General features: G+C 42.2%; 3 protein-coding genes and 4 long non-coding RNA genes across 20 annotated transcripts; 5 read left to right on the top strand and 2 right to left on the bottom strand.

Annotated features, from left to right (window-relative positions):
- Positions 1 to 30,177: 30,177 nt before the first annotated feature.
- LOC110341029 lies at positions 30,178 to 43,219 on the top strand. Of its 2 annotated transcripts, XR_002382907.2 has the most exons (3): positions 30,178 to 30,544; positions 39,136 to 39,242; positions 42,972 to 43,219. It is a non-coding gene; the product is annotated as an uncharacterized LOC110341029 (long non-coding RNA). The 2 variants fall into 2 exon arrangements; XR_005875623.1 differs by lacking the exon at positions 39,136 to 39,242.
- A 40,114-nt stretch (positions 43,220 to 83,333) lies between these two features.
- On the top strand, positions 83,334 to 96,128 carry LOC110341037. Of its 3 annotated transcripts, XR_005869678.1 has the most exons (5): positions 83,334 to 83,352; positions 84,232 to 84,328; positions 86,614 to 86,809; positions 94,462 to 94,566; positions 95,344 to 96,128. It is a non-coding gene; the product is annotated as an uncharacterized LOC110341037 (long non-coding RNA). The 3 variants fall into 3 exon arrangements; XR_005869662.1 differs by lacking the exon at positions 83,334 to 83,352 and having other exon boundaries at positions 84,197 to 84,328; positions 94,375 to 94,566; XR_005869648.1 differs by lacking the exon at positions 83,334 to 83,352 and having other exon boundaries at positions 84,199 to 84,328.
- Positions 96,129 to 187,393: 91,265 nt separating this feature from the next.
- LOC121138759 lies at positions 187,394 to 189,438 on the bottom strand. The gene is made up of 2 exons (XR_005875620.1): positions 188,908 to 189,438; positions 187,394 to 188,218 (listed from the first exon to the last, which is right to left on the bottom strand). It is a non-coding gene; the product is annotated as an uncharacterized LOC121138759 (long non-coding RNA).
- A 219,223-nt stretch (positions 189,439 to 408,661) lies between these two features.
- Positions 408,662 to 455,522, bottom strand: Lacc1 (laccase domain containing 1). 4 transcript variants are annotated; one of them, XM_040728096.1, is made up of 7 exons: positions 454,961 to 455,522; positions 454,171 to 454,385; positions 453,284 to 453,449; positions 450,348 to 450,573; positions 449,137 to 449,297; positions 447,392 to 447,424; positions 408,662 to 408,678 (listed from the first exon to the last, which is right to left on the bottom strand). In XM_040728096.1, the coding sequence occupies exons 1-5, from the start codon at positions 455,520 to 455,522 to the stop codon at positions 449,138 to 449,140; spliced, it is 1,329 nt and encodes a 442-aa protein (XP_040584030.1). In that variant the 3' UTR covers positions 408,662 to 408,678; positions 447,392 to 447,424; position 449,137. The 4 variants fall into 4 exon arrangements, with proteins under 4 accessions (XP_040584030.1, XP_021083338.1, XP_012969539.1 ...); XM_021227679.2 differs by lacking the exon at positions 408,662 to 408,678 and having other exon boundaries at positions 446,640 to 447,424; XM_013114085.3 differs by lacking the exon at positions 408,662 to 408,678 and having other exon boundaries at positions 446,640 to 447,424; positions 454,171 to 454,349.
- Positions 454,209 to 455,186, top strand: LOC110341036. Its single transcript, XR_002382919.2, has 2 exons — positions 454,209 to 454,298; positions 454,732 to 455,186. It is a non-coding gene; the product is annotated as an uncharacterized LOC110341036 (long non-coding RNA).
- Positions 455,523 to 456,695: 1,173 nt separating the features above from the next.
- Ccdc122 (coiled-coil domain containing 122) lies at positions 456,696 to 512,841 on the top strand. 4 transcript variants are annotated; one of them, XM_021227677.2, is made up of 6 exons: positions 456,704 to 456,954; positions 473,955 to 474,048; positions 474,905 to 475,005; positions 487,841 to 488,239; positions 489,046 to 489,162; positions 511,872 to 512,841. In XM_021227677.2, exons 2-6 carry the CDS (start codon positions 474,003 to 474,005, stop codon positions 512,067 to 512,069), a joined length of 861 nt encoding a protein of 286 aa, XP_021083336.1. In that variant the 5' UTR covers positions 456,704 to 456,954; positions 473,955 to 474,002; the 3' UTR covers positions 512,070 to 512,841. The 4 variants fall into 4 exon arrangements, with proteins under 4 accessions (XP_040584273.1, XP_040584234.1, XP_021083336.1 ...); XM_005070943.4 differs by having other exon boundaries at positions 456,705 to 456,954; positions 474,902 to 475,005; XM_040728339.1 differs by lacking the exons at positions 487,841 to 488,239; positions 489,046 to 489,162 and having other exon boundaries at positions 456,696 to 456,954.
- A 44,972-nt stretch (positions 512,842 to 557,813) lies between these two features.
- Enox1 (ecto-NOX disulfide-thiol exchanger 1) lies at positions 557,814 to 1,115,750 on the top strand. 5 transcript variants are annotated; one of them, XR_005881833.1, is made up of 19 exons: positions 557,814 to 558,095; positions 676,000 to 676,065; positions 780,863 to 780,969; positions 852,991 to 853,132; positions 917,887 to 918,033; positions 918,993 to 919,130; positions 978,116 to 978,289; positions 979,420 to 979,626; positions 982,797 to 983,030; positions 992,312 to 992,524; positions 1,012,620 to 1,012,726; positions 1,016,700 to 1,016,817; positions 1,036,934 to 1,037,118; positions 1,063,199 to 1,063,306; positions 1,068,023 to 1,068,079; positions 1,095,892 to 1,095,994; positions 1,102,426 to 1,102,511; positions 1,114,802 to 1,115,077; positions 1,115,466 to 1,115,750. XR_005881833.1 is itself a non-coding variant. In XM_040758146.1 (19 exons), exons 6-19 carry the CDS (start codon positions 917,961 to 917,963, stop codon positions 1,114,931 to 1,114,933), a joined length of 1,935 nt encoding a protein of 644 aa, XP_040614080.1. In that variant the 5' UTR covers positions 557,814 to 558,095; positions 676,000 to 676,065; positions 726,186 to 726,283; positions 780,863 to 780,969; positions 852,991 to 853,132; positions 917,887 to 917,960; the 3' UTR covers positions 1,114,934 to 1,115,750. The 5 variants fall into 5 exon arrangements, 4 of the variants coding, with proteins under 4 accessions (XP_040614080.1, XP_012969545.1, XP_012969546.1 ...); XM_040758146.1 differs by adding an exon at positions 726,186 to 726,283 and having other exon boundaries at positions 1,114,802 to 1,115,750; XM_013114091.3 differs by having other exon boundaries at positions 1,114,802 to 1,115,750.
- Positions 1,115,751 to 1,153,433: the final 37,683 nt, after the last annotated feature.

Below are 1,153,433 nucleotides of genomic sequence, written 5' to 3'. Positions count from 1 at the left end.
AGCAACACTAAATGCTCCAAGATGTTTCCAGAGGCCCAAGTAACCACTGGCATTCTCATAAATGGACTGTTTTTAAGGAAGCCATGGCTTGGAACTTTGCAAAGAAAGTGGCGTCCTTACAGTTAAGCAGTTAACTGCCAACCCTGGAGCCTCCCAAAGGGCACTCTGTGACTCTCCATCAGGCTCCTTTGCAAGGCCACCAACTAAAACTGGGACTGATGGGGCTTCTAAACACAGCTGGCATATTTTAATGCAAAGCTATAACCAGGGCAAATATTTGCTCGTGGGGTGACTGTGCAGAATACTTGAAGCCGAGGTTGTTGTCACAAGCTGCCTCTAAACGTTTTGCTAGCTTCAGAGTTTCGGTTCAACTGTCATGTTTTCAGCTGTGTAGCAAATAGTGAGGCCAGCACTCCACAGCTTGATCCTCAAGCATGCTCACTCTTCCTGGGGATGGATTTGAGAAGGGTGGTTGGGCTGTGTTAGACTTGAATTCACTGAGTGTAAAGGGAACCCCTCCTTTGTTTAAGCACCTCCTCTTTCTTTTGGAAAATGACAGGTGGTTTTGTTATTTTTTGTTATTTTTTTCTTCTGTATTATAAAATCTGTAACTGTGTGTTTGGTCTAAATAGTTATGAAAATTAGCCTGAAAATTTGTCCTTCCTTGTTGTTTTTGTCTTCCCACATGGAGCTTCCAGTACAGAAAATCAAGGAGGTGAATATATTATCCCAAAGCCTTCTGCTGTAAAACTCTGACCCTGTGAGGGCCCAGCTCTGACTGTGCTAGAGGGCACAGCTGTTTCTTTTTATGTCACAAATCTTTGCATTTTTGAGTTTTGAATTTTAAAAGGTGATATCCTAGGAAAAAGAAAAGGCTCCCCCAGTTTTCCACTCTGGCTGCCCCACTCATAACCTCAGAAGAACCTGTCATTCTTCATTACTCATGTATGACTTGAATGACAGATGTTTATGTCTCTCCCTGCCTGAAATTGCCACGCTCAAGTGCTCGCTCCTCCAAGTTCCCTATTGGCAATAACACCAGTATTAGTAAGAACCCTCCATGACTACCTGCTTAACAACAGGACCCCAAACCTTCCAGGATTATCTTCCTACTCCACCCAACCGTCTTTTAAAAAATATTCCCACTTTTCCCACTCCAGGGCTTCGAAGAGGGACCAGGATCATGAACTGCTCCAGATGTTTTCTGTGTCTCCTGCTCTGTCTGAGATGGTCACCTTTTCAACTCTGTTCCCCCACCTCATTTCTGAGGATCGAGCACCATGTTTGTATTTCAGTGCCTGCTCTACGGTCACCAGTCGCAGAAGGCTTCCCTAGTCACCCCAGTTCACAGGGGTCACTCTCTATCTCAGATTTACAGAGGATTAATATCCAGGACATACAATGAACTATTTTCTCCCAAAGCAAGGAAACAAACAACTCAAGCAAAAACGTAATAAGGGATGAAACAGAGTATTCAAATGAAGTTATATAAGTGGCCAATAACAATATTAAAAAATATTCAACATCCTTGGTCACAGGGGAATTAAAATTGCTTCTCACCCTAATCAGAATGGCTAGCATCAAGAAAACAAAATGACAGCAAATGCTGGCAAGGATATGGAGAAAGAGAAGCCTTATCTGCTGTTGGTAGGTGTGTGATTTTGGCAGCCAATGTGAATATCAGTGTGGGGGTGTATTAAGAAACCAAAAATAGAATTATCAAGTGACCCAGCTATACCACTCGGGTAAATACCAAAACAACTCATATCCTACCTCAGAAATACTTGCAAATTGGTGTCTATTGCTCCTTTATTCATAATACCAAAGAAATGAAATTGGTCTAGATACCCATCAACATGAAGGAGAGTTAGAGGGGTACAGATAAGGAAGATGAAGGCAGCCTCATTGATATGGTGCCTGCTTGTTTTGGGAAGACATTTACAAGGGAAAATACTAGGAAGGCAGTGGATGGGAGGGGTGGTGTTTGTTGGAGGTGGGCAGTATTCAAACAGGACCAATAGGGGAAAGGGAAGCTCCAGGTGTTTTTAAAATACCTCAGTCAGATTCTGTCTAGCTGCCCTCCCCACGAGCCTGGTGGGGGTCTACCATTCAGTGTCTAACTCCACTAGGAATAAAGAGGGTAGTGGATCCTGTTCCTTCCCAAAGGGGATGGAAGCGTTGATCTCTCAAGGTTAAACAGAGTCGATCTCTCAAAGTCAAATATAGGTATCTTGGAGAACTAGGGTGGAGGCTTATGCCACCTCTCCTAAGCCCAAGAGACACTGAGAACCAGATCCCCAGGAGCCACTTAACTTCCCAGGAAGAAAGGAAGGAAGGAAGGAAGGAAGGAAGGAAGGAAGGGAAGGGGGCAGATTCCCCACCATGTAGGCCTGGGAAATGTCCTTAGGGCTGGTCACTGCCTTGCTCTTGGCACTTGAGCTGTGGGTAGCTGAAGTATAGGCGCCTGGCAGTAGGCTGTCTAGGGGAAGGGAAGTCTCCTTCTACATTCTGTTTCTTAATCCATTCTAACACAGAGGCCACCGGAAGGAGTCTTGAAGCTTTCCAGTGCAGAGAAAAGAAATGATACTAAATTTCCTTCTGCTCAAGGTGGGGAGTGCCTTAGATGCAAATGGCAGTGGCCGGGAGTGAGGCAAAGAGAACCTTCTGTCTTTGTGTAGCAAGCCGCAGGACTCTGGAGGTCCCCAGTGGAAGAAAATGGCAAGGGTACTGACTGTGGACTCTGCAGTAGGAGGCTTGCTTCAGCACGAGGCTCTGGCTTCCATCCCCAGCGCTGCAGTAGTCAATCCATAGGGACAACTGAGAGGACCCTCTAAAGGAGGCTTCAGAGTTTTCCCAGCCATGTGTCTCTAGCCTTAAGAGGCCAGACCTAGGAAGCTCATGGGAGTTTCTAGCTGCCCAGAGCCAGGTGTTATCCAAGCTGCTGCTAGTAACAGCTAGGGGCAAAGGAGGGATCGGTTTGCCTTGGCTGGAGGCTGGAGAGGAGAGCTCTGCTGGGTCTCAATGGCTGCTCTTTCTTTCTGCATCTCTGTTTTGTCCTATTTCTTCCTCTCTGTATTCAAGGGGGCATAATAAAGAAACGGCCGACAGGACCTCTCCATGATACTGGCTAAGGTTTTTATTGTAGGTGTGTGTGTGTGTGTGTGTGTGTCAGAGAGAGAGAGAGACAGAGAGAGAGAGAGACAGAGACAGACAGAGACAGAGAGACAGAGAGAGAGACAGACAGAGAGAGACAGAGAGACAGAGACAGACAGAGACAGAGAGACAGAGACAGAGACAGAGACACACAGAGAGAGAGAGAGAGAGAGAGAGAGAGAGAGAGAGAGAGAGAGAGAGAGAGAGCACACATAATAAACCAGAGCTGAGAGTAGTGAGAATAGCTGCGTTATGGTGAGGACCTGTAGCAGGGAAAGGGAACCCGTGAGCTGGGGGAGTTTAGGGTAGAAGAGGAGTTGAGAAGGATCAGGATGCTAGGGTGCACTTTGAAATGTATAACAGGTACTTGTGATACTGAGGAAGCCTGGAGACCAGCATAGGCTTTAATAATACTAATAGGTGCCACAGGTAGCCATGTGTCCCTTCTGCCAGAGGTAAGGGAAATGACCTCTTTTGGCAGAAGGGAACTGGTTTCACAAGTTCCTGGCTTTTATCTGACCCCCAGAAACACTGTAGTCCAGCTTTAGCTCATATAATGTCCTTTCTGGATATATGAACTGCCCTTTTGGAGTCTGGGGAATTGGAGTTTCCTTTGGATCTGACACTCAGTGCCTACTTTTGTTTCTGTTCCATTGTACCTGGGACACCCCTGTGTTTGCGTCCACTCTGCAGTTGCTCTGGCGTAAGCTGGCCTAGGAAAAAAAGCATCCTACATTCTCTACACTGTGGGCAAATTACTCACTCTGAGTGCTTCTCACACTGCTTACAAAGTATAAAGCTGAGGCAAAAGGGAACATTCACTCCGGAAGCTCTCTGATTGTGGGACCTTCCACAGGCAAGATAAGATTAGGGATTCATTAAGGTCACCAGCTGTTAAAGAGTCTCATTGGTCAGAGAAAATATTGTGAACAGGCATCCCTTCTCAGTGGTCACTAATTAGGAAGGAGAGGATAACAGGGGTCCACTCCCATGTCTGTAAAAAGACCTCCAGAGGACTGTATGTGTGTGTGTGTGTGGGGGGGGATCTGCAAGGTTCCAATTTATCTTGTCTGGATGAGGAGTTATCAACAAAGACTCCCTGCACAGGTGCCTAAACATAAGCTGGAGTATAAAAAAGTGGCCTGTGGTAGGAATATAAATCCCTTAATTACCTAATGGGTAAGCCAACAGGGTGGCAAGTCTCCACAGTGTGAGCAGATCCTGGCAGTAGAGGCTATGGTGGGTTTCACAATTTCTTCTAAGCGTTGTAAAAAAAAAGCAATTTTAGGGCAGCCCCTCGAAGCAACAGAGGAGTGAATTAGATGTAGCATAAACCACTCATGCCTGGAAGGTCAGGAGAACAAGAAAGGGTTAAGTGACAGGGCTCTGAGGTGGGAATGCAGTGTTCTGAGCCCCCAGGGTGATCCTGGAGGACAGAGGATGGTGTTACCTACTGGTGGCCAAGAGTATCCTCAAAGGCCAGGCTGTGGTGGTGCACTGTCTTTAATCCCAGCATTCAGGAGTCAGAGGTGGACTCTGTGAATTCAAGGCTAGTCTGGTCTACAGGTTGAGTTCCAGGACAGGCTCCAAAGCTACAGAGAAACACTGTCTTGAAAAAATACAAAAACCCAAAGAGTGCCCTCAAAGATACTGTAGACCCTCCTGTTCTGACGATCCTTGAGACTATGGCCACTTGTCCTTCTAATTGGGTGCCCTCTGCTCCACTGGGATAGTTTTAGGCCTGTCCCTGTTGAGGAGTCACCCTCTCTGTGACTGCTTTCTGCTTTAAAGCTCTGGTCTTGTGGCTGGACAGTGAGATACAACAGGGGAGTTAGATATGAATAGCAAATTTCTGTTGAAACACGGACACAGTCATGGGCAAATAGCAGTGGCCTGTGTGCAGGCCCAGATCAAGCCTACAGCCTTTCTGAGTCTGAAAGGACCTGTGAACTGCATGCAACCTGTTTCAGCTGGGTGACACCAGACTCAGGGCCAAGTCACTGGAATGAGGCTTACATAAATAACCAGGAGTCATCTCTCCAATAAGTGTCCAGCTCACTTCTCTGGGGACTGTAAAGAGAAACCTTCCCGCCAGCCTGGTTCCAGAGTCGCATCAGTCCCAAATAAACACACAGGAGGCTATATTAATTATGAAGCTGTTGGCCTTGCTTGTTTCTTACTGGCTAGCTCTGACTTAAGTATTTATCCCATAATTGTTAATCTAAGTATTTCTCTTACTGGAGAACTTTCCGGGCTTCTTATCCCTATGGCAGTTACATCTTGACTCCCTGTGTTTCTCCTTCCCAGAGTCCTCCTGGACTCCTAGTCCCACCTATCTTGGTTCCCTATTGGCCAAAGTGCTTTATTGACATATACGCAGGACTTCCCCAACAGGGGACCAGACAGGAATGTGATGGGCACCAGAGGCAGACTTGTGAGGGAGAGCCAACCCTGCCTGTCAGCTGTGACTGTTCAGGGGCTAGGAATTCTGATTGTTTCTCTGGGATTTCTGCAAAGAGCACTAGGTGAACTTCTGTATGGACCCCAGAATGAGGCAGACGATGAATTCTGGACTTCTTAGAGAGAAGCTACCCATGATGAACATTGGCTCCCCAGCTCTCCCTAGCAGGCCCTCCGCCATTTGTACAATGGGCTAATGGATAGAGCCTACTTGCCTCCTACATTTGCCTCTGGCTCCAGCTCTGTAGACTCCGAGTGAGTTACATATCACTGGAAATGTCTTATCCTCGAAGTTTGGGGTCATGTGAGGCTGGAGAAGAGCTGTATCCATCACAGAGTATGTGCTCAGTGAACTCGGTACATGGGGCTTCTGGAGCCTCTCAGTGATTGTGTGGTCTAAGTATCGTATTGAGACATAGAAAGTGGTTCTATGACAAGATGAGCATTCAAACACCTTGGATACAAATAGAGCTACAACTTACCTGAGGCCCTGTGGAAGGGCAGGATAGCTCTAAGAATGCCTAAAGGAGCAAATCATGATGGCGGGGCACTAAGCTGTGGGCAGCTATGGAAACCCCACTCCTTAGTCCTCCAGTCTCTTCCTGCTTCTTGTCTATCACTGCCCCCAGTGCTCAAGCCAATGGATGATAAGACTCATCTGGACAGGTAGAATGCATCAGGACAAATCTATACTGGTTACAAGGACAGCTGTCTCAGGACCAGCCCATGCCACTGGACCCCACAGCAAGTCTCCCAATCTGTGTGAAGCACTAGATTCAGTTTGATGGAAGAACCAACGATATGTGTAAAGTGTCCTGTGATACCTGAGCACACTGGGAAGCTGCCTCTGGAGATCAGGGTTGGCCCAAACTTTAGACCCAAACATGTTTGTCTCAGTGTCCCCTAGAGACCCCTTTTGAGTTCAGCTGGCTCAGTGACTCTATGACTGTGAGAAAGAAGAACAATAAAACAGTCAAAGAGTGAAGTCACTGTGACCTATTTCTCATGATATAAAACTCTGCGACTTACATTTATTTGAAACCAAAGCACAAATATGGCAGACCATTCTATGTACCCTATAAAGAATGTATTGTTTTCTTCCTGGGGTTTCACTTGGGAACTTACCCAGTCTCATTGTTTAACAGTCTGTACAAAGGTACTATTATGTATGTGCAGATCTCCCTGGAGGGGGGGACTGAAGACTGAAGTTGGAGAGACATAGGAGACAAGGAAAGCAAGACCAGGTACTCTGAGATGACAACTTCTCGTCCCCAGAAGATACTGTGAGAGGAGATGACCGGATGGGTTGGGTATCTAAACAGGAGTAAGAGGAGAAGGGTGAAGACCCAGAGGCCCTATAAAATACCAAAACCAGAGTCCAGTCAGCAAACTTCCAGCCTTAAGGCCCCCCCATCCTGAAGGTCAGCTGCTGCTTCTTCGTATTCAATGTGTTTGTACAACCCAGTAACAAACTAGGTGATCCCCCAGATGACCAGCACCCCAGTTACAAATGGCTGAGAACATGGTATGAAGTCACAATGGAATTTTATCTATAAAGAAAAATGAAGCTATATGAGAATTGTATGAAAGTGAATGAAATTTGTAGGAAGGTGGATGAAATGGGAAAATATTAAGTGAGATAACTCAAGTTTAGAAAAGCATATGCAGATTGTAGCCTCTTTTATATATGTACATGGGCTCAGGAAGCTACAAAGGGGGCTGTGGAAGGGAAGAAAGAAGGCTCGTTAAGGAGTGTGAGTGTGTGGTGTGTGTGAGTGTGGTGTGTGTGTGAGTGTGTGTGGTGTGTGAGTGTGTGTGAGTGTGTGTGTGTGCGTGTGTGTGGTGTGCGTGCACGCCTGTGTCATAAAATGTGTGTGATACAAAAGAGAGAAAAGTAGGGATAGGGGGATGCAAAACGGTGGATGGGAAAGCTGTAGGGATATCTGATACTTGATAATCTAGTCGCAAAATGAAAATTTACAGGAGTTTGAACATAGGTACCCTATGTGGGTGCATAAAGTTGCTCTCAAAAGGTCTAAAAACTATTAAATAAAAATTCCAGTGCTATCATGGGTTATTTCCTGAGTTGTTGGTCATGGAAGCTGCTGAGGTCCCCAAAACAATATAAGCATTGTTATTTCTTGCTGTTCATTGGTCACCAGAGTCAGATGGTAAGAGTCACTGCTGATAAAAACACATGCCTTTGTCACTGGAAATAGAAAAATCAAGCTGGAAAGGAAGCTTCCTCCATTCTGGCTAGACCTTCTAGGACTGGAAGGTGTTATGCAGGCCGCTGGGAGGACTGTCATTACTTCTCACTATACATCCTGTTTTACTGTTGATCATGTAAGCAACGATACTGACCATCCAGGCAAGGCGAGCCTACTGGTCCAATAGCAGCAAGTCTGTTATGGGAAGGTAACTAACCTTTCTGATGGATGTGGTACCCACTCCACAGGAGCGGGGAGTCATGTCTGGTACCCAAGTCAAGAGTCTGTGACTAGGGAGGCTGTAGTCTTTACCTGGGAAGTTACTGCTGTTGTTTTGCTAAAGTAGCAGAATTTACCCATTAAGTTGCCTTCTGGGTAACTTATTTATGCTCATAGACCTGTGCTGCTGTCCGCTTTGGTCAGAGAGGGTTCTTTTGGCAGTGGTCAGTGGTAACTGAAGAGACTCCTGATTGGTTAAAGTGCCAAGAATGAATGACTGACATGCTCAGCCATCTGTGTCACACACCACCCCAACACTTAAGGAACATTTAGAAGAAGGGACGGGAAGAATGTAAGACCCTGAGGATGTAAAGAGGCGGGTACAGCTGTGACATTCTTGACACTGAAACTGCTAGGACAAGATTGGGCCCATCAGTGTCCTGTCATGAAGGGGAGAGGACCATGCTGTCCCAATTCTCCTTCAGAGTGGTGCCTGCGCCACAAGCAAGTCTAATGTATCCGGGGAAATCCTGGAGATTTAAATGAAAGACAAGACATCCGTCTGTTTGTGCTAGGAGAGTGTGTGTGTGTGTCTGTGTGTGTGTGAGTGTGTGTCGTGTGTGTGAGTGTATGTGTCTGTGTGTGAGTGTGTGTCTGTGTGTGTGTGTGAGTGTGTGTGTCTGTGTGTGTGAGTGTGTGTGAGTGTGTTTATTGCAAGGAGGGAGCAGCCTTATATACAGACTTACAGCACAATGGAGAAATCCAGGTGTAAGAGCTCGTGTTTTCATAATTAGAGGTTGATTCCAGTGGGGCAAGGCCGGGGCTGTAAGCCAGGACTAGAAAACAGGATGCACCTGTGGTTATTGGCTGACCAGAGACTTACAGAGACCCTGTGAGGGCCGGGGTCCAACACTTCAGGATCGAGACCTAGTCAGTGTCTGATGTAGAAGGAAGAAATGTTTCCTTTGGTGTAGCCACTGGAAAGGTGTTCATGTTCCTGTAAACAACCTCAACCCATGTCCCCTGAGGCTACAGTAAAACCATTGTGACAAACACACAAGACATTAAAGTAGAGGAGAGTCAGTTGTGAGGAGGAAGGAAATCAGAGCTGATATGGGGCACAAGGAAGAGGGAATATGGTCAAGATACACTGTATACATGTATAGAAATGTCATAACGTACAACATATATTAATAAATTCATAAAAGAAACAAAATCTCACACCCCAGCCAGAGTTGCAGAATGGGAGTGTATCTTTTTTTTTTTCTTTTTTTGGTGCTGGGCTTTGGGTTTAGGTTTTGCACATACTAGCGATTTATAACTGGGAGGTACTTATTTTTGATGTTTTTATTTTGAGTCAGTCTCACTAAAGCTGTAGCCCAGGCCAGCCTCGAACTTGTGACCCTTGCACCTCAGCTCTTGAGTGGCTGGAACCACAGGCCTGTACCACCAGGCATGGTCCAGAGTCTGCATTTTGAACAGTATCTCAGATGGTTCCTGAGTCTGAGTCTGTGAGAAGCAGCCCCCTACCTACCGGCAGCTCTTGAGCTGACTGTGCTGGGTTATTTCAGGTCTTCTTAGGTTAATCAGCTTTCTGTAACAAATAAGGGAGGCTATTGGCTTGTACAGACCGAAGGTTTGTGAGGTTTTGGTTTACAGCTGAACCTGCCCCTTTCACTCACGAGGCAAGGCGGTACAGTGCGTCAGAGAGCAGGTAAAGGAGAGAAGTTTCTCTTCTCGTGGCAAGGACACAGAAAGTGAGAAGACTGGGATCCCACAATTCTCTTCTAGACTATGGCCCCAGTACCCCGAAGGCCATCTACTGGGCCCACTGCTTGAAGTTCATCACTTCCCAATAGTTCTATACCCGGGACACAACGAGGCTTTAACATGGGCTTGGAAGACATCCTTTTAAACTAGTGCTCTGCAAAGGTTGAGCCCGTAAACCGTCACTTTGTCTTCCCAGAGCACCAAACACAGTGTTTTATGGATAGCAATGAATACATTCCTCTTGGTTGGTGGTCATTGTATGCTTTTACAGATTTGAGAGGGAGAGGCCTTCAAATGCCCGAAAGAGAAATGTGCTCAGGCAGGCAGGCAGGCAGGCAGGCAGACACACACACACACACACACACACACACACACACACACACACACACACACACACACACACACACACGACAGCATAGCCAGGCAGCAGCTGATCAGTGTGTCACAGCCTGTGCTCAGGCAGGCAGGCAGGCAGGCAGGCAGGCAGGCAGACACACACACACACACACACACACACACACACACACACACGACAGCATAGCCAGGCAGCAGCTGATCAGTGTGTCACAGCCTGTGCTCAGGCAGGCAGGCAGGCAGGCAGGCAGGCAGGCAGGCAGGCAGACACACACACACACACACACACACACACACACACACACACACACACACACACACACGACAGCATAGCCAGGCAGCAGCTGATCAGTGTGTCACAGCCTGTGCTCAGGCAGGCAGGCAGGCAGGCAGGCAGACACACACACACACACACACACACACACACACACACACACACACACACACGACAGCATAGCCAGGCAGCAGCTGATCAGTGTGTCACAGCCTGTGCTGCGGACCCTCGGCTGAGCGTTTAACTGGTCCAGCACTGTTGCTCGTACCCACCAGGGACTGTCTCAACACATCCTCATGGGGCTTGACTTGGTTCTCTTCCTCTTTGAGAACTGTCTTCATCCCTTGTTTAAAGTCTCTTTGTGTCTTTCCAATCCTGCTTTAATGGCTACTGTAACTCTTAGGCATCTTCCTTTGCAGGCCACAGGACACTTTGCAGACCAGGATGCCAGCCCTCAAATCTCCCTGGGAAATCTGTTGCCTTGTGAGCACAGGCCAGGGGAGTGGCTTTATGAGGAGCTCAGCCCCAGATTCATTCAGTTTCAAAGTAATTTCAGTTCCTTCTAACTTCGCTGGCCCATACCTTAGGATTGTTACAGAAGAAACTCCCCTAACCTTGTTTCCAGGGGTCAGCTTGGCACAGGGTGACAGCTGGAAAAGGACAGCACTGACACTTGAGCCTCCTCACTGTGGGTGGCCTGGGAAGTTGGTCAGGGCCTGGAGGAGATTTTCCCATCAGCCACCACTGAGGGTTGTGCTCCTGGCCATTGCTTTACAGGCAAGAACCTGGCTGGAGGTCAGGAGACAGCCACATTCTAGGCTGTGCCGAATGAGATGAAAGGAAGGAATAGTAATTAGGAAGGCTGGTTTTGCTCAGTGACTTTGAGAAAGTACTTAGTAACATAGATCAGTGGTATCTATGTCCAGTAATGCTCACTGTCCTACCTCAGTGTGAAAGTCAAAGATTCTTGGAGACCAAAAATGCTTGTTATCAGCAAAGAGAATGTCACTGTCATGGAAATGATAGAACTAGACCTTCAGAACCCAATCATCCTCTGGACACCCTCGAGGTACTAATCAGTGTTCCTTAAGTAAAGAATTGCAGAGCGTCCACTAGAGATCAAAATTTTAATCCTGCAGCTGCTGATTTGTGCTTACCCAAGCTTTATTATTGTGAGTGAAGTGCTCTGCTCTTGCTTTAGTACAGACTCATCCCTAGGTATCATCATGTAATGTCACACAGGAATCCTGACCCACGTCACTGCTGTCACTACTGCCCATGCTTGGATGAAACCTACATCACAGGTCCTGCAGACAGCCCCTGTCCCTGACCTCATACTGGACAGCACAGTCTTATGACGTGCACATACCCTTGACGCTAAACAGCATGCTGCGGAAAACCTCGCTCACCCGCCTTCCTCCAAGCTTTCCAGCCTAGGCTTCCAGATGCTTCTGTCATCAGCTGTTTGCAGGCAGCCCTGCAATGTTTCAGTTTCGCACACCACCAGGTGCATTTGTCTCGGGCTGTGTTCTGTTTCAACTAGCCGGGAGAAGGCCTGAGTAAATTTGTGTGTCTGTATTCACAGAGACAGTTATGCAATCAGGCAGGTCACATTCTGCTGCCTATACGGGAATCCCCAAGGAACACGGGCAGGCTGTGAGTCATTGCTCTTTACTGGTATGTACAGTCCGGCCAAGAGCAGTGTCTTGGCCTGGAGGCAGGTGCAGAGCACATGTTTTGTTTTTTAAATTGCATGTGTTTTATGGTAAATACTGTTTTACCTTCCTGATTTTATGTAACACTTTATGTTTTCCAGGCCTCTTTCAGCTGTTACCTCTCTTCATCTTCTAAATAGCCCTGCAGAATAAACAGTTATCATCTCCATCCGATGTGTGAAGAAATAAACTTCAAGTTCATTTAATGTGATGCTTGGCAAACGTTAGTAATGAATACCTTTGAGCGATTATGACAGAGCCCAAGTCTGGACTTTGAATTATTTTTTATTACAGGGCTACATCCAAGTGCACAAATACGGAAGAGAGCTGTACATTCCATGCACTCATATCTGTTACACCATCAGGAAAATATTTACCAGTTAAATGCAAACAAGAGAGCATTGAACCCGACAGCATCCACTTCAAGTGTGTGGTGATGTTTTGCGGAAACTAGGTTGCTTGTACCGGGCTTAGTTGTAGAGCAAGGCATCTATCGTTCATGTCACTTGCCAACATGACTCCTGGGTACATGGAAGTCACCGCATCTTGTCACAGTCATCATTCTTCCATTTTAACTCAGCCTGCTTTTAAACCACAGAAAGACCAACCAGATGAAAGGTCTAAGTCAAATGCCATGTTGAGAAGTTATAAAAACAACCAGATGATAAACTCTTGATGGTGTGGTTTCCACAATGATTTCTGGGATGACTTTTTGGAGACTGGTGCAAATTAAAGAAGGATCTAATCAGTGTATGCACTCTGAGGTTCCATTGCCCTGAACTGTGGCTCTCTTTGATGCTTCCACACTCTTAATGTGATGATTCATTTTATTGTCAATTTGACTGGGGCGAAGAATCCCCAGAGAGACATTAAAATTATTTGGATGCGTCCCTGATGGTACTTCTGCGGGAGATCACCGTTTGGGTCCATGGAGAGAGCAGAGCAGATGGCCCTCTTCAAGGTGGGCGGGCATCACTCGGTTTGTCTAAGTCCTGGGCAGAACGAAATGGCAGAGGAAGAAGCAGTTTTTCTGTCTGTTTGAGCCGAGACACCCATCCTTGAGACCCAGGACCAACTTCTTCCTCCTGCTTTCCGCCCTGATAACACCCTCACCCTTCTGTTGGGTTTTATGGCTCTTCAGCTTCCAACAACAGATTTGGGGGCCTCGGGGACTCTGTTAGTGAGTTGCTATGATAAATCTGTCATAAAATTTCTATCATCTGTCTGTCTATCTATCCATCCATCCATCCATCCATCCATCCATCCATCCATCCATCCATCTATCTATCTATCTATCTATCTATCTATCTATCTATCTATCTATCATCTACCACTACCTGTTTTCTATTGGTTGGTTTGACCCACACAGCTGTCATATTTCTCCATTTGGACTAATTTTATTAGCAAGCATTTCTAATGCCCTTCCATGTTTCTGTAAATGTGTTTATCCCTTAGGACTCAAATGCTTCCCTTCTGGTCTGAATAGTACCCCCCTCCCCCAACACCCATAGCCTATTCTTCTGTTTCACTCTGTTCAGGATTGCACCAGTTAGTAGTTGCATGTCTGTTTTCCACACCGGATGAACAGGGAACTTTCATAATCATTGTGACTAAGATGGATGACTTGTCTTGGTTCTAGGAGAATGCAAAGTGGGAGGGCATCATAGAATGTGTGTTTGAACTCACCAGAGACCAGTCTCTCTGTTAAAGTTCTGGCTCTCTGACATGCTCGAAGATTTTTCAGCATTAACTGGTTGACACAATGTGTTTTAAGTGTTCAAAGCTTCTGAAGTGTTAGAACTTGCCTGATTCAATTCATTTCATGCAAATCGCTTAACTTTGTAGTAAAGGAAATTGAATCTCAGAGAAATTAAACAACTTGCCCAAGTAAAGTTTTGCAGCATCAATTTATTTTAATATGAAGGTATTGGCAGTGCCAATAATCAGTTCCAGGCTCCCAGAATGCCCTCTTCTGATCAGATCATGTCCCAGATCATGTTTCAGGCCCCCAGAATGCCCTCTTCTGATCAGATCATGTCCCATCCTCACTTCTCTGACACCCAGAGAAGCCCACATCTCAAAGAGCCCGGGTTCAATTGTTCTTCCAAGGTCTGCAAGACTGATGTGCGCCGCTTGCTATTCTCCAGTATTTATTTCCTTAACAAACTCTACATCATGAAAAAACGTAGTCTTGGGTCCTATTTAACAGATGCATGGTGACTCCTCATAAACCCACAGCACAAGGCAGTGATGGTGTGAACCAAAAGTGAGAAGAGCACAGGCTGATGGAGGGGCTGCTCACACTATACTTTCCCATGTCAGAGCAGGGGCTGGCAAAGCATATGGTTTGGGGGCCAAATATGATGTCGTTGTTGTCAGACACCTCTAATTGTCTATTTACCTGCTGTGCGTGACCGTCTTTATGCTAATATTGTTGCTCAATTGGATTAAAGACCCTGCTGTCCCCAATGTCTATCATATTTATCATGTGGACTTCAACTTCAAACATTTCTAGGCTCTTGAACTTGATGTGTTTCTTAACCTGGGGTTTGCAATGATCTCTAGACAGACTTTGGGAATTCCATTGGAATGTTTCCGTGTTGTGTTTTCATATCTGTAATAATCAGGGCTTTAAAAACTAGCGTGAGTGTGCTCTATACTCCTTGAATAGCTACCCAGCATTGGGTATAGCGCCTTTGTTGTACTGCCTCTCCATGCATCTGGGTAATGGGCATGTTAGAAATGTGAGATGGGAAAAGAGAGACCTCACAAGAAGCTGAACCAAGTCCCTTTAGAGCACCAGAGGCCCTGTTAACCACCTTACTTGTGACTCTGAGGCATGTCAGGTATGTTTAGCACTGGAGAAAAATACAGGGGCCTTTTCTACTCCCAAGGGATTCATCTTGGCATAGCTAAACCCATTTCCCCTACTCTAAGGGAGAAGGGGGCAGATATTTTGCTGGATGGGAGACTGACTCAAGCCATGAAACTTCCAGTGAGGTAGTTTTCTTAGTTGTTCCCCAATTCATGCCTTAGTTTTCCATGAAGCAGTCAGTGGGCTATTTTATCTGGAAAAAGTGATTTCTCCATGCGCAAACTGCAGAAGGCCTCTCGAAGAGCATGTGAAGCTGGGCTTCCCCATCCATTTGAGTCATCTATGCACTATATGGGGGGTCCATATAGATCCAGTTTATTTCAAGGAGGGAGAAGGGAGATAAAACCAGACAGGCATATAAAAGTCTGGGGCCCATGAGGAATAAAAGTGACTGCCTTTAAAGAGGGAGCTTTGGGGAGAAGAAAGAAGAACTTGAGTTATAAAACTTGAAACCCATGGCAAGGCAATTGAAACACTGACTTCCCCAAAGTACAAAGGTTCACATGTTTCAAACCAACCACACATTTGGAAAAACTGCCATTTAGCCTTGTGCAGCTAAGATAACATCTCCAGTTACAAACTGGAGTGTTCCTTTGGGGAAGAATTATTTAGCAGGAGATAAAAGCACCCAGTAATTTTTTTCTTATGGAAACAATGTACAGAAAGCAAAAGAGGTACATGTAAAATGTTCAGGGCTACAGTTGTCATCTTTAAGATGAAAAAAATAAGATACCCATGTGTATTAAAAATACCAGGCCTTAAGCCTGATGTGTGGTCGTTCATTTCATTAATCCCTCCACTCCATTCAAGAAGCAGAGACAAAGGGATACCTATGACTTTGAGGATAGCCTGGTCTACATATCAAGTTCTAGGTTAGCCTGGGCTACATAGTAAGATCCTAGTTTTTTTTTTTAATTCTAGGACAATGGTTTGTAAATTATATTTTAGTCTTATACAACTATTAAAGCAAATAATTATATAAAGAACATGTATATATTTATATTAATTTAAATTATATTTAAGATGAACATGTTTGTTTAGATATTGCATGCTAGTGGTAGTGTGAAGGGAAAATAGTTTTATAGGAAGTATGGTTATGTTATTTGGCTTTCTGCCACTTATAAATGCCCGAGGAAAATTAGCTTAAGAGGAGGAATGGTTTGTTGGGGCCCATGGCTTCAATTTATAGTCACCTGGCTTGTCTGTTTTGGGCCTGTGGTAGCATAGTACTCATGGGAGGGGCTCATGGTGGCTGCAGTAGGAGAGGCAGTTCTAATAATACTCCTTTTAGTGACACCCTACCATGTCCCAGCTCCTAAAGATTCCATCACTTCCCAATAGCTGCAAAGTCTACAACTAAGCCTTCGACAGATGGACCTTTGGGAAACACTTCTGAAAATAGCAGAGACGTTATGAGTAACATTTAAATGCTTCCTCTAATGTTTTCTTGAAATGAACGAGGACAGCTAACTAATTAAAGATGTTTAACTGGACAGAGTGGGGGTGGGGGTGGGGGGAAGAGGCAGAGAGAGAGAGAGGGAGAGGGAGAGAGAGAGAGAGAGAGAGAGAGAGAGAGAGAGAGAGAGAGAGAGCGCTCATGGGTAGAGTGCTTGCCTAGCAAGTGATTGCTAATACTTCCAAATGAAAACAATTAAATAAACAAAGGCACAAAAAATACCAAAGTTGACAGGAGCAAAAATCAAGGAAAAATAGCATATTCTATGCTATTTTGTCTGTGAACTCTGAGTCACCAAGTATCTCCACTGCCTCAAAGTGTCTTGTCTTGGAAGTCCTATGTGGCAGGTGCTATCACTGGCCCCATTTCTCAGATGAGGTATTAAGAAGGGAAAAAATTTACTCATGATCTCACAGCTAATTAATGGCAAAGCAAGGAATGTATCCAAGCTGTGACTGAGGACCACTGAGACGGTTACTTGGCAACCAGGCAGAACAGTATGCCCTGTAGAGACATCCTCTCCCATCAGAGACTCAGGGGATGCAGAGGTGTTTGGTAATTACACAGACTTGAGTTTGGATTCTGCCTTTTTGTTGCATAACCCAGAATGCTTTTGATGAAGGGAAACTAGAATTTGACTTTTGGTACTGTAGACTTAGGAAATCTACTGTCTCCCAAGCATCTCACAGCATACAAAGTCAAGAAGTCGAGTGTGGATCCCTTAGTAATGTCTTTCAAGACCATGGTCAGCCATCATGCCTCTTCTCTTTGCCCCTTTCTTTTGCCTTGACATTCTATCTATCTGTCTGTCTGTCTGTCTGTCTATCCATACATCCATCTATCTATCCATCCATACATTCATACATCCATCTTTCATGTGTGTGTGCATGCATATATGTATGTGGTCTTGTACATGTGTGTGGAGGCCAGAGGTTAACATTTGATGTCTACTTCTATCATTCTCTACATTCTCTTTTCAGACCGTCTTTCACTGAATGTGGAACTCATGTATTTGGCTAGGCTGGCAAGCCAAGGAGCAACCTAGATCTACCTCCCTGGTGCTGCCACATCTGGTTTTTACGTTGGTGCTCCAAACTCCAGTCCCTATGTTTACACAATAGGCACTTTACTGACTGAGTCGTTTTCTCCAGTTCTTGACACTGTCACTTTGGGCATAGGTTACAATGCATCATTGCTAGAAGATGGAGAATGATCTCTGTCTGGAATGCTTTCAGAAGAGGGAAACTTTAAAAGCTGTGTAGAGCAAATGTGTCACAGAGACATTACCGAACATGTTTCTCCTGGGACCGCGGTAGTTTGATCGCTTCACATAAGCATCGTGTTTATGGACATCAGAGAGGCCACCACCATGCTTTTCTTGTGGTACCTAATACGTGTATGAGTGATCAGACATGCACTGGGGCATGAGCAACCTACCAAAGAGGACTCTCCTTCCGCAACCATCAATTGCCAAATAGCTCCTCAGATAGGAACAATAAGGCTTTTGAAAATAGCGAAATTCAGGCACCTAAACAATTGGGGTTCTTTACTCCCACAAGACAGAAAGAATACGTATCAAGGACTAAATGTTTGGGCCCTGATCCACATGATCATGTCCTGACCCCTTCATTCCCACTGTGGCTGTTTTTGTGCATGGAGCCTCTGAGGAAGTAATTAAGGTTAACTGAGCCAAATCCTATGGGATTAGTATCCCTTTAAGAAGACATGCCAACAAGTTTTTCCTCTATCATGTGGGAATGTAGCCATGAGTCTTTGGTAGTCAGGGAGTGGAATGTGATGATTTGTGTGAGAAATGCCTTCTATAGACTCATATGTTTAAAATTGGTCTCCTGTATAGTGGTGCTATTTGGGGAGGTTATAGAACCTTTAGGAGGCACAGTCTTATTGGAGGAAACACATCATGGGTAGGGGCAGGCTTAAAAGTTTATGGTCAGAGACAGGTGGATCTCTGTGACTTCGAGGCCAACCTAGTCTACACCAGTGAGTTCCAGGGCAGCCTCCAAAATTACAGAGACACCCTGTCACAAAAAAAAAAAAAAAACAAAAAAAAACTATGGCTTTTTTCCTACTTCCTGTTTGTTCCCTCTGCTTTCTGCATATGGTTGAAGATGTGAGGATTTTGTTTCCTCTTCTGGCTGCCTCCTGCCACGCTTCCCCTGTCTGTCCCCTCTCTCGTCTCTTCCTCTGGAACAGCAACCCCCAGGAAGTTGTTTTTGGTTGTGGTGTTTAACACAGCAACGCATACTGTTACAATATCCCAGCTTGACTGATAACAATAGTTTCTTAGGTTTCTCTACAGCTAGTCCCCAGGAGGAATTTCAGGCACAATTTGTGTTAATAGTAGTCAGATGTCTCTCGTGGGCTTTGTCCGTTCCCCTAATGTCTGCAACACATTCATGTGAGCAATGGAATGACACCTGGAGGTCAGCACCAGGAGCTGTGGGAAGGGAGAAGCAAACTGGCGTCCGGGGATGGCTTTCCTGATTACAGAACAACTGCTCCCCTCCCTCCCTCCATCCTTCCTGCTTCTCCTCTGCTCTCAGCATCGTGCTGATCCAACCACCGCTGTAACTCATTACCGCCAAATCCATCTAAGGTATCACAGGAATTATGGATGTATTTCCTGACTTGAGTGGAAGAGCATGAGCCCTAATTTGCAGACTAAATCCTGGGGTATTTTGCCAGTGTGTATATGAATACAGAGATGGGGCTTTTTGGGCCATCCTTTGGTTGAATGTCATTGCAGTGCACTACGTCAGTTCCCTGGCCAATTCTTGCTTAATTCTCCCCTCCAGTCCTTACCTATTTATTTCAGTTGGAAATCCCTGAAAAGGTAATACAATTATTTAATATTGAGCCAAATGAGTCTAACGTACAAGAATGTAGCAGCGGAGTAATAAATCACTTGTGACTGTTGCTTGTTGAGGACCAAAAATACAACACTTGGAATGTTTTATAAGCAACATATTACTAAAAAGTCGTTCACCCAAATAGAATTCTCCTTATTTCTTGTCTCTTAAAGCAGCTGCTACATTTTCAAATCATTGTAGCCATAACACACATGCACTTAGGAAGGGTAACAGGCTGTGGACATTCCTAAATATAATGTTCTTTATTTCAATTGTTTGCTTCGGATTTCCAAGATGATAGTTTCCTATTTTTTGTTAAAGATTTTGGGGTCTTGTTTTGACATTCCTAGATTTCAAAGCTGGTATGTTAGAGGGTGAAGCTCATATAACCTATGAACTAGTCTCTGCCACTGCTTTCCTACGGGACTCTGAGAAATGAAAAGGATGATACTGCTTTGCAGACTTAGGTAACCTTAGGTGTGCATCCTGCTGATAATGACATAACAAAACCTATAATATGTTGGCAGGATTTAGTTGCATCAATTTATAAGCAAATCTCAAGTTCATAGACTCCTTTTGAGTCTTTCGAGGAAGCTTAACACTTGTAGTCACGGTGTGGTAAGGGGGAGGGTTGCATGGGGGTTGTTTTTACAAACCAATGGTCTGAGGGGCTCTTGGGCCACTTTCCTCATGAAGGCCAGTGATGCCTGCCTCCCACCTCTCCTTCAGTTTACTTCTTAGAAATGCTTTTACCCATGGTGCCATGTTACCCTCACAGAGACCACATGCAATGACTACATAGTTTTCCATGGATTGTTATAAAACAATTACCAAACCATCGCCCCAGCACTTGTCAGTTAGGCTGTTCTCAACTTAGGTGAAAGGACACAGTTATTTTAGGTTTCCACAGTGAGATGAGAAGATCTACGGTGTGATCATCAGCATATGCGTTTCAGTGGAGTGATACAAGGTAAGTGTTGTCATGCATGACAATGAACATTTCTGTTACTTATGTGTCAACGTGATGGTTTAATGTTGTCATGCATGACAATGAGCATTTCTGTCACTTATGTGTATGTGATGGTTTAGTGCTGTTAATTTGGGCTTTGACCATGCCTATGTTGAACACTGTATATTTACTTAGAATTCAAAATTGCCTCTCAAGTGGTATTAATTGTTCATGCCATCTTCTGCATTTCTTTGAGGAGGTTACCTTAAGTTTGGGAGTCAGGAGTTCGAATCCCAACTATATCACTTACTACTGTGTGACCTTGAATAGGTTGCTAAGCCTCCCTGGCCTCAGGTTCTCTTCTATGAAATGAAGGAAAACAAAGTGTCACTCGGAAGTACTGAGCACACACAGAAAAAATGATCCCATTAGTTTTTAGCCACATCCTCCGGCTTTGGCTTATTAGTTGTTTTTTTTTTTTTTTACGGAAGCATTATCCTTTCTCCAACGATTGCCTGCTGTTCTCAAGTGTCTGGGTGGTGCCAGCACCTTCATCTCCATCCTTTCTCTACCAGCCTCCATTTAAGACAGGGTCTTCAATGAGTCCCACAGCCTCAAAATTCTATGTCTTAGGAGTTCATACCTCATCTCCTTGACAAGTTTCACTCAGCAAACTCCTAGTCATTTTTCAAAACAGAGCTCCCAAGAGTTTCTTCATCTTTCAAGTACACTATCCTCCATTATCTCTGGGTGTATCTGTATGGTGACATTCATTGCAATGTTTTATATTGTCTATTTACTGATAACCTCCCTCTAATAGAATGTGAGTAAGAATTATTATTATTATTATTATTATTATTTTGGTTTTATCGCTTCACTGTAGTGCGTTGCAGGGCATGTGGGAGGTTCTTGATAAATATTTGGTAAACGAATGAATCAATACCTGAATTACTCATCAGGCAAGGATCCACATGGCTTGAAACGTCACTTTTACAAGACAAATATTTACCACCACTGGGCTAGAATAGGCATAGAACAGTGTTGTGGGAGGAGGTGTCTCGTGTCTCCAGTGAGACTCTGGAGGCGTAGGCTGTGGAATTCCCAAATATACATGGTGCTGAATGACTTCCCAACCTCAAAGGACAGGGTTGCTAGAGGCTAACATGCTCAGCAGCATTCGGGAAGCATTCTGCAGACAAGCCCCAAAGAGGAATCCCTAAATTATATGGGCAGTGTCCACATTGGAGGAAGTGATTAATCTCCCAAGAGGAGTGTTTGGAAAGTGATTGCATTGGCTCTGATGATTAAACTGTGATGTCATTGTCTGAAAAAAATGAAAAATAGATACATGTTGTAGCACATCCCTAGGCACTAAAATTACACAGGTCAGGGAGTGTCTAACTTAGGCAGGGCTTGGAGTAACTAAAGGCTGAATTTCATGATAGACAGGAATCAGCATGAGAGATGGGAGGGACCAGTGACTTTTTGCCCTGGGTCTCCTCTACTAGGGTCTGACTTCCTAAACGTGTTTCCAGAACCTGTTCAAACAATACCACCGTTTGGGGATGAAGGTCCTAACACACGAGGCTGGGAAGGGCATTTCATAATGTCCAGGTGAGGTGCTCTGCCCAGCAAAGGGAAACTTACAGAGATGAAGAACAGCTGTGAACCCCCCCAAAACCTCAGCAGTCAGAACAGGGGAGTACCGCATGGTGAAGAGGGATCTGGAAGAACACGTCTACCATGTGTGGCTGTAGTAGACATGCTCTCTTCGTCCCGCCCACATGTGCCCCATCCTTTGGAAGACTTGGTTCCTCTCCAGGGAGCGGTCTTTAGTCTCATCAGCGTGGGGGAGCCCTCTCCTCAGATGGTGCAGACACACCATCTCATCATACCTGATGAGAGACAGGTTTCATTTATCTTTGTTTTCCATGGCACCTCATGTGGCGGCTAGTCCATAGGGGTTCCTAGCAAATGTACACCGATTGTCCAAAGATGAAAGGCTTTAACTGCAAATACACTCGTTTTCTGTATTGTCTGCCAAGCTTTGTTACATTATCAGACAGTAGCTCTGCAATGACTTTATGAGTCTTTTTTTTTCTCCAAGAACCAAGATAACCTTTTCTGTGTCCCTTTGTGTGCTGCTAGCAAAAGGTTCCCGCAGTAAAGTAATTGTAGCGACTCCAGGAGGCTTTGGGCTGCCCAGTGTCCAACTTCCCAGATCAGTGTTGGGCCTGTGAATTTAGGAGTAGAGTGATGTATTTGACGTGCTTATGAATACGCGCATCTGCCGTGCTGTGGCCTGCAGCCAGGCTGCAATTCTGAGCCTGCCTTCTGGACCGTGCTTTTGAGAAGCCCCTTGCAGGAAAGCCTGCCAATTGCTTACAGTAGAGCAGGGTAGCAAGATGTCATGGAAGTTGCTTTGTGGAGCCTTCTTTTGTCCTTAAAAGTGTCCTGATACTGTTTCTGCTTGAGTACTGAAGGAGGGTTCAGAATAGGCTTCCTGAGGGCTTAAAAAGTCCACACGGCACTGTGGTCTGTGGTCTGCAAGCCTTGGCTTGTGGACATTTGGATCCAAAGTGAAGAGTGGTGGGGTCATAACGGAGCTTGTCTTCTGGCCAAGGACAGCATTTTCTGAGTTCTTTTGAAAGAATATCTAGGACAGCATGTGTCACATCATGCTTGGCCACCTGATACATCCTGGTCAGGCTGGATTCATGCCTGACCCTGTGTATTTTCATCAAACCTGGTCTCCTTGAAAATGTTAGTAGTGAATTGAGGGGACAGCCCTTGTTGCTGATGTGGTGATAGTAAACCTTTATAATCACCATCTGAGACAGGCAGAGGGTCCCACTGTGCAACTTAATGGAATGAGTTTCTCCACTTGAGGATTTGTGTGAAGTCAGGTGTTTTCTCTGAGCTAAGCTACTTGCTGGTCGGAGACAACAGATATTAAGCATGGGCAACCAGGGTGCCCACTGAAGACCAGAGCCGCTCATGATGCTGGCCACAATTAAGTTTGGAGATTCTGGGAAGGTCACGATTAACGCCCTTTCTGTGTAGTTGGTCCCTGACTCTTCATTCCAGTTCATACAGGATGCAATCAGCCAACAGCCAGAGTCTGCCGATGGCACCTACGTTTCTCTCTCCTTTGTCCTCGGAGGGTGACAGCTTCTTGTTTTCCTCAGGTGTCAGCAACCCTCAATTTGTCTGAAGTCTGAATAAACTAAGGCAATGTTTGAGATTTCTCCATTTTCTGAAAATTCCTGTTTTGGCTCTATCTGCATTTCTTGATTTATGCTCGTTAATTTCTGACTTGGCTAGCTTGGATTCCCATGGACATATGATCTTTATGAATAAAACATTCAAGGGCCAAATGTTTTCCTGTGAAAACTCCATGTGACACCACTGAAGGCTGACATAAAGCACGGAGCTGGGCAGGTGCCCCTTGGCCTGAAGATCTGGAAACAGCTGTGGTGTGGTGGCAGAAAGCCTCAGATCTATAGTCTATAGGCTTGCTTCAAAGACTTAGTATTCTCTCCCATTAGTTAGATCCTTGACCAAACGCATGGCTTTCCCTTCATTTCTTTATAAGATGACATATTGTGTACTGTTTGCACTCATAATTTTGCTGTCGTTATCTGATAGAGGATTATGCAGCCCTGTCCCACAGTGCCAGGCATGGCTGTGTGAATTTTGGCATCTCTCACTGTTGGGGAAAGATTGTATCCCTGCCCTATTAACGCCAGGCTTGGCTTTGAGATTTGCTTTGGCTGGCAAAAATGAGTTCAGGGAATTGTGCCACCATTGTTAAGGCACCTCAGGAGTCATAATGTGGCCTGCTGTCCCTTGTTCCCTTTATCATTGGGTCTTGGAGTGAAGGAGCATTTTCAGCAGGGCTGCAGCTGAGATGTAAACCTTTGACGAGGTAAACCCTGAAATGTTGAGGTTGTCTGTTATTGCAGCAGCATTTAGCTTAAACTGACCCATACAATTGACAATGATATGGTCTACCTGATGGGCTTTTTCTGTGAGAAGTGAACTTAAATGTGTATCCACAACATGCCAGACACTCTACAGAACACACAGTTGTATAAGTCAAGGATCCTTGTCCTCCAAAGAGCTAGCATAGAAAGAGACATAATTTTCTTTAAAAAATGATGTCAACAAGATTCAATTTCTTCCAGAAAGCACTGAACAAACAATTAAAAGAGCAAAACTGGGCCGTGGCGTGGGTGCTGGGCAGCTGGATGAGTGATTCCCCTTTTGCACCTAAGCCTTAAGATCAGAATGTGTTATCAAGCCTGGGGATGCGCCCTGACATTGGGGGAGGGAGACACAGAGCCTGTGCTGGATCTCCAACACCACATAAGCTGGGAGTGGTGGTGCTCACCTATGATCCCAGCACCCTGGAGGCAGAGGCCAGAGGATCAGAAGAGTTTGAGGCCTACCTGGTCTACCTGAGACCCTGTCTCAAAACAAAAACAAAATCATCTTCAAGCCCTTGGACTCACGTTTTATTTCAGTTGTTCTGGCTGTTTAAAAGTGTGCAGATAGTGAAAGAATAAGTTACTTAAGAACAGGAGTGTGTGCTGTGTGGCGCAACGCCACCTGACAGGCAGTGTGATGTGTTCTGTGATACCCGGCTGATCTAAACTTGAGAGTGGGGCTACCTGATAACATGTGGAGATGCACGATGCCCTTGCTCTAATCCAGGGTAACTCAGTCAAAACGAGCCCCATCACAGACCTCCTTAGGGATGGGGAGGGGAGGAGGCAGGACATCTTGGGGACCTGGAAAGGCTCCAGGCTGTGTTTCTCCCCAGTCCCTCCCCTCTGTCTCTCACCAAGAGTCATGCAGGGTCCTCTCTTGAAGCTGTATTTGCTGGCACCCTCTGGCACCTTCTCCTCCAGTCTCTTCTGGTTCTGGCTTGCCCCGTTCTGGCTTGCCCCTGAGCTGAGCTGGCCCTTCTCTACACGATTGTTATGGTTCATTTTATGTGTCAACTTTACTGAACCAGGGTTGATCAAACTGACGGTCCAAATGCTATTCCGGGAGCTTCTTCAGGATGTTTTGTGTGAGCACTATAGTTTAGAATGGGAATGTCTCCCAAGGGCAGATGCAGTAAAGGTTTGGTCTCCAGCCTCTTGGAGGTAGTGTCAAATTCTCAGAAGGTGGGACCTAGGAAGAGGGAAAAGTCACTGGGGGACGTCCTTGGGAGGGGACATGGGGACGCAGGCTCTTCTAATCTCCTTCTTTGCCTTTCAGTTGCCAAGTTGAATATGCTTCCTTTGCCATGTGCTTCTGCCATGACATGCTCTGCTACCACAGGCCCAAACCAGCAGGGCCGAATGACTGTAGACTAAACCCATGACATAGAATAAACCTCTGCTCCTTTTGGTGTGTGTGTGTGTGTGTGTGTGTATTTGTGTGTATGTGTGTGTATGTATGTATGTATGTGTGTGTAAGTATGTGTGTGTATGTATGCGTGCACCCATGCACGTGTGCACGTATTCACTGGGATATTATCCCAATCAATTGAAACCCTGAATAGAACAAAAAGGCTGTCCCTTCTCCTGCTAAAACCTGGCAGCCCCTTAAATTACAGACACTGCTCTAGCCTCAGTTCTCTTGGGCTTCCAGCATTCTGCCTGTGACTCTCAAGACTTGTAGGCTCTATAATTGCATGAGCAAGCCCCGCTTCAGCCTCAACACACACTCTATCCCTTTGTTTCTTGGGAGCCATCACAGAAGCAGTAGCTGTATGGCTTCAGGCTTGTGGTATTTTCCAGGTTTGAACACCTGACCTGTGGGAGAGCAACTCAGACTTGTTCTGGCCACGTGACTCTGGGTGAATCAGGGCTGGGTAGAGACCTTCTGGCCTGTAGCATAGGATTCCCCCCACACACACACACTCACAAAGCAAGGAAGGAGCTTGAAGCTGTAGGGTGAGAAGCAGATGATCAGCGTCCCTCCTGGTCGTAGTCAGGGTTCTATTGCTGCGATGGGACACCATGGCCAAAAGCCTTGAGAAGGAAACGGTTTATTCAGCTTACATTTCCACAGCCTGGTTCCTCATCAAAGGAAGTCAGACAGGAACTCATGCGGGGCAGGAACCTGGAGGCAGGAGCTGATGCAGAGGCCATGGAAGGATGCTGCTTGCTGGCTTGTCATGGCTTGCACATAGAACTGCTTTCTTACAGAGCCCATGATCACCCGCCCAGAGATGGCCCCACCCACTGTGGTTCTCCTCCATCCATCACTAATTAAGAAAATGCTCTATGGCTTGCTGGCAGCCTGATCTATGGAGGCCTTTTCTTAATTGAGGTCCCTCTCCTAGGATGACTGTAGGTTGTGTCCAGCTGTTTTAAAACTAGCTGGTATTCTTCTCCTAGTTGCTACAATTCACCATTCCTCTGCTCATTTAGGAAGAGGGCTTTGAACTTGCGAGACTGCTGTGGGGTTTCTATCTCCCGTGCTGTTTCTTGATAAATAACCAGAATAAGGTCCCCTCTGACCTTTCCATGTTATGATTTTGAAAGGCCAGTGATGGGTACCATGATGAGCTTATTTTTGCAAATGTTTCAAAGCACATTTACGAGAAACATGGTATTGTGTCACTATCACCTTCCCTGGGGCCAGGAGTGAGTAAAATGAGGGTTCAATGTGTGACACTGGGCCTCCATTTTCTCTTCTGTAAAATGGGTCCATGTCCCATGTGTCCTGCGTGCTAGAGATACAGGGAGGTGGTGTAGAAAAGCCCTAGACCGTTTAGATGGATGTAAACGTCAAGGCTGTTCACACATCCCAGGATGCCATGACACTTGTCTAACCCTTCGTTGCTAAGATTCTTATCTCTTGAAGAGGGACTCGGGATGATGTTATTATCGCTGTGTGCGTAAATAGCGATTCTCACAGCCTTACAGTGTGCCCTGCTCTGACCTGTCCTCCACAAGGCAGTTTGTTTTCTTAGCTGGGAAGGTCAGGATCCTCTGCCTCACCCCGCTCTCCTTTTAAGGCTTCTCTTTGTTTCTCCTGGGGCCCCTCGCGGGACCCCTTGTTCTTCTTCCCTTATAAGGAAGTGGCCAGCCAGCTGCTTTTCTCAGGGCAGTTTCACCAAGGGCAGGCAGGCAAACCTCCGAGACAAACAGTTAGAAGTTATAGATCTGACCGAGCATCGAGCCCTACAACAGGAGAAACGCCCAGCACACGCGCATGCAGCCCTGTTGCCTGGAGTTTTTAGTGGGTGTGGAGTCTGGCAGCGCGCAGCCTGGGGTGCCCAGCAAACAGCTTTTGATCTAACGCCATACTGAGTTTTGAACTCAGGCTACAGTGCCTTTAATCACCGTTGGCTCTGATTTCCCAGGTTAATTTCCTGACATCTAAGGAGCTTTGTGTAGTGCGTGTAACTTCCTGCCTTTTATGTCAGAGCCTGTGAACCGACGAATCAGGGATCCAGCCAAGATAGCTGCGGGTGGGGGCCAGGCTGGGAGACTCTGTCCTGCTGTGATTTTAGCCACGCACTTTCCCTCTGATAAAAGCACAATAGAAGGCTGCTCACAGAAGATGCCAGGGTGCAGCGAAGGGAGACAGGGGTTGTCCGGTGTGTGGGTGGCAGAAACTCCAGAGACATTCTCTGCTGGTTTTGTGACTTTGGGAGTGTCTGAGCAATGAGTGAGGGGCAGGGTCCTTCATCCTGATCCCAGCTCCGTCCGCTAGCTGCCTCCCAAGCACCCCTGGGCCCAAGCGAAGGTCTCCATTTCTTCAGGCCTGCATTTGTATCCGCTTCTGTGGCTGACAGCTCCATTTTATCAGTGTTTGCTCAGCTGTTTACCCTTTGTGTGGGTAAGAGGCTCCAGAAGCTTCCAGACAGCTGGGCTGTGCCTCTCTTTGCCTTAGTGGCCAAAGCCGGCAGGCACCTTAAATGAATGCTTTCCATTGTGGCAGATGTTGTGACCCTCACACCTCTTGGCAGGGTGGCAGCTAGGTACGCGCTTAACACCCACACCACAAGGAGGGAGGAGGCCAGCTGATCTCGTTTGCTGAGTAAGAGCCGAATTCCCTACTTCTAGAGAGGTTAGGGAGGTCCTCCAAATGCATAGGGAGGTTTAGTCTCCTTGGAAAGAGGCCTCAGGAGGCCATCTCGTGTCAGCCCCTGAGTGCCTGGGTCCCTCTCGGCAATTTTGCTTCCTTTTATCCAGCCACGGAGAGTCCTGTGGTCAGGGCACATGAACAGGCGCTCAAGCCGGAACGCCTGTGAATGAGTTCCAGAACCAGTGCCCCGGCACCTTCTACAGAAGCTGGGGTGGAATTAGGGAGACAAAGGCTGTTTCTTGTCTCCCGTCTCCCCCCATGGGGGGTGTCTCCCACCCTCTCATATGTGTTCTGGTGTGCATGTGGTCGTGTGTGCATGCCACAGTGTGCATGTGGTTGTCATGTGTGAATGCCACAGTGTACATGTGACGGTCGTGTGTGCATGTCACGGTGTGCATGTGGTCGTGTGTGCATGCCATGGTGTACATGTGACGGTCATGTGTGCATGCCACGGTGTGCATGTGGTACTTGTGTGTGCATGCCACGGTCTGCATGTGGTCGTGTGTGCATGCCATGGTGTGCATGTGACGGTCATGTGTGCATGCCACGGTGTACATGTGACGGTCATGTGTGCATGCCATGGTGTGCATGTGGTGCTCCTGTGTGCATGCCACGGTGTGCATGTGGTCGTGTGTGCATGCCATGGTGTGCATGTGGTCGTGTGTGCATGCCACAGTGTACATGTGACGGTCATGTGTGCATGCCATGGTGTGCATGTGGTCGTGTGTGCATGCCACGGTGTGCATGTGGTGCTCGTGTGTGCATGCCACGGTGTGCATGTGACGGTCATGTGTGCATGCCACGGTGTGCATGTGGTACTTGTGTGTGCATGCCACGGTCTGCATGTGACGGTGGTATGTGCATGCCACGGTGTGCATGTAGCAGTCAGGGGACAACCTCAGAATTTGGTCCCTGATTTTTACCTTGTTCAAAATGGAGTCTTTTGACGCAGGCTAACTGTCCTGTGAGCTTCCGGGGGTCATCCTGTCTTCATCTTGAACACTGGGGTTACAAACGTGTGCTGTTTTACGTGTATTTTAGGATCTGAATTCAGGTTCTCACATTTACCACATACTTTATCCAGTCGAGCCATCTCTCCAGCTCTGGTCTTGTTCTTCTAAATTGGCTCCTTCTTGTCTAGGTTACTGACTGCTTCAAAGTTCCCCAGAGTGGCTTTGTGTGCCACCCCCTTCCCCAGACTTCTCCAGGATTTCCCATCTGAATGACAAGGGATACTTGTTGCTATCACTGGTGCTTGGGCAACCTTGTTGAGTTCTGAGGCATCTCCACTAGACATAGTTGGTTCCTGCCCAACCCAACATCCACTAGGCTTTTGGGCATGTCATCCCTGTCCAGCCCAGCTGTTCCCAGAGGCTGTTTAGGGGATACATAGTGTATGGGTCTGGTTTGGATGGAACCCAGGATTATCCCTCAGGAAATTTTGCTTGGAAAAAAAAAACTATCTTTCCAGCAATTGAAAACAAACAAATTCAACAAATTCTTGCAATTCTTAGAAGCAAAACAACCCCAGACAAAACAACCTCTTTGTTTAGGAACCCCTACTGGCTCTAGAGACTGTCCTCTGTCCCTGTCCCTGTCCCTTTGTTTAGGTCCCCACCATTCTCAGTCCCTTTATCTGGACAGGGAGCACACACACACACACACACACACACACACACACACACACACACACACACACACGCCCTGCTTCAGTTGCTTGACCTGGCGCCTTCTGCTTGGCAGGCAGCACAGATGAATCATGGGAAGATGGGAGGGATACTAAGCATACATTGACTGGTACTCCAGATGCCAGTTTGGGAAGGGCAAGAGGCCACATGGGAGCTTGGTGGAGCAATGCAGCAGGTATAGTAGGGGGTGTCGTCGTGACAAAATAGGCAAAAAGACCCAGGGCTCCTGACCCTGGCTGGCTCCCTAGTGAGCTTCCTGAGGCTGCGACCCCTGTCCTAGGTTAGAGCAGAAACAAGGAGCCCAGGGAATGAGGAAGAAAGGAAGCAGTGTGAAATGGTCTTCGTCTGAGAAATGCTGATGGTCGGAGGCTGGTTCCAGAACCTTCTTAAGACAGTTACAGTCCTGAAGCAGAGGTTTCCCAGGATGGGAAGAAAGGTTTTCTTATCAGCAGCAAGGGTAGGTAATGCTATGATTTCTAATTTAACACCTTTTTATTCTTTCCCATTTTCACTGCCTCCCCAGTGTGTTCACAGGAATAAAGAGAATTCATGTGATTGCCTTAAAGGGAAAGTGCTTTCTACTCAAGAGTGACTTTATGTGTTCATATGAGCTCTGTCTCCTCTGGCTGGAAGAGCCTTATTCACAGGGCTAAATAAAACATTTATTTGAAATAGTAGCAATTTCAAAGGGCTGGAGCAGTATTAAAAGCCTGTGTTGGGGAAACGTTAGGTGGGGGAAAGCTTTAGCTTCTGTCTTGTTCTTTTCGTTTGTACCGTAATGGGGTTCTACAAGCACACTTACGGGTCATTTTTCTCGTGCAGCCTGCAGTACAGTTGCTGGCCGTGGTGTGCCGGTGAATAATTAATAATCATCTTTTGGGGTCTGGGCCTGTGAGCAACCCTAATCTGTAGTGTAAGCCAGTCTTCACGGTCAAATATGCCTTGTCATGGCTACTTGCGACAGATGCTGGCAGAGTCTGGGAAGACTCTCAGTAGGTCCTCATTGGTCGGCCCATTGTTAAGCCAAGGCAGATATAAACAATATTTGTATTAACGAATTATACTATTACCTAATAATAAAGTTCAGTAAAATGATTGTGAAGGGATGAGTTCTGGAGAGATGCTGAGCGGTTAGGAGCACAAAGTGCTCTTGCAGAGGACCAAGCTCATTTCCTGTATCCAGGTTGATTGGAAGCTCATAACTGCCTCTTAGGTCTGGTTCCTGGGGGCCCAGAATCCTTTTCTGGACTCTGTGGATACCTGTGTTCACACATGTGTATATGCACACACACACACACACACACACACACACACACACACACAATTAAAAATAAGTCTTAAATGAATTCTGAGAATTTATTTTTAGAAATGTAATTTTGGAAATTGTGGAGGCTTATTACTTAGTGATGACTGAGTTTTAACAAGTGACTTAGAAAACGAGTGATCTGTCCCTGTTCAGCTGTACTAACTGACCTTATCGGACCATGCCACTGTTAGAGGTGCTGACCTTGGTGTGGCCTTGACTCTTCAGAAGCTTTGGTTCATCTTGTCAGGCACAGATGGGGCATTTCTATCTGGCCGTCATAAAGTAAACAGTGATGGAAGCCATTTCCTCCTTTCTCTGCCTCAGCCTTTCTGTCTTTATTTAAGTCAGGAAGCTGACATTACCTTTGCACCTGATCTCGGGTTTTCCCAGCAACTGTTGTTGGCCAAGTCTTCCTTTGTAACATGGATTGCAATTTGTTCCCAAACTTGGCTGCATGTTGGAGGGTGAGATCATCTGGAGAGCTTTTAAACAAACACCAGCATACATATACCTTTGGCTGGTCTGGCACTCACTGTTTAGATGAGGTTGGCCTGGAACTCATGCTTGCCCCTGCCTTCCAAGTGCTGGTGTTAAAGGTGCTACCCCACTTGGACCTGGGCATCTAGTGTGCAGCCTGGGCTGAGCATCGCTCTTCTTATCTCATTAATCCAGTCCGCTAGAGTATCAGAGTGAAATATATATGGGCTTGGAAATCCAACAGAATGGGCTGTGAACCTTGGTTTTCCCACATGGAGGCGTGTCCTTAAACTCTCTGAGGTTCTCCTTGACTCACTATAAAATCAGAACAGTAAGTTCTTTCATTTGTAGCTGTGTGTAAATGCCTTCATCCTGCACATGACTTAATAAAAGCCATAGATCCCCCACTCCATCTCTTGGTGGTCACCTCGTTGATCTTGTCTGTCATTTCTCCTTGGCCTATGTGTATCGAGTTTTACTACTAAATGGACCTCTCTCCAGCATCAGATCTATGTTCAGATACGTTGGCCGGCTCCCAGGTCATTAAATGAAAACCCAGTCTGCTCTGCCCCTTCCGTGCAGTCTCAAGGGTCTCTCCTTCCGCCAGTGAGAATGCTTCTGTCTGCCACCAGGCTGGAGTTTCCGTCACAGCTGTCAGTCCATCTGAGGGGTTGGCTCTCCTGCCTGTCCCACTGTTAGCCTTTCAGAAAGCCCTCCCTACTCCTCTCGGGCTGTGGTAAACCCAATGCTCATCAGCCCTCACAACGTCTCGAAGTCCTTTTCCTACCCCCACTCAGGGCTATCTCCTTTGCCCAGCTTATTTGTAGCTTAATGTAGTCGTGTCCCCTCAGTACCTTTAGACATTTACATTTCAGATTTTCAGACAGAAGCCTTTTAGATGACAGACAGGGACTTCACTGTTCTCACAGCCAAGGCTGTCCCTGGGATGTGGCCAATGCGTGGCTAATTATACAAAGTGACAATCAGCCCTACAGCTTGAAGCTGCTCAGATTGGAGGGCAGGGAGGGGGGCTAAGTAGCTCTGAGGTCTCTGGGCATTCTTTCAGGTGAGACAAGACTTTCATAGAGCACCTTGTTCCCACCTCTACTTCTTAAATCTGCCAAGGTGACAACAACCACACTCAGTGTCACCGCAGCTTCCCTGGGCATTCGTGTGAGGATTCTTAGCCTTGAATGTTCACTGCAGGTGCTCTTCCCAGGACCTGGTCTGACCCAGGAACTCAGGAGGTATGGAAAAGGGTAAGGGGCTAATGGTCCACGCTGCTCAGTGTGTGGTCTTTCACCACCATTGATCCCTGAGAACCAAGCAGGGCAGGGAAAGGTCCCAAACTAGCATTGGCATTCACTGGTCTTAAAGAACAGTACCTAAGACCAACCTCAGTAACAGAAGCATCTTAAGCATGCAGCAATTGATTAAAAATGGTGTCTATCCCAGCACTAGAGGGGCAGAGGCAGACGGATCTCTGTGAGTTCTGATCTACAGAGCAAGTTCCAGGATAGGCTCCAAAGCAATACAGAGAAACCCTGTCTCAAACCCCACCCCCAAAATGGTATCTAAATGAAACCAACTTTCATTAGGCCATTTAGAATCCCCCCAGTGATTGAAAACAGTTTAGAAGAGCAAGGCTTGATGTCTCAGGCTCCTGCCTTTTGCCTACTTGGGTTGTCTACTCTTCAGCTAAGTTATCACCGTCATCTCTGAGTCAATTAGCCAAGTTAGGAATCTTAGGGTCACCCTTGACTACATACCTCATTCTTCAAATCTAATTAGCCACTCATTTCTGAAGACCTCTTCCCTGGTTCCCTGTTAGTATTTGGTCTTGAATGTCCCGCAAAGGCTCATATGCCTTAGACTTGGTCTCTAGATGGCGATGCTGTCGGGGTGTGGTGAAACATCAGGAGGAGGGCCTGCCAGGAGTAGGTTATTGTCGATGATGTCCTTGCAAAGTATTTTGGGGCCCTGGTTAATGCCTCATTGCTTCTTTGCTTCCTGGCTGCCACGAGTTGAACGGCTTCGCTCCACAGCATGTACTCCACCATGATTTCTTTGTTCTTTTTGACCTTACCACTGGCTCAACCAGAAAGAGCCAATGATCACAGACCGAAGAGTTGGCAACTCTAAGCCAAAATAAAGATTCCTTTCTTTAGGAAGGCTTTCTTGGAGAGTTTGTCACAAAAATAAAGTCTTCATCTACTTTGGGCTTCCATTATCTTTTATTTGTCCCTCGATACAAACTTTTGACCTTCTGTCTTATGGCAAGTTTTGCCTGTTGCCTGATGGGTCTTTCTAAAACCTGCCAGCGATAGCTATGCTTGGCGCCCTCAGTTGCTTTTCCCTTACCCAAAGAATTTACTGTAGACCGTATAGTGTGCTTTCATATCTGACCACAACCTAGAGTACCAGACTCACATTGGCTCTATTCCCACTGTACCTCAGACCCCACAAACATCTCAGGGGATTCCATGTCTCTGTGTGTTTGTATACATCATCCTCATCCTTTTTTTTTTCATGAGCATCCTGGTAAGATACAATTTATCCTGACTCCCTCTGGCAAAATGAATTATATCCTCTTTGTGTTCCCTCAGCCATCAGTACAAACCTTATTCAGCACTTGGCTGTGTTATTTTAATTATCTGTTTTCACATCTGCCCTGTTCAACTGTGCTTTAGTCATCTGGTGTTCCCCAGTTGCATCATCCGGAGAGCAGAGCTCCGCCCTAGATGCTGGTGGAATGAACGGGTGTGTTTCCTGTCTGGTGCTGCACATTCCTCTCTTGTTCTCTGTAAGAGTTATGTCAACAGATGAAATGAAACAAGCCTAGATTAGACAACAACCTCTATGAACATCTCAAGAGTGCCCATTGTCTGCCCAGCAAAACACACGTCTCAGCTCCCAGGAGGCGGGGCATACTGAAGTGAGCTGTAGAGTAGCCTCATTCTCCAGAGGTTTGTGTTTGGAAAACCCTGCTGATTTAACTCCAATGTTAGTCACCCATAAAATGCAGCCAGGAATCTCTCTGGGGCTGGCTCAAGTTGCAGAACATGTGCAGACTGTTTCCTAGGCTGTGCTTTGTTAAAATAGCAGTTCCCAGTTTGCCTCAGGTGTTCAGCTCATGGTTCACTGGGTATTTTAGGAAAATACGAGCAAGCATTCCAAGCCTTTTCTCTGCTCTCACAGTGTGTGAGCTTGTTTGTGCCCACGGCTCCCATGCTGCAGAGGACGTATTGCTGAGAGTGGCTTTTCCATCTCCTGGTTCTCTCCCAAAAGAACCATTTTGTTTTCTAAAGCTTCCTGTGGATCCAAGGGCCTGCAAAGCACCTGTCTCCAGGGAGCAGGAGTTGGTGTCAAGAGACTTGGTGTCCCTGATAGAGCTGGAGCCCTAGGCCCACGTTAGGGAGGAAGCCAACGTTGACAATTACCCAGGAGGCCATAGGTCTATCCAGATTGTCAGAACAAACAAAGGAGTAAACAAAGGACTTTTCCCTCCCAGCATAGGGTGGGGAAGGACTTGAAATTCAATTCTAAGTTTTATGTTATTCTAGCCTATTGTCAGCATTTGCCCCTGAGTATGGACTTGAAGGTTTCTCACTGTGGTCAGACTTTGCCAGACATGACAATGAAGGCCACTGACGGCCTGCAGCCTCAGACACTGGATGGTTGTATCTTGGGCCTCGGCTGCAGCAGAAGAAACTGTTAAAACAAAGGCAGGTGAGGGGCGTGGATGATGCAGTGGAAAATGCTTTTCTTTCAAAGAGGGACATCTAGGCAAGTTGCCATTCTCTGCGCCAGGGATATGCAGACTGGCGGTGGTGTTGACAAGGCAGAGGGGGAAACTGGAAAGACTTGATAGTCAAGTGACAAAGTAGTGACAGAGAGGAGGTTACTTCTGAGAGCTCTAGCAAGGGTGAGAACAGTGGGTCACAACCATGAAAGTCTTGTCTCCAACTCCGTGTCATCAAATAAGAACCTCAAGGGGTCTCTGTGAGGACAGAGCTACTTGGTGTCTGCCTAGGCAAACAGCATTTCCTTGTCAGAATCAAGAGACAAGAGTGCCTTCTAAGAAAATAGGTGTGCTTAGAGATTGGGCTACATCACTCAATTAATAACTTTTATTTTGTGGGGAAATGTTCTGTAGCAATGGTGAGCTGTGGTGTTCAGAAAGCAGGGACTGGGCAGCACAGGGTTCACTGGATCTAGCCCCTCTTGGTTGCTTCTGTGTACATCATCTAGAAAGCTTTGCTTCTGGATTCCAAAGTGGGGATTGTCAAGGCTCTGCTGGCTGCACCCTGGGATGGAGGCAGAAGTTCACAGAGGGCATAGACTTGGCCACACAACCAGATCACAGAGCCAAGGCAAATGTTCACATAGCAGAATACGGGCAGTCACACCTCTGGATCCTCACAGAATTCCCAGATATCTCACTTGATCTTCACTGCACACACTCACTCACTCACTCACCACTCACTCAGAGATTAAATGCCTACTAAGCAACATTTACCAATTCCGGTGATGGGAATCAGGACCATAATAAGGCAGGCTCTGGCTTTAAAGATGCTTCGAGCCAAGTAAGGGGACTAGACAAGAATATTCACATTCCCATTGATACTGATAGATAGGAGTGAATCCAATTACAAGGAGGCAATGGTGGGGCTCAGTTCTAGTGAGACCCAGTCTGTATGGGGATACCAATGCACGTCTATTAGCATGGCTGAGATGGGAAAACTTCACCATAGTGAGTGCAGGGAAGGGTAGAAGAAGGCAGGTTCGCACATACTGTGGTGCGAAAGTTCAACATCACTTCTGTTTTAGAGACTGACTGGGCTTGGATTTAAATCGCCTTAACCACGTGACCCAGCAATCCTGTTATTGAATCCAGTGGGAACAGATCTGGATTTTTAAAGCACACCAGAGCAGCATTGAGAGTGATAGAGGGTCTGTGTGTTCACTCCTCACAAACGTTCATTCTCATTGTTGAGAATAGTCTATCAAGTTGAACTATGACGTGGGAGTCATTTTTTCCCATCGAAGGAGTTGGGTTGATGGGAGATGTCCTTCTGTATGCTGTGAATATGTGTTTCTCTTTTTGGTTGATGAATAAAGCTGTTTCAGCCAATGGACAGGCAGGATTTAGCCTGGCAGGAGATCCAAACAGGGATAGAGAAAGGGAGTAGGCAGAGTCAAGGAGATGCCATGTAGCTGCCCAGGAAGCAAGAGACCTAGGCATCACCGGTAATCTAAGACCACATGGGGATGCACAAATTCATGGAAATGGGTTAATAATTAAGAGAGAGCTAGCCAACAAGAAGCCTGAGCCATCGGTCAAACAATTTATAATTATCATAAGCCTCTGTGTGTTTATTCGGGATTAAACGGCTGTGTGACCAGGGATAGAAACTGAGTACATTAGGTCTTTTTAGGTATTTTGTTAATGGGTAGAATTCTTAATGAACCTCATGCATCTAACAGTTTCGTTTCTGCTGCATGAGCTCCTAGGGTCAAGATCACTGAGCTCTTAAGTACTTTTGTGCTTTGCCTGATGTTTGTTTTATTCATTGGCAGTAAGTAAGTTATTAGCTGCTTTTCAAAGACCAGAGAATAGAAGATCAAATTGGTGAACTAGCTAACTTGGTAGGGTAGGGAACAGGTGAGGTTGGTAGCTACAGTTAGCGTGCCTCACCTGACCCTTTTCAGATCTAGCCACTCCTGTTCTGTTGCTTGTTCTGTTCACATCTTCCTCCTCTGGTCTTGTTCTCACCTAGAACATTATCTTGAAAACTCCCACTGTGTCAGAGGCACTGCTAACTGCTGGGATATAGAATATAGAAACACAAAGCCCCTCTTGGCAAAGGGAGCTCTGGGTGTTGGGAACCCCCTGAACTCTTTCTGTCTTGTAGTCACGGAGAACATCTCAAGTGAAAAGATTGAATCAAAAAAGAGAAGAAAAGAAGTGTGTCAAAGCTAGGATTTCATCAATAACTGTGACTCGACCTCCAGGACCATGCTGAGAGGCAGGGAGGAAATGTTTGGCTGGGCCGGCTGTGTAGGCAGAGGTCTGGAGTTAAGTAACCAGCACAGTGGGGGACAACCACAGATTCAGTGCCTAGCAAGGAAGGAATACAGAGGGCTCAGCAGGGAAAATGACAGGCGGGAACAATCGCTTCAAGAGTGAATGGAGGAATTTGGAAGTGAGTTCATTTTGTTAGGAAGGACTCATCCTTTCAAGTTCTTTTTATGCCATTGGCATAGTTTAAGGCCCTGGGAGAAAGAATGAGAGGAAAAAACACTTTGGGGGATGTTCAACTAAGGTACTGAAAAACAAACAAACAAATAAGCTGTCATCTACCAGAACAAGAGAGGTGGACTGTGGCCTATCAAGGAGGTCCAGGTCCTCTCAGTGCCCCTCACTCTATCCTGACACCCATCCCTCCTACCCTCTCCCCAAAGCCTCAGATACCTCACTAGCACTGTGGTGTCCTTTCAGGCCCCCCAGAGGGAGGTTCAACCTGTACCCACAAAACCCTGCAGGTTCTGACCAGGTTAGTAAGATGAGCAAAGAGGGTTGCTGGGGGCACTGTGGGTGGGGACCATCTCAGCAGACGATTGTCATGGGGATGGAGGCAAATGGTGCCCACAGGACTGGACATTACAGGTCTAAGAGGACAGTGAAACATTTTTTATTAGACATTTCACTGTGAGGCTGGGGGAGCCCGGTCAGTAATGTGCTTTCAAAACAAGTATAAGGACCTGTGTTCAAGTCACGGAGCCTACGTTAAAAAAAAAAAAAGTCAGGTGATGTGGGTGGTGTGTGCTTTTGGACTCATCGGTGGGTTAGGGGCTACAGAAGGGATAGCTATGGGGGAAGTTCTTATTGAAAGACAGTAGTGACTGATCCACAAGCACTTGGTGGTTCTCAAGTTCAGTGTTAATGTCCCATGCTAATTTGAATGGCAGCCACTAGCCACATGTGGGTAAATTTATTAAAATGAAAGTGCAAAAAAATATTAGAAGCTTATTTGTACTAGGCACATGCCACGTGATCAGAAGTGACACTGGGCTGGGAGCTGCAGTATTAGACTGTACAGATGTGAAACACTCAGTCATTCTAGAAAGTTCTGTTGGACAGTGCTAGGGGACTACCAGCCTCCCCAGGAAACAGATCCACAAGTTAGAGCACTGAGGTCCATCCCATGCGGCTCTGGGGTCTTGAGATAATGCTTTAATTTGTCTGGGTCTTGTTTATTCAGGAACAAGATGCAGACAATGACATGTGACACATGATTCCCTTAAGAATGAAAAGAAGAAGCAGTCAGTGGTGGCACCCACCTTTAATTTCAGCACTCACAAGGCAGAGGTAGGTGGATATATGTGAGTTCAAAGCCAGTTTGTTATACAAAGTGAGTACCAGGACAGGCTCCAAAAGCTACACAAAGAAACCCTGACTGGAACAAAACAAAACAAACAAACAAACAAAAAACAAAAGAATTGAAAGAAGATAAACTACAGTAACCCTTGGAGGGTGTCCTTAGGGGACTAATTCCAGAACCCCCTCCCCAGGACACTAGAACCTACAAATGCTCAGGTCCCTCATAGAAAGTGCAGCAGTATTCATATACAACCCAGGCACATTCTCCCATGTAGTTTAAGTGATCTCTAAATTTCTGTATAGCCCGATATGATGAAAATTCTCTGCAGTTAATTTATTATTCTCTATTGTTCATGGGATGAAAGAGCTCTGTGTATCTTCAATACAGACACTTTCCTCCCCAAATGTTTTCAATGTAAGGTTGATTGAATGCCCAATTGTAGAGCCCGTGGACAAGGAGGGGCTTGAGTGTATATTGTTATTATTATTATAGGAATCTAGATCTACTGTTTAACATGTATAGCAGCATAATAAATGCTCAGTAAATGAACACATAGATGAAGTAGAAGGAGGACAAACCAATAAGCAGATTATATCTGGTGAGTAGGTAGACCCCTGAACCTTGCACATGGTAGATCATGCTCCATCACTGAGCTGTACCCCCACCCCCTTTTTCACTTTTCATTTTGAAATCGTTTCTCAGGATGTTATACAGGCAGAACTTGAACTTGTGATCTTCCTGTAGTCTCTGTAGGAGTTTGGATGACAGGTGTGTGCAATCAGGCCTTGGCTCCCAATGAGCAGCTCCTGGTGAGCTAGTCTGCTATTGGCTGGTCTTCAGACTTTCTCATTGGTGTATGTTAATGAACAAGGAGGCTTACCAGAAAATAAGACAGATCATAACTCATGGAGGTATAATATTCTGGTTTTTGAAAATATACTTTTAATTTATCCTTTGAGAATTTCATATCTCTATATGATATAATTTGATTATATCCCCTTCTCAGGACTCACTCCAACTCCTCCCCTATCATTAAATCTCCTTCCCAAGTTCATGTCTTCATTTTTTAACCCAGAGTCTGGCTGACAATACATACATGGATGTAAGTTCATCTACCAGAGTGATGTCCTCTTTTTAGGCATCTCCTAAAGGTTCTGTAAGCCTATTTCATCTCATAAATAGCATACAAAGTTAGCGCCTTTATATTACAGAATTGTCCAAAGCCTCACTGCTTTGTGTAGCTGTTAGTTGCGTATCTGTGATCCAACCCTCAAGTCTATACCGTTCCTGTGATGCTAAGCTACCTTCACCATTAGGGAGGCGCATTCACTGTGTAGGCTGACATTGCCCACACTTTAGTACAGTGGTGTGTTATCTCTAATCTTTGGGAGGACTCTGGACTTGGTCCAAACGTGTCTGCATTTAGCTTTATTTTTGGCTTGTCTGATTCTTCACAGTATCATGTATACAAGGAACCCACAGCAATTCACCATCAGGTGTCTTGAATATGCAACAATGAGCCCCACCTGCACACCCCCCCCCCACATATCTGGAAATGCTGGCATCTAAGAGACAGTCTTGAGATCTGAGGTGTAATCATGACATATTGGGGTGTGTGTGTGTGTGTGTGTGTGTGTGTGTGTGTGTATTACTCTGTTTTATGCTTCAAGCGTGTAATGAACAGCAGGTTTATAGTTCTGGAGGCAAGGGGATCTCAGAGTGAGAAGTTTCATCTGGTTTTGCTGCTTCATCTCATGGTGGAAAGCAGAAGACAGAGAGAGGGTAGATTCTTTATTTTTCTTAATATATTTTTATTTAAATTAGAAACAAGCTTGCTTCACATGTGGATCCCAGCTCCCTCTCCCATCTCTCCTCCCTTGCCCCTCTATCAGTCCCGCCAATCCCCACACCATTCCCCAGGGAGGGTGAGGCCCTCCATGAGGGATCTCTAGAGTCTGTCACTTCATCTGGGTCAGGGCCTAGGCCCTCCCCCATGTGTCCAGGCTGAGAGAGGTTCCCTCCATATGGAATGGGCTCCAAAGTTCATTTGTACGCCATGGTAAACACTGCTCTACTACCCAAGGCTCCAGAGATTGCCGAGGCCTCCTCACTGACACCCATGCTGGCCTCCCAGCCATCAGTCTGGGGTCCAGGAGCTCCCCCTTGTCAGGTCCACTTTCTCTGATAGTCTTGACCCCTTGGCTCATCACTCCTCCATCTCTGTCACTGGGTTCCAGGAGTTCAGTTCAGTGTTTAGCTGTGGGTATCTGCCTCTGCTTCTATCAGTTACTGGATGTAGGTTCTAGGATGGCATGTAAGGTAGTGTCAATCTCATCATCAGGGAGGGGCAATTAAGGTAGTCTCTCCACTATTGCTTAGTTTGCCAGTTAGTGTCATCCTTGTAGATCTCTGGAAATCCCACCAGTGTTAGCTGTCTCTTCAAACCTATAATGACTCCTCTATTATAGTATCTCTCATCCTGCTCTCCCCCATTCTTCCCCCCACTCAACCTTACTGCTCCCCATATCTTCCTCTCCTCTCCTCTTCTCCCCATCTCTTTTTCCAGGTTCCCTCTCCCCTTTCCCCATGCTCCCAATCTGCTCATGAGATCTTGGTTCATTCCCCTTCTCTGGGGTATCTTGCATATCTCTCTTGGGAACCTCCCTGTTTCCCAGACTCACTGGCAGTGGAATTGTAGGGTGGCACTCCCCTGATCCATGTCAATAATCCATATATGAGTGAGTACATATCATGTTTGTCTTTTTGTGACTGGGTTACCTCACTCAGGATGGTTTCTTCTAGGGCTATCCATTTGCCTGCAAATTTCAAGATTCCATTGCTTTTTTCCACTGAGTAGTACTCCATTGTGTAAATGTACCACATTTTTTCTCTATCAACTCTTCAGTTGAGGGGCATCTAGGTTGCTTCCAGGATCTGGCTATTACAAATAGTGCTGCTATGAACATAGTGGAACAGACATCCTTGTTGTATGAATGGGCATCTTTTGGGTATATGCCTAAGAGTGGAATTGCTGGGTCTTGTGGTAGGCTGAGTCCCATTTTCCTGAGGAATCTCCATACTGATTTCCAAAGTGGCTGTACAAGTTTGCACTTCCACCAGCAACGGAGGAGTGTTCCCCTTTCTCCACATGGGAGGGTGAATTCTTACAGTTAAATCACTCTTGACAATGAGCCCATTCCTGTGATAATGCAGTTATAGAGCCCTCATGAATAATTCCTTGTAGGTATTTTTCTTCCAGTCTCTAGTAACTTGTGATGTGGTATTGAAGACTTAACGACTTTCACATTAATGCAGAGCACCAAACCACGGAGGGCAGAGCATGAGTGCTAGGTGGCATGTCTGAAACCACTTGCTCTGCTCTTTTCATCTGCTGTCAGAACAGAACAGAAAAGCAGAGCACAATGTGAACCCACACATGAGGACGAGCTTGCAGAAAAGAAACAAAATGCTGAGGGGTGGTTATCTTGACAAGCGTCAAATGTGTCCTTCATGGGCGGTGATGTTTCCTAGGCCTTTGTGGGAAAAAATGGAAGAATAATGCTGTTTTATCAATAGCTGTGTCTGTAGGGGCAGAAAATACTTTTCTGAAAATTCTAATTCAAATACATATTGATGGATTCATATACCTAACAGAAGCCGATCCCTGGCTGACTTTCAGGATTCGCTTTCTAATATACACCTCCTTTTTCTTACAGGAAGCAAACCATGAGAATGTCTGAATTTATAACCCAAGCGTTTGGTGCTACGCATGCTGGAGTTACTCATTAATAAATACTTCAGGAAGTATTTACACCAAGGATGACGAGTCTGCCATACTTAATGGAGAGAAAGGCATTTTACGTTTTCACAGTCCAAGAGTGGGTGATGCAGTTCATTATGTATTAGAGGTCTCTCAGCTCACATTTGGTTTGCAAAATAATAAAATGTACCTTTCTCTCTTAAACTCAGCTTACTTGAGAAATCTTTTTTGCAACCCACACACAGGAGAAGGGAAGAAATGCATATTTGTGGTAGGCAAATTTCCAAACTATGTTCCCATCAGGTGAATTGCAAATTGGACAATTCTTACTCAGTCAGGAAGAGAAATTGGGATGCGAAGGTTCGCTTCTCCCACTGGGCTATGGAGTAAAGGCTTAGGACTGAGGACAGAGTCTCACCAGGATGTAGGGATGGAGGCTCTGGGAGCCTCCTGTGCTATATATAACTGAGGGCATCTGAATTGATTTCTTCTGAATTCACACTTCTTGGATCAGTCGTGCCCAGGAAATCCTGTATGGCAGGATGCAAATGCTAAGTAAACTCAAGCCAAAGGAAGCAGTTGAGGCAGAACAGGGGAAGGGAAAGCCGTTCCCAGATAAATGAGATCATGAGTTGATGAGGCAAAGCAGGATGGGCTCATTGTTCCAGGTGACATGCGCCATCGAAGATGTCGCTGCATGCTGGACTTTAGGGAGGGGAATAGAAACTTAAAGGGGCACAAGCACCAAGTAGTAATGTCTGCCTACCAGACATGGCTTCAGATGCCAAAAATGCTGCAAGAATACAGGTTTCTTTGTGGGTGGATTTGCTAAGCAAGACATTTAAGGCAGGAGTCATTTTCCATGGTATGGTGGTATGGTACTGAGTTATGAACCTCCAACAAATGTGTCTAACTAAAGTCCTATTCTCTGTGAACCTGGAGACCCCACTTTATTTGGGATAAATATCATAGCAAATGTAATTAAGTCAGGCAACCCGGGGAGCCACCCAGGTGGGCTTTCATCTATCCCTAGGCCTGCAGAGGAGATGCTTCTATGGTTAAGAGAAGCAGACATGATGCATCCACATATCCAAGGGACACTGAGTGTTACCACAGCAAGAAGAGCAAGGAGAAGAATCTTTCTTAGGATGTGAGTGAACTTAGGCCTTCAAAGACCATGCAATTTTCTTTTTAAAACTTTCTTTTCATTTTATGTGTATAACTATTTGCCTACATGTCAGCATGTGTACCATGTGCATGCCTGGTCCCCTGAAGTTAGAGCTACAGGTGGTTGTGAGTCATCATGTGGGTATTAGGAACTGAACCCAAGTCCTCTGCAAGAGCATCCAGCGCTCCTCACATTATGAGGTTGTCTGTCTTCCCAGCCATTTTTCTTGTTAACTTTTTGGTTGGTGGCTTTCTGTTATGGCAGTGATAACACTAATACAGGGGTTGGGGAAGAGTTGTGGGGTTTTATTATGCAGACTGGCCTGTCTTTGACTAATTGGTTTCTCCTCTTCCTAATCTTCTGCATATCATTCTGCATCTTTTAACTCTGGCTTGTGCATCTGTACAGTTGCACAGAGAGTGAGAGGAGACAAGGAGTGAAGACATGAGCAGGAAGCCAGGCTGTGGATGTCAGATCTCAGATACTCAGTCATGACAGCTAATGCTCTTGCAGCAGTGACTCTCACCCTTGTCCCAAACCACCTGCACGGAACTTACACACGCCATTGTTCTTGTTGGGAAACTGTTCTCTCTCAGTCCCAAACCCACCCTAGTAGACTCTGCTAGGGGCCTTTGGGTGTCGAGGCAGAAGAATAGACTTGCCCTTTGTGCTCCCTTGCTGTCCTGGGAGCATAACGAAATAGGTCTTTGACGCTGGGAGTAGTATTGGTTTAGTAGCAGCATACCTGCTTCACTGAACCAGCAGTAGGAGGGTCATATCCTCTCCTTTGATTCTGAGTCTCAGCTCCAAGCACTGCCAAGCTTCTAAGGTCTGAGGTCTTCATGTGCCTGCTCAGCCCTAGAGCTGGTGACCCCATCCTACAGTTAGCAGCTTTTGTTACCTACTCATCTCTCAATAGTTCCAGGATTCGTGTAACTACTTCCCCATGTCTATTTAAATCACCAGTAGGGTTTCCGCTTTCTGATTGTACCCCGGCATATATGATATTTTCTGTGGGTTGCTTGGTGCCCCTCCCTCCCCCACCCACCCTCCCTCCCTCTTTCTCTCCCTCCCTCCCTCCCTCCCTCTCTCTCTCTCTCTCTCTCTCTCTCTCTCTCTCTCTCTCTCTCTGTGAATGTAATGGTTGGTACAGTCTAATAAAGCATTAAATAAAAAAGAAAAACCCATAAAGATTTGTATTCTGGCTCCTTACTTTCTAGTCGAAAAGTCTTGGTCAAAATACTTGGCTTCTTTGAGACTCCAATTTTCTTATTTGTGAAATGAGATTACTAATGTTTATCTTGTAGTTGAATGAGGTAATGTCTAAGAAGTGCCTGGCACCCAATGGGTTTTCGAGAGATGGCTATTATGCTATGTGTGTCAGAAATGTAACTTTGAATCTGTGTTTCACTCAAGAGGGACTTGTAGGCTTCTCTGAGCAGGCCTGCCCTCTGGTTCAGCTTCCTTGGTTCATTTAGGGTGTTTATTTTAGCCAAGAAGACTGCAGTTCTGCTCTCCTTACTGGCATTGGTTCAGGCTGGCATGAGAATGTTGAAGGGAGAGTGAAGAATGCAAAAGCAGTGGGTTTTAAATTTTACAATGAATCATGGTGCAAAACGAGACTATCATTAGAGACCACCACTGGGCCACCCGACAGCATGTGCTCACCACTGGCCGTTTGGCAAACTTCCACATGTCCATGTGCTCCTCATTCATTCTAGAAGAGGTGATGATGGCATCTACTGAGGTTGAGGAATGTGAATTAAAGTTCAACAAGTAATATCTGACTGGGATGGTTTGTTTAAGACTTAATCAGATTTTATTTGAAGTCATTCCCACATTTAAAGACTTCTCAACATCAACGGATATGATCTGTCAGTCAACAAACATATTCTCTAGGTGTATGTTGTCCAAACACAAATGTAATACCTGTGAATATGCCCTTTTACAGTTGCAGAATTCTCTAGTTTACAAAAAGATCCCTGAGTTGGCTTTGTACCCCTAGAGAGTATATATTAGAGTCTAATAAAGATGAGCTCCCCTGTTCTCTCTTCCCACTGAGTCCCTGACACAGTGTCCTGATGCTACCTACTATTGCTTGCATCAGGCTTGGTCTGTTCTGCATAGTTACAATTAGTTTTTCATCTTGACCACCCAAGTGTAGCATCTCAGGACCCTTCTCCTTCTCCTTCTCATTCTCATTCTCCTTCTTCTTCACCTCCTACTTCTCCTTCTCCTCCTTCTCCTCCTCCTCCTCCTCCTCCTCCTCCTCCTCCTCCTCCTCCTCCTTCTTTTTTGGTTAACTGGGCTTGCCTCAAACTCACAGAGATCTGCCTCTGCCTCCCTACTGCTGGGATTAAAGGTGTGAGCCACCACTGCCCAGGTAGGACCCTTCATTCCTTATATCTCTATCTGTACTTGATATTGTCTGGGTTGAACATTATCAGCCTCAAGCCACAAAGAATAGGATTGACTGTTGTAGGTCTTGCAAGAGGACCGAGTAGCTATCTTTAGGGAGGAATTCTGGAGTTCTCTGTATTCTCCTTAGGGATTCTTACTTTCAGATTTGTACTAATATTATCTTTTCCCACCTTTTGTCAATTGGTGAACATATGCTATATATACACTGTATAATGAATGAAACATATGTGTATATTTTATAAAATCTATGTACTGTATAAAGCATATCATACAATAAAAGAATTCTGCTATTTTACAAGCGCAGTGGACCATGTGATCTCAGTTATGTGTTTGTTTTCAGGGAAACTGTCTGTTGACTCGGTGACCTTCACTCTCCCTCCTATCCATGTCTGTTTCATGTATCCTTTTGCATTAGTATTTTTCCCCTGAAGAGAGATGGTGTGAGAATAGAATTTAAAATTACAACAATGTTTAGATTCTCAACTTTTCATTTAAAATATTTTAATTTTCAAAAATCTGTAAAAGCAGTATATGATACACCTTTGACTTTGAATTATCAATACTTTCTTTTTCACAATATATACATACACATATGTATGTGTACATATACATACATATATACATGTGTGTCTATGACCTAGCTAGTTTTATGTCAACTCAACACAAACGAGAGTCAGTTGGAAAGAAGAAACCTCAATTGAGAAAATACCGCCACTAGACTGGCCCAGGAGGAAGCCTGTAATACATTTTCTTGATTGATGATTAGTGTGGGAGGGACCAGCTCGCTGTGGATGGTCCACCCTGGGCTTGTGGTCCTGGAGGCTATAGTAAGGCAGACTGAGTAAGCCCTGAGGATAAGGCTAGCAAGCAGAACTTCTCCATGGTTTGTGATCAAACTCTTTTTCTCTCCTTTAGTTAGAGAATGGGTCTTCAGATATTTTGTGGCTTTCCATGACATTAAGATCTTTTTTCAAAAGCTCTGTCCTTTTTTTCCACAGCCCAGTGACCCTTGAATGTTGGCCTTCTTTTCTTATCTCGCTAAGGATTACATTACCCAGCTAATTATTAAGATTTTTGAAGGGTCTGGCCAGTTACATAAATCCTCATTGTGGGTGTTTCTGATCGTCTCCTCTCACTTGGATTCAACCTCAACATTTGAGGAAGGTTTATTTGTGAACCCTCTGAGGGTTGGGACAGAACTTGAAGAGCCATGTGATAAAGAATCTGATGTAACTGTCCAGACTTCTCAGCCATGAGTAGTCATACCATAGAGCAAGTGGATGGTGGAGCTGGCTGGCTCCAGAGCTTCTAGACTGGCAGGTGACGGGGTTCATAGCGACAGAGCCACCCTGGAAGAGTGGTCTAGAGAAACTGTTAAGGATTTGGAAAAGTGTAGCAAGGAGCACGGGGGTGTGCGGCACCTGGCAGTAAGTAGCAGCTTCCTTGACGTTGACTTACCCTCAACGTTCGAGAGACTCCTGTGGAAGTTTCAGAGATGCTAGGTGTTCTTGTTTCAACCCTATGGCTGTGATCAAGCACTCTGAACAAAAGCAGCTTATGGAGAGGTGTTTATTTCAGCTTACAGGTTACAGTCCACTTTTGAGGGAAGTCAGGGTAGAGCTCAAGCAGAAACAACAGAGCAGAAAATATGGAGGAACACTGCATTTCATCTCCTCTCAGGCTTACCCTTAACTCCTTTTCTTACACATTCCAGGATCACCTGTCCAGGGAATGGGGCTGCTCACAGTGGGCTGAACCCTCCTATATCAAACAAGAAGCAAAACAATCCCCCAAAGACATATTCACAGGCCAAGTGACTTACAGAGTCCTTCAACTGAGACACTTCTCAGGTGACTCTAGACCACCTCAAGTCGACAGTTAAAGCTCAATAGGGCACTTGAGAAGAACTTTGCTGGATAAAAGTGGGAGGGTCTCACCAGTTCTCCCTTTAGATGCAGTGGAGCCCAGGACTCTTCTTGCTGGTATCCTCCAGGGTGGAGGTCACTGTATAAATGATTTTGTTTCACTGGTAAACTCCTTTGTGGAGTTATTCACAGAACCCAACAGTTATGTGAATGTTAGGCTTTACAGTCTAGGAAATGGATGAATAACTGAAAAAAAGGGAAGACATTGAGATTTCATTTTCCTGATTGACGTGATGACCATTGGCAGGAGGATGAAAGTCAGGGAAGTGTTGAATTCTTTCAAGCTTGGAGGAAGAAGTTAAGAAATTTATGGTGTGAGAATGTAAGTTAAACCTATTTTTAGCAGGATTTTATTACTGGAAGTTCATGATAGAACAGGAAAGGCAGGTACTTGATTTCCTCCTAGAGAGATTTCCTGCTGTTGACATTTCCATCCCTTATTTTGAGACGTGTGTAGGAGGTCGGGGGCCCCCTTCTGTGCCCCCAATTGAAGTGCAGGTCACGCCTGCCAGTATCTTTCCCAACTTTGCTCCTGAAGCTCTTATGCTTGCAGGGGATGGGAGGAAATGAAAGTGGGATTTGCTTGGGAATACAGAGGGTCTCCTTGCAGCTGCTCTGTAGAGCAGGCTCCTCTCAGAGCAGGAGGTGAAGCTGATACAAGCTTGGCTTCTGGACTCAAGAGTCATTTGATCTGCTTAAAGATCAAAAGCGATCCTAGCCATGCTGCAGGCCAGGCAGAATGGAGCTGGTAGCTAGGTTTAATCATCTGCTCACTCCTTAGACAGAATCCTACCTGGCAGGCATGAGAATTGTGAGCAATGTTTCAGAGAAGGAAATTCTTTTCTTTAAGCTGGGTTTCAAACAAGCAATGATGTACTCCACTTGTAAAGAGTTTTATCATTGGCAAAACATTTTTGTAACTCGGGTTTACTCTTCATATTTGCTGCACATATGGGCAAAGGAAGGGACAGCTCATGTGAGTCCGTCTTTAAAGAGTTGATTCTGCCATCCCCACCCTCCAGCCTCCCATGAGCCTTCAGCTGGCAGCAGGGATGGGTGGAGGGGGCTTTCCCAAGTGACCCAAAACAAGGGAGCTGTTTCTGGAGTTCTGCCTTTTGTGAAAACACATTGGCTTCAGTGAATAGAGCTACTCACTTCCTTTTGTTATGAAGTCGCCGGGAGAAACAAATATGACCAGGGAGATTTCTTTCCTCTAACCAGTAGGAAGTAGAGTCGTGATACATGCATGGAGCATCTGTATGGCCCCAACTTTGGGAGAATGGTTTCCAGAAGGTCAGCAGGCTCTTCACCCACCATCAGGCAGTGCGTGCACATGTATGTGTGTGCATATGTGCCAGTGTGCATATTTGGGTGCATGTCAATTTGGGCGGCTGATAGATGGTGGCATTTTGAATACTTCTCCATAAAAGGCACGGCACATTTCAATGTGTCACTCTTAGAGAAGACTTCTCCCGGGAATGACAGCCTCCACCTACAACTGCAGCTAACTTTGGGTCGCCTTTCTCAGTCACAAGAGACGCAGCTTCTGCTTTAGCACTTGTAAAATTGATGAGGGGAGAAGCTTCCAGCATGGCACACCCAAGGGGCATGCTGGATGGTTCCACACTGCCATCGGACTGGTGCCAATGACTAAGAGTGATCCTAAAGACCCGCTCACCTCTTCTCCATTGGAGCGGAGCCAAGCACTGTTGTTTGTGAACATTTATGTGTTCCCGTGGGGCACTCTGTAGTGCAGCCCATTAAAATGTCACCCCCGTGCAGCTTTGTGTCCATGCCTGGAACAGAAGGTGCATGAAATTACGCACCAGAGGAAAAGAAGTGCCACCAAATCCTAAAGGCAATTTCTCCCAGGCTTAAGTGGGGATTTAACAAATCTAGAAAACAGGATAGAACCCAAACAATTCAGAAAAAATCCATTAAATATGCCCATGTTCACAGCAGCTTCATTTATAATTACCCAAATAGGGGAGTGACTAAAGTCTTTGGCAGAAAACGGGTGGGGGTGGGGGGAACGTGTGTGAGATATTGAGCCAATGGGATAATCTTCAGGGCTGGGTGTCCTGCGGCCTAGTTTTGGACTAGTATATAAGCACTTGTTGGATAGGTCTCTTTCAAGGACCAGTGGAATTTGGGACAGTGCAAGATACTGCTGGGACCACATGACCTGCATGCTCTAATCTCTCTCATAATGCTGATGATTCTCTTGGTGGTCTTTATTGTTACTTTTCCAGTCACCCATGGGACAGATGTGATAATTCTAGGAAACTCCATTTTTCTCAATATTTTCCCCTAAAATTCTTTGGGAGCTGATGCTTCTCAGGTTTCTTGCCTGGGGATTCCAGATGTCACTTCAGACCCCCAGGAGCTGTTCTAATTCAGCACTGACAGGTTAGGAGGAAGATGACCCCTATTTCTGTTAATATGTTTTGAATGAGATTGTTGTTCTTGAAAATATGTGCTTACCTTTTAGTTTACTAAAGGCAGGATGTACCTGTCCCGATATTTGGCCAAGCTAGCAAAATGATAAGGGCTGTTTTTGGTTTAAAGATATTTTGATACAAAAGTTGGGAAACAACAGATTTGACAAATTTATTTTTGCTGGAGGTTAATGTTGGAGGATGAGAAAACTTATTAGTGTGGAAAAGCATGCTTGTTTTTGATGTATAAATGAAGACTGCTGGAGGTATTTGGGGCTGGCCTCTTATGTGAAACTCATCTGGTGGTGGGACAGTTCATTTTTTAGTATTCACGTGCTTTCCTCGTCTCAGGACCTGAATCCAGGCTGTGGCCACACTTCAGCTTTCATAAGAAAAGCAATTCTGACCCCTTACAACATGGCTGAACCGTGAAGACAAACTATACTAAGTGGGGTGAGTCAGTCACAGAAGAGTGAATTGTGTACGGTCCTGGTGATGTGGGGGCCCCTTAGGACAGACAAACTCTACAACGGAGAGCAAGAAGCAAAGGCTGAGGCTGGGGTGTCAGGGAGCAAGGAGCATTCATATGTATTGAGTAAGTGCTCAGGCTCTACAGGATGAAAAGGGTCCAGACAGCGGTTGCACACCAGTGTGCAATATGCTTACTGTTACCATGGACGGGAAAAGTGCCTGAGACATGTATGTCTATTTACTATAGATATAATGTGAGAAATCAAAATAAGACAGACTAGTTCTAAAACAATTCACTAACGAATGGCTTCGTTCACTTAGTATCTTAGGATTCCTGGGATCACAGCCAAGTGTGGTCACCAGAGCAAGGTTAGGGTCGAGGGAGATTGGCTGGTAGCAGAGGTGGGCCATATTTTTTTACCTGGGCTCCCTTAGAAGCCTCCATCATGGGCCATAGAAGAAAGTTTGTTGTGCAAGTGCCTTCTTCTATGCAGTCAAGACTGATAGTGTAGGAGCTGCACCCTATGTCTCCCTTTAGGAACAGACCATGAGAGGCTGGACAGATCGGAGGAAGCTACCTGGGTAGGTATCTGACCTAACTGAATGTTTGTTTCTCTGTGACATGTTGTAATCTTATAGTAGCCTCCTCTTTGTAATAGAAATAAAATCATAGGTTTGATTTAATAGAACAAGCAGATGATCAAGTTAGCAGTACTATGAGACACAGTTACAGCACCCACATTTATGATCATAGTCACTCTAGGGCACATGACACCATGAAGCTTGGCATGAATGGAGGTGTTGCAGCAAATTAAATTGAGGAAAGTGGTGGGAGAATTGAGTCATTCCACACGCACAGCAGCGTAGGCAAGGCACACTCAGAAAAGACAGTGTCGTACGCAACAGTATGCTCCAAGTTAGCTTCAGCAAGAGGATGTACAGGGAGTTACTCATTGCATGTGGTTCTGAACTTTGAAGTGTTGTTTCTGTAGAATTGTGAGTGTGTGTTCTGTCTTCTAGGTCCTGTCAGAGCCATCAGGATGGAGAGGACGTGCCTACGTGTGTGCTGGTATGTTTCTAAGTATGGGATCTCCCTAGATGAGGCCATAGCACTGTGTCTCTGTGAGCAGACCTGGAGATCTTGGAGTCAGACCGTGTGAGACAAATACAAGTACTCAGAATGACTGAACTTGCATTGAGGGTTTTTGTCTTTGGCTTTCAGCATAAGCTCATGGACGTCTGCAGATATGAAAAGTGGTCTGCTTATATTGATGAAGTAATTGTCATGCCAGCTTCCGAGCCTCTTCCTCAGGTGTGTCTGACCTTCTTCTCTGCTTCACAGAAGGGTCCTCCTGTCCCCTCTCATCACTTCTAGGGTTGGCTGTTTCTTTTGTTTAGGAGGCTTGTCTCAAGTACAGAAACTTCTAGGTGTGACATCAACAAATACTCAGTTTTAATTGCTTGTTTTGTTGTGTTGTAAAGGCTTTCTCTTTGTAACTGTGGTTGTCCTAGAATTCACTCTGTAGACTAGGCTGGCCTCGATTCACAGAGATCTGCCTGCCTCTGCCTCCTGAGTGCTGGGATTGAAGGTGTGCACCACCATGCCCAGCGAGTTTATTTTATACACAATACTGGTCCAAGCAGATGGCAGTTTGCTTTCTATTCGTGTGATAAAGTCCATGAAAAAGCAAGCTGGAGAGGAGAGGGTTTATTTGGCTCACATGTCCTGATCAAAGTCCATTATTGAAGGTCAGGGAAGGAACCAAAGGCAGAAACTGAAGCAAAACCGTGCAGGGATACGGCTTACTGGCTTGCTCAGTCTGCTGTCTTGTATACCCCAGGACCGCCTGCTCAGGGATGGCATGACCCACAGTGGAATGGGTCCTTCAGCAACAACCATTAACCAAGAAAAAAAGAAAACCCACAGAAACGTCCACAGGCCAATCTGTGGAGGCAGTTTCTCAGCTGAGATTTCCCTCTTCAGCAGATACATCGAGGCGTGTGTCAGTTGACATGAACTAACCAGGACAAGCATGACATCGGAAATCATTTGGTCAACTGCTGTTTTCTGATCTTGTCTATGCCTCCAAGACTTGCTTTGCATATCTGTTTGTTTTCACAACCCTCCTTGTGTCAGCTGTTGTATTCCCTGCCGTAGTTGTTGCCATGGGGATCTTGCCTAAGTCAGGGAAGGGGTTCTTGGGAGCTCTTTGAACAGGAACTCACTTGCTGAGAAGAAGGAGTGTTGAAAGCCATGACTACACAGGTCATAGGCCCTAGGGGAGCACCTTCCACTGTTAATCTGGTAAGTGGGTACAGCATTAAGCTGACTTCTAATGACTTAGCATTCTACCTGTAGATTTCAGAGTACTTATCAGTCCTCCTCAGAGAAGCAGGAATGCAGAACTGGTCATGGTGCAGGGAGTAAGAGACTGTGTGGTGCTCATCTTTAAATCGCATACCTGCTTAAGTAATAGGTAGTCTCCAAATCCCTATCATATGCCCACCCACTGCAGAGGAAGGGTGGAAACAGTGGAAGGCCAGAGGCAGGGGACGACTATAAGGACATAGGGTTTTCCAGACACTGCAGGGCACATATGAACTCATACACATGACCTGTGCAAACCTAAGCCAGGTGGGGGTGGGGGATGAGCGTGAAGTCTCATGCCAGCCAAGGAGCTATTGGCAATTGATAGCTGCCAGCACAGGGAGAGTCAGTTGTCTTCAAAGTGTGGTCTCTGGTAGGCTGACCATTCTCTAGTGGATGACCACACATCCAAGAATACAAAGCAGCACTGATTGGATTGGATTTTCTTTTTTAGAGGTTATAAGAGGTAGGGGTGGAACTGGAACTAGGGGAGAGGGTGAATGTGATCAAAAATAAATTGTATGAAATTCTAAAAGCATTATTTTTTTTAAATGAAAAGAAAAAGAGGCTAACTTGAGGTAGAAATTTGGGAGCTCAGACACTTCCTTGGGGAAGGCGGTGCATTTCTACAGGACATAGGAAGTGAGAGCTATTTTTGGCTAGCTTACTGTGCCCTGTGTCATGGAAGCAGGATGCTCTCTTGGTATTTGCTCAATTGGTAAATATTTACTTGATATCCTCTGGAAGATGACAACTACTCCAAAATATATCATTTGTCCTTCGTGAACTTTTGGTCTTATCTCAAAAGACATGTACATCTACATAGACTGCCCTGCATTGAGAGAGACATGTCCTACTTTGTCATTCAAATAGCACAATCCATGGAAAAGCTCTCTGTGGGTAAAGGGGAGACACCCAAAACTATAGGAAGAGGTTGTGTCGTTAACTCTATCTTCTCTAACCTCAGCATGTGAGAGGCTGAAGCAGGAGGGATTCTGTGAGTTCGAGGCCAACCTAGATTACTCATGAATTCCAGGTTAGTCTGGGCTATAGAATGAGATCCCTTCTCTTGTCAGTCAGCTGACATAAATCCTTATTGCCTTTCCCCACAAAACACCACCGCTACCACCACCGCCTGTCACAAAACCAAGCTAAACAAACAAACAAGCCTTTTGGGGTAGGGGATAGTGTACTTAAATTCTACACTATCCTGTCGATCGATTCCCACAGCCACTTATGAAATAACACTCTGAGGCTTAATATTAAATATAGTTGTTTGGTCAATGGCTTAGACATAGTAGTGGCTAACACTCTCCTTTAAATTAACCCATTTCTATTACTCTGTGTATTGTCACGAGGCTGTGGCTTACCGGTAATGCTCTGGCATGTTACTCCTTTGGAGACTTCATGGCATCTCCCTGACTCCACCATCCTTCTCTCTGTATCTTTGTTTGGATTTCCCGCCTAGCTATATTCTGCCTGGCCATTGGCAAAAATAGCTTTACTCAATAACCAATAAAAGCAACAAATATTTGAAGCGTACAGAAGGACATCAGAATAGAGACACAGTTTAGTCAGCAATAAAGTGCTCGCTGTGCACCCACAAGAACATGAGTTTAATCCCCAGAATGTAAGTCAGATAACAGACATGGCTGTAAGTTCAGTGCTATACACACAGAAACTAGGGGTCCTTAGAGGTCATAGGCCAGGCGGCCAAACTGAATCCATGAGGTCCAGTTTCAATGAAAGACTCCTTAATAAAAAAGGGCAGATGGCAATTGAGGAAGAGACCCAACGTCAGTCTTTGGCTTCCTCATACATGTGTATATATACTCAATGCACACTTATACAAACTTGTTCATACAACACACAACACACATACACACACACACAAACACACACTACTGTCAGAGGAATTCTCTATAGGGGGATGGGAAGTCACATTTTTATGAATTTTAACCCTAGGGGCCCAACTACATTCTCATAATGAATACTAGGGGACAAAAGTCTCTTCATGTTTCTATCAGAAGGAAAAAACATACTGAAAAAGCCAGTGCTGTCTGCTCTTATGAACTAGGTCTGCCCCCAGGGCTTTATTGGGTAATATAAGCTGAGGGATGGGAATTCCAAGAATGAATAGGAAAATGCTACAGATAAAGAACCCTGAGCAGAGATGAGGAATGTTGTTTCTGGTGGGCTGGTGAGACCAATTTGATGATTTTTACATAGACTGAATGTGGCTCAGAAAAGAATTAAGCGTGATGATATCCCAAGAAAAGCCCCCAGAAGCAAAAAGCAAAGACAAACACCCAAATGGAGATCCGATGGGGCAAGTATAAAGGTGCAACAAGAGACCGAATCATGTAGTACATGGCTCACTTCTTTCACTTAGCGCGGCATTATTTCTTAGCAACTGCAGAACAGCAGAAATCTGATGTCCTGAGCTTCCAAAAGGACAGTGAGTTAGCAGGAAAGCAAAAGAAAAGAAGAAAACTAATAAGAGTATTTGGGGATCTTTGAAAAGCAAAGCCAGTAATGTTTCACTTGAAGACACGTTCTTTCTGGGATCACAGCTTACTTTCTAGAAAAGCATTTCTCTTATTCGAAGGGAATCCTTTTGTTTGGGTCAGGGGGCAGTTGATTAGGAATCCATGGCTATAGTTCATGTGCGTGTCTCCCTGTCGTCGACCCCTGGGTTTGCTCCTGGGTGCTGCCAGCCTCTTTATGAGTCTGCTCTCTGACAACTGTTCTCTAGAACAGAAGAACTGTACGCAACAGAGCCATGCCAAGAACTGTGTTCCCTGAAAGAAATTTGTTCTGCAAATTCAATGACAGAGAAGCCTATGTCCATTTTCTGGCATTACTGGGCAGAGAAGTTGTGTTTTGAAAGGTCTGGTCTCTTTCTTCATGAGTTTTAGTGGAATGTGTTGAGTGCCTGTGTCAGCCAGTATGAGTAGCCTGGGTCCTTGCAATACAGCTCTCTCAGGGTTTAATAGAGCTTGAGACAGGATGTTATAGGACTAGTGGACGTTTTGGGTGTGATCTAGTAATTACCCATCCTTTCCTGGGTGGAGATTTGATTTAAGATTAATTTGGGAATGGCATGGTTAGTTTGCGTCATCTTAGGCTGCAATACTAAAATAGAAATTGGATAGGCAATGGTTGACTCACTGTGATAAACTTGTCACTTAATGCTGCTGACTTCGAGGATGGGTTTAATCAATACTTTTATAAGGTACAAGTCGGAGAGGTTTTTCTGTCTTGTTATCTCTGCTGATGTGTGTGTCATGATACACCTTTAAAAACAGGTTATTTTAGGAGCCTGCTGTGCATGACTTTGCCTTCTTATTCTCTTTCCTTCTTTCTTGCACTTACTTTTTTCAAAATGTAAATTACAAATATTGCCTAAATAATTTAAGTGAATTTAGGATGTGGTTTGGGGTTGTCCTTCAGTGGTATTATAACGTGCTGATAAGAACGGGTGAGCTGGGGCATTTGTCTGAGGTGATAGGTGAATGTAAGCCCTGAGGTAATAGATGACTGTGAACCCTGACGTAATACGTGAATGTGTGTCCTAGTGCCCACAGATGCTGGACGGGTGAAATGAAACTTCTACTCACTGGAAGGTCAACTTCTAATCCTAATGGCTATGAGCCAGAATCCATTCCAGGGTCAACTTCTAATCCTAATAGCTATGATCCAGAATCCATTCAGGGGGCCACTTCTGAGAGATGTTTCCACCGTGTGAGTTTGGAATGACAAGGTCAGGAGCATGGCAGTGTAGCAGCTGAGGCAGAAGCATACCTGCCATTAGGGGTTGGGAGGTCCCAGACACTGCCTGCTTGGGCGGTGGAAAGAGGTAGTGCAGTCTAGGGACACTGGTTGGAGTCTGGGGCTCAGCTGCTTACTAGCTGTGGATTGCTTGGAATGAAATCAAAGTCTCTGACCATGTGTGCTTGTGTGCCTGCTTGTGTGTGTGTGTGTGTGTGTGTGTGTGTGTATGTATGTAATGAATATAGTGGTTGGGGAATAGAGCTCATTTGGGAAAGTGCTGGCCTACTATGCAGGAGGTCCGGTTCAGATACTAGCTCTATAGAAACTGGGTGTGACAGCGCATGCCTGTAATTCCAACACTTGGGAGGTGGAGGCAGGTGGATTGGGAGTTCAAAGCCATCGTTGGCTACAAAGCAAGTTTGAGGATAGTCTGGGATACATAGACCCTGACTCAAAAAGGAAGAAAGAGAAGAGAAAGCAAGGATGGAATGGAGGGAGGGAGGGGAAGAGAGAGGGTAGGAGAGAGGGTAGGGGGAGAGACAGAGACAGACAGAGAGAGAGAGAGAGAGAGAGAGAGAGAGAGAGAGAGAGAGAGAGAGAGAGAGAGAGAGAGAAAGAACAAATATGGTAGTATCTACATTATGGAAGTTGGAAGTTATGGTAAGATTAAATGTGCATAAGACATTCAGGCATGAGTTTCAGACTGAAGTTTTATTACTACTTTTGAGAAGACAATGTTTAATGTATGTATGATGTGACCTATTTGAGGATGCCTGGGCAGTTTACCTAGAAGTCTTGCTTCATTCATTCATTCATTCATTCATTCATTCTTCCATTGATCCCTTTATGTGTGCAGTGCCAACAAATAAGCATGTGTACCACTCTGGGCAGTTATTGGTGAGTCGGAGTCTGTCCTGCTCTTGCCACTCTGGTGGCACTGACGGACACAAATTACAGTTGGAATCTAGGTGAGCAAGCCCCGCACTGGGAAACACACAGTCCTCTGGTAGCATTTGGAGAGGAGTGGAGAAAGGAGAGACCAGGATGACAAAGAGGAAGCCTGGGACAGATGGGGGTTCTGACAGTGGTCTAAGGTGTGTGTATGTGGTGGTGGTGGTGATGTATCACCTGTAGTTATTTTGGTTGGCCTGAAGTGTTGAGATAGGTGGAAACAACAGAGTTAATTCTGACCTTTCGATATGGCAAGATAATGATTCTCCTGTACCTCCCCAATGAGATTCCATGCCTCCAATATTGATCCCTGAACTTTCTTCACCAAAAATGGTCCAAGGGGGCATTTATCACATTTAGAACTGGAGATTGCAATACCTTCGTCCACAGAGATATGTTGAAAGGTAGCATAACATAGAATAATGCCATGCCACCCACTGCACTCTATTTAAACATGTCAAATGTAGAAAAAGAGAACAAGGACTTTGGTTTTTTTTCTGATAATGCAGAGCACTGTGTGGGTCTGCAGGGCACTGTGTATGTCTGCAGGGCACCGTGTATGTCTACAGAGCACTGTGTGTTGTCTGCAGAGCACTGTGTGGGTCTGCAGAGCACTGTGTGTGTCTGCAGAGCACTGAGTGTGTCTGCAGAGCACTGAGTGTGTCTGCAGAGCACTGTGTGGGTCTGAAGAGCACTGTGTGTGTTTCTGCAGAGCACTGTGTGTGTCTGCAGAGCACTGTGTATGTCTGTAGAGCACTGTGTGTGTCTGCAGAGCACTGTGTGGGTCTGCAGAGCACTGTGTGTGTCTGCAGAGCACTGAGTGTGTCTGCAGAGCACTGAGTGTGTCTGCAGAGCACTGTGTGGGTCTGAAGAGCACTGAGTGTGTTTCTGCAGAGCACTGTGTGTGTTTGCAGAGCCAGCCATCCGAATCCGATCAGAGCTTTATGCTGGCTTTGCTTGTGTTTGGATTTGAATCTGAGTGTTTTGCTGGGCAAGGCTGTCTACACATTGTTTCCATGGCACCATCACTCCCTGCTGTTTAATATCTGGCTCCTGTCCTCTCACTGATGTTACCTACTTGGCCCAGGGAGCCACTGGACTTGGAAACCTTTTCTCCAGGCAGCAGAGGTTAGAGATCCGGTCATTGTTTCCGACTGATTCATCATCAGCCTGACGTTAATTCACATAGTCAGGCATGGTAATTTCGAGGGAGCTTCTCAACTTCCACTAACGAGGCCTTTTAAGTTCTCTCTTCTTCAAACCCCCTCCTCTTCTTTTATCTTGCCCTCTCAGCACTTTGATAGCACAATTCAATCAAATTCCCTATGTAAAAAGCATATGGGATGCAGGAGTCATCAAAGTACAGGGCTAGCAGGAGGCGATGGGAGATGGATAAGTAAGGAGGTCGATTCTGTTGGGTGGGTTGGATGCCCTGATGGGGCGGGGTCTAAGGGAGAGTCGGAGGGAAACATTTTGGCTGTGCTGGGGCATCAAGAAGAAAGCAAGAGTTAGACAAAGGCAGGTGCACTGTGGGAAAAACGAAAGCCAAGGCTCGCATTCGGCACGCTGCCTTTAGGCTCTCACATGATTCAGGACACAGCTGGAGCCAGCGCTAGAGAAGCTCCAGCTGTGAGGAGGATCCTGCCCTCACCGCCCCGGTTCCTGGCGTGCAGAGTGATACTTGGCACCCCTTGGCAGCGTGCCAAGTTGAACCAGGCACGAAGTGCTACCCTGGAGGATATCGGCATCTTTCAAAGTTTTACTCAGAGAACGGAGTCCCTGTAGAAGGGAGGGCTGAGTCAGTCCTGGCAGGAAAAGCGAGTACACACACAGAGCAAACCCAAAATAGCTCCTGGGGGCTGACCAGGAGGAAATTAGATAACTGGTCTGTGTGGGCGATGCTCTCAGGAGACCAGTAAAGTGGTCCCTTCTGGAGGCCAGGGATGACTGTTATCGGGGTGTGGGGGGATGAGAGGATGGAGGGGTGGTGCTGGTTATCTACGAGGACACTATTTCTAAAAATGCAAAACGCAAAGCATTCTGTAGTGGGTGCTAATCCATGGGTGGGAGGCAAGAAGATTATTGACACCACTATTTGAAATAGTGTCCAACATCTTTGGAAATCACAAGCCGGCGGCAGTTTTCTGGTCTGTCTTCCTGAGTGAGGAGAAATCCCGTCACTCTCCCTGTGTCACTGTCTCGTAGGCTGTGGTATCCGGTTAAGAAAACACCTCAGAAAGGGGTGTCTGCGGTCTTGGTCCCAGACCCGTCTGTCTGTCTGGTTTGGATCTTTGAGTGGCAGGCCACCTGTTTAAGAATTTACAGGGCCAGATGCCACATAAACATGTTCCTTTCACCATCAGGTCTTTTTTAGGAACCTGATTCAGGGAAACGATGATGCCAGCCGTTCACACAGCTCCAGAAGTTCAGCATCCCCAAGGGCACTCAGTTGCGGAGCCTCTCTTTCCACTTCTTAAAGCCGCAGGGAGAGCCTTCCCAGATTGAGCCACAGCCTCTTCTGGGGCAGGGTTTCCATTGTGAGTAAACAGGAGAGAGGGTTTCACAAGCTTCTGGGAAGCCCTGGGACCTCACGCTCGTCATCTGCAACTAAATTTGGCCTTTTCGTTTTCCTTGCACAGTATACAATGGCAACCGTGGCACAAATTCTGGGATGGATTTAGATAAACAATTAGGTTGCTGAGGATGTTTACCTGCTGTGGGTTCAAGAATCACCAAGGGTTGTAGGGGTGACTGAGGACAAATTCAATTAAGGCGTTAAGAATAGAGAAAACCAGCAGTGTGGCTGAGCGCTTTCATTTGCCTCAGGCACATTTGTAATTTTCATTACGCTCGATAAACTGCAGCAGGTGAGAGTGTATTGGCCTTCTGAGCTTTTCCATGGTGTGGACACTGACTTCCGCGTCTGGGTAACTTTCTGAGATGCTTCCGTATTGCTTTTGGAAGCCATGGAGGATCCCCATCACCTCCTCCTAGGAGGTAGAGTGAATCTCTCCAAAGCTCTGCTGCACACCTGTACCCAGCATGAGCGGCTTCCTTCCAGCAGGGCATAAGCCTGCTTTCCTCTGTCTGGTGTTTGGTCCCCTTAAAAGTCATTTCTCACTCACTTATGTGTTGGGGCAAAAAAGTGCCTGGGACATAGCAGGTATGTATTGAATGCTAAGCAGCCATTCTATGGGGTGATGACAACAGGATAAAACGTAAGTCTCACAGAAAGACATGCAGCAGGCTGGTGCAGGAGCAGTTTAAGAATTCCCAGGGGTATGTCGCTTTGGGCAAAGCATCAGTTTGACCGTTTGTTCCACTGATGTGGTAATACTGCTTTCCTTCTAGATTTGGCGAGGAGTCAAGTGTTGCCTTAGTTATGAGAGTACTTTTCCAGTTAGGATGTTCCTTGCTCAGAGCAAAGCAACTACTGTGTCCAGGCCAGGACCCTGGCCAGCCACACCCCATGGTTCTCACGTTCTTTCTGATTGACCTTGAGCAAGGTGATTGCTTAGCCTGTCAAAGGAAACTTTTTTCCCCCATTTCTCAGAGCCATTGTGAGGGTCAGAAGCGCAACATCCATGAACATGGTTTCAAGTTTATTCATGTCTATGGGCTGGTGCCGTGATTCTCTTAGATAAGGAGAGAATGGATTTATCTAGGTTCCTCCTGGTGCCTGTGTTCTGTGTTGCCCTTTTCCATGCTCAGACCACCAAACCACGAGCGTGTGTACATGCATGTTGTAGTGTGGGGTGCCAGCAGCTGTGTTCCCAACCCTTGCTAAGCAATAACTCTCTGTCTGTCTGTCTCTGTCTCTGTCTCTCTCTTTCTCTTTCTCTCTGTCTCTCTCTGTGTCTGTCTGTCTGTCTGTCTCTCTGTCTCTCTCTCTCTCTCACTGTGTGTGTGTGTGTGTGTGTGTGTGTGTGTGTGTGTGTGTGTGTGTGATTCTTGGCAGTTTCTGAGAGGATAGGATGGGGGAAGAAAGTAAGGAGTACCTGCCCTGAAATCCCACCTTTTGGTGTGTTTCATCCAAGTTTCCAAACACACACACACACACACACACACACACATCCTTCTGGCTTATCTGTAGCCAGGCTGGTCACAGGGAATGTATGTCGTTCTTAAATTCATGATAAGGTTTCACAGCAAATCAGTTCAAAGTTCAAGTTCTGACCCATGCACTGAAAATAGTCTTTAAAGGATGGTTAAGACCTAAATATCAGAAGCTGTTGTAGAAACAGTAAGGAGTACACACTTAGAGCAGGTCTTTCTGAGCAGGGCTCCAGTTGTTGAGGAAGTAAGGCCAAACTGAGATCTCATGGAGTTAAAAAGCCTTTGTATAGCAAAGGAAGTGGTCAATCAAGTGAAGAGACAGCCTGCAGAATGGGGGAAGAAAACCTTTGCCAGCTAAATATCTGATAGATGGCTAGCAACTAGAATACACAACAAGCCAAGCGAAACATCAAGAGAGCAGAATGCTCAATCAAAAGTGGGCTGTGACATTTACCAGAGAGCCCAAAAGAAGAACCGCAAATGCTTAGAAATATTCAATATCCGTAGGCATCAAGAAAATAAAGCTTAAACCAGTTGGAGATTCCCCAACTCCAGTCAGACGGCTGCTCTGTCTTTTCCTGATACTAGGTCTTTTGGATTAGGAACCCTTGGAGGGGGGTATGTATGGAGAACAGCTATAGGGTGCCTGGTGGAAGTTGAAGGGAGGGGTAACTTAAGCCTGTGAGGCTGGTAGAAACTGGGGTCCACTTATAGTAACCCTTTGTGTGCCTCGTCCTTACTCTACAGGAACCCCGAGGGGCCTGATGATTGGCAGTCAGCAGTGAGGCTGGGGGAGGGGAGGGCAGCAGGAGCCAGCTCTGAGGAAATCCTACCTCTGTGGGATAGTTTACTTACCTGACTAGGAACAAGACTTAGAAATATTTGTGGAGAATTTCCAGAAAGCCAGAAGCCCAGGGAGTGGTGTTCTTGGCTACAAGGATAATCAGATTCCTCTCCTCAAGGCTCTGACTGGGAGACAGCAGACACTAGGGAGGGCCTGTAGAGACTGTGTGAGCTCCCTGCATGACCCCATGGTCAGGGGCTTCTGCAGATACTGAAACTGGAGGTTAGAACCATTGCTCAGAGGTAATTAATGACATAAACGTGATATTTCTTGGACTTTGTAAACTTCCCTTACTTTGTTAGCAAAATGTATTTAGAAATGAAAATTCCAGAGGGGCTCTGAGGCCACTGCACATAAGCAGCCACTCTTATGACTGTAGGGGCTTGAAGAGTTGGCCACGGGTGGGAGCAAGAGGAAAGCAGGAAACTAATTTTCAGAAGTGAGGGTGGTGGGGTATGACGGAGACTGAGACTCCCTGTGCCAGGTGCTGGAAGTGTCTCTCTTGTGTCCTCCTACCGATAGTCCCCTCAAGGTCACAAAGCTCATAAGAGATAAAGCCAGGGGTGATCTAGGCAGCCAGAGTTCTTGCTTGTGGCCCCTTCCGTTTCCGCCGGCAGATCTTGACTCACAACTCATGGGCTAGGAGTGGTGTCAGGTGGCATAGAAGAGTCCTTTATAGTTACTAGCAGGCGATGTGCTTTTATTTTTATGTTTTTGTAGACATAATCCCATGTATCTCAAGAAGCTCTCACACTTACTTGCTGAAGGCAATGCTGAACTCCTGATCATCCTGTTCCCACTCCCCAAGTGCTGGGGTTACAGTTTTAGGCAGTGGTGGAATCGAACCCAGGGCTAGGTATATGCTAGGCAAGCACTTCAGCACCTGGGCTCCACTCCCAGCCCCAGGTGTTTTTATTTTTAAGGATGAATTTGCACAAGCCTCTTCTTTGGCAACAGAAGGATGGGGTGTGGCAGGATGAAATGCCAAAAACATCTTTGCTTTTTGGCAAGAGCGTTCTGGCAGGCGGATGTGACAGAGTAGCTGGTTTCAGCTGGTTTGCTCCATTTAAATGAAATTTGACTAGGGATTTGGAGAGCATTATTGCATTGTTGGGCAATTCCTGCGTGGAAGTAGACAGGGCTTAGTGTTTGTTTATAGGTAAATGCCTCGCAAAGATCGCCACAGGTGAGGGCTTAGCCGAGGCAGCATAGTGGCATTAAGATATGGACGCACACACATACGCACATGGGCTTTAGTCTTCTTACTGGGATTTTCCCGAACGTTGCTTTGGGCTTGAAGATCACATTTCTCATGTGTTTTCAACTCAGGTAGCAGAGGGTTGGTGCAAAACAGATATATCCATGCTCTCTGAGTTTTAGTTTTATCCCCACATGGAGAGACTGACGTCTGAGGGATCAGAAAGTCTGGAGACTAACCAATTCCTCCCTCCCTCCCTCTCTCCCATTCATTTGGGTTTCTGACCCTCCCTCTCTTACTCCCCCTTCCCTCTCATTCATTTGGGTATCCATCCCTCTCCATGTATTATATTATCCATTCTCTATATTCTCTCTGACTCTTCTACTCCTGTTCTTGCCAAGGGATTGAGGACTCTCAGTGGCTCCTTCTTGAAACATAGAATACCTGTCCTTTCATGTTCCCATCTTCACTGACCTTGGCCTGGATGGTGCCCTCTTTTGTGTGACATAGAGTAGCTACCTTCCATTTTCAGGTTCTGAGTTACATGACAGCTTAGACAATCAACATTTGAATGGATGTGTCTGTGTTGGGAACCCTTGCCCATGGCTCCAAACCTGGGGACATGGAAGGCTGTGCTGGCCGTAGCTGCCATACCCCATTGTCTCCTGGGCAATTTGGCCTCTTGTCTGGAGCCAGCAGCCCCAGGGTGTCACTGCATCAAGCCACAAAGTCATGGAAGTTTTTCCACTGGAGCCAACCCAGTTGCTCTGGCAGGATTGAAACAGCCAAACTCAGGCACCTTCTCAAAACATAAGCACTTCATGACTTTTTCAGGGCCTAGGCAGCAAATCTATCACAAGAACAGTTTAGCTGTGCCAGGTGTGGTGGCACACGCCTTTAATCCCAGAACCTGGGAGGCAGAGGCTGGTGACATCCAGAGCTACACAGGGAAAACCTGTCTTGAAAAACAAAAGCTGGCAAGCAAACAACAATAACAACAAAACCCCAACAACACACACACACACACACATACAGGGGGGATGGGGGGCAGGGGGTGGGGGGGGCAGGGGGGGCGGCGGGGGGGTGGGGGAGATTCAGCTTTTGTCCTTGACTTACAGCTGCCTATGTCTGTGTGCCATCATGGTACCCTTCCCATCTCTCAATGGAAGGAGACGAACCACATCATATAAAGTGGTGCTTCCAAGGTTTTGTTGGAGCCCAAGGAGTCCAACGTCCCATGCTTTACCTTCTTTGGCCATTGTATGTACTCATATTCATCCCCCTCCCTGTCCTTGGTCTGTAGCCCAGGCTGATTTAGAACTCACTATGTAGATAAAGCAGAACAGTCCTCCTGTCTTCCTGCCTTTGCTTCCAGAACACGTGCATAACAAGTCTGAGATACATACTAGGGTCTCTTGTATCTTTTAATCTGGGGAGTTTGGGTGATTTTCATGTCATATAAGATCACTGACTATACTTGTACAAACTAAGATGGCCATAAAATTACTAGGAAATACGATCTATAGGACTAGTGTCAAATATATTAATCCAGCAAAAATACTTTATACTTTACATAATTTTATTTTATTCGTTCTGTCTATGTATATGTCTTAATTAGGGTTTCTATTGCTGTGATTAAACACCATGATTGAAAACAAGTTGGGGAGGAGAGGGTTTATGTGGGTTACATTTACACATCACAGTCCACTGACGGAAGTCAGGACAGGAGCTTAAAGAGGTCAGGAACCTGGAGGCAGCAGCTGATGCAGAGATCTTAGAGGGTACTGCTTACTGGCTTGCTCTCCATGGCTTATTCAGCCTGCTTCCTTATAGAACCCAGGACCACCAGCCCCGGGTGGCCCCACCCACAATGTGTTGGGTCCTCCTCTATCAATCACTAGTAAAGAAAATTCCCTACATCCAGATCTAATGGAGACATTGTCTCAACTGAGGTCCTCTCCTTTCAGACAACTCTAGCTTATATCGTGCTGACATAAACTAGCCGGCACATTGTATTTGTGTGTGACATGTATATTCATATGTGCATTGGTACACATACGTATGTGTGTGTGCAGGTCAAACAAAGGCTGACATCAGGTGTCTTCTTGATCTCTCTTCACTTACCGAGGCAGGGCATTTCATAGAGCCGGGATGCTGGGATTCACACTCTTGTCCTACACTTTCCTGGTAAGCATTTTATCCACAGTCATCTCCCCAGTTCCCTTTGTTCCTTCTTAATTTACTTCCTGCTCAAAGTCCTTTATTCAACACATGTCTACTGAAGTAGCTGGAATCTAAACCAGTTTACCGTCTGTCGTGACTTCGCAGCCTTTGGGCTAAGGTCAAGAGTGCTCTCATTTGGGCCAGTCTGTTTCTTAGCAGCCGGATTGTTTACTCCTCTCCCACCTGTCACTCTTTCTCCTTTATTCCCACCTCACTGTGCTCACTCAGGACTTACCGTACATCTTATCCTAGCAGTTACCTGGGTATCCTAGCAGAGCTCCTGGGCCGCTTCCTTCTTGACTTTCATAATTCCTCCTGGGATGGGATGCCCTCCACCCCTTCTGAGCATGTGGCATGTGATAGGCTCTTAATAAAAATGCACTAGCGGAACGGACAAATGCCATGACTCTTAAAGGTGTTTATAAACCACATTCTTGTTGAGGATTGGCCAAGAAAAGGGAAACAAGCAGAGTAGTTTAATGTGGATTTGGTTTTGAGGGTTGTGGCTGAACAGAGAGAGAGGCTGAAAGACAAAATATCAGATGTAGAAAATGCTAACTTTTAAATGTTTAAAAAAATTTAAATCTTGTCCAATTTTTCCGGGGAGAAAAGAAAAAAAGTGCTGTTCTCAGAGAACCACACTGTTTATTTTGTCTCCAGGGCAACGGAGTCAATACTCACTCAGAGAGGAGGAGAGAAATGGAGACAGTCCTACAGAGTGGCTTCTGAGTTCTGACTAAGTCACTTAAGACATAAAACAAATGCGGTTTTCCTAAACAGAAGAGTAGCTACCAAAGCCAAAACCAAAGGAAATTAAGTCGGTTATCTGATCGAAATCAATCATGTTGGAGCCTAAGAAGACAGTGCAATGTTGAGGATTTCTGTGAGTGTTCAACCCAGTTGATGGTTGCTGCAGGGAGACTTATCCAGTAAGAATGGTGTGCAAGAACCGACTCCTAGCTGGGCAGTGGTGGTGCATGCCTTCAATCCTACACTCGGGAGGTAGAGGCAAGAAGATCTCTGAGTTCAAGGCCAGCCTGGTCTACAAAGTGAATTCTAGCTAGGGCTACCCAGTGAAACCCTGTCTTGAAAAACAAAACAAAACAACAAAAAAAAAAACAAAACACAACAAAAAAAGGAGCCGTTTCCTACAGCTGACTGTGAAAGTCAGCCCCATGTGGTGGTGTGTGAAGGAATATGGCCACATGACTCTCATTTCATTTCCATCAGGAGCCGATTTCAGGTCTGCTTTTTAGTGTGGTTGGTTGTTTCCTAATTCTAGCATTCTGTGCTTCAGTTCATTGCCATGGAGACCAGCGTTTGAGCAGTTCTTCTGAACAGGCTTTGGTGAGTGGGTAGAATAGGACCCTGGTAAGTATCCACTTGAGTCCATGACAGCTTCTGAAGTGGAATGTTGGATGACTGCTTGGGCAATAGCCATAGCTGGTTGTCACAGGCTTCCTGAGGCTGGCCTTTCTTCATTCATCACTCTCTTTTCATCTGTTCCAAAGTTATTTGTTCAGTGCCTGATGATGCATGCTCATAATGAGTGCGGATAATAGTACACCAGATGGCTTTCAAGGTTCTCCTGTAGAGTCTGGACTCCTCATCCTTTTCAGGATACTCTCCACACAGACCACAGCAGTTGCCTGTGCTTGCAGCGGTTGTGTGTTTAGGATGAGGGAGGTCTGAGCTTCTCCCTCACGTCTTTGGCACTGATTGTGAGAGCTCCACCTGCCGTGGCCCCTCTCAACATCTCTATCTGCACACACAGCTACAGCATCAAGCCTTTGGAAAATAGGACCCTAGAATGTATGGGGTAGTGAATGGTACAAGTCTAGAGCGAAGGAGTATATGAGAGCCAATAGAACGTAACTCTTCCCTCAAAATCCATGTGTTTTAGTGCCACTCTCAGGAGAGAATCTGAACGGTAGTGTGAAACAGAGAATTGGACCTGGAGGCAAGTGATAGCATCCAATATAAGAACAGCACCCAGGAGGCAGTAGTGTGGGGCTTAGGACCCCACAGGACACTTGAGGCCAAATACACAACGCCTGACATCTGAAGTCCATACCTGTTAGTAAAAAATACTTTTTTTTAAACTCACAAATGACCCCAAAATGTCTCTAAGGAAAACAAAAAACACAGATGTTCATTCTTCGACTTTTTAAAGAGTTTTGTCACATAGCCCCACTGTAAAATGGAAAATATACCATTCTGAATGTATGAGTAGAGGTCAGTATGGTGTTTTGTGCCTGTGACCCCAGCCTTGGGGAGGCTGAGGCACAGGAATGTGGAGTCCAAGGACATCTAAGCTACATAACAAAACCCATCTCACTTTTTTAGAAAATTAAAAGGCAATTACAGCTAATACACCTACCCTACCCTACCAGGTCGCTTAGCAACCTGGTTCGCTGTAGAGTTGGCTTTTGCCTTCTGATTACATGGCCGACTGGAAGTTGGGATGTGCTGTGACATTCCTTTGTCATGAGAGGGTACTGTCCATAGTTAGCTTGGGAAAAGATCTAACTAAAACTTGCCATATGCTTTTTTTTTATGAATATGGATCATGCTCACGTGAGGAAAAATGATAAGTCAAGTTAGAAGTCAGGGTTGGTCTGTGCATATATGACATATGCACACACATTACTCTTTGACAGCTTGTACACATGTACAGTACACTCTGGTCATACACATCTCTATCTATACTCTGCCACTAAGTACCCATTTCACTTCCGTGTCTCTTTGCTTTGTAGCTCAGAGGGTTTAACCATGATCCCTCCAAGGGAGCATGAACAACTCACTTCACCATTGAAGACAATGAATTCCTCCCCCCCCCCAGCAGTAGCCCTTGACATGACCTGAACATGCCATGCTGTCCATCTCCTATCCGTGACAAGAATGTTTACACATGTATTTTTTGTAATGGTTTTATTTAAATTAAAAACATGATGCTTCACATGTCAATCCCAGCTCCTTCTCCTATTTCTCCTTCCTTGTCCCTCCACCAGCCCCCCAGCCTCCCACCCAATTCCCACATCATTCCCCAGGGAGGGTGAGGCCCTCCTTGGGGGGATCTCCAAAGTCTGTAATTTCATCCAGGGAAGTACCTAGGCCATTCCATATGTGTCCAGGCTGAGAGAGCATCCCTCAATTTGGAATGGGCTCCCAAAGAACATTCATAAACCATACACATGTATTTTTAATGTGGTGAAATGTATAGAGGCTTGACTTAATTTGAGACAGAATAAACAGTGTTGATTTTTAATGTAATTATTAATGTTGCTCCCAGTAAGCGCTAGTGAGGCAGCCTCCTCCTAGCCTGCCTGAAGCTCAGTTCGCAAAGACAGAAGTGTTGGAGGAACCAAGACCCGGTGTGGCTCTGGAGGGTCCAAGGGGTCTTGTTGAATTGGTAACACAGTTCATACCATCTTTATGGAAGATTAAGTTATGGGAAGCACCAGTTTTATTATCATACTAGTAAAATTAAGATCATCATACACTGTCCTGGTTAGTTTTTTTGTCGACTTGACACAAACTAGAGTTATTTGGCAATAAAAGGACTCTTAACTGAGGAAATGCCTCCGTCAGATTGGCTTAAAAGCAAGTCTGCCACGCATTTTTTGATTGGTGATTAATAGGGGAGGGCTCAACCCACTATGGGTGGGGCCATCCCTGGGTTGGTGGTCCATGGCCTCTGCTTCAATTCCTGCCTCCAGGTTCCCGCCTGGAGTTCCTGCCCTGAATTCTCTCAGTGATAGACTGCCATGCAAGGGAAACAAACCCTTTCTTCCCCAGATTGATTTTGGTCATGATGTTTTATCACAGCAATAGAAACCATAACTAAAACATAAGCAGATTCCACAGAAACGTCACCAGAGTGGAAGAATCTTCACTGTATTTTTTCATAGTTTTGTGTGTGTGTTTGCTTTTTTTTTAAAGAGTCTTAATTTGTTTTTCTAGTTTCAACTCTGTCATAATTTTCTGTCTCTCTGTGTTTTTGGTGGGATAAGTCTATAAAAATGTATGTGATAGTGAAAGTGTAAAACCCTAAGGGAAACTCCATGATGGCTTTTGTCTAACTGTAAAGAAGTTCAGCGAAATAGAAAAACAGAGTTTGCACTGATCAAGTGTTTATTTGAGTGACTGGTCAGCTTAATCTAGCTGTGTGATGTTTACTTGTGAGTTAATTACAATGAAGTGATTTTTTTTTAATTACAAAACTAAGTGCCCTAGAGAGAACTAAGAAAACAAGTTACACAAGTGTAGCATGTGGTGTGTGTGTGTGTATAAAACTATGTCGGCCAGGATAGCCTTGAACTCCCAGCCGTGATCACAGGCATGCACTACCATGCTCAGCTTGGGTGACTTTTAAGTAAATATTGGTCTTAGAACTCATTCTGTATTGGCATCTTGCAAGAGCCTGCTTATATGTGAAAACCTTCCCCTGTGGGGAAAGAGCTATGAAAACTTTGTTTTCATGTTTGGGCATGGATTGGTTAGCTTGGACGCCATAATAAAATATCATACTCTGGGTGGCTTAAACAATAGAAATTCATTTTCTCGTTGCTATGGAGTTTGGCAGTCCAAAATAATGCACCAGCAAAACTGGTTTCTGGTAAGAGCCCACCTTCTGCTTGCAGATGGCTTCCTGTCTGTGCTTTCACTTACTAGGCAGGGAGCTCTCACCAGCTGTGTGAGATTCCTTCCTGTAAGGGCACTTAGCCCACTGTGAGCCTCCCACCCTTATGACCTTATCTAACCAAACTTCCAGAGGCTTCATCTTTAGACACCATCCCATGGATGGTTAGAGCATCAATGTCTGGATTTGGGATGGCGACAATTGAGTCTGTATTCTGACCCATCGTTCCCTGCTTTCTATAGCTCCTACCTCTGAGAGTCACGCTGGAGTCCCAGCATGGTATTTTCTCTCTTTGGAGAGCTGAGTAAGTTCCAGTGGGATATTCAGGAAGAGTCTTAGCCAAGTTTACAAAGGGCAGTGTTAACGACTATGCTAGACTGGGTATTGGGAACCTCAACATAAGTCCACACGGTTCTAAGAAGTTCAAAAATATTCTGATGTTTACTTTTCACAATAACCCTAGAGAATGGTCTTCTCTTCTTCTTTTCACAGATGTAGTACAGAGACACTGTGCCACAGCTAATTGTCAAACCAGGGTATCTGTGGCCTTGGTCCCAGAACCATTACTGGTGGGACAGATGATATATAACCAGGAGATCGAGGTAGCACTTCTGGACAGGGTGTTGTGGAATACACTTTCCCTCCCAGGTCAGGACGGAGGCCAGCATATGGGGCTGTTTTGTGTAAAGCTATAACTGCAATAGATACATGGGTGTTTTCCAAACTTACAACAGGCATAGACTTGAAGCTTCTACTTCCCTCACTGTTAAATAGTGAACCACACAGTCCTGTTCTTGGCCTAACCCCATTTCCTGCTTTTCAGTTGGATAAAGATCAAGGCTCTCTTGATTTAGGATTACAGGATCAAGGGACAAGACAAGGCCTGTTCAGTCATCAGAAGCTTTCCAGGGACACTGTGAGGGACCACCTGGGGAAGGGTGCCATGTCGGTATCAAGAGCTCTAGAAGATTCTGCGGAGCAAGGAGCACCTTTCTGTCTGAATTTCTGCTCAGGTTACCAAGAAAGTCCAGAATGCTGGCTGTTCTACAGTCCAGTACGCTGTCATGCCCTGGTGGCATTTCTATCTGACACTGACACCAGCTGTTGCTACAGTGCTCATCTGTGCCTGTTTCTGGTTGTGTGGCTGGAAGGGCGAGGGAGGTAGAGTGGGGAGATTATGACTACCCTCCATGAGCAGAATGGAGATGGGGTGTTCTGCAGAGAATTCAGCCTTGTCAGTAGGTTCCTTTGTTACCTTTTCAGGCACCAGCTTCCTCCTGTCACATGCATGTCCACGGGGCGTTAAGGAAGCTAGCTGTTTTCCTCAGGTGCTGTGGGTTGTGTTATCTTCCTGGAAGGCATGCATGCCTCAAGATGCCATCTTTTTACTTCTGACCACATGTCACCACAAACCTTTCCACTCTGAGGGCCAGTGTGTCAGGACAAAAGTCCCCACCTGGTGTTTCAGGATAGTGGCAGTTATAGCAGGGAGTAGAGGTTTGCAGAAATGGATGAGAACGACAAAAACATAAAAGAATCTCCTGAAGAAAAAAATAATTGAAGTTTTGTCTCATTGGAGAACTTTTTTCTTTCTTTTTTTTATTCTTCTTGGTTTTGTTTATTTGTTTGTTTTTGTTTTTCAAGACACTGTTTCTCTGTGACTTTGGAGGCTGTCCTGGAACTAGCTCTTGTATACCGGACTGGTCTCAAACTCACAGAGATCCACCTGCCTCTGCCTCTCGAGTGCTGGGATCAGAGGCGTGTGCCACCAACAACCGGCTTTTTTTTTTTTTCAAATTGCTTTTTATGTCACAGTTCAAAAGTGACACCTCAACACAGAATCATCACCTCCTGGAAAGATTGTAACAAGTGGCAATGGGCATGGCATGATCGGGAGACAATAGACAATGACCACTAGCATACTAAAAGAGAGAGAGGTGCTACGGGCTCATTTCACATAATCGCATCTCAGAACATGGTTTACTACGGTCAGTACTCTTTTGACAGACCTGCCCAAGGGACGGACTGTGACCAGTAGCCCAAGAGTAAACATTCTCCTTTTCTCGGCCATCTTAGGCTTCAGAGTTGGTTTTCTGACTCGCTCTACTGTGACAAGGCAGCTAATACACGTGCCATTGCTCGTGTAGCTTTGGTGGCAGAGAAATAGGTTAAGCATGACCAACAGACAGAACAGACCGTGTGAGGAGAAGTGAGTTCAGCTGACAGAGGAAGAAGGCTGGAACGTTGCCCATGGAGATAAGAACACAGATTTAATTTCCTATCCATTTCAACTTCAGGAGGAAGAAGTTGCCTTGGCAGCTGGATGGCCCGTCCTGCAGAAATCTCTATTTTTATTTTTACTGGGACTCTCCTCCGCTCCCTCCTGCAGCCTGCCTTCTTGCATGGGTGCTCTGTTGAGGGAACCTGAAGGGTCTCATTCATTCCTAAGGCTACAGAGGGAGTGCAGATTGCATTGGTGAAAAGTGCCTCTGTGTGGTGAGCAGGAAACCCCAGGCAGGGGCAGAGGAGGCTTCTCGCTGTCACAGGCTTCTCTTTCTTGCATCCTAGGTTAGTAAATGATGACCTCCAGCAAAATCATAGCCTGTTCTCACAAATGGTTCTTGTTTTTTTCTGAAACAGGATCTTCTATATAGCCCAAGCTGGTCCTGAACTTATGATCCTGTATCAACCTCCTAAGACTTAGGATTGCAAGTGTGTACCACCATATCACAAAAATATTTATTTGTTTATTTATTTGTTTGTTTATTGTAATACCGGAAATCAAATCCAAGGTCTTGCATGTGCTAGGTAAGCCCTCTCCCACTCAGTGACAGTCTCAGGTCAGATGACTTTTATTAACCAATAAGAAATCTGGTTTTGCCTCCTTGACACAGAGTGATGTAAAAACAACCAGTTAATGGGCTGGAGAGATGGCTCAGCAGTTAAGAGCATTGACCACTCTTCCAGTGGCTTCAACTCCCAGCACCCAAATGGCAGTTCACAATTGTCTGTGACTCCAGTTTCAGGGGACCTGAAACTTCCCATGGCAAAACACTAATGCACATTAAAAAGAAAAGAAAAGAAAAGAACCTGCTAAGATTCAACCTAAATAGGGTTGGCTCTTAGCAGGTCCCATTTCTGGTGTGTTCAGGCACCACTCACGGTGGATGCCGCCTCCTGCAGCATTCTCCTGTGGGCACAGGCATCCGCTCGCCCCTTCTTTCCCGACTATCCTAAAACAGTGTGACTGCTATGTAAGTTGTGCCAGGTGGGTGAGCTGAGTCAGGGATCCCACCAGTCCTCCAGTCACAGAGCAGGAAAGCCCGGGAATAAACACCGATGTTCCAGTTGATTATACGCTAGAAAGAAGGAGCAGCTTTTAATTACGGCAGGTCACTTGTCAGGTTAGCACAGCTGGTCTCACGGTGTCCAGCCAGGCTGCCGATGTGCCGTCTCTCTCGCCTCCTTTTGGCCCTCAGTCTCCTTTTCTCCAGATCTCACCACTGGTTGCATCTCTCCCATTGGTTAAATCTCGCCAGTTCTCGTTTCGAGTCGGTAAACATGTGTGGCTCTCTGTGTAGGTGTGTGTGTGTGTGTGTGTGTGTGTGTGTGTGTGTGTGAAAGGTGGTTTGTTTTGTCCCGTCTATAGTAGGCATGACAACTCAGGATAAGAATAGCACAAACAGTTTTCCTTAACAGGCAGGGTGGGGAGCGTAGTGGGCATAAAAATGATTCAGGCTACTTGGTGCCTTTAAATAGCTTATCATTAGTGGTGTGGTCATGGTTGGGGAGGCTCCAAAAAGGGGAAGAAGAAGAAATGTTGTGTAACCAGCTAACCTTGGAAACATCTGGTAGAGTGAGGTACAGGTTGTGTTATGAGATACTTTTATTTTGTTTTATGAGATGGAGAAACTTTTATTTTGAAGAGGATGTTTGGGTAGCTAAAGCTCATTTTCTTTTCTCTGGTGGTGCCTCTTGCTTCCCTCAGGACTAAGATGCTTGACTGGGTTAGGGAACCCAGAGTTGAGTTTATCGCTTGCTGAAGTTTTGGGTGATGGGCTCCAGCGTTCGCAGGATGACTTGGTGACCATTCCTGTGCTTCCTTGCCGTCTCAGCATTGCCATATCTTTACCATATCTGTGGAACCGCTTCTCACGGGAGAACTCTCAACTTCCAGAGGCAAAGACAGAAGGTCCTGTCTTCATCACATATTAGACCTTTATTTTTAAGAAACTAAATTCTTTCAGTTTCTTTTTCTGAACAGCTTTGCTTTCGTTGCTTCAGGCAGCTGAGACAAAATACCTCAGGCTGGGTAGCTGACAAAAAGAAGAATTTATTTCTGGGAAGGAGGCTGTAAAGTCCATAGGAAAGGCAATGGCAGTCAGTGTCTCCTGAGGCCGCTTTCCTAGCTCCCAGGTTGCTTGGTTGCTGGGCCCTCACTGTTGCAATTTAAGAAAATCAGCTTGTGTGAGAGAAGCATGTGACAGGGTTCAGGCAGAGGGTTTTTTATTAGGGATCATAAAAGGGGAACGGGAAGGGGAACAGATTGGCCTCCAGAGACAGGAGCAGCAGGAGAGAGGAAAGGGGGAGAGAGAGGAAAGAGAAGGGAGAGAGAGGGAGAGTGGAGAGAGAGGAACAGACAGAGAATGGGAGAGAGAGAGAGACAGAGACAGAGACAGAGAGAGACACACAGAGAGAGAGAAGGATGGGAGGTAGACAAGGCTCTTTTAAAAGGGAACACCGGGAATGTGCACAGTGGTGCTCTTAGTGGCTGCAGCTGAGGACATGTCCTGTTGGAACCCCAAGATGCCTGAATACTAACACTCACATCATGCATGGAAAGGAGAAAGCATTGGTCCCCCTCTCCATGGATTTATAAGGGCATCAGTCGCTTTCCTGAGGCCCACCTCCTGACAACATCCCCTGGATGGGTAGGTTGCAACATGTGCTTTGGGGATGGTGCATATATTCAATGCCATCAGTGTTTAGCGAGTGGAATGCCTCCATGTTCAGCGCAGACACATCATTACTGATTACAGGTGAGATTCTGTGGGAAAGGACTGGGGGTGGCAATTGGGTTAACCAATAGTATCGATGGTGACATCTTCTAGCACTCGTCAGGAAGGACATTTGTCTCATTTTGGTGACCAAACTTCATCCCCATCCCCTCTCCAGGAGTGACTCTTGCTGCCTTTGGCCTTACATAAGCTCCCTACCAGGATTTTTTCTTCAACTGTGGTTTTCTTGATACAACCCTGCTGCCTCCACATAGGTCTTCACATAAGACTTCAGATCAGATAGATCTAGGTTCAAGTCCTACCTCTGATGTATCTCTCAATAGCCTTGTGGCCTTGGGAAAGTTACTTAACCTTCTCAACGCTCATAACTTGTTTGTCATTGAGTCACTATGAGGACTACAGAGTGACTACAATGTACCTAGCCTGAATGCCTGACCCCAGGAAGATGTTCAATAAGTAGTTGCTTTTACTCATTGGCATTTATCTGGCAGGTATATGATGAAATTATTTATAGGATCTTACAGACTGACAACTCAGCAACTAACACCCACATTAGCACTAGTTCCTTAACAGCTCAAGACATGAAAGAGAAAGTAAATGTCTGAGATGTCAGAGACAGTGAGAGGCAGAGCTAAGCCTTAATCTCATTGCTGACCATATAAGCATTATGCTAGTCTCCCTCCTCCACGTTGTTTCCTTCAGTGGACTTGTGTCCAGTGACAAACTTTCCCATCAAGCAACAGACCTTACGAGGACAGACTGCGGAGTTAAGAGCAAGCTGTGTGGTGGTGGGCAATGGTGTGTTGGAAGGAGTAAGGGTCATGTACCGCCTAAGATGGCAGGACAGGTCACCAGCAGAATGGAGGACTGCTGTACCCAGTACTTCAGGCTGGGTTCTCTGTGATCCCAGTCACCCAGACTTGCCTGCAGTTCCACGTCTGAAGCAAGGGGAAGCACCCAGACCCTGGCAACCCTGGCATCAGAAGCCACATGCTTCCCATGACATCCTTGAGAAGCAGCTTATGCTTCGGGTGAGAACCACTGCCAGTCTGAAAAAATCAGTGTTTGAACCTAGCAGTGCACAACAAGGCTGAGCAGTACTGCGTGGAGGACGCGGCCACCTCTCTTTGCTTTGGTCTGGGCAGGTTGTAGTGAATGATTCCAACTGATGGGTGGGAGGCAGCATCAAAAGTTGGGGGATCCCACCAGAGCTCAGGGACTCAGAAAATCAAGGAGAGGCAAGAAGAAGAAAGCCAACACCTGATCTGCTGGCTCTCCTGAGTTTTGCTGACTTCTCTTTGATGGTTGAATAGTGACATTTCACCTGGGGCCTCAGGTCCAGACACCAGTACTGAAAATAACACCCTCCATGAGAAGAAGCAGACAAATTACAGACCATGCTGGAAAAGTCTGGAGGACATATTTTTCATTTTAATTTGATTGTCTTTTTTTTTAATTGGATGACATAAGAGCCATGGGGGCAGGATGGATGGTGGTAGGCTAGGAGCATGCAGGTGTTTCAATATTGTTTCTGAACTGCTAAACTTCTCCTTCCTCTTTGTTTTTCTGTTGTTGCCTTTGGGTTTTGCCAATAGCATAAAGTTAGGTGTTGCAGAAGGACTCTCTCCATACCAAGTGAAGTATGAGCAGACCCAAAATGGGTCAGAGTGCCATCAGATACAGAGTATCACAGACTGTCTTTTGCTCAAGAAAGGAGTATTTTTCTGATGTTCTATGGGAGGCTTCTGTTTCCATCTCATGGGCAGAATGGGGTCAGCTGCCATTGCTTAGCTGGAAATGAGGAACCATTAAGTTGTAGCCTCTGTAATTGGAGGCAGGAGTGAGAAGAGGGTGGGACCTAGATGTTTGGGGTCAATTAACGTTGGTCTCAGATATACCCTGAATTCCAAGGAGCAGTACCATGGGTGCAGGCCAGGTGAAGCCTCATGCAATTAGATTACACTATACAGACACATCAACATGGCAGTAAGGGAGATGACCTTGACTTCTCAACCTGATGGGACTCTGTGCTAACTCCTTGGCCCATCAGTGGAGTAACAGTAGTCTGTTTCTAAGAGCGTGTAGGTGTGACCACTTGGAGAAAATACGAAAACTTCCTAAAATACAAGACATTTTCTACTGCCCCCCAGATATTCTCTGGAGGAATTTACTGCTCCTTAATAACCAGGCAAAGCTAGCTTGACGTTGGAGGCCTGTAATCATACTTCCTGGGAGGCTGAGGCAGGAGGATGTCAAGCTCAAGGCCTGCCTGGGCAATTTAGTGAGACATTGTCTCAAAATAAAAAGTAAAAAGAGAGTTTGGGATGCCATAGCTTAATGACAGAGTGCTTGCCAGCACATATGGGGTCCTAGGTTCAATACCCAGTACTGCAAATCAAAGAATCCAGTAAAATTAACTTGAGGCCCAGGAATTAGTTCTCCCAGGGTTGCTCCAGGGTGCTCTCTCAGAAGGGTTTGTGCTGGCAGGGTCACTGCATGAGACATAGCTGTGCAGTGACAGCTGGCCCAGATCTGCCTCCCAAGGCCTTGCTTTCTCTTACCACCAACCTCCTGAAGATTCAGGTATGTGCATTTTACTTAGGAAGGAGCCCAGGCCGAGCCACTGACATCAAAGTCAGGGGAAGTCCAAGGAGGAGAAGGAGCTGAATGCTGGGTTGTCCCCGCCAGAGCACCCCAGCATTGTCTCTTTAAGTTGCCTTTTCCCCTTCTGGGCAGGCTTGGTTTGTATTACGCAGACTTTGCCTGGGCCATTGTTTGTGTAGGGCTGGGTTCCCAGAGCAGGGTGGGCGGTTGATGGATTTGTTAAATAAGAGTGGGAAAGGACAAACTGGAATCAGGAAACCACTACTCGAGTCTCTGTAGACTTTAGAGAAGGCTCAAAGAGTGGGAAGCTGAACGACTCCATGGAACAGGTTTTAAAAGTCGTTTTTCTCTTGAATCGAATCTTTCACTTTCTCATGTGAATTTTTTTTTTGTATTATCATCTTGATGGAGAGCATAGATTTCAGTGTAGATGTCTGGTCACCTGCTATGCCCAGAGGGATTTTGCTGAATAATTATAATGTTCATTTAAATACTTTTCCTAGACCTCTGCTGTGTTCTGCTAAGATCCTGTCCCCTTACCAGGGTTCTTTGTGGAGTGGATGTGTTGCAAATTCAAAGTCTTTATGGAAAGGGAAATCCTAGATCACAAAGGCAACAAATTAGGTGGCTAATTTTCTCTCTTTACTACAGAGGACCCTCTTGGGGTTTGACAGAGCATTTCAGGTCTCTTACATAATAAAACATGGCATTGTCAATATTCAGATGTGTCAATGACACTCGTCAAGACTCTGGTGTACAATTTCCCTCAATGTGTACAGGATATCCTGTCTGGTTTTAGCCTCAGGACAGGTCCTGAGCTTGGAAGATGGTGACGTTACATAGAGACAGTGTCACTGGGAAGCCACTTGTCCACGACATTTCTTTGTTGATGAGTCAGACTACGTAGCAAATCTATCCACTGTTCCCTCAGGCCCTGGTAGATTTTAGTTGTTATGGTGTTGTCATGTTTGTTTGTTTGCTTTTTTTCTCATGGGAAAGAATGACAAAGAATGGCTATGGGGACACGTGTGCCTTTACCTGTGTCACTCTTTGCTTCTGCTGTGGTGCAACACAGTGGAGAGATTTGGTAGCTCACTGTCCTCTGGTTGAAGCAAAGGGAGGCAAAGAGAAGTCAAGCTTGGCCACAAGGATGTTGGGGAGATCCATTTGAGATGTTCAAGGCCATGTGTGAAGAGTGCAGTGGATTTCTGGAAAATTGCTCTGTGTGTCTTCTAGACGGGTACATTAACAACCCTTTCTTCAAAGAGTTTTTAAACAGTAGCCACCACAGGGTGGCACACATCAATGTCGGAGTGACAGTATTCCCTTAAAAGGAGCAGAGACTCGCCGTGTAGATGAAGAAACTGGACTTTGAGAAGACATTTCCTTCCACTGAAAATCAAGAGTGGAGAAAACAAACTAAGTCACCTAACCACTCTACTATGTCTTACTGATGTTCTCCTGTCCCCCTCACCCCAGGGGCTAGGTGGAGGGGAGCATTGGAGGTGGTGACCTAACCTGCCTGATTATCTTGAAATCTGCAGTTCCCTGTGGCCTAAGCCACCCGATTACAGTCTCGGAGTGAGTCTGCCTGTTCTCGTGTCTTTCCATCCACGCGGAAGCAGTCCTTATTCTACAGAGCCATGTTTGAGTCTTTGCATACCCACTCTGTCTGGACTCTGCTCCCTGTGTCCTCCTCTAGACGTTCCTGGTTGTTCATTTCTTCCTAGCAGTCCACTTTATCGTATTCCAGTCCCTCCTAACTCACATCCTAACTCACATCCTAATCACAACATCTCACCAGTGTTTCTGTCTCCCCAGTTCAGTGCAAGGACAGCAAACTGGGACTTTTCTGTCCCATAGATTTGTGCTTATGCATGATGCTGGTGACAGGTTTGTCAAATCAACTGGCCATACTATTCTCAAAGTTGAGAACAGGCCAGAGGCTTGATACCTCCCACAGAAACCTGTATGAATTCATTCATTCCACTGAGTCTCTCATGGGAGCTGCGGGGTGCTCGAAGAAACAAACCCAGAGTGTAGTGAGGAGAGCAGAGGCTGCCAGAATTGATATTTAGACTTTTGATACTGACCACCATCATGGACTAGGCCCTTTCTGCCTACCGCCTCCATCAAGTTCTATACCAGCGCTAGGCATTATCCATCCTTGTTTTACATTCGAGGAACTGAGGCAAAGGGAGATTACAGACTTGGTTTTAATATCCCAGGACAGCATACAATGGCAAAACTAGTTTTGGATCTTGGTCAGTTAAAGGCTAATGATGGCGTCTTTGACTATTGAGTCATACAGCTTTTGAATACCTTTGCCATGGCATGTATTTAAGTGGTATAATGATGGCAGGGAGATCAGAGGGCTGGAGAGGGGTTCAACTTGAATGGAATTGATTTTATTCTAAGTTTAGAGAAGTGCAATCAAAGATTTTCTAAAGGACAGCATCCCTCAATCTATTAGATGATTGAGAACAGTAGACTCCAAATGGATGAGGATTCCCCTAAGAATCTCATACTGGAGGGGAAAGTACAGCTGTGTCAGAGATTTCACACAGCTTTAACAACTTGTCAGACCAAACTACAAGATGAGATGGAGGTCTACACAATAATGGGTCAATGATGAAAAGGACCACCCCTTGACCTAGACTGCTTAGGTATGAATATCCTTGGCCCTCTATTTAAGTGTTAATCTCACTTCAGGATTCCAAAGACAGACTATGGGGTTGTGACCCAAGTCTGGATCCCCAAATTATGACCACTAGACTGAATGCCTTCCATCCTTCCCAAGTGGCAACAGCAGCAGTGACAGCAGCAGTAGGAGCATAGAGCAGCAGTGTGGGGAGGGTGTTTTTATAGCAGGGAGGCTTGGGGAATTCCAAGCCTATAGGTTTGTGATTGGCTTCTCCCCCTTCCCCCCCCAATGCCCTCCCAGGGAATTCCCAAGTTTATAGGCTTGGGATTGGCTGCCGCCCCCCCCCTCCTGGGGTGAGGGGAATTCCAAGTTACAGGTTTAGGATTGGCTGCCCCCTCTGGGCTAAGGTCAGGAAAGGGTCAATGTACATCTCTAGGCTAGGGAGTTACTTTCCTAGGCTTAAGATCTATAGGGAGTCCTACCTCTAGACTAGAGGTTACTACTTTCATACTCAAGGATTGGTTGGTTTTCCCTGCTCAGGGATTGGTTGGTTTTGTGTCAGGGCAGAGATGGCTCTGATTTTAGGGCCAAACTGTGTTTCTTTCTCTGGTCCATGTTAGCTTTTAGGTGCTAGTTTTAGGACCAGAGCATATTTCTTTAACTGGCTCTGACTCTAGGGGCAAAGTGTGTTCTTTTGGCTCTGGTTTCACAGTCAGGGTGTTTTTCTCTGGCTCTGGGTTCAGGGATAAAGTGTTTCTTTCACTGGCTCAGGTCCCAAATCCAGGATGTGTTTCTTTCACTGGCTTAGGGCTTAGAGTGGGGATGCTCTGGGATTGTGTTAGGTTATGGATCTTAGATCTGCTGGGGCCTGGGTCTCTCAGAGGCGTCACTGGATCTCCCTGGGTGGCCATATTGAAGAACACCCTTCCTGCTCTCCACTATTAATCTCCTTTAGTTGGCTTATTGAGGCTGGGCGACTGAATCTGACTTAGGGCACAGGCTACAACTTCAAGTTCAGTCATAGTAGAACTCTTAACTGGAGTCAGGACTGGAGGCTTGCACTGGTGCTGAATGCGTAGATAATATATTTAGAAAGCCATCCCTGGGCCTCCTGGAAGCTGGAACCCGTAGCATCACTGTTGAAAGGCAGATACGATGGGCACACACACGAGAGCCCATCTACCTACAGTTCCTTGATCTATGGTTGGAGATCGGGAGAGTTGAGAGGCAAATGAAAAGTCCTGAGTGGGGGCCTGGCAAGGTAGAGTGCAATGACTGCGAAAGAACTCCAGCAAGAGCTGGATCCTGGCGCCAGAGACTCAGCCCCTGCCTCATGTCTGCCTAGAGAGCTGGGCATGAGCCTGCGTTAGGAGAGGAAAGGCTTCCAGCTGTTCTCTATCAGCCCAAGGCAGTGGTCGGAGCCTGAGATCTGTCTGGACTTTGCAACCCTGGAAGGCTATGCTGCTTGCAGCAGACCAAAGGGCTGCCAGGAGGCCCCAGAAATGCCTGAGAACAAAGAGGCAGTAAACACAGGCCGAACCCTTTTACCAACTGGCTGTGTCCCAAACCAAAATGAGAAATGAATTGCTGGGGTAAGCAAGACTCTCTCTCTCTCTCTCTCTCTCTCTCTCTCTCTCTCTCTCTCTCTCTCTCTCTCTCTCTCTCTCTCTCTCTCTGTGTGTGTGTGTGTGTGTGTGTGTGTGTGTGTGTGTGTATGCGTGCCCATCCATCTGTGTCCTAAGTTGTTAGGAAAGAAAACCCTGTTTTAAATAGGAATGTTTAGTTTGGACCATTGAAAGCTGTGGACAAATGAATATAATAGCAAATTTGGTTTCTACAAATTTGTCTACTAAAACATTGTTCTGATGAGGCTGGGAAGTATTGGCACCCTAAGTTTTATACATGAAGCCAAAGGTTGCTGAGGTCGAGAGTGTGTTTTCTGAAGAGGGAAGGTCATGCTCAGTTTAAGCAGTGGCCTCTTTGGCTGTCATCTTTGCAAAGTATCGCTGATGAAACAGGCTCCTGGGAGTGGGTGGGTACTTTCTCTAACTTTTAAATAACACAGTTTCTTTGCCCTTATGGGGCAAAGAAAGAAGCTGATGTTTAGAATCAGAACACAAGTCTCTCAGAGGGGATCTGGTCTTTTAACCCAAACCACGCTGCATTAGCTGCTTTTTCTATGTGAAATACAAATGACCAGGCCAGTTGAATGTTCATCAATGGGATGTGCAAATGACTTCTTAATTATTCACATTTTTCTTCAATATTGAGCCTTGAACTTAGGGCTTTGTGTATGTTAGATGAGCACTTTACTACTGTGGTGGTTTGTAAGAAAATAACTCCCAAAGGGAGTAGCACTATTAGGGGGTGTGGCCTTGGAGGAAGTATGTCACAGAGAGGGTGGGCTTTGAGGTCCCCTTTGCTTAAGTTACATGCAGTATGACACTCAGACTCCTTCCTGTTGCCTGCAGATCAAGATGTAGCTCTTTCAGCTCCTTCTCCAGCACCATGTCTGACTGCAGGCCATCATGTCCCACCACGATGTTCATGAACTAAACCTCCGAAAGGGTAAGCAACCCTAATTAAATGTTTTCCTTTATAAGAGTTGCTGAAAGCTCGGTATCTCTTCACAGCAATAGAAATCCAAACTAAGACAACTACTAAGGTGTGTTTTGGGCCTATTTATTTATTTATTTATTTTTATACATTCACTTAAAATTTATTTATTCTTTCACAGTTTTATGTAATGTCCTTTCGTTGTGTTCTCCTCCTCATCTCTCTTAACCTCTGTCCCTCCTGATGAGCCACTCCTTCCCAGGAAGTTTTCTTCTGACTATATTATCTAGAGAGAGAGAGAGAGAGCGTGCATGCGTGTACACGCACACATTCACACACCTAAGTTTAATTAAGGATGCTTTCGTGAGCATGTGTGAGGGGTTATTTACTTGAGAAAGAGCAACTCACCAATGGATGTGATTCCTCCTCCTCCAGCAACCATTAATGACCCACAGGTTCTAGGGGGCACCCATGCCTTCCACTTGTCCATGTGCTGATGGATCCAGTGTGAGTTCATGGTGCAAACCCCCGTCATGTCCAAAAGGACAGTGTTGCATCATGCTCTTTCCCATCTGTTGCCTCCCACATTCTTTATGTTACATGCTCTTCTGTGTCCCCTGAGCATGGAATGTAGGTGTTCCGTTTAAGCCTAAGCTTTCTGTAGTTACATAGTCTCATCAATTCAGTCTGTATCAATAGTTACAGGATACCTGCAAGCAGTAGCTGTTCTGATCAAAGCTGAAAGCAGCCTTAATCTATGGGTCTAAATGTCAATATTTAGTTGGCAATTGGGCTGTATGTCTACTTTACAAAACAACAGTAGTTCCCTCCTCCCTCAGGGTTTATGTCCTCCCAAATCATGGGCTTTTAACTAGGATACCAGGACCAGACATGAAATCCCTTCTGTGGAGCAGGCCTCAATCAAAGGCATTTGGTTACCTCCATAACAATCATCCCACCGTTGCATCAGTGGGAACATTTCATTCCATCTTATATTTATTTATTTATTCATTTATCTATTTATTTTTATCTTGAGACAAGGTCTCATGACATTGCTTAGGGTGGCCTTGAACTCACTTGATAAACTAGGCAGGCACTGAACTTGCAACCTTTCTGTCTTAACCTCCCTAAAGCTTGGCTTACAGGTCCGCACCAACTAACCTAGATAATGTTTTGGTTTAATTGAATTTCAGCTGAGTGTGGTTCTCAAGAAGAATATCCAGCTGGCGAGGGATAGAGCCAATTTCTATATCTTCAGTGCTTTTATTTTTCTTATTGTTCACTATGGCAAGATAAATATGATGCCATAGACCCCACCCCTCAGACTTCGTAAACTCATGTATATACTTTAAACATGAACACCTCACCTATGTTGCTACTTGCGGTTTTCTACTTTTTGGACTGAAGTCAGGCCATGCATATGTGGTTTTTGATTGAGCTGGTGTTTTGGGAGGAGGCTCAGTGTGTGAGGGCTTTCCCATGCAGTATGAGCTTGAGGGATAGCGTAAGTCACAGCCTGAGGATGTTGGCAGGGCAGTTCACCATCTGGGAAGTTCTCTGGCCTTCTTCCATGAAGGGCTTGCTTCAGAGGTTCAGTGGGATCTTTACGAGATTGCAATGCCTGTCTTGAGGGAACAAGCTTAACCAGAACAAGGGCCCAGCAGAATACACTGTTTTGGTATCACAGGTGAGGCTGAACTCCACAGTCAACTCCACATAAAATAACACCATCTACATAATTTTCCTTTCTTTCTTTCTAAAGGTTTATTTTTAACGATATGTATGTGTCTGTCTGTCTTCTGTCCCTGTGTGGGTAGAGTACAAGTGCATGGGTGCCAGAAGAGTCAGATGCCCTAGGGGCTGGAGTTCTGAGAGGTTTTGAGCCACCACGTCATTGTTGGGAACAGAACCCTGGTCCTCTGGAAGAGCAGTCAGTGCTCTCTGCTGTTGAGCCATCTCTCCAGCCCCATAACTGCTCTCAAGAAAACTGTTCAAGTGAAGAAAGAAACAGCAGCCACCAAATGTCTTTCTATGTTTTTACTCATATGGCCATTCCCATGGACTAGCCTTCAGGTTTATCTGTTAAAAGGCAGAATATCCATGGTGCACCACAAGAATATAAAAAAGCAAGAGAGTTGTGAAACTCGGGCCATCTGACACTCACTAGCACTGGTTTTTAAAAATAAGATGAAGGTGACAGTCTTCAAACTCTATACTTTTCAAGATGGGGACGGGTGGTGCAAAGAAGGAAAGCTATTTGCTTCAACTTACACACTGGATTGTTTGTTCTTCAACAGCTATGCTGCAGCTGTTACATCTGGGTGTTGTTCTGAACATTTGGGGTACAGCAAGAGCAAAACTATGGCAGATCCCTGTGTTCATGGAGCTCACATGAGGGCTAACTGCTGAACTACAAATGCCAGGCTTAGCTTCTAAAGCTGCAGGCTGGAAAAGCCACACCTCGAAGCATTGGCCAAGGCCAGGTTTGTTATGGTAAGTTCTGTAGAACCCTGTGAGTTCCATAGGAATTGGTGCTTAAATCTCTCTTGTTCCACCCCTATTTCATCTATGTATGGGGGTGTCTGAGAACCAGGAGCTTTTTACTGAAGACAATGAATCTATCTGCCCTTTGTTATTAAATTCTTATGCCTTCTGGAGCAAAAATTATCCCTGTTTCCGTGGGGACCAGGCTCTCAGTGCACGTGGTCTGCTTCAGTGCTATGCACATTGCAGATGGGAAGCCCTGTGTTTTCGATTCATGCAGTACAGTTTGAGCTATATTCAACAGAGGACAGGAACTGTGGAGAGACTCTCCAAGCAAAGGTTTCTCTTTGGTGTTCTCTGTGGGCACCACTTAAAATCAAACACCATGCAAAGCCGCCTTTCTTTGTTCTTGGCCCTTCAAAGAACTGGCTTATTTAAATGCCTCCCAAACAATGAGTGGATCAGTGAAAAGATCCCAAGACCAGGACTTAGGAAAACTGGTTTTGGATCTTGACTCTGTGGATAAGTAGCTGGTGTCTGCTGGAGTCTTGGTGCGCAGAGTCTCTCTATCTCTGTCTTAAGTAAGAAGATAAACTCTCAATTCCCAAATCGCAGATGGCCTGAGTTTGGGAATTCACTGGGACAGAAATATTGATAGTTTGTAACCTATGATATAGTTCTGTCTAGTAAAGAACTGTATGAACAGCCAAAAATGGAATCAACTCCAACTTTTTGTGGTGTGCTTAGGGGGTGAATAGAAGAAGAGACATCCACGATTGTTATTGTTGCACTGTTATCAATCATTTACCAAGCTCTTGGAATAACCAGGCACTGCTAAAGTGCTTTGTTGTGCTACGTCCTCTGTCCCCCCAGCAACACGGTGATTTGGTTCTTTCTGTTCTCAACAATAAACCCATGGTAACAGAAGGCAATTTAGCTCACCCAGGCTCACAGGCTTAACAGGTGACAGAACAGAATCAAAACTGGGTCTGTATGGTTTCAAAAATCTATGTTTTAGAATCTGTTGATTTCAATGTCAAATGGGCACATGGTATGTGTGTGCGAGCACATACACACCTGCAGTTGTTGCTGTCTTGGGGTGAGAACATCTTGTCCATCTGTCCATCTTCCATCCCCTTTATTTCTGCAGTAGGAAGGTCTGTTCATTTCCCAGAGGATACCAGAGTCTGTCAAGAATCCAGAGCTCAGCTGGGTGTTGTTAGTGTACGCCTTTAATCCCAGCACTCAGGAGGCAGAGGCAGGCGGATCTCTGTGAGTTCAAGGCCAGCCTGGTCTACAGAGTGAGTTTCAGGACAGCCTCTAAAACAATACAGATAAACCCTGTCTCTAAAACAAAAAAACAAAAAAACAAACAAACAAAAAAAAAACAATCCAGAGCTCATACAAAGCCCCTCCTTGTCAGTCCTGCCTCAGCCCAGCCAAGGTGTGAGAGCAGCTAGGCACTTTGCAGAAAGGCAGGCTAACATGCAGGCCAGGTCAGAATTGCAGCTGAGTTTGTCTGACCTAAGGGCCTCCATAATTAGACCCTGATGATTTGTGTATAAGAACCAAGGGGGATTGATCCCCAGAGGGAAATAGACAGGTGCAACTTCCAGAACTTTTGTGACCCTTAACTCCAGTTGCCAGATGTCTCTTAATACTAATTTTTTTAAAGGCAATTTCATTCAGGATTCCAATCTCAGGGTTGGAATTTTCAGCCCTGGTGAGGAGGAGCACACAGTGAGACCCAGGAGATGTTGATTTCAAATGAATTCATCTTGCTTTCTGTTCACATTAACAAAGCTGCCATTGATGGGCACCGAGGGCATGAAAACCCAGAGCACATAAACCGGAAGAAGAAAATGAATCAGAAGATCGTGGCTTTGGGGACACATTGGCTGAGTCCTCTGTGTGCTCCCAGGACTTCATTCCACACCAGTAGCGCTGTCCTGTGCAGGACTGTGCTGATAACTCACGTGCAGACATCACTTCTGCTGGCAGACAACCTTCCAATCTCCCGAGTCCTTTTACAGCAAGTGCCCATGCGTTCATGTGTGTACCATAGTCTAGTGGCCAGAATTCTTTGTTACAGCAGATCTAACAGACCTGAGTGGCGTGCGTGCGTGCGTGCGTGCGTGCGTGCGTGCGTGTGTGTGTGTGTGTGTGTGTGTGTGTGTGTGTGTGTGTACTCTGCAGGCCCTGGGTCACACACTTGCCCGCTTGCTGTCCACACTGATTGCTATCAGGACAGTTTTACTGCAGACCTACTTTCTAAAAGATCATATACCTTTTCCCGTTACCATGGGTTTATTGTTGAGAACAGAAAGAACCAAATCACCGTGTTGCCGGGGGGACAGAGGACGTAGCACAACCAGATGCTGTTGTTTGCCCATGTTGCTGGGTATGCTAAACAACTATATAGCCCTCGGGTTCTCCATATCACCCTCCATTGCTATGGCTTAAGCCTCAGTGAGCCCCGCAGACCCCTCTGAACCGCGCAGTCTGTACCGAGGGGAACTGAGAGATGATGCTTTTGTTCCAGCCCTGAGCACCTGGCTGAGGTCCCAGGAACCTATACCAGAAACCAGCGAGTGTGACCTCTCTAGTCTCCGTCTCAGTCACTGAAAAGTATTAAAGTAGGCATGTTATTTGAGAAGTGTTGAGTTGGAGAAGACAAAGGGACCCTCTGACTCCAGGAGTGTGTAGTCTTTGTTGCTATAAGGCTAAGAAGCTCAGGGAACTGCCATCAAGGCAGATGTTGGGGGGGGGTGGGAGACCTCCGGGTGCATTGGAAGGGCTCCCCCCTACAGTTCCATCTCCCAGTGAATGCGGTTTATACCTGAAGGACACAAATCTGGGATTCGCTAAATAAAACCACCAGAAACCAAGGTCAAAAGGACTGAGGCTGAGAAGAGCAATACAAGTAAGTGCCTTGGAATCCCTCCTGGTGAGCAATGGCAAGACTCAGGGAAGCCCCCCCCCCCCATGGTGGCTCTGGTTGAATCACATACAGTAGAACAACGGGGCTGTTTCTCTGGAGTCATTTGTCAAGCTGACATGCCTGACCAGGGTTATTTAGGGCTTTCCAAAGATGTTCCCCTCCCTCCCCCCCTTCAGGAAGCACCTGCACAGAGTTGCGCTATGATTTTGCTCAATAGCACTTTGAGATCCCTTAAGGCCATCAATTACCTTTCTGTCCCCGCTGGAAAGGACTTTGGCTGAGGTAAATCAAGGGACACTGGGAGAGAAGGATGAAGAGGAAGAAGATGGGGCCTGCCCTTGGTATCTAAGCCTGGACACCATTGGGAGGTGGCTCTCCATTGATTTCTGTGAGAGTCTTTCAGGCAAGTGCTGTCTGCATCCTTGGCTACCTGGACCTGGATAAAACTGGATTGATGAGGTTCTGGGACAGGAGGTCCTGTGGTTCTCAACCTTCCTAATGCTGTGACCCTTGAATACAGTCCCCCAGGTTGTAGAGACCCTAACCATAAGATTATTTTCGTTGTTGCTTCCTAACTGTAATTTTTCTACTGCTATAAATCATAACGTAAATATCTGATATGGGGCCTTCTAAGGGGTCGTGACTCACAGGTTGAGAACTGCTGCACTACAGGAAAAGCAAGCCTGTCAGATGTGTGTGACTGGAGTAAATCTGGTCTTACGATTCACGTGACTTGAGGGAGAAGGAAGTCTGGAAAGGAATCTGAAGAAAAAGCATTGACATAGCTGGACTTGGAGAGGGCACTCGGGGGTGTTGAGTCTAAGGAGGGCTAGGGAGGAACCAAGAATCAGCCCTGGGTATGGGGAGACTGGGCTGCAGCTGTTCATCGCTGGCCCCTCCCACTGACAGCGCAGTGAGGGTCAGAATGGTGTCTCCGGTTTTGCTTTCTGTGTGCTGAGTTACCGTGCTGTGTCTCTTCACGAGTGGTAGGTTTGTTTCCTAGAGATCTGTATGAAAGAAAGCGACACCTTCCCACTTGGAGAGGTTCATGCGACTCCTCTAAGTTTACATTGCCCCAAACTCCAGCTCAATCTTTGTATCTACTGCTTCTAAGTGGACGTTCGTCTCTGGCTCTTTGGATCCACTCTGTATATGGAGGTCCACTCACCTCCCTTAAATTCCTCTTGAGCTGTGACTGTATTCTACTCAGAAAACAGTGAAATGTGTGCTAGTCATCTTTCATTTGATATAATAAACACCAGAGATAATTATTAATTTATAGGGATGAATGGTCTAAGACCCTCCCTCCACGTCCCACCAGTTAAACACTCCTCTTCCTGGGGTTGCTCCACCCTGGGGACCAAACCTAGTGCATAGGGTACACATGAGAGCAACACCTATCCATTCCTTTGCCCACCGAGCGCCTGTGATACTCCTGCCATGCCACTGAGCTTTGGGAAAACACTATGGCACAAAATACAGCAGGGCCTCCAGGAGCTCATTCAGGCTTTGTCTCTTTGTATTGGAATCTTAAGGACCCCCATCATGTGGCTTCTTTATGCCCCTAGGATATCAGGACATACAAAACTTTCTCTCCCATCCTCCTCTTGCATTGGTATGCCCATAGCACTCCAGCTTTTCATCTTCTCACGAGTTCCTCAAGAGACCATGTAGATCCCATGTAGAGTCCATGTAGATCCCATGTAGAGTCCATGTAGATCCCATGTAGAGCCAATGCAGAGTCCATGTAGATCCCATGTAGAGGCCATGTGGAGCCCATTTCTCCTCTGAGGCCAACCCAAGTCCTCTTCCTTTAGGATAATTATGGTGGCCACTTGGGGCTTATAATTCTCTAGCAGCTGGGCTCCCCAGTGCTCCTCAGGTGGCACTGCAAGGCTTCTGAGAAGAGATAGAGAGCACCTGGGAGTTTCTGGAATCTTCCCCAGGGCTCCTGTTCCTGCATTCAATTGGACAGGCCCTGAGGCACCTGTACTTCAGTGGACCCTCCCTGCCTAGTCAGCGTTCTGTTCTGAGTGGTGTGCCAACAGCTCAGGGCCAGCTAGATCTGCCACGACACTTGGTACCGGCAAGAAAAGGGAGTGGCCGTTACATTGCAGACCTCAAGGGAGAGAGGCTTGGGGACCGTTTTATAAGGGGGTCTTGTTTTACTGGTATGGAAACCAATGCACACAAAGCCACAGAGCATAGTGACATGAGACCCAGATCTGTTCTCCTTGTGCACACCGCTGTTTCTCCACAGCCCAGTCTCTGGAATCATCAAGAGCTTCCAAGATGAAGCACAAAGTGGGTTTGTTTCCTGTTGTGACGGCAGCAACAACCCGTCCTTCCTACCAACACACAAATTTATCGGATCAGTCAACACAAATGTGCCATCTTATAGTCTGTAGATTACAAGCCCAACATGGGTTGCACTGAACTAAAGTCAAAGCTGGAATTATAGGGGAGAAACAATATCCTTGTCGTTTCTGTCTTTTAGAGACTTCCTGCCTCTCTTGGCTCATGGCCTCTTTTTCCGTCTTCAAAACTTGCAATGCTAGAGTAAGTCCTTCTCATGAGGTGTCACTTCGCCTCGCTTCTCTTCCCCTCTAAGGATCTGATTACATTGCCCTCCCCAAAGTGATGCGTGGCACTCTCCCATTCTAAGTCATTTTAATGGTGGCCTTAACTTCTCTGGGATGTAACTCCATATTCACAGGGAGTGGAGTACTTTTTGGGAGTGGTGGTGGGCATGATTTTCCCTACCTCTGGGATGGAAAGCAAACAATTCTCTCTCTGTCTGTCTCTGTCTGTATGCATTTCTATGTCTGTCTTTCTCTAATTCTTTGTGATCTGAAAATTTTGCTCTAAAGATTTTCTAGATGGTTGTATTTCTCCCATGCTTCTCCTATGGGCTGTGAGTTAGGGAATCTGACAAAGATTCAGAGGAAAGGAATGGTAATGCTGACAAACACAGACAAGGAGACACCATGTGACACAATGAGATGAAGACCAAGGACAGAGTCCTAGTTTCTAAAGACTGGGAATTCCTAGCCCACACAGGGTGACTGACACTAAACACCTCAATGGGGCCCTGCATCGGAAGCTCTGCTGGCCACTAAACCGGTTCCTAAGAGTGAGGGGAGGTTCAGTGCTCTACCTCAGGCTAGGGTGACCACAGACCCATTACCTCACAGAATCTAGATCAGTGGTTCAATCTGTGGGACACGACCTCTTTGGGGGTCAAATGACCCTTTCACAGGGTCACCTAAGACAACCAGAAACACAGATGTTTGTGCTCTGATTCATAACAGTAGCAACATTACAGTTATGAAGTGGCAATGAAAATAATTTTATGGTTGGGGTCACCACAACATGAGGAACTGCATTAAGGGGTCACAGCATTTGGAAGGTTGAGAATCACTTCGTAGGTGGATCTTAGGTGTTTTCTTCTTTTTCCTCATGCAGTGAATGACCCATAGACCTTTGAACACCTGCCATCCCTCTTTCTTGTTCAGTTCTGGTTGGAGGTAGGAAATTATTTAGGTTCCTCTGTATTTCTATCTCTCTAAGTCTATGGGTTTTTTTTCTGCAAAAATCCAGATTTCATCTGTAGTTTTTAATGATATTTGGCAATGGTAAGAAAATCAGACAAACCCTTATTTTGGTCCTTTCTAGGATGGCGGGACAGTGACTGTCGCTGTACCTTTGTGGGGGTATGTGAGATCCAGGTCACATGTACATGTGGCCCCCTCTGATGGAACAAAGAGGGTGGGGAAGGAACTGCCTGTTGTGACTCAGTGGTCTTTGCAGGTCCCCTTCTCAGGTGTTGTAATGGCTGTTGTTGAATTACATTTAAATAGGCCTGGGGGTGGGGAATGACACAGGAAGGTAAACTGCGTAGCTAACTCACTCTTCCCTTAGGGGCTGACGGGGGTGGGAGTGGGGAAGTGGGGACAGGTAGAAGTCACAGGCTATAGGGAGATAAGTGTGTTGGTGACTGAGGAACTCTGGCCAGCCTGGCAAACATGGCTTGGCAGGCTCGCCCTTCTTCCCCAGTAACTGTCTTGCTAAAACTATTACATTGCATCTCTAAAGCTGCCAGCAAGGTCTACACCCTTACTTAATCACTTCTTCCTGAGGCTGACTACCAAGGTCCAGCTATCAAAGCACTGCAGTCCAGCCTTCAGAAGCCCCCTTTGGCTCACCTAATTAACATGCCCAAATAAAATTAAACACCTCATCCTAACATGGTGTTTCCCCTTTTCCCTTTATAAACCACCATTTGCCTGTGGGTCACATCTGTCTCCTCTCTATCCAGAGGCAGTCCATGGTCCTCAGGAACTAACACCCCTTTCCCTCTCCCTTGCTCCCGTCCCTTTTCCCTTGTCCTCTATCTCCTGTGTTTGTCTCTTATCCCCTGCCCTCTGTGCGGAGAACTCGGCCGTGGGGGTCCTGAGCCTATGCTTGTCCTTTCAGTGATCACATCCTCACCTCGTGGTAGGACACGGTCTGGGAAAATGACCACAGGCAGAAGTGAGGAGGAGTGTGGGCAGCGCACCCTAGAGTTGTAGCATCTCTATCTGCTACCGGTTCTCCTGGTTTTGTCTCAGGAACAAATACATTTCAATTTTAGGTTTTCTTTGATTCAAGATGTGCTTTTTCCATTTGCAACTCCTAAGTCCTGGACAACTTTTATTCTTGGCTTTCCTGTTTTCTCAAGACTCTGAAAGGCAAACTGAAGATGATGAACGATTAGAACAGAGTCCACCCCGTCCGTGATGGTTTTGGAGGACAACTGGCAAAAAGACAGTGAGAACTAACCCAGGTGAGATATCCCGGAGGTGTCTTCATGAGCACCCTGTGGTTCTGTGTGTTTCCTCTCTCGCCCCTTGGATTCCATCTTAGTTCAAATGGATCATGGCTCCAACCCACACAGACTAACGCTAACCCTGGAAACCCCAGGGAGTGTGCTTCTGTTCTGTGATATATATGGCGTATATCCCAAGCACAGATCAGACATTTAGAGAGTGTTTAACAGACAAACTTGGTTTCCTTGAAATATTTTTACATTTATTTACTCATTTGTGTGTGGGGAGGTGAGGCACACACTTGATGGCATGCTTGCAGAGTCAGGGGACCATTTGCTGGAGTTGGTCACCACTCTCCTTCTACAATGTGAATTCCAGGGAACGAACTAAGATCTTCAGGCATGGTCCCAAGTGCCTTTGCCCACTGAGCCATCTCCCTGGCAACAGAGAGGAAGGAGAAAGGACTAGAGAAGGGGTAGAGAGGCAAGAAAGGTAGACAAAGAATGAGCGAGACAGACACAGTTTCATCGGTTAAATGCTGATTAGATATGGCTTACATGTAAGACTATACTAGCTTCAACTTGTCATCCGGAAGCAAGCAAGAAGAAACCTTATTGTGATGACAGATGCTAAGAGTTAGGTGTGTCTGGCTTTAGAAAAAACTCCTAGGTAGACAGGCAAGCAGAAAAGCCAATGGGCAATTACTCATATGGGCTGTTGAGGGAGGAACAAGGAAGGTTGGACCCACATTTTAACCAGAAGTTAAATGAAAGCATATGGAAACTGTTTTTCAGATTCTCGTGTAAAGCTGGGAACAGCACACAAAGAGGCCGTGGTGTCTCCCTCAGAGGGAGCCTGTGAAGAAAAGCTAAGCTCGCCTTGTGGTTGTGGGGCCAGGTTTGTTTGTTCGCCTCTACCAAGCTGCAGCCACATCTGCTTTCCACTAACGTGGGGGAAGCGAGCTGTCCCCTTGGACCTCTGAACATCTTAACGTGATGCCTGTGGCCCTCACATTGTTTCCTGGAGGAGTTAGTGTTTGTGTGTTCCTTTCCCGAAGAAAGGGTTTAGTATGTTTCTTTATTTCTGCAAAATTCAATTGAACAAAACTGTCCGTGGCTTTTCTCAAACTTTGAAACTGTCCCAGATTTGGACACAGTGTTTATTTGTGCTGTTGTGAGACAGGATGGATCTGAAAGGCCAAAAGACACCTGAACTTTTGACTCTACTCTTAGGCTCAGGCAGCCGAGTGTGCATTGTTCTATCTTAAAAATGGAAAACAAGGAACTATTCATATCTTGTTTTCAGAGCCTTTCCCCCTCTTGGAGACTGTGCCCCCACCAAGTGCCTCCAAACACCCCAGGAAACCACCGCATCATTGTGAAAAGACTAATCGCCACACACCACTTGGTTTTCCTTCCTGGACGTCATGGGCCAGAACCCTGTGGTTCCCACGTTGTTTCTGTCATCGCTCCCCAGGAGTGTTAGCTGTTATGCTGAGCCCGGGTGGGACAGCCTGTCTCAACTCCAGCCCTTATGTAAGTGGCTGTGGAAGAACTGGCAATAACTAAACATTTTTCTAGTCCTTGTTTTCTCTGTAGCCTTGAAAACTTTTTCTCAGGCTTCTTCAACAGGACAGCGAAGTCCCTTCTTAGAAACAAGACTCATGCTGTAGGTCTAGATTCTAAAATCAGAACAAAGGAAGCTGAGATGATCAAAGATTCCAAGTTGTTGAGAGCTCAGGTTTGTAGGCAACTTCTTTTACAAGCCTGTGTTTCAAAAGGCCAGACCACATAACCACACTATAGGTAACCACAGAAAAATTGCCTGGCCATTGTAGGACCATAGGTAAAGGGTCATCAGACCATAGGAAGAACAGGGGCTAACCTGGGAATGGAGAAGCGATGTCAAGGTTCCCAGTACCAAAATTAGACTCAATGTATGGAAAAAGTACATTTGTATGTACGAGTGCCATGTAACCATATACTTGTAGAAACCACGTTTCTTTGAGCTATTCCATCTTGGGAACTCGAAGGAAGAATGATTTATGATATCTGTCTCAAACTATTCTGCTTTTAACTCCCATGACAAAATTTAGTGGCGAGCTAACTACAGTTCCTCCCATCTGAGGGAAGCATCCGGTGGGTGTCTCACAGGGAGGCTAAAATGGATGGGGGAACTCCTGGGAACCATCGCTGCTGTTCCCTAGCAGTCACCGTGAATTCTGCCTGGCCCTTCTCTCTAATTCCTGCAATCATGTCCCCCGTGAGGGGTCAGCAGAAGGCCCTTTTTGCTGTCGGGTCTTGCAGTAGCTACAGTGGTAGACTAACTCCCTGCTTTGAAGGCCAGGCTAGCTGAAATCATCTCACAAGGAGCTACTAAGTGGGTTCATTGCTTAGGAGGCAGGAGTGAGAAGTGCTCTTTAATACTAGCATTAGGGAGACAGAGGCAGGAGGATTTCTTTGAGTTCCAGGCCAGCCTGGTCTACATAGTGAGTTTCAAGACAACCAGGGCTATATAGCCTGTCTCAAAGAAAAACCCAAAAAACAAAACACCATACATATACGTGTGTGCATGTGCACGCGCGCACACACACACACACACAATTTTTTAAAGCTGAGAAGCATTCATAGTTTCCTTTGGGTACCCACAAATCTCTCAAGATCCCTGAGAGAGGACTTCATTTTGGAAATGTTGCTCTGGGTCTAAGAAATCTATGTGTCTTGTCATTTGTCTTAGTTAGGGTTTCTATTGCTGTGAAGAGATATGACCATGCAACTCTTATAAAGGAAAATATGTATTTAGGTGGCTTACAGTTTAGAGGTCTAGTCCATTATCATCATGGAGGGAAGCATGGCATCATGCAGCAGACACGGTGAGAGTTCTGCATCTTGTGCAGGCAATGGGAAATGAACTGTCTCATTGGACATGGCTTGAGCATGTATGAGACCTCACATCCTGCCTCCACAGTGACGCACTCACTTCCTCCAACAAGGCCACACCTCCTAATAGCGCCACTCCCTTTGGGGGCCATTTTCTTTCAATCCACCACAACACTGTTTTCATAACAAGGAAGAGAGAGCCACCTGGGAGGAGCGCAGTTGGCGTGGTCACTCATAGCTACATGAGTTATAGGGGTATGTTAGTCAGCTTTCGTTCATATAACAAAACTCCCCAGTTGATCAGCTTTCGAAGAGGAAAGGCTTCCTTCACCACACAGTTGTGGAAGTTTTGAGTTCACAGTAGGAAATCTGTGACAAGGCAGCTCATTTTGGCAGAGGACTCATTGTGGAGTAAGCTGCTTACTTCAAGACAAGCTGGCCAAAGAGAAAGAAAAGACCAGCTCCCCAGGGGCCCTTTGAGCACAGGAGCCATACCACCTTAGACTTTTCATTAAGCCCCATTTTCTGAAGATTCCACTGTATCACAATAGTGCTGCAGTCTGGAGACAAGCCTTTGGTATGGAGGGGACAACACGAAGGTTATTCATTTAGTGGGCACTTATCAATATCATAGTAGGGCTCAGTGCCAAAAAAAAAGAAAAAAGAAAAAAGGGCTTGTTGAGAAATTAAGCATTTATGGGTGATAGTAATTGAGTAGCAGAGAAGTGAGTAGCCTACATAACCACAGAAGTCTTTTGCTCACCATGCCACTATGACAATTACAATGTTCGTATAAAGTCATTTTGAGAGTGGAGTGTCCAGACCATGACACTGAAGGCTGTGCGATATAGTGAAGGAAAGAGAGATGCTACCTGGCTGAGGCTAACGAGGCAGGTGTTCCTTGTAAGCAAGCACTACCTAGAGGGTCACTTTGAATAACAGGCGTTTTCCCAAGTACTTTCCATAGGTGAAATCGTTTCATACACACACGGGACCATAAACACCACTAATCTCCACAATGGCAATACAAAGCAGGTACTCATTCCTCACAGCTTTTTAAAGCGAGGAAACCAAGGGATGGTGGAGTTTAAGGAAATGGTGATTTAGAGTCTGGCTCCCAGCTTTCTGATAAAGACCCTTTATTTTCCCAGTCTATGTGGAGCTCACTGCATTATGAGGGAGTGAATTATGCTCAGCTTACAGACAGTTGATTTATTGACTATAAAACATTCATTCCTCCACAGTGTTAGACTCTACCATCCTGGTAACTAAGCAAGCTACTTATTTCCAGTAATCCAGGGCACCTCTTTTGGGTATTGAGGCGCCTGCAGTGACTAAATAAGAATCAGGAGGCTGATCTGAGAACATGGAATCAAAACAAGGCTAATTGCAAAATCTCAGGGGAGATGTGGACTAGACAGAGTCATTATCTGGGAAATCATTCTTGTGTTTAAAGCATGTCTTGTTGGTAGTGTGCTTTTGGCTGCTGAACACAGCACCTTTTTCCATACAAAGGACGTTTTTCCTCTGTTGTTGATGTCTCTTCGTCAACTCATGGCAGGTACATAACCACCAAATAGCTTGCCCTCCCCCACTTTAAAAACGTGTGTGTGAGTGAGTGTGTGCACACGTGAATGTGAGCACACCACAGTGCACAGGTAGAGGTTTGAGGACAATTCTCAAGAGTAAGTTCTCTCTTTGCATCCTGTGGGTTCTGAGGATGCAAAACCTAAGTCACCAGGCTTGGTAGGAAACTCCTTTACCTGCTGAGTCATCTGGCCAGCTTTTGCCCTTTTCTTTACGTGACTGCACTCCGGTATGGGATACAATTCCAAGCATTGTCATCCTAGCAACATCTTATTTACAAACGACTTCTGAGAATGCCCCACCCACCAGGGCCTCCTGGTCTCTATTGCAGAAACCAAGCTGAATCCAGGTCGTCATACCTGCCCCTTAACTCAGCATCTGTTGTAGCCCCAAGGCTTAAAATGAGATGATGTTCCATGACACATTTAGGAAAAAGATACCTAACTGGTCCATGGGAGGTAAACAAACTCCCTAGAATTAAGCAGCATTAAGCAATTAGAAACTGCGCTTGGGCCGGCTTCCAGTGGGACCCAGGAAGAAAGCACAGAATAAATAGCTCACATCATGAGCGAATTAGTTGGTCTGTATGTGAAGCCCTCCCTCATCGAGTTATCTTCTTCCTGCCCAAAGTCAGGATGATTCATCAAAACACCTTCTACAGATGCAAACAGACGCCACTGGAGGTGATCTTGAATCTTTGGCAACACCTAACAGCAGCACAGCAGGACTGATGAGGACGTCAGCTAACATTTCATTTCTTTTTTCATGATGTAAGGGTCAAGTATTGTGCTAAGTGGCGGGGAACATTAGTTTTTAGTGTCTTCTGAGATTTTTATTTTACTGGAAGGAAATGGATTTGGGACCTACAATGGTTATAGAGGTAAAAGGCTTCTTACATTCTAGAGTCAAAGCACTCAGAGTTGGCTCTGATCACATCCTGAGCCCAGGTGGAAGGGATGGTCCCACGTGGTCAGAATGGGCAGGTCACTGATGGGGCAGGCACACGTGAACCTGAAGCCATGGGAGTCAGAGATGGAGGGGCAAAGAAAGGGGTCCTCAGAGGACCAGGACAGAATGTCCTGTTAGGGTTAGGTCCACCTGGGTAAAACACTGTTAAGGGAGTGGACACAATACCACAGTCACCTTTTCCTAGCTAGATTTTAACTCTCTGTGTGTGCGTGTGCACATGCATACGTGTGTGTTTGTGTGTGTGTGTGCATGTGAGGTGAGCCTCCCCCCCCCATACTGGCAGAAGCAAGAGAGGTGCAACATAGCGTACCCAGTGTCTAAACACATGCACGATCAAGCCTTGGGCGTAACCATGCTTGCAAATCTCAGCTTTCACCCTACGTTAATTCAGACTAACCAGTTTCACTTCTTTCTCCTCTTCCATGGGACTCAAGGGATTGTCCGCGTAAGAGAAACAGTCAGTCTGAATTAGGCACCATCGTGAGCTCCATCGTCTTTAAATCTCTGGTTTCTCAAGGGAAACTAAGGAGTAAGTAGAGAGAGGGTAGGGGGCCAGGTCTCAAGGCAGAGGTCGGAGGACAAAAAGACGTTTGCAGACTGAGAAACAGCAACGGGGAAAGGGGGCAGCTCTCTTCCCTGCGATGCTATTATCCTAGGGTGGCACTCTTCCACAAGCTCAAATAGGAAGTAAACAATATTTCAAGGGTTCCAGTAAGAAACCGATGACAGCCTTGGAGAACACAGCTGCAGCCACTTTCTGGGATTAGGCTGTGCTCCTGTCTTTGGCCTTGGCTTCCTCCCATCTACAGTGTTATTTGATCCCTGCAGCTTTCTTTCCACTGGATTCAAGTACAAGCTTGCAGCCTTCTCATCATCCAGCAAGTAAACAAACCTCCGGTGACAAAGGAAAACACGGGCAGGTGTAGTGTTTCAAGGCTGGCCTGCGGTGGGGATTTCCCAGTTTGTTACGACAGCCAGCCACCCTGCTCTCCCCCCCCCCCCCCCCCCCCCCCAGGTCGAGAGGACCAGGGAAAAGGTTGAAAAGCATCCAGTCAGGCCTAGAGAATTTCAGTTTCAACACCTCCTCGGCCAGCAGCTGCTTAATCATACTGGTTACCTTCAACACAAAGGTCATGGGCTGAAGTAAATGATTATCTGTTGGCTGCTTCACTTCATGGTTACAACTTTACTTAGCACCTGGAGGAAAAGCTCTGTGAGTTAACTCAGGTCTTCCGTCCATCCAACACAGGGGGTGGAGTAGGAGGGACCCTGAGCTGCAGTGGGGAGGGGCATATTTTGGGGTAGAGCAAGGGGAGTGTTGGGGGGGTCCGCTAGTTGCATAGCAACAGTCTCAGGATTGGTGCACCTCCCGGCTTGGGCAACCTGTTCTGGTTGATTGGTCAGCTGCAGCTGCAAAAAAGGTTGCTATGCCTAGAGGCCATCCCAGGGCAGTTGCTACACCCTGCATTCCATTATTATCAGTAAAGCACATCCAGAGCCCACCAGCTAACTTCTGATTGGTTCCTTGCCACATGGAGGGTATCTGGCAGTTGCTTCCTAGTGATTAGGTTGGAGGCTCAGCATATCCTGCTGAGTCAGGGACTAACATCTTGCTGGGTCTTTTCTGCAGTCTGTCATGGCTGCCAAAGCAGGGGGCTGGGTGAGCGGCTGGGCCCTTCAGTGTAACTTGTCTTGCCCAAGTCCCAGGCCCCCTAAAGGTAGACACAGGGCTTCTAGAAAGATCTTCTTTTTACACCATGCTAATAGTACTCTGGCACAACTTGCCGGGTCACCCTCAAGAGTGACTGACCTAGGAATATCACGTGAGCCCCCTGAAGATGTCAGCTTGCTCCCTGAGGAGATAGCTTGGTCAAGAGTCACTCTTAAGAGGAGGCCTTGTAGCCTGTGATCTCAGCTGTGGAGAAGGCTAAAGTAGGAGGATTACAAATTCAGGAACTTCTTGAAATATAGAGAAAGTTTGATGCCAATCTAGGCAACTTTGTGAAACCTCGCCTCACCTCAAAAAAAAAAAAATAAAAACAAAAAACAAAACAAAAACCAAGGACCAAATAATAGCAGCAAAGCAAATCTCAGTGGTAGAGCACTTCCCTGTTATATTCAAGACCGTAGGTTCAGTCTCCAGCGCAGCAGAAACAGAATAATCAGCAATACACTCAGGGCTTCCCTCCTTAGGGGCAGGGGGAAAAGAATAGCACCAACTGTGATCTGTAGCCCATGCAATAATTCAGTCCCTTCATTTTCATCACGAGCAAGTGCTAAGAATCTAATTTGTTGGGCATATTTTTAGGCAGGGATGACGAGGATGGGGGATTGGTTGACAGAAATGTCTAATGTAGTCTGATAGTTTCTTCCCCTATTTCCTTTTTCTGTGTGGAACTTACACATCTACTATACCCTCCCTAGTAACCAAAACACACATCATGCTATTATCGTCTTATCACCATAGTGAATTATTTAAAATAATTAACTCACAATGAGAAAACCCTGGTTTTGGCTCGCCATTTTGGATGTTTTACTCTGGCATCAATTCATCCAGTTGCCTTAGTCCCTGAGTAAGGCAACATACCAAGTGCCAGCCTGTGACAGAACAGAACAATAACAAAGGACAAAACAAAGAAATGATCATGGGTGAGGTCTCCTTCCACCCCCATCCGTCTCCTTCAAGGACATGCTCCCACTGACCTAAAGACCGGCTAGCTCCCACCTCCTAAATGGTCTCCTGTTTCCTCATCTGGGGATCAAGTTTAGCACATGGGCCTTTGGGGTCATTCAAGATCTAAGCTATAGCATACACCATATAAACTCATATCCAGGACCTGGCCCAGTTACCCAGTACAGAGGCCTCATTTAGAAAAGTTAAATGTTTTTAATCAGAATAAAGAATGAAATCAAAACAAAAAATTTAAAACACTGGCAAGTACTGCATATATCACAGATGCATGACACATTCTTTGATTAGCTATCTATCATACATTATTATAATATTTTCCATATACTGCTTTGAACACTTAATCTTTGCTAGTCTCTTTATTACATAATTTTAAGGAGAAAAATAGAAAGGCGGCATAGTCTTTCACTAATATGTCATAACAGACTTCTTTTTAGGTTTAAATAGTTGAGATGAGCAAACCTGTGTACCACAGCAGGACATGCCATTTAGAAAACTCCTATAGGTATGTGGCCTAAAGATTCAGAATTTCCTAACTGACTGGACAGCCAGGATGATGGAGATTCTGGCTTATACTTGTTCATAGTTGCCAAGGGAGGAACTCCCACAAATGGAGCCCCTACCACTGCAGTAACCTCAAGTCTCGATGGCCCTTCCTTTCCCTCACGTTTCCAGGGCCGGATTCTCCACAGCACACACACACAGTGGTAGACTTCCGTCTGTGGGCCTCCTTACCACGGTGTGGCATGAGCTGGCACTTAAGTTCCAGAGTATTTCTAGAAGCAATTCCTATGAATAGCAGTAACTTATCTATGTACAGAGGTGACTGGAAGCCAACTAAATATGTCGCTTTCAACCCAAGCTAAATATTCCTCCAACTCAATTTCACTTCATCGATGTTCCAAAATACTGTGGAAAGTCTCCACATAGGGGGCTTGAAAGCGCAGTAACGGGGAATTGAGAATGGAAGAAAGTCTTAGCCCGTTGCAGTCAGACTCTGGTCTTGCAAAGTGTTGCAAAGCTCATGTGGCTACGACCTCTCCAGCTTACTCTTCATTGGGAGGTAGGTTCTTGGACTATCTGTGGGTACCAAGCCTATGATGCTCAAGACTCTTCCTAGGTAAAATGACACAGCATCTGAGTATAACCAACGCAGTCCTCACCCACACTTTAAAGTCTCTTGATTACTTTCCACACCGGACACAGCACCTACACATCCCTTCCTTTCTGTGGATTTGTCATAGTACCCGGCATACAGCAAATTCAAGTTTTGCTTTTCGATTCAGTTCAACTTTCAGCATTTGGTTTCTTAATGTGAGGTTGCAGACCGTGGCCAGCTGGATACACCTTCAAGCTGAGATGGTGCTTCACTGTTCTTGGTGGGAAGGAACGGGGACAGTAATCTACAAAAGATAATGGAGACAGATGAATGAGGGGATCAAAGTCAAGGCTGCTGTCAGTCCCGCTCATGTCAAGGGCATCCCTCTCCCTGAGACTGGGCCTCAGGAAACAGCCAGGCAGCCAGCCCAAGACGAAAGAGATGAGAAGAGTAGTTTTCATGTTTGTGAGGGGTTTTAAAAGTGAAGTAGTTTTGTCTCTGAGTGGAAACCAGAAGCCAGAGCAGGCATGGCAGAGGAGGAGAATGAGAAGGAAGGTAAGCCGTGATGAGAGAAGGATAGGGACACCACACAGGGAATTTCTCAGTCAGACCTCCAGGTCTACCCTTTGCCGGTGCAGTTCTGTGTGATGCTCCCGACAGAAGAGAAGGTCAGAGGTCAGTGGTACACACAAAACACAGGCTTCTAAAGCAGCCCAGCCATGTGCCCTTCCTGGAGAGCATGCATTGCTGAATCTGGGGGTTGTCAGTTTGTTTCCAAGGGGCCTCTGTGTTTATCTCTTTTTGTTTTTCTGGCTGAATAAACAGGTTGGTAGAGATGGGGCGCTGCATGTGGACTGGGTGAGCCATTTGTGTCCTTTATGATACGCTGAGCAGGGGCAAGGTTTCATGCTCCTCTTCCTCCTCCTCTGGGGCTCTGCTGTTCTGTCCACCCATTAATTCCATGGCTGTGTATAGAATGGGTTATTGATAGCCCCTGCGTGCCACATTGCCTTAGAGCACAGGACACACTGAGTAAAGGACAAGATGGCCATGTCTCCTGTCTTCCTGGGGCTTCCATTCTAGCTGATGAGGCAAATGGCAAACGAGAAGACAAAGGATAACATATGCTCGCCAGAGGGTGACTCACATTGCGGAGGACATGAAATCAGGGAATGGAGGGGACATGGAGGGGCATCAATTTGAAGAATGTGATTTCCTTTGAGAAAAGTTCACTGGGCCTTCCCTGCAGGGGATGACACAGATGTCAAGCATCTGGACAAGAGAAAAATGTAGATTCCCTGACACTAAGAGAAACTGGCATGTTTGAGGGTCAGGCAGCACCTCAGCATCTCCAGTTAAGAGAGGAGGTGGAGAGCAGCAGGAGACAGACCCTGGAGAGGATGACTGACTGGGGCAAGGTGGCTGACTCTGATACCCCTTAGCTCTTTTCATAGTAACACCTCAAAGTACTGAAGGGATAGAGAGAAGGGGACCACGCTGAAACCAAACCAAAACAAGCTGGTGTCAGTATGAGTCCAAGGGGTTACGGGAAGAGTGGAAGGCATCTCAGGCCTCAAGGAGCTATGAGATGAATGGCTTCCATGTGATCTAAACTGCCCAGAGGGTAGACTGGCCCCAGCTATGAAGAAAGAACCACCACAGAAGTAAAGAGCGCTTTGCTTAGCCTGAGGGAGTAGACTGGAGTGTGCTCAGTGAGGCAGCAGAGAGGCCAGCGAGAAGGTCATTGCAGTAGTTCAGGCCAGAGATGCTAGCACATGGCCATGCCTGCAGGGACCTGTCTTGGAGACAGACCTGGGATGACCTGCCGAACACTCCAGTGATGGTGTAGCAAGGTGGAAAGGAAGTGGCATTGTCAATTGCTGAAGCAGGGACTGAAGAGGGAAACAGCATTTTCCTAGAAAGATCAGAATTTCTGTTTGATTGTTATATTTACAATACCAAGTGGTGTGTTGAGTCATACAGAAACACTCGACAGGAGGAATCTGAACTCCAGGGAGGACACCAGGGCCATGGGTGTGTAGTATCAATTTTACTAGCTCAACCAGTGGTTCAACAATGCTGTGATCAGCCAGACAAATGCACTCTTCAAATGTTACCCATGACACTGTGGAAAGATGGACGTCTTGCTTCACCCCAAAGTAGATGTTGGCATCGACAACTCACCAGGACTCAATTCTTAGTCTCCTGTGTTTAGGTGCTCACATCTTGCTGTTCTCTGTTTGGATATCTAGATGCAGAAGACAACGAACGCTTTGGGCAGTGTTTCTCAATCTTGGTGTTCATGATACACTGGAGCAGAAAATTCTTTATTGTGGGGAGGCTGTCTCATGCATTGTGGGATACTTAGCTTCAGTCTATCCTCAACCTGCTAGATGCCAAGAGTGGAAAATTATCTCCAGATGATGTTCAATGCCTCCCAGGATACCAAAGCACTCCCAGTTGAGAGTCACCACACTAGGATGGCAAGTCCACCTTTAGATTCCTGAATCACCACATGGAGGACACCCGTCATATCCTGTCAAGAAAGCCTACATTATACTGTCAAGTGACTGATAAATAAAAGCTCACTGTGTTCAGCTGTTGACATCGAGGGGCTTCTCAGTTTTTCTTAAATTCCCTAGAACATTTGCATAACTGAGTGTGGGGTCGTGGAATAATTTGACAAGTAAAAGATTTCTGAATAACCAGAAACTAAACGCATCCCAATGAGTCCCAGATGTTCCTGGCAGCACTCACCCATGTTGTGTCCCGTGTCTTCACCGCAACCTTTGTTCTGAACACAGGACATGCACACTTTGTACTCCCTGTATCACACAAGGCCAATAGATACTGCCCGAACCACCTTGGCTGAGTTTTCAGACTACTGTGTGTTATGATTTTTGAGGTTTTAACTCTTATTTCAAAGTTTTCTGGTCTTATAAAAATAGCATGGCTTAATCATGAAAACAAAGCCTTTATTTCCCTTCTATCATCGCCCAGCATGTGAGTATCAAATTAATGTGTTTTTGGATTGTACTGTGCTAAATTGTTTGCCTTTAAAAGCTATTTGAGCTGCTAAAGTTTCATAAAAACTATTAGATGACAGAGAGTCTGGGAAACAGGAAAGAACCTAAGAGATATGCATAGTACCCAAGAGAAGAGGAATGAGGCAAGATCCTCTGAACAGATGGGGAACATGGCGAGGGGTGGGGGGAGAGGGAGCTGGGAAATAGAGAGGGGGAGAAGAGGAAGAGAGAGTAGGTCATGGGGGAACAGGAAGGTTGAGTGGGGGGGTAGAATAGGAGGAAGAAGGAATCATAGGTTAGAAGACAGATCAGGCACCATTGTGACCTCTAGTGATCTAAAGGGATGACACCAATTGGCAAGCTAAGCAATAGTGTAGAGACCACCTCAAATGACCATTCCTGATAGTGAACTTGATGTCTATAACCATCCTGGAGCCTTCATCCAGTGACTGATGGAAGCAGAGGCAAACACCCACAGTTAAATACTGAACAGAACCCAAGGAACCCAGTGACAGAGAGAGAGGAGCGATGAGCAAATTGGCAAAGAATGGGCTGGCAAAACCAGCAGAGACAGCTGATCCGAACAGGGGGAGAGCTCTTGGACCCCAGACCGACAGCTGGGAGGCCAGCATGGGACCAATCCAGACCCTCTGAATGTGAGAGTCAGTGAGGAGGCCTGGGCAACCTATGGGATCCTGAGCAGTGGATCAGTGTTTATCCCTGGAATACTAACAGACATCGTGTGTCCATAACACAAAGAGGGATGCTCTCTCTGCCTGGACTATTAGGGAAGTGCCTGGACCCTACCCTGAGTGAAATGACAGACTCTAGATATCCCCTACATGGAAGGAATTGGCAATAGGGTGGGAGGCTGGGGGGGGGAGTGCGGGAGGAGGGGAGGGAGAGGGAACTGGGATTGACATGTAAAACAAGTTATTTAAAATTAAAATAACAAAAAAAGATAAGCAAAAAAACCCTATTAGATGAATTCTGGTTTGGAATTAGGACAGAACTTTCCAATTTCTGAAATGACTCTAATCATATCGCTACCATTTTATACTATGTATTTTTATGAAGTTTCACTCTCAATAGTGATGATTGTAAAATCAAAATATTGATCAACTATGAAAAGTTTTGAAGATACTCAATGTCCTGAACTGTTGAAAATTCAGCCAAGAGTAGTTCTTTATATGAAAATTAAACAAGCACATCTCTCATTTGTAAACAATTTTGCTTTCACTTAAAATTATTGGACACACACATATAAGCAATTGGAAGTCTTGCATATATGTATATATATGTGTGTACATATGCATATATACATATATATTCATATATTGTATGTGTGCCATGCAAACCCATATGGAGGTCAAAGGACAACTTGCAGGGGTCAGTCACTTCTCTGCTTGTTCCATGTAGGTTCCAGATTACTGAATTCAGGTAGTCAGGCTTGACTGAAAGTTCCTTCACTGAACTACCTTACCAGTTCCAAAACTGCTTTCATACTAAACAAATGGTAAACACACACACACACACACACACACACACACACACACACACACACACACACACATATATAATGCATATGCATACATATATAACAAGTGTTTCAAATAAAGTTTTTATGCTTTACTATCATTAATATTTTATCTGCATGCCTATTTTATCTATCTGTATACCCAGGGCCATATGAAAATGTTTTGTGTGGAAGGGGCAACAGTTAGGAAAGGTTTAAGAGGCCCTGCTCTGAGCACTCACTGCAGTTAACACCATAAGTAAAAACCCAATAAACCTAGAGTCTGCCACCTTCTTGTCCTTTCAGCCACTAATTAGCTGCAGAACCCTAGAAAAATCATTCTGAATCTCGGAGCCTTAGTATTTTCCTTATGTGAAAATAGGATCACATCGGACTAGATGCAAGACTTGCGATTGTTTAAGGCGCCTAGAAAGAAGTGCATTGGGAACAAGGACATGGATAAGCCTCAAGGAACAATGCCTGCTGACACTGTGAGCTATTCTGATGTCCTCAGGGAACAATGCCTGCTGACACTGTGAGCTATTCTGATGTCCACAGCACCACTACAGTTCACAGGTGTCAAATTGGGAAAGAAATAATGCCAACTCTGGGGAGGCTGAGGCAGGAGGACTTAGAGTGCAAGGCTAGTCTGGCTTCTATAGTCTCTCTCTCTGTCTCTCTCTCTCTCTGTCTCTCTCTCTGTGTCTCTCTCTCTGTGTGTGTGTGTGTGTCTCTCTCTCTGTCTCTCTGTCTCTCTCTGTGTGTGTGTGTCTCTGTCTCTCTGTCTCTGTCGCTGTCTCTGTTTCTGTCTCTGTTTCTGTCTCTGTCTCTCTCTCTCTCTGTCTCTCTCTCTGTCTCTCTCTCTCTCTCTCTCTCTCTCTCTCTCTCTCTCTCTCTCTCTCTCTCTCTCTCTGTGTCTCTCTCACTCTATAATCCCAAGAGGTGGAGGCAAGAGGGTGCCTCGAGTTCAAGGCCAGCCGGGGCTACCTAGCAAGACCCTTTCTCAAAAAAAAATTAAAAAGAAAGAAAGTTAAAAAATACAGGAAAGAAAGAGAAAACCAGAAAGTCTGAACTAAATTCGTTCTTATGGCAATTACCATGAACAGCATTCATAAACCCCGTTTCTGCTTAGAAATGTTTTTCTAGTAAAAAGGAAACCTAATACTGCATTTTGGATCCAAAGCAAACCCCGGTTCTGGACTCCAGGGCTTCTGACAGGCTGAGACCATAAATGTGGCAAGAGGAAGATCTGCTTTTTCAGGGAATTCTGGAGGGAGGAAGCCTGTCGTTATTTCCAGCACTTTCCAAGGGCTGGTTCTATATAAACACAAGGTTTTATTCCACTTGCCTTCCATAATTAGAAAGAAAACACATTATGAAACTTTAAAATAATATGACTCTGAATCCCAGGTAATTGCTGCCACAGGCATTCGCCAGAGCACAGAGGGCACGTTTGAGGGGTCATCTGCTTCCCTGAGCCCATCTCTCTTTTCCTTACTTCACAAAAAGCCCAAATCCCAAATCTACATGCCACTTGGCTCCCTAGCAGTGGAGAAACCATTCTCTGTCAGGGCAACCCAATTTCTAGAACCTTCCATGGAAAGTTTCACTGGAGGCAAGATCTAACAGAGAAAATGAGATGGTGAAGTTCAGTCTCCAGCAAATCTTCCCACAGGTCTTGCTGGAAGCTTCACTTGCAAGCGCTCTGGTGGGTCTACTCATTACCTGGACACTGGGTACTGGAGTTGGGGAGCTGCTTTGATAGGTATCTGAATGCAGGGTCCTCCCTGCAGGTAGAGCAGGGGAAGGGCCGGTCCAGCTGGCCTCTTCCTGGAGGCTGAGCTGGATGGTGAGCGTTGACGATTCAGACCCTCCCCCCATTAGTTACCAGGGAGAAAAAAAACCACACTGAGTCGAGAGTCTGTCGAAGCAGGATCTCGATTAATTCCAACACTCAGGAACTTATATAGGACTGAGGTAGGGGATGGGAATCTTGGGATAGGGTAAGGTGACATGAGGAGTTAAGGGCCAATAGTATTCCACCAAGCAGGCAGGTAGCTAGGCAGGGGGCAATCTTGCATCAGATCTGGCTGAGTCAACCTCATGTGGAGGTTACAGGTTAGAGACAGGTGGCCAAACTCTAGCCAGGCTCAGGAGGTTACACTGGGCCTCACATCTGAGCCCAAAACTCAAGTCAGGCGCAGGAGCTTATACTGGGCCTCGCATCCAAGCCTTTCTTAGGCCCAACATCTGAAGAGTTACGTTTTGTTTCTCAAGGTACCCATAACTCCTGAGACTGCAGTTGTGTGGACCTCAATTACCTGTGAAATCTCTTTGGGCAAGTTAAAGCAAGTGTCAAGGAAACATTACCATATTACCCTGATATTTCTGTAGGAGCTAGCATTTCATGCCTCAGTGGATACGAAGAAGCATTCTGGGAAGGCAAGAAAGAGAGTGTGGAAGTGGTTTGATGAAAAGGGGACCCACACGGTAGGATGTTTCTTGTTCCTTAAATGATAGACTGGAACAACATCATCTTTACTGCCCTTCCTAAAAACTCCCAGCTTTTAAACTAGTTAATATCAATAACCGTGATTGCACCAATGAAAATAACATCCACATTGAACACTTGATGATCTTTTTGGAAGATTACATTTATCATTTCCTATCGTAAATAAGTAGATATATGCTTAAAGGTCAAGTACAAATGGTGTAACCGCGGCCAAGACACCCTTGTTCCTGTAAATAGCTCCTCCCCTGGCTCCTTTAAGTACCCTATGAAGCTCACTGGGTCACATGTGCTCACGGAAGCCATGGAAATTTAGTGGGGACTAGTTGGAAGAGGAAGGAACTCAATGGGAGTGAGAGAAGGAGAAGAAAGTGTCCTAGATGGGTTAAATGTAATCGAAACACGCATGTGACAATATCATAGAGGAATCTATTATTTATAATTAATAAATGCTAATAAAATGTTTTAAAATGACCAAACACCCCATGTAACATGACATTGCTAGGACTTGAACTTGAGTCAGTTAGAATGGAGTCCATGCTTCTGGTCATTATGCTGTGCCGCCTTCATGGCGCCCTTGAGGTGTCTGAAGAAGACATGTTGTCAGAGCTTACTGCGCCGAGGTACCTCTGATGGGGTTGCTTTCTTCTTTTGTTGGTACCTTTGGTTTTAAGAAAGGATGTTTTTTTTTGTAGCATCTAGTGTACTACATTTAAAATACCATAAAATCATTCCCTTCTTTGGTTTATAGTGTTCCCTATCTTACTGCCCCCAACTCCTCCTTCTTTTGGCAACAAATTCACTTTGCCTAGAAACATGCCGCATGATAGACCTTGGCCCAGATGCAGTGGTTGGCTGACACATCGGCAAATGACTCAACTAAGCCAGTCCGAGTTCTCCACGTTTCCAGCTGAAGGTGGCAAGGAAGTGTATTTAGTTCCATGAGCAATAAATCACCTTTTAAATTTTATGTGCATTTATTGGCTTCAGTTACTTCAGGTTGGATTTCAGAAAGAATCAAGGCTGACACAAATCGTCTCCCAATTCTTCCCAATTTCTGTTCCACTGTGGGCACCAGTGCACTTCAGCTACAAGAGGACTTGATTTTCTACCAGTGAAGACCAAGAAGCTCACTTCAGAGCAAACAAAACAGTGAGATAAAGCTGGGAAGGGTGCCGGCAAGGCAACATCCTCAGAGTTGGTAGATGGGAACAGAGCCCCAAGGAAAGCTACAGTCTTCTTGCTCGACATATTTGTTTAAATATGGTAAGAGATTTTCTCAAGGAGGAGTTGCTGTAGAAGATGCTGCCCTGCCCAGATGGAGGAGAGTCCAGAGGATTAAGGAGTCTTACTTTAGACTTTACAAGATGTTTCCCCTTGGGCATGCTCATTTGCATATACTTTCCATATCAGTTTGTATGTTTTTCTAGAGGACCTTTCTTCTTGGTGTACACTGTGCCACCACACTAGGGACCTATAAGAAATGTCAGCTTGTTTTTCTAAGTGGGGGTTTGTGTTCAACACAAAAATTGAGCTACAAGTAAATCATGTTCTGATCTTGAAGGATAAAATAAACACCAAGCAAATGCAAAGCTATGTTTTGCCAGAGCCAAGTAGAACATGATGTTCAGAAGCTTCCAGTGAGTTCCAAAATTAGAAGAGATTTTGGCCAAATGCATACTCAGGTCCCATTAGGAGTCTTATCTCTTGAAGTCCTGCCTTAACTTGCTCCAGTAGCTCCCAGGAGGCCAAAGGGCCTTTCTCCATGTGTTTTGGTGCTGCCCCAGGATTGCCGAATTTTCCTCTGCTGTTGGCATAGCTGTGCCCCAGTTAGGATGGAAACAGAGCGTCAAAAACGCAGTCAGTGATCTCAGACTTGGAGGCCCACTTCCAGCAGCATTTCTTCTAGGAAGCCCGGATGTTTGCCACTGCATTTGCCCTGTGGGTAGTCAGCATAGCCTGGCTTCACAGCGGTTACCCTCAGAGACATTTGGTTGGGTAGTGCCGGATGGTACTTTTTGGTTGATCCACATGGGTACTAGGAAAGGCTCCCTGGACTAAGCCTTCTATAAAATGTGCTGTTGCTGATTAGAAGCCGTCTTTGGCAGGTGCTCTGGTTCAAGTGTGAATAGGGGGCTTCCATCAGGTCGTTGCTAAGGGCATCCATATGGTTGGTGGCCAGCCAATCAAGAATATGTGACTACTTGCTGAGTTACCTCCTGGGGTCCAGGCTGCCAAACTCAAACAACTCGGATTTGAATTTCCCTGCATTCCTCTGTCCCCCTCCCCCTCCCCCTCCCCCCTTTTAGTTTCACTTTTTTTCTATGTGCGTCCCACATGCTGAGGCTTCATCTTATCTCCCTCCCCTCATAAATTAGAATATAGACACCAGAGCTAGCCAGTGTCATCTTTATAGAGTGCATGCATTCTGACCTCTCAATTTTGGCTCATTCCAGTTTTCCCTTTGGAATGCTTCTCCCCACTCCTCACATACCATCCATTTCTCAAGCCCATCTCAAATCTTGGGTCCTCTGTAAAACATCATCCTGTCAAGGATTTCAGTCTGTTTTGGTTGTTTGTCTTTCTTATCGCAATCTCTAGCACCCCAGAATGAATACTACATTAATATTAATTCTTCCATCCCCTTCATCTATAACCCATGATACCAACAGAGTATCTTGCAGCCAGGAGCATACTTCAGAGTTTTTTCTCTATTTTTGTCTTTCTTGAGATTTGAGTAACAGATACTTGACATTAAACTCGAAGTTTACTATTATTGTTTAACAAATGGTATACAAAATTTATACATGCTAATAATTAGAGAATCTTATTGAGTAACTTGAATAATACTGGGATAGATCCTAAGTATTCTTATCACACTCAAGAAAGATAATGATATGAGGCAATGGAATATATTAATTAGCCTGGTTTCGAATGTGGGCTTATGTCAAAACACCACACAGCTTGAGCACATAGTGTTTATTTTTCTTTCTTTTCTTGTGTATGTGTATGTCTGTATGTGTGTACACAGGTGCACATGCCTTTGAAGACAAAATGCTAAGGTCACTGAGTGTCTTTCCCTATTGTTCATTACAAACCTGGTCTCTCACTGAACCTGGGACTCACTGATTGACTAGACTGTCTGCCAGTGATCCTGCTGTATCTGCCTCCCAGTGCTGGGATTATAGTCACCTGCTGTCATGCCTGGCTTTTTATAAGTGTCCTTGAGGTTTAAACTTAGGTTCTCAAGTGTTTACTGACTGAGGCCTCTCCTTGCCCCTAGTGTGCACAAATTTTTGTTTGTTTTTTATACCTCAATAGATGTGGAAGAAAGGCATAACTAGATGAAGGGGAGTTCACACTCACAGATCTGGCAACCTGTTACAAATCATATTTTTCCGTCCTGCCTGCCTGCTCCAAAATAACAATACAGAGACTTCTTATTAATTGTGAAAGCTCAGCGTTAGTGTAAGCTTGTTTCTAACTAGCTCCTATAACTTAAAATTAACCTATTTCTGGTAATTTCCATGTTGTCGTGTGACTCACGGCTTTTACCTCTCCTCCTGCATGTCCTTTTCCTCTGCATCTGGTTGGCAACTCCCACCTTTCTCCCCCAGCCCCCAGTCCTCTCTGTCCCCAGAAGTCCTGCCTAACATCTTCCTGCCTAGCTATTGGCCATTCATCTCTTTATTAAATGATCACAGTGACACAGTATAAATCTTCACACAGCCTAAAGAATATTCTGTAACAGCAACCATGTGTTCAGATGCCATGAAATCTTCATGACAGTGGGAAAGGCAAAGATTTCATAAGTAGCATATTAAATTATTGAACATAGTTGTAGTTAATATTCAGTGTCGATTCAACTGGACTGAGAGATGTCCAGAAGGTTAGCAAAGGGAACTCCTGGGAATGTCTGTGAGGGCATTTCTGGAGAAGGTAAACCAAGAGGTCAACACTTCCCTTGAATGTGGGTGGTGCCATCCCATGTGTGGATGTCTGCCAGAGCCGGTACTTTTCCTATTTGCTGCATGGCCCTCTCAAGATGGGAATTTTGCATAACTATCCTTCTACAGTGTGGGTCTCCCCACAGGCATAGAAGCAACAACCAGCCTTCCACAAGCTGACAGCCAAGAAGAAATCCTTCCTTCCTTAAGCTGTTTGTCTTGGGTATTTGTCAAACTAACACAAACATAAAAATTGAAAAAGTGGATCACTGAAAATGAGAATTGCCGTTTATGAAAGAAATGGAGTCATGCACTGTGAGAAGCCATCAAAAAGCATACGTTACTAAAAGGACCTACAAGTAATTTTGTAAAGATAGTCTAGCAATTCATAAGAAAAAGATTGATCGTTCAGAGAAAATGTGAGAAGACTTGTAGAGGTAGTTTCCAAAAAACTCTGGGTGGCCAGGAAGCACAGGAAGAGATGCCCTGCCTTCATCACTCATCAGCAACATGCAAATGCTGAGTGTCTAACATGCAGCAACCAGAATGACTAAGAAACAAAGCACAGTCTGGACCAAGCGCTGCTACAGAGGACATTGTGTGGAGGTCATGTTAGAGGTGCAGTGGTATACCCGTGTTTTCACTCTCTTGAGCAGTGCAGCATATGGGGACTAGTACTTGACCACTAGGTAAATGTAAACTGTACATGTTTATCAAAAGGCACAGAGGAAAAGCATCCATGGTGACACTACATGCAGTTTCCACAAAGCAGAAAGAATCCAAATGTTCAACCACAGGTGGCTTAATAAAGGAGTTCTATCTGTTCATTGCAACTAGAATGAACAAGATACTGTTTGATGCAACAACTTGGATAAATCCCTAGGATGTAGCATTTATTGAGTGAAGGAAGCTGGGCACAAAGACTATATATTATTATGAAAGACCTCGGCATCAAAGCGCCGGGCACTGAACCGAACCCTCTGCCCAAGAACCGGGGCCAGACCACTGGCTGCAAATGCAAGAGGTGATTTATTGAGTACACAGGCACCTGCGGATGCTGCTGCAACTCGGGTGCAGAGCATACCGGGCTTTCAGGGAGTACAATATTTATAGAGCTTCAATGGTTACATAAGTAACAGGCATTTCATCGGCTCATCTTGGGGGCAAGGGTAGTTCCCACGGACTAAGTTTCCTGGTATTACTTTATGAAAGACCCCGGCACGCTTCAGCAATTATTATCCGGGTCCTATGACTACTATGGTGATCAGACACAACTGGGGGCAAGGGTAGTTGCCAAGGACTAGGTGTCCTGGTATTGCCATATGAAAGTTCCCAGCATGCTTCAGCAATTATTATCCGGGTCCCATGATTGCTATAGTGATCAGACACAATTGGGGGCCAGGGTAGGGGTCTTTCAATTACAGATGGATGTGAGCCACCATGTGGTTTTGGGAATTGAACTCAGCACCTACTGGAAGAGCAGCCAGTGCTCCCAACTCCTGAGCCATGTCTCCAGCCCTAACAAAGACTATATATTATTGAATCCCTTAAATGTCAAATGAAAGCAAAATGAATTCATGGTAGCCTATGAGAGTCATAGAGGTTGGACAGCCACCAGGGAGGGTAAGGCAAATCCATCCTTAACCTGAGTGGCAGTTACAAATGTTTGTTGTTTTTATGATAGTGCATTGAATTTTACACATTATAGTCAATATGCCTTTTATGCAAATATGAAGCTTTATGCTTAAAAATGAAAGGTACCATCCTGGGGAGATGAAAGAGTCATAGAAATTGTTTTCTTCTCTGCTTTACATCATGAGCTTGAGAGACTGAAACAAGGGAAGTTTGGTGACCATGTAGATTCATAAATAAGTTATGAAACCTCATATTGACCTTGGAAACACAGTGCTGGTTTGAGCTCCTTGGCATGGCCTGTTCAGCAAAGCAACTCACAAAAATGCCTTGTAGATGGTGCTTAGCTTTGAAGAAGGAAAACGTCTTAATAACACTTCCATCGTGACCTCTAAACTGTAGCTCATCTCCGTCCTTAGGGTTCATTTCATAAATCTCTGGGTGGTGTCTCACTGAGCTTGCATTTTAATCCTGTTTATTCTCTCTTATTCCACAGTTGCCTCCTTCTAAGGGTAAAGCAGCCCTGTGATGCTTAGTGAGTATCCAAGATGGGTTCAAGGTTAGTTACATAAATTGGATTAAATGACAAGATTTAGGAAAATGGGTAGACAGCTCCAGCTGGATTGGCTTTTGATTCTACCCTCTATAAGTGGGGTAGAAGACCACCATATCAACCCAAACCCACCATAATGCCTCAGTTTCCACAAATCCATCTTAGTGCTTTATTCCCATTAAAATCCACCCTAGTGCCACCATTCTCACCAAACCCAGGTGATGCCTAGGCCTCTTTGGCTTGCGGGATCCCAGACTTGAGTTGCTGAGATAATCAAATTGGCTTAGGACAGTCCGGTAAGAAGGTTTTAGAACACTGAAGATGGTCTGGAAAGCATGCCCTCTTGTTTTTGTGTAAATTGTATCTATTATACACAAAGAAGATGATTTGGACCCAGATTTAGAATCTGAGGGTCTGAATTTTGAGTGTTTTTATTTAAGAGCTCAATGTCACTGGGGCCTGGATGGTGCTGGAAGCACCTACCTGCTTACCCCAGAATTATTGTTAGGATTCATTCACGCCTGCATTCATCCAGCTTTCAACATGAAAATCTCTTCAAAAAAAACTTGAACTGTGGGTCACTCTGCTGACTCTGAGGATGAAAACTATTGACTCACAGTCAGTTGGTAAGAAAGACGCATGGACAAATATCTGCTGTATCTCGCTGTCTTTTCTCACCCGGCAGACTTCTCAGATAGTTTCCTTTGTTTAGGTTTTTGTTGCTGTTTGTTTTTGAGACAGAGTCTTAGGCAGTCTAGGCTATCCTCAAATTCACTGTGTGCGGAAGGCTGACCTCGAAGTTAAATCTCTTCCCATCTGTGCCTCTGGAGTGCTGGCATTCCAAGCATAACCATGATACCTGGTTTATAGGGTGCTAGGAATCCAATTCAGGGCTTCATGCATGGTAGGTCACCTTTTTACCAACTGAGTCATGTGTAGTCACTGGATATTTTTCATAATCTCTTTCCCCAGACCATGGGCATTTTTAAAGGGATTTCATTTTTAATTGTGCATATGTCTATATCTGTGTGTAGGTATACACATGTGAGCACACTGTGGAGGCTGGGAGCTTTAGATCCTCTTGGAGCTGGAGTTATAGGCAAGTGTGAACTATCTGAGTGAGTGTGTGTGAATGTGTGAGTGTGTGTGAGTGTGAATGTGTAAATGTGTGTGTGAGTGTGAATGTGTAAATGTGTGTGTGAGTGTGAATGTGTGTGAGTGTATGTGTGAGTGTGTGTGAGTGTGAATGTGAATGCATGAGTGTGTGTTAGTGTGTGTGCGTGTGTGTGTGTGTGTGTGTGTGTGCTGGGGACCAGGCACTGGTCATCAGAAGGAGCAGCAAGTGCTCTTAACTGTTGAGCCTTCTCCCTAGCCTGCCATCCAGGAAATTCTAATAATTAAGACACTTTGTTTATATACTGTATGCACCTCTGTATTTTATAAGAAAAAGAATAGAAGTCCCCCTCCCCTTTCCTAGAGCCATTTCTGTCTCCCTCGGGGGAAGTATCCCTCGTTGAGAATGAATAAATCAAGACAGAATAGGGCATCGAGGACCCTAGTGAGCTCACTTGGTCTCAGCATGGAAAGTGGCTATGATAGGGAAGGGAAGAAGGATGCAGGAGAAAAGCAGGATGCTGTGGTCACTAAGGAGGAGTCAGAACTGTCAGCACCACGGGAAGAGGCTAAAGGGAAGCATGCCTGCACTGGGGTGTGTGTGCAAGGAGGGGTGAGCAGTCACCCACGGCCTTGGGTGCGAAACTGAAGAGAGCAGACTTAACCTTAAAGACTATAGATAGTTACTTATAATAGAATTTATAGTTAGATAAGTTAGGTTTTCTAGATATACAGAAATATATTTGACATAAACAGTCTTCAAACCTTTCAAAGACCTTCAGAACATGGCATTTAAAATGGTTTAGGGTTTGTCTTGACAATGAGAAATGTCTGCTCCTGGCAGCACCAATTACATCTGAGAGGAAGATGGGCATCGAAAAACTCGTTATAAACTTTGCTTTCAACATGGCAAGATTAGCCATTTGGGCAAGAAACTGCTCTTGCCTAGATTGTTTGACTGTTGTTGTATCATCTGGACATGCAGGACCCACAGGAAAGTGACTACTGAACTCAGTCTTACAGGGTTCCTGCTTCATGGAAGAGTCTACGAGACTTTCTGCAGGACAAAGAAAAATGACTGACAGAATGCCAACGCAGATGGACAGTTTGAAATTTCCTGCTTTGCTGAGAAGTGTTCCAGACACACTGTGGCCTATGGGCTGAAGATGGATAAGATGGATGCCCCAACGTTACAGAGGAACTTCGGGTGACTGTCTAGGCAGTAAGATGTCTCTGTCAATCCTAGTGTTTATATATTATCCTTCTGTGGTCTTTGATGGAGTTGAAGACAGATAGTTATAATTATAGTTTTCCTTAGTTATGATAAAAGATAAGCTACATATAGGACTTTGGACTCACAAGGATGGGATGGATGATATTTTCTTTAAATCTTGATAAAATATTGTAACTATGTTCTTACTTGATAACTGTTCTGTTATATACAATTTGACTATGTTAAAGTTAAGACCTTTCTTTTTGTTTAAACAGAAAAGAGGAGATGTTGGGGGAAGTCCTGTGCATTTGTCAATAAAGTACTGTTGAGCCTATAGGGAACCAAGATAGGAGGGACTAGGAGTCCAGGAGGATTCTGGGAAGAAGAAACACAAGAGAGTTCGAGATGTAACCGCATGGGGTAGGAAGCCGGGAACTATTCTCTGGTAAGAGACATACTTAGATGAACAATTATGGGGTAATTACTTAAAGCAGAGCTAGCCAGTAAGAGACAAGCAAGGCCAACAGCTTCATAATGAATATAGCCTCTTGTGTGTTTATTTGGGATTGAAGCGGCTCTGGAACCAGGCTGGCGGGAAGGCTCCTCTCAAGGAAAGCTTCTCTTAACAGCCCACTTACATCAACTGTGTTCCAGTCACCTGCAAGCCGCCATCATATTAGGAATGCAAATAAAGAAGTGCCCACAATGGCAGGGTTTCCTAATGAGCTAGGAAGGACACATAGGAGGGGGAAGAGATACCATGAGCAAAACCAAAATCAAACCAAAGGTCGCTCATTTTAGAGAAGTATAATTATTACTTAGTAGACATGAAGTGGGTGGATGCCATTGATGGTGACATGGCGATGTCCCCTCCTGTTCTAAACCAGGCTCTGGATAGTTACCATGTGGCTAGTCAGCAGAGCTTACCCCAGATGAGCCCCCTGTACTGAGTCCTTGCTTGGTTCTTAAGTATACAAAATAGCTAGAGACTATGTCAACAGACACAAGATTGTTCTTGAATTGCTCATTAAAAATATAAGATGGGCGGCAGAGCATACAATTGACAATGATTTCTAATTGTGTGGTAAAAATTGCACATAATTGAACAGAGTCGGTCGTCTGTATCCATGGGCTTCAACCAACCACAAACCAAAAATATTCAGGAAAAAAGATTATGTCTGTCTTGAACATGTGCAGACTTTTCTTTGTCATAATCCAAACAGTACAACGTAATAGCATTCATGGAGAATTTTCATCATGTTATATATTGTAAGTACTCTAGAGGTGACTTAAAGATGTGTATAAGTCCTATGCACACACTGTGCCATTATCCACAAGGAACTTGAGTATGCAGGGTTGGTTTCTGAGGGACTTGAGGAACAAATACAAGGGATGGTCAATGGTAGTCAGCACCCGCTGGGCCTTTTGCTATCTGTCATAGGCCCTTGTCTGAGCTCATGACTCATAGTGACAATTCTTACATTTGTATCCTCAGCTCTGTCTCCTCTCCTGTGTTCAGGAGTTCAAATGTCCACTGAGTCTCCACCTGGCTACCCAAGGGACATGGAAACCCCTTTGGTGGTGCCCAGCAAAACTGCATTTCACTTCCTACCTCGGCACTGTGCAAACCAGAATCTAAGTGCCTGGGACTCCTCCCAACTTCTCCACACACACACACAAACCCATAAACTACCAGGATCCCAGTGATTCTGTTTCTAAATAATCTCTTGAATTTATTGACTTCCCCCTTCATCTTCTACTCTGTCTTGATTTCTAATGCATAGCCATAATGTAACTGTTCCCCAAACAGGCTTTTCAGGTCCAGTCATGGTCCGCCCTGATCCTGGCACTCCATCCAGACACTCTTCCTGAGTCCTACAGTACTCTTCCATTACTTAACACCGCCTAGTAATTCTCCATCGCACTGTTCCAAGATACTGGTTTCAAGGCTGCTCTTGACTTGCCTAACCATGTCTCTTATTCTTACACTTCTCCAGGCACAATAAGTCTCTGCGAGTTTGTACTGGTGTCTTTACACACACTATTTTCAGAAACAATTCTATTCCACCACCCTCTTTGCCTCATCTAGTTTAAATGATGTCTTCTCCAAGACTTCCCCCAATCACTCAGTGTAGGCTTCATTGTTCTTGCAGTAAGTGGGTATCTAAGTGAGTGAAACAGTGGTTCCTACAAAAGATACACTCCCAGTCTAAATCCTGAAGACTGTGAATGTTACTTTAGTTCAAAACAGTGTGTGCATAGGTGTGATACTTAGCATGTGTGGAGATGAGAGCATCTTGTATTGGACGAGTGGTCCCTAGATACAGTGACAAGTGTCTTATGAAACACTTATGGAGGAGAGTCACATAGAAGGGAAAGAACAGCAAGGGGGATGACGATGAAGACAGCAGAAACGCCACAAGTACCAGCAGCTGGAAGAACAAGCAGGGACTCTCCCCAAAAGCCAGGAGGAGTTTGGTCCTGGTAGTGTCTGGACTTCTGTTTCTCAATTGCTAGAGGATAAATTTCTGCTCTTGTCTGTCACCAAGCCTGTGGCTATTTGTTACAGTTGACACTCTCCTTAATTCTACGAAGCCTTTGTCTCATTGTCTTAAAGCTCCTCATGTCTGCACTATCAGCTTCAGTGAGTGTCATTCATGAGGGTAAGGCATGTACAGTGTTGTTCCTACACTGACTCCATACCTGGCACAGACTAACCGTAATTACTTGGTGGAAGATGAAGTAGTTTTAGCTGAGATGCATGGGACCATATTTATGGAAGAGCTGGGTTTGAGCTGGTCTGATAAAGTGGGCAGGGTTGGGTAACTTTGAAAGGGAAAGTAACTCTTCCCAGCTACTGGAGACACAGCAGAACTGGTAGTGAGATCAAGGATGCTCTGTGAGGTCAGCCTGACTGCACATGTTAGAGGGCTCTGCGTTGTCATGAAGCTGCTGCCCTCTCATGGGTAGCCTAGACCTGGGGCTTCTGAGAAGCCCACGAGAGCATATAAACAAAATCCAGCTAAGGTTAGGAGCAATTACAACTTCTTGAGTCAGAGGATGAGTGAGACCCATTCCACACTTCCTGCCCCCACTAAGAAATAGCAAATAAGGAGAGATTCTTGGTTCAAAGATCATTAGAGATTTTAAGATGCAGTGACAGAGCCCTGAACCAAGTGAAGGACCCTTTCAAAGGGGGGTCCTCTGTGACTTCGTAGACCTCACACCAGAAGCTCATTGACCATGGAGATTTAGTAAAGATGACTATGGAGTTGCTGTGTAAAAAGTGATGGATAGTTAGTGGACACAGTAGAGGGACAAGATGGGAACTGACTGCAATAATCCTTGAAGGCAGACCTATGGGAAGGCAGGGCCAAGACAGTCATGAGTGTATAGCATGAAATAAAGCAAGACTAACTGGTAATGCAGTCTCGGATTCAGGGATGTTTCTGGGGCTTTCCAGAGTTCCCAGAATAGAGGAAACATCAGAGGCCTGGAGGAATCCTACAACACTTGTCTCCCATTAACATGCTGAGAGCCACAGCAAGCAGAAATAACTAGATTTCTACAGATGTGGATGTAAACAAGCACTTGACTCAACAAAGGGACCACATCTGGGGATCAGGTCATTGCTCTGCAAACTCATAAACTCAGTGAAGGAGATGGGTGGAAAGGCAATGGGAGAGAGCACAGCCTCCAATGCGTCTGGTTCCCCCCACAGAGATGTGAATGTATAAATATGAGTATTGACGGGGACCATCTCAAGCGTCAGTCTGTCCAAAGGTCTCAGTCATGGAAAGCTGCAGCCCATCGTGGCCATGTGAGAACACATAGGTACACAGAGTATCATATTTGTAGATGTAAACCAAAAGTCCAACATTTTGACATCTCTCCTAATTTTGCAATGATAAGCACTAAATAGACATTTTAAAAAATTCTACAAACCAAGCAAACATGACTATTGAGACTTGATGGCAGCTTCCATACAGCATCCAGAGGGCAGAGCAGAGACTGGATCCAAATCCTGTCTCCACTATGGTCCTCAGGTTGGGCCCTGCATGGCCTCCATGTGATGTAGATAATTTCAGTCAGTCTTTCAGGGGGGTGGTAAGGACTCTGTGATGTCGTTTAGACAACATACTGAAGTCATTGCCTGCCATAGAAAAGCTAGAGTGTTTGCTTCTGCTCTTAGACATCCACTATCAGCTAGCTTTTTACTGTGTACTTTGTGTATTTCATTTATTGAGAAGCAGACTTGGTGACACTTTCTGAGTCATTTCCCAAAGGCTGGCCAGGATTGAGGGTTCAGCATTGTAAAGTCATTTGCTTCAAATGAGCCTCCAAGTATGTGCAGCAATTCAAAATCTCATTATTTCCATCTTCAAAGGTGTTGCTTTTTATACAATTTCCCTTGCCTTGCAAGGGCTCAAGTGTTTCCTTTTGGAAGCTCCTAGAAAGAATGTTCTAGAAAAGGATTATTTTAGAGAAAAACTTAACATAGAAAACAATTCCAAAAAGGAAAAAGGAGTTCCCTGATGCTGTCAAGTTCACATGTACATGGATGTGCGTGCACACCTATGTCTGCTCAAGACAAATAGAGAAAAGTTGCCAGCACATACTTTTTGTCCCGTGGATTGCTGAAGAATGGTGCTCACACATGTTTCTCTTTGTTTCTCCAATTCCACATGACAATTACCGAATTCCTATTCTGTATCACGGGTGAAGAAGCAAAAATACAATGAACAGGACAGTAGGCACACGCCCTAAAGCAAGGGATTAACAGGAGGACCCCAGTGCCTTTCCTGAGTAGACTGCCTGGGTCTACTCAGGGATGGTGACAGATGTCAGAGACAAGCATCAGGCTCCAGGGCCTCTGTGCCCTGGGAAGCAATTAGGCTCTCATTCAGCAGCTGAGCTTCTCGCATGTATCTCCTAAGTCTTGCAAACTGACTATCTCTCTCTTCTCCTTGAGGGTATCAGACTAAGTTGTCAGCTTAGGATCTTGCAGTAGTCACTATTTCCTTTGTTAAAAACAAGGAAAGGGAAGGCCTGGGAGATGGCTTAGTGGGTAAAACACCTGCCTTCTAAGTGTGAGAGCATGAGTTCAGGTCCCCAGAACCTAAGTAGCAGCCAGGAGTTGTAGCTTATCTATAATTCTATAATTCTAGCATTCCTAAATGAGATCTGGGAGGCAGAAGCAGGAGAGTCCCCAAAGTTCACAGCCAGCTAGCCCAGAGTGACAGACCCTGTCTCAAACAATGTGGCAGGTGAGGACTGAGACCAGGGTTCCCTCTGATCTTCATATGCTCACCAAAGCATGCACATAAAGACATGAACACACACACACACACACACACACACACACACACACACACACACACACACGCGCGCGCGCACGCGCACACACGATTTTTAATGAAAAGGAAATGAAAACATTTATTATTATTATTATTGTAGTGTTGCAAAGTCTAAAATGAGCAGGAATTATAGCTTGTCCTGGAACACATTTTACAGCACCCGAATTGTGAGTGGAACTGGGGGTGGGCTGTGAGGGACACAGCTGGGCAGGCCAAAATGATGGGATTCATGGTAGGCAGCTTTGTTTGACTCCTTTGGCTCTAGCCAAGCCAGTAGGGCTGAGAGCACGATGTTCCCAGGAGCAGTCTTGACAATGGCATGCTTTATTTTTCTCCCAGAACTGAAAATGGCTTCTCAGCCTGCAAAGGGAAGCTTTCTACTGGGCCTGAGGGATGGGAGGGCAATCTTGTCCCCCAGCATTTGGCAGAACAGCTCAAATGGAAATGCCACCTGGCAAGGATGTACGCCTAAACAGTCCACATTTTATTTGGGAGGGATGGAATGTCTGTCTGTCTTCTCAGGGGTACATTTTTCAGCTCTGATGTTCCTTGTTCCCGATCACCATAATGAAACTGAAGATAGCTTCTGCCCAAGGGCCCCCATACCTGAGGAATTTCTGTTATTTGTGGCACAAACTAACCAAACTTGACCTAAACCAGCTGATATTCTTAGGCCTTGGGCTCCTGGAAGACTAGATGGTCTGTTTTGCCTTCGGATTGCCTGGATCCTTTCAGGTCAGTAATGGTAATGATTTCAACTGACTGCAAATCTCTTGCACGGAAATAAATGGTTGGGACAAAAGCAAATGAGGGTTCCCTGGGTCAGCTTTAGGGGCCAGTGAAAGGCTTCAGTAAGCTCAGCCCTGGTCAAAGTTGTGCTCAAATGCTACCAAGAAACTAAAGAAGAGACGCCTGCCCACTTTGAACTTGGAATCTAGAGCATGAGCAAAGGGCACAGAGCCAGATTCATGAGCTGAAAGATAGCACAGCCTCTAAGATGTGAGTCACGCAAGTCCATCTCCAAGTCAATGGGTTGAACTCAAATCATATCTGCCAATAGAAATTGTACTACAAGGCTGAGCAGGTTTCGCTGCTGGCAAATCACGACTCTTTTGCCTCTTTAGACAGCTTGGGTTTTGTCTACCTTATAGCACCTTGTTTCTAGGGACAAATGTGCTGATCCCTGTGGTTGCCATAGCAAACCCCAGTGGCTCCCTGGCACCGTCTTCCTGGAAGGATTGTGTTCATTTCTCTCTTATATGGCCTACTTTCATAAGAGTTCCTGTGGAGATGAGGAGATGGCCGTGGGTGGGTGGAGTGAGTGTGAGATGTGTTTGGTGAAGAGGGCAAGATAGGGGGCTCTCCAAGGCATTCTGGGAGAGGTTCATGTTTATAAAGGAACTTCTTAGCTGTCATTAGTTATGGGGTCTTGACAATGTCTTGGGTGAGTTTCTTAGTCAACAGGGACTTCTTGAAGCCCAGTTCCCTCATCTGGGACTTTGCTATTTTACAATAGTAAATGATGTTTCCCTCTGGGGATTGCTGTTGAAGTTAAGAAGACAAGACTCAGGGTTCCCAGTCACATCAGGCAGAGAGAGCCAAACGTACAAATGCACAGGAGGCAAACTATGCATGTTAAACCCCAAGAGAGCATTGTGGGGCTGTTTATGTGTGAGGAAATTCGGGGCTATACAATGGTTACCTCGGTCAGCTCTGGGAAACTTCCATGCCCATGATGCCCCCTACCCAGGGGTTACCCCTTAGAATAGCTAGGTTCCTTGGGGCTTCCTGATGGTTTCATTTTCACCAGGACTTCCTTGCAGGGTCATGGCTCTTTCCACTTCTGTTCCTGGTGGTAGAGGTGTGCTTAGTTCCAGCCTTCTCAGATCCAGGATGTGGAAATACAGATACAGGACACTCAGTTACCTTCCCAGCTCAAAGCTCAAATGAACAAGAAGTAACTTTGTAGTGCATCTGAGATTTTTATATATCAAAAAATAAATTTATATATTAAAATTATATATATCCATTTTATACGTTAAAACACCTGAAATTACATTTTTATTTGTGTCCTGTATTGTATGTGATAAGCCTCCTCTTGTCATGCCAGCATCTATGGGGATTAAAGGGAGAATTCAGCAGGATGGTCCCCACTGCCGTCTTGGGAAAGAGAAGTTAACTATGTTCTTTACAGCTGGACTAACTCACACAAACCAACAAAGATGACACAGGAATTCTGTTTCTCTCCACTTAATTGGATCTTGGGACCAGGGACACCAAGATTGGTACCCTGGACTGAACCTCAAGGGAAAGGAAAGAGAAACTTCTGGGAAGAGTTTGGAAGGAGGTGATGTTAGGAGAAATTTCAATAATTTATTTCTTAATCATTTGTAGTAGAGAAAAAAATCAATGATGCCTGAAAGGATGGAAACAGATCCAAACACACAAGTTGGCATTAGTCACAGAGTCAGCAAAAATCTCTTATAAAGAATTAAATTAGCCAAACTTAAGAAATGGTCAGTAGTGGGCTGGAGAGATGGCTCAGCCGTTAAAGGCTAGGCTCACAACCAAAAATATAAGAAATGGTCAGTAGTATAAGGGATGGATTATTCTTTACCTCTCAGAACAAATGGGAAAGAAAATAGGGCTAGTGAGAAGGTTCAGAGGGTAAAGGGGCTTGCTGCCAAGCCTAAAAACCCGAGCTGGAGCCCCAGAACCCATATGGTAGAAGAGAATCGACTACACAAACACATGCTAAGTAAATAAACACCTTAAAAGATGGATAACTTGTGAATGCTTAAAAATAAATATAAACGAAACAAAATCAAAGCAGACATAGAAACAAAAAATCTGAAAAGCTTATAAAGACATATATGTATATACATCTATATAATTCGTTTTTGATGGGTTAAATTAAGAAACAAGGCTAAATCGTTAAATAATAATGATAGTTATTATTATTATTATTATTTTGTTCAGACCTCACAGAGTTGGCTGGGTTATTCCACGTCTAGGAAGGCTTCGCTGACCTTCAGCTCTTGGCATGCACATGTTGAGATGTCCCCTCGCATCTGATGTCAGAGTTTGTCTGAGTGGCCTTTGTAGTATTATAGAAATGGAATGCTAGATCACCTCTGAGATTTTGGTCATAAAAGATACTGTGGAGGCTGGAGGTGTGCTCAGCAGTTATGAGCTCTGCTGTCCTTCCAGAGGACCCAACTTTGGTTCCCAGCACACACGTTAGATGGCTCCCAATGTCCTGTAACTCCAGCTCCAAGGGATCTAACGTTCTCTTCCAGTATCTGTGGGTATTGCATTTATACAAATAAACCCAAAAGACACAGACATGTAATTTTAAAATGAAACTTAAAAAAAAGACACTGTGATTTCTACTTTTGGTCCATGTTCATGGGTCTCTGTCTCTGTTGGGGTCCTCAGTATGGAGGAAATCATCACCTTGAACAGCTGATCCATAGTGCTGCCATACTCAATATCCATGCAGAGATGTCAGTTTTGACACCAAAGACACCCTGTATAGAAGAGGAAATTGATTAATCGCAAATGAAAAGCTTCACTCTTTTTAAAGACACTCTTGAGGCAAAGAGAAGAATTGCATAGTGATAAAAACTATTTAGAAAGCACATTTGAAAAGGGACTGATAGCTCATATCTGAACTGTATACAACTCTAAAGCTATCAAAAATAGACAAAAAGCTAAGAGGGCATTGAACCAAGGAGAATGTACAAACAACAAGAAACATGGACAAAGGTGTCCACTTCAGCAGCCACTAGAGGAATGAAAATTTGAGCCCATCGAGACATCATTACACACCTCTCCATGTAGTAAAATAAATAAAAACTCATGACAATATCCAAGGGCAAATGGTTAAGCAAACCGTGCTACACCCAGGCCACAAAACTGTGCTCAGTAATAAAGAGAAAAAGCTAACAGTTCAGGTGGCAGCCTGCATGAGTCTCCAGTACTACACAGAGGGGACGAAACCCAACAAAACAAAATGAAACAAAAAAAACAGAGCAAAATGATGTCAAATCCCAAATTTCATACCGTGCAATTTCATTTCCACAACGTCGTCTTGAAATGACAAATGCACAGAAATTGAGGCCCGGTTAGTGGTTTCCATGGTTGCAGATTTGGGGAGAAACACGACGAGAGAGTGTGGCCATGGAAGAGCAGCACCGGGGATCCCATCAATGATTGGCTGTGACAGTCTGTACCTTCGCAGGATGCTGTCGTTCGAGGCAAGTAGGCAAAAGGTCACGTGAATCTGTCTGTATTATTTCTTACAATGCATGCAAACACAATTTACATAAAGTTTAATTATGTAAAATGTAATTATGTAAAGTTTAATTCAGATACCCTGAATAAATTTTAAAACAAGTTACTAAAATTTTTACATTTATTTATGTATTATGTGTGTGTGGGGATGGGAATGGTGGGTGTATCTACCTGTACCACAGTGTGCAGGTGGCTGTTAGAGGCACTTGTAGGAGCTAGAGCTGTCCTTCTACCACAGGGGTCCTGGGAAAGAAAAATCAAAGCAGACCTTCGAATTTGGTGGCCAATGCCTTTACCTGTTGAACCATCTTGTAGACCCTGTTTTACTTATCTTTTAATTAAAATTAAAAGGTGGACCTGGCAGCATATACTTATAATCTTAGCACTTGTGTGGTTGAGGCAGGAGAATTGCTAGTGTAAGGATTCAGGCATTATGCTGGCCTGCCCCTGTCACCTGGCAGAATGCACTCAGGCAGTACTCTGGTCAGCCCACGGTTCCATGAGTGCTGGTCTGCAAGCAGGTGCAAAGGACCCCTTTAAAAGACAGACCCCGCCCACTTATGCTCTCTTACTCTCTGGTCTTTCCTCTCCTTTTGCCCCCTGCTCTCTCGTCCTTTGCCCCCCTCTCTTTCTCCCTTCCTCTCTCCGCTTCCTCTCCCTCTCCCCGCTTTAATAAACTCCGTGGTTAATGTAGCTCTTGGTTCTTGTCTATCGCGCTAGAAACTTAAGCAACATTTTTGTGCACATGACTTAGCAGGTTTTCCTGGGATTTGCTCCTGCTTATGACAGTGTGAGATATGCCGGGCCCTGCAACCTTCAACTCGGTCACTTTTCCAACTAAGGATGTCTGGATTCTTCCATCCACCACGGCCGTGTCTGGTAAGCCCGCCCCTTCCTGTCTACCTCTGCCCATGCTCCCATGAGTTAGGACTCAGACTCACATCAAAACTGTGGTCTTTGGCCTTTTTGGCCTGGTCAAAAATCCCAGTACTGGGTGATCACGTATCTGTTGGACTCCAGGAGCCCTGGCCCCTGATTTGCGCTCGACAGACCACAAAATCAGTCCGTGCCTTTCGCTTCTCATCCTCCCTTAGCCTCTGGGAGGCTGGAGACTACAGGCTTTGGATCTCCTCTACCTCTCTCATGGAAGCCGGGTCCCTATATCAAACCATGCGCCCGTTTATTGTCACCCTACATTCTACCAGTGATCCGTAGTTGAGAGCGTGGCCTCTGCTCATTTTCACGTGTCCATCTCCCTCCTCTTCCTGGCATGCTAAAACTCTCCTGCCTGCTACAGTGGTGTCCTGCAGCTTCCCATCATGGCTAAGCCTGCCTCAGGGCAGGAACCTCCTTCCACCGGGTGTTTCGCTAGACCCCTTATGCTCCTATTGGAAATGTGTCTCTCTCTCCTGTCTGTCCTATCTCTGCTGCCCTTCTCCTGTTTCTTCTCAGTACAGATGCCAGCGGCTCACAGCGGCTCACAGTGGCCTGGCCTGAGGCAGGGTCTGCTCAGGATGCTCTGAGAGCTTTTTGGTTTTCATTTTTTTCCCCACGAATGAGGTTTTCGGGTTCTGTACCTTTGCACCGCTCATACAGACTAGTGCGTTCATTCCTCAGACCCACGAGGGGGTCTCTCGGGTTTTGTACCCCAGCTCTGTCCAGGTTTCTCAGACCTACGGTAGTCTTTTTTTTTTTTTTTTTGCCCCACCTCCCCGCTCTCCCTCCTCTTTAATAAGCTCAATGGTTAGTGTATCTCTTGGTTAGTGTTCCATCGCGCCGAAAACTTAAGCAAAAGAACAACAGCTAGTTCTAGATCAGCCTGGGCTACACAAATAATAAACCCCTAACATTGGGAAAATCTATTTAACATATATTGCAAAGGATGAACTATACTATAATCATTGAGAGAAAGACAGACAACTCAGTAGATAAATGAATGAAAGCTGCTTATAAATCCGTCTTAAGCTAAGAAATGCAAATATCAGTGTAGTTATACTAACGGTGTGACTCCATTTTTATCCTCAGTTTAGCATCTTATAAACGAAATACACTCAAAACTTGTTGGTTCATCAATAAGACACATATCCTATCTTTCTCAATGTGTTTTTTATTAGAAGATGCTGAGATGGTAGGGCAGTGAAGGAAACTCGTGTTTCCTAAGCCTCTCCTATATACCAAACATGAATAGCATACTTTATGCTTTACACTTCACTCAACAGTAAAGAAACAAATGGAGGGCTCATATCCTTCCAAGTATACTGTCTCCTCTCCCTCCCCTCGTCTCTCCTGCCTCCCTCTTCCTTTCTCACCCCAGGGACTTAACCTGGAGCCTCACACTTGCTAAGCAAGTGTTCTACCAATTATATATCTTCAGGCTTCTCTTTTACATTCTGAGACAGGGTCTCACTGTCTCGTTCCCACGAGGCTTGAACTCATGCTGAAACCCAGGCTGGAGAGCTTGTGTTTGTCCTGCTTCTGCCTCTGAAGAAGCTGGGGTTACACGTTTGCCCCACCAGGCCTGGCTCACATATTTCTCATATTATGGGCTATTTCTTTTTCTTAAGGACAAAAGCACACTAGGCAGAAGTGACTAAACAGGCTTGACCTGAAACGCAGAGGTTGTTTTAGGAATCCTTGAGAATCTGATGAACAAGGAGACAGAGCTTCAGGGTGCATAGCCAGCACAGGAGGTACTCACTTGTGTGCCAGAATCTGCAGAGGGGTAGCCTGCATCACCATGTTGTCCACGAGATCATTTCTTAGGAAAGATGAAGCGTGGAGGGCCCGGAAAGGCTATTATGGAGTGGTATGCGGGCTCTACTCTCCTCCATGAGCAAAGCCTAAGAGGTCTGCAGAGATGCCCACTGCCAATCCTTAGGAATCCTGCCTCTTCCTTCTCAGGAGACTCCATCCTGGAAGCCCTCAGAGATGTCTCCCCCAGCTCAAGCCCTTCACATACATGCTGCTCTTAGGACTGAGGTGTGTTCACCCTGAAAAGCAGGTCAACTTTAATGCCTGTTTTTGATGCTTCTATGCCAATAAATGCCTGTGTGTTTGGTGGTCAGTTTAATATTTTTTAGGTAACAGAGGGAGGGTACTAATGATTCCTTGTGACTCCACAGTCACCAGAAAACCCTGAAATTTCTGATATTTTCTGGGTGCCCATATTTGGTTAAGCTAAAAGACAATGCTCTCTCTGTCTCTCCCTCAGACTAGAGCCTCTCTTTAGAGAGTTTTGTTTTTGTTGACGTCTTCCAATTGCTTAGTACAGCGCTGGTAAAAAAAAAAAAAGTACATACAGGAAATAGGTGTGTGGAGTGACTTCACACACCTAAAACTTTTGAGGTTTAAATCCTGGCTCTTGCATTCCTTGGGAGACCTGGAAAACTATACCTTACATTTTGTCTCTGTGAAAATGGGAATAGAAACAACTGCCCACTGCTTTGAGCAGATTAAGTTGATAAGGTGTGGTGGGTTAAGACTGGTATTTGATTATCTCTTTTGTTAGCCATGCCATGACTTCCTGGTGAATGGTTACTACAACCTCACCTCTCTCGGTCAACATGATTTAGGAGACTACAAAAACAAAGTTTGCTAGGAAGGTTTTCTGGAAAGTTCTATTTATAGAGACACACCTAAATGTTCAAAGACAATAACTATAAATAGCTTCCTTTGCATGTGAAGGTGAGACCTGGGCTGGTACCACCGTGACCTTTCCCCCTCCTGTCGGCCTTCATACTCCTATTTGTTCTGTGACAATACAAGTCATACCACATGCAAAGTATTTGATGCAAACTGAATCCAGGAAACTGCTTGGTTGGCCAGCTGGACCATGCACTTCCTTTTATCTGTCTTCGGTGGATGTTAGTTACTCCCACTGAGAAGGTGTAAGATCTGGTTATGTAAATGAATAGCAGTACTACAGCAGTCTGGTAGTTGCACAAGAGCTCAGTTCAGGAGAGATATAATTGTCCAATCATTTCTGTAAATCTCCCTCTCCCACTTCAAGGAATGTATCTGTCAACGAAGCACCCTGCACTCCATGCTAAGCCAGGCCTGGCAGGGGTAGAGACACACACAGCCAGTTTCTGCCTCTGGATTTGGCTGCTTGACATCATCTGGCTGAACCCTTTGGAGGCGTCTAGGATGCAGCCCGTTCCTCACGGTCCTGCCTTCTTGCCACATTCTGACCTCACCACCGGGAGAGTTTTGACAATTGGTAGGCGCTCTTCTTTGTTACTTTGAGCCTTTCTCACTGCCTCAGACCCCCTGTTTTACAAGCTCTGCTCAGTGAGTTCCAAGAGCTAAGGCTGGCAAGAGAACAGACTACGTTTCAACTCTGGAAAATAGTGAGCTTTGCCTCCCAGACTTGGCCTTGACAGTTGTTCTGTGGTTAGGCTAGTATGTAGTACTTCTGTGGTTTGCAATACTACACGGGTTTCCACATGCATGACAGAGGCCTTAGCATAGGTAGCTGGATCCTCACGGGGTGGTATGCATATCTGTGTGCATACACACATTCACAAGTACCTTCTCCTTCCCAGAGTTTCTAAATATCCTGAAAGAACCCAGCTCAGGGAGAGGGGTAGGAGGTGGCCCACCTTATTCTCCCACCATGTTTGCTTCCCACTGGTTTTGAAGAACTGGGTCTCCTACCCTGGTATTTACCCCCTTACCCAATTTTGCTTCCCACTGGTTTTGAAGAACTGGGTCTCCCACCCTGGTATTTACCCCCTTACCCCATTTTGCTTCCCACTGGTTTTGAAGAACTGGGTCTCACACCCTGGTATTTACCCCCTTACCCAATTTTGGTTCCCGTCTTGTCCTCTTACACTCGGGAAGGTTTTTCTCTGAGGCTGCAGGCTGAGTGTACAAGTGTGTATTCAATGTAACCAGTCACTCGCTCAAAAACAACCTGGCAGGCCACACTGAGAGTCTACTCAGTCAGCCTTAGGAGACAAAGATGATAGGAGTCATAGGGAGAGAACATTCCAGACTACACTCTGAGAGTCCATCATATTCCCAGGATTGAAGCCTTTATGTCATTAGTTGCTTCCCTCTAGAGACGTTGCCTCTGAGACCCTTAAGTGTGAGGGGGATGCTTCCACTTATTCTTGACATGATCCAAATGATCAGGCAGCTCCCCGGATGTGATTTGTATCAAGCACTTTGTACTTGGCATGGCTTGTATTGTCACAGAACACGTAGGAATATGAAGTCCCTCCGGAAGGGGAAAGGTCCACAGGGGTGATGATGCAGGTCTTATCCACATATGCAAAGGAAGCTATTTATAATTGCTGTCTTTGGCTATCCAAGTGTGTCTCTATAAATAGAACTTTCCGGAAAAATCTTGCAAAAAAATTTTTAGCAGTCTCCTAAATGGCACTGACTGACAGAGAGAGGGGGGTTTGTATTAACCTTTTACCAGGAAGTCAAGGCATGGCTGATACATGAGGCAAGTGAGGTGTTGATGGGGTTGATGAGGTGAACACCTTATCAGACAGCAGGATACATGCTGTCTGGGTATTACATGGGCTCTTTCACCAATCACCTGTTTCCTCCCCCACTCACAGTGAGTCGCTTTGGCAAAGAGACTGGATAATTCAGGTAAGACATGTTTGTATTCTGGTTGCTAAGGAGATGGGGAACCTGTTTGCTTAGCTCAAAGCATGGGCATATTTGGGAAGCACGTTGCTCTTTAGATCTGGGACCATCACCAAGTCTCTGCATTTCTGCCCTAAAGGCGTGGCGAGTCTCTCTGTGGCACATTCCATCTTCTCATAGCTCTATCACTCTTCTCACCTGCAAAAGCGCTGACCTAAAAATGAAACCTCTGAGGTGAGCAAACCCAGGAGAGATGTCCAGTGTTGGCTAGCCCCAGGACCTCAGACAGTGCCAAGCAAAGAGAGACTTCACAGCTCAGTCCTCGTACTGGAACTGTGAAATGAGTAGAGACTTCCCTGCCCAGGGGACTAGCTAGTCCCAAGGACAAGTGATCTATGGAGAGAAAAATGGCTGTAGAAGGGTGGTGTGAACAGAGCTTAGGATCCTGAGAACATGCTAGCCCTGAGAGTAAAAAAACAAAACAAAACAAAAAAATAAAAACTGAAGCATAGATGTTGGTTTCATAAGAGGCCCATTGGTGGCTACTTATGTCCAAGAGTGAAAAAATGCAAACGTTGGGCCTGGGTGGGAGAGTAAATAAGATGTGATGAAACATATCAATAACATGCATTAGAGCCAGGTTCTGGATGTGCCTGGCAGGATGGAAGGGCAGTAGGTGACTCTTGGCGACTGCTCTGCTTTTTCTGGGAGTATACTTTATGCAGCCCGTTTGCCTTTGTCAGTAAAATAAATTGCTATAGAGACACAATCAAGTGTAGGTACTGGGAACCCAAAATCCAGTCCTCATGTTTGCATGGCAAGCATGATACCAACTATGTGTGAATGTTCCCCAGGCTCCTGAGCCTTCGACACAAATGAGACTGACCATGTCTGTTTGCTTAGCTGTGTCTCCTGATCCACGCAGCTTCAGTCCTTTTCTGTCATCCGGCCCACAGTCATATTTCTGAGACTCCCTAGGCTGCATTTCTTTAAGTTCTGTGACCACTTCAACTGTTCACCTGAGGGAAACAGTGCCGATGTCAGCAATCTGCTCTTTTATGGGTCCAACAGAGTTGGTCAGATGAGGAAAAACTGATAAATCAAATTTAAAGCAATATGTAACATTTTCTCTTTAGAATACACATGTATCGAAAAAATGGAGAGGAGTCCACAAAAACTACACCAGGTCCTCACTAGACTATCATCTGGAGAAGGCACACTGTCTTATCGTTTCTCTCTCTCTCTCTCTCTCTCTCTCTCTCTCTCTCTCTCTCTCTCTCTCTCTCTCTCTCTGTCTCTCTCTCTCTCTGTCTCTCTCTCTCTCTGTATGTGTGTGTGTGTGGTGTTCCTGTGAGTGTGTGCATATATGTATAGAGGTCAGAGGTCAATGTTGGGTATCTTTCTTGTGTTATTTCCACTTTATGTGTTGAGACAGGGTCTCTCCCTGGACCTAAATCTCACCCAGTATCTTGAGTGACTGACCAGCAAGGCTCAGTGCTCTTCCTCTCTCCCCTCTCCAGTGCTAGGAATGCAAACAAGCACAGAAAGAAGAAGGTCCCCCAGAGGAATGGCACTATTAGGAGGTGTGGCCTTGTTGCAGGAAATGCATCATTGTGAGGGTGGGCTTTCAGGTCTCTTGTGCTCAAGCTTCCCTCAGTGTGACAGTTGACTTCCTGTTGCCTACAAGATGTAGCAGTCTCGGCTCCAGAACCATGTCTGCCTGTGCACAGCCATGCTCTCCACCATGATGATAATGGGCTGAACCTCTGAAACTGTAAGTGAGCCACCCCAGTTAAATGTTTTCCTTATAAGAGTTGTCATGGTCATGGTGTTTCTTCATAGCAATGAAAATCCACACTAAGACAGAGTCCAAGCTGAGGTCTTCACAATTGCATGGCAAGTATTTCATCAACTGGACCATCTCCCTAGACTCCCATCTTTCCTTTTTGTCTGGTATCTTTTATCCTATTGCTCCTTATAGTTCAGGTGAGGAGAAAATGTTCAGAGAAATGATATTTTGCAGATGGATGGACCAATAAGGAGAGATAAATGTAGACTATTCTGATTGCATAAATGAGGTGTTGCCTAAAAGATGGAGATAAGCAGGCTAGGCAAAGAGAAAGCCCAGGGGTGAGGTTACTCTAGATGCAGACGAAGACATCCCACATGCTTCCATAGTGACCCGGGCTTTAGGCTAGGCCACTTGCCACAGTTACAGAACCTTGGAATTGCTGCTTCAGTCCTCCTGATAATTCATGGGCTTCACAAACTGATGCTTTAAGATCTGTCTTCCCAGAACCCAACTCAGCTCCTGAAAGATGCAGGCGTTCAAAACACAGGGCAGCTTGCTCAAAATCTGGAGGCAATACTGGGCCAATTGCGAGGCAGAATCAGCAAATAAAACAGCCTGGCCTAAAATGATGGGTGTTTGTGGGGACATGAGTCTTATAAGAGACAGTGATATCCTTACAGGCTTGAGCACGTAATGGTTGCTGAACAGCGAGTCAGAAGCCCAGGGAAGCCCTGGCTGGCTTGAAACTTAGTGCTGAGAGGTCTTTGACAGGGAGCAGGAAAGAAGGAAGGAGGCTGTGGTCTAAATGACTCACTCAGAAGGTGTTATGGGTAGACAGCCTGAGATAGACGACAGAGAGACTGAAGGAGCATTTATGAAAATAAACTACATGACCATAAACCAAGAGTGGTCTCTGTGAAAGCGTTGGGAAGGGGATTCATTTGTTTGTTGTTCTGTTCTTTCATTTATAAGTCTGTAGGAGCTTTATTTAGCATTGGGTTGTGAAAATGCCTGTGCTAAGTTCCATTCTCTGTTAGCTGTATGACACCAGTCAGAGTGACCATGTAACGTAATTTAATTTAGATATTGATATAAATTTAATATAAATATAAACTTCAGCTCACATCTGCGTGTGTTCATGTTCCAGTCCTCTCTGTGTGCTTCCTGGAAATGTATTTAACTTCCCGATACGCCAGTCTTTTCACTGGCTAATAACCGGCTGGTCTCCCAGAGTTATTTTGAGAACTGTACCCAGCTAACAAAAGCTAGCTCTTGTAGGACAGAGATTTGTTCAGCACCTGCTTGTGTAGTGAGTCATGAGAGATTAGGACAGAAGGCCAATCAATTCTCAGCTGCCAGAATCCCAAAGACAACTTAGGAAAGGCTGAGGGGTTTGTAAACTATGCTGTGCCATGTATTGTGGACTGCTGGAAGGATGACACTAGAGCCATGACATCCAGACATGAAGGGCATTTGGGAAGCTCAGGGGAAACACCATAAAAGGAATGGATTCTAAAAGAGGTAGAAGTTCAGATGAGAAAGACAGAGTGTAATGACACAACTCCCGTACAGGTGACAGTGGTGGCTGCTTGGCAAGACCTGGACCCCCCATGTCTTCCAAAGCTCAGGCCATATTTTTTTTATGGCATCTCCACAGGCAGTCTGTAAGTTACCAGATCCTAGAGAGGTGGGAGACCAGGAGTATTTCCAACCACAAACCATCATGCGTTCTAAACACTCTGGATGACCCCACCTGGTGGGTTCCACTTTCACTCAGGAGAAGCCCCCTGTCACAAAGTACAGCTGTCTGCCCCCAGAGTCAGCCTCAGGGAGGAACTGGTGAACCATAAAGAAGACAAGATTGCAGCTAGGATCAGTCCTGCCACTACCTCCTCAACTCAGGTACAACTCTCCTCAAAGATAAACTAAAGGACTCCGACTTCAAATCCTAAATGACACATAGACTCAGGTTTTAGGGTAAAGTCCTGTGACACCAGGGCATTCACACATGCATAGGGAAGTATGGAGAGCACATGGACACCCTACATAATTCCATCGCCTGATATGAAATGTTACAAGCACACAGTCTCATATACACCTGGTGACTAGGTCAGCGTTGACTTCTTCCAAGTCTTAGTTTGAACTTGGTTGTATAACCAAGCCACTAAGACAGATGTTCTTCCCAGACTGCCAATAGACTAGAAGACATAGACACAGACGACACTTCCTGTTTCCCTCTCGTGCCTCTCCTTCTTTGTTTCCTAGCTGACGGATTTTCTAGATTCACAAATTGAGATGGTGAATGGAATGTGAAGAACTACTCCAGCCAACCATATAAACTGATACGTGGACTATTTTGGTTGATCAGCAGACACAGGGGTTTTGCACAAAATATATGTACATATAGATGCAAGATGATCTCAGTCTAATTTTGGTGGGAGAAATAAAAGCAAAAGCCATCAACTGAAGAAGAAGATGGGTTGAAAGAGAAGACAAATTTTAGACAACACAGTAAAAGCTGTAGTCTATGGGTCTGGGAGAGAATTGCTTGCCTTTTTTTTTTTTTTAATCAGGGCCTGGGCTATGTTCTTATGGTCCTCATTTTAGAAAACTTTTTCCTTTCTTGCTAAACATAATCTTCTGGGTGCTCATCACATACTGTATAATCCAGCAGATTTGTCAGTACATTCCTGAGAAGCAGAGTGTGGACTGAGGTAAAGAAACAGACAAGAAAGAGAAAATAGAGTCAGGAGGGCTTCCAGTAAATACTGTGATCAGCCCCAAGTTTATTGCTCCAAGTTCTTATATACCCTAATCAAAAGGGGGAAGGCAAAAGACTTCCTTACTATGATACAAAGAACAAACAAATGTAATTACCTCTTCAAAACCCGAAACATCAAGTAACCACACCCTAAACCAAATATCCTGTTGTTTAAGTAAAACATCCATTAACTACACCTTAGGCCAAATATCCTGTTGTCTAGGCAAGACATACAATGGCCACACCTTAGGCCAAACATCCTGTGGTTTAACCTTGAAGGAGCAATAATAGGCTCAAACTTTTTGACCTTATGTCAAGATGGAATGGAGCCATTTCTGTGGGCCTCCACAACATACCAGTTTGGTATCTGCTAACTGCAGAGCAGGACACTTAACCCATGACAGTTAGGCAAAACATCCTACTGTAAGATCGCCTTCGTTGTCACAAAGCCCAGATACCCATTTTGGACCCCAGGACCAGAAGGCACCATCCTAAGCTTAAGCAGCCTCCCATGGGTCTCTTTCCCTACAGTCACCATGCTTCTATGTGTTCAGGAAGTACCTGTCTCCTCCATCCCACATGTCACCAGCCCAAGAGAGCAGTGACTGCTGGCTATTCCTGGTGCTCAGAGCATGTCGTATGTCCCACCCCTGTCTCAAGGAGCAGGTAGGTCTTCAGTACACATTAAGTAAAGGAATGCATGTGTGAATCAAGGAACAATTAGTAGAAGAAAATAAACTCTTCCCTACCACTGGAGTTATGAACTAATCATAAAATAGCAACGGAAGGCAGCTTATGCAAACACCACTTCACTCCTCCCTTTTAATTCTTTCTTTTTGCTTCTTTTCGGCCACGTGTGTCACTGTTTACTCCTTCTACCTCTCCCTTGGGTATTAACATCAACAACAGCAGCCAAGCACACATCGAATGTCCTGACACCATAGGCAGCAGTGTCTCTGGGAGCCGCACGGGAGCAACCCATGTCCTCTGCCGTGCACATGCAGTTTTATGTAATAGGAACATGTCGGTTGGCAGGGTCTCAACTTGGAAAGCAGAGCCATGCCTTGTTGTGGCTTCGAATTCAGACCAGTTTTTCTTAAACTTTGAAGATAACAAGGCCTTTAAACAGAGCCAGTCAAAGGGAGACTGAGTGCTGCAAGAACATTGGGTGGGCCGTGGTACCGTTTAGAGTCTCTGTAATTGCTCCACTGGAGAGTCACATTTGCACAACTCAATTGTATGGTGTCCGACTGAGCGAGTTAGCAAAATAAAGACAGATGGCAGATTAACTCAACCCGCCCACCAGATGATGGCAGCCAACATGGAGGACTCAGAAAAGGCTTCCATGGAGGACTCAGAAAAGGCTTCCTGTCTTTGTTAGATGCCACCTAGTGACGCACCAGAGTACTGCAGTCTGCGTACAGCATCCACTCAGGACCTAGAAAAAGAGACTAAGGGGAGGGGGAGAGGGAGAGGGAGAGGGAGAGGGCAGGTTGGAGAAGTTTTACAGTCTGGTATTTACTTAGAAATGATGATTAAACCCTGTCTGTGTGTTGTAGACTTAGAGAAAAAGGACTGTGGTGTTGTGTGAATGTGTGTGTGTGTGTGAGTGTATTGTGTGCAGGTGTGCATGCATGTGTGTATGTATGTGTTATGCTAGAATAGAATCTAAGCCCTTGTATACGTTAAAAAAGAGGGACTCGGAGATAGGTAGAAGACTTCAGACAGCTTACAGGACTTAACCCCAGGATGGCAAATAATGTCTTCCCAAGCACCAGCTCCAATAGAATGTGATTCTCTGGACAGTGAGGGATTGTGAACTGGCCACTATGGCTCAGAAATGGGATCCTGTGGTCACTGCAGGTTGTTGGCCATGGCTTCAGAAGGGGGGAGAGGTAGTATATGATTGTTCTTGAACAACATACATTAGGCTGTAAATTTGTTAATTTATTTGATATTGGATATGCAGTGAAAGATGTTTCTGTACTCCTCACAGATGTAAGCTGAAATGTAAAATGAAACATATATAAGTCACATTTTTTCTACCTAAAGGAGAGGTTGAAAAGCAATTTCTGTTTTGCTGAGCAAGGTTTTCCTTGTGTTTATAGTGCTCCCGCAGGAGGCACTGTTTGGCTGGATATTCACAACACTATCATAATAATTTAGGCCTTGGAGTTCTGCAATATGTGCCAAGAAGTTGGTGACGAGACCATGACTATCCCTAACTACAGACTTGACTAAAGTATGGTCATTTTCCTTTTCCTCGTTTGGAAATAGTGTTGTGAGTACTCAATCATATGTCAGAAACTGACCCAGTACAATGCATGAGACTGAGCCCTGGTCTCCCTGGGCTTATAGTCTCCTGGGAGAAAAACACATGGTGAACATGATACTCAACACACACAGGATAACACACACCAGGTGATAAGCACCAGGACCACGTTAGCAGAGGAAGGGGAGGGGGAGAAGGGCCTGACCCAGTGGAGGACAGAGCTGGGGGAGGACCGGAAGAAAGCTCCATCGAGGACAGGTGCCGCATGGTGTCTCTGAGCAGAGAGTGGGCTCACCAGGCTTGAGATGAAACAAAAGCACTCCTTGGAAGCTCATCCACCACTGTGTATTCTCGATGGATTTAAGAAACCCAGACGGACAGACCCAAGGAGACTACAGTTGGTGATGTCTCCGGGAGGCCAGACCCTATCCCAGGATCAGCGGACACAAAGAGGTCAGTGATTAATCTTGGTGTCAACTTGATTAGGTCTAGATGAACCTGTGATGTTAGTAAAATACACCTCTGAGTGTGTCTATGGGGTTCTTACAAGGAGGGTTAAGTAAGGGGAAGACCGTTCCTGGATGAACGACCATACCTAGACTGGGGAATGTAAAGGGGGAGAAGGAGACAGCCAGTCCAGGGAGGATGCTCTCTTTCTGTGCTTCCTGACCACCATGATGTGAACTACTCTGCCATGGCCATGCTCTGTCCTTCTGATGGACTGACACCTCTGAAATCATGAGCCCAAATCACCCAAAATTCGTGGAGTTCAGATCTCTAGTTAGAACCATACTTCAGGCATTAAGAATAGGAGAAATGACAGGCTTAGCTTATTAATAAGACAGAGTCACTCAGATTAGATTATAGTGGATGGAGTGGAACCTCCACTGGTTCAGGTCAGAGTGTGTCTGGTCCAAAGCGTGTGCACAGTGATGGAGCTAGATTCTACAAACAGCTCTATAAAATGGGTTCTGTGAACAGTCTAGAGCTAAAACCTCTCAGTGCTGATGATTGTGTCTGGAGTGTGAGGACTGAAGGTGTCAGGGCTAGTTCTTCAGTCCTGTGATGAGTCAGAGGGCCTATGACAGCAGACATGTGTGGGCTGGGGAGAGAGGCGGGGCCAGGTATGCAGAAGATTTTTTTAACCCCAAAGCTTCAGGCATAACGGGCTTCCAGTAATCCCTTCCTTTCTGACGTAATAACCTGCCCTACCCACTTCCAACCCAAGGAAACACCGAATCTGAGTCACCAACATGAAAGGCTGACGCACCATGGGTAGGGCAGGCCTGGTTGGGAGGTTTGGGCCTTACACAGGCATCACAAGTACCTCCGCTGTAGCGCCTCGGCATCCGTACTCAGTGTCTGGGTCCAGGAACACGAGAACTGCCCCACAGTCACCCACAGGGCTTCCTTCTCTTGGACTCACCCTCTTTTATGAGATTCTTTGTTCCTTCAGGAGCTTTCCCAGTTGTCCCTCCTGACCTTCCCACTTTGCGGCATCCATAGCAACCACCTGAAGCATCTGAGTGGTACTGTGACCAGACGCATCCCTTCTGCATACCTCTTGTTCTGAAAGTTACCCTGCCTTGTTTCCCATCGGACAGTAACTCATCTGTAGGCAGACCACACCTTCTTAGCTGATGAATACTGAGCAGAAGTAGATCTTACCTGACCTCCTCTAACGAAAGGGGCTGTACTCTCCAAAATAGCTGTCTTGTGTGTTGAATAGAACCATGCTTCAAGCCAAACACCTGCCACCTTCATGAACAGTCTGTCTGCTTGCAGAAGATCACGGCTGGCTTTGTTGACTGTTGAGGATCCCTCCTAGAAGGAGGGGTGGGGACCCTCACCTGGGCATCCAGTTATTTCTCCAAACCTGTCATATGCAAATCATTTCCTAATTGTACTGTTCCAGAGGTATGGAGTGCATAGGCTGGGGAGGACTAGGGGAAGGAGACCCCTTCTATGCGGCTGTGGGGAAGCCATCATCCATTGGGGTTGACAACTTTCCAGGGCAGTTACTCTGAGGTCACCCATGCTCAGTAAGTATGCTTGAAAAATTCAGGTCCCTCGGGGAACTTTGGTGTAATTAGACTCTGGCTTCCACTGGGGTCTTAGAGAGAGGGCCTGACATTGCCCAGGTCTCTCCAGGGGGAAGAAGGCTTGTGACACCTTGTGAGCATCAGAAATTTGAACATAAAGTCAATTGTCCTCCCCTGCTTAGCGGATTCTTCTAGCAGAGCCTGCGAGATAGAGCTTGGGTAGATTATCTTGGAACTTTGTGAAGACAATTAAAAATAAATAATTTGAAATAACTGAGGCCATACTCAAAAACACACTGTGTTCATTTAACCCAAAGTCCATTTTATCTGCTCACAATGATGAATAACACCTACTTATACCTATAGCATGGGGTCATGGTGAGTAGTGGAAGGGAACAGACTCGGGTATCAGAGAAAATTCTGCTCTTGGGCTCTTACTCTGACATCCAGAGTATCTTATAGGGCTTTGCCATCCTCATCTGTAAACCAGAGGCAAATGGGGGTGCTGGTAAAAGATTGACCTATGATACGCAAGTATCTGGTGCAGGACATGCACAATGAGAGACACTTGGCTGTAATATCCAGGACTGGTGACTGGTGCATTCCCCCTGTTTTGATGTGTGGTGCCAGAACTGAAGTGTTCCCACCGTCCTTCCTATCTAGTCATGTTCGTTTGTTACCATTCTGATTATGTGACGTTCACTGACCCTTAACTGTGCCTTCCATCCGACCTGATGGACTCATCACTTCTTAGCCTAAGTATAAATTCTAAAGACCTCTCTGTATTTTGTTAGCTGTTGGTGGAAGGTGCCCTGCAGGCTGATAAGGGAGAAAAGACATGAATGGTTTTATCCAGTGCTGGACCATGTATGCTGCAATACTGACCTCCCAGGCAGGAGGTGCTCACAGTGTTGTCTTCCCTGGTCAAAAGCCGATAGCTGGGGAGGTCCTAGGCCCTAGGACAGAACTTGCTGTTGTATTTTGCTAAGCGTTCATGCTGTCAAGTTGTCTTCTATACCCATAAACCTGGACTGTTCTCCACCTTGGTCAGAGAAGATTTGTTTTGCTTTTGTTTTTTGTAAGGGGCCACAGTCAACAGAGAACCAGAGACTGAATGAGAGCTCACGAGAGCTCGCCCATAAACATCTATACCAACCTTCCCTGGTGTTGCTGAGGCCCAGGAAACATCACAGAAGGGGGGGGTGGAGAGTGTAAGAGCTAGAGAGTGGGCAGGAGTGCCGAGAAAAGCTGTCTTCTGGACAAGACATGGCTGTCGCCCTCAGGAACTCATAGCAGGTGTGGTTACCTGCACAAGACCCGCCCTCACAAACTCAAGCCAGCCACAACTCTGGCAGAGATGGGTGGCTGAAGTGCAGGCCCACCTCTTACCGAGGAGCAGTTGGTAGTTGCTGGAGGAGGGAGAGTCACTCTCTTTTGAGGATATAGGCACTGGTGAGATTCCCGTGCTTCAGTGGATGGCCCCCAAACCTAAAAATCCCCTAAGCACACAGGGCAGCACCAACTAGACTTAGTAGATCATTTTCTTTTTAAAGGAAAAAGATGGGAGGGCATGTGGTGACGAAAATATGGAGGAAGATGAGTGGGGAGATGGGCAGGAGATATGATCGTATGTTGTTGTATACATGTATGGAATTCTCAAGAAAATTGAAAGGAAATGTCGAGTCTTAAAGTACAGATTGTTTTTGTGCACCCAGTCTGAGCTACTGCTGTTTCCATTTGCTGCTCTCTGAGGCTGCATAAAAACTGAAGGAGAGGCGTGCTTGCAGCTTTCCCAGGGCTCCCTGGGAGTACTCTGTCACGAAGCAGAGCCTGCCGATGTTCCTTCTCCCAGCGTTCAATAAGCCTCCCTGCCGTTCCACAGGAGACACGTTTTCTGTTTGAAATATTGTGCTGCTCAGAGTCAGACTGCCGTTAGGCCCTGACTTACCATCAATTATTCATGCTAGCTGCAGACGCTGCTGTTAAACTTGAACAGGCGGCCTTGCCTCACAACTGTTCAGCCGTTCCTTACCCATTTATAGCCGTGGTGGTGGTGGTGAACAGAAGAGCGTGTGTGCTGTGGGCAGTGCTTCCACGTCTACTAGCATCTTTCATATGGTCATTGTAGTGTTCAAAGACGCTTTCAGAACCTTTCAAGGCAAAGGTCTGTAAGAATATACTAAATCAGACTGGGAGGATGGTTGAGTTAGTAAAATGTTTGCTTTGCCAGCATGAAGAACTGAGTTCTGATCTCCAGGACCCACACAGAAAGTCAGGCATGGTTATATATACCTATAATCCCGGCACTGGGAGGTGGCCGTTGGAGGATCCTGGGAGGGGGTTGGGGGGACTCACTGGCCAGCCAGTGTAACCAATTTGCAGGCTCTAAATTTGGTGAGAGACCCTGCCTCAAAAAGTAAGGTGGAGATAAACAGACACCAGATGTTAACACCTGGTTTTTATACCTACATCGGTTCAAATGCACACACACACACACACACACACACACACACACACACAGAGGAACATGCACACACACAAGCACACAGATGCATCAAAAATAAAAATAAAATTTAAATATATGCATCTTAAACCAAAGAAAGAAGCAAAAAAAAAAATCAAACAATATACTCTCTACTGTAGTTGTATACAACAGTGCTGCACCCTTGGGATTTCTTAGTGTATAGGTTTCCTTCCCTTTTTTTACATGGATACAACCAAAAAGGTTCCCAGTGTGATATGGAGGTAACCAAAGTAAAAAAAGATACAGCAACATCCATCACAGGAGAGGCAGTTTGCTTGGTGGGTGGCTGTAAAAGGAAAGGGCCTGTGTGGAGAAGAAGGGAGGGGCTTACAGTGTCTGAATTGTGCCTCCCTTTCCTAAATTTTGAAATCCTAACCCAAAATATCTCAGAACGTGACTGCATTTGGCGATAAAGCTTTCCAGAGGTAACTGAGTTAAAATGAGATCAGTAGGGTGGTTTCTAATCCAGAAAGACTGGTGTCCTTACAGGAATCATTTAGGACACAAATTCATAGCAAGCAGGCATGAGGAGAAACTGGGAGAAGGTAGGTCTAAGAAGGCAACAGGCCAACTGCTCTCTTAGTCTCAGAGCAGTGAGAGCGTCTCCTGTTTGTAGCACCTGCTCCTGATGCCTATGCACACAGTAGTGAGTGAGTGTTTAAGAAACAAAATCTCTAAATCATGGAGAAAATAATTGCATATCTCTAAAATATTCCATACATGTATGGCTATGTCTGTGTGTGTGTGTGCGCACGCGAGTGCGTGAGTGTGTGGGTACGTACGTACATACATACATAATTTTTAGGTGCTCCGCGCTTCTCCCCTAGTGACTCACATTTAGGTTGTCCAGCTTCTTGGGGCCTGTGTCACTCAGAATTGTACTCCAGAACCCCTCTCTCAGAGGGAAGAGGCATGAGTTAGGTAATGCTCAAGTTTGCCTTCCCAGGCATTCTTAACATCCTGTAAAAGACAGGAAGCCACACAAGCCTGGGGAGGGGATCAGAAGTGGCCTGACTTTCCTTAGAATGTGTGCAGACTGGACTGTATTAAACAGAATTCCTGATGTTTGATTGACTTTCCTTAGAATGTGTGCAGACTGGATTGTATTAAACAGAATTCCTGCTGTTTGATTGCACACTTGGCTGAATTTTTGCAAGTGTGTTCAGTCATGTAAACACCATTGCCATCAGGATGCAAAACATTTCTTAAACTTCCCTACATTTTTTTTTTTGCAGTTAATTTCCCTCTTCCATCAAACTCTTGGCAAGCGCTGATAAAATTTTAACCCCCGCAGTCAGATCATACATGGATTCAGACAACCTTTCATGTCTGGTGGTTTTCAGGTTTTTGAGGTCCGTGTTTTGATTCTAAAACTCCTGAGTTTTTATATTTAAGGCTGACATATATGCTGTACACATTAAACTGACCAACATATCCATGCTTGCTTTAATACTGGGATATAATTAAAGCTTGTGTGTGAATTTATCCAGCTAAGTTACTTAAATACAACCTAATAATTGGATAAAATGAATATTAATGACAGTATATCATTCTTCAAACTCAAATATGTTGCCACTTGTTGCAAAGGTATTGGTTGGAAGACACGTCCAAGAAAGGTCATTCTTAGGGCTGGACGGATGACTCAGCTGTTAAGAACCCAGGGTACTCTTGCAGAGGATCCTAGCTTGGTTCCTAGCACCCACCAAGCCAGACAGCTCACAACTACTCCCAACTACATCCCTAAGGGAGCTGACAGTTTCTGAACTATTTGGGCACCTGCATATACATTTTCACAGCCATACCAAATAATTTAAAACATAAATATTAAAGATCAAAGAGACTTTGACCATGTACTGAGAAGTGTGGTAAGAAAATAACTAGCAGAAGCCTTATCACCTGGACAGAGACTGGGGATTGCTTTCTTGGTAACCAGAACACAGCAACATTGCATGCCAAGTCAGTGGAAGCATTTATTTGTATGTGTGGGTGTGCATGCTTAGGATTGTGTGTGCAAGTGGAAGCCATAGGTCAACATCGGGTGTTGTTCCTAGGGCTCCAGCTACCTTGTTTTATTTTTTAAGCAGAGTCCCTCACTCGTCTTGAAGCTTGCCAATTAGGCTAGGCTGAATGATCAGTGTACCCTAGAGATTCACGTTTCTGTGCCTCCCCAGTGTTGGGATTACAAACACGTGCTACCACACTGGCTTGGTTTGGTTTTTATTACACTGAGTACTGAACTCAGATCTGCATGCCTGTGTTGAAAGCACTTTGCCAACAGCACTCTCCCTGGGTACATTCAGACATGCTGACCTCTAAGGTTGAGCAGGTTGTGGAGCAGGGCACTATGAATAGTGAGTAGTAGCAGTAGTGACAGTGACCATTGACGTTCAGTTTGAAGTGACACCATTACTGGTTGGTTTTTTCCTCTGGGCCATGACTCATTTTAGAATAGGGTTAATATCTGTTGCTCTACTGCTAACCAAACAATAACAACAACAACAACAACAAAAAGCTCTGCGTGAACAGTGTGCTTCCCCTAAGACCAGACTATGGATGAGATGAACAGAAAAGGATTGAAGTAGCGGAGGGGACCACCTGGCCATTCCCTCCCTTACTTACTAGGTCTTTTAAACATTGTGGCCTCTTCTGGGCCCCTCTCTTGACCCATCTCTTATCGCTTTGCTGGAGACAGACAAAGTCATTCCTTTCTCAGTCCTTGGACCTCCTATAACAATATAGTTATCAGATTATGACAGTTGGCTTTTTACGTGACCTTTGCTATACTTTCATCTACATGAAGACAAACAGTGACTTATCTCTGTATACCTGCATCCTGGTGTAAAGCAAACTATCAAGAAAGACATGCCAAATGTATTTGGCTCCTGCAATCCACAATACGCCACATGTTACAGATCTACCCAATCAGAAGAGCCAAGACCTAGGCAGTGCAGGAAAAGCTGGCCTCATGTTCCTATCAGTCTGCCAAGCTTGCAACCCAGATTCCCTCAGAGTCTATTTGCCTGGTCCAACTGTAAACACCATTCCCGCTCTGACCCAGATCCACTGCCTCCTCTTGTTCCCGCTTAGCAGGGTCTCCAGTTTGGCCTCATCTGTGAAACATGATGTGTGCCTAAGGCAAGCCTGGTGAAGAGCCAGGCAGGGCAAACTGGCGCTGCCAAGTCCCAGGGTGACATCCAATTCTCCTGGCTACTCTTCTGGGCTTACTGGGAGGAAGAAGAATACACATTTGGATGAGTGCAGGGTTGAATATCTAAAGCGTAGCTCACAGCGAGTCTTGCAAGGATGCAGGTAAAGACACGGTGCAGGAAAGAGCCCAGGAAGGAGCAGGGAGACTGCTTACGATGGCTTGCTGCCCCTCTAGTTGTGTCTATTCATCTAGTGTAATGGACAAGACTGGCAGAAGTGCTCCAGGAAAGGGAAAAGTAGGAAAGGGGTGTGCGGGTAGGGTCTAGATAGGTAAGAAGATGCATATGTATGCACTGTTGTAGTTTAAGAAAAGTGGCATGAGAAAAATGCCATGCAACAGGGCTCAAGCACAGGGGCTCTTTATTAGAGGAAGGGATCATAAAAAAGGGGGAGGGGAACGGGAGGACAGGCCTCTGGGGACAGAAGCAGCAAAAGAGAGGAAAGAGGGGCAGAGAGAGAGAGAAGGTTGGGAGGTGGGCAGGGCGTTTTAAAAGGGAACATAGTGAATATGCACAGGTGGTGCTCTTAGTGGCCGCAACTGAGAGCGTATCCTGTCAGAACCCCAAGGACAGGCCTGTACAGATGCTGAATATTAACATGCATTATAAAGTATTATATATATATATATTTATCTATCCAATGAAGATCCTATTGCCTCCTGAGAATGGATTGAACAGTTGACCCCAAATGAGGTGGCCATACCTTAATCCTTGGCACCTGTGCATGTGAATTTATTTGTAAACAGTGTCTTTGATGGAGCAATAAAATCAAAGGTATTTAAAGTATTTAGAATTTACAATGGATTTTAAATCCAGGGACAGGTGTCCTTGTAAGAAAAAGGCAAAATGAGATTTTGGATAGACATACAAAGGCAAGAGGCCATGGGAAGACAGAGCCCGAGAGAAGTCAGACTGTCTCAAGCCACCGAGGTTGGAAGAGAGGAACGAGCGTGCTCTTTTGGAGTCTTCAGAGGGGGCTGGACACACCAAGAGAATACATTGCTGTGTTTGCCGTCACCATGCTTGTGGTACTTGTCATAGTAGTTCCAGAAAAGTAATGTACCCCTTTGATGATTTTTCAGAGAGCTGGGTGTGTAATGGACTATTTGGGTCCCCGAAGAAGATCATCAGAACCTTAGGGAATGAAGGTCATGTTACTGGGGTTGTTAGTCTCAGAGCCCAGGCCCTGAAAGCCCAACTAAGTCAGGCTTGACCGTCCATCATCAATAGACTAAAGAAAGAGACAAGTAATTGGAAAGTCAGAGAAAGGAAATGCTTTGGTATAGCCACATTGGGAAGAGTAGTAAATAAGCAGGGGTGAGGACCTCAAGTCTATCCTCACAGCCCTGACACAAGGTTCAGGGTTAAATAGAGGGCCATAACTAAGCAGTCACGGTCAAGGTGTGGTCCAGCTCATCATTGATTCAGCGCTGCCTCAGCTTCAGTGTCTCCTAGGAATTATCTGATGAGTTAGTCAGCACCGTGTAAAACCTTTGTCTGGGAGCTACCCCTCCCCCATTGTGCCCAGTCTGGCTGGCATCAGGACTTTCCCCCTCTCCAGCATGAGACTCCTGGGGAAATCCCAACTCCTCCGAGTCCATTGTTGCAGTGCTCTTATAGCTGGAGTGGGGATGGGCACAAGTGCATCCCTTTAGAATCTCCATTCCTGCCAGTGCAATGGAAGATACAAGGAAAGTGGCTGGTCCTGAGTCATGTAGAAAAAGCTCTTGTTCTTCCAAAGTGGTCAGCAGGAACAAATCCTCGCAGTTTCTATTATTCAGTTAACTTCACCCCACGGACATATCTGCCATTCCCTGGAGAAGAAATGTACTAGAAGAGACGAACACAGGAAAACTCACAGAGCATTCCATGGGTGCAATACTGTATCAAGAGGCTTTCCATAGATCCACTCTCTTCAGAAGTCAAGGCCCAGGGTGATTTGATAAACCTACATGTGGTGCTTACTGTAGGCCAGCTCTGTTGTAATAATCTTTACAACCAGCTCATTAATCATCGTAATAACCCAGGGAGCAGGAGTTATTCAGTGATTACAAATAAGAGCACCGAGGCACGCTCAAAGTCACATAGTCAGGAAAAGTTCTGCCCCCGACATCTCCATAGCATTAGGCTGAAGCAGTGAGCTGCCGGGCTCACTCCATAAGCTATACTCAAACAAGAGACAGAATTGCATTATGAGCAGCAGCGATCCCGCAGGAATCCTGACCAGCGCCGACTCTTTTGTTTCAGACTGTCCTGGTGTTTCACCAGCAGACTTGACGCCTCCACATTGCCTATGCCCTCTTGAGTACAACAGTCAATAGCGTAGAGTCTTAGCCTCTTCCTTATCAGCCTCACGTCTGGATATTGCAGGGCAGCCCTGGCCACCCTCTTCCTTGACCCCTTCCCCATGCTGTCCACCTATGTTTGCTTGGTTATATAGCCAGGTTTATTATGACTATCAATATTTGCCAAACACTTATTGTATGCTTTTCAGTGTCTCTAATCAGACCACACATGGCGTCTAATTTAGAATGATAGGTAATAACATGATAACAACCCTCATTTTAAAGGCATTTTTTTGTATTCCATTCATTATGTAATCTTACCAACACCTGCTACTCTATGAGAAGACAAGGGGTCGTTGCTGTGGTTTGTACATGGCACAGACGTTGAAACTTGATACTGAATTTAACAGCGTTGAAAGGTAGTAGACTCTGTAAGAGGTAGGTTGGGAACTGTAACCTCATAAATAGGAGAATGCCTATTTTGAGAGGCTGAGTCAGGTCTCTTAGATTAGGGCTCTCCAGAGTGCTTTCCCAAGGCTTGAGCAAGTTTTATAAAGCAAGATTACCTCTGGAATGTCCACGTCCTTGTGCATGCTCCTCTGCTTTGCCAGTGGCAACATGAGGCCCACACCATAAGCCATGTAGACATTGATGCTTGGGGTCCCATACTTTCCAGCTTCCTGAACTGTGAGCCAGTAAACATACTAATAGTCATTGGATTTCTCTGTCTAGCATTTTCTCAACAATACAATGGGGAAATACAAACACTTTGAAAACATGTATAGCTTGGTTCTGAACATAGTTTGTATCACCAAGAACATCCTGTGGTTTTGGGAAAGTTACTTAGCTTCCCTATGCCTCCGTTTTCCCAATTATAAAACAAGGATGAAAATACCTCTCCCTTACAAGACTCCAGTGGGAATTAGAAAATGCATGAAAAGAATTTGACACATGGACAAGCAAATAGTATGGACACTACAAGGAAGACCACAGAAGATGTTGGGAGAGGCACTGAACTCCCCTGTGAGTCTCAGGCATTCATTCTTCTGACTCCAGAGAAGCTCTCGTTAAAGATAGCTTGCTAGGAAGAGGAACACAAACTCCTTAATGGGCTTAGATGTTTGCTGTCACCAAAGGGGGCTCAGCTCCTAAGAGACTATTCTCTATAGAAGCCACCAATAAAGTCATAGTGTGTACATCTCAGCATCGTCATGACACAAGCAGAAGGAAGATGCTGGATGATAACTCAGATCAGCCCTGAGCAGATGTTGATAGGAATATTTGATTAGTAGCTAGTAATAAATAAATTAATTAAGTTGTGGGAACACCAGACCTTGAGCAGAGACCCACTTCCCCTTCTGCCTGGGAGTAGGCAGCTGTAAGACAATGTTTACTAAAAACATGTTTACTAAAAACAATACAATGCCCGGGGCAATAAGTTCCTGGAAAAGGCCTGCCCACAGAAACCACCCTGACCTCCACCTTGTCCAAAGACTAACCGCCTCTTCTGCCACGCCCAGATCAGTTTTTGGTGTCAGGGCAGAACCAGCCAGGGTAGAGGAGAGAGCAGAAGCTTTTCTGGAGGGAGCCTTTCTTAGGAAGTTTTCTTGAACCTTATTGGGGCCTGCTTAAAGTTTTCTTTACATCGTTGAACAAGTCTCTGTGTTGTCAATCCCCTACACCCTCCGCACGTTCTCAGACACAGGCTGCGCGGCAGACGCGACATTAAGTCACTTATCGTTTATTGTCAAATATTTTATTTCTTACTTGGTGGTGGTTCTTAACAATCCATGGAGTCTGGGTCAAAAAATGATCTTTTTTTATGCCATAACTGCAAACTGAACAACTAATTTGTGAAATATGAAACTATCGCTAATGTTTTATCTCAAATTCCAAATTATATGATAAATATATCATATAATAATATCTATTACATTATTTGACTTGGATATGGGATTATTGAGGCAAATCAACATTATGATAAGTTGTTATGACATTTCTATATACATTCATTATCAATTTTTAATGACTGAAATAATAAAAATCAGTTTATCATTGAAATTCTGGTTAGTGGACTTGCGTGCATCTCAGTGGCAGTGGTGCAGCACAAATCCTTGGGCTTAGTCTCTGCAATTAACAAGAAGTCTACTACACACACATTTTTTGTTTTCACTTTTGTTATTCCAAGACCCTTGTCATTTAAGTGGTCTTCATGCATTACAAATATGCAGAAATGACAGCTATCAGAGAGTGACAGATAAAGACAGCTTTTAATCTATGTGTATCTGGGATTATGTGATATGATGAACATGAATATATCCACATTTTTATTAATTAACCTTATTGGGTATAAATAAAGAATTGTTATGAAATTGGCAATTGAGTAGAGCTTCTCACAGGCATGTCATGGAACTCACCGGTTAGATCTGGACTGAATAGACAGATAATTAAATTCAAATAAAATTGCATACATTAGTTGCAGATTTGATAGATATTGAAAGTTGCATCTATTCCGCTAAATGGAAATATTAAACTGACTCCTAGTGACTTACTGTTATGCCCATAGATTAGTGCATTTCTCTGTTATCAGAGAAGCTTCAATTTGCAGTAGATAGCGATTAACCCATGAGTGGCCAAGGTTCAGAGAGAAAACGCCTACGGAATTCTCAACCCTAAGTAGAACATCTACACCACACCTCCTCCTCCCAAGGCTCAGGATTGTGTGGAAGAGAGGGTGCAAAGACTGCAGGAACCAGGGGAGGTGGATGAACACAAGGAAACAGCGTCCTAGGAACACAACCGGGCAGTTGCCCAAGTGAACTCATAGTGGTCACAACAGCACGCACAAGCCCTGTGCAAGTTCAAGCCCGAGCACATCCCAGCATTTGGGAGGGAAGTTGGACATGAACTAGCTGAGGGGCTGTTGGTAACTGATGGCTGCAGGAAGAGGAAGAGTCAGTTTCCTTAATGAGTGGCGCCTCTGGTAGGTGGACTGCCCCAGTGGAGGCCACACATCCAACGATATATGGCATCACAAATTGGACTGGATGGGAAACAAAACAAACAGAGTTGGGTGGGTAGGGAGTGGTGGGTCTGGAAGAAGTTTGGGGAGAGGGTAAATATGGTTATTACATTAAATTCTCAAAGATTAATAGGAAGGAAACTGCATACGAACTATGCTCTCCCTCTTGAGCTCCAGGCTGCTGGGACATAGGGCACTGCCACTCTCTTCTTATTGCCGTGCTCCTAACCCCTTCATTGCTGCTCATTTCCCCCTCCCTCTGCTGATCCCAGTGCACACATCTTGTATTTTAATTTTCTTGTTTGCTTTGAGGTGCTAGGCATCTAATTCAGGTCCTCACACACGCCAGGCAAGTGTTCTACCACAGGGCTATGTCCCCCGCCAGGTAGGAGGTGATTTCCTTCATTGTCCCAGGGAGTATTTCCATCATTTCCTACCCAGGAATCACTGTTGGCTTTCCAGTTTCAAGCACCCCTTCCTCTGTAAATATATGCGGTGTTCAGACTTCTCCACCCTTACCGGAATCTTTCTAGAAACCTCTGCCCATCAGTCTCTCAGCATTTCCCTGGTCAGGAGCAGAAAGAAGGCATAACAATGGCATCTACAGATGGAAACCTTAAAGCAAAGTGAAGTAGTGGTTTCCTGGCCAAGGAAACTGACGTCCATACAAAATTATGTGACCCAGTTTGTGTTATGGGGTTGCGGTATTTTTCCTTCTGCTGGAAGGAAGAATACAGTGGAGTGGGGGAGACAGCTGTGTGTTTAAACTTCTCAGTTGTTCACCCTAGTTGAGAGTCTACCGTCAGTGCCGGAGTGAGGAAATAGAGGGCCATAGCAAAACCACACAGCAGGAAGGGACTATGGCAGATCTGTGTGACAAATCTCTGGGTTCGGAACTACCTTCAGAGATCAGGGGCAAAGAACAGAGCAAAGGGTCGCAGGGGACCATGACACTGCCCCACCAACAACTCTCCACGTGGCTTATGGCTCACCTCTGCACTTCACGTGGTTCAAGTTTTGGCAAATTGAGCTGATGGTTTATTTGTTTATTTATTTGTTTTTGGTGAGGCAGGTGGGAAGTGATTGTGGTCTTGGTCTCACAATCTTGTCTCAGCCTCCTGAGTAATGAAGGATTTTACTTCTTTGTTGTGTTTAGAGACCCAGCCCAGGGCCTCACATGGTCAGCAAGCTCTTCATTGAACTATGTTTCCAGGCTGTGAGTTGTCATTTCAGAATTCTCTCTCTCTCTCTCCCTCCCTCTCTCTCTCTCTCTCTCTCTCTCTCTCTCTCTCTCTCTCTCTCTCTCTCTCTCTCTCTCTCTCTCTCTCTCTCTCTCTCTGTCAGAGTGTAACTTGTAAGAATCAGATATCTCCTTCCATCTTGTAAGCCACAGGGACAGAACTCAGGTCTTTGGGTTTACTGGCAGATGATACCTGCTGAGCCATCTGGTTTACCCTGCATTGACATTTTAAACTTTTTCCAATAACAAAAAGATAGGGATGCAAAGGATATAAAGAGGACACTGAATACTATTGGAAATCCCCCTTCCTCCCACCAAACATTGCTTTGTTGAGAATGCCACATTTACTTCTTAGGGGAAATACATATTTTGAGACTTAGGAAATTACACCAATTACACCATCATTTCATCAATGTGAGGCATACTTGAGAGTATAAAAACTGGTGAAAGAGATTGTGGCATTGGCTTCATCCCCACCCTTCCTCACCAGACAATCAGGAGACAGGGACCATTGGCAATGGCCTCACTCTCCAGCTCTTCTCATTGGCTGGCTCGCAGTTCACCTCATCTCCTTAGCAGAATGACTGCACTGTGGGATCTGACAGTTGCAACATCTAATTTGCCTCAAAAGCTCTTCCTTGCTTCTGGGGAGTTCCACTCTACCTCCTTTAGTTGGGTGTCTCTCCACAACTTTAATTACTAGTCTTCTACAGGCAAGCAGGGAGATGGCCTCCTAAGCCATGACTCCATCCATACAGTGATGAATGAACAATCCAGTTCTTCACAGCCAACTCCCCAAACAAGCATCAAACCTCAAAGTATGAGTAAAACATGGTGTGTCTCCCCTGTTTTGCTCTGTTTGCAGTATTGTCCATTCATCTGAAGCCTGAGTAAAACTTTCTCTGATGCCTTCTGGCTCACAAGGCATTTACTTAATCTCCTGTAGACAGACTGTACTTGTGGAAGAGGCATCATCAGGGTTGCTTAGCAACAAAATATGGTTTATTAGGAACAAGTTTCTGTGGGGATGGCTCCCTCTTTTTCCCCCCTAAGGATCCATGTCTTTGAATTGATTGACTTGCTAGCTAAATTACAACACAGGATTTTCTTTTAATGCTTGTTGAAGAATTGGGAAGGGAAGGAGGCAGGACTTACTGACAGAGTATAGACAGGGCACTTATAAACAACCAGGGGACCATGTTTCTTCTGTCACAGATTCTTTAATTAGGAAGCCTGAGGCTCAGCTTGACTCTGCATCCTTTGCCCTGAAAAGTTTCAGGATGCCTTCCATCAGGACACAGGATATGCTCAGAGGAAGAGGAAGGGAGTTGGCCCAGTCAAGTAAAGTGCCTGCAGCCCAAGCATGAGGACTGAGTTTCATCCCCCGTACCCATGTAAAGAGCTAAGCATAGCAGCACACACCTGTAATCACTCTGGGGAGGCAGATTCAGGAGGATCCCTGGGGATTATTGGTCAACCAACCTAATTGAACAGGTGAGTTCCAGGCTCAGTGAGAAGTCATCACTCAAAAAAACCATCACTCAAAAACTGATACGAAGCACCTTAGAATGACACCTGATGTTGACCTCTGGCCTCTACATTCAAGCACATGCACTCAGATCCCCACATGTGAACACATACACACATACAATACAGGATGTAGACTTGAACTATTAGCTAGGGACTTTACATCTCATAGAGTCTAATCAACTCAGGAAGACGAGTGTTGAAATTATCACCTAGCGACTCAAGGTATCATAGATTCAATGGTCACTTAATTAACACATCTAGACTAGTACTTATGCTCATGGGATTATGAAGACAAGACAAAGAACAGAGCTACTTGTGTAAGGGAGAAAGGATTGACATTTACCAAATGATTTTATGTGATAGTCATTGTTTTCAAGCACTTTTTGCACGCAAAGTAAGTATGATTGCTTTAACTATCCATAAAGATGAGAAGCCAAAACACACCAGAAATAATGCTGTCTAAAAATAGCCAGGACTGGATTTGAATCTTGGCATCTAACACACCCAATCTGCTACACTTGTCTAGGTTCTCAGTCCCACACAGCCATGACCATTAGGGAATCACGGCCCCTGAGAATATCCTTTTGCAAAAGGAGAAAGCTTAGCTAAAATTTGTATTGAGAAATTTCTGGGTTTTAAATTGGTGCCAATGGGCAGAGTGCAGTGGAGGATGGCTTTCGTCAGTAAGTCATTATTTAACTTGTAATTTGGTCCATGTGGGACTGGATATAGGACATAAAAATGTAAGTAGGAACATACACCAGGTCCACTTTGGGAAGTGACACTTGAGGAAACTTTACAATATTGGGTTCTAGGCTTTGCCAATTTTATCAAAAGCCTAGGGATAATGTATAGTAGCATCTAGACCTGAAAATTCAGGCCAGAATACCACAATCATAAAGATTCTTCAGCCAACTGTATTGTAATACATGGTCAGTGGGCCACCTGTGGGCTGTGATGTTGACCCTCTCAGTCCTCAGAGAGCCAAGCTGTGTCTTGGCCCAAAGTAGCAACTTCTGTGGGATGGTTAAACTCATGTGGTCTATTTTATGTAATAAGGATTGTTATGACTTACCTTAATCTTTCTTCTTTGTCTTCAGCAACAGTGGCTTTAACGTCATTGTGTGTGTGTGTTCACGAGCATGGTGTGACATAAATATGGAGATCAGAGGATAGCACGAATGTGGAGGTTAGAAAACAAGTTGTGGGAGTGTTTTCTCCTTCCACCACATGGGTGGTGGGGATCAAACTCAGGTCATCTGCTATGGTGGCATCCATGTTTTTACATGAATCCTTTGACAGAAAGGCTATTTTTGTCCTGGTCTTCACATCTTATTCATAGGTCTTTTTATTAAAGGCAAATTGCTTCATTCTATTCCAAATATTTCCTGATTTCTAATTTCAGATTTGATGTTATTTTGGTTTCAATGCATGTGATCCATGGTTTGTTATTTGTGTGGAAAGGCCTTTAGGAAAGGGGCCTGAAATTCACTAGAGTGATCAACTTACCTGACTGCCTAGGAAATTTCTAATTATAGCATCTAAAGTCCCACTTACCAGTAATCTCAGGGCCTGGTCAAACCAGGATGGTTGTCACAAAAGGTCTAGTATAGGCGAGAGAAAGTGTTATGTACCAAATGAAAAACTCTTCTTCACATGAGTAGGTTATATAGAGAACAATAGAACAGGGGAGACCTTTGGTTTCATGTGTGTAAGTAAATATGAAGGCAAGAAATGGGAGGGTTTCCACATAAGATTATCTGGATGCTTTTAACTAGCTAAATGTGAGATAATCTGGGGGAAAAGAGGTGAGTGGCTGGGGGAGACCTGTCACCCCAAAATAAACCAACAACAATAACAAAAAACCCCAACACAAATCCCAGCTCCCTGTTGAACATATTCCTCTAACAAAACTTGACAACAGCTTCTAGTAGGTACATTTATGCTTCACATAACTGCAATCTGTCATCCCTGGGAGAATGAAAATTAATACAAACAAAATTAATACAAACAATACAAGGTTAATTATATTTTTTTCTCAAGACTAAAGAGTGAATTCCAAAATTGTAATTCAGTAAGTGGTGACACTGTGATCACTTGAGACTCTGGTTCTGTCACAATCCTTCTTTAATAACCACACTTTCCTCAACTGTCTACCATTATCCTGTTCTCCACCCCCACATCATGAACAACACACTTAGCTTAAATAACAGTGAGGGAAATGTGGCTATAATTGAGGGGAAATGTGTATTTGGGTTCTCTTGACCAAGAGAACACTATCTATCTATCTATCTATCTATCTATCTATCTATCTATCTATCTATCTAAGAATTTATCTATATATCTATCTCTATCAATGTATCTATTGATATCATCTATATGTATCTATCTATCCATCTATCTATCTATTATCTATATATCTATTTATCATCTATCTACTATTTATTTATAATCCATCTCCTTAATTATCTGTCCCTTTATATCTGCCTGTCAATTAATTGCTTAACCAACTGATATAACCAACTGATTGGTATATGAGTATAGACATACAAGAGATTCATTCTGGGAATTGGCTAATGTGATTGTGAAGATTAAAAAAATCCCACACACCATCTTCAAGCTAGAAAGCCAGGACACTGCTGGTGTAATTCAGTCTAAAGCCAAAGGTGAGAATCTGGCTGCTTCTGGTACATGCACTAATGTCCAAAGGCCTGAGAGGTGTGATGTCCAAAAGAAAGCGGACATCAGAAGGGTAGAATTTGAAATGCTGCGAGGCTGTAGGCGGAAGTAAGGACAAGGCTATAAAACTAAGCAGACGCCCTTCCTGGTCCTTCCTCCTCTGGCTCTCCATCTTCAAAGGGAAGGGTTGAGACTATGCAAGCTTGATGGTTCTTCATGAACTGTAAAATCCCAGACCTTTCTTGGGATTGGACAGGAAGAGAAATGGTTACAGATCAGTGTTGTAGGTCTTTGATATAGAAAGCCTAGGAATTGGCCAGAGATCACCACAAGATCTAGGCTTATGATTCAGAAGAATCAGACACTATCCTCAAAGTTTTCAACAAAGAAGTCTCACTTCTCACACCAGGAGCAAACTCACCATACACCTTTATAATTTTAAAACACTGTCACACAAAATGAGCTTGGGGACTTGGAAGTGCTTATCTTAGTGTTTGCTGGAGCCTCACAGAATGAGGCTGCAGAAAGCACAGTTTTGATTGCTCCTGATTGTGGGACAGTTTTGAGTTTCCAAGAAGGTAAGGTCACAGGGTGGAGTCTTAGATTCTGTTTTCATGAGTCACCACAATTTCCCTCTCTCTCGTTTTAAAATTATTATTATTTTTAGAATTCCATGCATGAGTACTATATTTAGGTTGTGTGTACCCATATTTTTCTACCAGTTTCCCTTGTGTCCTCCCTTTCAAATTAATGTAGTGTGTAGTGTGTGTGTGTGTGTATGTGTGTGTGTGTGTGTGTGTCACACAATGTAAACTGTTCAGTCCATTCAGAGTTTCTCATATGCTCATGTGTTTAGGGCTGACCAATTAGGGTTAGGCAAACTGTCAGGGGGCTTGTCCCTCAACAGCTATTCATTACCTACAATTTTTATCTAGGGTTGGGGCTCTCATAAGATTTCCCTCATCCACACTGGCATGTCAACTGGTGTCATTTTGCTGGTCTTGTTTAGGCAACCATATCAAACATAACTTTTCAGTGGGGTCTTATTACTGAGCAGATGTCAGGCATGGGAGAACTGGGTTGGGAGGATTAGTAACCCAGCATGGGCTCATCCTATAGAGTTGTAGCTGTGGTTTGCCTGGGGTAGAGAGGTATTCCTTACCACCATCAGGAAGCTGTCACTCTAAGTAAGAGGTGGCCTGCTCCATTTGTAAGCGGATTCTCCTACAGCTGGATCCCAATCATGTTTCTTACTGAAGGTGCAATGCCATTTGATGATCTGGGGGGCCGGGATGGGAATAGTTCCAGCATCTATGAAGACTATCAAACATTGCCAGATGAAGCTGGGTACTATCGTACTGTATTTTTTGTTGTTGTTTAGTTTTTTCCACATAGATTTTATTATTCCAAAAATCAACTTGTTAGAGAGTATAGTCTTACATGTTTGCTTTAGTCAAGGACTTTTTTATTAGTGATAGGGATGCAGTTTTATTGTTTCTTGCTAAGACAGATTGTAAGACCAATTTTTGGATTAGGAGAAGATCAAACATTGAAGAACCCTCTAGGCCAATTTCTCTGATCTTTTTAATATTGTAACTGAAGGACCTTACTCGGAACTCATTTTAACATGGGGCCTTGGCCATCCTCTGCCACTAGGGAGCCTATGGTATCTCCCAGAAGCATCTGCTCCTGAGAGTCAAGGTGAAACACCACCCTTCTGGTCCTAATGGAACTCAGAATAGATGGTCACAGTCCGTAGATCACCCTGACTTGACATACCACTACATAGCTTGAGAGAGCTGGTGGCGGGAATAACTCCTCCACACAGTGCCGCGTTTCTGACATTCCTGCTCACTCTCCAAGCTGGGCTCTACTTTTCTGTGTGCTAGCAAGACTAAGATCAAAAGATCATCCACTATTTTGTCTCATAGCCCTTCTTTCAGATGAAACTCATCACTGGAGTTTCCATTGACCAAAGACTGAGAGAAGATTGGAGACAAATGGTTATTACCAACAGGGTATCCCAGGCTCCCTTCCCTCTCCACTGTGACAGCCACACCACCCACACCTGAGCAGGAAGAATCAGCACCCAGCAATCACTTGTAGATGCTCCCTCTGACTGTGGGGTGACATGAACACCCAGCATAGGGGTATCACTTATTTAGTAAAGGGATTTCATTCATCGTTACCTCTGGTGTGTTAGCTGTTGCCCAGAGCCCAAAGGTGAGTATTACATGTGGGAAGCTCCAGATCTGCTCTACCCTCGGAGCCTGGTCTTAGATTGACCTGCATGAAGAGTGAGGCACTCCAAGGACCTCTGTCAGCACTCTCCAGATGAATACTACACATGGGAGGGGTCAGGGTGTGGGGTCGTGTGCTGACTCTGTCATCTTGGGCTCCAGCCAGAGTGGTTTCCTAACAGGAGAGAGCTAAACTGTGAGCACGTTGCTAGGCTGTGGCTATTTATTTTTGTAAATGAGCCCATGCTTAATTTAGAAAGCTGCTTTTGCTTTTGCTTTCTTCTTTCCAGCATCATCTGGCTGTCTGGCACTGTCAAAGAATCACATTTCTGACCCAACGAGAGCTTGTGGGTGGATGGGGGCAGGAAAGGGGTTGGCAGAAGATGGATGGCAGTTAGGCTGCTTCGCTTCACAGGGAGACAGAGACACGTGGCCATGCCACTAGTGCCTTATTCTGCTTCTGCATGTGAGTTTCATTTGTGACACCTACATAGTCCTTGCTTAGAATAGCAGGATAGAAAGCAGCCCTGGCGCTCGTCTCTTTCTGTGAGCTACATCCCAGCACAGAGCAGAACAGAAGGGTGTGCAAAAGAGGATCCAAGTCAGGTGCCAGCACAGGTGACAGCAATATCCTCCGTTCTTTGGAGGCAGCAATTTTAATAGGACCTATTTACTGCTGCTATTTGGATATGCAAGTATTTAGACTTGGGCCCAACATTTAGTGGATAAATGTCCAGTTTTTTGTTTTTGTTTTTGTTTTTAGTAAATGAATAAAACGGATATTTACAATCCATGTATGACCCTTTCCAAAGCCTGATCTTCAACGGTTGTTCAGGCATCAAGGTGTGTATAGTTCAGGGACAGGTGAGGAAATGGGGTGGTAGAATTTCAAAATCAGAGGCTATCAAGAGCCAGGCGATGGTTAAAATAATATAAGCACAAGGACTACTGTGACTGTTGGGTTCAGAAGGTGTCAGGCCCGTGGGAGACCTGGAGCCTATAAAGTAAAAAAATGGCCAGCCAAGTCGCCGCAGGTGAGAGGAGGGACAGACAGAGAGGTGACAGCGTGGTTACGCAAGACGCAGTGAGTATGTGTTTTGGCTTCACCTGTTCTAAGTTCACTGCATCAAAACATCTTGTCACAAAAGCTTTCTAGAATGAAGCAAGAAAACCAACCATTTAGGATTCAGAACTAATGTTTTTGGCACTCCTAGTGTGTCTGACTCAGAAATCGCTGCACATTTCACTTCAGGGCTTATTAGAGCCTCAGTTTCCCCATAAAAACACCCTTCCCATTTTCCAATCTCTTGTTCTTCCAAGTAACATGGCCAGGGATGAGCCAGCAGTTTGTAAACCGCCCCAGGCCACCCAGAGAAAGATGCTTGCGTGAATGGAGGGCATTGGAATAGATGAGTCCTCTCTGACTCAAGGATTGCGACGCTGAGCCAGGGTGGCCGTGCCTGCCTGTGATTCATGCAGTGTTGCATTTGGCTGGAGCAGCTGTGTGCCCTGAGTTTGTGCGAGCAACTGCAGAGCCTAAGTAAGTAACTTTAAGCAAGTGCCATGGATCCAGGGGCTTTGGGGGAGTAGAACTGAAGAGACTAAGGAACCTGGTATTTCAAACTGTGATCTGGAGTTTTACCATTCAAGGAACAGTGGCAGCATGGTTGTGGGCAATTATTGATGTCCTTTGCTAGGGAAGAAACTCTAATTATTCTGCTTTTTGTAAATCTTGATGTCAAAGTCTCTGGGAGGCAGTTTCAGTGTAGTTAAAGGTGGAGCCAGGAGAATATTTTTTTCGCCAATCTCTGCACTTTCCACACTAGCTGTTCACAAAGGGAGAGCTTTTGTCGCAGAAGATAAAGCCCCACTGACTTGGGTGAATCCTTCAAGATTCAAGCAGGATGGAAGCAAGTTGGGGCTTAGGCCTCCAGAAGCCCACCATGACCCCCACTGGGCAGAGCCAGTCTTGGCAGTCCTGGAATGGTGTCAAAGTCCTCCACTTGAGACCTCCAATCATCCCTATTTTTAAGAACCAAAGCACCTCCTCCCTGGTACATTTAATCTTTGTTCCTGGCACCGGTCCCTTTCTTTGTTGTTTCCATGTCCTTGCCTTTTGAAGTTCTTCTGGATTCTCTCCTCAGGCATCCTGTTTGGATCCCCCTCCCCCGGGTTGACGCATGAGAGCCAAGAACAGCCCTGTTCCTGCAGGAGACTAGCACTTGGCTCAGAAGAGAGAGTGAGCGGGTAGTGGTTTCTCTCCCTGACTGTTCTTTGGGTTTATGTGGGGATTTATTATTCTGAGAACAGTTTGGTATCTCCCTCAAACCTCTCCCCTATCAACAATGTCTTTATGTCCAAGGGAGTCACTTTGCCTTTATTGTATCTAACTAGGTGAAGATAAGATCTTTTTCTTCTGGATCTGTGCAGAAAGGGCTAGGTACCCCCAAGGACCTTGGCTGGGTCCACAGCGAGCATCACAATGAGTGTTGTTATCATTGTGACAAACTTGAGCATCATCTCCAGTGTCTTCCTGTCCTGTAGACCTTGAGTCTGCTCTAGATCAGGCAGTTTCTGAACTCTTGAGTCTGCTCTAGATCAGGCAGTTTCTGAACTCTTGAGTCTGCTCCAGATCACGCAGTTTCTGAACTCTTGAGTCTGTTCCAGATCAGGCAGTTTCTGAACTCTTGGGCACTGAGTTATCCTTCAACTCTCCCTAGTCTCAACTGAGCTTGCACGCTTTGCTAGAGAGGGATGGCCAACCATTTGGATCTCTGAAGACATCAATGACACACACTAGCCACATGGCTGTTGCCTTTGTCATTCCCCATGGAATGACAAAGTGACCTGGTCCCCCACACTCAGTCTGACCAGACCTATGTTAACAAAGGTCTAGTGTTTCAGACCGGAGGATGTCCTGTAGATAGGATGATGGACAGGATAACCCAGTGTCACACAAAACTCAACAAAGATCAGTGAGAGAGGAAAGGGATGTGTTAAAGTAACCAGAAAGACTCCTGTCTTAGGTCCTGAAACTAAGACCATGACTGGACAGGAGAAGGCTCTGTGAGGAACAGCCCTTAGGGGTCCAATCCTTCTGGGTACACAAATAGGCTCCTCTCAGTCTTCATAGAGGGGGGTAACTTTCTGGAAGGTTCATTAGCTTTCTTAGCACCAACTAAGCAAACTGCTGCAGGCTTGAGACAAGACACTTCTAAGTCCCGAATTCTGCTGCACAGCTTACTATCACCCTTTGTTACTCTCGCTGGAGGCTTACACTTGAGGGAATGCAATTCCCAAGTCCTTCTTGCTGGGCAGAGCAGGGAGCTGGCAAGGATTTATAGTGGAGTGGTTAGGCACCTGGAGGCTGTTTCTACTTGTTCCTGTGGCAAGGCAAAGTTGCCTTGCCCAGGAAATCACGTTGGGGCTCAAGGCTTAAGGCTGTAGCTGGGGGAGAGATGTGTCTGAATTGTGCATATACAACCGTGCTCACACACATGCCAAGGCACAGGAGAGGGAGGAGCTGTCATAGCCACGATGGCTGTGACAGGTTGGGTAGGGCTGATCTCTCTGGATATCTTGAGCAGTTTCATGGATACTCTGCATCCAGTTAGCCAGCGCTCTCTGGCCTGAATAGGAGTTTGCTGATCCCTTTCACACAGGGCATACCCAAGGTTAACCTGTGCCGATGAGGCAATCCGCAGAGGCAACGGTACAGGTGAAGTGTATTAAGCTTTCCTCATGGCCAGTGCCCTACAGGTGGGTTTGACTGGATTTTTAAGAGGGTCTCCTGTGCGGGTGAGCCTCAATGGCTTTCTTTGACATGCCTTTTCTCAGCTTTGCTATCTTATCTTGCTTTCATCTTCACTCACTGTGTTTCTTGAGATCATTCCCTAAAAGATACGCATTTACCCCCACCCCCACCACCCAAGTCCCATTTTAACATCAAAACTAAGAGAAAGGTCGTATCCCTGTTTTCCTGTGCACGCCGCCTTATAGCCCTATCTTTGAGATCTCACGGGCTAAATGTCTCTTGCTGCGTCAGTGGGGTAGTTCTCCAGAACCCCAGAAGGTGGAGGCAGTGCTCACTGGGGTGCGATCAGCCTGCTTGTGTTCCTGTCAGTTCCCCTGGCTCCTAGCAGCCTGCAGATTGGATTTATAACAGCAGACACAAGAATGCGAACTTGGGTTTCTAGCATTTTGTAACCTGCCTCCCACAAACCAAAAGGCCGCCCTCCCGCTCCCCTTCCTCCCTGTCTTGTTCTTGGCATTTATGCACCGAGAGTATTCAGCTGATTTTGCACTTCCGACACCTCCCTCTTGTACTGGCTCCTTGTCCTCTAGATCTGAGAATCCCAGTAGTGTGCTCCACCCAGAGGCCAGTGGGGCTTCCTTTCAGGGGCCACTCTTCCCGCCTTAACTTTGAGTGCCTTTGCTTCTTTCTCTTCCTCAGCTGCTCCAATGTGAGCAGCTGCCAGTCAGTCACCACCGTGGAGCAGGACTGTGGGGAGCCGGGCTGAGGTGTTCCTGCACTCATTCAGTTCTCTGTGAGACAGTGTGCGAGAGAAGCCAGGCCTCTCTTCTCGGCTCTTACTGTGGAATCTCGCCAAAGCTGAAGGCCTTGTTAGTTTTTCTGCTTAAGTATAAAAAGCAACGCTATCTCTGTTGGTCCTTTCTTGATTACCTCCCAGGCCTGAGGTGTTGGTGCCGTCCCCTGACTTCAGAGAGTCTGGTGTGGAGTGCAGCACTCAGCACTCCAGGGCAGGTCAGTTCTGTCCACGCTGGGGCTTGAATTCCAGCCACCACAGGGGAGGCAAAGCTTTCTAGAGTGGCGGATGCTAAGCAGTGCCTGGAACTGCTTGCAGGGAAAGAGAAAGTCAGCAGGAGGGAGAGGAAGCAAAGCAAGGGTGGGGTTGGGTGAGAAGGAAAAGGCACAAACGGAGGATAATTACCCAGAGGAGGGGCTATGGGCCACCTACAAGTCTTTGAGAGGCACCAAAGCCATTTGTCACTCATCGTGTTTGAACTGGAGGCAGAATTGCTGTCTGAAGTTCGGTGTGTGACCTGGTGCTTGGGGATTGTGTGGGTGATGCCCTGTCTCCTTAGGGTTCCCTGACTGAGGGAGAGGGGAGGGATCTTTCATCTTGGAAGCACTTGTCTGGTTCCTAGTCTTTGTTCTCTGCCGTGCACTAGCTGGGGGCAAAACCTTTCATTTCTTTGAGCAGAGCCAGTACCAGAGACCTTTACTGGATGCACAGGTGCCTGGATGTTCAAAGTCCCACAGAAAGCCCTTAAGCAGCAAGAGTTCTTGCCTAAGAGGGGGAGTTCACTTTTATGATGAATTTTAATTTGGTTATGTCACTTTTAAGCCATACACTGGTACAGAGAGCCCAGGGGTTGGGAGAGATCATCACAGAATATAAACAAACAGTCAAGCCTACAGTCCCAGAAGAATCCAGCCTGTAGGAAGAACAACCATTCTACATCCAGGCCCAAGGATGGGAGGGGCTGGAGGCTGGGAGGGCTCCCAAGCACTTGCCTCTCAAAGCACCAGGCCAGAAAGGGTTCTGGTGCTTTTATAGCAGGCACCATCCCACAGCAAGATGCTCTGGGACCAAGAGGTTTGAAAAAGCTTGAACCAGAGGAGATAAACGGCCATCACATCCCTGGATCCTGTGCCTCCCCCCCACCGTGGCTCCCTGGGGAACATGCTTGTGGCATCTGTAGGTTTTCTTCACAAAGGTCTAGAGACAGAAAACAGGTACTTGGCACCTAATAAATTATCGGCTCAGCCACCACTTCTGTTGGCAGCCTTCTGACACTTCTCCTTCCCAGTTGGAGACAATAATTATCCTCTAATTGAACAGATGTGTTGCTTAGACAACAGCAATGAAAAACTGCCGCCTGTTGTTTGTTCTGAACTCTGATGTGAGTTGCATTATGCCTCGGTTGTACCAGAGTCCATTCTGAAGATCAAGCCTGGCCACATCCACCCCCTCAATGCAAACACTGCAACATCTCAGACCACCCCTTTAATGCAAGCCTGGCCACATCCCATCCAATCTCCCCAGTGAAGCAGAGATTTTGGAGGCCTGGGATGGGGCCTCAAAGCGTGTTCTTTGCTTTTCTCCTGACCCAACAACTGCCTCTGCCCTTGGGATGGTCTAATTAGTCTTTCCCCAAACAGAGACTTGCACTGGGGTCCCCAAATATCTAACAGCACTTCTCAGCAGCACATGGAAGATGACTTCAGGAAGGAGTGAGTGGATCGAAGGCTCTATCACTAGACAAGTGAGTTTCTCTGTGGTTAAAACCAGCCTTTGACCCCAGATGTCATTGTCTCCCTTTCAAAGCACAGACTGGAGCAGCGGATGGCTGTCTTAAATCATCAACGTAATATCACAGCACCCATGGTGTGTTCATTGCTTGGTACTGCATGCTATGCTGCCTTTGAGCATCTTAATTCTGCAACTTCAGGATGGGTACCAGGTTTGTGTGCAAGATGCGGTACATGCATGGAGCTATGGGGTAGGGCGTAGGGCACAGTCCTGAGTCCATTTCCAGATGGTGCCAAATGAGGAACTTGTGAGCACAATAGCTCTGTGTGAGCTAGAGGTCAGGTTTGGAGATAGCAGTTTGGCTCACTTATTCAACTGTATTTGCTTCAGTCCTACTAAGTGACAAGTACCAATCACACACGGATTTTAATTCGTATTGCATTTTATTGATTTATTTATTATCCCTCCTGTAGGAAGTGTGTGTGTGTCTGTGTGGGGGGGGGAAGGAAGGAGAGATGTTTTTAAAAGAAAAGGCCATTATGATCAGTTTTAAGTAGTTAACACCGATAAGAATTAACATGCTAATATACAAAGGTATGACCATACATTGATCTCTGGAAAACAGGATATTGGAAAACATCAGAAGCCTGAGGGACTCAGCCTAGGAAGTGGGACCACATCTGAGTTGTGTCTGGAGGGGTCTGGGAGATTTGGAATGTTTGCTGAATGTTTCTGGTTTGAGGCTGGAAGGACATGGAACAAAGTGTAAACTGGTTTTATGTGGTCAAAAAAAATACAGAGGGAGACATAGGGAGGTGCTGTGACAGGAGAGAGGTGTCAGGGTGAGTACTTTGAGGTTCTGAGTATCCTGTAAACACTTTAAGGATTTTACATCAAAGGGCTTAGGTGAAGAGAAGGTGTGAAAAGTCAGCAGGGAATACTTGTGGAGCTGGAGAAGACTCCAGAAGTTAGTTCCATGTTTCTGTTCCCAATTTCTCCCATTGGTGAGCTTCATGCCCTACTGTAAAACTTAATTCTTCCAGCCTCTTATGTGTGTGGTTCCTGTCTAGTTCTTGGCTTCTGAGTTCCATCCTGCCTGGGATGCCAGGTTGCATACCCTCAGTGTTCTTGGTTGGGAATGAGGGTCAACAGGCTGAGTCCAGTTGGTGGAAGTTTTGCATTACAGACTAGAGACAACCTGACGTCCCTCTTTTGTTCACTGAAGTTTTCTATTTTCGAGTAGCTCAATCCTCACCTGAAGGTGGAATGGGTTGGATGAGGACATGGACTGCTCCCCACTTTTCTCCATCAAAGGTATTAAAAGCCCAGGCATTGAGGGCTAACCTGCCTATGAATCCAGAGTTGTTAGATACCTTCTGTTTCCACACCTCATAATTATTACAAGCTGTGTTCAAGAAAGTCTGAGAGTGAGCAAAAGTCCCCTTCAGTCTTTTCTACTCACATCAATTCCTGTCTACATGCTACTGTAAGGATGAATGTCTACATTCTACTGTAAGGATGAATGTCTACATTCTACTGTAAGGATGAATGTCTACATGCTACTGTAAGGATGAATATTTCTTCAGCCACCTGCACAGCCTGTTGCACACCAGTCACCTGGACTCCCAGCAACCCATAGAGGGACACAAACAAGAAAAGGGCTTTTCTCTGGAATGTTCTCCAGCTAATAAATCTCCAGCCATCTGAGGAGGCAGCGTCTCCCTTGGAGATGGTAAATGCATTTGCTGAAACCAAGCGAGCCTGCATTTCTCTGAGAATGATGATCATTTCTCAAAGATGACATAATCTGAATAAAAAACTTAATAGACTCAATTATGTACCTTCTGCAGAGGGGTTCTCTGAGATGTCCGATTGCACATCTTCTCATGTCCTTGGGTGGGGACATGAGGCAGCAGTCATCACACTGGCTACTAGAGAGTCATGGGGACCAGGACTCAGCCTCTGTGCTGGTTAGTTTTCTTCAACTTGACACAAAGTAGAGTCATTCAGGGAGAAGGAACTGTCATTGAGTAATTGTCTCCATCAGATTGGTCTGTGGGCATGTCTTTGTGGCATTTTCTTTTTCTTTCTTTTTTTATGAAACATCCTCTTACTGTGTAACTCTCATGGGTGTAAATCTCACTATGTAGACTAGGCTAGCCTCAAACTAATGGAGATAGACCTACCTCTGTTTCTCTCCTGAGTGCTGGGACTAAAGGTGTGTCCCACCATGCCCGGTTCATTTTCTTAACTGTCACTTCATGTAAAAGGACCCAGTGTGCTGGGGGCAGTGCCATCCTTAGGCAGGTGGATCTGGGCTGCATAAATAAAGTAGCTGAGCTGGGCCGGCGTTGGTGGCGCACGCCTTTAATCCCAGCATTTGGGAGGCAGAGGCAGGCGGATCTCTGTGAGTTCGAGGCCAGCCTGGTCTACAGAGCCAGCTCCAGGCCAGGCTCCAAAAGCTGCACAGAGAAACCCTGCCTCAAAAACCAAAACAACAACAACAAAAAGTAGCAGAGCGAACCAGAGGAAGGAAGCCAGTAAGCAGTGTCCTCCAGGGCCTCGGCCTCTTTCCTGTCTCCAGGGTCCTGCCACCGCTTCCCCAGATGATGCACCCTAATTTCTTGAGTTGTTATTGGCTACAGTGTTTTGTCACAGCAACAGAAAGCAAAGTAGTAGATCGACCTCTGACTTTGTAAAGCTTACACTCTACAACAGGTTGATAAAACCAGATTAGTTACAGTAGGATCGAGAACCCAAGGTTAGCCTTCTTCCCACCCGTACACAGATTTAAAAAGGAAACAAAAACAAAGCAAAGCTTAGGTGAAATCAAAGTCAGGTAGCTTCTGGTTATAGACTCCTGGACGAGTTTAATGAAGTGATGACCTTTTCTCTTGTTGTAGCTGGTGCTGTAAGTGTAAGTTTTGTCTGTCTGCTAACATATTAGTTAGTTGCATAAGAAGCAAAGTTCACAGTGAGTCCCTTTGTCACTCAGAGTCTCCCAGATAGACAGAGCCAAGAGGTGACAGGCATATCTACAGCTGTGTCTGTCTATATCTACTATGTCTATCTATATCTATATAGATATAAATATATATATGAACCGGGATAGACTTGTCTATCTTTATCTATATATCTATATATTGATATCTTTACATACATATATATATATAGATATAGATGTTTTAAGAAAGATGAGAGGTTTATTTCAAGAAGCTAGCTTGGCTGACTGTGGGGGTGGCTAGCAAGTCTGAAACAAGGCAGGCTAGCTGTAAAGTCTGAAGCTGGAGCTGGTACCACATGATAGGATGCTTCCCTTCCCCATGGATACCTCAGTGCTGCTCCTGGAGCTTTTGTTTCACTGGCTGAGGGAGGTCCACCCAGGTTACTGAGGATAATCTTGCTTCGAGTCAAGCGATAAGTGATGTCTCCCAAGTAGATAGAGCTTGTTAGAAAAAGCTATCACAGCTTGCAAGCTGACACAAAACTGATGACCACAGTCCTGACAAAAGTGTAGCTGTGAGCCTGGTGGTTCACAGTCTGGACTAGGAATCCTAGGATGTGGGCACTACAAGGCGATTTAGTGATCACTTAGTTCCGTCTTCACCATGCACAGACAGGGACCTGAAGGCTGGGTTTGTGGCCTCCGCCCTGTGGGATAGTCTATGTGAGTGACTGAAGAGGGCTTTGATATGGATATGGGGTGTAGATTATTTATTAACAGGGACTGATGATCAAAGTGTATAAGTAGGTGCATATTTTTAATTAAGTCTCATATACATGAAATTTTGATATATTCATAGGGTCAAAAACATTAGGAGACTTTATTGAACAAATGCACGGAACTCAGGCCAAAGGGATATAGAGTGTCCTAGGACTGTTGATATAGAAATACAGTGATTTCTGAGCTTCCTCACCCATCCAAAGGAAACAATAATATATTACCTTTCTCTCAGTGTATCCTAAGGAATGGATGAACAAATGCACATGCACAGACAAGATTGAGCGTGGCACTTGGCAGATGTTGTGTATTTAATAAATAGCAATTGCGCTAATAAACATTTCACACTCTCCAACTCTGTAGATGTTACAGTTGCCATGCCCAAAGCACTTTCATTCTACATTTTATTTAGGGTATGTGTGTACATGTGCATGTGTGTGCACACATGTGTGCAAGCACCTGCACGTGCCACAGTGTATGCGTGCAGGTCATAGGATGACTTGCAGACACCAGTTCCCTCCTTTCACCATGTTAGTCCTGAAAATGAAGCAACCGCAAGTGTGTCTACCTACTGAGCTGTCTCATTGGCCCCTACTCAGAGTCCTTTTGCCAGTTAAGTACCATCCCTTAGCTCTTGGTGCTGAGCGCAAATAGCTTGTCCAGTTTCGCAGAGATTGCCCACCATTGCAATGAGGATTGTGTTCTCTAGGAAGCTATGGTTCCTGGCTCTGTGGATAGCTCATAGCTACTGCCCCACCCACGTGGGGAGACAAAAAACCAGCCTCGCTCCCGTAATCTGAGAGCATCACTACAGCTTGTGGTGGTGGGCTGCAGCTATCTCCACTGGCCACACCACACTGCTCTTTCTCTTGAGACTATGTCCTTGATAAACCTCTTGAGTAAGAGTCCCTGTCTCAGGTTCTGCCTCAGACAGAGCCTGGCGTAGACACAATGGCCTGGAGAGAGCTCTTCTTCTTGGTGTGAGCAATAATGAGTCCTTTTGCTCAATACGGCTCTGTTATTCAGACACAGAACATATTTTTCATGTGCCATCTTCAGCATCAGGAAGGCAAAAGTGTTGGATCTGTAGCTGTTAACACATGCCTGGCTCCTCCAAAGCAAACCTCTCCCATGTTGTCTAATTCTTCCTGGCCAAGTGCATTCAACCTGGCTTGGTTTAGTCTCTAAACCAAGCCATCACACTTTTAATAATCAAGGCTTGGATTCCATGAAACCATTCTTTCATCCATTCATCCTGCAGTACAGAATGTGGTGCTTACAGCCTATACTGGACACATAGGATATTGTTATACACAGACAGGGCACAGTACCTGCCCTTCATAAACAGCTGAGAGGGCGAAAGAACAAGAAAACAGACGATTGAAGTTTGTGATCTATGCTGTCATAAGATGCTATGAGAACGTGGAGGCGAGGCCCCTGGATCACAATAGAGGTCAAAATAACTTGTTCTTCAATGTGCCTGACCTGAACAGGGATAAAAAGAATACACATCCCCTAGCACACTATAAAACAGAGCCATTGATTCCAGCAACCGGGGGTTACAATGCAGAAAGTCGTGTAGGTTTAAGCACAAAGAATGGTTGCTTAGTGATGGGCAGAAGAAAGAGGGAGAAACGCAAAGGATGGTGCTGTGCTATTGATGCTGTAGCTTTCTCCCACTCACAAGCTCGCTTCCTGGGGCCGAAAGAAGGAACAACTGAATTCGGTGGTGATTGGCTGGAGACTGGCTAGTTCAGCAGCAATCACAACTGAGTTCTCCCACAGCCCTTTTCACCTAAATGTATAGATGGTAGTTCACAAGCATGGCCGGGGTGCCACAGGCTCCCTACATAGTTGTTGCTTATTCCTCCAGGGCCATGCATTGATCTACTCCTGCAAGACATGCGGAGGTTATATCTCAGCACGAGTTCAGGAATGCTAATTGGTCCATGATGCTATTAGTGTAGTTGGTGCTAATGGGGAAATAATTACCACCCTGTGCCTCTCTGAGTATTTTCATTGCCCTCTTGTGGTTATGGACTACTTGACTACAGATCATAATGACTTAATACATGAGGGCTATTATTGCTTTGACTAAACAGTGGGGAGAGGTAGGAAAGGAGGAGGTATTTGAGAGAGGCTGGGGCCTGAGGAATACTTTATTTTTCTTGAGATTTATTTTTTCTTAGTAAAGGGGGTGCCCTGGTATAAGAGTGTGAAATCCTAAAAGCGTGCGTGAGCTGGAAATTCAAGAAACCAGTTATCTTAGGGGATCAGTCAGTTCTGTTGTGTGATTACATGGGAAGTTCTGAAAAATAAAGGCAAGTTCCTGTTCTCTGGTACCAACCACTTCCTGGCATTTGAATCCCTGGGGCCAGTCCAGATTCCTGCATCCCACATACAAGGCCCTGCCTCCATCACTCTCAGAGCCCTCAGCTGCATCTCTCTCTCTCAGCATCTCTTTGTGTTGCCTCCTCTCTGGTCCTGAGCATGCTCTGTGCACGTGTCTTGCTCATCTGAGTCACAGCCTTTCTAGCTTCCCCTACGCCATTCTCAGAGCACTCTGACCCATTGATCATGTGGGCTCCTGGTTCACACTTCTGCATACAGGCAGAACATGACAAACCCCTGAAGCACCTGAGACACAGGCTGGCTTAACACACTTAGTCTCACAGCTAAGAAGGTACCAGCCATATGTGTCCTTCCATAGATCGGCTGGTACTGCACGGCTGCTGGTGTGAGATTTCATTACATTGAAGCTTCATCCAATGGACTTAATAGAGTAAAGGAGAAAGGGACTTTCAAATGTGGGGTTCATTTCCTTTTTAGCCCCTGCCCAAGTCAGCTTAATTTCGTATCTCCCGAGCTTCCACTCTGTTCATACAGCGTTGGCTAAACGAACATGAAACATGGCATGGTCTCAGACTTTGAGATCCCCAAAAGCCTTTGACAAATGCCTTTCTGCAGCTGTCACAAGTATGTGATCATACTAAAAAGTGAACGTTTTAGAGCATCCCTTTCCTTCCCGCTGTCACCCACCCCTTGGCTAACTGTTGCTTACCTTACCATCATCATCCCTTTCATGGACTAAGTAAGACTGTATGTGATCTTTGTCACCCACCCCAGCCCTCCTGGGCCTCTTTTCTGTTCTCCCGAGGCCCTCCCCATAGTCTGCCATCACTTTCACTCTTCTGTGATGCAGGGAGGCGTGGCTTCAATCCCATCTACCTCTAGCATGGTTGCTGATGGCAGTCTTTTGTTGCTGTTATTTTAGTGAATGAGTAACTAAGAGTTTTAAACTGGAAACCTTGTAAGACTTTTGGTTGGTTGATTTTGTTATCTGCCCACCCACCTGCCCGCCGTCCATCCATCCATTCATGTAGCTAAGGCTTGGTTTTGAACTTGTGGTCCTCCTTCCTTTGTTGCAATCCCTGTTTACAGATGCACATCTCCATGTCCAGTAGTCCTTAAACCTTTAGTTGTGTTCTTGTGGGATTTCCTATACTGTCCATGTCTCATGGCACCAACACTTTGTCTCTTGTGAGCGTCCCATTCTTCAGCCATAGAGACCTTGCTCCAGCTAAGAAAATAGTGTCCCTGGCTTTGAACCTCTTGCCTTTCCTGTCTAGGTCTGCTCTATCATCCATTAAAAATGTTTTGTTTGTTTTCTGCTTTGTTTTGTTTTTATACAACAACTCAGATATCCCTCTGTGCTCGAGACTGCATTTCCTCTGATCACTCATCTTAGCACATTGGTCAAGCACTTGGAGTCTGTCCACCCCCCGCAGTGCTAGTCTCACTGGTCCAGTGTTACTCTTTGCTCCCTACCAGCTCCAGAGGAGCAGAAAGACCTGGTGGGTTCAAAGGAGCAGAGTAAGGGATGAGAACATAGGACTGCAATCCACAGACCCTTCCTCCCACATAACATTAGTCAAACTCACCCTTCACTCAGATCCCTCCTCACATTCCCTATTCCTCAGAGCTACATGGAAAAGCAGAAAAAAGCAGAAGGCAGAGGGAGGAATGAAGTCTAAGGAACGATCTATTTCCTCTTAGGCAATTGTGGGAACCATTCATTACTTGTAGAAGTTAGGCATCAGGGCTGCTACAGGTATTGAGGCATGCTACCTTGTGGGTGTTCTTACACGGCGCCCAGGGACAGTTTTGCCTACAGCCTTATTCTGTATCTATTAGCCCCCTCCTTGTGTGTGAGAAGGAAATCCCTGAGCTTTAACCTTCAGTTAAAGTCCTCGGTCTCCTCTGGTAGACCCGCTGACTCCGTGACACCTGTTGACTGAGGGGCAGAAGTCCCCAGCCCCTGCACTCTTGTGACTGTGAGGTAATTGGATATTATCACTTTCTCAGAATGTCTTCACAGTCATCATGAGGAGGTGAGCCATGCTCCTCCTGGGAGCTGTCTGGGTGGTGAGATAAGATGAGCAACTGCATTGCATTCCAGGCCCATCATTCAATCACTCTCCCGAAGTGGACAGCTCCATGGAGTCTCTGAGGGGAGTGACGGCCCAAAGCACTCAGCTCAAACAGAATTCCATGCATAGCACCCATGACCCGTGCTTCCAATAATCTGTCTGGGTATGTGGTGTGTCTATAGTTTAGGACTTCACTTCCTGCTTCTGTTTTCATCATAAAAACAAGGCACAGGCATCTTGTAGGTGATGGTGCAAACATCATTACTAAATAACTCTTGCACGAGGCACCCTTTTGCTATGGTAGAAAGCATATATTGTTGTGTGACACTTTATTAGCTAGATTGCCTGGAGCTACATCTCCTCTCACACATTTTTTGTTTGTTTTTGTTTTTCGAGACAGGGTTTACCTGTGACTGTGGATGCTGTCATGGAACTCGCTCTGTAGGCCAGGCTGGCCTTGAACTCACAGAAATCCTCCTGCCTCTGCCTCCTGAGTGCTGGGATTAAAGGCATGCACCACCATTGCTTGACCCTCTCATACATTTTTTTTTTGAAAAAGGGAAGCGTTTTTTCTTGGAGAGACTTCTCCTGAGAGACTTCTCTCTCCTAAGCGGACTTGGAGTCTCCTCCTAAGCTGACTTGAGAAACATAAAGTTTTTCTTAAAGCAACCGACCGGTCTCTGTGTCATCTATCCCGACCACCTCGCTACATTCTCGGATGCAGGCCGCACAGCAGGTGTGACACTCTGTATTGTTTTGGAGGCTATCCTGGAACTCACTCTGTAGACCAGACTGGCCTCGAACTCACAGAGATCCTCCTGCCTCTGCCTCCTGAGTGCTGGGATTAACCGGGGTCTTTCAAGGCGTGTGCCACCAATGCCCGGTCCTCTCACGCATTTTTATCTATTTAAATCTTAGATAGGTTATTTAGCCTCTTTGTGCCTCAGTCTACCGATCTTTGAAATGGGGTAACACATTAGGATGTATCACACTGTGGAGATTAAATGACTGTATTTCACTTGGAATAGTTTCTATCACATTATTGACACTACTTGTTTGTAGGCCGCCATAGAGAGGGGTGTCTATTATTGCCATAGCTCTCATTCATGTAGTGTTTCTCCTGTGTGAGAACTTATCGAACCCTGGTGTATCTCCCCGGGCTCCACTGAGTATTTACATCTTTGCAAATCATTAGTTTGGCAGAGTCCCACACCAGAAATCAGAAGACCCCAGGGAATCCGCAACTATGTATAGAGCAACTCCAGTGAGAACTAGGAATCGGAACTAGGGAAGGAGGGTAAGGCTTGGTAGGGAGAAACCCAGAAGGTGGGGCGTGGGGAAGAATGGCAGGAGACCCTGAGAAGACCCTTGCTTTCTCTCTGCTGCCTCCGTCTCTCAGGACTTCATCTCTAGCTGTTGTGAGCAGAGTCAGACGTGTTGCTGCAAAGGCTCATTCATCACTGCGTGTGTGTGTGTGTGGGTGGGTGTGTGTATTCTGATCAGTAATCTACCTCATATGGAAAAAGCAAGTGTGAGTACCCTGGAGTCCACGAACCCTGTGGAGAAATGCTGATTGTACTGTCCACATGTTGCCTCTGGCCTTTTCATTTGTGAAACAGGTCCTGTTTTTCCACATCTTTACCTTTTCCAGGTACTTCTAAGATACATCCAACATTGCATGGTGAAGCATTTGCAAATAAAAGACACTATTAATGTTCCTTATGCTGGCATGCACATGGTGAATTAGCTTTCAAATCGTATCCTGGGCTGTGCAGAACCTCCATTTTCTATGCCGCATGTAACCCCCTGAGGTTAATTTTATAAGGTACAGGTTTAAAACACCCCCCATATTTACTTTTTATGACTGGATCTGCAGTCATCCTTGTAATCCTTGCCCACCTCTCACCAAGTTTCTTAGCCAGGAGCTGTGGAGAGAGAGAACGTGCCAGCTACGGGTTCTGTCTGTAAGGAAACCTTAAAAAATGAGTGCCCACAATGGAACAGGAACACCATGTAAATCATCAGCACATGGGGGCAGGTATCGTGGGCCTGCGCTCACTCTGTGTACTTAATTGTCTCGTTTTTAGTGTTCTTTTCCAACCTGGAGTGTCTCTCTTCCTCCCTTCATGCCTGGTGGTGGTGTGTGTGTGTGTGTGTGTGTGTGTGCCTCTGTGTGTGTGTGTGTGTGTGTGTGTGGCCTGTGTGTGTGTGCCTGTGTGTGTGTGTGTGGTGTGTGTGTGTGTCTGTCTGTCTGTCTGTCTGTCTGTCTGTGTGTGTGTCTGTGTGCGCGCACTTTTCAAAGATAACAATAAGATAAAACAATGTAGGTTAACTAAATTAATAAGTGACTCTTGGATTTACAGATGGCCACCAGAAGGATAAGGTTCTTTTTTAATCAACAGAGCAAACTGTGCAAACTGTGAAATTAGTAGGGCGGCCAATAATGTCCCCATTCTCCAAATGCCCAGAACAAGGTTCAGAAGGCTTTGTGGTTTGAGTTGAAGACACCATGTCAGAGTGGCAAAAGCAGCCTTTACTGTTAAGGGTATTTTCCCCCACAAAATAATTCTTGAAGCAAGAAAGACTTAATCACCATGCTTTAGACTGAGAACAAACCTTGAGGGAAAAAGAACATCCACTGGTTCTCCTTCGCCTCCTCCTCCCCCCGGCAGTGATGTCAGAGCCAGTTCGTGCAAGCTAATTTTACCAGCAGCTCGGGAAAGTGGTCCTTGTTAGGACCTTGGTCAGAAAGCAGAAGACACTGGGAGACTTCAGTCTGCTTTTGCAGGCATTTAACAGCTCGCTCAGTGCCCTGCTGATGGGAGGAGTCTGTTTCCATGGCAAGGGAGGAAGTGGAAGAAAGACCATGCCTCCTCAGTCATTTCTCCAGCTGCAGGAGGCAATTCAGAAGGCAAAGGCAATTGGTTTGATCAGCATGCAGCTGCAGGCGAGCTCTGGGAGACAAGATGAGTGAGAAATGTGCTCAGGCAAATGTCCTTGAATTCTGGACCTGACCCCACTCCCAGCTTATGACTTGGATTTCTCCATGTAGGCAGTGAAACTAGACCTCCCAGGTTTCTTCTGGGCTCTGAAACTTGTTTTGTAATGGTTATTTGTAGCTATCCTCATTTAATGAAATGGAGGTAATAATTAACACAGCCCTTGTAGGATGTTCTGAGAATAAAATGAGTCAGTTTAGGTGCATACCCTTGGGTCAGTGTTCTAGCTTCTATGTACTCTTGTCACTATCATCGTTACCCATCATTTCTCTGGAATGGGGAGGTGTATGTATTTTTTTTAATTGAGTATTTTAAGAAAGGAAAAAGAGTGTCCAAAAGATGCCTAATAGAATATGCTTTTCCTCTTCATTTTCTATTACTAACTTTCTGGAAATCAAGATTTCATAGGTTCAGAATGATATGCATACATACATACATACATACATACATACATACATACATACATAATACATACATACATACATTTTTTTCCCAAAGAAAAATCTGAAGTGTTTCCACTTATCCCAACTCTTAACCTTACAACCCATGGGGACCCTTACTTTCAGGAATTTTCCTGTAGACTAATGGGTATTTTTGTTTTGTGAGGATAGCCAGGCCAGTGGGAGATCGGGCGGCGCAGTGGCATGCATATTAGTTACTTTATTTGTTTGTTTGTTTTGTTTTATTGAAACAGGCTTTCTCTGTGTAGCTTTGTAGACCAGGCTGGCCTCGAACTCCAACTCACAGAGAGCCACCTGCCTCTACCTCCCCAGTGCTGGGGTTAAAGGTGTGCACCACCACCCAGCCATTAGTTCCTTTTCTATTGTTGTGATAAGACACCATGATCAAAGCAACTTATAAACCGAGGAATTCATCTTGGGCTTACAGTTTCAGAGGTTTAGAGTCCATGATGGTGGACAGTAGGCAGCAGCAGGCAGTTTGAACAGCAGCTAATGTTGAACCAGGTGGGGAGAGACAACCCGAAATGGTAACCTCAAAGCCCCTCAGAAACCCTGCAGTGACACACTTCTTCCACCAGGGTCATCCGTCTCCATCCTCCCCAAGAGCAAACAACCACCAACTGGGCACCAAGTATTACACTTATGGGGAACACCTCATTTAAACAATCACAATGTGATGTAAACTTCATTCCTGTCTCCAAGGAGAGTGAGATTGAAACCAACCTAGCTTTTATAGTCTAGATATACAGATGACCTGTTCAGAAGTCCCAGGTGATACTATCAGGATGGTATTTTTGCGGCCACAAAGCTCTTGCAACTTAGAGTTTAATCATATCTTGTTGCAACCACCTTTTGTCAATAATCTGTGTGGTCATGTTTCCAGGCCCATGCACGTAAGTGTAACTCGTTTTTATAGCTGCGTACTGAACAGCTCCATGTTTTTAAGAAACACTTTTTGTTACTGGAAATGCAGATGGTTTCCTGTGAGCTTTTGTAAATGATGAGGCAACACATCACAATAGAGACCTTTTCAGATTTCCCTCCATACAGCATGGTTTTCTTCCCTCTTAGGATAGAATTCCTCAACGTGTAATAGTTGGGCTGTACTGTGAACATCTTGGTAATTTCAAGAAATGTTCCTGAAGTTGTTGAAATAGTTCATTGTAACGTGTAGTTTTCCCTGCCTGCCTCCTGGGCCCTGCTGAGTTGTCTGAACCTGCCAAATAACACACAGGACACTATATTAATTATAAGCTGTTGGCCATTTGTTATTGTTTCTCATTGGCTAGCTCTGCCTTAATTATTGACCCATAATCACCAATATATATTTTTATAAGGATTTATCTTTCTGAGAATGCAGACTTGTGTCCCCTCTTCCCGGGAATGACATGGCGATGGCTCAGTTCACGACATTTCCCAGAATCCTCCTAGACTCCTAGTCCCACCTATCTTGCTTCCCTATTGGCCAACAGTGCTTTATTGACATATGCACAGGACGTCCCCATCAGTTCATCACTGCCTTTCACCCGTTTTCCCTGGGCATATTATATATACCGTGAGAAGCAGGCAAGCTGACCTAGAGCATCTTCAAGTGGACGTAGTTCTGAGCACAAGACGATGATGAGTCATGGTTGGTGAAGTGGTTCCGATGCTGTGGGTGAGCTAAACCTTGTTAGACAACGTGTGACTGCCTTTTTCTTAGCATCACTGTGTCGTTAATGCTGAATTAATCGCTTACCACTGTAAGTGATCTTCAGCATCACACCCTCCACCATGCTCACACTTACTTCTGTATGAGCCCTGCTTGGGGGAGAGGGAATGCAATGCGTCTTAAAACCTGCAAGGCTAGGTCCGGGTAACTGTGGGTGTGGGAACTGGTGCCATCTGAAGCAAAGACACAAGAGAGATGTCAGGGAGCAGGATAGAACCTCTGTCCCTTTTTTCCTACTCTTCTTCGCCCACAGCCATTTGCAGCGTAATAGCTGCTACTTCCATCATACCCCCTATAATCTCCTGCTGTCCCATCTATCTCTGTGTTGTCACACTTCTTCAGCTGTGTCATAATTCCCAATAAGTAGTACACAATGCATGTCCCATCCCCAAAAAGCTGGCCCCAAATAAATGGCTTTGGAGGGCTTACTAATAAATCTGAGGCACTCTGAATGGATTCTACAAACATTCAAAGTCCCCGGAACCCAGTGTGACTGTTCATCTCTAGATCTATCTATCTCTCAAATGCAGGAAGAAGATAAACAGCATTGTGAAAATGCAGATGAGGTTGGCTTTTGTGACCTGATGTTTCCCATGAAGAGAGGAATGCATTTGTTGGGATAGGAGGCTCAGACAAACCACCAGCAGCAGAATTATAGGGTTCGTCTTCAGCAGGCATCACTTACCAGTTTATTACCATGGAGACAAAGCCCTGTCTGTCCTCTGCATTTCCAAGTGGTTTATTAACCTTTGACTACTCATAGAGATTGGTACATCTTCTCCACCAACTAAAAGCCACTTGAAGGAAGGAGGAGGAGGAAGAGGGGGAGGCAGTCATTCACTTTTTCTTACTGATTCAGACCAAGGTTCTCTACAGCAGGAAGTAGTAAAATATGGTTTCTAGGATTTGGGTCTGTGGGGTGAATCCCAACAAGTGATTTCACTGTCCTGTGCCTCAGTTTCTTCTTTTGTGAAATGAGCTAATTGTTTGTATCACATTTTAAAAAGTAGTGCTGAAAAGCAAGAGATAACCAAAATGGGAGAGGCTGTATGGACCGTAAGGGAAAGTTAAATGAAGACGGCTGAACTGACAATCTCAAAGCATTTCTGCTAAAATCAAGAGCAAGGCAAGGTTGTCCACCCTCTCCATACCTGTTTAATATAATAATAATAATAATAATAATAATAATAATAATAAGACAACTAAAGGAGATCAATGGGATACAAATAGAAAAAAGGGGTCAAAGTATCTTTAGATAGTATTATATAGTAGTATATACAATTATATGATAGATTATATAATAGATTATCCAACAGTATATATAGGAGACCCTAAAAATCCCACCAGGAAATCTACACAGCTGAAAAACACATTCAGCAAAGTAGCAGAATACAAAATCAGTAGCCTTCCTATATACAAATGACAAACTGAGAAAGAAAGACCTCACAGATACACTAGATCAGATAGAAGAGAAAGCAGGGAATAGACTATGCAGGATCTTTCTGAGTAGAACACCATTAGCACAGGCACTAAGATCAACTAACAAATGGGACCTCATGAAACGGAAAAGCTACTATATGGCAAAGGTGTCTACTATTAGGACAAGGTGGTAACCTAAAAAAATAGGAAAAGAGTTTACCAACTACACATCCAATAGAGATCTAATATCCAAAATATATAAAGAACTATAAAAAAAACCCTGAACATCAAGAAAACAAATAACCCAGTTTAAAAATTGGGTACAGATCTAAACAAAGTTCTCAAAAGAGGAAAATCAAATGGTTTTAAAGAACTTAGCTCCTTAGTCATCCAGGGAATGTAAATCAAAACTACTCTGAGATTTTTTTGAACACCAGTCAGAATGGCCAAGATCAATACAACAAATGGCAGCTCACGTTGGTGAGAACAGGGACTAAGGGGATACTCATCCATTGCTGGTGAGTTTAAACTTGCACAACCACTGTGGAAATCAGCATGTTAGTTCCTCAGGAAAAACTACCTCAAGACCCAGGCAGACCACTCTTGGACACAAACCCAAAGGATGCCTTATCCTACTACAGAGACACTTGCTCAATCGTGTTCATTGCTGCTCTATACATAACAGCCAGGAATTGGAAACAGCCTAGATGTCCATCAATGGACCAAATGAAGCTTCCAGTGCCAGGAATGGGTTTCATCCAATCAAGCTGTTAACCAAAGGAGCCCTATAGGACCCCCCAAACAACCCAGGCTGGTCCAAGGCTATTGTTTACTCTCTACAAACTGACACTAAGGTCCTATTGCTGAAGACAATACCTATACAACTGATTGAACATGGAACTGATTGAACATGGAACTGATTGAACATGGAAGAATTAAGCTGGGCCTTCACAGTAATGGAAGGTACTCTGCATGCTACCAAAGGAAAAAGGTAAACACCAATTCAGCTAGAAACCCTTTGATCTATAATGGTGACCTGCCTGTAAGATGAGGTAGTGCAGCAGTTCTCAACCTGCGGGTCATGACTCCCTTGGGGTCAAAAGACCCTCTCTTAAGGGTCACCTAAGACCATCAGCAAACACAGATATTTACAATACGGTCCACAATAGTACACTCATGAAGATGCAATGAAAATAATTTTATGCTTTGGGGCCAACACAGTGTGAGGAACAGTATTAAAAGGTCACAGCATCAGGAAGGTTGAGAATGACTGTCTTAGTGCAATAGTGACAGAAAGTTTATGGTAGTAACCAATCAGTATCTGATTGGACTTAAGGCCCACTCTGTGATATGGCACTCATTCCTGACACTGCTTGGGTGGGCAAGAACCTGAGACCAGATATGCCATCTACCTAGGTGAAAAACAGATACCACTGTTCTGCTAAAGGAACATAGCCACATAATAACTCTTAATGACATCCTGCTATACTCATAGATCAGTGTCTTGCTCAGCCTTCATCAGAGAAGCTTCCTCCTGCAGCAGATGGGAACAAATACAGAGACTCAGAGCTGGACAATGTGCAGAGAGCGAGAGACCTAGCTAATGGGGTGTCTCCATCAAATCCCGACCCCGGGCTAAGGGAACCAAGTGGAAAAGGAGGCAGAGAGATTGTAAGAGCCAGAGGGGATGGAGGACACCAAGGAAACGAGGCCTTCAACACACAGCAGCACCAATGCACATAAGAACTCACAGAGACTAGTGAGGCAGCGCGCACAGGGCCTGCATGGGTTCACACCAGATGAGAGGAGGCATGGACACATGCTCCTATCTCTAACCTGAAAGCTCTCTCCAACTGATGCCCACTCACAAATGAGAGCTTGGTTCTCTCTAATCGATACACACCACTCTAAAGACCAGGCCTCCCCATGCCCAGCAGTAAATGGACAACACAAAACAAACTTCACAGCATCTTTGGGGGCTCTTTGTCCCATAAGGTTTCTTCAGTTTTGTGTTTTTAAAGGATTCCTATGTGTGTGAACATTTGTGTCTCTGTACCTGTATGTGTTTCTTGGGCTTTTGCTTTTTTTTTTTCTGTCTTTTTGTTTTGTCCTATTTTAATTTGTTTTTGTTTTATTCTTATTTTGTTCTTTAGATTCCCTTTCCCCCGCCCCAAGGAGAGACAGACAGGGTGTGGATTCTGACAGGAGGGGAACTGGGTAGGATCTGGGCAGAGTTTGGGAAGGGGAAACATTGTATGAAAAACAAATTATTTTCAATAAAAGAAAAACCCTGTTGGGCTGCTGAAATATATATTGAAATCCTCCTCCAATTTCCCAGGGACCCTGAAGAAGGGGCAGAAAGTGACAGCACCAGAGTCAGTGGATGACTACAGGGGGACAGTGTCTTCTGGACACAGCGGGGCAGCTGCACCTCCACAGCGGTTGTGACAAAGAGCACAAGGCCTATGCAAGTCACAGCAGGTCCAAATCCCAGCACGAAGAAGGAGACAGGAGCACGGAGAGGGAGGCGGGAGCACGGAGAGGGAGGCGGGAGCACGGAGAGGGAGGCGGGAGCACGGAGAGGGAGGCGGGAGCACAGAGAGGGAGGCGGGAGCACGGAGGGGGAGGCGGGAGCACGGAGAGGGAGGCGGGAGCACGGAGAGGGAGGCGGGAGCACAGAGAGGGAGGCGGGAGCACGGAGAGGGAGGCGGGAGCACGGAGAGGGAGTCGGGAGCACCGAGGGGGAGGCAGGAGCACGGAGGGGGAGGCGGGAGCACGGAGGGGGAGGTGGGCATGGCACGGAGAGGGAGGCGGGAGCACGGAGGGGGAGGCGGGAGCACGGAGAGGGAGGCGGGAGCACGGAAGGGGAGGCGGGAGCACGGAGAGGGAGGCGGGAGCACGGAGGGGGAGGCGGGAGCACGGAGGGGGAGGCGGGAGCACGGAGGGGGAGGCGGGAGCACGGAGAGGGAGGTGGGAGCACAGAGGGGGAGGCGGGAGCACGGAGAGGGAGGCGGGAGCACGGAAAGGGGGTGGGAGCAACTCTGCACGTGGCCTGGGGAGGGAATGGCGTATATTGATTGAGGCTGTGGAAGACTCGGGCAGGGCGTCCTCTATTTGGCTGCAGGAAGCCCTCATACCTGCTGCTAAGGCTTTCCAGGTACAGCCAGTTGAGGGAGGAGCACCCACATCCTGTAGGTAACCCCTCACCTATGCCCTGTCAGGAAGTCCAATAAATTCCTCGGTTCCCCAGAGAAAACTCCTGTGGAATCAATCGGCGCAATGGACGCAGTGTAATATTTCTCTCATGGGTGTTGTTTGTGTTTGTGCAACCCCAGTTTCCACCCTTTCCCAGCCTCTTGGCCACACTGTATACTTCAAATACACGGCAACTAGCAGTGCTTGTTCTACGCCTGAACTGTGGGCCTTGAAGTATTAACCTGTGGACTAGTTCTCAACAAACTGCCACAGCCTTGACACCTGCAAACAGCAGAACTGTCACACATTCCCAGAGGCCAGAAGTCTGGTGATAGTGGATGGTGTCAACCAAGCTCCCTGCAGAGGCTCAGGAAGAATGTGCTCCCACCCAGATTCTGGAAGCTGTCAGGATTCTTGGTGTTCCTTTGATTGTGTCTGCAGTCCATCCACCGTTTGCCTCTGACCCCAAACTGAAGACTTCTCCGGTGTGTCCCATGCTCCTTCAGTGATCTTTTGAGGTATTCAGGCCCCTCCCAGGCAATTCCAGATGACCCCTTTATCTCAGGATCCTTAATGTAGCCAAATCTTCAGAAATTTTTACCACATAAACCGTCAGGCAGAGATTCCAGAGATTCCGAACTGATTTCTTTGAGGTATCACTCAGCCTACCATGACCCCTTATGAGGTGACAGACTACCCTGGCTTTCCAGGGGTACCTCCTCCTTTCCCAGCTGAAGAGAAGAGAAAAGGAAGGCAAACAACTGTGATTTCATTTAGAATGCCTAGAGTCAAAGGGAGGATTCAGCATCTTGTTTCTTAGACCACTTGCAACAGCAACAACAAAACCAACCTGGTTAGTCAAGAATTATGTTGAGGACACCCATGAACTGAGATTTTCTACATAATTACACACACACACACACACACACACACACACACACACCCCACAAATCCAATTGTGGAGGGGTGACATACAACATAAGGGTCCTCTGGATTAAAAGTTGATTAGTCTGTGTTTAGTTGCAGTACCAAAATACCTGAAGCCAGATCATCTGTAGGGAGAAGAGGTTTATTTAGTTCTGGAGTCCCAAGAGCTTGGAAGCAAGTTCTGCATGGCTTTGGTGAGGTACCCAAAGTGTATACCTCCCTGATGGTGAGTACTGGAGGGCAGACAGGAGGAGGGACTGGCCTGATTTTTACAACAACCACCTCCCCAGAACTAACTGGGGTCTCGGGAGGTCTGAATTCCTTCTGGAGGCAATGTCCCAAACATCTAATCTACACCATGATGCTTCACCTCCTGAAGGCTCCATTGCTGTTACATTCACAGCATCACACTGAGGCCCAGGCTGCTATTGTATGAGCTGAGACGAGGACAGACTACGTCAAATGATAGCAGACAGAAAGTGAATATTAGAAAGAAAAGAGAACACAGTAAATCATTTGTCCAAGCTTGCCATAGAAGACATGAAGATGAAAATTCCTGGGACCCGTCTGTGTATTTGTCCACAGGGTAAGTGGTTAGGAACCCCAATTCCCAAGTGCTTTTAATGGGATGGACAACATGATTGGCATTGCTGTCCTGGACCAGGGTCGGTGAACTTACCCCATGTAAACTGAAGTAACACAATTTGTTTCTCTTTAAAAAAAAAAAAAAAGACTTCATATAGAATGTACCAATCTCAGGATCACAGAAATGTAGTCCTGTGTTTACTTTGACATTTTCAGCCTTCATCTTGACAAGGGTTTTTCCTCAGATCTTAGGTCCTCTCGGGATGGAGAAGAGTCTGACAACGGGGCTGGTGACATCAAGCTGTGACACAGTGTTCCCTGCCCAGCCCACCGTGTGGTGATCTCCTTCTCTTCCGTGTGGCTAGGAGAGAAAGTGTGTTTAATAGAGGAGTTGGAGGGTGGTGCAGTGGTTAAGAGCACTTAACTGCTCTTCTGGGGATCTGGGGTTCAGTTCCCAGCACCCACATCTAGTGGCTCACGACTCCCTGTAACCCTAGTTCCAGGGAACCTGACTTCTTGTCTCTCTGACACCTACACATGTGTGGTGCACATAAACTCACAGACATACACAAGAATAAAACCTGGAGAGTCCCAGTCTCTGGGTTCTCAATGCTTCCTGCATAGTTTGGAAGGGCTAAAAGAATTTCTTCTAGAAATTGCCATCTTGAATAAGAAAGTGTAAAGCCTGTCTGCATTCTCTTCCCTTTCCTTGTGCCTCTGTCCTCCGCACGTGCCCCACCTCAGAACTTATACAGATACCAAACTAAACAGTTGTTCATTAGCTGAGACCATAAACGATCTCAGAGGATGCATAACCGTCGATGGTGGAATTTTGGATGCTGTGACAGGAAACAGGAAGTGCAATGTGGGGTTGTGGGGTCTGTCCTTAAGCTTTGAGGCACTTGTCCAATGACTCAGAGACCACACCCGCCCACTCAGCCCACTCACAGGGCCGCTGCTGGGTAGGCTGACCATGCCAGCCTGCATACACTTCCTCCTCAGCTAGAAGTGAGAGGCTAGGGAGGACATCTCAGTCGCTATAATGCCTACCTAGGAGGTGCAGGAAGGCCGGGGCAGAATGAACCAGCCCCTGTGCTGGAGAGATGGCTCGGTGCTTAAAAGCCCTTCTTCGTTTGGCAGAGGACCTGGCCTCAGATGCCAGCACCCATACCAGCTCCAGGGATGAGTGTCTTCTCAACTCCAAGGGTGCTCGCGATCACATGCATATACCTGAACAGACAGATACACAAGATTAAAAATAAAATAAGGTCTTAAATGAACTAGCACCGGCAGACCTCACTGCTGATCCTCACTCAGGATCCACTGTGGAATTGTGTTAGGGAAGAAGTCTCTACTCACAGTCAGAAATGAATCACTGGCTGGCAAGGTACTCATCAACTAAAGGAGCTTCCCACAAAGCTGACAACCTGAGTTTGATCCCTGGGACTCGGATGATGGAAGGAGACTGCAGACTCCTGACCTCCACACGCAGGCTATGTATGGTGCAGGCGCTTGCGCACACAGACACACACACCATTATACACATGACACCACACACACACGACACACATACACACAGGTCACTACACACACCACACACACACACACATTATACATTCATGACACCACACACACACACCATTATACACACATGACACACACACACACCACACACACACAGGTCACTACACACAACTACACATACACACACACCACTATACATATACATGACACTATGCATACACAGGACACTAGACACACACCACACACACATGACACACACATACATTATACACACATGATACCACACACATACAACATCCACATATGACACTACACACACATTCACACATACAGTAATACACACATATTCACACACAGGACCCAATAGAATGTAAAATATAAAAACGAGGGCTGTAGAGATGGCTCAGAGGTTAGAAGCACTGACTGCCCTTCCAGAGGTCCTGAGTTCAATTCCCAGCAACCACATGGTGGCTCACAGCCATCTGTAATGAGATCTGGTGTCCTCTTCTGGTGTTCAGACATAATGGAAGCAAGATGTTGTGTTCACAATAAATAAATCTTTAAAAAATATAAAAACGAATCCCCCATTTTTAATGCATGTACTTTACTTATATAGAAATACCAAGAAAAAGATTGCGAGCATATTTCTAATAATGTATATCAGAAACAATGGCAGCATGATATGACAATGCTTCAGTGGAAGACAGACAGAACTCTGGGGAGGCAAAGCCTTGGAATGATTGCATGCTTATGTGTAACTAGTTAGAACCATCTTTGAGGCATCCATTCAGGAAGAGAATTCTGAGGTCGTGTGTATTGAAATAGGGAAAAAGTGGCATATCTATGTTTTTACTAACTTCTAAAAGAAAACTCATTTCCCCCCCCCCACTATGGCTATACACAGCAGGCCACAGAAGTATTAGCAGTGTCTGTGGCTGCCATGAAGAAAGGAGAATATTTGACCATTATTCTCGAAGGATTAAGCCCACATTGCTACCATAGCATTAATCTCTTTTGTGCTCACAGTTTGCAGAGCAAATATGAGTGTGCTTATTTCCTCTGTAATTCTATGCATCTTGTTTGGCACATTTGAAAACAGTGAGAAGGAATCTACAGGATTCAGCAGGTCAAGGCCTCCTAGATGGAGATGGCCTGTTTCTGCTGGGGCTACCCAGAAAGCCTTCCTCCTGAGACAGTGTGACACTTAGAGACAATGAGTGTGCTTCCATTGGTAATTCATCAGTTTCTTGAACATAGTCACCACAGATGAGCCCCCTGGATGAAGCCCCGGAAACTGAACGTGTGAAGCCCATGTTCAAAGTGACATTTCTCTGTGTGCCAGCATGAGTCAGGGAGGTGCTGAAAGTACTCTAGAGACAGGGGACTTGAAACATGGAGACTAATAATAGAATTCCTCCCACCTCAAGGCTTCAGTTCCTCCTACAGCCTTCCTGGTCACATGCAGGGTATCCTGAGAGGCTGAGCCTGGCTGTGAGACAGACAGTTGGAGAAGCTCAGCTTAGCCCCATGTGTTCTGAAGCTGTGACAGTGTCCTGAGCACAGCATGAGGGAGCAGAGGTGATCTGCCTGAATTCTTTCTGGAAAAAAAGACTCATGCCATTTGCCACCTACCCCACGGTTTATGTTAATCCTGAGAGTGTTGCCTTGCTGTTTCACAAGCAGTTATCAAGCTTTGTTAACAGCACAGGGTCAAATCCACCAGCTGTTGAGGGAATCCTACAGACCCATAGTCTCTGCTCTCACATTCACGAGTCTCCTTTTCCACTGACTACTGAGTTAGCTTCATGCTGCAAATTGCATATGGTTTCCTAATGCGGTATATCATTGGATTACATGGTACCTTCACATTTTTAGAGCCGGAAGAACAATTTTTGCTTCCCACGGGGTTTTAGCAATTTATTAGCCCTTGAATTCCAAATCCATGCTTGGTGTGACTTTTGGTAGGAGTGAGTATGTTGAGAATGATGAAGCAAGACAGCTATTCATGTCACCCAAACTAGGTATGACCCAAAAGCCCACCAAGAGAAGATGAAGTGGAATGATATGATTTGTAATACATTCTACAAGGGTGTCCTGTATCGCGATGCATCTGAACTGTTGCTCTCCGCATGGACCAATCTCACAAACAGAAGACAATAACCAGAGAGAAGAGAATAACTGCTGAATGGTTCCATTTATGCAGAGTTCAGCCACAGGTAAAGCAGGCTTCACTGTTAGAGGTCAGAGCTGTGACGACTTGGGAATATGAGCAGTGGCTGGAACAAGACAAGAGAGGGTTTGGGGTATAAGCAAGGACTCTGCTGCGTGATTTGGATGCTGGTTACATGCAGGTTTGTGTGTGTGTGTGTGTGTGTGTGTGTGTGTGTGTGTGTGTGAAAATTTATAGAGCTGCACATTTTGAATTTGTGTATTTTTTCTGTGTCTATGCTATATGTGAAACAAAAATCTAGGACTAAAAGTTAAGACCTAGACATGGTAGGTAGCTCAGTCAGGTTCTCTTTGAAGCAAGAGGACCTGAGTTTGATTCCCAGAACACACGTTTTTAAGAAGTTGGGCATGGTGGTGTGTGTTTGCAATGCCTGCACCGAGGAGGAAGAGAGACAGAAGTAGGTAGATCCCTAGGCTTTTTCTGTCAGCCAGCCTAGTCTAGGTGAGTTGTAGGCCAGTCAAAGACCTTGTGGCAAAAGATAAAAGGAAAGAAAATGGATGATTCTTGAGGAATGAAACCCAGGATTGTTCCTCTGACAGACAGATGCTCGCACGCACGCATACACCACACACACCCTGAGCGTGCGAAAGAAATGTGGCTTTTGCTTTTGATGAGTAATGCAGAGTACACATGTTCCTGGGGGCGCTGGTAATATCTGAAAACAGTGTCATGACATCAGAAATTTTTAATTGGGATTTGTTTTCCTAATAAGGAGTCACCAGAAAATAACCTATCCTGCCTCCTTTCTCTGATTGGGTTATAGTCCTTTTTGCTTGATTTTTTAAAATATAAATGGAAGATATTCTTAAACCAACTAGGATCCATTCTGATGACTTGTTTAAGTGACCATAACTAGAGAGCAATGCTGTGGCCTGCCCTACAGAGAGCTTCTCTCTGTCAGTCAGGGTGACCAGGCTCTGCTTTGATAAGGGCATCAGCTAACCCTCTACATTTGCCTGCACTATGTGCTCAGCGTGGGGCCAAGCCCGCAGAGCCTCCTTCTAATTGGCCAGCCCACAGAGAACCCTTGTCTCCTAATTGGTAGCTCCTCGTGGGAGCCATTTTCTAAGCAGGGCTAAGCAGAGCTGTGATATGGCTTCCAGGGCCCTCCCTCCGTTCCTGGAACCATCTGCTGGGGCTGTTAAAGGGAGCACTACCCCTCCCTCCTTCTCTTTCGCCACCTTTGCATAGAAAACTTGTGGGACACCCTTTCTTCGTTTTCTTTCTGCCTTTCTGCCCACCCACCGCCCAGCACAGTGCAGATCAGCTCTTTGCTGGTGATGTAAAAAACAAGAAGCATGTTAAGGAGCTGCTGAAGCTAGGTTCCTACCACAATACCCTGTGTCTACAACAACGAAGGCACGGCGGGTTCTCCATGGCTCTTTTGGGATTTCACGTTTCAACTATCCCTGGCGTAGGATCTTCATTCTGCTTCTTAGTGTGCTACCCTGGAAATACATCAGGTGTTGTTAGAGCCCACACCTGAATCTGGCAGGCTGCCTCCTAAAGCCTTTGGCAAGTTATTTCCCCATCGTTCCAGGAAGTTCTTAACCATAAAATGGGACCGATAGCATCTCCCTTGTAAGGGACTAGGGAGGGTTATATAAACAAAATGAATGTTGCTTGGAGAACGGTGTTTGTAGATAGTACCTCATATTAATTTACTCACCCAATAAACATCCCATTAGCTCGGAACAGATACCAGAAACCAGGACTGCTACAGAGATGCACAAAAGAGTTCCCACTCTCACCTCTGGTAGTGGATCAGTATTCATTCCTCCTACACAATGGACTTTGGGAGCCCATTCCACATAGAGGGATGCTCTCTCAGCCTGGACACACAGGGGGGAGGGGGAGCCTAGGCCACTCTCCAAATGATATGACAGACTTTGAAGATTCCCCCATGGAAGGTCTCACCCTCCTTGGGGAGCAGAAAGGGGGTGGGATATGAGGTTGGTGGGGGACAGGGGAGGAGGGGGAGGGAGAGAAAACTGGGATTGACATGTAAAACAAGCTTGTTTCTAATTTAAATTTAAAAAATCCGTAAAAAAAAAAAAAAGAGTTCCCACTCTCAGTGCAGACTCTCATGGGAAAGTTCTTATCACCACTAAATGCGAAAGAGCTGTCATAGTAATTTAAAGAGAAGTACATGCAGGTCTCTCCATGGACTTACCATGTGGTTATTTCAGCAGCCCGCTCCGTCTTTGTAGGAATGTGATTCTTTTATTAGTATCTATACATATTAACCACAGTGCATGTGGCTGTTAAACTTTACCTATTGTAATTCTCTATGCAAAGAGTGGTCTGCTATAAAATTATAGCTATATCTATTCATGGAGATAATTACTTCTGGGACACAGGGTTTGAGATAGCCTTTCAAGTTTCCTCTTTGAAGGTTTCTATGATGTTTGGATTCTCTAGCACTAGGGATCACTTCAGGAGCATTACCATAGTCAGGTTTGATGAACTAGAATTGTGAAAGTGAACACAAAATGGAAAAACAGGGAATGCCAGAGTTGGAGGGGGAAGTTGGGAGACTGGGGAGTACAGTAAATCTTACAAGGATCAAAACGTAAGAATGTCCCCTTCCACTTGCAGATAATGACAGGCCCAAGTGGGTCTCCAGGTGAGTGCTGTGGCACTCTTGAGGAAAAACAGATCCTTGGCTGTAGTCTAAGTTACCCAAAAAAGACAAAGGGTAATAGATGCCAAGTTCATTTTATGGTATCGATACAATCAGAAGCACACAATGTTAAAAGAGAACGAAAATTATAAGCAGCTTCCCTTACCCAAGTAAATGTGCAAAAAAGCTTTTAAAATATTAACTAATTAAATCTAGCAATCTAACATCATTCGAGATTCTGCCAACACAATTCAGAGCATTAGTAAATTAACTTTTTAAACTCATGCTAACTTCAGTTAATGCAGAAAAAGTATTTGATGTATTCTTTGCTTATTTATGACTAAAAAAATGGCAAACCTTTTAGCAAGTGAGTTGAAAGCTTTGCTTCCCTTAATCTCCTTCAATGGAAGATGTTATATTCCATCTCCTTCTGTAAACATCCTTGGTGGAGAAACCTAGAGTGCATTCTTCTTAAGATGGAGAACAAGGCAGGAATTCTCACCTTCATAATGCTGATGACAATTACCACAAATTCTGAAGTACTGGAAGAACAGAGAGGAAATAAGATGCTCGGAGAACAAATAAGCTATCAGGTTTTGTACATATTATGCCCACGGATCCAGAATAAATGGTTAACAGACATGTATAAGAGAACTTTGAACATCCAATAGCTGTAAAACATGAAAATGCAATATGCCATTCTTGATGACAATAACAAATTAAAATGTCTGGCATTTGGGAGCTGGAGAGATGGCTCAGAGGTTAAGAGCACTGACTGCTCTTCCAGGGGTCCTGAGTTCAATTCCCAGCAACCACGTGGTGGATCACAACCATCTATAAGATCTGGTGCCCTCTTCTGACAGGTAGGTAGAACACTGTCTTTGTGATAAATAAATCTTTAAAAAAAAAAAAAAGAAAAGTCTGGCATTTAACTCAACCAAGACCACAAGAGGAGTTGGGTATAGCTGTAAATCCAGGACTCAAATGATAGAGGCAAGAGATTCTCGAAAGGAATACCAGTTAGGCTAGTATAGACAAACACTGTCAAAACCACAGGGGTATTCACTTAAAATGATGATCTCTAGTTTCACCCACTACTCTTTCTTTCAATGATGAAATAATGACGGGGCAGGGGCAGGAATATGGTTCACTGTGTAGAGCTGCTTGCTCATAGTGCAGCTCTGATAGCCTGAGTTTGATCCCAGGAGCCTTCAGTGGAAGGAACAAACTGACTCTGCTTTTTTTTTTCCTCTCACCTACATATGTGTGCTGTGGCATGTGCTCCCCTAATAGATATCACACATGCACACTGGTAATAATTGCCTTTCGGGAGTTTTATTAGCATTGAATAAAAGCATGTAGGTTAAGCGTGAGACATAGTAGGTGTGTTATGTACAGGACGAGCCTCAGAGACAACTGCCACCCTCTTCATGAGTTCACCTGTGCCTCTCCAGATAGATCATCACAGCTGGAGTTGATGACTGTTGGCGATCCCTCAAGGAAGGGGGAGGGGGGCAAGGAAGGTCATGGGATACTCACCTGAGTATCCTGCAGCATCTCCCAACCAGCTGCTTGCAATTCTTCCCTAATTACACCTGGTCTTGAGGGAGGGGCTGAGGTTTAAGCCTAGGTTGGAAGGCCATCTGTCTGCCATCAGGGGTCTGTGTCCCTGCAGGTGCAGACTCTGCAGTGTAGCTGCTTTTGGCCACTCTTTGCCCTTGACACTAGCCCAATAAACTCATTGGTTCCCCAGAGAGAATTCTGGCGAAACTTTACTTTGGTTTGTAGTTGGGCCTTCCCCAAGGGAAGGGATTTCAGTAACCCTTGACTTAGCTGGTATTATGTGACAAAACTGAGCATGCATTTGGGAAGAGAAATGTTGGGGAATGAGACAAGCAGCTGAAGCTATGGTTTTGAAGGTGGGACATCTGCAGAGTAAATATTGACATGGCTTTCAGTCCCCATGTGACATGTTCTGTGTATGCCTTTTGGGGATAGTGGCAGTGGCATGGGTAGTAAGATGTTTTACTAAGATGGATATATACATACATACATACATACATACGAGACAGAGAGAGAGAGAGAGAGAGAGAGAGAGAGAGAGAGAGAGAGAGAGAGAGAGAGAGAGAGAGAGAGATAGGGGCATCCCAGGGTAACAGTTTTCTATGAAGCATGATCATGACGAGGTACAACTCCTTGATGAGTTCAGTCAGTCTACTGTGGGAATACAAAGCATCCCTGGGAAGAGCTGAAGGCCTAAAGCAGATATTGCAGTCTCTGAGACAAGAATAGTGATGGACAATCAGCTGCAGAGGTTGCCTGATCATTGCTAGGGGTAACAACAAATACTTCTGAGGCTAAGATGGTTGCCCAGAATGAGATGGTGTTTAAGGAAAGAATGGCAACAGAAAAATGATATGTGGCTAGCACCCTCTGTGTTAGTCTCTGAATTGACAGAAAAACTGAGGAAAAGGGAGAATGAGATTGAGGTGTTTGTGGGGACACCAGACTTTGAGCAGAGACCCACTTCCCCATCGGCCTGGGAGTAGGCAGCTGTAAGACAATGTTTACTAAAAATAATACAATGCCCGGGGCAATAAGTTCCTGGGAAAGGTTTGCCCACAGGAACCGCCCTGACCTCGACCTTGTCCAAAGACTAACCGCCTCTTCTGACACACCCAGATCAGTTTTTGGAGTCAGGGCAGAACCAGCCAGGGTAGGGGAGAGAGCAGAAGCTTCTCTGGAGGGAGGCCTTTCTTGGGAAGTTTTCTTGAATTTTTTGGGGGCCTGCTTAAAGTTTTCTTTACATCGTTGAACAAGTCTCTGTGTTGTCAATCCCCGACACCCTCCGCAAGTTCTCGGACACAGGCTGCGCAGCTGATGCAGCAGGTGTTGGCTTGCTGCTTCTCATAGCTGGGGTACTGGAGGATAACAACATAAATCCAATCTGTATTAAGAAGCCCTTCCTGGTTCATAGCACTAAGTGCCCACATGAAGAAACTGGAGGATAGTTATACTAGAGAATTAACAGCACAGCTGAAATCTCTAGAACACAAACAAGCAAACTCCCCCAGGAGAAGTAGACACCAGGAAATAATCAAATTGAGGGCTGAAATCAATAAAGTAGAAACTAGGAAAACAATGCAAAGAATCAATGCAATGAAGAGTTGGTTATTTGAGAAAATCAACAAGATAGACAAACCTTTGTCCAAACTTACCAAACAGCAGAGTGTGAACATGCAAATTAACAAAATCAGAAGTGAAAAGGGGGACATAACAACGGACTCTGAGGAAATTCAGAGAATCATCAGGTCATACTTTGAAAACCTGTACTTCACAAAATTTGAAAATTTAAAGGAAATGGACAGCTTTCTGGATAGCTATGATTTGCCAAAATTAAATCAAGAACAGATAAGCAATTTAAATAGACCTATAACCCCTATGGAAATAGAAGCAGTCATTAAAATTCTCCCAACCAAAAAAAGCCCAGGTCCAGATGGCCTCAGTGAAGAATTCTACCAGAAATTCAAAGAAAAGCTTATACCAATTCTTCTCAAAATATTCCACGCAATAGAAGCAGAAGGGTCTTTGCCAAACTCTTTCTACCAGGCTTCAATAACCTTGATCCCCAAGCTACACAAAGACAGAGAACTTCAGACTAATATCCCTCATGAACATTGATGCAAAAATACTCAATAAAATACTGGCAAATCGGATCCAAGAACACATCAAAACAATCATTCACCATGATCAAGTAGGTTTCATCCCAGGGATGCAGGGATGGTTCAACATACGAAAATCCATCAATGTAATCCACCATATAAAAAAGCTGAAAAACAAATATCACATGATGATCTCACTAGATGCAGGAAAAGCCTTTGACAAAATCCAACACCCCTTCATGATAAAGGTCTTGGAGAGATCTGTGATAACAGGAACATACCTAACATAATAAAAGCTATATACAGCAAACCAACAGCCAACATCAAACTAAATGGACAGAAACTCAATGCAATTTGGCTAAAATCAGGAACAAGACAAGGCTGTCCACTCTCTCCATACCTTTTCAATATTGTACTTGAAGTTCTAGTCAGAGCCATACCACAACAAAAGTAGATCAAGGGGATACAAATTGGAAAGGAAGAGGTCAAACTTTCACTATTTGCAGATGATATGATAGTTTACATAAATGACCCAAAAAACTCTACCAGGGAACTCTTACAGCTCATTAACACCTTCAGCAAAGTAGCAGGTTACAAGATCAATTCAAGAAAATCAGTAGCCCTACTATATACAGACCATAAAAGGGCTAAGAAAGAAATCAGTGAAACATCACCCTTTACAATTGCCACAAACAACATAAAATACCTTGGGGTAATCCTAACCAAATAAGTGAAAGACCTGTATCGCAAGAACATTGAGTCTTTAAATAAAGAAATTAAAGAAGCCCTCAGAAAATGGAAAGATCCCCCATGCTCTTGGATAGGTAGGATCAATGTAGTAAAAATGGCAATCCTGCCAAAAGCAATCTACAGATTCAATGCAGTCCCCATTAAAATAGCAGCACAATTCTTCACAGACCTTGAAAGAACAATAATCAATTTCGTATGGAAAAACAAAATACCCAGGATAGCCAAAACAACCCTGTACAATAAAGGAACGTCAGGAGGCATCACCATCCCTGACTTCAAGCTCTATTATAGAGCTATAGTCCTGAAAACAGCTTGGTATTGGCACAAAAAATGGACAGTAGACCAATGGAATCGAATTGGAAACCCTGATATTAACCCACACATGTATGAACATCTGATCTTCGTCAAAGAAGCTAAAAATATACAATGGAAAAAAGAAAGCATCTTTAATAAATGGTGCTGGCATAACTGGAGGCTGGCATGTAGAAGAATGCCGATTGATCCATGTCTATCGCCTTGTACAAAACTTAAGTCCAAATGGATCAAAGACCTCAACATAAATCCAGCCACACTGAACCTCTTAGAAGAAAAAGTGGGTGGTACTCTTGAACGAATTGGTACAGGAATCAGCTTCCTGAACATAACACCAGTAGCACAGACAGTGAGATCAACAATTAATAAATGGGACCTCATGAAACTGAGAAGCTTCTGTAAGGCAAAGGACACAATCAGGAAGACAAAAAGGCAGCACACAGAATGGGAAAAGATTTTCACTAACCCCACATCTGACAGAGGGCTGATCTCCAAAATTTACAAAGAACTCAGGAAGCAAGTCTCTAAAACACCAAAGGATCCAATTAAAAGGTGGGCTACAGAACTAAATAGAGAATTTTCAATAGAGGAGTCTAAAATGGCTGAGAGGCACTTGAGAATGGGCTCAACATCCTTAGCTATCTGGGAAATGCAAATCAAAACAACTCTGAGATACCATCTCCCGTCAGAATTGCTAAAATCAAAAACACCAATGACAATTTATGCTGGAGAGGATGTGGTGAAAGGGGAACACTCCTCCACTGCTGGTGGGAGTGCCAAGTTCTACAGCCACTTTGGAAATCAGTACGGAGATTCCTCAGATAATTGGGAATAAACCTACCACAAGACCCAGCAATTCTACTCTTAGGCATATATCCAAAAGATGACCATTCATATAACAAGGATGTTTGTTCCACTATGTTCATAGCAGCATTATTTGTAATAGCCAGAACTTGGAAGCATCCTAGATGCCCCTCAAGCAAAGAGTAGATAGAGAAAATGTGGTACATTTACACAATGGAGTACTATTCAGCAGAAAAAAACTATGGAATCCTGAAATTTGCAGGCAAATGGATGGCACTAGAAGAAACCATCCTGAGTGAGGTAACGCAGTCACAAAAAGAGAAACATATATAGATTTTAGACATAGATCTGGGGAGTGCCAGCCTACAGTCCCATGGCCAGAGAGTCTGGGAAACAGAATCTTCATTCAGTGGCTGGTGGAAGCAGAGGCAGACTCGCACGGCTAAGCACTGAGATGAACTCAAGAAATCCAGTGACAGAGAGGGAGGACTGATGACCAAAGGAGTTAAGACTGGGCTGGTTTAACCCCCAGAAACAGCTGACCTGACAAGGGTTAGCTCTTGAAACCCAGACTGATGCCTGGGAATCCAGCATGGGACTGATGAAGACCCCCTGAATGTGGGTGTCAGTGAGGAGGCCTAGGTAATCTATTGAGCCTTGGGCAGTAGATCAGTATTTATCCTGGGTATACAAATGGACTTTGGACTCCCATCCAACAATGAGAGATGCACTCTCACCCTGGACTCCTGGGGGAGGGTCTAGGCCCTGCCCTGGATGAAATGACAGACTGTGGACACCCCCATGGAGGGCCTCACCCTCCCTGGGGAAATGAGGGGATATTGGGGGGGTTAGTGGGAGGGCACAGGAGGAGGGGAGGGACACGGAGAGGGACCTGGAAATGACATGTGAAGCAACCTTGTTTCTAATTTAAATTTAAAAATTATATATATATATATGTATATGTATATAAGAAGCCCTTCCTGTGGCATTAGAAGAAACCATCCTGAGTGAGGTAACCTAGTCACAAAAAGGCAAACATGGTAAGCACTCACTCATATATGGATTTGAGACATGGGTCAGGGGAGTGCCGGTCTACAATCCCACTGCCAGAGAGTCTGGGAAACAGGGAGGACCCTAGGAGAGATATCTATGATACCCCCAGAGAAGGGGAATGGGACAGGATCTGCTGAGCAGATTGGGAGCATTGGGGGACGGGAGCGGGAACTGTGAAAAGAGAGGGGGAGAAGAGAGGGGAGGGGAGGACAAAGGAGACAGGAAGGTTGAGTTGGGGGAAGGACAAAGGAGAACAGGATGAGAGATACTGTAATAGAGGGAGTCATTATAGGTTTGAGGGGCCATCTGGTGCTAGGATGATTTCCAGAGATCTACAAGGATGACACTAACTGACAAACTAAGCAATAGTGGAGAGGCTACCTTAAAAGCCCTTCCCCAATAATGAGATTGGTGACTGCCTTATATGCCATCCTAGAGCCTTCATCCAATGATTGATGGAAGTAGAAGCCCACACCCACAGCAAAACAGTGAACTTAACTCCTGGAACCCAGTTGCAGAGAGGGAGGAGTGATGACCAAGGGGTCAAGACCAGGCTGGTGAAAACCACAGGAACAGCTGACCTGAACAAGGGGGAGCTTATGGACACCAGACTGATGGCTGAGAGGCCAGCATGGGACTTATACAGATCCCCTAAGTTTGGTGTCAGTGAGGAGGCCTTGGCAATCTATGGGGCCTCGGGTAACAATATTTATTCCTGGTGTACAAATGGGCTTTGGGAACCTATTCCACATGGAGGGATGCTCTCTCATCCTGGACACATGGAGGAAGGCCTACATTCTGTCCTGGATGAAATGACAGACTCTGGAGAATCCCCATGGACGGCCTCACCCTCCCTGGGGAGGGAAGTGGGGATTGGGTGGGGAGCTGGGGGTGTTGGAGGGGAGTGGGGGAGGAGGGGATGGAGAGGGAGCTCGGATTGACATGTGAAGCAATCTAGTTTCTAATTTAAATAAAGAAAGGGACAAAAAAAGAAGCCCTTCCTGGAACTCAATGGACTGGATCCCACAGGAGGAGCTAGGTGGCAAAGAGGAGTGGACAGAAGACACTCAGATATACTTTTTAATAAAGGAAGATCCAGGCTCCAGAAACCAGACAGACATCCTGCTAATGGTCTGATAAAGGAGCCCATGGTACCAAACATATTCAGTACCAGGGTGCTGGCACTGGGGACAGGTCTTAAACAAGTGATGAAGGAATCTCTCTTGGCTTGCGAGGCAATGGGACGCAAGGGGAAATGGGATCAGTCTGAAGCAGAGAAACTGAGCAATATAACCACACATCCACCCTTGAGACACAGAATTACATACCTTGAGACTTTACAGGGAACCAGCCCCTGATAGACAGGCTTTTATGAGCCATAAGAGGTATTGTCCATCACCAATAAAGATACCTGAAAAGTTTCTGCACCCCAATAAGCCTCTCTGCTGATGCAGCAATCCAAATCAGACCAAATCAAACCGAGACCTGAAAACCACGAATCTGTTTTCTGGGGAACAGTTTAAATACCCTGTGGCAGTGGTCTTGAGCATCTCTGGGGGGGTCATCATTTGGTGGGCTTACTGAGATACAGCAGGGTTTGGAGAGAGATAGGGTAGGGGGCTTGGGTGGAACTTCCTCCTTCACAATGCTAATAGATATTAGGAGCTGGAGGACCATAGAGGAGGGACAGGGATTATGGAGGGAACTAGGTGTGAGGAAATCTATACTGATACCCAGTTCACTGGGCTGGATTCAACTGTGTTCACTAGAGACTTAATAACTGGATTATCAAGGATCCGGAGACTGCCATGGAGCTCTAGTGGCTTTGCTGGGCCCTTTGATGGGGAGGATGTTTATGAAGGATGAAAAGCTTTGGAGGATCTATGTGACGTAGACCAGCATGGAAAAAGTATGTCCGTGAAATGGGAGAGCAGCCTAGAGGAGACAAGAGAAAGAAGAAGCAGATGAGATCTCTCTTCGTTGCTCAAAGGCAAACACGCAAGATTTGTGTTGAGCCCGAGTTCCAAAGTTTTGTTTATTTATTTTTCATTCAAAAAAAAAAAAAAGGACACAGTCAAGTTCTGTGCTAAGAAGCTTCTGGGAAGCCTTGAAGCCAGAAGAGAAGTTCACAAAAGAAAGGAATGATAAAATGATACAGGTGCGGAAGACCACGCCCGTTCCAGGAACAATGCCCCCAGACTAAGCGCGTTCTTTTCTCTCCAGCAAGAGCTTGTGCTAGGGGTGATGTTCGCATAGCCAGAGCCTACTCCAGAGGCCACGTGTGGTGTGTAGAGAGGCAGCAGCTACAGGGGTAGCCACACTGCCACCCCGGAGCCTCTCCAGCCCGAGCGGAAGATGCAGCAGAGGAGAGCTGGACAAGGCTGAGCAGCAGGAGCCAGCCCCACCTAGTTCATCAGGGGTGGGGAAATGCAGGGCGGACCCATGGGAGAGCTGTAGGAAATGGAAGTGGAATGACCCAGAGTGAATGACTGAGGGCTGTGGAGTGTCAACTTAAGTTAGAGCTTCCCATCTATGCTACTGTACCCAACACTGATTTGTGAAGGAAACAACTCTTAACAATGGGAGAAATCCTCCCATTTATCTGTGTTACACTTTGTTTTTGTTTGACTTTAGTATTTCCTTAGCAGTGAACTTCTGCAATCACCTGACATTTGCTTGGGGCGATGGCATCTGACTTTCAGAGTGCTCCAACCAAGGTTATCTGGGTAATCCTGCTATTAGTTTATGGGAGGGTGGCGTAAGATTTTGGGTCATTGTCCTGCCCATCCTCTGCAAACTGTTATCTAGACAACCTAAAGTTAACTTTTGAGTGGTTTGTGGATTCTGAAGCACACAGGAGAGACATGTGAGTTCACCCTAAAGAGCAAACATGGGACATTAGTTCAACACGGGTTCAAAGGTCAAAGGTTGGGAGCTTTATGGGACTGTTGGGCGAGGCACAAATGATACTTCACCAAGGTGATTGGGGAAAGTCTGAGCCTGTAAGTGCTGGAGAGTGAACAAGGGTGGAAACAGACTCCCTAGAAGCCACAAGGCTAAGAAAATGTCAGCACTAGGGCTGGGGCACCTCCCTAGGAGTTGTTGGTCACAGATGCCTTAGGGGCCCCTAAAACAATAAAGTCTACTGTTACCGCTGTCGCTCACCGAGTCATACTGCTCTCTTTGGAATCCACTGAGAATGAAGGTGAGGAGAAAGAGACCAGCAACAACATTTTATAAGCTATGGCAACCACATTGTCAGGCTAGACAAATACTAGGAATGCTATCACAATATGATAGTGTCACATTTCTCTTTCCTACCTAATGTCCTTGTGACAGAGGATGTCTACTTCTGGTGTGTGTGGGGGTACTCACGTGACTTTTCCTGGGTCTACTATAAGTCTTTGAAATAATTATATCGGGGATATTGTTACAAGTTGTTCACTTTTCAATTTTCTCTCACAGGATACCATTCTAAAGTATTTTATTTTATCAGATTTATTTATTTAATTATTTTTGGTTTTTACGAGACAGGGTTTCTCTGTATTGTTTCGGAGGCTATCGGTCCAGCCTGGCCTCGAACTCACAGAGATCCGCCTGCCTCTGCCTCCCGAGTGCTGGGATTAAAGGCGTGCGCCACCACCGCCCGGCTCTGATTTATTTTTAAAGCAGACAAAAACTGCTTGCAAAATGCTCTATGTTGAATTAGGAAGTCAAAACCTTCACAGCAACTTCAGTTTACTGGGGTTCACTTTTAAAGAAATGCCAGGCAATTCAGGATCATGGTACTCAGTGTAGATTCTACCCAGGCTCCTGGACTAACACCTCATGACTAGTTGTCCTCTTATTTTCCCATAGGATGACCCATGTCCTCAAATCACAAGGAGCATGGAGAAAATGAGGATGGGAAATGTGGCCTTAATTCATTACACACTCAGGACATGAAAAAATGAGCAGGGAGGCTTACCACTAGCAAAGAATCCTTCATCACCGAACTCTTCTCCTTCAGTCCTTCCTGCTCTGACACTGTGGCTATCTGTAGAGCAGCAGGGACTTTGGTCCTGTCATGTGCATCTCGGGTCAGAGGGGAAAGCACAAAGCGCCAATGTGTGATTCCAGGCCTGAAAGGAACCAAGTGTCCCCTAAACAACACTCGAGATTTTTTTTTTAAATGAAGGCATGAAACTGACCTTCTTTTGAAATGAGTTCTACAGGGTAAACAAGGAGAGGTCTTGTTTTCTCTTCATCCTGGAAAAATAACATTTTTCGTTTTCCAGCTCAGTACAGTTGACTGAGTTGGAAAGGAGTCTTATTTTCTCTGGAAAGATTTATTTGCCCAACAGTTGTGTTTTTGTATGTGTGTATGTGTTGGCAAGAGCCAATAGATTTTCCAGAACAAGGCTTGTCTTGTTCACAGTGTAGAGGGACCTAAGAACCGGCGAGGGGAATTGACGTGGGGGAAGCCTGTTGCAGACTTCACATTTTGCATGAATTCTGAGGCAGGTTGTGTTTTCCTGGGGACTGAAAGGTGAGCATTGTGGGTCTGAAGCTGAGCAGTGCTAGCTGACGCCTCCGCTGGCAGCTTCACACACCTGCGTTTTTCATTCTTGGGACACTTGTCCATCCAGATCTATGGGGGAGTGTCTGTATTTCTGTCCCAAATGGAGAAGTTCATTCCCTTCAAAGCTGAGTGTAGGATTTCCTTCTTTACCTACAAGCACACTTCTTTTTGCTCTCTAGGGTCATGGTTCCATTTTAGCTGGGTTAGAAAAAGACTTAAAGGGGTCCCCATGCTTCCCAATTTCCTGCCTCCTTCTCAATTCAACTTGTCAAAGGACGTGAGAGAGTTTGAAATAAATATTTCCCTGCTTGACATAAAACAGCTTTTACTACTTTCCATTTCTCGCCGTGTTCTAGGCATTCCTATAATAAAAGCTAAAACTCAGCGCTTTGTGATACAGAGTTCCATGAACATTTCTTTGAAGTTGAGCAACCCTGTTTCTTGTCAACTTAACCTATCAATTTTAACATAATAAACCAAAGATATCTTTAAGATGAAATTCCCTTCCTTTGTTTTTCTCGTTCCAAGTCATTGCTCGCTAGGTTCAACCGACAGCTTGACTGGCTTTTGGACCTGAGTGGCGTGTCACTCAGCTGGTCTTGGCTTTGCCAGGTGAGCTGGCCAACATAAAGTGAAGGTGTTTGTCCGTTGAGCAGGAACGTTAGAACTTTTACCACATTTTCCACAGCTCATTGTCTGTTTTTAAAGGAAGCACAGAGCAACAGAAAACAGAAGAATCTGGGAATTCTTCTTTGTAGATGTTGGCTGCCAGCCTCTTGGTGCATTTAATTTAGTAAAAATCCTACATGATTAAATGAGGGGAAATGTAATTTTTCTTTGGCAGCCTGGTTTCCATAAGGGGAGCCTGGCTAATGGTGTCTCCTCTAAACTGGTGCTGGAAGACTTGACAGCACCTCTCCCTCACCCTATCTGCAGGCTCCTGCTGTGTGCATTCTTGGGTCTGGCAGCACTGAGGCCTAAACCAACAGCATTGAGACATCTTCCTGTTTGTCCTAAGGCATGTTGAGCTGCTCCAGATTCATTTCTAATGTGCACCAAAGCCCATGTAGTTCATGGAATTGCAAACTGCACTGATTTCTTTTGTGTTCTGCATTCCTCTACTTAAAAAGCTATTTGGGACTGAGTTGGGGCTAAATGGATTCACACTTCCTTTATCAAGCACAGCAAGTTCCAGAAGAATCTAGGAATCTTTGTGAAAGAGCCCCCAGGACAGAGTTTGGTCTCCCCCACCTACCGTGTGTGTGTGTGTGTGTGTGTGTGTGTGTGTGTGTGTGTGTGTGTGTGTGTGTGTAAATCTATTGCTTGAGACTGAATCCAGGACCTTATGCATACTGGCATACTGAACATGTTTTTATTTTTATTTTTTTGATTTTATGAGACAGGGTTTCTCTGTATTGTTTTGGAGGCTGTCAGTCCAGCCCGGCCTCGAACTCACAGAGATCAGCCTGCCTCTGCCTCCTGAGTGCTGGGATTAAAGGCGTGCGCCACCACCGCCCAGCTGAACGTGTTTTTAAACCTTGAGTTGCTTTCCCAGTCCTTTCTTAGTCTAGTCTTCAAATATCTACTATATCCTTGATGCTGAACAGATATTAATTGGAAATGGTGATCACAAGGTAAAAGAATAAAAGAATAGAAAAAAGAAAGAAAAACAAAACTTAGCTTGTACACAGGCAAACGAAACAAAACAAAACCCCAGAGGTTGCTGTCCAGTAGACCGGGACCTAATTTCCAGTTTCCATTGGATCTCTGCATTATTTCTGAAGGGCTCCCAGCCCACTTGAGCTCCAGGTTTGTCCCCACCATGATGTCTTCCGGCAGCGCTGACTATTCTGTGTCCTCTCTTACCTCACTCAGCATCCTTTCTTACCGAGCCCCAAGGTGCTAAGCAGTTCCCAGGTAACCACTCTACATGCAGTTGGGGAAAATGTAACCAAACCGATCATTCCCGAGAAGCAGGCAGTATCTGAGACGAAGTGCTGGTGAAGGGTGAGTGAGTCTTGTACTCTGGGTTTCCGAATGAAAGACCAGATGCAAGAGGGAAAATGAATGTGGAAAGAACTTCCTACTCAGTTGTCAAGGCAGGCTACTCTTAGAGAGGTGCAATTCATCCTGCTCCTGAATAATGCTAATGCAACACAATGGGGCAAAAATGGACCACAGATAAGCAGGTAGCTTCATAGAATTTCTCTAGCTTTATATGAGCAGCTGAGGAGCAGGGACCCAGGACAGCCATGGGTTTTGAAGTGTTGCTCCTCATCAGAAAGTGACAGCGTTCTTTTTCATATTGAGGATCTGAGTGAATGGGCACTGGAGTGGGATGCCATATGTTATAGGACCCAGTTGAGGGCGAACGTAATTGTATGACATCATCATCATAATTTGTTGATGTTGCTGTGACATGAGTCTCCGGTAAAGGACATAAAATACATATTAGTTAAAATACATTACATGTGAGACTGTGTGTGTGCCTGCAAACGAAGAGGAGTAGATTTCTGGCATTCACATGCATGTGTTAGAGAAAGTTTACAGGAAACCATGGAGCATGGTTATGATTCCACATGAAGTCATTATTTTAGTAGAAAGAACTAGAGCTTAGGCAGCACATCAGAAGGCATGCCTGCCTTCTCCATGTGGCATTCAGGGAACAAAGGGGGTCTCAGGTACACTCAGACGGGAGTATAGTACAAGTTTACACTAAAACATTTTGTATTTCTCTGACATCTTGGTTAAGAGAATCAACAAGAAGAAAGCCCTTTTATCTGATCTTGTTTGGATCTAGCATTAATACCCAGACAAACAGACCAAAGCAAAGCAAGCTGGCGATGTCTGCCTGGTGCTCTGACTGTATTGAGAGTCTTCTAACACACAAAACATGTGTGTATCACAGCTGTACAGAATCACCCAGCTTCACTGACCTGACCCCATGTACATGCAAGTGACATTCTGCAAAGTCCTTACTTCTCTCTGACTCAGTTTCCTTTTGTGTGAAATGGAGAGGGTCGAAGCTCCTAACTCAGGAGGTCCTTGAGAAAATGGGTTTGATGTGCAGAGAGCACTGAGTGTGACATGTTAGTGTATGAACTATGAATCTACTGTAGCTGAGGAGGGGAGGAGGCCCTGTGCTAGAGAGTCTATACGCATCATCCAACAATTCATTTAAACTGGCTAATTTACATAGATACCCAATAAGTAACTTTGGATTAAGCCTACTAATCCCATTAAACCTATCTTCTCAACTGAAGTCCATGAAAATCTATTAGTTTGCCTAAGGTCACACAACTGAGCAGAAGCCAATGTCTTTGAGGGTCACTACTTCAGTAAGTTTGCATAACTACCTTGGAAGGACTGGTGAGAGCCCACACAGGAAATAGTAAAATCTCTCAGATCATATTCAAATCAGAATGGAAAACCAAACAGCAAAGCATCCTGCAAAGTACATTAGCTCACTGTTCCCCACCCTGTTTTAAATGGCGAAGTGTGACATGAAATAAAATGGTTACAGCTAACCTCCAAGAATGAATGTCCATGGGGTAAGTGAGGGGCCTCAGACAGCATGTCAACAGAAGCCCTTACTCTACAATGTCTGCACTGTTCCTGTCAGAATTTTTCTAGAACAGTTCTACAAGCCATTTAGCTAACACATCAAGTATTAGCCATATTCACATTTACTTGAGTGAGAAGTGATTTTTCTCCTTAGAGCTCTTCCAAAGCCATAGTTCCTTGTTTTCCTGTGAGACAGTTTGGCAAGCCTGGCCTGCTGGAAGTTGACTCTCACACCTCATTATTGATCACAGTTCTTGGAGTGCTCGGGGAGGTGGGAGGTAATCCTTTGTTGAATGCCTCTAGTGTAGGAGCTTGATCCTCATTTGGAGATGAAGATAGGGGTGCAGATGGGTCAGTTAGGTACATATGTTCTCCATCCTGCTACCTGGGTCACCAACCTTCAAACCTAGGGCTGTTTGACTCCAAAGTCCACCTTTCCCTGAGCTGATTGAAGACAGATCAGATTAAATCAGCTTGAAGGCCAGGGTGATTTGCTACAAGACTCCAACTATTCATTTACACCTTTGTCAAAGAAGGTTGAAGCTCAGGCTCATCCAAGTAGTTGCTAGACAGATGAATTAAAGCACAAACAAGGCCCAAGGCAGAACAGATCCTGCAAGAAGATCCGCCATTTCTGGCTGATTCAGTGAACGCTTAAGCTACTCAAGGACATTTGCAGACCTTAATCTTTTAAACCACCCATCCTCCCGATGTTCACTTATGCAACAAAGGGCACACATTGTTCTCACACATGCTAGCCTCCCCTGGGTGTACTCTGGGCTATGACAAATCAGATCCATCAGTACTCCCTCTATCTCCCACTTCCAAAGTCCTGTCAGAATGCACGTAGGTCATGGGAGGTTACCAGAGCCATAGCCTGAAGTCCTCACTTACTCGTGTGAAACAGCACAGTGTCTGCCACCGTCATCCTTATCCGCAGTACAGTACTGTCCTCCCATATCTACACGAACCCTTTGTAAGACACCAGAGAGTCAGGAGCCCAGATGAGGCAGGCATCGGGACAGATTCCCATGCACAGCTTCAGAACTGTACTTTCATTTTGCGATTCTGTCCTGTATTTTTCGATGCTCCTTTCTGAACTCTGTGTTTCTCCCTAGAACAATCTCACCTCGGGTTATCTACACCTCCCCTCTGAGGACCTCCTTTGCCCTACACCCCACTCCACCTTGAGCTCAGACAGTCATGGCTGTCTTCCCAGAGGGATATCTGTCAAATAATGGTCTCCCTGACTCTTTCTTCTTTATTATCTTTGCATTTGAGAACTGCTGGGTGCCTCTCCCCCAGATACAGCTTATGACAACAAAATTATAAACAGCTACTGCCCCCCAGTGCAAGCCCTTTATCCATGCCTTTAATGGACTTAGTTTTCTGATCTCAATGAACATTCCAACCTTCTGTTCTACGTGTTCATGCTCCAGACAAGAAATAACAATGATGGGTACTTGCAACAGCTTCTGCTTACCCACTTTCATCTTTGGAAAATACTTTTTATTCTTTGGGAATTTTATATGTATGCAATGCATCTTGATCATATTTATCCACCACTCTTCCCAAGTCCACCTCACCCCCAACCCATTTCAACCTTGTGCCCCACCCCCTTTTATAGCCCATTGACTCCAGTTCTCGTTGTCCATATACTCACCGGTAATGGAACCATCCTCAGGAACATGGCCAAAACGTACCAGGGGTCACATCCTAAAAGAAACTTAATATCTCTACCTCAGATGCCATCGACTATCATTAGTTCCTCATTTAGTGGTGGAGCTTTCAAAACCCTTCACCATCCATACTGGAATGTTGGTTGACTTGACTTCCCACAAATCTATCGTAGGCAACCTCAGATGATGTACACCCATGACTGCAGTGGTCCTCTCCTGCTATTCAAAAGACACTGTTTTGGACCAATCCTCTCCAACCTCTGGCTCTTATAATATTTCTGCCTCTTCTCTGATGATGCCTGAGCCTTGGTGTGTGTGTGTGATATAGATGTCCCATTGTGGTTGAACACTCCACATACATTTATTCTGTGTGCTTTGAGCAGCTGCGAGTTTCTACATTAACCATTGGTCACTGCATAAAGAAACTGTTCTGATGAGGTCTGAGAACTGTACTAATTTATGGATATAGAGGCACTAATTTAAAGACTAGTTTGATACTATCTCTATATAACAAAATAATAAATATTTGCCCTTGGGGTTTATGAGTTACCCAATTGTGGGTTCTTAGCTATATTTAGAGTACGAGACTTGTGTATCCTCCTGTGGAGCAGACCTCTCGTCCACCCAGAAAGTGATTGGTTACCTCCATATCATTCATGCCACTATTGTACCCATGGCCAGTCTTGCCACACCAGTCATTGATGTAGCACAGAGCACTCACAGCTGGGCAGGACTATTGATATCTCCCTGAGCAATCTGTATAGCACCTCTGGCACTGTGAAAGCTAGCCAGCATGGAGGAAGATTCCTGGTTCATAAAATCATATTGCAGAGTTTCCCACCAGTCAAGTTCCTAAGTATCTTTCTATAAGTTCCCTCTTAGATCTTTTCAGCTTACAGTAGAGTTATAACTGATAAAAAATTAATCGAATACTGCTGCTACTCTACTCATTCACAAGAGTAGTTTGGATGACATATCTTATAGCCTAGTAAAAGATAAAATTCAAAATTCAACTATGGTTACTGTTGAATGTGTGTTGCTCTCGCACTATTGTAAAGTCAGAAGGCATTAAGTGAAAACATTGTAAAAAGGAGACTATCGTCTCCTTGGCATCTGGAATTATGTATCTCTGTAACAGTCTCTTGTGAACTGATCATCTTGATTATGATGTCATTGATGGTGATGAAGTAAAAAGAGGGATTAAAGGAGGAGAAAAAGATAACTTGAAATGGTTTTTGTTTCTCTTGTCATTTTAGTTTGATGACACTGAATGCTATAAAAAATCTTCTTTGTAGTCATCTGAAATATGGTTCCTTGAAACTCAGCCCCGTAAGCAGCTATTGAATGACTGCTATCACAAATTGCATGCTTTGAGGCACAGAGTATTGGCCAGTCTAGCTATGACCCATGTGCTTCCCTTCCCTACTATTTCCCCAGGAGTCTTCTTTGTCTCACATTCCCAGAACATAAAGGTTTCTCTGAGCACATTCACTCTTCACTGCTTCTTTGGCTTTCTCCAGTTCCATGTTGAGCATTGCTCAGTAGGCTAATTCCTGAAAAGCATCCTCTGAGATAAATTCATCTCTAGGCTATAACACACATGGGGTGGGGGTGTATATAGGGCCATTGAGAGATTTATTGGTTTTATGATAATTATGTATAGCAGCCCTCTTGGGGAGTCAGAGGCAGGAAAGCTTGTTCTTCCATTCACACAAGGAATTATAGTTAAGCCTTGGGATTCAATCTTCAAATATTTGACAATTACTACCCCATCTCTCATAAATCTTCTCTGGAAAGATTTAGTTTCTTTGGAAAAAAAGAGTGTAGTTAGGGAACTGGTAAAGGATCTCGGTTAAAATACAGGAGATGGGCTTCAAAGGGCCTTACTTAGAGGATTTGTTTATGTCTTTAAGATGGAGTAGATAATGTGACAGCTCATTAATACGGGCATGGACAAAGTTGTAATAGTCACAACATCTGGAGTACATCAGTGTTTTAGTATAATTCTGTATACTGGTATAGACATTAACCTGTGTTTGACATCATAAGTAACTATGCGTAGTTACTCTCTTTCACACACAGAACAACCAAATCCACCCATGTCTTTACTAATATCTCTGCTCCAATTCTTATTTGCTCTCTCCTGGACCTTGCAATGGCTTCTTACTTGGATTCCTTGTCTCCTATCACTCCATTCCTCCAAGTCAAAGCCCATGACGCAGTGAGGGGGCAATTATGCAAAAATTGCATATTTGGTCATGTTTCTGACCCCAGAGTCCTATTCTCTTAAAGCTTCAGTCCTCTTCCTCCTCCTTAAAGATTCTTCTAGTCTCTACAGAGTTGATCACACATGCCCACTTTTTACCTATTTCTCATGCATATCTTTGACCTAGTACTTGGGACACTTTAAACCTCTTCTCCACCTCCAAGCAATCCTAAAATTGCATTCCCAAGTGCTGACTATGCTGCCCAGCACCTAGTGTGAGTCTAGTGCATTGCTTTAGGAAACAGTATAGAATAAAGTTCAGCTTCCCTGGTATGATATTCTTGAAGGCTTCTGTAGTCTTGGCTGCCCTAGGTCTCCAATAAGAACTGTCTGTCATGGCCAAGTTTTTCTGGCAAACCACAAGGCAGATCTATGTAGCACCTGCTCAGATGCAAATTAGGCCTTGTCAGCTCAGATGCAAACGAAGCCTTGTCAGCTAGTGAGAGCTACAGGTTAGAAAAAAAAAAGAGGGGGGGGGGCTGGAGAGATGGCTCAGAGGTTAAGAGACTGACTGCTCTTCCAGAGGTCTTGAGTTCAATTCCCAGCAACCACATGGTGGCTGACAACCATCTACAATTCAATCTGGTGTATATGTAATTAATAAATAAAATCTTAAAAAAAAAAGGGAAGGAAGCGTTTTTTCTTGGGGAGTTCTCCTCCTAAGCTGACTTGGGAAGCATAAAGTTTTCTTAAAGCAACCGACCGGTCTCTGTGTCAACTATCCCGACCACCTCGCTACATTCTCGGATGCAGGCTACACAGCAGGTGCGACAGATCTATATTTTGGTAAGCCTTGGGTTTTCTAATCTCAATGTCACTGGCTACCTGGGTATCACATCCTTTTTCTCTACTTGGTGAATCCTATTTAATGTTTGGAGAAAGGCAAATATTCTCCCTCTATGGACCTGCCCGCACTTTGGTTACAGTTGTTTGATTTTTCTCTGACAATATTAATCAAGTAAATATTTCATTACCATGGCAGCCTTTTGGGATGGGGACTTGTAAAGAGATGTTAAGAGAATTTTGTAGAGTGAAAATAATCTTACTATCTATCACAAGGGTCTTGTTAGCACACAACCTCATTCAAGAGCACAAAAGCCTCCATCCCAAAGAATGGGTAGCTGTCTCCATGATTAAGAGTAGCCGTTGCTCTCGCAGAGGACCTGGTTCTCAGAACCCACATGGTGGCTCACAAACATCTGTAACTCCACTTCTGAGGGATCCAACACCCTCTTCTGCCCTCTAAGGGCACCAGACACACACACGGTACACATACATGCAGACAAAACACACATTAAGTAAAAATAAACAAATCTTAGGTCGGAATCCCAAGTGGTGTTAGAGAGTAGAAGAAAGACATTGTTTGGTTAGAAGGTGATCAGATCACAGTCTTTCCTTCTCACCTTCCTGGGAAGAAGCATGGAGCTTCGAAGGGTCTAGTTCAAGATCCCTACAGGGATTTCTTACAAGTACAAAACGTTTCCTCTCACCTCTTGGGAGGGCTGGACCAGGTATGGAGCTACCCTAGTCCTGGGGACTAGTGTCCTCCGGCTTTTATCCATGCGTGCCTTCCAGATGCTTTACATGGGTCCAGTTATGAAAGTGGTGAGAAGCAGTGACTTCTGTGGACCCGGTGCAGATGTGCACAAACAAGGTGTGCTTGCTAATGATCAGGAAACGGCTCCATTTAGAACTGACAGTGCATCTGAGGGAGCAGCAGGAAAAGCAGGAATGTGAAGTCAGCAGAGTTATTGCTAGACCATCCCTAAAGTCTGTGTGCCTAGGAGCAAAGTCACTCAAACTTTCTGGGTCAGTTTCTTTGGGTTATTGGGGCTTTCTTTCTTCTCCCTCCCTCCCTCTCTCCCTCCCTCCCTCCCTCCCTCCCTCCCTCCCTCCCTCCCTCTCTTTCTCCCTTTTTAAAAAGTTGGGTTTAAAAAGTTTAAAAAGAGGCAAAAGCAGCCTCTCCTGTGTAGGGAGCAGGGATGGGGGGTGGGGCGGTGTGGGTGTGGGATTGGAGAAGCTGCTGGAGCTCCTGGGAGAGAACTCTGCCACTGTCAAGTGTCTGGAGAATGTCTGGAAGTCACTGGGCTAAGTGACATCCACACTCATACTTTCAGAGCTCATATACTCTCAGTCTGTGACAAGCTGTTTCTCATCACTTTCAGAAAAGCAAGGAAATTAGTACATTTGAAGCTGTTCCTATTTTTAAAACAGGCCATTTCTTTTCTTGCCTGGTAACTTGATCGTTTGATTTTCTGAGGAAGTGTAGAGGTCTAGGGGGTTGGGAGAGTAAAAGCTTTAACGATGTGGGAGTAAAATTCATCCTGTTAAAAGCCAAGGCCACTGAGCTAAAAGACAAGGAACCTGGCTTTGAGAGAAACGTGGTATCTTATATTTCTCTTGAAGGTGATTTATTCTTCTACTTCCAAGCTAATGGTGTGACTGTGAGCAATCTTAGAAAAATACAACCTGTAGACTGTGTACTATTTATTTACTCAGCAAATAATTGCTTGTGGTACCCATGACACAACTGTCCAGGCTAGACTTTATTTTCTATGAATGAAACAATGCCTATTAATTTTATAGTATTACATTTTTTTGAGACAGGGTATCACTGTGTAACCCTAGCTGGTCTGTAATTCACTATGGAGTTCCTGCTGGCCTTAAACTTATAATCCTCCTGCTTCTGTCTCCTGAGTGCTGAGTCTCTTCTCAACTCTCCCTTTGTGGTTGTTTGAATGTAACTGACTCCCAAAAGCTCATAAGGCACTATTAGGCTGCGTGGTTGTGTTTGAGGATGTGTGTCGCTGTGTGACTGGGCTTTGATGTGTCCTATGCTCAAGCTACACTAGTACAGTTCACTTCCTGTTGCCAGTGGATCAAGATGTAGAATTCTCAGCTCCTTCTGCAGCACCATGCTGGCCTGCACGTCACCATGCCCCACCATGATGAAAATGTACTGAACCTCTGAACCGAAAGCCAGCCCAAGTAAACGTTTTCCTTTATAAGTGCTGCTGTAGTCATGGTGTCTCTTCACGGCAATAGAAACCCTAACTAAGACAGCACTGCAACATCTCCCTGTTACCCCCAACACCTTGCTCCTCTGATCTGGCTTGGTATAGATTCATGAACGATTCCGCTTGTTCAAAACAGACAACTGTGTCAAAATAACCTCCTGAAGTCTGTCTCTGGAGAAAGCCTGATCAATGGAAGGTAATTCACAGTAAGCAAAGGAGTTGCGACACAAACCCTGGCTCAGACGCAAACCCTGCAGCACAGCCCAGGCTCTCCCTTGGAGATTACATTTTAGAAGACTCTCAATTCACGTTTTCTTTTCCTGATTTTGTGCAACCGTCTTCCAGCAGTTTGGTGTGTTTTGTCATTAGTCTGCATCATCACCACTGCTGTTCAAGCCAGAGGCCAGTCCTTGAGACAAAACTGTACTTGGTGAATGAAGACACCTGTGGGCACAACCCTACTCCTCCATCGTTTACAGTGTGATTTGTTTAGCTGTTTGCCCACACTGCGTATGAAAGAGGGCCTTGTTATATAAGGTGGTCGTAAAATGGATCTGCCCCTGCAAGGTCTCCTCCTGGGCCACAGGAAGAAGTTGAGGGTGTGTTCTACAGAACACACACTTTCATCAATAACCGGTATGCCTCCTTCATTTACAGCCTGTGGAATCCCTTCACTTACTCTAACTGAGTGATACCTCTTCCATCATGGAAAACCTTGGGTTCTGGAGTCTTCTTGCTATTAATCTCCAGCTGGAGCATGATTTTAGTACAAGGCCCCGTTTAAATGCAACATTTTCCAAAGTCTCCATTGACCCACCCACCCACAAGTACACTCTCTTTCCTCTTTTCACCTATGGGCTCTAGCCACGATCTCTCTTATGCTTTGCTTTGCAATTCAGTGATGTGCATAGGGGAATTAGTGCTTCCACTGCAGGTTGACCATCCCAAGACAGAAAAACAAAACAAAACAATAAAAAACAACAACAACATTAAAAATCCCACCCACCAGAAGCTTGAATTATTTTAAAGCCTGAAACTTTTCTAGTGCTCATGGGAAAAACAGAAAACTGCGCACAGTTGAATGAACTTTAGAATCCAACTCAGTTACGGCTCACATCTGTGTTCTGCTGCTTCTTTGTAAAGTGCCTGAAACTTCGTTTCTGCAAGGTGCCTGGAAATCTGGGCGTCTGGGGTTTAGCAATGTGCTTGTGGCAACAAATTATCATGCAGGTGCTTACACCTTTCTAGAGTGTTCTTAATTCAGTCTCCCCTTGCCAGGCCAGGATCCCACCCTTAGTGAGCATCTCTACCCCCCATGTGTAAGCCACACAGTTTTCCCATATCTTATTTACCCTATAGAAGAATTTAGATGGAGTAGGTGTTGTTGGGCCCATTTTGAAGAATGAAAAGCAAAACAAAACAAACAAAAAAACTGGAAGAGTTTCTAATGTACCAGGGTCACAAGAATAACAAGGGCTGAGGCTAAAGTAGGTCCAGGTCTCTTGTTTCCAGGATCATTACATTGCAAACAGCTTCCTGCCTATGGCCACAGTACCCATCTTAGATAGGAAATTCTGCATTGTTTTTCTCCAAGAGATGCAGAAGACTTGCTAATCTGACTCAAGGTGTCATGTGTTTAATTTCTAAGGCAAAATGCAATCTGTTCAAAGAGGTTGCAGACGTGACTTCAATGAAGAGAGGGGACAAGCACCCCCTGACTAGTGTCCAGAAGCCATGGTACCTCCTCCCAAATGGTGCATTTATTAGGGACATTGCTCTTTAAACAATCCCCGTGATTTCCAAGGAGGAGTACTCGGGAATTGGTTGTAGAGCCCAGTGAGAGACTCTACAAGGCGACTGCATGTGAAAACAATGTGATCTTTTGAAAAGGAAAAGGTAAAATGCACCGAAATACCCATGTCCAAATTCAGTGTGCGGTCATTCAGGCACGAGTGTGTGTGTGTGTGTGTGTGTGTGTGTGTGTGTGTGTGTGTGTGTGTGTGTGTACAGACCTGTGTGCATTATGGTTGGGGAACTTGTGTAATGGAAATTTAAAAATACAGAAAACTGTATCCTAATTAATCAGGTTTAATCCTTATTTTGAGAAACAAGCAAAAAACAAAACAAAACAAAACAAAACAAAAAAACACAGAAAAACAAAAACCAAAGAAGTCGTGGTTAGAAGGGTAGCAGATACAATGATTTAAATTAAGAACAGTATCAGTAAGTGAAGTAGAACAGTTAAGCCCACTGTTTAAGCAGTAAGCCATTACGCTTAAAGTTAGTTGCTCAAGCTGAGCCTGAGTTTAGCTCAGTTTTATTAACTTATAACAATGGCCTATTTGATACTTTGAACACTTAAAAACAAGCCACTCTGGTATGTTTAATTTTTCACCGCTAATCTGTAAAATGGGCACAGTACTAGTAAGTATGCTTAGAAACAGTATGGAGCTTGTATAAGAAGCACCCAAAACATCCTAAAAGAACACTATTTTCAAAGGTAGGAAATGCCTGTAGCATTTTTAAACCCCTTGTCATAGAACGATCTATTTCTCAGGACAAAAGCTGAGAAAGACTTCATCTCAACAGAATTGTTGCCATGTTCAGATATAGAATAATTTTATACCTGGAAGACAGTATATCCCTGCCCAGAAGGCTAGTGTGGAATAGCGGAGACGTTGTTGGCATCTGGATCCACTAGCCAAGAGAACATGCAGTTGCGCAATTGCTATCAGTCCCAATCACAGAGCTGTTCCGGAACAGTGCCGTTCCAAGTCAGAGAGGGTGGGAAGGCACAGAGCCCGGGTTCTTACGGAAGCTGAACACTACGCCATCCGTAAGAAAAGATCTTCGTATTTGCTCCCAGCCACCATTAGTTTGTCACTGATAATTTAATAATCTCCTCAGAAATAATTGGTGGAAGTGAGAAGTCAAGTCCCACCCTGCCATGCTGAGGCGTTAGCAATGACCCCACCTCCTGGGAGGGCACAGTAAATAAAGCCTGCTGCGTGCCTCCAGCCTATACTCTTCTCCCTCGGAATGCCTTCATTTCCTAAACTTTTAAGTTGCCTTATCCACAAAATAAGGGTGATGACACTATGTGCCCTACAGGGTTGTTACAGCGGATGCACACTGAAGGTGCTCTGGAATTAGCAAATATTCTGCTCCTTCTGAATTATTTATTCACTTCCTCAATAGACTAGCTTAAAAAATATTGCCAGTGAAATGGGCATTTCGTATTGACAAAGTATTTAACAATATACTCCATACGTTACAGGGATTTGACTCATTATGGTGGACTTTCCTATGAATTACTATGTGAAGAGGCACAGATCTGCTTCTCCATGGCTAATAGTCACCTCTCGGCTAGTGCCATGGCTTTAAACTTGGCTTTGCTAAGTAGTTTTGGGTTCGTTTTAAATGCATTTGTCACCTTAGTGTAAAGAATACTGACTCATGGCACATGGGTGTGGTCCCTCTGTCTTGAATCTCAAAGCCTGCTGAGTCAGTGAGTGACACCAAAGACAGAAGTGTTTGCTTCAGAAACTCCCAGCCTGGGGACTCAGGAGTCACAAGCTGGCAGGTAGAGAAAGGAAAGTCTTCCCAAGGGGAGATGCATGGAAGCTGAAAACCAAAGGCCTCTAAGAGGCAGCTACACTGCAGAACAGTATCTTAGGCTTGTGGGAAAATGTGGTCCCCAGAAACCCAGAGGAAGGAGAGACAGAGGCATCCTTCCCTGTGTAGCAGCAAGATGGGCTGGAAAGACAAGCTACTAGGTCACACTCAGGCTGGGAGACCTCATTAAAAGGTGACGGGAAATTACCAAAGGGTTTAATGGGTTTAAGGGTTTACCATTAATGGTAAAATGGTGAAATGACCTGATGTGATGTCAGAAGGACCATTCCAACTACTTTGGATAGATCTTGGTAGCAGGTGATGGCTGCTGGTCCTTCGACTGTTGTCTCCTAATGTTTCTGACCCCTCTTTGGGAAGTTTGGAGTCAAGAGGTGTATAGGTTTGAGAGATGTTTAAAAGCCTGCCTTGGAGCCTCCCACATCACAATATATAGATGTACTAACCAATAGGGGCCCCTCCAGCTATCAGCATTGGAAGCCCAGTATGGGGAAGGAAGGGCGTGACTACTTGAAGTGGAGTTCAGGAGCCGTCTACTGCTCTAGTTATTACTCATTGCCTGGGATCCTGTATGCCTCCTCGCTCCCCTTTCACCTTAATTAAACTTCTTGTACAGCCCAAGCCAGTCCCTGTTATAAAAACAAGAAGCAAACTAAGACAGCTATAAAGAGCAATTCACCCAAATTCATGACTCTCTCCTTGGTACCAAGGGCATTATCTCTAAGGCCTAAGCCACCAGACACAATAGCTCAGGCCTGCTTGTTAGCTGACCTACTGGGACCAGCTATGACTCGACTGGCTGTTTACTGCAGAGCAAAGGTAACCTGGTATGCAAAAGTTGACAGCTGCCTCCCCTGAGACTGACAGTCCTGGAAATGAAGGCACCGGGTTTCAACTGGAAATGTTTCTGTTGGCACAGACGCAGGTTGCATAAAGTGTACGCAGCAGAGGTCATGCCCCAAGGACGTGAGGGAGCACAGACACATGTAAGGAACTGGAGTCCTCAGTAGCGGCTGTTGCTGGTCACTCTCCGTACTGTTCCACTGAGCAGCTTCCAGACAGCTGTCATCACTGTGATACGCGGTGTGGGTATCTCAACCCAGTAATCTCAGAGGAAGATTAAGATAACATAACACTAACAAGGATATCAGCATCATTCTGTTTGGCTCTTGATTTCTGTGTGAAGAGGCACAAGAGTTTCAGATTTTGAAAGCAGAGCGCCTTCCAGATTGTATGGTTGTCTCCGGACATGTGCCAAATACACGTTTTAGAGTAAGCCTATAGTCACTTGGGGAGTTTAAAAGGCTGGTGCCTAGACTCACTCTTCAAGGACTGTCAATTAATTGATTTCTGGGTGGGGCCCAGGAATGAGCCTTTGAAGTCAGGCCACTTGGTGCAGCTCGGGTGGATGCCCGCATCTTTCAGCCTTACAACAGCACTGCAAGGTGACGATTTTTGCCTTCATTGCTCAATTGTGGAAAACAGGGCTAGAGAGAGCAAACGGCCCACACAAAAGCAAGAGCAAGAGCTTCAGCCTTCAGTCTGTGTGGTCACTGATCTCAGCTCCTACCGCAGGGTGTGTTCTCCAGGGAAGGGTAAAAGGAAGATCTCACGGAAGGGGAGCCCAGGGTAGCAGCACTCCATGGGGACCTGGGAACTGTGCGCAGGGGGTTTCATCACCACCCCAAACAGCTGTGCAGGGTGGAGGTGACCTGAACATGAGGGCTCCCCACAGAGAACAGCGCAAGTGAGAGAATACCATGTTCCAGCGGTGGCAACAGACCAGACAGACACTTGGCTGCAAGCTGAGCAGAGCAGGGACAGGCGGCTCCTTGCAGACTGGATTGCCTTCGGGGCTGTCACGCTGCTGTGAGGAGGTGGGTTTCCTCCTGCAGAGTCTCCCTTCTCTCCCTGTGCCGTGTCAGCTCCGCACTGGCACAGATTTCCCAGGCCACATCTAAACCGTGCCTCTGAAGTAACTCAAGGTCACTCAAGTGGGCACATTATGGAATGCGAGACACTATCCTAAGAGTCCCTGTACACTAACCATGAGCACCTTGAGACATAACTGTCTGAAATAAATGTTACTGAGTGTGAGTCCTTCCTGGTGGCTGGGACCCACCGGCTCTCAGCCTGAAGCATGGGCACACATCCAGGAGGCAGCCAGATCTGAAATTTCCCACTGCAAAGGCGAAGGTGCATTTCCCAAGGTGTTTCTGGTACCATTACTGTAAATAGCCATGAAAGGATGCATTTCTGAGGCCTGAGGGGATGCGGGAAGGTTCTAGAAAGGAGGATGGAGGTACCTGATCCTCTCAGTCCTCCAGATGGAAACTCTACTGTTTTAAGCTCTTCAAGAAGTTTTAGATAAGTCACACTCATCTATCTTTATACTCATCCTTAGTAAAAGCCTGTACCGTGAGTGGCTGTTCTTGCAGAGGACCTGGGTTTGGTTCCCAGTACTCAGATGATTCTTCACAACCACCTGTAACTCCAACTTCAGGAGATCCAACTCTTCCTTCGGGCCTCAGTGGGTTCGAGGCATGAGCATGGTGTGCATATATGCATGCGAAACACTCATGCATGTAAAATTAAGTAACTTTTAAAGTTTGCAGTGCAGGATGATTCTTGAAGCTCCTCACTTGGAAGTTCACAGGTTAGCAGTAGGGAAGTTGCCTGAAGGGTAAGCATACTAAAGGGAAAAAGTGTATTACAGTGGGGACCCAGGCAGGGCCCTGAGGCCATCAGGACCCGGGAGGTTTGCTTTCCTGTAAGGGTTGTTTCTTTCTTTCTTTCTTTCTTTTTTAAAAAGATTTATTTATTTGTTTGTGTATACAGTGTTCTGCCTGCAAGTATTCCTGCAGGCTAGAAGACAGCACCTGATCTCATTACAGATGGTTGTGAGCCACCATGTAGTTTCTGGGAATTGAACTCAGGACCTCTGGAAGACCAGCCAGTGCTCTTAAGCGCTGAGTCATCTCTCCAACCCCTAACTTGAGACTTACCAACTACCTTGTAGGAGTTATAGGGGTGGAGAGTGGGGGAAATGATTTTTTTTTAAGTGAACGGACAGTGTCAGCCAAGGAACAGTAAGCGAGTCTGTCCTTGCCTCCATAAAGGGGTGTTCCCTGTCGAAAGGTCACCCTGGCTGAACTCCAAAACCTCTTCAGAGACTTAGACTTCCTTCTGGACATTCAGGACAAAGGGCTCAATCTACGTGGACTGAGTTTCTAACTCAGCTATCCCCATCCCCCACCCCTGCCAGCAGAGACATCCAGTTCCAGAGGCCTGCCAATTTTTCCCAAGAAGGCACGAGCCAGGAAGAGGCAGCTGCAGAGTGGGAGGCTCTCGGTGTCAGAACCCAAAAACAGGAGTCAAATGAGGTGACCGATGCACAAAGCGTCTCATAAAGGTGTCTCCCCACCCCCACCCGAGTAAGCACAATGTTTCATAGCTTTAGGTATCGTGACCGGACAAACAAACGGATTCTTGAGCAGGCAGGCAGCTGGGTTTCTGCCCTCAGCCACTTAGCGTCTTGGACCACTGACTGCAGATCTCTGGGCATCATCATTGTGTGTGTGTGTGTGTGTGTGTGTGTGTGTACATACATACATATGTGTGTGTATATATCTGTATATACATATATATGAATGAACTGAAGAGATCCCGGAATCTTTGACAGCAATGATTAGATTAGGTGAGATACAAGCAGAAGCATTCTAATGAAGTTCCAGAAGGAACTTCAGCAGAGGGTGCTGGACTTGCAGCCATTTTGAAAACTGGCATTTCCTGAAAGACTCTATTATCAAGGCTGTCACCCATGTGGGCCCGTTAGCAAAGGAGGCCCTCCATCACCCTTCTTAGACTTGTCTGTGATGAGTGGGCCTCAGTGCTGGGTGGAGGAGCCACAGGCTGAGCCAATCTAAACCCACCACTCAAAACTGCTGCGTCTCTCACTCACGCTGTGTTTGAACCACTGGTCCACAAATCAGTTCTCTATCGTGATCCAGTTGGGGACCATGGTGACATCTCTTCTTTCACAATTTCTATGAGGAGCAGAAACGCAGGGGATAAATAGAGTAAATAGATGAGTGAGTGAATGAATGAATAAGCAAACAAACAAACTACCAGCATGACCTACTGTGTAGCTTCTGCTCATTTTCTAATTTGGGGAGTCGCCCTGACCCTCCCTCATCTTTCCACGTGTTTCTAGAACTATGAAAACCCAACTTCTCATCCCTAACAGGTGGCATTTCTTTTCTCCTTAACCCCATTGCCATACTGGGTCAATTTTTGTAAAGCTTTTGAAATAGGCTTTGACAAGGGTTCAAGAAACAATGTCTTCCTGCCATGAGGACTGGTTGGTAGGGCTGGAAGTCGCTGCTCTGGACACTCACTGAGGTGGCAAAGGGAAACTATCTCCACCAGGACGCAGAAGCTACCTCTTTCATCTCACTGGAGCCCCACTCTGTTGGATGACAGGAGTCATCCAAAGGTCCAGGGTCTTGTCAGGTGCCCCCCCACTTCATTCCTGCGTGTCCGTGGAAGTAGAAAACTGGGGTATTAGCTCTCCCTGGTCATGTTTCCATCCCCTCATGAGTCCAGTTACTCATGAAGGCACAGCCTTCACATCTGCTCTCCTCCCCCAAAGTTGCCTCTCTGAGCATGGAGCTGGGCTTCCACCAAATGAGCCTTTCAGTGAGCACTATTCTACCACACCGTTCCTTTCCAACCCCAGATATCCCAGCACACCACCTCCAGACCCCTCCAGGCCGAAGTTTACAGGCATATCTCTCCTTAGCTTACACCACATGTGGCTAGAGAAGCTGCTGTTCACTGCCAGGAGCAAAGGTGACAGAGGCAGGGAGGTATCCCAATTCCATTTCTATCCCCTCCTTTTCTGACAGTTAGTGATCTGACAATAAACCCAGTGCTGTCTCCTCACCATGCCACCCCTCACCATGCCACCCCTCACCATGATACTCCTCACCATGACACCCCTCACCATGACACCCTCACCATGACACTCCTCACCATGACATCCTCACCATGCCACCCCTCACCATGACACTCCTCACCATGCCACCCCTCACCATGACACCCTCACCATGACACTCCTCACCATGACACCCTCACCATGACACCCTCACCATGACACTCCTCACCATGACACCCCTCATCATGACATGACACCCCTCACCATGACACCCTCACCATGACACCCCTCACCATGACACTCCTCACCATGACACCCCTCACCATGACACCCTCACCATGCCATCCCTCACCATGCCATCCCTCACCATGCCATCCCTCACCATGCCATCCTCACCATAACACCCTCACCATGACACCCCTCACCATGCCATCCTCACCATAACACCCTCACCATGACACCCCTCACCATGACATCCTCACCATGTCATCCTCACCATGACATCCCTCACCATGCCACCCCTCACCATGACACCCCTCAACATGCCACCCCTCACCATGACATCCTCACCATGACATCCTCACCATGTGATCCCTCACCATGACATCCTCACCATGACATCCTCACCATGACATCCTCACCATGACATCCTCACCATGACATCCTCACCATGACACCCTCACCATGACATCCCTCACCATGCGATCCCTCACCATAACCCCTCACCATGTCATCCCTCACCATGTCATCCCTCACCATAACATCCCTCACCATAACACCCCTCACCATAACACCCCTCACCATGCCATCCCTCACCATGCCATCCCTCATCATGTGATCCCCTCACTTATTTTTGGAACAACATTCTAAGTATACCTCTTTCTGCCCATGCTGAATGTGTTTCCTGCACAAGCCAAGTCCCAGCAGCTGTCACGACTACGCCCTTTGTTTGCTGAGTGAAGTCACATCAGTTTTGGAACTACCTTACATTCTCCGTAAAGATCCTCTTTGATAGTGTGGGGTGCAGCAGGCATTCCAGCTAAGTCCCTTATAACGGTTCTCAAATAGATGTTCAGATGGAATCTAATTTTATTGTCTCCTGTCACTTTTAAGTGGGTTTTAAAAATGCTCATTGGGTTTAAGGAACAAAAAACACATTTAAACACCCATGGTCTACCATGTAATACTATTAGGAAAGAATCCAAGAAAAGGCGAGGTCACAGATGTCTGAAGACAAATCCCTTGTGCCCCATTCTGCAGCTGCCATTTGGAGCAAGGTCATATCTGCTCATACCAGGATCATTGTAACAATGTTGGACTCATTCTTTACCCTCCAGTCTCTCTCCCGTGGTCCATGCTGCCACAAATAGCTCAGTCGTCAGGTGATATGCCAGCTCAAAGTCCTCCATTAGCTTCTCATTTGTGATATGGTACATTCCATACTCCACCACCAGATAGTCAGTGGGCCTTACTATCCGACTCCTCCTCAGTTTCCAGACACAATTACGTAGTGTCTCATTGTCCACCCTTGATAATCCTGGGATGTCTTCACTTTGTCCCAGAGTTAAGACTCCCTCTGGATTCCCTCTCTCAACAACCATTCTCTTACTCCTTGATGTCTGTTCAAATACACATTCTCTTAGATATGCTCCTGTCTGTCCTTGGTAAGCACTCATTTTGTGCTCTATTTTCCTGTACCCATAAGTGGACAGAGATTAATAAAACAACCCCTGGAAAGATGGCACCCTGTCACTACGTTTCCTTTGGCTTTTTGCTAGTACATTTACCCAGCTGCTCTGCTTCAGCAAATTTTTTTTTCTTTTCTTCACAAGCCAGGGAATGACTTGCTACTACTCCTGAGATAATGTCCACTGCAATAATCCATCTTAAGATAGTTTTTATCTCTTACAATGAATGTACACCTATCCTCCAAACACACTTTCTGAGTAGGCAAGCAGAGAGTGACCCATTGAAATGACTGCATACATCTACTGTGTTTCTTGTGGACGCATTTGGATATGTTCACATTCATCTACAAAGCCACTCTGGAAAGGTTCGCTTCCTAACTTGCAAACGAGGGAACTGAGGCTCAGCGAGGGTTAATGACTTTCCGTGAGACAGTCTGATGCTAGATACGCTGCCAAAGAGGGAAAAATGTCACAGGATGGTGCTTGTTAGAATGGACTTCACAGATCCAGCGGCTGCAGGCCAGACCTTGGCTGGGTGTGCAGAAGGGAAGCACACTACGTGTGAGCAGCATTCCAAAGACATCAGATGCAAAGTGACAATGTGAGCATTTACACGTCCAGAGATGGTCCTGATTTCCCTTTCAAAGGCAGCATTACAGTTAATTGCCAAGACTTGAGCATGCAAACTCAGAAATGTGCTGGACTGGTCAAGGTTCAGGGAGCAGTAAACTTCGTGGCAGACGGTAAAACCAGAATTAACGCTGGCCAAGAAGCAGAGGCTCGATGTTTCAACTGCAGGTCAGAAGAGGTCTCCTAGAACAAGGTAGCTGAAACTTGGCAGACACACACTCCAGATGGTTCCCCACAGGGGCGCAGAAATGAAGGCGCCCATGTGGGTTCATCCATAGTAATAAATATGGGCACATGGGAAACCCTGTTCTTTCTGCTCAGATTTGCTGTACATCTACAGATTTTCTGAAATGTAATTTTAGATAAAATAAACGGGAACTATGAATAGATGAGCCTATGTGTCAAAGCAAAGCAGTCCCCTGTACATAAGGTGTCCGTGTGGTGGGGAGGTGTGGTAGGGGGTTTCACTCTCTAAGTAGGGTAGAATAGACAGCCATGCTCAGCTAACAAGTTTCACTATCTTTACTTTCCAGTTCACTCCTTAATGAAATGAACACCTCAAGCCTTAAAGATCAAGAAATGGAATATGAAAAAAGAAGAGAGAAATGAACAGAGGGAACTGGAGGGTACTTTAATTGCATGCATAGTTTTTAAAAAGAGCTGGTGGTTGCACACACACACAGTTTTCAAAAGCATGAAGTCTAGATGGCTGGAGGAGACTTACAAAGCATTGGTTACTTGCTTCTCTCTACTTGTCTTCTCTGTGACATGACTAATACCTACCACATATGGCTTTGACAAGGATGAGATTGTCTTTTTTTAAAGATTTATTTATTATGTGTGCAGTATTGTGCCTGCATGTATGCCTACAGACCAGAAGAGGGCACCAGATCTCATTACAGATGGTTGTAAGCCCTCATTTGGTTGCTGGGAATTGAACTCAGGGCCTCTGGAAGAGCAGCCAGTGTTCTAAACCACTTAACCATTTCTCCAGCCCCGAGGATGAGATTGTATAGTGGATACAAAATGCCTACACCAAGAGCCCATATCCATCCATTAAGATTTCTTACTGGATGTCTAATATGGGTTAAATACCAAGAACTCACTGGTGAGCAAAACAGACCTCTGCAGCTCATTGGGCCTATAATTTCATAAAGACAGATGCCAAACAAAGAAATAGAAAAAATTAATAACTAGAGATTTGTATAAAGAGTGCTGTGCAAACATGCCAGGAGCTCTGAATAAATAATAGTACTTATCCAAATAAATATGTCTTTACAACTATGATCACCTGATTTTTACATCAAACTACCCTTGCACCAAGGACACAATGAAAAATGGAAAATACATTTTAGATAAATCCATTTGAAGAAACACAAAAGCTATGCATGCTACAAGGGCTTTGGTAGACATAATTCTAGAGAGGAGGTAGATACGCAAGAATAAGTAAAAATGTAGCTCTATTTTTCCCCTTGAAGCCCATCATGGAAAGAGAAAAGGACACAACTGGAATCCATGGCATGACAAGAGGAAGGAACACTGAGAAATAATGCCTTGCTTCCAAATTGGCTGCTAAGAGGGTAACACTAAGAGGATAACACTATACCATAAAGGCAAATGGGGTGTGGATCAGCAGTCATAAAAGTTCAAAGGTCTCAGGTTCAGCTGGATTAAGGTGGCTTGCTTAGCTTAGCTGCCTGACATTATCTTTCAAATGAATGACAGCATTATTCAGAGCCTCATACAACCCAACATTTGACAAGAAAAAAAGACATTAATTTACCAAGAGGTGGATGCTACCTAACATGTCAAATAACCAAATATCATTTTAAGATTATAGAAACAGATCCATAGCAATGTAAACAACACATGTATGACAGTTTGATTTAAATAAGAATGATCCTACAGGCTCATAGACGTGAATGCTTGGTCATCGGGCAGTGGCACTATTTGAGAGGGATTAGGTGGGGTGGGCTTTGGGCTTTCAAACATCCAAGCCAGTCCCAGTCTCCCTCACTTTTTGCTGTCTGCAGATCTGGATGTAGAACTCTCAGCTCCTTCTCCAGCACCATGTCTGCCTATGCTCTCTGCCATGATGACAATGGACCAAGCCTCTGAACTGTAAGCCAGCCCCAGTTAAATGCTTTGCTTTATAAGATTTGCCAGGCACATGGTGTCTCCTCACAGCAATAAAACACTGACTAATACTGGAGTTGCCAGGCACAGAGTTCAAGTACTTATTACATACAAGATGGAGAATTCCAGTGGAAAATTGTAACCCACAAAAATAAAAAGGAGGAAAGAATTCCAGAACTAAAGTATACAACAAATGAAAGTTAAAATTCAATAAATGAGTTAGCACAGAGCTGACAAGAAAATTAATGAATGAATCAGATATAAGTGAACAGAAACACTAGACTTTATTAAAAAAATCATAGAAATACGATAGGAGAGGATGGTATATTGGCGACATTATAAATGTCTACATTTCAACAAAGTGTTTTTTCATTGTATGGGAATTATATATATAGTACAATAAATATTAGATGTCATTAAGTTGTATACACAATTCCACAAGGAAGAGGAAAAGTAAATGGGCCAAAGCAATATTGGAAGAGATTTTTCCAAAACTGATAAAAGACACTGGGCTACAGATCACACACTCTGTAAATCAAGGACAAGTAAGTACAAATAAATTTCCAGAAGGCTCGCCATAATAAAAGAATTAATGAAAATGAAAACAAAAGGCAGAACCAAACCTGGTGGCACTTGCCTGTTTTCCCATTAATTAGAAGGCCGAGGAGGAAATCAAGAATTTGGGACCAGCAAGAGCCCGGCCCTCTAAATACAGCACAAAGGCATTAGTGAGAGCAACTCAGGGAGGAATGCACATTCACCTAAGAGAATTAGAGATCCCACATCACATTTCCTAGAAAAGTTGCAGACATCAAGGATAATGACATGGCATTCTAATATAAAAACATTCCTGCACACTGGGACCTATAAAGATGCCCTTCAGTAGTAAATATAATATGTGCTATTTTCAATTTATGAATAAAATAAAACACAGATATAGAAACTATCTGAAACAAATATGTGGTTACATTGTTTGAGGTGGTTCTCAACCTTCCCAAGACTGTGACCCCTTCATACAGTCCCTCATGTTGTGGTGACCGCCACCATAACTTTATTTTCATTGCTACTTCACAGCTATAATTTTGCTACTGTTATAAACTGTAATGATATACAGATGGTCTTAGGTGACTCCTGTGAAAATGTTGTTTGACCACCAAAGGGGTGGCTGCCCACAGGTTGAGAACCAGTGTTTTAAGGCAAATACAATAAAACTACCAAAAAGAAGTAGTGTTTCCAACTGCCTTGTTTGCTATCTTGATTATATTGCAGTTCCCTTGACAAGCAACCTTGGCCCACTTATGGTGCTCTGACTGTAATCTCTTTCATGGGTTTATAGTTTTGCTACTCAAAATATTCCAGGCCTTCTAGTTCAAGAAACAGGACCCCAAGGCTGCTTGACCAGGAAGCAGATTTCTATACTGTCCAGTAGACCTCCAGCAGAGGTCTACACCTGAAAGCTAGAGAACTTCAAATGTCACAAGGTGGAGGCTTTTACACATTTTTGGCTCCTTTGTCTCCTACATATGGCTAAATAGATTCTGATTGGGCGTTTTAATATACCTAGGCAGTGATGGCTTCAATGAAAAGGAAAGGGAGGGGCCTAGGAGAGAGAGAGAGGATCTGTCCCCATATCCACACAAGGCCTGCCTACTATATATACACAGACACAGACATTGACAACCCCATGGCTGTCTCCGCTTTTCTTTCTCTAATCCTCCAGGACCCCAGGGATCCCCTCCTCTTCTTACCACACACATCCCTCCAGGCCCTGTAATGTAGCCTACTGAAAATATGTTGACATGCGAAGTTAAGTCCTTTCAATCTACTGCAGCTTTCTCTATCCATCTTTTCTGTAGGCCTTATCTGTTGAAGATCTTTGGCTATTTGATCTATAGAATTCCCAAAGTCTGGACCATCTTTTTTGTTTGTTTGTTTGTTTGTTTTTGAGACATGGTTTCTCAGTGTAACCCTAGCTGTCCTGGAACTCACTCTGTAGACCAGGCTAAGCTAGAACTCACAAAGATTCACTTGCTTCTGCCTTCCAGGTGCTGGGATTAAAGGTGCATACCACCACTGCCCGGCAGCCTGGACCATCTTAATTTCATACTCACGACACAATTCAGCAAGTCCACTCTTCTGTGTTTTTAAAATTACCAGCTGTATTGAGAACCGTGGACAATCATGTGTTCTGGGAGAATCTGTAATCAGTATGCATGAAGTGAAACTCACCAGGAAGGTCTGCAGGCAGAAGGAAGGCAATGGCAAATAATAGTAAAAAGCAACAAGACACAACAAAAAATATGGGAAAGAATAAACTTCAATGGAAGGATAAATGTGTAAGTAGCTCTAAATTAATATTGATGGCTGAATCAACACTAATCTGGCTTTGTATAGACACAGCATTAAAATACATGATGGTAGCAATATGAAGTCAGAAAGAAGGTTGATAAAGTCAAGATGTTCGAGTATCCTTTTATTATACCAGCATTGACAAAAGTTCTAATTTATATTATCCTGTAGTAAGTCCGAGATGTACATTGATTATAAAATTGTCAGGGCATGAAATTGATTAATCAAAAGGGCAAAAATTGTTAACGCCATCAATTTTTGAATCATTTTAGTGTGTATAAACACATTTTAAAATTTAAGATTGTCAGGCTATATTAAAAGATCACAAGATACAGCAATACGATACAATATCACCAAGAAAACAGCACTTGTAAGAGAAGATCATATATTCAAGAATAAAGAAATAATGAAAGCACAAGACCATACATGTCCAACCAAAGGAAAGTTGCCATGCGTACAGAAGCATCGATGTGATAGCTGTCAGCCCTTGAGGATGACAACATACCTTAAATTAGTATTGTTTGATGATGTAAACATAAAAAATATGTATGTATTATATATGTATGCACATAATTGTAGAAGAAACAGGCAGATCCCCAATCCAAGGGGAAACATTTATCACAAAAACGAGTAGCCAGAAAATAAAAAAATGTAATAGCAAAGTCAGATGAGGTATCTGGCTGTACTGGACTTTTATTGAAAGGCACAAATATTAACTAAGCAAATGAGTTATTTCTGAAGGAAAAGAAAACAGCTTTCTGACAGTGACCGTGATCCATGACCTAGGCATAGGGAACCAAGAGAGGCTTTTCCTAAGGATGCATGTGGTTAACTAGGAGTGGAAGAGAAGGGGACATATGGACCAAAGAGCATTGGGACATCAGGAGTCACAGCATTGACACATGTGCCATGGTATGAAAGAGCTGATTGCAGAATTGGAAAGGGGTCCAAGGGATGGTAGTACAGTGTAGGGAGGAAAGTAGCTCACAACGGTTGGAGAACTGAGCAAGACCAGGTCCAGATTATGGAAGCCATGTGAAAGGTCTTGGACTTTGTCCAGAGAGCTTTGGAAAACCAGCAAAAAGTAATAAAGCAAATTTATATTGCCAGACTTATGCTTGGGATTGTTCTCACTGTAGCATGGGAACTTACTATAGAATGTCAGAGTCAAACAGAGAAGGTAAAGAACCATTAGGAGTGGGTCTTCAATGTCCTTCAAAGGTGAAGTGCTGAACCCCTGCCATAGGCCGGTGGAAGGTCAGGTCATTGGAGTGTGCCCTTAAAGGACATATGGGGGGGGGCTCATCTCTTGCTTTCTGTTTGCTTCCTGGTCACCATGATGTAAGTGACTTTCTTCTGACACATATTTTGTCGAGAAATACTTCCTTGTTGCAGGTGTCAAATAACCAGGCTAAACACTGAAACAACAAGCCCCCAAACAAGCCTTTCCTACTCTACACTGATTTCTCTCCAGTGTTTTCTCACAGCAATTCATACAACAGCTACAATGGTTAATCTTGATTGTCAACTTGGTGAGATTTAGAGTCACCATGGAAACTATTCTAGATGAGCTGAATGAGAGGACCCACTCTAAATGGAGATGATTGTGGGCAGATTAAGAAAGTATACAAATGCCCGAATAAAAGAATGACAGATATTTATTTGGGAAAACGCACACAATGAAGGTAAATAGCCACTGTAGTCTTCTGCCCATGGAATCTCAGAATGCTGCAATGCAGGATTCTCAGACCACCACCCAAGAGAGAGTGAGAGTGACCCCTCCTCTTCCTTACAAGGGATCACATCCTCACACAGAAGCCTTACCCTAAGACTCTGAAACTATTGGTGGAAATGAATCCCTACTACAGATGATAGTTTTCTGTGTTCTGGGGTCCCTGGTTGAATTAAACAGAGAAAGCAAGCTGAATACAGACATTCATTGTTCTCTGCTTCCTGACTGTGCATGCAATGCGAACAGACTCCCTTCCTTCTGCCTCCATGCCTTCCACACTGTTATGGACAGTACATTCAAAACTGTGAGCCCAAAACAAACCCTTTAGCTTATACAATAAGCCAGAGGTGTTTATCAGTGCTTAGAGATGACGGTCAATGCAGTGGTGCCGGACTAGATAAAGGTCACATTTAACATGTATTCAAAGTACACAGAAGATGTGAAACCATTGGAACTTGGTGACGGATTGATTCTATACGTGACTGGATGCAAGAAAGTCACCAAGGAAGTCTTCCCAGTTCCTTCTTTGTACAGCTGACTCTGTGATGTCTTTCTCCGAGACAGGAAACAGACCACATTTGGGAGGAAAATAAAAACTTCATTTGTAAGCATGCTGAGGTGCCATTTCTCCGGGAGAGAGTAAGTGGGACATCTTTTCAGTGCTCTCCGTTTACTGACTTTCTCCTTGTGGCCTTCGGCTTGTTTCATCTGCGTCTTTGACCCTCTGTGTGCTAACATTTCAAAATTGCAACCGTAAGCCCTGACTGTGGACATTTGTCATGTCATCAAAATCAAAATATTGATGCGTGCCTAAACCAAGTCTTCCCAGGGTGTAATGCAAACAGGAGAGAAGGTGGAAAAATGTGTTGACATTCCCGGGAGTGTTTGCAGGAAGCTGGACACTGATCCCAGCCAGAGTCCAAATGTGTCAGGAAGTTTCCTGGCTCAGGTTTTCAGAGGCCATCTGAGGTGGCAGAATTACTTTTCTGGACAATGCTGCAAACGAATGGGCAGCCAAGCCCAGGAAAATGGTCCCGAGTACACAGCTTGTTTCAGAGACACACTCATGAGCCTTCATTCATTGGACACGGAAGCTGTCAGGGACATGAATTGGGTGTCACACGAAAAGAAAGACCCATCATATATATATATATATATACATATATATATGAAATCCTATTAGGAGCAGAGATGCCAATTTGCCTTCCCCAGGGTAGCTGAAACTCTGTTGGCAAGTGATTTAAAACACAGTGGCAATGACAGTCTGTGAAAAGGCAATTCACATCCAGGGAAATAATATTCATGACAATTTGTCTGTTTCTAGGGCTACAGACCAACACCCTTGAGGCCTTTACCTCTGGACACATTGTCTCTCCCTTTCTGTCTGCCACTCTTTCAAGACTTAAGACTTACCGATGTTGAGGTCTGATTAGAAATTTGTCAACAGTTTCAGACTTGGATGAGGAATGTAAGATTCTTTGTGTTAAATGAATATTCTTTAAGTTGAATGGTTTTCACACACATAACTCACTTTTGGGAGAGAGCCTGAATTCTGAGATCATGTCCCAGTCTTAGTGTGAGCAGACCTGGAGATTCTTCAGGTGGAGAGCTTAGGAAAAGATGAAATGGAATCAAATCCTGAGTGGGATTGTTTCATTTCTTGGTTTTGAATGTATATTTTAACTCTGCCACAGGCATTTTGCTACATATATGTGATAATACTTCTCTTTATTCATCCCATTATCCCTCCATCATCCCTGCCTTTCTTGCTGGTCTCCTTGTGCTCTCTAAGTAGACCTCTATTGCCCTTGCCATTCTTCCTTAATTGCTCTCCCTTCTCTTTTATGGTCTGTAATGTTCACTTGGTCTTTGAGTATGGCTTATTTCACTTAACAGTGGTCACTAGTTCCATCCATTTTCCTGAAAATGCCATGATTTCAGTTTCCTTTATGGCTGCATACAATTCTAATATATATATATATATAATTCTAATATATATATGTATGTATGTGTGTATACATAAATATATATATGTATAACATATGTATATATGTATTATATATGCATATATATTACATTTTATTTGCCTATTCATTTGTTTATGGACACAGTTAATATTAGTTCAGTCTTCTTGTCACAAGTCTGTTTGAGTTACTAATATAGCTTCTTGATTTAATTTTGGCAGGTTGGGTGTCTAAGAATCCAGGATCATTTAATGTTTTTAAAACATCCCCTAAAGATGCTCCAGATGTCATTAGTATCTGATGCAGCATTCCCTTCCTACCTCTTGTTTTATTAAATTGGGCCTTCTCTCTCTCTTTCATTTGGTTAGTTGGCCAGAGGTTTTTCAATCTTGTTGTTTTCCTCCAAAGAACAAGCATTTTATTCGATTGACCCTATACAATTGTCCTTTTAGTCTCTATTTCATTCATTTATGCCCCAATCTTAATTTTAAAAAAGATTATTTACTTTTATTTTATGTGTATGGGTGTTTTACTTGCATATATTTTTGTATACCATATTCATGGTACCCATATTCCTGTCCATATGTGAATATATGTTTCTCTTATTGATTGATGGATATAGCTGTTTTGGCCAATGGACAGGCATGATGTAGCCAGGCAGGAATTATGGGGGGCCGGGAGGAGGCTACCAGACTAGGAGGATTCTGGGAAGAGGAACACAGAGAGTGAGTCACAAGGAGATGCCATGTAGCTACCAGGAAGATAGGACACCCGGGCATTCTCTGGTAAGCCAAGGCCATATGGAGATACATGGATTAAAAGAGCTATTCAATAAGACACCTGGGCCATCGGCCAAACAGTTTATAATTAATATAAGCTTCTGTATGCTTATTTAGGACTAAATGTCTGTGGGTCTGGGTAGGAAAGAAACTTCCGTCAACAGCCCATAGAGGCCAGAAGAGAGTGTTGGATCCCCTGGAACTGGAGCTAATGTTGTTTATGAGCTGCCATGTTGGTGCTGAGAATTGAGCCTGGGTTCTCTGGAAGAGCATCAAGTGCTCCTAACTGCTGAGCCATCTCTCCATCCCTTCTTTTCATCTACTTCTTTTGTGTTTGGCTTGTCCTTTTTTAAAAAATCTTGAGTTTTCTTCCTTCCCTTCCTCCCTTCTTCTCTCCCTGTGTGTCTCTCAGTCTCTGCCTCTCTGCACTCATGACTACAAATGTCCCTCTTAGCAATCAATACCTTAGCATTGTTCCAAGAGATCTTCTAAATTTTGCTTCTACTTTCATTTGTTTCTAGAAACTCCATGGTCTCTCCAGTGACTCTCTGGTTATTCAAAAGTGTGTTATTGTTCTGCCTTCAATTATTTGTGTAGTTTCTATTACTTGTCTTGTTGTTGATTTTGAGTTTTCTTCCTATATGCTCTTATAAAATATAGTAAAGTATTTTAATTCCTTCGTATTTGTTAAGACTTGCTTTTTGACCTAGAATGTGGTTTGTTTCAGAGAGTATGCCAAGGGTTTGCTACTCTTCCTCCACTGTATGTAGTATTCTGTTAAGTGTCTCCCATGGTGCTGGCTTTTGGTGGTCATAAAATGTTGGTGTTTGTGCTTATCTTGACATGTTCTTCTTTCCCCATCAATTTTATAAGATAGCTTTACTGCATGTAGCAACTTTGGTTGACAATTATTTACTTTCAGGGTTTGAAATATATTATTTCATGCTTTCCTGACTTTTAAGGATGCTGACGAGAGATATGATTTATTCCGATGTGTTTACTGTTTTAGTTGAGTTGGTGTCTTTCCCTTGCAGCTTTATAGTTTTAACATCCTGAGTAATATATCACAGAGACCTTCTCCTCTAGTCATGTCTATTCTAGATCCTAAAAGCCTCTTGTGACGATATTCATTTTTTTCTCAGACTGGAAAATTTTCTGCTGTTGTCTTTACTCCATATTCCATATCTCCCTTCTATCTCACAGATGCTTAGGTTTGATCTCTTGATTTTATTTCAGAGTTCTTATAAACTGTGTCCATGCTCACTTACTATTTTTTCCTTATTGCTGTTTGAATGTAGTGTTTTATCACCCTTATGCTCCATCCTTGATATCCTTTCTTTGGCCTGGCCCAGTCTGGTGATGATGTTTGTTGGGTTCACTGACAGTTTAGTTTCCAAAATTTCCATTCTATTTTCCTTTCAAATCTCAATTTCCTTGCTGAAATTTTCTTTCATGTTATTGATTTTTTTAAAGATCTCTATTGCTTCTCTTTTTTTTTTCATTGGTGTTTCTGGCATTTTTTATGTCACTGATGTGTCTATCTCCAAGCTTTGATTTGAATTCATTCTCTTGCTTGTGTCATCATTGTGGTCAGTGATCATTTTTACTTTGAAATCTTCATGCAGCTTTTAATCTATTTCAATGTAAAAGAATTTAGCAGTTGGGGAATCTTTTGGAGGAGTCAAGTTACCTTGCTTTTTCATGTTACTTGTGTTTGTATGATGCAATTTGTGAATGTGTTCGTTTTTGACCTGTCCCAGTTTTATTTGCAGATATTATCAACAGCCTATTCTTGAGGGCTCAGTGTTCAGTGAGTCAGAGGTGAGACAGGAAATACTGTTGCAGCAGCATTGCACCATACAAAATTCATTTTAAAACAGTTGGTGCCCACTAATATATCATTGGTGGCCACATACTAGGAAATGGCAATGCTATTAAATATGCAGTGACACTAAATACTATTTAGAGTAAATGATGACATGGCAACTGAGGGAGATAAGGAGTAAGGAATGAAAAGGTAGAGGAGAAGGAAGAGTAAAAAATGAAAGGAAATAGGAGAAGAGGAATGGTGAAGAGTGTTAGAGAGGGAAGGGAAAACAGTAAGAGAATAGAGGGGAAAGGAATGGTTTCTCAATAATGAGAAAATCTGGAAACAAAATTAGGTAGATGTAAGACGAGCAATAAAATGTGAAAAAAAAATCAACTGTTTCTTAATAGATTAAAAGCAATACACTGAAACTTAAAAATGTAATGGGGCTGGAGAGATGGCTTAGCAGTTGAGTCCCGTAAAAGTCTAGCACTCAGCCGGGAGTTGGTGGTTTATGCCTTTAATCCCAGCACTCAGGAGGCAGAGACAGGTGGATCCCTGTGAGTTCGAAGCCAGCCTGGTCTCCAGAGCATGTTCCAGGACAGCCTCCAAGACAATACAGAGAAACCCTGTCTCGAAAAACAAACAACAACAACAACAAAAAAAAAAAGTGTAGCACTCATAACTGCCTGTAACCTCAACACAAAGGACTCTGGTGCCCTCTTCTGGACTCCACAGGCACCCACATCCACAGATACACACACACACACACACACACACACAGATTCACACATATACTAAATTAAATAAATCTTTTTTAAAGTATCAAAACTCAGAATATAATAGAAAAACGGAAAAGGGGACAAAAAATAGTGGGGACAAAGACAACGAATAAACATTACCCAGCAATTGAAAAGTTCATAGCCAAAAGTAGATGAAAATATGAAGAAAGAAAAACCATAGAAGATTTTAAAAAATGCAATGATATGAGAACACTAGTGAAAGTGTAGTGAAAAGAAACAGCACCAGGAGTAAATGCAGAGAGAGGTGGGGGCAATCAGCTCTGTTTCTTTCTGGATCCTTGAGACTTAGATATGTACAGGTGGGTGTGGTCGTGTGGACTTGTGGGCTCGTTCCTTTCCAGCTTTCCTGGGCTGTTGGCTGGTGTTGAACCTACATTGAACAAGTGTCTGGTGTCTGGTAGAGCCAGCTTTACTTTGTTACCATTTGGGGGGGCGTGTAACAGGGAAGCTAGCTGGTCACACTTAACCTGTGCAGCCTGTGTGCTGAGCAAGGTCTCTAACCCTCCAGAGCTCACCTGCCTTGGGTATCCTGGATGGCTAAATTATAACTAGAGATTATCTCCCCTGTGTGTTCCAAGTTGGAAGAGGAGGGCACTGCAATCTGTCCATGTGGACCTGCCTTTGCTCCTGAGTATTGATCTTGCTAGATGGAGGCTGCTGTGGAAGTCAAATGTCCCACTGTGGCTCCAGCAGGAACGGCAGATGGGTGACTCCAAAGGTTGACCCATCCTGTGACCTCACACTCCAAAGCAAGCAAACTCAGAGTCCCTCTCGGTTGATGAGGTCTGTCCCTGGACACTGTGGGTGGAACTGTCTTTCCTGGTGTGTTTCATTGTCAGACCAAACCTCCTGCAGGCTGAGGTGTTTGTTTGTTTACTTGTTTTGTTTTGTTTCTAGCACCTGGCCCTCTTGCTCTCCACAGCTATCTCCCTAGGCTCTGGCTACTTAGGGGCTATGACAGATTAAACTGCAGTTCCCTGACTTATGGTTGTTTCCTGGTCTCAGGTCCCCATGGTAACTCAAGACTTTAAAAGATGTGGACTTATCTTATTCATACAAGTGTTTCATCTACATGTAGGCATGTGTACCGTGTATGTGCCTGGTGCTGGTAGAGGTCATAAGAAGGCAATGGATCACCTGAAACTGGAGTTAGAGATGGTTGCGAGGCACCAAGTGGGTGCTGGCAACCACACCTAGATCCTCTGCAAGTACAGTAAGTGCTCTCAACTGCTAGGCCATCTCTCCAGCTTCTGGTACCTCAACTTTAAACAACATACTCTCTCTTAAGATGGTGAGGGGCCACTGTCCTCTGACTCATATACAACGAGAGAAATAGGATTTCTATTCATAACTGACCTGCCCACCAGAGAAGGTGCTGTCTTACCTAACCTGCTTCAGGATTTGAGGCTGGTGAGGGCTGTGGGTTAGTCATTTCCACTTAGGACGCCCTGGCTTACATTTTGGTTGAGAATTCTTGTCTCCCACTACCAGGAGGCAGATTGTTGCATCACTAGCTTTTCCAGTTTCTCTCTTCAGAACTGAGTATGTTGTTCTTATGCTGACATGTCTCCTCAGCCAGGCCATATGGAGGTAGCATGCTGCCATATCACCTGCAAGCCCTGGACAGGAGACAGACAACTTAGGGTTGGTTCTGATGGGATGCTCTTCAGACAAATCTAAAGAGTACAGAGGAACACAGATAACAAGTTCCTGACCACTCACATGAGGAACGAGCTTGGAAACAACCCTAAGTCACAGGTTTGTCTTTGTTTTATTTCCTCTGAACAAGTTCTTGCTTGTTTTTCCATGTGGCCCCAAATAACCCATTGAGACATGTGGCCCAAGACTACCTTCTAACAATTTATCACATTGTTGCTTATATTTCGCTGGATGAAATAAGTGACCTAGCCAGGCGGTGGTGGCGCATGAGTTTAATCCCAGCACTCGGGAGGCAGAGGCAGGTGGATCTCTGTGAGTTCGAGGCCGGGCTGGACCAACAGCCTCCAAAACAATACAGAGAAACCCTGTCTCGTAAAACCAAAAAAAAATTAAAATAAAATAAGTGACCTAGAGTTCATGACTAGTAGAACCCTATCTCCACTCCAACCCCAACTCACTAAGCAATGTTTTCTACATGTTCTCGCACTGACATATATGCCAGAGACCTTAATACAAAGCTGGAACTGAACCAGTGGCCTTGATTTCAATTCCCAGATTCATTTGACACAATCATTTGGTGCAATAACCTCTGTTTTCCCATCTGTAGAATGAATTCAATGCTGGCAACAGTGTTCTTAATGCAAAGCAGCTTTAAGTGAATTGCTGAAGGCTGTGAGACATGTCTTTGTAGATTATTATTATATCATGGAAAATTTTTACCAAGCTATGAGCTGCCCAAGGCATTGCTGGTAATTTATTATTAATGATTTCTAAAAACTCCAGCCCCGCAGGAAGCTTCAGACATCATTACTGTATTACATTTTACTTTTGGTTAATGGACAGCTATATTTCACTGTCATTTTCATGACTAGCAGGATAGTACAGATGAACAATTTCTACAAATATAGGACAGGAGATGACACATTTCAGGTTCTGACACCTAACTAATTAGATGTTAAAATTCAACATTGTTACAACCAAGTTTCTTGAACACATCCAGTGTCCCCTGTGTGTCCTTGTCACAAGAGCTCTCCCAACATCCAACTCTCAGAAGCAAAGATCAGGAAACAGTGGACTTTCATGCTTAAAAAAATGAAACCAGAATCAACCATGTGCTTTTTATGTCCCTGAGAAGAAAAATATCACAATAGATGTTCAGATAAAGGCTGGTCATGACGGGACACACCTCTAACCTAGCAACTGGGAGGCAGGGGCAGTAGGATCTCTGTGAGTTCAAGGCCAGACCAAGCAACATGATGAGATATATCCTGAAAAAAACAAACAAAACCACCATCACCACCACCACCACTACCACTACCACCACCACCACCAACAACAACAACAACAAAACCATAGTGGAACTATAGATGCTGGTCAGTTAAGAGCTGTAGATGCTTGTCAGTTAAGAGAATTACTGCCTTTTAACAGAGGACCTGAGTTTGATTCTAAGAACTCAGACCTGGCAGATCATGACCACATGTAATTCTAGCTCCTGAGGTTTTAAAGGCCTCTTTTAGCCTCCATGGTCACATGCACTCACATGCACACATATCCCCAACACAAATATACATATTAAAAAACAACAAAAATAAATTTTCTTTCTTTCTTTTTTTTTTTTTTTTTGGTTTTTCGAGACAGGGTTTCTCTGTAGCTTTGGAGACTGTCCTGGAACTCACTTTGTAGACCAGGCTGGCCTTGAACTCACAGAGATCCGCCTGCCTCTGCCTCCCAAGTGCTGGGATTAAAGGCGTGCGCCACCAACGCCCGGTTACAAAAATAAATTCTTAAAAAGCTCAGGTAATAGTGGGGCATCTCTTTATGTGAGAACAACACCCTTAAGGATTAAGATGAGGAAGATCTTTTGATAGAATCAGAGGAGTCTTTTCCTCTGGAAGGTTTTAATAAGAAGAAATTGTGTCTCAGAGATGTTGCCTCACAATTCTTAGATGTCAGAACCACGTGTTGGCCAGTGCTCTACAGTAATCTAGACCAAGCCCAGTTATACATGTAGATGCCCCTTGACGTGTGATTGGGTTAACTCCCATTTTTAATTGGAAATACTCTAAGTTGAAATTCATCTAATATGCCTGGCCGAACATCATAGCTTGGCACAGGATGGAAGTACGGAGTTAGCAGTTTGCCCTCACCATTGCATGGCTGACTGCAAGCCAAAGCTTTCTGCCTCTGCCAAACACAAGAGAATGTCAACATTCTATTGATCGTTGCTAGCCCTGGTGAAGACTGAAACTCAAAATCCAGAAGACGATTTTTACTGTGTACACAAAACTCTAGTACCATTACAGGATAAGAAACTTAGAAGTCACACCCTGGTATAAGTAAGGGATTGTCTGTGCTACAGAGGCAAAAAAAAAAAAAATCCTGTAACACCAAATGTTGCAAATAGAAGCCACCCCCGGTCCCTTCCTCTCCCCCCCACCCCTCGCCTGCCTCAATCACAAGGTAGCATCCTACATCTCTAGCTTGTAAGTCTCCCTCTTCCTATTCTAGCCACCCATAGCAAGCGTATTTGTGCCCTGGGATTGATCATACGTAAGAGAGTAGCAGCAGGAATGTGCACATTGTGGGTTTGTCTCGCTCTGGTCTCACCTCTTTTTCATGTCTGCTCTTGGCCTGGCTGAGGTCGAGAACAAAGCACATTTCCAAAGGCTGAAGAGTCCCATGATAACAGTTCTTTACAAACAAGGTGCAGTGGTAAGATGGAGAAGGTAAAGGAAGGCGAGCATCAGCATAAGGCACTGTTCATTATTTACCTGCTTACAGCTAGTGAATTGCATACTTTGTTTTGATGTCTTCTGGCCTCACTGGGTTTTCCTTTGTGCAGGCCAAGCACGCACAACAAACAGTTTTCCATCCAATTACAGAAGGCTGTGCCTGTTTCCTGACCAGCAGGCTCCTTGCTCGTGTGGTAACAATCAGCGGGAGCGAAGACTTCAGGGCTTTTTTTTCTTGTCTGCTCTCATTTTTCCAAGGCTGCCCTTTGTTGTTTGGTTATTCGATGCCAGGAAACAGCTCTAGATGCATCATATTTTCCACCCATTCATCAATTTCGACCCAAAGAAGTATCCTGTGTGCAGACACAGAAAGGGAAGGTCTTTTGCCTTGTCTTACAAAAGAAGCCAGTGTTTAGACTTGGAGTCTGTTCTAGACCATTGAAAGGACAAGAAGCAATATACTCGCCGTTAGACACCATGAAGGCCTGGCTAGAGACACAACTTAATCAGTGCCAATAAAAGGGTATTGTAGTGTCTGCTGTATGTGGTATGGTCCCTTTCCCTCCCCTCCTCCCATGCCCTCCCACGAACCCCTCCAATATCCCCTCACACTCCCTGGGGGTGTCCATAGTCTGTCATTTCATCCAGGGCAGGGCCTAGGCCCTCTCCCTAGAGTCCAGGGTGAGAGTGCAGCTCTCATTGTTGGATGGATGCCCAAAGTCCATTTGTATGCCTGGGATAAATACTGATCTACTACCCAAGGCTCAAAAGATTACCTAGGCCTCCTCACTGACACTCACATTCAGGGGGTCTTCATCAGTCCCATGCTGGATTCCCAGCCATCAGTCTGGGACTCAAGAGCTAACCCTTGTCAGGTCAACTGTTTCTGGGGGTTAAACAAGCCCAGTCTTCATCCCTTTGGTCATCAGTCCTCCCTCTCTGCCACTGGATTCCTTGAGTTCAGCTCAGTGCTTAGCCGTGGGAGTCTGCCTCTGCTTCCATCAGCCACTGAATGAAGGTTCTGTTTCCCAGACTCTCTGGCCATGGGATTGTAGGCTGGCACTCCCCAGATCTATGTCTAAAATCCATATATGAGAGAGTACATGCAATGTTTCTCTTTTTGTGACTGGCTTACCTCACTCAGGATGGTTTCTTCTAGTGTCATCCATTTGCCTGCAAATTTCAGGGTTCCATTGTTTATTTCTGCTGAATAGTACTCCACTGTGTAAATGTACCACATTTTCTCTATCCACTCATTGGTTGAGGGGCATCTAGGTTGCTTCCAAGTTCTGTCTATTACAAAAAATGCTGCTATGAACATAGTGGAACAGACATCCTTGTTGTATGAATGGGCATCTTTTGGATATATGCCTAAGAGTGGAGTTGCTGGGTATATGGTAGGTTTATTCCCATTTATCTGAGGAATCTCCATACTGATTTCTAAAGTGGTTGTACAAGTTAGCCTCCCACCAGCAATGTAGGAGTGTTCCCCGTTTACCACATCCTCTCCAGCATAAATTGTCATTGGTATTTTTGATTTTAGCCATTCTGACAGGAGTAAGATGGTATCTCAGAGTTGTTTTGATTTGCATTTCCCGGATGTCTAAGGATGTTGAGCACTTTTTCAAGTGCCTCTCAACCATTTTAGACTCCTCTATTGAGGATTCTCTATTTAGTTCTGTAGCCCATTTTTAATTGGATCCTTTGGTGTTTTAGAGACTTGCTTCCTGAGTTCTTTGTAAATTTTGGAGATCAGCCCTCTGTCAGATGTGGGGTTAGTGAAAATCTTTTCCCATTCTGTGTGCTGCCTTTTTGTCTTGCTGACTGTGTCCTTTGCCTTACAGAAGCTTCTCAGTTTCAGAAGGTGCCATTTATTAATTGTTGATCTCACTGTCTGTGCTACTGGTGTTATGTTCAGGAATCTGTCACCTGTACCAATTCGTTCAAGGGTACCACCCACTTTCTCTTCTAAGAGGTTCAGTGTGACTGGATCTTTGATCCATTTGGACTTAAGTTTTGTGCATGGCAATAGACATGGATCGATCTGAATTCTTCTATATGCGAGCATCCAGTTATGCCATCACCATTTGTTAAAGATGCTTTCTTTTATCCATTGTATATTTTTAGCTTCTTTGACGAAGATCAGATGTTCATACATGAATGGGTTAATATCAGGGTGTTCAATTAGATTCCATTGGTCTACCTGTCCATTTTTGTGCCATTCCAAACTGTTTTCAGGACTACAGCTCTATAATACAGCTTGAGGTCAGGGATGATGATGCCTCCAGATGTTGCTTTGTTTGAATAAGGTTGTTTTGCCTATCCTGGGTCTTTTTTTCATACAAAATTATTGTTCTTTCAAGGTCTGTGAAGAATTGTGCTGCTATTTGGGGATTGCATTGAATCTGTAGATTGCTTTTGGCAGGATTGCCATTTTTACTACATTGATCCTATCTATCAAAGAGCATGGGAGATCTTTCTATTTTCTGAGGGCTTCTTTAATTTCTTTCTTAAAGACTCAATGTTCTTGCAATACAGGTCTTTCACTTATTTGGTTAGCATTACCCCAAGGTATTTTATGTTGTTTGTGGCAATTGTAAAGGGTGATGTTTCTCTGATTTCTTTCTCAGCCTTTTTATCATCTGTATATAGTAGGGCTACTGATTTTCTTGAATTGATCTTGTAGCCTGCCACTTTGCTGAAGGTGTTAATCAGCTGTAAGAGTTCCCTGATAGAGTTCTTTGGGTCATTTATGTAAACTATCATATCATCTGCAAATAGTGAAGGTTTGACCTCTTCCTTTCCAATTTGTATCCCCTTGATCTCCTTTTGTTGTCGTATGGCAATAGCTAGAACTTCAAGTACAATATTGAAAAGGTATGGAGAGAGTGGACAACCTTGTCTTGTTCCTAATTTTAGCCAAATTGCATTGAGTTTCTGTCCATTTAGTTTGATATTGGCTGTTGGTTTGCTGTATATAGCTTTTATTATGTTAGGTATGTTCCTGTTATCCCAGATCTCTCCAAGACCTTTATCATGAAGGGGTGTTGGATTTTGTCAAAGGCTTTTTCTGCATCTAGTGAGATCATCATGTGATGTTTGCTTTTCAGCTTTTTTATATGGTGGATTACATTGATGAAATTTCATATGTTTAACCATCCATGTATCCCTGGGATGAAACCTACTTGATCGTGGTGAATGATTGTTTTGATGTGTTCTTGGATCCGATTTGCCAGTATTTTATTGAGTATTTTTGCATCAATGTTCATGAGGGATATTGGTCTGAAGTTCTCTTTCTTAGTTGTATCTTTGTGTGGCTTGGGGATGAAGGTTATTGAAGCCTCATAGAAAGAATTTGGCAAAGACCCTTCTGCTTCTATTGCATAGAATACTTTGAGAAGAATTGGTATAAGCTTTTCTTTGCATTTCTGGTAGAATTCTGCACTGAGGCCATCTGGACCTGGGCTTTTTTTAATTGGGAGAATTTTGATGGCTGCTTCTATTTCCATAGGGGTTGTAGGTCTATTTAAATTGCTTATTTGTTATTGATTTAATTTTGGCAAATGATAGCTATCCAGAAAATTGTCCATTTCTTTTAAATTTTCAAATTTTGTGGAGTACAGGTTTTCAAAGTATGACCTGATGATTCTCTGAATTTCCTCAGAGTCTGTTGTCATGTCCCCTTTTTCATTCCTGATTTTGTTAATTTTCATATTCACACTCTGCTGTTTGGTAAGTTTGGACAAAGGTTTGTCTATCTTGTTGATTTTCTTAAAGAACCAACTCTTCATTGCACTGATTTCCTAGTTTCTATTTTATTGATTTCAGCTCTCAGTTTGATTATTTCCTGACATCTACTCCTCCTGGAGGAGTTTGCTTGTTTGTGTTCTAGAGCTTTCAGCTGTGCTGTTAGTTATCTAGTATAACTATCCTCCAGTTTCTTCAAGTGGGCACTTAGTGCTATGAACTTCACCCGTAACACTGTTTTCAAAGTGTCCCATAGGTTTGGGTATGTTGTGTCTTCATTCCCATTGAATTCTAGGAAGTCTTTACTTTCTTTTTTATTTCTTCTTTGACCCAGGAATGGTGCATTATTCAATTTCCATGTGTTTGTAGGGTTTCTGCAATTTGTATTGTTGTTGAATTCTAATTTTAATGCATGGTGGTCTGAGAAGATGCATGGAGTTATTCCAATTTTTTTGTACCTGTTGAGGTTTGATATGTTGCCAAGTATGTGGTCTATTTTTGAGAAGGTTCCATGTGGTGGTGAGAAGAAGGTATATTCTTTTTTATGTGGATGGAATGTTCTATAGATGTCTGTTAATCCCAATTGGGCCATAACTTCTATTAGACCCTTTGCTTCTTTGTTAAGTTTCTGTATGGTATTCCTGTCTAGTGGTGAAAGTGGGGTGTTGAAGTCTCCCACTATAAGTGTGTGAGGCTTTATATGTGATTTGCATTTTAGTAATGGTTTTTTTCGAACTTGGATACCTTTGTATTTGGGGCATAGATGTTCAGAATTAAAACTTCATCTTGGTGGATTTCTCCTGTGATGAGTATGTAATAACCTCCTTTATCTCTTTTGATTGATTTTATTTTAAAGTTTAATTTGTTAGATATTAGGATCGCTACCCCTGCTTGTTTCTTGTATCCATTTGATTGGAAAATCTTTTCCCAACCTTTAACTCTGAGGTAATGTCTGTCTTTGAGGGTGAGGTGTGTTTCTTATATGCAGCAGAAGGATGGGTTCTGTCTTCGAATCCATTCTATTATCCTGTGTCTATTTATGGGAGAGTTAAGACCATTAATATTGAGAGATATTAATGACCATTGATTGCTCATTCTTCTTTGATTTGGAATGGTTGTTGTTGGTAGAATTATGTGTGGAATTCCACCCCTTTTTTCTTTTGGCTGTTGTTAAAGTGGGATTATCTAAAGCCTATGTTTTTCTGGTTGTAGTTAACTTCCTTGGGTTGGAGTTTTTGTTCCAGAACTTTCTGTAGAGATGGGTTAGTAGATATGTATTGCTTGAATCTAGTTTTGTCATGCAATATCTTGTTTTCTCCACCTATTGTGATTGAGAGCTTTGCTGGGTATAGTAGTCTGGGCTGGCATCCATGGTCACTTAGTGTTGGTAGAATATCTATCCTGGACCTTCTGGCTTTCAGAGTTTTCATGGAGAAGTCAAGTGTAATTCTGATAGGTTTGCCTTTATATGTTACTTGACCTTTTTTCCTTAGCTGCTCTTAATAATCCTTCTTTATTCTGTATATTTGGGGTCTTGATTATTATGTAGCAAGGGGACTTTTTTGTGGTCCACTCTATTTGGTGTTCTGTAAGCTTCTTGTACCTTTATTGGCATGTCTTTCTTTAGGTTTGGGAAAGTTTCCTTCTATGATTTTGTTGAATATGTTTTCTGCCTCTTTGAGGTGGTTTTCCTCACCTTCTTCTGTACCTATTAATCTTAGGTTTGGTCTTTTCATGATGTCCCATATTTCCTGGATGTTTTGTGTTAGGGATTTGTTGGACTTAAGATTTTCTTTGGTTGATGAATCAATTTCTCCTAGTGTATCTGCAACACCTGAGATTCTCTCTTCCATCTCTTGTATTCTGTTGGTTATGCTTGCATCTGTAGTATCTGACCATTTGCACAGCTTTTCTATTTCCAGCCTTCCTTCAGATTGTATTTTTTTTATTGTCTCTATTTCAGTTTTCAACCCTCGCACTGTTTGAATTGTTTCTTGCAGTTTTGGGTTTATCTTTTCATCCATTTGTTGCTTTTTATGAATTTTTGGTTTGTTTTTTCTTCCATTTCTTGCATTTTTTGATTTGTCTTTTCTTCCATTTCTTTGAGGGATTTCCCATATCCTCTTTTATGGCCTCTATCATTTTCATGAAGTTGTTTTTAAGGTCATTCTCTTCTGCTTCATTTGCATTGGAATGTTGGAGTATTGCTGGTGTGGAGTCTCTAGAATCTGGCAGTGTCATATTTGTTTTTCTGTTGCTAAGTGTGTTTTTGTATTTTCTCTTTCCCATCTCTTCTTCTAGTGGGTGCAGAAAGAGCCCCTTACTGGTCTGGTGGTTAGGGGACCAGAGTAACCTTTTGGTGGGTGCAAGCAAGTCCAATACTCTGGTAGTTCTCCTCTTCCTGGTCCTAGTCCTGGTCCCATGGGTAGAGAAGAAGCCCAGGAATATGGAGTGCGTAGTCTCCCACCTGGTCCCCTGGTCCCTTTGGTGGAAGAGAAGACCTGGGATCTGGGGTGCGTGGCTCTGCCGGGATTGGAGGCTCTGTGGCAGTCAGTAGGCAGTCCCTAGGCACTGGAAGGCATGCCCGGATGCTGGGCCTTGTTTACCTGGATCCGCTAGTTCCCTGGTCTCGTTGGTGGAAAAGAAGCCCTGGAATCTGGGGTGCATGTCTCCTGTTATGTACTTTAATAAGGCAGCTGTAATAATTAATACAGAGAGGATTAAAGCATAAAGAGCAAAAGGTGGGGCTGGAGAGATGGCTCAGAGGTTAAGAGCACTGACTGCTCTTCCAGAGGTCCTGAGTTCAGTTCCCAGAACCCACATGGGGGCTCACAACCATCTGTAATGAGATCCAGTGCCCTCTTCTGGCCTGCAGGCACACATGCATACAGGAAACTGTATACATAATAAATAAAGAAAAATAAAAAAAATAAAAAAGAGCAAAAGGTGTTTTAGAAAAGGTTTCTTGGACCATCAGAGTGTTGAATTTTAAGATGAGTAGACATTCCAGCCTCAGTAGATACCATGGGCAGAACCTCAGAAATGAAATAAGGTTTGGTTTAACGTGCTCTGTCTTGGCGTCTATAAAATGTATGCAGGAAGTAGCAGAGGAAAAGCAAAGCCTGGTCTTCTTGGCCAAACCCAGAAAATAGAGTATTGGTATGCTTCACATAGAAACTTTTCAATTAAACCAACTCCCTGTAGCTCACTAAAGTCCATCTCAATCAAATTTGATGACAGTACTTTCGAACTGTAATAAATGGCTATAAATAAACAATCTAATTTGTGATGCAAGCAACATGAAATATAATTAACCTAGTATATTTTCATTATAATATTCTGTCACACGTAGAGTGAAGGTTATTAAAATGGCCATTATTTAGAGGAGGCAGAAGTTGCTGTATTACTGGCTTTTGTTCTGCTTGCATTCTGAAACAATTGTCTATCTTCTATACGGAAATTAATATAAAACTCAATTAAACAAAGTAAGATGTTGCAGTTTGCAGTTCTTTGGTGCTGTATTATAGGGCCTGGAAGACATTATACACAAGGGGAATCTAAGGAGAATATCAACCAAGGACCCACTCATGAAATCCTCTTACTATCCACTCAGCATCAGATTTGTGCAAATCCTTCAATCATTAGGGAATTTTCCTTTGTTAAGCAATAAATCGTGACTAAGAGAAGCAGACTCTCACATATGTAAATGAAGCAATATTCAGGTTAAAGAAATGCCATTGCAGTTGTCTTGATGTATTAGTTATTTTTCCTGTTGCTGTGACAAAAACACCACAGCCAAGGCAGCTCATAGAAGAAAGATTATTCGGGGTGAGACTCCAGAGAGATAAGAGCCCATCCCAGCAGAAAAGTGTGGTGGTAAAACAGCCGCTGAGAGCACACCTCTTGAAGGGCACGCTGGGAGCAGAGAGGAAGGCTTGAAATCCCCTGCCCTCCGCTGTGAAGGACTTCCTCCTGCAAGGCCACGCCCCCTAAATCTATCCAACAATGGGAGTTGAGCATTCAGACATTGGAGGCATCTGAACTCCTCACTCAAACCACACACTCACTTTATAGTCAAAATTAAGGTTTTTTTTTTTCCCCTGAACGAACAAAATTTGCAAGTGATGTTGGAAGATCATCTTGTGGTTTATTTAAAAGGTAGAGCCAACAACACCAGCTTTGCTTGTGCAGAGATTGATGGTTTTCAATTCAGGTTTTCTAAAAGGGGAAAGTAACAGCCACTCTTTACAACGGCGAATGTCAATCGGGTGTGGAAATCAACATCAGTCACCGGACACCGAAGAGGCTCTGTGCTCCAGGGACTGAGTTTGAGGATGTCACATTAATTCTTACAGGGAGTTAAAATCAAGAACATTCAGCAACTCTGAAAACACTGCAGCACATGGTCAAACTCAGTTTGTTTTTCTGTTTGTTTGGCTTTCTAATTTGTTCATTTTGGGTTCTGAGATAATAGTCTCACTATATATCCCAGGCAGTGCTGGAACTCACTATTATAATCAATCCAGCTTGAACTCTCAACAATGCTCCTGTCTCAACTTCCCACATATTAGGGTTTACAGGAGTGGGCCTAGCTCTGGTTTGGGTGTTTTTGTTGTTGTTTATTTGAGGCAGTGTATTACTATGTAGACCAGGCTAGCCTCAAATTCATAAAATCTTCAGTGGCAAGAATTCCTTGAGACTCCACCCTTATCTCTAACATAATATGTCCGTTCAAATATTTTCACTGTTCACTTTTTTGTAAATTTATATTATCTACTTGGATTTATATAATGTGCACGTATTATGTCCAAATATAATAATCTTTGAAAGATGGAAAGTAGGTAAATAAATAGTAAGTTTATAATGAATATTGTCTAGATGGAAAAGAACCCATTTCCCTATAATCACTAAATATGCTTTTGTATCAGTCAGGCTATGCTGTGTAACGAAACACCCAAAAGTTAGTAATTAAGACAACTCTCACTTGCTACTTCACGATTCTTTGAGTGAAAAACAGTCTGGGGTCCATCCATCAGCTACGAGTCCCTGTTCCTCTCCAGCATTTGACATCACCAGTTGTATTTCAGCTACCCTTGTATGCACTACCTTCTGATTATTGCTTGAATTTATGTCAGCTTATTCCCAAAGCTGACTATGTAGCACTGGTAGTGATCCTTCATTCGAAGCATGAGCACAGCCAAGCCCCACACATTCAGTCTGGGAGAATAATATATAAAAGGTGTGGCTATCTAGAAGGATTTAAGCAGTCATTCTGGAGACCATCTACCACAAATTTTGTTTTGTCTTATTTTACTTTCTTTGTAAATTTTTTAAAGGCTTACTTTTGTCCTTTATGATGCTGTTTCAAGTGCTAATTGTAACCAAACAGGAAGAACTCAGTGTCACTATCCTAAGTGACTCTCCTGCTAAATAAGAGCTTACAGATCTGGCTGGCAGTTGTTCACTGAGTTTGGGTTCTTCTTTTTTCAGACCTGCTCAGAATTATATGAAGATATTATTTTTACTGAAATTTGGGTATTAAATTTTCACCTTCTCTGGCATCAATCCATTTTTTCTCAAAAATAATTTGCAAAGTTTTGTACTTTCTAAATTTAGAAAATAGATATAAAATTCACTAGAATCTGTCAGACTTTTTTTTAGTATATTTATAAGTCCCTAGTTTTCAGAGTAGTTCTGGTAAGAGAGTTTTAGTTGGTTGTTTATATTGTTTTCAGCATCTCGATCACATAACAAAGAAGTGTTTTCAAATATCTTTAAAAATAACTCCCTCTGCATAGTACATGTGTATTTCAAAAGTAACTTATTTTACTCAACATTTAAAAAAACACATGTCTGAATTTTAAATGTCACCCGGCTTACTATCAGTCTTTTGTGTTGGTAAAAATGATAAGCAATTTTGTGACATTTGGTGTTTTTATTAAAAGAAAACAATTAGCAGCTGTTTAAAATTCCTTGGCAAAGATAACCAGAGAACTTCTGCATACTGTGAAAGAGTTCCATGGTCTCACACACAGGCATGAGTAAGCTGGAAAATGCTGGACCATGCAGAACATAGTCTGGTCCTGAAAGGGGTAACTACTTGTATTCGCCCTTTGTAGAACTTGTGGTCCATGGGTTACTCAAGCCTCTGACTCTTGGACCAAGTGTTCATCAGGGTTTTCACAGTTATCTATTGTTTAAGATAAATGAGCCAACGTCTGCTGTTCTCACCTCCAGGAATACGCAGCTTTGGAAAACATTGTACCACATACTCACCCACGTTAAGATAAAAGGGGAATGGATCTTTGAAGGAGGCTCTCTTGCTTCTAGAGTACAGTGGTTTCCTCAGCCTCAGAGGATTTGAGACTGGTGCCATATTTGACTAGGAATACACTTCATCTGTGTCATAATGCTCAAGGAGTTATTTCTCAGATTTATTATTTTAGAGAATTTTTTAATTGCATGTATGTGTCTAGGTCTGGGTATATGCACATGAGTGCAATTGCCCACAGAAACCTGAAGAGGGCGCCCGGATATCCCGGAACTGTCTTATAAAGATATATATATATATATATATATATATATATATATATATATATATATATATATGCAGATGTGAGCAGTTTGATGCAGGTGCTCGGAATCCAACTCAAATTCCCTACAAGAGACGCTCATGCCCTTAACCCCTAAGCCATCTGTCCAGTCCCCCAGGTTTACTTTGTACCTATACATTGGCTATTATTAATTTGTAATCTATAGTAATGGCAATAATACTTTGGCCGCGGTAGTTAGCTTTCAGAACGAGCCTGTGGTCAGGGTCATTTTGGATGCCACAGAAGTAGAACACTAATATCACTTACTTCTTTTGTGTCATCGTGAGCCCCATGGAGCCATCTCCTAAGTCTTGAGTGGGCTGGGGCATAGAATGTGGCAATCAGAAAGATGAGACCCGTCTTCCAATTGCCTGTTCCAATATCTGTGGAGACTACCTGAAAGTGTTTATCTCCCCTCTGTGGAGACGAGACTCAGGAGTACGGAGTGGGGCTGTGGCAGCTCTTCACTCAGGGCCCAGATGAAGCAAAAAGTAGGACTTCTTGGACACAGCACCGCCCTGTGTGCTGTAAGACAGTTAGCGGTTGCATCTCTGACCTCAACTACACAACATACGGCTTCTCCCAGCTATAATTGCCAAATGCCTCCCACCCCTCACCCCTCACCCACTAGCAACCACTGACCAGACAAGAGGCTCAAGGGAAGGCGTAGATTCATTACTGCTTCTTTCTCTACATCTGGGGTGGTCTGGATTTTTAGGGATTTTCCATGTGAAATTTTTTCCTATCCCTTCCAAGACACCAGTTCTCTCTTTCTCTCTTCCTGTTGTCTTCATTTCACCGACTCCACCACACTCCCGGCCCCATCAGCATCTTTACTTTCCATATGTCCCTGGATGTAATTGCCAATCCTGTAAAGATAATGACCTCCAGGCCCATTCCTGCCTCGCTGATTTTACCACCTTCATTGCGTAACTCAATCAAAGTTTTCCTCCCTTCTGTTTCTGCTGGTGTGCGTGGGTAGAATTTCTTTGTCAGTGTTGATGGACCTCAGGCTGGCATGGAGCAGAGAGAGGGATCCAACCACCTCTCCCAATCTTCGTGCTGCTGCTGCTGCTGCTGCTGCTGCTGATGATGATGATGATGATGATGATGATGAAGATGCTGATGATGATGCTGCTGCTGCTGCTGATGATGATGATGATGATGCTGGCCAGAGCCTCCTTTATCTTTTGCTTGGCTTGCTGCACCAGAGTACTCTCTGCTCCTACCTTTGCAGCTAATCCTCCATTAGCATCTCAGAGGCTAGGCTGGCCCTTTCTAAACATCAAGAGCAGGCCATTCTTTGCTCAAGACCTTTAAAGACCTCCTCAGTTTTGCTCACAATCTGGTCCTTATGTTTGCCTCTGGTCTCAGTTCCTGCTCTTTCAGCCCCCAAAGACCCCTTGGGGTTCCTCGACACAGCAGGTGTGCAGCTTACGTTCTTTGCCCAGATCCCTGGTACACGCACACCTGCTCTGTCCTCTGGTAGACTCTGGAGTGGCCCCCTTCTCACCTTCCGGCCTTCACCAACCTGAGCTGCCCCAAGAGACTGTCCTGCACATCGCGGCAGACATCACTCAGCACTTCCTGTTCCCTGCCACAGCCTCCCCAGGACACCTAATTCACTCTCCCTTTATATCTCGCATTGCTTACAGATAGCCTGCAGTTACTACTTTCAATTCTATGCTATGGCATAAACCAGCTAGCTCGGTACTTAGAGCATGATGTAGTACAGTTTGGATGTGGTTTGTTCCCCATAAAAATAAATTCGGTGGCTACTGTAACCCTTCACACAGTTGAGATCTTTGAAAGACAATCCATGAAGGCATTAATCATTCATTTCATATCTCTATATCTCTGGCAAATGGACGATTCATTTATGGACACTCAGGCTTTGCGCGCTCTCTCTCTCTCTCTCTCTCTCTCTCTCTCTATTCTCTCTCTCTCTCTCTCTCTCTCTCTCTCTCTCTCTGGGGCACATTTGCTCTGGCATGCTGGTCCACTCTAGCACACTTATCCTGTTCCTCTCCACACTAATGTGCAGCTTGAATTCATGCTCTTAAATCCAACTTCCAGAACTAGAAACTACACACACCATCGTTTCCTATAAATAATGTAGTTTGTGCTATTCGGTTATAACAGCAAGATACACGAGATTAGTACATCATGTATTTATTAAATTTTGTCTTAGACTTTTTCATTCACAACTATATTCAGTGTCTGAAATGTTACCTAGTGCCATAGCAAGTATTCCAAAGGTATTTTTCAATGGCTCAGCAGGTGAAGGCTGATTTCTGGTTCCATGGAAAGCAGTAAGTGGCTCTCCCTCACAGATCTTAACTTGGTCTCTTTTACCATGTTCTAGGCATGGAACTATTGGTAATTAGGGCCAGATAAATCTTTGTTACATTACATATGCAGCATATATTTTTCCTAGGAGCATGTTTTAATCTCTGTACACATGTGGGCACATGCAAAAGCATTTTCCCCCTCCCTACTACAGTATGCAGGGCTCAAACTTTTCTAGAATCTACATGAGAAAGTTGGAAGTCCCATCCACTCTCCAGACGTAGATATGAAAATTTCTTTGTTCTCATCCTATATATATTAGACTTGATTGGGTTCCAGGTGAAAATTATAACACAAATAGTCTTTCCTAATGATTTCCACTAAAAATTTCTCTGTTTTTCTTTTCAGGATTTAAATTAAATGGAAAGCACAGTAAAATGTATTAATTCTATCAAGTAAGTATTTAATATTTCTGTCAGGAGATAAAGCTTGCCTAATTATTACTTATGTAGAAATAATTAACTTATTAGAAATATTAGAATTCAAATAAATTGTCAAAATATTTGCACAAGAAAGGCATTTTCAAATATACTTGACTCTCTTTGAATTACCGATTTCACTCTCTACCTGTGGGTAAGGAATTAATTTAATGTTCCTGTACTTCTAGATCTGGAGTTTCATACCAAATGGTTGTTTAATAGATACTAACTGACTGAAACAATAATTTTATATGCTAAAAAATAATTTGTATGCTAAAATCACTTATGTAATAAAGTTGCCAATGAACATTTGCTTGACAAGTTTGTTAGATTTTACTATTGCATTCATCTGAAAGTAGTGAAAATGCTTATCTTTAAAAATATTCTCTAACCTTGAAACTGTTTGGCAGAATACTTAAGAAACTTAAAGTGGTCATAAGCACTAACTTAATAATTACACTTCTGGTGTTCAACCATAAGATTGCAATAATAATCATTTACTGTAACTTAGAACAGCAAAATGTTTTAGGTAACCTATGATGACCAACCATAGGAGGTAGAGGAGAAGCCCCCCACAGCTGTGGACAAAGTATTAAGCAGATAGTTAAGATTATATTTCAAACCTTTGCTAACATAGAATATCTTAGAATACATTATAAATGGAACCAGCTCAAAACATATAGGTAGACAATTACTGGGAATAACTTGATGTTGCCAGCAGCTACATCTCAGAGACTGTACAGGTACATCTGTGGATGCTACAGCTCGGACACTTTCTTCTTCGGATGTTCTTGTCTCTCCGTGTTTGCTTGTAGTGTTTTCACAGCATATTTTCCACACTGCCACCACCTCTTGCTTGGAGCATGGCAGCAGCTGTTCATCAATCACCCCACTTTCTCACCTAAATGGCAACCACCGTGATCTTAAGTACGTAGACTCCTTCTTAGTAAATTGACTTCCAGTTGCAAATAATGGTAAGACCCCTAAATCTTGAATTGGTTGGCACTAGCCACCATAACATGTTTGATCTGATTTTCAACATAGGTTCTGTGTTTGTTAGGTACATTAAATTCAGCATTTCCCACTTCTTCTGAAACTACCTTCTGGAAAAAAATGAATGGCATAAACTGTATTTATGTTCTGCAATTCACTAAATTTCACTTAAATCATTAACTATGAGTTACATTTCAGCAACTTTTACTAACAGGTCATGGGTGAATTTGCCTTCTCTTAATGTAATGTAGTGCAAATAAAATCACAGGAACATGCTGATAGTAACACCCTCTGATGGAAGGGAATTGGATGAATGACAAAATGAATTCAAGGTAAGCAGTACTTTCCACACCGATGAGGCTTGTGTGGGTGGCAAGGCCCCTATTTGTGTGCGAGATGAAATCAATTGCTCTAGGTGAGAAAAATTTCATAACATTTATTGAGTTAATTGTCTGGTCAGTCATTAATACTTGTTATCTTATTTAAAAGTGGAAGTGTTAGTAGATCTGCAACATAAAACAGGAAATATTGTCAAATATTCATAGCGAACCAAATCTGAAATAAAGCTTAACTTCGACTTAATTTCAGCTCAGCAGGTCTTCTGGGTGGAAAAGTCAAGGTGCTGGCTATGTAATGTCTAGTACAAAGTAGCACAAGCCACCTTGGTAATATTAAGTTTCTAATAGACACACATAAAATGTTCAAGTGTATAAGTAATGGGTAAAAAAATCTACTTTAATAACCTAGTTTATTCCCCCATATCTAAAACATCACAATTTTGAAATATACCCAATAGGAAATTCATTAACGGTATGGTTTACACTTTTTCTTTGTACCATAGTCTAAATCCAGTATACATTTTCCATTTATAGTGAATCTCAGTTCAAATTAGCCTCATCTGAAGCAATCATTAGCCTTGTAAGCCATACAGGTGGGCGTGGCACTGACCAGCATAGGCCTTGATAACAAGAGCAGGGAACAATCAAGTAAAAGCTCAAGATCGAGTCTCCCAGCTCATTGGACAACTTGCTAAGTGTTTTTTGGAGGGATCAGCTGTCTTTAGAGTTTGCAGCACCAGAGCTGAGAAGTCTGGCTTAGAACTGCCTGGGGCAGTTTGTTCAGCTGGTCAAGTCAGTCAGGGGACCAGCCTAGTTGCACATGGATGAACATTGGTAGGATTCATCCTATTCATCCAAATGACAGTCCAATGCACAGCTTTTTTATCGCTTCATCAGCTCTGCTGATGTTTAATTAGGATGGTCATAAAATCCATTTTATAAGCCAGGACACTTTTGAGAGAGAAAAAGGAACTGTTCATAATAAACCCGGGACGACAGGCATAATATAGGCCTGTCTTCTACTGGCCAGTCAAGACATATGACCACACTGCTTTTAGTATTTCCCTCTCAGATAACTTGGATTACTGCCAGTGGGCTCATGAATCTCCAGGATGTATGTAACTCAGTGAAGAACCAATTTCTACAAGGCCATTTGGACAAGGCCCACAATTCCTCCTCAGATTCTAGACCAGTTTTCAACTTGTGGGTTACAACTTCTTTGGGGGTCACATATCAGATATCCTGCATATCAGATATTTACATTATGATTTGTAAGAATAGCAAATTACAGTTATGAAGTAGCAACAAAATAATTTTATGGTTGGGGTTACCACAACATGAAAAACTTTATTAAGGGGGACAGCATTAGGAAGGTTGGGAACCACTGTTCTAGATTCGTTCCAAAAGGCTACATCAGAAAAGGCTCTTTCTCCCAAGTCTAGGAACATTGTTGTTTTTGGTGCAATTTGCAAGCTTCCTGCTTTGTGATTTTTTCCATTCCGGGTCTTGTTTAAATTGGGTGTTTAATGACACATGACTGGTGTCAGCTAAATGCAATTGCTTCATGGCAGGGTCTCCAAGGAAAGTGGAGGACCAATAAACAAGGCTGTGTGGGGCCAAGATCAGCAGATGTCTTACCCCTATGTCCTTTCTATGTCCCCCTCTTCCCTTCCTCCTATGTAAAAAGAGTAGAGCAACCATTAGTAACAGCATGGGAAATGTCTCACTGGAAGTGAGGAACAGGAGGCTCAAAGTCATCCTCAACTCAGAGCATGAGGAAGAATGCAGGCATGGAAAATTGGAGGCTTGACAACTAATTTATTTTATTTAGCTCTTTAATATTTTTCAGTAGACATATCCCCCCGCCCTGCGCAAGATCAAATGGTTTTTACTTTTGCTGTTTTCCAGCTGAGCAAGGTGAAAGTCTTGTGGAGGAAATGGAAGGAAACTGAAAGTAAAGGCAAGGGAAAAGTCTCAGCTGGGGTTCTGTTGTCCCTTGTGTAAAGGCAGTGGAATTTTACAGGGGGGGGCACTGGATCACCACATGGGGCTCTATGTCATGTAGAGACTACAGTCAGAAATTAGCTTGTTTACTATTCATTTTTAGTTCAGTCATAATTCCTTTGTTTTCCATTTCTTACATTTTTCTAAAATATTCAAGTATCCTTATTTGTTATTGTAATACTCCCATTAGTATGAGTGATTTAGGAATCTATATATTATGCTTATTACCATCATTAATACAGTTCCCAGACAATACAAGGGCCTTAGAACATCTCAACTCCATCTGTTCATTAGAGCCCTGAGCTATTGTAGGTATATTTAAAGTCTACATGTATTTTATGTTTCATACTATTTTCACATTATGATTTTATTATAGTCAATATGTTTGCACACATGCTTATCTTTTCCAGAACTATTTGCTTTCTGATTTCATATAAAACATTATCTTTGCTTCTTGAAATATTTAAATATACTATTGTACAGTTTTGTGGGTAGTTAATTTTTTTTGTTTGTTTCCGTGAAAAACATCTTTCTGGTGCTTTGATATTTGAAGAATATTCTGAGCAAATACAGAATTCTATGTTGGCATTTATTTTGCTCCAGCACTTTATATTATTTTACTCCAATACCGTGTTATTTTTATTATTGCTTCTTTGACAATTTCACAATGTACATATTGTATGCTGATGACTCTCATCCCCCACCCTCTCATAACTTTCTTCCACTTCTGTTTATCTGTCCCCTTCCCTACAAACGTCTTTCTCATATTCCTGCTTGTGTTGTGATCCACTGAGTTTAAATAGGACAGTCTGTGGAACCCTGGATTTGGAGCTGTCCATTGTAGCCTGGTGGACTTGGCGTTGGATACAGAACTGAAGACAGAGATTTCCTCTTTGCATAATCTATCAGTGGCCAATAGGTCTGTAGGAAGAGATAGGGCACCATGAGCCCTTTCTCCATTGTGACCTGTGGATAAGCAGCCTTGTGCAAATAACCGAAGCTCCCATGACTCCTTGATTACACTGGCTGTATTACATCTGGCAGTTGGTAACCCGTCTCCCATCTTCTGGTCTTCAGTTCTTCTGGATCCCTCTTCCACAGTGTTCCCTGAGCCACAGTGGTAAAATGTATTGTTTAGGGCAGGTCCTCAACAGTCTCTTATTCTCATTGGGTAGCTGTCAGTCTCCTCACTCACCGAGGCTCATTGAATCAAAGAGGCTCTTCTGATTAAAGCTCTTGTCAGTACAGCTATACACAGACACTTAGGAGGAAGGTTGATGCTGTCAATTTAGTTAAACAGCAGCTTTCCCCTTGGACCTACAACTTCTCCAGACATCGCTGCTGAAAAAAGGATGAACTGCTTCATGGATTTGCATGTCATTGTCATCCTTTAGCAGGGGTAATCTAATGTAGTTATCATTTCAGAGTTAGGAGCTGTGCTCCCGGAGGATGCATACTCAGGGTTTTTTGTTTTCTTCTTTGTTTTGTTTCTTTTATTTGTCTTGTTTTGGTTTTTGCTGCCACTATTTATGTTGAGAAGTAATAAATTCTGTTATAGTTACTTTGAAAGTAATGGATTTTTTTTCTTCTAGTTGCTTTTCAATTAATGTGTTTATCTTTGAACTGTGTACTGCCTTTTTTTTTTTTTGGTATTGCCCCTTCATTAAGTTTTTAGAGTTTCTCAAATATGTGAGTTGCTCTGTATCACTGGATTTTGGAAATTCTCAGTCTAACTCTGTTCTTGTATTTTCTCACCTCCATATTTCTGTGCTTCCGACTGCGACCATTGCTTTGATTTCAGACACTCTTCTGCTTTCTCTGCTTTATCCTGAAGTTCCTTTCATCCTGCTTGCATTCCAGTTCATGAATTCTCCCCACTGCTGTTTGAGCATTGATTGAACTCTTCTGTTATTAATCTAAGATGTTCTATTATTCAATTCTAAAATTCCATTACAGATGCTAGAGAGCTGGCTCTGTGACTAAGAGCACATACTGCTTTTGCGGAGGAATGGAGCTCTGTTCTAGACACCCACATCATGTGGCTCAAGATCACCTGTCATTCCAACTCCAGGGGCACCTGACACCTTCAGTCTCTGAGGGCACCTGGACTCATGTGTACACACCTACACACAGACATACACACACATGATTTTTACTCATTAGCTTCTATCACATTCTTTAAAGAGTCTAGTATCCTGGTGAAATTCAGCTTGCCCTCACTTGGCATCATGAGGGCTTTTTAGGATAACCCCAATATAAAGTTACCTGCATACTTATTTTTATTACTTTCTTTTCATTTCTTGATTTTCAATTATTTGGTCCTATCTTCAGGCATGCCTAGTAATTTCCAATAGAGTAAGGGTTAGCATCTGTGTAAAACTGTAGTGGACCTGATGATAAAGGATCGGGTTTCCTTTTCATTGGTAACTAGATTAGGAACCTGTGATCATCAGTCCCTGAGAAATATGCATTTCAGTTTACTTCTACATAGTCTGTGGTTCTTCCACGATATTGACTTGGGGAGTAGATTGCTCACTATTCTCTCTCTTATCTGCCTGGAGTTTGAGCAACAGTTACATCTCTGAACATCATGATGGCAACGAAAGTTGACTAACTTCTGTGTCCTTCTGTCTATCTGCTCATACTCCCACCCTGTACATTTTAGCAGTAACAAAATGTCTCAAGGGGGAAAGCACCAGATGATGTCAACTTCCTCCCTATATTCTCTTTCTTCAAGATATTACCCTGCCTCTTTTCTACCTGCATTGTCCTTTTAGTCTTCAAATTACTAAATCTTTGTATTTGTCTAGATTTCATGGGGGGTGTTTAAATCAGAGAGTGAGCTGACTTGATGAAAAGCTACTCGGTTTCACGGGGAAGTAGGTGAACTGCTTTTACATTCATTTTAATTATAAATACAATGTTCATAAAATATATTTAAGGATCAAATCATCGTTGTACTTAGACCAAGTAAAACACGAATCTGAAATTAGTACTCCTATGACTTGGCAACCATATTTTAAATAAATGACGACAGTGTATCCATGTGAGAAATCAAGTAACAGGAACAAACCAAAGGATCATGTTACCAGTAAGGTATTAGTGAAACCAACAAGAAAAGTCCTGGAGAGAAAGTGCTGCAATGTCAGTGTAGGCAGGCAGAGGAGAAGTAGATCCATTTTCAGAGGTCGTTCACTTTTAGAAAGATAAAATACTCAAAGAAGCCCATTGAGGCAGAAAACCTACGTGTGTATGTACATATGTATATGTAAATACATATATGCACATATGTGTGTGTATATTCATACACACACACACACACAATTGGTTCATGATCTCAGAGCATGCATCCTACACTTGCAAGAAAAACATGGTGAAATGTGGCTTTGGTAGATGATGTGTGAGGTGACTTGTTTACATCTTGGTAGATCAGGAACCACAGAGGCCTGAACTGGAAGCAGGATAGAGTTATAATCCATGACCCACCTCCTCCAGCTAGGCCAGACTTCCCAAAGACTCCAAACACTCCAAGGTGGCAGCACCAGATGGGAGACAAGTGTTTTGAACCCACAGGCCTACATGGGGGCATTTTACATCCAAATCGGAACAGAAACACTGGTGGCAAGTGCCTTTCTATGCTCAATATGTAAGGGCAGTTTTGTGGAATATTCACTGGGTTGTCAGTTTACAGAAAATTACTAAATTATCCTGCCACAACAAACTCATTGGTAAGGAATGTAGCAGTTCACAGAGCAAGTGTAGGGAAGAAATCCCAAGGAGGACTGGGCCATAGTGACTAGAGCTCTGTCACTTCTAAATGGTGTGTTCCTAGTGATGTGGGGGAAAGCCTTGCTTCATTTATAAAGCGAGAATAATAAGACCAATTTTGTAATGCTGTCCCACAGATTAGGAACCACTTAGCAACATGACGGGCATGAATGCATAATCAGTGGATAGCTGGTCTTTTGTCATTTCTTTCTCAAAACTTCCAGGATAATAAGGTATTTCTAGTTATTGTATATTATACAATAATCCACATAGGAGATATTTTTCCTCATTCTTTCTGAATAAACTTTCAATCTTTTATATTAGAAGATTCATGTGAAACCAACAGTAAGATAGTGAGTCCATTAAAATTCATAATAGCTACATCTGAGTTATTAGTAATTTCTCGTGGGGGAATGAAACAATTAAAAGCTGTGAGGCTGAGGAAAAAATCAAATTAAACACAGGGAAGTCTTCATGAGTATGATCTGTGTTTCACATACATTTGAATAATGAGATGGGTGTAGGCTTAGTACTTAGTCATCAATGATTAGCAGAAGCACAATTTCCCGAGTGGCAGAGTGACCTGGGTGTTGATCAGAGCACTGTTTCTTACACTGCACCTTTAATTTTTTTTTGAGAACATTTGCTTTGTAAATTCACCATGAAACGGTATCTGCTTCCTATTTCAGATCTTTAGCTTGCCCTTCTACTTCGTGTGTCTCCCACTCTACTTTGCCCCCTCATCTTCCATCATGAAGTCTGGAAAAGCCCCCACACTCTCACCATCTGTCTCTCCTAGAACACGAAAAATAAAAAGTTCAAACTTCAAGCTGAAGATCAGAAGAGCAAAGCAGCTGGCCACTAGCTCTTACTCTATCTCAGAATGAAAGGTGATCCGGGCTTCACCAAACCTCAGACTGCTGCCTCTCCTCAGCGTGGCTGGAGAATCCCGAGACTTCAATGTCTTCCTATCTTCAATGTGGCTGGAGAATGAGTGCCAGCTCTGAGACCTTGCTCCTGCCTTGTATTCTTCCCTAATGTTGGGATTAAAGGCATGTGATCCCAGGTGCTGGGATCAAAGGCATGAGCTCTGTTACTCTTCACTCTTGTAGAGGCCATGGTGGCCTTGAACTAACAGAGATCGGTCTATCTCTGAATCCTGAGTCCTGGGATTAAAGGTGTGTAGCACTACTGCCTGCCTGATCCCTGTAGCTTGAGGCTGGATTTGCTTTCTGAATCCTCAGGCAAGTTTTAATAAATCATAGATAATGTATCACCATGCTCTCTTTGTGGAGGAATCTGAGATTTCTACAGTTGTATCCCTGTCCTTTTGCCACGAATTCTTCCATAAGCTTACTCCAATCTTACTCCAATCAGGATATGTGCACATCACTCCTCTCAAGTTGTCCTTATGAAGGGTACCAAATACACTTCTTGACTTGAGATCCTTGGCTTACTGAGTAGGAGCTGTGCAAGTAATAACCACTACTCATTGGAGGACCTTTTTTTGACTGAATATGGAGACTTTGGTTGCCTGGATTCCTCAGATTTCAAAGGCCAGCACTCTGTAGTCTCTTTCATGGTCATCCTCCCTCCCTGATTCTGAGTCTGAGAGTAATGCTCACACTCCTCACATCTATATTCACCACCTAATGGTCTCACACAATAGTTTTCCTTGACATTTGCATATTTCTTCATGTCTAATAAGCTATGATAGATATGAATTATGGAGTCTGAAAGATACCCAGGTTCAAGTCCTTAGTCCCTGTAAGCAAATGTTACTGTGCATATAAGAAAAACTTCTGTCAACTTAAGTTTAGGATCTTAAGATGTCCAAGACAATCAAGTGGACACCAAACCAAATCCAAGATGGTGCTGAATGAAGAAGGCAAAGAGTTATTTGACAGAGAAAATATGATAGCTGAGGTTAGATACTGTGTGTTACTAGCTGTGGAGGTGGAGGATGGATCCATGGGTCAAAGGTGTAAGACTTGCCGTGTTGAGAGCTGGAAAAAGCAAGGGACTAAAACCTCTAAATGGAGTAGGCTTCCATCACTGAGACCATATGGACACTGACTTCCAAATCATAAGGGAATTTATGTGGTTTAAACTAACAACCATGTGGCAATTTGTTGCATAGAACATTGGTAAGTGTACATTTTCTTCATACTTTAGCATCTCTGTAATTAGGATGTACTTAACAATCACAACCTCTCAGAATTTGTCAGCCAGATGGAAGGTGTGATCTGGTAGTTTGTTACCTGTGCCTTCTTGGAACTGCAGGTTATGTCTGGTACAGCGAATGCACGATGCAGTCCCTGACACTTCAGCAAATGTTGCATTTAAAAACATTGCATGAGGGTTCTAGGTGTTTTTTTCAAAAACCTGTCATTGGTGTTGTTCGCTGAGATCATAAATTACAATCTCATAGAGTGAGTATCAACAACTTGAAGCAGATCCTGGAGAAAATAGGGCAGCATTTTTCTTTTTCTAAAGAGTGTATCACCACTGTCTTGATGGTTGCTAACCAGAGCAACATAGACAAAGTGATTTTCTTTATGGATGACCTCAGCTGTCCCCTTCTAACCATAACCCACTTGGACCACCATGCCTAAAGCAGCATGCTTCATGCAGGAGGCTCAGTGACTGCATTGTGATGACTCATGTTGGTCTGTAGTCTTCACTGCCTGGCTTTATTTCCTTTTTTATGAGTGTGTTTATTATCCGTTCCCATCCAAAACAGAAGTCCAGGGGACTGTAGAGTTTGCCTCATTTATTATTGAAACCTAAGTGCCACAAACAGGGAATAATGCATGATAAAAAACTAATCACTGATCAAGAATACTGAATGGAAGGATGAGATTGAGTTTGGTGGTGAACCCTGGACTTGTTAACTTTTTCTTAATTAACAGACTGATTCTCTTCCAACAGTGTTAAGTTTCCAGAGAAGGAGGTGGAAAGGACAGAGAGTTCCCACCTTCTCCCTGTCCTCCTCCTAGATCCCTCCATCATTAGCATTTTGTATTGGTGGGGTGTGTTTCTTACCATGGGTGAATTGCTGTTAATATGTTTATCTCATAGAGTTCACACTTTACATTGGTTTTTTATTATTTGTGTTTTATGGAAGTATAACATGTGTCCATTATTGCAGAACCACATAGAATGGTTTCATGGCTTTAAATCCTGTCTTCACTTATTCACACACACACACACACACACACACACACACACACACACACACACACACACTTCAAAGCATTGCTTTAATTCTTATGCAAATAGGTGACTGGGCTTTCCCTCAAGCAAACAAAGCCTGGGCTCCAAGTTTCCAGTGTTCTGGACACACTGAGTACATGTCCAAAGTTCTGACTTTCCAAAACAATTAAGGAGCAGCAGAACAGGAGGGAGGGAGGGAGGGAGGGAGGAAGGGAGGGAAAGGGGGAGGGAAAGAGGGAGGGAAAGAGGGAGGGAGGGAGGTAGAGAGAAAGGGAGGGAAAGGGGGAGGGGAGAGGAAGGGGAGGGGGAAATGAGGGAGGGAGGGAGGGAAACTATTTCACCCAATGTTCCATCTTGTACTGCTTTCAGAAAGACTGCTTGGTGCCTAATTATCACTCAGCTGTGGTCTCAGTACTGCTGTCTGAAAGCTGTGATTAATACAGGGACTCACTGGGAAACTGTTTCTCAATAGATTCATTTCCTCTTTCTAGGATTCTCCCCATTCCCACTGTTCTCTCTTCTCATCTTCATTTTATAACAGGTTTGGCACTGCTGAGGTTTTTTTTTTTTTATGTCAGCTTTTATGCAATCCCATTTTAATTAAGAAATGGCCAAAGACGAATTAATGTTTTCCAGTCAGTCCTGGGGGAAGGCTGTGCTTGAGGGGATCCAAATGGCAGTGGCTTGGGTTCTGGTATGTGAGTGTGGCAGGGGAATATCAGAGTTGCTGAAGGGCCAGTGTCTTTAAGTGCCTCACCTCTGTACTTCCTGTGAAGGTAATAGAAGCATGGGCAGTGGGAGCAAACTTCTGCAGCCTTGACCTGGGCTCCTGGAGGTTCCCTCTTCTCCAGATAGGATCCCTAGATCATTTGCATTGACTTTCAGTACTGGAGAATCTCTTTGAAGAGACCAGTTAGTTAAAACTGTCTCCAAATTCAGGGTCCTCTCACAGCTGAAGGCGACCATGGACTCTAGAAAGGGTATGGTTTGAGTTTTATGAATAATCTGAGTTCATAAGGGTACTTCCCCCTCCCCCAAATGATTGCCATTTTCCAAACACGTTATTCTGTCTTGTTATCCTCCTTCATCCTCTGACCTGTCTCCTCTGTGGTCCAGCTGGTTTATTCTCTCAATCTTTTTAAATATAAGACTTCCCTGTCACACTCTTCAACACTGCCCGAGTGACGGGCCCTTCTGAAAGTCAAGCAGTTCATCCAGGACTCTGTGGTCCATGACAAGGTGCTCTGGGGTTGAAAGAACAAACTAAGAGCTTTTAGACTCAGCAGCAAAAGCTCTGGCTGGAGGGTGAGCTGGGTTTGCTGTTGGCTACTCCAGCTTGTCTGGACAACCATTGGAACCTGCCCAATAGCAGGAATTTCACAAGGTCAGGCTCTCCTGGGAAATAATTAGTCCTATGGAAGTGGTTCCTGGAAAGACCTGACCTCTCCTGCCCCCGGCCTCCACACATGTTCCACACATGTTCCACACATGTTCTGCCTGCAGCTCTTCTTCTCCCTTTCCACCAAGCTAATTGCATTTGTGTTTCAGAGTCGAATTTTAAATGTTTCTTCCGAAGAAAGACTGCCAAGACTGTCAATCCTCCTGCTTCTTCCTTCCCAAGTCCTGGATTTCTCATCATTCTCACAGCATCATAGGTCTTTGTGTCTACCATGACTTCGGGGACGTAAATGTCATGAGGCTAAGGTCCTGCTCTCTCCTGCTTACTCTACTTTAGGTTCGGTTCCTACAGATAGTGGGAACTCAAACGTATTTAAAGTAGTAAAGGATCATGTATGCTCTGCTTTGATGGGTGTCTGGTAATCCACCTTAATATGTTAAATGGATGATTTCATCCTCAAAAAGTCCATTTTCCATTCTCCTGCTGTTATATACATACCATTGTCCTTTCAGCTGTCCAGCCAGGTCCTGGCGGTTACTCTTGATCCTTCTTCTCCCTTACACACCTCCACATCCAGTCTAACAACAAATTCTGCCTGTGCATCAATGCATCTTCTGTTTACTTTTCAATTTTTTCTTTTGTTGAAAATTAATTTTTCATACAGCATATTCTGATTATGGTTTCCTCTCCCTCAACTCCTCGCAGTCCCTCCTGACTTTCCTCCCCACCCAGGTCCAAATCTTTTAGAACAGGCATCTGAGGAATAATAATAAGATAAAACACTGAAACCAAACCAAAACCAAACAAAAAACAAAGCTAGAATAAGACAAAACAAACAGTTGAAAAGGAGTCAAAGAGAAAGAGCCAGAAATTCATATAGATGCAGAGACACACTTGTTCCCACACATAGGAATACCATAATAACATAAAACTGGGAGCTATAACATATACACAGGGGTCCTGTAAGGTAGAAAGAAAGCCTGACAGTATATTGTGAGACAAGAACCTCCGAAGATGCCACTAATGTGTGTGTGTGTGTGTGTGCGTGCGTGCGTGCGTGCGTGCGTGCGTGCGTGCGTGCGTGTGTGTGTGTGTGTGTGTGTGTGTGTGTGTGTGTGTGTGTTGACCATCTACTGCTGGGCATTGGACCTGCCCTTAAGAGTGGTTCATTTTCTACTAAAACTCCATTAGAGGACTAATATTAATTTGTAATTGGAGTTACCATCTGGGTTTTGATCCTCTGGTTACCGCTCCCACCCCCCATCCATCCATAACTATCTATTCCTTTTACCCTTCCTACAGAGTTACCTTCCCCTTGTCTCCTCGTACTGTATACCTAGCCTCGGTGGTTCTACAAATAGTAGCTTGCTTATCAATGACTTAACAGCTAACATCCACGTAGGAGTGAATACATACCACATTTATCTTTTCAGGTCTGGGATACCTTACTCAGGGTGATTTTTCATAGCTCCATTCTGTTTACCTACAAATTTCATGATTTAATTTTGTTTTAACAGCTAAGTAATAATACTCCTTGTATAGATATACCACATTTTCTCTATCCATTTGTCTGCTGGAGGACATATAAGTACTTTCCAATTTCTGGCTATTATGAAGAGGGAAGTAACAAATATTGTTGAGCAAGTGTCTCTGAGATAGGATGAATCATTCTTTGGGTGTATCCTCAGGGTGGTATAGATGGGCTTTTTTTTTTTTTTTTTTTTTTTTTTTGGTTTTTACGAGACAGGGTTTCTCTGTATTGTTTCGGAGGCTATCGGTCCAGCCTGGCCTCGAACGCACAGAGATCCGCCTGCCTCTGCCTCCCGAGTGCTGGGATTAAAGGCGTGCGCCACCACCGCCCGGCTAGATGGGCTTTAAGGTAGGTCTGTTCCCAGCTTCCTAAGGAACTGCCACATTGATTTTCATAGTGGCTGTACATGTTTACACTCCCACTAGCAGTGAATTAGTGTTCCCCTTACTCCACATCTTCCCAGCATGAGCTGTCATTTGTTCTATTGATCTTACTTATTATGACTGATGTAAGATACAAGTCTCAAAGTAGTTTTGATTGCATTTCTCTGATGACTAAGGATGTTGAATGTTTTTGTTTTTGTTTTTTTTCAGTGCGTCTTCCTCTTTTGAAAATTCTCTGTTTAGATCTGCACTCCACTTTCTAACCTGCTTGTTGGTTTCCTTGATGTTTATTTTTTTAAGTTCTTTATTGGATGCATAGTTGGTAAAAAGCTGCTGGTTTGTCTAAATGATGGTGTTCTTCATCATAAGAAGCTTTTTGCTTTCATAAGGTCTGATTTATTAGTTGTTGATTTTAATCTCTGTGCTTCTGGTGTTCTGTTAAGAAAGTCTTCTCCTGTGCCAATGCATTCAAGGCTATGCTCTACTTTCTCTTCTATCAGATTCTGTGTTTGGTTGGATTTTGAGGGTTTTGATCCATTTGGAATTAGATTTTCGAAGGGTGATAGATATGGATTGATTTGGATTTTTCTACATGAGTTTGACCAGCACAATTTTTTCAATTTGTTGAAGATGCTGTCTTTTTGTCCAGTGTGTATATATTGAGAAATTTATCCATTTCTTTTAGATTTTCCAATACAGTGAGCACAGGCTTTTGAAGTATGTCCTACTCAATCTCTGGTCTTCCTCAGTGTTATGTCCTTCTTTTCATATCTAGTTCTGTTAATTTGGATCTTCTCTCTCTGCCTTTTAGCTAATTTGGATAAGGGTTTGTCAATCTTATTTTCTCAAAGAATGAACTTTGTTTCATTGGTTCTTTGTATTATTATTGTTTGTTTCTATTTTATTGATTTCAACCATGAGTTTGATTAATTATTAGATTACTGCTGTCTACCCCTTTTGGGTGTGATGCCTTCTTTTTGTTAGCTGGGCTGTTAAGCTCCAAATACGAGAATTTTCAATAAATTTTATGTAGGCACCAACCCTACAAGCCTGGCCTCTTAGAATTCCCTTACACCATATCCTTGGGCATGTTGTGTTTCATTTTCATTGAATTCTAAAGTTTTTAATTTATTTCTTAATTTCTGTCCTGAACTTTAGTTGTTGTTGTTTTGTTTTGATTGTTTTTGTTGTTCGTTTTTTCAAGTGGCTGTCCTGGAACTTGCTCTGTACATCAGGCTGGCCTCAAACCCTCAGTTCTGCCTATCTTTGCCTCCCAAGTGCTGGGATTAAAGGTGTGCACCACCACTGTCCAGCTTCCTGACTTAGTTTTCATTCAGTAAGGAGTTGTTCAGTTTCCATGAGTTTGTTAGATTTCTGTTGTTGTTGATACCCATCTTTTATTCACAGGATATGATTTCAATTTGTTTCTCATATCCGTTGAGATTTGCTTTGTGAACAAGTTTCCATGAGCTGCTGAGTAGAAGCATATTCTTTTTTATTTGGGTGAAATGTTCTGTAAACATTTGTTAAGTTCATTTGCTTATGACATCTGTTAGCTATTTAATTTTTGTCTATATGACCTGTTTATTGGCAAGAGTAGGGAAATGAAGTCTCCCAGTATCACTGTATGGGGGTCAATACGTGATTTAGGCTGTAATAGTACTTCTTTGATGGGCTTGGGTGCCCTTGTGTTTGGTGCATAGATATTAAGAATTACAACATCCTCTTGGTGAATTTTTCCTTTGATGAGTGTAGTATCCTTCTCTATCTCTTCTGATTAGTTTTTGTTTAACATCAATTTTTGTTTGATATTTAAATGGCTACAGTAGCCTCCTCTTTAGGTTAATTTGCTTGGAGTATCTTTTCTAATCAGTTTGCTCTATGGTTAACACCTTGATATTACGGTGTGTTTCTTGGAAGCAGCACATGGATGGTACAGTTTTTACATTCATTGTTAGTCTGTGTCATTTTATTGGGCAATTGAGACCATTGATCTTGAAAGCTATTAATGAGCAGTGGTACTGGCTAGTTTTACGTGAACTTGACAAGAGCTAAAGTCATCTGAGAGGAGGGAGTCCCAATTAAGAAAATGCCTCAGTAACATCCAGCTGTAGGGCATTGTCTTCGGGATTAACAGAGGAGGGACCAGCACGTTGTGGGTGGTGCCATCTCTGGGCTGCTAGTTCTATAAGAAAGCAGACTGAACAAGCCATGAGGAGTAAACCAGTAAGTTGCGCTCTTCCATGGCTTTTGCCTCCAGGTTCCTGCCCTGTTTGTTCCTGTCCTGACTTCCTTCTATGATGAACAATGGCATGGAAGAGAAAACCAAATAAACCCTTTTCTCCCCAAGTTGCTTTTGGTTGTGGTGTTTCATCACATCAATAGTAACACTAAGACAAATTGGTACCAGGATAATGGCGTGTCATTGTGACAGACCTGGCCATGTTGTTTTGGGGAGGATTGCGGTAGGACTTTGGAGCTTTCGACTAGAAAAGCCGTTGAGTGTGCAAAACTTGTGAGCTGACCTACAGAAGCCTGGAGGATAATGGAGGCAATGCAGACTGGGGAGGACTGGCTTCTGAAGGTGCAGTCACTTAAAGGCTCCAGCAGGTCTGGTTGCTGTTTTGAGAATCTGTGGTTCTGGTTAGTTGGGACAGGACCAGCTATGATTAAGAAGAGAGCAGAACCAGAACCACTGAAGTAAATCTTTGCTTTCCTGGAACAATTGATGATCTTCAGCTGGGGCTAAGAAATTAGCAGTGACTGAGAAGAGACCAGCCTCAATGAGGTGGTGTTTCCTCAGATTCAGCACTCAGAAGCTGTGCTCCAGAGGTGGCCAAGGTTGTATCTCATATTTGCATCTGAACTTGGTAGTGTGAGAGTCACCTGGGGCGCTGGTTTTGAAGGCATGAAGGGGTCACAAGGAGCAGCTGAGACTTGGCACTGTGTGGTGGGGCTAGCTTCCCTGAAGAGAGCGCAGGAGAGGCTATTGGTGAAAGTAAAGCCCAGTTTTATAAGAGACCCCAGAATTTTGGAGATTCCAGTGCCATAGGAAGACCACCAAGAACTGCAGCAGCTGTGGAATGGAGGCTGCCAGAGCTTGAAAGACAAGCTGTGTATGCTGCAGAGGGCAGAACCAGAGAAGTGAGCCAAGCCCTTTGGAGAAGCCTGGAAGAGCATGTGTGAATCCCAGATAGTGGACATTGAGTGATTTCCACTGTTTGAGTTTGGTTTTGCATTGACTTGATTGTAACTGTTTTGACTTTACAAGTGCTCATAGTTGAGAGACTGAATTTTTAAGGAGACTTTAGGTTTCAAAAGAGACTTTGGATTTTTAAAGAGGTTGAATTTTAAAATGGTTATTGTTCGTACTCAAGCATCTGTATTGGCCTGTCCTTAGGGTTCTGCAGGATACACTGTCAGCTGCAGCCACTAAGAACACAACTTGTGCACGATCACTACATTCCCTTTTAAAAGGGCCCTGCCCACCCCCCATTTTTCTCTATTTTTGTCTCTCTGCTTTTCTTCCTGTCTGTCTCTCCTTCTCCCTCCCTCCCTTTCTCCTTCCCCCCACCTCTCCTCTTACACTGTTGCCAGCCCCAGAGGCTGGTCTCCTCTGCCCTCCCCCTTTTCCCATTCACTCCCCCCCAATAAAACCCCTCCACCTCAGCTCTGTTTCAGGGCGCCATTCTCTCGTTGCTCTGCCTTTTAAAATTAGAGCAGTTAGCCTCTTCAGGTTGATGTTGTCCTTCTAGCACCTTGTGTAGGGCTGTATTTGTAGATAGTTACTATTTGTATTTGGTTTTATCATGGAATATCTTTCTTCATCTATCATGATTGAAAGTTTTACCAGGTATAGTAGTCAGTTCTGGCATCTGTAGTCTCTTAGAGTTTATAGAACGTCTGTGTGTCCAGGTTCTTCTGGCTTTTAGAGTCTCCATTGAAAAGTCAGGTGTTAGCCAGGCATGGTAGCACACATCTTTAACCCCAGCATTTGGGAAGTAGAGGCAAGAGGACCTTTGTGAGTTTGAGGCCAGCTGGGTTCCAGGACTATTGCATAGAGGAGTAATCACACACACACACACACACACACACACACACACACACACACACACACACACACACACATATATATATATCATACAAAAAAAGAAAAAAGAAAAATTCAGATGTAAATAGGTCTGCCTTTGTATGTTACTTGGTCATTTCCCCTTGTAGCTTTTACTATTCTTTCTTTGTTTTGTGCATTTACTGTTTTGATTATTGTGTCAAGGGACTTTGGTGGCTGAAATAAAGGGATCAGGTGGTGAAGGAGGCTATAGAAGAAGAGCTGCATGGTCTGCTGGAGATGAGGGCAGAGTGGAAGGGGATGCGACAGCAGGTGGCCTGCTATAGAGCTGGGCGTGAGGCTGGGGGTGGCACTGGATTTGGAGGAGAGGAGACAGAATGAAGATTGCCTTCCTCCCTCCCTGGCCAGCATCTCAATTTACTTTTAAATTTAACATTTTGATGATTTTACATACATATGAAATATGTTGTGAAGATACTCACTCTACTGTTAAGAGAAGCTTTTTCTTTGCTAGCTGCTTTGGTTTATCACCTGCCAGTCGCCTGGGCTCTGCCTCGATGTAGTCCCCAAATAAACACACAAGACGCTGTATTAATTATGAAGCTGTTGGCCTTGCTTGTTTCTAACTGGCTAGCTCTGACTTAAGTAATTACCCCATAATTGTTAATCTAAGTATGTCTCTTACCGGAGAATAGTTCCAGGCTTCCTACCCCAATGGCGGTTACATCTCGACTCCTTGTCTTTCTCCTTCCCAGAATCCTCCTGGACTCCTAGTCCCTCCTATCTTGGTTCCCTATAGGCTCAACAGTACTTTATTGACAAATGCACAGGACTTCCCCCAACAATCTACCTTCTTAACTTTCAGCCCTGTCCCTCTACACAGACCCCCTCCTACTCTCATGGCTCTCTCTCTGTCTCTCTCTCTGTCTCTCTCCCTGTCTCTCTGTCTCTCTCCCTGTCTCTCTGTCTCTCTCTGTCTCTGTCTCTCTGTCTCTCTCTCTCTCTCTCTGTGTGTGTGTGTGTGTGTCTTCTGCAGGTAGCCATGGCTGCTATGTAGTCACGATTACCTTGACCATGCCATTTCCAGAAGGCAGGGTTTCACAAGACCACTCTATCCCCCAGCTCTTACAATCTGACTGCCCTCTTTTCTGTGATGTTTGCACAGACCTTGGGATGAGTTAGATGTCCCATTTAGGGCTGAGCACCCAGCAGTAATCCACTCTCAGCATTTTGATGTGTTGTGAGTCTCTGTAAAACCATAACCCCTGGAAAAAGAAGCCCCATGGCCAGCGTGGATGGCAGTGCTGGTCTTTGTTCTAGCAACGTGTCCCCTGGGTGGCTATAGCTAATTTACGAAATGTTCCATTCCCTTCTTGGTTCTCTTTCATTTGTTTTACACAAGCAGCATGAAGAAGGACTTTACAAAGTTGAGAGGAAACAATACTATTCTTCTGCTCTTGAATGTCTTTTCAGTCACAGCCCACAGTCAGAGCCTGATGGTTCTGATCCCATCCCCTCCTGTTCTGCCTCTGCTTCAGTCACCTCAGCTAGTGTTAGGGCAAGGAAAGCCCTACGCCTTTTCTTTTTCCAGCCTATCCTCTTTGCCTGTAAGACTCCTCATCTAGCTCCTTAGAGGGATGCTTCCTTCTTGTTCTTCCCATTTAATTTATTGATTAACTGGTTGAATGACTATAGGGCTGAGAATTAAGCCTAGGACCTTGTGTGCTAGGCAAATGGTCTTTCAAGGAGCTATAATTCTAGCCTGCAACCTCAATTTGAAAACACTTCCAGAAGGAAGCTACCTACCAGCCACTCCCTGCTAACCACAACTAATGACAGCACCTTGACCATTTCCTTCTTAGCATCCATAAGTGTAATTCTGCATTCGCTAATTTGTCTTTTTGTTACTTTCAGTTCTTTCACTGTAATGTAAGCTCCATTATGCTTCCTCTGTGTGTGTGTGTGGGCGGGGCTGTTTCTCATGTGTAGAGTGTACTATATGGGCATACATGGATGGGTATGAATGGGTGAGTAGGTGCTCACACAGAGGACAGAGTATGTCATCAATACTGTTATCAGCGCCCCATTATTTCCCTTGACACAGAGTCTTTCTCTGAACTTGAAGCTAGGCTGTGGCCAACAGACCCCAGCAATCCTCTTATTTCCAATCACTAGAGGTGTGTACAGCCAAATTCATTTTTAATGTGGGTGCTGGGATCTGAACTCAGGCCCTCATGCTTGTGTAATAAGCAATCTTATCCACCGAGACATCTTTCCAGCTCCCGTGCTATGTACAATAAGCCTATTTTAATATCAGCACATAACATGTTCCATAAACATGGGTAATCAGATGACTGAATATGATTCAGGGGACACTGGAGTACAGGTGAAGTGAAAGGGTGTTCAGTCTTTTTCACACCTGGCTTGAAATTACTCAAACACCAGTTCCCTCTGCCTTGGTCAACACAGATTGATGTGGACACTGCCACCAGGAATCGGTCTGGTGGGCATGGAGGTCAAGCTCTCACCCCAGTCTCCACCAAAGCAGATACAGCCTTGGTAGTTGGCACAGGCTGTGGTCCCATCCTGGCAAAGAAGGGAGATGTCTGAAACTTTGGGTGCCACATGGGAGAATTTGAAGGTTCTAAAGATTCTGTGAAGTGAGGATAGAGGCAGGGCTAAAATCATTCGTCTTGGGAGAGTTGTGGCTGGGGCCATGAGGGCTTTGTCTATGTCTTTCAAGCCTTTGCTCTGCCTTGGGGACCTCTCTGAGTTAGCTTTTGACATTCACTACATTTAGAACAGTCATGGCAATCAGTCAACAGTGGCAGGTGACACTGGGAGGCCAACAAAGCTCCGGCTCCACTGGTGGCAGTGGCCACAGTTTTATGAAGTCACTTTGGAAGTGCATTAAAAAGTGGATACAAAGGGGCTTGAGCCCATCCAGCTGCTGCAGAAACCCTTCAGGTATTTATGTCAATGACGACATCAACAGCCTTAATGTGTCGCAGGTGGCTGCCTTCTGGGTTTTTTTTTTAAAGCATTCTCACAAGGCAATCCAATTTAAGTATACATTTGGGGCAAATTCTAATCCTTTGTGGCTCTATGGGGGATGCAAATTCATTAGTGAGAAGGCACAGGGTTCTCCGAAAGAAAGAATTGTCGGCTAGTTAAGAAGTCAACCTAATGGTCCATGAGTCCTACATCCTGTTTCTGCTCTGTTTGTCCTCGGATTACTTCTTTCCATGGGAGTCCTGGATGATGGGAACAGGCGCACAGAGAGCCTCATGTGCCAGTCTTGTCTGAAACCCAGCCTCATCAGGTTCATAGCCTCAGTCCTTGAATCAGTGCAAGTTTGATTTCAGGGGAGCTGTTTCCCAGGCTTAAGCAGCAGTAAGATGTTTCTGGCACATTCCTTTCATCTCTGCATACACTCCCACGAGCCTTACCTTTGTCCTTCAGTTTAGCATTACACACAGCCCCTTCCAACGTAACACCCATAGCGTAGTGTCCCTCTCTGTTTTGAAACTTTGATGTCTTGTGTCTTTTCAAGAATATTTATCTTTTTTTCTTTTTAAGTTGGTAAACCTCATTCCAGCCTTCATCTCGTACTGGAACCCTGCACCCATGAGTCAGGAACCTTGTTCCAGACTCTGTTCTTTTTCTGGACATTGCCATTGTTTCTCAGGGTAAATCTTAGCCTTCCTGTCTGCCTGCCTAGCTTTCTGTTGTCTGGCCACAAGAGCCAGTCAGGGACTAGAATCTTAGTTTTGAGCCTCAAACTGGGAGGTGAAACCCAGCTATTTGTCTTTAAAAAATGCAGATTCGATTTCCTGCTGGCCTCAGCATCTGAGTTTCATTTTGTTCTCAATCTTCATTGCATCCCTCCCCCTCTGCATGTGAGAGAGATGAGTGTATCGGCATGTATAGAGCATACATACCAGAGCTTTTGACCCCTCCTGTGTGTGTGTGACTGGGGCCAAAGGAAGACATTGGGTTTTCCCCCGTAGAACTCTGTGCCTTATTCCCACAAGACAATCTCTCAGTGAATCTGCAGCACACTGCTTTTCAGCTAGGCTGGAAGCTTGCAGGCGCTAATGAGCTTGTCTCTACTCCCTTCCACTCTCTGTGCTGTGTGACAAGTACACATGGCCATACTTGGCTTTGCATATTTCAGTGCTAAGGGTCTAGCTCAGGTCCCCAGACTTGTTTGGCAAATGCTTCTTACCGCCCAGCCATCTTCCCCGGCCCTGCGCTATCTTCCTGGTTCCTAATTTCCGTGTCACGTGGCTTTGAGCTCTCCATCTCGACCATCCGTGTGCTTGCTGACTCTCCCCCCCCACCTGTGCCTGGTTTCCACACCTGGAGACGGTGCTCTGTTTACAGACAGTGCTCTCAGCTCATTGTTGAATCTTTGCCTTTGCTCTCTTTCCTGGCCTCATTCCTCCCAGCACGCTTTTTTTTCAGACTCTCTGGATGTCCTTTTAGGCACCTGGTAAAATTAGGCGATTCTGTGACCTTTGGAAGCTCACAAATTGTATTAGTTACTCTTCTGTTGCTCTGATAAAAGGGCGTTACCAAGGAAACATATAGAAGAAGGCTTCATAAGGATGAGTCCATAATGACATCACCAAAAGTGTCTGGCATGGTGGCGGGAGCAGGAAACAGGAGGCAGATAGAGAAGTAGGCATAGGACAAGGCTGTATACTCTCAAAGCCCACAACACCCAGGGGCAAACATCGTCCCCCAAGCCTCCCTAATAGTACCCTAATCAGAGACCGAGTGTTCAAATGCCTGAACCTATGGGGGAACGTTTCTCATTCTAACCACTGCACAGATCTCAATCCGTTGAAGTGATCTAGACTGAAATTCAGAATTATTATCAGAGGGCCATAAGAAGCAGCAAAGTCCAAGGAAAATAGTTGTGTTCTGGTCAAACTAATTGAGAGGAGTGACCCAAATAAAACCCTTCATATATAGGTCTAAAAACCGTTTTCCAAGTTATTAGAACCATCTCATCCTATTGTATGAAATAGGAATCTCTTCAGCAACATCCACAACTAGGATAGCCTAACTACTTTGTCCGGTCTTTGGAACTCCATTTGCAAAGATCCAACACATCTCAAGTGTCCCACTGGCCCCTGGCTGGTTAGATTGTTAGACAGTTGTTCAATGGACTGGTTTTTCTTTGTTCCTATTCAAGTCCAAATTATACTTAAGAATTTATTTCTCTCTCGTGTTAATAAGAGACACTTTTAGAGGTCCATGAAATAGTTCGTGAAATTGAATATCATGACCTGATTCCCCATTCAGTAGAAGTCACATGTATGAAAACCGATTTTCCTCAGAAGAGAGATGGGGTAGAGTTAGATACTTACAAGAACTCTGAATCCTCAAGTATCCCATGTTCTCCGGGGAATCTTTAGAAGTAGTGAAGGTGGTTCTAGTTCTTAAATGGCTGAAGATGCGTTGGTTGTGGGCAGAACTAAGCAACATCAGGTCAGGAGCCAGGCTCTCAGGGCCGGCCTGACGAGCAGGATGGTTAAAGCTGGACTGGAGGGTAGAAGGAGAATCGAGTGAGGGATCTGCCTGCCAGGTGAGGGGTACTTGTGAAACCTGTGATCAGAACCAGGCCGAAGCAGCAGAATGTGAGGTGGAAACTGAAGAAACAATTGGCCAACATGAAGGTAATGCTGCTTAAGATTTCCCAGTGTGTTGGTAGTAGGATTGTCTGTTTGGAAGGTCAAAGGTCATCTGAGGAGGTGTCAGTTCTAGATGCCCAGCATCTACTAGGATGAGCCAATCAACAGGGGTAATGCACCCTCACATCATGTTTAGGCATGGGTTTGAAAGACATGGGTTCCAATTTCACTACTTATTTGGATGTGTTTGGAGGGAAAAGGTCACCCTCTCAGAGTCCGGATTTTCCATTTTTTTTTAGAAACAAGCTTGCTTCACATGTCAATCCCAGCTCCCTCCCCCCCCCACTAGACCTCCCAGTCCCCCACCCAATCTCCACTCCCATCCCCAGGGAGGGTGAGGCTGATTTTCCTTTTTAAGAAACAACAGAACACAGTTAATGAAGGCAGAGGATGAGTTTAGGTGTCTTTGAGCATGGGGCAGGCTTGCTACAGCAGTTACAGCTTCCTAAAACAAGGAGGTCTTAGAAGCCCAAGAGGAAAATTTAGCAATTTGCTCCTCACCAGATGTCAGCTGCCTAGGGAGGGCAGGGCAGCGAGAGGCTGCGCTTTCCTGTGTAGATCTGCTCAAGGGTTTTGTGTCATGTTTTGTCAGCTGCTAATAATGGAAGTTCCTGCCAAATATGAATTAATAATAACACTAAGTCTAAACTTTTCCTGGCTGCCTTTTAGCAGTAAGCCACGGGGCCTAATGGCATGTCCTTTTCTACAGTTTGCCTTTGTGACTCCAGGTCAATATATCATACAGCTCTATAGGTCTCCTAGGCTTCCCCTGACCCACCATATGTTACCATGGAAGAAAGATTGCTATTTTTTTAATGCCTTTTGTTTATAGAACAGTTTTAGATTTACAAAACACAGTTCAGTGGGTAATCATAGGCAGCGACCCCCACTGCTGGTCCTTCATAGTATGTTAGTATTTGTGAATCAGGATGCATTATTAGTGGAAGTTCTTATTTTATTTAGATTTGCTTAATTTTCCCCTTAAGTTCCTATCCTATTCCATAATCCCATCTAGGGTCACAAACTGTCACACTCCTTCGGTTATGCCCTCTTAGGCTCCTCTTAGGTGTGACAGAGTCTCACTGGTATGGTTTGATTGTGATATGTCCCCACAAGCTCGTGTTTGAACACTTGGTCCCCAGCTGGGGATGCTGTTTGGGGATGCTGTTTGGGGATGCTGTTTGGGGATGCTGTTTGGGGATGCTGTTTGGGGATGCTGTGGGATCCCAGGGAGGTAGAACCTAGCTGGCAGACAGCTTGAGGGTTCACCTATGGTCCCATGCACTGCTTCCTGCCCACCCCTGGGATGCAACCATCCACTGTAAACTCTGACCGCCATCAACTGACCAACGCCAGCCTCCATGCTTTCCTGGTCTCAACACACCCTCTAAGTTTGTGAACCAACACAAACTTCTCCCTTAAGTTGTATTGGTCAGGACTTTGTCACTAATACTCTAAATTTCCTGACGTATTTCATAGGATGTGCCTTTTCTGGAACGTGCCTGATGCTTTCCTGGTTGTCTGTGGATGTGGGTTTCAGAGAAGAGTGCAGTTGTGAGGGGCCATTCCCACTGTGGCTTATCAAGGTTCATGCAGTAGCATGTTTAGTCGCTGTTGGTAATCTGGTCACTTGTGTGAGCCAGTGCTTTCAGCGAGGTGGGTTTCTTCACAGCAAAGGTGTCCTTTCTACCTTCTTCCTTCTGCCCTTTCTTTCCCATTAAGGATCCATTTACAGTTATTATATATTTTAGATTGCCATCCAATCCTACTCCAATTTTTGTTCGAATTGTTCCATCTTTGGGCATTGGTTGCTCTTTCCGCTGGCTCCCACGTCCCTTTGTAGCATCTCCCTGTGATGCTTAATTTTGGTTGGCAGCCCGATTGGATGAAGAAACACTAGGCCTTGGTAGTCCTCATGCTTGGGTGTGTCAATGACAGGCTTTGGGATTAGCTGAGGAGGAAGAGACATTGGATTTGGGAGATACTGTCCTATAAACTTGGACCCTGCATGGAGCAAAAGGGAGAAAGGAGCACCAGCATTTTCTTGTCTCAGCTTCTTGATCTGCTGAGATGTGAGGAAGCAGCCTCCTGTGGCCACAGGCAGGAGGTGGCCCAACTGTTTGCATATTTTCCCCATCACAAGGAAGTATGAGCCCAAATACACCATCCTTGAAGTTGTGCCAGACATTCTGTCCCAGTGATGAGGAAAACAGCTAATATACTCCTTTGTTGTGGGCTTTTGCTTTTGTCTTGGGGACACTTCTTTGCTTTCTTATATTATTGCAGAGGCCATAGGGAGAGGACTCAGTGGATATAGTGCTTGCTGTTTAAGTCTGAAAATCTGAGTTTGGATCTTCAGAACCCACACCAAAGAAGCTGTCTGTGGGGCCAATGAAATTGCTGAGTAAGTAAAGGCATTTGCCACCAAGCCCGACAACTGATCTCAGTTCAGTCTCTGGATCCTACATGGTGGAGGAAGAGAACCAACCCCAGCAAGTTGTTCTCGGACTGCCACGCCTACACCATGGTCTGCAAACACCCACCCGCCCACATGCATGACAAATACATGTAAAAATGAAAAGTTGTGAGTGGCAGTGTGTACCTGTAACACCAGTTCTAGAGGGAAGGCAGAGGTTGAGACAGGCAGATCTCAGGCTATCTCTGGCTAGCGAGCATAGGCAAAAATAGAAAGCTCCAAGTTCAGTGAGAGACCCTGTCTTAAGCACATGAATACCTGTACACACATATGTACAGCAAATATACACAACAAACATCACAACACACACACACACACACACACACACACACACACACACACAGAGAGAGAGAGAGAGAGAGAGAGAGAGAGATAGAGAGAGAGAGATTGAAAGAATAATTCCTGCCCTAATCTGAGAACCAGCCGTTTCCCTGGGAGCCTGTGGTCCTTTGTCGGAGAACAATGATGATCTAAGATCTGAGCATCAGGCTTGCTTGTTGCAAGGTTGTCAGGGCCTCTGAACTCTTCGGCTGTCAGAGCAAGAAAATATGCACTTATATGCTTGGCCATGTGCTAACACATACTCATTAATCCTTTGATACATAGCTGTATCATGTACATTAAGCTATGTATGAAAGAATTCTGATGTTTCCAATCCTAATTTATTACCATTTTTATTATTTTAGACTCCTCCCCTTAGGCTTTTGTACTGTAATGAGAAAACTACCTTTTGCCACCTGCAATCAACTTAATTCCTTGCCCAAGTCTAATATGTGTGTATAGTGACTTCAGAAATAGTCACCCCCAGTCAAGTTCTTTAAAATTGTTTCCTCTTGCCTTTCTTACTCTCCATCCACTTCCTAAATTACTGTGAATGGCAACCCATCTCTTGGCGGGGTTGTTTCACCCATCTTTATCTTACAGTTCACATTCCTCTGTTGTATTTTTACCTCCTACATAAGCTTCCCCCCAAAATAATTATATTAAAGTAAATTTTATTCGTTGTGCTGTTCAAAAGGTTCAGTGAGTTTTACCAAGAGAATAGGTCTATATACCCACAATCTAGGGTGATATTATGTCATTAACCTAAAACACCCAGTGCTTTACATATTCAGGTACAAACCTTAACATTCTGATCCTTTCATTGTCAGTACAGTTTTGTCTTCTCCAGACTATGATGTAATTAGGATCGCACAGCATGTAGCTCTTTCAGAGCGGCTTAGTCTTGGTTTTGTTTTCTACATTAAGTATGTATTTAAGAGTCCTCTATGTCTTTTCTTTTGGCCTTCATCGCACATTCCTCATTGCAGCTGGATGACGCCCAGCTGTGCCGATTTACCACTGTCGATCCATTCCTCCTCCGAAGGATATCATGGCTCTATTCTGTTTGATGCTATCATAGAAAAAGCTACTGTGAACATTAAAAAAATTCAGTTTCACACTTCTCTGTGGACTGGAGAAGCCCACTTTAACCCTTTGTAGTCAGCCCTGCTCCCCTGCTGAGCCCTGGCCAATTTTGACATTCTTGGAATTTTATGTAAATGTAATCCTCACAGCCTTGTGTGTGTGACTTTTTTCACTTAGCTTTTTATGCGGTCCATCCATGTTGTTTCATGGGTGGTTTCTTTCGGCTGCTGTTTGGCATGCTATAAGAACTTGGCACCAATCTTGCCTTCAACTGTTGTTGCTGTTAATGTGTATGTGCATGGGGGGGGGCTGCTAATGGCAGTGGTAATGGTTGCCTATGTGTCCCCAACTAGGTCCCTTGAAAAAGTCCAATACTGTCTGTTCAGGCCAAGAAACAATATGTTCCTTTGGGATATGGATTAGTACCATCATCCATCATTTTCAACAGTTTCTAGGAGGGAAGTCCAAACTAATGATGAAATCTAGAAAGAACTAGAGTTAAATGACAATAAAATACTTATGTCAATGTGTATTAGTATAATTGTACAACTAACTACACACACACACACACACACACACACACACACACACACACACACACACAGTTGCTTCTGTCCCTGTGTTCATATGGATGGAACTTCATTGCCCTCAGTCAAATTGGCAATTCCTTCTTTAGCCTCAAGGGCCTCACTGGGTAAGGAGCCCCTCAAGGGAACCAGGCTGCCTTGCATCAGTAAAGAGTTTAAAAGCTATGCTGCCTGCTGTGCCCTGGACCACGAGAGAGGAACACACAAAGGGAAAACTGAACTTCAATCATCAAGTTTGTAAATGCCACGAATGAAACAGTGTTACTTCATTTTAACACTTTCCTGGAGACACTATCCTCTTCTGAGTCTTCAGAGGGATTTAATGTTGATCTTTTAGAAATGTTCTTTTCTTCTGAAAAGCAAAATTTGTCATGGAAACAGAAGCAAATGTAAAATTGTGTGGGCATTAACAGTTCCCCAGACTAGTTAGAACTTTCAGATTCTGTCCTTGTTTTTCAGTGGCGGTGATGATGGAGGCAGGAGGGCGGGAACAAGGGTGGAGGGGATGTTTAGGGCATTATCTAGAAGGGAGTTGTCCAAATTTCAACCCGCAATCTGTATTTCAGTGTGCTTGTGCCTCAGGGAGACAGACTAAAAGTAGAATACAGACAAGTGTCTGCATAATACATAATATCTACATACATGTGCACTAATAACCGTACACACAAATTTTCATTGGGATTACATTTGAATAATCTTAATTGAGGCTTATTCTCTCATTCAGTGCTAATAAGGTTTGAAAGTGGTTCGTTGCCACCCAAATTCCTGTTGAAATTTAACTGTGGCTGTTACAAGCTAGGAATTGGGGACAGGAATAAAAGGTAACTCAGCTAACTGAAGCCAGTATCAGAAGCCAGACCAATGCTGACACTATGCAGCCAGACCGTGAGCCAAAACCAAGTACCTTTACTTCAAGATGCATCTGCCTTAGTTTACCATCATAACAACAGAAAAAAGGGCTAATGCTGGAGAAATCGTAATTATTGTGGGCCCCAAGGTGTTGTTTTATTGTCCCCTCCACCTTCCATGGACCACACCCTTCTGCAGGGCTCAGTTGCTGGCCATTCTGAGCAATTCAACTGGACCGGGGAGACAGAGAGAGCTGGCGTTTCTCCAAAGCAGTTGTCTCTTCTCTTCCCCACTTTCGGTCCACTTTTCAGTCAAGCAAAAAGTATTGACTTTTACTCTAATTCCCCAAACTGGACTGGAAAACATGATTATAAATGTCTTTCCCTTTCTCAAGATTTATCTACAAAAGTCAGAAGTTAAATCGGCCTCCTCAGGGGGGAACCAAGACCTCGTAACCCTCTGTAGGATAATAAAATAGATTAGATGGGAGATAGTTCCGATTAGTATCTTAATTTTGCCGATGAGAAGCTTGAGCCCTGAGCAGTTGGGAGGTTCTCAGTCTCGCAGCTGGCCCGTGCCCAGCTGGGGCATGGATTCGTTCCCCGGTCTCTCAGGCCGACATTCTTTCTACTCTGCTGTGCTTCCTTCTTGAGGAACAGCAGCAGAACCCCGTAGTGCGAAAGTAGCGCCTACATCTGCTACTTACGTTTCTTAAGAGTTAGATTATGGACACAAATAACGTCACTCGTTATTTATTTAAGACCACACTCATTTTAGACAACATGAAACTGAGGAGCCAGCTAATGCTTAGTGCTTCTTACAGGGCGAGGCCTCTCAATACAGGCATCTGAAGGAGGAATGGCACTCACGAGAAACGAGCAGCCTCGTTCAATCCCTTCCCTCAGTGGGCATGGCTGCTCCACTTACATCAGGCACAGGGCCACAGGATCTACGCAGGCCCTCCCCGCTTCCCCACTGAAAAATCCAAACACCAAACACCAAAGGAAAGCAAACAAGGTGGTAACCAGCGCTGAACTCTGCTCAGTCAAACCGAGAAGCGAATCAATTTAGCATCTGACAGCGGTCCCTGCCTGCATGCTGCTTCGTTTTAGTCTAGTCTCTTCAGACTTCTCGGTGGCTCTTCATTCCTACCCAAGGAAGCTGCTTTAGTCTCCGGAACCCTGGGATCCCTGTCTCCCTTTTTAAGGTCCCTCGGTCCTGTGCATTGTTACTCAGTGCACAGGACTGAACTCCAGGGATGGATCCAGGCTTCATTTCACAGTCGAATCCCCCTTGCTTTCTGGGGATGCTGAGCGAGGACCACCTTGGCCAGGAGTCAGGACCTAGCCATATCAGAGTCTGGCTGCTTCTTCGGAAACGCAGAGTGAACATACAGGGATTTTAGCAGAGGGCCTGTTGCAGCCGTTAATTGGAAATGATGAAGTGTTTTCAAGATGAGCAACTCAGATTACAGGTTTATGATTGGACGAGAAATGAATCATTTATTTTAGGCTTGGACCGTAAAGAGAAGCAAAATAAAAGCTTGGATGATTTGTTTTTTTCCAGTTTTCCATGGTTCTCTTTACATCAGCAAAGGAGAGAGGGAGGGCACAATGGGGTTTTTAACGAGAGTGGCAATCCAACGCTATTTCCCCCTCTTCGTTGTTACATTTTCCTAGCTGCATCACTTCCATTTTATGACTCACTCAGACAATTTACTGTGTTTAAAATTACTCCGCATTCTTCCTGCAACGCTTAGGTCAACTATACATGCTATGTATACAGTGGGAAATTCTTCCTCACAGATCTGGAGAATGCTATGGACTTTGTATTTGTGTCCTCGTTGCCATGGCGACTAGGAAAGGTTAAAGCCAGGGCCTCAAATAATGGAGTGGCTGTGCAAATAAGATATCATGGCTCTATGTGCGCCTCAAGACATGCATTAGAGCGTCTTACAACCATCGTCATAAAATTCACTTTCCATTTCTATCATGTGGGTTATTGCCTGATATACATACTTGCAAAACAGCCCCTCTCCACTTAACTCCTTTCTCTGTAAATTACTGCCTCGTGGCCATTCCTCTCCAATGCTAGTCTCTGCGAATCCAGGAGAAAGGTTATCACAGATGAACAAGACACACTGATGACGATATCAACAAAGCGGGCTATATTCTTGAACCTATCCCCTTTAAAGCCACATACATGAAAATAATAACACATTCCCCTTTGTTTGTTTAAGAACTTGCTAAGTAAACTTGGGCAACACGTAACACTGACGTGTTAAACATTTACCAGCAGCAGTAACAGGCAGACCCTCCTTTTTGTTGGCTGATGGTCCCAGTTCCCACCCAGCTCAACAGTTCCTTATCCGCCTCCACTGTCCCTTGAGTTGAACTTAAGGACTGGTCCTCAACAGTGACTTTGGAAAGGGGTAGAGAATGCCAGGCCTAGGCCGCCGCAGCAATGGAGAAAACAGAATGTTCCCCACCCTCGTCTTTCCTATGTCTATTTTCAGATTCAAAAGTAGGCTGGCTAGAAAGCCTTCATCAAACTTGCCTGACCCCTCTGCCCACTACACAGGGGCAACAGAGTAAGTCCGGGGCAATAATCCGGGGCTGAACTCTCAACTTCCAGCCCAGTGCCGAAGTCTTCCACAGTCTGTTTTATTTTTTTCAAGATATTTTCATGTAGACACATAATGGACATTAAGACATAAGACTGCTTTTCAGAGTTTATGTCCTGCCTTCAATATAATCTCATAGTTAACATATTAGTGAATCCAAACTGTTTCAGCCGGTATCCTGGCCCCTCTTCTGCCATCTGGTGGAGAAATGAAAAAGCAGTGTGATTAAATAATAGACCAAGTAGTTTTTGGTTTTTTGTTTGTTACTTTATGGAAACCATAAGTGCATCTACCAGCCAGTGTTTAGGGGGCATTATATATCAAACAGTGCTCATCCGGGCACACCATAAAAACGTCACACTCTACAGAATGCTCAAATGCAGTCTTTCCCCAGGAAGACTATTAAATGTTATGGAATTGAAAGCTTTTTGACTGAGGCAACGGAACAGTCAGTAAAATGCCTGTCTCGAAATGAGGGACCTGAGTTTAATCCTTAGAACCCATTAAAAATCAAGCTGGCCATAGTGGCTTAGAAGCTTAGCACAGACAAGTGTCTCCCTGAAGCTCAATGACAAGCCAGCCTAGCATACTTGGTGTGCTCCAGGCCAGAAAGACATCCTGTATCTAAAATCAAAACAACAACAACAAAACCCACCTTTTAAAAGTGTAAGGTGGATGGTGCCTGGGTAACAACTCTCTGTGTTGTCCTCTGATCTTCACATACAACCCTGCATGCTTGTATGTCTGCACACACATAAACACATAAAGCAGAAGGAGACAAGGCTTCCTACACCAGAGCTACGAGAGAGCCACTTTTATTTATTTTAGTGGTGGGCTAATGGCACTATGCATCCAGAATACAGATGCTTTTCTAAGCAATGAGAGAGAGAGAGAGAGAGAGAGAGAGAGAGAGAGAGAGAGAGAGAGAGAGAGAGAACAAGGGGAGAGAATATTTTGCCTTAAGATGAAAAAATTGAGCATGTTAGTATTTCTTCAACCATTTTAGTCTCTCTCTTTCTCTTCCTCCCTCCCCCTCCCTCCCTCTCCCCCTCCCTCTCTTTCTCATTGAACCCAGTACCTTGGACATGCTAGGCAAGCATTCCACCGTTATGAATAATCTCTTTATGAGAAAATTATCCCTGTGTGCAGCTACACTTTTATCAAACTTATTATCATGTGATAGGTAATAGCCAAACTGTTACCCTTTGAGGAAAGTGGTAGCCTTCTCAAGTGATCTTGAATAAGCCTGATGAATTGTCCCATGGGAAACCAAATCTGAATTCCCATCTTCTTCACAAACTCATAAAAAAGAAACAGTCAGAAGTCACCTAGGAGCACCATGGTTGTTGCTAACGATCCCGTATATTCCATGTGAGTGTCCTGTATACACAGGGAGTCTGGTTGAAAGCTCTCCAGGACTGAGGACATGCTGTTTATGTTGAGAGTAGCCCGTAACTCTTGGTTTGGGCCGCTGCCACATGCTCTTAGATTTTACAGGGACATTGAAATCAGATGAAGGTACATCATGGAATTCCAGGATCATTACACATAGGGTAGTAAAAGGGAGAAAAGGTATTGGTGATATAATGGGTGCATTCCAGTGTGGCCCTTGAAATTCCACCCCTGCTTCCTGACTCCTCCACTTAGCATCCACTTGGCCGTAGTAAGGGTGAGCGTGTAGCCAGAAATAACCATCTTTGCCATTGCTGATTATAATAATCAATGGGGGACATCTTGACTACCTTGATATGGGATGCTTTTCCAAACAACATGAAAGTTTCTGTTGACCAAAAATAGACTTTAAAATTATACCTTCTAGGCTTTGCAGTGGTTTCTCAATGCCAATTTCCTCACCCCCTCCCCTCCACACCCTCCCCTCATGTTCTCATCCACTGGAGCGATGTGAAAATTCAATGCATTTTCATGCTTGACTCAAAAAAACCTGTTTATTTCTTTTGTTTTGTTTTGTTTTTCGTTTGTTTCAGTGTTTCAGTTTTTGGTGTTTGTATTTGCAGGATTTTTATTGTTTGTTTGCTTGTTTGGTTGGTTTTGGAGTGTGCACGGAGGCCTCATGTAGCATCTGCCCATAAATGGTATGCTTTGATCCTTCAGGATCAAAGTCACTGGTGATCGCCTGGAGCCAGTAGGCATTGCTTAATATTGTATGAAACTGTTTTTTTAATTGAAGTTGCTACATATAGTCATTGAGATAGTCCTACATAATGGCATGTCACTTGAAAGAAAAAGTATTAAAAAAGAGCTTGAACGCACACATTGGGAGACAGGATCCCAAACTTTGTTTTCTAAAGGAAACAAAGTATCCTGTCCCTGCTTACAGTTTTAACAACTTAAAATGTCAAAACCATGCCTTAGGAGTTTGTTCAGTAACCATTTGATTGAGTATTGAACCTGCTGCAAGCGCCTATTGAGTTTGCTGTAAACAATGGGTACATGAAGGGACCGGGGGTCACAGCAGATGATACAGGGCATCTGACCTCTAGTGTCAGGCGCCTTGATTATGGTGGTGATAGACACAGGAGGAACTAATGTCTGGATAGCATGGTCTCAAGGAGGACAGTATGATATACTTAAAAATACCTCTGAAATTTTGGGGTACATCTTGTAGATTTATGAATGTGGGATGGTTAATCTTGATTGCCAGTTTGATCAGTTTTAAGATCAGGGATGATGTGAACCTTTGAGTGTGTCTAGGAGGGCATTTGCAGGGAGAGTTAGCTGAGTCAGAAAGACTCAGCCCGAATGGAGAAGCACCGTTCCACCAGCATGAGGCAGGGTTGTTTGTAAAGGAGAAGGCCAGTCGGGTACTAGAATTCACCAAATGAAATCGAGGCTACTTCAGAAAAAAAAATCTTTACCAATCAACTGGCCAAAGCAAAAAAAACTTGAACAAGGGCGTGTGGTGGCTAATTGTCAACTTTACATAATGTAGAATCACCTAAGAATAGAGACTCAATGAGGGACTGGCTAGATCAGGCTTGCCTGTCAGTTGTCTGTGGGAAGTTTCTTTGGTTACATGTTCAGTGGTATAGAAAGACCAAGACCACTGTGGGTAGCACCATTCCCTAGGAAGGGATTTCTTGGCTTATATAAGACCAGAGAAATCTGGCTGAGGACTAGCCTTGAATTCACTCATTTCTCTCTGCTCATGACGGTGGATGTGACGTGTCCAGCTGCTTCAGGTTCCTGCTATGTTGAGTTCCCCACAAAAATGTACTGTAACCTAGGATTATAAGTTAATATGACCCGTTTCTCCTCTAGGTTGCTTTTTTATCAGATAAGATGCAGATGATCCTTGGGATGCTTGCTGTAAATTGTGGGTATTTCAGGAAGTGAATTATGGGAAATATCAACTGTGTTCAAAAATTCCAACTGGATATTCCATTAGTGGCTAGATGCCAATAATTTTAAATAATATGTTGAGCATGGTGGTGCATACCTGTGACTCCTAGTGTTCCAGGGCTGAGTCATGGGATCTGTGAGTTGTGGTTAGGAGCCAGTCCTACATGACTGAGTTCCAGATCAACCTTGGCTATGGAATGAGACTTTCTCTCAAATCTCACCCTCTAAACATCTTTCTTTTTTTATTTACGAGTGTGTTCTTGCTCATGCTTTCCTGTTTGGCTGTATGTTCACCATGTGCTTGCAATATCTGCAGAGGCCAGAACATGCTCTGTCCTCTAGAGATGGAGCTACAAGCAGTAAGAGAACTGAACCCAGGTCCTCTATGAGTACCAAGTACTCTTAGCCAGTGAACCACCTCTCCAGGTCCTCCCAAAATATTTTAAAGCACTCATTCCCCTCAAATGGCTGATATCTTATCAAGTAGAATCATTGCCATATTAAACCAAGTACCTGAATGTCATTGAGGTTGAAATTTCTCACCCATGCCATTGCATCTTTCTTTCCAATTCCTGAGTAGTTTTGTTAACATTTCTGAGACCACTCTCTGCATCTTCTATGGACTCAGCTCAGAGTCAGTATTGTTTTCTGGTTTCTGATACAGGAATCAGTAAAGTAAAACAAAACAACACAACAACAACAACAACAAAAAGACTAATGCATACTTTCCAAGAAAGAAGAATGCCAAACCACTGGTATATGGTTTCAAACAGATGGATCTATCTATACATTACAATGCAATAGCTCAAACAACATTAGTAAGGCTTTCTCCTCTAACTTTCATTTCTCTCTATACATTGGCTTAATGATCAGAGAGCTCTCCCTACTTAGGAAGGAAGGTAACCTCTGGAAACTAAAAAGCTATAGCTTTTCACTTTGGAAAAAAATGAACCTTGGATCCATCCGACTGGAGCTGAACTTCATTAGAGAAGCATGATGCTGCTTGCAAATGTGCTCATCTGGACCATTCACACATGAACTAGGAATAGAGCTGGACCAATCACACATGAACCAGGGATAGAGGATTGCAACGGTATGGGTTGGCATCATATGTGTGGATGACTCAGTCTCTAGGAGAAGACTGATTCTCTTTCAAGAAACGTAAACACTTACATGCTGGACAGAAACTAGTCAGCATTCTCTGTGGTCACACTCCTTCATTAACTCCCTCACGGCCCCATCTCTCCTGCTGCCTTATCATGCTCCTACCGTAAGGATAGTTTCCCTCTATATCAATTACACTTTTCTTTCCCTACTTAAGATCCTATGTTTCTCCCATTGGGCCACAAAAACGACTTCCAGTCAGTCTGCCCCATTTCATTCCCCACCCCAGATTCCTTCTCTCTCTTCTTACAAGATAACTGGACAGGGATGGAGAGATGGCTCAGATGTTAGGAGCACTGGTTGCTCTTCCAGAGGTCCTGAGTTCAATTCCCAGCAACCACATGGTGGTTCACAGGCATCTGTAATGAGATCTGGTGCCCTCTCCTGGTGTACATGCAGGCAGAATACTGTATACATAATAAATGAATGAATGAATAAATAAATAAATAAATCTTTAAAAAAAAGATAACTGGATGGAAGCAGAGACAGATACCCACAGTTAAACACTGACCTGAATTCCTGGAACCCAGGGACAGAGGTGGAGGAGTGATGAGCAAAGTGGTCAAGACCGTGCTGGTAAAACCCACAAAGACAGATAACCGGACGGGGGGGGGGGCTCTTGAATCCCAGACTGATGGTTGAGAGGCCAACAGGGGACTGATCCAGACTCCATGAATGTAGTGTCAGTGAGGAGGCCTCAGAAATCTCTGGGGCCTTGGGTAGTAGATCAGTGTTTACCATGGCATACGAATGAACTTTGGGAGCCCATTCCACATGGAGGGATGCGCTCTCAGCCTGGACACATGGGGAAGGGCCTAGGTCCTGCCCTGGATGAAATGACAGACTCTGGAGATTCCCCATGGAGGGCCTCACCCTCCCTGGGGAATGATGTGGGGATTGGGCAGGGGGAACCTGGTGGAGGGATAAGGGAGGAGGGAAGGGAGAGGGAGCTGGCATTGACAAGGTGAAGCATGCATGTTTCTAATTTAAATAAAAACATATATTGAGAAAAAAATTTTAAAAAGATAACTGGACAAAACTCCAGCCATCCTGAACTGTGGCTTCCCAAGCATATACGATCATCACATGCTTCCAGACTATATTACACTGATCCTTTCTCCTCTCTCCTTCCCTCCCCCCCATCAGGTCCCTGATATCCACCATCTCAACAGAAGATAAAAAGGAGAAAAGAATAAGAAAAACATATCCTCAGTGCCTGCCCCAGATAATAAATACACTTTGAAAAGCAATTTCTGAATGAATGCTCCTGTCCCTTGCTCCCCAGTTTGATCCCTAAATCAATCTGTGATTCATGGTGAGAATTCCAGGCTTTGTCACAGCTGAATAAGATTCATGCAAGGAACGTGGAAGAGGGGGACGAAAGGTCACCTTCTTTGGTGCCATCTGACCACACCAATGAGAGATGGGCCCCAGGTGTGTGTGAAGCATCCGGCATAGCAATGCGCTGTGGCTGGCAGGCTCTGGCTTCTTTCCAGCTGGGCAGCCAAGTGGAGCAAGACAACTGAATAGGGAACTTGGAAAGGTGACCCGATTCTCTGCCGAGGACATTTGCAGTCTAGGTCCGAGTGCATTTTAATTATACCCGGACACAGGAGCCCTCACTCAGACACAACTGAAGTCCCCAGTGGACTGTCGTGGCCACTATAAAGATTTGTCTGAGCCTCTGGTTGTCTCAAGAGCCTGACATCACACTGATCATTAAGCAAAAAGAGCCAAGGAGCAGCTGGACGTTACCATGGCAACCGCTCGGGTTGCTGCTGGAGCTTGGTAACAAGAGCGTTTTATTATGGGTCATTAAGGGCAAAAGGCTTCATTTACATTATTTCCTGTAAAATCCCCATTATTTCAGGTGTTACACTCCATCTCTCCCTCCATGGCTCAATTAGAAAAAGAATATCAGAAACGTGCATTGTCGGATGCAGCAACCGTGTAACAGGCTTTAGGTAAATGAAACCGCACAGTGTTCGCTAGAAGAGAAAAGTGTTTCACCGCAGGGATGTGGGGGGAATAAGGAACTCGGTGTTCTCTGAAGGCAGAGGACTCCAGCTCTGTGAGGTGGAGCCGTTCTTTTCACTCTTGTTCCCCTTGGCTGAGTCATGCCTTTGCCTTTCGGCTGACACTGATAAGAACGCTGTCATCTGCTAAGAGTGGCTAATCTGGCTTTCCTGCTCCTTAGCATCATCCGATGCATCTCAGGTGTGTTATGTCCCAGAGCAGCCAAATGCAAGGCATGGGAGCTTCTGTGAGCATTTAGGCACCAAAGCTTTGCAAGGGCATGAGTGGTTTTCTTGTAAATTCACCCTTGCAGGTAGAGAAATCAGACAATCAACACCAGCTAGTGTCTTACTGGTGTCAGCATCCCGCACCACCCAGAAAGGGTAAATATTGACTGCGAAGGATATTTAAGAAGGAGACCAAGAAATTCATCCATCTCTCATGGCTCTACCCACTGCCTATAATAAAGGTTTACATTATAATCAATAACACAAAGGCCAGGTAATAAAGCCCAAGCTTCCAAGTCCATCTGACCTAACAAGAGTATTTTATCCTTTCTCAATGTTCACATGCCCCCTCATGATCGACAAGTTTCCTAGGTGTTTTGTTCCTCAGGATGACAGCTGAGAACTAGAGATAAGCAGGCCATGGCCTAACTTCTTAAACTTCTAGAGCTAATTTAGTACGATTTGGAGACTGTGGAATGGTGCCATTTGCAGGAAGCCCATTGCCTAACACAGCGGATCAATGGCTACACCGCTGAATCAGTTCCCAGTGTCAGTGGCATCGGTACCTATCCACGAGGACAGGTGACTTAAGCAGAGCAGTAGCGAGCCAGTAGTGATGGCCAGTGCTTTGTTTAGAAAGAAAATGCTGCAGAATTGCAATATTGGGCTCTTGGTCAATCAAATGAAAATCTGTCTTGGCCGACTAGTGGCCAGAATTACTGAAACATCTAGACTTTTCTCTGTCAAACCCTCGTCCTTTAATAGGAGAGAGGTGAATTAAGGCAATCTGGACAAGGTTCTTGGTTTCATGCTGTGACAGAGGGACAGAAAGACAAGGACAGTTTAGACTCCAGGAGCTGATCTCACGCACCATTGTTGCCCACAAGATACATGGCAGGTCATGACAGGTTCTTGTACATTTGCTTGTCTTGTCCCAGCAAAGGAGACCAGGGTAAATTTGACTCAGAGACCAAGGCTATGCCAGAATAATAAAAGGTGAGTGTGTCTTTAACTGGTGTGTTTATGATGCAATCAGCTCTAGCTAGAAGAGTTGCAGTTACGGTTTATGTGTGTCAAACACCCCCCCCCTTTAAGGGTTATTCCAAGACAGAAAGTCCCCTGGTTTAGGAGGCAAAGCTTCCAGATGTCTAACTGAATGCACGTATAGCTAATTAGAGTTGAGGGGACAAAGCCCTGAGGACTGGGGTTTCTTGGGAAATCCCCAACAGCAGGATTAAAAGATGGAACTTGATCATAAGTGATGGTCCTAAATCATTCCCCTTCAGTGTTCTTGTGTATATATTTAACTCTCAGGTTTCACAAATAAAGGGCCATTTCTCTTGGTTAAAAACAACTAAGTACAAATGATAGTTACACATGAAATTAATACCATGCAACCCATATCCTAAAGTTTGTTATCTAGTACACACTAAGATCATTGGTATTTTAGCAGAGGGTCTGAGATCAAATGTGTATGTTTAAATATTATGAACAAAACATATAGAGGAATAATTCTATTTCAGACACAGTGGCAGCTGATAAGGAAAGAAAAAAGGAGACCTGAAAGAGGCCCCACTGAATAAAATGAAAGTAAATGTTACTTCTCAATGAGCCTTTCCACTGTAAAATGGCAACATTATTACAGTGATGTGAATTGTTAAAAATAACAATGAATTAATATTACAATGGCTTTTGCAAAATGAGCTAATTTAACCAACCTCTTGGTCATAGCCTACATGAACTAGAGACAGAACTGCTTGTGGCCCTGTCTTGAAGACTGCCCTTTTTGACGGTGCTTTCTTTGTTAATGCTGAGGAACAGCATTCATTTTCCCAGCTCTTTCTCTCTTTGTTTCCTGACTCGTCTAAACGTCTGCAAATGGCAGTTCTCTTTCAGCACAGGGCCTACAAAAATGCTGTTAGAAAACGAAGAGTTCACTGTTTCCATCTTTTGGAACTGACACTGAGACACAAACGATTCTTTGCTGCTGTTTCTCTTTTAAAACAAGGAGCCATAGGCTGGAAAGATGGCTCAGAGGTTAAGAGCACTGACTATTCTTCCAGAGGTCATGAGTTCAATTCCCAGCAAGGTGGCTCACAGTCATCTATAACGAAATCTGGTGTCCTTTTCTAGTGTGCAGGCTTACATGCAGGCAGAACACTGTATACATAACAAATAAATCTTTAAAACAAGGAGGCAGTTCAACTGGCAAACACTTGATGTGAGAGTGTGAGGTCCTGAGCTTGAACTCCTAGACCCAAGTAAATAACTTGGTGCAGCACCATTTATAATCCCATTCTGCTGTGGTGAGATGGAGGCAGGGATGAGAGAATCGGAAGAAGCTCGTGGGCCAGCAAGCCTGGTGTTACACAGACAGGAACAACAGAGACCCCATCTCAAAGGAGGTAGAAGGTGAGAACCAAAGCTTGAGATTGTCCTCTGACCTGCACATGCATGGCTTATAAACATGCATGCACGAGTGCCAGCACAAATATTTGCACACACTTGTGCACAAGTGCACACACACATGCGCGCACACACACTGTAACAAGCATCATACATGCATGCATATATACTATATACACATGCATACATACTATACACACATGCACAAAATAAATAATAGTAGTAAAAGAAGTCATGTCCACTTGGAAGAGTAAATTTATATGACCACAGAAGCTTCATTTGACATTTTTTTCTGCACTGCCTTACCTCAAAACTTCTGATTACATACCTCTGGTTAATACATGTGACTGAATAGTGTGTCCAGACACATTATGCTTCCCTAGTAAAGGGGAAAGATCCTTTATTATTAGCCTGGAGTACATGGTGAGAAGTGTCAGCAGTGCTCTCTTTATGAGAAATCTTTACAGGATAATCGAGAACCTGTTATAGTCAGGCCTGGGAAGATGTTAAGCACAGCATTGTCCAGAGATGATTGACAGAGGGATCTGTAGTTAAAACTCCATAGGCCATCACTGCAGAGGAGCAAATTACATTGCTCTCAGAACCTGAGTCCTGGGCCTCCAGACATCTAAAGCAGCATTTTGCAACCTGTGAGTCAAGACCCCTTTAGGGGAGGCTGAACAACCCTTTCATATCAGATATCCTGCATATTAGACATTTACATTATGATTCATAACAGCAGCAAAATTACAGTTATGAAATAGCAATGAAATAATTTTATGGCTGGGGTCACAGCAACATTAGGAACTGTATTAAATGGTTGCAACATTGGGAAGGCTGGGAACCACTGGCCAATGGATTTTCCTCAGCATCTTAGCTGGGCAGTAAGAAGCTAACACACTGTCTGCAGAGCCCAGTGGGGAAAGCTAAGTGAGTGTACTGGATGTGGTGTTAAAACAATAAACTATGCATTCTCTCCCTCTTCTTTTTCCTCATCCCTCTGTATCCCTCCCTCCCCTTCCTCATTTTTTGTTCCTCCTCCTCCTCCTGCTCCTCCTCCTCCTTCCCTTCCTCCTGCTCCTCCTCCTCCTCCTTCTCCTCCTCCTTCTCCTCCAGGCAAAAACTCCATGACTCAGCCTCAGCACTCATTTAATTTTCCTGGAAAGCAGCATTGGGCTGATCATACTCATTAGTGAAAGCAGCATGCCTCTGAGGTTTCTCTCCCTATTTTTCCACTTAATGTCCATCTCGAGTCTCATTCTTGCCCCTTCTCTAGTGTTTATAAAGTTTGCCTTATCTCTCCGAGTCTACCATGTGGACATGTCATGATTCATCAGTTTTGTCCCTTGAAGTGTATACTCAAGAAAAGTCCATAAAGATTCTCAGGGAACGCTACATGTGTTTGCTCATTGCAGGATGTGTGGGGAGTAATGAGGTGATGGAAGCCATCTGCGTCTGTTAAGTGAGCAGATACATAAATGATGACTCTTGTACCTAGCAGGGTATTGTGTACTGAGGGACGTTAATGAAATCACTATATATAGTAGCAAAAAATGTGGGAAACAAGATCTGGAGTGACATTAATGAAATCACTATATATAGTAGCAAAAAAATGTGGGAAACAAATCTGGATCATAATGCCATTTCTGCAAAACTTTGAAATCATAGACTTAAGGCAATGTTAAATATTTCTCAGGATGTATTTTCAGCTCTCATTTTTAGTGGAAAGATGTATACAGTTGATTAAAAATGGGAGGACAAGAAGGGGTAGGGTGTAACAGGAAAGACAGAGTTGTCTGTAGGACTGGAGGTTTATTAATAGCTCCATGGTAGAGTACTTGCTTTACATATTCAGTGCCTTGAGCTTAGTCCTAAATCACCCAATCAATAAAAAACAAACCTATAAAAGGGTTTTCTGCGAGTACTGTGTATTAACCATGTACTGACATAATGTCTACTATTCTGCAAACACAACAACCTGTAAGGTAGATGTTGTCATTTTCCCTGATGGTTGAAGCAAATGAGGCTCAGAAAGGTGGCATGTGTCCCCTAAAAGCTCAGTGCTGGAAAGTAACAGCCAGCTTAGAAATATAGTAAGTCTGGACCAAGTTATGAAATCGTCCATCTCTGAGGAGTACACTTATCTATCCAGTCATCACTAATTGGGAGTTTTCTCATAGCCGGTCTTCTCTGTTACAGTTCTATTCAGTGCTCAGCTGTTAAACGTCTTTGCTTCCTGGGTAACTGGAATCCAGGTAAGACTGATGGTATCAGATACATTCTGCTTCCTAGAAATGCGTGCCTTTGTATCTGGCTTGAACTTTAGTATTTCATTAGTTTGGTTGGCATGGGTCAATGTCTAAGCAACAAATAAACCTAGATGCACTGCCAAGATTTCATTTGTGGACATGTAACAGTGAGAAAATGGTTGTACATATGGTGGCTTCTTTGATACTTCTACCTCTGAAAACCCAATCGGTTGCATGGACTGCTCTCAATAGATAACTATGATTACAAGAGAATGTGTTTCTTTATAGAAAGTACTGCATGACCTTCGAAGTACTAAACATACTAATTAGAAATAACTATCAATTAAAATTCCTTCCTAGAAATTTATGAGATGTGCCAGTTTAATAGAGAACACATTAACAATCATAAAATCTTTTGGGTATGAATAAAGACTTTTTTAAAGGAAGGGTTTATAGAGCCAGGTCACACTCATGCCAGTGACTTAGCTCTTTCTCTATAATCGTGTAATGAAAACATCTTTAAAAACAATTTTATTTTATTTTTTACTTAATTTGTTTGTATACATGTCTATGTTGGGGGCATGGCACATGAGTGAAGACCAGAGGAGGTCATTGGATCACCTGGGGCTGGAGTTCCAGGCAGCTGTGGGTTGTCCGGTATGGGTGCTGGAAACCAAACTCAAGTCTTTTGCAGGAAGAGTTAACACACTCCACTGCAGAGTTATCTCTTTAGCCCCCATCTTTTAAGAATTATAGCAAGGATGGCAAAGATCTGCTAGAGACAAGCAAGGAGAAAATTGAGCAGAATCACTCTGTTGGAATCATTGGATGAGAAAAGTAATTGATGCTTTTATTTTATGATCTAGAGGGGAGAGAGAAACAGAATTCAATTAAAAGCTATGATAACAGTGTTAGTGACTGATAATATTATATGAATCCTTAAACACTAGGAAAGGGGTCTCTGGTGGGATGGGAGATGAGATACAATCTCTCAAAAATAGACAAGGAATTAAATCGTAAGGGAAGAGGGCACTTTCAATACTTTTTCTCTAAGAAATTGACTGGTGCCTATTACAAAAAAATTGCTATTTCAACCAAAATGAAGCTGGTTAAAGCATTCTGCATGGATTCTGCATGCAAGTATAATTTCTTCATGTTTGGGAATTATAAATACTCTAAAAATTTCATTAAAGTCATGCATTACTCTTTTTAAAACTGTTACATTTGGTACATAAGTCAGGGAGTTTATCCATCCAAAGCCTAAGAATAAGATAAGAAGGATCAACTTGGTACCCATCCATTCACATTGTCCTTGACTCATATAAAAATTATTCAACAAACATCTGCATGTTTTTCTTTTTTGAAGGAGTTCATATATTAGTTAGCCACCAAGCATCCTACCTGAAGGATGTTCGATTTTGATGTGATTAGATTTTGTTTAGTGAATAAGAGCGACCATTGAATTATACATATTGCAGACATAGTAATGATGTTTCCAGGAACTAGTGCCAATGGACACCAGCATATCTGATTACAAGAAGTCTCGGGGTGCCTCGTGCTGTGGAAGGTGGACAATATTAATCAGCTGCTACAGCGGTGGAGGGAAGCTGTGAGCTCATCAGCATTCCTCAGGTTCAGAAAAGGGTAAATCCAAAGAATGCTCCAGTACTGTAGTTGACACTCAGCTATAATATTCTTGTCTAACCCCATGACAGGTACATCATTAAGGTTTAATGCAATCATGTCTTGGCAGCAAATAGGACTCTTATTTCCCAGGTGTACCGAATCAAATTGAGAACATTTATTAAGTGATACGATCAGTTCCTTGTACCTTGGGATGGTCTAATGAGAAGCATTTATCCATTACAAAAAGCATTAAGATTTCAAAGCTATTCACCTGAAGGTTTCTGAGTGTATCACCCAGCCCAGAGTACAATGGAGACCTGAGACCAGCTGTGACTTTATTTATCTAGCTCAGTGGCTCATAATAAAGGATATTACTCTTCTACTGAGGAATTTTTAGGTGCCATGTGCAGATATTATTGTAAGTGTAAACTGAAAGATAAGGAGAAATAGAAGCATATTGTGAGGGAGCCAGAATAGGAAGCCAGCCTGGATGTGATGCATGGTTCTGTCTCCTGATAACCATGCCATTGTCAGAGTCTCCCTGGGCTTCACCTTCCTCATGTTTAAAAAGAAGATGAGGTATTTATCTCTTAGATGTTGTCTCAGTTTTCATGAGCCATTACAGTAAAGTGTGTTTAGTGTGTTTTTCCATTTTTCCAAATATACCTACATCTCATTTTCATATTTTTGTATACTATGTATATAAATTGAAAATTCAAATATTACTACAAAATCCCAACAATAAAAAATAAAACACTATCAGTTTACTCATCCATTTCTCTTCCTTATAGATAACCATTTTCTTTTTTGTTGTTGTTTATTTTGTCTTTTATCTTAATTTTCATAATATGCTTGTATGATTTTGTGTGATAATTTAATTGTTTTTTTCCCTTGTGGCTGAATACCTGACTTGGGGAAATGAGTATTTCCTGGCTTCATAGCTGTGTAGTGTTCGGTCCATAGTCACCTGGCTGCATGCTTCAGCTCATCCTGGCAAGGGCAGGGCGTGGCAGAGACGATTCTTCACTCTGGGCCAGGCAGAAGGCAAAGGGGGAAGTACAGGAAGGGACCAGAGACTTGACCTTCTTTCATCACCTGTCAATAATGCCATAGGACTATGAATGTATCAAGGGGTTGATCTTCCATCCAGGCAGAGCCCCCATGATGAAATTGTCTCTTGAAATGCTACCATAGACATACCAGAGCTGTACTTTCGCAATCCTTACATTTTTCATATTTACTAATTTTTGAGTATGAATGTTTTGCCTGCATATACATGTATGTGCATTACACATGTGCCTGGTGCCAGATTCCCTGGAGGTCAAAAGGGGTGCCAGATTCCCTGGAACTGGAGTTACTGATGATTATGAACTCATCGGTGTATGAGGTTTTTTGCAAGCAAACCTGTATTTTCTAGACTACTCAGTCATCTCTTCAGCCCCCATAGGTGTTCCTTAATCTAACTAAACAGCAAATATTAGCCATAGATGTTTAGATATTGTATACTGAGTTCACAAATTGGAAGGTAACAACTAATGCTCTTATACCACCCTACACACACACACACACACACACACACACACACACACAGAGGCACACTTTACCTCCATCCATCATTCCAGCACAACTTTCATCACAACTTGCAATTAAATAAATGCTCATTGTTTGCATTATTATAGCAATGAAAATGTTTGGCATAGAGTCATATAGTATACTATGATAATATTCCTTTCTTAGGCAACTTTGCCTCCCTCACATACTATTTTCATATTTTGTGTTTAGTTTTGTTTCTTCTTATTTTTCTGCATCTCCATCTTATCAAATATCTCCTCCACAAATGATGTGACAGACTTTGATGATCCCAGGCCTCACCCTCCCTGGGGAGTGGATGGGGATGGAATGGGGATGGAATGGGGGGGTTGGTTGGGGCCATGGGAGGACGGGAGAGAGAGGGAACTGGGATTGGTGTGTAAAATAAGATTGTTTTCAATTTAAATAAAAATGTATATAAAACACCACCAACAAAACACCAAATGTCTCCTGCCGTCCGGCAGTGCAGAGTTAGGTCAACTCCAGTTTATTCTCTCACGACTTTACTCCAGGTCCCATCCTTCTTGCTGCACCATCACCTTGTCTTTGGCTTTTTAAGAATTTCCCCTCAACAGGCTACTGATTTCCATTGTTCTTTCGCCTGCGGGGTTCCAATTTTCCGAATTCCCACTTTTCTTGAATGTCCATTTGTTCCCCATCTTAGTAAATTTTCTTGCTGCATCCTAAGAAATTGTGTATGGAGGATTTCTTTTTCAGATTATCTTCTGAAATGGCCTCATTCTTGAGAGTTCGACTCTCTATAGGAATCTCAGCGTGAAGTTATTTTTTGTGGAAGAGATACTTTCCATTGCCTTCCAACCTTCACTAGTGTTCTTAAAAGAACGGATTCTATCTGAATATGGACTGACAATGTGTGGCCAAGTCTTCCCTCTCAGAAGCCTATGCTACGCTTTATTGTCCATAAACACCATGGCATTTCTGGATGTCATGAACTTTGTTGTCTTCGAGGATGCTGCTGGCATTTGAAGGACCCTTTCATTTGAAGTCTTACTCTTCCTTTGAGAACACCCTTTTGTATTATTCCCATAGTTGTTTCCTGCTTTCTATTACATTCTCTGAAATCATCTCAGCAGTTCTTCTGTTTTCATTCCTGCTCCCACACTTAGGAGAACCTAGATTCTGCAAAGTTAGGTGACTGTAACAGGACAGCCACAGCCCTGAGTGTTCTCCGGAGCTCCAAGGAGCCAGATCCTGCCCACGGCTTATATAGCCAGGTGGAGAAGGAGTCCTTACTTCATCCTCTTTTTTTCCTTTCCACTCTCCCTTCTTTTCCTTTTTCTCTTTTCTTCCTCTGTCTTCCTCATCTGCACACCTCTCCGTCTGTCCACTCTTTCCCCCATAGGCTTACCAGCCATGTAAGATCCAACTATAGGCTTAGAATCCTGCAGAGAGGTTGGGTTGTTCCATAGTGCCTCTCTCTGTGGTACTATCTTGCTTGTACAAATAAAACCTGTCTGAAGGTCAGAGAATGGAGCTGACCATTAGCTAACCATAAAGGTCTGGAGGTGTGTACAGAGAGACGGGAAATGAGATAGCAGATGTAAGCAGGGAGAAGCAGGAAGTCACTCTCTTTGCTGAGACGGTAAGGAGGTAAAGTGTGGCGGTGGCTTGTTCCTTCTATATCTGACTCCGGGTTTTTATTACTTAGACTAATTAAGAGCTCCGTTCACAACTCTCCTGGCTGGAGCTCAGCTCTGCCAGCTGTGGCTTTGCTGTTCTTCCATCACACACAAACTGAGAAGATCTGAACTCTAAGGCCACAATCTCTTGAGCATTTTATCTAAACATTATGCAATATAAATTCTACTGAGAGGGCAGACTTGATTTTTCATTTAATAATTATTGATTTTATTTTATTTTAATGATGGGTATATTATGTGTATCTCTGTGTGAGTTTGTGCCCATGGAGGCCAGAAGTGGGTCCCCTGGAGCTGGAGTCATGTCAATTGTGAGATGCCTGCTATGGATGCTAGAAACTGAACACTGGACTTCTGGAATAGCAACAAGTGCTCTTAAACATCGAGCCACCCCTCGAACTCCTTTATATTGCATTTGCCTTAACAAAGTCATTAGAAAAGCCAGGTAAAAACAAGGGGCATCACATGGACCCCAGACTGGTGATTGGGGGGCCAGAATGGGACTGATCCAAACACCCTCTCACCGAACCTGGGTGACAGAGAGGAGGCCTTGGCAATCTGTGGGACCTAGGAGAGTGGAGCAATATTTATTCCTGGCATACCGAGGGACTCAGGGAGCCCATGCCATGTGGAGGGATGCTCTCTCAGCCTGGACACATGGGGAAGAACCTGGGCCATTCCCGGGATGATGTGACAGACTCTGAAAATCCCTCATGGAGACCCTTGCCCTTCTTGGGGAGTGGAGGGAGATGGAGTGGGGGTGACGGGTTGGGAGGATTGGGGGTGAGGAGAAGGGGAGGGAGAGGGAACTGAAAGTGACATACATAAAAAGTTAAATAAAAATAGGGAAAAAAATAAGAAAGAAAGAAAAGCCAGGTAAAACGAGTCAGAAAATGCTTACAGCTAGCATCACTGCCCAGTAAGTGTTTGTCACTTTTTACATATGCCATCTTGTGCCTTGTTGGGTTCTCATCGCCACAGCTCTAAGAATCAGATACTCTTGTAAGCCCCTTTATGGATGTGATGATGTGGAGAAATTATTGCCTTTACTTACGGAGACAAAAGAACTCACAATTCTGTCTGGTTCCCAGGTCCATACTGGTAACTAACCCTGGGGTGCTTTCTACAATCGTCTCCATGGTTTCCATACAATATTTCATCTCCTTTCAAATCTAGAGATTTTCAGGGGGCGGGGCAAAGCTCTGCCAGAGCTCATTCTGTACCCTGAAGAGGGGACAAGGGTGGGGGAGATGTGTGCCAGCTTTTCCCAGTGTTTCCAGGGTAGCTTCCCTCTTTTGGGGTACTCTCTGAAAGGTCAGCCTGATGATTGTATCCAGCAGGCATCTTAGGGGTCACATAAACAGAAGTATTTTCATCGGTCCTCCTAAGCTGCTTCCCAGTTATCATGACTGATATTTTCAGCTGAAAATGTAGTTTGGCCAAGGAAATGGTACTAAGCAAAGCATTCTTGCTTTCTCTCCAATATAGCTCAGCCATTATATATCACAGTAAAAAAGATTGTATTCTAAATTGAGAAATGTATTGTTCCGCTTGCCAGAATTTCTGTAGGCATTTTGTATGGGGCGAGGGGAGGCGGGGGTGGGGGGGGTGGGGGGTAGGGGTGGGGGAGGGGGTGGGGGTAGGATTGACTACAGTTTAGCTGCATTTTCAAAAACTTTCTTCCAAGTGATCTCAATTCCTTGATTTATTTCAATTTGAAAAAGAAAATCAGTTTTATGACAGATTACAAGAGCTGTGTTTTGGCCAGCGCAATTTACAATTCATGCTCATTTTCGTGAAGGCAGTTTTTCAAAAGCTGTTCCTATCATCTTGCAGACTGATGTGTTATTCTTTGACTGACGACCCAATTTTCAGCTTTATTTTCAACATCTTTGGGATTTTTTTTCTATTGCATTAAAGTATAATGAGCCATACATCAGATATTATAAACTGTGTTCTTCCCTCCAAAGCAAGTTAAGTCAATTACCTGTTTCACAGCAAGCGAGAGCCTTTGAAAACACTCCCTTGTTGTCCCCATGGCGGGGCACATATTTCTATCTGTGTCTCTTAGGGTCAGGTCGGAGGCAGTTTGGAATCAAGACTGCCATCAGGACTCCACAGTATGTTATAGAAGAAAGAAAGTCAAGTCAAGAAGGTCCCAATGTAACTGTGGAACTGTACCTTTCCTCTTGCTACCCCTGCCAGGCCCCAACAGACACATATCTCAGACACTCAGAGTGTGGTCCTATTTAGAAACGTGGTCATTGAAGATGTAATCATTTGGGTTGGGTGAGGGCATACCTGGCAAGCAGAGGCCCACATCCAATGGCTGGTCTCCCACAGGAAGAAAGGCCAGGATGCAGGGGAACAGCTTACGACAACAGAGGAAGAGACTAAGGCAAGGTAGGCCCAAAGACAGGGAGGATTTTCATCTGGAATCTTCAGGAGGGGTAGTTGATTTTAGAACTCGTGTTCACAGAGGTTGGAGAAGATAGATTTATGTTAAGTCACTCAGTTTGGGGCAGTTTGTTACAGCAGCCCTAGCAAGCTAATACATGTCCTAATGTTACTAAAGGAAAGAGAGTCCATTCAACTGTCCAAACACTCAGAAGTTCTGCAGAAAGGAGTTGGATTTTTTTGTTTGTTTGTTTTTGTTTTTCAAGACAGGTTTTCTCTGGGTAGCCTTGGCTTGCATTGTAGACAAGGCTGGCTTTGAACTCAAAGAAATCCTCCTCCTACTGGCTTCCAAGTGCTGGGATTAATGGTGTGCACTACCATTGGCTGGCTAAGGAATTTTACCTGATGAACTGTGGGCAGTGATAAGCAGTGGGTCAGAGGGACTAGTGTACAGTCATCAGAGATGAACCAACTCACTTCCAGCTACTAGAGCTTTGAGGAATATGCAGGCTTGTTGTGCTTGGTAGAGGCTGTGCACAGCGGAGCTTCAGGTTAAAGAATAGTCTTCAGAAGAAGAGTAAGGGGGACGTATCCCAGCACACCGTTAATATTCTCAGTTATTCCAGAGAATGGAAACACTCAACTGTCGCACCTGCTGTGTGGCCTGCATCCGAGAATGTAGTGAGGTGGTCGGGATAGATGACACAGAGACCGGTCGGTTGCTTTAAGAAAACTTTATGCTTCCCAAGTCAGCTTAGGAGGAGACCCCAGTCCGCTTAGCAGAGCTCTCAGGAGAAATCTCAGGAGAAGTCTCTCTAAGAAAAAGGAGCTTTCCTTTTTAAGGACTCCTGTCATTCATCTACATACCATTCTTTCCACTTCTCACCCTCCTGGCTGGTGGTTTAATCTCCGGCCCCAGAATCGGGGAGACACCACAGGGGGCAGGGACAGGAAGAGGCATCTAGCCGTAGGAGGTGTGAAAGGCATGGTATTTCAGTGAGGCAGCCCTTATCTGAGCCCTATCAAGCTTTAAAGCACTGAATTGTTTTCAGTAAACATTACATAGATGCCTGCTCCCAGGCCGAAGGGGAAGTGGGTTTCTGCTCAAGGTCTGGTGTCCCCACACTCAACCTCTGCATCTAACCAGTTTTGGTGATATATTATTTATGATTTATTAAAGCTTGCCTGAAAGCAAAGTCAGTCACAAGTCATAGAAGCCAGGCACACACCTTAAATCCCAGCAGCCAGAAGCTATAGGTGGTGGTGGTACATACCTTTAATCTTAAGACTCAGGATTGAGAGGTAGACGGATCTCTGTGAGTTCAAGGCCACCCAGATCTACACAAGATTGATTTGGTCCTAAAGAGAAACAGCACACACAAAGATGATCTTAGCATCTGGGGTCACATGCCTTTAATCCCAGAACTAGGAAGGTATATAAGACAGGAGCAAAGTCTCAATATCAGACATTCATTCTCTAGCCACGCTGAGGAGAGACAGCAGGATCAGCCCTTTCAGCCTGAGGTAAAGGTAAAAGTTAGTGACCAGCTACTTTGCTTTTCTGATCTTCAGCTTGAAGTTTGAACCCCAATATCTGTTTCTGGGTATTTTATTTATCCTGCAAATATAGTGATTTTGAAAATTCTTCAATGACAGTGATAGACATATTTTTGAGTAGAACTAGAAAGGCATTCAGTATGAGTTATAGGAAGGTGTTCATTGGGGGAATTCAAACTCAAGAGATGAACCAAGATCCCACTCTGCCTTGAGGAACACCGTATTACACTGGGAAACACCTGGGCCTGTGGCATCCTTCAGACTCATTTTTATTCTGGTTCGATTACTATCTGGTGTTTGACTGTTACGTTTTCATGAAATGCTATAGACTGTGGTGGTCTCATTTTAAAACACTGATTAAAATGCTCACCTTATAAAGCAGTTGTAAATATCAGCTTAGGAAGTTGTTGAGATGGCTCAGCCGTTTCGAGCATATGCTTCTATTTTTGGATAGCTGAGTTCTTGAGTTCCTAGCACCTACACCAGGCAGCTCATGACTTCCTGTAGCTTAGTTCCAGGGGATCAAGTGCTGCTTGTGACCTCCATGGAACCCTCATGGATGTGCACATACTAACATGCAGATACACACACATGAATAAACATTTTTAAATCTTTTTAAAAATAGAGCAACTTAGATAAAATATGCAAAGTACTTAGTGTATACTAAACATTATGAAGTACTCATAAAATGTTAGTTCTGTCTTTTTCACGCTGGTTTCCAGGGAATTAAACAGTAACTGCTCCCTGCCTGTTGCCACATTTATAGCCTTAAAAAAATCAGGCAAGATATGATTTCCTAAGAGCCTGAAAGTCTGTTTTTGCTCATTGTTATGGTTTGAATTTTACTCATGAGATGTCCCTCACGGGTTCATGCCGAAGCTGGTGGTACTGTTCGGGGAAATGAGGGGAACTTGGCAGGGAAGCCTCCTTGGAGGAAGGAGGTCACTGGGGGAGCCTGGGATGGCTTGTAACTGGTCTCCAGTTGACTATTCTCTTTCTGCTTTCACCAACATGACCGTCTACCTCACCAACAGGAATAGAATCATCCAGCTAAGAACTATGGATAGAAACTTCTGGAACCCTGAGCTCATATAGGTCTTTCTCCTCTTAAGTTGTTTTATATTGGTTATTGTTAAATTGTCAACTTTAATATTTATAAGTGATCTTTCTAAACACACGAGGTTCACTAAGTAGGGGACCCCACACTCTGCTACTGTGAGAAGTGGTATTGCCTGCCACGTGACAGCACAGATCTGGCTCCTGGGGCTGTTTTCAGCTCCTTTTCTAAGGAGTTCTAATGTTGGCCAGTGGGAAATAATAAATGTCTTGCCTTACACATAGCTTGACTGGCTGTAGACATGGGTAGAATGATGAAAAGGCTATTAAAATTTTTCCTGTAGTTCTGCAAACCCAAAAATGCTTTCTAAGCTAATATCTCTTCATACAGAGTTTAAACTCCTCAAGGCTGTTAGAAAGTATGGCTTCTGGATAGGACTTAAACTGGAACCCAAAGGTGACAGTGGCTACCAAGCGTGGTGTTTCTCTGTACCATCTCCTGCACAGTACACTGTCCTCTTCTTCCCCCTCCTTTCTTAAAACTGATAAAAATGGCCCAAAGACTTGTTTTAGAATTTTTTGTTTTTTCCCAAGAAAAATAAGTTCTCTTCTGATTCTTCAAAAATTCTGTCATATTAAAATATCCCAACAAGTTTGGTATAGAAAGAACATACTAAAGCTTTGTCTGACAAACCCAGTCAATATGATATTGCACAGGGAAGAGTTGACCTTGCTTCTTCTGGGGTATGGAACAAGCCCAGGATGTCCGTGTCATAACTGAGTTAGAAGTCTTAGCTGAAGCAGTCAGACAAGAGGAAGAATGGGCATCCAAGTTCAAAGAAGTATTCAGATTATCCATGTTTGCAGATTAAATGACCTCTGTATAGAAAAAATCCAGACATTCCATGAAAAGAACTGTAAAAGCTAATAAATTCAGTGAAGTTATAGGATACAAAATAAATCTACAGGGAATGGTAGCATTTTTATATAAAGAATTATTAGAAAGGGATTAAGAAAGTAATTCCATTATCAACAGCTACAAAAAGCCCAAAATAAAAAAGATTTATTTGAAATTGTGTGTGTGTGTGTCTTTGTGTGTGTGTGTCTGTGTGTGTGTGTGTCTGTGTGTCTGTGTGTGTGTGAATGCAGGTGCCTTTGGAGACCAGAAGTGCCAGATCCCAAAGAGCTGGTGTTGCAGGTGGTTGTGAGCTACCTGATTTGGCTACTGGGAACTGAGCTCTGGCCCTCTAGAAGAGCTGTATCTACTACTAACCACTGACCTTCAGACCCATGCCCAAAATATTTAAGGACAAATTTAACTAGGGAACTAAAAGTTTTTATAGTTAAAATTATAAAACACATTGAAAGAAATTACAGAGAACACACACACATTCACAGACAAACACACTCCCTTGTGCATGCTTCAGAAGAATCCCTGTTGTTAAAATACCACTGAAGTGATCTACAAATTCAACACAGTGATCATCAGACTATTAATGACTTTCTTATCAGAAATAGAAAAATCAATACTAAAACTCATATGGAGTCACAAAAGCCCCAGACTAGCTAAAATGACTGTCTTTGTTTCCTTTTCTGCTGCTATAATAAACACTCTGATAAACCGATGTAATGATTTGTAGGCCCTGGGTGGAGTGGTGAGTGTTTCCTGGAAGAACAACAATGTTCCATTCCTCAAGCTTCCTTAGTTCCCAAGCAGGACCGGAAGGAGGGGCACTCTTGCCTCTCACCGGCCCCATCCTTTCCTTTGCTCCTCCACTGAGGGACAGGAGGGAAGGTCCTGATGCAGCACCTCGGCAGAACCACGCACACTTGCCTGCATGCATCTGTTCCTCCATCAACAGCCTGTGCCACACACATCCATCTTTCTCTCAACTCTTTTGATTAGTCTTCCCATGCTGAGCCTGTCCTTGCCTGATCCCTGCAGGTCATGATGACCTCCCAAGGCATGAAGTTCTAATTCAGTGTGAATGATAGGTTAGACCGACCACACATTTAATGCCACATTTTCTAGTTATTTTCTAAAGAAAACTAAGGCTCTGGTCTTTATCTCTGTGTGTCTCTGTCTTATTTCTCACTTGAGTTCAAACTCGGGGTGCAGGGGGTGTTTGTAATTAGCCTCTCTCATAACCAGAAAGAATCAGAGCAGTTTTGGAAACATAAAAATATGGGTTTGAATCCCAATATCTTTGATTATGAGATATATATATATATATATATATATATATATATATATATATATATATTTGATTCCCTTTCTCAAGTTCTCTGAGCTCTGGTTTTCTCAACTTCAAAGTGAGAATAATAATAACCACTCAACACAATTTCTCTAACAGTTAAATGTGATAAAACTTAAATCATCTTACATCCAGTAAGTACTCAGCAACTGTCAGCTTTCTCTCCTCTTTCTTATTTCTCACAATCCAAATGTATGGATTATTTTTTCAAAGCAATATATCTTTCCAATTTAGAGGTCACATGGACGCTGTCTTGGATTGTGACAAGGTGGAGCTTCTTGAAAGCAGAGACTCCATAAGATGGACCCGTGGAGATTTCTGTTTGGTTCCCAGCTCAAAGCTTACCCTTAGCAATGTTAACAATGGTAGGGAACCATACTGGTCCCAGTTGACATTTTGGCCTTTCTCTTCCATATAAATGATAGTGATGTGCTCCCTATGTAGAGAGGGCTTACTCAATGTTGAGTTTTCTGTGTCCTCTTCAAAAAGTTTGAGTTTTTGTCTTGGCCTCAGATTAAGGAAAAGAGAAATGAGGAAAACCAGTCCAGGCATCCTCTCGGATCCTTTGCTTTTTACACTCTGAGCCAATAAAGAAGAGTTATGAAGAGAAAGGTCACACTAGCAGGTGACTTCCATGCCTTCAGTATGTTCATAACCAACCATTCAAAAGTCTGTGTTTGTTTTCCAAACTCAAGTCTGTTCTTTAGGAAGAGACACAAACGTGTGGCCTGTCCTTCCCTCTGTTAGCTTAGAGCTTGAAAAGGCAGACTAGAACAGAAACAAGGAACAGGCATGCATTCCAGAATTTTACCTGCCTGTGGTTACACACTTAGTGTTGAAGGTCACTAATTGAATATTAACCTATGCTAAGATTTGGTTAAGTGTCTTTCAAAGATCTCTGTATTAAAGTCTTGGTATCCAGCCAGGTATACTGTTACAAGATAGTTGTGTGTTGAGAGGTGGAACCTAGTGGCATGAAGACAGACTATTGGTGTGTGTGTGTGTGTGTGTGTGTGTGTGTGTGTGTGTGTGTGTGTAGATGGGGGGATGCCCTCACAGAGGACTACAGGACCCCGAGTTGTTGTTACCCTCTGGCTCTCCTGAGATGAATGGTTGTTCTGCCATGTGTTTCTACTAGACTGTATTGTGCTGCCACAGGTCCAAAGCAATGGGGCCAGTTCATCATGGACTGCATTGTCTAAAACTGTGAGTCAACATAAACCTTTTAAATTTTATTTAGCTCAAGTATCTGTTATAGTAACAGAAAGGTGACTAATTACAATCTAATGACACAAGGGATTATTTATATTTGCCAAAAGTTTTAAATTGCCACCAGGATTGGGGATTTGAAATAAAGATGCAATTTCTACTTTTTCAATAGAGACATAAGCTCTGGGAATTCCCAATGTATATTGTTTTATGTGTGATTTATCTTATTCAGTCAAAGAAAGTTCAACATTAGTAATGGAAAGTAATATGATACTACAAGAAGGTTATCTAACACATAGTTAACAAATACCTTCAAGATTGTTGATTGAAAGCCTCACAATGGTGGCTCATGCATTTAATCCCAGCACTCAGGAGGCAGAGGCAGGCAGATCTCTGTGAGTTCGAGGTCAGCCTGGTCTGCAAAGCTACACAGAGAAACCCTGTCTCAAAAAAATGCTGATTGAATCAACTCGCTAGAAAAAGAAATACATATATTTTAATGCCATTTAATGTAACATGCCTTAGCCTGCCAGAATCACACACAAAAACATAGAAAATGTAAATTTGCATAATATTGAAAAGTATTCTTTTGTTGTTTTGTAAAGTTAAGTCTATCCAAGGTTTCAATAGCACGAAAGCTTTTCAGTAGCACTTCTGATATCTCATTCACACAATGGAAAACCTATGTGCTTTCAGCTGCCACAGAAGTCAGCCACTTTGCCAACATCATTAGGGTCTATCTTGCTTATACTTAACAGGAAAATGACTTGATCTCTACCTAGCACTTTGTGATAAAGACAATAAAATGAAAGGTGCTACCTGAGGATGGTAATTTTGTCAGTGATCAAGGAATGGTCTTAAGGATGCCTCAATTGGGATTTTTGGCAAGTATGATATATACTTATGTTATATTTTTATTCAAAAGTCAAATTAATTGAAAAACAATCAAGTCATTGCACCTTAGTCACTTGTTCATATTCTTATAACTCCTCCTGGAATAGTGGTAACAAGTAGAACTTAATAACTACTTGATTGTTGTCAATCATGTACATCATCATTAAGATACTGTCCAGGTACTTCTCTTGGCTTTCTCACCTTTGACATAAAGGCATCCCGTCACTGAGAAGATCGTAGGAGGTACTGAGAGGTTGATAGGAAAGAGATTTCAGTATTGTGGGATGAAATAAATGTTTGCACAATCCAATGTCTTGAAAATTTAAACATTCAAAGTCTTACATAGTAGTCATGGATTATGCAAAGTACCCTGGTTTGCTTTCTTTGGTAACCAGAGTCTCTGAGAGGAGATTATGAGATTGTTGGATAGACTAGCCAGACGCTAATTTATGAAACTCTCGGAGTTTCTAGTCAGAGGTATTACCAGTCTGCCCATACACCTCCTGCCCTAGTTGGGTTCTGGGATGTATACCAACTGACTAATGTCTTGCAACAGCAGAGGAGCTATTGAGTTTCCATCAGCATCTTAGTTTGCATGATTCCACCTTTCCCAAAAAACTTAGAGATGAGGCAACTTCCTTCTTGAGCTAAACTCTCCATCCAGTCAGCCGAAACATCTTATTTCTTGTTCCTCATTCCTTGTACCCACAACTCAGTGATGCAGAACTTAGGAGATTTTAGTGACAGGGACAACCTGGCTACAAAAATACTAACTTGTGTGTTCTAAAGAAATTAAGACTGTTTAGTTATATATTGATTCCCCTCCCCAATCCTTTGTAGTAACTAAAAATAAGTTTCATATTTTCAGCCATCGTACCTCAAACTTTATCGTGTCCAGTGTATCAAAGTCATTTGGAGAATTCATTAAAATACACTTGGCTCGATCCCTGGAGTGTGTGACTCAGTAGGTTTGGGTTGGGTTCCAAGAAGCTGCATCTCTAATAGATTTCAAGATATTGCCCTGGGAATCCCAGCTGATGTTAAGGTTCAGATACCTGTGAGGTGGGGCCGGGGTTACAAGCACAGGCTGGTTTGTCTGGAACTTTCACAGTTTTAGGACTGAAAATCCCATATTCTAAGAATAATTCCAGTATGGGCAAACACTGAACATTGAACACTCTTTGTGAGACTAAATGTTTCTACTTTCAGCAGAAATTCTGTCACCCTAATATTTCTGAAAAATATTTTGAAGCTGTACTATGACTTTATGTTTAGATTATCAATGGTATTTTAGGACCAGTAGGCTTTAAGCATAAATGTCTTGTGGTATCTGGATTAGCATCCTAGGTTAGCATCATGTGTTAGCCTCCTGGGTTAGCATCCTAAGTTAGCATCCTGGGTTAGCAGGGCTGAATATTATCTGATATCCTGAAGCACTGCATGGCACTGTTGGCAGTTTGCATGGCCCCTACCACACTCCATCTTATTAAGAATTACAGTTAGTATAATGGGAAAAGTAAACCCACAGAATTTATTGGTGACACAGTAGATACTCCTGCCCTTAGCATTTGAGTTCACAGCAGCCTTATATAAAATTTGCATTCTGTCTGAAAGCTCTAAGTGAGTGTTTGCTGGCCCTGGGGCTTAACAGTTGTCTCTGTGAACAAATACAGTCCAGGCTAGTTTATGAATGATGACAATTTAAAGTCACTAATTCCAAAATGGTGATGTGTATCACCATGTAAACACAAGTATCTACTGTAAGTTATAGGATAAATTGGAAGAAGATATAGTTATGTTCTTGAAAATAAAATGAAGTTATTGAAAACAATTTCACAGTTATATTAAATTGTTTCACATGAATAAGAGGCAATTTGACATAGAATTGGAGGAATTTGTTCAGCTATAATGTGATCTCTTTACCATATTTCAACAATTATCAGTCATAACTCGCTGCAAGAAGTCTGTCTGCCTTTGTCTACTGCAGCTATTCTGACTTACCATGTGCTCTTTTTAATTGCAGGCAATTCCCAGGTCTTAATCCTTTTGACAGATCAGCCAGTTCCTGGGAATGATGTTGCCTCTGCTGCTTCTCCCTACGGATAAGCTGCTAAAGGTGTTCAGTGCCAGGAATGGTGTGCGTCCCTTTTTGAAGGAGACCTGTTCACTTATGCCTTGGAAGCTTCAGACTAATATTTCCATGGATTGTAATTTTCCTTGTGAAGGCCAGAGCACAGAGAGGAATGAGTCCTCATCAAAGTACATCTCTTTTCTCCTGAGCCTCTGACTATTGACAATTTCTTTCTCTCCCGGAAAATTACCCTTCCAATTCACCAATTCACCAGACTTATTCAATGCTTCCTCCACACTCCCCTAAACCATGGTTTGTGGCAAGTATTGAACTGACTCTTTTATTCTTTTTTTTTTGGTTTTTCGAAACAGGGTTTCTGTATGGTTTTGGAGGCTGTCCTGGAACTAGCTCTTGTAGACCAGGCTGGTCTTGAACTCACAGAGAGCCTCTGCCTCCCGAGTGCTGGGATTAAAGGTGTGCACCGCCAACGCCCGGCTGAAGTGACTCTTTACTCAGTGTCAGTTTATGACTCAAAGGGACATTGTTCTTGTTTCCATGACTTTGAATATATTTGGAAGCAGTCAAAATAACGGGAAGGGCTTGCTCTAGTCATTGCCCTGCAGGATGTTTTCAATTCTTAGGACCCTCACATTCGGGTGAAGGTCACAGCCCTTAAAATCTCAGTCACCTTCCTTTTCTGATTTCTGCTTAACACAATTACTGAAATTTCTAACCATTGAAATGTTAATTAAGGCAAAAAGTCTTGAAGGTTCCTATGAGTGATAGAGAACTTACAGTCCCGCACATGCACCATGGGTGCTCACCTGAAGTGGGTTAGACACACTTGTGTGTCAGAAGACCCAAGACAAGGGCAGGGAGGTAGCTTGGTCTCTAAAGTGCTTGTATGAAAGTAGGGGATCTGATTTAGATCCAAGGAATCAAGATTCAAAACAAATGAAAAACAGGCATGGTGGCACACTTGTAATCCCCAAACTGGGGAAGTAGAGAGGAGGGTCCCTGGGGCTTGCTGGCTGGCTGGCTCTGCTAACCAAATAGACAAGCTCTGGTCAATGAAAGGCTTCATCTCAATAAACAAAGTGGATGAATTCTTAGGAACATCTGAAGTTGTCTTCTGGCTTCTACATGCATACATGTGTGCATGCATGCTCATGAGTTCAAGGATGAGTGTGTGTGTGTGTGTGTGTGTGAAGAGTAGGGGGAAAATAAAGTCTAAGAAGAGAAAAACAAAGTACTTTGACCCAGGATCAAAGTTCTCAGAGCATTAAGGGCATTACAAATGACTCATGCCACTCCAGAAACCTGCAGCCTACTGGTTCCTAAGAGGCTCATCCATGACCGGTATATGGTTTGGGCCCTGGACCTGACTTTGTTAACATCCAAAAAGTAAAGATCTGAACTAGTAACTGAATGACTTGCTTCTCAAATATTGTATAAGGGAAAGATGAAGCTATACATGTGGTCATAACCTGACGTTCATAAGGGAGGTCCATGTTGGTGAAAGTTCTGAGAATGAGAAAGTGATTAGGCCAGACAGTTGCTGGCAGGGAAGGCAGATATGTCAATGTCTTAAACAAACAGAAAAATCTCATTGTTTCAGACCCACAAATAACAATCAAGGTTGCTTGAACTCAAAAACAGGCGAAGAGAACTTGTTTACTTTTACTTTCTCTTTTAATAATCAATTATGAAGAATTGCTAACTGAAAACAGATTGAGCATGAATGTTCAACATCATTAAAAATATAGTTTTACTTAGTATGTGTCTCAGAGATGAAGTCTTTCCTAGCCACATTTTGCATTTCAAATGAAGACAGGTGTAGAAGTTGAGGAAAACAACAGTAGATTTGTGTGTGTGTGTGTGTGTGTGTGTGTGTGCGTGTTCATTCTGAAGCAAAACGTTTTTTGTTACTTGCTGCTATGCTCAATTCTGACCCACTACACTGTTTTAAACTCTAAGTTGAACCAGAAAGATGTTGCTGGTGGTTTCTTCCTCTATAGGGCGTAGACCAGGAAAGCCCCTGCCAGGTCTTTGGTCTCCCTGGGTCATTTCCCAACCACACAGCAGGCCCTGAGGAGGGACACAGGGATACAGAATACTTTGACATCTTTGTTGTCTAGAGCATCAAGGACATAGAACTCCACTTGAGGTTTTGTTTGGCAAGTTTCAAGGAATATGATATTTTAACGAATGACCCACCCAATGTCATTCAAATAAGATTCTCAGAAATGAATCTGCCAACTGGATTTTCAAGGTGTCTCAGATCTTCCCTGACCTATTTTCCTGAGCCACGGCTCTTTCCAGTAAACAGAAATTACTGTTGGAAGTTGTTTATGTCACTCTCACAGGCACCATGGAAGAACAGTAATTGGATAAGGATGCTAGTCTGTGTTTGTGCAATCACTATCATAACTGTATTACATTTTCCAGGTTGAATAGCTGAAGGTTACCCAGAAGCAAAGGGAAGAAGAATTTGAACCAAAACACAGATGAGAGAACTAGACTGATGGATGTTTTGAGTTTCCAATGTTATTCACAAAGTTTAAGATTATTTAATTTGGCCTCAAGTAAAATTTGTCTTTCACAATCTTGCCACAAATATTCGCTAAGCAAATTAAGAGTGAAGTAGAATGACACAATACAGTTTAAACAAGTAAAAAAAAAAGAATGAGGTATAACTATTTCCTTTTTGTGCTTTATTTCTGTAGCTCTTGACATAAGAGAGAATATATGATTTTACTTAGCAGTAGAGACTTGACTTATTTTTTTCTTTAGTGTGCATACACATAGTGAGTGATGGGCCTTTCTTTCATAACAGCGAGAACATGAAAGACGCTATAGAGGAAGATTCCTACTGACTGACTAAAGTTCTTATTATCATCTCACCTTTCAATCTGAAATTTCTAGTTCTGTATTTTTAAATCAACTGTTGTTATAATCAATCGTACTGGTGTAATTATATTATGAGTGTAAGTAATTCAATGAAACAAAGCATCCAATCTAATGGGACTAGGAAAGACTTTATTATGACATCTCATGTTCTTGAATCACCAGCACTAAATTAAATGGCATTTTCTCTATATTAGATAAACGTTCTTCTTCTTGGTCTAGTTGATATAATTTCTTTTATTGAAAGCCAAAAAAGCAAGGCACAATTGTTTCTCATCCTCAGTCACAAGACATTTCAATTTCAAGGCCCTAGGTAAGAGCCATGTTAGATGGGCCAGAAACTTGACTCAAGATCCCAAGCAGCTTGTTAGGGACAGACAGCCCCTGGTGTCCTCAAGTGCCTCACTTGTCTCCAACTGTTAGGATTAGGGTAAGGGTTTTCTTACATCTGATCCAACCAAGACATCAGGAACAAGCATCACTTAAGCGTAGAAAACTACAATTATTGTCCAAATTGGTACATTTTGGAGAGCGAAAAATACTTAAATGTATGCCAAAAAACAAAAAAAAAACAAAAAACAGTGCCGCCCAAGGCTGTTCCACAGCATCATCACCCCCACCCAGGAACCCAGGAGCCACAAAGCTTTCATATTAAAAACCTGGAGTCAAGGGAATCATTTACCAGCGTCTGCATTCCACCAGTCATACACAGCGAAGGTCGACGGCTGGAAGAGAACTTTGTACAAGACCCACAGCAAGTTACTGGCAGAATTAGGAGCTGGACTAGGATTTCCTGTTCCCAGACAAGTGTTTTTCTAATGTGCCACCTGTTTGTGTAGCGTTTTATTCTCCTCAAGGCATGATTACAGCCTCGAGGAGCCTCAAGGTGCCCCCGGGCCACATCATCCGGGAATGTAAACTAAAAGCCTGAACAATAACAAATGGTACTTTCCCGACAATTCTCTACCTGTGATTTCAGAAACTGTAGTTTTTACTTGAGATTCCAGTGGTAGAGTTCCCGGGTATCTCTTGGGGTTAGCTGGTGTTTGTTTCCTTGTTCATTTCACGGGACAGCTACACACACAATAGCTAGAGATCCAGACATGGTGAGGCTCACATCTCGTGCCAGTACCTTGACTTTGAGCAGTGTCTGGTCTTTTAAACCTAAAGCCCCTCTAGGCCTATATGGGTGTGAAGAGGTTTCGAATTAATTTATGGAACTGTGCCTTTTGGGTGAACTAATAGTCAGTCCCTGGTTTTGGAAGTAGTTATGCTCCATATTGTCAATACAAATACTGAATTATCCAGTCCTGAACCATCACTTCTTGGGATCTATGAGATTAGCTCCTGTGACCCTGGGGTCACAATTTTGCCAGTTAGTAATAGAACCATACTATATGTGGTATATAAAATATCTTAATGTATTCCTGATTTACTAACAGGGAACTCATGGCCAAGAGCTCCTCAACACATGCTGAAGGAAACTCCAACGCCGTTCTCTGTGAGGCAACCCACAGCCTTCTTATACTAGGCAGCCTTGTGGCAATGGAATTCATATAATGAAACCATCCATGAAAAACAAACAATGCAAAGCCTATGGCTAACCAGACTGCCCCAATAACCCTCATTACTGAGATCTGAATTAAGAGAGAAAAATATGTCACCCATTCTACCCTAGCTGGGAATACCTGTATATCTCAGGACTCAGTTTTTTCTGTGGTCTTGTTTTTAGCATTAACGACAACTAATATGCTACCGAGTATTGATCTGGAGTAGTTAAAAATAAGCTTTAGGAAGTATGCAGATTCTGAATCTGGAAATGTGAGGATGGACTGTTACCAGGGTGTCCAGTTTCTCCTGGGGGACTTGTCTCATTAATGGGGGGATTTCGTCCAGCACTCTGAGGAAACCAGAGATGGATAGACCTTCATGAGTTCTAGGCCAATTTGGTCTACATGGTGAGTTCCAGGCCGGCCAGGGCTACACAATGAGGCCCTGTCTCGAATAAAACTAAATAAATAAAAGGGGAGACGGACTCTGAAGGAAGCTCCCAGGAAATCTGGTTAGAGTTTGAGAGAGAAACAACACAGCTAACACTGTAAAAATCCCAGCAGCTGCTGGGAGGGGGGTCTGGAGAAGAGGAAGGTTGATGTCAAGCCTTCTGTTGGAGTCCAAGAAAGCAGGTAGGCTCAGCTATGGAAGTCAGTGGGAGGTTACACAGAAGTGAAGGGAACTTCAGAGAAAGGCTGAGAAGACCCAGGGTATTAATGCTTCCAGACACTATCCAAAGAAAAGGAGACAGAAAGACGGAAAAAGAAAAAGTTACACCTCTTTTGAATCAGAACTTATTAAAGCAGTCTAGCTTAGTGGGAAGGGGTGGGCTCCCAAGGAAGGGTTGCAATGTCTAGAGTCATGCAAAGACACCATTTATTAAGGAAAAGCATTCCCAAGAATAAGACAGTTCTCAGTAGTGAACTGAAGAAAATGCCAAAATCTGGCCTTTTGTATATCAGAGCCTCCCCCACCCCACTGTGTATGCTTGGTTCATGAGATGAAGCCTGGGTAAGGAAGGACTTTTAGCCTTTCCCTAAAAACTAGCCTCTTTCCTATGTTCATCTTAGTGCTCTAGTGTCTGGTCCTTCTGTCACAATACTATACATAAAGTGTTTGAAATGGCCTTTGAATTGGATATATATATATATTGTGTGTATGTATGCATACATATACATATATGTGTGCTATATAACATGTGTATGTATATATGTGTATATACATATAATACTTATCTATGTGTGTGTATAATATATATTATGAAAAATATTATGAAAAAGAGGGCTCAGAATGATTTTTATCATGAAACTTCCAGGTAAATTATTAGCCAATCTTCTTGGTTATAGTTAAGTCTCCTGCCAAGACCTAAGACTTAAGCAGGACACTTTTCACTACTTTTGGAGCCCCTTGGGCTACCTATGCTGATGTCAACACCAAAGGACATTTTCTTCAAGACAAGTAGGCTGGTCTAGTACACTGACTAAGTCTCATATCCTGAGAAGGAAGAGGCTTCCAGATCTTTCAGTAACTGGCTTCTACCCAGCCATCCTCAAAATTCTCAGTGCTGTCTCTGTGTCTGCCTCTCTGTCTCTCACACGCACATGTGCTCACACACGACCAATTGTTTGGGCAAGTATCTGTGGCTCTAACAGAGGCCTCTTCCTGCTGGTAGTCCCATTTCTCCACATTTTATCATCACGAGGCAGTCTCGTTACGAATGGCAGGGCATAACACAACAGAATGAATTAATGACCCGTCGGGAAGCAAATTCCACACATACTCCAATGCTTTGCTGTTGCTAGCCCAAAAGATTCGCCATCATTGACTTTCATTTTCTGTTGTCCCCAGGTCCCTCCTTTAGCTCCTTTGGTGGCTTGCGTGTCTTCCTTTCCCTGGAGTGTGTTCTAGAAATGGATTTGATCCCACCCTTGGCTGACCTCTGGGTATCCTCTTCCCCTCTGCTCTCTGACTTCTTGCTTTCTGGCTTGTCTCAGGTTCCAGCTGTTCTCTCCCCCAGCAAGTGCCCTTCCTTCCGGCAGAGTAGGCCTTTCTATAATTGAGCTTGTTGTTAGGCTGTGGCTGTCTTAAATTCCACACAGCCTCCTCCCTTTGCCCTTTCTTCCCCCACAGCCCTGAGACTGTGGTGTTTTCTCTGGGACAGGCCCAGCCTGTGGCCTCTCCACAGTAAGGGGTTATCTTCATCCTGTTGTCCCTTCCTGTGCCCTTGCTTTAACTCAGATTCCTACTCCCCTTCCTCTCTTATCTCTATCTGGCAGCCCCCCCCCGGCACCTTTGACTCCTCTGACTTACAGGTTTGGACTTGACTACAATAATGTCCCCTTAGAACAGGGTGCAGGGTGGACAGAGCACTGTGTCCTCCCTTTCGGAAGAGTGTGTCCTTGCATGACTTTGGATTCACTGCAGGTCACATCCTGCCCTCTTAAGTTGCAGCTCCATGCAGTCCATTAGGATTTCCCAGACATTGTCTTCCTATGGTAAACACACGATGCCCTTTCTTCCGGTTCTAGACTTCTAAGCATTATGCGAAAACATAGGTTTGTTCTCTGATGTAGGCACTACAGTCTGTTATTTCTGTACTTCCTCTACAACGCCCCACCCCTGCCCTTTCTACCTCTGTATCTGTTGCCAGAGGGTCTTCCTAAAGCACCAGGCTGCTGGTCTTGCTTCAGGTACCATTTTCCTTTCCTTCTCAGGACTGCAAAGCATTGTTCATTCTTTCCCTTGGCAAAAGCATTACTTGTCTCTTCAAATCACTACTCTTCTGGGCACTGAAGACAAGATCCTAGAACAAATATCTTTGCCCTCATAAAGGGCATTTGCTATTGAAACCTGGCCATAGACACCAAACAATGCACATAATACAATATGCAAAGTATTAACAAGCAATTACTAACGAACTGTATGCAAATTAATAAATCAAGTAGTGTTCATATGGGTGTTATCAATAAAGGTACAAGCTAAAAATGGAAGAGAGTAGGAGAAGGGGGACGAGGGGGTGTGAAACAGCGGGGCTCCTTGGGGTCGGAAAGGAGCTCAGGTGACTTCAGTGCGAAGGTAGCAACTAAGCAGAAGCTTGAAGAGGTCAGAGAGGAAACCAGAACACATGGGTACACTAGGGCATACTAGGTAAAGGGACAGCTGACTCCAAGATCTGAAGGGCAGCCCGTTACACAGTTCATGGCATAGGAGACCAGCGCCTCGGGGGCAGTTGCATGGAGGGTTGGAGGGATGAGAAAGCTATGGCCCCAGGTTATCTATAGTCACATAACTGTTTATCACACTGCTCTGTGACTTCCGTAAGTACGCTCTGAGATACATGCCCTCACTTCCTTCCTTTGTTTCCTCTCTATCTGGTTTAGTACTTCCCAGACTCATCTTCCCCATCTTGCTCCTCCCCCTCACCATCACTCACTTTGAGCCACACCTGCTCCCTTGGGTTCTACTATACGCCTAAGTCCCAAAAGTGTTTCCAAGCCACCACTGCCTCATTCCTGTCCCTGAGCTGGTGTTTTACCAACATCTCACACTTAGGCAACATAACAGCTTTCCTCAGTACATCCAGTAATTCCTGGGTTGTTTCCCACTTACACCAGTGGAGGCTTGGTCACTTCCGGGTCATGGGCCTGACACATTAGGATGCATCCCCCATGGCCATAGGATTTCTCTTTCACTTAATAAAGTTCACGGTGAAGGACAATTGGTCCCAGCTCCCTTCTCCAGAACCAACCTGCCAATCCCATTGTTTATTATAGTCATCTAATGTCACTAGTATACTTGCTTAGATCAGTTTCTAAACAGGACTGTAGGTGTAACTGCAGTTTGCCAGGACACTTTTAGAACTTTATCATCATACTAGCCTTACCTAAGTTCTGTATTTTCAAAAGAAGTCTACAAAAAGCATGAACTAATTTTGCTTGATATTAAAACCCCCTTGAAAGCTTATGACAGAGGGCAATTCCCAGGTACAGAATACCAGACAAGGTAAATGTAGTTCTGTAAAAGTAAACAGAGCCCAACAGGATAAGATTCCGGTTATAAGCCCTTCTTTTGGTGCCAGGAAGTTGTGGTTCGGCCCTTTGCCAGGTCTTCCCTGGCATCTGCCTTTCACTTTGATGAGTTTGCAGCTCTTGCCTGGTGCTGTAACTCAGCCCCTTATCACAGATCCGCCCAGAAAAGAATTCAAGTGATGAGGGGAACCGTGAAGCAATGGATCAGATGCCTCCCACCTATGCTTCTACATGTGCGACTATAACATGGCTTCTACAACCATGCAACTCTTGCCAGTTTCTACTGCTTCAGACTCTGTCTCTGTCTCTGTCTCTCTATGACTCTCTCTGTCTCTCTCTCTCTGTGTCTCTCTGTCTCTCTGTCTCTCTCTGTCTCTCTGTCTCTCTCTCTCTCTCCACCTAAGAAGCTGTTGTATAACCTGCAATGTACTCATTCGGAAATGGAAACAGCCACTCCATCTTGACAAAAGCGCTCTATTTTCCCCTCTCAGAGGCACCCTAGAGAACAGAATAACTTCTCCATTCCCATTCCACTTTGCACAACTGTTCACTCTTTCTCCTTTGGGGAGAAGGTCAACTCTAGGGAGAAGCTTTGCTCACTGTGTGAACAAAGTTCTGGCTCTGGCACTGGGCCAGATGCAAAACCAGCATCAGAACAAGATGGTAGCCACAGGGTTCTCATATGAGAGCTGATGACGGCTAATGGGATAAGGGAGCCTGCAGCCCTGTCACATGTATGGACGGGCTTGCTTGTAAGGACCGGTCACTTGGCAGGTGCATCAAAGGAGACCATGTAACACTGGGGTTTAGGTAAAGGATGATGATAGTCCTGAGGTTCTAATCTGGAGAGGAGAGAGATAGGAAGGAAGGAGGAAAGAGGAGATTTGAATGGAAAGAAGGCTAGCATGGCTTCTTCTCTGAGGCTGCTGGCTAGCACACAAGGGCCTCACACTAGCTTTTCACAACTCACTGTCTTGTCCAGCCTTTTCTGTATCGGTGAGATAAAGAACTGATGTTGTCATTAACATGGATGAAACATTCTTACAGTACTTGGGCTCATCAAAAAAGACCTGTGTGTGTGTGTGTGTGTGTGTGTGTGTGTCTGTGTGTGTGTGTGTCTGTGTTTATGTGTCTGTGTATAGCATACATGTTGAGTTAGGATTTACAGGTTGAGATATCTTCAGAATTTTGTTAGGGGTTCTGATGTTGAATTTTGGTGCTACCAAGCTGCAGTGTGTGCTTTGTGCCAGCTTGAAGCATTTCTCTCATATCTACATGTGAGGCCTAAGATGTAGAAAAGGTATGAACTCCCAGCTCAGGGAGTTCTCAAGGCCTCATCCTCTTTCATAGGCTACCCAGATCCTTCCTAATACTTCACAATCTGACCCATCATGTGTGGTCCATACAGGATTGGTGGCTGGATTCTGAGCAGGTTTGTGACCCAGGATTGCTACATCTGATGGGTAGGATTTCAGGCTTCAGTGTTCTCCTTCTGTGAGTAGGAAGGGGCCCAAGGTACCACCAGGATGAAGACTGTGTTGTCTTAGTGTAATGGATCTACAACGGGCTATATAGTAACGGGATACCCAAGAAGAAAAGGAGCTTGTAGGTTGCTATGGCTTGTGTTAATGGCTTAGCCCCAGCATGGAAATACTGGGAAGTAGTGAGACCTTTAGGAAGTGTCTGACTTAGGGTACACCAAAAAAGAGGAGACTGGAACAGCTGGCCCATCCTGTTCTGTTTCATCCTGACCATGAAGTACATGTCTCTTTCCCTGCAAGCTTTATACATCATGTGTTCTCATACCTAACTAACTTAAGCCTTCAAAACTATGAGCCCAAATAATGCTTTCTCTGGGGGAGTTGATTTGCCTCTGGTATTTATTACAAAACAGGCCAACAGAAAACATAGAGCAACAGAAGCTCATCCAGATCCAAGGAGTACACTTTAAATTGAGACCATTGTCATGATAAGGCACTTCAGACATCCTCTGTTGGCCTGATGTGTGGCCAGTGATGACTAAGACAAGCAAACCCACATCAACCTGTTAATAGAAAACAGTGACCAGCGAATTAAATAGAAGAAAGAAATCTAATTCAAATGAGCAACATAGCTGTATTACATTGTAGGTCTTATCTAAAAAAAATCATCCTGTCAATTAAGCTAACTCTTAAAAACTCATTGTGTCCATTGACACACCCTGGAGAGATACATTTGGACTTTCAGTTTGCCATTTCTAGCACTGGGTATCCTGGGGTTAGTTTATGCTGAATTCATTGACTCTTTTACTTTTTAATTGCGTTCATCTTGTAAAGGAGGATAATGATGGGAATACTACAAAGGAAAAGTTTCAGGAAATAGTATGGTATTTGACATTTCCCAAAGCATCTTTTGGTTTATTGGTAACTTAGACTAGAGGGTGAAGGGTAGGCACACAGATATGCTTAGGAATCCAGACATACCAGGTGCCCACTGGGCCTTGGAGACGGAAGTGTGTGCTCAACTCCTACAGACCTGAGACTGTGCAGTCAAGCTCTTTTTTACATAAAAGCTTAAGCCTCCTATGCACCGCATTATGCCAGGAAAACGTCAGGAATTGAGCCTGACTCACTCCTAAGCTCTATTTTCAGTAGACTATCAGATGCTCTTTGGCACTTGTCATGATGTCTAGGCCTCCTGGCCAGAGTTCCAGTCACTTGCTGATCATTAATAGAGCAGACGATACAGCACTTATTAACGAGGTCCTGTTGGAGGCTATGGATTAGTGGCAGAGTGTTCACACTCTTTTCTCAATGATGATCAAAGTGCAGTGGCTGAGGACTGTGACCAAACACGGCTCCTACCCACATCTTTCCAATCTTTTCGCCCTTCTAGAGACAGTGTGATTGTATCGCAGAGCTTTCTCGTCTGGCACCCCTACGTCAGTGTAATTTACAAAAGGTAGAATTTTTGAAGACCAAGACAGCTTTTAAAGGAGTCTTTGTTAAAATATAACAAAGGTGGGCTTCTTCCAGTGATGTGTCTTTGCTTGTGATCTAAACTTGCTTCCTGAGGCCCAGGCTTTGATCACATCGCTAGAAACCCGCTTCTGTGTTTTTCATCACGGCACCACCTATATGGCTGGATACCAGAACTTGGGGACCAAGGAGTGACCAGGAAGGGGGCCAGGCTCAGAACCCCATAGGATGCTAGGCAGGGCTTATCTCTGACAGTCCCTGTGTCTGAGCTTAGTTTAGTGTGCTGGGCTATCTGTCCTTTGTGTATCTACTGAGGCAGGGCTTAGCTCTGACAGTCCCTGTGTCTGAACTTAGTTTAGTGTGCTGGGCTGTCTGTCCTTTGTGTATCTACTGAGTCAGGGCTTAGCTCTGACAGTCCCTGTGTCTGAACTTAGTTTAGTGTGCTGGGCTGTCTGTCCTTTGTGTATCTGCTGAGGTTGTGTTCTGTTTACTTGGTGGATTAAGACATTCTCTTGTTGGCTCACAAGCGGTTCTAGGTCACAGCAAAGCATACCTGCTGACTGCCAGGCAATGTTACTCATCCCAGGCTGACCAGCCAGGGCTGTAACCACAGTCTGAGAAATCTGCCCTGAGTCTGAAGCAATTCAGTTTACCTTGGTACATTTTCACAATCAGTGGAAAATACAGAGACCGACTCCCAGCTGCTTAGGAAATTCAAACTACAGACCCAAACACCAAATCTGGTTCTCGCTAAAAGTGTTTGCCTCAGATTTTCCATAGTCTTCCTTGTTTCAACAAAAGGCTGAGGCTTAGGTTCTCAGTCCATCATAGCTTTATAAGTGGAGTCACAAAAAAAAAAGTGACAATAGGTAGCACCAGTCATCCAAACATGCTCATCTTGGTGCAAATCGTTCCATTTGTAACATTGTCAAACATTGTACACAAATATTTAGATGGTTAAACAGTCACTTCTTTAAAAGACCACACATCTAGCATGAAGACAGTAGGACAAGCCATGGTTCATGTGGTAGGAAACTATGTGTTTGTTTTTACATTGTAGATTTGAAGCACAGTTAACTGTATAGCCAAGACTCCGTCACACACAAAGGAAAGAGGCAAGGCAAGGAGGAAGAGGAGAGTGTTGGAGGATGGACACCTTGGGAAAACGGAAGAGGGAGTGTAGACAGCAGGACTTTTGACTCTGGGGTCACAGGCCCAGACCAAGCCTGGGCGCCCTTGCGCATGATGAGGAGCCTAGGTGTCTGCTGAGAAATAGTTCACTCGCTCACTTGGCTGATGTTGGTAAGTGCTCAGAGAATTTGAAGATCACGAGGACCAGGGTGAGAGGAATGATGAGCAAACAGAGGCCTGTGCCCTCTGCTCAGTCCAGGAAATTGCTTGCCAGTTAACCACAACCTTATAGATGCTCTTAATTAACATTCTTGGTTATACCTCTCCTTAGTTTGAAACATAACGCTCCTGAGGATTCCCGGCTTTACGCTTTCTATCTTCTTAGCAGTACCCTCTTCCTCCAATTCTCAGGTGCACTTCCTAGAGGAGTAGACTCCCAGTCAATGCTCCTCTGCTCAGGTCACTTCCAGCCCACTGAGACCAGGCCTTGACACTACACCGCATCCTGGAGACTCATTGGTGAAAGCCACCACATGACTTCTTAAATGCTAGATCTACTAGATTCTTTCGTGCTTTCTGCTTGTATCTGCCACAATATGTAACAGCAGTTAATGGGCCCTTGTTTGATATGCTCTTAAACACTTCAAACCAAGTCCCCTTCTTTCCCCCTCAATGTCCCTTCTTTTGTGTGCTACTGGCTTACTAGAACCTCCTTTAAAATGTCTCTGTGTCTTTCAAGACTTGGATCAAAGTCTGATGCTACCACATTCACTCTCTCAAATTATCTACCTATCTCTCCGGAAGTGGATTACACTGAAGAACACTTACCCATGAAAACCCTTTCTCTCCTAGGCTTCTTTTAAGGCCCTGAATCTCATGTACATGAGGTCATAGGTCCTTGTGAAACTGTCATGGGTCACCTATTTTAATTGTGATGGGTTATGTCTCTTTCTACTCTGATCAGTCCCAATTCCCCTTTGCTTATATGTCCTCCTGTTGGTTTTGGTAGCTGAGAGCATTTGGAGGGCTCAGATCAGGCAAGTGATGTTGGAAGAACACTTGAGTAGGGTTTATAGAATATGCTTGTGAAGTCTATTAGCATTCCAGTGTGTTAGCCAGCATTTGCTTACTGGTCTCCAGTGATAAGCCTCTGGGCCTGCACTCTGGTCACCTTGCATGAAGAACTCAGGAGAGGAGTATGACAGCCCAGGTCAGTAAGAACGGCCTCTTAGGCCTGGCTCGGGAATTATGAGGAAAGTTAGGTGAGCAAGGTTTGACCTGTAGTGAAGGTTTTCACTTTTTAAGTATATGGGATGGTGAGGAAGTCATCTGGTCCATCACATCCGGCTAAAATGATTAACAATGCAAAAAACAACCTCTACGGGCTGTACTAGAGCAAAGACTGCATTCTGTTCCCATCCTTTCTTAATAGAAAGTGACATTAAGCCCAGGGCTAGGCCCATCACTGCTCTATCATGGATGGCAAGGGACCTATTGGGCTGCACCCTTACTGAGAAGTTATCGGCTGCCAGAGGGAAAATGTGTCTTTCCTCGGTGGTGTAGCCACTGGTAAATTGCCCTTGCTCAAGTAAATAACTCCCCACCCATGTTCACGAAGGCGACCAGTTTTGTTTTTTGTTCTTTTTAAACCACATAAAAGTAGGAGGGAAGCTTACTGGGAAGAGGGGGTTGGGCAAGAGGGGGAGAGATAGAATTATAGGGGACAGAAATATGATAAAAATACCCTGTGTGTGTGTATGCACACACACAATGGTGAAAGAAAAAGTAAAATTATAAAAACTTAAATAAAATATAAAAAGAAAAAGACATAAAGAGGTAAACAGGTGCTCAGAGAATATAGTCATTAAACATGGTGTAAAAAGGTAATGGTTTGCTACCCAGCTACTTAATAGAAGCACCTCTGTTGTTTCTATTTTGTCTTGAATTTTGTGATGATTGAGATAGTTAGTTGTCAGGTTTTAAATTTTGAAACCTTTTGTAATTATCTTATGACAAAACTCCTCTCTCATCTTTAAATTTATATTTGTGCTTTTATAGTGTTTTTCTGTGAGCTTGAATGTCTGGCTTGAAAAACATGGGTCCTCTCTTTCCCAGACTCCCCTGCAAGCCTCCATCGCACCTCCCACTATAACCTCAGCCCTGAGGCTCAGTGCACACTGAATAAGTGTCTGTCTGGTGGCGAAGGTATCCTCTCTAACCCTTACAGTGCCACAGCGAGAGGTTATTTTATTTTGAAGAAGCTGGAGGGTAAGAACTAAAGGGACCAGGCATCCCAGAGAACCAGTGTCAGTCAGAGACAGGGCACACCTAAGGTATCTCCTCTCACTGTGTGCTGCAACACAGTGTTTGACTTGAGGCTCACACCTCTGCTCACTGTGTGTTGCTAACCCTAACCCCCCCACGCACACACTGTATGCTGCTACACAGTGGTTCACTTGCAGCTTATGGTCTCCACCATTCTGAACAACTGGGAAACACACAGGATGGAAAGGAAGGGGCCCTAAGTTGCTCCCAGAGTATCGGGCCCAGCAAAATGGGAACCATCAGTGTAAATCATGAGCCCTCTAAACGGTAGGCTCTCCAATTACTTTATCTGTAGAGACTAGCTAGCTGTGAGGGTCAGATTCGGGTCTTTGACTCTCATCTTCAGACATCATCAGCTCCTTTACTTCCTACTGTAGGCCTTGCTATTTCAGGTGAGCAATTCTCTTCAGAGGTAGGTGACTCTAGCCTCTCAATGAGGCCGAAGAGAATGTGGCCATGCCAGGACCCTCCCATTTCTAGCTCTCTCTCTTGCTCATCTTTTGGAGACAGTGTTCCCTGAGGCACTCCAGGCATACCCTCCCTAGCAGAGTCTGTTTTCCTTTCCAAACCATGGTTAACACACTTGGCAACCCTGAGTTTTATGACTGAAACCTTGTCATTTCACTTTATCCTGGCCTCCACCCTCATTCAGGGTCTCTATTTCTTCAATGACAGATGTTTTTGCCTCTTGACTTTTCTAATCATAGCAAAGAAATCCTATTCCTTCATCCTATGTTAGGTGTTCATCTGGTATTGTCACAATTCTCTTGATTTTGTGAACACCTCCACCCCAAACAGATATCACAAGACAGTTCCCTGGGAAATTCTCACAGGTCTCTGGAAAGTGGTTCAATCTGCTTGTTCCCATCCTCCAATCCTGTCAGTTGACACAAGTATAAAAAAAAAACCTGAGCAAAAACCTATATTTATGTCTATAGTAGGTAATTAAAGCTTGTGTTTCCTAGCTTTGTATGGTGAAGAAGGGAAGAAGGATAGATTGACAGATAGATTGATAGATAGATAAATAGATTCAGAAGTCAAGGAGAAGGCTTAGATGAGCCACTTTATGAAGTCAATGAAAGTAAACTGAAGACAGTGAGGATTCATCAATGAAAAGAGATGGGGGGGGGTCTACGGCCATACCACCCTGAATGTGCCCATCTCGTTTGATCTCGGAAAAGAGATGGGGACCCCTTTACTCAAAGTGATCAGGACCAGGCTGGACAAAGCCACAGAAACAGCTGACCTGAACAAGGGGGAGCTCATAGACCCCAGACTAATATCTGGGAAAAATGCATAGGACTGATTCTGACCTCCTGAACATGGGTGTCAGTTAGGAGGCCTGGGCAATCTATGGGGCCTCTGGTAGTGGATCAGCATTTATCCCTAGCATACGAATGGACTTTGGGAGTCCATTCTACATAGAGGGATACTTTCTCAGCCTAGACACACAGGGGAGGGCCTAGGTCTTGCTCCAAATGGCACAACAGTCTTTGAAGATTCCCCATAGAAGGCCTCATCCTCCCTGGGGAGCAGAAAGGGGATGGGATAGGGGGTGCGTGGGGGGCAGGGGAGGAGGGGAGGGAGAAGGAACTGGGATTGACATGTAAAACAAGCTTGTTTCTAATTTAAATTAAAAATTTTAAGAAAAGAAAAGGGAGGAACTAACAGAAGAAAGCACAATTCTCAATGGTCTACATGAAAGAAAACGTGGAAAACAAAGTTGTAATTTGACTTCTCAAAGAAATCAAGAAATAAACTAAAACTTTGAAGTGAAGGACCGATGCTTGAAACAGTAGTCTAAAAAATGTAATTCAAAGCCTTGTGCCCTAGCAACAAGAGAAACGTTAGCCTGTTCGAGAAAAAGGGGCAACGGAACTGAGGACGACACGTGGGAACCTTAGAGGCCAATGTGGAACCCAGTAAGGAAAAACTCTCATCAAAACAGCAGATGTGGCAGGCAAGTTTCCTCCAGAGTTTCCTATAAAAAAAAAGTAATTTGCTAGCTCTACTTATGTGCAAATTTTTGACACTTGATATTTAATAGAACTGTTAAATTAAAATAGAAATGCATTGGAACAAAACTGTATGAAGTTAAAAAAACTTAAATTTATGTGAGATTTATTCGGTGGCTGACATCAATGGAAATTCAAGTGTGAAGACGTAGAACAATACATCTCAGAAGCAGTGATATTTTGTTCTTTTTGTGAATAAATTTTATACGACTCCAAGTGCCAGCAACTCATAATTATGGACCCTCCAGAATCATTGATTCACACTAATTAATAACAGCTCCAACTTGGACTTCTTCGCAGTTCCCCTGAAAGGCTGTTGTGGGTGCTTCCTGAGAGAGAACTGTAGTCGAGCTGGCTGTGTCTACCTTGTCAGAGGGCCTGACACTCTGCCACCATTATACAAGGAAGCAAAAAGGTTTTCTCTGCTAATGCTGGCACAATTTATGCTCAAAGAAAAGAATGTTCCAGGGGAGTGGCAACCCAAGAGAGGACAAAACTTGAAAATCAAAATTTAGGGGTGGCATCCTGCACACACTCAGTGTGCCTTCTTGTCATCGGAATGATTTCCTTATTCAAAGTCTAGGCTCAGAGTACATCACTGACAAATGAACGGCGTGGGTCATATACATCTTGATATCTTGGTGTACTCAAAGTGTTATAATGGAGCCCATGGTGGGTAAGGGAGGAGAAGGGGGAGGAGAGGGAGAGGGAGAGGGAGGGAGGGAGGGAGGGAGGGAGGGAGGGAGGGAGGGAGGGAGGGAGGGAGGGAGGGAAAAGTCCTGTCTGCCCCTCAGAGGAACAACAGGAAAGAAGGTGAAATGGGTAGAGTTTTTTTCTTTTAAAGGGTCCTTTGCACCGCCGCTGTGGCAGCCATGGAATTCTGGGCTGACCAGGGCACTGCCTGAGTGCATTTTGCCAGGTGAGGGGGGGGGGTGCAGCCTAATGCCTGAATTCTTACATAAGGGCCACTGACAATATCCCCCTTCCTACCACTAACCAGGATCGCAGCGTTACAGGGACTCGATGTCAGCTGTTAATTAAACGTGCTGAGCAACGCTTCTTCCTGTGAGTCACGAAGCTCCCACAGATACAATTCTAAGCACTAGAGGAACACAAAGAGATAAAAACCAAAATGGCACGTTCTCTTCTATCCTAGATCATCTGGGCATCAGAAAGGCCTTCCAAGTTCCACTGTCAGCATCCCGTGGCAGACAGATCCAGGCTGTACCAGGAAGCTAAACTTTTCCGGTTGTCTCAAAGAAATCCAGTTCTGTTCTGCCTGACCCCAGCCTTTGTTCGCCCTATGTTGGCGTATTTCCCTAGAAGAGGAGACACAAATTACATGGTTTCTGAAGCCTTGCCTCGGAATGGGATCCAAGCTTATATAAAGGATAATGTTTCCTGGGAAGGCAATGAATAGCCCCACTGTATTCACAGGAAGACACTTAGGTATTCCCAGTGTGCTTAGCCAGCCACGCCCCCAAATAACTCAAGCAAAGAGGCACACCATAAAGGCTTCCCATCAGAATTGCTTTGGAGAAATTGTTTGGCAAGGATTGAAGTATTTCCAGTTAGGGGCCGATTCTCATACTGCAGAGCCGGCAGCATTTGACTGAGAAGCGTTTAACAAACTCAGCCCATACTTCTTTAGCTGTGGTGTCGGATGGAGACCATGACCCAGATTCTAGCCAAGTGCTCCCGTCAGAGCCATCTGGTTCAAAGGCGGTACACAGATGCAGTCCCCACAAAATGTACATATATTAAGAATGGTTTTCATTGAATAATTTCAGCCAGAGTACTTGAATCTGAAGATGTATCATCATCATCATCATCATTATCATCAAACAATGATAATAATAGTAAAAAGAGTTACTTTCGTGGCCTTACAATGTTGATATTTTAATTCAATGTCCCAGTAAAATTCCATTTATAGAGGCAATACTTAGGACTGAATCACCGGAGTTTTTAAAATTAAGTTTAAGTCAACATACAAAGTAATGGGTTTCATTGTGGAGTTTCCATGCCTATTTGATTCTTCTCTCCCTCCTACTGTCTTTATCTGCCCTCCTGCACCCCCTTACCAGTCACCTCCTTCCCGTTCAATAATCTCCCTCTGCTTTCAAGTCACAAGTTCTCCATTATGTTTCATATTTCACCCAAGCCCCCTTTAAGATCTGTATTCATGGTCCCCTTCCTAGTTCTATGCATGCATGAGCAAACATGTGCATTTTAAAACATGACCCCAGAATTCTTTGAGACTTTTAAGGAGAAGCTCTCTCTTAAGTCTGTACTTTATGACTTCTTGACAAATCAGATCAGAGAGACATCATGCTACTCATCCTTTAGGTAGTTGACATTGACTTCCTCTGTTGGGACGTGAGGCCCATGCTATAAGGAAAACATGTGGAAAGGAAGCCAAATCCTGAGGTCTTACTCCATGACTCCTCAGTGGATGGCACCCATCTGTCAGACATGTTAATATACCATCATAAAAGTGCATCTACAAGCCCCAAACCATTGCTCAGTGGACCTTCATGTTGAGCAGATGAGTTGATCTAGGCGAACCTGACAAGACTGCAGACTAATAAGGAAAGTAATTCATTATTTTAAGTTTTAAGTGTCTAACTGTAGAGTGGTTATCATACATTACATAACCAGCACAATTGGCCACAAGACATCCTCAGGCCACCTAACGATTAAACACGATTACTCCTTAATTCAGTACCAGCTTTGCAATCCAAGGGAAGAGACTGAGTTTAAAAGAGGCAACAAACGTACAGCACAGTTTGGCATTTTGCAGCAGAATGAAATCAATATCCTGACAAGCTTAAAATTCAATATGATTATTAATAAAAACTGAACACTGGTGGCCAATTCAAATGGTAATGTTCTCACCAGCAATGAGCTGTGTTGATGTTACCTTTGACATTTGCCTTTATTTGCATTTCTCTCTCCATGGGCTGGTTTTATGGCTTAATGTCTTTAGAACATTAGAGTACATGAAATGATTGTGACACATAATCATAAAGGTGTCCAGCCTGGGATGGAATGAGTCAACACAAGGCCACCCGAGTGAATAAAGCACTAGAAGACCCAGCATTGCTATTGCAGTGCTTTTCAAGTCCTTATGACAAAGATCCACAGATTTAACTGTTCAGCAAACAAGTGATGAACTTCAATAACACACCAAGCACCTGCGAGTAGCCAAACAAAAAACAAGCGAAACAGTGGATGCTGCAAACACCAAGCATCTCGGTGCATTTTGTAGAGCTGTGACAGAATACCTGTGTCTGGATGATTTATAAAGAACTGAGCTTTATTTCTCCAAGTTCTATAGGCTGGGATTCTCTAGAAATTGGGGCACCAGCAAGTTGGACTGATGAGAGCTACAGCTGTCACAGAAGAGGAACACTGCCTGTCACGGTAGAAGAGAGGGATGCTAGGAGGCAGCATGAAGCCTCTTTGATAAAGAGGCTCTCAACATGAAGGGAGGCCTCGTGGCACAGCCTCCCCTTGAAGTCCTATCTCTTACCATTGTCACCTTTGGTGACTTCTGTATATTGGAGGGAATGCATTCAGATGCTAGCTACTTCTGAAGTAAGACCCTTTTCCCTTTCCTTCTCAGGTGGGCTCAAATACCTTCCATTTTCAACTACGAAGCATTTCTGTCTGTGTACTCAGAGAAACTAGGTTCATGGACCATAAGCCATTCCACTATCCATCTCCCCTGGGCAGAAGCTGCCTACAAATGCCCACACACTTGTAGAGACTGAGAAGGCTAAGTTCCCTGATGAGGGCAAAATACAAACACATCATTTAACCAGTGTGGAGGCATCTCTTATTTTGAGGCTGCTTGTTTGGAGTTCATCTTTTTTTTTTGTCAGATCTACCAGAACCTCACCTACTTACATTTTTAACTAATTTTTATTTAAATTAAAAGCAATTAATTTTATATAACATTCCCAGTTCCCTCTCCCTCCTGTCCTTCCATTCCCCCCACCATCTCTCCATTCCACCTTCCTTCTACTCCTCAGAGAGTATGAAACTTCCCATGAAGGATCATCAAAGTCTGACACATCACTTGGAGCAGAACCAAGGTGCTTCCCCCTGTATCTAGGCTGAGAGAGTAATCCTCCATAGGGAATGGGCTCCAAAGGCCCATTCATTCCCCTGGGATAAATACTGGTTCCACTGCCAGTGGCCTCATAGACTGCTCAAGTCCCCCAACTGACACTCACATCCAGGGGGCCCAGTTTGGTCTTATACAGGTTCTCTGTCAGTTTGGAGTCCGTGAGCTTCCACTTGCTTAGGTCAGCTGTTTCTGTGGGTTTCCCCAGATGGTCTTGACCCTTTTGCTCATCATTCCTCCCTCTCTACAACTGGATTCCAGGAGTTCAGCTCAATGCTTTGCTGTGAATTTCTGCTTCTGTTTCCATCAGCTACTGGATGAAGGCTCTATGCCCCACAACTGAAGAATGGATAAAGAAAATATGGTACATTTACACAATGGAGTACTACTCAGTGGAAAACAAAACAAAGCAAAAACAATTACATCTTGAAATTACCAGGCAAATGGATGGAACTAGAAGAAACCATCCTAAGTGAGGTAACCCAGGCACAGAAAGACAAACATAGTATGTACTCACTCATAAGTAGATATTAGACATAGAGCAAAGGATAACCAGCCTACAATCCACAACTCCAGAGAAGTTAGGAAACCAGGAGGACCCTAAGAGAGACATACATGAACCCCCGAGAATGGGAAAGGGACAAGATCTCCTGAGTAAACTGGGAGCATGGGAGGAGCGGGGAGGGAGGTAGGAGAATGAGGAGGGGAGAAGGGGAGGGGGAGGAGAACATGAGGAATCAGGAAGGTTCAGTTGGGGGAAGAATAGAGAAGGAGAGCAAGGAACGAGATTCCTTGATAGAGAGAGTTGTTTTGGGCTTCATGAGAAACCTGGCACTAGGGAAATGCTCAGGAATCCACAAAGATGACCCCAACTAAGAATCTAAGCAATAGTGGAGAGGCTACCTTAAGTGTCCTTTCCTGGGGTTCATCCCTTTTGTCTAGTGACAGCATTCAGATTCTACTCATAGGGAAGTCCTACTGTGCTGACATGTTTGCTGATGTCCAACATGTTCCCCTCTGTCCTTCGTGACTGTGGCAATGGGTTTAGAGCTAGGAAGGAGACATATGTTAGGAACATGTGAGCATTCCTTGTAACTCCTATGAGTTAAAACTTCTCTTTCACCAGAGACTGAAAGACTGGGGCAAATCTGGAGCTTCTGGGGCAACTGTGAGTGGAATGCGTGGTCATGAGTGATTATGGTGAAAAGCAAGGCAGAGCAGAGACTGGGAAAGACTACCGAGGTACTGTGGGAGAGGGCAGGTCATAGGAGTTAAGACTTTCCCTCTCGTGCCATTTGAATGGAGTTTTGTCATTCCTGGCTAATCTATTGGATGGCCCTCCATTGGGTTGAGAGTCCATGGAAGAGCTTTATGTGAAAGAGGAGCTCAGGAAGAACCCAAGTTGGGGGCCTCCCTGATGACGGTGTTCGCAGAAGTCTTCAGTAGAAGGGCTCTAATGCTCTACCACCCTCCAGAGCGAGTAAGGAGTAATGGAGACCAGTGGCATATGGAAACTGTCGGAAATGCTCTTCCCTTGCGCCTAGGGTTGGTTTATACCTGTGCATAAGCTGAACGTATCACCTAATAAGAACCAAAGCAATTGAAGGTTCTTAGTGGATACCTAGCCACTATTGCATTCAGCCTTCACTACCAAGCACGGGCTTCACCATTACTCCTGGGAGAGATGGCAGGACTGAAGCCTGAAGTCTGAAGAGACATGATTTGGACCTACTTACCAGACTCTAGATTTAGAGTTCCCTTCACTACCCACCCCAACTGGAGAAAGGGTGGGTGTTTTTTCAAAGTCCTGGGTGTGGTGGTGCACACCTTTAACCCAAGCACCTGGGAGGGAGAGGAGGGTGGATCTCTGTGAGTTTGAGGCCTGCCTGGTCTACCGAGTAAGTTCCAGGTAGCCAGAGCTACACAGTGAGACCCTGTCTCACAGAAGGAAGTGCTGTGGGATAGATAACCCTTCCGTATGCTGTGAACATATGTTGCTCTCATTGGTTCATAATAAAAGCTGATTTGTCCTATTGTAAGGCAGAATATAGCTAGGTGGGAAAGCCAAACTGAATAGAGGGAGAAAGAGGGGTGGAGTCAAGAGAGATGCCAGCCAGCTACTGGAGGAACAAGATGTATTAGAGCACAGGTAAAGTCATGAGACACACGGCAAAGCATAGGTTAATGGAAATGGGTTAATTTAGAAGTAAAAGCTAGTTAGTAATAAGCCTGAGCTGGTCAGCCAAGCATTTTGTAATTAATCCTAAGCATCTGAGTGATTATTCAGAAGCAGCTGCAGGATGGAGGTGGGACAGAGAAACCTGTGTTTACAAGGAAGGATAAAATAGACAATAGGAAAGAATACGCTACCCAGATCTTCTGTAAATCTGTGTCAGCTCAACATATAGGAAGTAAAATTTTCCCTCTCACGATGGAAGATTGACAAAGTCCTCTTTTGTATCTCAGTAAGACAACCAGGTAGATTTAAAAATTGTTAGATTTTGTGTGTGTGTTTCTCAGTATAGAAACTCTTTCCCTCTTGAGGTAAGGTGGCCTAGAAGAGAGACAGGTACTATCAGAGGAATTTTTAAAAAGCTCATGAGTTCTCTCTTATAGTCTAGTTAGGAATTTGTGCAGGCCAAAAAAATTTGAGAGGCCATGTTTGTCAAAAGAAATGAGGTGCCATGCTGCATCAACTTTGCCCCATTAAAGCAAGACGGTGCCCATGAAGATGCAATCGTGGTTTACAGAGCAAAATGCCTGGGAACCGGAGTAAGGGTTCGTGTGATATCCTGGAGGTGGAGGAAGGGCAGACTGGGAGGGAGATAGTGGACGGTCAGAGCCTGAGATCCCTGGACAGGCTGACAGCGTTGCTTAGACACAGGGCTCCTGCCTGCCTGCCTGCTCGTGGAGAATGGGGCCAAGCAGGAAAAGGATCTCTGTGTCATTTCTGTGAGTCAGTAAGTTGAGAGTATAGGTCCTGAAAGATGGAGACAGAGCAAGGGACAGCACAAATAATCTTGTAGGAACTACTGGGTCAGGAACATGCCGTAGATGTGAAAAGATCCAGAGCAATTTAAATGTCAGGAAAACCCGAGAGCAAGGGTGCTAGCATAGAGAGGTCCTGGACCAGGACAAGCCAAGGGAGAAAAATAACGAGGCCATCAGATGCCGGAAACAACAGGAAGCAAGCTCAGCGACCTCCAGTAGCATCAGCTAGACCTCACTGAGGGTCCAGCCCCAAGCTAATGTCTCATCTCCACATGCCCGGAGACTAGGAGTCATTCTTCCATTACCCAAACGCCACCTGTGAGAATTTTAAGAAAGAACAATTTAAATCTCAAGCAATTATCCCAAAGCTGTGATTTAACTAAGTATTCAGACATATTGAACAAAAATCAGTATGTGGGGAGCTCCCACCCATTAACTGATACTAAGAAATTTATATCCGCTCATCCACTATCTACACTAAAGCCCTACTTAAGTATTTGTGTTTGCCGTATTCTTCTTATCATAGAGAGATTTGGTATCTTTCTTTGGAATTTTGTTCTCCAGGCCTTACTAATGTTCACCTAGAGAATAGATTGGATATGTAGATCACTAAAATTTATATTCAGATCCACAGTCCCACTGAGTTAAAATCCCTAAGCAGGGTCTGGGAATGTACTTCAGATGCCTCTTGTGATCTAGTCAGCAAGCAAGACTCCAGTCTCCCCGGTGAGCATCAACAGCTGAGTCTAATCACAGGAGACTTCTATGTTACATGTTGAGCCTGGCAGGCCAGCACAGGCAGTGTCAGCAGCTACCATAGCAACACACTCTTGCACATTTTCATCTGCACTTCTGCCCAGTTGTATTTCTGCTTTCCTAAATGCATAGGGTCTAGGTGCTATCACCTCCTGATCATGACCACACAGGACCAAACTAAAACCTAGCAATTTGGTTAAACTTGTTAAGTAAGCCATTTATTCTCTGTCATACAGACAGAAAAATAAGACTCCATTGCATGGATAAGTCCACACTTGGACATGGCTGTTGGGATCGGGTGAGAGACCTAGAGCTACTGAATAGAAAAAGCTAATTTTCCCCTTCTGGTAAGACAAGCCTTGTTCTTTCTCTACCCAACTGCGAATAGGGACATGCATATCCATGCCTATCTGGACGTTAATCTTTTGGCAAAAGCCACAACTCATCTTGAAAATGTCAATCACTATTCCAAGCAGGGCAAAAGCCTATGTTCATATACAAGCTAGAACCCGGGGAAAATATCAGAGCACAGTAGCCAGAACAATTGTAACTTCCGGTAAAGAAAGAAGATGGCAACCCAAAGTGCATGGCTCAGAGCAAGCCCCGGACTGAAGAATCTGAGGTGCCACAGACACAGGGCAGTCAGGGCGGGTCCAGAAGGGTGACAGAAGGAGGAGAGTATAGTGGACACCGGATGGTTCGTAGCAAGGACGCTGCACACAGACTGTGTGTTGGGGAAGTCCTGTTATTTGCCTGTGCATTTGTCAATAAAGTACTGTCTGGCCAATAGAAAACCTAGATAGGAGGGACTAGGAGTCGAGGAGGATTCTGGGAAGGGGAAACACAAGGGAGTCAACATGTGACACCATGGGGGTAGGACGCCGGGAACTATTCTCCGGTAAGAAACATACTTAGATTAACAATTATGGGGTAATTACTTAAGGCAGAGCTAGCCAGTAAGGGACAAGCAAGGCCAACAGCTTCATAATTAATATAGCCTCCTGTGTGTTTATTTGGGACTAATGCGGCTCTGGAACCAGGCTGGCGTGGCAGAGCCCAGGCGACTGGCGGGGGATAAACCAAAGCGGCTAGCAAAAGAAAAAGCTTCTCTTAACAGAATGGTGTCAGGAGTGGGATCATGAATTTCCACGCAAAATAACAAAAGCTTTAAAGGAATTTTAGAAACAGAAGAACAGAGAGAAGCACAGATTATTGGTAGCAGCATTTTTCTCAGGTGTGCTCTGTTTTGCTATCGACAAGCCGAGATTCACGTGGCTCGTTTACCGGAGTCTTCCTGACTCAGCATAAAAAGAAAAAAAAACAACAGCAAGGGTGTTTTAAGAGACTCTGCTAACGATTGAAAGGTGTGTACGTACAGCTGGAAGTGGCAGCATTTGCTGGATGTCAGCATGGACTGAGGCGGTAAACTGGAGTCACGCTTACGCCCGCCATCTTGAAACGGCAGTTTAAAACAGCCGGGGTTTTACAGTTAAGACATGTGGCCAGAAAAACATAAAGATTTACAGTAAAGTCAGACTTGGATGAAGAAAATCTCTAAAGGTTTACAGTGTGTTTAAAAATATACGTGAGATTGAGAGAGAAAATGAAACGACAAAGTGGTAAATAAATACAAAAGCTGGCTGTGGTGGCGCACGCCAGTAGGATTACTCCAGAGGCAGAGACAGGCGGATTTCCAAAGAGAAAGCCTGTCTCAGAGAAAAATAAATGAAAGTGAAAGAAATAAATAATAGATAAATAAATAAGCCACGTAAAGATGGAAAATACACAGAGAGTCTGGATACTGTACGCTATTATGTTTTTCAGTTTTTTGATTGCTAAGGAAGGAACAGCTGCTAAAGTACACTTGATTATAAATGCTGCTGAATTAATCCAACTTCTATCTTTTGAAAATGCCTTGACTTCAAAATTTAAGTGTAAGGATATGTTACTTGGAAAAGGAGTTTTTATTTATGTTTCTACAGAAAATGAAAAACTAAGGATTCCTTCCAGGCTTCTGTGGTTTGACGAACCAAGACCCCGGAAGCAGTGGACCAGGTGTTCCAACAATCGAAACAGCGAAGATGATGCAGTCTTACAGACCCCGAAAATATGGACTTATACAGATTTCTGAGTTTTGTCATGATCCCCATGGTATGAACAGCGCCCCCTTCCAGCAGGAAGCAGTTTGGAATGAGCGACGACCCAATTCCCATCTTGTTTATAAATCTTTGTTTTCATTTAAATGGGATTGTTTATAATTGGCTAGTGATCACAGCCAATCTTTTTTAATGGTAAAAAGGGGAATTATGGTATGGGTATTGTTTTTCATCTATTGAGACAAAATCAAGGTCAATTTTGTGATGCTTATATTTCTCCTCTTGATTAAGTATTGTGCTTATACTGATCTTTTACAACGTAATGCATAATTGAATACAGACTATAGATAGTTACTTATAATAGAATTTATAGTTACATAAGTTAGGTTTTCTAGATATACAGAAATATATTTGAGATGGACAGTCTTCAAACCTCTCAAAGACCTTCAGAACATGGCATTTAAAATGGTTTAGGGTTTTTCTTGACAATGTCTGCTCCTGGCAGCACCAATTACGTCTGAGAGGAAGATGGGCATCGAAGAAACTCGTTATGGAGTTTGCTTTCAACATGGCAAGATTAGCCATTTGGGCAAGAAACTGCTCTTGCCTAGATTGTTTGACTGTTGTTGTATCATCTGGACATGCAGGACCCACAGGAAAGTGACTACTGAACTCAGTCTTACAGGGTTCCTGCTTGATGAAGAGTCTACGAGACTTTCTGCAGGACAAAGAAAAATGACTGACAGACTGCCAACGTAGATGGACAGTTTGAAATTTCCTGCTTTGCTGAGAAGTGTTCCAGACACATTGTGGCCTATGGGCTGAAGATGGATGCCCCAACGTTACAGAGGAACTTCGGGTGACTGTCCAGGCAGTAAGATGTCTCTGTCAATCCTAGTGTTTATATATTATCCTTCTGTGGTCTTTGATGGAGTTGAAGACAGATAGTTATAATTATAGTTTTCCTTAGTTATGATAAAAGATAAGCTACATATAGACTTTGGACTCACAAGGATGGGATGGATGATATTTTCTTTAAATCTTGCTAAAATATTGTAACTATGTTCTTACTTGATAACTGTTCTGTCATATACAATTTGACTATGTTAAAATTAAGACCTTTCTTTTGTTTAAACAGAAAAGAGGAGATGTTGGGGAAGTCCTGTTATTTCCCTGTGCATTTGTCAATAAAGTACTGTCTGGCCAATAGAAAACCTAGATAGGAGGGACTAGGAGTCGAGGAGGATTCTGGGAAGGGGAAACACAAGAGAGTCAACATGTGACACCATGGGGGTAGGACGCCGGGAACTATTCTCTGGTAAGAAACATACTTAGATTAACAATTATGGGGTAATTACTTAAGGCAGAGCTAGCCAGTAAGGGACAAGCAAGGCCAACAACTTCATAATTAATATAGCCTCCTGTGTGTTTATTTGGGACTAATGCGGCTCTGGAACCAGGCTGGCGTGGCAGAGCCCAGGCGACTGGCGGGGGATAAACCAAAGCGGCTAGCAAAAGAAAAAGCTTCTCTTAACAACTGTGGAATTGGGGGACAGGGGTTGAGTAGGGCGTGCTCCTCGCTCTCCCACGGCAGTAGCTTCTAAGCTGCATAAGAAGGGGCCCATGTGTAATGTAGGCCGGCAGGATACCAGGAGCTAACCACTGCACTGCTACCTGAGGACCAGTGTTCCGTAAATGAAGTATTTGAGCTCAATTCTTGGATCATTCGTGTGGTTTCTTTTATATATATATTTTTGCCTTTTATTTCATCACTTTCCAAGAAAGATTTGAGGTGAATTCGAGGCCGGAAGTTCTAAGAGGGGATTTGTCTTCAGGTCAGAGAAGATGGTGAGAACTGATGCTTAGAATCAAGGTGAATGGGCACAGTAGGAGCTGAGGAGAAGGAAATGGAGTGGGGCCTTGAGGCTGGGGACAGGAAGGCAATCAGGAGGCGAGTCTTCCTGTCCTGAGGGAAAGTGAAATGGGCGCAGGTATCATGAGTGGACGTGAAAAGTGGACCCCCCACCAGAGTCACTTTAGAGGCAAAACCTTAAAGCCTGGCTTGGGGAAACAAAGGAGAAGCCCTTCCTGGTCACTCTGGGCAAACAAGGAAAAAATCCATCCTGGTCACTCTGCTGTTTTAGTTTTGGTGCGGACTACTTGAAGCGTCACCTATCGAGATGGACAATACGAGGTGACAGTGGCAAAGAAGTCACAGAGAACCAGTTTGCTCGGAGATCACACATGAAGGTCACAGCAGGCTAACAGCTAAGCTTCTAGCGGTGTTGAGAATTGAGCTCCCACACTGCGCACCTTGTTGACGCCGTTGTGCTATAAGAAGCTCCAGCAGGGCCTTTGGATTTATTTTTTGTCATGAGTCTTGGCTTGGCAGAGGGGAGGCACTGGAGCAAGACAGAGGGTCAGAGGAGTCCGTTCCGGAAGAAAGCGGCTTCTCAGGGTGATTGCCTTCTTGCCCAACTCAAAACTGAGTCATGGGTTGAATCTGGGACACAATTACTTCACCGCCTTTTCTAATCACACACTGAAGGATTTCAAGCCTGGAGCTAAGTCTCTGAACCTGGCTCTGCTGCTCCCTGGGGTTGAGCTTAAGCTCCCAGGCCCGAGAAGTAGGGCAGTGGGCCCAGGGTAGAGGCTGGCAGTACCAGCATTGCCTCTTCCCTCTAGAGAGGGACAGGAAAGGGGGACAAGGCATTGGGAAAACATGCACAGAGCATCTAATTACTGTGATACAGAGTCAGTTGAAGGGGCATGGGAAGACATCCAGTCTCCCCATCCCTGAGAGCATTAAGCAGCGAAGAGACTTGTCCTGGAAATTTAGGGCACTGTGGGCAGCACAGACAAAACTGCAGCCCAAAGAAGGCATGGGAACAAACTGACCACACCTCAGCCTAACCAGTGGGCGTAAATGGCTTCAGAGACATTCAGAAGTATTTTCTAAAAGGAACCTGTAAGGCCAGTGGTGAGAGAATCAGTTCCTAATTAGCTTCCCCAAGATCTAACCTATCTGATCTTCCAGTTCCTCCAAAGCCTGACAGTGTAGATTGCCAAGGCTGTGACAATGGAACCCTGTTCTCTGTTCTCTCAATGTATTTGAACTCACTGGTAAAATCTCAGCGGACAACAGGAAGAGTGCCCCACAAAATGCTACTTCTGTCAAAGGCTTCAGCAGGGCCTCTGGATTTATTGGGAGGTCATAAGTCCGGGCATGACAGAGGGTTGGCTGAGGAAAAATGGAGCCACTGGTGCAAGACATATCATCAGAGGAGAGTCTTCTCTCAGGAAAAAGCGGGGCATCTCCGGGTGAGTGAGTACACTCTTGCCCAATTCAAAACACAGTCATGGGTTGAATGTGTGGGACACAATTACATCACCACTTTTGCTACACATCAAAGAATTCAAAGCCTGGAGAAAAATCACAGGAAAGAATGAAAATAAGGAAGGTAGAAAGGGCCTAACCAGCAGGAAGACGGCTTGATTCAGGATGAGGGGCGCTTTAAGGGAAAGACACAGCAGTACAGACGACCTGTGGTCTTCCCAAGAAAGCAGGAATCAGTGTGGGGAGGGGTGGGGAGGGCCTGATCAAATAGGCTTCTCTCTGCCCCCACACCATCACTGTCAGTCTAAAACGTCACTTGGTTTTAATGAGACAGGCCAGAGGAACATTTAAAATAGCTAACAAATAAAATATGGCTATGTCTAACCAGTCACAGTGGATATGGGAAGGAGCCCAGCTCTACAGACCGTTAGGTAATGGCGTCCACAGTCTGGGCAGGGAACACTGAGTTCAGTGTAGGAAATGCTAGCACAGATGGGTAGGGTGTTAAGGGTGTGGAGTGACTCATGGGTGTAACTGACATGAATCATAGGTGGCTGGAAGCATGTATGACGGGGGACAGGAAGTGTTGAGGATGGTGGCAAAGCTGTGAGTCTTCATTCTAGAGACAATGATGGTACTCTTATCCGAAATGAGTAATTTGGGGAAGGATCAGGTTGGTAAGGAGCAAATAAAGGATTCAACAGAGGTATTTGAATTTGATGAGCAAGCAGAAAACAATGGAGATTTCCAAAGTCTCTTGGCATTGAAGGGCGAGCTTCGGAGAGAAGTCAGAGTGCGGAGAATTGGGTCAGGTAGCTTCAGGTTCTCTCTGCCAAGAAGAGACAGCCTGGTGGCTGGACTGGAAGCTTAATGCGCTCCTCTTCTTCACTAAGGTGTTTTGATCATTCTTGGCTCTTGGAGGAGGAGGGAGAGGCACAGTGTGGCACCTGGACCATATAGCTGAGCTGCACCCAGCAAAGTTAAGGAGGACAGGAGCAAAGTAGACTACCTGGGATTTTCCTTGCCCACCAGAGAACTATGCTGTTTAAACCCTCTAAAGCCTAATTACAAATTAGCTCTGATAAAATGTTACATAATATAAAAATGTAAATAAAACAGCCTCAGCTACCACTAGGACATTCAAGGGAAGTTGGAGCCTAACTAAAGAAACTTGATATTTTTGAGCAGAAAACATTTTTTTCCTCTAAGAACACAAGAGAATATTGATCCAAAATTGATATTGTTGTGGTTATTGATGTCACAAACCTGAGCTCATCAAATAACATGTTCTTATGTCTTTTATTCATTGAACTTGCTTATTAGTAGATTTACGTCCTTGGGTACAGGTTTAATACATTATTTCTTCTTTCCAAAGGAGAACATTAATTTTACTTTTAATTGTTTAAAGATTTTTATTCTTAGCAACTTATGAAAAATTGTAAAAATATAGAGTTCTAACACTCCTGCCACCATGAAAACTTTTTTATTAGTTCACATCTTATTTAAATTTAAATAAGCCATAAAATTTATTTCATTCAACCAAAAAGAAAAATGACAGCAATATTTTGTGTTATTTCTAGGTAAACTAAGAAGATACAATTTTGTAGGTTTCTTCTGTTTTCCTTTTGTTGTTCTTGACAGTTTCTCTGGGTAGCCAGAACTCACTCTGTAGACCAGGCTAGCCTCAAACTCAGAGATTCACCTGCCTCTGCATCCCAAGGGTTGGGATTAAAAGTGTGAGTCACCACACCCAGATTTATGTCTTTCTTATAACTCAAAATGAGGGCTGGGTGGTGGTGGCACATGCCTTTAATCCCAGAACTCGGGAGGCAGAGGCAGGCCAATCTCTGTGAATTCAAGACCAGCCTGGTCTACAAGAACTAGTTCCAGGACAGCCTCCAAAGCCACAGAGAAACCCTGTCTTGAAAAACAAAAACAAAAACGAACAAAAAACCTAAAACAAACAAACAAAAAAAACAAAAACCTCAAGATGAGGTAGTTGGCTTCTGTTTGTTTCTTTACGGAAATAAGAAAATAGGTCCATTTGCTACCTGTATTGATAGTGTCTGGCTTTGTCTTGAGCATTAAGGAAATGTTCAATAATTATTTACTGCAAAGCTTATGAACATATAAACTTAAGAGATAAATGTAAACAGCAAAAACCAGACATGGATCAAGAGCGGCAAAGTCTTTGCTGAAAGCTTATCTCCTTCTCGTTCATTAGCTAGAGACAAAGACTGCATTCAAATCTCTGCCTAACTCTTGAACCATTTCCCAAGTGAGAACTTAGCTTGTGTAAAAGCACCACCCCAGCCATTCTACTTCACCAAAGGTAACTATATCAAGTGAAGTGAGATCATCTCCTTCTCCTGATGTACTTACATTTCAAGTAGAAAAGGAAAATCCAGCAGTAACCCACCCTGTGGTCAGACTCCCTCCGTGTGAATCCCAGTGACCCATCTTGGTTTTCTGCAGCTACTGCAACAAATTAACCCAGAAGCTGGTGGCTTGAAACAGCAGAGCCTTTCCTTACTGTCCCTACCTCCCAGTGGCTGCAGATGATTCTAGGCTTTTGGAGGTATTACATTGTCTCCATGAGACTCTCTTCCCCTTATGTGTCATTTCTCTCATGAGTATGATGTCATTAACTCCAGGTCCTCAACTTAATACACAATGACCATTTCCTAAATACAGCCACATCACAAAAAACAGGAGTTGGACTTGGATATTTCCTTTTCTGATAGGACAAAACTCAACCCACCATGGGTGCCATTACCAGTTATGTGATGTTGAACTATTATGATACCTCTTAATGTCCTTCTTTCCTCATATAGACAAGAAGGAATTAGATATAATGGGAAAATAGTATAGAGTTAATATCAGCTAATTCTATAAATACATGACTAATGCAAAAGTCATTTGCCTTAGAACTTGAGACACAAGTATAAGCTGTTATTATTTGCATGGTATAGTTTCTGAAAAAAGCAAAACACCCATGTCAAAGTCAATACTACTCTTACACTATTCCATGTTCCTATGGTATGTGTTTTCCATTTTAAGTTTTGCAGTGTGTCTATTTCACTTCAAGTCAAAAATCCTTAAGAATTGTATAAAGATTTCAAGTGCTGTGCTACATCTATATTTTTTAACTGAAGAAACTGAGATACTGTGAGGTTAAGGCCTATAGTTCATTGCTGGGCTAGAACCTAAACTCTAGTAGTTTGACTGTGAGTACACAACTCATTATGGTCCATACCTTACCCAAGCAAGCTAATTTGTGTTTTCAAGAAAAAATAGCTTTCTATAGCCAACATTTATGTAGCTATCAACAGAAAACTTTGATAAATACTTTGACTAAAATATACCCACGACAGATTATATAAAGAGATGAAAGAAATGGGGATGGAAGAAACAAGATCAATTAGAAAAGTGAGAAAAGAAAATAAATGTATTAAATACATGAATATGATTAAAATGTAATCTTTATAGCTTAATTTCCTTCCAAGTTCTTGATATATACTTTTTTCTTAATATATACTTAATATTTGAGTGTGTTTTGTCCTAACAAGTTGCCAGACAGCTTTTTCCTTTTTAATTCCCTCCTTCTTCCCTTCCTTCTTGTTCACTTCCTTCCTTCCTCTCTCCCTCTCCCTCCCTCTCTCCTTCCATCAGTCTCTCCCTCTTCCTCCCTCCCTCCCTCCTTCTCTCTCTCCCTCCCTCCCTCCCTTCCTTCTTGTTGAGACATATTCATACATCTCAGACTAGTCCCAAACTTACTGTGTAGGTGAGAATGACTGTTAAGTTCTGACCATATTACTTCCACTTCCTGAGAGCTGTGATGGTGAACACACACCCTCACACTGGTTTGCAGGCAACTTCTTAGACCAATCGCTTCAATTGCTCTCCCTGGTCCTCTCCTGTTGTGATAAGTTAAGAAAACAAGCAAATGTCCAGGGGAGCTGTTGCTCATCTGTGATGATTAATCTTGGTTTTCCAAGTGACACACATGGGACAAAGGAATCTCAGTTAGGGACTTGCATCCATCAGATTGCCTTGTCTACAAGTCTGTGAGGGCATTTTATTGATTGCTAATTAATACAAGAGAGCATTAATGAAGTGTCGTACCTGGACAGGTAGACCTGAGTGATAAGAGAAAGACAGTTGGATGTGAGTCTGGGCCCAAGCCAGTAGGCAGCATCCCTGCCTGGTCTCTACTTCAGTTCATGTCCTGACTTTCCTCAATGATGGATTGTATCTAACCTGTAAGCCAAATAACTCTTTCCTCTCTGGCGTGCTTTAAGTCATGGTGTTTATCACAGCAATATAAACAAACTAGGACATCAGCTAGGCATCCTTATCAGTAACATGTTATAGTTACTTTCTTGTCAAAAAAAAAGTCAGCTAAGGGAGGAAATAATTTATTGAGATTAGGAATTTCCAAGGTAGGTTGGCTCTGTCACTGTTTGCTTGTATTGAAGCAAAAATTCTGAGAAAAACCATGGGAGAGAAATCTTCCTGCTCAAAGGCAGCCAGCAAGCAGATAGAGTAAGAAGTGGGTCCTAGTGTTAAGGGACACCCTCCCACCAGGGCCTGCCTCCTAAATGACCCATTGCCTTGTGAGCCCATCAACAGATCAAACCAATGATGAAGTGAACCCCTTTGTGATTCAGCCCCCACTCAGAGGCCCAACAATAGGCAGCCAAGCCTTTAAAACAGGAGTCTTTTTGTTGAATCAAACTGTAACACAGCACAACATCCAACACCTCAGAGAAAAAGGGTACAGATAGGTAGGAACCAAGTGAAGAAGAAGAAAAACAAAACAAGAGAAAGAATCCTGTTGCTAAGCCTTTTCCTACTGTAGTGACGTCAGACATATTGTACCTGGTCTCAACTTCATGGCGACATCTAAAAGAGAGTATTCATTTTAGGGGGAAACTGGACATGTATTGGATGGCAAGTGCATGAGAGAGGAATTCTGGAGTTGTCATCTACATCAGCCTGTCTACAGGCCTTCAGTTCCCCCGGAAGCTCTTGTCAGAGGACAGAGTTGCTCCGTGAATGAGAAATGAAGAAGAGTTTAGAGGGAGTAGGGGTGAAATAATTGAGCAAAAACACATCCCTATACATTTTATTCTCAAAACATGGGACAAGAATAATTAAGGGATGAAATGTGAGTAAATACAGGCATTCCGAGCTCCTTTGGAAATTAGATTCCTGCTGTTTGAAGTCATTTTAATAATCTTGTGGTCTATTCTATAATGTATTTTTCAATTGCTCTCAGAAATCCCAGGGCACAAATACAATCCAATCATTCAGCAAAGTTCCCTAAACAATGGAGAATAGCAATAAAATAGAAGCTGGCAGAATCTAGCTGTAATTTACGTCAAGGTGATTCTTTGACCTTCTATGGCATTTGCCTTGAAGAGACTGGCCTCTGGGTGAGGATTAATAAAATCCCACAACTGTAAGGAGGGCCAAAATTCCAGATGAGTACAATTAAACCCTGTTATTAAGCACTTCTTTATTCACGGCTGGGTTATACCTGGGTCGGATGATGTCTCTCAGTTGTTGAGAATGTAGAAAATGTCTTTCCCCCTGTAACCCTGAATGCTCACAACACAAGGTTCTTCTTTGTCCATGAAGACTGATTGAGTGTTTGCCTCTCCCCCATTCATGCCTCTCAGTTCTCAAGTCCCAGGTGAGGTCTATATAATCCTCCAACCCTCCGTGTAAAGTGTTACAGAATTTGACAGAATGATACTGTAATTCAGCTCCCAGCCCCAACTGAGTCTCATTCCTCCAGTCTCTCTTCAGTCAAAGAACTGAACAAAATGTTCCCTGGCCTGTGGGAGCTGCTTCAACCAGGCATTAAAAGAGTAGCTTTTCTGCCTTCAGTACAGGATTTTACTCTGTGTTATTCTTAGAGACTCTATTTGTTTAGAGATGGAATTCCTTTTTAAGTGTATCTTGAGGTCTGCATGACATGTGTCCTTGAAGAAGTGGTCTTGACTCAGAGTCCAAAGCAGGAAATGGGCAAATGTCTGTCAGACGATATTACCAGGGCTTTGACCCACCAAGGCATTTGAACTGGCGCTTTCGATAGAATAGCTAGGGAAAGCAGCCCTGTGCCCTTTCTTTCCTCAAGCAGTTCGTCAAGCAGTCATGTCTCAGTTCCTCTCTGCCAACTTACGTCCGACCCCCCAACTCACCCACCAGATTCCATTCATATCATCCACTATGTGCAGAACTTACGCCTCTCAACTTCATGGTACGTCTAAAAGCTTCCCTACCCTCTCTACCAACCTGGAATAGGCACGAAGCACAAATTAAGTCAAAGGCACAGCGGTATGCAAATCAGAATCAAATCACATGGCTTCTGACATGGCTTCAAACAAGCTCGGACTGAGCCAGCTGAACGCAAAGAGACTGAAATTATATTTTACATGAATCTATTTAGTGTAAGAGTGTGTGTGCACACACACGTCTGCAGACACAGAGTGTGGAAGTCAGAGGACAGCTTGCAAGAGTTAGTTCTCCCCTTCCACCGTGAGCTTCTGGGGATCAAACTCAAATCATTAGGTTTGGTGGCTGCCTTTATCCACTGAGCCATGCATATGGAGATTTGGACAGGAGCATTCCAGAAAGGCTTCATAGAGTCAGAAACTTCAGGGGACGTTTTCAATGTGAAAAATTGAAGGAGCGGAGATCCTGGCTGCACAAGGAAAGGGCCCACGAGGGGCAGGAAAAGCTCCTCAGAATGACATAAGCCCAAGAACAGGACCTGTCCTCACAGGATGCAACTTCTTTGCTTGGCTGAAGGAGCTGTGATTCCAAAGTTTGAGCTTTACCCAAAGGCGTTCCTGAAATTTGAAGAGCAAATTTATCCTCATAAGGGGAACTTACTTGGTTGCCTTCGGTGTTACATATTACAGGCCCTCAGACAGTCCCTGTGATTCAATTGATAGTATTTGTACATCTCCAATCTCTAAAGACCAACATGTTAATAACTGTTCTATTTCTCACATGAGGAAGGAGCCATAGAGTGACACTGTAGAAGCCACAAGGACGTAGACAATGCCTACATGTGGCTTCATTGGCAGGAACAGAGCAAGTCAGAAAACGGCGCCCCCATGGGAGAGGGCTGACATTTGAAGGTCATGCATGAGAAGGAGCTGTGTGCTATACACAGCTGCTGCACCTGCTCCTGAGGATGCCAGCCGCTCCATCCCCAGAGCACAGATCCATTCTTCAGGGTGAACCCAGGGAGCTCCTCAGACAGATGCATAGAGGAACCCCTCTTCACCATTGCATTCACGGGGACCTCCCAGAAACACAGCGAGCTCTGAAGATCACGGTGAGGATGAGGTCAGCCAAAGTCTACATGGAGCTAGAATTCTCCAAATTTGCTGCCTATGTCACCACAATCCTGCTGTTCACAGAGATCTAAGCTACCAGAGCAGAAAGCCCCAGTCACATCCAACCCAGGGAGCCTCTTTCTGGGGATCTGGTCCACTGAACTGGCCTTCTCTCATTACCAGCTGCCCGGGAATTTAAAGGCTTTGCCAGAGGGCTTCATCTCATATGTCCTTTCTTATTTCCTAGGGCATAAAAATGCTGGGCCGAATTCACTAACAGTAAATCCATGTGTGTGTTCTCCTGGGTCATTTTCACCCAGACCGAAAACAGAGCAACACCAGTAAATTAATTTAACTTTTTCATTAATCCCATGAGTACTTTTGAGTTTTACCCTTCACAAGAAATTGTTAGTTTTATTGGAGTGGATCCACGTGTGTGGGGGGAGGATGGAGGGGTAAGCTGAAGTTGCCTCTTTAGATGCCATGCCTCTTTCCCTTACCCTGGGATTCCATCATCTGAAAATGGGAGGCTCAAACCCCAGGTGATGGAGAGGAGAGTTGAGAGAAGTCAGTTTCAAGCCCCTTTTGGTGTCACCTTCTTGCTCTAGACACAGCTTGGTCCAGAAAGCAATTGGAACTAAATACCATGAGCTGAGTTTTCTCCGGGACTGTCTCTTCCAAGTGTACACACACACACACACACACACACACACACACACACACACACACACACACACACACACACACACACACATACTTCAGATATATGTGTATATATGTATGTTATAGATAATCATATGATACTATAAACAGTTGGACTGATTAAAAAATTGCTAAAGGAGGTAAAAATACTTGTCCTTTATCAAAGTATTAATTAAACAAAACAGAGGACTCAGGAAATGCACCCATTTTTGCCTTTTGTTCTTTTTTAAAGGAAGGGAGAGCACACCACTCTCCGTTTTAAAGACAATAAATCAAACCTGAGCAGATAATCCGCGCCCTTTAAAAGACAGTGCTAAACAAAAAGAAAACACAGATCTCCTTTGAAACGTGGTTTGCAGGAATTTCTCATCTTCCCGGTGGGAAAGGCATGCTGTTTTTTGCATGGTCCACAGCAACACAAAATTGAATGTTCATTTCTACACAGCATGTGGTGCTACACGAAAATGACCACACAAAGTAAAACAAATTGTGTCGATAGACATAAAACTAACCTGCACTGAGAGAGGGAGAGAGAGAGAGAGACAGAGACAGAGAGAGAGAGAGACAGAGAGACAGAGAGACAGAGAGAGACAGAGAGAGAGGGAGAGAGGGGAGAGTACATCTCTGAAGATACTGAAATGAATAAACCTAACAAATCGTATTAAAATGCTTTGTTGGCGAGAGGAACTCAAGAAAGAAGAAAAAATTGGCAATGCAAGTTAATTGTTGTCACTTGATGCTTCCTTTTTCCTTTGCTCAGAAAGTAATTAAGATGATACCAAGAAAGGCTGCTTCAACTGTTCACTGAAATCTGTTACCATGTCATCAAGTTCTTTCCATGCAAAGCCAGCGCTAGCCCCTCCCTGAAGTTCTCTGCTGCTTAGCTTATGCCAGCAGCCATTCCACTGGGTGCTGCTGGGATGGTTTTTTTGTTTTGTTTTGTTTTGTTTTGTTTTGTTTTGTCCAGCCTGGCAAAGCTACTGGGCGGCATACTTCTCACAGGGAGGCTTGACAGACATTGAGGACTCATGAGCCATCAGTGTGATAGGCTGTGCCGAGCTAGGCTTCAGCGCCTGTAGCAGCAATGATTGGGGCTCAAGCATTCCAGCCACACTGGTATCAAGGAAAAGAATTTGTGCTGATCTGCCAGGTGTTACTCTGCACACTTGTGCATGCCCGCCTTTTAAAATTTAAATTAGAAACAAGCTTGTTTCACATGTCAATCCCAGCTCCCACTCCTTCCCCTCCTCCCCTGCCCCCCCACCAACACCCTATTCCACCCCTTTTATGCTCTCCATGGGGGATCTTCAAAGTCTGTCATATCATTTGGAGCAGGGCCTAGGCCCTTCCCCGTGTGTCTAGGCTGAGTGAGTATCCCTCTGTGTGTAATGGACTCCCAAAATCCATTCATGTACTAGGGATAAATACTGATCCACTACCAGAGGCCCCATAGATTAACCAGGTCAGTTGTTTCTGTTGGTTTCTCCAACCTGGTCTTGACCCCTTTGCTCATCACTCCTCCCTCTGCAACTGGATTCTAGGAGTTCAGCTCAGTGTTTAGATGTGGGTGTCTGCTTCTGCTTCCATCAGCTACTAGATGAAGGCTCTAGGATGGCATTTAAGGTAGTCATCAATCTAACTATCAGAGAAGGGCATTTAAGGTAGCCTCTCAATTGTTGCTTAGATTGTTAGTTGGGGGTCAACCTTGTGGATCTCTGGACATTTCCCTAGTGCCAGACTTCTCTTTAAACCTATAAATGGCTCCCTCTATTATGGTATCTCTTTTCCTGCTCTCCTCTATTCTTCCCCCAACTCAATCTTCCTGCTGCCTCATGTCCTCCTCTCCCCATCTCTTCTCCCCTTCTCTTTCTCTTAACTCCCTCTCCCCTCCCCCCAAGCTCCCAATTAGCTCTGGAGCTCTTGTCTCTTTTCCCTTCTCTGGGTAACCTTCTTGTTTCCTAGCTTCTCTGGTGTTGTGTATTGTAGACTGGTAATCCTTTGCTCAATGTCTAAAATCCATATATGAGTGAGTACATACACTGTCTTTTTGTTACTGGGTTACCTCACTCAGGATAGTTTCTTCTAGTTCCATCCATTTGTCTGAGAATTTCAAGATTCCATTGTTTTTTTTTTTCTGCTGTGTAGTGCTCCATTGTGTAAATGTACCACATTTTCTCCGTCCAATCTTCAGTTGAGGGGCATCTAGGTTGCTTCCAGGTTCTGGCACGCTTTTGCCTGATGAAAAGGAAATGTTCCAGGCATGTGATCTAGAGGACGACACGGCACTAACCCTGACTTGGTTTATGTGCAACTCTGTGTGTGTGTGTGTGTGTGTGTGTGTGTGTGTGTGTGTGTGAGAGAGAGAGAGAGAGAGAGAGAGAGAGAGAGAGAGAGAGTGTGTCATTGTGTATCTCTCTCTCCCTCTCTCTGCCCCTGCCACATATACCATACACAGGCATGTGAGCACAAAGCAGACTTAGAAACTATTTATTTTAAGTATCCTTATTAACTTTTAAACATTCATTGCCTAGGGAGCCATCTTGCTGGCTTATATTTTTCTTATTTAAAAAATTCTTCAGAAAACAGAGAGACTGCTGTCATCCTTACCCAGGACCCTGACACCCTGACATCTTCTTCCTTTGGTTGCCAGCACAGAAATGAAATCTGTCTTCTGGACCCAGACTCCAAGATGAATACATTCCCATTCCTCAAAGGGTGTTGGGAGAAATATTTGAAAAACAACAATGTTTTTTCTTCAAGGTTTAAGTTCCATGCTTAGGAAGAAACACCACAAATGAGGGTTAACTGGTAGACCCCGGGAAATTGCTGCCTCCTGCCACGTTGGTTTCAGATTTTTATTCCTACAAAAATCTCCTGGATCATACAGCACGGAAGAACAGAGTTGAGGTGCAATCAAAATTTTAACAATGTGCTGAAAGAATTAATGTTCAGTGAAGCTGTTTTTCTGGCTGTCTTAAAAACTTGTTTCCACTGCAGTTCCATGAGATGGAAAACAAACCGATCCCCAGTGTTGACTGTCAGGGGAAAAATTATCACTGACTGAAGAGACTATCATGGGAAAAAAATACCATCTGCCCTGCCCAGATGTTAACCACTGGAAGCAAAGTCTGCAATGTGACCTCTCTCTTCCCTGTTGTTTTAGGAGCAAAGATACTGCAGGAAAGCGAGTGTGGCCACTAGCAGAATGCAGTTGTCACATCCAGGGGGTCCTTTGATGGATAAGAAACAGTCCTGTGTCTTCTAAGTACACCTTCAAATAGGCTCAAGGCAGAAATAGAATAACAGCAGCCAGCAATAATTTAGAGGCAAATGCTGTGGAGAGGTCCCATGGGAGTGAGGAGGTCTGCAGAAGGACTTGGCTGGGTGAGAAAGTGGGGAGTGGATGTGCTACTTACAGAACTTCTGGAATGTTACCTAGAACAAGGTCAACATCCTTTAGCAGGAGAGCCAGACCAGGCAGATACAGGGTACATCAGCGTTTGTAAGGCATCCTGCTCTCTGTACATGAACCCTTTAGACAGTCAGTGAAGTTTATAGAGGGCAGAATAATGCTTGCACAGGGGCAGAGGTAAGAGAATCCCAGGAAGCTCTGAGGATAGTTCACTGGAGTGTGCATTGGCACAGACGAGAGAGAGGTCCTGCCCCACTAAGGCAGAGGGCAAGAACTCGGGAGCCGTGCCCTCTGCCTCCACACCTGTGTCTTGCCATGGTCGGCCCCCACATAAGTAAGTACACTTTTAAAGGCAAGGAAGAAGGAAGTAGTCCATTTCTGACCTAAACAAGAGTAATATGCCTGGCATAGTGATGCACAGTTTAGTCCCAGCACCCAGGAGGCAGGGGCAGGTGGATCTCTGTGAGTTTGAGGCCACCCTGGTCTACAGAGTAAATTCCAGGACAGCCAGAGCTGTATAGTGAGACCCTGTCTTGTGGGGGGGAAAGAGTAAGATATTACTTTGCTTTATTTTTAAAAAATTCTTTGAGAATCGTATATGTGCATACAATGTGTTTTTTATCATACATTCTTCTAACTCCTCCCAGATATATCCTACAGCACCCCCAAACCTACTCACTCCATTCTTCATCCTTTTTTATTTTCTTTTTCTTTTTCTTTTTTTTTGAGACAGAGTTTCTCTGTGGCTTTAGAGGCTGTCTTGGACCTAGCTAGCTCTTGTAGACCAGGCTGGTCTCAAACGCACAGAGATCCCTCTGCCTCTGCCTCTCTGCCTCTCTGCCTCTCTGCCTCTCTGCCTCTGCCTCTGCCTCTGCCTCTGCCTCTGCCTCTCCTCTGCCTCTGCCTCTCTGCCTCTCTGCCTCTCTGCCTCTCTGCCTCTCTGCCTCTCTGCCTCTCTGCCTCTCTGCCTCTCTGCCTCTCTGCCTCTCTGCCTCTCTGCCTCTCTGCCTCTCTGCCTCTCTGCCTCTCTGCCTCTCTGCCTCTGCCTCTGCCTCTTGAGTGCTGGGATCAAAGGCGTGTGCCACCACTGCCTAGCTTCTTCATCCTTTTTTAATAACCCAATTTGTGCTGTCTATATTGCATGGATGTGGGGCCATCAACAAGTACAATCATAATTTGTAGTTTTAAACCATGCTAACTTTAGCAATTTTTATAGCAGCAATAGAAAAGCTGTTTATATCTCAGAAAGTGTATAAAACATAAATGAAATTGTGGCACCACAGTGGAAAACAGCTAAGCTGAAATACAGTTACCCGATTTTTTCTTTTATTGGAAATTTTTTTTCTCATACAATATATCCTGATTACAATTTCCCCTACCTCTGCTTCTCCAAGTTCCTCCTCACCTCACCTCCTATTCAGATCCACCCCCTTTCTGTTTCTCATCATAAAACAAACAAGCATCTAAGGAATAATGTTAAAATATCATAAACAAACGAACTGGAATAGTACAAAACAATTCCCCAAGAACCGGCACAGAAAACACACAGATGCAGAGACCCACTCGTTCATACATTTAGGAATCTGATAAGAATCCAAGACCACAATCCATAATATATACACAAAACCTTTAGGATGAAATAGATAAATAAATATGTTGAAATACGATAATATAAAAGTAAACATTTTTAAAGGCCCTGACACAACTTTATGAGACAAGGGACCTCCAAATATGCCATTGAGTTCCTTTTCTGTCAACCGTCAACCTACCCATAAAAGTAGTCTATTTCCCCAGTAAGACTTCCTTGGAGAAAACTACTTCTTCATTTGCAAATAGTTATCATTTGGAGATAGCTTCTGGGTTAGGGATGGGGGCTTGTGTCTGCTTCTCTTTTCAGCTGTAGGACCCCGTCTGGTGTAGACCCATGCAGACTCTGTACAAGCTGCCTCGGTTTCTGTAAAATTGTCCTGCTATGTTTAGAAGACCTTGTTTCCTTGGTGTCCTCAATTCCCTCTGGCTCTTTTACTCTTTCTGCCTCCTCTTCTACAGGGTTTCCTGAACCATGAAAGGAAGGATTTGATAGAGATATCTCATTTAGAACTGGGTGTTCCAAAGTCTCTTACTCTCTGCACATTGTCTGGCTGTGAGACTCTGTATTTGTTCCATCTTCTGTAGTAGGAAGCTTCTCTGATGATGGCTGAGCAAGGCATTGATCTACGACTACAGCAAAATGTCATTAGAAGTCATTTTATTGCTACATCCCTTTTGTAGAACAGCAGGATTTTGTTTTCCCCTAGGTCACTGGGATATCTAGTCTGACTTTCTTGGTCCCCCAAGCAGTGTCAGGTATTGTTTGGTTACTCCCACATGCTTTGTGTCACCATTGTACTACTGTATCTTGCAGGCAGGACACCATTGTACAATGAAGAGCTTGTAGTTGGGTCGATTGTTCACATCTCTCCTTTGATAGAGTACATTCCTGTGTCAAGAACACTGACCAGTCAGGAGTTGGTGGCATGCAGCTTTAATCCCAGCACTCAGGAGGCAGAGGCAGGAGGATCTCAGTGAGTTAGAGGCCAGCCTGGTCTACAGAGTGAGCTCCAGGACAGCCTCCAAAACAATACAGAGAAACCCTGTCTCGGAAAACAAAAAACAAAAAAACAACAAAAAAGAACACTGACCAGTAGGGTTGAAGGCTCTAGGTAGGTACCCAGTTGACTTGTTCATGCTCAATGAGTTGTGTAGCTGTTATTTTCAGCAAAAGAGCATTACTGCCAGTTTATAAAGAGTGACCTATAGACTTTGTAACAGTTTGGGTGACTTGTCTATTGGTGAGAGTAGGAATGGAAGTCTCTGACTATCAGTGAATGATGGTCAATATGTGATTTAAGCTGTAGTAGTATTTCTTTTATGAACTTGGGTGCCCTTGTGTTTAGTGATTAGATGTTAACATTTGTAATGTCTTCTTGGTGAATTTTTTTCCTTTGATGAGTTTGTAGTGTTCTTCCCTATCTCTGCTGATGTTTTAGTTTGTAATCTGTTTTGTATTAAAATAGCTATACTGCCTTGCTTCTTAAATCCTTTACTTAGAATACCTTTTTTCAATTCTTTTACCCTGAAGTGATGTTACTCTTGTTGTTAAGGTGTGTATCTTGGATGTAGCAGATGGATGGATCCTGTTTTCAAATCAATTTATAAGTCTATGCCTTTTTACTGGGGAACTGAGAGCATTGATGTTGAGAGAGATCATGAGGTGAAAGTGAGCTAATTTTGTGCTAATCTTAGCCAAAAGGAACAAAGCATGCTTTTAAGTGTCTACAATCATCGTGGGACAAATAGATATGGTTACAAAGCATATCCTAATATATTATATATATATATATCAAAATTATATAAATAAATGAAAAATCATCTTCCTGAACATCCATAGATATATGTGCCTACAAGACAGAGATGAAATCATGAAGTTATATATATGCATTACATAAAGATGCATGGTAACAGGGAGATATCATAGCCGTTATTGTAGAAGTGAAATTATAGATGAGAGTAACAGGTTTTAAAGCCAGTGGCCCTGTAGATCTTGCCTGGATGGAATTACCCTCCATCAGAGTCACTCCTCTGGTGGGTTGACATCTGAATTATCAGTTGCTATAAGCTGCAATTTTGTCATGGCCCACAATAGCTCATGATAAACAATCCCCCTTTTGATTTGCTGGTCTGAGATCATTTATTCCTTGTGTTTTCTTGGTTGTGGTTAACCTGTTCAGGATGAAGGTTTCCTTCTAACACTTTCTGTATGGCTGAATTTGTAGTTAGGTGTTGCTTAAATTGACTTTTGTCATCTGATCAAAATTTTTGCTGGGTATAGTGGTCTGGGCTGGCATTTTTGGTCTCCTAAAATTTGTGGCCCTTCTGGCTTTTAGAATATTCATTAAGAGGTCATGTGTTATTCAGTAGGCCTGCCTTCATATGTTACTTGGTCTTTCCTCTTGCAGCTTTAAATATTCTTTCTTTGTTCTGTATATTTAGTGTTTTGATTATTATGTGCCAAGTGGACTTTCTTTTCCAGTCCAGTCCATTTGGTGTTCTGTATGCTTCATGTATGTCCCTTGACAGACATTTCTTCTTTAGGTTGGGAAAATTTTCTTCTATGATTTTGTTGAAAATGTTTTCTGTGCCTTTGACCCAGGTTTCTTCTCCTTTCTCTATTCCAATTATTCTTAGGTTTGGTGTTTTCATAGTGTACCAGATTTCCTCGATTCTTTATGCCAGAAGGTTTTAGATTAAGCATTTTCTTTGACCAATATACTAATTTCTTCTATCTTGTCTTCAATGCCTGAGAGTCTCTCTTCCATCTCTTGTATTCTGCTGGTGAGGCTTGCTTCTGAGATTCCTGTGTGAGTTCTTAAATTTTCCATTTCGAGATTTTCCTAAGTTTGAATCTTTATTGGTTCTATTTCCATTTTCAGGTCTTGAATGGTTTTGCTTTTTTCTTTCCACTGTTTTTGTTTTCATACATTTCTTAATGAATTTATTAATTTCCTTTTAAAGGACCTTTACCATATTCATAGAGGCAATGAATGTTAGGTTCCTTGTCTTGCGCTTCAGTTTTGTTGCAATATTCGTGGCTGCTGTAGTAGTATTGTTGGGCTCTAGCAGAGACGTACTGCCATGTCTGTTACTGACTGTTTATATGCTGGTGTCTAGGCATCTAGATTTGAACACAATAATTGGTAGAATTTTTAAAGTCATGATAGTAATACCCAATACTTTGACTTACGTGGAAGAGTGGTTACATGAAGTTACGGTTTCTAATCATGATGATCATGCATACTGTTAATGTTATTATAGTGTGTTGCTTATATTCACAATCAAAGGAAATGCCAAATTCCCAACAAGTAAAAATGAAGATGCAATGTTTCTCCTTCAAGTTCATGGAGTACTAAATTCTATCTATGGATCTACTAGGGCTCAGACCCAAGTTGAAACCCTTCCCTTTTGGGGTGAGCTTGGGTGTAGCTAAAGCACTTGATTTGGGCAGCATCCCAAAAGGACTAAACCTGGGAAATAGCAGTTCAAGAAGAGTAACCCCAGCAGGACAGACCCAGAGAAAAGAGCAGCTGAGGCTCATCGGAAAACTTGAGCCACAAGTATGGAGATGTGCTAAGCCCAGGCCCAGGACAGTGCAGGTCCAGCAGCTGGCATTTGCTAGCAGCCTCCACAGAAGGGAGATCATAGAGTACTGACAATTTCATTGTCCCACAAAGTTACTTGTTTAAAACTCAGCTCCTCTTATAAAATCAATAACCACTTCTCTGACATCTAATGCATACATTAGTTCGTGTATTATTGAATTTTATACACATAGACTTTCTAGCATGGGCCATTTTGTGTCTGGCTTCTTTGTTTAGTATAACATTACTGACATTTGCCCATTGTCGGCAAATGTATTGGTGCTTGTTCCTTTTTATTGATAAATAGGATCCCACTTGCTGATTTGTTTACATATTCTTGTGTTGATGTGTATGTGTCATACTGGGACTATTTTAGGCTGCTATAAAAATGGAGTTGTCTCGGTCTCATGGTGGATTCATATCTTTATTTCTTTCACGTATGGATATAGAAAGCACATGCTTTCGTAGGCAGGCTTACCCAACACTGTGAGAAGCTGCCAGCAAGTGCTCCAAGGCTGTCATGACATCTCCTGTCTTCTGTGCCCATGCACAGGAGTGCAGGTGTTTTACATCCTTGCCTATGTTTGGCATTATCATTTTGTTAATTTGCATCGCTCTAACAAAAATTGATGTTGAGTACCATCTAAATTTCAAGTGCTATCTTTTTTTTTATTTTGACCACTATAATGCATATGGACTGTCATCTCACTGTGGTTTTAATTTGTATCTCTCTGATAAAAACTGATGTTCAGTATCATTAAATGTCATTGCCATTGCCTTTTTTATGTTCTCAGTATTTGAGGGAAGAAAATCTGGCTTCCTCGCAGATATTTTTGGATCAACTCAGCAAAGGTCCTGGAATTCAATTTCTAAGAATAAGGTTGTTATGTCATTTTCTGTATGGTTGCCATCCTCTTAATGGGCATCTTCTCAGCCAAAATTGAATTTGGAAAGGGGGTGTAATAAGTTCTTCAGTACTTGAATGAGTCTATTTCTCTTTGCTAGCTCTACAGAAAAGTCTGATTTAAGTCATGAGAGTTTCTTTTTTTGCTAGCATAGGAATAAAGAACTTTTATATTGTTCTGCATTGTAACTATGAGGGAGACTGTTTTCCTTTCCTCCCTACTCTTTGAATTAATCAAAAACAACACAAAATATTAGGAAAAAGTAACATATTGATGTCCACTTTTCTTGAAAGTCCATTGGTTGTCCTGAATCCCTAGGGCTGCATCCTAGGCACAGGATCTTACATCACCCTCCATCGTCTATGTGTAGGGTTAGTAGGAGCTAAGCAGGACTGCTCCTTTATTCTGAGGACACTCTGACTTCAACTCAGTACCCTCCATGCCCATTACCCAGCTCAAATCACATAAATTCTTGGTCTTCTGGATACCTACTATCAGATCTGTCTGTGAGAGCTGAGAGTCCTACAACAGGGTTTGGGTGGGATTTTTTTAATAGCTTTACTGAGGAAGACTTCAAAAACCATACAATTTACCCCTTTAAATGGTACAGTGCAGTGCATTTATAGATATTCATAGACATATGTGCCAGCAGGCAGTCTGTTCTAGAACAACTTCAAAAATAACCTCATACCTTGGGGTCTAGTATCTTCCATTTCCTATACCTTCTTTCTGTCTATGACTTTCCTCTTCTGGACATCACCTATACAATGACACAGACAATGTGTTCTGTTGTGACTAGCTCCTTTCACTTAATCTGATGGTTTCAACGCTCATCCTTTGTTTGGATACATCAGTACTTCATTCTTTTCATGACTGAATCATGCCTTAATATAATAATGTACCGTGTATTATTTTCCTTTTGTTGCTGGACTACACTTGACTGCTTGCTCCTTGGGGTTACTGTCCAGAGAATTCTAGTAGTCAGATAGATGATAATTATAGGTGAGGCTTCTTACAAACCAAAGCAGAACAACACGCTCAAGGGTGAGAGCTGGTGATGGCCAATGGGACTATTGTGGAGGAAAACTCTCTCCTGGTGAGAACGAACAATGGCCAGGTAAACCGTCGAGCCCACCTACATTTGTAGTCTGACCTTATACTGTTTCTTTTTCTTCTGTTTTCCAATTCAAAATTGCTATTCTTTATTTACAGCACCATAAAGGACATGAACACTCCTACCTGAAGGGAACAATATAACTTTCTCCATTCAACAGTGCCAGAGACACCAGAGGGCAGCCATCTTGGGGCTCAATTCTATTTCTTAAAGTCCCCAAAACAGACAGCTTTCCTGAAGTTTTTTTTCTTTTCAGGTGATTTACAGGTACATTCTTTTGAATGATAATTATATAGCAGAAAAGACTAAAAATAATTAAATGAAGAATGAAAAAGAGCTTATAAAATAGCCATGCTCTACCAAGAGGAAATGGGCTTTCCTTATTGGGCCTCAACAAAGTCATGTTATCTGAATATCCCACTGTTTGTTTGACAGGGAGCAACCCTCTCCCTTGGTATCATAAACTTTAAAGTAGGTTTCCTCCTTCCTTTATCCATCACAGTTTTCACTTGTAAAATCACAGGGACATGTGAGATGGGAAGGAACTGTTAGAGCAAGAACATATCTGCCTGTAAAGAACCCTTGCCAAGTGTGAGTCTTCTGCCCATTGCCCTGAAGAATCCTTCAGGTCATACCTATTGAAAAGTGAGTAGTACCTTATTTTGAGACAAACAATCTTTACTTCATTTTCTCAAGACCAGACTTAAAGAAAACTATCTCCTCCTCCAGTCTTTGTCTCTTCCCCGACTTGTTTTCTGTAGAGCTGGTGGGCAGTAGGACCTCCAAGTAACAACATAATCCCACAGATTCAGTTCTTGGCTTTGCAAGCTGCTGTCATGAGTGGGAGGCCCATTTTCAATGACCTTCATGCCTGCTAACATCTGACTTAGCTACCTAGCATCTTTAATCTTTGATAGACATTAAGATTGTTAACATTTACTTTCTGGCTATTATAAGTAATGCTGTCATCTACATTTATGTCCAGGTTTGGTGTGGACATGTTTTAATTTCTCTTGGGCATAGACTAACAGTAGAATTCATAGCTCATATAGCAATCTTATGATTAATTGTGAAGATCATTATACATTATACCACCAACAGAAGAGAATAACAGTTTTTCTGCATCATATCAATACTGGCTACAATCTGAATCTTTATTCTAGCCATCTTAAAAGGCTACACTCCTAAACCTCCGCTGAGGTTTTCATTTGCATGGTGGCTAATTATGTCAACCATCTTTCTGTTCACTTTTAGTCAATTGTGCAGCTTTGATAATGATAATTTTCCTGTATTGGGAGTTGAACAGAGGCCTCATGCATGTAAGGCAAGTGATTTACCACGCAATTATATCTCCAGTACCAACTGTACATCTCTTTTGAAGAAATATCTATTTGTATTTCCATTTCCCCCATTTTTATTGTGGTAAAATACAAATACTAGCATAATATGTTCCATTTTAGCCATACTTAAGTATACAGTTTTGTGGTATCAGATAAGTTTATAATATAAAACTATCACCAGTATTCACCTCCATAACTCTTTTGTCTTTTAAACTGATTCTATACTAACTGTAAGCCATTATTTTACTGCTCCATGATCTATAACACACTAAATACTTCACGTGAGTAGAATCATATAGCACCTGTATTTTTATGATTGGCCAGTTTCACTTATCATAGTATCTACCCATGTCTAACATGTTGAAGAATTTTTTTCCTTTCTAAGGCAAATCAATATTCCATCATATGTATGTATCAGATTTTTCTCCATTTGGGGGGATTCTTCCGTGTTCTATCTATTGAGAAGTAATGTTGCTATGAACATGTAGTATAAACCACCTCTTCAAGACTCTACTTTCAGTTCTTTGGAACATACAGGAAAAAGTAGAATTACTGGCTCATATATGAATTCTATTTCCAAGTTTTTAAAATAAATGCTATATTGTTTCCATAACAAATATACCACTTATATCCCTACCAGCTGTGCACAGGGTTCTAACATCTTCCTCACACTTCAAACTTTTGGTTTAGGTGTATGTGTGTGAATTAGTAGCTCATTGTAGTTCTAATTTGTATTTCCCTAATGATTGATAATGCTGGCTATTTTATACTTATTGTGCACTTGTGGGTGTTCTCTGGAGAAAATGTCTATTCAAGTCCTCTGCCCATTTTAGCATGATTTTTATTGTTGAACTTGAAAAGTCCCCTAAATATCCTGCATATTAATCTTTTCTCAGACATTATTTGCAAGTATTTCCTCCCACTCTGTGGGTTGCCTTGTTACTTTGTTGACAGCTTCATTTAATGTGCAAATTTAAATTTTTTTCTTGAGGTTTGATTTGTATAATTTTTCCCCTTTTGTTACTGGGGCCTTTAATGTCATACTTAAAAACACATTGTCAAGAGTAGTGTTGTGAATGCTTAGGCCTATGTTTTCTTCTAAGATTTTTATTAGGTCAAAGTCTTTAACCCACTTTGAATAAATTTGTGATTGTAAAGTCCAACTTCATTGTTTTCTTCTTCAGTGTGTGTGTGTGTGTGTGTGTGTGTGTGTGTGTGTGTGTGTACCTAGCTTTCCTAGTATAGTTTTTGAAAGGTAATGTTCCCCCCTCCATTAAATTATCTTAGACTCCTTGTCAAAATTGATCATATACTCTAGGCCTCTATGCTAGTCATTATTCTCTGTCACTTATGCCAACACCATACTGTTTTGATTACTCCAGCTTTGTAGGAAGTTTTGAAGTTAGAAAGCGAGACCCTTCCAGCTTTGTTCTTTTTCAAGTGTGTTTTGTCTACTTAGCGTCCCTTGGAATTCCATGTATGATGCTTTTTAACCACATTCTGCCCAATTTAAAACTATGGGCAATAAAACTTAGGTCAAAGACCTTGTTTATGTTCATGTCTAAATCTCTGGTCATAGCTGCTAGATAATGTGTTCCCTGACAGCAAATCAGGGATAATTAAAAGCAGGCATTTCTTTATATGAAATGGAATGCTCCTGTACTGGGAGGAAATAGAAAGTTGTGGAGCCACCAGTAACACCCCATGCTCTGGGCTATCTGCCTTGAAGAACTGTCAGATGACAGACACATGGAAACTGAACAGATTTAACATTATCTTAGACTTCTCTTGTCAACACAACATCAGTGAGGCTCACTGAATGTCCTCAGACTTAGCTCATAGGTAACCATTATAGGAACCGGTGGCTAAAGAATTACCCCAGAGCCTCTCATCAGTATCCATCTCAAGCCAGAAGTCTCAGCCTACTTCTGAGGGGCCCATTCTTATCTTCAGGACCTGAGATGCTCCCAAACTATTCTCAAGCTTGATATATTTAGATGAAGTCAACAAGGGTGAATGTTAAAAAACTCTTTTGTCTAAAATAGCAGTAAGCCTCATATTGGAAGTGGAGACCTTCAAGAAAACAGAATTTAAAACGTGCACTTAGGACTTAAATGATATGCCTTTGATGGTACCAAAATTCATTCCTGAAACCAAACCATTATTTTGTGTGACTGTTTTGTAACAAATCACAAACTTCCCATGGACAGACTATCCTATTCATCATGTGTCCTTAGCACTTTGCCCACTTTCAAAATATATAGTGGAGTTCAAGAAATTGATGTTCAGTAGATAGATAAAAGGTTGCCTACTTAGTTTATTTTGTTTTGTGGTAACAGATTACTTGAGACTAGGTAGTTTATAAGAAAGGAGGTTTATTTGGAATCAGTGTTCTAGAGCCTGGAAATCCAAGAACATGCGTCAACATCTATTTGGCCTCATACCGCTTTAAGTCATGGTGGAAAGAGGAAGGGCCAGCGGGTACATGCCATGGAGACAAACAGGGCATTGTCTTGCATTGCAGTCAGGCACAAGTCACTGAAGAAGACCGTAATTCATTTGTGAGGGCTCTGCTTCTGCTCACCTAGCCTGTCTTTCTAACAGGGCCAGAAGCATCAGCAGAAGTCATGGTCGGGAAAACCCAACCTGAGCACCAGCTTTCCCGTGGCACACTGGCTGTACATGCAGAAAAATCCAAGGAGCTCAAAAACACACACACTGTTTCTGAACTATAAAAATAATGCAGTGAACTATTACAAAGCCACTGGTGTGCGGCAATGGGAGGAGCTAGGGTGTTAAGACTCTTGGGTCCTCTTTGCAAGAGCAAGGAGAAATGGGATGCATCAGTAGAATATATCTTGCTCCATGTTCTTTGCTGGTACAACCTAGTCTTTGGGGGGAAGTAGATCGCCTTTTGTAGAACTCCCTGAAATGAAGGTTTACTTGGAGGCCGATCACAGCCCTGCCCATGTCCTACCAGGAAAGGGGCAGGCATAGCAGTGCTGAGTCCGCACAGCCATCAAGGGCCTATAAGACCCAGCGGAGAGCTCTCTAGGTGCTTTGCTGGCGGTGAAGCCCTAGAACACTCCCCAACCAACCTCAGTGTATGTTTCTGACACACAAACTAGTCACCTCTCTTGGTAATGCCACATTGCTTAAGAGGCATGTTCCGATTCCCACTGACGTGACAAAGAAGCAGTTAGGCTTCCTGGACCTAAATGCTAAACATCTTGTTAATGGTGCCATGGTCTTCCTATTGTTGCTCGTTTTGTTATTATTATTATTATCATTTTAGCGAGCATGGAAACAATGGGTTTCACGGGAACAATTTCTTACATATGTTTATCATTGTGCTATGTTCATATTCACCCCACACACACCCTCCCCTCTCATCCCTTCCTTTGCCATTTTGTTTTCATGTGGAACACATGTAAAAGTGAATGTTCACTTTTATATTCTGGATACATAGGAAAACATGGTACCTTGCCTCTTTGTTCATTTCCTCTCTCCCTTTAGACCTCTTCCTCTACCTTCATAATTCATGTTTTACACACACACACACATACACACACACACACACAGTCTTTCTGAATATGGCTTAATTTGCTTAACATAATGATCACCAGTTTCATCTATTTTCCTACAGATGATATTTCTTTGTGTGTATATATCACATTTCTATTAGCCACTCAAGTGTTGATGGCCATCTAGGCCATTTCCATATAATGGCTAATGTGAATAAGCGTGGTCACTCAAGTGTCAATGTACTGTGATGTAGATTCTTTGGGGCTCATTTCTAGGAATGGCATAGTGGATTATATAGCAGATCTTTTTTTAGTTTTCTAAGGAACCTCAATACAATTTTTCATAGTGGTTGTACCAGCTTACAATTCCACCAGCAGTAATAGTTTATCTCCCTCCACGTCTTCCCAGAATTTATCTTCTTGATGTAGCTATTCTAAGATAGGCACATTTTCCTGATTGGTAAGAATGCTGAGTAATTTTTCAGATACTTACTAACCATTTATATTTTTTCTCTTGAGAACTCTCTGATTGGCTCAGTTGCCCATTTACTGATTGGATGGTTTGGGGGATGTTTTGATGCTTAAGATTTTGAATCCTATTATGTACTCTATTTCCCTTCTTTATAAGCTGGAGGCCTTCACTCACCACTCACTTTTGAAGTCTGTGGGCTGCTGAGGTTTTTCTTTTCTCTGATTATTCTCTACTTGGGACACCCCAGAGTGACTAATGCTCTCACTTGGGGCAGGGAGATTCTCCCAAACGTGTTGAGAAGGGGAAGTATAGACAGCATTATAATAATGACGTTATGTCATATAGTTTTGTGTCTGTAAGTTATAAGACAGTCTATAATTTGCTGCTCATGAACATTAAGATTTATTAACACAAATGACCAAAGAGTTGGATTTTTGTGCCATTCATGATTCATTGCAGGGGTAGAAAAGACAACTGTCTGCATTTTGCCAGAAAAGATATTTACTATAAGAGAACTTGTTTCACACATCCCCCGGAAAGCAGGAAAGAACATGAGTCAGAAAGTACTAAGGTAACTGAGGTACAGGATGGTAAGGAGGACACTGTCAGTGACCTCTGCTGCTGTCCACATGAAATGAGAACCAAGGGAAGCCATGGGTGAAGTCCGGTTCACCATCCAAGGCCATAGCAACAGGAAAATACATTTTCTCTAGTCAACCTTCCAAATCACACATAAAAGATCCCCTGGCTGGAAAACTTAAGCCAGTGTGCTACAGAAAGAAAATGTCACTTAGGATTTCTCTCCTATAATCTGGGAAAGAATAGTGAAAGGAACCAAAAGAATATGGCTCTGAGATAAAAGCAAACAGTTGGGCAAATGCTTAGACAGTTTTCAATTAGGGCGGTGGTTTTCAACCTTCCTAATGCTGGGTGAGCGAGCCTTTAATGTGGTTCCTTGTGTTGTGGTGACCCCCAGCCAATCTAATTACTTAATTGCCACTTCATAACTGTAATTTTGGTACTGTTTGAATCATTATGTAAATAGCTGATATGCAGGATATTTCGTATGTGACCCTTGTGGGGGTCTTAACCCACAGGTTGAGAACTGCTGAGTTAGGGGAAGAGAATTAGCTTTGCCCATCTCTGATCTACTGTCTCCTACTTTCAGGGTAATTTCCAACAGGAATCCTGCAGTGCCCTCCCTAAGTATATCTAACTTTCAAAACCAAAAGCCCCTCTTACATTGCAGATTACACAGGCAGCCTCTGCAGACACACACAGCAGAATCGCCTGAGGGTCCCAAAGATTAGTGCTATGTGAAACTCATCATGGGATCTCAGACGGGAAAACCCCACACCCCTTCACAGAAATAACTACCAGTGACAGCAGAAGCTGTTTCTTTACCTACCTAGGCTTCTTGTCTTGGAAGCTGCCCTAACTTCCCAGGGGAATTAGAGGCAGCATGAGTTTTGCCTGCTTGCTTTGTGTGCATCTAAATATCCCGATAACCTAATCTCTAGAGAGAGACTTGTAACCAGGCAACGGAAGTCATGCTCCAATTGTGGAGTCCTCTATCCACTGTGGCTGTGATGGGTTTCTTCAAAAGGAGATCACTAAAGTGGAGATGCAGCAACTGCACTCTGCTCTGTGTGCCTACAGACAGCTAACGGACCCATCCCCTCCCAGGTGCTTAGAAACTGTGACATAAGTACTTCAAACAAAAATCTAAAACAACACATTTCACCTGAGAGTAAGATTTAAAGCAAAACAGTAACTCTCCCCCTCCCAAGCAGAAATGAGGGAATGGGAAGGGGGATATTGCTTGTCTGGTGACAGTTTATTTTAGGCCTGATGCTTTCTCCATTTATAATTTAGTGCCACTTGTGTTTTCAGAAACACTGCCAAGTCAGATGGGTTTCTCAGGCAGGGACTCAATCTACACTGTTAAACACAGCTGTTCTGGTGCCTGAAGTCCTTAAGAGTCCAGCAGGACCTGAGCTAGTAAAATAAACTCAGAGAGGACCGTCTGGATCTGTGTTTCTACAGGCAAACCGAGCATAAATGAGCATAGAGTCAACAGTCCTCCCAGGCCAAGGTCACAGGCAGCCCAGGGACACAGACTTTGGAAGATCCCCATCTGTAGTACAGCTGCTGTGAGCAAACAGTTCAGATTTGGACATTCTGGCCTTTAATCTTTTTTTTTAATGAGGGAAAGTGATCTTGATTAGCACGGTCCATGTCAGCACTTTTTGTTATAAATACTTCATTTGGGAGGGATTTGGCCATCAGGCTATGGATGATTAAATTGCACTCAAACGCAGGGTCACCTCTCCACTGCCTCCATCCACACTTCTGTTACCTTAAACACAGAACCTGATTTTCCAGACGAAAGGAGCAGCTTCCTCTCCAGTGCCAAGTATTTTATTCAGGTCATCTTGTAGCAATAGCATGCAGGCCAGTACTGTTCAAATGGGTCCAACTGGAATCAGTGTCTTTGGCCTGTTGGAACCACCCTCCCCTCTGGGCCACATGGGTTCCTGTGTGGCCTAGCAGGCATACTGTCATCTGGCTCTTCAGGCCCATAGTTCCTTCTAGGGCAGCCAGGATTCTCAGTTCTCATACTGAGGTCATTGTCTCTCGATTTTGCCGGATTGTACCTTCTTCAGATGGATATTCTAGGTATGTTGTCAAAATCATGGTAATTGAACCAAGTAATGACAAATAATAAGAATCTGATTGTGTGGGTGTGGGGTTTCTGTGCATGGTGTTAGCAGCATAGAACAGCATGACTTTTTGTTCCAACCATGTACTAAAACTTAGAATGTATATATTCAGTGAGCTCATTACATAAATATTCAAAGAAAGAAAGATATTCAGAACAATAGAAACAAACAAAATGCCCACCAATGGGGATTAATTTTTTTAAGGAGGTATTCATAAAGGAGAATCAGTGTATCTACAGAAGCAATTGTGCATTGTACTTGTTGGTTTGAGAGATGGTCCATGACACGTTGCTTGACAAAGGAAATGACACAGCCTTGGTACTGAGATGCTCCAATTTATATGTAAATTAAATAAATCACAGATACCACTGTGGTCTAATTTCAGTAGCATCACAGACAGCCCAACAAGCAAAGGTTAGCAAAAAGCAATTTCAATCCTTGCTCTCAGTTTTCAGAAGACACAAGAGAAGGAATGTGTGATTCCTAACCCATGGCAGCATACCTCAAAATGTCCTATGTTCCATCTGCATCATCATCATAATAGGTTCTGATGGTTGTCTCTCTGACATCCTTTTCTCTCAGCCAAAACTTCACTATCATTCCCAGAAGAGTCAGTGCCCTGTTTCCTCTCTCTTCCCTCTTCCATGGGCTCTTTCCTCACTGGACCACCGGAAGATACGCACGTGAAAGACATGTTACATGAACAAGAGTTCTTTGCCATTTTGGAGAAGAAGCCCAGGTTGTCTATGCATACACTCCACCAAGACGCCCTCTTCTTCCCTTGTAGCAACTACAAAGTTACTAATTAAACTCTGTCCTAGAGACACACAGAGATGCCAGCAAGGACATTGACAACACCCTCGACAATATTCATCTCAGTTAGAATTTCCCTGTGAATTTTGCTCTCGCCTTTCTGCTGCTTTCTAGCTTCTGCATCATTTATAAACATGGTTTGCTTTGTTTGCACTAGGAATTGAAACATCAATTCATCAAAGTGGACAAAGAAAGGTCACAATGATGTCACAGGAAACAATGTATGTGAAAAATAAAACACAGCTTCAGCATTTTGTCTGTGGGCATGTATGTATGTATTTATGTAAATACAGTCAAACTGTCTCTTCCTGTTTTCAACATCAATCAGCCCCACTAATTTTGGAATGCTTTTAATTCCTCCTACATGTCAAGTTCTTAAGTTGAATATTTCCATATATTACTTAATTTATTTTACCACCAGCCAACACTGTTTAATTTATGAGTGCACTGGGTATAACATCACTGATCAATTGCAAGAAATGTTAAACATAATGAACTAAAGTTTGATCCTTATTCATCCCCCCCCCATCCATCATTTTCTTGAGTCACTCTAGCAAGTAGGAACTTAGCATGTGTATATTTATATCCATTTCAATCTCTCCACACTAGTGGTCTCAACCTGTGGGGTGTGACCACTTCGGGGATCAAATGACCCTTTCACAGGGTTCGCTGGAGACACAGATGTTGCGGAAGTCCTGTTATTTGCCTGTTATTTGTCAATAAAGTACTGTTGAGCCTATAGGAATCTAGATAGGTGGGGCTAGGAGTCCAGGAGGATTCTGGGAAGGAGAAACACAAGAGAGTCGAGATGTAACGCCATTGGGGTAGGAAGCCCGGAAACCTCTCCGGTAAGAGACATACTTAGATTAACAATTATGGGGTAATTACTTAAGTCAGAGCTAGTCAGTAAGAAACAAGCAAAGGCCAACAGCTTCATAATTAATACAGCGTCTTGTGTGTTTATTTGGGGACTACAATGTGGCAGAGCCCAGGCGGCTGGCGGGAGATAAACCAAAGCGGCTAGCAAAGAAAAAGCTTCTCTTAACACACAGATACTTATATTACGATTCATAACAGTAGCAAAATTACAGTTACGATGTAGCAACAAAAATAATTTTATGGTTGAGGATCACCAGGACATGAGGAACTGTACCGTTGCTCCACACCAACATCTCCGGTGTCCCTCCCCCCAAATATATAGCTGCTTCTTATTTTCCTTATATGATTTGTGAGGCAGGCAAATTTCCCTTGAAGAAGATCCTGCTAGAGCAGTCCAACTTCTGACTCATCAGCTCAGGGAATTCTGCAGGGACGTTTGCAACACATCTCTGTTGAGGTCTAAAACGGGGCTTCAGTAGCCAATGCCAGGCAACGGGCACTCCTTGTTCCCTAGAAAGGAGCTTGTTAATCAGATTCCATCCACTAACATGTCCACAAATGTCAAATGGCACCCTAGTTCATGGCTGTAATTCTCTCCTGAGAGTTCCAGGAAGCAGAATTTGTCATCTGACAACTATACTTACACATCAACATTCCTTCAGGATTGGAATTAAATAGCCATGTCCATTCTGGTCGTGGGCTTAAAGATTTCTTTGTGACGAGAAAAGAAATAGCTACTCCTTAAAACTCCAAATGGCCTTGAACTCTTGGAGAAGTGATCGGAAGTAGGCTTTAGTGGGCAAGCTGCAGAACAGGCATCAGAGGGAAGAGCTTAAAAAAGGAGAAGTCACTGACCATTCTCCATGGCAGGAAGGGATGCCACAGTCCAGGGATAGTATATAAATAAATATTTAGCAGCATTTCAATAACCACAGCAGGGCACCTGTTTCTTTCTTAGTCTAGTGAACCTTGCCTTGTCTTTTTATCCTTTAATGAAGAGACTTTGTGTGCCAATAATGGGCAGATGAGCCTGTTGAACAGGGGCTTACGTTTGACAGGATCCTCCATTTCTCAAGTTCTCACCTGACTTGGGAGGCAGTGCTTTGTTTCCTTGTAAGGAAGAAGACCAACTTGCTGAGAATTCCAGGTTCCTTTACCCTGGAGACTGAGCTCAGTAGAGTTACCATTTTCCCCACGGTCCCTCCCTTACTTCTCCCCAGATGACTCCTCTCTGTGGATGTAATCTTACAGGGAACCTCTCCATCACTTCCCTGACTCCTCTCTGTGGATGTAATCTTACAGGGAACCTCTCCATCACTTCCCTGACTCCTCTCTGTGGATGTAATCTTACAGGGAACCTCTCCATCACTTCCCTGTCACAGTGATGGCTCTTCGTTTACACTGTGGTTCTCCATTTACTTTCCAATGCTACTCAAGAATCTAACATGACAAGGGCCACAGAACCGAGACTTTTTTGTTAACCATTATTTTTCTTATGCTTCACACAGTGTTTGATCTTCATTAGTGCTCAATAAATACTTCCTGTTGAAAGATGACTGACTGAGGTAGTTATCTTTAGAGTAATCCCAATAAAGATGCCAAAGCAAAGAGGATAACAAAATGTCCAGAGCAAAGGTATCATGAAGGCAGAAAAGGATGGGACCAGTAAACCCTTCCTGACTTTGATTTAGAAATAGAGAATGGGCCTTACCAGAAGTTCAGAAGTGGGGGCTCCTTGCTGCTTAGTTGCTCATGGGTGTCAGGGTGTAATACAAAAGTTGTCATTGAGGGTGGTATAGGTTATGCTTAGTGGCTCTGTTTGCATAGTTGTTATGCTGTGATTGTCATTGGAACTGGTCTTGACCCATTCTTCCAGAAATGTTTGTCCGGAGATATATAATGATAGGAAAAAATGACAATAATGTTCACAATAAGAGCCTCTCATGAAGTGAACCTTAACCCAGCAAAGGTTAGGAGGACTGCAGAGGTCAAGGAAGAAAGTCAGATCAGAGTTCCATGAAGCACCCCTGCACTGTTCTGTAACAGCACATGGCTAAAAACAGGGCATGTTCTAGAGTCAAATCAATATAGAAACAGTGCTCAGCCTTCTTGCCTGTCTATTCTGCTGCTGGGGAGAATAGTTAGTTATCTTACCCCACATCATCTGCTTCAAATTCAGTGGCTGCAACCCCATCCCATGAACATAGCCATTTCCACCTGAACCCAGTAGGGAGATAGCACCCTGAAAGTCACCAGAAGGAGAAATTTATTTCTTTATGACTCAGAGGGCCGGCTTTGGTTGCCAGGAAGCCAGTGCCAAAGAGGACAATCATAAAACCCCTCAAACAGCAACTCCCAGAGTATATCCAGACACCTGTTAAGCAGCAGGGAACCCTGTCTCTGAATTTACAGTAATGCCAGGCTCTACAGGGAACTGCTATTTCTTTTGACACAGTTTCTTGCCTATGACTCAGAAGCAGACACAGTTCCCACCTTGGGAACTTAATGGAGGCCAGGTCACATGAGGGAGATGACATCAGAGCTGAAAGGAGAGACTAAGAGTCTGAACTGTCTGTTTCATAGCCATAGAAGGTCTTGGGTACCACTGCCAAGATGCTTGCACTGCAGGTTATTTTCAGCTAACACTAGTTACAGTAAGAGTCTTTTATATGAACAGAGGCCAAATACCCAGCCCACAAACCCACTCGACTTCACCAGTGCAACCTCTAGTTACCAGGTCATTCTTCAGCTTAAAAAGCACAAAATTAAAAACACCCTTTTCACTACTGGCTCATACCCTACTGTGAGCCCTTGAATTTAAGTTAATAAAACCAATTTTTCTTATTTTATGTATAAAATAATTGGTACTTGGAAATTCAAACTGTATACATGGTACAAAGGAAAAACATTATGTGCCTCTGTGGTATATCCACCTCTTTCCCACCAGAAGTAAAATGTTAATGATTGAAACACTGTCTTACAAAATGCTTTCTATGTGTAAGTGACCATATTTTGGACTTTGCAAGCAATGAATGTATGCATTTTTAAAAATTACATGGAAAAAGACATGGAGGGACAAACAAATAAAAAGGCATTATTTCAATGAATTGTGAGATCCTTGAAACAGAAGAGAAAACCCTATTACTTGGTAAATCCCCAGGACCTAGCACAATTGGATGATAGGTGCTCACTGCATGCTCTTTAAACAACTGAAGGATTGAGGAAATGGGGAAATGCTATTGATGATAATAGTTGTTGGAGCTTTTCTTGTCCTGTCAGGTCCTGCCACCCTTCTTAACTCCAAATAAGCACACAGAGATTATATCAATCATAAAACTATTGGTTGATGACTAGGGCTTCTTACTGGCTAGCTCTGTCTTAATTATTAACCCATTTCTATTAACCTATGTATTTCCATGTGGTCTTGGCTTACTGGATAATGCCTGGACCTGTAACTCCTTTGATGGCTACATATCAACTGTTTTGGGCAGACTTTCTCCTCCTACCTCTCCCAGAATTCTCCTCGACTCCTAGTCTGGTAGCCCACCTATCCTTTCTGCCTGACTACCAGCCAAACAGTGTTTTATTCATTAACCAATAAGAGAAACATATATCCAGAAATCATGCCCCATTGTATTATAGTTGTTTTCATAGTTTTAATAGAAGCCCAAAATACACACCACACACACATACACACACACACACACCTTAACACCAGTGACATTTGTTGAACATGTGCTAAACACTTCTAGTCCCTATGGCCAGGTCTCAAGGCAAGTACATAAACAATAACAGTAAGTCGAGAAAGTGCCCCACAAGCATCAGAAAAGAAGTGACATGAAATCAAAGGAGGCCTGGGGGCATTTCTACAGAGTAGTATAAGCTTAAAATTAGGCAATGGGGGAGGGTATAAAAGACATTTAGTTTATAGCATATACCAATTGCCATGGCCAATTTTAAGCTACCAATATTTGTACTAATCGTCTATTTTCAGCCGATAGAAACCTTTCCCAGCTTGCTCTTCAGTCTTCCAGTCACCCCGACTTCCCAGCAAGGTGTTCTTTAAGAGGTTTAAGCAAGTGAAGGTCGGGAGAGCCCGAGGGTGGCATTTAGACCTAAGAACACAGGAAACTGCGCATGCTCCATTTGATCTCAAGAACTCATTCCCTTCCCACAGTCCTCTTTGCCTCTTGCGTTATGTAAACTGCTACAATAGGGTTGATCCAGCTGTGTCGACCGAGTCCGAAGGTGCTAGGAAACAAGGAAGCAAATGCAGCTGTATATTGTTAATTAAATTAAGGCTCCGTCTCACCATAGGCTTCTACGTGTTAGATGTTGGATTACCACAGGAACATGGGGCCTGTAGCTGGGAGATGAGTCAAACTGTATCCTACAAGGTACGGTTATCATTTTCTTCGGAGCCAGGAAACAGAGTGCAGCAGCTGTGCCATGGAAGGAATCATTTCCAGATGTTGGCTTTCCTGAAGGTAAAAAAAATAAATAAATACATGATTCTAGAAGTGGGACTTCATGATCAGAGTATTATTTTCAGCATGGCTATTTGACCTTGGATTTCAGTGTTCATCATAAATAATGAACTAGCCCCTCCCCCTCACACACTCCTAGAAAATCATATTTACCACTTTGAGACTTTGAAATACATTTTTCTAAGGGGAGATTTCAAACTACAATATCCTCATTTATCAGACCCAGACTTGTAAAACACTGTGATGTCTTACTTTTACATTAAAAATAAACATGAAAACTAGTTTGTTGGGAGAGGACCCTTGGAGAATTCAATAGAGCTTTTGATGCTAAAAATAAAGGAAGGGTGGGAACTGTGGAGACAAAATTTAACTCAGCCCAGATGAAAGAAAACAGCATTTTCATTCTTTAGACATATCAATGTGCATTTATTTTATTCTTCCTATGGAACATTTCCAAACAGGGCCAGCTGCTTAGACACAACAGCAGAAGAGTCTCACGGTGCAATATGTGTATAAGAGTCATGTTTGCCAGTGGTTTTCAGCTTCTTTCACTTCTCTGTGTATGTGTGTGAGTATGTATGTGCAGTGTCAATATGTGCATGCATGTATGTGCAGGTCTCAATATGTGCAAGTGTGTATGTGCGGTGTCAATATGGATGAGTGTGTATGTGCAAGTCTCAATATGGGTGAGCGTGTACATGTAGTGTCAATATGTGATAGCATGTATGTGCACTGTCAGCGGAGGGAACCTCATTCCCTGGAGGTGGAGTCACTGGTAGTTCTGAGCTGAGGAGTGTGAGTCCTCTTCAAGAGCAACACACACGTGCTATTAATCAGGGACACAGCCCCTGCACAAGGGACTGAATGTTCTCCTGTTGTCATGAAACCCTTCACATTTTTTAATAAGTTGGGGTGAAGATATGTGTGTACATATATGTTCCTGTATATTGAGGTGTGTGTGTGTGTGTGTGTATGAGAGAGAGAGAGAGAGAGAGAGAGAGAGAGAGAGAGAGAGAAAGAGATGACTCATCTCACCTCCTCCTTCTGATCCTTCCTGTGGTTACTACTGTCTTCTCATCTCTGCCAGAGCAGAATTTAGGAACGGTTGCTATAGGGTTAATGTGTCCCATAACATTTGAGGTCTAGACACAGTGATTATCCCACAGTGGCCTCCCCGTACCACAATGCACCAGGCAGATGAGCCGCATGTTAATAGTTCATATGATGAGCTACATATGAAGGGATATACCAATTTCAGAAAACATACCAATTTCGAAAGGCTTCCTTGGCAGTTCCATTCATTTTTCCCCAGTTAATGGCCATTATTAGCCAGGCATAACCTACTTAAGACACCACCTGAGAAAGTCTGATAGAAGATGCAAGAAGGGGAAGAAATACTATCAACATAGTGATGTAATCAAGGAATAAAAATGCACAGCAGTGTCTCGGAGAGAAATGTGGTTACTTTTGGGGAACTTGGGAGAGGCCAGAACCTTATTTACCCCTGATGGTGAAGAACAAACGGTTCTTTGTCACATGTGAGGGTGGGTGGTGGCTTGGAAAGAGAAGCAAGTGCAAGGGGTGGCAGGAAAATCAGAAATGCATGCTGGGGGAGCTTCCCAAGGGTGTGCGCTGTTTGTCTTCAAATTGGAAAGAGACAAAGAAGAGGGATGGAGGGAGGGAGGGGGAGAGGGAGGGAGGGGGAGAGGGAGAGAGGCGGAGAGGGAGGGAGGGAGGGAGGGAGGGGGAAAGGATCCAAAAGGAACTATGGCCTGTGCTGGTGTGAACAGTGAGATTTTTATACAATAGGGTTATAAAATGCTGGAGACCTTGCAGAACGTCTGTGGTCTTTAGGATAAGATCCCAAGTTTGTCTCTGGCCCAGAGTTTCTCTCCTCCCTGGTCCCTCTTTTGTGTTCTAGCATCTCCTTAGCCTTTGTTCCTTAAAAAAATTGACACTCTTGATTCTGCATATCCTTAGTAGAGTAAAGTCAGTAACGAGACTACAGGCTTCCTATATCCTTCTAGGCCTTTCCAAGCTCTTTTGTTTCTGAGCAGCGCCAAGCCCTATTGGAAGCCCATCATGCTCAGATCTGTGAGATCATGCTGCTCTCTCGATAGCCACTCATATCTCCACTAACGGAGCCTGCCTTGGTAGCATTAAACTGCCAGAGCAATTATGACAGGATGCATTCATTTTCAAGCCCATCGTGTTTATAATTCTGCAGGTCAGATGCCCAACCCAGGGAACACTGGGCTGGTCAAGGGGTCATGGGGGCTGTGCTCCTCCCTGGAGGCTCTGCCCTTTGACTTTCCCTATTTCCAAAAGCTGCCCTCCTTCCCCAGCCCACGGCCCTGCTCCTGCATTTCTGAAGCAGATCTGGTGGACTGAGTCCCTCTTAACATGGCCAAATCTCTGGTTCCCTGTGGTTTTAATGACAGCCCTGCTCCTTTAAAAGATATTTTGAAGCCAGGCGTTGGTGGTGCATGCCTTTAATCCCAGCACTTGGGAGGCAGAGGCAGGCGAATCTCTGTGAGTTCGAGGCCAGCCTGGTCTACCGAGCAAGTTCCAGGATAGCCTCTAAAACAATACAGAGAAACTATGTTTCGAAAACAAACAAACAGACAAAAAAAGGTATTTTGATTTTGAAGTCAGCCCTTTAAAAACTGAAATTTTCAACTTCTTATTTGCAAAGTTTAAGGACCCTTTGTTTTTCACAGGCAATGAATCTAATATTATACCATGTGTGTAAATAAAATCAGCATAGAAGCTACTTAGTAAAGACACAGGCATATAGACACAAAACAACTTCTAAAGTATGAAGCTTAATAATTTCTAAGTGCTGACTTAAGGTTGTCATTATGCACACACAATTAATTGCATAATCAAACACTTAATTACATTAATAGTCCCAAGCTTTATTAACTGTCAGCTCAGAAAACGAAATCCAGTGACATTTAGACAATAATGCTTTATTATGCTGTTTTCATATATATACATCATCATGCCTTGATTGTATTCATCCTCACTACTCTGCCCCCCCAAACCATCTTGCTCCAAGTAGCCCATCTCTTCTGCCTTTCCAGTGCAGACATTTACATAACAGGGTCCTGCTGTTTGGCTGGTATTGCTATTACACAGGATGGATGTGTGAGCCACCCCAAACCTCCTCGTGAGACAGCAGCCAGCAAAGGCCTTCCATCACTCCATGACACTCCTGAGAGTATATGTGCAGTGGCAGGGAGGGACAGACCTTGTGTACATTTCTCTCTGCCTTGACTCGGGCAGTCTTGTCACAATTCATGCCCTGCCTGTTTTCCTGATTCCACTTCAGAGAGAGGTTCCTGTGGGATCTCAGGCATCTGTGCCCATGGCAGTCTCTCGTGTTCATTTGTCAGTCCCTAGCCTTGTCACCTACCCATGACGTAGGGAAGATGGTTCAGAAAGAGGAGATGAAAATCAGTGAAGACTGGAACGATCTTGACTGCAAATTTGATTGAGTTGAGAAGCCCCCAGGAGGCTAGTAAAGTACATGCCTGAGTGTAAGCTTAGGATGATGTAAGCTAGAGGTGATGTCAGCTGTGCGGGGAAGATCGGTCCTGAATAGGCTGGGGGTCCAGAAGGACTAGAAGCCAAAAGAGAGAAAGCCTAACACTGCAACCTCTCTATCTCTCCCTCCCTCCCTCCCTCCCTCCCTCCCTTCCTCCCTCCCTCTGGATCTGTTCCTCCCTCCTTCCTCCCCTCTCTCTTTCCCTCCCACCCTCCCTCCCTCCCCATTCCTTCCCCCCTCCCTTCCTTTACCTCCCTCTCCCCTCTCCCCTCTCCCTCCCTAATCCCTCTCCCTGGCCTCTTCCCTATTCTCTATACAGTGAGAAACCCTACTCAAATGCCCTCCCTGCTATGACAAACTGAAGCCACAAGTCAAAATAAATCTTTCCTCTCTTAGGTCGTTTTGCTTACATATTTTGCCACAGGAAACAAAACCCGACTAACATCCAGAGTAAACAAATAATGAATTTCCCCTAAACTCATGAGCACATCAGTGCCCTCCTGGGTTAAATACAAGTGAAACTCAAAAGGAAGCATGTGTTTCTTGAATTCTAAGTGTGGAAACCGGAGCTGTACCGCTGGTGCCTAGTTTCCCAGACAACAGTGGAGTCACGCATCATCACAGTGCGCAGAAGGAGTAATGTCTGTTGCTGATCCCACTCAGGGCTTATTCTTGTGTGGCTTTCAATAGCCTTCACCCCTCTGCTCACATGGTGGCTTTTTTCAGTCATGATAGATCTGTTCCATTGCTAAGGGAACCTAGCCCTGTTACTCTTCTCTAAGTAATCTGTGATTGTCACCAAAGGGAGGGCAAGGGTGGTACCCTAGCATTTAAAGATGGTGATGAAGGAAGGATAAGTTATCCCAGATTGTATCCTAGAGTCTAGCACATTCTCCAACCAGTTGCAATGGGTGTAATCTGGAGCATAGCTGGAAGGGCATGAAACTGTTCTTTGTAAGGAAAAATGGCAGCGTGCAGGGAGGGAGGCGGAGATTCAGAAAGGGCCAGGCAGGATGATCATCAAGGACTAAGAGAGAGGCAATCAAGGTCACAGACTTGGGAGAAGAAGCACACATTGGTGATATTGAGGTGGGGGTGCAGCTCAGTTAATAACGTTTGCCAGTGTGCACTGTGCCCTGGTTCAGCCCCCAGCATCCCATACACTGGATGTGGTGGCATAGACCTAGAACCTCATCTCCTAAGAGGAGAGTGAGTAGTCATCCCTGATTACTTAGTGAGACGGAGGCCAGCTTGGGCCATGTGATACCTGTTTTGTGTGTTTTATGTTGTCCTTTCCTCAAGTGAGCTAGGTTTGCAAAAAATCCTTAAATGATATGGTGCCCACTGAAGCAGCTTGTAGAGGCTGTCTTCTCATGACAACAACAAGAATGAGGAGGATGAGGAGGAACTCCAAGCTCTCATAAAACAATTGAAGATGACCAAGATCAGAAAAAAGGAAAAGAAAAGGGAAAGCCTTTTTAATTGAATTTGCCAATGAGCAAGCTGCCGCTAATCAGGCTGCAGGAAATCAACATTGGGATAGGGATATGCTACTTGGACAAGGTAGATTTGCAAACATGCAGACAGGATATCCAGTACAGGTGTTTGAACAAGTAAATCAGATAGCCATTGAGACTTAAAAATCATTGCCAAATAAAGGAGAAGTGAGTGGCAATCTTACCAAGATCTTGCAAGGCCCTATGGAACCTTTTTCAGACTTTGTAGCAAGGCTAGTGGAAGCTGCTGGAAGGATTTTTGGGGACCCAGATGCAGCCATGCCTCTTATTAAACAGCTAGTCTTTGAACAATATACCAAGGAATGCCGTCCTGTAGAAGCGCCTAGCAGTATGATTTTAATCAGACAGAAAAGAGATTTTGGTATCTCAACAGCCATAGTAACAGCCATCACCGTTGCTACTGTGAGTGCCACTGTTTCCGTGGTTGGCCTTGTCAGGCACGGTGCAGACTGCAAATGTTCTAAATAATCTCTCTGCCAGTGTTGCTAATACATTAGACCTCCAAGCTTCCCTTAATTCGCAGGTCAAAGGAGGTCTTATGATCATTAATCAGCGCATAGATTCAGTGCAAAAACAGATTGATACTCTGTAACAGTTAGCCCAACTGGGATGTGAATGGAGAATGGCTGGACTATGTGTTACATCGGTACAATATCAAAATTTCACTCACGCGGCGAACCTGTCTAAAAGATTATCTCAGTTTCTATTACAGAATTTGACATCTGAGTTTGAAGATACCATGAGGGAACTCCAGATGGCTATTGTGCATGTGAACTCCACTCGAGTAGACCTGTCCCTTGCTAGCGGCCTGACTTCCTGGTTAAATTCCCCCATGGACCATCTAAAGGAATGGGCGGGCTTGGGGTTGCTTACAGGCCTTTTGGTACTGGTCTCCCTGGTTTGCCTATGGTGTATTTGCAAGATTAGAGTCACACAAAAGCGTGATACAGCCATGATCACCCAAGCCTTTACGGCCATAGAGGCAGGACAGTCCCCCCAGGCCTGGTTGGCCGTTATTAAGAACTAAAATTCCTCTCCGACTGGGGTGCAAGGCTAAGCACTGCACGAGGGTTTGCTTGTAAGCAGTTAAGCTACCCTCGGAAGACAAGCCCAATTACATAAAGGTTGTACCTGAGATCCTTCACCTGGGAAAATAGGTACAGGATGGGTCTGGGTCACCGCAGGCGTAGTCTGTGGGTGTCACCAGCACATTATCCCAGGTCTGCACACCAGGGATCGGGCCTCTATCTTCACCCATTCTGTCTCTAATTAAAGAAGGGGGAACTGTGGAGAGCTGCGACATGCCGCACATTAAAGATGGTGCGGGCTTTTGCCTACCACCCTCCCGATGGTGAGCGCTCTCGGAGTAAACAACTCCTTATTTGGTCAAGGCTGGATATCAGGCTTGCTTCCTTGTATGTGGACCTATCTGCTGTCGCCACATGGCTTACAGGGGTTGGCCGCCCAAGGGCCTCTTTAAGCTGTGGGCTGGCACTCCCTGGGGTCAGAAGACTGTTTCAAGGTTCCTGAATAAACCGCTTGGAAAAGAGTTCCCGAGTGGCATCTTCCTTGCTGGTCGAGGCAGTCGCGGCAGCCAGGTATGACCCTAGTGCTAGGTTCTTACCCACAACCACAGAAAGAAATGGCTTCTAGAAAAATTTCATACGAGGTTCATCAGCAGCAGTTTAAACATCTTTTAATAGTACAGACACTAAACTCAATGTGGCTAAAGTTACAGAGGGGTTGTACTGGAAAAGTTTAGAAGTATCAAAAAGGAACACAAAGTCAGAAAATGCTCAAATTCTGACTATATTCCCCACTGCTTCTTATCACTTACAAAGTTGTCCATAGATTGGGGAAGATTTGAGGGAACTTCTAGAGTTGTCTTCTGAATTTCCACTTCAGTCAGCCTAAAACTATGTTTTCATCTGTTAATCTGTTTGGACTTGAACAAGAACTCTACTATTGATGGGGTGGCTTAAGTCACAGATATTTACTTCTCACAGTTCTGGAGACAGCAAGTTTGGACCTGTATCCTGGTCTGTGCATCGCCATTTTACATGGTTTCTTTGTGTGGTGGAGAGCAGAAAGAGTTGCCCTTTCCATGGCAGTGATCCCATCTCCAGGGCTCCACCCTCATCTCATTTCTCCACACAGACCCCGCCCCCTGGCACCATCACATGCAGGGTTAGGATGCTCAACCTATTAACCTGTTTTCTTTTCTCTCCAGGGAGCTTTAGGCACTTAAAGTAACATAAGCATCTTACTCTGCTTTGTGCTTCAACATTTATTCTCTCTCTACCCTAACTAAAATGCTACTTTGTGAACAAAAATCAAACACCAAGTCTCCTTAAAATCAAATGCACTTTTCTGACCTTGGCACTGTAAGATCTGGGCTTTCTTTTTTGTTTGTTTGTTTTGTTTTAAACTAATTTATTTATTTTTATTGTATGTACATTGGTGTTTTGCCTGCATGTGTATCTGTGTAAGGACACCAGATCCCCTGGAACAGGAGTTACAGACAATTTGTGAGTGCTGGGAATTGAACTCAGGTCCTCTGGAAGAGCAGCCAGTGCTCTCAACCACTGAGCCATCTCTGCAGCCCTGATCTAGGCTTTCTATACCCCCCTAGCACCAAGGAATAATGTCACCTTGCTCATAATCATCCAGTCACCTTCACTCCTGTCAGTGTCTTAAAAGTACCTGCTTGAAAAAAGAAAGAAAGAGAAAAAAGGAAGAAAACTTATAAGTCAGCAATGTGTACTTCCAGGGAAGCCCCTGCTGAAGGTGGGGTCTTGCAGAAGCCTGTGGGAAGTGCAGGCAAGCCTGTCAATGGGGGAAGTTCTATCCTGAGACAGGAACCCAAATGACAGCAGATCAACACCTGTTATTCTACTGTCAAAATACGAGAAAAAGAAGCAGGCCTTACTCCCCTGCTGTGAGTGCCATGGGACTGCCATGATCACTCAAGGGTGATTGCAAGGCAGGCTCCAGGCTCCTGGCAGTAAACAGAATGCCATGGTTAATCATGGAAGTTGGATGTAAACACCACTGGTTTGGAACCTGGCTTCCTGGCTTGCTTCTTAGGCAACTCACCGAGTCTTTCTAAGCCTCAGTTCTCCACACTGTAAATGGTAGCAATATTTGATGCTAATGTTTAAATTAAAAAATGCCTATAAAGCCGTCCCTTAGAACAAGCATGCAAGCACTGAGAAATTCAGAGAGTAACCAGAAGCCCCAAGCTTCTCGGCTCTAGTTTTGTTTCCTCAAAGACCCCATCCAGCAGGAACGCGCCATCTTCCAAGTGATTGTAATTTTGTTAGACTTCGCAAGAAGCCTTGAGGCACCTGCTGCCCTGCTCAGTCTAGGAAGGCAGTGTTCAGCAGAAACACCTGTCATGATGTATGTCCTCATGCTCCATCCTAGTCTTCTCAAGCAGAAAGCTGGGGCCCAGGACAGGCATGGACATTTAAGACAGTCTCCCTCGATGATTCCTAACTCACAGACATTGAGAGCACAAAACTTCCTCTCGGAAGAAAACACTGACAGGAGGAACAAAAAGTGAAAACCTAGAATTGTGTTCCCTAATGTGACAGTTTCCACTTAGCTTTGCATCATTCAAAGGGAGTGGGAGTGGGGAGGCTTTCTCTGAATCATAAGCAACATATTAGGATCTTTTTAAAGGGAATGCAGTAGAGCAAAGGTCAAGAGTTGCTAGAATGTTCATTTCAAAGCTCTGGGAAAGCTGTTCTTCCCCATTTTGGAGGTCCCCACTGGGCCTGAAAGCTGAATATTGCATATCCCTGCGATTATTCTAGGCAGAGATGTCTCCTGCCAATCAGAAACATGAGGTGGGCTTCCCACTCCTGTCTTATACCAACGCACCCCAACACCACACTTCACCACTCTCGCCCCCTATCCCTAATAGAGTCTGGTTTCCTTTTGGCTTTCATATGGTTACTAATCCATCTGAAAAATGACAGTGACCAGCCATTTCCCATTTTAAGTTTTGCTATGTTTGTTGTCTTATTTATTATGTGTTCTAGATGCCGTGGCACTTGACCCATCTGAATCTGGCATTTCTCTGTCCTGTCTACACTCGATGAAGGGTTCACCTTCCTGGCATATTGCTCTGTCACTTCTCTGCTGAAGGTGAGAATTAAAATTCTTTTTACAAGACTAAGTTTTAAAGCCTTCAATTTAAATTCAGCTTACCTTTCTAGGTCTCTTTCTCCTGCTGTTTTCAAAGCCCCATTCTTTAGCTAGGGTTCTTACCATCAGCAGTTGCTCTATTTCCCAAAGAATTTTAGTATGACTTATCCATAACTGCCTCTAAAGTAGTTCTTATATTGTATGGCAGTGTGACGCCTGCCCCTCGAGCAAGTCTAATGTATCAGGCGAAAGCCTGGACATTTAAATGAAAGGCAAGACATCCAGCCATTTGTGCTAAGAGAATGTGTTCGTGTGTGTGTGTGTGTGTGTGTGTGTGTGTGCGTGTGTGTGTGTGTGTGTGTGTGTGTGTTTGCAAGTAGGGAGCAGCCTTATATACAGACTTCCAGCACAGTAGAGAAACCCCAGGTGTAAGAGTTTATGTTTTCATAATTAGAGGTTGATGCCAGTGGGGCAAGGCCGGGGCTGTAAGCCAGGACTAGAAAACAGGATGCATCTGTGGTTATTGGCTAAGAAGAGACTTACAGAGACCCTGTGGGGGCTGGGGTTCAACATGGCATCATTCAAAATTTACGTTATCTTTTATGTCATTATGTTTATTTAATGTATGAGTGTATTAGTCAGGGCTCTCTAGAGGAAGAAACTGATAGGATGAATGTATGTGGCTTACAGGCTGTGGTCCAACTACAGCTAGTACAACAATGGTTGTCTATCAATGGAAAGTCCAAGATTCTAGTAGCTGTTCAGTCTATTAGGCTAGACTGGTCTTCAGTATACACTGGAATCCCAAAGAAGTAGGCTCGAATTCCATGTAGGGATGAACTAGCCAGTGGGAGTAAAGACAAGGTGACAAAGAGTAAAAGCTCCCTTCTAAACATGTCCTTAACATGGCTGTCACCAGAAGGCATGGCCCAGATTTAAGGTGGGTCTTCCTCCCTCAAAATATCAGAGTTAAAGTGGGCCTTCCAACTTCAATGATTTAATTATGAAAAATCCCTCACAGATACACCCAGCTTACTGGGTTGGTTCTCTCCTTCCACAGCTTTGAGACCTGGAGATTGAACTTAGGTCCTCAGACTCGGAGACGGGCACCATCACACTGAATCATCTCACCAGACCAACTGCCAGTTCTTCAGTTCATTTTATCTCCAAGATCTTGAGAAGGTAGTAACATTTTTGTTCATCCTATAAGACCCCAGGCAAAGCCTGGCACATTGTATGCAGTGTTTATTCTTCCGATTTGGTTTTATAATGAGTCATAATCTCTTCCATGGTTTCTCAAGGCCTTTTCTTTGTAAGGACACTTTTAGATGTGGGCTCTTAAGAAACTTTGCTTTTTTTCATGTATGACTTGAGGGAACTGGGTTTGGGGAAAATATTTTTAATATAAAATTGAAGTGGATTTGTCCTCTATTATGTTAAGATAAATAAATGAAATTTTCTCAGAGTTCCAGCTTATGTTTTTATTGCATTGTGGTCAGATGGATACACGGTGTGATTTTAGTCTGTTTAAATTTATAAAGATTCCTTGTGTTCCCAGGATGTGGTCTATTTTGGAAAAGCTTCCACAGGCTGCTGAGCAGAATGTGTATCTTTGATGTTTGGATGGAACATCTGTAGATATCTGTTAAGTCCTTTTGATGTGTGTATGAGGTAGTTAATTGTGGTGTTTCTCTATTTAGTTTTTGTATAGATGACCTGTCTATTGGAGAAGTGGGATGTTGAAATTACCTACTATTTTTTTTACACATGGAGTCTATATATTGGGGGGAGAAGGGTTCGTCAAAGGTGGGCTGGCTAGGGTGGGTTAGGGTAGCAGTTTGTCAGCCCTTGAGAAACCCAACTTGAACCTAAGGCCTTATCTGCTTCAAAGCCAAAAGTCTTCCTCAACCTTAATCATGCCTTAGCCCCGACCCTCACTACCACCTGCACTGGGGTCAATGAAGTTCACACCCATGATGCCTGCTGCTTCTTCTGCCCACTGTTCCTCTCAACAGAAGTTGGGATGCTGGGTTCTAGGGTTGCAGGAGTCCTTTGTGATGGGGAAAGACCCTCTCTGGAGGCTCGTTCTCAGCGATGCCTGGGGTGGGGGCATCTGTGCCTTGGCTGCCATCCTCCAACACAATGGTGAACTGCCTAGCTTGGCAATCATCCCCATAGGAGTCCAGAATCCTCATGAGGAACCTGTGCTCCTGCTCGAGTCTCCAAGCCCGTTCAAGATTCACTCACTTACCCCTCTCTCTGTTCCAGCTCCCTTTCTCCAATCAGGAGACAGACACCTCCAAAATCATCTGCTATCAAGGGATGGTTTTTAATCTTTAATTCCAGTACTAAAGCTTTTATGGACCTGGGCACCCCTGAGTTTGGTGCATGTATGTTAGGATAGTAACATCATCTTGATGAACTGTTCCCTTGTTTAGAACAAAGTGTTCCTCTTTAATCTCTTCTGATTAGCTTTAGTTTGAAGTCTTTTTTTTTCAGATACTAGGAAAGCAATGCCTGCTTACTTCCTGATCCCATTTGATTGGAGTACTTTTGTCCATTCTTTTACATTCAAGCAGTGCTTATCTTTAAAACTAGGATGTACGATGTACTTCTTGTCGGCAGTAGATAGATGGATTTTTTTTTCTTGCTCCATTCAGTGAGTCTGTCTTTTGATTGGAGAACTGAGGCCCTTTATATTCCAAGTTATTGAAATATAAATGATTATTGAAATGTGTGTGTTAGTTGTGGTCATTGTTTTGTTGATTTTTGGTGATGATGTTTGTGTTCTCAGTAGTGTGTGTGTGTGTATAAAATATGTTTATATATATGTGTATATATATGTGTGTTTTGCTTCCTATTTCTTTCCACAGTCTCGATACTGTACTCATTCTTCTCTTTAGCCCTAGCTATTGCTTCCTCCATAGATTTAATTTGTTAGATATAAATTTTTTAGAGTTCTTATGTAGTGAAAATTTTTTCTTTCACCTTCAATTGTGGCAAGTATATATTATTTTACTTTGGTTGTCCGTCTTTTTAGGATTTTGAATGCTTTGTTCCAAGCTCTTCTGACTTTCAAAGTTTCTAATGAGAAATCAACTGTTATCCTAATACATTTCCCTTTATATGTTACTTGCATTTTTCTCTAGCAGCTTTTGAAATTATATTTACATGCAACATTCCTTACGAGTAAAACAAAGGGCAGAAGAGATAACTCAGCAGTTAAGAGCACATATTGTTCTTCTAGAGTGCTCAAGTTCAATTTTTAGCACCCACATCATGTGGTTCACAACCACCTGTAACTCCAGTTCTAAGGGACCTGACACCTTTGTACCCTAGCATAGACTAATACAAATACACATAATCATGACTAAAATTAAAATGAATATTTTCAAGTAAAATTAAATAAAAATGTTTAAAGTTCTAGCTATAACTGAATGGTACAAAATGCAAAACTGGAACTGTTTTGAAAGTGAATATGACAATGTAAACTATCCATAATTATCAGTAGATGATGCAGGTAATTTTATGAAGCATTGTGACTAAGACAGTTTCGTTCTGACATGAATTAAAGAGAAACAGAACTAAAACAAAATGTTATGAAGAAAAATATCCATACATAAATGTTCATTTGATTTATATCATTTTAATTTAGGGAGAAAGCATTAGACATTTCAGTAAATGTTTCTGAACTAATTCAATGTGTATTTGGAGAGGAAAGTGAACCTTGAACCCTATATGATACTATAAACCAAAATTAATTAAACATAGATTATAAATTCAAAAGTAAAACTTTTAGAAGAATGTATTCTAGAAGAACTCCTAGTGGTAATATATTTATATGTTTAGGATATAAAAAGGTCTAAACAGTATAAAAGCACTAATATAAAACAAAAGTGGCAAGATAAAACAAAATTCAGAACATCTCTTAACCAAAGGATGCCATTAAAAAGATGAAAAGGGGCAGCGTGGTGATGGTACATGCCTTTAATCCTAGCACTCTCTGTGAGTTTGAGGCCAGTCTGGTCTACAGACTGAGTTCCAAGACAGCCAGGGCTGTTACAGAGAAATCCTGTCTCAATAAACCAAAAAGAAAAAAAAACCATAACAAACAAACAGTGAAAAGGGGCCAGCAAGATAGGATGGCTTAGCGTGTTAAAGGTGCTTGCTGACAAACTTGGTAACCTGAGTTCAATCCCCAGAACCCACATGGCAGGAGAGAACTGACTCATACAGGTTGTCCTTTGACCTCCTCACACAGACTGTGTTTCTGGATAGCCATGAATGAATGAATGAATACTAAAATTAAAAAGCGAAAAGGTGTCTCACAGTATCTGACAGCTCTTACGTTTAGGATGTGTAAAGAGCTCCCACATCATGAAAGAACAGAGCCCAGTTTGGGTAGCTTGCTAGAGGACTGACTCGGTAGCTTACAAACTTTCCTACCTGTTATGTACTTGGACAGCTCACCTGTCTTCACCCATAATGACTACAATATAAGATGAGCAACAGTAAAAGCAGCTGACTTTGTGGGGCAGCTGTAACTCTCCCGTATTGATCGTGGTGATTAATTGTGTAACCACTTTGGGAAAATGTTCGGTGTGTGCTATCACACAGCATTTCTTTTTTTTTTTTTTTTTTTTTTTTTGGTTTTACAAGACAGGATTTCTCTGTATTGTTTTGGAGGCTGTCAGTCCAGCCTGGCCTCGAACTCACATAGATCCACCTGCCTCTGCCTCCCAAGTGCTGGGATTAAAGGCGTGCGCCACCACCGCCCGGCGAGCATTTCTAATCCTTAGCAAATATAAAAGATAAATTGTCATTTTGTGTGCCAAAATGTTTGTTGCAGATGTGTTAATTAAAGGCAAAACATTGGAAATACCAGCAATAACATGGATAAACAAACAATGGTCTTTTCATGCAATAAGACACCGTATGCCATTTTAGAAGAGAATGAGCTGCTATTATATTAAAAATGTAGATGAATTTCACAGATATTATATGTGTGTGTGTTATTTGTAGGTAGTTTACTCATCTTTGCATTACTGTCATAAAAAGTCAGAGACAAAAACCTAACAATAAGAAAGGGTCTATTCTGACTTAACATTTCATTGGCTTAAGCCCATGATTGTTTGGTCCCAAGATTTTGAGTCTATGGTGGCACTATGCATCATGAGAATAGCATAGTAAGAGAGGCCTGTTTATCTCATGGTGGCCAGAAGCAAAGAGACAAAGACAGATATGGATAAGAGAGGGGCTGGAGTTCCAAGAGCTCCTTCCAAGACAACACACAACTGACTTGAGTTCCTTCAAGTAGGCCCAACCTTCTAAAATTTGATCACCTTCCAGCAATAGCACAGGCTGGCAACCAAGTCTTCAAGTGGGCATTTGGGGGACTCTTATCCAAACTATAACATCAAACAAATCAATGTGAAGTGTTGGAAATCAGAGTGGTCACCTCTGAGAACTGAGGTATTGGCCACAATGGAGCAAAAGAAATTCTGTACCACAAATAGCTGGCCTATGAATACACAGGCATGTGCATTAGTGAGAATTCTGTACACCGTGCGCTCAAAATTCATGCAGTCTCCTTTTCTATTTTTCCTTTTAATGAAAATAGATTCTTTTCTCATGCAATATATTCTGATTATAGTTTCCCCTCCCTGTGCTCCTCCCAGTCTACCCACCTACCCAAATCCACTCCCTTTCTGTCTCACACTAGAAAAGAACAGACTTCTAAGAGATAACAACCAAACATGACAAAATAAAATATAATAGATGAATCAAAAGATTCATATCAAAATTGCATAAGACAACCCTACAAGAAGAAAAGAGTCCCAAGAGCAGGCACATGATGAAGGGTGTCCTTATGTATATGTTTTTCTTATTGGTTGATGAATAAAGCATTGATTGTCCAGTAGCCAGGCAGGAAGTATAGGCAGGGCTACCAGATGAGGAGAATGCTGGAGAAAAGAAGACAGAGAGAAACCTGACAGAAAGAGACGCCATGCTGCTGGAGGGTAACATACAGGATTATGAATAAGCCACAGCCTCATGGCAATACAGAGTTTCATAGAAATGTATTAATAAGAGAGAGATAGCCAGTAAGAAGCCTAAGCCATTGGACAAACAGTTTATAAATTAATATAAGTCTTTGTGTGTTTATTTGAGGCTAATCAGCTGTGGGACCAGGTGGAACAGAAACTCTGACAACAGGCACAAGAATCGGAGACCCACTCATTCTCACACTCAGGAATCCCATAAAAATACTAAGCTAAAAGCTATAATAAATATGTAGAGGACCTGGTGTAGACCCACGAAGGCCCTGTGCTTTGCTGTCTCATCTGTGTGAGTCCTTATGTGTCTTGCTTAGTCGATTCAGATGACCTTCTTCTCCCAGTGTCCTCCATCCCCTCTGGCTCTTACACTTTTTTTTCCTCCTCTTCTATGGGGTCCCCTGAGCTCTGAAGAGGGACTTGATGGAGACAACACATTTAGACTCCCTCTCCAGGTACTGGCTGGCTGGGGGGTCTCTGCATCTGTTCCTATCTGCTGCCAGAGGAAGCTTTTCTGATGATGACTGGATAAGACATTGATCTATGAGTATAGCAGAATATTAGGAGTCACTTTATTGTTTTTTTTTATAGAATAGTAGTATTTGGATTTAACTTATGTCTCTGGGCCATCTAATCTCTGGTTCTTGGTAATCCATGTAGTAGTGGATGAGTTCCACCTTGTAGAGGGGGCCTTAAATCAAGTCAGACATTGGTTGGTTGCTTCGACAAGTACTGTGTTGCTACTGCCGTAGGATATTATGAAGACAGGACAGTTTGTAGGTCAAAGGCTTTGTGGCTTGGTCAGTGTTTAAGTTTCTCTTTTGGTTGCCTGCAGAGTGCCTCCCCATACCAAAGACATTAGAACATAGCGGTGAAGGTTGCATGTAGGCACCAGCTCTACTTCTCTGAGTTCAGTAACTTGTGTGGGTGTTGTCCTCAGCTATGAGCCCCCATGGTCAGTTTGCAGAGAGCAACTCATTGACTTACCAATAGCCTGGGTTGTTTAGGGAGTTCCTCTGGCCAACAACTCAATTGAATGCACAGACCCAGTATAGGAAGCCTCTTTTGGTGACAAGAGATGGCCAGCCGAGACTCAGTATCCCCCATTATTAGGAGACCTAAATAGGATCACCTTCATATATTCAGGAAGTTTCCACTGCACCAGGTTTTCATACCATCCCTCAAATGCCCCTCAATTCCAGCTTTCTCTCCCCAAATTCCCTCTCTCTCCACTATCTCCCTCCAACACCTGATCTTTCCATTCCTGTCCCCACCAACCCCAAGTCTACCCACAAAATCTATTCTATTTATCCCTCCCAGGGAGATTTATGTGTCTACCCTAGATCCTTCCACTGTAGCCAAACTCTCTGGGTCTACAGATTGTAGTTTGGTTATCATTTACTTAGTGTCCAATCTCCACATATAATCGAATATATACTATATCTTTCTTGGTCTGGGTTACCTTACTCAGGATGATTTTTCCTAGTTCCATCAATTTGTCTGCAAATTTCATCGTGTCATTTTTGACAGCTGAGAAATATTCCATTGTATAAATGTACCACATTTTCTTTATCCATCCTTCTATTGAGGGATCCTATTACGAATAAAGCTTCTATGATCATATATGAGCAAGTGTTCTTGTGATAGGATGGAGCATCTTTTGGGTGTATACCCAAGTGTATGATGGCTGGATATTGAAGTAGATTGATTTCCAAACTTGTGAGGAAACACCACACTGAATTCCACAATGACTTCACAAGTTTGCACTTCGACCAGAAATGTGTTCCCTTACTCCACATCCTCTCCAGCATGAGCTGTTACTTGTGGTATAGATCTTAGCCATTCTGACAGGTATAAAGATGGAATATCAAAGCCATTTTGATTTGCATCTCCCTGATGGCTAAGGATATTGAACATTTATTTAAGTGTTTCTCAGACATTTCAGATTCCTCTATTGACAATTTTCTGTTCAGATATCTATCCCATTTTTAAAATTGAATTATTTGGTGGAGTTGATATCTAGTTTCTTGTGTTCATATATTTTGGAGATTAGTCCTCTATCTAATGTGTTAATGGTGAAAATTTTATCCTAGATTGTAGGCTGCTACCTTGTCTGAATGATGATGTTTTTTCCTTACAGAAGCTTTTCATTTTCATGAAGTCTCATTTATTAATTGTTGATCTTGGTGCCTGTTCTATTGGTGTTCTGTTCAGGAAGTCTTCAACCATGCCAATGTGTTCAATGCTATTCCCTGCTTTCTCCTCTACCGTGTTTAGTGTGTCTAGTTTTATGTTGGGGTCTTTGATCCTCTAGGATTTCAGCTTTGTGCAGTGTGATAAATATAGACCTGTTTCCATTCTTCTACATGCAGACATCCAGTTTGACCAGTACCACTTGCTGATGATGCTGTCTTTCTTCTATTGTGTATTTCTGACTTCTTTTTCTAAAAAGTCAGTGTCCATATGTATGTGGATTTATGTCTGGGTCTTCAGTTCAATTCCACTTGTCAATGTGTCTGTTTTCTATACCAATACCATGCTGTTTTTATTACTACAGCTCTATAGTACAACTTAAAATCAGGAATAGTAAGACCTCCAGCAGGTCTTTTATTGTTTAAGAATTTTTTTTAGCTATCGTGGGTATTTTGGTTTTCCACATAAAGTTTAGACTTGTCTTTTCAAGGTCTATGAAGAATTGTGTTGAAAGTTTGGGGGAATTGCAATGAATCTATTTCATTTGGTAAGGGTAGCCATTTTTACTATGTTAATCCTATCAATCCACGAGCCTGATATTTTCTTCAGTTTATTTTTTCTAAGACATAAAGATTTTTATCATACTACTCTTTCACTTGCTTGACTAGAGTTGCCCCAAAATATTTCATATTATTGGATACTGTTATGAAAGGTGTTTCCCAGATTTCCTCCTCAGTCCATTTGTCATGTGTATATAGAGGGCTACTGATTTTTGTGAGTTAATTTTGTGTTCAGCTACTTTGCTGAAAATGTTTATCAGCTGTAAGAGTTCTCTCATGGAATTTTTAGGGTCACTTATATATACTACCATAAAAACAGAAACTAAAGGCATGCTTGGGAGCATCCTCCTCTCTCCTTCATATTCTTTTGCTTCCCTCTGAGAGCATTAGCATTCTTTACAGCTTTTACACCACAGTATGGTCTGTTCACTCTTTAGAAGCCAGACTGAGAGCACGATCAGAGATCAGATCAGTGCTGACACTCCTCTGGAGTCACAGAAAACCTCCTCTGCTGATTTCAGGAAACTGGGTTTGATCTGCTTGTCTCAGACAGATATACAGACACACCAGCCTTTACCAGCCCTTGGGCAAGTGCATGCTCTTGGGGAAAGCATATAGAAGTCTGTGCTGTAGTCTTATTTCACATTCTCAATCTTCTTCTCCAAGAGATAACAAATTTATGAGCTTTTAATTTTTTATCTGCTTGCCTATTTTTTCATATAGATCTGATTTTTTTCTGGTTCTTCCTTTTCCTCTCAGGTTTTATACCCTGGCAGTGGTCATTCATTCATTTCTTAGACCTATGGTGGTTACACATCTCTTCACCTCACTTATGGAGAAAAAAGGCCACTTCTGCCGGCAGATGGAAATGTGCCTATGGAGGCTGCCATCTTGGCTATCTTAACCATGGGCCTAGCTTGAAAACATGTTTACTGAGGCAGCCATGTTTACCTCATGACCTAGCTATAAGCACACCCACTCAGTCCAGCCAGCTTCTGCTGACAAAGCCTGCTGATAAATACAATTCATTTACTTTTTGTCTCTTTTGAGCTTTTATTTTTGTCTCTAATTTTTAGCTTTCACTGGCCCTGTTGTGCATGGTTTGTTTATGGAATACAGTTCCTTCCCAGGGTCCCCTGTTCTATCTACAGCAAATCTGCCAGCTACCCCAGATATGGCAACACCCCAACTTTCTCAAGTCTCCCAAAGATGGTCGACGCCCCAGGTGAGCAGAAAGCAGTCTTGAGAATCTCCAACGCCCTTATTCCCTGACTTGCCATGCCCAACAACCCACCTTTTAATGATCACAAGAGGTGGGAATTGTAGGAACTCGGCAGTATACTAACTCCACCCCTTAACTACCCACAGCCGTGGCTGCATCACCACCACGTCACTCATCACGGGACTCAGTGCGCATGTGCAGCTTCCCCTTTTTTAAGCTAAGCAGCCACCCCCTCACTCTCTCACTCTCTCTTACTTCTTACTTTCTCTCTTGTATCTTCTCTCTCTCTCTCTCTCTCTCTCTCTCTCTCTCTCTGCTCTGCACGGGTTGGCTATCTCTCACCCCCCCCCCCTTTCCTTTCCTATCTACCAATAAAACTCCACGTGGGACCATTGACTCATAGTTCGTGTTTCGTTACTGGGTAAACTTAGACATTTCAACAACATCCACCATGAGAGGATCCTTAAAAATGGGTTCTCTGCCCTAAAAATGTCCTGTACACTATTTACTTGCTTTATTCCCCTCTCCAGGCCACACCAAGCAATTAGGAACCTTAGATCTTTCTACTGTAGTCTTTTCAGAATGTCATGTAGTTAGAATTATCACACAGTATGTGTCTTTATACTTCTTTTATTTGCAGTATGAACTAAGTTTTCTACAAACATTTCATGACTTTATAGCTCCTTTTCTTTTACCACTGAATATGTCATTGTTTGCTTTTCCATTAGTCCATTGAAAAACATCTTGGTTGTTTTTTAGCTTAAACACTTACCTGTAAAACCTAGTAGAGAGAAAAAAGTTCTTTCTCTTTTAGGTTCACTGAATCATCTGTAAATTAAACTAAAAGATGAAGTAAAAAGAAAAAAGTTCAGATGCTCCCCAACTTAAGGCAGATTATTTCCAAACAAATATGTCATAAATTGAAAATATATTAATTTGAAAATGCACTTAATATCAATATCATAGTTAAGTCCAGCTTAGAGCACTTAGAATGAGACAGTGTCAGTAATATAAAGTCTATTTTATGATGACATGAACTTCTCATGTGCTTTATAGGATACTGAAATGAAAGTGAAAACTGGGGGGTGCTATAAATAGTTTTCGTCATTAATATGCATTGAAAGTACCCTGGGCATGCAGAATGCTGAAAGCTTGAATTCAAAGTACTTGATGGACAATGGGGTGTTATAGGAACAGAATCATCTGTTTCTGACTGGGAGCTGGACGTCACTCCTATAACCCAGCACCTGGAGGGTACCACACTGCATGTGCCCAGCCTGGAAGAGGTCAAAACTAAAACTGTTGTTTCTACTGAATGTAACTGGAACTTGGGGGTCTCTTCTGCTAAAAGCATTTACTCATCACCTGAGCCTGCAGATGCTCAGTGCTTGATTAAAAGCAAGATAAAATCTTGACATCTCAGCTCTTTTTGCTCTCTTTCTGCTCTTCCGGCTTTTCTCTCTCTTTTCTTTCTGCTCCTGTCTCCCTCTGTGTCTCTGTGACTCTTTACCTCTTTCCCTTTCTAATAAAACTTCTTACTCAAGCTCTGTCTGCCTGGTGTTTTTGTCCCCCATCTGGGTCACCCTCACCGGCCATGGAATCTGCCATGGTCCCCCACACAGAACTCTCTTCCAGCTTTATCCTACCATTTGAAGCAAAAGGACAACATTTTGGTAAATGTGACTCAGCAGGTTTTCCTGGCATTTGCTCCTGCCTGTGGCAGTCTGAGATATGCCGGGACCCTGTAACCTTCAACTCAGTCACTTTTCCAACTAAGAATCTCTGGATTCTTCCATCCACCACTGTCATATCTGAGAGACAGGCCAACTGCTGGCATCAGCCCATTTCCTCCAAAGAAGACTGGACACTGAAGAAACTCTACCCACAAAAGTAGCAACACTAGCCACTCACCAATCCTGCCTTTCACCTCAACTGCTGCATAGGACTCTGCACCATGAACAAGAGGACAGTGGAATCGACTTTCTCCATGTTGCTTGGGCCAACGGTAGGCAAATCTTCCTAAAGCTCCTAATCCACAGATTTCATGCTATCAGCAGAAGGCAGGTGTCCTTAAGGTCTCTGCCCTCAACAACTATAGAGGACCCTGGAGGTGGCTGTCCATGTGGCCAGATAGTAAGTCTCTCTAATTCTCTAATAATTAATTCATGTAAAATTTTACCCTTCTCAAGAACTCTGATGCAGTTTGACGGCTGTTGGTTTCAGTATAACTTCTTATCAATCCTTTGTGTAAAAAAGTTTTAAGGTATAACAAACCTATTAAAGGTGTAAAAATGCAAGTTATCAGATTTCTTTCTCACTATGATACTGTTCATAATCTTAACATTAATCAATAAAGTTCTGATAAACCACTAATCCAACTCTGACAGAGTACTAAACACCATATTATGTCACTATGCGATCATACCTGTAACTACCAGCTCAAGATTAAGGTGTCTTCATTGTTCTAAAGATATCTGTCAGTTTTAAAAGTGTTAATGCTTTCAGCCAAATCGTTTCTGACATGACTATACTGCTAATATGTCTAAAATTTATGTTTTCTCAAACTCAAAGGATTCTTGTAAGTTCCAGGGAACTGAATTGGACCCACCCAAACAGGTCAGATTCACTACAGATATTATTCAACCTTTCCCTGGTTCCAGGACTCCCTTCGCTCATCTTGGGACCACCCTCAGGAACCCCTCACTCATCTTACAATCCTCCCCTCAAGTGCCAGGACCTAAGAATTTTTTTCCTTTGAACAAACTTAACTTTGTTCTCTGCTCTGCCAAATCTTACCAGGTCTAAAAAGGTAGCAGAGTTCCATACAGCCTGGACTGTGATGAAACAACGAGCTACCCCAGGATGTGGCAGTAGCCCAGCTTTCTCAGGTCCCCCAAAGATAGTCAATGCCCCCCAGATCAACAGGAAGTAGTCTTGAGAACTCCACATCCTTATTCCCTAATCTGCCATGGCTAACTCCTCACCTTTTAAATAATAAGTAAAGGTGGGAATGTAAGGATTCTGGTGTTATGCTGGCCTGCCCCTGTCACCTGGCAGAATATACTCAGGCAGTACTCTGGCCAGCCCAGGTTTCCATGACTACTAGTCTGCAAGCAGGTGCAAAGGACCCACTTTAAAAGACTCTTGCTCTTTTGCTTTCTTTCTGGCTCTCCTCTCTTTCTGCTGCTGTCTCCCTCTTCTCTTCTGTCCTCCATCTGTGTCTCTATGTCTCTTTACCTCTTTTCTCTTTCCTTTCCCCTCCCTACTCTTTCTAATAAAACTTCTCACTCAAAAAAGAAAACAAAACAAAAACTTGGTATCTCTGCCTTCATTTTACAGCTGTCTCCTTTTTTACTTCAAGCTAAGGGTCCAATTCCTATCCAGTTCCACACATAGACATGTTAATCGCTTAAAGAGTGTTCATCTAGGGCTGGGGAGATGGCTCAGCAGGTAAAAGTGCTTGCTGCACTGAGTTGGGATCTCCAGAACCCATATTAAAGCTAGACATAGGAGCACAGGTGTCTGTAACCCCAGCAAGCCAATGGCAGGCAGAGATGAGAGAATTTGCAGAACCCTAGAGCAAGCTAACCTGGAAAAGACCTTGTCTCAAATAAGGAGAAAAGGCAAGGACAGACCTCCACATGTGTGCACCCTTTCCCATACATGTGAACACACACACACACACACACACACACACACACACACACACACGTTCATCTGAAACAGATAATCTTCCCTCTTCAATACTAACTACATTAAAATAAGAGTAACTAAGAGTTTTCATGATGTATACAGATTTTAAATAACTGAGAGATTAGCAACCACAAGCTTTTATCATGTACTATTTTCTGATCATTGAAACAGCATTTACAAATCTCCGTTCATTTTCTCAAGCCTGGGGAGGGTACAGTCACTGCCTCAATCACTCCTGTGTCTGTCCTCTTTCCTGTTCTTAAGTCATTACCATCCCAGATAGCCTCAAGTTTCACTAGCAGGGAGCCCTGTAGGTAATTGCCTTACCTGAACCTGGCAGGACTGTAAAGACTGATTACCCGACCACAGTTGACTAAGACTGCTTGACTCTGTATATGTCTTGCATTAACTCCCTCTCCGTTTTTAATCCCCTATAGCCCCGTGGGTATTTCCAGAGCTAAGGGTGCTCATTCCTAGGTCCTTCCCACTATGGCCAAATTGAATAAATTCTTTTGTTATTTTTCTGATTAGACTCTCAAGATGGTGGGTGACTAGCCTGGTCTACCAGAAGTCCCAGAAGTAAGATCTCTGATGTCTCTGATGTAGTGCTGATGCAAACAGGAGACAGAAGCTGGTCAGATGGTTTTAGGGTAGGGGGATCCTGAAAGTAAACAGTATTTTATTTGCTAAGAGCCCAAACCCCTTGCCCTGTCCTTGCTGAAAGTCAGAGTTGCTAGCGATGTTCAAGCCAAACATCTTCAGTTCTACTTTAGCCAAGGCTAGGTAGGGATGCCAAAATGAAAGAATGTTTTTTTTTCTTTTCCATTATCCCTCTTTTGCTAAATGAGGAGCCCTTCCCAGTATCTATGCATGAGGACACAAGTAAAACAGATAAGAAGTGTATGGTCACCTGAGCTTGGGTCTACTAGGCTGACCAGCTAGTCTTCCCATGACTCAGTTTCTGCCACAAATCCTATAAAAGTCCATAGATTAAAAAGCTCAATAGCACCCATTTGGGGGACCCACTAGTGTTACCCCGGTACTCTGCTTTCTTTCTCCTTAACTCCTACCTCTGTGTCTGAAGTAAAACTCATTTTTAAACCCATTCTCCCACTACCTACGGATTTCATCCTTTGCATTTTTGAGGCCACTGACTTCAGTGTTAATTTTGTGTGGCCATGTATCTGGCACTCTAACTCCTTAATTACAGCCCACCTAAAGTGAGAGAGAAGGCCTCCAGCCAACTGAAAAATAGCCTGCTTTTCCCAGTTCAGTAACAGTGCGCATCACATTCTAAGTCAACCCTGGTGAGAAAAGGGCAGGATTTTGCGTGCATATGCAGGACTTCACAGAAAAAAAAAAGTCAGTAAAAAAACCAAAGAGAGAGAGTTAAACTGGGGCTTATATGCCTTTATTTAACATGTGGCAATGTGACAAAACAAAAGAAGGCGTTTGGCTTCTGGGAGCAGTAAATTATGGAAAGGTAAATATGTGGGGTGAACATAATTGAAGATGAGTATTACTTTGGTAAAGTCTGTTCCTGCAGACTCGTCTGGGTGCTAACTCTGTCTCCTGTGATAAAGGTTTCTCTCCCCTTGCCTGGCACAAGTGGAGTACAGCAGGCTCACTCACGGGAAGCAAAGCCTGCTGCTGAGAAAAACACTTAGTTCAAAGCAGTATACTTGGGGGTGGCGTGTTTTAATTCCCTTCAGCAGCTGTAAACGTTTGTGTGCAAGTAATTATGAGGACGTAATTTCAATTCATTTTACTTAATACCTGGGGGCACAATTTATGGATCATGTATTAAGATTGTTTTTAATTTTGCCATAGAATAATCTTTTTCACATGCTAAAAATAAAGGAACAAGACACCTCTTCAAGATAACAACATGTTGGAAACAGCTTTTATTCTGTTGTTACTTTCACTCACTGGCAAGGCTCATAGTTTCCAAGGTTTTAACACTTTGTCCTTTACATGTTCCTCATGAAGAAGCCTCTGGATTCTTTTAACAATGACTCTGCATCAAGTAGACCTGGTCATAACAGAACCAAAAAGCTTCCACAGAGTTCTGTCTGGTATTGGGCTAATAAGCCTTGAATTAAAGGCACCTCAAGTCGGGATATGAGGTCTGCTTTCCGTGATTTCTCTGCAGTCACTTCACTGCAGCTAACCTCCCATCTCCTCATCTTTCCATGAAGCAAAAGAGTGATAACAGGGCTGGATGAAGGATAGGCATCGAAGGGTGAGCTTGAGAAGCTGCTGTGTGCAAAGGATGCCCACCAGAACCTGGCACAGAGGAAAAAGTAGACAGAAGTCGACTTTCCACCTATGATCAAAACTACATAATTATTACATTATACTTCCTTTCCTATTCCAATGGACACCACAAGGGGGGCAGATACCTATTCCAAAGGACCAAGAAATCTCTACCAAAAAATACTAAAATTCCTGACAAGTCTTGAAAAGACTTCCGACAGTCAATGCCAACTTGTGGTAGTTATTAGGTGTGGGATGGAAATAACCCTTGCTTGCCACTCTCTTGATGACTTTACTCCATTAATGTATCATGGTCTATGGAACCTTAGGCTTTTAAATGGGATTCCATAAGTTGACATAAAGGAATTAGCATCAAGACAAATTTTAATCAATTCAAAGGTTGACACATATATGTCCATTCACCAACTGCAGGGAGTGCCCGCCTCCCTACCACACAGGAGATACTTCCCATGACATAGCCTAATTCTTCCAAGGATTGTCCTCAGAATTTACTCTCTTTACATTGCAGTGGCATGTGAGATGTGTAAGGACCACAGGCTTCAGTGGAAGGGCACACTGTTGGAGCCTTGTGAAAATGAGACTTTTTTATGGGTAAACGTATAAAAATAATTTCCCCTGGAAATGCATCTTCAGCTATATTAGTTCTTCCTGCCACCGGGAGTATCCAACCAAAGCAAAGTGGCTTCACAGTGAGCAACAGTGCTGAGGTTGGCTGATCATGCCTAGGACCTGTCAGGTGGTTTATAGATAGCCTTGCACTTTAGTTTCAAAATAAATGATCCGTCCTTCTTGCTTCACTAGATGATTACAAGGGGATTAATAGGCATTTACATGGACTAATATTATGACCTTCTGCCAGCCATAGGTGCAATATTCTTTCTTCAGGAAAATTGGCCCTCTTAATTCTCAGACTTTTATTTCCATTATTAATACAAGAAAGACAACTCTCATCTCAAAAAGGCTGAAGTTTAGTTTGGAGCCAAATATGAGTGATCACAACCTGGAGAACACAGATTTAGTTCATCCCAAATTCTATGTCTCGATAAGCTAACAGTTTCACGATACTTTTACAGTGATGGAACAAAGAAAGTCAGAAGTAAAAATTATGTTGGTTTGGTTTTGTTTTGAGAAATGTGGCTCTTGGTGGTTAAATCACGGTGCTATAGAATCCCCAGCCAAAAGCTACCAAGGCACCTCAAACTAGTGAATTTGTTGTCTCATTCCCAAAAGAATAAAGAAACATAGACAGAGAATATGTAGGTTTATTAAGGAAGCTAAGCAGGGTTAGAAAACTTTGACCAATGTAACTTCAGAAGTAAAAATCATGACCATGGTTACTATTAAGACAATGCAATTCTCTCTTGTCCAAGCCTACACAAGGGTATAGCCTACTATTTTTCCCAAGTGCATCTCTTTTATTAGGCCTATGCTTTAACATATATTCAAATGTTTTCTTAATAAACCTCAGCTTGCTCTATGCTAACTCATCCCGAAATGCTTTCACCTGAGTAGCGGTCTCCAGACAGGAGAAAGAAGGAAAGGCTGCTGTGGCCAGGACCTGTGCCTTCTCTGCCAGCCCCTGTGTTCACTGACATCCTGACAGTTGCCATCACCTCATTTTAAGACAAGAAATTAAAGAAATATTTTCTCCTCCCTACAGGAATGCTTGCCCAATGCTTTCACAGTCTGCATTTTATAATTTGCTCTACTGCAGGAGCTGTGTATGTTACAACAGAGCTTGGAATTCTTAAGTGATGGGTCCTGACAAATTTGTGAATTCCAGAAATTCTGGATGCTGTTATGGCACACAATTTCCCCCATAAAATGCAGTGGAGTATGCCTAAAAACTGTAATTGACCCCCAAAGACCTTTATAATTCTATAAATAGAGCAACAGACTCATTTATATAGCCAATAACACAAATTCTGTCTGGAAATTTTATTGAAACAGTTTGTGAATTGCCTTTTCTTATGGAGCATGTGGCAAATGCATTTGTACCATAGATCCAAGACCCTGCCAATGTGACATTCCCTCTCCATAATTTATCTCAAACTTGTACTATTCTATATAGATCTATTTTTCTAAGTTTTTTTTTTACTTTTTCTTTCCTTCTATGTAAGTTCTATTTACTGCTTGATTTCAAATATTTTTCCCTATTAATTCTTTTGCTTACTGGGAGTATTTTGCACAAGATACAGTTTATGTTTCACAAAAGGTGCAAGAATGGAAAGGCGAGCTGAGAGCCATGAAATCAGGCTGAGCTTGGGATGCTGAATGGTCTCCAGCATGGATAAGTAACTCACGCTATGAAGCAGCCATTTCTCAGTGTGGTGCTGCACAGTGTCCAGGCTACTTCATCACGTGGCTCATTAGAGTCACCCAGAAGTTATCAGAACCATACATGGGGATGCGCTGAAGCCTATAGTGTTATGAGGAGTTTAGAGATCCCAATATAGTCTGCAAACAGGCTTTCTGAGAATGGGATGATGGGAAGCAAGATAAACATCCCTGCTGTGAATGAGGATCTGGATTGTTTGCTCTCTGCTTTAAGAGCTATGACATCAGTTAATTCTCCCAGTCACCTCTGTCAGGGGTGGGGTGTCACTCTAACCCGAGGCCTTGCACACGACAATCATGTGCTTTGCTGCTGAACTCCATGAGCACCCCCTCTCCAGGTAGTTTTGCAAGAAGGTGTGTTGCTATCCTTATGAGAAAGCAAGGCTCAAGAGGAAGCGCACATGTTCACCATTACACAGCCAATAACTGTCAGGGAAACAAATCAGAGCTGCCTAACCCAGTGACACCCATCTTTCTTCCTGTCTGTCCATCTGTCCAAACATCCTTCCCTAACTAAAGATCAGAATATGCAGGTGAAAGAAGGCTCAGGCATGTCTGCCATTTACTTTTCGGGTGCCGTCTAGACTAGAGAATAGTAGAAGAGAAGTGGGCTAAGGATGGGAAGAAGTAGGGGGTGTGGAGTAGAGGAAACAGCTTTAGGAGTAGTTTGCCGGCATCCAGAAGGAGTGGTCTCATGGGGCAGGGGAAGCGGGAGGGATACACCTGGGTTATTATATTTGAGTGACACAACCTTCTCCACAGGCCCCTGAACTGAAACTTGGGCCACATGTCCTGCATTTGGAGCCAGGATAGGTTAGACACTAAGAGAGTTCACCTTTGTTAAGACAACGCATGGAACAATGGCATACTTAGGGATAGATTCTATCTTTAGCCTGGAGAAAGCTGCAAAACTGAGCTGAAATCCTTTTGGGCCCTCTGCAACTTTTAAGATGCAGTGGAAAATAAAGAGCAACTATGATTTTTGGTGGCTGGAGTTTCTGGAGCATACCAAGAGGCTGTGGCTTAGATCCCCAGGGCTTAGCACATTAAACTCGCTGGAGTCTGCGTTCTGGCCTCCCCTATATTTACTCTATTTTACTCCAATTTCAAATTACATTTTAACAAAAACAAAAGAACAATTATGCTCTTTTAGCTCATCTTTATGTTATGTGAAAAATGAGATGCCAGTTTTTACCAAAAGCCAAGAGAAACTGAGGCGAATTTTCTCTAGTTGCCTAAAAGAATTTCACATATAAGTAAGGTTAATATTTTATGTTTTCAAATGTCTACACATGTATAGGCAGTTAAAAATATATTAGAGGTCGAGCATGTTGGCATGGTCTCTGATTCCAGTACTTAGGAGGCAGAGGTAGGAGAACTGAGCTCCAGGCAAGCCTGGGGCTATGTAGAGAAACCCTATTTCAGAACAGACAGACAGATAGAAACAAAAACAAAAAGACCTAAAGGTCTGGCGTGAAGGTCAGGGGCAGAGCACTGTCTTGGCATGGCCAATGCCCTGGATTTGATTTCACAACCACATGCCAATGAAAAGAAAACATTATTTCAGATGCCACTTTGCACATACAAGTGTGTACGATAGAGAGGAAAGTATTCTACAAAGGCATCATTATTGTTTAAGTCAATTGCTAGGCCCCAGGCATGATTGCTTTTAGGCGGAACATAGGAAAATGTAAGCAAGAACTATTTGTGAAAATAGCTAGTGCCAAAATCAAACCAAAAACTGTAGGAATGCAGAGTCCAGGAGAGTGTTATGTGTAAACACAAAAGTCTGAAACAGTCAACCAGCCTAAAGGAACAGACCTTGGTTCACTTGCAAGGTCCACTGTGGGGTTTCCTCATCTACCTTGTTCTCCTTTCTTTGGCTCCTATGTGTACCTAAATAAAAAACATTGTTTACTCAGAAGGGTGTGTCTACCACATGGAGTAGGCCCAGTTTATTGACTTCAGGAAGGAACCAAGTATTGAAGTTGGCTGTAGACCTAGTAGTCTGCATTACCTTTGAGACCTAGCATCGTTTGCTTAGGGAGCAGAACTGCCTCAGGCTAGAGGAGAGGAGCTTGCTTTCTTCCTCTCTGTCTGAAATTTAATGAGGGTTGAGAAGACTGGGAATTCGCGCCCGCCCGACACAGAACTTGTTACGCTCAGTGTTAAAGAACCCTGAAGCAGCAGCCTGTCCCCATGAGGCTCTTCCCTGTCTGTTGTCTGATGCTCCTTAGAAATGAAAAGTACCATGTTTGGCAGTTACATAAATACTGTGCAGGAGTTGCTACTATAATTACTAACAAATGTTGAGTGTGTTTTATATACCATATACATTTAGAATTTCATTTTGTATGCATTTATACATCATATGCGTTTAGAATTTTAATGTCCGTCAGATGCTTTCTCTTCCTTGAAAGGCAGATCATTCAACAGCTCTGGTAATGCAGCATGACATTCTGGAGGGTCTGGGGAGAAGCTGTGTTTTTGGTACCCAGCCTGCTAGAAGCAGGCTCAGAACAGAGCCTGCCCTGTTTTGGTTTTAGCTCACTGCATCCAAGAAAAATGTATTTCAGGGTCAGGGTGTCTATGGTGTCTCAGAGTCCTCTTGAGTTATTTCACTGACAAAAAGCATGTTTTCATCTATCTACCTCACTGAGATGACCAAGAAAAAGGAGAGGCCAGAAGGTATTCTACTCCATGTGAATTATTAAAGCGAGTCTTCAGCAACTATAAATCCAGATAATGGATGACAACCCCAGAAACAGAGGAATACAACCTAAAGTGTACAGCCCATTGGGAAACAAGAAAGAATGAAAATCGCATCCAGATCTGAGAGTCAGAGGGTTCCCACTTCGATTCAGAATGCAGGTTTTGAGTCTGTCTTCACTATTATCCATCCCAGTTACAATCAAACACTTGTGGGTGGTTTCTCTTGTCATCTTACCTGGCTAAGGTCAGAGTCATGCAAAGTGGCTTAGATGAGGGGCCTCGGAGGAGCATCTGTGGGGGCACGCGGTGCAGACAGATAGACCTGGTACACGGTGGGTAGAAGACCTGGAAACAAGCATCTAAAGGAAAACCAACTGAGGCTGAAATAAAGGGCACGGAGTACTGTGGCAGAGCTCACGCAAGTCCCTTCTCCCCACCGCCAGTTCTGACATCACCAATCACTTGACAAGCCCTTGCAGAGACCTTGAAGTAACTTCTCCATTCTTTTCAAAATCGATCCTCTTGGGTTGGAGCTTAGAATGCTCCAGCCAGGAAGTGGATACAAGTAAACATCTTTACTATGGTTTTGAGCAAAACTTTTGTTCCGTTGGGTTATGGTTATTTTTAGCCATCATATAATAGGAGATGCCAGAGAGTCTCTGAATATTAATGATGTGATTGGCTTCCAGGAGTACTACCCACCCCATGAATTTGCCAGCTCCAAGTGCTCTTGTGTTTGTGCCCAGCGCTGCCTTAGAGGCATGGGCCAGTTGGCTCTCCAAGCCTCAACAACCCTGCATCTTTAGTCCCTCAGAGTGAATACCTGCTAAAACTATGCAACCTCAGTACATCACTTATCTGCTGTGGGACAGGCCTTGCCTTAGTCTATCAATATTATGATGTCAGTGGGCGTTATGGCTCCAGAGATATCTGCATAGGCTTCTTATTCTGTCTTCTCCTAGAATGAGACTCGTGAAATTTTAAACAGCTTCCTGTAAGTCCAGCTCTAGAGCCACCCATAAAGAATGCTTTCCAAGGAGCTGCCCCACAATAGAGATAAGGGGGTACAATTGTACAGAGTAGTCACAAGAGCCGCTCTGGATGCTGACACTCGACGGTTTTGCTCAATTCTGTTCACATCTTTGGTTCCTGCCTTGGGCTTTGACTGTGAGCTTTGCTAACTGTGACCTTTGCCTTTGGCTCCTTTGGGGGTTCTTGTCTCTTGGCATCTACGTGGCCTCAATAACTGAACTTCCCACAGTGACCAAAGGTCCCTGGTCAGAGTTACTATGTACGTCCCCTTTAGGTGTCCCGTTCTCTTGCTCTCCCTTCTCCCCTTCTCCCACCCCTTCCTCGGTACTGTACTGAGATCCTGAGGCCATGCCAAAATCCATGGTGGGTGCTGGCGCTGTCCTGGGATGTGGAGAAGACAAGACATCTTGTATTCTAATGTTCTTTCCCTACCGTATAACACACACACACACACACACACACACACACACACACACACACACACACACGCACACACACACAGTAAAGCCATCCTTTTGGATTGCAAAGGTGTATCGAACAAATTAAGGTCTGTAAAGTGTGTGTGGATGGTGGTAGAAAGCAGCCATGCAGAAGATTGCTAAGCTATTGCCTTGGCAACACCTCCACATAGGGAAGAAAGCTAACAGAAGCTGCAATTAGAAAGCAAGGAGGCCGGTTTTGTTTTTAGCAAGCTCTGCACTTCCAGGTACCTCTTATTCCCTTTAGCTTGGCTACTGTGAACAACTGTCAGTGGTCCATGACCACCCAGTTTCATCAACACATCTCTCTGTCTTTTACTGACAGTGTCAATGTCACACATTTTTCTCTCCAGCCACACCACATACTTCCAGAGTCGTTTCTTTTTACACTTTTGGATTTTCTACAATTATCATTTTTTTTACATTCTATAGAGAAAATTTCAATAGAACTCTTGATGGAATTGATAGACTTTAGCTGCAGAAGATCAAGATGTGGAAGTAATTTGGATGATGGGTAGGTGTTTGTGTACCTGTTTTCAAACATCTGAGGGGTTTCATGGAGCTTAGTTGAGATATCCATCTGGTGCTTCTACCCACCATCTGGGTCTAAACTTAGTTGGTTTATTTTGAAAAGTAGCTACACTTTGCAGTAGATGCTGAGTTCATGGATATTTTTTGACGTCACTCTTTATTCTCACCTGTCACCTTTACATAGTGTTATCTCTCCTTTAATGAAATTGAAACAACAGCAGCATAATACCTAGCCCCCATTGATTTCCCTCTCTTAGAATTTCAGAATGAGGATGCTGAGTCTGAGTTTATAAAAGGAAAAGGAGAGACAAAGACAAATGTCCCCAGGCCTCTTGAAGAAATGACACTAGAAGGTCAGAGCCCCAACTAATCACATCTTAGCTCTCTCTTCCTAAGAGGATTGCCTTTTGTGAGCTTGATATTTTGGCTTTCTTCGGAGTAGGTGGTTTGTCATGCCTCTCTGGCCCAGAAGGTGCTGATTATCAGTTAAAATTCTAAACTCAGCACCTTTGATCTTTCTTTTCCAAGGCATTTCTCACCATATGTTGTTAAAAGCTAACAACACTATTCATGGCTGGTGTGGTCATGTCACTTCTATTTTGTGTTGGAGAAGGTGTTCGGTGGCCACATGAGATGGGTATGTCAGCATCCTCTCTTCAGATCCTCAGTACTATTACAAAACAAAGTGATTGATAATGCTCACTGAATAACTGGATTCTGACTTCTTTGTAAGAACAATTTTCTGTTTTATAGGCTATTTTTTAAATCTCTTTTAACTCAGTCACTACTGAACCACTTTATTTCCAACCATATCTACAATAATTTTTCATTACAATTTTTATTACAAATGTGGTTCCATCTTCCAGTATAAATACCACTGAAAGTCTCAGAGACTTTAATAATAATTATATAATAATAATAATAGTATAGTGTCTGGCTAGTGCAGACACTAATTCTTAGAAAATGTCAATATCCAATCCACCAGAAATATAGTACTCACACGTGCCCTTGCTTTGGAAAAGGAGTGGTGAAATCCCACAGCCATTCTCTCATTTCTGGCTTCCAGGTTTATTTGCTGAAAATAAGAATAACCATTTCACTTCCTGTTTTTTAGTCACAATAAATAAAAATATTTTCTCTTCTTATATAGGCAAGAGTTTTAATATGAATGTGTTCTTGGAGCAAATAGAGGTATCATCTGATTGTAACGGTCAAACTGTGAAAATTAGAAGAACATGGGTTGTGATTGTGCTGAGAGACTTGGAGACTTCTCCTTCCATGTCATTGGCAGTGCTACTCAGCTCCCAGGAAGTGGTATATGCAAACTGCTGCCAAATCCCAGCTATTCCACCAAAGAGCAATTATATCAAATTCTGTACACTGACTCTGCTTTAAACTGGAGTTGGAGATTTTAAAAAATCGTTGTATTTTTACATAGGCAAACCCATACAGAACTCCTGTCAATTCATCTTATAAACAAGAGCAGGTCATTGTGACATGCTAGGACCAAACTAGGGACTGACTAAAAAGAAGGGATGACTAGAGACAAAAGAAGAAAAGAAGCAATGGAAGGAAGGTGGGGGAGGGGCTGGGGAGGAGGACTCGTGTAGGTATCCATAACCTCAGATAGTTCTCCAAGTGAGACAAGTCCCTGTGAATCTGGCCCTGACACACATGCTACTGTTCTCCACACTCAGCTCCATCACTCCCACAAATGCTTGTGCACAAAGGAAAAGCTAACTTGCCTTGTTTTCTTAGGAAAAATATGGGGCTCACTCAATGGTAAAGGCACCTGTTGCTAAGCCTGATAACTTGGTTTGGTACCCAAGACTCATATAGTGGAAAGAACTCCCACAGTTGCCCTCCAGCAGAGAGACTGTCCCTCACACAACACAAACATTATTTAAAAACATCGCATGAAGTTCAATTCATCACGTTTTAAGTAAACAATACACAGTATCGATTCATAATCCTATACAACATACATTCTATTTAATTATTCTTCAGCCAAAAGTGTAACCCACTCATGAAAGAAAGGGCAGAGAGGAAGGAATAAAAGAAAGTAAAAAGGTAAGAGAAGAGGAAAAGACAGTCGTGGAAGTAAAATACTAAAAGGCAGCCAAATGTACTAACAATAAAAAGAAATAATTGTGAAAAGTACTAAAAAGCAACTTTAACTGTGAATGAAGCCTGAACTGGTTTCCTTCTGACTCTTTTATTGTGTGTCATTAGTTTTATGACAATTTGACACAAGCTTTAGTCATCTAAGAGGAGGGACTCTTAAAAGAGAAAATGCCTCCATAAAATCAGGCTGAAGACAAGTCTGCAGGGCATTTTCTTAATTAGTGATTGATGGAGGAGGACCCAGGCCATAGTGGGTGGTGCTACCCCTGGGTTGGTGGTCCTGAGTCCTATAAGAAAGCAGACTGAGCAAGCCACAAGGAGCAAGCCCGTAAGCAGCGCTCCTTCATGGCCTCTGCATCAGCTCCTGCCTCCAGGCTTTTGTCCAGGTTAAGTTCCTGTCCTGACTCTCATGATGAACTTCAGTGAGAAAGTGTAAGCCAAATAAACCCTTTCCTCTTACGGTTGCTTTTGGTCATGATGTTTTGTCATAGCAACAGCAACCCTAACTAAGACACTGAATCAGCAATGGCTTTAAACTTTAAATGTTGAACACAGCCAGGCATGGTGGCACACACCTTTAGTCTCAGAACTCAGGAGAGAGAAAGATGGATTTCTGTGAGTTTGAGGCCATCCTGGTCTTGAAAAAAAACAAACAAAAAAGTTAATGTTCCATAATATTTTGGTTTAAGTTTTAAAATATAGTCTTTTAAAAATTTTCAAATTCTGACAAATCTTGTTTAACAAAATACACTCACTGCTTCTTGCACCACTTTGAAAGGCTTTGTCTTAATGTTCTGTTGCTGTGAAGAGACACCGTGGCCATGGCAACTCTTACAAAGGAAAAATTCAATTGGGGATGACTTACAGTTCAGAAGTTTAGTCCTTTATTGCATTTTGGGAAGCATGGCAACATTCAGACAGACGTGGTGCTACATCAGGATCCACAGGGAGCAGAAACAGAGAGAGACGCTGGGTCTGGTTTAAGCACTTAAAACCTCAAAGCCTACCCCAGGCAACTCACTTCCTTCAATAAAACCACTCTTGCTCTAACAAGGCCACACCTCCTAATCCTTGTCAAGTACCACCATTCCCTAATGAACAGGCATTCAAATATGTGAGCCTATGGGGGGCATTCTTATTCCAACCACCACAGGCTTGCAGGTTCAAAATCTAGATGGAGGTGGGCAATACTTCGCAGTTTAAAAGTTCTTTTTACTAGTAAACGAGTCTTTAGTTTATATTCAAGAGTGCATCAGCTGTCACTCTATAAACAAAAGAAGACGGAAAAAAACCTACTTTCTCAGGGCTTTTTAATTAAGTCCAGTAAAAGTCTTCCTGTTTGTTGAGGGAGGGCAAAACTGTAAAATGGTCTCTGAAACCTCATTGGTTTCTACAAAATGTTAAATCAAATGAGTGGACCTAAGGAACATTACTGAATATTGTAGCCTATCCTATCCACTGAAATAACTAAAGCAATCCTACTTGAAAGGTTTGAAATGATCAAACAAAATTCATAGCCAAAGTTCTGTTCTTCATTAAGATCGTGTAGAGTGATTGCTTCCAATGCTCTGGCTGCTTAAAATTTCATCACTTAAAAGGTCAAATTCTAGCTCTTACTTTTAATGAAATTATGTCCATGTTGTATAAGAAGCTACTGTAATATGATTGTGATGCAGAGATTTAAGATACTGATTCCTAACTCTGCTGGCATGGTACCCTGAGCAACCCTTAACAAAGTAGGGTTAACCAGCACAGGATTGGACGCAACACCGATTGGTAATCTTTTTCCTGGGTTAATGTTTCTCACTACAGTTCAGTATCAATTCCCCTTAAAGAGAATGTTTAATCTCATTATACTGCTTCTTGTTCTAATAAAAGCTTGTAATGTGTTTAAATGCCTTATACTGTAATGCTTACATAGTTATGAAACCAAAAGAAATTTACAAACCTATCTTATAAACTTCTCACAACAAAAAAATTAGGAAAAGTCAACTTTGAAATATTAATTTAATGGGTGGTATTGATTTTCTAACGCTCAAAACCATAAGCTGAAATCCAGTTTAAAAAATGCTTTCTCTCTCCTAAGAAAAGGATGTTCCGTGGTATCCAGAGTCTACTTCCTTATCGCAGTAACATCCCCTACATCCTACCACTTTCCCGCCAGGTCCCCCTGCACACACTTCAATTTGTGTGTCTTGTGTTCTACCAGGAAGACTCACTCTTGGTCCTTGTGATCTCGAGAGTAAGTCTCCTCACTTTCCACTGTGCGGCTTACCAGCAGCATCATTTTCCTTTCAGCATCAATTCCAATGCCGTCTACATCCCAAAGCCATCTCCGAATCCCTGGGTCCCTAGACCTAACAACAGCTCTTCCTACCCTCTCATTGAGTTCCCAGAATGCATTGCTCATATTTGTATCTGTTTTCACATCATGTTAATTACTTATACCATGACCAAAAGTAACTTAAGGAATGAAGAGTTTATTTTGGCTTATGGTTCTAGACAGATAGGTAGGGAAGGTGTGGCATGGCAGCAGGAGCAAGAAGCCGGCTGATCACGTTGTCATCCCCTCACAGGAAGCCAAGAGTGTGAACAGGAACCCTTGTAGCTCACCCTTCCCCATTAATACACTTCCTCCTGAAAGGCTACATCTAGTCAAGGTTCCAGAACCTCCCCAAACAGCACCACCAATTGAGGACCAATGTTCAAATATTTGAGCCCATGAGGGACATTCTTCATTCAAATCACCAGATACATCATTTGCTGTTGTTCTGTCTGTTTATAAGGCTTTCTTCCCTAGTACTCTATTAACCTTGAGAAATGAAAGACCACTAAAAACAGACTTATTGAGATATGAGATAGCATATGGTTTATCCTTTTAATTAATGTTCAATTAGACGAATTTTGGTATAGTTACAGAGTTGAGCCAGCATTATCACAAGTGTAGAACACTTTTATTACCCTAAAAGTGTTAGGTCCAAATCAGACCCCAAAATGGCAGCGCTGTTGGCAACATCCTAGGTAGCAGGACTGTTATTGCTTAAACAGAATCCTAAAGGCAGGGCTCTGTTTACTGGAGAAAACCCCACCTGTCCACAAAGGTCAGGCACCTCATGCAAGGATATCTAGTTCCTGGTCAATTCAAACAGCTTGCATCAGCTCAAAGCCCGTACTGTAATGACTATCATATGGAATCTGCTTGCTTTTTGGCACTTTGTTTCTCTCTGTGTCTCCATACTCCCCACCCCACCCTGCTCCAATTGCCAACCTGCTGACCACCCCACCCCATAGGGTAACTTTGGCAGTTTGGTCAAGAATAAGCCTTTCTTTCTACCCACAGAGCAGTATAGCTTTGTGGTTTCGCTGTGTCCTTGATTACAAAAAGGAAATGTGCCCATTGGCAGTCGTGACCTTTCTCTCTGCCACTCATCTGAAGCAACTGTTAATCTATCTTCTAGTTCTATAGATACACTGATTCTAAAGGTTTCATAGAAATTGAATCAGACAATATGTGACATTTTTGTTCACATGTAGTCTTTTAAAGTCAGAATTTAAGAACCATTCAAAAGGAAGGAGTTAATGAGCAGGCTATGTGATAATAAAAAAATTGAATGAATTTGGAGTCGTCTGAGTTAAAAATCAACTTACATACTTACTAGCTATGTAGCTTTGGGCAAACCATTTTAATCTCTGAGCCTCAGTTTGCCAGGTTCTAAATTAGGATAGCAACAATTCTCTTAAAAGATAGTAGTGAGAAATTAGAAGAATATATGGCAAGTACCTAGACAAGGGTGTGCTTAGAAAATAGAAGTTGATAGCTGCATCCCTATATATTCATAGTAGGCTATATAATTAATGGGTGATTGATAAAAACGTTAATGTCATTCCTTCAGAATGCCAATGGACTCTCAAGAACCTACGGTAAGAGCAAAATCTGTCCTAGAAGATCTTCCTTTGTCTTTTGTCTTTCAGCCACTGTTCTTCAACTGAAAGGTAACAGAACTCATAAACAAATCAGTGATCTGACATCAGAGGGAAATCCTTTCAGGTCTAGTCCTGATACTGGGATACCGAAACCTTAGAAAATTCAGGTTATTCCTCTTAAACTCCGGTGTTCTTTTGCATAGACTTTTTAATCTGATCATTTCTGCTTTTTCTACCACAGGACAAAAGAAGCTGGAATTATACACCTGAACAGTGCATGAACTATCCTTAACACAGATGAGCAATGCCACATGAGTCATGAGTAGAAAGAAACAGAAAGAAAAAGAACAAAACAATTCAACTTATTGCAAGGAAAGAAAAGTTCAACTACCATTCATCGGTGAAATTACATCTGGAGATGTCCAAACAAAGCAAGAAATCGCACCACAAAAACAATAAGGCTGATTCACCGAACAGAAATCCATTAGCATACTAATCCAATTCCCCAAACACAAAGGGAAGAAAGAAGGGGGGAAGATGTTATAATAAGTTTAGTTGAATCATACTTACAATGTAGGGTGTGATGATTGAATCAACAGCTTGAAGGAAATTGAATAGTGTGCTCTAAAGCAGGAAAGGTGCCCACACAATTCAGTCTCTTGGGGAGAAACATTGCTGAGTTTTAAAGAAAGGACCTAACTTCTAAGAGAAAGTACTGTAAGTTACACAAGTTTTTTTACAGGTCTTACTTTTAAAAAATTATTATCCTGTGAACAAACAGAATAATAAAAAGAATAGACTTTAGTTGGAATTCGCTATTTGAGTAGTTTAGTTTTACCAAAGTAAAGAATAGAAATAATCTTGAAAACATTCCCCGTATTGCCATTTTTTTAAAATAAAGAAGTTAGGCAAATTACCTGTCTTCTAGTCAGAAGCAATTATGTGAAGTTCAGATGGAGAAATACAAAGCTGGTGTCATGGAAATATTCAAACTGATAAATTCCAGCGCTTTCAAACAGGCTGAGAAAAGTTTTCAAAAATAGCCAGGAGGTAGGATCCATTATTAGCATAGAAGTAGGCTGAACATTCTCCTCTGAAATTATTCTGCCACTTTATCTTTACCAAATGATTTATGCCATGACAAAAAAATTATTTTTTGATTCAAAGTGGCAAGGCCAATAAATTTTTCAATTTAATTATCTCTATCAAAGAATATATAAAATAGAGAAAATTTACACATGAATATATACATGTATATGCATCTATGTGTATACATAGATAGTAGATACATAGTTTTTCTCTGAACTAGAAGCTTGCTTTGTAGCAAGGTTATCCTGGAACTCACTATGTAGCCCAGGATAGCCTTGAATTTGAAGCCATCTTCCTACCTCAGCATTCCAAACACTTGGGATTATAGATATATGTCACCATACTGACCTTAAAGTACTTCAATTCTTACTAGCTCTAGTACCATACACCCATGGCCTACACGTGCATTCCTGGATGTTCCATTCTAAACTCTCATGCCTCACCTCCTGAGACAATTACATTCTCAGAAACCAGAAAAAAAATCTAAGATCCCATTTCTAATTTTCATGATTCAACTGTCCCACTTACTCAAAACCTTATGAGAAGTTCCTCCCCCACCCCCACCCCAGCTCTCCCCCCTTTTTTCTTCTTTTGTAACTCAATGGTTCTCAAGCATGAGCTTTGCAGATAACAACATTTCGTGTCACAACGTCAAAAGGCTGGACACTCCTGTAATCTACTACACATTTTATCAAGAATTAGAAGAGAGGGATGCAGAGGCCTCGAGAAGTGATAGAGCAGAAACACTCATTGATTTCATTTAATTATTATACATTCTATACACACCTGCGATAGCAAACTTCAGATCCATAACTGTGTTCAACTATATGTCAGTTTTTAAGAAGCCACGTCTGTCTGGTGGTGCACACCTGCGATCCCAGCATTTAGGAGCCTAGGGCAGGATTGCCACACGTTTGAGGCCAGCCTGGGTTACATACCAAGTTCCAGATAGGGCAGGGCTACAAAGAAATAGCTTGCTTCAAAAATAAAGTAAGTAAATAAATAAAGTTAAAACAAAATAAGAATGTAAAAATGAAAATTAATTGATTAAAAATAATTAAGAATTAAAAGTAGGTAAGAGACAACATTCTCCAAGTGTACTCATCCCCTGTAAATAGTAATTACTCTCTGAGCCGTCACTGAAGCCTGAGTCGTGAACATTTTCTTTCTTATCATTATATTCCATCAATGATCTACTGAATCATTTATAGCAGCTCCTAAGCAGTTCCAACCCATGTCCAATGCTCGGGTTCAAGGAAGCAGCAATGTCTGCAGGTTCCCTGAGCTTCTTGTGTTCTGCCTGCGTGTGTGCCTGTGTGCAGGTGTCAGATCCCCTGGAACTGGAGTTACAGACAGTTGTGAGCTGCCATGTGAGCACTAGGAATTGAACCTGTGTCCTCAGGAAGAGCAGCCAATGCTCTTAACCAAAAAGCCAGCTCTCCAGCACCTAATCTGAAGTTCTGGAATTCTCTACACTAAGGCAAGTAGCCGATACTGAACAACCTTGGTTGGACACTGCCCTTCTGAGAAGAGGGGGAATAAATGACGACACTGACATGCAGCATTTCCCTAACCTTATGGGGAAAGAATCAAAATCCAGACTCCAAACAAGCAACACGATACTCATTGTGAAAAATAAGTACCCAAACATCCTCCAGTATAAAATGATGGCACAGGGAGGCTGTTCTTCACCAAGGCTCCGAGCCCTTTCCAACACTTACAATTATTCAGGTTCTTGCCCTAGCACTAAACCCACTCATTAAATCTCTCTGACAGGCCACATAAAATGAATCCCTAGTTCTTGGGTTTGTTTTGTTGCCCTTAATGTTCCCCTAAGAGTTTGTTGTTGTGTTTGCTGCTGTTTTTGCTTTTTCCCCAAATAGCAAAATTCTGCTGCCCAGGCTGGCAGTCATCAAATGCCTGGCCCAGCCTTGACTTTTTCAGGGACTTATCTCGTGATCTAAATGAGAGTGTGTGTTTCACTTCTATTCCCAGCTTTTGTTTCTTTCTGTAGGAGTGATGATCACAATCTCTGATTGACCTTAATAGTCATGGTGGATAGTTTTCAAGTTCATGGCTATTCTTTCAAATGAAAATGAAAAGCCATTTCATGCTGAAACTGTTTTAAACACTAATAAAATAGTGAAAAGATAAAAAGTTACAGTAATGGTTTCATAGTACCGAATAGAGTTGAAAGTCATAATTATACACATGCTGAAGTCCCTGGAATACCTTCTTACTGTCCATGGTCTTCTGATTTCTCTGGAACAGAGGCTCCACTGCCCCTTTGAATTTTGTTTCTTTATTATCAGAATAGTTTATATTAATATAAACCCTACAAGAAGGCCCATGAGTTTCATACTTAGAAGTTGACTAAAATATCTGATATTATATAATATCTCTATTAGCCTTGGTATGCCAATATGACTCAGTACTTATGATAAAGGGTAGTTTGGTGGCAACCTCAGTCAAGAAAGCAGGGTTGTGATTACGAACAAAGTATAAGTAACTCATTTACACCACTTATCATGGTGCCCAGTTCACCAGCATTAAGGATAAAGGTTCTTAGCATCAGATGAGCTGCTGGACTGTATCACCTCCCTACTCACTGCTAGGCAAGGTATGTGCAGCAGCAAGAGAGCTGTATGAAATTTTAATTCTGATCTTCAAATAGAGTAAATTTCAGTTTTGTCTTTCATATAAAAGTAGACAGATCACTTGGTCACTCTGAGACTTGGTTTCTTATATATGAAATGGTAACCATAATGTTAACAGTTATAAATGCTTTTGCAGCATTCACATCAAATTTTAATTTGTTTATAGTCATAATAGTCCTGTTTCTAAAAATTTTTAAGGCAATGCCTGTGTCTGATCAATTTCTGTATCTTTGGTATCTGACACAATCCCTATAAAATAAAGCATTTTAGAAATACTTACTAAATTGTATTGGATACACTATTCATATCATGGCAGCTCTTTGATAATAACATGTGAAATAATACTTTTACAAAACTACCAGCTTTAAATCTACAGTATTGTTCGATATATGTTCACCCCCATAAATACCCTCAATGAGAAATTCCCTTAGTCTGTGAATGGAGATTTGCCTATGAGTCTTACTTTGCCTGAATTGATGTTAATGGCTGTGAACAGATGTGTTAATTGGGCTTGCATAATTAGGCTTGCTTTCCTCAACCCTGCCTTTCACCCTGAGACTGCCATGGGTAGCCACTAGTCCAAGGAGAATGAATTGCAGTGAATGCTGAGCTCTCCTGAAGCCAGCTAGATCAGCCAAGCTTCAAATGGATGGTAAGTGCCAATGGAAATACTTATTACTCTACCCTGCTATTTTGAGTGGTAAGCTAGAGAATGCTACTATAGTACAGTTGATTAATTCAGAAGCTGCTTTGTTAGAGCATTGCATCATTTGCTATGGTATGAGCTGTAACTGTAGACTACACTTTTAAGCTAACCAGTCCATTTCTCAAACAGAACTCAGTAAATCACCTACTAATGTAAATATACCATTTGTGCCCAATGTTTCCAGTCATGTGATATGTAAACTTGAGGACTTAAGACCAATCTCTCAAATAATATACTTTTCCTGGGGTTAGAGAGATAGCTCAGTGGTTAAGATGACTGGGCTGCTCTTCCAGAGGACTAGGGTTCAATTCTCACCACCCATGTAGCAGCTCACAACTGTCCGTAACTCCAGTTCCAGGAGATCTCACACCTTCGTCTGCCCTTCTTCGTCATTAGATACACACGGCACACAGACATACATGCAGGTGAAACAGTCATACATATTAAATAAATAAATAAATAAATAAATAAATAAATAAATAAATAAATCTTTTAAAATACGTATTTCTCCCAAGCACAGTTTGCTATGACATACTAAAGCTTTAGGTTGGGGCTGGAGATGATAGTCAGCAGCTAAGAGCGCTTACTGCTCTTTAAGGGGACTCAGGTTCTATCCCCAACATGGTGGCTCACAGTCATCTGTAACTCCAGCTCCAAGGGGTCCAATAGCCTCTCCTGAACCCTCCCCTGACCTCTGCAGGCTCCTTCATGCGCATGATGCACATAAATTTACATAGGCACAAGCACAACAATGTAGCATTTTTTTTTAAATGCCTTAGCTAACAATGTGAGGACTCTCCCTTTCTACTCTTGTTCATGTCACCCCTGGTGATGATTTAGATAGGAAGCATCTGCCCAAAGGCTTTTATGTTGAAGGCTTGGTTCTCAGCTGGTGGGTCTAGCCACTGAGAAGCAAACAGATCACTAAAGCTCTGACTTAATCAATGGATTAATCCAGTGATGAATTCATAATTTAGTGGCGTTATTGGAAAGAGTTGGAAACTTTTGAAGGCGGGATCTAGTTGAAGGAAGTAGGTTCTAAGGACCATTCCCTTAGGGGCTTATTTTGTTCCAGGGTTCAACTCTATCTGCCGTTTCCTGGACACTGGAAGAGAGCAGCTCTCCTCCAGGATGCCCTTCCGTAATGATGTGCTTCCTCACCACTGGCCCAGAAAGAGTTAAGCCAGCTGACCTTGAACTATGACCTCTGTAACTATAAGACAAAATGCTCCCTCCTTTTGAATTGTTTTTATTTGGTATCTGTCATAGCTACAAAAATTTTTTTTACATTTCCCTGATATCAATATTTGGGGACAAAAGATATGCACAAACTAAGATCAATTTGGTTTTTCTACTAGTAAGGGCATAGAGAAGCGTTGTAGTTTGAAGACTCACATGAACTGGGTCACCTCTGTGCTCATATATCTAAGGTAATAACATCAACACAACTCTGGTTAGTAAGAGCATTACCATTTTAATTGTCCATGGTTATCTTTCATTAACATCATTTTTAACTTTGGGCTTGCCAGAGTACTGATTTGAATCTGAAGCAAAGCACTAAACTCAAATTATGTTTGCTGCAAAGTCCTGCCTCCTTTCAACTCAACCTACTCTCTTAGATTTCAAAATTGATACTGGATTAAGGAGCCATCATATTCAATGCTTGGCCTACCTGAAAATATCTTGTGACAAACAGATCCAGTTATAGATGGCTGCATAGTAATCCTCCCTAAAATTAGACACTTAAAACAAGAAAACGGCTCATTTTGTTGATGGATCTGCAATCTTGCTAGGTCTACTAAGGTCAACTCATCCACTCAGTATGAGAGTCCATTGCAACAGGTTGGTTTACAGCTTGTTTTTGCTCACTAGGCTCACGTGTTTAAACATGTGGTCCTCAGCTGCTGAGGCTGTGGATACTCTAAGAGTAGAGCTGCAGTGGATGAAGTGGGTGATTTGGGAAGAGTCTTGAGGTGCCCTAACCCAGACTTTCCTGCTCACTCTCTACTTCCTGACTACAAATGCCTTTTGACCATCCACCTCTTTTCCCTGCCTTTCTCACAATGATAGACTGTATCCATGTAAGCCAAAACCAACTCTCCCTCCTGTGAGATGCTTCACTTCAGGTATTTAGTTACAAGAAAAGTAATGAATGTGAGAATGAAGTCCCCATAGGTCCATAAGCACAAGATGAAGGACAGAAAACAATGTGTCTGTGTTCTACCCATGGAATGGGATAAGCTACATGTTAATGTTTTACCACAGCTTTTAGGATCTGCTTAGGCTTAGTGGCCTATGTAGCATTTCATTGATGATGGAGCTCCTCTAGTCATATCTGGCTTCATGATGAGCTGGATCAGAAACAGCCAATTTATATTAGAAAGTTTGAGTCACAAAGTAATTTACCAACCTATGACTGAGTATTATTCCTACTAGAAGCTATGGCCTGTATTGTTGTTGTTGTTTGTTTGTTTGTTTTGGGGTTTTATTGATTTTTAAATATGCTAAGTCCAAGTCTTGCTACAAAATTCTTGGGGTTCACAGTTTTGATTGTTTTGTTTGTGTCTTGCCACAGATTCATTCGAATTCCTCAACTACCACAGAAACTTAAGGAATCTGTCAGGCAGAGTAGCACACACCTTTAATCCTAGCACTCCATAAGACAGAGGCAGGCAGATCTCTGTAAATTAAAAGTTAGATGGTATATATCTGTAACCAGTTCCAGGCCAGAAAAATAAAACAAACAAGCAAACACAAGCTCTACTCATTTAGAAAAACTTAAATTGCAAAACTGTTACACTGATATCTGACTAACCATAGAGTGGTTTTTATTGTTGTTTGTTTTGTTTTGCTGTAGGCTCCATTCAAGGCTGGAAGTATTTTCAGACAGTGTTTAAAGGAATCACAATAGAGCAAAAAAAAAAAAATGTAGTTCTGCAGTGTAGATCTAATTAATCTTATCAATAAAAACCAGGAGTCAGAAGTCAGGATGAAAGCCTGAAAGATCAGAGAAGCAGAGGAACAGTACAGCCCCTTCCTACCTCTTCCATTCCTCCGTCCTAAAGGGCCAAGATCCTGTCTCAGCCCCGCCTTACCACTTCTGTCTCTCTCTCTATGGTCCTTCAAGTTTCTCTAGTCAGCTAGTGACTGACTCCACCCTCTGACTCCAAGCAAGCTTTACTTGTCAGAAAACAATGAAAATGTCACACATTTCCTTCTTTTTGTCTAGATAAAAAGGTAAAGATCTTTAATTAATATAGTAAACTATATTCAATAAGTATAATAACTATATACGAATATATACAGGCAATAATTACATTAACAATGTCTAGTACATTTGCATTTGACAAATTCAGAGAAAATATTCCATGTAGATAGACATCTCCTACCCAGACTGTCCAGTCCCAAATAAACACATAGAGGCTTATATGAATTATAAATGTTCTACTGATAGCTCAGACTTGTTACTAGCTAACTCTTACATTTAAATTAATCCATAATTCTTATTTATGTTTAGCCATGTGACTTGGAACTTTTTCTGAGTATGGCATTCTCATCTTCTCTGTGTTTGCTGGTGACATGGGGTTATGGGGTAACCAACAGCTTGAAGGCTGGATTTATGGCCACTGAAAATGAGGAAATTCATATCTGGTGCTGTAAACCTGGCCAAGGACTGGTGTTTGGGTTGGCCATAGGTGTTAGCTTCCACCACCACAGGAGCAGCCTGCGTCTGCCGCCAAAGCAGCTGCTTCATCACCTGTCACCAGGTGCCTTCCACTGTCAGCTATGAGACATGTGCACCCCGTGAAAGTGTCTGCCAGAGCACAGTTGGCTTTCTTGTCTCTTGTGTCTCTTTGCTTCTTTTGTCCTCTCTTTACCTGTTCTTCCCTCTCCTGCCTCTTGCTCCTCTCCTGCCTCTCTTCTTCCTCTTTTCTCTCTGTCTGTCTGCTTGCCTCTCTCATGTCCCACTCTGATGTGGCTTTTCATTCCTTCACTCCCCCTCTCTCACTAACTTTGTTGCGCATGGCATGTTTGTTTAGTGGCACACATCTTCTTCAGGGGTGCAGCCGCTGGTAGATTGCCCATGCTCCAGTGAATGGCCCTACACCACATACATATGAGTTGTACTAATTGGAGTCAGGTAGTTATTAAAAATAAAGCAAAAAAGAAGCATGAAGTTGAGATGGGTGCTGAGAGTACAGGGTTGGTAGGGGTAGGAGGAGAAGAATAGATGTGATCAAAATTCATTAGGTACATATATGCAATCGTCAATAAATAAATTTCAAACGAGCAAATATGTTACCTTAAAAAAAAAACAAAATACCTCTTAACATTTCTCCTCTTTCTTAGTGATAGAGACATAAGGGGCACAGTAACTTCCTCTGGGAAGAAGATAAACACTTGATGTAGACAGTTGACTCTAGAACTTTCTGATGTAGTGGGTATCTACATTTTCATGTATTGTATATGCCAAGTACTACACACACACAGTCTTAGAGTGTTTGGAGTATTCATTATTTCTTGCTATGTAGGTTTTATCAATATGATATTTCAGATATGGCACACTAATGTGCTGTCCTATGAGATGTTATTAAAATAATTAAGGCCCTTTGGGAGAAATTAGCATCTTCAACTGAAGTGACTACTAAGTAAGTTTTAATAGACCATTGTCACTCATTAAAATGTAGTACAATGAAGAGTTACATGAAAATATGATGGTAAATCACTGCATATTAGTTCATTTCATGCTGCTTAAGAAAATACCATGGTTTGAATAGTTACTTTAAAAATAAAATCATTTCTCTTGGTAGTAGAGGCTGGGAAGTCAAATATCAAGGTGCAGCATCAAACAAGGCCCTATTTATCTCTGTCATTCCATAGCAGAAGGTGAGAGGGTGAGAGAATAGTAGAGCTAATTTGAGGCTTTAAAAGGCCCTTTTCCAGTCTATGTTAATCCATCCATGGGGGTACATGTTTTAAACATATTTTTCACCAGGCAGATCTCCTAACACTGAGTGTTGGCGATCAAATTTAAAACACATACTTCTTGAAAGACATATTTAAACCATAAGCAACTTTCCAAACAAACATAGGTTTTAAATATTTGATGGTGGCCATGATCCCTAGGATTAATATTAAATGATGTAGTATTGCCTTGGGTTATAATTATAATGCTATGTAAAAAGTCTAGAAGCTTCTACTTTACCTACAAAAGCATGTTTATCTAAAGCAGTGCTTCAAAAACTTCAGCATTTATCAGAATCACTCAGAGGGTGAGATTTAAAATGGAAATTGTGAATTCTATCCCAAGAGTTTCTGATTCAGTAGGCCACTGGAGGTGGAAAATGTTTACTTTTTTAAGTTTCTAGATGACAGTGATGACAACCAAGACTGCTTTCAAATAGAACGATAATACCTCTATTGTTAAGCATGACAAAGAACCTACCCGTTTTGTTGTACAAAGAGAAAAATAGAGACAAGTGGTGAACTCAACAAGTCATCTTATTGGCTTTGGTTGTGAGATCCACTGTGTATCACACAGGGGATCTAAATTTTAAATTAGATTATGAATGTAAAGTAATCAGCACAGTGCTTAGAATATGGAAACAGTAAATATTACCATTTTAGCCTTTTTTATTAATTGAAAACCCTGTCCATCATAGTTTTAATTCACCTCTGCATGTTTATTTTTATGTTTTAAAAGATTTATTTATTTTATTATATATATATATATGTTTGCTTGCATGATGCATGTGTGCCACATGTGTGCAGTACATGTAGTGACCAAAAGAGGGCATCACAATCCCTCAAACTGGAGTTACATATGACTGCAAGCCATAGTGTGGGTGCTGGGGACCAAATCCAGTCCTCTTCAAGAGCAGCAACTGCTCTTAACCACTGAATCATCTCTCTAGCACACCTTTGCATCTGTATAAGAGTTATTTAACCACTTGGGCACCTAGCTTGGTCGTTTGTAAGATAAATTGCTGTAAAGAGAAATCTCTAATGTCTTTCTTTCTTTCTCTTTAGATCTGAAAAGCTCTGTTTTTACATCAGTAAGAATATCACATTGATTCTTAATGTATAGGGGTGCTTGATGAACACAACTGATTTTCAGGAGTCTTGAAAATCTTGTTTGTTACTTGTCCTCTCTGTAGTTTTCATCCTACAGAAAAAGCAAAAAGTAGATATGGAATTAGATCCGTTTTTAACCTCTATTTATTTCCAGGAACACATGACTGCAGTATTGTAAAGAAAAGAGCAAACAGGACAGGCTTAATTTCCTGCTCAGGGGGTCATACTTTACTTTTTTTGGTGTCTAGCAGAAGTGCTACAGAGAAAAAAAGGAAGCTGTCATTCTTTAAATTATATGGTGGTCTAATTACAATAATGCAACAGATTACTTATCACACATTGAGGACTAGGAATTTCAAATTGTGTTGGGATTAGAAACTGCAAATAATTCATTAAGATATCATTGACTTCCCTGAAGACCACTGTCTAAACTTCCGTGGAATAATACACTTATTATCAGTACAATTTCACTTTAAAATGACAAGAAAGGAAAGCATAGTGGAGATGTAATGTGTGTTATCAAAATGGTCACTTTACTGTTAGCTGTCTTCTTCTGGATGTCTTGAGTCTGTGGTACTTTTATTGGAGTGAATATAATCCATGTCTATTGTTCTCCACACAATAAACAACCCCTTCTCTTTTTACATTGCCAATTTCCCCTCTTCACCGAATCTTTGTTCTCTGTGTATAAAAATATTGATTTCTCCTTTCCTAGAAAAATCAAAGCTGGGGCTAAGGCAGTGTTTCTCAACCCCTGAGTCATGAACCCTTTGGGGGTCTAATAACCCTTTCACAGGGGTCACCTAAGACCACTGGAAAACACAGCTATTTACCATGAATCATAACAGTAACAAAATTACAGTTATGCAATAGCAACACAAACAACTTTATGGTTGGAGATCACCACAACATGAGGAACTGTGTTAAAGGGTCACAGCATCAGGAAGGTTGAGAACCACGGGGCTGAGGCAATACTTAATTAGTAAAGAGCTTGCCTTGCATGCTTGACAACCTGAACTATCCTCTGGGAACCCACGTGGCAGAGCTGGGCTTGGTGACTTGTACTTATCATCAAAGGACAGGAGAGGCAGGACAAGTGTAGCCGTGAGGTTCGATGGTCCAACAGCACAGCCTCACCAACAAGTCCCAGAAGAAGTAAGGTGGATGACACTGGAGGAACAGTAACAATGCTTAACCTCTGGCCTCCACATGCACACAAACACATGACCTGCCTACACCCTCACGTACAAGCTCAATAAAATAAGAAAGAAAGGAAAAGGTTTTCTTGGTCTGGTGGCCCTCTGTAGGTGCTGTTCCTTTTCTGATACCTTTGCAGCAGGGTATCCCAAAGATACTATGTGCTTTAATCTCTCCATTCTTTTCTCTTCTCTCTTGAGCTAATTCAAATCACATTCCATCCCCACCGCTCATGACATTATGACCTGCAGCACCCATTAGTTTCCATGTTGCCTATCCAAGAGCCTTGGTTTTCTTTGACAGTGCTCTATCTTGAAGTACTTTCTCAATTCAATCCCCATTTACTTAGGTAAAAGTGTCAAGGAAGAGACTACTTTAAATTTGGTTTTTGGTTTTTTGGGTTTTGTTGTTGTTGTTTGTTTGTTTGTTTTTTGCTAGTGGATGTCTGAGTTATTTGTCACAGAATGTTAGGAGTCAGGAATGAACCGAGAAACACAAAGATGAGCGTGCAACTCAGGGGCAGCAACTCCGACCCGTGTCCGAATTAGAGAATGGAAAATCCGGCCTAGTTCAAGCAGCTGTGGCTTGGGTTAGGGCAATGAAGGAATACAAGGACTTCGGCACAGTGGTACATTTTTATATCTCTCTGGTAAAGAGAGGGAACAACAGGGCTTTCAACAAGGCTAACCAGTGATACTGCAGATGTCTTGTAACAGGGCATTTTCTAAGTCTGTGGAGATTTGGTATCCTGATGTCTGCTTCCTTCCTTTCGTTACAGGATTAGAGCTGCCTGCAGCTTGATGCCCAATCCAGTATCAGCTAGTGTCTATAGCTGGGGCAGGTTCCATGAGGAATGCAAAGATAAATAAAACATAGCTGTGTTTAGAGTATCTGTTGACTCCAGATGGTAAAACACAGCTAAGAGGTGTAGCAATATTATATAACAGTCAGAGTGTTCAGTAGAGCATAGAACCATAGCAAATCTTATCTCTAATGGAGAGTGTGAATTGTGTTTAAAAATAGAGCTAGTCTCTTGATTATAAGAAAAAGAACAATTCGCCATTCTCTCATTGCTTTACCTGTACAACATAGGATTCATGCAGAATTATTTTTTGTTTTGTTCTTTTGGATCCCAGCCTGACCTTGAACTTTTGACCTTCCTGCTTCCATTTCCCCAGTCCTGGAATTGCAGGCATGTATTATCATGCTCATTTTATATTGTGATGGCGATTGACGCCAGGGCTCTGGGCATGCCAGACAAAAGCTCTGCCAATTGAGCTACATCTCCAGCCTTCCAGAACTGTTTTTGTTTCCTTCTAGTACTAAATTGCAATGATTCTCAATTTACATACATAAAACATGAAGACACATGTCTACATAGATAATAAAATCTCATTAAGTAAGCATTGCTAATTTATGATCAACTGTCACAGTAAGGCCAGTTAAGTTGTAGTCTGTACCAGTGGCCTTGGTAATTTGCTCATGAATAGAGTAAACAGATTATCAAGGGAACTCCCATCAATTGTAAAGGACAAACTGCAGATCATTTGGAATTCTTGTAAACAAATAGCAGAAGTGAACACCAGCCACTTGGAAAGCACAAAGTAAGGAACCCTAGGCAGGGCCTCTGAGAGAAGTGGGGGTTGGATCATCCAACTCCCTGACCCTCAGCTTACCTCAGAGCTCCGGGAAGCCAGAATTTGTTTTGACTAAAGGAGCAGCAGGGAAATTACCTACAGAAGCCAAGGGCCTAGCAGACTGCCTTCTCCTCAGACAGCCTCTCCCCCTGTATTTCTTACACACACACACACACACACACACACACACACACACACACACACACACACACACACACACACACAAAACCTCAAAAACAAAACCTGCTACAGTTGTCATTATTTACAGTTTATTCTGTAAAATTCACTCATTCTGAAAGATTTACTGAATGCTTATTTGCTGGAAGCATTATTGTACATCCTGATTGCATTATGGATTCTGAATGTCCAGAGTTTATTTAATCTATATGTTATAGGAATATCTTGTCCTATACAGTTAATTCTAATGGGAATGTTATTATGTTGCCTCAAAAAAGTTTATGAGGACCTCACAGGAAAATGGGGTGTGACCAAAATGGAAGCTAGGGAGATCAGGAGGCAGTAAAATTTACCAAAAGTTTTTAGGATATGGCCAGAAAAGATAAAACTGAGAATGAGATGCAGATCGCACATCGTGAGGAAAAGATGAGACAGACAGAATCTGGAACACATACATCTAGAAACTTCCATGACACCTTTTAAAAACCACCACCAAGTGGATCCTGAATGCAGGGGGTACAGGAGGACAGGAATAAGAGTGACGCAACTGTCAAGTGAACACTCATTTTTGTGGCTGACCCCGGAGGTTGACTGGCCCAAGGCTGGCCAGCCACAGTACTACACACCTCTAACCCCAGCAACTGAAGGCTGGAGCTGGAGGGTCACAAGTTCAAAGCTACTTATGATCCAAAGCCAGGCACATAAAGGTTGCTCTGGACCCTGTCTCAAAAGGAAAGACTTTGTAAAGCTGGGTCAAAGTTGGTCACATGGAGGCATCTCCTACTGTGCATTTCCTAATGCTGGCCTTTTTACCCATCGTTTAACTTCTCAGAAACTGTCATATGGTGGCTATTACTTCTCTCCCATGGATGCTTTATAAAATCAGGAAGAAGTTTTCTTTTTTCTTTCTTTTTTTTAAAGACCTATTTATTATTTATATAATGTCCGGTCTGCATGTGTGCCTGCAGGCCAGAAGAGGGCACCAGATCTCATTACAGATGGTTGTGAGCCACCATGTGGTTGCTGGGAATTAAACTCAGGACCTCGGTCTTCGGAAGATCAGCCCGTGCTCTTAACCCTGAGTTATCTCTCCATCCCCCAGGGAGAAGTTTTCTAAAACATAATTCTATTCTTCTTGTTGTTCTAAGTCTTACAACAATGTCCCAAAGATAAAGTCCTGACTTTTTCATGTCATTCAGTCACCCTCATAATATGGTCCCTTGCCTTTATTTTTAATATCATCTCTAGCCACTGTTCTATATACAACATGCTTTCTACTTATTTAACAGTGCCAGGTTTTCAAGCATCCTGACACTTTACCTCTCTCTGTAGGACAACCCAACTCTATGATCATTCCAATTACTTGACTTACTGTCAGACTCAACTTAGGGACCAGTGTTTTCTTGACTCCCCCTGTAAGAAGCACATGAGTCACTCCGCCTCACCATTGCCGCTGATAGATCAGATCCCCGTTTTGTGACATGGCTTTTTATTCTGAGGGAAGAGATAGAGATAGCTAAGAATAGCTCCTGTTTGCTGATCATGGGTGAGATGAGAAGTTTACAAGAGGGGATTCAGGGGAAGAAAGCACAAACAATGGCTCAGACATGGTGAACCTGTATTCAGTGTAACCCCCCACCCCCACCCTGCTATTTCTAAATCAGAGGCTTTTGTGCAAGGGCCAAAGGAGCAGGAAGGAGCCGGTCAGAACAGGCAGTTGTTCTCAATAAATAAAAGATCAAATGTAACAAAAATAACTCAAAGACTTCTGCTTGAGGAGCTGAAAGATTGGTGGTGTCTTGATAGAAAATTATAAGCCTCAATCGTACATTCAGACCTGTTCTTGTCATCTGAACTTGAAGCCATGACTAAGAGGAAAAGCTGAATAATTACCTGCAAGTTACTTAGGAGTGTCCTTGCCAATCTGAGATCTTCTGCCACCTGGTGGTAGTCTACCCTGTGTTTCATTCAACTACTAAACATGCCTCATAGTCATCCAACCCAGCAAACCCAACATCATCCCAATCAAGAGGTTCAGTCTCTGTGTTCATTTTAGAGGCACCCAGGTCCTCAATGGCATCCATTTCCAAAAAAGCATCAAGTATCTAAAAGATGTCTTTAAAAAAAGTAATATATGTTATTTTGTCATTTCAGTGGTCAAACTAAGTAGTGGAACTGGACCCAGGGTTGGTAGCTTCCTCCCAACTCCCAAAATACTTTTGTTATTAATACTTAAAAGTACAGAGAATAAAGGTGGATTCTCTGGTTATGAACAGAGCCATTGAATAATAAAGCATCCAAGCTGCACCCCTGTGTTGTATTTCATTGTGTGTGAATTCTTTCTGTCACATTGAGATGACTCTCACTAAAAAGGACACAATGGTTCCTAAATCAGGAGCAGAAGTGCCATAAAAGTTTTAAAAAATATTTCTAATCCAAGACCCTACATTCAATAGACACTCAATATTTTTTAACATTGAACTTTGATGATATCTTAACAAGTACCAGGCAAGTCTAGTAATAAGGCAGGGAGTATAATAAAATGAATCATAGCTCCGTAGTTCAGAAGGAATATAAATGGGTTATATCAAAGATGCCTGGGAACCCATCTGTAGAAGCTCCAAACAGCCCACTGGAATGACAAAAAAAAAGCAGTATTGGTTTATAATCCAAAAAAGGTGAAATACATACCCATGAGATCATACTCTATAGACAGTGAAATAAATAATACATTTTCCAGATAGAAGGATTTCACATCATTTATGCAGATACCACACCCCTCACTGAGGTAAATCATGAAGAAAGAGGAGACAAACCCAAATTGGGAGACACTCAACAAAATGTCTGACTCACACAGTTCAATGCCACTGTGACCATGTAAAATAATGGAAGTCATCAAACTGCCATGACCAAGAGCCCAAGGAGACACTGATTAGATGCCATGAGAGATCCTGGATGGGATCCCCAAAGAAGAGGCTGAGGTATTAGACCATGAATAAAAGACATGAGGTGAAAAGAAGTATAATTTGAACATGTATGGATTTTATTTGGTAATAGTGTATTGATACCAGTTCATTAATTTCAACAAATAAACCAAACTAATTTAAGATGCTAGGAGACATTAGAAATGGGATTAGTAGGGCTTTATTATTTTTGCAATTTTCCATAAAAATGAAAGCTATTATAAAATAAAGTTTCAAGAAAATGAACCAAATCTCCCATTATAATCAGCAGTAACCAGTACCATGTGGTGATCCAAGGAAATGTCAAAATATTATTAAATGACTCTTGGGAAATTAGATAGCAAAACATACAGAAGAAACAGGAAAATTTCATTTGAGAAATGAGAAAGATAAAACATGATTTAAGAGTAAACTATTTTTATTAAATAAAACATAGGAAAAATCCACAAACAACCAAAAGTGGAAAATATGAGGTTTCATAATACTATGTTTGTAGTATTTTGAGATATGGGCTTGGGAGGGGGTCATAGTTATAATCACACTTGATCTGTGTTTCCTCGGAAGTTCCTCTTCTCTTAAGTCAGTGATTCTCAACCTGTGGGTCATGACCCCTTTGGAGGTTACATATCAGATATCCTGCATATCGGGTATTTATATTACAATTCATAACAGTAGAAATTACAGCTATTAAGAGGCAACTAAATAATTTTATGGCTGAGGGTCACCACAACATGAGGAACTGTTGAGAAACCACTGTCTTAACTGAAGAGAAATCCTACACGGAACAAAATACTTGGACTTATTCTGCTTTGGGGACAGAATTATCTTAAGTGTATGAACATCCATCATCCACTCTGCCTGTGTAGGATATAGCACTAAGTCTCAGGGAGTGCACCGTACTGTGCTGAATGTTAGTGGCCTAGCTCCTGGCATCACTGTGGCTACAGCATGACACTCATACTGAAGGAGAAAATCCATCGCCAGGCAACAGGCACCGGAATAAGAGCACTGGGGTCGGAAAGTGGTCAAGAGGACAAGGAAAGGTGGTGTGCTGTAGAAATGATGTGTGGGACACCAGAAAATGGTGAGCAATTAGACCATATCAAGGAAAGGCATTCTGCAAAGTTTGAGTGTGTGAACATGTAAGTAAAAGAGAGAATGTGTCAAAAATAAATGGCAGGCAGAAATACTAACCTACTAAAAAGTCTCTATAGTCCATTCGTTCAACCTTGTTCATTGCTGTTCTATTCATAATAGCCAAAAATTTGAAACAGCCTAGATGTCTGTCAATGGATGAATAGGTAAAGAAAATATAGTATATTTTATACAGTAGAATATTATTCAGACATTAAAAATGAAATTATAAAATATGCAGGTAAATAGTTGGAGCTATGGGGGAAAAACCATCTTGGATGAGGTGACCCAGACCCCCAAAAACAAATATGGTATGTATTTGCTAATATGTGGATGTTAGCTGGGAAGTCTTTGGTAAGCAAGCTACAACCCATATAACCACAGAGGGTGGGTATAAAGTAAGGGAGTGAGGGGTGTGGCTCTCCCTAGGAAGAGGCAATAGAATAGATGGTTATGAATGGACAAGGGAGGGGGGCAGGAACAGGATGATCAAATGGGGAGGTTGCGGGAGGGAATATGGGGAGAGACAGGTAAAACTAAGAGCCATTTGAGGGGTTGCATGCAAAACAAATACAATAGAAGCCTCCCAAAATATATACACATATAGGCAATCTAAACGAAATTGCCAAATAAGAGTGGGGAGAAGACTCCCAACTGGACATGTCTCAACACCAAATGAAGCTTCCAGTGCTGGGAACGTGTTGCATATAACTGAGTTGTTGGCCAAAGGGGCCACATGGGAACCCCCAAGTAACCTGGAAGGCTATTGGTTGCTCTCCACAAATTGATGGTAAGGCCATTACTGAAGACAGTATTAGTACAACTTATTGAACACAGACAGTTGGAGCCGGTGCCTATTTACAGCCTTCACCTCTCTGGGCTAATGTTCCTGATACTGGAAGGTACTCCGCACGGCATCAAAAGAGAGAGGTAAACAGCAGTCCAGATACAAAGTCTTTGATCTGCAGGGGTGACTTGCCTACCAAATATGCTCATGCACTCATGCTAGAAAGTGTGGGAGTAACAAACTAATATCCGATGTTGTCTTAAGATCCAGTCCATGAGATGGAACCCATGCCTCACACTGCTCAAGAGGCCCAGAGCTGGAAACTAGATATGCCAGGGACCTACGGGAAAACCAAATACTACTGTTCCGCTAAGGGAACATAAAAATGACCCATGATGACATTCTGCTATACTCATAAACCAGTGTTTGCTCAGCCATCATCAGAGACATGCATGTCTCTGCATCCAAATGTGCCTCTCATGTTTTTTCTTTGGCTCTTTTTCTTCTGCTTGTTTGTTTAGTCCTATTCTGGTTTTTGTTTTATCTTATCTTATTTTATTATTATTCTTCGGGTCCCTGTTTGTTTTCTAAGGAGAGACAGAAAGTATAGATTTTGATGGGAGGGAGGGGAGAATCCTGGAGGAGAACCATAACCTGAATATATTTGTCTGAAAAAAAAACTATTTTCAATGAAAGAAGGGAACATAAATTTTATATTTTAATTGGCAGTAAATTCTTAGCAGTATTATTTTGAACTATGTAAGCACCCAGTATCAGAAAATTACCCACATGGGTTGGAGAAGATGCCTGGCAAATTGCAGCAATTTTATGTAGACACCACTGGGTCTGCAACAGAAGCTTCTTAGAGAAGAGGACGACAAATTTAGCTAAGCACCAACATGTCTGGTAAAAACCAAATGGAATATCATCACGAAGTTTTCCCTTACTGTGTTGGTTTGCATGGGTATGCCCCCCAACAGGCACATGCACTTGAAAGTGTAGCCCCCCAATAGGTGGAACTGTTTGGGAGGGATTGAGGTATATGCTCTTGATGAAAGGCTTGTGTCAAAGCCCGCACCAATCCCACTTAGTTCCCTCTGCCTCGTGGTGTTCTCAGCTAATGCTCCAGCGCCATGCCTGCCTGCTGCCGGACTTCCTTCATGAACTCACCCTCTGAAGCCGTAAGATCCAAATTAAAGCTTTTCTTTAAACAAGTAAGTTCATTTAGTCACATATAGGAGGAATCTTGCATGAAGAAAATACTTATATTTCTTAATATTTGATATAATGGTTATTTTACAAGATCAAAAAAATGACATCTTGAAGTCTGTTAAAGCCATGCAGCAAACAGCATTCTTGAGTACATACTGCCACCCAGTGGCTGAAATGCACGATGCACCAAGAATGGCAAAGGCGAAACAAAGACAGAGGGTCTGCCCAGGATGCTTGTGGTAAAGCTTTGTTTGTGTTCAGTGGAGACTGTCTACTCTTTGTAATCACAATCTGACTTACATCACTCACTCAGAATTTCAGGGTAAGTTTTGCTCTATTTATTCTTAAAGTAGCTGAATCAACTTAGTCAGGGTCTTTTAACAAGGAGAGAAAAATAAGTGAGATGTGTGCTTAGCACTCTATTAGATATTAAAATTTCCTTAGCACACATGAGACTCACGGACACGACTGTCTAATAACAAATCAAAGGCACTTCACTTGCCATAAGTCAGAAGGCAAGTTGTCAAGGCAAGCATTAGAGACTCAAATCTTCACTCCCCAAGGTGCTATGAGCTCTGGCATGATATTAAAGATGGATTACATTCTTGACATAATAATTTGAATTTCACTTCATCTAAAGCAAGGAAAGATTCTGTGTGGGGATATACAGAGACACTGGGGAGAAGTTAGGTCATTTGAATGAGTGTTGAAGCCAGGCTGACACAGGAATTTCCTAGCTGTTTGACTTGGAGGGGTACAGCAGTATTCTCTTTTTGAGGTAACATCCTAAGTCTCTAGAGAGGCTGAAACCTATTTACTGGATTCTCTAAAATAGAATAAATGGAGTATGTTTGATCTGAATGGTACTGAAGGTCCAAGAACATCAGAAGAGGATGTCTTGCAGCTGTTACACAGCTTCTCCACGGTAAGGTCAACCTGTCCACTCTGAACACCTCTAGATAGGGAACCTGTGAACCACTGTGATCCCTTCCTGAGTCTTGTATTTCCTGATCACACTCTACCTACGGGTTAATATGTGAGCCTGTTTACTACTTTATGGATATCGGTAGGAGGCATGAGGTGCCTGGGATTAAGACAAGGGACTTCATTGCCCACTGTTAGCAGCCAGTGTGAGCATCACATGGTCCCCCTTGCCCCCCAAGTCATACAGAGGCACCATAGAAAGACCCAAGTGTATCCTGCGGTAGGTTTGTGTCCTGGATTGGGAATGCTGAATCTAGCGTTCTTGAAGCAAATGGCAAGCAAGCTGGCTGTCTGCCTTAGTCTTGCAGTGTCCATTAAGGTGACTTGCTGCACACACAGCCCTGGAAAGCGACTTGGATGAACAGCAGGAAGGACTTTGCATGCTTGGTCTACAGATGGAAAGTATGCTGGGATGTTTAAGCAGAACAGTGGTCTGCTGATTTCCAACAGTTGGCTTAGTGGGTTTTCTAGTCCACGGCCACAGAAGTCTTTATCATTTCTAAGACTGTTATTTGCTGGTTCTAAGTGACTCTGGGTCCGTCACTATTATCAATGCCTATTCTCTTTTGACTTGTTTAGGGTTTACTTTCTCAAATGGAATATAATAACCCAGGGATGGGATGTTCTCACTTCAGAGAAGAGGGACTATATTACTTTCATTACTCTAGAGAGATACTTTTATGAGGCTTTCCTTGGAGTTCCATGGCAGTTCCATGAGTTCTCACTCCAAATCGCTGACTTTTATCTTAAACTGTCTGCCATTAGGCTACACACTGAACTCTCTTCATGTGCCAGAGAATGGGAGCTCCATGAGGTATGTGTACATATGTGTTCGTGTGTGTGTGTGTGTGTGTGTGTGCGCGCGCGTGAGTGTGTGTGTGTGTGTACACGCGTGCACGTGTGTAGGAGCATGAACCCCACTATCTACCTGGCTCCACTTCCTCAGTCCTGGGATTGTACACCTATTCCTACCACACCGGGAAGCTTTGTTTTTAGCATAGATTCTGGAGCTCAGACTCAGGTCCCTGCACTCATGTGGCAAGCACTATGCCAACTGACTCATCTCCCTGGGCCTAGTTTCCCACTAGAGCTGTTGTTCCAGCTAGATCCATTTACTACAATAATAAGTGTCAGGGCGAGCGTGTCTTCAGAATGGTCATTGTTTAGTAGTTCTAGCAGAAAAGTGTGAGGCGTGAGTCCTCATTGTCTTTATTTTAGGAACTACGTAAACATCTTACATGAAATATTTGTTCTAATTTATTACATACAAGGGTGGTTTTCCTGCAGGATGTCCGCGTGTCATTTGTATGCCTACTGCCCATAGGCATTAAAAACTGGAAATGGTAGAATCTGCTAATAGATTTTAAAAACTGTGGCCAAATGCCTTACATACATCTCCTTTGCAAATATTCTTGCTTCGGGATACTAATTTCACCTAAATCCTGATGCTACTATAAAAGTACCTGCTAAATAGTGGTCCTAAAATTGGCTATGGTCTACAAACATAACACCTTTAATAACTCTTAAAATGCCCAATTGCATCTAAAATTGGTTACATATTGGACTCTTCCAGAAAGCTTTAAAGACTACTTACTGTTGTTTGTCCTAGCTCATGTCGTGCATGGGAATCAAGATTCGCTAGACCCAGTACAGGGTAAAAGGTTTATGAGCGATAACACTTACGTAAGAGGTGGGCGGGTGCCTCAGGTTCCAGCTCCAAGGATCCTTCCAGGCTGTCTTCCCAAGATCTGGCCAGCAGTCAGAGAGAGCGCGCCTCCCAGCTCCAACCTAAATTCTCCCCTCCTGTAGGCTCCGTGACCACGCCCATTTGCGTGGTCAGCACCACAGGTGCTTAGTTAGATCTCTTGCTACAAGCTCAGATCCTGCTTTATTTGGTCTAGGGAGTGGCTTAGACATCAGGAATTTTAAAACTTGTGCAGTGGAAGTTGAGAACAGCTCTCAAACTAGTATTCAAATTAAGAAATTCTCTTACTCTTTACTATTGAATACCAACAGAAAACATTGCAAATTCGGAATTTTTATGTAAGAGTTCCATATGTTTAATCTTCTGTCTTAGGCCATTGTCATAAAGATTCAATAGATGACATTCATTTTATTAAAATAATATAAATAGGTTCCAATGACAGAGTTTAGTGTAATACTAAAATTACAATTATTATAGAACTGGAAAGACTTAGTTTGTAAAATAAGCATGTCTTTCTAACATGCATGGTTTCTTTGTTTTTTAAGATTTGTATATTTATTACATATAGTGTTCAGCCCACAGACCACAAGAGGGCACCAGATTGAATTGTAGATGGTTGTGAGATACCATGTGGTTGCTGGAAATTGAACTCAGGACCCCTGGAAGAACTGTCCGTGCTCTTAACCTCCAAGCCATCTCTCCAGCCCTGCATACATGGTTTCTAAAAAGGCATATATAGTAAACCAGTATTTTAAAATGTATATTGCTATTCAAATTGGAATGAAGATTATGAGTAAACATGACCGACTGCCTTAAAAAACAGGTTCATAATGTATTCTTTCTTTAAAGTGATTTTAATATGTGATTATTATTTAAATGTTCAAGTAAACATTGAATATATATTTTTATTAAAATTATATATATATATATATTCTAAAATGATTCCTTATCTACAGGATTCTAGACTTTTGTTTATATCATTAAAGGATTCCTTTCCCTTCTTCCTCTTTTTCCTCCCATGGAAACAGGAAACATTGCATTATCTCTGCTAGGTAATAAAATATGAAAATGAATTAGGCATGGTCTTTGCTTTGATTCATATTCAGTAGTAAGCTGAGAAACACACCAGCATTTAGGGACTACAGTGATCAGAAGAGCCAGAGGCATAGGAGCTCAATGCAAAGTGCTTACCTAATATGTGCAAGACCCTGTGTTTGAGCTTCACACTACAAGAAAATAACGACAAAACCCTGTCTGACCCATCATAAAAGTATGTTCAAACTAGATAATAATGAGGAGAACCACCAAGGAAAATGTTCTGTAAGAGGTAACCTCTTATCTGAGTATCTGACCTTTGAAAGATGGTTAAGATTTATTCAAGAAAAGTGAGGTTAAAAACCTTTATGTCTAGAGTCCCAATATAGCTACAAAGACAGAAATCAGAAGAAAACATGACTTTGAAAATAATGGTGAGAACTCCTGGAAATTCAATCTTTCCTTCTCTCTCTCTCCCTATCCTCTCTTCCTCTTTCTCTCCCTCTCCCAAGCTTTAAAGTCTAAAAGAACATAAGCTACTCAACTTCCATTTATGACCTATCTCCATGAAAAACTACTATGACACATCCATTCACTTAGATACTTGCAACGTGTTCTTTGCTGATTTAGTTGAAAGCCTAAGTGACAGTGACCTTGAACGAAATCTGACCTCTAGTCAGTTTGCTTTCTTCTTTGTTTTGTTGAGACAGTATTTCCCTGTAGAGCCCTGGATGTCCTGAAATTCGTTCTGTAGATCAGGCTAGTCTTGAACTCAGAGATCTGTCTGTCTCTGCCTCTTAAGTGCTGGGATTAAAGGGGGATGCATTCACTATGCCCATCTGTAGTCATCTTTGAATATAATTCAAATAGTCTATTTTGGCCCAGCTTACTGTACTTAGGAAATGAAAAAGCACAGGATGGTTGGAGGTGGGGAGTGGATGAAATTAAGGAAGTAGGCAGGAGTGAGGTCATCCCAACACTTACAAACTCCAGCGAGTATGTCTTAATTTTGGAGAGAGTGGGAAGTCATAAAATGATGTTGAGGAATGTAAAGCAAGCAGATTGGCATCTGTAAACAATCAATAGTTACAACAAGATGGGGTTTGATAAGAAAATGACTAATGACATAGGTAAGACATGGTAACCTGAATGTCTGTGGCATTTGGGACAGAGCCATGTGGAAAGAGAGGGAAAGGAAAGGGAAATACTCAGAAACATTGCACAGCTTCAGATGGGGAACCGTATGAATGACACTTTAATTGATGACATAGAACACCAGAGGGAAGCAGGGGTCTGGAGATGATGAGTTAAATTTGGAGATTATTTTGAGTTGTCACAGGGTACGTCCTACAAGCTCTATAACCAAATCTATACATGAATTTAAAAACAGAAAATGATTAAATGACCACTTTATGACTAGGTGATATCAAGTATAAAAATGAAGGTAATATGAGCATAAGAAAATACAACTTTAAGGCATGCGATTTTAAAAGGTAACAGAAGAGCAAAGCATTGTGAAACATGAAATGTGCAATGTAAAGATACAAGTTTTCAGAAATAAGGGCTATTAAGAACTCAGTTGTTGGGGCTGGAGAAAAGGGTTAGCCAGTACAGTATTTGCTGTGCAAGCATAAGTTTGATCCTCTGCCCCATGTAAAGCCAAAGCCAGGCACAGTGGAAAGCGTTTGTAATCCCAGCACCCAGAGGCAGAGACAGGAGGCTGCCAGCCAGAAGCAGTAAACCATGGCTTCTGTTAGAGACCCTGACACAACCCAAAAAGTTGGACAGCAATTGAGGAAGGTACTGACACTGACCACTGGCTTCCTATGCACATGCATCTAAATATACATGAACAAATAATACACACATACCTACAGGAAAATAAAGCCATTTAATTACTGCCATCAAAAATCCATTTTCTACCAAGGTTTCTCATGGGGATGAGCCAAGGGAGGAATGTGATATTTTGAACTACAGAATTTTCTGGAAATCCAAAATGACTTACTAGAAAATCTTCATACTATATCCTTTTTAGAATTAAATAAACCAACAAAGTTGGCTTCAGACACAGAGGGATATAAGTCACCTCAGATATTTGGACCAAATGCACAGGGAGTGTGACATAAGAATTTCTTTTCTCTGCAAAGAAAATATAAGTATGGAAAGTTTCTCTCAACACAATTGACATGCAACCTTTGTGTTCAAAATAAATGTAACTGTTCTGTTTCTTCTTCATTAGGCAATGGCTTGACTCACAGAATAGTGCATGGCCAACAGAAGCTGCCTCAGCCTTGACATCACAAGTAAACTTTAAAAAATGTAATGTAAATGCATGCACCATAGCCCAGAGTTCCCAAAAGTACATCTGCCAACACACACTATTCATTACAGTAATTACCTCTCTAAAAACTTCTAAGTTACAGTGTATCCAGTGTTTGTGTCTGTGAATTTGCATTATTTAAAGAGGCCAAATGCCATACCTGGCCACGTATGTATTTCTGCTTTGCATTCAACTTGTATATACACACCAGCAGACTGGTATCTACACAATGATTCTTTAACGTGTTGTACTTCCATATATTGGTGGGCTTTTCTAAAAGCTTTTCCAATAGCTAAGATGTTGGATACATCATTAGCATATATTTAGGACAATCAAATGAAACCCAATTTCAAATCCCACTATGAGATATAATATGGTATAGCTTATATGTCACTGTTCTTTCATCACAACTTTTCAATCAGTGGGTATTTACATTTTCATCATGTGATACAGTTTAAACGTCCCTGAGTTTCCTTCTGCTACACAACACAACACACACACACACACACACACACACACACACACACACACACAGATTTGCTTACAGAAAAGCAAATACTATCCCTTCTGTAGGAGACTGAAGTGGTTGGGAGTCCCTGAATGATTCTATTTGAACTACAATATAATGTGCCTAAAGGAATCTTTTCGTTCATTTTTAAATACCCTCCCTTTTTGCACAAGGACATAACAGAGACTAACACTTGTTTACCTTTATGCTGAGAAACACCAGAACTATTTGTAAAACCTTGAATACTGCCTCCTAGTGGTAAAACACTTTCATTTGTTTTGTAAAGCTCAACAACTTTATGTGGAGGGGTCATGAAAATGAAAATTTTGGTACTGCTAAAAATTTTTTTAATGTACAGCAATAAAATTAAAAATTAAATACACAATGAGTCCAAAACCATAGGTAATAAAACACAATTGTATTTGTTTTTGGAATGCTATGGTACATAATGTAAAGTATGGCTGCCTAAATTTATAAGCCTTGAATAAAATACACAGTGAAGAATTAGAAAATTGCAGTATTTCTAAAGGTGTGAGAATATTTTTTATCTTTGCATTTTCATAAAGAAAATTTTCATGAATTTGAATTCTCTGTCTTAATGTTCTGTATTTAATGCCTTCCTTGACATGTGCAGGAATATACATTTTATTTAAAGTTCATGCAGGTCTATGAGAGTCACCAAAGATTAAACTAACATCTGCCAACACACACACTATTCATTACAGTAATTACCTGTAATGGTCACTTCTTTGGTCACTCCCATCCTGAATCCACCTCATTAAATAGGAGGCTGTGGTACGAGGGAATCCTCTGTTGCGATGCCTACTTATGTTCCACAAAGGGAACTCCAAATTTCCTACGTGGTTTGGGATCCCTACTGTTCTATTTCTGTGCTACCCTGCTTCACTGTTCTCTGCCTTGGGTAAGTTCTAAACTTTCAGTTTCATTTCCTGGTTCATGATGGTCTCTCTCCCTGCTATGACTGCACTTTGTCAAATGTCTGTGCATGGGGCCAGAGAGATGTTGAAGAGTGCTGGCTGCTTCTGCAGACCACTGGAGCTGGGTTCCCAGCACTCACAGCTACCCTGTAACTCTGGAACCCCAGCTTCAGGGGATGGCGCCTTCTTCTGTCCTCTGCAGGCACCTGCATGCACTTGTGCACACAGACACAATGAGATATATGCATACATATAAATTAAAAAACACGATTTAAAGATCTGTGCATGTTCTGGGCCCATATAAGCTGTCATTTTTCTTTGTAATGTCTTCTTTCTGCTGACCTCCAAGTAAAGACAACCCTTCCACATTCAGCACTACTCATCTCTTTGAAAAACTGTATTTTAGTTGTAGAAATATTTTATCTCTGAAAGGAACTTGAAAACACAGAGGAGAGATTCAGCAAGGATGCTAAAACACCAGAGAGGAAACCATTAGAATTTCTGGGACGGAAAGAAGCACGCAATCAAGTCAACATCATGTCAGAAAGCATCACTCACAGACAAGAGCAATGAGGAGAATGAAATTCAGGGAGGGAGGACTAAGCTGAGACAATACTACATTCAGACACGTGTAATGATAAAAACAAAAACAAACAACCAATAATTCCAAAAAGTCTGGGATACATTCAAGGGACACATTCAAAAGACAGAACTCTAAGGACCTATGAAGTGGGAGCTGAAATAAAATTAAGAGTCATAGATAATATATTCAATTAACTTAGAGAAGAAATTTCTCTAATCTTAGAATAAGAAACCAACATATAAACACAAAAGGCCATTAAAACCCAAACAGATGTGACCAGAGAAATTCTCCACAACATATCATAATATCATAACCATCAAGCAAAGACTAAAAGCTGAGAGGAAAGAAGTTCCTCACAGAAAACCTCAAAGGAATACTATATACATAGGAAAAACAAAGTCTTTTCCATAGAAAACAGGAGAGAATATATTCCATGAGTGATCAAAAAGAGTTGAAAGGAAGTAATCAGGTACAACACAGCAAACCAGAAAATCCCTAATACTAACAGAGAAGGAAGACCAAAAATACCAATAGTCTAACCAACCAGAAAATCAACCAATAAAGTCATAGGAAATAACCTCAGGTGCAATTGATCTCAATTAAACAATAAAAAAGGAATAACTGATGGAATTAATAAAACAAGGTCCATTTATTGTCTCCAACAAACACACTTAACCAGAAAAAACAAAATTCACAAAACAAAAACAGAGTCAAAAGGTGAAAATCAACATACCAAGCAAATAGAAATTGTGTACATGCTATGTAGCAATTTTTGTACCTGATAAGGTAGATTTCAGATCAAAACTGGCTTGAAGAGATAAAAGGACCACCACATATTAACAAAGGAACAGCTCCTCAGGGAGATATAACAACTGGAAATATTATTTGGTGAGTATCAGGACTACACATTTCATAAGACAAACACTGAAAGGCATAGCACGTCACACAGATTCTGACACAATAATGATGATAGACGTTGATATGGCATTCTCAGATTCAGATGGGGTTCTCCAATATAAAACTGGTAAAGAAACTTCAGAGCTAAATTATATTAATTATATTATAGATCAACTGGAATTAAGTAGTGTCCATCCGACAGATAGTGAACACACTCAGTAGAACAAGAATTGAACACTCTCTAAAACTTACCATAAAGCAAACCTTAGCAAATACAAAAACAAAAGAAGAAATAAATGAGGAAAGAAAGAAATCATTCCTTGTATCTTATAAGACCACAGTGCAATAGAATGAAAAATCATCAAGAGAAATTCAGAAACCAGACAAATGCTTGTGAGTCATGGGGAAAAAAATCTTGGAGAAATGTAAAAACATTCCTAGGATCAAATGCAAAATGGTAGCACCATCTATCAGACCCTCTATGATACTGCCAAGGGCTTCCTAAGAAGAAAGTTCATAATGACTTACCAAAAATAAATCCAGGAAATGAACTATTTGAACAGGCAGATGATGAGCAAAAGATTGAAGTGCTACTTGAGTTGCCCCCTCAGGAAAGCCCAGGACCACATGGATTCACTGCTAAATTCTGCCAGGAAGATCTAGCATCAACAGCATTGCAAGCCTTCCCACGAGAGAAAGAGCAGGGGCACTACCAAACTCTTCCTAAGGATCAAAGACCCTAACCAGAAATTCTGATACTACTAGAGGAAAACATTTAGATGAATAAGCATACACAAGAAATTTTTAATTAGGACTCTAATGGCACAAACATTTGCAAATGGATTACATAAAACAACAAAGCTTTTGCACAGTAAAGGGAACTATCAGCAGGAGATCAAGCCACTTACAGAGTCATGCAGAATCTTTGCCAGATATATTTCAACGAGGGGCTTAGGACCTAGAACATATAAAAACCTTCAAAACTAAACAATAAAACTGTCTCCGATAAATGACCTCATGAAATGGACAGATGGTTCTCACAAGAACTGCAAATGTCCAGATCTATACTGAAAATGCATCCAACACCTTTAGTAGTTAAAACTACTTTAAGGTTCTACCTAGCAGTAGTCAGAATGGCTATTACCAAGAGAAAAGAAAGAGGGAGCTGGAGCAATGCTCAGTGGCTTAGAGCACTGGCTGCTCTTCCAGATGGTCTGAGTTTGATTCCCAACACTCTTTTTCTCTGTAAGTAAGAGTGTAAACGGGAGGGACCAGCAGTTATAGAAATAAGCATGGAGGCTTCAAAAAATAAATAGTGATGGAGACATGTTGAGAAGATCTGAGGAAGAGTTGGAGGTGAAATGAAGGGCAGTTATGATCATATTTCACCATGTATGTATACATGAACTATTACCAAAAGAATATATTTTAAAAACAAAACAAAGACAGAATAGCCTCATGACCCAACAATTCTCCTCCTGTGCATATACCCAAGACTCTATATCCTGCCACAAAGACACTTAAACCTGCACATTTATTGATATTCTAATCACAACAGCAAGGAATTGAAATTAGCCTAGAGGTCCATCAGCAAATGAATGAATAACAAAAATACAGCACATACAAAATTTTATTTAGCCATAATGAAATTATCAACTCTATAGAAAAATTGATGGATCTGGAATTATTATGTTGAACAAAATCATCCAGACCCAGAATAACAAACATTGTACATTCTCTCTCATAGATGAATCTGAAACCTGAATGTTTATGTGTACATACACATATACGTATATGTACATATGTTTGTATGTGGGTGTAAGGGTGCATATAGGTGTTAAACCTAGAAAGGGAACATGAGGGAGAAGAAGGCTGAACAAGGAAGGGGTGACAGAATACAGGGAAGAAGGGTTACTGGGAGTGGAAGGTTACATAAGGGGGAAGGAAAGAAGGGAGGACCAGTAAGACACGGTACTTGAAAATGCTGTAATAAAACCTACTCTTTTGTAAAACAACTAAAATATATATTAAAAGGAAGTGTTTATCTCTCCTACTGCATTTGACTCAAATGGAAAGGTTGTCTTTATTTTGATTCATTGGGCTAAGCCTCATACCTAAGACAAAAGTTGGCATCTAACAAATACAGAACTGGACAGACCTGATCTTGATTTATAGATAAATAAACTTGAGGAATAGCATCATATTGATTCTCTCGTCAGTCGCTATAAGAATTAGACCAAGATCATCTGGATATGGGTAACAGTGAATGTATACCCTAAAGATGAATTATCTTTTGTAATCTTCTTGGTCTTATGTAAATCCAAAAGCTAAAATTTTCTTTTGCAAGCAGTGTGGAAAGGATACATGAAACAGCAATGCAAACTTGCAGTCAAGAACCTGTAAAAGACACAGAAATAAAACATGAGCTCCTACCTAGCTTCTTAGAACATCAAGGTAGGCATCATAAAGGGCATTATAAACTAAAAACATTGTGGGATGGGGGCGTTGGTGAGGGAAATGGGAGGACAGGAGGCAGAGGGAACTGGGAATGGTGTGTAAAATAAGATTGTTTTTCCTTTAAATAAAAATCAATTAAAATAGTATGGCAAAAAAAAAAACCATACGGATTGAGTTAAACTACCGAAAATTGAGTATGTGCTAAAGGGTCAGCAGTGCGTCATTGCCATGAAATTGTTTCATAGAAGTCTAAAGGGCTCCTTTTTGTAAGCAACGTTTAATGGAAGCACCAACACATTCATTTTTGTTTTGTCAGCACCTGTTTTTGCTCGGCAGTGGCAGAGTTGACTGGATGAGACAGATACCGCGTGCTCTGCACAGCACAAAAGATTTATTGAGTCAGAGAGAAGATGACTCAGTGGGTAAAGGCTCTTGTCATCAGCCTAAATAACCTAAGCTGGATCTCTGGAAGCTATAGGCAGTAGAAGAGAACTTACTACTGAAAGTTGTCCTCTGCCTCCACGCGTATACTATAGTATGGGCACTCGTGTCTGTGACATATGTGCACATGCACACACACACACACACACACACTACAAAATATAATTTTTAAAAATTTGCTATCTATCCTTTTATATGGCAGTTAGAAAGTTAGTTTATTTATTTGTAGATTTCTAATTCTATAATTTAGAATCTTTATGTAAACTTTTTATCACACTTTTCATTATTTAAAACAATTTGAAATATATTTTTATTATATTTCTCCCCTATCCCAAGTCCCTTCAGATACTCTTTCCCTTCCCACACATCCAAATCAAAATTCTTTCTCATAAAAGAAACAGAAATCCAATATAACAACAAACCCCCCAAAACCAAGAAAACTAAATTAAACCATAGTTGTGTAGACTTATGTCTGGGTCTTCAATTCTATTCCATAGATTGACTAGACTACTTTTATGCCAATACTACTCTGTTTTTGTTACTCAAGCTTTATAGTACAGCCTGAAATCCAGAATGGTGATACATCCTGCAATGTTTTATTCTTCCGGATTGTTTTAGCTACACTGATTTTTCTTTCTCTCTCTCTCTCTCTCTCTCTCTCTCTCTCTTTGTGTGTTTGTGTGTTTCCGTATGCAGCTAAACTCTGTCTTTTCAACATCTGTGAGGGATTGTGTTAGAATCACATTCAATATGTAGATTGATTTTAGTAGTGTGGCCATTTTTACAATATTAATCCTTTTCAATAAAGCAAAAATAATGACAGGCATAAAGATGTTGTAAAAGAAAATGCATACATTAAGTTCACATCAGAGATAAAGACTTCTTTATACAAGACTTTTTTTAAAAACTAAATTACTTTAAAACTTTTAACATAAGCCTACCTAATTATTCTTCATTAACTAGGAAAAGAAATGAATATTCTTCCCTATAGAGTATCTTCCAGCAACTTTTCTATACCATTTTTGCCACTTAAAAATCAAAACTTGATTATTCTTATAGGGAGGAAGAAATAATATTAAATTTAATCGCTTTTCCAATGAAGGCAGGGGAAGGCTGGAGGGAGGAGGAGAGGGAGAGATGAGTGGGGGGGGGGGGGACACGGAGAAAGAGACTGAAGAGAGAGACACCACACCACAGGGGGGGATGTGTACCTCATTCTCTAATGCATATGAAGCCAATCTGTGTACCGAAGTTAAGGCCATCGCGAACATGGGAGAAAAACTTATCCGGATGACAGGATGTGCAGAGGTCAAGGTCTCCCTTCTGGTCCTGAATATTCTGTGGAAGAATTCCTCCTCGTTCTAGAAGAATCCTTAAAGTAAAGATTTTTCGAAAGATGGCAAGAGTTTACATTACTGATAGTGACAGCAACAGGAAACAGGAGTGTTTACTTCAGGAACACATTCCAGGAAAGACCTTGGAAAGACGGAAGCTGCTATTTACTCCACAGCAGGACGGGTCAGGAAATGGTAGATTTTGTCAGCATTTATCAGCAAAGCTCAAATATGAGCTGTGCAGTGATCCACACTGGCCTTCAGACATGTGTTGGTGTCGGTATGGTGTGAGGAGAATTAAATGCTTTCTTGGGAAGGAGAACATTGGTGTACTCACTTGATTCAGACAGGGTACACTTTTAATCATCTAATCTTCCTGTCTCTCTCTTTTCCTATTTACTATACTTTTCACAGAAAACTTCCTTCATAAATATTCTGATATAAAATTAGTGACTCTTATTTCACAAGCTACATTTAAGAATCAGCTGTGATTGAATCCTTTCTACTGGTGTGTTAAGTGAGGAGGGGCCTGGGTGTGGTTTTGCTGACTGGAATAGAAACAATTCAGATCAGACATCAATTTCCTTTTGTAGAAAGGACAATTTTCAACAGAGATTAAGAAGCACATTCATATATTCAAAATGCAGAGGATCACAAATACTTACAAATTGTTGTATTTGTATTACCTAATATTTACAAGAAATGTTTCCTAGTTAATTAGACAATAAGAATACTTTCAAAATGTTAATTTTCTGTCATTTCTATTTCTTAGGAGAATTAGCCTAAGCAATGGATGTGAAGTAAAGTACATGTCAGCTATTCTATACAGAGTTTAAGTAGTTTTCTGTAGAGATCAGCTTGCAATTTACTTGGAAATCAATAAACTGTAAGTCACGGTATTATCTGTGATACTAATGGAAGTGAGAATACACACCTTACTTAAAATGGTTTTTCCCAAGCATGTCAGCTCTTTAACTATTCACTACCTGAATTGTTGTGGCGAGTTATTCATTGTTCTCGAAAGTGATTTACATCTCAGAAACAATAAGCAATAACCAAACTTGTGGCCCGACATTGAAATCACACACCTGGTGGCTTTCCGGATATCAACATAGGGATTCAGCGAGTCCAACTGCCGCACACACGAAGGATGAAGATTATGAAACGAGGTTGCCGATTCTCTGGGAAGAGTAAAACAGCAAGGTCCCACGGAAGGTCCCAGAACAACAATAATGTCTTCCAAATTACAGCCATATTCTGCTGTCATAGCATTAACAGTAGCCATAGCTACACCCAACAAAGTACCTTTCCAGCCTGGAAAATGGGAAGAAAGGAAGGCAGAAGAAGTTAAAAGTGTAGACTTTCAACTATGTCTCTGTGAAAAATGAGCAGCTACGGTGTGTGTATTCAAAGTCTCGGTGTAGTAGATGAGCTACAAAAGCAATGACTCCATTACAGTGCTGTCATTAACATTAGATGCACTATACAAAGCACAGGACAGAACCGACAGTTAACGGGAGTTTCTTTTGAAAAATGGTATTGACGTTTAGCCTGCTTAGGAGTAATGTCCTTTCATTCTTTTCTCCCTCTTTCCTATTAACCAGGGTAATGAACACATAAAATGCAACATTTAAGCCACTTAAGAGTGTCCAGCTGAGCATTAACATTTGCAGGGTTCCATTTCTAGGGTTCTCTCATCTTGCAAATTTGAAACTATATTCACAAATAATAATTCTCATTTTCCTATTCCTACAAGATCTTTGTTTATGAATTTCACTCTACGTACTTTATGTGAGGAGTTGAATTTGTCTTTCTGTGACTGGCTTATTGAATCAAGGTCTAGAAGGTTCCTCCATGTTGCAGCATGTGTCCAAGTTAGTAGAACACTGCATCACAGTTTGCTACTTACTCATTTGTCGCTGGACACCTCATGGGTCTTACAGATGAGGATGCTATAAACAGAGATGTGAGTTCTTTTGGACATAGAGCCAGAGCTACAATTCTAGGTCACATGACAATTTTATTTAACTTTTTAAAAAATTTGAGATAGGATCTCACTACGTAGCTGGAATCCACTGAAGATCAAGCAGGCCACTGCCTTCAGAGTGCTGGGATTAAAGTGCCACCATATCCAGAAAACCATTTTTTTAGGTTCACATCTTTTGTACCCATCATTCCTTGAGAGTTGTTTTATGGCTTAAGTAGTAGCCACTCTAATGGATGCATGAAGAGATTATGGGTCTGACGTACATTTCTTTAATTGTGAATGATGCTGATTTGTAGGAGGAAGCCTGTATGCCGCCATTAACCATGTGACTTACTAGAGGCACATACAGATGAGGTAATAAAAGAGGGGTTTACCACACCGCTAACCACACCCACTTTAGGTATGACTAAAGACGTATACGGACAGACGTAAAGACGTATATGTACGTAGGCGGTGAACTATGTCACTAGCCAGGCCCACTTTTGGGCATGGCTAGGGGGTGGTATGGGGAAAGGTATAAAAGATTGAAATACGGAAGTCTTGGTCTCTTTTTCTGGCTTTCGGTTTCCAGTTCGGCAGCAGAAAACTACTGGGCTCATCTGGGTTACTTGTTTGGTATCTTGTGAGTAATTTCTACAATAAATACTTAGTTTTACTTTCAGTAAGTGTGCCGTTTATCGTTTCAACATCACTGATTGGCTTTCCTTATGCTTCTTAGCTATTTGCAAATCATTTTTAGGGAAAAATTCCATTCCTTAATTTCTGACCTTCCTACCTCTACCTCCTGAGTGCTGAGACAATAGGTGTGTGCCACTACACCTGGTATGAATGCTGCTATTGAACAGTGCTATCCATGCCAAGTATGCATTCTACCAATACAATTCCATCCCCAATCCCTTTACCCATTCTTAAATCCAGCTATTGTTTTACTATAGAATTGCAGGTGTTGTTTTTAGCGATTAACCCCTTTTTAGATAGAATGGTTTGCAAATAATTCCTGCCATTGTGTGGGTTTCCTTCCTACTCCACTGATCATACTTTAATGCATAAGCATTTTTAAGTGAAGTTCAATTAATCTGTCTTTAAATTTGTCTGCTTCCCAATTCTTGAATACCTAAAAGCTATAATGACTAATCCATAGGCATGAATACTTACACAGCTGTCCCCCCTCCCCAAGAGTTTTATAATTTCGCCTCTTACAATTTAGGTCATTGATCTATTCTGCCCTATTTTTTTTAATATTGTATGGTAAGGGCCAGAATCTTTCTTTTGCTTGTGGGTGTCTGCTTTCCCCAGCTCCAAAGGTTGAAGACATCATTCTTTCCTCATGGAATATCCTGTTTGGCATCTTCACTGAAAAGCTCTCAACTACAGTTCAGGGCTTATTTGTAACTATGGGCTCTCTATTCTATTTTTTTTTCTGTATATATGTTATTTTTCATACTAGTGTTATATTGTTATATTGAAATGAGTTTTAGAATTAGAAACGGTGAAATGTCCAACTTTGCCTTGTTTCTTGTTTTGTTTTGACTCTTACTGGCATTCCTCATGCTGTTTACTCTGTGACTCCTTTCTACAACATGCCTAATGTTCCCATTCCCTGGTACCCAGACACCAAGGATGCTCAGCAGAGGCAGCCACACCCTAGAGTGTTTCGAAAAGCAGGAAGGGCTGTCCTTTGGTTAATTACAAAGACTATGATTATTATGCAACATTAAAAACTCCCAGGGCTAAAGATAATTCAATCCGTATGGCAGGATTATCTTGTCTCATACGTTAATAGAATACCTTTGCTTAGAAATACTGACAGACTTTAAAACTACAGCTTCCTGACTATCACTAGATACCATCTACTTAGGGAATTCGACTCTGAATCATCTAATTTGACAGGTATACTCCTTATATCTGTTTCTATAGTAAGATTATACAGGCCTTATCCTGTCACAAAGCAATACAATTAACAGCTTTTTAAGGCCATCAGAAAAAAATTACGAAATAGCTTGTACTGCAAATTAATGACTTACTAAACACACCTACCAGAGTGAGCAACCCCACAGACTGTTTTCACGGGATCTGCAAAGACTATAGGTATACAGTCAGCACCAAGAGCTGTGATCGTGACTCCTCTCTGGTTTGTGACTATCCCATCGTAAGATTCCGGCTCCTTCTTCCCCATCACCCACACTTCATTGGCGTGATCCGTCTAACACAAAACACAGGACAAAGATGTTTTGAAAACAAAATTCCTTATATGTGGGCTTTTCTAAAAGTATTCATTTGGGCACAATGTTGGGTAATCACGGTATGACTATCTACTTCTATAAATAATAAAATACCAATTATAACATCTCTGCAGGTGTTGCTCATAGGAAAGCAGACTCAAAAGCCCATGAACATCCCCCATTAGAGATGAGTAAATCTCTTACTTTGAGTACTTCTCACAAAAGGCGAGTTTCACTTTAGAGAAAAGTGAAAGTACCAAATCAATGATTCCCCTCTCCCAATTTTCTTAGACTCAAGTAAATCTATAATTCTTCAACTGATTTTCCTCCTCACTTAGGATCCTAGTTCTCCCTAGCGTTCACTTAAAAAATAACGGCCCAAACTTTTCCTGATCATTCATTCAGGTGCCCTTTTTCTATACTGAAAGGGTTGCATATTGTATATTCAATATATTCTCCTATATTGAAAGTGGTGGTATGCTTACTCAAAAGTAGCTGTACTTCTAGAACTGAGTTCTATCTAGGTGAGATACATATATGCACACATGAATACTTGACCTTTAGGCTACATGCATAGAGAAAATAATCACAGCATTATTCTAAAATGTTAAACGAAGCACTAGAAACAAAAGGTAAATAGCTTAAAGGTCAAATAGTTATTGACAATATTTTGGAAAACCAAAATATGTAACAAAAATTTACCTTTATTCGGTAAAACTTCTCTGCATTAAATCCTGCAGCATTGGCCAACCTCCGAAGATTTTCTTGGACAACAACTTTGGGATCCCTCCGTTTGGAACTACTGAAAAGATTGAGTGAGCTAAGAGTTGGTATGTAAGATATGCCACCTGTTCTTGTAGTAAATCCATGTATGAAGATATCTGTTGAAGGTAAGGGGTAGCGCGTAAAAAGACGGTCTACAAAAGACAAGAAAGCATAGAAAGGACAGTCTCTCCGTCAGACCCTCCCTGACCACTCCAACCTGCAGTCACTTATGTGGTTTCTAATTCTGGCAGCACGTGGCACCTCCAAGAGCTGTTACATACTGTTGTCACCTTATGGGGCTGCTGCTCTTTGAAGGGTACTTTTGTTTCACCCTCTATATACATAACAGCATATAGCTCAAACTACTTATCCAAGGAAGACTGATTTCTCTTTCTTTTGAAATTTCATCCTCTGCCCAAATGCCCAAAGGACTGAGGTTTCATTGTTTCTACATAAAAGACTGTCCAGGACAGAAAAATCTTTTTTTTTTTCTTTTAGGAGGAATGGGAGGCTTGCCTTAAAGCATGGAGCCAATTGGTTTGTTTGGGGTGGCTCTGATGAAGTCATCCCTTGATGCCACTGACCCACAAGGTCATAAAACCCCCATGTTGCAAAAGATGAGCAGTTCACAAGAGTCAACAGAAAAGGGAAAAACAGGAAGTGAGCAACTTCTGAAGCAAGCCTGGGTTTTCACTGCAGTGCAAACGACAAAGAGTGTTGAAGATACCTGGGATCAAAGGAGATCTGATAATAGTTAAGTCTCCTTTCAGAGCTGGTAGGCCTCTCAAGTACGTTTCTATTTCATTCTGGATTTCTTCCAGTTGATGAGTTGTGGGTGCATTTATTTCAGTGGCTGGTTTCAACAGGCTCTCCCTCCAAGCTACCTGAAGATCTTCAAACTCAAAATCATAAACCCCAGTGAAGAGCTGATCAATAAAAGCCTTCATGAACGATTTCCTGTGCTCGGGGACAATCACCTTAATGTGGCTTAGATTTCTTTCATCAATTTTTTGTTTAATTGTATACAACGAGGCAGCCATACTGGGATTGCTAACAGTCTCAAAGTCTCTCATGAGAAGTGAGAATCCATTTCCTGCTTCCCAGTCACAAAGACCCTGTTCATCATCCCTTTCTTGGGTGACATAACTGCAACACATTATGCAAAGGAACTTGGCCTTGGGGGCGTGGTGACAGTGAATGCCATTCAACGTCTTCAATAATGTCTGATGGCAGATTTGCTGTGAGTCCAATTTTAAACCAAAGAGATCAACCAAGACTGCTTCTGCCATTCTTCAACCATGCACTTTTCTTCAAAGATGACTTTTGTGCCAAATCAGCTGTAAAGAAATATGATCACAAATAACAGTCAGTTGTGTTAGTCTTCTTATAGATACAACAGAAATGTGTGGTAAACAAAGAAGGAAGTAATTGTGCTAACACAAAAAAGTAACCAAAATCTGGAGCCCAGGCCAGGAAAGGGATCAAGTGCTGCTTTTAAATTATAGGATGCCAACCTATCTGCTATATCATTATTCCCATCATGCCTGTCAGATTAGATCACATCTCATATGAAATGCCGAGGCCTCACCTTTAGGATGTTAAATTGAGCAGCATCAGCAAATCGTTTTTGTCTCTTTCTCTGTCTCAGTGCCTGTCTCTCTCGTTTTGTGGTTTTCGAGATAGGGTTTCTCTGCATCGCCCTGGCTGTTCCGGAACTTGCTCTGTAGACCAGGCTGGCCTCGAACTCACAGACATCCTCCTGCCTCTGCCTCCTAAGTGCTGGGACTAACAGTGTGCGCCACCACCACAAACCTCGTCTTTTAAGATCGAAGCTGACCGATAGGACAGGGTTTCCCCCACATTTGCTCAGTACTCCACGCTGATCACAAAAGCCACTGCAATTAGGATCAGGGGCCACCACTTGCTGATTCTCCGGCCCTTTTGTCTTACCAGTCCTCCCGGTCCCGGCTGGATCGCCCCTCTGGTGACCCCTTGCCCCTGAATTCCCGGCGATGCCTACCACTGCTGACCCCGGAGCCCACCTAGGCCCACCCTGACCCGCACTGCCCAGGGCACCGGCGCTGTCATTCATTCTTCCAGCTGTGCAGGGCCAGCTGGGGACCACACACAGCGCCTGTCCCGTCACCGCGGGGTCCGCCCGCCCCTGCGCCCCGGCACAGGCTGGCACACTCACCGCGGTGCCCCTTCCCGCGCTCTCCTCGGCGGCCTCGAGCTGGGGTGTGAGCGCAGCCTGGGCGAACGGACCCAGAGTCTCCGGGAGTCGCCCTCCGTCCCGCCCCACCGCGTCCGTCCCGGCCTCCAGGCGGCCTCGGCTTCCCGATCACGGGCTCGACTGTTCCCGCCACGGCCGCGGGGCGGCGCCCGGGAGCCGCCTGGAGGAGCCCCCCGGCGGGGATTCCCGCGCCGCCGCTCAGCAGTTCCGGGTCAGCGGTCGCCGTCGCCCGCGAGGCTGCCTGAGGCGGGGTCTCTGAGGCGCTGAGGCGCGCAGGGCCGCGGGCGAGCGGGCCCGTCCGGGAGGCGAGCCGAGCCGAGGGGGCGTCCTTCCCAGCGGCCCTCGGTGACTGCAGGAGGATCTGCTGACCCAGCAGTGTGGTCAGCGGTCACGTTAGCTCTTAGCGCCCTCAGTCCCGTGCTCAAGAGAGCGGACCCTGGAGACTTCTGATTTTACTTTTTGTTTAGTTTCTTAGTTTCCAGAAACAAGTGAGTTACCTCCCCCACTCACCCATTTCTGCTTGTTCTGTGCTTTCAATTGGGGTCAACATCCTTGACTTCCCCTTCACTTGTATTGACAGCAGAGATTTTTCATTGGCTCCTTAAAAAGTGTGCGCCCCCAATAGGACAGAATGCATTAATTATTAGAGTGGTAATAAGATCAAATTTCAGTATCCTTTATCCTCCAAGGACTAACTACAATATGAAATCGAGTACTCTTGTAAATGGAAATAGAGCCAACCTTAAACATAGAAGAGAATGCAGGAGAAAGCATATGTTCTGTAGACGGGGCTTTGTCTTCCTTGGTGTGACTGTGGGTGCTAAGGTTGCTTTTCCTGAATGAGAAGACTCTAGGGTATCTGGGAGTTTACAGGAGTTCTTGTAAGTGTGCACCAACCTCGACTTGACTAGAGACCAATGTAACCAGCCCACATAGGATCTACTTGTATATGTGACCACTGGGTGGTCACATTTGTATTTTCCCTGGACACTTTCAGGAAGCCTGAGTGGTAGATGATACACATCTGGTCAGACTCTCATGCCTTGGCATGAAACTTGTTTTATGTCAAGCAAAAGGAATGTTTAAACAGTTATTGTTTATGAAGCAGGCTTTGAACATTTTCCCTTGTTTTCCTGCACAATGGAGAGAGTTAAGATTCTTTCAAGCAACAGCACTGGCAGTAACAAAACTTCCCAAATAGTGAAGTTGTTAGGGAAGTTACTGTAGTGTATTTGCATACCATTTCCTCCGACATCTGGTCAGTCTGAACCTCATTTCTTAATATTCTTACTCCTTTGTCATACTGCTCAAGAGCTTCTCAATTCTGGTTGCACATCTGAACAAGTAGAACTTAAAAAATAATAATGTAGGTACCCCACACCCCAGTTGTATCCTGAATCAGAGTCTATAGGAGTCAGGCCTGGGCATGTTTTGTTCTGTTTTTTTTTTCATCTTACAGATGATTCAGATGCATAATTCATTTTGAAAAAAAAAAGAGCTGCCTTATTCTCAAGCCACCTGAGTAAAGGCTGTTCTTTCATAGGCCACATGACTGCATTCTTTACATTTACTGTTTGTTGTACTTTGAACACTCTTTTGTGAGCTTAGCTGCTCCTAGTTGCTCAATACTCTTCAAGCTTAAACATAACCTTCTTGGAGGCCTGCTTGTCTCACTATGCAGAATAGCTTCCATAGTATTTTCATATATAAGAAGTATTCTCCTAGGTACAGTCTGAACTCATAATCAACACATTGAAAAGGCTGCTTTAAACACTGAATTGTATATTTTATAAGAATAAAAGTTATGGTATGTAGGTTATACCTATGTGAAGCTCTTCAAAAGAGAACAAAGCTAAGCCAGAAAATTGTGGACAAGTGTGGCATAGTATTGTGAAATTTCTTTAATCTGGCTGCATACTCATTTGCCAATCAATTGGGAAAGTCCAGAGTCTTTTTGCACGTGATCAGCTTATTTTTCTGCATTGCATCTCTTGCATAAAGCACACAGCTACCCCTAAACACAAATGATTCCCAAATATTCTGTTTCATTAAGAGGAAAATAATTTAAAGACCCTCTTGAAACAATCTGAATGCAAACTTATTCTTTTATAGTTATCACACACCCTTTACTGTGTCTTTTGAAATTATTAAACATAGACTTCAGAGAAACAAAGACTTTGTTTCTATGCCATATAATTGGTCTGTATAATAATTAAGTTATAAAAGCATAGTATCAAGAATAGCTGGCATGAACAGGTTTGAGAACAAACAGATAATTTATGGTATTGTGTTGTAGCTCAATGGGTAGGCCCACTCACCCTAGTAGTTTCCTAACCATGACCGTTAGACACATTATGGGAATTAACCACCTAGGATTTACAAAGGGAGTAGAAAGGTAAGTTGGTTAGAAGTCAAGTGTAGATAGGCTAAAAGCATCCACTCTACTCCACTATTTTTAATTATTTGACTATGTCATAGAAACAGCATTTTGGGAATCTTTTTTTAATCACTTTTTATTTTAATTTTAAATAGCTTGTTTTACATGTCAATCCCAGTTCCTTCTCCCTCCCCTCCTCCCACACTCCCCATCCCCCCCCCCCAGCCTCCCACCCTATTGCCAATTCCTTCCACATAGGGGATACCTAGAGTCTGTCATTTCACTCCGGGTAGGGTCCAGGCACTCCCCTAAGAGTCCAGGCTGAGAGAGCATCCCTCTTTGTGCTATAGGCACACGATGGCTGTTTGTATTCCAGGGATAGACACTGATCCACAGCTCAGGGTCCCATAGGTTGCCCAGGCCTTCTCACTGACACTCACGTTTGGGGGGGTCCGGATCAGTCCCATGCTGGCCTCCCCGCTGTCGGTCTGGGGTCCAAGAGCTCTCCCCTGTTCAGATCAGCTGTCTCTGCTGGTTTTGCCAGCCCAATCTTTGCCAATTTGCTCATCACTCCTCTCTCTGTCACTGGGTTCCTTGGGTTCAGTTCAGTGCTTAGTTGTGTGTTTGCCTCTGCTTCCATCAGTCACAGGATGAAGGCTCCTGGATGGTTATAGACATCAAGTTCATTATCAGGAATGGGCATTCGAGGTGTTCTCTCCACTATTGCTTAGCTTGCCAATTGGTGTTAACCCTTTAGATCACTAGAGGTCACATTGATGCCTGATCTGTCTTCTAACCTATGATTCCCTCTTCCCCCTATTCTACCCCCACCCACTCAAACTTCCTGTTCCCCTATGACCTACTCTCTCTTCCTCTTCTCCCCCTCTCTTCTTCCCAGCTCCCACTTCCCCCCACCCCTCGCCATGTTCCCCATCCATTCAGAAGATCTTGTCTCAATCCTCTTCTCTTGGGTACTATGCATATATGCATATCTTTTAGGTTCTTTCCTGTTTCCCAGACTCTCTATCAGTGGAAGTGCAGACTGGCACTATCCTGATCCATGTCTAAAATCCATATATGAGTGAGTACATACCATGTTTGTCTTTTTGCGACTGGGTTACCTCACTCAGGATGGTTTCTTCAAGTGCTATCCATTTACCTGCGAATTTCAAGATTCCATTTTTTTTTCTGCTGAGTAATACTCCATTGTGTAAATGTACCACATTTTCTCTATCCACTCTTCAGTTGAGGGGCATCTAGGTTGCTTCCAGGTTCTGGCTATTACAAATAATGATGCTATGAACATAGTGGAGCGCCCTTGTTGTATGAATTTGCCTCATTTGGATATATGCCTAAGAGAGGAATTACTGGGTCTTGTGGTAGATTAATTCCCATTTTTCTGAGGAATCTCCATACTGATTTCCAAAGAGGCTGTACGAGTTGGCATTCCCACCAGCAGAGGAGGAGTGTTCCCCTCTCTCCACATCCTCTCCAGCATAAATTGTCTTCGGTTTTAGCCATTCTGATAGGAGTAAGATGGTATCTCAGAGTTGTTTTGATTTGCATTTCCCTGATGGCTAAGGATGTTGAGCACTTTCTTAAGTGTCTCTTGGCCATTTTAGCCTCCTCTATTGAAAATTCTCTATTTAGTTCTGTACCCCACCTTTTAATCGGATCTTTTGGTGTTTTGGAGACTTACTTCTTGAGTTCTTTGTAAATTTTGGAGATTAGCCCTCTGTCAGATGTGGGGTTAGTGAATATCTTTTCCCATTCTGTGGACTGCCTTTTTGTCTTGTTGACTGTGTCCTTTGCCTTACAGAAGCTTTTTAGTTTCAGGAGGTCCCATTTGTTAATTGTTAATCTCAGTGTTTGTGCCACTGGTGTTATGTTTAGGAAGTGGTCTCCTGTACCAACTCATTGAAGAGTATCTCCCACTTTCTCTTCTAAAAGTTTCAGTGTGGCTGGATTTATGTTGAGATCTTTGATCCATTTTGACTTAAGTTTTGTACAAGGCGATAGACATGGGTCTATCTGCAGTCTTCTGCATACCAGTACCCAGTTATGCCAGCACCATTTGTTGAAGATGCTTTCTTTTTTCCATTGTATAGTTTTAGCTAAAAGCATCCACTCTACCCCACTATTTTTAATTATTTGACTATGTCATAGAAACAGCATTTTGGGAATCTTGACTATTAAGGAAAACCCTTGGGAAGTCCATATATGTATATATCTTTATACTATATTGTAAATCTTGAGATGAGTAGAAATTTTAAGATCTGTGACCAATTTTTAAAAATTTGCATTACCTTTATTGGATGTGTGTGTGTGTGCCTGTGTTTATGTGATTCCAGCTCATACATGTGGATGTCAAATGGCGACTTGCTTGAGTCAATTCTCTTCTTCCACTGTGTGAATCTCAGGGATTGAATGCTGGCTATCAGGATTGACTGCAAGCATCTTTACCCACTGCTGAACCATCTCACTGGCCTAGACAGTTGTTTTTAAGCCATTTGAATTAAAGTGTATGGGTCTTTACAGAAAAGGCCCTGCAATCAATGCAAATTTCCTTGTTAATAGCCCTTGGTAGTTTGCTGGGGCTGCCAAAACAAATTACCACAAACTGGATGAGGTAACAAAAATTTATTTTCTATCAGTTATAGAGACCAGATAGTAAACTGAAGTGTTGCCCCTATCTTGCATCATTTGGAGGTTTTTGTCCCTCCATCTTTTTTATTGAAAAAATATGTTCAGATAATATATCTGAGCATACTTTTCTCCCCTCCTAAGTCCTCCCAGATCCTCCCTACCCACCTCACTCTACATCTCTTCTTTCTCTCTTTAACCAATGAACAAACGAAAACTCAAGAAACACACACACAGCCCATAAGAAATAAAACTGAAGGCCGAAGCATACAAGCAAAAGACCAGCAGGACAAAAACAAAACAAAACAAAAAACAAAAAAACCCAAACAAACAAACAAAAAAACAAATGTGCAAACAAAGCTATATGAGATCAAAGTCTACAAAAACAACATTGAGTTTGTTTAGTGTTGACATCTACTGCTGGGCATGGGACCTATCCTGAAGTGCGGCTTACATGCCCAGTGAGACTCCATTGGGGAAGATTAATTTTTCCTTTGCAGACAGATACCAACTGCAGATAGTTCTTGGTTAAAGGTGGAATCCCATGTGAACTTCCCCCTCAGCGTTGGGACGGGCACTAGCTTGTGTGGCACCTGCGCTGTGAGCAAGTCTAACGTATCGGGAGAAAGCCTGGAGATTTACATGAAAGACAAGATGTCTGGCTGTTTGTGCTGAGAGAATGTGTGTGTGTGTGTGTGTGTGTGTGTGTGTGTGTGTGAGAGAGAGAGAGAGAGAGAGAGAGAGAGAGAGAGAGAGAGGGAGAGAGAGAGAGAGAGAGAGAGAGAGCAGCCTTATATACAGACTTACAGCACAGTGGAAAAACCCCAAGTGTATGAGTTTGTGTTTTCATAATTAGAGGTTGATGGCAGTGGGGCAAGGCCTAGACTGTACAACAGGATGCACCTGTGATTGCTGGCTGACAAGTGACTCACAGAGACCCCATGGGGCTGGGGCCCAACAGGCTTGAAAATGTGCAGCCTTGTGCGTGCTGTTATAGTCTGTGTGAGTTTATATGTGCTTCAGTCCTGTTGTGTCTGAAAGACATTGTTTCTTTGGTGCCATCCATTCCCTCTGGATCTCGCCATCTTTCTGCTGCCTCTTCCACATAGGTCCCTGAGCACCGAGGGGAGGGTTTGATCAAGACATCGCAATATAGGAATGTGTGTTCCAATATTTTCTACTCTGCCCATTCTCCAGTGGGTCTCTGTGCTAGTTCTCATTTGCTGTAAGAAGCAGCTTCTCTGATGAGAGCTAAACAAGGTACCAACCTGTAGGAATAGCAGAACATTATTAGAAGTCATTTTATCGCTATGTTCCTTTAGCTGAACAATAGTGTTTGGTTTTCCCCTAGATCCATGGCATATCCTATCTCAGGTTCTTGGCCATCCTAGCTGTTCCATGAGATTCCATCTCATAGGGTGGGCATTAAAGCCAATCGGAGATTGATTGGTTACTCTCACATTTGTTTCACTATTATACCAGGACGTCTCTCAGGCAGATCACATTGTAGGTCACATGGTTTGTACCTGGGTTGGTGATTACCTTTGTCCTCTGGTAACACGCAGAGTGCCTTCTAGTACTAATCAGTAGAGCGGAAGCCTCTATTTCGGCACCAGCTTGACTTCTCTATGTTCACTGAGGTATGTAAGTGTTGTCTACAACGACAGGGTCTTACCATAAGCTTGTGGAGACAAACCAATAGCCCAGGCAAAAGCCTGAGATTTTTAGGGGTTTCCATGGAACCCTCTGGCTAGTGACTCAATTAATTGATGGCACTAGAGGTTTCACTAGGTGACATAAGATATCTGCTTGGGGCATTTAACCCCCATTATTTGAAGACTATATTTAATTCATATACGTATATATTTTAAGGAGCTTCTTCAGTGATATGTTTCCATTTTGACCCTCAAATGGCCTTTAGTGTGAGTTGTTCCTCTCCATCCTCCCTCCATTACCCGTCTCTTCCATACCTCTCCCCATCTACTCTCCCTATTCTGCACCCCATCACCACATCTTTCTGTAATGGTAAATTTTATTTCCCCTTCCTTGGGATATCCTCCCCTTCCCCCCAGTACCTCCACTCAGGTCAGTAGCTGACTTCTGTGGTTATAGTAACTGAAGAACGCATATGGAAAGCTTAAAAGCTAACATCCACATATAAGAGAAAACATACAGTGTTTCTTCTTTTTGATGGGGGTAGGGGTGCTGAGTTACCTTAGTCAATATGGTTTTTGGTGCCATCCATTTGCCTGAAAAATTCCTAATTTTGTTTTGTTTTATGGCCACTTTAATAACTTATTAATATTCCATTGTGTAAATGTATCACATTTTCATTATTCATTCCTTATTTACTGGGCGTCTAGGCTGTTTGCAATTTCTGACTGCTATGAATACAGCAGCAATGAACCTGGATAATCAAATATTTGTGTAGTAGGATGTAGGCTCCTATGGGTATATGCCCAGGAATGGTGTAGCTAGATATTGAGGCAGATTAATTTCCAGCTTCCTGAGGAACTGTCACATTGATTTCCATAGTGGTTGTACAACTTTGCACTCCTATCAGCAATGAATAAGTGTTCCCTTTTCCCCACATCCTCCTAGCATGAGCTGTCACCTGGTTTATTGGGCTTGGCCATTGTAACTGATGTAATATGAAATTTCAAAACAGTTTTAGTTTACATTTTCCTGATGGCTAAAGATGTTGAACATTTGCTTAAGTGTTTCTCAGTCCTTTGTATCTCATTTTGAGAAGTCTCTGATTAGTTCTGTACCCCGTTTTAAGTAGGTTACTTGTTTTCTTGATGTTCAATTTTTTAAAATTCTTTTTAAAATTTCTTTATGTATTTTTAAATATTAAATATCAGATGTGTGGTTACTAAAAGCCTTTTTCCATTCTGTAGGCTGCCACTTTACCAGAATTATAGTGTCCTTTGCCTTACAGAAGCCTTTCAGCTCCACGAGGTTCCACTTATTAATTGTTGTTCTTAGTGCCTGTGCTGTCTGTATCTTGTTCAGAAAGTCTTTTCTGTGCCCATGAGTTCAAGCCTATTCCTCACCTTCTTGTTTATCTGATACTCAGGGTATCTGGTCTTATTTTGAGGTCCTTGATCAATCTGGAGTTGTGTTTTGTTCAGGGTAATGAATATGGATCTTTTAGAATTATTTTACATGCAACCATCCATTTGTTGAAGACACTGTCTTTCCCCTAGTTTGTATTTATGGGCTCATTGTAAAAAATAGTGTGTTCATAGATGTGTGTGCTTATGTTTATGTCTTCAGGTATATCCCATTGATCAACATTTCTGTTTTTGTGCCAATAACATGCTGGTTTTATTCCTATAACTCTTTAGTACAACTTAAAATCTGGTATGGTGATGCAATCAACGATACAGTAGTATCCAAGATTGTTTTAGCTATTCTGGATTTTTGTGTCTCCATATGAAGCTATATTTTTTTAATTAATGTGAAGAATTGTGATGGAATTCTGATGGAAATTGTGGTCAATGATTGCTTTTGGTAGAGTGGTCATTTCACAGTATTACTCCTACCAACCCATAAGCACAAGAGATATTTCTATCTTCTGGTGTCATCTTCAATTTCTTTCTTCAGTGTCTTAAAGTTTTTATTTGCAAGGTTTTCACTTTCTTGGTATGGTGGTTTGAATGAAAATAGCCCTCCTAGGCTCATAGGGAGTAACACTTTTAGAAGGTGTGGCCTTGTTGGAGGAAGTGTATTATGGGGCGGGGGGACTTTGAGGTTTCAGATGCTCAATCCAGGCCAATGTCACTACATCTGCGGATTCAGATGTAGAACTCGTAGTTACTTCTCCAGTCTGACTACATGCTTGCCTTGTTTCCTGGTGTACTAATCCTCTGAACTGTAAGCCAGCCCTAATTAAATGGTTAACTTTGTAAGTGTTACTGTGGTCATGGTGTCTCTTCACAGCAATAGAAACCCTAACAAATACACCTGGTTGAAGTCATCCCAAGATATTTTACTATTTTTGAGGCTACTATGAAAGTTACTATTTTCCTGATTTCTTCTGCAGTATGTTTGTCATTTATATATAGGAAGGCTTCTGATTTATTTGTGTTAATCTTGTTTTCTGCTATTTTACTGAACATTTTAATGAGTTCTAGAAGGTTCCTGGTGGAGGTTTTAGGGTCTTTTCTATATAAAACCATGTCTTCTGCAAATGAAGATACTTTTACTTTTCTCTATCCTATTTGTATCCCCTTGATCTCCTTCAGTTGTCCTCCTGCTCTAGTTAAGGCTTCAGTTATATATATATATACATATATATATATTTACATATATATATATGTGTGTGTGTGTGTGTGTGTGTGTGTGTGTGTGTGTAGCTAAGTGATATATTGAACAGGTATGGAGAGAGAATACATTATTTTCTTGTTCCTGATTTTAGTGGAATTGTTTTGAGTTTCTCTCTATTTAGTTTAATGTTGGCTGTGGACTTGCTGTAAATCATCTTTATTATGATGAAGCATGTCACTTGTATCCCTAGTCTCTCCACAGGACTTTTATCAGGGAGGGATGTTTGATTTTTTCCCCCCAAAGGCCTTTTCTGCATCTAATGAGATGATCATGTGGTTTTTGTTTTTCAATCTGTTTTTGTGGTAGATTATGTTTATAGATTTATGTATGCTGAGCCATCCCTGTTTCATTGTGATGAAACCAACATGATCATGGGGGATGATTTTTTGATGCATTCTTTGATTCAGTTAGTAAGTATTTTGTTGAGAATTTTTGTATCTATGTTCAAAAGGTATATTGGTCTGTAATTTCCTTTGTTGGGTCTTTGTGTAGTTAGCTATCAGGTTAATAGTGCCCTCATAAAAAGAATTAGGAAATAGTTTTTCAGTTTCTGTTTTATGGAATAATTTGAGGGATACTGGTGTTAATACTTTGAAGTTCTGGTAGATTTCTAAGCTGAATCTATCTTTATAGGCTTTTTTGGTTGGGAGACTTAATTACTGCCTCTATTTTACTAGGTTTTTGTTTAAATCATTTATTTAATCTTAATATAACTTTGGTAGGTGGTGTATATCAAGAAATTAATGTGTTTCTTTTAGATTTTTGAGGTTGGTAGAATACAGGTTTTAAAGTATATTTTTATGATTGTCTGGATTTCCTTACTATCTGTTGTAATGTTCCCCATTTCAACTCTAAGTTTATTAATTTGGAATTTCAATCTGTATCATTTAGTTAATTTGGCTAAAGGCTTTTCGATTTTACAGATTTTCTCAAAGAACCAACTCTTTGTTTCATTGATTCATTGTGATTTTGTTTTTGTTGTTTGTTCATTTGTGTTTTGATGATTTCAGCTCTGAGTTTAATTATTTCTTGCTGTCTATCTTCTACTTGGGGATATATTTTCTTCTTGGTTTTCTAGAGCTTTCAGGTGTGCTGGTAAGTTACTAATATAAATCTCTTCAACTTTTTTGATGTAAACACTTAGGGCTTGGAATTTGCCTCGTATATCTGTCTCCCATAGGTTTGAGTGTGTGGTATTTTCATTAGCATTCAATTCTAAAGAGCTTTTGATTTTCTTCATGATTTCTGTCTTGACTCATTTTTTCCATTCAGTAATGATCTGGTGAATTTGTATACTTTCTGTTGTTGAGATCCAGCTTTAATCCATTGTGGTTGGATAGGATGCAGGATGTTATTTCATTTTCATTATATCGGTTGATACTTGCTTTGTATCCGAGTATGTGATTGATTTTGGAGAAAATTATATGAACTGCTGTGAAGAAAGTATATTCTTTAGTGTCTGACTGTCATGTTCTGTAGATATCTGCTATGTTCATTTGATGGTGTTATTTAACTCAAACATATTTTCTGTTTAGTTTTTATCTGGATAACCTCTCTATTGGTGATAATGGGGTATTGAATTTGTCCGCTATCATTGTGTTAGGAGGAATATGTGATTTTATCTATAGCAGTGTTTCTTTTCTGAACTTCTTTGGTTTTGAGTTTGGTGTATACCTCTTCAGGTATTTCCCCTTTGATGAGTCTGTATTGTCCTTCCATATCTCTTCTGATCAATTTTTGCTTGAAGCCTATTTTGTCAGATTTTAAAATGGCTACACCTGCTTGTTTCTTGATCCATTTCTCTGGAATGCCTTACTACATCCTTTTATCCCAAGGTAGTATATGTCCTTTGTGGCAAGGTATTTCTTGAATACAATAGAAAAATAGATCCTGTTTTCAAATATAATCTGTTAGTCTGTGTATTTTCATAGCAGAATTTGTACTATTAATATTTAATGATCAATGAACTTTGTTTATTGATTCCTGTTATTTTGCAATGATGTGGAGTTTTTCTCCTCTTTTGTCTTATTGTTCTAGGATTGTTTTTTTTTTCTTGTGTTCTTGAGTATATTTTTTTCTCAGTTGATTGTGAATAATAGTTTTGTTGAATATAGAATCTGTTCAGGTCCTTTTTGTCTTTCATATTGAGAAGCCAGGTGTTATTCTAATGGGTCTGCCTTTATATGTGGCTTGGTCTTTTTTCCCTTGCAACTTTTAATGTCCATTCTTTGTTCTGTATGGTTAGTGTTTTGATTATTGTGTATCATGGGAATTTCTTTTCTGATCCTGTCTATTTGGTGTTCTTTAGGTTGGGAAAATTTTCTTCTATGATTTTGTTAAAAATATTTTCTATGCCTTTCACCTGGGTTTTTCATCCTTCTATCCCTATTATTTGTAAATCTGATTTTGCAGAGTGTTCCAAATTTCCTGGATATTTTGTACCTGGATTTTTTTCAGATTTAACATTTTCTTGAACTGAAGTATTTATTTCTTATACCTTGTCTTCAAGACTTAAAATTCTCCCTTAATTCTGAGGCTTTTGACTGTCTAAATTTTTGATTTCCAGTGTTATTTTAGTTTGGGTTGACTCTTATTTCTTCAATAAATTCTTTCATTATTTTTTTCATTATTTCATTTAATCCTTTCTTGTGTTTTCGTGGTCTTCATAAGGGATTTATTCATATCCTCTTTAAGGTCCTTGGATATGTTCACAATTGCTATTTTGAAGTCCTTGTCTTATGCTTTAGCTTTATTGCATTTCTTTGGGCCTACTTAGTATGTTATTGGTTTCTACTAGAAGCATATTATCTTGGCTGTTCATATGTTTCTTTTAGTGGAGTCTAGGCATCAGAAGTTATAATGATTAAGGTGTTTCTAAGTTTTGACGTCTGGTCTTGTCTTTGTTGGGTGGGTGTCCTGTTCTTTGGTTGTGTTGCCCTTTCTGGATCCAAGGTAAGTGGTAGATGTGGGGTTCCTGGCAGAGAGTGCTTCTATAGTTGGTGGGGGACAGAAGGAAATGGAGATGGGCTAGCAAGAAAGGCTGAAGGTAGCTGTGGCAAATTAGGGGGATTTGACCCGCAGGAATAGTGAAGTCCCTATGGAGTGGAGTTGTAGTGGGAGGAGAGACTCCTGAAAGTAGGCTACAGAAGGAAAAAGAATAGATCTGGAAAGATAGGGACGAAACATATAGGGGATCCTGGATCTATATCAAGAGATAGGGTCTCCAGTCGAGATGAATGGAGCTGCTACAGGACTAGGAGTAAGTCTGGACAGAGAATAAGGAAGGACCAGAGGGATAGGGAAGATCATTTACCTGAGTCAGAACCTATTGTGGTCACTGGGAGTCCAAGCTAGAAACTGTTTCTGGGTATTTGTTGTTGACACAAAGGAATGTAGATGAGTTAGAAGGGAAGGCTGGGTATTGGGGAGAGCTGAGCTGGGTCCCATCAAGATGTGGAGCCCCCAGGGAGTGAAGGTAGTGTGGGAGGAGGGACATGGGCAAGCAGTTTGCTACCAGGCTGAGGGTAAGACTGGAGAGAGCATAATGAGGGACAGGAAAGATCGTGGAAATCTGTCCTTCCATCTCATGATCAGTCTAGGACAAGTGTTTAGCCATCTTCCAAGCCTCCACTATAGTAAATCTTTCAATGATTTGACTTATGAATTTCTTTTGGATGCAGTCTAGTAATACACTTCTTAAAATAGTGGATAAATGTGTACCAATTTATGTAATTCTAATGAATTATCAGTAGATGGCAGTAGATTCTTTTCTTTCTTTTTTCTTTCTTTTTTAGGTTCCACCATAGAGATAGAGAAAATAAAACAAAACTAAACTAAACCACACACACACACACACACACACAAAACAAAGCACACTTTTCTCCAATTTTTTCAAGAATAGTTGATTTAATTAAATGTTATATAAGAGTACTTCAACTGAAGTTCACTCATGATTCAGAAATAAAGATCAAGAAATACCACCATTTATTTTCTTATCATATGAGTCCAATGTTCTTCATTCGTTGTGTTATGTCATCAAATATTTGAGAGTGCAAAAAAGAGTAGAATACTATTTGCCTTCATGAAAATTGTAAGAATGAATTTTTGAATAGTCATGAAATTGGTGAATGCTTTGCTTAGCAAGTTAGTAAATCATACCACCTATGTTCAAAATGAACTCCATCTCACTGTAGAACTTAAAATGTTATCTAGCATAGTATGTAGAGAAACAATTATACCAAAAGGAGATCAAGCAAGATATTTTAAAGAAGATGGTGTCTGAATTAGAATTGACTTGAAATATTGCCTGTAATATGGGCACAATCATAACTGTCACAAGGAGCATTATTCTTTCAAAAACATGATGAAGTAGAGATAGATAGATTATGGGCCTGAACTCACAGTGGATGTGCCAAGCATTTCTAGGTCTCTACCCTTTTGAAAAAAACTCCAATTGGTTGAAAGATATAGAAAAGAAACAAATGTAAAAGATACCATTTGTGATAACTGCTATTAATCAAAATAGGGTTGGAACGTGTCAGTGAAGTGCTTGCATCCATAAAGACCTAATATGTCAGTTCCCGAAAAAAACCAGTCATAGTAGTATATGCCTTTGATATCCCACTAGGAGGCAGAGACAGGAAGGTCCCTGGGGCTTGCTGGCCAGCCAGTCCAGCCGAGCCAGTGAGTTTCAGGTTCAACAAGAGAATCTATTTCAAAACAAAAAAGTTGTAGAAAGTTATTGGGGAAGATACTCATTTGACATCTACCTACCTCTGCCTCCACCTATGTGTGTACACATGGAGAGAGAAAGAGAAAGAGGGGAGGAGGGAGCAAAGGCAGGAATCATGATAAAAGAATAGGGACAGCTGTTAGGAAGGGTTCCCTGCTAACACAGTATTTGGAAGTGGCAAGGGAAGATTGGATTCCAATATAACTTAAAGGTAACCAGTAAGTTTTACAGAAAGAATTGCAGCATCTAAAGGTAGAAGGAACCAAGATTCAGCCTTGTCCCTTGGGTGAGACAAGCAAAGCACTGGTCTTGGACATCCTACTAATGGGATATCTTTAAGGATTTACCAAAGAGCAATGAACACCAACAATGAACTCTTTATCTTTGGCAAATCTAGTTAAATTGCCCTAGCTCTACATCTTTCTGGAGTCTTCTGTAATGATAACCTAGGATTTGGATTCTGAAGAACATTGGACTTCTAATTATGGGGATATGGAAAACTATGAAAGAGTAGGTTTAGTAGTGATGCTGGAGGGGATAAAGAGGCCAAGAGTTTAATTTAAAAATTGAAATGCCCATTCATAATCCAAGGGGAGATATGAAGTAGGCAGTCGGTCTCAATGGATAGCTCAAGAAGGCTGTACAGACTAGAGATGTGGATTTAGGAACTCTCACCCTCTAGCTGGATCTCAAAGTGTTGAACTGGGTGGCATACTGTCTTAGGAGGAACAGAAAAGAGGTAGAAGACCAACCTCCAGGACAGTCTATCAGAAGCAAGGAAGATGAAAAGAACCAGCAAAAGAGGCAACCTATTGTGTTTCAGAGGAGGCACCGCACTGGGAACAAGCCAAATGAAAGGAAGATTGGTCCTTTGGATGTGAAAGCTTGGAGCACACAGATACCATGCAGAAGTGCTCTAAAAGTGGCATGGTAGATGCTTGACTCTGGTGGGCTCAAGAAGAATGAGAGGAAGGGAAGAGAATAGCAAGTATCTTGGCTATAAAAGGGTTGCTAGCTGAAAGAGATCATGTTAATGTGTGATGCTTAGATTTGGGGTAATAACTTATAACCAGATAAAGAAGGAAAGTATTTTGAGACTATGTTCAGAGTAATGTCTCTGAGGACATTACTACAGTTAGTGAATTTTATAAAAGGCAGTATTTCTGGCTTTCATTTAAAGCAAAAAGGTAAAGATAAAGATCAGTAAAGAGGTTGGAGAGTCTGCTAAAGGTGGAGCTCGAGTTCCAGGGAACAACTGTGTCAAATTATGGATTATACCAAGCTCAGTGGGGATGCATTTTCATGATAAGGAATGATTTGAAAGTCTGAAGGCTACTCCTAAAGCCTGAGTTAGGAGGGATATGGAGTGTAATGGGACCAGTGTCCAGCTTTAGGCAAATTGTACAAGTGGCACTGGTTCAGAGAGGAGACATCAGACATGCTAGGAAGATATGTTCACCTAACAGGAATTTAGAGCATGAAGTTGGGTTCCCTATTGAATCATGCAAATTGGGGTGCTGGAGCTACTGTCCTGAAATAGTTCCCCAAACACGAAAAGTGGGCGACAGTAGTGTGAGTAGAAAAGAAGAAGTTCCATGGTAAAATGTGTGCTAAGCACGCACAAGGTCCTGGGGTCAATCCCCAGCACTAGGAAAAACAAATGGTTAACAATCTAATTTGACTCTGAGGTGATATATAGAGACATGATTCTTTCCTTTAAAAAGCAGTACTCTAGCATGGTTTAGTATCAAAAATAAGAACTTTGGTACCAAATTACATTAATTCAACTCACATCACAATAGTTGACTATATAAATTCCTTGATTTGTTTGCACCTTAGTGAGCTTTTGGTAAATATCTACCCCATACAGTCTGATGAGTTCATATTTAAACTACTTAGAACACTACCAAGAACAGAATAGATGTTGTACATAAGGCTTAAAAATCTGAATTGCTTATTATCCAGCACAAGCAGGCATGACAGAAGTGCTTAGCGCTATAGTTAGTTGAAAGCATTGAGCTAAGTATAAAGTATGCATTTTCAAGGCAGGTAGGTAAAATTAAGGATGAAGTCTTTGCCCATAAAATGAAACAAATAAGCTAGAGAATGTAAGGTTTAGATACACCAATACTAATCTGAGGCAGTTCTTTGTGTGATTGAGGAATGACATAGAGCAGAGACATGAATTGAGAGTCAGGAAGACATCAGGAATGAAGGAAGGTCCAAGTGAGATTAGAAGGAAGTAACATGAAGACATAAGAAAGAATCCTAACTTCTCACGTGATTCTGACAAACTTCTAGCTAAACTTTCAGGGTTTCTTCTGCTTGTTGTAAGACATTTCTACATAGGTTCAATCTCCTCACCTTGGAAGTAATCCAATTTTGATTTTCTTTCTTTCTTTTATGTAACACATCTCAGCCATTTAAATTTTAGTTTAGAAAGCATGTATAACTCCCCCCCCGTGTGTGTGTGTGTGTGTGTGTGTGTGTGTGTGTGGTATATGTCTTAGAAAAGATGTCTTAGAGATTGCTGAACCATCACTGTGGAGGTTACCTTGCATGTGCTTGACATTTAGAATTATTTTTGTCTTGGAAAGTTTGGAATCACTTTAGTACAGGTTAGATTTACAACATCTGTAAAAATCTTGGGGTTTTGCTAACAATTAGTCAAGTGACTAGAAATTTCCTTATGCATGGAAGGTGGCAGCTTCTAATCTCAACGGTATTTGTTGGCATTGAGTCCATTTTTTCATCATAAGCACTTGTGTCATTTCCTCTGATGCTGTTTTTCCTGAAACTCAGTTCTGTCACCTTGCCACTCTGGTGTTAGTTCCATTCTTTCTCTTCCTTGTTTTTTTTTTTTTAAGGAATAGGGTCTTTATGTCTTCACCTTATCAGTTGCTCCTAAACAAAAGGTAAACAAATATGTTTTCAAACCTGCTTAGGACCTGTCCTGGTCAAAATAACACTGAACAGAAACTTTTGAATGTTCTTAGAATCATTTCTTATGTGTGCTTGTTCAAGTGTATTTCACCACAGTACTGGAAGTTCCTGCTATTAATCCATAATAATTACTCAGTGATGTCAGTTATTGCATATGCGTGTATACATATAGGATTGCTTAATAATATCTTTAATTATTACCTTCACCCTGTGAGGCTTCACAGATAAAAACAGAAGATAAAAGAAAAGACTTCCTCAAGCTCTTAACAGCTGAAAAACAGAAGAACCAAAATTTAAGTACAGTTTTTCTTTCTTTCTAAATCACTTAATTATTGTGTTTAATTATTGATACTAATAGTGAAGTCTTTAATCATTCTTGTAATGGATTTAGCAACTGTTAGGATCATGAATATTTGACAGGAAAAAAGGAATAGTGAGACATTATCTATATTGTTTTGTAGGAGTAAAGAAGGCAAACTATCCCAGGGAAAGGAGCTAATAGACAAACAATGTCAGAAGACAAAACAAGGAAGGATGAAGGCATTCCTAAAGAAGGTGAGGAAGCAACCTTAATAAATGCTGATGATCAGAAGCACTGATGAAAATGAGTGGAAGGACCATGGTGTTAAAATTGGTAGCAAGTCAGAAGAGGAGGGAGCAGTCATGTTTCATCAGGGATAGCATATACAAGGTTCATATGCTTTCTGTAATACTTAGAAAACAGGACTACACAGCTAAGAAATGCTGTGAGTATGTGGGAGAGGATCTTCCCCAGAGTAGAGCACACCAGTTGGTTATCCAACACCAAGTGGTCAGCCCTGAAAATACATATACAAATTACATTGTACATACTGAGCAGGCAGTACTTGTGAATTTAGTTTTACATATGTGCTTATATATACATATATATATACATATACCATATGTGTGTGTATATACCATATGTATGTAATACCAATTAATTATTAAAAGGCCATGAATTTGAAAAAAGAGTGAAGGACTACATGGGGGCTTGGAGGAGCTTATGAGTTATAGTTTCAAAAAATAAGTAATTAAAAAATCAGGACTACAATGAAAAATTATCAATTATAAGTGGTTTTCACTTATAATGGTAGCACTGTATTGTCACATGTGTAAGAGTTTTGGATTAAGTAATTAAAACAATAATATTTACCCTCTTCTATAAAGAACTAGTACAGCATTGAGGAAGCAACCTTGAAATGAAATTACTGTTGCCTTATTTTTGATTTTGGTTAGGGCCAGAAAGAGAGGTATCAATCTTAAATTTAGTTATTTGTAAGAAAAAGCATTGTTGTTAATGAATTTATAGGAAGAAATATGACTTTCTTCAAATGCCCACAATTAATTTTTATTAAATGCCTTATATCTTGTATATCTATGATCAAAGAAGACACATCTTCATTAACTGATGCTGTAGAGCAAGCTGCAAAGCGACAACAATCACAAACATCAGAAATAGAAAAACATAAGAAAGCTCTCTTTCATTTGCAGGTAACTAATTTCATATAAGTTTTGAAATGTCTCTAGCTTCTGCAGAAATTTTAGTGAAATGTAGCTTATGAAAAGTATCCAGGGGGTGGGGGAACAATTCAGTTGGTAAAGTGCTTAACACACAACCAAGAGAATCTGAGTTTGATGACTCATGTAACAAAGCCAAGCATGGTGGGATGTGGAGAAAGGCTGGTCCCTGTGGCTCACTGGCTAGCCAGCCTAGCCTACTTGGCAGGCTCCAAGCCAGTGAGAGACCCAGTCCCATAAAACAAGGTAGATGGTGCTTGAGGAACAACATCAGAGGCTGTCCTCTAGTTTTCACATTCATGCACATACATAATTGCATGTACACACACACACACACACACACACACACACACACACACCAGCATCAGTACCACCACCACTACCACACGCCAGCAGCAGTACCACCACTACTACCACAAAGAAAATAATAGTATTGAGAGGCTCATTTAAAATTCATATTTATTCCTTCAAGTTATTTGTTCTCCCAAAGTGGTCTATATGAATGTTTGGGGTTTTTCACACTCCCATGTAGTGCCATGGTAGCTACAATGTCTTTAAAGCTATAGTATGAGTACATAAAACCCAACTCATCACAAAGAATAATTTAAAATTCATCCTATGGTGTTTTTCCATAAAACCATAAATTGAAGTAAATTAGTAAAACCATGTAAACTCTGGAGTCTGAGTGACTGGTTGTCAATGAACACCTCAAGTAGCCTTCCTCTAAATTCTTTCCTCTTCATGATGTTCTCTCATCATTCTGCAGGGAAGATGGGAGCCATCTTGGTTTTGTGTGAGACATAACTGAGTATAATTGCACTCTATGAATGTGATTAGTGAAAGGAAACCGTGTATGTAAAGGTATTATTACATAGACCATAGAAATTAAAAGAGTAGGTTCCAGAGCTGAACTGTCTTGCTTTCACAGCCAGGTTTGCATATTTACCTCTACAATTAATTTTCCAGTGTTTTTCCCTCGTCTTTTGTAAAATGGTGAGAATAATGGAGTATGTCTGCAAGGATTTTGTGACTATTAGAGTAAATTTGTAATTACATATAAGTATCATTTTGAGGACCACAGTGGATAGCAGGACTTGATTTTGACATTTACTTAAGTATTAATGTATTCACAGATATACAATGGTAATAACTGCTTTGACATAGTATAGATGGCTTATATGTATTTCTGTAATGTTGGTCATTCCTAAAATATATTTGCAAAGTAGAATATAATACAAAGCAATGTCTTAGACTTCTATAAAGAGTTTTTATGACTTCTTTTTATAAAGCTTCAGACATTATTTATGCTGAGAGCCTATTTTTGAGTAAAAATTTTACAAAACATTGTGTTTACTCTTGCATTGTTCATCACCTGTGGGGAGGGAGACAGAAAAATCAAACAAGTAATTTCATGCCACCTGGCATCATCATTGTTAGAAGCATGAACCCCATGTAGATTTAACACAAGAGAGACTTTTCACTAAATAAGTGATCTTTCAAAGTCAAAATTTAAAGGACAGCTGGAATATTGAATACCTGGGACAAGTTTTAGAGTGAGAAGTCAGGAAGCTAATAGTCCAGAAAGTTCACAGAGGCTTGACATAGAATTGGCACATTCACAATACTGGAAGTACATTGGAAATAGCGTAGCATAGAGAAGGCTTGGAGAAATGGTGGAAGCTATTTACAGTAATAAGAGACGTGTGTTCTATTCTGAAACTGATAAGATCCAAATGGATTTTAAAGCAAAGAGTCAATAAAAAGTTTGTTAAAGAAAGAGAATTCTAGGTCCTTGAAAAGTACTTGCTACAACACCTACTTAGGACAAAAACTGAGCAAATGAGGAATGGGCAAGAATTTCCTCAGTTGAAAGGACAAGAACATCTGAGTAAGAACAACCATATGCCTGAGGAAGAAATGAAGTTTTCTTCTAGTGATTAGCAACAAAGAGCAAGGTGCTTCCCTTTATTTTCATTCCAAATGGTACCAGTAATTCAAATCAGTGCACCATGAAAGAAGAAGAAAACGCAAGTATCCAGACAGGATGAAGTAAACTTCTTAAAAAGTTAATTCCTGGCATGGTTGCCTTTAGAGAAATCCCAAAGAATCTGGAAAATGTCATTAGTATTAGTAAGAGAATTTTTAAAGTAATAGAATGCCAAGACTAATATTTTAAAAACTGTATTGTATGTATATTTATGGGAAGAGATGATCAGAAAATTTTTAAACAGCATCATTTATGATGATGCCAAAACTGTGCAGTTAATTAGAGATGAATTTGACAAATGGTTAAACAAGGCATTATGAATGAATGAGAAAAGTTAAGGAACTAAAAAATGAAAAGCTATACCATTTTCATTAATCATTAAAATGTTAGTTCTCCCAAATGTATACATAGAGTAAAAACTATCTCAAGCAAAAATCCTACCTCAATTTGTTTTGGCCAGCCGATTCTAAAATTGAATAGAGGGACAAAGAAGCTATGAATGGCCAAAGCAACTTCGAACAACAATGTTGGAATTCTTCTATGCCTGGACTACTTCCTAGCAGCATCTACAGTAAATTTTCTAAGTCTCCAAATATCAACTAGATCTAAACAGTTCAATTTATTCTGACATTGTCATTATACACATAATGATAACAAATGGGGGGTAGATAGATAAATAGATTAATAAAATTTGAAAGTCAAAATCCATCAGATTTCAAAATGTAAAGATTTGGAATTTACTGGTCTTGATTGTATCTTAATACAGTGGGACAGAAGGAAAAAAGGAAATGTGGTGGTAGCAATATATTTCTAGTTTAAGGGTGGAAATAGATGAAAGAAAACATGCTAAAGCTAGTAACAAAATAGAATGGTCTATTACATTAGTTTAGGAAAGAAAAGGTGACCTCACTGCTAGAAATGTTGTATCTATGTATATCAAGTTAACACACTATTATCATTGATAGCTTGGTTGTAGTCAACAGAACATCTGTTCCCTTTTCTTATATGTGTGTTCATAATCTCATAAACATTTATTGAGCTTCTACTTTGTAGCAGGCACTGTCTTAAGAGGAAGATAGTGATGAAGAAGGCAGACATGATTCTTGTAGTTGTAGTTCTTACTTTCTAATAGAGGAAGAAAACAATAAGATAATTAAAGGAGAGCTACAGATTGATTTGTTGCAAAGGAAATAGGATAGGGTAATATATTGAGAGTAATAGGGAGGGTGTGAGTAGTTACTTCTTGTTTTGATTTAACCAAGACTCCCCTGAGGAATAATAACAACTGAATGTAAATAGTGAGCAGCCATAGCATTTTAAACAAATTTGTTTATTATGTTTGTAGCATATTTTTACACTATGTGATTAGTTTAATAAAGAGTTGAATGGCCAATAACTAGGCAGGATTTCTGGGGAGAGAACAGAATAGAAGAGGAATCAAGGTACAGGAGGCTCAAGGGGACATGGAGGAAGCAGTATGGGTGGTACGTACCAGACACATTAATAAAAATGGGTTAATTTAAGTTATAAGAGCTAGTTGCGATATGCCTAAGCTAAAGGCCAAGCTTTCAAAATTAATAAAAAGTCTCAGTGTCATTATTTGGGAGCTGGCAGACAAAGACTTGTTGCATATTATTATTGCATGTTTTATATGGCGTGTGAATTCAGGCACCGGCATGCTACAGTGCACGAATGGCTATCAGAAGATAACTTTGTGGAGTTGCCTGTCATCTTGCAAATGGATTCATGTTTTCAGGCCAGCAAGGCAAGCACTTAACTGCTGACCTATCTTGCTGGCCTGAAGGAAGAGGATTTTATGGCAGATGGATCAACAATTTAATTAGGAGCAACTGGGTATAATGGATAAACAGGAAGGATGATGGAAAACAAGATTGTAGTAAATGAGTAGGAGAGGCAGCAAATAGGGATTAGGATTAGTGAATACATGGCTTTATAAACCACTTGCAGGGATTTAAATTGTGCCGTTAATATGACAGGACACCATGAGAGGCACTTGAGCAGGGAAGCATGCCAAATGCTTTATGTTTTAAAAAAGATTTTTCTGCTTACACATGGGACCTTGCTGGTGAAGAGGGGCAGGAATGGAAATAAGATGAGTTATAAGTAAAACTGTACTATATATGATAAAGGGACGTCAGAAATACACTTGAGGTATTTATCTATTGTTGTTTATTTATTAATTGGTGCTTGCATGGGACCCAGAGCCACATGTGTGCTACACAAATGTTCTGCCACTGAGTCATCCTGTCCATGAATTCCAGATTTTATTTTGATGTCCCAATCATGTAGTCTCGTTAACAAATAGAATGTAGAAACAAATGAAAACAGTCAGCTTTTGGCTATCCATGTGAAAAACAGTACAGTTTTCAGAGATCAGTGGAACTGTGGGAGGAGTGTGTTTGGTGTGTTTCAAGTATTTGCTGATGTGCACGTATAGTTGAGATGGCTCTGCCAGGAAAACAAGAGGAGCCTTACATAGAAGGGTTTGAAGTTAGAGGTCACTCGTTTAACACGCCTTTCTTCCAACACTTCAAATTGATTCAAAGGGAGTGACAGCAGTAGATAGAAAGACAGAAGGATGACAAGTGTCCTGCAGTTATTTAAGTGGGGCTTGATGTGGAATTGGATGAACAATTAAAAACAGAAATAAAGAAAAAGGATATAGATTAAACAAAGTATGTTTCTCAAGGTGGTCCTGTGGAAATGTCTGTGATTTCTTGCTATGTTGATATGTACGTTTGGTCTCTTTATCTGTATACACACTATGACATACTACTGTCAGTTTACAGATCCTCTAGTTGCCTTTCTCTTTTAGAATTCAGGTAATAGCTACCCACAGTTGATTAGAGTGTGCTGTGACCTCACAGATCTTACAAAGAATTCTTTAGTCTCCCTTCCATTTGATGCTATGATGCCCAGGCCCCTTGATCCCTGGATCAAGGACAATTTTGGACTACAGTTTTGTGTTTGTCAGTGTTTTTCTAACTTATAGTATGCAGTCCAGGCCAAGCCAAACTAGGTCACATTGTCTGGAACTTTCCCATTTCCCATGCTCTACTTCTCCCCTTATAAAAAAAAAAAAGAAAAGAAAGAAACCCATATAGTTCAGAGAGATTCCCAGTGTTCTCACGGTCTGAAAGCACTGCGATCTAAAGGCTCCCGCATGTGTCTTCAGAGTACCGTCATGGCTGTCTGTGGGTATGATGCTGTAGCTCGCCTAGTGCTCTCCACTTTACATTCATCATGACTGGCTAGGACCATGAGTCTGTGACTCCTGATAAGGCTCATTCTGAAGAGAAAATTCATGTTAGCTTTCTTTCGATGAACCTGTTTCTTCTGTAATTTATAATAGTTATTAATTGTTCCTATTGTGCTGGACACATTTCCACCCCTTGAGGCAGAGTTTGGTCATGTGACTAGCTAGAGTGTTAGCCCAAGTGAGTCAAGCAAAAAGCTTTAGGAAAGCTCTTACATAGTCGTACTTCCTCTTTTGTGTGTTTGCTGTCATGAGAAGGACATACCTCTGGAACTTAATACACATAATGCAAAGGCAAGATACCTCAGTCAGCCCAGTTAAATTCAGCCAGACTCATTTAAAACAGATCGTTCATTCTCTTCACCAGCTGCCTTCTGCATTCAACCTCCTCCCAATCCAAGTGGCTTCCTTTCTTCCCCCAGTTAGTCCACATTTCTGCTTCCCTTTTACATGTATTTCATTATCTTCTCTGTTTCCCACCTCTCCAGATCTCTTCTTCCTCTATCATCATCCTCTTTCTGGTTTCATTTCACACACACACTCTCTCTCACACACTCACACACGCATTCCCCATATGAGGGAAAATGTGTCTTGTCTTGCTAAGACTAGTTTATTTCACTCAATATAATGATTTCTAGTTGCATACATTTTCCTAAAAATGTCATGATTTCATTTTTCTTTATTACTACATAAAATTCTGTTGTGTATATGTACTATATTTGCTTTCTTCATTTAACTACTGAACATCTAGGCTGGTTCCACTTCATGACTTTTGAGGTTAGTGCAACTGTAAACATGAATGTTTAATTTAGATTCCTTCAGGTTTAAACCCAAGAGTAGTATAGCTCAGTCATATTGTAGCTCTATTTGCAGAAATATTTCAGAAATACATACTGATTTCTACAGTGGCTGTACAAGTTGACATTCACTTTGGCAGGGAATGCTTTGTCTTTCCCTATATCCTCCCAAGCATTTGTTTTTTGTTTTATTGATCATAACCATTATGACTAGGATAAGATGGAATCTCAAAGAAATAGTAATTTGCAGTTGGTTGATGACTAATGAAGATGGACACCTATTCAAGTATCTATTGACCATATTATTTCTTGTTTCATGTTATAAGTCCATTTATTGATTTGAACTTTTGATATTTAATGTTTGTCATTCTCTATATATCCTAAGCATTAATCATCTGTCTGATGTGGATTTGGAAAAGATTTCTCCCCATTCTATTTGTTGATGACTATTTCCTTTGCAGGGCAGAAACCTCTTAATTTCATGTAATCTCATGTCAATTCTTGGAATTATTTCCTGTGTTATTAGAAACCTAGTGAGGAAATGCCTTCTCTATGGTTATATCCTTCTGTGGGGGAATGGACGTGTGTATGTGTCAAGGAAGGGGTATATGTGTGCACGCATATTGGAAGTACATGCATGTGTGTGCATGTACATATGGAGACCAGAAGTCAATGTCCGATATCTTCCCACAGTAATTTTCCTCCTTATATTTTGAGATGGTCTCTCAACAAATGTGGAAGGCACCAACTTGGCTAAGCTGGTTGGCTGGCCAATTTCAGAGATTTGCTTATCTTACCCCAATCCTATTCCAGGGCTGTTTTCCCTGCAGAGTTCTTTTACTTTATTGGCTATGCTTATTACTTGGTATTTTAAAAACTATTGTGAATAAAATTTTGTCTTTGATATCTTTCTTGGTGCATTTGTTATAGATAAAAAGCTACTAATCTTTGTATAGTGATTTCTTTTTACCTTGCTATTTTTCTGGAAGTATTTATCATCTCTAAGGGGTTTCTGGTAGAATATTCAGGGTCTTTCAGGTATATTGGATCATTTTACTACAAATAAGGATACTCTGACTTCTCCCTTTCTAGATTGTCTCATTTTATCCCCTTCTCTTGTCTTATTGTTCTGTCTAAGACTTGGAGCACTGTGTAGAATAGGAGTACAAAGAGGGGCTGGAGAGATGGCTCTCCAGTTAACAGAACTCTGCTCTCACAGAGGACCAAAGGGCAGTCCCTAGCCCCCATATCGGGTATCTCTAAACTGCTTGTACCAGATCTAGGGTATCCATGACATCTAGCCTCTGTGGGTAATGCACCCATGTGCAAAAACTCACATAAAGGTACATATATATCTATGCATAATTAAAATTAAAAACTGTCCTAAACTTAAAAGGATTTTAAAGAATGGAAAGAGTAGGCACCCTTGATAAAGATTTTAGAACAAATTCTCTGTTTTTCTTTAGTTAATATTATGTTGGCTGTATGTTTGTCAAATATAGCCTTTACTATGTTGATGTATGTACTTTCTACTACTAATTTCTTCAGAGATTTTGTTATGAATTTTTATTATTTATTAAACTTTGACAACTGACTTGTGCCTTGACTGGTGTTATCTTATGGTTTCTTTCTTTAGCTTACTCATGTACTGAGTTACACTTACCAATTTACATATCTTAACCAGTCTTACAAGCTTGGAATGTAACCAGCTTGCTAAATACACATGATCTTAATGTAGTCTTGAATCCAGTTTGATTGAACTTTGCTGAGAGTTTTTGTATTTACATCCATCAGGGATCTTGGTCTAGGGTGTTCTGTCTTCCTTCTGTTCCCATCTGCCTTTGACACCATTGATGATGCTGGCTTTATTGAAAGCATTTGATAATGTTCTTTCCATTTTTATTTTGTGGAAGAGCTTGAGGACCATTAGTGTTAGCTCTTAAAGGCTCAGTAGAGTTTGTCACTGAATGTATCTGGATCTGGAACTTCCATTATTGGACAGTTTTTTTAAAAAAATTATTGCTGCTTTAATCTCAGTGATAATTATGGATCTGTTTAAGTTGTCTATATTTTATTTAATTTTGGTAGGTCATATATATCTAGGAATTTATCCATTTCTTTTAAATTTTCTAGTTTCTTGGAATATGGGTTTCAAAGTACTCCTTAATGATAACCTTATTTTATTGCTATATGTAGTAATTTATCATTTTTCATCTCTAATCTTGTTAATTTGTGTCATCTCTCATTTTTCCCATTGATTTATTTGTGTGAGTGTGTGTACCTACACTGGTGTGCCATTGTGGAGGCTGGAGAACAACCTGGAGGAGTCCATTCTTTCTTTTCAGTATTTGATTTCTGAGGATCAGACTCACATCAGGCTTGGAAGCAAGCACCTCTACTTGCTGAGCCATCTTGCTAGCCAATAGCATTTTCTTTTGGTTAGTTTGGCTAAGAATTTGTAAATATTATTTAGTTTTACAAAGAACCACTTTTGTAAGTTTCTTTTAAACTTTATTTAATTAGTTTATGTCATGATCTTTATTAGTTCCTGCCATCTGCTGCTTTTTAATTCTTGATTTCTCAAGGGCATTGAAGTATGTTATTTATTTCAGACAGTTTAAATTGTTTTATGTAAACATACAGTATGAACATTTCTCTTAGGACTGCCTTAGCTTTATCCCAAAAGTTCCAGTAAGTTGTGCGTTCATTTTCACTTCTGCATTAGATACTTTTCTTTGCTGTAATAAATCATCAGGTCCAGAGGCAACCTACTGAAGGAAGAGTTTATTTTGGATTAGAGTTCTAGGGGGAGAGCCCACAATGACTTCAGGAATGGCAACAAGTAAGTAGAAAAGGTAGCTGAGAAGTCTCATCTTCAACTAAAACTAGAAGCAGAGGGTGAACTGGAAGTGGGGAGATACTAGTAACTCTCAAAGCCTTTCCTCATGATGCACTTCCTTGGGTAAGGCTGTACCACCTCACTTAAAACTCCCTAAAGGGGTACCAAGTGTAAAAATGCCCTAACCTGTGGGGGACATTTATTATTCAAACAGTACAGTTCAATTCAAGGAACTTTTCACTTCTCTGGTTTCTCCAATGACTCACTCATCATTCCAAACTGTACAGTTGAATCTCCATATATTTATGTATTATTTTTATATTTTTCTATTGATTTTTAGTTTTGTTTCACTGTGACCTGATAAGATGCAGGAACTTATTTTGATTCCTTTTTGGTAAGACTTAATTTGTGCCCTAGAATGTTGGCTATTTCAGAGAAGGTTTACTGAGAAGAATGTATGTTTACTTTCTCTAGAGTGAACTATCCTCTTTTTATTAAGTCTGTTTGATTTTTGATATAATTTAACTTATATTTAACTTTAACTGTGCTATGTTTTAGTTTGGATGACCTATATAGAGAGGTTGAAAATCTCTCACTACTGCTGTAGCAATATCCATTTGACATTTTATGCCCATTATAGAGGCTTCAATGTTTCATGTATGTATACCTAAAATTATTTTATATTCATTATTCATTTTTCCTTTTATTGATATGTTGTGGTCTCCTTTATTTCTTCTGGATAATTTTGGCTCAAAGTCTACTTTATCAGGTACCAGAATAGATATGCCAACTTGCTTTCAGTTTCTGTTTGCTGGGTAGATTATCTTCCACCTTTTGACTCTCAGTCTGTGGGTGTCCTTACCAATAAAGTTTTTTTTTTCCTGAAGACAATAGAAAGTTGGGCCTAGTTTTGTTGTTGTTGTTTTTAAATCAGTTAGATAGCCCATGCCCTTTTACTGGTGAGTTGAAGTCATTTATATTTAAGGTTATTATAGACAGATGATAGACAGATGTTTACTAAGTCCCATAATTTTGTTGGTAATTTTTCTGGTTGGTTGGATGATTCTTCTGTACTTTCTCTCATATTTATATCAGAGGGTCACTAATTCATTGAGTTGCATATGATGGATTACTTTGCTTAGTCATCCCTCTTCTGAAATGTATTCTTCCCTGTGTTGTCATTATTAAGATTGTCTTTCTTCCTTTTCTTATGCAGTATTCCTTCAGATATTTTAGGAGTAATGGACTGGTGGTCATGATTTCCCTTGGTTTGTGCTTGCTTTGAAATATATTTACCTCTCAATTTGAAAAAGGCTTTGTTAGATATAACATTCTTACAAACTTCCATTTCTGTTTATTAAATTTTAGATCTACTTATGCTTTTAAGAAGGCATGTCTTGTGTATCTATTGATCTAACAAATAAAATAAAAATTGCAAACCACAGGATCAAGCATAGGTCCAAAGTCAGGATTCCAGAGTTTGTTGCTGTTCTTATTTAACATCTCTGAACTTCAGTTTTATCTTTTATATTGTAGTGATAATAATGATAACTGTTGAGGGTGTTGTCAACTCATCTGTGCCTTGCCCTCCTTCCTTCTCCTTACCTTTTTTTTTCTATTGTCTGTTGATCGTTGTGTTTTCTGTGTAAACTCAAGTGTCATAGCAGGATCACATGGCAGTTCTATTTTACATTCTGAGGAGCACTCAAAGTGATTCTGATAGTGACTGAACTTACCTGCATTCCCACCACCAGCATAGCGGTGTTCCCGGCCCTCCATCTTCTAGCTGCAGCACTTGGGAAAGTGAACCCAGCATCTCACCTGGGCAGCACAGTAGACCTGACCCTTTTAGAGGTGTGGGCGAGCCAGCATGAATTTGTGAGCATGAGAGAGCTGTCATAAGAGGAGGAGAGCTGTCCCTGCACTCCATCAGCTGCAGCACTCGGGAGAGAGGCTCATACAGCTCTCTGGGATAACATATAAGAGCTGGCCCTGAAGGTGTAGGTCTGGAAAACTGACCCTGAGGATGTGAAAGCTGGAGAACTGTCCCTGTCCCTTGTTCATCAAGGGGTGAACTACTCAGGGCAATGCTGGAGAACTCACCCTGGTGGTGAAGACAGGGGAGAGCTGACCAGCCCTGCACCTTTCAGGCCAGGAACCAGGCTTCTGTGTGGGCCCACCCCAACATCTATCCCATCTGTGATCTGCTGGCACATGGGGGTGGCGATGGGTGTGGGGTTGGTTCTGCAAACCCAGGGCTGTAAGTTCCCCATGACACAGGGCAGCATGAGTCCCAGTGAGGACCCAATGTTAATGGTGTGGCAGAGACGAAGGGCCTGGACCCAGACCAATGATTCTTTTCGATGAATTCCTGCATGTAAAAACATGTAGATAAAGGGGTTTCTGTGTGACTCACTGTGTGGCTGCTGCTTCCATGATGAGATTATTCCCCTCCCCCTCTTATTTTCCTTTTTTTCTCTTAAATTTTGTTTTATTCTCTGAGGGAGGGAGATGGGTGGGAACGGGAGGCATAATGTGAAAAACACAAAGAATAAATAAAAAGGAAGTCCAAAACAAAAAAGAAGCTGACAAAAAATGTTCTCCTTTAGCCAGAAGCAGGTATGCTTAGTTTCACACGGGACAATTTAGTTTTCCCTTTTCAGAAAGACCAAGAGAAGGAACTCGGTGACTACATGGCCTTTGTTTAATAGGGCTTAATGTGTATGTCCCCTAAAAGCCACTTAACAGAGAAGTACAGCAACCCCCACACATAGGAGCAAACATGACCAAAGTCAGCTCCCTGCTCTCAACCATATCCATCATCTAGCAACACCAGCATCCGCCAGGCATGTCCATGATGAATAACACTGTATTATATGTCACTGAGGCTTTGTGCTGTGACAATTGATAACTGATACAAATAGTAATAGGTTAAGGATGAAGGAAGCAAAATCTGATTTGGTGGCATGATGAATTTGAGGTAGGACATGATTAATTTGAAGTGGCCCATGGCAATTGGGTATAGAACTCAATAACCACGTATAGTCTGTGAACCATCAGCAGAACATAGAAAAGATCGACCTATTTATGTAATTACTCAATACACACATATAGAATGACAAGAAGAAATACGATGACTGAATGCTGAGGAAATCATATATTTGAAGGAGTTGTTGAGACTGAGAAGAAATAACTAAGGGGATCCAAAGAAAACTAGGTTTCAACAAGGATGTATGAGTAAGCAATGACTGATGCCCCAGGAAAGCAAAATAGATACCTTTATATTAATTTTTCAAGTAAAGAAAGTGAGATTTGGGTGGGGTATTTAAGCTTCTTTGTGATCATAGAGATTGGTAAAAAACAGTAAAGGCACTAGAATCTAGTCTTTAGGTTACTTAACCCTGGGCTATATAAATTTTACCATACTGTCTTATTTGAATGAGTACTTCTGGTACCTATAAATGTATTTTTTTTGTTTTTTACGAGACAGGGTTTCTCTGTATTGTTTCGGGGGCTATCGGTCCAGCCCGGCCTCGAACTCACAGAGATCCGCCTGCCTCTGCCTCCCGAGTGCTGGGATTAAAGGCGTGCGCCACCACCGCCCGGCATAAATGTATTTTTAAAATGTCCAAATATCTCCTTTATGCATAAGATGGTAAATTATATAAATATAAGACTTGAGAATTAGATGAGCAAGTAATAAATATACAACTCTGGGACTCTTCTACAATTCCAAAATAAGTGTATATTATTATTGCATGTCTCCTATTATGAATCATTTTTCCTATATCTTATAAATGTATTTTATGTTGTGACTTCTTATGTGAATTACAAATTAAAATAATGACTTTCCTCTCTTCTTAATACAATGAATTAATCATTAGTGATATTTATGAAATACATTGCAGATTGAGCTTCATGATCTTGAAAAACAAATTGCAGCTACTGCTGCAGAAGCTAAAGAAATAGAGAGACAAATGCGTCAGCAAGATGTTGCCATGGAGAATTCCGAACTTCAGTGTGGACTCTTGGAAGCTCAAATCAAGTCCTTATATTCAGAAAGTGTAAAGCTTAAATTTGATACAGAAACAGCCCAAGAAAACTTTGAGGAACAAATGATAAAATATAATGCATATTATGCAAAAATAAAATCCTACAAAGATAGTTTAGGAGAGATAGAAAGCAAATGCTCATTTATGACTGAACTCTGTGAAAAACGAGATCTCATCAAAAACCTAAAGGCGATGAAAGAAGATCTTATGGAAAGTCTCCAAAATCCACAAGGAAAATATGCGACACAAATACAGGTTTGCAGTGTTACTTATTAAAGCCTTTTCTGGTTTTTGTAAGTAATATAGCAAATAATGGTTAAATTCATTTAATACCTATAGTTCTACGTTCAGAAACTGTTTTCACAATTTTAAATCTTAAGTACATATAGCAATCAGATATACAAGTTAAATAAGAGTTCCCCAAATGTGCAGATGCCTAAAGGAGATATAGATCATCTGTGACCGTGTGTGTGTGTGTGTGTTGTGTGTGTGTGTGTGTGTGTGTGTGTGTGTGTGTGTGTGTGTGTGTGTGTGTGGTCAAAATCACAGTGGACAATCAATCCATTTGCTGCAGAAAGTGTGATTCATGAAATAAAAAAGAAAGTGTAATTCATAAAAAATGTTTAGCCTCTGGCTTCTATTCTGATGAATCTAGCTCAAATCAATTCATGTGATTAATGTTATTATGCAAACAAGCTGAATTCATGATTGCACATTGGGCATCTTTGTATTCCTCTTACTAAAACCATAGAGGACACCAACTTAAAATATCTGCCACTCCTTGCTGGAGAATTAAAAAGTATCCTTTGCACTGTTGTCAGGGAATTATCTACAGAACTACTACTTTCCTTTGTGTCTTATTTTGTTTTCAAACCTAGGTTTGTTTTGTGTAAATAATGGTTTTTCATTTGTATGCCTATATAAGTAAAGTTTTATACTGTTTTCCAAATTTAAATTTTTATTAGGCTAGCTTTCATAAATTATGATAGCACTGAAAGTCTTGGACTTCTTTTCACCATTTGGTTTTTGACTTGTATATTTTAAATTTTACAAATATCCAGGAAGACATTTCAGAGCTAGTGAATAAAATTATGACAGCAAAACATTCAGTCATTGAGAAAACATATTTTATTGAAGAAGAGAAAAAGAAACATGAAAAACTAAGAAAAGAAATAGAGGTAAGTTTTAATTATGTATATTTAAATATTTTGTGAGACTATGTCTTAAGTTTATGCTATATTTATATTTCCATAATTTACTTTTGGTTTTCAAAACAGCTTTGGAACAAGAAAGAACTTGAAAGATAAGCCATTAATATATAACAAGAGATAGTACTTCTTTCAAATATGTGAAAGTATTAGAACAAAGCCAGTAGTCACAGCAAATAAGGTCTATACCAGGTATGACACTTGCCTATAATCCTAGCACTTGGAAGGACAGAGTTTGAAGCCAGCCTGGTCTACAAAGTAATACCATGTCAAAAAAGATATTTGCCTTCGAATTCTCTGGAATTCTTCCAGGTCTCAGTCTACCAACTAGTTGGTAATTAATGACTAGATAGCAAAGGCTTAGGTAGTCAAAAAGGGTGACCATTCTAGACATTGGAATCTTGAAAATAGAGCAAAGGGCAGTAGAAAACATTGCTGTTCTAAATTTCTAGATTTCACATTTGTAACTCTGAAGAGTAAGTTCTTGCCCACCATCCCAGAAGGAAAATGAAAGGGAAACTAATTTCTTAAGATGTTGGTGTCAACCTAGACACTTGCGGTTATTGTTTGTATGAAAGGAGAACAAGTATGGAAGAGAATGCTGTTAATGGCAAATAAAAATCATTTTCACATTTGACAACAATAATTTAACATGATTTTGAAAACATCTAAATAATTTTAAGATGAAAGCCTTTACCTTTACATATTTTCAGTAAAAACGAAAAAACTATGATTTTTATCTTATAGTTCAGTAGGGATTCAAATTAGATTAGGCATTTCATTTATAAGTTTGTTCTTTTATACAAAAATGTTCAGAGCAGTAAGGTAGTATATAACTGGTATGAAAATGGACAAATGATTAATGAAACAGAAAAGATCTAGAAGTAATTCCCATGCATGAATGGCATAAACAAAATAAGCTAAACTGTGCCAGTGAGATGGTTCATAAGGTAGGGTGCTTGCTGCCAAGACCAATAGCCTAAATACCATCCAATGAAGGAAGGACAGACGTTGCTAGAACAGGTTATCCTCTGACCTCCATGCATGTGCCATTGTGACATGCACTTACCCCCACACACATGCATCACAGCATACAACATCAGCCCATACCCCCCCACAAATAAATGTTAAACTATATAGAGATGCTAGGTTGAATTCTCATCTTATACTACCTATGCTTATATTCTCTTAAAAGCATACAAGAAATGCAAGAGAAAATTTAACTCTGTGTTAAAGAAACATTTTTAAAAACAAAATACCTATATAAACTTTATGATTAAATATTTTTGATTTCCTATAATAAAGAAGACAAACTCAGCTCTTAAAAATATTTGTAAGAATACAGGGAAACCCTGTCTCAAAAAACCAAAAAAAATTTGTAAGACATATAAAAGAGAGAAAAAGGTTAACAAAACAGAATGTGACATGGAAATACTTACTTACTTAAGCCTGTGTATCTAAACAACAATAAATCAGTGAACAAAAATAAAAAATCACTTAAATAAATTTTCTGTATTTTCTTTTTAAACAATATTACAGTTTTATTTATTTTTTTAACATTTAAAAAATTTTTAAATAGCTTGTTTTACATGTGAATCCCAGTTCCCTCTCCCTCCCCTCCTCCCGCACCCCCCCACCACTCCCCCCATCCTCCCACCCTATTGCCAATTCATTCCGCATAGGGGATATCTAGAGTCTATCATTTCATTCAGGGTAGGGTCCAGGCACTTCCCTAAGAGTCCAGGCAGAGAGAGCAACCCTCTTTGTGTTATGGACACACGATGTCTGTTAGTATTCCAGGGATAAACACTGATCCACTGCTCAGGACCCCATAGGTAGCCCAGGCCTCCTCATTGACTCTCACATTCAGAGGGTCTGGATCGGTCCCATGCTGGCTTCCCAGCTGTCGGTCTGGGGTCCAAGAGCTCTCCCCTGTTCAGATCAGCTGTCTCTGCTGGTTTTGCCAGCCCATTCTTTGCCAATTTGCTCTTTGCTCCTCTCTCTCTGTCGCTGGGTTCCTTGGGTTCTGTTCAGTATTTAACTGTGGGTGTTTGCCTCTGCTTCTATCAGTCACTGGATGACGGCTCCAGGATGCTTATAGACATCAAGTTCACTATCAGGAATGGGCATTCGAGGTGGTCTCTACACTATTGCTTAGCTTGCCAGTTGGTGTCATCCGTTTAGATCACTAGAGGTCACAATGGTGCATGGTCTGTCTTCTAACCTATGATTCCCTCTTCCCCCTATCCAACCCCCCCAGTCGACCTTCCTGGTCCTCCACGACCTACTCTCTCTTCCACTTCTCCCCCTCTCTATTTCCCAGGTTCCCCTCCACCTCATCCCTCGCTGGCTGTGTTCCCCATTTGTTCAGAGGATCTTGCCTCATTTCTCTTCTCTTGGGTACCATGTATATCTTTTAGGTTCTTTCCTGTTTGCCAGACTCTCTGTTGTCAGTGGAAGTGCAGACTGGCACTCTCCTGATCCATGTCTAAAATCCATATATGAGTGAGTACATACCATGTTTGTCTTTTTGTGACTGGGTTACCTCACCCAGAATGGTTTCTTCCAGTGCTATCCATTTACCTGCGAATTTCAAGATTCCATTGTTTTTTCCTGCTGAGTAATACTCCATTGTGTAAATGTACCACATTTTCTCTATCCACTGTTCAGTTGAGGGGCATCTAGGTTGCTTCCAGGTTCTGGCTATTACAAGTAATGCTGCTATGAACATAGTGGAGCAGATGCCCTTGTTGTATGAATTTGCCTCCTTTGGATATATGCCTAAGAGTGGAATTGCTGGGTCTTGTGGTAGATTGATTTCCATTTTCCTGAGGAATCTCCATACTGCTTTCCAAAGTGGCTGTACGAGTTGGCACTCCCACCAGCAGTGGAGGAGTGTTCCCCTCTCTCCACATCTTCTCCAGCATAAATTGTCTTTGGTGTTTTTGATTTTAGCCATTCTGACAGGAGTAAGATGGTATCTCAGAGTTGTTTAGATTTGCATTTCCCTGATGGCTAAGGATGTTGAGCACTTTCTTAAGTATCTCTTGGCCATTTTAGCCTCCTCTATTGAGAATCCTCTGTTTAGTTCTGTACCCCACCTTTTGATTGGATCCTTTGGTGTTTTGGAGACTTGCTTCTTGAGTTCTTTGTAAATTTTGGAGATTAGCCCTCTGTCAGATGTGGGGTCAGAGTTAACTCCAATACTCCTCAAAGTATTCCACACAATAGAAGCAGGAGGCTCACTGCCAAACTCTTTTTACGAGGCTACAATTACCTTGATAACCAAGCCACACAAAGACACAACTAAGAAAGAAAACTATAGACCAATTTCCCTCATGAACATCGATGCAAAAATACTGAATAAAATACTAGCAAACCGGATTCAAGAACACATCAGAAAAATCATCCACCATGATCAAGTAGGCTTCATCCCAGGAATGCAGGGATGGTTCAACATTAGAAAATCTATCAATGTAATCCACCATATAAACAAACTGCGAAAGAAAAACCACATGATCATCTCACTAGATGCTGAAAAAGCCTTTGACAAAATCCAGCACCCCTTCATGATAAAGGTCCTAGAGAGATCAGGGATAACAGGAACATACCTGAATATAATAAAAGCAATATACAGTAAACCAACAGCTAACATCAAACTCAAAGCAATTCCTCTAAAGGCTGTCCACTCTCTCCATATCTCTTCAATATGGTACTTGAAGTCCTAGCTACAGCAATAAGACAACAAAAGGAGATAAAGGGGATACAAATAGGAAAAGAAGAAGTCAAGCTTTCACTATTTGCAGATGATATGATAGTTTACATAAGTGACCCGAAAAACTCCGCAAGGGAACTCCTAGAGCTGATAAACACTTTCAGCAAAGTGGCAGGATACAGGGTAAACTCAAAAAAATCAGTGGCCCTATTATATACAGATGATGATGTAACTGAGAAAGAAATCAGAGAAACACAACCCTTTACAATAGCCATAAACAGAATCAAATATCTGGGGATAATGTTAGCCAAGGAAGTGAAAGACCTGTATATCAAGAGCTTTGAGTCTTTAAAGAAAGAAATCAAAGAGGATACCAGAAAATGGAAAGATCTCCCATGCTCTTGGATTGGAAGGGTCAACATAATAAAAATGTCAATCTTGCCAAAAGCAGTCTACAGATTCAATGCAATCCCTATCAAAATTCCGGCACAGTTCTTCACAGACCTGGAAAGAACATTAATCAACTTTATATGGAAAAAACAAAAGGCCCAAGGATAGCCAAAACAACCCTATACAATAAAGGAACTTCAGGAGGCATCACCATACCTGATTTCAAGCTCTATTATAGAGCTATAGTCTTGAAAACAGCTTGGTATTGGCACAAAAATAGGCAGGTAGACCAATGAAACCGAATTGAAAACCCTGATTTTAACCCACACACCTATGAACACTTGATTTTTGACAAATTAGCTAAAACTATACAATGGAAAAAAGAAAGCATCTTCAACAAATAGTGCTAGCATAACTGGGTACTGGTATGCAGAAGACTGCAGATAGATCCATGTACATCGCCTTGTACAAAACTTAAGTCCAAATGGATCAAAGATCTCAACATACATCCAGCCACACTGAAACTTTTAGAAGAGAAAGTGGGAGATACTCTTCAACGAGTTGGTACAGGAGACCATTGTACTGAACATAACACCAGTGGCACAGACACTGAGATCGACAATTAACAAATGGGACCTCCTGAAACTAAAAAGCTTCTGTAAGGCAAAGGACACAGTCAACAAGACAAAAAGGCAGTCCACAGAATGGGAAAAGACATTCACTGACCCCAGTTTTATTTTTAAATTATCTTGGGAATGAGGTTTCAGTGTGATTTGCTTATGGCTTTCATTTTGGTTGATGACTCTTCCTCTTCTTCCCTCCTCCCCACCTCCTCCCCACTGCACTCTTTCACCCCAGTACTCCCTTTTCACTTTGTTCTGCCATCTTCCCGTGCCCTCCATGAGAGGCTCCTTTCTCCAGCCTCATTGGCCTCTTTCTAGTTCCCTGGCTTTTACTTATATTTGCCCCCATCTTGATACAAATAATTAGCAGTTAGAGGGGAGAGTCTTCTTATGAGAGATAAGTATTTGTCACTTGGAACCTGGATTACATCACTTACTATGATGTTTTCCAATTCTATACATTTCCCCATAAATTTAATAATTTCACTTTTCTTTTTAAATTAATAAAATTCTATCGTGTGTATATACTACTTTTACACTATTCATTCATATGTTTTTGCACATCTATCTCTTTGACATTATAAAAAGAGTAGCAATAAACATGGTTGTGCAGGAATTTCTGTAATAGGATGAGCCCTTGGGCATATGCCCAGTAGTGATATATCTCGGGCGTATGGAAGTTCTATTTCTAATACTTTGAGAAGTGGTCACACCTGTCTCCATAGTGGCTGAACTAAGTTGCTTTCCCACCAGCAATGAACCTGGGCCCCTTCTCTTCCCACAGCCTCTCTAGTATTTGTTTCTTTTCTTGACTGGGGTGATCCAAAGTGTCAGAATAGTTTTAATTTGTGTTTCCATAATGACTGGCAATACTAAACATCTTAATAATACCCACTGCCATTTGTCTTTCTTCTTTTAAGAACTGTTCATTACCTCACTTGTTTTATTTCTGGAGTTTAATTTTTGCAAGAGTTTATATTTTGTGGACATCAGTCCACTGTTGGCAGGAATGGGGTGGCAGATATTGTTCCCCATTCTGAAGCTGTCCTGTTTGCTTTATAAAGCCTTTTAAATTTCATATCGTCCCATTTATTAATCTTTGGGGATATTTCTTCTGATACTGGAGTCCTACTAAGAAAACTCTTATCTGTATGTTCACCTTGAAGTGAAGTCTATTCTCTGTGTTTTCCTTTAGCAGTTTCAGCATTCCCTGTTTTAAGTTAAGGTCTTTGATTCAGTTTGAATTGATATTTATGTAGGGAGAGATATGGATCTAATTTCATCCTTCTGAAGGTGGATATCCAGTTTTTCTAGTACCATTTAACAAGATAATACTGACAACTAAAGCTGTAATTGGGTTTATTTAGCCACAAAGTAACCATTATTATGGTTGGAAAGATGAAAAGCACATGAATTTTATTACATCCTTTATATGACTACAAATTGCTGAAAACAACTTGGAAACATATTTGATACTATGTAACAAGTTCTTACAGTAACATATTCTTAGGTGACATTGTTAAAGAGAAAGTATACACATTTTAAATGTTTGATTTGATTAATTTTGATTAATATCCACACACATCAGTACTGTCTCTTGATCAAGACCTTGAACTTCCCATGCATGTTTAGAAAATGCTTTTGTGTCCCTTTCACCATGTAATTGCAATTTCATAGCTGAATTTTTAAAAAAAGCTTTATTGATAAACTACTACATATAATACTATAATTTAACATTTAAAGTACTTAATCCAAAGGATTTTAGTATACTTTATGCCTGGTGTGACCACCACATAAGTTAATTTTAGACATTTCCTTCACCCTTTATCTTGAATTTTTTGTCCCCTTTTTACTTTCATTTTTGCTTTCCTCCTTCCTTCCTTCCTTCCTTCCTTCCTTCCTTCCTTCCTTCCTTCCTTCCTTCCTTCCTTCCTTCCTTCCTTCCTTCCAGGGGTTCTAAGATTCTTTCATAATTTCCTTTCTGCTAGAAAACTTCTAAATTCATTCTCATAGAATAAGCATTCTGATGCCTTCTTCACCCTGCCATTTCTTGGGAGTGTTTCTGCTGGATACAGAATTCTGAGTTGACAGTTCTTTCCACAGTGGAAATAAGCTGCATTCTTTTGGTCCCCACATGTCTAATGTGAAGTCAGTGATCATTCCCACTGTTCCTGCTTGTTTACACCTTATTTGTTGTGATGAAGTGATTCTTCCTTGTTACTTCAGGATAGTCTGGTTTTAGTTTTACTCATTGTATTTTGGTCATGTATTTGTTTAGATTTATACTTATCCTGATTTGGGGTATACTAACTTCCTTGATTTGAGTTTTTTTCACTTATTTATTTGAATTTTTTCAGTTTCATTTTGTTATCCCCATGTAAGATTATATGGCACACACATGAGGTAGAGTTTCTGTTATCTTCTTATGGACCTTTGAGACTCTATTTCTTTTGTTAATCTAATTTATCTCTTGCTCAAATTGTAAATTCTAGTGCTTTTCATCTTGATTACTTATTTTTCCCCTTATTTTCTCCAATATTGAAATCCATTGAGTTTTTTCACTTGAGTTATTTAATCTTTTGGCCTTTCAATTTCCATTTGACTTTTGAATTTTTTTCTGTTTAAATCCTTTACCAAGTATATCTTCATCTTCTCGTCTTGGTGACTTTCTGTTGCAGCGTGTGTTCTCTGACTGCTTTGAATTGCTCACCAGATACCTGTGATGTTGTCACAGAGGTGTTAGTGCATCTTGAATGTCACTTCTTACTGGGTTTGTAATCTTCTGGATGTGTTGGCCACTATGCTTTAAGACTCTACATCGTAATGGCTGCCAGGTGGCAGCTTAAGTTCATATCTTCCTGGTAGTCTCTCTCTGTCGACATCCATTGGAGAGAGGAGAGTTTCTTTTCACTGTGAACCAGATGTGGGTGTTCTGGCTGGCCCTCCAGTCCTCTGCTGCCAGCACCCTGTCCTGCACTTGACAGATGTCATACAGACCCCCGCTAAACCTGTCTATTCTTTGTTAGCCTGAGCACTGGCAAAATCCTGGCCCTGCTAGACTTCCTCTGCTTTTACCGCAACTTGAGAGCAGTATCTTCATGGTTTCCCCTCATTCCAAAGACTTAGTTTGTTACTGCTTAGAAGGCACCAAACTCAGTGCTGCACAGTTCGCCTGCTGAAACCACCCCAGCAGCTGCATTGGAGAACTTCAATATTATTAGCTGTGATACAATATGGGATTTTTAAAGTGACTCTTCTCATGTGTGGGTGGCGGAGAGACACATTTTTGTTTTGTGGTATTCATTTTGAGTAGAAGAGTTACTATCTGAGAGTATTCTGTCTTGGGAGGCTGCCGTTTTCTTCATCATCTGTCTAGAAAGAGGAGACTTCCCTTGATACTTTTCCCTTCAAGTATTTATTGGCACCTCTTGATGGCCATCTTCTCGAGAGCCGTCTCTGGAGTATTAAGGGAAATGGAAATGCGTGCCATTCCTAGGCCCTGAATTCTCCACCTGTATTTGTGTTCTTCAGGTTTTCAGAGGCGTCTGATATTTATTTTATGTTTGATATTTAGGGTTCTTAATTTTACAGGAAGAACCAGTAAAATGAAGATATTTTGTCAGAAACAGTATGGAAAATTGGTACTTTAAATGCTAAAGAATAAGAGGCCATTAATGCTAGATTTTGAGGAATTATCACTAACTTGACTTCCATTTTTAATTTTTTTATTATAAAGTTTCTTGCTCTGAAATTTAATAAGTTTTAAGTTTTATTAATAGGGCTAGCAGTACTTTGACCTTTTCAATTGTAGTTTTATTGCTTCTAATATATTAAAAATTAATCCTCAACTTTTTCACAATACCATATTCACAAATTTAAGTTAAAATTTCCACAATAATTATCAAAATGAGAAACAAATACAGTCATAGCATTGTCTTGAGAATACTACATTATTTATAAACAATTATTTTTTCTAATTGTTATAAACTGATCATTGATGTTCTGAAAAAAATCAAAAATTTTTAAAAAGATCGAATTCAAATACTGCTCCCAGTATTCAAATACTGCTTTATTAGTTATTTCTAATTGTGAGTAATATTTTATGTCTTTCCTAATTTTTTATTCATGGCTCTGGGACATTTCATAGGTCATTTTCTTTGCCTTAACTATACCATTGTTTATCATAATCTTTAATGTTTTCAAACATTTATGCATTACATATTTTAGAGTCTATTTTCCTATCCTCTAGATTTGTTACTCAAAAAATAGAAACAGTTCTAGAATTTCAATCTTTATCAGAAATAATGTTTTCAGTATTTCTAGGTCATATATTAAATGTGAAAAAGACATTTCTAAATATTTATTTATTTCTAAGTATTATTTATAATATTTCTAAATATTTATCCCTAAATTTCTTTCTTTACCACCATATTTTCTGTCTTGATATATTTTGGAAGATGGAAGCAAGAATAAACTATGAAATATTGGGAGAACCCGAACAAAAAGTTTCAACTACACAGCACTTAGTAACAGTGATTTTTTTTTTAGCTCAAAGCATAACAAGTGTTATTTGCCAAATTCAAGAAAAAACTGGAGCAGCTTAAGATGATTTAGCAATTGATGACTGTTGCAAGCAGTAGTTTATGGTAACTGACATTCTATAAAGCATTGATGGCTTACTCTTGCCTAGAGTTTGTACAGTCTGTCCTTAACATTTTAAAGGATAGGGAAAATAAGTGCACTTTCAGAGCCACTACCAACAAAGAGTATTTGGCTTGGTACAACACAGCGTTCATCTATACAACTGACAAATGCGCCCATTTATTGATGTTAAGAACAGAAACGATTACAGAGCCAGGAGCCAATCAATCCTATACAAAAACTCAGGAAAGCAAAGGAGAAAAAGTGAACTAGAGCCAATATAAGAATTACTCAGTAGGACTGCAGAGTTAGATCAGTGGTTAAGAACTCTCATACTTTTATGGAAGACCTGAGTTTGATTGCCAGCACCACATCAGTTCTCAGCTGCTGATGCTTTCAGCTCTGGGGCATCTGATACTTCTGACCTCTGCAGGCACCTGAACTCATGTACACAGAACACACACACACACACACGCTTAAAGACAATAAAGTGAATATTTAAAAACATATTCAAGTAGGTAGCATGGTAATAATTTGTTAATCTACAGAAAGTGCAAGAACAAATGTTTAGTATTAATTGGTGTATTATTTTTTGGTTCCTGGTATTTTCTGTAACCAGATGTTTCTCTCCTACCCACCAATCCCTGAATAACCACCTAGAGACTTAATATTAATTACAAAGTGTTTGACCTATTATCTCTAGCTTATTATTAACTAGCTCTCACAATTAACTCATTTCTATTGGTCTGTATTTTACCATGCAGCTCGTGGCTTGTTACCTCACATCTTGCTTCCCAGTCTCTACTTTATTGATTTTAGCTCTCAATTTGATTATTTCCTGGGTGAATTTGCTTCTTTTTGTTCTAGAGCTTTCAGTTGTTCTGTTAATTCTCTAATGTGGCAGTTCTCCAGTTTCTTCATGTGGGCACTTGGTGCTATGAATTTTCCTCTTATAACTGCTTTCAAAGTGTCCCATAGGTTTGGGTATGTTGTATCTTCATTTTCATTGACTTCTAGGAAGTCTTTGATGTGTTTCTTTACTTCTTCCTTTACTTAGTTGTGATGCAATTGAGCATTGTTCAATTTCCATGAGTTTGTAGGTTTTCTGCAATTTGTGTTTATGTTGAATTCTAATTTTAAGATGTGATGGTCCAACAAGGTAGAGGGGGTTATTCTAATTTTTTCTGTCTATTGAGGTTTGCTTTATATCCAAATATATGGTCAATTTTAGAGAAGTTTCCATGTGGTGCTGAGAAGAAGGAATATTCTTTTTTGTTTGGGTGGAATGCTCTATAGCTGTCTGTTAAACCCAATTCTGTTAGTTCCATTGTTTCTTTGTTAAGTTTCTGTCTGGTGGACCTGTCCAGTGGTGAGAGTGGGGTGTTGAAGTCTCCCACTATAAGTGTGTGATTTGAATTCTACTAACGTTTCTTTTACAAATGTGAATGCCTTTGTATTTGGGGCATATATGTTCAGATTTGAGACTTCATCCTGATGGATTTTTCCTCTGATGAATATGAAATGACCTTCTTCATCCCTTTTGATTAATTTTAGTTTGATGTCTATTTTGGTAGATATTGGATAGCTACACCCACTTCTTCTTATGTCCATTTGATTGGAAAATCTTTTCCCAACCCTTAACCTTGAGGTGTTATCTGTCTTTGAAATTGAGGTGTGTTTCTTGTATGCAGCAGAAGGATGGATTCTGTGTTCCTATCCATTCTGTTAGCCTGTGTCTTTTTATAGGTGAGTTAAGACCATTGGTATTCAGGGTTATTAATGACCATCGATTGTTGAGTCTTGTTTGCTTTGGATACACTTTTGGTGATGGTGTTGTGTGTGAGTTTTTCCCTATTTCTGACTTCTGGTAAAGTAAGATTATCTATTGCCCATGTTATTTTGAGTGTAGTTAACTTCTTTGGGTTGGAGTTTTCCTTCTAGAACTTTCTATAAGGCTGTATTTGTGGATACATATTGTGTAAATCTGGTTTTGTCATGGAATATCTTGTTTTCTCCATCTATAGTGATTGAGAGTTTTACTGGGAATGGTAGTCTGGGTCTCTTAGTGTTTGCAGAATATCTATCCAGGACCTTCTGGCTTTCAAAGTTTCCATGGAGAAGTCAGGTGTAATTCTGATATGTTTGTCTTTATATGTTACTTGGCCTTTTTCCTTTGCTGCTCTTAATATTCTTTCTTTATTCTGTATGTTTGGTGTTTTGATTATTATTTTTTCTTTTGGTCTAGTCTATTTGGTGTTCAGTAAGCTTCTTGTAGTTTCATAGGCATCTCCTTCTTCAGGTTGGGAAAGTTTTCTTCTATGGTTTTATTGAATATATTTTCTGCACTATTGAGTTGGGCTTCATTGCCTTCTTCTATACCTATTATTCTTAGGTTTGGTCTTTTCACGGTGTCCCATATTTCCTGGATATTTTGTGTTAAGGATTTGTTGGATTTAAGACTTTCTTTTGTTGATGAATCTATTTCCTCTAGTTTATCTTTAGCACCTGATATTCTGTCTTCCATCTCTTGTATTCTGTTAGTTATGCTTGCATCGATAGTTCCTGATTGTTTATTCGGTATTTCTATTTCCAGCATTCCCTCAGTTTGTGTTTTTTTTATCATCTCCATTTCAGTTTTCATGTGTTGAACTGTTTGGATTGTTTCCTTCATCTGTTTGATTGTGTTTTGGTTTGCTTTTTTTTCCATTTCTTTAGTGGATTTTCTCATATCCCTTTTGAGGGCCTCTATTTTCATGAGGTTGTTTTGAAGGTCATTCTTTTCTGTTTCATCTGTGTTGGGATATTTAGGTCTTTCTGGTGTAGAGTCTCTAGACTCTGGTGGTGTCATACTGGTTCTTCTGTTGTTGGCTGCATTTTTATATTGCTGTCTTCCAATTCCTTCTGTCAATGGAAGCTCTTGAGGGTCTCTTCTTCTCCTGATGGATTTGGGCCTAAGGATCTCTTCCAGTGCATTCAAGCAGGTTCAATCCTCTGATGGGTCTCATGATGAATGCAGGTGAGTCTGAGACATGCTCAAGCACAGGGTGAAGACAGGAGGTGACTGAAGACTCATGCTTAGGGAGGGCACCGCAGGGGTCTGAAGACTCAGGCACAGAGCAGGGGCCAGAGGGAACTGGAGACTGAGGTGTTGCCAGACTCAGGGTGATCCTTACTGGTGGGGTGGGTCCACTCTAGGCTCAGAGAATACCCAGGGAGACAGAAACAGGGGGATGTTGGGGCCCAGAGCAGAGCCCCCACTCACCTCAGACACAGGGCAGGGGCCGGAGAGGACTGAAGAAGACTGGGCTTGATGAAATCTTAAAATAGGTTTGATTTGCATTTCCTTGAAGGTAAGGATGTTGAACATTTCTTTAAGTACCTCTCAGTCATGTACGTTTTCTCTGTTGAAAATTCTGTTTAGATCTGTCTTAGAGTTTCTATTGTTGTAAAGAGACACCATGACCATGCCATTTAATGGACATGGTGATTTACAGTTTTAGAAATTCAGTCCATTATTATCACGTCAGGAAGCATGGTGGTATGTGGGCAGATGTGGTGCTGGAGTAATAGCTGAGAGTCTTACATCTTGCAAGCAATAGGAAGTCAGTTGAAACATTGGTCAGTATCCTGAGCATAGGAAACATCAAAGCCTTCCCCCACAGTGACATACTTCCGTACCCACTTCAACAAAGCCACTCTCTATGAGATTATGGGGGCCAATTATAATTAAACTACCACAAAGTCTGCATCCCATTTTAATTAGGTTATTTGTTTTTTTGATATCTAGTCTTTTCAGTTTTTTCTATATTCTGGATATTAGTTCTCTATCAGATACGTAAAAGTATTTTCCCATCCTGTAGTCTGTCAGTTTATCCTAATGACCCTAATGATGGTATCCTATGCTATGCAGAAGCTTCTCAGTTTCACGAGGTTCCATTCATTAATTGTTGATCTTAGTGCCTGTGCTAACTGTGTTCTGTTCAGAAAGTGTTTTCCTGTGCTAGTTAGTTCAAGGCTTTCCCCCATCATTCTTTAAGGTTGAGTATATCTAGCTTTATGTTGAGGTCTTTGATCCATTTAGAGTTATTTTGTTCAGCTGATAAGTATGGATCTATTAGAATTATTCTACATGAAGTCATCCAGTTTGACTAGCACAATATATTGAAGATGTCTTTTTTTCTCCAGAGTCAGTTTCTGTTTTGGCTTCATTATGAAGAATCTGGTGCCCATAAGTGTGTGGCTTTATATTTGCATCTTCATTTCAATTCCACTGATCAACTTGTCTGTTTTTGTGCCAATACCATGTTGTTTCTATTACTATGGTACAGTTTGAAATTAGGAGTAGAGATGTCTCTCACAGATTAATTATTCAGGATTGTTTTAGCTATCCTGTGTTTCTTGTGTTTCAGTTTTCTTGTATCTGTAAGACTTGCTGTTTGTCCAAGTATGTGGTCAATTTTGGAGGAACTTCCATGAGGTTCTGAGAAGAAAGTATATCCTTCTGTGTTTGGGTTAAATGGTCTATAAATATCTTTTACATCATTTGGTTACAATGTCAGTTAACTCCAGCATTTCTTTGCTTATTTTTCTGTGGGTTACCTGTTTATTGGTAAGAACAGGTACTGAAGTCTTCCACTAACAGTGTATGAGGGTCAATATGTTATTTAAGTTGTCATGGTGTTTCTTTTATGAACTTTGGTGCTCTTGGGTTTGGTTCATAGATGTCAAAATTGAAAGGTCTTCTTGGGTAGACATTTCCTTTGGTGATTATGTAGTGTTCTTCCCTATCTCTTCTGATTAGTCTTTGTTTGAAGTCTATTATGCCAGATATTAAAATGACCACACAAGCCGGGCATTGGTGGCACACGCCTTTAATCCAAGCACCCAGGAGGCAGAGGCAGGTAGACCTCTGTGAGTTTGAGACCAGCCTGGTCTGCAGAGCGAGTTGTTGCACCGTTCCCCCATGGGGGTCTTTGACCAGCTTGTGACTAGGAGCTTCTAGCAAAATACCTCTTGTCCCTTCCTCCCAGTATAGCCTGACTGCAAGTTCCTGTTTTCCCACCCATCCTTATTGTCTAAACTCAAGTTCCTGTTGTCCACCCATCCTTTGCTGGAGGACCCTGGGAATGTGAGCTCCTGACCTTGGTAGACCTTGGTAGTTTCCCACCATGCCTGCTACTGGTATTTAAAGCTCCAGCTCTTGTTGCAATAAAAGCCATTCCCCTTGCTAAAATGAGCTGCTGTCTTTGTCTTCATTTAAATCCTTAGCCCTTAGCCCTTCACCCAGATCATTGTGAAGTGTTGTAGCCCCACACAGTAACCGTAACCCTTTTGCTATAGTGAGTTCCAGGACAGCCTCCAAAACAATACAGAGAAACCCTGTCTCAAAAAAATGGCCACACAGGATTGCTTCTTAGGTCCATTGTTTGGAATCTTTTGCATCCTTTTATCCTTAGGTAATGTCTAACCTTGATGTTTCTTGGCTGTAGCAGATGAATGGATCCTATTTTCACATCCATTATTAGTCTATATTTTTATTGGGGTAATTGAGACCATTGATATTGAGAGATTCAATAAGTAGTGTTTATTGGTTCCTGTTATTTTGTTGTTGTTGTTGTTGGTGGTGTATGTTGACTTCCCCTCTTTTGATTTGCTGATTTGGAATTACTTATTATGAGTTTTCATGGGTGTAGTTAACCTCTTTTGGTTGGAGGTTTCCTTCTATTGGGCTGGATTTGTAAATTGATTAAATCTTATTTTGTCATGGTATGTCTTATTTTCTCCATCTATTGTGATTAAAAATTTTGCTTGGTATAATAGTCTAGGTTGTCATCTGTGGTCTCTTAAAGTCTGTAGCACACCTTTACAGGCTCTTCTGGCATTTTTAGTCTTTATTTAGAAGTCAGGTGTTATTTTCATAGGTTTTTTACATATTATTTTGTCTTTTTCTCTTGCAGCTTTTAATGTTCTTTGCTCTGTACATTTACTGTTTCGATTATTATATGCCAAGGTGTCTTTCTTTTCTGGTCCAGTCCATCCAGTATTCTGTATGCGTCTTGTACTTTGACAGGCATTTTTTTTTAGGTTAGGAATTTTTTCTTTCTATGATTTTGCTGAAAATATTTTCTGGGCCTTTGACCTGAGATTATTTTCCCTCCTCTATTCCTATTGTTTTTAGATTTGTTCTTTATACAGTAGCCCAGTTATTCTGGATGTTTTGTGCTACGAGGTTTTTAGATTTAACATTTTCCTTGACCAATTGTATCTTCAATGCCTGAGACTCTCTCTTTCATCTCTTGCATTGACTTTGTGAGGCTTGCCTCTATGGTTCTTATATGAGTACCTATATTTTTAATTTCCATATTTCTCTCAGTTTGTGTTCTTGACTGATTCTATTTCCACCTTCAGATCTTGACTTGTTTATTCATTTCCTTCCACTATTTGTTTGTGCTGCCACAGAATTTTTTAAGGAATCTATTCAGTTACTCTTTAAGGACCTCTATCATCTTCATAAAGGCTGTGCTTAAAGACTGTTGTCATAAGTTTGCTAGGCTCTAGTGATTGTGTTTTTATGCTGGCATCTAAGCATGTGGGATTGGGAAGATTAGTTCTAGGTACTTATGTCTGGTTTTACCTTTGTTGGGTCTGGGTTTTGTTCCTTGGTTTCTGTTTCCTCTCTCGTTCTTAGAATAATATGGTGGCTGCATGCTGCCTTGTCAGAAATTCTGCTGCAGACCTAATAGAGGTGGTCAGTGGGGGCTCTAAGTAAAATGTGTTTCTGAGTAGTGGGAATTCAGATTTAAGAATGGGGATGGTCTAAGGAAGGGCCTCGGGGCCCATAGGAGGGAGGAAAGCAGGGTGTTCCACCAAGATCTGCTTAGTCCCCTTGGAATGTGGCAGAGAGTGAGGAGAGACCACGGCAGATCTGCTGCAGAGCTGGGGTAAGACTTGGGGATTGGACTTGGAGGAATAGAGGGGAGAGGTGAAGGTCTTCAGTTAGCCTACTTACTTCCCTGGCCAGAGTGGCCTGTGGGATTCTGGGGAATTCTGATATAAAAATTCTGCTGGAGTTGAGGTCAGGGATAAAGCAATAAGTAGGGGGAGGTAAGTTAGGAGTAGAATATCTGTATGATCCCCTGGAGAGGGGGTCAGGGGTGGAGGATGGGGGCCACAGTTGCTTGGTCTGCTGCAGAGTTGGAGGTGAGACTGGGGTATTAGATTTGGAGGAACTGAAGGAGATGTGACAATCTCCAGCTACCTGTTTCCCTTGTCAGAGTCTATATTCATTTATTTTTAATCCTTATACAGTCATTTTTGTTTTGCTAGCATGTTAACAACTTGGTTTGCTAGGTAGAATACTTCATCTGAATTTTCAAAATTAACAAGCATTGAATATATGTATATACATTATATATTTATATAACATTGCAGTTTATTTGAAATGTTAGTTGATGAGTTCTTTGTTTTGTATAAGTATTTTTGAAATGTTTATATTGTCATTCCAGTTCTGCTGTTGGTGCACAGTGATATTTCAACATGATTGCTTTTCTTGGTCATCCTATTTTATTTTGTGTGTTTAAAAATATGTTCTAGGCTAGCGATTGGTGGCGTATGTCTTGAATCCCAGCACTTGGGAGGCAGAGGCAGGCAGATTTCTATGAGTTTGAGACCAGCTTGGTCTATAAGAGCTAGTTCCAGGACAGCTTCTAAAGCCACAGAGGAACCCTGTCTTGAAAAACCAAAAAAAAAAAAGTTCTAATAATATGAAGTAGTATATAGTATTCATCATGTGTGTGTATAAATAATATGTATGTCTGTATATCTAATATAAATACCTACCTTAGCCCTATTATTATGTAATTGTATTTCTTTATTTAAGATAAATATTGGGGGCCGGGCTTTGGTGGCACACGGCTTTAATCCCAGCACTTGGGAGGCAGAGGCAAGTGGATCTCTGTGAGTTCGAGGCCAATCTGTTCTACAGAGCAAGTTCCAGGACAGCCTCCAAAACAATACAGAGAAACCCTGTCTCAAAAAAACAACAAAAAAAGAGATAAATATTGGGCTGAAGAGATAGCTCAGTCAGTAAGGCATTTGGTATCAAGATTAACTGAGTTACATCCCCAGAACCCACATGGTGGAAGTTGAGAACCACACTCCACAAATTGTCCTATGACTTCCACACATATGCTCCATAACACTTACACACACACACACACACACACACACACACACACACCCCACTAAGTAAATATAAAAATAAATGTTTAACTATGAGATATCATTTGAGATCCATAAGGATGGCTGCTAACAAAAATGGTAAATAGCAATAAATACTTTGAGGGTGTAAGGAAATTGGAACCATCACAGATTACAAGTGGAAATGTAAAATGGTACTGTCATTCTGGAAAATAGTTCTTCAGAGGGTTAAACATGAAGTTACTACATGACCTAATAATTCTCTACCTAGGTTTATAGCCAAGAAACATATGTGCACACAAAGACCTACAGAGTATTCCTAACAGTATGATCACAATATCTACAAATTGAAAAACATCTCAAATGTTCATCAACAGGTGGACTAGATAAGCAAAAATGTGATATATCACACAATGGGATATTATTTGACAGTAAAAACAATGAAGTACTGATCCAGTCTACTTCATAACTAATTCTTAACCATATTATGAAAGGTGAAAAAAGCCAGTTACAAAGAAAGCCTATTGTATGATTTTTTAATATGGAATGTTCAGAATAGGCAAATGTATAAAAGGAAAATTAGATTAGTGGTTACCCTAGAGTAGGGTGGAGGAATGGAATTAAGTGCTAATGGTTACTTGTGTTCTTAGGAAGTTAATGAAAATGTTTTAAAATAGATTGTGGTTATGTTTATATGGGTCTATGAACATGCTAAAAGTAAATTGTCTTATTTAAATAATGGATTATATGTGAATTGTTTGACTACTATGGCCTATGTTGCTTGGGTATTGACCCATGTTGCTTGCATCCTGGAACACTGACTAGGTGCTTCAACACATGTACAAAGCTGGGATCAAGTTGGGGGATCTGCTACTTCTAATTGAGGGTACCTACTATCACCATAATTCTGAGCCTCATTATGTTTATTAGGCACAGAGACAGGAGTTAGCTAGCCTTGGTAGGAGTCTTTGTAGGTGAGCAGTAACAGGCTGTAGACACCTAGGAGGAGGAAGCAGCAGTTACTAGTCTTTGAACACATTTGTCAGTTGTCATAAACAGTCAAACAGTCTTTGGTACCCATCTTCAGCCCAGGCATATGGAGAATTGACTTCACCAATTTCCCATGGATCAGAGGCCTTGTAGACCTTAACATGGCTATGCTCATCTCAACCATACACATTCACTCAGAACTTCATTTACTCAAGAGTTTCCTCTGCTTTTAACAAACAAGACAGGGATGCTTTTTATAGTCAGTACTAATATAGGAGTTGTTTGTTTTTTCACTTACTATTATTTGGGGGGTTTATGCTATTATTATTTTTGGCGAGTTGACTTCTTTTTCTGGTCGAGCCTATTTGGTGTTCTGTAAGATTCTTGTATTTTCATAGGCATATCCTTCTTTAGGTTAGGGAAGTTTTCTTCTATGATTTTGTTGAATATGTTTTCTGTACCTTTGAGCTGTATTTCTTCACCTTCTTCTATACCTGTTATTCTCAGGTTTGGCTTCTTCAAGGTGTCCCATATTTCCTGGATATTTTGTGTTAGGGATTTATTGGTTTTGAGATTTTTTTTGGTTGACGACTGTATATCCTCTAATGAGTCTTCAACACCTGAGATTCTCTCTTCTATCTCTTGTATTCTATTGATGATACTTGCATCTGTAGTTCCTGATCGTTTACCCAGCTTTTCCATTTCCAGCATCCTCTCGTTCTGTGTTTTCTTTATTGTTTCTATTTCAGCTTTCAATCCTTCAACTGTTTGAGTTGTTTCCTTCATTTATTTGGTTGTTTTTTCTTGGTACTCTTTAGATTCTTTGAGAGATTTGTTTATTTCTTGAATTTTCCCCCATTTCATGGATTTTTTGTTTGTTTTTTCCTCTATTTCTTTAAGGGATTTCTTCGTTTCTTCTTTGAGGGTCTCTATCATCTTCATAAAATGATTTTTACGTTCTGTCTCCTCTGCTTCATCTATGTAGTGCTTTTCAGGTCTTACTGGCGTTGGTTCCCTAGATTCTGGTGGAGTCATGTTGGCCTTTTGACTGCTGAGTGAGCTCTTATTCTGTCTTCTTCCAATTTCTTCTTCCAGTGGATGCTGGTGGGTTCTTTCTGTCTCCACTGGTCTCCTTCCTTCCTGAAGCTGACTGGGATCGCCCGAGTTTGGGGCCTGGAAGGGCTGATGTCTTTCCTAGCTGGGATCACCAGAGATTGGGGCCTGGAAGGGCTAGCTGGGATCACCGGAGATTGGGGCCTGGAAGGGCTGATGTCTTTCCTGTGTGGGCGGGTCTTCTGGATGTCAGGAGTGGCCCCGGAAGATCGAGGGGATGGGAAGTGCTATTATTATTTTTGAGAATTCCCATACATGAGTATTGTAATTACACCCTTTCCACCCCATACTCTTTCTACTACAACCCTTCCCAAGACCTCCTCAATCCCTCTCAACTTCATGACCACCTCTTCTCTAATTATAATTATGTGTCTAATAATGACTATTTAGGATTGGATATCAATATCTATCAATAGATATCAATTTCTATTGGTGGGCTTGTATCTGGAGAAGGCTGATTTTCCCTCTCTTAGTGGCCATTAATTACCTATAGCTCTTCATTTAGGAGCTATATGGGCATAAAGCCTTCATTAAACCTTATGAGATGTCTCCCATCAATATGGAAGTGTCAACTGGTCTTGTTTAGTGGATAATGTTGTAAAGAATTCATGGATGTGACTCTGTCATATAAAGAGGGCATCCTTGTCCTCTGGCTCTTAGAAAAAATTGCCCCTCTCTTTGACCATGTTCTCTGAACCTTGGTGTAGATGTCACTTAGATGTATCACTTGGGGATAGGCACCTCATATTCAGTTGTTATCTCACTTTGACCAGCTGTGTATTTCTGAAATGTTCATTTTGCTGAAAAATGAAGCTCTGTTGAGGGTAAGAGCTATACTTATCTGTGGATAAGGATATGTATTCAGAATGTAGTTGGGAATTATACTAGTTTAGGAAAGCAGCAGCAGTAAGTTTTCCTCTAGGGTCCTTGACCCTACCAGCTACTAGATTTATAGTGACAGGCATGAATTCTCTCCAGGCATTGAGCAGGCATTAAGTCTAATTAGATGGTTATTCATTACCCCTGAGATATAAGTGCTACTTGTGCACCATGGAATATGTCTTGCCATTCTGGTCATTGTTGTGGTTCGTGGACTTTACAGCTAGTTAAACTTTTAGTTTCCTTACTCCTTTGGCATTTTTTAATGCAATGAGAGCTAAGCCTAGGGTAGAAGGCTTCCAGATCAGTTTCAGCTTGTTTCCTCCAAGCTCTGTGTCTGAAGTGTATGGTGTCTTCAAAAATCGGGTATAACCTTAAAATTCTCACACACAAAGTAGGATAGAATCCTTGCCAACTATACATCTGATAAATTATTGCTAATACAAAGAACTTAAAAAGCAGTCAAGAAAATAAACTACCCAATTAAAAATAGGCTATGAATCTGAACACAGAGTTTGCAAAAGAAGACAGAAAATTTGTTAAGAAGCATCTTTAAAAGCGTTCAATATTTAGCAATTAAGGAAATGCAAATTAAGAGTACTTTGAGATTTCATTTTACCCTGGCTGACATCAAGTAAACAACTAACAACAGTGCTGGTGAGGATATGGAAAAGGTAAACATCATTCACTATTGGTGAGATTACAAACTCAGGTAGCCATTATGAAAATCAGAGTGGCAAAGTCTCAAAAAGCTAAGGGTAGATCTACCATGTGCCCAAAGAACTCAGCATCTTACTTTACAGATACTTTCTCAGCCGTGTTCACTGCTGCTCTACTCACAATAAATACCTAGGAAATAGAAACAACCTAAGTATTCTTCTAGTTATGAATGGGTAATGAAAGTGTAGTACATATACTGAATTCCATTCAGCTTTTAAAAAAATGAAATCATAAATTTGCAGATGAATGAATAAAACTCCTTCCCCTTCTTGTGGCCAGACACCACATCACTTGTAATTCCCACTGGTTTGTTACCTTGCAGTGTGTTCTTGCCTGGCTCAGAATAAATTTACTCAATTACTTAATGGCAAGGAAATAGAGCACATCATCTCTTATGTCAGTGGTTCTCAACCTGTGGGTCACGACCATTAGTGACCCTGTCTTGGGGTTGCCTAGGATCACCATAAAACACAGATATTTACATTACAATTCATAATAGTAGCAAAATCACAGCTATGATGTAGCAACAAAATTATTTTATGGTTTGGGGTCACCACAACATGAGAAACTATATTAAAGGCATTAGGAAGGTAGAGAACCACTGTCGTAGATCTTTTAGACAGACAGACAGATATATGTTTCCGTGAGCCACTTGATACAGAAGACAAACATTTCTCTTAACTAATATAGTGGTAGAAGAAAGACATTAGAACAATTAAATTCAACTGCATGTAACAGAACAATGAATGATTGATGAATTGGTAAGTCCTCAGAACCAGAGGAGGTTCAGAAAGCCACCAGTGGTGTCGGCAGGCAGCATTTCTGGACATTAAATGGAAGTGAGATACAGGAGCAGCTCCACTTGTGACAGCTCATAATGAGCATGGTCTTACTCAGCTCTACTGAGAGTTACTGAAACATGATTATGGTGATTTGCTGAGAACCAGCTGTGTTACATATCCATGCATTTAAGCTCTCTGTTTAGATACTATGATTGTAATTCATCAGACAGGACTCAATAAAGAGGCACCTTCAGGCCACATTTATTTAACACTAGGTAACTAACTGCCTTCACAAGCGAGGGTATTCCATACTGGATGTTTGATTTATGTTCAAATCCCAAACACCATTATTTGTGAGCTTTGGAACTGTGTTCAAATTATTCTGATTTTCAGTTTCTTCACACACACACACACACACACACACACACACTAATAATAATAATAATAATAATACCCACAGTAGGCACTGGTAACACATTGAATATTTAGATAATTCTTGTTTATGTTGATTATGTCAATGAACAATTTCTAACTGAGTACTTCCCTATAGAGGAGTTAGAGCATTTGTTATTAACTTTTGACTATTTATGCTCACAAGCACCGTTGATGTGTACTGTTTTCTGACAGGTACAACATAAGAGATATGATGCAATTCTTAAGCGTTTGCATTGCCAGGTGAACAAGATTCAGTTAAATAGGAGGAAATGGCAATGGAACATCCAACAACTGGAAAAAACTGCAGCTGAGTTAAAAAAGCGCCTTGGAGTGAAAGAAGCCCATGAAATACAGAACAGACCAACAGCATTGTGGGAAAAAGTACTGTGAAGATCCTTTGGTCTCTTGTTAGCCAGCACCCAGTGGCAGAGACCTGTCTCTATGGCCGATATTTTCTTTTTCCTCCTCCTCTTCCTTCTCTTTGTTTCAACCGGGTATCGTTGGTTAAAGTGCCCTCCCTGTCTGTAGTGCATAGCATTAGGTAGACATTAGCTAAGCTTACAGGAAGCTAGCAGAAGTGTGTGCACATTCAAATGCTCATCACACTCCTGAATGCCTGCTTATAACAATGTTGAATTCACTACCCTACAAAGTAAAAGTTTAGAAGAAACAACTAGACTTTCAATTGTTAACTTAAATTGCTGAGCTATTTATAAAATAGTTATCTTTCTCAAACTTTTTATTACTTTTTTACAACTGTCTTTGAAGTAGCCCATGAATATTAATATTCATGATAATATCATTATATGTTTAATGCATCAACTGTTTTATTAAGTTTCCTCTTTTCTCCAGTAGGTAGCAATCATTTTCCTTTGTTATTAAATAACATATTTTAGAATGTTACAATACATAAGATTTGTGTTTACTCTTAAGTCTATAAATTCTTTATTCCTACATTGTGACTGTAATAAAATTATAGCATCATGTATGGCAGGCATACAATAAAGTTCTTCAAAGACACATTTTTCTGCATTGAAAGGCAAATTTTTGTCAATGGTAATAAATTGAATGTAAAAACACTTCTGAATATAAAATTGTTCTCTTTCATGCTCTATTGATCACTGCAACAGAGAAGCAAAAGAATAAAATATTAATTACTAAAGACACAGTTTTAAATGATTTACTTGTAAGATTAAATAATTTCAAAGAAGCAACATTGAGAAAATATTTTGAATTCATTTCTCACCTTTCTATATGCTTAACATTCAGTAAGTGTGTAGCTGATAGGAAACCTGATATTAGTAATCTCATTATGTCTGGTGTTAATAGTCTTATCATGGTTTAGCATGGCTTACTACAGTTAACACTTCACGTGGTCAATCCTGTAACATAATCAGCTTTGATTTATGATCAGAAGTGCTACTATGAATAGAAATGGTTAAACTTACAGGCTGTGGGAGCGCTCACTGTGCTCAGCTTGAGACAAGGTTGAACTAGATGCTGCATGTCTAGATATATGTTAGCACAATATGCATGTTAAATATTCTAGTTTTCCAACCTCTTTCTAAGTTTATAATTCTGATAAATAACAGCTTGAGTTATTGTTTCAGGAAAACGAAGTGTGAAAGAACAGATATAGGCAGACAGTGCTACGGAACCCAAGTCAACAATCCCAGGTTGCAGAGTATTGCTCTGATAAAATATTATAACAAAAGCAACATACAGGAGAAAAGGCCAATTTTACTTTATAATTCCAGGTTACAGTTCATTATGGCAAACAAGTCAGGGCACCAAGAACATAATGCAGATGAGTTTATTACTTCCACAGTCAAAAGAACAATGGCTACATGTTTATAGGATGCTCTGCCTAGAGAATGGGGTCACCCACAGTAGGTGGGTCTTCCCATCTTCAACTAATCAAGATAACCCCCAGTCATGCTCAGAGTTCATCTTTGAGGTGATTCTAACTTTGTTAAGCTGACAGTTAGCCCTAGCCATCACAAGGAGTTACATCAGAAGCATAGTCAAGAGTAGTGAATTCCCATGACATGGGTCAGAGGGGAGAGGATTTAAAAGAGTGGCTTTCTTCTAACCCACAGTGCACCTGGTTTTATGTCAAGTTAACATAAACATCAGGCATATTCCTGCTGCTGAAGGTGCCATTTCTAGTCTTATAGCTAAGCATAGACCTTTATGTTTTTGTTTATCTATACAATGCTAGGAAACTATGCAGAGGAGTCTAGCCAAGACTTCTTGGAAACAACTGTCATGATTATAATTCAAGATCTGAGATGAAGTCTAGTCAAACTAGAACTTCATTTTTAAATGAAGATACAAAACAAATAAATTAAAGCTACTTGAGATGAGGTGTCATAGTTGAGAAAACAGTGACCAGCATATTTTATAATGATGCATGCTCTTAGTTTCAATTTTATAATAGTTACATTATGTGAAAGACATATTGTTCTTTTTAATCCTTAAAATTATCTCAGATAATGGAGGCTTTCATAGTAATCAAGGATAAATAGGAACTGGGTATGGTCGCTCAAGCTTGTAGTCCCGGCACTAAGAGAGGTTTGAGGCAGGGGTAGTACAGGAGTTGCAGGCTATTCTGAGCCACATAGTATATTTCAGGCCAGCCAGAGCTTCAGTGTGGAGCTGAGTTTCAAATGAACAAAGAGAACCAGCTCTCCTGGTTGATTGACACAAACTAGGAGCATCTGGAAAGAGGAAAACTCTATTGAGAAAATGCCTCCATCAGATTGTCCATAGGCAAGCCTGTGCATCATTGTCTTGATTAATAATTGGAGGGCTAAGCACACTGTGGGTGGTACCACTCCTTGGTAGGTAGTCCTGAGAGGCATAAGAATGCAGGCTGAGAAAGCCATGGAGAGCAAACCAGTAAGCAGTGTTCCCCTATGTCTTTTGCTTCACTTCGTGTCTCTAGGTTTCTACCTTGTGTTTTCTGCCCTAACTTCCCTTCACGATGAAAGATGAAATAAACCCTCGTTTTCCCTAGTTGCTTTTGGTTTTGCTGTTTATTATAGCAACAGGAAGCAAGCTAGAACACCAACCAAACTAAAATATCACTAAAATTTGAAATATAGTAAAACTGATATTTTAAAATATCAATAGAGATTTACGTTATTTTTATTTCTGTATAACACATATAGAACTAGTGTTCTACATTAGACTCTTCTCTGTTACTAAAACAAAATGCCTGAATTTGCATACTTGTAAAGAAAAGAAATTCCTTTAGGTCACCATATTGGTAACTAAAAGTCCAAACAGTACAGTGCCTGCTCTGACCTTATAGTATCCCTTTATGGTAGGTGGCATCATGGTGTGGACACACACAGAATGGCAGATTACATTGTCAAATATCAAGCCAAGAGACTGCTGGGGATTAGTTGGCGTCCTAGGAGAACTGTATTGACCACTTCTGTGGGCATATCACTGAACATGTAAGGGCCTACCACTAGGCCTTGTCTCTTAAAGCCTCAACATCACCACAGTGAAGACCAAGCTCAACACATAAACCCTTGAAGTCCTAGATAAACTGTGGCAATGTCTTTCTCACAAAGACTTCAGTTTCAAACTCTTTTGGGTAAACACCCATTTTACAATTATTTTCTTCTCTTTTGAAGTGCTCTGAGTTCCTGGGGAACCTAAGTTATTTTGTCAGCAGGGGTGGTGCTCCTGGGTTAAGTGCCATTGTCTGATCTCCCTGGCCTCTGCAAACATGTAATCTATTCCAACTAGTCTCAAACATCATCTGCTGGTTGTGCTATACCTGTAGTTGCTTGCTGTAGTCATGGTCAAGATAAATGGTCTATTTTTGACCATGCCTCTTCTAATCACTTGACTAGTTGTGCGCTTTCCCAAAACCCTATGTGTATGCGTAATAACAAAGCCTCATCTCATCCATTCCAGTCTGTCATTGGGTGTGCTTGCCAACTTGTTATTCTATCCATGTATTCTTCTACTTCTGCTATAAATGGACTACTCTGTAGTTCCCTTTGCTTGGAGTGACTCAGCAAATTTTCTGTCTCTCAAATGCTACAGTCTTCTACAGCTATAATTCTAGATGTCATTTCTGTTGTGGACTGTTAAAAATCCCAGTATGAAGCTCAGAACTAAGACGGGGGAGCTCTTTGTTCTCAGCAGCAGCTTCCCTGAGCCTGCTAGGTGCTACTACCAAAATGATCAGAACCAGGCAATAAATGCAAGGAAACAGTGGGAAGAAAAAACCTGCCATTACTACCTCACAAATTAACTTGCAATATATACACTCCATGGGTGAATTAGAGTTGACCAACGTGAAGACATAGGCATTTTCTTGGAAGCCCTATTTTAATAACGATGGAGGTTCCAGACTGTGTGTATTAAAACCAGTCATGACAGTCATTAAGATGCTTTCATGGACCATATAAATAAATTTAGACTAGTTCTCTTCCAGGCAGTTGGTTATTGGTGCAATGTTTAGAAACACTGTGTACATGAAATAGCACCAAGTAACAGCAATGTGCTGAGTGAACTTGTTATGCCTGGTTTGGCAAATTGCATACATTATTTCTTTTAGTTCTCAAGAAGAGGTTTAAGGTGGGCATTATTATCTCTAATTTATAGGTGGGCAAACGCAGGCTTAGACAAGACTTCCCTAAGATATCATTGCACAACTCAGCAGAGGCAGAGTTGAAGCTCAAAGTTCAAGTGTATCTGCTTGGCACCACAAGGAAGTAATTCTAAAAGTAAACTTCAGCTTAACTATAATAAGCAATAATGTTTTTGTCTCCATCATTTTGATAGACTATAGGCATAAAATGAATCTGACAAAAGAAAGAAAATTTATAGTTAAAACTGAGTAGCACTGAAAAGCACAAATAACATTACATGAGGGTCAGCATCTGAAAACCATTTTGGTTAAGGAAAATGGAATTCCCTTTATAGACATCATGCTGAAACCTTTTAAAGTTCACACAGGAGATGCCACTGAAACCTCTATCACCTTAAACCAAACACAAAATTCACTGTATACCCATAAAAGTTGTGAAAGGCCCACGCCAATACAATCTCGCAGTCTGGCAGTCTGTTTCAGGAGCGTGTATAATTTTGATTAGTTAGTTGCTCGTTTTTTCAGCTGCTCACTCAGTATTGTAAATACTTTATTTTTCATTAACCAAGCTAATGATTACCAAAGCTAATGATCAGAAACTAAATGTTACATGCCTGTCACAAATAACCCATGTTATTTGAATGTATAATGCTTTTCTAACAGCATTTTTGTCCTTTCCTGACAAATTGGGTAATGTCAAATAAAATCAGGTTTTCTATATTACATTAGCTACAGAATAACACTTTCTCTTTAGTGTTACTGAAGTACCACCAAAACCAAGGAAAATAAAATTTGGAACAAATACTCATAGAAGAATAGATCCATCCGACACATAGCTAAGGACAAGATGTCACACATTGCTCTTTCTTTTATGCAATGTTGCCTTTAAGTGGTAGTGGCTATGAGCTCTAGCTCTTTAGAAAAAAATAGTATATGATTTGGTAATGACAGGGTTGCTGTTTTACATAATCTAGGAAAGACAGACACCAAGTAATGAGACTTCAACCTTTTAATTAATGAGATGATGTTCCAAAGCAAACCCAGAGTTTCTGTGATAAATACCTTTTAAAGGGTTCTTACCTAAGACCGGCTGGCATAAAAATCATGTCAAGATGTGAATAAAACACTTAAATTACAGAAATTTGCCAGCACTGCTCATTCATACAGTGCAAAGTAGTTTAGAGGCAGTGATAACATGTTGTCAATCTGATATAAATGTCTAAGTATATTTTCCAAAATAAATAAAACTTATAATCTGCTTCATCTGCTATTTCTCATCATTTCAGAATTATTTTACATAGATTTGACTTATACAATCCTTGAAGAGGAGCTTCCCCAAGGTGTTTTCATTATGGTTGCTCCTTGAATCTGTGGTCCTTTGTGTTTTATAGAAAACATAGCAATTTACAACTTGTGAGGTTACTTTGTCTTCTATGACCCAGATGACAGATGTAGCCATATGTCTGCACATCTACTTGCTGAACATATTTTCTCTTTTAAGTTATCATGGTATTTTTATTAAATTTATTTCTTTTCTATCCCAACCACAGTTTTCCCTCCTTTCCTCCCATTACCCATCCCATTCACTACTCTCTGTTTTTGTTGAGAAAGGAGTAGACCTCCCACGAATATCAACGAAGCATGGCATATCAAGTTGTGGTAAGACTAAGCTCCTCCCAGTCTATTAAGGCTGGGCAAGTCATCCCAGAATGAGGAATAGGTTCTCAACAACCAGCCAAAGCATTAGGGGCAGTCCCTGCTCCCTCTGTTAGGAGGCCCACAAGTACACCAAACTACACCACTGTCATATATATGTAGAGGACCTAGGTCGGTCTTATACAGGCTCCCTGGTTGTCAGTTTAGAATCTGTGAGCTCTTAGGAGCTCAGGTTACTTGTTTCTGTGGGAAATTTTTATGATGTCCTTGACCCCTCTGGCTCGTACAACCCTTCCTCCCTCTCTCCAGTAGTATTGCTGGAGCTCAGCCCAGTGCTTGGCTGTGGATCTCTGCATCTGTTTCCATCAGTTACTGAATGAAGGTTCTCTGATGACAATTGAGATAGTCACCAATCTATGAGTATAGCAGAATATTGTTAAGTATTATTACTGTGACTTCTTCCCTCCCTCCATCCCTCCCTCCTTTCATCCTTCCCTCCCTCCCTCCTTCCATTCTTCCATCCTTCTCTCCCTCCCTCCCTCCTTCCTTGTGTCCTTCCCTTCCTCCCTCCTTCCATCCTTCCATCCTTCTCTCCCTCCCTCCCTCCTTCCTTGTGTCCTTCCCTTCCTCCCTCCTTCCATCCTTCCATCCTTTTCTCCCTCCCTCCCTCCTTCCTTGTGTCCTTCCCTCCCTAGCTCCATCCTAACCTCCCTCCTGTTCCTCCAGTCCTGTTTGATTCTATCATAGATCTCTGGGCTATCCAGCCTCTAGGTCCTGGCACTCCAGGCAGTGTCAGAGGTGGGCTCCCTCTTGTGGCATGGGTATCAGGCTGGACCAGTCGTTGGTTGGCCACTCCCACAATCTCTGTGTCACCCTTACGCCAGCACATCCTTTAGGCAAGACAGACTGTAAGTCAAAGTTTGTGTGGCTGAGTTGGTGTCCCAGTCCCTCCACTGGAAGTCTTGCCTGGTCACAGGAGATGGCCAGTTGCTATGAGTCTTAGCTGGGGACATCTTTGTAGATTCCTGGGAGTTTCCATTGTACCAGGTTTCTACCTGACCCTGAAATGCCTCCCCACCTTACAGTCATCTCTTTCAGTAATCTCCCCCTCTACCCACTGCCAACTCGATCCCTTATGTTCCCATCCTCACCTGCCCATGGTCTAACCATGAAATATCTTCTATTTCCCCTTCCCTGGGAGATCCATGCATCCCCACCTTGACTCCTTCCTTGTTACCTAGCCTCTCTGGGTCTGTGGAATGTAGCATGGTTATCCTTTACTGTACAGCTAACATATACTTATAAGTGAGTGCATACCATGTTTCTCTTCCTAATCTAGGTTACCTCACTCAAGATGATTTTTTTAGTTCTATTCAGTTGCCTTCAAATTTCACGATGTCATTGTTTTTAACAGCTCAGTAATACTTCATTGTGTAAGTATACCACATTTTCTTTATCCATTCTTTGGTTGAGGGATATCTAGGTTGTTTCCAGGTTCTGACTGTTAAGAACAACACTGCATTGAACATAGTTGAGCAAATTTCTTTGTGGTATGATGGAGCATCCTTTGGGTATAAGCCCAAGAGTGGTATAGCTGGGTATTGAGGTAGACTGATTTCCAGTTTTTTGAGAAACCACTATATTGATTTCCAAACTGATTGGTACAGATATTCTTAAGGGTCTTTCTTAAGGAAAGTCTTCTCTGAGGATGCTTCCATTCCTTATATGTACTTTTTTTTTTTTTACTTTGCCAGACCATTAGATCACACTCATTTTAGACTGTGAGTCACATACTCCATTCTCAGAAAGAACCCCCCTTTTCCCAGGCTTTAATTAATTTCTTCTAGTCTCAATATAATCTACCTATGCAGTCTCTTAGTGATTAGTTTAAGTCCTTTATGTCTCTTTGTTTGCATTTAAAACACCACTTTCCTACTCAAACCTTTCCTGTTTCTGCCCCCAATTGGCATAATTTGCCCAGTCTTCAGGTGAAGTTCTCGCTTTGGTTCTCTGAAGCTTAAGCAGGATTTATATGGCAAACACTGTCTTCATTTACAGCTGACACAGGCAAGGGAAGCCTTGACTTGAAATGCTTCACAGAGAAAAACAGTCCAGGGATTCTCAACTTTGGATCACAATCCCCACAGGGGTCACATATCAGACGTCCTGCATGTAAAATGTTTACATTATGACTCACAACAGTAGCAAAATTGCAGTTATGAAATAGTAACAGAAATAATGTTATGATTGGGAGTCAGCACAGTGTGAGGACCTGTGTTAAAGGGTTATGGTGGGGCCGGGCGTTGGTGGTGCATGCCTTTAATCCCAGCACTCGGGAGGCAGAGGCAGGTGGATCTCTGTGAGTTCGAGACCAGCCTGGACTACCAAGCGAGTTCCAGGACAACCTCCAAAGCCACAGAGAAACCCTGTCTCGAAAAACCAAAAAAAAAAAAAAAAAGGGTTGTGTGTTCGGAAGGTTGAGGACCACTGGCTGACTTGGTCTGAAACACTGTAGTAGACACAACCCTCTTCCCAGATCTCAGTGGCTCCGCTTTAATCCTTCCCTGGGTAGCCCTTTTGGAATCCAGGCATGTTTTTGCCTCCGGTTGCTCTTACCTGGGACTGTCTTAGGGAGTGTTGTAGTCTCAGAAGGAGTTTACTGCAGCTTTGTGTCTTTATTCTTTAGCGGTCTTGCTTCCCTTACTGATTTCTCCTGGGAAGACCTGAAGAACAAATCACTTATTTAAGAGTCTTCACCGCAGGGTTGACTGTGAGGAATCCCAATCTAAGCCACCTTGCAAAAATACTACCACACTGAAATCTCTATTTTTCAAAGCAATGACTTGTTCTACTTCTGTGGCTCCCTCACCTCAGGTCAGTTTCACTCACAGCAGAAAAAGAAAAAAAAATGAAGAAGCAAACAAAAAAAATAAAAACAAGCCACTTAGAACTATCTGTCATTTGTTGTGATTTTAATATGATTTAAGTAAAAAGGCAAGCTGACAGGCATTAGCATTATTACACATAATTAGTGCATCAATAAAAGTAGACCATTAGCTTTCAAAATAATAAATCACCATTTTGTATTATTAATCTTCTTGATATTAATGTTCTAAAGAAGTACCATGTTGTTACAAACAATAAATTAGATAGATAAATCTTGACTCTGAAACTTTAAGATAAAAGCTTAGTATATTTTTCAGTTGTGGCAAGGTCACATGACAATAGATTTATTAGAAAATTCATACAAACAGACTAAAAGGCAATATTTGGGGAAATTATTTCAGCTGCTTTCATTCCATCTGGAAGACAAAGTAAAATGTGAACCCTGGGAGTCTTGCTGAAGAAAGTGGGGAGAGATTGTATGAGCCACGGGATTTATGGGAGGGACCCACAAAGACAGCTGACTTCTGCTCCTGGGAGTACATGGACTCTGGACCTACAGTTAGGGAGCCTCCATGAGATCTGCCTGGGCTCTCTGAATGTGTGTGACAGTTGTGTAACTTGGTCTCTTTGTAAGGCTCCTAGCACTGAGACCAGGACCTGCCCCTGATGTTAGCTGGCTTTTGGGAACCTGTTCCCCACGCTGGATTACCTTGCCCAGCCTTGATGTGCCATGCTTTATTCAAGCCCACATGAGGTCTGTTCCTTTCAGAATGGAAATGGAGGAGGAGTGGAAGGGGAGAGGGTAGATGGGGCAGGGGAGACCAGGAGAAGGGAGGGGAAACTGCGGTGGGGATGTAAAATAAATGAAAAACATGTTATTACAAAAAAAGACACCATGTCCTCAGATTAGCATCCTGGTTTTCTCAAACCACTTCCTATCTTTTCTACCATTTAAAATTAGCAGTTGTCGCTCCTAATGCCTCATTATTTCACCCATAGCTCTAGAACACTAGAGTAGCAATCTGGTGCCTATATAAAACAATGAATTTAGAAAGTTACAAGGAAATATGGATCTGTGTGTCAGAACTTTTTGAAACATGAAAGCCAGGACAACCAAAATCACTGAATCAGACAACTCACAGTGCCTTTAAGAATATTTATTGACATCAGTACCGGAATGCATTACTGATAGTTTTACATGCCAAAACTTTCTCTTTTTTTTTGTTTTTTTTGTTTGTTTGTTTTGTTTTTTTACAAGACAGGGTTTCTCTGTATTGTTTTGGAGGCTGTCGGTCCAGCCTGGCCTCGAACTCACAGAGATCCGCCTGCCTCTGCCTCCCGAGTGCTGGGATTAAAGACGTGCGCCACTACCGCCCGGCTACATGTCAAAACTTAAAGTTAGTAAGAATTTATCGAAAACAAATTTTCAAGTTGTAGGAATTTTTTTTCATTATTGTATCATCAATATAACCTTTCCCCTCCTAAGCCAAAATACTCAAAATACTAACATTGCTAGTTCTCAAAATCTATTACATATGTATTTAAAAATTATAATATACACTAATGTAACATATATTAATAGCAATATATTTTAACTTATATGTAATAGATAATACATTACATATAATATATTATAATTGCAAATTGCTTGTTATTAATATATATTACATGTAATGTATATTGTAATTTTAAGCTATTAAAAGCATCACTAGCATTGATAGTACTCAAAACCTGTGGCATATATATATATGTAGTTTAAGATTTTATAGAATTATATATTATATAATATATGTTATAATTTTAAACCATGAACTTCACTAACAGTTCTCAAAATCTATGGCATATCTATATTCATGTTAAATTAAATAAAATATAATTTATATATAGTAACATATACATAATTGTAAGCTACTAACAATATTACACAAAAGTAGGAACAGACATGAGAATACATGTTGGATATCAGCATTTATTATGTCACCTAAAATAGAAGGTTGACTCATATGAAGTAGGCTTAAAACAGAACTGATGGTGTATAATTTCACAGTTTTCTCATTTCTCTCTCATGTTATACCTTCTCTATGTTAGGAAACTGTAAAAACAGATATAGCAGATAACACACACACAGAGAGAGAGAGAGAGAGAGAGAGAGAGAGAGAGAGAGAGAGAGAGAGAAAGTGAGACAGAGAGATTTAAATGTAAAACAACCCATAAGAGAAGTAGCAGATTCTTTTTTTTTTGAAACACAGAATAAGGAGCAATTAATTACAACAAAGGAGAAGTGATTATAATGAGAAGTGACTTTTAAAGCTTGCTTCCAGGCAAGTGTTTGTCCTCATAGATATTTCCACTCATTAAAATCTGAATGTTCCAATTTCTTCTCCCTTGCTTCTAAGCTAGCTGCAGTTAGTAGGTGCACACCGGGTGTTTTGATGTGTGGTGGAAGGATGAAAGAGCATGATAATCAGTCAGTCACTCAACTCATCTTGTTACTCAAATCTCCCTGCATTCCTATCTGGTCTCTCCTCCAATATCACTGTTGACACTGGGACAATTTTTTGAATAAATATTTACATGCAATGCTTCTTCTATAAAGAAAGCAAAAAATGCTTTGTATGGGCACAGAATCCCTTTTATAAGCAAATAATAAACACTTAAAAACCTGTTAGCAGCCTGCCTTTCCATCCTTATTTTATCCTGTTCTACCCAACAAATAAACCCTATAATTCAGCCAAAACAAAATTCTAGCTCTTACATAAGCACATGTTTTCACCTATTATTCTCTGCCTGAAATTACTCTCTCCTGTACTCAGGGGTCAACACCAACTCACCCTTCAGGATCAAGTTCAATGGCTACATCTAATATAAAGCTGAATTACCATTTAGCAAGACTCAATTTTTCTACAGTGTCACAGTTTAGAATTACTTAGAAATCTATATCATGATTTCTGGGATTAAAAATAACCACATTATAGCTTAGAAAATTGATGTGGTACTTCTTGTTTGGAGTGGGTTAAAATAATTTAAACCCTAAATTATTGAGCTTCATTAAAGATATTCTGGAGTTTGCAATGCAATGTTAAATAAAAGGTAACATTCAAGTCTGTGGCTATGTAACTCAATATAGTACCTAGGTTCCATCCCCAGGAACACACACACACACACACAGGCATACACACAGGCACACATGCACACACACAGACACACACACACAGGCACACATCACACCACACCACCACACACACACAGGCGTACACACACACACACACAGGCTTACACACAGGCACACATGCACATACACAGACACACACACACAGGCACACGTCACACCACATACACACAGTCACACATCACACCATATCACCACACACACACACAGGCACACATGCACACACACCACAACACAAAGCTCTAAAGGAATATTAGCTACTTCCAAAGTCTGCTTTTATATTTTTAGACAAAATTGTATGAAAAATTTAGCAGTATAAGATATCTTCTAAGAATGCCTCTTAGTAAAATGGAATGACACTCTCAGTTAGGTAAGGTGTGCTCAGCAAACCACGATGCTGTGCATTTTTTCATTATAAACACTTCGAAGCATGCTTCGAAGGGGATTTATGCACAAAAAAACTTAGGCACAATACCCAGTCCTTTTAAAGAGGAAATTGTAGTAAACTCTCTGAAAACACTGCAAAAACAACAGGACTTTAAGGGAGTAAAAAGAAATTATTAAAAGTGGAAGTCATAGAATTTCTCTGAATATAATAGTATAAATTAATCATAAAGTAATGAATATTTCAGACGATTCCATAAAGTGTCACTGTGTTTTACTGTTTCCATATAGTTAGGAATACTTATAAAATTCAACTATAATTTTAATACAGTTTTTCCATATGACATAATTTATGTATTTTATAATTACATCTGTAGAAAAATCATCTTTAGGAAATTAGCCTTCTGGGCCAATTGTATTATTTTTTATAAACTGACAATAACTCTGTTGCTTTTGAATATCCTTAATTCCTTCCCTGCAAATAACAATATTCTGTTAGCAATGGTTAGAGGGTTCCGGGTACTTTTCCTGAGTTTAAGCACTCACAGAAGTCTTAACCATATCACTGAGCCTTGGAGACTTATTGCCTATACAAAGGGATTTTTGAGACCTTCATTCGGATGTTGGCAGATGTTTTAACTTTAAGATGCACTTTAGTATAATTATGGCTGCTATAAACAAGGATATTGGAGAAATAATATGCACAGCCAAATGGAAAAGCAGTGAATAACCAATAAGTAACCCATTTTATGCTGACTACATACTAACTATACATTATAAACCATATACTATCTTCTAACTATATACTAACATATACTATATTATATATCAACATATACAAAAGTAAATATATATTGTGCCATTAAGTATATAACTGCTAGTATATCTGAATTTGAATCTCAAAGCTAGCACCATTAATAAAGTCCAAATATTACATATTTATCACAAATAAATTATGTTTCTAAATATGCACATTAACAAAATATGACTCATTAGATTAGTGAAGAGGAAACATAGATTATAAAATATCCTGACTATATTAAGAGTAATATATGTTCTACTTATTTTTATTTAAAACTTGACTATGAATTTGATTTTGTTTTCAAAGAGCTATGGAATTTAGGTCATTTGCAGGCTAGGCCCTGCTTTTCCTCTGGGTTAAATGCCCTCGATTTTTCTATCACAATATGTGTGGTATAACTTCTAGTATTTTCACCATACAAGCCACACCTCTTCAAATATATTTGACCTTGATGTTACCCTATGGAGGATGCAGAATAAAGAGCACCTCTTTTCTATTATTTTTATTTTTATTTAAATTAAAAACAATCTTATTTCACATATCAATCCCAGTTCCCTCTGCCTCCCATCCTCCTATCCCCCCACCGACGCCCCCCATCCATTCCCCAGGGAGAGTGAGGCAAGAGATCCTGAACAAATTGGGAGCAGGGCAGGGGTAGGAGAAAGAGGAGAGGAGAAGAGAAGGGGGGAGGAGAACAGAGGGATCAGGAAGATTGACTAGGGGACGTCTAAAAAGCACCTCTTATGGTGCAGTCTGATCAGCTATGTATGGACGTTATCGCTTCTTGGTTTTCTATTAATGTAATCTAAGTTTACCAGGGTTTTTATGATAATCTTTTTTTTAACTTCTTTTTTTTTATATTTTATTTTCCAGTTTAAATTTAGATAAGAAACGAGGTTGCTTCATAAGTCAGTTCCAGGTCCCTCTCCCATTCCCTCCCCTCCTCCCATTCCCTCCCCCCAACCCCCCCTTATCCCCTCATTCCCCCAGGGAGGGTGAGGCCCTCCATGGGGGTGTCCATAGTCTGTCATTTCATATAGGGCAGGGCCTAGACCCTTCCCCAAGAGTTCAGGATGAGAGTGCACCTCAAATTGTTCTATGGGAGTCCAAAGTCCATGTGTATACTTGGGATGGGTACTGATCTGCTGCCCAAGGCTCAATAGATTCCCTAGGCCTCCTCACTGACACCCAGATTCAGGGGGTCTTGATCAGTCCCATGCTGGATTCCCAGGCTGATGCCTGGGATTCAAGAGTTAACCTTTGTCTGGTCAGCTGTTTCTGGGGGTTAAACCAGCCCAGTCTTAATCCCTTTGATCATCAGTCCTCCCTCTCTGTTACTGGCTTTCTTGAGTTCAGCTCAGTACTTAACCAAGGGAGCCTGCCTCTTCTTCGATCAGCCACTAAATGAAGTTTCTGTTTCCCAGACTCTCTGGCCATAGGATTGTAGGCTGGCACTCCCCAGATCTATGTCTAAAATCCATATATGAGAGAGTACATGCCATGTTTCTCTTTTTGTGACTGGGTTACCTCACTCAGGATGGTTTCTTCTAGTGTCATCCATTTGCCTGCGAATCTCATGATTCCATTATTTTTTTCTGCTGAATAGTATTCCATTGTGTAGATGTACCACATTTTCTCTATCCACTTTTCGGGTGAGGGACATCTAGGTTGCTTCCAAGTTCTGGCTATTACAAATAAAGCTGCTATGAACATAGTGGAACAGACATCTTTGTTGTATGAATGGGCATCTTTTGGATATATGCCTAAGAGTGGAGTTGCTGGGTCTTGTGGTAGGTTTATTCCCATTTTTCTGAGCAATTTCCATACTGATTTCCAAAGTGGCTGAACCAGTTGGCACTCCCACCATCAATGGAGGAGTGTCCCCTTTTCACCACATCCTCTCCAGCATAAACTGTCATTGGTGTTTTTGATTTTAGCCATTCTGACAGGAGTGAGATGGTATCTCAGAGTTGTTTTGATTTGCATTTCCCGGATGGCTAAGGATGTTGATCACTTTCTCAAGTGCCTCTCAGCCATTTTAGACTCCTCTATTGAAAACTCTCTATTTAGTTCTGCAGCCCACTTTTTAATAGGGTCCTTTGGTGTTTTGGAGACTTGCTTCTTGAGTTCTTTGTAAATTTTGGAGATCAACCCTCTGTCAGATGTGGGATTAGTGAATATTTTTTCCCATTCTGTGGGCTGCCTTTTTGTCTTGCTGACTTTGTCCTTTGCCTTACAGAAGCTTCTCAGTTTCAGTAGGTCCCATTTATTAATTGTTGATCTCACTGTCTGTGCTACTGGTGTTATGTTCAGAAAGCTGTCTCCTGTACCAATTCGTTCAAGGGTACCACCCACTTTCTCTTCTAAGAGGTTCAGTGTGGCTGGATTTATGTTGAGGTCTTTGATCCATTTGGTTTTGTGCATGGCGATAAACATGGATCGATCCGCATTCTTCTACATGCCAGTCTCCAATTATGCCAGCTCCATTTGTTGAAGATGCTTTCTTTATTCCATTGTATATTTTTAGCTTCTTTGTCAAAGATCAGATGTTCGTACGTGTGTGGGTTAATATTAGGGTTTTCAATTCGATTCCATTGGTCTACCTGTCTATTTTTGTGCCAATACCAAGCTGTTTTCAGGACTATAGCTCTGTAATAGAGCTTGAGGTCAGGGATGGTGATGCCTCCGGACGTTGCCTTGTTGAACAGGGTTGTTTTGGCTATCCTGGGTCTTTTGTTTTTCCATACAAAATTGATTATTGTTCTTTCAAGGTCTGTGAAGAATTGTGCTGGGATTTTAATGGGGATTGCATTGAATCTGTAGATTGCTTTTGGCAGGATTGCCATTTTTACTACATTGATCCTACCTATCCAAGAGCATGGGAGATCTTTCCATTTTCTGAGGGCTTCTTTAATTTCTTTCTTTAAAGATTCAAAGTTCTTACGATACAGGTCTTTCACTTGTTTGGTTAGCGTTACCCCAAGGTATTTTATGTTGTTTGTGGCAATTGTAAAGGGTGATGTTTCTCTGATTTCTCTTTCAGCCCTTTTATCATCTGTATATAGTAGGGCTACTGATTTTCTTGAGTTGATCTTGTAGCCTGCCACTTTGCTGAAGGTGTTAATCAGCTGTAAGAGTTCCCTGGTAGAGTTCTTTGGGTCATTGATGTAAACTATCATATCGTCTGCAAACAGTGAAAGTTTGACCTCTTCCTTCCCAATTTGTATCCCCTTGATCCCCCTTTGTTGTCGTATAGCAATAGCTAGAACTTCAAGTACCATGTTGAAAAGGTATGGAGAGAGTGGACAGCCTTGTTTTGCTCCTGATTTTAGAGGAATTGCGTTGAGTTTCTGTCCATTTAGTTTGATGTTGGCTGTTGGTTTACTGTATATAGCTTTTATTATGTTTAAGTATGTCCCTGTTATCCCAGATCTCTCCAAGACCTTTATCATGAAGGGGTGTTGGATTTTGTCAAAGGCTTTTTCAGCATCTAGTGAGATGATCATGTGATTTTTGTTTTTCAGCTTGTTTATATGGTGGATTACGTTGATGGATTTTCGTATGTTGAACCATCCCTGCATCCCTGGGATGAAACCTACTTGATCGTGGTGAATGATTGTTTTGATGTGTTCTTGGATCTGATTTGCCAGTATTTTATTGAGTATTTTTGCATCAATGTTCATGAGGGATATTGGTCTGAAGTTCTCTTTCTTAGTTGTATCTTTGTGTGGCTTGGGGATCAAGGTTATTGAAGCCTCATAGAAAGAGTTTGGCAAAGACCCTTCTGCTTCTATTGTGTGGAACACTTTGAGAAGAATTGGTATAAGCTGTTCTTTGAATTTCTGGTAGAATTCTGCACTGAGGCCATCTGGACCTGGACTTTTTTTGGTTGGGAGACTTTTGATGACAGCTTCTATTTCCATAGGGGTTATAGGTCTATTTAAATTGCTTATCTGTTCTTGATTTAGTTTTGGCAAATGATAGCTGTCCAGGAAGTCATCCATTTCTTTTAAATTTTCGAATTTTGTGGAGTACAGGTTTTCAAAGTATGACCTAATGATTCTCTGGATTTCCTCAGAGTCTGTTTTTATGTCCCCCTTTTCATTTCTGATTTTGTTAATTTGCGTGTTCACTCTCTGCTGTTCGGTAAGTTTGGACAAATGTTTGTCTATCTTGTTGATTTTCTCAAAGAACCAACTCTTCGTTGCATTGATTCTTTGTATTGTTTTCCTGGTTTCTACTTTATTGATTTCAGCCCTCAATTTGATTATTTCCTGGCGTCTACTCCTCCTGGGGGAGTTTGCTTCTTTGTGTTCTAGAGCTTTCAGCTGTGATGTTAATTCTCTGGTATAACTGTTCTCCTGCTTCTTCATGTGAGCACTTAGTGCTATGAACTTCCCCCGTAGCACTGCTTTCAAAGTGTCCCATAGGTTTGGGTATGTTGTGTCTTCATTCTCATTGAATTCGAGGAAGTCTTTAATTTCTTTTTTTATTTCCTCTTTGACCCAGGGATGGTGCATTATTCAATTTCCATGAGTTTGTAGGTTTTCTGCAATTTGTGTTGTTGTTGAATTCTAATTTTAAAGCATGGTGGTCTGATAAGATGCATGGAGTTATTCCAGTTTTTTTGTAGCTGCTGAGGTTTGATATGTTGCCAAGTATGTGGTCGATTTTTGAGAAGGTTCCATTTGGTGGTGAGAAGAAGGTATATTCTTTTTTATGTGATAATCTTATCATGTTGTCTACCAGCAGGCGATTTTCATAGGGTTAACATTTTGCTGCCCCACGGAAGCATTGTTTGCTGTCATGCATGATAAAGAACTCACAGATGTTATATACTTTTTATGTGCGTTAGAATTTCCTTTCTCTTTAAGGCTTTTATCTCATGTTATCCTTATGTACTCATGCATGGATGGACCCTGGTTTGCTGCTGTATTTTTAGTCATTGAATATAATGTTGCTATGAACGTGGATGTGCAAGCAAATAACTCTTTGAGTCCCTGACTTCAACAAAATGGACATACATGCTTTAAGTTTGTATGTGCCCCCCCAAATTCATGTGTTTGAAACTCAGTTTCCCATGTAACAGTGCAGAGGCCTTACAGGAAACATTTAAATGATGAGAACGATGTGTTTGTGTAAGGATCCATGGGCTTTTGAAAAGGACTGAGTAGGCGAGGGCAGTTAAACTCTCTTGTGTCCCACTCTGGGCCACGTGAGGATGCAGTCAGAAGGCTCTTGCCATCCCTGGCCTTTATCTTGATCCTCCCACATTCCAAGGCTGTGAAAAAACATTATTTTCTTGATAAATTATCTAGTCTCAGGTATTCTATCATAGTAACACACAAAGCTAGAATACCTACAAGCGTGTTATATAGTAATTCTATTCTAGAATTTTCCTATAGGGTGTCTGTTAATTGTTTCTCAAGGAGCTAACATATTTTCCCCATACTGGCTGCACCATTTGTACTCTTGCGAGAAAAACAATGATTCTATTTTCTTCTGGTTTCCACCAACAATTATTTTTTCCATAACAACCGGCTTCATGAGTGTGTCGTAGGATCTCACTGAAGTTTTGATTTACTTTTCTGTACTGTAATAAGACACCATGACCGAGGTAATGGAAGAGATCCTTTTGGCTCCAGTTTGCTGAAGGTTTACTTGGGAAGCAAGTGGCAGGCGGCTGAGTGCTCACATCTTACAAGCAGGAGGCAGAGAGGACTAACCAAAATGGCGCATACCTTTCGAAATCTCAAAGATGGCCCCTCAATGACATACTTCCTCCAGCAAAGTCACACTTTCTTATCCTCCCAAACAGTCACCAACTGGGGACTAAGTCTTCAAATGCCCAACGTACAGGACCATCCCATTCTAACCACCGCAGACTTTGGTTGTTTATGTAGTATGTTTAAACCTTTCATTCACTTGGAATTTATTTTTGTATTAAGTCTAAGCTAGGTTCCAACTTCAACTTAATTCTGGGCATGTGTGGAAGTAGTTTACTCAGCACCATTTGTGAAACAGCTGTCTTCTCTTTGTTAAATGTTCTTGCTGCCCTTGCCAAAGATCATTGGCTCTACTTGTGAGGGCTTCTGTCAGAGCACTCTGGTACATGAGTCAATGTGGCTGTTTGGGTGCTACAATAATCTTTTTATTTTTGACAGAAGTAATAATTCTTTTCAGACTGTCAATAGCTTTTTGCTTTGCTTATACTACCTTCCTTTCCATATGAAATTTGTTTAATTTATGCAATTAAGTCACATAATTATTTTATCTGGATTATAAAGGAATGTGGTGATATTTCCTTATAGCATATAAGTAACACCATGTCAACTCATCCAGGAATTATTGTTTTCAACTCTATTATAAAGTACTCAGAGAGAAAATGTCATTTTTAGTCAATCCAGGATAGCACACCAGATTGGAAAGACTACAGAGAACATCTGCTAATTTGGAATATAATCTTTGTCCCTAGTAATGATGATGACGGTGACAGTTACTGTTTTGGATTCCATAGCCTGCACAGGATATTTTCACATGCTCTCTGCATCTCAATACACATTTATAGACAAGGAAGACACTTTTTAAAAGCTTTAACTTTTGAATAACAGTCACCAGAGTTCTAATACATGCTTTACTAGATTTAATTCCAAACTCAATAACTTAATGGTCACACAATTTTGAGTAAGTGTCTTAACATTCAAGTATCAGGCTCTAAGCCTGGAAAGCATGAGTCCAGCCAGGGGTCCATAGCAAGACCCTGCCTCAAAACTATAAATCTGGAATATAGAAACAAAATAGGATTTACTTCATGGAGTTATTATAATAATAAATATGATGATCATCATAAAAATTGTACTGAAACTTTAATGGTCATCACTAATGCTGCCATTAGTACATAACTTATAACTGAGATTACAAAAGTGATGAGAAATCAAATCAAGTCACATAACTAGGATGTGTCAGAACTGGAATTAAAACCTGAACTACAACCTATTTTTCTTCCCAAATTCCCACCTTTCCATTTCCTAATAAAGAACATTTTTTACTTGCTGCTGGTTTTAGAAATGTCTAGAGTAAGCCAGGCGTTGGTGGCGCATGCCTTTAATCCCAGCACTCGGGAGGCAGAGGCAGGCGGATCTCTGTGAGTTCGAGTCTGGGCTGGACTGACAGCCTAGAAAACAATACAGAGAAACCCTGTCTCATAAAAAAAGAAAAGAAAAGAAATGTCTAGAGTAGAACAGATTTTTGTGTGTTTAGGGAGCACTTTCATGACCGGTATCAGTGGTGTTTAAACAAGAACTTTTGTTATCAAAGCCCTCCTCCCTAGAATCATTTGGTTCATTTTAGAACTGAAAAGTCCAATAAGGCAAAGATTAAGAAGGGACCACTGCATGTGTCCCTTGTGACTGGTAGTGGCGCAGAAGCACTGTGTGTGACTTAGGAATGAGTGAGCATATTCCAGCAGCAACAGGGGTGGGACAGCTGGGTCAGGAGTAGTCAAGACCAGGCAACCTCTGAGACACAAGAGGTGGGTAGTGGGGATCATTGATACCTCGAGACTTACATTTCCAGAAAGGGAAGGAATGGAAATTATGAGAGGAATGCAGTCAGCTTATCTCAGATCTTTCTTTTTATCCCAAGTAGAAGAGTGATTTATTTCTGCGGATTTGTAAGAAGGCTTAGCTTAACCTGTGACTCTTCTATAAGGCAGCCTGTACACCAAGTGCACTTTGAGCTGCTATTGAAAGAGAAAATACAATATGACAAGGCTTTTGACCAAATATCCAACATGTCCTCCAATCAACTTCATCAGTAACAGAGTTCACGTTCTGATTTCTATTTGCTCGTTTTTAATAAATGAGATAGCAGAAAAAAGGCTGCAGATAAAACAATAGCTGATAGATAGGGTAGAAAGAAGGATCAAGAAAAAGGAGTGTCTAGAGCTTGTGAGCTCCGACCACAGAGGCATTGTTTAAATAGTCATTTAGAGGAAAACTGTGGGACTGTGTTCTTTCTTTGTACCACATGCATTCCAGGACCCCAACTCAGGTCATCAGGCTTGGGAGCAAGCACCTTTACCCACTGAGCTATCTCCCTGCTGCTAGTTTGCCAATTCTAAAACCAAATTCGGTATCTTAGATTGCAAGTGGAATACAAATGTATATTGAACACTGATGGGGGAAGTCCTGTACATTTGTTAATAAAGCACTGTTGAGCCAATAGGAATCTAGATAGGTGGGACTAGGAGCCCAGGAGGATTCTGGGAAGGAGAAACACGGAGAGTTCGAGATGTAACCGCCATGGGGTAGGAAGCCCGGAACTATTCTCCGGGAAGGAACATACTTAGATTAACAATTATGGGGCAATTACTTAAGTCAGAGCTAACTAGTAAGAAACAAGCAAGGCCAACAGCTTCATAATTAATAAAGCATCTTGTGTGTTATTTGGGACTACAACACGGCAGAGCCCAGGAGACTGGCGGGTGGTAAACCAAAGTGGCTCAAGGAAAAAGCTTCTCTTTACAGAACACCTAAGATATTGCAGACATATTCAAGAGTACTACACAAATATGTAGCCTGGGTTGATTAATTCTTCCAAGTGGTATGATTCTCTGAGTCATTTATTCAGCAATTGTTCATCCAATAAGTACATAGCCCTACAACATTATATATATATTATATATTATGTTTTTATTATATATTCATTTTTATATATTATTGGTTCTTTCTTTTTCTTACACCCTAATATAATGGGAAGAATTGAAATGAAACAGTATAGCATCACAGAATAGGTAAATATAATGAGGTTCTCAATGTGACCTGAACTGTCTGAAAAATTATCGTAAGCTGTGCTTTAGGTGATAATATTTGGATGAAAAAGAAAATACAAGATTATTTCAAACCAGAGTTGCTGTGTGCCATGGTGTGCCATGATGGTCTGGGATCTACCATGGGGAAGGAGGAAAAGAGAATAGTATGCCATGTTGGCTGGGGATCTGCCATGGGGAAGGAGGAAGAGAGAATCTTTGAATCAGAGATTTATCAAGATGAGAGTGAAGCAAGGGGACATACCTCTGAGGGTACATGTGATTACTTCATCTGCTACTTCTAGCTCCTTCAGGTTGTTTCAGGTGCGAAATCAACTATGGTATCCTTCTTTATACAGGAGCCTATGAATATTACTACCTACAATAATTCTTCCAGACTGCTCTTCAAGCAGGAAAAGTTGCAGGGTTGCTGTACTCTGCATCACTGAGCTTATCCCTGTCCACAAGGCAACCCTCAACTGAACAACTTACTGCTTCAAGTTAAAGGGGAACTTACTAACTTTGGAGCAAGAAGCAAGGCCTGCAATAGACCCAAACTTTTTGTTTTAAGTTTTAAGAAATAATAATGAGAATATGAGATAACATTTTTTAAAAAGTGAAGTTTCCTCTTAATAGCAGATGACAGCTAATAGATCAATCTACCTCTAGAATATGAAAAGAAATAGCCCGAGGAGTTTTGGGTTAGAAAATGATTGAACAAACTTGCCAGAATACATCCTCTAGCTCCAGCATCTCCAGCAGCTCACACATAATGACAGAGCAACCCTGGATCACAAACCCCGACAGCTGCTAGGTTGTAAAAGACCCACTCAGGAGTCTGTTCCGGCCCCTGGCTCTTCAGGTCTTCCCACAGACTATCTAGTTGGGCTAGTTTGGCTCCTGTTGCTCCACTCTTGGTCTACTGCATGCCCCCTAGTGTTCCTATTGCTTTGACAGATTCACTGATAGAGTTGGCAAACATGTCTACCAAGGAGCCACATTTTATGTCCTACAAGCATCCAGAGTGGAGAGACACATGACTCTTCCCACTTGGGAAACTTATAATTGACTAGAGATGGCAGATGTAAAAAGAAACCGAGAGGCTAACTATTTAATTGTAAATATGGAAGATTCTTTTCTGCTCTGCTTACTGCATTCATATGAAGTACAGGGTAAGCATACCAGTGTATAAAATATACTTATGATTAAGTTATGCTTCTTTATTGCAGTCAATAGCAAAATCCAATCAGAATGAGAAATAAAGAAGAATTAAGTTCTACTGAAGATCCAAGTGGAGCTGGATAATATTTTGATATAAAATTCACACAGAGAAAGGAGGGAGGCATGGGTGGGGCTTTCCTCAGGAAGGAAGGTCCTGGAGCAGGAAGTTGCCATAGGCAACCTTCACCAATTATCCACATATCCAGGGAGTCAGCAAAGACCTAGTGTAGAATGACTTCAGATGGTGGTTGTGATGAGGGAGGCATGAGGGGACCAAGGAATCCCAGGGTAGCATCTGTAATTCAGGGAAACAAACACTCTTTACAGAACACAATCAATGAGTCAGTACTGTCTTATCTATGTTCAGTGACTTGGGCACATTTCAGAGGGCTTTCCCAGCATCTCTGGTCTTTTTCAATCACAGCTTCAGTGTATCTCTATAGAACTCTAAATATAACTTTGATTTCCTATGTGGAATAAAGATTCTCCCCCCTTCCTCCCTTCCTCCCTCCCTCCTTCCATCCATCTATCCATCCATCCATCCATCTTTCTTCCTTCCTTCCTCTCTTCTTTCTTTCTTTCTTTTTTCAGAGCTGAGGACCAAACCCAGGGCCTTGGCTTGCTAGGTAAGTGCTCTCTCACTGAGCTAAATCCTCAGCCCCCAAATCCTCCCTTTCTTTCAGCTGTTGTTGGGATAGGAAGAATAGGGTCTACAAAACTCTTCCCCCTGCTGTCTTCTCAACATGCTCCTCCCACCCCAGCAGAGGACGAAGGCTGAGAAGAAATCACCTAACTTCTATTGTTTATAGATCTGCTTGGAAGGGCAGAAAATCACTGTCTCTCTCCTGACCTCTGCATTTTTAGATTAGGTAAGCCCCATTACAGGAGGGGACTCTAATCTGCACCATTCTCTTGTGCAGTAACTTCCAAATGCCCACTTCTCTGAACTGGTGATGTTGCGTAGACTCCCTGCTCAGGTCTTTTCACTTCAATAGGCAGACCTGGAGATGACTCCAGCCTGCTTCCCCTCTGGTGCACACTTGGTACTGTGCAGAGGCTCACATCAACAACTCTGCACTCACTGGACTGACTGCGTTGCTGTAGTTGTAGAATGAATCCATTGCCACTATCCATCAGGAAGCCATTGGAAGGATTTTTCTCTTTCCATTTCTTCCTTTCTTTTACCTACTTAGGTTTCCAAGGCTGGCCTGGGACCCACTATGTAGCAAAGGATGACCTTTAGCTCCTTTTTCTCTTAACTCCCATTCTGGGATTATAGGCACGGACAATCAATTTATATAGAGCCAGGGATTGGCCCCAATATGTCATGCACTAACAAACACTATACCAATTGAGCTACATTCCTAGCCTTAAAAGAAGGGTTTTAACCAAGTTGTAGCTTTATAAACTACTAGAGCCTATGAAGAAAATCTAGTTTTTCATTTGGGTGCTTAAGAATAAAACATTTCATTATTTCTTTTTTTGTGGTGCTAGGAACTGAACTCAGGGTCATTTCATGCTAGGCAATTGCTCTACCACTAAGCTATGTTCTGAGTCCTTTTTGTAAATTTTTAATTTTGGGACAGGGTCTCACTAGGTGACCTAAACTTGCTTTGTACTCCTTCTGTGGCCAATGCAACTCTTGGACTTGGGATCTTTCTACCTCACCCTCTTGAATAGATGGATGGAATTACAGGGTGACACCACTCAGCTTAGTTTAGCATTTCCTTTGTGGGGTAGAGAGAAATCAGTTCCTCTGGTCTCTCACCCTAAGTTTATTTTATTCTCCTCTTTTCCTGTACCACTCCCCATTAATTTACTATCAATTCATCAGTCGTCTGAAATTCTCAAGTCACTGTTAGTCACTAATTGCCATAAGCTGGCTTCTGCTTGCCATGTACTTTGTAGACTTTACCTTGTCCTTCTTGTGGCCACAGGAGGTCATCTTGTTTTGACAGCTTTCTGTTCTGTTGATATTCTATGTCAATTTTGAAGCTAGCAAAGAAGTCCTTTGTTTTGCTCAGGGTGGGGGTGGGGGGATTTTACCTGGGCATTTATCCGATATTAATAACAATTTTAAGGAACTCCACACCTAAAAGCATATGATGCTACTCTGTCACTGCATCCCATTTTATCTCTTTGACTTGCTTAGTTAATGGGGAGAAAAGGACAAAGAAAATGAACTTAAGAAAAAATGAGTCTTCCAATTAGAAAGCAGCATGGCTAGTGGTCTCTCAAGAATCACATATCTGTGTTTTCTGTCTCTTGGAACCCGTTCTGATTTATCAAATCTTTTTGATTTTTCAGTGACATATCTATGATTCCTTAGAATGGCAACAAAATCTAAACCTAGCAAATTCTGATAAAATTATCCAAATAAAGAAAGGAGAGAGAGAGAGAGAGAGAGAGAGAGAGAGAGAGAGAGAGAGAACAAAGCAGGTGAAAGAAATGGCTGTCTTTAGTGCATACAAATACATATTAGGAGGGTGAATTGGTTTTATATCAATTTCAGATTAGCAGTTGATGTGCCTTTCCAAGGCACATTCTTCAATTAGTTAGGAGTTCTTTTACAATTATTTACAAAGTTCCCTATACACTTATAAAGACCTATTCAGTGAAAATGGCAAAAATGCTCACTCTTTAAATGGTTCAAAAACACATTTTATAAACAAATTATGTATTTTATACTGGCTAATTTTTCCTGATAAAGTAGATGTTGGACATGTAGATTTTTATGTTATTATCATTTCCATTGATTACCAACTGAAATAGTAGGGTTCTAGTGGTGTGAAATGCAATTAAACAAATTTCAATTATATGGGAGGGTACTCTTTCTTAATGGGGGTAATTCTATCTTAATGATGTCCATTATACACACATTTATTAGCCATTCACATATACCCCAGATACTTTGTGTACAAGGAAAGATGGTGGTAGGCTGAGAGCTATCCCACGCTATTGTACTCAGTGGTAATTAACATCTAAAATTCTGGCAACGGTGCAAAGTGAGCAGTAACCCAGTTTGACATGGTCATTGGTCTCATCACTGGCTGCACAGCACATCTGAGTAGGGGTTGCAGGTTCTAAATTCCTTCCAAGTCACATCCTCCTACCAAAAGAAGAAGAAGAAGAAGAAGAAGAAGAAGAAGAAGAAGAAGAAGAAGAAGAAGAAGAAGAAGAAGAAGAAGAAGAAGAAGAAGAAGAAGAAGGAAAGAAAGAAAGGAAAAGAAAAGGAAGAAATTAAAAGACAAACCCACCAAATACCAAAACAAATCCCATCCCTCAACTTTCATATTGCCAACAGTAGATGCTGGCAGAAATACTTAGGGAGAGGCATGTGGGCAGAGGCTCTCAGGACTATGTTTACCAGACTTGTCTGTTTCCCATCAGTGTATAATTTATTCATTAACTAGGCAGCTTCTTTTACTTGTTTTGGGAATCCCAAACCTTGAAATTTTCTAGCTATTTCCATAAGGTGTCAGAAGTAGATCAGAGTGTGAGGATCGTACACTGTTGATGTAATTTATTTTATTTTGTTTTAGGGGCTCTATGTCCCTGTTTGCTTAATGTTTGTGAATTAATGTTAACTTGCATGTATTAATTTTAATACTTAACCCTTCAGCTGGGATTGTGGGCCAAGTTTGAGGAGAAAGGCAAAACAGTGTCTTCTCAGCTGAGGACATATAAACCAGAAAGTAGAGTGTTCTCCATTCTCACCAATGTTAGGCTTACACAGAAAAATGTGTAAAACATTAAATCCTGGGCAGTGTTTCCAGGCCAAATGACTCAAAGATGCCTAGGGAACCTGAGCATGACCCTTTTGCAAAGTTGTGTTTCTAAATGTATAGCTGGAGTTGAGATCCCCTGGAACAGATGCACCAGCCATGGCTATGGCTTTGAGATACCCTGAAGAATGGAATGAAACATACTCAGAGAGAGAGAGAGAGAGAGAGAGAGAGAGAGAGAGAGAGAGAGAGAGAGAGAGAGAGAGAGAGAGAGAGCCTGAGGAACCACTGTAAGTGGAAGAAGAGAGGCCTTTGGATCACCAGAGGGGTGGAGAATGCCACCCGAGATGTCCCCCTCTGTGACTCTGCAGTGACAAATCTTTAGAAAACACAAAAGCCCCATGTTTCCTAATTGTCACTTTGCACTATTTACAGGACTTTACTTGTGCACTAACACTGACTACAATAGCATGGAGTAGCTCCCAGCCTGTCACTCTGTCTTGCCTAGTACATAGAGTATCTGGGGTATATGTGAATGGCTAATAAATGCTTATGAGTGTGCTAACAAATCGTTGTTCATATCTTATGTCTGAGAAGAGATGTGAGGGATAAAGTTGCATCAAACGAGCTGATATTACTGTTTCCCTCTTCTATGTGAGTTACTGGAAGATACAAACAAATATGAGACACAGTCCCTAACTGTAATGAGCTAATGTCCGCTGGGTTGGAAAGCATCACTGTAGAATGAATAATCACACTCATGATACATACCTTTCCAAATTTTCTCCCCGAATTACTGTGTGTGTGTGTGTGTGTGTGTGTGTGTTGCTGTTGTTGCGCCCTGAGTCCAGATCCCCAAAGACCACCAAGAGACCAGATCCAATGCAAAAGCAAAGAGTCTTTTTTATTATTCCAGCATGCTGGGGCCAACCATCCTACACAAAGGTAAGATGTTGATGACCCCAAGAAGGAGATGGAGGTTTCCTTTAAGCCTTACTAAGGGGAGTGACTAAGAAAATTAAGTCATTTTAGATGATTGGCTTAAGCAAGTGACAATCTTATTAATAAGTTTTAATTGGCTGGGGCTAGTCAGGGGCTTGTCAGGGCTAGTTTTCCATTCGGGGGGCAGACCTAGACAAGTCCCAGGCCCTGTCCTTGAGCTGCTTTGGAGGCTGGCTTAGGCATGACATGGTCTAGTACTGCATGTACCAGGCCTTCTCTGTGCTGTTGGGGGTGTTGGAGATTGATTGTCCTTTATTCTTGGCTTTTCCTCAGAAACTTCTTGCTCAGTCTCAGAAAACTGAAACTGAGGCCTGATCTCTGAGAGAAAACTGAACAGCCTGTTATGGCACCTGCTCCGTCCTTTCGTGTGTGTGTGTGTGTGTGTGTGTGTGTGTGTGTGTGTGTGTGTGTGTGTGTGTGTGTGTGTGTGTGTGCAGGCCAGATGACAATCTCAGTCTCCGAGGATGTTACTCAGGTACATTATTTTCTGAGATGGTATTTCTTCAGCCTGGACCTCTGCCTCCCCAGTGCTGGGGCTGAAAGTTCCCACACAACTTAAAAGTAGCCTGTAACCAATTGCGTACTAGCTCAGACGATATGTGCTGTGATTTTGGAGAAAGGAGGTTAGTATGGATAAGCCTCTCAGCATGGTCACATTGGTACGAGGTTTCATGGGTGAACTAGCTGTATTTAAAGGTGCCCTTGGCCCTCGAGATGAGCATCTTTTGCTACTAGAAGGAAAAGAAGTCAGAGGCACCTCTGCTTTGCTGATGCTTCCCTGCCTTCAATGTGTGCACCCCCATCTCCTGGGAAAGCAGGAGTGGACAATTATCCAAGGAGTCGTCTGCTACAGCTGGCTCAATGACAGAACCTCTCTCCAAACTGCCTTTCTGTTCGGAGTGTGCTTTTCCCCAAAGCACACTGAGGGCCGCAACAAAGGACCTTTTGTGGGGTTAAGGAAGGGGACATTTTATCTGAAGAGACAGCAGTAAGTTTGAAAACAAAATATTGGATACAGAGTAGCGTGCCTATTGGTGTATTTCAGTGCAAGGCATTATAATACTTTGTGTTTCCAGACTCCACTGGCTACCTGGTGGGCTCTGGAGTTCATTAAAAGCTGACATTCTGGAAGAGATCAGTTGCCATAAAATCCCACCAAGATTGGGAAAAAGGAAGGAATCAGGTGTTAAGAGTCAGCAATGGTGAAGTGGGTAAAATCTACACCTTGCCATGAGGAATGAGGGTGAGGAGTCAGCCGGCACATGCTGCCCTGCGTCCTGGTCCAAGGACTGTCTTTGTAGGCACAGCCTGAAGTTTCCCTAGACTAGCAGTTGCCGGTGATTGGAGACACACCAGTGTGGGCTGGTAAGCTACCCACTAGGTTAGATTCACTTACTAGTGCCCGGGGATGCACAACTGTTTAGAGGTCACAGATGGAACTGACATGTAATCATGGGCTACTGTAGATCAATATCCAAAGGAAAGTTCCAGAACAGATCACTGTAGGCCCACACACCGGTACCCCCCCAAAAACTAAGACCCCCCCAAAAAACTAAGAAGGACCTGGAAAAAACGCAAATTCCTTGCATCTCAGGAAACTCCCGAGATGAAACTGACACTGGTGGTCCAAGCACCACAGCTTGAGACACACTCTACTCGGCTGTTGAATGGGTGCTCTTGTTCGTTGGTCAGACGAGGCAGCGAAAATCTCCAGCCCGCTGAATTCTCCCAGGGAGAGAGTTGGCGAAGAAACGTCCAGCTCTGCAATGGTACAGACACGGTTTTAATACATCTCTCAGGGATCACGTGTTGCAAGCTTGGTACCCTACACAGCAATGTTGGGAAGTGTCAAAACAGATGAGCAAAGTCACCGGGGGCACTGCCTCCGGAACAGATTGATACTGATCTTGCAAAATGACTCAACTGATCTTGTTGAAAACAACATAAACAAAAGAGTAGACAGTCCCCTGTCTGATGCTCCCAGTGTGATGACATCTGCCATGGTGTGGCCTGCAGGGACTTTAACAAGGGACTAAACCACTAGAGCTGGCTGATCTCGGGCCTTCGGCTCACAACGGTGGTGAACTCAATGGGCATGTTTTCTTTGTGAACTCCCCAGTTAAGGCATTGTATGCTACGAGGAAGAAATTCAAACGCAAGCATCAACCAGGCTGACAGAGGCTCGCTTTCTACCAAGCAGGCCGTGTAGACTGAGAATTTCTGCATAGCATATGGGCCATGGCTCCTTTGCCAGGAAGAATGCTCCCATGTTCTTACTTTCTTTGTAAAGAAAAGAATATTTTTGCCCAGGTGTAGATCAAACTGAGGTTAGAGGGGAGACAGGGGTGGGGACTGGAGAATCTTCAACTCGGCAGAGGGATGGGTTACTCCACAAACCTGGGGTGGGGGGAGCAGGGGTGGGGACCGGGGAGCCCCTCAAGTGTTACTTGGCATTTCCTTTTAGAAAGCGTTTATAAAATATCATGCAGATTTTCTTGAAAGTAATTGTTTCATTTTTATTGGTCATTTACAAACATAGGTACTCAATTATTTTTAAGTAGCTTGAAATCTTCATGGGCAGTATCAAATTGTGTTTTCCCATATATAAACATGGTCATCTGCAAAAAGTAAAAAGTTAACAGTCCAGTAGATGGCGCTGTTTACTTCTTTTTTTTCTTACAACTTCATAATATAGTCTGCTTCTCCCTAAACTATTTGTTTTCAAGATTGTGTAAACCCTGCTAGTCGTAGTGTTTAAAACGAATTATTTCCAAGGAACCCGACTATTGCATATTTTCAGGATCCAAACTTGGTGGCTCCGTTACAGTTTATTAACTAGAAAATAACTTAAGAGTTATTAATCTTGTCAAGGGCTGAAAGCATTTAACTTGATCCTCCCTCTTTCACCATCTCCAGAACAGCTGTTTTGTCCTCCCCCACTAACTCACCCCTACACTGCAGATGCTAGCCGACCAAGACGGAAACCAAGCATCACTTTCAAGCCACAACGGTGCTTGACTTAAATAAAATAGTTTGCACTGGGATCACACCTCACTGTTCTTGAGTGTTACCTTTTAAATATTAGAGCACATTTATGAACAGACAATATCTGACAGTATCATATCACTTGAAAAACAACTAGCATCATAGTTGTGGGTAGGGCCTTGAAATCAGAAGGGATCAGGGATAGGCTTTGTGGAGTTTGAGTCTCAGCTCTAATCAGGTAGCCCAGAGTAATGTGAACAGTTGTTATAGTACCTGTTCCATACAGTTGGCATGAAAATATGAAAAGTATAATTAGATCAATACAGTATATATGTATGTATATACATAAATCATATAACACAGGTAGATGTATATGACACATATAACAGATAGTAGACATTCAGTTAATACACTTGCTGCTTATTTTACCATTCAGATTTCATCTTCATTCATCAGGCTTGTCTTACACAGGACATGCTTCCACAGCGTCATAAAAGACAATTTCATCACTACCGTCAGTAATATGTTTATGTCTAACCCTCCTCCAAGCTAAGTGACGCTGCTAATTCTCTGTTTTCTCATTAATAGCATCAGACCTTAAGAAGCACATGGAAGCAATTCACTAAGCATCATTTTCTGCTGAAGGTTAAAGCAGCTGTATCCTGTAATCTCCCATTCAGCTGCCAATACTAATTTAATACAAAGAGGTGAACACATGGCTAAAATGTTGAGCACAGTTCTATTTTCCCACTGTGGTTTAAGGTTATGAAAATTACATATTGTCTACAGAAGCTTGTATTTCTAGTTAGTGATAGTTTCCCAACATCACATACTAAATACATCAAGCTGCCGACATATTCTGCGATGAATTAAAATTTTATTATCTATCAGTGTTCAACTTGATTAAAATTCAGAAGCCAAGCAGAAAGATTAATACAGTGAACTGGAATATCCAGAAGCAAGAAAAAATAAATACCAAGTAGTGAAAAGAAAAAAAATCACCCAAAGAATGGCTTGAGTTTTCTATATTTGTCCATGTGTATTTGCTTCACTTGGCTGTCAATTTTAATTGGTCTGCAACACACTATGGTTCTAATATATTCAGAATTTCAATGGTTATCTTTTCCATTTATTATAGTAGCCCCAAATGCAGCCTATTCCTCACAAATAATAAAGGTTTCTCTTATTATAGGAATAAATAGCTAATTAAATCAACTGCTGTTTTTTTTTTTTTGCCCAGTGACACCATTCTTCAGAGGTGCAAAAAGTGGGAAACTCTCTCCTTTACAAATTATATTTACTTTCTAAGAGCAATGATGATTTATAAAGGTTACCACAGCTAATTAAGATGTTGTAAAGGTAAAACTAAGACAGGTATATAACAAAATGTTGGAAGCTTGCCACTGGTACTCATCTCTTTCCAATGTGGTTGCTTTTTGGATGTCGAGACTAGTTTTTAAAAAGAAAGATGATGAAGGTGAACTTGGGGTGTCACTGGATCTCTTGGGTCTTCTTTCCAAAATGGCTCCATTGGATAAACCCCTCTTGTTTATCCATTATGAGAGAGGGAGGCAGAGGGGGAGAGAGCAAGATTCTCTCCCCTTCCCAGACCTCTAACACACGTAAACATGTATATGTAAAATGTTGATGGTCTTGGAATTTGAGAGACCACACAGTGTACTAAAAAGAACAGAGCCTTCAGTGAAAGATAAATATGGGTCATCAACAGATTTTAATATTTAGTACTTTTTTTTACCTTAGTAACTCCCCCTTTCTAAATCAGAGCTTTTCCAACAATAAAAAAAAGAGATTAATGACACATGCCGTATAGGAAGTGATTGGTGTATCTTATCATGACTAAAATATTGGAGATGTTCAATACTTGATAAAATATGAATTGAAAACAACAGTGGGCCTTTAAATAAACTATTAAATGCAAACCTGCATTTTAACAAGCAGTTTGTTTATAACAGTTATTTTATAAAGATTTCTTGAAGAAAATCACAAAGTAGAATTAACACCAAGAACCAGACTTGTTTGCCAATCAGTCACTTGTTAAACTATACTAATAAAACTTAGCTCAGACACACCATGGGTGAGGCTTAACAAGTATTCTTCAGTGCTCCATTTTAATAAAATTATCTATATATGAGTTCAGATTTATTTATGCTAGTATAAATATGTGTTACATATATTACATGTATGTATCGTGTGCATATATGCTGCCCGTGTGCATATATCTATTGTTACTCTGGCTATTCCCTTTTTACAAAGTTTAAGGAAAACTTTGTAGCTAATCAGTGCATGAAGATTATCTGGGAAGCAAAGTAAATGTAAAACATTCAAGGTCAGAGAACAAGGAGTTGAACGTTCCAGGCCATTTTCACCACATGTTCCCCAGACATGATTTGATATGGGAAACTACTTGGATTCTCAGATGACTTTAAGGGAATAATGACCTTCAATTACCCCACACTGATACTGGCTGAATTAGCGAATTCAGGGCTGTATATTTTATAGTTTCTGAAAAGAGTATTAGAGCATCTCCCACAGCCTTTTTGTTTTAATAAGATTTTCTTCTCGGGGAAATACTTTGATAGATTATTGGTCAGTGTTTCGGGGAAGTGAAAAGCAGAATAAAGCATGAGTATTATTGAACAACCACAATGCATGCTTATGGGAGAGGCTTTGTGAGTGGCAAAGGGTGGGCGGAAGTGGGAGGGGCTCCGTGAGAGATACTTTTCTGAAATGACAGCAAGTTCAGTTTCCTCAATGAACTATTCTGAACAAAAACGTTCAGCTAAAATGCTACCAATATGGAAGAATGCATAGGATGCTGATGTCATTCTCCGTGTGTGGGCACATATAAAATAGGACTGTAGGGCATTCCTAACAGCTCGTATGCAACCACCACCCATATCTATTATAGCTGACAGTGTATCCAGTATATATTGACAGTTTCCTGCCACGTCGGTGAAAGTGGCCGCTGAGGAACACAGGGGCCTTCTCATCCCCTTCTCTTCATCATTTTCAACTATCCTGAACTCCAGTTTGTCGGCCCAACACCCTTTGAAGTTCACTCTAATATGCAGCTGCCCCCAATGCTTTTGCACCCCTAGCAGAGGCAGAAGGCATTAATAGCAGACCCCTCCTTGTAAATCGTGTGTGCTCTGGGATTGGTTTCCCGGCTTTTCTGGATGGCTGAGGTTTCAACAGCAAATACTTGACACTTTTTTTTCTCAAGGAAATGAAATGTTAACCTATAACTCAACAGTCCTTGCATTTATCACATACAGTTTGCAAATTAAAGCTAAATCGGTTAGGACAGTGACCATATTCTTTAGCCAGTGATTCTCAGTCTATGGGTCGCGACCTCAGGATCCAATGACCCTTTCACAGCGGTAGCCTAAGGCCATTGAAAAGCACAGATATTTACATTATGATTCATAAGAGTAGAACACTAAAGTTATGAGGTAGCAATGAAAATAATTTTATGGTTGGGAGTCGCCACAACATGAGGAACTGTGTTAAAGGGTTGCAGCAGTAGGAAGGTTGGGAACCACTGACCTAAGCTTTAAGCCACAGGTAGCAATATGTTGGGAGAATGACAGGCCTAGAAAGCAGAATTAAAATGTGACATTGCAAGTTTCACCAAATGCAACAGAAAATTATCAATATGCAGGGTTTTCAGGGGCTGAGGGGCAGCCTGTGTAACAAGGATATGAAAGCATACCACGGTTTCAGAAATGGCTTCTTGAGTCTTACTGGCTTGACCATCATCATACTGATTAATTGAGCAGCAATTTTCTAAGTGCTTGCTGTGGACCAGCATCAAAGTTAACTGCTATCATACAAAATCATCTAACGTACTTCTTCTTGGCATGTTCAAGACTCACAAGTACCGACTGAGGTTTTGGTCACACTGGTTAAGAGGAGTTAGGGTTTTCTGTCACCTGTAGCCATGATGCTGACTTGCCACAGGCCCTTGGATAAAGCATTAACCCTCCCTCTCACTCAGTTTTTGTTGTGGTCAAGGTAAGATAACAGCAAAACTGCCCACGCTAGCTTTTTTTTTTATAGTGTCACTGGGATGTACGGACAATGTAATTGATGTGGAAATGCTCTGGAAATTATACAGCATACATTTCTTTTCTCCTTACACTAGGCAGAAATAATCACTTTCACCTATGCACCTTCCACGGGTGCTGGGGCTTTGTGGCATTTATTGAACGACAATGCTCTCTCCCTGATAGAGAACCAGACAGAGCTCCTGCCCAGTGGTTTAAACTGGGAAAACCTGCATGATAAGAAGCTGAGAAAGCTCTCAAAGAAGACAAAAGCCAGCAGTGACCACTGATGTATTTATAGAAGGCTTACATGTTCTTTGAAGGCAAAGGCTGTGTGCATTTTCCACAGTCCTTAGGATATTTCCTTGTTGTGCAAAGTCACATATACAATGTAAAACCAGAAAAAATAAAAATAAGAGAGATAAAAGGAAGTCAAGCTGAGTAGAGCGGAGGGAGAGAGACATGGTCCAGATTAGTCCAACAGATGTGTAAGATATGTATTAATATCTTACTTATTATCTGCTCTACATTTTAGTGAGTCCACCATGGGGAAGCACTTGTGTAGGTGTGAGATGAACAGAAACTCACCTTGCAAGTTGGCTCCTTTCCTCAGAAACTATGCCAAGTATTTCAGCTTATAATCAACTGTGATACTATTATTTAGCTTTGAAAATATTAATATCCAATATTCTATTAACCGAAACAATATTCCCAAATATGACAGTATCTATACAATATCTCAGCTTTTATAAAATACTTTATGAAAGCAGTTTAATTATCACAGTAATTTTTTGAAATGGGCATTGCTATCTCTAGTCTGGAACTGAAAATGTTAGGACAGGCATTGGGAAAATAATTCAAAGTAAGACTGTAAGGGGAGAGATCATGGCTGAAACTGGATTTGCACATTCTCTTTCTTCAGGTCACATAAATTAGTCACAGTCTAAAGTAGAGTCCAGTCGTGAAGGAAAGGAGTCTAGAAATTAAACGTAAAAGCTCACGGAGCGCTTGGGTCCCCCACTCCTCTCTTTCTATTCTATGCCGGTATCTACAAGGCAAGTCCATTGTCTTCCTTGAGAAGACCTGGTGAAATGGCTTCCCAGGTCCGCACTGCACATTTCTGCAAGTCTAGACGGTGGCTCATGATTCTGTGCGTCTATACTACATATTTCTTTCACATCGTTGTTGGGATGCCCAGAAGAGTGCCTTGATGTAGCATTCCCTAAAAACTCCAAGGTATTTATTGTTTATAGATGATCCTGTGAAGTACACTTTGAAAAGAAGGAAGTAATGGCTTTAGAGAACAATAAGACAGAGTCATAGCTGACATTTCAATCTCAAGAATTAAACAGGATTCTTGTAAATTTTAGTAATGACAGGTTAGCTGAGGAAAACACAAACACATCCAAATAATTAAGCATGGCTGTCAACAAAACATAAGTAATTTCCTTTAAATTTCAGTCTTCTAGGCTCAAAACAGATTACTGTATATGTCTGTTGCCAGAGTCTGGGTAAAAGACAACACCAACTACTGAGAAAGACAAAGAAACAAAAATACCCTCTTGGGTGTAGATTAGCATTCCCAGATCCATTTAGTTTTCTCTTTCTTTACAGTAAGAACAAAATTTCTAACAAGTGGAAGATCTTATACTACAATAAGAATGAAGTCTTGTTTCTCCTATTCTGGACCAGTGTTCCTATTCTGGAAATCTAAAATGCAAATTGCTCCACTAAGCAGCTGCTGAGAGCTAATTTCCATTTGTGTTTCATTTTTTCCTTCTATAACTGTCATAGAATGAGATTGCTGAAATATTCATGGATTAATACTACCCAAATCTACCCCGATTGCATCACCGTCTGGAGTTTCTATCTTATAGCATCAGAGAATTGTCTGATGAGAAAGGTTCCTGACTGGTCATTTCACACTGTACATAGTTTTTCCTTACATTCCTTTATGTGGAACTTCACAGGATGTGCTATTACTTTTGTTTTGTTTTGGTCAACTTGATATAAGGTAGTCACTTGGAAGCAGGAACCTCAGTTGAGATGGTGCCTCTATTAGACTGGCTTGTAGGCAAGTCGCTGGGGGTATTTTCATGATTCATGATTGATGTGGGAGGACCCTGCCCAATGTGAGTGGTGCCATCCCTAGAAAGGGCCTGGTGATGTAAGACCACAGGGAACAAGCTGGTAAACAGCATTCCCTCCTGGTCTCTGCTTCAGTTCCTGTCTCCAGGTTTCTGCCTTGAGTTCCTGTGGACTGTAATCAAGACACATAATCCAAATAAACCCTTTCCTCCCCAAGTTGCTTGTAATTACTATGGTTATAACCATAACAGAGGGGAGACTAGGGTAGCTAGCATCCATCTCACCAATTTGTTTTTGGATACTGTCACTTCAATTGTCAGGAAATGCATCATTATACTTTAAATCCCTCACGCAGAGAAGAAGAAATGTAAATCCTGCACTGAATCTCTGTACATGCAGAGTTGACTCTTGGAAGGCCTTAAGTGTGAAAGGGACTTAAATTCCTTTGCGTATAGAACCTTATGGTTCCTATAATATGAAACTGGACCATATGTAAGACATACGGTCAAGGCTTAGTCTATAGTTTTATAGTTTCAACACACTGAAGAATTGTGCAGTCCCAAGGGGTGGATTCCTACTAGTTGACGTCTCAGGAAACTGATGCTGTGATGGTGGATTGGAGGAGGGTGAGTTGGACAGAGGCACAGGGAAAATGTGTGCCTTCTCCACCTGACTGCTGTCTTTCATATCTGGAAATTTAATTTCAGTAACATTTCATTCTTCAGGTTACACACAGGAAGTATGTACAGGGAGATTATTTGCAATGAACAGATATTCTCTAGTTCATGCAGTAGGTTTCTTTTTGAGTAGAGACATAGCTAGTCAGGCTGGTAATATAAGGGAGAGTGATGACAGACTGAAGAAATACAGAAAAACAGCAAGTGGGAAGAGGGGGAAACTCCACACCCCCCTCATATTCTGTAGATGATTCGTGCCAACACTAGGAAGTAAGGCAATGCTGAGCATTGTGTCATATCTTTACAGAAAGTCCTTACAGAAAGACACAAAGTTATTCCTATTTTCAGATGAGAAAACCCAGGCTTAGTGAGGTTCAGAAACTCTCTCAAGTTCATACCCTGTGATATAAATCTGGTCTAGTCTGATGATTGATATTTCCTCTTTTCATGTTGCTTACCTTACAACTAAATATAAATATCCATTCTGGTGGCTGCAAGGATTAAGTATATAGGGCATACTTTAGAACTGACACAGAAGTAAAAAAAACTAATAATAGATTGTTTAAGTTAAAAAAATTAAATTTCACTTGAGAATTTAGTACATGGATACTGTATTTACATCATTTCCACCCTCCTTTTCTTCCCTCCAACTCTCCCTGTGACCCTGACTCTGTCAAATTCATAACTTTTAAAATTATAATGTGAAAATTATATATATGTGTGTGTGTATATAATTACATATAAAATCTTCTGAGACCATTTAGTGTTGCTCCTTTGTGTGTATGTTAAGAACTGACTATTTGGGACTGTGTAACCCATTAGGGAACTGGTCCCTGGAGAAGACTGAATCAATCAATCTCTCTCCCTCTCTCGCTCCCCCTCAGCAGCCATTAACTATTTTTATTGTTACAGTCAAATATGGTTTCATTATATTAATTAGCCTTATTTTTTAATGTAATCAAAGGACATGGAAGTAAGTGGACCCTGTGGGCTTCATGTTAGCCAAATGTCACATAGGAAGAGCTTTCTCTGGTTTCTTACTGCTCAGAGACTTGGTTTTGAATCACTGGCCTCAGGTTCAATGCCATAAATAATAGTCTATCTCAAAAAAGACTCTGGTTTGTCTCTCCGACAAAGACCTTTTTCACCCCGATGTGGGTCTGTGTAAAGAAACACAGAACACTTAATACAAGAACGAATATGGATACATGATTTTCTGGCAGGGGAATCTACTTTCCTAGATGCTGAAATTTATCGATTCAGTAAACATGATGGGCTCCTCTAATTAAGGATACATCTGTGCCATTACTTCTTAGGTGTTTCTTTTGCGATTTAGCACCCACCGAAACTTTTCTGTGTATGTTGTTATTCCCCATATATACAGTGTTTCACTACTTTTGCATTTTATTCCCTTTTTTCTTTGTATGGAATGCACTTTCGGATGGTACCTTACTTGCTTAAAACTTTCATCACTTACAATATAGGGTGAATAGTCAGCTGACAGACTATATTCCTGCATTGATTTGAAAGGGATGCTCCCTGTATTTTTGGCATTTGAAAATGTGTTCTTCAGTTTGTTGCACTGTTTTGTGAGGATTAAGAGGCGTGGCCTACCTGAAGGAAGTATCACTGGGGGTGGGCTTTGATGTTTCCAGAACCACGACCAGTTTCCAGGAACTCTCTCTGCTTCATGCTTGTAGTTTGAGATGTGGGCTCTGGGCTGCTGCTCCATCCACCCACGGCCCACTACTCCACTTTCTCCATCATGGACTATTATCCCTCTTGCACCATACGCCAAATAAACTCTTCCATAAACTGCCTGGGTCATGGCATTTTATCACTATAGGAAAGAGACTAAGACAACTCCTACAGACAATCCCACCTGATTTGTCTTCCTTTCTCCTTGTCTTCCTCCCCTCTTTTCTTCCAATAGTTGTTTAGCTTTTATTTTAAGAAAGTCAACCAGATTTGCATGGTGGGATGGTATGGCTTGAGGTATTTTTACTTTGGGGACCTGTTGCCATCTAGGCAGTGAGCAAACCGGCAAAATGATGAAACTTGCTGCACTTTTTATTAAATATAATATCTTCCTGAGGAAAAACACAACGAATCAACTGCAAAAGAAGGCAAGTCCATTGGAAATTTAGCTGCCATTTGCATAAATTATTGAGGACTATTTGACACCTCTCCCCATTTTGCCTGTAGCAATACACATAAAACATATTATTTAAATAATTTGCCACTCCTGAGTCAACCTTCTGTAGACCTAATAGACGGTGACTCCGGTGAGCACTGGTTACTTATTGAAATCAAGACTCTTTCCTGCTCTATCAGGGAATGCAGTACCAAGTCCAAGGTTAGGGCTGGACCCACTTTGCGTGTGAAGGTTAAGTAATGCAAGGCTTCCACAGAATGGCCAGAGGCCAAGGAGCATGGCTTGTGATTCTAGAACACGTCAGCAAGGTAAAATTAAACTTCTAAAGGACCATTAAGAAGTACTCAGTGTTAGATATGGTGAAATCAGAGAAGTGAAGAGGTAAGGTTTCAAGGATGTCCATTTAAAATCCCGTTTCCAAGGACTGGCTTGAGTAAGAAGGCCAACTTGAAAAAGAAAATGAATGGGAAGTTTTTGAACTTTTTATTAATGCTTTTGACTTATTTTCTTGCTAAAATGATAACATTTAATAGTTACTGTTTTGCCTGGGTAACATTTAAAGAAAATAAATATAAACAAATGTCCATGAGGGTGTACATTAAAATGAGAACCACGACTGGCCCCTATGAGGTAATGTTTCTGCATTTTTTCTCCATATGTTTTTGTGTTGCTTCTTTTTTTCTCCCAGGGAGTATATCTGTAGGCAGTGGACTTATTTTTTTTAAAGAAAGAAATTTTAAACATTGGTATTAATTTGGAAAATGAATGTTTTCATAGTTAAATTGGGGAAAAATATCACCGGGGAATCAGAATGTGTGTAATAGAGAAAAAACATAGTAATTAAAAACAGTTGAACAGAAAGGCTTGGGGTTTTGTAATAGTAGCAGAATTTACAGAATTACAGCACCTCTAGAATATGGAATCTGCAATTTCCTGCATGTGTCACCTTCTGCCAACTTTTGGTTGTGGTGGTTTTCTTAAAATATCTTTGGAAAGGACTCCCAGGAATCATCCACCCAATTCCCTGGTGCAGTCTTGCAAAAGTTGCCACCCTGGTTTCAGGAATTTCTCAGCCATGTCTGTCTTCCAAGTTCCTGCCACACACTTGATGTGGAGCCAATATTCTACAATTCCGGGAGTCCATCTCATGTGGCTTCATGGAATTTTCTTAGCAAACGTGTCAGGAAGGTGTTATCCAGCTCGTGCCAGCATGGCAAGTAAAGTGGGGTAAGTGAAGCCTCCAAGGTCACATGGCAGGTCACTGTTCGAAATGGGATTTGAACTTAGATTTTGTGGTAGAGAGTACTGTGCCATTCTCTAAAAAGGTCAAAGGGCAAGCATGGCAGTCCTGGCTCCCCCACATGCAACCTCTGAAGCCCACAGGAAGGCAGGCTATGTAAGGGTCCAGTACATGGATGGCTGACCTGTTGACAGCCTCGGTCATGTAACTTTACGTTGATGGCTCCCTATACTAAGTAGGAAATGCTTGCTTGTTACGCTGCTTCCCACCACTAAAAATGCTGTTTCTGTGGAATGCTGCTTTTTTATTAATTACCTAATTGTATTTTTAAAGTTATACTAACTAAAAGTATCTCTATTAATAAATAAAAATAAACTGGGCAGGAAGAAAACTACATGTTCTGAGGACATCAGTGATACAATCTTATATGAGAATTATTCAAGAATGGATTGCTGGGCCTTCACAGGTAGATTTCAAAACGTATGGTGGCTCTACAAATTCCCTGATGGGTCAATATAAGCTCCAGCATATTCTTACCTATTCTTTTCTGCCTAAGGGATCCTCAAAGATAGGTAATCCACATCTGCCTCTGTGGACACCACCCATCCTAACTTCTCAGCATTCCTCTTCACATCTTCAATTTAAGTTCCGATTGCAGCAACAAACCAGGAGCTATGATCATTTAAATGCTTACCATGAGGGAGTGTGAATGTGAAAATATGAGTGTAGACTTGGTCACTAATGTTTGATAATTGACCAAATGGTCTTCTTAACAACAGCTTCATTAGTTCTCTTTGGTAATTAAAATAGAAGTTTATTTGCTGCACTTGGTCAAGTGATAAATTTTGCATATGTTCACTCTTTTTTATTCTTAAGTATAATGTGAGCTAAACTGTGGTTTGTCTTAAAGGCAAACCACCTCATTTCTATTGCTAAGAAAGTAAGAAGAGCAGAACCGATTATACAGTAGATGCTCACTAAGCACTTGTCTCGTTTATGGGTCTGCTTATGCATCCTCCTCATATCGACAAACAAGCCATTAGATTAAAAATAAAGATCCTAAAAGAGGTAAGACAGAGCTGAAGACTAAGAGTATATAAAAGGACCAATTCAAAGTCAACAAGGAAACTCAAGGCTTTGCTTGAAAGATTTTAAAAAGTGAGGTTTATTGCATTATAAATATATAATTGTATATGTAATATATACATATATATAATAAATTTTACCCTTTTGGTATGAAAAAATAATGAGACACTAATAAGTCACTGATTTGCTTTCCTTTAGCCACAAATTGACAATGTGCAAAAGGATCTATGTTAAGCATGGATCTTCACCTCTTCCCTGAAAATTGCTGCAAAGTCTTGTATATTCAAATGTTCATTTCCAGGAGGCCTGTAACTCCACATAGCATTAGAATGATCAGTATGCAGCATACCCACCGAACCCAGTGTCAGCACTGACACTGGGCTGAAACAGATATTTGTCTACTTCTGCTTGGAACAAGCTGTAAGTTCCTTTCCAGTGTTTTACTTTCCCTGTGATGTCTAACATCTGGGCAGAATCAAGTTGCCCTAAGAAGAATCTGGACTAAGACCATGGTAACAGTAACAGCATGGGTAAAAACTAAGTAACTTGAACGTGCTCTGTGTTCAAGGCTCCACTCTGTACTGCGCTTTGGTTTAAGGTGCTGGTCAAGGTTCTTTTTTATCATTGAAAACTCAAGTGGACTAAATGATCTGGGACCTAATTATGAGGGAAATTACCTGTGTCCTTATGCGAGCTCACAGCCACTAAAACCACAACAGTCCTTCAGCTAACGGTTCCTGCCTTCTAACTTCAGAGAATTTGGGGCAGTGTGCTCCCAGCAAGAGGCGTGGACTTTGAAATTCGCAGAACATCTTCCTGCCGAAATTTTCTGGTCTTTGGAGGAAGCCGCTGCCTTTATATTTAGACAGATAGACTGATCAGGCATGACCAAATCATCTGTAAGTGTTTACCCTCAGGCTTTCTGTCACAATCCTGTGTTTCTGAAGAAGTTAATGTTTGACTGCTTTGTGGCAATTATAGCACAATGAAGAAGACCTGTTACATTGCAGGTCCTTCTTTCTAGGGTCTTATACATTTCATTATTGTCTACTACCTAAATAGCACAGAGACCTACTGATTTGTATTTTAATCATTACTCTTCCAAACTTTTGTCTTTAAACATATTTATTTTATTACTTTTAATTATGTGTGAGCATGTGTCTTGCATGTAGGTTTGTGATCATGAATGCAAGTGCCCCAGGAGGCCAGAGGTACTGGATCGCCCTAGAACTGGAGTCACAAGTGGCTGTAACTGTCTACGGTGCCAGTGGGCACTAGGAACCAAGCCTGGACCCTCTCCAAGAGCAGTAAATTCTCTTAACAGCGGAGCCATCTCCCCATCCCTGAAACTTTTATCACTAAGTCTGTCAGAAATAGCAAATGTTTGAGATTGTTATTCTTCCTTTCCATTGTTTATTTTTCCATTCCTATGATGTAGCTTTTAAACAGAGGTAAAGTACAATTGCTGTGTGCCCAATTCTAAGACATTGGCCTCATTCCTATCTTGGTGGTGAAAAGATATTTGGAGAAGTTACATCTTTGCTAGCACTCCCCACTCCAGCAGCTGAGACGAGCATGTGGAAATCTGCCATAACTTCACAAGCCCTTGAAAATTATCTTGGAAGACTTTGCCTTACATTTGTTGTCTAGTTCAACTGTCAGGGGTCTATTCTGCATGTCTGTTCGTGAGTTTTAGAAATTCCTTTCAAGTAAAAGTTTTAGATAATCTAAACTCCCTATTTAACAAAACAACGAGCATTCCAAGATCACAGAAGACTGTAAATGGAACGGCAGTGGAGATGTCATTGCAAGGTACCCCCTAAGAGAAAACATAAAATGGATTTCTTTGGCAGCATCCAGATAAATCCTTTTTAATTTTCACTTTATTTTAGTTATAGTTCACAGCTGTGCTATCACGACTGGCAAGAGAGGCAGCTCCTGGAAGAGCCTGAGTTCAAAGGAGTTGAAATTGAGCGTGGAATGTGAAATTGAGTGCTCCTGCTTCTCAGAAGATGACTGGAAATACTGAGATCGAAGGAAGTGAGTCTGATGTAGCAGCAGAATTAGCAGTCCCCTGTGACCTTGCAATGCTTGGGCACCTGACATGGGAAAAGCTTGCTTCTGACGGGCTTTTAGAAACCTTTCAAATCTCCTTTCCTACCCTTTACCACAGAAGGGTAAAGTTTACACGTAGACTGCTATGTATGGACGTGTGACTCGGTGATTTGCCGTTTTTGTGAGGTTAGGTGTCCCCAGGACCTTTATCCATGTCTCATGCAGAATCTATCACTAAGTTCCTTTCTGAGTGCTCTTTGCGTGAATCTTTTGGTAAATTTGCACAATGGGTCAGCATTCTCTTATTTTCTTTCTTTGTACTGGGGCCCTACAGCCAGAGGGGAAAATAGCCTTCACACAGGGAACTGGCATAAGTTTAAATCAAGGAAGCCTAGTGGGATGGTAATGACATTCCCAGCATCCAAGTTTCTGCCTTCAGGATATGTGAAGCTAGAAAACAATGTCATTCATTCAACATTTATAGAGAACGCATAATGTACAGTGGCACTGTGCAAGTACTGGAGGGCAGGCAAAAGTGCAGAACACAGCCCGGTCTTGTGGATTCCTGCCAGGAAGGGCATGCCAACTGTTACACAGACCTTACATTCCCGGAAGGAACTCTTGGGTGAACAAGCATGGAAAAGTATACTGACAGGTCGGTGTGCCTTTAAGAATAGGACAGGTAAGTGATTTAATCATAATTTCTAAGGTGTTAGAGCGCTCTAGTGATTAGGCAGTTCTTGGACCACCCTATTTGAAAGATGCACTACTTGTATGCCTGATTGGAAGAATCCTAACAAAGAGAAGGCTGTTTTTTTTTGTTGTTGTTGTTGGTTTTTTTTTTTTTTTTTTTTTGGAAAGTGAATAACTTTAAGGGAAAGTGGCTTCCAGGGAGAACAAAAGGTAACACTTCCTCTGCTTTGCTCCCAACCCCTACTGAGGCAACCTAACAGCCAGCATACACCCTCTCTGTCCAGGCTCAACCTTAGACTGTGCTGGATTGAGCGGTGCACCCCATGCACGGAGCCCGGAGTCCACTGCGTGCACTCTAGTTCCCTTGTACCCCGAGGCTCCGACCTGGCGCCTCCAAGGTCGCCATGGCAACCATGGGGTGCCACGACCAGTCCCTGAACGTCCAGCCTAGAAATCCAAACCGGCAGCAGTGGCTCCAGCTAGTCCCCGCGGTCCCTCCCCCGAGGAGACAGCGCGATCCTGTGCCACTGAAGCGACTTGTGCAGCATCAGTGGCCTAGCGCTCCGCGGTCCCCTGGCCAGCGGGGATCCCGAGCTCGAGCGCGCCAGGCCGCCTTCTCAACTGGCTTCGCCACGGGGCCAGCAGCTCCTCCGGGCGAGACAGGCGGCCCATCCTTCTTCCACTTTACGGATTTCCGGGGGCGACGAATTTTGCCTCGGTCCCTACGAGCATCTCTCAGCTCCGCTCCCCCCGCCCCTCGCGACTCCCCCCACCCCTGGGCGCGCGCGCGCACACTCACTCACACTGGCAGGCGCGCGTGCGCACGCCCGCGCGCCCCGAGCCGCGGAGTCTCCAGCGCCCCTGAGCAGATCCCACTCTCCCGGGCGCTGCTACTCGCACAGGCTTCCAGCCGCCACGGGGCGTCCTCTGTCTGCGGCAGCGGCGGCGGCGCGAGCGGCGGCCGCAGTCTGGCCCCGTCTGGCCGATCTCAGCCCCGGACCGAGTCCGGCAGAAGCGGGATCGGGAGGAGACGCCGAGGCGAGGAGGAGCCGCGCCGCGCCCCGCGCTCGCTCGTCTTGAATCTCCGCACCCTGGCCCCAGGTAAGCGGCTCGGCGGCCCGCAGCATCCCCGGGGCGTCGGGACTCGCAGTCCAGGAGGGGTTCCCTGTCCCGCCCCCGCCGCGGCCCGGGGACCAGGCACCCGGAGGAGTGGGCGAGGGGGGAGGGGAGCGGAGCTGGAGGTGAGGCTGGAAGGCAGCGGTGTGGGGGAGCCCCCTGCGCCCTTCTCCGCCGCTTCCCGGGCTCCCGCACTTTTACGAGCTGGGGGTGCCCGGAGCCCCACACAGCTGTTCTCCGCTCTTTTTGCCGCTGGCGGGCTAGTGTCCCCTCGGGCTCCGCGCCTGCCACGCACCAACCGCCTCCCTTGCACCTTGGACAGCGCACCCCGCGGTTCGCCTGCGGGGGACCGCGCCCGGGACCCCGTCCTGCCCGCGCAGCCCTCCGGTTGTCCCCTTCTTCCCACAGTGTCACCCTCCTGTCTTGTGCAGCATCTCCCTGCCTTGGCTGTCTCCACTCTGGCGCGGGCCAGAAACTTTCCTCCCCGCCCGGTCTGCGCGAGGTACTATTGTTGTTATTTGCGTCTGTCCCTCGCGCCGGGAACTGGACACATGGACAGGTCTTCCTCGGCGGACGATCGCCTGCCTTGCCCAGTCCAAGACGGCACTGGGCAGCTGGACTCGGACACCGGGCGGGTGCCTCGGCAGCTGGACGCCCGCGGGTTCCCAGCCTCTCTGGACACGTGCACTCCTCCCACGGACGCGGCCCCTCCCGGACCACCCCATGTCCTCCCCCTGCACGGCCACGGCCACCCCATAGGTTGGACACCCGGGATCGCGGGCTCTGATTGGCTGATGGCGTAACCCCGCCTCCTTGGAGGGGGGTGGTTCTGGAGTGTTGTGGTTGTCATCCTGCAGCGAGCACATGGGGGATGTGGGGTCGACAGGTGGGGAAGCCCAGCTCTAAGGCATAGGCTTTCCCCAGTGTGTAACCGAACCACCCTCTGCCCTTCACTCTGGACCTTTCGCCTTATTCCCCCTTCCTCAGTCTTCCTCTGTTATAACCTTACACAGTTTAAATTTTTGCTTAGAATCTGTTTGTTCAGTGGTAGCGATTTTTAAAAGTAGCTTTAGAAGAATGCGGGAAACAAGTGCACAGAGTGAGAGGCACCGCAACCTGGACTGAAGATTTGAGTTTGGTCCTTTAGAGGAAGTAATGAAGGGTGCTTAAGGGAGCTGAAGAGGGTGGAGAAAAGAGAAAGGACATTGATTGATGGCAGAGACCCTGGTGCTTAAGAAGCCAAAGAAGAAGGAAGTGGTGGGTGACTTGTAGGTTGAGATGTGAGGTCCCTGTGAGCTCTACTGGGAAGCAGCTGTGTTCTGCTGAAGACCGCTCTCTGGAAAAGTAGTATTTTTGTCTAGCACTTAGGTAGTGATTAACACACTTTGCTTTTGTTTTGCTGGCGTTGCACTTTTGATAGGAGACTTATAGTAATAATGTCTGCCCACATAATGGATATTGATTATTCCGCTTTCTGGTAATATGCAGATTTGCAAATGGTAATGAATTTCATCCCTCTAGAGGGAAGCATTAGTTAAAGTGCTTTTGAAATATCGTGAGAGAAGACGGATGCGCATTGTGTAAAATCCAGAGACTGTCCTGACATTGTGTAGTTCCGTTCCAGAAATGCGTATAAATGACGTTGATTTCTCTTCATTTCAAAGCCTGATTGCCTCTAGCATTGTTGAGCTTTAATTCCTTCAGGCTGTTTTGATGTTGTGTCTACATCTTGCAAATATTGCAATTCTTATCTTTAGTAACCTTGTCAAAGGGAAGCGAGCAGCAACGGTTACAGGGTAACGTTGACAAGTTTCTATTGAGTACACTGTGTGTTATTTTATTTGTAAGCTGGTGAAATATATAAGAGGAACGTAGCATGACTATAATTCCCCAGGGACTCATATCCAAACAAAGTGGAGAATCATGGGAGGCTATTCCAGGGAGAACAATTCAATTATTTTTAAGACAAATAAATTTTAAAGATTCCTATGTGTAAACAGCAACACTAGTTGAATCATCTTTGAAGGCACTGGCAGCACACATTAAGTGAAACGGCATATTTAATATGTGAGATGATCAAAGGAGATGGCAAAGCTTTCCCGTTACTATTATATAGCAGGGAGAAGAGCCTTGCCGTCTGGAGGACTTCGTATTCAAGGAACAGGGGGTGACACATCTGACAAAGCTGAAGTCATTGCTGTTGCAGAGAAAATGATCCTCTTACTGTGTTTTTATTTCTCTAGTTCATGCTCTGATTTTCCTACATGGATTTAGATGCTGGCTGTGGGCCTTCAAAATCTAAATGTGTGTAGACTAGAAAAGAATGTATATAATAGCACAACCATATGTGAAAAATATACATTGATATCTGCATACAGCCATAAATCCATACACATAATGTTAGGGTACACGCAATACTTATATATTTGTCAGCCTTAGAATTTTTGCTTATCTCTTCTTGTCCGAAAGGTGGCCCTGTTTTAAACTGTAAAAGCATTATCACCAGTAGAATTGGCCAATAGATCACAGAAACAGACAATAGTATTTTGTTGCCTGGCAACCACCTACTGTGAATGAAAAACAAAGCAGGGCCAGCTGCCTGCACATCCCAATACTCAGCCTGAAGCCTTTCACATCAGACACACCTATAGTTTCATTTCAGACAGGTGGCCCTATCTCCTTTCTAAACTGTTACTAAGGAATTCTGAATGTTTTGGTTGTAATAAGAATTAGGTGGCTATTGTTGAATGACACGAAGCAGCTAACTTGGATTGCTCTCTTAAGCCTGGTGTAAACAGAAAAACCAAAATGGGAGGGAGGTTTAGACGCTGCTCATTCTCACACTTAGAATCATTAAACATTGTAAGCGCATTTCCACCACCGTCAGGTGCTCTTGGGATGCTATAAAAACTTGAGTTAGGTCTGTGAATAGATGGCAGCCTTTTACTGCTAAAAGGGAAGTGGAGAGCCATGCTCTAGCTCAGCCATTTAATTCTAAGCGTTACTGAGGCACAAGGAGGGGATGCCTTCCTGGGACGTACTTGATTTTCCTTTATTTTCTCCTCAGTATTGTTCCATCTTCATCCTTTATCTACATGGAATTTATAACGGGATTAAATCAGGATACTCAGAATGTACAGTAGTAATTACAGGTAAAGATCATTATGGGCACACAGGGCTACACTGTGGTCTGAGATGCCTTGCTTCAGTCCATGAACCCACCTCTTTCCCAACACTTGGAAGCTCAGTGCCTTGCTACTTGTTTATAGATTTGAACAATCTCTAATCATCTCTTACTCTGTGTGAGAATTTGTGTGTCTGTACTTTCGTGTGTGTGTGTGTCTGTACTTTCGTGTGTGTGTGTGTGTGTGTGTGTGTGTGTGTGTGTGTGTGTGTGTGTACAGGTTCATTCTCATGCACGGACCAGAGGGCGTACTTGGATTAGTTGCATTTGCCTAAGTGCATTCCACTGTATTTTCTTAGACAGACTCTCTTGCTGGCCTCAGGCTTGCTGATTAGGCTAGATTGACTGGCCAGAGAGCCCCAGGGATGATGCACTCGTCTCCACTTCCCCAATGCTAGGATTACAAGGACACACTTTTTTAAAAATTATATGTGATGTTGTTTTTGTTTTTCAACAAATTCAGGTCTTTATGCTTGTGCAGTGAGTAATTTACCAACTGCATTGACAGTCCCAGTGTGTAAAGTTTTGACAGTGATGAGATCAAGATTGTGTTGGTCAGTTTGTCTTTCCCCAAGAGTATGGAAATTACAGTTGATGAGTTACAATAGCTTCCTTTCCTACATCACACATGATGTAGTGTCTTTAGCGAACGTGGAACTGAATGTGCTGTGTCATATTCATTTCAGGGTTCTAGCAAAGCCATCTCTCCAGGGCTTCTGCATGCTGGTAGAAGGTAAGTCTCTACAGGCCTAAGTGGTTGTAGTCTAGATTGTCCTCAAACTCAAAAAACGATTATGAACATACTATTGGTGGTAAACTTAGAGCACTTATGCATGATTCTAGCATTTCTTATAATCTTAGGAAATACATTGCATGCATGATACATTTTGAGGTTCTTTTTTGTGAGTAAAGACTCCGTACTCCCCATTGCCTGTCATCGATGAGAAAAGTAAGCATTTGGCTACAATACAACACCTTCAGTAGTGAAACAAAAGTGGACTGATTGGGGGAGCAATGTAGTGGCAATATTAAGTACCACTGAAGAGACATTCTCACCAGACAGGATGCACTTCAGCAGATTGGTAGGGGGGATAAATTGATTTGTAGCATGTCTAACGTAGCTTTAGAAGCCTGCTATTAATTTGTTCTAGCTAGGAAGATTTTCAAACAATAATAGCTTTTCGGATTTCAAGTGAACCTCACTGGTTTACCCAAATAAAAACATGAAACGTTTTCCACTGTCTGAGTAGTTTGCCCACAATAGGTATTTGTTTTGGCACTTTGGAGATTAATGTAAATTTCAAGGTTATTTAAGAAACAAAAATATGAACCATTTCTAAATGTATTTGTGTAATACAATGTTAAATGTTTGATAGTCATGCATTTAATCTGCTGGGATCTTGGAATTTAGTTCCCCTCTCCTATTTTTCTCATATAAGATAATGTGTTTATTGGTACAAACAAATCGTACACAACACTTAATGTCTTTTACTTTCTCTGTTTATATCCTTGTGATAGAATATAGTTGGAGTCAGTTTGCTTTTTTTATTGTGCTAAAGAGATGGTTTAAATAAAAGATGGTTAGAGTTTCAATTTCCTTATGTCATCTTCCACTCTCAAAATCCATAAACTCTCACCCACCAAAATAGGATTATTACCGAAAACAAACAAGTAAATGCATAAGCAGCATGCCATTGCCACCCTGCAGGCCAGCCAGCCAAGCATCTCTTTCCATTCCTGGAAATGTGTTTACTTCTTTTCATATCTAAATGCATATGAAGTCCAAAGGTCTGTTGGGGGCAAAACTCGTATTTGACTAGAAGATCTGTGCGCTATCGTATTTAAGGTGAAGATGAAATACTCAGATTTTTCAAAATGGGATATCACAGAAAGAATGAAATTCATTCTTTTTGGAAAGTCTGTACAGTTGTTTTGATAATATAACCAACTGTAGCACCCTGAACAGCATTGAAGACCTGCAGCAGAGCATGGTATATAGGAGACACTCCAGATGTGCTCTGTGGGGTTAGTCCATCTTCCCTGCTTCTCTGTGTAATAATGCAAATATTTCAGTTTTTCTCCAAGGAAAAATAGAAGCTTAGAATATGGAGAAGATAGTACTGACATTTTCCAGTAGTCCTTTTTATTAAAAAAATCTGAAATAGTTAACTTAGCCAGTGATATTTTGGAATATACTTCCTGCCGGTGCAAAGAGTCACATAAGGATTATTGATTTTTTCACAAATATAGCCATCCCTAGTATAGAGCAGCTCTTTAAGAGCCACAGCAACATAACAAAGGTTATGGCTGTAAGTCTGGAGGAATACTTTATTTAGTTGGCACTGGAGAGTGAAGTTTGCAAGCTTCGTGTAATTATCCAGACTGGAAAGCAGCCAACGCTTGGTGGCTAGCATCCCAAATGGTGGGGAAATAACCATGGATGAGGCTTTTAGTGACTTCAAGTGACAGAAGTCTCTGCCTTGGTCCCATTTGCAAGGGGGCACCATGTGCATCTAGAAAGTCTCAGAAGCCATTGGGCACATATGGGATAGAGCCCAGAATTACCATTGTGATCCAGATGCTCAGGTTTTATAGCCATTGAGAAGGACCTTTATCCTGATGCATCTTGGTGACGGAGAGTGGGTGAAGACTCTAGCCTACGTTCCAGTTGCTAATGCCTTTGCTTAGGTATTTGTCTCCCACGTAGGGTTTTATTCCTGACTGCATATTGTCAAGTCTTTTATAGCATGTAGATGATAAATGGTTAAAGTAAGGTTGAGTATCCCTGGTTGGAAAATCTATAGTCCACAAGTGGAAATCCACATCTGACATCAAGGGGTGCGGATGAGCTGCTGTCTAGATTGTGGGTGTAATAAAAATACAGGGTAAAGTCTCCTTCAGGCTACATGGATGTAAAACATAACTGAGTTTATGTCTGGGTTGCACCCCTAAGATGTCTCATTATATGTATGTAAATATCCACAAATAAAATTCAAAATACTCATGGTCCCAAATAGTTTGAATGATGTATTTTTAACCTATGCCTCTTTCTGTAGGCATTCCTGACTGCTTTACGTATTAATGATCAGTATACATTTGTCTGGTTCTACTAGTGAAGTTGTACTTACTGTTTTATTAGTTAAGGGCTATTTTTGCTTTCTGATCTAGGAGCACTTGTAATGCCTTATTTGAGATGATTTCTTCAACAAACATTTATTGAGCATTTACTATATGAATGGTGCTATATATGGTCTCACAGTTTATAGACTCCTAATACTTCATCCCGCTATTTGGAGAGAACATTTTTACTTCCAGAAAAGTACACAAATTCATTGTGGTCTTCAGAGGAGTTGACAAGGTCCACCAAAGGTTTTGAACTTTAGAGAGATCAGCCAGCCCATCTCAAATCTGCCTGTTCACAGAGCTCAATGTGACATAGTTGTCACAATACCAGTTTGCAGATCTTACAAAGACCCTCTGGGAATGCAGGGACGGAAACAAAATCAGCTTCGTATTCAGTGTGTCAGACAATCCATGCTTTTGTAAATATATCCCTTTTTCTTTTATATGTTGGATAGCTTGGTAGTGTAGTTTAAGTAAATGGCCTTCAGAATGGACCTCAGAATGGCTGAGCTGGCTCATACTCTGGGTCATGATAACCAAGATAGACATGATGGATGCTCTGTCTTGTGTCCTGGAGTTTCACCATGAAACTGCTCCTCAGCCACCCAGAGAGGCTGTCTGGTGACCTGGGGATTAGCGACTGTGTCACTTCCCACTATTATACTTGTTCTTCCTAGGATTCCTTCCCAGGTAGCTAGCTTGCAGTTATCCTGTCTCCAGATCTGCTTTGTGGTGTTCCACAGAAGAAATAGCATAATCTGATTGATTGATTGATTGATTGATTGATGATTGATTGATTGATTGATTGATGATTGATTGATTTTTATCATGAGGCACGTTTGGGAGAGCCAGTGTTGGGTGATAGAGTGTTACTGAAGGCTGGAGGTGAGGTCACTGGGCTTTAGATTTGGAGCTTAGAAAGAACCCTCTGGTAGACGTGTGGGGAATAGATGAATGGAGGAGAGACTGGGGGCGACCTTTCGGGAAGTAGCCCTGCCCAGGCAGTGCTAAGCACTTGTACACAGGCAGTAAGGAGCAGTTAGACTGTAGACGGAGATGCTCAAAAGGGCTGGAGTGCAGCCCCCAAAGTCAGCAAAACACAGACACCTATGACATGTCACCCACTGCCATGCCAGAGAGGAAATTCAGTCTTCCACCCTGGACCATCACCCGGCTCTGCCCACCAGACTTCCCAGCCATAGAATGGCTGGGGCTCTTTCTGTTTAGCTTATAATCTTACCCAGGCTCTCTTGAGTTAAATTGTAAATTTAGACGTAAATAAAAGATGACAAAAGATAAATTACAGAGTATAAATAATTCACCATCGGGTCATTAAAGCAGGAACGTTATATTTTACAGGAAGGATTTGTGGAGTTGTAGGGAAGAAGTGGGGAGATCTTTGATGCGTGTTCATTTCATGATGGATAGTGATTTTCTTTGTCCTTTGCTTGTGGCCAAGAAGTGATGTTCAACCACTGTCAGTCTCTGGGAGAGGAGCATGGCTCCCTGCCCTTGTATCTATTGTTTCCCCTGCCGCTCTGATAGCAGGTATTTTAGCTAAGTGAGTGAGTGGTAGCTCGGGTGGGGCTGGCTGCTTCCTTCTTGTTCTGTCGTAATGCCCAGCTCTTCGCTGCAGTTTCTCTTGCCAGCTTTTAGTCCACAAGCTCCCAAAGGAGATCAAGGGGTACAGAGACCAAGGGAAAGAAAGCAGAACTCCATAAAGGGAACTGTTTTGAATTAAATGCTTAATTATGAAATGAGCGAGTTAGAGCTTGTTAGATGATATGAAATAAGATAAGACAGCCTTCTAATTAGTATTGTGTGAATACTAATATTCTGGCTCTGTCTGAGGTAAGACTGAAAGCTGAACAATCAAACAAGAGAAGCCTATTGCCATCCTGTTTTTTAAAAAAGTGTCATTGAGTCAATGACAAACAAAGACCAAATTATTAAAAGGTAAAGAATGGGTCATCAAAGAGCATACTGGCATATGATTAACAGGGAGAACAAAGAGTTATGACAGCAAAAATACTGTGCATGTGAGCATCGTAAAGGACAAGAATACTATGGGAGAAAGACAATGAAAGGATCCCTTGTTGATGGAGGATGCTGTACATATGTGGACAGTGTTTGAACTGATGATACTTTTTAGCTTTTAGATAATGGTGAATTCACATGTTACTATAAGAAACAATACAGAGATCTTATGTATCTCTTTAGCCAGATCTTGCAAGGGCAAAATTTTATAAAAACAGAGAATATAGCACTGGGTCTTAACCTGTCAGTAGTGACCCTGTCTAGCGGGTTGAATGACCCTTTCGCAGAGGTCATTGCCTAAGACAATCGGGAATACCAGATATTTAAATTACCATTCATAACAGCAGCAAAATTACAGTTATGAAGTAACAACCAAAGTAATGTTATGGTTGTGGGTCAACACAACATGAGGAACTTAAAGGGTTGCAGCCACTGGCATATAGTGTATTCTTACAGCTAGGGTGCTAAGGTTAGTACAATCTGCTAGTTATACTGAGATTTCACAAGGTTTTCTTGTTTACATATGCTTGCATGACATTCGTTTGTCATTGCTTGATTTGAGACAGAGCTGGAAGTTGCTACATAGCTAGGGCTGACCGGCATTAATATTCAAGACCCTTCTTTCTCTGTCTTGAAAGTGTGTACCACTACATGCAACTCAACATTTAGTCCTGAAAGTCAGATCATTTTTCATTCTAGAATTTTAGATAGTCTGGACTAGTTCTGACTAAATTGTAATCAAAGAAAGGGTAATACAAAGTAAGTGCTCCTGGCATCTTCCTACACCTGGATTCTGCAGAGTGGCATCAGGAGCCACCTGGACGTGGCAGGAGAGCCAGAGAGTTGTTTCAGTTGCTTTGCTTGCTCCTGTGACCCTTGCGTGGTCCTAAGAAGGCTGCTTAAGTGTTTTTAGAAGCTTGCTCATGGAAACTCATGAGGATACCTCCTTATTAACTAGTATGTCTGCCTACCCTTTCTTCCTGAGCTTGGTACAGTGTCTTCTGTCTTTTTCTCCTCTTCTCTGTTTAGGAAGGAGCTCACTCCTGCAGGTTACCTTCCCCAGTCTCAAAGCCAGCAGGTGAGAGATGGCAGAGCAAATGACAGATCCATATTTAATTTTGCTTTGAGCAGTATACCTGTGACAGAGCCTTCCTTTGTCTAATTGTTCAATCTCCTTAGTGCTCACTAGTGATGTAGGCCAACGATGCAGCCCCATCATCTTGTACTGTGGTCCCCTACTCTTAAGAATCTCTTGACCAGGCCCCATTGCCGAAGACAACACTTACACAACACATTGAACATGGAGATGTTGAGCTGGTCCTAAATAGAGCCTTTATCCCTACATACCAGTGCCTTTCATATAGTATTCTGTATGCTACCAAGAGAAATGTAAACGCCAAGCCAGCCACAAACCCTTTGATCTACAATCAAGTATTGCCTGCAAGATATGTAAGCTAGTGCAATAGTGGCACAAAGCTTGTGGGAGCAACCAACCAATAGCTGATTTGCCTTAAGGCAATCTCCATGAGTTAGAACCCATACCCAACACTGCCTGTGTGAACAAGAGCCCCAGCCCAGGGACCTGGGGTAAAAAATCAAATAATGGAGGTCTAAAGAAAAAACGTAGTGATGACGTGACTCTTAATGGTATTCTACTATACCCATAATTCAACTCCTTGTTCAGCCATCATCAGAGACTCTTCTTCCTGCAGTAGATGGGGACAAATATAGAGGCTCTCAGCTAGACATTACATAGAGAGTAAGAGACCTTGGAACTCTCAGCCCTAAATGGGATGTCTCCATTAAATCCCTCCCCTCAGAGCTCAGGGAAACTTACAGAAGAGAAGGTAGAAAGAATATAAGAGCCAGAGGGGATGGAGGACACCAAGAAAACAAGGCCTTATAAATCAACATGAGCAAAGCTCACGGACTCGTGGAGACTACAGCACCATGCACATGGCTTGCACTAGGTCCTCTGTATGTATTATGGCTTCCAATTTAATGTTTTTATGAGATTCCTGAGTGTGCAAATGAGTAGGCCTCTGATTCTTGTGCCTTCTTTTGAGCTCTTTTCTGTCTGTTGGTTTGTCTTGTCCAACTTCGATGTAATGATTTTTTTCTTACCATATTTTTAAAAAATGAATGAATGAAAATCTAGCCACTAGGATAAAAGTTAACAACTGAGCTGTCACTTATACTTCCTGGGAGAGGGAAAATGAGCTTTCTCCAATGAGATGACACTAGGTATGTCAACCAATTCAGGGCAGATCTCATGTTTAAGAGTGGTTAAACAACATCTAATGGGCTCCACAGTTTTTTTTTTCTTTCAGAGTGTTCATTTTGTTTTCTTGGGTTGTTTTGTTGTATTGGATTTTTGTTTTTGTTACGCAGTTCTTTCTGTGTGCATGTCTGTGGAATAGCCTTAACACACTAACTTGCTGCTTTCATGACTCACTCATGAATGTTCCTCAGCTCATAGGTTGAGTCTCTGCTGTATCCAGACTGCATCCAGGTTTGCATTTACTGACATTGCACTTGCCTGTATCAAGATAGTTTTGTATGTTTTCTCAGACTCCTCTGCCTCCCTCCTATAAAGTGTATGTGTTTCTACAACCAACACAATGGCAAGAATGCTGATGAGAACTTTTGGAAAGAAGGGAACTAGATTCAAGTAGACTCTTTAACTATAAAGCAAGTTACAAAGGAACATTGGGGGCCACCAGAACCACAACTGTAATGTATTCACTGTATCTTGAGGAAGGGGTCACAAAAGAGTTAGTTACTTGACATCCTAGAGATGGTTCTGGGGCAGTGATTGCTCAGACATCCCTCCTCCCCCAAAACAGTCTTATTGGCTATTGACTGCCACCATATTGACCTTTGAGTTGATTCATCCATTCTCTAGTTCCAAACCAAAGACAGAGTTGGGTGTTGGAGCCGATTTTTAAGAAAAGGAGTAGAGCTATCTTCAACTGAGATGCTCACAAGGGCATACAAACCATTGAAGTGCTCTATCCTTAGATACCAGCAACACTCCACTGACCATTGCAGCCTGCATGGTGGGTATTCTTAGAATTAACAGTCATGTACATCATCACCAGCCATACAGATGTGGAACCTGGAAAAATGCAAACCTTCGGTGAAATAACTTGTAAGTATTGAAGGATGGCCTTTGGAACGGCCACTGGAAGTGTTTTCCTGACCTCATGGTGGGCACAGGGGATGGGGATGTTTTGTGGTCTGGTGCACATGGTTATGAAGAGATGGATCTGCTTGGAACCTGCCCATAGGGCTACTTGCTTGCCTCTGCTCCCTGTAATGATAAGAAGTGGTGAGTGCCGGGCTGTGGTTGTGGATTATGTGGCTCTGGATGAGCTGACAATGGAAAAGAAATAAGCTTATTTCAGATGAGCATAAGCTTCAAGGCAAGTAATTAAGACACACTTCAGCTTCATGGGAAAATTAGGATTCTAGTTAATACAAGTGCCGGGCTGGAAAAAGACGAGTCACCTGCTCACCTGTAATCAAGGAAGAACTGTTTAGTAACAAAACATCAATTACGCTTGCGCTGGTGTGACTTTCTCCTCTTTCCCTCCCTATTTTATCACAGACCTGACTGAGTCCAGACTCCTTTTTTCTCTGGTGACACTCTATGCACCTTTCTTCAAGAGATCCATGCCTATGTGAGAAATAATGTTATTTTTTTTATTGTGCCATCATTCCCCCACCCCCATTCCAAGCCTAGTCTTTTACCCATTTCATTTGCATCCTTCTACAGAGATACACACTTGCTTTCCTGCTTTAACACGTGTGCACAGTGGTACGTGGACAGAGTTTTAAACTATTCCTATCTAAATTTTTGACATATAACACATAGTGGGTATTTGGAAGTCATGGACTCTGCTGTTTCTGTTTATTGGTCAAGGCGCTCACCACTGTTAGTTCTGGGTAGGCTCTAAGTGGTTTCTGATTCTTAAAAGCTATGTGTTAAAGTGTTATTTTTGACCCATGCATTTTAAATCTCACACAGCATTGTGACCTAGCTTGATATTCATTTTGTAGTAGAGCTTTAATGTTTTTGGAGAAAAGCATGCTAGATAGTCATTGTGCCAAGTGAATAGGTATTTATTGTGCCAAGTTCACACTAGATGCTGAGAACACAGTAGTGAACAAAATAATCATTATTCCTCGCTTCCTAGGAGTCCGCAGCTCACTGGAAATGACATTAAATAAATAAACACAAAATAATTATATAATTGGAACTCATGATAAGCACTTGGGAAAGACCAGGTTTCTCTGCAAGAGTATAATGAGAGTTCAGCGGTCAAGGGAGCCTTCTCTGGGAGAGTAATTTATCAATTAATGCCTGAAGGGTGGTTAAGATTATCCAGGTGGGGAGTCCTATGTGTGGTGCCCAGAAAGAGCTTGGTTTTTGGATACTAAAAAATGGCTAGTCAACATTGCTGAGCATCTGATAGTGAGGGTGGACTGTGCATGAGTATAAAGCTGGTGACATTGATAACGCCTTCTGCTCTGTGGCGTGAACTTGAGTCTTACCTTACTTGTGCTGGGGAGCTTTTCAGAGGGTTTTGCCTTTCCTTATTTTCAGATTGAAGAAAGCCCATGTAACACAGAGTGAATCCCATGAAAATGAACAGTGCAGTTAAGGTTGTGAGAGTACCACATATACATCTTCTAAAGTGCTTTCGTCTTTGCACATGGAAACCCTGTACTCAAGCAGTCACCCAAAGGAGTTCAAGGGAAGCCAGGAGGACCAGTGTTACTATACACAACCTTTCTGGAGAGTTTATAGAGGGGTCGAAAGGGGAAAGATTGGAAGAACCAGGTTGGAGATAATTCATTACATCCAGTGGTTATGGGCTCCTGAACAAGGCACAGGGATAATAAGCACAGATAGAGATGAGCAGAGTGATCCAAGACAGAGTCATACAATCAAGTTTGATTATCTGTAAGAGATTGAACACTCTTGCAATTATGCATGTCACTTTCCCAAAGGGTGCTTGGTAGAACTACAGCTACTTGAGTCCACTCAGATAACTGATGCAGGACTGAAGGTTGCCCCAGAAGGAGTCTTACTGCAGTGAAGACATAGGGACCAGCCATTTTCCTCTTGTTAATTCTGTACTTAAGATTAAAAGCGTCGAACTGCCCATCTTGGAAGGATTGAAGTAGCACTGGGTATAAAATAGACAAATAAAAATTACACAAATACTTAGAATTTTGAGTGGGATGAGTGTTGTTTGGGGATTCTCTTTAGCTTGATCCCTAAATCTGGATGTGCAATCTAAATATTTGGTTGAGTAGAATTTATTTATTTTTTCCCTTAGAGCACGGTGACCCTCTCAGAATGCAACAGTGACTGACTGAATAAATACAATATAGTAACTTATCATAAAAGAAATAAATTATTAGTGGAAATTAATTTGTAAAAATGATTACCTTATCCTTGTAAAATTCATATCACTTTAAAGAAATGTTCATCCTCATTAAACTGATTTTAGAAGCTGGGGAACTGGAGACTATTGTTTGGAGATCTTACAAGCTGTAATAATGTTCACCAATAAACAGATTACACCCTTTGTCTTGACTTCTGTTTTTGCTTGTCCTCAATGGGTTCTCCCAGGCCAGAGCAAATCTTCAACACTCAGATGTCTGTAACCCAAGAATGTTCAGAAATCTTAGAAATAATCTTTCCCCAACAATCTATACCAAATATGCTTGATGGTAACTTTAGTTGTGAAATTAAGAGAGAGAGTGTGTAGTCTTGGTTTGCTTGAAACCATTACCTTGGGAAGGCTTAAGTGACTGAAATAAAGATTTGAATCTTATGGCACTTTAGGGATTTGTCCAAGAAGAATGTGGATATCCAGCCTCCTTCAGGGATGAGCTGACCTTCTCTGCCTGGCATATTAGACCTGTGTTTTGCAGCTTTGAGTCCCTGGTCCTGATGCAGTGTCTCATTGCTCTGCCTGTGCTGCTGTCTTTCCTATGCGAGGATTCTTAGGTTAGCTGAAGCTCAGTTTCTGAGAGATGCTTCCGCATGTTATTTCTAGTCCCTTGCAAAGATGGAAAGACATTTGGAAACCACTGGCTACACTCCTCTTTCAACATGTGCGCCTTCAGCTCTGAAAGAAGTTTCATCGTTTCATCATGGAATTTTATAATGGCATAGTATTTTGAGTACCTGGCTAGTTCCTTCATGATTTTTTCCCCCAGAACATTGAAGTTTAGTGAAAGTTTGGAGGCGAAGCTATCCATTTATTTCGCAATACAGACAGAATCAGCAAATACCCAGGCTATTTTTAATTCTAATTTTCTCCTCACAAAAATACATGCTTTTATGAAATATAACAGTATAGAAGATGCAGGAAGAATAGATCATTCCTCAGAAACCCCATAGTCAGCCATTGCTAACACTTTAGAAAATTCTCCCTGGCATACTTTCTTCACTTTTGCTGTGTGGAGGTGGTGGGAGTGGTGGGGGTGTGTGGTGTTGTATTCACCTACAAACATGACATATGGATAACATTGTAAACAAATGGGATTTTTCATTCATGTTAGTCTACAACCTGTTGGTTTTTCTAATAAAATGTAGGCATTGTTTCATTTCAGATGGTCTGCATAATATATATGTATATATTATATAAATATATGATTTATATTTTTAATGATTGAATACTTCTACTGGATACCTTTTGTTTTATATAAACTTGACACAAACTAGAGTGACTTGGGAGGAGGGAACTTTAATTGAGAAAATATCTCTATAAGATTGGGCTGTAGGCAAGCCTGTTGGTTATTTTCCTAATTAGTGATTTATTGGGAGGCCCCGGTCCATTGTGGGTGGAGTCATTCCTGGGCTGATGGTCCTGCATTCCATAAGAAAGCAGACTGAGCAAAGCCATGGGGAGCAAACCAGTAAGCAGCACCCCTCCATGACCTCTGCATCAGTTCCTGCCTCTAAGTTCCCGCCCTGATTGAGTTCCTGTCCTGACTTCCTTCAGTGATGAACAGCAACATGGAAGTATAAGCCAAACAAACCCTTTCCTCCCCAACTTGGTTTTGTTTATGGTGTTTCACCATAGCAGTAGAAACACATAACTAGAATAGGTTCATGGTAAGAAACAATTCTTAGGCCAACTGGCACAATAATGGTAAATCTACTGAAAAATTCTACTTTTGTAATTTGGATTTTGAGTGTTCCTCAAAGGTCCACGTGTTGAAGACTTGGTTCCCACACTGCAGTGGACTGGGGACCCTTTGTGAGGTAGGATTAGGAGTGCTAATGAGGCCGTGACCCTTCCTCATCCTCATCCTGCTTTCTGGCTTCCGTGTGGTGAACAGTGTCCCTCCACTGAGTGCTGCCACCATGATGCCTCACTTCAGAGGCTCCCAAACCATGTGGCTAATCAGCACAGACTGAGGGACAATGGAGCTTTCCTCCTTGTATGTGGAGTTTTCTCAGCCATGCCATTGGCATTTTCTCTTTGTCTCAGATTTTGGGAGTTTACGCTGATCCCATCTCTAAAAGTTCTGAAAAGCAAGGGAGATGCCTTGTGGGCTTGGTGGCTAATGGTGTCTGTTGGAATTTCTTCAGTGTTGCTGACAGACATTAGTTTCTAATTTTTATTCTAGAAACCATGGCTGCTCTGAGTACACTTAATCTATTCTCTTAATATCCATGTGGTGACAACCACTGGGTAAATCGTTATTAGAGAAAACGTTGGATCCAAAGTTTACATCTTAATAGCTAGGAGCCATCTCACTTTATAGCATGATACTTTTGTTAAGAAAATGCTGATGTCACTTAACTGCCTGTTGGAATTTTTTCAGTATTTATTTGGCTTTTTTGTTTATTTAAGATTCTTCCTCTTTATTGTTTTGGAGGCTGTCCTGGAACTCGCTCTGTAGACCAGGCTGGCCTCGAACTCACAGAAATCTGCCTGCCTCTGCTTCCCAAGTGTTGGGATTAAAGGCATGAGCCACCAATGCCTGGCAAGATTCTTACTCTTTAAGCAGGGGCTTCAGAGTTAAAGCAGAATTTCAGATGTAACAGTTTCTCTTAGCGAAGAAATTTTGAAGTCACATCATTTGAAGTCCAGAAAAGCCTCTGTAGACAGAAATGATGTATTGTAGCATCTGCGAGCCTAGTTTCTGGTGGGTGATAGCCCAGAGATTAACTGATTGTAGCCTCTGGGTGTCTACCTTGTCTGGTTGACAGAAAGTACTGGCTCATACTAGCTGTTACTATCATTCTTTTCATTTTAATATGTGTGGGAAAGACCAGTGAAGCATAATGGGAAATCCAGGGGGGGGGTTGATGACCATTCATGTGTTTTTCTCTGTGCTTTCAATTGTAGTTTTGCTGAAAATCTTGTGGCTGAATTTATTAGAGAATATTAACTCAGGGATCGGTGATTTGTGTAGTGGCCAGACCTTGTGGAGACTACCATTTGGATTCAAGGAATAGGGAAATTTACTGAGCTGTTGGACACTCAGGGACCCAGTACAGACATGCAGTGTAGCACCGTTACCTTGATTAGTGTGGTTGAGAAGGGTGTGTGAATGGAAGCCTGCTTGAAAAGCTCAGCCTATGGTTAATGTCATTTTAAAAGCTATTCTTTATTTCTATTTTATGCAGGAACCAGAGTTACAGATGGTGGTGTGGTGCCATGTGGGTGCTGGGAGCAGAACTGGGTTCTCTGGGAGACCACCAAGTGCTCTTAATGGCTGAGTCATCCCTCTAGACCTGGGGGTGAATGTCTTGCAGTGTTTGCAGGCATGTGTGCACAGGATATCCTTTTTAATCCCCACAGCAATTGTTTATGTCAATAAGAGTAAACTATAGCACCCAGAAGTTAAGTAACATGTCTGCTGTCGTTGCTGGTAAGTGGAAGAAACAAGAATGTGAGTTCTTTCTTCTACTGTGTTGTGTTCCACAATGCTCTTTTTACTTTAAGATAGCAAATACTAGTAACTAGCTTTCTTTTCTATTTTAACTGACGACAGAGAGGAATGCAACATGAAATACCAAAATAAAAATGCAGCATTGAAGATATCCACCTGAGAATTGCTACTAAGCATGTTTGGTACTGCCAAGGATTCAAATGAAGAGAGCAGCATAGGCAGGAAACAAGGGAGTTGGTTCAGTAGCAGCAAAGGGAACATGCTTGCCTGCAGAAAATGACTCTGTGGGTTGTGACTTTTCACAGGCAAGAAACACATGGAAAGAGGCCAAGGACTACAAATAGACCAGATAAAGTGATGTGATATATGTACATACAAACCTATAGATACATCAAAGAAATACTAATAATTGCCAAACCAGAAAGGCTCATCATGGGAGCACGCCCACCTCTGTGACAGACAATTTGATTACAGGGTAGAAAGTGGTGGAGCTAGGGGAGTGTTTGAGCTTGTTTGGTGGCTTTAATTGGGTTGAGTGGGCAAGAAGGATATGGATCTAGTATATCAAAGAGCTCAATCAAAGTGAGACAAAGAAAAGGACAGCTTATACATAAAGAACATATTATAAGAGGCAAATATGTGAGCAGAGGAAGAGAGAGAGCGAGCTCGGGTTTGGCAGAATTAGTGAAGAGGAATAATGGCTTCATGGAGTTTCACAACATGGCCAGGCCTTCTGACATTTGGAATATGGAGGAGTTCTTTGCCAGCGTGGGCCAAGAGCTGTGCCCCGGCTCTCTTAGCCTCCTCTGCTCCTTCCATCTCTAATTGCTGGATGTCAGGTGGAGCTGGAGGGCACTGACAGATTGACTGGTCCTAGTGAGTCTCATATTACATCTGGCAGCAATGCACGACTCTCCACAGGCTCCTGCTGGCTGCTGCACACTGCCTTCGTTAGTGGATTCGGCCAGTGGACAGCTGATTCCGAGCCATGGGGGAGTGCACAGAGTTCTGGCAAGTGCCCAGCTGTATGTGGCAGACACTGCTCACTGTTAAGTGCTTCAGGGGGGAACTGAGTGCATTCTTTCCCACGGATGCTCTAATGAGCCCATTATAGAATGTTTGCTGTAGTATCTCCTTAACTCACCTTTATAAAATAGACTCCCTCGGTCAACTTCCCTGATCCTTAGAAACTTTCCTATAATGAACGTGCTAAACTTTTCCCTCCTAAGCTTGAGGCAACAGCTGCCTGTCCCTTTCAGCAGTTGCTGGGGATTTGTGGGCCCCGATGATGCTATTGTCTCAAACAAAAAGCTGAAAAAACATTTGCAGAGTTTGGTTGAGCTTCCTGCAGACTTCCTGGGAGCACTTTGGGTCCCGAAGTTAAAACGACAGGGGAGCAGCAACAGGACCTGTCAGCAAGCAGCGCCTCTTTGAGTGGTCCTTAGCGTCCAGTGGTTGCACCCTCGTCTCAGTATTGAAGATGCTGTGGCAAACTCCCAAAGCTTCAAGTTTATGCCCACATCTCTCTAGTCTGAAAATCTTAGCGTGAAATATTTAGTACCCTAGGAAAGCTAAATTAATGGTGAGTCAGAGTAATTAAGGCAAAGTAAATAATCTCTAAGGTTCTCACTCCCCCGTGAAACTAATTTCAAATCTTATCCTTCATGTGTTAAAAATAGTTCTCTGCTAATTCAAGATGCCCATGCACTGTGCTGGTGAAGTGCACTTCAGTTCTGTTGAAAGGATGCAGATTAGAGAGTTATTTTCAATTGGGCACTTTTTTTTATCCAAGAGAGGCATCCATTTTGGCATCATGAAAGTGTGGCTCTCTATGGGTGAGCTGAGAGTTGAATGGAGCTGCAGGTAGGCAGATGACAGGCCAACGAGCTTAGGATAACTTGTTGCTGGAACACCTTTTTCTTCCTTTTAGTGAGAACTTAGTTTCCAGCCTTCTCTCCATTGGTGAGGTTTGTTTAACTTTTGCATGGGTTTGATTAGCCAAACGTGGCCTTGCTGTGTCTACTCATTTAGGAAATAAGTCTACTTGTGGCCCTGGGCATTGTCTTATCAGTAAGTAACCAACTGCAGAAGCATGAGGTACTGAGTTTGGGTTCCCAGAACCCACATAAAGGCTTGGAAACACCTGTCTGTAACCTCAGCACTGGATATAAAGAATATATATATATATATATATATATATATATATATATATATATCCTGAAGTCATTCACTAGCCAACCTAAATCATCAAGTTCCAGGTTCAGTGAGAGACCCTGCCTCAAAAATGTTGTAGACAACAACTAAAGACGACATTTGACATGCATCTCTGGCCTCCACATGCATACTGCATACACATTTGCTCATACCCTTGTGAATGCATGCTCAAGCGTGCACACACACACACACACACACACACACACACACACACACAGACACACACACTCACACACTGTATTTTGCTCCAATGAAACACTGGGACTAGAGCATAACTTTAGTTGGTACCTGAAAACACTCATGAACCACAAAGCCCACAACTGCTTCCTTGTTTATGTATTTTAGAGGCCTCATCACTAAAGCACCTCTGGACGAGTGAGACATGTGCATTGCCCTGTTGCCCCAGGGTCTGAGGGGCTGGGGGATGGCTCCTGGATGATGTGCTTCCCTCAGTGGGTGGAACTCCTCAGGGCTTGTGACTACGGTCTTGATCAAATGAGAGAACTTTTTCTTTGTGTAATAGTCTCTCTTGGTTGAGAAAGAAGAGCTGTTTTGGAGAGAAATGGTTAATATTGGTCTTCCATTGCCATGAAGCCATGACCATTGCTGTTGTCTGCCTACAAATCCCTGTGACCTCTTCCTCCAGGGGAGTGCTGCTTTGCTTTGGAAACCGTTTGAGGTGGTGGCACAAGAGCAGAAGTCACAGGGTGCCTTGCACATCACACAGTTGCATATACACACATGTCCATACAGCTACATAGTGGTGATGCCTGGGGATGGTGGCTTTATTGAATTTCTTATCTTCACAGATGCCTCGCTTTGGTACAAGTTAACCTTTTAGAAGGTGAACTGCTGTCTTTTACCACATTTTTACTTCTCTCTAAAAAAACTAAAACTGTGTATAGGCATGTGACATGTTCAGGGGGTGATGACTTCTTTAGAGTATGTGAAGACACAAGACAGTTATGTTATGATTTTTTAACATCACTGCTGGAATCACAGTAATCATGTGCGTTTCTACAGTGCCCAGAAGTGTGAAAAGTTGACTCTCACTATTTGATTACCACGAATGGAGTGGGCAGTAAGTAGTCCTTTTGTTTAAGGGCAACAATGATGAACGTTGGTCATTGATTATCTTTTTTATGTCATATATTCATACACATTGTGTGCTTCCTCGTGTTATAGGAGATTAGCTTGTTTAAAGATGACCTGTCCTCTGGGAGTAGGTGGGCAACAGGAGGAAATGGACGGCAGTCGGAAGCAGCAGTCGGAAGCTGTCAGCTATAGAGTGTTGGAAGGGTTCACAGAAGAGCTGGGGATTAATGCTTACAGGGAAGGCGGCTGCCAATCATAGAGTTAAGCCTGCTTCCAAAGGGGCTCTCCATGTAAAGAAAACAGCGACACAGGGGCAATGAGAACAGTGTGGAAAGAGTAGCATGGAGTAGCCAGGACACTGAGGACACGTAGAAAGGCCAGGGAGGTGGAGCTTGGAAAGGTCCTGTGGTTAGTAAATGACAACCTGAAGGGCACAGCCCTTTCTGTTCCCCAGGTGATGGTTCTCTTTAATAGTGGGGTCTTCATTCCCCCCATATCAGGAGTCCCTTCTATACAGGTGCATTGATGCATGTGCCATGTAGGGATTTCGCCTGATGCACTTATCCCATTTAGCCAGAGGTGTGAGCTTGTAGTTTGGTCAGCAGAAGCCTCTGTGCATCTCCACAGATTAGTTCAGGTGCTGTGAGGGGGGCAGAGACCTGGGTGTGCTCAGCTCAGAGGTTTTTGGCAGGTAAAGCAAGTGTTACTGTCACCATCTGTAAATCTGCAGATCTTTCCTGCTTGCCCTGCCCTGATGTTGAGGTCCCATGGGCTTTATGTATGTGGTGCTGGGAAATATTAACACTTTAGTAATTAATTTGAAGGTGATGGTATTTTGAGCTGGTTAAAAATAAGGTTTGGTTCACAGAGATGAGTAAGTGCTAGAAATAAGTGAAAACAACTTAAAGAAGGAAAGTGGAGGGAGGTGCAGTGTCTTAGCTGTTAGCCAAGACTATGGCTTAAAAGCCAGAGATTTTGTTGGGTTTTGTACACTATATGTGATGTAAAGAACAAACCTTCTCTCTCCCTTTTTTGCCACTGAGAGCCATGATGTTATCTATGTAATTGAAAATAATCTTCTAAGGTTGCTCTTTAACTGGGTTTACACAATCCTCTCTCAAATCAGCTGCTATCTGCCCTTACATTTCACAGTAGATGCTGCCGTCTGCACAGCCCTTGCTAACAAGAAGATCAAGTGTAACTCTTTTCATGTTGGAACCAAGTATTGCCATTGTAATTATCCCGGTAGGTTGTGCTGTTGGGAGTGGGCTCCTTTCTTACCTGTGTCTGTGAGAAGTGTAAGCCCCTGGTTACAGCAATGTGTGCTTTGTCAGATATCTTAAAGATTTCTTTAACTTTCACAAGTCCTTTAATTGTTTTATGGTTAGAGGTATTTTCATAGTTGTTTCAAGTTTATTGCTGGGCGAGGTAGGGAGAGGTAAGTTTCAGGAATTTTTTTCTTTAGCTATACCAGATGTTACAGTCAAAGGAGCTCTACATTCTCTGTTTATACCTTCACTGACCTCATTTCGGCAAAGTTAGAACAAACAGCATGCCTATTAAGCTGCACTAGGCAGATTTTGAATAAATGGTGGTGAAGGAGATAAGCATTATGGTGTGCTACCAGGAAGTGCTATGCAAAGCGGAGGACTAGTCTTTGGAATTCTTCAAGAGCAAGACGTATTCTTGTGCGCTTAGGATCAGATTCTTCATGATTATGCATCTATGTAATACTTGTAAATCTTGTATCCACATTTTACTGTTGTTACATCACTCCAATTGCATTATTAATTAAAAAATATTTTAATTCTAGGTTAGCAACACATTCAGTGGCATTTTCTTCACATCGTAGCTGCTGATTGCTCACTTGCTTAGGGAAGATGTCAATCAACAGCCACGTAAAGATAATGGCACATCAGATGCTATTTAAATTAGAGCTGAGAATTGCCTAGCAGGTGTTGTCTAAAGATGCTTTGGGACACGGACAAAGTTTGAGGACCTAAGGAAGGACGGGATAGGGAGGGAAGACACTGAAGGAACTTCCTGACCTTGGCTTTGGACTTCTTTTAAATAGAAACTTCATAGTTGGGATGTTTTGATTAAGAGCTATTGTAGACTGGATATTTGTGTCCTTCCCCCAACTTCCTGTTTAAATAGCGATGATGCTTTTAGAGGGTTGATTGAAGCTTTGGATGTGATTAGCTCCTAAGGGCTGACCCTTCATGGGTGATATTAGTACCTTATCAAAGAGGGCCAGGAGAACTCTCTCATCACTACCATCTTGTGAGGAACCAATGAGAATGTGACATCTGGGAACCAGAAAGTGGGCCTTCACAGACACTGACCATACTGGCACCTTGTCCCTGAACATCTTAGTCTATTATCAATTGGTCCTGTATGTAAGCTATCTAATATACACCATTCCCTTGTTAGTGACACAAATGAACTAAGAGAAAGCCCAACTTTTACATTTGACACCATTTGACTAACTTCTACAGTTAAATCTAAATGTCCTTGGGTAAGAAATAACAAGTTTAAATAAAATCAAATGGCCTGAAATGAATTATGTACAAATTTGAGAAAAGAGCTATATACTATATGCACATCAGTAATAAACAGCGAATTTATGTGCCACTTAGAAACTAAGTACTTAGTTATTTCAGGCTATCTATTGCATTGATTAATGCCATTCGTAGGGATAATTGAAAATTGATTGACTCACTTAGACACCTTCCTAATCTCACTAACAAAACTATGATTATTCCATAAATACTTCATGTTGCATTTCACAAGCTACTCATCAGTGTGTGCTTAAAAAAACCAACAAAGTATGTTCTGACTCTGTAGAATAACATTATCGTGAACAGTAGATAGTAAGAAACCAAACCTCCTTCCCGGTTCCCACAGCTGGCTGCCAACAGGGCCCCTTCAGGATTCCAGGACTCCACTGGAGTCTTCACTCCCATCTGGGAAAGTACGTGCTGCCAGCTCACCTCTGTGGGAGGCGGAGACCCAAGCTGTGCCTGTGCCTTCCTTTCTGTGCTGTGCGTAGACCAGTTCATTGCTCCCATGGATCACTACTTTAGAGACTTACAGGCACAGTCTTAGTTAAGTGCCAAATTTCACACCATGGTTAATGGGGATAGACCAGAGAGAAACTCAAATCTAACTGTTAAAGGGCTGCTTCCTTTCCTCGCCGTCTTAGTTAGGGTTTCTGTTGCTGTGAAGAGATACCATGACCACAGCAACTCTTCTAAAGGAAAACATTTAACTGGGGCAGGCTTACAGTTCAGAGGCTTAGTCCATTGTCATGGTGGGGAGCATGGTGACACACGGGCAGACATGGTGATGGACAGGTAGCTGAGAATTCTACATCTAGATTGGCAGGCAGCAAGAAGAGACATAACTGGTCCTTGCTTGAGGATCTGAAACTCACCCCCAGTGACACACATCCTCCAATAAAGCCACACCTACGCCAACAAAGCCACAACTCCTAACAGTGACACTCTATAGGCCTATGGGGACCTCTTTAAACCACCACACTTAAAAATCGGGACTTGGTGTTGCTTTGGAATCCCCAACCTGCATGTTCCTGTCTTATCAGCTGCTGGAGTTGACAGCATAGAGAGGAATTGAAAGGGCCTCCTTCTTAGGTTGCACTTGTCCCAAAGCTCTGAGCAGCATATCCTACAGGAGGAGAGGTGACTTGGTACTTAAGTTTAAATTGCCCTAGAGCTGCTTTAAATTAGAAGTTTCTCACTTGATGGAGATGTGGCCAGCTTAATATCACATAGCTCAGCAGCTGTATCCATCTCAAACATACCCATGCACATTAAACATCATCCTTCAACTTGTGCCAAGACGTCCAGCTTTATTAGGCATATGGGGTAAAAGCAAAAGCACAAAAGGAGGATGAATATGTAGTAGCTTTGTTAGAGGGGTCAGTCTGACCCAGAGAAGGGCAGAAATATGTGTCTGGACTTTCTTAACGAATGCCTGGATTTTCTCCCCTTTCATTTTCCCCTGTTTTCCTGTCTACTTGGAATGAAACCCTCAATTGCTTCCCTGTAGAATTTGTAGTATTTTGCCTACTGAAGTATCAAGAATACTGTGGTCATTTCAAAATGTGATATCCCGGGAATCCTGGACAGTGCAAGGATACAAATGAATGTGTGTATATGTGTGTATGAGTCTGTGGGTTTCTCTTCCTGTGACTGAGGGGCACATAGAAGGAAGCAGTCCTAGCAGAATTGAATCCACCTAGAAACAGTTCACTTGATGATACCCTTGTAAGGAGGCAGCCAAAGTGAATGTGTAAGAGTAGCCCTTTGAACAGGCAGTGTAATTTCCATGCAAGTTGCAGTATGTGTGCTGTTAGGAAATGATGTGGCTCTCACCACAGTATAAAAAGTATTGAATCACTAAGTTGACTTCATGCCATTTGGAGGTGCCCCAGGGGGTGAAAAGTCCATCTGGTGATGTAGACATATGGGAGGACTTCCTTCATAAAGTTTTAAATACTTTCTATACGTTTATTTTTGTGTAGAATAAAGATAGCTTCCTTCAGAATAAAATCATCATTAAAATTTTCTAGTGAGTTTATTTCTGAGCAATTTGCTTTTCTTGCCTCAGCTTTCCTATCTGAGAAGAAAATTTTATATCTCATGTGTATCTGATCTGCAAGTTTTATTTTTGGGAAGGAAAACTAGGGTGGAGGGCAGGGAGACACTCAGGCCCTTTCTGTGACTTGCAGCATATGGATGCTCGGTGTCTCGTTTTTTCAATTGTGTTGGATTTTCCTTTATCTCAGGGGCTTGGAGAAAGTACGTGACACAATAGGACAAATATATGAGCTTTTCTATCCTAAAAATGTGCATTATCATAATCATAATTGGCATATGTTCCACTGCCAGACAGGTGGTTCTGCTTTCTCTACTTTGTGATATTTGTAATTCTATAAAAAAAAGCCCAACATCCCTTTTCCATTGAGGATATTGCCCACAAATACTACATGTTTGAACTTTGTTTTATGCTGAGGGTCTCTTAACAGTAAGCTTGTATATCATGATGCCTGGTGGTTCCCTTGGAAACAGTCACTTTTGTTCCAGCTTATGGACCACAAAGTAGAGAACATAGCTAAAGTGAGCATGACTGGCTGGGGAATGATGGCAGAACCAGGCAGTGTGGACAGGTGTCTATGGTGGTGGTGGCCCTGAGGGCAACAGTGGCTCACTGAGCTGGGGGCATTTCATGTTGGTGCAAACATGTTGGAATGCGCCCTGGGCAACATGAATTGGTGTAGAGGATGCGACAAATGGCATTAGGGAGCATCAGAGAGAGTTCTGCTCCTCTGCATCCGTCAGGTTGGTTCAAAGCCTTCTCAGCATGCATGCATGGTGTTAACATTCATAGTGATTACCAGGGATCCGGGGAACAGTGCAGACTACAATCATTTGTCTATTACAGTGATACAAGACAGTGTTTGCTAGGTTGCATTTCAGAAGGATTTGATTTTTAGAAGTGTAAAATAAAATTCCAATCAAAGGTGATACATGTCAGCTTTGTAGAAGATGCACTTAACCATATCAGTTTACTTGCTCATGGTAGCAGGTTAATGAAAGGACTGTTAACTAGATCAGGCTACTTGCTCTTGGTAGCAGGTTAATGAAGGAACTGCTAACCATATCAGTTTACTTGCTCATGGTAGCAGGTTAATGAAGGGGTTGTCTTCAGTTTCTAAAATGGCCAGAAAGTAGAAATAAAAAAAATAGTGCATGTTATTGGTATACCTTTACAGGGAAGAGTCTATGGTAGATTTTGAGTAGAGGTCTCTATGTTACAAGAGTTCACCACAGTATCTGTGTAACAAAACCACTCATTGTATGCTTTGTGATAATTAAGCAGTCATTTCTTTATCCTGATTGTATTTAAGGAATGTGGATATCAAGTCTATCTCCTTTTTGCTTTCAGTGATAGCTGCAACATCTCAGATAGTGCCTAGCACACAGAAGATGCCTAGTAATATTCTGTTTCATGAATGGTGGATGGATAGATGCATCTGAATATGAAACAGCTGCATTGTCTTCAACTTGGATGAATACATACAGCATCCAAGCAAGGAAGAACTTCAAGCTTGCTTATGTCTACACACTGAGACGCCACTCATTGTCTTTCCAGTAACAAACAATCATACCAATGAAACAACCCCCGCTTTTCATAATCTTATCATAGGACTATGATGTGCCTTGCAGTGTTAGCCTTTGATATAGAGTTTAACAGTTATGTGCTGTCCTGCACAATAGTAGCATCACTGTAAGTTTAAAACAAAAGACAATTTGAAGCACAGATTGTCTCAGTAGCATGAAGGGTTGAAAAGTCTACTGGAGTTAAGTTGTGTGACTCCAGGATCCTGCAGTTTAAACATGCATTTAACAGTATGTTTTTGTCATGCTAGAGTCTGGTAAGCCCCAAGCACCAGTGTCCTTTCCTTCCTGACATGGGACTTCTTTGTTTCCTTTGGTAGCTTCTGGTAAGAGAGCCTTGGTTTTCGCAGTGCTCTGGTCTTGGAGCAAATGGCCTCCTGTCCTTCACTCTTAGTTTGTTTTCTGCTTAGCATCCTGATGGACAAACTGTTTATTCCTGGCTTCATTGCTCTTAGGACTCAAAGAGTTGACCTGTTCTTAAATAGATTTTAAATTTCTAATTAGGCTATGCCAATTGGTTTTCTGTTATGACTGTTACTCCTATTGTCTGTATTAGTAGACTATACTATAAAAATATATAGTTCTTTAAAATATAACAAACACTTCATTTAATCATCTAATCTTAGTCCTATTAAAAGTACTATTTGTTTTGTCCTCATTTTATAGATGAGAAAACCAGGGATTATGGGGGGGTCAGTAACCTTAAAGTTGTCCAAGTAGTTAGTGTCAAACTAAACTTACCTTGTGATCAATTTAAAAATGCAGAGATCAAGTCAGGTGATGGTGGCTCACACCTTTAATCCTAACACTCAGGAGGCAGAGACTAGGCTGGGGACAGTCAGGACTACACAGAGAAACACTGTCTGGAAAAAACAAAAAACAAAAACAAAAACAAAAAACAGAACAAACAAATGCAGAGATCTCCTGTATCCTTTCCTTACTTTTTTCCAAAGATACAGTATGATATCACAGTCAGGTACTGACACAGCTACAGTCAAGTCTATTATCTGTCACAACATGTAGCTCTCATGTTTCCTTCTGCTGTTACACTCACCTCTCTGTCTTCTTGCCCTTCCTGAATCATGGGATACTTACAACCCTGTTTCCATCATTTTACAGAATGCCACATAAATACGATAAATATGATTGCAATTTTTGGGGATTGGCCTTTGAAAAAATAACTTGACTACTCCTGAAAATTGTTGTGTGCTTCCATAATTTATTTCATTTTATTGTTGAGTAGTCTAGGATGAAGGTGATCTTTCTCTTCCTCCTCCTCATCCTTTTTATTTGGAGTATGGGGGCTAGAACTCAGGACCTTGCTCATGCTAGGCAAGTACTCTGTCACTGAGCTCTTCCCCAGCTTGGAAGTAGCTACAAAACTGACACCACCAAGTAGTGGTGAGATTGTAGAGAAACTAGGTGGTTGAATAGTTAAGCAAGCTCCCTCCTTAGGGAGGGACAGCAATGCACTCAGGTGTTTGGGCAGTCAGTGTGCGTTGCTATGTAGACTTGTGCATCTGGAACCAAAGAATAACCACCCAAAATGCAAGGAGGTAGATGGAGAAAATACTTAGAATCTAAGTCCTAATTAGGAAATGTCAGGTCTAGATTCCTATCAGGAAGTATGGTCATAATAGAATGAGGAAAATAAGCAGAACCCAACTTTAAGACAAAACACTAGGCATGCAGGTTCCCCTTTAAGTGCCTCAGTTGAGATGAAGGATTACACTACTTCCCATTTCAGAAACCATTACAGGAGGGGCCATACACAATAAATCTTTAAACTTTTTCCAAATCACTTGGTTGATGGGCTTAAAGACTCATTCAAACTATCAAAGGCACAGACATAGAAATTCGGGCTATGTCTCTGTTCAACTCTCCCCAGCAAATGTGTTTCTACAGCATACCTTTTCCTAAGAGTGGTTGTGATCAACTTTCTTTGTTCCCCAAGGCATTGATTGAGATGTTAATCTTAATTCTTCTTTTCTGTGTCTTCTGGCTGGGTTGCAGCATATAATATCAATATATAAAAATCAATTGTGTTACTACATACTAGCAGTGAACAATCAGACACTGAAATAAAAATGTAATTTACAATAGCATCAAGTATATGAACTACTTAGTAATAAATCTAATAAAATATTTTAGCTGGAGTTTGTATCTTAGTAGGAGAATTCAGCTAAGCTTCCTAAAGCTCTGCCTCAGTCCCTGGCAATGCCCAGAGAAAGAGTTCAGAACCTTAACAGCAGAAGGTTAGAAAAGTTCAAGAAAATCTAAAGAAATGGGGAACCGCAACCTGTGCATAGACAGAAGATACAACATTGTCATGATGCCTGTTTTTCCCCAGATGAATATACAGAGTCATTATATCCCAGGAGGTTCTGGTATTGAAAAGATGAATTGGAAAGGGCATTTAGAAATGGAGGAAACCCAGATTATCCAAAACAATTTTGGAGCCGATAGGTAAGTCTGAAGGAGGTTTAAGTCTGTTTTGAAGGCTTCTGAAACAATAGTAATCAAAAGGACTTGGTGCTGGTCTCCTAGCAGACAAATGGGCCAGTGGAACAGGGAGTCAGAAATAGACCCACAACTTTATAAACAGACTTTAGACAAAGGTGCAAAAACAGTTTGGAGAAAGGTTTATTTAACAAGTGGTGAAATGAGCACAGAGCTATTTCTTACATAGCATTTAAAAATTGAGCATAAAATTGGATCAAGACATGATTATAACACTTAAAACTGTAACTCATAGAAGACAGAACATGCTTTGCTGGATTGGTCAAAAATTTCTTTGATATAGTCTAAGTGTACAATCCATTAAAAATGTCAATATACATCACCAAAAACATTCAGTTAGGAATGCAAAGATAAGCCACAGATTAGGGGACAAACTTAAGCTCATATGTCTGATTTGCAATTCAGAATATACAAATTACTCTAAAACTGTATGAAGAAAGTAATCCACTAAAATGGGCAAATTATTTGAATAGATACATCACTAAGGAAGGAATATGGGTGTCAAATATGCACATGAAAAGATGCTGACTAGGGTTAGTCATTATTGGAATGCAAATTAAAGCTCCAGTGAAGTCCCACAATAGACTTATTAGAGAGGCTACGATTAAAACAAACCCTACTAAATCTTGAAAATTCTATGGAAGAATGGAATTTTCTATTATGTCCTGTTAATAGGAATATAAAATAACATGTCCATTTTGGAAAATAGTTTAGCAGTTTGCCTCAAAAGGAAACATGTCCTGTCACATGACCCACAGTCTCCCATTTCTGGGTATGTACCCCAAAGGAAAGGAAACTTGTCTGCTTGAAAACTTAGATGTGAGTATTCATAGCAGTGCCCTTGATAATAGCTGCAAACCTAAGTCAACCCCACTGTCCACCAACAGTTGAAAAGAGAAATTCACAAGAGTAAATCTATACTCACACTGAAAGTCCAGCCATAAAATGTGATGAGTATTGATTTCATGCAACAATGTGGATGCATCTTCAAAACTGTGAAGACTGCATACTGTATGACTTCATACTCTCAGAAATGATGATGTCCTATAATGTTGGAAAGAAAGTCAGAGGCTCAAGTGGGAATGGGGACGGGCAGAGAAGGGTGGGTAGAGTCAGCAACTTCGAGTAGTGGCTATGTCCACTGTCTTGACTATTGTGATGGCTTCACAGGTAAATACACATGGGAACACTGAGGACAAAACACACTTTAAGGTGTGTGTTTTATTGTCTTTGAATTAAAAATGTTACTGTCACAGGCTATGACAGCCAGAAGACCATAGGTGCTCCAGGACTTTGCATAGGTGCTCCGCCTCACAAGGGCTTTGATTCATTTTTTTTTCCAGTGGCAATGGCTGTAGCTCAGCTGAGAAAGTTGAAAGAGCATTGTTGAAACTAGTACGAAGATAAACCATTCTAGGCACAGTAGCAGTGAGTACAGATTGAGGCAAATGAATGAGTATGGCAAAAAAATGCACGTGTTCCCAGGGAAGGCAGTACTCTGGCCACCACGGAAGTGGGTGAAGAAGTGGCTAGAGAAGGAGAGGGCCCAGACTACACAGTTCATCTTGTCATTCTGAAGTGTGTGAGCATTAGCTCACAGGCATTGGAGAGCTGCTAAAGGTGTCTAATCGGAAAAGTGTCAGGCCATGTTTATGCTCAGGGAAGATTATTCTCACACCAGAATAAATGTTCACAAAGATTAAAGAAACACAGGGTTTTAATTCAGAATATTTCCCATTCATAAAGATTTTATCTGAATACTTCTTGTGTAATTGTTTTGTTTGAATAGACTCCAAAGAAAATCACATGTAAAATCATGTACCAAATGCCAGACACATAGCTGCATGCACATGGAGCTACAGTCTTGATTGTCCTGACTTCCTCTGACCTCAGTGACATCGAGGGCACATTTGTCAGCCCTACTCCAGTGGCCTTTTGACAAAAGTTTCCAGATTAGAGGTTTTGCCTAAATCTTGATTGTAAAGATGCCCTGTACAGAGTTCCATCAGAGTGAAGTTGAGCATCAAGGTTGGCAGCCTGGAAGTTTGGAAACTTTCTCCATGTGTTGGATTCCAACTCTGCAAGCTTTAAATGCAGACTCCTCTCTCCCTAGAGTGCTGTGCAAATGCTGTAGTGTTGGAAGCCAGCATTGCAAGGGCAGCCCTTCATCCCTCGGCTTGGATGATACAGTTTGGGCACTCTGAAGGAATGCCGGAATTACAGTGCAGGCATGACCACTGAAGAATGGAGACCTCTGATGGTCACATCTGCCTGTCTCCACCCTGCATACTTTACTGCCTGTTAATATCTGGGCACTAAGTCTGCACTGTGCCACATTTTGTTGTTCTTTCAAGATATAAAGCTTCCTGTTTTTATCTCTCTTGGGAATGGGACTTTAGTCATGTGTGTTGGTGAAGTGTCTGCAGGGCATACATCTCTGTGCATCTGGGAGAATCATAAATATTTCTTAAAGTTTATAACTTTTAAATTATTATTTAATAATTTAATTATTGCAATTTAAAAAAGCAGATCCAGCATTTGGATGTTGGTGAGTTCTGGACATAATGATGAGCATTCATTTTACAGTGTAATGGAATTATTAAGGTATGTATATGTCACATGATTTGAATATTGGGGTAGTATATGCTGAGAGAGTTGAGATCACATACAGCAAAGAGTCTTGAATCTGTAAACTCTGAAGCAACAGAACAACAACAGACAAACACAAAAAGGTGAAATATCAGTGAGCATGTCTTCATGTCATAATTGTCTTGATGACAAAGTGTTTATCATTGCTTTCACTTGAGAAAATTACATCATCAATCCCATTCTCAGAGATCAGTGGTAAGTGAAGGTTTAAATTAAGTCACTCCTACTAATTGCAGGTTGAGGAGCAGGGCTTGCTCCCTTCTGGGAACCAGATGAGGCTCTGCTCCTGTTGCGTTGACATGGGCCTTGCTGTTGTCATGAAGTCTAACATCTCCATGGTTCCTTTCTCCAAGGCGAGTTCCAGCAAGGGCCTCAGAAGGCACCTGTATGCACATGTTTAAAGAGCTAAGTTGTGTTTATCCATAGAGAACATAAAAGAACCATTCCAAACTCTTGGTTCTTTCTTGCACAAGAATTGTGTGGTTATAAAGCCTTGGGATGTGGGACTGTTCTAGTCACTCATTGGAAATAAATGAGGGTGGGTTGGTTATCTTCCTTGTCCTCATCATCAAGCATTTTCATGGAAATAGTGAACCGGACTTACTCCACTTTGTGTATACTAAATATTCCGTAACATTCTGATTCAAGAAGGGTGAAGAAGTTCTTTGTAACTTGATGGGATAACTACCATTGCAGTAAAAAATGCCCAATCATTGCAAAGGTGCACATACCAGGCACTTTTGCATGTGCTTTACGTATGGCTACTAATTTGAACTTTGTAACACCCTTGGGAGGTAGAGTCTCTTGTTTTCCTGATGATACTTGTGTGAGTTACAACCTCTGATAAATTAAGTGACAGTGACAGCTTGGAAGTAGAAGGGTAAAATTCAAACCCGGGTAGTCTGTTGTTAAGACTCAGAGTCTTGAACAATCTGCTGATTGCCTCTTGGTGGTAGACTCTTTTAAATAGTATTGAAGATGCTATAAATTTAAATGACATTAACAACTAGAGTAGTGGTACTTGCAGGTACTATGTAGTTCTCTGTGTGTACTGTTTAATCTTCAATGTTTTGAGGAGTGTTTTAAGGAGTGAGCTGGTTGGTTTTTTCCAACTTATCACAAACCCAGACACGTGTGGGCAGTGGGGATCTTAGTTGAGGAAATGCCTCCATAAGACTGACATGTAGACTGGCTGTGCAGTGTTGTCTTGATTGATGATTGATATGGGAGAGCCCAGCTCACGATGCGGTGGTGCTTCCCCGGGCAGATGGTCTTGGGTCATATAAGAAAGCAGACTGAGTAAGCCTTGTAGAGCAAGTCAGTAAACACTATTTCCTCATGGCTTCTGCTTCAGTTCCTGCTTGCAGGTTCCTCCCTTGAGCTCCTGCCCTAATATCAGTGATGGAGTGTGGCCTCAGAGTTAAGGTGAAACAAACCTTATCCTCCCCATGTTGCTTTTGGTCATGGCGTTTGATCACAGCAGTATTTCACTTCACAAATTACAGTCCATCATAGAGAGAAGTCAATGAGATCTTGAAGGAATGATACTAACTGGTTTGCTTTTCATGGCTTGCTCAGCCTACATTTTTATAAAACTCAGGACTACCATCCTGGTCCTGAGTGCTGGGCCCATCCTCATCTATCATCAATTAAGAAAATGCACTACAGACTTGCCTGCAGGCAATCTGATGGAGGTAATTTCTCGGTTAGGGTTCCTCTTCCCAGATAACTTGAGCTTGTGTAAAGTTGAAAAAAAACTAACCAGGACATGGGGTGTATTATCATTCACATTGTATAGAGAAGAAAACAAGGTTTATAGTGATGAGTTAGTGAATTTGATTTAGTGCTCAAATCCAAATCCTTGACAAAAAATGTTTGTTTTCAACCCTATGGTAGAAAGTAATAAAAATAACTCAAGTTAGTCTATTGTATGAGTAAGCTGCTTTTTAAAAAAATATATAAACCGTACAGTTAGATCTGAACTTTATAAATATGCAAGTAGTATATACTATAGTTCTATACATGTAAGTCCTGTAGATATCAGAGTGTTGTGAATTCACAAATAGTGTTAATTTTCACATTTGAAAGTGTCATAAGGGATGGGCTTGGTGGTTATATAATGCTTTCAATGATTGGGCCAGAGTGCCAGGAGCAGGGTTCTTAGCATCTTGTACCATGAACTTCTTCAGGTGACTGCTGGATTCTGTGGCCTCTTCCTCAGAGTGAAGTGTATAAATCTATTAAATACCAAGCCTGATAGGGATGCATTTGTAACGAAATAGTTGTCTAAGTATTAAAACATATTCTGGTTATAGCAACATATATTCTTTTTGTTATCATATGTTAGATCGTGTGGTGGCTATAATGATCGTTAAAATGGTGATGAACATAGAAAATTCTTTGATGCACATGTAAGAATTGCAATGAGATATGAAAACATTCATGGCTACTGTTGGTGACAAATATACATGTGCTGTTGATACGCCCATGAGTGTTTTTGTTGTCAGAATTCAGAATTAAATTCTAATGTGAGTTTAAATACTTCCCTGAATTCTATCCATGGATCTCCTTAAGCTTCGAGGATGGTTTAACAACCTCTGGAAGGTGCTGCTGAATCTCACACCCTGCAAGGGTCATGTGTCCAGCTCCCTGTGCTCCCTACATGTGGGTGTCCAAACACTTTGTCCCAACATTCCCAAAGGATCTGGACTTGCATTACTGCCCCACGTAGGTCTTGACGCTAAAGGGTTCTCCCTAGGCTAAAGGTGTAGAAATATTTTCTTCTGTGCATGGCTTGATGGTTACTTGCCTGCTCGTGAACTATAAGGATGCATCTCTCCTCATCCTTGGGCTTATGTTTCTGAGAGAAGGCAACAGGTACAGAAACATTCTCTAAAGGGTGAGAATGGTACACAGGTGACAGGGAGGCTTGCTGAGGGAGATCAGAAATGACAGTGGCAGCTTGGAAGAGGTGTTGATGATAAAAAGAACTTTAGAGGGGAATAGACTCGTGGAGAATGCTATTTTCCCTCTTCCTCCTTGTACTTTCATAGTATCATATCGTACCATGGCATGCTGGTTTATGTATTCAGAAGCATAATAGAGTATCTACTTCATGTCAGAAATTAAGCTATCATTGATATGTCATTGGAATCTCATGATTCTTTGAGGTTGTACCTGTTTTTCAGAGGCCAGGACTAGGGCGTGCTGTGGTGATGATGTGGTTGCCAGGGGGAGGTATCATTTGCATTATACCACTAGGTACCGCTTACTTTTGTCTCCATTTCCAGCCTTCTGTCCTGGAGGGGCAGACACAGTAACTGAACAGTTTCACTGTTCTAGTTCCAGGCAGCATCTGGGACACTGACTTGGACTAACATGATATATAAAAATGGTAATTTTTCAACAGAAATTTGATAAACTTTTTATGAAGTTTGGGTTGCTGTCTGGAAGTAACAAAATGGATTTCTGGTTAATGAATTTGGAAGCAGATTTCTTTGTGCTTGACTGGCTTTTGAAGAATTGGCACTGCACTAGGAGTTCCCTCAAAAATTCTGTGTACCCTTCTGTTTTATTCTTTACTGTTTTATTTACTGTTATTCATTATTTTGCAGGCTCAATTTGTTTTATTTTTCCATCTGTTTTCTTTTTCAGAAATCCCTTGTCACATTGCCTCACATCTTTATGATCTTTTATATGTCATGAAGTATCTTCTCTTGTGTTTATGGTCAGGCAATGTTTTGGTTTGTTTTTGGTTTTATGAGACAGGGTTTCTCTGTATTGTTTTGGAGGCTGTCTGTCCAGCCCGGCCTCGAACTCACAGAGATCCACCTCCCTCTGCCTCCCGAGTGCTGGGATTAAAGGTGTGCGCCACCACCGCCCTGCCAGGCAATGTTCTTATTCCTGCTTCCCCTTAGTGTGATTGGCTAACTACTACCTTGGGTAGAGCCCCCACTTTTGACATTACAAATATTGCTAAAAGTATTCACATATCTTCTGATCTCTAGTAGTTATTTTAAGAGAGAGAGTGTGTGTGTGTGTGTGTGTGTGTGTGTGTGAGAGAGAGAGAGAGAGAGAGAGAGAGAGAGAGAGTTACAGACAGTGAGTGTATTTATGGTAAGGTTAAAGGGAATTTCAAAAGAAAACAGATATGCTCATAATTCTGTCATTTACACCCAATAACTTTGATTTCTACATAATTTCTGTCAACACCTACCCTTCTGTGATCCTAGTCTTATGTCTTTATCATTTTGTATATTGCTGCCCACATTTACTATTGTCTTGTAAGCACTCTCCCATGTTGATGCGTTTCCTAGATGTCTTTAATGGGGATAGACTGATCTTTGACTCTGTGGCCAGCAGCTGCCGTCCATTTCTCTGTTGCTGAGCTCCCAGTGCCTTGCTATTTCAGGTGCTGTTTTACCTCTTCTCTTAGTACAGCCTCTCTCTGGAGCAGCTTCATTCCCTTTGCTCTTGGAAAACCTGACCAGACTCTGCAGGCACCCTGCCAGCCCCTCTTGCAAGGTCTCAAGTCCCTGTCACTCTACTGCTCATAAGCAAATGACGATCATTTGGGAGTGAATGGATAGGGAGTTCTTGCACTAGGAACTTTCTTCACATCTCTGTTCCTCGGAAGACACTGCCTTCTTGAGAAAGCACGGTAATCCATACTGCTCAGACTCGTTGAAGCTGTAATTTATATTCACAGCCATTTACGCAGTGTATTATTTAGGCAGTTCAGCACCAAGGAGAGTGACTGTTTGCTTAAGCTTGGGTTCAAGGTCAGTGGAGGATTTACTGTTTAGGCCTCTGTGGTGCTGTTGGCAAGATGTAATTTTTCCATAATAGATGAAAAGCCAAACCCTGTATAAACATGCTTTAATAATGGTGAGAACATTCACAGAGCGGTACACAGAGGAAATATTAAAGTTCGCACTCCTGTAGCTTAGACCTAATTGAAGCAAATAGTGTTCGTATTTACTTTCGGGTTGTTTGTTTTAATATCAGGTCTTGGAGTGCTTTATCACATGTCACCCATCCCTCTACACACAACTGCTTAGCAGTCCATTCAGCGTCTTGCCTGCTCTGTGTCTTTCTTCCAGGCCGGAGGGCAGATTTACAGTTTCCTTTGTGTGCCTTGGAAATCCTCAATGTGGTATCCTAGGCTGCTTTCCTCCCAGCATCCCAGTGCTGGAAGGCACAGCTTCCTCATTAGTGATTGGTTCACTGGGGAGAAATGACTTCGGGGACTTATTAGGGTGAGCTAAACTCTCTTTGTCTGTTTCTATAACAGGCTCTTAGAACCATGACAACAGTGCCCAGAACCTGTTTTCTGAGAAGCCCTGAAGTCTGAGGCTTTTACTGGAAAGGAACATTAGCTCGTGCCCTTCCTCATGCCCCGAAGACTGGGATTTTCATTGAAATGGAAACACTCTCTGGGATGGAGAGTGCTTTGTTCAGAGAAAATAAAAGAAAATAAACAACACCCCCCCCAAAAAAAAACCAACCCTATGCAGACAAAGGAGCCGCAGATCCGGACTCATTTCCTCCCTGCCTGTCCAGCCCCTGTCTAGCACCACCACCTCTAGCCAGGGGAAGGGATTAAATCCCTTCAGTGTCACTGAATGAGCTCCTTGAGTTGTGCCTTGACCGTCTTCTCAAGGGCTTTAATAGAGCTGGAGGATTTGTGCTTGAGAGCCCCCTGGCTGGACCTATTAGAAAATGTAGCAAAAATCATGCTTAGAGAGCTTCTGAGTTGATAGAAAACATGGGTCTCCTGCTTCCATGGGAAACGCTCCCACGGAATATGGCCACAGGGATGCCCGTATCCCATCTGCCCTCCAGTTTCTTCTGCACTCACCTGTGGTGAAACTTACTGTTCTACAGTAATGTGTTTGCCGTTAGTCATTAGTCATAGCATGCTAAGTACAATCCTCAGGTGAGATTATCAAAGTAGCCTCCTGATTACTTTTTTCTGCTGCCTTTTATTTCTCCCCAGCTGTTTATCATACAACAGCCAAAGAGATTATGTTACAGTCTTCCCCAGACCGAACTGAAGTGTGCTGATTTCAAATCCTCAGACATCTACTTGAATTTTTTTTCTGACACACTGTATTAGGTACTTTTCTGTTGCAGTGACAAAACATCATGACCAAAGCATTTATGGAAGGAAATGTTTGTTTGAGGTTGTGGTTCCAGAGAGGTGTTTACCATGGCAGCAAGTGGTGGCAGGAACAGAAGCTGGGAACTCTCACATTTTCAAATGCAAGCAGGAAGCAGAGAGCCAATTAGAAGTAGATGAAGCCGTTTACTCCCCAATCCTTCCTCTAGCAAGTCCACACACCTAAACCTTCCTAAGCAGTGCCACCAACTGGGAAGCAAGTGTTCAAATGCCTGAGACTGTGGGGACATTCTCATTGAGACCACCACATGTATCCACGTCTCTCAGCAGAACCTGAGAAACATCTAGAATTTTAGCACTTCTCACCACCCCCGTATCCTGAAGGAGCCATCACTGCTATCATGGCACCTCTTAGGGAGTGATGGTTAATTGTCTGTGCAAACTTGACCAGGTTATGGGTGTCCAATTAACTGCCATTATATTTACCAGTAAGAATTCTTTCTGCCTGATTTATCGTCTCCTACCCTGGACCACTGAGACTTCATACACTGTTCCTTTTGTTCTCGGGCCTTGTGTTTTAACTGGGTCTGTATCATTAGCCAGTGGTGATCAGCCTAACTAGAATGTTACTGTAATATCCTCCCTTGAACGAAATAATTTTGGTTTGTTGTTGATCTTTAACATATCCCCAGTACACTGAAGAATTCTGGCACAGAGCAGACACACAGAGAATATTTGTTGAATGAATGAATCATATTAGACAGCAGTGAACAGCTGGTGTCAATCTACTTAGTTGGAACTGGGGAAACTATGACAGAAGTGGTAGATAATATAGATTTTTTTTTAAAATGTGTCTTTGTGGATTGAAGAGTATGATCCTTAAAGGGGTAGCCCTGTTTAACCATGAAGATGAAAAGTGGGGATCCTGGGTGCTATTTGAAAAATAGGTTCAGATGGAAATTGAGTAGAAGGACTATGTGAGCAGAGGCAGGTTGGAATTAAGACAGCAATACTTTATAGTTACAATCAAAGCAATTGCTTAGATGAGCTGCCTTTTAGCAAAACTACTGTGAATGTATTAGTTTCAGAACTTTTGAGACAAAATATCATCCACACATGCTTGCTGTAATGAGCTATCGCAAGAAAGAATTATACCACAGAAGCCAGGAAAAATTAACTACCATCTTGTTCTCATCAGCCTTAGCTTCCTTCATTTTTCCCCTAAAACACCTCTAATATACAATTAAATCTCTAATATACAATTGGTTGTAAAACACTTCTGTCTGAAAAGTAGTAAATAAAAGTCTTGTTCCCATTCAAATATGTATGAGTATATAACAGAGATAACTTGAGCCTTACCTGTCAAGTTTTATAACTGATTAAAAACCAGCTCCCATTGTTAGTCTATACAGTATGAAAAAGGCAGTTTACCTTAGAATAGACACTTTTAGAATATGATTTTTTCATATAATGCTAAAGAGATTTTCTATAAATTATTATATGGGCTATATAATTGGCTACATAACTGCCTGTTATTATGTTGGAAAAAGCTGATTAAAGACTTTTACATGTAAAATACTAAGGCTAATTTAGAAAATTGCTCTCTTCTAGATGGTATCATATACTGTGTACTCTTGGGGCCTGAGTAAAAGGGCTTTTCACAAGAAATAGTGTGACATTTTTAATGCTTTATGTTTGTATTTGGAAAATGACATCTTTAAAATAGCATTTTCCCTAGCTATTTCACTTAAAACACAGAATTTCTAAAGAAGCTAATTATGATGATGCATTTAGGTCTAAATTAAAGTTGAAATTCTATGGAAAGAACAGAACAGTGGTTTAAAAGTATAGACCCTGTTTCCTCTCTGAACTGATTTAAGTGAAGCTGAGTCCCTGGTCTTTGTGGGAAAGAATGAGAATCAGGCCCCCACATCTACCTTGATTTGCTGTATAAGGTCCATTTTGTGTTCACTGGGATTAGAAAATTAGATATATGAGAATTTAAAATTATAAAAGTCAACTATATTTAAGATACTGACCAATTATGACTTTTGTGGTGATGTGTATATTTACTTATATGGTTCCTTTTAGAAGGTCTAGCCTAGTATCCTTCCTTGCTGAATTTGTTATTATATATAAAGGTATGTTCTAGGTAAAATATTTAACTTTTGTCAGTGAGTGTGTCCTTGGCCAGAGATTAGTCCTGAAGAAGTTGTCCCATCTATTTGGGTTAGTCCTGCAAAGGCCTCCATCACTACTCTCAAGTCCTTGCTCTTAATGTCTGAGAAGTGTGAGCCTCAATTGACATTCAGAACTATAGGGTCCAGGAGTGGCTGATAGTCCCATTATCATCCAGGAAAGAGCACACATGAAGGACCTTGGAAAGCTGAAACACCAGCTTAAGTTATTTATTCCAATGTTGATCCCTGATGCTGAGGTGTCTCAACTTTATTACACACATCGTTGCCTTGATATTGAAAAGCACAAGATGCAATAGGAAATCCATTTGCTGGTCAGTGGGTTTTGTGTGTGAGTGTGTGTGTGTGTGTGTGTGTGTGTGTGTGTGTGTGTGTGTGTGTATAAAACTGGCTTGCACCAGAATTCTGAAGAGTGGCTTAGGCATGGGTTTAGGAATATGCCTTCTGATTCATCCAAGTTCAAGTTGACTATAAGGCTAGACAAAGTGGTATTTTAGGAGTGGTGTTTCAGGAAGAGGAAGTTAACTATTCGTTTTATCTCTTTTCATCTTCAACCTGGTGTCTTTGTTTTCTCCATGGTTTTAGTAAAGACTGAATATTACAATGTTCACTTCCACTGAAGTTGGAGAGGTGGAGTAGGGGTGTGTGACTATGACCAAAATGCATTGTATACAGGTATGAAATTCCCAAAGAATTAATACAAATATTTTAGAAGTATTACTTTAAGTGAGATAAAGTAGTTTTTCAGATACTGTGTGGCACTTGAGTTTGTCCACAACTGTTTGAACAAGAACTTAATTCATGACAATTTTTTTTACGGAAAGCTTGCTCATTTGGTACAGTTCTTCAGCTACACTGGGATGGGATACTTCTTTTTCCTGGTGTCAAGATAGGGCATGTCTATCATAGTATTTCTGAAAATTAAAAAAACTGTTTTCATCCAGTGAATTGATTGTTTAGGCTCAAATCATTCTAACTTTAGAAAAGTAATTTTTAATACCAGCACACTAGACACAACCATTTGCATAGCCTCTTTAGAGGACTATACAAGGCACTGTGCTTCATGTACTGACAATTTTTGATAATTTTCTTTGCCATAATGTGGTAAAATATAAAATTTTTTACAATAAAGCTGTTCATTTTTTGTAATCTACATTAATAATTAAAAGATCAATAAATGCACTATAGGCAAAGTTTCTACCCAAGTATAAATGTGTACAACCGAATCAATAAGGTACATTAAATGATGTCCCTGCAACCAGGCTGACTGAAAGCACACAGAGTGGATTTTTAAAAAGTCAATAAAAGGAGTGAAATGGAAGGAGGAGTCAGTCCTGAAAATGGGTTTTGATGATCATTCTCTGCTATTTACTTCCCTTTTATAATGTTGCACTTTTACGGGAAGTGGGGGAGCACAGATCCTTCCCAACGCTGTCCTGTGGTCAGAGCCAAATGAACAGGCTGCTGTTTTAACCCTCAACTTTCAATGCCCTTCTGGTATGATTCGTCCCCCCCCCCGCCTTGGTGTGTGTGTGTGTGTGTCTGTGTCTGTGTCTGTCTACAAGATCCCAAGTTGTGACATTGACCTTTTTTTCTCAATATGTTTTTATTTAAATTAGAAACATGAATGCTTCACATGTCAATCCCAGCTCCCTCTCCCACCCCTCCTCCCTTGTCCCTCCACCAGCTCCTCTCCAGCCCCCCACCCAATCCCCACATCATTCCCCAGGGAGGGTGAGGCCCTTCTTGGGGTAATCTCCAAGGAAGGACCTAGGCATTTCCCCATGTGTCCAGGCTGAGAGAGCATCCCTCTATATGGAATGGGCTCCCAAAGATCATTCAAACACCACGGTAAACACTGATCTACTACCCAAGGCCCCAGTGATTTCTGAGGCCTTCTCACTGGCACTACATTCATGGTATCTGGATCAGTCCTCTGTTGGCCTCTCAGCCATAAGTCTGGGATTCAAGAGCTCTGCCTTATCTGGTCAGCTGTCTTTGTGGATTTCACCATCATTGTTTTGACCCCTGACATTGACCTTTAAAACCTCTGTTACTATATTTTTACTTAAATGTCATGCATTCTGATGATATAAATGTTGGGTATTTTGATAACTTTTTACATGTGTTTTATGTGTCTATGTTTGCATGTGTACACATGTGTGTGACATGAAAGGCATATAGAGGTCAAAGTAAGACTTCCAAGAATTAGTTCTGTCAGTTATCTCCTTCCACAATCCAAGTCTCAAGGATTGAACCTGGGCCAGGCTTAGTCACAAGGGCCATTACCCACTGAACCATCTTCTTGGCCCATGTTGAGTATTTTGACTTATAGTGTAGGAATATGTTCTTCATTTTGTATTCAAATGATCAGTTTCTTCTTTCCCTTCCTCTCTCTTCCTCCCCTCTGGGCTGTTTGGAACATATCATAACCGAGTACCAGCATTCCCCCTCTTAGAGGTTGAGCAGCATGTGGATTGTAATTTGGTGGAAAGCCTGCCCAGGCCATGGTTGGCAGTGGCGTCTCACAAACGTATCTTCTGCATAATTTTCTCATCTGTAAAACTAAGCTCCAGAGATCTCTAAAAATATAACTAATAGCAAATTCTCCAATTCTGTCTTACACAGCATCCCAATTCTTGTGAATATATCCCATTTTTCTGTTCCAAACTATCCAAACAAGAACCTCCTTCTTGTCACTTTTATATTATGTTTTTGCCCATTTTCCCACTTGCTGATTTCATTAAAGTACAGACTTACCATCTATATGCTCATACTTGCAGAGTTATAAACAAGTTCCTGTGGGTTCTTCGGGTTTCAGTATTCTAAAACACAAAAAGCAAGCCTAGAGGCTGGCCATTGGTACTTTTGGATTCACCCCATTGCTTCCTGCATGGTTCCCTTAGGGGGGAAGGCAGGGTGGCTCCCAAATCCCAGTGATACTTAAGGTTTGGAAGAGTTGAATTGCATTAGAACTTTTTTGTTTCTCATTTGATGGTGGATAAAAATGTCTAATATGGAAGGTCTTAGCCATTGGGATAGTCCACCCATCGGAAATAATTTCCATGCTGTTCTATTTGAACATAAAACAAAAAAAAGTAAACTAAACTAAACTAAAACCCCCAAAACTTGGAAGAGCCAATTGTTTTTCTAAGGGCTGCTATTAAATAAGGTGGCTTAAAATAACAAGTCAGAGCAGATGGTGGTGGCACTCACCTTTAATACCAGCACTCAGGTAGCAGAGGCAGATGGATCTCTGTAGGTTCAATGGCAGCATAATGTACTGAGTGAGTTCCAGGACGGCCAGGGCTGTTACACAGAGAAACTTTCTGTGTTGAAGAAAAAAAAAACTTAAACCCAAAAACCAAACAAACAAAGAAACAAACAAACCAAAGAAGTGCCCCAGGGTTTTGGAGACTTGGGGTCTGAAATCAGTGTTTGCAGGCAGTGTTCCTCTTGGTGCTTGTAGGAGAAAATCCTTGCTCCCTTTATCTTCCGTTGGTTTGCTCAACACCACTGGCCAACCTTAGCTGTGCTGCAGTGCGTAAGTCCCTGCCTCTGTCGCTGCAAGACACTCTTGTCTACGCTCTTTTCTCATAACGACATCAGTTATATTACATTAGGATTTGCCTAATGACCTCATCTTAAAAGACTGTTTCCATATAGAGCCAGATCTAAAGATACTGGTTGTCAGGATGTCCACATAGTTGGGGGGGTGGGGTCAGAATTCAACTGATAAAAATTTCTGACTTTTGTTTCCCATGTTGAAGATGTAACAAGTCTTTGGGAAAGGGGGTCAGCTGGAGGCTCAGCAATCCCAGCAGTATATTTGGAAAACAATTTGTCTGTACAAGATAAAAGGAGAAAGCTTTTTGAGAGAGTGCTTTTGGTGCACTCAAAAACTGGGTCTCCGTTTTTCTTTGGAGCATCCAGACAAAGTCAAAGCTAAATCGCCACATCGGGTAGGGCTTACTCTAATGCCTTTTGATGCTTCTGACATGTTTGTAAAGCCCAAGATTCATTTGTGCATAGAGGTTATTATCTTTTAGCTCTTTGTGTAGAAAATAACCCAGCTGATGGTGCCTTCCAATAGCACAGCCACTGTACCTTCCATAAAGTGGTTGCTATTAGGTCTCTGCGCTACTTTTGCTGCAGAAGGCATTTTATGTACCATTTGTTGTACTTTTTGTTATTGTTATTTTCCCATGTGTTTGGTACACAATTATTTGAAGGGTATGAAGTCTTTATATTTTTGCTCAGCAATCCTGTGATACCCAGACTTTGGTTGGGGTGGGTATGTAAAGATATGAACATATATCTTTAATTCATGAATTGAAGATACCAGGGAGGACTAGTTAACAGCAAGACCTAGTCTGGAATTAGCTGGGCAGTCATGTCGTGGTCCCCGGCCGCCCCCCGTGTGACTGGGCAATTAGGTATAATTTGTGTCGGTGGTGTGAGCTGTGGCTGCCTACAGCTTAGACTCTGACTTTGCCACATTTGTAGCAGTCTGATGGACAGGTGGAGGAACCTATTTAGTCTTGGTTTCCTGGAGTAGAGCGAGGACAGAGAATTTTCAGTGGTTTCTAAGAGCCAACATTCAGAAACTTCATCATCAGGACCACTGCCTGGCATGCTTCACGCTCTGAACTTTCAGGGCTGTCTTACCGATTCTTGGGATGCTTATTAGAGAATATCTTGCAGCAGGATTTAATGGGGAATACATTTCACTATCCTTTCACTTTAATAGCAAGCATATTGCCTTCTTCTTAAGGATAGCTTGTGTTATTGGTACTTCAGTGTTGAAAATGAATTCAGTTTTACATTTAAAAAAATTGTAGGTGGCTGGTTGGGTTGTCAGTTTTTCAACATATATATTTTAATGATTTGGTGTAAAAAATGAACCTAATTACATGAGAATGCAATCTTAGAGGCTTAAATTGCTTGTATGTCAATTTCAAATAGTAGTTTTGGGCAATAAGGATTTCAGGTTATATACTTAGGAATAAACCGAGTGTGAGATGACCATAGATTCAGTGTCATTGTGTCCCTAGTCACAGCGGAGTGTGGGAAAACAGCATCAGTCTTTGAGTGGTAGGACAGCATGCATCCCAGAGTTCACCTTGCCCATCTTGTGACTCCAGGCACTTCTGTCCTTTGTCTATGAGGCTGCATGAGATAACCTGAAAATGTGCCTGCTGGAGCTGGCCCAGTAGATACAAATGCAAGGGGCATGAGTGGGCCTGGCAGGGTTACAAGCTTTTAAAATTATCTTCACAGTACAAATGACTCCTGTAATGTTTGAAGTGAATTCTGATGCCGTTAATATTGATTTTAATTTTCTCTACCCTTTCCTTCTCTGCACTGGATAAAATGTTAATTAACTCTCACCTGTGAAACCCGTGTGACTCATGTTGCTTGTTTAATTTTGATTACAAAGCCATGGGGCAAGCCTCTTTTCTTTCCTCTGCGGTACCAAGGACCCCAAAGCAGGGAAGCTGATGTGCTTGGGTATTGTAATGCGATGCTCTGCCAGGATGGTGTTTCCTCAGAAGTGAATTGTTCAGGTTGTTTTGCTTTGCTTTTTAAACTGGAAAATACTTTCTTGTGCTTTAGGCTGGTTATCTAGTGGCTTCATAAGAACACTAAGGTAGATACCAAACTGAAGTGGAGTTTGAGTGTTTAATTATGTTTGTTATTCTGATCCAAAATCAGTTCCACCTCCCACTTAAAGGTTGTTTTACTCATTTACCAATCTCTTTCCACTCCAGAATAGCTAAGTGCCCCCCTACATTATTCCCAAAGAAAGGGACAAAAAAAGGTCTGGTATCAATCCTAAAATGGTTTGGCTAAAGAAAGGAGTCATGATCGAGGGAACACAGGTGGCTGCTGGGATGCTGTACTCTGCCTAGAAAGATCTTCAGCAGAAACTTTTTTTGTATTTTGTTTTTTCGAGACATGGTTTCTCTGTGGCTTTGGAGGCTGTCATGGAACTAGCTCTTGTCTAGCCTCAAACTCACAGCCACTGCCTCCTGAGTGCTGGGATTAAAGGTGTGGGCCACCATCACCCAGCCAGCAGAAACTTTTTTAAAAAATTAAAAACTCAGTCATTTGGTATAGAAAGCTCAATACATTGAACATGACCTAGAAGTAAGGCATGCATTAAAATAATTCAGTCCAAAAAACACTCTATTTGAAATATCTCAGCAGAGAAAACCGCTTATTTAAGACAGACTTGGAAAGGACAGCCAAATTAATGAAGTTGAAATTAGAGTAATTTGGAGTGTATAGCAATTTGATGTGATTATCCAGGGCCATTACCTAGAACTTGGCTGAGTTCCGTGGCATGGAGAGCAACCCAGAGAGAATGGGCTTGTCATCTCCAATGACTCCTTCTATTCATTTAGGAAGCATATTGTGTGTCCCTCACATATGTGATAATGCACTGTGCTGAGAACTAGGCAGATAGAGGTGAGTCATGCCCTTGAGGATGGATGACACCAGAAAGAAGAAACAGGAAGCTACATTGAGGAGCAGTAGTAGGTCCATGTGGTAGAGGAACACTGCCTGAGGAGTGGTGACTGTATGTGTCCAGGAGACAAGGAAAGCTTCCAACATGGGTATTGTTAAGTTGAACTCCACAGGATAATAGGAGAACAAGAGTAAAATCACTCAGTAACCAAAGATACCGAAGAAGATGCTAAAAGATGGAGAGAACTCTCATTGGAAGAATTAGTCATTTAAAATGACCCTTCTACCAAAAGCAATCTACAGATTTGATGCAATCCCAATACAAATCCCAAAGTCATTCTTCAAGGATATAGAAAAAGCAATTAATGTATGTGGTTGGCATGTACTGTCTCATATATGGATTTTAGACTTTGATCTGGGGGATCACCAGCCTACAATCCCATGGCCAGAGATTCTGGGAAACAGAATCTTCATTCAGTGGCTGATGGAAGAAGAGGCAGACTCGCACGGCTCAGCACTGAGCTGAACTCAAGAAATCCAGTGACAGAGAGGGAGGACTGATGACCAAAGGAGTTAAGACTGGGCTGGTTTAACCCCCAGAAACAGCTGACCTGACAAGGGTTAGCTCTTGAATCCCAGACTGATGCCTGGGAATCCAGCATGGGACTGATCAAGACCCCCTGAATGTGGGTGTCAGTGAGGAGGCCTAGGTAATCTATTGAGCCTTGGGTAGTAGATCAGTATTTATCCCGGGTATACAAATGGACTTTGGGCTCCCATCCAACAATGAGAGATGCACTCTCACCCTGAACTCTTGTGGGAGGGTCTAGGCCCTGCCCTGGATGAAATGATAGACTATGGACACCCTCCCTGGGGAAATGAGGCGATATTGGGGGGGGGGAGTTGGTGGGAGGAAAGGGAGGAGGGGGAGGGAAAGGGAGAGGGACCTGGAATTGACATATGAAGCAACCTTATTTATAATTTAAATTTAAAAAATAAATGAAAAAAAGAATTAAAAAATGTATGTGGTTTGACTTTTATGTCTTTTTGTTTCCAAAGTTAGATTCTCAATTTGAGAGAACACACTTGACATTGTCATTCTGTTTAATTTGCCTTAACATTAATTTTGGAAACTTGAATGAAATATTGGCTTTGTAGAAGTGATCAGAAGACACATGTTAGAAAACGCACAGTGCTTCTTATGCTTGTCTTGTTTCTTTATGGTATGGGGAATCAGGACCTCATGCCTAGTAAGCATTTGCTCTGCCTGTAAGTTACAACCCAGAGCACCAAGATTCTTTGATTAAGGGTATTTTCAATGCTAATTTATTTCTAAGATACACTTATCATACAGAATGCTACAGGAATGTGTTCACAAATAGTTGAAAATATGAGGGTTTGGTTGGTTACCATTAAAGTATTTGAATATCTTTATTTTTGCACATCATATTGGAGTTAAGTATTTCAAGTGCTAACCGTGTTTACATTAGGCATGTGTATTCATAAATAATGCAAGGGAACTGTTAGTCTAGACCTACTTAAATTATCTAAAAACATCAAATTTTCAGAGTAGGAATAACTAGGTTTTTTATAATTTAATCAGAAGATTGGTATTTTAATCTGTATTAAATAATGCTTGTTCAGATTCATAGTTTATCTTAGTATATAATCGTGTACAGAATGCATATGAGTGAATGTGGGTTAAATGAATATAGAATGTAGAAGAGTGGATTTCTTGTTCTTAGTTTAACCACTTCTTGCTGAAAAGCCTTAGGCAAAGAAGATGACTTCTTAGGGGCTTAGGTCTCTCATGTAAATAAATTTTTAAAAAGACTGAACTGAGTCACAGAATTTGTGATTATTCTTCATTTTTAATTGGGGCACGACACTCATACATCTTTTTTTGGCACTTTTAAAATTTATTTATTACATTCTAATCCCAGTTCCCCCTCCTTCCTCTTCTCCCACTCCCCCCACTCTCCCTGTCCCATCTGCTCCTCGGAGAGGGTACGGGTAAGACCTCCCCTAGGAAGTCTACTAAGTCTGTCCCATCATCTTGTTGAGGCAGGACCAAGGCACCTCCCCACCCCCCACATCCCTGTGTCTAGGCTGAGCAAGGTATCTCTTCATATAGAATGGGCTCCACTAAGTCAGTTTGTGCATTAGTATTAGATCTTGGACTCACTGCCAGTGTCCTCACATATTGTCTTGGCTGCACCATTGTCACCTATATTAAGGGAGTTTAGTTCTGTCTTATGCAGGCTCCCCATTTTTCAGACCAGATTCAGTGATCTCTCACTAGCTCAGGCCAGCTGATTTTGTGGGTTTCCCCATCATGGTCTTGACTCCTTTTTCATATTATTGTTCCTCCCTCACTTTGATTGTACTCCAGGAGCTTGCACCATTGGTTCCTTGTGAATTTCTGCATCGGCTTTCATCTGTTTCTGGAAGAGGGTTCTGGCTTCTCTGGGGCTGTGGATTATAGACTGGGTATCTTTTGCTTTATGCCTGGTATCCACTTATGAGTGAGTACATACTATATTTGTCTTTCTGGGTCTGTGTTATCTCACTCAGGATGTTTTTTTTTTCCTAGTTCTGTCCTTTGTCTGCAAATTTTAGGATATCATTGTTTCTTACTACTGAGTAGTACTCCATTGTGTAAATGTACCACATTTTCTTTGTCCATTATTCAGTTGAGGGGCATCTAGGTTGCTTCCAAGATCTGGCTAGTACGAATAATGTTGCTATGAACATAGTTAAGCAAATGTCCTTGTGGTGTAAGTGTGCTTCATTTGGGTATAACTGAGAAGCTTCTGTAAAGCAAAGAATATGGTCAACTAGACAAAATGGCTCCCTACAGAATGGGAAAAGATATTCACCAATCCCACATCTGACAGAGGAACTGATCTCCAAAATATACAAAGAACTCAAGAAACTAGACATCAAACTACCAAATCATCCAATTAAAAAATGGGGTACAGATCTAAACAGAGAATTCTCAACAGAACAATCTCAAATGGCAGACAGGCACTTAAGGAATTGCTCAGCATCCTTAGTCAGCAGGAAAATGAAAATCAAAACAACTCTGAGATTCCATCTTACACCAATCAGAATAACTAAGATCAAAAACACCAATGACAGCTAATGCTGGAGGAGATGTAGAGAAAGGACAACACTCCTCCATTGCTGGTGAGAGTGCAAACTTGTACAGCCACTGTGGAAATCAGAAAATTAGATATCAGCCTACCTCAAGATCCTGCAATACCAATTTTTGGCATATATACTCATACATCTTAATGGAAGCTCACTGTGGTAATTTAGTACACGTTGATGAGATGTAAGGTCAAGGCAAGGTAAACAATCTTCCAGCTCCTTTAGCATTGTTTACTTTCATGTCTTGTGAATTTTACCTTTTGGTCAATTTGAAATGAGGCACCATGTCACCATAGATTAGAAAAGTTATCAAAAGGCAAAATAAGAAATGCTGGTGAAGATGCAATGACACTCTATGTGGCATTGCCAAGGACACAGCACAAATTGGTCTAGCAATCCTTGAAAACAATGTAGAGATGCCTCAAACAACTGAAAAGCAGGCTACCACATGACCATGAAGTTTCACTACTGGGTACACATTTAAGGAAGCAAAGCCATTATACCAAAGAGATACTCTTACTTGCATGCTTATTTCACTTTTACTCATAATCGAGAAAGTAGGGAATCAGGTTAGTTGTCCATCCATGGATGCCAACCGCATATGTGAATGTGTGTGCTTTCATGGTGGCCAGAGGTCAACTGTAGGTGTTGATCCTCTGGATCTGTATATATACATACATATATATATATATACACACACATATATATATATATTTTTTTTTTGTAGAATCTGAACCTTGGGACTTGGTAATCAGGATAGGCTGGCTGGCAGGCCAATAAACCAAAGGATCCTCCTGTCTCTGCCTCCCTGCAACTCCAGGAAGGAGATGGCTGTTGGTGTTATATCACACTGTCTCAAGCACTTGAATAGGTGTCTGTGTGTCACATGCAGGCCAGAAGAGGGCATTGCACCCCCAGGAACTGGAGGTACAGGTTCGAGTTGCCATGTGGGTGCCAGAAATCAAACCTTGGTCTTCTGGAATAGCGGCAATGCTCTTAACTGCCTCCCCATCTCAGCCCCTCACACAATTTCTTAATGACAATACATTAAGCTTCCATTAAGATGTATGAGTATATATGCCAAAAATTGGTATTGCAGGATCTTGAGGTAGGCTGATACCTAATGTATTTACCATTGGAAACAACAGACACTACTGCTTCTCTGCTTTTGGGCTAGGATCAAGTATAAAATGATTTTTTTCACAAATATGCATGATTGAATTGTAAATGTGGTTCATTTTCCCCTAGCTTGTTTTGTAGAACAAGTGTTAGTGACATATTACCCCAGAGGAGTTAACAGTCAGATAGGTCTTGAGGAGTTCTACTTCCCACTCTGTTCTCTTAGACATTTTCAAATGCATGAATAAGCTCCAAAAACTTCTGTTGTAAACAAATGTGTGCGTTTTTAGTCGTTCACGAATGAATTCATGATTTTTTTTCAGAGTCTATTACTGTCCAGAAGAGTCACAGTTTACATGTCAGAAAACACCGATCTGAGCTGTTCAGATGATCTCTGAGGGGTTATGGTTTAAATGCTAGGAGCAGTTCTAAACAGTGACTAAGATGTGGAAAACATTGAAAGTAAATACAAAGAAACAAAACACTTTTATATCCCTGCAAAGTCTTTTACCTGGTATATGTTGTTGAGATTGCCCTTGATATGACATTAAGTAAGAAAATTTGTCTACAGCTATGAGTCTGGGGCCAGCAGATGTCTGAGGCTGGTGAAAGGGCTTTCTGTTAGACTTTGACAACCTGAAATCAATTCCCAGGATCCAAATGGTGGGAGGACAGAAACATCTCTCACATGTGTGCTGCAGTGCACACACCCATACTCTCTCAACAAATATAATAAATGAAAAATCCTGTAAGCCAGGTTTTTGCTAGTTTTATTTTGTTTTATTTTGAGATGCCAAAAAAACAAGTGCTGTGACTTGCGGATGTTAGCCTGGTCGGATTCATAAGCCCCTGTTTCATCACTTCTCCTGCCCTTTCTTTACCTTTATCTGGGACAAAAAAGGTAAAGAAAGCAAAAAAAGTGACAGGGGAAGAAACTAGGTTTATTAAAGCCCAGAGGTGTTAAATTCAGATTGCCAGCATCTGGCACCACAGTCTTTCATGTGCTAGAAAACAGTTTATTTTCTGTAATAGGCATTGCTGCCTAAAGAGTTCTGGTTTTAAATTTAAGATGATTTCCTGCTAGGAATTAGTTATTTTGTATATCCGTCTAACCTTTAAAAAAACTCATCAGGCAAACACACAGTACTAATGCTTATAACTTCAGCTATGGTCAATTCATATTTACAATTTTCAAAATTTGATAAGATTTGTCTTACAGTATCTATTACTGCAACAAAACACCATGATCAAAAAGCACGTTGGGAAGGAAAGGGTTTATTCATCTTACATTTCCACATCACTGTTCATCACCAAAGGAAGTCAGGACCGGAACTCAAACAGGACAGGAACCTGGAGGCAGGAACTGATGCAGAGGCCGTGGAGGGGATCTGCTTACTGGCTTGTTCATCATGGTTTGCTCAGCCTGTTTTCTTATAGCATCCAAGACCATCAGCCCAGGGTGGCCCCATGCACCATGGCTTCTGCCAATCTGTCTTCTGTGCCCTCTGCTACTGTAAGCACATGTGAACTTCAGGGCCACCTTATGCTGTGTCCTCTGCTGACGTTGACTCTGTGGCTCTCAAGGAACTCCACATCTAAACAAACTGTCAACTTGATTGTGTTGTCTGCCAACAAATAGGAAGCATGAATTGTATCCATTTTTATTTAGGTCTACTAGGTCTACTGTGAGGGAAGTTCAATTTGGGGTACCCCTTACAACAACAGGTTCAAGTGAAAAGTGGGTGAGAATTGCCTTTTATTGCTGGATTCAGAGGAGGCATTGTTCTTCAATTCCCATCTGGTTTAACAGGTGTGATGAGGAATTAGTTCTAGAATGGTCACAAACACGATGTAACCTGAGTCTGTTAGTATGGTTTGTGCCATTGCTCTGCAGTTCAAGGAGGCAGGAAGTCCTCCAGGAAGGAGCTTGGAGGCATGTGGCATGCTGATGCATGTGGCAAGGAGACAGCCTGGAAGGGCAGGGAGTTAGTTAGTGTAAGACTTTGGGTTACAGCCAAACGTCAACCTCTCCTACCTAAAGAAAGTATTTCCTGTTGGTGAGATGACTCGGAGGCAGAAGTGCTAGCCACTAAGCTTTATGATCAATCCCACAGTAGAAGGAAAGAACCAACTTCTGTAAGTTGTCCTTGACCGCTGTATGTACCCTGTAGCATTTGCTCTCACACACACAGGTAAACAGGTGCATGCGTAGGTATACATGTGGACTCACACGTAAATTAAAAATGTAAAAGGTATGGATTTAAGGAATACTTGTATTCGATTCTGACTCCAGTAGAATATCTACTTCTACTGAGGCCAGTTATCCTTGCCCCTGCACGTAAGCTATTGGGTAAGTTTAGCATTTTGTTAAAGCTCATGTGTGGGATAGAAATGACACTGAATGGTTAAAATTACAAAGTTTCAAAACAGAGTTTAAAATCTTAATATTCTTTGTCTCTTTGTTTGTGATTTTTTTTCCTCTCTCAACTTCAGGCTACATGCTGTCCATTTTGCCCATATGTGGTTTACTTGGAAAAAAAATATTGTGCACTCCTATAGTAATCGTCTGGGCACTTGGGAAGGTTAGAGCATGGAATTTGTCTCTGTGTGGCTGAAAACTGGTGACGAGCACCAAGGAGCTGCAGAACAGCAGAGAGAGGCAGTCACAGTCCTTCCCTAAAGCTCTTGTGAAAGATAAGTTCATCACAGGAGACAAAGGATACAGCTTTATTTATAAGATTCTTTTTTGCCTAGCTCCTGCCCTTGTCTGGGAGAGAAGCATGGTGTTCACTTGTGTACTGGTGAGCTCCTTCAAGCCTTATGTTTTGGGCCACCTCCCAGCAGGAGACGAGCACTGCTACCCATGAGCTCTCGAATCTGTGCTGTTTAGATGGGTGATGGTCAGTAGAAATGATGAATTAGCTGTAGCTCAGCCCTTCAAGTCATACATTTCAGGGAACCAAGGTCCTTTAAAGTGTCCATGTCAGAGTGTTATTGATTGGCTTCAAGTTCCTGGTATCAGTGGGAAAGGATACCTTATTCCATTTCCTTGAAAAAGCAGATTTGAAAGATAAAATACTATGGCTGGGGAGATGACTCATTAAAGCACTTGCTGTGTAAACATAAGGACCTGAGTTGAAATCCTTAACAGCTATGTAGAAAAATAGTTGTTGGCTGCATGAGTCTGTTACTCTTGCGCTAGGGAGGTAGAGACAGGTGAATCTCAGCTGAAGTGGGAAGTTCAAGTACAGGAAGAGACCCTTCATCAAAAAATAAGGTGGAGAACACGCAGTAGAGGAAGACCACTGACACTGAAACATCCACGTGAAACCTTACACAGCCCAAATTCAAACACACACAGCACTTCCGCCACTGCCTCTGCCACCACCGCTACTTCTGTACCGAGGAGTCGGTTCATTTGGTAAAGTGCTTGCTGTATAATCATGAGGACTTGAGTTCTATCTACAGCACCTACATGATGGAATGAACTTGCAATCTCAGGACTACAAGTGGTTCGCTGGGCTTACTGGCCAGCTAACCCAGCCTAACAAGCCGATCTCAAAAACAAGGTAGGCAGTGAGGAGTGATACCTAAGGGTAACTTCTGATCTCCATACACATGTGCACAAACACCCCCATAATATACAATATGTAAATAAAATAACATGCTTCTATGCTGCCTTCTAAATTCAAGATGTGACACTGGAGGCCTTTTAAATTCAAGTCGTGAGGCTTAATGGTTAAGAGAACTTGATGCACTTCCAGAGGGCCTGTCTTGTGGCATCCGTGCCTGGTCGCTAACTGATAACTGCATGCAAGTCCAGCTCCAAGGGATTGATGTCCTCTTCTGGACTCCATGGGCACCAGAATTTACATGTGGACATACCCACACAGAGACCCATACATATACACACAGTTAAAAATAATGAAGGGCTGGAGAGATGGCTCAATGGTTTGGAGCCAGGGACCCATTGCCCTCTTCTGGCCTCTGAGGGTAACCACACGCTTACACAGACAAGCCACACATATTCATAAATAAATATTAGACCCAGTGCCCTCTTCTGGCCTCTGAGGGCAACCGCACACACATGACACACATAGACAACCTTTACGTACTCATAAATAAAAATTAAAAATGCTATTTAAGAAGGGGGCCAGAGAGACGCTTCAGTGGTTCAGAGTGCTGTGTGTTCTTGCAGGGGTTCTAGGCTCACACATCAGAATCCTGTAATTCTAGTTATACAGTGTCTGACTCCTTCTTCTGACCTTTGTGTGCACAAGGCATTCATGTGGTACATATACATGTGGTCAGGCAGTCACACACACACATACACACACACATTTAAATATATATATATATGTGTGTGTGTGTGTGTGAAGTAAATCTTAATACATATCAGTCATAAAGTCAATAGTTTATTCTTTCATTCAAAAGTCAAATAGTCTAGATGTATTATGCAATAATTAAGGGAGGTGCTCTCATTGATAATATTTCTTTTTTGTTTTGTTTTTGTTTTTTTGAGACAGGGTTTCTCTATTGTTTTGGAGCCTGTCCTGGAACTCGCTCTGTAGACCAGGCTGACCTCGAACTCACAGAGATCCGCCTGCCTCTGCCTCCCGAGAGCTGGGATTAAAGGCATGCTCCACCAACGCCCGGCTCCCTTTGATAATATCTCAATCTTCTATGAGTAAGATTGTTTATCTCAGCTTTGTCAAGTCAAACACACCTGACTCCTCCCCTTTTCCAATCCACCCGTGCTCCCATGATGAGAACAATAGGGCCACTTCAACCCATTTCCCTACAAATGTCACGATTTCATTCTCTTCACAACCGAGTTAAAATCTAACACCATCATCTACACTTTCTTTAGACATTCGTCAGTTAGTAGAAATCTAGTTGGATTCCATTTCTTAGCATACGTGTGCAAGAGTAGCTCTGGGATGATGCCTTAAAATTCTTCTGATGCAAAACAAGGGGTAGGATGCTGGGTCACAGGGCAGTCTGGTTTGAGGCTGGTGAGGAACCTTCATGTTGTCTCGTTCTCTGTAGTAGCTGCACCTTTTTATGCTCCAGTCACAGTGCATGAGGGTGTTCCCTACCCCCAACCCGTCACCACCAACAGTCACCCGCATTTGCTGATTATTTCCTTCATTCTGGCAATCCTGACAGGGGTGATACAGACTCTCAAGCCAGTTGTAATCTGCACTTTTCCTGCGGACCTGGGATGCTGAACACTTTCCCAAACACTTTACTGGCTATTTGCATTTTGTATTTAAAAAAATAAAAGATTCATGTTCTTTATTTTTTAAAATTATATGTTTGTGTGTGTGCGGGGTGTGTGCGCGTGTGGGTATGTCACTGGAGTTGTCTGCAAGACTAGAAGGCATCAGATCCCTAGGAGCTGGAGTTAAAAGTAGATTAAGAGTAACAGTAAGAAGTGAGCTGCCTACTGTGGGTGCTGGGGACTGAACTGTGGTCCCCTGCAGGGGCAGAGCGTCTTCACGTCTTCTTCTGAGAGCTGTCTGTTCAGTTCATTAGTCCATGGTTTGGGCTTTTTGTACTTAATATTCAGAATTTTAAGAATAGCTTCTAGGTGTTTGCGTCCCGTTGGATATATAGTTGGTAAAGATTTCCCCCCATTCCCGATGCTGTCTCTTCACTCTGCTGATGGCTCCTTGGCTGCACAGGAGCCTTTTAATTCAATGCTATCCAATCTGTCAATTCTTAGAATTATTTGCTGTGCTGTTTGAGTCCTTTGCAGAACATTTTTTGCTTCTGCCCATATCTTCAATTGATTTACTTTGAGATATTAGCACAAGCAATGTCTTTGAATGGATTTGGAAGCCAGTATATCAAGTTAAATAACCTAGAGTCAGGAAAAAAATAGCACATTTTCCTCTTATTTTTACAATATAGATGTGTGTGTGTATGTGTGTGTGTGTGTGTGTGTGTGTTATGAAAGTTGAAAGGATTTTAAGGGCAAAGAAGAGATCTTTAGAAAGGTGGAGAAGGAAAAGAAGGGTCATAATGCATATATGACATGAGAACAAGGACTGCTTTTCATTTTGAAAATGGGAGACGTTCCAACAAGACTGGGAACAGGGAAATTAGGCAGAGTAGTTGGGATGAATAAGAACAAAGTATAAGGAGATGTGTGAAAATATCCCAGTGAAACATGTTAATTTGTCTGCTGTCTTTAAAAATGTAAGAAAACAATAGTGCTGGTTTTCTATAGATGTGGATATTTGTTGCTGCATTTATAGCAAGCTGAGGCATTTACACTCACCAGACAATGGAGAAGTATTTCTTGCATGGCTTTAAAGAGAAGCTCAGTGTGTGAATGTGTGTAGTGGGGGCGAGCTCTCTTGAAAGCAAACGTAAGTGGGAGCTGGGGAAGGACAGAAAAACAGAAGGAAGCAAGGAAGGATGAATTAATTAAATATGAATTAGAAAAATTCCAGGTTCCTTAGGCTCCTTTTTAGTTTGCAGTTGAATTTCCTCCAAAATCCATTGCTAGCATCTATTACAAAGGCATTCCTTAGTACTTTTCATACAATCTATATTTCATTATTTGTGTCTCTTGAGTTCTCACTCTTGTTTGTCAAGGCAATGCAGAAACAGATAAAGAGGTCCTCGTGCATATACATAGATTATTTCATCATTGTGGTATGATCATGCTGCCAAGGAGCGGGGGATGCCTCGGGGTTCGGGAACTCCCTCCCTTTCTGTCAGTGCTGGAAGCTCTGATGAAACAGATGCCAAAGAGGAGGCAAGCAGGCAGCAGACTAATAGGAGGTAGGGCACATGGAGGAGGCCAGGCCTGCTGGAACAAGCACTCTGGGCCATGGGCACGAGCAGGGGCCATTCCTGTTTGTCAGCTGCATGCACTTCCTTTCATGCGTGAAAGCCTTGTGCACACATTTGATTTATTTAATTGAAAGGAACTGATGGAGAAGCAAAGTAGCCACTTCCATTTGAGCCGTAACAAGAGAAACATGAAAAATGGATCCCTAGAATATTTTCCTGGTGTTCACAACATTATTTAAAAGATCTAATGCAATGCCATATATGATTTATGTGGTGTGGGTGTTTTCCGACTGCGTTTGAAGCAGATAGGTATTACAGTGTAATATATTATGTTGCTTCAAGTATCCAAACCGCTCTGGTGATGGGGAGAGATAAGGATTTGTACTGCTGATCAGATAGCCCAGAAATAACTGTCTTTAGTGGTAAAGCTTTTATTAGGACATTTTTATGCTAATAAAATATTCAGGATTCTCATTTTCTTCCCACTTGTAGCTTCAGGATTTCATCGAATTCTGTCTCTCTGCCTCTCTCTTTCTCGTGTGTGTGTGTTTGTGTGTGTGTGTGTGTGTGTGTGTGTGTGTGTGTTCAAAGCATCTGTATAGGTGCTTTAATACCATCACCAGTGTGAAGGAGAGGAACAGCTATGATATCATTTCCCTGCTAATTTCCAGTATCTTTGGTGGCTCTCACTTCTTTGCACTTGTCTTTTCCTTATTTGAAAAATGTGTTCCTAAGGCACCTGGACTCATAGTGTACTTTATTGAGTATGAGAAGATTAAGGGTTCACATGTGTTTAGGAACAAGAATTATCTGTCTTCCAATTTTTAATTTTCAGTTGGAATTTGTGCTGAGATCATCTCAAGATGACCCTAACAGGCTTCAGCAGCCTGGGACTGGAGACCTTAAAGTGAGCATCACAGCTTAGCTTCCACAGACTTTGGTTTGGTTTGTGCTCTGGGCTTCGCTGCTAGGGAAGTGAACAGTAGCTCATCAAGAGGTACTCACACACCTGCTACACTTCAAGGTACCCAAATGAGGCTTTCCTAGATGGAGCACCAAGATGTTTAAGTGTAAAAAGCTTCACAACATGTCTTCCTAGGGGATAGAGATGCTGCCTGAGAGGCCTGTCTCTCCTATGGTTGCCAAGGTAGAGGTACAGCTCCCAGGCTCAGTGATTCTTGTTGGAATCAGGAGCCTGGATGCAGTCTTTCTGTGGAGATTGGGAGAAGCTGGTAGCTCAGTACTCTGGCAGGCGGTGGGGGGGGGGGATCCAAACACCTTTGTTTCCTTGCCTTTTTTAAAGGTTCTGTTTCATAGTGATGTCATCCTCCTGGCCAGACACAGTGTGTCTTTTAGGTTTCCTCATGGTCCAGATGGATGCTGCCGTGTTTGTGTGAAAAGGAGGATGCTATTTGGGGAGTGTTTCACATTCAGACTGGGATTTGTAATCATTCTCATTTCTTTTAGCATTTGGGTAAATGTGCCCAGTTTTCTGAACCTTGGAATTTGAACTGAATTCAATAGAAGAGAGATGCTTTTGTGACCATAGACAAAGGAATATTCTTTAGTACCCTCAATAGCTAGAATTATGAGAGGTGTTCTCTATCCCATGAACTTGTGGTTATGATTTAAAAAGATAGTGTATGTGAAGTGCCTCTTAGGGTGTCAAGACCTTAAGATGCATCAAGAAATAACATCTACCATCAGGGTTTCTATTGCTGCCCTGTGCCTCGTCCTTATCTAGTGTTACATGTTCCTTCAAACTATGTTTCTCATTATATTTTCATTATCTTCAGGGACAGACAATTTATTATATCCTACCTAGACAGGCCCATATTTGCTTCTTCGGAAATTCTTCTTCATGCTTATTTTTTCTTCCTTATCATTACTTTATTCCACTAGTCCCTAAGTTTTTAAAAATTTTGAGACAGAGGCAAGCTATGTAGCCCTGGTTGACCTGGAAATAGTAATGGCCTTCCCTGCCTCTGGAGTTCTGGGATTAAATGCAACCATCCCCTGATCCCTACTGTGACCTCACAGAGTGCCCCTGAGTACATCTCCAGCTCTACACTGCATTCTCTGTGTGTGCATGCTTTCATGTATACATGTTTGTGTGTGTGCATGTGTGGACAGAGGATATGTGTTGTCCTCATTCATTCCTCATTGTGTCTGTTGAGACGGGGTCTCTCACTTGGCCCTGAGCTCCCTGATTTGGCTATACTGGCTAGCCAGTGATTCCCAGAGCTCCTCCTGTCTCTGCTTCCCCAGCACTGGGATTACATATAGGGGTGACCACAATGCCTAGCCTTTAATGTATGTGCTGAGTATTCAACTCAGGTCTTCATGCTTGCACAGCAAGTGCTTTCCTGGCTGACCTATCTCCCCAGCTTACCTTACACTCATTCTTATTATTTCTGCTCTGTGTTAGACATCCAACTGCTAGACCTTGCTGTCTCTGTTCCTCCTGGGTTTCCTTGGCTTCCCCAGGTCTTACTGAGAGGTCATCCAGCATCCTGCTAATCTTCTGTAGATACCTGGTAGCTTTGAAACACAACACTTAATCAAACTTATTTACAAATTGCTTTCCACATCTTTTGAAATACTTTATTATCCCTCTTTCCCAAAAGTGAAAATTGGGACTCACCAGGGTTCACTCCCTTCAGTTTGATTACATAGCTAACAAACATAGTTGACCCAGTTTGACCCCGGTGTCCTCTGATAGGTCCTTGTCTATGCCCCTGTCAAAATGTTGATCTGTAGCTATGGTACATCCACCACAGAGCAGAAAAGGAGACAATAGTTTTCTTGACTTCTAAGATCTTTTGGTATTTATTGTATCTTCCTCATATCTAATAAACACTTAATGAAAATCGAACGAGCACAAGATAGTATTGTGTGCTACAATTACACAGATCTGTTCTTGGAGCAGAGGCCAAGTGTTCTGAACATGTCTGTCATAGTGGTGGGCTCACTACCTCATTTGCTGGATCCAGTGCAGAGTGAAAGTGTGAAGCACTTCATTCAAAATCAGGAGACAGTACCATTCTTTCTGCAGACTCTTCATTTATGGTAGTCCTTAAGATTTGTTGTTCAGTATAATTCAATGTGGAGAATATGTTAAATATTAAGTAATGACTTTGAAATTTACTCTCATTTTTGTACTATACAATGCTTGTTTTTTTAAATGTATACATGGGAGGCGCTAAACTTGCATATAGAATCCCTAAAGTTAAGCGGTGAAAATGCTACCCCAATAATCAGCTGTTTACTTCACTTCACGGGATGTCCATATTCTGCCTGCTACTTTCTACCTTGCTAAAAAAGGAAAGTGAATTGTGAGTGGCCTCACCTTTCTTTCTGCGTCCTGCTGTCTGGGATAGGTAGTTAGCTCCTATTGAGAGTATAGTTATCTTTTTTCTGTCCTCTCGGGGCTGTCAGTGTGCTTACTCACTGCTGACTCACAAATGCACTTGGCTTTGAGTCTCACTCATCTCCCACATGTTTTGGAATTCTATTTTCATAGGACACTGAGAAAGCCACATGCAAATGAGGTAGAAAGGAGCAGTGGACACGTGAACTCCTCCGCTGGCCACATGTTCGGGTGGCCCGGCAGACCTCATGCAGCACACATTCAAAAGGAAGATGACAGAGCATAACCAAGAGTAGACCCGTAGAGGGTGGGGCTCTGTGTGGCTGCATACATCACAGCTATCAGGCAGCTCTGCCTAGTGGAAGACTATTTCAGGTTGAGCATCCCTAACTCAGAAACCAGACATTTGAAATGTCCTGAAATAGAAAACATTCTCATGAGTGCTAACATGAGACCACAAGTGGAAAGATTCTATACCTAACTTGATGTGACAGGCTATAACCAAAATGTATGCACACTCAAAATATTATATGTCATTTCAGGTATGCATATGTGATACATAAATGAATTTTGTGTTTAGGCTTGGTTTTCATCCCAAGATGTCTCATTATGTGAATGCAAATGTTACAACATCTGAAAGAATGCAAAATCCAAAATGTTCCTCTGAAGCATTTTAGTAGTGATAACCAAGCTGTCCCAGGCAGCTGGGGCTGAGCCATAGCGAAAGACTTGAGAGTTTGGAGGTGAGGGTGATGTTTGAGTAGGCAATAAAGGAGATCACTCACAAGGAAGGGCATTGAGATGGCTTCCATCTGAGAGAAAACCTGTGCTGTACCCCTGAGGGATGGCAGAACAGAACCTAGCATATTCAGAGAGCAGCTGCCGTCTAGAGTGGCCCAAGCAAAGAGAATGTGGTGTTGATATGGATCATTTGCTATGTGCAGCATGAGAGTATTGAGTAAGATCGTTGCTTCTTCATTCTCATTTATATTGCATAGGGTCTATAAATCTGCAAACACAATCCTGAGAGAAACATCAGATTTATATATGTGATTTTTCAATAATAGCCTAAGTAATTTATATTAACTTTAGACAATTTCCCCCCAAAATGAAACACTATTAATTCTGTCCCGCTTTTAGAATGATTACAGTTAGAGAGATAAATCTTGATTTCTGTTTTCAAGTGTGTCGCCTTGCGGAGGAGATTAGACATACATGCTACATATTCTTTTCTTTATACATGAACTTGGGAATGTTTCCTTCAGGTCTCAGAACAGGATGAGAGTCCTGACATGTTCTCTGTCAGCTGGAGAGAGGAGGCCACAGTTAACTTATTCAACTGGATAGACTTCAAATTGGGAAGGAGTATAGTCCATTGGGTGGCAAGCTCTGTGGCCAAAGGAAGTAAGGACTTTGGCATTTTGGCTGGTCCCAGAGGGTGCTATTTGCTCTGTTTCCATGGCAGGTGAACATCTATTCTTAGTAAGCTACATTTGGCCCTGGTAGTTGATTCTTTTATTTCTATGTCCGTGTGGAGCCTTAATCACTAGGCTTGGCGGTGAGTACATTATGACTTGGTATGCTTATGATATCCTCTCTTTTTACTTGGGAGTCTGTTCCTCTCAGCCCTGTAGCCTCAGCATCATGATCTCTAGGATAGGAAGAAGCCGGACACCACATTAGCCACTCAGCTCTGAGGTAGACAGAGGGACAAATAGAGAGCAAGACAGAGTCTCAGAAAATTAAACTTGCAAGAATGGGTGCACACGTGTGTGTGTGTGTGTGTGTGTGTGTGTGTGTGTGTGTCTTAAGAACCTTTGTGGAAACCTTTATCTGGCATTGATCTCTTCCCAAGGACAAAGCTCAACACCTAAACATCAGCCTGGAGGCCCTGCCCCCCAAGTTTGTGGCCCTGGAGCTAAAATATATAACACATGAATTTGGTAAAAACAAATTAAGACCATAACTTTTGACCCAGAGACCCAAATTCATCTCTTCCTCTGCTAGTCATTCCACCCCATTGGTTCCAGTCTCTTAACTTCTTCTAGCATGAGATTTCCCTGCAGTGTGATGCTGTGAGCCCAAACAAGTTAGGCTTCTGAAACACAGAGGAAGAATGGGTTTACATCACATGTTGCCTTCTGACAAAGGGATAGAAAAGAGGAGGGAAGAGAGGCTGGTCCTATGTAAGTCTTAAACCTTGACATTAATCGTGGAGTTTTGTTGGGGAAGTCCTGTGTATTTGTCAATAAAGCACTGTCTGGCCAATAGGGAATCTAGATAGGTGGGACTAGGAGTCCAGGAGAACTCTGGGAAGGAGAAACACAGGAGTCGAGATGTAACGCCATGGGGTAGGAAGCCCAGAAACTTCTCTGGTAAGAGAAATACTTAGATTAACAATTATGGGGTAATTACTTAAGTCAGAGCTATCAGAGCTAGCCAGTAAGAAACAAGCAAGGCCAATAGCTTCATAATTAATACAGCATCTTGTGTGTTATTTGGGAACTACAACACGGCAGAGCCCAGGCGACTGGCGGGTGATAAACCAACGCAGCTAACAAGGAAAAGGCTTCTCTTTACAGAGTTTGTTTCCTGCCTTCCAGATGTACTAAGGTGAGGCCCAGATAGCTGTTAAAGTGCAACCCAAACTTTAGTTTTCACATTGCAATTCCTTGTCTCCAGCTCTTCAAGGGTGGCATTGCACACTGGTGGCTCCATTTGGGGGGGGGGGGACTTGGGTGTAGCTCTTGCATAATATATGCCAACAAATTAGCACCTCAAAGCCTACCAGTTCCTGCCCTTTGGAGCAGCTGCCAAGATGGCCCACTGGAGCTAGTTGGGATATACAAGGAGTACAAAGCCAGAATATGGCAGCCCAGAGCAAAGAGCCCTAAAACCTCATTCACTCCCTGCACCCTCATTTGAGACTGTCCTGCTCCCAAAGCCATAGCTCCCCAGACTTAGGATGGGCATGGTGACCTTATAGTGAGCTCTGAAATGTCTGCCAGACCTTCTTCCATTGTCCTGCTGAGTTGGGTATGGCTTCGTCTTCTGTGTTAACCCATCTAATAAACACATGGTTTTTCTTCGCTAACATTCGGCCTCTTTGCTTATGTGGCATAGCTGAGAATTTCCAAGCTTTTCTCTTCTCCTTCAATTTTTGTCAATACCATCTTATGTCATTTCTGTCTTCTAAACTGTCACTATAAGCAATTAAGAGAAATAACACAGCACCTACCTTGAAGGCTTAGAGATTTCTTCTGCCAACTCCACTAGTTCATGGCTTTAAATCCTGCCTTCCAGTGGATCAGTGTTTATCCCTGGAATACAGACAGACATCGTGTGTCCATAGCACAAAGAGGGATGCTCTCTCAGCCTGGACTCTTAGGGGAGTGCCTGGACCCTACCCTGGGTGAAATGACAGACTCTAGATATCCCCTATGTGGAAGGAACTGGCAATAGAGTGGGAGGATGGGGGTGCGGGAGGAGGGGAGGGAGAGGGAACTGGGATTGACATGTAAAACAAGCTATTTAAAATTAAAATTAAAAATAAATAAATATATCAATATATAAATAAATCCTACCTTCCCAGAAGTTTTAGGACAGAGACGGAACTCAGCCAAGTCCTTTGCTGCACTGTAGCAAGGATGGCTCTTCCTCCAGTTCCCAATGCTTAGCTGTAGTTGCTTCTGAACTCTCATAGGAGTGATCCATTCCTAATTCTGTCAGATTCCCGCCATCACTCGGAAAAGCACCAGGATGACTAAGGACTTCCCCTGGAAATCCTTGTCTTCTGACCCATCTCACCAGCTTCACCCCAGATGCCTGACTCACAGAAATCCTGGATTTTCTCAGTATTCACTTCAAAACTATTCCGGCCTCTGCCTGTGGTCAACTTCCAAAGCAGCTCCCACATTTTTTTCATTGTCCCAGCTACACCCCACTTGTGTGGAACTAGTTTGGTCTTAATCCATTTGTGATGGCAAAAAGCTAGCTCCGAGTAATTTATGAAGAGGGAACATTTCTCACAAGCTTCAAGGCTGGGAAGCCTGAATTATGACTGTGGAATGTGGTGAGGGTTCACATGGCCCGTGATGGAAGGGTGTGCGTAAGAGAGTGAGCCTGCAATCCTTTAAGAGTGTCATTGTCACGGTGAAGGCTTCCTCCATGGTCTCATTTCCCACCATGGTTGTACTGGGTATTACGATTCAAACACATGAATTTTACATTTCTTTGTTAGTATAGTTTTTGCTAAATTTTGAGCAGAATCCTATAAAATGTCCTTCAACTTTGCTCCTTTTAAAGATTGTTTTGATAAGTATATTATTCATATTTTTGTATAAAACGAAGTTAGAGTCATGTCAGTTTTTATAGAAATCATTTTGAGAATTTCATTGGGGAAGCTTCTACTTAATACTACTAGTATTTCTATTTCATCAGCAGGTATATGGGTCATCACTTGCATATTTATGTTTCTGTAGCATTGTACAGTTTTAAAAAGAGGGTCTTTCATGTTTGTGATACTTTATCCTATTTAGGATCTGAAAATGTCATTTTAAGTAGTATTATTTCAGATATATTCTTATTAATTGACGGCATATAGACATAGAAGTGACTTCTGTACAGATGCTTGCTGACTATGAGAGTCGTGTCTTCATAAACATTGTAAATAGAAAATATTTGAGTATGCATGTAATCCTCTTCCCCTTCAGGACATCATAGCTTGGCAACAGTACTCTGTGGGGCATTGATTACTTGGGCAACTGGAGCCTGGGCTTGCTACTACTGCCCTGCCTCATTAGGAACTTGGGAAAAAAGAACTAAATTCAAAATACTGTTTGTCCTGAGTGCTCATTGCTATTGTACCATTTTAGAGTCTCTGTTGATTTTTATATTATCTAACTTTACTAAATAAAACTTTTTAAATATTAATTTTGTATGTATACAGTGTTCTGCCTGCATATATGCCTGCATTTCAGAATAGGTAATCAGATCTCATATTATAGATGGTTGTGAGCCACCATGTAGTTGTGGGGAATTGAACTCAGGACCTCTGGAAGAGCCGTCAACACTCTTAACCTCTGAGCCACTTCTCCATCCCTACTAAATACATTGTATACGTGTGTGGCAACCTTGGTTTTCTGGGCAGAGAAAAGGAACAACCAAAATAGTCTTACTTCTTCCATTGTTCTCTTACACTGTCTGTGATGACTATGTCACCAATGAGAAGTAGGAGAGAGAATCCTTTCTGATCATAGAGGAAGTGTACTATGCTGGCATTAGGGTAGGATATCATCCATAGATGGGTTTTATTAGACTTTTTTCCAATCTGGGAGATTTTTGTTGGTTGTGCATTTGGGTTTCATTGTCCTTTCCACATCTATGTCCTTTGCAGATTTTTTCCCATTTACAATTTTGTTTATATTCGTTGACTTCATCTTTTAAGTTTGGAATGTTGAAATAGCCTTGCACTTTGGGTTTGATTCTACATATCCATGGAATACTATTTTTAACCATTCTAACTATATTTGCTAGTCTTGGTTTGCAAATGCTTTGTTAGGAAGTCTTGTATCTTTGTAAGTTATATTGTTTTATAGTTTTCCTTTCTTGTAATGCAGCTACCATGCTTGGATATTAGAGCAATAACAGAATCTGTGGATCATGTTTTTTCTTCTTTTTTAATTATTCCTGAGAATCAAGATTGGGTTTGCTGACATTTATTATTACTGTTTGTCTTTTTTCTGCTTCATTTTTCCTACTTTATTTTATTGCTTCCTGTCTCCATTGACAACATAGATCATTGACAGTAAGTCTTTTGGTATTCCTTAATATGTCTTAAAGTCTTCTTCTAATCATTACTTTAGTATTTTGACGAACTTTAATGTATTATTGGTATTCTATTTTAAACTTTGGTGTATGATTTAGAAAGATATTGCTCAGTTTCCCAATATTTGACATATTGGATTACATTTCTTTCTTTCTTTGTTTGGTTGGTTTTTTAAGACAGGGTTTTTCTGTGACTTTGGAGGCTATCCTGGAACTAGCTCTTGTATATCAGTCTGTTCTCTAACTCACAGAGATTCGCCTGCATCTGACTCCTGAGTGCTGGGATTAAAGTCGTGTGCCACCACTGCCTGGCTTGAACTGCATTTCTAAATGTACTATGTTACTGATTTATGGGCATATTTTATATGATTTGAATTTCTTACTGACTTTTTATGTTCAAATATATGATCTGTTAAATTTTTCTTCTTAAAATAATAATTTTATTTTAAAAAGCTCTTTTATGGTGGAACTGGAGAAGGTTGAGTGCTTAGGCACACTTGCTGCCTTCCTAGAAGACCCAAGTTTGGTTTCCAGCACCCACATCAGATGGCTTACAATGCCTGAGAGTCCTGTTTCAGGAGATCGTATGCCACCTTTTGACCTCCTCAGCTACTCACAGTTCTCTCTCTCTCTCTCTCTCTCTCTCTCTCTCTCTCTCTCTCTCTCTCTCTCTCTCTCTCACACACACACACACACACACGCACACACACACATGCACACACACACACAGGAAAGCATTTCTAAATTTATTCACTTATAATTACACATATGTATATAATATTCTTTGATCAAATCCCTCCACCTCCATTATCCTCCTGTCTTCCAACAAATGCCTCTTTTTTCATGCCCCCCAGCTACTTTCTTGTCTTTTCTTTATGTGTGTGTGAGAGAGACATTGAATATGGGTTCCCTGCATGAGCAAGGGTCAGGAACTATTTTCCTTGAGTGGGAGAAAAGCTACCAAGGACTATCTTTTAAGTGTGCTTGACAAGTATGTTTCTTATATCAGTTCTGCTTTGCTGAGTTTGTGTTCTACACATTTAAATTAAGCTTAGCAGATAATGTTATTGGGGAATTCAGGTTTGCCTTTGAGGTTCTTATTCTTATTGATAAGAGAATTAAAAATGGACTCAGAAGGAGGCTTGATGACTATTTTATTAGAATTTGAAAGAAAACCAACAGAGTAGGCGAGGTGTAAATGTGTGCGGCTTGGAGGAGGAGGGACATGGAGAAGAGGGAGAGGGAACTATGTGTTTTGACTTAGAGTTGAAGAAAACAGGCATAGTCTTCAGTAGAGGTTGGCAAGCAGCTGTAGAAAGGGGTGAGTTTATGGTTGAGTGTGGCTTTAGAGGAACAGTGAGAAGGGCCTTAAGTGTCAGGGAAAATACTTAGGTTTTTACCAGTATTTAGAAAAGAAAAGGTTCTGCTTTTTGAAGTGGGTTGGGGCAGGCAGTCTTAAGAGCTGTGCTGTGCAGTAAGCAACTGCATGAAGACGGCATTTTCTGGAAAGTGTAAGTATAACCTTATGGGGGATAATTATTCTTCTCATCTCCTTAGCCTTTCTTCAGGCAAATCAGCTTTCCTTCCTCTGGAGTGATCTCACGGAGGAATGATTGGCAGGTCCAGTTGGATTCACTCTTGAGAGAGGAGGAGGAGACAGTGGTGTTTAATGCTATACTTTTGGAAGAGATCAGAATGCCATGTTTCTATAGGGAGCAGAAAGAACACAGATATCATTCCTTGACCAGGAGGAAGTAGAATTCCCTTAATGGGCTCAACAAAGTCCAGCTAGCTCCATCTTTTCCTATGGTACTTGAAACCCTAGGGGAACAGGTGTGGTGCTTTCCTTTCTGGTGTTACTAAGGAAATGGAAGGTGAACGTTAGGGGGACATCTACCTCAGTGACCTCCAAGGCTACTAACCCCTGTCAAGCTACTTAAGATTAATATTTTTAGCCCTCAATTTGATTATTTGCTGGCGTCTACTCTCCTGGGTGAGTTTGCTTCTTTTTGCTCTAGAGCTTTCAGGTGTGCTGTTAAATCTCGAGTGTGACTTTCTCCAGTTTCTTTATGTAGGCACTTAGTGTTGTGAACTTTCCTCTTAGCACTGCTTTTAATGTGTCCCATAAGTTTGGGTGTGTTGTACCTTCATTTTCATTGAATTCTAGGAAGTCTTTAATTTCTTTCTTTATTTCTTCTTTGACCCATGAGTGATACAACTGAACATTGTTCAATTCCTATGAGTTTGTCGGGTGTCTGCAATTTGTGTTGTTGAATTCTAACTTCAAACTATGTTTTAAAGATACAAGGGGTTATTCCAATTTTTGTTATGTATTTTTCCTTAATTTTGGCCAGCTTCTCGGTAAAATTCTACCTGGAAAGATTACTTAGATTTTTCTATAAACTCAGAAGTAGGTCCATTGTATGGCAATAGAGAGAAAGATAGAAAATGTAATATTCTCCAGAAGTCCTAAAGCAATGGCCAAGCATAGTTTTGGAGCGCCTATGTTTATGGCCTCAGAAATAATGCCCACTCGAGGGGTTGGCCATACTCCTGCTTACTTAGCATTGAATAGGGCAAGCAGTGGCCAAGTACAGGGTAAATGAGAGAAGGCTGGAGGATTGGATGAAGTGGTTATTCCGTTTGTGCTTCTGTATGGGAGGGATCCTATGCAGCACGCCCAAGGAAAGGAGGCATGTGGAAAGAACACTACATACTTCTCCCGTTCTTACCACTCATCCCTCCTCAGAGTCCTCTGTTAGCTATCACTGGCAATCTCTGCTCTTATAGCAAAATACATTGGCCTGGGTAATCTGTGGCAACAGAATTTCTTGCTCAGAGTTATAAGGCTAGATCTTCTATTATTAAAAGCAGCACCTTTAATATCTGTTGAGAGCCTGCCCCTCATAGACGGTACCTTCTCTTTGTTCTCATAAGTAGAAAGGGTGAAGTTTTACTAATCTCTACATGTGTCTTTGTATACACACACAGTGCTAACACTGGTAAAATTTGAATCAGATCTGAAACCCGTGTATGAATATTATACTGATATATTTTCTAGGACTTGGGAACTATGTAAGATGCTATCATGGAGTTGAACTGGACAGAGTACACGGATGTCTATGCTATTTTTGCAGCTTCCCTTGAATCAATAATTATCTGAAAAAAATGTTTAAAAACATATACAGATGTTGTCACTTGATCTCAAGTAAGAGTTAATAATCTAGGGGACGAGATGAAACTCAGAAAGCTTCATGTTCAGGACATTTTCTAGGAATAAATTCTGCCGCTGTTTAAGTCATGACACAAATCATCTTGAAAACCATCTAGACTGTCCATTCAGTAATAAGTTTCCAGAGTTCCTCTGGTCTCCTCTAGAAGATTGTTCATGCAATTCAAAACTCGTTAGTTCTTCTGTTGTTAATTAGATGGGCTTGCAAATTGCCTTACTGTCTTCCTTAAAACCTGACACTTAAGAAATTAAGCTTCATCTGTGAATGTATAAATATATTCTCATTTAGTAATGGCTCTAATAAGAACTCAGATCCTTTCTATAAACAAATTGGGTAAAGGGAGTTCAGACTTGCAAACGATTGATGCCATTGGTAATAGCTCTTCTTTCTACAGGCATGCACCTGTCTGTGTTCATTCCTTAGCAGCATTGTAGACTTCAAAGCCTAAATAGTCAAGATCTGAACTGCTTTCTTCATTCTTGAAATCTCTATATGCAAACCCAGTAACATTTGAAAGCTAATCTCCCTGTGTGCGGAGTAATTACAGCAAAGTAAATAATCTCCAGTGTTTGGGATCCCTTTGGAAATGGTTTAATATCTTATCTCTCAAAACTAGTTTTCAGTGCATCCAAAAGGTCTGAGAAATTTCCTTAGTATTCAGAAAGGAATAACTTCAAGAATCCTCTGGAGCCCCTCTCCAGTCATTGCTGTTGTGTGGAGACATTTTCCCCATCCTATGAAAAGCCATCTCTGCTCTCTTTACCCAGCCTGTGCAGTGTGTGGGGGTATGTGGGGGGATGCCCTCTGTATAGCCCACACTTCAGTTCAGAATATGTGAACTGAATCAGAGATTGCTGTGGGCACAGAAAGTGATCTTTGTGGCTTGTGAATCATTCTATAGGGGGCCATTTTTTTTCTCTCTCTCAAGTCATTTCTATAATGAAACACCAATATTCCATTAGGAGCCACCCAAATTTACACAACATTTTATGTAGAAGCTTGGGTGGCCCTGCAGATGATTACTTCCTGGGATTTGTGTGTATGTCAGTAGGGTTGTGGTACACACTGTATATTGCATAAGTAGGCCGGAGGACAACCAGTGGGTGTCATTCTTCAGGGGACATTCACTTTTTTTTTTAAACCAAGGCCTCTCAGTGAGACTTGAAGGTTACCAATTAGCCTCAGGGGATTGGTAAGTGAGCCCTAGAGATCTGTTTATATCCATCTCTCAGGTGCTGGGTCTACAAGCATGTGGCGCCTAGCTTTTCACATGGATTCTGGGGATTGAACTCAGGTCCTTGTGCTTGCGAGACAAATACTTTATTCACTAAGCTATCCTCCAAAACCTCCTTATTGGAAGTAAACAACAACAACAACAAAACCCAACCAAACACAAAACATCTATTGTTTGTTGTAGGTGTATATAGACACATGAATGTTTGCCATGGTGCTCATGTTGAGGTCAAAGGACAACTTGTGGGAGTTGGTTCCTATGGGTATTTTGGATCAAACTCTGGAAGTCAGGTTTTGTGGTAAGTGCCTTTACTGGCCGGACCATCTTACTGGGCCCCCTGCTGGGATTTTCCAGCCTCCACACAGTTTGTGACATTTGTCCCAGTGTCCCTACAGGCTTCAGGAGGAGCTGTTTTGCTGTTGCTGCTCACATTCCCTGGCAGCCAGCACCCTGGCTGAGTTCTTTGTTCCTTTTTCTGAAATGACGAAGGGAAGGCCTCAAAGGGCTGAAGCAATTCTTGCTGTTTCATCTGCGAGGTTGTCCTGCTCATGGGCTCTGCCTAAGTGTGTGACTGGAGGAAGCTGCGTACTTCGCCTAAGGTTGCAACTACGGGAAGAGCCTCTTGGCCTGCGTGACTCATCTTCTCCCACGGCAGGACTGTTAGGAGACATGGTGCCTGGAACAAATATATCTCTCATGAAGCGTGCAAAGACTAGACATGTGTGCTACCAGTTTTCAGTCCATTCCAGATTCGTGAAAAGCATGGTGCTGATGGAAGCGTTCTATCTTTGATCATGGTGTTAAGATGGTTTTTGCTCATACTTCCCCCTCAATAAAATATGAGGAGAAAACGACTATTCATATCTGTGGCATTTTATTTCCATTAAACTTCAGAATTTTGGTGTTTTAACAGATGCCTTCTGAGGGTCCTGCGTGGCTTATACACATCTGTAATCACAGAATCCCATAATGGAGGCAAGAGGATTGTAAATGTGTGCAACACCGTGAGTTCAAGGCCAGTCAGGGCAGCAAGCACCCTTGCTATTCCAGACCCCCTCCAGAAGATTCCTTTAAATAATTTTAATTGTTTGAATTTGAGCTCACAGTGTTTCATAATCATCGAGTCTATGTTTTTTTGACATTTTTCTGATTACTCTAAAAATTGTAGTCTTTGGAAGTCTGTTTCCAGTATCCTATAATTAGTGTTTTCTTTGTTATTAATAGAACTTTTTAGATCTAGGTTAACTGTTACTTTCTGAGTGTTCTTATGAAAAAATGTGTCATTCAGACGGTTACAAAAACAAGGGAACTTTAGACTAAGAAGCAAAACTTTCCTTGTGACCACACATCGTTAGATACAGTTAAGTGAAAATGTTAGTGGAGACCAGTGAGGTGTAAGGGATTGCCTCGTGGTTCCTCTTAGTTTTCCCATCCTCTATTTCTCTTGTGTTCTAGTTACTCCTCCCAAATCTCAGTGCTATTTGGTTAAATTTCCTCTTCCTTGTTTCTCTCCCTCCTCTTCTTCTTTCTCCTACCAGATGAAGGTGTTCTATGGAGATCCACCCTTGCCTTCCTCTACCCCACAGGCTCAGTTCCTTTCACTCTGAGCTTTTCTTTAGAGGAGAGGAAGCACCATGGATGTTCTACTGCAGTATACGAGAGCCCACATCAGTCATGCCTCCCTAGGCAGCAAGCACAGTGATTGGGTTCTGATTGGTCCTCAGAGCCCAGCAATCTGTTCATCTTGTGAATTAGACCCTTCCTAGAGCCTCATTCCTTTGCACTCATTTGACCCCCCACTAGCCCTGGGGTGGATGCCACTCAGCTTCTGAGTTTGTAGTAGGTGATCTGCTCTGAGATGCTTAAGCTTTCTCATTGGAAATTCTTTCTGCCATGAGTTACAGGCAAAATTAAAGCTCTTATGTATCAGTACCAGATTGGCTGGTTAAGCCTAAGTTTATGATGTCCCATAGAACATTGTAGCTGGACAATCACCTGCCAATCTTAAGGCTTACCCTAGTGTTGGATCAGTTTTCCTAAGTTCTGATTGTTTCCCACTTGATCTCCTTTGCAGTCTCGGTGGCCAGAGTGTCTTGCTGGCATTGACCTTATAACAGGCTGGTTTTCTTTTCCCTCTTCACCAATCTAAAGGTGTCAGCAATGGTATTTATTGGGAAATATGTCTCTTTAGCTCCGATTTTTCTTGTTGGCCCCAATTGCAAGTCCCCTGCCCTGATATCTTAAGCTTAGTATATATCTAAAGTAGACCTCTCTCTCTTATGAACTTCTCATCTAGACATTACTTTGACCTTGTTAATGGCATAACCATCTTTCTCATCTTCTATGCCTAAAACCTAGTGTCACGGTTCATTCTGTCAACTTTCTAACTTTTCATATTCAGCCTTTGGCAAAGGGTTAATTCATCATGGACTCTTTGATAGCTTTTAAAAAGTCTTCATTCTTCTTTATTTTGTTTCTTTTTGTTTAAATGGTTCCCTAGGTGGGATGTAATTCTTTCTTAATTTTCCCTCTACAACTTTGTTATTCCTTAAGGGCCAATAAAACTGTTTTCTGCTTCCTCAAATAATTTCTCTATGATGTGCCTGACTGGAAATACTCTTTTTGAAAAAACAAAGCACACCCCACAATGTATTCCAGAATTATTTTTATGTTTGTTGAATTGTCCTTGTTATAGTGAAAGAACTTGGGATGCAGATGCTGGAGCCCCTACCCACCCCTTTGTGTGTCCTTTTTTGGCATAGAGATGGTCCTGAATGATTTCTTGCATGCCAGGCATTGTTAGTACCTGGGTGTGGATAGCTCTGGTCTAAGCATTACAGTAATTCTGTGCTTCTTCAACTCACCTAAACTATTTTGTGTGTTTACATTCATACACAATGCCAAAATTTCCCATTCTTTATAGAATATTTTATAAGCATTTATTTTTCCCTCAGCTGAACTTCTCAACCAGAATGCAGAGTGGAGAGAAATGAAGCGAGGTCAAATTGCAAAGAAAATGGTACCACCACTTTAGAAAATAGTTTGACGTTTACTCAGCACTTTTCCTCCAGGTGTGTTCCAAAGAGAGCTGAAAATACATGTTCTCATAGATAACTCACACAGATAGCAATAACAGTGTTCATTGTTCCATAATAGAAAAAAAGTGGGAACACCCAAATATTCATTACCTGATGAAGGAATGAACAAACTGTGATGTATCCATTCAACAGAATTTTATTTGAACATTAAAAGTGCTTAGGTATTACGTTATGAATGAATTCTACAGACAGTGGTCTGCAGCATAAGAAGCCAGCAACAAATGACACCATGTTATATGATTCCATTTATGGGAAACGTCTAGAATATAGAAATCTGTGAAAAGTCATTTGGCTCTTGCGAGTTGTAGAGCTGGCAGAGGCAGTAAATGCTAATGAAATTTTCTTTTAAGATGATGAAACTTATATGGAATTAGATGGTGTTTCAGTTAGGTTTCTGTTGCTCTGAAAAAGCCCATGGCCAAAATCAATTTGAGGAGCAAAGGAGTTTTCATCTGACAGTTCCATATCATAGTCCATCACTGAGAGAAGTCAGGGCAGGAACTCAAACAGGGCAAAACATGGAGGTAGGAGCTGGTCCACAGACCATGGAGGGGTGCTGCTTACTCCTTGCTCCCTATGGCTCACTCAACCTGCTTTCCCCCAGAACCCAGCCACCTCCAATGGACTCGGCCTTCCCACATTACTAACAAAATGCTATGCGGGTTTGCATACAGCCTGATCACATGAAGTCATTTTCTCAACTCAGAGTCCCTGTTCTCAAACGTCTTGAGATTTTGTTAAATCGATGTAAAACTAGCCAGCACAGATATTATGAAACATCATAGTGGCTTGAAAGCTACCAAAGCTAAAAAAGCATTGACTTCTCTCTTGAACCCATAAGATAACTAAGAACAGAATGAAATCAAGGTACCTCTGTCTTCATTTTATCTATGTCCCTTAGTTTGGGTCATGCCTATGCCAACCAAGGAATGTGTGTGTCCTTGTCTGCTATGGTTTGGGTATGAACTGTTGCAGAAAGCTCTGCTCAAGGATTTGAACACTTGTTCTCCAGCTGGTGGAGCTTATTAGGAATGTTCTGGAACCTTTAGAGGTGAGGACCTAGTAAAAAGAAGTAGATATTTTGGAGACAGGCCTTGAGGTTGTAACTTGGTCCTACTTCATGTCCTTTATCTGTTTCCTGTTCCATGGTGATATGAGAAAGCAAGCCTACATTCCTGCAACCATGTCTTCCCATCATTCTGAACTGAACCAAAATAAACATTTCCATGCTTGTGTTGCTTCTTGTTTGGTATCTGGTCACTTCAGTAATAAAAGTAACTAAAACATGAACTAAACTTTCCTCCCCTCCCCTCTCCTGCCCACTCCCCTCCTGTCCTCTCTTCTGCCCTCCTCTTCTCTCCTCTCTCTCTCTCTCTCATTCTCACCAGTGCTGAGAGCACAGAGATACATTTTTCTTCGAAGCATGCCCAGTCTTCTTGGATTTTATGAATAGGAAAAGCCCAGCGGACAGAGCACCCATCTGCTGTAGGTGAAGGGGCTACCCTGGAGCAGAAGTAATCATTCTGCAGCAAACAGATGGACCCTTTAAGCAAAGGCAAAGACTTCTGAGAACCCCCCTAAAGACCCATGATTGAGGCAGTGTTTCCGCAGCTCACATTCAACCAGGATTGTTATGCACACCTCCTTCCCTGTCCCATTACCTCCTTTCCAAGCTCACGTCTCTACCCTGAAGGTGGACTTCAAGTCACTGGCCCTTCTTCCTCCCAATGCATTGATTCAATTCATCCCCAGTTTTCACTACTACTTGTCTTTATAATTTTCACATTGGAAAAGGTGACTAAGCCTAGCTTCTTCAGGTAGCTGGAATGGCTGCTGTTGGTCCCAAATTCTGGCTCTTGTCAAACTTTGTGGATATAGTAAACAAATAAACAAACAGAACCTCTGAACTGTATGCTTGTTTGGAAGGGTGAATATTCATTGTACGTGAATTACATCCAAATCCTTTACTAATAAGCCAAGTGAATAAAAAGTTAGAGCATTGAGAAATAACCAGAAGATATTTGGATATATTTTGTTAAATTATGAATGCCTTCTTGCCACAGTCAGGTCAGTTTAAGCACTTTACAAGTGAAGAAAGTTATAAGAGATTGAGTGACCTTACTCAGGTTCCTGTGTGGTCAGGATAAGGGTCATTTTTGGACAGACAGGCTTGTTTCACTAATGGTGTTGGCTTTCAGGGAGCACATGCCTTGCAGTAGATGTGTCTGTGTGAACATGATGCTCTACAGGTATGAAATGAAACTCCCAGGAAAGAAACCAGACCTGTCTGAAAGGTTTTAAAGACAAATGTGAACCGAGTCTGGCCTTTTGTTTCTATCTCTATCAAACAGTATTTGGTCCACAGGAAAAGATAAATTTGTTAGAAAGGAGGTTAACTAACATTATATTATTATCCCATTTCTTCTATAATGTGACTGCCTATTGAATTCCCCAAACTAAATCTGATATAATTGCTAGATATAGCCTTCCCCTTTAAGGCAGTGATTATTGTAAGAAACCAGATTCTACAACCTAAAGAAATCGCAGTTCCCACAACAACTCTCCCTGAGACAGAGAGCTAAGAAGCTGTCTGTGGGATGGATAACAGCAGTCCCTGACTTATACTCCTAACTGGTACACAGATGTTCCATGTTCTTTGTCCTATATGATGTGCTATATGATAAATGACATGCCGTGATTTAGTCAGGTATCCCTTTATTCAGGGGCTTTCTCTGGAGGTACTTCTCTGCCCTATCTCTCCATGGCCAGCGCCCCGTTTCTCACTCTCTGTCCAAGTTTGAAGAGGAAGCCTCTCTGTCACTTTAAGAGCCTGTTATGCTGTTTTTAATGTGGTGTTCCTTCTCAGCTCTCCCAGGTAACCCAGACCACAGCCCCGAAGCCCTTTCTTCTAATAACTTCATTCCTGATGGGCAGTTATGTGTCATAGACTTGCCTGAACCAACTGCTGCCACTCTAGTATTATGTTTAACAGTGATGCTGAATATCAAATTACATTATTAGTTCTAAATAAAAATATAGTAACTTGAATATTAAAGCCCAGTGTTTCCTAAAATTGCAACTAGCTGCTCCTCGTGAAGTTATAGCTATACTATCAAACTGGCCAAAAGAAAAATTAGAATTTAAGGATAAATTATCTTCAATACTCCCAACATCAAGTACAATATTTATGAAGTATGAGTAACTATAAACACAGGAGTAAACATATAACCTATTTATTTAAAAATACAATTTCTGCCCAGGCGGTGGTGATGCACTCCTTTAATCTCAACACTCCGGAGGCAGAGGCAGGCAGATAGATCTCTGTGAGTTTGAGACCAGCATGGTCTACAAGAGCTAGTTCTAGGACAGCCTCCAAAGTCACAGAGAAACTCTGTCTCAACCCCTTCCATCCCCCAAAAAAACCACGATTTTTGGTTTTGCCTGTTTCCCTCATCTGTTACCTTTACTTCTTTAGGTCATACTAGGTTCTTGGTTATTTTAATTTTGGGTTTAATATTCCTAATGTATTTATATGTTACATATAAATGTTATGTCAGATGTATAGAGTTGGGTGAATCAGACCTGGATCATGATGACTGATGGGTTTAAAGGAATCACAGATATATTTGTCAGTAGATTTTCTAGCCACTCTTTAAAAGACGGCTGGCTGTCTTGCCTAGTTAGTCTTGTGTTTATTAGACCTAAGGATAAGCCTCCCAAGTACCATGGGAGACCTCCACATGCTCAAAATGTGATTCTTAGCCATCAGGGATGTATTGTTACTTTTACATTGCTGTGTTAAAAGACCATGACCAAGGCAACTTATAGAAAGAAGGGGTTTTTAGGCTTATGTTTTCAAAAGGATGTAAGTCCATGATGGGCAGAATGGCAGAGTAAAGGCATGGCAACTGGAACAGGAAGCCCGGGCCTCACATCTTCAAATAGTACGGGTGGAACAGAAACTCAAAATGGTTGGGGCCTGTAATGAAACACTTCCTCCAGCAAAGCTACACAGCCTAAACCCACTCAAAGCCACCAACTGGGAAGCAAGTATTCAAATGCTCAAGACAGTGGGGCTCACTGCATTCAAACCACTCCAAGGGGGAACTGTGAACCTAAGATTTAAGAAAGCCATACTTATGCTAGAAATTCCACAAGGCTGATGGACATACTGGAACTTGTGAAAATTGGGATGTTGTAGGTCTGAGGCAAATTATCTTGGGCTTTCTTATCCCTTTGAACATCCTTGCATTAAACAGCTCTGTGACCCAATGTCTTATTTGTAACCATTAGACAAATCCCTCTGATATGTACTAACAGAACCATAGCTTCCCCCAGCCCACAAGCTAAAAATACGATCAACATCTATTCCCTGCTGTAATCTACCTGCTCAATGTGCAGCCCATGTATTTGAAAAGGGCCTTGATTTATAGCTTTCCTTTGTTCTTTAACTGTAAAAGTGTCATGAAACTTGCCATGTTGGAACATGGTATTTGATGTAACATTAATCTTTGTTCCTGGGTCATACTCATATTTGGCCCCACAATATTCCTTTTAGGGTGAGAGTTAGATTTTTGTGTTGACAAGTGCCTTGGGATAGTATGAGTTTGAAGTCTGAACTTGTTCAAGATGAAGTCCCATTATTTTCTTCTAGTGACTTGAATAGTGTTGTATGTTTGTGCTTATTAGTATCTTCATTCTCCTCTCTCTGCTACATGTGTTTTCTGTTCTCCATAAAAAGAATGCTTACTGGTCATGCCTGTGCTTAAGGATACGTTTAATTTCTTACCTGAAACATGTTAAAAAGTCAGAATTCAACAGAGTACAGAGGAGGATTTTAATGAGCCTGTTTTAAGGGGAAGAATCTTAATCAACACTGATGATTGTTTCAAAGATGAGGGAGAAATCATGTATTTCATCAAACAAGAAATTTGTGAAGAAAGCTTTATCTACAAAGGTTGACTTACTGGTTAGAACTTCAATGACTAGAGATGTTGGAACATTGCTGGTCCAAAGACTAATTATTAGTTATCTTGGGCTATTTTTAACCCCCTTATATGACCATTTATTGTTCCCTTTCTGTATATAGTCTAACACCTTGCTTGTGACTGGTAGGTATATGACATATGTGAATACACACTTCCATAGCTTCCATCATCCCCAAGACCAGAAATGTCTTGAACTGTCACCTGAGCCATAGAGCAAAGATTTACCCTCTTTGCTATGACCCATCTTCCTATATACCAATCAGTGCATTTGAGAAGTTTGTTGATTTATGGCATTTGCTTTTTTGTTATTATAAAAACTTCATGAAATTGTTCATTTGTCAGAGTATGGATTTTGGATAGTCTAAAGATGTGTTCCTTGTCATGGTCACTTATACTTGATTCCAGAATAAACTTATTATTATTCCCTTTGAGTTCATTGTTGTTTTTAACTAAGTCTCTATCATTTGATTTAACAATAAAGACTTAGATAACAGATACTGGAGTGAAAGCCTGCTAACTCAGAGAAGTAGAAAAGCATCCAAATGACCTTCCTTCTTCCACTGATGTCCCAGAAAGACAATCTTCTCTGCCATCTCAAACCAAAAGTTCCCCCAAACTCAAATGTCCCTCCCTACTACTTCCTGTGCATTTCTCTCTCCGACCTCCTGAGTCTCCCTCACTTTATAGTTACTTATTGTCAACTGGTTGCTTGCCCCCTCTCTTGACCTATGGAGTGTTGTTTTTATTTTATCCTGTTTACAGTAAGTAGAAAGCTCTTGGATTAAAGCTGTATGCTAGGGCTGAGCCATGCCATAGCTAGAAGCAGGTTTTTTCAGCAAACAATGCAATCTTGGAGTTCACAGTGTAATCAAATATCCTGAAACATTTGATAGGTTTGTTTTGCTTTGTTTGTTTGTTTGTTTTAATATATATACCTAACAAGATATTGGGGAAGGGTACAAATGGGTTATGTGTTGGAATAAGAGCAGGCAGAATAGTCTCTTGCAGTGCCTCTGTTTCAACTCCCTCTTCTCTAAAATTACCTATAAATTAAAAATCATTCCCATGCCAGTGTCTGGTTTTATAAAGACAATGGCCATCTGGAAATATCACTTGAGGGAATTTGTTATCCCCATTTTATGGCTCATTGACCCTCTGGTGGTCAGTTTTAAAGGAAAATCAAAATGTCAAGTAAGAGTTCATCAGAGGACAGGGGATAGAAAATGATTAGACAGTTTAGACCAGGAGCTCAGAAAGCAGTTGTTTTTAGGCCTTCTTTGCTCCTCCCCAAGAGTTCTGGTTCCCATTTCTTGTTACATCTCACAAATGAACACTCCTGTTTAGAATCTGCATATGAGAGTGTGCCCAGACACTAATCCCTTTTGATGAGTTGCTTTGGAAAGGGATCTCTGGATTTTCATGGTGGAAATGGGGCATATCCATTCCCCAGTTTCAGCCCAACTCCTTCATAATCTTAGGGTACCCATTCTCAAGAACAGGCTGTTAAAAATCCTTAAAGATCACTGATGACAGGTCCCTCCCTAATGGAATCTATTTATGCCCCTGGGTGTAGACATGACATTTCAATCAGCTCCAAAGGTTAGAGCATTACATACTGTTGTCTTCTCACTTAACGTTTAATCCATCTGGGTCTGTCAATCACATGGCCAAGAGCTCAACCCTCAGGAAAGCTGCCATGCTAAGAAGATGGGAGGAATAATTATTCTCTTAATGAGGCAATGTACTTCTTGTCCCTAAGAAGGTTACCCTTGGTGCATCTCCTGTAGGCCTTCCATCATGTAGTCTTTCAGAGCCTCCCCACCTTTCTGAATGTTACACCAGAAAACTGTAACTTTCTCCTTTTCTTTCTGTTGCTTTTCTGCTTTTCTCTTTCTCTTTCCTTTTTTTTTTTCTCCCAAGATAGTGTAACTGTCCTGGCTGGAGCTTCTTTCCAGCCAACCTGATTCCACAACTACTTTAGCCACAAATAAACACACAGATACTATATTAATTATAAAACTATTGGCTGATGACTAGGGCTTCTTATTGGCTAGCTCTGTCTTAATTATTAACCCATTTCTATTAATCTAAGTATTTCCATGTGGTCTTATCTTACCTGAGAAGGGTCTGGATCTCTAACTCCTGTGGGAGCTCATGTGGTAACTTTTCTGGAGGGCCCTCTCTGCCTACCTTTCCTAGAATTCTCCTCTGTAGGAGGAAGCCGTGTGCCACCATTAGCCATGTGACTTACTAGAGGCGCATACAGATGAGGTAATAAAAGAGTGGTTTACCACACAGCTAACCACACCCACTTTAGGCATGACTAAAGACGTATATGGATGGACGTAAAGACGGACGTAGGCCGTGAACTACGTCACTAGCCAGGCCCACTTTTGGGCATGGCTAGGGGCATTTCGGGGGGGGTGGGGGAAGGTATAAAAGACTGAACAATGGAAGTCTTGGTCTCTTTTTCCGGCATTCAGCTTCCAGTTCTGCGGTAGAAAACTACTCGGCTCATCTGGGTTACTTGTTTGGTATCTTGTGAGTAATTTCTACAATAAATACTTAGTTTTACTTTCAGTAAGTGTGCCGTTTATCGATACAGTATCACTCCTCTTCTAGTCCCACCTATCTTCCAGCCTTATTGGCCAACAGTGTTTTATTCATCAACCAATAAGAGAAACAAATACAGAAGCACTTCCCTCATCAGTTTTACCTGCCTCTGCCTCTCAAGTGCTGGGATTAACAGCATGAGCCACCACCTCCTGGCTTTGTATTGTTTTTCTAAGCACACTTTCCCTAATGCATTGGGCTTCCTCACTCTCTTAGGATCTTCCAGCTTACATGTTCCTACAAAGTACAGGGCTCCTCTCAGAGGACTTGCAGTTTCCTGCCCTATTGTTTTTCTCTTAAATGCTAATAGTAACATCTGTGGGGTTCCTTCTGAGTCCATTTTCAAACTACTTTGTTACAGAGACTAAGAACCCAAAGAGGGGACCCTACCTTCTTTGTGCCCACCATGGGGCTCCCCAAGGTTTCTGCTATCAGAAAGACTGGCTTGTAGGAACCACAGTGACTGAAGGATCTAGCCAGCTACTGCTTAGCTGGTGTCACTGCAGGTGGGCCATGTAGGCTCAACCTGCAAGGAACTGTGAAGGAAACAGAATGAGAGGTTAATCCTGAATATAAGAAGTGGTCGCATTTCCTAAATTTGGGGTTATTAAAATGTGTTTTGCTTTTGTTTTTTTGTTTGTTTGTTTTTCTTTCTCCAGCATAGACTATGTCTATAGCAAATATAGCAAATGTCTTCTTTTGCTTCCAATCCTCTCTCTTTTTTTTCCCTCCTAAGCCAAATCTCCAAGATTTCACCATATGGAAACTGTGACTTTTAAAAAGAACTTGCTCTATTGAGCAAGCTTGCTACATTTTTCAAATGTTTCTTGACATTAACAGCTCTATTTCTCAATTAGCAAAGGGAATAAAGTTGATTATGCATATCCATGGGGTGACAATTTCCATCTGATTAGCAGCTCTAAGGTAAACATTAAAAGGTCGCTATAAATAACTTTTACTTCTTTTGTTCTCAGAAAGACCAGTCGCTGAGTCCCAGCTTTCCTGTACTCCTCCTGGTTAGTGAAGTCCTGTTTTTAAAATGGTAGACCTTAATTTCTATTATACAACCAGATCTGTGGATTTGAAGCTTAGTGAGCTGACAGTGTGGCTGTTTCATTTTTCCTGTTCTTCTAATGGCCTCCTGCCTTTGTGAGAACTGTTAGTGAACCACAGACATAAAGCATCAAGAAGCATGGACAGGCTTGCAGAACATCTTGGTGACGCATGGATTCTCGTTAAGCCTAAAAGGCCTTCGCTTTTTTAAAAGATGATAGAAGTTCGGGAGGTGGTGTGGAGCCATCTCATCTCCTGTGTTGTGAAACTGACCAGCCATAGAATACAAAGCAATTCATTTCATGCTCTGTGGAGTCAGAATAGAAGCCACCTTTTGTGGGTAGCAAAGACACCCCCCCCACTGCGGGGGAAGTCCTGAGGGCATGTGTGTTATTGACATGGCTATGCCAATAATCCCATAGCTTCAAGCTCAGAAGCATGGCAAAGCCATCCTCCAGGGACCAAATGTATTGACAGTGAGTGCAGAAAATGTCCACTATAGCTTCCTCCTCCCAGATGTTTATAGCCTGAAGCCTGTTTCCTTTCAAGGTAGGCTCCTACTGAGATCAGCTGACCCTGTTTCCTTGATCCAGGTGTGTTCTATAAATCCCTTGTTTGTCTGTTTACAGTAACCCTGCCTTCCTTTTTCAGCTGTATGTAATAACCCCACCTTTCTGTTCAACTTTATATAGTAAACACACTGTGCTTCCTGAAGGCTGAGGTTTCTCTAGTAGCCCAGATCACCCAATTCCGCTTTCTGCCTATGTGTGTGTCTGTCCATTCCTGGAGCCATTCAAAAATGCAGTAGACTGACTTGTGCATGAGAATGATTCAGATAAGGAAATGTGTTGGGGAAGTTCTGTGCATTTGTCAATAAAGTACTGTCTGGCCAATAGGGAATCTAGATAGGAGGGACTAGGAGTCCAGGAGGACTCTGGGTAGGAGAAACATGAGGAGTTCGAGATGTAACCACCATGGGGTAGGAAGCCCGGAACTATTCTCTGGTAAGAGACATACTTAGATTAACAATTATGGGGTAATTACTTAAGTCAGAGCTAGCCAGTAAGAAACAAGCAAGGCCAACAGCTTCATAATTAATATAGCCTCCTGTGTGTTTATTTGGGACTGATGCGGCTCTAGAACCAGGCTGGCGGGAAGGCTTCACTCAAAGAAAAAGCTTCCCTTAACAGAAATGGATAACAGTTCAGAGAGGAATGCAGGTATTTCTGTGGATGGGCTTGGAGAGTCTTAACTTTGCAGCTGCTATAATTAAGTTAAAATGGTAACCCTTCGAGACATGTGGTCCCACTAAATCTATGCATTTGTCTTCTATGTGTTTCTAGTTTAAGTATTGACAACTGTTAATAATGATTTTTGTTAAAAATGTTTGAATTCTGAGTAAAGAGAGAGAAGGCAGAAAGAGGCTAGAGTGTCACCTTCAATAGATGGGGTTGTGTTTGTTAGTGCACACAGCCATGGACAAGCCTCTCTCCCATGGGAAATTAAGGTGTCTTCCAGAGGGCAAAGTTGCCTGTTCACCTTTATAGTGATGGGTGAGGGGCTTGGGAGTGATGATCTCCTTGCAGCTGTAGGGGTCTATATGTAGCTCTGTCCACCTTTCCTTCCTGAAGCTGTTTCTCAAGACGAGACAGAGCATCTCTGGTGAGGCTGTCTCAACAGATATTGCTTCTGTACTGACCTATAATTGGATAACTGGCCAAAGGCTGAACAGGGTCATCTGTAATCTCATAGGAAAAGTCTTTTATAACCAAGGCAATCTGCAAACATATACATGCTATTTGTAAACACAATCATATACCATCAGATATGTGATGAAAGAAGGTTTGAAGAAAGGATTCCTGTTCCCAACTCTTAGAGATTATAATGTTGTGCCCAAATTTTGAACCCCCAAATCACTAAGAGGTCCTTTTCGATGCAAAAGCAAAGAGTCTTTTATTGTAGATGTTTAACGAGCTAACCCCATTAGCTCAGGCTCTTCACCCCGTCATCATGGTGAATGGCTGGAGAAAGACCCCGAGCAACTTCGAGGCAGGCATTTTAAAGGGCAGCGGAAGAGGGCCGGGCATTGGTGGCACACACCTTTAATCCCAGCACTCGGGAGACAGAGGCAGGCAGATCTCTGTGAGTTTGAGGCCAGTCTGGTCTACAGAGCAAGTTCCAGGACAACCTCCAAAACAATACAGAGAAACCCTGTCTTGAAACCCCCCCCCACAAAAAAAAGGCAGTGTAAGGGGAGTGTCTAGGGGTATGAAACAGTCTCAGGATTGGTGTGCTTCTAAGTTTGGATGACCTGCCCTGTGTTGACTGGTTAACTGGTTGTAATGGCCCACAGGCCCTCCCAGGGCAGTTGCTATGCTGTGCAGGTCACTGTTGTGCACTGTCCGTAAAGCACAGCTCTGCCAGTTAACTTCTGATTAGTTCCTTGCCATGAGGAGGGCATCTGACCTTAGTGACCAGGACAGGAGTGGCAAGGTCATGCAAACACATGTTAGCCTGTCATGGCTGTTAAAATGGGGAGGCTGGTCACTACAATAATATACATTTTGTTAAATATTCTCCTAAGAGTTTTTTTGTCTTGGTTTATTTTCTTCTGAGCATATAAACATATACTTATTTTAAAATAGAACTATATAATTTTAACCCAATTTTTGAAAAAAAATGTGTAATGTGCATCATTTATCCTGATTTATGAGTATGTGATATTATAATTAAATAATATGATTAGGTCTACTGTTCAAAGGACTACTATAATTTATTGAGTCCCAGCTGATGACATTTAAGTGGTTTACTAGGATAAATTGTGATGAAAATTCCAAATACTTTTAAACTGTTTTTAAGAAATTTCTATCAGTTTACTTTCATATCAGTTGGGTTTAATAGTTCTCACTTTGCCTAATCTTCATTAACTCTTAGTATTTGTCAATTCTTATTTCTTTATACAATTATCATTTAAAATTAAACTTTATTTTGAAGTTAAATACTTCAAGCAATTCAGAGACATTTGTGGGCTTTTCTTGTCATTCCTAGCAGCAGGTTTAGGATTTTTGTTTGTTTTGTTTTGCTTTACAAGTGCTCTTTACATATTACAGAGATTAGCTCTCTGCCAATTAACTCAAAATAAATTATGTACTAGGCAATGTGCCAAATATGCATTATCCCCTATTTGATTATTGTCTTTTCGTTTGAATTTAGGATATTCCCTCCATTGAAGAGATAATTAATCATTCAAATCTGAAAATCTCCTGAGAAAAATCTTCTGGCCCCAAGATTATAGAAGTTGTCCCTTAAATTTTCTTTCAGTTCTGTGATTATTAAACTATTTGGAATTAATTTGGGAGGGGCATAGTTGGTAAGGATCACAAATTATTTTTAATATACTTATCATAACACTAGCATTTTAGAATCCAGTTTTTCCACTTTTATCATACACAAAGTTCCTATGTGTCTTGAGATCTAATCTCACTTCCTCTATTTCATCCCATAGCTCTTTATCACCATTTGCTTATTCAGAGATAAAAAGATAGATTATTAAACAGAAATATTAGCCTTGGCTTCTATCGTTACTTAAAGTGTGGAGAGTCTGAGACGAGGCATGCTTCTAGGCTCCTAGAAGGTGAATATGAATGACTTTGGAGGATGTAGCAAGGAGGTGTGCCTCAGAGAGGTTGGGAATGATGAACAAGTGGAGAGATTTGAGTGTCAGCGCGTGCGTGCGTGCGCGCGCGTGTGTGTGTGTGTGTGTGTGTGTGTGTGTGTGTGTGTGTAGTAATATGAGGTATAACAAACAGTTAGGCCAATTTTGCTTCTATGGTGTTTGGAGGGTCTCCCCTGTCATATAATTAATGTAGATGTAGTCTGAGATAGTATTGTGTTTTAAGCAGATGTGAGATACAGTCTATTTTGTGTTGTAGATAAGATTTTTGGTTTGCTTTGTTGCTGAAGATGAAAGGATTTTAGAGGAATCACCAACTAGGAAAGGATTCTAATGGTTAGATTTCTGTAGTAACATGATAGGGACCTGAACTACGGTGGGAGTAACAAAGAGAAGGAATAGAGGTGGATGCGAGATATGCTGGTGGTGATCTATAAAGAATGATGAATAGTGCAGTTGGGAGAGGAAAATTGCTAATGTCTTCAGTTCCCTTGACTGAGAGATGGAAATGTCTTGTGAAGAACAAGTTATGGTCAGCTTGACTCCTGAAGGTTCAGGAAATGACAGCTATGAAAGATGTGACTAAACAAATTTGATAGGTTCCCAGCCCAGGTGCCACAGCAAGGCATTAGATTTAATGTTCAAATAGTGAATATTGCATTAACTTGTTCATTTGACTGACTGCCCAGGCAGAGTACACATCATCTGCCCAACTCTTGCTTCCCCACCTCCCCCTTTTTTTATACTAGCTGACAGATTCCAGAATGTTCTTCAAAGTGTTTAACAAAGATGGGGGAAAGTTATGGTGTTCCTATTCTATACATTATCTGTATCATCAACAGGTTTCTAGATATATTTTGAAGATGAGATTTGAAGTATAAAGACTGTTAAGAGAAGCTTTCCTTGAGAGGAGCCTTCCCGCCAGCCTGGTTCCAGAGCCGCTTCAATCCCAAATAAACACACAACAGGCTATATTCATTATGAAGCTGTTGGCCTTGCTTGTCTCTTACTGGCTAGCTCTGCTTTAAGTAATTACCCCATAATTGTTAATCTAAGTATGTCTCTTACCGGAGAATAGTTCTGGGCTCCTACCCCCATGGCGGTTACATGTTGACTCTCTTGTGTTTCTCCTCCCAGAATCCTCCTGGACTCCTAGCCCCACCTATCTAGATTCCTATTGGCCAGCAGTAATTTATTAACATATACACAGGACTTCCCCAACATCTCCTCTTTTCTGTTTAAACAAAAAGAAAGGTCTTAACTTTAACATAGTCAAATTGTATATGACAGAACAGTTATCAAGTAAGAACACAGTTACAACATTTTGTCTATTAACATTTAGCAAGATCTAAAGAAAATATCATCCATCCCATCCTTGTGAGTCTAAAGTTCTATATGTAGCTTATCTCTTATCATAACTAAGGAAAACTATAATTATAACTATCTGTCTTCAACTCCATCAAAGACCACAGAAGGATAATATATAAACACTAGGATTGACAGAGACATCTTACTGCCTGGACAGTCACCCGAAGTTCCTCTGTAATGTTGGGGCATCCATCTTCAGCCCATAGGCCACAATGTGTCTGGAACACTTCTCAGCAAAGCAGGAAATTTCAAACTGTCCATCTGCATTGGCAGTCTGTCAGTCATTTGTCTTTGTCCTGCAGAACATCTCCTAGACTCTTCCATGAAGCAGGAACCCTGTAAGACTGAGTTCAGCAGTCACTTTTCTGTGGGTCCTGCATGTCCAGATTATACAACAACCAACAGTCTAGGCAAGAGCAGTTTCTTGCCCAAATGGCTAATATTGCCACGTTGAAAGCAAACTCCATAACGAGTTTCTTCGATGCCCATTTTCCTCTCAGACATAATTGGTGCTGCCAGGAGTAGACATTTCTCATTGTCAAGAAAAACCCTAAACCATTTAAAATGCCATTTTCTGATGGTCTTTGAGAGGTTTGAAGACTATCTGTCTCAAATACATCTCTATATATCTAGAAAACCTAACTTACCTAACTATAAGATCTGACTCTTATAAGTAACTATCTATAGCCTGTATTCAATTATGCATTACGTTTTAAAAGATCAGTATAAGCACAATACTTAATCAAGAGGAGAAATATACATATCACAAATTTGACCTTGAATTTGTATCAATAAATGAAAAACAATACCCATACCATAATTCCCCTTTTTACCATTAAAAGGAGATTGGTTGTGATCATTAACCAATTATAAACAATCCCATTTAAATGAAAACAAAGATTTATAAACAAGATGGGAATTGGGACGTCGCTCATTCCAAACTGCTTCCTGCTGGAAGGGGGCGCTGTTCATACCATGGGGATCATGACAAAACTCAGAAACCTGTATAAATCCATATTTTCAGGGTCTGTAAAGCTGCATCATCTTAGCTGTTTCAATTGTTGGAACACCTGGTCCACTGCTTCCGGGGGTCTTGGTTCGTCAAACCACAGAAGCCTGGAAGAAATCCTCAGCTTTTTATGTTCTGTGGAAACATAAATTAAAACTCCTTTTCCGAGTAACATATCCTTATACTTAAATTTTGAAGTCAAGGCATTTTCAAAAGATATAAGTTGAATTAATTCAGCAGCATTTATAATCAAGTGTACTTTAGCATTTGTTCCTTCCTTAGCAATCAAAAAACTGAAAAACACAATAGCATACAGTATCCAGACTCTCTGTGTATTTTCCATCTTTACATGGCTTTTTTATTTATCTATTATTACTTTATTTATTTTACTTTTATTTATTTTTCTTTGAGACAGGATTTCTCTTTGGAAATCTGTCTGCCTCTGCCTCTGGAGTAATTCCTACCGGCGTGCGCCACCACAACACCGGCTTTTGTATTTATATACCACTTTGTCATTTCATTTTCTCTCTCAATCTCACGTATATTTTTAAACACACTGTAAACCTTTAGAGGTTTTCTTCATCCAAGTCTGACTTTACTGTAAATCTTTATGTTTTTCTGGCCACGTGTCTTATCTGTAAAACCGCGGCTGTTTTAAACTGCTGTTTCAAGATGGCGGGCGTAAGTGTGATTCCAGCTTACCGCCTTAGTCCATGCTGACCTCCAGCAAATGCTGCCACTTCCAGCTGTACGTACACCCCTTTAAATCGTTAGCAGAGTCTCTTAAAACAACCTTGCTGTTTTTTTTTTCTTTTTATGCCGAGTCAGGAAGACTCCGGTAAGTGAGCCACGTGAATCTCGGCTTGTTGATAGCAAAACAGAGCACACCTGAGAAAAATGCTGCTACCAAAAATCTGTGCTTCTCTCTGTTCTTCTTTTTCTAAAATTCCTTTAAAGCTTTTGTCATTCTGCGTGGGAATTCATCATCCCACTCCTGATCACCATTTTGTTAAGAGAAGCTTTCCTTGAGAGGAGCCTTCCCGCCAGCCTGGTTCCAGAGCCGCTTCAATCCCAAATAAACACACAACAGGCTATATTCATTATGAAGCTGTTGGCCTTGCTTGTCTCTTACTGGCTAGCTCTGCTTTAAGTAATTACCCCATAATTGTTAATCTAAGTATGTCTCTTACCGGAGAATAGTTCTGGGCTCCTACCCCCATGGCGGTTACATGTTGACTCTCTTGTGTTTCTCCTCCCAGAATCCTCCTGGACTCCTAGCCCCACCTATCTAGATTCCTATTGGCCAGCAGTAATTTATTAACATATACACAGGACTTCCCCAACAAAAGACCTCAAATAATGAAAACCCTGTAAAAGTCATAATATGAAAAAGTTCTTGGATGGAGCTGATGGAAAATCTCACTTCAGAAGCCAGGGCACAAATGTAACTTTCCAAGGGTTTTCTTTGATTACTTGTTTTGCCTCTCAAATAGAATCTAGACTTAATTTTGCTGAGAAGCTATTTCCACTTGTTAAATTCATTCTTGGTCTGAGTTATGACATGGAAAGGAGTAAATGACAAATAGAGTATTATGAGTTCTGCTACTGAATGGCCAACTAAGTGTCATTTAGTGAAGAAATGTGGGCATCATCACTGCCTTCAAGTTATATTCACCAAATATCATGGTGTTTGAAGTCAGGCTTATAAATACTTGGTTAGACTGAGTATGTTAATAGTTTAATAATTTATAGTTTAAGTTTCTAAAAATCTGCTTGTTTTTTTTCCTCAGTCTTACTTGTAAGCAAGACTGACTATTATTCTGCCAAAATAAATATTCTTGATGCAGATCCCTCAGAATCATCTTTGTACCTCAAAAACTTTGTGCTTTGAAGAGAAAGTAGAGGGTGGAGTGATACATGCTCCTCTGCTGTTTGATGATGTGATGTGCCAACGATTATGGGTCCTTCTCTTTCTAGCTGAGGCCTCCTGGGTACAAGAATCAAAGAGAGATCATGGATGTTTTTTCTTGCAGACTATCCTGAACCACAGACTCATGTGTTTTGTAAAAATGGAGCAGGGTTTGCAATGCCACAGGAGCTACTTTCTTTTCTTCAGTCTTCTCACTGTGAATAGGGTTAGGTTGAAAGGTGGAGACAAAGGCTGAGAATCAAAGAGAGCATGGAGAGCCATGGAAGAAGGGGAGCAAAACAGAATTACATTTTGGTAAAGAATTCTGAAAGTCCTGAGTGCAAGTGTAAACAGACAGGCATACCTTCATTTAGCATCATGTTAATATGTGTATGTTTGTAAGGCCACATAGAATTTTGATGCAGTATGTACATTTTATCTGTGTAGGTTGATTTATGGACATCAAACCGAATGGAAAAATAATGAACACAATGATACATAGCCCTAAAGCAGTCCATTTGCATGAGAATGAAAAGCTGCTTTTTGGAGCAGCTGATTTTGCCATTTTCTCTTAAATGAAATTTGGCTCATTTTTCATCTAAATATTGGAAGTACCCAGCCTATGTCAGCTTGTCAGAGATGGACTCAATGCTTAATGATTAAATTTGTACTCATTTCTGCATCTGTCCACCAAGCATCTCGGGCAATCTCCTAGTCTTATTTTCATTGTTATTCTGATTTTTTGAACCCTCTTTCAAATTTCAGTGTTGCTCTCATCTTTTAAGCTCTGAATTGGGTCTCATCAACTGGACCTCAAGTTCTTCGTTGTTCTCTGAAATTTTTTAAAATTCATTATCTTAGTTACTTTTCTATTGCTGTGACAAAACACCATGACCAAGACAACTTATATAATAAAGTGTTTGATTTGAGTTTACAGTTTCAGAGGGTTGGAATCCATGATGGCAGAGCAAGTGCATGGTGGCAGGAGCAGCTGAGAGCCCACATCTTAGTCAGCAAGTAGGAGGCAGAGAGACCCTGGGAATGGTTTGGGCTTTTGAAACCTCAAAGACCAACTCCAGTGACTCATCTTTTCCAACAAGACCACACCTCCTAATCCTACTCAAACGGTTCCACTAACTGGGAACCTACCAGAATCGTTCTTTTTTTTTATATATATTTAATAATTTTTTATTTAACTTTTTACACGTTACTCTCAGTTCCCTCTCACTCCCCTCCCCCCCTGGCCCCCATTCCTCCCAACCCTCCCCATCCCACTCCATTTCCCCTCTTCTATGAGGGATTTTCAGAGTCTGTCATATAATCCCAGGCAGGGCCTAGGTCCTCCCCCATGTGTCCAGGCTGAGAGAGCATCCCTCCGTGTGGAATGGGCTCCCAGAGTCCATTTGTATGCCAGGAATAAATACTGATCTACTCTCCAAGGTCCTATATCATTCTTATTCAAACTACCACATTCATCTTCATGCCTTCTGGGATTTTGGACGTAATTTTTTGTTGTTGTTGTTTTACGAGACAGGGTTTCTCTGTATTGTTTTGGAGGCTGTTGGACCAGCCCGCCCCTCGAACTCACAGAGATCCACCTGCCTCTGCCTCCTGAGTGCTGGAATTAAAGGTGTGCGCCACCACCGCCTGGCTTTTGTATGTATTTTTGATGTAGGTACCAAACACTAGCAGCTGTCTACCCAGATCCATTCTTAGTCCCAGAATCACAGTTAATACTACTGCTTCCTAGCTTCCACTGCAGTGGGGTGTAGACGTGTGTATAAAAGCTCCTTGTAAAAATCTTCCACAAATGCTTCTGGCTTGCTTTTCTCCTTTTTGTTGAGAAGTCCTGAAATTCAACAAGTCCCTGAAATCGTTGTCCTCGTTTTCGATATCAGAGTTCCTTGAATCATTTACATTTCTAAAGCCAATGGATCTTGGTGATTTACAAATATAACTTAGACTGCTCTGCTGGCTATCTTCTTGTTAACTTGCCACAAGGTATGGTTAGTTGAGAAAAGGAAACCTCAATTGAGAAAAGCCTTTATCAGATTGCTCTGTAGACAAGTCTTTGGTTTGTGGGGAGGGTGTTCTTGGTTAATGGTTGATTTGGTGGAGAGACACCATGATCATAGCAACTCTTGTAAAGAAAACATTTAGTGAAGGCGGCTAGCATACAGTTTCAGAGGTTCAATCTATTATCATCATAGTGGGGGAGCATGGTGGCCTGCAGGCAAGGATGTGCTGGAGGAATACCTGAGAGTCCTACATCTTTCGAGCAAGGAGAAGTAGATTGAGACACTGGGTGGTGTAGGGACACTGGCATAGAAAACCTCAAAGCCTGTATCACAGTGACACACTTCCTCCAACAAGGTCATACCCACTCTGACAAAGCCACACCTCCTAATAATGCCACTCTCTATGAGATTATAGGGGCTAATTAAAACTAGCACATTCCACTCCCTGGTCCCCATAAGCTTGTAACAATATCATAATGCAAAATGCATTTCCTCCAACTTCAAATGTCTCCATATTCTATCTGCTTTAAAGTCAGAAGTCTCTTCTGATATTCATGAAATCTGTTAACTGTAATCAACTTTAAAAATCAAAATAAAAAAGCAGATAACATACTTCCAACATATAATTACACAGGGTATACATTACTGTTCCAAATAGAGGGAGAGGAGCATAGTGAGGAAATACTGGACCAAAGCAAGACCGAAAATCAGCTGGCAAGCTCTAAACTCCGCACCCCCTTGTCTGATGTCAAAATGTTCTTCAAATATCCATCTCTGTTCAGCTTCCTTAACTGCAATACACTTCTTTCTCATGTGCTGGTTGCATTTCCTGTTATCCACTCTCCTCAGCAGGTATCCCACAACTCTGGCATCTCTGACATCTTGGGTTCTCCAAGGCAATTCAGGCTTCAATTTCACCACTTCATGCAATAACCTCTCTGCTAGGGTGACACATGCCTGGCCTCAGAGGTTTTCCTTAATCTCTGGGCAAATACTATAGCCCTTTTCTTCTATCCTTAACTCTAAAGCCAGAACCACATGACTTAAGCTGCCAAATTTTATTATTTGCCAGGGCTGGAACATAGCCCCCTCGTTCAATTACATATTCACCAGCTTTTCATCCTTTTCTGCCTAAGATTAACCGTCCTGAAACTTGCTCTGTAGACCAAGCTGGCCTCAAACTCAGAGATCTAAGATCCTCTGCCTCCTGAGTGCTGGGAATAAAGGTGTATATCTCTACACACACCTCTAAGTTTTTCTTTAGTTCCTATCTACAAGTTGGAAACTTAGCTGGATGGGATCTTTCCCTGAGGCCACCACTCCCTTTATTCTGTTTCTTAATCTGTTTGTCTCCTCGACCATAGAACTTAGTTCCATTCCACTTTCTGATACTTGCTCAGCTTGCTTCTTTTCATTATAAATCTTCATCAGAGTTAACACTAATAACCACACAACAGAGTCTATACCAGGCTGTTTTGAGGTTTTTCTCTAATACTGGAATTAATCCAGAACTCTTCACTTTAGCCTCAGGCAGACTCTTCTGACAAGGGCAAAAAGCAGCTACTTTTCTTCACCAAAGTATCATAAGGCCAGTCTCTAGGCCACATACTAACATTCTTTACCTCTGAAACATCTTGATCCCCACAGTTCATCAAATCAGTTTAGCTCCTGTCTTCCATGCTCCTACCTGTTTGGCCCATTAAGCAGTGCATAAAGTATCCACAGTGCTCTCAAACCAAAGTTCATATTAATCTCCAAATAAAAGCATGGTCAGGCCTATCACAACAATACCCCACTCCTGGTACCAACTTCTGTCTTAGGGTTCCTGTTGTTGTGAAGGAAGGACATCATGACCACAGCACCTCTGATAAGGAAAATTTTCAATTGGATAGCTTACAGTTTCAGAGGATCGATCCATTATCATGGTAGGGAGTATGGAGGCCTGCAGACAGAAGTATGGAGAAACAGCTGAGAATCGTATATTTTGTAGGCAACAGGAAGTTGATTGAAACACTGAGATATATCTTATGCATAGGAAACCTCAAAGCCCACTCCCATCGCAACACACTTTCTCCAGCAAAGGTCATACCTACTCCAACAAAGCTGTACCTCCTGATACAGCCACTCCCCATGAGATTATGGGGACCCATTACATTCAGACTACCACAAGGGCTCACACCACTGTAGGTAGTTCCACCCCTACACAGATGGTTCTAGTCAGTATAAGAAGGCTGCTGAGCAAGCCATGTAGAGAAAGTCAGTAAGCATCATTCTTCCATGGCCTTTGCCTCCAGATTCTTGGGATGCCTGCCTTGAGTTCTTGCTCTGACTTCCCAGCATGATGGGACATTATCATGATGGACTTGATATTCAGATAAACCCTTTCCTAAGTTTGAATTTGGTTATAGGATTTTGTCATCACAGAAGACAAACTGGGACAATGATCTTATGACCACTTTTGATTCCCTAGAGCCTGGTTACTTTTCTCTGAAAGCAAGATTGAAATGTCTGTTCATGAGATGTGTCCTGAGTGATACTCTTCAAGTGTCTTAAACTAGAATATATCTGAACTGACAGAGCCTCCTACCTCCACTGTCCATTTTCCTGTAAGTCAAGCTGTGGCCATCCAGGTGCCCAGGAACCAGACTGTAAGCTGTGCTTTGCTTTTTTGGCTGCCACATCCTTCATAGAGCCCAGTAGTTGGCATGTATCAGCATTGGAGCAAGTTCAACCTCTTGGTCTATTTCTTCTTTTTCTCGTATTTGTCCTCCTTTCTCTCCTCCTCCCTTCTCTTTTCTTCTCTTTCTCTTTCTGGTTTTCACTAGAACAGAAGTTTTTTATTTTATTTTATTTTACATCTCCTGTCTAAGGATCATCAGAACTGGGTAATAGTTCCAGAAATAATATGCTGATAAAATTTAAAGGTTTTTTTTTTTTACCTTGTCCTACTTAGAAAGTGTTTTCCAAATCTTTAACTAGTCAGTTGCCAGAGTCTGTTACTGCTGTCTTCTTACTATTCTCTTGAACTCAATGACTTCTTTGCATTTCCAGTGTTACCTTTAACACCCCATTTAGAGTATGGAAATAGCACCCTACATGGCCCCCATTGTATCTGGCCCCAGAGTCTTGCAGTCTCTTCTCAATTTAGTGGCCAAACAATCCTGCTCAAAGGAAAATGTTGGGAGTCTGCTTGTTAGCATAATGATACAACTTCCAAGTCCACATATCCTTATGTACAAACCAAATGTCCTTCTGAAAACTCATTAATGATATCACCATCTTGATTAAAAGCCTCCAGTGCTTTCCTTTGCCCTTAGGAGTCTTAGAAGAATGAGCTCACTCCTTACTCTTAGTAACTATTTACCACTATGTTTGTAACATACTGTGTTCTCCATATCTTCTCTTCTCTTCTGTTATATTCTTAGCCAGGTAGGCCTCAAACACTATTCCGCATCAGAACATAACAGGCGCTTTGTCTAGGAGGTCCGTCCCTCCCTCTGCTCAAATTGACTCCTTCCTCTGACCCCTTCCCATGTTACCACAGCTACTGTTCTTAATTAGTTTTGTTATTTGTCTTCCCGTTCCCACTGACCATAACGTCCACGAGAACCAGGATCATGTCTGCACAGGGTGTTGCGGGGTCTCTAGCATCCATCCATCATGGTTAGCAGGTCATGGGCAGGTCATGGGCAGCACTGTGGAGGGCATAGTCACTCACATATCCTGCCCCCATTTGCCAAATCTTGTTAAAGTAATGATTTCCATTATCTAAATTACTTAAATCTAAGGAAGGCAAGTCATAAGTGGGGCTGGCTTGAGGGTACAAGAAATATATAAAACAAGAAGCAAAGGAAACTAAGATACATGGTTGTATATAGATATATGTAAAATCATCTATGACATTCATAGCACAAACATCCTGGATACCTAATCTTCCAAACAAACAGTGAACCTCCCCTAGTATAGCAGTGTCAATCATCTCTATGGTCATAAAGATGAGAGGAAAAGATCTTTTTCTCTCTTTTTTTTTGCCATAAAAAGAACCCTGGGCAAACTGTTATTTACTCACCCCTCGCTCTGTCTTTCCTGTGTTTGTTTAACAAATATTTGTTAGGTGTGATCCAGATGCTTGGAATTGAAATTGGAAGGGGGAAAGGAGCTATTATATTAGTTGGAAAGCAGACACCTAAAATCTAATTATAGGACAATATAGTAAGCACTGCAATTAGCAATTTGTACAAAGTAGTCTGGGAGCACACAGGAGGAGGCAAATTCTGCCTTCATCTGCTTCTGGCAAGATGAAAATGGAAATGTATGTGCATGTTTTTGTGGTGAGCAAAAGATATGGGTAAAATTTACCTCTGTTCTGCTTCAAATTTAGCTAAATAATTTCTCATAGATGGTATGTTGTTTTTCCATAAAAATTTGCTTGACAGATGGAATAACTCATTGCATTTGGACCAGAAGCAGCAGAATTTCTTAGACATTCTTAGATGATTTATAAGAGAGAAGACAGACATTATTCCCATGATGTCACTCCTCCTCCCCAAACTTTCCAGGAGACACATAGGAGAACTCAGTTCCTGGACATGGGCCCTTTGACATAGCTAAACGGGGATGAATCACACTTGAGTAAGACATGAGCAGGGCACAAGTCTGTAAGGGATTTCATTAGTCAGAAGAGTCATGTTGCTGAGAACCAACCCCATTCATCTTGGGCAAACTTTTATGTGGCTCAACTTTAGAACCTCCTTTTGCCTCATTAAGCAAAATAACAGAAATGAACTGACAGTGAGTCTAGAAAGATATGTCACTTCTTTTTAGTTCCAGTTTTGTTTTTCTTCCTGTTTAGCTGTGTGTGTGTGTGTGTGTGTGTGTGTGTGTGTGTGTGTGTGCGTGCGCGCACGCCCACAGGTAGGTGGGTGGGTGTGTACTTGTAGATGTGCAGATAGAAACCAGAGTGTCTCTCACTGAACCCTGAGCTTGCAGATTCATCTAGTCTAGAGGCCTCCTGTTTCTGTGTCTTCAACACTGCAGTTACAGGTGAGCCACTATACTTACTCATCAGGCTTTTAAATGGACTCTGAGAATCCGGATTCAGACTTCCACTACAATGCTTTATCCTTTGAGCATCCCCCCTGCTCCCTTCTTTGGTCTTTCATGTTTTCCCTCCTCCCTTTAAATCTCTCAGCAATGTTCTAACACTAGTTGAAAATTTCTTTGGACACTGATGATCAGAAGTAATTGATCGTGCGTTTATATCCCATCTGCCATTTACCTGGAGAAATTGGAAGGAGCTACTTTAAATTCGCTAAGCCTTGATTTCCTCATCTGAAAACAGGATTCCTAATCAACTATTGCCTTACTTACTTTTCTGGTCCATGTGATACAAGCAGCTCAGTGGGGCTGTTTCCATAGGAAACGGTGATGGTCGGAAGGGGGTGGTGACGAGTGAGCATCTGTCCACATGCAGAAGCTGAATTGCATTTTATTTGGGTCTTGGAACAGGAAGCTGAGAGCTCTAGATTGTAATGACAGGTGGCTGTAACTCTCAAAGCTACACCTCTAATGTCCTAACTGTGTCAGCCAGGCACCTTTTCTCAGAGGTCCCACAAGCTCTCCACAAAGCTGGGGGTCAGGTGCTCAAAGCATAAGCCTGTAGGGGACATTTCTCATTCAAACCATTTATCTCCACAGGCTATTTTGAGGATTAAACAAAGTAGTGAAAATAAAGTTCAGAAGTGTCTTGAGAGCTTCTAGGTTATCTTTTGTTACAAAGTCTTAGGAGGTTAGCCTTGTTTTGATCCCCCCTCCCATTAGAAGATAGGCAGATCTTTGTGAGTTCGAGACCAGCCTGGTCCACAAGAACTAGTTCCAGGACAGCCTCTAAAGCTACAGAGAAACCCTGTTTCAAAAAACTTAAAAAAAATAAAAAAGATAATTTTTCCATTGTTATTTCAACCCCACAAGAACAAAACTCTACTGAAAGAGTATGCTAGAACTCTACAGGGTGACTTTACCATTCTTAGATGCCTGGTCAGTTTATTTCTTAGTTTATGTTGACTGAGACTTCTCCTATAATTGAAGAATTCTGTTGTTGTTATGTGTGTGTGTGTTCAAGGCAGGGTTTTGTTTTGTAGCCTGCCTGTCTTGAAATTCATTTCCTAGCCCAGATTATCCTGGAACTCCTATAATCCTGGGATTACAGGGGTGAGTCACCATACTCATTTTATAATTTTCTGTCTCAAAGAGTTTATACTATTTAGTGTGTGTGTGTGTGTGTGTTGTATGTGCTTTTTGGATTTTCTAAAAGATTGTAACAACTATTCAACTATTGTGACTGTTGAGCAGGGCCTGTGATGGGTCAGGCCAAGATCTCCCCCTCTTCAGAACATCCTGGAGGCAACACAGCTGAGCTCAGCGTGGAGCTCACAATCTTAAAGTCAGATGGATACAGAATTACACATGTCCCTAATGCATTAATATGTACCCATCCACCAGCACCTTAGGAAATATAGATCTGCCATCACCTAATGCCTTTCTTCCAGAATTTCCTTTTGAATTAAGGCTTCCATAGTTCAGAGTCCCCGCTGCCAAGGAGAGTGACTCATTTCTCCATTATGTAAGCCATTAGCAAGTTTCTACTTGGGACTTAGAATACCTTGCTCTAGGGGTAACAGCAAGGTGCCAAGTGACTCTCAGCTGTGCCCTGACACTGGCTCACCTGGGTTCCCCAGAGGACCCACACTCAGCTCTCAGCTCTGAGTACTGCACAGAGACCTCATTAGCATCACAAAGCCACTCCTCTCCACTGCCTTCCTGGCAGTCACCCGCCCAAGGGAAAAGGGAACCATGGAAGAGGTGGTGATTTGCAATTACGAAGAAGTCAAAATTCTTGCAAAAAAAAAAAAGTGCAGATTGACTAGATCTGGATGTAGGGAACTATGTGGAGATTCAGTGTGGGAAATGTCATCTGAGAGAACTTGAAATTTGAGGCAGACTCCTTGGCATCAAGTCCTGTTTAAAGCAAACACCGGAGAAAATGACCTTGGGGATCCTGGGAAACTGAAGAACAAGGTGATTTACACAATGAGGCCGGAAGGGGTGGGATGTGCTTAAGTAACAGGCATCTCTAAGATGCTGTTCCTTTGAAAATGATTCCAAAGCTCAAACACTTCTGTATCTGTTATTTAACTATGATCCTGGAGTTTTCGTTGTACAATATATGCATTATAATTAGGCAAAAACATTGTTTTCCCCAACCCATAGAAAGACTTAGTGTTTGGATTGAGTAGAGCTGCAATCATGGAGGAGCACTGACTTACTTAGCTCTTAATCCTTCCTCTCTGAGGAGGTCGTATCATTTGATGTGCTAGATGCAAACATGGGAATTCAGTTGCTTCTGAAAATTACCTGTTCTCTGTAGGGTGGCAGTCCTCAGAGGACGTCCAGGCCCCAACCACAGATATAATTATTATCTCCCAATGATTGCTAGCACTAGAGTGGATTAGCAGGGCTATGGGGATGGAGGATGCTGGCTTAAAAGCCGTTTTGTTTGCCATTTATGACTACCCAGAAGGTCATCAGGATGCGCTGTATATCAAATAGACGTGGTCAGGCCTTCCTGGGAGTCAGTTTTTCACTAGTCTAAAATAGCGCTCACTCCTCTTTCCCTCAGGTTCTTTAGTTTTAGTGTCCCATCAGGTAGAACTGGTCAAGTCCTTTTATCTGGTCACTGTGGTTCTTCAGTGTTAGGTGTCAGAGAAAGCCTGGGCAAATGGCTGAGGCTCCTGCCTGCTTCACTTATCAAAGCTGATGCCGTCCAATCTCTCCCAGCATCACCAATACCTGTTACCAGTCCTGGCTCCTCTCAGCAGTTCTCAACCTGCCCCCTACCCTCAGCCTCTCAGGCCATGAGCTTCACTGCCCCCTGTCCCCCAAAAGACTCCTCTGATTCCTATATAACTTTAGCCATGGTCAGCAGCTCCTCCTCTCTTAGCTCCCCCTCTCTTCTCCCACCCCATGGTCTGGTTCATTCTACTGGCTCAGTTCAGTCTGGACCCTTCCAGACACCTCTGGCCGGTTTCTTTCTCATAGCTACAATAAACCTTCTCCTCCACCAAACCTGGGAGCGTTCATGTCCTCATTTTTCATTCACTTAGTAACAGAGATACTGTCATGAACCACAAAGTCAAGAACTTTACATTTCTTCAATGCTGTTATCAGTCATTAAAGCATTGTTTCTCAAAGAACCTAAGGGGGGAAAAGACAGCTGCATCAATAACTAAAATTTAAGATAGTTTTTAAGAAGACAGACATGTTCAGATGAGAGAAATACTTACTGTTCCTGGTGAGAACTTTATGGGGTAGGTGACATTTAAATTGCCCCCCACCCACACACACCATAACCCAAGTTCTAGCAGGTGAGGTTGCTTCCTGTCTAGATATGCATCTTCATCATTGGCTTGAGGGCCATTTCTGGAGAGACAGAAGAGTTGTTTGTCCTCAGTGTTTTATGGCACAGCTCGGTGGTTGACACAGAGTAGGAATCTAACATTTATTCATTGATTTGGCTTTGTGTCAGAAGCAGGGAATTAGCCATTCTTTCTAATGGGAAGTGAAAAGTGAGATGGTACAACCAAAATATTCAACTCTAGAAAGCAGAAGGCTGTCATCGTATAGTAGCCCTGTTATGGCTCTTTTATAGGACATTTTCCCTTTTATCTTCTTTGGCTTTCTAGACCCAAACTTCTTGGGTCCCAAACAAAAGAGGAAGTCAAAGTGAGTGAGATTTACAGTCTGAGCTTGGTGGAGCCTTCAGTCATCTTTGGAGATGATAACATTTGCTGCTTCGTCCTGGGATGAAGAAATCTCAGGAAGCCAACTGAAGTGGGTCTATTTCAAAATCTTAATGATTTTGGCCTGGTTTTGTTGTCTTTGACGTTGTCTGTTTTGCATCCAATTATGAAAGGCTAAACTAAACTCAGAAATAGCCACCACTATTAGTGTGGTGAGCTCTGGGGAGATCTATGAGTCCGGGGATAAATGCCAAGGCCTCCCTTCCTACCACTAGCTAAAACCCAGGCCTGCTTCTGTCACCAGAGAACACAGTAGGGCAGGTGCTTCTGGATTCCCCCCTTTCTTCCTACCCCACATTCTCCAGCTGGACCACAGTAATAGAAAAGTAAGACAGAGGCAGGGAGCATGTAACTTTACCCTCTGCTCTTAAGTCCCAATTGGCTTGTCACTCAGCTTTCTGTTTTCTCCAGAAGACCTCGCACAACTCACAATGACCGTAGATTCTCTAGAGTCTGGTCTTGTAGAATTCTCTACTTTTATTTGTCACACACACCACACCTGAAATGGCCCTTTGAGTACACTGTGAGCTCACAAGGACCATATGGAACAAAAGGGAAATCATGAGCCCCATGTGGCAACTGAAACCGCCATGTGTGATTCCAGCTAGTGGTCTACCTGGAAGGATCTAGAACTGCGGGGATTTCCAGACTAGATAAATTGAGGTGGGAGCCTCATCATCAATATGGATAGTACCATTCTCAAGGCCATTGTAAAGCTTGTGTGGCTCCCAAAGGTCATCTGGCCTGTAGTACCACATCCTCAAAGATTTGCTAGATAACCACCTGCAAGAACCTCAGAGTCTACAGAGCAGCCAGTTACCAGAAAGCTCTTCACCAATGTCTGCCAACTGGCATTGACCTTGTTTGCTTGTTTCTTTTTTTCTTTCTTTCTAGTAATTCCAAACATGAAGGCTGAGGTACCTATTAGATTTGATGCCCCACATTGTCCCTCTGAAATTAAGTTTGTTTTACTAGCTAATAATTCTATTAAAAACTCAGGGTTTATTTTATAAGCATGGCAACTAGCCATCACACGAAAAGTTCTCCACTGGCCCAAAGCAGAGGATGTAAAATGCCATTTCAAGTGCTAAGCTTTTTACTGATGCGTCTTGGTTTCTTTCACAGAGTTTTAGAAGTGATTTAAATCTAATTGGTTCCCCCAGGATCTCAACTCCTGTTACATTTGTGGAACATCATTTATTTATTTTATTTATTTATTCATTTTTCCTAGAGGTATCTGGAGAGAATGGGTTTCTGCTTCTAGCTGCCATGTAGGATAGGGTGATGCATGAAGCAATCATTATTATTATTAATATTATTTATTGATTATTATTATGATCATTAATCCTTAGGAACTTTCACGCGTTGGCTCAACTCTTTTCAAACTTTGAATCTTTGCTGTTTCCTTTTTTTGAAAAGCCTTCCTAATGTTAAATTTCATATAGAAACAACATTTATGTCCTAGCTAACTTTCAGTTGGACATAGCCTAGAACTTCTGAGAAGGCAGTTTCAACTAAGGGATTTCCCTGATCGGATATTGGCCCTGTAAGCTTCTCTGTGTGTATTTTGATTATTAGTTGATATGGGAACTCTAGAAAGTTGCATTCCTCCATGGTTTCTACTCCAAGATTCTGCCTTGGCTTCTCTATCCTTTTCTTCCCTAAGTTGTTTGGTAGTAGTATTTGTCCCATGAAACTAGAACAATTTATAGTTGCAACTCCCACAGGTAGCAGGCCGGTGTCAGCTATGACAGAAAGATAAAGACAGACAGACACATAACAATAAAGGATAGAACTGTCTTGATAACACACACCAAGTATGGCTCCAATAAGCCAGCTTCATGTATGTCTAGATGCAAAGCAAACACCGTGGAACTAAGGTTTTTTAGTGGCCAAAATTCAAATGTTCCTGCTATGTAAGATGCTGTGGGAATTCGATCAGAAACTGTCCCTTCATTATAATTAGTTTATACATTTTAAGCCCCACATGGAGAAGCAAATATACCATCTTGGTTCCAGCGAATGGGAAGAGGGGGAGTGGTAGCAAGCAGAGCTTTTCTACTAACTTTTTGCTTCTAAATGTTTGTTTTAGATTCTTGTCTTCCAAGCCCTATAATCTAACAACAGAAAAGCAGACTTGCAGGGTTCTTTTTCATAATGACTAAGAGGCTCTGGCTTTGGAGCTTTACTGTAACATTGCAGCACACAGAGCTTAGCATAAGGAAGCATGGCTGCATAGGCATTGGTTTCCACAAAGCATGTTGTGGAGAGATCTTCAGGAACCAGATATGATGGCTGGATGCCCAACACGATGGGCTGCTGTTGACTCGGGGTAGAAACAACATCGGCAGCACTGAAGTTCATTTCTCCTATGGGGGGAAGGTCAGTGTTTTGAAGTCTGGGTTGAGAGCTCTGACTTCAAATATTAAATGCTTCCTGTCCTAAGCATAGCCTGGAAGAGTGACAGTGAGTTCTGAACCTTCCTCTTCGATTAAGGGTCTCCTGATTTGTGTGTGTGTGTGTGTGTGTGTGTGTGTGTGTGTGTGTGTGTGTGTGTGTGTGTGTGTGTGTACATTCATTGTAGTGCAAGTAGAAGATCTGCTTAATTGCAACCTGCTGTTCTGTTATTGGTTGGACAGGACTTGTCCAAGCATAGAAAAACTTAATTTCAGGCTTAGCCAGCAATGAAGTTAATAATAAAGCATATTTATTGAATTTAAAACAGCAAGATTCTTGCTAATTCATTTAAAAACATTTCCCAACATTTTCTTCCCAAGAGAAAAATTTATGTTTCTGCCAAATGGGATGAGGGCCAGGCAGACTGATGCCTTCCCCTCGCTGTCCTGAGGGAGACAGTACAGGGCAGATGAGTCCAGCTTCAGTTTTCCTTTGTCATTACCCAGCTGTGGCCAGGGCAAGTCTTTGTCTCATTGGCTCTTAACTCTTCTCGTGGGTAAAGTACGAGGTTTGGATCAGGTGAGTCCTAAGGCCTTCCTTCGTCTAACATTCTGTCAAAACTAAACATGCAAACAGTATGAAGAGAAACACAAAGGAAGCATTCGAACCCCAGGCTTGAGGAAGGGCATTTTCTGGAACATGGATACTCGCTCCTCTCTCTGCAGGTCAGCCCCTGCCTTGCTCATGGTGCTCAGAAACTTGCATGCTTCTCTTCATGCCTCCACTCTCTTCTCTGGAATGTTTCTTTACAATTCTCTCCCACTTGCACCTCCCCCGCCCCTCCCTGTCTCTGAGGAATAGGCGTAGTTGAGATTTTTCAGGCTGCTGGAGGAGTTATTGATGAAACCTGGAATATAATTTCCTGGGTTATTTTATCCCATTTCCCAGGATTTGTTTTTGTTATGGTTTCAGTTTTACTATGAAAATAATTTATTTTAGCTTCTGGGTTTGTCACGATGATAGGCATAATGGTGATACTCACCCCAAGTACTTCTTCCTGATATGCTCAGCTGTTTTTAATACTATGAATAATAACTTAGTTAAATCCTCGTGACAATGCTGTAAGACATCTACTGTAGTCACAATCACTATTCCTATAGGAACATAGATTCTGGAAGGGTAAATAACTTGCCCAGGTTTTATAGATACAGGAAAGCTAAGATTCTGTTTGGGGCAACCATTTTCTAATGTCGGCCACTCTTAGGCACTTGGTCTTGTTGCTTGTCCTCTAAGGCAGATGTGATGTGTCTTCTTCATTGTCTTTCACCCCTTGGTGTCAGTAAAGTGCTCAAGGAAAGCATACTTTGTGTAGAATTGAATTAAAGAAATACCACCCTATTTGGAGATCATAGCTAACCATAGCTTCCAGACAAGAAACAGTCCTCATAACACCTTCAAGTGTGCATGTTGAGCAGTGATGCACTTATTATCTGTGTATGTTCACTTTATGTGTGAACTCTATGAATTAATTTAATCTGGAGGTTTCCATTTTAATAAAGTAAGGTTGGAGTTGAAGGAAGCCAGTTTGAATTTTGGTGCGGAGACAGACACCAGTGTATTATTCAGACAGAAGTACAGATGAGCTAATATACAAACCAGGTGGAGATTGAAGGAATAGCTAGGCACAGAAGGTCAGTGAGAACTGTATTTAGTTATTAGAAAAAAGCCTGTACGGTTCTGTTTGTCTGAGCACTGCTGACTTACTTTGGGATATAGTGAGCTTTTCAATTATTAAGAACATATGACACAGGAAAGAAAGATCAATATGTTTATACTCCTGGCTCAATATTTCCACCTTATTGGTGGTGAGAGAAGGAAATAAGAGAGCTAATTTCTTTTAGCTTTGTTGCCATGGTTCAGAGTTAATAATGTCTTATAGGATAGATATCCCATTAAGAGCATAAGATATATTGTTTATTCCTTATGTTCTCCTATACCACACCTATCTGATAGTCATATTTCCAGCAGTTCCTCCGTCTGGAACACACACACACACACACACACACACACACACACACACAGACGCCATGCTCATGTGCGTACTTACTGTTGGAAAGCCTTTTTAGGGATAATTGAGCCCAGTTGCTTTACTTAGCAGATGTAGAAATACAGCCTCAAGCAAACAAGGGGCCTAACCAAGGATTAGGTAAAACTCTACAAATAGGAAACAGCAATTTTACAATTTGTATACTGTTTACTCTGTCCATTCACTTTGTGAATATTTTGAGATCTTTCCTTCCTTCCTTCCTTCCTTCCTTCCTTCCTTCCTTCCTTCCTTCCTTCCTACCTTCCTTCCTTTCTTTTTTTTTTTAATGTGAGACTTTCGGGTGAGAGCAGTCTTCACTGGCTGAGAGGTGCTCCTTGGCACTCCTAGGCAATACATGTGCGCTATGAAATAGCAGCTTCAAGCACCCGGGGATTATTCATGGGCAATCCTTTGAATATGTCAGTGGTGTGAACTTGTTCCTTCCTGGGTCTTCTGCTTCCTTTGGGAAAAAGCTGCCGACCATGGAAAGACTGGAGATGGAAGAATATTGCGTAGAAATCTGGGCTCATTCAGTGTAGCATTCAGTGTAGCAAATCTAGTGATTTAAAAAAAATTCAAGGAATGCCTACTTTTATTCCAGCACCAGATCTAAGTTCACACTGATAGCTCTAAATCAGAGAGGAATCTTCTTTCCACCCACTGTGGTAATATAGTAGTCAGGAGAAAAAACAAGAACATTTTTGAATGCTTTCAGATATAAAGGGTATTGGTGCCTAAAAGAATGAGCTTCAATTCTCCAGGGTGTTTACTTCACAGTCATTGTCATTCCCTGGACACCTGCTGTTTGTGACAGCTGATCTTTAGACCATGAACAGACAAGTTTGTTGTTAATGTGGGAAACTGTCAGCACAAAGAGACTTGATGTCCCTTATTAACTTTAAAACAGTCTTTTGTATGTGGAAATACCATTATTAAGGTGGTTGTTGTGTAAGGAAGGGGTCATGGGAAATGTAAGAAAATGAGGGGAGATAAATAGCCTACATGAAATTAGTTATGTAGACAGTGTACTGTCTGCAACTTCATTTTTATCTGGCCTAGTACTTAATATCATCCTCATTGCTTACGGGGGACTTGGAATCAGGAGGTGAGGTCATTTCACCCTGATGACATAGCTGGCAAGCAACTAGGTCTAAGTCTGTATCTGAAATTTTTCAGTCCAGGATCTATCTATTGTATGTACCTGATGCTGGTGGCCCCTAATTCTCCAGTTGACACAGAGTAGGTGTTTACTAGTTTTCTCACTCTTGTGACAAAATCCCAACAGGGGCAGCTTTGGAGGAAGAGATTTTTGGGGGCTCCTAGTTTGAGGGTGGTCCATTACTCATCTTGGCAGAAATCCTGTTTTATTGCCTTGTCAATTCTGAATTAGAGAAGTCCAGGTGAGTGAGAGTCATAGGACAAATTCTCCTCAAATTATGATGGGGTTATGCCATGCAATACCTATAGTGAATTGAAAAACAATGTCTGAAGTGAAAAAGGATTTCATTCACCTACTCATCGAACATCATAGCTTAGTGATGGTGCTCCTTAGTGGATAGGGTGTTCACCTTGGAGGTCTCCTCATTAGCTGGGCACCGTGATGTTCCACTGATGACTGGCATTGCAAGAGAACATTGGCACACACATTGCCACCCCTAGAGGACATTAAAACTGAATACCCAGATGCTATAGTGTGTATAATTTGGCCCCATCATAAATTGAACCCGCCATGAGTCAAGGATCATCTATCTATAAAGCACAAACAGAACAGATAGTGAGCAGTGTACATTACAAAGCACAGACCACCCCGTCAAAAGGGTTTGAATGCAGTTTCTTTCACCATGCATACTGTACAATTTGTACATTGTAAATCTCTTTGGGTTTCTATTTATCTAATAGTACTTATGTCTGATTGTGAGAAAGAAAAGACAAAAGAGGTAAACAGTGCTTTTAACAAGAGAGTGCGATTTTACAGGTGCCTCCTAGTGTTTTCATAGTATCAAGTGTCACACAAAGATAATGGGACATTTAATGTGGACTCTAAAGATAGAAATAAGGTGCCGAGGGCTGCAGTTTTCATTGTAGAATGAAGAGGAGTCAACATTTCTAGTTGTGACCACACAGCTCTCAATTGCTAGTGATAGGTGCCATTTCATTTTGAATCCTTTTGTTCCCAACCTTTGAAGTCACTTTGAGATGTGGTGTGTTTGAAGGGACTCTGTCAAGATTGGCTTATAGGCAAGCACGACTCTGGCAGGCCCTACCCTTTTCTCCATTCCTGTGGCTTTGCTAAAAACCATTAGATTACATTCCTAAAACTAGACTCCAAAATCCATTCCCTTATCTGGCCACTTCTTCCTTCTGAGACTGACTACCAAATACCAAAGTGCAGCTATCCAAGTATTGAAGTCCAGCAATCAAAAGCCCTGTTTGGCTCACTTAATTAACATACCCAATTAAAATTAAACACCTCATCCTAACATAGGGTTTCCTCTTGTTCTACCATTTTTTTATGTGACACGTTTGTCTCCTCTTTATCCAGAGGCAGTCCTTTGTCCTCTGGGACAAAGACCCCCTTCCCCTCTCCCTTGTTCCCTTCCCTTCATCCCTTGTCCCCTGTCTCCTGTCTTTGTCTCTTATTCCCTGCCCACTGTCCCTCTGGGGCAAATAAATCTCCTTTGTGCTGAGAACTTGGACCTGAGAATCCTGGGCCGATAAGTGCCCTCTCAGTGTTGGCTTCTATCTTGGATCCTCCTTGCTGTATATGCTCTGCTTTCTTCCCCCAACCCCTGCATGTGTGCTTGTTCATGCTCCAGGCCTACCAGCCACAGCCCATCCATGACACTGCCTTAATAAAACCTCCCGAGGATCAGGGTCTTAGGACAGACAGATCCAGTGTAGCTGGGTTACTTCCAGCTCATTCCCATCAGCTGCTGTTCTTGCACTCTCTTTGGAAATCCATCAACCCACTCTGCCAAAAGAGGAAAGAACATTTTAATGTTGGGAGAAGGTAGAGTTGGAAACAGTACATGCCCAGGCAGCAGAACAGTTTCTACAGGGCAGAATACACAGGGAAATATGACCTGGATAGAGGATCTTGGCTTGACATCCTAAGCAGTTTCAGAGTGATCACCTGACTGTTCCTGTCATGTCAGGGCAAATGCCAGTTCTCATGAAAGCATTTGGTTAAGACAATCAGTGGAGGAGGAGACTGACTCTCTGATGCCACGTGTTTAGCCCTGATGCAGATTTTTTTCTAATCTAGACTAGAGGTCAGTGTACAACTGGCCGGGCTTCTCAAAAGCCTCTCCCCTGGGCTCTCTTCTTGTTGTAATCTCAGTTCAGTTCTTGTGGGAACCAGTAAGGGCTGTGCCTCTGTGGGGCGGTGGTTATAAGGAGGAGTCTCTTGGAAAATACTGGTGAGAAGCTGTACAGAGGAAATGCACAGATGAACAGGAGACAAACAATCCCCACACAGAGGGACAAAACGCATGACTCACAGGGCAGAAGTTGACACCCCCTCACTGTTTCCTTTTCAGACTAACAATGTCATAAGGTGGGTGTCCTCAGAGTTTCCAGGGAATACCTGGTAGGTGAGTGATGGAAGCCTTTGTTTAAAACTTGCCTATGTCATATGCAGACAAGACAGACCCTCCAGGCTCCCCATGTCTACCCTTAATGTTTGCTCTCTTTAAACTGGATTGAGTTCTTTCAAGTTAATCTGTCTCCTCTAACTACTCTTTTTTTTATGATTCTTCTGTGATGTTTTATGTATACATATGATTCTTTGTGACAATCTATGTAAAATATTCTCACTTATGTACAAATTATTGTAGTTTTAGAAAGTCTAACTACTCTTTTAAATGTTACAGAGACAAGATCTGTGAACTTGTTGGCTCTAGTATTGTTCTCTTCCTAAAATTTGTTCAGTGTTTTGTCTTTTTTTTTTTTTTTTTTTTTGGTTTTTGAGACAGGGTCTCTATACATACTCCTGCTGTCCTGGAACTCATTAAGTAAAACAAGCTGTACTAGACCTCAGAGATTTTCTTGCCTCCATCTTCCAAGTGCTGGCATTCCAGGTGTGCACCATCACATCCAGTTTGTGCTTAGTGCCTTTGTGTGTGTGTATGTGTGTGTGTGTGTGTGTGTATGTGTGTGTGTGTGTGTGTGTGTGTGTGTGTGTGTGTGTCTGTGTTTGCTTGCAGTTGTTCACGTGTGGATGATTGACAGGAGTCAAGCTCAGTTGTCCTTCAGGCATCTGCCTTTTCTTTTGAGACAGAATCTCTCAGTGACCTGGATTCATCAAGTAGACTAGACCAGTTAGCTGGACACTGACCTACCAGCATCCCGTTGTGCTCTGCAAGATTCTGGGATTACAAGTGTACACCACCGTGCCAGACTTTTTCATTCAGAAAAGTGAGCATTTCACTGACTGCACTATTTCCTCGACCCTATTTTTATTTCTCGTTCTGAGACAGGGCCTTGTCATGTAGCCCTGACTGGACTAGATATGTCAATGTGACCAGGCTTGCCTGGAACTCCAGGCGATCCCCGTCCTCTGCCTCCACAGTGCTTACGTGAAAAGAGTATGCTCATAGTGCGGCCTTGCTCAGTCCCTTCAGTGTTCTCTGAGAAGGTAACCGTAAGAGTTCCAGGCGAGGATATGTATACAGACCCCACGAGGCCACTGAGTCCTGGTGTGTCCTTTGCCATGTGGATTTTCCATCCATGCACTCCCCAGGAGCATGTTGCATGAGCATGTGCAGTAGAGGCCTGTTGTTGATAATTTAAATGTCTATTTAAAAATCTGTGTCACACTGCACCTTAATATTTGATTTTCTCTCTGTGAGGCTGGCTTTGGTGTTAATGATTTTTTCATTTTCTCAACCACATTTTATGGATTGTTTAACTAGCACGGATGACAGGACGAGACTAAGGAGAAGGACAGAGGAAGGTGGCAGCATTACCCTTCCCCAGCCTTTGCCTCATGCTGTAATGTTCTCACATCAAGACCAGAGCTTGCAGGGCACCCTGAGAGAAATGTAGAGGTGCATGGTACCCAACTTGGTTTGGGGTGAGGCAGCCTGGGTGACTGACTGTGAGACCTTAGTGCGATTTCTTATTTATCCTCACTCAGCCTCCTTGAAGTTCATGGAGACCACACCTGTCCCTTCTCCTTGGAAAACTGGTGAAATTATTCACAGTTACAAAACTCACTATATTGAAGTTACATGTATTTACATATGATCACATACATATATTCATATATAGTCATATACATATATGTTTGTTATGCACACCCACCAAGGAAATGTGCTGGTTAGTTTTTTTTTTTTTTTTTTGTCATCTTGACACAAGCTAGGGTCATCTGGGAAGATAGAACTTCAATCCAGAAAATAACTTCATCACACTGGTTTGTAGGTAAGCCTGTGAGACATTTTCATGGTTAATGATCAGCATGGGAGGGCCCATCCCCCTGTGGGGCAGGGCCACCCCTGACCTGGTAGGTGGTCCTGTGTTATATAAGAAAGCAGGCTAAGCAAAAGATGGAGAGAGCAAAGCAGGAAGACAGTGTTCCTTAATGTTCTGTGCTTCAGTTTCAGCCTCCGGGCTCTAGCTCATCTCCTGAGCAGACATTTTCCATGGTAGGCTGTGGTAAGGACATGTAAGCCAAACTTATCCTTTCCTCCCCGACTCGTTTTAGCACAGCAACAGAAAGACTAGAACCAGAGATGAAGCAAACAAAACTTGAGTTCTTAGATTCAATTCTTCTCCACAGTCAACATTCAACTCTTAGGGCGCATTGACACACCATTGTCACCTGTCAATGATTTACCTATGGGTCCCTTCTTGGTGTTGCATATTTAAGAAATTTGGACCCAACAGTGACACATTTATCATTGTGGCATCATACACAATATTTTCTGCTATGAAGTCCTCTGTGTTCTGTCCATTCATCTGTCCTCCACAACCCCTGACAACCATTACTCTCACATAGGTTATGTGATCTTTTGTCATTGGCTTCTTTTCCTTATGCAAATGAATTCAGAGTTCCACCATGTCTTTAAATGGGCTTAAGAATTCTGATGTGATTCCCCTTTCCCCAAGCTTGATTTTAAATATACACTGTATTCAACAAACATCTCTGATAATACCTTTGTTGTATTTTCTTCATATACTTATCTCCCTCAGATGTTTTCATTTTTTTCTTCGTCCTTTTCACTAGAACAACAGTTTAGTGGGAATGGAGTTCCAGTCTGTTTGGGGTCCAGGTATTGTGCTTCTGCATTTCTGCATAGTAGGTGCTCAGCAAATGTTGTAAGAGTTGCAGGCAGTGAGACCTGAACATTAATTCCCTTTGGCTCTAGCCTTCTCTCCTCCTTGGTTTTAAAGGTGACAGACTCTTTCATTCACTTTGCTCCAGATTCCCAGATTTTGTTCAGAGGATGAGAAGCAGAAATTCATGTTAAGTCACTGAGTCTGGGAATTATTTCTTGTTCACCTTTGGCTTCTGAAGCTCTGTGGGTTGTCTTCTGATTTAATGGGCCCCAGGTGAAAGGCTGTTTGAAGCATCGGTGAGAACCTGTCACATGGCAAGAGAGAAGGCAGGCAGTAGAAAATGATTAAGGGAGACTAGCAGAAAAGTAGGTTCCAACATTCATTGAGCCACACATTGTATTCAAAGCTGTGTATAACATAAAATGTGAATTAGGGGACAAATCTGATATAAAATGAGTGAGCACACACAGCACACAGCACTACAGGGATGGAGGCAATTCTTTAGATATTCGACTCATTTACCAAACTGTAGTGTGATCAAAATATAGGCCAGTTCTGGGGAGAAATAATACAGCCACTGTTTGTGGCTCAGTGGTGCCCTTGGGGGCACAGAGAGACCTGCAATTTCATTATTGGTTTTGTAAGTAGCTTTCTTTAAGGCTAAGAGACTTTCTGGGAAGGCCAAACCAAGTGAAGCTGAGTTAATGTTCTCATTAAAATGTTAAAGAGACCTTATTCATGAACGACCGAGGCTGGACTTGCTGCATCCTTATAATAAGACTGAAATTGTAGAATGGTGGTCTTCATATAATTAGGAAACCATATGCCTAGAAAACTCAAAATGAAATTTAAGGAGAATCAGTTAAAACACCCTACCTTTACTCTAAATCCATGCTATTAGAAAACCTTGCTTGTTGCATGGTAACAAATGCAGGTCTCATGCTTTGCCCCTGCCATAGTAAATGTAGTTTCTGGGGAATGGTCTAAAATACCAGAGGAGGAGAAAAGTCTAGCCTAGGTTCATGGCTGGTATTCCCCAATCAAAAGACACTTATAAAAAGTAAGACAAACAAAATCTTAAAAATTTTTATATGATAGCGGAGACTTCATACAATAGTGACTTCAGACTGTTGTTAAACTGGTGGGTTTTGTTGTTACCTAAGAAGTGGGTTTGGGCAAAGGAGTATGATCTCCTGGTAATAAATGGAAGGTCTACTAAGCGCTTCGAGTCTTCTGGGTACCCAATATCCTTGGCTTCTTTGATTTGTATGTAGAAGGTTTATCTCTCGTGTGAGGGTCTTGCGATCTGCTTCAAGAAGTCAAAAAAGTCTTTCCCAAGTTCTTTCGGGCAAGAAGGACAGGAGAGATGACAGAGGCCTTCCTACCGCTGCTGTTTTTCAAATGCAGTGTCACTGTATTTGGGGTAATAGCCTTCAGCACTATTAGTTGTAAGTAAAACTGGTGACTTTTAAATATTTAATCCTACCCAGATCAGACTTCTGCTGAAATACGTATGCCCTCAATGGTTGACTCAGTAGGTTTCTGAACTGCTTTGATAGAGGTGTGATGCTTTCAGTCCAATGATGATATGGATGCTAGTGTTAAAAAGAACCTCTAGTAACTTCTGTGTACAACTGATGCTACGTAGTGAAACACATGCTTTTAATTACAAATCAATTTAGAGTAACATGTAACAAACTTCCAGGCTCGTGCTTCACTCTTAGTTAATTGACAAGTAGTATCTTGCAGCCACTGGGAAACTGCTCACCTGTCCCCTGGCATTCAGAGAGTAGCTTCCCACAGTTCTGTCTGGCATGGCTCAACAATCTAAATGCCCTTCTCTCACTAGCCAAAGTAGGAATCCAGTAGTTGATGTGGTCTGTGGAGCAAGTGCATTCTGGGGAATTTCTTAGTTGACTGGAAAATGCCTGTGTGTGGTGTTCTGGCCCTTACTCCCACCTTTGAAGAGATGTAGCTGTATGATGAGACCGTGAATGACAAGAGACTTGAACAGCATGACTTGGAAACAATCAGAAGCATTTGCTAATGCACCACAGGACACTGTATTATTTGATAACATTTGTCTGCATTTTAGATTTTTTTATTTTCAAATTTGTCTTTTGAATATTAGTGGTCACATCTGACTGCTTAGTGTTGCTGCCCATTCTAGTGCAATTGTATCCTAAATCCTGTGTTAGTTTATCATTAGGGGACAGTGCCAAAAACCTAAGGAAAATTTTCCAAGACCATCAGTGTAAATTATTATTTTCCTCAACTAGGCTATCTTAAAATTTATACTGACCAGTGTGTTGATTGCTTGGTTACTTACTCATTTCTCCATCCTATACAGACTGTGCCATGTACTGTGTCCAGCTGCTGGGACACAAAAGGCCAGCAAACTGGATTTTGTCTGAATTTTATTGATAGTTCACAGGTTGACTATGAAAGATTAAACTACTTAAGGAAATCCAAAATTGCTTTTCAGCAATTTAAAGACTATGTGTGAGATTGCCGTATCGTAGCCTAAGCTATAGTGTTCTTCTTCCTAAGTACATTTGATATGAAAAGTGTTACCAGGCATTTCTGGATTATATACACTCTTTATGTTTATTAAGCCGTACCTTGTGAGGTTTCCTAATGGGACAGTAAGGGAGACTTCTCCTGTCCTGTATTGTGCCTTTGTCAAGGACCACTTTGTAAGCTCCTGTTGATGCCATTGAGCTGCCTTGTGTGGGGGCGGGGCATGCTTCCCTCATCCCAGCAGGGTGTGGGGATCTGCACTAGGAAGACTGAGACTAAAGCCAGGATTGCTTTCATTGGTGCCCTTGGGCAAAACTAGGGAGCAAGTGAAACCCTTTGCTTAGTGTATGTCCCCTCCTTATGACTTTTAAGCACAATAGCTAAATATTCCAGGTTTGTCCTACATCTTTAAATGCCATGAAAATGCTACACTATTGAATTTTTTAAAGTCTCCCTGCCTGGACTGTTGACCTGACACAGGCTAGGAGGATTCCAGAAGTTCAAGTATTGTGTTGACATAATGGAGGAGTCCAGCATTTTCCCTGTCATTGCTAAGCCGTGTGTTTGGCTGGACTGGCTGCAAGCTAACAGCAGGAACTCACTTCTGTGAAAGGCAAGAGAACATATAATAGAACAAAAATGTGGGCATAGTAGGGGAAAAAGAGAAGGTGGAAAGGAGGCTCAGAGGATATCTGATGTTCCTTCTTTCTCCCCCTTCCCTGTCCTCAGAAAAGAAAGGGCGAGGAAGGTCAATTGAAGGGGGGAAGAGAGCCCGAGAAGGGGATAAGAGAGCAGCTGGAGGTGGTAAGGGAACCAGAGAAGCCAGAAGATTAAGTGAGGGGAAGAAGAGCTAAGAACTATTTAAATGCAGGAAAGAGATGGGCACAGAGAGGGGAAGTGCAGGCTTTGGTCATACTGAGAGCCCTCAATTGCTCCCAGTGGTGCATCTACCAAATAGCCAGTGTCCCTTGCAGAGGACATTTTCCTGACTTTTGTATTAACTTTAATGCGATTCCCTTTATGGTTCCCGTATAACTGGTTGAGGTTTCATTGACACTCTGTGTGATCAAATGGCAAGCATGGAGACATAGTTCTGTTATCCCTTGCTGGGTGCTGCAGACTTCTGAGTTGGCGCTTCCTGCATTTGATGTTTGCCATCCCCCTTGTCTACAGGCAGGAGAGTTAAAAGGGGGAAAAACACACCTTTGGGCTACCACGGTTATGGCTCATGCATACAGATATTCAAAGAAGCTGCAAGAAAAACAGAAAAACCACAGTCCAGTATTTTCTTGATGTAAGGAAGTTGACTCTTTCATTTCTGGTTTGGTTACATGCCCTGACACTGCCACACACTGTACCTTCTGGGAGATCTAATTTTTGCTATAGGTTTCATTGTAGCATGCCTTCCAGATAGCCAGGGCTGAGCAAGGCACTTTCCAAGTGGGCTTGCATACCTAAGTGCCTACATTACCCCTTAGAGCAACCATGTCTTTTTGTTTGTTTGTTTTTTGAGACAGGGTTTCTCAGTGTTGCAGCTATGGCTGGCTTGGAAATCACTCTGTAGACCAGGCTGACCTCGAACTCACAGAGATCTGCCTGCCTCTGCCTCCTGAGTGCTGGGATTAAAGGTATGTGCTACCACTGCCTGGCCAGCAAGCATGCTGTTTTATAATTTCTGTTTTCCCTCTTTTGACTCTTTGGATGACATTGGTTATAACTGAAGAGCTTTTTGATGTTGCTTTACAGTTAGTCTATGTGCCCTGGGAAAGGAAGGGGGTTTAGTCAGCAGCAAAGGTTTTGGAGGGTTTGGGAGGCCATTTGTCCTGAGACTCACACCCCTATGATGAAATCGTGGGCTTCAAATCTGGGGCGCTCCAAACTATGGTCCTAGGAACCACAGGCGTGATGCTTGGGGTACTTTAAACCTAGGCTTCAGTGTGCGTGGGAACCAGCTGAAGGCCTCGTGAAACTGCTAATTCCAGTGCTGTATGCCTCCCAATGGACCCTCAGTCTAGGCTGATGTTTGAGTATAGACCATGCTCGGAAAAAGCGGTCTCTGAAGTCCTTCCTAGGAAATTGAGTTTTCGTCTATGAAAATATCTAGATATATTTTACAGTCTGCAGGACAATAGACTTTCTTAGAGAGAAACAAACAGCTAGCTCATTTCCAGTTGGAAATGTATAGGAAAAATAACGCATCTGCCTTCCCTGCTTTAGGCACTAGTGTGACTCTGACCGTAACAACTGACTCAATGTAGCAAACTTTAACAATGAGGGCTACTTAAAGCAGAAATATTCTATGAAAGATTGACAGCTCAAAGGCTGTGTTTATGGCGAGCAGTTATTGATTGTTCCCTGGTTAGCATGGTGCAGAGCCCTTCTGCAAGGGCATTCAATTGGAATGGACTGGGCACAGAAAGGCAATGTTGAACTCAAGCTCCTCCAAGTGAAACCCTGCATCTGCTTACATATGTTCAGTCGGCTCGGAGATTGATGTTTGGAGTTTCTTCTAACAAGACGGCCTTTGTTTTATAGGCCCTCGGCAACAGGCATGGTCATGTATTGAAAATACGTGGAGGAGAGAGAGCTCACCCTTCGAAGGTAAGGGAGTGGTGTGTGGGGGGCACACAAATGACAAGCAGGACTAATGTTGGGGTCCCACTGTGTGGGAACGGACATTACTTCATCATATGGCTTGATGTCATTCTCTTGGTCGTGTGCTGCACAGTGACCTGTGTCTCAGGGGTCTGTGTGTGAGGCCTCGTGAACTAACTTGCTCATGGGGAGCATCTGCAGGGCCTGTGGAAACCAACAGTGTTGAAACACAGTTGTAGGAGGTCAGGTACCCATTTCTACAGAGCAAAGCAGAATTATGGCTGTTCCTCCTTTTTATCAGAAATCTCTCTCTTCAACATTAATGTAAATATGTAAACACGGAAGACAAGTCTTCTCTTTCTCTTCTCATCTGAAGTTGTCCTAACTCTCCCCTTCTTTTCTTAAAATTCATGCCTCACAACTTTGATTTGCCCAAAGAGGTCACTAAGATCAGTTTTCCATTAACTTTGGCTGCTTCCTTTTCTTTTAACCATTTTTTTTCCAGAGGATTAGAGGCTCCCACTGGAGAGAAACCATCTCTTTCCACATGACTTTTGTAAATCCTACATAGCTGTAGTGGTCTGGTTGACTGACCCAAGATACCAGCAGAAATGACCCCCACCAGTTCTATTGACCATGGCAGTTTTGTTACTGGGTTTATTCCTGGTGACTTAATCTCTGTCATTGTTTCACAGTTCTAGAAGCTATGTGTCCACACTCAAGGTGTGGTCAGGGTTTCTGGTGTTGTGAGGAAGAGTAGGTTCCAGTTAGAAGTTCTGTTGTCTCGGGCATTCTTGGCTTATAGATGGCACCTTTCCCCTAGTTTTCACCCCACCGTCCTTCTCAGCCTGTCTGTCCCTGTGTCATAGGGCACTGGGGTGATTCCAATGATCTAATCTTAACTCCATCATCTTTATGGGCCGTTTCTAAAGCACGTTACATTCACCTGTGTAGGAAGCTAGGACCTCTGCATCTTGTAGAGGGACATAATTCAATTGCAGTACTGTCCAAAGGGTTCTTCTCTCGGCATCCCCTAGCAAGTCTGATACCCTGCTTGCTGTTTAATATTCACTGGATGAGTGAAAGACCACACCGACTGTGGCCAAACTGAATTAGGAAAAACAAAGTGCACTTACTAGAGGTATGCAGGCTTCGCTCTTAGCTACAGTGAATGCCTGTTCGATATAGTCCAAGTTAAACGACACTGTAAATATGTAAGGTGCCTCCTTTACAAGTTATATAGAAAGTGGGTTTAAAAATACATATAGAGCTCCTGGTGTGAATGGTCGTTGCTTCTCTGCTGGCATCCAGGCTGAGCCAGCAATTTGCATACTGCCTCCATCAGAACCTCAAGATATCTTTGCAGCCAATTCAGTGCCATTTAAACCATAGCCGGGCTGTTCTTCCTTCCCAGCTGCGCCGCTTTGTACTTATTAAGTTTAATGTTCTGTTTCCTAGCCTTAATTCATAAGTGCTACCCTGACATGGATCTGCCCTCACAGCATCTTCTCTGGTTTCCCTACTTCTCCCGCTCAAATGATTAGCAGTTACCTTCTTAGCATCTGGATGTGGCTATTGCTAAGACATTAAGACACTGATCCTCAGGTAGAACTTAATGGCTCAGTTTGTTCTTAGAAATGCTTATTTGTGAAATGTTTACTTCCTCTTAACTCAGTGCTTTCTGTCCACGTCTGCTGTTGTAGAAAAAAATTAGCAGAAAGAACTAAGAAGCCTCCCGCCAAGAAGCATAAAGGGCTGGAGGCAGAATTTTCTGCCTGGAATGAGGGGACAGGTTAGGAGAGCCACGAGTTCTTTTATGCCCAAGATGAGTGCTGTATGGAGCTGTTTCAAGGTGGTGGGTCAAGGTCTAGATAGGGAGGGTCAAAGCTACATGCTGACATTCCCAGCCCACAGGAGTTTCCGTGTTCCTCAGAATGAGGCTGAGTCTGCCCCATGGCCAAGTGGGTAACATTGGTTCCAACAGCACTGGAATTATAAGTGGTGGCAGGTAGTGCAATGTGAAATGTAAATTAAAATTCATGTTAGCCATTTTCCCACCGATGTTTGTCCTTAGAAAATTGTAAACCATATAGCAGTTATTTACAACATGTATGATGTGTGCAGGCATAATCCCACCAAATGACATGGAGGAATGTATACCTTTATCTTGATGTCTCTACCCCTGTTTTTTTGTTTCATTCAAGACTTTGCTGCCATTGACTTCAGGGCTCCTGTAGGTATTCCATGTGTACTTTCTTGTTTGGTTTGTTGAGGAAGCCCTATAGGGCTTCTTTAAAATGAAAACAGTTAAACTCACTTTAGTCACACAATGATCACATCGGGGTGATGGTGGGATTGCCCTCTGTGGCTGCAGGAAGAGCCCAGTGAGCAGTTATATGCTGGTTATTAAAGCCTGCCAAACTGGGTGGCAAATGACTGCACTGTGCCCTACTATAGCGGTAATACTCTAATAATTCTCATTTTAATAACTAAGTCATCTTGTGCGGACCTTCTACTCCATTATAGAAATAACACAGAAACAAAACCCAGGCCCCTCTAGCATTTTAGCCTTGGCTGTCTTTGTTGCCTAATCTTTTCTTTGCTACCATTCTGCATTCTTCAGTTTCATTGAGATAATATTTGAGAACTTGGACATAGGATTTTCATAGGATGCTAATATTTGTTGTTAGCTCTGATTTTGAAACCTGAGAAGTTATTTCTATATCCACTTAGTCAATAATTAACATTTTAGAGTTTTACATTTTTAAAAAAATGTTCAAAGTTATTTATAGTATTTAAAAAGTATCCTAATTTAAACAAATATTTTGTTTTTGGGATAGGGTCTCACTATGCAGCCCTGCTTGCACTTGCTGTGTAGGACAGGCTAACCTCAAACTCAGATCTATGCACTTAGGCTTCGCCACGTCTGGCATTAAAGATATGTGCCACTATGCCTGGCACAATCATGCTTTTATCAAGCTCCTCAGGACATATTTTTTGCACACAAGTTAGAATGGGAACCTAAGTGTTGGATTTCTCTAGGCTCATCTTTCTGCCATGGTACTCTCTTTGGTTCATCTAAAATCTTGGTGCTCAGTCATCCTAATGGGAAAGTTTAAGGTAGTGAGGAAGAGGGCTTCTGGAAGGGAACTCTGAAGTTTGGCGTTGTCCTCCATCTCTTGCTGTTTCTCCTGCCTAGGTAGCACTGGGCTTTGCCCGATTCCTGTAATTCATGTTTTAACCCCACTCCCACTGCTTCTCTCCCACCTCCTCCTCCTCTCCCTCGGCTTCTCTCCTCCTCCTCTTCTTCTTGATTCTTCTCTGGGTTTTTCTCACTTTCCATTTCGTGTGCTTATTAGTTCATTCATTCAATTATGCATTGCCTTTCTGTCATGTACCAAAAATTGCTCTGGGAGAAAATGCTAAATATATTATCACTCAGGCGATGATGGACAGTCATGCAAAAGCTACTGGTGTAATTCAGCCATATATTTTACATGTCTTCCAAACAGGAAGTAGGACAGTAAAATTGGCTTGAGGGGAGCTAGGGAATGTTTTTTATGGAGAAGATCGTAAAGGAGTGGAGATCGGGAGAATAGAAAAGATGCTGCCGTGTGGATGAGTGTCCTGGAATAGAAAAACATCCCAGAGGAGAGGATGAGCTGCAGGGAGCTTGGTGTGCTGTGCACTGTGTGTTGATAGGATACCCCTGGAGCATACGGTGGGAAGAGGGAGTGAAATGGGTGAGGCTTTCTATAGGAAGGCGGAAGTCAGGTCTCGCTGGTTCTTTTACACACAGCTAAGCCTGCTTTCCTGCCTCATACACACAGCACTTGTCGTTCTTGCATCCTGCACATCGCAAGGAGACTGACAGTTCATAAGGGCCTGTATCCTCTTGCTTTATGACTCCCAACTCACTGCTTCCAAAGGACAGCCAGGCCTCCTCTCTCTGTTCCGCACTCCAATAAGTCGTGTACTCAGCGAGACTTGTCCATGTTGTGCCTCCCACAGCATCTCCTGCTTTTGTCTCTCTGCTTCCATTTTAAAAACCCTCCCTTCCTTCAAGACTGCCTGTCATTTGTATTTTTTATGGAAACTTTACTCCTGACTGATTTTGATTTTTACCCCTCCTGAACTCGAGGATAACTTTCAATGACTCCTCAATCACTGATATATATATATATATATACATATATATATATGTGTGTGTGTGTGTGTGTGTGTGTGTGTGTGTGTATGTATGTATGTATGTATGTATGTATATCTTCTTTGTTTTCTTTCCTGGCACCCACTCTGTAGACCAGGCTGGCCTTGAACTCACGAAGATCTGCCTGCCTCTGCCTCCCAAGTGCTGGGATTAAAGGTGTGTACCTCCACAGCCCGGCTACTGATTTTTGTTTTTAACCCCTTCTGAACTCCAGGATAACTTTCAGTCACTTCTCAATCAAAATGTTCATATGGTGCGTCTTTGAGTCCCAAGCTCTTTTTACAGATGCTCAGTAAGATACCCACACATCGAAGGGCAGGGCGTGATGTCTTTCCCGTAGCCTGTCTGTGTTGAAAGAGCAGCTTCTTATGTGGAACAGACACTGCACTGATGCTTGTCCAGAGACTGAAGCGAAACAGAGTTCCTATAATTTGGGAGGCTCTCACTGTGATTGATAAGTTGTCATGGGAACACGCAGTGGCTAATGTGCTATCCAGATGCAAGTCTCACATGGAAGAATAACTCTCATTGGAGGTAGAGGGATTGCATGGAAAAAAGGCACACATAGTGCAGAAAAGATTTCAGGTCTAAGTGGAAATCAGATGAACCACCCTGAGGTTTGACATGGGAAGATGACACTCAGCCATTAAGCCACATGTAATTGTCTCGGACACTGAGTAACAAATGGCCCACCAGGTAAAAGCAACCATATTGCATTAAAATTATTATATGAAATGACCTCTGGAAAACTTGATTCAATTTAAGTCTTCTCAGTTACAGATCTGGAGACAATCACAAATTAAAAAATGTATTTATGGAACTGTGTTGCCACTGAGCTCAAAAGACCATAATTCTATTACTTGAGATTTTTGAAAAGGGTAAACATGAGTAACTGCAAAGAGATATTGATTGAAGAAGTAATATGAACAGGAATAATGGAATTAAAGTAATTGAGGCAATATTGGGCCTAATGGACCTTGTTCCCTTAGTGCTTTTCTTCTGCTTTTGCATTGAGCTGGCTCTGAAGTCGATTGGACCATGTGCATCGAAGAAAGACACAATGGAAGAGTGAACATTGCTGTCTATAAAAAAATCAATCTGTTGTTCTTAAGGAAGAGCATCAATCAGCCCGTGAATGAATTAATTGGGTGTTTTTTTGCATTAGTTTATAACATAATGAAACAAATGATGAGACAAGACTATATGCCTTAAACAGTCGACATTTCCTGAGTTGATGGAAGGCTAGCAGGGATGTAGTTTAAAAATGAGTGGGTGCAAGTCCCTGTGTTAATATGAATTCCCTGTGTTCCGTTGACTTGGCAGCCTGTTCTGCAGTACTGTAAAGGCAGATTACTCCATTTCATTGATTGTTGCTCTGAGATGAGTTCTCTCACATTTTGCCTACCATGAGGCCAGGCGAGCTTCCATGACCTTGTATCTTTGGGTCATTCAGTGTCTTAAGTAGCTTTTTAGGAATCCTGACTGTGGTAACTATGGTGCACTGAAAGATTTTACATTGAGATACCACTTTAATGACAAACCCCCCTATTTAGGGAACACAGGTGCTTTCTCCTTGTCTCCCAGGCTCTATTGTGTTCAGAGCGCTTTCACTATGGCAGTTTGTTAAGATTTCGGCCCCTCCCTAAGTTTAACCTCCACCAGTTCCTACCTCTGTAGGGGTAACATTTCACCGCATCATGGCAGTTTGGATATGTCTGTTCTATTTAAAATCCTTCTACGTACATATATGCATGCATGCATACTTACATGCGTGTAATTAAAGCCAGTTCTCCTTCAGGCAATGGTAGGCTTTTGTTTGTTTTATCAACACTGTTAGAAAGAAAGTCATTTTAGTGGGATGAGTAGTGCTGGGGCCTGGAGAGTTGCAGGTGCACAATACAGAAGGTTTTTTTTCCCCTGCAATACTTTCAGTAACCATGGTATTTTCAATCTCCATAAGTGTATATACTTTGAGATCTGAACATCACTCAAGTATGAAGCTTTCTCCTCCTTTCATGAGATTGTAGGAAACTGAAGTATTTACAAAATATCCCAACATCTTAATGATCCACCTTGGTGAGAAATGGGGAGTCTTAAGACACTCAAAGCAGAAGGGTTTTGTACAGACGGGTTTTACTTTCGTATGTGAAGAGCCCCAATGTATGTACTCCTCAGTCAATTAATCATACTCTGTTCTACATAGTGCAGCCTCTGCAAAGAAATGTCTGGAAGCCCAGCTTTTCAAAACTGAGTTGAGACCCTTCTTTCCTCCTTTGCATTGGCTCTTACCATCCCATTGTCTTGTCTGAGGGTGTTTTCCCTGAATGTCCTCTTTTAGGCCAGTTATCAATGCAAAGAACTCTTTCCCTTTGAGGATATATTCTTACTTCCCACAACGAGATGTATTATTGCATAAGAACATGCAGTTACCAAATTGTGTTTCACCTAAGTGCCCCAATCTGTTACTCCTAAACATTGAGTCTTGTCTTAATGTTGAAAACAAATTGAGTAATCTCAATGTCAAAGGATTCTCAATGCCGAAGACTAAAAAGTGACTGACAGGTTTAAGGTTAAAGATAAATATGGATGAGATCCAGGGTTATGGCAAATGAAACAACAATTAATCTATGGATAGCTAACTTCATCTTTTAATAAAAGCCAAATGAGAAGTTGAAAGAGGCCTGTAGCTTGCATTTTATGATATTACTTATTGCGTTCCCACTGCCACTGTAGTTTCTTCTGAGGTAAGTCAACAGAGCACTGACTGTATGAGCAAGTGTAGTCTGTTTCTTATGCCTTCTTTTGGACTCGTTTCCTCCTGCTGGTTTGTTTTGTCCTCTTCTGATATGCTAACTTTTGTTTTTTAGTACTTTTATTATTTACTCCTTAGAAGCTTTTTTGTTTTCTCATGATAGAAAGGGAGTAGGTTCAGATGTGAGGGGAGATGGAGAAAACTGGAAGGTGAAACCACAATCAAGATATATTATGTGGGAAAGATAGTTTCAATAATAGGAAAAAATTAAAAATGACTCCCCCCAAAAAAGATGAATGCACATGTCATCATTGACCCTTCTAAAACACTGAAATGACTCTGGAGGCATTCTTCTTAAAGGAACATGTCTATGGAAACAAATGAGTGAACAGCCGCCACTGTTGGAATGGAGATGGATGGGATGAAGACTTAGGGCTGAGAAAATGAACTTTTACTCTGGCAGAGGAGAACAGTTTCAGAGTGAAAGCTTCGGCAAAAGCTCAGACCTGAGAGTCAAGAATCCTCCCGAGCCACAGACTTCCTGTTCAGTTTCTGGTTCTCCTCCCTTATATATCAGCAGATGACCAGGGATCATTTGACTTTAAGGAAAATGTCTGTTCTGCTAGGCAAAAGCTAAAACATGCTTCAGAACAACAGAACTTTGTAGGAAATAGTCATCTAAAATAAACACAAAACAAAACAAACAAAAAAACCCAAAACAAAAGGACAAACCCTCCAGAGAGATAAACAAGAGTTCACTGCTATTTATAAAGTAAAACATAATGCTAGGAGAATTTCCTAGAAAGTGAGTTAAATATAGAAGACAATCCAGTAAGTAAGTAAGTAAATAAGTAAGTAAGTAAGTAAATAAATAGACCATAGGATCTGTGCATGAGGTCCAGTATCCAAAAATAGCACTATCAGAGGGAGAGAATGTGGGGGCAAAACACTGAAAACTGCTAAGGGAAATCAAAATTTCTTACAACCTACAGCTAAAGATAGTAATTTTGGGGTCAAAAGACAAAATAACAAAATTGTGGAACTTTATAAATCTAGATTGTGTTCCAATAAATGACAGATCTGTTAATAAGCAAGACCTGGTGTCTCAGAAATGGCATGAGGTGAAATCTAGATGAAACAAATCCCCAAGGTGGAGACAGAGGACATCTGAAGGCACTGCTCAGCAGTGGGTGTTGGGGCAATTGATCTAAATTGTAAAGGGTAGAGAGATAAAGAAAGCGCCTTGTGTGCAGGCACTGAGAAAGGAGGTCTAAAGAGCTGGCATGGATTTGGCGGAAACATAGTAAACTCATGGGAAATTACTCAGCACAAGGATTAGCTCTGTGGAAGACCCAACATCCGACAGGAAAGAATATGAAATCGTGGGATACTGTGTGGCTTGACACCAGTGGTCTCTCTAGCGTCCTGTGACTTAAATGTGGGTATATAATGAAGTATGGTGCGATCCACAAGACTTCCAAATTCATATTCATATTGCACTTAAACATTCATTTTGTATTCATGTACATCTATGCACATGTGTACATGCAGAAGTCAGAAGACAGCTTGGAGGAGTCTGTGATGAGTTGTTTGCTGTCCCACCAGCTAGCTCCCAGATTATGTCATGGAGACTTTTTAGTAATTGTGAAAGCTTGGCCTATAGCTGAGGCTGATCTAGGTCTTGTAACATAAATCAGCCCATTTATATTGACCCACGTTCTCTCCTGTGTGTGGCCTCTACTTGCACCTCCTGTTTCCTCTCCTGGTGTCTCCTGCATGCCTAGATTCCTCTTCCTCTTCCTTGCTCTCCCCAGGCATTCCTGCCTACACCTCCTGCCTAGCTATTGGTCATTCAGCATTTTATTACACCAATCACAGCAGTCCACCTCCACACAGTGTGCAGATATCCCACAACAGGAGTCAGGTCTTTCCTTCCATTGTGAGGGTCTTGGGGATCAAACTCAGATCATCAAATGTGCTGATAGTCACCTTTACGCCCTGGCTTGTATCATCAGCCCTCTTTTCAGAATTTTAGCCTAAGTGGGTTGATGAATATATATTTTCAAAGATTGTTTAACATGCCTCAACCTGGAAAACACAGTTTTTTGATCAAGACTTTAGTGATTCTGTCTCTGATGTTTATTTATTAGTCACTGTTGTGATTGGCTTGAAATTATTCTTTGAGAGTCCATGTATTGAAGGTTATGGCCTAAACCCCTGGCTTTATTGTGTTCAGAGTGACAGAGCCTTTAAGACATGGGCAATATTTAGTAGGCAGTAATTGGAGACTTAATTTAAAGGATATTGGGACCCTGAACATTAATCTTCTCTTTCTGCCTTCTGGCCACTATGAGGTAAACAGCCCCTCTCTGCTATCTGTAGTGTACCATGATGTACCAGCTCCAAGGCACCAGGGCCAACTGTTCACTGACTGAAACCTCTAGAAGGATCAAGTACATTCTTTTTAAGTCAGCTATGGTGGATATTTTGTTACAGTATCATAAACCCTACCAACAGTATAGTGAAGCACTATACAAGCAGTAATTTAGAAAAAATAAACTCATATCACTGCTCTGTTCCAAATCATAATTAAGAATGTGATAGGTTTGCTGTTTTCTTTGCTAACCAAAACGATACTCTGATAATTTGATGAAGTCCAAAGCCAGTTGAATTTCCCTAGGAGCAATTATGAGTTAAAAGAGTAAATTATACTTGGTGGAATAAAGTATTTGAGACCCAGGATTTTGACAAATAAGATAACATTAAATCTAGAGATAGCAAACTTCATCTTTTAATAAAAACCAGATGAGAAGTTGAAATTAAGGAGAACTGTATCTTGCATTTGTGACTCACTTACTGCATTCCTGCTGACTCTGAGTGTCCTCTGAGGGGATGTAGTGGGAACACAGGCAGTCACCCTGGAAGCATATTAGCTGTGAAAGAAGAAAGGCCTTGGGCCTGCACAGGGGGACGCTGTGTGGAAGGGCCTGTGAGCATTGCCTTGTGGAAAGGCCTGTGAGCATTGCCTTGTGGAAGGGCCTGTGAGCATTGCCGTCTGGTGCCCTCCATAGTCAGCGCAGAGATCGGAAACAATGGGGCTTTAATTTGGTGCTCAGCTAATGGCGACTGATTGGGTCTCATTTTTCAGGCTTCTAATGTGTCCTTAGAATCCTCACAGGGGTGTTGTGCTTTTAGCCTGAGGTCTCTGTGCTTCATTTTTCCCCTTTGTTCTTCAAACGCATGCCTTACCTCACCCTGATTCATCTTCTGTGAAGCTCAGAACAACCCATGCTGAGCACTGAATTCTTCGGAGGAATCTCTGACATGTCTTGATGATGTTAAACCACTCAGAATTCTGGGAAATAGCCCCAGCTTGCATTAGCAGAAGATTAAGTCAGGTGAACTTTAAAGTCTTAATTTTAAAAAAATTTACATTTTTACCAGTGATGACTGAACAACATTGATATTCTTCCTGCCTGTATTACTGATTACAATTGCAAATGCTTGCAAAAAGTTCTAGAATGGCTGCTTGCTGTTCCATATGGAATAGGGCATTATTTTACCTATTTAATGGCTATTAAATATTGAAAACACTTTACCAAAAATATCTCCATAACTATAGTGAAATGTGCATACATCATAATGAGAAGTATATTCTGATATATGTGCTTAACACTGAAGCCTGGGGTTCTATTCTAAGAGAATTTGCCAAGAAGTTTAAGACTTGGAGAGGTTTCTTATTTGAGGAATCATTATGAGAAGAGGTGAGAAGAGGTAAGAAGAGAGATGCTTTCAGATGAGGTCAGGATAGTGATTTTTCAGCTAGTTACTATCATTTTGTGTCAGGATTTGCTGTTTGTGAACCCAAAATGATCTGAACCAGGAAAGGAGGAAAACCCCAGCACGCTACTTATTTGAAGGTGGGATCCAGGACAGTCATCAACCCTCGAACTTTCTGATTGACAAATGCAGGCGCATGATCTGTAATCTCACAGGTGATGTGTTCTGGATGAAGACTCAAAGGAGAGTATGAACATCTTGCAACGGAACGGGCTGGGGTTCCCCATTATGTGACAAGTAGAATGGGTATAACAGGCAGGCAAGGGCTGTCTGGGGGGTGAGCGTTGTTGGAAAGGGGAGGATAAACTAGCATATCAGGCGGAAATTTAATGTAAAGAGAAACATTTGGAGTATTTGGGGCTTAATGGCATGATCAAAATGACATTTAAAGGTAACACTGGACTGTAAGCAGAGAAAACTAGTGGAGGAGACAGCTGATTCAGGAGAAGATAGGCTGTAGGGAGGGAGAAGGAGACAGATTTGACTTGGTGACAGGAGTGATGTTACAGCTGATAAAAACAAAATCGAAAGAAGTTAAGGCTGCATTGCTGTCTTGGTGAAAACCCTGTCTACAAGCCTAACATTGACTAACTCAATTTAAAGTAGAAAGACAATGAAGCATGCCCAAAGGACCACCCAACAATACCCAAACACCTTCTGGAATAGACCACTTTTCTTTCCAGTTGTGACAACAAAACAGTCTGCAAAAGACAGGAATTGACTATATCAGTTCGCTTCATCTTCTTTGCCTGTTCCCAGAAGATCTCTCTGACCTCAACAAAGAGTGTGATAAAGCCCAAAGTCAGGGAAGGAAGGGTCTGGGAAGCACCTGTGTACACAGGTGCTCAAATGCAGGTGTGTAGCTAGGCATTCCCTGATGGCCTGCTGGAGAGAGGCAGAGCTGCCTACCATTGTGAGCTGCTTCACTGAGAGTCCAAGAGTGAAAGACAGAGGGAATGGTTGGCATAGCATTACACCATGACCTTGCTTGCCTAAGCTATAAATGGACATTTGCTTCACTAGAGTAGGCATTCTGATTTGTAATTGTAGGCTCTAAATGGAGGGGCAGTGTCATTTTTTAAGTGTAGCATCCATAGAAAATTCACAGTGTAAACACAAAAGGATAAAGCCCCAAATTGACATGTGTTCAAATACCAGAAACATTTCTAAAGCCTGTCTTTTACAAATGAAATTCTTATTCTAGAAGATCTACTTCTTTTTAAAAATTATTTGTAGGTCTGTGTGTACATATGCTTGTGCTTGTGCGTGTGTGTATGTGCGTGCGTATGTCTGGTTCTGAGTCTGAGTCTGAATATGAGTATGTGCACATGGAAGCCAGAGGTTCAGGTCCCCTGGAGCTGGAGTTACATAAGGTTGTGAGATGTCCAGTGTGAATGTTGGGAACCAGACTCCACTCCTCTGGAAGAGCAGAAAGTGCACTTAACTGTTGAGCCGTTTCTGAGGACCACAGCATTATTTTTTAAAAAGATTTTAAAAGGTATTTTATGTCTCCATGTGGGCATCTGCTTGCAAAGGCCAGAAGGGGGTGTTGAGCCCCTGAAGCTAGAATTACAGGTCTTGATTCTCCTCCCAATATGGGTGTTGAGAACTGTACCCAGGGTCTTCTGGAAGAGCATCAAGCATTCCCAGTCACTGATTCTAGAACTACTGAATTTCTTTAAATGATTATCAGGCAGTAAACTTTCAATCCAAAGTGAAAGAATTACCAAGAAAGCATTAATTTTTGCATTGCAATTAAAATCACTCAGCCCTGATCCCCATATCAGAGTAGATTATAATCCGGCTGTTAAAAATATTCAAACAAAAGGCCCTGGACAGGGCTCTACCAGTAAGTGACTTTCAGTGATGGAGTTCATTCCCAGAACCGGTAGAAAATACAAAACAGTGGTAGGGGGTATGTGCTTGTAACCCCAGCTCTGGAGAGGTAGAGACAGACAGATCCTGGAGGCTTGCTGGCCAGCCAGCTAGCCTCATTGGTAATCTCCCAGGTCCAAGAAAGAGGTCCTGTTTAAAAAAACAAGGTGAATGTCTCTGAAGGTCAATTTTCTCATACAACAACAACATAACAAAAACTGGGAGGAGCTTTGTATTTTATATTAGTCACTATTCCGTGTTGTAAATGAATCTATTAATTGTCCTCCAGTCCATCTATCTAATCTGTCAACTGCCCAGTTAGTGTATATAAATTAGGCGTATGTGTGTGTATATTCCTATACATGGAAGATTGAATTTGAGGGAGCTAGTAAGTTCAAACCTCATGGCCGAAACCATAGTCAGGAAGCTCTGGCAGAAGTTGGTGTTGCATGGAGTCTTAACTCTGTAGAGGATGCAGGCATGTTGGGGGCCAGTCCTGGCTTTCCATGTTCCATTCCTGGGGCACAATTTCTTCATCTCTGAGAGATACAGGTTTTTCTTTTAATACCTTCAGTTACTTTCACAAAGGTCATTCACATAGCCAGAGTTGGTTCCTTAACCTGACTTTAACAGATTGCAGATGTTAATAACATGAACAAAACACTTAGGGCCTAGAGAGATGGCTCAGTGGTTAAGAGCACTGGCTACTTTTGCAGAGGACCAACATTCTATTCCCAGTACCCACTTGGAGGCCAGTAACCATCTGTGACTCCAGTTCCAGAGTATCAGAAACTTTTCTAGCTCCTGTCTCCACTATATGCACAGAAATACATGTAGGCAAAATACCCACACACATTAAAAATAAATAGACAGCAATATCAAACCTGTTGTCAGCACCCCAAACTCGTACAGCCTAGCTAAAGCACAACATTAATCACCACACAGCTCTTACTTTACTGGCACTTAAAGAGCAGAGCTAGTTGCATTTCACTTGCATCGGTGTAGACACCTTGATAGCAGAGTCCTGATTCTTTCATTGTTTCAGTAGTGACAGTTTTATGGGTGTTTTAATTTTTCTATCATAACTAAATTAATATTTTTGAAAATCTGGACAATATTAGCATCTTTTCTCTGTTGTGTTATGCCAGTGTCTTCATCTACTTCATGTTATGAATTGATACTAGCATGAGTTATGTGAAAATTGGGTTTTTATTTGTTTTGTGGTAGGGTCTTGTGTTGCCCAGACTGCCTTTGAATTCACTACATAACCAAGAAGGACCTGGCAGTTTTGATCCTTCTGGGATACAGTGTACATAGTGCTAGAACTGAACCCCAAGATTTGTGTGTGGTACGCAGGCGCTTTGCCAACTGGGCTATAATACATTCCCAGCCTGGGCGAAGTGAATTTTGACAGGACTAGGTTATTGACTTCTGGAGTTCTGCAGTGAGACTATTCAGCTGACTTTGTGACAGTCACATGGGATATGGGGAGTTAATATTTCCTGGGAAGAATTTTAATGTTAGAATTTACTGTCTTTTGCACATATAAATTTGAAGCCTTAATGTTATGCTCTTCTGGTTATTTGCATTTAATATGCATGCAAATTCACAATGTATACTGTATGCTGAGAACATAATTTATAAATCGGTACTTTCCCTGGTTGTTAGCAATTTTGGCCGCTTTAAAAATTAATGCTTTGAAGAAATATATGTTTGCAAATTTATTTGTAGTATCTTTAGTTTCCTAAGGAAAAAAATATATTGTATGTTCTCTACAAGGGAGGCAGTCCTCTGGTATAATGTCCTGTGTTTAAAAAAGTTATGCACAAAGGGAAATGTTAAAATGCTTTTATTTATCTTTCCTGTAAATGGGTTTGGATTAGATGTTACAGAGGTTTGCTTCCACTAGCAACACTGAAAAATATGTGTTTGTGAAGCATGATTGCAATGTACAGCATCCTGCTACAATTGGGAGTGAGTCACTTCAGGGCTGAACACGTTTTGAGTAAGAGAGGACATATTATACTTGTAGGTGGGAGAAGATCTGTTCACAACATCATGGAGAGCAAGAGCATCCCAGAGAGGGCTCTGGGGCCTCTCATGCTACCTTTTAGCCTTGTTGTCTTGGCAACTAAAACACAGCCATCCTTCCTTTCCCCAGGCAGAGAGCTCCAGTCATCCTTGATTCTGCAGTGACCTTTTCTCCTCCCCCTTCCAATCTGTTTTGAGGATCTGCCAAGCATCTTCAAGGCAACTTAGATTTTCTCTTCCCTGGCCATTGTCAACCAGTCACCAGGTTCCTTTCTTTCCCTTTTGGACCGTTAGAGCTTCACCACTGGATCCTGGCTGCTTAGTGGGTTGCCTCTTCCGTCAGTTCCCAATAAGACCTCCCAAACCTTCCGGTCCAGGGGAGAAGTCAGGCCATTTCAGATTGGACCCTGGGGACACATTGTCTGCAAGGCGCAGGCACTCACCCTCACCTGCAGCAGTCTGCTATGGCACCCTGTGAAGGACTAAGTCTTAAGCATTCCCTCCGACACATCTTTCACTACCTAGTCACCTTCCATTTCTGTATCTGCCCCCAGGACTTCCCTGCTTCTGTGTCTCTAACTTACCTCATCCTTCTCTCAAAATCACTGCTCTTTAAGTGCTAATGAACAAAGACTCTCAGCTGGCAAGTTCTGTTGATGGCAGTGTCACCAGCACTATAGGATCCTTAACTTCGTGGGAATCTAGTACCAGTGGTTGCACGGAATGAGCTAAATCCAGATGCCCCATGGCAGTGACTCCAAATGCAGATGAGGGCTAATGGTACAGCCTGATAAAGGGCAGGAGTCCTGACTTCTTAGCTGTCTTCATCATGAGAGTGAGTGCAGAGGAGAAAACATGAGCCATGGGAGCAAGGTGTCTTGATTTTCTTGTTTGCGTGTGGACCAGGGTCATGGTCGAGACTCTACACCTAGATATTCTGTAGGCCTTGACCCAGAGGATGTGTGACAGTGTAGGCACATCAGAGTCTAGGATCCTGCTGATATGGGAAAATAGCAAGAGGGAGAGCTTGCTACCGTGAATAATACAGAATCCTGCTTCTGAAATATAGGGCAGTATGTAATGAGGTTGATGTTGAATACTTAGTGAAAATAACCCAAATTTGTGATGATTGGCATTTAGACAAAATATTCTGAATGGTTTCACCTCTTGCCCCTTCCCTTGGCATTTCTGTTTCCTCTCTCTGTCTCTCCTCTTTTTTGTTCCCTTTCCTCCTTCACCTCACCCCTTCTCCTTTAAAAATAAGCCTCAGTAGTAGCTAATGAATGTAAGGCTATTGTGACTCGCTCAGAGATGCATTCTTCCTTCCTGATAATATGGTAGACAACTCCAACCTCTGAATACCCCCCCCATTATTATAGAAAATTTAGGAATGTGGAAGTCACACCATGAGTATAAGAAACTTCAGCCTTCTTTACTTTTGGACATGTTCTGACTGCTCCCATGGCTTAGTATTACCAGTGACGTTCGATCAAGGGGACCATGTTGGGTTCCTCAAGAGAATGCCAGAAGAAAGCAATGTTCTGCAGATCTGTCTGGATGCTGAGGGATCAATGGGTCCTGAAACTTCCTTTTCTCTAATCAGCACCTCTTAACACCCCAACCAACAATAGACACCCCTGAACAACACAAGAAATGGGGTGGGCACACTGTAGTCCTAGGAAATGAAATGCCCAGCCTGGTGTAGTAGGAGACCTTTTTATGCCTGTCTATCTATCTATCCATCCATCCATCCATCCATCCATCCATCCATCCATCCATCCATCTATCTATCAGAGATCTTCCTACTTCTGCCTCTCAAGTGCTTGGATTAAAGATTTGTGCCATTACACCAGGTTTTCTGGCCCGGCTGGTCCCACTGCCCTTCTGTGCTCCAAAGAAACATGCAGACGCTATATTTCTTATTAAGCCATTGGCCGTTGGCTAGCTATGACTTAATTATTAACTCATTTCTATCAATCTAAGTATTCCCATGAGGTCTTCTTCTCTATCAGGAGAAAGGTTCAGGGACCTGTTACTCCTCTGATGTCCTATGTGTCGATTGCTCAGCATGTCTACAGAGAAGAGAAGAAAGCGATTTCCTGTTTGTCCCTTCTTATGATTCTGCCCCGCTAGTCACTTCCTGGGATCACAAGACAACTCCTCTCCCTACATTTCCCAGAATCCTCCTTGTCTCTTAGTCCTACCTATCATCCTGCCTAGTCAATCAGTGTTTTATTCATCAACCAATAAGACAAACATATATACAGAAGAACATTTCCCATCAGCTAGGAGATTTTTAAAAATATATTTAAAAATAGTTCTTAAAAAGAATATGCCACAGAGAAATGTATGTTCTGAAAATTTAAAAACATTATTATCGTGCCCTTGACAAATAGTGAAGGCTGATTCCAGTAAAGAACTGATTGGTAATACTCAAAATCTATTTTGGTAGCCCTGTTTAGAAAGCAAGGGCCAAGGTTGAAACTGGGTTCCAAGCTGACTGGGCCTTGAGGTTGGTGTCCTGGAGATCATTATTTGCCAGATAATGAGTTGTGCTGATGTGACCTGTATGTTGCAGATTGGTCTAGGTCTGTGAAGTAGAAGAATTCATGTGGAGGATGGCCAAGGCCTGCTGCCAATTTGTGGCTGGTGTTCAAAGAGTCCTACCTCCCGAAATCACAGCACATATGAGCTCCATAAGCAGGAAGGATGGTGGTTTTCAGTTCACACCATGTTTTGTAGTTTACAAAGTGTTTCTCATTTTGTAATTTCGAGAACCTTCTGTGGCAGGAAGAATGAGTGTTACTATTGACCTCAATTTATAGAGAGAAAAAGGGATTGATCTCTAGTCAGGCAAGTGTCTTCTTCAAGGTCATGTAGTTATTACATGGTAGAGCTGGAAATCAAATCCAGATATCCTGGCTCTAAGACCTCAGAAGCAATGAATTCTCACTGCTCAAAGTGCCAACCCCACATGCTCCACATGGAAGTATTCCTGCTCCATATTGACTCAGTATGCCATGAAGTTCATTGTGTTAACATAGGAGTCATCAGGAATGAATAATTGGGCTCCAGGGCTGCCATGATCTGGTTTATCTCAGCCCAGACGCCTTCTCATGCAAGAATGTGGATATGTGGAAGGAGCTGTCACCAGACATAAGAGGTGGTTTGCAGTGTGCCAGGTTGTCCTCACAGGTCTAGGAGTACTGGGGTCAGGGAGTAAATCCCAGAATTTTCTTTGATAAAGAACCTGTTAAAAGAGGAAGTGTGAGAAGTTGCATCAGCTGACACAGAATCTTTCACTAAATTGAAACTGTTTTCACTATTTTGCCTTCCATGTTGGACCAAAGTGCTGATCAATAAATAAGGTGAGTGCCCTGCTTTCTACTCTGTGAACCACTTATCAAAGACTATATCCCGTGTGATATGACAAGAGACAGGCTTATATCCCCTCACTCACCACCTCCAAACTTGGGTCTGTTTGCTTTGCAGGGGCTCTAACTGCATCCATATTCAGCTAAGGAGAACAACCCTCCTGCTGAGAACGCTGACCAGGGGCTCTGGGACAGTGCTGCCTTTACACTCTTCATAAAATATGCTAAAAATAAAGCCTTAAAAGTCATGCTGGCGAAGAGTGAGGACAGGAAAACGAGAGTAGCAGTTCACAGTGTACTTCCCCTTGCAGACAGAAGTGGTATCAATTTTTAAGCATGGTATGTCCTATCTCCTGCAGATTCCTAGAGGGGCCAGGCCATCCATAGGCTAGCATCTTACAAGCTGTCCTGGAGCTTTTGCCTGTCTGGTTCCTTATACATTTCAGATATTATCTCAAGTGTCACTTCTTGGAGAGTCTTACACCACCCAGTCTGGAAATACTGAGCTCTGGCCTTGGTGTTTTCTACCTCATAATTCTGTCTTATTTTCCTCATGACATTGGTCACTATTGACAATTTATCAACAGTTTATTCAGTGTCTATCTCTTTCCTCTGTGAGTTACATGGAAATGAAAGTCAACTGTAACTCCAATGTACTTTGGAGTAGTGGAGCATACAGTGACTGGCCTTTGAGAGGAACTCAGCAAACCCACCAAGTGAGTAAATGAATGTGTGGATGGATGGGTGGGTGGGTGGATGGATGGAAAGATAGATAGATGGATGAGAAAATGTATGTTTTCCTGTTACTTAGTCCCTTAGTGCAGGACCTGGCATTGGGGTCTCTTGCTAGTAGAAGAAACAAAAGAGATTATCAGTTATTCTCATTGCTATGACAAAATACCTCATGAGAAACAACTTAAGGGCGGAAGGATTTATTTTGGCTTATGGCTTAAAGGATACATTCCATCATAGCAGGGAAGACATAGCAGTGCCAGCAGTTCCGGGCTGTGTGCATGTAAGGTAGTCAGTTTATATCCTGAGGGATCAGGAAACAGGTCTGCCGAACCAAGGCTTAGCTAGAAGGCTCACTCCATCAATGACCCTTCTCTTAAGGTTGCAACAACTTTCCCAAGCCGTGCCACCAGCTGAGGACCAAGCACAAGACAAAGGGCTTTTTAGCCCTATTTCATATTCAAACCATAACAGAGGCCATACTTGATTTCTCTTGTAGCAACAATTAGTATAGCCTAACAGGCTTGGGCAAAACAATACAGGTCTAAATACAAGTGTCTGCAGTGCTTCATTTCTTAGTGGAGAGTTTGAGGAAAAGAATCTATTCTCCAAATGGTACAGGCAACCACATTTTTTAGTTTACCCATCTTCAAAGCTAGTAGTAATGGATCAAGTCTTTCTCATGTGTTTCTGGACACCCAAAATGTTCTCTGCTTTTAAGAACCAGGGTGATTAGACTGAGTTTACTTGGATAATATTGAGTAATTCCAAAGGTCTTTAACCTTAATCACATACAAAGTCCTTTTTGCCATGTAAGGTAACATGTGTAGATTCCAGGGTCAAGGGACATTTTGTATGGATGAGTGAGGCATCATTCATCTTCCACATGAATGTACGACAACAGCAACAACAAACAGTGTTCAAGCCAACACCTCATTTCTCTTCTAGGGTGTTTATTGTGAGAGAGTCTTCTTAAGCTATTATTCACCCAGTGAGAACTAATTATCGCATTCCTCTTGACACTTTTGTCCCTAATGGCAGAATTGGCCTAGGTTGAAGACCAGATTGCTAAACAAAATGAGACCAGTGGCCAATGTGTTAAAGAAGACTCAGGGGCACCTATAAATAAAATGGTTATGGGAGATAATATGTGTTATGTTTATGCCTATTTGGAGAAGTTTAAGATTGTGTTTACAATCACCTTTTAATTAGAAGTACTATTTTATCCTCATTGTATAGATGATGAAACTAAGACACGGATTACCTAGGTAGTGACTTAGCCAAGATTAAAAACTCCAGGCATCTTGGCTCACAGTCCTGCTCCCTAACCACAGTGCTTCCCTACCTCTCATGGGGAAATAAGTGAGTAGCTGAAGGAGCCTACAAGAGGGTTAGCATTGTTGTTGAAGAACAGAGCCTCAATTTTATGCACATGTATGCATTGTTAGGGCTTCATGGTTTCTACCTTGGGAATCCTCAGAACTCAGAACCCCACTATGACCGGAAAGAATTACCTATACTCAGAGCCTGGAGATATAGAATAATTTTTTACCTGGGAACCACCCAGCCCAGGGACATTCCCTCTAAGGGACTAGCATAGTTGATGCTATGTACTGTGTACCCTCCTAAGGTTTTATTGGATTCCTATGTCGTGTAAAGTAGAGAGAAGTGCTGACCTTGTTTGCTAGGCCTCAGCCACTTCAATGCATAGAGCCTCTGTGAAGAGAACATCTAAATGGTGCTGTCTAGATCTTGAACGTGAGACAGGACCAGTGAACACTCAGAACTGCACTATCGGTTATAAGTACCACTGAGTAAATGGGTGAGGAGGGGTGCAAATATCATAACCTCAGAGCCCTGGTGCTGTCTGGTGTTGGACACTCTGAGCCAAACTGGACAGCATGATTGAGACAGAGTATCATCTCAGCATAGCTTTCAAGAGAGACTGTCTGATTACAGGACTTTTTTACAGCATGTAATCTGTCAGGGTGTGGGAAGATTAGCTTGTCTTTGGTGTATATACCAGGACTTTAGTAATCCAACTGTGGTTATTTCAGTAGTAGAGGGTGGCCAAGCAATCCCATTTCTATTTTTCTTTTTGGATTTTCTTCCATTATTTTAAAAGTTGTTTGATAGTTTCATATATTTGTATAATGAATTTTACTCATGCCACCATCCCCCCCCCCCTTTTCCCACTGGTATTCTCAGTGAGTCCACCTGTTAGTTTGATATTTTGTTTTTGTTTTTTCCTGTGTGTGGCCCATTGAGTTTAATTAATTTCTTGTATGAGTGTGAATGGGAAGTTATTAGGCACAATCTGTGTCTATACCACAGAATAATATGACACCCTTCCCCCAACAAGCATTGCTAGTAGTTCATCCAGGTGAGATGGGGTCTCATAGGTCCCTTCCCTCATCTGGGATGAAATATTGATGGGTCTTGAGCAATAAGCACAGCTGTCACGAATTCATGAGTATGATGGCTATGTCATGTTCAGAAGACATCCACTGTTGCACAACCCTACATCATCTGCCATCTCACATTCTTTCTACATCCATGAGCTTTGGAGGAGATGCTATCTTTGCTGGGTCCCAGCATTCTACCATCTTATTCTTGGCACGTTGGTCAGCTATAGGCCTCTGTTTAGCTATCGACTGCTGCTGTGTTTCCAATAAGATGGATGTTGATTACTCCCATAACACTTGTGCCACTATTACACTAGAGGCCACATTTTGCCTGGTAAGTCATTTATTGTAACTCACAAGGTTCAGAGATTAGTAAGACTGTTGATGACTTATTTATTTTTCCAAGTAGCATGCATAGCACCTTCTGGGATCATGAAGACTCGCCACTATGGAGAATGCTTCCAGCTAAACTCAGCTTGATTTCTCCAGGACATGTGACTAAACGGTTCAGTGTTTTCAGCAATAGGGTCTTATCATGAAATTCTAGTAACAAAACACTTATTCAATGATGATGCTGTTGTTTAATCTAATTGCTTAGGCATAAATGGCAGGTATAAGTTTAAAAATCTTACTTTGAACTTAATCAGCATCTAAAGATATTTATTTGAGTAGTAAGTTATATATTTGTCTATCAGGTATACTTGAGATTTTATCCTGACTATGATGGTTTGAATGAAAATGGTCCCCACAGACCCATAGCGAGTGGCACTATTAGGAGGTATGGGTTTGTTGGATTACGTGTGGCTTTGTTGGTGAACTTGTGCCACTGGGTGTGAGCTTTGAGATTTCAGAAGCTCAAGCCAGGTCCAGTGACTCACCCTCTCATCCTTCTGCCTGCCAATTCAGATGTAGAATTCTCAGCTCCTTCTCCAATACCATGTCTGTCTATGAGCTGTCATGCTTCCCTCCATGATGATAAGGGACTAAACCTTTGAACCAGTCCCAATTAAATGTTTTCTTATGTAAGAGTAGCCATGGTCATGTTGTCTCTTCACTGCAATAGAACCCTAACTAAGTTACACATGTGCCGACATAAGTCACAGAGCTAGAGCTGACACAAAGGATGCTACTGTTCCTGTGACAATAGGCAGCATGAGCTTCTGTACTGTCTTTGGTTCCCTTGTTTCCTAGCTCAGTTGGAGCAGGGCACAGGGGTCCAGGCCCGGTGGTTCTGTGTCACAGCTGAAAATAACAAACAGTGTTTAGAAAATCACCAGTCATGTAAATGGGTGCTGCTGGCAAGCATGCCAGCATTTACCCTAAGGGAGGCATCTGGCCAAGAAACAGAACTATTTCCTTCCCTGGAGGGAGATGGAAGCTCCACCCTTACAGGCTCTTTGCCATATAAACATTCTTGAAAAAGGTTCTCTGGGACAAATAATGTTACAGAGCGAGAATTGCTTCCCAATCGAAACTAATGCATAAATAGCTATATTTCTAATAATCGTCCTCAAACTATTTTTCTTAGATATAGAGTTGAAACAGTGAGTTGGTAAATTCTAAGCACTGAGAAAGAAAAAACCCCTTCACTTCATCTAGCATTCAGCTTAATAATTTGGGATTAGGGTTCAATCAAACTTCTTGTTAAAAGACCCAGTTTCATAGCATTCAGAACTTCCAAAGAATTGGCAATTAAATGTCATTTTAATGAAAAGTTATTTACATAGAATGTGTGAAGGGCAGGTAATTGTCTCTCATCAAATGAGAGCGAATGAAACATGAGTTCTGTGCTCCGACAATGGATTGTACTGATTGGTACTTATGTAAAGATTTTTGTTTAGAAAAACATAACCTTTCCTTTGATTCCCATGGTAATGTTCTAAGCACATCCTTAATAGGAAAATTATTATTTAGTGTGCAAATTCCTTTATATTTGATTCCTCAATTAAGTCCTAAAATGAATTGCCTTTTTAAATAGTCACTGTTAAAGATAAAAGATTATTACTGCCTACTCTGTGAGGAGTCAGTGATGAATTGGCCTCAAGTGAAATGGATAACCCATAGACAGTTAAGTGCAATATATTTTTTAGGTCAAAACTCAGCACTTGACTCATACAAAAGTTCAAGGACCTATATTATATCCATCAGGGGTTGGTATGTATTGTACCATGAACATGGCTTTACACACATCTCGGTCTGTATGGAACAACAGCTCTCATAATTCTTACTCAAGCAATTCAGTCTAAATATGTGAGTCTCAGCTTTCTCATCTATAAATTGTAGATAATGATTACTACATCATAGAGTAGTTGTGCATCCTGCATGAAATAAGTAACTTGAGGCTGATGTATTCCTTTAATAATGTAAAAAGAATATTGAATTCAGTTCAGGACCATTATAAGATTTTTTTTTGATTACTTTCAGCTTGGGTGAAGCTTTAAATTCTTAGTTAAATTCCTTTTCTAAAGCACTCATTTATTGTCTATTATTTTTCTAGTTATCTAGGTGCATTGGGGAATTAAAATCATCATTTAAAAATCATCCCATGGATATCACAAGCTCATAAATTGTTAGATGCTAATGGGAAAGTCAAGAATCTGCTCCAACTTATTATTGTAGGCATGCACAGAGCTACCTCGGGAAAAGCAAGGGCTGGTTTGTATTCCCAGAATAAAACGCTTTGCAGAATTTAAAATATGTCACTCACTATAAAATTAATTCAATTATTTATCGACTACAGACATACTAATCAGAGCTGATAGTGTGAAAAACAAGGGAAGAGTGTCTGGTTACCTTTCTTTACAAGTGCCTATACTAGCTTGTGTGTGTGTGTGTGTGTGTGTATGTGTGTGTGTGTGTGCGTGCGCACTGCCCTTAGTTTTATAGGAAATCGGGATCTGAATATTCAAAAAGTAATTACAGTTAATTAAGATGACTAAAAGAGGTGTGACATGTTGGAATTCTATTTTTATCAGTTTAATCAATCTCTCCAGGGAAAAGCAGAAGAGAGGTTTGTAGATCCAACATGTGGATGGGGCGAGCAAGCCAGTCAGGCTCCTCCAAGAGTAAGAAGTTGTGTGATCTCTAAATCAAGGGGCTGTTGTACTCTGAGTATCAGGGCAGATATGTCTGAAGAGGTAAAGAGAAAAGGAGATGAAAGCTAATGTTTTCAGCAGATGGAATGATAGAGGACAAATGTCAGACGCCCACCTTCCCCTGTGTAATCACCATTTGCTGCTTCATATCAGCATGCTGACACTTATCATATGTGTATACCTATTGATATATTTACTTATATAGCAATTCAATTGATTTGTGTTTGTATACATGGTGTGTGTATATGCATATGTTTGGTATATCTTCAGACAATATATAAAATGTTAAATATTTTACTTGGTAGATATTGGGCTAAATATTTCAAGTGTGCCAAAACATTAAAAATGTTAGCTATCCCAAAGGAAGAGAACAATTTGGAAGTTGTGTCAAAGTTTTTCAAGATTCTTGTTCCTAATGGTCACTGGATTGTGCTCGGCTTTTGTTTCTGTTTGGTCCAGCTCACACTGACTAGGCATTTACCTTCCATGGCTAGGATGCCATGCTGAAACTAGTTTCTAAGCTGATCATGGTCATCAGAAGCTTCATTTGTTCACTCACACCAGAGAGTAGGCAGTGAAGACATACATGGAGAGAGGAGGTTCAGAGTCAAACCCTTGTTCACAAGAACCCAACAAGCTCCCACAGTGTTGAAGGAAGATAGTTTCAAATACCACGTATTTCTAATTGTTTTACCATGGAAGACTGTGAAATGATTTCTTCCTCTTTTTTTTATTGTATTTTTCTTCTTAGACTCTCTATTATCACATACACACACCTTTTAGAAAACCACAGTTATTGCATAAATGTAAATATGGGGCAAATGGTCTCTGTTAGATAAGAAAATGGATATTCCAATAAATAGAGTTGCAGAGATCATAGGAATTAATCCATATACAGATTCTGGGTCAGCACTTTTTAGATACTATCTTGGATGAGTAGTTAATTAAGTAAACGAATCCAATCCCCCCTGAATCTTGAGGAAATGAGGTCTATGCTTTCTTCTTCTAGAACAGGGAGGCAAATTGGTCTCTGACCTGTTGTGGCCATCTCTGGGGGTACTTCTACTGAAAATCTTTTGTGTCTCAATGACCTTAGTGTTAGTGATGCCCACTGGTTCAAATTAATTGCCTTTCTAAAAATATTGCCCCTCCAATAATTACTTCAGCTTACAAGTAATTAAAGTATATTGTGTTGGAAATGTTTTTGTTTAAATTCTCACTGTTTCTCACTTATTGATGTACTTATTTATCAACAAACAACTGACTCAATCAGGCAAGTATTTTTCTCAGCTTGGTCAACTGATTCAGACTGGGGATATTCAGGCCTGGCAATCTAGGAGGAAAGACAGTGCTGGACTCCAGTGCTTGTAGGTGTGTGTGTGTGTGTGTGTGTGTGTGTGTGTGTGTGTGTGTGTGTGTATGTTTGCAAGAGTGTGAGTGCAGGAGATCAGGAGTATTTTTTAAAGAACCATTTGTATGATCTTTTGAAATTAGAAGCCCAATTATATAATAATATATGTGTATATGTATAAACTTCTTGAGAAGTTGTTTAGCAAGTCTCTAAAATTTGTATTTAGATGTATTTACTTTATTTTATGAGTTTGAGTGTTTCCCTGTATGTGAACCACATGCATACTTGGTTTCACAGAGGTCAGAGGAGAGCATAGAACCCCTGGAACTGGAGTGATACATGGTTGTGACAGCCAGGTGGGTTGTGGGAATTCACACCAGATCTTCTGCAAGAGTAACAGGTACTCTTTAACAGCTGAGCCATCACTCAAGCCCCAAGCACGTCTTCTTTTGTAAAATCAGGATGTCTAATGACCTTATTGTGGCCCAGATAATGAAATGTGCCTCACAACACACTTGGCTCATGGTAAACATCCAGTTTATGTTGCCGCTGACACTGGTCAGCATGGCCTTTGCAAGTTTGGAGTGTATTTTAGGATGTTGTCATACTGGAAAGCTTCTTTCAATTGAAGTCTCTTGGGAGGTGCCCCAGGCTTCCTTTTTTTTTTTTCTTTTTTGATTTCATTCTTTTTTTATTAATATTTTTTTATTTTCCATTTTAAATTTAGATAAGAAACAAGGTTGCTTCACAAGTCAGTACGAGGTCCCTCTCCCTTTCCCTCCCCTCCTCCCGTGCCCTCCCCCCATCGCCCCCCCCGTTATCCCCTCATTCCCCCAGGGAGGGTGAGGCCCTCCATGGGGGTGTCCATAGTCTGTCATTTCATATAGGGCAGGGCCTAGACCCTTCCCCAAGAGTTCAGGGTGAGAGCGCACCTCACATTGTTCTATGGGAGTCCAGAGACCGTGTGTATACTTGGGATGGGTACTGATCTGCTGTCCAAGGCTCAATAGATTACCTAGGCCTCCTCACTGACACCCAGATTCAGGGGGTCTTGATCAGTCCCATGCTGGATTCCCAGGCTGATGCCTGGGATTCAAGAGTTAACCTTTGTCTGGTCAGCTGTTTCTGGGGGTTCAATCAGCCCAGTCTTAATCCCTTTGATCATCAGTCCTCCCTCTCTGATACTGGCTTTCTTGAGTTCAGCTCAGTACTTAACCAGCCAGTAAATGAAGTTTCTGTTTCCCAGACTCTCTGGCAATAGGATTGTAGGCTGGCACTCCCCAGATCTATGTCTAAAATCCATATATGAGAGAGTACATGCCATGTTTCTCTTTTTGTGACTGGGTTACCTCACTCAGGATGGTTTCTTCTAGTGTCATCCATTTGCCTGCGAATCTCATGATTCCATTATTTTTTTCTGCTGAATAGTACTCCATTGTGTAGATGTACCACATTTTCTCTATCCATTCTTCGGGTGAGGGACATCTAGGTTGCTTCCAAGTTCTGGCTATTACAAATAAAGCTGCTATGAACATAGTGGAACAGACATCTTTGTTATATGAATGGGCATCTTTTGGATATATGCCTAAGAGTGCAGTTGCTGGGTCTTGTGGTAGGTTTATTCCCATTTTTCTGAGGAATCTCCATACTGCTTTCCAAAGTGGGTGAACCAGTTGGCACTCCCACCAGCAATGGAGGAGTGTCCCCCTTTCACCACATCCTCTCCAGCATAAATTGTCATTGGTGTTTTTGATTTTAGCCATTCTGACAGGAGTGAGATGGTATCTCAGAGTTGCTTTGATTTGCATTTCCCGGATGGCTAAGGATGTTGAGCACTTTCTCAAGTGCCTCTCAGCCATTTTAGACTCCTCTATTGAAAACTCTCTATTTAGTTCTGCAGCCCACTTCTTAATTGGGTCCTTTGCTGTTTTGGAGACTTGCTTCTTGAGTTCTTTGTAAATTTTGGAGATCAACCCTCTGTCAGATGTGGGATTAGTGAATATTTTTCCCATTCTGTGGGCTGCCTTTTTGTCTTGCTGACTGTGTCCTTTGCCTTACAGAAGCTTCTCAGTTTCAGTAGGTCCCATTTATTAATTGTTGATCTCACTGTCTGTGCTACTGGTGTTATGTTCAGGAAGCTGTCTCCTGTACCAATTCTTTCAAGGGTACCACCCACTTTCTCTTCTAAGAGGTTCAGTGTGGCTGGATTTATGTTGAGGTCTTTGATCCATTTGGACTTAAGTTTTGTGCATGGCGATAAACATGGATCGATCCGCATTTTTCTACATGCCAGTCTCCAATTATGCCAGCACCATTTGTTGAAGATGCTTTCTTTATTCCATTGTATATTTTTAGCTTCTTTGTCGAAGATCAGATGTTCGTACGTGTGTGGGTTAATACCCGGATTTTCAATTCGATTCCATTGGTCTGCCTGTCTATTTTTGTGCCAATACCAAGCTGTTTTCAGGACTATAGCTCTATAATAGAGCTTGAGGTCAGGGATAGTGATGCCTCAGGACGTTGCCTTGTTGAACAGGGTTGTTTTGGCTATCCTGGGTCTTTTGTTTTTCCATACAAAATTGATTATTGTTCTTTCAAGGTCTGTGAAGAATTGTGCTGGGATTTTAATGGGGATAGCATTGAATCTGTAGATTGCTTTTGGCAGGATTGCCATTTTTACTACATTGATCCTACCTATCCAAGAGCATGGGAGATCTTTCCATTTTCTGAGGGCTTCTTTAATTTCTTTCTTTAAAGATTCAAAGTTCTTACGATACAGGTCTTTCACTTGTTTGGTTAGCGTTACCCCAAGGTATTTTATGTTGTTTGTGGCAATTGTAAATGGTGATGTTTCTCTGATTTCTCTTTCAGCCCTTTTATCATCTGTATATAGTAGGGCTACTGACTTTCTTGAGTTGATCTTGTAACCTGCCACTTTGCTGAAGGTGTTAATCAGCTGTAAGAGTTCCCTGGTAGAGTTCTTTGGGTCACTGATATAAACTATCATATCGTCTGCAAACAGTGAAAGTTTGACTTCTTCCTTCCCAATTTGTATCCCCTTGATCCCCCTTTGTTGTCGTATGGCTATAGCTAGAACTTCAAGTACCATGTTGAAAAGGTATGGAGAGAGTGGACAGCCTTGTTTTGTTCCTGATTTTAGAGGAATTGCGTTGAGTTTCTGTCCATTTAGTTTGATGTTGGCTGTTGGTTTACTGTATATGGCTTTTATTATGTTTAAGTATGTCCCTGTTATCCCAGATCTCTCCAAGACCTTTATCATGAAGGGATGTTGGATTTTGTCAAAGGCTTTTTCAGCATCTAGTGAGATGATCATGTGATTTTTGTTTTTCAGCTTGTTTATATGGTGGATTACGTTGATGGATTTTCGTATGTTGAACCATCCCTGCATCCCTGGGATGAAACCTACTTGATCGTGGTGAATGATTGTTTTGATGTGTTCTTGGATCCGATTTGCCAGTATTTTATTGAGTATTTTTGCATCAATGTTCATGAGGGATATTGGTCTGAAGTTCTCTTTCTTGGTTGTATCTTTGTGTGGCTTGGGGATCAAGGTTATTGAAGCCTCATAGAAAGAGTTTGGCAAAGACCCTTCTGCTTCTATTGTGTGGAACACTTTGAGAAGAATTGGTATAAGCTGTTCTTTGAATTTGTGGTAGAATTCTGCACTGAGGCCATCTGGACCTGGACTTTTTTTGGTTGGGAGACTTTTGATGACAGCTTCTATTTCCATAGGGGTTATAGGTCTATTTAAATTGCTTATCTGTTCTTGATTTAGTTTTGGCAAATGATAGCTGTCCAGGAAGTCATCCATTTCCTTTAAATTTTCGAATTTTGTGGAGTACAGGTTTTCAAAGTATGACCTAATGATTCTCTGGATTTCCTCAGAGTCTGTTGTTATGTCCCCCTTTTCATTTCTGATTTTGTTAATTTGCGTGTTCACTCTCTGCTGTTTGGTAAGTTTGGACAAAGGTTTGTCTATCTTGTTGATTTTCTCAAAGAACCAACTCTTCGTTGCATTGATTCTTTGTATTGTTTTCCTGGTTTCTACTTTGTTGATTTCAGCCCTCAATTTGATTATTTCCTGGCGTCTACTCCTCCTGGGGGAGTTTGCTTCTTTGTGTTCTAGAGCTTTTAGCTGTGATGTTAATTCTCTGGTATAACTGTTTTCCTGTTTCTTCATGTGAGCACTTAGTGCTATGAACTTCCCCGTAGCACTGCTTTCAAAGTGTCCCATAGGTTTGGGTATGTTGTGTCTTCATTCTCATTGAGTTCGAGGAAGTCTTTAATTTCTTTTTTTATTTCCTCTTTGACCCAGGGATGGTGCAGTTGAGCATTATTCAATTTCCATGAGTTTGTAGGTTTTCTGCAATTTGTGTTGTTGTTGAATTCTAATTTTAAGGCATGGTGGTCTGATAAGATGCATGGAGTTATTCCAATTTTTTTGTAGCTGCTGAGGTTTGATATGTTGCCAAGTATGTGGTCGATTTTTGAGAAGGTTCCATGTGGTGGTGAGAAGAAGGTATATTCTTTTTTATGTGGATGAAATGTTCTATAGATATCTGTTAATCCCAGTTGGGTCATTACTTCTATTAGACCCTTTGCTTCTTTGTTGAGTTCCTGTCTGGTATTCTTGTCTAGTGGTGAGAGTGGTGTGTTGAAATCTCCCACTATAACTGTGTGGGGCTTTAGATGAGATTTAAGTTCTAATAATGTTTCTTTAACGAATGTGGATGCCTTTGTATTGGGGGCATAGATGTTCAGGATAGACACTTCGTCTTGGTGGGTTTCACCTGTGATGAGTATGTAATGACCTCCTTCATCTCTTTTGATTGATTTTATTTTAAAGTCTAGTTTGTTAGATATTAGGATTGCTACCCCTGCTTGTTTCTTGGGTCCATTTGATTGAAAAATTTTTCCCAACCTTTAACTCTCAAGTAATGTCTGTCTTTGAGGGTGAGGTGTGTTTCTTGTATGCAGCAGAAGGAAGGGTTCTGTCTTCGAATCCATTCTGCTAGTCTGTGTCTTTTTATGGGTGAGTTAAGGCCGTTAATATTGAGGGATATTAATGACCATTGATTGCTCATCCTTCTTCGATTTGCGATGGTTGTTGTTGTTGGAATTATGGGTGGAATTTCGCCCCTTTGTTCTTTTGGCTGTTGGTAGAGAGGGATTCTCTAATGCTTATGTTTTTCTGGTTGTAGTTAGCTTCCTTGGGTTGGAGTTTTCCTTCCAAAATTTTCTGTAGGGCTGGGTTAGTGGACACATATTGGTTGAATCTAGTTTTGTCATGGAATATCTTGTTTTCTCCGTCTATAGTGATTGAGAGCTTTGCCGGGTATAGTAGTCTGGGCTGGCATCCATGGTCTCTTAGTGTAGGTAGAATATCTATCCAGGACCTTCTGGCTTTCAGCGTTTCCATGGAGAAATCAGGTGTAATTCTGATAGGTCTGCCTTTATATGTTACTTGACCTTTTTCCTTAGCTGCTCTTAATATTCTTTCTTTATTCTGTATGTTTGGGGTCTTGATTATTATGTGGCGAGGGGATTTTTTTTGTGGTCCACTCTATTTGGTGTTCTGTAGGCTTCTTGTACCTTCATTGGCATGTCTTTCTTAAGGTTGGGAAAGTTTTCTTCTATGATTTTGTTGAATATGCCTTCTGCCCCTTTGAGGTGGATTTCTTCTCCTTCTTCTATACCTATTATTCTTAGGTTTGGTCTTTTCATGGTGTCCCATAATTCCTGGATGTTTTGTGTTATGGATTTGTTGGATTTAAGGTTTTCTTTGGTTGATAAATCCATTTCTCCTAATGTATCTTCAACACTTGAGATTCTCTCTTCCATCTCTTCTATTCTGTTGGTAATGCTTGTATTGGTAGTGCCTGACTGTTTGTCCAGCTTTTCTATTTTCTGCCTTTCTTCAGATTGTGTTTTTTTTAGTGTCTTTATTTCAGTTTTCAACCCTTGCAGCATTTGCATTGCTTCTTGCAATTTTCTGTTTATCTGTTCGTCCGTTTGTTGCCTTTTATGAATTTTTTGGTTTGTTCTTTCTTCCATTTCTTGGATTTTTTGGTTTGCTTTTTGTTCCATTTCTTGGATTTTGTGCTTTGTTTCTTCTTCCCTTTCCTGCCTTTTTTGGTTTGTTTCTTCCTCCATTTTTTTCATTTTTTGCTTTGTTTTTTCTACCATTTCTTGCATTTTTTGCTTTGTTGCTTCTTCCATTTCCTGCCTTATTTGGTATGTTTCTTCTTCTAATTCTTGCATTTTTTGCTTTGCTTTTTCTTCCATTTCTTGCATTTTTTGCTTCATTTCTTCTTCCATTTCGTGCCGTTTTTGGTTTGTTTTTTCTTCCAATTCTTGCATTTTTTGGTTTGTTTTTTCTTCCATTTCTTGCATTTTTTGGTTTGTTTTTTCTTCCATTTCTTTGAGGGATTTTCCAATATCCTCTTTTACGGCCTCTATCATTTTCATGAAAGTGCTTTTAAGATCGTTCTCTTCTGCTTCCTTCGCGTTTGAATATTGGGGTCTTGCTGGTGTGGAGTCTCTAGAATCTGGCGGTGTCATATTTGTTTTTCTGTTGCTGACTGTGTTTTTGTATTGTCTCTTTCCCATCTCTTCTTTTAGTGGGTGCAGAAAGAGCCCCTTCCTGGTCTGGGGACCAGAGTTCCCTTTTGGTGGGTGCTAGTAAGTCCAGTAATCTCGTGGTTCTTCTATGCCTTGTCCAAATGCTGGTCCGTGGGTAGAGAAGAAGAACAGGAATCTGGGGCGCTTAGCCTCCTACCTGGTCCCCTGGACCCTATGCTGGGTCCTGTTGTACCTGATCCGGAACAGCTACTCCCCTGGTCTCCCTGGTTCCTGTAGTTTCCTGGTCTCTTTGGTGGGAGAGAAGATCTGGAGTCTGGGGTGCTTGGCTCCCGCCGGGATTGGGAGCTCTGTGCAGTTCCCAGGAGATCTGCAGGCTCTGGAACTCAGGCCGGGAAGCTGGCCTGTTTACCTGATGATGCCAGAGGGACAGCTACTTCCCTGTACTCCCAGCCTCCTCTCCTTTCCTGGAATCGTTGGTGGGAGAGAAGATCTGGAGTCTGGGGTGCTTTGCTCCCGCCGGTATTGGGAGCTCTGTGCAGTTCCCAGGCGATCTGCAGGCTCTGGAACACAGGCCAGGAAGCTGGCCTGTTTACCTGATGCTCCCGCCGGGATTGGGAGCTCTGTGCAGTTCCCAGGCGATCTGCAGGCTCTGGAACTCAGGCCAGGAAGCTGGCCTGTTTACCTGATGATGCCAGAGGGACAGCTACTTCCCTGTACTCCCAGCCTCCTCTCCTTTCCTGGAATCGTTGGTGGGAGAGAAGATCTGGAGTCTGGGGTGCTTTGCTCCCGCCGGGATTGGGAGCTCTGTGCAGTTCCCAGGCGATCTGCAGGCTCTGGAACACAGGCCGGGAAGCTGGCCTGTTTACCTGATGCTCCCGCCGGGATTGGGAGCTCTGTGCAGTTCCCAGGCTTCCTTTTTAATGTTTCCTGTTGCTCTCTGTTCTCTCCATGTTTCTAACTGCAGATGACTTGATTGAAATCCCAGCACTCGGGAGGCAGAGGCAGGTGGATCTCTGTGAGTTCGAGACCAGCCTGGACTATCAAGTGAGTTCCAGGGCAGCCTCCAAAGCCACAGAGAATCCCTGTCTCGAAAAACCAAAAAAAAAAAAAAAAAAAGAAAAAAAGAAATCCCACTCATTACCAAGACTCATGGGCTTTGAGGGCAGGATAGTTTCTCACTCCTCCTGGATCATGTTGGGACAATGTTCTAGCAAGAAAATGCACTCAAAAAGTTGGGACAGAACCCTGTAGCAGGGAATTGTGGTGCCTGGGTTTACTTCTTGTTCTTTTTTGCTATAAGATTTCTAAAGTCGCCTTGAATGCAGTAATTTTGAGGCCCCTAAACCACATTTATAGACAGAGGTGACCCGGTCTCATCTGGTCCAAAAGATTTTTAAAAATCTGTCTCTAAATCTATGTTCCTTATATTTTTGATGAATGGTATTTAATGGAGACATAATGATATAAATGATTTTAGTTAGCAAAATATATACTAATGGACTTAGTAACTCTTTTGCTGTCTCTGACCAAGGCAGGATCAATGACATTGTTGATTTTACTATGGGTTGTTTGTGTGTCTGTATATATTTTCTAAATCAGTGATTATGGGTCTTATTAAAGGCTATAAATCTTTGATGACAATATATCTCATTTGTTCCCAGGGTTTTAGCAGCAGTTCCAACACTGCAGCCAGAGGGTATATGGTACCAGCAGGCTTTGTTGGATAGGTGGGTTGGACTCTGGCTTTGTTCCAGTGGAGAGTACAGTATTTGCATTCTGTGGGTTATATAAGCATCATCTGATTAAAATCGAGTCGATTTATACTCGATACTTTCTTTACATTCTAAAAAGTGGCTCTCTAGGAATTGGCTCAGTGCTCTGAGCCTGTTGTTGGTGAAGGACTTTTATGTATCAAGCATCTAGAAGAATCTGTTAAGATTTTGCAGAAAATGTATGTTTTCTCATGACTAATTTGCCAAGGCTCTGTCTGCAGTCACTGTGCTAGGAGGAAGAAAAGAACATAGCTATATCTAATGCAGTTACTGTTGCTAGAGATTTTTCCTCTCTAAAACACACACACACACACACACACACACACACACACACACACACACACACACACACACACCTAATACCCCAGAATTGCATGAGAGCAAATAGGATAATGACTAGAATTTACTTTTTCATTAGATAACAGTTTTAGCAAACTATAAATTTTTAATAGGGTGTAAGCTTTATTATATGGATTAAAACTAGATCATCTTTTTAGAGGGTCTGTAGTCTACCTTTAATGTAGTAAATTTAGGTAAATATTTTATGATAAATTTTGCAATATTGTCAGAATATATTTTTGGATAGTCATGTTAAATTTAAATACAAATGGCACTTTTACTTAAAACTTTATTGAAAACAATTTAAATAAATCTTGTGAAGATATGCAGTGTATTTGTTTAGCTTCGTTGTTGTGCTCTTGAGACAGTTAATCTGTAGTTCCTTTTGACCTCAAACTCTCGGTTTTCATGCCTCTGCCTTCCTGGTGCTGGGACTGTAGTCATGTGCCACCCCTCCCAAGCTATAAGGGTCTTTTAAACATGAAGCTGTGCTGTGCTATGCTCAGGTTGTCATGGTTACAGTGTAGGTTGCTGGGGAGAGATGATCATCAGTGCCAAAGCTGTAGTCCTGGTCCCAACTCAGATTGTTCAGTCAGTGTCCTTGACTTTGATTTTAGTGGATAGGTATGAACTTAGACTAGTATCATTGCAAGACCAATGCAAATTTATTACAAAACTTTGGATTCTTAAGTTTTGTGTAATAGCCATAAAGAAAATTGCAGATTTTTTGGAAAGTTTAAAATTTGTGCCCAGACCTTCCATGATTTAATTGCATAGTGTTACCACCATCAGTGATTTTTAAAATCTGCTATTTAGACATATTTCACTTGAAAAGCATCCTTTATTAAACTTGAGTCATCATAGTCTAAATATAGAGTCACCTCTACACCTAACCCTCCCCCTCCAGAACAAGTTATATATAGTATGCAAAAAGATTGTGCAACAACCTTGGAGAATAAAGTACAGAACCATAAATAAATAAAGACTTGATGTTGCTGGGAGATATATGGATTAAAAAGAAAACACCAATTGCAACCATTTGTTTCTGTTTTCACTTACTAGGTACTGCACAGATACCAACATTTTGGTTTAGCTGACAAGGAAGTTTATTAAGTTAGAAACCAGTTTTTTAAATTATAGTCTTTGCTAAAGCTTGATGCATTTAAATAAACTGTTCGTATTAAGGGGTCAAATATTATAGTTTTCTTTTAAAAAAAGAACCCTAGACACTAGTGATGATAGTGAGAGTTAACTCCATTTCCTGGAGTGAGGTCTCACTGTGTGGACACAATATACCATTTTGGCTGAGATGCTGTTTTCAATAAATATGGAAATTATGGCTTCCAGTGCAGTGGCCTGGTAGGAAGTCTCATGGGAAATAGCTTGAAACTATGTGATAGATCTGAAATTAATTCTTACCCCTTTCCTGAAGTAGTCAACCCATATGTACAAGATGTATCATTATTTCCCAGCCATCTACAAGGAAGATGAAATTCAGTCCTGTTTTGTAAAATGAGTCGATAGCAATAAATTCTGGTCCACATGTCTTCCTCCAGGACAAGCGGAACAAAGCAGGTTCTGGCATCATGAGGCAGCCCAAGTCGTGGTGGTTCCCAGTGCCACTTTCCTGCTGCTGCCTTGACCTGTTCTGATGACTCAGCAGAAAATGCCAAGGAGCGTGTGTGTGTGTGTGTGTGTGTGTGTGTGTGTATGTGTGTGTGTATGTGTGTGTGTGAGAGAGAGAGAGAGAGTGAGAGAGAGAGGGGGAGGAGAGGGAGAGAGAGAGAGAGAGAGAGAGAGAGAGAGAGAGAGAGAGAAAGAGAAAGAGAGAGAGGTATCTGTATGTAGTTTTCTCCAAATCTCCAAGATGATTTTTTTCTAAGTTTGTGTTTCAAACTAAACCTACATTCTCAACCTTGCAAAATCTGTGAAAACAAAGATGAATGAAATGTGCGTGTCATTTTCAGATTATTTGTGAAGGAAACATTGGAGAGCTATTATTTCAAAGACTGGGAGGACAACTGTGACTGAGGGTAGGGAGAATGGGAGATGAGAAAGCAACTTGAAGGCTGGGGCTGTCGTTCAGTGGCACAGCACTCTCCACCACGCATGGCGGGACATTTGGGTTGGATTGATCACACAGGAGGAGGGTAAAGGTGTGGCTTAGAGGAGCCATCTGAAATCTCTTAAGATAACATGGTGATAATCAATACAAATTTACCAAAGAGCCAATATTCCCACTCCTGGCCACTTCTCATCAAGGTCAGACACACCCAGCCTGTCCATGCTCTGATCTCTGTCAGTATCTGGGAACACAGGGACTTAGGGGCTGCTCCTCTGGTACTGGAAGCAAAGACACCTGGATATGACTGGCATTGATACCCCCTTCCCTGAGAGCCATTGTTTCTGGCTGTCCAATGCTCTTTCATCCTTGTCTGTGGAGATCGCTTCTTGCTTTTAATCCTTGATCCACAAGTCTGACAAAATAGGCAAGACTGACTGCTTTGTTCATTTTTTTTTTTTTTTTTTTTTTACGAGACAGGGTTTCTCTGTATTGTTTCAGAGGCTATCGGTCCAGCCCGGCCTCGAACTCACAGAGATCCGCCTGCCTCTGCCTCCGGAGTGCTGGGATTAAAGGCGTGCGCCACCACCGCCCGGCTGTTTTGTTCATTTCTAACCACAGGTGAAACAACTCCATTCAGAGCTCATAGAATTAATAGATGAATGAAAACACTGCTTTGGTGGACTGTTGTGAGCTTTTGGGAAGTTGACTGTGGATAAATTTTGTAGGGCCTGTGCATCATGATTGCTCGAATTCTGTGACGGGTGGGGAGCCCTGGGCCACATTCACCAGGCTTTCCTGCGCAGCACCATTAGAAGGGTGACATTAACCGCTTACAACTATGTCCTTGTGGTAGCTGGCTCTCTCCCACTTGTTTCAATGTATGAGATGCCATTGATTTTCAGCTGCCCTCCCTCCAGTCACAATTCCCATCTTACAGATGAGAACCCCAAATTTAAAAAGTCATAACTTGCTCAGATTTTCAAATTGGAAGGTGGCAGAATTCCTGGCCCAAGCCATCACTCACTGCCCCATCCTCTGCTGGACACCGCCTGACACGCTTGCTTGCTCTTTCCCTTACCCTCTGCTGCCTGTTTCCCAAGCAGCAGCGGCTTCCCTAATGATTGAAGGCTGTGTCTCTGCGTTTCTCCAGTGATGGTCCTAACCCTCCCCGGAGCTCCCTCCTGACTTGTCAACTTGGCAGTCTGCCCCCAAGGCTTTGCTTGCTTTCGTTCTGTCTGTTTTACAAAGGACTTCTGCAAAGCAAGCTGGAAAATCTGAACATATCTTGTGTATGTTTGGATATTTGCCAAATAATCTAGAGTACCTAAATATGGAGGAGTTTTTATTGAAATCTTCCTTCTCAGGTATGAGTCTCAGGCTTAGTCATCCCTGAAATTATAAATAAATAAATCTATATATCTATATATATCTGAGCAGGGATATTTACTTAGGAATGAATATTTATATATATGTAACAATATTTAAAGAAGTAGAAGCCATGAATTTGAGAGATCAAGGCAGGGGTGTGCATGGGAATTGTTGGGAGGGAGGAAACAAAAGGGGGCAATAATGTAATTGCATTATAATTCCAGAAAAAGAATTATGTTGAGCATCTGCAATTGAAAAATTCAGGCTAATTCATGCTGACATTACACCACAGTAGAGAATTCCAGACTTAATCTCATGTGATGGGTTCCAGTCAAGGGCTGATACATTAAAAATATTGTTAAATTTGCATTTAGTTCCTTCCTATTCTCTTCCCCCTTCTCATCCCCCTAAACCCCACCTCCAGTTTGCCCTGTGGATATCATCTAATTTGTCTCCCCAGGGTGATCCATGTGTCCCTCTTAGGGTCCCTCTTGTTACCTAGCTTCTCTGGAGCTGTGGACTTCAGTCTGGTTATCCTTTGCTTCACATCTAATATCCACTTCTGAGTGAATGCATACCATGTTAGTCTTTCTGAGTCTGTGTTAGCTCACTCAGGATGTTTTCTTTCTTCTAGTTCCATCCATTTGCCTGAAAATTTTATGAGGTCATCATTTTTTACCACTGAGTAGTACTCCATTATGTAAAAGTACCACATTTTCTTTATCCATGCTTCGGTTGAGGGGCATCTGAGTTGTTTCCAGATCCTGGCTATTAGCAATAATGCTGCTATGACTGTTGTTGAGCAAATGTCCTTGTGGTATAATTGAGCATCCTTTGAGTAAATGCCCAAGAGTGGTATCGCTGGGTCTTGAGGTAGATTGATTTCTAATTTTATTAGAAACTGCCATACTGATTTCCAAAATGGCTGTACAAGTTTGCACTCCCACCAGCAGTGGAGGAGTGTTCCTCTGACTCCACATCCTCTCCAACTTATGCTGTCCTCAGTATTTTTGATCTTTTCTATTCTGTCACGTGTAAGAAGGTATCCCAGAGTTGTTTTGATTTCCATTTCCGCAATGATTGAGGCGGTGGGGAGGGATGCAGTGGAAGACCGATTAAAAAGATGTCTCAATGCAGAGAGCCGCTATGGGCTTAGGAGAAACCTGGTGCTAGGGTAACTCCCATGAATACACAAGGCTCCTAGCAATAGTAGGCAGGATACCTGAACTAGCCTACCCCTGTAATCAGATTGGTGAACACCCCAACTATCATCAGAGAGCCATCATCCAGTAATCGATGAAACCAGGCACGAAGACCCACAACCAAGAACCAGGCGCAGCTCCTGGAATCCAGGTGAAGAGAGAGAGGAGGGAACATATGAGCAGGGAGGTCAGGATCATGATGGAGAAATCTACAGACACGGCTGAACCAAGCTCATGGAGACTCATGAACTCTAGACCCTCAACTGTGGAGACTCTAGTGTACCGAACTAGGCCCTCCATATGTGGGAGACAGTGGTGAATCTTGGACTACCAGAGGGGTCCCTGGCAGAATGACCACGATACAAACCTGGTACATGAGCTAGCTTGTTGGACCCCAGTCCTTAGGGTGGGCTGCCATGCTCAGTTTTAATACATGCAAGAGGAGCCAGGTCCTGTCCCAACCTATGGCACCAGTCTCTGTTGACTCCTCATGGGAGCCTTACCTATGAGGAAGAGTGGACTGCAGGTGGACTAGTGGAGAGGTGAGGGAGGATGGGAGGAGGTAAGGGGTTGCAGGAGGGGTTGAGGGTAGTTGGAGGAAGGGTGGGAGGGAAAACTGTGATTGGGAGGTAGAATGAAATAAAAATATAAAAAAAGAGAAAAAAGGTGGATGTGACAAAAAGAATTGCATTTAGGCTTTGTATACAACGTGAGTGTGTGATATAAGTGAATTTCATGTTCTCAGGATCTCCCTCTTCATCTGCATATATATGTGTGTTTGTATTTGTGTGCACACATATGTATATGTTTATATGTAAGTATGTGTTTATGTTTACACACACACACACACACACACACATACATACACACTTCTCCAAATCTGAAAAAACAAATGCGAAGCAACTCTGGTCCCAAGCACTTGGTGTAAGGTAGAGTCAACCAATGTTTGCAATTTAAAATGCCATAACAAGAACTCAAGCCAGGAATTTTTGGAGGAGCCATAGAGCGTTGCAATGGGAAAACTGAGGCCCTAAGTGATGGTGCTGAACGTCAATCTGCTGTTCTGTGACTATGCTACCCCAGAAGTCCAGTCTTGTGTTCGGGTCCTATTGCTCTCCCACCCCCCCATCCATGGCCAAATGGCTTCCAGGACTTTACTAACTGGCTTCTTCAGGTTTCTCTGGCTCCTGGAACTCTTGCTTTCTGTCCCTTCGATGGAGTTGAGAGTGAGGATTTTGTTGACAATTGTGTAGATGCACAAAAGAGTGTATACACATATGCAAAGTCCAGTAGCAAGGCAAAGACAGTCTGCTCCTCCCCCCCACTTTGGTTGTATCTTGCTACAAGCAGATGCTAAAATTCACCAGAATCCTGATTTACAACAAAGTTTACTGATACTGAAAATTCTAAACATCATCACTTACTTCTCATGTGTGGACATTGCAGAAAATAATATGAACTGAATGTGTATAGTTCTGTGCTTAGAGTAGAGTGGAAAATACCATTCTGTCACTGTGTCTTGTTCTTTTGGTTTCCCCCGTTTCTTTGCAGGGAGCATCAGTAGAAACTGAGTTTGTTGATACAATTGCGGCCTTGTATCCTATAATGGGCACTTGTTTAAACAAAGAAATGCTTATCAGGGGAAATGATAACTGTGATAAATTGCCCAGCTTTCATGTTTACTTGCTGTTTCTGGTGCAGCTAAATCAGTGTGAACAAAGCGGAACTGCATGTCCTTTCCAGTGGCGCCTCCTCTCCCCACGGATTGTTTGTAGCTTTCCCCTCTTGTCCCTTTACTTGGACCCCATTCTATTGTACCACATCCCAGGTATTAATCGCCCATTCATTACTTAGTGTTTACACGTATTTCTGCACAGATTCTACCCCACATCCTTAATCCTTTCCTCTATTCCTCTTTCTCCCTTTGCTTCTGACCTTTTAAACAGCTGCCAGAGAAATGTGTCCATGTTCTCTGCACACTACCCCACACGTGGGAGAATCAGTACCCTTGAGAGCCACCATGCTTGATTGGCAAGCAACAGGTGTGCCCCCTATGGTGCAGCAGGGTGCCCCGAGTTATGTCCACACACACACACACACACACACACACACACACACACACACACACACACACACGCACCTTTTGTGTTTATGACCCATTATCATTGCTGTAGCATCTTGGACTTTATTACTAATGACAAAAGAACATGGTTAGACTGTCTTCTGGCTATCAGGTCCTGGCTCAGCCTTTCCCAATTTCTCACTTAAATGCCAGTGCTGATACAGGAAAAGACAAAGCATTACACATGAAGGATAAGATTGAAAGGCTTTTGTGGTATTTCTGGAGGAATTAACTTAATTATGCGGCTGATTGAGCTGAATTGATAATGACCATCACCAGCTAACACTGAGTTTCAAGAACACTGGGCTAGCCAGCTCCTGTGGCCAGTGCTTCTCGGATTGGGAATTTATAGACTGTCTTATGTCCAGTAACTTTCTTTTTATTATATCTGTAGACCGTGAGTCCGAGAAGTTGACGACCTTGTGTGGTGGGTGATGGGAGAAGGAAGAATACACCCCATGTGGTTAAGTCCCTGTACTTTCAGAACACCATGGGGCGCTAACCGCACCCTGGAGAATCTTCTAGCCCTGGATTCTGGCTTCTCTTGTGTTCTTGCTGAAGGGTTGGGATGAACCACCAGGCAGTGACGGGGGTGGGCAGGAATTCCTCACTTCAGTAACTTAATTTAGTCTAAGTCAGTGGTTCTCAACCTTCCTAATGCTACAACCATTTAGTACAGTTCTTCATGTTGTGATGACCCTCGAGCATAAAATTATTTTTTGTTGCTTCTTCATAACTTAAGTTTGCTATGGTTATAAATCTCAGTGCAAATATTTTTAATGATTGAGGTTTGTCAAAGGTGTTGTGACCCACAGTGAGAACCAGTGGTCAAAGATGATTAAAAGCTAATCACAAAGTGTGTAGACAAAATGAGAAGGAGGGCACACTTCATAGGCATACACACATTCTCTGTCAGGTAAAGACTAAAACACAGGCTTCCAAATGGTACTGTGTGAGAAGATAGTGTTAAAAGTGTTAGTTTATATGGTGCTGTGTGAGAAGATAGTGTTAAAAGTGTTAGTTTATAATATTTAACATGAAGTATAGACTTGGAGTAGATAATAATAAAACACTAGTTTGTTTTGAAGACAGTACTGGGTTACAGTTGGATGTGACCCTGTTTCCCTGAATAATTTGTAGCAGGACTTTGCACAAAATGCTTTTCTTTCTTTCTACACCTGTGTTCTCATTTTGGTCCTCAGTATCCTAGTAGTTTATAAGCTAGAGGAAGCCTTCACAGGTGACCTGGTAACCATTCTAAAGTGCCAGGGAGGCTGATACAGCTTTGTTTGAGCTGAAGCCAGATAGTTGCTTGCCAAGGGTATGCAGGTTTGCCTCCGTGAGCAGGTTCCCCTACAGTTGTGTTTCTTACTCGGTGCCAGGAGCTGCAATCTAGTCATCTGGACTCCAACAGCATACCCCAAGAGAAAACACCTCAAACATATGTGTAAGAGGATATGTATGTGGTGTTAATGAAACTGACAAAAATGTAGAAACTTAAATGTCCTTACACAAAGAAATGTTTGAATAAATCACAGCTGCTTTCTAAGGTACAGTATCATCATAGCCATTAAAGACATGCTTTTTGCTGGGCTGTGGTGGCGCATGCCTTTAATCCCAGCACTCGGGAGGCAGAGGCAGGCGGATCTCTGTGAGTTCAAGGCCAGGCTGGACCGACAGCCTCCAAAACAATAGAGAAACCCTGTCTCGTAAAAACCAAAAAAAAAAAAAAAGACATGCTTTTTAAGGCCATTTAATGAAATGGGAAAACACGTTATCTTAAGTGAATAAAGTAGATTTCACAATGATATTTATGATCTGAACCCACTTTGTCAAAAGAAAAAAAAATATTGCCAAGGAAGAGACTGGAGCAAAAATATCCTTACTACTAAACCAGTGTTGATAGTTGGATGACATGGGAAGTAACACTTTTGTGTGTTTGTTTCTTTTTCTACAAATAGTATCCAGCAAATATTAGAAGATTTTATATATGCATTCACACAGCTGTTTAGTGCTCCAATGAAAGCTCACAAGGAAGTAATCCTTTGCCTCCCTGCACATGTGTTTTCGTATGAAGTTGGAGCTTAAGAATTTTGATAAGCAGAAACAAAATCTTCGGGGGCTGCTGAATGAATGGTGGGATGCTTTCCCTGGGAAAGTGTGCTTCCATTATATCTCTTCTGAAGACAGTAGGGATCTGCTTTTGCTAGTGTTTCTTCTGTCTTGTTCTCTGAATGCTTTGTGTATACCTGTGCTGAGAACGTAGGATGCGCTAAGAGGGAAGGGGGAGGTCACCGCACATCCAGGCAGACTCTGCGAGCTGCTCACTGTCTCCTACTCACTTCCTGATGCCCATGGTAGGCATCCTCTTGCAGCTTCCTTGAGCCAGTAGTAGCAATGTGCCTTCGCCCTTCATTTCAAACAGTCTCCTAAGTGCAGAACAGACAAAAAGAAGCAGATGCCGAAAGGAAAAGGGAAAGACCAGGGGTAATCCTAATAAAATGTCACAAGGATCGAGCACGGCGTCGTTAATTGAGAGAAGGTACCAGGAGTCAGAGTCAAACTGGTGCCTTAGAGTAAACCATTGGCAACTTGGATTTCTGTCAGTGAAGGTGGCCTAGAAAAGCTCACTAACAGCTTTCAAATTAAATAAATGGGGCCATAATCAAAGAAGGTGGCATCTACCAGACACTCCCTTATATACTCAATTACTCTATCTATGGTTCAATTTCCTGTAAGAATTCCTTGAATTGGCTGTGAAGAAGCTGAAATGGAACCTGGGCAAATCTGGCATTAAAGGGAAAAATAAATGGCAGCAGGCGACTTTTTAGAGTGAAAACTATTAGCAAGAAGTGATGTCCACTCTACAGAAATGTAATTGGTTCAATGGAAATGTAAAGGCAAATTAAAGCATCTATGAAAATCAATTAGCTTACAACTATTGAATTTAAAAACACGTATTTCCAGGTTATTGTCAATGGGCCCTGCTAGTTTTTCTCATTCAGTGCAATTAAAAACCCTTGGCATTATAGATGAAACAAATGAGCATTTGTGTGCTGGAGAAGAGGAGTAGGGATGCCTAAGGGCACTGGAGGGATTACCAGATAGCAAGCTCCCAGTGATCGCTACTGCCTCTAGCATTTCATGCTGAAGAACTATTCAGGGTCACGAGCTCTTCATTGGAGAAGTGAGTTAACCTGAATCGAATAAACCCAGAGAAACCTATACCAAGAAATTGTAATTAAGCAGACAAAAGCAACATTCAAGAAGAGCTTTTGAATAGAATAAGGGAAAAGCAACACTTTACGCATCGAATAAGCAGGAGGGCAGTATACTGCTCACCAGAAATGATGGAAAACTAAAGGGAAGTGGCAACATATGTGTCAAATGCTGAGAAACAATATAAAAATAGAATCATTATTTTTTTAATTTGAAGCCAATAAAATAACCATCAACAGCAAGAGGAAGTTACAGTAGACCTTGCCTGAAGACGTAGCTAGAGAAACTTCTCTCTGAACAAGATGGAAACGATGAAAGAAAGGACACTGGGAAGCCAGGAAGGAAGAAGAATAGTCACCACAAACAAGGCTAAATGCTATAGGCATCCCCTTTACTTCATAGTCTTACAATTTATGTTTGGGGACTGAAATGATGATGACAGTAGGGCATCATGTCAGTTTAAGGGAATATGGGAAGTTGTTGAGTTTATTTTAAATGGGAAATGAAAAAAATACTAAGATAAATAAGTTTTTTCTACTTCACCAGAGTTAATAGAATGCCACTAATAAGACTATAAAAGTTATGCACACATATACATAGTACCCAAAGCTTGCACAAAAAATTGTGTAAGAAAAAAATTAAGACACCTGGGAATTCTACATTTCTAACCCACTTGAAAAACACATATATAAAGAAAACAGAGATTTTAGAAAGAAAGAATAAGATGGTAAACTATACCCAAGCACAGTAGTAAGCACAATAAACTCAAGCAGTCTAAGACATCGAGTGAAAGGGAGATTTAAAAATCTGCAAATGCGTGTATTATAGGAGATGCACCCCAGGGGCTAGAGACATGGCTCAGAAATTGAGAGTCCTGGCCAGTCTTGCAGAGGACTTGATTTCAACTCCAAGCACCCGTATGGCAACTCACAACTGTCTATAACTTCAGTTCCAGGGAGTCTGATGTCTTCTATTGACTTCATTGGAAATGAAGCATACATGTGGTGAACACAAACATATATGCAGGAAAACTGACATATACATAAAATGAATAAAATTTGATTAAAGAAATGAAACACTTCAGATATATGTCTTGCAGTAACATACCTTACAGACAGGACACCTTTGTTGATCAGAGGGTTTGTAGCTGGCTGGCGCTTATCTACTTCTTTCAGTATCATGAAAAGTGCCTTCCTGTACCTAAGATGCTAGGTAGGCACTAGCTCCACTTCTCCATGTTCAAATGAGCTGTGTAGGTGTTGTCTTCAGCAACAGGATCTTGCTACTGGGTTTGGAGAGTAACCTATAGTCTTGGCAACAGTGCTGGATTGTTTAGAACTCAGAAGTAACCCATTTCTGGCCTTGGAAGCTTCATTTGGTGACAGGCGCTATCTAGCTGGGGCTCTGTCTCCTCCATCATTTGGCGATTTCACTAAGTATATGTATGTAACTTTAAACATTTCTGGATCTTCCTTCGTTGAGAGTGTTTGGATGACTGATTTCATCTCACTTTTTTTCTTCTGTTTATAATTTTCTCTATCTTTAAAAAAGTCATTTCAACTTACTGGTGTGTGTGTGTGTGTGTGTGTGTGTGTGTGTGTGTGTGTGTGTGTTAGTTATGTGTTCATGCACTACAATGTGAATGTGAAGGTCAGAGGATAGTGTTTAGTTCCTGGGAATCAAACTCATATTGTCAGATACTCTCAACTGCTAAACTTCCTCACTGGCATTTTTTTGTAGATTATGTGCTTCTAGGAATTCATCTTTTCCTCTAAGATTTCCTGTTTCATTGACATATCGTGATAGCCTCCTCACCTTTTAATTTCTGTAGCTTCCCTTAAAATAACTTTCTTTTTGATGTGTCTTTTTTTCCCCTAGTTCAGGTAAAGACTTGTCAGTTCTGTTGAACTTCTCAACTAGTACTTTTACTGTATGTCTTTTAAAATATTGTTATCAAGAAGTAATTTCTTCAAAGTTTACAAATGTGAATGTGTAAAGTTGTGAAACATTTATAATAATCTATTTTTTAGGACATTTTCAGTAATAGGTTGGCACTGACCTAGAAGCTTCATCCATGCTGACCAGCTTTCATGGTGCTTGACGGTACTACCAAGGAGAAAAGCAATTATCAGTCTTACCCAGCTGTGAGTCCTGCAAACTGTAATAACAACCGGCCTAGCAAAACATGCCCATTGGCATAATACATTATGGGGTAACCAATTACTTTCTGATGAATTTGAGTCCTGCTTCCCAAGATGGAACCCACACTTGGCAACACTGTTGAGCCAAGAACCTATGACTAGGCAGGTCATAGGCCCTAGGGGAGAATCTAGTGTTAATCTGCTACATGAACAACATATTAAACTGGTTCTTTTTTTTTTTTTACGAGACAGGGTTTCGTCACAGAGATCTGCCTGCCTCTGCCTTCCGAGTGCTGGGACTAAAGGCATGCGCCGCCACCACCACCCGGCTAAACTGGTTCTTAATGACTTATTATTCCCATAGATTAATGTCTGTCTCAACACTCATTAGAGAAGCTTCTATTTGCTTAGATGGTGTCTAACAGAGACTCACAGTTCTCTGGTCAACGTGCAGAGACTAAGAGACTACAGGATGCTCAGCTCTAAATGGGACATCTCTATCATACCCCTCCTCCCCAGGCTCAGGGGTCATTGTGGAAGAAGGTACAGAGCCCAAAATAACGGATAAATGCTAGAAAACAGTATTCTCCGGACACAGCAGGACAGATGCAAATATGAACTCACAGTGATTGTTGCAACGTTTACAAGCCCTTTGGAAGCTCAAGCCAGACCTAATCTAATATGGAGAAGGGAAATGGGCATGAAGTCTCAGTGCTGGCTAAGGAAGTATAGCAGTTGATAGCTGCTGGGCAAGAGAGAGTCAGTTTTCTTTAAGAGTGTTGCCCTGGTAACTCAACCATACTCTAGAGAAGGTCACACATCCAAGAATACTTGGGCAGCACAGATTGGACTTGATGAAAACAAACAAAACAAAATAGACAAAGTGCAGTTGCTAGTGAAGGGGCAGTGGATCTGGGAAGTGTACAAAGGGAGTAAATTTGATCAAAGCACAATATGTGAAATTCTCAAAGAAGTAACACAAATTCTAAAAATACTTATCTCATTTTTATTTATAAGTATGCCTGAAGGTGTGTGCATGCAAATGTATATGGAAACCCAAGGAGGCAATATGAGGACATCAGCTCTGGAATCGCAGTATTCACAGGTGGTTGCCAGCTACTAGTCATAGGTTTTAAAACTGAATCTGGTCCTCTGCAAGAACAGCAAACACTCGTAACCACTGAACCATCTCTTCAGAAACCAAATCAACATTTAATTGCTCAGATATACATGTATTCCCTGTAAGTTAGCTTTATTGATGGTCTTGTAGAGCTAGGCATAAGGCCACTATAAGTGACATGAGTGTTCCCTGCATCCCGTTTATGAACCTAGTTCTATGGTCTGGTAGACAGCACAATTAGTCAATGTAGCTAATTTTGTGAATTGTGGCATTATTATCTCAGTGAGGAAAAACATGGAGAAGGATTTCTAAGAATGATTTGGTTAGCAGGCCAAAGTTTTTATACAATTTGCTTCAAGGAAATGCATTAATTTAAAAGTCTAAATTACAAACAATTCTTAACTTTTCAAGAGTCATAAAATCTTATCTCCCTTTTTAAAAAGAAAATTCCCAAAATTCTATTTTTAAACATTTTTGAAAAAACAAACAACACAACCTTCTCTTTGTATGTAATAGCAGTTGTTAAGCTACTCTTTCTGTTCACTTGACTCTGTGTGTCTGTCTAAGTGTCTATGAACGATAATCCAGTTCCATTCCTAATTTCCTTTGTCTCACGTATGGTCTCAGAAGTTGAACCCAGGATAGAAAGCACAACACTCTGCCACTGAGGTGCATCTGCTGCTCTACCACCTTCTCCATCCTGTGGGAAAGCTTTGCTAAGGCACTCTGAGCCTAGTGAACCATTGGATCCTAGGGAGCTCCTGTGAGATAAACCTGTGATTTCTTTGCTAAGATCCCTTCCTGTCAAGTGATCTGGTCTCCTCCACTAGCTAAGCACATCTTATTCAAAACAGCTGTCTGGCCTTTCTGGCAATGTCTAGAAGCCAGCTTCTAGAGCAGTTGAAATTGCTTTCATCTGACTTCCTTTCCAGTGTTCACCCCTCATTAATTCTGCCGGTGAAACACATTTCTAAGAACTCTTTAATATTGTCGCATTGCCAGTCATATGTAAAGATGACCACAACTGCTTAGATACAAAAGACAGAATTAGCAAGAAGGAAAAGGAAAAAAACATTTCAACTGTTCAGCTGTGCTGCCAGACAGTTGGAAAGCAGGGAGTGAATCTTTGTTTATGAGATCAGTGCATTAGCAGGCTGAAAGGCAAAGTGACATTGCTGGAACTCATGAAAAAGAGCGAGGTACCTTCCAGGGGTAAGCCCAGGCCCCCAGGTAAGGCTTCCAGCTGCGGGAAGGCGTATATGCTTCCCCAAACTGTACATGTCATTGATTGTTAAGCCCGGCCTGTGGTTGCCAGCATCATTGTGCAATATGACTTTGCCCATGAAGTATTGCTAGATTACATGAGAACAATGATTGAAGATTTTACTTGCTCTGTTAAAATGGTTGAATTAAAAGGTGTAGCATGGTTTTTTCCCAAGTAGCAAAAAAAAAAAAAAACAAAAAACCACTGACTTAAGATGTTTAAAATGTAAGAAATGTGTGTTCCTAATAAGGTTAGGGAGTCAGCTGTACTTCATGGAGTAGTGTGGATAGTCTTCATCATCTAAGTAGTCCTTGGAGAGTACATGGATTGCAACTTGATTTCTATCATTATAAAGTAAATCTGAAATGATGGTTGCATTCAGACATCCAGGGGAGACCAAACCAGATGTGTGACAGAGCCATGTTTGCAGGATTCTTTCTTCAAATCCTTCTGTGTATATCTGGCATTTAACATTTAAACATTTCCACTGAAGGATTATTCTAACCATTGCAATTCTTGATGTCTGACAGATGGATTTGGGAGAGAGAGAGAGAGCGCGCGAGAGAGCGAGAGAGAGAGAGAGAGAGAGAGAGAGAGAGAGAGAGAGAGAGAGAGAGAGAGAGAGAGAGAGAGAGTGCGAGAGCGAGAGAGAGCGAGAGAGCGAGAGAGAGTGCGAGAGAGCGAGAGAGCGAGAGAGCGAGAGTGCGAGAGAGCCTGGGCCTTCTTTGCTGGAGCATTTCTGACCACAATGGGGAATCAGGCTACTTCTAACCCAGTTTCCTGTGTACATCACTCAGATAATTACAAAACAACATTTAGTAAACTCTCCCGAAGGGTAGGAAGAGATACCTGTATTGTCACCCTTGTGGAACCATCTCTATTGAGTATTTTATAGTGTTTTAAAAATCACTGACAGTGTTGAACTCTCTCTTTTGAGTATTTTACACAGTACCACAGCAAGCTTCACCACTGTCCCAATTTAATATTGTCTCAACTTGATAACGCACTCTTGGCTGAAATCCATATGCTGACTAGTGTTTTATGGAGGTTTGTTCTTTGGCAATGAATGATTTATTTTTAATATCTACATTGGAAAATTGTTACTTTGTTTTCTAAGAATTTGCCTGTTCTGGTGAATACTAAATGAAAAGAATGAATTGACTGATATGACTATGGACTTGTGGGGGAGTATTTCAATTTGAAAGGCTAAGAGAAACAGAAATTTGACATCTGTTTTATACCTTTGCAGCTTCATCTATGTGAGGTGGCTGTGCCCTCCTATGAGTAGCTAATGCTGTCCCCACAATGCAAAGCTTAAAACCTGTGAAATGAAGAAGGTTGAAGCAAGTAAGAGCATGATAATTAATCAGTGTGCGAATTAACTCTGTGTTCTTAAGGGAAACTAACATCTCCCTAACTCTACTTAGTGTGGAATGTATTACAGTGTCAGTTTGAAATAGTACCAAGCCTTTTGTGTTCCTGGGCATGTTGTGGTTCAGGCTCCCCGAGGCAAGTTTACATTTGTCTGTGGGGGGTGTGTATGAGGGTTATGTGTGCTTGATGGAGATGGGAGAGGGGAGGATGGCGAGTGGACAAGCGTAAACAAGCACAGTTGAATGTAAAGCGGGAGATAAGTGCCCACGTGCGTGCCGGCAGCAGGTTCCTCCTTTGGAAAAGCTACAGCTCATTCATCACATATAAAACGCTGGAAAAAATCACATCCATGCCAGAAACACTTTGACTTTTTAATAACACATTGGAGGTGATGTCTGGACCTTATCCGGATGGTCAGAGCAGATGGTTGAGACCATGTGCTGGGAACAGGCACTTTGCAATCCCCAGCATTTGGAAATCTGCCATGTTAATTTGAAATGGATGAAAATGTTAGCAGGATTTTTCACTAACTTAGGAGAGGCTAAAACAATTTAAAAGTGTGGAGGATTGGAATTTATTTTCTTATAAAACAGCTCTACAAAAAATGTTTGACATTCAGGCGAATTGACTTAAGTCCTTCCTGAATGTATAGGCGATGTGCATGATGAAACATCTAAGAGAATAGGAAACTAATCATTTCCTAGTTTTGTAATGGCCAACTTCGGCATTTGTGTTGCTGCACCTTACATTAATTCTGATACCATAACAAAATAGTTATCACTTTTCAATGCAATTATAATTGTGTTCTGGTGTTGATGATTAAAATATTATGGCGAGGCCTATATTGAAATAAGAGTGGTTAGTTTTTCAATTGCAAGTGTGAGGTTATTTGGAGGGAAGAAATCAGATGGTGTACACGTGCTGTACTCCATAACTGCTTTGCCTTTTCTATTTGAGTCTTAGTCTATGAGCTGTTGACTTTAGCCAAGGGGCAGCATCAGGATGGTGCCGTCTCTGGAAAGCCAACGTGGCATATCTATACCACTGTAACTCAGACTCAGCATTGTTCATTGTGCTCAGATGTGAACAGTCTATAAAAATATAAATTCAAAGTAACGATTTTATTAAACTTGAACCAGTGGGTAGAATTTATGAAAACAACACAAAAGTACATTAAAAGATCCCCCCACCACATTCTCATGGGTTTGAATGTTTGTGTGTATGGTTTGGCAACCCCCTCTGTGTGTGTGTGTGTGTGTGTGTGTGTGTGTGTGTGTGTGTGTACATAAACACGTGGAGCCCAGAGGACCATGGTAGGAATAATCCTTCATTCTTCCACCTTATTTATTGAAGTAGATTCCTTCAGTCAAACCCAGAGCTCACTGATATGACTAGTCCACCTAGCCATCTTGCCCGGTTCCCCAGATTCTGCCTTTAGAGGATAGAATTACACTGCATTCACATGAGTTCTGGGAATCCAAACTGCACTCCTCATGCTTGTACAGGAAGCACTTTAACCACCGAGTCATCTCCCCAACCAATAAAGGACTTTTAAGATATCATCCTACACAGTTACAAATGAGTTACTCAGGCATAGGCAAGTCTAATGAATATTCCATGCAGCAGCGAAAGAAAAGAAAAAGACGTTCAGCCATAGATAGTCACAAATAGAAAGTAACCAATTGTGATTTGTGGCTTTGCTGGCCATGAAGATGAGCAGTATCTATATGTATCAGCCTGATCATAAAAAGATGTAGAGGTTGGGGAAAGTGTCAGGTGAAAGAATGGCCTATTGCTTGCAGGGACCGGGTCTCCTGCATTGATCGAGTACCTGCCCTGTGGCAGGCTGTCTGTGGGGCATTTTATAGGCATTGTGATATGAGAAGAACAAAGAAAGATAGATAGCAGGATGATGGGCAGAGAGGAGATTAGAAGGAGAATGCAAGTGGTGTTGAAAAAAGTGTGATGGATGAGAAGAGGGTGGCGCACACCGGTGTTGCAAGGCCATCTACAGGATTGGCTGTTACTGGGGTTATCAAGAGAGGACGGCTTCTGCGGCTGCTGTTACTCAGTGGTGGCTTGGGCCACAGCAAATTACTCATGTGTGGGATGAGGGAGGACAAGAAGGAGGAGGGTGGTGGACACCAGTAGTATTTTCTGTGTATTCATCAATCTGTCCATCCACGCATTCTCCCACCTGTCTAATTAAAAACCAGTGAGTGGTTCTCAGTTAGCTCTCTCCTGTGAACAGCAGCCCCAGCTGCTGTGATGCCCCTCACTTCTCATTACAGCTCTTTTCAGTGCTGTGCCCCTGAGTAGCATGTTCATAGTGATGCCTCCAAGTCACCAAAAATGTGTAGTAGCCATGAGACCCCTCAGGAAAGGTATACACTGGCAAAATACACTCTAGAAAGATTTGCTTTTGGTCATTAAATAATTGGTCTTGTTCTGGGAAAATAAGTCATCATTGTGTCTTTTGACACCTAGAACAATGCTTTATGAACACACACACACACACACACACACACACACACACAGAGAGAGAGAGAGAGAGAGAGAGAGAGAGAGAGAGAGAGAGAGAGAGAGAGAGAGAGAGGTGATATAGAGTATAACAGGAGTGAAAGTTTGGGCCTTCATGGGCCTTGCTTACCTGAAGCTTTGCTACGACCTCCTCACACCTACCAGCACTTACCCTGGATGGGACCAAACATTTCTCCAGTAGGGTCAGTGTCATGTGCTGAGGAAGCTATGGGGTGTCAAGTATGGGGATGGCCATGTTAGAGGCTGCAGTCCCTTCCTGGTGAGTGGCAACTGTGTGAGCTCTAATTTCCACAGTGGTAGCAACAGTATGATCAAGTATGCACTGTAGAGTTATCCGCCCAGGCATAGGAAACACTGTCTGGTGTCCTGGGAAATTCCTGAGCATCATTGTCATGGGGGGGCAGTGATCTCTGTGCCCATGCCCACTTGGGGCAGCTTTGCTCCTGGGCATGCATTAAGTTGACAGCTCTGGTGATAGTTGAAAATAATAAGGAACATTTTGCCAGTAAAACTGTTTTGGTACCCTGACTATTCCGGGTTAGAGAAGAGCAGCTTTGCGAAGGAGCCTCTGTGTACTGAGTGCAAACTGTATCCTCTTGGCCCACTTAGTCCAGTGCTTTAATGCTGTCATCTTCCTCACAACCTCTCCCACCTTCCCCATGGAATCCTCACTCCTCCACAGTGCTCCCCAATCTCAGTAACACCCTCATGTTTCCACATAAGACTGATTAAAGTCCCATTAAGACTTGTAAGTGGGCCAGCTCTGTCCTCTCTGATGGAGAAATCTTGCTCAGCAGAGTTGGATGCACCACACCTAGAAGGACAGCCCTGGTCCTCTGCAAGTCCTTGCCAGCTGGCCGTCACCTTCCCAGTCTCTTAAACTGCCCTTGAGCTATTTAAAAAAGAAACATATTTTAGAGGAATTTTGTCAGGCATTTCCCTCAATTTTTATAAATATTCCCTATAACTTCACATACAGCTTTGTCACAGTTTCTTCAATATAATATTTGCTCTGGAAAGTTACAGTAAGAGTGGCAGTCTAGGTTCATTGTGACTTTCCCCAGTCTACTCTTTGCTGTTCCTTGTTTGAGGAATTCCAGAGGCTGCATCATGGCAATTCTTGACCTGTGCATGAACCATGCAGGAGGAGTAGGCCCAAGGAAGGACATAGCTACGCTTGACAAGAGAACATATTTGACTTGTCCCTAAAAGCAAAGTTTTCATATTCCAATATTCTTTAAACTTGGCTGAATATATGAGACAGAAAGAAAATTAACTAATTTAGCCAATGCGTATCTCACACTACTGTGTGCCAAGCATCGTAGGTTCATTGGTAAAAGCATTGAACTTGGGCCTCCATTAAAGCATATTCTTCTTGTCAGACAGGAGCCAGGAGGATCATGGTCTAAGTAGGCATTCTTAGAGAAAATCATTATATTAGTAATTAGGCTTTAGATCAGATGACCATAGCCAACTTCAGGAAATGATTGTGAGACTGGCGAATGAGAACGGAGAAGAAATGGGTCCAGCCAACTTGTAGAGCTGGAAAGAGATGGGAAAGGCAGCCATTAAATAGAATGAAAGCATAACCACATTGGTAGATGTGTGTTATCATGAGGTGGAGGATAATGGAACAGGGAAAGAAGAAGATGGAGTGCAGGGAGTAGAATAGAGTCCAGAATAAAGTAACTAGGCTGGTAACCTCTGGATAGACTAGAAGGAGCAAAGGAGTCAGGACATACATGTCCAAGGAAGTGAGTTCAGAGCATCAGGAGCAGCAAGCCTGATGTTTCAGGGATGCATCATGGGGAGGGCTTTCAGGACTTGTTCCCTGGATGAGATGAGAGACTGAGCAGGAGATTGACATGGTCTGACAGATGTTCTGACAAAATCCTAACTCTTGAGAACAGGAACTAAATGGTGGCAGAGCCACGAACTAGGAGATGAGTTAGAACTGACAGAGTAATACAGGTAGTAAATCTGTATGTGGTAAACCCAAACCCAGAATTTGCACCAGGGTGGGGAGATGTACTGAGAACCTGGGTTTGAGTTGTGTGAGAGCCAGTGTGCTGTAAAAGTATGTTATAGGAAGTGGTGAGCCAAGGAAGGACACTGAGATTTGGTGTAGACTTAGACAGACCTCCGGCTTGTCCTGTATGTGGAGGCCCTGTTCCCACTTCTGTCATTTACTGATTGTTTCCCTTTTTGTTCATGGTATTGGTCAGTGAGCTCCGTGATGGCAGGGCCATGCTCTCATCCTTACCCTGTTGCTGGCGCCTGGCACAGTGCCTGCTGCACAGCTGGTTCTTGGGCTGTGCTTAGTGAGTGTCTGTTGTTCCTTTCCTCATCATTCATGATCTCCTCAAGGCCATAAGGTCTAAATGGTAGCCCCAACTTTACATCTTGATATGAAGAAAAGTGAAACACAGGGTGCCTGAAGTTTGTTATATCCAACATCCAGAGGACATCGCTACACAGAACCTCAAATCACAGCTGCCCATATCACCTTTTCTTTAGAATGCTGCTAAAGGTTTTTGGTTTGTTTGATTTTGATTTTCAGAACCAGGTTTCCCTGTGTAGACCTGGCTGTCCTGGAACTAGTTCTGTAGACCAGGCTGACCTCAAACTCAAGTGATGGGGTCTATGGATTTACATGTCACTGCATGGGTCCCCATTTTGGCCAGTGACTGGCAAAGAAAAGAACATGTGCCACTTTGTCAGTGGTTTCCAAAGTTGATTGCTTAAGAATACATTTTTCCCTAATAATAGTACTTACAGTTTATACATGCATAAGTTCTAGAGAAGCTGATCTTGGACCCGAGGCCTGCAGTGTTCCTTGCCAATACTTCTGGGAGAGGAGACCAGGCCACTACATGTACACTTCAGTAAATGTTAGTGTGGCTGAGTGTGTTATAGAGTCAAGGTGTTAGTGTGGCTGAGTGTGCTGTAGAGTCAAGGTGTTAGTGTGGCTGAGTGTGCTGTAGAGTCAAGGTGTTAGTGTGGCTGAGTGTGCTATAGAGTCAAGGTGTTAGTGTGGCTGAGTGTGCTGTAGAGTCAAGGTGTTAGTGTGGCTGAGTGTGCTGTGGAATCAGGCACAGATTTGGTGGTTGCTAAAGCTAATGTCTTCACATGTAAACTGAAGATAATGTTTGTGTTTTGAGATTCTCATGGAAATTCTTGGGTTAATGACTAGAGGGCAACCTAAAGCCCGAATATCCTAAGCACCTTGTGTGTAATCTGACAGTTAGATGTTGCATGTCCTATGCCAGCTCCCATGCTCTCTGCATACAACCTAATGTACTAATTACAAAAAAGAGTAAGTCAGAAATTTCTGCGATGTTACTTGTCATTTTCAGTGGGTTTTGGCTTTGGTTTTACAGATGTAGCTCTCTGTCTATGAAGATGCTATTCTGGACATTCCTTGTGATTGCAGACTAATCTTTCATAGCATCCTACCAGGCAACCACAGTCCAGTTAACGGAGTGCACGAAAAGATGCACTTGTCCGTGGTTTGTGGATCCATGCCAATTGTTGTTTTCACCTCTGGCATTTACACTCACTGACAATGTAAACCCTCTGTGTAAAGAATTGTCCTCTCCCCTGAACCTTGAATTCCAAATTTCAGAAGGAGCAGGGAATTTAAATGGGCGCATCTGTGCATCTTGGAAGAATTTCCTCCGCCTTCTTTCCTTGCATTCCACAGTCACACCCCCCACCCACCCACCCAAGTGCAACTGGGGCTTGTGTTGCTAGTGTCTGTGAAAGAGAACCACATCCACTTGTCCACACTCTGCTGCCACTCTGCTGGCTAGCCTTTTAGCATGTTTCAGCCCTTTACCTTGGGAGCTTCTGTCTTAGATAGGTCACAGATTTGACAACAACACAGTCATAGTAGCGCCCTCACTGTAAGATGGTTTTAAAAGAGGGAATCCTGGTGAATTGTTTCCAGAGGCGTGCATGCAATCAGCAGGAGAGGGAGGGTAGAAGATGGTAAACCTCAGTGGGTTCTGCTGGTATGAATGCTGCTATTTTCTGCCCCATCCTTTCTGACCCCTGCTGGTGGAGGAAACCCCTGTGAAGCTCCCCCTAAATCCCCCTCATAGATTAGCTGGGAAAGGTTTGTTAGCTTCATTTCATTTCATTTTTAGAGGCTTCTCTGCAGACAAGGTAACCTGGATTCTGGGAACACTGCAGCTGCCTCACAGACCTTGAAGGGCCCCTGATACCTCTCAGACATTCTCTTGGCTCACTCTCATCTCCTGAATATTTTATTTCTGATCCCACCAGTAGGTAAAGGAATGTGATGGTTTCTTCGCTTTGGTCCTTTTCCCTAGAACTCTGTCAGCCTGAGGATATATTTTGGATAAAGGAGTAGAGTTATTTTGTTGCCAGTGATAAAAAAAAAGTCTAAAAATGTACGGGTAGGAAAATAGATAAGAAAATCATTCCTGGCAGTGGTTTCCAGCAGACCTCAGGCCACTTGTCTCTATGGCTGTAATTATTAGCAAAAGTTGTAATCCAATTATGCTAACAGTTTTTGGAATTGCTCACATTTCTCCTGTCGATATATTAGCAAAACATTGCAGTTGAATATGTCCTATAATAGTTACCGATGTTTTGTGAGGATGTCAAGTATGTAAAAATACTCAGCAAAACAATTTCTGAAAGCATTTTTTTTTGGTATGGAGATTTGACAAAAGAATAATTATAAAGCAACTTCCATTTGATGAGATCTGTAGTGTGCTAAAGGACAGTTGACTTTTTCAGATTCAAATTTGACAATAGGAGAGTATGTGATAAATATTACTGTTCTGAGGGCTCTGGCTCTGCACAAGAGAGGTGCAGCCTCACAAATGTCAGCACATCGCCTGAAATTGGCTTAGCTGCATCCTGGAGGCTATGTTTAGGAAAACCTTAAACCACTCATTCACCTAGCCCCTCCCTCCACCCCTGATATATTTCATTATGGTTACATTTTTCAGCTTAGAAAAATCTCTGTCAGTATGTCTTGCATAGTGATGTAAAACATACTGAAAATCCAATCAAAGTAGGTTTAACAAATTAACTTTAATCATGTAAGAATAGTTATTAGCATTTTCTAATTGATGAGCAGATTGACCTGTTATTATTTTTTTCCTACAGTTTTGTTTCTTCTCTGTTGTATACTAAAAATATGATAATGGCATTTTCAATCATCTATGAATCAAACCACTGGAATGTCCCCATGAGTCATTTAATCACATATTTTCATTTGTCACAGATGCCCAAGATTTTAAATGACTCTAATATAGACTAAGAAGAACTGGCTGCCTCAGTAAACATATCGATTAGCTGCATACATTAATATGGTTCCTTATTCCAGAAGTCATATTTAAGCTATTTCTATACCTTGTATACATTGGTGAATTCCTCTCCCATCTAATATATAGTGATTTGTTCAAGTGGGTCGTTTCTGAGCTAAGGTGAGTAATGAGGAACTTGCTGGTCACACACCATAAAAATACATGCAGAGCATTTTCATCCCTATTTCTCCAGACTTACTCTTTTTCCTACTGCAGCCTGCTTGCAGGAGACCCTCCTCCCACCCTACCTCCAGTCCCTGGAGTTAAATGGCATCATAAATTAAATGGTCCTAATAGAAATCTACAGAACATTTCACCCAAACACAAAATAGTATACCTTCTTCCTAACACTTTGTGGAACTTTCTCCAAAATTGATCAGATACCATAGACACAAAGTCTCAACAGATATAAGAAAATTGAAATAATAGCATTCTATTTGGTCATCATTGATTATAACTGGATATCATCAACAACACAATGGAAACCGAAAAACTCACTGTTGAATGAAAATGAGTCAAGACTGAAATCAAGAAAATAACTAAAAGTTTTAGTATTGAATGACAATGAAAACATAACATACCCATGCCTGTTGGACACAATGAAGCTAGTTATAGCAGGTAAGTTCATAACACTAAGCACTTATGTCAGGAAACTGGAGAGACCTCATATCAATACTTTAACAGTAGATCTAAAAGATTAGAGCAACAAGAAATAATAGCCCAGAAGATTAGGAGTAAAAGGGGAGAAACAAACTGAAATAATGATAAAAAGACAACAACTGAACAAAAAAAAATTAGAAAAAATCATGAAAAGAAGACTTGGTTCTTAGAGAAGACCAGCAAGTATGACAGATCCTTAGGAGATTAACTAAGAAGAGAGAGAAGATCAAAATTAATAATATTAAAGATGAAAAGGGGGCATCACAACACACACCAATGAAACTCAGAGAATCGTAGAGACGTATTTTATAAATCTGGATTCCATCAAACTGGACCCCACCTTCCCAGGATGATTTAAAAAAATATGTATCACTACCAAAGTTACATAATACCAAATTAGAAACTTAAATGGATTCATAACCCCTGGTGAGAGAGAAGCAGGAATTGAAAATATCCCAAGCATAAAAAGACCTGTGCCACATGCATTCATCTCAGAATTCTACTAGACCTTCAAAGGGGAATTAATGCCAACACCCCTGAAATTATTCAGCGCAATAGAAATAAATGTTTCCTAATTACTTTTATGAATCCACTATTATCCTGAAACCAAAACCATATAAAGAACCAACAAAGAAAATTATAGACATTATCCCTCAGATGCTGAAATTCTCAATAAAATACTTGCAAACCAAATCCAAGAACACATAAAAAGATTATCTACCATGATTAAGAAGGCTTCATTCCCAGAGATGCAGGGTGGTTCATGTAAATCAATAAAATTAATACACCACATAAACAGACTGAAATATAGAAAGCACATGATCATTTCATCAGTTACAGATAAGGCCTTTGGCAAATTCCGTCTCTTCATGTTAAAATCCAGGAGAGAAACTAAGGATTCAAGAAACATTGTACCTCAACATAATAAAGGAAATTTACAGCAATCTCACAACTAACATTAACATAAATATAATAAAACCTAAGCATTTCCAATAAAATCAGGAACAAGGCAAATTTCCCACTCTTTACATATCTATTCAATATACATATATTGGTGTTTTATATAGAGAAATCAGAAATATAAGGGAATCAAAGATACATACATTTAAAATGGAGGAATCAAAATATTTAAAAATTACAAGTTTTTATACATAAAGGTCTCTAAAAACTCTACCAGTAAACTTCTAGAACTTATAAACACTTTCAATAATGTAGCAGGATACAATATTCACACAAAAAAATCAGTTGCCTGCCTATATACAGATGACATGCATAATAAGAAATCAAAGAATCGCTACCTTTCATACTAACCTTAAATAAAATATTTTGTGATAATTTGAACAAAACAAGTCAACAAATTTATATAATAAAAACTTTAAGATATTGAAGAAAAACTGAAAAAGGTACCATAAAATGGAAAAATTTTCCATGCTCATAGATTCATAGGATTAATATAATGAATATGGTCATTCTACCAAAAGCAGTCTACAGATTCAATGCACTCCCCATCAAAATTTCACCACAATTATTCACAAAAAATGAAGAAAAAATCCAATATTCAGACTCATTTGGATACACAAAAGTTCCAAGATGGTTCCTGACTAGTAGAAGAACTGCTGAAGGTATCATTATCCCAGATTTCATGTTGCACTACAGAACCATCGTAATAAAAACAGTTTTAGCAGAAAAACAAAGACCCAGATAAAAGTCCACACACCTATTGAAACTTGAATTTTGACCAAGAATTATAAATATCTGGAAAAAAGACAGCATTATCAACAAATGATGCTGGTCAAACTGAATGACTGTATGAAGAAGAGTGAAAATCATTCTGTATCGCCACGCACAAAACTGATCTCAATTGGATGGAGAACCTAATCATAAGACCAGATTCCCTGAAAAGAAGAAAAATGTACCCATAGTCTTGGCCTGGATGGGTGTCATTAGTCTGTTAGTAGAGGCTCTAAAGAACCCTGTAAAATGATCTAGAAGGCAACCATTACACACTTCCATTGTGGAAATATATAATTGGCACTTGGTTGGGAAAGTGATACCTGGTGGATGGTTGACCAAATGGGGAGCCTCTAAACCAAATCTTGTCTTTTGCACTTTGAAAATGCCATCATGGGAAGAATTACCTTTGACTTTTGTGGTAAATCCTGCATGTCCCCTAAGTCTTTGGAAGCCTCCATGCAACTGTATAGATGCTTTTAGATCAAGAAAAGACACAGCTAGGAGGGAAGCGAAGACAAGTCAGGCATAGGGCCCATTCTTGACTATTGTCCATCAGTTGACTCCTTACTATGACTGTCCCTCCCTTCACCTCACATAGTACACCATTCCTGCACTGATGATGTGCTGCCATTGTGCAAGTAAAATGTTCACTTTGCTTTTGAATTTTTTCCTTTTTTATTTCTTTAAATTAGAAACAAGCTTGCTTCACGTGTCAATTCCAGCTCCTCCCTGCCAACTCCCCCAATGCCCATCCAATTCCCATTCAATTCTCCAGGGAGGGTGAGGCCCTTCACGGGGGATCTCCAAAGTCTGTCATATTGTCAGGACAGGGCCTAGGCCCTCCCCCATATGTCCAGGCTAAGAGAGCATCCTTCCATGTGGAATGGGCTTCCAAAGTCCATTCTGATATCCAGGGATAAATGCTGACCTAGTACCTGAGGCCCTAAGCTTGCCAAGACCTCTTCACTGACACCCACGTTTAGCAGTTCTGGATCAGTCCCATGCTGGCCTCTCAGCCATCAGTCTGGAGTCCATGAACTCCCCCTTGTTCAGGTCAGCTATTTCTGTGGGTTTCACCTGCCTGGTCATGGCCCCTTTGCTCATCACTCCTCTCTCTATGCAACTTGGTTTTCATTAGTTCAGTTCTGTGTTTAGTTATGAGTGTTTGCCTCTGCTTCCATCAGCCACTGGATGAAGGCTCTAGGATGGCATACCAGGTAGACATCAATCTCATTATCAGGGAAGGGCATTTAAGGTAGCCTCTCCACTATTGCTTAGATTGCCAGTTGGTGTCATCCTTGTAGATCTCTGGAAATCTCATTAGTGCCAGATCTCTCCTCAAACCTATAATGACTCCCTCTATTATGGTATACCTCACCCTGCTCTCCTCTATTCTTCCCCTGACTCAACTTTCCTGCTCCCCCCATGTCCTCCTCTCCCCTTCTCTTCTCCCCCCTCACTTTACCCAGCTCCCTGTCCCCTCCCGCCATGCTCCCAGTCCACTCAGGAGATCCTGTCCCTTTCCCCTTCTCTGGGGTACCATGCATATCTCTCTTAGGGTCATCCATGTTTCTCAGACTCTCTGGCAGTGGGATTGTATGCTGGTACTCTCCTGCTTCATGTCTAAAATCTATATATAAATGAGTACATACCCTGTTTGTCTTTTTGTGACTGGGTTACCTCAGTCAGGATGGTTTCTTCTAGTGCCATTCATTTGTCTGCAAATTTCAAGATTCCATGTTTTTTTTCCCACTGAGTAGTACTCCAGTATGTAAATGCATCACATTTTCTCTATCCATTCTTCAGTTGAGGGGCATGTAGGTTGCTTTCAGGTTCTAGCTATTACAAATATTGCTGCTATGAACATAGTGGAACAGATGTCCTTGTTGTATGAATGTGCATCTTTTGGGTACATGCTTAAGAGTGGAATTGCTGGGTCTTGTGGTAGACTGATTTCCATTTTCCTAAGGAATCTCCATACTGATTTCCAAAGTGGCTGTGCAAGTTGGCCCTCCCACCAGCAATGGAGGAGTGTTCCCCTCTCTCCACATCCTCTCTAGCATGAATTGTCTTTGGTGTTTTTGATTTTAGCCATTCTGGCAGGAGTAAGATGGTATCTCAGAATTGTTTTGATTTGCATTTCTCTGATGGCTAAGGATGTTGAGCACTTTCTCAAGTGTCTCTCAGCCATTTTAGATTCCTCTAATGAGAATTCTCTATTTAGTTCCGTACCCTGCTTTTTAATTGGATCCTTTGGTGTTTTGGAGACTTGCTTCTTGTGTTCTTTGTAAATTTTGGAGATCAGCCCTCTGTCAGATGTGGGGTTAGTGAATATCTTTTCCCATTCTGTGGGCTGCCTTTTTGTCTTGTTGACTGTGTTCTTTTGCCTTTCAGAGGCTTCTCAGTTTCAGGAGGTCCCATTTGTTAAGTCGATCTCAGTGTTTGTGCTACTGGAGTTATGTTCAGGAAGCAGTCACCTGTACCAATTCATTCAAGGGTACCTTTCACTTTCTCTTCTAAGATGTTCAGTGTGGCTGGATTTATGTTGAGGTCTTTGATCCATTTGGACTTAAGTTTTGTGCTTGGCAATAGACATGGATGTATCTGCAGTCTTCTACATGCCAGCATCCAGTTATGCCAGTACCATTTGTTGAAGATGCTTTCTTTTTCCATTGTGTAATGTTAGCTTGTTTGTCAAAAATCAAGTGTTGGTAGGTGTTTGGGTTAATAACAGGGTTTTCAATTCTATTCCATTGGTTTACCTGTCTATTTTTTGTGCCAATACCAAGCTGTTTTCAAGACTATAGAGCTATAATTGAACTTGAAGTCAGGGATGGTGATGCCTCCAGAAGTTCCTTTATTGCACAGGGTTGTTTTGGCTATCTTGGGTCTTTTGTTTTTCCACATAAAGTTAATTATTGTTATTTTAAGGTCTGTGAAGTATTGTGCCAGTATTTTGATGGGGGAGTGCAGCCTTGTCTTGTTCCTGATTTTAGAGAAATTGCATTGAGTTTCTCTCCATTTTGTTGGCTGTTGGTTTATTATGTATTTCTTGTATTATGTTCAGGTATGCTCCTGTTATCCCTGATCTCTCCAGGACCTTCATTATGAAGGGGTGTTGGATTTTGTCAAATGCTTTTTCAGCATCAAGTGAAATGGTCATGTGGTTTTTCTTTTGCAGTTTTTTATATGGTGAATTACATTGATAGATATTCATATGTTCAACCATCCCTGCATCTCTGGTATGAAACCTAGTTGATCATGGTGGATGATTTTTTGATGTGTTCTTGGATTTGATTTTCTAGTATTTTATTAAGTAGTTTTGCATCAATGTTCATGAGGGATATTGGTCTATAGTTCTCTTTTTTAGTTGTGTCTTTGTGTGGCTTGGGTACCAAGGTAATTGTAACCTCGTAAAAAGAGTTTGGCAATGAACCTTCTGCTTTTATTGTGTGCAACACTTGGAGGAGTTTTGGAATTAGCTCTTCTCTGAATTTCTGGTAGAATTCTGCAATGAAGTCATCTAGACCTGGGATTCTTTTGGTTGGGAGACATTTGATGACTGCTTCTATTTCATTAGGTGTTATAGTTCTGTTTAGATTGCTTATCTGTTCTTGATTCAATTTTGGTAAGTGATATCTATCTGGAAAACTGTCTATTTCCTTTAAATTTTCGATTTTGTGAAATACAGGTTTTCAAAGTGTGACCTGTAGATTCTCTGGATTTCCTCCTTGTCTGTTATGTCCCACTTTTCATTTCAGATTTTGTTAATTTGCTTGTTCTCTCTCTGCCTTTTGGTCAGTTTGGATAAAGGTTTGTCTATCTTGTTGAATTCTCCATGAAACAACTCTTTGTTACATTGATTCTTTGTGTTGTTTTCTGTATTTCGACTTTATTGATTTCAGCCCTCAATTTGATTATTTCCTGGTGCTTACTCCTTTGGGGGTGAGTTTGCTTCTTTTTGTTCTAGAGCTTTCAGTTGTGCTGTTAATTCTCTAGTGTGACTCTTCTCCAGTTTCTTCATCTGAGCACTAAGTGCTATGAACTTTCTCCTTAGTACTGCTTTCAAAGTGTTTCATGGGTTTGGGTATGTTGTGTCTTCATTTTCAGTGAATTCTAGGATGTCTTTAATTTCTTCCTTCCTTCCTTCCTTCCTTCCTTCCTTCCTTCCTTCCTTCCTTTCTTTCTTTTTTCTTCCTTTACCCAGGAATGTTGCAATTGTGCGTTGTTCAATTTCTATGAGTTTGTAGGGTTTTTACAATTTGTGTTGTTGTTGAATTCTAACTTTAAAGAATGGTGGTCTGATAAGATACAGGGGGTTATTCCAAGTTTTTGGACCTGTTGAGGTTTGCTATTTCCAAGTACGTGGTCGATTTTAGAGAAGGTCCCATGTGGTGTTGAGAAGAAGGTATATTATTTTGTGTTTGGATGGAATGTTCTGTAGAAGTCTCTTAAACCCAATTGGGTCATAACTTCAGTTAATTCCTTTGATTCTTTGTTAAGTTTCTGTATGATGGTCCTGTCTAGTGGTGAGAGTGTGGTGTTGAAGTCTTCCACTATAACTGTGTGAGGTCTTATGTGTGATTTAAGTTTTAGTAATGTTTCTTTTACTAATGTGGATGCCTTTGTATTTGGGGCATAGATCTTCCTGATGGATTTTTCCTGTGATGAATATGAAATTATCTTCTTCATCTCTTTTGATTGATTTTAGTTTGAAGTTTAATTTTTCCATACTAGGTTTTCTACACCAGCTTGTTTCTTTGGTTCATTTGATTGGAAAATCTTATCACAACCCTTTACTCTGATGTAACACCTGTCTTTGAAGTTGAGGTGTGTTTCTTATATGCAGCAGAAGGATGGATTCTGTCTTGGTATCAATTCTATTAGCATGTGGCTTTTTATAGGCAAATTAAGACCATTAATATTGAGGGAGATTAAGGATCATTGAGTATTAATTCTTGTTTGTTTTTGATTTGTTGTTGGTAGTGCCTTTGTTTGTGGATTTACCCTGCTTTTTCTTTTGGATTTTGGTAAAGTTGGATTATCTATTGCCTATGTTTTTGTGATCATAGTTACCTTATTTAGGTTGCAGTTTTCCTTCCAGTAGTTTCTGTTTGGCTGGATTAGTGCATATGTATTGTTTAAACTGGTTTTGTCATGGAATATCTTGTTTTCTTCATCTATAGTGATTGAAAGCATTGCTGGGTATAGCAGTCTGGGCTGGCATCCATAGTTTCTTAGTGTTGGTAGAATATCTATCCAGGACCTTCTGGCTTTCAGAGTTTCCATGGAGAAGTCAGGTGTAATTCTAGTAGATTTGCCTTTATATGTTACTTGGTCTTTTTCTTTGACTGTTCTTAATATTCTTTCTTTATTCTATATGTTTGGGTTTTTGGTTATTATGTGGTGAGGGGAGTTCTTTTGTGGTCCACTCTATTTGCTGTTCTATAAGATTCTTGTACTTGGCATGTCTTTCTTTTGGTTGGGAAAGTTTTCTTACATGATTTTGTTGAATATGTTTTTCTCACTTTTGAGGTGGGTTTCTTCACCTTCTTCTATACCTATTATTCTTAGGTTTGTTCTTTTCATGGTGTCTCATATTTCCGGGATATTTTGTGTTAATGATTTGTTGGTCTTAAGAGTTTCTTTAGTCGATGAATGTATTTCTCCTAGTGTATCCTTCAACGCCTGAGATTCTCTCCATCTCTTCCATCTCTTCCATCTCTTATATTTTGTTGGCTATGCTTGTATCTGTAGTTCCTGATTCTTTACCCAGCTTTTCTATTTTAGTCCCTCAGTTTGTGTTTTCTTTATTGTCTCTATTTCAGTTTTCAGGTCTTGAACTGTTTCCTTCATCTGTTTGATTTTTCCCCCCTTGGCTTTCTGTAAAAGATTTGTTGATTTCTTGGGTTTTTTTTGTTTGTTTTCTTTATGGGATTTTCTCATATCCGCTTTGAGGGCCTCTATCATTTTCATGAAGTTATTTTTAAGGTAATTCTCTTCTGCTTTATCTGTGTTGTTCAGGTCTTGCTGGTGTAGAGTCCCTAGACTCTGGTGCTCTTGTATTGGTTTTTCTGTTGTTGAATGTGTTCTTATATTTTCTTCTTCCCATCCTTCTTCCAGTGAGTGCTGGATGAGTCTCTTCCTCTCCTGGTAAATGCGGGTCCAAGGTTCCCTTCCAGTGGGTGCAAACAGGTCCAATACTCCGATGGCTCTCCTCTTCCTATGCGTGGTGGCAGGACTAGTACTAGGCCATTGGCAGTGTCTGGGTGGGCTGGACTGCTGGGATGGGATCCCCAGCGTGCAGTTCCCAGAAATATTTTTATTTTTAACTATGTATATTAATATGTGTTTCTCTGTACATGAGTGCAATTGCCTGTGGTGTCCAGAAGAGGTCACCAGATGCCCTAGAGCTGGAGTTAGAGGGTGCTATGAGCTGCCAATGTGAGTACTGAGACCCCAGTTCAGGTCCTCTGCAAGAGTAAGTATGCTTTTTTAACTACTGAGTTATCTCTCCAGCCTCTTTATAAAGAGTGATTTTTTTCTTAGCCATGCTCATAATACCAAATGAAGGTAGAATGTAGTAGACACTAGCCTTTATCATATCAAAGGAATGAAGAACTAGAGAAGTAATGTTATTGACAGAACCATGAGTGCATAAGCTAATATTTTGATCCAGATTTTTCTTACTTCACAACCACTCATTTATGTGTTTTGTTTCACTAGTTACTATTAAGCCTATCTCTTGAATATATAAAATTTGTAAGTATATTTTTATGACATAATTTTCTCAGGTCAATGTGAGAAAGTAAAATTAACAAATTTACACAAATTAATTGGAACAAAATCTGAATTCAGATTTTTTCCAAGAGCCATTTAGAGATGAAATTTTTGTCCACTTTGTACCATTTCACTTCAGAATTATTATTTTGTTCTGCATTTCCATTGTTCTATCAGAAAGGTAGAGAACTTACAAGATCCTCTGCCTTCAGCTGTGTCTGTCACATTATAGTCTTAAAAAATAGTAAGAGTTTAAAGGAATCAAAGTAAAATGCCTACAACTATAGCCACATTGTCTACATTATTATTTCTGATGCTTTCAACTTCTACTCTGAAGTCTTATCAATGGACAAGAGAGGATTATTCATTCTTATAATGAATTAAATTATTACGTGCCCATATAACTGTTTAGCAAGTTTAAAAATAAAGACAACTGCTGGAGAACATTGTGGAGCTTTGAGCTGAGTCTAATGCTTCTAATTATAGATTAGGAACATCAGGTCGAATTGAGCTATACTGTCAGTGCACGAGACAGCTCTTTGTTAAAGCCTGAAGTTTTATTAGTTTAGGAAAAGCTGATAGACTATCCAAGCCATCATAAAGGGTGGAATAGGCATGCGGGTATTTTGTAGGTATAAAACCATTCTCACCTGCCATTCAGGGATATAAATCAGCAATATAGGGCTATTATCCAAGAGGCAGACATGATCTGGAATTGCATTAACAAAAATGTAGGACATGAGAGCCACGAAATTAGTCATGTACTGTGTTCAATATTGATATGGCACACATTAGAGTCTAATTTTCAACTCCATACTTTAAATAAAATATTAGGAAATTGGAGATGGGCCAGAGAAAAGAAATAAAAATGATTTGAAATTATGAAAATTTGTCCATGTTGAAAACTGAAATCCCCATTCTATATAGCCACAAAATGAAGCCCATGGGGTGGCATGGAAGTAGTAGTGGGTTGCCATCCTTGGAGTAAGTGGGAGTAACTTTTGGCTACAGCCTTAGGTCTGTCTTTTAAGGTAAAATTTTGGCATTAGGAAAAGGGGTCACAATCCAAAGTGCAGTTCTTCTGTTTCTCAAATCTAGTCCTGTGTCCTGGAAAAAGACGAGTCAATGGGATATGGTGTCAGACTCTGAGAGACTTTTTTTGGGGAAAGAGACGTTTTGGTACTCACAATGAGCCAGAGTCTTCAGACATTTTCTTACTTAATGTCTCAGAAAACTTAAGAGTAATTTGGAAGGTGCAGAATTGCTTAGGCTGAGCATGGAGAGAAGAGTGGCCTGAGGTGAAGAAAGACTGGAATGAACGACAAGGTGAAGCCCCACCTCTGGGGCACCCAGAGAGGGGTATAATGTATGTCAGATGGGTGTTGGTGAGTCATGTGACTGGGTATCAGTGACAGCAATAGATCAACCAGGATTTATTTGAGGTGGCACAGTACAGGGGACAGCCCTACATGGCCTGTTTATTTCCCATCACTGCTCTTAGAAATTACTACAAAAATAATGGCTTTAACACAGAATAGATGTAATTCTTTAAGTCACATGACCCAAAGTCAAGTGTCAGCAGGACTGTTTTCACACTGGACATCACTGGCAGAAGTCCTTCGTAGCCTCTTCCCAGCTCTGGGAGGCTCTTCACACTTATTTCTTGCATGTTTGCTTTCAATCTTCAAAACTAGCAGTGACAAGAACACATGTTTTCCCCACTGAATCCCTCTCCCACTGCCCCTTCTAACTCTGTCAGGGCAACGTGATTATATCAAACCCACCCAGGTAACCAGTACCAGCTCCTATATGAAGATCCTAAACCGGAGGTTCTGGGAGTTAATTGTCATTCAGCTCACTGAGGTTGAGATGGAGACGGTAAGCTAAGCTCATGCATGTGATCTTGTCAATCAACTGTGCCATCTGGACAGCTGGTTCCTTTCTGAAGATAATGATTTGGGAGTTGGGAACTTGGATTGTAGTTAGGTTGGTGATGAAGCCATGTTGAAATGTTTCAAAAAGAGGAGATGGAAAGAAAAAATAGCCATGGGAAGTCCCTACTAGCCAACTTAGATTTGTCAACTTCAATTCCATGGCTTAAAGCATAACTCTAATTTTCCAAATGAAGCAGAAATTTGTCACTTCATTGGTCTTCTTTGTTTTTAAACTAGTAAAGAATAATGGAATAGTGATGAAAGTCCAGTTTCCCAGAACTGTGATGGGAATACAGCCTCTGGGTGATTTTCCGACCCAATGTCAGCATCTCATTTAAAAGTCTTATACTTCCCACTCTTGAGTGTTCTGTTTCTAGCAAAACTTCAGGCATACTTCCCACAGGGCTCCTGGCCCTGCTGCACACTACAAATTATGCGTGCTCTCTGAAAGGTAACACTATGGCTGTCTCACAAAGCTTATCCGTTTCCACTGTGGTGTTAGAACACAGGTTGCTCTCTGGATATGTGCAGAGAACGAGTGTGTAGAGGGAAGTGTGCATGAAGAAGGGCTTCCTTCCAAGCCCACAAATGCAGTGAAGCCAACGGTTCCAGCCCAGTTTCTTCACTCACCCTCAGCCCTGTGAGCAGAGCTGATGGTAGGGGCTGTTTCTGGGCTTCTGCAGTGACTGTTGCTGCCAGCTCCTCCCTAGCTGGAGGTAATTAGAGTTTCTCAGTCCAGGCCTTGAGCAGGCTTCATGCTGCTGTAACTCAGGCGGCAGGAGGAGAGAGGAATAGGCAGTGCCTGTGTCCTGCTGATTTTCAGATTCCACCGTTTCGTTCTGTGCACCTGCAGGAACATTTGAAGGAAAAACACTGCTCATGAGTCTTCAGGATACTTTGGGTTTTGTAATCTAAGTTCTTATGTGTTCAGTAAGCAAAATGTTCTTGTGTGGAAGGATTTAGACTTGGAGTGTTTGGGATACAAGAACACATATGGCATGGCCCGTACTCTCGAGAAAGAGCATCTTGTCTAAGAAGAGAGGTAGAATCTTTATGCAAATATTTGCAGTGCTGTAGTAGACATAAGGGAAGTATGTGGTGCCAGCAGGCGAGAGGCTCTTCTTCTTAAGAGTTAATATTTAAATAGGGGTTTTGTTCAACTGGGAGACTCCCTTCCTGCTAGCTAGCTTTGATAATGTGTAAGGGTGCTATGCAGGCTACTGAGGTATAAAATATACCTGGACCCTCCATGCTTCAAAACTGACCTGGTGGAAAGATGTATTCATTGATGCAATAGGGACATGACTGTTCTTACAACTAATAACTTTACTACCAGATTTAAGGCTTATGTCTTATGTCTTATGAGAGAATTTCATGTCTTGGTCAAAAGCTCATGGTCAGATAGGTCATAAGCCCCAGGGAAGAACTTGGTATTGTTAGTTTGCTAAACAGTCGTGTTTCAAATTGCCTTAGTATTTATGTTTATACCCATAGTCTGGTCTGCTCTCTGCTTGAACAGAAAAAGCTTCTCTTTGCAGTTCTTGTTGCTATTTGAGAGGTCTAACTGATCAAAACAATGAGTGTAGAAGACTGAGAATTCTCATGGAACATCTTACATACACATGGAAAACTAGCACCACCACTATCACCATTGAGACCCAGGGAAGAGGAGGCAGGAAGAATGTAAGATTTGGATGAGTGCTGTGAGTTGCTGTCTTCTGGACATGACATGTGACATAGCTGCTGCACTCATGAACTCATGCAAGCTGTGGATACCTGCACCAGACCTGTACAAGATCAAGCCAGAGCAAATTCCAACACAGATAGAGAAGTGCTGCAGGCATGCGTGTGAGCAAAACACTTGTGCAGATAGAATAAAATAAAGCAAAGTTTTAAAATTAGAGATGGAAAATAGCAGTGGGTGGCTGCCAAGGAAGAAGGAAGGAACCATTCTTCTTTGACGGGGGGGGCACTGTTAGGTTTCCTGTGCTGCAGTGGATGGTTCCACACCCATGTTGGTGTGCAGTGCTAATTGGACTTAGGGGAGTATCAGAAACAGAAAAAAAAAAGGAAGGCCGAGAAATGCAGATGTGAAGTTGGAAAAGCAATGTTAGGAAACATGGGGATAGATATGACCCTATGTCATTGTATACACGTATAAAATTCTCAAAGATTAAAAAAGGGTTTATGAGTACAGAGGACACTGGAAAGAAGTTTGTAAGGGTAGGATTCTGAACATAGATGCAAAATTAGCAGAGGTCTGGAGGAGGTTGGGGGTTCTGGAGGTGGGGGTGTATGGACGTGGAGAGTCCAGAGTTGGTGAATCTGGAGGTAGGAGGTATGGAGGTGTGAGGGAGGGGTCTGGAGGTACAGTATGTGTAGTTGGGAACTGTGGTAGCATATCACTCTGTTATGAGGGATATGTAAAATTTTTTGAAGATAATGATTTTTTAAAGCTTTTATTAGTAACTGATAGTTTCATCTCATAGAGATATGATAACATTTACTGTATGTTGCTATTTGGAGGAATCTATTTTTATATGTGACATAATATATATTAAATTTTATACTTATTTGATAGCTACTAAAAAAATAAGGCATTTTCTCTTTCCAAGAGGCAGATATGATATAAATTACCTGTATGTGTATATGCTTGCCTTATAGGCAAATTTATATAAGAATGTAGATGTAGGTCAAACTAGATAGATTATACCATTGTAATAGTGTTACCACTAAGTGTGAACAGAAGAGAAGGGTAGTCCCTTGCCCGTTGTCATCTTCTGGTTTGGACTGCTTGGTTATATATCTCCTTGATTTCTATTTACACCTTACTCTTACACAGGACTATGAAGATGAACTTGAGAGGGGAATCACAGGACCACTTTGTCCCTCCTCCCAATGTATTGGATAAATCTCCTTTCATGTTTTTACTATTAAAACAAAAATAAAAACTATCTTCCACCAGAATAGTAGGGAAATGTCATGTGTAATTGAGAACCACTGATGTTTTTAAAAATCTTTTCCTCATTCATGTAGTAATTACCCATGCCAATGATAAATTCTAAACTAAAAATTAGTACAGGTCTAGAGGGTTGACTCAGTGGTTAAGATTGTTTGCTGTTCTTGAAGAGGAGCTGGGTTTGATTCTTAGCATCCATGGGGCTACTCACAACCTCTTTAACTCCAGTTCCCAGGCATTCGGGGCCCTCTTTTGATCTTTGCATATCCCAGGCATGCGTGTGAGCAAAACACTTGTGCAGATAGAATAAAATAAAGCAGTTTTAAAATTAGAAATGGAAAATTCAGTTTTTCACCCTTCAGATAAGATAAAATTAATGAAATGGTGACCGCGGAAGGAACCATTAAGACCTATGGTGTGCTAAAATGCTCATGTCTGACCTTTCTCCCCCATTACTTAGGTGTGAGATATTGTGAGGCACACCAAATACACCCACTCTTCCAATAACCTTAAAGTAAGGTCACACTTCGTCTGTCAGCCCCGAGTCCTAACTTCTCCTACCACCTGCTTCCATTAATCTTCCAAAGGGCGAGCTATATTAAATTGACAAGCTCTTGAATGCCAATAAAGCTTGCTAGGTAATGTGTATATTTGAAAATTTAAACTCAAGTTTCCAAAAAAACAATACAACCTTATGTAAATATGTATACATGCAGTACACACACAGCGTGGGGGGGGATGTGGAAATTTTCCTCTAAAAATAAGCCCTGCGGTTCTTTGAGTTCTAAATGCACTTTCTTAGACTGTGTGCAAACCGTCCAGGAGTATGACAGTGCTGAGGAACTTTTGGCTAGCTCATCAGAATTTGGATGAATCCCCCCAGATGTGTGGGTAGGATTTGAAATAGCTTAACTGAGGCTAATACACATTGACATCCCATCCTTTGTAGAGTGATTGAAAATGACTTTCATTGCTACAGGAAGGAGAAGTGGGTATTTTTAGGTATTCACCTGAGCATTCAGAACTGTTCTTAGAGCAGCTATTCTATTCTGGTCAGCACCTGAAAATACCCCACATAACAGCTGCTCCAAATCTACTACGTTGAGAATTAAGTCGTACTGTTCTGTTAATGCCATGTAATGTTATTTGTCGGTGATAAAAGAGCTCACAGCCATTTACAGTAAAAGGGCGAGCAGGAGCTGAAGGGCGACTGACCCTGCACACAGATCGTTAAGGAGCAGAATATGATAAAATCCAATGATCATGAAAGTAGATGAAGACTGCTGGTTTTTAATCTTTTCTGATGTGGCTGGTGATTTAGGTCTGGTGTTTATCTCAATGCCATGATGTCCTCCTAGGTTATGTCCTCAGACTGTAGATCTAGAAATCAGCTGACTCATTCTCTGTCTGCACCTGCACTAGGCTTTTCCAGGCCACCTTTCCTTTACAGGAGGGATAGTGACTGGGTGGGGTGTCCCTGCACACATAGCCTTCACTGCCCCACCACCCGGGTGCCCTGGCTTGTCATGTTGTTCCTCATCTTGAGAAGTGCCTGGAACATTGGCACTAGAACCTCTTTGAGAGAGGTTGACGATTCGCTATCTGACACTGCAACCTGCACTGGGATAAAGACTTCTTGGAGTTTTACGAATTGAAATTCTTCCTTTCCAATTATGAGCCTCTCATTTAGAGACCTCAAGATCTTTGAATTTCCCCTCCTTTAGCCCTGCCTGGGTTGTCTTTATCATGAACCTTCAAAGTTTAACTCTGATCTCTCTGTTTCCAAGAACATCCTCGCTCTAGTTCCGGTTTCTTTCTTTTTATAATTAAAAGAGACGTGTTTATTTAGAAGCATTCAGAATGCCAGCAAAACAGCTGCATGTTTTTCTCTACAATTCCAGGGTGGCATTCCATTAACAGAACAATTATTTTCACATGTGCTTTATCAGAAACAACCGGAGATGGAAAAAAAAATAAACCCCACTGCTGTCCCCATTGTAACTAATTGTATGCTGTGCAACAAGAACCTGCCTGAAATTTCCATGTCCATTTACAACCCTCCGACTGTACCAGGATGTTAGTGGCTCCTGAAAATAGCACCAGGACACAGATAACTAAAGCCACATTCGGTAGTATATTACACACACACACACACACACACACACACACACACACACACACACACAATTTAAAGACAAAGTTTGCACAGCCTTACAGTTCATTTTTTCTTAAAAGGAGTGAATTGTGTATGGGGTGGGGATGTTAAGTGCCAGCATATTCATCATCTTCCTCATCCTCTCCATCCTCCTCTTCTTTCCTTCCCTTGCTCTTTTTGGCCCTGGCCGGTCCTTTCTCTCTGCTCCAGGTTTCCCTTTAGCTCTCTGGCAGTGATACCCTGTTCGTGTTTTTCCTTCAGCTCAGCAGCCATCTTCTCAGAGGGCCGCTACTCAGCAGCAGCCCTGGCCTACGTCTCTCCCAGGTCCTGTGCAGGGTCACCCATGGATGAGCCAGGGCGTTCTCCCTCGATTTAGGGTCGAAAGTCAGAACATGACAAGAAGGAGGACGAGGAGGCCCCTTGGCTGCATTGGGGTCCTTGAAATTATTTTGATCTCCCCTTTTTGGGGATGTAGGTTTTCATTTCTCTTTCATAAAGAGCCTTGTCAGTCTTTCCTGTGTCTCCAGATTTCCCCCTTTCATCTGCAGACATGGTTCCCTGAAACAAGCACCTGGTGCTCCTTGCACTCTCCTGACGTGTTTGTACAAAGAAGTCATATGATGACTTTTTGTCCCTCATCTTCTTAGCATATTGTCTCCTTTGACTGTATTTAGTTGGTTTTCCTCTGCGAGGCACAGAGTCACTTACAGCCTGTTGGGCTCTGGCTTGTCCCGGTGCTCTCTATGGAGCTCAGTGCACTGCTGTATCTGTCCAGTCCCCACTTCATCAACCACCGATTCCTTCCGTTCCCTTCAGGAGACAGAAATGTAGGTCCCTGTGGTGAAGGCCAGCAGGCAGACATTGGTTCTGTTATGGAAGCAGTAGAAATGCATTTTCTGCCTCTTGGTTTACTTCTGAGAATGCTAGCATCAGTACAGTATTAGCATGGTCATAGGAGTTAAGGGCTGGAAAAGTTGGAAGGGGGATATTAAAAGTCAGAAAATAGAGTGCCTTTTTGATGCATGAATCTTTGCAATGTCTCCAGCAAAGTATAAAATTATCTCCATCGAACATCTCTGATAATTTACTCCAAACACCCATTGTTTCTCTTAAAGATAGAAATATTCACGATCTGTTAAGTCACCATCCCTCTTTCATAACTTCAACTAGACTAGAAATAAAACAATGGTACTACAATTCCTATTTCCTATTACGGTCTCTGATCTAGTGTGCTTACTTAACCCCATGGAATCTGGGAAACCTTGTGCAACCAATGTAAAAAGAAGGAAATGAGAGTCAAAATGAAGTCAGACGTGGTGGTTCTTGAAAGCATGGTACCTGTAGATAAAGCTGTGGCCAGGATGGGCTAGATGTACTCCTGCAGAGAGTGAGGTAAGCAGAAAAAGTACACAGATAAGGAAGAAGGCACATGTGGGTAGAAACCAGAAAATAGGGAAACAAGGTAACTCACTGAAATATACCTCTTGGGCAGTACTTCCAACAGGGTGCCTTTCTAAGAAGGTGACATTTGGCCACTGTGACCACCGTGATCATGGGCCACTGTTTAGTATTGCATTCATTGTGGTGAAGAATTGGATTGCTGGTGATTCAGCTGCTCAGTGGCAGAGCACACTGAGTGTGTAGCTCTGAGACCAAGCCCTCGTACAGTGTCATCCAGGACCTTCAATGCTTTTTGTCTGTTGTGTATGGGACATGTGTGAAGTTGGAGTCTTCTCTTGGTTGAGATAAATTTGGTTACGATTTACAGGGCTTAAGCAAGACCAGCTTGTCTTCAAATTGGTGCCATCCTGTGTCAACCTCTTGCTCATCCCAAATTGAGTGTGGGCCTCTGTATCTTGTTTGTATTAGAAGCCAGATTGTTTTGAATGACTGTCCTATGTGCTATTTCCCTCTCTTCCTCTCTGTGATGACACATCACACATGCCTGTTTATTGAATTGCCTGTGGAACTGACCGAATCTCTGCTTCCCATTCTCCTCCCTTTTCTTTAGCTTCATGAATTCAGTGGTCCTTGTTCCATGAGTTCTGTGACCGTGGATAGAGAACTGCAGTGGTGTGACTTCAAGGATTCATGTTTTGCTTTGTAAGAAGTGTTAATTAGGGAATGGACAAGGAACAGACAGTTGTCAACTAACAGAGAAGGAATCAGCCAGTGATAATATAAATGAGTTTTAGGTCTAGAATGGTCTTTGCATGAATTGTGTGGTTTAAAGCAAAAAACAAAACCTTGCTTATCTTTTGACAGATTGGCATATCTCATCAAATCCATTTTGCTGCCTTTCAGGTTTTTCTGGACACTCATTTCATTACCTATGCACATTCTCCATCTGACTCTTGGCCTGCTTCATAAGCAGCTGTGTCCCAGATACAGTTCTGAGATATAAGGTTCCTCATGTGTCATGACATCTTCATACTTAAATCCACCTCTTTCTGTACTGAGGTCTAGTGCAAGGGACCATGCTATCTCCTTCTTTGTTTTGTTATTTTTCGGGAGGGGGTGGCTGAAAGTCATGCCACATAGAAGTGAGTAATTGAAAGTGAGTGATTCAGTGACATCCAGTGCTTGACAGTGTTGTACAATCACCACTCCTATCTTATTCCCAAATATTCTCACATTCCCAGAAGAAACTCTATCCTTGCGTGACAGCTGATTCTTGCTCCCCTCCTCCCCAGCCGCTGGCGAACATTGGCTGTTATATTTATATCCTTGGTTGTTTGTAAAATACCTTGCCAGAATAAGTGCTTAACAACTTTTTACTGGGATAATAAATGGACTAAAAATTCCAAAGAGAATCGCCTTGATTTCAGTTTCTTTATTCATCCAGACTATTTTGGACTGACCACAAGTCAGACCATGAGCTGGGGGTTGGAGCAGGGCACAGGAAGTAAACAATGTGGCTACATCCTTGCTGTCATGAAGACTATAATCTGACTCAGTGTTGGACGGCAGAAATATTGCTTTGCATATGATATTTAAGTTTTCTAGTAGCCAAACATACTCATATAATGTTGCTTTTGTTTAAGTTTCTGCACACTAGTTACTGAAATCAACCTAAATGTGCTTTAGTTCTTTATGGCACAGAAGAGCCTCATGTTGGTCCCAGTGCTAACTCAAAGTGCCAGCAGGCTGTATCCCTTGTGGAGCAATGCATACTAATTCTGCCAAATTCCAGGTGACTTTTACATGAAAGCACATCCCAATTTGAAGTAGGCACATGTATTAGTTACCGTTCTCAGTGCTGTGATAAAAAGCTCAACAAAATGACTGAAGGGAGGGTTTATTTAGGCACACAGTTTGAGGGTTCAATACAGCCCATCCCGGTGGGAAAATTGTATCAGTAAGACACTGAAGCAGCAAGTCACATGTCACACCTAGTCAGGAAGCAGACCCTGATGGCTGCCAATGCTCAGCTCATGCTGGAATGGTACTATCCATATTGATGATGAGGCTCCCACCTCAATTTATCTAGTCTGGGAATCCCCGCAGTTCTAGATCCTTCCAGGTAGACCACTAGCTGGAATCACACACGGCGGTTTCAGTTGCCACATGGGGCTCATGATTTCCCTTTTGTTCCATATGGTCCTTGTGAGCTCACAGTGTACTCAAAGGGCCATTTCAGGTGTGGTGTGTGTGACAAATAAAAGTAGAGAATTCTACAAGACCAGACTCTAGAGAATCTACGGTCATTGTGAGTTGTGCGAGGTCTTCTGGAGAAAACAGAAAGCTGAGTGACAAGCCAATTGGGACTTAAGAGCAGAGGGTAAGGTACATGCTCCCTGCCTGTGTCTTACTTTTCTGTTACTGTGATGAACACCGACCAAGGTAACTTATAAAGGTACATGTCTAATTGGGTTTATGGTTTCAGAGATTATAGACCAGGCTGGTGAAGCAAGGCGTGACCGCAGGTAGAGAGGCTCACTGAGAATGGCTCCCATCTTTTGAGACCTCAAAGCCTGTCCCTGGTGACACAGATCCTCCAACAAGGCCAAATGTCCTAACCCTTCTGTAATAGTTCCACCGAGTATTCAAACGAGCCATGGGAGTGGTTCTCTACCTTCCTAACGCGGGGACCCTCTAATACAGTTTTTCGTGCTGTGGTAACCCCAACCATAAAATTATTATCATCGCTACTTCATTACTGCAAGTTCGCTACTATTCTGAACCCTGATGTAAGAATCAGTGTTTTCCAATGGCCTTAGGTGACCCCTGTGAGATGGTCATTTGACCCCAAAGGAGTCACTTTCATTCAGGCCACCACTGCCTTCAGTGGTTTTCACTGCCCTGTGACTGAAGTCCCAGCTAATGCTGGACTCAGCAGGAAAGAGATCAGGTTGGAGTTGAGTTTCTTAGACAAGTAATCTTACTGTTTATAAATTCCCGTTTTCTTCATTCTTAACCTTCCTAAGTGTTGTGTTTTGTTGGAGAAAACAGTTTTGTTACGTTATTTCCTGCCACAGTGTGTCCATTAGACCAACTCAGTTCATTTGAAAAGGATGTGAACTATAATTATTTTTGTTGATTTAAGAGTATTAAAAATACTCTGGCAGTCATTTTCAAGACCTTTCTCCTGCCAAGGCACTTGCCTCCTCGGCACAGTGAAGTGGTTACACCCCCCTCCCTCATTCCCACTGTCACGGTCTTGGCTGCTCTTGTGGGATGACTTTACTGAGAGGAGCTGGAGTAAAATTTCATCTGACCAAAGCAGGGATTCTGTTGAGTGAAGAGAACCACATCTGGGCATTTTCTCCGTTACTGAGCAGTCCTCATCCTGCTGCTCTGAGCCGTGGGGACACACAGTGTCTTCTTCATAACCAACACATAAGAGCGTCTTGTAAGGTGATGCTTTCCACAAGAGTGCTCCTCTCAAACAGAGGCCACAGAAGGCAAAGCCACATCTCAGGACCCATTAATGAGACAGATTCTTGGTGGTGGGAAGGAATGATGTAACAACATCTTCGGTATTACCTTATAATGCTCCTATGGGTACACACAGCTCTCCTCTTGCCACAGCCTGGAAGGAGGGCTATAGACAGTAACAGTGTAGTGTCCTTACATTTCCATGATTGGTTTTCTGAAACCTATGCTCTTTCGGCCAACGTCCCTCTCAACTCTACTGGATAAAGCAGGTGGTGCCTGCTTCCTTTCCCAAGGACAGCTCAGGCGTGGAAGACATGCAATGGGACAAGTCTCCCTGTTCTTTCCTCAGAGATCCTGTGCAAACCTTAATCTCCTCCTCCTGGGCCTCTTCCTGGTGGTTCTGCGCAGTGATGTCAAATGTTAAAGGTACAGGTGACTCACTCCAGTCTTAACATGTGTGTGTTTTCACTCACAGCCCAGTATGCTTTCAAACTGTGACTGTTTTAAAGTTTAGTCTGTGTGAACGTTAGTCCAATAAGCAGTTTTGAACAAACAGCTCCTACAATACAAGGAGTCTCTTGCTCCTGTGAACTCTCCAGGATTCATTGTTGCTCCCCTGACTGTTCTCCTTGGCCCGTCTCCCACCTCTCACCAAACTGGCTGAGACCTTCCACCTTTTATCCTCTGGCACTGTCTGTGCTCTTCGTCTCATCTTGATTATGCGCCACTGCGCGGAAATTTCTACAAGAGAAGAAAACAAAGCACGCATCGCACAGGTCCATTTTCCTCCCTGTCACGGTTCCTTCTGACACACAGTTTCTAGGGTGGTAAGAGATGCAGGCAGAGTGTTGTTTGGGGGTGTCACCACAGATGCCAGGCTACCTGTCCCAATCCTCCTCACCCAGTGACTCTGCCTTGAATCCAATCTGTGAGGAGAGTGTCCACAGGGACACACTGTGATAAGTATATTGAGTAACCAGGGGTTTCACTTTGCAGATCCCTGAGGCATTAAAGAACACGTTGCTTAGACTGGGATCAGCATGGAAAATGAAAGTGCATGCTCTAATCAGCTGTGGCCGTTTCAGAATTCTGAGTGTTCTTCCATCTCTCATAATTTCAGTTTATAGTAAATTGTGGTATGTGTGATGCACACATGAAGTCATTCCCATTACCACCCTCTAAGCTTTAGTTTGAAGCATAGTATTAATTTTAGAGGAATGAATGCATCACACATTGGAGGTCAGTTAATTGAGTATGTGCTGTGAAGGCTCAGGCCGCCAAGATTCTCCCATCTGTGGACCCTGCGGACAGTGATGCATTTGCACTAATTGGATGTGGAAAGCTGTTTGGCAATTCACTTTCCTAAGTGTCGTTTTTATAACCTTCCATGACCTCTACCTACCTGAAGCGTCTGTCACGTGGTCTCTTGTTTTCCCCCCTCCAGTTTGACACACATATTATTACTTTCTAAATAGCACTTAGTCTGTCAAATGGAGCATTAGCCTTGAAGATTTGCAGTCCGTGTTGTAATTTTGAGGATGAAAATTGGTTAAATGACAGGAGAAATATGGTAGTTCATGAGGAAAATTCTTTGCAAGTTTCATTTTCTGTTCTGGCCATTCATAGCCTTGTCACTAGCCTCATTAGGTCAAGGGCTTTGAGGCATTTTGTACGGAACTGGCGCGCGTTCTGGTGACTATGGCAAACACTTTTAGCATCTGAACAGTGATTTTCCTTCCTATGTGGGAGGATAGTCATTTTCAAATGTCCTTAATTTTCAACTTGAAAAATTAATATTGCACAATCAGGAACCCTTTGAAGCGGGATTCTGAAGTTTGCCTCCCATTTACCCCAAGTCTGGGAACTCCTCAAACTTGAAGCAGCAGCTGTGAAGATCAGGCAGATGAATTAACTTCCTTGTCAGGACAAGAGCTATCGGATGCTCTCCTTTTATTATTATTGTTGTTGCTTTTATTTGTCCTAAAGTTCCCAGGCATCTGAGGCAAACAATTTGCCTATGCTATGGATTTAAATGTTAAAGGATTCCTTCCGTATTGGAATAATAACTGGAAGAACAGCCAAATTCCTATTGAATGTGGACACAGAGAGAAACATCCGTATCCCTCTGTGCATGCCTGGGGAGCAGCCCTGTGGTGCACTGTTGCCAGCTTACATCTGGAGTAGTTTCATCACTGCGGAACAGATGTTGGTGTGAATTGGGTCATTGTAGCAGCAGAGCACGCACACATTTCTTTGGTCTTGCAGTGACAGCCATTACATTTTCTTCATGCTAATTTTGACAGTGACACCCTGCTCTGAAATATGAATACATTCATTACAGTGAGGTTTGGAATCAAGGGGTAAAAATCAGACTAGCTCTAGAGGATTTGTAAAAGGCCACCTTCTAGTTCACATAATTCTCTTGAATTTAAAGTGTGGGATAGAGCAAAGGGAAGTGTAAGGAGGTACGTGTCCTAATGCAGACATTGTTGAAACTTCCTGGCAGATAGCAGGAAGGGTGCTAATTCATAGGGGAATATCAGTCCTCTGAAAGTCACTTTTGTAAGAAAATTGGACAGCAGGAGGCCATTGAGCAGTGACATTCAATGAGTCCTTGTCACCAGCAGTCGTTAACATGCAAGCCTTCTGTTAGTTTTCTGTGTTGTATATTGTGGTCTTGACCAAGCAGGAGCTCCCAGAACAAGAGAAGCAGTTAATATCACACAAGTTATTATTTCTTTCTGGGATGCTTTATATTTTAGCACCAATGAGATCCTTCTCTTGTCCCTGTGTGCCTCTAAAAATTTAAAGAGAATCAAAGAATGCATAATTTACATCTGTCCCAGAGGTAACAGAGTGACTCATTGGTATCCATGAAGGAATGATTTTATATTTCATGTCTTATGCAAGAGGTGATTTTTATGTGAAAACTGCAAGAACTGGCCTCAGGGATCTTCTGGTAATTATCCCTCTAACAGCAGAGCGAGGTTCCAGCGGGATTATTGCTGAAAGCAATAGTGATTCAGCTATGCCCTTGTGAATCATGGTTGCCACAACGGAGCACATAGCAACGGATGCCCTGCATAGAGCACATCTCCTTTTAATGCTTCTGAGAGCCCCCATGGGGCTTGTGTGTCCCAAAAGGCAGGTGAGTCTGGGTTTCCTGTGGAAGAATTCAGGACCAGAATGATCTCTGCGTACCACAACAACCCCTTCAATTTGTTTTCCTCGCTTTGGTCCCCAGGGCACTCATGATGAACCAGTGACTCTATTAGTCCTTGAGCCATGGGTGTCATAACTCCCCTCTGCTGCTTGCACTGTGCCAGAGACTTCTCACCCAAACCCCTGGGTATATGGGATGCTGGATTTGGAAAGGCCTTACTGATTCCAAGAGAAGAGATGTTGGAATTATTTACTACTATTAGCTTTCTTTAAAATCTATGCTTTGAAGGGGTCAAGATCGGGCTGGTGAAGCCCACAGAAACAGCTGACCTGAACAAGGGGGAACTTATGAATCCTAGACTGATGACTGAAAGGCCAGCATGGGACTGATCCAGACCCCCTAAACATAGGTGTCATTGAGGAGGCCTAGGCAATCTGTGGAGCCTTGGGGAATAGAACTGTATTTATCCCTGGGGTACGAATGAAATTTGGGAACCCATTCCACATGGAGGGATGCTCTCTCCATGGATACATGGAGGAGGGCTTAGGCCCTGCCCCGGATGATATGACAGACTCTGAAGATCCCCCATGGAAGGCCTCACCCTCTCTGGGGAGCAGGGGGGAATGGGGTGGGGTTGGGAGGGCTGGTGGGGGCAGGGGAGGAGGGGAGGGAGAGGGAGCTAGGATTGACATCTGAAGCAAGCTTGTTTCAAATTTAAATAAAAATGAAAGAGATGTGGAGAGGGGAAGAGAGAGAAAAAGAGAACATGAAGAAGTTGAGTCAGTAGGGATGTTGGGATGGATCTGGGTTGGGGGATTAATATGATCAAAATACACTATGAAATTCTCAAAAAAATTATAATACTATGTTTAAATGAAACACACAAAAGACAAAAATAAAATCTGTGCTTCTTTCTTTGAGCCAATCTAGTCTTTTAGCAAGTGTTTTAAAGCATTTCATGGCAATTGTTTTGTTCTCTGAGAATATTAAATGCCAAGGAATAAAATCATATAGTTTAGTGGGGGCCAGGACTTCTCTAAGCAGCAAGGGGCTAGTGGACCTTGGAAGAACTAAGCTTGTGCTTGATTTCTCTATTGCCCCTCATTTATCTGGACCTTGGAAGAACAACGTTTGTGCTTGATATCTCTATTGCCTCTCGTTTATTGATGTGTATTACATATATGTGGATGCATGCACTTTTGTTTCCTTATGGAAATATTTATTTCTTGTCAGAGAATGACGTTGCTAAGCCTGCGGTTTCATAGTATATGGAGTGCTTTCGGGCCCCTCTGTTCTCTTTGCCTCTGAGATGGGTCTGACCCCTGGCACCTCCTCTTTCCAGTATTCCTGTGTGCACAAAGCAAAGGCAGATTGGGAGATGCGCCACTGCAAACCCATCATCTCCCAAACAAGGACTTATCTCTTTTTTAATATAATCTTCAAACACGATTTTAAGCAATAATTATTCAGTACAACTTTTCCCCATGAGTTCAGATCCAGTTAAGTAAATACAAGAGTTAGACCAGTTCTATTTGTACATGATGAGATTTGACAGAACCGGAGAATATGGTAACATGTACCAAATCCCCGCCCCCATCCCAGCACAGGACTCCTCAGCCATCCATAGAGCAGCTTAGCCCCGGCCCTGTGTCTGGACGGCTTGTGTTATGGACAAGGCATAAGAGAACAGTGGGTGGAGCCTGTGCACCTGAGGTGTTTAGGGGAGAAATGGACATACTCTGCTCCTTCTCCCAGTGAGCTAATTGGACAAATCATTAATTCTCAGGGACAAATGAAAGTGGGGATAACCTTTAGAGAGTTTACTTCACCTTCCTTCCATGGAAGGAAGGGGTGGGGGACAGGCATCACCACCAGGGATCTGAAACAGTTCTCTTAGCTGTAGGAAGCAGAGCTCTTCCTTTGCTGATCTGTAGATGCATCTGCATTCCACTGCTCATCCATCTTCCCCTCCACTACCCATCTGGGCAGCCACAGAAGGCTTCCTGCCCAGTGAAAGTCTCTGTTGAGTATATCATTCTCCTGTGTTATTCTCTCTCTGTAGTTTCTGTGGGGGGCCTCCCATTTTACACTAAAAGTCAAAGAAGCTACAGCGTTCTTTCCCCCTCCATGTCTTGTCCTTCATTGTTTCCCTTTTATATCCCTGGCTTTCAACCCTACCTATGGATGGATCGATCCCAAATGTTCTAAACCTTTGTCCAGTTCTTGTCTAAAGTTTCCAATTTTATGTTTTATTTTCTGGCATATCTACTGGGAGTTTTAAATTTGAATGTCTTGAAGTGAAACAAATTATATTTTATACTATAATCTTTTCCTATTTTTCATCTCATTTCTTAGTTAAAGTCATTAATATTCCATTTGCCCCCAAAGTAGAAAATCTTGAAGATATCCTCATTTATTTTTAGTGTCTTCAACAACATTGGGTGTTAAAGAAACAGACCTAATAGGGGGAGTCATGAGAGTCAGGAGTTCAAGATTGTCCTCTGCTATATGGCAAGTTCAGTACCAACCTGGACTATGTGAGACACGCCCTCTGCCCCAGCATCCAGTAAAAAAAAAAGAGGAAATAACACAGAGGCAATAGTAAAGATTTTTTAATCATGATAGGTTCATAGACATTAGTTTCTACTGGTTTAAAAATATTTGTGGCTACAGAAATGCTTAGACTACCCCAGAGAAGATAATGATTAGCTTTTTTCTGGGCATGATGCTAGGTATGAACTCAGTTTTTAAAATCATACTCGAGTGTTCTCAAGCAGTTAACAAATGAAAAGACAGGAAACTCTTAGAGCATCATGGCATGCCCAGGTTGATTTGGGGAGGATGAGTTGGGTGGAGAGCTATGGTTTGATGCTGATCAGGCAGCCGTGCCAGTGCAGGAAGAGTGTTCTATTATGCAGAAGAGCTTTCTGTTCATACTTTAAGTAGAAGGAATTTGAACAAAGAAACATTGTCTCCATCTGCTTCTGCACATAGTGATTTCAGGGTCCTGTTCTTTTTTTTTTTTTAACATCCTTCCAGGAGTGTCTTCTGTGTACAACTACAGTAAAATCACTGGGGCAAGCAAGATAGCTCAGCAGGTAAAGTGTTATCTGCTAAACCCGACAACCCAAGTTCAATACCCAAGATCTACATGTAAGAAGGGGAGAACTGATTGCTGTAATTTGCCTTCTAATCTCTACATAGAATACTGTGGCTCTTGAGCACACACACAAAAAGTAAATAAATATTAATGAGTAGAGTAAGTACTGAAGACAATTCGGTGAACATTGGAGTTCTGTCAGTCTGTCAGTCTGTCTGTCTGTCCACTTAGACACTCTGCCACTCTCATCTGCCCTCTGCTCGAGTTGCCATGGGTACTTGTATTTTGTTTTGTTTTCTTTCTGACTCTTATTTTTTCCTCTTTCTTGAAAAATATAACATTCTTTTAGTGACGTATTGAGGTAATTTTTATACTATGCTTAATTTTTCCATCAGAAATTTAAGATTTGTTCCCTTTTATTAAATAAAAATAGATTCTTTTCTCATATGATATATCCCGATTACTGTTTCTCTTTCTTTTACTCCCTCTAGTTCCCCCATACTTCCTTCCCATCTTGATCTATTCCCTTTCTGTCTCTCATTAGAAACGACCAAACATGACAAAATAAAATATCCTAAAATAAATAAAGAACCATCACATCAAAATTGAACTAGGCAAGCCAACAGAAGGAAAAAGAGCCCCAAGAGAAAGCACAGGAATCAGAGCCCCACTTGTTGGCACATCCAGGAGTCCAATAAATGTACTAAACTGAAAGCTGTGATCTGTATGCAGAGGACCCGGTGTATGTGGGCCCTGTGCTTGCTGCCCCAGTCTCTGTGAGCCCATGAGTCTTGCTCAGTTGATTTAGAGCGCCTTGCTGTACTGGTGTCCTCCATCCCCTCTGGCCCTTACACTCTTCACTCCTCCTCTTCCAAGGGGATTGCTGAGCTCTGAGGGGAGGGATTTTCGTAGGACACTTTCCTACATGTTTTGTTGGTTCACTTCCCTCACTGTCTTTTTTTTTTTTTCAGCTGATTGCCTTCTTTTTTTTTTTCCAGTTTAAATTTAGATAAGAAACGAGGTTGCTTCACAAGTCAGTTCCAGGTCCCTCTCCCATTCCCTCCCCTCCTCCCGTGCCCTCCCCCCAACCCCCCCCCCGTTATCCCCTCATTCCCCCAGGGAGGGTGAGGCCCTCCATGGGGGTGTCCATAGTCTGTCATTTCTGCCACCCCATTGGTCCCTCCCTCCCTTCTGCTTTCATGCACTTCTATTGCTGTCCCCTTTCCTTTTCTTCCTCCCCCTACATTCTGCTGTATAGTCTCTTTTTCTGCAGCAGGAAAAGGAGAGACTTTCCTCATGTTCCCATCAGTTCTAGTCATCATAGGTTTTCCATATGTGTTTGAGTTTCTGTGCAGATGTTTGTATGCATGTGAGTACACATGAGTGCACTTTCATGTGGAACAGAGAGCAACCTCAGTTCTTCAGTAACTGTTTAGTTTTTATTTTGTTTTGTTTCGTTTTAGACACTGTCTTTCAGTAGCTTATAGCTAATAGGGTAGACTGACTGACCAGTAAGCCCCAGATATCTACCTATCTCTACCCCCAACTACTAAGATTACAACCTTGAACTACCACTACATTCCAGCTTTTTAAAATGTAAATTCTTATTTATTTTTTATGTAGGTTCTGGAGATTAAGCTTAGGTCTTCATGTTTGGACATAGCTCTGTAGGTATACAGAACTAGATCCACAGCTTAATTTAGGCTTTGTTGATGTTACCCATTCTGACTTAGGAGAGATAGAATACAATTCTAATGTTGAATATGTGTGTGCATGTGTGTGCGTGTGTGCGTGCGTGTGTATGTGCCTGCCTATGTGCAGACGCAGTTGCCACAATGCATGTGTGGAGATCAGAATACAACTTGTGATATTTGGTTCTCTCCTTCCAACATATGGGTATCAGGAATCAAACTTAGGTTGTCAGAATTACTTGAAAGCATCTTTACTCCTTGTGCCCTCTTTCTGGTCCTTCAAAAATACTTTTAACAGGCATTTCTCTGAAATCTAAATGTATTGGATATTTTGAATTATTTATCGGCACCTTTTGCTTCTTTTGAGAAATGTATGTTCAGTTCACTAACCCATTTATTGATTGGAAGATTGGTTTTTTTTCTGTCATCTGTCTAATTTTTACAGTTCTTTATGTATCTTCCATATTGGTCCAGGTCTGAAGTGTAGCTGGCAGCGATAGCTTCCATTCCATAGGGTGTCTGTCACTATGCCGATAGTTTCCTTTGCCATGCAGAAGCGTTTTACCTTCACACAATCCTATTTGTCCATTCTTGGTCATTTCCTGAGGTACTGGAACCTTTTTCCGGAAGGTCTCTCCTATGCTTCTGTAGATAGGTCACACTCCAGCAGTTTCAGCCTTTCACGTTTCATGTTGAGGCCTTTGATCTATTTTGGATTGAGTTTCTTACGGGGTGAGAGATACAGCTTCCACTTCATTCTTCAGGTGAGTATCCAGTTTCTCAGGAAATGTCTGTTGAAGAGGCTTCTCCTTGTCCGGTGTATGCTTTTGAGCCCATTGTTAAATCAGGTGGTTGTGGCCAAGCAGTTTATTTCTTTTTTTTTTTTTTTTTGGCGTGAATTTTTTTTTATTAATATTTTTTATTTTCCATTTTAAATTTAGATAAGAAACAAGGTTGCTTCACAAGTCAGTACGAGGTCCCTCTCCCTTTCCCTCCCCTCCTCCCGTGCCCTCCCCGCATCCCCCCCCCCTGTTATCCCCTCATTCCCCCAGGGAGGGTGAGGCCCTCCACGGGGGTGTCCATAGTCTGTCATTTCATATAGGGCAGGGCCTAGACCCTTTCCCAAGAGTTCAGGGTGAGAGTGCACCTCACATTGTTCTATGGGAGTCCAAAGTCCGTGTGTATACTTGGTATGGGTACTGATCTGCTGCCCAAGGCTCAATAGATTACCTAGGCCTCCTCACTGACACCCAGATTCAGGGGGTCTTGATCAGTCCCATGCTGATGCCTGGGATTCTAGAGTTAACCTTTGTCTGGTCAGCTGTTTCTGGGGGTTAAACCAGCCCAGTCTTAATCCCTTTGATCATCAGTCCTCCCTCTCTGATACTGGCTTTCTTGAGTTCAGCTCAGTACTTAACCAGCCACTAAATGTAGTTTCTGTTTCCCAGACTCTCTGGCCATAGGATTGTAGGCTGGCACTCCCCAGATCTATGTCTAAAATCCATATATGAGAGAGTACATGCCATGTTTCTCTTTTTGTGACTGGGTTACCTCACTCAGGATGGTTTCTTCTAGTGTCATCCATTTGCCTGCGAATCTCATGATTCCGTTATTTTTTTCTGCTGAATAGTACTCCATCCTCTGTTTATATATTTCATTGGCCTGTGCATTTCTTTCTGAGTTAGTACCATGATGTCTTTGTTAATAGACTCTGTAGTATAATTTGAGGTGAGGTATTGTGATGCCTCCATGACTGTTCTGTCTGCTTAGGATTGCTTTAAATATCCTATTTTTTTGTGTTTCCATATGGATTTTAGGATTGATTTTTCTAGTACTCTAAAAGGTGTTGTTAGAATATTTGCTCATTGAATCTATAGGGAAGTTTTGTTAATGTATACATTTCTACAATATTAACTCTGGCAGGTGATGAGTGTGTGAGGTCTTTCCATCTTCTTTAGTTGCTCTCTTCTGTGTCTTCGAGCTTACATTGAAGAGGTCTCCCACCTCTTTGCTTGGGCTTATTCCTAGATATTTAGTTTTGCTTTTTGAAAGTACAGCAAATGGGATGTTTTACCTTCTTTCTCAGAAAGCTCATTATTGGTATATAGAACATACTGATTTTTGTATGCTGATCTTGCATCTTGTCCCTCACCAATAGCCATATATTTAGAGTTTCCTAGTGGGATATGTAGAATCCTTTAAGAATAGGATCAAGTCTTCAGCTGTTTGACTTCTTCCTTTTCTATTTGTATCCATTACATTGCTTTCCTTTGCTGTTCTAGGTAAGACTCAATCACAATATTGAATTAAAGTGGGTGCCTTTTTCTCATTCCAGATTCCAAAAGAAATGTTCAGTTTCTCTGCATCACTTTATATATATATACATATATATGTATATATATTTGTTTATATATGGTTCTTACTATGCTCAGATGTGTCTTCTCTATCTAGTTTTTTTTCAGAACATTATCTGAACCTTCATTAAATGTCTTTTCTGTTTCTATCAAGATGCTTCTGTGATTCTGTCCTTAAGTCTATTTATATCATTTATTACCTTTATTGGCTCAAACAAGAAAAACCAACCTCACATCCCTGAGATGAAACCAACTTGGTCAGGATGTAGACTCTTTCTAATGTATTCTTAACATCAGTTTGCAAGTATTTCATTGAGAATTTTTACATCTATGGTCATCAGAGATACTGGTGTGGTTTTCTTTTTCTGCTATGTTCTTACCTCATTTTGGCTAGAGTTTAATATTAGCTTTGTAGAATGAATTTGTAGTGTTCCTTCCTGTTGTATTTTGCAGAAGAGTTAAGGAAGTATTGGCGTAACCCATCAGTCATGCTTGTCCTGTGCCTCTCAGTGTGGGGAGACTTAAATACTGCTGCATTTCCATTGCTTTCTTAGCAGTCTGTTTAAGTTGTTTATGATTTCTTGGTCTGATTTTAGAGGTCATATTTGTTTAGGAATTTATCCAGCTCTTCTAGATTTTCCAGCTTTGGGGAATGTAAGATTTCAAAAATATTCTCTAATGAAATTTTGGATGTCATTGAAAGTCTCTTGTAGCAACTGCCATGTCACGTCTAATTTCACTACAGTGGGTCTTTTCTCTTGTTTTAGTTAGTTTAACTAGAGATTTGTAAACCTTGTTTATATTCTCAAATAAATAAATCTTTACTTGGCTGAATCTCTGTATTGTTCTTTTAGATTCTTATTTCACTAATGTCTACCTGAGTCTACTAGTGATTTCCACGTCTTGCATTTGGGCAGGGCTGCTTCTTGCTTTTCTAGAGCCTTAGATTGCATCACTCTATTATTTATTCACTTTCTGTCTGATTTTTTCTTTTTAATGAAAGCACTCATAGCTGTGAACTTCCCTCTTAGAACTGCCTTAGCTGTATCTGAGAGATTGCTATCATTTTCATTTGGTTTTAGGAGTTTAAAAAGTTTTCTCTCTCATTTTTTAATGACCCTGTATATTGTGGCTAGGGTGGGTGGTGGCACAAGCCTTTAATCTAGCACCTGGGAGGCAGGTCAGCCTGGTCTACAAAGTTCCAGGACAGCCAGGACTACTGTCTCAAAAACAAACAAACAAAAAGAAAAAAGTGTATTGTTCTACAGGTGTTTGTATTTTTTTTTGTTTTTCTTGCTGATAAGAGAGGAATTGCCTTTCTCATTCTTTTATTTGTTAATGATTTTTCTTGTGCCTTAGAATATGATAAATTTTAAGGAGTAAATACTGAGAGGAGTATATCCCTTCTGTTGGATGAACTATTCTGCAAATATATGTTGACTCCAGCTGAGCAATGCATAATTTAGCCTTAAACTTGTTAGGTTTTATTTTGGTATTTATAGCTGGGTTATATTTAGGCAATTTTTAGTTTGTGAAACCAATGTAAAGATGAGAGTTATTACAAAGTATCTATTAGATCATCACAAAAATTCCACAAGTGAATACAATATAGACATCAACAGATCATGGGGAGCCCGGCCTCAATATACACATTTTCATTCCAGCTCCTGTTTCTGTGGCTCAGGGAACATCATGGAAGAGGAAGAAGAAAGATTGTAGAGTCAAAATACCAGGAAGTGTGCTTTGAAACAGTTTTTTCTAGAGATGGCTGCATAGATAAGACCAAACAGTATCAATGGACATGTTAACAAGAAAGGGGGGGGATTTCTTGGGGTCCATCCCCAAACAAAGAACTAGAGGCAACTGCTGACTGCTGGGAGGAGAATTAGCCTCTCCCAGGGATGAGTCCCCATATTGGTGTTCAATACAGAGTGGTCATCTTGAAACCATGTGCACACCACCAACAAAAACAGGCCCAGCAGGTTTATTTGTATTGATTTTTGCATAGATGTATTTGCATATATGTAACAATAAACCAAGAAAAAGAGGCTGTTCACATGAGAGTGGGGTGTCCAGGGAGAGATTTCAGGGTAAGTAGCTAAGTGGAGCTGGAGAGAGGAAAGGGAGATGGGGAAAGTAGTGTAATTGTATTACAACTAAAGACATTTAAAAAGAAAAATAAATTTCCCATTGTTATTATGTCAGGACCTAACTGAACTTTTATGCCTTTTATTGCTAGTTTTATGAAATTGGGATCCTACTCTTTGGTGCATATTTACAACTGTTATATCTTCTTGATAAGTGTATTGACATGTGGTGGCCTTATCTCTTCTAACTACTTTTGGCCTGACATACTGTCTGGGACCCGAGTGGACAGCGGCTTGTATTTCCCATTCACTTGGTAGCTGAGTTTCAGCTTTTGACTCTCAGTGTTTGAATCTGTATGCCAGAATGCTCAGTGCAGTTTTCAGAGACAAGATCTTGGGAGACCTCAGTTTTCATTCTAGTCAGTCACTTTGTGCCCTTTATTTGGTGAATGGAAGCATTTACATTTAAGACTACTATTGAGATGGACTTGCTATTTCCTGTGGGTTTTGTTTGGTTGTTTGGATTATTGGTAGCTATTTTTTTCTTTTCCTTTTAGTATTAGGGATTTACTGCATTGGAAATTATGGACTTCTTCTCAAGACTCTTCTATCCACCTATCCCTTTAAAAAACATAGTCTTTCTTATTCTATTTTATATGAAGCCATCTTTCTTCTTTCTCCGTGTATAATATCTCTTTAAATATCTTCTTCGGTGCTGGCTCAGTTTTCATAAAGAGCCCCTTTTTGTGCTTCTTTCTTAATATTTTTATTCTTCAATAATTTAAGGGATTTCTTTTCTAGGTATAATAATCTCTGTTGACAGCTTGAGATATATTATTCTATGACTTCCTGGCTCTTAGGATTGCTGATGGAGATCTTATGGTACTGTAATGAGTTTCTCTTATAGGAGTTGGTATTTTCCTTATAGTTTTAAGTATTGTTTCTTTATTTTCTTCTTTGTTGGATTATTTAAGAAATGTTTGCTTATGATAGGTCATGGAGAGATTCTTGTCATGTGTATTTGGATGCTCATTTCTTTTCCTATGCTTGGAAAATTTTCTTCTATCATTTTATTCAATAAATTTCCTGCCTGTAGACTTTATCTTAGCTCCTTCTTCTATGAGCTATGGGTTGTTTTTATGTGTTCAAAGAGATCCCAATTAGATTAAGGAAGTAAGGATCTAGAAATGGCCAACATGAGGTAACAGTGTTTACAGAAAGGCTATCTGAACAGCAGTGAGGCTTAGAAAGCGGGAGGGTGAACTTGGAGGGGAACCTTTTAATAGGCTATTGAAGTACTTCAGATGTAAGTGATGGATGGATTATGAAGGAATACAATCATGTTTAAGGACACAGAGCTCTTCAGTGTCCATTAACTGTTTCTTAAAGCCACATTTTATGGCGCAACACCATTTATTTCAATGGCTTTCTGAAATATAAATGTTTGCTATCTACACATGGTAGACGCACAGAGGATTTGACAGGCTTATTCTTATAGATAATAGACATCATAAAAATCACCATCTCAGACTGTCTGCCATGTCCAGCCTTTTCACTGTGAAGTCAGCATGGTTGATGGTCAGCTTCTTGAGCCTAAGTTAGACTTTTAAGCCAGGTCTGTGTGTTCTTACTGTATATCATTCTCCATCAGTCTTGGTTCTGTGTTTGTTCTAGAAGGTACCATGTACACCATGGTAAGGCAAAATGCCTTTTAAATTAACCTTTCAAGGCAAAATATTTATCTGACAGCTTTTACCAGAATATGTGGCTCTTGTTATATGCCATCCTATCTCAGTCAACTTTATAAATAACAGTGCCACTTGTCAAAGAAGTGAGAAAAGAGTGTTATTCTTCCACAAAGGAAGATTCATTGCCTAGGGACTATTCATATTATGTTTTTCAAGTACAATAGATCAAAATTTTTATAGCAGGGGAACATTTCTGTGGTTTTTAGAAGCCCAAAGTAAACATCTTTAAATGTCAGAATGTTTTAAAACCCAAACAGGCTGTATTCTCATTAGAGAGAAGCCTGGCTAGAATTCATACATTGAAATATTCTGCTATAAAGTTTATTGTAAACAAGGAACCTAGAAAAGACATGTGTGCCATTCCATAAATACCAAGCTTTGGGTTTTACTAAAAGAAATGTGGAATGTTACATAATCAACCCCTGACTCTTGTTATCATGACTTACAAATCTACTTTTGAAATGCTGCTTCTCCTCATTCTGGACTGTGGGGAGGGCTGGAGGAAGCCCAGATTAAACACTGATCCCTTCCTCTGAGCCTGAGTCCAGTGCCTTTTGTAAAATTTTGATCATCCATGACTCTCACGCTCCTCCCTTTTGTAGGATTAATTAATTAATTATTAGGCACAGCCAAACAGAGGTAAAATGATCTCTGAGAGTTACATTAATCATTTCAAGTAATTAAAAAATTTTTAACAAAGCGCTTTAGGCAAGCCGTTTATTAGATACAATTTTGTTCATTTTAAAACATTAAATATTTAAAAGTACGCTAGAATGGCTAGATAAAAGGGAGAATGATAGAACTCATTGGGCTGAAGATCACATTATTTCTAAAACAATATTAGAGGGAAAATGAGGTTTTTAAAAAGGAACGCTGGGCTAGGGAGAAGGCTCACTGTGTAAAGCACTTGCCATGCAAGCTGGAAGAAATGGCTGAGAATCAGTCCTACCACATACATAAAGCTGGGTGAGATTGTCACATCTGTAACCCCGAGGCCAGAAGGGAGGTGGAGACTCGAGAATTCTCAGACTGTCATAGGCCAGCTGGCCCAGGGTATGCGGTGGGGACCAACAAAGAGACCTTGTTCTAAACAAAATGAAAGATGAGGAATCAAGACACATTGCTCTCTGATCTCTGCACATGCACCTAGACCACACACACACACACACACACACACACACACACACACACACGCACACACACACCAATGCAGAGAGAGTTCCCTTGGTAGTACAGCACTTGGAAAATAAGTGAAGGTGCTGAATTTCATCCCTGGAATTGGAAAAGAAAAAAAGAATGTTGGTGCTGAGGAGAAGTTCTTAATGCTGACTTCCTATTAAAAAGTGTCACTCTGGTGGCTATTCTAAGGATGGTGAGGACTTGCTGATTCCTTTTGGGTCAGATTTGCTCACATGTACCACCAACCCCAGCCTCCAGGCACTGAGGTGTTGAATGCTAACTTGTACTATCTCCCCTTACTCTATTGTTAGTTTTTAATTTTCTAGGGAAACCCAATCTGCAGTTGGCATGGAGGCACTTTGTTCAAGTTATGAATAAGCAAATTGATGTCTTGGATAGAGCAGCACTTTTGCTTGGCTGTGTCTGCTTCTGGAAGAGGATGTTGCTCTGCTTCTCATTAGTTAGTCTGGACAAGGTCACTGGAAAGATAATAGGTAGGGGTTTAGCCACAAGAATTCCAAATAACTTAGCTCCAAAAATAATAATGACCTGCCCTTTAATTTTACATCAGTTTATATTTTGCAAATCCTTTTGTATACACGTGAACATTTAAACTCATTTCATGTAAACTATAGCTACATTTCAGCAAATTATTGAGCGTGTTAAAGATGTAGTCTCTGTTAGCATTCCATCCCGATAATGACATGCCTGAGACAAATTAACTTGTTGAGGGGAAAAAATGCTTTTTTTGGATCATAGTTTAGGAGACTTTAATCCTGCCTTGTTGAACCTGTTGTTTGTCACCTGTGGTGAGGCAGAACATCTGGCAGAAGTATAAGGTACCATAGTCTCACATCTGGAGCCAGGGAAACAAACAAACAATAGGAAAAATTGTGATCTAATCCTCTCACAGGGTCCCCACTTCTTACAGTTTCTACCAGCTTCGATCATGCCAGCCTGGGGGCTGCAGTCTTCCCCACGTGGGTCTTTGGGAAACATTCAGAATCCTCATTGCAGTCTGTACCTGTGTTCGGAGAGTGGGGTCATTAACTTCTAAGTGTTCTCCTCTCAGCTGATACCAGTCCAGATGACTCAGTTCTTAAATTCTGGCCTCAGTTGTTTTCCTTCAGAAATACCCATTTGTTCCTCAAATACCCAGAGTTATATAGCTTCAGCTGCAAGGACTCTTTTCTTCAATTACATCCTTACAGAAGATAGACATAACATTGACATTGAGAATAACAAGTTGTATATACTAAAACCATAAATAATATATGTTTATTTATCCTAGGTGTTCATCTTTCTTGAAGATCAAGTCGAATAAAATTCATGTTATTAAGTAACTACAAAATTCATGTGCCTCTTCACTGGTGGTTTTTCCTTTTTAAAGACTGCTATATTTAAAATCTTGAAAACACCTAGAATTTGCAGGAAGTAGAATTTTGTTCCTTGTAACTGTGAAACAGTCACCTTTTTTGAGGAAAGCAGTGTGGCGGCTGGAGAGATGGCCAGTGGGTAAGAGCATGTACTGCTCTAGTAGAGGACCCAGGGTCAGTTCCCAATATCCACACAGGACAGCTCACAACCATCTGTAACTCCAGTTCCAAGTGTATCGATTCTCTTTTCTGGCTTCTGTGGACAACTGTACTCTTGCATGTGCACACAAAATAAAAATGAAAATAAAATCTTTTTAAAAAGAGAAAGAAATATGACTTCATAGGAAAGTTGATTTTATTATTTTTAAAAAGTTTTCAAAATCTGTTGTCAAATCCCCACTGGCATATTAATTGATGCTAATAAATAACAAATGGAGACAACACGTAAATGCTGACATCCCCAGAGCAAGTTATTTGCATTCAGCTTTGTATCAGAAAGCATAATTTTAGCAGCAAAATGTGTGGTTGAAACTTGGCTCAAGAAAACAGGCAGTTCTTAAATTTCCTAATTACAACAACCACCAGTCATAAGACACTTGCTACTGTAATATGCTTGGTAGTTACTAACATTTAAAAACAAGACCAACCAATGAGACAGGGAAAACATAAACCCAAACAACAAACCATACTCTAAAAGGTGAGAGTCACTTTCTGTCCACCAGTGAGGGCTTTTCTTTTCAGAGAGAGCCCAAGGGTGTTTTTCCTGGGGTTGTTGTTCACATATTTAAACATCAGTCTGGGGAGGTAGGTGATGCTCCCGCCACTGCCTTGACTCCCCCGTGGTCTTGCTTTGCTAGAATCTCACTCTTTGATTTGCTTTTGTCCCAGGTGATTTCGTCCACTGCGCCAACTTTCAAATTCAAACAAGAGAAGGAAACCAAAAGTGGATTTTTCCCCCTTTAACAATAAAACCCTGTTGATAAGGGTTCAAATTTCTCAACCCCAGTTTCCAGAGTACCCTCCTTGCTGGTGCTAAAGCTAGGAGCCCCTAGTGACTCTTTCTGTATGGAACCACTTCATTTTCTTTTCAATGAGAGCTGAGATCCAAAGGGCTTGTGGGTCCTGTAGAGAGTGCCCCAGGCCATAGATCTTCTGAAGGCCAAACTCACTTACTTTGTCCCCAGAGGGGAATGGTCACACCTCTCTAACTGGTAGCAAGGAGGAAGGCTCACCATTAAAGCTGGGGTGTTTGCAGCCAGGGATGCATTTACCTTCCGCTCACCCTACTCCTTGCTGAGAGTCCCACCATGGGACAATGACCACCCCTCCTTTCTTACCAGCACCTACTGAAGCAATCTTATCCCCTGTTCAGAACTCTATCCCCTATTCCTCTGTTCCTCTTGGCCATGCTAAGGAGGCAGCTGCTAGGATGCTGTTCTGCATCCTCCTGTTGCTCCCTTGCATTCCTCAGATGCAGCTCAGAAACCACACTCTGTAGCAGCATCAGGACCACCTCCTTGGTGTGATAAGGGGCTGCATTGGCGAGCCTGCAGGGTTCTCCCTCCTGTGCAACAGCATTCTGTGGGACTGGCTCTTCAGATATTCCTCTGATAAACTTCAGGGAACAGCCTTCTTTATAAATTCAGGAATAGCTGTTCTGATAGCAGCTGATTCCATTTCCTAATTGAGAGGCAAGAATAAATAAACGTTGTCTTATTTAAACAAACAGAACCCCTCTGAGAGGTTAACTTCTTGGCCATCTCCACTTCTCAGGAAGGTTCCTTCTGTCCGGAGGCACTAGAGGTCAGGCAGTGTTGCTGTTTCTGCTGAGAGTCTTCTGTCTTTAAAGGCACACCACTCTTTGCTTATTTAAAACCTCGTAATTCAGGTCCTGTCAACTCCTTCCTGTATTTCTTGACTGCCCCTTTAAGTCCCATTTCCATGACATGTAGTAAGTCCATGTCTGTCTTAAGGCCTGTTAGACACCATCACACTCTAATTCATGTTGTTTGTACTTGTGATTATTATACTAACAGACTATGTTTATTTGAAACTCACACGTGGTTCCCAGGGACTCCTCTGTACATTCTATTACCTACAGCAGACCTGCCACATTGCCTTTTTCATTTCTCTGTCACCTGTACCTATCCCTATCCTGTGGATGACAACTGTGAGGCCACAGAGGTAGCACTTACCCAATTAGACACTCAGAGTCTGGAGCCTATTGTAAGGCCTGCTACACTTCTCACCTTTGCTCACACACAGAGCAGGAGAGTTCCTCACTGCCTGGCTGGTTCCCTGGCATTCCTCCCATGCTAATGACAAAGTGATGAGTATACACAGGGAACAGCCCAGCAGGCGATAGGGCTAGCACACTGAACCCTAAGTGGAAGGCGTGGCTAATCACTCATAAAGACCCCAAAAGTAATCCTAGGCACTTGCTGGATTCTCTTATAGTAAAACAGTAATTTCTAGATCTGCCCTTTGGTTGCATGCTTGATAGGGAAGCAAGGAAATAAATAAAAGAAGCTATGACTCAGTAACTTTTGAGTGACTTGCAGAGACAAGGAGCACGGACTTTACTTCCGGACTTCAATAAGTGGTTGCCGGGGAGCAAGGGACCACACTATTCAGAGGGTTCTGTGACTATATAAACTCAGGAGCATTTCACTGCTGAGTTCTGGCGACCTTGTTGCATATGATATAATACCCGGTCAGAGCATATCACGGTTGGGATCAGGCTAATATAATTTAGAGTAACTGAGGCATTGCTTAAAATGCCTGTAAGGGGCTCTAGGAGTAGCTCCGTAGGTAAGAGCATCAGTCGTACAAGCATGAGGACCTGGGTTTCCTTCCAAGTAACAAAAGCTGGATGGATCACGTTACACTTGTAGCTCTAGCACTGTAGAGGGCAGAGTTTTGGCTTCTGTCATATAATACTTCTGAGAAAAGCTCTAGGGTATGCATGAAGCACTTACAAAGAGATTTTATGCTAGTGCTTTAAAAAGTTAGTGAACAATAATTCTGATTTTCCATGTAGTCCCTACTCATAGGATATTTTAATTCTTATTAGAAATCGAGCTTCTTGGTTGAACTTTACATACAGTTTGTATTTTGCTAGGCTCCTCCACATAGGGTTCTCCCTCCCATGTTGCTCCACCAGGTTGGTGTGGCCATTTTTCTACTGTTTTACCCCTGGCAACTCACCTGGGTGGGGCTGGGGGTGCAAACCCACATGTTCTCTGCAATTAGAATCCCTGCTGTCTTGGTCCTGGTCAGTTACCTAGGATTGGGGTAATTCACATATATCTCAAGAACAGCAGAAGCAGCGTGTTTAAGTACTCATTTCTTTTGGCTGGCCATTCTTCCTGAGAGACAAACCTGTGGTCCATCCACGGAGTTTGACTTCCTGTAGACTGCATGTTGTCATCCATGCCCCCTGCACAAAGTAGAGGATTCCAGTGCTGTTTGTAAGGAGCCGAAGTACAAACTTTCTACTAGAAGAGACTGAGCACTGAAAATAAGAGCTCATGGGGGTGGGGACATTGACTAAGAATGCTTGTGTTTGGAGGGACTTTTTTGTGACCCTTGTCCTTTGCACATTTGAGGGGTCAGCAGGCCAGAGGTCATGCCTCACTTAATTCTTTTGGTGCCCTTGTTCTGGTCCAGCTGCATTCTGCAGGGACTAGCCAACAGACCAGAGGGGACTGAGTTTGCAGACTTAGCTGAGAGGCAAGTGAGATGAACCGGGAACGTCCCTTGTACTGGATTTTTTTTACCCTGTGTGTGGCACCATTTGGTTATAGATGTCAAAAAGGGGTAGCAGTCAGAAAGAAAAGTTTTCTAATGTTTGCACTTCATCCTCTATAAGAGGGAGTGTGGGAGAGAATGTAAATAGTTAAAAAGAAAAAGAAAAGAAACACAGCAACAACAACAAAAGCCAAAACTCATTATCATAAAGAAATGTCAGTCCCAAAGGCCATCATGACTGGCTACTGAAAAGAAGTCTGCTAGTTTAAAATCAAAAGTAAGAGCTCTCTTATAAAAACTATACCTCTCTTAAATCCCTGTACCTTTGGTTGGTTTCCTATCTAAATTGTGCTATGATCATTAATTTAACTCTTCTGTAAATGTGAGTGTGTGGAGAAAAATAGTGACTGGTCCCGTTCATGTCAGTTGAAAAAGTTACTGTCACAGAGGCAACGGTACATAAGGAAAGTTTGCAGGAACAGGAAGGCAAGCGAGTGGCCGATTCATCGTGGTCTGGCAGCAAACCCCTGAGCTGTCCCTGACACCAGCACAAACCCAGATCCATTCCAGAAGCAGCCTGGCACCTTCCAAGCCCAGGGCTGAGTCGCTGGTTCAGTCTTGCCATGCCTCAAGGAAGTGAGCAGCCTGCTAATCGTTTTCCAATTAACTGCTGCTTGAACAAGGACACCCAGAGGAATAGCTGAGACTGAAGACCACAGAATCCTCCTGGCCCATCAAAGCTGTCATCAGTGCGTCGGCTGGTGGTCCTTGTGCTCAATGACTCACAGCTGTCAGAAGGGTGCTTAAGGAGGACAGTGTGGGGACAACCTGCTCACTGAGCTGGTCACCTGGCAGAGATGGCTAATGGTCTCTGTGAGTGGCCTTCTGGGCAATTCAGCTCCAGGCTGGTTTTCTAGCTTCCAGAAAGGACCACAGGCACAATCCTCCAAGCAGCATGGCTCATAAGCACTTCTCCTGGAGGGGTCTTCTCCCAGCACCTCAGTTTCTTGTCATACACTATAGTGGGGCACCAAGCCTCAGTGTCCCTGCAATTTATAACGTGGGGGAAGTGTGAATGGCAATGGAGATCTGGGACAGCTGATTTAGGTCCAGTGGTCTTGGCTTCTTGACTGATTTCTTCTTCTCACCATTCTTGGCTTTCCACCTCTAGCCACAATACAAGTCTTCTGCTTTAATAAGCCCAGGCTGCTGACCCTGGCAGGCATTTGGCTATAAGGGGACTTAGGATGCAGCCTTTACCCGTGATGAATGCGGCAGGCTGGATGCTGTGTCTCATACCAAGTGCTCATGCCTTCTTTTTGTTTGCTCGTCCCAGGCGAGAGATCTTGTCTGATATAGTCAGTCATTCCTGCTCATGTTAGAGAATGTTTTCCAAGACAACCATCCTCCTGGCCTCCCTTCCCTGAAGCTGTGGCTTGCTTCTTGCTCTTTTGAAGGCCATTTTCTGTTATAAGCAGGCTTGGGGAGTCGTGGCTCATTTATGGAGGAAGCACAGCCCCCAACCCCCCAATTGTCTCTTGGTCACAAGTGAAGTGCTGGCTTACTCCACTACATGTTCCGAGACTCAGATATGGAATAAGCATCAATCGGACTCTGGGTGTCTTCTATCCTAGGAAAGAGGTTTGAAGGTTAAGGCTCAGACAGTTTCAGTCACTGTCCTAGCTGTTGGGGACCTGCTCCTCATCTGTGGGGTCCATTCTCTCTTACTTGGGCTATGTGATTTCACATGGCTTCCGTGAAGCTTCTTGTATTGATTGGAGTATGTGTCCTTCTCTTCCCTATTTCCTCAAGTCACAACCAGCTTGTTCTTTTACCACCTCCCAAGAGCCCTTCCCTGACAGCCCTGTAAAAGAGAGATGCCTTTTGTAAATCTCCCCTGTATGGCACTTCTGATAGTCACCTATCAAAACTCAAATCTTCCACTAGTTAACTTTTAATGTGTGTATGCTTTCCTTAAGAGTGTCAAGCTTTTTGAGGTTAGAAACTCCTGGACCCTTTTAAAAACATGTAATTACCATCAAGCCTGTCTACCGTTTAAGTGCTTGACAATATTTGTTCAACTAAGAAAGTCTTAATTAATCACAAATGAGCATTGCGAGTTGCTGGGGAGCTTGGCTTTCTTTTGCTGTTGACCTCCCTACTGGAAGTCTTCTACACACATCTTAGGATGTGAGCCCTTCTTAGCTTCAACTTTCTGAGCTTGGAGGGAGCCACAGTAAATTGAACTCCCAAGACAAACTTTCAATTAAACACTTCAAGTACAAAGCGAAAGTGACTCAAAATGTGGTCTGCCCCCTCCCATGCCCTCTCCATAAGCAGGGAAATACAGCATGCCAAGGGAAAGGGTGATTTCTATGGCAACACTCTCTGCCAAATGGTTCTTTGGTTTTTGCTACATGTGAAAACAAACAAATAGTCGCGAGGTTAAAGAAAAATGTATCACCAAGCCTCGAAACTTCTTTTAGTTGTTTGCATGTTTCCCTGGGACCATCAAAGATGATGGGAATGATTAAGGGCCTAGAGAAATGTACTGTTGTGCACCTCTCATGATACAGTGAGGACTCACCCCAGATGCTGCCTGCCACGCAGTGAGCATCTATTGCTATTGAAGTGCTTCTCATTAGGAGATGGTACCCAAAATACGTTAATTTAAGTAATGTAAGTGGAGGGTGGAGGAAAGATTGAGAACTGTTAGCTGGGAGAGGAAGCTGATTGTGACTCCGAACCAGCCTCTGCTATGATTTCTCTGCTCTGCGCTATCTCTAGAAAGCAGTATGTCATCCATAGCTGCAGCAGCACAGATTCATACATATTTACTACTTGCAAATTAGAAAGTGCAGCCTGGAGAAGGGCTGTGCTCTTTGTCTTTCTGCTTTTCTCCCCTCACTGATGATTCAGTGCTCTTTATACACCCGGAATTCAGAGACCGCTTTGGGAACTTGTCATATTCCATGTATACCAATAATGTCTTTGTAATTTAAATGGAGTTTTGTTTTCCAATTTAGAAGCTTGTAGGGGAGACAGACTGGGGTTTTCTCCATCCTGTGTCAAGGCTTTGATGCAATGATTTATTAAGGTACCAGTTGAGATATTGATCCTGCTAATAGCTTCTGCCTGGCCTCACAATGTTTTACATTTTCCTCGTCTAAAAGACCATATTCCCTTTCTCCTCATCTGATGGACCATAAATGCTTTGGCCTTTCCTCAGTAATTATCTCACTCACCAAAGCAGTGGGTAAAAGTCAAGTATTTATAGACTAATTAGTGAAGTCAACATGTCTAAGTGGAATGTTTTACATACTATCTAGAAGTATACCACATAGTGTTGTGAAATTAGCAAAGTTTCCTACACAGAAGGCCAGGGTGAGAAGACAAATGGTAGAGGACACACATGCTCCAGGAGGAAGTTGTCCCTTGTGTGACTGCTAGGACTCAGTCGAACCAAGCTTTCCTAGTGCACGCTTCATTGTAGAGTCTCACCTGAAGCTGTTGCGTTTTTTGTTTTTGTTGCTGGTGTTCATTTTTTTCTTGTTTTTCCTTTGTTTTTCAACTTATAAAAACTTTGTGGTAGTAGCCTCTGAGTCTGTTACATATTTGTTCTTTTTTTAGAGTTTATTGTGTGTGCGTGTGTGCGTGATCATGTACATGCGTTGGAGCCTTCCTGAGTTATGTATATGTGCTGCTTATATGGATGCAGGAGCTTGTGGAAGCCAGAAGTGGGTGTCAGATACCCTGGAACTGGAGTTACAGATAGTTGCAAACTGCCATGTGGGTGCTAGGAATTTACCACTCCCTCACTGCATCCTTTGCAAAAACACTAAGTGCTCTTAACCTTTGGTCTATTTCTTTCACCCCAAGATTTGTTTTTTAGACTTTATTAACTCATGATATGAATGGTATCATCAACATCATTTAATCCTTGGTATACAGATCCAATAAAAATGAAAGGAAGAGCCATTTTATTGCATGTAAAGCTCCTTTGTACTTAGAAAATGTCCAGAAAAGTTGGGATTCTTGCCTAAGGTGTAATAGGCTTGGTTCTGAAAACATGCAAAGGCTATTGGTGTAACAACTGGTATAAAAAAACTGCATGGGTCCAGAAGTCAGGAAGCCTGGTTCAGGGTGTGGAGGAGATGGCTTAGCAGGTGACGCCCTAATGATCTGAGCTCAGTCCTTGGGATTCAAGGAAAGTGGAGAAGAGAATTGAGTTCTAAAAATTGTCCTCTGACTTTTACCTGTGCCCTATGGCACATGCACAGCAACACATTGTGTACATAATACACATGCATGTCACACAATATAAAATACACACACACATATATTTAAGATAAAAAACCCTGTTTTGAAACTAGAGATACAAAAGCATTACAGAAATCAAAGATGATAATGTCTGCTGAATTATTTTGTTAATTGTATGGAACTAGAGATAAGTCACTCTTTTAAAGAGCATTTCCTGGGGCTGGAGAGATGACTCAGTTAAGAGCACTGGCTGCTCTTCCAGAGGACTCTTCCCAGCACCCACATGGCAGTTCACAACTGTCTGTGATTCCAGTTCCAGGGGATCAGACACTCCCACATAGACACACATGCAGGTAGAACATCAATGCACATAAGAGAAACATAAATAAAATCTACTTCTTTAAAAATAAAATTATATAAAAGCATTTCCAGTGGCACTTAGGTCACTGAAGGATTTCTTTCAAGGTAGCCAGCTTGCCCGAATACAGTTGAGTGAGGAACAGTGCTCCCTATTTGTACATGTTTTCTCTCTGATCAAGTGGATGGATGCCTTTGCATCCTGTGTACATTTTTAGAGAGGTGAAAAATCTTATGTGAGTCTCAAGGCTTTGCAAATATGCAGGAATGTTTCAATATGTAGGGCCCAAGTCAATTGCTTCTGTGTCCCTCCCCTTCAAGTGACATTTGCACACTTGCACAGGTACTGTGTGCTTTCTAGGTCTAGAATGAAGAATTTGGCCAACAACAAAACTGCGTGTCTGCCTTAAATGATGATCAATCACCAAGTCTTCCCCATAATGTACCTTCTAATTGTTCATTGCCGCGAATGTCTTTAAACCTCCTACTTCTCATTATTTGCAGGAACTAACAACTTGCGAAACTAGAAGCCAAAGACCTGAGTCCCAGATCCCAAAGATCTGAGTCAACAGGGGGCCCAGCACCAGAAGTGAGCTGGTTCCTGAGAAGTAGTGAGTATTCCCAGCTGCTGAGACGAGAGCTTTCCTTTCTGACCTCTCAGGGCAATCAGGGATTGCACTTTCCTGCTCCTGTCTTCCTGCGTGTGAGCTGGAATAACAGTGACCCTGCATTCGCAGTCCCTGTGTTGTTATTACGGAGACTACCTAGTGTCTGCTTCCCAGGTCAGCACGGTTGTTGCAGCAGGAGCCGTCCAGTCCGAAATCAAACGGTGCTGCCTGCATCCAGTCGTGCTGCCATCATTTGTGTCTCCCTTGCCCCCCTGTGTGCCTCGCATCCACGTTCAAGCACCAGTGGTGTCCTTCGGTTGCCCGTGACTGCCCGTCTCTCCCCATTTATAGTACCACTCAATGCCCTTTGTGTGCTGTCTACAGACTATCAGAGGCGCCGGAGTTAACCTCTCTTCCTAGGTATTACAAAAATGCCTAGGTTTTGATGGTGGTGGTGGAAGTGGTGGTGGCAAATGATTAAGTCAGGACAAAATCACATCCCTAAACTAGTTTAGAATAAAGTTTCTCCTCCCCTAACTAAGGCTGTGTCTCCTCTGTAAGGCTGTGAGTCTCCAAAGGTGGCTATTGATCTGTTTATTCATTATTTAGTAGAACACTGAAACCCTAGTCTATATTGATGGGTGTGAGGTCAACTATATGAGTGAGGTCAGGCAGGTCTCAGGCTTGGGTTGGTGCTTCCACACATAACTGGAAGGTTATGACCAGTCATGACCTAGGCAGAAAGTATCGTATCACCCGTATGGTGTTCATACTATTTATTTCCAGAAGTGTCTGTGATGTTAACTGGGCCCATCCTGTAGGCAGTAACAATTTTAGTAAATGGGAGGGGGAGGGGAGTTACAGAGATTAGGAAAGGCAGAAAGAGGGCAAAGGGCAGCCAGAGCTTAACCCTAACCCCCCAAATCTCCTTTGGCCCTGGGAGTCTGTGTAAATGAGAAAGAGAAGAGGCAGGAATAAGGGCAAAAGGAAAACAGAGAAGGCTCTTTGAATACAGTAAAAGCCTCCAGGCTAATAAATATGTTATGATGTGTTGTTTATCTCCTAGACTAGAGGTGAGCCCTTTCCCGTGGCTGCTACGCATTTAAAAAATGAATCAGCTTGTGGACTCCCTTGCATGCCCCCTTCAGGGCATCAGAGAAGGCTCCCTCAGTGCGGTTGAGAAGCCAATAAATACTTCAGCATTTTCTTTTAAAGCCTTTTCCTCCCCTAGTCAGAACCCTCAAAGCGGGTTGGTGAGAGATCAGAAATCTGTCAGAGTGACAAGGCAAGGGGCCTTGGCCTGTGCTGCAGAGAGGTCGGAGACCGAGACATGGGGTGGAGAAAAAGATGGGGCTAGAATGCCCAGACAGGCCAGCAGGACGCTGACACAGGAGGAGGCCCAGAGTAAAATTTCATTTTCAAAACTCAGCCTCTCCTTCTCCCTGTCCTCCTCCCTCTCCCACTTCCTCCCTCTTCTTCTCCCTCTCCCTCTCCCCCTCACTCACTCCCTCTCTCTCTCGCTGGTGTATGTGTGTAGAATTGAAATGCTTCCATCTTACTGAGTGTTCTTTAACTGGAAATGGCTTCACTCTAAAACCCAGGAGCACCTGTGCTGGTCATGCTCCCCTGCTCTGCCTGAGGTAGCCACAGAAGAGACAGCTCAGGGCATCCCCCTGCAGGCTAGAGCAGCAACTGTGCCATAGGACATTGGGCATAACTGAACTTGCTTTAAAGGTGCTGGCTGCTCTTCTCTGTGGTCCTCAGGAATTGCAGTTTCTTAACCCCAGACTGTGAAATCTGACTACATTGCAGTGTAACTGTTTACATAAAAGTAGCTTTGGTATATAAAAATGTTTCATACATTTGAGATATCTGGACCATCATGAAACAAATATGCTGCCATGTAAATCTTAGAAGACAAATAAGCCCCTAAACCTGGTTTAATAGTTCCTTCCTGAAGTCTCCTCACTGGCCACTGCCCCCTCTGTTCTGTTAAGAGTAAGTACTTGGAACAGGGTTTGAGAAAGTATTCCTTAAAGAAATACAATCTCTAATTTTACCTTTATTAAAATCCTTGCAAGTAAGTAGGTAAAGGTGCTTGCCACTTATCCTGACAAACTGAGTTTGTGATTCCTGGTACCTGCATGGTAGAAGGAGAGAACCAAGTCTTGGTTATTTGACCTCCATGTCCTAAACCCATATCTTGCATGTCCATACATACTAAAAATTAAATAAAAATTCTCTTGTGGTGGTTTGAAAGAAAATGGCTCCCCAAGGGAGTGCCACTATTAGGAGGTGTGGCCTTGTTGAAATAGTCGTAGCCTTGCTGGAGGAAGTATGTCACTGTGGAGGCTAGCTTTGAGGTCTCATATATGCTCAAGCCATGCCTAGTGAGACTACTTCCTGTTGCTTGCCTACAGAATTCTCCAGCACCATATTTGCCTACACACTGCCATGTTCCACCATGAAGATAATGGACTAAACCACTGAGCTGTAATCAAGCCATACTAACTAAATGTTTTCCTTGTTAAGAGTTGCTGTGGTTATACTGTCTTTTCACACCAATAGAAACCCTAAGACAGAAGTTGATACTGGGAGTGGGGTATTGCTATGATACATCTGATCATATTTGTGTTTGGAATAATATGGACTTTGGAAATTTGGGTTAGGAAATATGGGCAGTACTAGTAGGGGCATGGAAGACCATGGTGCTGTGTATGATTTGATGAACTGAGGCCTTGCTCATGAGGTTACAGAGGAGAAGGTGATTAATGTGTGGCCTAGAGATAGTTCTTATGATATTTTGGTGAAGACAGTGACTGTGTTTTGCCCTTGTCTGAAGAGTCTGCCTGAGGCTAAAGTGGAGAGTTTTGGATTAATTCTGTTACCAGATGAAATCTCAAAACAATCTAGTATAGACTCTATCCTGTGGTCATTAGCATTAACTCTGATGAAGATTTATAATGAAAAGAAACAAGCTAAGCAAACAAAAATACAAAATTTACAGTTGAGAAAAGAGACACCAGGAAGTGGAATAGAGCTAAATCCTGTGTTCACATAGATAAAGGAGTTAAGAACTGGAATAAAGGGCGTGGTGACCTCAGAGGACCTGTGACCTCAAGCCTCCCAGCTAATTTTCCAACTTGAGAAAAGGAACTAAAGAAAAGTTTAGAGCTGGGTGTGGTGGTGCACAGCTTTAATCCTAGCACTTGGAAGGCAGAGGCTGTCAGATCTCTGAGTTAGAGGCCAACACAGTCTGTAGAACAAGTCTCAGGGCAGTCAAGCTTAGGAAGTGAAAGACAGAAGCTGATGAAATGTGATTGAACAAGGGGACATGTTCCAGCCCTACTACACAGTAGAACTTGGCAGCTTCAGCCATGTGGTTCTGGAGTTAAGGATAGAAGAAAGGGGATATGCAATTTGCCTCCATGTCTAAGGAAAGCCACTGAGGACAGCCTTATGCCAGGGATGTCCCTGAATGAAGGCCTAAAGAGGCCATTACATGAAGCTGAGAACTTGAAGCCTGGATAGCCTTGGAGTCCCCAAGATGTTGAAGATACCAGAGTCATGGACTACCTGCCAAGGGAAGCTACTGACAGGGAATGGAAACCAACCCAAGAGAAAGAAGTATGCTGTAGTCAACAAAGCTGAAGGAGTTGGAGATATGAAGCATGGTTTGACATTAGACATGGAGATTCTGAGTGGAGTTTGTCCAGCTGGTTTTAGGTCTTGCTTTGGTCCAGTGTTTCCTCACTCTGCTCCCTTCCATAGGTTTTGGAATGGTGGTGTATATATGTTGGAAGTATGTGATTTGCTTTTTGCTTTGGTTATACAAGGGATTACAGTTAAGAGATTGCATGAATCTCAGAAGAGACTTTGAACTTTAAATCTTTACTTAAGTTTGAGACTGCTATAGACTATGGGGAGTTTTGAAGTTGGACTGAATGCATTGTTTTCATTACGATGTGGCTACAGTCTTTGGGGGCCAGGGAGTGGAATGTGATGGTTTGAAAGAGAGTGACTTCCAAATGGAGTGGCACTATTAGGAGGTCTAGCCTTGTTGGAGTAGATGTGGCCTTGTTAAAGGAAGAGCATCACTGTGGAAATAGGCTTTGAGATCTCATATATGTTTAAGCCATGTCCAGTGAGACAGACCATTTCATATTGTCTGCCTATCAAAATATAAAATTCCCTAGCACCATGTCTGTCTCATACTACTATACCCCCAGCCACCTTATTCCCTGCCATGATGATACTGGACTAACCCTCTGAAACCATAAGCTGCCACCACAATTAAATGTTTTCCTTTGTAAGAGTTGCTATGGTCATGATGTCTCTTCACAGCAATAGAAACCTCAGTGAAGACACACTTGTCTATGCTGATTCAGAGATTCCAGAGCTGTTAGTGGAATACAGCAGAATCACAGCAAGAGGCTACTCTCTAACCATTATGGATTACTTATGATCTAGCTCACAAAAAATCAGGAGCCATATTTTGTGATATGTAAGCCTTGCCTAGATAGCACAAACTGATATTTTATATTACTGTTGTTATATCTCAAATGGTTTATTGAACCAAGATAATTAACTCTCCTAAGGAAACACAAAGCACAAATTCTCTGCCATATACAAGTATCCTGGAAAGAGCTATTAGAAGGTTTTAGGAAGAAAATGTTATGACAATATTCATCGAGCATACGTTGGTGGGAAGGTCACATGATACCCTGGAAGTTCTGTCTCCTCATGTACTCTGGTGACTGACTGCCGCATTAGGCCACCTTGAGATGCATGTACAGCTTCATTCAATCTCAGGAAGTAGGTGTACTTTGTCTACATCAGGGTATAAGGTGAGAAACTTGAGTAAGCAGAACTCTTGCAATGCCCATGAGGAATGGCACACTTAGTTCTCTGTCCCCAAGAGGTTCCTGTTCCCCCTGAGCTGAAGTCGGGTGCCTAGCATTTGGAAGATTCTTACTTGAATATCACATTCAACACTGTGCCTTACAACCTGACCCTGGTACCTCAGTGTTAGTCCCTCCTGAAACTGGAAGACTGAGGACTTCAGCACAGCCTAAATGCTTACTAGAGTTCAAGCTGCCATGATGGGGTGGAACCTGCAGTTCTGGAGCTAGGTTGTTATGGCAAGATAGCATTGGTATTGGATACCTGAGAGGCTCAGAACACATCCACATCAAGAGCCTTCTCTAGATCAACCTATACAGTCAGGGATTTTAAAATAATTGTAAATCTCAGCTATGTTAAAAGTAAAACGTCATCCAGAAAGTCACACATCACTGTTTTTGCACGAAATGTCTTTGATCATAGTGGGGGCAAAACTGCTTTGATGAAGTGAGGAGACAGACTGGGCATGCCGATGAAGCTAGTAATAACATAGTTATTTTGCTAGCATTGGGGTTAAACACAAGGACCTTATACCACAGTTTGCATTCACTGTGCTGCCATTCTTGTTTGTGTTCAGGGCTTAATGGCTAGCTAAAAATACATTTGTCAGTTGGTGAATTTTCAAACTGCCACCAGTCGCCATTCGAAGGGTTGCCTCCTCACCCTGCAGATCCCTGGAAATGTCGGGGCTAAGGACTTCTTTGTTGAATTATCAGGAGTCTGCCTCTTTTTTTTTTTTTTTTTACTTATTTTTCTAATTCAAATCACTGATATTTTGATGGGATGTAATTAATGTAAATGTTTTAGTTATTCTTTTTTTCAGTTCACTTGATTATAAAAGCAGATGCTGGCTGGGTGTGGTGGTACAAGCTTGTAATCCTAGCACTTGAGAGATAGATGCAGGATGCAGGACGATTAGGTGAAGAGTTCAAGGTCAGCCTGGGCCATAAGAGACCCTGTCTCAAAATACAAACAAACAAATGAAAACCACTAAAAAATGTAGCAGAATGAAGAAATCCAGAAAGGGTTTCATATTGTAAGCACATTACCCCCTCCATACCCTAACCCATTAGCCTTGGATTTTTTAGTTATGTCTGCCCATGAGTTCCCCCCTCCTTCTGTCACTTAGAATTAGGGTTCTGTGACTTGAAACTGGAATAAGTCTAATGATGGCTTGGTCAGGATAAATGGAGGGGCAAGGGATTGTTTTGTTTTACTTATATGAAAGTTTGTTCAATTTTTATTTAAAAAGAAATGGTGTTACTTTCCTCATAGTAGTTTTCTTCCTCTGAAAGAGACATCCCTTCTCTCTGTATTCAAATTATCAGAAATTTGAGTCAGGCCCAAAGCAGTTGACTTATTTCTGAGCAGAGTTTGTATCTGTTACACTCAAAAGATAGCAAAATCTACAATCCCAACACCTGGGAGGCAGAGGCAGGTGGATCTCTGAGTTTGAAGCTACCTGGTTTACAGAGCGAGTTTCAGGACAGCTAGAACTGTACAGAGAAACCCTGTCTTGGAAAAAAAAACAGAAAAATAAGAACAAAGACAAAAAAGAGATAAGCACACATAAGAGCTCTACAAAGAAACCCTGTCTTGGGAAAAAAAAAAAAACAAGAACAAAAGCAAAAAAAGAACACATACAAATAATAATAGTAATAGTAATAATAATACCATTAGCCATGTATAGAAATTATGGCCTTTTTGCAATAGGTCTATTTGGATTTTATGGTCCTCTAGCCAGTCTCTTGGAGAAAAGAGACCTGGGGAGCAGTGATGCCTAAGAAACAATTTACGGTCTCTACCTGCCTTGGACAACAACACCTAGGGTCAGGGGATGACTGTTTTCTGGGATTCACAGCCATGTCTTGTTATTAGCAGAGCCCCCCCACCCCCACCCCTACTCTCTGAGCTCCCTGTCAGAGCTTAGATCTAGTGTAGGCTGTGTGAGCCTCTCCAGCTCCAGGATGTGGTGCATCAGTCATGGTTTGTAGTGTCTGATCACAGCCATTAGCTCAGGTTTTCCAACAGAAGCATTCCATTTGGGCCCATGTGAGTGTAATGCACTCCAGTTGCTCCTACATTTATCTTATCTGGTGATCATTTAGGAAATTCACTTTCAGATCTTTCTCTTTGATGCTTTTGATGACTTTATCAGTTCCTATTTTCAATCAAAGATAACTTTTACCTTCACATCATTAATGAATATAAAGTTTGCTTTTCTTACATAGGCTCCTTGACACTTACTGGCAGCATGTAGTAAGTTACTATATTCTTCCACAGGGCTCTTTGGGTTTTGTGAAATCATTTCATTTCCATGCTTTTTGCCCTTGATTTGTTTTCTATTAGGGAAACCAAAGAAGATACAGATTTGAGAAAATGAACTGGACAAAATAAACAAAACAAACCAACCAACCAAACAAAAAACCCCAGGTGTGTTGCTCAAATCTTTTCTTCTAGAAGTAAAATCCAGGCTTCGTTACAGACTCCTCCTGCCCAGTTGTTGGATGAGCCTGCTCTGGCCTTCTCAGAGATATCAATTGTCATCAGTTCTGAGGCAAGCCGATGAGCCAAGCTGATTCTTCTATGATTTTATGGTTGGCTGAGCCAGCTTAACCAACAATGCTGCAGGCATTGTGGGAACAATAAGCCTCAACAGACCCAAAGGGGAGGTGTTGACAGCTCAGATGGGAGGTGGGTAGTGGAGTCCTGCCTGTGTCTGCCTTTCTCAGAAGGCACACACTTCCAGGGAATCCCGCTGCTTCAAACCAGTCAAGGGCTGCACGAGGGAGCGGAGTCTATGGTGTTTTATTCACTCTTTTCTGTGTTTGTTTGTTTCTGTTAAAGCCATTGAGACAGTAAGGGGTGAGTATACTAGTAAGTGAGAGAGCTTTTGTTTTTTACAGTTGGTTTATTTAGAACAAATTGTCAATTTTTCTCCATTGAGCTACAAATAATGAGAAAGCAGAAAATGAGGAGATGGGACACATCTGAAATGCTGTCAAGACTTGGCGAGGGTGGGGATCTTTAGAAGGTGGTTGAGCTGAAGACATACAGAGAGGTAGCAAAGGACATTGGTTTGCTTCAGGTCCCTTCTAAATACCTCCCTTGCTGTGAGAGTGACAGAAGATCCCCTTCTGTACCCAAGGCCCTTGAGGGATGTGGCCCCTGCTGCTCACCGGTGACCTGGTCCTGAAATATGAAGGTACAGCTCAACCTCCATCTGCTGCCTGGGCCACTCTTGACCAGAAACAGGGCTTGACAGGTCCCTCTGACTTTTCCTATCCAGCCTGAGTGGTACTGTCCTGAGGGACTGCTTCTAACCCTGCCCAGAATGGCTCGCACCTCTTATCCCTTTATTGTCCATTGGACACATGCTACCATCTGTTGTGTGTGTGTGTCTATGTGTGTATGCATGTATGTGTGTGTATGTATGTATGTGTGTGTATGCATGTTTCTGTGTGTGTGTGTCTGTGTGTATATATGTATGTATATGTGCTGTCTGCTTGTCTGTTTTGTCTTTCCAACCAGAATGCCTGTTCTATGAGGGCAGAGAACTTAGTCACCACTGGAGTTCTAGGAGCTCAGTATCACTCACATACTATAGGGTCTCTATTAGTACTTAACACTGGAACTTTCTAGACCTGGTTAAGTGAGGATCCAGCATCTTATATTTCACATAGACAAGAAGTTTTCTTGTCCCCTATCATTTATGGGGAATTTTCAGCCTATTAAGATAGCAGGGGTGTGCAGGCACAGCTTAGTCCCCTCAGAATGGGGGGCAGAGAGGCAGCAGCAGCCACAGCAGGCGGTTAGCTATAGAACTAGAGGTGAGAGTGGGGGTTGAATTTGGAGGAGAAAAGGGGAAGTGAAGATATGAAGCTCATGTACCCGCTCCCCTGGCCTACCTGCTCCCCTGGCCTACCTACTTCTCTGTCTGGCTTTGCTGGCACGTTCCCCGGGATTATCTTTTAGAGCTGGAGGAGGAGACAAGGGGTAAGGTGGTGAGGAAGGCTATGGGAAATCTGTGTGATCTTGTGGAGATGGGGCAGAGAGGAAGGCAAGGCCACAGCAGATGGTTTGCTTCGGAGCTGGTGATGGGACTTGGAGATTGGATGTAGTTACTCTCCCCCTCCCCGTAACTGTCAGGGTCCCTGGAGCACAGTCCAGGCTGCTGCCTTTATTGAGAAGGTAGAGGAGACATGGAGAGCATCCTCTCCCTTCCCCAGGGAGTCTATGGCCAGTCACACAGCAGACATTGCAAATATCAGCAGATCCTCCAACCTTTCCTGTCTTCCTGTATTTGTGTCTTCAACTTTACTTTGTGAACATTTACTCCTAACACTTACCAGAAAGTAGGAGGAGAAGCTGGCTCACGGGCTCTCACCATCCATGTGACCTCTCACAAGTCTGGGGCCTCAGACCCCAGAGGCTATTTAGGGTCCCAGTCCTTTCCTACCATGGAAGCATTTCCTGTTCATCTGGGACCTCCTATTTATGTCCTGAGGAAGGAGATAGAAGCTTGACGAAGAGATTACCTTTGTGTGATCGGTTTAATTGCAGGATAATCAGCAAATGGCCACCCTAGGTTCACTGGAAAAGGTACTTGCTGACAAATTGCATTTTCATTTCTACCTTAAGAACTGTGTGAGGGAAAACTCAGTGGCTTCATACACGTTGGGATCATTTAGAAGTGTCTCTCTTCTTACTCGAGTACATGTAGCCTGTTTTACCTGGGGCCTCACTTTAGTTTAGTACTCTCTGGAATTCTTTGAGATGGCAGAGATGGTGTTCAGAGGATGAGCTTCACCTCCCCTGGACTCAGTGGTACTGCTGGTGAGTATGGGGTTATTGGAGAGGTGACCTTGGAGGTCACCAAACAAGCATGGTCTAGTGGACAGACCAGTGGGTGAAGGTTCAGGGGTGTGGGGTAGTGGGGCAGAAGAAATGATTTTAAAAGAGAACAAAACATGGGCTCTGATGAAGACGGCTTTCCAGAAGCCCTTTCAGACTTAAACAACTGTTCTCCCTTGTCACTAAGTTCTCCCCTTTGAAGAGAAGCATGCACGTCTCTCCCTCCCTGGACTCCTCTTGAGCAGCCGCAGGTACTAGCTTCTGTGAAGCAGCTACCAGCTTCTTCACCGAGTCAAGTAACACACCTTACAGGTGATACTCCCTTGATGAAGCTTGACTTTCTTCCCAGTGGTAGCTGGGAAGTCACGTGGAAGTCACATGGTTCCTATTGTGCTTGTTTTTCTACTCCCAAAATTTAGCAAACTCCTGGAGCCTATTTTGCAGGTGTATGGTGCTAAGTCCATTGTGTTTTCAGCATCCTTCCCTGGTTGGCTTTTGTCAGCCTTCATCAAGCAGCACTGGTGGATCTGAACATGCATGGGCCCCAAGGGGAAGAAAAGAGATGAGCTGTGGTCTTCAGGTCAGTGGAAAGCAAGATACTTGGTTAGGTGTCAAGGAGCCAAGAAACAGTGACATACCTGCTCTCTCATTTCACTCAAATTTTAAAAATTAAATGCCTAACTTTCGCCAAAATTCTGGCACAGATCATCTCTTTGCAACAAATGCAGCCAAGGAGACGATATTAGCATGAACTTCCAACCAAAGCCCTGGGGCTCAGAGCAGGTGAATAAAGAGGCAGGTCCACAGAGCTGGCGAGTTAGTCTCAGGCTCAGTGCTCTTGTTCTCCAGAGGAACAGTCATCTCCATGGGAATGTGTTTCCAAGTAGAGCCACCTCAGACACTAATTGGTAAGGTCATCTCTTGAAGGGATGAAGGAGAGAGATGGCCTTGACCATCATTAAAAGGTGTGCCTGTGCCTAAGGGATGTGGAAACTGTTCAACAGCCAGTGTGAGGTGTAAGAGATAACTGGGGATTTCTAGTCAGTCTGAATCAACATTTTCTTCTCTGCTCCATTTTTGGTAACAGGAATTAAAAGAAAACTCTGCTTTGTTATGAAGATAAAAGTGCAAGCAAAAAGATGACCGAAAGGTCGTTGCTGTAGCAGTCCTCACAGTTGGAAGTAGAGGGCAGGGAGACTACTAGACCTTGGTGATTGTGGACCATGAACCATGATGTGTAAAACATTTTATAGAACTCAATGCCCATTCCTATACACTATTTCTATACAATATTCCTACACAGTATTCTTATACAGTATTTCTATACACTATTCCTACACAGTCTTCCTATACAGTATTCTTATAGAATATTCCTATCTAATATGCCAGCATGTACAAGAAACAATTAGTCGCCCAGCTGTCTCCTCTCTCTTCCTATTCAGGAGAACCACCCTGACAGCAGCCAGCAGACACTCTAACCTCACCCTCTCAATGCCCATCTTTTTTCCGCATTTCCATGTCCAACATCTGTGCATCTTTCCTTTGCTGGACACTGAATTTGTCTCCCCAGACTCACATGCTGACATCCTATCCACCAAAGCCATGGTACTGGGAAGTGGGACTCTGGGTGTGATTTGTTCATGAGACAAGAGCCCTCACAAATGGCAAAGAGTCCCCAGAGCACTCTCTGCTCACTCTGCCAGGAAAGCACACAGCCAGAAGTCATCTGTCTATGAACCAGGATGTAGCCCCTCATCAGGACCAAATTTGCCAGCACCTTGTCCTTGGTCTTCATAGCCTGTTGTTTATGAGTTTATGCACCAAGACCTCTGGTCCTTAAATTCCAAAGCCCTTTGGCATCTCTACTACCTCATTTTGTAGCCAAGAGTTGTATGTTTGTCACTGGCGCTGTGCAGTTTATGGCTGCTGAGGGAGTTTCCACGGGCAAAGGAACTCTCTCTTTTGGGGGAGATGCTTTTTGACATAATTTTATCACTGGAAAGAAATTTCATTGTGACTCAGCAGTCTTATAATCCTATTAGAAAGTTTTCCTTTATATTTTAGAGCTCAAAATTTGAAAACCCAGATGCAGTCTAGCCCCTGTGAGTGCTTTGTGGGTGATCATTTTCAATTGTAAATTTGATTTTGTAACAGGAATGGCTCCTTTGAAAGTCATGGTGCTGGAATGTCCTATTAAAGAGAAACACAAAAATTATCTTTCTCCAGGATTATCTCTTTTGATTAGTGTGTGTGTGTGTGTGTGTGTGTGTGTGTGTGTGTGTGTGTGTGAGAGAGAGAGAGAGAGAGAGAATAGCCCGTGGTACACTGCATACTTTTATTTGAAATCATTTTCATTAAAATTACAGAGAAAAATATATATTAAGGGAGGATTGAAGAAGTTGAACTATGAGAGATTTTCAAAATCTTGTGATTTTCCAAGTGTATTAAATAATGGGAGTAAATCAAAATAATAAACAGTAAATTTGATAAATGTTCTAAAAGCACTGGGTTTTACTGCCGATATAAATTTACCACAGATACTTCCATTTAGGTTCCTGATTGGTTGAAATCACAGCTATCTCCATCTTCTCCTTTACTGCCCTTTCTCCAAGAATTTCTAAGGACCAGCCAACAGAGGTACATCTTTCCCTCCTTCTTTTGTTTCTCAAAGGACTCACCTGGGGGATAGGAGGTTACTGGAAGGCTATTATCCACTCCACTCTAGCCTTGCTTTTTCTAATCAGTGTCACCTCCCCCAGGCCTTCCATACACTGCTGTATAACAAATATCACACGCTTTGTTTTTTTAAAGGGATCAGCTTGGGAGCACAAGTATATATTATTTATTTTGGCTAGAACCCAAAATGCTTTTCGGACACTGCATTTAAGAGTTTTATGTCATGGAATCTGGGGACAATCTTCGGTGGAAGTATGTTTAGTAACATGTCTAAAACCAGTGTTGACTGAGAGTGTTATAGTTTCCAAAGCACTTATACAAATCTCATTTAAATTTGGTTTAATCCTCCCTTGGAGATGGGAAGATGATAGACTTAAAGCCAAATATGTTAGCGATCATATAACTTGTAAATAGATATAATGCTCCAGCTAACAGTCTTTATCAGACTACATATTCAGTCAAATCCTGCTTTCAAGAGCTACATCTAGAATTAAGTAAACTTCAAGAGCTATATCTAGAAATAAGTAAACAATAGAAAAAAGTGCAAGCCTGAACTTCTCACACATAAAGATTGAAACGGTGAGACTATTAACACCAAAAAGACTTAAAACATTACCTATAAAAAGAGTGTACTTTATAACTGTAAAGGCTTGATGCTACATGGAAGTTAAAATAGTTTACAAGCCTTACTCAGTAATATACCAGCCAACTAAAGCAAAGATTTATAGAAGCAAGAGGAGAAAGAGAAACGCAAAGATGGCGAGAGATGCCGATTTCTTTTTCTGATTGAGCATTTTGTGAAGTAAGCATTTTGAAAGTCTGTATAACATGATAAACTTTGTTTAGGGATACAAAGACACTGAACATCGAGTACAGAAAATTCCCATCTTGTCTGGTACACATGGGAGCACATTTTCTTAAGCTTGGCTAGCTTGTGAATGAAAACAGCAAATCTAAAGGCACTGCAGAGACTTAACTGGATTTAAGGATGAAAAGGGCCAAAAGTTGTCTGTGGCTCAATCAAGCTATAAATTAGCATCACCATCTCTGAATGCAACATCAAAACCTTAAAGATTTCCACTCTGTAAAATTAAAAATATGTTTCGAACTAAACCGTGGGTTGGAAAGGAAGTCGCAGTGCAAATTTCTCAAATATTTTGACCTGAATGATGTTAAAAATTTGACACATAAAATGTTTCAGTGCAACTAGTGCTATCTTCAGGGGAAATCTGTAGCTTTAAATGAATGTTAGGGGAGCAGCTGAGCCAGGTGGTGGTGATAGCATAAGCCTGTAACCCCTAATCCCAGCACCCCAAAGGATGAGTTCCAGGTCAGCCCGATCCTCAAAGTGACTTCCAGGACTGTTACACAGAGAAACCATGTCTCAAAAAATAAAATAAAACAACAAACAACAAAAAGGAACAGCTGAGGGCAGAAATTAATAAGATAGAGATGAAGAAAACGGTGCAGCCGGGCATTGGTGGTGCACACCTTTAATCCCAACACTTGGGAGGCAGAGGCAGGCAGATTTCTGTGAGTTTGAAGTCAGCTTGGTCTATAGAGCAAGTTCCAGGACACGCTCCAAAGCAATACAGAGAAATGCTGTCTCAAAAAAACCAAAAAGATAGAAAGAAAAAAAAAAGAGAACAGTGTGTAGAATTAGTCAAATAAAGAGTTAGTTCTTTGAAAAAATATACAAATTTGACAAACTGCTAGCCAAACTAATCAAAAAAGAAAGACCAGTTTTAAAAAATTAGAAAGAAAAAAGGGAGTAATTACAATACACTCCTAATGAAATCTAAATGATCACCAGGGAATGAGTTGAAAACTTCCTCAAATCTGTGAGGTCCAAAAATCATAGATAAATTCATAGATAGAAAGGATGTACCGAAACTAAACCAGGAGTATATAAGCAACTTTAGGGATCCACAACAAACAACTTATCCCACAAACAGAAGGTCAGGGCTAGATGGAATCAATGTGAATCTAACTGAACCTTTAATGGACAGCTACCTCCAGTCAATACCTCTCAAGTTGACCCACTAAGCATAAAGGAAAGATCACTACAGGCTTATTCTGCAAAGCCAGCATTACCCTAATAACAAAACCGGGTAAAGGGACATCAAATAAAGAAAACTAAAGACAAATTTCTGTGATATACATAGATGCAAAAATTCCCAACGAATACTGCTAACTTGATTTGTGAACACACTAAAAAGATTATACGTCCCAACTAATTTGACATGCAAATCAATAAATGTAATGCTCTATATAAGTACACATAGCTTGAGGTATCACATATGAGTATCTCAGAAAATGTAGAAAAAGCACTTGACAAAATCTGTCTCTTTACAATAAAAAATTCTGAAGAAACTCGCAATAGAAGGAACAAATCTCAATATAATAAGGGCTATATAAAGCAAATCTATAGCCAACATTATTCCAAATGGGGGAAAATGGGGGAAAATGAGAGCATTTCCTCTAAAATCAGTGAGCAAAGAGTATCTATTCTCTCTGCTTACTTAACAACATTATGCAATTGAGTCTTAACTAGAAAATCAAGGCAAGAGAAAGAAATAAAAGGGGCATGGATAGTAAAGGAAGACATTAAGTTACTGCTATTACAGGTGAAATGATCAGTCTCTATCAAACAATTATTAGATCTGATAAATACTTTTAACAAAGTTGCAGAATAGAAATTTAACACATAAAAATCAGTAACTTTTCTATAGCCAAATAATTAACTTGCCAAGAAAATAACTTACAAAAATCTATTCTATTCATAATAGCTTCAAAGAAGTAACATATTAAGTATATACTAAACCTACCTACGAGGTTGGAGTCTGCTACAATGAAAAGGAAAGAGAGAAATGAAAAAAGACACCAGATGATGGGAAGAACTTCAGTGTTCACGGAATGACAGAATGAACACTGAAAAATGGCTGTGGTACAGAAATCGGTCCACAGATTAACCCCAAATCCATTCTTTATAGAATATACTAGTTATTTTTCTGTTGCTGGGATAAAATGCCATGACTAAAAGCAACTTATGGTTTCAGAGGGCTAGAGTCCAGACTGAGGGGAAGGCATGCTGTGTAGGCAGGAGCAGGAGGATGACTGTTTACATTGTCCTTCACATGTAGGAAGCAGAGAGGGAAAAACAGAATGAGACTATAAACTCTCACACCACACCCCAGTGACTTCTCTCAGTGAGACTCCACCTTTTAAATGAGTCATAACCTTGCCAAGGAACAAAATATTGAAACACATGAGCTGGGCACCCCATTTCTTATTTCAGCCAACATATATATATATATATATATATATATAATCACAAAGCACCCTGGATAGCCAAGGATCTCCTTAACAGCAGTAAGAATGCTGGAGATATTACAATATCTAGTCTTAGATTACATTACAAAGTCAACAGCAAACAGTGTGATGCTGCTACAAAAACACACCAGTGGAACAGCGTAGAGGACCCTCAAACACACACAGCTACAACTACCTACGTTTTGACAAAGTTGTCAAAACCATGCACTAGAGCAAAGACAGTCCTTTAAAAAATGATACTGGGAAAACTTGATTTCCACATGTACAAAAATAAAACTAAAGCCATGGTTTCCACCTTACACAAAAATCAATTTAAAGTCGATCAAGGAGCTTAACATAAGACCTGAAAGTTTGAAAGTACTTGGTAAAACATAAGAACCCTCAGTACACAGGCATAGGCAAAAACTTCCTGAAACCAACTCCAGTGGCCAGGAAGTAATCCCAAGGATTTAGAGATGAGATTGTATTATGTTTAAAAGCTTCTAAGAAATGAAAGAACCTAAAAATACAAAAGGGGTCTGGAGACATGGCTCAGCAGTTAAGAGTGCTTGTTACTTTTCTGTTAAACCTGATTCAGTTCCCAGCACCCACATCAGGTGACGTATAATCACCTTCAACTCCGGTGACAGGGGATCAGATGCCTTCTTGTGGCCTCTGTGCATGGTGGCAGGCATACCAAACACATTAAACATAAGGTTCCCTTTTTTTAAAAAAAAAAGGCTTCTGCATAGTAAAGGAAACTATCAGCATGTTTAAACAAACAGAAAGCAAAAGTGGGAAAATTAATTTTCAACTACACACTGAATAGGAGATTAATGTCAATATGTATAAAAGTTAAACACAACCCCCAAAATTATTCAATCGTTAGATATTTTTCATAAAGAAGGAATATAATGGCCTAGAACTAGTTCTTAGAAATGTGTCCAACAAACAAAGTAATCAGGAAACTGCAAACTAAAACTTTTTTGGCTCATGTGTATTTTTCAGACACAACAGGGTACATGGTACATGCACATGAGAACCCATAGCAGTGGTGAAAGCATGGACAAGACCTGCAAACGTTCAGGCCAGGCAATCCTAGCATGGAAGAAGAGATGTGGGCACAAGGTCCACCGTTAGCTGAGAGCTATTATTTCCTGGTGGCTGCTGGGAGAGGGAGAGTCAGTTTTCTTTAATGGTGTAACAGCTGGTGTATCAATTACAGGTGAGAACTAACCCCATGTCCAAGAGTAGCCTATCCATCCAAATTGGACTCATTGGGTTTAAAGAGAGAAAACGTGAAATTGAAATGCTTGGGTAGGTTGATGGGGGAGTGTTTGAGAAGAGTTGGGGGAGGAGTTTGTATGTGATCAAAATCTGTTGTAGGACATCCTTAAAGAACTCATAAAACATTATTTGAAAAACTGGTCCGAGGGAATGGAGAGATAACTCTGCAGTTAAGAGCACAGGCTGCTCTTCAGTCACTCTGGGTGCATCTCCCAACACCCACAAGGTGGCTCACAATCATCTGTAACTCAGTTCCAGGGAATCCGATACCCTCTTCTGACTCGCAAAAGTACCAGGCATGCACATCGTACACCTGTACATGCAGGCAAAACACCTATACTTATAAAATATTTTCAAAAAATTTAAACTGTTTTGAAATTCCATCTATCCTCAAACAGAAAGGCTATCACAGTGAAATAAATGACAGCAAGTGCTGGAGAAGGAAGGATTCTGCTCACTGCTGGTGGAAATGGAGATGTGTGGGACCTGTGGAAATCACCCCAAAATTTCCTCAAAACACTGATGATAGAACTACCATACGACCTGCCTATACTACTCTTGTGTGTGTCCAAAGGACCTTTAAGCCAATACCACAGAGGCATTGCATATCCTCACTAATTGCTACACTACTCACAGTAGCCAAGAAATGGCATCAGCCTAGATATCCATTAACAGATGAATGGTTTAAATACAATACACTCACAATGGAGTTTTATGCAGCCTTGAAGAAAAGCAGAACCATGATATTTGTAGGAAAATGGATGCAACTGGAAATCACATTAAGAAAAATGGGTCAGTTCAGAAAAGAATGGCATGCCATATTTTTTTTTATTTCTATAGTATTAGGGATGACAAAGGGACATCACTAGTTCTCAGCAGGTTTTGAAATTAAGCCATTACAAATAGCATAGTCAAATAAATGTGATCTTTATGAGAAAAAATAATAGCAAGTTTGTTCACCACTTTCGAGGCAACGGGGCCTGGGAGGAGGGAACCAATCCATGAGGCAGACCGAAGCATCATACAGTAGCCAGCTTTCTGCAGAGCAGCAGACTCTGGTCCCTGAGGTTTAAGACGAGTCACGAGTAAAGTGTACAATCACAAAAACAAGCCTCACAAGACAAAAACATGTCTTTCCATAGTGGCATATAAGCAGATAACAATAGCCAGTTGTAATGAATATTCTGAAGTAAACCCACTCCTATTCTCCTATTTGATACACCTGGGAGGGGTGTGAAATATAGTCCAAGAACAATTTTTTGTTTTTAAGAAACTGAGGTCGTAAGACTGTTTTCTTGTTTCCTTGTAGTTGTCTCACAACCACTCAGAATTCTCCTCACACAATGAACCATGTTCTGGACACAAGTTGCATGATATTAAAAATAAGTGAGAAAATTAGGCTTATACCAGATTGGCTTGATGTAAACATTACACTAGTTTTTAAAACACTTTTTTATTATATATTTAAATTAGAAACAAGCTTGCTTTCCATGTCAGTCCCAGGTCCCTCTTGCTCCCCTCCATGCCCACTCCCCCCAGCTCCACCAGCACCCCACCAGATCCCCACTTCATTCCCCAGGGAGGGTAAGGCCCTCCATGGAGGATCTCTAGAGTCTGTCATTTTGTTCCAGGGAGGGCTCAGGTCCTCCTCCAAGTGTCCAGATTGAGAGACCATCCCTCATTGTGGGATGGGCACCCAAAGTCTATTTGTGTTCCTGGGATAAATACTGATCTACTACCCAAAGCCCCATAGATTGCCTAAGTCTCCTCACTGACACCCACATTCAGGGCGTCTGGATCAGTCCCATTCTGGCCTCTCAGCCATCAGTCTGGGGTCCAAGATCCCCCCTTGTTCAGGTCAGCTGTTTCTCTGGGTTTCACCAGCCCAGTTTTGACCCCTTTGCTCATTAGTCCTTACACTAATTATTTTAGGTATTCATAAAAAATCGACGTTCATTTGTGACAATAATTCTTATGTCAGGAATAAGTGTGGTGTATGCACATGCCCAAGTTTTCAGTCTACCAAATGTTCGTCAATGCTCAGTTACTTCCTTTATGGCTTAGGAAAATGATGAGAAAGAAATGGAAAGAAGCATAGCTTATCTTTGAAGTCGTACAGAACTTGTTTGGAGATGGCAATAGATTAGTTGTATCATTGTGATTTTAATTTAGGATTTACCGGAGACTACCTATATCAACATGAAGGCAGAAGTAGCAGGCATGATCAGATGGCCCCAAGGATAATTAGAGGAAGACAACTAGTGTTGAGAGGTTGCTTATGTGTCTTAGGTCTAGGTGTTGGGTCTAGGGCCCAGCAAATACACTCAAGAGAACTTAGAGCTAATTATATCTAGTAGGTGGTTTCTGCCTCCAGGTGTGTGTGAGGACTCAACTGGGAGATGCCCCACATAGCTCTCAGAGTTCAGGCAGACTGAATATTATTTCTTGCCTGGTTCCAGTCAGTGATAAGCAGGCAAGAAAATACAATTTGACTGTGGCCTGCCATCCTGAGAAGACAGAGAAAACATTGATTTTCAGCACTATACTCCACCTAGCTTAATTTTGAGATATGTGTCTCATCTCATGGAGATTTTGATAATTTAACTTGAGAGCTTATTAATTTTCAGTGAACTGTTTTGATACAGTTGTCTAACTTCACAGCAACAATGCTGAGAGCTACAGGAAACACACACACACACACACACACACACACACACACACACACACACACACCCCAAAGTACTTTTTATCATAGTCCCTTGTCTCTTCCCTGGATTTCCCATGCTGCCTCATCTGGGGGGGGGGAGACACATCTTCATAGCAGTTCTCAGGTAGGATGTCTTGGGCCCCAGCGAACACTCAGATTTCTCCACAAGGCTCAAGAGTGAGTGTCTCACATACATTTTGTGCACTGTTCCCAGAGGTGGCTGCCGTTCAGCAGCAGCAAGCTGTTCCGTTTCCCCTTCAGGGAAGTTCTCCAGTGACTGCCTCTCTTACCTGTGGTCTCCATAGCACTGATAACTAGGTAGGCCTGTGACTAGGTAGGGACTGACACTTGGTCAGTCTTGATTGGCATATTGGTTAGATGGAGAAATGCTTAGGAAATCAATAAAGCTCCCTTCTTTTATCTGGGAAGGTGCCTCTAGACATGACTGAACCCTGGTCTGATTGGCATAGTGATGGTTTTGGGAGGCAGTGGTAACTTGCAGAGGTACAGCTTGTTTGAAAGAAGGAGGTAACTGGACACAAGTCCTTCAGAGCTATAAAGGAGTGTAAAAGGCTGTCTTTGTGACTGAGAATCCTGTGTCCATCTTCCTGGTCATCCTACGATCACCTTCCTGACTATCCACAGCTATATGTGTGTCCAACAAGTAGAAAACACACCTCCAAAGGGCTGTGTTAAGAACCCTGCAGCTATTCATATTAGGGAGGCATAGCAGTGGTACCCAAGAAAGTTACAGGAACAACTAGTCACCCATAGCCAATGGGTAACCCCACAACCTGGGCCTCTCCCTGCATTCTGGTGCCATGAGACAAGCAGCTTCTGCCACTCCTCCCACTGCCTCAGGCCCAAAACAAAGGACCCATCTGGACGTGGACTGAAATGTCTGTGAGCCAAAATACATCCTTTCCCCTTCATTATCTTTGCTCAGGCATTTAGTTTCTGCAGTGAAAGAATGACACAGAACCACATCATCCTTGTAGGGGACCTACCTCTGAGGCACGGGGGTATATCCTTGTAGGGGACCTACCTCTGAGGCACAGGGGTGTAGCCTTGTAGGGGACCTACCTCTGAGGCACAGGGGTGTAGCCCAGACTAAGCTTGACCTTTGTCACAATGACAGGTGATACTGAACAAATGTTGCACACATGTTCAGTCAGACTATGAATAAATCACTCTACTAGCTTAGTTGTGCACTTACTATAGAATCTCTCCTTTGGAGTCTGGCACGTGCGCGCATGCTCACACCCCCCACACACACACACCCACACACCACTCCCAGCACTCTGAGTAGATGCCGTTGTTCTCAGGATTGCTGTTTTGTTTTTTTTGTTTGTTTGTTTTTTTGTTTTTTTTAGAAACTTGTCCTTGTTTCCTGGTCACTTGTTTCTCTTTGTGGATCTGAGGAGGCTCCTTAGTCCCTGTTGTAAAGTAGTCCAAAGAGAATCTGCCCAGCTCTACAACGAGAGCCTCCACTCAGGTACAAGGAGAGATTGTTCCTTGTACTGACCTCAAAAGCAGGTGAACAGCATGACACTTCTACAGTTCTATTAAAAATGCTCCTTTGTGGGCACATGCAGTTGTGAGTGACCGGAATAATATTGCAGACATTCTGTAGATGATATCGTGTTTGAAAGGGGGAGGCGGCCATGCAGACATTTCTGTGACTCATCATTGTGGTTAAGAAGGTGAATCTTTTCTTGCAGATGAGGTGGGCTTTCAAAAATGAAACTGCTTCTTTGATTCTCCAAAAACTAATTATCTTCTACCCTCATATGGTTTGAAGCCTGAAGGCAAAATATGGGAATTTTGCATTAGATGCAAGTAAATCAGTAGTGCTTTTCTCTGAAGCAAATGGTGTAAACTTCTCTATGTAAAAGGCCAGATTTCTTAAATTCAAGGCTAGTTACCTGCTTCATTAAGAAACATGAGTGCAAATAAATTTTATGAAAAAATTATGGAAAGCAATTGGCTAGAGAGTGATTACAGAGGTTAATGTGTGGAGTAATTGGCTTATTTAGGAGGTACCATCAAACAAGATTCACCAATCATTTCTAGTTTAAGTAAATGATACAGCATTATAGCAATTAAAATATGATTCATTTTCCACAGTGTTTCTACATTAACTTAAAAAATAATCATTTGGGTTTAATCCAAATCAACAAAAAAATATACAGCATCTAAATGGAGCATTTACCTCCCTGGTGCCTTTTCCTGCTGCTGAATTTGTAGAACAGTGCAAGCTGGAACCTCCTTTCTGTAATGCAGAGCTAAAAGGATATTCTCCTAAGGTGTATACCTCCCTCACAACCCCTATTTATTTATGCCACAGGTCATAATTCTCGTGAATGTGACACTGCAGTCATTCTTACCGTCACAAATTATAACGTGCATGTGCAAATTATAGCATTCTTGTACAGAGAAAGGAGCAGAGAGCTGTGTGAGGCGATGTAGGAAGGATAAGTAAAAATCATTTGATACAGTAAGGAAAATAAATTATAATGAATTTTCTAACAGGGGAGATCTTTTTACCTCTCATGATGCTTAGTTCTGCCTTAGAGTTTCTAGATGACAAATGTCACAGTGCCATTGTGAGCAGGTAGCCTGATGGATGCACTGACCAGCCTGTGACTGAAACTTAGGGCCCAAACCTTGCATATTGTGACGTTTTAGCTCTGCCCCCTTTCTGAGGCTGATAGGAAGTCATTCCCACTAGCATCTGTTGTTGTTGTTGTTATGAAAATGGCTGTGTTACAAATGCCTCAGGTACCAAAGTGGCATGTGATGGAGAGGTAGCCGGAAAGAAGAATATGAGAGAACTCAAACAGGACCAGTGCCACTTCCTGGGACCCCAGTGGGAAAAAGAGGGACATGCCATATCTCATTAATAAGTGGAGCTAGTCTTCAAATAGGATATATACTTAGTTGGGTGTGTCACATTCCATGTCTTAATCTTGTCCTTTTGGATCCAAATGTCATCCATGTAAATCTATTGAATATTTGATGGCGATGGTGGTGGTAACATGTGCAGAACAGCTAACCTTTGGTCACTCAGCATGTTCCCCGTGTCGGGTAATGCCTTCTCTGGTGACTCTGTGGAAGTGTTGCTTCTCTGTCCCTCCCTACACTGGAGGGAGAGGATTTAAGTTCCTTGTTCAAAGTCACACAGCTGATAGCTGAAACTGAGCTCACGATCTAATAAAGACACCCTGCACAAGTGCAGGTAGCTGAATGAACATGGAGTACCTCAGGACTTCCGTTTATGTCCATGACCTCAGATACATGTGTTTTGTATTCTATGAGAGCCAGTTTTCCCAACCTTTTGGCATGTTAGACTGCCTGAGCACAGCAGGATGTTGAACACTGTCCCTCTCTGACTTCCCCACAAGTTTTTAATGGCAGTGCTAAGCCACAGATGTCTACCACAATTTCCAGATGTCTCCAAGACTGGGAATGTGTTGTCTGTTGAGAAGTATTGGCCTAGAAGACCCTCTTGGGTATCCGTCGTTTAGTTGCACCAGTTCCTTCTAGAGCCATCTGGAAACACTTGAATTTGCCAAGAAGTTAAAAAGTTATCATTTCCAGTAAACCTTGAAAAACATAAACTGACCTTCCTATGCATGTCAGCATCACTGTCTTCAGCCTCAGAGAGTGAGGGGACTGAGGAGTGTGTTATCTTGCTTCCCCCTCTTATCTGATTCTCTATTACTTAAGTGAGAGAAGAGAAACTCTCAAAACTCACCAGAATCCGTGTGCAGTGTAGGGATCACTTTCCTATTTTGGGATAAAAAACCAGTAACCACTTAGAGGTAGGGCCATGGATAGAGAGCTGCATTAATGGGAAGAATTTTAGCCAACAATGGATAAGAAGAGCCAACCTCCTCTTGAGGATACAACTCTGGCCCAAGGATGAGGGTCCAGTGAATTGTTGCATACTTCACTCCACTCTCAGCTTTCTTGAGAACCTGTGTTGCTGAGGTTGCCAACTTCCTGTAGTTGGTGCATCAAACTCAGATGCATGAGATCAAGAGCCATGGCTTTATTTACAACCAGAAAGGCCAATGTGGGTTTCAGAAAGGCAAATTCAATTCATACCCTTGAAAAATCATTAACAAAGTTCCCCATGCTCATTCTACATTACAATAAAAACTCTGCTATAGGGGCCCATGGCTTTAGAACCGCTCAGGGCCATACTGCCCATCAGGTCTGCTCTGTAGCATTCTGCTGTGGTTCCCCTGGACTGTTTAAAAAATCATAAGTGCCTATATAAAAAGGGAAATTTCTAAGTACTTTAGAATCCATGTTAGGAAGATAGTGTGGTTTAAAATTACTTAGGTAGGATCCCCAGAGATCACTTGAGCTTAATGAGGCTAACCATGCATATATTAATGTATTAAAAGATAGTGTTAAAGAATAAGAACAACATCTTATAGGAATTGTATATTTTAGAACCCCCTAAAGACTTAAAATTCTGATTAATCAAAAGTCAAATAATGAGATGTAAGAATTTATATTTATAAATTACAGATGGGGCCACTCGCTCTTAATACCATAAATCCATTTTTTACCTTGTAAAGAAAAGAAGGTTGTTTTGAATAGTATTTCTAGCTTGTAGAGGCCAGTGAAGGTGGTTAAGTGATAAAAATGGGATACTCTCAGAGTCACAACACTAACAGGCCAGCACTGCACCTGTCTATGGTCCTTTGATTAGGAGAAATATATTCAATGCCCATGGTCAACTGAAGAAAACTACTATTGGACTAAACAAAAGTAATTTTTTCAAAAATCTTTCAGCATATTGTTAAAAATCCCAGAAAGATGAGACAAATTTTTGAGACAGGAGAGAGGTGAAGCACGAGGTTGAAGGCATCTTCCCTGACTCACCTGCTCCTGGGGAGATCACCATGCTCCACAGCTGCAGCTAAGTCTCAAGGGGTTGGGAACCCCTCATTAGACCCTTCAGGCTGTTCACAGGAGGCTTGGTTTCCAAGACATATATATTCTGGGGTTAAACAGATGAAGGTATATTAATAAGTCACCACCCCTCCTCTTCCTCTTCCTCTCTCTCTCTCTCACTTTCTCTCGCTTTCTCTCTCTCTGTCTGTCTCTGTCTGTCTCTCTTTCTCTCACTCTCTCTCTCTCTCTCTCTTTCCCCTCTCCCCTCTCCCCTCCCCCCTCTATCTGTCTCTCTCACCCAGGTTGGTTTGGGACTCACTTAGTAGCCCAGGCTGCCCTCCTCCTGCTTCAGCCTTCCAGCTGCTGGGATTATAGGCATGAGTCACCATGCAAAGAAAGAACACTATTTGTTACACTGGTGAAAGGATATTTTTAGTTTCAGAATTTCTTTACTTTCAAAAATGATTGGGCACTCCAATGAACTTTTGTTCATATCATAAGTACTGACATTAACTTATCGGAAATTAAAATAATTTAAGACACTTTTGTATTTATGAATTTGAAAGTGGCAGATGGCACCTATCAACAGAAACTAGACACCGTTTCGTTAAAAACAAAAACAAAAAAACCAAAAAAAAAAACCAAAAAAACAAAAAATGGTGAACAGGATGGTTAGGGCTCTTTTACGTTTTCCAAATCTCCTTAATGTCATACTGGATGGAACTGACAAAGTTCTTGTCATCCTTTGTCCTCATCTCCCTTGACAGGCCATTTCAGTTAAAGAATCCAGGGAGATCCAGCCTCACAAATTAATGTGGTTCTAAGGGGAACCTCTGGCAGCCATTCAGACAGCTGTATATATTGTTAATGGATATTGCACACAAAACTCAAAAACTGCCTTCATGCTTTTTACGCTTGCTGCAGCTTTATCTACTTTTCATTGTCATGTCAAGTCAAATATCAGCACACCACAAAAGGAAGATAATGCCTTATTTTTATTATGAGGAAGGTTTTGTCTCCTAGACACGAAACATAGATCTGAGGAATACTTGGGTGTCTGCAGGTCATCATTTGAGAGCCAGAAGCATGGGAAACATTTTAAAGTATAGAAAAGCACACGGTGTACTGTGGAGTTCTAAAGGGACAGAGGGACTATTGTCATCGTTTTAAAATTATATACTTAAATTAAAATACAAAGAGCAGAAAACTAGAAAACAAAAGTTAAAACTACATAGAAAAGTCCTTTTTTTCTTAATTTCCTTTTTCTTTTAAAAGAGTTATTAAAGGAAGTATTTTTGTACCAGAGTCAAGGTGTTGAGTTTTTCATCCTGTAAATGTGAAACATTTTGAAATTTTAAGGAAAATCTAATCCTGTTACCCTCAAAACATTTTTACATGGCCATTTTTTATTCCTTTTTGTTTTCATTTTGTTGGGTGTTTTTCAAAGTAATACAATTTGTTTTCCCCTTATTATTTCAGAATATTTTATATGACCTGAAAGCTTTTTTTCCAGTTGTATATAAAACATTCAAAACTCGCATTGCTGGTACAAATTCTGGGTTATATTGAGATGAACTGGCTAATCTAACTGGCGCCAGTGATATTAGTAACTGCAACACTTTCCTATAGGGAGGCAACAGTGATTTTTCATTAACTGAATTTAAAGAAATGTAATCATCGCATTAATATTCTAACAATTTTAGATCCTTAATTATGCTAATTTGATTTTAATGATTTAGCAAATTTCTGTTTGTTCTTAATGATGATTTAAGAATAGCCAGAGGTACTTTCAGTTTAGGCACAGTTTTGTTTAATATTATTGTTGCTTTAACTACACTCTTTTAACTTTTAATCACTCTCACCCTGCCTTATTCCACACACAACTTGGGGCTAATGTGTAAGGCTAACTCCTTAGATCCCAGCAGTGCATTAAGCCTGCATGTGAGGGAGCCCTGCTTCTTGTCATTCAAACATCTCCCAACCCATAGAATTTTCCTTTCTTGGCATTGCCTGCATGCTGAGCAGCATGCTAGGAAACTTCAGTGCAGGTGTGTCTCTGTGGGGTCACTCCTGGATGAGTTACCATCAGAAGTCATAAACAGAAAGTAATTAGATGACAACATCTTTCTCTTCTACAGTTTTGATTCTTTGGAAGAAAAATTTTCTGTCCATCACAAATGAAATCCCCTAAACGTCTTGTCTACTCTGATTATATACTTGAGCTCTCCACAATATCTGGGTCAAGCATGTTATCACCGTAGCATCAGATGATATATGACAACCGATAGCTATTGTTGAGATGCTCTGAACATGGCATGTTTTGTTTAGTAGCTTCCTGTCTGCCCCAAGATAGTTTGTGCTCACATGCCGTATGAAGTGATAGACATATACTGAAGCATTACACATCCACTAGGGAGCCATCCTCACTCCAATTACTGATACAGATGCGTCTAGATTCTTAGCATCTGAACTCAGAGTGCCCTGTGTTGGACAGCTTAGTGTAACAGCTGCAGATATTGTTGTTGTTTTCACAGCTATGCAAACATCAGTTTATTGGATTTTAACCTGATTGGACTCTTGAGACTGTCTGTTTGGGGTGGATCCCAGATCTTCTATTTCCAGAACCATCATTTGGGGAAGTCACTTACCCTTTTTCCATCAACGTCTTTATCTGAAAATTGGAATAACACTTGTGTAGGGAGAAGCTGAGAACCGGGGTCAGCGCTCTATGGTCTCCAAACCTTGACCAGAATCCAAGAAGAGCAGGGTCCCCTCCTGTACCCTCTTTTATCCCTCACTTCTCCCACTTACCTGTAACCATGCCCAAAGGGCGTGATCAGTGCTACAGGTATGTGATCTCTCCCTACACACTTGTTATGTATTAAGTAAGTTACTAATGTCTGTTCTTTGGGAAAGCAATAAATACACAATGCTAATTGTACAATGGCCCACACTCTACATTAACAGCTAAAGCTGAAATGCTCCATAAGAGTTCATGTAGACTGGGAATCCATAATGTTTGACTCAGTTGTAAGAAATAAAATACAGGACATTGTAGTCAGAAAGCAAGAAGAAGATAATTTGAAGTAAATATGAAATGTCTTTTACATTAAAAACATCAATACAGCAACTAAATAATAGAACAAAAAATACCACGTGTCTAAATCAGGAATTGGGCACTCCTCCCCAATTACAAAGCAAGGTGGAAAGCTGGTGTGAAGGGAAGGATGGAAAATCAATCCAAGAGGTCAGATATTTATTAACCAGGAGTTCCAGAAAGGGGGAAAAACAGGGAAAGCAAATAATTACCAAAGATATTATCAGTGAAATAATTGGAGATACTGATATTATCTGAAGATAGATTCAAAGCTCAACTCAGTTTTCAGCCCAATAAGAGAAAACGCAATAGTCCTAATTGCATCCTTGTTAGCTTTTGGAATTCCTGAGGTAAAGAGAAAGTCCTGAATGTTTGTAGGTATGGGTCAGGCTTGAAGACTGTGGTTGGTGTCATCTAAGGATGAGAGAACATTCTCATAGTTTATTCTTTGGTTTTTGGCTACCCTGGATCTTGCAATGCAATGGATCACCTGGACATTTCCATAGAAGGTAATGTTTAAATGCACGCAGGTCCCACTGGTCCAGCAGTTCTAGTTGTAGGTTTCAATACTATAACAATACCTGAATGTGTATGAATGTGAACAAATTATGTCCACGGGGCTTTATTGAATGATTTGCAATGCTAGACTAAGAAATACCATCTCTAGATTCTCTGTTGCACTTTATTCATTTAAATAATTGGTTTTTGTTTTGTTTTGGGTTTTTTTGGTTGTTTGTTTTATTTTTGAGGGAGGGTATCATGCATCCCACACTGACCTGAAACTAACTATGCGTAAAAGATTATCACTGGACTCTTGATCCTCCTACCACCATCTCCCCCTTGTTGACATCACAAGCACATGCAGCAAAGAGCTAAGTACCTAGGGCTTTGGACATAAACTGTCTGAGGTCTCATCAAGAGGGAGAGATCACACCTGGACTGTTTCACAGGAAGCACCCGAACACTCCGCAGAAAGATTGAGTTGAGTCTTCTCCAAATTCAAGTGAATCAAATCATTTGGTTTTGAGCTGAAATGAAGCTTAGAAAATTTCAACCCCAAAGGAAACCCTTTCGGGAAATTATGACAAAGTGAAAATTGGTTCATAATGGAAGTCTGTGTAGTCTGTAATTTTATGGTTTTCCAAAGAGTATATCATCTCACTTTTCATTGTGTTCACTTAATTAGATGTTTGAAATATGGAAAACAATATTTAGAAGAAGGCAGAAACATAGTCTTAATGAGACTCAAAGAGCATAAACAGATAGAATGCATTCAAGTGTCTTTACATTATAATCATACAAATAATAATTCAGGCATAGGAAGGGAGCTGGGTCTTTTATCACTTTCCATCACTCAGTCTTCTTGTCACATACATAATTCTATTATTTTAAACATGCATCAGTCTAAATTCACTGACAGAGGATGAAAGTTTTTTACAAAGTATAATATTTTTAGATTTCTCCCCAGTCAGGCTTAAATTAGATATGTTATGAACCATGGTTGTATAAAAGGATTTGGAGATGTAGACCTCAGAACCAACATGTAAAAAAAAATCAAGTTCTCCTTATATAGCATACACTAGCATTTTCAAGGAAGAGAATCTGTAGCTTTGATGGGTGGGTGGGAGTTGGAGGGAGAAACGCTGAAGATAGTAACAGGAAGTGACCACTGCTGCCTTCGAACTTACTGTGGCATCGAGAGTGGGAAGCTTCTAGAGAATGGCATTGCATCTAGATACATTCTAGATAACATTTCATTATTCATTTGTCAGACTTCTCTTCCATGACTTTTTCTATATCTGCTGTGTCTGAGAGAAGGCTTCCTAAGTAAATGGATCTTAATTTTTATTGTTCTCAGGGCTTTTTTTATTTTTGACATTATAACATAATTGCATCATTTCTCTCTTCCATCCAAATTCCCCCATATACCCATTCTTGCTCTCCTTCAAATTCATGGTTACTTTCCCTGGTTGTTGTTGTATGCATATATGTGTGTGTATATGCATATACAACCCCAAACATAGCTTGTTCAGTCTGTATAATCTCTCTCTCTCTCTCTCTCTCTCTCTCTCTCTCTCTCTCTCTCTCTCTCACACACACACACACACACACACACACAGTTGTCAGGGATGACTGTTTGGTATTGGATCAGCAGTTGGTGTGCTCTTGCTGGGGCAGACTATTTCTCCCAGAATTGAGACTGGGGGGGGTGTTTTTCCAGACTGTTTCCTACAGAACAAATATCTATGGTAGACAAACAAAAAAAGCCTGTGTCGTTATCCAAGGACTTTCCAAAATAGAACTTCAAGTTGATCCCCTTGAAGTGTGGTATCTTCCCATTAGTATGAGCATAAGGGTGGAGATAAGTTATATCTGAAATTCATTTTAGCGTATAAAAGGCACTTTAAGTGTCTTGCTAAACACTGTGCTTGTTTTTCCCTTGGTCTTCTAGTTCAAAGATTTTTTTATTTTCATTTTTTTAACATTTTAGGAAACTCTGCTTTCCTGTTCTATTGCAAGGAAAGCTGGTTTGGAAACTTTTGTGCTTTGGCTGTTTCTCATCCTAGTTTTCAAGGCCAGAGTACAGAAGGAAAATAATGAGTGCGAAACAAGGGCTTTGGATTGCAAGATGCAGAGGTTTTAATTAAAGGATGGTAGAAAGACGATTAGTTCTCCAGATCTTTAATAAAGCTAGCTAGTGGTACACTGATACCGTAGGAATTATGCTCTACTGAGCCAGGGCATTTTGCTCACAGGCTGGCTACACTGTATGCTTTTAATTAGCAGTTGTACTCTGATTTCTTGACCACTATTGAAAGAAAAGTGATAGCAAATAATACATTATTTCCTAATCATATTCAGAAGCCTTTCAGCGTCCAGTCTATGTAGAGAATTTTACTCATTAAGCCCTGTATGGATCAAGTACCTCATACATCATAGTACCTCCTTCTCTTCAAGTCTACTGTCTTCAACAAAACTATTAGGATAGTACCTCCTTCCCTTCAAGTCTAGTGTCCTAGACAAAACTATTAAACAGAATTGGAATGGACACCACCCAATTCCATAATGAAAATACATATATTAGTATTAATTAGCAAGTCACAGAATTAAGGAAATATTTTTAAATCATATATCTCACAAGGCAAATACTTCAGCATCACAATAACAGCAGTCAAACAGACAACAGACATACCTCCTTGTTAAGAACTATCCAAAGCACCTGGATAGGCAATTTCTGAGGCAGATGTACAACTGACCACTGAATCTATAAAAGATGCTGCAGTTTCATTAATCACTGGGGAAATGTACCTCAAAACCACAATGAGATGCCACTTTACAGTTGTTGGCATGACTAGTCAAAACAAAATTAAAAAGCAATAACAAAAAACAGAAAGCAAATCCATGGGTGTGTGCTAAGACAGGATCCCTGTGTACTGTGTGACAATATAAAGCAACATGGCTGATGTGGAAGAAAGCATGGTAGTTCCTCAGAAATAGTCAAAATAGAACCAGCATGCATTCCAGGAACTACACTGTGGGTCTCTGCCCCCAAGAACTGAAAGCAGGGTACATTCAAGTCCATTGCAGCAACGCTTGCAATACAAGTATCAGCGAACTTAATGCTTATTAATAGAGGAACAAGCAAGCCAAGTGTGCTGTAAACCTGAAATACACTGTTGTCCATCCTAAAAGAGAAGGAAAATTCTGACACATTCTACAATATGGATGATCCTTGAGGACAATTAATCATATATGAGTTACCTAGTGTTGACAAGTTCAAGTAGTCAGGAAGTAAATTGGTGGTTGCCAGGGCCTTGGGGAGAGAAGAACTATGTTTACTTTGTAAACAGTTATGGGATTTAAGCTGTGGAAAATGAAGAGTTCTGTGAATGGGTAGGTCAAGTTATACAACACTGGATATTTTTAACGTATGTCTAAAAATGATTAAAGTTCTAACATTTAAGTTACATGTATTTTGCAGCAATCAAAAAATTAATGGTATACATATATGCATATACATAGCGTTAACCTTTTTTTTTTTTTTTTGGTTTTTACGAGACAGGGTTTCTCTGTATTGTTTCGGAGGCTATCGGTCCAGCCTGGCCTCGAACGCACAAAGATCCGCCTGCCTCTGCCTCCCGAGTGCTGGGATTAAAGGCGTGTGCCACCACCGCCCGGCTCATAGCGTTAACCTTAAATGTGAAACTATGGCTGTGGCCTGAGGGCCTTAACCAGACAGCCTTTTGGATTTGGCTTCTTTATAACATTTGTCAACAGCTCCTAGTGTCATTATGGATACGAGGGATATTAGATGGAAAGAAGCTGCTGTTCATGCTGTTAGGGAACTGATGAGGGCAAAACCACACAGTGAACCGAACACCCCGGTATGTGTGTACTCAGGTTGTGATCCAATGAATGAAATAAATCAGCAGGCTAATGGCAGAGTGCTGGAAGCATTGCTGAAGGAGGCAATCAAGGGAGCCTTCTGTGAGTGAGTTTTAGCTCAGCAGAAATATTAATGCATGTGTGTGTGTGTGTGTGTGTGTGTGTGTGTGTGTGTGTGTGTGTGTTTGCCTGTGTGCACGAATGAGTGTTCAGGTATCATGGGGAATGTATTACAGAGTGGAAGATACCTGTTTAGCAACTTAAAGGCTAGAACGTACATGAAACATTACAAGTAGTGTCTCCTTCCTTTGTAAGCTGGCAGTGGGATGACCTGTGTGATGTCCTACATGTGAATCACTGGTCTGGCAGGATCTGGTGGGTGACTGCCCATGCCTTAATGCTGACCATAAAGGGTTGCTTGATGGGCTGTTGTTGTATAATAGTTTAAAATGTGTCACATTCATTTATGGTGTGGAATATTTGTTTAATGATGCAAAGATGTGTTGCAATCCTTTATGCTACATTTGCTTAACTCTGTGAAGCTGTGTTACTTTGACTGCCTAAAACACCTGATTGGTCTGATTAAGAGCTGAATGGCCAATAGCCAGATGGGAAAAAGGAGAGGTGGGGCTGCCAGGCAGAGAGAATGAATAGGAGGAGAAATCTGGGCTTGAGAAAAAAGAGAGAATGAGGAGTGAGAAAAGGAGGAGAGAAGGACACCAGGGGCCAGCTACTTAGCCACATACCCACAGAGTCAGCTATGGAGAGAAAAAAGGAAGAAAGACATATAGAATAAAGGTAAAAGGCCCAGAGGCAAAATGTGGAAGAAGCTAAATAGCTAATTTACATTAGAAAAGCTGACTAGAGGCAAGTCACGCTAAAGCTGGGCATTCATAAGTAAGAATGAGTCTCTGTATATTTATTTGTGAGTTGGGTGGCAGACCCACAAAGTGTCAAAACAAACAAACAAACAAACAAAACAACCAACTACAGGATGTGTTAGGATTCATTCTCCAGAACCAGAGCAGATGGTCCTGTTACCTTCTGGCATAGGGGCCTCCATGGCTAAGTGGAGAATGGGAGGAGAGGAGGCTGAAGGGACACAGCTGAAGGGACAGGGCTCCTGGTGCTGCTGCTTCCAGTGCATTTCTACATTTCTCAGAAGACAAAGACGCTGCTCCTTGCTCTGAACCTTTACTTCCTTAAACAGCTCCGCTAGAACAGAGGAAACAGTTAAGAGAATGAGAAACTGCATTAAATGTTCACTTTAGTCCTCCCAATTTGGGCTTCCATCTTGTTCCTCTGCATCCCACTTTTATACTTATTTAACCAAGACTGCTCAGTTAGAGTCTATTTCCTGGGAACCTCTTTGGGGTGTGGTTGGGAGACTTGACCATAGGTGACTCTGATACCAGTGGTCCTGAGGACAAACTTTGAGAATAACCAAACTCAGGATACTTGTGTAGGGACAAGTCTTTCAGTGGGTGGCTGGAAGCATGTCAGCAATTATTAATGAACTTTGTGGATTTAAAATAAAAGACTTAGAGAATAAAATGACAGATCCAGGGAAGGATGGCTACTACATCATGAGCAAGACACAAATTCTATGTTCCTATGCCCCAAAAACTCCTTCTCAAATAGAGGCTTATGGAACCTGGAGCCATATTGAGGAATTATAGAAAAGTGATGTTTTACAAATAATCTCCGTTTAGTCTGAGTTTCTGCCCTGCTGAGTGTTTTGAGTATTACATTTTCACTAGGCTATAATAGTATAGTGTAGTTTTTAAAGGCAGGTCCCACTGCAGTACAGGGCAGTGGACTTGGATGAAAAGTTGATGGGGTGCAGATAGTGAAAACATGCTGTCCATGCCTTTATAGCTTTGTCCTGGTCCCTGAAGGAGTTCCAGAGGACTCTGCTGTAGCAGCAAGTATGTCATGCAGAGAGATGTGAGACTAAGAAGCTAATCACATCACCTTCATTAATTTGCTTTGTAACTTTGGCAAATCACTTCATTTCTCTGAGAATGCACCATCATCTATAATTTTGTGTGCTTAAGGATAAATTTTTATATTTTGAAATACAGAGATCATTAAAATGGATTAGAGGTGATTTTCCCTCATTAAGAGTAATTCATTAGCTCTGCCATATTTGTGTGAAATGACTAATACAATTTTTTATTAAACCTAGTACACAAAAAGCTTATTAAGCCAATACTGGCTTACCTAAAGTGGTATTTTATTTAAGGAAATTGGTATTCCCTAGTAATCTAGATTTCTGTGGTTTAGTCATAAAATTATTGAATTATCTGAATATAGTTAATGTAAGACTCATTTTCCCTCATCTCCTCATGTATTTTGCATATTTTCCCCTCATATTTCAGGGAACAGATTGACTGAGACCCATTTCCCAGTATCAGACTCTGACCTCTTGGGAAGGAAGGCTACCTTCTTGTCCACATTGGCGCTCCCATGATCTCGTTCATAAATGCATGATCATGTGCATTGGATTTGAGTAGACTCATGATGCTGTACAAGTCACTCCAGGCATGTCTTTTGAATACTCAAATGTCCTGCCAGCTTTAAAACTCAGTTTCGTGTAGCTGAACTCTCCCGACTTGCAGTGTTTATTTACTTTTTCATCTGTGTCTTACGGCCTGCTATCTGCTGGTTTCTGAGCCAGGTGTAGGAGACACCATTCACATTCCAGGAACTCTGCAGTCATCCTTAAAGCAAGTCATTATGGTGTAATGTAATAAAAATATAGGAACATGTGTATCTTCCACGTAGTCTTTACACCCAAACTTTCTTTTACATTCAGACTAAATGAGGAGGTGTGACTGTGTGGACCTCAGGAATAAGCAAGTGCTTGGCAGAAAAGGGTCCCTTGAGTGCAAACTGTCCCAGCTGTAGGGAGATGGTGCTGTCCCAGAGGAGATGGAGACAGTTGTCCATCACATGAGGAAGAGAATGCCTGTACAGCCCCTCCTGCCCCTCCTGATGGGAGCAGGACTCAGCCCTGGTGAGTCTTTCCTCTCCAATGTAGGATGCAGGGCCAGCATCACTGATGACACTTCTTACTTCTCTCTGGTTCCCCACTTTCCCCTGCACAAGACATGAGCAAGAACTTGAGACTTAGGGTTCCCTGCAAATACTTTCTATAGTGGTTACTTCTTTGTTCCAAAATTATTTTATTGATTTGCGTCTTTCATAATGTACCTAAAAAATTTAATTGATCTCTTAATAGGAGAGGGCCTGTTTCTAGACACAAGGAATCACTGTATCTCATGCACATGGTCTAGGCAAGGGTCAAGGTCCTTTTGCATTTTTACACAGGAAGGTAGTGGAAGCATGCTCCTCTGTCTTTTTGGAAACTGGATGTGACCTCTTGTATCCATCTCTGTGCAAATGAAAATTTTGTTTCAAGCAAAGTGTCCAGACATCATTACTACATTGCTAGAAATTCCTCCGCGAGATTCCCTCGCACTCACCCTTCTTCCCTTCAGCTACGTTTGAGGAACTCTTATTTGGATGTGGCAGATGACGCATTAAAACACTGAAACACTGGTGCTTCCTGTGTTTATGTGAGTGGGCAGGTAGTCATGATTCAGCAGGGAAAAGATCCAAGCTCCTGAGAGGCAGGGTTCCCCTTCCTCTGGACTCCTAAGGTTATTATGGGCTGTGTGTGTATATTTCTCATTTGACAATACATAGAAGTGGTCTTGGGTGTGATTCTTTGGGGACAGAAATCCTCCATATACAAATCAGCACACTGGTGTCTGTGTAGGTGAGTGTGACTGAGTGAGTGAGAGGATGAGTGAATGAGTGTTCTGACAGAAGTCCTTGTTATAGCTCCATCTGCCAGCCCGGAGTAATTTCCCATAGTCAAATCTAGACAGTTATTTTTGCCTTATGGTGAGGTATTTGATATCAGAACTTAGTGTCTGAAAGGTAGACTCATAGTTCTCATTCTCGCTAATCACTGTCTTTGCTTATTTGGACCCAGGACAAGGCTATAAAAACTGTGTCTGTTTTACCTGTCCTGGCTCTTGTAGGAGGCAGGGGTGTTCACTTTGTAGTTCATGCTGTCTAACCGGTTGTACCAACAAAGGAGGCCATGGAATACAGCAGCCCCTTTAGACACTGCACCCCTCCTGATTCTCTCCTGAGCCTTTGTTCACCGTAGTCAAGCATTTGGCTCTCAGTGTCTTAGGGACAAGGACACAAGTGCTTGGGTCAGACTTGAGTCTTACTGCATCATAGTTATCTTCACGACCTCAAACAAACTGCTTCTACCATCCATTGAAGTGGCAAAGTCTGTCTGCCAGGGTTGTTGCAGAAATTGAATAAGGCCATCTAATAAATGGTGCTTTCCCCTTCTTTTCTTCCTCCTTTGGAGGGACAGTGAACTTTCCTTCTCTGTTCTGATTAGTAGATGTTCTATTTCAAATCTTTGCAGTAATATCACATATTTTGAAGGCACAAAAGATCCTTTTGAATTTGCAAAAGTAATGATAAAATCTCCAGCAGATAATAAAATGAGAATCTTTTTTTCTGTACAGGGAAAAGAATCACATTAGCGTAATCTTTTGATTGTAGCTCACGACAGAATACAGATGTCTTTAAACACATCTGTGGAATGGACTACAGTAGGTTAGGATTTGGGGGCTTGATCCTTTTTGGGCTTATGCGATTCAACCTGGTAAACAAGGGACTCTGGCATGTAATATGTGGGTACCCTTCACCTTCCCATGGGACCCATTCTCCGGTTGGTCTGAGATGCTGCCAGAGACCCTGTAGTGACTGTTTTTGCCAACCTACTTTCTTACCCGGTAAAATGTGTCACAATATGAAGTCTTCAACAGAGTTGGCTGTTTACTAGCTGTGTTAGTTGACCAGTTCTTCAGTCCTGGTTATCCAACAGAGTTCCCGGGAGATGGCTCTGGGAGTGATGATCAGGGTGGGTGATGACGGGTGGTCAGGCTGAGTGTGCTGTGTGGTCACTGTGCTTCTCAAACATGAACCTGCTTCTTCCCTGCCCTCCCATGGTGCCTGGCCCAACCTCCCCTTTTCGGCATTACCACTGCTGCATTCTGAAGCCTGACACTCCGCCGCCACTTTTTCTGACCCTTAAGCATCTCCCTGTGCCTTGTATCTCACTGTCTCCTTGTCTTCAAATCCACAGTCTCTTTTATTTGACCAGTGGCCACCGCACACAACCAGTGTAGCTCATGCGATAGTGGTTCTGTGTGTGGAGCCATATGCTATCTCCTTCTCCACATAAACATCTCTGAAAAGAGAAGCAATGTATTATTACATTCCAGACCCCATCCAGATATCAGTGACATTAGAGCTTTTTAACAAATTCAAATAAAACACATTTCCAAAATTCTACAATTAGCTTGCCCCTTCGTGGTGAGTTAAGAAACTTTGAGCATAGAAATTATGTGTGTGGTAGGGTGGATATTTTACTTATGGGAATATAAGGCGCTAACCATGAAGAAGTTCTAGTGAGATTTGCTGAGGAAAGCCTCTAGAACTTGCTTCGGATACACCGTGAAGAAATTAAAGACTGGGCCCTTTATGGGAATCTAGAGCAACAAGCAGGAAGTTCTGTCACATTGTGAAATTGTAGTACATTTGTTTATTTGGCTATTTAGTAAACACCCTTAAAATTGTTTACTGTAAGTTAAGCAGCTTGTGGGTTCTGGGAACATTAGATGAATGAGATCCAGGGCCCTTGGGCAAGCTTATACCGCAGTGGGGAGCCAGACACATTAGTAGACATTTAAAAAGCAATCTAGATGTTCAGGGATGAGGGACACATTACACACACCCCCAGGGCGCAGAGGGATACTACATATACAAGAAGTCCAGGTCCAGCTCCTTAGTCTGCCTCAAGAGCACAAGAAGCAGAGATAGCTTGTGTGGAAAACAAGGCCATAGAATATGAGCCGGAGACTGCCAAGATGCTGTGGCATCCAAAATTCCAGACATCACAGGGGACACAGATTTCTGAGTGTTTTCTGGCTTTGGTTTGGCTTCCTCTTGTTGCTAGATACCTCTTCTCCCTAAGGCCTGTTCCTGAGGACTGCCCTGGATCTGCGACCTGGATTCTCAGTCTTTGGAGCGAAGCACAGCTTTCTGTCACACGTAGATGGAGACTAAGATGAACTTTTGTTTAGCCACAGGTTCAGGCCGAGGTATTTCATTTGTGGAAACAGCTTGAAACAGGTGTGGAGTCAAAAGATGGAGAGTGGTCTCAGCGGCCAGTCATACTTGCTGCTTAGGCTTCACAATAGTTTTCTATTGGCAAGTGGATGGAGTATTTTAGATGAGCATGTGATTAAGAAGTAGAATTCAAGGAGGTGGCTGAGGGTAGGAGAGGCACAGGTTCAACAGTGTGACATCACTGAACTGAATTCATTTTGTGGTAGTTTTCTGAGAATGAGGATATCAGTATCTCAGATGCTGTAATCGTATATCTTGGATGAAATCTTACTCTCCCTCCCGCCAAATCATCACTAAAGTGGATGAGATGGTAATTTTAATGCATGTAACTAACATCCAGGGATATTTTTGCTGTTGTTCTCTACCCATGCTCTCTTGAGACCCTCAAACTTTTTAAAAAGAAATACAATTTGCCAGGAATTCTTGTCTTGGATAGGGGGCAGTTTTGTCGTGTATACCAAAATCATTCCAATGCTATAGTTAAGGAAAGTTAAAACTAATAGATCTTCTACTTGCTCATATTTTGTATAATTTATCTTTAAATTATCTGACATAGATCCTGAAAAATATGTATATAATATGTGAATTAACTTAATTCAAGATGTTTAGCTGGAACTTGAAGTAGTTGCTATAAATTGTTCAATTGTCATATCTGATGAACATGGACATTACATTTTTTCTTGCAGTGTTCAAATGAATAAGGTTTGATATTGGTGTATTTTGCACCATTACATGAATAACTATTAAAGAATCTAGGAAACCAAATTTCAAAATCTGGTCACCTTTTGAATAACTATGGATTTATGATTCTAGAGCATTTTACATAAAGCTGACTACCCCATAATAACTGAACAAATAACAAATGCTAGGCTCACACTAGTACTCCAACCCCCCCACCTTTAGTTACTATTGAAACCACTCCCTCTCAAGACACAAGGAGCAATGATAGAAAACTAGAAAGGCTTTCCTTGAACATGGTAACCTAGCTGCCCCTGTATCTTCCTGCCGATGGATGTTGATGTATGTATGTGTGGGATTTCAGAACAGAACGATGGGAAGGGATATCAATATGTCTCGGCTACCAGAAGGAACCTAATGTCAATGCCAAATTGGCGAATACTCACAGCATACCTACTGTGAATGACTGGATGAAATGGAAGGACCGGAAGAGTTTCCAAGAGAGGATAACATGTTAGTGTGTTTGATGTGCTCTCTATATTGAGCAGTGCCTTCCTCAGATGAATCCTATTTGGATGGTATGTCATCATCTCTGACTGTACATATATGGTCTCCAACTTAGGATACCATCAGATCTTCTTTGAAGGGCAAAGTAGGCATCTTGTCAACATTGGGCAAAGTAGGCATCTTGTCTGTTGTGCTTCAGGTTAGTGGCTTAGGCATAACAGACATTCATTTCTCTAGAAGCCATACAGTCCACTATCATGTCACCATCAGCATCATCAGGTCTTGGGAGCCCCTTTTCCATATTCCTAGCTCTGACTTTACAAGAGATAGCTTTGGACCTCTTTTCTAAGGACACTTTTCTCATTCTCATGATATAGTGTCCCTTCACTCCCAAGGCTCATCTTCTAATTATATTGCCTTGAAGGTCAGGACTTTACCACAAGAACTTGGGGAGGGTAGGTGGCACTCTTAGACCATAGCAACAAAGAAAAATGACTCAGACCATGCTCAATTAGATCTGTGACATTGATGACCCAGGCAAAAGGCAGCCAGCCACTCCTGAGCTTCTGCCCAAAGACCTTAGTTGGGACTTAACTGTGGTACAGACTTTACTGATGTATATTCAGCACAGACTTTAGAGACCTAAAAACTATAAACTGTACACCTCTGGTGACCAAACCAAAAATATTTAAACGTATTTGCAGCCATGAAATGCTCTTATGAGATAAAGTGTAGTCTGTGTTGTCTAAAGAACATCTGGATTACTTGGTGGCAATCTGAGCTCTCCATCTCTGGATTAGCATAATGAGTTTAGCTTGTTTTCATCTGAGGGTGCTGTTGAAACGGAAAGATTAATACAGTGTGTTTCAGCTAACCTCAAATTCTGTTTTGTATTTCTTTGATTAAGATTCTTTGATATGAGGGCAAACTCTAATCTCTTTAAAAGAAGAAAAATGCCCCCAAGATTGTATAACATGCATACAATCTCAAAAATGTAGGAGATTGCACAAAAAGAGGAGCTAAGGGTCTGTGTTTGGGCCTGGCAGCACTGTTAGTGGAATTTAATTACAACTCAGTTGGCTTTTTGCTAGTGGGAAATTTTTCACTAAGACTGAAGAATGTTTTGCAAATATGCTATGCAGCTTACTAGGTCACAGAGAGGGCAAGCTAGATAAACACTAACTAGTATTTTAGGTAAAGCACTAACTAGAGTTTCTAAAAGCAGGAGACACTGAATAAAAACCCAACACCTCTGTTCTTTCCTCCTACTCTTATGTGCAAAGGAATTGAGTCTCTCCAGACAGCACTGGTGATCATTATGGTCAAGTAAGCATGACCTTTGCATAGCCAGGACAAGAGAACTGAAAAATTTGCTTGTGTTACTGAGAGAAAAGGAGACTGAATTCGCAGGCCCACATTCAATTCTCCAAACTGATTGCACATTTATAGCTCCAAGGCCAATGAGCTCTAGGTACACACTCCCTCAAATGCAGCAGATGAACATTTGAAATCCTGTATTGAGCCACATGGGAAGTGGCTCATAGAAGGAGTCTTCTTGACACATATTACAATCAGATAGGCCTTGTACCTGAGATTAGATGGATACCCAGCTATTAACAATGACTTTCACTTCCTGTCCTCCAGGCTTTTGGTCAGAAAATCAGTTATATGTCAGTCATATGATCAGAGGGATTTAGAAACCTTTGGTAAATTCTTCTATGAAGGGAATCACTATTCATTATGTCATATTCATGTGGCTTCCCACAAACTTTTTGTTCACTGATAGACATTTACAGTAGAAAATAAATAAGCCTCAGTATATGGTCAGAGGAGGGGCTTATGCCTCATCCTGCACCTTAAGGGGAGGTGTTGAGGTCTTGCCTGAAAGGAAGAATTTGACACATGAAGGAAGGGACATCCAGCTGGGTACAACTCATATAATACACACTGCTGTGAATTGAATTCCCGGTATTCTTGAGGTGCCTCTAGAGATTGCTTGAGGCTGCAGGATCAGTCTATGTAGTACTGACATATACACTCTGGCCACAGAATGAAGGACACATTCGTAATCATCTCCTAGCTTCTCTGTGATTATACATGTGGGTATTGTAATATTATGTGGATGAGGTTGTGAGAATTTCACGAAGTGACAAGACATAGCATGTAATGAAAACTGTGAAATCAGTTATCTTGTTCATAAAATACTCAAATAATGAGTAAAGAAATCATAGAAATATTGTTCAGGAAACGCTGGCTAAGGATCCAGTTTAACAATAGAAAAACCATGAGTTCTCCAGTTCTTCTGTGTATGAGACTGCAGATGCTTGACTCCACCCTCAGATGTAATTCTTAGATCTTGGCTAGGATCCGAGAATGTGCATTATTCAAAACCCACCCCTAATGCTTGGATACTGTGTGGACTGTCTCAGAATCATAAGAGACCTTCCTTGAGCCTTTACCCTTTGGGGGCATGCAGAGCTCCTGGACTCACAAGATCGATTTTGTCATCCTTGCTGTGCCACACACTGGCTGTGGTATCTTCAGCATGTCAAGAAGAAAATTGTAAATGTGAAGCAGAATATGTACAGGAAAAGATGCCAATGAGGTAATCACTGCTGTTTGGTTTTGTTACTGAAATTGCAAGTGCTTCAAGCTACACTCTAGCACAGAGAAACCGGATTAATCCTAGTGACAAGGTTACTTCGTGAAGGAGAGTTGTGTTTCAGGTGGGTCCTACGGCATTCCTGGAAACTGCCTGTCTCATGTATCCAAGCGGCTGCAGCTAACATTCCTGTGCCTCGTGCACATGGGTGGTAGGAATTCCTCCTTTTAAATCAAGCAATGAAATGACCAGACATTGTTTTGAGAAAAATTTTACAGGTTTAGCCCAAAATGGAATTGCCAATAGGTTTTCCTAAATCAGCTTAAACATCTGAGCATGTGAAAGATAATGAGAAGAGGCTGGATTGGCTTAGGACCAGGATCCAGAACATGACTGTGGAATGCCTGAAGGACAGCTGCTGGCTGCTGGCTAAGCATACATCTCTATAGATGTATGTCTAGCCCTACGTGCCAAAGTGAAGAGTGAGCTTAGAGTAGGATTTCAGGAGTTAGGAAAGAGAGGGCACCTTTTAAAACTTTATTTAGATGTAAATGTCTAGATCTAAACATCAAAATCATTTTTTCTTGAACTATAGCTGCTCCTGCTTTAAGAATTTAGTCACTGACTTGAGAGATTTATTATGAAGAAGTCAAATATTTAGGGCTAAAAATGAAAATAGCTCTCAATTGGAAATTTAGGATATATTACTCTGATTTGAGTTGTGTATGCTGTTCTTTTCCAGTTTGATAGAACCCCATAAGACAAAGAATCAGTCTAAAATTGCCTGTCTCTAGAGGTGAACATGAAGCAGATACTATGGCTCTCCTTGACTCACAAAGATAAATGCTAATTATGGTTGCTTCTGTAACTGTCTGCTAAAACAAAAAGATACCCATATGTACGTAAATGTAAAGGGAAACACTAATGTGTGAGTGTTTGTAAGCCCATCATTAATACATGCATTTCATGATGTTGTCTTTGACTTTGTTTATGCAGTTAATAAAAACTGTGTTTCAGGATTTTTTTAAAAGTTGGAATCACTTTTCAAGCTGTTATTAATAACCAGTAGTTAATGGTTTTTTAAGTGAGTGAATTTTGTTGTTTTAATTTATTGATTTTGTGTGCATTCTTTTGCATTAATGGCCCCATTTCTAGTTTCCTTCTGTGTTATTTTCCCTATTTTAATAAATTTCATAATGGAAACGTAAACCACAGTGCAGATGTGTTTACAGCACTGACCCATGATTCACAAGCTCTGCAAAGATCTGGGGGTAGAGCAGAAAGGCAATAACTGCGCTGTAGATGACTCACTCACTTGGCTGCAGGAGAGGTCGGGATTAAGAAGAGTAGACTAGTACTTACATTGTTTATCACTGCTTCAGACGGTGTGGCTAGTTACCCTCTCCCACATATTAAAACTATAAATGGCCTTAGCAGAGGACTCTAGACAGAAGATGTACAACAAAAGTAGAGATTGTCCTCGAGTGCATCTATCTCCAGTGAGAGTTTTTACCCCCTCAGCATGCTCTCTCCTCACCAGCTGCCTGTCTCTGAAACTTTCTAAATGTCTCATTCTTACTTCTCCTGGTTAGTCAATTGTTCTGTTCTTTATGGTCCTCATTTTTTTCCTGACCTTTTGATATTTATTTGTAACATCTGAGGACAAATGTTCTCTTGGAACCCTTTGTGACCCTTCTCTAAACTCCCCCTTAGTGTAGCATGCTGTTTGTTCTCCCTTATCGCACGCAGCACTTGGGACAAAATTCCACTCTTCATTCCTGTAACTTTGAGTCTTCCCAATTAGGCAAGAAACTCCATATTGTCAGTATCTTTGCTCTCTCTGTCTCTCTCTCCCTCTTTCTGTGTGTCTCTGTCTCTCTGTCTCTCTCTCCCTCTCTCTCTGTGTCTGTGTCTCTGTTTCTCTCTCGGTGTGTGTGTGTGTGTGTGTGTGTGTGTGTGTGTGTGTGTGTGTGTGTGTGCAAGCAGTCTGTCTTTCTCCCTGAATGCTCAGCCCAGTGCTTGACATTTAGGATACTTGAATAATGCTTTTTGAAAGCTGGATGAATGGAAAAATGTAATGTTCACAAAGAGGACAAAGGCTGACCCCCATGAAGCAGTTTAGCCAGGATTATAATTTAGCCAATTATACTTATTGTATTTTCAAAAGTAAATAAAGGATGATTGACTGGTTTATTAATGATCATGCAAATATGTGAGAGATAGATAACAAGTAAATGTGCATGTCAGAGCATCAAAGCTGATGAGATCAAAGTTCCTCTTGGGAATAAATGAAAAAACAACGGCAAACCCACAATAGTAACAAAAATAACTCATGGCATCCACATAGGTTTTTGTGAACCGATCATACCCACACTGGTTTCTCTGGGCTTCTGCGGATGCTTTACTAACATGGAGTTTCTTTGAAAATGGCCGTGTTACTGTGGCATCCATTATCACTAGCACAGTGCTGGCAAGACTTTCCATCAACTGTTTGTTCTTTGGCGAAGTTTCTCACAATATTATAGTAAACTTTGAGGCTAGGTGTTCTTCAGCAGCCTGTATACCATTTCCACATTGGTGGGGTTTGCTTTCTTTCTTTCTTTCTTTCTTTCTTTCTTTCTTTCTTTCTTTCTTTCTTTCTTTTTTATTGCATTTTTCACTCATTACTGGAATGTTTCTTGTCAACTTTTGTTCTCAGGATGGAGTAGGTTTGAACTCTGGATGCAAATATGCAAAATGGGGGGCAGCAAATGGCTCAGAAAGAAAGGTATCTGCAGCCAAGTCTGAGGACCTGAGTTCAATCCCCTCAACCTAAATGGCAGGAGACAAGTGATGTCTACAAGTCATCTTCTCTGTAACTTCCAGAAGTGCTATATGTGTGCCTATTCCCAAGTACATAAAAAAGGTCACTTAAATTTATGAAAAGAAAAAATCTATACAGATTTGAATGAGCAAGTGTGTTACACGAGAGAAGTGCCCAATCCACAGCAAGGAAGGTGGGTGAGAATTAACACTGTGCGACTCTGGGTGGACATTTGGGTAACTGCAGTGTGAGCGGCCTCTGAGGAGCTGCTTAGGGTTAGGAGAGCTCGGTCTGACCTTTTTTTTTTTTGGTTTTTACGAGACAGGGTTTCTCTGTATTGTTTTGGAGGCTATCGGTCCAGCCTGGCCTCGAACTCACAGAGATCCGCCTGCCTCTGCCTCCCGAGTGCTGGGATTAAAGGCGTGCGCCATCACCGCCCGGCTTTGGTCTGGTCTTATAAAGCCATTAATACAAATAATAATGTGGGTGTAATATACATAGTAGACATATGCATGCTATAGTCGTAAATTGTGCACATAGAAATATACATGTCATATTATGCATTCAGCTATGTGTGTGTCTTACACGTCACATGAGCTGTGCAGGTTAGCTGAGTAATACATCGGTGCTGCACAGGAGTGTTGAACCGATCACTCATGGAAAGGAAACATCAGTGCTGTCCTCTTAGATTTCCTAAAATGAACCTGGAAGATGATTACCGTTTGAAGCAGTAGCTGCTGTTGACTGTGTTTCCCCTATAAGGAGGTGAGATGATGCAGCCCAGTGGTCCAGCATTTCCCAGAGCACTCTAAAGACTGAATCAGACTCAGTGAGCTGGCATATTGCTCTGTGTCTGAGTTTGGGAATTTTAGAATTTCTTGGCAAACTCCCATTCCCAAGGAGAACTCCCTGACCTAATTTAGCAAGTTCTAAATGAAGCATCTTGCTCACAGCCCGGGGGATGGGGTTCAGATGGGGCAGACTGTTTTCTTTCCGCTTTTTCCTTTTAAAGTCCCAGAGCAGCTCAGGTCAATGTGATTCACTTATGTTGAACTCAACTGATTACTTAGAATTCAGTGCTCATGGATGAGAGACACAGTGCACATACGAAGGCACACAGTCTGTCATGTTTATGGTTTATGGAAACCACCCTCTTCTGGAGGGAATTGCAATCTGAAAACACAGCAGCTCTCATCTCTAGGAATAGGCCCAAAGCTGCTCTCAATTAAAAGAAAAAATTGTTTCCAGTTCAAGAAGCTTTCCATATCCAAGGAAATTTGAAAGTGCTTCCTCCAATAGAAAACACATTTACCAGTATGAAGTGAAAAACGGGGGGGGGGGGCAGGGGATGACCCTGAGGCTGCTGCTGTGATTAAATGTCTCAGCTCATATCCCTATTCTATCCAAACACATCCTTCATTGAGCTGCCACTTCAACGGCCTCTTTAAGGAGCTAAATGTGGAAGGAAATAAGCACATCCAGGAGAAAACACCAGAGGAGTTTGAAAATATAAGATATGGCCTTATACTTGCATGATACCAATTATAAAAGTGCAGTGTGGACACTGCTGGATTTCTTTGTATTTTCTTCCATTCATATGGCAGTAGGCACAGTAGCAGACACGCTACAGATATAGTTCATATTTACATTGCACCAGACCTGTTTTCAGGGACTTGTATGGAGCTATCCACTTCATCCCCTCAACAAGAGTTATCCATTGTCACTGCCTCTTTAATTTTCAGATAGCAAAGCATTATGAGATTAAACAACGTTGTGATATTTTACCTAACAAGGCAGTTGGAGCGATGGGATCTGAACCCAGGCACCTGAGTTCCAGAGTTTAAACTCTGACCAATTCCAATGTTTCACAATTCACCTAAAAGCGAGTGTGATTTAAGACATGGTGTTTGGATTGAAATGGCTCTGTTGAAGTTCTTCAGTGCTGGCCCCAACAGAGATGCAGAAGAGCAAAAAGCACTCCAAGGTCAAAAGGTGTTAGATGTGCAAAGCACTTTCATCTGGACTGGTTTATCACAATAAAATTGGGAAGTTGTTACTCATTTTTAAAAAAATGGCAGGGCCTTAATGAATGCCTTTTGAATTCAGTAGTAAAGTCTAGCATCCAATTCTCCTGGAACCTCTACATTCTTGAGAATTGCATGGTAACTGTAATGTCAGCAGCAACTGTTAGTGTTTAGGCATTTTACTGGCCTGCCTTTGGAGTTTTGACAAGATACGCCCTCAGCTGCTGCCACTAAGAGCACCACCTGTGCTTTCCTCTCTCTGTTTTTCTGTCCTTCTCTCCCTCCCTCCCTCTGTCTCTCTCTGTCTCTGTCTCTCTCTCCCTACCCTTTCCTCTCTCCTGCTGCTCCTGTCCCTGGAGGTTGGTCTTCCCCCTTCCCCTCCCCTTTCCCTTTTTATAGTCCTTTTCCCCTATTAAAAATCCCCTCTGCTTGAATCCTTTCGAACGGTCTTTCTCTCTCATGCTGCTTTTCTTAAATTACAACAGCAACCATCACTACATCTAATGGAGAGGGAAGCAAGATCTTGTCCTTTACCCATCCTAGAAAACCTGTGAAAGATCACATGAGATGACCTATGGATGTTGTTAGCTCTGATTTCAACCTTGACAGGACAACCTTGAAACACTGAGAGGTTATTGATTGACTCTTCTTTTGAAACTAGTTTGATGATGCCCTTCTAGTGAGGTCTGCACAGGAACAGATATGCCCTTTGAATGATGACCTCCAACAGAAGGCTGAAGTCATCACTATAGGTGGAACTTTTTGAGGTCGTGTGTTTATAGAACAAAACAAAACACCCCCCTCAAACAAAGGAGTATCTATGTAGTTGTAGGCCTGACCAACCTTGAGGATATTCTGCAGAATTCTAAGCTGGCACTGAGTTCTAATTACAGAAAGAACGGGGTGTGAAAGAAGCCCAGATAGTTTTCCCTTTCTTTAGGACGAGCAAGTGAGCACCTGACTTTCAAATTTCTGTGCAGTACAGAATACTGAATTTCATTTTTTTTCCTGTATCAAATGACATCAGGGAAACTTGTCGTTTAAACTGTTTAAACATACAGTAAAGAGAGGTAGAAAATGATTGAGAATGCCACCCAAAGTCCTTTGTCTTGTACTATTCCTGAGTCTGGGATTGTAGACTAGCAATCACCAACCCCAGAAAGTCCAGTTCATGCTATAGCAACTGTCTTAAGCAGCTGTGGTAACACAACTTGAAGTAACATAATTCCATGGCACCCTGCTCTTACTAATGTCATTTCAGCTATATCATGTTCAATGGTGAGGTGCTGGGCACGTATGTTGAAAACTGGGAAATGACTCACAGACAGTTACTTCCTGGTGATTTGTCATCTGGTTCATTGGAACCACACAGGAAGTGAATTGCAGACTCAAGCTGTTTCAGGCTGGTCCCAATGGTGGCAGAATTCACATGCTGAATTAATAAATGAAGAGATCCATGTTGGGTGCTATCACACTTTAGGACATATTACTCACTTCCTAGAGTTTTTACAAATATCTTACCATTTCTTTATCCTTAATAACTAATACCCCTGAAGCAGGCTGTCTCCTTCCTAAACTGTTGCTATAACACTCCTGAAGCAGGTCAGAATATATAGATACCTTTGTGTGAGTTTTAAAATGTATGGTTTCATTTTTTAATTACCAGCAGGACCTTATGTAAATGCTGAGGGTTACATTATGAAGCATAAATCTAGTTGGAAGATTTCCTGGCAGATTTATGTTCATGTGAATAAATATTTTGTGTCTATTTATATCAACAGCACATATGTAAATGCTTCTAGAAATTAAAAAAGAGGATTTGCAATAAAAAGTATAGTAGCTCCCACCTCCAGAATTATTTGCCCAGAGAAAACCCTATAATTATTTTAATTATTACTATATTTGCATTTTTGTTGACTGGTTATAGCTTCCAAAATATTGATAGTATCAATAAGGCTCTAGCTTATTGACAATATAGTGTGACTTCTAGTTCTTCCTAATTATCTCTGTACTTTTAAATATTGGGCATTGCTGTAGTTTCCATCTGCAATGTTTGTCCGAGCCCCACATGCTGATGTTTTATGGTCAGCTTGACATTACTCAAAGGTCATAGAACCTTTGAGAAGTGGGGCCTCATGATAGGAGGCTAGGTTATTGGGGATATATTCACTGGAAGACAATACTGGGATCTCAGTCCCTTCCTACTGTGTGTGTCACTGCCCAGCCAACATGAGATGAATACCTCAGCTTACCACACACCCTCTGCCCCCTTCAGACAAAACATGCCCTTCTTGCCAAGATATCACAGTGGGGCCAAGTGACTAAGGATTGAAATCTCCTGTCCACAAGCCAAAACATTTTCCTTGTTATAAGTTGGGTATTTTAGATATTTTTGTTACTTCTTTCTTCAACTATAAATTAGTGGTTTTATAATAATGTCAGAATATTCTCATCTTAGTTTCCTTGTGCTGCTGAAACAAAATGCCTGATGCTGAGTTATTTGTAAAACACAGATCATTCTGGAGCCTGAAAATTACCAGGCTGACAACAGATTCAGTGTCTGGTGAGGCCCAGACCCTGTTCCATGGATGGAGTCATATAGCAGAACCCTTACATAAATGGCTAAAGAAACAGAAAAGCTGTGCATATATTCATTCCTGGGGAGCAAAATGGGTCAATGCTAGCTCCCTCCAGATGTGTTATAAGGCACTGGTGAATTATGGGAGACTCTCTGCCATCCTCCGGAAAAGGCTCCATTTTTTAAAGGACCTCAGTGAGCTTAAGTGTCAATGTGTGGATTCTAATGGGTGCATTCTAACTTTATGATTAACGCTTTCTGTAACTCCTCCTTTCAGTATCTCCCAGTTTCACTTTACACTATGAAGTGTAACATTGTTTCCATTATATTTTTATATTGAAATTTTACTGTTTTATCTATAGGCTTATTTTAAAGATTAAATTAGAAGTAAATTACTACTGTGTTGTCCTATTACACCAACCCTTTTATCATTGTGTGACAGTCTTTGTCTCTTGCAAATTATTTTTAACCTTTAATAACCTTTACTGATAAAGAGGCTGTCTGCTTGTCTCAGTTACTATTTTCCTGGACTATCTTATAGTTTTAGCCTATGTGTTCATGAACTTGAGTTTCTGTTGTGGATATAGGTGGATTGTGCTTGTCTGTGTTCAACTTCTGCATGTTTTATTGATGAGTCAAATACATTTGTATTTAAAATAATAGTTGCTATTATTTATTGCTAAATAAAGAGTTATTGCAATTTTGCTGTTTCAGCTGTTTTATAGTTTTTTTCTTCTTCTTTGGCTATCTTCATTTGTTGAGTTTTTTATTGTGATATATTTCAGTCTTCCATACTTTGTTTTCATTGTGATTAACCTGAGTTTGACATAAAACCTAGAGTCTGTTTTATGATAATTATTTTCATTTTCAATCACATATAAAAACTATGCTTTTATTAGGCACATATACTTGGTTATTAATATCTAAATTTACTACTTATATTGGGTATCTACTAATAAATTTTTGTGTTTATTTTAATACTTTACCATTATACACTTGTATTTGTGTTGTTAATGATTTTTGTGCCACTATTGCAGTCTATATTATTTTGTATTCATCTGTAGTTGCATTTACCAGTAAATGAATGCTTTCATATTCCTTCATGTTAAAATTAGCGGTCCTTCAAGATCTCCCTTTGCAGCTCCTTGTGTGGGAGATCTGGTGTTAACAAAGTCCCTTCCTTTATATTTGCCTTGAAATATTTTTCTCTCTCATTAGGTTCTGAAGGGTTTTTCCAAGGATGGTCTTTGTGAATGACAGGTTTTTCTTTTCCTTTTCTTTAACCACATTGAATCTATCTTCTTATTCTTTTCTAACCAGCAACATTGCTGACAGAAAGTGTACTTATGTGATGAGTTTATTTTCTTTTACTTCTTTAGTTACTTTTATACTGTGTTTTATGAATGTGAATATACTTTTTCATCTCCAAATTTAAGTGGTTTTAGGCATTTTTAAGTCTTCCATTTTTCTCTATTTTGAGTTGTTCATAATGCATGGAATTTCCCTGATGATGCCTTGCATTTGAACAATGTAAACTGATGTCTGCAAATCTATGTATCCTTCTGCTTGATTTGTTATTAAAGGTCCCAATTTAATTTTTTAAATTTGCTCCTTATAATTTAGGTGTTGATTCTTACTGATGTTGAATTTTTATTTTTGTCCATGTATTGTTCCTTTGATTTCATTTAGTTGTTCTCTGTAGTTGGCTAAATTTTTTAAGATGATTATTTTTAATTCCTTGCCCTGAAGGTCATACATCTTCTCTTTTAAAAATTATTTTATGTATGTGAATATTTTAGCTGCATGCATGTCTCTGTATATGTAGTGGCAACTTGCCTTGCCAGTGAACTTATGGTGGTGGCCGTACTCTTTGGATATGGTTTCAGGTGCAGACATGACTCATTATAAGGTAGAGGAGGGGCTGGATTGTGCTCTCTTCATTGTGGAGAGCATCAGAAGTACAGAGACATCAACAAGGAAGATGGACATCTATAAAACTCAATATGGAGCTTGCTTTCAATATGGTGAGAATAGCCATTTGGACAAGAAACTGCTCTTTCCTGGACTGTTTGACTATATGCTGTGTAAACTGGGCATGCAGCCACAATAAAGTGGCTACCAAGATGGGACAGTCTTGCAGGGTTCCTGCTTCATGAAAGAGTCTGCCAGACATTCTACAGAACACAGAAAAAATGACTAACAAACTGCCAATGCAGGTGGACAGTATAAAATTTCCTGCTTCACTGAGAATTCTGCCAGACACACTATGGTCTATGGGCTAAAGATGGATGCTCCAATGTTACAGAGGAACTTCGGGTGACTGTCCAGGCAACAAGATGTCTCTGTCAATTCTAGAGTTTATATATTATCCTTCTGAGGTCTTTGATGGAGTTGAAGACTGATAATTATGGTTATGGTTTTCCTTAGTTTTGGTAGAAGATAAGTCATATAAAACTTTAGACTCACAAAGATAGGATAGATGATAAAATATTTTCTTTAAATTTTGCTAAATGTTAATGGACTAAATATTGTTAACTATAGTTCTTACTTGGTAACTGTTTTGTTATATATAATTTTACTATGTTAAAATTAAACCCCTTTGTTATTTAGACAGAAAAGAGGAGATGAAGGGGGATGTCCTTCTGTATATACATTTCTCTTATTGGTTGATGAATAAAACATTGGTTGGCAAGTAGCCAGGCAGGAAACATAGGCAGGGCTACCAAACAAAGAGAATACTGAGTAAAAGAGACAAAGAGGAGCTTCCATAGGGAGACACCATGTAGTTGCTAAAAAAACAACATGCTGGAGCCTTCTCCAGTAAGATAAGACCATGTAAAAAAGTAGATTAATAGTTATGGGTTAATGAGAGAGCTAGCCAATAAAACAGCCTGAGTGATTGGCCAAACAGATGCTAATTAAAATAAGTGTCAGTGTGTTTATTTAGGGCTGAAGGATGGAGGTACCAGGCAGGAAAGAAACTCTGTTTCACTATATGCATGTGTACTGGAAACCAGAGGAGGGCTTTAGATCCCCTGGAACTAGAGTTACAAGTATTGTGAGCAGCCACGTGGGTATTGGGAACTGAACCCAGGTCCTCTAGAAAAGCAACCAGTGTTCCTAACCTCTGAGTCATCTCTCCAGCCCCACATCTGCATTTCCTTGGGTCTGTTGCTGATTTTTTTATTCCTTTGGTGCTGTGATGATTCATTTGAACTGTCATTTTGACACAATCTCGAATACTCTGAACATATAAGTAGGAGGTTGTCTAGATTGGGTTGCTCTGTGAGCATACCTGTGGGAGAGTGTTTTGAGATGGGAAGTCCTGCCCACTGTGGGTGGCACCACTCTCTAGGCAATAGATCCTGGAGTGTCTAAGAGTGGAGAAAATGAAATGTGGACTAGAATGCACATCTTAATTCATTGTTTATGCTCTTCTCTGCGGGAAGTTGTGACCAGTCTCTCAGGGTCTTGTTCCTGTGACTATTGTTGTGATGGGCTAATTTTGAGTAAAATTCTTTCTCCCCTAAGTTGTGTCAGTCAGGGTATTTTGTCAGCAATGGAAAGGGAATGAAGACAGATACTTTATAGCCTTATGTTTGTTGTCTGTGCATTTGAAGCTGTGACCACCCTGTGGACTAGGTGTTTCTGGGAGAACCTTAGATGATCAGCTCAGCAAGTAGTGATGGATGGCCAGTTAATATGGTCTGCCTGTTGTTGGCCAGTTGATGGAAATCTGTGAAGGGACTGTGGTCTGATGAAGCTGCTTCTGGGGTTGCATTTGTGAATATTAACCTTCATTTATAAACACCCAAGAAGCCTGTGTCATTAAAAATAATTATTGTGTCTATTAGTGCCCAGTCATGCTGTAATCAACAAAACTAAGATTGATCACAATAGAATTATTACAGTCAAATATTACTCTGTTGACATCATCAATTTTTAACTTTGTAATTTTTCTGTTCCAAGGTACCACAAGTATCATATTTGTTTAATCAATATGGGGTACTTTAATAGTTTTTCTTTTACTTTCAGGACTTTGACAAGTTTGAAAAATAATAGTTGAATGTTTCATAGAACTTCTCATATTTCTTTCTGGCCCAGTGTCATTATTAGTCTAGGACTGGGGTTTACTAGGAAGTCTGTTCACGCTTTCTCATCTCAACAGCCTGTGTGACTCTAGGTGGTGTTGTGACAGCACATGACACATGTTCTCTGTGTGACTCTAAGCACTGCCATGATGTTTGGCCATTTGGTTGAGGTGGCATCTGCTGTCCCTCTCTAGTCTCTCTACAGCTCCCAGTTTGTTTTACCACATTGTGTTGATTCCAAGCAAGTGTCTAAGTCTAGTGTGCAGTCAAGGGAAAAGAAGTTAAGTTCTGTCTCCTGGATTAAAGATTTTAAAAAGGGCCCTAGGCTTATGCTAAAGATAGGTATAGTGATTATGAAATAGTGTAGGGATATTGCTTTCATGTTATTTAATGGTATTTTTTCTGGTTAAGTTTTTCACATTTATTATTCATCAATCAACTTCATATATTGAAGCTACTATAGATTTCTATTCACTATTTTTTCCTATTCCTTTTACTTTTAATTAGACTTTTATTTTCTGTATATGAGTGTTTTGTCTGCATGTTTATAAATACACCACATGTGAGCCTGGTGCCAGTGGAGGCCAGAAGAGGGTGCTTGATCTCCTGGAATTAGAGTTATTGATACTTTGAAGTTACCATGTGAATGTTGACAACTAAACCAAAGTCCTGGGTAAGAGCAGCAAGTACTCTTATTCACAAAGCCACATTCCCAGCCCCTTCTACATTAAAAGAAATTAAATTTATCCAAAGATGTCACATGTCCCTTTGTTTGTCTATCTATCCATCTGTCTATCCATGTGTCTACCCACCCACCCATCATCTGTCTGTCTGTCTGTCTGTCTATCTGCTTATCCAGTCATTTTTCTGCATGTATTTAAGGCTTATTACTTAGTTATATGGTCTCATAGTGTTGCTATTTTGAATCTCAAATTGTTCCTGTTTGGCCACTAGAAGATCTTTGAGCTTGGCTTCTGTGACTTATACTCATCCCTTGTTTTTATTGTTTATATTTTTAACACTTCCATGCTTCCATTCACTGTAGGTTTCCTAAGCTAATCCATAATTTATGTTGCCAATCCATAATTAATGTTAAAGTAACCCACTGAGTAGGCAAATCAATAATCTCATAAATATTTATTGAGTGTTAAAAGACTATGTTTGATGCAATGGAGAACAATGAAGTTTAGGATATAATTTCTGCCTTCAAAGATCCTGTTAGGCCTTTTTCAAAGATAAAATAAACTAAGAAAAGATAATAAAAAATACATGGTAGAAAAAGATTAAATCATGAAGGCTGGAGTTCTCAGTAAAGGGAAAAAGCAATATGTGACTTAGTACCTAACAAAAGGGGCCCAGAAAAATGGGTGTTTAGTCAAATGAAATGGCGACGAGAAGACAGTGGGGAGATTATTATTACTGCACATAGGAAGCTGTAAAAGAATGGAAAACATCTTAGGTGGAATAGACAAATTTCTTTTTTATTAGGATAAAATTAACAAATTGATAAAAGAAATAGAAAATGAGAATAATTCTGTATTTTTAAAATAAGTTGAATTAGTAAGGGAAATTATCCCTTCAAAGACTATTCCAGTACTGAAGTACTGTACACGTGCTGGTGAGATTCTATTATAATTTATGAAACAAATTATACTAATTTTAAGCAAATTCAGATATAGGTAGAAATAATACTTTTAGGACTTTTTAAAGAGTAAATTATGGGCTTCTGAGTCTCCTGAGGCCTGGGAACTGTCCACAGGGGAACCTGTCCCAGTGGACCAGGCCGCCAGAGTCAACCAAAGTCACAGTGCTAGTCACGCATACACAGGAGCAGGTGGGTGTGGGGCTGTTTCTGGCTCTGCTTCCTGTGCCCTGCTCAGAGCCTCCTGAGACCTGGGGATTGTGCTTGGGGGAGGCCATCCCAGAAGAACAGCCCACCCAGAGTCTGGCAACCTCCTGGTGCTAGTCCCGCCTCCAGCTACAGGAAGAGGAAAGCCATCAGAGTATTGAACCTGCTTGCACACACCAAAGAGAACCTTGGACCCATACCCACCAGGAGAAGGAGAGATCCCCCCAGCACCCACTGGAAGAAGGGATGGGAAGATGACAGTATAAGAACACAGTCAATAACAGAAAGATCAATATGACACCACCAGAGTCTAGGGACTCCACACCAGCAAGACCTCAACGTTCCAACACAGATGAAGCAGAAGAGGATGACCCTAAAAACAACTTTATGAAGATGATAGAGATCCTTAAAGAGGTAATAATAAAATACCTTAAAGAAATAAAAGAAAAAACAAACAAAAAATTCAAGAAATGGAGGAAAAAACAAACTAAAAATTACAAGAAATGAACAAATCTCTGAAAGAAAACTAGGAAAGCCAAGGAAAAACAATCAAACAAGTGAGGAAAACAATTCAAACAGTGCAAGACTTGGAAGCTGAAACAGAGACAATAAAAGAAAAAACAAACACAGTCTGAGGGAATACTGGAAACAGAAAATCTGGGTAAGTGATCAGGAACTACAGATGCAATCATAACCAACAGAATACAAGAGATACAAGAGAGAATCTCAGGTGTTGAAGAGACACTAGGAGAAATAGATTCATCAACCAAAGAAAATATTTCGTTCAACAAATTCCTAACACAAAATATCCAGGAAATATGGGATACCATGAAAAGGAGAAAACTAAGAATAATAGGTATCGAAGAAGGTGAAGAAAACCACCTCATAGGTACAGAAAACATATTCAACAAAATCTTAGAAGAAAACTTCCCCAACCTAAAGAAAGATATGATAATGAAATCATAAGAATCTTACAGAACACCAAATAGAGTAGACCACAAAAACGTCCGCCACATAGTAATCAAAACTCCAAACATATAGAATAAGAAAGAATATTAGAATCAGCAAAGGAAAAGGGCTGAGTAAGATATAAATACAAACCTATCAGAAATACACATGACTTCTCCATGAAAACTCTGAAAGCCAGAAGGTCCTGGATAGATATTCTACCAACACAAAGAGACCACAGATGCCAGTCCTGACTACTATACCCAGCAAAGCTTTCAATCACTATAGATGGAGAAAACAAGGTATTCCATGAGACAACCATATTTAAGCATTACATTTCCACTCATCCCAGCCCTACAGAAAATTCTGTAAGGAAAACTCCAACACAAAGAAATTAACTACAACTGCAAACATAGGCAATAGATAATCCCATTTTACCAACAGCCAATATAAAAAAGAGGAGGGGGAATCCACATACAATACCACCACCACTAACAAATCCAAAACAAACAAAAATTAACAATTAATGGTCATTAATATCCTTCAATATTAATGGTCCTAACTTGCCTATAAAAAGACACAAACTAATAAAAAGACACAAGCTAACAGAATGGATAAGAAGAAACACACCTCAACTTCAAAGACAGACAGTGCCTCAGAGTTAAGGGTTGGGAAAAGATTTTCCAATCAAATAGACCCAAGAAACAAACTGGTGTAGCAAACCTAATATCTAACAAATTAGACTTCAAACTAAAATCAATCAAAAGAGATGAAGAAGGTCATTTCTTATTCATCACAGGAAAAATCCATGGAAATAAGTCTTAATTCTGAATATCTATGCCCCAAATACGAAGGCATCCACATTCATAAAACATTACTAAAACTCAAATCGCACATAAAACCTCACACACTTAATAGTGGGAGACTCCAATACCTCACTCTCACCACTAGACAGGACCACCAAACAGAAACTTAACAAAGAAACAAAGGAACTAACAGAACTTTAGTGCCAATTGTGTTTAGCAGACATCTATAGAACATTCCATCAAAACACAAAGAATATACCTTCTTCTCAGAGTCACATGGAACATTCTCTCAATCCAACCACATACTCAGCAACATAGCAAACCTCAACAGATACAATAAAATTGGAATAACCCCCAAATCCCATCGGATTACCATGCTTTAAAGTAAGAATTCAACAAAAACATGAATTGCAGAAATCCTACAAACTCATGGAAATTGAACAATGAGCAATTGCACCACTTATGGGTAAGGAAGAAATAAAAAATAAATTAAAGATTTCCTAGAATTCAATGAGAATGAAGATACAACAGACCCAAACTTATGGGATACTTTGAAAGCAGTGCTAAGAGGAAAATTCATAGCACTAAGTGCCCACATGAAGAAACTGGAGAATAGTCACAGCACAACTGAAAGCTCTAGAACAAAAATAAGCAAACTCACCCCGGAGGAGTAGCCTCCAGGAAGTAATCAAATTGAGGGCTGAAATCGATAAAGTAGAAACAAAAAAAAATCAGTACAATGAATCATTGTAACAAAGAGTTGGTTCTTTGAGAAAATCAACAGGATAGAAAAACCTTTATCCAAATTAACCAAAAGGCAGAGAGATAACATGCAAATTAACAAAATCACAAATGAAAAGGGGCAAATAATAATGGACACTGAGGAAATCCAGAGAATTTTCAGGTCATAGTTTGAAAACCTACACTCCACAAAATTAGAAAATTTAAAGGAAATGGACAATTTCCTTGATAGATATCACTTACCAAAATTAAATCAAGAACAGATAAGTGATTTAAACAGATCTAAACCCCTAATGAAACAGAAGCCATCATCAATGCTGAAAAAGCATTTGACAAAATCCAACAGGCCTTCGTGATAAAGGTCTTGGAGAGATCAAGGATAATAGGAATATATCTAAACATAATAAAGTCAATATACAGCAAACCAAAAGCCAACATCAAACTAAATGGAGAGAAACTCAAAGCAATTCCTCTAAAATCAGTAGCAAGACAAGGCTGTTCATTCTCTGCATATCTCTTCAATATTGTACTTGAAGTTCTAGCTAGAGCAATAAGACAACAAAAGGAGGTCAAGGGGATACAAATTGCTTATGAAGAAGTCAAACTTTCACTATTTGCAGATGATATGATAGTTTGCATAAGTGACCCAAAAGACTCTACCAAGGAACTCCTAGAGCTGATAAACACCTTCAGCAAAGTGGCAGGTTACAAGATTAACTAAAAAAAAATCAGTAGCCCTACTATATACAGACAATAAATGGGCTGAGAAAGAAATCAGAGAAACATCACCTTTTACTATAGCCACAAACAACACAAAATATCTTGGAGTAACAATAACCAAACAAGTGAAAGACCTATGTAACACAAACTTTGAGTTTTTAAAGAAAATACCAGAAAATGGAAAGATCTCCCTTGTTATTGGATAGGTAGGATCAACCTAGTAAAAATGGCAATCTTACCAAAAGCAATCTACATATTCAATGCAATCCCCATCAAAATCCTAGCACAGTTCTTCACAGATCTTGAAAAAACAATACTGAACTTTATATGGAAAAACAAAAGACCCTCGATAGCCATAACAACCCTGTAAAATAAAGTAACTTCCAGAAACATCACCATCCCTGACTTCAAGCTCTATTATAGAGCTATAGTCCTGGAAACAGCTTGGTATTTCCACAAAAATAGACAGGTAGACCAATGGAATCAAAATTAAACTCCTGATATTAACCCACACACCTAGGAACACCTGATTTTTTACAAAGAAGCTAAAATCATAAATGGACAAAAGAAAGCACCTTCAACAAATAGTACTGGCATAACTGGATGCTGGCATGTAGAAAACTGCAGATAGATCCATGTCTATTGCCATGCACAAAACTTTAAGTCCAAATGGATCAAATACCCCAACATAAATCCAGTCACACAGAACCTTTTAGAAGAGAAAGTGGGAAGTACCCTGGAATGAATTGGTACATGAGACAGCTTCCTGAACATAACACCAGTAGCACAGACCCTGAGATCGACAACTAATAAATGGGACCTCCTTAAACTGAGGCCAAGGACACAGTCAACAAGACAAAAAGTCAGCCCATAGAATGGGAAAATATATTCACCAACCCCACATCCAACAGAGGGCCTATCTCCAAAATTTACAAAGAACTCAAGAAGCAAATTTCCAAAACACCAAATCATCCAATTAAAAAGTGGGTTACAGAAAGAACTAAATAGAGAATTCTTAATAGAGGAGTCTAAAATGGCTGATAGACACTTAAGAAAGTGCTCAGCATCCTTAGCCATCAGGGAAATACAAATCAAATCAAATCTGAGATACCATCTCACTCCTGTCAGAATGTCTAAAATCAAAAACATCAATGACAGCTTATGCTAGAGAGGATGGAGAGAAAGAGAAATACTCCTCCAGTGCTGGTGGGATTCCAAAATCGTACAGCCACTTTGGAAATCAGTATGGCGGTTCCTCAGGAAAATGGGAATCATTCTCCCACAAGATCCAGCAATTCCACTCTTAAGCATATATCCTAAATATATATATTCATACAACAAGGACATCTGTTCAACTATGTTCATAGCAGCATTATTTGTAATAGCCAGACTCAGAAGCAACCTAGATGCCCCTCAACTGAAGAGTGGATGAAGAAAATGTAGTACATTTACACAATAGAGTACTAATCAACAGAAAAAACAATGGAATCTTGAAATTTTCAGGCATATGGATGGAACTAGAAGAAACCATCTTAAGTAACCAGTCACAAAAAGACAAACATGGAATGTACTTACTCATATATGGATATTAGACATATAACAAAGGATACCACCCTACAATCCACACTGGCAGAGAAGCTAGGAAACAAGGAGGACCCTAAGAGAGAGATACATGGTCTCTTGGAGAAAGGAAAGGGACAAGAACTCCTACGCAAATTGGGCAGGCAGAGGGATTTATGAGAAAGAGAAGTGACGAAGAGGAGGGGAGAAGAGGACATGAGGAAGCAGGAAGATTGAGTCGAGAGAAGAATAGAGGAGAGCATGAAAAGAGATACCATAATAGAGGGAGCCATTATAGGTTTAAAGAGAAATCTGGCAATAGGGAAATGTTCAGAGATATACAAGGATGATCCCACCTAAAAATCTAACGAATAGTGGAGAGGCTACTTTAAATGCCCTTCAACTATAATGAGGTTGATGACTACCTTATATGCTACCCAAGATTCTTCATCCAGTATCTGATGAAGCATAAGTAGACACCCAAAGCTAAACACTGAGCTGAACTCCTGGAATCCAATTGCAGAGGGGGAGGAATGATGAGCAAAGAAACCAAGACCAGACTAGAGAAACCCACAAAAACAGCTGACTTGAACAAGGAGGAGCTCATGGACCCCAGACTGATAGCTGGGAAACCAGCATAGTACTGACCCAGACGCCCTGAATGTGGGTGTAAGTTAGGAGTCTTGGGCAATCTATGGGGCCTCTGGTAGTGGATCAGTGTGTATCCCTAGTATATGAATGGACTTTGGGAGCCCATTCTACATAGAGAGATACTCTCTCAGCCTAGATACATGGGGGAGGGTCTAGGCCCTGCTCCAAAGGATATGACAGACTTTGAAGATCCCCCATGGAAGGCCTCATCCTCCCTGTGGAGCAGAAAGGGGATGGGATAGGGAGTCAATGGTAGGAGGGGAGGGAGAAGAAACTGGGATTGACATGTAAAATAAGATTGTTTCTTTTTTTGTTGTTATTTTTTGAGACAGGGTTTCTCTGTGGCTTTGGAAGCTGTCCTGGAACTCACTCTGTAGACCAGGCTGTCTCGAACTCACAGAGATCCGCCTGCCTCTGCCTCCCGAGTACTGGGATCAAAAAGGCATGCACCATCGCTTACCGGCTACAACTAATTTAAATAAAAAAAGAATAAAATATGTATTCAAAGTATAGAACTAGGGAACATAAACTACAGTAAGAAAATTTCTAGGCTGTTCAGAATTAACATAGGAATATGTTAATTAAATTCAATATAGTTTAAGATTACTCTAACTTTGTTACACAGTTCTGTTTATGCTATAACAAAAATCCATTCATTGATATTCCTTGTTATTATAGATACAAAGCTGTTTCAGCACAGAAATGTAACTTTTTGGTAACATTTAAAAGAATAATACATCATGATCAGCTGAATTATTTCAAGGATATCAGCATACTTTAATATTTGAATATTAAATATTGAATATGAAATATTTTATTAGTGTATACTTCAGCATACAAATCATCTGATTACCATAAATAGACTCAAAGACATCAGTCTTTAATACTAACACATTAGAAACTGAAAGTTAGAGTAAAAGAGATGTTCCTTAGTCTTACTAGATGAAGCCAGTGATGTAAGTAACAATAATGACATACTTAATATCAACATCAATAAAAGGCATAGGTCCTACTCTGACTGCTTCTAAACAGTTCTGTATTGAAGCTCTGAGCCTATGTCATAAGCCAAGTAAAAGGAATAAAAAACATAGGTAAGAAGCAGGAACTATAATTCTGCCATCTGTAAGTTTTATGTGAAAGATGTACACAAATTTACATATGACATTTCAAGAAGTCCAATAAAATCTACTTGGCCTGGGAAAATTTTATTGAACTTAGCAAGGTATCAAGATTCAAGATTAGTATAAAATATCAATTCTACCTCTGCACTCTCAAAAATTACAAAGTAAAATTACAAATAATACCATTTTTGTTAGTATCAAAGCCATACACTTAGTAATATGTTTAAAAACTGAAAATAATTTTTAAATGCATGAAATGCAAATCAAGAATTAATTATATTGTACAGTGAAGACTGTTTTAATAAGTAGGTTTTTCAAAAGAAAATGATGTAATTGTTGAATCTAATCTCTAGCATTTTATGCAGAAATTAATAAATTTTGTCCTGAAATTCAAATAGGAATACAAAGACTTGGAAAATTTTAAGCTCCTTTAAAAAATATTTAACAATACCAGGGGTACTAACACTGCCAAAGAAGGTGTTTCAAATGAATCAGTAGATGGAAATGGATTATCAGGAAATAGCCCAACATGTATAGTCAACAGATTTTTGACAAAGACAACATATGTAGTTTCCTGGGTTAAAGAAAGAAACAAAGTTACTGTCCTTCATTTATTGTATTGAAACAAAGAAAATGAAACTTACCCAACTCCATACCACAAAATAGCTCTAAGTTTATAATAAAGCTTTATATCAAAGTAAAAACTACAAACCTTCAAAAATTAGTAGACTTTCTTAGAATGGCAGTTATTACTTATTAAGATACAATATATGAGAAAAACTGTAAATTTAACAAATATGCAAAGTTCTTCATTGAAAGCATTGTTCATGGTCAAGACACAAAATGGAAACTTAATTTGCTGTACATAAATGAGAAAAAGAAAACAAACTCAAAATTTATATAATCTTTATATCTCAATTAAAAACAAGCAAACAAAGAAGCTAGATTTGGTGATATAAGCCTGTAGTAATGGGTTCTTGGAAACTCCTGAGGCAGGAGCATCATGAATTCGAGACCTACCTGAGTTGCAGAGAAAATTCAAGTGTGCCTGGGCAACTTAGGGAGACCTTGTCTCAAAATTAAAAAAGGAAATGGCTAGGGGTGTATTTTAGTGATAGAGGCCTCAGGTTCAACTCTTAATACTACAAAATAAAAAAATCTAAGACTACAAGGAAAGCTTTTTCCTCCATGTTCAAATTATTTCAACAGATCATCCATAAAAGAAGATGTAAGAAAGTTCAACAAACATTTGAAAAGGTAGTACTACTGTTATTAGGCAACAGGGAAGTATAAATTGAAGTAAGAGTTCACTGTCTTCAGGATTGCTAAAACTAAAAGTACCAGACACCAAATGTTAACTTTGATGCCCTAATACCTTTTCTGTGCTAGTAAGAATATGAAATACTATAGCACTTTTTGGAAATTTTCTAATGCTTACAAGCTTAAATATGAACCTTCACCATGGCTGAGCATTCTCAGACCTACTTCATTACCTAAAAGAAAATGAAAACATACAAAGTCCTTATCTTAGTCACTGTTCTCTTGCTGTGAAGAGACACTACAACCAAGACAGCTAATAAAAGAAACCATTCACTTGGTGGCCTTACAGTTTCAGGGTGTGAGCCATGATCATTATGTCAGGAAGCATGGTGGCAGGCAGGTAGGCATGGTGCTGGAGGAGGAACTGAGAGCTACATACTGATCCACATGCAATAGGCATAGGAGGAGGAGGGACGGGGAGGAAAGGAGGAAAGACTGGGTGTAGCATGGCTTTTTAAAACCTCAAAAGCCTACTTCCAGTGACACACCTCCAACAAAGGCCACACCTCCTAATCCTTCCCAAATAGTTCTACTAACTGGTGACTAAGTAAGTAAAATTCATGAGACTGTGGGCCCATTCTCATTCAAACCACCATAGTCCTATATAAAAGTATAAAGCCCAAGGTTGTAGAGATGCATTGGCACTTAAGAAGCTTGATTGTTCTGTAGCAATCTTGGGCTATAACACTTTTTAAGAATTTGGGCAAGGGCCTGAGGATTGAAATGAAGACAAAAGACAGCAGCTCATTCTTGCGAGGAGAATGGCATTTACTGTAACAAGAGGGGGAGCATTATATACCAGTCAGCAGGCATGGCGGAAAACTACCAAGGTTAGAAGCTCACATTCCCAGGGCCCTCTGGTAATAAGGATGGGTGGAAAACCACACTTGCATACAGGCCTAATTGGAAGGAGGGGAACAGGATATGCTCGCTCCTAGTCACAAGGTGGTCAGCAGTCCCTATGGGGGAAGAGTCCAACACTGTTCTTCCAGAGACCCCTGGTTCAGTTCCCAGCACTGATATGGAAGCACCCACTGTCTGTGACTGCAGTATCGATGGATCTGACACCCTCTTTTGACCTCAGGCACTGCATACATGTGGGTACAGACATGAATGCAGACAAAATACCCACGTAAAAATAGAGGGAAAATATAACTTCTTGAATAAGAATATTAATAGTCAGTTTTTTCATAATAACCAACATATTGGACCAACTTAAATGCCAGTTATAGAAGAATAGAAATGTACAAGAGAATTATAGTAAGTTTATACAGTGAACTACTGTGTGTGTGTGTGTGTGTGTGTGTGTGTGTGTGTGTGTGCGCGCGCGTGCGTGCAATTTGGAAAGAGACCATCAGAAATGATGGAGATGATTTTATCATGGTTCCCCAAATGTTACTTGGGCTGTTCACTTGACAAGACTCATGAACTGTGTGCTTAGATTAGGATGGTGTGTTTGACTGTGTATCATTTACATACCAGTTGAATTGCTGATGTGGTCTTTGGGATTCTTGACTCGTCTGAAAAGTACTTATCAAACCTTGGATTTGCAGTATTTCTAAGCTAGCATGGCCTAGCACACAGTCACTCTTGCTTTGGGATTATAGACACACCTAGAATTTGCTCTTCATGGCACACTTTGTATACTTACCAGCTCCCCATACCTCCACTCAGAATACTGCTGTGCTTTGGACTGTCTCTTTATTCTCATTTTTAAATTCATCTAGCTGCTGAAATTTATTCTCTGCATTTTCTGCCTCTCACCACCCTCTGTATATTCCTACTACTGATTCTTAATTCACTCAAGAGTCTCTTTCTGATTATTCACAATATTGATGTAACATTTGTCTTCACATCCTATTCACAATCTGCCTGAAAGAAAAGTACTTCTAATTTATCCCAGACCACTCTACGAAATTTCCAACTTTGTTATGCTAGAATTTTTATTAATCATGTTCTCCAACTACAAAAAAATGTTCCCACTCTAGTCTCCAGTGTGTTGTTGTCTTATTATCTCTACATGTTTCCTATTCAAATGTAACATTAGTATCATCTGACAATTTTGACACCTGTTTATATCCCACTTGAAGAGAATTGAAATTGTATATGGAGTTAATTTGGAAAATTGTCCTTTTTGGGGTTATATGAAAATAATGCTAGTAAAATTTAATCACTTAAGTTTTTAAATTTAACTAAACAGATACATACCAAGGACCTAGTCCATGCCTGGGACTGCACTGAGAGCTATAGACACTTGCAACCATCATGCATGTATTCTCTGTTTTAAAAGAGCTTGAAGCCTACCACATTATAAAATTAAGAAGTAGATATAGCTCATCATGTTAAGCTGTGTGTGTTGCTAACTTTAATGTACTTTTGGTTTGTGGTCAGTATAGTAAATTTTGACTACTGTGAGTTTTGTCTTGGTATCATTTTTTGTTGGATTGTAGGTTATATGGATAGCTAGTAAAAATGTTAATTTAATATCCTAAAAGGTATTGAACCTTTCCCTATTATACTGAAAGATAAACCTAGTTTGTTTGACATTTAATTAGAATGGTTGGATTGGTGCAGGGATCTGTGAGGATGTTCCTGGAAAAGCATAGTGTTTGATCATTGGGCTGAGAAAGTCTTCCCCATTGTGATAGCATCCTATCACTGGGGCCTAGATGGAACAAGAATGCAGGGCAAGGACCAATTTCTGTTCTCTTCCTTGGAGCTAGGATACCCTTTTCTTTCTGCATGTGGATCTTGGAAAATCCATGTGCTTTTGGAGCCATACCGTGGCCCCACAGTCTCTGACTGTTGATCTGGGGTTGCAAGTTATACTGGTTCTAGGAATTCCAACTTGAACTGAGCCACACTTGGGAATCCTTAATTATCCTATCTATGTCTCAGTCTAAGCTGATTTCCTAATAATCTCCTTCTAAATTCTGAATGTGTGTGTATAGAAAGATGGAGATCCTATCAGTCTGTTTCAATGGAAGACCTTGTCTCAAACAGTGAAGCTCCTCCCAAAAAACATAGCAAATAGCATTTTACGTGTGTGTGTGTGTGTGTGTGTGTGTGTGTATGCACAAGTGTACACTCCTAAGAAGTTCACACATGTGGACATACATATAAGTAAAACCAAGGATTTATCTTGAAGCTGTAGCTCATGTGATCTGGGAGACTGGCAAGTCTAAAATCTACTTGTCAGGCCAGCAAGTTGGAACTCCAGGAAGAGTTAGTACTATAGATTGAGGCAAATGATGTCTTCTTCCTGGGATCTTGGGCTGTTTTATTTTCCTGTAAGTCTTAATACATGCTGGAATGCAAGGCCCTTATTCAGTATCTTCTGACTACATTATTTTCATCTAAAAACACCTTTATAGTATCTAGGGAGATGTTGGACCACATACATGAGCACTATGGCTCATATAATTATAACAGAAAATCTGGCCATGGCTTGGAAAAGCCTTCCAACTCCATTCTCTCACAAAGCTTTAATCAAGTCATGCCAGGGCCATAGTCTTCTCTACCAAGAAAGCTGGGTTATTGACTTAGAAACTTCCTCGAGTCCTTTCCAAAGGGACCTCTCCATAAGAGCATTTATAACATGGCTGCCAAGACCAACAGAGGTAGAGTGAGGTCACTTCTCCTCACTTTTCTCATATTCCAATTCTGAGGTAGCCACAGGGTTTACCCCTCAGTTATGATAGTGGTGAGATACCCCAGGGTATAAATACAAGGATAGAACCACGCAAACAATCAATGCTAGTCCTGGACTTGCTGTGTGACCCACTTTAAGCTTTTAGAGAGAGGGAAAAGGAAAGAGTCTTTTCCTAGTACAGCATGCACTCATGCTTGGTTCGGGGCACAGAGTTGGAAGGAACTGGGATTATATGTGTCAGGGAAAAGTGGTTCTCAACTTGGGGGTCATGACACCTTTGGGGGTCACATATCAGATATCCTGCATATGCAATATTTATGATTCATAACAGTAGCAAAATTACAGTTATAAAGTAGCAATGAAATAATTTTATGATTGGGTGTCACAACAACAGGAAGAACGGTATTAAAGGACCGCAGTGTTAGGAAGGTTGAGAACCCCTGGTCTGGAGTCTTGACTGGAAATCTTAAAGTAACTGTAAAGTAATGACAAAGTAAAGAGCAGGCCTCTCACCCTTTCATTTACAGTCAATTTTGAATTGGCATTAAACATTTAATTAAATATTAAACATGAAAAGAGAAAAGATAATCAAAGCTCACTTATGAATCAGAAATCCAAAGCCCTACATCTCCTTTGGAACTTTAAGAAGTACTTCCAGTCCAATCTGTAAGGTAAGACTATAAGAGAAACCATTTGGCTTTCAAATGTTATTGCTGCTGTTTGTGATTGGCAGATTGAATAATATGCTGCAAATGCAGAGGTCCACAGGAATCAGGCGATGACGTCACTGCGAGAGTAGAGGGTGGTGGGGAATATGGCAGCTGGGGAATACAGACCTCTGCTTGCCCTCCTACCTCTGCCCCTACCAGCCTTTGACATGAAGGAATCCATCCCATTGTTCCCAGATCTTGCTTTTCCGTTTTTCTCAAATGTCCATTAACCCAAGGACTCTTATTACTGGGTAGTTTTAACAGCAGCTTCCATGGCTGTGTGCTCTAGACACCTTGAGAATCACTAGAAGGTCCCTACTAGGTGCAGTATTTTACCCCTTCAAAGAAGACTGTCCATACCCCAGTAGGGACCTTCTGTAAAGGAGGACTGTAGACTGTCAACAAAGCCGAACAGGTACACTTGGAGGAAGAAGAAAAGCAGAGAAGCCTATCCTATCTGGGCCAGCTAACTCCAGGGTTAGGGGCTCACTGTCCTGGAACTAGTAGACTGTTTACATTAGATTCAGAGATTTGGCTCTGAGTACTCTCCTAAGGTTGAACACACATTTCCAACAAGGAATTTAGGTCTGCTCCTCAAGAAAAAAAAAAAAAGATGCCCTCGTGGGTTCTTGAGTAGTGGAATGTACATAATTAGAATGGCATTAAAAGTTATTTATGCATTCATTTTTATTGGCATATATATCAGTATGAGAGAATAACAAATTGTTTGGATTTTGACAAGATGACCACAAAGAAGGAAAGCTTGCTGAGGGTCTACAGTGATAAAGCATTGTGCTGTGGCTTAGAATACAAGGAAAGAAGTTGGAAGATGGAGAAGGGTGAGGCATCTCTATGGCTCAGTCCATTTTGTAAGTACTGTCTGCTTCTATTTGAGATACTGTAGCAAAGTAACATAGACTAGGATTTGTACAGTAAAGAGATTTCTTTGCTCCCAAGAGGATGTGTGTCTTCCACATGGAGACTGCAGAAAACAGAGCTTCCTGCATGCAGAATGAGGCATCTTCTAGAAGGGCCCTAACCCTGTTAATAAGGATGCAGGAAGGAGACCCACAAGTCTCTGTTGATTGGTAAGGAGCACAGTTAGAACACAGCTCTGTCCTTGGCAAATATCTCAGGTGTAGGAGGCAGAGAGGGTGAGAGAACCGAAGCCATTCCCTGCTTCTTTTTCTTCTGCTCAGCACAGTCTTGTGTGAGTCTGATGTGGACAAGGCAGTGTGGCCGGGTGAATCCTTGAGAGTGGATGTATTCAGTGGGATTGCCTTTTAAATCTAGAAATGATAAGATTCTTGCTAGGGTTCTTTTGAATTGAAGTCCAGAACATAGAAGGACTAGGAATATCCACTACTGAGACAATACAAATGATTTTTAAATGAATTTAAATTCATCTTTAAGTGAATAATACACAACCAAATAGGGTCATTGTTTCCCCTGCTTCTGATGAATCACAGACACAGTCATCCTGCTCTGTGCTTGTTACAATAAAGCACATGTCATACTACTTCCCAGAGTAAGAGGCCGTGTGGTTTCTCTTCTCAGTGACAACAGTGTTTCCTTGAACAATACCTATTAAAGGTCACATTGAAGATCTGAGTCACAGGCCTATGATTTAAATTTGAGTTTAAAAATGACATGTCTAGAGCTTGCCAATTTCCATTAAGAACCAGTATCATTTTGAATTGCTGCCAAATTGAGCAGGACCCTGCAGGATATTGTATCTCTTAGCAGAAGGCGTGCATGTTCTCCTTGGATCTATTTTCTGCCTCTGTTGTGGCAAGGAAAATGATGTCAGGCTTCATGGACCTGCTTTCTTGTAAAGTCCCTAATTTTCTAGTAACATCTGAGAAATAGTACTTTATCATGTCTGGTTCATATTGCTCACCATGAGTGATACTTTCCTTACTGAACCTTCTTGACTCCCCTTATCCCTGACAGAGAGCATTGCCTTTATCCCTTATCCCTCTGAGATTTCCACGCATATATACCCCACAGTGGTGTCACTCTACCGTCCAACAGCAATGCCACTACTTCAGTAAGTTCTCTCCTCATCGTTTATGTGAGCATCTTGCTTAATGCTCAAAATGACCTTCCGGGAATGGTTTTGTAGGAGAAATGATGTGAGAGAGTTTGAGTTCCATGATCAATGTCATACAACTAGTGGATGATGGAACAGGCTCTCCAGAAAGTCGGCTTCCCCATCTCATTCTCATTAGTAGCAGCATCTTCTTCCCAGTTCCCTCTATGAGACAGTAAGTTTTCAGGGTGCAGAGGAAGGACAGTCTTACAGTTTCCATGTTTCTTGAGTTTTACAATTTCTTATTGACTCATACATATTCAGTATGTAGTGGCTAAGTGAGGACTGCTGGGATTTTTGGTAAGCAGATATACGCATGTCACTTTGAATTTGACTGCTAGCTTGTGCTTGGATGGTAATAAAGACAGAAAAGGATGGTTAGCCACTGTGGACCGTTCATTTTGCATCCCAGAACTTAGATCCTCTGTTCCCTCCCTCACATTCTCTGTCAAGCTTTTTGTCTTTCCTTCAAATTTGAACTCACTCCGTGTCTCTCTGTTCTCTTTTCTTCCCCATGTACCAGTCCCCAACTTTCCAAACTTGAAAACACCGTCAACATTTCCTGTCATTCATTTGTATGTGACTTATGTTTCATTGCCAAATATAAAATTAATTTTTTAAAGTTATGTCAGGTGACCCGGATCCTACATTATTTTCTAGGCTTTTGGAGGTATTTTCCAAGTACAGTGTAAATATAATAAGATTTCCAAGACTTAGACAAAAGTACATGGCATTGAAGACTTGCCCACTGAGGAAGTTTGGAAGTGATCGGTAGCTGGGTACTGTCCCTGAGACAAACTTCAGTGGGTATGAGAACAGTTGGCTGGGAGAGGCAAACCGTGAGGCTGTGTTTCTTCCAGGACCATGTTGTTAATTGACTGAAAACGGGAATAAAAATCTAGAAAGTCAAACCTTACTAAGGCCCCTTCAGTCATTCAGGTGGATATAACCAATTGCCTACTTCCTTCCCTCAGGGCACCCTCAGAGGATGTTGACTTAATTCCCAATATGCCAAAGGAGGGAAACTGAGTTGTGCAGACGGGCCTGTGGAATTGAGAAGTGTGCATTGCCATTATTGGCATAGCAGAGCACACAAACCACACTGTCCCAACAGGGAACTACTTGGTTTCCAAAGAACTCCCTTTGTTTGCTTAGGAAAGAGAATTGGAGGGGAAAACTGCATTGCTTAAGTCTGGGTGTCTGCTCTTCTGGGGCTAAACAGAATAAGACAATATTTGTTATAAACCTAAAGCAAATTAGGAAACACAATTTCATAATTAATTTAGTCATATTTGAACTTGGTATCTCTGGAGGTTATGTGCTTCTCATCAGTTGTGTTTATGAAATGGTTTTCTCCATCTCATCAGCTACATTATGAAATGAGAGGAAGAGCCAGCCACAAGTCCTTTGGGTTTTAGTAGAAACAGGACTTAACCCTGAGCTCAACAAGATGTGTGTTAGCTTTTCTCACTCGCAGGGTGACCATCCCCTAGCCCTGCCCTCTATATGAAGGCCCTGCCCAGATGGATGCCTGTAGACATCTGGGAAATAGCCATGCTGTTCTGATGCTCACAGCCTGCCCAGGGCTCTGCAGTTTCAGCTGATGAAATGAGAGAAATGGAGAGGACTGTTAATGAAATATTCTTGACTGCTTGCAGTTTCTGAATATAGTGCTGAAAGTTTTATGTCTCATCTTGCCATTTAGGAATAAAACAATTTAGGTACAAAATTAATAGAAATTAATAACATCCCACTAAATTAGTTAGGGTTTCTACTGTTGTGAAGAGACACCATGACCATGGCTACTCTCATACAGGAAAAACATTTCATTGGGATGGCTTACATTTTCAGAGCTTTAGTCCATTATCATCATTCTGTGATATGGTGGCGTACAGGTAGACATGGTACTGGAGCAGGAACTGAGATTCCTGCAGCTTGACACGCAGGCAGCAGGAAGTGGTCTGAGACACTGGGCATGGTTTGAGCATATATGAGCTCTCGAAATTCCCACATCATCACACTTCCTCCAACAAGGCCATGCCAACTCCAACAAAGCAACACCTCCTAATATTGCCACTCCCAGGGAGCTTATGGGGGCCAATTACATTCAAACCACAAGATGTACTTTGAGAGTGGGGAAACTAGGTGGGACTGGCAGTTGGTACTGGTGCTAGAAACATTCCCTAACAGTGTGCTTTTCTTTGCTTTCAGAAGCATTTGGCATGTCACAGCCATACTGCCTTCTATGGGACTTCCTTTGAACAGCTTCCATAAAACACTTGTATGAATACGTTGTTTCAATCAAGACCCGGAAGGACAGATACCCATCTTCTTCTCTGCAGGCTGTTTTAAGGTTTGTGTTACTCATTTCCATTTTTATTACCAGTGACATTGTTAATTTTAAGGGAGTTTTCTAAAAAATGCAATGATAATCCAATTGAATAGGAGCTCTGCAAGCAGATAACATACAAATTGTAAGGCTTTCATTTGACTGGGAGACAGACATAAGTAAAAGGAAATATGCTGTGGTATGTCTCATTCCCATTATCACATGTTCTGTGTGATGCTTCAAAGATATTAGAGGTTCAACATTGGCTGTAACCAAACTTTATTTCTAGGTTTACAAACCTTTAACTGAACAAATTCTATTAGGTTATATCAGGTGTGACCATGTATCAGATTTTGCTAGATATTTTTAAGCAGCTAGTACTTATGGGTAAAATGTACTTTGAAATATCAAAAACCAAAACTACATTGTCAGTATCAACTAATGCTATCCCCAGGGCACTTTTAAATGTAGAATCTTGGTGAACCAAGTGTCCTCATTTTGTTCTACCAGTAGGTGCTCCCCTTATATGGCTTAAATGATAAAGAAGGCTTGTATAAATGTGTGTGTGTCTGTGTGCATGCATGCGTGCGTGCGTGCGTGTGTGTGTTTGCATGTGTGTGTGTGTGTTAGCATTTTGAAAAGCTAGCAATACTTTTTTGCTCACTCAAGAAGCAAGCTTGCTGGCAGGGCCCAGCTTTCATCTGGAAGTATGCTTGCCTCTGAGATAGCACCAAGTAAAACACTTTTATTTTGAAGACACTGTTTGACAAAGACTGTATTCAGTTCATGCATCTTTCATATCTGGAAAAGGCAGCAGAGTATATAGGGTGAAGCCTAGAACAGGAAGTGGGCAGAAACTAAATAAAGAACCAGCAAGATGGCACACTCTACTTCCCAGCCTAACACATCGTTTCCCCAAAGGCATTATTTAATTTGGTGGGACTTTTATTCTGTCCATGGTGACAAATGTATTCTCCATAATAGACCTTTACTGTGTTTTACTTTTGTATTTCTTTTATGTCTACTGAGAAACCACAGCAAATTTTACTGCAATCCTGAACTAAATTCCTTTCTGCCTGTTTCACCTTCCAGTGTGGAACAGCTTAATCAGCTTGCTGTGTAGGGATTGGGTCGATGGGAAGTTGTGTCCCATCCCCCACTCCACCTCCAGTCTGTGATCTGGTAGCTTTCTGGACACTGATGAATGTATCCATAGAAACAGACACACCAGGAGGACTTAAGATCACCTGAATGCACCTTCCTCATCTGCAAACAAGATTCTTCTTTACCTGCCTGGTTTTAAGCCTTCATTCCCAAAGATTTGGTTTCATTCTATGAAAGTGTGACTTAGAAAAACAGAAAATATGAGATCTATCCCCTTAACAAAATTTTAAGTACATGGCTAACTTTGAGAATTGTGGTAGTTTGTCTTCTTAACCTAAATTCTATACTTAGTGCAAAGCAACCTTGCATGTGCCTGACTCCAAACCCCACCCTACTTCAGTCTTACATGAGTTTGACCACTTTAGGTCCTGCTGTGAACTGAACCATGATGGCTTGTCCTTCTGGGACAAAGTTGTTTTACCTTGCAAATTTTCCTCCTTTGTAATACTTTTTCCTGGGCATATGTTGCCTTGTTTAAAAAAGGTAATTTATTATTATGTTTGTGCGTGTGCACGTGATGGGGAGTGGGGCATGGATACCATATGGTGAAGATGGAAGTCGGAGGGCAATTTTGTAGAGTTGGTTCTCTCTCTTACCTTCATGTGAGCTCAAGGACTCAAACTTAACCCCTCAGGCTTTACCCACTAAGCCATCTCAACAGCCTTCCTTTAAAAAGTTTATCTGTGATAGTTTATGGACCTACATGTTGATTATAATTAATAATGTTTAATAAGTAAGCCTTGAAATTGTCTCTACAAAGCTCTTTTCTCAATTCATTGGATAGATAGTAGAAGTAGGATTGTGGGATCCATTTTTAGAAAATTTTTGTGCTGTTTCCTGAGTGACGGTTAACATTTGAACATATGCCAACAGTGTTCAAGCAGCACGGTACCTCTGTGTCTTAGCAATGCTTGTTCCTTTTTTGCTGTTTTAAGAATACCCATTTGGGGGTCTGGAGAGATGGCTCAGTGGTTAAGAACACTGGCTCCTATTCCAGAGATCCTGAGTTCAATTTCCAGCGACTACATGGTGGCTCACAACCATCTATAATGAAATATGGTGCCCTTCTTATGGCCTGCAGGCATATGTGCAGACAGAACACCGTATACATAATAAATACATAAATCTTTAAAAAAATAATACCCCTTTTAATAGGTGTGAGGTGACAGATTTCTGTAGGTATGATTTGATTCCCTGATGACTTAACACAAGTTGACCATTACATATTTGCTGAGGGGATATTTGTTTTAGTCTTTCTCACCATTGTTTAGCTTTTTGGCTAAATATTATTTGTTTTTGGCTCTTGAGTAGTAGGGGTTCTTATAGGTGTTATATATTAACTTCTGGGCAGATGTATGGTGAGCTGGTTCCATATAACTGTCCATTGCTCCATCCTCTACACAGAGTTTTTTTCATTCTATTTGTGTGTGTGTGTGTGTGTGTGTGTGTATGTGTGTGTGTGTAAAAGAAATCATAGCTAGAGACAATGCTGTGGGGGCTATTTGTACATTGTCTTCTAATTGTAACTTTTTTGGATGGGGGCGTTAGGTTTAAGTCTTCAATCAGTTGAGGGTTGGTTTTAGTGTGTAGTTTAAGCTAAAAGAACCTAAAAGAACATCTCATTCTTTTCCAGTTTTCCTAACACTAAGTGATGGAGAGACTGCCCTTACCTTATTTTGTAGCCTCTGGAACTCAAGCCATTGGAGACATTTGATTGGATGTACATGGGTTCCTTTGTGACCCTCTACTCAATTCTTTTGATCTCCATGTCTGCTCTATATTATGCCATTTTCTTTTATTGCCATGGCTATGTAGTCTACTTCATGTGAAGAAGTATATTACAGGCCCAGACATGCACTTCTTGCTTCTCAAAGTGGTTTAGATATTGATGTTCTTTGGAATTCCATATGAATTTCAGGATTATTTTTCCTATTTCTGTGGCAAATTCGAGTTTGAAGAGATTTCATTGATTCTGTAAATCACTTTGGTTAGTGTAGACATCAGAATAGAATGAAAGATGTTACTCTATAAGCATGAGGTCTCCCATTTGTTCATATGATCCCTTTGGGTTTTTTTTTTTCAGCAATATTTGGTAGTATTCAGTATCCAAATAACTTGTCTGTCTGGTTAAACTTGCTCCTAAGTGTTTTATAATTTTATATTTTTGAATGATTAATTGTTTGACAATTTCGTGCTTATATATGATAGATCCTGATTGCTCTCTGCCCCTATCCTCTCAAATTCCCTTCATCTTTACTGGTGTCCCCTGGGTTCCTAACTTTTGGTTGTGTTTTGCGAATCATTTCTTTGAAATGGGGTGATCTGTGTGACTATTGAAATAGAAGTGTTCACTGAATCCTAATCTGATCTTTGTTGAATACACAACTGAAAACAATAATTTCTTTGCTTTCTTAATCTATCAGTAATAAGCAGTTTAGTGGTGAGAGATAAGATCCCCCTTGTCCCTTGTCCATTGATGGCTGACTGTAGACATGCCCATTGTAGACCCAGTGTAGGCATCCAAAGATACTACTATGGTTAAATGGCTGTAGCTTGCCCATAGAATGACACTTTACAGCCTTGTTGGTCTTCTGACTCTTAACATTCTTTTCACTCCATCTTCTAAAATGTTCCCTGAGACTTAGAGGGAATGGGACATGTATCTAGTGTAGGGCTGAGCTTTCATATAATCTCAGCATTTGAGCAGCCATGAGTTTATCCGTTCCCTGGTTAAGGCTGAGAGTGGCAATTGTCTATGGGTATAAACATGAATATTTAGCAGGCATCTTGACACTGTGTCAATTTAGCTAAACCACCTGTTCCTAAGTATTTTATGTCTTATGGTAAATGAGATCATTCTCGTAATTTCCTTTTCCACTTTTAGTTGTTATTATGTAGAAACAAACTATTTTGATGTTCATTTTCTGTCTTAAAACTGTTGACTTTATTAGTTTCAATGCTTCCCTATGAGATCCTAAGAGCTCTTTATGATGTGATGTCATTATCAAACAAGCGATTTTACTTCTTCCTTCCCAGTAACGATGTTTTCAATTTCTTTTACTAGCCACATTGTATTAACTAGGACTTTCAATGCTATGTGGGCCAAAATGTGTCAAAAGGGTATCTTTTCCTTGTTGTTAATTTTAAAGGGAGATTTTTAGGTTTTCATAATTGAGTATGATGCTTGAATGGTATTTTTATTCATGACTTTTATTATGTTGAGGTAATTTTTTCCTACATCTTAAATTACTGAGTTGTTTTGTTTTGTTTTAATCATGGAAGGAAATTAAATTTTGAAAAGTATTTCCTGAGGTCATCCTTTGATTTTTATACCTATTCATTGTTAATATTGTGTATCTTATGGAATAGCTTTTGGGTATTGAACTATCCTTGCAGCCCGGAGATAAATCCCACTTGTCTTGTTTCTGTGCTGTTGAATTTCAGATAACGATTTTTTTCATCACTGCTGATCACAGACACTGGCCAGTAGTTTTCTTTCCATTGGGTGTTTTTTCCTGGCTTTGGTAACAGCCTTGGCTTTGTGTAAGAGTTTTTGTAGTAATCCGCCTCTTCAATTTCTTGAAGTTTGAAAACAATGAATGTTGATTTTTCTTAAGTATTTGCTAGTTTTTTCAATAAAGCTCTCTAAAACCTTTCTTTGTTGAAAGGTATTTGATTGTTGTTAGCTTAGTTAACACAGTAGGCAGTTACAGGTTTACACAAGCGTTCTCATTCTTTCAGAGTAACCACGGGTAGGTTGTAGTCTAGTTGTATTCTAGGTTGTAGTCTGCTCCACTCAGGTTATCCAAGTGTTTGGTGTCTGGTTGTTAATTTTAGTTCAACAATTTTTTTTTGGTTCTGATGTAGCATAGATCTCTAATGCCCTCCCCTTTGCTTCCAGTTTTACTTATTTGAATCTTTCTCAAAGAAAGTTTTGTATTTCCAAACCTCATGCAATACTAATGCATTTCTCTCAAAAGGTTCCTCTGTATCATTAGAGCATCATTTTCAAATCATTCCTATCCCCCTTTTCAGGGACAAAAGCCCATTTTATGTTTCAATAAAACTTTTTCCTGAGAACTGTATAATTCAGATTTTGGCTATCTTCATATTTTTATTGTTTGGAATCTCATAAGTTCCTGCATTTCACTTAACTTTAACGGTGCAAAGAAATGGAAGGAGCCGGGCAGTGGTGGCACATGCCTTTAATCCCAGCACTCGGGAGGCAGAGGCAGGCGGATCTCTGTGAGTTCGAGGCCAGGCTGGACTGACAGCCTCCAAAGCAATACAGAGAAACCCTGTCTTGTAAAATAAAAAAAAGAAATGGAAGGAGCATCAAATGTTATCTACTTGTGTTTCTCAATCACCACTTTGTGTGGGACCCTTTTTTGTAGCAAAGGAATGAATTATACATTTTAGAATTGTTCACGTTATTAATTTCACAAACCAAATGCCAGCAACTCCTAGTAATTTCAGCCACTCTGATAGGTGTAGGTCTCTTTTCCCAGTGCTGAGGAGGTCTGCTGGTTCCTGCATGCCTCACCTGATACGGATGGTGTAGTTGGTGAACTGAATATAGGGTGTGGCTTGGCTCTATCTACTTGATCATACTTCTCAGATCCCCAATTTTGCACCCATTTAAAGGCACATCTGCTGCCTCTGTATGTGCACTTTCATGGGACTACTACTTGTAGTTTGGTATTTAAAGGAGATCATGTTTGTTTGATTCAAGAAGGTAGTTAAGAGGAAGATCATATTAGAATTTAGTTCAGGAAAACAACAGGGAACAGCCACATCTGGGGATGGAGAGAAGCAGCTGGGCCTGGTCCTCGGGAGAAGTGGCTGTGTGGATATTTATAATGGTAGTATGTTGGCTGTACGGATACCGAAATGATAGTTGGTTAGTTATTAAAATCGGGGAAATGGGCAAACATAAAACAAAAAGCTGACATCTGAGGAAAGTGTGAAAAATGAAGGATTCTTTTCAGCACACACATTCATTTCAGTTCCCTTACAGGCCATAGGTTTCCTCAAAAACTAAAAGATCAGTCTGTGGGGAGCTGGCTGATGGAGGCCTGGGTTCTTATCGAACCTCTTCAAATTGCCTACCAACCTACTGACTTTCATTTCCTCAGTTTTTTCATCTTACTTTTTGCTAGCTCATCTTCCATTCTCCATGCATTCTGAGTGTGGAGAAATGGCTTGTCCAGTTCTGTTCCCCCTCAGTCTGCCAGGAGCTAGAGCCAAGCTTTAAATTAAAAAGAAAGAACAAATGAACTCCTGACCATGAAATTGCCCACCCTCAAAGCTCTGGTAAGGCTCTATCTCCTTGTAACTTAAGATAATAGATGTAGGATCACTCCAAGGAAAAGTAAATTATTGTTCCTTTCTATTGTTTTGGGTTTTATGTAAAAAAAAATGAGAGAATTCTCTACTTTAGAGATGACTTAAGAGACTAATGAATAGAAGGCATGTTAAGAAAACACGGTTCCAGCAGGAGCATCTTACTTCTTATAGTGGGGTCGCTCTCATCGATTTCCTTAGTTTCCACAAGAAGACATAGAAAGCGTGGAGATGAGCCCAAGACTGCTAGAGGAATATAGTCTTTGCTTCCTAATAAAATGAGAAATCCTGTGTGATAAGATTTCTGATCTGTAAAAGGCCACATTTATGAAGAAGGAAAAATAACAACAAAGGACTTCCATTATCATACATTAGTTATTTATGGTTCCATGCCTTAGCTCCTGGGTGGGGCTTTTAAAAACAGTGCTTTCTTGCCCTGCTGTCTTTTGTACATAGGACCCAAAGTTATATTTGACTTCACAGAGTTTCACATTTCCTGAAATAGACTACCAGCTCTATAAACATTGAAGAATAAATATTAGTTTTATGAGAACACGTTTCTCTACTAGTTGAAAAACAGCAAGTAATAAAAAATACAAGGATGTAATATTGAAAATTATAGATCAATATGCCTTCTTATTGTGGATGTATATCTAATCCTTACACGTGGAGTCTGTGTTTTCAGGAAAAGGCATGTTGTGTAATGCCACCTGTGCCTGTGATAAATTTCCACCCCTTACATTTAACAACATATCTCAAGTGACTCTTGCCTCACTCATGAAATTTTTAGGCTTATTCTCCATTATGATGTTTAAATGCTGTGGTTCATCACTCTTAATGCTAGGAATTTCGCAAATCAAAAGTTAGTAAAATGCTTGTAGAATCATTCTCTGCTGAAACATGCCCCCTCCCTACACAAAAGAAGCTGCTTGGGAATTTAGAAAACACCTATTGACAATTTTGAAAGAAAGGAAGTTTTGTGTGTGTGTGTGTGTGTGTGTGAAGAATGTTTTAAAAAGTCAGTTGTGACCTTGCACAGCTAGTCAACACTTCCAATTGCGCAAATTGGAGTCCAAAATCCATACCCTAACTGTATGTTTGTAGTAGCAAAGGAAACATGTCATCTATCAACTATGGCTCCAAAACCTTTAATTTATACTCCTGAAAGAAAGAAGAGTAAGCCACTTGAAGGGTGTATGTGACAGAATACTCTTTTAAATAGAAAATGCAGCCTAATTGTGCCCCAATAGTTCACTTCCATCAGGAAACGGCAATGAGATGTCAAAGGTGCCGCTGACTTCTGCCTTCACATACAGCCTCTACTGCATTGGCTACACATTGTTCCCTGCTGAAGACCAGAAGTGATCAGCCTTGTGTATTTCAGCTCAGAAATAAGACAAGTAGACCTGATAGGAATATTTCTGTCTAAACCTCTGCCTTGTTGCACTTCTCTCCAAACATTTCACAAAGCATGTTGACTATTCCTGTTAAGTGATTTAAGTCTGAGGGAAAGCATAAGGCCTACCCATCCGCCCCATACTTTACAGTGTTGATGTCACAGCTCTGATTTTCAAAAGAAAATTGCCATCCATCCTACCCTTCTTTCCACGGACATAATGTTTCTCCCTAATGTGTGTGTAACTGTCATTAAAGATGTTTATGTCTGCCTATCATGTGATACTGTTTGTCAGTTTACATAGATGGGATCCTTCTAAATATTCCTTGGCAATTTGTTTTCTTCTGAACAGTTTTTAGGTTATCTCCATTATTAGCCAGTTTTCCATATAAAAAGCATATGTCCAACTTCACAGAGCAGTATTAATCATTCTTTGTATTTTGTGGATGGACAGTCACCTGCCTGTCCCCATCTCTTCTTGACAGTCAATGTAGGAGTGAACTTTTGATGTAGATCAGCCATATGTCACTGCCAGAGAATCAGTTGTCAGGAAATCCCTGTTCTTTACATCCTAATACACACACACACACACACACACGCACACGCACACACGCACGTACACACAGGCACACTTGTCTTTCTTTCCTGTTTGTTTTGTTTTTTGATTTTTTTTTTTGGTTTTTATGAGACAGGGTTTCTCTGTATTGTTTTGGAGGCTGTCGATCTAGCCCAGCCTCGAACTCACAGAGATCCGCCTGCCTCTGCCTCCCGAGTGCTGGGATTAAAGGCGTGCGCCACCACCGCCCGGCTGATTTTTGGTTTTTTGATGCACTGTTTCTCTATGTAACCCTAGCTGTCCCGGAACTTACTTTGTAGACCAGGCTGGCCTCAAATTCACAGAGAACCTCCTGCCTTTGCCTTCTAAGTGCTGGGATTAAAGGTGTGTGCCAGCACTCCTGGCTTTGTCTTTCTTTCCTACCCACAAAACTTCTGTTTTATACTGTTGTTTGTATGCGATGTGACAGTCTCCTTTTTTTTAATTGCCTTTTTTAAATGAGTCTGTCTGAAGATGGTTCCATGTCAGCGTAGGCTAATTGTTTCAGAAGAGTGAGCAACACCAGCACCAGCAGGACAAACACAAAGGCAGACTACAGAGCGTAGAAGAAGGAAGGACAGTTTCCAGTCTTGCATGTCTGACATTCAGGTGGTGTCCACAAGGGATGCTTTTGCAAGTACATTTGCACATCTGTTCACACTCCATTATCTCAGAGGTCAGCTCATGTAGACGCCTTTTCCATTAGACCAAGAAAATTTTTTTCCTTTTGTCCTTGGATTTCATAATAACATTAGGAAAAGATGTACATGATTCATAAAAACTTCAGTACCTTGTTAAATATTTCAGACCAATCTCATCATAAACGTTTTAGTGTCTGTTTCCTTCACAAAATGAGAGCTATTGAAAATTCTCAGGTGAGGACTGGAGCGGTGGCTTAGCTGTGAAGAGCATATGCCAATAAGACCCTAGTTCAGTTCCCAGCACCCTTGTCCATAACTCTGCGGCAGGGCATCCATCGCCCTCTTCTGGCCTCCAGGGGCAATTGTACTCAGGTGCACTTACCCCACACAAACACACAGGCATACATACAATTAAAAATAGAATTAAACTGGATATGACAGCCTACACTGGCAATCCAAGCACTCAGGAGTCAGAATCAGGCTGTTATCCAAGAATTTGAGGGTAGCTCAGCCTACATATAGAATGCCAGGCCAGTCAGGGGGACAAATAAAACACCTACATCTTTACACCTTTTTTCTTGCGTGATAAATATGGGTGGATTTGAGGATTTTTTATGAAGAATTTTGCCTAGCATCTGATTTTAAGTGATCAAATAAACAAATTAATTAGTATTTTAGATGGTACATGATTATTTGTTCTAATGGTGTTTCTAAATTCTTATTAAACATCTTTTATGTATTAAACAGTGAATTTCAACACTTGACCCTCTGTGATTCAAAAAAAGTCTAATAAATAAATGATCTCAGTTTACTTGGGGATCAATTCCCAAGAGATCAAAATTAAAGTGGAGGATTCTTAGTTATTTGAGGATCTAAAGAGTGTCTTCCAGCATCAAAAGTTTACAATTCATATACCTTAAGAATGTAGGCTATTTCCAAATCCTGTTTTGTTTTGCCACTCTAAGGAAGTACATTTTGGACATTGATTATATTTTTGTACAAAAACAAGTATTGAGGCAATCCCCACCACTAAAACAAAACAAAATGAAAACTAAGAAGTAGTTTGAACTGAGAAGATGTTTCCACTGGTAAAGTTCTTGGGCACAAGCAGGAGGGTCTCCATTCTGATCCCAAAATATAGGTAAAAATTCGGGCAAAGAAGTGCATGAACTACAGAGGCAGAGACAGGTGGGGCTTTGGAACAGTATAGTAGGACAGCATGGCCTACTATGTCAGTGAGAGACCCTATCTCAGATGATAGGACAGAAAGCAACTCAGGAAGATTGAAGACTTCGACCCTCGGCTTACACACACACACACGCACCCACACACACGCACCCACACACACATACATGTACACACACATACATGTGCACACACATACACACACGCACATTTGCACACACATTCACACAAACATGTGCTTGAAAGCTTATGCACACACACACAAATTTCATGAAAAATCAGAAGCAGTTATTTCTGGAGTAGACATAGCCTTTCCTGTTTCAGTTACTGAGTTTTAAATTATTTATTCCTTTTTGTATATTGCAGATCATGACAGTGTAAGTGACCTTGCCATTTTCCAAGTGTAATTTTCTATCTAAGAACAATTAATAAGTACTGAGCACCGCCTTTGGTCACCCTTGGCAATGCTCTGGTCATTACTGAAAGTCAAGTTTATGGAGCTCTTATTTCCACACCGCCCCCCTTAATCTTTATTTTTGTTGTACTTGATGGAATTCTGCTAAGCTAAGATTTGTGCCAAGTTTAGTTTTCACTAGACTTTTGTAGCTGAGCATAAGTCTTCAGAAAATAGACTTTCTGTCAGAAATTCTGACATGCACTCCCTATCACTGCTCTGCCGCCTGCCTGTTATTGCACTGCTTAGCCTGTGTGAATGTGAGCCATAAGCAAGGGACTACTTTCCAACTTTCGCTCCTGATTTTAAGTAGGACTTTTTCCTATGGTAATATGATGTTTGTAGGGTAATATAATTCATGCTGTTCTCTTACCAATAAGTTTATTACATCTATTGATACCAGCGTCACTGGGTTCGTGTATTCCAGATGCTTGTTAATAAATGTGTTATGTTCTCAAAAGATTGTAAACTCTTGTTCTGATCACTTTAGAGAACTAAACTATTCTATCATCCATCTGCAATGCCATTCAGCTCGAATGATCACCAGACCTACAGCCTTCCATGCTTTCCTGTCCATTCTCTCTGGGTGGGGGAGCGCGGGAGAGGCTGGAGTAGAGTGACCAACATTTATTTATTTTTCATTTAGTATTTGATAATTTCATAAGTGTATACAATTCAATGTGGTCAGATCCACCCCACATTTTCCTTTTCCAATCCCTCCCATCTCCTTCACTCTGTCCCCCTCACAACTTCATCAACTCCTCCTCCTATTTTTCTTCATAAAGTAATTCACAGTTTAATTAGTGCTGCCCATATCATTTGAGTCTGTGCAGCCTACCAGTGACTTCTGGGAAAGAAAGCTGTTTCTCTCTCCCCATCAATGGCTCCTAAGTTAGAGGTGAGGTGCAGCATTGTGAGCCCCTCCCCCATCTATGCTGGTGATCAAGTTTCAGAACTGAGGAAACAGGTCTTGTACCACCCTGCTGTGGTCCTACTACTCTTATGCTTTTTGTTTTTTATTTCAGAGCACAGATCAATTTTTATAAGTAGCAATTACTACCAAGTACCTTAGTAGGAGAAAGACTGGTCCTGATGTTGAATTATGAGTTTTTCAGTCAAAAGTTGAGAGAATATCCATCACAATCTGAAATGGCATAGAGGAGAGTAGAAGATGTAAGTGTGGGTCTTTATTTAGATGGGAGAATCATCTTCATTTTGAATAAGTAGGAACCTGAACTTGGAGTGTTCTGCGTGGAAACACTGTGCAAATTTAAAGATAATACATCATCACCAAAAGTGTTGAACAGACAAAATTAAATTAAGAGATCTAAGCAAAAAACAGTGCCAGTGTTAGGAGCCTAGAAGAATCATTAATTTCAAGTGTACTCTTTGTACTGCAATATAGAGATAAACACATAGGGATGTCAAGAGAGAAATCAGTACTGGAAAGCCTCCTGGTGTGGTGAGCACAGGCATAGTTTTGGAATGTCAAGGGCAGTGGTACTCTCCTGGATAGCTGCCATTGATGGAAAGCTTCACTACAGTACCAAACACCTTATCCTCCTCATGAATCTTTAATCCCCTCCAATATTTTTACTCTAAGATGATCTACTGTGAGAGGAACTATGGAAGGTTGGACTTAGACCAACATAAGGAGATTATGTTAATTTATCTAACAGTGAATTTACCTAAAGTCAGTTGTCAACTTCATTTGGATATAGGTCTTCTAATGAACCTCTTTTAAAAGTGAAGTACTGTTTACATTAAAGGGTTTCTTTGAGACCAAAGGTGTATTGTTGGTGTGGCTCAAAAAGTGAGTGATAATTTTCATTTACTTATTTTATTTCCTCTTAACAGTAAGATTTTAGTTTGGGAGAATAATAAGACATTGATGTACAAAGTACCTGACTTCCGGTCATGTCTCCATCAGACAAAGGGGTTATAGAGTTCAGATACTTGTGCTGCCGTAGCGTGAGAGATAAGGGAGGAGAAGATAAAGGCCAATTACCCACCAGGTTTCTCTTCCCCATAGTCCCAGGATTTGGCACGCAGCCAGTGTCTCTACAATTTAATTTCATCTCTTGATATCACTGAATTGGTACTAGTGGCTGGAGTTCCTTTTTAAATAAACATGAAGCTGGGTTTTTTTTTTGTTTTTTTGCTTTTTGCTTTATTTTTTTATGGAAATCATTTTTCCAGATTCTTTCCCAAAATATGGATGACATTTGAATGAGTACAAGAAGTGAAAATTTTCCAGATAAATTTTATTATAAGAGTGTTTCCATTTATTTGGAATTTTCCAGACAGACTGTTTGCTGAACAGTGAAATCACTGTTAGAAGTTCCATCTCAAAGCTGGGGGTTGTCAATTCAGAGGCAGAGGTGGGTGAATGTCTGTGAGCTCTGGGTCAGCCTGGGTGACATAGTGAAATCCTGTCTCAAGAAAGAAAAAACAAATCCATCTCTAAGCTTTAGCTGACTGTGTGACCATGCATCTCCTTAGAAGGCTGAACTGAGCACATGAAGTTTTGTTTCATGGAACAGAATTTTATGTCTTTTAAATTTTTTGGAGTAAGAATTCATTAGTTAAAATTTTCTAGAGTCCTCAGGAGCATATATATTAGACATCTTACATGGTCAGTCATAAGAGGATCAGGGCTTTCAAAACTCAGGCTGGATTTGCTAATCAGAAACATTAATTTGCAAGTAATGGATATATGTTGGGAAATGCCACTTGCAGGGAAAATATCTATTCATAAAAATGGTGATGCATACAAATTCCTTAGCAAACACATTTATGTGTTCTCATTCATGCTTATGTTAGCAAAGCGACCCAGCACACGCAGACCTTCTGGGGGCGCTCATCCTCAATGAGCACATTCTGCTGCCTTTGTGAATTGAAGGTGTCAGTGCTGCGTTCCTATATGAAAAGGAGGCAGGCGGCAGGACATGAGTGCCACTAACCTTTTATTTTACTACACGTGTACTCTTTATTTCCTAAAATTACCTCACACAGCTTCATTTTGCTGAGGTCCTGGAAGGCACGTGTAGAAGTTGGCTCATAGCAGCTCACAGCAAACATTTAAACAGTTGCTGAAAAAATAAATAAGACCATTAATTAAAGGTGGCCACGAAAGGTGACATTGCCAAAATCCTCCAACCTCCATGGGCTGGATACCAGATGGGAAGGGTTCCCCTTCCATGTACTGTCTACAAAGCCCCATTCTATTTATTGCTGTGGCTTTTGGCAGGCTCTCTTTTCTGGGCCCTGCCTGCTCCTTGTCGTGTGTGAGCATATTTTCCTGGAACAAAAATGAAGGAAATACTGCTTCTAAAAATATGCTTTATGAGTTTTAAAAACTGTAGTTCATTCACACAGGGATCCTAAGAGATGACGTTCTCAGATGAGACACACACACACACACACACACACACACACACACACAGAGAGAGAGAGAGAGAGAGAGAGAGAGAGAGAGAGAGAGAGAGAGAGAGAGACAGAGAGACAGAGAGACAGAGAGACAGAGAGACAGAGAGAGAGAGAGAGAGAGAGAGAGAGAGAGAGAGAGAGAGAGAGAGAGAGAGAGAGATGACCAATCTGATTCCGTCAATGCAACAAATCTAACAATTATTTTCACAAAATAGGTTAACTCTTCTACTTCTGGGAAACTTTATTTTTATGGTGTATGACCACAGGCAATCTGTTCTTACTAAAAATAATAACTACATTTTTGTATTATTTATTCATACTAGGAGATTCTCTTTGCATGGTAGGTATTATTTGTATTTGTTGCTTAGAGTTTATAAATGAGAAAATTTAATCATTGACCTTTTAAGAAACATGACTAGCAATGAATTAATTTGGGGTCCCACCCTCTCCTTTCCACTACCCCTCTCTCCCTGTGTCCCACCCTCCCTCCTCTCCCCTCTCCCCTCCCTCCTCTCCCCTTCTCTCCCCTCCTCTCCCCTCCTCTCCCCTCTCTCCCTGTGTCCCACCCTCCCTCCTCTCCCCTCCACCCTTTCTCCTCTCCTTTCCTTCTTCCTCCCTCTTATTCCCACAGTGTCTTTTTTATCACAAAGGATCAAACTTTGAAGATGTATTATTTTATCTTCTGATATGGTATTGTGAAGAAATGTTAATCATACAAAAAGCGGGAAGAAATTTACAGTGACAGTTATTTATTACCAGGATATATCATTGCCCCTTCCCATACATACATACATACATACATACATACATACATACATACATGAATTCAACTTTATTTGTTGACATATTTCAAGCTAAATTGTAGACCTCACTACATTTCTGTACATATCATCTTGCATTGTGTATCAAGGCTAGAATTTAAATTTATCATATAATAAAAATGCACAGTTCTCAAGTATATGCTTCCCTGAGTTCTGACAAATTTACATTCCCATGTCACCAAAATCTATATATTACCCCAAAATGTGCCCTGTGACACTTCCCTACTTAACTCCAAGAGCAAAAAGTACTTTTTCTAGAACGTTGCATAGATGGAAATCACATATATTCTTTTGTGTTTAGCTCCCTTCTTCTAGTATGTTTCTAGTTTGCTGGTCATTCTTTCCTATTTATTGCTGTTGCTGTTTCCCTATACCTTGCCTGTCTGTCACTTACTGATGGACACCAGGATTCTAACAAATGTGGATGAGCTCCCAAGAGCATTCTTGAACAAGTCCCTTCATGAGCATGAACCCTTGTCTGTGTCTGGGCATCAGTTAAAGGTGTGGTTTCAGGAGTTTGCTTACATCTCCATCAACAGTACATGGCAATCTTAGTTATCCACATCTTCAGTAGTACATGGCTCTGACAGGCTTCTTTTCATTTTAGCCATGCTGGAGGCTTTGTATCACTACTACATTATGTTCCTTTGACCAGTATGATGAAATCATTTTCATGTGGTTACTGTTCATCCATATATCTTCCTCTATAAAGTTTCCATTAAGGTCATTTTCTCATTTTTGTACTGGGGTATTTGTATTTCTGAGGTAAGACGGTCTTCATATACATGTTATTAGTATTCATCAAGTGTGTGTTTTGCTAGTGTGGTCTTCCAGACTGGCTTCACTACCAGTTTTCTCAACAATCCTTCTTAGTAAACACACGTTTTCAGTTTGGAGGTTTATTTCTCAAGATTTTTTCTTACATTTCGTTTCTCTCTGTTTTCACTTTTAAAAACTCTTTAACTCAAATCAAAGTAATTTATATTAATTGGGACTTACAATTTTAATTTTATGTTTAGATTTATGCCTTATAATGAGCTAATTTTTGTTTATTATTTGACATCAGTGTGGAATTAATTAGATCCTATGTGGATGGTAAATTACTAAGCAGTACTTGTTTAAAAAAAAAACTTGCCTTTACTTAGAAAAGTTCCTGGGTGCAGTTCCCAAAAATAAAATGTTGGATGTATCCCTCTGTTCAGGGTTCTATTGCATTCCCTTGTTTTCTCTCTGTTGTCAGTACCACAGTGTATGGGTTGCTCTTCTGTTGCTGTGATCAAATACCATGACAAGACAACTTATAAAAAGAAGGGTTTATTTGGTTTATGAGTCCAGAGGAGTATACAATTTAGTTCGAAATATGCTCACAAATAAGCTGGATTCGTGTATGAGAGGGCTACAATGATGTACCTTGGTAATATATAACTGTCACTGTAAATTTCTTCCCATTTTTGCGTGATTAATAATTTTTCATAATGCCATATCAGAAAATAAAAGTAACAAATATCAAAAGCTTGATCTTTTGCAATGAAAAAGGGAATGGGGAGAGATGGAGGGAGTGGGAAATTAGAGGACAAGAATGGGGGAAGGAGGGGGAGAGAAGGAAGGGAGGGCGAGAGGGGGGAAGGGGGAGAACAAGAGACCCTAAATTAACTCATCACTAGTCATACTTCTTCAAAGGTCAATGGTTAAATTCTCTCATTTATAAACTCTAAGCAACAAATTATGCCTACTACACAGTTATACTCATTAATATGTGCAAAGAGAAGTTCCTGGTATGACTGAGTAATAAAAAAAAGTTTCGTTATGATTTTTACTAAGAACAAGGTGTTTGCTCTTAGTAAACACACAAAAATAGTATTTCCCAGAAGCAGAAGAGTTAAACCAATTTTGTGAAAATAATTGTTAGATTCGTTGTATAGATGAAAGCAGACTGGCCATTACTTTTCTTTCTTTCTTTTCCATCAAAGTGGGAGGGCAGGGCAGCAAGTGGCTGAAGCAGGAAGCTTCATATCTTCAAACCACACATATGATGCTGAAAGAGCAAAGTGGAAATAGAACAAGGGTTTAAAGTTCAAAGCCCACCTCCAGTGACATGTCTCCTCCAGCAAGGACACATCCCCTGAGCCTCCCCAAGTAGGGCCATCAATTTCAAGAACAAACGTTCAAATATCTGAGCAATGGAGGACACGAATTCAGACCACTACATACATGGTACTGATTACTGTAGATTTATAGTTAGTCTTCCAGTCAGGTGGGGTAAGATATCTGTTTTTTTCTTTTCAAAAAGTTTATGTACCATGCATCTTGTGACCTTTTATATTTATTTAAGAATTAGACTGCTGGTTACTAAAAATAAACACAAAATCAATCAACCAAGCAGTATCATAATTGGGAATATGTTGATATTCAACCTCAACTTGGGAAGAATTACTATCTGAATATTGAGTTTTCCGATCCATAAACTTAAACAATATTTCCACTTATATGGATCTTCTTTGATTTCTCTCATGATATTTTGTTGTTTGTATTACAAAATATTTACCTGTCTATTATTTAATCTTAGGGATTAAATAATAAAGATTAATTAATAATTATTTATTAAGATTAATACATAAGATTAAAGAAATAATATATCTCTAATGTCAAATAATAGACATATAAAACCCACGTGTGTATTATATATAATATACATATATATTAATATTAGATGGGGAGTTCATTGGTTTGAATGTATTTCTTAGCTGAGTTTGCGGAAAATGTCTGGGAGTAGTGTGACCATGGGAATATCAAGCATCCTGGGTACCCAAGATCTTGGTCTCCAAATATCATCAGCCATTGGTGGGAAGTAGAGTTCTCTGGAAAGTGGCTGTTTTTACAACTCTAGCGGCAAAAACAGGAGATGGCCTTGGAGCATCTGAATTGAAGTGGCAAAAGCAAAAGGATGCAGAATAGCAACAGGACAGGGGCTGACCTGAAAGAGCCTCCCATGACCCAAAGCTGGGGTCATCTGAGCAACAAAATAACAGAGTATGCGAGTGCCATGCGGAAGATGAAAAGAATATGCATGAGTTCATCTTGATTCAAATAAACTATAGAAGGAAACTCTCCACTTAGAATAGGCAGTTATACCTGTCCTGAACCCTTCATAAGTGTAGATGCTATCAGTCATTGACTTCTACAGGAAGCATAGCAATGCTATTGTGCAGAGACCTGCTCAATATTATACCCATCAACTAAGGGGCCAAGGTCACTAGTGAGTAGTGGTGATGGCTTCACTTGGCCACCCATTGCCCCATGCACCGTGCTGCTAGATAAACCTAGTCCCTGTGTTAGTCTTCCCACTAACCATGGTTGGTCATCAACCCCAAGCAGGACATTTTACAAAGCACATTGCTACTACTTCTTAAGATAGTTAGCATCAAGGGAAACAAAAGAGGATTGAGGAACTACAAAATCATCCCATCCACAGTACACTGATACTGGATGATTTGCACAGTAGGGCTTCCTGGATTAGATCATGGATCACAAAAAGGAAACCAGCAGAAGCACTGATGGGTTTAGAGTGAAGGTGAGGCCAGTTAGTAGTACACTGGTGTTGCTTTCTTAGTTGTGGTAACTGCAGGGTAACTTAAATGGTAATGCTGCAGAAATGGAGGAGGAGTATCGAATAATGTGCTGAACTTGCAACATTTCTGTAAATCTAAATTATTATGAAGTAACTGCTACTGAAAACAGTAAGATTAATGATGAAGACCTGGTACATCGAACAATCTTATCAGATCTGACACGGATGAAGTAGGGTCTCAGGTTCAGCCTCTCCTTACTCCTGTGAATCCTTCCTGCCCTCCTAGGACTCTCCTGAATATATTTGGTAAACTGATACTCTAGGATGAAATCCAAACTCCTTGGCATAGATTCTGGCACTTTCATAGTCTTGTCCTTGCCTAGCTTTTATTTTCACACCTGTTGACCTCTTGCCTCTGTGTTTATTCCCTTCATATTTTCACAAGGCCGTTTCTTTGATTCAAGATGACTGTGACTTTCCTGTTGATATTGCACATAGTATTTAAATCTGAAGACCATTCTCAAGCTCATTCACCATCAGAATCCCTTACAAATCATCCCAGGCAATGGGAAAGATGACTTAGGGCAAGAGCTCTTGCTCTTGCAGAGGACCTAGATTCAGTTTCCCAAGCCCTCACAACCATCTGTAACTCCAGTTCCCAGGGGATCCGTTGCTCTCTTTTGACCTCTGTGGGCATCAGGAATGTACATGGTACACATACACACCTGCAGGCAAAACACTCATATGTATTAAAATAAATTTAATTTTTAAAAAAGTCATCTTAGAGTTCAGCACAACAGCACATCTTTTCTAAAGGGCTCTTAGGAAGGGGGACACATCCTGAGGTCATTTTCCCAGCATCACATAGTCCATTCTACTTGCCTGTGCACATACACAGTCCTGAAATGAAAACTCCTCTTTTCTTCATGTCCCCATGCCAGATAGGGAGCACAGTGCAGCGTGGTTGAATAGGTATGTGTGTGAATAAAAGACAGCAAATTTATTAAAAACGAAGTTGTTTTCCTTTTGTTGTCTTTAAATGTATTTGACTCTGACTAGCACAGTGAATTCAGCCTGTTAATCAGTAAAATTATCCCAGTTGCCACGTTCAAAAGAAGAATGTTACATCAACAGTCAATCATGGATTGGGAGAAGCCCATAGAGCCCTACCCTATTGGCCACTGATGGACTCTGATTGTCTTTAGTCGTAGACCCAATGAGGTGCCCACCAGGCTCTAGTGGATAGTTCCAAACCATGGTCACACAGTTGACCCTGGTTATGCTCTGCAGTTCTAAGCTAAACAAAAACCCAACCAAAGCAAGACAATTGAAAGTTTGAAAGGCAAGGAGAGAAGAGGGTGGGGCATTAGTTGAGTTGGGATAATATGAATAGAGAGTTGAGGTCTATAGAAATCAGGATGTCTTTTATATGTGTACAAAAGTTTCAGTGAACAAATTTTGGTAAAAGCTATAAAATATTTTAAAGGACATTAGCTTTCCAGAAATAATAGTAATTTAATAATTTGATCCTATCTTAGTGTTAAAAAGGCATTCCTCATATCTTGTGTACAGAAAGTCAGTTGGTATATAATTTATAGTAAGTGAAATAGGTACTGTGCTGGCACCATTTAGTCTGTTGGTGTTTGAAGGCATCATTGCTAATGCACACTGTATACATTTATCTTCATTAATCATTCCAAGGAGATGGTTTCTGATGCAGGTGGGCGAGTTACTCCCAGGCATTTTAATTTGCCAATTATTGTACCCAAAGCCAAGAACAAATAGTGATTAGTTTCACATTTTGCTCACTGGGCAGCTTAATGTTCTTGTCACCTTATATTGAGCTTTAAATGTGAGAAGCACAAAGAATGTCAAACATATTTCTCAGGCTTGCAGGGGTAGGGTCATTCCTGGTCATTTGAATTGCATCAAGATCCACGAGCTAATGGATCTGGTGACTAGTAACAGTGCAACATTACAAGATACGGTAGTGAAAATGCATCAGGGATGAGACTGTAAGTGCTTAGGGTGAATTATATAGTCTCAGATTGTCCTTTTAATTCTTTCACAAAAGCCCCACTTGCTAGTGTGTGGGATTTGCATGCTGGCTTGCTGGTTTGGATTACTACCATTCAAAGAAAGAAAGAGCCCATGGTGTGATCGCATTTACCCTTTTAAGTACTTGTCTTCCTTGAATATTCTGAGGTGCCAGGGGTCACCCCAAACAGAATGATATGCAGTAATGGTTAGCATAATGAATATTCACTACCTTGCATATTGGGCAACATTGCTCTAGCGATCACTCACTGATGTGATTTAAAAAAAAAAAAAAAAACCCAAAAGAACCAAAACACATTACCCTGCATGGTGGAAAAGTTCCCCTTGGAAAAGCCCAAAACATGTGGCAGTTTTTTGACTGTTCTTTTGCTTAATTGTCTGGGAATCAAGTTGGCTCATTTCTGGGGACTTAACCTAGTGCCATTGTTAGCAGAAAAGATTATTTATCATTTCAAATGGGCATGGGGAAATGTCAGGCACACAGTGTCCCAAATACAAACTTTATTTGCTTGTCTCCTAAAGAATTTGTTTGCATATGATGTTGTGTTCCCACCACCGATAAGAGAAATGTATTTAATAACTACTCAGAATTAATATGCTGTAGTATGCATGGTTGCCTAATTTAATTTATCTCTGATTAAGCCTATTATGTTTGAGATCACTTTACAGAAGAGACTTTTTGCCAGCTGTAAGCTTATTTGAATTGTAATATAAGTTAATAATGTGTGAAATAACCAGTGGTGCCTACTTCTAAATGTTAATTGTGCCAGCTGACTTCCTGAGTCATTGCATGCCCAGATCATTCATTGACATTACTTAATATCCTGCATTAAAACCTATATTAGAAAAATGTGAAAATACACTTCTTTAGTAGGCAAAGACAAATGGTATATAGTGAGACTTTAATTCCAAAACCCAGAAAAATGACTATCACATTGTAAAAGGAAATTTGAAAAAAAATAAATGGTTAATTAATCATATAGCATGATATTGAAGGTAGCCATACATACCTCCCATGTGATTTCTGTTCTAAATATATTCCTTCATTATCAAATCATGGGGGAATCAAATGAAGCATTAACCTCGGATACTTGGCAGTGCTTTCTCCTAGCATCTGCCTGGGTATCCAGGCCATCAAGTGTCTTCACTAGATTCATCATGAGAGAGAAGGGCCTTTGCTATTTCAGCTTGGTCACTTATCTTTATATTACAGACCGAATTATTCATTATGCTTATGGTATGCCAACTATGAACCTCTGAGCAAACTAATTCTCCTTTTAAATCTTGTAAGAGGTCATCTCCAAAACAATGATTATACTATACTCTATTCATAGTAATCACTGGCCTGATACATAGTTCCATGCAACCTATAAGTTGTATTGCTTCGAATGTAAACTTAATTATCTATAAATGAATTTAGGTTTGATAATCGTATAGCTTCTTACCCAGACTGTTTTTCTTTCTTTCTTTCCTCCCTGTTTGGAATGCTTCTTCCTGGCACCTAATGCAGATCTACTCAGACCCTCTTGAAATCTTGCATATCCATGGCAGGTTTTCTAACCATCTGAGGCCTTTGGCCCCTTCCTCCATAAATTTGTGTTATAGTCAGTTGCTCCAGCCATCTTGTTTTTAAAACTAGTGATGTCAATAGCTGGTGATGATTGGTGACCAAGAATGTAGACATGACAGGGGAGAAAGCTCTATATCACAAACCCTATATGAATACATACCTGTTTGCCACTGTAAAAGCAGTGGAACCTGGGAGAATGGATCCTAAAAGTGAGGCAGACTCATGGACTAGCCAACTTTATTAAGAGCATCAGACAATTTATACTGTCAAGGTTAAGAATAGTCACATGAATAAAGCATATAATCACAAGGATAAACCACATGTGGCAAGAATATGTTTTGCCATAGGGCAAGTAAACAAATAACAATAGCCAGTTGTGATGAAGAATCTAGAGCAAATTCCCTGCTATATCTGGAAGGGGCATGAAAGCACATTCCAAGGATGTTTTTTGAAGAAACTGAGGTCACAAGACTCCTGTCTTGTTTTCTCACAAGCCTTCAGAATTCCCATCATACTACCCCATTCTTGGACCATGTTCCAACACATACGTACATGTGAATAAGTATAAATAGTCTGTATGCTTTGTTTATACATATGAAGTAGGCATGATGCATTTTAAAAGGCAGAGCAGACACAGTAGATTTTTTTGTTTGTTAGAAGAGGCTCTTTGTAGACCTCTAGCGTGAATGTTGGTAAATGTGAACTATTGTTTCCAGGGAAGCCCTGCATTACTGCTGGGTAATTAGAACATGCTTGCCGCTGTTCTTCAGGCCTGATGCATGGGGAGGTATTTTGTGCTTAAAAAGCTAACCAGATGATTCCTGTAAGCAGCGAGACGTGAGATCTACTGGTATCAAGGAAACACAGAGGTCATTAAATCCATCCACCCATCTGGTGCTTCATTGCTCTCTGCAGCTGGTCAGCAATGACAGACGAGCACTTCTAACACAGGGGTTGGAATCGGGACTCTCAGATGGTGATGTCCATGTCACATGCAGTCCTCCTGTCAGGCCGCTGCTCAAGGTGATCACCCAGTTTGGGGACTGTAGGTCTCATATCAAAGTCCAAGGCAGTGGGACATCAGTCAGTCCTGGGGAAAGCAAAAGTCTTGTTTGCCCTACTGCCAACTCACTCATGGCTTGGGGTGTTATAGAATTTTGTTTTGATGAGTTTTCTTCTAGTCAAAGTGAAGGTGTTCTGCTTTGGAAAGACTTTCAAAATGAAAAGATAAAAACAGCTAAAACATGAAAACCTTAGTAGTCTGTAGACACACTGAGGAAAACGGCAAGGAGCAAAATGAAAACAACAGACTCTCAGAGACTTTTGAAGTTAAAATGGCACATACTGGCATCAAAGTATTTATTCACTTTTTGTCTCTGTTATGTAGATTAAGATTCTGTAATGAAGAGAGCATGAAGAGAAAAACCTCAAATGTGTGTCTGTAATCAACTATAAATATATAAGCTTCTGAGGATTGCTGGTGCTTGTTTGTTTTTAAATGAGAGAGGACTTCCGCCAACTGCATGGAGACTTACTGACAGCTGAGTTGAGCTTCCTGTGAGGAACCCGGAAGCATCTTGATCTGCTGCACATCCTTTTCTTCCTAGCAACACTTAGTGCAGTCTCTTCCTATGAGATAAAAGTAAATGTCAATCAGCTAATAGAAAGGGGAAAGTATTTTCACTTTTAAGAGTTTACATAATAGCATTAAAATGATCAGGAGAATCCCTTTGAATTGCATCTTGATGATATAACATGTGTTCCTGCAACCTAAAAATAAACTTATCCTGTTGCCTCTTACTTTAGTTACACTGATCACTGAGCAGTCGGTCTGAGTGCCACATGGTTGATTCATTTCATTTATTGATTGCCAAAATGGCCAGATGTGTTTCCAGCAATCTGACTGTCTTCATAACCAAATCAAATCAACTATGCAACAATTCAGTCAACAGTTGAGAGTCCAGCTGTCCTAAATGCAGCTAGCGATGAGATACTAAGCTATGCTTGGAAGTGTCTGGTTTCATTGAAACCATCATAACTTTCTCTGATGCTCAGTAATTTTTATGCTGCTATAGGAGGAAGCCTCAATAAATAAAAAGGTGAGCAAGTCGTGTTCTGACTTCTTCCTTAATGGAAATATCTAGCTAGGTTTATAAAAAGTGTTAGAATCAGACATTGAACATCAACCCATTCCATCTTTTCTTAGTCTGTTAGTAGGCCTTACCTGAAAGAAATAAAAGGAGGCCTTGTAGTCATATAAGTTCACATAATGGCAGATCAAACAAGATCAAAGAGGAGCTGTCGAGAATAACATGTAGTGCATACCTTCCAGCGTGGCAGAGGGGAGGGCAAGAAATGGGGGGACCTTTCCTAAATGATAAAATCTCAGAACTCTCCCGTGCATATGTAGAGGAACTCCACCTGACCTCCTAATGTTTAGTTAAGCAAACTCCATCCAAAAATGTGAAGAAACTGGCATAGCCTGGAATGCTTCCCTGCTCTGCATCTCTGCTCTCCTTTAGCTCCTGAAACCCTCTATTGCACTTTCTTTCAGAAGGTGACTGGCAAGAGCTTTCCAAGTGGTCTGCTCATCTGGGATGGTACCTAAAAATGGGAGTGAAAACCCTTCCCTTTCTTTCTTGTGTTTTGAGAAACTGATGTGACAGCTACCACAATTGATGATCAATTCCAGCATCTGGAGCCAAAGGTCAACTCGTGGAAGGAGATTTACTTCACTTTGTCTGTCGACCCCTAGAAAACAGCAGAAAGCTGGAGAGATGACTCTTCTTGCTTCACCAGGCAGTGGTGGTGCATGCTTTTAATCCTAGGCAAAGTAGGGGGATCTCTGAGTTCAAAGCCAGCCTGGTCTACAAAGTAAGTTCCAGGACAGGCAAGGCTACACAGAAAAACCCTGTCTTGGAACTCTCCCCCCAAAGAAAAGAAGAAGAATGCTTGCTGCTCCTGTACTGCCCCAAAGTTCAGTTCCAGACTCACACATCGTAACTTCCTGTTACTGCATCTGTAGGGAATCTGATGCCCTCTTTTGGCCTCCACAGGCACATGCTCACATATGCGAAAAGATACACACATACACATAAATAAAAATAGGCTCTTTTCAAAAGGAAAGAAACAACCATGGCTTAAGACAGGCTGGACAGTATATAACACCCCTACCCATCAGTCCTGAGAGAATTAGCATGTGACTTTTGTTAACACAGAAAGTTCTTTAGGTAAACAAACTAGGGCAGAGGGAGATAGATATAAGCATATGCCAATACCAGGTAGAGCTGGAAAATTTGAAATTTCTGGTGTTGTGAGACTGAACATGTACAACTTTATATTTTCTTATTCTAGAATTATAGAAAGTTGTTTTTAAATCCATAAAGTTAAGGCCAAGAGAACAAAAAGAGATGTCAGCCAATGTGAAGATAATGAGGGCACCTGAGGAGTAGCCAAGGTATACAGAGAGAAGCTCTGGAGTCCCCCTTTGGGAACATCTCAGGGCTAAGGGGACTCTAGAGGCAAGACTAGGTAAGCAAGATGATTGTATCATGTTGCCAGGGACATTAGCACCTGGATTAGTTACGAGGAGTAGTTAGGCCCTACTCCCTGCCCCACCTCATGGAGCCAGGCTCCATCATCCCCTTTAAACCTTGAAAAGGAGCATCAATCAGAGATGCTCTGGGCCCAGGGAGCCAGACCTAGGGAAGGAGATGAGGCGGCACAGATTGGGCAAATGGGACCTTCTTGTGCTGCTCCCTGGGATGCTTGCATTAAGGTACCAATTTCTAGGCAAATCAAGTAGATTTCTCGGAAAGCAAATTAGCAAGCAGTGATAGAGGATGGGATAATTTTGAAGGAAAAAAAATAAAAGCCAGTGAATTAATCCATAAGGTTCAGTGTTTTCCCAAAGGAGTTTCAGAGAGAGAAAAATAAAAAAATAAAAAAACCCAACTCTGTGGGATACAAGATGATAGATAATATAAGAAGACATTTCAAGGGAGAACTACAGGTGTCTACAGATATAAAGGGACAAGAAAGTACCCAGAATGTTGGATGAAAAGGTCCTCATTATAATGGCGCTTAGTGTGAAACTTCAGAACAGCGGGATTAAAAAGAAGTTTCCAGACCCTTCAGAGAAATCACAAAAGTCACACATGAAAAGGCAGGAATACCAGTGGTGTGAGCCTTCTCAACTGCAGCAACGGAAGTCAGCAGGCATTGGAGTACAGCTTAAAACTCCTAAGAGAAAAAATTCCTCCTCCATACAGTTCATTTAACCAGGTGAACTGGTAAAGAAGCTTGAGTTAAGACATTTTCGGATATGCATGGTCTCAGCAAATGTGCCTCCCATGGACTTTCCTAGGAAACAACTAGGAAATTTGCTGCCATAAACACAAGTATATAAATAAAGAGGGAGGGCAGGATGCCAGAGGATGCAGGAAAGGGGGATCTAACACAGAAGAGCACAGGGAATCCACAAGACAAAGTTTAAAAGGAGCCCCAGGTCAACAGGTGGGGACACCCTTAGACCAGACAGACTTTTGAGGCCTCTTGACTGGGAAATGGATCTAACAGATGTACTGGTTGGCTTGACATTATGAGAAGTAGTTTTCAATAAGGGTTTTGTAATTATTTGGGATAGCTTAAAAACATTATAATAAGCCCTAAAGAGTAAAAAATAATAGGTGTATCAGAAGTGAACCTTTCTTCTATTTGACTCTATAGTACACAGGACGACATGGTCGTTAACAGTGTAAATAGAATATTCATGTATCACAAATTTCCTGACACACTGGAAAAATGAGGGAAAAAAGCTTGTCGGAAGGGAGTGATGGGATAATAAGAATGGTTAGTTTTTCTTCATTTTACATATTAGTTAATTATGGCATCATGTCTACATGGTATGATCTTTAAAATATCAATGTATATGCTACTTAAGAAAGAAAGCAGATATAAGAGTTGGAAGGTGAAAGTACAGTCGTGTGTGATGGGATTGGATCTCACAGAGGTTGGGGTCGAGTTAGAGTTACTTAGTAATGGAGACTTCCTGTGCTTGGGCAAGACTGTTGATGAACCAAACTGACAACAGTGCAGGGGGGTTGGGGGCAGGACCAAAGTCCTACAATGTGAGAAGTTGCTCATTCTCACAACAGGATACTTTTCATAATGAGGAAAATGAGAGGAAGAAAGAAAGGGGGGAGGGAAAGAAAAGGAGAGAAAGGAAAGAAAAGCTAACAGAATGAGGGCTTCTAGGCTCTGAATCATCCCTGAGGGATTCAGGAGGCCTTCACAGCCTGGACTGTCTTTGGCACCACCTCCCACATACTGCTTTGAATCATGGGTGTTTCTTCCGACCCCTGTCTGTAACAGACCTGGAAGGTCAAGGATCAGGCGGCTTCCTGCACTGCTTCTTTTTGCTTCTTTTACTTCCTGGGAGAGGACTGATCTAACCTCGGTGTAGCCGAAGATATTTATTAAATGAGTAAACTAATCTCTTATTAAATGTGAAATCTGTTCAATCATATGGCTGAGCACTAAACATCTGCATCTGCATAAATAAGTATTGCCAGTCAGTAAAAATGCTTTGCTTTTGGTTTCCGGGAGGCTCACACGTGTTCCCTCTAAGGAGGGAATTCCTGCACAGAGCCTGCAGGACAGACTTGTTACCTGAGGTTTCTGTGTGTGCTGCCTTTGTGGGGGATATGGAAAAGCTGTCAATTGAAGGTTCACAGTTTTGTTCGATAAAGTAGTAGTTGCAGATATTCTCTGGGCTGAAAATATTGGCTAGATGATACCCAAGTCCCCAAGGAAAGAAGCCCTTAGATATCACCCTGGCCTGGAGTCTGTATCAAAGTCACCTAAGGTTGGGGTAGAGTCGTGGTTCACTACCTTCCTATTGCTGTGACCCTCTAATACAGTTCCTCATGCTGAGGAGACCCCAACCATAAAATTGTTTCATTGCTGCTTCATAACTGTAACTTTGCTACTGTTATAAAGGTGGCACACGCCTTTAGTCCCAGCACTCGGGAGGCAGAGGCAGGCAGATCTCTGTGAGTTCGAGGCCAGGCTGGACCAATAGCCTCCAAAACAATACAGAGAAACACTGTCTCGTAAAACCAAAATAAAATAAAATAAAATAAATTGTAGTGCAAATATCTGGTATGAAGGATGTGTGGTATATGAAAACCTGAATTCACACTGTACATACCTTGTTTAGGTCCTTTCATGTTCAATCAGATTTTATTCTACAAACCAAATCTCTAAATAGCCACTCAAATGACCATCTATCAAATCTGGAACATTCATTATGAAAGTAACACAATGCCCAGGACCATTATGACACATGCAAATAGCAGAAGAATGTTCCTTGGGAAAGAATGCAGTAGCTCCCTTAAGTCTTGGTATACTGAGGCCTTTGGCCCAGGCTGCTGCAAGAAAAGATCAGTGTGAGCAGAAAGTCCTCAGCTCGCACCTTCCCGGGAGCACTCCATACACCCGTGCTGGTAATTTCATGCAGTCCCCTGTTCCCCTATCTTTTCTGCTTGTCTGTGATTTCTTCTCTTTAATGAAACACAATAAAGGATTTTGCCTCTTTCTTTACTGCTTTTCTCTCAGTTTTTTTTGTTTTTCTTTCTTTTTTTTAATAACAGGCTGAATTAATGTGCATGAAGACAGTTTCTTTGCATAGACCAGTTTTGGAAGGCCACACAAGTGTAAGGAAATTATCTCTGAGACCAAGAGCATGCCAGAGAAGGGCCAACTCTATTGTCTATATCTTACCAAACACATCTCTTTCTCTTTTATTTTATTTTTGTTGTGTAAATGTTTGTGGGGGCGAGCCTTCAGTTGTGGGGGCAAGCCTTCAGTTGTGGGGGCGAGCCTTCAGTTGTGGGGGCGAGCCTTCAGTTGTGGGGGCCTTCAGTTGTGGGGGCGAGCCTTCAGTTGTGGGGGCGAGCCTTCAGTCTTGGGGCCTTCAGTTGTGGGCCCCTCCTTTCTCCTCGTTTGAGTCAGGATCACGCGGTTCACTCTGTGTGCAGGCTAGCTGGCCCACAACTTCCAGGACTTCTCCATCTCTGCCTCCATGTCACCATAGGAGCAGTGGGGTGACACACATGCACTGCCATGCCTGGCATTGATAGTTTTTAGGGATTCACACTCAGGCCCTTACACTTGCTCATCAAGCACTTTACACACTGAGCCATTTCTCCAGGCCTTTTAAAAAATAAAACATGAATTTGGTAGACATCCTTTTAAAATGTTTTATAAGTCACTGTAACAAACCAGTTATATAAGCAACACCACTTATTTGTGATCTTAAAATGATGAATGCACTTCTTAGCTTCTCATCTTTTCCAGGAGTCTGGTTGTAAGTGGGCTATTGTTCAGGTCCACAAACTTACCAGGCTATGAATTCTTTACCAATAGATTCTATTTCTCATCTGACCAATGCCATCTGTGCTTAGGCTGTGCTCAAATTAAACATGGCTTTCAGGCCAGATCCATCTTTCCAGCTTTTAGCCAGGTGATCCACTCTCTTCTGGGTATAATCAGGATCAAACTTCCCATGGCTGGACAGTAATGAAGAACAGGCCCAGAAATGCATATTTGGTGCCTCTCAGTGGCTGGCTCAAGACAGGGCTTTAACATCAGGTTCTCTCCCTGCAGAAGATCACCAGACTGAAGATTCCTACTGGTGTTTTTAATCACTAGCTACTCAAAGTATGCCACCAATATCATCAGGAAGTTTATTAGAGCTACAAAGTCTTGGCCCAGCTTGGCAGACCCAAGCAATTGCTATGCACAAGAATTACTACTTTGTAGCCAGGTGGTGGTGGCGCACGCTTTAATCCCAGCACTCGGGAGGCAGAGGCAGGCGGATCTCTGTGAGTTCGAAGCTGGGCTGGACCGACAGCCTCGAAAACAATACAGAGAAACCCTGTCTCATAAAAACCAAAAAAAACAAAAAAAAAAGAATTACTACTTTGTACTACACACCAGACCCAAGCCATTCCTATGCACAGGAATTCTGAGTAACATTTTCTTCCTGTAGAATTTCAGGAAATCTATAAATCTTGTGTCTGATTATTTTTTAAATTCTTTATTTTATATTTTTATATCTTAAAACCTTATGGACTTAAGTGGAGACAAATTCTCCCAGGTCAGAAAATTGCTAGAAGTAGTAAATAATTCCCTGAACTCTACTTTGCAGACCAGATAATGCCTGTCTAGATAATGCCTGTCTTACCCCAGGTACCTCTTTCTGCCAGTGTTTAAGGTGGGCTCCACACCCTAACGATATAGATACCACATCTGCACCTCACGGCCTGCTGGAATCGTAAACCAGCCAACCCCAAGCCTTCCTCCATGACTTACCTCTTCTTTCCAAGGCAAGAACACTTGCAGCTCACTCTCTCCGCCTCCTGGCCAGCGTGGCACTTGCCCATGTGCCTCTGTGTAGCCAGAAGTACCCCTTAACAGCCATTTGGGGTTTTGTAGCATGTTGTCATTATCATGGCTGTCATTTTCCCGAGCCGTGGGCTTCACCCTATAGGAGTAAAAGCTGCAGTTGTAATTACATGTTACAATAAAGCTGCTCTTCAAACTTCTTAGTGGCTACTTCTCAGGTCTTTTATCAGTGAGGGTGGCCAGCAGAGCCACGTGTCCTGGTCAGGGACAATCAACGGTCGGAAACTCTAGGAGAATGCTAAACTTCCCCATTAGTCTAAACTAGCTTTTAAATAAAGGTGCTAGTCATGTCCAAGGCTGTAACTCTGCTTAATGTGCCATGTCCATGTTGAATGCCACTGGTACTCCTTGCATACTTCGAACACCTAGGATACTACTATAGCGAATGATTGACCCATCTTAAACAAAGGAACCATTCGATTCAAAGCACACAAACCTATTTACCATATTCAAAAATGCCAGGGAACCAAATGTACCCGTTTATTTTCCCTGTAGTTTCTTAATACATATGCTTCAGATTGAAACCCCTCCCGCCAGGGAGCAGCTGTTATGTAAATGGTCTCCTTGCCCACCTTGTACTTCCCGTTTGTTTCCTGTTCTGAGGAGACTCTCATTGTGTGGAAGTGAGTTCACCAAAGCTGAGGTTAATGCCAGCAGATGTTAAGAGACTATACACTAGACTTTTTCTCTATGATCCAATTGGGGGGTGGTGGCATGACCTCAGAATTATTCCCATGTTTGCTAGAAGCAGTCACTTTTTTCTCTTAGACAAGTTCTCTTATGAAAATTTTATTAAAAGTAACTTTAGTTTGGTTGGTAGTTTTGGTTGGGACTGCTACTAGAAGAGGAAAACTTGTATGAATTGTCTTGTGGCCATCAGAATAATTTTTACTAAAAAATAGCTTCACTTGTTAAGATCATAATCAAGAGATAGTTCCAATCCCTGGCCACATCATCCGCCACACAATGCTACTGCCAACGAGTGTCTGCAAATAACTTGTTTGCCTGCATGTCCAACAATGTCACATGAAACCAGGGGTTTGTTCTTTGAAGAGTTTTGTTTGATGGTTCCTTGACCCTTTTCCAAGAAACCTAATTTGCCCAAGGGAGCCTGGCCCTGGGAAATGGTGTTTGCATCTGCTTAGGAAAGTGTGCCTGAAATAGTGACTTATTTGGAGCTGAGAGCAGAATGGAATGGGAAGGACAGATGAGCCAGTTTGAGCTAGCAGAGAACAACCTGGCCCTCTAGACCTCTTATAAAAGGGGCTGTAAGCAAAGCACTTTGTGGGGCCTGGATCCAGCAAGACCCTTCTCCATACAGCAGGCCTTGTCTCTGTACAAAGTTCTTTCTCTAACAGTGCTGTAAGGTATGCAGTTGAATCTTAAGCTCCACTTCAACTCCTATGATGGTGCGGGTTTCCCGGTTCAGTGCTGCAGACACCATTGCAGAGACTGTTCTCCAAGGTATGTTGCCCGTTTGAAACTCAGCCAAGTCTGTGGATGCCCGGGGGATGTTCACCACTGGTGATGGGATCCAAATCACAGTGGCCTCTGTGTGGCCAGGAGAGGAGACAAGTGTGCTGATGCATGGGTTACCTGGAGACAGGGCTTGATTTTTGACTCTGAGGCTTTCTCACTTACTGAACTAGCAGTCAAAGGAGTGGGGGCAGGGGCAGCTCGTCTCTTATCTCCAGGAATACAGAATGAACTGGGGACTGTTACAAAAACAGCCGGCTCCTGCCGCTGTGTGGCTTTTTGGTACTGTGTCGCTCTTGTTTCTTCTGCTCTTTCTTTTAGTCTCTCCTCTTCTGTACCCAATGGAATTGAGCTCATTTGTTTATTTTCATGGCCTGAAGCCTTGTAACTCTGAACTGGCAAGGATGATGAGAGATGCTCTGTAAATAAATCTTAAAATCCTGAAGTTAGATTAGTTTATATTTTATTAATCTTTCTAATGTGTTTAAGAAGAAGAAATAAAGAAACAGTTGACCACATTTAAACTGACAGGGTTAAGTGTGGATTGAGTCCTATTTAGATATGGTAGTAATGATAATCGTACCTTTTTAAAAAATTAAATCTATCTTTGCACAATTAGCAAATTATTAAGTGACCTTTCCTTCAATGTCTTCAAGCAATTGCCTGTTCCCACTAATAAGGGAACATGTTTTACAAGGTTCACGTTGATTAATTGACAAATGCTGATAAAATCAAAGCAGTGTTAAAACTCAGTGCACCGGCGGCAACATAAATTACATTTGTTCAATAGTGTTCCAAGTGGCTATATGTTTATGCTTTACCTTTCAATAAATATTACTGTCTTAATTGAAACATCCATTGTGGAAATTTATCTCTGAGGAAGACTGTCAAGATGCACAGCCTGGGCCAAACATTTCTATATCTGTACATGCTTCTTAGCTCAATTAAAACCATTGATTGCTATGACTATATTCAAGAAGGATGCTTTATATTTTGTATGAAAATTGCGCAGTTTAATATAGTATTTGAAAATCAGACACCGTCAGCTGACTTTCAATTGCCTTTTTTTTTTAGTTTTAGCATCAGCTACACCAATAAATAAATAAATAAATAAATAAATAAATGTTCTAAACAAATGCCTTATGTCACTCATAAATAGCATTGCTTTCTTGACTCACTGCCAGGGAGCTTCTGGGTGACACTACCGAGCTTATAGCTGGATGACTCTCATGTATGCGTGAGACACGGGGATGTCTGCCAAACCCAGGCTCCTCTTTTCAGTAGGAGCAAGTTGCTGTCTGCAAAGGGTCTCATTCACCATGTCAAACCCCAAAGTCTAGACAGTTCCAGCAGGAAAAAGCGAGAAGAACTTCAGTAGACAGGAGAGTCTGTCCTGCTGGATGCTATGTCCCTTCTGTTGTTTTTCATACCCCTAGGATAGACTTTCACACTCTGGTGAAACATGGCCTTTAGAAATGCTCAGTTCCCCCACCGCTACCAATGCCTGCATTCATGTTGACTTCTCTGGGAGCCCTATAGTCTGAAATCATTCCTCACTGCATTCATAGACCGTGTCCCCAATTTTAACACTGTTGTGACTGTTATGACTACAACTCTTAAAAAACATACACAGAAGGAAATCACCTCCTTCATTTTCTTTTCTACAATCGAAGAAGGTTGGAGTATTCATCATTGAAGTGTCTACTGCAAACCTTGTTTTCTTTGGTAACCTGAAAATGCTGTGACCAGCCCAAGGTCAGACAGTGAATCAGGAACCAACCAGGGACTAGAAGACTGGCCCAATTTCTTGATCCTGGAAAAGTCCTTCAAACCTGTCTCAGGGCCACACACTTAGGGAAGACAAGAAGCAGGCCTGGGTCTAACAATCACCGTCTTCAGTACTGAGAGGGAAGAAGTTAAGTCACCAAGGCATGTCCCCTATTTCTTCCTCCTAGCAGCTGCTCTGCATGCAAATGACTTGAAGGAAGTAACTGACCCTCCTTTTACCTCTCTCTCTCTCTCTCTCTCTCTCTCTCTCTCTCTCTCTCTCTCATCTGCATCCCTTTAAGTATTGTCAGGAATGAATTAGCTTGATTTTATGGACTGGGAGTGAGCCAAGTGATGCTTCTGTGGATGGCTTGTCAGTTCTGACTCTTGTCATAAGCTCTGGTTGTGTGAGGCAGGCCAGTCTTCTCTTCTTGCTCCCAATGGCGAGACACTATCCATCTTCACTAGAGGGGAAGAACTCCAAGGCCACTGTCACTCCTGCCTTTGTCTAAACTCCAGGGAAAGCAAAGGACTCTTCCAGTGACCATTCTTTCTCCAGGTGGGACCTTGTCTCATCCTCCTTGGTCTCTACAGAAGAGAAGCGCAGTAGGTACAGACATCAGGACTGCAACAGGGCTTCATTCCCACTCATCAGTGGGCAGTTAAGATGCTAATGTAGGTGATGGTTTCCTTTTCCTCCTTCCAGCAGTTCCAGGTACTAATTGCGGTCTTTGTGGTCCCTAGAGCTGGTTGTCTCTGTGGCCTCCTCCCTCCCCTACTCCCAGCTCCTGTGGCTTCTTAAGAAGAATGGGGAAAGATGCAGTTGTACCATGTTCTTGTTGCTATGAAAGCCGTCCTCCCTCACGGGCACGCTGGGCTGGTGTTCCCCTGGGTATCGGCTTTGGCGGCACTGAGGCTGTCTGTGTCCCTTGCTTCTTCTCACCAGGTTTCCTATGCATCCCAAGTTCTGTCAGCCAAACAACCTGGTCAGAAAGAATTCATCTGGCTTGAGACTTTTGCCTCGTGTTAAACAACACACACATAAAGGGAGTAAAACACTTTGTGGACATGTGGTATATGGATGTGTGTGTGTGTTCACATGCAGCGTATGAACATGTGCATCTGTGTGTTAAGGACTAGCGGTCTTGAATCTCCTGTGACTACCTCAGTCATTCTCCCCTTGCCACTTATTTTTGAGGCAAGGTCTCTCCCAAACCTAGAGCCGACCAATTCAGCTACACTGGCTGGTTAGAGACCCCACGGTTCTTCCTGTCTCCTCTCTCCAGTGCTGATTTATAGACACATGTGGCTCTGACTGGGCTTTCACTCGGGTTCTAGAGGATTGAACTTGGCTCCTCCCACTTGAGTGCCAAGTACTTTATAGACTGAGCCATCTCCCCAGCCCCGGAAGTAAATCAGTTTTTAACATGGGGTTTGAAAACAGCGTCGGCAAGCTGATTTGTTTCCCCTCCCTGGAACACCTTCTCTGCCTGGTTTCATCACATCCATCTTGTAAGGCTCTGCTCACCTGTCTCTTCTGCTGAGTTCCCAGCCTTGCTCTGCCCGAGTCTCACTCTTGGTCATGTGCTTGGAAAGCAACTTATTCACAGCACCAGGGGATAGCATTTATCTCCAGGATATTGTATACACCTGTCTCACATCATCTGCACAGGGCCTAATGGAGGCTGTACCCTGGAGTTCTGTACTGACTGCTGGGCTGAACCCAATTGTGTCAGCAATGCTCTTTTCACATATGGGCTCTGAGTTTCCAGAAGATACATCAACGAAAGTGTCCTCAGAAAACTCCTGAAGACTTAAAATTTTATATTCTTATTTTAATATGAACATATATTATAAAACCAGGCAAATGCTTCCATATAATGAGGGTACTACATTTGAGCGAGGAGTGAAGAATTTTTACCACAGATTTACTTCCTTTGTGTTGAAAAAGGTAAATATGTAAATTTGGCATCTAGAAGCAAATAAGTATTAAAATGTACTAAAGCAACCACTTGGGTTTCTTCTGTAAGTGACAAAGTTATCAGAGAATTTGCTTTTTATAGAGAATTTTCTCTAAATGACACAGGCACTCCTATGTTCCAGTCAAAATTTTCTTGGCATGAACTTCATGGATTTCTAAAATTTGTTTACAAGGCTGGACGTTCTTCCTAAGATGATGTTTAGACTACAGGCACCATGGGCTTACTAAACTTAATAACTCTTCTCACTGTCATAAAATCTGCATGTATTATGTATTATTTCTGGTATACTTAACAATAAAATCACCCGTATAGACATTTAATTTTAAATGTTATTGGAAGGAACCCGCATGCTACACCTTTGACTTGCAAAAACTATGTGCTAATGGGAATGTTATGGAGACCAAAGACCTGAAGAAAGGATAAAACATACTTCTCAGACACACTGTCCAAACACCCAAGAATATTATATATGGACCTGAAATGTTATAGATCTTTATTTCCATTTTCCTTTTTGACCTAGATTGACTAGAAGAGACTTACAGAGAGATGTGACTTGTGCGTGGGTTGGGGTATTTTTCATTTACAGGGAGTGGGTCAGTCCTTGAGTGTGCCATTGTATTCAAACAGAATGCAAGGTCACCACTCTCTCTTCTCCCTGACAATGGTGAATACATGAAATTCTTTTAATAGTGTGCTCATTGAAAAATAATATTGCTGACTATGGAATTGTGTTTTGGATATGCCCTCAGCATATAGCATGTGGTGACCCTGATGCATTTAGACTATGTTCTTCAATGCATAAATAAAACACTCCAGTGTTGACCCTTTTCAGTAAACGATTCTAGAAATATCAAGTATCTTTAAAATTCAAACACAGCTTTTCAAACGTGTTTTCGTTTTCATGGACAGCTGAGACCTGGCTGTACTAATACCCAACTAATCTGAGGTCTTGGAAGAGCCTGAGACTCAGTCAGACTCTGGCTTCTCAGCTTGCCTTAGCCCCAAGGGCAGAGGCTCTGAGATCCCATTTGGTTTAATTTGCTCCTTATATTGGCACTGTGATTTCCCCAAAGAGCTTTCTCTCACATCTAAGGATTTGTATCATAAGTATCTCATTTGGGCCGATGTACATGCCTCGCCCAATTTTAATTAAGTAGTAAAGCTGATCTTTATTTATTACAAATTTATTTTAAACACAAATATCCCTCCTCATTTTCTCTTTCAAATTTCTCTTTCAAAATGTCCTTATTTGTCTGTCTGTTTTCCCCTTTGAAAATATCTAAGGGGAACTCCCCACCTCATTAAGAGATGTCATCCAACTTGTATTGCTGATCCTTGGGATGAGAATATACACAGCCATATCCCACATTGCTGACCATGAGCAGCAGTCCTCCCCTGGGGCATGCAGGTAATGGGGCAGACAGGTTCTGGAACAGGTAGGTTCAGGGACAGATAGATCCTGGGGCAGGAAGGTCCTGGGACAGGTAGGTTCTGTGGTCTTTAAGTAGAAATGCTTCATCAGTTCCACTGCAGTAAAGATGAAGTCTGCTCAGAAACAGGCTGCTCACCCTAACCTGGAGTATGTGGTAGTCATCCCTATTAGTGACTGGATGGAAGTCTACCAGGAGTCCTTTTTTCCATCACCTTTCTCTGTGTCATCTGCTGTCATCTTTTCTGATTGGACATTCGACACAACCATGATAATTCTGAAACATCCTGAATGGCATTTTACTTAGGAAAACATAACTATTGTTTAAAAAAAAAGGTAGCATTCATGAACTCAACTTGAATGCAACATACATCCTAGTGAGTCCACTGGAGTCTCTAGTTAAAAATCCTTTTGTGGCCAGGCATTGGTGACCCACGCCTTTAATCCCAGCACACAGGAGGCAGAGGCAGGCAGATCTCTGTGAGCTTGAGGCCAGCCTGGTCTACAGATCGAGTTCCAGGACAGGCTCCAAAACAATACAGAGAAACCTTGTCTCAAAAAACCACACACAAAAAAAAGAATCCTTTTGTGATTATGACTACCAGAGACAATCTGCAAATGATAATGAACACAGGCTTGCATCAGAGACATTCATGAATATTTTGAATGGACTATGGAGTCATTTCTATTTCTTAAGTCTGTAATTTATACATCCAACACTGTGTAATGAATGCTGAGTGATAGTCTGAATACATCAAAATTAACCTAAGCAACAGCACAGTACTCAGTATGGCTTTGTCTTCCCTGACTGAGACAGATTTTAAGAGTATTGGTTGGTTAATTTTGTAAAATGCATTTGATTTAGCCAATGCTCTCTGATGATTAAATTAAGTTTGTGCAATTTGGGTAAAAATATCACTGAGTATGTATGTAGCCTTCCCAGTGTGTCCTATCAAAGCACACATCCCGTCTTTGTGTCTTATTACTGCTTTCAGCATCTGTTTGATAACATCAGTTGAAACAATTTTTTTCTCTTTAGCCAAATCACATCTCTATCAGAACATCGTATCCATCATACTGATAGCTGAAGTTTGTATTTAATATTTATATTCTTTATAACTAACTGTAATAAACATTTTCATCTGGATGATGTGATACTTTCATATACTATTATTATAATTAACACTTTTTGAATGTCCAACCTTCTGGCATTGGGAGAGGACATTGTTATTTCTTTCTTTCTGTGTAGTTCATATTTGAGAAATATATGGTCTAGTTACAAGAAATAAATTGTAAAAATAATATCTCATAACATTTCAAGTATATTTACAATTTTGTGTTAGAAATACTAAGAAAAACTTCATGGGGAAAAAGATGTATGCATAAGTACACAGAGAAAATCATGGAACTTAAAAAGGAATTGTTGGGACTGGAGAGATGGCTCAGTAGTTAAGAACACTGGCAGCTTTTGCAGATAACCCAAAGAGTGGCTTATAACCTCCTGTAACACAAGTTCCAGAAGATCCAGTGATCTCTTCTGGTCTCCAAGGCTCCTGCAAGTCATGATGTATATATACTCCTTCATACACACACACACACACACACACACACACACACACACACACACACACACACACACACACATACACACACACACACACACGCACACACTTTTTTAAAAAAAATCAAAACAACAACAATGAAGCAGTAACTTGCTGTAAGGGAACCCTGAAAGTATAATAAATACAAGAATATGTTCATCAAGTCTAGCCAATGACACCAGTCAGCACTCTATGTGAGGTACAAACCCAGGAATGTCACATCACACTTGTAGATCCACAAGGCCCAGAGATACAAAGGCCATCTTACAAAACATCCTATCCAGTGTTATACTGAGCGTCAGTCAAACTGTGTTTTCTTCAAAAAAGCCTTCTTCTTTCCTTTCTTCTTTTAATTGATTTTTTGGAGTTCCCTATCAACTGTAAAAGTACAGCTCTACTGACTGTCAAATTCTGATCCTCATCAGAATCAACCTCAGAGCTGTTGTTTAAAATTCTTGATCCCTACATGAGATTCAGAGAAGCCAAATCTTCCAAGGTGGAGACAGACCTATGCACTTTTGGAGACCTGCTTGGGTGGACCCACGTCCACCAGACGTTGAACACCATTGTGAGGCTGCTGACATGCCAGCAGCATGCCTACAGAGTGGAGCAAATGACCTCCAACCCTTCCACCCCACCCCTAAACATAGAGGCTTCCCCGGACGCTATCAGCTCAGTACAAAAGCATCTTAGTGTGCTCGTGTTTCTCCTGGACCAGTTGAAGCCTTTCACGGTCCCTGGCCTTAAATATGCTGTTTATGCCACAGAGTTTTTTAACATTGCCTTCTAGTACCCTTACACTTGCCTTATTCCTCTGACCTACGCATTCCAGTTGCTCACTTGTGTTACCTGAGTTCCAGAAACTTCTCTCAACGCCTTCTCCATCCGTCTCTCCTGCTACCACCTCATCTGCTCTTGTTTCTAGTGATTTCTACTGAATGGGAGCCCAGCACCAGCTTCTTTCCCCATGGAGCTTACCTTCACTCTGATGTAAAAACTATTGTTTTAAATTACAAAGTTTATCCTGTGGCTCCCAATGTGAACACTCTGTTAGGCGCCCTGTTAGCTGCAGGGAGGCTGCTCCCGGCATGGCCTCTGTGTTCAGTGTCATTCCTTAGCATTTCATCATTTGCCCTGCAAACTGCAGACAGACAAAAGTGTTAACTTTCTACACCACGCCACACACTTTTCACAGCCAGTGCTTTTGATCATCACGGTGCCCGTGTCTGAAGAATCATTTTGTTCTTTGATGTATCCTGTCCCGCTGATGTTCACCTCTGTACATCCTTCAAGAAAATCGGAAATCACCATCACTGACCAGTTAATTGATTCCCCGTATGCTTCTGCTAACTTGTGTTTTAATAAATTTACACGCTTACCTTTACATGTGCCTGGATAAGCCGTGCTAGTGGCACCTCCCATCTTTGGAGCAAGCGATCGCTTGCTGTAGAGCCTCAAATGATGCTGCGTGGAGCCGTCACAGGAGACATGGGGAAAACTGAGTGGACAGGATCTGTGATTCCTCCCTAGGATCCCCTATTAGAGTGTTGCTTAACTGATGTAGTTCATTTGTTTCCATTGATATCTGGAAATGACTCTCATAATTGCTCATTTCCCACAGCTAGTAAGTGGTCAGTCTAAAAGTGTCACCAATGCTTTGGGGTTCCACTAGTCACTGTAGCTCATTTACCAAAGTTGTTCAAATTGAAATTCAAATTTTCACTGGGGAGGGACTTAAAGTATTCAGCCTAGGGTCAAGATACATTGCTGTAGGGGGCCATACTCAAGCTTTTTTTTTTTCTGAGAATAGCTGATACAAATGACCCCCCCCCTCAGGGCATCTGTGCCACCTCAGGCTGAAATTCTTACTTACATTGTTTATTCTGCCTTTCCTAATGTAAGGGTCATTTCACTGTAGGGGACCTCACAAAATGAGAGTAGAGTGGTGTTGACATCTGTTTATTTGTAATGGTTTTAACCCAAAATGTTGCTGATTTTCCCTTGTCCTTCCTCTTTAGACTTTCATTTTGATTTTTACATTGTGTGTGTGTGTGTGTGTGTGTGTGTGTATACACATGCACACTCATTTGTATGCATGTCTGGGTGTCCACAAGGGCTAGAAGAGATCACATCCCCTGAAGCTGGAGTTACAGGAGTTTTTGAGCCTCCTGGCGTTGATGCTGAAAAATGAACTCTGCCCCCTGGAAGATCAGGAGTGTTCTTAACCACTAAGCCATGCTTAAAACACTTCATATGCTACCCATACCACCTGCAATATTTGTTTCGGTGTTTTGGAGCAACAGCCCTGCTGGACGTAGGCCTCTCTCGCCTAAACTGTTCTAAGGAGTGCTCCCACACATCTGTGACTGCATTTACTTCCCTGTCATCATTTCCACTCACCGTTTATGCTTTTAGAGTCTGAATCTATCAGAGGAGCTCTCATAAGACCGTGACTTCTATCTGTAATAGAACCTCTTTCTCTTTTGTTGTGAGTCTGGTTATTTCATTTGGTAAATGTTTGTTCCTCTCCTGGACTTAGTGGAGCTGATTTGTGCTACCATCACACACACTGCTGTGAACTCTGCAAACGCATCTGCCGAGGCCATACTTTGGGTCTGGGTAGGAGCAAAGCTGTCTGTCCTCAGTGTCAGGGACCCCCTGTGTAGCACCTTCCCTCTATGAGCCTGGCCACCCTCGCATCATAGATGTTTTTGCAGCTAGTCAATACTCCTGTTATATACTTTCTTCCCTGTCACCAAAGGTTATGAACACACTCCCACCATTGCTGTCCCGATTTAATGAGAGTGCTGTAAATCTGTCCCCTGTGACTTTATTTAAAGCTCTCTTAAAGCATGCCATAATATTTTGTGTATTGTTTTGGTCTCTTGGTTAATGAATTTGAGATTCCTTTCCACGCTGTAAGAGTATGCTTCATTTTCCTCCTACTGAAGTGATCTTCTTTGCGCCGTGAACAGTAAACCCGAGTTTTAGCATTTCATGAGTTGGTAAGTGCATGTTTATGTCGCCAAGACTCCCCTAATCTTTCTGAGCTATCTTCTATAAAGAGGCTTACTTCAGTTTTCCAGTTGATAAACCAGCATTTTTATATAGCACAACATTGTATTTAGCATGCATAGATTTAAATCCCTTGACATTTTTCTCAAAGTAACATTTTGAAGATGGAAACAACACTTTAAAGAATAAAGCACCATTGTCGTTATGTACACGCCGAGAAGGCGTTCTCTGAATAAATTTGCTCAAATGTAAAGCAGCAGCGAGGCAGCTCTGGCCTTTCAGCCCCTTCCAGTACTCTCTCCCAGTTCTCACGTTCTCATCCCTGGTCCCTGCCAGAGCTCCTGCCCACCCCTCCCTCTGCCCACTAAGGATGTTTGTGTTCATAGAGACTCGGCCAGATTCTGCTGCTCTTGGCGTCTTCCTCATGCCTCAGATGAAGGGAACATCTTCCTCCTCCCTCAGCCACACATTTCTACAAGGACTTTTCTTTAGCATTAGTTCTCTTAATGTCAGTGACTGATCACCTCTGCCTCAGGACTCCTCACTCTGTGATGTGAGTGGAACTAAAAACTGATGATTATGCAGAATTTAATTTCTTAAGGACCATTTTTTTAAAATGCGACAAAAGCTTTCTAAGTGCCAATACCGTGTATTTTATGTTTTTTAAAAAATGGGAATAAAAATATAGGAAGTTAGTTTAGTTTGCTTTAGCTTAGTTACTTTCTAAAGAATGGGAAAGTATAATCCTCCTTATATACTTCCAAAGTCTTAGATGGTATTAAAAAGAGCTTAAAAGGCAGCCACACTGGGGGCAGGAAGGTTGGTTGTCAACAGGATATCACCAAAGAAGATAGCTTCCTACATCCTCTCTTCTCACCCATTGGTAGCATTGTCAGCTGGAACTGGGAAGTGGGTTCAGGGAAGGTGTTATGCACGTTGTGCTACAAAGTAGAATGAGCCCAGATGGCCATCCCGTATTCTGCCCAACAAACTGCACTTCCCTGTAATACAGAGCACTGGTGAGGTGGGCTCCCAACAGTGCCACTGGGGATTTTCACTATGCTCAAAGTTAAAGGCTTTCTGGCCAGAATAGCATACTGGGTTGCATGGTCTATCAGTTTCGTGTTTTTGAACAACCATGAAGAAAAACAAATGATGTCCTCCGGTGTGATAGAATAGCCTACAACCCAGCAGACAAATCCTTCCAGGTCATCTGGAAGCAATCTGGTGGACATTGTGCTCAGAGGCTGCTGTTGTTTCTTGCCTCTTAATGCTTGAAAACTGATAGAAGAAAGACACAGAGATGCCTCCCATCCCAAATAACCATGAATGCACAATGGGATATGTAGGGGACACATAGAACACTGTCAGAATGCCATTGTTTGGTTTTAGTAGTGGATATAAAGTTAATTATTTCACTCTGGCTATATAGTAATATATATATTTACTCATTTATTAGTACAAGCATCTATAAAATACCTATTTTTGTCTCATCCTATACAATCATAGTTGTGAAGTCCTTCTTTTAAAAATGTGTTTCTTTCCATCATATACTAGATTGAACTCTATGAAAGTGCCAATATTTTACTAGTTTTTAAATCCACAGAAACATCAATTTCACATGGCTCAGAGCAAATTTAACTATTAAAAATTAAAATAGTGGTTTTCTGCTCCCTGTTAAGTCCCGTACCCTTGAGGAACGCTGGAGTTACAAGGGCAAGAATTGATCCTGGAAGGTGCCTCAGAGAAGGAAGGCCCTGACGTGAGCCAGAAAGGAGGGAGGCGTGGAGAAGTAGCAGGAACACACGGCAGCAGTTGTGAGTACCAGCAGCCTGAAGGAAAGCTGCAGGACCAGAGGGAGAGCTCCTGTCCCCTTTGATAAAACTTCTCAACTTTTGTAATAGTTTCTGAAAAGCATGCTTCTACACCCTGTAAGGAGTTTCAAAACCTCTCCCATGGCAACTGAGAAATTGTTCTTCCATTGTTACTAACGCCTTGAATGGGGTCTTGTATGTCTGTTACAGTGTATGTGGTTGTCACAGAGTGGCCACCTTGTCAGTGGCTCTGTATCCCGAGGCAGTAGGCATCTAACTAATGAAGACAGCTGCCTGGGCTGTCAAGTCCTTCTGAAGGGTCTAGTGCCAAGGTTAGCATCTCGTAGGCAGCTACTACCTACAGTTTGGAAGCTGTCTCGGTCATTCCTGTGAACATCTTTATGTCTTTCTGGCCAAGTTCTATTTTGCTAAGACTTCAGTCCCTGAAGTCTTTGTCCTTACTAGTTACTTGTAATGGGTAACCACCCAGCACATTCCTCTGAATTGACCTATGAGAGCATATCGAAGGTCATTTTCCCAGCATCAGTTTCTGTGACTGCCATGCCCCTATGAGGCTTGGCTTCACCCTGCTGGAGGTGTGTTCCAACAGAGAACAGTGAAGCATCTGACCAATGGGCCATGGAACAACATGAACCATGGTTTTGGAATGAAAGGGGAACAAGTGTTTTATAATGTGCTGGAAACTCACTGAATGCTGCAAGGCATGGAAATGTGCCCTCTTTACTTTTAGAGCCAGTTGTGATTTAGGAGAGTGGGGTTTATTACTTCCTTATATTTAAAGAGAATTAATAAATACAGTTTTGAGTTTATTTATTTATTTTTCTTTTTAAAGATTCTATTTTAATAGACAACTTTTAGGTTCATAGTGATGTGGAGAAGAAAGAAAAGAAATTCTCCATATACTCTCTGTACTCAGATAGGCATTGCGTCCCCCCATTATTATTACTCCAACCAAAGTGGTACATGGACTACAATTGACAAACCTACATGGTTATATCAAAGTCCACAGCATGTTTGTTGTACGAGATAAATTATTCCTAAGTGGCAGAATGAAAGAATCATGGCTATTCCCTTGAATTAATGATACCCTTTTTTAAAAGTCAACAATAATAACCACAAAAAACAAAAAGTACAGTAAACTCAGAGCTGAGTGAGATAGAGGCTAAATTACTTCCAAATCTTTAAAATGTCAGTGTCATCTTATTTCTTGTGGATGCAGCAAGCTGTACTTCTATGATTACATTTCATTTTCCTTGAAGATGTAGTGAATTACATTTATTTAAGTGAATCGTCCAATATGCTTGTATATTTGCATTTTTAAATGTATGTTTTTGTCATGGATATATTGTTATTTCTTAGGAATAAAAAGGTCAGAAGATGAAGGTACTACTAAAGTTGGCTTGTTACTAGGTCCGAAAAGGAGGGGATACATCTTGTTATGTCACAGAAAGGAGTAGGACAGACTAGGGAAGCACTGTATCTATCTGAAAAAAGGAACTGAGAAGAACACTAGGCAATGACCCTCCTTGTGCTTTCTCAGGAAAGAAAGCAGATTTAGGATCTACTAGGACAGATAATGTAAGCACATTTGGAGGCAAGGCACTCTCTCCAGTTGCCTGGTTCCTTCCCCTGGCATGATGAGGACAGAACTGTGACTTAGCACCTGAAAACCCCAGCACAAAAAGCAGTTTGGGAGATGGTGGGCTCCTGTGGGGTCCATTGGTTCACATTTGCAGAGTGGCTCCCAAGTGACCATATGATGTCTGGAGGAACTGGCTATCTCTGGGAGAACTAGTTTCCTCCAGCATCTGTAAGACCCACAGTCATCAGCATCAGAAATACAGAAAGTAGAGATATAAGTAATGCAGTATATACGCATATATACATATTCATTCACACAGAAAAATCAATGAACTTGAGTGTGTGGGAGAGGGAAGGTTTATGTATATATTATTAGGCACTGTTTTGGCTTGTGGCAATTTAGTGCAAAGAAACATTTTAAATCATTAAAAATAACCCTATCCCCATGGAAGATTAATTTATCAAGGAAATCTATGTCATATAACTTCGAAACCTAAGAAATCTACAGAGAAACATAAGGCTTATAGAAAGATCAAAGGAAACCAAGGTTGTAGTTGGAAGTAGAGGTCAATCAAGTTCAAGAGCAAGGATTTGGGTGGGGTCAACCGAACTGGGCTAAGGGGAGGGAGAGAGCTGGTAAGCAGGAACCTTTGGGGGAGCAAGTGTAGCATTACCAAGCCAGCATCATGCTTGGCGGGTTCACAAGAGATTAGCAAGCCCATGTTTCCTGAAAGGAAGAAGTCATAGACCATAAGCTTGCAGAGGTATAACTGGCAGCCAGACACGGACAGGCCTTAGAGACCATGTAAACATGGCAGGAGGCTGCATGTATACATGACTGTATCCATACTGGAGCCATCTGAAGATGAGAGTTCAGTTTCAAACTGCAAATAGAGTAGTCATCACTCTCAACTATTAAAAGATCTTATAGGCATTTGAGATGCCTAGGCTTACAAATGGTCTGCATTTGTGAATGGACAGAGGTCTACCTATACAAGTCATTTTTATAGTTTAAAACAAGTCAGACAAAGAAAACCTTCCTCCTACCATGCAAAAGAACAGCTTCAGATCAGGACTGGAGTCCCATTCCATACTGCTGAATGGGTTGGCATCTATATGGCATTTAAATAAAATGGAAAACAATCTTAAAAACTACCACACTTCTGGTAAATCTGGAGGGGGAAAAGCTTGAATAATCAACAATTTGCTTTTATTTTCTATTAAATCTGAGTGGCTTTTGCATTGATATCGTTTACAGAATATAAAGTAAAATTCACCCACAGCCCTCTTACTGTAAGAGCACCTCATTTCAAATCTAATTGTGGACATTGTTCCTTCATTAAAAATTCATAGGGTTTGTGAATGTGTCACATAAGTACTGGCATCTCCATTATGTCTCAGCTCTTTCCCACTACCAATTCTGATCAGACTTTCAAAACATTCATGTCTAGAAAGGTATTCTCTGAAGAGCAGCCAAAGAAAAATAAAATGAAGAAGGAGTGACAAGGTGAATGTAAACATGAACAGCCACCAAACAAATAGACACGAACTTGCTCTTTCAGTGCACACAGGTAAACGGAGGGGAACACCCAACCTTACCTCACACCCTGCATCTTTCCATTGCAACTCCTAAATGTGTTATTAGCTGTCAGCAAGCCAGTGCCTTGTTACGCGCCCTCAGAAGAGACTGGAGCAGAACACTGTCCCTCATTGCTTCTACACCTAGGCTCTTCCCTCAATCCACTCAAATGGCGAGACCAGAGTGCTAGGCCATGGGTCATACTGCACATGGTATTTTCTGGAAATAGATGAGACCAACAGTGCTATGCAGCCAGATACTTTTGTGAGGTGGGCCCCATACTGAGCCTTTCTTGCTTATCTTTTATGTTTTTATATATTCGTATCAGGAGTATTGAAATATTGTCCTATACCCTTAATGATTTCTCAGTCAACAGTGGTCTCCATGTCGGATGATGGCCCCATAAAAATATAACAGTTGTAGAGAGGGAGGAGTGATGAGCAAAGGGGTCAAGACCAGGCTGGGGGGAAACCACCAAAACGGCTGACCTGAGCAAGTGAGAGCTAACAGACTCCAGACTGACTGTTGGCGTTTAAGACGGAACCAGGTCCCCTGAACGTGGGTGTCAGTTGAGTGGCTTGGGCAGTCTATGGGGTCTCTGGTAGTGGTACAAGTATTTATCCCTAGTTCATGAATTGGCTTTGGGATCCCATTCCCTTTGGAGGGTTACTGTCTCAGCCTACATACATGGGGGAGGGCCTAGGCCTTGCCACAAATGATCCCTGTCAGAGGCTTCACCCTGCCTGAGAAGTGGATGGGGGGGGTTCGTGGGGGGGAATGGGAGGATAGGAGGGATAGGGAACTGGTATTGGTATGTAAAATAAGCATGTTTTTAATTTAAATAAAATTAATTAAAAATATAACATAGCTGATAACTTGCTATTGTCTAGTGATGGTGTCTACAGCCACTCAAAGGTAGTAGCGTAAGACTTTACATGTTGTCCACTACCACCAGTCCTAAGGGCAGCCCACATACAATTACATACAGTGCACAAGGCAGTGTTCTCGCTGCCTCTGAGTATAACCCTTCTACTTATCGTATATAATATTGTGCTCCCCTTATCTTTGAGTGTAATCCTACTTACCAAAGTTGCTGTAAAGCTCTGTGCCTGTATGCTGGCAGCTAAGTACAAAACCTGGAGTCTATATCTCTCTTCCACTTGCATCATAAATAAAAGCTGTACAAACACAGAAGGGGGTGTGCTGTGGAGCCATAAACTGAAGAAAATATAAAACACAACTCTCACTCCTGTCCCAAGGGGTCACTGCCACCTACCAGATACCTCGTGTTCCCTTTGTCTCTTGGTCACTCGATAGCTGTTCTAGTCTGTCTAGGTTTGTGAAATCTGCTTCGTGATGGTCCCACGCTCAGGGTGTGGCTCAGTGATACATTCCTCACAACATGTCCCTGCAGTTAAACGAGCTCTGACTGTACAGGAAAACCAGTAGCTAACATAAACTAAAATTATAACTAAGTCTGCTGATACTGCGATCACGTGGATGGGGAAGTGGGCTTCTCTGAACTTCCTATACAAACTGACAGTGGTTGTACTATGGTTAATAAATTTCAGAAATCACCTTTTCTCCTCCTGTAAACTTTTACATGTGACCTTAACAGGGAGCTTGCAGATGCAAAAACAGTTTCAGCTCACCCTGCCGATAGTGAATCAACCACAGTGTGGGTAGGAAAGCCATAAGGAGAGCTGGGGAGAATGAGTTGCTATAAAGACTGTGTAGCCATGTGATCAAGAGTATTACCCTGGGAAGACTGTCTTGGGGAGATCTGGATTTCAACTGTCAGAGTAGCTGACAGTTCTGCAGGTGATATTTCATTCTCGCAGCTCCTTCAAAAGGCATTGTGTGGCAACCCCCACGAGGCCTCCTGACATGAGCACAGAGTAGAAGAGCTCAGGAAAGTGGCCCACAGGGGCCGTGTGACAGGAGCCCTCCTCTGACCTGCACACGGTGCTCCCAAACTCCTTGCACCCTTCATAGGGGAGTCAGAGAGAATGTTGTCCTCAGAGCAGTTTTGTTCTGCTGAGACTAAAGACATAGCTTTCGAGATGGATAATGACTGTAGCAAGCACACAGGAGATCTCAGATTCTAGTTTGTTCCTTCTTAACTAACAGGGACCTGTGTTTACAGAGTCTGGGGGCCAGTGGTGATCCCTTAGAATAGCAATTATTATAAAATCTGTGTTCTACCTTAGTCAGTTTGTGAATTCCTAGTACCCCCCCATTTCTGTTTCTGTAGGTCTTGTTTTCACTTTATGTTGAAAAGTAAATTCCAGGCCTCATAGCTGCCGGTGTAATGAGATTTCCTGTGCTAGACTGTATGGAGTACAAGAGAAAGAAGTCAGATTGAGATGGGGAGGAGACTGATGAGGCGAGGAAAAGTAATAGTGGCCTGTCTTTACTTCCCAGCCCAGAATAGTCCTGGGAAGTCCCCAATGACCACTTCCCATCTCTGTCTCACTCTATATACATAGATTGTATGCATTTTACACACCAATCTATCTATATAGACCTTCCCTGATGCCCAGGCTGTCTTAAATTAAGGTGTATCAGTCAAGCTGTCCATGGACTGCCTGCATGCCAGCACTTGCTGCTGTGAACACCCCATGGACACCTTGCAGAAACTTCAACAATCACATTTTCTCGCTTCAAAGCACCTCTCTGTGCTAGAAGGCACTAGCCCAGCCACAACTGTTGCAAAACAGCTTGCAGTGGACCTTTGGTCATCATAAGCCTTGGCGAACTCTAGATGACCCTAAGTCCCTTTCCACACTGTACAAAGGGGAAACTTCCTTTGGTGGCCCAGGAGAAGGCTGGGACTGAGGCCAGTACCAATGTAGTCCTTCCCTTTCCAGACTGACAGCTATGGTTGATAAAAGCATATAGGCTGTTCAGCTTGCATTTCGAGCATTCAACCTAATAAAAGGCCTTGCTGACTTTCTGTCTTATTATAGAGTTGTCTGTGCTGGTCACACAGACGCTGGAAGTAGTTGTGAATTGGTAACAATAACAAAGTTATCAGTGGCCACCACCCAAGCAACAGCAGTGCCAACAGTGACAGCAGCAGTAGCAACAAGATGGTAGCTGCAGAAGTCTTGTGAGTGGCTGAGGCAGAAATTACAGAAGACAGAGGCAGAGGTGACAGGAAAAGTTTTGATGAGCCTCAGCTGAGAAACTATGGACTTAGGTTGCTGGAACAGTCTCAGGAAAGCTGTGAGGTCTTAAGAGTCAAGAGTGTCTTGCTGCTGTAACACTTGCTGCTGTTAGGCTAGAGTCCCAGCACCTGAGGTCTGTTCACAAGCTGAAAATAGTGACTTGCAGCTGATGGCTGCTGCCAATCGCTACTGCTAACTATAGCTAAAAGACAAAGTTTATAATAGCTGCCAAGTGCCAAGGCCACTGATAGTTACAGCCCAGAGCAATCATCCACCATCCTTTCTGACTACAGCCATGTCTCTGTTGTTGAAATCCTGGAGCAGTAGGCTCCTAATGGTTCAGCATTTAGAACTATAAAGTTCTAAGTCTGGCCATCCATTTTCCAGATCTTGAGAACTCAGGGGCCTTGGATCATCAGTGTGACAGTTAAGCTTGATTGTCATCCTGATGGAATTGAGAATCACCATAAAAACAAACCTCAGGGCGTATATCTGTGAGGGAGTTTCTCATTAAGTTAACTAAGGTGGGAATTCCCACCCTTAATGCAGGCAGCACAGGCACACTGCCACAGCTGGGGTCCTAGTCTACATAAAAAGGAGAAAGTGAGCACAGCAGTAGCATCTATGTCTCCCTGACTGGGAGACAGTGTCGCCAGATGCCTCCAGCTGCTGCCACCGCCATGCCTTCCATACCACAATAAACCATATGCTGCATGGGAAGCCAAAGCTGCTTTCCTTCGGTTGCTTCTGCTAGATATTTAGTCATGAAAGCAAGTCACTAATCCCCAAGCCCTGGAACAGTATGTAGTCACCTACTTAGAACTCTAGGTGGAGCAGAGATCAGTTCAGCTGGGGAAGGTAATCTCCAACACTGGACAAAGTCCAGTTTAGGATACGGGTCAACCCTAGGCCAACATCACACATGTTTGGTCCTTCAGTTTTCTTTTGCCAAGTGACAGTAATTACCCTGACATCAAGAACAAGTGTGCCCTCAAGAAAGCATGGCTTTGGATGTTCCCAGAAGCAGTTTGTGCTGATTGACCCAGATCCTTGGTCACCTCTATGATGGTAGTAGAGGACTTGGGAGGGCTGAGGAAGGGCATGAAAGAGCCAGGAGCCAGACTTCTAGGCCCCATCAGACTATGACTGTATGTATCTGCCACAGAGGGCTGTCTCTTGGTTCATTACTGATGGTGGCATTTACAGGCTCCAACTCTGGCACCTTTTGGTTAACTGCTCTGAACTCATTCTTCTGGCTTCATTCTATTCTCTCCCATCCTTGTTTCTCTGTCTGTCTGTCTGTCTGTCTGTCTGTCTCTCTCTCTCTCTCTCTCTCTCCTTTTTGGAAGAAGGAGGGCCTCTTCAAATGCTTCATATACAACCCAGTAATAAGTACATTAGTAAGTGGTTTTTTTTCCAGAACCTACTACCAGTTTGTTGTTGTTTGTTTCAGTAGGAGCTTCCTAAGAGAATCTCCTTCACCATAGTACAGGACTCTCATGCCTGCTAGAGCTTTTTGAGTTTTGGGCATGTTCTGTAAACTCTGTGAGGGCAGAGTTCATATCTTACTCACTGTTGTGAACTTGTATTTAGCAGTGTCCTGTATACCAGAGTCATTTAATGAAGACCTCTTGAGTGGTGGTCACTGTAGAGGATGGAGTACTCTTTTATTCCAGATTTTTCTGTCTGAGCACCAACAAAACTCATAGGGGCTTGGCCTATATTTTTGTTGGAGGAAATCTGAGTTCCACAAATCTATAAGAACTAAGATTGAGAGGCAGAGGCAGGCGGATCTCTGTGAGTTCGAGGCTGGGCTGGACGGATAGCCTCCAAAACAATACAGAGAAACCCTGTCTCGAAAAACCAAAAAAAATAAAAAATAAAAAAAGAAAGAACTAAGACTGAGGCTAGGGACTGAATCCAGGACTCTGCCATTCTTTCTAATCAAGAGGGAATGATCCAAGTGTTGGTCTTTAGAACTCTCATTTCTCTTTTTATGCAACACTGCTAGCAGTAGCCTAACATGAGATGGTTGTATTTTGCAGTATATTTTCCCCCCAAAGATGAGGGTATGAGCTGCTTATCAAAATGGCATTACTAGCATTGTATAGTACTGGTGTTCTCCAGTGAGCACCTCTACAGAATATGGCCAGCTGGAGGCAGGGTGCAAAGAGTGTAGTGTCCTCCTTACTGTTTTAACTACCTTTATTTTAACCCATTACATGTATTACTTTAAAATAAAAATTTCCTTATGAAAGGTTCCCATCTCCCAGACATCTCGCAGATCCAAGAGGACCATGTCATTGCATTTTTATACAAGTTTCACAACCAGAAGACAGGACAGTACATTGCTGGTAGTTGGAAATGGAAGCTGGAGTCTTGGGGGTGTGTCTGGATATGACAGTGCTCCCAACCGACATAGGGCTTGGTATTAGGAGATTATATTTTTAGCAAATCTGAAAATCATGAGTTTTGTTTCCTGCTATGTGTCTTAACTTTATTTACCTTAGTTTTACCTGTTAGTAAAAATGTCCATAGTGTTAAGTTGACAAGTTAGATAAGTACAAACACCCGTCCCCTTATTGTGTAAAATACTCATCTTAATGACCACAATATTCGAGGGCTGGTGAACATTTGGATTTGACAGACACTGCAGTTCCCAGTTGCCACCACTGGTGCACTGCCCGACCACTGCCAGTCATTGGGTATTTTCTTAAGTCATTATCTTGCAGGAAACATTATCTCATAATAAACTGTAACATTTAGAATTGCCCCCAGAATAAGAATATCAGAGAACTGGAAGAACAGAAGACCTTTTTCATTAAGCCTAGAAAGGGAAAAATGTGATAATGCCACTGGGAATTCTTTTAGAATATTTGTTTAGGTTGGTTTTAAGCCATCTAGCTGTGAAAATAAACTGTGGTAGCAGTAGCAATATACTGTAATTCCCACAAAGCCCATTCAGCATAATTTCTTTTTATAAATAAATGTGATTACCCTAAGCTAACATGAAATTATATTCAGGACCCTAGGCCTGATATTTTCCTCCTGTATCTGTGTTTTTCAAGTTCAGTACTGGCCTGCTCCTCCTTGCTATCCTCACCTCATATGTTTAAGTGGTCGTGGGCACATAGCTGGACCTGGGGTAGGGGGTGGTATTTGACCTTCAAAAGAGTTTGGTAGGTAGAGAGAAAGTAGAACTTAACCTCACCGACTTTCAGTAGGCAGGAATCTGAGAGAGCCTTGAACTGTGCAGAATTCAGCAGCCTCCCACCCACAGGTCTCATCCCACGTCTTACCACGAGTATAAGTGACATTCACCTCTGACAATATAATTTTGGATGAGATCTTGATAATTTTGCTTTTGAAATTATTCGCTTATGAGTTACGGCTTTTCATCTGAAAACCAGCTCTGATTTCTCCATAATTGTGCGAACTGGAGTTCCGCAAAGTGAGAAAGCCTGCAGACAAATGGTTTTCAACAGTGATGACTTTCATCTGAATGTTAAATTTGACAAGAACTGTCCTAATGCAAAACTTATGGGTGTTTAATGAAGTAATCCTTTATTTTATGTAGTGCACTTTTCACTGTATGCTAGCACAGAACGTTTTCAGGTCTCCAATAATTCTGTGGCTATCTTATGCCTCGAGTGCCTAATTGATAGTGCACTCACAGGTAAGGGAACAGGCAGGGGCGGAGGTGGAGGTGGAGGCGGGGGTGGGGGCGGAGACGGGGGCAGGGGTGGGGGCAGGAGCGGGGGCGGGGGCAGGGGTGGGGGCAGGAGCGGGGGCGGGGGCGGGGGCAGGGGTGGGGGCAGGGGCAGGGGCAGGGGTGGGGGCAGGGGTGGGGAGGGGGCAGGGGCGGGGCAGGGGCAGAGGCGGGGGCAGGGCCAGCGGCCCCTTTCATCTTGAAGACTAGACTAGAAGGAAGTGATTCTCCTTGAGCTAATCTTCCAAATGCCACTCCCACACAGGAATTCTGTCTGACTTCTCTTTGTCTAGGGGCTTTTCTTCTACTCTCTTTTCTTTTTCGTGTATTTTTTTTAATTCCGTGACAGCTCCCCACATGTGTCCCTCTCATCTTCTAGTACCCTGTCTCTTCCTCTCTCCCCCTGCCGAAACCCCCCCTACTTCCTGTTAAGTCCCCTCCTACTTGCATGTGTCATCCACTGAAGTTAATAGGAGTCTGTGTGGGCATGGGCGGGAAGCCTTTTACTGAACCATGGACAACTTAACAGTGACCATACCACTGAACAAAGTCACACCCTTTCTAGCAGCCACCATTAACTGTCAGTTGTCCCTGAGGAAGGGGTGGAGCATCAGGATGAACAGCTGATTGGCTAGATCTTGTGTAGGTCTTATGCAGTTGAGTTAGGAGTCCATCAGTCATGTCACGTCCAGAGGACACGGTTTCGCAGCAGTCCTGCCCAGCCTCTCTGCCTTTTACAATCTTCCCACCCCTCTTCCTCAGTGTTCCCTGAGTCTTAGGTCAGGAAATATGATGTAGGTATCCACTTCGGGCCAAACACCCCATAGTTACTTCCCTGTGGACTTTGATCAGTTGTGAGTGTCTGTATTGGCTGCTGTCTACTCCAAAGGGACATTCTCTGATGAAGGCTGAGTGGCACACTAATTGATGGGAACATGGGAGGTTTAAAAGGCAGTTTGCTACTGTGCCCAGTTAGAAAACTAGTAGTAGTAGGTTCTTTCCTGGGGCCTGTGGCCTCCCCAGCTAATATGGATTGCTGCCCAGGTTTACAGTACTGGGCATGACTTTCCTTGTGGAGTAGGCCTTAAATTCAATCAGAAAACAATTGATTGTCTCCAATCAATTGCTCCAATGGGCCTATCTTCCCAGACTGGTTTTTACTGTAGCAGGTAGAGTCCACCGCTGGGTACGACCATTGCTAATGGACCTTTCTCCCCCCAGCAGCCTGCGCTGCACCTTCCAGCACTATAAAAGCTAGCCCGCAGAGAGGAAGCTTCCAGGCCAGTTTCAGCTGGATCTCTCCATGTCCTGTAACCGGCATATGTGGCACCTACAGCAACAGCGTCTTATTGTCAAGTTCTGCCAGGCAGCTAAAAGCAGAAGCAATAGCCTCTACTGCCTTGAGGATCTTTGGGATGGCGCTGGCCAATTTTAGGAAGGTATTCCACACTTGATACTGGGATATTTGTTTAATAATTTGTGCTCTGGAAGGAACATAATTCTCCTGTGTGAGGTACCTCCATCAAACTTCTTCTAAAACTATATTTATACTAAGCATCCTTAGTATTAGTTATCCTTGCCCCGCCCCTCCTCTGCCCTACCTTTCCAACCCTCTTGTCGCTTATACCTCCCTCCCCGTTCTTCCTTTTTCCTCTTCGTATAAAGAAGTATAAAGAAGATCACTTGACAGTGATTAAGGGAGCCGTCTGTTTGGCTTCTTAAAGGACAGCTGTCTCCCCTTGGGGATTCAGAGAGGATGAGGGTGGAGGGGAGTGCATCTATAGCCTTTATGAAAGCCTAGGCAAGATAGAAAGGGCAGATCTGTTAGAGCTGCAGCAGCAAGGTGTGGCAGTGACCTTCAACCCTACCTCAATGCCAGAGCCACCCCCTCAGTGTTATTCAATATGTGGCCAAGGAATGACCTTGAACTTCTGGTCCTGCTGCCTCCTGGTCTTGAATGGTGAATCTGCAGGCTTCCCCACCACGCCAGTTTTACATGGTGCTAGGGGTCAGGGTTGAACCCAGAGTTTTATGCACATGAGGCAAGCGCTGAGCTCCAGCTCCAGCCCCTGGACGGTCTTTCTCATTTCTGAATCATAGACACTCCCAGAGCCCAACATCACTTCTGTGTGAACCCTGCCCACCTCTAACTTCAGAAGTCTGTGTTCAAGTCCCACAGGCCTTCCTCTGCCCCAGGCCCTCCATGGGAGTCTTGCTGAACACAACCACCAGCACCGGGGGCTTATCCCATTTCCTCAGAGTGCTCCCTGGTAGACTAGAATCTTCTAGCAAATGCCCAGCATACATTTACATCAGGCTTTGGGCCCCATCCATTTCCCTAAGAATGCCTGGAAGCTTTCTGTGTGGCCCATCATGGAGTAAGCACACTGTTTGATTGGGGTCTGGGAATTCCGCCTTCCCTGCCCACTTGGTACTCACCAGGGAAAGGGTCATGGGTGATCTTTTAGAGAACAGAAAGCTAGGTATCTGTGGGAATTTTGAGGTAGGGAAAGCTAGGCCTCTGACCTGGGGCAGTGCATTGAAGACTTGTGAGTTGCTGTGTCTAAGTCCCAGGGCATCTTGGCTACAGGGCTAATGCTTTATTCATTGGGCTGCAATGGCATCATTAAGACCCCATTAGCTTAAAGAGTAACTAACCCATGCTTTGAGACTCTACTAAAGGAAATGTCAAGCGGGGTGAGCCACTGGTTCAGGCTGGTCAGGGTCTGATCTGGATTTTATTGCAAGTAGATTTCCGTAGATTCAGGCAGGGCTCTGCCCTGGGCTTTTTGGAAATAGATAACTCATTTACCAGGGTTTGCAGCTATTTAGGGGTCAGTTATTTACCCAGAACAATTAAAATGTTTCACTTCGTGTCTTAATTTGTTTTCCATGCATGGGTCAAGGTATAAATGAGCACATAATGAAAACACTGAGCCACCCATGGCAGAGGCTGTACAATGATGTAGGGTCTCTCTCTCTCTCTCTCTCTCTCTCTCTCTCTCTCTCTCTCTCTCTCTCTCTCCCCTCTTCTTGTAAGAAGTTAATGATGTTTGTGAAAAATGTTTTCTGTGTATCAATTTGGCCAAGAAGTATGTGACAGATACTATCTTTTCATAGTATACGTATGTGAAAATTATTCTTTTACGTGTTTGCTCATGTCCTCAGTAGGAAGAATTCATCTCTCTTGATAGTTCTATTTTTGAAGCCTAGAATCTGCCTGAAGTCTTGCTCCGACATCGGCTCCTTTCTCTAATGGAGTCTCTCTCTGTTCTCTTGCTCAGTCCCAACAGCCCATGGTTTTGTTGTTTCAGATAAAGCTTCCATTTGCCTACAGCTCTCAGGTTGGTTTACTCCATGGAGGCCCCATATGTGAAGTCAAAGAGGAAAGAGAGTGAAAACTGAGACAGGGATTAACAGTGGTGGGGAACTAGCTATGCCCATGTTTACCTTCATAAATGTATCTGTGACTGGCTTAGATGGTGGTGGAGAGACAATAACCTTCTTCCAGGTGTAGCTGGCCTATTTTTTCTAACCCTGAACGTTACTGTGGAAGCAGGCCTGAAACCAGAGGTCAGATTTAGATCTCTTCTCCAGGAAAGGGGACAGGTAGAGAGGGAATTTGTCCAATCCTAGAACTATTTGAAATGGTGGTCAGGCATCAGCTTTGGCTATGATTGGGAATGCCTGTGAAGAACATTTTGGAGATTTCTGTACTGGAAGGAATTGAAAGCGATGAATTTCAAGTTCTATTTAATTCTGCACACCATGGCGCTCTGTGAACCAAGGGGTGTTCATGAATCCCAGGAGCTCTGCTATAATGAGGGCTCATCAACCCAGGCACAGGTTTACTGGTGATGGTGCTTCTTTTAATAACTCACCATGGGGGGGTGTAGAGCAGTGATAATTGTTTTAATATTACTATATTTAGAAGGTAGAAAGCAACCCAAGAGAACAGATCGTGTAGGTAGGGCGCTGATTGGCATCTGTTCACAAGAGGACTGGTTGAGCTATTGTGTTTTCCACAAATAGTTTTCAAATATAATATCACCCTTTCTAGGAAACCTGAAGTAGTCTCTGGGTGGAAGGTCATGCGATTTAAAAGCTGTCTTCAGAGACCTAAAAGTTACAGATAGATGGTCAAGAGAGTATACAGGCCCTCTATCTCCTTAGTGTTTTCAATGGAAAGAGTAGTGCTTTTCCCTGAAGGTCTCAAGATTGCTCCTTGATTATTTGTTCAATCCAGAAATACGAAGTGTAGCCTTTTTGAAAAGTAAAGGCTTCCTGAGGAAAATAATTGCCCCTATCATTTCTCTACACACACACACACACACACACACACACACACACACACACACACACACACACACAGAAAGAGAGAGAGAGAGAGAGAGAGAGAGAGAGAATCTAAAATGTTGAATAGTGTTTCTCTTGTGTCAAAAAGTAATTGCCTTTGCTCTTCTACCCATGTTTGTTTACTTACATGAACAAATCTCTTTGGGTCATGTTATTAGGTTGTGTAATTTCAGAGGAGCCCTGCCTCTTTGCTGCCTGCCCATCTTTGTATGCCCTTTTTCTGAAGACAGGCAACATGTTGAGGGTGAGGTAATGCCTCAGCCATTCTGTGATCATCACTTACCTAAGATAAAAGGAAGATGATTTAGAGCATAAAATTGGCTTCTTGACAAAGTAGAAAAATGGAGGCTATAATCACAGTCCCCATAATGGAACTTAGTGTTTGAGAACTGGCCAGATCTGCTTTTCATCTTCTGTGGTCCATGCCAAATTGAAAGTCTCCTTTCTTCCAATGATTTCACCTCCTTCCTACTATACATTTATTCCTCTGTCATACTAATGTACTGGTTAGTGGGCATGGAGATGCAGTTATTTATAGATCTGGGCTGTTTCATACAGCAGCTGCAAGAAACCTCACAAAGGGAATGTATTGTGGTAATCCACCCTTGACACTGCACTGGAGGAGGTTTGGGACATGAACTCCAGTAGATGACTTGTTGAGGACAAGCTTGTCTTGCATTCTTTGACACATTTCTCTCAGATTATTTTTCTCTGACACTTTAAGTCCATCTTCATTCTGGTTTCTAAGAGACATTCTCCCTGTTGTGTTCTTTAGCTTTCAAACCCCCAAGCCTTCGGATTGGCATCAAACTGCTTGGTGTTAATGTTCCTGTTTTCTTTCATTTCCTCTTCCTATGCACACATGATTTGAAAGTGTATAGATACATACTGTTTATGTGGAGGGGGGAGGGGGATCCCATCATATTCTGTGTTCTTGCTGGGTATTGACAAGTTCACTTAGTCATCCTAAGTTTAGTGTTGACTAATACTAGCAGTGAAGGTGAGAGTCGACTATATCCAGACTTAGATCCATTCTCCAGGTAAGGGTTCAGGTAGAGGGAAAACTGAGTCTGTGAAGTAAGAAGAGCTGGTACATGGAAGGTACAGAGTGATAGCACAGAGGAATGATTATGTGACTCCCTTGTCTTTTTACCTTAAAGAGAAAACTAAAGGAAGAATATGCAGAACGGAGATGGCATCTCTTCTCAGGGTACACTACGATAGGAATATCAACCCAACAGTTTTGAAAAGTCTGTGGTGATTTTATAACTATACAAGTAATGGGGGGGCATGGTAAAGGAGAGTGTTTGATTCTGTGAATTTGATAGGAGCTGTTACATGGTTTGCCCTCCCTGGATTTGCCACTGTACAGCAATGGCCTCTGCTTTCTCCTCCTTTTGAAGAAGGACCCTCTTAGCTTTGTTTAATAGAGTGGAACAACTTGAGGCAGGGTGGCAGACCTGGAGAGCCGCCTCAGTGGTTAACAGCACTTGTTGCTCTTGTGCAAGACCCTGGTTTGGTTCCCAGTGCCTACATGATGGTCCATAACCACCCATCCATAGCTCCATAGCTTCAGTTCCAGGGGCTCTGGTACTGCCTTTTGACCCTGCAGGCACCAGGCATGCACATGGAACAAAGATATGTATATAGGCAAACACTCATACACCTAAAATAAACAAATGCAGATCCTAAAGGGTATTACTGCTTAGCAAATCTCCCCATTTATCCCCATTTATTTGTTCTACCTAAAACTCTCCATCACAAATTTAGTTTTCTTCTTTGCCACTAATTAGCAGATAGTGATCATTAATAAGCAGTCAGAATCCTGTATATTTATCAGACTTAAAGCCATCATAATATTTTTTCATCTAAGATCTTAGGTTATCTCTTATCATCTGTCCCTTCATTACCAGCTTTAAGCTATTTCAAAGTGTTCCCAATGTTCAAAAGAATTAAGAAGCAATACAGAGTTTGCTGATATTTCTGCACCATGTACTGTGCTTGCTAGCTTCAGGGTGGCAAACATGATGAATCGTCTTAATCATCCTGAACTTAGAATGGCATGCTGTGGGAGCACAGATGAGAAAGTCCATTCTCCTGCCTCTTTCCACAAGAATACCAACGGCATCTTCCTTCAGGTTCATTGTGGTTTACATTTCCTGTGAACCATCTGATATTCTGTGGCTCAATGTAGTGACTTATCTCTATAATGGTGGCCACCAATGAACCCTTCTCTAGTACTTGGAAAATGCCAGATGTTGTGTTTTCACCATGTTTTTGGTTGTGTTTGTTTGTTTTGTTGTTTGGTTGGTTGGTTGGGTGGGTGTCATTTGGTTTGGTTTGGCTTGGTTTTTCGAGGCAGGATTTCTTTGTAGCTTTGGAGCCTGTCCTAGAACTCACTGTGTAGATCAGGCTGGTCCCAGACTCACAGAGATCCACCTGCCTCTGCCTCCCGAGTGCTGGGAGTAAAGTCGTGTACCACCACCACTGGCATTTGTTTTGTTTTTTTAATTGTTTATATGTATGACTGTGTTTGTGTTCTTTGTTTTTCTTTTTATGTTATTATTTTGCATGTGTATGGGTGTTTGTCTGCATGTATGTACGTCTGTGCACCACACGTATGTAGTGCCCATGGAGGCCAGAAGAGGGCATCAGATTTCCTGGGACTGGAGTTACAGAGAGTTGTGAGATACCATGTGGGGTTGTGAGAATCTAACCTGGGTCCTCTGGAAGAGTAGCCAGTACTCTTAACCACTGAGTCATCTCTACATCTCTCCACCACTAATCCCCTAGCCCTTTTAAAACATGTTTGGAAGAGCAGATTCATTTTGTCCTCAAATTTTCAGATTCCTCTCATCTCCTGAGCAGTGAAACACTCAGTAGGAAGATAACTGGCTTGCCTTAGAGAACAATGGAAAAAGACTCTGCAGTGCTTGTCTTTGTGGTCTATGTTTGCGAAAAGAAAACAAAAGCTTTCTAACTGTTCCTCAGTGGAAAGGGTACTCTGGAGTTCCCCGGTGCACTGGTAGGAGAGGCAAAGCACCTCCTGTATTATCGTAGACGGCTGTTTTAAAAGCATGGCGTCGACATAGCCACAGCATATATCTAATTGTATGATATCCCATCATTTTAATCCATGAAACATCTCTCTAAAGTATGAAATGGTCAGCAGTTTCTCCTGCTGAGCACCGATAGCAGATATATTCTTAGTGATAGAGAAACATGAATTTGGGATGAATACACAGCTTTTCACTACACACATCAACCATAGCTAATGAGGAGTTCCTAACAAATGAGACTTCAACTATCACATGATGTAAGTTTGCTTTGGTCGCATCTCATTTAAAGACATTAATACAACTGACTCGTTGCAATGGTTTTTCTACTAACATAGGCATGAGTATAAGAAATAGGGCCAAACAAATTCATCTTTTTAAATCAAATGTTTTGAAAACCTAGCTGATTTTTGCCCCTTTTAACAGGAAACTCCTTTTTGTGGACAGCCGCAGGTGGATTTTCTTCTTTAAAATATTTGTCCTTGGTATATACAGCATTAGAAAGGACTCGGAGGCCCTGTGCTTCCCAGGGGGGAGGCATCCCATGCTCCTAAACTAGAGTACTTTTGTAGGCTTGATGAGATTTCAGACATTTTTGCTCAGTTGATATAATCCAGTGAAGTACTAAGCAAAAACGTATCTTGTTAAACCTTTGGGAAATTAGGTGTAAGATTTTGGCTTTCAGTATATTTCACTAAAGAACAGGTTGGAGGTCCATTACGCCCAGGCAAAGCTCTCTTGTTATCCTTGACACTCTGTACATCTGATTGCTTTATAATAATAATCCCTCAGTAAAACCTGTAAGCAGAAACCACCAATTTCATAATTTGTCAGGAAGCTCTTAAAAGCTTTTGTATTTGCATAGAAAGGAAAAGCTGGAGAGGAAAAAATCATCCATCTTTTATATGATGTTATTTTTACAAAGGGATTGTGGGGGATGAAATGGCCTGCTACAATTTAGGTGTGGTACAGAAAACTAGGGCAACACTTACTTTTAGAAATATCAAGTGTTATTCACTGTTTTATAATTAATTACATAATTATACACCAGAACACAAAGATCCCAGGATATCTTAATAGAAACACTACACTTCCAAATAAAATAACAATAATTATCACCTACAATATTCAAAGTACTTTATTAGCTGTAAATCTTAACTTCCCGTATCTGTGTGTAAATAAACATCACTAAGAATATATAGTTTAGAAATAAGAAAACTAAGACAGGGAAGTTGGTTTGAATGGTTGAAACAGTGTTAACAAAATACAAAAGCCACTCTTGCATTCATTCATAAATTACCATGTGGTAATTAGTATTTATAGTATTCCCATTTGATCAAGTTCATGTGATCAAATCAGCTTAAATTTTTACAAAAGTATCCTGTCAGTCTTGAGACCACTGGAAATACCTGGTAGGAATGAACTTACTTCAGAAACACCATCCTAGGTACCTAATAGCCACAAGAAGTTGTATGTAATTAAAACCATTGGGTTAGGAAGCTGGAGAGCTATAATAAATTGAAAGTCACCGAGTTCAAGATAGGGATAAATGAAAGTTTACAAACCCCATCCTGCTAATAAAACAATCTTTTTGAAATAGCAGCAGGTTGTTAAGGTAGCTGTGAAAGACATGGGTCCCCAGGGCCTCTGATGCTCCTGTATAGAGCCATAACCACCACAGTGAGAATTACCACTGGAACAGACAGTGTGGAGCCAAGACAAGCTAATGCCAGCCCTGTAACACTGTAGAGAAAGTCAAGGTTAAGCATCACCAGAGAGGCACAAGCCATAAAGCCGACAAAGTAAGGAGATATTCCCTGATAGAGTGTTCTGGAACTGCAAACTCATTAGACAGGGGAAAAAAATGTATGATTGATATCCACTTGTGGAGATCTGAGCTGGAGGAAGGGAGCCAACTACACTTCATTTAGGGAGCCAAGTAAGACAAACAGTGACCTTGTGGTGATCCGAGGCTGCTCCACTTCAGGGCTGTTGAAGAGAAGAATGAGACATGCGCATTGGCTCAGCCTTGGTGCCCTGCAATGGTTGGAGCAGAGAGAAAAGCATTACTAGACTTCACCATAGTGCTGATGAGTGGACAGCTGCAGGGCATACACTCAGGCTTGCTATGTGTTTGCTGAACTTGGTTTGTATGTAAAGAATCCATCTTGTGGCATTTGTCGCCTATGGTAATTGGTGTACAATACATCAGCACATTCTAGATTCATTTGGTAGTTCTGCTTCACAGAAAGTTTTGACATATATGTTCTGAATACAGTTTGTTCCCCAAATTGGAATCATCCACTGCTAGGGGATATGTAATTGGGAGGAAAACTCCTCAGCATCTCATTTGCCCTTCTAAGTTGAACTCCCAAGACCACGTGCTCACTGTACACCTGTTCTTGAGATACCGAGACCTGAGCTTGCATTTCAGTTGAATGGGTAGGAAGCATTCTGGCAGCATCATACTTGTTAGGCAGTGGGTTACTGAGACTTGGCCCTAAGAATTAAAGAGCATAACTTGAAATGCTCAAGTTTCACACTATACTCAAAACTAGAATATCTAAAAGTATGAGCAGAAATGTGACTCCAGAAAGAAGTAAATTTACACCTAAACGAAAACAAATATTTAACTGTAGGTGTCACCTTGCACAGTCTACTGGTCTCTCATCTGTTCACAACTGACAAAATTGCACTTAAACTATGAATGTGTGCATAGTTGACTTTTGCATTTGTAAGGGTGGAGAAAAGACATTATAATTTTATAATTAATGTCACAGAGAGGTCCTTTGTAACCTTATTGTGTGTTGAATATTTATATTTATTAGAGAAACACTGGAGTATAACAAAATGCATTTCTCTATACAAGCATGCAAGCATACACACACACACACACACACACACACACATAACAAATTTGGGCCAGTAAAATTCATCATTTTGTAGAACCAAAAAACAAACATTTTGCCTCCGCTACTGCAGCCTTGTAGATTTCTTCCCAGGACAGACTGCCGTATTCCCCTGGCCTCTTCTGACAATTGTACGCTCTTTTGCCAGCCTTACAGAAAAAAAGGGTTCTTGCTTTCTTTATTCTTCCTCCCTACTTTCTGTCCTCTTTGAATACATTTCACAGATGACCGTCTTCCAAAATAACAACATCAATTAAATTTTTTTAACTTGAAAAGAAATCATGTTCGCCCTAGCCTGCCCTGGCTATTGGTGTGCAGTGTGTGGAAGAGGCTGTGCCGGCACTGATAAGGCCATAGGCAAAGAGGCTGCAGCGGGAGGCTAAACCGGAACAAGCCCAGACGCCAGCCCTGGGCCAGGTGAGGTGAGAAGTTGACCTGCACAATGTCTTAAGCAAGGAGACACCGCGCCCCAGCACCGCGGGCTGGGCAGTAAGCGCCGAGCTCTGTGCCCTGCTGCTGGAACCGGTTCTTTGTGTTCCGTTCTGTGTTTAAGGAACAGCAGTCTGTTACTCTTCACTACGAATGCCCCTTCCTCACCACAGCCCTCTCCTCTCTTACAGAGTCCAATGCTCTCCCAGAGCACCCTCTACTCAGCTGTCGAAGCACCCGGGAGCCCCATGGTGCTTGTCAGTCAATGGTAGATGCAGCTGTGTTCCAGAGTGTTGCCCTGTGTCCTCCTCAGGAGCTCCCTCAGATGATGGCAGCAGGTAAACGGTGGGGGCCAGTGTGAGACACTAACCAGATCATTTGCACTTTTACTGGAAAAGCTTAACCAACCATGAAAATCCGTGTTGAATCAGGGGCCAGAGCCTGGGGACAAGAGGAGGCTATGAAACTCAAGAAAAGCAAAAAAAAAAAAAAAAAAAAAACGTGAAAAATCAAATTTAACATGGTTTTCTTTTTTCTGTTTAATTCCTGCTATTTGTTTTCTAATTTTATTTAATGGTTTTATCAGCCAGTATTTCAAAGGAATATTCTAAGGAGAGGCCATGAATTTGAAAGAGAGCAAGAAGGGGATTATGGGAGGGATTGGAATTAGGAAAGGGAAGGGGAAATTATGTAATTGTGTTATAATCTTAAAAAGTAAAGTAATAAGGAAGGAGTACTCTGAAAGAGTTATTTTAGATAGACACGTGCATTTCCTTAGAGGAGATACGCTTCAGTGATCACCTTACCAATCCAGCCAGGACCCGTTTTGGTCCTTGGCAAGAGTTTCCTTGTTGGATGGTTAGACAGGATGCCTGGCCAGCATAACCCTCAGAAACAGACACATTTATCTTTCTTGTTCTGCTAGGCAGTACCTTCCCACTGCTTCCTTCTAGATCTTGTCTTTTAACACAAGTGTTGCCTCACTGAGAGGAGGAAAATGATCTCTTGAGTTTTCCTAGAGGTGCCTCTTTGATGGCATGCTGCAAACAATACAGATTCCATGTCATTAAGTTTTCTTCTAGAAGGTTCCACGAACACACTTCTTTATGCTCCCATCTTTTTGCTCCCATCCTGATGCTTTTACATCCAGAGAAATTATCGGTGTAGTATAGATAACAGTGGTTTTTTAATGTTTCGGCAGTGTGCTAAATGAAGCCTCGTATCTTTAGAAACATGATTTCCTGTAAAAGAAAGAGCCCTGCCTGTCGACACTAAGCTGAGTTTGTTTCTCCTGCAGCAGCCGATGGTTTGGGGAGTATAGCCCTAGACACCACCCAGCTCAACATGTCCGTCACCGATCCCACAGCCTGGGCCACAGCTATGAATAACTTGGGCATGGTTCCCGTGGGGTTGCCTGGCCAGCAGCTCGTTTCTGGTAAGCTCTCTCCTGGTTTCAAAAATGCTTTGCGGCACTGCCAAATACTGTGGGTGACAGGTGTTCAACGGTAACTTCTCTACACGCCGGTGTTGAGCGTGGCTTTTGGCTTTTGACTGGGCCGTGTCTGGCTGTTTGCACTAGAGATTGTTTGCCTCTGCACTCTGCTCTTGACAGTCGAAGCAGCCCTCCCCCTCACTGCTGTGGTGCTCACCGCATCTTTCCTCCGCAGCCTTTGCAGCGGCAATCGCGCCCCCAGATTTGCAGATGAGGTGACTGATAGCTTCTTTCTTATTTGCAAAACTTGCTGTTGTGCATCGCTCCGTATGATTGCCGTGTCCCTGGTGATAGCTGGGAGGACACATGTTTAGGTGCCGCTTGTGCTCGCGTTCACGTGTTACAGAAGTGCGAGTAGAAGATGAGTGTTGAGGGCCACTTTTCCAGCATTGAAGTGACACACGGGGAAACCCAGCTCAACAGACACCAAGTTCAGGCTCTGCTGCCTGCCACACTCTGAAATAGTAATTCCGAGCAATCAATAGATGGCACGGTTAGAAATGTCACTAAGTCAAAGGTCATTTCAAGGTTTTACTTGCTTAATTCAACACGTGTTTCATGAGGGTTTTATGTGTGGGTTGTAAAACGGGCTTTGAAAAAAGTTATGCACATGTATATATTTATAAGTATCAGCCAAAGGCATGCATATATAAATATAAATTCATATATATTGAAATAGAAAAAAGTGACTGATGATAGAACTTGAATGCTGATGTGCAGGGTTGAGTGTACGGTGGTAGGTAGTAGAGAGGTAATATGGCAGTTCGCTGCTCAGCTCCTGGAACTCTGAAGGAAAGGGTTATCTAGATGGGAGATGAGCTTTATCTGCACAGACTGTGGGACTTGCATGTCTACACACTCACTCAACAAATACTGACTGAGGTGCTCCTGGGTGCAGAGGTCTCACCAGTCAGCAAATGGGCCAGTCCCTATCTTCTTGGGATATGCATTGGTGGGATGACCACCAGGCCCCGCTAACTCAGTCGGTAGAGCATGAGACTCTTAATCTCAGGGTTGTGGGTTCATGCCTCATGCTGGGCACCATTTTGTTGCAGAGGTTCTTTCCTGCTAGCCTGGTTCCACAGCTGCCTTGCCCCAAACAAACACACAAAGACTTACATAATTATTAAACTGTTGGCCAAAAGCTAGGGCTTCTTATTGGCTAACTCTGGCTTAATTATTTACCCATTTCTATTAATCTATGTATTTCCACATGGTTTTATCTTACCGGAGAAGAGTCAGGATCTGCTATTCACATGGCGACTCCTTCTGCCTAGCTTTTCCAGAATTCCTCTCATCTCCTAGCCCCACCTATCTTTCTGCCTGTCCAATCAGTGTTTCAGTCATCAGCCAATAAGAGAAACATGTGTACAGAAGGACATCCCCTTCATACCACACTGAAGAATGTGTTTAAACAGCAGAACAATTATCTTTGACCACCAAGTCCAGAGATGGTGGATGGGTACACTAAATCAGTTCTCTTTGGAATGTTTAATTCTACCCACAATGCTAAATTACCACTGTTCTTCCTTCCTTTGTCCCTCTATCCCTTCCTCTCTCCCTTCCTTCATTCAGGCTGCCTTTCTTCCCTTCCCTTCTCTTTTGTCAACAATGTTCATAAACAAAACACTAAAGTATCTATATTAAATTATAAGTATGCATATATGTATGTATAGTTTCTTGCTTAAAACTTTTAATTTATTTAAATGTATTGGTGATTTGCCTACATATAAATCTGTGTACTACAAGTATGTCTGATGCTCATAAAGGCCACAAGAGGGGATTGGAGTCCCTGGAACTTTAGTCATAAGCAGTTGAAACAGTTGTGAGCTCTGAGAATGGAGCCCAAGTCCTCTGGAAGAGCAACCAGTGTTTCTAACCAGGGAGCCATTTTTCCATACCCATGGTTTCCTTTTAGCACAGCAAAGTGGAGCAGGAGAGGAGGTAGGTGACAGGAAAACCATGAGACAAGAAAAACTAAAGGAAAGAAAGAGCCTGGATTGTAGCCAGTTGAGAAAGTACACACCTTTAATTCCAGCATTAGGAAGGCTGAGGCAGAAGGATTATGAGTTTCTGGTCATGCTCTTAGAGAAATCACACCTTTAAAAAATGCTATAGAATTACTGTAATTGGACCTATTCTGCTGTATGGGTGGGTTTGCACACATGAAGGGCATTGTCTATGAGTTGCAAATGAGTTTATCCAGGCTCTTTTCTCTGAAGCTCATCCAGGCAGATACTACCTTTTGATAATATGAGAGTAAAGAGTTGTATTTCCCTGCTTACCTTTCCCCGGTTGCCTAATTGAAAATTCATACAATAAAAATCATTCCACTCTCATCTCAGCTCCCATTTCTCTCAGAAAATGTGTGACTTCTAGAGTAAGCCCACACCTCGATAATTCATTATTTTTCCTCACGGTTTTGAGTCTTCTGACATTTTAACCATGACCAATTTATGATTTTCCTAGCAACCTACCCTGAAAAGAATTACAGCCCTACTCATTATAGAAGATTTACCGTATCTGCCCTGAATTGCGTTCTCTATCTACTGTATTAGCCAGACAGCCTAAACTGGTTTTGAGCCTTTCAGAGTGTCTCCCTGCTTTTCTTCCTCGCTTCTGTAGCCTGAGAAGGTAAACTGCACTTGGCTATGTTCTCAGGACCATCTAACTGTAGTTATTGATCCAGCATCCTGTCTGGTTCTGTTGAGATTGGCTGGTCTTTGTGTATTTCCCTTGTCATTTTTTCATGAAGTGTTTCAGTCATTGTGGATATGGAATTTTTTCTTATGCATTTTGTGAACATATTGCCTTCCACTATTTTCCATTGTGTGCTTTCATGTTAAGAAGGTAAATCATCTATCAGGTCAGTAGCCACACTCGAAGTGTTGCATCCATTTCTACTCTTTTGTTCTGAGTGAGTTTCTTTGGAGCATTGTAAACCTTTTTTGTAGTGTGACCATGTCTGCTAAGACCTGTCAAAACAGTTAGATGTGGTAGCTTATACAAAATGTGTATCTGTGTATGAGTATTTGCAGAATGTTGGCTTTTTATCCTACTTTTTCCTTTTTAAAACTTTTTGACAGTTCCACACATATTTCTCATTCCCCTTCCTCTTCATCTACAACCCTTTTCCTCCCAACGTCTCCTCCTACTCTTTGTGTCTTCCTGTGTATGACCCACTGGGTTTGAGTTTCTTGCCTAAGTGTGGGGAAGGTTATGTACAGGAGCACAAGCAATATATAAGTGGCTACACCTTTGAAGAAAATCACTCTTCCACTCCCCCCACCCACCCCCGGCCCCGGAACCATTTACTTTCCGGAGATCCTCAGGAAGGAGTGCGGCTTCATGAGCCACAGCCCCACCTGACAAAAGGTTGACAGACATGGCTGGTGTGTAGATCTTATGCAGAAACAGCTGCCACCTTGGGTTCATGAATGGAAGGCTCAGGATCTTACTCTCCATCCTGTCCCTGTTATCTTTCCTGAGCCTTTAAGGAGGTAACATAGATGTCTCATTTAAGATCTATCACTCCACCATCACTTGTTATTGGCAGTTGAGACAGTTACGATTTTTTTTTTTTCTTAACTGTGTCACTCACTACAACAATTAAGTTTTTGTGATGAAGGCCAAGAACAGCACTACTTTAAAGTTACAAACAAGAGCATTCAGAAGGCCGTCTGAGGGAACTGGAGAGGTGGCTCAGCTGCTAAGAGCACTGGCTGTTCTTAGAGAGGACCTGGGTTTGGTTCCCAGGACCAGAATGGTGACTCACAAACATCTGTAACTCCAGTTCCCAGGGATTTGGCTCCCTCTTCTGGTCTTGGTGGGCACCAGGCATGCGCACAATACACATACATACATGCAGGCAAAACACTCGTGTGTGTGTGTGTGTGTGTGTGTGTGTGTGTGTGTGTTACAGCTAATAAAAAAAGCAGTTTGCTAGAGTGACGGTGTAGCAAACAATAGTATTAGCTTCCCCACTAGGGCCTATGACCTCCACAGCAGGGATTCACAGGCCTTTTTTCCTTAATTTTTGTTTTGGAAAACAGTATTACTGTGAGCATTTTAAAGCACAGTCAGGGTTTTTCATCAATTAAAATGATTTTTCTTGGTTCTTATATGTAAACTAGTAAATCAAAGAAGGGAATATTTTAAAGTTTCTTATTGTACACTAGGCAATTAACTTCCCTAGTACTTAGTTACATTTAATTTACTAATTTTATTTGTAAATATGACAGGCTATTACTTCACTTTGCATTTTTTCAAGTTCCAAATTCTGTAAGAAAACTCCCCTAAATGTCTGTGCATTGCAGGCTTGGTCTCCAGAGAATGGCCTCACTGAGAGGTGGCGGAGCCCTTCGGAGGTGGGGCTTGGTGGAAGGAAGTTAGGTCTTGGGGATATGTCCTGAGACTGGGTATTGGAATGCAAGCCCTTCCATGTCTCTCTTTTCTCTAATTCGTGTTCACACCAGGATGTCTGCTTTGCAAAGGCAATGGGACCATCAACTGTGGACTGGCACCTCTGAAACCATGAGCCAAACAAAACCTTCTCTCCTTTCCAGTTGATCTTCCTCAGGCATCTCTCAGTGTCAGAAAGCTGGCAAACACATTCTTTTTTGTGCTTTTTTCCCTTTTATTTTATTTTTTATGTTTTCCATTTATAAAAAGGGTATCTTCATTATGAACTCATTTTACCAAATGTGGTCATGGGTTACTTTTAATTGGTTTGTTTGCTTACTTTTTTAAAAAATAATCAGTTTTAACACTTTGACTTTATACTTCCTAAAATAGTTCTCTAGCTTTGTTTTTTTTCCTTGTTAATGATAATTCCTTTAAGAAATGTGTCCTTCACCCCCATGGAGGGCCCCACCCTCCCTGGGGGAAATGAGGGGATATTGGGGGGTTTGGGGAGAGGGCATGGGAGGAGGGGAGGGAAAGGGAGAGGGACCTGGAACTGACTTGTGAAGCAACCTTGCTTCTAATCTAAATTTAAACTGAAAAAAAAAGAGATAACTCTGAGGTTGTAATTGCCATATGCAGTAGGATGGGATTTATATCTTTAAAAAAAATGTGTCCTTTACGGATTCTTCATTCTATTTCTAAGTGCAGATGGTTTACATGCTCTTGAGGTTGATATGTGTATTTCCAGTTTTGTACTCTCTTGTTGACTCTTCTATCTTTTATCAGAAGTAAGATTTCTACAACTGTCTCTCAGCTTTTAGAATATTTATTGCATATTAGCGATCTGGTTTTATTTTAGCACCCAATTCGTCAATTTGTACAGTTCTATAGTATATTTATGGGAAGCTTTGTGGTCTCTTTTTACTGTACTTAATATATAGAACTATTTGTTCCTTCTCAACACAGCCAGAGTGCCATAGGAGGCTCAGTGTTCATAATGGTCACCTCTGGAGTTCTTAGTGTGACTATAGAATGTTAGAGACAACCTTTAATGTTTCAGAAGGGACAAGAAGATTATTTACTGCAGCATCCCTTCCCAGAAAGCCTCCCTGTCATATCTCTGACAGGATTATAGAGAGGCTTGTTTTATGAATGCTTGGCTTTCTCCCAAAGTTTCTGATCTTTCTAAATGACCAAGTACTCTTCCTGTATTTGTTAAAATTAAACTGACACTAAATCCTGTTCCTCAGTGCTTCTTCAGTTTACTGAGATTAAAATGATCAGCAAAGAAAAGCCCACATTTTTCATATCCTTTGATTTTATCAAAAGGATTTCCCAAGAAATTGCATCACTTATTACCGTTGTGCCGTACTTTTCTGATGTGCCGTTCCACGCTGCCATAAATATGCCTCTGCCACTTATCGTCACACATCTGCTCCCACTTTCAGAAATGCCCATTTACCTTCCTGCGAAGTTCTGCATGACATCATGGCAATGGAAGTTCTGCATGAGATCATGGCAATGCACTTGTTTCTCGTGTCCAAACCATAGCATTACATTGTTATGCACCCGCCCTATATCCTCTGCTACAAGGGATGCTGCTTTCTTCCACTTACTGTTTGGTGTTTATTTTATCCCCCAAATTGCCTTGAGGGTTTGTGATTTTTATTGTTGCTGTTCATTTGTTTTATGATCAGTATTTTGCGCATTGTTAGACTGTGTTTTAAATTGGTTTGTTGAAGATCTGTGTCCCACATTTATCATTAGGTAGGGTTAGTGTTGCATTAGTATGTAGATGGCCTGACAACCATGGCCTCCTCGGATTCAAAACAGGTAAATTACTGTTTTGTCTTTTTCTCTGAGTTTTTACTATGTTGATGCATAATGTGCAGTTTTTCACAGTGCGGAAGTTAGTACATGGGATTCTCAAACTCAACCTGACCTTTAGGAGATACCCACCAGTATTTCCTGAGACAGCAGAGTGCAGCCATCCGCGCATGGCATTTCCTGTCAGCCAAGGAAAACTTTGCCAGTGCATTCACACTTCTTTCCCATATATGCCATCACTCACATGACCTCATCTAAGATTGCTGTTTGTGTGTGTTGTAGCTGAATGGTGCCACTGTTTAATTCCTAGCAACTGTTCTCTGCCCAGGTTTTCCTGAAACCTGTTCTCAGTTTTCTGTAACACATTGATCCTGTATAAGGGACTGCACTTCTGGTGTCACAGACCAGAATCTAGCTGTCAAATCCTGATCTCTGGCCATCTGTGCCGCCAGGCATTTTCTTCTCCATTGTCCAAATCTCTCTCTCTCTCTCTCTCTCTCTCTCTCTCTCTCTCTCTCTCTCTCTCTCTCTCTCTCTCTCTCTCTCTCCTCTCTCTCTCTCTCCCTCTCTCTCTGTCTCTCTCTGTCTCTGTCTCTGTCTCTGTCTCTCTCTCTCTCTCTCTCTCTCTCACACACACACACACTCAGTCTTGTTCTCTTATTTTTTAAGATTTATTCTTTGAAGTTGGGCATGATGGCTCAAAAAACAGAGGTAAGTGGATCTCAGTGATTTTGAGGCCTGGTCTACAAATAGAGTTCCAGGACAGTTAGGGCTGTTACACAGAGAAACCCTGTCTCAAAAACCCGATAGATAGATAGATAGATAGATAGATAGATAGATAGATAGATAGATAGATAGATGAAATTTTTTTCATTATGTAGACACATACAGAATATATCTTGATCATATCTGCCCCTCACTCTCCCTTTCCAATTTCCATCAGGATCCCCTGTCACATCTCCTCCTTCCTATCTTTGTTTCTTTTTAAAATAATTTTAATTAATGTTTTCATTGTTTAATAATTTCATACATGCATATAGAATGTTTTCATTAAAGTTTATTCCCATACCTTTCCACATTCTCTTCCAATTTCCTGCATTCTTTTTGTTAAAGTCCACTGTGTCCACTTAGTGCTGCCAGTCTGTACATTGCTAACAGTGCTATCTGCTGAATCATGTGTAGACTGTCAGGGGCCACACCCTTGAAAAAGACTGACTCTCCCTCTCTCAGCAGTTATCAATGTCTACCTACCTCTCTGTGCTGGAACTTTTTATGTGGCTTGAACTTGAATAGGTCTTATGTGTGTTTTCAGAACTTCTGTGACTTCATATGAACAACTGCCTGATATGTCCAGGAAGCATCATTTCCTGTAACCATCTCCTGCCTCTAGCTCTCCATGATGATCCCTGAGCTTTGGAAGGAAGAAGCATCATACAGATGTCCCACTTAGAGCTTAGTACTCCAATTTTATTCTTTGCATTTTGATCTTTTATTCTTTGCAGGTGTGGATCTCTGAGTTAATCACCACCAACTTTTCTGATGAGAGATGAGAGATGCAGTCATCTTTGGGTGAAGCGATAAATCATTAGAAGTTGCTTTAATACTATGTGCAATTAGTAGAGTTATAGTAGAAGGTTGTCCCCTAAGCCACAGGTTCTTGGCCCCATTAATGGTGACAGGCATGACTTCCATCTTGAAGAACTGGCCTTAACTCTAATCCAAGGAGTTAATCCGATACGACTGACCTTTAATACCAGGGTTAATTACTCCCATAACATCCATGCCACCACTGCGCCAGTGACTTTTTCTTTTAGGTTACTCATCACTGTAGCTCTCACAGCTAGGTAACACTTTTTATCCCTTTTTATCCTAGTAGCATACATAGCACCTCACAGCACTGTGAAAGCTAGCCATTAAGGACAAAGCTTCCAGGTCAAATTTCTCCATGTTCTATGACTCAAGTATGTGATATTTTGAGCAATGTAGCCTGACTGTTAGATTCTGCAGGGTAAGCAAAAGCAGTGGCAATCCCCTGTACTGTTTGGTGCTGGGGGTTGGGGGGGGTGGGTGGCGGGGCAGGGAGAGCCAGGGGATGGGGAGGTGGGAGGGAACCTTTGAGATCCCAGTGACCAACAACTTCAAAAGAAGTCACCCATTCCTGGCACTGGGCTTGGTACCTGATAGCCTATGGTTTCTAGAGGCATTGTCCCCTGTTATGCAATAATTCCCATTTAAACTCTCAGGTGGTGGGGTAAGGGTCATAATGGAGAGTCTGGGTGGAGATGCAGGCCCCTCCCTGCTCTTGTTTCATAGTACTTGGGGGGCTTCAGGCTATAGGGTGGAGTCACATCAGAGGTAGTAGTCCCTTCTGGGGAGTGACACCCAAGAAAGGAGCTCCTCATGAAGCAGGTATGGAGCTGTAATGTAACATCATCCTAGATTATTTTCCAAAGCTGTGACAACCAGTTCGAAGGAGTTGGAGAACAGGAGACTTTGTGGATGTCTTGTGGTCATGAGAATATACCTTCCTCATTTCTGTTGTGGGGCATCTCCTTTCTCAATGTCAACACTCTTTCCTTAGCTGTTATTGATTTAAGTCGACATGAATCTTTCACAGTAAGTCCCTTAGCATGTCCTCTGTCATATCTGAAAAAGACATCATACTCCCTTGTCGCACCTGCCTGCGCAGCCTGCATCCGAGAATGTAGCGAGGTGGTCGGAATAGATGACACAGAGACTGGTCGGTTGCTTTAAGAAAACTTTATGCTTCCCAAGTCAGCTTAGGAGGAGACCCCCAAGAAAAAAAACGCTTCCCTTTTTAAGGACTTCTGCCATCCATCTACATACAATTCTCTAATCTCACCTCTCCCAGACTTCTCACCCTCCATCTACATACAATTCTCTAATCTCACCTCTCCCAGACTTCTCACCCTCCTGGCTGGTGGTTTAATCTCTGGCTCCAGAATCAGGGAGAAACTGCAGGGAGCAGGAAGGAACATCTAGCCGTTGGGGGTGTCAAAGTCATGGTGTTTCAGTGAGCAAGCCCTTATCTGAGCCCTATCAAGAGCTTTGTAGCACTGAATTGTTTTCAGTAAACATTATCTCACAGCTGCCTGCTCCCAGGCTGAAGGGGAAGTGGGTTTCTGCTCAAGGTCTGGTGTCCCCACACTCCCTCTTAGCTGCATGGAGGGCCACACACATTGGAGTGCCACGTTCTCACTGGGGGCTACCTTGAAAGCAGGGAAGACTTCTTTACACTTGAGAGTAGCTGGTAACACACTTCACTGCCATGAGTTCACTCCTTGCTGTCTTCACTTTACAAGTTCCTAGCTCCCTACCCCTGTCATCTCCTGCCACTCTGCCAGGTTAACTCTTACTCGTGAGAGGGCTAACATGGGATGCTGTTTTCCCCACCGCCTTCTTCATTATCCCCTCCCCTTCCCTGAGGTTTTCATCCATTTCCATTCATCTCTGCTTCCTCAGACTATTTTTTTTCTCTAGTTCCCTTCTTGGGTTGTTTAATCCTCCCAAGAACACCTTTTATCCTCTTTAATGTGCCCAGATATGAAGAGGCATTTGCTAAATCCTTTCATCTCCTCAAGCATTGCCCCTTTAACTGGGATTTACTGAGCCAGATGTTGTCCTGAATGCTGGGATTACAAGACATAGACCTCACTGCCATGTAGTAGAGAGATGGGAATAGTAAATAAGCAAGTACAAATCACCACGGTAAGTGGAGATGCTTCTAATAGTTGTGGATGCTATACAGTCCCACTTACAGAGCAGCAAGCATGGGAGAGGAGAGTTGGACTTTTGAAGTGCTCCAGATCATCCATGGTAATGTGGAAAGTTGGCAACAGGGCATTAGGTAGATACAAGGCTGTAACAGTTGCACAGACAAGAGACAATAATAAAATAATGCCTCCATGTGTCATAATAGTACACCCTTTGGTCCTATCAACTTTACTAGCGGTGACTTTGTTTTGTTTTATTTTGTGTGGGGGCGGCACTGCAGGGGTAAGGGGAGATATGGGAGGACTCAGGAGATGAGCAGATTTGGGGTGCATGATGTGAAATTCCCAAAGAATCAATAAAGAAGTTAACTTTCAAAAAATAAGTAAAATACTGCTAGTCATAATCCTGGCATTGGAGACGTAACTCTGCAAAGGGTCACAAGAGACACTTATAATGATTATAGAAACATTAGGAATGGTCCACTGAGTCCATGAGGAATATACGGAAAGTGAAGAACAACCATGAATCCTTGGGAATCGATTCAGTGGTGGGGAAGAGAAGGAGAAAAGAAGAGTAAGGGCAGGAGGCTGTTTTCCATTTTGCTATGACAAGTTTGAGGGACCGTGTGTAAGGAAGCATGCAGTATGCACTCTACTTTATGAGTCCTTGGCCCAAGTAGGAGGAAGATGGAGAAGTAGCTTTGGCAACCATGACACATGATGGTCTTGCATGCCATGGTGACTTTCCTGCTGTGAAATTAGGAAACTCCTTTGTCTGCTCATGCTGATGTCAGTCTGACCTCTGATCCAAATCTCGTATTTCTTCGCCTGTGACCCGCTAGATTCTGCTTACTGCTTGGTTCCAAGGCTTGAAATAAGAGATGTGGGTCTAAGGTAACAAATGCATTCTGGAAAATCTGTCACACACCATCTTCTCAGCTCACAGATACACAGGACACTCTGCCGATAAACTATCCAGCAGGCTTGCATTTAGTATTGAAATAGTGCTCATGGCAGGCGGCTCTCATCTCCATGTCCCCTACTGTCTGACCCAGTAGTACTTGCGGGTAGGTAGGAAGCCTGAGAGGCGGGACTCTCTCAGAGAAGATGCTCGGAGATCTCTTTTTTGTTTGTTTGTTTTGGTTTTGGTTTTTTGAGACAGGGTTTCTCTGTAGCTTTGGAGGCTGTCCTGGAACTCACTTTGTAGACCAGGCTGGCCTCGAACTCACAGAGATCCGCCTACCTCTGCCTCCCAAGTGTCGGGATTAAAGGCGTGTACCACCAACGCCCGGCTTGTTTTCATTTTCTAACTAACTGAAAGACTCCTCATTATCCAGGGTCAGAAAACAGATATGCCCTTGACTTAGAGTTCATGATTTATGTACCATACCTCTGTACTTGTGATAGTTTTGTCCCCACTTCAAACAATTATCCACCCCTTCCTCTCCAGGACATCAGGACAGTGTGTTGGTAGACTTATTCATACACCATTATATTGGAAACGCACACTGCGTTTTTTCAGGGAACCAGAGAAATGGGAATTTACATGACAGGTGATGTGCTTATGAAATGTGAAGTAGATGCTGTGGTGGTTTGGATGAGAATCGTCCCCCATAGGTTCATGTATTTGAACACTAGGTTACCAGTTTGGGGAGGTTATGAACCTTTAGGAGATGCAGATACTTTAGGAAGTACTTCACTTAGGGTTGGTTTTGAGGGGATATAGCCTGACCCTGCTTCCTGTTTGCTTTCTCTACTTCCTGTGTGGATAGGAATGTAACAGCCAACTTCCAGCTTCTGTCACTATGCTATATTTTCCCCACCATTTTGAATTTAGCTCTCTGGAGCCATAAGCAAAAACAATACACAACAAGACAAAAATCCACAACACAACACTCTCTTGCCAGGCTTGGTGGAGCACAGCTTTAAACGCAGCACTTTAAGAGCTAGAGTCAGGCCAGTCTCAGTGAATTTGAGGAGAGCCTGCTCTACATAATGAGTTTTAGGCCGCCCAGTGCTACCTAATGAGATTCCCCCCAAAAGAACCTTTCTTTCTCCCTTAAGTTATAGTGTATCGCAGCAACATAAAAGTAACTAATTACAGATGCTATATAAATAATTGTGCAAATGATTCATTGCCCGCCATGGGTGATTATCCAGAGGAGGAGCGTGCTTTTACCTAGAGGTTTTGGGGGAGAGCATAAAAAAAGGCTTTTCTACAGAAGTAATAATTTATTTAGGCCCTGAGGAAAATCATATATTTTCCCTTACAGAGGACATTATTTGCCAGGGGACAGGAAGAAAATCCATAGTTAAATTCACATATCAAGATTGATTAGAGGGTCCTTAAAGTGGTGTGTGTGTATGTGTGTGTGTGTGTGTGTGTGTGAACATTCATGCACAATAATGTATATTGAATCTTTGTTATAATGTCAAAGTCTTTTATTTGTTAATATGCAGTAATTACACAGTGAATTCTGTATCACTTTTTCATTTTATTCCCTTTCATTTTTCTGAAGCCTTATTTATGTGTTCACACTATGATCTTAAGTTATAGAAATATCACATTATGCATTTCCATGATTATCATTTGTCTAATAGATCATGCTGGTTTCTATGGGTAAGAACTTAATTCATACCTAATTCATCTTAGTATTTTCTCTATTATCAAACATAGAGCTTGGGGCACAGCAGCTATATAATGGAGTAGATTTACTATTTTATTCATTTATATGAATAATTATACAAAACATAAAAAAGAAAGTATCATCCGTGGCTCTTAGACATTTCTCAAATGTCGTCTCTATATCTTTAATCATGGTGACATGTCAAGAATGACCACACCCACTGCCCCTGACTGGCATCTCATAATTGAGGATAATCTGTCCCGGTTGTGTCTATTCTAGGAATGCATCTTTCCTTCCATTCCCCATGATGTTTATGCTTTCTTCCACCTTTCCGTGCTTCTGCAGTGTGCTTGTGAGAGTTTCTTTATCGTGCTTATCTTCTGATTCAATTGTCTGTGTCACTTCTGAGCCTCCTTCTCCTGCCTGACTTCTCTCCTGGCCATGTGGTCCTCTTCTTTCTTTGCATGTAAGTAAGGATTTGTGTCTGTCAAACACTTTAAATTTTATATTGCAGTAAGATAGGTTTTCTTTTTTAATTTCCTCAAATATTTTTGCAATTTGATCAGGATACCATGAAGTTCCTTGGAAACAGTTTCTATTCTCTCAAAGTTTCCATTAGGCTTGGGTAGGTATGTCCAGGGAACCCTCTAGACTATATAGAATTTAGACTAATTGTAGGTAAAATACTTTGGGAAACTTTCTTCCATGTGTTACAAGGTTTCCCACATCTGGCTTCTGGGAACTTGACCCATTTCCCAACCTCCTTTGAGCTTCAGACCTGGCTGAGTCCTCATCCTTTCCTTTGGCCTGGCTCTGGTATTTTCCTCTCTACCATTGTGATAACACTAAGCTGAGAATCCTTAATGCGAGTGTACGCCATGTCTGATGAGTCTGACTCATTGCACTTGCCCACAGCCTGTGGAGGCTGCACTTAGGTAGAAGGCAGAATCTTCTTGGATTTCTCTTCTTTGCATTAAGTCCAGGAGAGAGGGCTGAGCCAATCATAGATTCAGTTTCAAATGTTTCTAGATGCTCATCATTTTATGAGTCCTGTTGTCCCATTTCTGAAAGCTGTCACTTCACATACTCTCCTTGATTTTTACTTGAGGTAACATATAAAGTCCATCCCTATTATTTCCTCATTGTGAGGAGGAGTTTTCAGAGTTTTTGCAAATGTTTATATATATATATTCCTTGGAGATGTGAGTAGTATGAGTCTGAGGGTGTGATGTGAGTTACTTAAGGAATGCCAAAAGAGGACAGTAACAAATCTTGTCAGTTGTAGAAAAGTATAAGGGAAACATTTTGAGAAGACGAATGGGCAAGGGAGGGGTGATAAGAGAAGGTAACATTGGCTCATGGTGTACTTGTATAAAAACACACTGAAGCATGTTGTTTTGTATAGTGTATATATGAAAATGGAAACCCACAATTTCCATATTCTAAGAACTTACTGATTATTGAAAATTTAATGCATGCTAAAGGCTCTGAATATTTTTCTGCATGTACTATCCTGCTAGGTAATATTAGTCATCTTATAGCATAGACAGGGAACTAAAACCTGGGTGATACTAATCAACTTGCCCACAATTGCCGAGATAGAACAGGGTAATTTTGGATTTGATACAAGCTTTGTCATCTAAGCCTTTTCTACTCTATCAAGATTTATAGAGAACTAGCTAAAGAAAAGCCTCTTAACAGTTTTGCCTTATGCCAATCCTATCTTGACACTTTTTGTAGAAATATTTAGCTCAAACACTGTTGGTAAGGAAGGAGAGGCATCATGGGGATGTTTTTATTGTTATTGTTATTACATTGGAATTTAAGAGATTTCAATTGTTTAATTTATAGGCATGTCACTTTTTCTTGTGCTTCAAATTGGAAGATTCCTAGAAAGCCTTTTAGGACTTGGAGTTCTAGGGATCTAGAATATGTGCTAGTGCTTTACAGGGAATAACTTAGTGATATAAAACAGGCTGCTGTGAATGAGACATTCATGTCCTGTGAAAACTCAACATTGAAATTCTAGGTTACCAAGGTTTTAGGAAGAGGGGCAACTAGCTGGCCATGCCATGATTCCAGAGAGTTCATGACTAGGATTCATGCCCTTATGAAAGAGATCTAGAAGACTATGTGTTTCCACCACCATGTAAAGGTGAAATGAGAAGGTGCCACCATGGAGCATGGAGCATTGAGTAGGTATTAGCAGACACTAAATTTGACAATGCCTACCTCCAGTATTGTGAAAACTAAGCTAGTGTTGTTTATAAGCTATCCGGTCTGTTAGTTCCTTACAGCAGTCCTAGAAAACTAAAACATAGGGCTTATACTCACCTCATCCACTTTTACATATCTTTTGGCATTAAGACGAACATCATTGAGGTATATAATGCACTGTTTTCCTCCTTATCTGGGGCATTTTCTTATATAATAAAGGATACAGTTTTGACCTTGAAACTTTCCTTCTGAAAGTCCCTGACTAAAGAATAAGAGGAGATTTTATTCTTAAGGAGCAGGAGAAATAGCATAGACTTCAAGCCCACTAAGTCTTTCAAACCACAAGGGCATCTTTAAAGAAATATCCCTCACATCAGTGGATAGGATGCTTGTGACCTCCATCAGTTAATGCATCCTGGCCATTTATTCCATCTCAGCAGGAAAAATAGGCCTCAGTGCCCTAATATGAGCTGACTAAAGCCGCCACAGGGGACCCCTTGGCCAGAGTGAACCATCACTGATGAGATTCTAACCAGAGACGTTTTTGTGAGCTGTGCAATCACTCAAAATGCTCATTTTGTATTTGCAAGACTTAGTGGCCTCTTTTGGAAACCATGAATTCAAATTTTGAATTTGTTCATCTCCAGCTGTGTAAAAATACTGCCTAGTCATGGGTAGGAAAAAGACAATTTAGAAAAATAATAGAAGAAAAAGATGATTTCATCTTTGTCTAGAGTTTGTATGCTATCCTATTGGGAATTGGCCAGGATAAGGGCAGCTCAGAGATTCTGTAGAGCATGGAGGACCTCAGGGTTGCAGGTCCATGGCTAGCCAGTAAAGACAGGCAGGGGTACAGAAGTACAGAAAAGGACACGAGTGTAGCACTAAATGAACAAAAGTCGGAGTGTTAGAGGTCCTGGGTACAAAATATTGACTCCTGTGCTGCCATCAAACAACTGTGGGCAAGTGTAAGAATCGCTCAACTTTCCTAGGGAAGACACGAGCATCTATGCACTCCAGATAGGGCACCAATAACAGACAGAAAAACAATCCCACCCGAGTATAATTTGGTGAACAAGTGGGTTTATTATGCTTCCTTACAGGAGAGTGAGTGAGTAACCCCAAAACCTCCACATCACCAAAGTGTCCCACCCCAGCCCAGATGATGGTTTCCCTACAACTGCATAGTTGAAGTCTCTCTGTAAGCTTTGAATTGCAGTGCCCTTGCTAAGATGATAAGGCATGCAGCTGAGGCTGAGTTGTCTTCTCAGAGGGAAAGTCATTTGGGGCCATTTTCCTTTGTCTTATAGTAGGTGTGCATCCTTCATGAATGTGGTCTACCAAAGGAATACAGGAACACGCCAAGAATGGCTGATGGAACCAGAGAGTATATTGTAGTCTCTGAAAGTAATGCACGGGGAACAGGGTACTGCACAGGACCTGTAGAAGTTGTATTGTCTTACTGTGAGTGAGGCTGTGTCCAGAAAGAATTGGCCCATGTAAGGGATGAATTACAAGAAGTTGTCTACTACTATACCACCCTGAATGTGCCCCATCTTGTCTGATTGCAGAAGCTAAGCAGAGTCTGGCCTGATTAGTACTTGGATGGGAGAATTACATGAAAAAGACATGTGGTTGCAAAACTATCCTCTGCAATGACTTAAGTTGGAAAGGGGAGATGAGATGAGATGCAAGTGTGTGCTTGCTATTCGTTATAGCTAAGAAGCTAAGAGGAAAAAGATTACAAATGAGATCTCTGCTAAATAACCCCTGCTGCAGTCTGAAAACTGGGAGCCCATGATGAAAATAGTGAGGATGGAGAGAATGGGGTTACAATGATAGTGAAGGAGATGAGCATGCAAGATAGTATATGATGCCCAGGTCCATATACTGTATTCACCAGAAAGCCAAGAAAGGAACTGATTCAGCAAGAGCCTGGGCACTGGGGTGGGGCTTTTGTGACTTTATTAAGTCTTATGATATAAGATGGTTTTGAAGAGGAAGGGGAGGCCCTGGAGGATCTGGGTGCCTTAGGTTGGCATGTGGGTTGGGTTTGTAAAGTGCCAAAGCAAAGGAGGATATGGATGGGAAGTTAGAGAAGGGGACTCTATCCGTGTAGCTATGAGGAAGTGGTAAGCCATGATGGAGTGGGATGTTTTGGTAATGCATTGGGGTCAGCCACATTCCTACAAGTTACACCTCACCCATATACTACAACTAAGTCCAATGAACCATTGGTTCACCAAGCTAGACCTGAGTGGCATAGTTCCTTTGGCCTGTCATTAGTGTCCTCTCAAGACATTTGCTCATATCTCCCCCCAGGAAACGTCCTGTGATGGGAAGTCACACAGATTTCCAGGGCACCACTAGTCCCATCCCCCCCACCCCCATCAAAAGAGGATGTTCATCTCCCTTAAAGCTCTGTTATTTGGTTATTTAGAGACATTCCCCCATCAAGAACTTAAGATGCCAATGCTCCTAGCAACTTGCACCCAGTTAATTACCTTCAGGAAATAAAGCAACATAGCAGCACAGAACCTACAAGCACAGTGTGCCTGTAATTAAGATAATCTTTTTGGTGGCAATGGTGTCTTTTGTTTCTGTGTGCATCTCTTCTCTAATGGATCCAGAGAGCCCCTGCAGAGTTAATCACACCTGTGACTGTGTGAGTGATGTGGGAGATTCACTCTAAGCACTCACTCTAATCTTTTATGGCTTTGAAGGACCAGGCCCAAGAGCAGGACGGATGGATTGTTGCCAGCTCCAGGACCTTGGACTTAGCAGTGGAATATGCTCAGTGCAGCAATGCTGGAGCTTAAATGTGAAAATGCACAACCATGAATGTCCATAGTAACTCAGATGCTCAGTATCCTGAGGTCTCGGTTCAGGTGATTGGAGAAAAGTGTTTGATGCTTCATCTTTTCTTTAGGTAAAAGACAACTGGGGATCACATTGCTAAGATCCCACCTCACTGGCCTTGTGGGCTTTTACATTTTTATCATGATTACATGCAGTTTCTACTTTATATTTGGGGCTAGGGATGGAACCCAGGGCCTCTTCAGGCTGTGAACTCTGTCACTAAGTACACCCTAGTCTTATACTTGACTTCTGAATGCATGACTTTAAAGAAAACCAAGAACTTCAGGAAAATAAAAGGAAGAGCCAGAAATGTACATTCCTTGACAAAACTCTTGCATTCATTACATCCATGCTCAGAAGGGAACTGCTGTGTATACAATGCTCGCATAATGGGCTCCATTATAAGTGGCTTCCTTCAGAGTCACATGATTAGGTGGGAATGGTAGGGAAGACAGAGATTCTCTTCTCGTGAAAATAGGCACCTGAGCAGGGTGGTGGTGCACGCCTTTAATCCCAGCAATCGGGAGGCAAAACAGGTGGATCTCTGTGAGTTCAAGGCCAGCCTGCTCTACAGAGTGACTGTCAGGACAGCCTCCAAAGCTACAGGAGAAACCCTGTCTCAAAAAGAAAGAAAGAAAGAAAAAGAAACAAAGGAAGGAAGAAAAAGAAAGGAAGGAAGGAAGGAAGGAAGGAAGAAAGAAAGAAAGAAAGAAAGAAAGAAAGAAAGAAAGAAAGAAAGAGGACACTTGAAAGCCAGATTTGGGTCAAAAATCATGGAAATGTGACAATAAGAATGTGTTATATATGGGGTAAGGTGTCCAATGTGAGGACAGATGACAGTTCTGACTGAGTGCTCCCAGAACCGTAAGATGGAGAGCTAGAGAGGGCTTCTGATAGGAATATCTCACACTGGTACCCAGTGCTTTAATCATTTTCAGAGACATTTGAGAGGCAGCGTGTCATTTAATCATTAATGAGCTGCCTCAAAATGGGAGTGTGTCCCATTATTTCTGTGCTCAGAGCAGACTCTGTTGGTTTGTCAGAGGGCCACTTTGCTCCTGAGATGGGATGTGCTCTCACGTCTCAGTGTGATGTTCCAAGTAGCCAACACCAGGACTCCTGTGAAGAGACCTTTCTGTTAACACAGATCCAGGCATCACCTTTCATTGTTTTCATTTCTTTCCAGCACACACACACACACACACACACACACACACACACACACACACACACACACGGAGCTGGGTGCTCAGTACTCAGCTGTTACTTCCCTCTTGATGTCTAGGGTGTCGCTTAGTGCTTGTCCCCTTCTTCAGATGAGTGCTGTGTGGGCCTCCTTTTTCTTGATGATGGAGCTGGAACCCTGTTTGTCCTTGGTGACCTTTACTGGCTCCATGGGGAGCTCCACAGGGCAAAAGCACATGCCTTTATGTAATCTCCTCGGAAGTTGCTGGGTTTGGTGAGGGCATCTGTGGCAGTGGCTGTGCCTGGGCTTTCTTGTGTTATTAGTCACGTGGTGGCCCTTGCTGAGACCCACGGAGACCCATCATTTGCTCCTGTTCTCCAGTGGCTGAGGTACCCTTTCACAAGGAAGTCTGGAAAGGGTTTGGGGAAGTCCTACAGAGCAATATCTTAACACTTCCTTTAAAATTTGATGAGTGTTAGAGAAATCTCCAGGAATTCTGGCCTCTTCCCTGGTGCCGAATGAAAGGCAGATCAGGCATCTTTTATCCTTCTCTGAATTACTAGAAATAAAGGGACAACTAAACCTTAACTGTGGTTTCTTAATCAAAAGTCTGCATGACCAAAAGGAAGCTACAATTTTTAATGCATTCATTATAAGCATTTTATAGATCTGATACACAGGAAAAGACCATTGTTATTTCACAAAGCCTCCGAGATAGGGATCAAATTAATGAGCCATGCTCATTTCTTTGCGTTTGTAATCCATCTCCCTAAGTCTGTCTTGTGTCATTTTAAATTCTCATTACTTTCATTTTGTTATGACACAATGTTCAGTTCCCCATCCTTACCTTTCTTATACTTGTCTGTCCGTCCATCATCCGTCCATCCATCCACCCACCCACCCACTAGGTATCCAAGTATCAATATAATCTTCATGGTGATAAGCTTCCTAAGAGAAAGTGCGATGCTGACAATCATCTATGTGCCCTTTTTGCCCTGTGACACAGTGCTTGCTGTGAATGGTGTCATGATTTGAATATGAAATGTCCTCTTTAGGTTTGTGTGCTGAGGCTTCATCTCCAACTGGTAGGGCTACTTTGGAAGGAGATAGAAGCTACAGAATACAGAGCCCTTGTATGAGTTGCTGTTTTACTGCTGTAGCAAAAGAAGCAACTTAAGGAAGAAGGTTTAATTACCTTACAATTCCTGGTGCAGAGTCCATAATAAGCCAGATGAGGCACGGCAGGGGGCAGCCAAAGCAGGCACAGAGAGTGCAGCTCGGCCATGAGTGCACTTGAAAGCACACAGAGAACAAAATAAAAACAAACAAAAAACCAGGGAGAGTAAATTGGAAGTGGGGTAAAGTTATAAACCCTCAAAGCCCCTCCCCAGCCCTGCCCCAAGACCTGCTTTCTTTGGTAGGCTCCACCTCCTAAAGGCAGTAACTGCCCCAAACTGGGGACCAAGTGCTCACATACATGTTGGAGGAAGTGTCACTGGAGGATAAGCCTTTGAAAAGGGGACCCTGTCCTTTCTCCCTTCTCGCTGAATTCTTCTCTACCTCCTGCTTACTAGGAGGTAAGTACCTCCGTCTTCCACATCCTTCTCCACGGTGATGTGCATCCTCACCACAGACCCAGAGTTGCGCGGCCAGCTAAGTTGCGCGGCCAGCTAGCCATGACCAGACACAGCTCAAACTGTGAGACAAAGTAACCCTTCCTTCCTTCTAATGCTTTCCACAGAAATGCGTGAATTTGTCATGATGAAGAAAAAGAAAAAAAATCCAGCATAGTTTGTAGTCAACAATGTATATTGAAGAAAAGAATCTTTTGCCTGTGTGTGTGTGTGTGTGTGTGTGTGCGTGTGTACCTTTTTGTGTTATCTCTTTTTGTTAGAACCATACAAACCATTTTCCTCTTTCCGTTGCAAAAAGAAAAGAAATTGGAATATGTCTTCCCTGAAGGCTCCCGAGTATCTTTTATCGGGTTTTAGGCCTGAGTACCCACAGCAGGTAGCACAGAGAATTTATACATCAGCTTCTTGGAAACAGTTACAGGTGCTTGCAGCCAAGTACATGTCAAAGAGGTGAGGTAGTATTGTGTTTTAGCTGCAAATGAACTTCTTTCCCGCAGTAACTCAAAAACATACAGTGCTTCACATTATTTTCTTTTATTATTTGTGTTTCATCTTCTTTATGTGAATTATTTATAATGACCAGTGTACAGTGGCAGAAATGCCTGCAGAGCTGTGTTGGATTTTGCCTCAGTCTGTTTGGCACCAGCTTATTAGTGATCATGATAAGGAATCCATCTCACCTCAGCATCCTTGGACCATGCTTTTCATTTTTACTTTTTATGGAGCTGCTGAAGATACAGAAAAAAGCACATAGAAAATATTTATTTAATATAGAGTCATGCATGTTATACTTGGAATGAAAAAAACAAGATTTTCAAAGAACTTAATAGCTTTTAATGAAAAATAGTGGGATTTTTTCAAAGTGTGTATATAAAACAAAGCCAAAAATTTTAGAAAACAATTCTGTTCTCTCTAGAAATAATTTTCAAATGTACATATGATGTGCATGCATGTATGTATGCATGTTTGCATGTGTGGTTGAATGTATATGTATGGGTGCACATACATGGGTGTATGTATGTATATAAGCTTGGAATTAGGAATCTTCCCCGATTGCTCCCCACTGTGTTGAAGCAGGGTCTCTCACTGGTCCCCACTGTGTTGAGGCAGGATCTCACTGCTCTCTACCATGTTAGGATGGGGTCTCACACTGACCTGGAGCTCACTGGTTTGGACTACTCTACCTAGACAGCTTACACTGGGATTTTATGTCTCTTCCTGCTGGTTACTCGGATTACTTGTAGCAGCTGTGGATACCTGTTCAGCTTAGCATATGTGTGCTAGAGATTTGAAGTGTGGTCCTCATGCTTACTAGCAGGGCACTTGATCCACTGACCCATCGTCCCATGTTCAAACAAATAGATTTTTAAAAATTAATATTATATTCCCTCCTCAACTTCAGGAATGCCTAACTTGAGTTAGGAAATATTTTTCTTTTTGTTTGAGTCTCATGTAGCCCAGGCTGGGCGTATAGCTGTGTAGTTTTGTATGTAGTCACTGATGACCCTGAATTTCTGATACTCTTGCTTTGTAACTACTGTGTGTTAGGAGTACAAGAGTACACCACCATACCCAATTTGATGCAGTGTCAAAGATCACACCCAGGACTTTGTGCTCACTAATATTCATCATTTTTCTCATTGCTGTGACATGCTACTTAACAGCAACAATTTTACAAAGTCAGGGTTTATTCCATCTTACAGTTTGAGGGATACAGTCTATCATGTAAATACTGGTGGCTGGAGCAGGATGTTGCTGGTCGCATTGCATCTGGAGGCAGAAGCAGGGCCCTATGAATCCTGGTGCTCTCCTTGCTTTCTTATGCTCGTGGAGCCCATAGGATGATGCTCCCTCATATAGAGTGGGTTACCCAATCTCAATTAATCTAATCTAGATAAACCTTTATAGACATTTCTAGGATTTGTTTCCATAGTGATTCTAGATCCTGTCAAGCTGATGATCATTGCTCACCATTGCACTAGATCAACACTACAAGCTGAGTTATATCCCCAACCCCTAATTTCAAAATGTGACAGCATCCTTTCCCTCTACCTTCCCTTAATCACTCCTACATTTATTAAATTATTTTCACTGTGAAGAACACATGTTAATTCTCCCTTCATGGAGAGCTTATCCTGATAGTAAAGACAGATAGCAAACACACACCTGAAAATAGTCAACTATGATGAAAACGGTACAGCATTGCACTAATAGAAGACAGAGTGAGACATCGTGTAGATCACCTACTTGTCATGCAAGGCTTCTGTGTGAAGAAAAATCCCAGGCTGTGACTATGATAAATGAGAAGAGCTAGCTCTACAGAGAGAGTGGAAGTAAAGAACATACGGGACGCCAAAGGTGGGAGATCTTGACATACTCAAGGAAGTCCTAGAGAGCCAGTTTGATGGATGAGGTGGGAACATTTAGGAGCAAAGTTTAAAGGGATAGACAGAAGACCTGTTGGTCCTGAGAAAGACTTTAGATGTAATTATAAGGTAAACTGAAGATGGTTTATTTACTTATTCACTTCATCATAAATAAATTCCATGATGTATTTAAATGTTGAAAAGGGGAGGAGTCAAAGAAGAGGAGGGAGGGCACTGGACTCAGCTAAGATGTTATGTGTGTTCAGAAAGAGCTGAGAACAGTTGTGGCCTGGGGAAGGTACCTGAAGAGACAAGCACAAATTTGAGATACATCTTTGAGGTAGAGGACTTAGTATTCTGTGATGGATTCCATGAGAAGGAAATCAGAAAGATAACAACCAAGATGAATGCCAAATTTCTAACTTGAGCAACTGGGTAGGCAAAGGCATTTCATGAAATAAGAAATAGGGAAAGAAGGCAGTCAGGGGAGAGAAGCAAGCACTCAGATTTATGCAGCTCAAGCTTGGCTCTCTGTGCAAAGTCTACAAGTGATATTACTACTAAAAGGGCAAAAGATATGTGTTCCTGGAAGTAGAGCCAAGGGAGCCTGACACAGCCATGTATAAAGGTATCCGTGTTGACTGGAGTAAAGAATATATGGGTTGTGGACATGATGGAAATTGAACAGATACAACAGAGGAAGTGGGGCAACTGGAGGAGGTAGCTCTGGAAATTCTGCAGTTAAAGCTTTAAAAAGTAACAACCTTCTCAACAACAAATGGGGTTGAGAAGAGTCAGGCACCCAGAAAGCAGGAATGTGCAGAATTATAAATCAAGTCATAAATTTCAGCCATATGGCAGCTACAAGGGTAGTTTTTTTTTTCATCCATCTGATGGGCCAAGTTCCAAACAAACAAAAATTTGAAGGAGGTGGTTCTGGAATCATTGGTGACTGTTACCATTGGATTATGGACATGGAAGCCAGGATGATGGGCTGAAAGTTGGACCGTGTCAGAAGTGGTCCAGAGAGCACAGGTGAGTGGAAGCAGCATCCGGGATAGTTGTGGCTCACACTTCTTCCTTTCTGCTTCCTGATTAAATTTGGACCAATTATTTTTTAAATATAGTTTTAAAAGGAAAGAGAATAATAAGAAATGAACACTCAGAACACCTAAGCAGACAACTCTTAAAGATATTTTTCTAAAGGCAAGGCTGATGTGTTGCGAGGTAAGTTGAGGGAGTTATGAAATCAAGAGAAAATGAAGATAATATAGGACTCGGATGATACGCTTTTGGAAATGAATTTACACATCTGAAAGACATATTGACTGAGGACAGAGAGGGAGAGGGGTAAAGAGTAAAGTTCTTGAGAAGATAGAGGCCTGAACATTCTGGATTAGGCAAAACTTTTTCAGCCAATAATTGGAATAGTGCAGCTGAGACATGGGCCAAACAACTAATCAACCCAGTGAGTCATTGTTAGAGGATCAAATAATCAGACACAAAAACTAGGGAATTGGAAAACTCAAAAGGAAATACAAGTTCAACCCTTGAATTTGCCAGGGTTCTATAGACTTACTGACATTTTACTTGATAAATAATTGATTACTGGGCACAGCCATGGACGAAATGCCGCTTCTCCCACTTGAACAGCCTTTTTCTAAAGAGTAGATTTATATGCATGATGCTCATTATATGCCTCGGCTGCATATCCTTGTGTGGCAACTCATTCTAAATATTTACTTTGGTTAATTAATTGATCATAGCGAAACTCATAGAAGTCCACAAAGCTCTTAATAATTAGAATTGTGGCTTCTTCTGCTGTGGAATAGTAATGCTCCCCTTCTCTGTTTGACCTGCTCTGCAGACACGAGCAATCCATTAGCAGACCTTCCCCACATCCACACCTCCCTTTGAGCAGTCACACTGCATTATATATGTGAACATATGTTATTTTTATTTATTCTTTCACATAAGCTAGGTCAGAGTATCAACAAATCATCCTCACTCAACCTTTCTCCAAGGTTTACTAGGAATAGTTCTGTCCTCAATATAATAGGCTATCCAGTGTTTCCCAGACTCTAGTGGTATGCCTTCATGTAATGGGGGTCTATGCCTAAAGAAAGATATTTCTGCATAAACAAGGTGACAGCATTTCACCTTTGTGAAGTTCTCACCAGTGGCCTAATGGAACAACTTTTGCTGATTAGGTATATGAACTTAATAAAGGTTCAAGTTTTTAACCTCTAAGACAGCTTCAGATTTTCTTTTTTTAAAAATAAATAGGTTCTCGGTAATAAATTGATCCTTGAACGAAAGAATTTGGTATATTATGGAAACCTATTTATTTATAAAAATGAAAATGTGGATATGTCTTTAAATTGACAAAAGCCTTATATATTTTTGATAATCCAGTATTGTATTAGTCACTGGGACCAAATGTCTTACAGAAAATGTTGAAGAGCAAAAATAAATGTTCTGGCTTACAGCCTCAGAAGGCTCAGTCCATCATATCTGAAGGAAACAAAGAAAAGCATACTAGTTCCTGGCTAACTTTCTTGTGTTTCTTTTATTTTAATTCCTAGTGCCCATTGTACCTAGGCCATGGAACATTCAGAGTGACTCTTCCTCCTGATTTTAACATGTCTAGAAATTATTCTCTCACACACCAATCTGCTTGCTGAGGGCCCATGAAAAAAAAACTGCCACAAGTCTACACCTTGACACCCAAACACATCACTTTGAACCATAGCATGCCAATCTCTGGCCTCTAAAAGCACTCATGTCCATTTCCAGGAGTTCCCAGTATTTAACAACTCCAACATTGTTCAGAAGCCCAAGTTCAATATCTCCACTGAAAATAAAGGCAGGCTTTTACTTAGGAGAGCCTTGCTTTCTAATAAAGCAGAGTGCAGATATTCCAAATGTGAATAAAGTAATGGCTAGGAAGGACACAACCCCAGCAGGATCAGATCCAAGCAGTACAAACATTGAATCCTGTAGGTCCAGGTCCAGCATCAGAGCTCATGCTGTCCTGATGTGAGCTACAAGAGGCTAAGGCAGTCCTACCTCTCCATCCTTGATGTCTGTAGTCCACACAGCCTCTCTCTTGGGCTGATTCTACTTACTAGCCATGCTTTCTGTAACAATACTTCTACATTTCTTCATCTTTAACTTGCTGTAGTCTCTGCTGCACCTAAGGCTAAATTCATTCAGCTTTTTTATGTCTTATCCTCTTGAGTGTTTCTTGCAAAGATGTTGAGCCTACTAAACATTAACTGGACTCCTAGGCATCCTTGTAAAAATCTAGGTAGAAGGATTCATGACCCTATAACACTTGCATGCTGCATGATTAGAAAGACCAATAATATGTTAATAATACATAATCAACTATCAGCTCAAGTAATATCTAGTCCACCTTGGATCATGCCTGTAGTGATCTGAGTACTTTCACAGTTGAACACTGGAAATATTTTCCTAGGTACCCCTTTAGGTACAGGATACTCCATTGTCTCTTTTCTCAAGAGAAATTCTTTCAAATGAATTTAGAATTTTACACCATGAAACCCAAGTGGTATAAAAATTCCCTCTTGCCCCAGTACAAAATTATTACCTTCTCTTTAATAACACTTTTCTCTTTAACAACTACAGGAAAAAAACTTATCAACAACTGTCAGTATCTGACTAGACTTCATGTTTTTCAAATGCTTTGACTCTGCCTTTGCTCCCTGTTCACCTGACTAAAAGCAGCCAGCAATGACCATGCCACAGTCTCAATGCTATGCTATTTAGAAATTTCTTCTGCACGACTAACTAGTTGATCACCTTAAGTTCAGCCCCCCACAAAGTTCTGGATGTGGGCAAAATAAGCACAAATTATCTGACAGAATGTAGCACCAGAGACTGATTGTCTTCAGTGCCACCTGAAACTTCATGAGCATAGCCTTCACTGTCCACATTTTTTGTGGACATTCTCATCATTGATATCTTTTGAGCTCGGGTCAGAATTGCACACTAAGCTGTACTTTCAGTGTTCGGGGGCTTCACTGGCCTCCAAACCCTTCATAACTGCTGCAGACTAGTTCCAGAGGCCTCGGGACAACAGTCAGTTCTCATCAGCAACAGCCAATCCATGTGTCCAGCTGAGGGTTAGTTGCCTTTGCACCATCACGGTCACACACTGACAGGAAAATTCAGTGATAAAAGATTTATTGTGCCTCGCAGAGGATGCAGAGGATCCATCATGGCAGGGGACATTCATGTGGAGGCTCCTACATGGCAGAAAGGAAATGGAAAGGAGGGGACCATCAACGCTGCCGCCCACAGCCCACAGCCAGGCTCTGTCTTCTCCCTCTCTTAATCCTCACTGGTAATGCTCTCAGGGCCTCACTCATCACCAAGGTGATTCCAAAGGCAGTCAAACTGACATCGAGGATTAGCCATCACAAGTATTTATCTAAGCTTTAGGATCTGACCCTAAGGAATGTGTACTTTCAGCTTTAAAATTGCCTGGTTCCCCACTTCAAAAGTTCAACCTGTTTGCACTCACACCAATAATGCACCTTGAAGATCCTGTTACACTTTCCCACCTCCATGGTGAATGATCCCATTCAGGCATTCCCATTCACCTGAGTCCTCTGACTTTGAGCTACTCCCAATTTGCAGATCTGAATAACTGCAATTAGTGCATTTGGCCTTTTGTTTCCCATTTGAATTGTTTCTTTAAGATCAATTCCAGGTCAACGGAAGATAAGGTCATCTCAGTTCATCCAAGGCACACCTCTAAATTATCTCCAGGAGGGTTTTCCTACCTATACTCTCATTAGAGATGCCTGGGTTTGTATTTTCTTTTTAACATTCCTACAAATTTCATGTATCATTTTTAAAAAAGTTTTCTAGTTATGTAAGAAAGAAAGCAGTGCCTTCTTTGCATCTGCCTGGAACTGCTCTATAAATCGCACCCTGATGACACTGGTCGCAGATGGAAGCCTGGCAATGTCCCATGTGCTTGGCTCTCCATCCTCTCACCTGCTAGTTAATAATTAGGCAGGCTCACAGTTGGGTCAGATTGAACTACTCTTGATCTGTGTTACTCACTCAGAAATACCTTTCCTCCCCTCTCCCCACATCTGAATTCTACCAGCACCTCTGAGTGTCCTTAGGTTCCATTTAATTTGAGTAGCCTACCCGGATAATTCTGGCCAGTTTTAACAATGCTATTTCCTAGTCACCTCCAGGCAATTTTGCTCTTACCATAGGGTTTGACCTGGATTGTAGTCAATTTGTTCCCATTATTTGCTCTGTTGATAAGATTCTGTAAAGCGAAGCCTCTCCACATGCCAGGGGCCATTAGCATCAAGTCTTTTCTCTCCACTTGATTTTACTCTTCACAAGCTGAAGTACACCCTAGCACCATGCCAGCCACATAGATATGCATAATCAATGTCAGTTGCTGCACACTGTACGTCTTAGGCAGATTCTACCCTAGAGGATGGTAAGTAAAACGGACACCATGCTCTCCTGTGACAAAGTCACTTCTACATCTCTCTGCAAGGAGGCAAAAATTGTTTATTAAATATAGCTTCCGTATACTGTTCTTCTCATATTATTCCATTTGCTTTGTTAGGAGCCCTTGCCTAATGATGTTTTCCTCCCCCTAATGATGTTTTTCTGTTTAGACTTGTGGCTTATCTCAGTGAGTAAGCTTAGATTCTGCTCAGACAAAACACATTTTCTGCATTCTAATGGTGGGTTGAGTTTCTATTTAGATCATGTTTCATAAGTGACACCAATCCACTTAATTCCATCAGCCATCATTGTTGTTATTGACTGTGTCTCTAATGCTAGCATTCCCTGCTCTGTGGCTTTCAGGATATAGCTGTGCATGTCATTCATGTGTCTTTTATTAATAACCACTGGTGTCCTTGACATACTGGGCTTCTCCAGCTGGGGAAAAGCTTCCACCCACCTATGGCAAATGTTGCCTGTACAGGCTGTAGTTATGGCAAATCACTCACATTCATTTTCATTATGTATCATGATTTCCAAGTCACTAATTTGCCAGTGTGAATCTTCAACCTGTGTTCAAAAAGCTGTATGTGCACATCTTCTTGTGTATATGACCTTACACACTATATTTTATACACACTATATGTTTATTTGCATGTATACGCACATTTATATCAGTATTGTAGTTGTAGGTATATATCCTCTAACAACTGGAAAAAAATAGAAACTGCTTACAGGTGTTTTCCTGGTTTTTTTTTTTTTTTGGCTTTTCAAATGAATGACTGCCCAAGCAGAAAGTCAATCGCATACAAGATAGTAGTTATCAGCTCAGTAGTGGGGATAAAGAGGCCTTAGAGATGCTCTGTTCAATCCATGTCTTCTCGCTCTGCCCTGACTCACCAGGCTGCATCTGCATTGACTTGTTTTCAGGTCTGAAGCATGCTAAGCTTGTTCCGGCATTTCTGGGTCCACATCCTACCTGGACTCCCCACATCCTGATCTTCCTGTCACAGATAAGCTCCCTGTTACCAGTTCAACTCAGAATCCATGTTTCCAGACAGTGTATCCTTAGAAATGCTCCCTTTGTCCCTCCACCCCAGGGACCCACGTGCATCTCTGTAGCAGGCACTTGTTACTGGGCAAAGCTAAAGGTTGTGTGTTTTGTTTCTGTGCTCTCTTTTCCTACTTAAGTGTCAGCCTGCTCCAGATCCTGTCTGTAGTTCTCAACCACTGCTTGGCTTACAGAGAGTTCTGCCTAAGCATTGCTGGGAGAAAGAACACTGGAAGTTTGTTCATATGAGTTTGTTCAGTTCTGAATTCTCTGGTGCCCATTTTTTAGAATTTCAGTTTTAAAGATGCTTCGCAAGCTCCCCCGCCCCACAATCAATGTAATTAAGTTGTGCCTTGATATTCGAACTTGATTCCTAGCAGGAATCTGAAAGCATGTGTCAGAGGTCCCTGCAAATAATAAATTCAAATAGTTTTGAAGTCAGTTCTAAATATATTAAAGGAAAACCTAGGGTACAATCTCTGTTTATGAAATAAATAAAGTTTCAAAGATAGTTTGCTTCTAACAGCAAAAAGAAATTTTTGTGTTTTTTTTTTTTTTGGTTTTGTTCGAAACAGGGTTTCTCTGTATTGTTTTGGAGCCTGTCCTGTAACTCACTCAGTAGACCAGGCTGGTCTCGAACTCACAGAGATCCACCTGCCTCTGCCTCCCGAGTGCTGGGATTAAAGACGTGCGCCACCAACACCCGGCTAAGACAAGTTTTAACATAATAGTTTTGATTGACACTTGCCCTCTTACATATATTCTGAATGGGAAGCAGCTATCAAACACAGCATTTGCTTTGGAAAATAACCTTTATGGCCTTGTGATTTACTATTCTTTCTTCCTTTCTTCTCACAGAAAATCCTACCCACACTGAACTAGCCCTTTGCTTCTGAAAGGTGTTATAGAAAGTTAACTTTTTAATACATTTAACCGTCTGGTCTTCAGTAATATCCATAGGAAAACAACATTATTAGCATGTCTCAGTAGCATCAGAAGGATAGCACCATGGATCTTGTTTCATTCATTTTGCCCCTCCCGCCCCCACCAAGGCAATATTGTTTAAAGAACTTAGAATGACCATACTAAGAAAATTTTCAGAAACACAATTTTATTGTCAAATTTTTGAATACATGAAAGTATGCAGTACATCAATATTATAATTTAGGAACTTGAAAATAGCCTTCTTATAGATATTAGTATATTGCCTTGCACTTGTCTACAAATACACAGATTGATGCAATTAATTGTGCAGGCTTACTCATATCAGATGTATAGCTGTTTCCCACTTTTTTCCAACCCGTTGAGTGTGTGATTTTCTTGTTAGTGAGTATTTCACTATATATCATGTCAATCCATTCAAATCTTTGCTAAAATAGTTATCATTACCACAAAAATATTTGCCAGTGATATCTACACAGTCTCCTGATAGGGCTTTAAGCTTTCACAGCCTAAATGGCCACACTGATTTTCTTTTATAAATACTGTACGTCAGGTATGGTGGCACACACTTGCAGTCCCAGCTTTCAGGAAGGTGGCAGAAAGGACACAGCCCAAGGCCCACTGGGACAACATAGTTTCAGACTAGCCTGAGCTGCATAGCAGGAGCTAGCTCAAAAGACAGCCACAATGGAAATTCCTATCTTGTTTATTTCCTACTGAAACATTAGTTGTTACCAAATTATCCAAGTTTTCTGTACTTTGGGGATTTCAACCCTTTTAATAGTGTCACAGATAACCATTTTAATGAGAGGCTCAAGTTTGGTTTAGTCTACTATATTTCTGGAGAATTATTACTTAATGTGAATGTCAATCTTATATTTCTCCCTTCAAATCAAATCTTGAGAGTTTTCTGGTAGATATTCATTGTTGATATTATGAAATATTTCCTCCTGCTGATCAATTCTTTGTACTTTTATTATGAATTTTTCTAAATGTATATGATATGTAATTCATTCAGGCATCTACCAAGACTCCTTCCCTCTCATCTGAGAAGCAGGGACCCTCTCTCTGTGTGTTGATGTCATAGTGCATCGAGGAAAGCCATGACACCATCAGGCCATTCTTTTCTTTCTCCTCAGCTTTCTGAAACATATTCTTTCCAAAGAAGTCAGCACCAAGTAGCCTCACTTGAGTTCTGGTGTCAGGTCCAGCCAAAGAAGCACTAACAAGTGATTTCATTTCAGGAGTGTCACCCTGCTGCTCATAGATGAGCCAGCGATGCTGATCACCCCTCCATGTTCAGATGTGACAAGGAAACTGTTAGCCCAGCAGTATTTGATACCATCCTTATTTTAATGGTTTCAAAGTCTGTGCCTTGTTGGAAACTCAGCCTCCTAACAGATTTGTTTTCCCCATAAATGCCTTTGCTCAGAAAATTTCACTTCCTTTTGGACTGAAAAGCCACACGACATAGCAGGAAGCCCATGGGCTGAGAGCCAGGAAGTTCCATCCAGAAATGCTCTTCCCAGCCATGAGGGCTGAGGCAAGTGATTTGTCTCTAATCTTCTCTGGTCTAAGTTTCCTTCTTCCAACATGTGAGGTCTGGTATCCTCCTCATAAAGTTGTAATAAGAATAAGACATTGTACATGGTACCCTTTTATATGATGGAGTATGTGCAGAAGGAATCCAGTCGTTTGTGCTGTAACTGTAGGTCTTGATATTTGAGAAGCCAGTCATGTCCAATTCTCCTTCCTAGAATGTTTTGGTGCATCATTAAAGGAACTTCTCCTTTTTTTTATTGCTGTGTGCTTGTCATAGGGAAGCAGCTTAGAAATGTCACCATCACCCAGGTTCTACACACGCTGTGGGCAGTAGAGCTGTGTTAATAAGAAGCATTGGTTGCATATGTTGTTTAGAAACAAGGCCTTTCTCTAAATATCTTACAGTTATAACTCTGCCTAATCCTCACCCAGTGAAATAGGTGCGATGGTTACCCTGTCTCTACTAATAATTACATGATGGCAAACAGCTGCCATATGCAGCGTCTACTGGAAGTCACACAGAGAGTGGTGTGGCTGGAACGTGAGCATGGGCACTCTGGCTCCACAGTTGACAGCTTGGGCATTTTCTCCTTCTGCCGTCCTATAGTGGAAGCCTCTACATTCTGGGACATTTACTTTAGAAAGATGTCAAAACACCTGCTGCAAGGAGGGACGAGGGGTGCTCACAGTTGAGTGCCATTAACCTACAGGGGGTTTCCAGAAGGAGCAAAGCCACTGACAAACAAATCCATGCAATCTGCCAACAACAGACTGGCTCCCCAGTGTCAGGAGAATTGCTGTCCATGGGCATGGTGTCATTTCTTGTTTGGCCCAGAACCCGTCCTGTAATTGCAGTCCTAGCAACAGTGACCGCAGGAGACTGAGGGAAGCCTTTGTGGATAACACCGTGGGAACTGTTTGTTTGTAATACCTCAATAGACCCTATTTATTGAACATGTAGAAGTTATTTAAGATGCTATTTCTAGAGGAAACATCAGAGCAATGTGTGAGCTTCCAATGGATTGTCAACCAAAATGATAATATTAAAATAGTCACTGGCCCTGAAGCAGCCTTAGCTTCATAGTCACCCGTGTGCTTAGGATAATGATACTTCTTCCCTCAAATGTATCTTAATCACAAATAGAGTTGAAGGTTGCTTGCCTTGAATCTTTATCACTGTGAGTTTCAACCATCTGTGCTTTCTCATTCTGCTCATGGCTCCAAGAAAGTCTTGAAATTTAGCACATTGGGAGAAGAGCTTCTATGGAATGAATTCAGATGTACAGTGACATCTTCAGTCTTGCAAGTTTTTATCTTACTTGAGAGACATTTTCTCTCATGGCTTGAGTTGAAGGTGAGAATTAATCTAACCCTCCCAAATCATCTACAGTTCTCAGACTCTTTTGAGGTCTGGAGGCCATCTTTCATGCCAGATTGTGTTCAACACATCCATAATCCAAAATACATTTCTCATTGGCTTGTAAGATTGTAGAATTGGCATATAGTTGACTGTGTTTCTATCGAGAACTTTATTGTACACTAAAAGCTTTATTTGAATACATCAAATGGTATTTAAGTTGGTGTCAGAACAGCGATGCCCACCTATAAATAAAGTATACCCTGAGACATAGACCTGTGTGTGTCTCACTACAGCAGTGATTTCAATTTACAGATGATCTGAGGGCATGTTACTGTTTAACGAAGGATGACTCACATATGATGAGTGCAGTGAACCATGTAATAAACTAACATACATATATATGCCTATGAGGTCATTACATTCAAAATAAGGAATATATCAGTCATGCCAAAAAGTTACACAGTTCTATAATATTCCCTCCTCACACCTTTTCTCCCCTCTGCCACATTCCCAGGGAACTACTGCTCTTCTGCCTGTCTGTTAACTATTTTTATGACAAATTTTCATATGAGTAGAACTATATAGGATTCATTCAATGCCTGGCTTCCTTTAGTCATTAACATTATTCTGAGAGTAACCCATGTTGCCCTGTATGCCACTAGCTGAATGGAAGTGTTAAGAGATGACATCCTTACCTGACTTCTAGTCTTCTGATGTGTACATAGGTAGTAAAGACTTGCCTTTATCATGTGGAGGGAGTTTCCTGAGGGAAGCTTTCTTTGGCTAAGAAACAGGACACTGCTTTCTGCCACACGTTTCCCTGTACTAGTTAAGATGATCTACATCTTTTCTTTTTAGTCTAGTGTGGTGTGAATGCCATTTGGTTTTCGTGTGGTGGTTGTGTTTAATATGAAACTGACTTTGTATTTTCTATTTGTTCATGAGACATTATCATTTATATAGATCATTAGATTCAATTTGCCAAAAGCTTAGATGCAAATTTTACATAAAAGTTCATGATGGATGTTGCCTTTAATTTTCTTTCCCTCTGTTTTTGCCTGATTTTGGTATCAGAGGAATGGTAGAATCCTAAAGTAAGTTGCCAAGTAATACACACACACACACACACCATTTTTCATATATCTGCAATTGTTTGTATATAATCAGTATTTCTTTTTCTTTAATTTTCCAAGATTACTTCCCTCCTGGAGCCATCTAAGTTTAACTTTCTTTATATGAACAATTATATTTAGAAACTCAACTTCCTTAATAGAAAACTGGCTACATAAATTATTTCTCCCAGTGACTTTGGTACTTTGTATGTTCCAAGGAATCCACTTTACTTGTCAGATTTATTGACATAGCACTCCATAATATTCCTGTATACTGGAGCATAGAGGGTCTTCAGCTATGTCACCTTTCTCACATCTGATATCAGTAAACCTGTATCCTCCTCCTCCATCTGATATCAGTAAACCTGTATCCTCCTCCTCCATCTGATATCAGTAAGCCTGTATCTTCCTCCTCCATCTGATATCAGTAAGCCTGTATCCTTCCTCTCCTTCCAGGGCTCACTAGAAGTTTCTTAATTTCACTCATCTTTGCACACACAAAACCTAGTGCCTAGCTTGATTTTTCTCTTAGTATTTATTCTCACAGTCCGTTGACTCCCATCATCTTTATTATTTCCTGGTTCTCCCTGTTGGTCTGGCTTGCTGTTCTTTCTCTGGTTTTCTCGGGAGGAGCCACTGTCTGTGCTCTGCATCCTTTCTGCTTTCCCGTAGCACCATTGAGTGCGCCACTCTCTGCTAATGCTTCCTTAGCCGCATCTCAGGGGCTTTTGTGTGTTGTGTTTTCATTTAGTTTGAAATGCTTTTTTAATTTCCCTTTTGGTTTCTTTCTGACCTACAGGTTATTCAGAAATGTGTTGTTTAGTTTCCAATTACTTGATGATTCTCTAGGTATCTTCTTATCATTAATTTCTAATTTGATCTTTGTGGACCAATAATATGAATTCTATGTGTGATTTGTGTCTGTATTATCAAGGTTTTATTTATGCCTAGAATGAGACCAATCTTGATAATTGTACCATGTGTATTTAAAAAAAAACAGAGATAATGTTTCCTGTTGCTGTTGGCCCTGGCATTCTATAGATGTGAATTATGTTGAATTATTTGCCAGTGTTGTTTAAATGTCCTGCATCTACTGATTTTTGATCTGTGCATTCTAGGAATTATTAAGAGAAGGTTGATATGTATAGGATATTGATTTGTATATTTCACTTTCCTCTTCTATTAGTTTTTAACTTCAGTTCTGTTATTCAGTGCAGAGCGTTTGAGTTACTTCTGTTCACTTGATAATTCACCTTTTTGTCACAATGAAATGAGTGTCTACACATAGTAATAATTTTTGTCAGAAACCACCTTTGCCTGTTATTAACTAGTGTTAGCATGGTATGGTCTTCTTTTTTATCAATTTTTTAAAATTTATTTTTCAGTTTAAATTTAGATTAGAAACAAGGTTGCTTCACAAGTCAGTTCCAGGTCCCTCTCCCTTTCCCTCCCCTCCTCCCATGCCCCCCAAACCCCCCATTATCCCCTCATTTCCCCAGGGAGGGTGAGGCCCTCCATGGGGGTGTCCATAGTCTGTCATTTCATATAGGGCAGGGCCTAGACCCTTCCCCAAGAGTTCAGGATGAGAGTGAATCTCACATTGTTGGATGGCAGTCCAAAGTCCGTGTGTATACTCGGGATGAGTACTGATCTGCTTGCCCAAGGCTCAATAGATTACCTAGGCCTCCTCATTGACACCCATGATTAGTCCCATGCTGGATTCCCAGGCTGATGCCTGGGATTCAAAAATTAACCTTTGTCTGGTCAGCTGTTTCTGGGGGTTAAACCAGCCCAGTCTTAATCCCTTTGGTCATCAGTCCTCCCTCTCTGTTACTGGCTTTCTTGAGTTCAGCTCAGTATTTAACCGAGGGAGTCTGCCTCTTCTTCCATCAGCCATTGAATGAAGTTTCTGTTTCCCAGACTCTCTCTGGCCCTGGGATTGTAGGCTGGCACTCCCCAGATCTATGTCTAAAATCCATATATGAGAGAGTACATGCAATGTTTCTCTTTTTGTGACTGTGTTACCTCACTCAGGATGGTTTCTTCTAGTGTCATCCATTTGCCTGCAAATCTCAGGATTCCATTGTTTTCTTCTGCTGAATAGTACTCCATTGTGTAAATATACCACATTTTCTCTATCCACACTTCGGTTGAGGGGCATCTAGGTTGCTTCCAAGTTCTGGCTATTACAAATAATGCCGCTATGAACATAGTGGAACAAACATCTTTGTTGTATGAATGGGCATCTTTTGGATATATGCCTAAGAGTGGAGTTGTTAGGTCTTGTGGTAGGTTTATTCCCATTTTTCTGAGGAATCTCCGTACTGATTTCCAAAGTGGCTGAACCAGTTGGCACTCCCACCAGCAATGGAGGAGTGTTCCCCTTTCACCACATCCTCTCCAGCATAAATTGTCATTGGTGTTTTTGATTTTAGCCATTCTGACAGGAGTGAGATGGTATCTCAGAGTTGCTTTGATTTGCATTTTCCGGATGGCTAAGGATGTTGAGCACTTTCTCAAGTGCCTCTCAGCCATTTTAGACTCCTCTATTGAAAATTCTCTATTTAGTTCTGCAGCCCACTTTTTAATCGGATCCTTTGGTGTTTTGGAGACTTGCTTCTTGAGTTCTTTGTAAATTTTGGAGATCAGCCCTCTGTCAGATGTAGGGCTAGTAAATATTTTTTCCCATTCTGTGGGCTGCCTTTTTGTCTTGCTGACTGTGTCATTTGCCTTATAGAAGCTTCTCAGTTTCAGGAGGTCCCATTTATTAATTGTTGATCTCACTGTCTGTGCTAGTGATGTTATATTCAGGAAGCTGTCTCCTGTACATGGTATGGTCTTCTACTTCTTTTGTTTTTAGTCTGTTTGTGATGTCATATTAGAAATGTTTTCTTTTAGGCAGCATGTAACTGGCTCTCATTCTTTTTAAATTCAATCTGATGAGCCCTGCTTTTTAATTGGGATTTTTAAACCATTTCCTTTTAACATGATCATCAGTGTGACTGTACTAAAACTTCATTTTACTAAATGATTTCGTATGTGCCATGATTGATTCCAGTGTTTCTTTCTTTTGCCTTGTTTTTTTTTCTAGGCAGGGTTTCTCTGTGTAGCCTTGGCTGTCCTGGAAATCACTCTGTAGACCAGACTAGCCTCAAACTCACAGAGATCCACCTGCCTCTGCCTCCCCAAGTGCTGAGATTAAAGACATGTACCATCACTGCCTACTTCTTCCTCATTTTGTAGTATCTGTGATTACCCCTGTCTCTCTTCTTGACTGTTTCATATATGAATCACATTCTTGTCTTACTTTTGCATATATTATAAACCACAAATAAATACTAGATTTACATTTTTGATCAATTATCTTTTACTTATCTATTGTGTATGTTTGCACATGTGTGCACATGCATTAGCACATGCACATGTATGACATGATTCATAGATAGAGATGAGCAGACTAACTGTGAGAGCCATTTGTCTCCATTTCCATGTGAGTTCCAGGAATCTAAACTTAGGTAATCTGGTACACTGTCTGGTTTTGTGTTAACTTGACACAAACAAGTTCAAGTCATCGGAGAGAAAGGAACCTCAGTTTAAGAAATGCCTCCAGAAGATCTACTGTAAGGCATTTTCTTAATTAGTCATCAGTGGAGGAGGGCCCAGCCCATTGTGGGTGATGCCATTCGGGGCTGGTGATCCCAGGTTCTGTAAGAAGGCAGGCTGAGCAAGTAAGGGGAAGCAAGATAGTAAGCAGCACTCCTCCATGGCTTCTCATCAGCTCCTGCCTCCAGGATCCTGCCTTCTTTGAGTTCCTGTTCTGACTTCCTTCAATAATGAATAGCAATATGGAAGAATACATCAAATTAACCGTTTTCTCCACAACTTGCTTTTTGGTCATGGTGTTTCATCCCAGCAGTAGAAATCCTAACTAAGACATCCAGTATGGCAGCAGTCGTCTTTATCCACTGAGCCTTCTCTCATCAGCCATTAATCATCCTGCGAAGAAGGCAAATGGGGGAAAGTTTTATATAATCAACCACACACATATTTATCATTTCTCTTACTATTTATTTTTGTGGGTCAAGACATATCTTATATAATTCATCCCTTGACTTATATAATATGTCTCTTAGGAGTTCCTATTCAATACTTCTTATAGATTTGATGATGAATTTCTTTGAACTTGGTGTCTCTGAAAACAGCTATCTGTTATTTCATTCTTGACAGATTTTCCCTGGGCCGTTTGTGTTGTTCATGTTGCTTTGCTTCTTTTGCACATCTTTAAAAGTTCTACTCCAGTGTCTTTTGGCTTATACAGTTTTCATCAAGAAATACATTCTCATTTTGTTTTGGCTCTCTGAATAGACATCTATCTTTCTCCTTGATGCTTTCATGACTTTGTCCTCATTGTTAGTTCTGATTGAAGCATAAATCGAATTAATCTTAATCAAACCAGAAGTCGGATATTGGTGTAAAAACCTGGAAGATCAGAGGACCAGGAGCAGCTGCCAGTTGCTTCCTACCTGTCTCCTTCCTCTGTCCACAGAGACCTGAGATCCTGTCTCCTCCTCCCTTATCACTTCCTGTCTCCATCTGCTGAGTGCTGGGATTGAAGGTATGAGTCACCACTGCCCAGCTTCTATGGTTAAATAGTGGGTATCTCTGCCCTCTGATCTCTAGGCAAACTTTGTCAGAACACAAACAAAACATCACACAACACTTGATTATTGTGTATCTTCATGATTTTTGTATTCTATGTTTTAGAACTTTTCTGATGTATGAATTTGTTTCTTTCAGATTTGAATAATCTTCAGTCATTATTTCTTCAGATAACTTTCTGAACAAATACTTTAGACTGATTGAAGCTTTCTTCCCACTCAGTAATATTTGAGTTAATGTGTTTTTATATTTTTTGTTTCATTTTTGACGGTTTCTTTTGCTGTTACTCAAGTTCACTAACTTTTAAATGAATATCTGCTCTCCATCTGACTTGAGCGTTTTCATTTCACCAGGTGACCCCCTCTGGTTCATATCCTCATCTCTATGCATTCTCTCTGAAGTTATCTTTATCTAACATTTTCAGTCTGCCCTCTACCTTTTTAACCGTGCAGAACAGCATTATCACCATTTACTTGCATACTAGGTCTGTTTAATGTGTTATCTAATATTTACAGTGATTTAGTTTTTCTCCTTATCCTAGGTCATGTTTTCCTGCTTTTTGTGTATCTGCTTTTCTTCCCGCCCCCCCCCCTAGTGGAAAATCTAGCAGTACTATATCAAGGAGCATTTCCTCCTCCACTCCTTTCTTTTTTATTTAAATTAGAAACATGCATGCTTCAAATGTCAACCCCAGCTCCCCCCTTCTCCCTCCACCAGCCCCACCCCTACCCCCCACCCCCAGCCCTATCCCCATATCATTCCCCAGGGAGGGTGAGGCCCTCCTTAGGGCCATCTCCAGAGTCTGTCATTTCATCCAGGGCAGGACCTAGGCCCTTCTCCATGTGTCCAGGCTGGGAGAGCATCCCTCCATGTGGAGTGGGCTCCCAAAGTTCATTTGTATGCCATGGTGAACTAATCTAACAGAGATTTCTGAGGCCTCCTCACTGACACTACATTCATAGAGTCTGGATCAGTCCCCTGTTGGCCTCTCAGCCATCAGTCTGGGTTCAAGAGCTCTTCCTTGTCCAATCAGCTGTCTCTGTGGGTTTCATCAGTACAGTCTTGACCCCTTTGCTCATCACTCCTCCATCTCTGCCACTAAGTTCCAGGGGGTCAGTTCAGTGTTTAGCTGTATCTGTCTCTGTTTCTATCAGTCACTGGATGAAGGTTCTAGGATGGCATATAAGGTAGTCCTCAATCTCATTATCAGGGAGGGGCTATTAATATAGTCTCTCTGCTATTACTTAGTTTTCCAGTTGGTGTTATCCTTGTAGATCTCTGGAAATCTCACTAGTGTCAGCTCTCTCCTCAAAGCTATAATGACTCCTACTATTATGGTATCTCTCGTTCTGGTTTCCTCTGTTCTTACCCCAACTCAACCTTCCTGTTCCCCATGTCTTCTTCTACCCCCCTCATATCCCCTCTCTTTTTCCTGGTTCCCTCTCCTCTCCTCTCCCCCCATGTTCCCAATCTGCTCAGGAGATCTTGCCTCTTTCCACTTCTCTGGGGTATCATGCGTATCTCTTGGGGACCTCCCTGTTTCCCAGCCTCACTGGCCTTGGGATTGTAGGCTGACACTCCCCTGATCCATGTCTAAAATCCATATATGAGTGAGTACATACCATGTTTGTCTTTTTGTGACTGACTGGGTTACCTCACTCAGGATGGTTTCTTTTAAGTGCCATCCATTTGCCTGCAAATTTCAAGATTCCATTGTTTTTTTTCCCACTGAGTAGTACTCCATTGGGTAAATGTACCACATTTTCCCTATCCACTCTTCAGTTGTGGGGCATCTAGGTTGCTTCCAGGATCTAGCTATTACAAATAATGCTACTATAAACATAGTGGAACAGACATCCTTGCTGTATGAATGGGCATTTTTTGGATATATGCCTAAGAGTGGAATTGCTGGGTCCTGTGGTAGACTGAGTCCCATTTTCCTGAGGAATCTCCATACTGATTTCCAAAGTAGCTGTACATGTTTGCACTCCCACTAGCAATGGACGAGTGTTCCCCTTTCTCCACATCCTCTCCAGCATAAGCTGTCATTGGTGTTTTTGATTTTAGACATTCTGACAGGAGTAAGATGATATCTCAGGGTTGTTTTGATTTGAATTTCCTGGATGGCTAACAATGTTGAGCACTTTCTCAAGTGCTTCTCAGCCATTTTAGACTCCTCTATTTAGAATTCCTTATTTAGTTCTGGAACCCACTTTTTAATTGGGTCCTTTGGTGTTTTGCAGAGTAGCTTCTTGAGTTCTTTGTAAATTTTGGAGATCAGCCCTCTGTCAGATGTGGGGTTGGTGAATATCTTTTCCCAATCTGTGGGTTGCCTTTTTGTCTTGCTGACTGTGTCCTTTGTCTTACAGAAGCTACTCAGTTTCAGGAGGTCCCATTTATTAATTGTCGATCTCAGTGTTTGTGCTACTGGTGTTATGTTCAGGAAGCAGTCTCCTGTACCAATTCATTCAAGGGTACCTCCCACTTTCTCTTCTAAGAGGTTCAGTGTGGCTGGATTTATGTTGAGGTCTTTGATCCATTTGGACTTAAGTTTTATGCATGGCGATAGACATGGATCTATCTGCAGTCTTCTACATGCCAATAACCAGTTATGCCAGCACCATTTGTTGAAGATGCTATCTTTTTTTCATTGTATAATTTTAGCTTCTTTGTCAAAAATCAGCCATTCATGGGTTTATGGATTAATCTCAGAGTGTTGAATTCAATTCCATTGGTCTACCTGTCTATTTTTGCGCCAGTAGCAAGCTGTTTTTAGGACTACAGCTCTATAGTAGAGCTTGAAGTCCAGAATGGTGATGCTTCCAGATGTTGCTTTGTTGAGCAGGGTTGTCTTGGCTATCCTGGGTCTTTTTGCTTTGCCATATAAAGTTGAGAATTGTTCTTTCAAAATCTGTGAAGAATTGGCTGGGATTTTGATGGGGATTGCATTGAGACTGTAGATTGCTTTTGGCAGGATTGCCATTTTACTACATTGATCCTACCTATCCAAGAGCATGGGAAATCTTTCCATTTTCTCAGGGCTTCTTTAATTTCTTTCTTTAAAGACTCAAAATTCTTGCAATACAGGTCTTTCACTTGTTTGGTTAGCATTATCCCAAGGTATTTTATCTTGTGTGTGACAACTGTAAAGGGTGATGTTTCTCTGATTTCTTTCTCAGCCCTCTTATCTTCTGTATATAGTAGGGCTACTGACTTTCTTGAGTTGATCTTGTAACCTGCCACTTTGCTGAAGGTGTTAATCAGCTGTAAGAGTTCCCTGGTAGAGTTCTTTGGGTCACTTATGTAAACTATCATATCATCTGCAAATAGTGAAAGTTTGACCTCTTCCTTTCCAATTTGTATCCCCTTGATCTCCTTTTGTTGTCTTATTGCTCTAGCTAGAACTTAGAGTACAATATTGAAGAGGTATGGGGAGAGGGGACAGCCTTGTCTTGTTCCTGCTTTCTTTTAAACTGGCGCTAGAATAAGTAAATCCAAACATGGTATCTTAAAACAATACAAACTTAGCCCTACAGTTCTGTAGGTTAGAAACATTGACGTGACTGAAATCAAGACATCACTGTGACTGCGTCCCTTTCTGGAGACTCCAGGCCAGTCTGTTTCTGTACCTGTTCTAACATCTATGTGCGTCCACTTTTTGGCTCATGGCCCTTCCACCTTTAAGGCCAGTCCAGGCTCTTATATCAAGTCATTCGAATCTTCCCTTCTGTCTCCTTTTTTGGAGGACATTTGTAATATGAAGCCCAGTGAGATAGCCCAGAATTAATCAATCAGAAGGTCAGCTGACTAGTGCCACCTGCAGCCTAATTCTCTTTGACATATAAAATAAGATGTTCAGAGATCCAAGGCTTAGTTTGTCACATCTGGTAATGTTTCATTGGTTGCCAGGTGCTGTAAATCTTACCACGTTGAGAGCTAGATATTTTTGTAGCCCTATAAATATACTTGAGACCTGCTCCAGAGCACATCAACACATTTAAGTCTGTACAAAACAGTATGACATCTTGAAGCTTTATTAGGGGAGGTCAGAGCAGCTTTTGTCTGGGCCCTGCTACTTAGGCAATGTCATTCTCAGTATTCTGCCAGGTTGCCCAGGGATTACAAGTCTTTGTGCTGAAGCCAAAGGAGACAGCAGAGACATAAGCTCCTCCTAACATTTCGTTGTCTCTGTGAATTGTTTTCTCTAATCCTGTGTGGGTGTGTGGGTGTGTTTGTGTGCATGTGTATTTATACGGGCGCATAATATGTGTATGTCTGTCTCTGTAGCTCTGTGTGTGTGTTCTTTTTTCACTGATGTCTTGCCCCATAAACTGCCTTGACACCTTGGCTACTGCAAAGATGGGCGATTATATCTATACTTGGGAGAACTACTGAGCACTTTCAGGGCTGTGTCTCCCTGCGTTATGGAAGAACTCTCTCCTGGCAGTAAGCCGGCACAATCACATAGTTCCTTTTGTTTGTTCCTCTTCTCTCGGCAATCATTCTCTTGCACTGCCTGATGTCTAGTCTCTGAAAACCACATGTCATGTATTTTATCTGGGTTCTTAGTAGGTTCAGGTGGGAGAGTATATCCAAGCACAGTTTACTCTCTCCTTGCCAAAAGTAAAAGTTAAACATCTGTTATTTGACACATTTTCCATTTTGATAACAGCAACAATAATACCCAAATATTTTTAAACTGATAGATCTTGGGTACCAACCAAACAGAACAGATGCTGGCCTTGAAGCAATGATATGATCATGCTTGTGTTGACCGGGTAAAGATCACTTCTGTCCTATGGAGTGGCCAAATCCCATAACCTTTGTAGTTCAGGGTATTGTCATTGACAGCCCTGGTGAGACACAGAGCATTGCAAAAAGAGTGATCTAGTTTTGAGGTCTGGCTCTGACTGTTTGTTTGTTAAGATTGACTTTAATTAATTTTATACATGTGTGGTGTGTCTGTGTGTAGATATATACAAGTGAGTGCAGGTGCCCCACCCCACCCCTCCCCTGGGGCTGTAGGCACAGCTGTTGTTAACAGCTTGATGTGGGTGATAGAAACCAAACTTAAGTCCTCTGCAAGAGCAGTTCATCATGCTTTTACCTGCTGAGCTGTGTCTTCAGCCCCCTGACTCTGCCTCTTCTAGCTTATGATGACTTTAAAATTCTCCATTCTTTAAATTCTCCTGTATGGTCTTCATGCACCTTTGGTGGAATAGGGTTTGGAAATTCACCTGGCATCTTGCCTGGTGCCTGGAACACCCAGTAGAAATGAGGACTGGCTTCTCCCCTTACCTTTCTCAGTGATCCATCCAAAGGCATTCAGGCCAGCCACAGTGTTCTGCCAATGACGGGCTGGTTCCTAGAGGACAGGTAATCCAAAAGGATCCCAAGTCTGAAGTGGGATAGGAGGAAAAACCTGGGTAGTGAGCCCTGTAGCTAAGAGCTATTCCTCTGTCCTTCTAAAGGGAAATCTGGCCAGGAGGAAGCCACAGAAGAGGCCAGAGAAAAGCCAGCCAGTCCAGGAGAGGAGGCAAAGGGAGAGTGGTCAGGACTCAGTTAGGCAAGCTTAGCAGTAGTGGTCTGACTTACATATTCCCCCTCTCAGGCCTGCCTGCTCCTGGGGTGTTAGCATGCCAGTGCTAGCCTGGTTCTGACCTGACAGATAATGTCAGAGGCAGGGGGCACTTTGTGGCAGAGACTTTGTGGGATTTGATTTCTCTAGCATTGTCCTTTGGGATTAGAACCTAGGTTTCCATGCGGGCTTTTCTTCTAGCTCTGGCAATGTCACCCTGTGTTAGTCAAGGTTTTCTAGAGTACCAGAATCTATAGAATGAATCTAAAGAGATAGAGAAACATATATGAAGGGGATTACTAGAATGGCTTACAGGCTGTAGGTTAGCTAATCCAAAAATGACTGTCTATGTATGGAAGATCTAAGAATTCAGGAATTGTTCAGTCCACCAGGCTGGGTGTCTCAGCTGGTCTTCAGTATGTCCTGGAATCCTGAACAAGTGTGTTCTAATGCCAGTGGAGGAATGGACCTGCTAGAGAAAGAGCTTCTTTCTTCCATGTCCTTACAGTGTGGCCCAGAATAGAGCTGTTCTTCCCATTTCAAACAATCTGGATGAAAGGCATGTCATCCCACCTCAAAGAGTCAGATTAGAATGGTTCTTCCCAGTTCAAATTATTTAATTGAGAAAAAAACAAAACCAAAAACCTCCCTCATAGGTGTGCCCTGCAATTTTTGGTTTTTAGTTAATTCTAGGCGTAGTCAAGTTGACAACCCAGAATAACCATCACATAGCCCTTTTGTTTCTTTATGGGATTCAGTTTTAATTTTCTTTTTCAACAGAGTGTTTACTCATAGTAAATTCACCTGTTTGTGTCCCTTCCATCCAACGGACCTTGAACACAGTGTCTGTTGAAGACAGTAAGCAATGAGTGCCTGGGGCTTCTTGGCTTAGGAAAAAAAGACACCAAACAAAAAGGATGCAGGCCGATCCCCCAGTGCACATTCAGTTTACCTTACCAGTGGAGCCTCTTTTATTTCAACTTAACTTGGCTGTGTTTAACAAAAGCCCAATGCAGAAGGAATTCACTTCCCTCATGTCTGGTCCATCACTCTGTGGAAGAAAGTTAAATACTTAGGATATGGTTTTCACCATTTTTTTGACTGACTGACCAAATGTATTTGAAAAAAATGAAAAGATCTATTTTTGCTACAGTCAAGAAAACATAATTGAATAAAGGCATGAATGCCCAAGCTAACATTTCTATTCCAGCAAATGGAAATCCTCATTCAGTTGCAACAGCAGATATAGATTAGTTGGCCCTTGTTCTCTGTTTCCACAAAGAAAAAAAGGTCTGCAGTCTCCTCTTTGCAGCCTCTGTCCTGCACCCATGGGCACGTCTGACGTACACTCAGTCCAAGGAGGGCCTCTGGTCCAGAATGCCCCTGTGTTGAGAAGAGAAAGGCACATAATAATACAGATAATGAAAGATAAATAACGAGGCGCTGGGCAGTCCTCTGCCTTGAAAGGGCATTCAATAAATGCTATGAAGATGGCTGCTTCCGAAAGAGTAGCTCAAGCCTAGGGCATAGCTGCTCTTGCCATGGGTGTGTATACACAGGATGCTCTGTGCTTGAATGCAGACACAGTGGCTTCCTTATACAGGTAACATGCACCAACATAGGCCCCTTGTAGCTCAGGACTATGATGCTTTCCTCGCAATAATGGCATAGGTGTTTGCCTGTCTGGTTCTGTCACCACTTTCTGACATAGCCCCATGACTACATGCTTGTGTCACAGTGGACTCTGGATTGTGACCTGCCTGTCTACCTCTAGCACATGGCCTAGAACCCTTTAGGTTATGAATAAATGTTTAATGATCAAGTATCTCAGGAAGACCTAGGAACAATAAAATAATAGAGATATGCTCCTTAGTTTCCCAGCTACTAATACAGAACTTTCTAGTGAGCCCTAACATGGACAATGGAGCATTTCTACTGAGAACCACAGGTTGCAGTAAGAGGCGTGAGAATCAGTCTTTCTCCCTTCCTTTTCTTCCGCATTCTCACTCATCAAGTTTCTGTATACTCTTTAAACCACACTGGCATGCAGAATAACATACTGAGTTCTCTTCCTGCTCAAGACAGCCACTCACTTTGCACTACTGTGGCGTCCCAAAGGACACCGAAGTAAAAACAAAATTCAAGCTATAATTTACATTTTTGTATTGATTAACTGTTTGTAAATTGCTAGCACATAAATATCTGTCATGCAAATCTGACACATAAATACAGTGAAGTAGGCAGGGCAGGGTTTTTGCCTCACATCTGAACCAAGCAGCCTAAGGTGGGTACAGGTCTGAAGCACCTGCTTCTCCCATCTGCTCACTGTCTCCCCTTTCCACTGAAGTCGAAGGCAGGTGGACACTCATCATGATCAGGATGGAGTGGACCATAGGCTGTCCCTTCTCTGAGTCCAGGTTACTGAAGCAAATGCCTTCAGCCTTCCCAGTCCCGGGTCCTGTATTTATCTACAGAAGAAGGCAAGATGTTGGAGAAATATATTCCAGATCAGCACATGTACGAACTCTGAAAATCTGATATTGTATACAGGGTTAAGAACTATTCAAAACCAAATGTTCTGGGTATGGAAATGAAATGAAAACCTCTGAATGGAGAACAACAAGATTCTTCCATTGATCACCGGGGAGAGAATAATTAGTTTAAAGTGGACATCTGAATGATAATCTTTGCTTCTAACCTTGAAATGCCCAAGAGGGAAAAAAAAGAAAAGTGTTTGGACTTTGTCTTTCACGTGGAAGATTAGTGATTGACCCATGTTGTGGCAGAAAGAGCCATCCAACGGGTCACGGAGGAATACTCCTCAGCTCTGATGGTGAAATGTGTAAGTTACATTATTCCAACCTTCCTCTCTGAAAATTTAGCCGCTGGGGATATTCAGGATGTCGCTGGAAGTAACTGTTTCCTGGAGAGAGGCGTTGGCGCTGGTACCATCCACAGTAAGAGGCACACTGCATGTTTATTAAAGCTATCCAGGCCTAGAGGAGTGACAGAGTGCTTTCTGTGCCTGGTGCTGCTCAGTTTCGGTTTAGCAGAAAGGTATGCATATGCAAATGTGCATAAGATAGACATTCATTTAGATGAATCAAACCGGATTACAGAGGAAATCCCGGTTTATTAGGAAAACAGAAACGCAGAACGCGGGAATGAGGGCAGCTGGGACGTCTGGTTGTGACTTCTAATCTTTCCGACAGAGAAGGCCTAGAGAGAATCGAGAGGAGACAGCACATCGTATCCCAGGTGCAGAGAGGCAACTTGGATGATTGGAGGAGGAAATTTTAATAATCAGCCATTGGAGAGATTTTTGCTTTAGGGAGGTTTAATGACAGTGACTCTTGTGTTGTTTTCCTAAAAGACCTCAGACTTCCTCCCAATTACTTCTTAGTTAGTATACACTATAAAATAAGAGCATGCACTGAAGAATTTGTCACACACACACACACACACACACACACACACACACACACACACACTGAGATTATTAGAAAAACAGGATGCAGAACATGGAAATGAACACAGCTGGAATGATGCCGGGCTGTAACTTCCAATCTTCCTGAAAGAGTGTGCATAGTATGTGGTACGTGCACACATTCCACACACAGATACACATGCCCCACTCGTTATCAAAACGATGGCCTGTGTTTATCTAGTGCTTACTGTGCGGAGGGCATGCTTTGAAACCCTCTGCTTATTTTAAGTCATTTAACCCCCAGAATGACTGTCTGCTCAGTATTTCTATGCTAGTTTTGCAGACTGAGAGGTAAGGCGCCGAGAGCCACAGAGTGAATGACGCAGCGGAATCTGTCCTTGAACCTGGAAATGGCATCACTCACTACCTACCTAAGGCGCCTTTCCCTCTGGTTTCTCTTTCCATCCTCAACTCTAGTTCCCATTTTAACAGGGCACATGTAAACTCTTACTTATTTTTATGTCTGTTTATTTATTATGGCCTTGTGGCTTAAACATGGTTGTTTGAGCTGGTGAGCCACCACTGACCTCCACTGCAAGATTTTCCTCCAATCTTTTCTGGTTAAGTTGTATGTTGCTTAGACTCCTTAAGTTGTGTGTGGTGTGGAAAGGTATTCTCTCCCGAGTGTTGTAAGTACTCCCAATCTGTCCAACGGGGACACCCTGTGTTCATTCAAGTGGTTTATTTAAGTGGATTTCAATATTATTCTTCTTAACTTCCCTCTCTCCTGCCTTGTTACTACAAGTTCAAGTGCTCGTTGCTATAGCTAAAAGCTGGCAGGGGTGGGGAACAACTCTGACCTCAGAGTGTCACACCACTGATCATGCTGAGCCCACATCTGTCCTTGCTCTCTGACCCTGGCCACAGGGTCTGTTGGTGCTCCTCATCTCTCTGCAAAGCTGCCCTCCCATGGTGATATGAAGATGAACAGCTATCAGAGGGAACCCTTATAGTTCTTGTTGTTTGGTGATCAAGATACATGTATAAAGAATACCAGATGTCAGTTGCTTAGAATCATATTTCAACTAATGGCAACCAAATACTGCTTTTGATTGTCCCTTTAGTATGAACTCTATGAATCTGTGAATGTCATCATCTCTTTCATCCTCTTAACAAATAATCCACAGAAAGTGATACCACATGACAAGGATGGTACCAGGCCCTGAGACAGGGTAACAGTTCAGTTACCAGGCCCTGAGATAGGGTGACAGTTAAGTTACCAGGCCCTGAGACAGGGTGACAGTTCAGTTACCAGGCCCTGAGACAGGGTGACAGTTCAGTTACCAGGCCCTGAGATAGGGTGACAGTTCAGTTACCAGGCCCTGAGACAGGGTGACAGTTCAGTTACCAGGCCCTGAGACAGGGTGACAGTTCAGTTACCAGGCCCTGAGACAGGGTGACAGTTCAGTTACCAGGCCCTGAGACAGGGTAGTTACCTAGTTCTCCTTGGCCGTGCCACTGAATAGCAAAATCAAACAGCATGATACTCATGTATAATGCGAAGTCCACTCGGTGTTTACATTCTCTCTACAAGTCCACAGTCACATACTGATCTTATTTAAAGAGATCAGTTCCATGTGTTCTAATGCCCTCCGAAAGGAAGCTGAAATTAAGGCCTCTATCCATTACTTAGATGATGTTTATGAATATTTTGTTAAATACTGAAAAGGTTTTCCTTTGTTCTTTTATGTTTTTAATTTATGAGGAGCTATCTATCTGCAGGCTGTTTCCATAAACTGAAACTGAATTTGATAAATAAAATCACAAAGTTACCCATGCACATTGCCTTGGAAAGACTCTGACTTCAAAGGGGAGATCCCTCTTAGAACCCCACGTGCTGCAGAGACCTGCTTCTCTGCCATGGTTGGCTCACTAGAGTGACCTCTATACGAGCAGGGGATTGCTAGTCTCTGTCTGATTTCAAACAGAGGGAGGACCCCTGTAGAGCAAGGACATGTTGTACACCAGAAAGAAGCATCCTAGCACAGCTTGCTTTGTCTTTCAGTACATACATGGAGTGTGTTTACCCCTTAGAAAGATAGAGCAATGGAAAACTAGATGTGTGAGAATTTAAAAGTATTTCTTAGGTGCATGACTGAGTGTTCAAACATATTTCTCGAAACTCGATGGAACTTTGTTTTTGTTTTCATTTTGTTTTGTTTCCTCTGCTGTCAACTCTGGCACTGAAAACGTATTAGCTTGTACAAAGCAGATAGCACATCAAGAGATTATATAGGTTTTCTTTTTCTTTTTCCTGCCATTATGTACCAGACCCGCTGCACAAAGTCACTTAACATAACATCATACAGAGAGAAAATTAATCATCAGCTAATGAGATAGGGATGTGGCAAGAAGTTTGAAAGAAGCAATTTAGAGGCCCCAATTAGACCCTATTCTAGTGGCTCCCTCAGGGGCATTGCTAGCTGATCCCAGGTCCGGGAATGTGAGAGGGATGTGGGGGGGCAGAAAGTGGAAGGGGGAGGCAGGGAGGGAGGGCAAAGAGGTGGGAAAGGAGATGCAGCAGCTACAAAGAGGCCTTCACAGTGCTTTAGACTGGCTAATGAGAACCCAAAGTAGGAAGGAGAGTGAACAAAGCGATCCAGGTACCCCTTCAAAGGAAGGCTGTGACTAGGCCTACCATACGCCCACTTATTATCATCTACAGAGCTCCCATCCAGGAACTGAGAGGAAGAGTGACGACCAAACAAGACACAGGAAACACCGAGTTCTGTAACCTTCTCACGGGTGTCATTCAGGACAGAGGACAGATGTCTGCACCCTACAGGGCATTTGCAGACTACGGGAGAGGAGATGCAGCAATCAGGAAGACAGTGGAAGCTGGGAAGTAATGTTGTCCATGTGAAATCCCAATACCAGGGCCTCAGAGAAATCCCACCTGCATCTCTCAGACTTGGCAACAGTCCTCCAGACTAGAAGTCAGCGGCAAAGGTTTTGGAGGAAATAAATGTGGGGAAGGAGTCCCGGTAGACTTGGCCTCAGAAGTTATTTCCACAGGCTAGGAACCTGCCAGAAAAGCAGATAATCTCCTTCCCAAATAGGGCAGCGAATGGGCCCTGTCTGCCTCTGTGTCTGAGTCTGGCCTGCAAGTTTGCTGGTGAATGAGAAGGGTTGAGAATGTTCTAGGAGAGTCATCTAGTCATTTTATATAGTGAGGACCAGAGAGGGGAAAATTGAGAGAAGAACAGAGCCTAAGAAGACAGAATGAGAAATTAGATGTGACCATTGCTGGAAAAAAAAAACAGTGATAGGAAAGAAAATTAGACTGAGTCCAAGGAGCCTGGAGTTCGGAGTAAGGAAAATGGATTTAACCACAGATTACCAGGTCCCGAGCCAGTGAGAAGATCTGTTTCAGGCAAGGCCATTGCCAGAGTGCTGAATGAATTGTCCCTAGAGTGTTCACAGGCAGCCAGAGAGCCTGTAGACCATGAAGAAAGGGCTGCAGCACTCTGGGTTTTCACTCCTCCCCACACTCACCTGGCTTCATAACCTTAGAAAACTCACTTTAAATCTCCAGAGATGAATGTCTTCAGCACCCAGTCTAGAAGACAGAATAGAGTAGTGGCTATGCCACTTCAGCTCCAAAATGTCTCACTCCTTGGGCCCAGAGTTTTGGCTCCATTGCCGGCTCTTCTGTGCCTGGCCAGCGTGTTTTGAGTCTGAGGTAACACCTTGCCTTGCTTCTGGGCTTCTTAAGCATCTGTCTTTCCTAGCTCACTGACCCATTTCATGTCTACCCTCAAGGGTGCTCCTTTTTTTTCTATTTAATAAACTGCTTCTATTTCTATCACCTAAAAATGAGAAGAAGAAGAAAAAAAAAAAGACTGAGTTCCAACAGGCCGTGGCAGTATGGCATGGCCGCCTCTGATGGTGGCAGCTCAGGGCTGTGCACAGGATCTGCTTGGCGACTGCATTCTCGTGGCCCAGCCCCCAGAGCGGGCACATTTCACACAACCACTGATGAGCCCTCGCCTCCTGCTCCTGCAGAACATGTTTGGCGTTTCAAGTGCAGGCTCCTGACGCAGGTTTCTGGAAGGACCTGTCTGACATCTTTGAAGAGTCAGTTTTCCGTACTCATTTCCATCAGAAGTTTTGAAATGGTCTGCACCTCCTGTCATGTCACTGTTTCAAACATGGACACTAATCTCCTCGCCCAAGTCAACAGCACTTAAAATAACCGTTGACGGCTGAACTCCCATTCTGCCAGCACCGCATCCCCGGTCAAGGAGACAGGGGGTTTTATTGATGGAATAAGGTCTGTGTTTATAATGTATACACAGCAAGGCTGAATATGCACCCTGGGTTTCAGTGGGAAGCATACCTCTCCACCTTTGGATCCCTTCAGAAAGATCACATCTTCAATTTCCCTTCCCTAAAAACCCTGCTTGGAGGCATTCACTTATTATAAAGTACACTGTTACCTTAGCATGTAACCTGTGTGACTGATTTGTTCTTGGCAGCTCAGGAGCAATCTGCAGGGTTTGTTTCCACACAAAGGGAAAACCTGAGGGGAGGTCTACATCCAGGGAACTTGTCTAAGCATTTCCTTCTCAGAGATGATCTAGAAGCAATCTTTGCACCTGTCATCCCAATAAATACGTTTTTGGAGATAATTTTTCACGCATCCACCACTTAACCAGAATTTCTAAAGAAATAGGTTGAGACTCTAATCACAGAACATACATAGGTAGCTAAGAGCAGGAATGTAAATTCCAGGCCAACCTGGATTACATAGAAAGCTCTAGGCAAGCCTGAGCTATGTAGGAAGACTGACTCAGAAATAAAAGGTGGAGCAAGTCAACTGTTAACCCTTTTAGGGTCCCTTCCCTGACAGTCTCCTTGTACTGGTTTCCCAGGGTTACCGTAGTAAACCATGTGGCTTGAAACAATAGATATTTACTCTCTGTTCTCATATGCTGCAGGCACCACAGTGATGGAGCAGTAATGAGAGCTCACATCTTGATCCACCAAAAACGAGGCAAAGAGAGCTAACTGGGAATGGTGCGGCTTTTGAAACCTCAAAGCCCATCCCAGTGACTCACAGCCTCTAACCAGGCCACACCTCCTAACTCTTCTCAAGCAGCTGCACCAACTGGGGACCAAACATTCAAATCTATGAGCCTATGGAGGCCATCTTGTTGAAACCACCATAGTATATGTACAGGCATGATAGGCAAGCAGCATTCATCAGCTGAAAACGGAGACTATGCTGAGATAGTCTCTTCATTCTAAATCTCAGGAAGCAGAATGCCTTGTGTATCCCCAGGCTCCCCAGTAAACTGATAATGAGTCTCATTGGAAGTCACTAACTCATCTTGTAAAGGAGAAGCAATGTTTATAAAGGAGATGTAATTTCACCACCATCCCCAACCCATGTTTCTGCACCTCTCCAAGTCCTGGAACCTAGCACAAGCTCAGGACCTGTAGACACTCCAGTCTCAGACAGGAGAAAGAGTCCAGAGCCCCGCCCTCTGCTCTGCACTGTATGCCTGAGAAGTAGGGTGTCACCTCTGCCACTGCCTCCTTTGCCAAAGCCCAGGCTTTGCTTCTGGCATCTGAACTCCATCTTGCTTCTTCAGTCGGAGGCTCAGCAGAGTTAACCTGCCAGATGCTTAGCAGTTCTTAACCTCTGGCCCTGAGTTCTTGTTGCTAAATCTATTCCCTATGGGCTGAGTCAGAGTCCTGGACCAGAGTCACCCGTGAACTGTAATGTGTGGACAGGGTTCCTGCCCTAGTCTGCTCACCCTGCCTGGGCTGTGACTGTGGTCTGCTGGCAATCTGTGTACTCAGTCATTCGCTGACATCCCAGGTTCGGGAGGAAACCTGCAATGTTCCCATTTACCCTGATTGCTCTGTCCTCCCTCTTACTCTCTCGGAACACTGTGTTCTGCCTTTTGGGGCAGACCTGCTTTAGCACCGACAGCTTGTCTCTGTCCGCCTCTCTTATCCTCAGCCCCAGTCCGTCTTCTCTGTTCACACCTGACCTAGTTATATGCAACTTTGATCTGGGAGAGACCCAGCTGCCTCCTTTTTTTCCCAGTGAGGATAGGTTCTCGCCTCCAACAGGACCCTCTTTACTGAGGCATCAACTGGAAAGAACAGAGCAAGATCAAGCTACTACTGGAGGAAAACCTGCAAAGAAGAACGGGGGTGGCTCACACAGCCTAGGATCCAGCTGGCAGACATACATTTGGCATGGAAGGGACTGCCACTCCAGCCGGAAGCACGAGGACACTCACCAGCTTGCATGGCGCTGCCCCTTCTGCTCTGCAGGATGCCTTGAGCTTTCTCAGTGTACCATGGTCACCTGTGCTGTGCACCTCATGGTGGAGCTGGGGATGTTGCTTGGAATTCCTCATACTTATGAGACTTCCTGCTGGCAGCTCCTTTCCTGGATAACTCTTCCACTTGGCTCCTGTAGTCAGCCTTTTCTCTGGGCTTGGGGCCCATCAAGGCCTGTTGTTTCCTGAGTGGAGAATTTATACAGTTGTCCTTGGTAGATTGCAGTAGTAGTAGTAAATGCCCAAGAAATGCTGAATGAATGAATGAATGAATGAATGGAGTTAATTAGTTCAGCTGTCATCCCACTAAAACCCTAACTGCAAATTCTCTTGAACCACCCTCTGAAATGTCCATCTTGTCCAGTCTGTGCCACCAGCTTTGGAAGCTACAACATGTTTGAGAGCCATGAAATGAGTTCAGGGCTAGCCTGAGCAACCTAGGGAGTCACAAACTGAAAAGAGAAAAGAATGCAGAAGGCAGAGCTCGGTGATAGAGTGCTTGTCTGGCATGAGCAAGGTCCTTGGTTCAGTCCCCAGTACTAAAAATATACAAGCTCCTCTCAGGAGTAAAATCCTGGACCATGGTATGAACCCCAAAGCCAGATGTCTGTTTCAATCGTTCATCCTTCCAACTGAAACAAGAAACACTGCTAAGTTTCTGCTTCCTGCCATGCATGTCTTTGGAACCAAGGACACAGAGAGGAACCAGACAGGACCACAGTATAAATAACCCTTGGTTTACCTATAAGCAGTGCTTCTAAAAGGTAGCGCTGTTACATACTTGAAGGGACCCTTCCTCGCTGCAGTGTGAGCTGGCTTCCTCTTTCCCTAGGGTAGAGACTATAGCTCCTTGTCCACGGACTCCGCAGGGTTAGCTCTCACCCGCCAGTCGAGGGGCCTGGTGCTCAGCCTTTGCATTGCCTGTACCTGTGGATGCTGAGTATTGTATTAGACTCTTAGAGCTTCTACTTCCATTTAATGAGCTAGTACATAATATGCTTTTATGCTGTTTGAGAAATAATTTCTATTTATGCAACTATTATACAAAAATAATGTTTTCTTAGAAAAAAAGAAAAAACTAATCCTTTCCTCCTTTCCCACTCCCACACTGAATCCTGGGCCCTTTGAGGTCCAGCATAGCTTGTGTTAATTCCTTTCTAAGCCCCTGTGCTCACCGTGCAGATTTCATTAAACCTCATAGTCTCTTCCTACTTACTGATGCCTCAGAAAAGGCGAAGCAACCCCTGTTCCATACTCAACATTCTGCTCAGGAATATACTGTCTTTTGTCTCCATTGCTGAGTATTTATCTGTTTGGCCTCGAGATAGAAAGCAGACAGGCGTCTGTTCTGTTCGAGCTAAAGGCAACTGTGAGCACCAGGCTCCCATCTCATTTGTGGGAAACATCTGTTTATTATAATGCACAGGGCTCGAGTTTCAGGGTTTGCAGTCCTGAGCGGCTCCAGCCTTAAATCATCCTGCGTTGGCAAACAATAGTGAAGGCCAGGCCAGGAGAGAAACAGATGTATGGGATGAGATTAAACAAAGAGCACAGGCAAGCCAGCATTCCCACCCCTGGTGTTTGTGGCTAATGCGCTCACCTACGGAAGCAAGTGTTTGAGGGACTGTGACACTGAAAGCCTTTGTGCCCTGGAACTTCTTAGGATCATCACCTACATCAGCAGAAGGAGAGAGGGGGTGGAGAGGGAGAGGGAGAGGGAGAGAGAGAGAGAGAGAGAGAGAGAGAGAGAGAGAGAGAGAGAGAGAGAGAGAGAGAGAGAGAGAGAGAGAGTTAATTTTATGGGCACATCTTTAGATGTAGTAGCCTATATTAGATAACTGTACCTTGTGCTGGCAGCCAAACTTGGTAATGTGTAAGAGTTTCCCAAGTGGTACTGGCTTTGAAGGCATGGAGGGGTCGTGAAGAGCAGCTGAGGCTGGGCACCATGAGAGGCCAGGAGAGGCCATTAGTGAATGTGTAGCATCAGCTGAAAGAGAAAGCCATAAGCAGCATCCTCCATGGTCTCTGCATCAGTTCCTGCCTCCAGATCTCTGCTTTGAGTTCTTGCGCTGACTTTCCTCGATTGTGCACTATAAGCTGTAAGATGAAACAAACCCTTTCTTCCCTGAGTTTCTTCCCTCGATTGTGCACTATAAGCTGTAAGATGAAACAAACCCTTTCTTCCCTGAGTTGCTTTGGTCATTGTGTGTCAGCACAGTTATAGAAGAGTAACTAATCAAGTTGAATCATTTTACATTAGAACATTGAAACCATCATATTTATACATTTTTAAATATGGAGCCAGGCCTGGGCCCTTGCTCCAACTCTGTCATTTGTCTGCTTAATGATGTAAATGTTTTTAAATGTCCTTTCCTTTGCCTATGAGGCATCATGACATGGCGAAATCTTATGATGAATTTATGAATCACCTGTTTAGGTCTCATCCTTGTCCATTTCTAAACCTCTTTGTCTTCTCAATATCGCTGTTCTAAACCCTGTTGTCACAGAATTGTGGAACCCTGGAATGTCACTGTGGTTGGAATGCAACACACATGCCACACACCCAAAATAAAGTCATCTAACTTCAGCCAGACTAGTACACTGGAGTTACAGATCAGGGCTACATTGCTTAAGCTGTTCATCCCAGGGAGAGGTCGACATGTCTGCAGTAGCTAGAGGACTCCTGTGTCTTTTCCCTGAAAGGAAAAGACTGGCCTTCCATACTTCAAGTTTCTATATAAACTCCATCATTGCTTTAGCTGTTAGGTTTATCTAATGGCTCAGCAAGCTAAGCAAAGAATAAAGCCATACACAGGGCCAAGGTTCCTATGTACATGAGAACCCACAGGAGAGGGGCACATAAAGGTCAAAGGGCAAATACCTAAGAGATAGGAAAACACAGATGATGAAGATGTAGCGTAATTTCTTCCTTGCCGTGTGGTAGAGGGTCATCGTATCCTCTCTTGGTGTGATGTCTGCTTAGTAACTTAATCTTACTAGAGAGAAAGTTGTTTTCTACAAAGAGAAAAATCCCCAAGAGAGGGATCTCCTTTGTACCTAGTTTTGCAAATATTTCTGTGCTTAGAAATAGCTAACTTTATTTGTTTTTAATGATAGATAAATCAGATCATTTGTCACATGTAGAATGTCTTAAAGTGTTAGAGTATATGTACACATGGGGAAGTGGTTCCATTTAACTACTGATGGATCTCCTCATATAGTTGTCATGTTCATGGATGGTAAGATCTCCAGGACCTGCCTCCATCCAACTCAAATTATTTATCTTTTGACCAACCTTCTACCCAGCCCCACCCAGTAGAATGGCAATCACCATTCTACTTTATCCTTCTATTAATTCAATTTTATTTTAGATTTTGTGATAAGGCACTTGGTTGTGTTTGTAATCCTGGCTTATTGCACTAAGCAGGCATCCATAATGTCAGGAGTCCTTTTTATTGCTGGCTAGTACTCCACTGTTCACACACCACAGTAACTTAATCCATCTGCTCATACATCTGGGTTGATTTCCCATCCAGGCTATTGTGACCCATGCTGCAGTGCACATGTGGGTGTACATGTCTCTTAATTCATTCCTTTTGGATATATACCTACCAGTGGGATTACTGGGCCCATGAAAATTCTATTTGTACCGATTTCCATAATGGCTGCACTTATTTATACAGGGACTCTCTTGCTAACACTGATTATCTTTTTAAAATCCTTGTATGTCACCTTTGACATTATTTGCTTCATTGTCACACTCAGAAATCAATTCAGCATTTTATATGGAAAATCTATCATCTTTGGCTCGGTTTAGTTTTGTAGTTGTTTTTGATACAGGACATAAAAACTTCAGAAGGATGGGCCAAATGTTTATTGATAGAATAAAAGGAAGTAAATGTGATTATATAATAGAATTCAGAAATATATATAGCTAATTTTACACCTGCATGCCTCTAACCCAGTCATAGCAATTATAATCACTCTTTGGTGTCAGGCCCCCTCCCCTAGGAGAAATGGGTTATGTGGGACCGGAGTGCTTGTTATGAAGCATGCACATATAAATTGAACTTTCCCAAATGTAGGTCACTTGGGCAAGAGAGCACTTTTGATAAAACTAGGCTGACAATTAGATTCGCAGGGCACTTCAGTGCTAATACGCTTTCCACATTCTAAATCATAAGACAGTGTAAACAATACCCTAACATTCAGAAACAGAAAATTGCATTCCCAGTAATAGCAGAGCTTCATGGAACGTGGTTTCACACTTTAATATGCTGTGTTCTGTTGTGCTGCGCTAATATTTTAAGTAGTACGATTGCCTTTTTTTTTTTTGTTTAATTGTAGGTTCTTGCTTTTCCTCTTTCTCTCCCTTCACCTTTCTGGAATAGCTTTCTGCAATGCTACATCATATGCCAAGAAGAACCCTTGAAAAGGAGAAAGTGTAAAGTTGAGCTAACCTGTACAGGACAGTGACACAAACAAACAATAGGATGAAAAATCTCTAGCCAACGTGTTGTCTTGTGTGCTTTGCAGACTCAATCTGTGTGCCGGGCTTTGATCCAGGCCTCAACATGATGACTGGAATCACCCCCATTAACCCGATGATACCAGGCCTGGGGCTGGTACCACCCCCACCCCCAACAGAAGTGACCGTTGTCAAAGAAATTATCCACTGCAAGAGCTGTACTCTGTTCCCCCAAAATCCAAGTAAGTAGAAGCGATAAGTGTGGGCTTCGTCCTTTGAAACAGTATTGTGTTCATTTTCACATGTGAGGTGTTCTACCCAGGGCCTTCACCTCTATGTTAGGAAAGGTCCACAAGGGTGTGTTCCTGCATCTGCCCAGCACCTAAATAAGACTGTGAAGCCAGTACGTAGACTCTGAGAGTTTATGTAGAATTTTGGGAATCTTTTCTGTGTGCAGTGAACTAGGAATTTCTGGAACTTGTCATGTGTCTAGCCTTTGACAAATGGGAGAAAAAGTCTAGCTCTTCACAAATGGGAGAAAAAGTCTAAAATGTGTTTTGTTAGATAGAAATTTGAATTAATCTGGCAGTGGGTGATTTGGGTAAAAGGCAAGGGGCGGCAGGAGGTAAATGCAGCTCAGAATTTCTGGGCCAAATCACACTCCCTTAAACGACCTATATATTTGATTACTTTAGCCTCTGATACTAAGTTTATAGGCTTAAATAGCTAGAGTTTTTAGTTCTTATTGATCAGTGTTGCCTATTGGAAGTGGACTCTTCAGGAGGTTGCCTTAGTAATCTACATATAAACTAGGCAAAATGTTGTGACAGCACACACTTTATCTTTTCAGACTTTAGTAGTGTGCTCATTTAAATGTGAATAATAACGGAGGTTTTATTCAGACTCAGCACTTTGCAGTCAGGTAAGCATTGTCACATGCTCTCACGGACCGTGTCTCTCTCTCTCTGCGATGCCGCCCCTTTATCTGGCACGAAGACAAAGCGGTCACAAACCAGGGCTTTTCATCATGTTGTCATTTCATCATGTTTTATGCTTTGTGAAGCTCTCTCCCCTCCTTTTTTATTTTTTTTTATTTTTCTGGGTATCTGTGTTATGAAACAGAAATGATATTATGCTAACATGTGTTATCTTTTTCTCCGACAAGCATAGCCACTCTGTAGAAATGCACATGAGAAATAAAGTTTGGGGGATGGTATAGGGAAACATGACAGCTGAGGGGTGAGATGGAGTGGGGGTGGGGAATATAAGTCGGGGTAAACATTGAGAACTCTGCAAGCCTAGCTTCTGCCAGGTGAACGGGTAAAGAGCCCATCGATAAAAGACAAAACTGTGTGTTTCATTGTGATATTAGATCTCCCTCCTCCTTCCACAAGAGAACGGCCTCCAGGGTGTAAGACTGTGTTTGTTGGAGGATTACCAGAAAATGCGACGGAAGAAATTATTCAAGAGGTCTTTGAGCAGTGCGGAGATATTACAGCCATCCGAAAGAGCAAGAAGAATTTTTGTCACATTCGCTTTGCAGAGGAATTCATGGTTGATAAGGCCATTTACCTTTCTGGTACTTCATTTTACAAAAGGGGTTTGCTAGGCATTTTGTCCTGTTTTGTGATGTTAATATGAGCTCATTCCCTTTTGCTTAATGCACTATAAGTCTCAGTAGTTTGGGGCAGGAGAAGGAGGTGTTCGCCTTTTAGCTTGGCTGCCATGTGTTCTTGTTAAGCCCCGTGCCTCTCCACAGGCAGGATTTCCTACCATCCAGTCTTGAGGAATTCCACAGAGTTTCTAATTAATGTTCTCAAGTGCATATTAGATGAAAAGCAATATTTTCAGTACCCAGGACCATTATTATTATTGGATGTAATCCTCTGGGGGAGTAAAGTACTCTCTCAGAATAATTTCAGTTTTCTAAAGTGTTTTTACAATCTTCACCCCAGGGATACTGAAGCAAGATCCCCTCCTTACAGGGAGTTTGTTCCTGAGCCTGTGATAGGCCCACTGTCATCACGCACTTGGAGTTTAGCAGCCTGCTCTACCATCCTTAACCTTAGGGCAGGGTTTCAGGAGAGTTTTAAGAATGTTAAAAGGAAGCCTAGTGCTGCCTTCCACTCTGTGGGTGTTTATTTGGACAAGTATGTAGAGTCAGTGCACAAAACCTCAGTCAAATCAAAAGGTAGTGAGGCTAATATTGACACGTGACCTTAGAGGTGTTTAGTTTTTAGATTCTACTCCCTGGCCGTTGCTCATACTCCTGTGACATTTGTGCACTCTGCCCCTCTGCAAACCAACTGCCTAATTCTAAGCAAAGGTAACCTGGGATGCAAGAGTCAGATGAAACATGTGACCAGCATCACCAGGTTTCCCCAGGTCTTCAGCCAGCCTCCACCGCCATAGCCTTCTGGGTAAACTCCAGAAGCACTGAGGCTATCTCGACATCTCAGAGGCTTTCTTGCCCTAGAAGGGGATCCAAAAGAGTGTTAAAACCCTTACTGTAATTAAGCTGTCAAAGTGGGAATGAAAGGCAGACCAGAATAAAGGTGTTTTGCAGTGCTCACCCCCTGTTAGACCCTTGGGAATCCTGGAGAGTAGGGTGCTGGCTTATGTCTCCTTCCACTACAGAATAGCCAGTTTATCAGTCAGGACTTTTAGGTGAAGTTAATCTCATGACTGTGAAAGTGCAATGTGGGAACCACTGGGTGTGAGATTGTTTTTAACCAAACAACCCTGGCTGGGATAAAGACAGACGGATGCTTCTTTCCCATCAGTGCCTGCCTGGAAACCTGGGTTTTGGTCACTGCAGTCAACTAAACTGTTAACTCGTCCCTAAGACTGTAACTTCATCTCATGTATTGAAGAAGGGGGTAGGTGGTGAATGGTCCTTCTCAGCACTAACACAATTCAGCTTTAAGACCCAACAGGAAACTCAGAAGAAGACAACAAAGATGAACAGTGTCAAACACACACATAGAGGGAGGTGTAGACTTAAACTCGGGGGTTCCTGGGTAGCTCTTGTAACAGGAGGAAGCACAGGTCCCATCTGCAGCCTCCCCTGCTAGGGTGGCCTCAGCTGCAGAAGAGCTGAGGAAGTCATGGCTCACTGGGGGTGGGGGCAGGAAGGAGAGCAGGTTGCCCCTCCTCTGTGTCATCTCCTGCAAACCCAAGCCCAGCTGGAATGCCTAATTTTAGGACCACTTTCACATTGGAGGGCCAGGCTAAGTTTAGCGTCAGCCTCATCAGTGCCTTTTAAGGCTGTAATGATGATGTTCTGAGGAAAGAGAAGACCAGACTGTAGAAAATGACTCTCGGGCTACAAGCAGGAGAAGCTGCTCGACCAATTCTGACAGCTGGCCAGTACCTGGCCTGCTGCTGTAACTCTCCGCAGTCCACCACGAAGACATGCTCTGCTTCAGCATTAATTCAGCCCACATGTGAGTGAGCATTTGCATGGCTAATGGGTATTGTTATATTAGGTTTTTAGATGAAACTGTGGAAACCTAGAAGACAGTTCAATCAGATGAGATCTGTAGCATATTTGTAACTTCTCAAAAGTGTCAAGTGCCCTGCTGGGGAAAATCGAGTTTCCACAGGGATTTGTAGCTCTGCTCTATCCCCAAAAGCTATGACTACCCATTGAATTGTATGTAGCATGACAGTGCACATAGCACAGCACAGCCTAGCATTTTCCACTTGCCTCTCATTTGCGTAGCAAAGGTGCTTGCTTTTGCTTTCTCCTCCATCAGTCCCTGGCAGACATGCTCCCACTAAGATTTGATGTTGTGAAAATCTGAGAACTCCAAACTGAAGAGCAACCTCACAGTCAGCTCTTCCTCAGTGGAAGTTAGGCTGGCCAACTGCATTCAGTCCTGTGTGGGCCTCTCACACACTACCCAACCTTTCCGTAGCTCACAGTAACCCCCCCCACCACCACCATTCCCAGGTCTGCTTTTTTTTTTCCTGGCCTAGCTTTGGGCTCTTGCACAAGCCTCTTGTGGCCTTCAAAGATTGCATGGACAATTTGTGTGGTAGTGCAGGCTGGATGAGGTGCTATGGGGCCTCTTGATTGAAGGCAAAATACTCTCCTGCATGCCCCCAGAGGATGAGTGGAAATAAAACAGTATTGCAAAATTGCCTGGGCAATTGTGGCTTCTGTAGCGGCCGAGAGAAAGCCGAACAGGCAGTGTTTGCTAGGGGAATGAAGCAGTAGGCTGTGAGTAAAGTTCTGGAATTTACCTTGCAGGTCCCTTTAAATATCAGAGATGATCATTATTTACTCATACTCTGCCTCCTTCCAAAAAGAATTTCAGAGTGTTTAGCAATAGAGTTATAGTACATTGAAGGAAAAAAAAAAAAAACCACAGCAAGACCATTAAGAGGTTTAGAGAAAAACCTAGTATATGCCAAATTTGTTTCTGAACTCCCTAGAAGCCAAAGGGAGGAAGGAATGGCCAGGATTTAGTGCCTAGGTTCTCAGTTGGTGAGGCTCGACGATTCCCCCCTGCCCAGCATGGTGAGGGTCCCTCTGAGAAACTTCTGGGGGTATCTTTATCTCCACATCTGTCTTTCCTGGTTAACTAGTTGGAAAGACACCTGCTTCCCATCTCCTAGAGGAAAAGGCATCCGCTCCTGTCCAGAGGCCAGAGAAACAAGTGCATGGTTGCCTAGCCTGTGGGAAGCCTAGACCAGAATGTGTGTCCCCGGAGCTGAGGTGACACGACTTTCCAATGCTTTTAGGTTACCGAATGCGATTAGGGTCTAGCACGGATAAAAAGGATTCCGGCCGCCTTCACGTCGACTTTGCCCAGGCCAGGGATGACTTTTACGAGTGGGAATGCAAGCAGAGGATGCGAGCCCGGGAGGAGCGACATAGACGCAAGCTGGAGGAGGACAGGCTGCGGCCGCCCTCGCCGCCCGCCATCATGCACTACTCGGAGCACGAAGCTGCCCTGCTGGCTGAGAAGCTGAAAGGTACGGGAGGGCTCCCACTGTAGCCACTCTTCTTGGCCTCTACTGGGTGGAGAAAGGAGGCCATCCCCAGATGCCCGATCCCAGTGTGTCCTGTCCCCTGAAGGCTACTTGTGCATGGGAGCCAGCTGGAATCTGCAGAGCCCTGGGCGCCATCATCCTGCTAGCGACAGAGCAGTTACTCTGTGAAACTCTCTGTATGAAGACCAGGTGGGCAGCCCCAATCCCAGCTGCAACCTGTGGCCCCCAGTCTGTGCTTAGTGAGCCAGGGCAGAGGCCTCACCTATGAGTCAGCATTTTCCAGTGCTGAGTTCTGTGGCGTGTCCACTAGACACAGAAAGCTTTTTCAAGGCAGCTTGCATAGGATGCTAGCAAGGGCATGTCCAATAGAAAAGAAAAATGTAGGCAGGCCCCTGTCTTCAGAGGTGGAGTTGAAGGAGCCATTTTCACACCTACAAATGACAAGTGACAAGGAAGGAGGGACAATTCTTTACTTTCTGCTGGGGCCTCTCCTGTGTTAGAGGGAGATGTCAATGAGGATCCCAAGAGATGAGGAGCAGACCTACTGAGCTAAGGTTTGAAATTAGTGTGGGGGGTGGGGGGAGTGATGCACTTGTATGTGTGCCTAGGTCTGTTAGTGTTCAAAGTGCGTGAGCTGCACGGCCTCTAGGCATTTTATAGACCCGTGGTGGGTGGTGATCAGAGCTCCTGAGGTTGCCGGGTAACGTCAGGGCTATAGCAGGTCACAGTTGCCACAGCAAGTGTCTACAAGTAAATGGGTAACTGCAAACAGACGTCCTCAATGTCAACCAAGGCATATGCAACAGGCTTTGGGAATGGCAGCAAGTGTGGACAGAATGGGCAAAGGTATCAGGAATGTCTTCACAGAGCAGGCAGAATTTGAACTTGGCCGGATAAGATTTCTCTCAAGTTAGAAAGGTTCATATAGGCAGTCCACCCAGAGGCTGTAGCACTAAGAGTGAAGATACACAGAAAACCCAGAGGATTTGATGTGGGCACTGCATTCCTAACACAAGGTGAGGCTAGAGAGTATCTTGGCCAGATGGTAAAGTCTCAGGGCTGTTGCAGGCCTTGGGTATATCCTGTCAACAGTAGAATAGGGTTTCACAGATGTCTGATGAGAGGAGAGCTGTGATTGGTTCTCAGGGTTTTTGAGCCTGCCTCATGTATTATCAGCGGTGTCTTAAATGGACGGGATGGTCTTACTGAAGAAAATGAACAAAAAACTGCCCATCACCAATTGTAGGACGGTTGGAAATGGCATTCTCTGCTTTATCTACAAAGCAGGGCTTGTGCTTCCACCAGTCATCTCTGTCACATCTGGAGACTCCTAATTAGCAACAGTTGCCACTGAGCTGCCCCTACCCAGCCACCGAGTGTTGCCCCATGACTCTCCCAGTACCTGCCTAGGTGCTCCAAGAAGGTGCATAGTATAGGCATTAATGCACAGATAGAGGCTGTCCCTATAAGAAGCATATGCAATGCAAATTCAGTCTTAAAAGTATTAGGAGAGTACAGAATAAGAAAGAACAACACTTACAACCAGGAATGTTCATTGGAATAAGTCCTTTGTTGTTAATGTCAAGTGAATTTTGTGGTACTATCCTGTAGTCTCCGTGACCCAACTGTTTTCAGGCCCAGCAAGTTCAGTCAGTAGAGTGTGAGACTCACAAGATGGGTTCAACCATGGCCACACCTTAGTTCTGTACTACATGGAGGAATTTCATGAAGGTTTGGCATCTACATTATGTTATTTTTATGAAGCGAATATCAAAAGTGCCAATTGCATGTATAAGGTACATGACATTTGCCTCTACTTTTGGAGGATAGCAGATTGGCATGTCAATTTGCTAGAGTAATTTGTGAGCCTTGCCATTTCAAAAAATGTATATTTATATAGATGAGTATAATTTGCAGAATTCAGAAGCTGTACCTTTGCCAAGTACCGTGTGATCCCTTGAGGAGAGAACAGATTGGAAATTTTAATAGATGGCTCTTACAGTAGAATGAACTAGCTGCAGATACATCTTAGGCAAGAGTCAGGTAATACCAAGCTTGACAATTTCGACCCAAGCACAGAGTTTGGGATATAAACAGCATTTAATTGCCTAGGAAATTGGCTGCCTCTGAGAGGAAATCCACTCTCTGCTCCTTAGAACACTGTAAAGTCAGGCAGGAGGAGCCAAGGAAACTGTTTCCCTGAAGATGGTTTCACTGATGTGCGGATATAAAATGCAGTCAAGACGGAAGGTACAGAAACCTGCATCAGAAAGGGAGTGGAAACACAATCTGAAAATACCTAATTGGATTTGATGTTTTTCTCCTCTGAGAAACCTTGCTATCTTCAGTTTACTAGGTACTTATCTCCCACTTTACACTTATTCTTGTAATTTTGATTTTGAAGATCAACCATATTCAGCAAAATCTGCATCAATCAAGTCTTTATTATAACCTGCAAGACTTTCCACATAGTTACACACAGTAGGTGTGTTGGGCAAATTAATTCCTTTCTCTCTTCTCCAAGTATTTGAGTATGTAGGCATATTGCTGTTCTGGCCATTAGGGCTATTAGGCATGGCTGCAAACGAAAGAGGTGTTCAGCCTGCTGCCAATCAAGGAAGAAGTTTTTGCTAAGTGTTTACAAATACCTGGCACTGGGTATTGGTGCTAGTTACGGGGGGGGGGGCGGGGTGGTGGGAGGACACCATGTCAGCTCCTACCTCACAGAATCTAAGTTTCTTGGGTAATAGAGAAAATGGCAAATCATCCTGCACTTGCTACTTACAAGAGTGGGTTGTGATACATATAAATACCCTTAGCATCAGTGTACACTGTTGTGAGTAGCAACTGCAAGATGCTTTCCCTACAGAGACAGCCAAACCAGTGAGGCCACTACCATGAGACAAGGAGGCGACTTCAGGGACCAGTTCTCCCCATTCACTAGCTTTCTGAAGCCGGAGGAAACACCAAGTTGTGACTGTATAGTAGTGTCTGACGCAGAGTCACCGGGCATCGGTTTCATTAATACAAATTCTAACACAGAAAATCAGTGCACACCCTGCTGATTAAATAGACATTGTTGTGAGACAATTCAACTTAATGAAGACTGACTGGGAAGCAACTGAGCAGGGACCTGAAGTTTATGGAATGGCTTTGGGAAAGCAAGAAGGAGTTCAATAGCACCATAATTACACTTTATTGGAAACAGTGGCACCAGGCAGATGAGATAATGAATTCCAGTGTTTCTAACACAGACCAAGCAGCCCTGAAGGGGCCCAGGGTCTGGGCCACACAAGGATGAGATTGATTCGACCACGAGGAAGCATTATATCTTCATTCATTGGAGATTTCTCTGGGCGAGAACACTTTAAAAGTTTTCCAGTGCTTTCTCCCATTTGTCTCTCTCTGTATTGAGTAAACTTCCAACAAAGTTCTCCAACCAGTGCCCCTGGGGCCCCCTCATATGTCACTGAGAACTGAGTTCCCTGGGATTGTGCTCAGAAGTTTCAAAGGACTGGGATCCTACTTTCATAGAGTATGGTCTGCATCGGTAGGCAGGAGTGGAAGCTGGTGTTCTGTAGATGGCTGTCAATATTTATGGTTCTATGAAAGTAAAAATCGATAATGCTATGAGCCAAGTGGAAGTTCCATTAGCTACCAGCCAGACCTCCTTCTTCAGGTCAGGAAAATCTGAAGCATGGGGAGCCTCCTGGAGAAGCACTTTTTGGGTGTTACTGACCTTCATGCAGACAAGAGAGGCCATTTCATTTAGAAACATTTTGCTTGGCCCTGCAGCAGAAATAATCAGTACACTTTTGTATTGGCCTCTTAATTTCCCTATTTTGTAAGTACTGAGTAATTGAGGAGATTGTGTGTTGGGGCAGAGGGGACCATTAACCACTTATGTAGTCTTTATGTGCTATTCTGGTTAACTGATGCACAGACAGTTAAGCAGTTTTAAAAAATGCATACTTCTCTGGAGCAAATCCTCCTTTGAACTAGTTTTAACATCTTATCACTTCTTCATTAATTAATGAGTTAAATAAAACCATCGGAACATGCCCAATTTGCATTTGCAAGATGCTCATGATTTCTCTGCCATAGGTTCCTTAACAAACCCAAAGGCACACCTTCTTGGAAGAATGGTGGATGCTATCATCACAGCTAAACCCCCAGCATGCAGAAGCTGGTAACACTTGGTAAATCTCTATTAGCCTGGTAGGTGGCTAATGATTGGGGAAAGACACCAAGGGTGTTGGATACTAAGGGAGATTCAGAACAGTAGGCAGGCAGTGGGCAAGGAGTAGGAAACTTAGGTGGGCTGCTGTGTCTTTATTTATGGCTGGGTCTATAAAAGGGTAATAGGAGAGGTCCCATGATTGAACACCAAAAATAAATAAGTAAATAAAAAGATATTCCACAACACTGCTTTGGTTTTTTTTTTTCTCAAAGAAATAAACACTGATTTCTGGCTGTAATGGTAGCTGGAAATTCTTCATGTAATTTGCTCTATGAAGATTTCAACTTCTACTGAAAAAAAAATCCCTTGCATTGTTGTAGAGAAGAATTACTTGCATCATTCATTTCCGCGATTTATGTTCTCCAGCCTCAGAATTGTAAAAGAACCTAGTCCGACAAGGCAGAGTACACACCCCAGAGAAGGGGAAAGCAGGGTGTGGGGTGTGGTTAATCCATACCCAGTGTCTCACTGAGAGATCCACAGTGATCTCTGTGCTATTTCCAGGTCTTTGATAACCTTTTTCTTCCTGGTTGGCAGTGACAATTATTCTTTTATTGAAAGTGGGGATTTAGAGGCAGACACTCACAAAGCTCATAAAAATCACATCAAATCCTTTCAAAACTCACTTAAATTTTAGTTACTACTTTCCATTTCAGGTTTGTATTAGCTCTTAACTGAGATTAGCTTCTAACCATTTTACCTGGCTTTCCCCTAGTCATTTCTTCCAGTGTGTTTGAGACTTGCAAGAGTGTAAGGGGTGAAATGCAGTCACATTTGGTGGGAGTGGGGCAGTGTGAGAAAAGCTGAGTCTGCATTTTTAACAAGCTCACAAAGGGTGTGTTGACTTGTGGACTTTGAAGAGCAGATTACTCTGCTGGCAATTTTAATGTCTACTGTGTTTAGCAAATGTGAAGAAGAAGGTATAAAAGGTATACAAGGTCTAAAATAACATGAGGAAAAACAAGATGGCATGGATTCAGTTGGGGACACTGAGTGACAAAAGATGAGTGTTATAATTACTTTCTTAGCTCTCCAAAGCTAACAAATTGTTATTACCTCCCTCAAATTAAATTAAACATGCTTTCAAAAATGTTTGTTTTAATCAGCTGAGAATCCTGCTTAGATATTTGGCTGCCACTGGTACTTTCTGCTTGTCCTTGAGTGTCTGACTCCAAAATTTCATCTCCTGGTGCTCATGATCTAAAAGGTCTGTTTCTCTGTCATGAGAACATTTACCTTCAGGGGACAATGACATGTGAAAATCCTCTTTAACACAAAATTCAACATCTTTAGTATCAACTGTTGAACTGTTCACTTTGTACTTATATGTGAATTGCCTAGTATTAATCCCTACATATCTTTGAGGAGTTGATAAAATGTGGACTGTAAACAGAAAGTGACCAGAGGGTTGCAGTGTGTTTTCGAAGTTTCTTTATAATAACAGCCCCTTAGGCTAGAGGTAAAGGGTAGGTGACCATCGCTGCACAGGGTGACTATGTCAGTGGAGTTCATAGTTCATGATGGAAACTTGCAGCAAAGAGGCACTCAGATTCCAGGTGGCAGGGACATCTCCTTTATAAAGGGGACGTAAGCTGAATCTTGAATGAGTAACAACTGCCTGGGGGATGGAGGATGTAAGAGTCACTAGAACAAAAACATAGAGGCCACGCCCATGATGCCTATCAGAATGAGCTTGGCAAAGGGACAGATAGTCTAGAAGAAAATGCCAGCTGGGGACGGGGACTGCCAAACACATTTCCAATAGCGCTGGCAGAGGGTTGTGGTGTGGTAAGAGCCCTTCTTGGAACACACTGGACAGGCAAACGGCCACTCCCCACTTGGTGCTTGGGGAGGCACGTGTGTGCATTCTAATTTCTGAACTTCCCCCTGCTCAGAGTTATGCCAAAGCATGGACAAGCAGAGTATTTGGAAGTCTTATAAGTGCGTCTTTGATGTGATTTTTATGGGCAGCGTTAATTTCCTTCCACATGAATAGCTTTAATAACGCTGCAATCTAAATCCTGTTTAAATTAGTTTATATTGTTTTCTGCTTTCTCGGTGATCTTTCCACTGAATGCAAAATTGAATTTACAGTTGTGAATTGAAAATGACCATCCTCAATATGCTCCAGTAGCCATCCAGCAGAAGTGACTGAGTCGGTGTTAATAAGTATAAATTAAAGTCACTTCTAATATGCTAACAAATGTTGACTGGCATTTCTAAGCATGCCTCAACTAACATGTCTTAAATTTAATGTGAAAGTTAGCACATCAATCATTATTAGCCTGCCAGTTTCAAAGGCAAACTTGGATGAACTTGGGAGTTTCCAAAACTATATACTTCTCTTACATTAGCAGGATTCTGCCTACTGATACTTGGCTACCTATGTTTTTGGTACTGGGATTTCTGTTGCTTCGCCCTCACGATGGTATTTTCCCTCTAAAAACTCCATTTGGTTCTCCTTGTAACTTAATATCAACTTATGTTGATAACAGCAAGGGCCACTGAGACATGGTTTTTCACCCTGAGCAAACTCGTGACTTTTACAATTGAGATGTGTTTTCTGACAGAAGTTTCTATACTTAAGGAGTAACAACCAGGAGTGAGACTGGAAAAGAATACCCCATGTACCCGGGGAAGAAACTGAGAAAGTTGGGCAATCCTGCTCCTTCCTTTCTGCCTTTCTCTTATGAACTTAAAAAAGATGTTGAGGATTCTCCCTTTGTGCTATGTGGAGGCTTAAGTCACAGCAAGGGTAAACTATAGCACACAGCACATGAACTCAGTGTTCTTTTCTGTTGTTATTTTTCTTTTAAGGGGAAAAAGGATTTCTTATAAGCATGGGGTTTACTCCTTCTGTCTGTCCCAAGGTCCATTCTCCTAACATATATTGGCAGGGAGAGAGGGGGAGAGTATGGAGGGAGGCAGAATTTATTCTGCCTCTAAGAGTCGCAGTGGGCCTCTCACAAACATAATGCTAAATTATGGGCCTCTCTGTGGGCTGAGTGTAATGTTAAGTTGTATGATGGATTTTATCTTACACAAGCCGCTCCGGTCCATGAAATGAGATAAGAAACTACTGCAGCTGGAGTTCACGTTGGCTTGAACTTAGACCGAAACCCCAGAGTTAACAAAATTGCATGAGTCAGCGTGGATATTAAGATGGTGCTCTGTGCTCAAGAAGCAAAATTTGCAAGGAAACTGTAGTCTGACTGTGGATGTGCCCCTGCCAGTTACCTCCCCTGGTTCAAGGGTGAGCACAGGTTTGATTGGAGGGTTGCACGGGAACTTTGATCCCTAAGCCCAGAAGGAAACATCTTGTCCTACATCAGCAATAGCAGCTTGGAGTCTGGAGAAGATAGACTGCACTCCTCTACTGGATTCCAAGCAAGGGGAGGCCTGCTCTGATGTCACTGAGCAAGTAACAGCCAGCCGTACTGAGAAAATGGTACCCGGCTAGGAAGGTCTCATAAAAAGAGGCTGAAGATAACTTAGAGCACATCCTATAGGATTTACAAAGCACTCATAAATAGCATACTAATAACCAGACAATGGTTGATTTTTTTTATTTCATCCAATGAGTTTATTTGGGTTCCTTACATGAGTGTGAGTGAGGGGTTACTAACAGGGTCTAGGAGGACTCAAAGGCGTTACTAAAAGCCAAGCCCAACATGGGTGACTACCCACAGGAGATGTTTGATTATTTTTAATCATGTTAAATAAATCTTTCTTCCAAGTCACCTTCTGTCCACCTGGAGTGTGGACATGTTTATAAACCTCAACAATACAGGAGGCGTCTCTGAAAGTCCTCGGTAGCTACAGGGCCTGGATAGACAAGTAAGTGGGTGAGTATCCAGACAGTGAGATCTAGTTTTGCCCCTGATTTTGAGAATGAAAGAGTCTGTCTACCTTGGTTAAACAAAGGCAGTTTCCCTATCACATCACTTAGAAGCAGAAACATACAAATGAAAGTTTGCTCCCCTCGATTTTGCTTAGAAAGTCCTCTGGGAGCCTTCCGCAGCGGTCACATCGATTAATGTTGTAATGGCTGGCATACAACTTCCAGGTGTAATTAACTTAATCACCCTCGCACCTGCCTTCCTCCACCTCCAAGCTGCACAGCCATCCCCAGACAAGCAAGCCTATCTGTCTTCTTTGAAATAAGCTTTATCATTTATTTACAGATGCAACCTCCTTCCCAACTTACTGCTCCCACCTGAGGCTTAAACCAGATTTAAACGGTCTTTCCAATAGCCACCCAAAACAAAGGTTGACCACCCCAGGGCACACACCCCCTTGTTTAGAAAACTAGGAAATACTCAATTTTTTCATTGTATTGAAATCTATTATATTAAACTGAAAATGAAATCACTTTGGAATTTCACTAGAACAAGAAATGATTTTACTTCTCCTGCCTGCTTTGGAGACAGTATCTTGTATTACAAGAAGTTTTAAGATAAATTTTCTAAGCCAGGCGTTCGTGGCGCACACTTTTAATCGCAGCACTTGGGAGGCAGAGGGAGGCGGATCTCTGTGACTTCGAGGCCAGCCTGGTCTACAAAGTGAGTTCCAGGACAGCCTCCAAAACAATACAGAGAAACCGTGTCTTGAAAAGCCAAAAAAAAAAAAAAAAAGATAATTTTCCTATCACCCACACATTGACTCCAACTTAACTATATAAATAACAAATCCAGTATACTGTCATATAGTATTTCTGATAAAGGAATAGGGGGAGGGCCAAATAACAGTTCATAACAGTTTTTTGAGTCGATATTAAGAAAGTGTAATCTAGGTTCAATGAGAATGGGGCCGCAAATTATAGCTAAGAATGCCCGGTACAGCCATGCTGATGGAGAAATTCTAGGTGGTTCCATGGAACCAGAGGATAAGCTATGGAATGACAGAGCAGTCTTCCAAGGAAAGCTAATTTGCCAGGTTCGGAAGAAGTGCCACCTGGGGAGACCTCGCGTGTTTTGAGAACCTAGATGAAGTGGCTATTTCTTGCCTTCACCTTCCATTCCAGATGACAGCAAGTTCTCCGAGGCCATTACCGTGCTGCTGTCTTGGATAGAACGTGGGGAGGTGAATCGGCGCTCTGCAAACCAGTTCTACTCCATGGTACAGTCCGCCAACAGCCACGTGCGCAGGCTCATGAATGAAAAAGCCACCCACGAACAGGAAATGGAGGAAGCCAAGGAGAATTTTAAAAATGCCTTAACCGGGATCCTCACTCAATGTAAGTAGCCTTGGGGGCCATCTCTTTTTGTTATGGCGTGACCTTTTCTTTTGTGCCCATTTTATGTTTTCATGTGGGGGTAAGTAGTTCAGAAGTCTCCCATTCTTCTCCACCTTGAACGGTACACCTCATAACCGATCTGTGTTCTGTGGCCTGCGGAAGGGCACGGACCCTGCCCTGAGACTTCCTCAAGGTGAGCGACATTTCTGTAGCTTTTCCTCAGAACACCGTTCCTGGCCCCCAGGACAGGGCAGCCAGGTTAAGTAGACCCACGTCAGTTCATATCACACCAGCAAAGCAGCTACCATCCACCTGCAGACTGTCCACACAGACCTGTGTGTCCGCTTGGGGCTGATAGCAGAGAATAGGTCTTGAAATGTCCCGGGGCTCTGTTTAGAAGGAAGGTACCATCTGCAAAAACCCCTCCTCTGGGTCCTGATGAGGTGAGCTTTGGCTGTCTGCAGGGGTGACTCAGGAGTAGACTTTCATCCTTTCTTCATTTGGAAAGCAAATTGCCTTAAACACTTAATGCCAGTGATTTTTCATGTCTAGATCCTGAATTGATGAAGGAGCACAAATGGAGCTTTCTAATAGAACAATAGTCACGGTAATTACCCCGAGGTTTTATTCAGAAAAGGGGCGTCGACTTTTTCTGTGGCACTCTGTGTCTGTAGTTAATGTCATGGAGGCACAATGCAGCTCAGCTGCTGATGGTCTGTGGCTTGGTAAAAGCTGTTGAATGACACTGTAACAGAGCTGTGCTTCCATTCCATTCCAGGTGCAGGGACCCACACATGACAGCCACACATGCAATTTACATATTCATTCTGAAGATAAGTATTATGTGCAGTGATCCAGTGTGCCAAAATGCCTGTCGCCCCTTTCATCAGTGCAAACCTAAGGTATAATGTGTCTGTTAGGCTAGGAAGACAGAGAGGGATGACAAGCCAGGATCTTAAATACAAAAGCATTTTACATGACTTTGTTGCCAACAGACAGTTTTTGCAGCAGCACAGAGTAAGTACCATGCAATGAATCCCCAAGCATAGACTGGTGATTCAAGGGCCCAGGATAAGAACATTCTTCCTTTAAAGAAAAGGACTGTGGGAAACAGGAGTTCTCCCCCTCTCACTGACCTGTACTGTCTTAGCAAAATTCATCAGCATTGAGCAATGACCTTTGACCCAACTTTGTAGATCCCACAATGCTTGATAGAGTTAGGGTTACTAGGTAAAGAATAAAGAAAGTTCATCCTGGCTCTAGCTCTAGCTTTGAAAGGAGGAAGGGCAATAATGGATGAGTGGCCAGAGAGAAGGTAAGAGTGGGTTGACAGGAGGGACAAGGAGAAGAAAGGGTGCACAGTCTCAGAAGAACAGTCCTTGAGGGATGAAGGTAGGAAGCCATGTGCCCGAACAGTAGAGTGGTTACTGCCCACTTACCTTTGCTCAGGGGATTTGATTCTAACCAACTTCCTATCTGGGTGCAGTTCACCGTCTCCTTTTGCAGGGACTTAGCCCTTGACAAGAGTAGTGAAGTTATGGGGGAAGGAGGGAAGTCATGGATTGGGGTAGGAGAGAGCAATGCTTTCCTTGGCAATGATATTAAATAAGGACTAATTAAAATAGGACTGAAAAAATAAAACATGCCTTCCTGCCACTGTGCAGATGAAAGTGATCATAGTTGAAGCAACTGGATGTGATGTGTGGCATCAATGGGCCCCATAGTGGTAAAGTTGAGGGCGAGCTATCCAGCCTTGGCGCCTCTACCTAGATGCTAGAGCTAGGAGGAACACACTGGGACAGGTGCTTGTCCCTCAAGGAATCAGTGAAGGTGCCATCTTGGAAGACCATGCTGAGTGGGGATGGTTCATCAAGATAGATCTTTAGCACCTCAGCTTAACTGAACTCTTGTCTTTAATCTCCCAACCATTTTCTTTTAATGGCTTTCTTTCCCCATTTGAATAAATACTTTGACCAAGATTTTGTCAATGCCTTTCATACTGTCCTCCCATCAACAAAATCCATCTCAAGGCCAGTACATAAAAAGTCCTATTGCTTCTACCTGAAAAAGCATAGCCCCAGTGACAGTTGTTTCATTTTGATGACCCTCTCTGCTTAGGGAGAAGGTACCATCTGCAAAAACCCTCCTCCAGGTCCTTATGAGGTGAGAAATGGCTAGTCACATTCATGGTGCTAGGCTCTTGAAATTGCCTAGTGCATCATCAGTTGTATGCAGTGTCCACCACTGAATAAGAAAAGTCCCTACCAACCTGATTGGTTTTACACAGAGAACAAGGCAGATACTGGACCAGTCTGATGGTTCAAGGTTTCTGTGAGTGCCGTTATCTTTCCTTGGATTATTGTGTGGGATGAATTGCTATCACCCACACCATTGCATCTTTTCTTCTAGATTGAAATCACGTAGGAGAAGAGGAGGCAGGGCTAATATCATTATGTTGAGAAATCATAACTTTCCCAAAGACCCTGTGTCTTAGTTTAGGGTATCTGTTGCCATGAAGAGACACCATGACCTGTACTTGCTTACAGTTCAGAGGTTCAGTCCATTATCATCATGATGAGGAGTATGGCAGTGTGCAGGCAGACAAGGTTCTGGCAAAGTGGCTGATATCCCGGCATCTTCCAGGTCATAGGAAGTCAACTAAAACACTGGGCAGTATCCTGAGCATCGAAACCTCAAAGCCTGTCCCCACAGTGATACACTTGCTCCAACAAAGCCATACCTACTCCACCAAAGCCACACATATAAGCTTATGGGGGCCAATTACATTCAATCTACCATATTCCACTCCCTGCCCCCATGTATTGGTAACATTATTATAATGGAAATGTATTTAATACAACTTCAAAAGTCCCCATAGTCTATCACAGTCTCAATAGTGTTTTAAAGTCCAAAGTCTCTTCGGAGATTCATGCAATCTCTTAGTCACCTGTAAAAACAAAAAAGCAGATCACATATTTCCAACATATAATGGCACAGTATATATATGTTCCAAAACTCAGGGAAAGGGTCATAGCAAGAAAATACTGGACCAAAACAAAACAAGACCAGAAACCCTCTGGGCAAACTTCAAAATCTGCATCTCCATGTCTGATGTCAAAACACTTTTCAGATATCCAGCTCCATTCGGCTTCCTTAACTACAACACACTTCTTTCTCTTGGGCTGGTTCCACTCCCTATCAGCAGCTCCCCTCGGCAAGTATCCAACAACTCTGGCATTTCTAACATCTTGGGCTCTTTGAGGCAATCCAGGCTTCAACTTCACAGCTTCACACATTGGCATCTCTACAAGGCCTCCATTCAGGGACACCCCGGACACCTTCCTGGCCTCGGTGATTTTCCTTAGTTTTGGGGGCAAATTCTATAACCTGTGTCTTCTATCCTTAACTATAAAGCCAGAGCCGCATGGCTGAAGCTGCTAAGTTCTGGTCCTTTCCGGGGCTGGACCATGTCCCCCTCATTCAATTACATCTTCACCAACTTTCTGTTTTTGATTGTTACTTTCACTGCCTAAGCTTGAAAGTAGACCAGGCTGGCCTCAAATTCAGAGATCCACCAGCCTCTGCCTTCTGAGTGCTGGGATTAATGGTGTGCCCCACCACACCTGGCTCTAAGCTTTTCTTTAATTCCTTTCCACAAATTGGAAATTTATCTGTGTGGGACTTTGCCCTGAGGTCACCACTCCCTTTATTACATTTCTTAATCTGTTTATCTCCTTGACCACAGAGCTTAGTTTGGCACCATTCCACTTTCTGGTGCTTTTTTTCTCTTCAAGTATTTTTCTTAGCTCAGCTTGCTCCTTTTCATTATAAATCGTTATCAGAGTTAACACTAATAACCATACAACAGAGTCTATACTAGGCTGTTTCGAGATTTCCTCTGCCAACTGAATTAATTAATCCAAAAGCCTCAGGCAGACTCTTTGGACAAGGGCAAAAAGAGGCCACTTTCTTCACCAAAATATCCCAAGACTAGTCTCTAGGCCACATACCAACATTCTTCTCTTCTGAAACCTCTTGATCCCCACAGTTCATCAAATCAATTCAACACCACTAGTATGGCCCACTCCTTCTATGCTCCTACTAGTATGGCCCACTAAGCAGTGCTTACAGCATTACACTGCTTTTTTAACCCAAACTCCCAAAATCCATATTACTCCAAATAAAAACATGGCCAGGCCTATCACAGCAATACCCCAGGCCCTAGTACCAACTTCTTAGTTAGGGTTTCTACTTCTGTGAAGAGACACCATGATCTCAGAAACTCTTACAAAGGAAAAGATGTAATTGGAGTGGCTCAGTTACAGTTCAGAGGTTCAGTCCATTGTCATGGTGGGAGCAGGGCAGTGTACAGGCAGACATGATGGCAAAGTAACTGACAGTCCTATGTCTTGCAGGCCACAGGAATTCACCTGAAACACTGGGTGGTATCTTGAGCATAAGAAAACTCAAAGCCTGCCCTCACAGTGAGGGCACATCTCCTAATAACGCCACTCTTTATGAGATTATGGGGGCCACTTACATTGACTCTACCACACCCTGCATGCCTCACTGGACCTCACAGGCTGCACATGGCCATGCCCAACAACAAGAAAAGTGGGAGCCATAATTCCCAGCTAGTCCACTGGTTTCTAGAATAAGCTTGAGTTGCTCACAGTATGAAGAGGAAGTAGCTCCTGGGAGGTCCTGTTTTCCCTTTTCAGTTCCCTTCTCACATACCATCCAATAGGCGGCTGAGCCCTGGCAGGTAGCCTCCCATTGTACTCTTAAGTATTCTTCATGCTTCCCAGCCATGACAGCTCTTCAGCCTCAGCTCCACTTTTCTGTGGTCATCCCCATCAGTCTTCTCTTTCCTGAGTCCAGCAACGCTATCTCCCACCTCCAGGCTTTCCTACATTTGGTCCTCTCTGCCTGCAGTGCTCTTGCCCTGCTAGGTATGCGGGAATCTCTCTCATCCTTTAAACCTTAGTTGAAAGGCCCCTGCTTCGGGGAGGTGGTTCTTGTCCCCCTTCTGACGGAATTTCCATTGCAGTACCTTTGCAGCACTTATTCAGGTATGTGACAGTTTGCTTGGTTTTGCTAAGGATAATAAGAAGGGACATCAGAATCAAAAGAGACTGATTGGGGAGGGAGGGAATTAGTAAACAATGGGTAAACTGCAAAACAGGTAAGAAGAAAGCCTGAAACAGTACATTCAGACATTTCTCATAGCCGTGTGTGGGCACACCTGGAATCGCGGCACTGAGGAGACTGAGACATGGGTATGAGGCCAGCCTGGACTAGATAAGACCCTGTCTCAAAACAGAAAAGGGGGGAGGGACTAGAAAGGGGAAAACTTTGCATAGGTAACAGGGTTTCAACCTGCATATGCACTGCATCAAATAAATAAATAAATAAATAAAAAAGCTTACTGGCTGTGGTCTAATTGGAAATCAGTACACCAGACCATAGTTAACAGGCGAGGGGCTATTAGGAGGGTTGAGCAAAAGTCAACCAAAAAAACAATGCTGACTCTTCCCCTGTGTAACCTTCCAGTCACCTTTAGGTTTATCACCTACCCATCACCCTTTGGGAGCTCCCTTTAGCTCTGCAATTTGGTTCTCTGTAGTATTTCAGTAATGGGCAGTTATCACCAGACTGTGAAAACCCCAGCTGATGCCAACAGTTCTGTGCTGGCTGAGGAGTACATGACCCATCTGGAGCATGGGGCTTCAGATGTGTCCATGAAAGTCAGACTCTTCCAGGATGACTTGAAGACATAAATCATATCGTGTGCAGCCCAAGCTCAATTTAAACAGAATAGGAGGGTTGCATGGCTCTGTTAACAGCCTCCATTTTCCATTCCCTTGTGTGTGTTTTGTACAACGATGACCACTTCCTGAATGCCAATGGAACCAAAGCTCACTGGCCTGGGAGGCAGTGCGCCCATTTCAGCACTCTGTTGCCAAGCTCTGCATGGCTCCAAGGACTGACCTATCTGGGGCAGGGAGGGGATGAAGGAATGACAGACATACAGACATGGAAAAACTCAAATTGGGTGGGCTGGGCTCTCTGATGGAAGCACCGCACCTGAGAAGTTCAGCATGTTTATTATATGTAGTTGAACCAGTAGGCATATAGCTGAACAAAATGGCATGCTCAGCTGATTGCAGTAGGAACAGACCGTGTACTCAGATTGTACATAAGGAGGGGAAACTCCAAGGGACATTTTTGGCACACACTCAACATACTCACTTGGACCAGAGGAAGGTTTTGCCACTCCCATGGGACATTGGGGTCCTTAACAAGGCCTTGACTGTGTCAGCAATACACTCAATAGGGACTCCACAAGCTTGCTGCACCTTGTGAATGTGTCTCACATCTCCTGACCTGAGCTGTCCTCTTGCTGTTGGGCTTTGGTTGGTATATCTCAATTACCCTCCTAGTTTCCCAGGCTTGATTCAATTATGGGAATCTGAATCTGGTGTTACTACCATGTGGTGGTTTCTAACACAGTAACTGCTGATTGGCACATTTTTCTGAGTTTTCCAAAAAGCAGAACCAGCCAAGCCCATTCCTCTGTATTAATTAATATCCCTGGCAAACTCCACATGAATTGCACTTGGCTTTCTCACACAGAATGCTGTTGGGGTTATGGAACACTGATATTCAGGAGCTGGCATCACAGCTTACTTTCTCCTAGATGGTCTTGTTAGGCTGTAATCCCGAGTGCCCTCCCCTCATGTACAAGGTCCATAGTGCTTTTCTTCATAGCATCCCACAGCAGCCCATATAAGAACTCACCAGGAATGCTGGGAAGCTGTTCTAAGACATCATAGAAACATATGTACTCACAAGCTAACTTACTACAGCAAGTAAAACAGACCTGATGTCATGATAGGAGGGTTTGCTTAGCAACTTCCAGGAGAGTCCAAGCACATTACAAAACTCAAGGCATGGTGGGCTCCTGTGTATATGGTGATGGAAATAGCCCAGAGGTTGAGCAGGATAAAATAAAATTCATATGGGTGTCCACAATGCTGGACAAGATGCTTGCACCAATCACATTGGTTTGTTTGTCATTGTCTTTTCTTAAAGTGCAAAGCAAGCACTCAAAAGATTTGGCTCTGTTGCCAGCTAGCCATCTTGAAGAAAGAAATCAATGACACTCTCCTTGACTTTTAGTGTTTAATTAAAAACAATGAAAAGGAATGTACACCAAACACCAGCAATTACCTTCTAGCTTTGGAAGTGTTCCGTTCTGCCAGCATTTACACATATTCTGGTTTTGCATTGTAGTCAACTAGACATTGTTTTCCTCTAAGGTTTGCCTTAAAGTGTCAAGGATCAGTAGCTATACTCATCCCAGAGTCTGAGGTTTGTGACATCTCTTCACTTCTCCCAGGGGATGTGACCACGGATGTGCATGTGTCAGTTGAGGACCTCAATCTGTCCTGGAATAGCATTGGGACTTTCCCTTCTCTTATGAGTCAGCTAGAGTAGATCTCACTTGCTAGTTATAAAAGAAGAGGGTAAGTGACAGGCCTACTGAGTCTAGTCTCATGTCATCTTGTCCTTAGATCATATTTGTCTCACCTTGTTGTTGATTTCTTATTCAGTCTATTTGGCAGAACTTCCCCCACATTTTCCTATTTGTAGACTTTGGGGTTTTGATCTTTGCTTTTAAAAAATGTATGCTTCCTAGGAACTCCCAATAGGCCTGCACACCTTCCGTTTTATCAGTCCTAAGCAAAGTTTGTCATTTCAGAGATCTGACAGAATCACTTTATAAGTCCAGGAAGCACGCCACCACATTCACATATGCATGCCAAGATGATCGGCGGTGCAAACCTTGTTATAGCACGTACACATCTAATCAATTAAACATTCCATGGCTTTCCTTCTTGACTACTTTTCCAACAAGCATTCAGCTGGCAAAGAAAAGGGGTCAGAATAGAGGAGATAATGAGAAAGCAGATAGGAATAGAAAGGGCCTGTTAGTATTAAATGAGGAATATATGCCATGTATAATCAATATGAATGAAAAGTCAAAACTATAGTGTCAGAGACAGTGAAGGCCAGGAGTCTTGTCCTTCATTCTCCCCGACTGTGGACCATCTGGACAACTGACTTTTCTAGAACAATGTCTGGTTTGTTTTTTGTTTGTTTTAATAAAAACTGAACATGCTCGGGAGAGGATACTGCTAAAGCTGTAGACTCAAGCTTCTAGGAAGAGATGAAGGTGGACATTGGCAGCGCAGCAACTATAGACGTTGCCATCTGGTTAGAAACTGAAACACATACTTCCAGCACGCCCCCTTTCTACCCCGTCCCATACACTGCTCTGCTATCTCCTTGCCTGAACGACTTCTCTGTACCCACTGCCGTTCAGGCTTTTTTCCTGAAGCCTGTCCAATCTGTTAGGACCCACAGCCGTACTCTCTATTGTGAGCCCATAACATTCACTTCTGTTAAGAGAAGCTTTTCCTTGCTAGCCGCTTTGGTATATCACCCGCCAGTCGCCTGGGCTCTGCCACATTGTAGTCCCCAAATAACACACAAGACGCTGTATTAATTATGAAGCTGTTGGCCTTGCTTGTTTCTTACTGGCTAGCTCTGACTTAAGTAATTACCCCATAATTCTTCATCTAAGTATTTCTCTTACCGGAGAATAGTTCCAGGCTTCCTACCCCATGGCGTTACATGTCGACTCTCCTGTGTGTTTCTCTTATCCAGAGTCCTTCTGGACTTCTAGTCCCTCCTATCTAGATTCCCTATTGGCCAGACAGTGCTTTATTGACAAATGCACAGGACTTCCCCAACATTCGCTAATTATTTTACATGCATCAAATTTATTTGTGCTCCTCAAGAATGATTTCATGCCAGAGGTGCAAGCCATGTGCACTTACCTCATTCTTCTTACTTCACCACAGCACTCTGGAGCTTGACACTGTTTGTAAAAGCACACCCAAGTCCTGAGAAGAAGTGTCCATCATTTGGCCAGTTTTAGAGGGAATCACTGTTTGTAAAAGCACATGCAGGCGTGCACAAGCTCGAGCATGAGCGTGTGCGTGCGTGGGCACACACACACACACACAGTCCTGACTACAAGTATCCATGGTTGACCAGTTATGGAAGGAAGCATTGTTTGTAAAAGCATACGTACAGACACACACATACACATGCACACATACACATACACACACACACACGTGCACACACACACACACACAATGTATTGACTACAAGTATCCATGGTTGACCAGTTATAGAGGGAATCACTGTTTGTAAAAGTGTGTGCATGTGTATGTGTGCGCACACACACATAAAATCCTGACTACAAGTAGCCATCCTTAACCAGTTATAGAGGGAGGTGAAACTGGTGTGGAAATTGGGCTGAAAACCAGTAACATCAGAACATAGTATGAAGGTTTTCTGGTTTGGGAGAGAGAGTGTGTGTGTATGTGTGTACACTGTGATCTCAACTGACTTAACACTAAATTGAATTCTCTTAAAAGTAGAACACAAAGAATATATGTAAATTATGGTAAGATTATCTTATTCTTACTACTCTTATTTTAGCTTGAAGACTGTAACAGTTTCAACCATCATGCATCCTAGCTTTGTACACTTATGAGAGAAAATTGCACTAGTCACATCTTCAGGCTTCAGAACAGCAAACGATGTAGACACTTTTGACTGGGTCTGAAGAGACACTGGCTCTAATCGCAGCTCAAGCAGTAATTAGCCATATCCTCTCAGAAAGTCTTCTAAGCTCTTGAGTCTCTGTGTCCTCCTTTCTCTGATGAAAAGGTTTTCCAGATAATCCCCCAAGGTATCACCAAAGCCCCATCCATAGCCCTTACCATGTGAACAGCTGAGATCCTTGAGTGGTTCTGGATGGCTAAAGGCAGAAGGGCTGGCAGGACCCTCGAGATGACCAGTTCTCCTCAAATAATGAGGGAACAGAGGAGCAGGCAGTCATCCCTCAACATGCGCGACACCTGCTGTGGTGGCTGCCTCTGTGGAACTGCTGTGAGAAATCAGAAACCACACTTCCGCCATGAGAGCATTTGCTGGGAGCCCTGCAGGTGTCACAGCCGGTCAGAGTTATTGTCAGAAACAGCTCCACAATACTCAGACACCCCCTGTCACGCTCTCATCTGTCTTCTGGACTAATGTTGTAAAAGCCTCCCACAAATATTTACGGGAGTGCTGCTAAGTGCCAGGTCATACGCTAAGTACTGGAATGAAATATGAGGGCTTTTGACCTCCATGCAGACCACGGTCCCCCTTATCGGCAGATTGGCATCCTCCCCACACGTCTTCTGCCTCAGAAGCTCTCTCTGAAATCAGTTACTTCTCGGGAACATCTCAGGCTAAATGTTTTTTATTCCCACCAAGGGAAATTTGGTTCCTGTGTCCCCTGCTGTCAAAAAAGAATTTTAGGAAGTGTTAAAATGTTTCCCCATGTCTGTAGAAGCCATTGCCATAGCTCATCCAAGGGAAGGGGGTTTAAAAAAAAAGTCTCTGAATGCCTTAGCAACTTGACAGCTTTTCCATTTCTCCTCAGAATCATGCTGATAGCCATTGTATACTAATGCATTAAATGCTCAAAATATTATTTCCTCTGAAAAGAAAATAAGAAGAAAACACATCCTTTGATCTTAGGGAATAAATAGCCAAAGAAAATAATGTTGTGTGAAGGCTTCCAAATGACAGATGAGCACCAAATGTTCCATTTCTCACAGTACCCAAACTGACAGAAGACCCTAAAAGCTTGCCACAACTGATGGACCCTTTTTGGTATCTTTCTTCTCAACTTTACCAAAAATACAATTCTAAGTTATTAAAAAAATTAATCACACACAGACACAGAGAGAGAGAGAGAGAGAGAGAGAGAGAGAGAGAGAGAGAGAGAGAGAGAGAAATTAAGCCTAACCCTCTAGAACAAGAGCTATGGAAGTCTCAAGATTCCGTGTGCCCATTATCATTAAACTTGAAGCCACTCAGGAAAGCTGCCTTTTACTTAGTACTAAAATCTGGTAGCTTGATAGGCTCCCAGCCCTGGGCACTGAGCAAAAGTGTGGAGCGGGCATATCTGTTGTTAGGGAACAAATCTTGACTACTTTGGACAGAAACCACAGAAAATTTGTTCAAAAGGAAGACATTCGAAGTGAGAGCAAACCACTGTGAGGCAGAGATGTGTTCTGGAAGCAGAGAGAGCATCTTCGATTCATTTTGCCAAAGGAAGAAACCATCCCAGGAGGAGTGTGGGAGTAGCTGGGATGTTCGTGGATTGCTTCTGAGACCTAAACGGAGAAGGCACAGAACCCACGCAGTGCAGTTTGCTGACCCCAGCCCAGAGATTCCCAGCACCAGAGAGCAGATTTAGTATTGCCTAGCGTGGGGGTTCTCAACCTGTGGGTCTCGACCCTTTCAAAAGGGAAAACATGGTATTTACATTACAATTCATAACAGTAGTAAAATTGCAGTTATGAAGTAGCAACAAAAATAATTTTGTGTTTGGAGGTCACCACAACATGAGGGACTGTTTTAGACGGTCGCAGAAGAGGAAGGCAGAGGGAGTCGGGGAGAAGGGCAAGACCTGCCAGAGTCACGTGCTTGAGTGGGCTAGTGCCCCTTCAATTCTTGTGGAATCATTCAGAGCCGGTGGAGACCCAGAAGAAAAATGAGTCACTATTTGGGGGGTCACAAGGATGAAAATCCTCTGAGAATCTAGCTTTGTCCTCTAATAAGAGACTATTATTACCCAGCTACTTTGAGAAGGGCGAGTTTCCTGAGTCTGAACTCATTTTGGTTATTTGTAACGGAAACTTCAAATGTGGGTGTTTGTTGTTGGAACGGAATCTTGGTTGATACTTGATTCTTTCCTTCCACCTGTCAAAAAAAGCCAAATGCAATGTCATCTGCCCTATTGTTGGCCGAGAAAAGGAGAGCAATCTGAGAAAAACCAAAACAGCCAACCAAACAAAACTTTCAGATAGAGTAAAATGCAGAACAATTTAACAATGACGCTCGAGATTAATAATTCAGACACTCTCTTTTCACAGCCACTGCCAGGAACTTTTAATAAATATCCTTATAGAAGGATGCCAGAAGCCATGTCTAAACATGCTTACTGCAGCCTTATTAATGGTAAACGTACCAGCAACTTCCAAGATAGGGTCTAAGTAAAACAAAGCAAGGTACAGGAACAGAGCTAACAGTTTGTGAATAGGCTAGGAAGCTACACACCTGTGCGCTCTATGCATAACGTTTAATCTTGCTGCCTGTGCCAGAATCTGCCAACATCCTTTGTTGTTATAGAGAGAAACTGGTGAAGGGGCTCTCGCTTGGAAGGTAGTCTTTTACTTCTCCTTCTGGTTCTTTTGTGTTACATACATATATTACTTTTGTCGAGTCAATAGTGGAAATCTAGTCAGGGAATTTGTTGGATTTATAAAGCCTAGAAACTGCTGTGCATTGTAAAGAACGGTTGCATTTATAATCCTATGCATTTTTCTGTCAGTGTCTCCCAAAACATTTGATGTGTGCATTTACAAAGGGACCGAACCTGCACACAGCTTCCAGGATTTACCTGACCAGGATAGCAAGGGAAAGAAGACAGGACAAGATGAGACACAGAGAAAAGCTGGGACCCTGCGGGTTGGGCTTGCTAATGGAGCCACAGCACCTGGGAAGCTCAGCGCATTTATCACATGCAGTTGAGCAGGGAGATGGTGTTATCGTGTACCACTGAACAGAAGGCACTTACTACATCCTGATAAACAAGGAAGCAGGATTCTTACATCCAGCTGAACAAGGAGGCAGGTTTAGCTAATCTCAGTAGGAGCAGGCTTTTTAGGGGAGGAACCTTCCAGAAGGAGAACACTATGGTGGACATTTTTGCACACTCTGTCAGCATGGGAGCTCATTCAGAAGGAGGCCTCTGACGGCCTCCTGAGCCTCACCTGGGGAAGGCCTTGCTGCTCCCATGAGGGGTCTTTGACATGGCCACACTGTGTCAACAGCACACTTACACTTGGAACTTCATCTGCTCCTTACATAGGGGATCTGCAGTTGACCCTGCTGAACTAGGATTTGTGCAGATCTTCATCTTATAGTCTGCCCAGTGTCTCTGCACTTGCTTGAGCAGTTTGACCATTGCCTGCTTGCTTAGAATTTGGCAAACAAAAGATCCTCATGGTTTATAAGATACTTTTTCAGTATCCCAGTTCCCTAAAAGAAACAGTTGTTCTGTCTCCTCTACCCAGGAAGCTGAGAAATCAAGATTGAGGTTGGCATTTTGAAGTGTTCAAATTTAGCAGGTCTATAATGAATTCAGTGTCACATGGTGATCTGTTGAGTCATCTCAAGGCAAAGCCCCTAACTGCCCTGTCATTCCTCAACCAGTAAGTTTAGTCCAGGTCACTTTCAAATATTGCCATCCTTGTAAATTTCTGCTTCCACGGTTCTCTTCCAAGCAGCTCCTCCTCTCGGGCACTAGCCCGAGGACCACAAAGGAGTCAGGAGTTTGAGCACCTGAGCCGCCGCTGCCTCCTCCAGGTGCCAGTGTTACCGCTCTCCTTGGGGCACCTGGTGTCTGTCCTGAGACTGCAGTCACTGATGGCATTCCCTCCCTGGCAAGACTCCCACGTATGGCCAGTGCATATCAGTTCCACCGCTCCATCTAAAGTGGCTGGGTGGTTGTGGCTGTGGCGCACTCAAGAGGCAGGCGGATCTCTGTGAGTTCGAGGCCAGCCTGGTCTACAGAGCGAGTTCTAAGACAGGCTCCAAAGCCACAGAGAAACCCTATGTCAAAAAAAAAGTCTCGGGTTTTTTTCTTTTGTCCCTCCTTCCCATGAAGAATTCCCCATCCCCAGCTTTAGCATTTAAAGACAACAATAACAAGCTAGGGGAGGTAGGTCAACTGTTTCATTTGATATGTGCCTTTGGAAATCTCTTCTGAGCCATTCATGGAGGATTTGGAAATATGTTATCCCCTAAAAGCAAAAAAGGGAGTTCTTCTGAAACCTACAGAGTTAAGGCTCTATCATGAGCCTGATAGCATTAAAAACAAAAATTAGGCTTTCAAGATTTGTTTGAGTGCTTTATGTAGGAAAGCCTTCGGCCTGGAAGAATGTAATCAGTTGCTCCAGATATTTGGGGCACTAAGTGGATTTATGTTCTTTTCGCAGCTATGTAGCTGGGACACAGGGCATATTGGAGGTACTGGGGCTATGGGGGAGCAGCAGTGAAGGAGAAAGGACTATATTCCTATTCGGTACCTGCCTTCTTTCTGTCTCCGTGCTTTCAGTGCTTCTCGGCCCCATGCTAAGAATCCAAAGATCTTACGCAGCCCCAGACTCTGAGATCTGCACTGCATGCTCTGTTTTTCCTTCAGAGGGCTGGTTTAGATGAAGTTCATGTCTCCATATGTGGTTGTCCTGTTCTAAGCTCCTCTTCCTCAGCCAGACTAAGGACAAATGCCTCACAAATCCATGGCCACAATCTGTTTTTGCTGAGGCGACCCAGGGGCTGCCACTACTACTCTCTAGAGCCTCGGCCCTGGTGCTGGGACATCCCTTGCAAGGGAGCATGCTAGATGTAGGTTCCTGTACCCAGAAAGACTTCCTTTAGCACAAACTGGGTGCCAGAGGAATCCCAAGATGCATGGAGTGAAAGAGACATGAAGACAGGGGCAGAGATCCTGAGAGATGGAGACCTACAGCTACCACAGCAACCACGGGCTGGACCAAAGGCTGCTCTAGAAGGATAGTGGGCTGGGAAGAGAGAACAGTGACTTGGACTGTGGACTACTCACCTGGAGGCAGGAAGCTTCTAGTGGGCTCAGCCAGGTTCAAGCACCACATACTGGGTTTCCAAACCACATATGGTTTTCACCATCTCCAGTTTGTCGGGTCTGTCAGTGCCCTGTATAGGACAACCAATCAGTCCTTCCATGAGAGTGGCTACCCCAAGAAGAATAGAGGTGAGAGCCATGCTGCTAGATGGCTGTCCAGTGGCCCAGTGTGGGTACTTTAACTGATGCTCATTGCAATGCCATGACATTGAAACTAAATATTTAAGATTTTGGGTCAAATTCCTGATGCAGTATTTTTGGAAGCTGCTTGCTGAGATGTGCACATACCCTCCAATAGAATTCAATGGTTTTTGGTGTATCCCTTAGGCTCACAGTCACCATCACCATCACAGCCGGCTGTAGAACAGGGTTATCTCTTTAATTGTCATTGTTTGAACAAACATTGTAATCGTAACTGTCCTATATCCTTCACCCAAACCGTAGATAAACCCCTCCCTTGTATGTGGTCAGTCCCTTCTCGACATTTATATGGAGGAAATTGTCATTTTTGTCTTGATGATTAACTTTTAACCAAGCATAATTTTCTCAGGGGATATCTAACCTGTAATAGGTACAAATACGTCACGATTTCCCATGAATTTCTATTCTACACTGTGGTATGTCCAATTTTCAATTAATACATTAGTTTGTAGCCTTTCATATCCTCTTTCGGTGTTCTGAGTAAGGTTGCTATCAGTATTTTTTAATAATTAAGTTATTTTATCAAAAAAAGTCAGTTCTACACCCAGCAGATGTTCAAACATCTGGGGATAGGGGAAGCACGAAAGACAGTTTATAAGCTATTTAGTTTTCAAGAGATGTTATTATTTGTGTGCATTGCCTACTTGTATTTCTGTGTACCACCTGCATGCCTGGTTCCTATAGAAGCCAGAAGAGGGTGTCAGATCCTCTGGGACTGGAGTTACAGACAGTTGTGAACCACCATGTAGGTACTGTGAATCGAACCCTGTCCTTTAGAAACGCAACCTGTGATCTTGATGCCAACTCTCTAGCCCCAAGAAGTGTTTTTTATCACTGAAGTACAACTATATCTGTGTGTATGTTGTGTGTCTGAATGTGTCTGTACATGTGCACATGCGTAGGTTATGTGATAATCACAAGTAGGGATTCACAACCACATAGGGTAATTGGCAGTATTGGTAAGGTTGTGTGCCCCTTTATTCTGTCTGTGTAAGCCTTCTGGGCAGAGTAGGTGCTCTGGGGTAGCATCTAATGGAGACTGGCATTCCTGCAAGCTTCTAAACAGTTCCTCACTGATTTTCCTCATGGTACTTAGAAAACCCAGTTTATACAGAACACAAAGCAAGGGGCAGGTAGCAGGGAGTAGGCAAGAGGTGCAAAACAGGCCTGGCTAATCTACATTTTCTGACAAAAAGCAGTGTCAATCAATTCCAGATTATTGGGGATATGCTCAATTTGTTTGTTTGATTTAAATATGTGACATGCATGGTGCAGAATTTAAGCTAGTCATCTGATACAGAACCCTGGAGTCCGTCTTGCCTTACAGACTGCCAAGGTGACAAAGGCATCATACAGTGTGCTGACTCGAATGTGTTCTCCCTATGGCACAACTGTCTGTGAGCTGCTGTCTTGAGAAGTGAAGTTGTGGGTACCCTTTGGTTAGTAATTGTGTGTGGCCTCACTGTGCATAGAATGAGCAGTGTGAAGATTGCCAAGGAAGCCGTAAGCAGTAGTGTGGATCAGGGACTACTTGAGTCCACTGAGAGACAATGGGCAGCCTATGGTCTTCACCTGTGACATCAAGATTAGCACCATCCCAATTTGTGGGTTTAAAGCCATGCAATGCAATATCTTTGCATCACATGCATTGGGACATTCTCTTTGAAGTGTCTTTCCCTAATGATGGATTCACACTCGCCTTAGCCTGAACACTTTCGTTTGTAAGACAAACATCTTGCTCAGGAGGTGTCTACAGAAACAGGAGACTGAACTGTGCAGTGTAAATGCTGTGAGAGTGTTGTTCAAACCTAAATTGAGTTGCACCATTCTTACCTTCCTAGGGTTTTGTTGGTGGTGCTAGAGGTGATGTGTGTGTGTGTGTGTGTGTGTGTGTGTGTGTGTGTCTATGAGATTGGAAATGTAAAACTCTTATGAGAAAAGGCTATAATTAAATCCCATCTAGTTTTTCTTTTAGCTTTTTATCCATTTGAAGAAAACTCTGTAAGGGATGCGAGAACACCCAGAGAATTGGAGGCACATCTTAGAATTCTGGTGTTTTTCTAAACCCCGATTCATAGTTCAGTTCCATTTGGGTGGCCTTCAGCAAATACTCAAGCTCAAAATGTCTCAGAGCCAGTTCCCTGTCTTTTTTGCTCAGACCTCCATCTGTGCTTGTTCTCTGCATCTCTGATGCTCTTCCCAAGCTTGAGTCATCCTGGACCCCTCCCCGCATCCTCTTAGCAAGTCACCCCCTTGCTGCTTCCTATCAGATGGCTGCTCACCCCACCCTTCGTTCAGAGCTTCCGCTGTCATGTCTCCTACACCAGCCACACTGGCTCTTGTCCCCTGACCTACAGCAGCAACTGCATGGCCTGGATGAATACATGGATCTTCCCCGTTTCTTCTCTCATGACCTTTGGCTCCACTATTCCAGCTACTTCCATGGAAAGTCCTTTCACAGCTCCAACCTTGCAGACTTCTCTCCTGAGCAAATCACCAGCCAAGGCCTGGAAAATGTTGCCTTCCTCTTGACAGAATCCCTTATTCCTTGATCCTACTTAGATACTCTGTTTTCCTCCAAGTGGTCCAACATACCTCTCTCGTGCAGAGTAATTATCTGATTTTGTTTCTGTATCATCTCCAAGACCAAGATCTCATAAAAAATGTATACACGTCTAGTAATCAGCTACTTGGTAATCGATCAGATCCCCAGGTGTTTGTTGAATGAATGAATGAATGAATTTACTTTATGGCCTCAAACAATCAAGTCCTCTAACCAACTGAGGCATGTACCTTCAATCAGCAAACATACCTGTGTATACTTGATGTTTTCACCTGTAACTTGTACCATAATGATCCAGGCTTTAGCTTCTATTTTCCCTCTGTACTCCTCCTTATTCGTTGGTGGTAAATCTTCCTTCAAACCCTCCTCCACTTATGAATATGCATCATTTACTCTTTTTTGTGTCTTCTTCATTATAAGTCTTCTCTATCAGACAGCATGATTTTGATTATCATCACCAAATGCTAGCCCTGAACAACATAACTTGTCCTCTTCTAAATGATGCCAATCACTGACTTTTGCTATTTAAAGCCATGGAGTCTTGTGATCACCAGCTCTGGCAATTGACTTTGTCCTAGCTTCTCTGGGCTGATCCTGCAAGGGACAGCCAAAATCACCAGTGATTCCAGCCTCCAGCCTGGGTGGCCACACCATGCTGCACACCGAGGGTAAAGGTCAGATGAGGGTCAGCACTTATGCAAGTTCAGGGTGATGAACCTAAAAGCTTATTCCTCCTCTGGGTAAGGCAGTGCAGGGGTGCCACAGATGCACAGGGAGAATGTAAGTCATGTCTGTAGAAAATGGTCTCATTAAAACTGAAAGTAACAGATTCTTAGTATAATAGGAGAATGGGGTTTTCTAGATAAGTTTACAATTGAGGTTCTTCTCAAGTACAAAATGGCAAACACAAACGCTCTGTGCTCTGCGTGAAAATACCTGGAGATCAAGGCTGAGAAGTATTTATTAGCAGTGTAGGAAATATTCACAGTGTCGTGAGGAATGAAACACATCTTACTTCCTTCTAGCACCTTCCTAATGGCTGTGGCCTTTAATACAGTTCCTCATGTTGTGCTAACCCCCAGCCATAAGATTATTTTTGTTGCTACTTCATAGCTGTAATTTCGCTACCATTATGAATCAGAATGTAAATATATGATATGCAGGATATCTGATATATGGCCCCTGTGAAAGAGTTGTTCACCCCCCCCAAAGGGGTCGTGATCCATAGACTGAGAAATGCTGCTCTGACACATTGAGTACTTTTCCATTTTGTATGCTAACTTTTTGTCACTGAGGGTCACTCATCTTTGGGGCTTTGCTATCGTGACATCTTTTTTGGATGCCAGAAGATCCAGAAGAGAGTTGAAGTCTTCTTTTTTAACAGAGCCTCAGGAATCATTTAGGAATTATGGGATGCAGTACTAACATCCATAAGAATGGAACTCAACATTTAGAATTCAGGTTTAATCATGTAACTAATTCAGAAAACTAGTTTCTTGATCCCATGTTACAGATCAAAGAAGACTGAGTCTATAGTTGGTTGGCTCTATACCTAGCATCCACTAAGACCCCATCCCTTCCTCTGTATGATTTTTCACAATCCCTCAGCATTTACCATCTGAATAACACAGTTCCTGGAGGTAACAGAATTGATTGATAAAGTCAAGGCGATAGAATTAAAACCTCAAATGGCTTGAGAGTAGGGAGGGGATGCTTAGAAGGTCATTGGGGAACAGCCAGAGATAGGCGGTGAACTCAGTAAAGAATGAAGAGCTCCTCTTGGTACTGAAGTCAGACCCGCAGGCTCCTGCTCAGGTAAGCTTTGGTCTACCTTCACACGGAATGGGTAGCACCTGTTACCAGCCAACCGGCAGGAGGATTAGGTTCAGTCTTTAGAGAAAAAAAAAATGGGAAGAATGGTTCCTGGGGCTAAGCAACCTACAACACAAGTATCCATTGCCCCTATGTGGACCTTTGATACAGTGGTGCTTTCAGAGAATAGTTCTTAGGCCCTTGAGATGGAGAGCAAAGGAAAATGATACGTTTGGTTCTTGGGTTTCAGACACATCACCCTGATTTTCCTTTGAAGCCCCTAGTCAGGCAGAACTTTATATACCTTTACTTGTATGGTAGCATCAGGGTCTATATATTTATAGATCTAGGTCTATAATCTGCCACATCAGATTAATAAACAACAGCTGAAGGATGCTTGGAGGTAGATGCCCATGATCCTTCCCCTGGTCATTTATAGAATTTATTTTAACCTAACGTTATGGAGACAGACTTGAAGGGAGACATCCCCAACCTTGCTAAAATGTAAGTACAAAAAAAGGCACAAATTGGATGGATATTGATGATGTTGTTTCTATTGTGACATCATCCATAGACTCCTAGTGTCTTTGCTTTGCTTCCCTATAGTGATCACAACATAAATTACTTGTCTTGTTTGACTTCCTTGTTCACCAAAGTTGAGCAGATTGTGGCCGTTTTCAACGCTTCTACCAGACAAAAAGCTTGGGACCATTTCTCGAAAGCTCAGCGCAAGAACATAGACATTTGGCGAAAGCATTCTGAGGTTGGTGATTTTACTGTTATTTTCTAACCACCATCACACAGCTGGATTGGCAGAGAGTAGAGTGGCTGTAGCCGTTAATGGTTGTGTTACAGCGGGCAGTCCTTCTGCCATCGTCCTGTCTCATTGTCCCCTCCATGTCCAGCTCCACTTCCTTTCTTGTCCAGAAAAGCAGCTGGCTTCACACTTAGAATCAACTTTCCAATTCATAGTGAAGAGCTGGCTCAGAAACAAACCAAGATGCTTTACCGAAAAATAGATTGAAATATGTACATATAAGCCGATTTAGAAAACTAATCGTTAAGTACGAGGTTTTTCTTCTGTGATCTATGTGGTGATGACAGTTGGCTCTTTGGGCTTGAAATGGCAAGTATGCCTTCCTCCCTACATCTTCTTGTCATTAGACATGCCTAACCACTGGCTAGCCAGGAGGTTCTGTCACATCTCTCCCTGGTGCAAAGCTCATGATGGGAGCGAATGTCCAGGCTAGCTGAGCTCACAGCATCAGTGCATGTGTGAAGTGTGAGTATCTACCGCCAAGGAAAGAGGCCACGACTTGACTTTCCTTGCTACCTAGACAGACCAAACTGTGTCATTAGTCATTGGTCATCCAGCTGTTATTTTTGACTCCACCTGTAGTGTACGCTTTGAACCTGTACTGTAAAAGTAAGTACTCTGTCTTCCTTTGCTTCCTTTTAAGTGAGAGAATGTTTTTCATTTGGATGCCTCTTCATTTCTAGCATGTTAATATTAAAGTTCTCTAAAAGACACTCCCCTCTTTCAAAAATCACAAAGTTATAGAAGGTAAGGTTTATTTATGTAATGGTTTGTGGCTCACACTTGGAAAAATAAGTGTTCTATGAAGAGTTTGAGGAAACACAAAGTCCTGGGATATCAATCATTCGGGTAGCATTTTAAGTGCCCATTAACTAATGCTAAATTGCAGTTGAATACCAATGGCACTACATGTAATATCCACATGAATACTAAATAGATCCTTTATTGTCACTGTTATTATGGCAAATGCTGAGTAACTTCCCAGTAATGGATGCTGGAAACACTAGTGCAGTAGTTGGTAAGGACATTTTTAAGTGGTGCTCACTAAGAAGGTGGCTGGTGACTAATCCAGCTTGCTTTCACTGTTGGGAATTGTAAGGAGGAGGTAGGATTTCCCTTTAACTTTTCAAAGGCTCCAAAGACAAAGGAAGGGTTGATTCTCTCTGACACCAAAATGCAACCTAAGTCAAAGTTGATTTTCAAGAGGGGGAAATTTTTAAAAAAGGCTTCTGTTTACAATGCAATAGAGACATGAGGGCTAGGCAAACTCAAATTGGAGTCTGTAAACTATGACACAACAATGATTCTGATTTGGGAATGGTGAACCTTTGGAGACTTTTAAAAATTCATATAAAATAAAATGTAACTAAGGACATTTTCACAGACCCAGTAAGTGCCAGGATGCTGAAAATAATGTGGGCACAGAAAGGCCATTCTCCATTATGTCAGCAGACATCAGATACTGGTCCTACATCATTTCCCATCTCCCCTCTCCCACTCCTGGCTCTGTTCAGAGCAGGACATGTCAAGCTTTCCTGCCTGCCTCTGTTTGAGGAATCCTGCCTGCTCTCCCATTCCTGGGGATGGGGTAGAGACTCTAGAGATGTGAAATGTGAATCTCAAAAGTCCCTCCTGCCGCTTCAACCTTCTCTTTTGGAAAGCATGAGAAAACAGAATTCTAAATTACCTTTTATTTTCTCTCCTACATGTTGCTTAATTGATTAAATACCAGTTAGTAATTTAACATTGTGGATGGTTTCTCAGTTGCATATAAGCTTGATAATTGGCTTGATTTTTCTGCATTCCCATGTACAGCATCTGTTAATTACCTGCAACACCTCTCCAGGTTTATTAGAGTGTGTTAGTGATTTACTGCCGAACCACAGCACCCTGTGGAAACACCCTGGCTTCCCCTCCCTCTGATATTTTTCCTTTCTGCCACACTCCTCACAAAACAACTGTCATGTGACACTTTGTCATTAATTGCAGAACTAAGCAACCGCCCTTTCAGTCTTGTTTGTTCCACCTGGTTTTCCCTTGTTTTTTTATTTTTTTCCCAAGCCACCTCTTTGGGAATTGGGCTCTTCATCGATAGAAAAATTAGCTGTCCATTGCCCAGACATTTCCTTACTAATAAAATATGGTGTCTAACTGCAAGATCTGGTAGCTTTATTTAAGGCAGAATCAGCCCCTCTTCCTCCTAGGTGGCATGGTCAGTCACAAAGTGGGGGGGTATCTGTTGTCCCTGTGGCTGCATGCCCTTCTGTTTCTCTGTCCTCCACAAGGGAAATTCTTGGGTGCAGAGGTGTCCATTAGAATACTGTTAACATGAGCACTTTCCTTCCACCGGCTGCTGTTCAAATCTGTGGGCTAAGGAAAGACTTCCAAAGCCAGGGCCGCAAGTTCATGTCTACCGAGTGGGCCGTGGTCATGCCCCCAATAAATGAGTGGACTCGTTTACTTTTATTGTTACTCATAGACTTAGTATAAAGTAAGCTTATCTTGGTATTTGGCTTTTAATTACAATGGAGGCCTTTCTCTGTTCTACATCTTTTTGACACCAGTACATGCTCTGAGAACAGAGTGTATAAGGCTTCACAGGTCCATAATACACAGCTAGGTATAAAATAATTATATAGCCAATTACTGTAAACAATTACAGCATTCTGCTTTTAGGAGCATTGGTAAGGACGTTATGTATAATCTAGTACCTTTTACAGTGGATTTCCTAGTACATCATTTTAGCCAAACACCCATGTCTTAATATTATCCCCCTTAATGGGTAAGTAGACAGAAGCTCAATGAAATTTCTTGACTTGATTTCAGCCATTGCCCTAGTCACTAGTCCTGGCAGGTCCTCAGATCTGTGGTTATAAAAGTAGTGCTTAAGCTATCACTAACACAAAACCACAGCCCTGTGAACACGGCAATGGGCTGTAAAAGAGAAGGCCTCTCTGCATTTATTTGATTCAGTATCTTTTGAATCTTATATCATGAATATATGAATGGCATGAATGTTTAGCTAAGTCTTATACAGGCACACACATACATATCAGCTCAATGCAGTGTCTAGTATGAGACCAAGACTCTTTTACATGCAGGGCCAGGGAAATGGCTCAGTCTGTAAGCACACATGGAGATGTAAGTTCAGATCCCTAGTACCCATAGAAATAACTACATTGACATCCATTTGTGATTCAGAGCTAGAGAAATAAAGAAGGAAGTTTCTAGAGCTTTATGGCCACCCAGTCTAGCTGAATCAATGAGAGGCCCTGTATCAAGAAAGTAAGGTGAAGAGCAAGAGAGTAAAACACCAACTTCCATCTCTGGACACACATATATACATGTACACACAAACACATGTGCGTGCATGCTACACATATACACTAAAGTCTTTCACGTGTCTTAAATCATTTCATCCTATAATCCATTAGTACCACAATGTTCCAGTCATCAAATTGAGCAAATAGGTATATAGTAGTATCCTTAAAGCTACACTAGGCTCAGTCTAAATGTAGCCTTCCTTAAAGAGTCCCATTGCTCACATCTCTACTAGCAGTTGATGTCACTTCTATGTGCCAGCTATGGAATATCTATTTCTCTGTAACCTTTCAGTAGCCCTGCTGGAGCAGACATTATCCCCATTTTTATAAATCAGGAAACTGAGATAACAGTGAGATCAACTAATTTAGCAAAGAGCCCTTACAGTCATTGGGGAGCAAGGATTTCTCCCAAATCTGACACTGAAACCTTGAGTCTTTCTACCAACCCATTCCCCTCACTACATCATTCTGGATTTGGGGTGGCAGCTTTAGACTCTAAATGTTGATGTGTGAATCGTAATCTACCAGAGGCCATGGGGAGATGATATGCTGATGTATGGCCACGTTTCTGATGTTCCTGTAACCTGTGCTTTCAGGAACTACGAAACGCTCAGAGCGAGCAGCTCATGGGCATCCGCCGTGAGGAGGAAATGGAAATGTCTGATGATGAGAACTGTGACAGCCCAACAAAAAAAATGAGAGTCGATGAATCAGGTAATGCTGGTAACTGCCAGGTCCCCAGGAGGCATCATAATGAGCACCGGATCTTATGTGGGGAATAAGTGCGAGGAAATGGCCACATAACTCACTTTTATTTGAGTTACACTAAACTCTCATCTTTTGACTGACTACATTTTATTAATAGAACGTTAGACTCCTCCTTGGGAACACAATGATTTAAATTGCTCCAGTTGTTTCTCCATATGCAGATACCTTTTTCAGGGATGTGAGCCTGTTCCTATAAAACCCCTTTTCCAGAGTGTGGCGGCCCCAGCTGATGCTGGATTACAGATGAAATTCAGTTTCTGTCCATGCACTTCTGGCTTAGGAATTGTTTAATCCCTAAAGAAGCTCGCTAACCTCCAAGCCAGCATGCTGGAAAATTGAAAATTTCCCACAATACAATTCACCTGACCTCTCATCAAGATGGGGGTCACACTTGGTATCAAGTCAGGGGCATGCCCTCTTTGAGCTAAGGGTGGAGCTTAAAGAAAGCCTTTGAACACTTCTTCTCATCTAAGACTGATTAAAACTGTCTTCTAGATTCACATGGAAGTTCTTTCTTGGTGTTTACAGGTCCAGACTGGAGGCACCAAAGGTAGATAGCTTGTGTAAGGGAGGGCATATTGTGTAATGGACCTGGCAAGTCCCACAGTCACCATCACTGCCAGAAAAGAAAATAAGAGAAATATAGTAAGTTTCATCTTCTTGCATGTACCAGGGAATGAAACATACACCTGTCTCTGGTTTCTAACTGAAAGGTTACAGGTGACTGAACTAGAGGATCTTGGCTAATTTCTTGGTAGAAGTGTAGGGGTAAAAGCAAAAACCACCCCTCCCTTGCCCTCTGAAGGTTCCCTGAGATGAAATGGCAATAGCAGACCATATGGAAGAGATACACTCATAGTTAAACACAAAGAGTTTTGCCCAACGTGGCATAATGTTTGTATACTATTTTCCCCAGGGAAGGGACAGGGTAAGGACTGTGGGCAGTTCTGGATAGTAGTAAATGATTCTTAGTAGTACTGGGTGAACCTGGAGAATATAGGGCATTGACCTTAGGCAAAATCAGTTGGGTGTCAGAGCAGACAATGGATGGTAAATGGTTCTCTGTGGGATGTTAAGGTGTGAATGAACTGTCAGTCTGAAATTCTGAATTGAGCCTGTGCCTTTTTTGTATATGTAACAATTTTCCTAGGGAGAAATGCATGTGATTTCCCAGTTTGTTTGGAATAGGCTAACATAAAAATGGATATAAACAATAGAATCACAGAGCCCATCTGGACGACCATATGTCCACAGGACTGATACCTGAACATAACTTTAGACGCGTCCATGGAGGTGACAAGGACCTGTACCTTCCTCAGGGACCAACAGTCCTCCATAGAGGTCCCCTGGAGAGCAATTTCCCAGCCCTCTCTTGGTTTCCCCACCAGGCATCCAATGAGAGCATGAAGCCTAACCTACACTTTAAAGACTTTCCACAGGCATGTTCTTTGGTCAGCAGAATTAATGAGCAAATGCAGTGCGTGTTGTCTGCTGTGCACTGAGGGAAGAGATGAAAGGACTGGAGTTCAGATGCCAGGCCCCAGCAGTTCAAAGTCCTTCCCGTGTTTCTTCAAATGAGCTGGGACAGGGGACATGGCATGTGGTTTCGGCAGAGAGCACAGAGCTGATTAAAGGGAGGAGTAAGAAGCTGACCAATTTTATTCCACTAGGCCCCGGAGATCCTGCCCACGAGCAGGCCATTCTTTCCCTTTCAGCCTGAATATTCCAGAACATTGCCTAGTGGCAAGAATTCCCATCTGATCTTTGGACTAACCTATGGTAATAATGGCTTGAAGCAAAGGAACGGGGACAGGAACAGAGACCTCACAGCCTAAAGGAAACACCTTTCCACATCACTCACTTTTAGGTACAAATGTGTGGCTGGCTGTCACCCACATGGAAGCTTTCTCTCTAAAATGTCCTGCTCTGATGAACTGATGGGAGATGCCAAACATGAACATGAGATTCTCTGTCCTCCTCTAGGGAAGCTGTCTCTGGCCCAGTTCCTCCTGGCCACAAACTCTCTCTTTGCCTCAAATGTCCCAAAGAAATAGCTGGCCCAGAAGTTCTTAGAAATTCCAGGGAAGAGCACCCTTTGGAGAACCTTCTGCCTGTGAAGCTGTGCTCCTCAGGATGGTCAGGTTGGAGCCCCCAGTGCCAGCTTTACATACCATCTCCCCGCTAGGACAGAGGCAACTGCGAAGGCAGGAGCGTTTTCCAATGAGATGGCGCGAACTGACTTTGTGTCTAGAAATAACACAGTTGATTATGTATATATGTGCTTATATGATAACCTTGGGCTTTATTTCTTAATAACCATAATATTGCAACACGTCTCTGCTTTTCCTGGTTGTAAAGACTACGCCATTCTATTTTTTTACTCTTTCCTGTGTAAAATGATTAACAGCATATCTTTGGCTAGAGTTCCCTGGTTCTGCTTTAATGTAGTTCTTGGCAGACCGTTCACACTTCCTCACTGGTTGGTCTTAAGAGAGAAAAGGCATTCGTTGGAGCAAAACTGAAATAGTGATGGAAATGGAAATGATTCTGCTAATAAACTGAAAGCCATGACACATTTATCAAAGCGTCTATTGAGGAAGATCAGCACTCCCCTCCAGAGCCTATGAGGCTAGTTTTTGATAAAAATGTAAATGGGTTACTGCTTAGTTTGCCTCCTGCTAGAATCAAGCCAAACCTTTAAAATCCACATCTAGTCCTTCCTCCACCCCACTACGTTCCCTGTCTCTGTCTTTCCATCTTCTTCCCTCCAAGTGGACGGTGGGGGTGGGCAGCTGAAACAAAGAGGGAAGGAGGAGAGCCACACCTGGAAGTCTTGGCATGGTAGAACCCAATTAAGTTTTAAATCTGTTCGGGTTAAGTGAGCCATTGTATGTTGGTGGCTTTTGATTTTATGAATAATGCCAAGTACAAAATAATTACTCAGTAGTACTCTGCTTATTATCTCCATTCTTCCCCCAGCACCTGGCCCCAGACCTTTCTCCAAGCAGTTGATGTGTGTTGACCCTGACTCTCATCCCTCCCTTGCAATGTCTCCCCCATCTGAGTGCAATGTTCTTGATATTTTTCTTCACAAGACGATTAACACTGAGAACATTTGCTCTGACTCAATTTAAAGGGCACATGTTAAGATACGTAGTCAACGAGAATGCTTCCCTTTGCCAAAACATTCACAATTTGTGCAAAATGCGGTGCCACTGGCTGATTAGGCATGTTTCTGATTACCAAAGGCATCTGCAAAGCACCACAGTGACATGGGGAAGTCCTTGTGGCTCCAAACAAAGAGAGTTAGACCCAATGCCCTGTCCTCCAGGGGATATGATGGATGCCTTTTGAAGAAATATGGCATGGTGTGTTAATTAAGGCACAAAGCTGAATGACAGATATGTCCTAAAGCCAGGAAGTTAAGTGTGCTACCATCCATCCCTGTCTTAAGGTTATGCTGTCCATCCAGTATACCATGCATGTTCAGGAAACACAAATTTTAGAAAAGTGGAATGAAAAGATCCTTGGTTAACAGACAACCCTTAAATCATTCTGCAGAGCATAACAAATGCTTGTAGATTCTTACTGAACCTCATTTAAACTCTGGGTTCCTTATATGAACTTGTGTGTGTGTGTGCGTGCACACGTGTGTGCGCACACGTGCTCGTGTCCCTGTGCGTGTCTGGGCAGCATGTCTCTTGTTGTCCCTGTCACTATGCTGCTTATTCCCGACTAGCTGGACCTCAAGCTTCCAGGCACTTCTCCTACCTTCGCCTCCCATCTAATTAAGTGTAACTGATGGAGACCACATGTAGCTCTTTTCCCCTGCCCTTTGGTCCAAAATCAGGTTCTGAGGCTTGTACAGTAAGCATTCTTATCCCGAGCCTCTCCCTACCCACAAATTTTGAACCCACAAATGAGAAGATTTCTCTGCGTTGTCAATATTCCATAGGAATTCACAATACCGTTTTGTTTTATTGTTGTTGTTTTTCGTTTCACCAAGAAGATGAACAATGATTTCCAGCAGCCGAGTCAAATTAGTGACTCACGTTTAATTAGAATCTCAGTATTTGATCTGAATAGTTGTATCCATAGCAGGGTGCCTTGGGCTTAAAACTATGAATATTAAGGTTGTCTTCGGCTGTCCCCTTGATGTCTTTGAGTTACAAGATTATCTCTAGTTTTATGTACTGCGTTCCCCTGGTTTTCTGTTACTTCATTCCCCTCATAATTACGTTCTGAAAGCCCAGTGGAGATATGCCCCACAGGGAGACTGAGTAGAGCCCCGCTGAAGGCCCCACACCAGCCAGGCACCACGGGGTGGGGGTGGGGGGTTACTAAATACCAAACTGGAGTCTTGTAGCTGACTAAAGATGGCAGTATGAAGGCAGCTTGCCTGAGGTTCCCTTTTGAGAGGGAGGCCTAGTCTGTGCTCTGGGGCAGCTGACCACAGAGGTTTAGTGCCTGGCAGAACAAGAGATGTCTGCTGTGGAAAGTGGGAGGGGCCCCGTAGGTAGCCACATGCCAGGGCCCATGCTCCCTAAGGCAGGGGCAGCGTTGAGTAGAAGCCTAGAAGGACAAGCTGTTTCCCCATTTCCTGACAGCCTCAGACATCTCCTAAAAAAGCAGTATCATCTATTTAGGGAGGACCCCTGAATCAAAGACAAGCAATTGCCTCCCAGCCTCAGCTGCATGCCTTCCGGGAACGGAAGAGCCAACAAGGGAATAGTTATGTTTTGTTTTTATATACACTGTGCAAATCTTACCAACGGACTTCAATAAATGTTTATTTTGGGTCGATTTTTCAGTTCCCTCATTTTATGTACAGTTACAATTCCCTGCCATAATGGACAGGATTCTTAAAAAAATACAAAAATCCTTTCCCCTAGAAAATTGATTTACCTTTTAAATACTAGGAGACAGGTGTTTTTTAGATAGATGCTGTAGCTGAGGGGCCCTTTCTGATGGGAGTCCTCTTACTTTCCAAAAGGACCCTATGTATCTGGTTTGTAAATTCTTGGATCTTACTGTAAGTGTGTGTCTTTGCTGTTCTGTGGTACCTAGCATTGCCACAGCTGGCTCCCGACTTCCTCATAATGAGCCAACTTTCCATGACTGACAACTTCCAGTTAAATTACCCTGTGTTTTTGAGATGGCCTTGTGTCAAGGAGATCTAAGGGTCTCCAAAGGACACCATTGCTTTGCTGCCCTCCCTTAAAACTCTGTGGAGCCCTTGTTAGGGTTCAACACCTGTGTCTGCCTGGAGCCAGGAAGGCTCCCTTGATGGCTTCCTGATGGCTTCCAGTGCATGTGTCACTCAAGCTAGGATTCCCAGGCACACTTACAAAACACACAGGGTCTCAGTGAGGCTCTGCTTTCCTTCCAAACACAATGAGACCTTCTGAACTGGGCAGAAGGCTTGGGCTACTGAGTAGCTACCAGGCCAAAGAAGGGACTGAGGAAATCTAAATCATTGTCTGAAAGGGAAAGCCAAGGAGGGCTTGACTGTGAGACAATCGGGTCTCAGTCTCACCCCTTGCATACAGCCCCGATGATGCTTTTCCACTTCCCAGAAAACCATCATCTCTGCTCTGGCTTCCTGTGGTTGGGGGCATTTCATTGCCTTAAGGCTCGTAGGAGACTTCCCCAGCTTCCTTAGCAGGCTCTAAAGACACTGAGGGAATATTTATGTGATAAGATGCAAAGTTGCTATGGAAAATACTATAGCAACCTAACACCTCCTGGAGCCAGGCAGGGGCTTGTAACAGCAGTCTAAATTTACATTTACTGGAGTGTCATTTTATCGACACTCTTAGTATCTCGTCCTGACAGGATGTTAAAATATGTTTTTCAGCTCAAGTTTGAGCAAAATTAACACAGTGTTGTTGGCGTTTAAGTGTAGTCTTCACGACTTCTGGAAAAAGCCATCAGAATAATTCTGGAAGGGGTTAGATGGCAGACTCTGGGTGAGTTGGTAGATTTCTGTTGTTTTGCTAGACACGGACAAGTTTGCCTTGCATTAATCACTGATTTCCCCCTTTACTCTGTAAGCAATACAGAGGAATGCCTGATTATGAAAAGGGGACTTGTGTGCTGTCAAGGGCTGGTTTGCTGGCCTGTTGTTTTAATAGACACTTCCAGCATGTCAACTCACTTCCCCCACCTGGAGTAGCAGCTAGCATTGTTTAAAAGCAAAGCTATTTTTCATATGAAAACAAAATATAGTCTCCAAAGAAAGTCAGTAGCTAAGGATGGTGAATATAGCAGAAAAGAAGGTTATTATAGTGCTATAGACAAAGTTTGGATTTCTATTTTTTCTTTTTGTCCTTTGATGTAGCAGATCTACTTCAGCATATTTTTTAAAAGCTCAATAGAGGTAATTTTACATTATTTGGGTTTTAGACAGGCCTGATTATATAACACATTTTTAAAAGCCTTCTGATACGTTAATGTTATAAAGAAATGCAAAGCAAGTCTGTGTGCCCTATTGGTTCTTGAGTTTTTCATAAACCATTGGGAGGTGAGGCTACCTGAGTGAACACCTGAGGTTCTGGAGACCTAATTACTGGAACAGCCATCCAAGACCATGTTTCAGATCCATTAAATGTGAGCTTGGCTGAGAAGCCATAGATATGTGGCCAATTACTAATGAAAAGTTCATATCCATTGATTTTCCTCTGTGTCTCTCCATCTAAAATTTGTGTGGCTGCAAGGCTGTCAAAGTGGGACATTGGCCAAGAGAATCGATATCAGACCATATTAAAACATAGCTGCTACTAGCATCTTAGTACCATGATATACTGCCAATGGGCGTCAATGTCCTCATCCTCCTCTGCATTTGTATTTCATGGTTCATCTAAGCACAGTTGGTGGCATCAAACTATTAGACCCTGACCAGACATCATCCTGACCAGGTAGCTACATACTAATGGAAAAGGAATTACTTTTTGAAAAAAGTAATTGTTTTCTCTCTTATTTTCAGAAATTCCACTTGCCATTGTATGTTTATCTTGTAATTAGAAGCCCTAGAAATTGATTTTTAAAGTAATCTACAAATCCTTACTATATTATGCTTTCCTGTGGCTTTGAGATGCTTTTCTTCTACTGATTGAGTCACTTTGATTCTTGGAAGATACAATGTGTTCAGCAGCTGGGGCATCCCATTTTCACACAATGTGTTAAACCTCCCGAGATGTTTTAAAGGAAGATTTTTTTTTATTTAAACTCCACTACGTCACTAGCAGAGACGTAGAGAGAATCATGTCTGGGGCATCATTTGCATGACAGTGTTAACCACAGTGCTTCAGACTGGACACTGCAAGCTTGGCATGAGTCCTTCCTGATTCTACAGTGTCTGGGTTTCCACTTGGGGCATGTTGTCATCACAGCATGAAGTAGTTATATGAATCGCCATTTCCCAGAATTACTTTAGAAACTCTTAAGTATCTCACTGTAATATTATATACACTACATTAGAGCATTAGAATTGGTTAGTAATACAGCAAACCTGATTTAGAAAAAACGTCATGTTTTGGAGATTTTAAATGACATACTAGTCAGAAACAGCCCCCCCCCGCACCCGCACGCGCACCAAAAATGACATACTAGAAGGTTCTTAGTGTAGTTGCTAAGTGTTAAAAGCATTTACAAAATGGCAAATGTGAGTAACTCCAAATGTGTGCTTATATGTGTGTTACATGCAAAATGTACATATTATGAGAATACTTGTAAGAAAATGGATAAGAATATTTAGAGTGTGTGTCTATAAAAGATGATAATTTGATTTTTTATTATAAATGATTCTTGTCTTTTCTTCCTTGTGTACCTCCAAGATGTCAACAAGAGGTCAGTATATTATCCTAATAATACTCTGAGGAACACTGAGTTTAAAGTTCTGAATTAAGGAAAGTTAGCCAGACATCAAACTCACATCTGGGTGGGGTCAGGTTATAGCTTGCAGAAAGGTGACTGGTGACAAAAGCTTCAGAGTTTAAAAAAAAAAGTGACTGTGAATAATGTAGCTGATATTGAAGAGGTGAACATGATTAGAGATGATAGAACAGTTATTCATTTCAACAACCCCAAAGTCCAGGCTACCACCCCCCTCTAACACCCTCGCCTTACTGGTCATGCAGGCAACAAACCTGTAGCAGAAATGATTCCTAATAGTAGGTCAGCTTGGTGCTGACAGTTAGCTAAACAGTTCCCACAAGTATTGCATAGTAATGGTTCACCCCATAAACTGTTTTCAGGTCCACTCCAACAAAGATAAGTATGTGGGAAACTGGCACAATCTAGCACAATGTTACTTTCTTAAAGAGTGTTTGCTGTATGAGTATGGACAGAAAGAAGAAACAATTTGAAGAAATGCTGGTATTGGTGAACCACACACACACAGTCACAACCAGTGTCCTCTGTTACCTGACTCTCCAAAGTGATAAAGAAAAAAATGAGGACACTTTCTTCGAACATGAACACACACTAAATGACTGATATAAACCGCAATATCAGCCTTTTGACTTCCCATTGTATTCCCCATTTTCTTTGCACCCCCAGGGTCCAGGAGAGCCCACAAGACTATCAGTGTATTGACTCAACATCTAATTTCAGGACTTATTGAAGTGCCTCTCCCTGTTTCCCTGTTTCCAGGGCTTTTCTTTATGAGATATGCCTCTAAATATATCTTTAAAATAAAAGTCTGAGGGAGAACATACAGGGTAATATCGGTCTCACTGCAGTCCCCACACCCAGAGAAGGTTGGTTCTAGAAAAGCTGCTGAAAGCAATATGTCTCCTCTTTCCCCAATATACTGAATTTAATAAGGACCGAAATTGAGTTTTTGTACCCCCCAGTAATAAGTGGAATTGCTTAATAAATATAAAAAGTCAATAGTGAACCTTGTTGAGTTATTGTAATTATAAGCTGTAAGGCTCAATATGTAATATATTTGGCTAGTCTTTTGGGGACAGGATGAGAGCTTTCATTCTTCATTAGTGACTTAGAAGTCAGTTTCTATTTTTATCTTCATACCAGACCTTTCTAGTGTAGTTTTTGCAATTCCTAAAATTATCCCTTTCCCTGGCCCTTTGCCTCTGCGACTCATCTTAAGCATTGTCACAATACAAAGCAGTGACAAAATTAAACAACATTCACTGAATCCTTACAGTGTGTCTGGGACCATGGCTTTTGTCTGGAAGCACCAGATTAAAGGGGAAATTACTAAAGTCTTGTAAGGCTAATTAAGACTCGGTCCCTGAAGTGAAAGTATTGCTCATAAATTCCAGGAAGCCCTGATAGCCTGTTACCAGTCCTCCTTTTCCTGAGTAGTCTCGGGTCCTCAGTCCACACAGTCTTCACTTGCTGTGTGCTCTGTTACCACCAGAAGCCAGCAGAGAACCCTTGATGTAAAGAATGGCGAGACTTGAGAAAAACTGAAATACGATGGTTCATCTCAACTCTGTGAGCCTGAGAGAAACTTGTGTGTATTTAAGCCGATTGGTCGAGCACATCTGAGGTGGGAGAGGCTCTTCCCTCCAGATGCCCAGCATCGTACACGATGGGGTGAAGGAGGAGCAGATGAGGGGTCATTGGATGGATAAGAAGCTACAACCATGAAGAACTAGTTTATTACCTCTTGGGGGATATTTTTGTTCTTCATTTGGAGCCAAACATGAAAACAAAAACTATAATTTCACTATACTTCACAATGTTTTCATGTTTTTTCAGATAAGGACCCTAAGATATTTGTCTAAGTCTGAGAATTGGTATCAAGCTTCCAAGTATCCCCCCCCCCCCAACTCTCTGTCTTTGTATATATGTGCTCGTGGAGGCCAGAGGACAACCTTGGCTGTTGTTTCTCAGGTATCTTTTGGGTTTGTTTGCCTACCCTCTCCCCCACTGGCCTAAAACTCACCCAGTAGGCCGTACTGGTTGACCAGCTGGTGAGATCCAAAGACCCAACTGTCTGTGTTTCCCACTGAGCATGGATCACAAGCACACACTGTAATACCTGGCTTTATGTCTTTAACATAGGTTCCAAGAGAGCAAACTCAGGACTTCATCTTACAACACAAGCACTTTACCTACCGAGGTTTCATCCTGTCCCCTTACCTGGTCTTTCTCTAATCTATCAGTACCTCCCTCCTTCATGGAGCCCATGTCAGCTGGGCTCCAGTGTTGATGGGAACAGCGGTGTGGAGGTACAGAGAAGGATGTCATTTCTCATGATCCCTGTTCCTCAGAAACACTGGGTGGTCCCCCAGACTACTCCCCTCTTCTCTGTGGAATTGGGCTTTCCTAACTGTGTAGCAGAGACTCATGACTCTTTAGGGCAGAAAGAATGAGAAGTCAGGTTATTTCGTCATGAGGAAATGTGGGAAGGTAAAGGACAATGCTAAGAGAAAGAGCTAGGGTGAAGTTATTGCAGATGAAAGCTACATCTTGATTTCATTATTATTATTACTATTACTATTATTATTTTGTTAGTGAAAGTTGTTAGGTCCTTGGGCTTTTCAAATAGACATTAACATTTAAATTAGACTTTTTTTTCCAGCCCCTGCTATGTGACATCTAGGCTCCTAAGGAATATTGTAATTGATGGCAGATCATCAGCGCTGTGCTATATAGGAAGCTCTCTGCAGCACTTTCTCTCTCGAGTCCAATAAGAAAAGAGTAACAAGAGAACCGCCTCCTCCAAGGAATTCTTTTAACCTTTCAGAAACAAAATATTTCATGCTAATTCCTACTTAATTGGAAGAAAGTCATTTTTTTAAAAAAAATATCACTGACTATGGGCTTGAAGCCTGTTCCATCCCTGACCTCTTTAATTTAATCAAGGTCACCTAATAAACTTGCCCAAACAGCTCTATTTCTCAATTAGAAAAAGGTAGCGCAGTTTAAAAGCATTTAGTATGTGATTGATAGCGCTGAACTGGGGATTCAGCATTCGTAGGGTCTTTGTGAGGAGCTGCTGGTGAGAATAAAACATTAGTACCTGAAAATTATACCCATCAGAAACTCAAAACAAATCACTTTAACGAGCAAAGCAAAAAAACTGGCTGAGCGAGGATGTGAGGGAGGTTATCGTGCTCAGTGTAGAAATGGTCTTGATGTCTGAACTTCTCTCACCAGTGGAAGAGAAGCTGCTATAACTTAGCCATGAGAGAGTTTATAAAATACATGCTGCTTTTCCTGCCCAAGGACTCGGAAAAGATGCCCAAATCAGGCTTACGCTCACACTCCAGGGTGAACAGAAGGAACTTCTCATGAAGTTAGAACACGGGGACCAGCGCCGTCTGTCTGTGTGGATGAAATACCCAGCGTTCTGAGAAGCCGTCCTAGGCCTCCTCCTCCATAGGCTTTCCGCTTCCTGAGCTTGAGGATGGCCACACTGCCCCGGACGCTGCTTTGAAGAGAACGTTATTCTGGTAGTGAAAACATTAGAACTATTGACAAAGGAACATGCCAGACTGAGAACTGGTATCCCCAGTGAAATGCTGACCAGCATGGAGAAATAACGGGGCCAGACCAGGCCAGATTCCTAGATGCCCCTTAGTGTTGTTTCTCGGACAGCTTGCCAAATGGTGTCCCCTCTCCAGTCATCAGCTTTCTTAAAAGCAGCATGAGCTCATGTTCCATTTCCTTAATAAGATTATGGGAAAGAATCAATGAAATTATTTATGGCAAGTTGAAAATACCTTGCACTATAATGGAGAGTAATAGCAGAAGATATAAACAGACAGTATAAATGCGTGTCCCAGTCCGGGCCACACATAGGGATGCCCTGGGGAACCTGCTACAGGTACCCATGCCCTGGGTTAGTGCCCAGTCATTGTTTCTAAAACACTCCCCAGGTAGTTCTAAGGTACAAAAGATGCAGAGGGCCTGTAACGTGAGGATTGGTGATTTTTTTTTGTGGTAGGTGAGAAAGGAAGGAATTGACAACACAAGGCAACAATATGAGAGAGACTAAAACCAAGGTCAGTGGTTCCCAAAGCAGAGCTTGAAAAGAGTCCCAGAGGACTGGTGAACCACCCAGGAAAAGATGTCTGTGCTTCTCAGGAAATGGTATATTATTATTATTAATAATAAACTTTTGAGTGTATAGTGTGTGTGTGTGTGTGTAGAGCCATGCACCAGGAAAAGAAAATTAAGGCCTCTTAGGGGGAAAGATTCATGAAGGACGTTCAGTCACCATCTGCTAAGGGCGGGTTGGAAGAGTGACTACTGCTGGGGTGGGCAGACTGTTAGGAAGACCTGTCCCTTCCTCCACTGGCCTTGCCCATCAGCTTACGCCAGTGGTTTCCAGTCTTCCTAATGCTGTGACCCTTTAATACAGTCCTCATGCTGTGGTGACCCCCAGCCCTAAAATTATTTCCGTTGCTACTTCGGAACTGTAATCTTGCTACTGTTATGAATCACAATGTAAATATTTTTAGTGATAGAGTTTTGTCAAGGAGATTGAGACCCACAGGTTGAGAGCCTCTGGCCTAGGTACCTCCCCCTGGAGTCCACTGAGTCCTTGTTAAGTCGGTGTCTACTCTGCCCTATCTGTTCCTGTGTACTTCCAACTCCTCCCTAGCACTCTCTCAAGCAACAGCCTCTCCCCTCGTCTGGCCACCCATTGTGGAAAGAGCCAAGCTCACTAACTCCATCCTGCTTGTCTCTGAGGCCCCTTAGCCCAGAGTGGCACTCAGCTGGCTTGGCGCTCTTCGCTCGCCCGGAGGAATCCAGTGTGCTCGGACTTGACAGCCCATCCTTCAGCATTGGTGACAGCGGACTTTGCCTGCTGTTGGAAGTCGGCGTGCCCGCTTCTTTTCCATATTTTTCTCTGAGGAAAAAGGGGTGGGGAGGTAGCAGAGGATAACAGTATAATTGGAAAAGTGGTAAAGCCTGATGGAATCTCCACAGTATCAGGAGCCCAGCCACACCCCGGCCTGCCCCTGCTGCAGGCTTCTTCATTAGGAAGAACTAAGATGTGGAGGGACAGGGGACAGAGGACTTTTTTTTTTTAGTCACCTACTGCCTCTTCCACCTCCAGGCTCACATTTAAGCCGTCATAATGCCAGGCTCTCGCTTACCTGCGCTCCTCAAATTACCCTTATTCCACCGACCTCACACAAAGATGGAAATAGACACTGCCTTGTGTGTCTGTTTAGCTCTCCCTAATAATAGCTAATGTGCAGACGATAATGCGCACTGCAAACATAAAATGTTATGTCAGTGCTAAGTCGTAATAATAATAATCCTGCAAAAATGTAGCATAAGGAATTTCCATGAGCAATTTGAGGACGATTGCTGCTTCAGTGGGAATACAGGTGTTATTGAGAAGCGGAGCAATTGTACACTGCTTCCTCTAGCAAAAGACGGGACTTTTGGCAGATATCCCATTATGCCCCCAGCTCTGTGCTTAGCCACCAGGAGACATAGGCAGAGACAACAGCCCCAGGGTCCAGGCCGTCACTGAGGTTTTTGGTGTTTTTCTCTGGTCTTCATCTGCTACCAACAGTAGATGAGGGACATATCTGGGAGGTCAGAGCTTCAGGAGGAAAGTCTCTGCCACCTCTTCTCTCACTGGAGGCACAGACAAAGGCAGCAGATGGGTAAGTTCCCCTGCATAGGCAATGTTTATCACCCTAGAGTACTTAAGGAGCCAGGATTTAACATTGGTCTCTGGAATTGACACAACGAAGGAAGTCACGTTAGCAACTTAGACTCCATGAGCTCAGAGACCTTTGGGCATCCCTGAGCCCGCCTAGAGAATAGAGGGTATAAAAAGGGGGCCCCATATGGTTTATGTCAGGGCTCTGGATTGCAGAAGGGTGAGATTAATTTCTCCATGGATCAACCCCAGATTTCTCCTGTGGAAAATGTGTTTATTTTAGACTAGGGTCATCCCCTCTGCCTCTGCAGTAGAACTTCCCCCAAATAGCCAGAATGCACTACCTGAGCTCCATCACGAACAAGCCACTCCACTCGAGCCCCCATTCCCACATTCCTCAGACTATGGAATGTAGCTGGCTCTTGGCCACCTGCTAGGTAGCAATCTGTACCATTAACTAGCTGTGTCACCTCAGGGTCACTAAAACGTGATCCCATCATCTGTAACATAGAATTAATAATCATATCCACTGTATCGTGTTCTTTTGATGGTAGAAGGGGGTGAAGACTGGGCAGATGGTGTGTTCAGCTTTCATTTTTGGGTTTGGGTTTGGATTTGGGTGGGCTTTTCTCTTCTGACATTATTGTCGTGGTGGTGGCATTGGCAGTAGTGAACACAGGGCCTCATAAAGAGAAGGCAAGTGTTCTACGACATAGCTACAGCACCAGTCCTAACACTTGTGTTTACCACTCTTACTATGACTGTAGCTACTCGTCATTTGGGGGAAAGTGCAGCAAGACAAACAGAATGGTGACTATAGCTTTTGTCCAAGTCTCCCCTAACTGCTCAAGAGGTACTGAGAGTGTTGGGAAGGGTTGCACTTTCACCGGTGTGAAAGGGGCTTGGGACGTATGGACTTAACCAAGGAAAAGAACCAGAATGGTCGGCCAGGTGTGTGACTCCTTCAGCATAACAGAATAACCCAGGCTAGCTCAGGAAATGGAGTGGGTTGAACAGGACTGCCCAGATGTGGTCTCCGCTCCAGTCCACCTGGCAAGTTCATGCTTCAGACCAGACACATGAAACTATAGCCCGGTAGAGGGCCCAGAAATAGGTGTTTCAAACCAGTCTATCAGGAGATTCTAATAGGAACTAATATTTAAAGAGCATCAGGTTAAGGTGGCACTGGAGGTCATATAAGGTCCCAATTTCCATATCTTAACCAAATATGTAAGTTGACTTTTGGTCCCAGGACAGTCTATTCTATGTCAGAGCTATCTCAGAAGCAAGAAGAGCATTGGGGACTGACTCTTCAGGAGACTTGGAGGGTCCTGGCTTGCATTCTGCTGATAAGAACCAGTCTAGTACATCCCCTAGTGTAATCACGTCTCACCTTGGAAGCAGCATGAGCAGAAAAGCATGAGTCTGGGTGCACAGCATGATGGTATCTGCCATAGACCAGCCAGTGGGGACCTTAGCTACCCCAAAGGAATGTTTACACAAAGTCTTAGCTACAGCCCTCTCAAGACATCAGAAGGCAAAGTTGTGACAGAGAGGGGAGCCCCTGAAGGCACTGGGATATTGTAGGGTTATCTCCCAGGCCCCCAGCCTACCCTTGCCCCCTTGTTTATAAGGACAGTTGCCTACCTGGACAGCAGCAAGCGAAGGCCTTAGGAAAAGACTCGTTTTGTACATGGGAATGAAATACACAGTTTAACTACATCCTCCCAGCGTCCCAGGAGTACAGCTGGCAAAGTAGAGAGAGAATGTTAAACTCACCATTCCCCAAAGACACAAAGACCAACAGTTCCAGAGAAATGCAGATATTGCTAGCAACAATATGTTAAAGTGTTTTTTTATTTAGTTACATCTTGCCTGAGCATGAAAAAGATATTAACACACTGTCAGCTTACTGGGACATAACCCAAAATAACTCACATTTTTCATATATTGCTAATTATTTTTCTGAGGCTGGCTCAGGCTGGTAAGAGAGAGATTTCAAGGCTTTTGCCAGATTATTTACTTAAAGAAGTTAAGCATGCCATTATCTGTTCCCATGGAAACCCAGTAAGTAATACAGGCAATGGAAGAGGAGGTCACTTTGACCATAATTAATATAGAAAATAATGAATTACATAGAATCTGGTAAAGGATACACTGAGATACCATGTAATACCACTAAACCTTTTTCTCAGCAATGCAGTTTAATCGCTGGATCGATTTTTACATACCGGTGTCACTTCAGAAGTTCTACAAGTTTGTTGCTAATTTTCCAAGTGCAGCACAACTTTGCTTAACAGAAATTTGTCCAATGTTTTTAATTGTTCTTTTGCTCCAAACATTTCAGTATCTAGACTTTTCTACAGTACACAGCAAGTAAAAATGCATAAGTGTATCTGTAAGCTTTACCCTCCTTAAATTGTACATTGTATGGCTCCTTGCCTTGACTTCTCAATAAACAGTAGGTTAGAGAACTAACTGATATTAATCCAGGTACCATTAGATTCAGCGGTGCTTTTAAAATTGTCAGCAGTAGGTTTAGCTGTATCCAGTGTGGTTTACAAGTAAGGTATTGTGTTGGATTCTTTTGAAAACTGAAATTTTGTAGTCCACATGGATGGCTCTTCCTAAATACTACAGATTTATTGGAACACAACACACTCTCTGGATGTATTTATTCAGAGGTAGATAGGCATTCATTTTTTGTTGTTGTTGTTGCTTTTTGAGACAGGGTTTCTCTGTGTAGGTTTTGGAGACTATCCTGGCACTCACTCTGTAGACCAGGCTGACCTTGAACTCATTGAGATCCGCCTGCCTCTGCTTCCCCAGTGCTGGGATTAAAGGCTGTGTGCCACCAACACCTGGCAGGCATTCATTTTTAATTCCTAGACTTGTTTGAATAGAAATTTTCTTGCATGGCCTCCTAAGGTAAATTTTACTGTAGAAGCTTGGTGACACATTTATCAAGACTGTTTAATTTAGTACAGTGTCCCAGAAAAAAAATTAAAACAGAAAAGAAGAAAAATGAGTTGACCTTTCAAGTTTCTGGGTTTCTAACACACAGAAACTGACAGGCAATATTAGAATTCTGGTTCTTCCAGTCCAAGAAACAACACAGTCTCTTCCAGGCAACCTTGTCAAAGGGCTACTTTGGGGGCCACTGCATGACTCAGAGTAACATTTTCAAACAGGAAACAGGTTGCCTAAAGTTAAGTGGATTCAATGCACAATTTCTCACTGTTTAGAAAATAACTATTTTGCCATCACAGGTATGACCAATTTTGGGTTTTATAAATATTAAGCCTGAAATTATTTAATCAGGAACATAAATCAGTTATTTTCCCTAATTAAGAAGACGGTGATGGGATTGGTTATGGTATTGATTTTTTTTGAAGGGTGGGAAAAAATCACAGCTGTTTCCTTTCCTTTGCCCCTTTTTAAAATATAATGATCTTGCATTCCTGTTCCAGAAGTGTGCCCAGCACCATCGTCTGCTTGCCAGGCACACTGGTTATGGCTTAACCAAGAATAAGAACTCTCAGCTAGACCATCCCCTAGGCTTATAAGACAAGCCCTAAAATAATGGATGGTATTTTGCCTATATGTATTTATGTTCAGATAACTTATTAAAATAATGCTGCTGGCACATGCTTTATAGCTGCTTGCATTTTGCTACACAGATTCCAAGATATCTTGCAGACTCTGCAATTCATTTGGAAAATGTAATTTTCATCCCTGCATACTAATCGATTTCTCCACAAACACCTGCTATCAGTTATGATAATAAAAATGCCACCCTGAATTGAAAAGGGGCCAAATAGAGCTTCCTAAGGAAATGACTTAAGTGTCTTTGAATGCCTCTAAATGTAGTAATGTGCCTGTGTAGTGCCAACCCTTTCTTCATCGTTTGCATTCTCAGTGATTTTGCCCTGTTACAGCATCCCTCCTTCAAATGATGCCTCCGTGCCCTTGCCTCAGGGAGTGGTGAGCTGTCTGTTCAGGACACCCTGGTGTCTGGGGGTGTGGGTGAGATTTGCGGTTTGGCTGCACAATGTCTGAGAGATTGAACCCACACTCCTGGGTAAACTCTGGGTCATTTCTGATCTTTTTTAAGTTCGCAGAAAGTGTAAAAGCACCTACTCCTTGGCTTTGTACACCCTTATACACCAATCAAATTTCCTGTATTTCCTGTATTCATTCTCTTGAGCCTCCAGTGCAATCCACGTGCCACTGCCAAAGTAATCCTCCTAAACCACCAAGTTCCTCACACCCTTCCATTACCCCAAACACCTTCAGCACTTCTCACCCTGGTGGGCATTAATGCTCCCATCCTCTCCCAGGCCCCACCCACCTCTTGTTCATTGCTTCTAGGCAGACACTTGCCTTTTTAAGCAAGTGTCTCTCATTACTGTGCAGAATGCACCCCACCCCCAATTGCCACTCCTGGGTCTTTGCTTATGGTCTTGCTCTTGAGCGATCCTTCTCCACTTACAGGGTTTTCATCTTCCAAAGCACACTTTTATTCTATCAACCTGTAGTCTCCTTTTGTTTTTCAACCTTCCCAAGGATGTATTCCCTTATCATATGCCTTGATACTAAGCTGATTATTTATTCAACCAACATTTATTGAGTACGTACTTTATGCAAAACATCACTCTACCCTTTTCGTCCTTTGAATACATTAGATTCCTTTAGGTGTGCCAGTTTTTATTGTATTTCAAAAGAACTTGTGAAAAGTGACATATCCTGTGTTCTCTTTTGTGATCTAAGATGCCCAGACAGACTTGGTCCTAAGGAAGTATACAGTATTGCTTGTTGACTAATTGATCCCTAATGGCTTTATGCTGGGAGTTTCCTTGTTAATTGCATGTTCTGTTTGATTAGTATTTCAGTGTGAGAACTATGCATAGATTATCATTTTTGCAAAGTGGAATACTGTATAACACTTAACTGTAAGCTATTATTAACATAGTTAGATGTTCGCTCTTTGGGGGAGAATTTCCTGGGGCCTCAGAATACCTGGCTAAAGCTCCGTGGTCATCATATGTGCAGTGGAGCCTACAGGTAACTAGATGACCTCATTCTGGCCCTAGGTCATGTTAAGTGGCAGATGGGACATAGACATGAACTCAGGGAACTCTATCCCTTTGCCTTCCAAAGGCAAATCCATGGAGACACTTCTAGCAGCAAGCCTTGAGAGGGTTATTTTACTTTTCTCTTCCTTTCAGAGGTAAGCAATGGCTTCCATGTGGGGAGACGAACGGTGGGCTGCTACGTGGAGAGTATGTGAGAGATGCTGTTTTTGAACAGCTGTTAAGAACTGAACTCACGTGAACTGACACGGCAGTGTCAATTAGTACTAAACTGACTGACTAGAGGCCAGGTTGACAGTCTGTCTCGGTTACTTTGACCAAACAAGTGATGGATTTCTCTGTGTCTTGTGTGATCATCACCTGTTGAAATAGGGACCAGTAGACTCACATCTAGGCCTGCTAGGACAACTCAGTGGACTACTTTATATGAAGAAGCCCCAGGGACCTTTCCCGTGGGAGTGCCCAGCAAGCCATTGTTATATTGCAGAGCCCACAAAGCATAAAGCCGGGATTCCTCTCTTCCATCTTTGCCTCATACCACCCTATCGCTCAGTGTTAGATGCATCTTGAGCCTGGAGGTGTGTAAGACCCAGCGCGAACCGCCTTGACTTCTCAGAGAGAAGGAGATGGGAGATGATACAGATTAAGCCTGTGACAACACATTGAGACTTTCAGGTTTCAGGGAGGAGCAGAGCAACCACTCAGCCTTGTAGAGAAGAAAGAATTTTAATCTGTCGGTGAAGCAGGTGGAACTAGGTTTCCATTCTGATAGCAGTTAGAGAAAACAATTTGTGCAATTTGTCCCAGCAATAGAGCAAGAAGGAGTGCTGTGCACATCGGTTCCTCCCGCCCGTGGGAGGCTGCTGCACACCTCAGCCTGCGAAACAGCCACTTATTTGAAAGGAAGGAGCAGTCCAAGAGGCTAGGAAGTCAGACAGCCCAAGAGAGGACAGTCATTCGGTAGATGTAACCGTTGCCAAGAATTCTGAGCATCCTCAGCACTAAGCATGGCAGACCAGCTTATGGCAATGTGTCCCGAGTTGTAGGGACAGGTCAAGAGGTGGGGGTTGTGAGGGATGAGTCCTATGCTTGCTGGAAGAATTCATATGTACGATAGGAAAAGTTGAATAGATTAAAGGTATTCTGGGACTGTTGCTCATGGTATTTATGTGGCATACAAGAGGTGTTATCCCTTCAAAATCATTTCCTAAAGAGGTCCACACCAACTGTTAAAAGCCCAAGGCAAAGCGATCAAGGCTTATTCTGAGTTGATGTGAATCTCAGTTTAGGTGAGACGTTCACACCAAAGCATGCCTCAGTTTGGGCGGGAAGGTGACTCCCCAAACTTCTTGTGTCTCCCATTCAGCCCTGGCTGCTCAGGCCTATGCCCTCAAAGAGGAGAATGACAGCCTCCGGTGGCAACTGGATGCCTACAGAAACGAGGTGGAGCTGCTGAAGCAAGAGAAGGAACAGCTCTTCCGAACAGAGGAGAACCTCACCAAGGACCAGCAGCTGCAGTTCCTACAGCAAACCGTGCAAGGCATGCAGCAGGTACTGGCCTCAGGATGCTGACAGAATGGGCCTGTGTGCATTTCTGTGGGGATGAAAGACAGCCAGTAGAGGGAAAGGGTGAAGGAGGAAAAAGGGTGACCAAAAAGCTAAGTCCACAGCAAAAGGAAATAAAGGGCAAGAATTAGGGAGGTTGAGAAACATTGTGTGTGTGTGTGTGTGTGTGTGTGTGTGTGTGTCCTCATCTGTCTGTCTGTCTGTCTGTCTGTCCATCTATCCATGATATGTGGTCAAATTTGTGTTGAATGTAATAACATGTTTTATAGTTAGAGGAGTTTTAAGTTCAAAGCTTGACAGCTGGTCTTTACAAAAGCCCTGTGTTTGGTTGTTGTTCTTCTACCTACGTCATCAATACAAATGATATCCTTCCCATCTCTGAATTATTCTTAGGGTCTAGTCAGGTTTGAGAATTGATTGTTGGGTTTGGAGAGATGGCTCAGTCTGTGAAGTGCTTACCAGGCAAGCCTGATGACCTGAATTCAATTCCCGGAACCTATGTAAGAAAGCTGAGTGTGCTGGCAGGATTACACGTACAATCCCAGCAGGGAAGGTGAAGACAGGTGCAGCCCTGGGTATTGCTGGCTTCCAAGCCTAGCTTAATTGGCTAGATCCTGTCTCAGAAACCACAGTGAATAGTTCCTGAGGAATGATGCCAAAAATAGACGTCTAGCCTCCATGTGCATGAATGTGCATGTGCACATGTACCTGCACACACACACACACACACACACACACACACACACACACAGAGTGATTGCTGAAGGAATGGATGCATCCTGAGTTGGGTCTATATAGCTATAGGAGTGAAAAGCTGTGCTTTTGTTGAGGAATATCAGACTGCAGTCAGACACACTCCATCCAGAGCTCTATGGACTCTGTAGAATTCATAGCTGTCATTAGGAAGGAGGTAGCAGCTATGCTCTGAGTATTAAATGGGGGGGCATGTGCTATGGGAAATATGGAGATCCGGAAAATCCAAATATGGACAGTTAGGGAAAAAGAATTTTAAAAAATTCGTGGATGGATGTGTGTCTCAAAACTTTAGTTGATAAATAATGTTCTTCAGGCATTGGGGTCATTGAGTTAACTTAAAATAATAGAGCATAAATTGTCAGCATTGCACATGGGCATCTTTTAATTGCTCCTTTAAATATATAAACCCAACCAATGCTTTCCAGGAAAAAAAAAGATTGTTTTTGTTTAAACCAGAGAAAGCTATTAAGTTGGTGGGAAGTTTGACTATAGTCAATAGAGTGCTTGCTTTCTGAATTCCCCACATTCATACTGGTCGCTCTCTTAAACCAGGAGCAGGAAGGAATTGCCTACAAATGTGTTTTCATGATTAGGGATGACTACCACAGAAACATGAAACAGATTAGGAAAAAATAACTGAGAAGAAATGGTATTAAGAACAAAACCAAACAAGAAAAGCATAGCATGTTGGGAATTGAGCAATGACCAGGTCGTAGAGATTATGTCTTAAACAAGTCTTGCCATTTTAAAGCAATTTTTGGGTCCTGGCTCTGAGTCCTAAATGGTTGATGTGCACAGTGTGTGTTAGACTAATCAGTGAGATTCAGAGGTCACAGCCAGCCAGGAAAATGTCACTGCAGTCATTGCTCAGGTCTCTGCATTTGGAAAGCTAATATAACAGCTGCTGTGTGAGGTTCCTGGGGTTGTCCATATGCCCCAACAAGGGATGCGGGGATGCGGGATTGGGGCTTGCCAGCATGATAATCTGTCCATTTCCCCAAAGACTATGATGGCAGACACAGCTGCAAACTACTGTCACACTTCAGGAAGCAGGCCCTCTTTTCCTTCTAATTTCTTTAAAAGTAGATAAAACCTCGAGGCTTGTTGCAACGTGTAAGATTGTTCTACTTACACTGAGGAGACACCTGCTGGGTTCTCAGCACTAGAACGTGATCCACGCATCTTCTCCACATAGGGCAGCGTTGGGAATCCTTGGTCTTCCAGAGGAACAATTTCTGCTACAGTTTCGTTGGCATGATTGCTTTGTTGGTAGGAAATGCACGTTAACACAAAGGTTTGTTTGTTCTTGTGCTGTGGCTTGAATTTAACACCAAAAATGGTACCTCACTTTCTGAGAGTTCCAAGTTCAAGATCGAGGCATCAATAAGGTTGGCTCTTTCCAAGGCTGTGAGAAGGAAGCTGCTCTTCCAAGTTGCCGGTGGGTTGCAGGCAGTTGTGTCTTTCCTTAGTTTGGAAACACATTTCATGACCTCTGATTTTGTCTTTATATTATGTTCTACTTGTATATATGTATGTCCATATTTCTGATTTTTATAAGAACTCAGCTCATGCAAGGTTAGGAGTCTTCTCCAGTTTGACTTCATTGTAGCTCATCATGTTTGCAGCGACCCCTTTTCCAAATAACCTCACATTCTGTGTTCAAAAGGCTAGGACTTCAATATACAGATGAGATGGAATGTGTGAAGAATCATAAGAAGTACATGGTAATCTAAGGTATGTATTGAGTAGAAGATGAAAGGACTAGGGATAAGAGTCACAAACAACATGGTGCCTGTGGTTGTGTGAGATTTATGGCATCATAAAGAATAAGGCAAGAGCAGGTCAGAGCTGCATAGAAGCATTTTGTCTGTGGCTTTTACAATGGCTTTCATTTTTATTGATTTTTAAGCAGGTACATGGCTACTCTAAGTTAACCCATGTTTAAAATGTACATGCCTTTTAAGATTCCTATTTCTAACATTTTCTGTCATATAGGAATGCATTACTACTGCTAGCTCAAATCTCACCACTAAGAATCCTCACACCAGTAAAACATATAGTCAAGTCATCATTGTAACAGATACCTGAGATAAACAAACTTGTAAACTTGTATGTTTTGCCCATGGATTCAGATGGTTTTGTGCATGCTCAGTTGGGTTTGTTGTTATGAACCTGTAGCTGTGTAAAATGTCATGGTGGAGATGTGGGGAAGCAGAACTGACCATCTCTAGGCAGACAGGAAGCAAAGGAGAAAAGAGGGAGTCAGGGTACCAATCTTCCCAATTTGAGGGCACATCTCAATGACCTGAATTCTTTATACTAGGCCTCACTTAAAGGATCCACCACCTTCCATTATCAGACCTTGATGGTATCCAAGCCTTCAGCTTATCAGCACTTTGAGTATTTACAAAATTCAAACCACAACACCTCTGATATATGATTTCTGTAATTCAGCTACATTTGAGAGTATTACTACAGCAACAATAACACACACATATATACAAACACACACACATATAATAAAGAGTCTTAAATAGCCTTAGAAATAACAGACAATTTTCGGAATTACCTTCAAGTTTAGGCCAAAGTTTCTGGTGTTTTCCCCCCTCTTTTAAGCCCTTGTCAATATGTTCACCAACGTCACTCCATTTCTTACGTGTTTGTGAAAAAAAATCATGAAACAGAGTTCTTAAAAATGAAAAGCCTTAGGGTGACTTTGTCCTGTTGTTTCTAAGTTTGACTCTACACTACACATGAGTCATAATTTAATAATATTAGACATTTCATACCTGAGGAACCAACAGCTTGTAGCCATGGTAACATGATTGCCTTTACCAAGCCATATGACAACAATTAAGTTAGCCTCTCTCTGCTGGGAGGCTAAGAAGGTTACAGCCATTTCTCACTTTCATTTATATCTTTATGTTAACAAATACAAATTATTATTTTAAGCTCTGTTCATCTTCAGATTGCTACACTAAGTTGTTTTGTTAGATCTAGTAAAATAAAACTTCTTCTGCGAATGTAGTTAGTTCTATGAATGTTGACAAATGCATGCAGTCATGTAAGCATCATATGGCCATCAATATGTCAGTCATTTCCACAGCCATCCCCTCAGACCCCTTTTCATTCAACTCTACTTGTAGCATCCAGTGAGCTGAAAGCTACACTTAACAGCTTGTCATGTCCAAGATCTTCCAGTTTGCAACCTGTTAAGGCTGGCTGCTTTCACTTTGTGTGCATTTGAGGTTCCTCTGGGTTGCTATGCCCTTTGTTCCAATTTCTGCTGAGTATAATTATTGTAAGGGAAAGCTACAGATTATATCTAATCACTGGTTCACAGACACCTATATTGTCTGCACTTTGGGGTAAATATGCACACATTTTCTATGGATATTCATTTACAGGCCTTCTATTTAGACTAACTTTTCATTTTTACTTGGGTGACTACCTGTGATTGGAATGGCACAGAAAGCATCCTTCTTAAGACAATGGCAGTGTGTTTTCTAGAATGCCTGCACCTGATTCCCATGAGACTGCAGTAGTATTCCAGGTGTTCTGTGCCCTTGTCGGTCAGTATAGTCCGTTTGTTTTGTCACTGTTACTCACTATAGTAAATGGGTGGTAGTATCATGTTTGCCTCATCCATATCTAAATTTAAATATTTTTGTTCATGAGCATAGCCCGAAAGACCATATTCTTAAACATAGTCTTAAAAAGCAGGTGTTTATTATTAATTGTTCTTTCACAATTTTATAATGTATGTAATATATTTGGTCGTCCTCTCCCTCACTCATTCCTATTTCCCTCCTATCTTTGTCAGCTGTTCCCTTCATTAAAATAAAGAAAAGAAAAACCTTTCTCATCTCATTTGGGTTTTGTTTTGTACCCCCAAAGAATTTAACTGTGGTCATCTGTATGATCCTGGGTTTATAATTAACCTGATAGGATTGCCAGTGGGTGTACAACCAGATCCTATGCCTCCCCCTCTCCCAGGATCTGTTATTTGCTACTAAATCCGCATAAATGGTTGGGCCCCATGAGCCCCTTCTTCATTCATAACCAACTGCAGGGCAGAGCAGACTCTTTTAGGCCCAGTGCCAGAGTGCACAGTTGCTTATTGAGTCAATTGCAATGCCTGTGTCATGCTTAGGAGATGAAATTACACAGCCCTTCTCCCCGTCTTCTGATTCTTTTTGTCCCCTCTTGCATAGTGTTCCCTGAGTGACAAGAGGTACTCTAAATGTCTTACTTATGTCTAAACCTTCAACTGTCCTTTATTCTCAGGATCTGTGTAGCCATGGGTCTTTGTATTCACCTGTTTTCTTCGTGAAGAAATGTCTCTGATTGAGGCTTTTTGAAAGGCTGTGTATATAAACATATTTAAAAGGTGTTTTGATGCTATGTAAATTCAGCAAATTAGAAGTCTTTGGTTCAACACTAGTGGCTAAGACCTCTTCAGTGATGGCTTTTGGACTGGGTTTACAGTACTAAACAGATCCCTTTCTGTAGAGTGGGCCTCAAATCCAATCAGGGAGTTGTTGGTTACTCCCCAAATAGTTGGGCCATTATTGTACCAATGGTTACATCTTGTCTGGTAGGCTGGTATGATAGATCATAGAATTCTCAGATGGGTAAAACTACTATTGTCTTTACCCCTACTCTTTCCCACAACCAGCAGCCTGCACAGTACCATGTGGCACACTAAACATTAGCCAGCAGAGAGGAAACTCAGTTTCACCTTGAGTTCTCTGTATGTTGCATTCACATTGTGTAGGATCTTCATCAGAAGTGTCTAATCAACTTTTAATTGGGTTTCCAGATACTAGCTTTACTCATTCTTCCTTCATTTAAGAAAGTCAAATATCGTCCTGAAGCCTGTGTGAGACAGCTGAAAGGACTGATAAATATTCAGAAAGACAACGGGATGCCATTAAAACTGATGATCACAAAACTGTGTATGATTAATGATGATTGTTAGAGGGCCTCCATAAATACTTTAAGTGGATGCTTTTTAATAGTGTTATCAAAGACAGCCTGAAAATCAGCTATGGTAAGCCGGTGAACCATTGGCCTGTGTGGAGCAATGGCTCACCAATGTTCTGGCTTGACATTAGTAAGGCCCAGGGCACTTCACTCTCTTGACAACATTTAGCAAGGATGGATCAGAAGAACAACAGGAGCAAAAGAGGATTATTATAGGGAACACCAATTTAGAAATCAAGTGGGTATTTTTCTCTTTGTAATCAGAGTAGAACATACATGTGATTGTCTTTATTTGTTATGCCACATGGATCATTGTTATTGTTACTACTTTATGAAGATACAAAGTCTTCAATAAAGTAAGATGAATCCCAGTTCTGCTAAGTTTTGGGTGAGAGTTTGACTTTGGAGTACATATTTATGAAATACATTCTAGCATTTTGAAGTTAGAACATCAGTAAGTATATTTGACCTCTTGGAGATGTTAAGCCTGTCTTCTCTGCATGCCTGTTTAAACCGCTCACTTGCTCAATAATTACTTTCTTATAGCTATAGAAAAAAGTTTATAGTATATCCCTCTCCCTACCCACATGTAATGGTGTACATGTGCTAAAAATGAAAACAGAATAATGGCATCAGATATAGTATAGGGTGGTGATAGTGGCAACTATGGAGGTGATGGCAGCTGCAGTGGTAGTGGTTGTGGTGTTGAAGTTGGCTGTGGTAAGAATGTGGTGAGAATGTTGGCCAAGGTAAGAATATTGGCTGTGGTGATGATGCTGAATATGGTTATGATGTTGGCTATGGTGAGAATTCTGACTGGTGAATTTCTATTATGAAAGTGCTGGCTATGATGTGGGCTATGGTGAGAATATTAAATGGTAATGGTGAGAGTGTTGGCTGTGGTGAGAGTGTTGGCTGTGGTGAGAGTGTTGGCTGTGGTGAGAGTGTTGGCTGTGGTGAGAGTGTTGGCTGTGGTGAGAATGATGGCTGTGGTGAGAGTGTTGCCTGTGGTGAGAGTGTTGGTGAGAACATTGGCTCTAATGAGAATACTGTTGTGGTGATGACGTTGGCTGTGTGAGGATTGTTGCCTGTAGTGAGGATGTTGGCTGGTTGTAGTAGTAATGGTGACTGTTGTGACAATGCTGGCTGTGGTGGTGACATTAGTTGAGGTGAGAAGGTCGGTTGTGGTGAGGATGTTGGTTGTGGTAGCAGTATTGCCTGTGGTTACATTGGTGAGCTGTGGTAGAGATGTTTAGTGTATCCATATTTAGAGAAACATAGGAAAAGAGATCATTTCTTTGTGAAACTTGCTTCCTAAAAGCTATGGAAATTCTTGAAGGTACAGCATTCCTGGTTCTCTCTGCAAGCTATGAAAGACTCCACTACAGAGAGCTAAGAGAGCAGCACCTGTGATGAGAACAAAGAGAGATGTGCTAGGAGTGTGCTTCTAACTGTAGTCTCTGGTTTCTTGATTATTTTCTCCTTTTATTGCTAGAGTTGAATGTCTTTCTGAAATGCTTACCAGTCAGCTAGACCTGCTAGGGTATAACTTCTTACCTTTTTTTCTACTGTTTTCTGTTTTGACTTTATCTGTTGAGCTTCTGAATTGGTAATAATATTACTTGATTTCTGGAAGTTTACTTCTCCTCTGGCTATCGCCTTTTTAGGTTGCCATTATTTTTATCTTACCATTGAATTATCTTCTCAAATCTTTTTGAGCATTCTACTTAGAAAATTTAAAGGTTTTGTTTTTGCTCCTAAATAATTTCTAGTAATTTCAGAATTGTTTGGGTTTTGTTTTGTTTTTGTGCACACCTGTGCATGTATGTGTGCATATGTGTGTATTTGTGTGGGGGGGCTTGTGGTGTGTGTGTAATGTGTGTATATGTGGTATGTGTGTAGTCTGTGTAGTGTGTTTTGTATGTGTATGGTGTATTTGTGTATGTTGTGTGTTTGTGGTATGTTTTATGTGTGTGATGTGTATGTTTATGTGATATGTATGTGGTATGTATGTGGTCTGTATATGGTATGTATGTGGTCTGTGTATATAATATGATATGTCTGTTGTGTATTGTGTGTATGTGAATATGTTCATATGTGTGTTTAAGCCTCTCACATAGAGCCTTGTTCCAAGCAAATAGATTGTGGGCCATCCATTTAGACTTAGCATGAAGGGCTTGGCTTGCTTTCTTAGAAGTTGTGTGTGTATGCTCATTGTTGAAGGTGAACCTCCTACCCATGTTACCTGAGGTCTTCCCAGACAGTACTTAACTCAGGATGCACTGACCAAATGTTTCATCTTAAGGAAAACTTGGAATCCCATAAGTACCCAAATTGATCACATATTGTGAATTCCCAGAATTCTCCTTCTGTTCTCATTGCTCTTACAAGTTTATTTATTGACAGGTATTTGAGTTGAATCTCTGCAGGAAGGGAACACACACACACATACAAACTCTACATCAGTTACCTTGAACAGGAGCCTGTTTCAAGGACTTTTAATTTTAACCTAGTCCTTGACGGAATACTCAGCTAGCATGTGGCCAAGATAAAGGAAGATGAAGCAGGCAGATATTAAAAGTTGTGTGGCCATCCAGAAACATGGGAAAGGAAGAGCAGCAAGAAAGTTTCATGATTGTCTAAAAAGAAAGAATGAAGAGTCTAGAGTAGAATATTTTGGAGTGAAAATGGTGACTGTCTTTAGTTAGTGTTTCTATTACTGGGAAGAGACACCATGTCCATGGCAACTCTTATAAAGAAAAACATTTAACTGGGGCTGGCTCACAGTTCAGAGGTTTATTCCATCACCCTCATAACAAGAAGTGTGGTGGTGTGCAGGCAGACACGATACTGGAGAAGGATCTGAGAGTTCTACATCTGGATCCACAGGCAGCAAGAGGAGAGTACTGGGCCTGGCTTGAGTATCTGCGACCTGAAGGCCCACCCCCAGTGATACATTTCCTCCAAAAAGGCCACACCTCCTTAATAGTGCCACTCCCTATGGGCCCATGGGAGCCACTTCCATTCAAACCACGACAGTGACCCAGGATGAGAGGGAAAGTGCATAATTGAAATTGTATAGGTAGGGAAATGTGAGCGGAAGAGGCTGAAATATGCAATGAAAACAAATGGCTGACTCTGGTAGCCACTCCATCTTTTCCCTGATCCTGGAACTGAGAAAAAAAGGAACCCCCCCCAAAAAAGGTGGGGGTGGGGAGAAGGGGAGAAGAGGCAGAGAAGGGTAAAAACAAAATCTGGTGGTTCTGAGAAGCCTTGGTTCCAGGGACTGTGTGAAGCTGAGGAGTTCAGGACGGTCTAGATGGGGCTGAAGAAGACAAAGGAAAGGCATGGGAGATGCCTTCAGAAGACGCCAGCCTCAACTGCTGTTGCGTAATCCAAGACACGGGCACAAACACCGAAGAACAGGAAGAAAAGAAAAGGAGAAATCCCCTAAAAGAAGACATTCAAATGTCTCAGCATTATTAGCTGTGTCTTAAGAATTTTTATGACATATCTAGATACCAGCTGGTGAATGTGAGAAAGTACAGATGGATCAGTCCAGAATTTAGGCTATAATGAATCAGGAAAGTCTATCTTCTACAGAGAATCTGTGACCCTCAGCTGTCCAGTTGAAAGAAGGAAGCACCCTTAACACGATGATCAGGTTGTCAATTCATTCAGGAAGACGTTCATTAACAATATTATCATAATGTTTTTAATGCAGGAAAACATGATCCATCAGAACAGGGTCGAATTCAGTACCACTGCACAAGGCAAGGACATTTCACAACAATGTAGAGAGGGGTTTCTTTCAAAAGCTGTAAAGCCTTCAGCTTTAAAAAGTTCAAAAGAGATGCGTGTGTATAAATAGACATGCACACAGAAAAACGCGGTGTCTTTGCAAGCTGCAACTGCAGAGGCATGCCCTGTGCTTAGCCCATTCCATTTCATCTACCCAAAAGCAGGTCCTTTCTTTCTTCACTGAGAATTATTCACAAGGTTTCCCCACGTTAACATTAAAAGTCACTGGCATTTCCCCAAAAGCAGAAAACCTCATCCACAGGAACACCTTAAAAGTGCCTTTAAAAGAGAGCTCAGTCATTAAACATCCGGGGCACTAGAGCCTCTTAATTTGAGCACCACGGTCTTCCTTTCTTTTCATTTGACTACCTCGGGTTTTGTCCTTTCCTTTTCTTCCCATGTTCCTGCCCTTACTTTGGCTTCATGCATTCCAACAGCAGCCCACGTGACATGGCGGAAGGAAGCTCATTAGTGACCTCAAGGTCATTTGTGGAGTGTGCCAGCAGCCCTCGGTTTTCTGACATTTGCAGATGGTCTTCTCCCAGACATCCAAAGAAGGAGGCATCCCCATTCAGAGTGCGACTCTGGAAGAGACTGTTAGCTCCATTTGGAACCAGAATCGCAATCCATGCTTCTCTGTCACCTTCATGAAATGGTCGCACCTGACATCTGTAAGGGAGTTGAGAGTTTTCACAGCACTTTCCTGCTGGACTCTGGAGGAGACAAACACGACTATACCTGATGATAGCAGAGACGAATCTCAGAGTTCCCTTCGTTTCTGGCAAGGATTGGCCACTGGGTGTCTTGCTGTCTTCCCAGGACTCAAGTCAGATGAGAGACAAGCTGTGCCCACATTGCCAAGGGCATGGAGAAGATGACAACACTGAGTGAGTGAAGGCCAAGGCAGAACCTACCTGACTGTTTCCTGTCCTGCTTTGGGAGCATGTGACAGTCAAAGCCTCAGGTTCTTCACCTGGCCAGTGGGTCCTGCCAAACTCTCTGAGTTTGTGTTGTCATAAAATGAGATCACATGTGTAAACACTCTGAAAGGCAGTTGTGTGGTGCAGAGAGCCACTTCTGGATCCTAGGGGAAAATATGACAAGCCAAAAATGAAAATAAATGAACGAATTGAAGACTTGGGCTTCATAAAGTTAAGTCTAGACAGTCCTTGGTCCATGTGCCCCGGCCCTGTGTGGCCTGTGCTCATTCATCGACTCTCTCAAGAAGTTCCTCCTTCCACCACCACCCCACAACGCCTTTATGTTATTTCCCCATCTCGGGATCCCAAACCCAGAATTCCAGACAAGAAACTGAGTCTGATAAAAGTCAGGAGACTGTCCCAAGGCACAATGTCATCTAGCAGCGTGTCAACTCTAGCCCGGGTCTCTGACCACAGCCTCTCCCCCCTCTCTGATGCCATCACATTCTGGGACATGCTTGCTTGAAACGTCAGTGCCTCAGAAGTATAGCCATAGCAGCAGAAGCCTGGTGGAACATTCTAGTCCCGGTATTAGGGGATTTTAACATTAGCAGCCTGTTTGCTGCCTCTGTGCCACAGGTCCAAATTCAGTCTTTGCATTAGCAGAGTAAGAATTAGGGAAAGGAAAACGACACACACACACACACACACACACACACAGCTTGCATTTATTGAATTTAAACAAGGAAAATAAATCTCTTCACTTCTGGGAAGGGAAAGAAAAGCCCTCCTGGAACTTAACTATTGGATGCTCATCCCGAGTTCTCTTATGCCGCCTTTAATTAATCTGATCGTCAAATGCATCCTCATTAGTAATCATCCCTCTGAAAAATAATGAGGCCAGTGGATGAATCAGTGGAGGAGCCAGGGGTAGAAATCATGTCACCACCCTTAGGACCATTAGACTCATGTGCCTTCTGTGGCCTTTTCTCACTTGTGCTAGAAGGAGTCTCAGTTGTCCAATAGCTGGCAGCATCCCCAGGACAGTCGGGATGCAGGACCTTTGTTTGCACCACTCTGCAAGTAGTGTGGTGACCTTTGAATGACCTTCCCTTTCACCACCTCCTTTGGAAATTGCCTCCTGACTTATGTGCAGTATTACACTACAAGCTCCAAATTTATAGTGAAAAGGGTCTTCTCTTCAGTGTAGTAAATCAAAGTGGAGTTTTGCCGCAGACACAGTCTGGCCTCCTCTGCCCCACCGTTGCCGTCTCTGTCTCTCTCCTTCCAGCCACAGATGCTGAAATGAATCCTTGTGGTCTGGCCTTGACTGCAATTCCATTCGGTATTGTCTGCCAATGCACAGAAACCCATCCCCCACTCCACTGCTCTCTTACCATGGAGCCTCTAGCCTGCTGACACTGGGGCTGCCTGCACACAGCAGGTGCCCTGCTCCCAGTCAGCCTGACACCATCATCTACCTCCAGAACCAGGCTACAGCTGGGAGGACATTCTGCTCCAAGATTTCTCTATGCTGCTGCTTAGAAGAGGCAACTGGGGGATTAGAACAACTTTCTTTTCTTCTGAAATGAAGACCATGAAAAGAAGAGAAGGCAGGGAGAGAGGAAAAACAAGAAAGTAGGAAGAAAAAGGGAAAATATTTATTTGAAGAGGTGAATGCATCAGAAGAGAAACGTGTGGTAGTGGAGTTTCCTGGGTCTATTGGCCTCTTGGTTTTTGCTTTTCCATTCTGTGCAAAAATATATGCTCAACTGAAGAAAACCTAGAAACATGAAGGACATATATTAAAACATTGTTCATAGTATCACTTACCAGCTAGTTAACTATTTAACATCCTTCTTTGCCCTTCCTTCCAAAGTCTTTTTTCTATATGTACATATAAGAACATAGTATTAATCACATTGAAATATTGACCAATAGGATAGCCGAACTTAGTCAGTTAAAGTTTCTATAACTGTAACCAAAGTATAGAATTGGGAATTCAATTCCAAGATGTTATAAGGTTAGTTAAAGACTGTGTTTTCTCCTCTGTTTAACAAAGCACCCTGAATAGCCATCAAGGGAAACCTAAACAGAGTTACTGCCCAATCTGGTGCTCACTTTATAGACCACCCTCTTCAGTCAATTGATCAGCGAAAATGCCATCATCATGGAGTTCTCATCTGGGTGATCCTTCTTCAGTTTGGCACTTTCCTATCTAGTTTGTGTGTCTGTCTCTGTTTCTCCCCTCGCCTTTCAACTTTCTCTCTCCCCTCTGCCTCCCTCCCTCCATCTCCCTCCCTTCCCCTCTCCCTTTTGTTTCTCTCCTCTCTTCTGTGTCTCACCTTCACAAATGCAACCTGGGATAATTTTAGCAGAGAATCACAGCCTTCTTACTTTTCCAAAGTCCTGTAGAATACTGAGAAAGTGAAAGTACATTCGAGCTACTGTCATAGATTTCCAAGAAGCAGGGGTATTACAGACATGCTTACAAATGGAAGGCTAGCACTGCAGTTTCTCAGAGCTTCCTGTTCTGTTCTCTTGATACGTTCTCTTGACCACAGCCCCCATAGCCACAGTCCATTTCTTAGATCTGTCACCACCTTTTCATCCAAAGGCAGGTGTCGCTCGTGTTCACTGAGTGGGTCTCACTAGTAAGCATGGAGACTCTCACTAGCAACAGTGACAAATAACAACACTTTCCTCTTGTTTAAAAAAGAAGTGAGCACAAAGGAAGACAAAGATTGTAAAATGCTACAATACGGTAGAGAGCAGCAAGACCAAATATTATTTTTTGAAAGATTAATAAAATAGAAAAAATTGGTGTTTTTGATCAGTTTGAAATTACAACCTGGTAGGCAATATTAAATGCAAGCAAGTTTATACCCATGAGCCCGAAAGATGAGCTCATGAGGACAGCAAGAAGACCTTTGTGAAACGCTTTAAACTGAGACAATGAGACTTGTAGGATCAAGTATATTATCACTATCTAATCAGAGGAAGTTGAGAGTCTGGCTGATCTGAATCGTAAAAAATTGAGTTAGCAGCTTTAGTTTTGTATTCCAGGAACAGATACACATTGCTTTAATGGGGCAAGTTCTGCATCCGTCCCAGGGTGGGAGCTGCCAGTCTTTCAGACTTACCACGGAGAAAGTGGTCGAAGAACAACACTTCTCAGCTAGTTTACAAGGCAGGTGCCTCCGTACCAGCCATAGGGCTGCGTGAAGCAGCGAAAGGGATTCAGGCCAGTCTCCCTTATGAACATAGTGATAGTGGCTCTGCTGACTGAGGGTTTCTGTTGCTGCTGCTGCCATTGTTTTGCCTATAACTAACTATAGTTCAGTTGCCAGTGTGACAGAGATTGAGATGGAGGCTCTCACATTTGAGATCAGACTAGGCTGTGTAGAGAGGCAGGACCAGCATGGGCTACATAGCAAGACCTTGTCTCATTTTCTAAAAAAAAAAAAAAATTAAGGAGACAAGAATCTGAATTTTAAAGCAGAGAGAATCTGGAATAGTCCAGAGGCTAAGCAGCTGAAACGGGACCAGAACACCTTCCTCTCAGAGAAATGGCTTTTTTTTTTTGAGACAGGGTTTCTCAGTTTCCCTGTGTAGCTTTGGAGGCTGTCCTGGAACTAGCTTTGTAGACCAGGGTGGCCTCAAACTCACAGATATCCACCTGCCTCTGCTTCCCCAGTGCTGGGATTAAAGGTGTGCACCACCACTGCCCAGAGGAAGAACAGTTGAACCCTGGAGCTTGGGGCCTGTAGTTACTATGAGACTGCTAAAGGGAATGTTCTAAATTGGTCTAAGTGTAGTAAAAAAACTGGAGAGTTTAGGGAAATTAGCAGACTCACTTTGCTTCTACTTCCTCTGTGAGAAGGACACATGCATGTCTATTTATGAAGTTTGTTCTGGAACCATCTAAAGATTCAAAACACCAGATATATGGGCTGTTGTTCTCTCCTGGGCTGGATTAGGCTACAGAGCAAGTTCAAGGCCAGCTTGGACAACTTTGCAAAATCTCATCTCAAAATACAATGTTGATAAAAGGTTAGCAATGCAGTTCGAAGGCTAGTATAACATGTACAAGGCTACAGGTTTAATCCCCAGCACTGGAGTGGATGTGTGTGAGCAAGCTAAGGTAAAAGTTCTCTCCCACACACATGCCTACTCCAGCTAAAAACCCTAACATTGGACCAAAGAGGCAAGTAGTGGTGCTAAGAGCCATCGCTGAGGATGCAAGAGTGAACACTGGGTTGGCTCTCAAGTGCCCAAAGTAGATGAGACCCAAGATCTCTTACAAAACACCCTTCCAGAGCAGACCACAGGAGTCTGTCCTCAAGTCACCCATGCAGGGGATTCTAGCTGGCCTCTCTTACCATGACTGAGTTAGGAGTGTTACAAAGAAAACACGTCTCTCTTGGCCTTTGCAGCCCATTGCAAGACCCATCTGTTCAATCATGTCCTCATTGACTTAAGTAAATGGGCCAACCTGGCTGGAAAGCAGGTTAATATCTTAAATCTGTGTACACGTGTCCAGAGGTTAGGGTGATAACCAACTCACGTAACTGCAGGGGGAAAGCGGTAAGAATAAATAAATGTCAGGAAATTGGATTAGCATTTGCAGAGGAATTGCCAGCACAGGCAACAGAGAGAATAGCGCTATCCATCCCTATTTCAGCTAGGCATTTGACGCCTTGTCTTGTGAAATGCATGAATGGTGTTCATTCATGTCGGGTTAGCTGTCTGTGTTTGGAAGCTCAGCAGAAGGGAGACTACTAACACGGCTAGGGTGGGGGCAGACAACAGACCTTTCTTCTGAGTACCAATCTGCAATCTCCAGTACCGCCCACTCATGTTTGTTAAAAGCCACTTGACCTGGCTGGGTCTTCCTGCTGCCAGTTTTACAAAGAGGATAATGACAGTACTTTATTTAACTCGGTACCTTTGGCCATTCAAGGAACCTCCCATTACTTAGCAGATGTACCTTAGTCTCCTAATATCCCACTGGTAAATATTGTTTACTCAACTTCTGAAGAACAGGAAAAACAGAAAGCTGAGATGGCCCTGCAAATTATGCTATTGCAGAAAAAGCATCCAAAACATGAGAAAATGGCTTTAAAACCCTTCCCAACCACTTTTGCGTCTCTCTTTCCCTTTGCTCGGTGTTGAAGAAATTAATTGCTGTGTTGCTTTGCAATGCTGCCTCAGTCCTCATGAGGCAGTTTTGATGGTAGAATTTGATGAGCAAAATGGGGAGAACAGAGATGCAGAGTGGCTGTCCCGAGACTGCACAGCACATCCCTCTGAAATACTGGTGTGTAGCATATTTGCCCTTATGCCTACCCTGAGCTAGATTTCCTTTCAGAATAAAGTTGCCCCACAGGAATGTAGGATATGATGACTAAAAACCCCAGTGGGTTACATGAATGCCAGAAATTATGTCCTTCCCACAGTCTTCTCCCAGGGCATATACAAGTAAATGTCTTTAAAACCACATGGGATAAAACAGTCTGTACCAACTTCCAGCTGACAATCCAAGGCGGAGGTTTACCTCTCTTAGATGATGAATACCCCTAGTAGAAATAACTGTACACACTAGGGGTAGACACCTTGCAAGCCCTTGCCTCTCTAAGTGACCTTTTTTCTGTGATAATCACTAGACTTAATTGGTAATAATAATGTCCAAGAAATGTATACAGGCTTGAGATTGTATTGTGGTGAACTTGAGCTGTATTTGTATTTATAAAAATATTATCTAGTGCAGCAAACAGAAAAACACAGAAACTAACTCTATCGTTAATGAACCGACCAGTTTGAACTTAGATCCCCTTTGGTGGTAAATAAAAACACGTTGCAATAAAACCAAACAAAGTCGAAAGCACAGTGTAGGCAACTACTAATTATGTCATGGATATAACATACTGACTTATCTCCTAGTTCTAAAGACAACAGTCTAAAAAGAACACTGCAATTTTCAAAATAGTAACATCTGATGCGAATGTTTCCCATAGGAACTAAAATGTGCACCTCCCACTTTAAAGAAAGAAATAAATAACAACAGCGAGGACTTCATGGTTCTCTGACTCACCTTTAGATTTTAAGAAAGGATTCTTGAAGTTGTCCTGCTGGCTGGTTAGATGGCTCAGACTTTGTAGTAACTGTACTGTCACTGTTTATTTTGAAGCTGTTGTTGAAATGCGAAATGTATGTGGTGCCAAAGCAAGTCCAAATGTTTCTGGGTCAAAACAAATGTGTGTTGGGAACCGCTCAGAAGAGTGCATACTGATCTTGCAAAGGACCTGAGTTCAGTTCCCGGCACCCCCCACAGTGGCTCATAACCACCTGTAACCCCAGTTCCAGGGGATCTGGCACCCTCTTGAAGCTTCTGCAGGCTCCAGCACACATACCATACACATAAACTCAAGCAGACACACACACAATTGATAAGTGAATGTTTTTAAAAAGATGTGTAGAAGAGTCTTTCTGTGAGTGAAGGTAGACTGGGGAGAGGCTGAATGAAAGACAGCTACATCGTACATGGAGGTGTCTTTGTGCAAGAGTGGAATCTTAGTCGGAAGATTGCATATGTCTCATTACATTTCTGCAATACTGGGAACAGTCCTTCAGCATTAGATCAATAGATTTTGGGAAGGAGTAGTTTATCGCTGATTTTGCACGGATTTGCTTGTTTGCTGTGATAATGCATGGACCTTTAGTTACTTTAGTTATCGTTTAAAAATTCAGTATTGCTATGGTAGGGACCTTATCTCTACTCCCTGCAGGCTTTGCATCTTAGTGGCTTCCTATGTTTTCCCATCCTTCCTGTGACTCTAGTAGTCATAAAAATGATGCTGCCCTTGGGAAATTTTGTTTCATTCAAGGATTCTTAGATCCACCTCACACATAAACACACAGACACACCTCTCTATAGCAGGGGAAATCATATTTTATTAAAGGCCAACCCCAGAGAATCTGGACAGCTTTAGCTCAGAAGTACCATTGTCTGGGGACTCTTCTCTCTTCTTCTTCTCCTGACCCAAGCATCTTGGAAAAATCTCTACCTCAGATATTCACAAACATCTTTTCAGTTCTTGCTCTTTCTGGGACTTAGACATTGGGACCCCTGCTAGCAGACTGTCTTTGGGGAAAACCCACTTCTGCTTTCTCACTAATCTCCTTAACTGTCGGGAGCATCCAGGGTACCAATAGACTTGTCTCCAGGTTCACCATCATGACCCCTCAAGGGCTGATCTCCAGCAGCAGTGCACCTGGCCATTCAGCTCTGGCATTAGGATCTTAACAGGAGGGTCAGAGGTTAGGACCATGCTTCAGGCATCCCTGGGCTGTAAAGGAAGCCTGTTCCCATCAACAAGAGATTGCCTTTCTGCCTAGCAATGAGAATGGCATTTAAAATTCAATATCAGGAAAGATATTGACGAGATTAAGGGCCTGGAGGAATTGATTTATGAGGAAAGACCCAAGGAATTAAATATGTATAGCCTGGTGTAATAGGATATTAGCCCTGAACACAATTTCATTTCTAAGATCCAGCATTCCTGTTATCAGTCATCTGAACAAGGAGTTCTCTGCAGGAGATGTCCCTCCCCCAGGGGTCACCCTGCCAGAGGCAGAGGAAGGGAGGTGCCAGGATTGATACAAGGGCCACCAGCTTGGTTCCCCTCAACCTGATGTAAATTGAAGTGTGTTTTCATCCCCAGGTGGGGACAGATGACATTTCCAACTAGAATAGATCTTCTGTGGTCTTATTGCCTCTTGCAATGAGAAAATTCCAGCTAGTTGCATCTCTCTCTTTGCAGGTACTGCGTAGTAAATGCTGATCTTTCCCCTGAGCCACGTTTCCCTCCTTTGTCACAAACACAGCTCCACCCACTTTTGTTAGGTTATATAGCCTTGCTCTCGGATTGGGAGCATATGTGCTTGAAGTCTACATCTCAAGTTTTCCTCCCAGTTGGAGCCTGGCTCGGGATTTTCAGGCTTAGGGTAAAACATGCTCACACGAACTGGCCTCCTCAGCAGGGCCTGAGGTTGACATTCCACAACAGGCTCAGTGTCAGTGGGAACCAAACCAGAACCAAGAGGTAGAGCTTCCGGAGGGCCCGAGGTGTGTCCGGGTGAAATATCACACTAGAAGGATAGAGTTAGAGTGTGTGCTCACGACTCAGAACTAGAGCAGGCCAACACGCTGACAGAGCAGACCCCATGTACAGTTGTGTTGCGGGCTGAAACAATTGAAGAAACCAGGTTGGAGACAAGGCATGTCGACATGGATGCTCACAGCCTTTCAAAGTGCTGCTCCAGTGGGCCATCCAGTCACACCCACTGTGGCCTGGGGTGGAAATTCCTGCAGGAAATTCCTGGCCTCACTTCCTTAACTGATATTCTACTGGCCTTCAAGGCACGCCCCACTGCCTGGAGCATGTGATTTATATCAAATTTGTGAAGGTAGAATAATTTTGTTAAATTTGAGCTGACATTACTGAATGTGTTGAGTTTCAATTGGTGACATTCCATGGATTCAAAGACTGAGTGACTCGTTCTAGGGGAACAAGTGATTCAACGGTGAGTCCCTGAACCTGTTCTACTGACCTGGAATCTGATCACCCAAGAGCTCCTCAACACCTCTGTAAAGTGCATTGGCCATAGTCATTAAAGAGCACATTGTGTTGTCCCAAGTTAGTTACTATGTTTATATTAACATCCTTGTGACACAGCATTTTGAAGATGGAGTCCCTTTTTTGTCGTTGTTTTCTGTATCGTCCATGTTATCTTGCCCAGTAGGAAGCCCAGGGTTGGCTGAAGGAATAGGTATTAACAGAATATTTTAGGACTGGTTATGGAGCTAAACCTTGGTGATAGCCTGAAGCAAAGATAAGAGGGAGAGGGACAGGGAAGAGCGCAGTGGGCCAGTTACTGTCACTGGAGCTGCAGCTGGTATCCTGTTCACTCCTGCCACCATGGAAGGCACAACATCAGCATTGTATTTCAAGGTCATCTCCATTTTATGACATTCACCACCTCTATCCCCCAGGCACTCTGAAGGCTGCCCATCAGTCCTGAGTTCTCAACTCTGCAAGTGACCATTTCCACTGCAAGGGTGTTGGTCTGCTTCATACAAGCCACATACCCTGTCATATTTGACTCCATGGGCTCTAGCCTTATATTATAACATTATGCTAACATTATTTTGGCTGCAAAGCCTTGTTGTTTTGAAAGGAAAGCTCAGCCCTCCATATAGCTCATGGAAGTGCTCTGATGAAGGCCTAAGTTCAGGTCATTGCAAGGAAGATTCTAAGCCTGGTGTGTCCTGATTTCCATTTAAAATTGATGGTGCACCATGGTTGCCAAGGTAGAAATTACAATTTGAGGCAAGAAAATTGTGCAAGTAGTAGGTCTCTCCCAGACAGTGAGACCTCAGGTACATGACATCCATGTACCTGTGATTCTCCCCTCTGTTAAAAAAATGGAAATATGACCTCACTTATCTAGGGCTCCAAATAGCATTTGTAATGCTTTTTGAATTGATTAGAAAGGAAGACCCATTACACACCAAAGCCTCCATCCCCAAAGAGCATTACAAACGATCCTATTAAATCCGTGGCCTAGAAATATCAAGCCATGTCAGGTGCAGCATTTATTTACCTGCTTGTTGTCCGCCAGAGTGTTTCCACTTGATTGGCATATGGATAATTGTCTAATTGGAACACACTCAGTTGTAACCACCCAAGAATGTAATGGTGCATCTGTTTAATGCCATACTCTCAAATGTTAAATTAAAATTGTGCTGCAGTCAGCCAATCCAAGCGGGAGACACTTCTGATTAAGTTCTAGCTGCCTGTGAACGTCTGTAATTGAGGCATGTTGGTACTTAAAAATTCAAACTAGAAAGAATATTACACAGTCTCATAAATTTCAATGAAAAGGAACAGAAAAGCTGACTTAAATTGTCTAGTTGTAAACTATCTTACTTTTTTATAGGGCGCCTAGTCAAATGAAGGATAGCAGTTTGACTCACCCCTGTTTTTGAATACATAAATATTAGATTCTCGAGTTTCTACTTTGTAAACCCAAGAAAGCATTAATTTTATAGAATGCACAAAACACGGGTTTTATTTTTTCCTCCAGTAGAAGTGAGTGGGACATGGGGAATAAATAACATAATTATAAACCCATTGATTGGAATTATTTAACCTTTCAGGAAATATCCTTCAGATTAAGGCTAGCTAGAACTGCCAGAGTCATGAATCAAATATGTCAAATGGAGCCATAATTTTCCTCTAAGGTTTTTTTTTTATATCTGTATGCCTAGAACAATAAATTACCCCATGAGGGAGCATTGGATAGTTTTTGTTGCTCCACTTTGTGAAGTTATGGTTTAAGTTCATAGAAGTAGAAAAATTAGAGCAAGCACTCATTCATCCTTCCATTCATTTATTCATTCACTAGCTACTGTATACTGGATGAGCTGGGTTATTGACTTTAGTGTTGACAGAAGACATCTAGTTGAGAACATGGATATAAAATGTGACACAGTGGCAAGTGCTTTGGAAACAGATGGTAGATCAATTCATGTTGTTTTGGTGACTAAAAGATGTCTCCAAGAAGAAGTCAAGGTATACTGGAGCCTATGCCAAATTGACACAAGCTATAGCTATCTGAAGGCAGGGAAACTCAGTTGAGAAAATGCCTCCATAAGATTCAGTTGTAAGGAATTTTTTTTTTTTTTGGCTTTTCGAGACAAGGTTTCTCTGTGTCTTTGGAGGCTGTCCTGGAACTCGCTCTGTAGACCAGGCTGGCCTCGAACTCGCAGAGATCCACCTGCCTCTGCCTCCCGAGTGCTGGGATTAAAGGCGTGCGCCACCAACGCCCAGCTGTAAGGAATTTTCTTAATCAATGATTGATGGACAGTGCCATCTCTGGGCTGGTGGTCCTGGGTTCTATAAGAAAGCAGGCTGAAAAAACTATGAGTCACGAGCCAGTAAGCAGCAGCCCTCCATGACCTCTGCCTCAGCTCCTGCCTCCAGGTTCCTGTCCTGTTTGAGTTCCTGTCCTGACTTCCTTCAGTGATGGACAGCAACGTAGGAGTGTAAGTCAAATAATCCCTTTCCTCTCCAAGTTGTTTTTTTGGTCATGGTGTTTCATCACAGCAGGAGAAACTCTAACCAAGACACAAGACTATTGCATTTAACTGTGTTGATTGCCCTGGGCAGGGATTCAGAGGCCTAGGCATTTACAGTATCCTTAATCCAGGGAGCCTTTTAATTCTTGGGGCGTTGCAGAATGGCATCAGAGGGACAGGCAGCACCAAGCCAGAACCTGGTGGCATCAGTGAGAGCAAGACTAGGGTAAGAACAGAACAGGCAGAGTTGGAAGGAGGATACCCACGGAGGAGGAGAGGGGAGTGGTCGACAGGTAGGCAGGATATGCGTTAACAGGCACAGTTTGAGACATGCTCAGCTATGAGGCTTGTGCATCCGGAAAGAAAGAGCCTAACAGACCAGCTCTGTACATTTGTAAAATGCCAGCGTACATAGCATGCAAGCTAAAGCCGTGGGCACAAATAGGGTCGCTGCAGAGAGCATGTGGAGAGAGGAAGAGCTGGCGACATCAGAGTGACTGAAATGCAGTGCTATTGACAGGAATCACATTGTGGTCAGTGAGGAGTAAACTGCACTGAAGGTAATAGTGATTCCTGTCCATAGCTACTCATTAGTGTTATCTGCAGAGGCTTAGGAAAGTCACCAATGCCCGGTTCCCACCTCGAGTCGCTGGAGTTAATTCGGCTTCTGTAGGCCCCAGAAGGCTGTGTTTTTAATACTCCTCAGGTGTTATTGGCATGCAGGATGAATGAAGACCCATTTGTCCTTGACTGTTCTTTTAAGAAACGTAAATAAAACTCAGAACTTAAACATCTGGTGATTTGCTCATAGTCACAGGGGAATAGAAAATGGGTGTTTTTTAAAATGAAGGGCTGTATCCTAAGTGGCTTCAGGGGTTGACCCAACTGGAACAGGGAGTGAATAAAGGAAAGATAAACAGGAACACACAGGAAAACTGGGATCACATGGATTAGATAGAGAAGCGGCAGCACCCCAGAAAGCTCGGTGTCTTTATTATGTACAGCCGAACAAGGAGGTGGGGTTACTATACACAGCTGAACATGGAGGAAGGGTTGTCATATACAGCTGAACAAGGAGGTAGGGTTATTATACCCAGCTGAACAAGGAGGTGGGGTTATCATATACAGCTGAACAAGGAGGCGGGGTTATTATACACAGCTGAACAAGGAGGCAGGGTTATTATACACAGCTGAACATGGAGGAAGGGTTGTCATATGCAGCTGAACAAGGAGGTAGGGTTATCTTAACAACTGAACAGGAGGCGGGGTTATTCTCTACACCTGAACAAGGAGGCAGGCCATTATACAGCTGAACATGGAGGCAGTGTTATCTAATCTCCATAGGAGAGATCTGTGGGAGAGCAGGCTTCAGGCTGTAAACATCCAGGGTTTGGGAAAGCTATAGGGCACATTTTCTGCACCTACTGTCAGCATCTGCACAGAGATCCACGGAATGTTTGCCAACCATCTGAGCCTAAACTAGGGAAGGCTTTACCATTTCCATGGTTCTGAGACATTGGAATCCTTGACATGACCATGTCCATATCAAACAATACACAGCCACTTGGGATTTTAATTGCTTGCTACAGTGAAGAATCTGTAGGTCCTATTACTGACTAAAAATGAGAAGCTTGACTAAAGTTTTTCTTCTGTATGTGGGGAGGGCAAGTGTTTCTGCACAGTAACCCTGTGGGTCGGCTCCCACACACTAGCATACCCTTAACCTAGAATGTCTATGTGAGTGCCTGTGCTGGTGAGTTCCAGTGTGGTCTTGTGCAGACTGGGGAAACTGGAGGTACTGATTCTTTATTGGAAGGGCAGACTGGGTAAGTTGGGTCCATGTGCCCTGTAGATGCAGTACAAAATGTTAACGTGGGTGGATCTGAGAAATGTAAATCACATTGAAAATACAGTAAACAGTAAGAAACATGGTAGTATTCCAGAAAAATGCATGCAAAACATCATCAGTGTATGTGTTTCAGAAAAAATAAGTTCAAATAAAAATTCAGGCATTATAAGCATTAAAGTGATTGTTTATACACTAAAAGAAAAGGGAATGGGACTGAAAGACTAGCTCCTGTGGAGAAGGTGTCCACATCCTCCCCTGTGAATATGGCCAAATGAAATGATCTTCTGTGTAACCTGGCTTGTAACCTGTATAACCTGCTCCATATCCTGGATTTGGCAGCTTCACAATGCAGGCTAATTACTGTGAATACTCTGTGCATAAAATGAACCATCTACTACTAGGCAGCGAGCAGAAATACACTACTCTCCATTGAAGACAATTTCCTCTTCGTTTTGCTCACTTGAATTAAAAATTGGATTTGAGATATTTTAAAACTCTGTATGTATGTGTGCGCACATGCGTTCGTCATTGCTTTTGTATGAGTGTAGGTGTGTACCTGCCACATAGCACATGTGGAAGTTGGGGGACAACCTTTGATGTCCGCCTTTGTCCTCCACCTTGAGCTGGAAGTCTCTTGTCTTGCCAGTGTGTGCATCAGGCTAGGTAGCTCTCGGTTTGGTTTTCTCATGGTTTGCCTATCTCTGCCTCCCATGTTACTGTAGGAGTGCTGGAATTCTAAACACCAACTTCTGGACCCAGGTTTATATGATCTTTGGAGATTTCTATACATGCATGGGGCATTTCCCTCGACTAGATTTGTAATTTTTAAGTGTTCTGAATCAGAACACCAGGCAACCTAGGACTGTCCTCTGGTCATTGAGGATTGACCAGATGAGTAAACAGGGGCATGGCCCACCATCTCTACTGTCTTCTAGGTGCTTCTCTCCATGCCATAGCACCTCATGGGCTCCCACATTTCCGTGCTCTAGGCTGCTGATACACAGTTTAGGCTCATGAGTTGGCAAAGGAAGTCACAATAGCAGAGTAGGGGGAACTAAGTTGTGAGAGAAACCACTATTTACAGAGAGAAACCAAGATGTTTAGGTCTGTACACAGTTCCAAAATAGGCACTTGTGCTAACAAGACCAAGATAAGGGGGAGAGGGAGGGGGCAGTATATATTGGGGTGGTGTGCGTAGCTTTTGTTTCTATTTGTTTTGGTTTAGTTTTTTTGTGAGCACTTCCATGCCCAGCTCCACTAAATCCGGTGGTATTGAAGATTCAGTGAAGTCCCTCTGAGTGGTGTCCATAAGCATGGGAAATCCAACATGAGGAGTCCCTTGGACTCTGTGGTTAGCTGCTGGCCCGCTGTTCTGTGGCCTGATGCTCTAGTCAGCTCCTTCACGGCAGGAACACACTACACCTTCACATTCCTAGAGAGTCATTAGTTATGTACCACAGCAGGAAAATACTCACTTCTGTGTTTTCAAACTGGTCCTTTGTCGTCAAGAGGCTTTGACTAGACATCGCTATTTCTAGGGCTTGATTTGCAGCCCTTGAATGTATTCCCTAGCCTGTATCGCATTAACCTCGAAGAGTCTGTGCAGGGTGGTCCTGGGCTTCGGGCAGACGAGGTAAGCCTCCAGATGAGTTACAATGGATAGGGCAAGGAAAGCTCGAGGCTTACAAAATCCCTTCAGTGGCCCTGCTTGAAAATTGTGGTGTAGGCCATAGCTTACTGTTTTGACAGCTTATATCAGCAGTTTTCTCAGCTGATATATGATTGCCGTTGGACTTCCATCCTGCTGATCCAATAAAACATCTCCGTCATAACAGAGAAAGCAGAAAGGGCTTTTGTGGTCCCTGCCACATGGGGAAATAGCTGTATGGTATGGAAATCAAGTAAAACTGAGAGGGTAGGCTGCGTTTTAATTTTCAGCTTCTTTTTTAAAAGATTTATTTTCTGTGTATGTATGTGTGTGCAGACACTCATGGAAGCCAGGAAAGAGCATAGACTTCCCTGGAACTACAGTCGCTGTTGCCTCCTGCCCCCCTGTGGGTTCTGGAAGCCAAACCTAGGTCTTAACTTCTAAGCCACCTCTCCAACCCCTTATTCTTCATATGTCAGCTTGTTTTATAAGCATGGTTCTATGATTTTTACAGACACTCGTTAGTCAGAGGAATACAATGGTGTCTTCACAGATATTAAATATCAGTATCACAGACAACCTCTTAAGTGTCCAAAACTGCAATGCTCCTTACCGGTTTTTTGGTGGTGGTTGTTGTTTTGTTTTTTTTTGGGGGGGGGACCTGTCACAAAAGTTAGCTGGTGGCCAGGCGGTGGTGCCGAATGCTTTTAATCCCAGCAATCGGGAGGCAGAAGCAGGTGGATCTCTGAGTTTGTGGCCAACCTAGTCTACAAAGCAAGTTCCAGGACAAACTGTAAAGCTACACAGAGAAACCCTGTTGAAAAACAACAACAGAATTGCTGGTGTCTGGATGAAGCTTTTGTGCTTAAAAACAAACAAAACTCTTACTGTTTGGAGGATATTTGGACCATCTTACACCTATCACCCCTCTCCTTTCCAATAATGATCCATTGATTTTACAGCAATTGCTGGCCATCCAGGAGGAGCTGAACAACAAGAAGTCTGAGTTGGAACAGGCGAAGGAGGAGCAGTCTCACACACAGGCATTGCTGAAAGTCCTCCAGGAACAAGTAAGTGAGCAAAACTGCACAGATCTCCGAACCAGTTCAGACACTGCAGGCTCGCACTGTCACACACACAAACGGGACTCAAGGAAACCTGCAGGAGGCTCAGCCTGTCCCAGGTCACAGCTCCTAGCAGCTCTGCCCTGTGGGATTTATACTGGCCTTCTCAACCGCTCGGCCCTCACCCCTCGTATCCCCTCTGATGATCCCAGCCCACCCAAGTTATGTTATTGTTTCTTCCAGAAGACAAATGATGATTTTTTATAGCATTTTAAACTGTTGGCAGGGAAGCCATTTTTCAAAGTAAGCCACTGGTTTCTCTTCGATCTAACAGCAAGGGAAATGAGTTTAGCACAATCCATGGTGCTCCTACAGACCCATGACTAAAAGGGGGCTGATGCAGAGAGATATTAAAAATGTATCTTTACTGTGTGTCCTGGTGAGCCACAGAATTTCCATTTTCAGTCTGGGAAGCTGATCACTTCCTTCCGGCTCTGATACGGAAGCAGAACCTGGAGTTGACCCATGCATGGGAAAGTATTGTCGCAGTAGGGTTTAAGATGACTCAGCAGAGTGAAATCCAAGCCCTGTTGTCTCTGCTGAAGAAGAGCCTTCGATCCCTGGAAGTACTTTCCCATTTCTGGTCTTAGTTTTCAGGCAACATGTATGGATGCTAATAAGGCGTGTCAAGAAACACAGATAGCAAGCCCAACCCTCTTTAACCAAAGTTACATTTTTTTTTGGTTTTTTTGTTTGTTTGTTTGTTTTATTTTTTACGAGACAGGGTTTCTCTGTATTGTTTTGGAGGCTGTCGGTCCACCCGGCCTCGAACTCACAGAGATCCGCCTGCCTCTGCCTCCCGAGTGCTGGGATTAAAGGTGTGCGCCACCACCGCCCGGCTAGTTACATTGTTTTAAAATTTCTACTCAAATGTACTTGTACAAACTTTATTTGTGCCATATAAATACCTCCAAAAGAGATGTTTTGGCCTGGTGGTGGTGGCACATGTCTTTAATCCCAGCACTAGGAGGCAGGGAAATCTATGAGTTCAAGGCTAGCTTGGTCTACAGAGTGAGTTCCAGGACAGAGAAACCCTGTCTTGAAAAAAAAACGAGAGAGAGGGAAGGAAGGAGGGAGAGAGAGAAGAAGAAGAGAGGGAGAGGGGGGGGGGTTTAGTCAGCAGTGACTCAGCCACTTCACAATTGACTTAGAATTTTAAAAACTTATTTAGTCAGTATTCTCTGAAAGTAGAAGCACCTTGTGAGGGGAAGGGGATTTTAGATAGTGCATAAACATTCCTGGATTTGGAAGGCAAGACTTTATAAATAACAACTGTTATCAATGCAGATTCAGTAACACACAGGCTGAATCTGCAAGGGTTAGGGTATGTGAGTAGGGGCAGAAAACTCTGGCTAATGAAGTTTATAGTGGCCTCCTTCCTAGGATGTGTAATGGCACTGTCACCCTCCCTGTGACATTTAAAAAATTTTTTTTCTTTTTTATTTAAGTTAGAAACAAGCTTGCTTTGCATGTCAATCCCAAGCTCCCTCTCCCTCCCCTCCTCTCCCACCCCCCAACAATTCTCCACCCCCCACCACATCCCAGTCCCCCATCCCCCACCCAATCTCCACTCTGATCCCCAGTGAGGGTGAGGCCTTCCATGGTGGATCTCCAGAGTCTGTCATTTCATCCAGGGTAGGGCCTAGGCCCTTCCCCAAGAGTCCAGGCTGAGAGAGCATCCCTCACTGTGGGATGGGCAGTCAAAGTCCATTTGTTCGCCAGGCATAAATACTACCCAAGGCCCCATAGATTACCTAGGCCTCCTCACTGACACCCACATCCTGTGACATTATTAAAGCAAAGTCCATATTTGATCAGAACCACACAGAGCTCTGTGATTGCAATGGTCTTCGTGGTGGTTTTCTGTTTCGGTTTTTTGGCTTTTGTCATTTTGGGTTGTGGGGCTTGTTTTTGTGTTTTAGATAGTGTTTACTGGAATGATTGTCATGATTTCTCATTTTTCTAGATGAATCAAATACTATATTCTGAGTAAAAGTTAAACCCATTTATCAAAAGACAGGAGTTGTGCAGAACTTACTGAGGGGCCTTGCTGGGGTGTGTTTTTAAAAAGCAAAGCACATGCCCAGCCATGGGAGTATCACACTCCACTTTCCATCACTTTAAAAAAGAGCTGTGAAAAGAACTCATGACAACCAAAATTGCAAAAGACCTATAAAGTATAACTGAGGGACAAAAGGGGGTGTTTCCATCTGCAGTGGTAATGTGACATGAATGGTTTTTTTTTCCTGCAAAGGCACCAAGAAAGAACCCAATGAGGCTAGGGGTACACAGCAGCCAGAGGTATCCGCACTGTTCTCATTACTCAGCAGTTGGCCTGCAGACCCCTCCCCCGCTATCCCAGCAGGCCATGCGGAAGGCAGCAGGAACATGTTGCTTCTCTGCCCCGCCCACATACCTAAGCTCCTCCTCACGAGGCTTTCCAGGGATCCATATAGAGTGACTACAAGTGAGAAGTTCTTTTATAGATAATGGCCTTTGCAAGCACCCACACACACATGGAAACATACATCCTCTCTGAGATTTTGCTATTAAAAAGCAACTGCCCCTGGCTGGGAATCCTGACAAGTCCAGATCTTGAGAGCAGATCCTCAGAGGCGTTGCTCATGCAGGGAGGACAGGGTCACCTCTGTGCTGGTCAGCACTGTCCCGTGACTTGCAGCTTCCTAGCGCCACCAGTTCCACAGACTCCTGCCCTTGTCCTTGTGGCAGTGAAGAGGGCATGCTACACTTAGAGATATTCCCTAACCCCTATCTCCCAGGCCTAGCAAGATGTGCATCTCTAGCTCCAGGAGGTGAGCAACAGGGCAAAGGCATAAGGAGCAGCTTTCAGGGCAAAGCACTAGAGCCCGGAGCCTCCACTGCAAACAGAGGGCCTGCAGGAATTTCCTGGGTGGACAGGAAGTAGGAAGAGAGCAAGTGTACTGTCACAAAGAGAGGACAGCTATGGACATAATGTGTCCTGGGGAGACTGGAACATATTTAACAGGGAGGACAGCACCTGTCAGTGTGTGTGCTTGTAAACATGGGAGGTCACAATGGCTTTGTACAAATAGTCCTTTATTTCTGCTGAGAAAAAAACAAAACCTCCTGAGCTAAACACACACACACACACACACACATACACACACACTCACACACTCACACACGCATACAGACATGCACACAGAGTTACCAGACAGAGGGAGATGAGCAGAGAGGAGACTAAAAGAGGAAGAAGAAGAATTCCATAATAAGAATTTTTTTTTTGGTTTTTCGAGACAGGGTTTCTCTGTATTGTTTTGGAGGCTGTCCTGGAACTCACTTTGTAGACCAGGCTGGCCTCAAACTCAGAGATCAGCCTGCCTCTGCCTCCCAAGTGCTGGGATTAAAGGCATGTGCCACCAACGCCCAGCCATAATAAGAAATTTTAAACCAAGAAAGGATAATATTTACAAACTCTCCTTTTATGCTCTGAGAGATGATGCACTGTGGTTTGTGCCTTTTTGTATTCCGATCTATCCTACATTGCCCCATGCCCTGGTATTGTTAGGCATACAACCAATGATGATGTAGCCCTAAGAAAGAGGGAACAAGTTTTTGTTGCAGGTAATTGGGTTAACATTAATGTGACGATGAGCCAAACAGACTTAAATCTAGAGTCAGCTGCTTCACCCTCAAATCCTCATGTCACCATGCCTTTAGTGAAACCCATCTTTAGACACGACTTTCCTACAGAAGTTTAAGACATCCCTGAAAACCCAGTGATTCATTTTAATATGCACAAATAGCCATAGAGAACAAATGTTCTGAATTAAGCATTGAGGTATACATGATTTTATTTTCTTCCAACTTTTAATGAATCCTTTCCCACCATGAATTTCTTCTATTGGGTAGAAAGAAAGGTATTGGGTAGAAAGGAAGGTACTGGCATCGCAGTCTGAGCATCACAAGCCGGGAAGAAAGGTGGCCCAGGGCCAGGCCATCTCTTCCTTGTCCTTTGTCCTCTGTCACCACAGGTCTGCTCTGAGTCAGGATAGGATGAGTGCCAACTCTAAAGGTTTCCTGAAATCTCCAATAACCCGTTCCTCTTGAGCAGGGTGTGAGTGCTGTTAAAAATCTCATTTGCAAACTAATTGTATCTCTAAATCTTCCTAGTTCTTCTTCTCTTGAAAGACTCAAGCTGTCTTCCTGTTATGCCATATCAGTCATCCAGCCCGGCCCTCACAATGTCTACAGCAGTACTGCAGCATGCTCTGGGGCTGCACGCCTGTCACTCCCCAGTGATCGTTAGCATAACGTCCATTGGTTGATGGCAACTTGCAAATACTGCAGGCTTTAAATTAATGGCAATCCCACCAGGAAATGAAACCATTTAGTATTCTGAGGAACCAATTTTATGTCTTATGTCTATAGAACTACTTTCTAATCTTAAGAAATAATGACCAAGATCCCTTTTTATTTATTTATTTTTGCCAGCCTTCAAGCTTTATAAAATATGGGTCACAAATGGGTTTCAATAAGATTCACTACAATTATGTATTCCATCTGTCTGTCCTCAGAAGTTTGATAAAATGCAGCCTCAGATGCATCATAGTTAACATGTTGTATGCTTACTGGATATGCTTGCTTATTATTCTTGTTGTTTTCCTTTAAATGTTGCAGTTAAAAGGCACCAAGGACTTGGTGGAGACGAATGGCCACAGCCACGAGGATGCAAATGTAAGTACCACAACCTGGTATTTTTATTTCTTGACGGATGCTGGTTGAATCCCTGAGGCATGGCACTTACAAAAGGAAATCAGAAGCCCTGTCTCCCAGGAGCTTGAGACTGTTCAACATATTTTTAATAGAAACTTTGACAATAAGACACACTAGACCCTCACTATTATGATTTACCTTTGTTTATGAAAAATTCAGCTTAAACATCCATCAAATATTCTAATTGCACTGAGTTTGCTTGAGACCTTTACTTGTCCAAAGCAGCAACACATATTGGGAGAGCGAATGGGATGGGACCGAGAATGCTAAGTTGTCTATTGTTTCTGTACCTATTACATTTGCTTGTCAGTGAAGATGACAAGTGATTGGCATGCAGAAGAGGTCTCAGAACACCTCTGTATGCCCAGCGTGCCCAGTCAAAGCACATCTGCCTTTGGTTTCTGCTCCAACCAGTAGCATAGTACATCTGTTTTATGTGAGGGATGACGGTGCCAGATTCTAGTTAGCACTGTGCCTTCTTCTCTCACCAATCTTACCTACCCAGACTCCAGAACGTTGTGCCTTAGAAGTTCCGTGCTCTCAGGTAGAGTAACACACTTGCTGAGAACTGTCCCCTGTGTGCTTGGTGGCTTTATTCTTGTCCTTTAAAAACTCTTTCTGTTTGTATTTGCTTAGCGTCCTCACGGGAAATGTCTACTAAGCAGTCCTTTTCACACAACACCAAATCAGACATGGTAATGAGTGCTTGATTAAGATAGAGCTAGAAGAAATTATATGTCTCATGTTCACTCTTGTTTTAATTGCATGCTGCACAAAGCCTAATAATCATAGTGCCCAAATCTCCCTCATTGAAATTACTTACTATTCCTACCCAGCGGCTCTTAAACATAGGGTGCTTAATGGAGGGCTCACCTTGTTAGTGGTCGTTGACTGAGTTCTAGCAGGAATGGTCAAGGATTCCAGAGGAACCTCAGGCATGCTGTCTGCTCTCAGGGAGCTTACACTCAGGGCAAGGAATGAAGGAACATGGATATAATGTGTTCAAAAGAATGAGGCAGCAGGGGTGAGATACAGTTCAAAACCCAGGCTTCTCCTACTTACTACCTGCCAGTTTGACAAGTTATGGCCCTCTGTGATCTTCATTGCCTCCCCTGATAAAAAGGGGGCTAAGCTCCGCTTAAAAGCCCATCGTTGGTCAGGAGAAATGGCTCAGTGGCTCAGGTGCCCCCTGCCCAAGCAAATCGTTCGAATTGCCAGCACCCAAACAAAACCAGAAACAAAAAATAGACATGGCCATGTGTGCCTTCAACACCAGCATTGGAGAATGAAGACAAGAAAACCTGGCAGGAGGGGTCAGCCAAACGCCAGTCTTCAGGTGAACAAAGAAATTCAGATGAGGGAAGATACTACATAGTTCTACATTGCATTCACACCACACACACACACACACACACACACACACACACACACACACAGAAAGACACACATACACATGCCTCTCTTGTCATTGTACTGAGTTAAGGATCATGGAAAGCCTTACTGTGTGAGGTTTTTTTTTGTTGTTGTTGTTTTGGTTTGGTTTGGTTTCCATGCTGGGTAGTGAAAGTGACTGTCTGGATCTATGAGGTTTGGCCGGCTTTGATGAATGGATAGGATGCAGAGCTGGTGAGCAGGGTTGCCACGCAGCCTTGTCCCCAGTTTCAGGATATATGTAGCATTTGTATTCCCGTTCCCAAGTTCATCACCCATGTTCTTAACTTCGATACTCCTCTACAGTACTCCAAGATGCTGCGTTTGCAACCCAAACTTTCATATCCATTAAACTTATAGCCTGTTGTTCTTTGCCTTCCAAGAAAGTTGTCATCTAGTTCAACAAGCTAGCCAAAGTACAGTGTGCCTCAGTCTCCTGGTCTGTAAAATGGGAAGGATATTTCCCTTCCTTTAGGATTCCTCTGAGAAACAAATAAGACTGTGGATGTGGTAACACCTTGAAACTGTAAGATTCTGTCTGGGGAAGAAGTCATAAACTCAGCTTCTGACTGGATTGAATTAGATGATGCACATAAACACGGGACTGTCAAGACATGGTGCCCCAGGGCCCTTGCTTGAGAAATGCTACATATTATCATAAATGTTGTAAAGGAGGCAGGTTTACAGTCTTGTGCTTCTTTTGGAGGCAAGTTTTCGGACTCTAAAGATATTTGTGTAGGACTCATAAGGTCGATATTACAGTCAGCTCAAAAGTGGCTGTTGAGTACAGGGCTCCAACCAAGTAGGAGAAAGAGGAGCCCCAACTCCTCAGAGTGCATGAAAAACCTGGGGGGCCATCTAGCACATGCTGGTCACTGCTCTAGCACCCCACTGCCTGGCAGGCTGGGCTTGTTCCCATGTCTCCCAAGGCTTTGCTAGCTAGCAGACTGTTCTCTTCTCCTGTTTTCTTGACTGTAATTTTACATCATCTGTGTGGTTCCCCTGAACACCTGTCCACTCCAGCCAGGTAAAACCAAGGAAGCCCATCAGTTATCCCAGCCATGTATTAGAGAGTGGCCCTGAGTACAAGTAGCAGTATCTCTACTGTCTGAAAGAAATCTCCAACTCACCTGCCCATCAGCCCCAAGTGCTTGAAAGAGACCAAGCTTTCAAACCAGCAGGAAAGAATTTACTTCCAATATGATCACCACAAGCCATGTGACTGAGGCAAGCTGTTTGACCCTGGTGAACGTCGCCTTCCTCGTTTGTACCTATGTTAGGGGAATCCAATACATGAACACTTGGCCTCGCACACATACTCAGCAGATGTGCGTCCCCGCTTGTCACCTGCTTTGGTGGTGTGTGATCTGGAAGGCAGGGCTTCAGCAGAGTGCAGATTATAAGGTTGAAGGCCATGAACCTGTGCCAATTTGTTAAGATATACAGATTGTTTTCACTGTAATGATTTCTATCCAGGGTCAGTTTTATGCATCATCATTCATTAACAATAGTTCTGCAGTGAACTGACACAGGGCTTAAATGAGTATTCTTGTTAGAGGTGGGAACTGATTTTTAAACACACAACATATCTAGCTAGAGAGAGAATTCAGCAGTTAACAGCACTGACTGCTCTTGCAGAAGACATGGGTTTGGTTCCCAGGACCCACATGATGGCTCACAGCTGTCTGTAACTTGAGTTTCAAGGGATCCAATGCCCTCTTCTGGATTCCACAGGCACCAGACATGTACAAGGTGCAAATAAACAGTCAAACACTTGTACATGTAATAAAATATATTATAAATATGTTGAAAAGCATAATAAAACAAAAAATAAATTAAAAATTACAGTACCGCTTTTAAAGAAAGATACTTAAAATTCTCACATCACAGAAAAAATACAGAAGCAAAGAAAAATAAACTCAGTATTTCCTAGAGACAGCCACATTAAATAGATAAATGGTATCATATTGTCTTGTGTTTTATAACTTTTTGATTTCTCCCATTAATCCTAAGAATGTTCTAGTAACTATTCCTGCAAGACATAACTCAGTGGCCTATCTAATGTCGACATGAAACATGCCTGTGGTTAGGCTTTTAACTTCCTACATCTTGCTAATCCCACTGTGGTTAACATGCCCTTAAGCCGTCTCTTCATTGCTCCATTTGTTGGTAGCTGTGTTATGACTCATGGCAGGAGCTTTAGACTGTGGCCCTGTTCGTGCTTGAGGAAGTCGGTGTGATAGATGCTGTCTTATGGTGTCCATGAGCCATCTGAAGGAATCCACTCCGACTCCTCCGGTCTTGGTTTTGACTTTGGCCTTTGTGTCACCACCCAGCTTGTGACAAGCATTTTGCTTGTTCACTGCTTTTGCGTTTTATTGAACACCAACAGACTCTGGCCAGCATCTGGCCTGGCATTCTTGAGGTTTAAGTGGATATATACCCTTAAAAGACATACCTGCATCCTATTAACAGATCTAGTAGTATGTGCCCAGGATAATTTAAAGCCACCTCAACCCCAAACAGGTCAGTTTCTAAGACTTTGCTGTTGAGAGAACTTACACAGTTCTAGGCCCACACTTGCTAATTTGGATCTGGATATGTTGATGGCAGATGGACAAGGCCAGTCTTTTGTATGTACCCAACTTTAATGCTGGTCTTAATTCCAGTGTCTTTAGATATCTCATTCATTCCAGACCCTGTTTTCTCTTCTGCCAATCCAAGCTACAAATTTCCCTCTGATTTCCATCCTCAAGCTCTCTCAAGATCCCTAGGCCTGCTTTGTTCCTGACCCGGTCCCTGGCAATTATGTATAGCAGATATGAAAATCTTAAAAACAGGTATCAGTTCTCCTCTTGTGTCTTCTTGACGACCCCTTCAAATCCGTATGTCCATTATCCTAACATATGCGTCTGTGTTTGGAACATGAGTGGGAGGTATGACACACAGTGGCAGCAGAAGCCTGCAGGGCACAGAATGACTTGATCTGTGTGGTTCCCATGGACACAGTCCCTGTGATCCTCATTTCTGTTACAGGAGAGCTGCCACCCATAGCCCTCTATTTACACAGTTCAGTCCCCTCCCGTGTGGAGGTTAAAGAAACCATTGGCCATCTGTATAGAGGTTTAATGGGTGATGCTGCAGGTTACAGCTGTCAAGCACAGCACCATTCCCACCCAACAATAAAACAAAACACAAAAGAAAAAAGACCACTCTGTTTTTCACACTGTCTCCTGAAGAAAGTAAATCCTTGGGGCTGTCTTTAACCCTGCCAGAGCAAAGATGTCAGGAGGGTGTAGAAGACATACAGTACAAGGAACATCTGCAGGGTTAGCACCCAGCGACAGAGTGCCATCGTTAGCCATGGGCCTTAATGGTGTGTATGAGGAAGGTCCTGTGTGTAGCAAGTCCATCGCCTAGTTTGAGTGTCTTGATTTGGGTAAAAACCCATTAAGCATGTGTACACTGAGCTCCCAAGTAATTAAGAATAAACAACTCCCTTGGGAAAATGGGATTATAGTCTCAAGGGAAAGAACGGTTCAGGTTGGATCCCATCCTTTTCGTAATGGCCTAGCCTCTGGGGACCTTGATCTTAAGCTTGGAAAAGAATAGAGACAGAGAAAGACTTTTCACCTACCCTGTCCATCCCATTCTATGAGCTCTTGTCTAGTCCCAGTGGGGACTGACCTGAGCAGAACACTCTTCTGCTAGGCTCTTCTAGCTCTTGTCTGTTCTCCTCACAGCTGCTTTCTGGCCATCCCATGCTGCCCTCAGCCTGTCGAGCCCCCCTCCCAGTTTGTATTCCCATACACCCTGCCACTCTTACTCAGTAAGCCCACAGGTGTTCCCAAGGGGAGGAAGCAGAGTGTAGGGAATAGAGCAGGTCTAGGTGCTAAGCTGTTTCAACAGTGGCTGGCTCTGCCACCGACTGCCCTAGTGTCATCAAGTGGTATTGTGAGCCTGCTTTTCTTGCCTCTGAAATGAAACTAGTGTCTTACCCACCTCTTAGGTCTATTGTGCTTTCCTGGCCAGTACTGACACAGTCATCGTGTGTTAGGTATGGGTAGAGCTCAAGCTTCATATGCCATGTGGCGTGCTAGGTTCTGGAATATGTAGTAAACACACACACACACACACACACACACACACACACACACACACACACACGGGAGGGAGGGAGGGAGGAAATGAGAGATGAGAGAGCTGGCTCCCTGTACATGTGCCCGGCCCTTCAACACTTCCTTGTCTAATTGTACTCTGTCTTCAGATCAATACTCCTATGGCAGTGGTGGGACTCGGGTAACTCTGGAGGCAGGACCTTTATTGGAAGGACCCACCCCATGGAGGTGGACGTGGGAGGACACAGAAATATGTGATAAGTGATACCCAGCATTAAAACCCTGGAGAAGCTTAACTGAAGCACAAGCAGCCACTATGGATCCAGGTCTACATAGTGCCTGGTTCCACCTGGCTCTGTAGAGGATTAAAATGGTAATAGTGGATGGATTGTCACGTGCCACCCTTACCTGTGCGGTGTATCTGACCTGTTCACAGGTCATACACTCCCACTCATACCTGGCTTCCCCTTCCACCGTCCTTCTAATGATACTCCTTAACATCCTGTCTGTCCATCCACCAGAAATCCGCCTTGTCTGCAGTAAGTTAACTGGAGAGCTAGTTATTTGCTCGGAAACCCATAATCCTCCCAAAACTCAAGTCTCATCCCAACATCCTTGAGATTGATGATAGAAGGGACTCTGTTGGTATACCACACCTCCAAGCCTACATGGTGCAGACCTCTTAGGAAGGGTTGGACAGGGTATTGATGTTAAGGGCCGACTTCTCAGCAAACGTCCTATTCTCTGTGTACAACAGTTTCCTGCCGATTGGCAATGGTGTTCACAGCTGAAGCCTGAAGCTGGGGTTTTATAATAGGTAGCTCCTGCTGGGCCAGGTAGGGCCACTTGTTTTCAGCTCTGTATGTTACTTGGGAGCCTTGGTTCTCTTTAGAGGTTTACTTTTATTACTTAGAATACTAGGTGTCAATAGTGATTTCCATGGCTCTTAGTTTCTGCCAGCCTTGAGACCAGTGAGAGAAAGGTGTGGAATCTTACCATGCCATTCTGGCCACACGCTGGATTTGGAATATACAGCCAGATTTGGATACTTAGTGATATTGGCAGGCTTGGTAAGGAGGAGTGAAAGTCTCTCGTCCCCTTGGCCAGGTAAGAGGAATCAGGGAAAAGAATAAATTTCACACCATGGGAAGTGTCAATTGTGGCTGTAGATACCTGTGTGTAAAGCCAAGAGCAGAGGACAGGCTTCTCTGAAGACAGAATGTGCCAAAGAAGGTTGCTGGTCATCCTCTCTGTTGTAAAAGCAAATGTGACAAGTGTTTGAAGAGTGATAACTTTTATAGGAAGATTGATAACTTTTATAGTCTATAGTCAAACATAAGCAAAACATAAATGTTTCTATCATAAGGTATTTTCTTCTTGGAGAGCACTTGGAAATGACAAAAACTACTAGGGAAAAGCTAACCATTTGCAATATCAATATTAGGTCTCACAAGTGTGTTTCCTCCATTGGCACCACATACATGTATATTCATTTTAATAAGATTTACAGCACAGCACATAGACAGTTTTATACAGTCTGGTTATCCTACACGAATCACAGGCATTTCCCCTATGTTATTCAATATGTTTTCTTAATATGATTTTTAGTGGTGACCTAATATTTCATGCTACTGATGTACTCCGGTTCATTTTATCATCTCTGCTCTGGGACTTTGTTTTTGCTGTCATAGATAGAATGTAGTAAATGTCCTGGAACAATGTATCTGTTAATTCACCCATCATCTATGCACTTTATAAATGGAAACTTTGGTGCTGGGTTGGGATTTAGGGATAAAAGGATATCCACTGATTCTTCAAAATAGATTAAAGATCACCCTTTTCTTGGCAAGTGATTAAATAAACAGCCCCAAGTACTATCTGGATATTACCTCATAGAAGGCATGCTGCGCTCCTCAACAGGAGAGGGAAAGAGTTCTGAAGAAAGAATATTTGCACTTTGAAGAGAAAGGCAATCAAATACACTTCATAAATAATTCAGAAGAACAATACTTAGATATGCTATTTGGAGCTGGGTACTGCAGGCTGGCCTTCTTCATGGCCTGAAAGTGCAAAGCCCATGCTCTGTGTGGATTGCAGACCAAGGCTAATGGAATTGGGCCACCACCACAGCAAAGCTTGTCCACTCTATTAAGTGAAGCAGAGCAGACTGACCCCTTGAAAGAATGATGAGTTCTAACCTCAAATAGAAACGTAAGATTTCACTCATGATTATGGACAAGGCATTCCACAAAGGGTCTAAAGCACCAAAAGGAGATGCGTATACATTCCATACAGCTATGACTCAAATGCAAGCAATATGTTCTAATGCCACACAACCTATGGGGCTTAGTCCCAGCACTGTTCCCTCCCATGCATGGTGACTTGCCACCATCTACCATCCCAAGTGAAACCGTATGGAGCATCAGTAGCATTAGTGATGAGGTCCAGGAGCCAAAAGGTAGACAGAAGCAGAGGATTGCACTAAAGCCTCATGGAGACAATATGGAGCTCCTTGGTGGGGGATCAGTGATCTGAAAATAGTGAGCAGTAAGATACAGCAGCAGGCTAAACCACTTTTTTTTTAAGCTCTGTGTGTTACTCAAAAGTCATGGCGCTTTCTGGGTGTCTGCATTTATTATTTAGAATAGTAAATGCTCTGCAGTAGACTCTATTGCTCTCAGTTTCTACTGACCACGTGAGAGCAGAACTGGAAGGTGTGGAATGTGGCCACCATGATGGACTGTCCAAACCTCCCATCCTTGACGTTGGTCTTCATGTGGACTTCTGCTGAGCACTGCTTAGCTTTCCTCCGATGTCCACTATTTCTCTCTGCTAGGCTCTGACCTCATTAATTATGTTTCTAAATGACTCACAGAATTGTGACATTCCATTTGGGAAATACATAGGAAGGTAATAAAACATGTAGGTACAGTTGGAAAGGGAAAGGTGGGAAAGACCAGAAAGGCCCAACAGAAATTGCTTCCTGTTCGCCGCCCTCTGCCATCCACCAGCCCTTCTGAATCTACCCAGAAGGCAGCATCTCATGGCACCCTGCCAACTCCAGCAGGTGTGACCGGGGCTACATCCACATCCAGACTTCATGTGAAGTTCAACCAAAGAAAAAGCTGTCAGCCCTCAAAATCACTACCAGGCTTCATGGAAGACACTACAGGACAACAACTTGGAAGTAAATATTTCTAAATCGCCCACCACTGAATCAAGTGTCCCAAGCCTTCTTCCAGCCTTCTCTGCTCAGCTGAACACTCCCCCCCCCCAAGGCCTGTCTGGGATGTGACTTCAAAGCCACCACTGGCAACTTCATCCCCCTGTGTCCTGAACATCCTGGAAGACCAGAAGAGATCAGAGCCAGATGGAGTGTTCTCATCAAATCTTCAAGAAGGTCGTAAACCTCAAGTCGATGGCTCTTAAGTTTCAGAACCTTAGCAAAGCATGCCATGTGAATCTCCTGCAAGCCCCTGGTGGGGCCAGCCAAAGATAGCTTCAGAGGGAAGAAGCAGCATCATGCTTTGATACGTTTTAAATTTATGTCCATGGTGTGTGCAAGAGGGTACCTGGCCTGTCACCCTCTCTCTGGGCAGTGGCCCCCTCTGAACATGGGAAGAGTCTTCAAGAGACTTACGACCAGCCTTTTTGCCCAGGTACATGGTGGACAATCTCCCAAACCCCACAGTGATCTTTCAAAGCATTTCACCAACCACAAAATGCTTCATTGAATTTTTATTTCCAATTTCTGTTTTGTCTTATTTTGCCCCCTCCCCATACCCCAAATCCTCCATGCCTCAGCCCTTCCCATCCCTGAAATTGCCCTTGTGGCGAGGTCCTTGGCCTGATAACTCAGCACCACGTCATTGTTATTATGTCAGCATCTCTGGAGGATTACAGAGTGGCTTTTTCTGTCTGGACAGTTTCCAGACTGTTCCATGTATGCTGATGAGCTACTTATGTTTATGGGCCCACAGAATCTAATTTGCACAGTCAATTCCTTACCATGCCAGCTTCCAGAATGATGATTTGAAACTATGAAAAAAGCCTGGCAGTGTAAAATTTAAAACCTGATGTCCATATAGGTCTAATCCCCTGCCTCCCACACCACACACGCACATACATGTCAGCCCTGAACCTTTGTATATGACAATGGTCCCTTGCTCAAAACAATATTGCTATTGACGCGGTACCCTAAATAAATGGCTTTAATCAACAGGTCAGGTTCAGCTAGGTGAACCATTCATTAAAAATTCTAAATAATTAGATTTTTTATTGATAATTCAGCTTGCTCCATCTATCATGCCATCCTTTTTTGCTTGTATTGCAAATCCCACCTGTGTTTAAGCCTAGCTCAATACCCATCGCTTGGGGTCTTACCCTACACGGTCATCCCAAATCAATGACAGACTTTCCAGAGTATTCCCACAGCATTTCATCACCATTGCGACCCTTTAGAACACGCCAGACTCCATAGGCTTATCCCCAGCTCTGGTGACCTCTTCAGAACCAAGCACAGCAGGGAGCCTGTGGAGGTGGAATGTTCTTAATACCCACCGACTGATGATGGAACTGACGTGATCATTTCACGGCCTCATACAGCCATTACAATAGATTCCCAATGAATAACTGGTAAATAAAGAGTCACAGAAGCTCAATAAATTCAATCAAATGAAGTGGAGGGCTCCAAATATCTCAATAACACACACGTTTGGTCCGAAGGTTCAGCTGCTACATAACTCCAGTAAGGAAACATACTGTTTGGGTTTGCCAGAATCTGGTGCAGAAGAAATGGCATGCACTGAGATAATATAGATTACTGGCATGCCCACAACTGGCCCCTCCTAAGCAGGTCCATCTAAATCCATGGTTCAAGCAGTAGAGTGTGGCTGACAGTCACTACCCTGTGGCAGAGTGCAACCCAGTAACTAAGACAAGAGATAGAAGAATGTGCCCCCCCCATACACGCACATGCTGATGACAGCACTTAGCACACACAGGGAAGCGCTGCCTCCCTGAGACGGGGCAGCCAGCAACATAGATTAACAGTCCCAGAGTCACAGTGCTCAACCTTGGCACCATTACTTTCCAGATGTGTGAACATCAGCTACTTACCTGATTCGTGCCTCAGTTTTCCACGTGAGCTGGAGACAGTAATAGTCACAGCACCTGCCATCTGTCAAGCACCCTGTAAGGGCAGTTAGTAATACCGTCATGCAGCAGTGTTTGCGCCGCTGTATCAAATTCTGCATCCTTCACATTCCATACCGTGGCAATCCCAAACACTCAGTACTTGAAATGTTTCCCATGTATGACATCTGCAAGAAGGCAGCAAGATGGAAGGGAGTTGGGTTTGGGCATATTGGGAAGTGGTGGGGTATTTAATGATGGCTGAGCTTTCACAGTACGCCAAGCAGACTGGTTTAGCTTTGCCCCGCTTCCATACCAATCAAATGTTTTCTTTTCCATTCATCAGATTGTATCCCATCTATCCTCGTGACCCAATTTACCATGATAAAGGTCAAAGAAAACCCTCCTAGTTTTAAGAATCTCATTAGTAATGTAAACTCAGCAGGTAAAAATTATGATAGTGGATGCATTGTAGCAGGGAAAAATAAGAAATGTCATACTGAGAAATGAACTGAGAAAATAACATGCCAAGAACGCCATAATACAATTAATCTTTACCAGCAATAGAGTCAGTACCATGCAAGATAAATCAACCCGACTAATTCTGGCTGCACATACATACATTAAAAAAAAGCATTCCACTTTAGTTTCTTCTCTTTGCTGCTCAGTTTTTATGAGGAAGGAGATTTTTCATGCCAGTGTGTCTCCAGACTGTGAAGTATATGGACCTATGTAAATCCAGCAGTTCAGGTTACACTTCTCATGAATTGGAGCGAAATGCACACCTATTTTTCAGAACAAGTGTATTTTTCACTTGGTAACATCTACCCTCATGGCCTATTGTAAAACCTAATGAAATACAGCTTCATTTAAAGAATGAGTGGCGGTATTGGGATAAGAAGGAATCTTTTTCTTTTGTTTTTCCATTTTAGCTAACATGATGGTCACGAAGCTGTGCCAAAGAAAGCCATTTAACTGACTGGGGACCGCCACTTGAGCATGTTGTGAACTGTGCTGGCCATAATTAGGCTCTGGCCCAAGCAGCAGTGATGCTTATAGTATTCAATGAGAAGTGTTAAGAGATTGAAATTAGTCTTTCCTATCAAAGCTTGTGTTCTTTGTCAGGGGTTTTCTATTTCTTTTCTTCCAAGTGAGAACTAATCAGCAGTATTGCCTGCCTGGCCCCAGTGAGCCATGGTTTCCTGCAGGACAGTAGCTGTGCTGTGACCTCTCGTGCTTCCGGCGGCCAGCCATGTGCCTGCCACACTCTACTCTTCATCCCTGGTTATGTGGGGCCAGTTATAGTACAACCACCTTTTAATTTTTCTCCAGATTGGTATGGTTTCTTTCAAATCGATCAATGCCCATCAATTCCTAGCTGTGCTTGTGTTTAAGTGGCAGCAAAATTCAACAACAGTTGTACTGAATACAGTATTGGGCTTTTGAACACCTCCCTCCCCCATTCAGTTTCATTTGATTGGAATTGATTGGACTCCCATGACACTCTGATGCTCCAGCTGTACACTAAGCAGCCACCGAACAGCAGGCTTTGTGTCAGACACCAGGCTGCAAAGATGGAAAGCAGCAGGCTGTCCTTTGAGAGTGCGAGTTGGGAAAGTGGTCGAGCATACACTCTACGTGGGAAGAGGGTTATATGTAAAATATAAAAGGCACACTTCAAATTAATAGTGCTTTATCTCTGCAGTGAAATTTCACTCGCTTTTTACTTTCTTTTCATTTTTTCTATATCATATTCATAAGGAGAAAGCTAATCACTGTTATAAAAAATAAAACTGAATGAAGAAATCTCTTCTGCCTTATTTTTAAAAAAAAGATGACGGGAAAGCCATCTCGGTCTTTTTTTAGCTTGTTTTCAATATAAGTTAACATTTAAAATTTTAAAGCATTAATAATGTATACTACCTAAAAATTAACTTCATTACATCTGTCTAAAAAAGGAAAGAAACTTGGTTACTTTAAAATGATGGAGCGGTGTGAGCATTTATGGGTCTAAAGGAAGTGAAAGATTCAAAGTGATTGTATAGTGCTTTGCCATTATCTTCTCTACCAGCTCCCCATAGACTTACTTCATATAGCTCACCCTTGTCTGGGGGTGCCAACCAAATTCCTATAACAACTGGTCTGTATCTCCCACACAGTTTATCCTCTCTGAGTATGATATCACACTCAGTCAACATGAATCCGCAAATATCACACAAGGACCAGGATTTCTTCTTTCCAGAAAATAATGGCCAAGGTTATACAAACAGCACTATGGTTGGTACTAGATTGTTGCTGTAGTGGAGAGAAAGGCAGAGTGAGCATCTAGAGTCCTGGTGGGTCTGTGTTTGAGACTGATACTATATTCTGCTTCTGCCTCTTCCAGACAGCAAGTGTGCATTAGGACGGGGGCAGGGGAGGTAGGTAGCACCGTCAAAATGATCCAGGGGGAGGCATTTGCACCCCAGATGCTTCCCAAGCTCATCTTTCATTTTCCCAAGTGACTTTCCAAGATCTTAAGTCCAACCTTTGCAGTGGGAGCTGTTTTATCTGCTTCTGTGTGATTTCTCTTCCTGGATTGTTATCTGTTAGCCACCCAAGACTGGCTTAAAGGTTAACAGTTCCTCCTTCCTCAGAGTTCCCGTTCCCACGCAGCATCTGCCCAGACTTCCTCACGGCACCTTCCACACCCTCCTTTCCTCTCTTTGCCATCGGAGACTCTGCCATAATACATGACACTCAGAGGATGTCTGCGTCTGAACCATGGGTCTCTCTGCTTCTTCACCTGCCCACCCAATCCTGCACATGGCTTTCCCTTGTTCTCGAGAGTTCACTTTGACATCAGCTTCCCTCCGGGAACCCTCCAAACCACGAGAGTATATGTAGCTGACTTGTCTGCCAGTGCCCTGTTCAATGCCACACACACACTGGAGTCAGAAGTCACACAGTTCCTCTTCACTACCAAACAGCAGCGGCAGCCAGTCCCTGCTAAGATTGCATCCCAGCCACCCTCCAGGTGGCCTCCTGCCTCATGGCCCTTTTGCTTCATGACTATGCAGTAATCACCATTTGCGGGGCCTCCCTGGAGACCCTGGTGGCTCCCCTGTCATCAGTACTGGCTGGCCCTCAGTAGGGGACTTGTCTAGGTGTTTCACCAGTACTCAACGTTCATATCATAAATAAATTTTCATCTGAAAAAGATAGCAATGGGCGACAGGAATGTTTTCTAAAATGGCAGTGGCACCCAGCACAGTGGTGAAGACTGGAAATGAGGCACTACATTACCTGCCTCCTATAAACCCCATGTACATGTTTGTTGGATGGGTGGAAATTAGGGTGGTCTTAAAGTCATCAGGAAAACTGCTGTCTATGGATCTGACACACAGTCTTTACCTGTGTTTCTCCAGACAGCGCTTCTCATGCCACGCAGCTGTTCTCACCTACTCTAATCGTGGCTATGGGGAAGCTTAGAGAATATAGTTCTCGGAGCTGTCCACAGACATGGTGCCCGTGCTGTGGATCTAGCCAACCCCACTGAGGTGGAATGTCTCAGAATATTAAATATGGTCACATTGTGATGACTTGTTGCATCTTGACTGAGGGTGGTAGCCAGACTGTCTCCTTTACAGTGACCCCTCCAACCTTCTGGGCCCCTGAGGCTTACCCTGGGCCAACCCAGTATATCAAAGGCTGCTAGAGAAGAATACAGTTAAGAAAGAGCCCATGACCTTCAGGATTGGCAGTGTCAAGATCCAGAAACCAGTGAAGACTTCAGGATTTCTTTTTTTTTAATGATTATACAAGTGATTGTATTTTTTTAGAACTACATGTATGAATAGCATATTTACATCATGATGCCTCCCCCTCTCTTCCCTTCAACACTTCCCACACCTGTTGCCCCCAGTTCCTTCTTAAATTCATGGCCTTTATTCTTTAATTATTATTGTTACATATACATATATAAATATATTCTGCTGAGTTCATTTAGTGTTGCTCATATTCACATGTGTTTAGGGATGACCACTTAAGACTGAATACCCCATCAAGAGCTTTCCGCTAGAGAGACCAATAAAGAGCTATAGGACTTCTTATAATATTTTTATTATTTGATAATTTAATACCATGTATTTTGACCATATTCACCCCTTATTTTCCCAACTCCTCCCAGATCTACCACTAGCTCCCAACTTCATACCCTCACTTTTATTTTACTAACCTATTGAGTCCAATTTGTGCTGCACATATATTAATGAGTATGGGGCCCTCCACTGTAGCGTGATTGATCTACCAGAGGACATAGCCTTAAAGAAAACTGAATCTCCTGCCAGCAGCCATCAACAGTCACTAAGCTTCTCAGCTAAGGCCGAAGGACCATGAACCCCTCCATGCTAGAATGTTGACTGGCTTGATCTACATACAGGTCTCTTTCAGGGAGCAACAGCTGCTGTGAGTTCACGAGAACCCCAGACCTTTCTTGTCATTAAGACACTTTCACTCTAATCATCTCTGGCTCTTACATCTTTCTGTCATCTCTTCCTTGATGATCTTGGCTTCTGGATTTCTAACCACCAGAATGCCATACGATCCTGCTCACTCTCAGATACGATACGCACTCTTGGCATGCATACATTCTTCCCTTTCCTTGAACCATGGGAAATTCCCATTTACATGCTTGTTCCCATCAATGTTCTTCTATCTGATATTTTGTTTTTTATCATCATCCTCTTTCCTCTTTTCTTCTCATTGACATCAGAAATGCAACATGCTGGCTGTGTAATTTGTGAAGTTTTGGAAGAGTCTATAGAGATCGTTTAAGTCTAAGCTCCCTTTCTAGAAAGAGAAAGTGGAAATGGGAGTGCAGAATTGGTCAGTGGCAATTAGCTAGTGACTGGATCTGATGCTTCAGAAAGATGTAAAGGGTGTATCTCTACTCTCTTGCCTCTCTCAACCACAGTCCTAATCCTATGAAGATGGCTAAAGCTTATTAGAGACCAGCATGTCTTTTGTTAGGTTGCTTGTCCAACTTCCAACAAATTTGAGTAAAATGTAAGGAAGTAGCTGATTAGCATCTTAACTGTTGTCCACAGAGCCTCTTATTTCATCAAATGTGATGTTTCCGAGTGGGGCACAAGAATAAACAACACAAGACTATAGGACAAGTAAGATAAAGAGGGTAGACCTTGTGCAGAATCAAAGGCAACATGAACTTCTACCATATAATTCCTTTCGATTGGCCCATTCTTTTTGCACAAGCAGCCATGAAAGCTGTCATCTAGAGGACCATAGGAGAAGTCACATGATGGTGGTCTCTATTTTGAAGGTGTGGGTATGTGGAATATTTCTTCAGTAGTTAAGTATTTCATTAAATAATATACTGGAAGATGCTTTCATAGAGTTCTTCAAAATAAATTTGCATGTCATTGGTTTCTTTTCATTTCCTTTTAAATTATAAGGATAACAGTATAACAAAATTGCCACAGGAATTTTGAAAATATCCACTATTCAAACACAACACAATTAACATTTTTGTATACCTATTTTTATAAGATTGTAGAAAAGGTCTAACAGTATGTTTTGTATGGATTCAGATTAAATGCTTATTCTATATTCTGTCAGTTCCATAAATAATAAAAGTAAATAATGTTGTATTACAATGCACTCAGAGATGTACAATTTTCAAATTTGGTTCTCACAGCAACCCTGAGGGATAGGCATAGAGTACTGTCCTTGTTTTGCATAAGAAAAATTTAAGGTTTAAAGCAATGCTCTACCTGAAGCTATCCAGTGTGTAGATCATGGTGACAAAATTAGAACATAGCTTACACTCAACCAAGTGGGCTCACTTGCTTAGCTATGAAAACTGCACTAAAAGTTTTGTTGGAAAAACAAATAGAGATGGAAACTAACTCTTCTCAAATTGTTCAGTGGTCAATTGCTGCATCAGTGGCATGGAAAAGTTTCTAGATAATGAAAGCTTGAAAGAAATAAGTTCCTTTGGGACATATAGGACTTGTCTATGTATAAAAGTGTTTAAGTTAGAAGTAGCAAGACACAGAGAGAAGAGAACATTCTAAGAACCATAGGAAATAGAAAACCACCAAGCTGTTAACAAACCCAAAAACTTCATTTCTACTAGCTAGCTTTCATAATGCTGGGTTGTTCTCTCAATGCTACTGAATGATCAGAGTTTTAGCCAGCTGGGAACTACAATAATGACCAACCTGACAAGATATGCCCCACTGGTGTAATAGTAGCACAAATGTTATGGGACTAACCAACCACTTTCTGATTGGCTCCACAAGATGAAACCCATGCCTGGCACTGCTAACTGGGCCAGGAACCTGATGGGGGGTGTCCTTATGTATATATATTTTTCTCTTATTGGTTGATGAATAAAAAACACTGATTGTCCAGGCAAAAAGAATAGGCAGAGCTACCAGATGAGGAGAATTCTGGGGAGAGGATGCAGACAGAAGCTGCCATGGAGATGCCATGTAGCCACCAAAGGAGTAACAGGTCTGGGCATTCTCCAGTAAGCCACGACTACATGGAGATACATGGTTTAATAGAAATGAGTTAATAATTGAGAGAGCTAGCCAATAAGAAGCCTGAGCCATCAGCCAAATGCTTATAATTAATATAAGCCTCTGTGTGTTTATTTGGAGCTAAACTGCAGCAGGACAGGGCAGGACAAGAAACACCATCTACAGGAATCCTTGGCCCACAAGGTCATATACCTTAGGAAGAACCTAGTACTACCATTCTCCTAAATGAACATAATAATTAACTCCACCCCCCCCAAGTTCCTATCTACATACTTATAGATTAGTTCACCTCTCAACCTTCATCACAGAAGTTTCTTTTTGCAGTAGATAGTGATTAATTCGGAAATCTATACCTGGTTCACATGTAAATTAAAAAAAATACTTGAGTGCACAGTTCTAAGTGGGACCTCTGAATGGCACTCCCAAGACAAGTGATAGAAAGATTATAAGATTCAGAGAAGGATGTCTGTAGCAAAGCAGTATTACCAGACAGACAGCACAGTTATGCACATGAACTCATAGTGGCTGGGACCACATGCACAAGAATTATACAAGATCAAGCCAGCTAAAGTAACAGCATGGATGAGAGAATGGCTCAGGATGTTCTACCACTAAATGAGAAACTACTGGCAACTGGAAGCTGCTGTGGGAAGAGAGAGTCAGTTTTCTTCAACAATTATAAATTTTTAGAAGAACATTAAGAAGGACTTGAGTTCAGGTTACTTTTTTAAGTACATGATGAGATTCCATGAAGCATAAAGATATGAGTTATACCCAGCACCCACATTTAGAGAAGTAGCTTCCTGTTACTGAGACTTGGAGATGTTCAGTGATTTTCTATGTGTCAATAAGTTATTAGTGAAAGAACCAAGGTGTAAGCCTGAGTGTTTAGTAAACCTTCCACCCCCTTGTGACCACCTTTCGTTTTAAATTTGAACCATGCAGTGGTCAGTTCAAGTGAACAAGCCCAGTAGTCAGTTGGTAATGAGGGGCAAAGGCTTAAAGAACTAGGCTTGTTCATAACTGAACCCATGAGGACGACGTGGAAGAACTTTGATGAAAGGGAATGGAGAAGAAAAAGTGCAGACGGAACTTTAGCATGGACCAATATTAGGATATCAAAGAAGGAAAGTTGGAGTGAAAAACTAGCAGAGTAAAAGGAAAAAGTCAGTGAACTAAAATAAAATAAAAATAGGACAAAGGCTAGGACCTTATATGTAATAGAAGTGAAGCAGGTGGCTAGGCATCACTAATGTCTAATATGTCAGGGTAAGAAGAATGAGACAGTAACTGTCGGGAAGGTGACTGGAAAGGTCTTTTGATAGGGGTGCTGGTGATCAAGTTATGACACCAGCTAGTGACGTGATCTATGCAGTTGGTGGATACCACATACACAGGAAGTCGTGCTGGAGAAAGAAATGTACAGAGGCCACTGGACTAATTAAATGAAGACCTATGGGAAAGAGTTTAAGTTCTGGAGACTCTGTCTTTGTCTGGAGGGATGTTATGCAGGTAAGGGGATGAAACAAAGGAAAGAACAGGCACAATTCCAGCTCTGCAAACTATTTTATCCACTCCTCTGTTGATGGACATCTAGACTGGTTCTATAACTTGGCTACTGTGCATAGTGTCTCCAGTCTCCATAAACACAATGAGCAGGTCTCTGCAGTGTGATGACCTACATTCCTCTGGGTGCATTTCCAGGAGTTACAGTAGAGCTAGATCATATGGCTGTTCTATTTTTAATTGTTGTTGTTCTGAGGAACCTCCATACTGATTTTATAATTTCTACATTAATTTATATTCCCACCAGCAGTATAAGAGGTTTTTCTTACTTACCTAGTTGGTGGGTGTTGGTTTGTTTATTTGTTTTTCAGTGTTAGCCATTATAACTGGGGTGAGATGAAATCTCTATGTAACTTTGATTTGCCTTTCTTTGATGACTAAAGATATTGAGCATTTTAGTGTGTCTTATTTCTAGTGTTTTCATTTGTTCACTGTATTATTTGGTTCCCCCACACACACTTTGAGGCTTAACTTTCTTGTTTTTTATATATTCTAGATGGTATTCAGCAAATACCATTCTGTAATCTGTTTCTTCACTGTGTTAATTTTCTCTTTGCTATGCAAACATTTCCAATTATTATGCATGCCTAGCTGTTAAGTCTTGTAACTTTATCCTTAGTTGTTAGAATGCTTTTCAGAATGTCCTGGACTGTTCTATGTCTGAGTTCCTTTGTCTGTTTCCCTTTAGCAGTTTCAGATTATCAGGGTTTATATTAAGGTCTTTAATCCATTCCAAAATGATTTTTGTATAGGGTGAAAGATGTGAATCTAGTTTCATTATTACTGTGTAAATATCCAATTTTTCCAGCACTATCTGGAGAAGGGGCTGTCTTTTCTCTAATGTTTTTGACACTTTTGTCAAGAATTAGCTAGAAATATCTATGGGAATTTAGTTCTGGGTTATCAATTCTATTTTATTGATCTGTCTGTTTTAGTGCCTGTACCACACTATGGTTCTGCAGTAGAATTTAAAACCAAGTGTAGCCTCTACCATTGTTCTTTTTGTTCAAAATTGCCTTGGCTTTTGGGGTACATTGTGCTTTTGTATGAAATTTAGGATTGCTTTCTATTTCTGTGAATGATGTCCTTGGAATTTTAATGGTGAATGCATTGAATCTGCCAGTCACCTTCAGCAACACACTCAACTTTTTTACAGTGTGAGCAGAGGAGGTCTTTCTGCTTTCTACTGGTTTGATTTTTCAGTGCTCTAAATTGTCATTGAATAACCCTCCTTGGGTTTATTCCTATGTGGATTTTGAAATGATTATGAATGGGATTGTTTTCTTCTAAGTATATAGGAAAACTACTGATTTTTGCATGTTGATATGTGTCCTGCAGCCTTGTTCAATGTGTTTATCAGACCTAAGAGTTTTCCAGTGGATTCTCACAGGTCTTTAAGTATCAGATTATATCATCTGCATATAGGGCTAATTTGACTAATTTCTTCCTTATTTGTTGCCTTTTAATTTATTTCTTTTACTCTGGCTTCAATACTATTATCTACCTGTTTCTCCAGTGTCATCTACCAAAATGACTGTCTCATAGACCTTTGTAATAATTACTTGCCGTGTGCCGAGTTTAGTATCACTTTGTTCTCAGTGTCCCTAAAAGCTTAGAATTCCCTAACATAGAATGGGCCTTTTGTCTATGTATATGGCATAGATAATATTTTTGAAGTGACTGAAAGTGAAAAACTCATTTCAGTTGAGTAAACGTAGAAAGAACACCTTTGTCTTACTTTAGAGAACAAACCCTTGATTTCCCCTTTAGTATAACGAAGGATACAGTTGAGTTGTACACAGCCTTTCTTCTGTTCCTTTCTTTGGGGCTTTTGACACTTTGTCCATTAACAATCCTCCCCATTAATCTCCTGTACTTTTCTGCAACCATCCAGGCTTATCTGCTTCTCCCTCGTTCAGGGATATCATTTCTAGAATGCCTAGTAGGCACATCGTTCATACCGTGTCTTTTGAGTAAAGGGTATCTATATAGTGGGGTAAGCAAACACACCTGAGAGATGGTCCATAGAAAAAAGTGTGGGGACTTTGCTTCTTAGATAAAAAGTTTGCATACCCCATTTCCTTTCAACTATTTTGACAAGATGCCATAGAAATCTTGAGTTCAGAATTTCTGAAACTGAGCACATCATCTCTGAGAGTTATACAACTATTTCCCTGTTCACCAGGCAGGCATCTAACTCATTCCCAGCATTTATTTCCTTAATTCTACCTCATGCATATTTCTTTTGTTGCATTCTATACATTGCTGACTTGGATTTGACTCTCATATAAAGAGGTAAAAATGACTAGACTATTATTGTAGGCTCCCACTTTGTGTTCCTGTGTTCCTTTCATTTGCCTCCAGCCCAGTGTCCTAGATACAGTCACAATGTAACACGCTTCACTGTTTAAGGTTTTGAGATAAAATTTGAACTCTTCAAGGTCTGCTTGCTTCTCCAGTTTCGTCTACCAACATATCTGTTCCATAGGCCTTTTGTAACGATTGCTTGGTGTACTCCAAGTGTCACTTCGTGCTCGGTTTCTCTAAAAGCTTAGAATCCATAGCATAGATGAGGCACATAATGTATGTATCATAGGTGGTATTTTTGAAGTGGTTGAAAGTAAAAGACTCAACTGCAACAAAGTTTTAGTTTGGGGAGTTACATCCTTCCTTATTGTTTCTGCATGTTTAATTTATTTTAATCTTGATGGTGGCAGTTCATGGTTTTTGTTTTGTTTTTAGAAACATCAGATCTTTATGTTTATAAAACAAGTAAAGTTTTAATAAGACTACGAATATTGCCTGTGCTTACTTTATGTTTTGTAGAGTACCCCAAACTTGCAGACTACCAGTAATTATGCTTAACTTTTTCAACTAAGTAATATTGTTATAAACACAGATTAATCAGATTACCGTTATATTTCTCAGGAACCAATAATTAGTCACTGACACAAAACAAACCATTTCTAATAGGTGGGAAAAGGTAAAAACACAGCTATCTACTATCATTATATTGTCTTCTAGTACTTAAACATATTAACGCTAACTTGAAGGATAGCATTAGCAAAATATGTGGCATACATACTAGCCTATCTGTATAACTGTGTGATCTTGAATCATAACTGTGGCAGACTTAAAGTAGAGGCTTAGACAATGATATTTCTTAAATGGTCACAAATTTGTCTATTTAACTAATGATATTATTGACCTAAGTGTGTAGTTATTAGGCTTAGACCCACATTTGGTCATATTCACTTTTGGAAACTCTGGAGACAATTCATCATAGGCTACAAGCACTCCTTGGAGCCCATGTAGTTAGTGGGTCCTGTCCCACTTTTCAGCAGAGTTTGTCTTCCCTCTGGCTGAAGAATCTGCCAAGCCCCAGCTCTCTGGCAGGCTCAGGTCCTCTGGATGAGTATGGATGCTACATGGGGAGGTGGGTCCACCCCTTAGCCACTGTCAATGAACACAGACCACAACATCCAATAGTAAGGTGTGTTTCTATGGAAGGGCAATCCTATCTTTCATCTTCACAGAACAAGTCATGACTCTATCTGGGTTGTAGCCAATGTTATTCTAGAGCACTTGTTGGGACCCTGTTCAAAGTCTCTACTTCTTTGCGACTCCAGCTCCAGAGATGGGGAAGGTACTGAACAATACCCATGGTGGTGTAGTCTGTTGTGCATTCACCATCCCCTGCCAGCTCCTGTCATGCTGGCTGTCCTCCATCATCCACTTCCCTTACTCAAACTGGATCCTCACCTGTGTGCTGGCCCCAGGATACCACTTAGTCTTAGCAAGTAATGTGGGCCTGTGTCTGCTAAACTCTTGTGTGTAATTTCGTTTGTCCTCAATTATTATCCAGGCTGTGAACATATCACACTCTCTCAAAGCTATTCTTCCCTCTTCGCTCCAAGGTTCATCATCCTGGTTAATGATCTTCTGCCTTTTTCTTCCTAATCTTCTCTTGGAAGACCTTCCTGTTGACTCAGCCTGCATTCTGCTTAGCAACCTTACCTGCCCGGGCCTGCAAACCCAGTGCATGTCCCAGTTTGTCTTTAGTGTATGCCTTGCACAACAGAAACAGAGTCCTTGACCCTATTAACGCAGAAAGATGAAATGTACATAGTCCTTCTCTGCTCTAGTTGAGAAAGTCTGATCTGAAAATGCCTCGTGTTATTTCACCTCATAAGGAATTCCTGTCATAATCCCCATTATCTGTAAAATGTTCCATTCCCACATAAACTTAAAGGTTTTCTCTGTTTTAAAGTTCATTGTTTAAATTGTTTCTGGACTGCTGAGACGACTCCGTGGTTCAGAGTGCTTGCTGCTTTCATTGGATTTGAGCTCTCAACTGCTTGTAACTCCAGCTCCAGGGGATCTGACAATCTCTTCCAGCCTTTGTGAGCATAAGTGTGCACATATACACATACATATTTTGTAATCCTTTTAGAAAAAGAAAAGTAGCATCTTTCATCAGTGATAACATTTTATGGATAGCTGGCCTAGATATAACCTCAGCCCATCCCAAAACCTGATCACAAGAGGTTCTCTTTCTGTCCTCTCTCTTCTCCCCCCTCTTGGTCTCTCTCCATCTCTCTCTGTGTCTGTGTTTGGGAGGGGATGCACACACTCATACTGTTAAACTTATAGCCTCACATGCTTGAGAAGTACCCTTGATCTGCAAACCCAGTGCTCCTGGGCACAGTTCTGCTGTAAGTCTGACGTCTGACTTGGTACCTTCTAGTCAATGAATACCTTCCCTCTAACCTGTCATCATATCACTGTGATTCTTTTCATTCTGTACCCACTGTCACCTCTTACTCAGCCTTGACCACTCTGTCTTTAGCAAGTAAGTTTAATCTTAAGCGGAGCCTCCAAAATGTTCACCAAGTATCCCCAACCACAGTTTTGCAGGGGAACTTTTGTTCCTGGCAATTTCTAATTACTCATGATTTACAAACTAGTAGGTCATGTGTTAAATTAAACTCTATTTTTATTGCGACATGCTGAGGTTGTCATATGTAAATGCCATTAGATGAGATTCGTGTTCTTTGGATTCGCAACATGCTCTCAACAATTTGTAATTTCTTACCATCTAACATAAGGAGTGTCCTTTACTCTTGTTCATTATGCTGGCCTTTCTTAAGATCCCTCTTTTTATTATTGATTAATAATATTTATACATCTTCATGGGGTACAATATGATGATTGGAAAAGATAGTACAATGCATAATAATCAAGTCAGAATAATAAGCTCTTCCATATCTTCTTGTGTTATCTTTAAGTGTTATACATCTTGTATCCTTTGTTCGTTTTTATGAGAATTTCACACATGGCTAATATATATTGTATCATTTCCACTTCTCCCTTTTCCCCCTCCAACTCCTTCCATATCCCCCATTCCTCTCAAATTCATGACCTCATCTTCTGCAGTTATAATCATTACATATTTACATATAATGGATACAGTCTGGAGTCCCTGTAGTATTGGCACACGTGTGGTTTGGAGCTTCCCACTTAGGAGTGGATAACCCATCAGTGAGCTCATCCCTGGAGGAGGCCAATCCTTCCTCTCTCAACAGTTGTCAGTTACTTGCAGCTCTTTATCTAGGAGAGGAGCCTTGTGAGAATTCTCTCATTCATATTGGCATGTGAACTTTGTGTTCATTGTGCCAGGCTTGTTTAGTTTACCATATTGTTGCAATTTCATAAGTGTAACTTCCATACCAGATACACAAGAACTATCTCATAGCAGATCTCTGGTCCTCTGACTCTTATACTCCTTCGGCTCCCTCTTCCATGATGCTTTCTGAGCTTTAGGGATAAGGGTTGTGTTGTATATATATTAGGGCCGGGCACCCCATAATAACTTGCCCTCTACATTTTAATCAGTTATAGATTTCAGAATCATCTCCATCCTGCTATAAAAGAAACGTGTTTGATGAGGGATAAGACATACATCTGTAGATATGCAGTTGGGAATTAACTGGTTTAGGGTAACGGCAGGAGTAGTTTCTCCTCTAGGGTCTATGGCTTTATCAGCTAAGGCTTGTTAACTGGGTTCATAGTACCAGGCACGATTCCCTGCTATTGAGCAGGCCTTAAGTCCAATTAGACGGCTGTTGGTTACTCCCAAGATAAAAGTACCACTACTGCACCTTTGGGCTGTCTTGCGACGCTGGTCATTATTATGGCTCTTAGGCTGAATATCTGGGTGAAAGTAATGATTATTTTTCTTACTTGGCAGCTTACATTGCACTTTCAGATATTATAAAAGCTAGTCCTCAAGGGTGAAGCTTCCAAGTTAGTTCTAGCTCAATTCCTTCAAGTCCTGTGTCCAAAGAATGTGGTGTCTTCAGAAATATGGTCTTATCTTCAAGTTCTGAGAGATGACCAAGGGCAATGGCAATAGTCTATATCAAGCTAGAAGTCTTTTTGACTCCTCTGAACAACAAGTGGGAGGCATTGTTAGGGGGGAGCATTATCACCCCCAAGTGATATAACTCATTCAATATAAGTGTATGTCATACACATATTTTTAAGTAAACATAAAATATCTGCTAATGGCTTCTCAAACATCCCCAGTGTCTTGTACCCCATTTCACCCTTCCTCCCCTTCCCAGTTAAATCCTTTGCTTTTTCCTGTTTCCCGCTTCCTAGTGCGTGTGTCCCACTGTGTCCCTCCTCTCTAGAGCCCCTTCTCGTCCCCTGGGGTGAACAGTTCCACTCTACCACACACTCCCTGCCATTATGTGCTGCTTTTCCACGGGCCCAAAGCAACAAGGTCAGGTGGCATTGGCTAAAACAACACCATGAGCCAAAGCACATCTTTCCTCCTCTAAGTTTATTTTCTCATGTGTCTGCACAGCAACATGTTTTTTGTTTGTTTGTTTGTTTGGGGTTTTTTTGCAATTTAAGAAGATTTGATTTGTGGCCCTAATGCATGATCTATCTTAGGGAATATTCAGCATGGTGATAATGCATAGTCTGCTATTGTTGAATGAAATGGCATCACATGCTCAGCGGTCTGGCTCTACTCAGGTATTTCCTTGTTTCCTGTCTGAATGATTGAGGAAAGTGGGTGTTAAAGACTCCCATCTACTATTGTACAAGTGATACCGGGATGTAAGATAGTCCCTGGGTCACAGAATGTGAAGGAGACCTTCCCTGGGCCTAAGGAAACAACTCAGTTTTTGAGTTACTGGATGGGAAAGGACCTTCCCTTTTTTTCCCACTGGATGAACACAGCAATGCTGGGGTACATGTACTGGTAACCACAGCTTCACAGTGTAATCGTGAGTTGTTCTTGGGCTTGTAGTAAGTCCTGTAGCCATTCCTCTGGAGCTCTGAAATGTGGATGGTCTTCTATAGGTCCTAGAAGACACGTGCAGATGATGCCAGGGCTTTGGCATCAGTATCTTTGGTCCACAGACCATGACCTGTGGGAAATACCCTTCCTACATCCATCTCCTGGGGTGTATACAGAAGGCATTTGTGCTCAAAGAGCTGTTACCCATGTTCTTGATGGTATATGATGTGGAGGTGACCATCCTTGGGACCTATGGGTATCACTAGAATGTTGCCATCTGTGGTTCTATAGCTATAGGAGATGGATGAAGAGACAAGTGTGGTTGATGCAGGGACTGTCCACGCTAGTAACTGCAATCCCAAGGAGGCCTCCCCTAGTTCTATGACTTTAGCAGGCTACTAGTCCTGAAGCTGTAGTATTCTCCAGGGGCTACCAAATACCCTGTGAAGAAACACAGATCTCAGGACTGTTAAGGTAAGATGGCGTCTAGCAGTAACTTAATTGCTTGGCATCTGGATATTGGGGAGAGCCCATGTTCCTTCTTTGGGGCAATCATTCAGCCCACGAGCTGGTCTAAATCCTTTCTTAGGACCAAGGAATTCTGAAGTTGCCCCACTTTTATGTTGGGGGTTGCGGGCACTTTGCCACTTACCTTTTCCTTACAAAGCAGAGAGTCCCTGCCTCCCAGCCAGGGACCTAGTGTTGAAGGTACAGTTGGCTCCATTCTCTAGGACACCCTTTTGCTGATACACGTTATTTGGAGGTCTAGTAATCTTTCTTGCCAATTTTCAGCATTCTCCTTCAACCACTCACCTCAAGATACAGTGTTCTCTTTTTTGACCTGATATTTACTTATGACAAGGTTGAGTACCAGGTGCAAGTATGTGACTATGCTGGATCTCCCTCAAGGGGCAGGAGCTGTCTTTCAGTTAGCAACTTCTTCCATCAAGACTCAACTTCCCTAGTGATTATACACAAGTGCAGGCTACTAAGTTTCTATTACATCACTTTCTATTTCAAGTCATAAATCAATACTGGGAGGATATGAGGTAAATATCTGTCTCTATTCTTAACTTTTAGAAGACCATAAAAATAATTGCAGACAGCCCACTTTCAACATGTCATGTGTGTACAGCTCTTGTTCAGTTCCCTATTGTTTAGTTAAAAAGAAATTCTCCCCAGGCTTTGACTTACCTGCCATCCCCTCTTGTGCCTAAGAATCCATTTCTACCCAAAAAATCCACCTGCAGCTGTACCTCCGCTTCTCAAGCCCATCCTGTTGTCTGTGTTCACTCAAGTTTATCAGTCTTGTGCAAGCTTTGACACCTCCACGCAAATTTCATGTTCAGAACAAGACATATTAACTGTATTAATGTGGCTATGGTCAAATACAGCCTTAGTGACTGGAGGTATTTGGGTTGTTTGTTTGTTTTTCAATCGCCCAAAATCTAAGATAGCTTTTGTAAAATTTGCTACTCTTAGAGACTATCTTGGTTGTGTGGGAGCAGTTAGGAGCTTATTATTGAACAAATAAAAGGTTTTATCTGTACTTCTAAGAGGAAGGGATGGCCTGTTTTATAGAGTTTAGGAAATGGGTAGGATTTTTATTATTAAAATACACAGAATCTAAATAAACACCTACATGGCTTTTGTGTTTCTATTTTATAGGAAATCAATGTGCTGACAGTTGCATTGGTTAACCAAGACCGGGAGAACAATAGTGAAAAAAGAATCCAAGGCTTAAAATCTGAGAAGGAGGCCCTGCTAATAGGTAAGAAGTCTCTTTTCATTGTCTGTTTACAGAAATCATCCCTAGATAATCAGCTTAGGCAATAGTTTAGTAATTCACTTTTGCTGTGTTGACAATCTAAACAACAGAGACTCCCAATCAGAGGTCAGACTTAATTTCATCAAAATTACACAATGTACATTTCAAATGAGTGTCATAGAGACTGGCAGAGCTTCCTCTCATCAAGAACTGAGAACATTAGATAGTTGTTGGACGGAAAACAGGGTTCAAGAAAATAGGTCAATTTGCATCTCCTATATCGTAAATCTGAATTTTAAAATTTAAAAAGATGTCCAGTTGGTTCTTATCCAGAAGTTCATAACCCAAGCCAAGCTTTTAGTTAATTCTGGAGATGAACCTCTAAGTCCCTTAGCAGAGGCTCCATCCCAAAGTCAACCCCAAGGCCAGCCCATACTTCTGGTTATTAATTGCTGTATCCAGAGTAATGACGTTAAGATAATCAGGAAAGTCTAAACCAGTCTCCCACATCCATGTGGATCCATTTAGCCAAAATGAACAAGACAAGCTGGCTGCTAACAAAGAGAGAGGGAGAAAGGTATTGTTCACCTGCAATATCTACTTGTTCCAAAAGATACCGCCAGGTTGACTTTTTCTTTGTCTGGATTGAGACAGGACTTTTGTTTCTTAAATCTTTAATCCAGTTGATCCAGGCAGAGAGTTTACTCTTCCAGGAAAATGTTCTTGGGGGTGGTGTGTTAGTAATGTGCTTGGGACCTCACCTTACAATTCCCTCCCAACCCAAGAAGAAAGGGCTGTCTTTCACCAGTGACACACAACCTTCATCCAGGCTGCACCTTGGTAGAGACCGCAGTATGGAGTTTCAGGTTCATCCTGGCTCCTCTGCAGAATGGTTGGTTAATAGCGAGGATAGGGGCCACAGTGCACACGAAGCCAACTGTTCTCCCCCAGGTCATTATCTGGCAAGAGCAACAGCCTCTAAATATTGCATCAGCTCCCACCTTAAAATGACAGGTTCACTGGGGCCTGCAAAAGCTGGCACAGGAGAAATTAAATTCAAAAGATAGTCCAAACTTCATCCATCACATATAGATTTTTCAACTACGAGGTTATTGAATATGACATCAACTTAGAGATACTCCAAGGAAAACCAATTATTTTTCTCTCTCTGATGATATACGGCTGTAATAATATGCGGTGCACACGTCTCTAAAGACGTGCTGATGTGCTGCTGATAGTTCCAGAAACCCCGAACGAGCCCATACGTAGTTGCTAACTGGCCTCTTCTCCCCTCAGAAAACATTTCCAACTCTGACAACTGTTTATTTTATTCTGTATGACTAAGATATGATCATTGCCCCCCACAATGCTCTGGATCTACAACAAAACTCTCAATGATGTGTCGAAAACTTTCTACAAGTGTTAATAGTGCTGATCACTTACAAGGGTTTAAAATTTCGAATGGGCCCCCCGCTTAACTTTCTTTTCACTGGAGATTGCCTCGTATTTTATTTTATATCCCCCTTGAGAATATATTTCATTTATGATAACTTCTAAATAGTTCATTGTATAAAATGTACATATGGAAAAAATATTTGTGTAGATTATGTTTATGTGCACATATTTTAGTCATTTTCACAAAGATTTAAATGCATGTTTAATTACTATACATAATGATGTGTGTGTGCAAGTACCCATGAGGCCAGAGGAGTCAGATATCCTGAAGCTGGAGTCAAAGGCATCCGTGAGCTCCCTGACATGGATACTGGAAAGCAAACCTAGGTGCTCTATGATACACAACCTTAACTGCTGAGCCTTCTCTCCAGCCCCTAATTATTAGACACTAATGGGAGTAGACTGAGTGTAATAGAAAAGAGAAATATGAGGATTTCTGTATCTTCAGTAAGCATGTGCACAGCAGGCTGAGTGTTCTCCTCATGGTGTGTCTTTGGAGCCAGCTGACTATTAAACAGTGGAACCAGCTAACATGTAAACAGTGGAACACATTAAGAGAGAACAAAGAATGCACTCATCTCAAATCAATATATGAGAACCTTTCTGCCATAAAGGATGCTGGAGACTGTAGCCTTTGATCAAGATGAACTAGGGATACTTTTTCCTTTCAATTCTCTATTGGTAGTTTACCTTCCTCTAGTGATAGTGACAAGAGAGAGGACTTCCTCCCCAAGCCCACCTTCTAGATAGTTATTATTTATATTCTTATAAAATTTAGAATTGAAAGAGCGCAATCTTTCTGACTCCCCTAAAGGAGCTACAGTGAAGTATCTCCCAGCTGGGCAGTGGAATCTATGGAAGGCTGCCATTGCCTCTGTTACCGTTCATGTCACTGTGGTGAAATATCCTGATACAAGTGACATAAGAAAGAAAGGACTTATTTTGGCTCAGCATGACAGCCCATCATGGTGGAGACATAGCAGCAGGAGCGTGACAGCAAGAGGGAGGGGGGTAGTGCTCGTGCTCAGCTCACTTTCTCCTTTTTCACTCTTAAACAGTATTTTTATAAATTCTTAAAGAATTTCACACAATGTCTCTCAATCACATCTGCCATCCATTCTTACCCCCAACTCCTTCCAAATCCTCCTCCACATTTGATTGAGGAATCTCTCTTGCAGCAGCCATCTTGATCCTCTGGTTCTTGCAATGCCCTCCATCCCACCCCACCCCACCCCGCCCCCGCGCCCTCTTCCATGATGTTCCCAAAGCCTTATGTGTACAGGGTGCCTTCTTAATGTGTGAATCGGCGTAGTTATCCAACAGTCAGTTGATCTCCTCATTTTAACCACATATGACTTCCTCTGATTATTTTAGTCTCTTTGATGAGAGGTGAGAGCTCCATGCACTTAGCAGTGGTAAAGGGATGTAAGTGTTTACAACCCAGTTAGAAAATGTAGTGGTTTAGGAAAGTAGCAAGTAGTAGATTCTCCTCTAGATTCCATGTCCTCACCAGCCACGGGTATTTGGCTAATTTGATAGAGCCAGGCATGAATTCGTTCCTATCAGTGGGTGTTAAGTTCTAGTAAGTGGCTATTGGTTACCCCTAGGAGACAGGACCACTGTTGCATCTCTTGGAATATCTTGCTATGCTGACCACTGAGGTGGTGTGTTGGCATCACAGCTGGACAGGACTACTGGATGCATTTCTCCTTGGAAGCTTGCACGCTTCTTCTGGTACTATGAGAGGTTGTCATCAGGGAGGAGGCTTCCAGGTCAGATCTAGACTGATTCCTCCAAACCCTGTGTATGAAGTGTGTTGTATCTTCAGGAGTAGGGACTTGCCTTCTTTTTCTGGAAGGCACCAGCAATTGTTTTAGGAGTCTTTTGGACTCCCATGATCAATAACTCAAAGGGAGTTTTCCATACCTGGCATTGGTTTTTCGTTTGTTTTAGTCTGGGGGGGCATTGTCACTCCAATTATCATAGCTTCAATTAAAGTGTGTGTGTGTGATTTTAAGCAACCATAAAACAATATAATCTCTATGGATTTTTCAACACCTAAATGTGAGCTGCAGCTATCTCCAGCTATCCCTAGTCTTGCTTGTTCCAAGCTCAAGGTCCTTGCCCTACCCAAAGACTGTGCATGGACTCCCTGAGACTTGGTACGGTAGGCTTCTTAACATCTCCCTCTTGGCAGATGTCACTGTCTCATAGAAGCCTGCCTTTGACCTCAGTGTAAAACAGTCTCCACTAACCCCAGGACACTCTGTGTCCTGTCGCTGGTTTTCTCTTTGCTGTTTATCACCATCTGAAAATACTGCCTTTCGTCTTAATGTTTGTGTGTACCATCTGTTTTGGTCATCTAGACCGGAAATCCACAGAAATGACCGTTTTCCTGTCTTGCACACTACTGTGCCCAACACCTTGGTGTCATGTTGCCCCAGGGTGCTTAAAGCGAAACACCAGTGAGGGAAGCTAGTACTACTAGTACTATGGGTTAATTCAAACACTACCAACTTGGTCAGAGTGAGGTTTAAAACAAGACTAGGATAGATGGTCCTGATGGACTGCTCTTATGTGGCCTACTAGAATGGGCCTTCCAAATGGGATCTGCTGCTCCTCACACAGAGCGGGTTTGCATTTTCTCGAGTAGCTTTTAGGGCTCTGAGACATGTAAAAAGCCCCAATAGGACAACATCTGCTCCTTTTATCCCACTTAGATTGCTGGTTTACAAATGAGTTTTGCACTACCGGGAACCCATTCTTAAGTAAGGGGGCCTGCTGCTGCTTGCAGAAGTAAGCAGGGCAACGGAGCCCACCTGCTCAGCTGAGTCTCCACCTCAGTTCCCATGGTTCCTCTTACCAAGCATGGAGCTGCTCCCAGACTGCCAGAAATGAGTGTCCAACTGGGGACATGTTGGCACTGTTCATTAGCATTTTCATTATAACGCCCCTTCCTTTTTTTCTTTTTATTTTGCTTTAGTCTTGGGAATTTATATACATATATGTATGTTATATGTATATAATGAAATATGATTACGTCTACACCACCCACCTCCCACCTCTAACTCCCCCATACATTCTCAACACATGCATCCTCCTAACTTCGTATCTGTTTTTTATATTGTTGTCATTTTGCATGTGTACCTTTCTAAGTTCATCCAGTTTGTGCTGCACGTGCATGGAGCAGGAGAAACCTACCGATCCTCTCCTCTTCAGCCGTTATCTACTGCTCATAGGTCCTCATTAAGGGGCAGGGCCTGTCAATCATGGACCCATCTCTGCCGGGGTGTGGGCTAGCCCCTAGTCCTAGACTGTGTCAGTCTTGCCCAGAGAAGCTTCTTGTCACAGGAAGCAGCAGTCAATGGAGGTCAGAGTGCTAAGAGTGAGAGGTTGGAGCTCTAGGCCCAAGTGGGACATCTGTATCAAGGCTCAGGAGCACGGTACAAGGAGGCACACTGGGGATGTGGAAAGAGTGGGAAAGTCAGAGGAGAGGGATAAGTACCGTGAAATGCATCTTCTAGACATGACAAGTCTCTTGTGTGCATGAGTTCACAGCAGCCATGGTTACCTACACACCACCTGCATGGCTATCCCTTTTCCATTCCGGGGAGCAGCCCAGTTCCTTTAAAAAAGACAATTTACAAAGCTGCCCCCAGGTGGATCTGATTTTTAAAATGAGAAAACTGAGCATACAGAACATAGGAACTGCATTGTCTCAAGTGGTCACTTAAAGATGTTAAAATCACCATCATCACCTATAGATGTTCCCTATTATGTCATAAAACTATAGATCAGAGAAAGAAAGACTAAAAGGTGAGCGCTCTGTGTGTCAGAACAGGCAGTCAGAGAATACTGATATTTCAGATTGATGGAGATGTAGCGTTCCTGCCATCCTCATGCAAACCACGTATGAACAAGTCTCAAAAGACAGTCATCAAGAGTACTCGTCTAGAATCTTCAATTCTCTATCCTCAGCCAAAGGATAAGCTGGGAGCCCATCTTTGAAATCTGCCTGGCACTCATCCAAGATCATCCCACATATCACAGGACAAACACCATCCCTAATCTGTTCAAGGCCCCTGCAAATGTAGGATGACCTCCTGCTTGGCCGGTTTTTGCCCTGAATGCATTTTGAGGCAGGTGACCTTTGACTCACTAGCAGTGGTTCCCACAGTACACAGTATAGGAGATGTAATATACCTCAGATCTGATTAAAGATTTTAAAGTGTCCATCTAAGCTCAACTTTTTCCCAAAGAACAGGACATGGTCTGGGGAACTGACTCCCTCACTATTTTGCTTTTGGACCTTGGAGCAGTGAGGGTGGGAAGGCCCTAGCACTCATATCCAGCAGTTAGGCAGAGCAGCCCTGATGGTTGGTCCTGTGATGGAAAGGCTTTCTGCCAGAGTGTCCACACCCAGACCTTTGCAAATGACCCTGTACATTACAGCAGAGGAAGGAGAGCACTCCTCCCTTTGCCCAGCAGCCACAGCCCGTGGAAGCCACCCGGCGCAAGGTACACAGAGAGCATGTTGGGATATGGATTATACACTTTTCATGACCAGCAACTGTAGTTATCAAGGACACTCAAGGCAGTGTGGTCTGTGATACAGCTGTCTGAGCCATTTTCAGACTACAGAGTCCATTGAGAGAAGAGAGATCATTTAATCTTCCCAAAACTACAATTTTAGATTGGTAAATCAAGCATGAACTTGGTAGTTGAACTGCTTCCAGGAGTCTTTGTTTAGAAACGCATCTATTCATCTGTGTGTCATCCCAGAGTCTAGCCATACTGACCACGGACATCCCCGTTCTCCTTGCTATGTCGCCATTACTGTCTGCGGGACGTGCTGTTCCTGGATGCTGACTGAGAGGTGTTGGAAATGGCCAGACTGTGACTCAGTTAGGTGGCATTTGTTAACTGAGCCTTCCCGCTGTCCTCCAAATAACTTCAGATGTTTGTCTTTCTTAATTCAGGGATCATATCAACGTTTCTTCACGTCCACCCTTTCGGAGCCAACATAGAGTACCTGTGGTCATACATGCAGCAGCTGGACTCGAAGGTAATTATTTCTTTGATTGTTGGAATACAGTGTGCTGCCTGCTTGCTGCAGATGGACACTGTGTGAGCTGCATTAGTGTAGAACCATATATCAACACCTCTCGGGGGACCCAGGGTTTTAGTAAACAGTTGTCATCTACTTGCTTTTGTCTTTCTATAAACAAAATTCAGCTATTTAAAATGACAATGACTTGTCACTGGGAAGAGATGCCAAAGTGATTTGAAGTTACAGATTGGCCTGAAAGTTTTCCAAGACGAGAAGGAAGGCAGTGTGAGGACGGTTAATGAGGCAGGCAGGTTCCTTAGGCCATGCTTACACAAGAGTCCATGTTAGAGACTTCACGTGGGACCAGCACTGTCAATAGCTTAAAGATCTGATGTATATGCTCAAGAAAATGCTATCAATAGCTGTTTTTAATATGATTTTCTAGGTGTTAAAAAATAAAAAACAACTGCTCAGTTATTCTCAGCTGTGCCCCTGAGGTTCACATTACAACCAGACATCATCATGCCATTTTCCTCAAGTTCAGCTTTCTCGTCTGAAAATTAGCAGTGTTTTTGACAAATTCAAAGAGACTGGAAAAAAAGGGTGCAATCTCTGTATTAAGGTGGACAACTGAGAGGGTCTGCTGTTGATAAAGACATGCCCTTTACCAGGCCTGGCAGTGAGAGCCACGAGAAGCTCCTAATGACAGAACCAGAGAGACCACTGGGAGCCAGAGGAAACTGCTGCAAAGACAGCGGAAATACAGAGAAGCGCCACCATCAGGCAGAGAAAAGTATGTCAGCCTGGTTTGACCAGCTGCTCAGCCTGCAGCTCTGTGTCCCTGCAGTGTCCTCTGTGTTCAGTGGGTGGCCTGGATTACAGGATTACCTCACTGCATCCTCACCTGAGGCTGATGACTTTACCTCGACGTGATCACAGCCCTGCTTGAGCTCTCGGTAGCCCTGAGTCTGCCTCTTTGAGAGGAAGCATCTGGGACTGCAAGTGGTTTTAGTCAGTATTTGTGCCTTTTTATGAAGGATGAAAGGAGTTAGATTTTAGGCTTCTGTTTTCTATTCATACACATTAATTGTACATGTTAGAGGAGTTTAAGGCTTTTTTTCTATTCACACACATTAATTGTACATATTAGAGGAGTTTAGTGGGGTATTTTTCTGCCCACCTTCTTATCACCCCCTTCCCAAGAACTAGTAATCACTATTCCATTTACATCAAGTGCTTGTTTCCAATTGAGTGAGATGCAGCACCTGCCTTTCTATGCTGGTTTATTTCACTTAACATAATGTCAAGATTTCACTCTCTGATAGATGAATAATTCTGTACCGCATACCTTTAATCTGTTGGTTGAAACCCAGGCTGGTTACATAATATGGATATTATAAATATTATAATAGGGTACATGGGTAGGTAGGTATCTCTATATCCTGATTGAGATTTCTTTGGGTAAATACCCAGAGTTGTATAGCTTGATTATGATAGTTCTACCTTTAATATTTTTCAAATTTTATTTTATCTCTATGGTTGTTTGGCCTGCATGTATGTACACCATGAGTGTACAGTGCCTGCAGAGGCCAGAAGAAGGTGGATCCCCATGGAACTGAGCATACAGATGGTTGTTAGCTACCATGTAGAAGCTGGGAATCAAACTACGGGCCTCTAGAAGAGCAGTTAGTGCTCTTAACCATTGAACCATCCCCCTATTCCCTACATTTAATTTTTTGTGGAAACTCCATAATGATTTCCATGGTGGATGGAACAAGTTACTGCACCAGGAGTAGCACAGAAGGGTTCATTTTCCCTACTCCCTAGGCAGTGTTTGGTGTTTGTTTTCCCAATAGTCATCCTAAACAATGTGATCTAGAATCTCCCTGGAGATCTGGTGTGAATTTCTGTGGTGGCCAAGGGTGTTAAATATTTTTTACATACTGGCCATTCGTGCTTCTTTTGAAAGCTATTAATTCAACTCACATGCCCATTTACTGATGGCATTACTGATCGTTATTATTATTACATATATACATACATATAAACACAACAATCTGAGTCCATTTTAGTGTTGCTCCTATGTGTGTGTTTTTAAGAATGACCACTGGTATTGGATAATCAGCTAGGGGCTCATGCTTGGGAAAGACTATTCCTTTCCCAGTAGTCATTAAGTGCCTGTAGTTCTTCATCTAGGTGCAGGGCCTTGTTAAATTTCCGCCATCCACCTTGGCATGGCATATCAACTGGCACTGTCATTGTTTAGATCTTGTTTAGGCTACTGTACTGTTGAGATTACATGGGTGAAGTCTCTCTGTCATATACAGAAGACACAATCTCATAGCAGGCATTCTCTGGCTCATAAAATATCCCCATCCCTCTTCTGCAATGTTCCCTGAGTCTTAGGTGTAGGGCTTGTATTGTAGATGTTCCCATTGTGGCTAGGCACTGGTAATTCTTCCTTGCATTTTGACCATTTATCGTTTTCTGCAATGGTCCCTGCTGCAAAAAAAAAAAAATCAGCTCCTTTATGAAAAACAAGAGCTACACAAATTGTGGGTATAAGAGGAGCATTTAGAACACACTTAGAAATCACAATGGTTTGGGAAAGTTGCAGTAGTATGTAGTCCTCTAGGTTCCGTGGGCTCAGAAATGTATAGTTGGCTAGGTTTACAGTAGTAGGCAGGAACTCCATCCTATTGAGCAAACTTCAATCCAATTAGAGAGGTGTTGGTTCTTGCCAAGATATAAGTGTCATATTGTACCTTTGGAGTTATCATATTGTAGCTCCCAGACTTTATTTAAGTAGGCTCTGAGTAGCTGCATAGCACCTTCAGATACTAGGGAGAGTTCCAGATCAATTCTGGCTTGATTCCTGCAAGTCCTCAGTTCAAAGTCAGCAATAAGGACTTAACTTCAAGTTACGGGAAGCAACCAAGAGCAAACTCAATAGCCTGTAATTGATTTATTTTTGGTTTTTCAAGACAGGATTTCTCTGTGTAGCTTTGTAGACCAGGCTGGCCTCAAACTCACGGAGATCTGCCTTCTGAGTCCTGGGATAAAAGGCGTGCTCCCCCCACAACTACTCAAAAGGAGGTTTATCCTGTCTGGAATTAGTGTCTTTATTAGATAATTTATGACTCTTGGGGAAGCATTAACACCCCAAGTGACATAACTTTATATATCCATGCATGCTTTTTGTATATTGTATATAGTTACATCTAAGCATAAACTATAATTCCATATGACTTTTTCAAACATCCTTAGTGTTATTTATCCCTTTTGCCTCTCTCTTCTACATTGCTCTCCCCCTCATTAGCCCCTGTATTCAACTATCCCTATGTGTGTGTGTGACACTATTCATGAGGAAACATGAAGAAATGTATATTCACCCCAGATAGGGAACTGATAACAGGTCAAAGTAAGGATGCCATCAGTCTAAATTGATGTATCAATGAGTTTTATTGGTGTTATTTATCAGAACAGAGCTGACAAAGACAACTGTATCACCAAAAGCCCACTACAATATGGGTGACCCCTCACAATAGCTGGAAACATGGAGCTTACTATCAAACTTTCAGGCTATTCATCCCATAGTAATGTCCTTTTCTGGTAGACCAGTTAGTTGATTTCAGTCACTTCTATGCAGTTCAATGGGCTTAGCTTTCTTGCAGGTTAACTCAGCTGGTCTAAACATGCTCTTCAGCAGTCCTTACTGCTTATATATACTAGTGAATCTGGTAAGTTTCAGGGACTTCTTGACGCTATTTTTTAATGCTTACTTTGTGAACTTATATTATTTCTGATCTTAGATTAAGTGCTTTTAGCATTTCCTTATTTTGTATGTTACCTATGGGTTTGTTGTGTATAGTTTTATTATGCTAAATCATATTAATCTATTCAGAAATTATATTATGAAGGGATATTAACTTTTTCATGTGTTTTCTACTTACTTATATTTTTATCTTTTGTTATATTAATGTGATAAATTGCATTTATTGATTTGCATATGCAGAATCTCCCATAACTTCATTCCGTCATGGTGATCTTTTAGATATGCTGATAGATTCAATTTGCTAGCATTTTGTTGAGAATTTTGCATCAGTATATATCAGGGAGGTTTTCTTTTTCGTTTTGGCAACCGGATAGTTCTGGATAAGTTTGGCAAGGTCTTTGGATTTCAGTTCTTCAGAATAGTTCAAGATGAATTGGCATTAGTACCTCAGAAGTTTTGTAAGATTCAGTGGTAAAGCCATGTGACCCTGGGCTTTTTCTTCTTGGTAGATATTTTAATGTGAATCCCATCTCATTGCTTGTTACTGGGTTAGTTGGGTTTATGTCTTTGTGGTACAATTTTGGTGGGTTACTTGTGACCATTCTCTTAATTTTACTTAAACTATCTGTATTGCCTTGAATTTTATGAGTTTTTGTATAATCGGCTTTTGAGTTCTCTAGTAGATATTATTTTAATTGCTTTGGAATGTGCCCCAAGAGAATTTTAATTTTTCCATGGTCCTGTGCTCCTCCACTGAGATTTCTACATGTGGTGGATCAGCTGCTACTACTTTCATGGTTGGAGGGGGACCTCTCAGAAAGTGGCTCTCTATGATGTCATTTTGTCTCACGATGTTGGCTCTGAGTTTTGTCTGGGTACTTTAGGATAGTCTACTTGTAGATTCTTTAGTTGTGTTTGGAGACTCTGACCAGTTTTATTATGGTTAGTGTACAGAGCAACTCAACAGTCTCCACAGTGGGCACACAATAGTTCAGGCAGGCGTGATGGAGATCGGAGGGGACATGTAATGCTGTCCCCTATCCAGCTCTGGGATTGGTACAGACCCAGACCTCATATGAGGAAAGAGAGAGGTAAGAACCACAGCCCACACTCAGTCCTGACAATAGTGGGTGATGTCAAAGGTACAGTGGTTGGACATCATTTAAATGCCCACCAGCAATGGGACCTGGAAAGCCTCTGTCTATATGTCTATGGGCAGGACATTTCTCCCCCTGATACCTTTTTCTGTAAAGCCCCTGAGTAGTGGACAGAAGCTGGGCCTCAGCCAGAGCCTTCTCCAGACCTCCTTTTTCCCAGTATGCTTAGGGTTGGGATAACAAGCCTAGCTATAGTGTTCAAGGTTGCCTCAAGACAGTCCTGTGGTCAGAAAGGTACAGTAAAGGTGCCTAAGAGCCAGGTATGAGAGGGGGCTGTGAGAACCACATGTGCACCTGCTATCAGTGGTGGGATGAGCCTTAGTCCACATCATCCAGCCACGGTGAAATCCCTAGGACCCTAAGGGCAGTTCTAGTTTAGAAGATAGCAATATGTTTCCCTCAGAAGGGAGATACACAGGGACTCCATTCACCTCTGCTGTGGCCCACACAGCCCTCTATCTTCTCAGGGAAATCCCCAGTAGTGCTGCCAAGTTTTTTCCTCATTCCTGAGGTAAATGTATCACAAAGGACTCTCAAACTGCACCACACATTCTTTCTAGCCCAGGGAGGCTATGGGGAGATTTAAGGTCTTAATCCAAAATTACTGAATTCTGGATTCCCATATCTTCAGGGTTTTAAGAAGAGAGCAAAATAATAAGAGGTTTGCCCTCTAGGTATTCATTGGGGCCTTGTCCCCACAACATCTGCCAAAAGGCTCCTGGTCCTGGATCTGCAGGCAGCCTGAGGATGCTGTAGGTCTCCAAGGCAGCAGCTAGGCCCAGCTGCCTCTGGTTAATCAGAATGAACTGGGAGGCGTGGCCCTGTGCAGAGCTTTGGTTACTGTTGCCTTAAGTCAGCCTCTAGTAAAAACACTCTGTGAAGTACACTCAGAGCAACACAGTTTCCTTGAGATTGGACACCACCAGCACAATTGTGAACTGGCATTTAGATTCTGTTCACCCCTCTACTGATGACAGCAAGAAAAGCAGGCCTGGTCCAGCCCTGTAATGTAACTGTTTTTACTAGCATTTCCCCAAAGGCTGCTTAGGGGAATGAAAGTGATTGGGAATGGAAGGAAGGGCAGGAATTCATTTAAATTATGCTGGGCATGTAAATTGTTCGTGGCTCCTAAAACCATGTAGTCCAATAATAGGCCATTTTCCAGTTAAATATTATTCTTGTTCTTGATAATGACACGTGTGTGCCCCCCCTTGGTTTTTTCCCAGCTTTTATCAGAAATCTGAGACAATTCAGAATGGTTCTTTCAGAGAGACAGGGCGAGGGCTTTGGGAGGCTTCAGAACAGACAACTCTGCTTTGACCCAGGTTTTACCCACCTTGGAGTGGAATCCCAGCTGTGAGCTGAGCAAGGCCACCCTCCCCTTCCCACCCTTCCTGGAGTGGAGCTGTGACTACTTCCTGCTCATATGGATAGTTGGTGGTTTTCAGCCTTCCTAAGGCTGTGACCCTTTAATGTGGCTCCTTATGTTGTGGTGACCCCCCCAACCTTATTATTTCATTGTTACTTTATAATTTTGCTACTGTTATATGTGAATCATAATGTATAAATATCTGAAGCAACCCCTGTGAAAGGGTCATTTGACCATGAAAGGGGTTGTGACCCACATGTTGAAAACCACTGATCTAGAGGCTCTGCTCCAGTTTTTGTGTGTGTAAATGTGTGTGTAAATACATTTTGTTTTGAGGCAGGGGAACTCCATGTAGATCAACTAGGTAGACCAAACTGGCCTCAAACTCACACAATCTGCCTGCCTCTGACTCCCAAGTGCTGGCACTAAAGGCATACACCACCACTCCCGGCAACTTTACCTCTTCGAAGGACTGTAGTTCTGTTTCTTGTATGTGGTAGGTAGACTTCCCTTCCCCCTCTGCGTAGTTTGCAGCACGTACCCAAAACTCCTAGTGTGGAAGCTCTGTTCCAAAACAACAGACCCAGTCTGACATGACAAGGGATGCTGCCAGATGCAGGCAGTCTGCCCCTGGGCCAGGGCACCACATCAGCTTGGGTGCTCAGGGGTAGGTGAGCATTTTCTATCCAGGAAAGATCGTCAGCATTTTTAAAGCATCCCTCTGCACATACAGAATTTCAGCATCTTTCTAGTTTCTGGGAGATACTGATTTTGCCTTTAATGGCTCACTGTTCTCTCCTGGACCATGGGTGGATGATGAAGGTGGGTAAAATGTTCCTAGTGGTATATTTAAATTTCCCACATGAATAATCATCGCCATGATACATGTGCTGGTATTAACAGCCAGCTGTCACCGAGAATTAATGAAAAATTACTAAGACAGACTGTAATGAATGTGCCTTTTAGATATCATAGCACTTCCAGAAGGGAATAGATTTTGCCTTGCAGTCAAGTAGAGAGAGAGAAAACCAACTCACAGTGAGGGAAGCAGGGGGTCACATGACACCCAAGCAATATTAGAATGTCAGTCCTTTTCATATGGCCATGTTAATCCTCCAGTCCAGACAAGAACAGGCCAAGATGGCCATCACACAACTTATAGTTGAGAAAATGGTGTAATGGAAAAAAAAAGTAGGAGACTTTGACTTACAAAGTCCTGGGTTCAATATCAGCAACCCAACTCCCACCCACACCAAAAAGTACTTCAGACATGACCTAGTAAAGTACCAACCTGGGCAGGGTGAGATCATGGTCAGAGATCTCAGCACCTGAGGGAAGAGCAAGCAGCCTGGAGGCCAGCCTGGCCAGAGCTTCCTTCTGGAATGGGAGGACTGTGGCCTCTCGTTCTCTCCCCCTCTTAATTCTCCCTGTTTATCTTTCCTTCTCTGAGCCTCCCTCCCTTCCCAGTCTCCAATTATCCTATGGCATCTGTGTTTGCTCATACCACACTGGATGCGAGAATGAACACGATTCACACTCTAAAGGTCAAAACCCAGTGTATCTTGTAGAAGAGACTACGCCCTTTGTACGTGGTCTTACTGGTTCCCCAGCCGTGGCAAGCCTACACTGGCAATCTTTGCAGTGACCCAAGCGAGAGCCCTTCCCAGCCCAGCCTGCCTTGCCTGACAGTACAGGACATGCAGGCTCCATGGCTTCCCTGACTTGCCTGCTGGTGCTAGTTTGTGCCTGTGTCTACAGGACTGGAGAGGAGGCCGTAGGCTTGAGCTAGAGCCAGCAGAGATGGAAACAAATGCAGCCAGTTACACTGGTCTCCTCTATGATGTCACACCACATAAGCCCCTCAGTTACTATGGAGCCTCTTCGTCTGTTTCCTTTGTAAAACTCATCACAGCTCAGGTAGAAGAGAGAACAGATGACATACTTCACTTCTGTATGTACACTGGCCTTTGTGCACCTCGATCAGAAAAGAAATGAACAAATAAGGGCAGCATGTAGTAAATAGTACTTAAATTTGCTTGCCACTAGTATTCTATGGTAACGGTACACCACAGTTGGCTCAGTTTGAGCTCTGTACCACGGCCTAGCAGATAGGTAGGTTTCTAATGATTCATCCAGGAACTCACGCTATCACAGAAGCCAGCACTCAGATCAAGTCTTCAAAGCATTTAGTGAGTGTCTTCCCAGTGAATTCCCTGGTCCTACAAATGGGAAAACAGGTCTAAAGTGAGTACAGTACCTTGAAGTGAGCATTGGTCAGGGCTGCCCATCACCTGCTGCCCCTTCAGTTGTGATTTCTGGAGTGGTGCTCAGTAGAAGCATGGCAGTGATCGTACTGGTCGCTTCTGTATCAACTTGACCCGAGATAGTCATCGGAGAGAAGGATCCCCAGCTAAGGAAGTTTGTCCATGTGATCCAGCTGTAAGACATTTCTCAATTAGTGGTCAGTGGGGGAGGGCCCCAGCCCATGGGGGGGGCTGGTGAGTGGTGCTTTCCCTGGGCTGGTGGTCCTGGGTTCTATACAAAAACAGGTTGAGAAAACCATGGGGAGCATGCCAGTAAGCAGCATGCCTCCAGGTTCCTGCCCTGACTTCCTTTGATATGAACATCAGTGTGGAAGTGAAAGTCTAATAAACCCTTTCCTCCCTAACTTACTTTTTTATTTTGGTTATGTCATTTTATTGCAACAGTAGAAACTCTATGATAGTGTGCATGAGCCTGGTCCATTTGGAGTTCTCAGGGTTTGGTTGTTGGTATGGGCATCACTTCATCAGTATTTAGCACACAAAGCCCAGCTCTGCTTCACACAGTCCCCTCTCTGCCAGCATCACCTTGTTGAGTACAGAGGAATGACCAAAAGACCATTGGTAATCTTCTCCATGCAGCCTCCTGATAAGAACACGCCACTCCAACTATAATGCCTGACCCCAAGCCAACCCCACACTCACTGTCTGGTTCATCCTGCTCAAGTTACCTGACCACTCGGTTTCCATATTTGTAAATGCTTCCCTATCTCATGAGAGCTTGGTTAGAATTACAGAACCCTTGGGTGTTGTTTTGTTCTTAAACATCTGGTTCAGTTGTTGAACACTCCCAGCCAGCTGTAAGGTGACTATAAATGCTGTCCCAGTACCACAACCTCCAGAATAGATGGTATCTTCAGTTGCTTATTTTCCTTTCTAAAGTGTAGCTGCTTCCCACCTTCATAAGACTTCTTCCTGTGTTCTGCAGGGAGGCAATAGTTACCGTGGACACTAGCTACCAGCTAACCCAAGTCTGCCTTCCCCACTGCTATGGCCTCTGTTTTATCTAGAGGAAAACAGCTCATCTAAGGAATAACGACTAAGTTTGGCTGGCACAACCTTCTTCTATAAGACAAAGGAGCCAGGCGGTGGTGGTGTACACCTTTATCCCAGCACTGGGGAGACAGAGGCCAGTAGATCTCTTGAGTTTGAAGCCAGCCTGGTCTATAGAGTGGGTTTCAGGGCAGGCTCCAAAACTACACAGAGAAACCCTGTCTGAAAAAAAAAACAAACAAACAAACCAAGAGGCAGGTAGGGGGAGAGAGAGAGGAGAGTTAGTTTGTGAAGGGGGCACATGCCCTCATAAAGTCTAACAGAGAAAAAAAGGGAAGGAGGAGATTGTGAAGGGGCAACCCAGCCTCATAAAGCACAGAGAAACTGTCTTCTGCAAGAACTTAGGAAAAGGATGGAGAGTCTACTGGAGAGATGGGTCAGCAGTCAAGGGGACTTGTGCTCAATTCCCAGCTCCCAACTCATGATGGCCACTACCATCTGTGACTCCAGCTGCCCTCTATGGGCACTGCCTTACAAGCAGGCAAAACAACACAAGTTTTATGAGTGTTTTGCCTTAAAGAAGAAAGGATCGCTGTGAGGAGATAGACGTACTTGGCCTGATTTAGACATTATATGATGTGTATATCTATAGTGACAATACAGATTGCTCTGCTATCATGTACAACCTTCATGTTTTTAGGTGGAGTGAAGTAAATAGACTCTCCCGAGCCTAATGCTAGCTGAGTTTGACCACATACCTCCTGTACTCATGTGGCCTTGAGCTTCTAGCACAAACCTTTTGATGCTAGCTAGCATTGCTGCCTATCCATGTGCTGCATGGAGACAGAAAGGCAAAAAGGGAGATCTTCTGACTTGCCCTGAATTGCTCCTCCCAACTGCACGGGGAATGGTATTTCTATTACACATGGAGGAACTGAACATCATGGGCCCAGAGTCCAGCTCACAGCTGCCTTGATTCCTAACCCATATGAACCCTCTCACAAGAATTGCTGGGAGAGCTCACTAAAAATAGATTATCTGGGCTACACTCCCAGAGTACTGACCCACGGTCTCCAGGGAAGCAGCTAAGGAAGCTGTTCTCTTCACAAGAGCCCCAGGTGAATGGCGCTTCACAGAAATACCCTTCTTGCCTGACTGGCCACCCCGGCTGAGGAGCAAGCATGAAAACCTGACCAGTGCCTGGGCTCTGTCTTTGATATCAGCCAGATGTATCTCACAGAAGTAAGGATGTGGGAGAGCGTGCTCTTAAGTACCCATGGAAAGGGGGGATACTTTGCAAGGTCGCAATGAAAACAATCTGTGTAGTAACTTTTTGTGGGTCTAATGATCCTTCTAACATAACCTGGTTTTATGGTGCAATGGATTCAGATTTCAAATTATTCACACACACACACACACAAGCTACAATCTCTTAGGGGATGGAGGAATGGTTCTATGATTAAGAGTGCTTATTGCTCTTCCAAAAGTCTGAGTTCAGTTTCTATTACCCACAGCAGGTGGCTCACAACTACCTGCAACTCAAGCTGCGAGATCAGACATTCTCCTCTGGGACCCCCCCCACACAAATGAATACATAAAAGTAAATATTTTAATAATCTATTTTACCATTCAGAAATGCCTCTTTTTAATTAAAATTTTATATTATAGGCTTAGGAATATTGAATGTATATGGAATGTTCTCCTTGTGGATGTTAAATATGGTCAATTTGACTTTCTCTTAAAAGATAGGCCAGAAAATATGCCTTAATATTGTTAAATGGGAACTGGATACCCTACAACAATCTCTCTGTGGCAATTACACCCTGAAAAATGATAGTCACTCTGATTCATGGAGCATTTCCACGTGCCCAGATGTGTGCTAAGCCAACAGCTTTGACACCATCCCTATTAAGTTTCACTCCCATTTGCTAAGGCTCAAAGAGACTAATTATCTTTCTAAGGTTCATTTAACTCTTAACAATAGCAGATAGGCATTTCAGACAGTATCAGCCCCTAATTAACCGTACTGGTGTATGGGTTCTCACACTGCACCCCAGATTAGGATATAAACACAGGAAAACAAGAACAGTGACTGTCAGGAAATATCAGAGTTTGACAATTCTTCATTTAAGGCAAAATCAATTATTAATTATTGATGTAAAATGTTAAAAAAGAAAATCTAAGGAAAAGTTTGAACGAAAACATCAGTCTAGACGCTGTGACTTTTTCCTTAAGACTGGCTATCAAGATTTTCACCGCGATAGGTTTGAGGTTTAGTCTTCATCCCTGAATCTTTATCATCTTTAAGAGAAAGGGGTTGAATGGCAAGAAATCCAACCTTAGGACTTCTGGTTCCTGATGAGCTACAGAAAGTTTCTGCCCCAGGCAGGTGACGCTGAACACAGCAATGGTGGGGGATTTGTTCTGAGCCTTTTATGCCAGGGGAGGCTAAGACATGACTCTGTCTGTGAGGCGTCTCTCTATCCCCAGGAAGATGAACCCAGAAACTCCTAACTCATTCCACACCCACGCTGCCAGCTGCTCACAGGGCAAGTACCAAGCACTTTCCCCTCTTGCTTGACATCAGAGACTAAATGTCTCCATGGAAAGTAGGACTTGCCTAGGTCTATCCATTCCTTGTTTTGAGATGGGCTTCTTTCCCAAAATTTACTTCTCTTTCTTCCTAACAGATATCTGCCAATGAAATTGAGATGCTTCTGATGAGACTGCCACGCATGTTCAAACAGGAATTCACTGGCGTGGGAGCAACGTTGGAAAAGAGATGGAAGTTGTGTGCCTTCGAAGGAATTAAAACGACCTAATTGATGGCCAGGAAAGCTGGAAATGAAGCCGTCCGGAGCCGGCCAGGGCTGTACAGTGGAGGAGCAGGAGGGTTGGGGTCGGCCAGCGGGGGACCCGTGTGGAGCCACCAAAGCCTTGTTCAGTGACATCTGTGGCGTTTTCTTGTGAGTGGAAATGTAATTGTGTACCAGTTCCTTAAACTAGACAAAGCCTCATACTTTACTATGACAGACCTGTCCCTATGAATACCAAGCAATGGTTCCACAGTCAATGACCACAAAATCCAAAACAGGCATCATTGCAGAATAGCGCACGGAGCAAATGCTTAAAGTTAATGGCGGTGTAGCAATGGTGGTTGCTAGGCTACAGAGTTGTATATGTAATGTATAGCTGAAAACATTAAATTACATTTTCCTGAAGGTCTTTCTGTTAGTAAAACAACAAAACAAAAAAAGTGATTTTACAGTGGGAAAAAAATCATACCAAAAGAAAACTTGAATATGTGTCTGAACAGTTATTGTATTTTGTAAATTAAGTTATATGCTGTTCCAGGGACTTTTGCCTTATTGAAGAGGCAGAAAACTATGATTGGACTCCTTGAGAATGCTTTATCAAGGATATTATTTTTCTAATGTAACAGTTATCCATCGTGCGTTCTTTTCACATGGACTGCATAACAATTTTCATAAACTGTAAATAATTGAAGAACTACAGCTGCTGTCCCGTGCTTGGTATGTAACATTCAGGTTTATGCATTAAAAACATTCGGAAAATATTCCTGTTACAAGTTTTATAGCAAAGATATTAATTTTTTTCAATAAATCTTGACTTCTACCATATTGGTTTCGTGTAATTTTTTTCATTGATGAATTTTGTTCCTTCTTATAAAATACTTTTCTTACTTTTCAGTCCTGTGACTAGACTACCACTTTAAATGTATTCAATATGAGACAAATGACACTAAGAGAAAAGGAATTGCTAAAAATAGAACACAGACAATCGGTGGCTAGGAAAGTGAATTCAGGAGAGGAAGTACCAAGATAAAAGCATTTGATGCCGTCACAACCATACATACTGTTGCTTTCTGTCCTTTGGCAGGTACTGAGGTCCCGCCAGCTCATCATGTCACTGTGGCATTTTTACATTTGTGTATCTTCTGTGTTAAAGGGGGAATGAAGTCAGTCACAGAAAATCCCAACAATTTAAACAATTTGGTCTTCCCTTCTTCCTTTTGCCACCGAGTAGAGTAGACTGTGGCTCTAAGTTCCCTTTCCTTCCTGCTTTATTGCATCAAATCCCCCAAAAGACAAGCACTCAAGATATTAATTTAAAATGAAACGTTTTCAGAAAGACAGCTGAACAATGAATGTCCTTTGAAGTTATGAAAAGATAGTCATAATTTCCTATTGGACATTATTACCCTCAGGTTCTTTTTATTGAACCCTGAAAATTAAGGCTCTTATTCATAACTCCCATAGCATCTACACGTGTGTTTTGTTCAGGCTCAGTGCCAATGCTGCGCATGTGGTCATGAATGAGAAAAGACCCTCTCTCTGCTTAATGCATTCAGAGTTCAGTCTGAAACAGACATTTCCCCCCAAGTTTGTTGATGGGAGCTTCATGGCAAGGAAGACGTGACTGGAATACTGTAGGAATCAAAGTGGATGCCAGTATTGACTGGGCATGGTGGCACAGGCCTATAATCCCAGCGCTCAAGAGGCTGAAGCAGTAGGATTAAAATTTTGAGGGCAGCCTGCTCGCCATAGTGAGATCCTGTGTCAAGAAAGCAAACAAAAGCAAATCCTCCTATCCCATTAAACACTGGCAGCATTCCTTACCACCTGCTGGTGCCCGTGGCCACCATCATCCTGACAGATTCCTAGACTATGGCAGTCAGAAAGCAGAAGACATCATTTGTAGATAATCCTGTTATAAAGTAGACCGAGGTTCGCCTGAAAATAGGGATGGGGTGGCAAATTCCATGCAGATTCTAGTCCCAGTGATAAATTGTTTCGTGCGGATGCAGGTGAGGGCACCAGGGTCTCACTGGTTCTGATCATAAACACTGGAGTATTTTTATGCAGGCTGCATGCTCCTGAGTATTGCCAGGACTCACATCAGACAACGAGACTGCACAGAGTAGAAACTGTAACTTGGGCCCTTAACTTCTTAATCACCAACAAACATCAAGGACTAACTGTCCTGGAACTTGATCTGTAGACCAGGCTGGCATAGGAACTCAAACAGGGCAGGAGCCTGGACACAGGAACCAATGTAGAGGCCATGGAGGGGTACTGCTTACTGGCTTGCTCCTCATGGCTTGCTTAGTCTGCTTTCTTATAGAACCCAGGACCACCAACCCAGGGATAGCACCACCCACAGTGGGCTGTGCCCTTCACTAATTAAGAAAATGCCTTACAGCTAGATCTTATGGAGGCATTTTCTCAACTGAGATTCCTTCCTTTCAGACGACTCTAGCTTGTGTTGTTGACATAAGACCAGCCTACACACAATGGTTAGAGAGGTTACTGACCATAGGGGAGAACCTACTTTTATCATTTTGCTTTTATCATTTGCCTTCTAGATGCTTGTCTTTAGACTCATAGGTTATTCTAACTCATGCTCCTCCAGAGAAACTTCTTTGTACAGGAGATGACTATTAGCACAGAGAACCACATCTGGCCAAAGTGCAGAGAAGTGTCTCAGTGTCTCTGGCATGCTCAGCCATAAATAAGACAACTGTATCATACTCCCTCCCCATTAGGCTGACATCCAAGAAGAGACCAAGCATAAAGTTTGTCTACAAACAGTATCTTCCGCACATTACAGGGCTGTTGCATGAATGGCACTCACAGCAACTTGGGTTGCCTACACAAGATCTGCTGGGAACTAGTTTTCATAGTAACAGAATTATATAAGTTTCCAGAGAAAGGAAACAACCCACAGTCCTGCCCAGCTGCAATGTCCATGAACCACAGCAATGACCAGCAAAGCAAGATATTCCTAAGTACAGTAATAACACTCATATCTAGGCAATAACCAACAACTGTATAATTGGACATAAGATCTACTTAACAGGAGGGAATCGTGCCTGGTACTGGAAACCTAGTCAATACTGCCCAAGGCCAGTGAGGTCATGGATCTGAAGGATGGAACCACCACTTTACTAATCTAGTAAAATTCCTAATCACATTTTAAAACATATCCAAATGTGTAGGTTGCTTTTTTATTGCTGTGATTAAATACTATAGCCAAGGCAACTTATAGGAAAAAAAAGTTTATCAGGTCCTTATGACTCCAGAGACTTCTGGTCAATGATGTTGCAGTAGAGGTATCAGCCATCAGACATGGTAGCCAGGGAAGAGACTGAGGGCTCACGTCTTGAACCATAAACACAAAGCAGAGAAATCACACTAGGGATGGTACACGGCTTTGAAACCTCAATGCCTGGCCTGGGTGACAAACTACCTCTAGTATGCCAATACCTGCTAACCCTACTCAAACAGTGCTACCAACTGAAGACCAAGTATTCACAGGTCTGCACCCATAGTACATTCTCATTCAAACCACCATACCACAGATAAGTGTATCTCTCACCCCTCATCAAAACAGCTTCTCTTTGCAGACAACTATACCTGGTCAAAATGCAGAGAACAACTGATTGCAGGGTGCCAAGCCCTGATGGATATGTCTATACAACACAACTCCTGTACTCAAGGCACAGAGAGCATTTCAGAAGAGGGGGCAGGAGGATTATAAGAGCAAGAGAGCCAGGAAGTCTTCTGTGAGATGTAATCCCCTAGAAGTAGCATGGAAGCTATACCCATGAAGCCACAGCAATGTGGTTGTTCAAACAGGACCTGAACAAGTATAAGACCATAGGCATACTAATATTGTCTTAGATAGGGTTTCTATTGCTATGATGAAACACCATGAACAAAAAGCAAGTTGGGGAGGCAAGGGTTTATTTGGCTTATACTTCTGTATCACTGGTCATTGCTGATGGAAGTCAGGATAGGAATTCATACAGGGCAGGAACCTGGAGGCAGGAGCTGATGCAGAGGTCATAGAGGGGTGCTGCTTACTGGCTTGCTTCCCATGTCTTTCTCTGTCTGCTTTCTTATAGAACCCAGGACCACCAAGCCAAAGATAGCACCACCTACAATGGGCTGCCCCCCCCCCGTCAATAACTAATTGAGAAAATTCCTTACAACTGGATCTTTGTCTTGTTTTACTTTTTTCAGGACCAGCCTGGCCTTGGACTCACAGGGATCTGCTTGCTTCTGCCTCCTGAGTGCTGAGATTAAAGGTATGTGCCACACTGTTTGGTTATAACTGGATCTCATAGAGGCATTTTTCTCAATTAAGGTTCTCTCCTTTCAGATAACTCCAGTTTGTATGGCAAGCTGACATAAGACTATCCAGCACAAACATGGAATGGGAAAACCACCAATAAGAAGGCAATGATGTCAGCTTCTAAATACAACACAAAAACTGTATGAAAGACACAATACACATGGTAATCAGGGCCAAATACAGTGAAGAAACTGAGGCTCTGGCACTACCATTTTCAATAAGATATACAGTCTTCAAAGATTAGAAAAGCAATTAGTCATTGTTTTTAACCCCAAAGAAACAGTACTGGGAAAATTATAGTAGTAGCTGGAATGGACAATAGTGTTACTACAAAACATACATGTTTATTATAGTTGTTGAGGGTTTCATAGTCAAGGACTCCAGTAATCCTAGTGATTGCAGAGTGATTATGTTAAACAAATTAGCTGTTCTGTCCAAAATGTTAACTGTTGCCTACTCAGTAAAGATGCCCAGATGTTCATACATGTCACTCACTTCTTAAATAATGAATGTTTGCTGGGACCAGCCTGTAATGGAATGTTCTTACTCTGTGGGGGAAAAAGCAGGCCCACAAAAATAAATCGCAGACAGTTTACAGTAGAAAATAGTGTTTTACTATACGAAGCAGAAAAAGTGGTTAATGTACAATAGAAAGTGCATCACATGTAATGAAATGTATTTTTTGTCTAGCAAATGTATTTATTGTGTGTTGAAAATTTTATTATCTTTCCCTGCACAGAGAAATTTCTATTAGAAAGCTCATTTGCCATGTGAGGGGAAAAACTCTTTTTCTTGTTTACAGTAGTAGTCTATCTTCCTATCAGCCCACAACACTTGTCAAGTTCACTTAAGCAGAGCTATGTATAGATAAGAATGGGAAGGAATCGGGAACCAGAATATTCCATCTCATCTGCTTTTACATCCGAGGGAGTGCCATGGAATCCACAGCATCTGGAGGCAATCTCATTTTTGAAAGCATTTTTCTTTACAGATGAAAAGTCAAAAAATTGGCCAATTTAAAGCTTTTTACCAATAAATAAATCTTTTACCTTTGAGTATATTTACGCATAAGTGAGCATTGCTTCCTCTTTGTGTGCTTTGAGATAGAATGTGAAGTATGGGATACAAAGTCAAACACTGTCTTTGAAAGGAGATAACAGATGAAAACCACTGTGGGACATTTGTTAAACAGACATAGATTGTTATGTCATATCAATATATCACAGATTATTTTTATGATTTACAATCATAGTGAATCAAGTTTCAAGTGTGAAATGCTATGAATTCTTATGGAGAATAATTTTCATTCCCTAAGGCTGAGCAGAAACTGGCTAGAATTTTGCCGGTTACCTGTTCCGCAAGGACATGATGGAAGTTTAGTTCAATGCATGCCAGCGGAAGGATGGGCCTGGTATGTGGTTAGACCAAACACCAGAGAACAGACAGCAAAGAGTGCCAACCTGCACTGAATATTTCATATTGATGGTCTATTACTTAGGGCAGGTAAATGAAACATACAGCCTCTTGGTCTAGATGGGTTAATCTCAAAGGCAATGTCATCAAGTGGCCAAGAGCATCCTTCTAGAATCACCCCATGCAAGGAATGATGGGAACTTGATTAAATCCCTGAAGTTTCTCCCTGATATAGAATGACACTAATCTTGTCCATCGTCATGCTGCAATGTTATCTATTCACTAGGTCTTACTAGGTCACTGGAGACAATGGAATTCTCTCTTGGCTTCATAGCTTACCATTTGCCAAGTTTTTCCCCTCAGAGGCCCCCACAAGCTCATCAAGAGTAATCTGCTTCCTGATCTCTCTCTATAATAACAGATGCTTACATTCAAATTAACAGGAAGCTCTACCAATTCCAAGAACATTGAGGTATGTTTTAAACCAGAATTCTAACTTCTCAAGAAATCCAGATTCCCACAGCATCACTGGGAGGTTAATAGGTATTCATGAAATAAATGAGAAGCTGGTCAATTTTATAACTCAAACCAGGCCTCTTGGAAGGGAATCTTGGCAAAGCAAACCTGGTGTGTTTTCTCAAATATAAAGTATTTCAGAGGAAATAGATTATCTCATTCTTGAGACAACAGGGCTAAATATCTTCTCAGTTCTTGTGCTGGCTAGACTTACATAAACTTGACACAAGCTGTAGTCATCTGACAGGAGGGAAACCTCAAATTAAGAAAATGCCTCCATAAGATTGGGTTGAGGGCCAGCCTATAGGGCAGTGGTTCTCTCAACCTATGAGTCATGACCCCTTTGGGGGTTGAACAACCCTTTCACAGGGGTTGCCTAAGGCCATCAGATATTTACATCACAATTCATAACAGTAGAAAACTACAGTTATGAATCAGCAACAAAAATAATTTTATGCCTGAGAGTCACCATGACATGAGGAATTTATTAAAGGGTCATAGCATTAAGAAGGTTGAGAACCACCACTACAATGCATTTTCTTAATTAGTGATTAATGGGGGAGAGCCCAGCCCACGTGGGTGATACTACCCTGGACAGTCCTGGGTTCTATACAAGCTGAGCAAGCCATGGGGTTGAGCAAGCCAGTAAGCAGCACCCTTCTATGGCCTCTGTATCAGCTCCTGACTCCATGTTCCTGTCTTGTTTGAATTCCTGTTCTGGTTTCCTTCAGTAATGGACTGCAATGTGGAAATGTGAGCCCAATAAATCCTTTCTTCCCTAACTTGCTTTTTGGTCATGGAGTTTCATAACAGCAATAGAAACCCTAAGACAGTCCTCCATTTCAAGTAAAAACGGGAAGGACATTTGGTGGGAGAATTGATGGGATAAAATCTGTCATGTGCTTCTTTGGTTCATGGTACTTTGTAAAAAGGCAATGGATGTTTTACCCTACAAAAGCACCTAAAACCTAAAGAGAGATAGGGGAGAAAGGGTGAAGGGAACTAACGTGTACCTTTTCATAGTCCTCAAACTCAAATGTTCAGGGTAGGACACAGGAACCCCCAACTCCTGCTTTATTCTTATAAACCTTTTGATTCCTGCGTGTGGTCACTTCCCATAGGACCTTTCTCTGTGAACATTCATCAGGCTGGAACACTGATTTATCAGGTCAAGTACAGTGGTATTTTTAATAAAATAGGAAGCAATATAACTAAAGGGCACTAAGATACAAACATTCGCTGATGGATATTGAGGTGTGAGCAATAGCATCTCCAAGCAGAATGTTGAGTGTATCAGTGGTTCTTGCTAGCTACCTGTTTACAGGGAGAGAAAAAGTTTAGAAAAATAACCAGCAGGGCATAAGCAAATGTAGAGGGATTAATGAGGGACCAGACGACTTAAGAAAGCAAGTATTTCTCATTTATAGTGTCTCCTGCAAGAAAATGATTCTGAAAGTAAAATATAGCTAGGACAAGAAACCAATCAAGTGTCTGTCTATGGGATACCCTAAGATGACATGGCGGGGGCAAGATAAGATATGGGAAAAGAGTAACCTTTACATGCTGCTGGTGGGGAAATAAACTGATTTAGGGTTGAGATCAACTGTGCCCCACTCTAAGCGTCTCCATATTGTGTGAAACAGTGATTTTTTTCAGGTTTTTCTCTGCCTTTGGAATCTTCATTTTATAAGCAGCTTTGGACTCCATTTTGAGCAAACTATGCCATCTGTCAGTCACCAGCCAGCCAGCATGGACTGACAAATAACGTATCCATAAATATGGAAGGTGTTCTTCAAGCTTATCAGGGTGAATTGAGTCTATAGGGAAAGTATGGATATATTAAAAATCCTACCAGGCAAACTATGACAAACAAGACCAAGGAAAGAGTATAACTCTCCTACCTGGATGCCCTAAAATAATGAACTCCTACACTGTGATGGCATGGCCCCACATGAACCTACCACACGATACCTGGTATAGGTACCAAGGTTGACAAGAGGAGGACTCCTCACTGTGCCGGGGGACAGCTCAGCTTCATCCCCCTGTAGACAAAGCCTAATCAACTGTCTGACTGTCTACCTTTTCACCCATCCAGACTTCAACCTGAACCCTCCAATTCTTTCTCTTATACCCGAGCTTGCCTTACAGATTCTCAAAGTGTGGCTTCAGCAGCAGCTGCTCCCATGGCTGGGATGGTTCATTATCAGTGCAGGCTCACTCTCAGCCCACTCCTCAACTCTGCAACAGCCGCTTTAACTTGGATCCATTCTGTAAACCAGAGAGGCATATTCACTGTGTGCTATATAATATGTGATATGAGAGTTTATATTAATCAATGAGTCTGCATTCTCCTTACTCAAATTACCATGGTAGGTAGGATTATCTGGCAAATTGCTGCCATTGAACACCCTAAACCTTGTGAGTTTACTTGTGAGTAATATATTGGATTTGATTCATTATATTATAACATTGTAGAAGACACAAATGTGTTCATCTGTGTTTCTGACATAGCATGCTCATGATGCACAACCACTGTGAAAATCAGTATTGAGATTTCCCAACAACAACAAAAACAACTACCATATTCCACCTACCTGAGAAATTCAAGTAAACATATCATGGGAATATTCACATATCCATGTTTATTGCCGCACTATCCACAAAACTGGAAAAATGCAATCTATCTGGACATCCATCACTGCCTGAATGGATAAAGAAACTGTAGTGTGTGCGTATGTGTGTGTATATGTGTATGTGTGTACGTATGTGTGTGTGGTGTGTGTGTGGTATGTGTGTGTGTACATCTGTGTGTGCATCTGTGTGTTGTATGATATTCTCATTCTTATATGTGGTTGCACATATGGCAAGTGTGTGGTGGCCTGAAATTGCTGTCAAGTGTTCTTCTCATTTGCTCTCCAGCATGTACAAAGAAGCAGAGATTCTCACTGAACCTGGAGTTCACCATTTCTGTTAGTCTAGTAAGCCAGCTTGCTCTGGGGTTCACCATCACTGGGTCTGACTCCTGCCCTCTGGGATTGTAGGGGTGTCACCATGCCCGCCCAACTTTTACATGGATTCTGGAAATCCAAGCTCTGGTCTTCACCATTGTTCAGTAAGTGTTTTACCCATTGAGCCATCACCCCAGTCCCCATTCTTCCTTTCTGAATGAGATTGCCTACAGCTATTCTGTCCTTTATTACCTATTGTATTATGTTTAAGCACCAAATACTTTTCTTCACTAAAAATCCTACATCTGAGAATCCACATTAGAACCTGGGATCTTGGCCTTTAAGCCTAGTGCTTTATTAGATGAATCTTTTTAATGGAGAGACAGACAGAGACAGAGACAGAGAGACAGAGAGTATTGTGAGGAGGAATGCCTTTAAGTGTCTTGGGGTGGGTGACATTTTTCCATCAATCAGTAACATTAATAGTTAGGAGACATTCAGCTTCTGTATCAATCTCCATTCCTGTTTCTCATCAGATTTCTATCGCTATACATAATGCATGCCATCTAAAGATAATTGGTTTATAACCACCATAATTTACATGTCACCTGAACTTGTAAGTTGGTGATTTAATTTGAGGACACATTTTGATCTCTCTGGAATCACTTGCATGTTTTTAGGTCAATTGGTCACTGACTGAGACTCATTTTCTCGAGGTGCTTTGCTGGGTGCTGACATGGTCCAAGCTTATCTGTGATAATTCCACTGTCTTCCATGTGTGTTCTATCAGGCCAGCCCTCACATCCTGTATTCTTGATGATTATGAAGGAACAATAGAAGATTATAATTGCAATTCATGACTATAAAGCATGTCAAGAGTAAACCTCAAGGTATAAGGACTTTGCAAGCCAGGACCAGCCTCATCATCATTGAAACTGATCCTAGAAACCAAGTGTGGGTTTATCAATACCATCAACCAATCATAATCTCAAAATTATGTTCTATGGAAACTAGCAGCCAACAAGATATTATCAAGTGCAATATTTTGACAAAAAACCTCTCTAACCATACAAATAAGCAAAATCCTTCTCACATCTCTCTCCTGGTAAACTATAGGACAAGCTAACCTTTTCCAAACTCTGGGTTCTGTATTTCTTTACCTGGATTTAATTGGTGTCTTCTGTACTTATTTATGCATGAAACACATTAATTATAGAAAATTAGGAAGGCATCTTGGGAACATTAAGTGTTCCTTAAATCACAGTTTGAAAAACACCCAGTCTAAATTACAAAAACATGTAATAACTGTACAATGACAATAACCAAAGAAGGAGCCGTGAGAGACCTGGAAGCCTTTGTACCACAGATAAAGAAAACACTAATAGTAATTATTGTCTTGAATTCCAGACAAGAAAACCAAGAGGCAGCAAGTTATGCAAGGCACCCAGAAAGGGAACGGCGGGGATGAAGTGCACACCTGGTGGCTTCCCAGCCTCTGTCAGACCTTTGACCTCCCTCCCTGCCAGTGTGGAAGGCCAGATGTAGCTCAGTGAAAGTGAGATGGTCTGGTGGTTGAACCCTGACTTTGGTTCTGGCTTATCCACCAGTCAGATCTTGAGGTGGCTGACACATCTTCCAGCAGTGGATTGGAAACACCATTCTCCCTATGCTCCATCTGAAGCTCAGAGACACAAGAAAACATCATAGTGAAGACTGTTGGGCTACAGGAGTCCCACAAGGCTTTCCCATCCACTGTAATAATGATGACATAAAACTCACTCCCTTGACATAAAACTCACTCTTTGGTCCTGACCATAACAAATTCATTTTAAAAACCTCCTTATTTCAGTTGCTTAATATTTTTATGATCCTCTTCTCCCCTCGCTCTTTTCTAATTTTCCAGTAAAATCTCAGTGATGTATTCCAGGAGGTGCATATTAATATTCTGAGGAAATATAACAGAGGCCCTGTGCAGTCTAATTTTGGAACATTCATCACGAAAACAGTTCACTTCCTCCTGTCCTATTTTTCTTTCCTTCAGGTTGTCACAGCCCGATGGACTACATTAAGCTAGGTGGTGACTGTCCTCTGTGAAACCTCTCTTTCTTTCTTTGTCTCTCTGTCGGGGATGGTGGGAGGCCCCAGAAATGGGGAATCCACAGCCCTCAGCTGCTCTGAACTGTGCTTGAGCTGGGGAGATGAAAGGCAGAGTTACAGAGACTGCAGGGGAAAAAGCACCAGCGGAATAACAAGGACAAAGGTGCTTTGTTAGGCAAGCTATTCACTGTCATAACGCCCCCTCAGTGGTTGGGGAAACTATTCACTGTCATAGCGCCCCCTCAGTGGCTGGGGAAACTATTCACTGTCATAGCGCCCCCTCAGTGGCTGGGGAAGCCATGCACTGTCATAACGTCACCCCCTTTGGTTTCACATCTCATCATGCTAAGGTACTGGGGTAGACTGGGTTCAGAATCACTTTCAAGACATTGAGTGTCTGGTTTGGGTGAGCTAACACCCATAATGTCACATTCAAAGAAATATCCTGAAGAAAACATCTTAAATACCCTTGTGCTCTTACAGTAAAAGCAGTGTGACTCTTCAGTGTCTCTAGTGACATCAGCCAATGCCAGGCATACTGGATTACTCACCCTAACCAAGTGCAGGGTGGCCCCAGAGTATCTAACCTCAACACTGCTGATATTCTGAACTGTGCCCTTCGCTATGATATAGTCATATGCCCTAGAGGATGAGTGTGCTCTGGCTGCCCCCAACCCCAGCCCCATTGTTGTTCTTTTGCTTAAGATTAGAAATTAGTAAAAAGGAAAAAAAGTGTCACAGGAGACGGGAACTGGGGCTGGAACCAGCAGGATACAGCATGAGCCATGGAGAGCGTATTAACCATAGCTTATTGTAGAGAAACCAAAAGGGGGGGTGACAGACATGACAGAGACGAAGGGGGTAAGGGAAGAGTGAGGGGAGAGAGATAAGAGAGAGCGACCATGTGGAGGTGGGCCCTTAAAAGGGGAAGCTCGAGTGTGTGTACTGAGTCATTACCCAGCCTCGTGAGGAGTGACAAAGCAATGATGTGGCCACACCACTGTGTGTGCCCCGCCCGTCAGGGGGCGGGGTCACTGCAATGCCGGAGTTCCTATACCCATGATAATTGTATCCCCCTACCTCCATCATGACCATCCAAGATGCCCTCCATAGAGAGCGGGCTGGAGGAGGTCAACATCCACTGGCTAAGACTTGGTGTCCAAGGGTATTAGACCCCACACCCTCAAAGACTCTCAATCTTTTTGTTCAATATTGATATCATGGCCACTACTGTAATTACCGTCTGTGGGGTAGCCAGCTTCCCTCCAAGCCCCTGGACCTGAGAGCCTTTAAGACTTCCCTGTGGTTGTTTGCAGTAAAACTTTCATTTAGTAACTATTCTTTTTCACTCTTCTTAAACCACCACCCTCTGCTGTCCTGCTCACCAGCTTCTGGAGCTTTCCATGAAGCTTCTAATCATGCATACATTCTCCTAAGACTGTAGAGCTATTATTACTCTGGAGTGACGTGGAACCACCTTAGTGACAAATTGTGAAGAATCCAGCCATGTGACCCGGTGCCTGTTCAAAGTCATTTTTTCATTGTGATGAATTGCTGTAGCATACCACAGGATGTCTCTCCCAGCTCTTCCCTTGTCAGGCTGAAATCTCTACCTGTGTCCCCAGACTCCCAATACTCTAGAACCAAAGGCAGACAAAGAGTATTAAAATGTTAAAAAGTCCCAAGTCCCCCCAAAAGGTAGCATCCTTGATTTTAAGTCATAAAGTAGTAAGATGAGAATAGGGTTGTGAACATTTTACTTAAAAATTTTCCCATACAATACATGCTTATTATATTGTTTTCCTTCCCCCAACTCCTTCCAGATCCTCACCACCTCCTTACCACCCAACTTCATATTCTCTCTCTGTCTCTCTCTGTCTCTTTCTCCCTCTCTCTGTCCTCTCTATTTCTCCAAAACAAAAAATCAGAAATCAAAACGGACACAACTCAGTTAGACAAACAAACAAAACAAGACCCCACGGACTCTGTTTTGCTTTGTATTGGCCAACTATTCCTTGGGATGGGGCCTGCCCTGGAGTGTGGTTGATAGTCCTAATGAGAGAATAAGGATTTGAAGGTGGGTCTGGCGACCATTAACACTCATGTGCTTCCCTTTACCTCCACACCATGATTCTTCTGAAAAACTAGGAATTTTGAACACTGTCAAGGGCCTTCCACTTTCCCCACCAACTCTCCCTCACTCAACAGTACACACACTGTAGTATCATAATCTAATCACAAGTCAATGGTCTACACTTAATAGACAAGATGGCACAGCCTATAATCCCAACACTTAGGATGTGTAGGCAGGAGGATCCAGGAGTTCAAGATCACCCTGGTTCACAGTCTTAAACACTGCTTACTCTGTCGGGTACATCCTTACTTAAGTAACAGCCCAAAGCCAACGTCTCCTTTATTCCTATTTAGCAATTGAGCAAATAAAGATGTAACTTGCTCCAAATAACATACTAAAGTCGGGGAGATGGCTCAGTGCTTAAAGTGTTTGCTGAATAAGCAAGAGGACCGAAGTTTAGATCCCCAGAACCCACATAGATGTTGTGTGGGAATGGTGGCTCACTTGTAATTCTAACCTCCAAACAGGAAGATGGAAATAGAGCATCCCCAGAGTGGCTAGGAAAACTATCCATATTGGCAAACACTGGGTTTAATTGAGAGACCCTATCTCAAAGGATAAGATGAAAGATCTATCAAGGAAAATTCTAACATCTATCTCAGGACTCCACACACACTGTCACATATAAATGGGCACACACATTCTCACCTGCATACACACATGTATGTAAACCACACACACATGAAAAGAAGAACTAAGCCAACATAGCCAATAAGAGCCAGGACTAGAGTGGCTCCAGAATACTTTAGTTACCTTCCAATCATTTACAATTAACAAATGTATGAGTCAGGGTTCCCTCGGGGGAAGAACAATTGGATGGCTGAATATTAAGGAATACATGATAAAGAGTTGACAGAAAGATAGACATTCTACAATATGACACATGACATTATTGGGGCTGGCGAGACTGGAATCTGTCTAACAGGTCAGCAGGCTGGAAACTCGGGTAAGAGTTGATGATGCACTGTGGAATCAAGGCAGGCCAGCATCTTAAGGTTAGATTGTTGTGAAGAGACACTAGGACGAAGGCAACTCTTACAAAGGAAAACATTTAACTTGAACTAGCTTACAGTTTTAGAGGTTAAGTCCATTGTCATCATGGTTGGAAGCATGGCACTGGAGAGTAGCTAAGAGTTCTATGTCTGGATTGGCAGGCAGCAGGAAGAGACTACCACATCAGACCTAGTTTGAGCATCTGAGACCATAAAGCCTGCCACCAGTGACACACTTCCTTCAACACCAGCAAACCTACTCCACATCTCCTAACAGTGCCACTCCACATGAGCCTATGGGGGCCATTTTCTTTCATAACACCATAGCCAGCAGGCCAGAAACAATGTGGTAATCCTGAAGGCAGACTGCATTTCCTTTGGGAAATGGATCTTGGCTCTGGAGTGCCCTCAACAGATTGGATGGAACCTGTTTACATTATGAAGGGTGATCTATATTGTCCAATCTTCTCTTTCAAATGCTAAATAAAATTGTTCAAAATACTTAAACAATCACATCTAGACTAGCATTTGACCACACACAAGGACACCATGGATGGCCAAACATGAAGTTAACACAGAAAATGGAGTGTGATATAGGCTGGTGTAAAGGTTTCTGCCTACAGCCTATGCTATTCAGAAGACTACTAGGAGACCAGTCTGGGAAATAGGAAAGACAATGCCACTAAATAGAAGAAGCAGACTTAAAGCAATTAGCCATCACACACACACACACACACACACACACACACACACACACACACACGCACGCACGCACGCACGCACGCACGCACACACACAGGAATAAAAACAAGGTGGACATACCATCCTAAGCATTCACCAGTTCTAAGGAAAACTGACCCTTTCTACACCACTGAGGACAGTGTGGTATTCAACCCATCAAAACAAGAACGAAGCAGTGGCAGAACCTTGGAGGAACAAAAGAAAATGTTAAAGGTGAGCTCTTTCCTCAAAGGAGGGAAGAAGTGATTGACACATGCTGCCGCCCCCCCGTCTTTGAAAATCAGAGAGAGCTCATTTTAGGGAGGTCTCCACATTAACAGATGAGATGCTCCACAGTGATCAACAGAACAGAAATCAAAAGCACTTTGAAAACTCCTTTCCTTCTAGCCTCTCCTTCTATCATCTAAAATGGCTTTGAGGGTGTTTGGTGGCACAAGAAAGCATGCCCTGAATGCTTGCAGATAGCTTCATCTAGACACAAGCACACGGGGACACGACGTCCTTTGCAAAGGGGTCATTTCCATTGTCCGTGTCCCTTGCCTGCTTGCAGAGGTTTTGCATAAGTGGGACTTTTGGTTTTACTGTATCTCCCTCCTAATAAAAAGTGATTAGGAGGGAAGTCCACACTGGATGACGTTTTGTGTTAAAAGCTGGCCTGGGACCCAGATGACAGTTTCTCCTGGCTTGGCTCAAAGTTGGCTGAGACTTCCCTCTGCTGTGCTTCTGAACCTCTGGAGAGAAAAGGGCCCTGAATGTTGTGACTTTGTGAAATGGTTAGAAGGCATAAAGTACTTTACTTGGTCAGCAAAGTGCTTTCCCTGCATGGACAAAATCTTAGGTTCAACTCCCCCCCCAAACCTTGGATTGGGCCCCTACAAGCTGGATATGTTGGCACACACCTGAGATCCTACCCACTAGGAGGTAGAGTCAGGGATGTCAGGAATTCAAAGTCATCCTTAACTACACAGCAAGTTCAAGATCAGCCTGAGCTACAGGAGATCCTGAACAAGAGAGTAAGAGAGAGAGAGAGAGAGAGAGAGAGAGAGAGAGAGAGAGAGAGAGAGAGAGAACTTAATTGTCCTGAAGAGAGAGACCATAGCTCAGAGAGGTCTCCTATCACCACCACTCCTTGCTCTCTGACCTTGAGCATTTACCCTGTGCCTCAATTTACCCTGCAGCAACACTTAAATGGCTTTTAAAAGCTGGCCTGCCCTCTTCCTACCTAATATACAATAAATCAGGATGTTGGAACAGTTTGTAATTTCAGAAGTCTATAAATCAAGCAGAACAAAATATAGAAACCATCAATATCATCACCCTAGGTCAAAAACAAGATTTCAATTCCAGGCTCCGATGCCAGACTAGTGGGTGTAAACGCTGATGGCTGGCCTATAGCTCTTGTCACCACATTCAATGTGTTCGCCTTCAGATCAAGGAGTCATTAGAGAAAGACAGCCTCACTGTACAGCAATGCTGTCATAACAGCAGACTGACAAAAATGGAGACAGATGGCTGCTCAGCAGCAGATTTTAAAATGAATTTACTGTTTATGAAATGTGCAAGATTGATGACATCAGTGACAGAGTCTTTGCTTACAGGGACAGATCAAGGGGGACAAGGACAGTGACCTGGACATCCTTTCCTCAGCCCTCCATTCCTGCCAATCCCCAGGCAGGAGACTAAGGCTGGCTGCCAAGTCCCCAAAAGGGAAACAGTATCTAAACTCACAGTGACACACTCAAAACAGATTCAACTCATTGGTTCTTCACATTGGCAGAGAATATGTGAGCATGTGCCAGCTTAGGGCAGGGCAGAGGAAAGAGCAAGGCTTCCCTCTGGTCACTGTCTTTGAAACAGTGTGGGGGTGTAGAGAGAAGCACCCCCGCCCAGCTGACAACACCCTGCACAGTAGTAAGGCATGTGGTAACTATGACAATTCTTACAGACGCGGTGGCGAGCCTCATCAAATCTCGTGTTCGACAGACTCCAATCATTATTCCTTCCAGTTTCCTGCAATTAGCAGCTAACCCATCCAGACTGCAGTGAGCTTTGCAATGTCCTTCTTTCACAATGTCAAAGGACTTCGGCTGATCCCTACCAACCTGTTTCCTTGACATTTTCTCCAAGATGTCTCCAACTTTGATTAAAATAAAAACAAAACCCACTCAATGTGACATACTCTCTGGGACTTTGGGGATGTCTCTAGTGCCCTCTGTCAGCCTCTGTGAGTCAGTGACATTGAAAGAGACACAGCTGAGAACAGCACCCCGGAACCAAAGAAAGCTGGGTGAGTGCCATGATGGTGCGCCCTCTTACTAGCCCATCTGTTCCTTTGCCCTTTTCTGACAGGTGTTTCAGAGTCATGACATATTTGAATGCATCATAAATCCCTGATTCCCTGGGCTAGGGAAGTGGCTTTGTTGCTAAATGCTTGCTGCACATGCCTAAGTACCTGAGCTCAATGCCTAGCACCAACAAACAAAAAGCCAGGCATTGCTGTGCATGCCAGTAATCCCAGGGATGGGGAGATGGGAGGGCTCCTGGGGCTCATTGGCTAAGCACACTAGCCACATTGGTGAGTTCAAGAGTCAGTGAGAGACTGTCTTAAAACATATGGTGGAGAATGATTGAGGAAGATGACTAATGTTGACTTCTGGCTTTCACATACATGAGGACACTTGCACTCCATGAACACATATACATATGAGCATACTAAGTACTAATTCTCAAGACAGACAGCATTGTTTGGTGAATGCTTAGAGATGACTGTAAACTTAACAAATCTGATTTGATACTTAGTAGACAGAAGAGAACAAACCATAGATTCTGGGCACTTCTAGGAAGTCTCAGAAGTCTGGTCCTTGTCCCCATTTGGGGAGTTGACTGTAGCAAAGGCTCTGTGCCCGATGCAGATGGCACCAGGAATCTGCCATTGCTCGGCATAGCCAGCCTATCCAGTCTTAGCCTATTTGAAAGCCACTGAAAATACCACCAGAGTTTTCTAAGCTGAGAGACTCCCTATGAGCAGACATGACACAGAGGTGGGAGTAAGTAGTCAGCCAATCAAACAACAGAGGCAGACAGAGACACTACTGCCATGATGCTATGACACCATCCTGATCGTAGCTCTTGATTCCTGATGCTGGACTGGTTTCCAGTCTCTCTGGCTCCCTGGTGTTCTTCATGCTCTGTGCCTTGGTGATCCTCAGGAGTGTTCCTGTTTCTTGTGGCTCACAGACAGGGTGTCTCTGCAACCTGGGTTAGCTGGACATTCAACAGATGGTGCTCACCTTGAAGTGGAGGCAATGGCACTAAGTGGAGTTCCCTGAATAGCCTTAGTCACTTACCTCTTCATTCAGTTCTCTGACCCTCTTAAAAGAAATCGACTGTATTTGTATTACGTGCCAAAAGTGAGGCGCCAGGTACCACAGATGCAGTGGAAAATCAGAAATGGACCTCAATTTCAAAAACATTCCTGGAACTTGAACATCCCAGCCCTCCTTTCTTTGACTGCCAGGCAACTGACTGATACAGAGTTACCCCACCCTCAATATTCCCAGGCAGAGACTACTCAACAGGCACCACTGTCAGATAAATACTGAGTTCGCTATCAGTGGATAAACAAGCTTAGGGGAGTTTAGTCATGTAGACAACTGAGAAGAGAACAAGTTAAATATTGAAGAAAATACTGAAAAGTTTAGTCCTGCTATTCAAAACAGGCTTGACAAAAAGAAACAATGGGCAGAGAAGAGAGCCATGGAATCCTGCAGCAACCCTTTTGTTGGTGGTGTATTTCTGATATTCTAGCCTGTGTGACTGCAGCCTGTACACACTGGTCAGTGTGCAGAGAGGGCTCCAACCGAGACTCGGAGGGAACATGTGACACAGGAGAAGTCAAGAACAATTGCTCATCCTGAGAATCGAGTTTTAGGGGACAAGGGTGACACAGTTAGCCCTTTGTGCGTGAGTTAGAAAGATACCTCCTCTGGGAAGATGAACCCCACACCAGCACACTTAACTCATAGCTCAGAGTCCAGGCTCGACTTCTGCCCTCACAGCCCTCTTGGCAAGGTGTCTTTGTGTAGTTAACAACCCACAAATCCTTGCTCAGAGAAGGGGGGAAGGGAGGAGAGAAGAGAGAAATGGATAAACTAAGGAGAACGAAGGAATGAAATAATCACTGTTAGAAAAGGAAAGCATGAGATAGCAACAGAGGAAGGACGAAGAGGAACGAGGAAATTTAAACAAAAACGAACAACGAAAAGGAAAGAAAGGAAAAGGAGTGAGCATGTGCCTTAGACTTGTTCCCACTGGCTTGCTAATGCTTGGCCATGATGGTCAAGCAGGGCAAGTGACACATGTGACCATTCTGTTGAATTTAAAGGAACTCATCTGTCTAAGGACTGACTCTTAGGCAGCTGCACAACTAAACTGGACACAGATCTGGGAGATTCCATGCTAAAACGCCTATTCCATGGAAAGCCTGGAAGGAAATGAACCAAAATGTGGCCCAGCTGTCCTGAGGGCATCAAATGTGGGTGATTAATTATGACCCAATGAACTGTTTCAGGCAAGGAATATACAATTTTGGTAGACATTTCAAAAGTCAAGATTGAAAAGAAGAAAACAACTTATCAACCAAATATGGACCAACTAAGCAAGGCCCTTGGCTGCATGACACTTTTTTTTTGTTTTGGTTTTTGGTTTTTCGAGACAGGGTTTCTCAGTATTGCTTTGGAGGCTGTCCTGGAGCTCACTGTAGACCAGGCTGGCCTTGAACTCACAGAGATCCACCTGCCTCTTCCTCCCAAGTGCTGGGATTAAAGGTGTGTGCCACCAACGCCCAGCTGACACTTATTTTTTTAGGTATGTAGTTGCAGGAGTTTAGGAAAATTGCCAGGCATCTTCACAGGCATTTCCAACCCCCACGGGTTTCTGTTAAAAACATCCCTGGTCCACTCTCTCTACTTACAATACAACAGAAATTTCCCTCCCACCTCTTCTCCATCCCGCACGTGACCCAATTTTGGAGGTTCCTGGGTAGAATCTTCTTGTAGGATGTGCCATTTCCAGCATCAGCACCCGCGGTTCCTCTTCTAAATAGCTGGGGCTTAGAAATGTCCCTTCAGAAGTAACTCAGAAGAGCTCCAGTCATTGGTAAGCCAGTTGCATAACTGAGGAGATAACAGCAGCCTACTGAGAACTGAGCCTCATGCATGTGACCCAAGATGTGTGAAGATCGGCAGGAGAAGACAAGAGGGAGGAGGCTTGCTGAAAATAAAGCAGACCCATACGCTCTTGTCACAGCCAGGCCTTCCTGAAGAGGTCCCAGAATTCCATTTCTTGCAGTCTTTCATTCCACACATATTTGCTGTTAGGAGTGTCAGTGAGCTAGGTTTTGCAGATACAGGAAGAGAACACTGTAATCTTGCCCTTGAGATCTTTATAGTTGCATTAAAAAGTGCGCAATCAATTATTTAATCAATCTGAGTCATGGATAGGAGTGAGACACACAAAGATGTGAAAAAGAACAGATCACAGGGAAATATGATCCATGCAGACCCTCTTGGGGCCAGCATTCCCAAGCAGATCATAAGACATGATGGTAGCCCAAGACAATGGCTGGTCACTGAGCTCTGTAAGGGCAAGTAAGGTGTCACCTCCATTTCCGCATTTTAGAGAGATCCATGCCCACCCCCTACCTAGAGCTCAGCTCTCTGGGAGAGACATACCTGATCTTTTCTGCAAAATGGCTGGCTACAACATGAATCTACTTTAAAGAATACAGCAAGAAGCAGTTAACCGTAATTCACTTAAGATGATTATCTCAGAAAGACAAATGGCATGTTGGCTCTCATTTGTGTCTCCGAGATTTTATAGTGTACACATGAGAACATGTATTGATTGAGTGTAAAAATAAAACTGTTTAGGGGCAGAGAGGGCTAATGGTAGAGGGCAGAGGTATGAGAAAGGGGTTGAAGGGTAGCCACAATGCAACAGGCAGGTATAAAACTTTAAATTGCCGGGCATTGGTACGCCTTTAATCCCAGCACTCGGGAGGCAGAGGCAGGCAGATTTCTGTGAGTTCGAGGCCAGCCTGGTCTACAGAGCAAGTTCCAGGACAGCCTCCAAAACAATACAGAGAAACTCTGTCTCGAAAAAAACCAAAAAAAAAAAAAACCTTTAAATTAGCTGATCAGTTTAAAATAAAAGATGCCACACTTAGCATTTCAAGCTGCGGGGCCACCTAAGGCTTCTGCAGTTCTGCTTTCTACATTCCTAGCTCCAAACTGAGCAGCTGAATCACTTGAGAGACCTCTTAGCCTTCCTTGGCAATAGATTATGAAGCTTCTAGTTATTTCCATCAGCTTGGGCTTCCTGACAGCTTGCCTAAGGCTGCTTTGTTCCTCTGTGGGAACAGAACACAACTTCCTAATGTTGACACCATCAGGTCTTTTTAAGATGGTTTAGTAGCCTAAATGGCTTTTGTGTATCATCTTTAGATATATATGTAGGCTTGCCATTTAATAATTTTAATTCATTTCCTATTCATCTTAATCAGTGCAACATGTGGGGGCAGGCATTGCTTGAAGAGGAGAATTCCAGAATTATATCCCTAAAACAATGCATGAAAGATTCCAATCCTTTTCATTTCCATTTCTTGAATGATAATACAGAGTTGAAGAATAGAGATGTTCCTCCCAGGAATACATTACCTTTCTCCAGTATTGTCTGGGGCAGAACAGTCCTTACTAGTTCTAGTCCTGGTACCACAGACACAGTGGGACCATTCTGTCACGTACCACTTGTGACGTAGGTATCCTCTCAGTGCCAAGCTGTGTTGCAGTAGGTGGTGATATGCCTTTAGCCTCTTGAGTATGGATTGAATCTGTGGCTATGGTAACAATGTAGCCCGCAGGATGATGTTACTGTATTTGGCAAACAGAAGAGTAGATGGGCACCTGTGTAACTGCAGAGTTTTCTCCATTTCATGGCAGAGAGAAAAGTCAGGGATATTCAAAATGTAATAAGTATCGAAGGCACTGATGCTAGCTTGAAGATGAAGGGGCGAAGTGGGAAGAGATGCGGCCATTAGAAGTGAAAAGCAGCCCCCAACCGAAGCCAGAGGAAAGGCGGGGACTACTGTCCTAAAACTGGAATAAGCTGAGTTCCCCTAGCCCTGAGTGAGGTCAGAAGTAGATTCTTTCCCAGAGTTTCCAGCATGACTGACACTTTGATGTCAGCTATGTGAGACCCTGAACAGAGATCTGGTCCCTTCTGCACAGACTGTTGGCTACAGACTGGGCAATGATGTGGGTACTGTATTGCCCTGCTCTGTTCTTATAGTCTGTTGTACTAAACAGAAAACCAATTGGTGGTGAAAGAGGAGAAATAACCTTCTGTTCCGCTCAACAGTTCAGGACAGGGTTGTTCCTGCCCCATGTACTGAACAGTCCGGGAAAAGGGACCTGATTTTATTTATAATTATCACTGTCCCCAAAGATCAGACATTTCTTCTGTTGATTTTAGGACTAAGGATAGTCATTAGTCTTCAAACTTAAAAACCTTGCAGGTCCTTATTTCTTTAGATGAGCTTTTACAGGAAGTTCTGTGATTCCAGTTTGAAGAGATGAATGAAGTTATGACATCCATTCATTCATTCACTAACTCACTCACTCACTTAGCATGCTCTACCCCATGCTAAGCTTTCTTCTGGTTCTGGCAATTCAGAAGGAATCTATCAAAATCCCATTTCTCCAAGATTATGCATTTACAGAAGGGTAAAAATGACGTATGCTAGGTGACAACAAGTTACTATGAAGTTAAACAGGACACAGTGAGGGGGTGACGAGCAATTCAGAGAGTGTTTTACACAGAGTAATCAGTACTGATTTGTCCAACAGGTTTCCATTGAACAGACTAAGAGCGAGCTGTCTAGACATGGAGGAAAAACACTTAGATTAATAGAAATGGGTTAATAGTTAAGACAGAGCTAGCCAATAAGAAGCTCTAGACACCAGCCAACAGTTTCATTATTAAGTCTTTATGTGTTTACTTGGGGTTGAGGCGGCCAGGGGACCCAGCAGGGACAAAGAACCTCTCATAACAGTTCCATAATCGTTTGCATCTCTGTGGGAAGGCCATGTGGAAGGCAGGAGCTAGAGAGGGCCATGGGAGAACAGCTAGTGGGCCAGGGAAAAGTCGTCCACTGAGAGTGACTTTTTAGAAAGGTACTAATGGAGACGATAAGGGGATGCTGAATTCGGAGTATATCAGAGGTTTGTGGGGAGTCTAAATAAAAATGTCCTTCATAGGCTCATCAGTAGAACACTCGTTCCTAGTTAGTGACAAAGGTTATTGTACTTTAGGAGGTAGTACCTTGATGAAGTACATCATTGGAGGTATATGTTGAGGTTTTAAAACATGGGTCCACTTCCTGTTCTCTCTTTCTATTTCCTAGGTATACGTGAAATTTGATCTCCCTGCTCCTGACCAGCCTCATGCTCCCATTGCCATGCCTTCCCCGCCATGACTGACTGCATGTCTTCTGGAATTGTAAGCTCAGTTTCTTCTCTAAAATGTTCTCAGTCATGGTATTTTATGATAGCAAGAAAAGTAACCAAGACAGGATGGTATTGAGATGCATATGTGGTTTAGATATGAAATGTGCAAGAAAGAACACAGAACAATCCACACCCCTGGCAAAAGTATTCTGAACAACAAGGTCCCTGATTCTGTAGCTAGTCTGTCTCATTGCTGAGGATCAAAGAGTATAATAAAGCATGCCATCATCCCAGAGCAGGGTTTCCCAGTTCCAAAAGACTTACACATCTTTATCTAGCTTGAGTATTATGGTAAAGCCTAGAACTGAGTCACAAAGGAGCCAGCTGGATGACTAATCTAGACAGTCTTTCACAAGTGCTATAATATTTCAATCCAATTGTTGCTTTTCTATGTGAGCAAAGAACTACTCTTGGAGTTCTTCTGGCATGAACATAAAATTCTGTCCTTTTGTAAGTAAGTAGAGAAGTATTTTAAAAAATGTTTCATATCGTGTAACCGAAAAGAGCCATTGTGAATAAGATGGGTAGTGCACACTGTGCGAGCTTGCGGTAAGCCTGGGGATGCTACGCGTGTGAGCTAAATAACAAAGGGCACTAAGAACAAAGCCAGTTGGTGTGTGACTCCAGAATTGGAAGAACAACACGAAAGAAAAGAGGTTTCTTCTGTCTTACCCAACAGAGGGGGTACCCAGATTTAGGACAAAATAATCCCCAAACTAGTAGTAGCAGGCTACCAGGGCTGTTCTCCTTTTAACAACAAAGGAAAACCAATCAGAGCCCCTCCAGAAATTGCCAAGGACATGCTTTCCTGCCCTCAGGCCTCACTTGGGCTAGGTCTCTGCAAACAGAACAGATCAACCAGTAGAGTGTTAATCTGTGTGAAGGAAGAAGCCAGTCAGGTTCAACATGACTCAGTAGCCAGTGTTGGTTCAATCTTTCAGAGTCTGACACTAGGCAGTTTTTAAGGCATATTTAAGTATAGTACAATTTGGGGGAAAGTGTCCTGATGTAACACAATCTCTTGTACAGAATAACACTTAAGGTATAATTACATTGAAAGTCTTTTCTAACCACATGTCACCACTTCCATAAAGATGGGTTCTATAGATAGACTACATGTGACATCTTAAGGGTCTTTGTAAGGATCTGGTGTGGTCTTGGTCATACAGATAGTTCAAAGGTCATCAGACTATTAACCATATCCATTCCCAGACTCTGGGCAGAAGATGGGTTAAACATTTCTTCCTTTGAAAAGACAACCCTGTATTCTTGGTTTCCTAGTGCTTATCTGTGAGCACGGTGAACTCAGGTCCTCTCGTTCTCTCCATCTCCTTTTCCTCTGAGACACAGATTGTGAGGTAGACAGACTGAAGGCCCAAGAAACAAGGTCCAGCTGCACCTGGCAACTGTTCCTGAAGTCTCTTGGTCTCCATGACTCTGAGATACTGGAGCAAGGAGGAGTCCCAGAAACTAAGTCAAGCCCAAGCAATTCCACAAAGGCTCAGAAAATTAAAGAGCTAGAGCAAACTTTAGCTCATAAATGATTCGAATATGTCTTCAGTTCAGGATTAGTAGATTAAACCAGTATATACACCAAGGTTGAGCAATAGGACCAAGAAAACATTCTCTATAAAAGGTTTATCTAGAAATTGAGTTGTCTACGTAGGGTTGCTACCGGCCAAAGCCCTTAACCTTAGCTTTATGTTTTAAGCACAGGTAGATGGAGGCTAAATTGAAATACACACTTTTAATGGTGTACAGGAAGTGAGACATTGGTCTGTACAGAAAGCTCCAAAGCGGAGTGTGATTCCAGCTCAGGGGCTTTGTGGGGAATACACATAAAAAAAGCTTTCAACTAAAATTGAAATATGCTTTTGAGCGGCATTTCAGGGCAACAGATCCCCTCCCCAGCGGTATGAAGAAGGCCTACTTTTGCAGGTGCCAGTTTAAATATGAAAACAGAGCATTTCACTGCATTGTGGTAGAATTTAGGGTCCCAGAGATATTAGGACAAGGGTTAGCCAAGAGGAACAATGAAAAACTTCACAAAGGTCCCAGAACATCCATTTGCAGAAGCAATAAACAAAATAAGCTCGCAGCTTTCAGAAGCAAAACTTGGAAAGAAAGTCAAATAGTGGGGTGGCAAGATGAATTCGTCAATGTTTCAAAGACAACATATACATATGAAGAAACAGGTGATGATCAATTCAAGGTGACTAAGACATTCATGCGTCAATGCCACCTTGGTCACATACCTCCTAAGTGATCTGCCACATTATACACAGTAGGAAGGGAATACTGGTTCATGTGAAAGCTAATTTGAAATCCCATGGAGAGAATTTTCCTAATACTGCCCAGATTTTTTCAAAACAAATTGTTAATTAATAAAATCTAGTTACAGGCATTCCTTTCACAGTGAGAAACTTAAAATAAAAATACTTGTATAGATAGAGACTGGTCTAAGCTATGAAATCAAACTACATGTCCATCGGGGATGAATGGACAAAAAGATGTAGTATGAATGTGCAAAAGAGAATTCTTCAACTCTATAGAAAACAAAATTGTCTTTTGCAACAAAATGGGTCAATCTGAGGGCATTGTGTTGAGTGAAATTTTACACATACAGAAAGACTTATATAGCATGTTCTCCCCACATATTGAACCTCAAATCAGTGCAACTGAATGCAGCACAGTGATTACTGGGGGCAGGGGGAACGGAGGGACAGGGGGCAGGGGGCAGGGGGGACAGAGGGGCAGGGGGAACAGGGGGCAGGGGGCAGTGGGAACAGGGGCAGGGGGACAGGGGGGACAGGGTAGCAGGAAGGCAGGCAGGGGGATGGGGGCAGGGAGGCATGGGGGCAGGAGGGATGGGGGGACAGGGGGATGGGACAGGGGGTAGGGGGGCATGGAATGAACAAAGAAGAATGGCTTTGGTTAATCCATGCTATATGCATATGTGAAGAAAATATGACATTGAACCCTGATGGTACAAACAGTTTATGTATGTCAGTCAAAAACGCATACATTTAAAAAATTATTTAACCACAGTAATGATTGTAAATAGGGCTCCAAGCATGGAAAGCAAGCCCCTCTACCACTGAGCTACACCAAAACCTCCAAATAATGTATTGTTACTTTTAAAGGGAGAGTATTGTTTCAAACAAACATCTAAAGACCACAAAATTTAGAATGTTTAAAGCTTTGCCAACTATGACAGACAGCTGGAATCATGCCATTGCTCCTTGGAATATAATGAAGATGCCAAGATTGCTGAGAAATCTTCTACATGATAGAATCTATAGGGTTTCCTACATTCATTTATGTCTTACTCTCTAGATTATATATAAGTGAAATACAGAAAGCAGGTCTCTTTAAAGTATAAAGAAGCTCCAGCTTGCTATGGAATTTGTATTAAAGTGATGGTTCACTTTTAAATATTCTTTTTCCAGATTGTAAAATATATTTCAGCACTTTTAATGAAACTATAAAGAAGCAAAATTGTAATTTTTATTGAGAATTTTGAACATGCATATAATGTTTTGATTGAGTAAAAAACCCCATTTTTTAAATGTGTAGTTATACCACTCAGAGATAAATACATTAGAAACTGTAGTATAGTTGAGATATATTAGTAGAGTATATTATTTTTTATGTGTAACTATTTTTCTTTACCATTAAATACATTCCAATACATGACTTTGGATCACACAATTATGTTGTCCTTATTAAATATTTAGTTTATAACCAATTTGATGTATTACACGTTATAAGGAATATCTTTGCAAACAAAAATATTTTCTGCATCACAAACAATTTCTTTCTGATTTTTACCAAATTAGAGTTGTTGGGTCAAAGAGCCATGGGTTAATGGACACACTTTTCACAAGGGGTGTACTAAATTACAGTTGGATTATGTATGTGTTAAGAATGTTTGCATTGGCAAAACCTTGAGAAAGTTTATTCTTCATAAATCTGTAAGTAGACTTCTGATTCCCACATTGGCTCATTAGACTGTTTAGAGAAACCTTCTACTTGGGAAGAACCAGAAAAGCTGCATGAATACATGAAGGAAATAGTTTTAAAGGCATGGAAACCTAATAAGAAGATATTTGGTGGGGGCAGAGATTCAGAAGAGGAAAGAGAAAAACTGCAAGCGTAGCATTTAGAGCATTATGTTTGTAACATGTATCTCTGGTTCTTCCTGGTGCTAAGATTAATGGAAGTGATGAGTCTGAAATATCAGCTGTTTCGTCAGGGGTCAAAACTAGGAGGAGATATCCTGGGAACTACCCTAGGCTTCAGGGTTGGGAACCAAGAGTATAGTGACCCAGAAATACGCCTTACACATAATTTCAGACAGCTTGACTAGGACAGTAAGATCAGCCTCTTTAGTCTAAATGCCTCCCAGAAGCGAAGGACCATCTTTGCAAGAAGATACACAACCCAGAGCCACAACGATGTTCACTGTGTCGAAAACAGAACATCTGACACTCAGGTCAGCAAGATGGTTGAGTGGGTCTGAGCGCCTCCTGTGTAAGTCTGACCACCTGAGTTCAGTCCCCAGAACACAGAGCAGGAGGAGAAAACTGACTCCCAAAAGTTGTCTTCTGACCTCCACATGCACCGTCCAGCACCTATGTCTGCATCACACGTATGCATGAGCGCATCTGCAAAGTATTTATGTAAATAACATCAAAAGCTGGCAAGGGTGTAGAGACAGAAGGACTTTTATTCACTGCTGTGGAAGGACGGACTGCTGTATCTACAATGGAAACCAATGTGGAGGTCTCTAACAAACTAAAAACAGAATTACCATGTGTCCCAGCTGTGCCAGTACTGGCCATCCAGCCAGAAGACTCTAAATCAGCATGCCACAGAGACACTTAGAGAAATAGAATTATTTGCCAGTGTGAATCAAGCTTTTTTCTAATACAACATACATTAGGCCATAAAAATCAATCCCAATATATTTAGAAGGACTAAAATCAGACAAAGTGAATTCTCTGACCACAATAGAGTAAAACTAGAAATCCATAGAGAAATTTAGAATATTCATGAACATGCAGAAAGCAAATACCATATCCCCAAATGACCAATGGGACAAGGAAGAAAACATAAAAAAAAAAATAGTTGGGAGGCAAAGGCAAGCAGATCTCTGTGAGTTTGAGGAACAGCCTGGTCTACAGACTGAGTATCAGGACAGTCTCGAAAGCTACAGAGAAACAATAAATAAATAAATAAATCTAGGGTTGTCTGAAAATAAGACAAAACAAAAACCAAGGTATTAAAGCTTAGGGAAGGCCCTGTAAGTAGCGCTTAAAAGAAAATGGTAAAATTTGTAAAAAGAAGAGAGATTGAAGCTCAATAGCCAAAACATTTTCTTTAAGAAAATAGACAAAGAAAGCCAAATTCATCCCAAAACAAACACAAGGAAAGACACAATACATCAGAGTGTACATAAACAACATGAAATCACTCAGTGGAAACATGGTCTTTTCAACTAATGGCAAGTGGAATACGCTCAGGCACAAAGGGGACTTGGCCCCCATACCATGTTTTGACTTGAAACATATTTGTTCAGAAGAAAGCAAAGACATATGCATTAGGCAGTTAACAGCTTTTTAATGAACTCATCATGTCCTCGCATCTGACACCTAGAACATAAGCAACCCAAGAAACAGATATGTTGAACTCCATCAAAATTGGAAATTTCTGCGACTCCAAAGACATTGCCATGTTTTGAATGTAGTTTGTCCCCTGAAGGTTTGTGTGTTGGAAGGTCAGCCTACAGAGCAGCTGTGGGAGAGGAGATGGGGCATGTAAGAAGTACAACCTAGTGGGTGGTAATTAGGTCATTGAAATACTGCCCTCTGAAGAGATCATTGCCAGTCATGTGGACTTATTTCTCAACAAAGTGAACTGTATAAATCAAGGCTGCCAGACATGCTTGGCTCCTTGAGCACAGGCCCGTTCCCCTTTGAGTTCTCCAGCATGTTGTAAACAGAAGCGATCTGCCCAGATAGTTACACATTAAAGAAGATACTCGAATGGCCAGTAGGCACACCACAAGATGTTCAACATCATTAATCACTAAAATAATGGAAATTATACCAGAATTAATTGTGCTCCCTGGGGTGTCATAAGCAAAAATACAAACAGCCACAAAATCTTGGCTACTTTGTGGAGAAACTGGAACCTTTGCCATCATTGGTGAAAATGTAAAATAGTGAAGCTGTTTTGAGACACAGGTTGGCAGCCCCTCAGAAAGTTAGATTAAGTCACCTCATGACTCCACATTTTCATTTCTAAGTAGAAAACCAAAAGAACCAAAAACAAATGTCATGCAAAATATTGCACACCAATATTCATAGAAGCATTGGTTCTAATAACCAAGAGATAGACAAAACCCAAATGTCCCCCAACTAATGAGCATGTAAAGTACAATCCACACTATAAAATGTTATTCATCTACAAGAGGAATAGCATACTGATACCTTACAGAAATAGGATGACTGTGGAAAAATGTGGAGAGAAATCAGACATATCACATGTTAGATGATTCCATTTAAATTGAGTGTCAGAATTAAATATACAAATACATAAAATTACGTGGTGAATGCCAGAGATTTCAGGAGGGGGAAGTAAGAAGCTAGTGTGTATGAGGTTTCTTCTTGAGCAAAGCAAGTATTCTTAAATAGTGATGATTATTGCCATACCTTGTGAATACACTAAAGATCAGCAAAGTGCATAACTTGTATGATTTTTAAAGGGAATTTTATGGCATACAAACCACATCACAAATGTGTGTATGCATGTATGTGTGCACATGAGTGAGTGTGCATGTGTGTGAGTGTGTGTGTGATTGCCAAGGATACTGTAAGTGTTCACTATAGCAAGTAAACCAGAGCTTTTCAATCATTCCTCAGACCAGTAATTCAAAGCCCTACATAGTGGCGAGCATTTTTCTATTTGACACACAAAACATTAAAGCTGAATAGAGTGTATAGCATTGGTCTAATCACTGCGGGATGGAATGGGACTGATGCCTACAGCCTCAGACTCCATTTCTATTAACACACTGACGACAGAACCTTACAAATGCATCATAGTAATTTTAATGTACTGCTAAACTCTGAAGGCACCTTTCAGATCTCATTCATTCTATAGCTGTAAAGACTAGGTTTTGATATGTATGTATGCATGCATGTATGTATTTACATTTTTGTGTGTATATATATGTATGTATGTACAAAATACACACACAGGGATTTTCATTGTCCCTCTATAAGTCTACACCTTTACTTTTAGCCCACGATTTCAAGTTTTCTTGTTTTTCTCAGATTCCCATGTGTACCAGTTCAGCCTGATAGGCCCGTAAGCACTTTGAGCTGTAATCACCTTGGGTTGCCCAAAGTAGCTTTAGCTTTATGTTCAGTGCAATTGTGTATATGTGTATGTACATGTTTGTGGCTGTGTGCACATGTGTGCTGGTACACATATGTCTCAGTTAGGATTCCTATTGCTGTGAAGAGACACCATGACCATGGCAATTCTTATAAAGGAGAGCATTTAATTGGGGATGGTGTACAGTTCAGAGGTTTAGTTCATTGTCATCATGGTGGGGAAAATGGAGGCATGTAGACAGACATGGTGCTGGAGAGGTAGCTGAGAGTTCCATATCTGGCTTGGCAGGCAGCAGGTAGAGTAAGACACTGGTCCTGGCTTGAGCAGCAGACATCAAAGCCCACTCTCAGAGACATACTTCCTCCAACAAAGCTACACCTACTTCAATAAGGCCACACCCCCAATAGTGCCATTCCCTCTGGGCCTGTGGGGACCATTTTCATTCAAACAACAACATCCATATGCTATTGTGTGAGTGTGGAGACCAGAGGTCAGCATTGGCCAACATAACAATGTGAGAAAAGATGGTAATCACTGGTAGAGTTAAACAAAGTACACCAAGATGGTCTTCAACCCAAAGGAATTTTGTGCTAACTCTTGCTTGATTCTCCCAAACAACCAAGCTTAATGTGATCCTGCATTGGCCCTCTCTTCTTGATGATCTCACATCTGCTCCAAGAGCAAATACTCTTGGATGTTTTGGTACAAAACATGACAGGTTTTTGTTTTGTTTTGTTTTGTTTTGCTTTATAAACAAACTATTGTTTAGAAATATGATACTTAGCATTTCTTTTTAAAGGAGACTCTAGCCCAATCCTTAAACCAAAGAGCAATGTCCTTCCTCATATTCCTTCTCAGAGATCCAGGCCCCTTTATGATTATTCAGTCAGCTAACTGGAGGGCGGTGATAATTGTCCAGCAATTCTTTGTGATATGGGACTATCCTAACAACTAGCATTCACTCACTACCCAAAGCCTTTGTGCCAAACTTTATAGGCAAAAGCATTAAGTCTAAACCTTCAAAGACAGAGAATTTGTCATTCAGCATCATGCCCTGTCAGAGGGAATAAACTTTTTCATTCATTTGTTTATTGCAAAGAAAGAACACATAAGAATGCCCATCCTTCTCCTGTCTGCTTTCAAGGAAGAATTCATTTGGTTGGCCAGGGATTAGGTAAGTGACCAGGCTTGAAGTAAGATTTGATGATTCTGTGCTTTCATGTTTTACTTGCCTGATTTCTAGGAGAAATAATAGGAGTCAAGAGCTAAACCTTCTGCTGAACACGCTGCCCTACAATGTATTCTCTATGAAGCCCCTTCCTGCCTTACTACCCAGGTCAGCTCAAATCCCTGAGGTCCTTCTCCCAGATGCTGACCCGTCATCATATTGCCTTCTCAGAGAGCCAGGCCTCTTTATGATTATTTAGTCAGTTGGTTTGGTGGGACTCGTAAGACGGCTCAGCAAGTAAAAGCCCTTGCAGCCAGGACGGGTGACCTGAGTTTGATCTCCTGTTCCCACATGATAGAAGGAGAGAACCCAATCTCACAAGTTGTCCTCTGATTTCTACATGTGCCCCTGCCTCAAAATAAATGTAATGTTAACTTTTTTATGTTCAATTTGGTGATGGCTACTATTCTGTAGTTAATTTAGTGACTAGAAATTAAAACATTCTCTTGTAGCCAGCAGGAAAACCTAGACAGTTCATGTATCTAAAAATTCTCCCAGTCCCAAAATCATTTTCAATGTCACTTTCAGTTTGCTCTTTCCTAGATGAGATCTACATGATAACCATAGCAATATGATGAGCTATAGTAGGATGAAATGCTATGAAGCCTGCTTTTCATCTTGTACCAATCACTGTTCATGTAACTCTATCAAAATTTGTTGTGCTACAGGGCTGATGCGCATATGAAATCACAGAGACTGTCACAACTATCCCCAGATCTATAGAAGTTCAAGCCAGACAGAATCCCACCATGAAGGAAGAGAAGTAGGGACAAAGTCACCGCCAATCCAGAAACTATTTGCAATTGATACCCGCTGGGAGGGGGAAAATCAGTTTTTGCCAATAGAATGAGAGGGTGTATCAACTATCCTCCATGGTAGGCTCTGTGGTCCAGGGCTCAGGAGAAGTTGGCCAGCACAAAATGGACTCTGTGTGTGTGTGTGTGTGTGTGTGTGTGTGTGTGTGTGTGTGTGTGTGTGTGAGTGTGTGTATGTGTATGTGTGTGTGATTTGGTATTTTTGTGTTTTGGTTTTCTTATTTTAGGAAGGAGAGAAAGAACATGAAGTTGAGTGTGTGTAAGGAGGTGGAAAGGGTTTTTGAGGAGTTGGGGGAGAGGAGAGGATACAATAAAAAAATGACATTAAAAAATTTAAACAAATAGAAAAAAATCTTTCATTCTACTGGGATGAACAAGTTTGTCTACTGTCCCTCTGACATCCATATGCACTTGTGAACTGGCTGGTTTTGTGTGTAACTTGACATAAGCTAGAGTCATCAGATGAAGGAGCCTCAGTTGAGGAATGCTTCATTGAGATCCAGCTGTAAGGCATTTTCTCATTTAGTGATCAAAGGAGGAAGGCCCAGCCCGTGGTGGGTGATGATATCCCTGGGCTATTGGTCCCAGGTTCTATAAGAAGGTGGGTTGAGCAAGTCATGGAAGCAGGCCAGTAAGCAGCACCTCTCCTTGGCCTCTCTATCATCTCTGCCTCGTTTGAATTCCCGTCCTTACTTCCTTCAGTGATGAACAACAATTTTGAAGTATAAGCCAGATAACACTCCCACCCCTGCAACTTGCCTTTTGGTCATGTTGCTTGTCATAGTAATAGAAACCCTAACTAACTTGTGTTGCGTTCTCCTCGTCTTGCTCACCCATGAACTTTTCCCAAGAACCATCAAAATAAGTCACATCACAGAATCTTAAAGCTCCTTCCAATTTAAATATGCACATGGAAGAACAGTAATCCAATCCCACATAGCTTCCAACTGATCTTGAAAGGACTTCATAGTCACACATCATTAAGTGAGAAGGATATTGTGAGAAATATACCATTAGGTGATTTTATTATTATGCAAAGATCCTAGAGTGTACTTACAGAAACCTAGATGGTGTAAACAGCCTGTCATGTTTGGATAAATGGCAGACAGACTGCTAGATGAAAGGCAGTCAGATAGATGACAGACAGACAGACAGACAACCAGGCTGTGTCATCTAACTTCTTGCTCCTAGAGCTGTCATGAACAAAACAACTTGAAATTAAACTAAACTCAAGGGACTCTGTAAATAAATAGCTGTGAAGGCTGCTACTGGCATAATATGGTGCATTGTTTTATAGAAAAAATTAATAATTAGGAGGATTCTATAATACAAAATACAATATTTTAAATGCATTAAGTAGTACCATGTGTAAGTTATCAGTATCCAGTACTAAGTTCTATATATAATTTCATATGCTAAAATTATCCATAGGCTGGCGCTGTGTATCAACAGCATCACCACAAATACATGATTAATAAATTACACTGTGATATCACTAAACAATGAACATTTTTCTGTTCCAATATAATCTATGAGACCACCATTGCGTACGTGGTTGCATGCCAAGCAAAACACTATTGTGCAGCACACAGCTGAAATGCATTTGTATTACTACTATCTCTCTTGGAAGTGCAAACCAGCTTGGCTTTGGAGTCAGGAAACAGGCCTGGGCTCTGCCTCTCATCATTGGTTGACCTTGGCAAAGTTACTGAACTGTCTCCTTATCTCTAAGATGCTAAGAATAAAGCCTTCATTCCACTTAGGTTCTAAGTAGAAAACTACAATCCCCTTAAAGAATCACTACACTTGGACCTTTATACAAAGGACTGTTCACTGAGTGATGGAGACTCTGCGAGTCAGGAGGGATGGAGGCAAAGTAGTTGATTTTAACAACAGAAAAACATACTGCCCCTCAAGAAGCAAACCAAGAGGAGGGAGAGACCAGAAGTCCAGACCTGGCCTGGGAAGAGAAACAGCCTCCCAGCACTATGCGTGTGTACATACATATATACATACACACACACACACACACACACACACACACACACACACACACACACACACCTGCAAAGCAGCCTACCCCTGCCTAGTGGAGAGGTTCCTGCACACCAGGACCTCCAGTTGACCAAACCAACTAGAAAGCAGATAAAACGGGGGCAGGGCCTGCAGTGTCAGGAGGTTAGTAGTATGTGAAGGCTACTCTGTTAACTTGACTACATCTGGAATTAACTAAAACCCAAGCTGATGGGTACACCTGGGAGGGATTTTTCTTATTTAAATCTTTTGTGGTAGGAAAGTCCACCTTTAATTGGGGCCACACCTTGTGGTGGCAGCCTATATAAAGGACATGGAAGAAGGAAGCTTTTGCTCTTTTCTTGTCCTTACTCTTGCTGGCAAATTCATTCCTTCATTGCCAAAAGAGTCTATTTTTGTGGGAGTCCAGTGTATACTGACTGAATACCACCTGTGACATCCAGCCTCATGGACTGAACAATGAATGGATTCTTGGACTTTCTGTTGGTAAAGTCATTGTTGGACTAGATAGACTACAACCTGCAAGCCACTCTAAGAAATCCTCTAATAAAAATAAACACACATATAAATATCCTATATTATACAATCACACATGTAAATATAACATATTTACATAACTGTATATATAATATGAACATCATATATTTAATGTAAATTATATATAGAGACTTATCTGTCATTTCTGTTCCTCTAGAGAACCCTGACTGATACACAACACAAAGCAGAAAACAGGACCCAAGTTGAGAGCAGAAAGTTACCTTCATAAGATTACTATGAAGATTAATATGAACCAGAAAATACATGGAGCAGCCTTTGTAAACTGCAATGCCCTCACACACACCAGCAGGTTCTAGTTCCTAAGATGCTTTCACTGGAAATACCGGGGGCTTTCCTCCCTCTCCCCAGAGCTTCCGAGAAGTTCACCTCACTTCTTACCTTCGGTCTGGCCAAGTTCATCTCCGATTCATCATCTTCATCCCCCTTACCATACATTCTGTATCACTGACATCCAGTTAATATTAGGTTGAGGAAGAGGAGCAAGCAAAGAAAGGAAGGCAGACGGGAAAAAAAGGATGAGAGAGATGGGAGGAAAGAAATGGATTCTCTTACACTTAAACATGTCTTATAAAATGTAGGTACTGCCTCCAGCTCGAAAGGCAACTGAGTAGAAAACTCTTCTCCCTTTGGGATAAATTCAAGCTTTACGGAATGTTTCGAGACCCTGAACCCCCACCTTTCATGAATACCAGTTTCCTCTAATAGGTAGGATGCAGCCACCTGCATTTCAAGTTGCCAGGATGGTGGCTGGTACTCCCTCTCATCTGAGGGTGGTATGTGTTCTGTTAGTCTGGCTTCAGGAAAGCCTTAGGGCATTCCTTTTCCCAGACTCCAACTATAATGCTTCCTTTTCTTGTTGTATGTGGTTTTATGGCAGAATTTTTCATTGTCACATCTGTTTAGGGAATGGCTAAATAAAGTGTAAGTGCTCTCAATATCATCACCAACATGCAGTTCAAGGGACATAAATTGGTTCAAAGGAAATGACTGTCATAAGGGAGCCATTTATCTCAGAATTAAAAAAACTTATTTATACTAAGATGGGGCTCTCATTGATTCAATCAACACACCTAGAGGGTAGTTACCAGGGGGTGTTCATGTAGCTATAAGTCTCTTTTTGTAGAGTGTCGGGTCTAATGAGGGATGCTGAGACATGACCAGTGTAATGGGGTTCAGGACACACTGTACCATAATATTTTAAGTTGGAAACAGCAGTTGCTTTGTGCATACAATGTCCTGAGATAAATCTCCCCCACTGTAAAGAAATGCAACATCACTGTAGTGTGTTCAAACTTGACAGCAGCAAAATTCTTAAGGATACTCCTGAGTGTGTTTCATTCCAATAACTATTCTAGGAGAATCTGAAAAGTGTGTGTATTGACTGATGCATGCTCTGGACTGGTGACTTCCCACAGTTGAGGCAGGGTCCCCAGAAGATGAAGAAGCATGATGGTGAGTTGGTGATGCTCGAGTGACAACCACTGGTTCAGCTCACCCCCACCGAGGAACCAAAGGCCTCAGGCAACTGTTGCCCAAGACATACTCAATTCAATGACTTCACAAGATGACCCTTCTTCCTTGCTAAGCCAGCTGACCCGTTAGCCTCTGTGTTGCTCCAGTGGTACTGCTGTTATTGTTGCTTTGAAGTATCAAATGGTTGTACAAATACAAGTGCACAAAATATAAATGGATTCTTCTGGTGAAATATGTGTTGGAGCACGCTCTTCCACTGAATGTATTCACTTAGGTCACCTCCCCCACCAATTTGTTAAGATGTAGGAGTCCAGGGGAGACATGACCTGTGAAGGGGTATGAAAGTATGTGCTGTGAATTAGTCCTTAACAATAAAAAGGCTGTGCACTTAAAAGTAGTGAAACCTTTGTTCAGATTTCCTCTTTCTTGAGTTGTGAATGCCCAGTGTGATTCATCAGGGCCTCAGTTCTGCTTGAGCTGCAGACATGCTGAGGAATTACCCAGTCATCTCAGAGGAAGACAAGCTTATCCTTTCTCTGAATTTCCAGAAATCCAATACGTGTCTCCACTAAGACAAGACAACTGTAATATCTTGTCATGGTGGCCCCATGTCAGGAGTTTCCAGCCCAGAGCTCAGGATCAATACATGCTATGCCGATGACCTTGTCTAAGAATTGATCCTAGCCTTGTCTCTTGTGGAGCCTTAGGGAGCATCACAGAGTCACAGAAAGCAGAGCCACACATGCGCATCGCAAAGCGTCCAGGAATAAACAACAACAACAAAAAAGGAATTTACTTCTAATGGAACAATAAGGACTCTGAAAGCACTGTACAACCTATAAAGAAAACACAGGCCATGGCAGTTGCCAGTCGTCATTTGGTTATTAGCACCCATTTAAGTCTTTGATTGGGTCTAGAGAGTTGGCTCTGTGGTTAAGAGTACTTGTTGTTTTTGTAGAGGACCTGAGCTGGATTCCCAACACCCACGTGATAACTCACAAACATTCACAACTCCAGTTTCAATGGAGTCACCATGCATGCACATGGTGTACAGACATACATGCAGTCAAAACACTCATACCCACACAATTAAGTGACCATAACTATGAATCCTTGATTGGCCTGACATGGTGGTGCCCTCCTCTGATCCAGCATGAGGAGGCAGAGGCAAGAGGGCACTAGAAGGTCAAGGTCCACCTGGGTAACATAGGAAAGACCAGGCTAGCTAGGGCAATGCAGAGCCACAC

Source organism: Mesocricetus auratus, unplaced genomic scaffold, assembly GCF_017639785.1.
Source record: "Mesocricetus auratus isolate SY011 unplaced genomic scaffold, BCM_Maur_2.0 Super-Scaffold_2245, whole genome shotgun sequence".
NCBI lineage: Eukaryota > Metazoa > Chordata > Mammalia > Rodentia > Cricetidae > Mesocricetus > Mesocricetus auratus.
Note: the sequence above shows the minus strand (reverse complement) of the source record. Positions and strands in the feature narration are given on the sequence as shown.

Excerpts from the sequence above, each read along its gene's own strand:
- Enox1 (XM_013114092.3), top strand. The coding sequence starts at position 917,961 with ATGGTAGATGCAGCTGTGTTCCAGAGTGTTGCCCTGTGTCCTCCTCAG. Across the intron at positions 918,034-918,992 it reads CCCTCAGATGATGGCAGCAG|CAGCCGATGGTTTGGGGAGT; the intron begins GTAAACGGTGGG and ends TTTCTCCTGCAG. Across the intron at positions 1,016,818-1,036,933 it reads AATGAGAGTCGATGAATCAG|CCCTGGCTGCTCAGGCCTAT; the intron begins GTAATGCTGGTA and ends TCTCCCATTCAG.
- Ccdc122 (XM_005070943.4), top strand. The coding sequence starts at position 474,003 with ATGTCAGAAGACAAAACAAGGAAGGATGAAGGCATTCCTAAAGAAG. Across the intron at positions 475,006-487,840 it reads AAGCTCTCTTTCATTTGCAG|ATTGAGCTTCATGATCTTGA; the intron begins GTAACTAATTTC and ends AATACATTGCAG. Across the intron at positions 488,240-489,045 it reads AATATGCGACACAAATACAG|GAAGACATTTCAGAGCTAGT; the intron begins GTTTGCAGTGTT and ends ACAAATATCCAG.
- Lacc1 (XM_040728096.1), bottom strand. The coding sequence starts at position 455,522 with ATGGCAGAAGCAGTCTTGGTTGATCTCTTTGGTTTAAAATTGGACTCA. Across the intron at positions 454,386-454,960 it reads CAGATCTCCTTTGATCCCAG|ACCGTCTTTTTACGCGCTAC; the intron begins GTATCTTCAACA and ends TGTCTTTTGTAG. Across the intron at positions 450,574-453,283 it reads CTGTGGGGTTGCTCACTCTG|GCTGGAAAGGTACTTTGTTG; the intron begins GTAGGTGTGTTT and ends CCCATTTTCCAG.